This window comes from Podarcis liolepis (genome assembly GCF_965112155.1).
Source record: "Podarcis liolepis genome assembly, chromosome: Z".
Taxonomy (NCBI): Eukaryota; Metazoa; Chordata; class Lepidosauria; order Squamata; family Lacertidae; genus Podarcis; species Podarcis liolepis.
Window position 1 is genome coordinate 27,045,039 of NC_139570.1, and position 1,075,880 is coordinate 28,120,918.

At 44.3% G+C, this 1,075,880-nt stretch overlaps 9 protein-coding genes and 5 long non-coding RNA genes across 32 annotated transcripts; 9 read left to right on the plus strand and 5 right to left on the minus strand.

Moving 5' to 3' along the window:
• Positions 1 to 16,807: 16,807 nt before the first annotated feature.
• On the plus strand, positions 16,808 to 37,126 carry LOC310698402. Its single transcript, XR_014521503.1, has 3 exons — positions 16,808 to 17,196; positions 30,679 to 30,779; positions 36,699 to 37,126. It is a non-coding gene; the product is annotated as an uncharacterized lncRNA (long non-coding RNA).
• Positions 28,966 to 787,831, minus strand: LOC310698370. The gene is made up of 3 exons (XR_014521466.1): positions 786,923 to 787,831; positions 125,958 to 126,009; positions 28,966 to 29,268 (listed from the first exon to the last, which is right to left on the minus strand). It is a non-coding gene; the product is annotated as an uncharacterized lncRNA (long non-coding RNA).
• On the minus strand, positions 110,290 to 127,348 carry LOC310698296 (uncharacterized protein C8orf48). Of its 2 annotated transcripts, XR_014521394.1 has the most exons (7): positions 127,200 to 127,348; positions 122,208 to 122,447; positions 121,027 to 121,152; positions 115,524 to 115,756; positions 113,819 to 113,971; positions 110,792 to 111,020; positions 110,290 to 110,721 (listed from the first exon to the last, which is right to left on the minus strand). XR_014521394.1 is itself a non-coding variant. In XM_083485378.1 (6 exons), exons 2-6 carry the CDS (start codon positions 122,410 to 122,412, stop codon positions 110,916 to 110,918), a joined length of 822 nt encoding a protein of 273 aa, XP_083341504.1. In that variant the 5' UTR covers positions 122,413 to 122,447; positions 127,200 to 127,348; the 3' UTR covers positions 110,290 to 110,915. The 2 variants fall into 2 exon arrangements, 1 of the variants encoding a protein (XP_083341504.1); XM_083485378.1 differs by having other exon boundaries at positions 110,290 to 111,020.
• On the plus strand, positions 318,627 to 321,747 carry LOC310698307 (tigger transposable element-derived protein 1-like). The gene is made up of 2 exons (XM_083485402.1): positions 318,627 to 318,929; positions 319,729 to 321,747. Exon 2 carries the CDS (start codon positions 319,913 to 319,915, stop codon positions 320,615 to 320,617), a length of 705 nt encoding a protein of 234 aa, XP_083341528.1. The 5' UTR covers positions 318,627 to 318,929; positions 319,729 to 319,912; the 3' UTR covers positions 320,618 to 321,747.
• LOC310697900 (uncharacterized protein) lies at positions 325,500 to 326,972 on the plus strand (the record flags this gene model as incomplete). Its single annotated transcript, XM_083484502.1, has 2 exons — positions 325,500 to 325,873; positions 326,560 to 326,972. Exons 1-2 carry the CDS (start codon positions 325,537 to 325,539, stop codon positions 326,970 to 326,972), a joined length of 750 nt encoding a protein of 249 aa, XP_083340628.1. The 5' UTR covers positions 325,500 to 325,536.
• MTMR8 (myotubularin related protein 8) lies at positions 366,531 to 405,068 on the plus strand. 2 transcript variants are annotated; one of them, XM_083485152.1, is made up of 15 exons: positions 366,531 to 366,641; positions 366,792 to 367,577; positions 373,632 to 374,350; positions 374,687 to 375,309; positions 383,588 to 383,745; positions 386,335 to 386,463; positions 388,211 to 388,345; positions 389,204 to 389,336; positions 390,601 to 390,710; positions 391,427 to 391,552; positions 397,598 to 397,647; positions 399,220 to 399,420; positions 400,634 to 400,762; positions 401,674 to 401,800; positions 402,598 to 405,068. In XM_083485152.1, exons 5-15 carry the CDS (start codon positions 383,629 to 383,631, stop codon positions 402,901 to 402,903), a joined length of 1,563 nt encoding a protein of 520 aa, XP_083341278.1. In that variant the 5' UTR covers positions 366,531 to 366,641; positions 366,792 to 367,577; positions 373,632 to 374,350; positions 374,687 to 375,309; positions 383,588 to 383,628; the 3' UTR covers positions 402,904 to 405,068. The 2 variants fall into 2 exon arrangements, with proteins under 2 accessions (XP_083341278.1, XP_083341277.1); XM_083485151.1 differs by having other exon boundaries at positions 366,534 to 366,641; positions 373,632 to 373,754; positions 375,147 to 375,309.
• On the plus strand, positions 427,170 to 441,489 carry ASB12 (ankyrin repeat and SOCS box containing 12). Its single transcript, XM_083485334.1, has 3 exons — positions 427,170 to 427,626; positions 434,516 to 435,359; positions 436,398 to 441,489. Exons 2-3 carry the CDS (start codon positions 434,537 to 434,539, stop codon positions 436,529 to 436,531), a joined length of 957 nt encoding a protein of 318 aa, XP_083341460.1. The 5' UTR covers positions 427,170 to 427,626; positions 434,516 to 434,536; the 3' UTR covers positions 436,532 to 441,489.
• Positions 441,737 to 443,406, minus strand: LOC310698350. The gene is made up of 3 exons (XR_014521434.1): positions 443,152 to 443,406; positions 442,286 to 442,825; positions 441,737 to 442,020 (listed from the first exon to the last, which is right to left on the minus strand). It is a non-coding gene; the product is annotated as an uncharacterized lncRNA (long non-coding RNA).
• Positions 456,176 to 477,277, plus strand: AMER1 (APC membrane recruitment protein 1). Of its 2 annotated transcripts, XR_014521364.1 has the most exons (3): positions 456,176 to 456,334; positions 462,659 to 466,819; positions 468,002 to 477,277. XR_014521364.1 is itself a non-coding variant. In XM_083485022.1 (2 exons), exon 2 carries the CDS (start codon positions 462,743 to 462,745, stop codon positions 466,058 to 466,060), a length of 3,318 nt encoding a protein of 1,105 aa, XP_083341148.1. In that variant the 5' UTR covers positions 456,176 to 456,334; positions 462,659 to 462,742; the 3' UTR covers positions 466,061 to 477,277. The 2 variants fall into 2 exon arrangements, 1 of the variants encoding a protein (XP_083341148.1); XM_083485022.1 differs by having other exon boundaries at positions 462,659 to 477,277.
• ARHGEF9 (Cdc42 guanine nucleotide exchange factor 9) lies at positions 501,559 to 787,903 on the plus strand. Of its 10 annotated transcripts, none has more exons than XM_083484960.1 (14): positions 501,559 to 501,603; positions 562,812 to 565,102; positions 579,057 to 579,204; positions 585,810 to 585,919; positions 717,445 to 717,624; positions 735,899 to 736,093; positions 741,609 to 741,788; positions 750,098 to 750,330; positions 754,872 to 755,001; positions 766,228 to 766,359; positions 773,863 to 774,106; positions 775,340 to 775,408; positions 783,026 to 783,215; positions 787,828 to 787,903. In XM_083484960.1, exons 2-13 carry the CDS (start codon positions 562,883 to 562,885, stop codon positions 783,205 to 783,207), a joined length of 4,023 nt encoding a protein of 1,340 aa, XP_083341086.1. In that variant the 5' UTR covers positions 501,559 to 501,603; positions 562,812 to 562,882; the 3' UTR covers positions 783,208 to 783,215; positions 787,828 to 787,903. The 10 variants fall into 10 exon arrangements, with proteins under 10 accessions (XP_083341086.1, XP_083341084.1, XP_083341087.1 ...); XM_083484958.1 differs by lacking the exon at positions 501,559 to 501,603 and adding an exon at positions 531,125 to 531,851; XM_083484961.1 differs by lacking the exon at positions 501,559 to 501,603 and adding an exon at positions 531,125 to 531,851 and having other exon boundaries at positions 783,026 to 783,185.
• LOC310698336 (uncharacterized protein) lies at positions 661,816 to 661,995 on the plus strand (the record flags this gene model as incomplete). Its single annotated transcript, XM_083485444.1, has 1 exon — positions 661,816 to 661,995. One exon carries the CDS (start codon positions 661,816 to 661,818, stop codon positions 661,993 to 661,995), a length of 180 nt encoding a protein of 59 aa, XP_083341570.1.
• A 70,305-nt stretch (positions 787,904 to 858,208) lies between the features above and the next one.
• LOC310698165 (vascular endothelial growth factor receptor kdr-like) lies at positions 858,209 to 1,053,292 on the plus strand. Of its 5 annotated transcripts, none has more exons than XM_083484968.1 (30): positions 858,209 to 859,582; positions 912,826 to 912,922; positions 916,296 to 916,516; positions 938,034 to 938,158; positions 943,643 to 943,805; positions 944,644 to 944,780; positions 947,199 to 947,364; positions 949,946 to 950,063; positions 950,427 to 950,605; positions 962,586 to 962,736; positions 971,049 to 971,169; positions 982,431 to 982,539; positions 990,459 to 990,752; positions 995,208 to 995,354; positions 999,913 to 1,000,038; positions 1,001,068 to 1,001,174; positions 1,002,402 to 1,002,537; positions 1,004,691 to 1,004,795; positions 1,008,722 to 1,008,838; positions 1,010,905 to 1,010,993; positions 1,013,972 to 1,014,137; positions 1,015,314 to 1,015,411; positions 1,016,229 to 1,016,351; positions 1,017,162 to 1,017,273; positions 1,025,439 to 1,025,538; positions 1,028,458 to 1,028,563; positions 1,031,187 to 1,031,311; positions 1,032,728 to 1,032,806; positions 1,040,153 to 1,040,253; positions 1,049,019 to 1,053,292. In XM_083484968.1, the coding sequence occupies exons 1-30, from the start codon at positions 859,519 to 859,521 to the stop codon at positions 1,049,215 to 1,049,217; spliced, it is 3,981 nt and encodes a 1,326-aa protein (XP_083341094.1). In that variant the 5' UTR covers positions 858,209 to 859,518; the 3' UTR covers positions 1,049,218 to 1,053,292. The 5 variants fall into 5 exon arrangements, with proteins under 5 accessions (XP_083341094.1, XP_083341095.1, XP_083341098.1 ...); XM_083484969.1 differs by having other exon boundaries at positions 858,211 to 859,582; positions 1,008,725 to 1,008,838; XM_083484970.1 differs by lacking the exon at positions 858,209 to 859,582 and adding an exon at positions 912,014 to 912,178.
• On the minus strand, positions 865,149 to 868,722 carry LOC310698340. 3 transcript variants are annotated; one of them, XR_014521409.1, is made up of 4 exons: positions 868,259 to 868,722; positions 866,719 to 866,835; positions 866,186 to 866,308; positions 865,149 to 865,266 (listed from the first exon to the last, which is right to left on the minus strand). It is a non-coding gene; the product is annotated as an uncharacterized lncRNA (long non-coding RNA). The 3 variants fall into 3 exon arrangements; XR_014521410.1 differs by having other exon boundaries at positions 866,186 to 866,346; XR_014521411.1 differs by lacking the exons at positions 865,149 to 865,266; positions 866,186 to 866,308 and having other exon boundaries at positions 866,487 to 866,835; positions 868,259 to 868,717.
• Positions 1,008,804 to 1,023,691, minus strand: LOC310698401. Its single transcript, XR_014521502.1, has 3 exons — positions 1,022,147 to 1,023,691; positions 1,009,708 to 1,009,897; positions 1,008,804 to 1,008,878 (listed from the first exon to the last, which is right to left on the minus strand). It is a non-coding gene; the product is annotated as an uncharacterized lncRNA (long non-coding RNA).
• Positions 1,053,293 to 1,075,880: the final 22,588 nt, after the last annotated feature.

Sequence of the window (1,075,880 nt, forward strand, 5' to 3'; positions counted from 1 at the left end):
ACCAAATTCTGGTGGCCTTGGCTTTGAATCCCCTCTGGGTTCTGATCAAGTGTAACCTTAAATCCCCTAAGAAAATATGCCCTTGACAAAAGGCATCCATTGTTTTGTGTTACCCACATAGTTAATTCTCTTATCATTTACAGTTTTTTGAACTGTGAGGGTTCAGCTGGGGTGGCAGAGCAGGGCAAGCAGTGGACAGCGTGCAATCAGGGCAGCGCCTTCCCATTTTACCTCTAAATGGAATGGGCTGCTCTTGCTGCCTATGAAGATCCAGTGGTCAGCCTGGGTGGGCAAGGCCCATTCAGAAGGTTTCCTTGATGAAGTCTGCAACCTGCAGTTCAGGGACTCACCACATGGGGCAGCAGCCATCCCAAAGTGCCAGCAGCTCCTGAGATGTGCCCGCCTGTGTTCCAGAGTCAAGTTAAACGCCTTTGGGCAGAGAAAGTGGGGAGGTGACGGTACTAGTAAGGCCTCCTGCTCACCCCAGTATTGCTCATAAACATTTAAGCAGGGAGTGTCCCTGCTCAGGTGCGTGTGACATCCCAGCTTAAAAACCACCAAGATTGTACAATGGGGTTAGGGATGCTGGTGAACCAGAAAAGGCATAAAGGCATCCTAATTATTTATATTACACACCATTATTTATTTAGAGCATTTGAAGAAGAAGAAGAAGAGTTTTGATTTGATATCCTACTTTATCACTACCCTAAGGAGTCTCAAAGCAGCTAACATTCTCCTTTCCCTTCCTCCCCCACAACAAACACTCTGTGAGGTGAGTGGGGCTGAGAGACTTCAAAGAAGTGTGACTGGCCCAAGGTCAGCCAGCAGCTGCACGTGGAGGAGCAGAGACGCGAACCTGGTTCACCAGATTACGAGACTACTGCTCTTAACCACTACACCACACTGGGTCTTTGCACACCACTCTTCAGCCAAAAGGTCTCCCAGAGTGGCTTACATGCAGTCAATTAAGACAAGACTGGATAGCTCTGTTGGTCAGAGCACGGTGCTCTAAAGTTTCAAGTTTAATCCCCACATGGGACAGCTGCATATTCCTGCACTGGATTAGATGATCCTCAGGGTCCCTTCCAACTCTACAATTCTATGATTCTAAGACAGCCCTCCCCTGCAGGTTTACTATCTAAACAAAAACACAACACACAAGGGGCCAGGAGGGCAGAGGGGGGAAATCAAACCCAGGCTTAAACAATCTTTATAGTGACCATTTCAGGGGAGGAGTTGCCTGATGGAGCTGGGCCTCCAGCAAAACTGATGAGAAGAGCCCTGTTTCCCAGCTCTCCCACTGAGGGAGTCTTATACCCTCAGGTGACAGAGGAGGAGGGTGAAGAGGCCTGATGGGGTTTGTCCATTGCAAGAGAGCTGATGGAGAGAGATGCTTTCTGAAAAATATTCTGATAACAGAGCAAATTCTTGACTTTTTGAGGGTAGCTCAAAATAAAAGAAAGCATCCAAAGCTGTGTATGGAAATAGATTGTTTTCCTCCTATTTCCTTTTCAGTGTGCCTTGCTCCCCCCCCCCAAAAAAAAAGATTACAAAGCAGTTGTCTTGTTTCCATTATGAATATGAGTATAGAAACACAACCTGAAAAAGGGACCAGAACTAATGTTTGCTATCAATCTGAGGACAAGGCCGACTGTTTCAAGTCACAGACCATTTGACAGCAGGCTTTAAGTGGATTCGTCCAATCTTTAACTCAATTATACTTAATACATCAAAGCCAGCAACAGCACTGACGAAATTAGACCTGTTTAATTCAGTGAAACACAATTGTCTTCAGACCTGGAAATTTTGTCTTTGTAAATAGTCAGGAAGACAGACTGCTTCAATTATCTCTCCATTGCCACCTCCCTCGCTCAAGAAAGAAATCATTTTTCAGCAAGCTTTTCTATTCGTCCAGAGCAGAATTTAAGTGGCTTATACTCAAAAGCCACCAAATGGCTTCACTTAATAATAAGCTTACACATATATACAACCTAAGCATAGGGTGGAAGGGCTCACAGCATTAACACTCTAGCAGATCTTATTAGACCATTCCCCAAAGATCTTGTCTCCCCATTAGGTTCCCAGGGAGATCCCCAAGCCACAGCTTTGGGTCTGGCACGGAGCAAGATAAGCCTCTGTGTCTCCAGCTTCCAGTATTAGCCAAAACTGATACACACACAGCCCCCCTTGGCCTACTGTTCTCCATCATAGGATGATGTAGCATTCAGCCAGGTGAAGTGTGAAAAGGCTCAAGACATTTCTGTTATATTTGAGTTTATATCACACTAAGCAACTCTGAACTGGCCATCTACTGAAGTTAAAAATATTTAATGAAAATAGTGATAGTGATCTACCAATGATCAGGAATTTGTAATTAATTAGCATGAAGGGCTGCAATCTAAAAAATAAAATAAATATTTCCCAGTTATTCCAGTGGAAAAGTTCAGCAGGTGCTGAAATCCAGTTGAATTCAATGGGACTTAACTGAAGGGCAAAGCAACAATTTTGCCATTTGACATTTCTATAAAGTAAAAGCAGAACAAAAACCTTCTTATAAAATACAATTCTCTCTTTCTGGGATATTAAGCTGAACATGTTCCATTACTATGTTGATTTTTGGTGGTCTTTGTTTGAAAAAGCAATTTAGATTAAGCTGTATGAGAAATCTGACTTTTCTACGATGTTAATTAATTCTTGGTGTGGCTGAAAATCATAAGCCACAAAGTATATTAATATTCTACCTGTCCGGGGAAAGAAAGAAGTCTGCACATTGTCATATTATAATTAATCATTCATTTCCATATTTGTTAAAGGAGTCATTGGCAAAGAAGAACATTTGGCAGATGGCCTGACTCCTTGTTCCATCTGACTAATGCAAGCACTTTCGCTGACAGAGCAATTAGTACTACAGCAAGAAACTCTTTTTCGCTGTTTCCTCCATGCCAACTATCAGGTTTTCATTAATGGAGCATATAGCTTAAGCTGTTAGGTAAAATAAATGAGATCATGTTCTAGGAACAAGACAATGAAGAAGAAAGTCAACCATACATTAAACACTAGATAGAGGTTTTCAAGTGGAAATAGTGTATGTGAACTGATGGTATCTTTAATGACTAATAGTACAACCCTACACATGTTTCTTCAGAAGAAAGTCCCATTACTTCTTATCTCTTACTGGGATGAGCCTTTGGACAGACAAATCTGTCCATTTCAGTCCCCCATTTTAGTGACCTTTTAGTAAGGTCTGCTCCATTTCTGCTCCACTTTGCAGGTGGTGGGGTTGTTGTTTTATTAATAATACAAAAATGTGTATTTATTATCATGTGGATTTCTCCCAATACACACATATTTGTATACATTTTTGCATGCCATTTTCATCAATATGCACTTTCCCCCATACATTTTTAGGTGTGCATGTCAGAACTGCACTGCAAAAGTTTCTGTTTGTGTTTGCTGGTTCAGGATGTGAGAATTAGGTACATTTGCATTAAAATGTGAACTGAACTCCATCCCCAGAACAGCCCTAGTTCAGTGGGAGAGTATATGCTTTGCATGCAGAAGGCCTCTCAGGTTCAACCTGTGGCTCAGCCAGTTAAAAGGATCAGGACGCAGGAGGCGGGGAAGACCTTGGCCTGAGACAATCTGTCTGGCTATGAGCCAGCTCCCTACACTCCGTACTAAGTGCAAGTGTTATGTAGTGTAGTTTCACCCTGGGCCAACAGGGGGATACTGTATATAGTTTTCACTCAGGTCTGTAGATAGTTTTCACTCAGGTCCGCGGCAGTTATTTTAGGCGGGAACTCTGGGCTGTGGTGGTTACAATGTTGACAGCCGGCTGCCTATAAATACAGGCCGGCTGAGCTGTTCTCAGTCAGTTTTATTCCAGCTTACCACAATAAAGAGCTACTTGAAGAAATCGCTGTGCCGGCTGCTATGTCAACCCACGACTTAACACTGGCGACGAAGGTGGGATCGATGGACATCAGAGCACAGCCAGATGCGGCCAGCCTCTGAACTGAGCTGAATCACTGAGCTGAATCACAGAGCGAAATCACTGAGCGAAATCACTGGGCAGAACCAATTCAGAGCTGACTGTTCTGGCTAGAGCACTGTGTTCCATCCATCGCCCTTCACGCCGGCATCGGAATCATGGCTTCACTTGTGCCTCTACCGCCGTTTGCGCCAGCCTCTGAATCATGGGACTCCTACCTCGCTCGGTTCGACTGCTACCTCCAAGCCAACGAGCTGACAGCAGTATCAAAGGATCGGAAGCGGGGCCTATTCCTCAGCCTCTGTGGGCCTGAGGTGTTTGAGACGGCCCGAGCGTTGGTTGCGCCTGAAGCAGTCCAGGCAACACCATGGGACACGATCCAAGAGAAGCTCCGCAACCACTACGCACCAAAGCCGTCCAAGATTGCTGCCCGCCATGCGTTCTACCACCGGAACCAGGCAGAGGGGGAGTCAATCAACAACTACACCACCGCCCTGCGACAGGCTGCAATGCACTGTGAGTTCCGAGACTTAGACGATGCCCTGATGGATCGAATCGTCTGCGGGATCCGGGACATCCATCTGCAACGGCGCCTCCTAGCCAAGCCAGACCTCACGCTACAGAAAGCCATTGAGGAGGCTGTGGCCTCAGAAGCTGCTGAACGCTCCGCCCAGGAGATCCGCAAGTCCAGCAGCCCGCGTCTTGCTAGGGAGCCAGTTCCGGTGCATCATGAAGAGGCCAGCAGTGAGGAGGCATCCTCCAGTGAAGACGATGACGTGCACCAGACAAAGCGGGAGCGCAGGAAGTTCCAACAGAAGTCCAAGGGCCAACCGGAATGTGCTGGCTGCGGAGGCAACCATTCCCGTGCCAAGTGTCGATTCAGAGACGCCATCTGTAGGAAGTGTTCCAGAAGGGGCCACATCGCTAAGGTCTGCCGATCGGCTCCGTCTGACACACCCCCTTCATCGACTCACAAGTCCAAGTCTTCACTCCAGTCTGCCAAGGAAAGTTGTTTCGCTCTCACCAACTGCCGCTGCCCGTCTGGAACCACGATTGGCCAAACCGACTCGACTACGCGACGCAAGCTGAACGTCACGGTGCTCATTGAAGGAGCTCCATGTGACATGGAGATCGACACCGGGTCTGCCCTGTCCATCGTGTCATGGAGCACCATCAAAAGACTGGTACCCAGAGTGTCCAAAAGGCAACTCGACTCTCACCGCGTACACCTGAGAGACTACCAGGGAAACGACATTCCCGTGGTAGGCGTTGGCCGGTTCCGGATCGCCTTCAAGGATTTTTCGGGCCTGCTCCGGTTGGTGGTGGTCGAAGGTCAGCGGCCAAGCCTCCTAGGGCTAGACTGGTTTGATGCCCTCGGCCTGGAAGTCACCGGCATCAACTGCATCTCTAACGCAGAGACTGAGGGTCTGGTCAAAGACTTTGCCGAGGTTTTTGACGGCACCTTGGGCCAATATACAGGTACGCCCATCTCCTTTAGCCTTGATCCACAAGTCGCCCCCATCAAGCTAAAGCCACGCCGGGTTCCCTTTGCTCTCAAGGCTAAGGTGGACGAACAACTGGACAAACTGATTGCCCAAGGAGTTTTGGAGCCGGTTGACCACGCAAAGTGGGAAACCCCCATCGTCACGCCTGTCAAGCCAGATGGGTCGGTGAGAATCTGCGCTGACTACAAGTGCACGATCAACAAGGCACTTCAGCAGCATGCTTATCCGGTTCCTGTTGTCCAACACCTGCTGCATTCCCTGGGAGAGGGTAAGGTCTTCGCTAAGCTGGACCTTGCCCAAGCCTATCAACAACTGCCAGTTGATGATGCCACTGCTGAAGCCCAGACGATCGTCACCCACCGGGGGGCATTCCGTTGCCGCCGGTTGCAGTTCGGGGTGAGTGTGGCTCCTGGCATCTTCCAAAGCCTTATGGAGCGTCTCCTGCAAGGGCTTCCGGGCGTGGTACCATATTTTGATGACGTTTTGGTGTCTGCAGACTCACACCAGCAGCTGTTCGAGCGCCTCCGTGCCGTGCTGACCAGGTTCCAGGAGGCCGGGCTCAAGGTAAAGAGGGAGAAGTGCCAGATCGCCGTTCCACAGGTAGAGTTCCTGGGCTATCTTATCGATGCCTCCGGTCTTCATCCAACCACATCCAAGATCCGCGCTATCCAGCAGGCCCCCACCCCAAAGAACAAAACGGAGTTGCAGGCATTCCTGGGGCTGCTGAACTTTTATAACATGTTCCTGCCCCACAAAGCCACAGTGGCTGAGCCTCTTCACCGACTCCTTAGCACTAAGACGCCTTGGGCCTGGGGTCATCGGGAGACGGCGGCCTTCAACGCGGTCAAGGCTCTCCTTTCTTCAGACAGTGTGCTGGTACAGTACAGTGAATCCAGGCCGCTGGTCCTTGCCTGCGACGCCTCACCTTTTGGCATCGGTGCTGTCCTTAGTCACCGTTTTCCGGATGGAAGAGAAGCACCGCTCGCCTACTTTTCCAGGACACTATCTCCGACGGAACGGAATTACAGCCAGCTCGACAAGGAGGCATTGGCACTTGTGGCTGGAGTGAAGAGGTTCCATGAATACCTCTATGGCAGGACTTTTGACCTCATCACTGACCACAAGCCACTCCTGGGCCTCCTCGCCGGTGATCGTCCAACTCCACCGGTCCTCTCACCACGCATGCTGCGATGGACTGTTTTCCTGGCTGCCTACCACTACCGGCTCATCCATCGCCCGGGGAAATCGATGGGCCATGCCGACGCCCTCAGCCGTTGCCCTCTTCCAGCATTTGTGGAAGACCCGGCTCCAGCTTCATCGCTCCTTCTGATTGAGGATCTTCCGGCAGCGCCTGTATCGGCTGCCACTGTGGCCTCCGCATCTGCCCAGGATCGCATCATCAGCCGGGTGCTCAACTGGGTGTGGAGGGGGTGGCCACAAGGGCCTTTTGCATCGGAGTTCCAGCCCTTCGCAACCAGACAACATGAACTCTCAGCTCATCGCGGCTGCCTGCTGTGGGGAGACCGCGTCGTGATTCCCCAGGGACTCCGTCAGCGCGTCCTGGAGTCTCTGCACGTTGGCCACCCGGGAATTGTCAAAATGAAGGCGTTGGCTCGGTGTTACGTCTGGTGGCCTAATATGGACGATGCCATCACTGCCTGGGTGTCCGCCTGTCAAGCGTGCCAGGAGTCAAGGCCTGCACCACCGGCAGCTAAGGGACACACCTGGGAGACGCCAAAGACACCCTGGTCGAGGGTGCACATCGATCTGGCTGGCCCCTTTCACGGCCGGACCTTTATGGTAGTGGTGGACGCCTATTCCAAATGGCTGGAGGTCGCCCTGATGCCCTCCACCACTACCGAAGCTGTCATCCGGGTGCTGCGAGGCCTGTTTGCAACGCATGGGTGTCCTGATGTCCTTGTCTCTGACAACGGACCGCAGTTCACGTCAGGCACGTTTGAGCGGTATCTTTTGGGACTGGGCATCCGCCATGCCCTAACGGCACCCTTTCATCCATCCAGCAACGGGCAAGCGGAAAGAATGGTGCGCTCGACAAAAGAGGCACTGGCGCGCCTGGACCGGGGAGACTGGCATGAGCGGGTCGCCGAATACTTGTTCGTGCAACACATCACCCCTCATGCGGCCACAGGGAGGAGTCCTGCTGAACTGCTTATGGGCCGCCGCCTCAGGTCACCGCTCGACCGGCTACACCCAGACTTTGCCGTGGCTGAACCCCCAGGCTGTGCCAACGCACCACGGTCATTTGTCCCAGGAAACCAGGTCTTTGCCCGGAACTATGTGGGGGACATCCCTTGGGTGCCAGCCACAGTAGTGGGAGTCACTGGACCTCGCTCGTACCAGGTGGCACTCGAAGACGGACGCTTGTGGCGACGGCACATAGACCAGCTTAGGCGCAGGGTTGCGGACTTGGACACTACCGAGGTGCCCCCAACTGCGCTTGCGGCTCCAGAAGAGACACGTACAGATGGCGAGGCCCCACCTACACCTCCCTCGCAAACTGCCAGCGTGGAGCCGAACCAAGCCGTTTCAGAACAGACTCAGACCACTCCACTTGCGGAGGCTCCACCCACAGCAGCGGATCCAGGGGAGTTGGTTCCAACGCCACCTAGGGTCGCACCACAGCCTCAGCGAGAACTGTGTGGCCCTCCGGACTTGGCTACCAGTCCCCGGCGGTCTGGCAGAGTTTCCAAGCGCCCAACGTATTTAAAGGACTATGTTGTTGGACAGGTATCACTGTTAGTCTAAGTATGGGAAATGTAACCGATATGCTTTTGTGCTTATTTGAACCATTACGCGTAGTGCTGTATATAAGGAAACCATTACGATTGTAACTAACGCCTTATCTCGGTGGGGAGGGGTGTTATGTAGTGTAGTTTCACCCTGGGCCAACAGGGGGATACTGTATATAGTTTTCACTCAGGTCTGTAGATAGTTTTCACTCAGGTCCGCGGCAGTTATTTTAGGCGGGAACTCTGGGCTGTGGTGGTTACAATGTTGACAGCCGGCTGCCTATAAATACAGGCCGGCTGAGCTGTTCTCAGTCAGTTTTATTCCAGCTTACCACAATAAAGAGCTACTTGAAGAAATCGCTGTGCCGGCTGCTATGTCAACCCACGACTTAACAGCAATAGTGCTTACTCCCAAGTGAATGTGCTGTAGGAGCCCAGCACTGAATTCGTAAACATAGTTATAGTGCGCAAGCCCCATGTAGAAGTGTTATTTCTGACTGAAATATGTATGATTGTCAGGGCAGACCCACCTATGAGGCAAGGTGAGGCAACTGCCTCAGGAAGCAGGATCCGCAAGGGCAAGTGAATCCTGATATAAACCTTTATTCCCCCCCCCCACTTTGTTCCTGCTGTCAATCTTCACTCACCCTTCTTCCTTCGTGGGGAGTGAAGCACCCTTTTGTGGTTTGCCTCAGGTGGCAAAATGCTCTGGGCAGGCCCTGAGGATTGTATTGCATGGCTGCAATCCTAAAACATATATAACAGCAGTGGAGGCTGGTCCATTAGAGTGAATGGAGCACTGCCTGTCACCCCCAACTTGCCTGCTTCTTTTTAGTGACACAGCCTTTCCGGAGAGCTTCCTCTTCCTCAGTCTCCATGTTGCTCCTTAGAAAACTCAGCAGGGAGGATGAGGAAGGGGACAAAACTAGAATTAGTTGGCTCCACCTATTTTGGTTCTGGCTGTACCTACAGTTTGGACTCCCTGCCTTCTGCCCCACTAGCGACCAATGCATATAAAGTCTAATTAAACACAAGTGCTGCATATTGTGTACCAAGAACCCTCAACTGCCATGAACTCAGCTTGGTGACCACAACCCCCCCACACTCACAAAAAAAACCACCACCCCTCCACAATGTGGGGTTAAATTTGAAAGGGTGTCCAAAGCCTCTTCAGAGGCATCAGAGGGCTGAAGAAGGCATTCCTTTCCAGTGGCTCCACTCTGCTGGGAGAGCTGACTGCAATCCTTAAAGAGTCAGGAGCTGCTCTGTGACAGTGGAAGAGGAGGAGAGTCACCCCAAGTGTATGAAGATGATTGCATAATCACCCCCTCAGGTGGAGACGGTGTAGAAGGGGCTATTGAGAGCATGCTCCCTAAGTATTTGTAATCCTTCTTGGGGTGGCATGGGGACGTATGCTTGCAGGGAACATGGCAGAAATGAAGAGTCTTGTGGCATCTTAAAGACTAACCCACAAATGATGGCACGTAAGCCTTATTTAGATGTGTGAAGGGCAGCTTGACAACTGAAGAAAGCCTTCATGCATACGCTTATGCCATAATAAATTTGTCAGTCTTTAAAGCAAGGGTTGGGAACATGAGGCCTGGGGATAGAGGGCAAATGCAGCCATCCAAGGCTCTCCATTTGGCCCTCAGGAGTCACCCCAAACCCTCTCCCAAAGCCACACTCCTCACTTGCCCTGATTCGTACCTTCCTTTTATGCTCGGCTGAAATGTGTCCTGGAACTCTGATTGTGCATCTTCCTTGGCTGGATAAGAGAGGTGTGTGTATGTGTGTGTGTTAAAGGTAGTCTACTGTACAAAGGTGAGTTTTAAAATTTGTTGCTCCACCCACTTCTGCTTCTACCCCACCCACCACTAGCATGTGCCCCCAGAAAGTTTCCCAGAAGGAAATGTGTGGTCTTAGGCTGAGACAATCTCCCTAACCTTCCTTTAAAGTTCCACAAGGCTCTGTTGGAGTGGTTACTGCAATGGTGTCGTTAGGAAACTTAGCTAATTGTGTGTGTGTGTGTGTGTGTGTGTGTGTGTGTGTGTGTGTGTGAGAGAGAGAGAGAGAGAGAGAGAGAGAGAGAGAGAGAGAGAGAGATTTTTAGATGGCAATGTGCATTATTTCACTTGCTTCTGTGTCTGGAAATTCTTTTTTTCATCATTCTGCTAGTGCAGTTCCTTGTCTTCAGCTCCTGAGACCGGCCGTGACAGCACCACTGCATCGTCCTATTTCTTTCTGCATCAAGGAATAAGAAAGAAAAGCCTTTCCTTCTCATTTTGTTCACAGCAGTCCATTTATTTCTTTGATAGTATCTGCATTAAGACAGAAAATGAGGAATTGCGGTTTAAAAAAAAAAGGATGGGTGACTGAGAAATCTAGGACACATCTATTCAATCATTCACATTGATTAATTATTTAATAAAGCTCAGCATGAAAATGAGGCAGTGAAGAACACTGGAAGGTTACGCATACCATAGAGGAATAACTTTTCACTGTGGTGTCTAAATGAGATCTAAATCAAAAAAATAAAATAATAAAAAAAAAGAATCTTTTGGTCAGCTGAATCTCCCGTCCACATCTTCAGTCACTCCCTAGTTTCCCAATATGCAAGTGGGCAGCTGTAGAAAAAGTCATGCAAATTGTCAGGTCATCTCAATCAGAGGTTTTCTTTTGCATTTGCCCATAGTTTTGGTTACTTTGTGAGTAGGGCGGCGTATCCATGTTATGTAGGGGTAAAAGGAAAGCACATCATGAAGAAGCAGGAGCAGGCCTCTCACATATAACTGTCCTTTATTGCTACATAAGAAGAGTGGAATATAAAAACTAACTCTGGATTTCTACAGCATGCGAACTGCAGGAGCGCAAGAGGTTTAAAAAGTATTGCAGGGAAGCACAGCATCCCCTGGCATATGTAACGCCTACATTTATTTATTTGGTGTTTCTTGCATCACACCAGGGGCAGACTTTGGTTATATTGTGCCATGAGCGAGGACAAAATTTGGCACCTCTCCCTAAATATTTATCGTTTTCACAATACAGTGGTACCTCGGGTTACAGACGCTTCAGGTTACAGACTCCGCTAACCCAGAAATAGTACCTTGGGTTAAGAACTTTGCTTCAGGATGAGAACAGAAATTGCGTGGCGGCAGTGGGAGGCCCCATTAGCTAAAGTGGTGCTTCAGGTTAAGAACAGTTTCAGGTTAAGAACGGACCTCCGGAACAAATTAAGTTCTTAATCTGAGGTACCACTGTAATTGAGTAGGTACCCATATAAATATAGGTATAATCATAATCACCATCATTTTTGCACCCCTTCAACTTGGCAACCTGTGCAGTTGAACTGCCCACACTGCCCTAGATCTAGTGTTGATCACACCTTTCATCCAAGCACATTAAGAACAACCTTGTGAGGTTGGCCTGAGACAAAGTACTGCATTCTTCAAGCAACCCACTAAGTTCCTTGGCCAATGGGGATTTGAATACATGTTTGTCATGTTTAGGTCCAGCCATTCAGCAACTTCAATACACTGCAATCTGCAGATGGCTGAACCTGAAAACAGAAAGCTTTCAATTAATATTATACAGGACTGAAATATACTCAGAGTCGAGAGTGGATTTCATGCTCTTTATTCAGCTCATAGTGGTGAGGAGGAATGAAAGTTTCCCCAAAATATCTGCTTTATATACATCATTTACACAATGGGCTGCACGTGATTGGCTAATTCCAGGATTCTCCTGTAGGCCAATCAGGTTGTGGATTCACTTCCACCTGGAGCTGGATTGGGTGGCTCCTGTGGACCAATCATACTGCTGTTCTAGGACCAATCAGACTGCTGCATTCTGAATCCTATTGTTCTAGGACCAATCAGACTCCTACATTTTGGATCCTATTGTTCTAGGACCAATCAGACTGCTGCCTTTCCTGAATTTAACTTACATGTAAATAGGCATTACAGAAGGCTCCTGGTGAATAGCATTTCTGGATAATCTAGGCTACATTAAGTAGTTGATTTTGGAACCACTGTTTTATCTCCACTTCCACTAGCTGTGGAAAGGGTTATAGCTCAGTGGTTAAAGCATCTGCTTTGAATACAGAAAGTCCCAGGTTCAGTCCCTGGCATATTCGGATACAGCTGGAAGACATCCCATCTGAAATCCTTGAGAGCCACTATCTACCAATGTAGATAATGCCAAGCTAGATGGACAAATGGTCTGATTCCTGCTTCCTTTCTACAGTGATCACTTTAAAAGGGGATTGGACCAATTCATGGAGGACACGGCTATTAATGGCTACCAGCCACCATGGCTATGGTCTTGCTCCACAGTTGGAGGCAATACTAGTTGCAGGAGGGGAGAGTGCTCTTGTGCTCAAATCCTGCTTGCGTGCTTTCCATTTGGAGCATCTAGTTGGCCATTGTGAGAACAGGGTGCTAGGCCAGATGGGCCATTGGCTTGATCAAGCATGCTGCTCTTATGCTCTTAAGCTTATTCCTATGCATTTTTTGTTTTTTACAACACAAATGTGTCCCATTTTTTTCTCTTGAAATCAGGTTATCTTGAGGCCAAATGTGATTGGAGAGGGACAGGACTGCCCTTTTAAATCCTGTGTTCACCACAGGTGTGTATAAGGTAATGGCTGTATGTATGTATGTATGTATGTATGTATGTATGTAGTCCAGAGATAGCCAATGGGATGCCCTCCAGCCACTGCCATCATCCTTGCACAAAAGCTATGCTGGGCATGGCTGATGGGAGTCCAGCAACAGCTGGCGGCCATCATGTTGTCTACCTGTGGGTTAGCAAATGCTGATAAGCATGCTTAAGAGTGTGGGGGTGGGGGGAGAGAGGGGAGAAAAACCATTTCTAAAAGAAAAGAGTTAATATGATTATTAGTGAGAAGCACTTGAAAAGGGAACTTGGAAAGAGAGAAGCAAATCTTTTAAAAAGCACTTCTCTTTCAATTAAAGTGTCTGCAGAGCTTAGATACTTCAAGGAAGAAACTGCCGTTTGAATTGCCTTCTCCCTAGGTCCGTTCCCTCTCTGATTCTTCACCTTGAAGATGAAAGAAGCGAAGATGTTCTCCTTCCAAGTTCCAACAATTCATTCTTTTCATGAATTGTGCTTGATCCAAACCGTTTTACTAAGTCAAAGGGCGCGCACTATGAAACCATGCTTTCTGGCCATCAATCACCTCCCCCCCGCAAAGGAAGAATACTTTAAGTTGATGTCTCTAGCGTCTACCGTGTTAGTTTGAAAGGGAAATTACTACGAAAGCTCTATTGCGTGTCGAGGTCCCCAAGCCACCCCCAAATGAATTCACACTTCACACAGGAATTTTTGTTTAGGGTTTTTGGCATAATTTTGGCCACAAATTTATTTTTTTAAAAATGTGAGTGGTTGCTTAGGCATTGGTTGTGACAGAACTGACATGCACAAATCTGCAAAGTCAGTAAGGGAAAACATTTTTGGGGAGAAAATGGAGCTGGGTGCCAGACCCTCACCTCTCCCCAAATGCTCCCAGGGGCTCTTGCGTGGCCCTAGTCCCCTTGACAGGGGTGCGGACAAAAGCATGGTGAGCTCCTGGATTCCTTTAATGGAATACCCTTGCAGCAGCAGCAGCATTGGAGGGGCAGGCACAGCCAACCTCATCCTCTCCACCAATCAATTTTCTAAAACCAATTCCTAACTGCAACCTTACAAGTTGTGACGATTTGCTATGCAGTAGGCAAAAAACCAAATGGCACCAGCCAATCAGCCAAATGGACAAAATTCCTACCAGGCCCCTGCCCCAAAAGCAGATGACCCCATGACAGGCATAGCAAGGTCAAACGCAAAAGCCCTAAAGTTAGTCAGGGTGGGCGGGTGATTTGATGCACCCAGCGAAAAGAGGAAGCTCAACGCTGCGTGCAGAGAATATATAACCTAAGGCTGTCAGTCAATAATTGGCAACATCAAACTCTCCCCAACAACAAGAGGAGCCCAATCACAATGGTGGACATCTGAACAAACCCACCCAGCAACAGTGAGGTGTCTTGTTAACCCCACTGCAACCCATGCTCTCCATGAAGGGGGGAATAGAATCCCCAGAGCAAGGAATCTTAGTGAATAAAATAAAAGAAACCAGGAGCCTGATTTTTATAAATAAATAAATAAGTGTATTTGCCTTGGGACAAAAACAAAACAATGCATTGCATCATAAACATCTATATGAATGCTGAGTGGGATTATCTAGAGATTTGGAATACGCTGTCAGCAATATGCTGATGACACACAGCTCTACTTCTCCTTTGCATCTGCAGGTGTCACAGTGGATGTGCCGGACCTTTGTCTTGCCTTGGTAATTGACTGGATGAGAGTCAATAAACCGGGGCTCAATCCAGGTAAGACTGAGACATTGTCAGTGAGTGATTCCTTAGACCGGATGGATGGGAGGTTGCCTGCTCTTGATGGGATTACACTGCTCTTGATGGGTACATAGGTTGGTGGTGTTTCTGGGTCCTTTGCTGTTGCCTGAGACTCAGGATTCTTCAGTGGCATGGAGTGCCTTCCATCAACTTTGGCGGGTGGCTCAGCTTCACCCCTGTCTGGGCAGAGATAACCTGACTTCAGTTGTCTATGATCTGGCAACCTCTAGGCTAGATTACTGCAACACATTTTGTGTGGGGCTGCCTCTGAAGACAGTCTGGAAACTTTAGCTGATGTAGAATTCAGTGGCCAGGCTACTCACCAGGGACTCAGTTGCACAGGTCAATTTATAATGTTAAAAATGTGTTACATAAATGTGGCACCAGATGGCACTGTACAGCAGAATCCAAATTCAGTGGCAGATTGCCTAGGGAGCTCCCCGCCCCACGGTGTTTTTTAAATAGCATTTTTTATATCTGTGTAGATACAGCCCAGGTCAAGAGGTTTACACATCTTTAGCCACCAGGTGAAAAGGTTTCTCTATAACCCGGCTTTTGACTGTTTAACATTCTATTGCCTATTAAATATGTTTGCGGGAGAAGCAGTTACTGGGTTTTGTTTATTTTGTGTTCTCATTTTTGTTTTGAATCACCCTGTGATTTTTGGATGAAAGGTGGCATACAAGTTGATTAAATAAATACTATATAAATAATATATGGTTAACCACATTGGTTGAATCTCTGGTGTACTGTAAAACATTTGTTCTTCTTTACACCAGGGCAGTGTAATTCACATTTTTAACCGCTAAGTGGAGATCAAGTATCATTTATGCTACTTACACAGCTAAGAAATAGTTTCTTTCCTATTATAGCTCCCAACAGGCCTTGGCAGGCCTGCTGCCAGCAAGTGACATCCTTTGACAACTGCTCTCCCCTGTGCTGGTGTGGATGCAAAGACAGGGGAGTGTACTTCTACATGTGGCAGACTTCTGCACATATATATAGATTTTGGGACCAAGTTTTACAGGGAATCAAGGATATAGTGAGCGCACCAGTTTATTCAGATCCTCAGCCTTGTTTGCTGTCCATCTTCACCATTGCTGCCATTATGTGCAAAATCCCTTGTAATTTATTTTCTTATCACTGATTGACTAACCATTGCACAGACTGCCCCAAGACATTTTTGTATCTGAGGAGAACCACAAAACGGTGACCCTCACACTGCCAGGGAAGGAGTGCCGAACTACCTCAGGAACAAGGAAGGAATAAAGATCTACATCAGGATCTGCTGACCCTCTGGATCCTGCTGCCTGAGGCAGCCACCTCACCTTGCCTCATGGTTTGACTGACTCTGCCCAGGGATGGAAGGCTAACTTAGCCCTTTTCCCAGTTTAAGAAACTCTTCTTCATTGCACTTCATTCCCCATTCATTATGAGCTTCCAGGGGTAAAGCCAAACCTATGAACTATGCAGTTCCATGGTGGTCATTCACGACTCATGTCTGTAGCTGCCTAAAAAGTATGATTTTATCTGGATTTGATCTTATTCCAGAATTTATTATTGACCAGTCCACTGTGCTTCTCTACAATGATGCTCTCATTATTTGTAGCATGTTTTAAAATAAAAAAAACCTCTCTGCATTTCTCTGCCTGCAGTATTTTCTTTCTTAAGTTGTTGACCATACAATATCAAACAGGCAAGCTATTTTTCACTTCTGTACAGTCATACCTCGGGATAAATACACTTCAGGTTGAGCGCTTTCAGGTTGCGCTCTGCTGCGACCCGGAAGTAACGGAGCGAGTTTTTTTGGGGTTTCGCCACTCGCGCATGCGCAGACGGTCAAAATAACGGCATGCACATGTGCGGAAGCGGGGAAACGCGACCCGCGCATGCACAGACACGCTGTCGTGTCTGTTCAGGATGTGAACGGGGCTCCAGAATGGATCCCATTCGCATCCCGAGGTACCACTGTATCTTGCAAACATTTTTACAGGAATGATTTTTTTTTTTTAAAAAGAGAAAAAGCAGCAGCACTTTTGCCAGCACAGTGTAATTCACAGCTTTAACCAGTAGGTGCTGATAAACCATTATATATGTAATAATAAAATAGGAAAAGGACCTCTGGACGGTTAAATCCAGTCAAAAGCGACTATGGGGTGCGGTGCTCATCTCACTTCAGGCCACAGACAGCTTTCCAGGTCATGTGGCCAGCATGACTAAACTGTTTCTGGCACAATAGGACACCATGACAGAAGCCAGAGCAAACGGAAACACCGTGCACCGTGTATGTAATTTACACAGCTAAGAAGTGCACTTTGTTGCTCCCAGTGGAGATCCTTGTCAGGCCTGCCATCAGCATGTGACACCCTCTGACAACTCCTTGGCTCTCAGTCCCCTGGCCAGATCCATAGCAAGTGCCTGGATGTATAGTGAACTGGCAAAAAGCACTGTAGAGTAGTAAGCATGTTGGAATTGGGCCTATGGGATCCGGGTTCACATCCCTGGTCAGCTGTGTCGCATGACTTCCAATTTGTGAGCAGGTATGCTCCATTGATCTTAGAGGTGCTTACCTGTCCAGCTTGAAAAACACTGTGCTTTGGGAGGTGGGGGGAGAGAGAGCTTGATCCAGAGTAAATGCCCCTTTCAGCCCAAGGGCCCCATTCCTTTTTGGGCAACCTTCTGAGGGCCATAAGCTTGTGGTGGGCAGGGCCAGAACCAGAAATGAAAGGAGCAACACACGCAAATTTTAATCTTTGTGTTTAGTCTAGTTTCTATGCACAGGCTCAGACACTTCTCTGTACTCCATCCAGGCAAACAAAAGGCACATTCCCAGCCAGGCAGAAAACACCGAGGATGTGATGCAGAGCCTGTCATGGGTGTGGCCTGGAGAGAATTCTGAGGGCCACACAGAGATGCCTGGAGGGCCACTTTCGGGCCCTAGGCCTGAGATTACCCAGCCCTGTTTGAGCTCTTAACCAGAAATGAAAACGATCTTGCAAAGAAGGTGTGACATTTAAACTGCTAGTGTGAAGTAAATAAGCACCAGCCTCTGCCTGATATTTCCTCCCTCTTTCCCAAACTTCTGTTATGTTAACCTTTCACAAACAATATTTCACAAACACTTGGAAGCTGCATTATCCCCTCATTCCCTTACCAGGGCAAGGAGGGTCTCTCAATTAATGGGCTGTTCTGACAGACGACATAATAAGTCCCTGAGCCTCCTCCAATTCCTGCTCCATTATCTCAGAGTTTTGGTTTCAATATGAGCAGGAAAATGACAGTAGCCCTAAACAGTTTTTTTATTTTTTGAAAAAAGCATTGCTTTAAAACATGTGTTACTTTAAATGCAAACCAAAAGAGGGCACTGTTTGTTCAGAAAACTGGCCAGCACTTGTTTGCAAACCTCTTAAAATTAACTCCACCCCTAAATGCTGAACCAAGATACCTGCTATTTTCTCTCTTTCATCACTATTCATCCTGTAAATACTTCACAAGCTGCTTCATAAGAAGGCAATATATAAATTTTGGCTGTGCACAGAACCCCCATCTGTTCAGTGGTTTCAATCTGAGGGACCAGTTCCAAAGTAGTTTGGGAGATGGAGCTTATGTTTCGTGAACTGGGTTTGTTTTTTTTTTTTTAAAAAGTCATTAAACATACACCTGGAAGCTGGAGAAAGATGTTGTTCTCCTCATCTCCAGCTGAAAGCAGACGTGGGCGGATTGTCAGTTCTGCCAGCTGAGCCCTTGCAAGCATATTGTCTGATAATTTGTTTGCAAAGGAGCCCCCTGCGCCAGACAGGATTGGCCATTCTGCTGAGCAGTGGAGTTTCTGCTCCTGCTCCTTTGCACCATGCAGGAAGAAGTGTCAGGCAGTAGGGGGCTACCTTCCCCCGGTGATTATGGTAGCTCTCAGTCTCTTTGTGGGGTTTTCCCACCTGATGCCTGCCTCTACACCACGATAGCAGCAAATTGCTCTTGGCCATGGGTAGGCAACCTAAGGCCCGGGTGCCGGATCTGGCCCAATCGCCTTCTCAATCCGGCCTGCGGATGGTCCGGGAATCTGTGTGTTTTTACATGAGTCGAATGTGTGCTTTTATTTAAAATGCATCTCTGGGTTATTTGTGGGGCCTGCCTGGTGTTTTTACATGAGTAGAATGAGTAGAATGTGTCCTTTTTTTAAAAAAAAATGCATCTCTGGGTTATTTGCGGGGCATAGGAATTTGTTCATCCCCCCCCCCCAAAAAAAATATAGTCCAGCCGCCCACAAGGTCTGAGGGACAGTGGACCAGCCCCCTGCTGAAAAAGTTTGCTTACCCCTGCTCTTGGCCATCCAAGCTGATCTGTAGCCATCTGCATCTGTCTGTACCTGACTCATGCAACACCCAAGTCCTTCTGAATATGCCCAGTTTGGCGCAGAACTCAGCTGGATTTGGTCCACAGCCTAAAATAAAATAAAATAAAATATTCATCCTTATCCAACCTCCATTTTCTGTTTGGTGGGAGAAAGATGGGGGGGGAGGGGGAGGGAATTACATTTAAACCAGAGCCTAAAGATTTGTCATGTCCCTGTACTCATCCCTAATAAAATATCTGGTATAATGGTTAGAGTGTTGGACTAGGACTAGAGAGTATACCAAGGTTTGAATTCTACCTCAGCCATGAAGTCCACTGGTAGTCTTCACTGGCTCTCATGCACATAGCCCGGATTTATGTTGGTGGGGACAGGCTTTATGTTGGGGTGGGGGCAGAATCTCAGTTAATTAAGTATTTGTATTGATTTACTTGATATGGGGGGCAGCTGCCCCCCCCCTGCCTCCCTCTTGGCTATGCCCATGTAGCCTCTCTCAGCCTAATTTACTTCACAGGGTAGCTGTGCTAAATGAGGAGATGGAGAAGCATGTATGCCACCTTGAGCTCCTTGGAGGAAAAGTATATATATGTATATTGATCTTGGTGACGCCATCTTAAAATGTCATTCATACGCTCGCACCAAGTGTGTTTCCTCCTTCCCTAAATCTTTTGTGTGGCAATGAGAGGGACCAGGTACAATGAGTTCCGACGGAGCATTGGGGGGGCTTGTCGCTTGCGTGTGACGTCACACTTGCAACAAATGCATATGATGTCACATGCTTTGGCATAGCTGTCAACTGCCCCTTATTTGGCGGGAAACTCCCTTATCCCAGTGCCGTGTCCTGCTGCTGTCCCTTATTGATGATGTCCCTTAAATTTCCCGGGTTTCAAAGGAAGCAGCTCCTCTCCCTCCCTCCCTGCCGGCCAGGGAGGAAGGAGGCTCCAACTGTGTTGCTTGGCTGTCCACCCTGCCCCCCTCCGGCCTCTTCTCACCAGCCTTGGCCCCCCAGAGTCCCTCCCCGCTGGGACTGGCGGGAGCCTCGGGCCCTTCCACTGCCATCCTCCTCGTGGCCGCCGAACTGAGCGTCTCTGCCTGGGGCCTCCCCTCTGCCTGCTGCCGCTGCCTCTGCTAGGCCATACTGCGGCTGCACCACCAAAGGACCCGGACGAGATGGGCAGCCTGGTGCGGCCTATGAATTGCTGAGGAGCCTTGAGAGGAGAGTGAGGGCAACCATAGAGAAAGCAGTTCAAGGGGGAGGAGGCGGAGGCACGGGCAGGTGTTCCAAGGGCTAACCATAGAGGGGGAAAGCAGAGGAAGAACAGCAAGTGCTTCTCCCATAGATTTGTAGTGGTAGACTAGCATAGATGGTCTGATCTGCGGGTTTACTTCGGGCGCTATTTCCCCCTCTCCTTCCTCCCGCCCCGCCTGATGGAACTGAGAGCTGCAGATAGAGAATGAGAGAAAAAATACAGAACTGCAGCAGCATCTTCGTAGCTTGGACTTCGTTTTGCGTGAAAAGTGGTTGCTGCTTGTAGTTATTTAATTACAGTGTTTCATCAGCTGGTGTCTTGAGCAGCAACCTCTGGAAATGAAGGGCTAAAAACAGGCTGCTCTCCAAAATGATCTGGTCCCTTTTAACTTCGCATTTCAGCTGGTTGACTAAAATCCCTTATTTTGGCTGCTGATCCCTTATTTTCGAGGCTGCTGGCCCCTTATTTTCAAATCTGTAAGCTGACAGCTATGTGCTTTGGCAGGAGGCTGCAAGGCCTGACAAGGCCCTCTGTCACTGCAGGTAGGCCAGTTGGGGCCTTCTGGTGCCAATGAGGAGGCCCAGCAGGGCCCTCCACTACCGCCACAGGGAGGCCCAGTGGGACCCAGCTCCTCATGACTGCGGATGAGGGACTCAGACCAGGCCATCCCTGCATACTTGTGGGGTGGGGCTGAGCTGTCCTCAGCCCCATACAGTTGGCGCCTATGAGAGGGACAAACCGCTCACAGTATTGAACTCATTACAGTTCCTGGACACCCCAAGTTCGTACACCCCAGGGGTGAATAGCAAGAGAGGGCACTCAGCTTTTTACAGTCTGTGGCTGTATTTCTCTGTTGCCCTGAAGCCCTATTTAGCTGTTTACATTCCAGCATGCCGCTAGAACATTGTCATGGTTAAGCACCAGCTTATCTGTAAGACAGAGACAACAATTCAGAATTGCAGCAAAATGTTACTGTGCAGAGTAGTTTCAGCTAGCCATGTGTGCATGAGTGCAAGGTCTTCTTGTGTGTAAGTGCTGATGCATCACGTGCTTTTCAAGGCTCAGATTATTGACTGGATCCAATTTTTACCCAGATCTCATGGAAAAGTGAACTGAAGTCCATGACAGCATGCCCATCTCCATGGGTCTAAGGATCTAAATTGGCTGGTGACACCCTGCTCTATCCTAGTCCACCTTTCCTAGTTGTTCATCTTCTTCCCAACGGTCACCCGACATTCTGCGGTTACTGATCTTGCTCAGTTCCTACCAAACAATTTCCTTTCCCCTTTATGTTTTTTCTTTACTCCCTAAACATTCTTTGTACTTCTGCAAAGCTTAGGGCTTCTTCAAGGCTGCTGATATCTCCCTTCCTGCTCTTGGATTCCATTGTTAGGGCTGGGAAAGAGAACACTATCTGATGCCCCAGAGAGCCCGAGACAATGTGAAAGGCTTTGAATTTTATACTTTATAAAGTCTGAATGTAACGATTCTAGGCTAACTGAAGCATCTAAATGTTCTTTGGGGCAGCCCCAACCCACCCACAAACATGTTCCAGTAATCCTCTCAAGAGGTTACTAAAGCATGTGGCAAAATCTGATTGCTCCCAGAAAAAGAAACTTAAACCTGCAGCACACACATACAGGAGGTGTGTGTGTGTGTGTGTGTGTGTGTGTGTGTGTGTGTATGTAATCTTATCCGTCTGTACCCAGAATAAAGTCCCACAACTTTCCATATACAGGTTAAGAACTTTCCATATACGGTTTAAGAACTTAATTGGTTCTGAAACTGTTCTTAACCTGATGTACCACTTTAGCTAATGGGGCCTCCTGCTGCCGCTGCGTGATTTGTGTTCTCATCCTGAAGCAAAGTTCTTAACCCGAGGTACTATTTCTGGGTTAGTGGAGTCTGTAACCTGAAGCGTCTGTAACCTGAAGCATCTGTAATCCGAGGTACCACTATATATCTCTCCATCTCCCACTGCTTGTCCTGCCCCCCAATACATTTTTTATTAGTATTACGTATATATACGTAATTTGGATTTGGAAGCCATTTGGATCCCTTCCAGTCGGGATTCAGGCCTCATCATGGGACTGAAACTGCCTTGGTCGCACTGGTTGATGATCTCCGGCAGGCTAGGGACAAAGGAGAGATCTGTTTCCTAGTTCTGCTGCATCTCTCAGCGGCGTTTGATACCATCGACCATAGCATCCTTCTGGACCGTCTTGAGGGGCTGGGAGCTGGGGGCACTGTTATACAGTGGTTCCGCTCCTTCCTCCTGGGCCGTGTTCAGAAAGTGGTGGTGGGGGATGAGTGTTCAGACCCCTGGGCTCTCACTTGTGGGGTGCCTCAGGGTTCTGTCCTCTCCCCCATGCTTTTCAACATTTACATGCAGCCTCTGGGAGAGATCATCAGGAGGTTTGGGCTGGGTGTTCATCAGTATGCGGATGATACCCAGCTCTACCTCTCTTTTAAATCAGAACCAGTGAAGGCGGTGAAGGTCCTGTGTGAGTGTCTGGAGGCGGTTGGAGGATGGGTGGCGGCTAACAGATTGAGGTTGAATCCTGACAAGACAGAAGTACTGTTTTTGGGGGACAGGAGGCGGGCAGGTGTGGAGGATTCCCTGGTCCTGAATGGGGTAACTGTGCCCCTGAAGGACCAGGTGCGCAGCCTGGGAGTCATTTTGGACTCACAGCTGTCCATGGAGGCACAGGTCAAATCTGTGTCCAGGGCAGCTGTTTACCAGCTCCATCTGGTACGTAGGCTGAGACCCTATCTGCCTGCAGACTGTCTCGCCAGAGTGGTGCATGCTCTGGTTATCTCCTGCTTGGACTACTGCAATGCACTCTACGTGGGGCTACCTTTGAAGGTGACTCGGAAACTACAACTAATCCAGAATGCGGCAGCTAGACTGGTGACTGGGGGTGGCCGCCGAGACCATATAACACCGGTCTTGAAAGACCTACATTGGCTCCCAGTACGTTTCCGAGCACAATTCAAAGTGTTGGTGCTGACCTTTAAAGCCCTAAACGGCCTCGGTCCAGTATACCTGAAGGAGCGTCTCCACCCCCATCATTCTGCCCGGACGCTGAGGTCCAGCGCCGAGGGCCTTCTGGCAGTTCCCTCATTGCGAGAAGCAAAGCTACAGGGAACCAGACAGAGGGCCTTCTCGGTAGTGGCGCCCGCCCTGTGGAACGCCCTTCCAGCAGATGTCAAAGCGATAAACAACTACCTGACATTCAGAAGACATCTTAAGGCAGCCCTGTTCAGGGAAGTTTTTAACGTGTGATATTTTACTGTATTTTTGGTTTTTATGGAAGCCGCCCAGAGTGGCTGGGGAGGCCCAGCCAGATGGGCGGGGTATAAATAATAAATTATTATTATTATTATTATTATTATTATTATTATTATTATTATTATTATACATATAGACATATACAAAATCCATTACATAACTTGCACATATTATATCCACTCCACAAATCATAAGTATAGTACAAAGTTGTTTTAGGCTCTGCCGAGCCTTGAACTTCCCTCCACTCCTTTGGTAAGTATCAAATAAGATTTACGGTCATTTTATCTCTTTTACTTAGTAATCATTTGCTGTTAGAGTTATTTCAACCCTGCCAGTGTCGTCTGAAATTTAGTTCCAATATACATCAAATATTTATTCCAATTATCATGGAATTTCTGTTCGTCTTGATCTCCTAATCTTCCTGTTATTCTAGCAAGCTCGGCATAATTTATCATTTTAACCTGCCAATCACTTATATTTGGTATAACCTCCGTTTTCCAATTTTGTGCTAACATGATTCTTGCGGCTGTTGTGGCATATAGGAATAAAATCTTATCTTCTTTTTTAATTTCTTTACCCGTCATTCCTAGCAGAAAAGCTTCGGGTTTTTTGGGAAAGGTGTATTTAAAAATTTTTAAAGTTCGTTATAGATCGATTCCCAAAAGCCTTTCACTTTGCTACATGACCACCACATGTGGTAGAAGTCGCCTTCTACCTCTCCACATTTCCAGCATCTTTTATTCTTCAACCTATAAATCTTAGCCAGCTTCACTGGCGTGTAGTACCACCTATAGATCATTTTCCACAGGTTTTCCCTTAGTGCCGTAAACATGCCGTGAACTTCATGTTAGTATTCCACAATTCCAGCCATCTCTCGAAGTCGATGTTATAACCAATGTCTATCGCCCATTTAGTCATAACCTCCTTCACCTCCTCGTCTTTTGTATACCACTCCAGTAAAATATAATATATCCTAGACAATATTTTATTCTTAACTTCCACATTAAATTTAGATTTTTTGTCTTCGAATCCTAATTTCTTTTTATCTTCTTTTAACAAATCATTTACCTGGTGGTATTGCAGCCACCCTGTAAATGAGTTTTTTATCTCTTCGTACGGTCTGAGTTTAATGCCTTGATCAGTTTTCCGCGTAAGTTCTTCATAGGTGGCATTCTTCCCTTCCATATTGATTTTTTTAACAGTTAACACCTCTATTGGTGAAATCCACCAAGGTGTCTTCCTTTCCAATAGATTTTTATTTCTTTCCCATACTTGAAATATTGGTCCTCTAAAGATATGGTTTAGAAAGCCTCTGTGTACTTTCACCTTTTCGTACCACAGGTACGAGTGCCACCCGTACCTGTTATCGAAGCCTTCCAAATCCAAAATGTCCCTATTTTCTAGTCTTATCCAATCTTTCAGCCACATTAAACACGCCGCTTCATAATATAAACTTAAATCCGGTAGGGAGAAACCCCCTCTTTCTTTTTTATCTACCAATATTTTCATTTTTATTCGCGGTCTTTTTCCCTGCCAGATGTATCTCGCCAAGACTCTTTGCCACTCTTTACACTGCTTTAACCCTTTAAGTACAGGAATGGTTTGAAATAAAAATAGCATTCTGGGCAGGACATTCATTTTAATAACCGCTATCCTCCCCAAAAAGGATAATCTCATTCTCTCCCAGATTTCTAAATCTTTCTTAATATTCTTCCATGTGACCTCATAGTTGTCCTTGTATAAATTGATATTTTTAGCTGTAATCCACACTCCAAGGTACTTCACCTTCTTTACTATCATAATTCCCGTCTTTTGTTCTAAATCTACGATATCTTCTTTGGTTAAATTTTTAGTCAGCATTTTGGTCTTATTCTTATTAACTTTAAGGCCTGACACAGCACCGAACACTTCGAATTTTTGTAAAGCTTCTTTCACGCTATACTTTGGATCTTCTAGTGTTAATACAAAATCATCCGCAAAGGCTTTGATTTTGTGTTCCTTAGTCCCTACCTTGACTCCTTTAACCTCTGTTGTTTCCCTCAGTCTCTTAGTAAGTACTTCCAATACTGTTATAAACAATAAAGGAGACAAGGGACAACCTTGTCTAGTCCCTTTGGATATATCAAAAAATTCTGATGTAGTATTATTTATTACAAGTTTTGCTTTTTGCTCATGGTAGATACCTTCGATACCTTTTCTAAATCTTTCTCCCATCCCCATCATTTTCAAATTTTCTATCAGAAAACGCCAAGAAACATTATCAAATGCCTTTTCGGCATCAATAAATATCAAGGCCGCCTGTTTATCTATTCTACTTTCCAAGTATTCAATGATATCTATCACATTTCTTACGTTATCCTTCAATTGTCTCCCTGGTAGGAAGCCCGTTTGGTCTTTGTGAATTCTACTATTTAATACTTTTTAAAATCTTTCTGCCATTACATCCGCAAACAATTTATAGTCGTTATTTAGTAACGAAATCGGCCTATAGTTCTTGACCTCTAAGGCCCCCCCAATACATTTTTGGTGAAAGAGATATCTCAAACGGTCTTGTTTTTCATCACTCTTTGCTGTTCAGTAGTGCCCACGAGTGAGTAATCTCCACTGGTCACTTATGACTTCTTGGGCCATTTTCACTCTCATTGAGACACATCAAAGTATGGTCCTAGGGCAGGGGTCAGCAACCTTTTTCAGCTGTGGGCCGGTCCACCACCCCTCAGACCATGTGGTGGGCCGGACTATATTTTTTGGGGGGGAAATGAACAAATTCCTATGCCCCACAAATAACCCAGAGATGCATTTTAAATAAAAGCACACATTCTACTCATGTAAAAACACCAGGCAGGCCCCACAAATAACCCAGAGATCCATTTTAAATAAAAGGACACATTCTACTCATGTAAAAACACACAGATTCCCGGACCGTCTGCAGGCCAGATTGAGAAGGCGATTGGGCCGCATATGGCCCCCAGGCCTTAGGTTGCCTACCCCTGTCCTAGGGTGTAGTCTGAAGGTGAATGGGGCCGTTACATTGTTGTAGAGCAGCAGATCTAGGCCTGCTCAGAGCCTGGATGGCTGATTACCTGGGGTACCTTGCCTTGGTATCCATGAATAATGGTAGGATATAAATATAAGGAATAAAACAAATATAATTGGCCAAATGTCACAAGCTATCAATTGTAATCTGCCAAGCTTTCAGAGATCTTCCTTCAGGGTAAGCCACACTAATAGCTGTAGGAGACATGAAATGAGTGTTATCAAATTATGCAAGTTTTGTAGAAAGTTGTTTGGGAAATGTTTTGATTGCTCTCAGAATGTGGAGGCAGTGAAGCGAAATGCTGCAAGATTCTGGGCAGACCAAAGGAGGTATATAGTTGAACTCTGGAATTTTCCCCCACAAGTTGTAGTAAAGGTTATAAACTTGAAAGGCTTTACAAGAGGGTTGGAACAATCCATTTAGGATAAGGCAACCTGTGGCTGGTAGCCATGATGTTCTTTCTCCAGTTGCTAGGAATCTCAAGTGGGGAGAATAAGCTGTTGCACTCAGGTCCTGCTTATGAGATTCCCTTTGGAGCATCTGGTCCACCACTGTGAGAACAGAGTGCTGGGCTAGGTGAGCCCTTGGGCTCTTTTTATGTACTCACCAGAATAATAGTCAAGAATCACAGGGTTGGGAGGCACCCTTAAGGACCGTCGCAAACCCACTCCCAAACTTACAGCAATATCAAAACAGCAAAAACTTCAGTCTGCTCCAAGAAAAATAGTAAACACAGACTTCTAAAAAGACATTGGGGTTTTCTCTCGACACACATAGAGTTGAACGTTGATTTCAAGAAAGCAAAGAGGCAAAGGAAAAGAAGTAACTTTCGTGGTCTTACTCAGTTCCTTACTCAGTGCAGCTGGTACTGGAGAATTTATCACTGGATTATGCTCAATTCATTTTGAGAGTACCGAAGGCAGATGTCAGAGGGGATCCAACATAGCTTAGCTATTGTTGTTCTCCTTTTCCTTTATTGCAACACTGATTACCTGCTGGCCATGAACCTTGCTTTTTTAAAGAGAAGAACAAATAAAGCTTCAGTGTTCTGTCCCACCTAAGAGAAATTATCTGATTAAAAAAAACAACAGAGCAACTGGCTTGACCTTGATGGCAGTACAGACTAATGCTTTGGTATTATGGGATACTTGAGAGCTTAAATTAATCAGTGTGAATAGCTGGCTGCAACATGATTTTCTTCTGTGGGATAATAAAAGGGATGTAAGAAGGCATATTTATTGGAATATTTCTTCGCCAATACAAACTTGGTTGTAACAGACACAGTGGCGAAGTTCCTCTTCTCTGTTAAAGTTCTCACAAGAGGATAGTCCCATTTTAATTGTATTTTTTGGTAACACAGTTTTTATTCATTTTATCTTTAAACTGTTTAACACACTTGCATTGAAATACATCTTTGCTTACATTAGACCATATAAAGGTAAAGGGACCCCTCACCATTAGGTCCAGTCATGGACGACTCTGGGGTTGCGGCGCTCATCTCACTTTATCGGCCGAGGGAGCCAGCGTACAGCTTCCGGATCATGTAGCTAGCATGACTAAGCTGCTTCTGGTGAACCAGAGCAGTGAACGAAAATGCCGTTTACCTTCCCGTCAGAGCGGTACCTATTTATCTACTTGCACTTTGATGTGCTTTCAAACTGCTAGGTTGGCAGGAGCTGGAACCGAGCAACAGGAGCTCAGCCCGTCTTTAAACTGTTTAACACAGTTGCATTGAAATATATCTTTGCTTACATTAGACCATATAAAGGTAAAGGGACCCCTGACCATTAGGTCCAATCATGGACGACTCTGGGGTTGCGGCGCTCATCTCACTTTATCGGCCAAGGGAGCCAGCGTACAGCTTCCGGATCATGTAGCTAGCATGACTAAGCCACTTCTGGCGAACCAGAGCAGTGAACGAAAATGCTGTTTACCTTCCCGTCAGAGCGGTACCTATTTATCTACTTGCACTTTGATGTGCTTTCGAACTGCGAGGTTGGCAGGAGCTGGAACCGAGCAACAGGAGCTCAGCCCGTCGCGGGGATTCAAACCGCCAACCTTCTGATCAGCTAGCCCTAGGCTCTGTGGTTTAACCCACAGCGCCACCCGCATCCCATCAAACAGTGGTATTTTTTCACTTTATAGATCAAAACCAGCATATTGAATTGGACTCAGAAACTGCAGGCAAGGACCATTTTGTGCGGGGATTGCTTTCCTGCCCCCTGCACATGTTGGCAAAGTGCATGTAAGCCTGCTCTGCCCCCACGCATCCTGCCCGGCCTCCATTACACCCTCTTTCCCAGCCACATCTGGGGGCGGTGCGATGTGCACATGCATGTCTGCACATCAATTGGATGTGCCTAAAAAGGTCATTGGGATGCGGGTGGCGCTGTGGGTAAAACCTCAGCGCCTAGGACTTGCCGATCGTCAGGTCGGCGGTTCGAATCCCTGCGGCGGGGTGCGCTCCCGTCGTTCGGTCCCTGCGCCTGCCAACCTAGCAGTTCGAAAGCACCCACGGGTGCAAGTAGATAAATAGGGACCGCTTACCAGCGGGAAGGTAAACGGCGTTCCGTGTGCTGCGCTGGCTTGCCAGATGCAGCTTCTTCACGCTGGCCACGTGACCCGGAAGTGTCTGCGGACAGCGCTGGCTCCCGGCCTCTAGAGTGAGATGAGCGCACAGCCCTAGAGTCTGGCAAGACTGGACCGTACGGGCAGGGGTACCTTTACTTTTAAAAAGGTCATTGCCTGTAATTGGCAGCTAGTGCAGTCAGGCCAGAATTGGGATTATATGCTCAAACTTGGCAGCTGAATTCTGCATTAGCTGAAGTTTCCAAACCATCTCCAAAGGCAGCCCCACATATAACATATTGCAGTAATCTAACCTAGAGGTTACCACAGTGTAGACAACAGAGGTTATGTTATACCTGCCCAGATAGGGGCATTGCATGCCATCAGGATCACCTGAGCCTCAAGTGACAATGATGCTTCCAGAACTACCATCAAGCTATGTATCTGATACTTCAAAGAGAGTGTAACCCTTTTAAAAGCAAGCAGCCTCCCATCCATCCAGTCTAGGAAACCACTCACTCACAGTGCCTCAGTTGTAACTGGTCTGAGCTTCAGTTCGTTGGCTCTCATCTTGTCTATAATGTAAGACATCAGTCCAGCAAATTTACTGCATCACCTGCAAATGTAAAGAAATAGAGTCATAGCTATCAACTTTTCCCTTTTCTTGCGAGGAATCCTATTCGGAATAAGGGAATTTCCCTTAAAAAAAGGGAAATGTTGACAGCTATGAACAGAGTTGTGGGTCATCACCATATTGCTGACAACATCAAAACTCAAAATGACCTCACTCATTTGTTTCATGTACATGGTAAACAACACAGAAGTCTCCACGGGCCTGAAAGCACCACTCTCTGAAAACTAACATCCAAGTAAGACTGGGACCACTGCAAAGAGGTGCTGCCCACCCCCAACTCAGACAGCTCCAGAAGGATACCATGCTTGATGGTATAGAAAGTTGCTGAGAGATCAAGGAGAATAAACAAGGATACATTTCCCGTGTCTCTCTCCCTACAGAGGTAAACAACATTCTCCATGCCATGCATAATTTTAAAATTACAAAATAAAAGATATATTTTTTGAAATTCAGCAGAAGCTGCTGTAGAGGCACTTCTTTGGCACTCCTAGCAGTCCATCCCGATTGCTATGTTCCACATAAATGAAAAGCATCTCTTTCATAGCAGGTACATAACATTGTTATTAAGCCATTGCCCCAGTTTATGACCCAGGGAGCAATTTACTGTTGATATTATCATGGCAGGTGGGAGCACTTGTGCTTCCCAGCTCTAAATATTATGATGTTCCTCTTCAGGGACTTTTAAATATATATATATATATATAGAGAGAGAGAGAGAGAGAGAGAGAGAGAGAGAGAGAGAAAGTCAGCCGAATGCTGAATTTGTCCCTTTCTAAACGCTGTTCCTGGCATGAGCCAAAACACTTAGGCTTACTGGCAAGCGAAGCTCTTTGAGGAATTAATTTGCTCAAGCAAATTATTAGAATTTTTCTTCCTCTTAAAATGTTTAGGGCAAACTGGAGGCTAATGAAAGGGAAGGAACAATTACAATGCTTGAAGTGCCCATAACCTCTGCAGGCAGATGCACAAGCGAGTAAGTGCTGTTTCCAGGGTAAGTTTGGATTTGCATCAATTTTGAAATGAAAACAGGGGAGGTCTGTATTTCAGGAGGAGCACCTGTATGTCTGGATGGAAGCTGAAAGAGGAGATGATTCTGATGATCCTACAACAAAATGTTGCAGTGTAAAGTGCCTCTGTCCATGTTACTCCATTCCATTCTACCTCCCTCCTAGTTTTCTATCCCCAACCCCAACAGACACTCCATATTCTGCAGTCACTGATCTTGTAAAGTTTCACAGCTGTTTTGGCTACCCCTGCACCTTGAAGAATTTTGACACTTCTGAAAAAGTCACCACAGAGCTGGTGATGGGAGCAAGTGGGCACATATACTTGTCCATATATCTGCCCAATTCATCTCTAAATCAGCTGATGTATTCTTTCTCTGTAAAGTTTATCTTTGTAAGGTTTGTGCTTTAACCTAAGTTTTGTGTCCTAGGGCTCATCCACACTTCTGTTTCACCTGCTGCTTTCCCCCAGCAAAACACACAGTTTAGTGCTGAATCAGGGCAGATTGCAGTTGGGTGGCAGTAGGCAGTCTGTTCCTCACCTTCCTGTGCCCCTGGCATGGTCTAACTCTTGACTCTTCCTTTCCCCAGAGCCTCAGTCTCAAAGTGGGTGGGGTGGCTTGCCCTCTACTTAGGAGGCAGAAGAAACAGTTTAATGTCAAAATGTTTATAATCCAAGGTGTTTTGGATCTATCAGGTTCTTCATCAATACATTTCAAAATGTAGAAGCTGAGTCTTTTGTCCTGCTGCAGCTCAGGCATAGAGCATCTGCTTTGCATACAGAATGTCCCATGTTCAATCCCCTGTCCTCCAGTTAGAGCTGAGAATGTCTCCTGTCTGAAATCCTGGGAAGCTGCTGCCAGTCAGTGTAGGCAATACTGAGTTAGATGGAACTCTGGACTGACTCAGATAAGGCAACTTCCTGCATTATTATCATTATTATTATTCCACCCTTCATCAAAAGATCTCAGGATGGTTCACAAGATAAAAACGCAAGATAAAAGCACAAATAAATATTGAAATAGGAACAACAAAACAATAACCCTCCCTCCCACAAACACATTTAAAAGACTTTAGAATATTAATCAGTCAAAGGCCTGGTTGAAGAGGAATGTTTTTGCCTGGCACTACTATGGGGAGCCATTACAGAGAAGGCCTGTTCTCGTGTTGCCACCCTTTGGACCTCAAGTAGAGGAGGCACTTGAAGAAGGGCCTGAGATCATCATCACAGAGTCTGAGTCAGTTTGTATTTCTGTGTAAAGGCTCAGATCACTTTTGTTGTGTAAATGGGAACTTAGGAATCTGCCTTACCAGGCAGGCTATTTGCCCATCTAGCCTAGTATTGGTTAGTCTGACGGACAGTGGCTCTATTGGGGTCTTAGACCTTTCTCTCTACCACCTGATCTGTTTCAAAACTGGAAATGCCAGAGATGGGAGCTGGGGGTTTTTGTTTGTCAAGTGTGTGCTCTGTCACTAAGCAACAGCCAGGGGTAGCCTGAGAATAGCACCCATTCCCAAATCAAGGTGCATAGCACCCGAGGGCAGCCCTTTGCTGGCAAAGATCCACAAAGGCTTCCTGGATCCCAAAATGGGAAAGTCAGGGATGTCATTGGTGGGAGTTGCTGCAATTTTTATTGCAATGTCCATAGCAGTAAAATTTTATTGCAATGTCCATAGCAGTAAAATTACAAGCTTGCTGACAAATAATGATTTCATATTTGCTTACACTGTTGGCAGCGCTTGCAAAAAAAAATTTTTTTGTAAGAAAAACAAAAACAAACCAGCGACAACCAGGAAAATATTTGCATTGACATTTTCTAACATGAATGAAAGATATCACTGGTTCCGTAATGAGGTCTGGGAGACCTCTTATTCCACCCATTAAGTTCATACTGTCCATCTTTTCATTGAACATCTACTTCTAGAGATGGGGGGGGGGGAGACAGCATTGCTTGAAGAACAGCATACTTGCACCACGCACATGAATGAAAATTTAAACATGCCCTGAAGGTAGCATAGGGATAATGATTTAAATGGCAACGTGTTACAGGAAATTGCCCTTGTTAAACAGACACTTATAGTAGGAGTGGGGAACCTGTGGCCCTCCAGGTGTTGCTGGACTCCAGTTCCCAGCAGCAGCAGCCAGCATAGCCAATGGTCAGGGATGAGGGTAGTTGTAGTCCAGCAATTTTTGGAGGGTTACAAATCCCCCTATACCTGCTTTATAGTATATGCAAACCTACTACTTGAGTATTCTGCTGTTCAGAGATTTATTGCTTCCAACTTCCCACATGTAGTCCAAGTCATGGAGTCTCATAAGGTAAAATATAACAAGAGGTCAGCTAGGATATGACCAAAGCTGTTCTCCTAAGCATGTGAAGAGGCTAAGCTGATCTTTCCATGCCTGTCAGGAGAAAGACATGCCTGATTTCTGCTCACATCCAAGGCTGTGGCTTTGGGTGAAGCAAGACCCTCTTGGGGTGTTGATGCTGTGAACCCCTCCATCGTAGGCTCAGGTTGTATATATCAGTAAATAAACCAAATATCATAAAGACGCCACAGTCCCTACTGTCCCCCATTCCAAAGGAAACACAAACCCTGCATAAGCACCTGGAACCCCTGGAATCACACACTGCTCAGAGATTGGAGTGGCATGTAATAATATGCTTTTATTTTAATTGTACTGCTTTAAAATTTTGATGTTTGCTGGCCTGGACTCTTTTGGGAGGAAAGGCAGGGTAGAAATCTAATTAAGTAAGTAAGTAAGTAAGTAAGTAAGTAAGTAAGTAAGTAATTAGTCCCATGTGCTGGAGGATGCCCATCACTGTCTTAATAACTTCTTATTGCTGTAGACATGCATGTAATGAAAGCTGTGGAGCCCTTCTTTTCTTATATGGTTTTTCTGTGTCTTGTATACTCAGTGTTGGTTTTTGTTTGTTTGTTTGTGGAACAAATGATGCTGAGTTTGTTAGAGGAAAACGGAAGTGCAAGCACTGGGTCAAAAAGTGAAAGGAGCATGAAGGAACAGGATTGTCACCTGGGGATGATCAAGAGTGAGACACATTCAGCAATAGTGTTTTGCAGAGATGAAAGCAGGTGTAGCGGTGGGGGGGGGGAAATTAAGTGTGGGAGCTCAGGAGCGCTGACAGAAAGAGGCCACTGTGATTCCCCCCGCCCACTTCCTCATTTTTTAACACACACACACACACACACACACACACGAGCGAGAGAGAGAGAGAGAGCACCAAAGATGTTCTTTTGTCTCTTAGCTGTGCCGCTCTTCAAAAAGTATTCATTTTAAATTAGGGTCATGGTGGGGCTCATTAAATGTTTCACTAAAGGTTGTTTCATTTGGGGCTGATGTTCTGCCAATCAAATTGTCCAGAGTGAAGGTAGGAGCTGTAACTGTGCAAAGTGATAATAGCACCTGGGGAAATAAAGGTTGAGGCTTAAAATAAGTGTGTGTGTGTGTGTGTGTGTGTGTGTGTGTGTGTGTGTGTGTGTGGAATTATCCATCCTTGGGAGAACAAATCTAACCTGGAAAGATGCTTCCAAAATCTAAACAGGATGATGTGATAGGGGTGGCAGTGGGGAGGCAGGGAGAAGAATGAATAAACAATGCAAGCTCCAAAGTGGATTTTCAGTTCCAACATTTTAGTGCCTCGGGAGAAGGACAAGATGGCAAGTCTCCCCTCCACTTGCCATTGCACTACCACCATTTACAGCTTTTAAAGAAAGTCTGGCTTTAGCAATGAGAGATGACCAGAAGATAAGAGGAATAAAGGTGGGCAGAAGAAATCAGTATTGTAATACAGTATATGCAGATGACATAATGTTACTTTTTCCCTACCAATTAACCCTTTGGAATAAATTAAGGAGGTAATTCAATAAATGGGTGGGGCTACTGAATAGACACATCTAAAACAGAATTTATTGGATTCTGTTTGAAGGGAGAGGACAAACTCCTTGAATTTTTCTGTTGAAAAAGGAAAGGTAGGAGATATATGCTGGGAGCAAACAAGCAAGCTAGGTGCTATGTTAACGATTATTTCTTGAAGACAGGCTTGATGGTGAATGTGATAAAGGCGGCCCACTGCTTGATGGTTATATGTGCTTGACAAAATGGATTGCTATTAAGAAATGAAAAGAAGCTTGAGTAAATCTTTTTCTTCAGCAGCGTTCATATAAAAAAAATTAACTGGAAAAGATACCATGGCTGATTGATTTTGTTCTGTCCTCCAAAAGCTCCAGTTGTGTCAAAACCAACTTCCATTCTATCAGGAGTATGTTTGACATTTGACGGGCTGTCACTGGAAAGACAAATGTGTCCAATCAAAAGCAGCTGAGGAGAGAGATGACCTTTGCCGTCACTTCTTGATGTGCTGTGAGCTAATAAATTAAGGAAAGGAGATTAAAGATACAGGCAGATGGGGAGGCAGTTGGCTGGGCAGACAGGGTGAAGAGTTACGTTGTCTCTTGAGATGGCCTTATCAAATAGCTGTTGCTGGAGGCTTCTTTCCAGAATCTCAGTCAAAACCAGAAGCTACATAAAGTTCTGTGTAATTTTACCTGGTTGCTTTGTATACGTAACTGAAAAAAGCAGAGCCTGGAGAGTGCAATCAGGAATTGAGGAAGGGTGAGAGGTGGTTCGCCACTCTCTGCTGGCCATTTCCCTCCTTTTGTTGTTCAAAGATGAATTACAAAAATGAGGAAGAAAAAGGAGAGTGTTCATAACACGATGATGATGATGATAATTTATTATTTATACTCTGTCCATCTGGTTGGGTTTCCCCAGCCACTCTGGGCAGCTTCCAACAAAATATTAAAATACAATAGTCTGTCAAACATCAAAAGCTTTCCCAAACAGGGCTGCCTTCAGTTGTCTTCTAAAAGTCTGGTAGTTGTTTTTCTCTTTGGCATCTGGTGGGAGGGAGTTCCACAGGGCAGGTGCCACTACTGAGAAGGCCCTCTGCCTGGGTCCCTGTAACTTGGCTTCTTCGCAGCGAGGGAATAGCCAGAAGGCCCTCAGCACGGGACCTCAGTGTCCGGGCAGAACAATGGGGGTGGAGACATTCCTTCAGGTATACTGGACCTTTAGGGCTTTAAAGGTCAGGACCAACAGTTTGAATTGTGCTCGGAAATGTACTGGGAGCCAATGTAGGTCTTTCAGGACTGGTGTTATGTGGTCTTGGTGGCCGCTCCCAGTCACCAGTCTAGCTGCCACATTCTGGATTAGTTGTAGTTTCTGGGTCACCTTCAAAAAATATTTGTGCACAGGATAATACTTAGTTTCAGATAATGTATGGTCACATCCACAACAAACAGTTAATGAACACCTGTACCACTATCATGGTCATGCTCCCCCCCAATAATTTTGGAGACTGTAGTTTGTTCAGCGTCTCTTAATAACTCTCAGTACCCTTAACAAACTTTAGTTGCCAAGATTCTTTTGGGGGAAGACATGAGTGTTAAAATGCTAAAATAATTCTTATGTGTTAAGATATATAGATATGCAGATATTTTGTATTGTACTTCTACATTACTTAGAGTGAAGCAGTGAAATGCATTGTCTGCTAGAAGATAATGTGAGATGTAATAATATTTCAATATGTCTCCTACTAACAAATACAAATTTATTTGTTCTTGCTCTCTGTTATTCCAATGAAATATAAACAACTTCCATTTTTCACCCAATGCCTTCTGTCAAAATAGATTTTCCACCCATGAGAGAAAATATATATACCTCTGTATCTTTTTCCTTGTACTGGGGAATAAACAAACAAGCAGCTTGAGCAGCCTGTGGCTCTGCATGCGCACAAACATGTTTTTGGATAATATCCTACACAGAGTAAATTGGAATTATTTTCATTAGAGACTAATATGATTCAATCTCATTTCTTTTGTAGGTTTATCTAGCAACAACGATGCCTTCACAACCGCCCCTCCAAAACTCATCAGGCTAAGACATCTTAATGCTGCTGCTTAAACATTTCATTTGGGATGAACTGAACTAGCCTCTCTGCTTTTGTTGGTATTCTAGTAGTAATTTGGTTAAAGAATAAAATGAGAATTCCCAGGATGCCTAGAGCCCGTTCTGAGGCAAGTATGCTTTTGTGTGAGAGAGTTCAAATTAATAAACATGTAGCAAAGTAAAGCAGAAATATAGGCCTTTAGTCATTTAAAATACCCCCTTCTAAGTTGCTTCCAAAGTTCCCCTCTTCCCCTTAAGCATAGAAAGCACTTAAACTCTTCTAAGGTCAGATTCATGTGCTTTTCCATATAGCAAGAAAAGGCAGTACAATTTCATTTCAAAGTTGGTAAATGTTTCTAAATTATTTGTATTGAAATACAGAGGTGACTTGATGGTCAAGGCTTGGAGCAATCAGCCCAGACATTCTTACTGATTTGTTCACATGATGGAAAAAGAAATAAAAAAGAGATTGGTAACTTTCCCTCCCAAGATAAGGGCAGTGACCTAGCTAGGCCTGGCAGGACAGCTGACTCTATGGTCTCAACCCCTTCATACATTAATTAGAGTTCAGCATGCTGGTTTTGTGAAGCTGGATATATCCCACAGCTTTAAAGCTTGATGTGTTTTATCAAGCTCTCATTCTGCACTGAATAAACAGATTAAGGGAAAGTCCACTGGCCTGCTTGGATGAGTGTGGTCCACAGTTGGGGTTTTCGGTGATACTAAAGACTTGCTTATATAACATGCAAATGAGCTCATCACACACCTTCTGTTGCATTGATGGAACATCTTTGGCACTTATTGAGGTTTTCTTGGTGTTTAAGTTAAGTTGCTATCTGTGGGGCTGTGTAGGTGGAACACAGATTTAGTGCTCACACAACACAGAGGCTTTGAAATGTTGGACATTTGAAACAGATCTGCTGTGCATTGAGTTAAATCAGGAGTAGGGGGGCTTTTTCAGACTGAGGGGCACAGTGGTAAGTGGGGCCAGAGGCAGACGTAGGTGGGGCAACTTTTTTTAAAGAAAAACTTTGTTCAGTAGGCTAGTTTCTACATGCACTCAGACAACCTCTCTGCCCTCCATCCAGGAAAGCAAGTGACATTGTCAGAGTTCAAAGACACACTAAAGCAGCGGTTCTCAACCTGTGGGTCCCCAGATGTTGTTGGCCTACAACTCCCATCATCCTTGAGCTCTGGCCTTGCTAGCTAGGGGTGATGGGAGTTGTAGTTCAACACCATCTGGGTTGGGAAAGGCTGCACTAAAACATCCAAGGAGGATACAAAATAGGAGTGGTGAGAAGGGTGGAGGTGGAATGTGGTTGAGGAGAAGGTGTAGCCTGGGGAGAATCCTGAGTACCAGATAGACAGACCTAGGGGGTTGCATTTGGTCCCTTGACTTGAGGTTCCTCACCTCTGAGCTAAATAACAAAACTACCACTATGGTGTGTTTTTACTAGCATTCATAGTACTTCACATACATGATCTTGTAGTACTTTATAAGGGTCCTGCCTGATCCAGACCTCAGGAGACCTCTTACTGATTGATTGAATTTATATCTGCCCAAAGTAGGAGGAGGCTTCAGACACCACAAATAACCCCAGTCTGTAGCCAAGGACCTAGAGGACCTATTCCAGTCCCAAGGCAGCCCCAATAGATATCTTGCCTGGACACTTCCAGTAACCCTCTTTGATCTCATTGTAAGCACTGCCTTCGTCCCCAGACCTCTTGCTTCATCCCCTCTACCAGGACTTCACGAGCTAAATTGGCAGTGGGAAGGTCAGAGTTGCCATAGGAATACCCATGTTGACTGCCAGAAGGCTCACTTGCCAGGAGTTTCCATGGAAGGAAGGGTCAACTCAGACAGAGGGATATAATCTACCAGGAAGAGGAGGAACAGACATAAATCTCCCAGTCTCCCCTGAACCTTTGCTGAGTTAACAGCTCCCTCTGAGCATCTTAACATTCAGCTCTCTTCCTTGCTGTTTGGGATTCCTCCTGCAACCCAAGGTGTGTTTCAAAGGAACATTGATATGAGTACTCACTACATGAATTTCTTAAAAATGGCTCCCCAAAAGCCCATTTTTCTTTCTTCCTACCAACTGTAGATAGGACGAACCCAGTATTTAAAGAAGTGTCAGAATCAGATTACTCTGCTTATTTATTTGCATTGAGGCTGTTGGAATAACATATTACTATTTCAATGCAGCACATGGGAATATCTTTTAATCTGTTACCATGATGATGGACAACTTTGCAGAGTTCATGTTTTGAGGTTAGCTGTTAGTCTCTCGTTTATCATCACAGAAGGTAGGAAAGCAGGCAGTTGATGCTGGGCATTCTTCGTTAAATGAGCCTAATCTGTGAAAAAAGTTCCAAGTCTTCCAGGAAGCAATGCCCAGTACCTCAGGGGAGCCATTCAAGTTCAGTACAAGACATTTTGACCCCTCAGGTTGAGGTTCCCCAGCCTTGCCATCAGATTTCCACAGCATTCTCTCAGCTCCCTTTCTGAGGAGAAAGAACTGTGCAAACAGAGCCCTTCGAGACAAAGGTCTTCACCACAATATCTGAGATTGCAGCACTTGCCAGCAGGCTCTTGCAAAGCTTGTATGAGGCCCGGGATGAGAATTTTGTTAGAAAAAGGTTATAAATGCAAATGAAAAAGCATCTGGCCCCTAGAAGGGCCCCCTGACCAACTTAGCCTTCCAAAACCCGGGGCAGGTATACCCAGCTGCTTCCTGCCCCCTGCACAGGCCTGCTTGCAAGAGGTTACTATCAGCCCCTGCTTTAGTGTTGGTGTCCCTGGAATGTGATGCAAACCTAGCCGTCTCTCAAAAGACTTAGATCTTTTTAGTTTACGGGTTGCCAGGATGTCAATATTGGGGCACTGGAAGCCCCCAACCTCTTATCTCCGAGATTCCTGATTTTGCAAAGTATGTCATATTGCTCTTTCAAGAGCGGCTTACTCATCCTCTCCATATAATATGGGGTGCTTCTAAAGAGACCACTTTGATAAGGTTTGCTTTCAATTTATTTCTTACTTTCATAATAATACAAGGTTGTCCCATCTGCCAGGAACAAATTGTGGAGAGGTTATGCTAGATCTGACTCATACTCTGAGAAATGTTCTTTTTCTGTTCTTTGTCCACTCTTGATTGAGTTATGCTATTTGCCTCATGTATTATTTGTTTGCAGGCTGTACACTTGTTATATATAGCTGTTCATTTTTCTCTTTGTAGGAACTTTTTCAAACTATCATATATTTTTATTGTGTGTGCATTTCTCCGATGAAAATAGGGACCTTCCATTCCATAATTTTAGTATTTATACCCAGCACATCTTACTGGGTTGTCCCAACCACTCTGGGCAGTTTCAAACATATATAACAACATAATAAAACACTAAACACTGGAAAACTTTCCTATACTATATATGGCTACCTTCAAATGGCTCAGGGGTGGAATAACTCCATACCCTCCAACATTTCTCCAATGAAAACAAAGACATCCTAAGGAAAAGTGGGACATTCTGGGATCAAATCAGAAACCAGGGTGGCTTCTCTAAATCAGAGAAGTCCTGGGAAATAGGGACACTTGGAGGGTCTGCTGGACCACTACACCTGTTCCACATTGCCCAGAATAGTAATTCACCATTACCTCCAACATTGGTGATGGTATAGCGTCCTGTACTGCACTTGAAGCAGCAGTCTAGTCTACTGCCTGTCACACCTGAAGTTCAGTGGCAGCCCCCATGGTACACACAAATCTGCCCTCCTAACACCAGTGTTGTTGCAACATACCTGGATGGTGACTGCAAAACTGGGGTGTTGTAGGTGTAATAACAGGGTCACTCCGGCCCTGTCCTATCCCAGCACAGTCCAGGAAATTGGCATCAATGCCAGTGTCAGGCAGGTGGCTCCACAGTTCTTACCCACAATGCCTACTGCTTTCCAGGCTCTTTATATGGTCCACGAGACCCTACACAGGGGGACACCCCATTCCTCTAGGCCACTCCCCCTTACCGGCACTGTTCCTTTCAATTTGCTGGCTGGAATGTGTCCTTGAACTGTGATAATGTCTCTTGCTTGAGATGTGGGGTGGGAGGGATGCCACGATTAACTATCATCCTTGTAAGCATTAGACGTGGTGAATCTGCTCGGTGTCTCTGCAGAACTCTGCACTACTTACAGCCAATATATATATATAACAGAGGGAGAGAGGGAGGATTTGCCTTGTCAGCAAAGGGGAAAAATTGACTCTGTCTGGTCGGAGCTTTCCAGGGGAGCACTTCGGATTAATGGCTGTCGGCGGGGTGGTGCAGCTTAGCATAGGCAAGTGCTTCAGGAAGATGTAGAGCTGCAGCAGCCTCTAAGAGATAACTCACATCAGATACCTTTCCTTGGGGTTTTATCTTTTCTATCTTTGGTGCAATAATGACCTTGATTTATCAGCAACTGCAGCACACGGAGCAGCTGCACTGTCTCCACAGTGACAACATGCACAGGGTCTGGTTAGCACGCTAAGAGCTTTTGCTGGTGACTGGTAATAACTGGAGCAGCAAATCTCATTTTGGCCTAGGGCAGCATAAGGCTGCCTGCTACAAATTAGGAAAGGTGGAATAAGCAAATAAGCCAAAGGTCCATCTCGTCCAGCATCCTGTTCTTACTGTGGCCTATCAGATGCCTCTTGGTGTCCCACAAGCAGAACCTGAGCACACAACGCTCTCTCATGCATGCAGGGCTTTTTCCAGCCAAAACTTTCAGGTGGGCGCCATTGCCATTATAAGAGAACAATGGAAGTGTTCATGGTGAGTTCCTCTTTTTCTAGAAAAATAGCACTGCATGCATGTATCCCCAGCAACTGGTATTCAGAGTCATACTGGTCCCAACCATACCCAACCATCAGGCCTAGTAGTCACTGATAGACTTTTCCTCCATGAATTTGTCTGATTTGCCTTTACAGCGATCTAAGTCAGTGGCCACCTCTTTTGGGAGCAAATGCCATAGTTAAACTATGCACTTTATAGAACCACAGTGTTTTGAAGGGGGGGAAATGTAGGTTTGGGTTGGTTTGCAGGAGTTATACAAGAAACTGTAATATAAACTGATTGTTGCAAGATACTAGCCAGAGTAACTGCATGGGTTAATCCTTTGGTACCACCCTTTTCTCTACTTCTTCTCTTTTGCATAAGTGAAATAAATAAAATTAACACACACACACAACAGAAGTCTCAATTGCTGTGCAACAGTGGCAAGCACCTGCAGAGTTTTCTTCCTCCAACATCACTCAAGCATGAGGAATTAAAAACTGCAGATCTCAGCTCTTGGTGGTGATGGGGGATTCTGAGAAGGGCTGAAAGCCTCCAAGTTGACCTGAGGACATTTGGAAGTGGGAAATGTATTCTCCGCTATCCACAGCCTCCCCTGTTGCCAGATCTCCTCTTCCTACTTGCATGGCAAGTTTTGGAAAAGACAGGGATAACAAGGACAAAGAAGGCTGCTGGTGGTGCAGAGAGGGCTGGCAGATTTTAGAGAGCTCCCAGAAAAGGCCTGTTAGTTTCATCAGGATTCTCTCTGAGAGCCCTTGAAAAGGCTAACCCTGCTCCGCAAATCAAGAGGGATATTTTTAACCATCACTTATTGCTGGGCTATACTGACAACAATGACAGCTCCCACTGCTGCTCTTTTGCCTTGCTCTTCTTCCCCCCCCCCAACTGCCATCTAACCTTCTGGTCCTCTTGCATCTACTTAAGATAGCCACCTGTGCCTTTGGCATAGGATATTATCTTCATCCCAGATGTGCTGATCTATCCCTCATTATCTGCCTTTCTGCCTTGGATGGCTTCTCTGTGCTGTCCGATTAATATGCTCCACGATGGTTATCAAGATTATACCTCAATGCAGGCTTCAAGGAAGGAAACCAAGGTGCAAAATGAACACTCAAGCCCTTCAAGATCCTATTAAACAGGATTGCTTCCAAATGACTCTTAAGGACCATCTACTTTTGGAGTTCCCATCGAGGAACGCTGGACCAAGCTAAAAACATCCATTATTGCAGCCTGTGAACAAACTATTGGATACCAAACTAAGAAACACCAGGACTGGTTTGATGAGAATGACAGTGAGATTGAACATATTGTTGACAAGAAAAGGAAGGCCTTTCAGATCTGGCAAAGAGATAGAAACTGCCACTAAGGAAAAAACCTGTGCCAACACAAAAGCTGAGGTTCAAAGAAGAACCAGAGAACTAAAGAACACCTGGTGGATAAAAAAAAGCTCAAGAGATCCAGCACTTAGCTGACACTCATGATGCACAGAATTTCTTTAAAGCCACATAGACCATCTATGGGCCAATAAATCATGGCATATGCCCTCTATGCTCAGGAGACAGTACCATGCTTCTAAAAGATAAAGAAGCTATTGCACTGCACTGGAAAGAACATTACCAGCATCTCTTTAACCACAACTCCCCCATAGCTGCTGAGGTCCTATCACAAATTCCACAAAAGCAAATTAGAGATGAGCTTGTAGTATCTCCAAATCTGGGAGAGTTGTGTACAACTATTAACCAAATGAAAAACAACAAAGTCAAGAGACCTGATGGGATACCTGCTGAAGTCTTCAAAGTGGGCAGAATTGAACTTACACAATAATTTCACAAGCTCATCAAAAAAATCTGGGAGAGAGAGAAGATCCCAACAGACTTTAGGTAAAGGGTAAAAGGACCCCTGACCATTACGTCCAGTCGCGGACGACTCTGGGTTGCGGAGCTCATCTCACTTTATTGGCCAAGGTAGCCAGCGTACAGCTTCCGGGTCATGTGGCCAGCATGACTAAGCCACTTCTGGTGAACCAGAGCAGCTCACAGAAACACCGTTTACCTTCCCACCAGAGTGGTACCTATTTATCTACTTGCCCCTCGTGCTTTCGAAGTGCTAGGTTGGCAGGAGCAGGGACCGAGCAACGGGAGCTCACCCCGTTGCGGGGATTCGAACTGCCAACCTTCTGATCGGCAAGCCCTAGGCTTTGTGCCAAAATTGGCTGCCCAAATAAATTTGTGAACATCATTCAGCTCCTCCATCATAACAATGGCTCTCAAAGTGAACCATTCACAGTGGGATCAGGTGTTAAACAGGATTATGTTATCACACCAACTCTATTCATTATTTTCATTGCCATGTCCCTACACTTTGTCAAAGGGAAACTCCCCATCAGAGTAGAAATCATATATCGAATAGATGGAAAGCTCTTTAATCTGAGCAAGCTAAAAGCAAAGAGTAAGGTTACTTTAACTTCTGTCATAGAACTTCAGTATGCTGATGACAACGTACTGTGCACACACTCAGAGGATGACCTCCAAACCATCCTAAATATCTTTGCAGAAGCTTACAAAAAGTTTGGCCTGTCGCTCAACATCCAAAAAACCAAAGTGCTCCACCAACAAGCACAAAAGCAACCCCTCTGCAGCGCCACAAATCCAACTCAATGGTGTAACACTGGAAAGTGTCAAATCACTTCTCCTACCTGGGAAGTTATCTTTCCACAAGGGCCGACACTGATGCTGAAATCCAGCATTGCCTGATCTTTGTGAGTGCGGCTTTCTCCCGATTGAAGTGCAGAGTGTTTGAGGACCAGGACATTCTCAGGGAAACCAAAATGCTTGTTTACAAAGCTATTGTACTACCAACCATACTGTATGTTTGTGAAACATACAGAGCACTTATAAACGCCATCTCCAACTCCTCAAAAGATTCCATCAACGATGTCTCCAAAAATTTTTACACATCACTTGGGAAGACAGGTGAACTAATACCTGTGTACTGGAAGAAGCAAAGATCACAATGATTCTTCAACATCAACTTCGTTGGACTGGTCATGTTCTTCCGATGCCTGATAATCATCTTCCAAAACAACTCATCTATTCTGAACTTAAAAATGGAAAGCGTTATGCTGGTGGTCAACAAAAGAGGTTTAAAGCCTCTCTCAGGGCAAATCTTTAAAAATGTAGTATAAACACTACAACTGGGAAACACTAGACTGCAAACGCTCCAACTGGAGAACAGCCTTTACCAAAGGTGTCATAGGCTTTGAAGACGCTTGAACTCAGGACACAAGGGAGAAATGTGCTAAGAGGAAGGCACACTTGGCAAACCCTCACAGTGATCAACTCCTGCTCAGAAACCTAGGTCCCCACTGTGGAAGGATGTGTGGATCCAGAATTGGCCTCCACAGTCACTTACGGACTCACAGTTAAAACCGTGTTTATGGAAGACAAACTTACTCGGCTACGAGTGATCATCAAAGAAGAAGAAGCTGTCCTATAGTCAGCCCCTGCTGCTCACCATGAGAACAGGAAAGGAAAGGCCTGGGGTGGGTGGGAGGAAGAGACAGGAGAATTTTTGGGGGGAATGAGTTATGGTGGGGAGTCAGTAGGCACATCAATTTCAGTTAATTTCAGTGACATGTTCTTAGGGTACTTTTTTTTCTAACCGTGAGACATGCCCAAGGATGACTTTTTGTAGAACTTGTAGAAGGGCCTGCTAAACAGACAAACAATAAACACCAGGCAGGATGAAAAAATCTTTTAAAGTCTAAGAAAAGCCATACTGGAACAGACCTAAAACCTGCAGGAACTCTAGCGTTGTAGTTCCATCATAGTTTTCAACCAGATGCTTTTAAGAAGTCAACAAGAAGAGCATGGAGGCTGCTGCTTTCTGCCAATAGCAAACAAGTTCAAGGAGCAATTTATTCAGAAACCCTCTTACAATTCAGGGGACTAGCAATGGGTTGGGGAATCTTTTTTGAGGGAGGCATGTTTTGGAGGTGTAAAGCAGTTAATGCACATTTGTTCCTATTGTTTATCTACTAGTGCAATTAATGTTTCAGATACAGTAGTACCTCTGGTTACAGGTGCTTCAGGTTACAGACTCTGCTAACACAGAAATAGTACCTTGGGTTAAGAACTTTGCTTCAGGATGAGAACAAAAATTGCGTGGTAGTGGCAGCGGCAGCGGCAGCGGGAGGCCCCATTAGCTAAAGTGGTACCTCAGGTTAAGAACAGTTTCAGGTTAAGAACAGACCTCCAGAACAAATTAAGTTCTTAACCTGAGGTACCACTGTGTCTGATTTTATATGCTTAGCTTAAGTGTAGTGGCCAAACAGGTTCATGCAATAGATTGTTGCTCTCCCAAAGAACATGATGATATGGAGCATGTACAAAAAATCAGTTGTTGCTCAGGACCTGCTGATGGCTGAAGATTAGGGATGAGGGAGAAAGACATTTAAATTCATATTTTAATGTGGATCCACTTAATTTGTACTCCTTGAACCAATAAACAACTAGAAACATAGCAATCCATCAAAAATTGGACTTTATGATTTGGCTAATCTACAAAAAAGCATCTACAGAAATGTGCATATGAGGTGAGCTTGTGCATGACAAAATCAGTCAGTAGAGCATGAGACTGTTAATCTCAGGGTTATGGGTTCAAGTCCCAGGTTGGGCAAAGGATTTCTGCATTACAGGGGGCTGAACTAGATGGTCCCTTCCAATGCTACAATTCTAGGATTCTATTAGAGCAAGCAGCTTTTTTTCCAAATTGATGCAGAAATTTGGGCCAACTCAATTTAAGACTGCAAAAATGAGACACCAAAACTGAGAGATTCTTCTGTCCTTACTCGAGATGAGCAAATATGGCACAACTTTCCTTAGACCATGAGCAACATCCACTCTGAAAGGGCATGTGAAAGATGGGAACAGAATCTAAGACAAATACAGTGTGGGTCCGAAACATAGCTATCAATTTGAAAATAAGGGACCAGCAGCCTCGAAAATAAGGGATCAGCAGCCAAAATAAGGGATTTTAGTCAACCAGCTGAAATGCGAAATTAAAAGGTACCAGATAATTTGGGAGAGCAGCGCCGGTTTTTAGCCCTTCGTTTCCAGAGGTTGCTGCTCAAGGCACCAGCTGATGAAACACTGCATTTAAATAACTACAAGCAGCAACCACTTTTCTCGCAAAACAAAGTCCAAGCTACGAAGATGCTGCAGTTCTGTATTTTTTCTCTCGTGCTCTATCTGCAGCTCTCAGTTCCATCAGGCGGGGCGGGAGGAAGAAGGGGGGGGGGGAATAGCGTCCGAAGTAAACCCGCAGATCAGACCATCTATGCTAGTCTACCACTACAAATCTATTGGAGAAGCGCTGCGGTCCTTCCTCCGCTTTCCCCCCCTATGGTTAGCCCTTGGAACACCTGCTGGGCAGCCAAGCAACACAGTTGGAGCTTCCCTCCTCCCTGGCCAGCAGGGAGGGAGGGAGAGGAGCTGCTTCCTTTGAAACCTGGGAAATTTAAGGGACATCATCAATAAGGGACAGCAGCAGGACACGGCACTGGGATAAGGGAGTTTCCCGCCAAATAAGGGGCGGTTGACATCTATGGTCCGAAAGGAGGTGGTTGGCAAAGGGGAGAAGATAAAAGCAGTACCCAATGTTTTGATAAGGGGGTATCTTTCTTTCACATCATCTTCCGTGTATGACCCACAGAGCCCTATTGGCACATCCCTTGCTTCTCTGGTTGGCCACCAGCCATAGGCAAGCCACAAATTGCAACCCCATTAACCTGGAAAATTGCAGGAGTAAAAAATTGGGGCAGTTATGTTGGCATAGAATTCTTTCCTGCCATTTTCACTCTGAATCCTGGGGGAACAGGAGCACACATGTGTGGGAAAGGGGTGGAGCATTGTCCAATGTCATTCATTATTGTGTCACACTATTCCCACTTGTATGAATGAAATTCAGCCCAACATGCCAGTATATCGAGCAAAAGCCACAGTTCCATAGCACAATAGATTCTGCAGTGTGAAAGAAGCAAGTAATATGAAAGTTTGCAAGTAAAATGGAAATGAGCTCTAAACTTGCACTATTACCACTATACAGGCATACTTTGGATCCTGAATGCCTTGCAAGTCAAACGTTTTGGCTTCCGAACACCACAAACCCAGAAGTGACTGTTCCTGTTTGCGAACTATTTTTGGAAGCTGAACATCTGATGGAGCTTCTGTGGCTTCCTGCAGCCAATCAGAAGTCACACTTTGGTTTCTGAATGTTTTGGAAGTCGAACGGACTTCCGGAATGGATTCCGTTCGACTTCCAAGGTATGACTGTAGTTGCAGAAGCAGCTTTTACGTAATGTGAAAGCTCAAATGCAACATGGGAATTATATTACAGAAATATTGTGAAAATGTGATAAACTGCCATGTGAATGCCGCCTCACTATGGTTTCCCAACCTTTAAAATGTATTGCTTCAATGGGAAATAGCAACAGCAGCTTCTTTTCCTAGAGCCGCTGAGTGTTCTGCTCGTGCCGGCTGGTAACCTACTTCTGGATTCCTGGCACAGATTAGCTGGAGCACAGGAAGCTGACGTGAGCTGTTTTCATCTTGGCCCAAACAGTTTCTCAGTCTTTTATTAAGACTGACTGGCCTGGGGGTTATTATTTGACTAGATGTTTGATGGGAGAAGTGCCCTGTGGTCATATATTTGATGAGATGACCGGGTGGCCAGAGTACAGGCAGGAAAGCAAAGAACTTGTGAAGAAACCCTGCCTGCAATGCACAGAGCTGGAGCTGAAGAGAAACACAACACACAACTGTGCATGCATATCTGAGGGGTATGCATGGGAGGGGTAGCTAATGCTATAGAAGATAGAATCGGGATACAAGTTGGCCTTAAGAGATCGGAGAACTGGGCCTCAATTAACAAAACAAATTTCAATAGTATAGAGTCTATACTTAGGCAGGAAGAACCAGGTAGGGGACACCTGGCTTTCCAGTAGTACACATGGAAAGGATCTAGGGGTCTTAGCTGACCACAAGTTTAATCTGAGTCAACAGTGCGATGCAGCAGGAAAAGAAAAGCTAATGCTATTGTAGGTTGCATCGATAGAAGTTTAGTGTCACGTTCAAGGGATGTAATAAAGGAAAAGTAACCCCAACCGTTAGGTCCAGTCGCGGACAACTCTGAGGTTGCACCTCATCTCACTCTATAGGCCAAGGGAGCCAGCATTTGTCCGCAGACAGCTTCCAGGTCATGTGGCCAGCATGACTAAGCCACTTCTGGCGAACCAGAGCAGTGCACGGAAACGCTGTTCACCTTCCCGCCGTGGCGGTACCTATTTATCTACTTGCACTTTGACGTGCTTTCGAGCTGCTAGGTTGGCAGAAGCTGGGACCGAGCAAAGGGAGCTCACCCCGTCACGGGGATTCGAACCACCGACCTCAGTGGTTGAGACCACAGTGCCACCTGCATTGTAATAAAAAGCATTTTAAAAAGAAAGAAAAAGAAAATGCAGAAGCAGGTTGCTGCTAACTTAGTTGCACAATAAATCGTGCAAGCTGTTGTTAATCAACTTTCCACTGACACAAATGTTTAACCTGATTCTTCTATTGCAGAATAATAAAATTCACTAACAGAATGTTGGATACAGCCCCAAAAGTTTTAATATTTGCGGAAGACACAAGATCTACCCACTCTGGAAGAATGGCAGATGAAAGTGATGGACTATATGACATTGGCTGAGATGACAGGCAGAATCCGCGACCAACGAAAAGAGACGGTGGAAGAAGAATGGAGGAAATTTAAAAGTTATCTTAAGGACTACTATAAACTTAATGAATGTTAAAATGTTATGGTTTTTAGGAACAAAGGGGTACAGTGATATAAGGCCAGAATATAAAGAGGACTAAGATGATAGAGGTTGGAAAGTAACAATTGGGAGTTGCTGTGAGATTTTGGACTTTGGGATGCAGAAAGGAGGGGTATGGGGAAGTCCAAGAAAAGAGGTTTATGAAAATATGTTTGAAATTATACGTGTATGTCTGTCTTTTTAAGTGTTTGTTTGTTTCGTAAAAACTTTGTAAAACCAATAAAAATTTTATTAAAAAAAAAAAAAGTTTTAATATTTGCATATGTACTGGTATATAGGTGAGAATGTGTGTTAATCTGGCACTGATTTAGGGACATGCAAGGGATTTTTGCTACTTAGTGGAATTCACTTTCTTAAAACACAACAAACTGCTTTTGCCATGTGACATGGGGAGACTGCTATTCAAGTCTAATGTTGGTTTTAGTTGAAATTTTGCAGAAAAGCGAAGGATGCTCCCAAATCAAGGAATTGCAAATTTATTATGGCTAGCCACTAGAAACAACTCTTTTACAGTTTTTATTTGTTTATTGAAGTATATTAAACAAACAGCTTTATTTTATCTAAGGATATTTGTTGCTTGTTGTTTAGTTGTCTTAGTCATGTTCAACTCTTCATGACCCCATGAACCAGATCATGCCTTGGAAACTCTCACTTTCTTCTCAAAGCTTCTCCTTTTTTATGCCCATGGAGTTTTCTTGGCAAAATACTGGAGTGGATTGTCAGTTCCTTCTCCAGGTGGATCACATTTAGTCTAAACTCTCGGCTATGACCTGTCCGTCTTGGGTGGCCTTGCACGGCATAGCTCAGAGTTTCTTGGAGTTATTCAAGCCCCTTCGCCACAACAAGCCAGCGATTCATGAAGGGGATCTAAGGATATAGGGTTACCATTATTTTATGTCTCATAATCTGAAATACTTAGTTTTCTCCCATGACAATATTTCTTTGCATAGTACATGATCTGACACCAGTGAGTGAAGTCCCAATGGTATCAGTGGTGAACATGTGGAAAAGAGGCAACTCTGCTATTTCTTCTAGACTGACAATGTCAAATCCATATACGGACTATATGTCAAACTCTGCATAATAGGAGACAATTTGTAAAATGGCAATACCCATAACTTCTGTCCACATCTCCAATAAAATTCATTTTTGTCAAATCATATAATAATTTATCAGAGATATCTTAAATAAAACATAAAACACAGAAGTCCCCATCCCCCTTTATCTAGCTGCCTATGGTAATTTTTCCTTGCTAATCTTGGTCTCTTTCTTAGAAACACAAAGTTATTTGACTACCAGCAGGCCAGATAGTCAAGGCTCAAAGGAGCACTCAGTAACCACTGATTGGCAGTTACAGCAAGCCCCTTTGAAGCCTGGTTCTGGTGCACTTCAGATATTCCTCAGTAGACACTACCTGGATGTGATGGCTGGGGCTGATGAAAGTTGGAGTCCAAAAGCATCTGAAGATTGAGGAAAACAGGCAAAAACAAAGCAAATGGTGACAGTCCCTTTATTTTTAAAGAAAGCATAACCCAGATTGTTTAAGAAGATGAAGAAGAAACTCCTTAACAGACCAAACTCTAATGAGCCTTTCACGGGTGTAATGATGCTTTTAATTAAAACATCTAAACATCTCTTTGTAGTATTCATGAGAAATAAAATCCCATGTAAAGTGATTTGGTGGGATATTGCACTGGTTGCACTGGGATATTGCACATTTGCATCTTTATGCTTCATCGTTCTCTGAGCTTCTGTAATTTTTACTTGCAATGAAAGCATAATAGGGCACGTGTGTGGGCAAGCTTTAAAAATCTAACTATACATGCAAGCATTCCCATATTTCTCCTCCTTAGAGCCAAGCTACATGTTACATTTATCCTGCCCAAAGTAGCCACATTTAAACCATTCTTTGGCTATTGAAAAGGCACCCTCAGAGACAAGCAGAGAAAGCTGGGAGGGGGGTCTGCAGTCAAACAAAGAGAGAAGTATAAGAGGCTGGCTGCTGGATCAGGCCAAAGGCTCATCTAGTCCAGCATCCTGTTCTCATGGTGGCCAACCAGATGCCTATGAGAAGCCTGGAAGCATAACATGGGCTGAGCAGTGCTTTCACCACTAATGATTCCCAGAAACCGCTGTTCAGAGGCATAGTGTCTCCAACAGTTCTACCTTAACTACCATTGCTATCGGAGCTGATAGCCATTAATAGGCCTTTAAGAAGGACAATGCTTTCACCATTGGTTGTCCATCTCTACTCAGGGCTTGCCCTATTATTTGGGCAGATTGGAGCAATGTGGAAAGTGGACATGTGTCTTAATCTGTTTTGTTTTGTTTTTAAAGCTTATAATTCATTTTAATTATTTTTTGAAGGTTTTAAATTGTTGTTTTTGACTTTACTGATCAGTTCAATGTTATATATCATTTGTAAACTGCTTTGAATGGTTTTTGTTGTTTGTTTTTTGCTATAAAGTGGGATAGACATTTTAGGAAGTAAATATATTTATAAATGAACTAAAGCATACTTAGGAGGAGGTAGAAAACAATGAAAGCCTCTTCTACAAGGGAAGAAAAGTTTTGTGAAACTGGAGGACAGGTTTCAGCACAGAACTACTTTATGCCCCATTATGTACAAGTTTCTGGTGTGCATCCTCTATGGATATACACGTTTCTGGAAGTAAAAGCCAGACCCTTGTAATGTCAGATTTTAGATAAAGCTAACAAGAGAGACAGATCCTGCCTCTGCACTATAAAAGACCAGCTGGCAGAAATCCACACCACAGAATAATGAAATTCTAAATGTGTCTTGACGGAGTAGATGCAAGACTAAAGGCAGAGCCTGTTTATCAATGTGCAGGTACTCTCCAGCTGCAACAGGTCAAATAAGAGAAGGGTCTCGTTGCTTCAGTGTGATGGAGAGCACAGACTACAGCTGGACCAATAAGGAGGGAATATGTCAGTAGCACAATCCTGCCATTTATTTATTTTTGTCATTTTCATGGATGGCACCAGTGTTTGACTGCATTGGGCAGATGCCAAGGCACACACTTCCATGGAGGGTCTGCCAAGATCATGCTCCTGTCTCTTGCACTGGGCTGCTAGAAAGCAGAACTTCCTTGCATACCTTCTATTAGTGGGTAAATTGATTCATTTTCCCCTGAAAAAGAAGTGATATGTGCATGGTCTCCAGTTGCCATGAAAATGCTGGGACTGTCATGAAAACTCTTAAGTCATCACAGCTTCCTGCTTTGTCACACAGAGCTCCAAATTCCAAATGCAAGCTACTTTAAGCTTCTCTTACGGAGGCCATGGGCAAAACTGCAGCTAAGCCTGCAGCTTTAGCCTAGCTGCAATTTTGCACACAACCCTTTTAAGAGCCAGTAAAAGTGGGTGGGAGCGCTTTTGTGTGACATAGGAGCAGTATTCTGCTCTGCATGCTTTATGCGCCCGGAAGCAGCAAGAGTGGATGTGCCAAAGGAGTCAAGGAAAAGTCCATATTAGATGGAGCAAGAAAGGAAAAGGGTGGGGGCAGGTAAAGAAAGAAAAAAGGAGAAATGGCTTTGCTAGGGGGCACAGGAGCCCATAGGGGACCCAAAAAAAAGGAAAGGAAAGGAAAGGAAAGGAAAGGAAAGGAAAGGAAAGGAAAGGAAAGGAAAGGAAAGGAAAAGAAGCTCTAGCCAACTTTATTCTCAGAGGTGGCAAAATGCCAGGCATCGCTGCCTGTAAGAACCAGGAACAGAACCAAGACAGTGCCATGGAGCAAGTCATCAGCTGATGTGGCTCTCTGAAGGAGGCAGAGATGGGAGTGGGGTCATGAAGTGCTTTATTGAGAGGGAGTGGGCACTGAATGAGAGGGGAGCTGTGAGGGGGTGGATCTCAAAGGCCCAGTGCCTGGCCAGAAGCCTTTCTTTCCTCTCTCCTCCCTTTCCCCTCCGCATGCCACCACCTGATCCCTCATGCAAAACTCAAAATAACAACATACAAAAATGCATTTCATTAGGAGAAATATATGTCAAAACTTCACAGAAAAATGTGCTTATTTGGAGAAATTCTCACCCAAATGTTGTAGAATTTTGGATTATTATTTCCCCCTCAAATTGCTGCAGAAATGTGGAAAATTGCATTTAAGACTGGAAAAGCAAAAAACAGACACCGAAACTGCCGGACCATTCCAGCGTTAATCACTAGCTGCTTTTTCCTCCCACTTTGGGAGTTTCTGTTCCTCTTTGGAATGAGCCATTTCTTGTTTGGCGCCATCTCTGCATTTCTTTTCAAGAGAGCATTGAAGGTGCTACCTTGGCATTTTGGGTGACAGCCTGCCAAGATGAATTTGAACCACACACTCCTCTCTTTTCTCTCCATCAGCATAAATCTTCTTTCATTACTTCTGCTGCTGTTAATCCTCACATGTTTTGGGAACTATGCCATCGCAATGTCCCTTGTTTCTGAAGAGGAAATAGATTTTCTAGAGAAAAGGCATTCACAGCTTTTGAAATAACGGACTACTTGTGCATGCTTTCGCAGTATGAAGCAAGGGACTCACCAGATTTCTGAGCGGAAAAAGAAAGACGCATCATTACCGCCCTGCAAGATGCATCGCCAAATCATATGATTAGATTAAGAACCATACATTTCCCTCCGATGTCTGTTTTATGGCCAGAATGGAAAGAGCTACAGAATTCTGACATCAGTGAGTCAAACCCCTAAGACTTTGGGATCAGATCTGATTCAGCTGTGGTAGAAGTTTCAGTACAAACTAATAAATCAGGGCTGGGCAAAATAATAATAATAACAAAAACAAACAAACAAACAAACAAACAAACAATTTTATCATTTGTACCTGGTAGCGTCCCAGCCTGTGTATCAGATGGAGTTGGTAGACAACTGCCCTAGACACAAAATTAACCTGCGCCTCCATGGACAGCTGTGAGTCCAAAATGACTCCTAGGCTGCGCACCTGGTCCTTCAGGGGCACAGTTACCCCATTCAGGACAAGGGAGTCCCTCACACCTGCCCGACCGCTGTCCCTCAGAAATAGTACTTTTGTCTTGTCCAGATTCAACCTCAACCTCAAAAGCTGCCATCCATCCTCCAATGGCCTCCAGACACTCACACAAGACATTCACTGCCTTCACTAGTCTCAATTTAAATGAGAGGTAGAACTGGGTATCATCTGCACACTGGTTGCCATATGTCCTCTTTTTCCAGGACACACCCTCTTTTTCATGGATAGTGTCATCATAGTGATCTATAGTTAAAAGTACAAGTCGGCAAATGTGTCCTCTTTTTTGCTCTTCAAAATATGGCAACCCTACCCACCACCTCCCAGGGGCTTTATATAGATGTTAAAAAGCATGTGGGAGAGGACAGAACCCTGAATGGAAGATTTGCGCATCCTTTGGGAACTGACTGTTTCTTAAGGAAAGGGCTTTAATACTTCTGTGCTATCTTTATCATCTGTATTTTAATAGGTCTTTTTTATATTGTTTTAATTCTGTTAACAGTTTAATTCCTTTTTGACAAATATCTTTTTTTCCTTTTCCACTTTTTGGATTTTATCTGTGTTTTTTTAATCTGTGTGAGCTGCTGTGTAATAGTAGTAATGGTAGCAATCAGAATAAGAATGATGTATGGGCTGGCATTATTTCCTAGCTGACTTGCTGTGCCCAGCAAAGTGGAACACATGAGAACTGGGAGGAGCCACCATGGGTGGCTGCACCATCACTCCAACACCACAAGGGTTGAGGCTATGAGAAACACCAGGAGCAGCCACCCAGGATGGACGGCCTGGCCTGTGTCGGAATAACATCCAGTTGCTTCAACAGCAGGAGACTCAGGTGCAGAACACCATTTGTGAGAACATCAGAGAACAAGGGTGTGGCGGTACTTATATAGATCTTTGCCCTGCTGTAGTGATCACTGTATCACTGTTCACTTTGTTGTGTTTCACAAATACTGTCAGCCACCTCAAGAACGAGGGTTAGTAGGTGGGAAATAAAGTTTCCTAAATAAAATAGATAAATATTCAGAAACATTTATTATCTCCACTAGAGGCCTTTTGTTACCAAATGAAGTATGGTGGGTGGCTACTAGGCAGAGGACCTTCTTTGTGGTGGCACCCTAAGTAATGGAACAGCCTCCCCAGAGGGTCACCTGGCACCAATCTTATGGCCTTTTGAACAACTCAAGTTTTTTTTTTAAAAAAAATAATCTAGGCTTTTCACATAAACAATTCATAATTTATTGCCTATCTAAGAGAAACAACATTCTTTTTACATTGCTTTTACTTTATTTTAACACTGCTTTTTATTCTGTTTAGTTTTGGGAGCTGCCAAGAGAACATATGCTGTTAATCGGCCATAGGTAAAGGTAAATGGACCCATGACCATTAGGTCCAGTCATGACCGACTCTGGGTTGCAGTGCTCATCTTGCCGGCGTACAGCTTCCGGGTCATGTGGCCAGCATGACTAAGTCGCTTCTGGAGAACCAGAGCAGCGCACGGAAACGCCGTTTACCTTCCCGCCGGAGCGGTACCTATTTATCTACTTGCACTTTGACGTGCTTTCGAACTGCTAGGTTGGCAGGAACAGGGACCGAGCAACGGGAGCTCGCCCCGTCGCGGGGATTTGAACCGCCACCTTCTGATCGGCAAGTCCTAGGCTCTGTGGTTTAACCCACAGCGCCACCCGTGTCCCTCATCGGCCATACAAATGTAATAAATAAATCTAATTAATTAATATTTGTATTCCCAATCTAGCTGGTGGCAACACTGGAAATTTCTTTTCTACTTTTCTCCCCCATCCCCCATGAGCATCTGTCTTAGTTCTGCAAGGTGAAATGTCCCCTTCCCTTACCATTTGTTTATCACTTTACAGTGGTCTCCATGGTGACACAAGACTATAGGCCAATGCAGAGAAGTCATAAGGTCTGTAGAAACTGCTGGGTGCTAGGGGCAGAGTGGAGCCCTCTTTGCTGAAACCAGAGAGGGTATACAGCTCCCAGAAATAACAATGCAATGGTGGATCAGAGAGTCACAGAGCATGAAGCACAAGGGGCCGGAGCTTCAAGCCATGTCAGCTGTTGAATAAATCCTATTTATAGACTGTCTGCAAAACCATGATAAAGCCAAGAGCCTAATGGAACTCACTCTCTCTCCAGCCGCTTACAAACAAAATACCTGAATCACAGTTGGGTGTCCTCTGAGTGCCTTCGCTTACTTTGCTTGAACTGTTGCTCAATTCTTTAAAAAAAACTAAGGGATTTTTAAAAAGCTATGATGTGTCTTTGTGTGAGTTTGTCCATAAAAGAATGAAGAGATTAGCCAGTAAGGCAACTACATCACATGCAGGGGTACTTCTAGGCTGTTGCTATTTGGGGGTAAAAGAGAGCAGGTGGCACTGTAAACCACGGAGCCTCTTCAGCTTGCCAATGGTAAGGTCAGCAATTCGAATCCACACAACAAATCCTTTGCTCTGTCCCAGCTCCTGCCAACCTAGCAGTTTGAAAGCACACCAGTGCAAGTAGATAAATAGGTACCTCTGCAGCAGGAAAGTGAATGGCGTTTCCATGCATGCTGGCACTCAGCATGGTGTCCCATTGTGCCAGAAGTGGTTTAGTCATGCTGCCCACATGACCCAGAAAGCTGTCTGTAGACAAACATCAGCTCCCTGTAGCGAGATGAATGTCGCACCCCATAGTCAGGTTTGACTGGACTCAACTGTCCAGGGGTCCTTTACCTTTACTTTACCTTATTTGGGGGTAGGATTCAATCACATAATGGCAAATTCCAGTTGTGCAGTTAAAATGGATTTGGCCCTGTTGTGCAATAAAGCTTCTTACCCGAAAGTCAGAGTATATGTGATGGGGAAATTAATTGGGAAGTGTGGGGTAACAGTTGCTTGATGCAATATCCTATAGCCTCTCTGCAATCAAATCAGAAAAAGTACTCAATAAATAGCTGACCTTCAGCATTTTCAGGTACTTAGCAACTTTAAATATTCCTAGCAGCAGGTAAACATTTTTAATGGCAAGATCAACCAATGCATTTCCATCTGCAGTTAGGTCAGGTCAGTTTACAAAGCAACCTTGGTATTTGAGAGATTTTCCTTGTGATAGTGTCTCTGTGGAGACATCAGTTCTCCTACACTGTGATCTTCATCGTTCTACACAGTGCTATTTTTCCAGAAAAGGATTTGCCGGAACTCACTATGAACACCTCCCCTTTTCTCTTAGAATGGCAATGGTGCCCACCTGAGAGGGGCCAGAACTGACTGAGTTCTGGCGAGTTCTGGCTGAAAGAAAGTCCAGGTTGTACACTCAGGAAACACCGGTGAATTCTGTGTTTTCATTTTAATGGCAGAGTCCAGCCCTAAGATTACAGAAAACACAGGCAAGTTCCTTGCTGGAGACATCCAAACTAACCACAATTATTAAAGGAAATGAGTCCCCTGTGAAGATCATCTGTATTTTTTAACTATTTCTGCATTTTGTGATACCCTTATTTTTTAAAAAGGCACAATAATGTGTGGGTGTGTATATTGTGTTTTTCTGTGCTGTGGTTGTCTTGTCACACCCACAACATACATTTGAAGTACTCTTACATGGCACTTTAACAGGCATGGTTTCCCCCAAATAATCATAGGGACTGTAGTTTAGCCTCTGTTAGGAGTCTCCTCTCAGCGTCAGTACAAAATTTTAAGCACTGCAGATATACATGCTGTTGGTATTTTGTTCTCCCTGCCGCATTTTGCACCAGCTGAAGTCTCCAGACCAGACCCTAGAGTAGCTCCACATAAAACACATTGCAATTATCAAGTCTTGAGGTTTCCAGTGCATTAATCACAGTGGCCAGACTACTTCCATCCAAGAGCAGCGGTAAAACTGGTAAAAGGCATGCCTAGCCACTGAAGCTACCTGAGAGTCTAGAAACAGAGATTCATCTCTGTTTGGAAAGGAGGGATTTCATGCATGTGCACTTGAATCAGCAAAACTGGTGCACTCAGAGCATGCAACAATTGTTCCTGTAAATAAGTATGATGTGCTGTTATATCAGATTGCCTTCAGTGTGCTGCATATGAGTGTGGATATTTCTTAAGCTCAGCTTGAAAAGAACAATTTTGTCATCCAATGGAAATGATGTTTCCCATTTATATAAAAATCTGCACCACTCAGCTTTTCATTAAAAGCTTAATATCCACCTGGTTATGGAAGGAAGGAAGGAAGGAAGGAAGGAAGGAAGGAAGGAAGGAAGGAAGGAAGGAAAGGGGGGGGATGTAGCAGCTGATATTCTAACATTCCAAAATGCGATTCAACTGAGAAACTTTTACAGGGGGAAATGCATGACAATATAAAGAAAAAGAGCAGTAAAATATTGGTGGCAGAGAGAGAGAGAGAGAGAGAGAATGTATGAGAGAGTGAAAAACTAAGGGAGAGTTTGGTTCTGTGAGATTTGAGTTCACATATTTGCTTAACTGTAGCCCTGAGCCTACAGTTCTTGAGAGTCCCATGGACTGCAAGAAGATCAAACCTATCCATTCTTAAGGAAATCAGCCCTGAGTACTCACTGGAAGGACAGATCATGAAGCTGAGGCTCCAATACTTTGGCCACCTCATGAGAAGAGAAGACTCCCTGCAAAAGACCCTGATGTTGGGAAATGGAGGGCACAAGGAGAAGGGGACGACAGAGGCCGAGATGGTTGGACAGTGTTCTCGAAGCTACCAGCATGAGTTTGACCAAACTGCAGGAGGCAGTGGAAGACAGAAGTGCCTGGCATGCTTTGGTCCATGGGGTCACAAAGAGTCGGACACGACTAAATGACTAAACAACAACAAGCCCTGAGCCAGGCTTTCACTTCAATCAAATGCATATATTGTTATATAATACACTAATAAAGCACCTAAATTTTCCCAAGCATTTCATATATTAAAAGATAAGGCAACTGAACAGACAGAACACAAAAGGAAAATAGAATGAGGAGAAAGCAATTTTTGTAGCAGCAGCAGCTCCTTCTCTGAGATTAATTTGAGTTCCCCCTTGCTGTGAGTGTCTTCTTGGGTAACTACCAAGCAGCCCCAACCTGTTGCACACCACCCCAATCTCCAAGCAGTGTGAGATTCCAGGCATTCCAGGCACTTACCCAGGATTCATTTTTCCTTTTGGGAATAAGGAACAGCAGAAACTGGTGTCCTGAGCCTGCAACGGAGCCTGCAACCTGAGCCTGCAATGGAGGGTTTCACAACATTTTGTTTCTCCCATAGTCATAGCCTTGGATTGAAATGGAAATCAACCATTGCTCTTCCTCTCTGCCCTGCAGTTTTTGCATCTAGATCACACCCTAACCTCTCCACTCTAAACTTTGGTCATATTTGTTGAGGGAAGGAGGTACCCATTTGCTGTCTTGCATGAGCCTCTTGATCCTTTGTTCTCTTAATGGCCCAGGAGACTAGCCTGGCTTGACTAGCTTTTAACATTTGTTGGATCCAGGGATTAGAAATCTGGCACCCTGCTTAACAACCCAAGCCTTGATTAAATTCTAACACTTGCTGGATCCAGGAATTTTAGAGAGGCCTGGGATCCACAGACTCATAACACTACCCTACAAGAACCAGATGTCTGTCTGCAAATATGCAGACAAACTGCAAAATACAGCTTCCCTCTGGAAAAATAACAGACAAGCAAAGGAAGGCACCAGAGAATACATCACCATAAACTGATAATAAAACATAATCACACTTTTAACACAACTCAATACAGAAACAGCTCATTCCTATCAAGCAAGTTGCAGTCCATCAGGATCTCTTCAGGTCTTCTTTCTCCTTAGCGCACACCTCATCAGTTCTGCATCCAAACAGCTAACCCAGGCCCCACACTTGACAAGCCTGAGATGACGGCTTTCCAACATGTTTAAGCCTCAGTACTGGAGCTCAAGGTGGCTTACACAATTCTCCCCCTCCTGATTTAATGCCCCACAACAACCCGACACTCCCAAGGCCTAGCCTGACATTCTAACCACTATACCACACTGGCTTTTGAGGAGCACCTGCTTCTCAAACAGCTCCTTAAATTATGGCTGGAGATCTTCCCTGATGATGGTTTAATATGAAATGGTTGGAGAGGCCTTTTGTTTGAATCATCACAGTTCAAGCACACACACACACACACAGAGAGAGAGAGAGAGAGAGAGAGAGAGCGCGTTCGTTTGTATTATGTCCACAGTTATATTTAATGTCATTCACTATCTACAGGCTGCTGAGGAATGAAGAAAAATGGAACCAATTTGTGGCTTGGTCTTTATTAGCATTTAGATAATATGCCCATTCATCACAGGCACGAGTGTGTTTCAAAAGTCCCTTGGCTCGGTGCTCTGAGCTATTGGAACCTGAGTAAATCACCCTTTTCTGTACTCATGGGGAATTAAATATATATATATAAATAATCTGGAAGATACCAGTACAGAAAGATGCCTCCTCCTCCTCCTTCTTCTTCTTCTTCTTCTTCTTCTTCTTCTTCTTCTTCTTCTTCTTCTTCTTCTTCTTCCTCCTCCTCCTCCTCCTCCTCCTCCTCCTCCTGGAAATAAAGATGGATGGTTCTGAGGGGCCATAAAAATAAGAGTCTATCATGAAGACAAAAAGAATCCACTGTTTTACTCTTAACATACTGAAGTAAGTCGAAAGGAAATACAATGCAGTAGAGAGGGGAGAGAGGGTGGGAAAAGCAGGGAAATGTAAAGCCTAGAAATATTGGGCTTAGCACAGGTAGAAACCCAGTCCCACCTCCACCTCTCTTTGTTTTATTCACACATCTCTAGCATTGCTTTAAAAAGTAAACACAACGGTTCGCTGGGTTCTATACTTACAGCTTCTGCACGTTCACAAGCAAGGCTTTGGATTCTAAGCTCACATTGGATGGAGCTAGCAACCATGGCTGCCTAATGCAGGAAGAGGGAATAGATGGATCTTGAGGGGCCTAGTGGGAAACTGCAGTCTATTTTCCCTGACTGCCTGTTAGTCTCAACCTTCCCCTCTGCAGGCTGGAGGCATGCAAGGTTGCCAACATCCAGATATTGAGCGCAGATGGACAAGGCCTATGTAATGCTGCTGGATGTTTCTGGCCTTTATTTCGAAGTGGGGAATCTTCAGCAAAACAATCACCATGACGTGATTTCTGTTGTCATGTCAACCAGGCAACAAGTCCCAGCCTCCCTCTCCTCTCTTGCTTGCATCATTAATTGTTGCCCATTCATTATTAAACGCTCAAGGAGAAATTCCTAGTTCCTGACCAGTCAACCCAGAAAGGTGTCAAGTAGAAATGATTTTCCCTTGTGTTCTACTGACCAGTTCGGATCTAGGTGTGCTTAATGAAAACCAACCTTTGGGGAATCAGCATGAGAAATGGAAACTACATAAGGCACCTTGATTGTCCTTTGGTTTTTCTTTTTTTGCCAGTCTCTCAACACAGTAAGAGTGGTGCAGCATTAGGCCAAAGGCTAATATAACGCAACATCCTGCTCTCACAGTGGCCATCTAGGTGCCTCTATTGGAAAGTCACAAGCAGGAGCAGAGAGTGCTACAGTACTCTCCGTGCTTGCAATTCCCAGCAAATGCTTTTCAGAGGCATTCTGGCTACCACACCTGAGTGAGAACATAGCGATTGTGGCTAGTAGTCATTGACAGGCTTATCCTCCATAAATCTGACTCTTTTAAAGCTGGTGGCCATCACCACATCTTTGTGGGAGCGACTGATGAGATATTATTTCTCAAGAAGTGATGGAATCTTTCTCCTATCCCAAAAGCCAAATGAGTGGTCCCAGAAGAATCAGATTATAGTCAAACGTTCTTTCTGGGGTCTGCTGTTGTGAAGTGCTTATGTGTGGCATTTATATCCTGCTTCCCCTCCAAGGAAATTTGTTCTCCTCCCCCAATTATTCCATATTAACAATTAAGTATGCTGAGAGAGAATGACTGGCCAAAGGTCACCCAATAGCTGAGGGGAAGCTTCCTAGCACCCTTAACAAACTACAGTACCCAGGATTCTTTGTGGGAAGCCATGACTGTTTATAGTGGTATTATATGTACAGTGGTACCTTGGGTTAAGAACTTAATTCGTTCTGGAGGTCCGTACTTAACCTGAAACTGTTCTTAACCTGAAGCACCACTTTAGCTAATGGGGCCTCCTGCTGCCACTGCGCCGCTGCTGCACGATTTCTGTTCTCATCCTGAAGCAAAGTTCTTAACCCGAGGTAATATTTCTGGGTTGGTAGAGTCTGTAACCTGAAGTGTATGTAACCTGAAGCGTATGTAACCTGAGGTACCACTGTACTGCTTTAAATGTTATCAGCTCTGAAATTTACTTGAGGCTCCCTTTGGGATCTTAGAAAGGCATCTCTAGACATAAATTTTAGTGGAATGTAGATGCAATCCATTTACTGGATAAAAGACAAGCATTATTTGACTGTCTTACACACAAAAACAAGCCCCTTATAGTCTCAAGTTCAATGTTGTTTTAAAATATTTGCCACCCCCACTACTTGTAAACATGCAGCATGACCCTATGGGTCTACTTTATTTGCAGTGGCAAGAACATTGGGCTATAAAATCATAACAAAGCAATAAAGTGCAAATAGAGTGAATGTCATCCAGTGCCACAATGTGATAACACTTTTATAAAGCAACACAGTGATCACATGCATTGCATTGCACACTCATTTTCTATTCCTCTCCCCCCCCCCAACTTTTGAAATGCTAATGAGGTAAAACATAGCTTATGTGTGAAGCATTTCCGAAACAAAACTGGACAAATTTACAAAAAAATAATAATAGCAGTAAGGTTACAGTTATGCTTTTCTTTTTAAAGAATGCATTGTAATATTGAGTGTTAATGTATTTATATTATATTGTATTGTATTGTATTGTATTGTATTGTATTGTATTGTATGTTGCCCTGAGATATTTCAAAATGGTTTTTAAATAATTTTTTTTTTAAAAAATGATGGATTTACACGTCAACAGACAATATGTAAAAAGTAAACCACATCTGATACAACTTAGCGTCAGACGCAGGTAGAAGGAATAGCTGGGCAGTACACCAACAGAATCTTTGATATGTTCCATTTACCAAGTGCCAAGCAGAAACACTCTGAACCAGAGCTCTGTGGAAAAGGAAGCCTGCATTTGAGTTTCTGTAGATGATAGCAATGCCCCTCCCTTACCTTCAGGTCTGCTCTAAACTGTGCTACACCTTGTAATATAGAAGAATCTTCAGCTGAGTTTATAATGCCGGAGTCATAACCAGTACCCATCCTGGTATTTATTTAGTATTTCATCCCTTTATTTTAAGAGAAACAAGTTGCCACTGTATTCTGCCAGGATGTCACAATATTTGACGTGCAACAACATTTAGTAACTGGTAAAGAATGTGCAGCAATGTCATTAGGTATTCTAAACTATTTGGCCATTGACAGCTTTCACAATAAAACCCAGCAAATTCAAAACTAAGTCTGCAATACAGGGGCATCCTGCTCTGATCATGGCTAAGAGCCACTGATATACCTCTCAGTCTGTGACTTTGTCCAACTCTCTTTTTCAAAGCCATTTAGGCTTATGGTCATCACGGCATCATGTGGTGGAGAGTTCCACAGATTAACCGTGCCCTCAGTGGCGAAGTCCTTTATTTTTGCCTGTACTAAATATCCCAAATAAAGGCAGTGCCAAAGAATGCTCCAACTACCGGATAATAATAATAATAATAATTTTTTATTTATATCCCACCCTCCCCAGCCAAACCTGGGCTCTGAGCGGTTAACAACACTAAAAGTAACACAGCATTCTAAAATCAATTCATTCTAAAATCAGTTCAAAATCAAATTAATGGCAACCATTGGGCTAGAGTTCTGTGAGGATTACCAAAGGAGGGGGTCAGGCTATGCCCTGGCCAAAGGCCTGGTGGAACAGCTCTGTCTTGCAGGCCCTGCGGAAAGATGTCAAGTCCCGCAGGGCCCTAGTCTCTTGTGACAGAGCATTCCACCAGACCGGGGTCACAGTCGAAAAAGCCCTGGCTCTGGTTGAGGCCAGCCTAACCTCCCGGTGGCCCAGGACCTCCAAGGTGTTTTTGTTTGAAGACCATAAGGTCCTCCGTGGGACATACCAGGAGAGGCGGTCCCGTAGGCCAAATTGCGCTCATTTCACACGCTAGCAAGGTTATGCTCAAAATTCTACAAGGCAAGCTAAAGCAGTATGTGGACTGAGAACTCCCAGAAGTACAAGCTGGATTTCAAAGGGGCAGAGGGACCAGAGACCAAATTGCAAACATGCACTGGATTGTAGAGAAAGCCAGAGTTCCAGAAAATCATTTACTTCTGCTTCATTGACTATGCAAAAGCCTTTGACTGTGTGGACCACAGCAAACTATGGAGTGCCAGACCACCTTATCTGTCTCCTGAAACACCTCTATTTGAAACAAAAAGCAACAGTTAGAACTGGGTATGGAATAACTGATTGGTTCAGAATTGGGAAAGGAGTATGACAAGTTGTATATTACCTCCCTGCTTATTCAACTTATACGCAGAATACATCATGCAAAAGGCTGGACTGGATGAATCCAAAGCAAGTATTAAGATTGCCGGAAGAAATATCAACAACCTCAGATATGCAGATGACACAACTTTGATGGCAGAAAGTGAGGAGGAATTAAAGAACCTCTTAATGAGGGTGAAAGAGAAGAGTGCAAAATATGGTCTGAAGCTCAACATCAAAAAAACTAAAATCATGGCCACTGGTCCCACCACCTCCTGACAAACAGAAGGGGAAGAATTGGAAGCAATGACAGATTTTACCTTCTTGGGCTCTATGATCACGCCAGATGGTGACAGCAGTCACAAAATTAAAAGACGCCTGCTTCATGGGAGAAAAATGATGATAAACCTAGACAGCATCTCAAGATGCAGAGACATTACCTTGTGGACAAAGATCTGTATAGTTAAAGCTAGGGTTTTCCAAGTAGTGATGTATGGAAGTGAGAGCTGGACCACAAAGAAGGCTGATCACCGGAGAATTGATGCTTCTGAATTTTGGTGCTGGAGGAAACTCTTGAGAGTCCCATGGACTGCAAGAAGATCAAACCTACCAATTCTGAAGGAAATCAACCATGAGTGCTCACTGGAAGGACAGATAGTGAAGCTGAGGCTCAAATGCTTTGGCCACCTTATGAGAAGAGAAGACTCTCTGGAAAAAACTCTGATGTTGGGTAAGATTGAGGGCACAAGGAATAGAGGACGACAGAGGATGAGATGGTTGGACGGTGTTATAGAAGCGACCAACATGAATTTGACGAAACTCTGGGAGGCAGTGGAAGACAGGAGTGCCTGGTGTGCTTTGCTCCATGGGGTCACGAAGAATCAGACACGACTAAATGACTAAACAACAACAACAACTATCCTGCCAATGAGGGCTGTGCACAGCTCCTTCTACCCCACCTGAAACCAAGAGACACCTGACCTGTATATGGCCCTGCATCAATTTGGGGTGGAGTGGGGCAGGGCTAATATTGAATTAAGATTTTTGAAAACTCTAATTAAACAAGCAATCAGGTGGGGGAAGAAGGTAAACTTCATTGAGGGTTCAATCCTGCAGGGTGAGGCTTTGCAAATGCCTTCCCTGCAGAGCCCCAGAGCCCAGCAGGGAAGGCACTCCTTCTTCCCACCTGATGCACAACCACCCTGACAGCTCCCGACCACTTCATGCCAACTCACAGCTATCTGGGGCTGTCTCTGCCTGAATCATCTGATTTGGGCTTTGGCTGAATCCATTGCACAGTCCAACTGCCAATCTGTTTTATTGCATGACCATGAATTCTACTATTCTGAGACTGAGGATGGGTGGGGAGGGCAGGGAATGAGTATTTAACTTCTCTGAGACATACATAATTTTACAAATTTCTTTACTGCTCTCACCTTTCCTGCTCTCTATCCCAAACTAAAACACTACAGCTGCTGTAGCTGCTCATCATAAAGAAAGAAATCCAGTCTCCTTCTCATTTTGGTCACTCTTTCCTTGATCATGGCTCCCTCTTACACACTACATCTCTGATGAGCAGTAGCAAGATTTCAGGGGGTTCCAGCACTTACCCAGGGTTGTGGTTCCATTGGAAATGCAAGGCACAGCAGAGTCTGCAGGGTCTTAGGAATATGGTCTGTTCACACATATTTACACCTGGAAGCTTTCAGTGGAGGGGGTGCAGAACATTACATCTCGAGAGTGCCCCTCACTGCTTCTCTCATAGCTTCATGGGAGCTTGGGTCCAAAGCAGCAGCCTGTCATGGCCTCCAGCTTCCTCCAGCCAGTGCCGCATGGAGTTCTCCCTACTTCCTCCTCCTTGTTCCCAGAACACATTGCCAAAACAAACAAACAAACAAAAAACCCCTCCGTGTAAAAGGACATTTTTTATTTCAGTGTGACATCAAACCCATGTTGCCCTGGCAACCTCCCCCTTGGTTACCAGTAGGGTCTTTGTCTTGAAGATGGCTTTTGCAATGAATTAAAGGCAAGGTCATCATCTCCTTCTGCCCATTTGTCTGGCAGAAAAACAAGCTCAGCCTGTCAGCTCTGATTAAACCCAGCATCCAAGAATCTAGAGGGTAAATCTGGCACCTAGGGAAGTGGGGGATCTCTGTTCCCCCAATAACACATAACACTCCCATTTTTTAGATGCCAGTGGCACAATGGCAAGGAGGCTCACAGCTGGCCAAGCCAATGACTTTGGTTTTGTGATTGCTTATCCCCCCCCCTTCCCCAGATGCTACAAATCAGACCAGTGAAGGGGATTAAGCAGCTGAACCAAACCCATAAAAAGGTGGCAATTTGCAATATAAGGTTCATTGCCAACAACACTTGAGTGATGAAGGAATGTGAGTGTGACAGCTGAATGACAGATTTGCCCATCCCCACACAGAATGCCAGTGCATTGAAGGTCTTGGAGCACATTCTGTGATGTAAGCTGACCTGTGAGACACTGACCAGTTCAGTTGGGCCTCTCCTGCTGCCCCACATGCCCTGTGGCAGTGGGTCTGATGGGAAGTCTCAACTCCAAGACTTCTTGTGTGGGGCTTTAGGGCAAAACGAGGTCTCCTTGAGTCTGCTCTGCGGGTAATCTCCAGCCTCTTTACTACTCAGTGTTCACTGACCTTGCACTTGTTCAAAACCCTTAGGTCATGCCAATGCTGTAATTTGCTTTATAATTATTTTTACATGATTTTTATTTACATGTTGTTAGCCTCCTTGGTGGTTTTTTTTAATAAAGGAAAGACAGGATAATTTTTTATTGAAGAAAAATAAATAAAATCACAAGTCCATTGGCCTACATGTTTGATTCAATTACAGTTTCACCGGCTTACATGTTCAAAGGCCTTTAGTAATTAGGATTACATTGCCTGCTAAGAAGCTGATCTCTAATTAAGATGTCAACTCCTGGAACGTTAGTCATCAATAATTTCATTTCCAGAGTTTGCCACATGACAAAATGTTGCATTTTCCATATCCGGACAACTCTTCTATTCATCACATTCTGTTAATCTGATCTGATTTGTTTTCCTTTACTATTACCGCCGAGTTGATTTTGGGTACCCTAATTTGATAAACATCCAGCAGCATCTACTGCTTGCTATATCCCTTTTAAAACCTTTGACTCCAATGCTACGTCCTAAACTTAGACATTTAAAAGGAAAAGGGGTGGGTGGAAATAACCACTAATCGTATCCAGCCAGAAGCAAGCGGGTTGTATTTGAAAGGCTTTCAAGCTTCCCACAGTGGATTGTTCCTCTTCAGCTGTCAGTCATCCCTGTCAGGAACCTCACTGTGCAAGCTGTTTCAGAAGCAACGTGACCTCGGCAGCCAGGATGTTGGAGCAGCAAAAGGCAAATAGTCGCTTAGATCTCCAAATCCTTAACTAGGATAAAAACAGATGTCTACATGTTCCAGCCACATGCTCACTGCTTCCTCCCTGCTCCCCTGTTCCTCACCTTCATTTGAAAAGAGATGCACAGGTACTGAGAAAAGGCAGGAGACTTTGAGTGCAGCAGCACATAAAAGAGGCTCTTTTGCAGAGTGAAAGCGGGCCCTGATAAATGCTCACAGAAATCTCTGATCTATTTTTTCAAGGGGAGCCCATTTCCATAGTCTCCAGATGTAACTTATTATTGTGTGGTAACAGCAAATCCAAAGCTCAGAGGTGATGCCAGGTCATAGAAGGGCGGGGGAAAGCTCTATTTATGCATTTGTCTCATTTCTGCTAAGATGGGCTACCTTTCACTTCCATTTCTTGCCCTGCTTTGTTCCTGGGTGAATCTGGTGTCATGATAAATTTGCTTGCTGCCTTTTCCCAGGTATGTGTTCTCTGTGTTTCTATTTTTCCTGCAATGCTTTGGTGCCAATCCAACTTGCAGCTTTTCTTGATAAAACAAGTGTATTAACAAAAGATGAAAATCAGCCGGATTGAAATAATGATAATAGATAGTGATAGTGAAATAGTGATAGATGTGGGGAAGGAGGGGATAACTGTGGGGGAAATGTGGGGTGGAGGGGGGGAAAGATGCTATAGTTCAATGGCTCCCATTTTTTTTTCATGCCACAGCTTCCATAAAGGCATCCTCAGTGACCCCTACCCTGCTCTATAAAAAGCATTATTCAGAACAGCACTTTGCACAACCCACTAAGAAAAATAATAGCATAATAAAATTCATAGCAGTAACAATTAATTGCACATTTGTTTAAAAGCCAATTAAAACGACTTAGTTTAATTCAACTCAATTGACGAACTTGATCCAGTAATACCAGCTTTTCAATGTCTGATAGACATTTACACCTCCAGTGACCACCTGCTGCTTTCCTGCCTCTTAGCATTCCCTCAGGTAATCCTACCAACCCCCAGGGGGGGCTTCCACCCACTTTGGTAACCACTGATGTAGTTGAAGTCTGAAACCAGCACCCTCAGAGGTAGTAGTGATGGACAGCAGAAGCAAAAACCTACACAAAGTAATCAATATGTAGAGAGTAAAACTCAACAGAGGATAGAAAGCATGCAGGGCAAGGGTGGGGAACTTGGCCCATGGACTGAATGCTGCCCTCCAGCCTTCACTACCTAATCTTCAGGACTCTTCCCAGGCCACACCCCTCCTCTCAAACCACACCCTTCACTGGACCTGCCTTGCACCTTCCTTGAGTGTTTTTGCCTGGCTGGAATGTGTCCTGGAACTAAAACATATCTCCTCTCAGTCTCCACTTATCCAGGCTAAACAGATCCAACTTCTTCAAACGTTCCTCAAAAGGCTTGGTTTCCAGACTTTTGGTCATCTTGGTCAGCCACAATCCCCAAAATGCTCACACTGAACTCAGTAACCTAATCTGAATGTAACCCAGGATGAATGATCTGTGAAATGGAATCCATTCAGAGAATACAAAGCTGTGTGAAGGACGATAACAGGAAATGCTACCAGCCACATTCCAAGTTTCCCCAGGACTGATATGTCAAGGAACTAAACTTCCCATCCCTGCAATTGTATGATAAAGACTCAGATGAGTTAAGGACCATGTCCCTGATGTTGCAATGCACAGTACCTATTATTAGCACTGCCAGTCTGTCTCAAAGCCCAGAATTTCCAACAGAGGTTCCAGCAAAAGGGATAAAAGCATGGCAGGCATTTGGGAAGATTAAGAGGAGGCCAAAGGGTTTGGGGTTTTTTATGACAGCTTTGAAAGATGGAGTACCATTCAGAAACCCCATCAGTACATCCTCCCAGCTGCTAAAGGTTGGTGTTAGTATTCGCCTTAGGCACAATGAAGTGCTCTTAGCTGCTTTCCCTGCTGTCACATCCCATAAATTAGTCAGTGGCTTTATCTGGCAATTGTTTTGCGATCTGCTGGCGGATTTCCCAGCCAAAAAAAGGGTGTCTCAGCACTTAGGCTGCCCAATCCTTAGTGAGTCTGACATGCCAACAGTGTTGGATTACTCAAGAGGTAAGCTAAGCATGTGCTCAGAGTGCCTTATTTTCAAAGAAAACACAAACCTTGGGTAAGTACCTATAACTATGGAATCTCATACTGCTGTGGAGATTGGGGTGGCATGTAACAATCCATATACTATTTAACATTATTATTCTGTGCTTTTCAAATGTATTAACGTGTGTTTTTATTGAGGCTATTGTCCATTGTTATAAAATGATCTGCTGGCTGAAAATAAAGAGATCACAATGACTTGCTTTTGAATGGACACCTGTAGGATTATGCTGTGAATCTCAGCATTTATTGTCAAGTTGACCACAGACACAAAACATAGCAATAACTGTAAAGCTGTAATAAAAAGGGGAGAAGTGAATCAAATTTGCAGGGACACCACTGGATCTCAGAGTTATCATTCTGCCATGATGAGGGATTGATTTTCACAAAAGCAGCTCTAACTTTTACCACCAGCTATGCAAACGATGCCACATAGCAGGTTGTAGACAGGATTTACCCCCTGTAATGAGTTATTTGATTTTCTTTAGCAATGCCCAACATTTCAGTGTACAACAAGAATAAGAAGAAAATATCCAGTACCGAAAGAAAAACCAAATGATCATATACTGTAAGTATTAAAAAGAAGGCTTGTGCTCTCTTGAAAGCTGCAGGGGGATGCTTTAAGAACCATGGGCTAGCCTTTTGGGGGAATAAAACTATGCTATTCTACAGTATGCCTGGCTTCCCCAATCCAAGTCAGGGCCCACTTCAGAATGGCCCCAGTCTGACTCAGGGTGATCTGGGACCTTTAACCAAAACAGTTCTTATATAAGTTCTTATATATATATATATATTTTTTGGGGGGGGTTGTTGTTAAAGATTTTCTTGTTTTACAGAAGTATGTGTAATCTCTCTCGTATTTTTTCCATGTAACATTTTTACAAATCCGTTTCATTTGTTGAGACATTAGGGGGAGAAAAGAAAGGGGTGGAGGGGGGGAGAGATGGTTGGGGGTGGGATCGGGTGGCAATGTTTCTATTATGCTTAATGTATGTAGGGTTTGGTGTCAGCATTGCTCGTGCTGTTCACCTTTGGCAGTGAGAGAGGTTGGGGTTGGCCTAGGGTGTGGTTGTTTGTTTGTGATTGGCTGTGGTGATCTTTGTTTTCGTGTGTGAGTGGGGTGGGTGGGTGTTTTGGATCAGGTTAGCCATATTGATTTGTATGCTGTTGGTGGATTATTGTCATTGTCTTGTTGGGCTGTGTATGTGATAAAGGGGAGCCGTACCGGGGTAAAGTTGTCTTCTTCTGTTTGTCCCCATGTCAGTTTCAGTTTATTGGTTAATTTTTCTAGTAGGGCTGTTTCCCATACTATTTGGTACCATTGGTCCATGCTTACTCCTGACAGGTCTCTCCAGTGCTGAGAGTAGGTGGGTTATGAGTTCTTTGTGGTGTAAATGGGCACTGTTGTCTTGGCCAATTCTGGGGTGATGTCTAATACAGTACTTGCTTAGTTATTTTACATATTTCTCGTGTGGCTGAGACTATCTGGACCTTGAGGTCCTCAGCAGAGGACCTCCTCTGAGCACACACCACAAGAACAAAAAGGCGGACCCTTTTCAGGAGGCTCACCATCTGGTAACTGCTGTTCCCAGTGAAGTCTGCCTAGTGCTATACAAATATGTGCCTCTTTTCCATGCATTTAAAATTTTGGCTGCTGGTGGTATTTGCTGTTGGGACATTTTATGGTGGCCTTGTTGTTTTTATTTCAGAAAGCAGCACAGCTTCCTACCAGCTACACTTCCTGGAATTCCTTTATATTCAATCGACAGGACTTGCGTTGTGTAACATAATGTCCATTCTGCATTTGTAGTTCCTTATAGTGTGGCAGCACAGGTGATCAGAGAACTCTCTGCCTATTGATATTAAGGGTTTGTCCATCCTTCTGCACGTCCCATGCCTGTCCAAGTGGTTTTGCCTTTGCCCTACTACTTTCCCCCAGAAAACCCACTTCTTAGCACTAATCAGTGGCAATCTGCAGAAAACTTGACTGCCATTTGTTCTGATTCAGCACTAAACCAGAGGTTTTCCTGGGGGAAAGCTTCCAGGCAAACAGCAGTGTGGCAAACAGAGCCCTAAGCAGGCATCCTCCAATTATTGTTTTAGATGCCTGAAAGCATTTCAGTTTTGGCAAGCCCATCCAGACACATGGTTTAGGTACCTATATTTATTTTAAAATTGTTATTGTTTTTTGTTTTGTTTTTAAGGACAACCCTTTTAAATCTATTTGTTTAAATGGGTTTGCGGGTTTAAGACATATTTTATGTATAATTTTATTTGTACACCGCTTAGAGAACTTTATGATCAAGCAGTTTATACATCTTCCCCGATATTTATAGTACACGCCACCCCAATCTCCAGGAACGTACCCAGAGTTTCATTTCCTTGGAATGAAGGTCATCAGAGATTGTGGTGCTTTAGGGTATATATACAACCTGAGCATAAGATGCTCACAGCATCAACAATCCAACAGATAATTGCCTCTGTTTTTGGCAGGCACCAAAAAAGAGCACAGGAGCCTGCTTGATATCCATAGGCAGGGAGTTCCAAAGTGTAGGCACTGCCACACTATAAGAATGTGCTCTTACAAATGTGGAATGGGTATTATGTGGCACCTCTAACAGTGCCAGCCTCCACTTACAAGTTCATTATTTAAATTATTTGCATCTTGATGCTGCTGTGGTACTTGTGTTTCTCCCATCTAAACTGTTACCACAGCACATATAATATATTTTGCAGCAGGACAAAAACATCTCCCCCATTTAGAGACTGAGAAGGCTGCATTACACTGAGTCTCCATCTAGGAGAGACACTATAGCTCAGCTGATTTGAGCATGATGCTGATAATTCCAAGGTTGTAGGTTTGATCCCCTTAAGGGACAGCTGCATATTCCTGCATTGCAGAGGGTTGGAATCGATGATCCTCAGGATCCCACCCAACTCTAAATAGACATGAGCAGTCTCATTAGAAAGGTCAGAATCATCTATTTTCCCACCAGTGTTTATTCAGGGTCTCAAGCAGAGGCCTTTCCTAATAACTGCTACCTGATGCTTGGAGCTAGATATCTGGGAGTGAATCTATGGCCTTTCCTACCAGCCTGGAAGGTACTGATCCATCAAGAAAATATTTTCCTGATCCATAAGCACCCATAAGCAAAAGCTCATCTCATAAGACATTTTGGCACCTGAGGTGAATTGCAGAATGCCACCCCGCCCTCCTCCACCACAGAAGGGGTGAGTGAAGAACTACATCAGGAACAAGAGAGGGGGGGAGTCTACACTGAGAACACAGCTGTGAGGAAGCCAGCAGCACTTCCTATTAGCCAAGAAGCTGCTATAGATTGTGCCACAGCTGTCATCATCACCACAGTCATGGTGGCAGCAGCAGCAGGCAATGCATTTCTTGGAAGCCAGATCTGCTGCTGCTGTGGATCCTGACCCCTGAGGTGGTTGCATCATGGTTGGGCCAGCCCTGTTCATAATCCAGAACACGTAACTCACAATGTCCTGATGCTGGACTCACAAGACCATCCTTTGTGACCCGGGAGAAAGAGAGCGCCTGGAAGCTGAAATAAAGATGCAGTTAAGTATTCTTGGCAGGAAGAGTCGTATGAAGAGTTCTGTCCTATTTTCAGTACAAATGATCTTGAGTCAGCCATTGTGGAAGTATTGTGTCCCTGGGGCTGGTAATGAATATAATCCAACTAGTATAAAAGACGGCAAGAAGTGTCCTGTGGCCCCTCTTGAAAGCCAGCTGGGAGAGGAAAGAATGAGATACAGATGTATCATACACTTGATGCCTTTTCCAGGAGCTCAGGACAAGCAAAATTAAAGGATGCGAAGCAGATTGTTTGAAAAGCCATTAGAAAAGCTGAGCATCTCTAGGGAAATAAGAACTGATTGAAAAGGCCAGTCCTGGGGGCCCATTATTTGTTCCATTTTATTTCTACTCCCACTTAACCTAACTAGAATGCTCACAGTTACAATATTTAAGCTTTGCTTCCCAGCTTTCTCCAGTGTTTATCACCTTTCCACATCAAGATATCTGCCTGCTGTTAGAACTGAGCTGTACACAGTCCTCTTGTAGGAGCTATGTTCCAGTAGTGTGCAGCGGCAGAGGCAAAAATGGAGGTAAATTTCACTTGCATTTAGTAGGCTACACACTCACACACTCACACACTTTCACACAATCACTTCTGTCCTTTGTCCAGTCATGCCAGAGGCATTATCAGAGTTCAAGGACACATTCAAGTCAGGCAAAAATAGTTCTCCTGTGAATACCCCAAGGAGCTACCCCAATAATAAATAAATTCACACAAGACACGGAACTTAGTTTTAGGTTATTGGCATAATTTCAGCCGCAACTTTATTGATTACAGAAAGTGAGTGGTTTGTTTAGGCATTGGTTCGACTAGGCTGTGGCTGACATCAGCAGGACATAGTACTGACGACTGGGCCCCACCATATCGTCTGTGCAGGTAAACACCATGGGGGTACGGCTCCGTGACTCAACTTCACCCCAGACTCTGGCATGGTCCAACCCCCTCCAAAAGGGGCTGACAAGCACGGCGAGTCCCTGGATTCCTTTAACAGAATACCTCTTGCTGTTGGAGGGGTTACAGGTTCATAAACCACCCCTCCAAACCACCATTTAACTAATGCCTAACCGCCAAACCTTACAAGTTGTGACGATTTGCTACGCGGCAGGCAAAACCCAAGTGGCACCTGCCAATCAGCCAAATGGGAAAATTCCTACCGGACCCCTGCCCCAACAGCAGACGACCCATGACAGCATAGCAAAGTCAAAGCAAGGCCCTAAATATAGGGGTGGGTGGGTGGGTGAACCGGTGCACAAAGCGAAAAAGAGGAAGCTCAACGCAACGTGCAGTGGAAGATAAAGATCCCTTGGTTAATTCACAAAATTCCCATTGGCCAGATCTGCCCAGCAACCAAGGGATCTCCAATTGGGTTGTTGTGGCTGTCCAATCGCTCCCACCCACAGCAATGAGGTAAGTCCTGATGATCTCACCGCAACATGTGCCCTCTGGAAGGAGGACCCAATACAGTGGTACTACCATGGGTTACATATGCTTCAGGTTACATACGCTTCAGGTTACAGACTCCGCTAACCCAGAAATAGTACCTCGGGTTAAGAACTTTGCTTCAGGATGAGAACAGAAATCGTGCAGCGGTGGCGTGGCGGCAGCAGGAGGCCCCATTAGCTAAAGTGGTGCTTCAGGTTAAGAACAGTTTCAGGTTAAGAACAGACCTCCGGAATGAATTAAGTACATAACCAGAGGTACCACTGTATATCATACTCAAGGAGATTGTGAAGTTGGGCCACATTCGACCCCCATTCCTGAGGTTTCCCTTTCCTGATAGAGCCCCTCTTTACTAGGCTTTAGGGGGATCCTAATGAATCCTTTATCTGAGTATGCATTTGGTTAATTTTGGTGAAGTGTGCTTTTAACTGAGGTTTTTCCTGCTACTATTCCTATTTTATTTGTAATTTTAAATGATGCATTGTTGATTTTATGGACTGATGTATTAAGAGTATGCTGCACTCTGCTTTGTGAAGTGGTTTGTCTTGAAAAGCAGACTAGGGAGTAAATCCTATGCATAATAAACTGGCAAAAAGCAAGGCAGTGTAAGTTACACCAGCATAAGGTTACCCAGATCCAAACCTCTTTCGGCAGTGGGGCTGCTGCTTTGCCTCAGTCTGGCAGGGAAAAACAAGCCTTTAAAACCATGTTTAATGCTGAGCTGCCAGGTCACATGACTGAGCTGAATGGGCTTAGGATGCAGCCCATCTACTCCCTTCCTGGTCCTACCCCACCACACCCCCAGAAAACCAATCCCAGAATGCTGAGCTGGCAGGAGTACATTAACACCTGAGCTGAGGGTTGAAGATTTAGTGCCAGGTGAGGCAGGAATTATCCAGCTGAGCTAGAGATTCACTGCATTTTAAGCTGATTACCCTGGCAGATCTTGTCATAGGACCAACGCTCCCCTGGTAATATATTAAATTAAATACACAAACACATATTTCCAATCAGATTCAGCAGAGTCTCATTCTTGTCCAGTATTGAACAAGATAAATACACACATGTGAGAACTGCACATTTTCTATTTGCAGCAACTGATAATGAGGGAAGCTCTTAAGAATGAATTCTGTGTCTTACTGGGGAGATTCAGAATTTTGAATTCATTTTATGTTTTTATTCATTTAAGTTTAGCATAATTTTATTTCAGAACTGCATAATTCATTTTATTTTATTTTAACATTTGCTAAAAGAGGGATTTTTAAAAAAAAGAGTGCATACTGTATTGTGATCTGCCAGGGAATTTTGACATTTTAAGTTCCTTTATGCTGCAAATAGCTTTAATTGGGTGTGAGTTAACTTTTACTAATATTACCTTGCTCTACTTTTGTTTTCTGATGGTCTGATGACTACGCACAATTAAACAGATCTGATTTGTGAGGATTGTAATCCGATACAGACCTGCCAAGGCTGTAGTCAGTGATAATTCTTTGTGTGATGTTCCTCAGGCAGATTGGAATTCCCCTCACACCTTCCACCGTGAACAGTGTGGAAGAGAGAATTCTGACAGGTTAAATTCCATTATAGCTGCCGTGCCATGTTCAATTGCATTGGGTTCCATGCCACGCAATGTGATTGAAAGTGACAGCCTGTGTTAAGAGCAGGCCATAACAGCAAGTGACAGAAATGCAAATCTCTTAGGGAGAGAAGACATTGCATCTCTTTGCTGAAGAATGGGATATGGCCACAGTGGGACAGGCTGGGTACCTGATACATGGATGGATCTTCCTTCATTTGCTGTCTGCTGAGGACATTGCCTGAGGAAGTGATATACCCAGGCCTTTCTACTGGTTGCCTCCTTGCCACCACATAGAAGGTTCTGATGACAGCAATGTTAGAAAGAGGCCTCACCGCAACCACAAGATGCCCAAGTGAAATTGGAATGGACTTGCCACTAAATGTGTGGGGAAAACAAACCGTCTTTCCAGTCACTGCTTTCATCTAAGGCAGGGTGTAGCCAATATGGTACCATCTAGATGTTGTTGGACACCATCCCCCATCTGCCCCGGCCAGCATGGCCAGTGATCAGGGGTTATGGGAACTGGCACACAACGACAGCTGGAGGACATAATAATGGCTATCCCTGATCTAAAGCATTGCTTCCATCTCCTTTTGTCAATGGAGCTCTAACTGGCTGAGATGTAGGCCAGGCCCTTTTCAGGTTGTAGAACCCCTCTAACAGCTTTGAGGTAAGTCATGAAGACTTTTGTTATTTCATTGAGCTTTTCATTTGAGGTGGGAGGCACGTGACATTTTTGTTCCACCCAGCACCTCCTGCATCTGCCACCAGGGCCAGGGCTGTGAGAGACATCAGTAGCAGCCACCCAGTAAGGACATCCTGGTCTGTGTGGGACTAGGAGATTCAGATAAGAGATTCAGTTGCAGAATGAAATTAGATGTGTTTGTGTGTGGGGTGTGTGTGTTAAAGTGTGAAGACACTGAAAGGTGCATCACATTTCTATGTATACAGAGATGCATCACACATGCACAAATTCTGAGTTACCCTATGGAATTCTTTTGCACAAGAAGTAGTGATGGCCATCAACTGGGATGGCTTTATAAGAGGACTGGACAAATTCATAGAGGACAAGGCGATCATTGGCTACAAGCCATGCTGACTATGTACTATCTCCACAATCAAAGGCTGACACAATGCATTTTGCAAAGGACAAGAAGGTGCCTTCAGAGTTTTATGTACAGAAGCCTGATTTGGTTGGCAATTGAGTATTATTCCAATGCTGGAAATGGAATAATGAGTTGTATCCAATTACGTTCTACTCAGAGTAGAATAATTGCAATTAAGAAATCTGTCATGTTAATGAACTTCAGTGGGTCTACTCTGAGTAGGACTAGTATTGGACATAACCCAACAGCAGCAGGCTGCATGTGAAGGGTGCAGAACAAGCCACCAAGCAGACACACAGCAGATATTGCAACTATCCAAACACCTCTTTTAAATAGTTCTCTCTATCTAATAATACAATTGTTCTACCTTCATCTGCCTCCTTAATTACTCCAGACCAGGGGTCAGAAGGTTTACCTTGCCTGGGCTAAATCACTCCCATGGAGATCCTCCATGAGCCAGACCGGCGCAGTGCAGCACTGAAAATCGCGTCTGCGCATGCCCAGATGCTGAAAATTACGCCTGCACAGAAGCGATTTCTGGTGTCTGTGCATGCACAGAAGCAGTTTCTGGAGCCTCACAAGAGAGTCCTTGCACCATGTTGTGCCAGTTTAGCACAGCGCGCTGGGACTCACTGAGCGGGCATGTTGGTTCTGGGGGCAGCTCTTGGGCCAGTTAAATGGCCTCCATGGGCTGCTTCTGGCCCATGGGCTGCACGTTGCTGACCCCTGCTCCAGACTGATCCTTAGTCAAATTGTTCAAAGCAGACTGATCTTCCTTAGACAAATCTTTTAGAAGACACTTTCTCAAGCTGTTCAGTGTCTCAAAATACCTATTATTCACATACCTGGATAAAAGGATTAGGTATGACCAGTACAAATTGACAACTTGGATGGAATTGGGCCTCTTGATTGTTACTGCCAAAATGTTCCCTTAATTTTAATTGTCAAGTCAGGCAGGCACAGTTCACACAGTTTTTCTTTCATCAAGCACCACATTTTTTCTAATTTAGTATAAGCTAGTTATTATCTTGTTTGGTTTCCCTTCAGTAGCTTTTTTTTTCTTTCACATGCTCCCAGTTATGAAAACTGGAATCAGGACCTTGAAACGTTCTTGAGGAGGTGCATTTTTGGGCTGACATTTGGGTATCAATTCCTCTTGGGGAATTTGTTTTTTCCTGTTATCAACCGAGGAAGTCCTTCAAAACAGGACCTTATCTGGAAGCCTGTCTGCTGTCAGTTGCTTAGAACATTCTTCAGCGCAATAATAATTTTGTTTGTGCTGTATTGCAAGCCTTGCTGAAATGTACCCTTTGTGAATTTGGTAATATTTTGTCTACTTTACTGTAGACCTCTTCTCATTTATACATTGCTGTTACAATTCTGTGCCTTTTAGCACTTATTTTGTGGATGATGTGTCACAATAAAAGCTTTGCAAGGAGCTGTTCCATAAGAAGAGTCTGCTGAATTAGACCAATGATCCACCTTGTCTAGTACCTGGTTTTCACAGTGGCCAAGCAGATGTCTGTGGGGAAACCCTCAAGCATGATTTGAGCACCAGAGCACTCTTCCTTCCTGTGGTTTCTAGCAACGGATATTCAGAAGCATTACAGTGGTACCTCGGGTTAAGAACTTAATTCGTTCTGGAGGTCCATTCTTAACCTGAAACTGTTCTTAACCTGAGGTACCATTTTAGCTAATGCAGCCTCCCCCTGCTGCCATGCCGCTGCCACACAATTTCTGTTCTCATCCTGAAGCAAAGTTCTTAACCTGAGGTACTATTTCTGGGTAAGTGGAGTCTGTATCCTGAAGCATCTGTAACCTGAAGCGTCTGTAACCCAAGGTATCACTGTTTTTCCTTTGTCCCTGAAGGCAAAGCATAGCCATCATAGGGTTGTATAGGGTTACCAGACGTCCCCATTTCCCGGGGACAGTCCCCGGATTTGCAAATAAGTCCCCGGACAAATTCCATCCCTGGAATGTCCCTGGATTTCATCTAAAATCAGGAGCTGCTCAGAAGTCCCCATATGATGGTGGTGCAGGGACTCTAAGATCCAGCTTCTGAGCTGCCTCCACCTTCCCTGACCCCAGCAACTAAGCTGTGAAGGGAGGCTTCATGCTGCCTATCAGAGCAGCCTCCCAACTCCTACTTGATTGCAAGCAGAAGCAGGGCAGGGATCTCTCAGTTAGGCAACGGGAAGCCTCCCTTCCCAGCTGAGAGATCCCTGCCCCTCCTGCTTGCATGCAAGTAGGAATGGGATTGGAGCTGCTCCAATGGGAAGGGAGGCATTGCGCTGCCTGAGCCTTGTCGGTGCCACCACTCTTGGCCCTCCTCCTCCGCCTTCCATGCCTGACGCATTGCACACCACTCCCCACCACCACCACCAATGAAGAGCCAACAACTCAGGGGCTGCCCAGGCTCATGGGAAAAGGAGATAGAAGCCTCGGAGGAAGGGGAAATGTGGTGGTTGAGGTCAAGGCAGTGGCCGCCCCTCTGCCACCAACATTGCTGCAGCATCAACGCCCTGAATGTGTACTATTTAATTGATTGATTGATTGATTGATTGATTAAAGTATCTCTGGATTCATTGAAATAAATCTGGTAACCTCAGGGTACTGTAGTAGCCACTGATAGCTCTCTCCTCCATGATCATATTTTAAAGCCATCCAGGTTGGTGACCATCACTGCCTCCTGTAGAAACAATTTCAATAGTATAAACTACAGTGGTGCCTCAGGTTACATACGCTTCAGGTTACATACGCTTCAGGTTACAGACTCTGCTAACCCAGAAATAGTACCTCGGGTTAAGAACTTTGCTTCAGGATGAGAACAGAAATTGTGCTCCAGTGGCACGGTGGCAGCAGGAGGTCCCATTAGCTAAAGTGGTGCTTCAGGTTAAGAACAGTTTCAGGTTAAGAACGGACCTCTGGACCGAATTAAGTATGTATCCAGAGGTACCACTGTATGTGGATTTTTAAAAGACCCTTTGAAATACCCCCCCAAAAAAGTCAAAAGGAAATCAGTTCTGACATTCTCATGATTTTCAGAAGAAAAATGTATTTTACCTAAAGCATCATAGAAGGCAACAAATTTACTTCCTGTATTTTTGTCAGATCTCACTTGTATCCTGCAAGCATACATTTCCTAGGGGAGCATGCAGGGTGCTGCACTTTGAACACTGTCCCCTGAAGCTGCACCTTAAGCTAAAGCTGGCAGTTTTGAAATACTTCACGAAATGAGGTTCCAGTCTGTGCCTTGGGCTGCTATTTAACATCTTCACATAATGAATGACAGCTCCCTTTGGGACATTTTAATGGATTCCTCAAGAAGGGCATGAAAAAAGAAATTGGTTGTAGTTGCTCAGATGTCACTCAGTGTCTTACGGAGCAAATGTTTATTTGCTGTGGCAGATCTTTCAGCAAGGAATTCAGACATGTTCGTTAAAATAAAATAAAAAAAGTTGCATACCACCCCAAACTCCAAGCTGTGCAAGATTCCAAAGTTTCCAAGCACTTGCCCAGGATTTGGTTTTCTTGGAATGAGAGACAGTGGAGACTGTGGTGTCTTTAGGATAAATGGTTTATTTAAACTGAGCCTACGATGGAGGGGCTCACAGCATTAGCATGCTAAGGTTTTGCTTCTCCCATTGCCACAGCCTTGGATTAAGCATGGCTCTCATTCTCTGGTTTCTGCCTGCAGCCTGCTTCCAGCTCACACATATAGGTGCCCCCTGCCTTTTGTCTTTCTCATGGACAGTCAGGTATGGGAGGGGGTCCACCCATTTTCCCAGAGGGCACCATCATTTCCTTTGTCAGTCCTTAGGTGGTAATGATGGCCAGTCTCTCATAAAGAAACTTGCCTGGTTAGTTCAACAATGGAGTCTTCCATTAGATTTTAACCCCGTGGATCCAGGACCACAGAAATTAGGGACTAATCTGCCCCCGAAACTCACAACAATATGTTTTTGCACTTCTTGAAAAAGTACCCACATGCTTATCGTGTCGCCTGATTTGGGAGCAATGATTCCCAAACCATGTTATCGAACCACGGCACGCTAGTGTCATAAGAAGTTGTCTCTGAGAGGTGAATTCTTCCCAAACATTGTGAATGATCCCTTGGTTTGATTACACGCTGATACATTGGTACTGATTTCTGGAACCCTAAGTGAATTGCAAAGTTTGTTGTATACTTTATTCTTAGTATTTAGTTGTCCCTGAAGCCATTACAAAAAAATAAAATAGGCAAAACAGAATCAAAACAGGATGAAATGCATTTAAAATAATTATTAAAACCAGACATCCTGTCAGATAAGAGTTTGCTCCCTTGAAGAATTTAAATTATCACACCCACAAACTTTTCTCCTTAAAATTGCAGCTCTAAAAGCAAAATAAGCCACTTAAAAAGGTAAAGGGACCCCTGACGATTAGGCCCAGACTTGTCGCCTAATAAAAAAAGTTAATCAAATACCCAATCAATCTCCCATCTGGGAGATTTAAATCTCTGAACAGGGCTGCTCATAAATTCTCATAGATTGGGCAAACCAGTAAGCAGTGGGGTAAGTCGTCAGGCACATTACTTCTGCATGAACACATGCCCTTCTCATAGGGGATCTTGGGATAGTGTCCTTCAGCTATAGCAGAGTGCATAGACTGGAGCTGCAGAGATGGAAAGGCTTTTTCCATTTGATATTAGTAGTGCTGGTTACATAGTGAGGGCGAGGAGTTTGAATGGGTAGTTTGGCATACCAAGGGGCACATTTGGACAGACAGGCAGAAGTGTTGTCAATACAAAACCCTGTTCTAAAACAGAAGATTTCATGTGGCGAGATCCCATCTCAAAGTCTAAAGAATTCAGAATGTTCAAAGAAAGGTCATGCTTATCCAGTGTGAGGTTGCTCTATTGTAGCATGTCACTAAAACGGGCCCCGCTCCCCTTTTAAATGTTAGCCATTACCTAAGGATATGCACACTGGCCTTCAATGAACAAAAGCCAGCTTCCAAACAGAAAATGGAAGACTCAGTTGCCTGGGGAGCTACAAAATAACACTAATATATTTCTTTTGGGGTATTTCCAGATTCATTTTTGTACAAGATCCCCCATTTTGTACACCATAACAGATTTGTGAAATGACTGGTTTCATAAATTTTAGCAGTTGGGACCATCTGTCTACCTCCTTTATTCCAATAGAACCTTGATAGACAGATCACTGTATTAATAGCCAAAATTTATTTCTATTTACAAAGTGATTATTCCAATTCCCAGTTGAACAAAAGCATAAAGGTAAAGGGACCCCTGACCATTAGGTCCAGTCGTGACTGACTCTGGGGTTGCGGTGCTCATCTTGCTTTATTGGCCGAGGGAGCGGGCATATAGCTTCTGGGTCATGTGGCCAGCATGACTAAGCCGCTTCTGGCCAACCAGAGCAGTGCACGGAAATGCCGTTTACCTTCCCGCCAGAGCGGTACCTATTTATCTACTTGCACTTTGACATGCTTTCGAACTGCTAGGTTGGCAGGAGCAGGGATCGAGCAACGGGAGCTCACCCAGTCACGGGGATTCGAACCGCCAACCTTCTGATCAGCAAGTCCTAGGCTCTGTGGTTTAGCCCACAGCGCTACCCGTGTCCCATGAAGTAAAGCATAAAGCTAGATATTTAAAGGATTTCACCTGCTCAGTGGGGTGCCCAGCAATTTGCCACTTGTGTTTATTTTAAACCTGTTGGAGTTTAAATTCTGAAACCAATACAGTGGTACCTCAGGTTAAGAACTTAATTCATTCTGGAGGTCCATTATTAACTTGAAACTGTTCTTAACCTGAAGCAGTGGCGTAGCGTGGGGGGTGCAGGGGGGGCCGGCCGCACCGGGCGCAACATTGGGGGGTTAGGCAAATCCACGGGTTAGGGGGCACAAATCCACGGGTTAGGGGGCGCAAATTACTTGCCTTGCCCCAGGTGCTGACAACCCACGCTACGCCACTGACCTGAAGCACCACTTTAGCTAATGGGGCCTCCCGCCGCTGCCACACAATTTCTGTTCTCATCCTGAAGCAAAGTTCTTAACCCGAGGTACTATTTCTGGGTTAGCAGAGTCTGTAACCTGAAGCGTCTGTAACCTGAGGTGCTACTGTATAATATAAGGATATTAATAATGTGTTCTGGATTTTATTTTCATATTTGCCTATTTGCCTATCCAGCCTCAGTGTGTTTGTGCATAAATTGGAATCCCGAGTGGCCGTTTGCTCCGATTGAGTGCTAAAGAGTGGGTTATCACAAAGAAAGCTCTAAGATAAAACAAAAAAGAGCACTTAGACACAGAACTGATAATGCATAAATAAACATACTGCTTGTACTACATATGTACTACATATGAAACATAGGAAGAATATATCACTGGACAAGGTACTGTAGTTATATATGTTTTTCTTGGATTTAAATGAGAAACAATAAAAATTATTGGGGGGAGTAGCAATTATACTACATTTTTATGGAGTACTTGAATATTATGGCTGGTAGCTGAGGTGGAATGAAGACCTTTATTTAACATGACATAACTCTGATAGGCCAAACATACAGAGACAATATGTGACCTCAGTAGCATAGTTTTGAGAGTGGGTTTTCAGCAGACAAACACAACATACTTTGGAGAAAAGAAAATATTTAGGTTTTGCTCTCAGGTGGGATAAATGAGGGTAAGGTGGGTGGTATCTAGCTGGCTCGGTAAAGATAGATCTCATCACACCAACCACTCAGTACTTAACCTTGTCAGTTTTCCAGTGTCCCATTACTCCTTTTAGCATACCAGCTGCCTCCACTCGCAACACTCAGCAGCAGGCAGGATGAAACTAGGACATGTTGGAGTCGAGCCATATTTTATTATAAAACTATTTTGCATAGATTTCCATATCTATATCTATAGTTGTGAAAACAGGTGCAGTGGGGTCTGCAGGACAAAAGTTATCAGTACAAGCTTATTTTACAGGGTGGGGAGAGGACTGATCTGGCCAGTTCTGACTGAGGACAAACCATATGTGTTGAGGGCAGACCACGTTTACTTGTCACATTCCGGACGTAGTGCCAGCTGATGAAAACATGTCATATGAATAAAAAGGTAAAGGTACCCCTGCCCGTACGGGCCAGTCGTGTCCGACTCTAGGGTTGTGTGCCCATCTCACTTAAGAGGCCGGGGGCCAGCGCTGTCTGGAGACACTTCCGGATCACGTGGCCAGCGTGACGAAGCTGCTCTGGCGAACCAGCGCCAGCGCAGCACACGGAAACGCCGTTTACCTTCCCGCTATAAAGTGGTATCTATTTATCTACTTGCACTTAAGAGTGCTTTCGAACTGCTAGGTGGGCAGGAGCTGGGACCAAACGGCGGGAGCTCATCCCACCGCAGGGATTCGAACCACCTACCATACGATCGGCAAGTCCTAGGTGCTGAGGTTTTACCCACAGCGCCACCCGCGTCCCACGTCATATGAATAAACATACAATAAATTGAAATAATTCACTGAGAAAATCAAACAATAAATTTATAAGAACAAAAGCCAGAGAGCAGCAAAAACACACACACAAAAAGCACCTCCAGAACTAAATCTTGACATCTGTGAAAAGGCCTAAACCATGGGTTGGCAAACTAAGGCCTGCAGGCTGGATCAGGCCCAATTGCCTTCTGGATCCGGCCTGTGGATGGTCCGGGAATTGCCGCGTGGATCACCAGCACACGCGTTCTTTCCCTCTCCCTCCCTCTCCCTCACATGGCGGCGGCACCTCCTCCCTCCCTCCTCCTGGCTTCTCCCCGCCCTGCCTAGAGGAGGAAGGGGGCTGGGCTTTGTTGGTGGCAACAGCAGCAGTGCTCGAGCAGCTGCCATTTTAAGCAGCCCCTCTCCAGAGCTCTTTCGCATGCCGCTCATTGTCCCTCCGCCACTGCCACCAGCCCCTGCCACTCACAAGACACAGGTAAGCAGCCACCGGGGCTCGTGGTGCTCTTGCATCATTTCCCCCACTTCAAAATATAGTCTGGACCCCACAAGGTCTGAGGGACAGGGGACCAGCCCCCTGCTGAAAAAGTTTGCTGACCTCTGGACCCTAAACGGTCCCCCAGCGAATGCATTTTTAAAACACCTTAAGTGCTTCCACCTTAAACTTAAATGTTTTAGACATTCCTCATAATAAAAAGGCTCAAATCTCCTGATCATTTTGATCACCCTTCTCTGTTCCATCACCGACCCAACAACAACCTTTTTGAGATAGAGCAGCTGGAAGAATACTTATACACTGAATGATGCTGCATGATTCTGATGCCTTCCAATTTCTTTTCTGTCCCTTCCTCTAAAATCCCTACCATGAAATTTCCCTTTTTTTCACTGCCACCGAACACTTCACCGAAGTATTGTTGTGGAATTCGCTCTCATGCAAGGTAGTCAGGCTATCAGTGGCTGTGATCTACCTCCACTTTCAGAGACAGAATGCTTCTGAAGATCAACAACTGGAAACTGCATGAATGGAGAGTGCTGTCATGCTATGGTCCTGCTTGCAGGCTTGTGATAGGCTTCTTGGCTGGCCATTGTGAGAACAAGGGACTGGACTAGATGGGTTACTGCCAGTGCCGGATTTATGTGTAGCTATAGCTTAGGGCCCCACTCTCTTGGGCCCCCCAAAAAAATTTAAAGGGGGAGGGAAACTGGGTGTACATTTCCAAAATATAAGATAAAAATAAAATAGAACCTACATACAGTTAGAGCTTAATAATTATTTTACTATTCATACACTTCTACTTAATTGTATTTCACTATTAATATACTTCTGAATTGTATTTCAGTTCAACAATTACTTTGATAAAATACATATTTCGTTATGTGCAAATGGCTTTAGATATCTAAGGTCCATAAATTACCATATAGCATATATTCAACACAAAAAAAACAGCGACAATTTGTTGTTGACAAAGAAAACAGCTGGACATATAAAGTAGCTTAGGGACTCATGAAACCTAAATCTGGCCCTGGTCACTGGCCTGATCCAGTGGGCTCTTCTTATGTTCTAATCTTAGTCTGAGAAATCTCCACCATACTTTTTCTGAGATAATCACGTTCAGTAAAGCCATAATGGATAACTGTGTGTTACTTTATTCTATCTTCAAAGGCCATCCCAGATGCCATTTATTTAAATCTATATATGATTGCTCTTCATTGGCCAAAGCATTGTGATCTGTGTTAATTTAGCCTACAAATTAAAGCAGTCAATAGCATTTGCAGATTTTTACTGCATTCCCCTAAGCCTTCTACCCAAAGATAAATGTTCATTTAGAGACTTGACTGGTACTTAAATATGTGAGGGGCAAAAAAAAAAAAAAGGCACTGAAATATGAATCCCAAGAAAATAATGTATTGTTTATTCTGATTTGCTTTGCAATTACTTTGTGTTATTACGGATTTAAAAGGCCTGCCAGTTAATCACACAAGCCAGTAGTTTTGTAGAACAGATTCTGTGATCTGAATGGGCATGTGCTGGCTGGCTTTGGGTGACCAATCTCAATAGGCATTGGGGAAATCTCTCCAACACGGTCAATGTTGCAACCAGGATATGCACATCACTTGTCTATAAATATTTCATCTAAAAACTGCCCAAGTAAAATGGAAACAACACCCTGTGGCAAGGATTGGATCTTCCCACATAAAGTGAAGAGGCTCAAATATAAGGTAGAATGTGAAGTATTATAAATTAGTGGTTTTCATGAAAATGTTTGCTCTTATTTGTAGAGTGCATATATAAACTAGGCAGTGTAAAGTACAAGACACAAACAATATTTTTTGGTTTATGATCTAAATTGGGAAGCGGGTGGCGCTGTGAGTTAAACCACAGAGCCTAGCACTTGCCGATCAGAAGGTCGGTGGTTCGAATCCCCACAACGGGGTGAGCTCCCGTTGCTCGGTCCCTGCTCCTGCCAACCTAGCAGTTCGAAATCACGTCAAAGTGCAAGTAGATAAATAGGTACTGCTCCGGCAGGAAGGTAAATGGCGTTTCCGTGTGCTGCCCTGGTTTGCCAGAAGCGGCTTAGTCATGCTGGCCACATGACCCAGAAGCTGTACACCGGCTCCCTCGGCCAATAAAGCCAGATGAGCGCCACAGCCCCAGAGTCTGCCAATACTGGTCAGGGGTCCCTTTACCATTAACTTTATGATCTAAATAATGTTTGGGAAGGGGAATGGAAAATGCATGACCAGTTAGATAATGATAGAATGAATTGATTCCCCCCCCCCTTTTAAATCAGGGGGTTAAATATACCAAAGGAGGAAGCAAAACATTCCAATACTGGAGAGCAACAATTTAACACAGTGGCTAACCATTTGACAATCATTTTATTCTATGATTAAGCTCTGGTAAATGCCTGAGTAGATCTCATTAGGCATGACATGAGCAACACTCAGCACAGCAACTTGGACCCAGATTGCAGGTCCATCCCAGATGAGATGGGGCAAGTCAAATCCGTTGGATTAGCAACAGAGGAGGCAGATATGCTAGATACTGATCCAGGCCACAGCATCATAAACACTGCAAATATTTGCAAAGGTTGCTATTCTAGGCAATAAGGAGATGCATCTGCTGGATTTTTTTCTTTGCTGCTGAATGATGATTTGCCTTCTTTACAACAATCAGCGCTTCTACGTCCTGTTAAAAAGAAAGGAAGGGGGGAGCGCCCAGGAAAAAAATACATTAAATAAATCACCATCATAACTGGGGAATACTCTTAAGCCCTATATCCATTTGCAGTGAAACAGTTTTTCATTCAGAGGCTTGACTGGCATTTCAGACCAATGCAGTTATCTGAGCAGAACAAAAAATGTCAATAAAAGAAATCCTAAAAATGAGCTTCATTGCCAGGAAGCATGTACTGAAGCATTATCTGGGACCATTGCAAACAGTAAGCAGACCTGTAACCTGCTGAAATTCAGTACTAATATTCTCTTTCGGCATTCCAAAATTATGATGACGGTGAAGACAAAGCCGTTATTCAGGCAAAGATTTTCCTTAGTGGATTTTAGTCTTAAAAACACATATAATATACTGACTTCCCAGTCGGTGAGTCCCATGAGAGGAAGCCTGCTCACAGAAAACAACAGCACAAGTTGCTTTGCTCAGATTTAAACACTATTGAGACCGACCTAAATGTGTGCAATGAAGACTGTGTGGTTGCCAGAGTAAAAAGATCTAAAGACTGGTTGTATCTCCATTGAATACTCTTCACTTTCTGTGGAGGCATACTAAGCTAATAATTTTGACATAGAACTTTCTCTCAATAATTGAGGGTCATCACTGATGTTTTATTATGAGCAGAAATTTTGTATGGCTGTGCTATGCACAGAACCCCACCCTACCCCATCAGCCCTATAATTTGCCTGATGTTGCCCCAGCGGCCACTTAGCTTGCCTCAGATCAAAGTTTGCTTCTCACATAAAGTTAAGATAGGGTTTTTTAATTTGGTTAGAAGGAAGTACACTGATCTGCTGTGACCCAGGGCTGTCTCTACCTGACGTGACTGAGGCCTGGATCCACCCAAATGTGTTCTATATGACTTGGGATTCAGGCCTCAGCTGAATCCAGTGCACACCCCTAGAATGTAGTTGTCAGTGCATCATTGCCAGAGAGGCATATACCTGTAGACCTCTCAGCAACATATGATGCCATCAAAGAGATATCCTTCTGGACCATCTCCCAAAACTAGGTGCTGAGAGGCAGCTGTTCTTGGGAGTTGTCACTGGAATCTCCCAACCTCAAGGCTCAATTTTGACGCATATGCTTTTTGACATCTACATGAAGCCACTGACTAAAGTCTCGGAGGGTGATGTCATTAATATGCTGGCCACATTTAGTTCTATTTCCATCATATCCAGGTGAAATGGCATTGCTCTTGAACAAGTCCCTGGTCTCAGAAAGGGACTGGATGAGGATGAATAAACATAAGCTCAGTCCAGGCAAGAGAAAGAAAGGGTGAGGGATTCAGCAGAGCAGCTGGCTGCAAAACGCCTGGTTAAAATGGGTTTGAGCTCTTCCTGAGGTATCAGGTTCAGGTATTCTTGGACACATCTTTGATCCTGGAGCTCCAGGTCACCTTTTTCAGTTATGAACACTGATATTCCTGCTTTCATTACCTCTAGATTGGATTTTGTGCTTTGTTTGGAAAGGGCAATTAATACAAAATGCTGCTTCCTGCAACCTGGCCCAGATTGGCAAGATCATATTAGAGGGATCTTCTTTTTAAAGCAATAATAACAACAACAACCATACTGTGTACCAAAGTTCTAACTCAGCTTTAAGCTTTATCCAATCTGGTGGCCCACAGATGTTTTGGACAACTCCCATCAACTCGGACCATGCTGGTTGGGGTTGATGGGAATTAAGAGTACAAAAACATCTGTTAAAACTATATTTGAGATCCACTCTTGACATCTACCTTGGGGTATGTATGTATTTCGCAGAATTGCTACCTATTAGAGTCAAGTCCTTCTCAGTTGTTGCCACCTACCCTGAGAGAGAATTGTTGGCTTCTTTTCTCATAATATTAGAACCCTGGGTAATCCAATGAAGATGAATGTTGGAAGACTCAGGGCAGACAAAAGAAAGTTATTCACATAGCACATTGTTTGTTTGTTTGTTAGATTTCTCATAAGCCATTTGCTGAAAGGTCCCAGGGCTGGTTACAAAAGTAAACATCGTTTAAAACAGATTAAAAAGTTGCAACCAATTATAGAAACAATTAAAAGCCATTCCGTATATAAAACAATTAAAGCAGTTCCATATAAGAAAACAGTAGCAACAGTTAAAAACTACTCCCCCTATAGAAGCAGTTAAAAATAGTTCCAGTACAGATGTAGACTGGTTCAAAGATCACCAGCTATGGAATTCATTTCTACAAGAAGTAGTGATGACCACCAATATCGATAGCTTTTAGAAGGGCTGCACGCACACAATACTTTTAACACATCCCCCCTCCCCAGATTGCTGGAAAGTGTAATTTACTCCTCACAGGGTTACAATTTCCTGCACCCTTAGCAAACTACAGATCCCAGGATTCTGTGCCTGTGTGCTTTAATACAATTTAATGGAGGGTAAAGTTACCAGTGGCTACCAGGTATGATGGCTAAATATTACCTGAAGCATCAGATATGCCTTTGAATACCAGTTTCCAGGAATCACAAGTGGGGAGAGTGCTTCTGCATTCAGGTCCTGCGTGTGGGTTCCTGCTGATTTAGATGGCCTTTGCTCTGATCCAGCAGAGTTCTTCCTAGTTCTTATAGGATATTTCCCCTCAGGTGGTTATTTTGGTCCCAAAACATGCCTCCTAACAGTGTAAGCGGGCTATTTTTATTTTGGAGGGGAAAAACAGACTTGGAGCCCCAATCTGCAGCATGCTCATTGCTGCTTTTTGCTTTCCAAATGAAAGCAGTACATTTGGAGAGCAAAGAGCAAACAGCTACAGGGCTATTTTCAGCAGACAACAAGCGAAGGTCTGCAGTCCAGATCATATTCTAGCCAGCCCAGGATGTTTTTACTGATAGAGGCAAGGCAGAAAACGCCACATCCCCCCTCCTCCACTGCACGCCCACCACACTTCTCCTACCTGCTGCCCAGAAGTGGCAGCCAAAGGAGGTGCCAAAGGAAGATGAGCAGGAGGTGGCTGACAAATGCAGGAGGCCGTGAGTGGCATCTCCTCCCAGCTGCCTGGAGCCTGTCACCCTGAGGCCACTGCCTCGCCTTGTCTCATGGGTGGGCTGCCCTTGCATGCCCCTGCAGCTGCTGATTCTAAAACAAAAAACTGTCAGGTTACGTTTGCTTGTTTAATTGCATGACTTAACATTGCATATTGTTTGGCCCCTGGAGATAGGTAAGGGCTTGTTGTTCTGCCGGGTCTTTGAAATGAAGATTGATATTGCTTGCTGCTGTTGCTGATCCTTAAAGGGATTCAGATTTGTGTTGGCTTTATTGCTTTTAATACATTGAGCTCCATTTTTCAAGGCTGCAAAAATCACATATCATTACATTATCTGGAATAAGATGTGATTCTTGCTTCTAGAACCCATCTGAGGATTGAGAGAAAGGAGATGTGATGAAAGGAACAGCTGACTAAGACCAGTTTATATTAACTTGTTTAAGAGATTTCTAAGCTGTCTTTCAGGGTAAAGACCTTCCAAAGTGGCTTATAAATTTAGGGTTCATTCATATGTAGGGATTGCTGCATTTGTTTTCCTGGTTATAATGCTAGTGCTTCTGTTCTGGTTTCTTTTCTTTTTTCTTTTTACACTACAATACCTGTTGCATTATGGAAACGTGGCTTTTTGATCAATATGCCACCATTTCAAGCTAAATTTCATTCACACCTGTGGATGTGGTGTGACACAACAGCACACATCATTGAACATGTCATATCACCACTCTTTATTCACATGAGTCCTTCTGTTCCCCCATGATTCACCAACAATAATGGTGGGAGAGAACCATATGCAAGAATTAGCATGCCAGAACTGTATGCCCCAAATTTGCATGACATGATCCATGAAAACTATGGGAAAATTACAGCACAAATCTCCTGTGATTTTCTGGGTTAATGGGGTTACAAATGGGACTTTTTTTCCTGGAAGCAATTAACACAATGATGAGTACTAGACAGATGCTAGATTTCCACAAGTGGCTTTTATGTTATGTCAAAGATCTTACAAAACACTGAAATGATTAGGTAAGGAAACATTAGGGAAATGAAAAAAATAGCTCTGTGTCCTTGTTCCCAGCAGGGGAACATGCACACAGCACCAAATTGAACAGGATTGAATGCTGTGCTCACCAACTAGTGATTAGGAAGCATAATCCTGCAATCCTGCTCCCTGAAGGAGTCTCCCTTGCTAGCATGATCCCCGCAGGGGACTCACTGATGAAGTAGGGCCCAGCAGAACTGAACTTTGATGGTGAGCAGAAGGTTCAGTCCTGGACTCTGCTGTGTAGTTTGGAGAGGGGGGTGCACTGTATCCATCTGCATGTTTATTAGGGTTTGAAGCTCTAATTAAACATTAGGGCTAGCCCCCAAGTCAGTTCAGGGCCTGGATCCAAGACTGGTCAGAGTAGACAGGGTTGGATTGGGTGCTGAAACATATTGGGTGGAGGAGAGAATGCACCATTGAGAGAAAGTCATAGTGGTTTTTGCAGCAACAAGAAGAATGTATAGTGGAACTCCTGCTTTGCCAACAGTTTTCCCCTCTTCACAAATGGAGAGGGAGATTCACACTATCTTACAGCTCCTGTAAAGTGATTTTTTTAAAAAATATATACATATAGAACAAACCCAAGAACAAAACTCAAAGCAGCATCAGTTTAAAAGCCAGCATAACAGTTTTAGTAAAATTCAGATTGAAGCAGAATGGAGTTTCAAGACTTTGTGTGAAAAGTTACAAAGATGGGGCCATATATATCGAACCTCCATTACGAGAAAGTTCCACTATGGGGCCACAACTGAAAATGCCTTCTCTATCATGACAGCCTGGTGTCCATGGATAGCAAGCCTGCAAGCAGTGACCACTCATATGTCCAATAAAAATGTATTTCTCTGGCTGCTCAAGAGTTTGATTAAAAGCCTGCAGTTTCCCATATTTGAGGAATGATGCCCTGAACTCCGGTTAAGTATCTCCAAACAATTTGGAATATTATACATCTCTGCTATCTTCTTCCAGAACTAGAATTCACTCAGAATGTTGAGTACTTCTCTTGCTCCTGGCCATTCTTTATGGCTCTGCTTCAGATGTGTCAGAACAAGGCTTACTTCTTTTATTGTGAGATGGTGATAAGCAAGGTGGAAAGGCACAGTGTGTTCAAGGGCAGAGCAGACCAACGACTTTACAAGGAGGTCCAAGTGCTTCCTCTCAATGGAGACTTGAGTGGGAAAGGGACATAAGGAGTAACAAATGCAACACTTTATATTGTGAGCAGAGAGGAGGCATAACTGTTAGCTTAAAAATGCAAGCCCAACTTCTCCGGCTCATAATCTTTGCTCAAGCCATAAGAAGCACAGTTCTATTCATTAATGAAATTCTGGTTCTGCCGGTCTCTTGCAATAATCACTCATTGAAATCATGCTCTTTAAATAAATGAAACAGTGTAAAAATCATAAATGGTGTGTCCCAAGGAAGCTGAAATGTTCCTTCATTGGTGTGGGCTGTGTCCCTCCAGTTTTCAATGCTTATTTTTTAGTCTTTTCAATTTTTTTAGGTAGTAAATTTGCCTGGTGCACCCCAACTGCCTTGATGGGACAAAACTCCTTTGACCCCACTCACCTCTGAGGTGAATTTTTTTTTGCTCCCCACCCTCCACAAAACTGTATTCAACTGCAGCCCCCTTCCTCCTGCTCCATCAATGAATGGGGAATAGAAAAACAGGCCTGGTTGGGAAAAGCAGGGTTGCATGAGGAGGCAGCTCTTCTCCAGACTGGGTAAACCCAAGAGAGGAACAACCATATCCCTGCTCTGTGAGAGCTTCCTGCATGCTAAGCATTCTGTCCCCCCCCCCAGCAATTATGTTGGACTGGTCAATGTGCATAATTCATTCCAGATGAATGTGATATTGGTAATTTGATAAAAGGTGCAAACTGCTATATTTGTCAAAGGTAATGTAAGAGGAAGACTGTGAGCATCCTATATATTTCTTCTTTCCCACCCTTTCCATAACACACGCCCTGCTTTATATGCTTAGATTGTGATATCACCATTAATCTTTGTGTCTTATTCGGGAAGCTCTCAGTTATGGGAGGAGTGTTTCTGCATCCTAAAATGCTCCTCCCAGTTCCGTGAAGCCCCCCTCCCCATGTGATCTCTCCGTAAATAAAGTTGAGGAATTTGGCTGGGTTCACAGAGCTGCTGCTAAGGCGGATGCTCTGGTGCGTGTGTGTGTATAGGTATGTGCGTGTGTCCTGCGTGTGATGCTATTTCATCCTCCTGGAGCCTGCAGTGCTAGAAGCGGCGCGTCTATTCAGCATTCTGTGCCTCCGGCTTCTTAAAAGAGGGAAGCGACCAGGGCGCTTACACCATCTCAGACCTCCTGCAAAATCTGCCTTCAGTATATACACAGGGAAAAGGGAAGGAACAAAAACACACAGACGGACAGAATAGCCTTGGAAGTAAGCCGTTGCTAGCCCTTGGAGGGACCAAACAGTGTGTGCATATATCCATATCTATATGTCCAAGTAAGGTAAGTGTGACATTGCTATGATTGATCAGACCACGTTATTTTACCTGGACGATGAGGGGCGTGGAGGGGTGGCTGGATGTCTCTTTATTTAAATGCAATAGTGGCTATTCCCCGATCCCTCCTCTCCCTGTTGTAGAAATGGAACACAAAGCACGTGTGATCCTTTTCCAGAAAACCTATAATCGCGAGTTGATTTCCTGCAGAAGGAAAGCCTAGGCTGATCAAAGGATTGGAAAGGACATAGGAGCGGGGGTGGTGAATGGGAGTCCAACCCCATTCAAATGTGCCTTTTGTTCGGGTTGGTGGCGTTTCGGATCTTCCCCTCCAGGAGCGTCGTCGGTTGTAAGTTGCGACGTTGCATTTCTCTACAGTATTCAATTACCGCAAGCCATCGCCTCTTTGCATACAAGTCAGGCGGAGAAGGGAGAGAGCTTCAGCACCTGGACAGCGGCAGCGGCTTCTGCATAGGAATGCCCGCGGCCAGTTAAGACTTAATGGAAGATTTATCAAAGCTCTGCTGATGACTCTGAGGCGCTCTCACATACGTTGAAATTCAGCAGCAGCCTTTTGTCTCATCTGCAGCCCGAAACGAAAGCTTCGCCCTTACTCGAAAGTAAATCCTTGCTTTCAATAGGGGCTCATGCCCAAGTAAGCCAGCGAATTTAGGATAGCAGGCTTTCCTTCTTGCACTAACACACATAGGAAAAAGCATCCATGCACAGCCATATGCACTCAGCACACACTTTATGTTGTCCATTGTTGTTATTACACTGTATTAATGTAATTATTATTTCCCAAAGTGGTTTTAAAAGCTTGCAGACGAATGGGTAAATCACTGTACCATGATTATATTGAAGGCCATTTCCAAAATTATCCATTGTCTGCATTGGAATTAAGACTGTAATTGGTGCCGTGAAGTGACCTGCTTCAGGCAGCACCACAAATGAGGAGGTGGGGATAAATGAAGGCAGGAATTGGTGCAGAAATACTTTTCAGAGTGTTAGCCCTAGCGTGGCTGGTGGTGCGTTCAGGCTCTGCTTGAGGCAGCGAAAAGGTCTAGCACAAGTGGAAAGCAATTCCATGTTCATCATGTGTAAGGGACAGCATTTTCCAACAGGTGTACATTCAGCAAACAATATGTGTGCATGTCTGTGTGAAGATCCTCACTTGTAAGTCTGCCTGTGCTTTCAGACTTTTATGCACTGTTGCATTCACTCCTACAGTGCAATGGTAATTTATGTGATGGTGAGCAAAAGGCAAAAATGTGCCACCTTATGCATCTTATCATTTCCTCTCTGCCTCCCTTCTCAGGTACAGGTCAGATAGAATATAGCTTAAACATATATTTTCTAAAATCAGACACAGAGAGAGATCTCGCTTCAGGCTTCCTGGGGATGGGAAGCTTTGTGGAGGCTTTGTTCTTAGTTCTATCAGACTTCAGCTCCAACAGTCTCAAAAGTCGAGGACCAAGTCACAGACTTTCTGCATATCCTGGAAAGTCCAAGTATCATAGCCACTGCAAAGACACACATTATTGCTTTCCACCAGGTCTTGTAAATTCCCCTGTAATGTCTACATTAGTTTTATGCTTGTGTTGGTCATGAACAGTTCCTGGAAAGGAATTGTTTCTTTGAGAATGTCTCTCAAAGAAGTGAATCTGCAAGATGCAGTTTTTAAAGGGAAAGTATATGTACAGTGGTACCTCGGGTTACAGATGCTTCAGGTTACAGACGCTTCAGGTTACAGACTCCGCTAACCCAGAAATAGTACCTCGGGTTAAGAACTTTGCTTCAGGATGGGAACAGAAATCGTGTGGCGGCGGCAGCGGGAGGCCCCATTAGCTAAAGTGGTACCTCAGGTTAAGTACAGTTTCAGGTTAAGAACGGACCTCCAGAACGAATTAAGTTCTTAACCCGAGGTCCCACTGTATATGTATAATTGTATATTAAAGTGGTCCAAAGTGGCACAAGGAATGTCTATGTTATTTGCAACCATTTCAAGATGAATGGCAAACATTCCCCCCTAAAATGGAAATTAAAATGCTTAAGGAATTTACTGTGACTCCTTTCTATGATTTGTTATGGCACAGCAATGCTGTTTCTCTCTCTCCCTGCATGCATGTTAGGCAGCGCAATCAGGACTTAAATTGCAAAGGTTCACAGCAGCACTGAATGGAGCTCGCAAGCCTTTCTTGGCATTAAATAACCCTTATTTTGTTAATCTATGGGCTTATATAGGCATAGAGGTTGAACAGCAAAAAAATGTAAGATACAGTAAGTGTAATGCAGCTCTCTTGTCATTTGACCTTGGAAAATGGAAGGATTCCTGTAAAGATTTCTGCTATGTATGGGAAACACATGGCATATTGCAACATGGACATGTGAAAGACAGGTGTAATTCAGGGGGTTTGTGTCTACTTAGAAGTAAGCCCCATTTATTTCAGTGGGACTTAGTCCAACGTAAATGAATGTAGGGCTGCTGCATTGCTCTGTAGCTGAACAGTACAGTATGTTAGGTTTCCTGTGCTGGGATTAAGTGATTGAACCCAAGCAGATACGTACAATTGCAAGGAGAGCAGATGGGTTTTTTGCCTTAGGCAATTTTCAGAGTGAACACCAAAGATTATAAAGCTAAAGACATTACATAATTGTGAAACTGCTAAATCTGTAAAAGATTGATGAGGCTTTATTAACCTGCAAATTCCTGCAACACAGGAACTGCAGTTCAGCATTATTCTTTTTTATTCATTATTATTGTTTTGCAAAAACTATCTTCTACCTAGGGTTGTCCATTTGCAACCTGGACACTGGTTGCTGTGTCTTCTTCTTTTAAATCTCCTGATTCAGCAGGAAGCATATTATTTTTAAAAGGCAAAAATTTAAAGTATCAACCAAAAAAGGTAAAATGCAGCATAAAACTTTACTTTAAGAAGTATTTTTATTTGTTAAACCTGATTATTCTCAAATATTTTTAGAATACCCAAATATTTGCTCAGTATTTGCCCTTTGATTTCAGTTTCTCCTAATATACACATTTTGTATGGAATGTATACATTTTTGCAAGCAGTTTTTCCTAACGTAATGCATTGTTGTATGCTATTTGCACCCATATACACATTCTTTTGCACACTTTGCCGCGCAATTTTTTGCGCACATTGCTTGGAGAGCTGCATTGCAAAATTCAAGGAAGTGAATGATGGCTCTGTTTCAGTTTGCCTGTTGTTTCAGGAAATTCAAATGAGATAATTTTGCATATGCAAACTAGAAAAAAATTCTCATCCATTGTTACTGGTGATCAAGAATGATGGGAGCTGTAGTCCAACAATAACTGGAGGGCAACGGAAACAGGTTCCACACCTGCCCACTCTTGTCACACTACAACTCTACACTAAGACTTGTCTTATATGAAACAGCTGTAAGAACAAACCAACACTGGCCCATCCAGGTCAGAATTGCACTGCCTGTTCTGGCAGCAGAGCTCCAGGGGCTTAGGCAGCCTGACATTGGAGATCCATGGAGCAGGTGCAGGACCTGAGCCTTCTGCATGCAGGCATGTGTCTGTCACGGAGCCACAGACCCTCCCACTATTTTTTAAAAAAAAAGCTTCTCAAAAATGTAATCTGAAAAGCAATTTAATGTTCCGGAGTGCAACTTAATGAAGTTGTACACTGCCTCGCATTAAGAATAAGTTGAGGCTTATTTGTTAGGGAGGCTAAACTCAGGTAAAGGACCCCTGGACAGTAAAGTCCAGTCAGATTTGATTATGGAGTGCAGCACTCATATCTGCTTTCAGGCCGGGAGAGCCAGCGTTTGTCCACAGATAGCTTTCTTGGGACACATGGCCAGCATGACTAAACCACTTCTTGCACACGGAACACCATGATGAGTGCCAGAGCCCATGGAAATGCTGTTTACCCAAGTCAAAGATGCTGACCACCACACCACCATAGTATCTCAGTATTGTGAATCAACACAGTTGCCTGCCCTTGTGGGTGTGGCTATAATGATGAGCTGATTCTTTTCACCATCATTGTGAAGCTCTTTACTTCTACACTGTGTCTTGATGAAACTGGAGCTGTTTAACATCCTATTGGTTCCTCTTACAATCTTGTCCTGGGAGGTGATGAGTCAGTGCAATCAAAAATCAGTGTTTTTGGATGGAATAAGGAGGCTACAAGGGATCCCATTACCACAACTACATATCACCACAAACACTTTATCTGTAACAACAGTTCAGTGTATAGAATAATTAAATAAAAGAGGAAAATATATAAATTGAAGCCTCTTAGCATTTTGAAAACCAGTTCTCGTTGGATGGTACAAAAAGTGTCAGGAAGAAAAGAGGGAACTTATATTTAAATTATATTTTTGCTGGTATAGTTCTGGGCCTCGTTGGCGGGGAAAACAGCTTTCTGTTTTGAATCAGAGAGATAAGAAGCAAAATTCAAGGTCCTCATGGTGACAAGGAACATAGCTTTAAACAAATATATAGAGATGGGTTTCCTGTCGTACAGACCTGCCTGCGTGCTAAGATCTGCAAAGGAGGCTGTGCAGGCAGTTCTGCCACCCTGCAAGGGTCTGGGGGCAATGGTGCATTTGGGGGGCGGATTTTTCTGTGGTGGTTTTCAGACTGTGGAATGCACTCCTCTTGGAGGTGCATCTGGGCTCATCACTATATACATCTCAACATCACCTTTTCAAACAGGTCTTTGGGTCTGGAGGAGGAGTTGAGAATAGCCCTCCCACTGTAGGGCTGTTCCTGTTTCTGACTGCTGTTGATTCAGTTTAATCTGTGGTCTAGAAATGATTTGAGTATTATATAGTTGTTGTACTGAGTTTTATAGTTAAAAAAGGTAAAGAATCCCTGGATGGTTAAGTCCAGTCAAAGGCGACTATGGGGTTGTGGTGCTCATCTCGCTTTCAGGCCAAGGGCTGTCCACAAACAGCTTTCCGGGTCATGTGACCAGCATGACTAAACTGCTTCTGGTGCAACGGAACACCGTGATGGAAGCCAGAGCACACGGAAATGCCGTTTACCTTCCCGCCGGAGCGGTACCTATTTATCTACTCGCACTGGTGTGTTTTCGAACTGCTTGGTTGGCAGGAGCTGGGACAGAGTAATGGGAGCTCACTCCATTGCAGGGATTTGAACTGCCGACCTTCCGATCAGCAAGCCCAATAGGCTCGGTGGTTTAGACCACAGCACCACCCATGTCCCTACTGAGTTTTATGTAGTCGACCCATTGACCACATAGTGAATAGTGAGCAATAAATAAAATCCTAGAAGATATAAAGTAAGCAAAGGAAAGAGTTGTACATGTCGGCCAGGAGTCATATAGGACTTAGAATTTACCATATGGGGATAATATTGCTGTAGTCAAAGATCTCCAGAAAGGCATTGCATCTGCCTTGAATTCAGAAGCCAGGCAAAGCATCATTCACCTTATCAATTACTATCATTCTTAAGTTTATCCATATATGCTTTTTTCCTCGAGCATTTCCTAGAGTTGGAGGCACTTGGCCTCAAACCTCAATTACCCATGTTCTGCACCCATGAAAAGTACTAATAAGGTTCCCCACCTGCAAGCTTCCTAAATTCAAGGTGGCTTTGGTCATTATTAAAAGAAAACATTGCAAAATACAGTGGCAAAGCATCTAGGTTAACCTTCCTTCTGAAATGTCTTTATTTTTTTGCCATCTTTCTTACTGGCAATGAATTACTCATTTACATCTGTTAACATCAACAGAATGCTAATCCCTAGTAAACAGTCATTATTAGAGCCAAAAATCTCTTTGGATGTGCTGTTAATTAGCAAAACAGAAACCCACTCCGTTCCTTGGAAGTCTGAGTGCCAAAGATTTTTTCATACATATGGTTCATTCCAAATGCATCTAATAAATCCTTATGTTTAGAGGAAGGTGTGGCAGCCAGTCATCAAGATTTGAACAGAATGCTGGTCTTGAAACATTTCAAAGAGGCTACCTGTAAGATTAAGGGTCTGTAGCTTAATGCAAGATTATAGGTTTGAATGCAGTGTTTGTGGTCCACTCCCTGGCTTCTGCAGTTAAAAAGCCTCTCTGACACCTGAGAGAGCCAGAAAGATCGCTGCTGCTTGAGTTCATTGATCACCACTGCTGTTGGTCAGAATAGAGAGTCTAGGATGAGGTGGAAAAGGTGGTCTAAGAGTCACACAGTATTTAAAGCTGCACAAAATATCCACTAATTTCAATATTCACTTTGAAACATTCAGCACAGGACAAAATTACACCCTCTGCTCCCCCCCCCCCCAAAATCAGAATGTTGATGCTATTCTGCAACCTTTTGTTTCCCTGGCTGCTGCGGCTGCTGTTTCTGTGTTCTTCTTATTTGTCCACACTGCCCTGGCCTCACTTGCCCACACTGCCATTGGCTATGGTGTCTTACATTATTAGAATTGCCCCCACCTTATGATTAATAACACATGTGGCATGTTCCACACCACAAAGTGTATCAGCCATATTAACTGACTTGTGAAGAACCGTGACATCACCACGTCAGACTGCAGCTTTAAGAACTTTGACAGCAGTTGAAAGTGAATGTGTTGGCAAATGAGGACAACACCAGTGAGGTCAAAGGAAGGGCGAGAGAGACTAGCTATTTAAAGAAACAGCACAGATGCAGAGCTATTTAGCACAAGCACCCCAAATGTGACTTAAAAATTCGTAGGTTAAAAAAAAAAAGTAGTTCCAGTTCAAGCCTAGAAATGAGCTCAGAGGATGGCCATTTTTCTTCCCCAGAGAAATACGGTAGAGATGGGCATTTTGAGTGTGAGAAGCAACATAGTCCATCAATGACACTGCTGGTGCATGCACTGGGAGAGTTAAGCAAATTTAAAATTCAATACATGGCATGGTGTAATGAGCACATAGGATTAAACACTACAAATCCTCCTAATGAGTTGCTCAGAGTTGCAGGAAGCTGCAAGGCAATTCTGGAAGTTAAATGAGGTGAGTAGGGACTGCCTTGTGTCCCTCACATGGCTCCAGCACATGCACATGGACAGGGCTTGAAGTCTGCGTAGATTGGAGTTTATTGTAGCACTTAAGCTGTGCTACAAAGGAACAAGCCTTCATCTGAGGTCACCGAGGTAAAGGGACCCCTGACCACTGGGTCCAGTCGTGACCGACTCTGGGGTTGCAGTGCTCATCTTGCTTTATTGGCCGAGGGAGCCGGTGTACAGCTTCTGGGTCACGTGGCCAGCATCACTAAGCCGCTTCTGGTGAACCAGAGCAGCACACGGAAACACCGTTTACCTTCCCGCCGTAGCGGTACCTATTTATCTACTTGCACTTTGAGTGCTTTCAAACTGCTAGGTTGGCAGGAGCTGGGACCAAGCAATGGGAGCTCACCCCGTCGTGGGGATTCGAACTGCCGACCTTCCTAGGCTCTGTGGTTTAACCCACAGAGCGCCGTTGATTAACAGCTGGGTGGTGTTTCCTACCTGTCAGAGGTCCACTAGCAGTGGAGAAGCTCAGAATCCAGCCCACTAGTTAGATCCTGTTCCCCATTCCAAGTTTAATGGAAAGGAAAACACACACACCATCCTCAGCCAGTTTGCTGCAATAAAGAACTCAAAATCCTGCACCCACTGAAATTCTAAACTATTGTAACAAAACAATCCAGTTGTGTTTTTCACCTAATTTATGCCTTTTTCTATACTAATTTATGCCTTTTTCTATACATAGGCAACTGTTTACAGAAGTCGCAAGCTATGAGGTCAACTCTTTGCTTCCACATCAAGAGCTCTGGGGTGAAAGAAACACTGGAGCCTTAAAGAGCCATGGAAAGCGAGTGTGCCGAGTTCCAAAAGGAGTGAAGAGAGCAGAGGTACTTTAATATATGCATGGAAGCCACAGTGCTGGAACTGATCATAATATTAACCATCTTTGGAAGAACCAACTTCTGCGCCTCATTGAGGAATCTTTGATTGTGAGCTTCTCTTATGAGTGATGAAACAAAACCCAATTCAGAGTGGAAGAAAACTCAGACAACAACTGTCCACTATGGCTGATGTAAACTTGTTTTCTGTTTTAGCCTTCCACACCATCTTTTGCTGTGAATAAGTTACTACATTTTCCTGGTTAACCATCCAGGACATTAAAGAATAAGAAAGTGGTTCTCAGTTTTACAACAGAATCTTTAGGGAGGGGCTGTAGCTCAGTGACAGAGCATCTGCTTTGCATGCAGAAGGTCCCAGGTTCAATCCCCAGCATCTCCAGATAGGACTACAAATGTGTCCTGTGTGAAACTGGTTGCTGCCAGTCAGTGCAGGCAATACTGAGTTATATGGACAAATAGTCTGACTTGGTGTAACGTGGTCTCCTTTGTTCCAGAGACAATAATACACACCATTTGGACATAAATGAGGTTGGCTGCCAGGCTTGTGTGAGTGACTTCATGAACAGAACTGTGTCCTCCTAAGACGTTGCCTCATGATCATAGGAACTTGCAGCCCGTTTCTTCAAAAGCATCTCTGACTAAAGTGCTCCTACAGAATTCCAATGAGGTCCAAATTCAGTGACACTCCTATCCCTGCCTTTTTGGCATCCAAGGAATATGAGACTTATGCCATCCTGAATGCCACACGGGGTGCTGAAGCCCAACAGACAGAGGAGTCCCTTTCCTCTGCCATTGCACTGATTGTAGTGGTGGCTCTCATCTTCTCTTTGATAAGCATGTCTCTGGTAACCTACTGCTTTCACAAATGGAAGCTGAGGAGCAAAAGACTGCAGAAAGCCCATGAAGAGTATCAGAGAGACCACGAAGAAAGTGGGTTTCAAAGCACAACAAGACTTGTTTCTTAAAGGCAAAACAAAAAATGAACAGCAGCAACCTAAACGTATACGTAATATTTCTGCATTACTGAGAATGTTGTGGGGGGTGGGGGAAGGACTTTCAGAAGATAACATGTGGGTGCAGCAATTGAGTAGTAAATCTCATTCCTTTATCTAACAGGTCCTAGTTGCCAGTGGTGGCTGGTTTCCTTTGGGGCCCATGGGATGGAAGGCAGAGAGGCCCTGACTGGGTAGAGCCAGAGCTGATGATAGACAAAGCCACCTCTTTCTAGTTTTGCCCCATCCTCCTCCCTGTTGGGTTCTGCAAGGGCAACACTGAGGCTGTGTGTGTGCAGTACCTTTAAAGCACACTTTCTCTCAAATAATTATGGGTGCTGTAGTTTCTTAAGGGTTTCTGGGAATTATAAATCTGTGAGGGGTAAACTACAGCGACCAGAATGTGCTTTAATGGTGTGTAGTGCTTACACACCTGAGACTAAGGGAGAGGAAGCCTAGACTAAGGAGGGAGGGAGGCTGGTAGGGGCTGTTTGAGGTTGGTTCGACAGTGCCCTATTCACCCTAATGGTACAGCTTCCACTGCTAGTTGTTAATGCTTAGAATTTTTCCTACCGCCTCTCTCTTATGCTATATTTATGAAAACACACCACGACTGCATTGCTAAGTTTTGTTCTGTTTACTACCCTTTTCTATGGGCTGCAATGTTCAAACTGGACTAAAAAGGAAAGGTCCCATAATTTGCTATAGGGTTACTCTGGAGGAGCTGGTTTGAGGATGGCAATCTTTTATTCATCTCAAATTTGATACCAACATCAAAGAGCTCTAAACTCATTTGCTGCAAAAGGTCGGATCCAGCACTGAAGTCAGGTGTGGCACATCCTGTTTTACCGCCCGAGGTGGAATGGAAAGTGCCACATTACCAGCACCACCCACTTCTGCTGGCACCACTGCCACACCTCTGCCACTGGTGGAGAAGCAATGACTCCTTGTGCTCTGTGAAATCTTGTAAGATTTTGGTGAGCTCTCGTTAGAAAGCAGTGCTGATACTGGCACTGCTTCTCCAGCAGCAGCAGTGCAAGTGCCCTTAGGGGTGCTGCCTCAGGGCTTCCCCCACCTGAGACTGCTGCTTCACCCTGCCTCATGGGCGTACTAGCTCTAACTGAATCACACGTGAATCTTCTGACTTTTCCGCAGCTAAAGGTGCAATCCACCTTTCTGAAACTAGCAAAAGGTTTACCTGATCAAGGATAGCACAAAGGCCTCTGATAAAATAGTTTCGAATGCAGAATTCCACTGATCGTAATGGGAATTCCATTAAACGCAATGGAAGCAAACAGAAGATGGGTGAAAATCCCATTGTAAAAATAAATGAAATGTGTGTTAACACAGATTTTTTCAGAGGCGACACTCAATACAAGGCGAGACATAATTGTAACAAAGAGGATACTGCAACAAAATGTTGCAGTGTAGCTCACCTTCTGTTCAGGATTCCAGCTAGTCCACTCCACACACACACACACACACACACACACACACACACACACTGCTGCTAGCATTCTTTGACCACTAATCATTCTCAGTCCTCCTCCTCCTTCTTTATTGAGTTTATATACCGTCCAATACCCGCAGGTCTCCATTTTGTTTTTTTGTGGTGTGAGGTAGACACACTGGCACCCCAGCAACATTAAATACTGGATTTCTCCATCAATTTCTACAGGCAGCTTTCACATTTTACAATGGCTTCTGAGAGGGAATCAGGAAATGTCCATTCTAGCCAATGAGTTGGCCCTGTCTGCTTTTTTAAAAACTTCTATGTGCCTCTTCCTCCTTTTTCAGCCACTCCATTCTCCTCCTCATACAGTTTTCACCCTCCCTCCCCGCAAGTCAGACAGTATTCTATGGCCACTAGACACGGTTGGCATCCATCTGTCTCGGGAAACATGGATGAGTGTGCCTTTGGCGGTGAAGTCAAACTATTGGAAGGTTACACTGCCTGCTGTGACATGCTCAGTCCACACTGGGCTTTTAGTTGGGAGCAGGGAGAGGGTGCTACCCATCCCTCCCATAGGTGTTGATTTTACTAAGTTTTTTTTTTGGGGGGGGTGTATTTCTTGCAATTCCGCAACCTGCTAACATCTCCCTCTTAAATAAAGGTTTCTAGCTACGTAAGGAGACCTTCTTCCCTTGTTCTTTAAAAAAAATAGTATCTCCATATTGCAAGAGAACCACATAATTTTTAATGGAAAAGGAACATTTAAAAAAAACCAACACACCAAAAACACAAAAACAAATTGTTGTTAATTCTGCTTCCACATATTTTTGAAAACAAGCATTGGGACTTCTTTCACAAGGTGAGAACCTATTTACAAACAAATGAATGTAGATACTCACCTAGGATTAGTGAATTGCTAAAGCCCTAAAGCAGGGGTCGGCAAAGTTTACCTTGCCTGGGCTGGTTCACTCCAGCGGAGATCCCTTTGTGGGCTGGATCGTGCACGTGCCTGTGATTTCTGGTACCTGCGTTTGTGCAGACACAATTTTCGGTGTCTGCGCAGACGCGATTTCCAGCACCGCAAAAGTGAGTCCCTGCGCAGTGTCGGTATAGCGCAGTGTGTAGGGACTCGCCGAGGGGGTGGCTCGTGGGCTGGTTAAACAACCCCCGTGGGCCACAAGTGGCCCATGGGCCTTAGGTTGCTAACCCCTGCCCTAAAGCAAGCAAAGCACCCTCAGGATATAACTACATTTTCAGACCTGACATGCATTAATTTCATTGGAATAGTTTAAAGGCCAGTATTTTAAAACCTATGGCTGGGCCTGGGATCCAAAAGAACAGGCATCTATTCCACATGTTAAATAGAACTTTGGGCTTCCACTTCAAATAGCCAATATACACAACAGAAAATTCTCCTCCCCCTTCAGAATGATTTATTTTATTCATAATCAGACCTATTTAAAACTCATTATGATTAATCAACTAAGATTTACAGTGGTGCCTCGCAAGACGAAAAGAATCCATTCTGTGATTCTCTTTGTCTAGGGGTTTTTTCGTCTTGCGAAGCAAGCCCATTGACAGATTAGCGGATTAGAGGCTTTTAGCGGCTTATCTGCTGATCGGATCAGCTGATAAGCAGCTTAGCGGCTTAGAAAAAGGGGGGGAGGGGAAAAACCAGCAGGAACTCGCAAGACATTGTCGTCTTGCGAAGCAAGCCCATAGGAAATTTGTTTTGTGAAGCACCTCCAAAATGGAAAACTCTTTCGTCTAGCGAGTTTTTCGTCTTGCGAGGCATTCGTCTTGCGGGGCACCACTGTATTTAACTGGTTTGCAACCCTGTTTTCAAACCTAAACCCACTTTACTCTTCATTTTAGCCAAGCTTACAGTGGCATGCTTCTATTTCCATAGCTTACAACATTGACATAATGCATAAGACAGTGACTTGATGTGAGTAGCATACTCAAGAAATTATTTCTAGCTGGAGTGTTGGATATAACATCAGAACAAGTTTTTGACTTTGTTTTTGTTTTAGTAGGGTTTTAGTAGGTAGCATGTATATATAGACATTCAACCATCCTGCTAAAGTATATATAGCTTGCTTGCAATTATCATTAGCTAGTGTATTGCATATTTTTCAATGAGCTGTAAAACTGTGAGAATGATCTAAGTCTTTCTTTGAGGGCAAAAAAATGTGACCATTGTAAAAAAAAAAACCTGCAGAAGGAAACTAACAAAAAAAATATTCAAAACATAAAATGGTTATTAAGAATACTAAAATGTGGATTTAAAAGGCAATTCTTGTTTAATTGCTACAGAGATATTTTGAAAAATGTATTTATGGATCATACACATGATTATAAGTGGGAACAGAAGAACATTATTTTATTACTAAATAAAACAAATATATAAGCAGTGACCACTTATGTCTTTAAGAAGGATACACTTTGAATGTCCTTAGTAGGGCATATTGGTGGCTCAAAACACATTAGAGGAAGTCAGGCTGATGGCACTGGTACCAGTCAACAGGTGGCACACACTTGCCCACTGTGTTCATACAGGAACTCCCAGATCTAATTCAGAGGTGCATAAGCATTAGGGGAAAGCAGCTGAGTCCTGGCACTAGCCCATCACAGAGACGTTAGGAGGGAACAGGAAGTCCTGACAAGGACAAAGAACATACCTTGTGCTTAGGGAACTCATGTTTGGGCTAGGTCTCACTTGCTCTGTGATAACAACCAATCTGACATGAAGCAGGGCACATAGTAGCGGACTGTGCAAGGCTCAATTTAGGAATATAGGAACCTGCTTTAACCCAGTTTAGATGTAATATAGATGAGGATGTAATATAGATGAGGAAACTGAATCACAGAACCATAGAATTATAGCGTTGGAAGGGGCCCTGAGGGTCATCTAGTCCAACTAATGCAAGAATAAGCATGTTGTGCCTTATGGGGATCAAACCTGCTGTGGCCCTCCAAATGTTGCTGGACTACAACACCTATCATCCATGAGCGCTGGCCATGTTGGTGGGGAGACTACACTGGCTGAGTTGGAGTCCAACAACATCTGGAGAGCCACTGGTTCCCCAGCTTTCATTAAAAAAAAAATGAAAGAAAAAGTAACCACAACTTTTCCTCCTGTGGTTTTGCTCTTTTCTCCAATGCATCAGCTTCCTTTTCACATCTCTGTGACCAAGTCAACCCACAATGGTAGAAGAAACAGTTGCCACACAGACAAAAAAGTAAATGTTGGGTTGCTGCTTGTAACGAGAAATGGCATGAGCTTGAAGACGGCCACTTTCTGAACATATGAGCTGTACCCACAGTAACATATGTGTACTTCTGTGCAGTAACGTGTTGTAAAAAGTACATATTAAAAACAGACATTTGTTTGTAACGTTCAGTGGTAGATAAACATGTATTGGATGCAAAAAGCCAAGGTTCAGTTACTGGTATCTGGCAACCATGCCACAACATCAAGGGTATTTTCTTCCTTCTGTTACATGGATGAGGAATATCTTGCTATTACTGCAAGTGAAAAGGGACTATGTGAATATCGTACTAAGATGAGTTGTGCAGAATGTTGCTTGTTCTTGGCATTCATCTGTCTTGGGAGGCAATGGAAGAGTGCATCTTCAGGGGTGAAGTCAAACTGTTGGGAGAGTTACAGCACCTGTTGTGGTTGTACAGATCAATATGAGAGACATGTTTTGTTGCAGCTGGGACAGATGAAGGCATCTGGTTGTGTTGTTGCAGATGCACCATGGCATTTCTTCTCTCTTTGCTCCTCCCAGCAGTCATTCCTACTCTGGTCACTGCTGGATACACAACCAGACTGACTGTCTCCAGGCACTATCATCTGCAAGGGGCTAATGCTGCTAGCCTTCATGTGACACTTGCAGACATCTTTATAACACAGAGTTACTGGTGCTTGAAGCCATCTCCCTGCAGAGCACATCCTTGGGGATCCTTCCATCTTCCATTCTGTGGACATGACCAAGCCAGCATAGACACTGCTGAGACAGAACATGCTGGGAATGTGGGCTTGGGAGAGCACATCCTTGTTTGAAACTCTGTCTTGCCTTGTGATGCCCAAAATCTTCCTGACCTAGTGAATATGGAAGGCTTTTAGGCATCACTCCTGGTGGGTATAAGTTGCCCAAAACTCACTTCCATACACCAGCATGCTCAACATGCAAGCCTGGTAGACCTTCGTATTGATATTGGACATTAGCCTCACATTCTCCCAAACTCCCTGGTGGTACACTTAGTTCAGGTCCACCCATGATTGGTCTCATACATACAATATGTGGATAAGTGTATCCAGCAGCAGCAGACATTCTGATTTTGCTACACACTTCAGAGCTTTTATCCCTTGTAGAGACAGATAAACCTCTTTTCTTTGGACTTGGTTGGCATCCATCTGTCTCGAGAGACAATTATTATGTTTTTATTCTGCCCTTCAATCATATTCCCTGCACATTTCACAACAGGACAAAACAATTGACATTGAACAAAGCAAATGTAAGAATAGAATTTGAACATTTTATTCGAGTTTTGTCAACTGCTTTGTTCAACAAACTAACATTACTTTTTTAATATCTCTGCTTCTTGTCTTGGAATCCTCAGGGTAATGGATTAATTCCAGTTTATATTGTTAGTGTTTTTAGAAAGATAGAGAAAACCCACTCCATTTAACCTCTTCTGCTCTTCCTTTGGAACTTTCCTCTTGCTCCACTGTTTCTCCTTCTACCTGGGGCTCCAGCTTTCAATTTAAGCAGTGGCAGCAGACACAGACTGTGCAGAAACCTAATCTTCCTTATATCTCTCTGCCTTAAAAAAGCCATTTGTTTTCCTTACAGGTAGAAGCAACTGTGCACAGCTCCCAAATCATGAAAGGAAACTCACCAAAACCATACTTATGGCTTATCAGAATGATAATGAGAATAAACTACCTTTTATAATCTGAAAAAAATATTTAGTTAGAAGGCAGCATACTGCTCTGTTGACTCTGGGACAGGATGCAGAGTTGGACCCCAGAAACCAAATCAATCGCAAGGGGCATATCTGTCCAGAAAATAGTTTGTCCAATATATCCTGCATAGCTCAGTTTGTGCGGATTTGATCAATGTTCTAACCCATCTAGGTGTTATACTTTCAGACCTCTCTCATTCAGTTCCTGCCATATGTTCCTGGGATCCTCAGACAGCTTCGGAAGACATCTGTGTATTTCTCCAATGAGGGTGAGAGAATCCTAGAAGGAGAGAAAGATGTGATGAGAGGTTTTCCTTCGGACAAAAGCTTCTTGCCATTACTTTTTTTTAATGTAGTAATGCTTGCTATAGCTGCAATTTCCATGCATATGCCTTAATTCCAGAGTATGGAAGAACAAATGAAATTCTATTCATCTTTGCAGCATAATGACTAGGAAACTAAGCTATGAATCCAGAAGTCTCTGGTTTGAATCTTGTCTCTATCACAGGGATGGGGATCATGTGGCCCTCCAGATGTTGCTGGACTACAACTCCCATCATCTCTGACCACTGAGCCATGCTGGCTGGAGCTGATGGGAGTTGAAGTCAAATAACTCCTAGAGGGTAACTGGTTCACCATCCCTGCTCTTCCATGAGCTCACTAGGTGAGCTCTCAGCTTCAGTGCCCATCCCATCTGCAACATGGGACCAAGGCTCCCAAGAAGGGCCGCCACAAGCCCCATGAAGGGAACCCCTTCAAGTGCTGTCCTGAAACCCCTAGACCAAAAGAGACATGGACTGAATTAAAGACTGCTTGACCTTCTAGCTGAGAACTGGGAGGGAGGCACCCAGGGCCGGGCCTGGGAGAGACATCAGTAGCAGCAACACAGTGAGGACATCCTGGCCTGTATGTGACTGACATTTAGTCTCTTCAACAGCAAGAAGGTTCAGCTGCTGAATGGCATTTGCTGGAATGCTGGAGAAGAGCAGCAGTGGGGACTGACAAACTTTTCTCTGCTGTAGTGACTTCTGTATCACCATCTATTTTAATTATTTGAATATATACTGTAAGTTGCCTTGAGAACTTTGGTTAGTAGGCGGGGTATAAATACTCCTAAACAAATAAACAAACAAACCAATAAAACTGACTAAAGAGGGCTGCCTCAAATACAGCAACTAGATAATGTATACAAAATGCTTTGAGTACTGAAAGTATTTTATAATATTACTATCATGTAACATTCATGTACCGTGAATAATTCATGTACTGTTCATGTGTCATGAATAAGATACCAGACACAACATTCAGCACAGTGAGTTCTATTGAACACCCACTCTTCCATTAAATGTATGACTGCTATTCCCTACCCTGAGCACTCTGGATATATTGTGAAAGCAATATAAAACCGATTAAGCAAATACAGGTTATTATCCAGGACAGTGACATACATTTTGAGCATCAGCAAGAAAACACAGCGGGGAAATGCATGAGCAAACGAAGTTTCTATCAACAAAATCCCTGTACCAATGAGACAGAAAGGCTTAGTGGAAGAGAACATGCAGAGGGTCCTGGGTCCAAACCCTGGTGCCTTCCATTAAAGGTTATTCTCAGTAACAGGGCTAGAAAAGCCCCTCTGCCTAGAACCTGGAAGTACTGCTGCTAGTATGAGGACAGAAACAGACTCAAGTAGACAGACTTGGTGCATGCCAGGTTCATTTGTTCATAGACTGTGCCCATAGTAACCGTAATTGAGTTCTTCTTGTGTTCTCCATTTATATCTTGCAGACCGCTACTGCACTGATTGCAGTAGAATTTTCAGTGGGATGGTTGTGCTGGGGAAATGGTTAAACACTCCCTTCCCTGCACTTCTGATCATGATATCCCCCATCTGCAACTGGGGGTTAGGAAAAAAAGGAAATGGAAATAAAAGCAATCCTATTTGGAAACAGAACAGTTAAATTGGTTCCCAAATGGGGGCTTGGACCACAGAGAAGGAAAGGGCTGGAGCATCCCAGGAAATGTCTAGAGAAGTCTTCTCTAACCTGGTGCCCTTCAGCTATTTTGGGCTACAACTCCGATTAGTCTCCTGCTCAGCTGTCCTGGCTCGGCTGATGAGAGCTGCAGTCCTGGAGGGCACCACGTTCAAGGAAGGCTGCCCTAAAGCTATCAATACAGGCTGGAATTGGTAAGTAAAGGAAAGGTAAAGGAACCCCTGAGTCGTGACTGACTCTGGGGTTGCGGTGCTCATCTCACTTTATTGGCCGAGGGAGCCGGTGTACAACTTCCGGGTCATGTGGCCAGCATGACTAAGCCGCTTCTGGCAAACCACAGCAGCGCACGGAAACGCCGATTACCTTCCCGCCGGAGTGGTACCTATTTATCTACTTGCACTTTGATATGCTTTTGAACTGCTAGGTGGGCAGGAGCAGGGACCGAGCAGCGGGAGCTCACCCCGTCGCGGGGATTCGAACTGCTGACCTTCTGATTGGCAAGTCCTAGGCTCTGTGGTTTAACCCACAGCGCCACCTGCGTCCCTCGTAGAATTGGTAAGTACAGCAGTGCAATTGGGAATTTGCACATGGGGAATTTGCACAGCCATTTCACCAAGATAAAAAAACAAGAAAGCCAGTTTTTCTGAGTCCTGAACAAAACTTGCAAGCTGAACAGAGAGGAAACAAGGGGGATGTTTTGTTCATGAAGTTTGTGCAGTAAAGTAAAGTGTCAATCTTCCACATGCTGCAAAAGAGGAAAACAGAAAGAGAGAGCAACTGCATGCAACTGACAGGAACAAGGACCACCTAATAAGAATTAAACAGGAAAGCTTTGCAAACTGGAAGAGAGCTGCTTTCTTTTTATTCTGCTTTGTCTGCCATAAACCACTAACAAAAGGTTTGCATGGACACCTGGGGCTATCCAAAGTTTTGTAAATAAGTATACTCATAGAATCATAGAGTTGTAGAGTTGGGAGGCACCTGAGGATCATCTAGTTAAACCCCCTGCGATACAGGAATCTAATTCATCTATATTTATTTGTTAGGCTGTTAAAATGCCTCTCTCTCCACCTAAATCCTGACTTACTTTGGTATACATGTAGTCTTCCAACTTCTCTTTAAGTAAAACCTCTTCCATCAAGGCCTTCCATCGTCGGAGAAATGCATCATCAGCCAGCTCTGCCCTTTTCTTGGTGCAATGGGCACATTGTGAAGGTTGATGCATTTCAGTGTCTGCTACCTGAGAGCAAAGTAAGAAATAGCTATTAAAATAATTAAAATACTGTCTATGTCTAACTTTTATACATGCCATGCTCTCCAAGGCAATGCAAACTACTTAATGAAAAAACTTTCCCCACAGAATGAGATCAATAACCAAGTCCAAGTGCCTTTTTAAATTTACATTTGTTTTTCCCCCATGTAATACCCTGTGCAGTCAGACTACCTCTGTTTCACTTATTCTTTTGAAGCTATTGTATTTTAATGGCTGGTATGTACCCATCTTTTCCTGTAATAAGCAAACATGCCCAAAACTTTTGGCCACCGAAAGGTATCAAAAAGACTAACTTTTTTAAAAAGGGGATCCACTGGAAAGAAATCCTGAAACACTTATTAAGTTTCTGATCCTACACATGCTTGTTTGGGAATAACACAGTTTATACTTACCTATGAGCAGGCAATGTTAGGACTGCGCTGTAAAGTGCCCTGAGAATGAGGCAGAAGAATTAAAGCCTTTTTTTTTTTTTTGCAGGGCAAGAAACCTTTGGAAAACTGGAGGACAGATTCCTGCACAGTTCAAGTACATATTCCCACTTATGTGGCTTGTGAGGTTAAATGTTATAAGTCATGCATTAATGTGGGTTCACTACTGGACCAAGAATAAGCAAGTTAGGCTTATTTTACCAATGTCCTCCATATGAACACATAAGACCTACACATAAGATTCCTGCATAAGACAATCACATATCAAATTCTTGCATAAGACAACCACATATAAAATACCACAGAGCTGTTAATGCGTATTTACTGGGTAACACTGTGTTTTACACATCTCATCTATTCCGCCACATCCCTGTGAAAAGGAGGCCTCAGAGGACCTCCAGAGGATGTGGCCAGAAGACAGAACATCCTTCAAGGGCATCCCTGAAACTCATAACTGCATTTGGCTTCCCAATCAGACAGAGAATTGGGCTTGGGTTTTGCTGATCTGGGTACAAGTCCTCTTTTAAGGACACATTCTTATAGTGCTTTGGGGGCATTTAATCTTTCACACAAAATTGAATGAGCAAGACTTGGAATGAGCAATTTTTGCACTACCATCACCATCTTTTTGGAATCATGACATCACAGAGCACCCCTGCTCATACTCAAGAGTAGTCTGAAACAAAAAAGGCACTAAAGAAGAACTAGAGTTAATTACATTAATCACAACACAAATTTGCTTTGCCTCATTTTTAAAAAACAAACAAGCTCCCAATACCATGAATGTTAAAAAACTTTAAGAGAGCTGAGTTGCACTAATGTACACATTAATGTGTTTTGTGAGATCATGTGATGGTAAACAAAAATACTTTGGTTGAAATATGGATTGCATTAGTAATGCAAGGAAAAAACAAGCCCAACCTCATGTTTTAGTTTCAGTGCTAAGAAAAGAACTTTGTCATTTAATGACAATAATATACATAAAAGGATCAGTACCTGTCAAGTCTCAACATCTGTATTAGCAAAGATAATCAACATTTGCCAGGAACATTTCCTGGAACTAAAGACAGATCCATTCCTTCTTTTAGTACCTGTTTCAGTATCTCCTTGATATTTTTCAGACGGAGTCTGTTCAGTAGTTGATCAGGGACAGTGCAATTCAAATCAAATGTCAACGGCTTCTCTGAAGTGAATGCGTGCCTCTGTTCATTATGCTTGCTCCTCTTCAATGGCATTGGGCTTGGCGTATTATGGAGCTGATTTATTTTGATGGCACAAAAGGATTGTAGAGCACTCAGTTCTTCCTCAGATACCTCAATAATTTCTGTCAATATTGCACCAGCAAAAAAAAAATACATACATATAAATATGACTACTTGAAGAGGCAGGAAAAGATTCCTCCAACTCCCATCTGTGCAACCTGTCTTCAGGAATTAGTATTCCCACAACTCGGAGTGTACAATACGCTCTATGCAGACTACAAGCCTTACCATGAAAACAACTGAAAATAAATAGCCCTAGAACAAAGGGGGAAGCATGTGTTTCAAAAAAATAATTAGATGCTTGATATTACAGCAGAATTTGTGGTAATTAAAAGAAAATGGAAATGTGGTAAATAAAAGTGACACAAGAATTACCCTCAGTGCAGACATTAATGAAAACAGTTTCAGATAATTGCTTAATTTGACTCCTTTTAAATCAGAAATTACAATGTGCATGAGGAAAATACATGAAAAAATATTCAGAAAATAATTCTAGGCAGCTATTAGGCTCTAATCCAACAGATTATGTGTTAAACAGCTGGGGCTTTGGATGCATATAGATAATAACCAAAACAGCTCATCCATGGATGACAGATGAGAGAGGGCTTCTTTCTCCCATTCCTGAACAGACCACCAGTGGGATGTGGGCTTTTGCAAGAGGGCCACATGCTCACAGCCCTAGCTATGCTCAGCTGGGGACCTGTAGCTCCACAGGTGCACTGCTGACAAGTTTGGCAGTCCAAGCCCTGGGTGCAGGGTTTACCTGCCTCTATTTATGAGAATGGTATACCTTATTCGAACTGGGTATCTGTTCTGAAATACAAGAAACCTTTTTTTTTTTATAACAAACTTTAATACCTTATCCTCAATGTTTTTAGAGGGTAGCTGTAAGAAGCTCCTGTAGATAGCAGATGGTTTCTTTGTAATAAAGAAGAGGTGGTGTAGTGCCTCATGCTTTGTTTATATGTAGTCATTGTATTCTTTAATGGTGGGCAAGATAATCTCTAGGTTGATTTTAAGAGTCTCTGCTGATTGTTTAGCGGGGGTGGTGGTCCTCTAATTATTGTTGTTGCTGTTTTACAAAGCAAGTTGCAAAATTTCTAAACACTGCAATTTCTCTTAGAAGGTTGTAATTGCTTTCTGATTTCTTTTTATCTTATAAAGATCCTATGTATGTTAGATTCTTTAAAATTTTTATTTTCATTGGTCAACCTTAAATAAATTATATTCATATACAATGCTAGTGCTTTTCTGGTTTGTTTGTTTTTAAATGATATTCCTGCATTGAGGAGTTGGACAAGATGACTCTCAGGGTCCCTTCCAACTCTACAGTTCTATGAAAATGCTGAAGTTTCACCTGTCATTCATTGCGCAGACTTTTTACAAAATTTGTAAAAAAAGGAAACTAAAACTCTCCAACACTCTTTTTTATCTGCAACAACTGTGCAAAAGGCAAAAAAGAACTCCACAATCTCAGCAGAAGAATGTATATAATGTCTACTAACTACTGAACTGCAAACCTTGTCTAACAGATACTTAAAGCATCAAACTACAAAATTCAACTGCATCCCATATATTATATGGCTGCAATTGCAAGCTGCAGAGACTATTTTATGCATACAGGCAGCCCCCCCCCCCGTTTACGCACATTCAATATGGGGGCAGAGTGGGGTGTTTGCAGCCTTTTTCAATGGGTTTCAATTATACATTATTTCACCAGCACATGGTGCCTTCGAAAGTAACCTCTGTGTAAATGGCTACCTGTATTTGCAAGGAAGATAATTCTGCAGAAACGGTTTCCCCTCCCTTCCCAGTGAACAGCTGGTGCCAGGAGAGGGCCCAGAGGGTCATTTGAAAAATGGAATTAAAAAGAAAGCTATAGACCTTATCCAAGTAATGATCTGGTACAAGACCACTGAATTGAATGGGATTTACAAATAAGCCAGCCTATGTTGATTGTATTTCACATTCCTTGTACAGTGGTATCTCGGGTTAACTTTGCTTCAGGATGAGAACAGAAATCGTGCTCCGGTGGCACAGCAGCAGGAGGAGGCCCTATTAGCTAAAGTGGTGCTAATCTAATGTAAGGTGTTAACTTAAAGACATGCCCATATTGTACTCCTACTGCCAATGGACTACAGTGGTACCTTGGGTTACATACGCTTCAGGTTACAGACGCTTCAGGTTACGGACTCCGCTAACCCAGAAATAGTACCTCGGGTTAAGAACTTTGCTTCAGGATGAGAACAGAAATCGTGCTCTAGCGGCACGGCAGAGCAGGAGGCCCCATTAGCTAAAGTGGTGCTTCAGGTTAAGAACAGTATCAGGTTAAGAACGGACCTCCAGAATGAATTAAGTACTTAATCTGAGGTACCACTGTACAGACAGCGTGTGATCGAGATTGCAGGTCACTGTATGTATTATCCCATAATCTTTGCTATGTTTTCCTGGGCTTAGTGAGTAGGCCTTAATTATCCTGCAGCTAATCTTCAATTATGCATAAAAACGATTAAGAAGCTGTCCCTACCAATTCCAAGTGGATAGAACAAATTGTAAGAGGCTCTTGTGGCTGTAGATTCCAGCATTTATTAAAACCCAGGGATGCATTTTGGGGCTTTAGAATATAAAAGCATATGCAGTTATTTCACTGTTCTGTTACTGTTCTGTCTTCAAAGGAGCATTCACAAGATGCTACTGGTGTGATTAAGACTATATTGGTTGACCCAAACATAACACAATTTAATAGAGTTTTTGCTAGAAGATCAGAAAGCCAAGTCAAGGAACCTATGCTAACACTTTTGAAGGCAGAATTCTGTAGGCTGGTGCTTGTTGTCAAAGCTTTCTGTAGAGGCTTTAACAGTTAAAATCAAGATTTATGGGGTTGCCATATTTCAAAAAGTGAAAATCTGAACACAGCACAAAATTGTTTAGCTTTCTTTTTGGATGGGCAAAGTCATTTTTAGTTTTGCCCAAAGCTGTTGAACTTTTTCTGCAAAATCTCAAAAAAAAAGGGGGGGGGGTTGAGCTTTTTTTTTTTTTTAATGAAATTCGCCAAAATCTACACTTCCAACATGGACTCCCTTATGTCCAGATGTTATCGGACATTTTAGCAATTTCCACCCGGACGCTGTTTATGAGGGCTGAATACCAGCTATAACCAGGAAATTCCGGACATATGGCAACCCTAATAAATATACAATAAGCCACTGGAAATATGTCCACCACCAACAAGACACATTCCATGCAGCTAGTTCCAGTCAATCATCTAGCACAGGGGTGTGGAACTGGATTTCAATTTTTATCTCCTCAATCCTCTGTGAGGCTGCCAGACTGGTGACTGGGAACGGCTGCCGGGACCATATAATACCAGTCCATAAAGATCTACATTGGCTCCCAGTACATTTCCGAGCACAATTGAAAGTGTTGGTGCTGAACTTTAAAGCCTTGAATGGCTTAAGTTCTGCATGCCTGAAGGAGCATCTACACCCCCATAGATAGTTCAGCCTGGACACTGAGGTCCAGCTCCAAAGACCTTCTGATGGTTCTCTCTCTGTGAGAAGTCAAGTTACAGGAAACCAGGCAAAGGGCCTTCTCAGCAGTGGCTCCAGCCCTGTGGAATGTCCTCCTGTCAGATGTCAAAGAAATAAACAACTATCTGACTTTTAGAAGATATCTGAAGGCAGCCCTGTATAGGGAAGTTTCTAATGTTTGATGTTTTGCTGTGTTTGATGCCTTAATTTGATGGAAGCCACCTATAGTGGCTGGGGCAACAAAATTAGATGGGTAGCATAATAATAATAATAATAATAATAATAATAATAATAATAATAGTTATTGTTATTAAGTTTAGCAGTCGGATGGAGTACAATGATAACATGTGAGCAGAGGCATAGGTAGGGGTGTGTGGGAGCAGGGCACACTGGGCACCACAGTGTGGGGGGCGGCACTTACCACGGGGCCTGCCCGAGCCACTTGTCTCTTCTGGGAGTGATGCGGTGGCTTGGGCGCCTGCAGGCTGTGCGCTGCCCGAAACAGCAGCATGGGGCTTGTGTCTGCCCACACGCACCGCCCTAGGTAACCGAGCTACTAGCTACAACACTGCATGTGAGCTGTTTTTTGCCCATGCAAACCAACTTTGGCCCAGCCATGTCCTTACCTGCCCTACCTTAAGTAATATATGATGTCAAGTGAAAGGCCAGCAGGCATGGCTTGGCCAGAGGTTCCCCATCCTTGACCTACCAGCTGCATTTGCATCAACTTATTCGCTTGAATCATTGCTTCAAATGCACACACTTAAACTTGGGAAGCACCCAAATGCTATGACGAAATAAAAATGCAAAAACTTCCAAGAATGAAAACAGCTAAAATAGTCACACTGTATCACACAAAGGCCTCCTCACAAAGCAGCTGAGTTAAGGGCCAAAAGACCTAAAAGCCAATAAGGGCAAGACAGGCATGCACTGTGTGTGCATATGTTCCAACTTCATTCCCTGGCAATTCCAATTAATTTTTTTAAGCATCTCTGGTTGTTGGACATTTGCCTGAGACCTCTGAGTAAACAATTTCTATGACTGTAACTTGCTTTAATCTGTTTTTACATCTTTGTATGCCACCTTTGCACAGTTCAAACCATGCTCAAGACATGAAAAAATACGTAACTACAACATAACAAAAATAGTTAAACAATACCTAAAATATTTGAAAATACACAACCAAACTAAACAATTTCCAAATAAATCACAGTATCTAATATAAACATACAAAAAACTCACAGTGACACCTCCCCCCAACAAAAACCACTAAACAATATCCCAGCCCAAAAGCCTCAGCTTTTTTCAGTCAGGGCCCCTACCTCCCAGGCCAGATGGAGGAGGCTTGCAAGGCAGGGAGCAGGTCTTCCAGAACTCACTCTGACATGGTTTTTACTAGTGTGTTGTAATGTACCCTAGAACCTTAGGGTGAAGGACAGATTAGGAATAATGGTGGTGGAGGTGAGTCACAATCTACTGGGCAGATTCACTCCCTCCCCCTTGCCCAAAAGACACCAGGCCCACAAATTATTTCAAAGAACTGAAGCTGGGGAATTTGAAAAGCAGAAAGAGGATGCTTATCAGGGGAAAGAAGGAAGTCCCTGCAAGCTTCATTGAGTTGTAGTGGTGGCCTAACTTAGAAATTATGTTCAAATCCTTTGCAGGGAAGAAGAAGAAGACTGGAAGTGAGTACAGACTGTCCAACAGTCAAATGGACTACACGAATGAATGAATGAATGAATGATTGATTGAATGATTGATTGATTGATTGATTTACAAGTCACATCTAAAAATTGACTCACTGTTAATTGGTTCGATGGCAGGTTTAGCTAGCCGAGTGCTAGCCTTGTTTTCTTTCAGGAGACTGATCCATTTTCTAGTTAAATATTCTCTTACAACTGCAGATTCCAAAACTTCTGATTTTTGATCTGGGGGGGAAAAGGCAATGTATGTAGGAGGACAGTGTTGGAACAGAGTAAAACATGCACACACACACACAAAGGAGTAATAAACAGGCCTTCACATGGGGCAACTTTCCTGTAATGTACATGCCCTGGAAATCACAGGAATCAAAGAAGGAAAGCCACCTGACATAGAACCAGGTGCAGGTCCAGTTTAGCCCCCACACTTCTTATATTCATATTCATTCCATGCACAATAGATGTTACGCTCAATTAAATGTACACAGGATGAACAGTAGGGCTGGAATCCTATGCTCTCCTTAAATTGAGTGCTGGTGAACTCATTAGGGCTAATTTTCTGCGTAAATATACTTTAGATGGCATGTCATCCACTTTTCACATTAATGCTTATACAGAATAGCTACCACCTCTTGCCATGTCCACCCTTCCCTGCTGCTGCAACACATGGGCATGCAGCCACTGTTAGCCTGGGCTGAATGGTCTGGCTGTACAACATGAACTGAGAGCAGGCTTGTATGAGGAAAATGTGTGTAGATCCTTCTGCACTGTTTTGCTCAAGTAGTTATCACTGGTGTGAAAGGATGGCACAAGTACAGAACCTGAAATGGGTGCAGGATTCCTCAGCTTTTCCTGTATTAGTTGCCTCCTACATCTCTGCCTTTCTCTTACATTAGCAGAAAACTTTGTCTCTCTAGCACAATTGTCCACAATTGTCACCCTAGCAAAGGGAAGTTAGTGATCACCTGCACTTACTCAGGTGAACCCAAGACATATGGAAGATGGGAGGTCTTCCTACCATCACCACCACTAAACATCTACACTTCCTCCTTGGCGCATAATGCTTCCTGTACAGTATTGCTAAGTGTCTTCAGCAAAAATAACATTCTGACCTGGTAAACCAGTATTCTGAGTGTTCTGCTGTGAACACTGCAAATGACGTTTCCCTTTCTCTGTCTTCCCCCCTTCTGCTTTCCTTTGCATTTTTGCTGATCTAAGTCTCCTCCCACTAATCATAGGATTGAATGAAGAATTGATAAAAATGCATAGGGAACCTAACACACCTTCATCATTTTGACTTGATGATTGCCATATGCTTTCAGACAGATCCAACACAGCATGGCATTCTGACTCCTCTCCAGAGGAATAAGATTCAAATGGGTCATTTTCATATTGTCTGTAGGTTTCCTCCTCTCCTTCACTGAAAGATGTAAACGTATCCTCTGAATAGTCTGGGATGGAGCTGCTGCAATGCCTCCTCAGGTCCATCTGCTCTGATACATGTGTCCCAGAAGGATGTTCAACTAAAAATAATCAATGCAAAATTAATTATAGATGTAATACTAGGGAGCTAATAGAAAAATATCACTCTGTACACTGTCAGCACAACAGTCAACAATGAACTCTGAATATTAGTCTGAAATGCAGCAATACCACCAGTGATTAATTGCACAATCCCCACATTTATGAATAAAATCCAAGAGGATAACCATGTTAGTCTGTTGTAGCAAAAAGTAAAATAATAAGTGGCATCTTAGAGACTAATGGCTGCATCCAAATTCACACTCAAAGCAGACCCATGGAAATTAATGGATCTGTTAGTCACATTCATTAATTTTAATGGTTTTACTCTCAGTATGACTAACACTGGGTACAAACTTAAGGCTACAATGCTGTGTGTGCCTGGGAGTAAGGCTAACTGAACTACAATCTATTTATTGTGACCTAAAAGTTTTTGAGGATTACTAGTACACAAAAGCTTGTGCCACAATGCAGTCATTATTTGTTTTATGAAATGTTATACTCCAATTTCTCTTAAAGCAAGGCTTAATGTAGCTTATTAAAAAAGTACCTAACACATGTGAATAACCACCCTCCCCTCCAAAAAAAAAAAAAAAAAAGAGCACAAAAAAGGAACAGAAGGAGTAAAATTACAGTGGTACCTCGGGTTATAGACGCTTCAGGTTACAGACGCTTCAGGTTACAGACTCTGCTAACCCAGAAATAGTACCTTGGGTTAAGAACTTTGCTTCAGGATGAGAACAGAAATCACATGTTGGCGGCGCAGCCGCAGCGGGAGGCCCCATTAGCTAAAGTGGTACCTCAGGTTAATAACAGTTTCAGGTTAAGAACGGACCTCTGGAATGAATTAAGTTCTTAACCCGAGGTACCACTGCAATTAATCCAGAATGCGGCAGCTAGATTGGTGACTGGGAGTGGCCGCCGGGATCACATAACACCAGTTCTGAGAGATCTGCACTGGCTCCCAGTACGTTTCCGAGCACGATTCAAAGTGTTGGTGCTGACCTTTAAAGCTCTAAACGGCCTCGGTCCTGTATACCTGAAGGAGCATCTCCACCCCCATCGTTCAGCCCAGACACTGGGATCCAGCGCCGAGGGCCTTCTGGCGGTTCCCTCATTGCGAGAAGTGAGGCTACAGGGAACCAGACAGAGGGCCTTCTCGGTAGTGGCACCCGCCCTGTGGAACGCCCTCCCATCAGATGTCAAAGAGATAAATAATTACCTGACATTCAGAAGACATCTTAAGGCAGCCCTGTTCAGGGAAGTTTTTAATATGTAACGCTGTACTGTTTTTAACACTGATTGGGAGCAGCCCAGAGTGGCTGGGGAAACTCAGCCAGATGGGCAGGGTATAAATAATAAATTATTTATTATTATTATTATTATTATTATTATTATTATTATTATACCACTGTACTGGCACTGAAAGCACAGGTAAAAAGAAGTTTGCCTGATACTGAAAAGACAGTACGTAATCATAACACCAGACAAATTTGCTTGGCATTGAATTTCACAACTAGGGCACCAAGGCCATTTGGTTCTTACAGAATATGACAGTAACTCAGGTATCCCAGTCTCAAGCCATTTAGGTTCAGTAATTTTGAATCAAAAACAGTATGGCAGCCAATGTATATCCTAAGAAGTTGTGAAATACATTTTAGATGTATACTCTGCCCTACAAATACATTATCAAGGCAGCTTACAATAAAATATTTAAAGCATGATACAACAATTAATGCATTAAAATAAGCAAAACACAAAACAGTAACCCTATTAAAGCAGCACCCCATAAATAAACCATAAAAGTGAAGAGGTTGAAAAGCTTTAAAGCCTGTGAAAATTAAGAGCCTCTGCCTAGTATTAGGAAGATATCAGAGTGAGTGACAATAGTGTGAGTCTTTTGGGTGAGAAATTGCTGCATGCTCCTCGTCAGAAATTGAAATCACACATGCGAATACAAGTGATATTCACTATCATTGTTTTTTTACTCTGCAAACTTTACATAAATACTTAGATAAAACTTTTAATTAAAAGACACAGTAACCCTGGAACATCAATAGGGAATTGCCTGTCCACACTAAACAGGCTAATGCTGCAAGTATTATTATTTTTATAAAAAAAAAATAATGGTCACAGATAAGGTCTGGAAATACATGGATGAGTAACAGAGAAGCATATAATAAAAGGTTTCGTATCACTTGAACATATTTTCAAGTGACAGAGCACTCAGAGCAGTTTCCCATCTCTAGCTTTAAAAAAGATGTATTGCTTAATACAGTGGTACCTCAGTTTACGAACTTAATTGGTTCCAGAAGTCCATTCTTAAACCAAAACTGTTCTTAAACCAAGGCACACTTTTCCTAATGAGGCCTCCCGTCGCTGGTGCCCTTCCACCGTTCGGATTCCGTTGTTAGACCAAGGTAAAGTTCTCAAACCAAGACACTATTTCCGATATTGCGGAGTTTGTAAACCAAACCTTTCTTAAACCGGACTGTCCTTAAACCGAGGTACCACTGTACTTATAAATCCTACAAGCCCAGAAAAATTGGCAGGTACTTTAGATTCTATTTTGTTAAGCTTTTTTTCTTTACAGAGACAGACCAGTATCAAAATAAAAGAAAAAATCCACCACCACAAGCAAAACAATTAACTCCAGCAGGGAAATTCCTTTTTCTGTAACTAAGATCAAACTGCCTCTAGTACACATTGGCATGATAAAAATTACATATTCTATAAGAAATATTTGCACACTGATAGCCTAATTTTAAAAGCAAAAAACCTTCATACATAAAGAAGCAACCCTCTAAAAGAATTGAGATGATAAGGTCCCATATTTTTTAAACAAGCACAAATGCATTTTACTTCAATGATGCTATCAGGACTATCATGTATCCATAAGGTACACTGGATAAATGCTCTTTTATTTTATTTAAGCACCCAAGCATAGTTTAGCAGCGAGGCAGAAATTACCTTCTGTCCATGTTTAAAAAGGACCAACTTGGCATGTTCCTGACAACTTCAGGCAAGTTTATAGTCGGGAACAAATTAGAATACTTGGGTGACTTCAGCAGGCAATCTAAATTCAGGCTATGGCAACAAAGGGACAGGTGAGATCTGCACAGATGCAGTTACATATCCTGACAGCACATCCTGATGCTTCTTCATTCAGAAGCAAATTCTGTTGTGGTCAGTGAAGCTTATTCCCATGTGTATTCAGGATTACGTATTGTTTTGCCTAGGACTTGCCGATCGCATGGTCGGCGGTTCGAATCCCCGCGGCGGGGTGAGCTCCCGTCATTCGGTCCCAGCTCCTGCCCACCTAGCAGTTCGAAAGCACCCTTAAGTGCAAGTAGATAAATAGGTACCGCTTTATACTGGGAAGGTAAACGGCGTTTCCGTATGCTGCTCTGGTGCCGGTTCACCGGAGCAGCTTCGTCACGCTGGCCACGTGACCCAGAAGTGTCTGCGGACAGTGCTGGCTCCCGGCCTCTAGAGTGAGATGAGCGCACAACCCTAGAGTCTGTCAAGACTGGCCCATACGGGCAGGGGTACCTTTACCTTTACCTATTGTTTTGCCTGGGAATAAGGACTAAGAGTTAGGTCAACAGCTTCACAGACCACACATTTAAGAGAAATCGTATATATCAGGAACACCATAGAAAAAGCCTGCAAACACCACAACTGCTCCCTCCAAACCTCCTTGCTCAAACTCCAACTCTCCACAAGTCTCAAAGGTACTGGTGCAAGGGCTCTCAAGATTGCGCGTGCAAAGGATTGCTAGGCACTTTCTCTTGTGTTGTTTTGTTGTTGTTGTTTTGCTGTTTTCTCACTCTTTTGGAGTGCCACTTCTGGGTTCGTGGTGATGCGTGCATGCACAGTGCCTTTAACACACATAAATGGGTAGTTGCCTGTACAGAGCTGTTTTTAACTGAATACAGTGGTACCTCAGCTTAAGTACTTAATTCGTTCCGGAGGTCCGTTCTTAACCTGAAACTGTTCTTAACCTGAGGTACCACTTTAGCTAATGGTGCCTCCCGCTGCCGCTGCACCGCCGCTGCACGATTTCTGTTCTCATCCTGAAACAAAGTTCTTAACCCGAGGTAGTATTTCTGGGTTAGCAGCGTCTGTAACCTGAAGCGTCTGTAACCTGAAGCGTATGTAACTGGAGGTAGCACTGTACAAAGCATTCTGAACCTTTCAAATACGTGATCATGATAACTATTACTATTCACCACTCATTTCACATTGGACCTATGAGAAAAGGGCCACATAGTTCAGGGGCAGAGCTCTGCATTGCAAAAGGTCTCAGGTTCAAAACGCAGCATCTCCAGGAACAGACCCGTGCTTGAAACCCCAGGGGGTGGGGTGGACACTGCCAGATGGTGAACTGTAGAGGGTAGATAACTCTGAGGTAGATGGGCCAACGGCCTAACTCAGCACTCCTATGTTTACAACACCCCTGTAAGGTAGACCTGTATTAATAAAAGCAGCCACAGCCGATAAAAGCTGGGCAGCTGGTTGCCAAGCAGCTGCTACATCCTAGCACAGCGACGCAGAGCTAAATGATAACTCTGAAAAAAGGGGGAGCGTTCGTGACTAAATCCTCTCTTCTTAAATGCAGGAGGGGGGAGACACCATAAGAAGAGGGGGGGAGTAGGCGTTTTGGGCCTCCTTTTCCCAAGACGAGGAAACGCCAGAGATAGACTGGCTACATGCACTTGTTTTCAAACCCCACCCCCCCGCTAACCTCTCACCTAAATGCAGTTTGACTTTGAATCAAAGCCCAGCCCGCCTCGCTCCCTGTCGAAGGCCGCTCGCTGCAGTTGCCATGGCTCCCGCGAGGCAGCAGCGGGTGTCACGCTCTTAACTTCCCTCCCGCTCACGTTGCCGTTGCTCTCGGGTTCTGCTTAGAGTGGTTGGTTTGCATCTAGGTCTGATGTTTCCTCCCACCCGCATTCAGCGCGATCGTCCTTTGCAGGTTTTGGGGTTGCCAAGCAAGACACAATTTCACCTGCCCTAGCCAGAATCCCACCACAAATAATTTGGAGCGATGTCGTGTGTGTGTGTGTGTGGTGGCGGCGAGACATTTATGTAATGTAATAGGAATATTTAAATACTTAATTAGAGCAGGCGGTCTGCACATGTCCATAGGGACTTTTATTAGAAGGGGTTTCCACACACCCCCATCCCAGGGTGGATGGCGGAGCAATCAGCACGTGCTCAAGGGGGGTGGGTTGTGTTTTTAGGTTCATTTTACTAAGCCATAGCTGTCAACTTTTCCCTTTTCTTGCGAGGAATCCTATTCGGAATAAAGGAATTTCCCTTAAAAAAAGGGGAAAGTTGACGGCTATGATGGTAGCTTCATTCACTGAAGAAAGGTCCTCTGCTTATGGCGCAGAGGCAAGCAGATCACGGTGCTAGAGGTTTTTTTCAAACAAAATTGGACAACATCTGTAAGTGTCTTTCACTTTCCATCAGCAATCTTAAGGGAACCAACAGCTGTGGCCTTTTTTCAAAACGAGAAATGCTATTTATTTGAAATAGAGGCGGGAAAGCCTGGCTCTGAAAATGAAGTTAGGATATTATTCAGACATTGCCACCTCTCTCATTTCACAAATGGAATCAAAGGCGCTCTTGTACACTCGTGTATGAGGTTGCTACTAGTCCACAAAAGTTTATTCTTAACAATGGCGGCAAACGAGGGCAAGGTAAGCAGATCACAAGTAAACAGGGATAAGACATGAAATTGCCTAATGCTGCAAAAGCACATAAGCTAAAAAGGGCTTCACATATTCCACACACATGGGACAGAAGGCTTAAATTTTAATTTACAGAATCAATCCATCTCCATCAATGCTGTAATAAAAATGTGTTATGTCTTTCAATACCCCAAGGTTGGCTGTGGCTACAGATAGATGTGACCAACCCACACTCACACATGTGCTCAAGCAGGAATCAGGGTATTTCTGACAGGATGATTAGAGCAGGAGAATGTTGCATCCCCATCTGTAGTGGGTGTGGCCTAACAGATGCGCCTTCTTTCCAGTACAAATGACCATCCTCTTTCTTGGTGTGTGGGTCACTAGGAACTGGTTGGAACTTTAGTCTTGCCTGTGTATTATTTATTATGCAGTGGTACCTCAGGTTACAGACGCTTCAGGTTATAAACGCTTCAGGTTACAGACTCCGCTAACCTGGAAGTTGTACCTCGGGTTAAGAACTTTGCTTCAGGATGAGAACAGAAATCATGTTCTGGTACCTCAGGTTAAGAACAGTTTCAGGTTAAGAACAGTTTCAGGTCCAGAACAAATTAAGTTCTTAACCCAAGGTACCACTGTACCTATATCCCACCTCTCCTCCAAGCAACTCAAGGTGGTGTACACAGTTTTCCTCTCCCCCCACCCCATTTTATCATCACAACACCCCTGCGAGGTAGGTTAGGCTGAGAGCGAGTGACTGGCCCAAGGCCTAAGTGGGGATTTGAACCTTGATCTCCCAGATCTTAGTCTGACACTCTAGCCACTACACTGCAATGGCCGTCCTAGCTGCTCCCCTGAGTTGCTGATCAGTTGTTCATAAATAAACACAACTACAGTATTGAAGTTCTCCTGCTTCCTGACATTAGGGCAGATCTGTTGCAATGTTTCCTTAAAGAAGAGAGAACCAATAACCTTCCCAAAGCCATGGAATTCTACACCATAAAGACATTGGGCTGGGTAGATTATTTAAATCACTCTGCTAACCACAGAACTGAGTCTATTTAGTTTTTGCTTCCGCTGGCAAAATTATTGGACTCTTGGGAAGTGGCATAAAATTTTGTTTTGGGGACCAGATCAGGCCTTGAGAAGAGGAGTTAGCTACCCCTGCTTTGAGGTTCCCCAAAACCTTTTCTTACACACTTCTAACATTTCTGCTTTCATACCATGATTCACCACCAGCATTAGGATAGTCCAGTACTTTTCTGTAGCTGCTACATTGTCTTCATTTAATATTAATATTTAACATTAGGGCTTTAAGGAATATATACATTTTTATTGCCTTGCTTATTTCATGTAGATTTTGTTTACAGGAATGAACTGCAAGCAGCACCCCGTTGGAAATATTTAAAACAAAATACAGTGGTACGTTGGTTCTCAAACTTAATCCGTTCCAGAAGTCTGTTCCAAGACCAAAGTGTTTCTAAACCAAGGGGCACTTTCCCATAGAAAGCAATGCAAAATGGATTAATCTGTTCCAGACTTTTAAAAACAATCCCTAAAACAGCAATTTCACATGAATTTTACTATCTAACGAGACCATTGATTCATAAAATGAAAGCAATAAAAAATGCACTACAGTCACTCAATCAGCTGAACTGGGCTCCACACAGTCACAAAAAAAAGAGCAGCAGAAACAAAAAAGCAAAATAAATAGCAAAACCAGACAGACCTCAGCGTAACACTCAAAATGGAAGTGGCACTCAAAACAGAAGTGTGGCACTCAAAATGGAAGTGTAACACTCAAAACAGAGCACGTTTGGCTTCCAAAAAGAGTTCGCAAACCGGTATACTTACTTCCAGGTTTACAGTGTTTGGGTTCCAAGTTGTATGAGTACCGAGGCATTTGAGAACCAAGGTGCCACTGTAAGTAAATAAATATAGTTACTGTGCTGCAGCGAATCCTGCACTGGCTTTTGAGGCCAATGTATTACTTATTGAAAAGACCAGTCTTCTTCAGCTCAGTGAGCTTCCAAGGAGGTCTACAAGAATATAAAAGTTAAAACAATCACAGTAAAACAGCAGTAAAACAATAAAACTTTCCCATAAAACAGCAATGGTCTGAAGTAGAAGCTGAAGCCTAAGGGTCAAATGTGGGAGATCAGTTACCAGATCTTTCAAAGTCCTCAGTCCCCTCCCTCGGGGCTTGGGGGACACTTAAATTCTGCTGTCCATGAACCAGGTAAGGTAACTACAGTCCCATCAGCTGTACTCCACTGATTTCTACCCAGCAAAATGACAAAAATGTGGAAACTGAAAAACAGAGCACTTTAAAGCCAATTGAAGGAAGATCATTTTTATAGTTAGTACCCAAACAACCAATATCAAGATGAAGGTCTACTAGGCTTGTATGTTGAGCATGCTGCATTATGGTAGTGCATCGGGGGCAACTTACACCCCGCCCCCCGGGAGCAATGCCTCAATACCTTCCACATGCACTGTGTCAAGAAGATTTTGGGTATCACATGGCAGGATAGTCTCAAACAAAGATGTGTTCTCCCAAGCCCACATTCCCAGCATGTTCACACATGTCATAACTAGGATTCCCACTTAACCATGAAGTTTTCACTGAGTGACTTTGAGCTGGTCACTTATCCCTTATCCTAACCTGCCTGTTACGAGGTTAAAACAGGAGGGGAGGGTGAGAGGACCTTGTATACAACCATGATCTCCTTGGAGTGATATACATTTACAATATATATAGATTGGATTTACTTACTGTATATAGAGTACAGTGGTACCTCGGGTTGCAGACGCTTCAGGTTACAGACTCCGCTAACCCAGAAATAGTACCTTGGGTTAAGAACTTTGCTTCAGGATGAGAACAGAAATTGGGCTCCAGCGGCACGGCAGCAGCAGGAGTCTCCATTAGCTAAAGTGGTGCTTCAGGTTAAGAACAGTTTCAGGTTAAGAACAGACCTCCGGAACGAATTAAGTACTTAACCCGAGGTACCACTGTAAATAGATGCAGATCAAATGGCTGCTAGAGGCACAGAAAGAAGAGCCAGTTAAAAGTTGGCAATGCTTGTCACTTCAGTCCTGCAAGGCGTGACATGCATGGGAACTGTCTTATACAATTGGTCCATCTAGCTCAATATTGTCTACACTGACTGGCAGCAGCTCTCCAGGATTTCAAAAGGGGAATTTCTTCTTGCCCTACCTGGAGCTGATAGGAACTGAAGCCAAATCCTCTGTATGCAAGCCATTTGTTCTTCCACAGAACTATGGCTCTTTCTCATGCACAGGAATTTGCCTTTTTTAAAGTCAGACCACTGGTGCATCTAGCTCAGTTTTGTCTTGATTGACTGGCAGTGACTCTCTAGAGTTTCAGGTATGAGTCTTTCCCAGGCCTACCTAGAATTGGGAATTGAACTGGGCCCCTTACTGCATGCTTGCAAAGCTTGCTATGAGCCCAGATGTCTCCTTCCGTACTTTCAGTCTGTGGATTTCCAACCCAGGCCTTTTTGTTGTCTTTCTGCAGATCACATCGCTGCCAACAATGCCCCCTGTTCCTGTCATAATTTATATTTTGAAGAGCATCATTCTTGCAAGTAAACAGTTGTTTTTTTCCCTAGAACCTGAAGGTGCTAATAGATAGCCAAGCCTAGCTGTGTCATGGGATATTAACATTTGTCAGTGTTAGTATTCTCAAGCTGTTTCTATACAGAGTGTTAGTGCTGTGTAGCATAAGAGACTCTGACAAGCTCTTGTAGAAGTGCATTTAATTGTATGTTAAGTGGTTTTTTAAAAAAATCAGCTCTATGTCTAACTAGGGGCACACACTCTAATTTTCCCACTGTTGTTAACAATATGCCTATCATTATTACGTGTGTGTGTGTGTGGAGAGCGAGAGCGAGAGAACTTGTACTCTTTGTATCCTTTGGGGTGCAATACACTATGTGCAGGGTTGGTTATACCATTAGGTGGAGTCAGTGGCGTAGCGTGGGGAGTGCAGGGGGGGCCGGCCGCAACATCTGGGGTTAGGGTTAGGGGGTGCAAATCCACGGGTTAGGGGGCACAAATTACTTGCCTTGCCCCGGGTGCTGACAACTCACGCTACGCCACTGGGTGGAGTGAGGTTGCTGCCTCAGGTGGCAGATTCTGGTGTGGTGGCGGCGGTGGCGGCGGCAGCAGCAGCAGCAGCAGCAGCAGCCCTGCCCCTCTTCCCTCTTGAGTCCCATATGCTAGCCTCTTGCCCATAAGTTCAATGGGCAATGCTGACTTCAGCATTAAAGTCAGGTACCTCAAACTGAGATTTGCAACAGGGAGCAAAATGTCTTGAGGCTGGACCTGACTCTGTGCACAGAGAAGCATTTCATACAATGAGAACTAGATAATCAAAGTACAAAACTTTACCCCCTCCCCCAGAAATAGATAAAGGCCATTCACTTGTACAATAGAAGTGCTCACTCAGGGACACACATGCTCATGGAAAGCCCAGCAATGAAGAACTAAGTCTACTCCTATCTTTTATTTTACAGCATTTTATAATAACAAGGTTTGCGATGACACTAACATTTTTTCCCTGAGGCGAGACTGTTCTTTTCTAAATTAAACATTCTTCATTCTTACCACTCACAACTGGTTTATATTGTGGACAGTAAAGGCAGCAAAGGCTAGTACCTTCTGAGAAAATTAAAGATACAGTACCATTGTCATAGAAAGAACATCTGTCACAAAACATATATAACATATTAACATGTGAAGTGCTAATGGCAGATAAACATTCATAAATTAACCAAAGGAGATAGAAATCAACACAACAAAGCTAAGTCCTACTTAGAGAAGACCCACTGAAATTAATGGCCATGATGACCAACTTAGGTCCATTCATTTTAATAGGTCTACAGACTTACTAAAGGGTTAACACTGGATATAGCCCATTGCCTCTTACTGGTGTTGTGAGTGCTTGCATAGCGGGGTCTTGTGTCCTATTTTACAGTGTGCAGTCTTCTGTTTGAAGTTACAGTCCAAGGAAGAGAAGGGGTGGGGGAGGAGGACTTGAAGCTGTCCACCTCCAGTTAGCACCTGGGCAGCAGTCCGAGAGGGTACACAGATCACCTGGACCCAGTGCTCTCTATGGTGGTTTGATGCAATGTCTTTCCATTGCAGAAGGAACACTGGTTAAAGTGTTCAACTAGAACCTGGGAGACCAGGGTTCAAATTCCCACTCAGCCATGAAGCTCACTAGGTGACCTTGAGCCATTCACTCAATCTGAGCCTGACCTACCTCACAGGTTGTTGTGAGGATAAAATGCAGAGGAGAAGAACCATGTATACCACCTTCAGATCCTTGAAGGTAGGGTGCAGGGCCACCTTTACCCGAGAGTGCAAAGGGTGTGGGGCACCTGGGCGCTGAATTCTGGGGGGTGCCAGGTGCCCACTGCTGAAGCCGCCTAAGCTCTTAACTATCTACCTGTTATGAAATAATAAATAATTTTGATCAAGCTAGAAAAACAAAATGCATATATACCTAGGTATTACTGAAATGTATACCTACTGTTTCACTAAAGGACTTTCGACTTTGTGGCTCATTTACCAAAGGTGCGCCACACCAGCAGCAGCACTTGTCATTCACAACGGCGGTGCTTCAGACTCAACGATGGCACTTGTCTTTCTCAACGGCGCTGTGCACACAAAATTAACTCTTACATCAAAATATTATGTTGCATGTTGTATTGAGCTGAGCTGCTATGTGGCAGCGGGGTCAGCGGCACCTTTGACACGACTGACGTTTCTCCTAAGTAGGAGCCTAAAGAGCACCGTACTTATAGGTTTAAGTGTGGTGGTGTTGTATACTTAAGTATAAGTGTAATGTAAATAAATGAGCAAATAAAAAAAGTTTATTTCTTTTTCCTCCCTTCTTTCGTAAACAAGAGATAAGGCGTAAGCGTAGCGTCTGACATAAACATAATAAAAGTTAATTTGGGGGGCTAAACTAAATTTGGGGGCGCTGGGCGGATCTTTGCACCCCGGTGATGCATATGCTAAAGATGGCCCTGATAGGGTGGGATATAAATGTAATAAATAATTGCATCAGTACCAGATGCCTGTCACCCTGGGTGTAAAGAAACAAAGTGAAAGGATAAACCAGACTCTCTCTCGCACATGTCAATGCTGTATCCAGTTGGAAAAGGTTTATGATTGAATAGCCGCTACTCTTTCATATGAAGGGGGGCAGTTTAAGGGGGACACTCAAAGACATATGCACCTGCATCTTGTGGTCTCAGTGTTTAAAGTGAGAATCTCCCCCATCTGTCAATTATAGCCTAGTCTACGGACTTTGCACCATAAACCTTCCAAGTCTCCAATACTCTTTTAATAAGGCAGCTAATCCTATAAAGTTGGTGCAGAACTTCCAGCCTGAGCCCAAATGCAGCTCTCTCTGTTTTTATTTTCTTATCTTGGGATTCTCCCTTGGCTACATCTTTTTTCTACGTCATCAGCCCCACTAACCTTGCTCCCCTCCCTCCTTCAGTGCTTTTGCCTGCCTGGAACGTGCCCTTCAACTGTGATAATACTTCTTGCTTCTCTGGATGCAGATATGTGCATGGTACTGTACTAAAGAAACCTTCTAACTTTTGCATAGGTTAAATAGAGTTTCCTGCACTAAGTGGGGGTAACAGTAATTTCTCTGCCTCTTTTGCCTCCTTCACCCACCACAGACGTGACCCCCATGGTGGTGGTGGTCCTTGGGCTGATTCTCTCCCCCCCCCCCATTGTTTATGAAGTCTCTCTGTACCTTTCTACTGCTATGGAAGTGGGAACCCATATCAATATTTTAAAGAGCATCAATAGTGTGAGTTTAGGGTGGGGGTGAGTATAGGGTGCATGCCCGAGACCCTTCTAATTCCTAGATCTAACAAAGGTTAAAATCTAATGGAGGATTCAGTTGTTGAAGTAGCAAGGCTAGCTTCTTGGTGGTGGCCCTCTAGTATGAGTTGTTAAGGAAGTGGCTCTGGGTGCCTCCCCTCTCTCAACTGGCTGTTAGTTAGAAGGGCAAAAACCAGAGCTAAGGTGTTTATGAACTATAAGCAGAAGGCAGAAGGTGGAAGCCTGTCAGGGAAAGTCGTACTTGATTTCTGTTGGAATCTAAGGCTGTGGCTAAGGGAGAAGCAAGACTTTATTGGGGTGATAATGCTGCGAGCTCCTATATCCTATGCTCAGGTTGTAAAAAGGTAAAGGTAAAGGGGCCCCTGACCATTAGGTCCAGTCGTGCCCGACTCTGGGGTTGCGGCGCTCATCTCGCTCTATAGGCCGAGGGAGCCAGCGTTTGTCTGCAGACAGCTTCCGGGTCATGTGGCCAGCATGACTAAGCTGCTTCTGGCAAACCATAGCAGCGCACGAAAACGCCGTTTACCTTCCCGCTGAAGTGGTACCTATTTATCTACTTGCACTGAGGTGCTTTTGAACTGCTAGGTGAGGGGATTTGAACCGCCAACTTCTGATCGGCAAGTCCTAGGTTCTGTGGTTTAACCCACAGCGCCACCCACGTCCCTCAGGTTGTATATATGTATAAATAAATCATATATCCTAAACAAACCACAGGCTCTGCTATCCCTCATTCCAAGGAAAACAGAATGCTGTGTAAGCACGTGTAACCCCTGGAATATCAAATCACTTGAAGATTATGGTGGTGTGCAACAATACAGTTCAAAAGCTCCTTTAAAGGAATAGTACAGTCATACCTCAGGTTGAAGTAGCTTCGGGATAAGTACTTTTGGGTTGGGCGCTGTGGCGACCCGGAAGTAACGGAGCGCGTTACTTCTGAGTTTCGTTGCTCGTGCATGTGCAGATGGTCAAAATGACATCACGCGCATGCACGGAAGCGGCAAATCGTGACCCGCGCAGATGCACGAACGCAGGTTGCGTTTGCTTCTGTATGCGAACGGGGCTCCAAAACGGATCCCATTCGCATCCAGAGGTACAACTGCAATGGATATACTATTGAAACTGAAATTACACTTAGCCACCATTTATCATGTAATAGCAGAATATTGCATTTAAAATTACTGGCGATATGCATCCTTTGGAAGGACTGCTGCCATTTTTTTATTTCAATAAAATGGCTTCAATTTCCATTTATCCACATCTTCAGCTGGGAAACGGTCTTCAGTCCAGTTGTTCTGCGTTTGCCCCTGATGGATCAGAAATCGTGCATACAAATTAAATGTTACTAGTGTGAGTTGGTTAAGATTTTAATGAAACTGCGGAGTAAAGATTAATAGTCAAATGCAAGGATCTCAACCAATTAAGGATTTTTAGTTGATTCATTATCAGGCTTTTAACTGCCAGCAGCCCTAACCATGGCATAACTATGGTGTCAGTTGTAGGGCAGCTAAAGTTGTGGCTAAGCCAAAATGAGATTTGCAGGCATGACTGATCAGCTGCTTGGCCACACATGCAAATCTTCCCAAGCATGACAATCCATGGATTGTCAATGCAAGAAAAAGTACTTTACCTGATATCAAGTGATTGACAGGTGGGCAACCCCCAACACCTGTAAAACATGACCCACAGACTGTGGGGAAGGTAACGATGCTAGGACCTAGGATTCACAGACCATTCACCACTGGTTTCACATAAAGAGGAAACGCACCCTGTATCATCAGTGGTTCCCTATGGCTGCATGTTGCAAGCAAACATTGGTAAGCTACAACGCTGTGCACACTGACCTAGAAATAAGCCCCACTGACCTTGCTTGCTGTGCATAGGATTGCACCAGAAGGCTAGCAAGCTTCAGGGGAAGCTGGCTTGCTCTTATCTTATCCTATGGTCTAGGGTACTAGGAGTCCCCAGGACACAATTTCTAATACCATTTCCTGCTAATCAGTGGCAATGGCCCTGATTTAGGAGCCTCGGTACAACTGCAGTAAAGTACGTAATGAAGAAAATAGGGAGAAGTTCACCGATTCAGGGAAGCCTTTTTCTTAATTCTTAATTGCAAACTCACAGCACCATGTTGTCATGAAACTGAAGTTTATTCTTTGGCACCAGTTGCCCAATGAAATTTTGCAGAGGCAATTATAGCTGAGCTTCACAGAGGTTAAGGGACCTTCCCAAAATCCACACTGTAGAACAAGTGTAGTGCAGGGCCTGAGCTCCTCTGTTGTGACATGAAACAGAGAAACGCCACTTCTTCATCCCTGAATTCATTATCCGGTAATGAGAATACGTATATTACAGATGCAGCCTCCCCACTGCCAGTCTCCTTTAAATTGGTTATATTATCAGGCAAGTAGAACAACAGGTTCATAGAGTTCACAAATCCAGCAGCTGAATTAAAGGCTTCCACTTAAAGCCTATGGACTCCCTCTCGTGATGTAATACGTTTGCTTATTAACATTTCTGATGCGTAATTATGTGCCTTTCAATCATGTTGCTGGCCTGCATATCCAGCTAAAGAAATGTGGAGGCAGGGAGATAGAGAGACAAGCAGCAGGGAGCTAATACTGAATTTGGTACATGCGTTAAGCAACAAACTGCTCAAGGGATTCATCTGTTTATGTGTGACAGGGAGCTTTCTGAGAATATTTAAAGAACTATGGGTGATGCTCAATGGCCATTCACATGTAGGAAGTGTTACTACTCTCTCAGGGTACTTGAGGTGCGGTGGGGGGGGTGGGGACTGGACATCTCTGGAGTAGCACTGTGCCAAACCTTCAATTTCTCATAAGTTTTCTTCCCTTGCAAAGGAGTTTGGCATTTCCCTGCTCCTCGCCTCATTTACAGGGTGTTTTTGAATTTCTTTAGCATTTCTGTACTTTTGCAGAGTTGAGCTTCCCATATCATTGCAAAACTGCTGTGGATAGTGGGTTTTTTTTAATTTCCATTAAATGTTTCTGCAGATTCTTGATCTGAAAAAGCCTTATGGGAGAAGTTGCCTTTATGATGTCTTCTCCTGTTTTAATTAAAGGGGGCGGGGGGGGGGAATTGGCTATCAAGCATGTAAGATTGGTGTACCCACTGATTTTGTTTTTAAAGGAAGTTCTTCCTTTCACTTTTTATTCCTCTTAAATTTCAACGCTGATTTATTTAAAAGTAAAAATACTTCCCTTAAAACAAAATAAAACCGAACAGTTGCCAGGCACACAGTAAGCAGCCTCTCCACCTTCATGTGCTTTCAGGATACCTAGATGAAGATGGTTTGGAGCTCTGAAGTTAGTTCTGCCAGGGCACTGGAGGTGATGCTGGACACAGGAAGGAGGAACCAGACATCAGATCTCGCTGTCCAACACCAGAGCTCTGTCTCTGACAATGAAGAGCAACATCCACCCAGGAGCTACAGGGCTGCATCCTCATTTGCTATTTTAATTTGGGTATCCTGCTAATTCTGTTACTGGCTTATTTCTCTAAATTGGTGCACTGGCTTATTTTGTTATTGCTTTGTTTTCAGTTACTTTATTATGGGCTAAATAATAGTACAAAGAGCAGTGTATATTTTAAATAAATAATTAAGGGTAATAAACCTATTTCTAATATCGATGAGAAAAGGATCCCTGTTTTTGTATTATTCAAGCGCAGGCAAAAAAAAAAAAATTGTAATGAATCCCACTCAGGCCAAATACAAATATATTAAAATAATAATTCACAGAAAAAATTGACAGAAGGCGATGAGCCAGTAAAACAGAGGCTACATTAACTATATCTATCAGCTTCCATTACATGCTAAACATATTCGCAGGATGAATAAAATTGCTTGCATGTTACCACAGTGCCTTATTAACTTTTCGCTTTTGCAGCAGCATCCAGAAACTTTAAAGTTTATATTGCATTTGCTGTCTCCCCACCCCACACCCCAGGCACTAGTGATCACAAAAATGATCATCCTGATCCAGCAAAAAGAAAGATATGCACACATAAGCAAACATCCATGCATTACATAAGAATGTAAATATAGAGCCCTGCTGGATCCAACCAAAAGCCTATACCTATACTGTACAGTATAAGCAAATGTTTGAGCTATTTTTATATATGCAGTTGTTTTGTTTATGGTTTTTTTATTGTATTGTAAAATTGCTTTGGACTACCTCATGGAACTCCTGCCAACCTAGCAGTTCGAAAGCACGTCAAAGTGCAAGTAGATAAATAGGTACCACTCTGGCGGGGAAGGTAAACGGTGTTTCCGTGCACTGCTCTGGTTCGCCAGAAGTGGCTTAGTCATGCTGGCCACATGACCCGGAAGCTGTATGCCGGCTCCCTCGGCCAATAAAGCGAGATGAGCGCTGCAACCCCAGAGTCGGCCACGACTGGACCTAATGGTCAGGGGTCCCTTTACCTTTTGACCTCATGGAAAGTGAAATATACTCAGAGTCGCAAGTGATTTCATGCTCTTTATTCAGCTCATAGTGGTGAGGAGGAATGAATGAAAGTCCCCTCACAGTATCTGCTATATATACATTATTTACACAATGGGCTGCACATGATTGGCTAATCCCGGAATTCTACTGTAAGCCAATCAGGTTGTGGATTCACTTCTATCTGGAGCCGGATTGGGTGGTTCCTGCCAACCAATCATACTGCTGCATTGTTCTAGGACCAATCAGACTGCTGCATTCTGAATCCTATTGTTCTAGGACCAATCAGACTGCTGCCATTTGGATCCTATTGTTCTAGGACCAATCAGACTGCTGCAGTTTGGATCCTATTCAACTCAGTACATAACAGAAAGCATTTCATAAGTGAAAAGAAATCAATAGTTCTCAGCCCAGGAGGGGCTGGGGAAAACACACAGTGATCTCGCTCAGTATCCTTTGCATCTCCTGGGTTCTAAGTCCCATTATCCCTGACTACTGGCCATGCTGGATGGGGCTGATGGAAGGAGCAATCCAATAACCTCCGGAGCATACCACGTTGGCTACCCTTGGTCTACACTGACTGGCAGCAGTTATCCAGGGTTTCAGACAGGAGTCTTTTTCAACCTTACCTAGATATGCCAGGGGTTGTATTTGGGACCTTTTGCATGCTTAGTATGTTCTCTACCACAGAGCTACTTTCTGCTTCAGATCATTGGGGTTAGAAAGATCTGCTACCCAGCTGACTTATTGCAGCACATCCCATTAGAGCATCTTGAGCTGTGCTGGGACAAGTGTTTTCTGCATGGCAAGCAGCAGCAGAATTTCTTTTTAATGAAGGGCCCTTTTCCCAAAACGCTTCCCAGTTACAGCTTTTCAGGTCTGTGTGTCAGGTATACTCTCTGCATCAATTATCCAAAAAGGGCAGAATATATTTCCTTTAAAAAAAAAAAAGCTGTGCTTTTCTGTTCAGCCGGTTAGTGCACTCTTGTTATCTCTTTCCTCAGCAATGAGCTTCTGCAGCTACAAGCATTTCTTGTCTTCTGGTTAAAGAGATGTCGTCTAGGAGGTTCAGATCCAGCTTGTGCAACTCAGGGAAAATAAGGAAATAATACTTCAGCAGAGGATTAACTACTTTTGACAGAGATGTCTCTGTACAGTTTATGAATGGCTGATAGGGTGTCATGGAACATTCACAAACAATTCATTCTGGTCAGCAACAAAACGTTCACACTGGTGAAACGTTGTGGTACACCCTACCCCAATCCTCTGGAAAAGCTGGCCCCTCTGCCTTGTAATGACTATAAATTATCCAGATTATTCCAGTCTCACGGAGGACACAGTCCACTGTAATTTAACATGACAGCATTAAAGAACAGGCCTTTGGGCTTTCAGCGGTGCTGCATCTGAGGCATAAGCGTAGCCTAGGGGGGTCAGGGAGGGGCAGCTGCCCACCCCCTAAATAAATAAAAATACATAGATAACTCAGATTCTGCCCCCATAACAAAAGGCCTGCCCCTCCTAAGAAAAATCCTGGCTACAGCTCTGACTGAGGCAGTGGGTCCCTCTAGGTTCCTTTCTCCATTAGGCCTTTTCCCAGCTCTGTCTCCCATCCACTGAAGCAATCAGACCCTGCTAGCCTCAACATCATCCATTTGTCTTTGGACCAGGCCCTTGTTGCAGCACCCAACAGCCAAGAACTGAGACATGGCACAGATAGGAAAGCAGCATATACATATGAACAGGCAACTTGTAACTTCTGCACATTTAACTTGTGGCATTCAGATTTACAAGCTTGCCCATTTTTATTTTTACTAAAAAGGGAGCAGAAACTGGGCAGGCATCTGGGGGGGAAAGACTTTGGCAACCCCACCGCCATTGAACCCAATGTGTTTTGACTATATGGGATTTTAGCTTTAGGTGCTATCCCCAGGGTAAGCTGTGTGTCGCCTGTACACATGAGTGTGGCAACCATTTTATTTAAGGAGATAAGTGCACCTCAGCAAATATTTGAGTAATGATGTAATGTTTAGGTCAACACAGAGACTGAATTTAAATGCATACACTTGAACCACTGTAGTGTAGTGGTTGCAACAGCCTTTCCCAATCTGGTGCTTTCCAGATGTTTTGGACTACAATTCCCATCAGCTGCAGCCAGCATAGAGACCTTGTTTCAAATCCCTACTCACTTAGCCATGGAATGTATTGCTAAGTGAGTAGGGATTTGAAACAAGGGCCAACCCTCATCTCTCTGCCTAGCCCACCTCACAGGCTTGGTGTGAAGATAGAATGGGAAAGTAACTTAAGACTAGGGTATTTGATGTGTAAAAATGGCATTCTACAGTGAAGACAAATAATAGAATTGACTAGGGTTGCCATATTCCCAAAAGTTGTCAAACTTTTTAAAATTAATTTAACCCCTGTTGCTGGTTTTCCAGGACATTTGCCCAATTTCCGAAAAATAATCCAGGACGCCATTTTCGGCGGCAAATTCCCAGATATGTCCTGGAAAATCAGTATATATGACAGCTCTAGAATTGACTCTCTCCAGCAAAACAGAATTAGATGTATTCTTCTGGAATGTCAAAGAGAGGGAAGGCTCTTCTTCCCCCTTGTTTTGAAGAACACTGAACTGGATTCTCACTGCACAATCATGTATGTTTCCAACTAGGAATGTCGAAAATGATTTGCTTGGACACAGTGTCTGGTAGGAGAGAGTTGTTTGTGCTTGTTAACTCACAAAGAGGTGAAGTGGAGCAACAAGAGGAGGGAAATTGCTATATCCTTCATGAAAAACATCCGGCTTTATTTTGCAAAACAGATTTTTGGTCTGCATTACATACCTGGTATATACAAAAGTGTTTCCACCCACCTAATAATCAGCTGTGTTATTAGTGCTGATGGGACTTCACTTGTTCCCATGCTGTGCCATGGCTAGATAAAATTCAGTAATTACTTGTGCTTTTTTTCCACCAGAAAATAGAGACAAATTGTCATGATTAGCAGAGATCCCATCTGCAGCTATAAGTTAGTCTCCTGCCACTGACTGCTGAATTTCACTCTGACAGGAAGCCAAACTGCCACCATACATTTTTGCTTCCAGGCTAGACAATGTTGAGTGAGTTCCCTCTGCAGCTCAAGCGTCTATGGCATAATAACAGAGTGTCAGCCTTTAATTTGGAAAGGCCACTTCCTGCTCAGCTGTTAAGGGCTTTGCTGTTGAGAACATCCCTGAATCTGGGCCATGTGGCTGTTCACACATTTCCCAAAAAAGAGGAGATGCATTACTGTACATCAATAAATAAATAAAAATGAGAGGACACTACATAAAATTTGCTAGGCTAATGTATATGCCTAGATGCGGATTTAGAAATTACTATATGTTAAAAACAAATGCAATGTATTCTAGCCAGGAAGATGGTGACCAGGTGAGCTGTGTGTCTGCTCAGTCTGCTGTGTTCATTAGGTGTTCATTAGCAGGTGTGAAAGGACTGGACTATAACTTTTGCATGTAGGTTGGTTTGAGGACCAGTGGCGTAGCATGGGGGGTGCAGGGGGGGCGGCTGCACCGGGCGCAACATCTGGGGGGGCGCGCTCGCACTCGCAGCTCTCTGCCCCCTGCTAAAATCCACGGGTTAGGGGGCGCAAATTACTTCCCTTGCCTCGGGTGCTGACAACCCACGCTACGCCACTGTTGAGGACTATGGAGTTAGATTGTTAAACTTTGACCTGCCTGGAGATCGAATTGGAAGGTGGTGGGATCATTCACATGGCAGGATTGCATATAGGCAATGTCTATAGTTGGGAATCAAGACCCTCATACTTCCATGAGTCTTGTGCATTGAGAAGACTTGGGTATCTACTTCATAATGCTTTTAAATTACTGTATTTTTCCATCTATAAGACACCCCCATGTATAAGACCCCCCCCCAATCTTGGGGGACTCAATTTTAAGAAAATGAGGGCAGATGGCCCAAAGCTGTTGAGCTTCTCTCCCCGCCCCCGCCCCCCAGCTGCGGGGCAGGAAACACTCATTTCCCGCTCGCTGCATCAGGGGAAGTTGCGCTCCCGCCAACTGGCGGGCGGACCACTTCTCTCGCTCTCCCCATGCCACTATCCATGTATTGGACGACCCCAGGTTTTTTTTGTTTGTTTTTTAAAAATAGTTTTTATTGATTTTCTTTTCTCATAACAAATATCCAATATCATTACTTAACTTTCATTTTTCAATTTGCCCCCTCCCAGTGACTTCCATTTCTGCTTTGTTACATCAAATGTTACATTCTGCTGTTTGTACATAATACTATGTTATCACCTGTTATATTTCTTGTTCTCTGTAAATAAAATTGTAAATGTTTATTTAAATCCTGCCAACTAGTCCATTTTTTTTTGTTTCTGCAAATAAGTTGTAAAAGGTTCCCATTCTTTTCCAAAGTCACTATTGTCCTTTTCATGCAGTTTATCCATTAACTTTGCTAACTCTGCGTATTTCATCAGCTTTTCTTGCCATTTTTTTAATGGTATTTCTTCAGTCTTCCAATTCTGTGCTATTAAAATTCTTGCTGCTGTTGTAGCATACATAAATAATGTCCAATTTTCTATTGGCAATTCTTGTCCTAAAATACCCAACAGAAAAGCTTTTGGTTTTTTAACAAAGGTTATTTTAAACATTTTTTTCCAGTTTATTGTATATCATTTCCCCCAATTTTTTTATGATCTTGCAATCGCACCACATATGGTAAAATATAACTTCCCCTTCTTTACATCTCCAACAGTTCTTTCGTTCTGTTCTGTTTTATACATTTTTGCCATGTCTAGGAACAGCAGCAGAGCAATCACACCATACTCCAGATGATGGTGTGAGCAGTCTCCTTAGCTGACATAAGTGAAAGGATCCTATTTAGGACTTTAAAGCTAATAACCAGCACTTGAATTCAAGCCAGTGGTGTTTGTATAAAATAGGAATCATGTACTCTAAATAAAAGGGCCTCCCAACCAATACTTTAGCCATTGTGTTTTGCACCAGCTGAAGTTTTTGAATGCATTTCAAATGCAGTCCTACACTGATCACATTGCAGTCATCCTGCCTTGGGCAAGACATGTGTGGCTGTTGCCATGTCTGTCTTTTCCAGAGATGCTCAGGTGCAGTTGAAGTACCAGCTGCAGCTGAGCAGAAGCTTCACTTCCTTTGACATTGACTGGGCATCCAGGAATAAAACAGGATAGAGGAGTACCCAACAAACATCAAACTTATTCCCCCTCCCCCCAAAAGGAGCAGACATCTTTCTAAAACAGGCTTTATTACACCCTTCTCTCTGGATTAGGTGTCACACTGGCTGAGGCTTCAACCCTATACATGGATTGATTGATTGATTGATTGATTGATTGATTGATTTAATGTATATCCTGCTCTTCCTTCCAAATGAGATCTGGGTAGCAAACAAGTGGTGATAAAACAAGAAAATCATGCTAAAAGCCATTCCAATACAAGGTGCAAAGTAAGAAAGATTTCAAAAGGTTTGTTGACAAAGTAAGGTCCTCAGTAGGCACTAAAAAGAGAACAGAAATGGTGCCTGACTAATATTCACAGGGTGAGCCCAAGACATTTTGGCACCTGAGGTGAATCACAAAATGGCACTCCCTCCTTGCCAGGGCAAAAGGGTTGAATGAAGATCTACAACATGAATGGGGAGGGGAGAAAGAGAGATAAAGATCAATATTGGGATTTGCTGCCCCTGTGGACCCTGTCAGCTGAGGTGGTCACCTCACCTTGCCTTATGGGTGGGGCACCCTGTTCGCAAGTTTGCCAGTGATTTTGCAGCTCATCTTAGCTGCATGCCATACATGCTAACTGATTAACAGCCTCTACTCTCTGTAAAGCATTGACCCTATTTTGCTTTGGGGGTGGATAAGATTATGGTTCTCTAGAAGCTGGTTCTCCCAGTGGGGGAGCTAACCATGCACCCTGACTCTGGTTCTCATGTATGTACATGATACATACAGCCTATATAGCATAGGGTTAGAAATCCTTCCCTTCCCTCCCCCCCCCAACTTATCTTTTGTTTATTTGACAAATTTCTATACAGTCATACCTCGGTTGAAGACGCTTCAGGTTGAGCATTTTCAGGTTGCGCCAGTGGCAACCCAGAAGTACCGGAAAGGGTTACTTCCGGGTTTTACCGCTCACGCATGCGCAGATACTCAAAATGACATCACGCACAAGCGCAGAAGCGGCGAATCGCAACCCACGTACTCGCAGACGTGGGTTGCATTCTGCTCAGGTTGCGAACGGGGCTCCGGAACGGATCCCGTTCGCAACCAGAGGTACCACTGTACTTTAGCTATGTTTTCAGGATAGTTTAAAACGTAACATCATCATCATTATTATTAGCAACATTATATGAGGCCACTGAGTAACATTTTCAGTTATGATGACGGTTCCTTCTACTGCCAAAGTTCAGGGAATAATGTCCTTTTTATGTAGTCAAAAAGGTGCAATACAGGCAACTCCCTATTTGCACACAATTAGCATGTGCATGGCCATGGGCATACACACATCCTGCTGACACAAGCGGTGCCTCAGAATCCAACCCCCTCATAAATGGGAAGTTGCCTGTAATTCTTTAACAAAGAACACCCATAAGCAGCTGGTTTAGGACTGAGCGTTTGTGTCTACTGCGTTTGTTATCCACCATCAATCAGTCAAATCCCATTTTTATTTATGAGTATTTCTTTATTATAATTATTTACATCCTCCCCTGATCCTGGCAGGTTATGCATAACATCAGTGCATATTAAAACACACACATATACCAATTTTGAAAAAAGGAAGAAGAAAAAATGTAAATTTATCACCCCACCACTCTCTCCTCCCACCTGCTTAGATTCAGCAAGTTGGTGGCTTCATGCACCTTCAGACCATACCCTAGAACAGGCATAGGCAAACTTGGCCCTCCAGATGTTTTGGGACTACAACTTCCATCATCCCTAGCTAACAGGACCAGTGGTCAGGGATGCCTATGTCTGCTCTAGAACCATAGAAAGCTCATAAACAAAATATTGTCCTTTCCCACTCTTGTCCAATGCTGGCTGATATTCACAAACATACTGCCTTGGATCCTTTTCTTCCTGTAATTGTATCTTACTGGTTTTTAGGAACTGCACCCCCCCCCCAGCAAAAAAAGCTGATGTCTTAAATACATCTGCCTCTGATCCCTGTGATAGTATACAGCCATAACTGTATACAGCCATAACTAGCAGCCAGTAATATCCTCATCTTCTGTGAATTTATCTAATCCCCCTTTAAAGCCATTCAAGTTGGTGGTCATCACTACATCTTATAGAAGTGAATTCTATAGTTGTTTGTTGTTATGCATAAAAAAAATTATGTACTCTGTGAATCATAGAACCATAGAAGGGGCCCCAAATGTCCTCTAGTCCAAACCCCTGCAATGCAGGAATATCAACCAAAGTATCCCTGTCAGATGAGTCTACCACATGTCAAGGGAGTCTGTTCCACTGTCAAACAGCTCTTACTATCATGAAGTTCTTCCTGATGATTGGTATGAATCTCCTTTCTTGTAACTTGAAGTCATTGGTCTGAGTCCTATCCTTCAACAGGGTGGGGAGGGGGGTTGCAGTGAATTTTAGGAAGTCATTAGTTTGCACCAGGCGTCCTGCTGGGAAGACCCAGTTTTCTGAGTGCATGTTCTGGAAGTTGGGCAATAGGGGCAGTACAGGATTCATTTTGGTGTACCGACCTCCCCGCTGTGCCAAGGATTCCCTGCCCGAGCTGCCTCAGGTTGTGGCGGATATGCTCCTGGAGACACCTAGTTTGGTTGTCCTAGGGGATTTTAACATCCATGCCAACATGACCTTACAAGGGGCTGCTTGGGACTTTGTGGAAAGCATGGCCTCCATGGGGCTGTCCCTGAATAAGTCTGGCCCAACCCATAGCCGCGGACATGCCTTGGACCTGGTGTTCACCTCTATGGATGTTGGTGATCTGGCATTAAGTAAAAGTGAAACAAAAGAAGTGCCATGGTCAGATCCCTTCCTGGTGCAACTGGACTTCTCTGCGACCCATCCCCTCTGCAGGGAGGTGGAACCGATTCGGGTGGTCCGCCCCCACCACTTAATGGATCCAAATGGTTTCCAAAGGGTGGATGGGGATGCTTTATCCCATGTTGATGGCCTTTCAGCTGATTCCCTGGTGGTCCGCTGGAATGCGGAGTTAACCAGGGCTATTGACTGTCTGGCTCCAAAGCATCCTCTCCGAATGCATGGAGCCTGGACAGCTCCGTGGTTTTCCCTGGAGCTGAGGGTGATGAAACAATCGCTGAGATGGCTAGAGCACCGGTTGCAGAAAACTCACTCTGAATCAAACTGGACAAGGGTTAGAGCTCAACTTCGAGCTTACCAAGTGGCAATGGCAATGGTGAAGAGGACCTTCTTCACCGCCTCTATTCCATCTGCAGAAAACAGCAGCAGGAGACTCTTTCAGGTGGTTCACAATCTATCAGAACCACCTTCGTCATCGGGGCCTAGTAGGGACCCCAAGATCTCCTGAAATGCTTTTGTGAAGTTTTTTTGCAGATAAAGTCACTCAGATTTGGAAGGAGGTAGACTCCACTGTGGGAGCAGGGCCGGGGTGGGAGAGTACCAGATTCCTGTCTAGTAATGTTATATGGGATCAATTTCAATCTGTTACCTCCAAGGATGTGGACAGGCTGCTTGGGCGAGTGAAACCGGCCACCTGTCTCCTTGATCCTTGTCCATCCTGGCTGATAAAAGCAAACTGGGAAGGGCTGGGCGATGGGTTCTGCGGGGTGGTGAATGCTCCCCTCTTTGAGGGAGCCTTCCCAGGCCCACTGAAAGAGGCTGTCATTAAACTGCTTCTTTAAAAAAAATCTTATATCTGAGCAGCTGTTTCTTCCTGCCTAAATGTAGAACCTGACATTTGTCCCTACTGAAATTCATTTTATTAATTTTGGCCCAGTTCTCCAATCTGTTAAGGTCATATGGAATCCCAATTCTGTCTTCTATGGCATTAGCTACCCCTTCCAGTTTTGTGTCATCTGCAGTATCTGCTCAATTTCTCAATCCAAGTTGTTTTTAAAAATGCAGGCTAGGACAGAACCCTGTAGGACCCTGTGAGCACTCATTGGGTTTTGTCAGCCCTGGATCTCTCTCCATTATCCCTGACTGTTGGCCATGCTGACTGAGGCTGATGGGAATTGGAGTCCAGCAACATCTGCAGGGCCACAGGTTTCTAATCCTTAGATTATAGGCATATGCTTACAACCTTCAGGGAAGAGCTGTAGCTGAGAAGTAGAGCACCTGGTTTACATGCATAAAGTCCAAGGTTCAGTCCTCAGTGTCCCCAGGTAGAGATGGGAGAGAACTCTGCTTGAGACCCTGAAGAGCTGCTGGCTGTCAGCATAGAAAATACTGAGCTAGAATGGATCGTATGGGCTGGCTCAGTCTAAGTCAACAGGTGCCTTCTGTTCCAACTTTTTAATGCCTGAGAAAACTTTCCTGTTCTATTCCGCAGGCCTGTGCAGGCAATAAGAACACCTCCTTCTGCAGTGGTTATTGATATTTGCTTTTAACTGCTTTGTGGTTTTTATTGCAAAGTTTTATCTTTTTATGTTTTGTGTTTTTATTCTGAAAACTGCTTTGATATATTATGATATAGCAGCAAATAAATAAATAAATAAATAAATAAATAAATAAATAAGGCAGTTTCCTATGTTCCTAAATATTGGAGAGCCTCTGCCAGTCAATGTAGACACTACTGGGCTAGATGAACCCAAGGGTATCATTCAGTATAAGGTGGCTTCCTAGGTTTCCAAACATTGTGTTCACAGCACCACTGGTGCACTGTTTTGTACAGCAGCGCCCTTTTGAATACCTAACCAGAAGTTATGATTCAAGACTCACATAAGGTAGGCAGGGGGGGATGGGGAGGAGTTATTTCTTAGCAGCAGAAAATTTATTACAGAGAGTCAAATAAAGTATTGCTGGAAGAGCCAGCAACCTTGCTGCTGCACCGTTACTGATACAATTGCTTGCCTTTATCATCCATCTCACCCGTTCTCCAGGTTTCAGGAGCTTTTGTTAACATCAAGTCAACATTCCTCTTGAATGCCTTGACTTTCCAAGCTCCAGAAACAAACAAAACCAGCAGAGTAGCTGAAAGCAGCCCATTCTCCTCTGGTTGCAATAATCTGATCTTAAAGGTTTTCTGTAGGAAGAAAGGAAATGGGAAAAGCCAAAGAGCAGGTGAACTTTTGATTTTATTGGCGAAGGCGAAAGAATTAACACACTTTTTTTTTTTAAAAAAAAGCAAATTCTGCAGTTTCTAATGCTGCTACCACACTACATTTAAAGCACTATGATTCTACCAGGCATGGCTTCCTGAGAAATGTATTGTCTTCCTTTTTAATGTGTGTTTTCAGGGGGCTGGAGCAAGGAACCTAGGATAACTGGTGCTCAGACTTCCCCCATAAGAAAAGTCCTGTTGGAGCAGGCTAAAGAACCATCTAGTCTAGCAGTCTGTTCCCGTAGTGGCCAACTAGGCATTTGGGGGTGGGGGGTGGGGGTGGGATATCCACAATGAGAGGTGTGACGACCCCTAAAAACTGGTGCTAAATGAGAGCCACACTGCCTCTTCTCCTGGGGAAGGGCCGTCAGGGGCCTAAATCTTCCATACGTTTCTTTAACCCCCTTCTACAGCTGCCCAATATGGCAGCAACCCCCATATCTAGTGACAGGGAGTTCCATACTTAAGCAATGCAATGCTGCATGAGGAAGTCTTTCCTCTTGTCTATCCTGACTCTCCCACCCTTCAGCTTCACTGGATGACTCCTTCGGATACTGTGTCATTTTATATACCTCCATCCTTACAGTGCAGAATAAAGACACAACACATTAAAGAGAGGAAAAAACAGAAGTGCAAATGGAAAAGAAAAGGGAGGGGGTGCCTGGTCAAAGGGAGAGGGAGATGCAAGGGGGAGGTGGGATGCAAGAATGAATTGATCCCATCACCTGAAGCCAGTATCTGTTTGAACCAAAGTGAAGACCAGGTGCAAACCCCTCAATTTCTTGCCTCCCCTCCCCCCAAGCCCAGGAAAATGCCCATTCTAAGTGATTATCCCCTGGGGTCCAGGAGCACCCCATTTATATCCCATTACTTTCATCATTCTGCAGTCTATGAAAGTCTTTCTTGAATAAAAGCTTGGCTTCTCCCACTTTCAGGAATTTGCTGCAGATCCATTTTTCTCTCTCCACTCTTTCCAGGCAAAGGTCAGCACTTTAAAGATCTATGTCCAATTTTTTTTTACTTGTTTCTTTCTTTGTTGCCAAGGAGCTTTTGCCTTGAAAACCCACTCTTTAGGATTTCCCCCAAATAACTGGTGGGGCCATCCTCTTATTTGTTCTTTCTAAGGCACCTCTACATATTTCTCTTGCTCTTTCACCATCTTTCTCATTTCCCCAATTTTCCTGCTTTCCTTTGTTTTCGTTGCTATTTCCCCTTCCTTCCTCTTTATCGATTTATTCTAGGTTTATTCTTTCACGTTCTTTTGATTACAATAGTTTGAGGGTGGGCAATGTGCTGTCTGCTTGTTCAATGAGGAAAAAGCACTGAGAAGAAACCTTGGCACCAACCACCTTCAGTCACCAGGAGTGCGGTTAGGTGATGCTGACTCACCCTTGGGGCTAGGGCCAGATTTATGTATAGGCTAAGTAGGCTGAAGCCTAGGGCCTCTAGATCTAGGGGGCCTCGCCAGCCTGTCCACTCCCCAGTGTTGCAGACAGTCTTCCCTCTCCCAAAATTGCAAACCCAAGACTTCATGCAAGGGCAGGGCAACTCGGGCCTCTAAATCTAGGGGGCCTCACCAGCCTGCTCACTCCCCAGCACTGCAGTCTCCCCTCTCCCAAAATTGCAAACCCAAGACTTCATGCAAAGGCATTTCTCCCCCATTTCAATGACATTTTGCTTCAAATGGAAAGGTGGACTTGGGCATCATCTTCCTCCATAATCCTCTAAGGGAGAGGTCACGTACTCAACTTGGATACCACCCTCTCCCATAATCCTTGGGATATACAGTCAAGTACACAGCAGACCCTCCCTTGAGGGAACAATGAACATCCATTGATGGGTTTCCTGAGGCCAGGTGTTCCCACAGCCCATCCTCGAGAAGGCCAGAAGGTAAGGATATGCATTGATAGTTTTATTGTTCTTTAGGTGGTGGGTACATGCTGCTGTGGGTTAAACCACAGAGCCTAGGACTTGCCGATCAGAAGGTCAGCAGTTCAAATCCTCGTGACGGGGTGACCTCCCATTGCTTGGTCCCTGCTCCTGCCAACCTAGCAGTTTGAAAGCACGCCAAAGTGCAAGTATATAAATAGGTACCACTCCGGTGGGAAGGTAAATGGCATTTCCGTGCCTTGCTCTGGTTCACCAGAAGCGGCTTAGTCATGCTGGCCACATGACCTGGAAGCTGTGCGCCAGCTCCCTCGGCCAATAAAGCGAGTTGAGCGCCGCAACCCCAGAGTCAGTCACAACTAGACCTAATGGTCAGGGTACCTTTACTTAAGGTGTTTGGAACTTGATCTGATAACCAGGGCAAGTTGATGAACTTGGGTAACCTCACAACTCCCTTCCCTCCTTGTGACATGATGATGATATATAGTGATGTATCAATGTATGAATGATGGTTCTGGAAATGTATTCTGGGTAGGGAGGGAAGGTCTTCAAAGAGCTTGTAGCCCATGTTCAGGGTTCTTACTCTGTGTAGAAACCTGTTGTGCAACAATAAAGATTGTGGTCTACTGGCCACAGTTTTGCTCCTGTATTTGGCTGGAACTTCCTTCTGCTAACCGCCCTGACGAGTATCCTTGCACCCCAGAATTTTCCATCTCAGAATCCAGAGCCAGCAGGCCCAGAGAGTCAACAACCAGCTGCACAGCCTTCCTCAGCTCAAGGATCAGGTCAGTAGTGGTACATGCTACACTTTAATAGTGGGAGAGTACGAGTGGGAGGCTGCATGGGGCAGATAGACCAGGCAAGCAAGGTCTCCCAGGTCTCTTCCTTCCCTTCCCTCCTCCTTGGCTTGAACAGAGCAAGGCAGGCACATCTGACTGGCACTGGCCTCATGCCCTCCCAGGTAGAGAAGTCTATCTTTCACACTTCATAGAGCCTATTGGTGCCTGCAACATGCACTGCAGATTGCCCACAGGTGGAGAGAGGTCTTGAGGATCAGGGAAGGCAGCAGTGGGAAGGGATCCTCGGAGGGATCCAGAACTACCTATAGAAGGCAGGAGGCCAGGCTGCAGGTTGAAAACTGGACCTCATCCTGAGGAGGAAAGTAAGTATAGGGATCAGTTCAGGGTCAGAGGAACTGCATTTTGTCTTATTTTATTTGTGCCCGGTGGTGTTTTCCTTTTCTGTGTTTTATTTAAACTGCCTTTTGTGTTTAAAATCCGGTTACTTGCAGATAGTCAAGAAAATATTTGTTCTTTGTTTAAAGCCCAGTCTGGTGCTGTGACCAAAGTCTCTCCCAACCTGCCCACTACCAGTGCCTTAAGAAGGGTCCTGGGAGGGGAAAAGCCCAAAAATGTGCAGGTGCCAACCCTCCAGGAGAAACCCAAAATTAGGGGTTTTCATCTCCAAGCCCCAGGAGTCAGCCAGAGGGGTCTCACTGCCCCTCAAGAAAGGCTTAGGGAAGTCAGTGAGTGGTGGCAGCTACTGAAGAGTGACAGAAGCCCAGGTTTACCCAGTTGAGGATTAATTTTTATTCTTACTTTTAGATTCTAATCTAAGCATGAGTAAAAGACTTGAAAGTGGTGCTACCAAGCGCAAGAGGCAGAGACTCGAAAATGCTATGATAATGAAGTTAAGACCAATCACTGCTTTTGTGCATCAACCACTCATTGAAGCAACAAGAGTCAGCAGTGGAGCTATTCAGTCTGAACCAACTACAAGCATTCAACCAGACAAAAACCTCCCTGAAAGAGAAACAATGAAGCAGGATGTGGAACAGCAAGCTGATTATGAGGAGGCAGCCATGATGCTAGCTCAAATTGAAAATATAGAACTAATTCAAGAGTCACTTACTGGGCAGGGAGAGGCTAAAGAGCCACAAGAAAAGAATGTGAATAGTCAGATTTTGCAGTTCACGCCTGATACGATAGTAGTCCAAGGTGTTCCAGATGCAGATAAAGATGGTGCCAAATATAGACCTACTAACAGATATTGGTTTGTGGTCAGAATTATCACATGAGGAAGTATCCTATTGAGTAGAGAGGGGTCCCTCTCACGTTCTGCATCATTGTGGACCACTTTCACATTCTCAACGAGTGTTCAAAAGCAGTCCAGGTTTTGCACAAAAGCTCTTTTTTATTCAACAAAAGCAAATGGGAAAACATATAGCCGAGAGTGACTTGCATATTCTCCCTCAAAAGGGTGGATTTTTTGCTTTGTTTGTAAACTCTTTCCAGATCTTGCATCTTCTTCCACAGCTTTAACTACCGAAGGGTTTGATGACTGGCACAACCCCCATTTTATCCAAAGTCATGAAAACTCAGAAAAGCATAGGAATGCCATGTTGGCCTACATAACAAGGAAGCACGGGCAAATGTTTACTTCCAAGCTAGAGGAACAAATAAAAGCAGAACAGCAGTACTGGTGGCATGTCATGGAGAGAATTATTGCTGTAATATGCACTCTTGTAGAACAAGGCTTACCATTCAGGGGAGATGATGAACACTTTGGATTGCCAAATAATGGCAATTATCTTGGTCTTTTAGAACTACAGTGGTACCTCAGGTTACATACGCTTCAGGTTACATACACTTCAGGTTACAGACTCCACTAACCCAGAAATAGTGCTTCAGGTTTAGAACTTTGCTTCGGGATGAGAACAGAAATTGTGCTCCGGTGGCGCGGCAGCAGCAGGAGGCCCCATTAGCTAAAGTGGTGCTTCAGGTTAAGAACAGTTTCAGGTTAAGAACGGACCTCCGGAACAAATTAAGTACTTAACCCGAGAAACCACTGTAGTGGCAAAATTTGATCCATTTTTACATGCTCATATCTATCAGTATGGACATTCTGGATCAGGCAATCCCTCTTATTTGTCAAAAACTATATATGAGGAAATTGTTTAGCTCATGGCAAAAAAAGTTAAGGACGCAATTCTGGCTAATGTGAGAAAGGCTGGATATTTCAGCTTATCAGTAGATTCCACTCCTGACATTTCACATACTGATCAGTTGACTTTAATTATCAGATATGTATCATCTGAAGATGGTTTGCCAACTGAGAGATTTTTAACTTCCCTTGAGCTCCTGAGTGATCACTCAGGAGAAAGCATGCCTGATTTAGTGTTCAACTATTTTACTTCTGAGCTTGAAATTGACTTCAGAAAATGCTGTGGGCAGTCTTATGACAATGCTGCCGACATGGCTGGCAAGTACAATGGTATGCAGCAAAACAGTGAAAAAACCAATTTGCAAAATTTATTCCATGCGCACATCACTCTTTAAATCTGGTGGGCCGTTCAGCTGTGGATTGCTGCCTTGATGGAGTGAACTGTTTTGGCATTATCAATGAAATATGTAGCTTCTTTTCATCCTCCACAAAGAGATGTGCAGTTCTAAAATCATTTTTGCCACCTCAATCTAAAGTGCCCAAATATTTGTCAGACACTAGGTGGGACACACACGCAAAAGCCACAGAAGCTGTTTTGGAAAGTTTCAGTGCTATCACTGGTGCCCTCAGTCATTGTACTCTGATGTTAATGGGAAGGGGGAGACCAGGCTCCAAGCTAACAATCTTTTCCAGAAAATGGAAGAACTGGAATCTGTGTTTATGCTGCCTTTTTGGACTGGTGTGCTAGGTCATTTTCACAAGGTCAGCAAAGCTCTCCAGAAATCAGACCTGTTATTGAGTTATTGTGCAAGTTTGTACAGTTCACTTCTGGATTTTTTAAAGGAAAATTAGAGATGATTTTGATGAGCTTGAGAACAAGCAAAAGCCACCTTGCCAAATGTCAACTACAAAACAAGGAGACGAAGAATGAGGGAACAGCAGATAAATGACAGAAGTGCACCTGGTGCCTTAGATGCACTTTCTTCAAGAGATAGGTTTAGGATAAAATCCTTCATTCCTATATTAGATGCACTTGTTTGCCATTCTTGCTAATTTGACATCATCTAAGCAAGAAATTAAGCAAGGTGTTGAACTGTTGATTAAAGCATACCCAGAAGATATTGACTTGAAACATACTGCTGAACTTTTGCACTTTCACCTGTACATGAGACAAAGCCATAGGCTTACAGCAGAGCACTCTCTGTCTCATACAGACCTTTATCAAATTATATACAAGGAAAAATTCAGATAGCCTTTCCTAATGTGGAAGTAATCTTGCAGCTATTTCTTAGCCTTATGGTCACTAACTGCTCAGGGGAGAGGAGTTTGTCAAGACTCAAAAGAATTAAAAATGAATTAAGGGCCACAAAGTCTCAAGAGAGGTTGTCCGCACTGAGCATTCTGTACATTGAAAGTGACAAACTTAGACAGACAAATTTTGATGAAGTTTTGGATGATTTTGCTATGATGAAGAAATCCCAGGCAATATAATTTGTAAACTCAAGGTGTTTTTTTTAAGTCTAACATTACAACTTCATTTTCCTTAAAAAATATGCTTATTCCACAACAGCTTTACAAAGTTCAGTAAATGCAAAAGTTTTCCAGTGCTAATGCTAATTCTATGCATTTTTAAAAATCACCATGGTATTTAAGTTAACAATAACTTATGTCCTTTAGAGGAGAATTTGAGATTTGCAGAATTTTAAATCATCCTTCGCTTCACTCAGTTTTGTTTATAACACTCCATTTTCTTTTAGCCGTGAGGTGGGGGAGGGGGAGGGCCTCACAAGTGGAGCATCCTAGGGCCTCTCTTCATCTAAATCTGGCCCTGCTTGGGGCTGTTCATTTTCTCTTGGTGCTGCATCTCCTTGGTAAATAGACACACCTTTAGCCACCTTGCAATATAAATGGCCTCTTTCCAAAAGTTTAACCAAATCCTACAACCTCTCTTTCTGTACTCAACACACCGGGCTTATCCACACTTAATCTTTTATCTACTATTTCCAGGCATGATCCAAGCTTTAAAGCACCTTGTCTGAGCGTGATTTTGTGGATTTTCTGCCCCCCCCCAACCTTCTCCGCGAAAACCCACTCTATAGGATTCTTTAGGATCAAATGTCAATTAGGGTTTTCTGCAGATTGCCGTTTGCTCCGATTAAGCGCTGTGGTTTACCAAGCAGCCTGTGGAAAGCGGGAGAACTACCTGACTACCTGTGCTGTAAGACCGAGGTTCTGGCAAAGAGTCACTTCAAAGCCTGTGGAGAGCGACAGGTACTGAAAGCGGGTTTTGGAATGCAGGCTGCAGAACACTAAGCTGCAGACCACGTTGCCTTTGGAAAGGGTTAATTGCTGCCTAGGACAAGCACAATGTTTGTCATTTTCTATTGCTTTTCATCTCACCTGTTTCTTTTTAAGAAACTGCTTGGCTCCTTATTAAAGTCAACTGCAAAAAAGCAACTTATTTCAAACTGCAACCTTTTTTCTTTTCTTTTTTTTGACGCTGCAAAAAATATGCTCAGCTGCATGCTAGAATAAACGCCGAGCTGGTTTCTATTCAGTTCAGATTTCTTTTTAATGCCAGCTTTTAATGAAAGAGATGCTTAGTATTGTTTAGAAATAGAGGCTGCTTTAAGCCTTTTAAAAAATCAAACACCCACCTGATAAGAACACCTCATGAAGTGGCGGGGGGTCGTGGAGAGCAGGAACACTAAGAACACCCCAGCCCATCCCACCAGTTCATCCCTGCAAATCATTTCCCCTCCCTTCCCCCCGAAAAAAGCACCAGGATGACTTGTAAACACACCACTCGAGCCTGCTTTTAGCGTGTAGAACTGTATCCTTAGATACTCGTCGAGGCTGGAGAGGCAGCTAAACCCTTCAGCTACAATTACGAGCAGCAAGTCAGAATTTAGAACCGTTCGTACACAAGACCAAATTCAAAAACCCTGTGCATTTTTTATGGGTGATTTGGTACATAACATCTGACGAGTGTCTATGCCATGAAAACAGTTACATGCAGCCCAGAAACAGTTGATTCAGAAGCTCCCTTGCTTTGCCTCTTCAGGCTTCATACACAGAGGTGAAGATACACAAGTTTTTAAAAGCCTTGGGTCATACTATGTACTATATAACACACGCCACTTAGCAATGCTTTTGTTATGTTTCCGCTGGCGTTGTTTGCAGCGTTACTTTCAGGAGTGGCCTCCGGGCTTTGCCAAGTCAGCGGTCTTCATATTATCATTAATGTATTACCCACTTTTCACCCTAATATCCCAGGGCAGTTTACAGCTTTAAAGCAACTTACAGCTATAAAAATAACCGCCCTGGGACCTCCGGATATAGGAAGGTATATAAATTCAATTCATAAAAATAATAAAAATAAGGTGTGTACTAAAAATATTGACAGCGCAGAATTATCTCTGCCCTGAAATTGGACTTGGTCAGTAAGCCATGCCGTTAGCAGCATCTTTGAGTCTACTCTCCTTCAACCACCACACCTAAAATTGTGCACATCTCATATAAATCCATATGGCTTGCCTTTAGAGATGAAGCCATCAGAGAAGAGAAGAGTTAGAATTTGCAACTGAACGCAAAGCATTTCATGGCCTCCTATCCATTGTCCCATCCATTGTCAGTGTGGTGTAGTGGTTAAGAGTGGTAGTCACGTAATCTGGGGAACCGGGTTCGCGTCTCTGCTCCTCCACATGCAGCTGCTGGGTGACCTTGGGCTAGTCACACTTCTTTGAAGTCTCTCAGCCCCACTCACCTCACAGAGTGTTTGTTGTGGGGGAGGAAGGGAAAGGAAAATGTTAGCCGCTTTGAGCAGTGGCGTAGCGTGGGTTGTCAGCATCTGGGGCAAGGCAAGTAATTTGCGCCCCCTAACCCGTGGATTTGCGCCCCCTAACCTGTGGATTTGCGCCCCCTAACCCTAACCCCCAGATGTTGCGCCCGGTGCGACCGGCCCCCCTGCACCCCCCACGCTACGCCACTGGCTTTGAGACTTCTTCGGGTAGTGATAAAGCGGGATATCAAATCCAAACTCTTCTTCTCTTCTTCTTCTTGTCTGAGGGCAAGTAAAAAGCTGTACTGAGCAACTTAAATATAGTTTTCTGTTAAACTATAGTAGAGTGGAAATTGTTGGAGTTAAACAGCTCTTTTCTTTGCAATTCATCATCCCCTTAAAAAGTAATGATTCAATGGGAAAACTATTTCCCCACCCCATACCTCCAAGGTATCTTCCCTCTAGATAGGAGTAGAGAACCTGTGGCGCTCCAGGTGTTGCTGGACTACATTCCCACTCTCCTGAATCATTGGCCATATAGACTGGGGCTGATGGGAGTTGTAGTCCCACAACATCTGGGAAGGAGTCACAGGTTCCCTACCCCTGCTCTAATCTATTGCATTTATGGAAGCCGGGTGGCACTGGAACAGACAAGACTCAAAACTTCTGTGCAACATGCTATTATTTATTTATTTTTAAGAAGGCAGAGAACAGCAATTCAAAAGGGAGCACTACATTCAAAACAGGAATCAGTTTAGTTTAATATATAGTAAAATCATCAGCATAGGCTTGTTTCCTTGATCCTAGTAGCCATCCTTGGAGATGTATAGCCTCGGAACAGTTGTTTTATATGGGGGAGCTTCTTCAGTTGCTAAAGGCAAAATGGTAACCAAGTCATCTGCGCTCCCTCGATGGAAGCGTACAGCTGGGCCAGACCGATGTGGGGCAGGCTGGATACCCTGAGAGACTCCCGTGCTGGAAGGTGAAACTAATCTCTCAGGGACGGCATCATCACGGGCAGCATCCCCGTGGAAAGGAGCAATTTGGGCAACAACCTCGCGGACAGCATCATCATGGACATCATCATTAGTATCAGAACTGTCAAAGACTCTTCTTTGGCGGCATAGAGGGCGGTGACGGCGACGTTTCTGCAGCCCCCCTACAGCCCCACGGACAGCATCCTCGTGGACAGCATTCTTAGTATCAGGAGTGTCAGAGACTCTTCGTTGGCGGCATAGAGGGCGGTGACGGCGACGGCGACGTTTCTGCAGCCCCCCTACAGCCCCACGGACAGCATCCTCGTGGACATCATCACTAGTATCAGAACTGTCAGAGACTCTTCGTTGGCGGCACAGAGCGCGGTGACGGCGATGTTCCTGCAGCCCCCCTACAGCCCCGCGGACAGCATCCTCGTGGACAGCAACATTGGTATCAGGAGTGTCAAAGACTGCTCGTTGGCGGCATAGAGGGCGGTGACCGCGAAGTTCCTGCAGCCCCCCTTCAGCCCCGCGGGCAGCATCCTCGTGGACAGCAACATTGGTATCAGGAGTGTCAGAGACTGCTCGTTGGCGGCATAGAGGGCGGTGACCGCGAAGTTCCTGCAGCCCCCCTTCAGCCCCGCGGGCAGCATCCTCGTGGACAGCATCCGCGTGGACAGCATTATCACGGACAGCATCCTCGTGGACAGCATTCTTAGTATCAGGAGTGTCAGAGACTCTTCGTTGGCGGCATAGAGCGCGGTGTCCGGGACGTTCCTGCAGCCCCCCTTCAGCTCCGCGGACAGCATTATCACGGACAGCATCCTCGTGGACAGCATCATCACGGACAGCATCCTTAGTATCAGGAGTGTCAGCGATTTCTAGTTGGCGACATAGTTCGCGTTGACGGCGACGTTCCTCCTTTGCCTTGCGGGTTCTCCGCCGAATCAGAAATACTTTGAACCGAAAGTATATGAAGAAGGATACCACAAAACCAAGGATGATTCCACAGCTCACAAAAAGAAAGATCAGCCAATCTAGAAACAGAAGAAGAGCAGTTATTAACACCTGAGTTTTCTTAATACATTTTCTGCCCTGTTTTGCTGAACTTTGTTTTGTTTTGTTTTGTTTTAACCTACTTTCTAGGACTTGCGCTACTTAGGTGTGCTACTGCTGCTGTACGTATCAGAGACGGAACCCAAGACTAATGGGACACATTCAGCGTGCACTGGTCCTGATGAACCTTCATGACTGTTTAAAGTGGAATGATAACTGTTTTAAATGTGCAGCACAGATAAGGCCATTTTACGGGGCTTTAACGATTGACACATTTATTAAGGCATCCTAAAACATGGCAGCCTTTTTAGTCTTTATTTTTGCAGTTTCAAAAACATTACAAAAGTTCAAGTAAAGTACCACACAACTCTTCAAGTTCAAGAAGCTTAAACATAGGACTTGCGTTAAAATTCAAAAATTTTGCACAATTTCCAAAAAATAAATATCATCACAAACAGTCCAATGTATGCCACAACTGGCTTTATAGCTTATTCTCCACGAGAATCAGAAAGACCTACAAACGTAAAGAGCTAATCACATTTCTTTTAGTGGCAGCTGCAGAAAAGCTAGAACCATCTGCAACTTTCACTGTGCTGGCAAACGGTATGGACATTGGCACCAGTGGAGAATCTAATCAAACACATAAAAAGCTATGAATGGATGATTTTATAGAAATATAGTATCCCTTAATAACCTTTTTCAAATGGCAAGTTGTGACTCGGCACCTACCACGTACACATGAACAATTACGGCATAATGTATTACATTGATGATGCTGTCTTGCCCGTTTGGGGAGTGGGCGAATGAATTGTCACATCGCTATGATTATTATTTTGTAAAATTTAAATTCAGTAAAAAACAATAATATGGGGGACAGAGAGAGAGAGGAGGAGGAGAAAACGGTCACTAAAACACACCAGATTTGTGTCCGCTCTATTTGCACCCCAGCCAACCCCTTAAAAGCAGGTGTAGATAAAGACGTCTTACTTTCTATAACCTTCGTAAAAGGCGATATATACACCTTCTCAGGCTCTGCGGGGCACCAGTGGTGATCTAGAAGAGACCCCTCAGATGAGCAGCAGCAGGGTGGGGAGCAGGTCCCGCAGCAGATCTTTACTTCTGTGCCATCATGCCACTCTTGACACTGGAAATCCTTCGCATACGGCTTCTGACCGTACAGCCAGAAGTAGCACAAATCGTTCTCCGGAGACAAGTAAAAGGCGCCTTTCCGTGGAACACACAGCAGGACAAGGGTGCAAAGCAGCAGAAACCCCTTCATGGTGCAGATCTCTTGCGGATAGGACAACGCTTCGTTCTCTTCACAGCCTGGGTCTCCTTGCTAGCTCTTGCAATCTTGTCAGTCTAAGAAACCAGATAAAAGAGAAGTAGCCAAGGCTGCCCAACTGAAATTTATTTCACGTCAAAAAAAATTCCTTGATGAGGTCAAGAAACGTGATTCGTTCCAGCTGACTCTGGCCCTACCCCTGAGCCACGCAAGAACTCCTTCTGACCATTCTCTGCCAAAAAAAACAAAAAAAGGCTGATTCAGAGAACTGTTTAGCTTCTGGCCCAGTTTTTTGGGGGGTAATTTGAACAAGCTTCAGCTCCAGCTTGTTCAAATTTGCTCAGAAGCAATCACTGAATTGGTAACTTAATCTGAAGTGAGACTATACTGAGTCCACAAGCACTATGGCTAAAAGAACTAAAGTTTTATACCCATCATACAAGCAGAGCTTGTATACCTTCTCCTGTACCTTCCCTACAGCCTTCTGAGATGGGTTAGACTGTGAGCTGGCCACTAGCCAAAGACATCACATAACTAAAACTAATGATGAGTCAAACAACTTTAAAATGAGAAAGTGCGCATGCTCAGAATACTTTTTTTTAATCAAAGTTGGAGAAAATGTTGGCACTTTATTTCATGCCGTGGCTTCCTTTTGCAGGGAAGTGGTGGCCTTATTTTCAGAACCACACAATCGTTCCCAACCATCTTAACCTGACCCTACCTTTTGAGCTTACTCCAGAGTAAGCATTCGTGCGCATTGCAGGGGATTGGACAAGATTAGCCTTGGGGTCCCTTCCAACTCCACAATCCCATGATTCTTGTTATGAATTTTATTTCTTAGATTTGTATACCACTATTCATCTGAAGACCACAAGGCAGTACACAACATAAAAATACAAAATGAGAACACGAAATACTGAAAAACGCACAAGCCAATAACCCTTGTCCCAAACACACAGTTTAAAAGGCCATAGAATGTTTTATTAGCCAGAGGCCTGGCCCTAGAGAAATGTTTTTTCCTGGCACCTAAAGAGATGTACGGAAGGCCGCAGGTGAACCTTCCTGGGGAGAGCATCCCACAAATGGACAGCCATGCAGAAAAAGGCCACTCTCCAGACCTCTTGTGAAGGAGGCACACCAAGAAGGGCCTCAGGTGATAATCACAGGGGCCCGGCTGATTCATATGATTCCAGGGGCAAAGCTGCATGCTCTGCTACCAGGGGTGGAGAGCAGGCGGGGGTGTGGTGTGCCGCCTGTGGGGGCGTAGTGCCCAGCACATGTGGGGGTTTACAACACATGTCGGGGGGGCGCCGCAATGGCACCCTACCAGAATAGTGGTGCCGGGGGCGGTGCATTCCCTCCGCATCCCCGTTCCTCCGGCAGTGTATGATTCTATGTGCTTCTTTCACTTCCATAGAAATAAGCACCATTAAAATCTTTGAGCAGAAAACGGATACCACTGGGCTGTAACCATATACAACTAGGAGACCCATTTCAGAACTGCTTCTGAGTGAAGATATCATATTATTAAAGGACTATCTGCCTTTGCACAAGTGTGCAGTCTAAGTATATTTTGTAGTGGAAAGTCCCCTCTTTTCAGTGGAGTTCACACCCAGGCAGGTGAGTTCAGAGATCTTGCTGGAACCCGGAACCTGCTACGACTTCTCCCACCCCCTGAACCCAGAAGCCGATGCTGCAGCCATGCAGCCCCACCCTTAGTGGGACAGTGAAGAGCCAGTGGCCGGGTGAGATGGCACTATTCCATTTTGCCTCTGGCAAGGGAGCAGGAGGGCCTGTCCCTGGTAAAAATGGCCTCTGAAGTGGAGTGAGGAGGCTCAGTGGCGTAGCGTGGGTTGTCAGCACCCGGGGCAAGGCAAGTAATTTGCGCCCCCTAACCCTAACCCCCAGATGTTGCACCCGGTGTGGCCGGGCCCCCCTGCACCCCCACGCTACGCCACTGAGGAGGCTAAGAGGAGGTCTCACATTAGGCTTGCCAAAGGTGGTGTACTGGAATGCAGGGGGTCAGGAGTGCACTAGAGCAGTGTTTCCCAACCACTGTTCCGTGGCACACTAGTGTGCCGCGAGATGTTGCCTGGTGTGCCGCGGGAAAAATTAAAAAAATCTAAAGATTTTTTTTTTAAAGTCAAATTTTTGATTGGGGCGCCATCACTAGATGACCCCTGGGGTTCCCTCCCTCCCTCCCTCCCTCCCGCTCTGCGCCTCCCTCCTCCTCCTCCTCCTCCGGGGAGGCCATTCCTGGCTCTCGGCCAAGGCTTGGCGGCTGCCACTCACTCACTCGCTCGCCCACCCGTCCCTCCATCCCTGCACCCGGCCTCTCCCCCTCCGTCCCTGGCGCGGGGGCTGCCGGGATCCGTAGTCCCCTCGCCCTTGGGCTCCGCGCCCGCGTGGGGTGCGCGAACTACGTTTCCCAGCGTGGCCTGGCGGGCCGGGCATTTTGTTTGAAGCGCTCTTCTCCCGGCCATGGAATGAGCGCAGCGGCCGGGTGGGCAGGGGCTCTTCCGCGCAGACCCCGCGCAGCCTGCCTGCACCCCCGCGGAGATCGGGCGGCAGGATGGAGCCCGGGGATCCCCGCGGAGGCGGAGCGGCGGAGGCTGCCCCCCAGGTAGGGCTGCGTTGGGGGGGGTTTATTTTTGCAATGCTGCATCCGCGCCGGAGGGGACGCATCGGACCGCGGGGAGACCCCTTGGCGGGCGTGCAAGGCAATGCTTGCGTGCAGGCGTTGCATGGAGTGCAGTGCAATGCAATGGCAACGCGGCGCCCTGCATGCATGCATGCAACTTCCACCGGCGCTCCGGACTTGGCAGGTGAGGGGGGTCCCCAGTGGGCGGCAGAGAGAGCCGGGAGGGCGAAGGGGAGCTGGGGGGGAGCAGCGCTGCTCCCCGAGCCGAGCCCGGGGGGAAACTTCGGCGTCGTTGCGGCGGGTGTTGGAAGCGGAGGCTGGCGGGGGCCCCTCGCCTGCAAAACCTGGTCGCCTCTCATATATTTCGTGCATTGCATTCATCGCCCGCTTTCTCCTCCAAGGAGCTCCCGGGGGCGCGCGTGGTTCTCCCCGTGTTATCCTCGCAACAACAGCCCTGCGAGGTGGGTCAGGCGAGTGGCCCAAGGGAGCACCCAGGGATTGTCCTGGCCAGGTGGGGTGATTTGAACCCTGCTCTCTGCCCGGTCTTCGTCCTCATTTAGCCCCCACATGTGCATGACTGTGCATGACTGAGGTTTTCCCCCCTCGTCTATGCTATGGTGTGAGTCTGTGCTGTTAATTAATGGGGTTCTGCCTTCGGAGAAGATGAGCCAGCCCTCAAGGAGGTGATTATGTAATTTGTTAGCAATTCATGTCCCTCCCGGCGTGACGCTGCGCGCTGACGTCACGGGGCTGTAATGGTGGTGTGCCTCGAGATTTTTTTCATGAAACAAGTGTGCCTTTGCCCAAAAAAGGTTGGGAAACACTGCACTAGAGGATGTTCCCACTCAAGGGTTTAATGTTGCAATGGGTCCCTGGCATGTCAAAAAAGGTCATTGGCATTAGACTTTCTTAACTTATTGTTTTTCCTCTTGAAAAAAGTAGATCTGTACTAAAGTGTGGGAAGGCATATAGGCTGGCATTTTGATAACAGGAATTTATTTTTGTAGGCTTCCAAAAGCTTTCCTGAATGAGTGGTGCTGAACCCACAAGCAACATAATGTGATAATATCCACTTCTTACTCTGAGTTGAGATGCTTGGGGTGAATGCAAACCATGGGCTCTCTGTCCCATTGAGATCTTGATCAAGATTGGGCTAGAGACTTTGGATATAATATCCAACTTTCATCCTGGGAAAAGTTATGGAAAGTGGAAATAAAATTTACTGCCTGCTGTTCATTGAAAGAAAATTATATGAAAATGATGTACCATTGGTATCTAACCCCAGATAAAATTGCTAAAATGTACAAAACAAGTTCTAAACTGTGTTGGAAATGTAAAGAGAAAGAGGACACTTTTTACCATATGTGGTGGACATGGACATTGGTAAAGGTTTTCTGGGAAATGATATATAATATAAATAAATAAATAAATTTTTATTTATACCCTGCCCTTCCCGGTTCAGAAAACCAGGCTCAGGGCTGCTAACAACAAATTTAAAACACTTAATTGATGCAACAAAAAACCAGCATAAAATACAGTAAAAAAGTGAATAACAATAAATTCAGGATTCAAAAATCAATTTGGGGGGGGGGGGAATCCATCCAATAAACATTAGATGATCACCAGGGCTAGCTGGCTAAATCAGTGGCATAGCGTGGGTGGTGGGGGGTGCAGGGGGGCCTGGCCGCACCGGGCACAACATCTGGGGGTTAGGGTTAGGGGGCGCAAATCCATGGGTTAGGGGACGCAAATTACTTGCCTTGCCCCGGTGCTGACAACCCACGCTACGCCACTGGGCTAAATTAGTCCTATTTGGGCCAGCGAGGAGACCAGGGTAGAATTAGCTGTGGGATCCCAGAGCGGGTAATCTTCATAAAAAGGGGAGTGGGAGGAAGGAAGGAAGGAAGGAAGGAAGGAAGGAAGGAAGGGGAATAAAAGATCAGGCTAAGCCATATATATAATGAACTTTAAAAAATGTTTAAAAATACATTTGTTAAAAAACCAGAAGCCTTTCTACTAGGCATTATAGGTGAAGAGTTTCCAAGAGAAGATAAAAGACTGATTATGTATGCAACACAGCAGTGAGAATGCTACTAGCCCAGAGATGGGTGGAAGGAGAAATACCAACAAATGAAAAATGGCAGATGACACTGATGGAGTATGCGGAGATGGAGAAACTGACGGGGAAGATAAAAAAATCAGGAAGATCAAGTATTTTCTAAAGACTGGAATAAATTTGTAATTTACTTAAAAGACCACTGTAAACAGTTAAAATCTTTGGCAGGGATGTAAAGACACTGGTAATGTGGAATTGTTTTAATGGTAATTAATAGCTAGATAAGGGTAAAAGATGCAGTAAATTTAATCTTAAAGATGGAACCCTGGGAGGGAGGGAGGGAGGGAGGGAGGTCTAGCAGGGTCAGCAAACTTTTTCAGCAGGGGGCTGGTCCACTGTCCCTCAGACCTTGGGGGGGGGCAGACTATATTGGGGGTGGGGACACGAACAAATTTCTTCCCCCCCCCTTTCTTCTAAAATACAAATTTAATCTGCTGTGAATAAAATGCATCTAGATAACAGCAGGCTGCATTACACAGAAACTGGCTTTATGTTTATTTTGAAGTCCAGAATAACAATGTTCTTCATTAACCAGCTGCTAATTCATTTTTTTTTAATTTTCAAAGATCTTTATTGAAACTTAACATATATACATAATAATCAAAATTCCCAATGATTCCCTCACATAAAATATAATATCTAAATTACAACAGCTGCATAATTATACACTTAACTATAAAACCCACCACCCACCCTCTACTTCCATCCACAGCAATTCGACTTCTGTATATTTCTTTCTACCTTTTACCCCTTGTATTCTATAATAAATTATTTTTGTTAAATTCTGATTTTTCTTTCTTTGTTTGTTTTGTTATTGCTTACATTTTTTTATTCTAAGCCTATTAACATGTCATTTTTAGAACAATATTTTGACATGTAATCTTTGAAATACTTCCACTCCATTCTTAACTTTTGATTTGATTGATATCTTATAATTGAAGTTAATTTTGCCAATTCTATATACTCACTTAATTTACAAATCCACTCTTCCTTTGTTGGCATGACCTGAGATTTCCATTTAGTAACAATCACTACCCTGGCAGCTGTTCTTGCATATAAAAATATTGTTTTTTTTCATATGTGGTATGTCTTTGCCCACCAACCCTAACAGATAAGCTTCGGGATTTTTTATCAAGGTTTTTTTTTTAGCATTTTCTTAAGTTCCTCATGTATTATTCCTCTAAACTTCTTTATTTCCTTGCAACCCCGCCACATATGAATTATCAACGAACAAATTCCTATGCCCCACAAATAACCCAGAGATGCATTTTAAATAAAAGGACACATTCTACTCATGTAATAACATGCTGATTCCAGGATCCTCCACAGGCTGGATTTAGAAGGCGATTAGGCCACATCTGGCCCCCGGGCCTTAGTTTGCCTACATATGGTCTAAGGGTTCAAAAGAACTCTGTATTTTAATATTTGAATTTGCTATGTTTTATATGTATCGTTTCCCCAAATAAACTTAATAAAATGAATATTAAAAACAGACGGTGATCAAGAGCCCCGCTAGGTAGGAGAAAGGGCCACTTCCACCGCCATCTTGAATACAAAGATGGACCCAAATCCAGGGGAAAGGGTGGGGATTCCGTTTGCCAGTGTAGCCCCAGAAGACAGAGAGCTAGTTCAGAGAGGACTTGAACATCACACGATGACTGCACTGGTCGTTATTGTATGCCTTGGACCACCCAGTGGCGTAGCGTGGGTTGTCAGCACCTGGGGCAAGGCAAGTAATTTGCGCCCCCTAACCCGTGGATTTGCGCCCCCTAACCCTAACCCCCAGATGTTGTGCCCAGTGCGGCCAGCCCTCCCTGCACTCCCCACGCTATGCCACTGGGACCACCTAAGGCAGTAATAAAGCAAACGGGGTAGGGGCCTTTTTCATAAGCACATCAGAATAAAATAAAACACACTGAATAATTAAATACTAAATTTAATTAGTCCTAAGAATCCTAGCATGGATGATATCTGTTGTGGGGACGGCTAGTTAATATGTGTAACAAGCGGCCATTGTGCACATTCACCACACGTCATGGAGAATGTGCACCCAATGCATCCGTGAAGAGGGAATTGTGCCTATTTCCTAGTCAGCATGCATAATGTCCCAAGAGGTTTCAAGGAATGTGCATATCTGGCCTGTATTTGGTAGTTTTTCCACGCAATGCGCACACTCTCTGGTCACGGCCCCCAGGACATATGCCCTTTTTCTATTTGAACTCCCTTGGCTGCTTCTGGACCACTGCCTCTTCTTACGCAGCACACAACCTTCCCTTCCAGTAATCAGATGAGCAGTGGGGTCAGTCAGGATCAGAGGTGATGGGGGAGGGGAGCTGAAGAAGGGCTCCCCAGCAGGGCAAAGGGGGCTGCGAAGGAAAAGGAGTGATGTCCATCTGATCCATGCCATGGCCATTTTGGGCCCAGTCCACCACTGGCTAGTGGTCTGACCCCTGCCTTTCCCCCCAGCTGGCATGAAATGTTCTCAGTTCCACTAAAAAAAAAGGGCAGGCCACATTGCTGCTTCTTTTACAGTTCTTTAGAATTGTACGCAAGCTATACCTCTATAATGCTTTGCCCATCCTTACTTCCCTGGTTTGAAGTTGCTTGATGTTAGAAATGCCGTCATATTGGTGGAAGCATGCATTCACCTTCTCTGAATCACGACAGAGGCAATGCATGTGGCCTTTGTAACTTCTCCACTCTGCAATCCAAAGGGAGCTTCAGAGCTTGAGGAAATGGCAGGGCCACCACTGGATTTGCAGTCCTGCCGCTCATGCCAGCAGGAACAGCAGCAGAAGGGGAGGGGCCAGAGGGGGCAAATTGCTTCATGGGTGAAGCCATCATATGATGGTATCTGGCCTGACTTGGGCTCCAGACTGGCAGAGCAATTTGGATGTGCTTCTCTGTTAAGCTGTGATGCTCCCCTGGCTGAGGTTTGGAATGCCCCCATGCTGTGCTTGCACCCTGCCAACACACAGTGCTATAGACTTGAATAAAGTGTGGCAGGGAGAAGAGGAGTGGGCCAGCTTTCTCCCATCAACAGCTGGATTCTCTTGGAGTAATCTCTCAGCAGAGGGTAGAATCAGAGGTGCTTCATGCTTCTCTCTCCCCCCCCCCCATCTCTTTCCCCTTGCTGAGTGATGCTACCTCAGTTGGTTGAATCTTCCCTCCCCATGATTCCCATGATGACTGAAGCTTTGAGGGGGGGGGTACTTCCATCAGAATTGTGGAAGAGGGAGGGGAGATTTAAAACATTCTGCTCCCTGAAAAGTGGGGTGAGCTGCCTATCAGTATCCTAAGGCCCCACCTCATGGAGGGCAAGGAGGGAGCAGAGAGAGAGAAACAGGAACATTAAGGGTGAGAGCACCCAAAACCCTCCCACCAGTTCCACATCTTTGCCTGAGACAATCACCAGGGTGAGCTGTGACTGTTTAGGGTCCTTAATCAAGTATAGGGTAGTGCTCAGAGTGTTGGGCTAGGGATTGGGAGAGCGGGGTTCAAATCCCTCCTTCTCCATGGCACTCCTTGGGCAACATCAGTACATTCACAGTCTCGCCATCCAACCTACAAGGCTCCTTGGAGTAAAGGTAAAAGATAAGCATAATAGAAAGCAAATAGAATTGCATCTTTCGGAGTTAATCAAGGCTAGAGGTCTAATGGAGGCAGTTAAACCATTGGGCCACATCATATTAAATCCCAGCTGCAATAGAATTTAGTTGGAAGATGAAAACTAGAATTGAAGAGACCAGGTTGCAAAACACACACTTTTATTGAATATTTGCAGATACATTTGACAAGTGCCTCTGATACAAACACGTTTCCATGCATTCAAGGAGCAAATGATTCAGAATTTTCCTGATTTGCCTCTGCAGGAGCCATGCACAAAAATGGTTATACAGTGAAAGATTAAGGAAACCTCAGAATCTGCCATGTGGCAAAAAAGAAACCCTGCCATAAGACCTGGCTCAGCTTTGGCCTCCCTATTACTTAGAGGAGGGCCTCCCTATTACTTGGCCTAGCCGGGGAACTTGTGTCACCCTGTTCTGGCCTCGAAGCAGAAGTAGTACCATTTTTAGGTGGCACCGTTGGAAACCACATGACTGTCACATACTCAGAGTACCCAGCATGAGGCTCCAAAAGTGGCAAGTTGCTGGTGGCAAAAGCAGGACGGTCACTTGAACTTGGAAGAACTTCTGCACCAGTAGACGATGGTGGAGCCAATCTAGTGGGGGCATCAGAGGAGCTAGAGGGTTTCACAGAAGAGCCGCCTTCTAGCTCAATCTCTTCCTCTCTTTCAGGGGTGTTTGTCTTCCTCTGCCAAAATCTTCCGCAAATGAGGGGGAAAACGCAGTAGAATAGCACAGTTGCAAGAACTCCTCCAGAGAACCAGGTTATCCTCACCCAGTCTGAAACAGAAGAAAGACAATGATAAGTGCTGGTTCTGTTACCCATTTGCTGGATTGTTCTGCTCAAGGGTACAAACTGGACACCCCAGGAATGGAGTGAGGGATTTTAACCAAAAAGCCGGGGGGGGGGCGAGTATGGTTAGCATCTGAGGTAGAGTATCTCAGGCTGCAAACATTCCCCCCGCGTCTCACTTCAGGAGTCAATTAACACAGGACAGGGCGGGAAAGGGCGCCATAGTAACTGGAGCCTGACTGTCCTCAGCTGAGAAGACTCCCTGTGATAAATGTCCCTACACGGGAGCGGCCTAGAAACTAGGACTCCCCGGATTTCGTCGAGAGAAGTCGCCTGCCCCCACCCCGTGTACAAATCTTGCCCAAGTCTTTCAGAGCTACTTGCAGAGTCGTCAACAAGCTAGTCCGCCCGTGGCAACCCAGAGTCTTCTGACACGTAAAGACTTAGCGTAGCCTAAGACTGGGCCCACACGACCCCTTTGAAGCACCTTCGAAGGCCTTCTTGCCCTCCCCTCAGGTTTTCTGCCAGCTGGGCTTCACCCTAAGAGAGTTCCCGTTCCCAGCCTCCCTTCCCAAGCGAAAGCGCGCAGCCTTTTTGGAGAGGTGAAAGGGGCTTCGAAGGTGCCCTCCCCGTCGAGTGGAGCCTCTGAGCCGCATCCCCAGTTCAAGGGCGGGGAAGAGAGCGATAGACCGAAAGGGAAGCCGACAGGGAGCGGGGGACCCGTGTCTAAAAGAGACAGAACGGCAGGCGTGAGTGCAGACCTAGCCCCTGGTAGTATCCGCCTGTGGAGCTAATAAATGCCAAGGGAAATAGCCGCCTTACGTGACACTTTAGGCGAAGGAGGGCACGTCTCTGGTCCGCCGTCGGTGGGGCACGTTGGGCAGCCGTCGGTGGGGCACGTTGGGCAGCCGTCGGTGGGGCGCGGTGGGGAGTCCTCGGTGAGCTCTTCGAAGGAGCAGTTGCGCGTCTGCTCGCAAGTCCCGCAGCAGAACTTGACTTCGGCGCCGTCGGGTTGCCCCGCGCACTGGAAAGCTTCCACCTGCGGCGGCTCCATCCCGTACAGCCACTGGGCGCACATCGATCCGTTGGTCTCGTTCAGCATCAAGGGGTCTTCGGTGGGAGCAGGGGCCCCATTGGTCTTATTCAGCATCAAGGGGTCTTCGGTGGGAGCAGGGGCCGTGCTCTGGGTCTCGCCCCAAGGCAGAAGGCGCAGCAGCAGAAGAGCAGCGAAGAGCAGAGTCCACTTCATGGCGGCGCAACTCACAGCTGGGCTCACCTCGAGGAACCAACCCGCTCTCTCCAGCAAGTGAACGGCGTCTGGCCGGCTAGTCTAACCCGCCCCACACGCGGACAGGTCCTCTCCACGCAAGCGCAGCCAGTCAATTACGATGAACCCGTATCAAACTTCCTCTAATAAGGGCTGCATACTGCGCAGAAAACAACCCTACACAACTCAGAGTCCTCTCGGATATCCGGCAGCGCTTCTCCGTGCTTTTCAAAAGGGGGGTGGGCGGGGCATTCCGCTCCCAGCAGAGGGATTGAACCAGGGACCTTGCGCCTTTAAAGCATATGCTCTCGAGCGGAGAGGTGGGGCTTAGGGGCATCGAAATGTTCTCTCCCTCGATCGAAATGAGCGCCAATAGCTCCCGAAGTGGACTGAAACGGCTCTTGCGCCTCTCGAACGGTTGCCCAATCTCCTGCCGCGATTTCTGGGGAGCTATCCGCACGAGCCCACACGAGCTTACTCCATAGCTATCAACTTTTCCCTTTTCTTGCGAGGAATCCTATTCGGAATAAGGGAATTTCCCTTAAAAAAAAAGGAAAACGTTGACAGCTATGGCTTACTCATGAGTAACAGCCGTAACCCGCGTTTGAGTTACAAACAAACGGAGCTGGCAGATATTTACTCGCAAGCACTGCTCCGTCTTGACGCATCGCTTTATAGAAACAGCTGGCTCCGATGCAGGACCACTTATAAGTCACGGCTGTTCTGTGGGGCTTCTGAAGGAGCAGTGTGGTGTAATGGTCAGCTTGTTGTCCTAGGAAGAACAGGTTCAAATCCCTGCTCGGTCATGAAGCTCACTAGGGGACCTTGAGAAAGTCCGTTTCTCTCAATCTAACCTACCCTGCAGGGTTGTTGTGCGGGTAGAATTGAAGCAGAGAGAACTGCGTAGACTCACAGAACTGTAGTTGGAAAGGATCAAGAGGGTCATCTAGTCCAACACCCTGAAAAGCATGAACTCTGCCTTTAAATCTTTGAAGTAACGCAGTATATAAATGTAGCAAATACGTAAAGTAAAATAAATACTTGCTTTGAGCACATAGAAATCAGTACTGAACCAAATAGGACGGGCTCCTGATCTCGTTCTTGCACATCTTATGCTTACTGGGTAATAACCAGCATTCAAATCTTTGGCAATTACTTGGGCTGTCCTCAAATATCTGAAGGAATGTCATATGCAGGATGGTGCAAGCTTGTTTTCTGCTTCTCCAGAGGATAGGATCCTAATTACAAGTATGGATTCAAATTACACGTAAACGGTAGAAATAACTTTGTCACGGGAGGAGCTGTTAGAGTGGAGCAAATAATCTAAGAAGGTGGTGGACTCTCCTTCATGGGAAGTTTTAAAGAGTTTGGGTGGCCATCTTGTCACAGGTGTTTTTTTAGCTGTGATTCCTGCATTGCAGGGAGTTGGATGAGATGACCATTGGGCTTTTCTTCCAACTCTACAGTTCTCTCTATGAAACTTCTCATCCATGCTGCCATTTTCTGGATGGCCCCCTCCCTCATTAGCCCATGTTGCTTTCTGGTGGGGAGCAAATTACTGCCACTTTTACAGTCCTTCCCTCCCACCTGAAAGAAGCTCAACTGTGGGGCTCTGCATTTGATCACAATCAACCTTTGTTACCCTCACCTGTCTCACCTCTGCTGACATTTCTGTTAAAGGCACAGGTGCAACTCACCTTGCAGAAAGGGGTTTGCATAAGGTTGTAACAGATAAAGGACCTCCAGATCCCTAAGCATCATTGACTTCTATGCTCACCTCTCTGTCCTTTCAAGTTTAGACTAATTCAGTCTTAGCTTGGATCCGGATTACAAATTCCTCCCTCTCACACTTCAGGATCAGAGGTCATCTTGGATGTCTTCTCTGAGAACAAAGGAGAAAACATGGCCACCTTGATTTTCTCTAGACCAATCAGTTAACTTAGAACTCCCGAAGTGGACTGAACTCAACCAATTAACCATCAACCATGCTAAATCTAAGATTCTGATTTTCGCCAGAAGTCGGAGATTATACGAATGGAAGCTTGGTGGAGCAAAAATAGAGCAAGTCCTAAAATTTCAATACCTAGGAGTTATTTTTCAATACAATTTGGGGTGGAAAGCACAAATTCAACACCTCCTTAACAAGGCCAAAACTCTGTCATATGCGCTCCTCCGATTTTTCTTTTCGGATGGAGCTTTGCATGTTCCCTCGGCCCTAAAGGTGTTCAAGGCAAAAGTGGTACCCGTGCTTGCTTATGCTGCCCCGCTCTGGGCCGTGATGACAGACCTTGCTCCTCTTGAGACTCTGCAAAACCAATTCCTACGTCGGCTCCTAATGCTCCCCCTGTGCGTAAGCAACGCAGCCATGCGACTAGAATTGAAGATCGCATCCTTAGAAACTTGCCTGTGGAAGCAAGTCTTCAATTATTGGTTATCATTGTGGCATAGATTACCAGACCATTACCTTGTCCAATGCTTATGGCGAGATGAATTCTCCAGCCTTTGGACTAGTAGAATTCATGCCAAACTCCTGAGCTATGGAATCTCTCCCTTAGATTCCCTAAAACTAGATCAAATCACTGCTCAAAGACTGATCGGCCAAAGATTGGATGACATCGATTTACAGCGAAATTATATGCTGGGGGGAGGTGTTTGTTCGCCCCAGAACATTGGTATCACTTTAACTTACCGCGTTCCATCATACCTCTCCTCCCTTTCGACTGTTGCCCATAGGCTGGCCTTCACCAAAGCGAGGTTTAACGTTTTTCCCTCCAATGTCCTGAGACATAGATTCTCAAAGGGCCAAGCCTCCGCCATGTGCGAATGTGATAAGGAGACGCCAGAGTCGCTTCAGCACATTATGTTCACTTGCCCCTTATTCAAGGTGCCACGGGCAAATTTGTTGGGATCAATCATTCAGAAACTAGAGGGTACCCCACCAAAATTCCACCTTGCCCAAATCTTGCAGGATAAGGATACCCATACGACCCTGAAAGTGGCTAGGTTCCTGGTCACTGTCCTTACCCAAAAGCGTTGCCAAGGAGCACCACAAGCTAATTAAGGCGTAGTATGCCATTCCATCTTATAGTATTTTATTGTTATAGTAGTGTTTTAGTGGCTGTTTTTTCCCACGTGCACAAGCTGTTATTTATGTCTTGTTTTTATCTGTATGGGCCTATGGCCGTAATAAATTATTATTATTATTATTATTATTATTATTATTATTATTATTATTATTATGGTTTTAACCTTTAAAGCCCTATACGGCCTAGGACCCTCGTACCTACGGGACCGCCTCTCCTGGCATGCCCCACAGAGAAACCTACGGTCTGCAAATAATAACATCCTCAAGGTCCCAGGCCTCAGAGAGGTTAGGCTGGCCTCAACTAGAGCCAGGGCCTTCTCGGCTGCGGCTCCAAACTGGTGGAATGCTCTGTCACAAGAGACTAGGGCCCTGCGGGACCTGACATCTTTCCGCAGGGCCTGCAAGACAGAGTTGTTCCGCCAGGCTTTTGGTCAGAGCGCAGCCTGACTCCCTCCTCTGGCAACCTGCACAGAATTTTGTTTAATCGGTTGCCATTAATTTGATTTTAACTAATTTTTATAATGAAATATTTTTAGAATGTGTTATTATTTGATTGTTTATTTGATTGTTGTTAGCCGCCCTGAGCCCGGCTTTGGCTGGGGAGGGCGGGATATAAATAAAAATTATTATTATTATTATTATTATTATTATTATTATTATTATTATTATTATTATCTTAGAACCAGACACTTCTCTATTCAAGTTATGTACTTCCTATAATAAACAGGGGTGTGGTTTTTTTGTTGATCAATATGCATAGCTGTCAACTTTTCCCTTTTCTTGCTGGGAACCCTATTCGGAATAAAGGAATTTCCCTTTAAAAAAAAGGGAAACGTTGATAGCTATGCAATACATCTCTCTGTGTGATTGCAACTGGCTGAGTTCACTCTGCAGAGAAATGCAAAAGCCACACACTCTATATACCAAAGTTTAATAATATAAACTGCAAGATCCTTTGGGTGGGGGCTGTGCTGGTTTCCTACATTTTCCAATAGTCCAGAATCTGCTGTGTTGCAATGAAAGACATCACATGTCTATATGAACAAAGTCACAGTGCCTGATGTTTAGTTTTAGAACTAGTGTGTGATACCCAGAAAGAGCAGGCAAGTCCAACATTTCCTGTTTGCTAGAATGGGCACTCGCAGAATGTGGATCCAACAGGGAGGACTTACTGTCAAACTATGGAAGCCACTTCCCCCTGGGTGCAGCCAGGTCAAGATGGGCATAACAAGGGCTTTTTTCCATCCAGAACTCACACTCATTTCCGGCCCCTCTCAGCTAGTAGCCATTGCCATTTTTTTTTTACTTTTAATTTTTTTTAAGAAACAAGAAAAAAATACACAAATACCAAATTACACACAAGAATAACCATAGACAAATAATTTTCTTAGCAAACAATAAGACATATATTGGTCTTAACACTAAAGACCCAACCTCCTGTCTATTCCATATTTCAATTTCATATTACTTATTGCCAATACACACTTTTATCATAATTAAACTTATTCTTAATAAATCTAATTTCTTATATCTACCTTACAACTATTACTGAAGTTCCCCGAATGCTGCAACAGAATTTAAACTGCTATATTTGTTTTTCAGATATTCTTTCAGATATTCTTTGAAAACCTCCCATTTTGAAAAAAAGAATCCTGTTTTGATTTATTCTTTATTTTTTCTGATAGACCATCTAATTCGGCATATTCTGTCAGATTTGGATCCAATGTTGTATAGAGAGGATTTCATTACTCTTCCATTTTGCTGCGATCAAAACTCTTGCTGCCGCCGTTGCATATCCAAATCTGTTATTCCCAGGAGGTAGGCCTCTCATTTCTTATTGAAAGAGATCTTTAGCATTTTTTGCAGTTCTGCATGGATACTCTCCCAGAATACCTGTATTTTCCTACATATCCACCACATATGGTAGAAAGTTCCTGAGTCTCCGCATCTCCAGCAGTTACTTGACACATTTTTATACATTTTTGAAAGTTTTCCATGGTGTTAGATACCATTGATGTTGCATTTTTTGAAAGTTCTCTCTAATCGTGTAACTATTTGTGAATTTCCAATTGATCTTCCATAAGTTTTCCCATTGGGCCATGGTTATTGAATGGCCAAAATCCTGGGACCACCTCACCATTGCCACTGTTACCTCCTCCTCCTTGACTGGACAGTCAAGGAGGAGTCAATAAGTTTTGGAAAGAGTTTTTCTTTTAGAATTTACAAGATCAGATTCGAATCGGGAAATTTCTGTTGAGAACCCCTTTTGTTTGTCAAATTTAAATTTTTCAAATAACAGGTGTTATTTGAACCAGTCTGAGATGTGTTCTCTTATTTCCTCAATGTTTTTTAATTTTATTTGGTTATCTTCATTTTTTAGAAGTGTTTTATATGTTGACCAGCTTTCCTGAGTATTTTTCTGTTTTACTGCTATGGCTTCTATTGGAGATGTCCACCATGGGACTTTAGGCTCCATCAGGTCTTTATATTTTTCCCATACAGCAAAGAGTGACTTTGCCATTTTGAGAGAACGTGGGAGATATTCATGGTGAGTTCTGGCACCTCTTTTTCTAGAAAAATAGCACTGGGCATAACATATAAAAGGCTGGTCACATTCCTAGCTCTGTCTCTTACTCCATCTTGCTTGCTTGCCATCATCTACCACTGCATCTCTGCAGAGATGTAGTGACTTGTTGAATCTGAGGTTAAAAGACTCAGACTCCATCATCCATATACATACATACATACATACATACATACATACATACATACATATTTTACACACACACACACACACACACCTGTAACCGCAACCTAAGCCTGCCACCAGATTGCTACTGTATGTGAACTGTGAGTAAACTCTGCTTTATTATAACAATACTTTTTGTGTTATTATTGTTTTGAGGGGGATAAATACCAGGAAGATCCAGGCTGCACCAAGGTATCCTGGATTGCTTCATCAAAAAGGCTGTAACCAGCCGAATCAACAGTTTCCCTCCAAAGGGGTATACTCTACTAATTCACAAACAAGTACAGTGGTACCTCAGGTTACATATGCTTCAGGTTACATACGCTTCAGGTTACAGACTCCGCTAACCCAGAAATAGTACCTCAGGTTAAGAACTTTGCTTCAGGATGGAACAGAAATTGTGCAGCAGCGGCACGGCAGCAGCGGGAGGCCCTATTATCTAAAGTGGTGCTTCAGGTTAAGAACAGTTTCAGGTTAAGTATGGACCCCAGGAACGAATTAAGTACTTAACCCGAGGTACCACTGTAAAAGGAAGGAATAGTATCTAGCTAATATATCCTCTCCTAGTTTCTATACACATCCCTACAATTACAACTGCACCACAATCTGCAAGGGTGTCTTACATTTGTTGTGCCTTCCAAAGGGCTACTATTCTTGGCTCACCCCCAAATAAGTCCCAGAGCCTAAACCCCTCACTCCTCCAAAGCACTTCCCTTTACAATCCTGTGGGAATGTTCAGGGAGGCAGGAGAGGATATATTGTTTACTAATATCCTTCCTAACTTGCGCTAGCAAGTTCTATAACTTAGCAGAGTTTTAACATTCCCCTTTTAAACACACAGTGGGTAGCTGGTTGCAAGCTTGTTTAAGCTTCTCAGTATAGATTCCTGGTAAGTCCCCTTATTTCCTTCTTAAAAGAATAAACACCCCACAATCTTGTATAAAGTACAGTGGTACCTCGGGTTACAGACGCTTCAGGTTACAGATGCTTCAGGTTACAGACTCCGCTAACACAGAAATAGTACCTCGCATTAAGAACTTTGCTCCAGGATGAGAACAGAAATCGGGCTCTGGCGGCGTGGCGGCAGCAGGAGGCCCAATTAGCTAAAGTGGTACCTCAGGTTAAGAACAGTTTCAGGTTAAGAACAGACCTCCAGGACAAATTAAGTTCTCAATCCGAGGTACCACTGTATATAAAAGACGTTTACTAACACATTCAGTTCACAGATGGATCCCTGAAGGCAAACTTGGTTACAAAGTATATACCGTATTTTTCGCCCTATAGGACGCACTTTTCCCCCTCCAAAAATGAAGGGGAAATGTGTGTGCGTCCTATGGGGTGAATGCAGGCTTTCGCTGAAGCCTGGAGAGCGAGAGGCGTCCAGGCTTCAGGAAGCTGTCCGCAAGCCTTGCGCGCCCGGCGGGAGTTCCCGTGGGCTCGCAAGACTTGCCGGCAGCAGCTTGCAGCCCGAAGCACGGGGCGCGCTCTGGAGCTCGCCCCATGCTTCAGGCACATGTCCGCAAGCCTTGCGGGCCCAGCGGGAGTTCCCGTGGGCTTGCAAGGCTTGCCGGCAGCAGCCTGCAGCCTGAAGCATGGGGCGCGCTCCGGAGCTCGCCCCATGCTTCGGGCAGATGTCTACAAGCCTTGCGTGCCCGGCGGGAGTTCCCACGGGCTCGCAAGGCTTGCGGATAGCAGCCTGTTCTGATGGCTGGGGTCGGGGGAAGCTCGGGTTTCCCCCGCCCCAGCCCCGTGGCTGGGGGGGGGGGGAATATTTTTTATTTATTTATTTCCCCCCCCAAAAAAATGAAGTGCGCCCTATGGGCCAGTGCGCCCTATAGGGCGAAGAATACGGTACATCTGAGTCTATCCCATATGGAGATAGTCTCTTTATCTCTAGCTAAAAAAAGATATTGCTTCTACAACGGATGGAATCAGAGAGAGGGAGGGGGCTGCGGTCCTGGTCCTTTTGTCACCAGGACAGGTAAGGTCACGCCCACCTCATCACATGCAAGAGGAAGGATGCTCCAGCCCAAGAGGAAACAGGAAGTTTTTGACTGGCTGGAACAAACATCCCCTTACATGTCCACTCTAGGAAAACAAGGAATGTTGTACTTGACTGCTACTTATGTTTCACATCCCACAAATCCTACTAATAAGTTGGGCTAGTTGTAGCACCAAGTGAAGTACTCCAGCCTCAGGATGCTCTTCCTCGCATCTGTGGCACATATCTATCAGCACAGCAAGATTTATGGGTTCATGGGTTTCTGGGAAATGTAGCTTTTGCCATATTGCATTTCTATCAAGAGGAGAAGTTAAATTCCCAAGGGCATGTGAAAGCTTTATGTGGACACACTGCTACACAGTGCCACAAACAGAATGCCAATACCAAAATGGTGCAGGATGGGAAAGGTGATATGGAATCCTAAAAAGACATGGTCCTGGTACATCTGTAACAGAGCTGGCCCTACCCTAAGGCAGGTGGAGACAACAAGTCAGGCAGCAGATGTTGGGGTTGCTGGCAGCAGACTCCTGGCTGTTCTTCCTGAGCCCCATGACTGTATCACATGACCTCACTTGCACCTCCCACATAACTAGCCTGCCGCCATTAGAGGAGAGGTTTTTGCCTGGCACTTAAAATTATATAATAATGACAGTACAGCCTCCCTTGGGAGAGCATTTCCAGAAGTAGGGATCCACCCACTGGCGGAGGAAGAGGGATGCGGGGGGAGCGCACCACCCCCGGCAGCGTGATCTTGGTGGGGTGCCATCACAGCTGCTCCACCTGTGCTGGGTGCCACGCCCCCGCAGGCGGTGCGCCACACCCCTGGGACGTGCGCCATGCCCCTTGGATGCACGCCAGCCACCCACAACTGCTCTCCCACCCCCGGTGCTGGAGCATGAAGCTCCGCTACTGGATCCATCACAGAAAAGACCCGTTCTCACGTTGCCACCCTCCAGACCTCTCATGGAGTGGACACATAAAAAAGGGCCTCAGATAGTGGCCGCAGGTCTGCATCAGTTTATATGCAGAGTGGCGGTCCTTGCGGTATTGAGGTCCTGAGTCATCTAAGGCTTTATATGTCAAAATTAGGACTTTGAATCAGGGGTGCCATCTCGCCTTCAGGATTGTGGGTGCCTGCCATAGCTGTCAACCTTCCCTTTTTTTGTGGGAAATTCCCTTATTCCAGGTCCGTTTCCCACTGCTTCCCACTGCTATCCCAGATTATTAGACATCTCGTAGACTGTCCTCGGGACAGGTGAGGCTGCTGATCCCTTATTTTCAAATCTGAAAGTTGACAGCTATGGTGCCTGCTGCCACAATGCGGATGTGCGACATCACACACATATGCCTACACACAGTGCGCATGTGATGTCGCACATCCGCTTTGCAGTGGCCGGGAGCAGTGGCTCCTCTTCCTTCTCCTCTCTGCTGCCAGTGAGACACATTTCTATGGAGAGGGGCTTGGACACAGAGGCAGAGAGGTTGCCTCTGTGTCTGACTCTCCCTCCACCCCCTCAGAAAAGGTGCCTCGCTGCAGAGTGCGGAGGTGAACTGCTTCTCTCTGCTGCCACCTGCCAGCTTTTCACATTGACTTTGTGGATGCCCATCCCCCACAGTTATATTATTCTGGGTGCCCAGGCACCCATAGCCCCCTGGAGTTGCCTCCTATGCTTTGAATTGCACCTAGGGAACTAATTTGTGGGAATGTTAAGGAAGGTAGGAGAGAATATATTGTTTTGATATTATCCTTCCTCACTCACACACGTTCTCTTTGCAACTTATTGGAAGAAAGCTGATGATCCGTTTTGTTGTTTAGTAGCTTATGCGTGTCTGACTCTTCGTGACCCCATGGACCAGAGCACGCCAGGCCCTCCTGTCTTCCACTGCCTCCCACAGTTTGGTCAAACTCATGTTCATAGCTTTGAGAACACTGTCCAACCATCTCATCCTCTGTCGTCCCCTTCTCCTTGTGCCCTCTATCTTTCCCAACATCACAGTCTTTTCCAGGGAGTCTTCTCTTCTCATGAGGTGGCCAAAGTATTGGAGCCTCAGCTTCAGGATCAGTCCTTCCAGTGAGCAGGGCTGATTTCCTTAAGAATGGATAGGTATGATCTTCTTGCAGTCCATGGGACTCTCAAGAGTCTCCTCCAGCACCAGATGATTCATTAGAATCCTTTAATTATGCAGTCCAGTCTGTCTTGTCCAGTCTGGCTTTTCCCTGATAAGATTCCCATTTATTTCCCTCTTAAAATAATAATAACACAACACAGTCTTCTTTAAAAGTAAGAACAACGTTTTACTCAGGTTCAGTTCAGGATGGCAGTTTGCACAATCTAGTAAGGAAAATAACAACACAATAAAATTCATTTCATATTTATTCAAAAATCTAATCAAATCGATTTAAATTATTCAACAAAATTGATTAACTTGATCCAGTGATACCAGCATTAAAATTATAATACTGTAGGTTGATATGCAATACCCTGTGGAATGCCCTCCTATCAGATGTCAAGGAGATAAATATCTACACAAATTTTACAGGACATCTGAAGGCAGCCCTGTAGAGGGAAGTTTTTAATTTTTGATGTTTTACTGTGTGTGTTTTGTATCTGCTGGAAGCTTTCCAGAATGGCTGTGGCAACTCAAGTCAGAGGGGTGGGGTACAAATAATAAAGTTGTTGTTGTTGTAATCTGCTAATAATGTAAAAAAAAAATGCTAACGTCTTCTTCTTCTTTTTTACTTTTGTTATAAGTACAGTGGTACCTCAGGTTACAGATGCTTCAGGTTACATACGCTTCAGGTTAGAGACACCGCTAACCCAGAAATAGTACCTTGGGTTAAGAACTTTGCTTCATGATGAGAACAGAAATTGTGCTCCAGTGGCGCAGCAGCAGCGGGAGGCCCCATTAGCTAAAGTGGTGCTTCAGGTTAAGAACAGTTTCAGGTTAAGAATGGACCTCCGAAATGAATAAAGTACGTAACCAGAGGTACCACTGTAATGTTATGTGAGGTGGATGAGGTACTGTACCTGTAGACGGGTTTGTATCTGGTTGACAGATCCAACTCAGAGTGCTCACTAATGGTTCGTCTTCATCCTGGAAAAAAGTGACAAAATGGGTGTTGAGGGATTCTATCCTAGACCCATTGTTGTTGAAAGTCTTTGTAAATGGCTGTGATGAAGGAATTGTGGGGATACTCATCCAATTTGCAGATGACACCAAACTGGGAGAGGTAGCTAATGCCACAGAAGACGCACCCAGGATTTAAGGTGACCTTAGCAGATTGGAAAACTGAGTCCAGACTAAGAAAATGAATTTCATTAGGGACAAATGTCAGTTTCTACATTTTGGCAGGAAGAACCAACTGCACAAATATATGATGGGGACACCAGACTTACCAGTAGTATGTATGAAAAGGATTTGGGATCTTAGTAGATTGCATGGTGAGCATGAGTCAACAATGTGGTGCAGCAGCAAAAAAGGCAAATGCCATTCTGTTCTGCATCAACAGAAGAGCAAGGGAGGTAGTAGTACCTCTCTGTTCTGCATTGATCAGACCACATCTGGAATACCGTGTCCAGTTCTGGGTGCCACATGTGCAGAGGAGGACAACCAAAATGATCAACGGTCTGAAAACCAGCCTTATAATGAGTGAGGGAGTTGTGTGAGAATGTTAAGGAAGGTAGGAGAGGATATGTTGTTGTGATATTCTCCCTCCTCACTCATGCTAGTGAGTAAACAGCAGAGCATGTTTCCTTTGTAATTTATTGTAAGAAAGTTGATGATTCATTAGAATCCTTTAATTAAGCAATCCAGTCTTATAATAATAACACAACACAGTCTTCTTTAAAAGTAAGAACAAAGTTTTACTCACGTTCAGTTCACAGCAGTCATCTGAAGGCAAGCTTTATCTTGTGGTTACAGTTAAAAGAAGGCTGAGCTACATCACAGGCTTTCTGCTTGTGAAGATTGAGTCATGCACTGGCTAAGAGTCAGAAGAATGGGAGTCCAAGAGTAAGAAAGAGTAAGAGTCCAATAGTCCAAGAGTAAGAGATGGTTGTGCAGCCAACCCTTTTATTTGGTCATCTAGGATTATGCCCATCTACCTGGTAACACACGGGCGGCGGGGGGGAGGGGGGGAGGGAGGCTCCAGAGCAGGTATGACAGGAAGTCCTCCCTGTCTAGAGCCACATTCCTCTGTGTTTCCATTCTAGGCAACAGGAAAATGTTGTACTTGACTGCTCAAGTAATAATACATCCCACAAAGTGTTTGTTTGTACACCAAGTGCAAATTGGGACAATTTTCTTACGTTCTTGCCTCTGTTGAGGACTTTATTGTTGCCATGGTCGATGACAGAGATTGCACACAGGTTGTGAAACATTTAAGCAAGGATGTGGAGGTCAAGGAACTAGGATAGATCTAGTACTATCTAGGAATCATAGTTGAAAGAGAAGGCGGTCCTTTTCTTGTAAGTCAAAAGCAGAAGGTTGCTGAACTCATTGACAATCTCAAGATGCAAGAAGCACATCTAGTCGCCACACCCATGAACACTGACTTCTCAAAGAATCAAGAGGATTCAAATCTTTGCCTGACAACAGTAAATACAGGTCACCAATATACCTGGCCACAACCTGCAGACTGGACATAGCCAGTGCAGTGGGAATTGTGTGCAGAATTGTAAATGCTCCCACTGAACATTACTGGGTGGGTGTGAAAATGGTGGTTTCCTATCTTAAAGGTACCATGAATTGTAAATTAAGGTTGCCAGCTGACAGCAATCATGAAACAGTCAGTTTCACAGACACTGTTTTCACATAATTGGCATCATTAATGATTCAGGACAATCAAATCAGTTTCTGTGCCAAAACTGGGCCTAAACCCCAATTGAAATGGGTCAAGAAAACCAGTTTTCTCCAAAAGCACCTGGATCTGGCCCATGACCACCTACTAAAGAACCTTGCCCAAGACGAGGAGGTGGACATCTTGATTTTCATTGGTGTGTAACCATTTCTTTTTCTCATTATCTATTGTTTGTTTGCTTGCTTTTTTATGGTATGATGTAATACCCTGTTAATGCACTTTTGGGTTGTTAGTAATGCAATAAATAATTTTTTAGAAAATCAAGGTGATCCGTTTGGGTTCTTCTTATATCTTTACTTAACCTTATATGTCCCAGGGTAGTGATGGTGGGTTTTATCACTCACTTTGTTCATAAAAAAACTATACAAAGTGACTTGCAAACTTTTTAGAAATACTAAAACCAATTCTAATAAAAATTATGAATGAAACCTTTAAAACCCTCTGCATCTACACAAACCACATACAGGTCTAGCAGATTATGCCCAACCAAAGAGTCTACAAATATTTTAAAATCCTCTGAACTAAGGACCAAAAGCCACAGGGAGAAAGGCAAATCTTTCACGGGTGTCCAAAATTAGACAAAGATGGAACCTCTACACATCATTTGACTTTCTTACTCATTTTGCAACATTTCCCCATTGCTACTGTACTATTGATATTGTATGAACTATTCACATACTATTTAAAACCCCACCTATCAGTATGAGAGCATGCGCTTTGAAGGTGCAACGTCCCGGGATCAGTCCCCGCGCAGGGACGGGAGTACCGCACCCACACACCCCCCATTTGAAAGTTTAGAGAAGCGCTGCCTCATAGCGGAGAGGACCCTCAGTGTTATCTTGCTTTCTGCAGGGGGCGCTTGTGGAACTAGAATCGCGGCTGCCCCAGCGGAGACTACGGCCTTGCAGCCCCTGTCATATGAAAGGTGATACCGGTACATTGTCTTTGACTGGCTGCGCTTGAGTGGGGCGGATCTGTACGCGTGTGGGGTGGGGTAGATTAGCCACAAAGACGTCTCCCGCTTGCTGGAAAGAGTCGGTCGGATCCTCGAGGTGAGCCCAGCTGGGAGTTGCGCCGCCATGAAGTGGGCTCTGTTATTCATCCTGTTGCTGCTGCTGCGCCTTCTGCCTTGGGTTGAGACCCAGAGCACGGCCCCTGCTCCCACCGAAGACCCATTGCTCCTGAACGAGACCAACGGATCGATGTGCGCCCAGTGGCTGTACGGGACGGAGCCGCCGCAGGTGGAAGCTTTCCAGTGCGCGGGGCAACCCGACGGCGCCGAAGTCAAGTTCTGCTGCGGGACCTGCGACCAGACGCGCAACTGCTCCTTCGAAGAGCTCACCGAGAGCTCCACTGCCCGCCCCACCGACCGCGGCCCAAAGCCGTGCCCTCCTTTATCTACACTGACATGTAAGGCGGCCACCGCTCGGCATTTCTTAGCACCTGGAGTGGTCACTACCTGGGCATAGCTGTCAACGTTTTCCTTTTTTTAAGGGAAATTCCCTTATTCCGAATAGGATTCCTCGCAAGAAAAGGGAAATGTTGACAGCTATGTACCTGGGACTCGGTCTGCACGCACACCTGCCGTACCCCCTCTCTTAGACACGGGTCCCCCATTCCCTGTCGGCTTCCCTTTGGGTCTATCGCTCTCTTCCCCGCCCTTGAACTGGGGATGCGGCTCAGAGGCTCCACTCGACGGGGAGGGCACCTTCGAAGCCCCTTTCACCTCTCCAAAAAGGCTGCGCGCTTTCGGTTGGGAGGCTGGGAACGGGAACTCTCTTAGGGTGAAGCCCAGCGGGCAGAAAACCTGGGGGGAGGGCAAGAAGGCCTTCGAAGGTGCTTCAAAGGGGTCGTGTGGGCCCAGTCTTAGGCTACGCTAAGTCTTTACGTGTCAGAAGACGTAACCCAGAGGGTTGCCACGGGCGGACTAGCTTGCTGACGACTCTGCAAGTAGTTCTGAAAGACTTGGGCAAGATTTGTACACGGGGTGGGGGCAGGCGACTTCTCTCGACGAAGTCCGGGAAGTCCTAGTTTCTAGGCCGCTCCCGTGTGAGACGCGGGGGGGGGGGGGTTGCAGCCTGAGATACTCTACCTCAGATGCTAGCCATACTCGCCCCCCCCCGGCTTTTTGGTTAAAATCCCCCACTCCATTCCTGGGGTGTCCAGTTTGTACCCTTGAGCAGAACAATCCAGCAAATGGGTAACAGAACCAGCACTTATTATTGTCTTTCTTCTTTTTCAGTCTGGGTGAGGATGCTCTGGTTCTCTGCAGGCATTTTTGTTACTTTAGTAGTCCACTGGGGTTTCCCCCGCACTCGCGGAAGATTTTGGCAGAGGAAGACAAACACCCGTGAAAGTGAGGATGAGAGCGACCCAGAGGTCGGCTCTTCTCTGAGACCCCGTGAGCGTCGTGGCTCCTCCATTGTCTCCTCCAGATCGGCTCCACCGTCGCCTGCTGGTGCAGCGGGTCTTCCAGGTTCGCGTGGCCGTCCTGCTGCTGCATCCAGGAACGCACCGAGTGTCCAGCCCCAAGATGGGGGGTCTGGAAATGAGAGAATCCCACTCCGAATTGAGCCTTCTCCCTTTCTGCCGAACCGGGGCGGCAGAAGACCCCGGGCTCGGTCCACCCATTAGCATCTCCTCTTATTCAAGGTGTTAGGCTTTCACAGTATGCTTGTCATATGTATCTGCAAATTATCTGTAAAAATGTGTGTTTCTCAGCCTGGTTTCCTAAATTCACGTTTTTTATCTTCTGACTAAATTCCATTGCAGCCGGGGCTTCATATGATGTGGCCCAAGGCAGAGCTGTAACTACGGGGTGTTTGGGTGTGGTATGGTGGATGGCTAGCCTGGGGTATTTTTGCCCCGAGTGAAGCATCAAGAGGGCACCATTGAGACTCCCAGCCTATGCATGTTTTTGTGCACGCAAATGTGCGATGGTGGTGTCATTTGACCAGGGTAAAATAAAGCCTCGTTTTACCCCTGCCCAAGGGTTTAGCTGCCTCCATTAGATCAGTAGCCTTGATTAGCCCCTACAGATGCCATTCTATTTGCTCACTATTATGTTCATATTTTTAGGGCCGCGGGCGGCGCTGTGGGTTAAATCACAGAGCCTAGGACTTGCTGATCAGAAGGTCGGCAGTTCAAATCCCCGCAACAGGGTGAGCTCCCATTGTTCGGTCCCTGCTCCTGCCAACCTAGCAGTTCGAAAGCATGTCAAAGTGCAAGTAGATAAATAGGTACCACTCCGGCGGGAAGGTAAACGGCGTTTCCGTGCTCTGGTTAGCCAGAAGCGGCTTAGTCATGCTGGCCACATGACCCGGAAGCTGTACGCCAGCTCCCTCGGCCCATAAAGCGAGATGAGCGCCGCAACCCCAGAGTCAGCCACGACTGGACCTAATGGTTAGGGGTCCCTTTACCTTTACCTTTCATGTTCATATTTTACTTTCCCCCCAATTTGCATAGAGGCTGTGTCTTAAAAGAATTAAACATTGTCAGTGATGACACAGGAAAATACTGTTGAACTTTTGTGTGTAACACTTGATTAGTGAACACCTTGGCATGCTATATTTACACCTAAAAATGTTTTTAACCAGTGAATAATTCTGTTTAGTGACTGTTCTACATTACTTGCTTTAATCTCTATATATCTGCATAAGCATATATAACATGGGAGTATATGCCACATAATGGCCCCAAGATTTGTTGTTTGACTTTTAGGGTTATATGACTACTTCTTGATAGATCCTGAAGAGGCAAAGGAAGAAGGCAAGCAGGCAGCAAAGTATGCCTCCTGAGTCAATTGCTTCTGGGATGCTTGAAGAAGATATAGATGTCACACTGACCTTTGTCAAAGCTCTTGACATATGTATTAATTTAATAAAATTCATTAAAAATATCAACGTGTATTTTCATCCAGGTTTTCTGAAATGTTTTGTTGAAGCTTCTGGTGGGAAGGGGGGCAGTCATGCGATGCTCTCTCCAAAGGCTGTAGCCAGTAGCTGCTTTCGCTTGATTAACAGGAGATGATTCATCTCCAGGAGAAAGCAGGTTGCAGCTTAGCAATCAAGGACTTTGTATTGAAATTCTGGTTCATGTATCTCTAACAGAAAAGGTCAGGGTTTTTTGCACAGTGGAACAGGTGGGCAGAAGGGTTTAACTGTTAACTTGTTTCAAGGACCAGGATAAGATCTTTGCTGCCTGAAGCAAACAACAAAATGGTGTCCTTCCCCAAGGCACAGGAATAAACCAATTTGACTGGTAGCTGAAACTCCTCCAATAGTGGTGAAAGGACAGTGTCGTCAAAAGTGCTTGAGGGCAGCAAGCTAGCATAGCAGGTACACGGCAGCACCCATGTGACACTTAATAGCTCAGTTCCCTCCCTACACCTCCGTGGGAATGTTGAGGAAGGTAGGAGAGGATATATTGATTAAATATTATCCCTCCTCACTCAGCTAGTGAGCAAGCGGCAGAGCACATACCCTTGCAGATTGCTGGAAGCAAGTTGATGATTCGTTAGAATCCTTTAAATTGAGCACTCTAGTTTGGTTTGTCCGGTCTGGATTGTTCCTGGTAAATTTCCCCTTTATTTCCCTAATAATAATAATAATAATAATAATAATAATAATAATAATAATAATAATAATTTATTATTTATACCCCGCCCATCTGGCTGAGTTTCCCCAGCCACTCTGGGTAACTTCCAATCGAGTGTTAAAAACAATACAGCATTAAATATTAAAAACTTCCCAAAACAGGGCTGCCTTCAGATGTCTTTTAAAGATAAGATAGTTGCTTATTTCCTTCACATCTGAAGGGAGGGTGTTCCACAGGGCGGGCGCCACTACTGAGAAGGCCCTCTGTCTGGTTCCCTGTAACCTCACTTCTTGCAATGAGGAAACCGCCAGAAGGCCCTCGGCGCTGGATCTCAGTGTCCAGGCTGAACAATGGGGGTGGAGACGCTCCTTCAGGTATACAGGACCGAGGCCGTTTAGGGCTTTAAAGGTCAGCACCAACACTTTGAATTGTGTTGAGAAACGTACTGGGAGCTAATGCACATATCTCACGACTGGTGTTTTGTGGTCCCGGCGGCCACTCCCAGTCACCAGTCTAGCTGCCGAATTCTGGATTAATTGCAGTTTCCGGGTCACCTTCAAAGGTAGCTTCACATAGAGCACATTGCAGAAGTCCAAGTGGGAGATAACCAGAGCATGCACCACTCTGGCAAGACAGTCTGCAGGCAGGTAGGGTCTCAGCTTAGGTACCAGGTGGAGCTGGTAGACAGCCACCCTGGACACAGAATTAACCTGTGCCTCCATGGAAAGCTGTGAGTCCAAAATGACTCCCAGGCTGCTGGTCCTTCAGGGGCACAGTTACCCCATTCAGGACCAGGGAGTCCCCCACACCCGCCCGCAGCCTGTCCCCCCAAAACAGTACTTTTGTCTTGTCAGGATTCAACCTCAATCTGTTAGCCATCATCCATCCTCCAACCGCCTCCAGGCACTCACACAGGACCTTCACCGCCTTCACTGGTTCTGATTTAAAGGAGAGGTAGAGCTGGGTGTCATCTGCATACTGATGAACACCCAGCCCAAACCCTGTGATGATCTCTCCCAGCAGCTTCATATAGATATTAAAAAGCATGGGGGAGAGGACGGAACCCTGAGGCACCCCACAAGTGAGAGCCCAGGGGTCTGAACACTCATCCCCCAACACCACTTTCTGGACGCGGCCCAGGAGGAAGGAGCAGAACCACTGTATAACATGCCCCCAGCTCCCAGCCCCTCTAGACGGTCCAGAAGGATGTTATGGTCAATTGTATCAAAGGCCGCTGAGAGATCCAGCAGAACTAGGAAACAGCTCTCACCTTTGTCCCTAGCCTACCGGAGATCATCAACCAGCGCAACCAAGGCAGTTTCAGTCCCATGAGGCCTGAACCCTGATTGGAAGGGATCCAAATGGTCCGCATCCTCCAGGCGTGCCTGGAGTTGTTCCACAACCACCCGCTCAATCACCTTGCCCAAAATAATAATGACACGACAGTTTTCTTTAAAAGAAAGAGTAAATTTTTACTTACAATCAGTTCACAGCAATTCTCTGAAGGCAGGCTTTATTTTGTGGTTACAGTTATATTTGTAGAGAAAGGAAGTCTGACCTAGGCCTCAGACTTTCTACCTTGTGGCTTCCATCCTCTGTAAGGATGAGCTATGTGGTGGCTAAGAGCCAGAAGAGGAGGTCCAAGAGAGAAGTCCAAAAGGAGAAAATGGAAAAAAGAGAAGATGACTGCGTGGCTAGCCCTTTACATGGTCACCTAGGGTCACGCCCATCTACCTGTTCACACACAGGGAGAGGAGATTCCAGAGCAGGTATGACAGGAAGTCTTCCCTCTCTGGAGTCACATTCCCCTGTGTGTCCACTCTAGGCAACAGGAAAATGTTGTACTTGACTGCTTCAGTGATGATACATCCCACAATCTCAGCATCTGGTGCCTGTGGCAGCTGCCTCACTCTGCCCTATCTTAGGGAAAGCCCTGCTTGTTTCCCTCAGCTATGGTTGTAAACTGGAGTGAGTAGTATAAAAAGAAAGAAAAGAAAAGAAAATACCTTAAACTACCAGTTATGGTCAGCATCTCAATCTGGATTTGGATTTTTAGAACACACATCTGAATCTATTTTATTTTTTTTAAAGGGTACCAGCCCCAGAGATCTTGCTGGGCCACGGCCAGCCCAGTATATTTTGTGGCTGGAGGGAGAGGAAGAGATTGTATCCCACTCCTGTTTCATATGCAGGAGACAGTGTGGCATAAGGTAAAGGTAAAAGACCCCTGGATGGTTAAGTCCAATCAAAGGCGACTAATGGGGTTGCGGTGCTCATCTAGCTTTCAGGCCAAAGAAGCTGGCATTCAGGCCAAGGGAGCTGACAGCTTTCCGGGTCTTGTGGCCAGGATGACTAAACTGCTTCTGGTGCAAAGGGACACCTGATGGAAACCAGAACGCATGGAAGCGCCATTTACCTTCCCACTGCAGTGGTACCTATTTATCTACTTGCACTGCCATGCTTTCGAACTCTTAGGTTGGCAGGAGCTGGGACACACCAACAGGAGCTCACCTCGTCACGGGGATCCCAACCATCAACCTTCTGATTGGCAAGCCCAAGAGGCTCAGTGGTTTAGACCACAGCAGCAGTGTGGCATAGTGGTCAGAGGGCTCAGCTAGGACTTAGGAGACCAGGGTTCAGATTGTCCCTCAGCCATGAGTGCAATCTTATTCTCAGATGTGATTTAGTTGTAATAAAAGGTAAAGGGACCCCTGACCATTAGGTCCAGTCATGGCCGACTTTGGGGTTGTGGCGCTCATCTTGCTTTATGGGCCGAGGGAGCTGGCGTACAGCTTCCGGGTCATGTGGCCAGCATGACTAAGCTGCTTCTGGCGAACCAGAGCAGCGCACGGAAACGCCGTTTACCTTCCCGCCGGAGTGGTACCTATTTATCTACTTGCACTTTGACGTGCTTTCGAACTGCTAGGTGAGTAAGAGCAGGGACCGAGCAACGGGAACTCACCCCGTCCTGGGGATTTGAACCGCCGACCTTCTGATCGGCAAGTCCTAGGCTCTGTGGTTTAACCCACAGCGCCACCCGCGTCCCTTTAGTTGTAATACTTGTATGTAATAACTTTGGGGAATCTGTAACTATTAAAAACCAGGGTATTGAAAATGTATAAAGTTGTGAATAAACATTTAATAACATAAAGTCATGGGGGATAAATGCCTTGACAGCAGTACATGTGAAAAGGATCTAGGAGTCTTAATAGACCACAAGCTTAACATAAGCCAACAGTGTGATGCAGCAGCAAGAAAAGCTAATGCTATTCCAGGCTGCATCAACAGAAGTTTAGCGTCATGTTCAAGGAAAGGAATAGTCCTGATCTATTCTGCCATGGTCAAAACACACCTGTAGTCCTGTGTCCAGTTCTTGTTGCCGCAATTCAAGTTTATTGGCAAGTTGGAACATGTGAAAAGGAGGGTGACCAAAATGATCAACAGTCTGGAAACCACATCTTATGAGGAATGGTTAAGGGATTCATGATGGATATGGGTTGAGGATTAAATCTGTAAATTAAAATTTAAACCTTCTGTCAGAGTAAACAGGCTGTGAAGCCCTTTTAACAGAGTAAAAACACTTATGCACTTTTGCAGCTTACAGGTAGCTAGAAATTAGGCAAATTATCCCTATTTATTTGCGGTCTATTGACCTTTCTCCTCTTTGTTCACATTCACATTTTACTAAAAACATAAAGGTTTACTTACATTTCAATGAAAGCAGGAAATATATCAAAGTATTATTCAGGTAAAAAAGACTTCTAAGTTACAAAATATAAAACTAGTTTCAAAAATAGGGTCTGGGCTCTGAGAAGTGTGCTCGCATAACTGGCTTGAAAGAAGAGAGAGACTGAGGTAAGGAGGAAGGAGAAGATAAAGATCCTTTGTCCCATTTCCTGCAGCAAAAAGTACAGGATATGACATCACACAGACCTATCTTCTTTAGGAATACAAAAACTCTGTGAGCCTTAGCCCTGTCATATGCTTATTTAGCAAACATTATTATCATGTTAGGATCCCTTCCCACCCTACAATTCTATGATGATGATGATGATGATGATGATAAAAATAATAAATAACAATAATTTTATTATTTATTCCCCATCCATCTGGCTGGGTTTCCCCAGCCACTCTGGGTGGCTCACAGCATCAAACATCAAACATTAAAAACTTCCCCAAACATTGCTGCCTTCAGATGTCTCCTAAAAGTCATATAGTTGTTTATTTCCTTGACATCTGAAGGGAGGTCATTCCACAGGGCTGGAGCCATTACTGAGAAGGCCCTCTGCTTCCCTCTGCTTCCCTGTAACCTCACTTCTCTCAGTGAGATAGCCAGCAGAAGACCCTAGGAGGAGGACCTCAGTGTCCGGGCTGAATGATGAGATACTCCTTTCGGTATACGGGGCCGAGGCTATTTAGGACTTTAAAGGTCAGCATCAACACTTTGATGTTCACTCGGAGCCAGTGAAGATCCTTTAGGACTGGTGTTATATGGTCCTGGCAGCCAAGGGTGACCTTGGGACAGTCAATGCCTCTCAGCCTAACCAACCTCACAGGGTTGTTGTTGGGAGAATAAGATGGTGAGGGGAGAGAACCATGTAGGCTGCATTGAGATTCTTGAATGAAAGGTGGGTAATAATAAACTGGCGGTGGAACCTTCCTTCAGTGCTGACCAGAGAGTGTTGCCTTCCACCACACTTAGGGACATCAGGTTTTATTAAGAATGATAGGGAGGCCTTCTGGCGATTATAGGACTGCTCTCCATCACTTCTCACCCTATAGTATCTTGCACCTGAGGTTAGTGTTTCATAGTGGGGCTGGTCATGAGCAAACTAAATCCCCCTGCTGACATTTCTTTCAAGGAGCTCAAGGTGACATACATAGGTCTCTTCCCCGCACCATTTTATCCTCACGACAACCAAGTGAGGCAGGTTAGGCTGAGAGACAGTGACTGGCCCAAAGTCACCCAAAGAGTTTCATAGCCAAATGAGGTTTGAACCCTGGTGTCCCAGATCTTAGTTCAGCACTCTAACCATCATGCCACACTGATTCTTTCTCTTTTAAAGAGAAAACATGGGAAGGGGAAGCATATCTCGATTCTCATATTAAGCACCATGAATGACCAGAATAAGGCACTCATGGCACTACTGTGGGCTTCCTACAGAGCCAGAGAATAACAAATCAGAAGTGGAATGGTGCCTTTCTGATCCTTGCCTCTCATCAAACTCTTTGCCGAGACATTATGGGGTTTTAGACCTTCTAGAGCATGGGTAGGCAAACAATGGCCTGGGGGCTGGATCTGGCCGAATCACCTTCTAAATCCAGCCCACAGACGGTCCCCGGGAATCAGCATATTTTTACATGAGTAGAATGTGTGCTTTTATTTAAAATGCATCTCTGGGTTATTTGTGGGGCATAGGAATTCGTTCATTCCCCCCCCCCACCAAAAAAATATAGTCCCCCCCTCCACAAGGTCTGAGGGACAGTGGACCGACCCCCTGCTGAAACGTTTACTGCCCCCTGTTCTAGAGGGACAGTGGGCATGATTTTCACCTCTTGACAGCTTCAAGAAAAATGCAGAGAGCAAACCTAACCCCTGTATATGATGTTTGTTGACCTGACTAAAGCCTTCAGCATTGTAAATCGTAATGCCCTGTGGACTGTCCTTCTGAAAATTGGCTGCCGGGATAAATTTGTGAACATCATTCGGCTCCTCAATGATAATATAACAGCAGCAATCACAGATAACAATGGCTCTCAAAGTGAACCATTCACAGTAGGACCAGGTGTTAAACAGGGTTGTGTTATCACCCCAACTCTATCCATTATTTTCATTGCCATGATCCTACACCTTGTTGAAGGGAAACTTCCCACCAGAGTAGAAATCATACATCAAACAGATAGAAAGCTCTTTAATATCTTTGCAGAAGCTTACGAAAAACTTGGCCTGTTGTTCAACATCCAAAAAACCAAAGTGCTCCACCCAACAAGCATAAAACAACCCCTCTGCAGCGCCACAAATCCAACTCATTGGTGTAACATTGGAAAGTTTCAATCAATTCTCCTACCAGGGCAGTTATCTTTCTACAAGGGCCGACACTGATGCCAAAATCCAGCATTGCCTGAGCTCTGCACATGCAGCTTTCTCCCGATTGAAGTGCAGAGTGTTTGAGGACCAGGACATTCGCAGGGAAACCAAAATTCTTGTTTACAAAGCTATTGTACTACCAACCATACTGTATGTTTGGGAAACATAGACAACTTATAAATGCCATCTCCAACTCCTCGAAAGATTCCATAAATGGTGTCTCTGAAAATTTTTACACATCACTTGGGAAGACAGGTGAACTAATACCAGTGTATTGGAAGAAGCAAAGATCACCAGTGTCGAAGCAATGATTCTTCAACATCAACTTTGTTAGACTGGTCATGTTGTGTGGATGCCTGATTATCATCTTCCAAAGCAGCTACTCTATTCCAAACTTAAAAATGGAAAGTGTAATGCTGGTGGTCAACAAAAGAGATTTAAAGACTGTCTCAAGGCAAATCTTTTAAAATGTAGTATAAACACCAACAATTGGGAAACACTAGCCTGCAAGCGCTTCAACTGGAGAACAGCTTTGACCAAAGGTGTCATGGGCTTTGAAGACACTCGAACTCAGGACACAAGGGAGAAACACACTAAGAGGAAGGCACGCTTGGCAAACCTTCACCGTAATCAAGTCCCTCACAAAACCCCATGTCCCAACTGTGGAAGGATGTGTGGATCCAGAATCGACCTCCACAGTCACTTACGGACTCACTGTTAAGACCGTGTCCATGGAAGACAATCTTACTCGGCTACAAGAGAACGCCAAAGAAGAATACGACAGTGGTACCTCGGGTTAAGTACTTAATTTGTTCCGGAGATATGTACTTAACCTGAAACTGTTCTTTAACCTGAAGCACCCCTTTAGCTAATGGGGCCTCCCGCTGCTGCCACACCGCTGGAGCATGATTTCTGTTCTCATCCTGAAGCAAAGTTCTTAACCTGAAGCACTCTTTCTGGGTTGGCGGCGTCTGTAACCTGAAGCGTATGTAACCCGAGGTACCACTGTATTTATTTATCTTCATTAAATGGCCTAGGAAAAAATCCCAAAGCAATTCAACAAAAACCTACAGCAGGGACACATTGCATAGAAAGGCAGTTTCTCTCAGTTGTTCCTTCCCACCCCCTTTAAAAACATTAAAATGTTTTATTGGATTTATAAGTTTACAGAGCTAAAAATGAAGAAGAAGAAATTTTATTCTGCCTTATTTATTGTTTTCACTGTTTTCTCATTCTGACCATTGCTGACTCCTGCAAGTTCTGGGTATTTAGTTATAGCCTGAGCTTCACTCAGAACTGTTCAATGCAGTTCACTTATAAAGAGGATTTCCAGCCTTGACATTCAGTGTGGCAATATTGTTTTGTATCCATGCATGTGTACCGGAGTAGTCAAGCAGCAATCTGTGTTCTCAATCTATGTTGTCTCTAAGCAATCATAATCCTGCGCTGCAAAAGGAAGGTGGGTGGCATAAGTCAAGGTCTGGGTTTGCATTCCGTTTTTTAAAAGAATAAAATAATATTTTTTATTGGTTTTCATGTAATACAAGAACAACATATAACTACAGTAACTTGTTCAGTGGTGCATTCTTATTAAGTTACTGTACATATGCTGTATACAAGCAATATTTTTTTTATGGATTATCAATTCAAGCATCCTCTCCACAGAGAGTCTTGTGTTGTGGGTGGAATAAAAGTATCTTCTGTCTCGTTTATATAGGAAAAGTCTTGCCCAAAGTGTCTATCTTTGTTTGTTTGTTTTTTAATATTTATTGCATTTTTAAACAACAAAGATAACATCAAAGATACAGAAAAGCAAAAAAAGTTCAAAGTAAAATTATAAGAAAAAAGTAAGAATAGAGAAAATAGAAATAAAAAATAAGAAAAAAGATTACAAATGTTCATAAATCAAACTTTCATAATCTTTGGACTTCCTCACATCACCCTCCCCTGCGTTCTCCATCATATAATTAAATACAGCAATTTGTTACCTTACTTCCATTCTTATTTTATAATTCTCAGATATTCAATTCCAAATTTTAGATATTTTGTTCGTAAATTAACCTGCTGGATTTGAACATAGTATTTCTTCCAATTTCACAATTTCTTTACACATCACCTATTCTCATATATCTTACATTAAGTTTACTGCTGCCATGTTACTCTCATTTGTGCATACTCCTAACATTCATACAATTTATAACGTTTCTGTAAATAGTCTTTAAATTTTTTCCAGTCCTCTTCCACCGTCTCTTCTCCCAGGTCTCGAATTCTGCCAGTCATTTCAGCCAGTTCCATGTAGTCTATCAGTTGCGTCTGCCATTCTTCCAGAGTGGGCAAATCTTGTGTCTTCCAGTGTTTTGCAATAAGTATTCTTGATGCCGTTGTTGCGTACATAAAGAAAGTTCTATCCTTCTTTAACACCCCTTGGCCGACAATGCCCAGGAGAAAGGCCTCTGGTTTCTTAAGGAAGGTATACTTAAATACCTTTTTTAATTCGTTATAAATCATTTCCCAGAAAGCCTTAATCCTTGGGCACGTCCACCAGAGGTGAAAAAATGTTCCTTCAGCTTCCTTGCATTTCCAGCATTTATTATCGGGCAAATGATATATTTTTGCCAGCTTGACTGGGGTCATGTACCACCTGTATATCATTTTCATAATATTTTCTTTCAAGGCATTACATGCCGTAAATCTCACTCCAGTGGTCCATAACTTTTCCCAGTCAGCAAACATAATATTATGCCCAATGTCCTGTGCCCATTTTATCATAGCTGATTTGACAGTTTCATCCTGCGTGTTCCATTTCAACAGCAAGTTATACATTTTTGATAGCACCTTGGTCTTAGGTTCTAACAGTTCTGTTTCTAATTTCGATTTTTCCACCTGGAAGCCTGTTTTTTTATCCAAGTTAAAAACCTCCCTAATCTGAGCATAATGTAGCCAATCTCGCACTTTATCCTTTAGTTTCTCAAGGCTCTGCAATCTCCAAATATCACCTTCTTTTTCTATTATTTCCCAATATTTCGGCCAATTGGCCTCCATATTGAGTCTTTTCGGGGCCTTGGCTTCCATTGGTGACAACCACCTTGGGGTCTTGTTTTCTAATAAGTCTTTGTATTTAGCCCAGACATTATACACAGCTTTCCTGACAATATGGGTTTTAAAAGCCTTATGAATTTTTACCTTGTCATACCACAAGTATGCATGCCAACCAAAAGCATTATTGAACCCTTCCAGATCTAGGACATCAGTGTTCTCAAGGAGAATCCAATCCTTCAACCAGCAGAAAGCTGCAGATTCATAATACAGCCTCAAATCTGGCAGGGCAAACCCCCCTCTCTCTTTAGCATCAGTTAGTATTTTAAATTTTATTCGGGGCTTTTTGCCCTGCCAGATAAACTTAGAAATATCTCTCTGCCATTTTGTAAAACATTCCACTCTGTCCACAATCTGTAGGGTCTGAAACAGAAACAACATTTTTGGCAATACATTCATTTTTATCACTGCAATTCGGCCTAACAAGGAAAGTTTCAGTCTTGACCAAGTTTCTAGATCCTTCTTAATTTCTGTCCAACACTTTTCATAATTGTCCTTAAATAAGTTCAAATTTTTGGAAGTCATATTGACCCCTAGGTACAAAGTGTCTATCTTTGAAATGCCTTTAATTACCCTTCTGTGGCAAGTAAGGCATTCTGCTAGAGCCACATTCCAAATATTATTTACCCAGATTTCAGTGGGAATTTCTATAGGTTTTTTTCAGTATTGGGCTATTTTTAATAGAAAAAATGCTAAGCCTCTGCATTTATGGTTATTGTTTAAATTTGAGAATGATGATAACAAGGCAAGAGCTGGATTGGGTGGAAGGGATTGCTGTGCAATTTTGGAAATAATGGGAAGCACCTTTTTCCAAATCTTTCAACTCCACCATGCATGAAAATATGGGCCTACCTCTCCACAGCCTTTCCAGCATAAGGGAGAGATGCTAGTATTCATTTTGGCTAGACGTGATAGAGCCCTGTGCCAGAGAAATATAATTTTAAGAGAAGCCTCCTGCAAATGATCAGAGATTGTTCATAGTGACGGGTTGTGTCAAACAGATTTCCATTTATTATCTGCAATTGTGATCCCTAAGTCTCTTCCCCATATTGTCCGGAGGTGTCCTGTATCACCTGCATATTGTTCTAAAAGAATGCTATAAATTAAAGATGCAGCTCCTTTTATGTCATATTTTGATTTGTTACATAGAGACTTAAGTGGCATAAGAGAATGAAGGCCCTTCCCCTTGTGTTCCAAGTATCTTGCAAATCAGGTCCTCCCTTATAGAGGGCACATATTGCGGTGAGACCTGGACAACCAACACCCTGTGTTGTGGGTGGGTACAATGGGTCAGCCACAACACCCGATTGGTAGGTCCCTCGAAGCTGGGTACAATCTGGCCAATGGGAAGCAGTCTAAACTGTTTGAGGGACCTATTTATACCCATGTACGTGACCCAGAGCTTCCTCTTTTGGCGCATGCATTCGGAACACCACAGCACTGGGTAGTATGGCTGGCCCATTTGTGTGCCCTCCCTACCCAGGTCTGCACCTTTCTCCTTTGGTCGTGGTGCCTAAAAAGGACCCAGGTGAATTTCGATTAATTCACAATTTATCTTACCCGCCGGATTCATCAGTAAATGATGCTATCCCTCCTGAGTTGTGTTCCGTTAAGTATGCCACCTTTGACCAAGTGGTCAAGGTAATCAGGAGTTTCGGGAAGGGTGGACTTTTGGCAAAGTGTGATGTAGAAGCTGCCTTTGGTTGGCTTCCTGTTCATCCACACGGTTTTAAGCTGCTGGGGTTCCAGTTGGATGGAGCTTATTATGTGAATAAGGCTATGCCTATGGGCTGCTCTATATTCTGTGCAGCTTTCAAGCCCTTCAGTACGTTTTTGGACTGGGCTTTGTGTACCAAGACAGGTTTTAGGGGTGTGACCCATTACCTCAATGATTTATTTATTAAGTTCTGCAGCAGATTCGGAGGAATGCCTGCTGCTTTTGCAGGCTTTTAATGACCTAACTCAGGAGTTAGGGGTTCCTTTAGCGGTTGATGAACAGAAGGTCCAGTCACGAGGTTGTCTTACCTCAGGATTCAGTTGGATGCGGTGGCATTAACTTCCGCTCTGCCTGAAGTAAAGTTGATGGCTTTGCGTGACATCATTTTGGAATTCTTGCCACGGGAGAAAGTTACCTTGAGGCAGATTCAGTCCCTATTGGGCCACTTGAACTTCGCGTGCAGGGTGGTGGTGCCTGGTCGCCCCTTTTGCACACGCTTAGCGAGACTCTCAGCTGGCCTGTGGTCACCCCATCACCGCATCCGGTTGCCCAGAGTGGTCAGGGCGGATCTCGAGATGTGGCTTGAAATCGTGAGGGACTACAATGGCATATCCTTGTGGCAGGATACTTTGAATCTGCAATTTGATTTCCAGGTACATTCGGACGCTGCTGGATCCTTGGGTTTGGGGCTTTATTTCCGTGGTCATTGGTGCACTCAGCAGTGGACTGAGCATTGGCAGGGTACAGCCATTACCCGTGACTTAACCTTTCTTGAGTTTTTCCCCATTGTAGTGGCAGTGCACATCTGGAGCATGGAGTTCAAGGACCGGCGGGTCTGCTTCTGGTCCAATAACCAGGCCATGGTGAGCGTCTTGGCAAGGCGGTCAGCCCGATCCAGCAGAGTCTCTGCCTAGTACGTTTGTGCTGCGGTGCCTCAGGTTTAATATTGTATTTTCTGTCCGTTTTATTCCTGGCGCTAATAATGATATTGCTCACGCCCTATCCCATTTTCAGATGGAGCGCTTCAGATCCCTGGCTCAGGATGCTCAGCAGTTTGCAGAATATTTCCTGGTTCACCTTTGGAACCTTGGCAGCGCCTAGTCCGGCAGGTAGTAGTAGCATTTGTTTCTCCTTCCACATTGAGGTCTTATAAGAAGGCCTGGATAGACTTTTTAGCTTTAGAGAACAACATTTAACAAGCGACAGTACAAACTCGCCATTCATACATCAGGTGTTGCAGTAATTGGCTCACCTGCGGTTTATGGGTCGTGCTGTGATCTCCATCCGAACTCAGTCTTCTCCCATGTCATTTTTTCTGTAAGTCCCTTTATTCTAGAGACCCTTGTACAAAGTTTGTGGTGCACAAGGCTCTTGAAGGTTGGGCCAGGTTGCAGCCACCAAAGTCGCCAAGTAGGAGGCCGGTCACATCTTGACATTTTAAGTGCTGTGCGCTGCAAGTGGAGACTACTTTGCTGGTCTATTTATGAGGCAAGACTCTTTTCGGCAGCTTTTTCTATAGAACTTTTGCTGCACTGCGTGTGGGCAGAGTGGTGCTGGAGTCAGCACAAAGGAAGGGCTTCCAAGGGCTCGCTTTTGCAGGACGTTCAGCTGTCTGATGATGAGCTGGTGCCACTATTTGGAATTCCAAAATGGACCAGTGGGGCAGAGGTGCCTCGATGAGGCTGCCTGCCGCTAGTAGGTCCAGCCCTTGTGCAGTGAGGGATGCCAAGAGACATTTGTCACTTCGCCCGCCTGGGTATGGCCCCTTCCTGGTCCACGAGGATGGGTCCCTGTTAAAGAGGCATCAGTTTGCTGCAGTGATGCATAAGGCAATTGCAGCATGTGGCCTGCTGACTAGTAAGTTTGCACCTCATTCCTTCCGTATTGGGGCAGCTATTACCGCTGCGCATTGGGGCCTGCCCGTTGACAGGATTAAGGATCTGGGCCGCTGGAAATCTGACGCATACAGGAGTTATGTTCGGATGCAGTGCTGAGGTGCAGTTGCTAATGTGGTTTTGTTCATTCCTAGGTCTGCCTGCCCTGCACGTCTGGATAGTCAGGCACAGCATTGTCCACTGGGCCAGCAGGAGGGTGGCGGAGTCTGGATTCGGACACAGGCTTGGGCTCCCCGACCACGTGAGTGTCTCCTGGGTGTCCAAACGAGGAATGCATTGGGAGGAGCTTCTCCCAACGGTGCATAACAAGGCGTCTGCGGAAGGCACACCTGTGGCGATGGCGGTGCAGCTGGGCACAATTGCCAGAAGCCCCCAGCTGAGCTTGCGGTCCCGCATGCAGGAGGACTTTGAAGAGTTGAAGGCATCTCTTCCTGGACTCAAACAGTGACGTGTGTGGTGAGGTAGCCAATGCCCAGCTGCCACTGAGAGGGCCAGGATGCGCCCAGAGGGCTGTGGCCAAAAAGGTTCATACCTTCTGAGATGCATCCCTTTACAGGCTTGATGGGGTTCATCTGTCTGTGATTCGGAATGATTTATGGCTGACTGCCGTGTCAGCAGGGTTAAGGGATTGGTTACAGGTGTGACAGGTGTGTGCATGTGTGATTGGTTGGCGGCGAGTGCGGGTGCTCATGTGGTGGATAGGCTCTGGTTCAGGTGATAGGGATGGGAGAACGCTCTTGCCATCCCTATGTGAAGGGTATTAAGTTAAAGGAATCCAGGGACTTAATGGTTTGGTCAACCCCTGAGAGGGGGTTGTGCCCGTGCCTGAGTCCAGGGGGACAGTTGGGTGGTGGAGTTAGCCTGTATCCAGGTGTTCACCCTTGGCTGACCTATGCTGGAACCCTGGGTCAGCGCTACCTGCACGGCAGGGAACTAGTCGAACCAGAGCCTATGCAACCAGTCACTTTCTGTGATCAATAAGGTTGTGGCTTAAATTCTGCCCAAAACCAAAATTTGAGTCTTGTGTGAATTTATTAATGGGGGGAGGGTCTGGGTCTGAACACGCAATTAAGTTTGAAAGGAAAGCCCCAGTGCTGCTTTCCCAGCATTTTGTAAGAGACTGTTGCCATATCAGTGTCTGAGGCCTCAGAAACAGAGCCTTCAATTTGCTCCTTTAAATCATAATGGGCAAACATACTTTAGTGCTGTTAAATTAAATATATATGTAAATGATCATTTGCCAAGGAAATCCAACAGTCACATTTGATTTCAAAATAGGAAACTTCCCCAAAATGAGGGGATTGTTAAAAAGGAAGTTGAAATACAAAGTCAAAAGGGTCAGATGAATTTACCTGCACAGCAATGTTACCGAATACCAGTTGCTGGAAACTATGGGAGGGGAGAGTGCTGTGGTGCTTATGCTCTGCTCACTGGTTTCCCACAGGCATCTGGTTAACCAGTGTGAGAACAGGATGCTGGACTAAATGGGCCATTGACCTGATCCAGCAGATTATTATTCTGCTACAGTGGTACCTCGGGTTACATACGCTTCAGGTTACAGACTCCGCTAACCCAGAAATAGTACCTCGGGTTAAGAACTTTGCTTCAGGATGAGAACAGAAATCACGTGGCAGCGGGAGGCCCCATTAGTTAAAGCAGTACTTTGGGTTAAGAACAGTTTCAGGTTAAGAACGGACCTCCAGAACGAATTAAGTACTTAACTCGAGGTACCACTATATTATGTAGGTACACTGAGTATTGATGACTGGCCGAAGGTATAAAAAATAATGACGAGTTGAGTGAAATTTGCTTTGGGGCAGTTGGTTGGCCAGTGTGAGAACAGGATGGTGGAGTAGGTGGGCCAAAGTCTTGATGCAGCAGGGCAAATTTTTATTAGTTTTAAATGTAAAATTGTACATTTTCCTTTTGCATATCAAGTGTGTTTTTTCCATGTGTTTGTTTTGCTGAGAATTGTGAAGTTGTACATGCTCAGGGTGTGTTTGTGTGTGTGTGGTCCATGAAATCTTCTGCCTAATAAATTTGTAAGTTCTTTATTTAAAATACCACAGGATATATTTTGTGGTCCTTTTTTGGGGATAGTGGGGATATTTTGGAAACTGAACCACTGCCCTCAGCCATCTTGCTTTTGAGACTGTTACATATCAGTTGCAAGAAGACGTCAACAACTGTGATTTGAAACAGCAGCTAGAATTGGAGATATCATTCCCACCTCACCTTAATGTGATAGTGGAATATGGTATGGCAGAAAAAGTTAAAGAGAGCAACAGACAACTTAGAGGAACTAAACTAAAATATCATTCTCAGTTACTTGATCTTCATTTGCTGAATTTGTTTTGAGACCGCAGGGAGCAGCCCTTCCCTCAGAACTCCATCACCCATTATGGACAGATATTATAAATGAACTGTTTTGCTCCTTAGCTTAAAATCTATACATTATCTTTGTTGGCTTTCTGTACAGTGGTACCTCAGGTTAAGAACTTAATTTGTTCTGGAGGTCTGTTCTTAACCTGAAACTGTTCTTAACCTGAGGTACCACTTTAGCTAATGGGGCCTCCTGCTGCCACTGCACTGCCGCTGCGCGATTTCTGTTCTCATCCTGAAGCAAAGTTCTTAACCCAAGGTACTATTTCTGGGTTAGCGGAGTATGTAACCTGAAGCGTATGTAACTTGAGGTACCACTGTATTGCCATCTGTATGTTTTCTTCATGATTGCTTGAGTTCTGTCTTTTTCCTGTGCATTCACAAATAACACTGAGACTAAATTCACAGTTATATCTTGTGTGTTTCATTTGTTATTATGTCTCTTTTGTTTACTTTAATAAAACAAGGAAGCAAAATGAAAAGAGACGTGACTAGACATGAACCAAACACAGATAAGCCTCTGGAAGCGTAGCCTATATCCCCAGTTGTTTACCCTAATGGTTCAAGCTGTGACAGCTCAAGGATGAAGGGCTTACTTCTGAATAGACATGTGTACAATGGCAGCATAAGAGAATCAGATCTTTTTCACAAATGTTGCAGTTTTATGGGATCTGGTGGTCTCCAGTATTGCTGGCTTAGCTGACTTCATATGAAGGAGTGGGAAGCTTCAACCAAATTTGATAGCAGAGGGAAAGTCACAAAAAGCAACTTGCTTTCTACACTACTTTATTTTTGAAATCTACTTTCTATGTATTTTCATGCATTTTTATCCCATCATGAAACTCAAGCTGGTGTTTATGAGGGTTGTGGGAATATGTAGGGAAATATGTTGCCTTCCATGTCTTCAGACCATAACCTGGGCCCACTAAGGTTTCCTGATCTGGTGATGCCAATTCCATGCATGCCATAGGCCAAGAGTCAACAACCTTTTTCAGCCATGGGCCAGTCCACTGTCCCTCAGACCATGTGGTGGGCCGGACTTTTTTTGGGGGGGGGGAATGAACGAGTTCCTATGCCCCACAAATAACTCAGAGATGCATTTTAAATAAAATCACACATTCTACTCATATAAAAACACCAGGCAGGCCCCACAAATAACCCAGAGATGCATTTTCAATAAAAGGACACATTCTACTCGTGTAAAAACACACTGATTCCAGGACCGTCTGCGGGCCACATTTAGAAGGCAATTGGGCCACATCCGGCCCCAGGGCCTTAGGCTGCCTACCCCTGCAGCATAGGCAGTTCACTCAAGGTAGTTCTAAGGTCACTTACTCAGAAGGAAGCACCTTTGACCAAACTGTAATTTAGCCTGTCAAAAAGGAGTAAGACCCCTTCAACCCAGAAGGACTTTCAAAAGCTAGATATGTAAGGTTGCTATTTGGGCAGGGCTGCAGCTCAGTGAAAGAGCATTTGCTTTACATGCAGAACGTCCCACATTCAATCCTGGGCATCTCCAGGATTAAATCTCCAGGATTAAAACAAAAAACCCTGTTGGAGAGCTGCTGCCAGTCAATGCAGACAATCCTGAGCTAGATGGAAGCATGGTCTGACAGTTTCCTATATTCCTTTTTTAGGAACACTTACTTAGGAGGATCCTGTCAACCTAGCAGTTCGAAAGCACATCAAAGTGCAAATAGATAAATAGGTACCGCTCCGGCGGGAAGGTAAATGGCGTTTCCGTGTGCCACTCTGGTTCGCCACAAGCGGCTTAGTCATGCTGGCCACATGACCCTGAAGTTGTATGTCAGCTCCCTCGGCCTATAGAGTGAGATGAGTGCCACAACCCCAAAGTCAGTCACGACTGAACCTAACGGTCAGGGGTCCCTTTACCTTTACTTAGGAGGAAGAGCACTCTACTGAACTTGGCAGGGCTTACTACTCAGGACATAGCCTAGTAGCAGGGGTCAGCAAACTTTTTCAGCAGACTTTGTCCCTCAGACTTTGTGGGGGGCTGGACTACCTTTTTTGGGGGGGAGGGAATGAATTCCTGTGCCCCACAAATAACCCAGAGGTGCATTTTAAATAAAAAACACACATTCTACTCATGTAAAAACACCAGGCAGACCCCATGAGTAACCCAGAGATGCATTTTAAATAAAAGAACACATTCTACTCCTGTAAAAACATGCTGATTCCCGGACTGTCCGAGGGCCAGATTTAGAAGGTAATTGGGCTGAATACAGCCCCCAGGCCTTAGTTTGCCTATCCATGGCCTAGAGCCATGTATTACAAAGGAGTAGATCCCACTACTTGCAGGGCTGTGGAACCCTCAGATGGCATCCCCCTCCCTGTCCATTGCCCATCTGGAGCAGGAGGCATTTTGGCCTGTTCTTGAGCAGGGAGAAGAGAACGGTATAAGACTCCTTGTTGATGGATGAGCAAGAATCAGGGCCAAGCCAGCTGAGTCCGGTTGCCCTTTCCAGCCACAACAAGAAAATGTTTCTGGAATGATATTGTAATGAGTATGGGTTACTCGTGCGTAAGTTACCGCCACTCCTGGCTGTGTTGCCTTGTTAAACCTTTCTGTCTGGACAGCCCTTCACTTCGTGGCTGCCTCAGTCACTAGCAGAATCCGTCAGTGGGCGTTTCTTAAACCTTTTCCAACATAAAAGTTGTTTGACGCCAAGTCTCCTCCTACTCTCCCTGCACGGAAGTCTTCTGCGCAGGGAGGGCGTGGGTAGCGGAGGACCCGTGCTCTCCCCGCTGGTGTCCAGTGAAGAGTCCTGGAGCCCTCTCTCCGATTCCCCCATCTGCCCCCCTTTATCCCTGGTGTTGCGCTGATTTGCTTCCCCATCTGCTGAGCTGCTTCTCTCCCTGCTGGGCCCTTCTCCAGCATCATTTGAGAGCCTTCCCCCCGCCTCTAGCTTCGATGTCAGTTCCCTGACAGATATAAACTAGGCTTTCTCAACCTCGGCCCTGCAGATGTTTTGAGACTACAATTCCCAGCATCCCTGACCACTGGTTGTGCTAACTAGGGATCATGGGAGTTGTAGGCCAAAAACATCTGGAGGGCCGAGGTTGAGGAAGCCTGAACAGTGCCAGACTATTTTGCACCCTAGGCAAGGCTAACTACTTGAAACCTGCTCTCCTGGCCCAAACTGCTAACTTTAATTTTCAAAAACAGATGTCTTGTAGAAAGAATGAAAAGCACAAACTTAAAACTGCTGAATTTGTTTTAAATTGCAAGAATAAGTAATACAACAATATTCGCTTATCTTCTAAAATTATAAAGAAAATGTTTTAGCACACAAATCATTTTGAATAATCTTGTGAATTGTGATATTAAATTGCAAGTCTCTTTAAAGTTTCAATTTCAGGCACATCAAAATCTCACTTTACATGTCTTTTTTTTTTTTTTTTTTTGCAAATTTTGTCACCAATTCCTTTAACTCAAGTGCTGAGGTTTGCGCATGCTCAGTCGATGTAGTTTCAAAACCACCTAGTCTCTTTTGCAACATTGTTGAGCATATGTAAAGTTTTTGTAAGTTGGAGATTTGATAAACTGTATTCACCACATGCTGCTGTCACTGAGAAGGATCCTTAATGCAACAGCAACATTAGGTACATTATCCAGGAGTTTTTGTTGTAGCATAAAGAGAAATATTCCATGTGGGAGCATAGACTTTGGAAGCCTTTGTGTTATTGTTGTAAGTTGTAAGCACAAAATCTTGCAGGCTTTAGGTACTGTATTTTTCACTCCATAAGACACACTTTTTCCCTCATAAAAAGAAAGGGGAAATGCGTGTGCGTCTTATGGAGCAAATGCAGGGGGGAGGGAGGCAGGAAAAGCCCCCAAGAGCCGTACACAAGCTCCGTGCGGCTCTTGTGGTCTTTTCCCCAGGAGGGAGAAGGGAGCTTTTGCGGGAGGTGGGGGTATTGCCATAGCCGCGTGCAGCCCCTCCGGTGGCTAAAGAAGCCAAGACAGTGAGTGGGATCCATCCCTGGAGAGGTTGCGTGCGGCTAAAGAAGCCATAGGCTAAAGAGGAAGCTGCTAAAGATGGATCCCGCTCACTGTCTTGGCTTCTTTAGCTGAGCACAGCCCCTCTGGCCGGGAGAAGGCAAGCTCGCTGTCTTGGCTTCTTTGCTCTTTGCGGCGGGGGGGGGGGGACCCGGGCTTCCCCCGGCAGCCCCAGAAGCTCTTTGGGGCTGGGAGAGGGAATAAGTTTTTCTTTCTTTATTCCCCCCTCTAAAAACTAGGTGCACCTTATGGTCCGGTGCGCCTTATGGAGCGAAAAATACGGTACATCTTCAGTAGATTTTTTTGTTGATACAGTGGTACCTCGGGTTAAGAACTTAATTCGTTCCAGAGGTCCGTTCTTAACCTGAAACTGTTCTTAACCTGAGGTACCACTTTAGCTAATGGGCCTCCTGCTGCAGCCGCCACGCGATTTCTGTTCTCATCCTGAAGCAAAGTTCTTAACCCGAGGTACTATTTCTGGGTTAGCCGAGTCTGTAACCTGAAGCATCTATAACCTGCAGCATCTGTAACCTGAAGCATCTGTAACCCGAGGTACCACTGTACTGTATATATCATACAGGAGGTGAAACAGAGAATAATATTGTTGTAGCTCTTGGAATCTCTCTTCAGCAGATGGTATGGCATAGTAGAAACCTACTTAGAATTTCTGCTTTGGATCTTGGGCCTCATGCACCAACTGCCATTTCTTTCTCCTTTTTCTAATTTGTCCTGTCTTGAAGTTTGGTAGTGTTTTTAGCTCTTTTGCAATTTCAGTAATACAATGGAACCTTGGTTCTCAAATGGCTTAGTTGCCGAAAAAATCGGCTCCCTGCAAACCTGGAAGTAAGTGTTTCAGTTTGCGAATGTTTTTTGGAAACCGAATGTCTGACACGGCTTCCTCTCGAGTGCAGGAAGCTCCTGCAGACAATCGGAAGCCGCGCCTTGGTTTTTGAACGGTTTCGGGAGTCAATTTGAGAACCAAGGTACCACTGTACTATCAAAACTTGTTTAAAATCCTCCACACAGTAATTATTGTTCACCTGCAGTTGGCTTGCATCTGAATTTAAATCAGTTTCCTTATTCTGTAGTAGCTTTCTTGTAAGATCAACTTCAAAATGGGATGTTGTACCATGCAACAAGAGATGCGGCAAACTTGAACTTAACAAATTGCGTCAGCGAGCACCTTAGTTTGGGAAATATTTCCAAATAAACCTTTTAGGCTTGTGTCATCAAATATCTTTATTAAAGCACCGGCATCTGCTACTAAAATGGTTTCAAAGCATCAATATAAAATATAAACGGTAAAACACCAGAAATTTATAAGATACAACAAAAAACTAATCTGTATAAAACTGTGGCCCTCAAAGATGATTACTGCGCCTTTCTGAGGTTTGTAGGTTTCGTTTTTGCTTAACTGGCACAATGAGAGCAGTGGCCCTGAATCAAGGAGAGTTGGGAGGGCTTAACTGGATTACATCCGGCTGCTTCTTTGGAAGACTAGTTAGAAGCAGGGAGTGTGGGCCGAGACAAGGACGTGTCCTCAGACGGAGCTCACATTTGCCGGCTTTTGCGTCACGATGCGGGGTCTGATTTGCGCCCTCGTTCTGCAGGTGGCTTTAGGGGGAGTGGCCTTGGGGACCGAAAAGGTACCGAGGAGCGACACCTTTCAGAGCCTGGAGCAACTCCTGGCAGAGGAGGATTTATTCTCTCCAGACATCGTCTGGCTGGACGACGAACTTTCCCCCTCTGATAACCCGCTGATGGCGTACCTTGACAACGACGAAGTTGGAGGGATAGACTGGTCCGAACCCGTGAACCGAGGTAAAGCATCTACTCTTGGTTTTAGGGTGGCCGGGTGGGCTATTAATGGGAGTAAAGGAACACGGGAAGCGGCTTTTTTAAGTTCCTTGGTCCATCTAACTCAGTATCGTATGCTGGCAGGGTTTTAGACAAGTGGGGTGGTTCTCCTCCGGGTGCCATGTGGAGATGGCAGAGACTGATCCTGGGTTCTTCTTTATGCAAAGTCGTCTCCTATTTCCATTCACAGTGATTGTCTGTGGAGCGTTGTGGAGTCCGTCAGTTTACTGGGGGCTTTGGGGCATAGCTGTCAACTTTTCCCTTTTCTTGCGAGGAATCCTATTCGGAATAAGGGAATATCCCTTAAAAGGGGGGGAAACGTTGACAGCTATGCTTTGGGGGCATTCTGTGACTTTACGGAGTACCGCAGTAAGGGCGGCAGTTGCGTGAGCAGTCGGGAGTTAAGAACTAAGTAAACTGGTTGCGGGACTTGGAAATAGGTCGCATTTGTTGCGGGAGGGTAGTTCATGGAGGCGCATCCCCGCAAAGAACCCGCTTTGCGCTAACAGCGTTGCTTATCGGTCAAACTTTCTCCTGAGTTTCCTTGCTTGTGCATGAAGTTACGCATTATCTATCGAAATGATTTTATGTACCACCAGTGGCGTAGCGTGGGGGGTGCCAGGGGTGCCGGCCGCACCGGGCGCAACATTTTGGGGGGGCGCGTTTGGCCGGCCCTCCTCGAGGAAGCTTCAACTGCGTCCGACAGCCGGCTCGAGGCTCCTTCCGGCCGGGTCTCCCGACGGGGCGCTGCGGGCGGAGGCTCCGGCACCAAGCGCCACGCCGCCCAGGCTCTGGTCGCTGTCTGGACGCGCGCAGCCCGCCAAACGCGCCATCGGCGGCGCTCTAGTGCCTGCGCGCCAAGACTGCCCACCCGCCCCGACGGCCCCCCCCCACCCGCGCCGGAGGCCGGTCGACGCACTGGCCCCAGAGCCGCCCCCTCCCCGCGCCAGAAAGAAGCCCCCTCCCCGCGCCAGAAAGAAGCCGCGTGGGGACTAGCCGGCCCGGGGTTAGGGGGCGCAAATTACTTGCCTTGCCCCGGGTGAGGGGGCGCAAATTACTTGCCGTGCCCCGGGTGCTGATAACTCACGCTACGCCGCTGTGTACCACCATCCTTTAGCGCAATTCTTGGACTGTTGTGAACAAGACCGAGTAAGATGACACCAAAAAAAAAGACATAAAACGACACAATCATTAACACAAGTAGTAACTAAGCTAACTAGCTAAGTAGTAATTTCTAATCTCTGTCGCAGTAGCAACTAACGCATTTGTCTAATCGATTCCTCCTTTCTCCAGACGCCTGGGGGGGGGGGTGTATTAACCAACTGCCTAAAACTATAAAGAGATGTGTTGGCCGGACTTGCTTTCGTTACTAATGTGGGTAGTCATCCCTAAGACCGCATATACACGCCATGCGTTTGAAGTACAGTGGTACCTCAGGTTAAGAACTTGATTCGTTCCGGAGGTCCGTTCTTAACCTGAAACTGTTCTTAACCTGGAGCACCACTTTAGCTAATGGGGCCTCCCGCTGCCGCCGCCGCACCATTTCTGTTCTCATCCTGAAGCAAAGTTCTTAACCTGAGCTACTATTTCTGGGTTAGCGGAGTCTGTAACCTGAAGCGCCTGTAACTGTACACTACTTCTCACAAAGAATTTTGAGAAATTTAGTTTACAATTCCCTGCACCCTTAGCAAATTACAGCTTCCTGTCACCTATAAGTATAGGAAAACGGGTTTAGAGTGTCAGTGTGGTATAATGCTTCCTAGGGTATACGTGGCAAGTGGGTGATGTAAGCCTATTACAGTGGCAAAAAAAAAGGTGTCCCTGGAAAGGTTAGGAGAGAAGGGAATTGTGCAGCTTGCTAGTAGGTCAAGAAATGAGGATTTAAGCAGAGAAAAAATGTTTTTGGAGGGGAGGAAAAAGGCCTGGACTTTTAGCTGTGATTGTGATTGTGACAATGTGCCACTCCCTTTCTCTTCCTAGTTGACTGGGACCTGAATATTTTCTTCATCATGCTCGTTGCTGCTGAAATTTTTTGTTTGGGGCTCTGCTTGTACTACCCCAAATCGCGACGTTTCTTGAGGTCCTGCTGCGTGCGATGCCATCAGTGGTGGTGTCAGTACCTTTGCGTTCCTTCGGTGACCCGTGTCCTCGATATTCCTCTGCCTTGCTACGTCTGCAAACGCAGAGCTTCACCACCCTCTGCAGCTGCAGTTATTCCGATCATCGTGGTTACCCCCCCTTCCTCAGATGCTGCAAGTGATGGACCTCCACTGGAAGAAGCGGGTCGCTTGTCTCCAGTGACCATTGAAGACAGAGCTCGCCGTCCTTCTCGCTACATCATAGACAACTTAGGAGACAACATAGTCTAGACAATTGTGTACTTGGCCATCTTCTCATATAGATTTTTGGTGCACCTACCAAAGCAGAACACACCTCTTTCAAGATCAGGGAAGGGATTAAGCTTTATGAGATTCATACTTTTAGCTGTGTGTTTTGACTAGGCCCCTTCTAAATGTGGTGATTTTTCATCCCAATACTTTTGCTTAACATTCTTAAAGACAGGATACTGACATGTTGTGGGGACAGTTTTGTGCTAATTGTTTACTGTCAGTGGGTTGACACATGAAACCCCAATAGTTCTCTTGAACTTGTGAATTGTTTGACCACTTCTTGCATATTGAGGGAAAACAGGAATGTATGCTGCCTTTGTAAAGTTTTTGTACGGTGCAAGAAATTCTTTTTAGATTACACCTGTCATGGACACTTTCAAAATGAATGTTTGCAGGCATATGTTGTGAAGCATTAATAAAATTGGTAAATTTCTGATGCAGATATCTTGAGATTATTTGTTCACCTTCTGATTTCATTGTAGCTGGTACATACTCCCTGTTATGCAGCCTTTGAACTACCTGGGCTTGCAGTGTATCTGGTTAGGTTATAAATACTTCATTTCTCAACACAATGAACATAATCTACATTGCATGTTGTAAAGGAAAAATACACGGCATAACAATATCCATTTGATGCTTTTGTGAAGTTCTGAACATTGGTACAGCCCCATCCTGTGTTAGTCTGCTAATAGCTAAGAACTACTATTCAGTTTTAAGTGTGCATATTTATTATTTTATTACATTTATTAATTTCTATTACATTTATTTGATGCTTAATACAGACATGGCTCAGAGTGACAATTACAAAAGCATACATAGTGCAAAATACATAAAAATTGAGCATTTTTTGTCATAGCAGGGGTCACCAAACTTTTGGAGTTTATGGACACACCTTGCAGGCTAGAGAAATTGCTGTAGGTAATGCAAATGTGCTGAAACTCTCCGCTCCACACCTTTAACTTCCACCCAGTTGCTCCCCACAGCACAATTAGGCTTGAAAACAGCCTCCTATTGACTAAAAAAATCTTCTTTTTTCAGCAGTGGGAGAAGGGGATTGGGACCCTATAGGTGCCAGAGATGTCTCTTCCTCCTCAGTTGGTTAAGAACACACAATATCAAAATATCAATATATTTTACTTGGGGTCTTATGATATTCTCACAAATCTGAAAACTTACTAAGGATTCAAAACAGCAGCATATTTCACAGGAGGCACTGGATATTACATTACATACATACAGACAGACATAATTATTTTTTACCAGTTGAAAATGAGTCTTTCTGTTTGTCCTGATATTCCTTAAATTTTGAGTTCAGGGATTCCTGCTTCAAGAGGCTAGATGTTCAGACAGAGCATCACACACAAATATGTGTTTTTTAAACATCTATGTTTTGTATACATATGAATTGATTTCTTACAACTTAACATTTTTATTTCTTTAGCATCGTAGCACTGAAGGGTAAATCTTTTGAAGGAACCCTGCCTACCATCTAGTTCAGCAGCAGGGGGCAGCTTTTAGGTTAGTTCAGGTATGGGAAGCCATACTTGTCCAGAGAGATGCTACATGGGGCAAGGTATTTTTTTGAACATGGGGAAGTTCACATTTATTTTATTTTTAAAAATATTTTTTATTAAGGATTTTCTTTTATAGAAAACAGAAACTGCAAAGCTCTGGGCATGCAAAGCATTGCAGTCGAGCACCGCAGTGTTTTATGTTTATTTGTTACATTTCTATCCCACTTTTCCTCCAAATAGTTCAATGTGGTGACATACATGGTTCCCTGCTTCCCATTTTTTCCTCACAACAACCCTGCAATGTAGATTAGGCCTAGAGGCAGTGACTGGCCCAAGATCACCCAGTGAGCTTTGTGACAGAATGGGGATTTGTATCCTGGACTCCCAGATCCTAGTCCAGCACTCTAACCACTATGCAACATTGGGCCGTTAAAAACACTTATCTATTTCTGCATGGTTTTGAACCGGTGACCTTTAGTGTGCTGGGCAAACATAATAACCACCACATTATGGAAGGCCATGTACATGCAATATTGCCTCTCCCCACAACCTGGACTCTGAGGTCTTTATCAGAGGAACTGCAGAGGATGGCCACATAAGAATGGGCCTTTGCAGTGGTGGCTCCCATTCATGGAATGCTCTCCCTAGGGAGATGCACCTGGCACCATCCTTGTCAGCCTTTAGGTGCCAGGCTAAAACCTTGTATGTTTACCCAGGCACCTCCTAAAGGTAAAGGGACCCCTGACCATTAGGTCCAGTCGTGGCCGACTCTGGGGTTGTGGTGCTCATCTCGCTTTATTGGCCAAGGGAGCCGGCATACAGCTTCCGGGTCATGTGGCCAGCATGACTAAGCCACTTCTGGCGAACCAGAGCAGCGCACGGAAACGCCGTTTACCTTCCCGCTGGAGCGGTACCTATTTATCTACTTGCACTTTGACGTGCTTTCAAATTGCTAGGTTGGCAGGAGCAGGGACCGAGCAACGGGTGCTCACCCCATCGCGGGGATTTGAACCGCCGACCTTCTGATCAGCAAGTCCGAGGCTCTTTGGTTTAACCCACAGCACCACCCGTGTCCCCAGGCACCTCCTACAGTAGTGCTAACCTTTTAATATGGTGGGTAAGACTTGTCCATATTAAAATGCTGCTGGGTGAGCATTTTATGCATTTTGGATTGTTCATTGTTTTACATTTTTTCTAGTTTTAAAGTGCTTTTATTTTGTGTTGTCAAGTTGGTTTGAGTATTTTAATTGTATAAAGGGGCCAACAACAACATCATCACCAACAAGAACACTACAGAGACTGTGCACTGGGAAGAGCGGCTTTGGTTTGTTTTAATGATTGTGGTGGCAGAATATTTATTTTCATTTATTGCATTTATATCTCACCATTAATCTGAGGAGACCAAAGTGGCACACATGGTTCTCCCTGCCTTTTATCTTCACAACAACCCTGCCAGGTAAGTTGGGCTGAGAGACTGTGGCTGACTTAAATGCCACCCCGAGCCAATCCATCAGTGTTCTGCTTGGGGATGGAGCAAAGCTTGGAGGTTTTTTTTTGTTCTTTTGTTTAGAACAGGAATGATTACAACAGCTGCCAGGATGCTGGGGTAATTAGTGATGCTTCCATACACTGGCAAACAAATCAGGTGAAAACATGGGCATAGCCAAGGGGGGAGGGCAGGGGACAGCTGTCCCTCCTACATCAATAAAAACCAACACAAATACTTAACTAACTGGGGTTCTGGGGGTTCTGCTCCCCCCACAACAAAAATCCAGGCTACATCCATGGGTGATAACAAGGCTTACAGGTACATTGAAATTAATGGACCTCAATTAGTTATGCCCACTAACAGCAATGGCCCATTTATTTCAATGATTTATTTCTGAGTAGATCTAGTTAGGAAGGCACTGTAAATAAATATCTGAGTTGGGGGCTGATACCTCATTCTGTAGAGGAAGAGACCGTTTTTCTATCTCACATATTATTTGGGTTTCTCTACCCTTTTGCAGATGCAGAGAAACACTGCTCAAGTAAGCACAACTTCCAAGCACATGGATTTTATTTTATTATTTGAACTTACAGCTGGGGCTAACAAAGCCTGACATAGAGTGTGGACAATGGGTCTGTTAATAACCTCTTTTTTGGACTTTACTGGCCAGGATAGAGAAGATGGAAGCTAGGCCCATAATTTTTTTTATAAAAAAAAAATATCTAGTTTGTTTGTTTGTTCCTCAGCAGCAGAATGGGAGTTGGTAAATGACTTTCTGATCCAGTTCCACATTTGTATGGTGTTTCTGTGAACTCCCACCCACCAGCCCCTAGTTCTGAAGGCCCTCAAGGTACCAGTCACATGCCCCCTGCCTTAGAAAAGCCGCCTGCTCTGTAGGTCAGCACTCTAAGTTCTAGAACTTCCAAGGACTCGGAGCTCGTCTTCTTATCTTGTTTTCATGAGATGCTGAACAAGCTTGGAGCCAGCCTTGGAAGCTCAATCTAGCCAAGGATGTGTTAAGACCTCATCTTCTAATATACATATTGAGTATCCCTCTACAGTACAATGCTGCGATATACAGCTGTAGCTTGCTATTAGGATCAAGGAAATGGACAAGCCCTCTAACAATGCTTTGTATATCTATTAGATCAGGGGTCAGCAAACTTTTTAAGCAGGGGGCCAGGCCACTGTCCCTCAGAACTTGTGGGGGGGGGCGGACTATATTTTGAAAAAGAATAAATGATGCAAGAGCACCACGAGCCCCCATGGATGCTTACCTGTGTCTTTCAAGCGGAAGGGGCTGGCAATAGCAGTGGTGGAGGGATGATAAGCAGCACGCGAAAGGGCTCTGTAGAGGGGCTGCTTAAAATGGCGGTTGCTCGGGCACTGCTGCTGCTGGCACCAACAAAGCCCAGCCCCCTTCCTCCTCTAGGCAGGGAGGGGAGAAGCCAAGAGGAGGGAGGGAGGAGGCTGTGGTGCCACTGCCACGTGAGGGAGAGGGAGGGAGGGGGAAAGAATGTGCGTGCTGGCGATCCATGCGGTGATTCCTGGACCGTCTGTGGGCCGGATCCAGAAGGCAATTGGGCCTGATCTGGCCTGTGGGCCTTAGTTTGCCTACCCATGTATTTGATGAACCAGGGAAGAGTGTTCCCTGCTTTCTCAAGGTTTCCTTAATCTAGGTGTGAACAATACATTGTGTCATAATCTGGAGTGTTCACAACACCTGCTTGCCACCAACTGATGCAGTAGTTCAGGGGAGCATATAAGTGGGAAAGCACATCATTCTCCTTACTGTTCCATTTTCTTAAAGAGCAGCATTTGCTTTTAAAACAAATTGAAGGATAATATCGATATATTCCAAGCTGGGCTGGATCCTCATGTGCTGCTGATGTAGCGGGACTGCATGGCAGTATGTTAAATGTTTTGCTTTCCATAATAAATCCATCATTAAGACAACCCTCTGGAGACAGTGACAGCTTGAAGGGGCAGCTCCCTACCTTGGTGGGTTGACTGAGGTTGGGGATCTGCCATAGCTCAATGGTAGAGCATCTGCTTTGCATACAGAGGGTCCCAGGTTCAATCTCTGGCACCTCCAGGTAGGGCTGGGAGAGACTTCCTGTCTGAAACCCTGGAGACACACTGCCAGACACTGCCAGCACTGAACTAGATGGGCCAATGGCCTGACTATGTCCTTTTTGTTGATGCTGGAAGATTCAGGACAGGTGAAAAAAGTACTTTTAAAAAAACTTTTATTTATGTAATTTTAGCAACTTTTATACATACATCATACGGTATCCAACACTTTTCTCTTTTCCTAAGGCTTCCCAGTCCATCTCTCCATGGCATTCTTGGGAAATCTTGATCTCTTGCGTATCCTGAGATTCCACCCATTATTATCTTGTCTTCCTTTTTATTTGATGTTATAGGCTGCTCATATGTTAACTCCTACTTGTAGGTTAAATTGTATATTGCACCCTCTAAGTTACCCCCCCCCCCACACACACACACACCTCCACTCTTCTCTTCTCTTTTACTCATACTTATTCCTTAGTTTTGTGGTCATAGTTATTAGTTCTATGTATTCTATCACTTTGTTCTGCCAAATGTCCTTCATGGATACCTCTTCTCTCTCCCCACCCCCACCCCACTTTTTAGCATATACTACTCTAGCTGCAGCAGTCACATACAAAAAGATGTTGAGTGCCTTTTTTTGAATGTTATCACTTATTATCCCTAATAGAAAGGCCTCTGGTCTTTTGGGAAATGTGAGTTTAAGAATCTTTTTTAATTCTGTATGAATCATTTTCCAATTCTCTCTAGCGTACTTGCATGACCACCACATGTGAATTAGGGTTCCCTCTGCCTCATGGCACTTCCAGCAAAAGTTATACTTTTTTTTGGGTATATTTTCACTATTTTGTTGGGTGTCAAGTACCACAGGTACATCATCTTAATAAGATAGCAGGCAGAGAAATCCATGATTGTCACCCTCATACTTTCCCCCATGCAGACAGTTCTATGTTGTAACCAATATCTATAGCCCATTTTGTTATTGTCGCCTTTGCCACCTCATCTTTGGTCTCCCACTCCAGGACAGGTAAAAAAAAAAACTTATTCATGCAGCACATAGTAAAACTATAGAATGTGGTGGTGGTCACCAACTTGGATGGCTTTAAAAGAGGATTAGACAAATTCATGGAGGAAAGAGCTATCTACAATTGCTAGCCAGAATGGCTATGCTCTGCCTCCACAGCTGGAGGCAGCAATGCTTCTGAATACCACTTGCTGGAGACTACCGGAAGGGAGAGTCCTCTTATGCTTGAATCCTGCTTGCTGGTTTCCCACTGGCATTTGGTTGGGACATTGTCTGGATCCAGCAGGGCTGTTCTTATAACCTTATACCTGTGCATACAGAATGACATATGGGGTCCAAAATGTTGGTTGGACTGATTAATCATCATCATCATCATTTATACCCCACCCATCTGGCTGGGTTTCCCCAGCCAGTCTGGGTGGCTTCCAACAAAATATTAAAATACAATAGTCTGTCAAACATTAAAAGCTTCCCTAAAAGGGCTGCCTTCAGATGTCTTCTAAAAGTCTGGTACAGTGGTACCTACAATTACAGATGCTTCAGGTTACAGATGCTTCAGGTTACAGACTCCGCTAACCCAGAAATATTACCTTGGGTTAAGAACTTTGCTTCAGGATGAGAACAGAAATTGTGCTCCGGCGGCACAGGAGCAGTGGAAGACCGCATTAGCGAAAGTGGTGCTTCAGGTTAAGAACAGTTTCAGGTTAAGAATGGACCTCCAGAACGAATTAAGTTCTTAAGTACCGGTAGTTGTTTTTCTCTTTGACATCTGGTGGGACGGCCACTACAGCAACTGGTAGCAAGATCATGCAAAAGTACTGTAAAACCACTGGGACGTTCTGTGATAAGCAGAGCCCATGTGATGCTGTCAGCTATTTAGGGAGGCCACTGACTAGGCAAAGTATGGAGGCTGCACGTTGCATGGTATCCCAAGGCTTTTAAAACTTGAGTATTGTATGATCGCTTAGGTGTATTGACCGCTTAGGTGAAGAAGATAAGCAAGTATGTTCCTTTGGAGTGAAATGCTTCTGGGCTGCCAGTTGCATGCTTTTAAAATGTGTTTCTAATCAACAATTTTAAAAAATATGTGTAGTATTTTGATACTGATTTCTTGTTGTGGTTTGCTCAACTTCTGATGAGATCCTGCTTTAACTGCTACTAGATATGTTGTGGCTCATGGTTTTAGGTATGTGGCTTTAGTTCTCCCAACTAGCATCTTGGGTTAACATTTTAGATACCAGGATTCTTTGAAGTCATTGTTCCCAGTCCATCCTGTGCCTAGGGTGCATAGCTGATGTTCCTCCTGAGGTGGGGTGTCTGTGTTGCATTCACTGGCCTGCTCCCTCCCTCCCAGTTGGCTAACGTCTAGGGCAGGGATGAGAAAGCTACACCTCCTGCCCACTGGTCATTACTGCTCTATTCTGCTTTGGTCAGACCCCACCTGGAGTCATGTGTCCAGTTCTGAGCACCACAGTTTCAAAAGGATATTGACAAGCTGCAATGTGTGCAGAGGAGGGTGACCAATATGATAAGGGGTCTGGAAACCAAGCCTTATGAGGAACAGTTAAGGGAGCTGGGTATGTTTAGCTTGGATAGAAAGAGACAGAGGGAGATATGTTAGCCATCTTCAAATATCTAAAGGGTTGTCACATGGGGGATGGAAGATGCTTGTTTTCTCCTGCTCCAGAGGCCAGGACCCAAACCAATGGATTCAAATTACAGGAAAGGAGATTCAAACTAAACATTGGGAAACACTCACATTGTTCAACAGTGGAATGGACCACTGTGGAAGGTGTACTCTCCTTCACTGGAAGTTTTAAATAGGAAGAGTAGTAATTTGTCAGAGATACTTGAGCTGTAATTCCTGCAGTGCATGGGTTTGGACTAGATGACCATTGGATGTACCTTCCATCCCTAAAGTTTTACAGTTCTGTTATTATACCTGTGGTTAAAGTATTGCAGCTGCTGCCCAGTCTAACTAGTCTGTAATTAGGTAGGAGGGTTAGGGGACTGAGAGGGCTTGGAGTATTGCAGGTGGTGCTCATTTTTGCATCTGTGTGCCCTATGACTTAACTGTTGCATGTATGTAGAGCTGTGTTTATAATGAATATGAGAGAGGTAGACAACCTGTCTAGACCTCTGCTAAGAAACCTGTACTCAATATCACCAGGGATGGGAGAAGCAATAGCTAATAAGGTCCAGGTGGTATCAAATGCAGTGCCGCACATCTGGATTTGATTCAGATGGGTGATGAGAACCAAAGAAGATCATGGCAGATACCATCCAAAGGTGTTGTCAGTCTTTTGTGTGAATGGGCCATTAATGAGCACACAAAGGTTTTACAAATCATATCATAAGAAAGAATCTATATACAGTTTGGGATAAATATAAAAATTTGCTAGAAATAAAGATGCTGTGGTGGCTCTCCCCACTTGAAGCAATTTCAGTGGGGGATAAGAATATGAGAGGTGATTGGGCAACGTATAGAGATTTATTAACAGGGAAAGATTTTGACTATCAATTAAAGATGTTTGAAGAGTTAGACCAACATGGAACCGATTGGTTAAAATATCATCAACTTAATAAATTTTATAAAATTGATAAAAAGAATGGTTTTTCAAATCAAGCTTCACAATTTGAAAGTGACCTATTAGAAAATAATGTCAAAGTGATTTCCAAAATGTAAAAATTATATTGGAAAATGAAAACGAAAGACAAGCAGGTGAAATCTGTGATGATACACGGGGCAAGAGCTATAGGATACTATATAGAAATGGCTGTGTGGGAAAAACTGTGGAACGTAGATATGAAATTCACAACGTCCTATACATTGAAAGAAAACTTTCTGAAAATGATGTGCAGATCGCCTAGTGAGTTAGCAAAAAGTTAGCAAAAATGTATAAATCAAAATCAAATATATGCTGGAAATGTAAGGAGAAAGAAGGGCTTGTAAGAAGGGGGAAACTTTCTGGGAAATGATTTATAATGAATTGAAGATTATGTTTAAAATAGCTTTTACTAAAAAAAAACTAGAAGCTTATCTTTTAGGGATAATTGGTACAAAAAGACCGAAAAACAAAAAGCAAAACCTGTTTATGTACTCCATAACTGCAGCCAGGATGATTTATGCTCCCAAATGGAAAGAAGATTTTGTACCAACCAAGGAGGAGTGGCAGACTAAATTAATAGACTATGCCAAAATGGCAAAACTTACAGGAGCAACAAGGAACCAAGGTGAAGAAAAAACTTTACAAAAGACTGGGGAAATGTGTGGATGATTTGAAATGTCATTGTGCACATATAAGCTCACCAGCAGGATTAACTTAAACCAAACAGTTTAAATTATTGTTAAAAGATAATTAGGAATAAATTATTAGCTGGAGTAATGAAGGAGAATCAGTGTTACAAATTAAAAAAAATAAGAAACTGCAAAAGGAGTGGGGGAAGTCAATATATATATATTATATTTGTTGGGAAATATTGGGTTGTATTTATGTCAAAATATCTCTGAAAATTTTAAAAATTAAATTTATATTTTAGAAAATACAGTAATAATAATGATACAGCAGCCCAAATAAGCATAGCAACTGAGTTATACTTTCATGTTCTACTAATGAAGGCAACCTAAGATATGGCAACTGCCACATGTAAAAAGGCTGCATTGTGTCCCAGTTACTTTCAGCTCGTTTGACTTAATTCAGGATCCTGGTTTTAATCATTAAAGTTCTGAATGGTATGTACTCCAGACACACTGCTACTATCTAATCCAATAATTGGCTACACCTGATGAGATTTCTTCTCCTGTATCAGCTTCAGAGGAGTAGACATTCTGCCTCCTCCCCCCCTTTTTTTTGCACCTGCGCTTTAGTGGGGAAGGACTGTTCTTAATATATGAGCTGGCTTTCTCTAATTTAGCTTTGTCACACGATAAGGCATTTGTTGTGCACCCAACCAATACATTCTTATAAAAAAGCAAACCCAGGAACATTAAAAGGGGATTTACACCCACATAAGATAACAGTCTTGGCACACTTAACTGTGAGAAAGCCCCATTTGCTTTTGTCACCAGCTGTTTCCTCCGGTAGGTAAAATTGTGTGTATCCTCAAATAATCGGGGGGAGGGAGAAAGTATGGAGTCAGGATTCATAGAACCTGGAGTTTTAAAAATGGAACAAGTTACAGAATCAGAATCGCTTTTAGATTTAACCTCTGTTTCAGTTATAGATGGATCCATGTTTAATTCTCCTTGTCTGCACGGCACAATGTTGTTATGAAACTTCTCTACAACATTCCTTTAGAGTGGCTTGTCAAGTTCACAGCAGCTCCACTCCTTTTTAATTCAACCAGAAGTTCAGGCAGAAGAGTGGCTTCTTTCAGAACATAACATTTTGTACAATGATAAGAAGGAACACCAAACATTCCGTTCAGTGGAGCCAAGAGATCCGTTTGTGTTTGGTTTCTCCCAGAAACCATAGCATCAAGATCAGGCCTTAATAAAATAAGGTTTAAAAATGAATTTAGAAATTATAGTAATTGTTACATGGATTTGTCAGAAATTTAAGGTGTGTGCAAGGCTGACACTCTGCATTACATGGCTCTCGTTCCAGTCCAATTTTATGTATGCTTCCTCAGAAGTAAGCTATGCTATGGTTAATGGGGTTTATTTACATGCAAGCCTTCAGTCTTGGGATACTTTTCTAGCAGTAAGCCTCCCCAAAATAAGTTGTTCCCATGTAAACATGCTTAGGTCAGGCTGTGTATGACAGTGTGGTGTAGTGGTTAGGACCTGGGTGACCAGAGTACAAATTGCAACTCCAGCATGAAGCTCACTGGGTGACTTTGGGCCAGTCACTGCCTCTCAGCCTAACCTACCTCAGCGAGGATTAAATGAGGAGCGGGAGGACCATGTACATCACTTCGATTCATAAAAGGAGCCTGCTTTATTGGAGGTATGGCTGATCCGCTTCTGTAGGGCTTCTTCCTAAATGTTCTATGTGAGTAAGTCCCATTGAACTGAGACTTCTGAGGAGACATGCCTCAGAGGGCCAAGTACCAGTGTGGTGTAGCCATTAAGAGCAGCAGACTCCCGATTTGGGCAACCGGGTTCGCGCTTCCGCTCCTCCACATGCAGCTGCTGGATGACCTTGAACTATTCACACTTCCTTGAAGTCTCTCACCCCACTCAGCTCACAGAGTGTTTGTTGTGAGGGAGGAAGGGAAAGGAAAAAGTTGGCTGCTTTGAGACTCCTTCCGGTAGTGATAAAGAGGGGTATCAAATCCAATCTCCTCCTCTTCTTCTAACCAATTCTAAGTTAGTGGCAGACATTTTGCTAGCTCAGAGGAGTTTGGTCCCGAGCAAAGGTAAGCCCAGACATAGGATTGTAATCAGCCCTTGAGTAACAATCACCAAGTGGCCATTTGGAGCGAGTCATTCTGCTCTGTTGCCTGGTGAGGGAGGTGGGGGTGGTTGGAGAGGTCGTTCTTTATGGGCAGCTGGGATGGGGGCTTGCTCAGGTGAGGCGAGTTGCGCTTCCCAGCCTCATTAGTGAAGGCGCAGGTTTATTGAGAGGCCTTGATCTTTTATAGCATGTTTGGTTCCTAGCAAAACTTCCGACGGGGTAGCGGGTATGGGTCAGAGGCTCTGGGGGGTACGGGAAAGAAGGCATTTTGTACTAAGCTAACACCCGTTCAGGGTGGGTCTGCCAAATGAGGAGGGATCTGTTGCGCTGCCTGGTCCTGTTGTTGATCGTAGTCGGTGTCTCTGATAAAGGCGGGGAATTGGAATACAAAATCCTGATAGGCGAGATCCAGTACATACTGAAAAACGTCAAGTTTGTACTGGAGATCGACGACCAGGATAAGATCCAGACTTGTGGAGGGTTTCACCGCCTGCCCTCTCCTCGGTCGTCGGAAGAAGCTCGTATAAGCGGGCCCATGTGGGTCAGGACTGCTGATGACCGTTTAAAAGTAATACGTTCATAGGAGTGTTCTTCCGCCTAGGGCATCATCTGAGCATGGGTCGCCTTCTGCTGTGCCTCCTAATCCTGCTGTCGGTTGTTGGGACCGCGTCTGGGCCGACGAAAAGCGAGTGGTGCCGCCTCTGGGATGAGGGAGCGAAGTGGCCTGGCCATTTCTTCTTGTGCCCACAGAAGAACGGCAACCCAGCCGACGGGTTCTGCTGCGGCACTTGCACCGACTCTTACTGCTGCTCGTCTGAAGAGGACCGGCTGAACCAGACGCTGTGCCCAGAGAGAGACCTAACTGTCCGCGGAAAAAAACGCAGTAAGATTGTTAAATCTAGTGAGGTCTGGAGGGTTTCTGGAAGAAAGTCAAGCCTGTAATAGAATTAATGCTCGCGCGCACGCACACACACACCCCTCTAATGGGTCACCTAAATACGCTTTGTGTTTTTTCCACTCTTTTATACATCACGACATTTGTTTACAGGCAGGGCTCTTCCTGCAACTTTCTCTGGGCCATGATTCCCAAGGGGTATGACCCTGCACAGGATCCTGAGCACATCTCGGGAGTAGAAGGTGGTCCAGTAGGGGGAATGTGGTGCTGCCCCACCAATCTCAACCTGCAACTTACCTGGCCCTCTCTTGCCAGCTGCCCTCTTACTCATGGGTGTCGTTAGGAATGGATTTTTGTTAGGGGGAACTGGCCTTTTGTTGGGGGGGGGAAGAACCTCAGTTAGCTATCTATTTTTATTGGTTTTTATTGTTGAGGGGGCAGTTGCCTTTCTCTGCCCACCCTGGCTATGCCTGTGCTCTTACTAACAACCATTGGGGTTTTAGCAGCATCAGCTGTCTCTCATTGCCTGTACACTCACCTACTGCTGGTCTCCTCGGCTTCTGCCCTACCACTGCTAATAGGCACTGGCCACAATTGCCTCTTGGGATTAAATCCAGGGCTTGCTACTACAGAGCTGTCCATTAAGGCTCTCAAGGCAATGTATGTCTTCCCGCTCACCCAACAACCCCTTGAGGCAGGCTAGGTTGAGAGATGGTGGCTGGTCCAAACTCACCTGTGAGTTTCATCATTGGCTCAGGATTTGAACCTGGGACTCTTCACTCTGTCTTCTTAATTACTGCATTATGCTGATTCTTTTATGCCTGGTTCAGTTCTAGAGTTTCCTATTCATGCAAGCTCTCCATCCTAAAGAAACTCCCAAAGCTGGTCTTCATCTGGGTCAGATGGCCTCATTTTTTAATTACATGAGAATGAGATCCCACGGTGACTGTGTGGAAGAAATTAGTCACTTTTACCGTTCACAGTTTATTGTGGCCTCTCTACATTTTTAAGCAACTAAAACTAGGAATTACAGCTGCAACAGCTGCAAAGGTCATTGCCACCCATAGGGTCTGGTGGTCCAGGTTTTCTGGGCAAGTGCACATAACCAAGAAATTGCCCTTTAAGATTGCTGTCTGAAAGCAGTGTATATCTGGTTATCTATTGCACCCCCTCCTACTAATTTGGGATAGTCGTGTCCAGATCCTCTACCCACAGTTAGAGTTAATAGTTTGGGACTCCATCACAGAAATGTTCCATTTAGTAATTCAGACCCTATGAAGCTACAGTTTGTGGAGGCTGGGTGTTAGACAGTCTAGATCAGTTTCCTCTATCTTGACTGTACTATTTGCCTGTCTCAGTTCTACTATTTGGGTTAGAAAGTGTTTGGAACTAGTAACCTGAAACCTTCAGCCTACTGAGCATGTCCTAAATGACTTGGCAACACCCCTGTCTAAATTCTTGGTCCACCCCACTCCAGTTCTTGGATGGCCTCTGTGCTTGACCTGATGTGCCTCTAATGCTCCTCAACTATGAGGATGGGGAAAAGAAATAAATAGTGATGAAGGTAGGATTATTATTATTATTATTATTTGGTACGTATTAATACATGGGGGTGCAGTAAGTGGTTCTATGGTATGTCACTGATGTGTCTTCTAAACTGCCCAGAGAAACTGGTGATGGATAGAGAGAATCATAAATGCACCCCTTGTTGTTAGAGTTGGAGAGCAGTATACTGGATGAATATATGTGGGACTTTCATATGCAGACTTGCCCTCCTAATAGGAGGCATTTTGGGTTTTGACAGGGTAAGACAAAGCAATAAGAGGGAGGCATGGAGTATGTAAAGATACCTGTGGTGACTAACTTGTATCCCTCCTTTTTTTTTCCAGCCCGCAAGACGTTTCTTCATATTATCTTGATAGCGGCTACCGCTGGTTCCATCTTTATCTGTTTTGCCTGGGTCACTTATGTTCTCTGTGATGTGATGAAACGACGCAATTCAGGGAGCCATAGCTGTAATATGGAGCTGAACGAAGTTACCCTTCCTTCAGATTCTGAAGCCACTGATGAAACAGAGCTACAATCTGCAGTTGCTGAGGACCCTCAAGAGATCTGCGACTCGCCCTCTGCCTCGTGCGAACAACCTGCTCTGGATTTCAGTAATCCAGACGGCAGCACTGGGGAAGACAGGGAGCTGCCCTTGTCTCCAGCAAATCCATGTGCTGTTCCCCAAGATGCAGTGGATGAAAACATGGAAGCAGAATCTTCTGTTTAGCCAGTGATGTTTAGTTGTGCTTTTACTAGACCAACTGCTCTGCAGACTAGGGGTAGGCATTGTGTTTGTCATCTAGATGTTCTTGAACTACAACTTTCATTAGGCCAAGCCAGCATGGTTAATGGCCACATATTATGAAAGTCCAACAACAGAAGGGTACCACATTGCCTACCCTGCTTTAGACATGCAGTGAACATCTGCCCAAAGTTTGCCCTTTGTTCTGAACTGCAGACCCAAAAGAGGGCCTGAGCAAGTGGTTTGATGCAGAGGATATAAAAAATGCCAGCATGGCCAGTTCTAGAACACTGTGTGCAGAGCCTTGCTACCTCTACAAACATGTCCTGACAACCTGTCACCATTGCAGTGTCTGCACCTCTTCTGTAAAGGCAGTGAGACTCTGCAGCTGTATTGTAAGTTTACACCTTCCCTTAATAAAGCACTTGAACTGACCATTCCAACAATTTTGTTATCCTTCTTTGGTATCCCTGCATCATATCACTTGCACAGTCCCTCCTTGGCCCTTCCCCTGTTTGTGAAATACGCTGGTGTTTATCACAATAAGGCCCAACAATGAGGGGTGCAATACATCCCTTTGCCTCAAGCAAAGTGGGGAGAACCCATTAATCTTTCTGGCCACAGCCACTGAGTCTTTGCATGATGGATAGAGCTTGTTTGATGTCCTCAGTGCTGTAAAGATGTCACTAAATGGACAAAGCTTGGTGGTTGTCCCCGAAGCCAACTTTGCTCCTTTACTGCCAATGTTTGCAAAATATTCTTGAGCTGCCATTTGAAATACTTGGGTGGGTGACTCAGGGTAGTGAGAGGTACTTAGGGTTTTATCAACTATGAATAATTGGCTTTTTCTCTTTTTCCTCACTTGTGAGATAACTTCTTTTCCCATTCTTTCTGATTTATTGACCTCTACCTGCTGAGATGGGCAAAGAGTATGTCTGAAGTTTGTTGAGGTTATGTTGTATAAAACCCTCAAACTTGTATATTCTTTAAAAATGCTTTTCACAGTTACACTGCATGTTTGTTTTATTTTTGTAATGCTTTTAAAGCATTTGATAAATCCTTCTTGGACCATAAAACATTTTTTCTTAGGATATGAAATTTCCTTTTTTTGCTTTAATTATCTTGTGCAGTCAGTCTGCGAAAGACCATTTGAGGCTGGTGGTTGCCAGCTATTTTCCTTTTATGATGCATGCTTAATAAAGAGATACCATAGCATTCAAAACTGTTCCTTCATGTGTGTTTTTTAATTGTTCCTGTGTTTAACCTTTTTTGGCCATCTTTCCATCAATGCAATTGTCCAAATTTGCTTGACATCTTTCCGCAGGGCCTGCAAGACAGAGCTGTTCCAGCAGGCCTTTGGCCAGGGCACAGCCTGACCCCCTCCTTTGGTAATCCTCACAGAACTCTAGCCCAATGGTTGCCATTAATTTGATTTGAACTGATTTTATAATGAAATGATGTTAGAATGCTGTATTATCATATTTTTTGCTCTATAAGATGCACCAGACCATAAGACGCACCTAGTTTTTGGAGGAGGAACACAAGAAAAAAAATATTCTGAATCCCAGAAAATCATCATTGAACAGCTATTGTTAGGACACACAGGTTCAATGATGCTTTTCTGTATGTAAGGCAACCGGTGTGTAATGGGGAATAGCTTGTTCCTCTTGTGAAACAACATGAATGACACATAGCTTGTACACTGTAGCATTGTGAGACTCCCAACTGCTAGTGACTGGCTTGTTCCCAAGAAATGCCAACAGGTAGATCTTACATGAGGGTCCTAGTGAACTGTTTCTAGATTGGACAGAGACATCCCAATGTGCCTCGTAATAATCCTCATCCGTGAGGATGATGGAAAAGGAAATAGAATGTTGAACCTGGTATTGGTGTGGTGCATATTAATGCATTGAGGGTGTGATAAGAAATTATTTACTGATAAGCTTTGCAAATTGCCCAGTTGAATAGTGTGGCTCTCCTAAATAAATAACCCATCTTGCTCTAGTTGGATAATTTAGGGTGTGTGCAGGGACTTGCCACTCTTTGCTACCACATCCTTATTCCAGTCCAAATTTACAAAGGTTTACTCAAAAATAAGATCCACTACAGTCAGATGACTTTATTCACGTGGGTGCAGGCAATGCATATGTACCAGGCCTCAAGCCAGCAGGGACTGCAGACTCTCCACTTTTATTAGCAGCAGCAGCAACAACAACAACAACCACAGCAGCAGCAGCAACAACAACAACAACAGGAAGAAGAAGTGGTCCATGGACCCCAGGGCCCCAGGAGTATGTGCCACCACTCACATAACAAAAATTACCATAGAGGTATCAAAATTTTCAAAAGTAGGGCATCCATCTCAACACATTTACAATGGTGTCAGGCCTACAGGTAAATTGTGCAAAGTCAGAAGCTATGTGCTTCAACACCCCTCCCCACATGCAAAAAGAACTAGATAACATCACCAAGATAAAACTTTGCCACACTAAGTTCAGATACCTAGGGGTAAAAATGACCAGAAACCTCAAGAAATAGTACCTCCACAACTACAACCCCCTGTGGCAGCAAATTAACAAAGACCCAAAGAGATGGAACAACATGAACTTCACTCTCTCAGACAAAATAGCCATGATCAAAATGATCACCCTACCAAAACTAACCTACCTATTCCAAACCTTCCCAATCTGGATCCCCCCAACCCAACTCCGAAAATGGCAGAAAAACTACACTTATTCATCTTCTCACACAAAAAACCAGGAATAAGCCTCACATATCTGCACCTCCCCTCCTCAGAGGGAGGATGGGGAATCCCCAACATAGAAACATAATACATTGCCAACCAAATACGCCACATAATCCCATACATACTAGGAGATGAGACAAAACAATGGGTGCATCTGGAGAGAGACACAATTGAAAATACCTGCACCACAGCATACCCATTCCTTCCAAACAAAGTAAGGAAAATTCCTACAACACTTACCAGGTACACACTGACCATGCTTAAAGCATGGAAAACAGAAATAGATGAACTGTCCCCAACCCCATCCCCACTAATTCCCCTGGCACACCACCCACTATTCCACCATGCAGCACAAAACCTCCAGATATAAACATGGCAAACCAAAGGCCTATATCGCATAACAGACTTCTATAAAAATAACAAACCCTTGTCAACACAAGAAATACAAGACAAACTAGAGGACACCCAAGTGCCCTGGTTAACACATCACCAATTACATGCCCTCTTAAACAACCCAGTAGTAAAATCAGCAGCAACTAGGCCCCTGACAGCCTTCAAAAACCTCCTCCTAACAATAAAGGGACATGGCAAAGGGATGGTATCTGCAATATACAAAATACTACTCCAAAACCCCATGAACCCCCTAGACATAATCAAAAAACAATGGGAAGACGACATAGGCTATGCGATTAATCCCACTCAGTAGACCAGAATGTGGTCTAAACCTCCTTAAATCCATATCAACGAGAAGGAGAGAACTCACTCTGAAACTCATCTACAGGTGGTACCTAACACCAAGGAAATTAGCACTAATACGCCTAGGAACCTCACCAAAATGCTGGAGAGGGTGCACCTCCACAGGCACATACATGTGTTGGGAGTGTCCCACATGTGGTGGGAGTGTCCCAAAATCCAACTATTCTGGACAACAGCCATACAAGAAATATGTAAAATAACTAAGCAAGTATTAGAAATCACCCCAGAACTGGCCCTACTAAACATATTCCAAGACAATAATGCCCACTCACATCACAAAGAACTCATAACCCACCTACTCTCAGCAACCAGAAACATCATAACCAGACACTGGAGAGACCTGTCAGGAGTAAGCATGGACCAATGGTACCAAATAGCATGGGAAACAGCCCTACTAGAAAAATTAACCAATAAACTGAAACTGACACGGGGACAAATAGAAGAAGACACCTTCACCCCGGTATGGCTCTCCTTCATCACATATACAGGCCAACAAGACAATGACAAGAATCCACCAACAGCATATGAATCAATATGGCTAACCTGATTCAAAACACCCACCCACCCCACTCACACATGAATACGAAGTTCACCACAGCCAATAACAACAAGCAACCGCACCCTAGGCCAACCCCAATTTCTCTCACCACCAAAGGAACACAAGCGAATAGCAAAGAGAACCCGCACAAACAATGCTGACACAAAATCCCACACATACATTAAGCAAATTAGAAACATCACCTCCCGACCCCCCCCACTCCCCTTTTCCCCCTCCACCTCTCCCCCCCCCTTTTCTTCCTAATGTAACCCTAATGTCTCAACAAATGAAACTGACCCATGGAAAATGTAACTTGAAAAAAAGAGAGATTGTGCATACCTTTGTAAACCAAGGAAACTTTAATAAAAAAATAAAAATAAAGAAATAATAATAATAGGGCATCCATGACTTGGCTTTTGGAAAACAGGAGGTCTGCAGTTCTTAATTAATTGGGAAGCACAGTTCTAAGCAATTTCAGCTTGGCTGCTCCTGCCTTTTAGTGTTTTTGCCCAAACAGTGAAGTCAGAGCTGAGACTGAGAAGTTAGTTATTTGGACATCAGGAACCCAAAGGATCCTAAAGAACTGCTGTTCCACCCTCCCCTGATTAGTGGCTTCTGTCTCCTTATAATCTTTGTTTCCGATCAGGACCTCTGGTACTCCCTTAAGTCACTTGCTATCAATTCTACTACATGGTGAAAGCTTGGGTAGTGTTAAAGAACCTCCCTGTAAGAAATACACACAAAAAAAGAAAAAGAGCAAACTGTGGGCATTTTTGCAAATAGGCATGTCTTCTATAGAGCAGGGATTCATTAAGAATATAACTTGCAGTGCAGTGGTAGTCTACTCAGAAGTAAGTCTCTTTGTGTTAAATGGGGCCTACTTCCAGGTATCTGGGTACAGGATTGTAGCCTAGGCTTTCTTGTAACGAAGAGATTCATGGTGGGAGGGTTCCCTTGCACACATCAACCAGGGAATAATCACTTTAATGCAATTGGGATTTTTGCATCTAAACACACACTAATCAAGACAGATTAAGATTGCATCTTAGCCTTGAGGTATACTGTATTTTTTTGGGGGGGGGGAATATCTCCCTTTACAAAGATAGATCATTTTGGTTAAAGGAAGCAAAAATTAAAACCAGCAATAAACTAAAAACACATCAGCATTCTTGTCTGAACAAAAATGTTTGTATCAGGTGCCTAAAAGGTACAGTGAAAGCTCCTGCCTAATGTCAATAGGCAGGGAGTTCCAAACTGTAGGTGCTGTCACAGGAAAATATCAGATCTTTACAAATGCAGAACTGGCACCTGTAACTGTGCCAGTTCTGCAGATTAAAGTGGTCAAGAGGGCATATATGAAGTAAGGTAGACTGGTCCTGAGTTATTAAGGCCTTTGTATAGCAATAGTAACACGTTGAACCTGGCCTGGTAGCAAACCCAAAACCAGTGCAGATCTCTGAGCCCAGGTGTTATTTGCTGACAATATCTCACCCCATCAGAAAATGTATTTCAGAAGTCTCCATATCAAATACAAGGGAAGCCCCACATAAAGAGAATTACAGTACTTAATTCAGTATTGAAGTAACTAATGTATGAACTACTGTGGCAAAGCTTTTCTGATCCACGTATAATGGCAAGCTGTTGAACCAACTGCATTGGTAAAAGGTGCTTCTAGTCATTGACACTACCAGAGTCTCCACTGACAATGGTGTATCTAGAAGCATGCCAAACTGCAAGCCTGCTTATTCAGGGGCAGTGCGACCCTATCCAGGGTAGGCAGTTGACCAAGTTTCCATCCATGGGAGCAGCTCATCCACAGTGCCTCCATGTTGCCAGGGTTCAGGCTCAGCTTGTTTTTCCTCATATTTCCCACCCTGCACTCAGGCCAGGGACTGCATGGCCTCTCCTGATTCAGATGTTATAGAGAAATAGAGCTGAGTGTCACCAGCATACTGATGGCACCTTGAGACAAAACTCCTAATGACTGCTCCCAGTGGCTTCATATGAATATTCAGTAACATTGGAGATAATAATATGCCCTGCAGTACCACGTAACGTAAGTGCCAAGGGATCAAAAAACAGTCTCGCCATGCTACTCTCTGGACACAGCCCCAAAGGTAAGAGTGGAACCACTGCAGTACAGTGCCTTCAATTCCCATTCCACAGAGCTGGTCCAGGAGGATGCCATGGTCAATGGTAAGCAAAAAGCCCAAGAGAGATAAAAAAGCAGGAACAAGGTCACTCTTCCCCTTTATATCTCTTTCTATGTCTTCACAACAGCTACAGGTGAAACTCGGAAAATTAGAATATTGTGGAAAACTTCATTTATTTCAGTAATTCAACTTAAAAGGTGAAACTAATATATGAGATAGACTCATGACATGCGAAGTGAGGTATGTCAAGCCTTTATTTGTTATAATTGTGATATTATGGCGTACAGCTGATGAAAACCCCAAATTAACAATCTCGGAAAATTAGAACATTAAATGAAATCAGCAAAACAAGGATTGCAAATAGAGCAATACTGGACCTATGAGAAGTAGAAGCATGCATATGTACTCAGTATTTGGTTTGGGCCCCTTTTGCATCAATTACTGCCTCAATGCGGCATAGCATGTATGCGATCCGCCTGTGGCACTGCTGAGGTGTTATGGAAGACCAAGATGCTTCTATAGCAGCCTTTAGCTCTTCTGCATTGTTTGGTCTCATGTCTCTCATCTTTCTCTTGTAATGCCCCATAGATTCTCTATGGGGTTCAGGTCAGGCAAGTTTGCAGGCCAATCAAGCACAGTAATCCCATGGGCATTGAACCAGGTTTTGGTACTTTTGGCAGTGTGGGCAGGTGCCAAGTCCTGCTGGAAAATGAAGTCAGCATCCCCATAAAGCTCATCTGTGGAAGGAAGCATGAAGTGCTCCAAAATATACTGGTAGATGGCTGCGTTGACTCTGGACTTAATGAAGCACAGTGGGCCAACACCAGCTGATGGCATGGCTCCCCAAATCAGCACTTCACACTGGACTTCAAGCATCTGGCATTGTGTGCCTCCCCATTCTTCCTAATTAGATGCAAAAGCTGCTCTTATCAGAAAAGAGGTCTTTTCCTGACAATCCTCTCCAGGCTGTGGTCATTCCTGCTGTTTGTGCACCTTTTTCTTCCACACTTTCCCCTTCCACATAACTTTCCATTAATGTGCTTCAATATAGCACTTTGGGAACATCCAACTTCTTCTGCAATTACCGTTTGAGGCTTTCCCTCCTTATGGAGGGTCTCAGTGATGGCTTTCTGCACAACTGTCAGGTCAGCAGCCTTCCCCATGATTGTGCTTCCTACTGAACCCATTGCAGGTGTTATGGATTGAATAGCTACTGCACCTTTTCACAATATTCTAATTTTCTGAGATTGTTAATTTGGGGTTTTCATCAGCTGTACCCCATAATCATCACAATTATAACAAATAAAGACTTGACATATCTTGCTTTGTATGTCATGAGTCTATCTCATATATTAGTTTCACCTTTTAAGTTGAATTACTGAAATAAATGAACTTTTCCACAATATTCTAATTTTCTGAGTTTCACCTGTATATGAAGTAGGGTAGGCTGAGATTTGGTGGTGGGACCAAGGCAGGAAGTGAACAAAAACAATGATGAATTAAGCGAGTTTAAAGTGTGAAACTGTGCACTCTCAGAGTATTAAAAAATAAGATTCAAATTTGGCAAACTAATTTTTGTTTGTTTCCTGTAAAACACCAGGAGTGAAATGGAGCAATCAAAGCATAGAGGGTACTCAGACGACTTCTTTCCTGGCTTTTGCTACAATCCTAACTACACTTACCTGGGAGTAAGCCCCATTGAGTTCAATAGAACTAACTTCTGAGTAGACATGTTCAGAAATGTGCTCTCAGTGTGGTTTTTTTTTTATTTCTAGTGTTTCATCACCTCTCTTAAATGGGTTTTTTTGTGAATGGAAGAGCTCAAGATAGTGTACATGGCTTTCCTCACTTGCCATATTATTCTCAAAACAAGCCTGCGAGGTAGGCTAGGCTAAGAGACAGTGATCCAAGTGTTCCAAGTGAGTGTTGTAGCTGAGTAGGGTTTGAGTTCTTTGCACGGTTTGGGACTGGTACTGGAGGAGAGGAGGGCTCCTATGCCTTTAAAGCTATATAGCAGACAAACTAAGGGTTTTCTAGTCTGCAGCTACACTTATGAAGAAAGCTTCACCTACTGATATTTTGTCTGACATCTTATTACTTGCGTGTGCCCCCTAATTCATTTTGGGTGCTCCAGCCCACCTACAGAAACGGCTACAAATTTGCGTGGCATGTAAACTGTTTGCAAACTTTATGCAAATTTGTGACGTTTTTGGATGCCCTGTTGCACTTACCAATCAAGGCATAGTATACAGGGCACAGAGAAGCCTATTGGCCCCTGATACCTACATACAAGCCCCCAGTCTTAGAAAACCTTCCTAGCAATAAGCCCTGCTGAATGAGTTACCCCACTGTAAACATTCAGAGATACTACAGGATACTGGGGAGAAATGCGTTTTTTCCCTAGTGGCATGGAGAAGGCTTTTCTTTGCGTTGTGTTCCTGATGCTGATTTATGGAGGGGCGCCTGAAGAAAAGGAGAGCCAGTTGTCCACCGCCTCCATGGGTGCGACGGAGCCTCCGGCGACAGTTTCGGAGGGAACGGAGGGGCGTGGCACATCCGACCCCAACTTTTCTGGCAGCACCGCAGAAGTCGGACTAAATCAGACGGAGAGCCCCACCGATGGAGAGTTGCAGCCGAACACAACTTTCCTTCCGCTTAAAAAGGAACGTAAGTTTGTCTCCACCCCCTGGCCTAGTAGTTGCGAAGAGGACTTTCTGGAACCCCGAAAGCCACTTTACTTTCTCTTCGACCTTTCTGTGGAAACCCTGACTCCTCTTTTCCCCTATGCAATTGCCTTTCCTCCTCTCAACATCCAACACGTGTTTACAATAGTTTCACTTCAGGCAACTTTCCTTTTAACCCAGGGTCTCCAGGTGGTGGAATCCAGAAGATGCCTTGCACTACAATTCCCATCAGCCCCACCAGGCATGGCTATGGTCCCAGAAGCCCCACGTCACACAGCTCTTTTGTAGTCCTAAGCATCCGCTGGGGGACAGCAGGCTGCCAAAAGGAATATAGCTAACTAGTGGTTTTGATATACCACAGGATCCTGGGTAGTGCTCCGGACTGAGCCCAGGGTTGCCTCCCTTCCCTTCTGCTCTCTTGTCTGGTGCATGGCCTAAGCTTGCCATGGAGCTTCAGGACTACTTTCAGAATTTGATTTTGGTTCCCTTCAGTCTGCCCTCTTTGTTCTGCCACCATCTTTCAAGATCCTCTGCCTGCAGAGTTAATAGCTGGGAGCCACGATACTGAAAGTTTTCTCTCAGTAATTTAGATGCGTAAAACCAAAATTTGTGTAGGCTCAACATTTGGTCAGCTTTCCCCATTCCTGTCTATTTTGGACTGTGGGGGGGGGGGTGTGCCTTTCTCAGCCCTTCTACTTGAGTTAGAGGGAGTGGAACTTGTAAGGAGAGTCAAGCATCCTCTTAACCACTAGACTGCACCCCCATATTAAATTATTGGTTTCTCGGTACCAGAATGGGAGTTTGTATGACTTTCTGGTCCACCTCCCATTCTTGGATGACCTGTGTATTACCACTTCTGATGACGAGATTTTTCTTTATCATACTGATACATTTTGTAAACTGCCGAGAGAGCTTGAGTGATGAATAAAATGAGACTCCTAAATAAATTATCTCTCCTTGTTTTGCTTGGAGAGCAGTGAGATACTGCATGGCTGCCTTAGCCTGGCATCATAAGGTACAGTGGTACCCCGCAAGACGAACGCCTCGCAAGACGGAAAACCCGCTAGACGAAAGGGTTTTCCGTTTTGGAGGCACTTCGCAAAACGAATTTCCCTATGGGCTTGCTTCGCAAGACGACAGCCCATAGGGAAATCTCAGGGACAGCGGGGAAGCGCAGCGCGTCTTCCCCACTGTCCTCGGACCTCCTCCGAAGCCTGGCGGCGGGGCAGGGACACCTCCTCCCGCCGCCACCGAGCTTCGGAAGGCTCCTCCAAAGCCGGGCGGCAGGGCGGGAACACCTCCCGCCGCCGCCCGGCTTCGGAACGGTGCTCCGAAGCCGGGCGGCGGGGAGGGAACACCTCCCGCCACCGCCCAGCTTCGGAACGGTGCTCCGAAGCCGGGCGGTGGGGCCGCGAAGCCTGGGCATGCTGATCTCAGCGTGCGCAGACTTCGGCATGCTGGCAACTCTCCGCAAGCAGCGGGAGAGGTCCGCGAAGCCTGTCCAGGACAGCATTTGAAGGCAGGGGGGGGGAGCAAAGACTTTCGCCCCCCGACCGCCTTCAGAAGAGGTCCTGGACCTCTTCTGAAGGCTGGCAGGGGGCAAAAGTCTTTGTCCCCCCTGCCTGCCTTCCCAGGGGCTTTTAAATCGCCCCGGACAGCGGAGAAGTCCTCCGCTGTCCGGGGCGATTTTAAAATGCCGCCCGCCAGCATTTTAAGATCGCCCCGGACAGCGGAGAAGTCCTCCGTTGTCCCAGGGTTTTTTAAAATGCTGGGGGTGGGAAGAAAAGCCCTTGTCCCCCCCCCCCCCAGCCTTCAGAAGAGGTCGGGGACAGACTGTCCCCGGACCTGGTCTGAAGGCGGTTTCCATAGGAACGCATTAATTGATTTTCAATGCATTCCTATGGGAAACCGTGCATCGCAAGACGAAAAACTCGCAAGACGAAGAGACTTGCAGAACGAATTAATTTCGTCTTGCGAGGCACCGCTGTATTGGTTGGAACTTTGACACTGTAAGATGAACTATTGAAGGACAGGTGTGTGGGAAAACCTGCAATCAAAATTACGATTATGATTGCTAAATAAGCATATGAAGGGGGTTAAGGCTGACATAGTTTCTTTATTCCTAGAGAAGACAGACAGGAATAGGACAAAGGATCTTAATATTTTCTTCTTCCTACTTCTGTCTCTCTCTTCTTTCAAGCCAGTGATTGCTTGGGCTTTTCTTAGAGTCCAGACTCCATTTTTGAAACTAGTTTTGTATTTTGTAACTAAAAAGTATTTGTACATGAATACTGCTTTGATACATTTGCTGTCTCCATTGAAATATAAGTAAACCTTTTTTTTTACTAAAATATGTGACTCATCAATGGGGACAAAGAAGAGAAAGGTTAGCAGGATAAGAAGTGTGCTTTTACTCTGCTAAAAGTGCTCCGCAGCCTGTTTACTCTGTTTCTCCTGCACACATGGGACAGGAGGTTTAAATTTTAATTTACAGGTTTAAACCTCAATCCATCTCCATGAAGGGGTGGGTTTTGAGGATCCTGGATCTGTAGGGGTGCCTGCAAAAAAGTCATGACTGACAAGGTATCTTCTATTTTTCCTCCTCAGGTCGACAATACTACCCGTGGGTGCTCCTTCTTATGCTTTGCTTTTCACCATATGTTGTTGCATGTGTCTCTGTTACTGCCCGTTGCTTCTTTTCAAGGCAATGCAAAGCCCGTTGGCAATGTGGAGGAAGTGATGTGGAGATGATAGGTATGCGGCTATTAAGCAGTTCTGACTCTGAAATTCCATCTCCTGAGACTTCTGACGACTAGGCAATCACCTTTATCCCATCAGCTCTTGCAGCTCATGCTCCTGGTTCCAGCTTGGAGCCAACTTGGAAGCTGAACCTGCTTTGTAGCCAGTGATGTTCTAGGATCTTCTTCTCTAATGGACAGACTGGGCAGGCCTCTGAAGCGCAATGCTGTTTTCAATAATAATTAAGGGTGATATGTCTTGCACAATGCATTACTGATTATGCTTCTGGTTATGAATAAACTAGATTCACTACTGCACGGACAAGCAGTGCTCTCCTTGTCCAAAGTATTTCCTTCACCTTTAGTGAAAAATGTGCTGGTATGTCATAATATGCATGGAATGGGATATTCACTACACTCTCTTGCCCCAATTAATACATCAGGGGAAACAGTAGTGAGGAAAGCACAGTGATTGCTCTCTTAAGGGTAGAACTTGTGCATGAACAAAGTGGGAGCATAGCAGGAATACATTTATACATATGCTGGATCTTCACATGCTACGCACCTACCTGGACTTTATGGCAGTATGTTAAATGTTTTGCCCTCAATAATAAGTCCACCATTAGGACAACTCCCATGAGCAAATGATAGCCTAAAGGGGCTTTTCTGCCTCTGATTTGGAATATTGACTAGATGGCATATAAGAAAACAAATGTGGTGCCCAAAATGTTGGTTGAAGGGAGAGAAGGAACCATGACAAAGGCACTGCAAAGCCACTAAGCCTTTCTTTGATGCTGTCAACAAGTCTGATACTGACAGCTCCCTAAAGAAACCACTGGCTAGGCAAAGCATGGAGGCTGTCTCTGAAAGCAGCTCTGAGAACATTGCCAGTGAAGAAGGGACAAAGCATTGTTGAGCTCCCATGTGAAACCCTTGGGTGGCTGACTCCTGCAGGTATGTGGGAATGTTCAGGGAGGCAGGAGAGGATAGATTGTTTAATTATATCCTTTGCAACTTGTGTTAACAAGTTCTATAATTTAACAGAGTAACATTCCCCTTTTAAACTTACACAGCGGATAGGTTTGCCAGGATTGCTTAAGCCTCTAAAATAAATTTCGTGGTAATTCCCCTTTATTCCCTCCTAAAAGGAATAGACATGACACAGCCTTGTATAAAAGGTATAAAATAGTTTATTCACACATTCTGTTCACAGATGGATCCCAGAAGGCAGACTTAAGTTACCCATAAGAAGATAGTTCCTTTGTCCTCTCTTGGCTGCCAAGAGAGCATCTCAGGCTGGTGCTTCTTCAATGAAAGCAAAATGGAGAAGAGGAGGTGTGGTGGCCAGCCCTGTGCTTTTGTTACCTGCACAGGTAAGGTCACGCCCACCTCTAGTCACATGTAGAGGAAGTTTGTCCCAGCCCAGGAGGAAACAGGAAGTTTATCTACTGGCTGGACAAACATCCCTCTTCATGTCTAAACATGCCCACTCTAGGAATGTTGAATTTGACTGCTCTATGTTTCACACCCCACATTTAGGCTATCTCATCTATGAATAATTTGGTATCACACATTTTCTGATTTGTGATTTGACCTCTACCTGTTGACAGGGGTCTACACAATGGCATTAGCTTCTGTTGCATACTACCCTGGAGACTTTTCAAACTTCAATAGACCACTCTCTAATCTGACATGACAAGGTGTGAGCATCTTGCACCTCATGGATGCTCCTATTTGGCAGGTGGGGGGAATTTTTGGCCTTCCTGATGTTACTGAACAACTCCCATCATGCCTGACTGCTTGTTATGCTTGCTGGGACTGATCAAGTTTGTAGGCAGCAACACCTGGAGGGTCCAAGTATAGAAGTTTATGCAAGGTATAAAGAAAGTTGGTTGAGAACAATTTTTCTCCCTCTGTCATAACATTATAATTCATGGACATCCAATAAAGCTGAATGTTGGAAGATTCAGGACAGATTCTTAAAAAAAAAAAAAAAAAGCCTTCACAGAATGTATAGTTAAACTATGGAACTCTATCCCACAGAAGGCAGTGATGGTCACCAATTTGGATGGCTTTAAAAGAAGATTAGACAAATTGATGGAGCAGAGGGCTGCTGATGGCTGCTAACCATGATGGCTGGGCTCAGATGCCACAGTTAGAAGCAGCAATGCTTCTGAATACCGCTTGCTGGAAACCGCGGGAGCGGATAGCACTCTTGTGTTCGAATCCTGATTTCTGGTTTCCCACAGGCATCTGGTTGGCCACTGTGAGTACAGGATGCTAGACTAGATGAGCCATTGGCCTGATCCAGCAGGCTCTTCATATGTTCTTATATCCCCACACCTGGTCTGAGGCAGAGCGGGGAGAGAAGACCTTTGCTGCTTCCCTTCCAGGTGTTCTGAGATGGAGCAGATCAGGTGTAAGGCAGGGATGAGGAAACTATGATGCTTCTGCTCCAAACCTCTTTGAACCTCCAACTCACACCATAACTGAACATTACCTATTCTGCTTCAAACAGAATGGAGTTGTAGTCCAAGACATGGAAAGCCACAGTCTTTCACTGTTCTTTGGGGTTCCTGCACTTTCCTTTACTTTTTATTAAAACTGGATTTATTTTTAGCACATGCGTGTTTGGAGATGCTTTTCAGGGTCCCCATTTTTGTTTCTGCCTAGGATTGGATTGAAATGGGAACTTTCAGAATTCCTGACCTACCATTCTCCCTTCCAGCCTTTTTCAACCTTGGGTCCCCAGATGTTTTTGGCCTACAACTCCCATCATCCCTGACCACTGGTCCTGTGAGCTAGGGATCATGGGAATTGTAGGCCAAAAACATCTGGGGACAGAGCAGGCCAGTGTCATATCCTCCAGAGAGAAAGAGGCACTTTCTCATTGATTCTGGAGTGGCCCTCTTAGCACAAAAGAGTGGCTGCCGAGACCACATAACACTGGTCCTGCAAGACCTACATTGGCTCCCAGTATGTTTCCAAGCACAATTCAAAGTGTTGGTGCTGACCATTAAAGCCCTAAACAGCCTCGGCCCAGTATACCTGAAGGAGCATCTCTACCCCAATTGTTCTGCCTGGACACTGAGGTCCAGCTCTGAGGGCCTTCTGGCAGTTCCCTCATTGCGAGAAGTGAAGTTACAGGGAACCAGGCAGAAGGCCTTCTTGGTAGTGGTGCCTGCCCTGTGGAATGTCCTCCTATCAGATGTCAAAGAAATAAACAACTACAGTATCTGACTTTTCGAAGACATATGAAGGCAGCACTTTGAATTGTGCTCGGAAATGTACTGGGAGCCAGTGTAGGTCTCTCAAGACCAGTGTTATATGGTCTCGGCGGCAGCTCCCAGTCACCAGTCTAGCTGCCGCATTCTGGATTAGTTGTAGTTTCCGGGTCACCTTCAAAGGTAGCCCCACGTAGAGCGCATTGCAGTAGTCCAAGCGGGAGATAACTAGAGCATGTACCACTCTGGCGAGACAGTCCGTGGGCAGGTAGGGTCTCAGCCTGAGTACCAGATGGAGCTCATAAACAGCTGCCCTGGACACAGAACTGACCTGCTCCTCCATGGACAGCTGTGAGTCCAGAATGATTCCCAGGCTGCGCACCAGGTCCTTCAGGGGCACAGTTACCCCATTCAGGACCAGGGAGTCCTCCACACCAGCCCACCTCCTGTCCTCCAAAAACAGTACTTCTGTCTTGTCAGGATTCAACCTCAACCTGTTAGCCACCATCCATCCTCCAACTGCCTCCAGACACTCACACAGGACCTTCACCGCCTTCACTGGTTCTGATTTGAAAGAGAGGTAGAGCTGGGTATCACCTGCTTATTGATGGACACCCAGTCCAAACCCCCTGATGATTTCTCCCAGTGGCTGCATATAGGTGTTGAAAAGCATGGGGTAGAGGACAGAACCCAGAGGCACCCCGCTACGTACCCCTCCATTCCCACTGCAGCCGTGAGCAGAGGATCCCACCACTGTCCATGCGGCGCCAGCAGCAAACCGCTACGTACAACGCATGTGTGGTGCCGCACACATGTGATGTGCATAGTGACACCGTGCAGGCACTGTACATAGTGGTATACTTTCCAAGCACTGAACGGATGGTGGTGGGACGCCTCCATCGCCGCTACAACCGTGAGCAGAGGACCCCACCACCGTCCATGCGGCGTCAGCCGAAAACCACTACGTACAACACATGTGCAGTGTTGGACACATGTGCTGTGCATAGTGACACCGCGCAGGCACTGTACATAGCGATATACCATCCAAGCGCCGTACGGATGGTGGTGGGACATCTCCATCCCCACTACAGCCACGAGTAGAGGACCCCAACACTGTCCATGTGGCGCTGACAGCAATATGTTACGTACAACACATGCGCGTTGTCGCACACATGCACTGTGCGTAGTGACACCTTGCATTCACTGTACAGCCCGAAAGGCACAGCCCGAACACCGTACAGACGGTGGTGGGAGGCCTCCATTGCTGCTACAGCCGTGAGCAGAGGACCCCAAAACTGTCCATGTGGCGCCAGCAGGAAACTGCAAGTACAACGCCTTTGCGATGTCGCACACATGCGCTGTGCATATTGACACTGTGCAGGCGCCGTACATAGCGGTTTACCATTCAAGAGGCATACGGATGTTGGTGGGACGCCTCCATCACTGCTACAGCTGCACCACTGTCCATGCGGTGCGGACAGCAAACCATAAGTAAAAGGCATGTGCGGTGTCACACACATGCGCTGTGCATAGTGACACCAGGCATGCGCTGTACATAGCAGTTTACCTCCGGCACGGCCCAAGCACCATACGGATAGTGGTGGGATGCCTCCATTGGCGCTGCAGCCGCAAGCAGAGGACCCCACCACTGTCCATGCGGCGCCAGCAGCAAACCGCTACATACTACGCATGTGCGGTGTCGCACATGCGCTGTCCATACTGACACCGTACAGGCGCTGTACATAGTGGTTTACTATCCAAGCGCCGTATGGATGGTGGTGGGATGCCTCCCTCGCCGATACAACCGTGAGCAGAGGACTCCACCACCGTCCATGCGGCATCGGCAGCAAACCGCTACGTACAACGCATGTGCAGTGTTGGACACATGCGCTGTGCATAGTGACACCGCGCAGGCACAGTACATAGCGATATACCATCCAAGCGCCGTACGGATGGTGGTGGGACATCTCCATCCCCGCTACAGCCGCGAGTAGAGGACCCGACCACCGTCCATGTGGCGCTGACAGCAATATGTTACATACAACACATGTGCGTTGTCACACACATGCACTGTGCGTAGTGACACCGTGCATTCACTGTACATAGTGGTTTGCTAAAGGCACAGCCCGAACACCGTACAGACGGTGGTGGGACCCCTCCATTGCTGCTACAGCCGTGAGCAGAGGACCCCAAAACTGTCCATGTGGCGCCAGCAGCAAACTGCAAGTACAACGCCTTTGCGATGTCGCACACATGCACTGTGCATATTGACACTGTGCACGCGCTGTACATAGTGGTTTACCTTCCAAGCGCCGCACAGACAATGGTGGGATGCCTCCACTGCTGCTACAGCCGCGAGCAGATGACCCCACCACTGTCCATGTGGTGCTGACAGCAAACCACAATTAAACACATGTGCGGTGTCACACACATGTGCTGTGCATAGTGACACCGTGCATGTGCTGTACACAGCAGTTTGCCAAAGGTGCCGTCTGAGCACCATACGGACAGTGGGGGGATGCCTCCATCGCGGCTGCAGCCGCAAGCAGAGGATCCCAAAACTGTCCATGCGGCACCAGCAGCAGACCACTACGTAAAACACATGTGCGGTGTCGCACACATGTGCTGTGCATAGTGAAACCGTGCAGGCACTGTACATAGCGATATACCATCCAAGCGCCGTACGGATGGTGGTGGGACATCTCCATCCCCGCTACAGCCGCGAGTAGAGGACCCCAACACTGTCCATGTGGCGCTGTGAGCAATATGTTACGTACAACACATGTGCGTTGTCACACACATGCACTGTGCGTAGTGACACCGTGCAATCACTGTACATAGTGGTTTGCTAAAGGCACAGCCCGAACACCGTACAGACGGTGGTGGGACGCCTCCATTGCTGCTACAGCCGTGAGCAGAGGACCCCAAAACTGTCCATGTGGCGCCAGCAGCAAACTGCAAGTACAACGCCTTTGCGATGTCGCAAACATGCGCTGTGCATATTGACACTGTGCGTGCGCTGTACATAGTGGTTTTCCTTCCAAGCGCCGTACGGAAAATGGTGGGATGCCTCCATCGCTGCTACAGCGGCGAGCAGAGGACCCCACCACCGTCCATGTGCATAGTGACACGGTGCAGGCGCCGTACATAGCGGTTTGCCATTCAAGAGCCATACGGATGTTGGTGGGACGCCTCCATCACCGCTACAGCTGCACCACTGTCCATGCGGTGCTGACAGCAAACGGCAAGTAAAACGCATGTGCAGTGTCACACACATGCGCTGTGCATAGTGACACCGGGCATGCGCTGTACATAGCAGTTTACCTCCGGCACCGCCCAAGCACCATACGGATAGTGGTAGGATGCCTCCATTGCCGCTGCAACCACAAGCAGAGGACCCCACCACCGTCCATGCAGCGCTGACAGCAAAAAGTTACGTATAACGCAGGAGCGGTGTTGCACACGTGCAGTGTGCATACATAGAGGTTTGCCAAAGGCGCCGTCTGAGCACCGTACGGACAGTGGTGGGATGCCTCCATTGCCGCTGCAGCCGCGAGCAGAGGAACCCACCACGGTCCATGCGGCGCCAACAGCAGACCGCTACGTACAACACATGTGCGGTGTCGCACACAAGTGCTGTGCATAGTGACACCGTGCAGACACTGTACATAGTGGTTTACTATCCAAGCGCCATACGGATGGTGGTGGGACATCTCCATCCCCGCTACAGCCGCGAGTAGAGGACCCCACCACCGTCCATGTGGCGCTGACAGCAATATGTTACGTACAACACATGTGCATTGTCGCACACATGCACTGTGCGTAGTGACACCGTGCATTCACTGTTCATAGTGGTTTGCATAAGACACAGCCCGAACACCGTACAGATGGTGGTGGGAGGCCTCCATTGCTGCTATAGCCGTGAGCAGAGGACCCCAAATCTGTCCATGTGGCGCCAGCAGCAAATTGCAAGTAAAACGCCTTTGCGATGTCGCACACATGCGCTCTGCATATTGACACTGTGCATGCGCTGTACATAGTGGTTTATCTTCCAAGCGCCGTACAGACAATGGTGGGATGCCTCCATTGCTGCTACAGCCGCGAGCAAATGACCCCACCACCGTCCATGTGCATAGTGACACGGTGCAGGCGCTGTACATAGCGGCTTACCATTCAAGAGCCATACAGATGTTGGTGGGACGCCTCCATCACCACTACAGCCGAGGGCAGAGGACCCCACCACTGGCCATGTGGTGCTGACAGCAAACCACAATTAAACACATGTGCGGTGTCACACACATGTGCTGTGCATAGTGACAACGTGCATGTGCTGTACACAGCAGTTTGCCAAAGGTGCCGTCTGAGCACCGTACAGACAGTGGGGGGATGCCTCCATCGCTGCTGCAGCCACGAGCAGAGGACCCCAAAACTGTCCATGCGGCGCCAGCAGCAGACCGCTACGTACAACACATGTGCGGTATCGCACACATGTGCTGTGCATAGTGACACCGTGCAGGCGCTGTACATAGTGGTTTACCTTCCAAGCGCCGCACAGACAATGGTGGGATGCCTCCATTGCTGCTACAGCCGCGAGCAAATGACCCCACCACCGTCCATGTGCATAGTGACACGGTGCAGGCGCTGTACATAGCGGCTTACCATTCAAGAGCCATACGGATGTTGGTGAGACGCCTCCATCACCACTACAGCCGAGGGCAGAGGACCCCACCACTGGCCATGTGGTGCTGACAGCAAACCACAATTAAACACATGTGCGGTGTCACACACATGTGCTGTGCATAGTGACAATGTGCATGTGCTGTACATAGCAGTTTGCCAAAGGTGCCGTCTGAGCACCGTACAGACAGTGGGGGGATGCCTCCATCGCTGCTGCAGCCACGAGCAGAGGACCCCAAAACTGTCCATGCGGCGCCAGCAGCAGACCGCTACGTACAACACATGTGCGGTATCGCACACATGTGCTGTGCATAGTGACACCGTGCAGGCGCTGTACATAGTGGTTTACTATCCAAGCGCCGTACGGATGGTGGTGGGTCGCCTCCATCACCGCTACAGCTGTGAGCAGACGACACCACCACCATCCATGCGGCGTCAGCAGCAAACTGCTATGTACAACACATGTGCAGTGTTGCACACATGCACTGTGCATAGTGACACCGCGCAGGCACTGTACATAGCGATATACCATCCAAGCGCTGTACGGATGGTGGTGGGACATCTCCATCCCTGCTACAGCCGCGAGTAGAGGACCCCACCACCGTCCATGTGGAGCTGACAGCAATATGTTATGTACAACACATGTGCGTTGTCGCACACATGCACTGTGCGTAGTGACACCGTGCATTCACTGTTCATAGTGGTTTGCCAAAGGCACAGCCCAAACACCGTACAGACGGTGGTGGGACGCCTCCATTGCTGCTACAACCGTGAGCAGAGGACCCCAAAACTGTCCATGTGGCGCCAGCAGCAAACTGCAAGTACAACGCCTTTGCGATGTCGCACACATGCGCTGTGCATATTGTCACTGTGCAGGCGCCATACATAGCGGTTTACCATTCAAGAGCCATACGGATGTTGTTGGGACGCCTCCATCACCGCTACAGCTGCACCACTGTCCATGCGGTGCGGACAGCAAACTGCAAGTAAAACGCATGTGTGGTGACAGAGGACCCCACCACCATCCATGTGCATAGTGACACAGCTGCACCACTGTCCATGCGGTGCGGACAGCAAACTGCAAGTAAAACGCATGTGTGGTGACAGAGGACCCCACCACCATCCATGTGCATAGTGACACGGTGCAGGCGCTGTACATAGCGGCTTACCATTCAAGAGCCATACGGATGTTGGTGGGACGCCTCCATCACCACTACAGCCGACGGCAGAGGACCCCACCACTGGCCATGTGGTGCTGACAGCAAACCACAATTAAACACATGTGCGGTGTCACACACATGTGCTGTGCATAGTGACAACGTGCATGTGCTGTACATAGCAGTTTGCCAAAGGTGCCGTCTGAGCACCGTACAGACAGTGGGGGGATACCTCCATCGCTGCTGCAGCCACGAGCAGAGGACCCCAAAACTGTCCATGCGGCGCCAGCAGCAGACCGCTACGTACAACACATGTGCGGTATCGCACACATGTGCTGTGCATAGTGACACCGTGCAGGCGCTGTACATAGTGGTTTACTATCCAAGCGCCGTATGGATGGTGGTGGGTCGCCTCCATCACCGCTACAACTGTGAGCAGACGACACCACCACCATCCATGCGGCGTCAGCAGCAAACTGCTATGTACAACACATGTGCAGTGTTGCACACATGCACTGTGCATAGTGACACCGCGCAGGCACTGTACATAGCGATATACCATCCAAGCGCCGTACAGATAGTGGTGGGACATCTCCATCCCCGCTACAGCCGCGAGTAGAGGACCCCACCACCGTCCATGTGGAGCTGACAGCAATATGTTATGTACAACACATGTGCGTTGTCGCACACATGCACTGTGCGTAGTGACACCGTGCATTCACTGTACATAGTGGTTTGCCAAAGGCACAGCCCGAACACCGTACAGACGGTGGTGGGACGCCTCCATTGCTGCTACAGCCGTGAGCAGAGGACCCCAAAACTGTCCATGTGGCGCCAGCAGCAAACTGCAAGTACAATGCATGTGTGGTGCCGCACACATGCGCTGTGCATAGTGACACGGTGCAGGTGCTGTACATAGCGGTTTACCATTCAAGCGCACATGCGCCATCAGCATGGGATAAAGCACCCCCTACCAGTCTCTGGAAACCATTTGAATCCACTAAGTGGCGGGGGTGGACCATCCAAATCGGTCCCACCTCCCTGCAGAGCGGAGAAGTCCAGTTGCACCCGGAAGTGATCTGACTATGGAACTTCTTTCATTTCACTTTTACTTAGTGTCAGATCACAAACAGCCATAGAGGTGGCTGAACACCCAGTCTAAGACATGTCCGCGGCTATGGATTGGGCTAGACTTATTCATGGAGGCCATGGAGTCCTGAGCTGCCCCTTCTAAGGTCGTGTCGGCATGGATGTTAAAATCCGCTAGGACAACCAAACTACAACCTGAAGCAGCTCGGGCAGGGAATCCTTGGTGCAGGGAGGAGGTCAGTACACCAAAAGGAATTCTGTACTGCCCCTATTGCCCAACATCCAGAACATGCACTCAGAGAACTGGGTCTTCCCAGCAGGATGCCTGGTGCAAACTAATGACTTCCTAAAAATCACTGCAATACCCCCCCTCCCTCCCCGCCCACAAGGCCTGGGTTGCTGTGCGTAAGAGAAACCTGGTGGACAAGCAGCGGCAAGGACAGGCCCATCTGCTTCATCCAACCAAGATTCTGTTACACATGCCAGGTCAAGTCCTCCATCCATGATCAAGTCATGGATGGCAGTGGTCTTATGAATCATTGACCTGGCATTGCACAGCAGCATCTTCAGGTCGTGTGGGTATCCCTTGCTGATTCTAGTATCCATCCAGTCAGGACCAGGCCCAGAGGCAGGGACAGTCCTCAAACAACAACTAAACCTGCCTCCTTGGTAATGATATGGTCTGGTCTTAGCGTAACTCCTCTTCCTACCCGTGATCACTGAGATCGTCCCAGTGCATCCCCCGCCCCCGCCCCCCGTGGAACCTGCCCCAGCCATTTTGTTGGCTGGGACCCACTTCCCGGCAGCCCCTTAAAAACAAAATAAAACCTTTTAAAAAACAGCAATAAAATGATACAAACTAAAAACAGTAAAAATTACAAACACACCAAAATGAAACAAATTCCTGAACCTGATTAAACATCCATCCCATACACCCCCACAAAAAAATTTAAAAAGGAAAAAAGAAATTTTAAAATATTTTTAAAAGCACTTATTATTATTATTATTATTATTATTATTATTATTATTATTATTATTATTATTTGATGGCCCATGGGAAATGCTACATTCACAAAGACCTCATATAGTGCTTCTTGGGGGTTTTGCGTACATATATGCACACAAACAGAGGGAAGAGTAAAACTTTCTATGGTTAAAGTATTGCAGCAGCTGCCTTAATCTCAGCACACTTCCTTGAGAGTAAGCTCTGCTTAGCTTTGTCACCTGTGGTTTTTCCAAAAGGTGAAATTGAGGAATTGATGGAGATCTGTGGGTGGAGTAAATAATGGGACATGTTGCATAATTTTGACTATTGCCTAAATTTTATTTTAGTTTCAGCCATAGTTGGTTCAATTTCTGTCCTCCCTGTTTGCACAAAGTTATTAAGAAACCTCCACAATAGTGCATTTGTTTTGAGTTGATTCTCAGCTATGAAGGAGTTACAGTCCAATTGGTTTATTCAGAAGAATAGACTTCTGTGGAAACACAAAATTCTGTAATATGATAAAAATGAAGATGGGACGTAAGCAGTTTGGCTATACCAAGGGAGAAGGAACTTTATTTATTCCAGAAATGTAACAGCATGGTCAGGGCATAAAAAAGTATTTTCAAAACTCTATTTGCAAATGACAGTACTTGATAAATGGATTTGTTGGGGATGGGGTCGTTGTGTCCACACAGTCTAATATGGGCTTTGGACATTTTGGTTTCCCACTCATTACAAACGCCTTAATCCAAGTAAATGTTCAGTGGGGTTTAATTACATACAAGCGTTCGGTCTTAAGAGCTTTTGAAGCACTATGCCCACCAAATAACTTACTCCCATGTAAACCTGTGTAGGATCAAACAGAAAGTGTGTTTACTCAGAAGTAAGTCGCACGGAATTCTACGTATGATAGGACAGAAAGCTTTTCCCGGCAGGTAAGGCTTGCAACTTGGTTCCCTATTTGCTTCCTCGGAAGTAAGTATGACTCATTCAATGGAGCTTCCTAGCGTGTATTCTCTGCACACTTACTTGAGAGTAAGCCCCTTTAAACTGAGTGAGATTTACCATTGTAGAGCCATGCTTAGGGTCCAGTTGTGGCACAGCCTCAGAAAAGGCCTAATTCTGCAAAACTTGGATTAGGCAGAATTTGAGTTTGCCCAGTGGAACGAATTTCCAAGTAAACTCCAGCATTTGGCAGCGGTCGAGTTCTTATCATTAGCGGCCCACTAATCAGGGCCACCGGCGGTGCCGGAACAATCTGGGAGGAGTCCTCGTTAATTGATGGGTGGAGATCGAGGCTTACCCAGCCGGGGCAATTTGCGCTTCCCGGACCTCTTAAGGGATATAAAAGGCTGGTTTGCGTGTCTTCCACCAAACTTGCGGTTGACCACTAAGGTAAGATTACTTGTTGCTGTTGAACGGGGAGGGATCGGCGTACTCAGGTGCACTGGGGGGGGGGGGAGACGTATCTAAAACTTGTTCTCTGTCTAGGATAACTCGCCGGCATGATGAAGGCTTTTTTTTGCGTTGTGTTCCTGCTGCTGATTCATGGAGGGGCCCCTGAAGAAAAGGAGAGCCAGTTGTCCACCGCCTCCATGGGTACGACGGAGCCACCGGCGACAGTTTCGGAGGGGACGGAGGGGCGTGGGACAGCCGACCCCAACTTGTCTGGCACCACCGTAGAAGTCGGATTCAATCAGACGGAGAACACTACCGAGTTACAGTCGAACACAACGCTCATTCCGCGTCTCGAGAGAGGTAAGCTGCCTCCACCCCCTAGTCTAGTAGTTGCGAAGAGGACTTTCTAAAACCCCGAAACTTTCTCTTCGACCTTTTTGTGGCAACCCTGACTCCCCTCTTCAGAAGAGGCTTTTTTCCCGTCCAAGGAAAAGGAGTCCTTCCTCTTCCTCCTCCCAGCATCTGTTTGCAATAGTGGCTCTCGGGCAACTTTCCTTTTAACCCAGCGTCCTCAGGTGGTGGAATCCAGAAGACGCCATGCAGTACAATTCTCATCAGCCCCAACCACCATGGCTGTGGTCTCAGAAGCCCCGCCGTCACACAGCTGTTGTAGTTCAAAGTATCCGCTGGGGGCAGCAGGCTGCTAAAAGCTGCTTTAGATCCAGGCCTGGGATATAACTAACTAGTGGTTTTGCTATTCCATAAGATCCTGCCTAGTGCTCAGGTTTGAGGCCAAGGTTGCCTCCCTTTCCTTCTGCAGGACATTGCAATGCTCTTGCAAAAATCTTGTGTTGTAACTTGTTAAGAACTATTAAATACCTGAGTTGTTAAATACCTGCCCAGAGAGCTTGGCTAATGTATAAATTGAACCTCTTAAATAAATAATCCCACCTTGTTCTGCTTGGGCAGCAGTGTGCTACCATGTGGCTTCCTTAACAAGGTGTGAGCATTTTGCACATGCAACATTATTCTCCTAAAGCCAGGCAGCTGGGACTGTAAGATGAAGGACAGAGGGGAGTCTTGATTTATAGGGGTCCTGACTGAACAATTTTCTTTTTTTCTTTTTCTCTTCCCAGAACGAATCAACTACCGCTGGTACTACGTTGCACTGTGCTGTTTTTTTGTCTTTGCTTGTTCCTTTTCCCTCCCTTGTTGTCCATCGCTGCCTGACGAGGAGATATCCTGCAGTCTGTCCGATGATACGGAACAAAGTAGATCTGAATGTGGTTCAGAAGCTTCAATGGATGCTATCGTTGATATGCCACACACCGAGACGTCTGAGGATTTAAGCCAATCAGCTTGAGACCACCAGCTTTCGCAGTTCATGCTGCTGAGTTTACTTGAAGCAATGCTTAGAAGCTGAACCTCATTTTCAGCCAGTTTAAAGTGCATGTTTAGTGCAGCCATTGCATGTGTTTTCAATTGATGTTCGTTATGCTCAATAAAAAGTTAAAATGGCATTTCAAAATGGACGTCTTTGAGTGGTTTGTTCAACATCTGGTGATCCCCAGCTCTCATTGCCACTTGGTATCTGGTCTACATTTTCAGCCCCATGTTTTCAGGATGCAATTGTAGGCCTTAGCAGGCTTAGAAGTCCAAGTTACCAGTCAAATCTATGACTGGGAGGTCTCACTGATGCTCCTCTTAGGCAGATGCGGGATGTATTTTACTTTCCAAATGTTGCTGAACTACAGTTCCCATCAAGCATAAGAAGACACCAGGAATTATGGGAACTGTAGTTCAGCAACATCTGGAAAGTAAAACTTGAAGATTCCCCTCTGTTTGCTCCATTCTCAAAAGCTCTTAGTCTCTGTATTTTTAGTAGTGCCTTCTCTCCAAGAACTATGAATCTAGCATGCCAGGTGTTGCATATCTTTCTAGTTCTCCAACTTGTAAAGAAATCAGGCAAACTGCAGACAGCTGACGTAGCCATGGGGCCCAAGCAGGTGTCATGAGGGGGGGGGTGAAGCAGACTGCTGAATGCACTGCACTGGCAAAGCAGGGGTGCCAAAATAAAATCAGGTTTTGAGATTTTATATAGAATTTGACATTGGATATTTTAAATACTACATCTAAGTAGTCATAATGGGAAAAATCAGAAAACAGACTTCTTAACAATAGATTCCACACACCTTCCCCATACTTCTCTTACTATTACGTAGGAAGCCCCGGTGGTACCCGATGCAGAATTATTTTTTGTCACACACCCCACATCAACAGCTCAGGGTAGGCTTGGGAGTAACTGGGCACCGAATGTCACCCCCTCAGCAATGACACCTAGGGGTGGATCATCCCCCCATCCTACACCCCTGCGCCCCAACCCCCGTGAATCCCAAGTGCCGTTGGGGAAAGGGGGGCAGCTATGCCACTTTGCCGGGGCTAAGACAAAGCTGTGCAGTTCGGGATCCCACTGCTGTACATACGGTGCTCCGGCAGTACAAGTGGCAAAGCGCTATGGACAGCGCCTGCGTGGTGTCACTATGCACAGTGCAAGTGTGCGACACTGCACATGCGTTGTACGTAGAATTTTGCTGTCGGCACAGCATGGACAGTGGTGGGGTCCTCTGCTTGCGGCTGCAGCGGCGATGGAGGCATCCCACCACAGTCCATACAGCACTTGGGCAAAGCCGGCAGTAAATGGCTATGTACAGCGCCTGCGCTGTGTCACTATGCACAGTGCAAGTGTGCAACACTGCACATGCATTGTACGTAATGGGGTCGTCTGTTTGTGGCTGCGATGGAGGCATCCCACCACCCGTCCGTACGGCACTTGGGCCGGTGCTAGTGGCAAACTGCTATGTAAAGCACATGTGTGGTGTCACTATGCATAGCGCATGTGTGCGGCACTGCACATGTGTTGTACATAGTGGTTTGCTGCTGGCACCGCATGGACAGTGGTGGGGTCCTCTGCTTGTGGCTGCAGCGGCGATGGAGGCTTACCACCACACTCCATACACCACTTAGGAAAAGGCGGCGGTAAACGGTTGGTTTGCTGCTGGCGCTGCATAGACAGTGGTGGGGTCCTCTGCTCATCGCTGCGATGGAGGCATCCCACCACCCGTCTGTACAGCACTTGGGCCGTTGCTAGTGGCAAACCGCTATGTATAGCACATGTGCGGTGTCACTATGCATAGCGCATGTGTGCAACACTGCGTATGCGTTGTACGTAGGATTTTGCTGTTGGCCCCGAAAGGACAGTGGTGGGGTCCTCTGCTTGCGGCTGCAGCGGCGATGGAGGCATACCACCACAGTCCACACAGCACTTAGGCAAAGCCGGCGGTAAACGGCTATGTACAGCGCCTGCGCGGTGTCACTATGCACAGTGCAAGTGTGCAACACCGCACATGTTTTGTACTTCTGGTTTGCTGCTGGCGCTGCATAGACAGTGATGGGGTCCTCTGCTCGTGGCTGCGATGGAGGCATCCCACCACCCGTCTGTACGGCACTTGGGCCGGTGCCAGTGGCAAACTGCCATGTATAGCACATGCGTGGTGTCACTATGCGTAGCGCATGTGTGCGACACCGCACATGCATTGTACGTAGGATTTTGCTGTTGGCACAGCATGGGGGGTGGTGCGGTCCTCTGCTTGCGGCTGTAGTGGTGATGGAGGCATCCCACCACAGTCCCTACGGCGCTTGGGCAGTGCCGGTGGTAAAACACTATGTACCTGGGTGGTACCAAAATGCATAGCACATGTGTGTGACACAGCACATGCGTTGTACGTAGGATTTTGCTGTCGGCGCCGCATGGACGGTAGTGGGGTCCTATGCTTGCGGCTGAAGCGGCAATGGAGGCATCCCACCACAGTCCATACAGCGCTTGGGCAGTGCCGGCGGTAAACCGCTATGTACAGTGCCTGTTCGGTGTCACGATGCACAGTACAAGTGTGCAACACCACACATGTTTTGTACTTGTGCTTTGCTGCTGGCGCCGCATAGACAGTCGTGGGGTCCTCTGCTCACGGCTGTAGCAGCAATGGAGGCATTCCACCTCTGTCAATACGGCGGTTGGGCAGTGCCGGCGGTAAACCGCTATGTAAAGCGCATTCACAGTGTCACTGTGCACAGCGCATGTGTGCGACACCAAGCAAACGTTGTACGTAGCAGTTTGCTGCCATCACCCCATGGATAGTGGTGGGGTCCTCTGCTTGCGACTGTAGTGGCAATGGAGGCATCCGACCACCGTCTGTCCGGCGCTTGGGCAGTGCCAGCGGTAAACCGCTACGTACAGTGCCTGTGCGGTGTCACTATGCATAGTATAAGTGCAAAACTGCACATGTTTTGTACTTGTGGTTTGCTGCCGGCGCTGCATAGACAGTGTTAGGGTCCTCTGCAGGCGGCTGTAACTGTCTATGCGGCGCCGGCAGCAAACCACAAGTTCAAAACTTGTGTCACTATGCATAGCGCATGTGTGCGACACCGCACATGCGTTGTACGTAGCAGTTTGCTGCCATCACCCCATGGACGGTGGTGGGGTCCTCTGCTTCCAGCTGAAGCGGCGATGGAAGCATCCCACCACCGTCCGTACGGCGCTTGGACAGCGCCGGCGGTAAACCGCTATGTACAGTGCCTGTGCGGTGTCACTATGCACAGTATAAGTGTGCAAGACCGCACATGTTTTGTACTTGTGGTTTGCTGCCGGCGCCGCATAGACAGTGTTAGGGTCCTCTGCATGCGGCTATAACTGTCTATGCGGCGCCGGCAGGAAACCACAAGTTCAAAACTTGTGTCACTATGCATAGTGCATGTGTGCGACACCACACATGCGTTGTACGTAGCAGTTTGCTGCCATCACCCCATCGACGGGGGTGGGGTCCTCTGCTTCCAGCTGAAGCGGCGATGGAAGCATCCCAACACCGTCCGTACGGCGCTTGGACAGCGCCGGTGGTAAAACACTATGTACAGTGCCTGGGTGGTACCAAAATGCATAGCACATGTGTGTGACACCGCACATGCGTTGTACGTAGGATTTTGCTGTCGGCGCCGCATGGACGGTGGTGGGGTCTTCTGCTTGCAGCTGAAGCAGTGATGGAGGCATCCCACCACAGTCCATACAGCGCTTGGGCAGTGCCGGCGGTAAACCGCTATGTACAGTGCCTGTTCGGTGTCACGATGCACAGTACAAGTGTGCAACACCGCACATGTTTTGTACTTGTGGTTTGCTGCTGGCGCCGCATAGACAGTGGTGGGGTCCTCTGCTCACGGCTGTAGCAGCAATGGAGGCATTCCACCTCTGTCTATACGGCGGTTGGGCAGTGCCAGCGGCAAACCGCTATGTAAAGCGCATTCACAGTGTCACTGTGCACAGCGCATGTGTGCGACACCAAGCAAACGTTGTACGTAGCAGTTTGCTGCCATCACCCCATGGATGGTGGTGGGGTCCTCTGCTTGCGACTGTAGTGGCAATGGAGGCATCCCACCACCGTCTGTCCGGCGCTTGGGTAGTAAACCGCTATGTATAGCGCCTGCGTGGTGTTACTATGCACAGTGCAAGTGTGCAACACCGCACATGTTTTGTACTTTTGGTTTGCTGCTAGTGCGGCATAGACAGTGGTGGGGTCCTCTGCTCATCGCTGCGATGGAGGCATCCCACCACCCGTCCGTACAGCACTTGGGCCGTTGCTAGTGGCAAACCGCTATGTATAGCACATGCGCGGTGTCACTATGCACAGTGCAAGTGTGCAACACTGCACATGTTTTGTACATAGTGGTTTGCTGCTGGCAGCGCATGGACAGTGGTTGGGTCCTCTGCTTGCGGCTGCAGCGGCGATGGAGGCATACCACCACCGTCCACACAGCACTTAGGCAAAGCCGGCGGTAAACGGCTATGTACAGCGTCTGCGCGGTGTCACTATGCACAGTGCAAGTGTGCAACACCGCACATGTTTTGTACTTCTAGTTTCTTGCTGGCGCTGCATAGACAGTGATGGGGTCCTCTGCTCGTGGCTGCAGCGGCGATGGAGGCATCCCACCACACTCCATACACCACTTAGGCAAAGGCGGCGGTAAACGGCTATGTACAGCACCTGCACGGTGTCACAATGCACAGTGCAAGTGTGCAACACCGCACATGTTTTGTACTTTTGGTTTGCTGCTGGCGCTGCATAGACAGTGGTGGGGTCCTCTGCTCATCGCTGCGATGGACGCATCCCACCACCCGTCTGTACAGCACTTGGGCCGTTGCTAGTGGCAAACCGCTATGTATAGCACATGCGCGGTGTCACTATGCATAGCGCATGTGTGCAACACTGCGTATGCGTTGTACGTAGGATTTTGCTGTTGGCCCCGAATGGACAGTGGTGGGGTCCTCTGCTTGCGGCTGCAGCGGCGATGGAGGCATCCCACCACAGTCCATAAAGCGCTTGGGCAAAGCTGGCAGTAAACCGCTATGTACAGCGCCTGTGCGGTATCACTATGCATAGGGCATGTGTGTGACACCGCACATGTTTTGTACATAGTGGTTTGCTGCTGGCACCGCATGGACAGTGGTTGGGTCCTCTGCTTGCGGCTGCATCGGCGATGGAGGCATACCACCACAGTCCACACAGCACTTAGGCAAAGCCGGCGGTAAACGGCTATTTACAGCGCCTGCGCGGTGTCACTATGCACAGTGCAAGTGTGCAACACCGCACATGTTTTGTACTTCTGGTTTGCTGCTGGCGCTGCATAGACAGTGATGGGGTCCTCTGCTCGTGGCTGCAGCGGCGATGGAGGCATCCCACCACACTCCATACAACACTTAGGCAAAGCCGGCGGTAAACGGCTATGTACAGCGCCTGCGCGGTGTCACTATGCACAGTGCAAGTGTGCAACACTGCACATGTTTTGTACATAGTGGTTTGCTGCTGGCACCGCATGGACAGTGGTTGGGTCCTCTGCTCATCGCTGCGATGGAGGCATCCCACCACCCGTCTGTACAGCACTTGGGCCGGTGCCAGTGGCAAACTGCCATGTATAGCACATGCGTGGTGTCACTATGCGTAGCGCATGTGTGCGACACCGCACATGCATTGTACGTAGGATTTTGCTGTTGGCACAGCATGGGTGGTGGTGCGGTCCTCTGCTTGCGGCTGTAGTGGTGATGGAGGCATCCCACCACAGTCCCTACGGCGCTTGGGCAGTGCCGGTGGTAAAACACTATGTACCTGGGTGGTACCAAAATGCATAGCACATGTGTGTGACACCGCACATGCGTTGTACGTAGGATTTTGCTGTCGGCGCCGCATGGACGGTGGTGGGGTCCTATGCTTGCGGCTAAAGCGGCAATTGAGGCATCCCACCACAGTCCATACAGCGCTTGGGCAGTGCCGGCGGTAAACCGCTATGTACAGTGCCTGTTCGGTGTCACGATGCACAGTACAAGTGTGCAACACCACACATGTTTTGTACTTGTGCTTTGCTGCTGGCGCCGCATAGACAGTCGTGGGGTCCTCTGCTCACGGCTGTAGCAGCAATGGAGGCATTCCACCTTTGTCCATACGGCGGTTGGGCAGTGCCGGCGGTAAACCGCTATGTAAAGCGCATTCACAGTGTCACTGTGCACAGCGCATGTGTGCGACACCAAGCAAACGTTGTACGTAGCAGTTTGCTGCCATCACCCCATGGATAGTGGTGGGGTCCTCTGCTTGTGACTGTAGTGGCAATGGAGGCATCCCACCACCGTCTGTCCGGCGCCTGGGCAGTGCCAGCGGTAAACCGCTACGTACAGTGCCTGTGCGGTGTCACTATGCATAGTATAAGTGTGCAAAACCGCACATGTTTTGTACTTGTGGTTTGCTGCCGGCGCTGCATAGACAGTGTTAGGGTCCTCTGCAGGCGGCTGTAACTGTCTATGCGGCGCCGGCAGCAAACCACAAGTTCAAAACTTGTGTCACTATGCATAGTGCATGTGTGCGACACCGCACATGCGTTGTACGTAGCAGTTTGCTGCCATCACCCCATGGACGGTGGTGGGGTCCTCTGCTTCCAGCTGAAGCGGCGATGGAAGCATCCCACCACCGTTCGTACGGCGCTTGGACAGCGCCGGCGGTAAACTGCTATGTACAGTGCCTGTGCGGTGTCACTATGCACAGTATAAGTGTGCAAAACCGCACATGTATTGTACGTGGTTTGCTGCCGGCGCCGCATAGACAGTGTTAGGGTCCGCTGCATGCGGCTGTAACTGTCTATGCGGCGCCGGCAGCAAACCACAAGTTCAAAACTTGTGTCACTATGCATAGCGCATGTGTGCGACACCACACATGCGTTGTACGTAGCAGTTTGCTGCCATCACCCCATGGACGGGGGTGGGGTCCTCTGCTTCCAGCTGAAGCGGCGATGGAAGCATCCCACCACCGTCCGTACGGCGCTTCGACAGCGCCGGCGGTAAACCGCTATGTACAGTGCCTGCGCGGTGTCACTATGCACAGTGCAAGTGTGCAACACTGCACATGCGTTGTACGTAGGATTTTGCTGTCAGCGCCGCATGCCTGCGCGGTGTCACTATGCACAGTGCAAGTGTGCAACACCGCACATGTTTTGTACTTGTGGTTTGCTGCTGGCGCCGCATAGACAGTGTTAGGGTCCTCTGCATGCGGCTGTAACTGTCTATGCGGCGCCGGCAGCAAACCACAAGTTCAAAACTTGTGTCACTATGCATAGCGCATGTGTGCGACACCGCACATGCATTGTACGTAGCAGTTTGCTGCCATCACCCCATGGACGGTGGTGGGGTCCTCTGCTTCCAGCTGAAGCGGCGATGGAAGCATCCCACCACCGTCCATACGGCGCTTGGACAGCGCCGGCGGTAAAACGCTATGTACAGTGCCTGCACGGTGTCACTATGCACAGTGCAAGTGTGCAACACTGCACATGCGTTGTATGTAGGATTTTGCTGTCGGCGCCGCATGGACGGTGGTGGGGTCTTCTGTTTGCAGCTGAAGCAGTGATGGAGGCATCCCACCACAGTCCATACAGCACTTGGGCAGTGCCGGTGGTAAACCGCTATGTACAGTGCCTGTTCGGTGTCACGATGCACAGTACAAGTGTGCAACACCGCACATGTTTTGTACTTGTGCTTTGCTGCTGGCGGGCATAGACAGTGGTGGGGTCCTCTGCTCACGGCTGTAGCAGCAATGGAGGCATTCCACCTCTGTCCATACGGCGGTTCGGCAGTGCCGGCGGTAAACCGCTATGTAAAGCGCATTCACAGTGTCAGTGTGCACAGCTCATGTGTGCGACACCAAGCAAACGTTGTACGTAGCAGTTTGCTGCCATCACCCCATGGATGGTGGTGGGGTCCTCTGCTTGAGACTGTAGTGGCAATGGAGGCATCCCACCACCGTCTGTCCGGCGCTTGGGTAGTAAACCGCTATGTATAGCGCCTGCGCGGTGTTACTATGCACAGTGCAAGTGTGCAACACCGCACATGTTTTGTACTTGTGGTTTGCCGCCAGCCATGCATAGACAGTGGTGGGGTCCTCTGCTCATCGCTGCAATGGAGGCATCCCACCACCCGTCCGTACAGCACTTGGGCCGTTGCTAGTGGCAAACCGCTATGTATAGCACATGCGCGGTGTCACTATGCATAGCGCATGTGTGCAACACTGCGTATGCGTTGTATGTAGGATTTTGCTGTTGGCCCCGAATGGACAGTGGTGGGGTCCTCTGCTTGCGGCTGCAGCGGCGATGGAGGCATCCCACCACAGTCCATACAGCACTTAGGCAAAGCCGGCGGTAAACGGCTATGTACAGTGCCTGCGCGGTGTCACTATGCACAGTGCAAGTGTGGAACACTGCACATGTTTTGTACATAGTGGTTTGCTGCTGGCAGCGCATGGACAGTGGTTGGGTCCTCTGCTTGCGGCTGCAGCGGCGATGGAGGCATACCACCACCGTCCACACAGCACTTAGGCAAAGCCGGCGGTAAACGGCTATGTACAGCACCTGCGCGGTGTCACTATGCACAGTGCAAGTGTGCAACACCGCACATGTTTTGTACTTCTGGGTTTCTGCTGGCGCTGCATAGACAGTGATGGGGTCCTCTGCTCGTGGCTGCGATGGAGGCATCCCACCACCCGTCTGCACGGCACTTGGGCCGGTGCCAGTGGCAAACTGCTATGTATAGCACATGCGTGGTGTCACTATGCGTAGCACATGTGTGCGACACCGCACATGCATTGTACGTAGGATTTTGCTGTCGGCGCCACATGGACGGTGGTGGGGTCCTATTCTTGCGGCAGAAGCGACAATTGAGGCATCGAACCACAGTCCATACAGCGCTTGGGCAGTGCCGGCGGTAAACCGCTATGTACAGTGCCTGTTCGGTGTCACTATGTACAGTACAAGTGTGCAACACCGCACATGTTTTGTACTTGTGCTTTGCTGCTGGCGCCGCATAGACAGTGGTGGGGTCCTCTGCTCACGGCTGTAGCAGCAATGGAGGCATTCCACCTCTGTCTATACGGCGGTTCGGCAGTGCCGGCGGTAAACCGCTATGTAAAGCGCATTCACAGTGTCACTGTGCACAGCGCATGTGTGCGACACCAAGCAAACGTTGTACATAGCAGTTTGCTGCCATCACCCCATGGATGGTGGTGGGGTCTTCTGCTTGCGCCTGTAGTGGCAATGGAGGCATCCGACCACCGTCTGTCTGGCGCTTGGGTAGTAAACCGCTATGTACAATGCCTGTGCGGTGTCACTATGCACAGTACAAGTGTGCAACACCGCACATGTTTTGTACTTGTGGTTTGCTGCCGGCGCCGCATAGACAGTGTTAGGGTCCTCTGCATGCGGCTGTAACTGTCTATGCGGCGCCGGCAGCAAACCACAAGTTCAATACTTGTGTCTCTATGCATAGCTCATGTGTGCGACTCCGCACATGTGTTGTACGTAGCAGTTTGCTGCCATCACCCCATGGGCGGTGGTGGGGTCCTCTGCTTCCAGCTGAAGCGGCGATGGAAGCATCCCACTACCGTCCGTACGGCGCTTGGACAGCGCCGGCGGTAAACCGCTATGTACAGTGCCTGCACGGTGTCACTATGCACAGTGCAAGTGTGCAACACTGCACATGCGTTGTACGTAGGATTTTGCTGTCGGCGCCGCATGGACGGTGGTGGGGTCCTCTGCTTGCAGCTGAAGCAGTGATGGAGGCATCCCACCACAGTCCATACAGCGCTTGGGCAGTGCCGGCGGTAAACCGCTATGTACAGTGCCTGTTCGGTGTCACGATGCACAGTAAAAGTGTGCAACACCGCACATGTTTTGTACTTGTGGTTTGCTGCTGGCGCCGCATAGACAGTGGTGGGGTCCTCTGCTCACGGCTGTAGCAGCAATGGAGGCATTCCACGTCTGTCTATACGGCGGTTGGGCAGTGCCAGCGGCAAACCGCTATGTAAAGCTCATTCACAGTGTCACTGTGCACAGCGCATGTGTGCGACACCAAGCAAACGTTGTACGTAGCAGTTTGCTGCCATCACCCCATGGATGGTGGTGGGGTCCTCTGCTTGTGACTGTAGTGGCTATGGAGGCATCCCACCACCCTCTGTCCGGCGCTTGGGTAGTAAACCGCTATGTATAGCGCCTGCGCGGTGTTACTATGCACAGTGCAAGTGTGCAACACCGCACATGTTTTGTACTTTTGGGTTTCTGCTGGCGCCGCATAGACAGTGATGGGGTTCTCTGCTCATCGCTGCGATGGAGGCATCCCACCACCCGTCCGTACAGCACTTGGGCCGTTGCTAGTGGCAAACCGCTATGTATAGCACATGCGCGGTGTCACTATGTATAGCGCATGTGTGCAACACTGCGTATGCGTTGTATGTAGGATTTTGCTGTTGGCCCCGAATGGACAGTGGTGGGGTCCTCTGCTTGCGGCTGCAGCGGCGATGGAGGCATCCCACCACCATCCGTACGGCGCTTGGACAGTGCCAGCGGTAAACTGCTATGTATAGTGCCTGCGCGGTGTCACTATGCACAGTGCAAGTGTGCAACACTGCCCTTTTTTGTAATTGTGGTTTGCTGCCAGTGCCGCATAGACAGTGGTTGGGTCCTCTGCTCACGGCTGTAACTGCGATGGAGGCATCCCACCACCGTCCGTACGGTGCTCGGGCCGGTGCCAGTGTCAAACCGCTATGTACAGCACATGCACAGTGTAACTCTGCACAGCGCATGTGTGCGACACTGTACATGCGTTGTACGTAGCAGTTTGCTGCCAGCACTCCATGGACGGTGGTGGGGTCCTCTGCTTGCAGCTGTCGTGGCGATGGAGGCATCCCACCACCGTCTGTCCGGCGCTTGGGCAGTAAACGGCTATGTACAGCGCCTGTGCGGTGTCACTATGCACAGTGCAAGTGTGCAAAACCGCACATGTTTTGTACTTGTGGTTTGCTGCCGGCGCCGCATAGACGGTGGGGTCCTCTGCTGGTGGCTGCGATGGAGGCATCCCACCACCATCCGTACGGCACTTGGGCCGGTGCCAGTGGCAGACCGCTATGCATACCACATGCACGGTGTCACTATGCACAGCGCATGTGTGCGAGACCGCTCATGCGTTGTACTTGCGGTTTGCTGCTGGCGCCGCATAGACAGTGGTGGGGTCCTCTGCTCGCGGCTGTAGCGGCTATGGAGGCATTCCACCACCGTCATATGGCGTTTGTGCGGTGCCGGCGGTAAATCGCTATGTACAGCGCATTCACAGTGTCACTATGCATAACGCATGTGTGCGACACCGCACATGCATTGTACATAGGATTTTGCTGTTGGCACAGCATGGGCGGTGGTGCAGTCCTCTGCTTGCGGCTGTAATGGTGATGGAGGCATCCCACCAAAGTCCCTACGGCGCTTGTGCGGTGCCGGCGGTAAAACGCTATGTACAGCGCCTGAGTGGTACCACTCTGCATAGCATATGTGTGTGACACCGCACATGCGTTGTATGTAAGATTTTGCTATCGGCACCGCATGGACGATGGTGGGGTCCTCTTCTCACAGCTGTATCGGCTACGGAGGCATCCCACCTCCGTCCATACAGTGCTTGGGTGGCGCTAGCGGCAAACCGCTATGCACAGCACATGTGTCTGACACTATGCAAGCATTGTACATACTGGTTTGCAGCTGGCGCCCCTTGAATGCCATATGGACGGTGCTGGGGTCCTCTGCTTGTGGCTGCAGCTGCAAAAATAGGATACTCCACATGCAGCTGCGGCAGCACGATGGGTGCTCACGCCGCAGCTGCCTGGGCCAAATTGCAGGGCAAGCACCCCGCACTGTGCCTTCTTGTCACTCCCCCCGGACATGGAACCCACGGCGCACCGCCCTCCCTGCCCCCACCTTGCAACGCCACTGCGTATCTCCCTCCCAGCTTAGAGTGAGAAATGGAACTTTCCTTCATAAGTTGGCCTCTGTGAAAACAGGGCGCTGGACTAGATGGGCCATTGGCCTGATCCAGCAGGCATATGAATATGTCCCATAATTTTGACTATTTGTTTTAGATTTAACTTCACTTTCTGTCCCTGAATCCATAGCCATCTTCCGAGTTTGAACAATTTTGTTGAGAAACTTCATTAGGAGTAACCTCGCAAGTTTTGGGTAACTGCAGTTTTATTAGTTTATTCACATGGTCAAACAGAATACTTCTTTTGAAACATAAAATTCTGCACAATGATGAAAATGAAGATTGAAATTGATTGGATTTATTATATTTCTATGCTGCTTTTCATTCAAATGAATCCCAAAGCAGCTTACAAGCAATAAATAACAACAATATGACAATCTATACAACACTTTTAACAAAGTAACAACTAAAAATAAAATAAACATCACAATTAAAGCAAGTCAGATTATATGAGTAACAGATCAATACAGCATTAATAATCTATAGAACGATATTAACAACACAGCAACAAAAAATGAAACCTAGCACTGTTAAGTCCATACACTCTCTCCACACACCCTTGATTCACTATCTTTAACTTTATCTATCGCATCAGAATGCATATGCAGATACAGTGGATCCTCGGGTTACAGACTCTTCAGGTTACAGACGCTTCAGGTTACAGTCTCCGCTAACCCAGAAATAGTACCTCGGGTTAAGAACTTTGCTTCAGGATGAGAACAGAAATCTTGCAGCGGTGGCACAGCGGCATCAGGAGGCCCCATTAGCTAAAGTGGTCTTCAGGTTAAGAACAGTTTCAGGTTAAGAACGGACCTCCGGAACGAATTAAGTTCTTAACCCGGGGTACCACTGTAATGTCTATGGCTAGAGCAGAGGCAAAACAAAGCGAGTTTAGGCTGGACTTTTGTCCTAGAACCTAAATGAAGCCTTTAGCGGCTCTGAGCCCAACCATTTTACTGTCTGGGCTTCTCTCCTGCTTCCCGCTCTTTCCCCCAGGCGTAACCAGGATGGTGGGGGCGCCTTTTGTTGGGAGGAGCAGAACCTTAGTTAGCTATGCATTTTGATTCATTTTTATTGATGGGGGGGGCAGCTCACCCTTCCTGCCACCCTTCGCTATGTCCATGCACCCTCCCCTGCAGCCCTGAGATTCCCTTCACCGCCAAAGCCAAAACACGGAGCTCCAGCTCCAGGAGGAAACAGCAGCGCCCTTCCTCTCTCGGAATCTTGCATAGGAGGAAAGATTAGCAGCGCTGGGTGCTCCGTTGTCCTGCTCACCCCGCCCGCAATGAGATGTACAAGGTGGTGGCCCCGCAGAGGGTTTTCCAACCTCATTCTGCTCATTGCAATGCCAGAGCTTCAATCCCACAAGAGTCCTCTTCACCCTACTTACATTGGGGCTCGCCCCAGCATCCACCAGGTGTATGGGACGAAACCAGCGCGACGAGCTGTTTAAAAAGGACTGGAGTAAATTTATACAATATATGAGAGAACATTGCAAACGTTTGAAAACGTTTGCAGATTTGAGTTAAAATATTTTGTAATGTTACTTTTTGGAACCTCTTTGCAATTATTAAGGTAAATTTTATAAGCATGAAAGAAGGTAAATTGGTTGATATAGGAATGCTAAGTTGTAAGTGAATATTTATGAAAGCCAAGGAGTGGGGGCGGGGGGGAGTCGAGGCTCGGTTTGAGCAAAGCTATAGGTGATGTTATGATTCTAACGGATTGTGATTATGGTAAAAATAATGTAAACTCAATAAAAATTATTATTATTTTTTAAAAAAGGAGAATGGGATGTGTGCTTGTGTTCCCTGCTGCAAAAGAATCCATGGGTGGTGGACGTGGAATGCGGGCACCCAAGCTGCATGTGAGAGTTGCCTCACTTTCCCTCTTGCTGTTGACCTAACCCAAGGGTTCCCAATTTTTTTCTTTTTAAACAAAATATATATAACAAAATGAAAAGGAGGTTTAAAATAATGTTTGCACAATCTAGTAAGGAAAATAATAACACAATAAAATTCATTTCATATTTATTCAAAATCTAATGACATCGATTTAAATTATTCAACAAAATTGATTAACTTGATCCAGTGATACCAGCATTAAAATTATAATACTGTAGGTTGATATACATTACCCTGTGGAATGCCCTCCTATCAGATATCAAGGAGGTAAATAACTACACAAATTTTACAGGACATCTGAAGGCAGCCCTGTAGAGGGAAGTTTTTAATTTTTGATGTTTTATTGTGTGTGTTTTGTACCTGCTGGCTCTGGCAACTCAGCTAGAGGGGTGGGGTACAAATAATAAAGTTGTTGTTGTTGTTATCTGCTAATATTGTAAAATAAATAAATGCTAACACCTATTTTTACTTTTGTTATAAGCAATCTTATGTGAGGTGGATGAGGTACTGTACCTGTAGACGGGTTTGTATCTGGTTGACAGATCCAACTCAGAGTGCTCACTAATGGTTCATCTTCATCCTGGAAAAAAGTGACAAAAGGGGTGTTGAGGGGTTCTATCCTAGACCCATTGTTGTTGAAAGTCTTTGTAAATTGCTGTGATGAAGGAATTGTGGGGATACTCATCGAATTTGCAGATGACACCAAACTGGGAGGGGTAGCTTATGCCACAGAAGACGCACTCAGGATTTAAGGTGACCTTAGCAGATTGGAGAACTGAGTCCAGACTAACAAAATGAATTTCATTAGGGACAAATGTCTGTTTCTACGCTTTGGCAGAAAGAACCAGCTGCACAAATATAAGATGGGGACACCAGACTTACCAATAGTATGTATGAAAAGGATTTGGGATCTTAGGAGATTGCATTGTTAGCATGAGTCAACAATGTGGTGCAGCAGCAAAAAAGGCAAATGCCATTCTGTTCTGCATCAACCGAAGAGCAAGGGAAGTAGTAGTACCACTCTGTTCTGCATTGATCAGACCACACCTGGAATACTGTGTCCAGTTCTGGGTGCCACAATTTAAAAGAAGATTTAACAAGTAGAAAAATAGCATTTTGTAGAAAAATAGCATTTGTTGAACTCCGGAGGCGCACGGGCTAAAAGAATCCAAGTTTTATCCCCATGATACAAGCAGAGCTTGTATACCTTCTTCTGCACCTTCACAACAGTCTAACCCAACGAGATGGGTTAGACTGTGAGCTGGTCACTGGCCAAAGACATGACGTAACAATAATAATAATAATAAATAATTTATTATTTATACCCCGCCCATCTGGCTGGGCTTCCCCAGCCACTCTGGGCGGCTTCCAAAAAAATATTAAAATACTGTAATACATCAAACATTAAAAGCTTCCCTAAACATGACTGCCTTCAGATGTCTTCTGAAAGTCTGGTAGTTGTTGTTCTCTTTGACATCTGGTGGGAGGGTGTTCCACAGGGAGGGCACAACTAAAACTAATGATGAATCACACGAGTTTAAAATGGAAAACTGCACATGCTGCTTTAAAAATAAAAATAATCAAGGTTGGGGTGGAAAGTTGACCTTATTTGAGGTCTTTTTTTTTTCTTTTTTTTTGCATGGAAGTGGTGGCCTTATTTTGAGAACTACACCAGGACTCCCAGCCACCTTAACCTAACCATACCTCTTGAGCTTACTCCAGAGTAAACATGCATGTGCACTGCAGGGAACTGGACTTGATAAGCCTTGGGGTTCTTTCTAACTCTACAATCCTATGATTCTTGTTATTTACGGTATTTTATTTATTAGATTTGTATACCCCTATTCATCTGAAGACCACACAGCAGTTCACAACATAAAAAAAACAAAATTTAAACACAAAATACATAACAAGAAAACAAACCAATAGCCCCACCTGCATCCCTGCTACAGTTTAAAAGGCCATACGTGGTTCTAGAGAAAAGTTTTTAGAAGAAGAAGAAGAGTTTGGATTTGATATGCCGCTTTATCACTACCCGAAGGAGTCTCAAAGCGGCTAACATTCTCCTTTCCCCTCCCCCTCCCCGCAACAAACACTCTGTGAGGTGGGTGGGGCTGAGAGACTTCAAAGACTAACCCAAGGTCACCCAGCAGCTGCATGTGGAGGAGCAGAGACGAGAACCTGGTTCACTAGATCACGAGTCTACAGCTCTTAACCCCTGCATCACACTAAAATATATATTGGAGATTCTATGTTAGACTCCCTGGGGAGAGCATCCCACAAATGGGAAGACGTTTCTATCTCTTTTCCAGAAGTTTGCAATCTGAAACCCCTTGGCTGCTTCTGGACCACTGCCTCTTCTGATGCAACCCACAACATTTCCATCCAGTAATCAGATGAGCAGTTGAGCCAGTCATAAGCAGAGGTGCTAGGGGAAGGGGAGCTGAAGAAGGGCTGCCCAGCAGGGAAAAGGGAAGGAAGAATTGTGACGTCCATCTGATCTGATCCATTTGCTTTCCTCATTCTTACTTCCCTGGTCTGAAGTTTTTTGATGTTAGAAATGCCGTCATATTGGTGGAAGCAAGCGTTCACCTTCTCTGAATCACGACAGAGGCTATGCATGTGGCCTTTGTAACTTCTCCACTCTGCAATCCAAAGGGAGCTTCAGAGCTTGAGGAAATGGCAGGGCCACCACTGGATTTGCAGTCCTGCCGCTCATGCCAGCAGGAACAGCAGCAGAAGGGGAGGGGCCAGAGGGGGCAAATTGCTTCATGGGTGAAGCCATCATATGATGGTATCTGGCCTGACTTGGGCTCCAGACTGGCAGAGCAATTTGGATGTGCTTCTCTGTTAAGCTGTGATGCTCCCCTGGCTGAGGTTTGGAATGCCCCCATGCTGTGCGTGCGCCCTGCCAACACACAGTGCTACAGACTTGAATAAAGTGTGGCAGGGAGAAGAGGAGTGGGCCACCTTTCTCCCATCAACAGCTGGATTCTCTTGGAGTAATCTCTCAGCAGAGGGTAGAATCAGAGATGCTTCACGCTTCTCTTCCCCCACTTCCTCCCCCCCCCCCCACCTCTCCTCTCCTGCTGGCTGGTTGAATCTTCTCTTCCCATGTGGACTGAAGCTGGCAGGGGGGAGGGTACTTCCATCAGAATTGTGGAAGAGGGAGGGAAGGTTTAAAACCTTTTGCTCCCTGAAAAGTGGTGTGGACTGCCTATTGGTATCCTAAGGCCCCACCTCATGGAGGGCAAGGAGGGAGCAGAGAGAGAGAAACAGGAACATTAAGGGTGAGAGCACCCAAGACCCTCCCACCAGTTCCACAACATCTTTGGCTGAGACAATCACCAGGGTGACCTGTGACTGTTTAAGGTCCTTAATCAAGTATAGGGTAGTGGTGAGAGTGTTGGACTAAGGATGGGGGGAGCAGGGTTCAAATCCCTCCTTCTCCATGGCACTCCTTGGGCAACATCAAGACACTCACTCTCCCGCCATCCAACCTACAAGGCTCCTTGGAGGAAGGGTAAAATATAAACATAATAGAAAGCAATTTGAATTTAATCTGTGGGGTCTAATTAGGGCTACAGATCTAAAGGAGGCAGCTAAACCATTGGGCCACATCATATCAAGTCCCAGCTGTAATAGAATTTAGTCAGAAGATGGAAAACTAGAATTGAAGAGACCAGGTTGAAGAACAAATATTTTTTATTGATTATTTGGTAGATACATTTGACAAATTATACAAACATTCCATGCATTGAAGAAACAAATTATTCAGGACCCAGCCGGGCTTTCCTGGTTTGCTCTTCAGGAGTCATACATAGAAATGGTTATACAAAAGGAAACCTCAGAGTCTACCATGTGGCAAAAAACCAACCCTCCCATAAGTCATACCCCTGGCCTGTGCCAATATAGAGCAGGCAACAAGTCTCCAATAAGAAAAGTTAAACAAACAGAATGAAACAATGGTCTGACCCACCACCATGAATTTATAGCATATCTAAGTTGCATTATAGCATATCTAAGTTGCAACATGAATTTCTAGCATATCTAATTTGCATTACATAATAATAAAGCAGCTTATTGCAACAAACCAGTGTCTACAAAAAGGGGACTGATGGTATTGCATAATAGAAGTAATAATTTTACTTAAAAGGTGGTAAGACATCCTCCTCATAGGACTAGCCAACTTCACTGATTCTGCAAAGCATGCTGTGGGTGATTAGTACAAGGCTCAGCTTTGGTAGGGAAGCCTAAGCCTTAAATTTCAGGATCTCCTACTTCTCTGGTGCAGCCCACTGTGGAGGAAGCCACTTGGGCACCTCGGGAGGTGTGCCCAGGGGTAGGATGTGCCGCCTACCAGGGCGAGGTGAGGGTGGGGTGAGCCCATCGGGGCGGCGCACACGGCGGGGCCTACGGAGTCTGCCTGACTCGTCCCACTCAACCATCCTACAGCCGGGGGGGAGACAGCGGGAAGACTGTCGGGGCAGCATGGAGTTTCTGCGCTCCCAAGTCACCATATCTCTCCCAGGAGTGGTGACACCTGGGGCAGACCGCACCCCCCGCCCTCTGTCCCTGGGCCCAGCCAAGGGTATTTTGGCACCCCTGTTTGGCTGCGAGGGAGAAGGGTCAATTTGGAGTGAGGCAGGTTCTTTAGGATTCCAAATCCTTCTCCCATCCTTAGAGCCCTCAGCTTGGGGCTGGGCACTAGGTGCATCGCTGGGTGTAGCTACTGGATGTCCACGGGGACCTGGAAGACCCTCTGCACCAACAGAGGACGGTGAAGCTGTAGTGGAGGCATTGGAAGAGCCAGGATGCTCACGGGGTCTCACGGAAGAGCGGTCCTCCAGCTCCAGCTCCTGCTCTCTTGCAGAGGTATTCCTACGGAAGTATTTTTTGCCTTTGCCCCAGAGGGCCCAGTAAAATATCGCAGCAACAAGAAGTCCTGCACAGAACCACGTCAGCTTCACTCCGACTGAAACTGAAGAAAGATATTGGTCAGTGCTTGTTCTGTTATCAATTTGCTCGATTGTTTTGCTCAACGGCACAAACTGGACTCTCTATGAATGGAGTGAGAGGTTTTTACCCCAAAAAAATCTGGGGGCGGGTATGGCAAGCATCGTGAGGTAGACTATCTCATACTGCAACCATTCCCCCCACCCCCGGTGTCTCACTTCAGGAGTCAAGACTCCAAGACAGGAAAGGAAAGCGTTTCCTAATAACTGGGGCGGCCTACACCGAAGCAAACTAGAAAGCAGTACACCTGAGGCAGAGTATCTCACACTGCAACCATTTTTTCGAAGGGAAGTAAACGAATAGAAAGGAAAGCGTTTCGAAGTACGTAACTGGAGCCTGACTGTACTAAGTTGAGAAGACTCCCTGGGACAAATGTCCCTGCACGGGAGAGGCCTAGAAAGCAGGACCTGCAGACTACGCCGGGAAATGTCCCCCCGCCCCGCCCCCGGCGTACAAAACTTGCCCAAGTCTTTCGGAGCTGCTTGCAGAGCCGCCAGCAAGCTAGTCCGTCCGTGCCAACCCAGAGTCTTCTGGCACGTTAAAAACCAAAGAATTTTTCACAGCACCATAAGACGTCTTAGCGCAGCCTAAGACTGGGCCCACGCGACCCCCTTGAAGCACCTTCGAAGCCCTTCTTGCCCTCCCCGCAAGTCTTCTGCGCACTGGACTTCACCCTAATGGAGTTCCCGTTCCCAGCCACCCTTCCCAAGCGATAACGCGCAGCCTTCTTGGAGAGGGGAAAGGGGCACCGAAGGTGCTCTCCCCGTCGCATGCAGAATTAGGGGTAGCGCGGAGGTAGTGTCCGCCCGAGGTACTAAGAGATAGGAAAGGAAATGGCCGCCTTACTTAGCGCACCAGGCGGAGGGCACGGCTCTGGTCCGCCGTCGGTGGGACGCGCAGTGGAGCCCTGGGCGAGCTCTTCGAAGGAGCAATTGCGCGTCTCCCCGCAGGTCCCGCAGAAGAACTTGACTTCGGCGCCGTCGGGTTGCCCCGCGCACTGGAAAGCTTCCACCTGCGGCGGCACGGTCCCGTACAGCCAGGGAGCACATGTTGATCCATTGGTCTTATTCAGCATCAAGGGGTCTTCGGTGGGAGCAGGGGCCCCATTGGTCTTATTCAGCATCAAGGGGTCTTCGGTGGGAGCAGGGGCCCCATTGGTCTTATTCAGCATCAAGGGGTCTTCGGTGGGAGCAGGGGCCGTGCTCTGGGTCTCGCCACAAGACAGAAGGCGCAGCAGCAGCAAGAGAATGCAGAACAGAGCCAACTTCATGGCGGCGCAACTCCCAGCTGGGCTCACCTCGAGGAACCGACTCCTTCTCTCCAGCAAGCTAGCTAGTCTAACCCGCCCCACCCAGACAGGTCCGTCCCACTCAAGCGCAGCCAGTGAGCAGTGCTGCCCCTGGTATCAAACTTCCTCTAATAAGGCCGCCGTATCCGCTGGGGCGGCCCCGATTCCGGCCTCACAAGCGCCCCCTGCAGAAAGCCAGCTTACACTGGAAGCCAGAACCTTGGTCTATCTCCCTGGGTGTCCTATCCGGCAACTCTTCTCTGGTCTTTCAAAGGGGGGCGATGGGTGGAACCAGGGACCTTGCGCCTTCAACGCAGGTGCTCCAGTACGGAGAGCTGGTGGGGTTTAGGGGCATCGAAACGCTCCCTTCCCGTGGCAAGTGGGCGCCAATAGCTCCAGAAGCTAACTGAACCGTCTGACCTCTGACCATTCCCCCATCTCCTGCCCCGATTCCTGGGAAGCTGTCCTCTCGAGCCCACCCAAGCTTCCTCGGGAGTAACAACCACAACGTGCGTTTGTATTAGAAAGAAACGCAGCTGGCGGATATTTGCTCGCAAGAACTGCTGCTTCTAACTCATCACTCTTTAAAAACAGCTGGCTCCGAGGCAGGAGCACACAGAAGTCTCCATTATTCCGAGGCGCTTCTTAAGGGGTAGTGTGGTGCAATGGTCAGAGTGCTGGTCTAGGAAGACCAGGTTCAAATTCCTGCTGGCCTATGAAGCTCAGTACCTTGAGGCAGTCAGTATCTCTCAACGTAGTCTACCATGCAAGGTTGTTTTGAGGTTAGAACTGAGGCGGAGAGAACTACGTAGACTTATAGAACTGTAGAGTTGGAAATGATCAGGGGGGTCATCTAGTCTAACCCCCTGCAAAGCAGGAACTCTGCCTTTAACTCCTTGAAGTAGCAAAGCAAGTACATTAAATAAAATAAATGCATGCATTGGACACTTAGAAATCAGTACTGAACCAATTAGGACGGGCTCCTGACTCTCTTTCAAGCACGTCTTCTACTTACTGGGAAGTACAGTAAGCGCCATTCAAATCTTTGGCAATTATACTTGGGCTGTCCTCAAATATCTGAAGGGATGTCACATGCAGGATGCCGTAAGCTCATTTACTATTACGTACAAGTAAGCTGTAGGAATAACTTTTCCATGGGAGGAGTGGACACAGGAGCCAACTCCTAGGGACCAAGGCCCTTTCTGTCCACTCCAGCAATAAAATATTTGAGGGGGCTACCCCCCCCCCCAGTTGATGGACATTGCCATTCAAATGGTGCCTGTGTGCCACGTCTTCTGATTGGTTAAGCTGAATGGGTCTTACCTTGGCCCCCAAATATTTTATTCAAGTTGGCATCCCTGACAGTGGAGATTACGTTGAATGGTGGTAATCTTCCAACTCCACAGTTCTATCTATGACAGTTCTCATCTATACTGCCATTTCCCGGATGACCCCCTCCCTCATTAGCCCATGTTGCTTTCAGGTGCGAGCACATTAATGGCACTTTCTGAAGTCCTTGCTTCCCATTTGAACGAAGCTTAAATGCGGGGCTTTGCAATTGATCACAAACCACTTTGGTTAGCCTCACCTGTACCTTAATTTCAGGATTTTGGGTTCAAGTCCCATTACACACTTGAGGTGTGTTCCCAACACCCCACAACAGAACTCAGCTGCAGAGAGAACGTTTAAGCAGGGGGAAAACGAAGCTTTAGTCCTGGGTGAAGTCTTTGAGGGCACTATGGAGGCTCTGAGCCCATCAACCATTTTACTGTCTGGGCATCTCTCCTGCCCCCTCCTCTCCTTCCCAGGCACCCTCCCCTGCAACCCCGAGATTCCCCTTCACCCCCAAAGCTAAAAGAGGGAGCTCCAACCCCAGGAGGGAAACACCAGTGCCTTTTGGAGTTGCAGGTTGCTATGGAGGGCATGGGTGGGTGTGGGTGGGTGGGTGCCCCCTCAGCCCCACATCCCCCACCACCCAGATTCCCTTCCTCTCTCGTAATCTTGCATAGGAGGAAAGATTAGCAGTGTGGGACGCCCTGTTGTCCTGCTCACCCCACCCGCAATGAGATGTATGAGGCGGTAGACCCGCAGAGGGTTTTCCAGCCGCATTCTGCTCATTGCTACACCAGAGCTGCAATCCCACCAAAGTCCTCTCCACCCTAGTTATATTGAGGCTCGCTCCAGCATCCATCAGGAATATGGAATGCGTGTTTGTGTTCCCTGCTGTAAAAGAATCAACGGGTGGTGGATGTGGAATGCAGGCATCCAAGATGCCAGCGAGAGAGATGCCTCAGTTTCACTCTTGCTGTTGCCCTAACCCAGGGGTTCCCAATTTTTTTCAGGCCACTGCCCCCTTGGTTCCATAAACTCCACCCCTGTGCCCCATTCCCTAGCCTACAAGAAGCATGAATCAGAATGGCAGTTTGCACAATCTAGCAAGGAAAATAACACAATAAAATTCATTTCATATTTACTCGAAAATCTAATCAAATCGATTTAAATTATTCAACAAAATTGATTAACTTGATCCAGTGATGCCAGCATTAAAATTATAATACTGTAGGTTGATATACATTACCCTGTGGTATGCCCTCCAATAAAGGAGATAAATAACTACACAAATTTTACAGGACGTCTGAAGGCAGCCCTGTACAGGGAAGTTTTTAATTTTTGATGTTTTATTGTGTGTGTTTTGTACCTGTTGGAAGCTTTCCAGAATGGCTCTGGCAACTCAGTCAGAGGGGTGGGGTACAAATAATAAAGCTGTTGTTGTTGTTATCTGCTAATATTGTAAAAATAAATAAATGCTAACACCTTTTTTTACTTTTTTTATAAGGAATCTTATGTGAGGTGGATGAGGTACTGTACCTGCTAGACGGGTTTGTATCTGGTTGGCAGATCCAACTCAGAGTGCTCACTAATGGTTCATCTTCATCCTGGAAAAAAGTGACAAAAGGTGTTGCAGGGGTTCGATCCTAGACCCATTGTTGTTGAAAGTCTTTGTAAATTGCTGTGATGAAGGAATTGTGATGAAGGGGATACTCATCGAATTTGCAGATGACAACAAACTGGGAGGGGTAGCTAATGCCACAGAAGACGCACTCAGGATTTAAGGTGACCTTAGCAGATTGGAGAACTGAGTCCAGACTAACAAAATGAATTTCATTAGGGGCAAATGTCTGTTTCTACGCTTTGGCAGAAAGAACCAACTGCACAAACATTAGGATAGGAGACATCTGGCTTACTAGCTATCCCGTGCTGTATCAACAGTACTGTATAGTATAGTCAAGGGAAGTAATAGTACCACTTTGTTCCAGACCACACCTGGAATACTGTGTCCAGTTCTGGATTCCACAATTTAAAAGAAGATTTAACATGTGCAGAGGAGGGAAACAAAAGTGATCAAGAGTCTGGAAACCAGCCTGGCGCTAGGAGTTGTTTAGAATGGTCTCCCTCAGGAGGTGGTGGACTCTTCCTCTTTGGATATTTTTAAGCAGAGGTTGGATGGTCATGAGTCAGGGATGCTTTCACCGAGATTTGTGCATTGCAGGGGTTTGGACTAGATAACCCTGAGGTTCCCTTCTACAATTCTATGGTTCTATGATTGTACTTTTTATACCCTTTAAGAAAATATGTGTTGAGGTTTGGGGGGGGGAGGGAGGGAGAGGGAGAATGCACGTTTACCAAGTGAGGGCATGTATGAACTTACTTAACTGATTAATATATTTAATAAGTTTGTACACCACATTTTGAAACCAAGTGCCCTCAAAAGGGCACATAAAACAAAAATACAGTAACTTGATCCAAGTATGCAGTAACCGAGTGCAGCAAAGTTGTGGCATGTTTGTGCATATAGACCTTCATCCAGGGATGATTAACCTGTGCTGTTGAACTCAGGGCTTTTTTCAGCTGGAACTCACCAGAACTCAGTTCTAGCACCTCTCAGGTGAGCACCATTGCCATTCTAAGAAAAAAGGAGAATTCCAACACCTCTTTTTGTAGAAAAATAGCATTTGTTGAACTCCGGAGGCGCACGGGCTAAAAGAATCCAAGTTTTATGCCCATGATACAAGCAGAGCTTGTATACCTTCTTCTGCACCTTCACAACAGTCTAACCCAACGAGATGGGTTAGACTGTGAGCTGGTCACTGGCCAAAGACATGACATAACTAAAACTAATGATGAATCACACAAGTTTAAAATGGAAAACTGCACATGCTGCTTTAAAAATAAAAATAATCAAGGTTGGGGTGGAAATTTGACCTTATTTGAGGTCTTCTTTATTTTATTTTATTTTGCATGGAAGTGGTGGCCTTATTTTGAGAACTACACCAGGACTCCCAGCCACCTTAACCTAACCATACCTCTTGAGCTTACTCCAGAGTAAACATGCATGTGCACTGCAGGGAACTGGACTTGATAAGCCTTGGGGTTCCTTCTAATTCTACAATCCTATGATTCTTGTTATTTACGGTATTTTATTTATTAGATTTGTATACCCCTATTCATCTGAAGACCACACAGCAGTTCACAACATTAAAAAAACAAAATTTAAACACAAAATACATAACAAGAAAACAAACCAATAGCCCCACCTGCACCCCTGCCACAGTTTAAAAGGCCATACGTGGTTCTAGTGTAAAGTTTTTAGAAGAAGAAGAAGAGTTTGGATTTGATATGCCACTTTATCACTACACGAAGGAGTCTTAAAGCGGCTAACATTCTCCTTACTCTTCCTCCCCTGCAACAAACACTCTGTGAGGTGGGTGGGGCTGAGAGACTTCAAAGACTAACCCAAGGTCACCCAGCAGCTGCATATGGAGGAGCAGAGACGAGAACCAGGTTCACTAGATCACGAGTCTACAGCTCTTAACCCTTGCACCACACTAAAGATATATACTGGAGATTCTATGTTAGACTCCCTGGGGAGAGCATCCCACAAATGGGGAGACGTTTCTATCTCTTTTCCAGAAGTTTGCAATCTGAACCCCCTTGGCTGCTTCTGGACCACTGCCTCTTCTGATGCAACCCACAACATTTCCATGCAGTAATCAGATGAGCAGTTGAGCCAGTCATAAGCAGAGGTGCTAGGGGAAGGGGAGCTGAAGAAGGGCTGCCCTGCAGGGAAAAGGGAAGGAAGAATTGTGACGTCCATCTGATCTGATCCATTTGCTTTCCTCGTCCTTAAGTCCCTGTTTTGAAGTTTTTTGATGTTAGAAATGCCATCATATTGATGGAAACATGTATTCACCTTCTCTGAATCGCGACAGAGGCTATGCATGTGGCCTTTGTAACTTCTCCACTCTGCAATCCAAAGGGAGCTTCAGAGCTTGAGCAAATGGCAGGGCCACCACTGGATTTGCAGTCCTGCTGCTCATGCCAGCAGGAACAGCAGCAGAAGGGGAGGGGCAAGGGGGCAAACTGATTCATGGGTGATGGCTGTGGCAACTCAGTCAGAGGGGTGGGGTACAAATAATAAAGTTGTTGTGTTGTTATCTGCTAATATTGTAAAAAAAATAATTATGCTAATGTCTTCTTTTTTTACTTTTGTTATCTTATGTGAGGTGGATGTACTGTACCTGTAGCTGGTTGACAGATCCAACTCAGAGTGCTCACTAATGGTTCGTCTTCATCCTGGAAAAAAGTGACAAAATGGGTGTTGAGGGGTTCTATCCTAGACCCATTGTTGTTGAAAGTCTTTCTAAAAGGCTGTGATGAAGGAATTGTGGGGATACTCATCGAATTTGCAGATGACACCAAACTGGGAGGGGTAGCTAATGCCACAGAAGACGCACTCAGGATTTAAGGTGACCTTAGCAGATTGGAGAACTGAGTCCAGACTAACAAAATGAATTTCATTAGGGACAAATGTCTGTTTATACACTTTGGCAGAAAGAACCAACTGCACAAATATAAGATAGGGACACCAGACTTACCAGTAGTATGTATGAAAAGGATTTGGGGTCTTAGTAGATTACATGGTGAGCATGAGTCAACAATGTGGTGCAGCAGCAAAAAAGGCAAATGCCATTCTGTTCTGCATCAACAGAAGAGCAAGGGAGGTAGTAGTACCTCTCTGTTCTGCATTGATCAGACCACATCTGGAATACCGTGTCCAGTTCTGGGTGCCACATGTGCAGAGGAGGGCAACCAAAATGATCAACGGTCTGAAAACCAGCCTTATAATGAGTGAGGGAGTTGTGTGAGAATGTTAAGGAAGGTAGGAGAGGATATGTTGTTGTGATATTCTCCCTCCTCACTCATGCTAGTGAGTAAACAGCAGAGCATGTTTCCTTTGTAATTTATTGTAAGAAAGTTGATGATTCATTAGAATCCTTTAATTAAGCAATCCAGTCTTATAATAATAACACAACACAGTCTTCTTTAAAAGTAAGAACAAAGTTTTACTCACGTTCAGTTCACAGCAGTCATCTGAAGGCAAGCTTTATCTTGTGGTTACAGTGAAAAGAAGGCTGAGCTACCAATCACAGGCTTTCTGCTTGTGGGCTCCATCCTATGTGAAGGTTGAGCCATGTGCTGGCTAAGAACCAGGAGAGTCCAAGAGTAAGAGTAAGAGCCCAAGAGTCCAAAAGAGAGATGGTTGTGTGGCCGGCCCTTTTATCTGGTCAGCTAGGGTCATGCCCATCTACCTGGTCACACACAGGGGGAGGAAGCTCCAGAGCAGGTAGGACAGGAAGTCCTCCCTGTCTGGAGCCACATTCCCCCTGTGTGTCCATTCTAGGCAAAATGAAAATGTTGACTGCTCAATTAATAATGCAACCCACATTACTTGCTGGCCAACACAGAGTCTCCACCCCCCCCCCTCGCCAGTGTGGTGTAGGGGTTAATAGCGGTAGACTTGTAATCTGGTGAACCGGGTTTGCATCTCCGCTCCTCTACATGCAGCTGCTTGGGCTAGTCACACTTCTTTGAAGTCCTGGGCTAGTCACACTTCTTTGAAGTCTCTCAGCCTCACTCACCTCACAGAGTGTTTGTTGTGGGGGAGGAAGGGAAAGGAGAATGTTAGCCGCTTTGAGACTCCTTCAGGTAGTGATAAAGCGGGATATCAAATCCAAACTCCTCTTCTTCTTCTTCTTCTTCTTCTTCTTCTTCTTCTTCTTCTTCTTCTTCTCCTCCTCCTCCTCCTCCTCCTCCTCCTCCTCCTCCTCCTCCTCCTCCTCCTCCTCCCTTCAGTTTGGGCATACCCAGAGAGATGAGTTTGCAAGAGACTTTTGGAACTTTTTTGCTTATACAAGTATTTCACAAAACAAAAGGAAAATCCCTACACTGTAGTCCAATATATGTATTTGTTAAAATGATTGTTTTCTCTATCTATCTATCTATCTATCTATCTATCTATCTATCTATTTATTTATTTATTATTTAGTTTTAAAAATCACAGATTACAGGACTTGGGAAACGGATTTGCTGGGGATGGACATGAGTGCAAGGGCTTTCTTTTTTTCCACTCCTCCTTACAAGGCACTTCTAATGGAGGTTTACTCAGCTCCACTGTGGGCAATACTTTCATACAAGTCTTAGGACACTTCCCTAAGGAGTAAATCCCATCTTACTAATCAGGTAAACATGCTTAGCATCATGCTAAGAATGCACATGGGAGATGAGCACTGCTGCACAATATTGAATCTGTTTACACAGAAGTAAGTCCCACTGAACTTGATGTTCCTTCCAAGCTTTAAACATGTTAGGATGCAAGGTCTTTCACTTGTGGCCTCAATCTATGCCTTTCTGCTCAGACTTACTTCAAGATGGCTTGTGCCTGGCAGTTCCATGCACCTTACATGGAAGGAAGTCACAGTGAACTAAGTGCAACTTACTTCTGAGGAGACACATTTCAGGCTCAGCTCTTGCAAGGAGCAGCCTCGGACCACTGCTCAGGGTTTGCTTCTACTCAACCACCATTTGTGCCCAGTTTTTCTAGCTCAGAGGAGCATGTTTCCAATAAAAGACAGGCTGACAATGAGGGCTGTTAAGGCCAGTGAATCAGGACCATGTGCTTGGTCGATTCCTCATTTGAAGCAAAAATGGTCAAAGATGTTCTTGGGATTGGGCCAGCGCAGGTGACGAGTCTCATTTCCTGGCCTCATAAAAGACACTTCTGGGGATGGATAGACTTGGTTTGTATCCAAAGCTGGTTGAGTTTGCTGGGCTGGCCTTAGGAAGAAGCCTTTTTCATAAGTCGTTTGCTTTTAGGTATGAGGAAGGTTCTTCTGTGTGCCCTGATCACGTTGCTAACTTTAGGGTGTGAGACTCAAGGCGAGTTATGCGGCACCTGGAAACATGGGTCAGCGTTCCCCATGGGAGCTTCCTCATGCCCCGAGTGGGGAGATGGTGAGGACGTCAAGTTCTGTTGTGGGACTTGCAGCTGACCCTACTGTTGCTCATTGGAAGAAGCTCGCTTACATCTTTGGGCTAATAGTATCCTTGCTGCAGCTATCGCATATAAAAACTTTTTTTTACCATTCTTATGAATTTCTGTACCCACCATACCCAATAGAAGGGCTTCTGGTTTTTTAACAAATGTATATTTCAACATTTGTTTTTATCTCATTATAAATCATTTCCCAGGAGTCCTTCACTTTCTTACATTCCCACCACATATTGTAAAAGGTACTCTCTTTTTCTTTACATTTCCAACACTTATTATCTGTTTTATACATTTTAGCTAATTTCGCTGGTGTTATATACCACCTATACATCATTTTCATAGTATTTTCTTTCAGTGCACTGCAGGCAGTAAAATTTATTCTTGCCATAATTTTTCCCAGTCTTCTATTTGTATATTATGACCAATATCATTGGCCCAATGGATCATAACTGATTTAACTTCTTCATCTTTCAAATGCCATTCCAATAATAATTTATACATTTTAGATAATATTTTAACCCTATTACTTAATAACTCCAATTCAAATCTTGATTTTGTATATCCAAATCCATTTTTATTTTTATCCTCTTTAAACATTTCATTGACTTGACAATAATGCAACCAATCATTCACCGTACATTTTACATATTCATATGTCTTTAATTTCCATTGGTTCTCCCTCTCTATTACTAGTTGTTCATAGGTGGCCCAGTTTTTCCTCATATTTGTCTTTTTTACACTCATTGCCTCAAATGGCGAGAGCCACCATGGTGTCTTACGTTCTAGTACATTTTTGTATCTACCCCACACCTCATACAATGACTTTAGAAATATGTGGTTTCCACCATTTGGTATCCATATTTAGTTACCACCATGCGTTCCAAACACATCATTGCGACTGGAGGCAAGTCTCCCTTCAGTAGAAGTACGGACTTGGCAAAGAACTCTAAACTTCTGGCTCCACCGAAACTCACCCCCCCCCCCCGGTTTACTATCCCTAGTACTTCAAGACTCCCATAAAACCATCTATCAAAAACTCCACTCTTGTGGCCTATCCCCACAACACCTACTCACTATGGGCCCTACTAAAGCAAACAGTCTAATTGGTCAACGTCTAAAAGATATCGAGCATCAGAACAATCAGGCCACTAGAAGGAAATTCTGCCCTTGGTATGTTCATTTTCCACCTTTCCATTTTGATTCTCTGGCCCCATATCTGCACAGACTTATTAACCCAAAATACAGATGTGCTTTTACACTTGCAAGACTGGATATTTTGCCATCTGCAGTACTTATGGGTCAATTCCAAAAGATCCCGTCTGAGAAACGTTTGCCCCTGTGGAGACGGTAGCACCAAAAAAGTAGCACATGTCCTTCTTTCTTGCACTCTCTACAAAGACCTGAGGAATGAGATAATCACCCCACTCATACTAACCAATCCAGGGTGCTCAACCACTGCCACCATGTCCTTTCTCCTATCAGATCAAAATGAGCAGATAACAGCAAAGGTTGCTAGGTTCATAGCAGGGACAATCAGAATAAGGGCCACTAACTGACTGCTGATTCAGGACTTTAGATTGTGCTCTTATATCAAATTTCCCTTTCTGCATATACTGTAATATTTTATTGTTGCTATGGCCATTGGCTAATGAGAATAAAGTTTTTACCTATCTATCTTGTAATCAATTGACATCACTTGTATGGTTAAAAGAAGTTTTGTAAGGAGTAATTTATAAATTATTGTGAAAAGAATTAAGAATAGATGTATTGGAAATTTGAGTTTATAGCAATAATTATAGAAATAAAATGCATAATTAGAAAGACTTTAGAAAACCATCATTTGAGGTTGAAGGAAGTCTTAGGCTGTGATAGCCAAAATTTTTGAAAAGATGTTTAAAAGTATAATTCTGAAAATATGTGTAAAAACAAAACAAGAAAATACTATTTTTTTTAAAAAAAAAAAAAAAAGGAAGAAGCTTGCTTAAACCAAACTCTCTGCTGCACCGAAGGGCAGTGGGAAGGGATCCTTCTCCACGATGGATGGGAAGTGCTGAGAATGGTGTGGTGACTCCACCCTCCGTTGGTGGTAAGTTTGCGGGGGGAGGGGAGGGGGATCTTGGCAGCAAAGAGACACGACGAAACCTTGTGAGGATCAGGGAAATGAATCAGCTCTACATAGATACATTTTCATTTTGCATTAAATAGACCAAGTAATCTTCTAGGTATAGAGTCTGTTGCTCTGCTTACCCTAAGTTGTCTTTCATTTGTTTGTGAAAATTGCATGGGTGTGTTGTAAAGGTAAAGGGACCCCTGACCATTAGGTCCAGTCGTGGCCGACTCTGGGGTTGTGGCGCTCATCTCGCTTTATTGGCCAAGGGAGCCGGCGTACAGCTTCCAGGTCATGTGGGCAGCATGACTAAGCCACTTCTGGCGAGCCAGAGCAACGCACAGAAATGTCGTTTACCTTCTGTGATGGCCTGGGAATCCGATTCAGAGGGTGAACCGGAGGAATCCCAGCCTGCACAGGAGTCCCCGCCTCCAGGGCCGGCTGAACTGGGGCAGGGCCTTGATTCTGAGGCGCCTGCACCTGTGCTGGATCCTCAGAAGCAGGCACCAGGTGAATCCACTTTGGCTCCAGAGGTGGTTGAAGACTCAGTGCCTACAGGTGAGTCTCCCCCTGGGCCCAGTAACCCTTCAGCCTCTCCTGAACTGCAGAGGCTCAGGGCAGAGAGGCGAAGGGAACTGGTTTCTCCCAGGAGGAGTGCTCGCCTTAAGGCCAGGAGAAGCTGGTCTCCTGGGGGCCAGGACCGCCCCTGGCCTCAGAGAAGATAAAGGCCAGTCAGCCCGGTCCCAGGTTGCGGGAGCAACGTTGTTGTTGAGTACCTGTTCCTGCCCGGACCCAGACCTGACCCTCCAGTGTTCCTGTCCCCGCCCGGCTTCCTGCTTCGGACCTCGCCCCACTCTTTGTGAACTGTTTCCAGGCTAGTGACCCAGGACCGGACTTTGACTACGCCAACGGTAACCTTTCCCCCGGGACCAGCACACCTTCCCACCGGAGCGGTACCTTTTTATCTACTTGCACTAGCGTGCTTTCGAACTGCTAGGTTGGCAGGAGCAGGGACCGATCAACGGGAGCTCACCCCATCACAGGGATTTGAACCGCCGGCCTCTGATCGGCAAGTCCTAGGCTCTGTGGTTTAACCCACAGCGCCACCCACGTCTCCTTTCTTGTCACATAAGGTAAAGGTAAAGGGAGCCCTGGCCATTAGGTCCAGTCGTGGCCGACTCTGGGGTTGCGGCGCTCATCTTGCTTTATTGGCCAAGGAAGCCAGTGTACAGCTTCCGGGTCATGTGGCCAGCATGACTAAGCCGCTTTTGGCAAACCAGAGCAGCTCACAGAAACACCGTTTACCTTCCCCCCAGAGTGGTACCTATTTATCTACTTGCACTTTGATGTGCTTTCAAACTGCTAGGTTGGCAGGAGCAGGGACCGAGCAACGGGAGCTCATCCCGTCGCAGGGATTCGAACCGCCGACCTTCTGATCAGCAAGTCCTAGGCTCTGTGGTTTAACCCACAGTGCCACCCACATCCCCTTGGGTATGTTGTAAGCGCTGTCAATTCACCATACCTGCCGACTCCAGTTAATATATTAGTTCAGGAGAGGCTATAGTGGGAAAGTGCACCTCCTTGCTGTTGTCTTCTCTCATGCCCTCTCTTCTTTTAAGCACATTAGTGCATTCATAGCGGGGTTGGATCCTCACATGCTACTAATCTAACTAGATTGCAGGGCAGTATATTAAGTGCATTGCCTTCAGGAATATAGGTCACATCTGCACCATACATTTAAAGCACTACCACACCACTTAACAGTCATACTTTCCCCTGAAGAATTATGGGAACTGAAGGTGAAGAAGAGTTAGGATTTGATATCCCACTTTCTCACTACCCAAAGGAGTCTCAAAGCGGCTAACAATCTCCTTTCCCTTCCCCCCCCCCCCCACAACAAACACTCTGTGAGGTGAGTGAGGCTGAGAGACTTCAGAGAAGTGTGACTAGCCCAAGGTCACCCAGCAGCTGCATGTGGAGGAGCGGGGACACAAACCCGGTTCACCAGATTATGAGTCCACAGCTCTTAACCACTACACCACACTGCTGTTAGGAGACCTCTTACAGTGCTGGGAAATGGGGCACGTTTAAAAAATATTTTGTGGATCATTGTAAAAACATGATGTCTGTGGCAGCCTTTGAATAATTTATGTGATACATCAGATAAGCACAAGGAAATACTTTATTCATGAAACTTAACAAAGTAATTAGTGTGTTAGGTTAACCAAGGTTTACAGGTATGAGAGGTTGACAGGAAATTGTTAGAATCTGGAGAAGAGTGTGATACAGTGTAACAAAATTACAATTTCCTTTTTCTTTTTGTTATGGATAACCTTGTCTTATGTTACCTTTTCCTAATTTTCAATAAAGCATTTTAAAGGGAGGGGAGTGCCAGTCCAAATTGGTTCCATACTGATTTATTGTGTTTGATGCATGTATTTATTTTATTTTATGTATCTGCTACATTTAATTCCGTTGTTACTTCAAGGAAGTGAAGGCAGTTAAATGAGTTCCTGTTTTGCAGGGAGTGGTCCCTTCCAACTCTACAATTCTATGATTCTACTTCATTCTCTCCGCCTCAATTCTACCCTCGCAACAATCCTGCAGAGTAGGTCAGACTGAGAGATACTGATCGTCTCAAGGTGAGCTTCATGGCCCAGTAGGGATCTGGTCCTCCTAGGCCAGCACTCTGACCACTACACCACACTGCCCCTTAAAAAGCCTAACGGAACAATACAGGCCTCTAAGTGGTCCTGTATCGCATCTAGACGGAGCTTTCCTTGCCATCAAATATCTTAAAGCTCCGTTTGTTTGTAACGCAAACGTTTTGGCTGTTACTCCTGAGTAAGCTTGGGTGGACTCGTGAGGCTAGCCCCCTAGGAATTGGGAAGGAAAGCAAATTCAGTTCGCTTCTGGAGCTTCTGGCGCCCACTTCCAACGAAGAGGGAGCATTTCAATCCCCGGGCAGGGACTGGAATGCCCCACCCATCGGCCCCTGTTTGGAAAGTCCGGAGAAGCGCTGCCGGATAGATCGATTAGGTGGATCGACCAAGGGTCTTGCTTCCAGTGTAAGCTGGCTTTCTGCAGGCTTTCTGCAGAAATCGGGGCCGCTCCAGCAGAGACAGCGGCCTTGCAGCCCTTATCAGAGAAAGTTTGACACCAAGGACAGCGCCTGACTGACTGGCTGCGCTTGCGTGGGGCGGACTTGTCTGGGTGTGGGGCGGGTTAGACTAGCCAGCCAGACGTCGTTCGCTCGCTGGAGAGGTTCGGTTCCTCGAGGTGAGCCCAGCTGGGAGTTGCGCCGCCATGAAGCGGGCTCTGTTCTTCCTCCTGTTGCTGCCGCGCTTTCTGCCTTGTGGCGAGCCCCAGAACACGGTCCCTGCTACCATCGAAGCCCCCCAGCTGCTGAACAAGACCAATGGATCGACGTGCGACCAGTGGCTGTACGGGACGGAGCCGCCGCAGGTGAAGGCTTTCCAGTGCGTGGAGCAGCGCACCGGCATCGAAGTTAAGTTCTGCTGCGGGACCTGCGGCCAGCCAAGCAATTGTTACTTCGAAAAGCTCCTCGAGGGCCCCACAGCGCGCCCTACCGACAGTGGCCTAGAACTGCTCCCGCCTGCACCTCCAGCGCCACGTAAGGCGGCTAGCTCCCTTGGCTTTATTAGCACCTCAATACTATCTGGGCCTCGGTCTGCATGCAAACCCGCCGTTCTCTCTCTTTTAGACACGGGTCCCCCATTCCCTGTCGGCTGCCCTTTCGGTCTATCGCTCTCTTCCCCGCCCTTGAACGGCTCAGAGGGTCCACTCGACGGGGAGGGCACCTTCGAAGCCCCTTTCACCTCTCCAAAAAGGCTGCGCGCTTTCGCTTGGGAAGGGAGGCTGGGAACGGGCACTCCGGGAGGGAGGGAGGTGGCTAGGAACGGGAAGTCCAGTGCGCAGAAGACTTGGGGGGCAAGAACCGCTTCGAGGGTGCTTCAATGGGGTTGTGTGGGCCCAGTCTTAGGCTGCGCTAAGACGTCTCCTGGTGCTGTGAAAAATTCGTCGGTCTTTCACGTGCCTGAAGACTCTGGGTTGCCACGGGCGGACTAGCTTGCTGTCGGCTCTGCAAGTAGATCCGAAAGACTTGGGCAAGATTTGTACACGGGGTGGGGGACGGGAGTGTCCTGCTTTCTAGGTTGCTTCAGTGCAGGCTGCCCCAGTTACTACCAAACACTTTCCTTTCCTGTTTTGGCGTCTTGACTCCTGAAGTGAGACACTGGGGGGGGGGGGGTTGCGGTATGAGATACTCCACCTCACGATGCTAACTATACCCGCCCTAGGCTTTTTTTGGGGGGGGGGAGTAAAAATCCCTAGCTCCATTCCTAGAGAGTCCAGTTTGTGCAGTTGAGCAAAACAAGTGAGCAAACTGATAGCAGAACAAGCACTGATCAATATCTTTCTTCTGTTTCAGACATGGACAGGCTGACCTGGTTTTGGGGAGGAGTTATTGCCAATGCGATATTTTACTGGGCTTTTATCCGCAGTTGCAGAAGATTCTGGCGGAGGAAGTTTACCCGAAAAAGACCCGTGGAGGGCCTTGAGCTAGACATCAGTTCTTCTGGGAAATCAAGTGAGCATCGTGACCCCTCTGGTGCCTCCACCAGATTGGTTCCGCCATCGTCTGAAGGTGCAGAGGGTCCTGCTGCTGCATCTGGCAGCGCACCTAGTGTGCAGCCCCAAGCTGAGGGCTCTGAGAATGTGACCATCATGTGGACAGGATTTGTCCCACTCCAAGTTGGTGCTACTTCTCCCTCTCAGCCAAAGCGGGGTGGCAAAAAACGTCCGGCTACGGCAAAGAAGGCAAAGAAGGCAAAGAAGGCAAGGAAGTAAGAGATCCTCCCCTCATTCAAAGGGTTAGGCTTCCCTGTCAAAGTTGAGTCTAGTACTAATCATCCACAGCATGCTTTGTAGCATCATTGAAATTGGCTAATCCTATGAGGAGGGTGTTTAACCATCTATTAACTAGAATTACTACTACTATTGGTAAAAAGGTAAGAAGGTAAAGGACCCCTAAACGGTTAACTCCAATTAAAGGCAACTATGGGGTTGCAGCGCTCATCTCGCTTTCAGGCCAAGGGAGCTGGCCTTTGTCCACAGACAGCTTTCTGGGTCATGTGGCCAGCATGACTCAACTACTTCAGGTGCAATGGAACACTGTGACGGAAACCAGAGTGCACAGAAATGCTGTTTACCTTCCCGCCGCAGCGGTACCTATTTATCTACTTGCGCTGCGTGCTTTCGAACTGCTAGATCGGCAGGAGCTGGGACAGAACAACAGGAGCTCACCCCATTGCGGATATTTGAACAGCCGACTTTCTGATTGGCAAGCCCAAGAGGCTCAGTGGTTTAGACCACAGCACCACCTGCGACCTTACTACTGTTATGCAATACTGTCAGGCCCTTTTTTATTATGTATTGTCACTTAAATGTGCATTGATTGTGCTATCAGTGTGGATCAGCCCCCCCCCCTTTCTTTTTTTTTCCTTTTCCTATAGGTGGTTTGCTGCCTGCTATGTATTGTCAAATGTATCAATAAAAATGTTTGCTTCTCAACCTGGTCTCTTCAATTCTACTTTTTCCTTCTTTTTTTTAATTAAAGATTTTCTTGTTTTACAGAAGTATGTGTAATGTCTCTTGTATTTTTTCCATGTAACATTTTTACAAATCAGTTTCATTTGTTGAGACATTGCGGGGGGGGGGAGATGGGTGGGGCTGGGGTTGGGTGGCGATGTTTCTATTCTGCTTAATGTATGTAGGGTTTGGTGTCAGCATTGCTCATGCTGTTCACTTGTGTTCCTTTGGCAGTGAGAGAGGATGGGGTTGGCCTAGGGTGTGGTTGTTTGTTTGTGATTGGCTGTGGTGATCTTTGTTTTCGTGTGTGAGTGGGGTGGGTGGGTGTTTAGGATCAGGTTAGCCATATTGATTTGTATGCTGTTGGTGGATTCCAACTTCTGAGTAAATTTGCAGCTGGGACTTGATATGATGTGATTCAAGGGTTTAACTGCGTCCATTAGCTCTCTAGCCTTGATTAGTCCCTACAGATGAAATTCTGTTAGCTTACTAATATGTTTATATTTCACCCTTCCTCCAAGGAGCCTTGTGATGTAGGTTAGAAAGTGAGAGAGTGATGGCCTGATGTTGCCCAAGGAGTGCCATGGAGCAGGAGGGATTTGAATCCCGTGCTCCCAATCCCTAGTCCAACACTCTCATTGCTACCCTATACAATACTTGATTAAAAACCCTAAACAGTCGCAGGTCACCCTGGTGATTGACTCAGGCAAAGATGGTAGGCTGGCTTGTGGAACTGGGTCTTGGGTGCTCTCACCCTTAACGCTCCTATTTCTCTCTCTCTCTGCTCCTTCCTTGCCCTCCATGAGGTGGAGTATCTCATATCTTAGGATACTGAGAGGGAGCAAAAAGTTGTAAACCTCCCCTCCCTCTTCCACAATTCTGATGGAAGAACCCTCCCCACAAACATAAATCCACATGGAAGTCACAGGGAGGGAAGATTCAACCCGCTGAGGTAGCATCACTCAGCAAGGGGAAAAAGATGGGGGGGGGAGGAGGGGAAGAGAAGCGTGAAGCATCTCTGATTCTACCCTCTGCTGAGAGAATTCTCCAAGAGAATCCAGCTGTTGATGGGAGAAAGGTGGCCCACTCCTCTTCTCCCTGCCACACTTTATTCAAGTCTATAGCACTGTGTGTTGGCAGGGAGCAAGCACAGCATGGGGGCATTCCAAACCTCAGCCAGGGGAGCATCACGGCTTAACAGAGAAGCACATTCAAATTGCTCTGCCAGTCTGGAACCCAGGTCAGGCCAGATAGAATCATGACTTAATATCATCATCATGATTTTTTATTTTTATGCCACCTTTCCACAGTTAAAAAAACAATGCTCAAGGTGGCTTACAGCAGAACAAGATTTACATAATTACAAAAGCAATAAACAATAACTTAACCACATTAAAAAAAAATTAAACAAATGGGAAACAATTTCCAAACAAATCAAAATCTAGAACTAAGAATACAGCATGAATATCAAAGTTTAAAATGACATAGGTAAAAAATAACAGCAATTTAAACAAAAAACAAAGACAAAATAAAATGGAGCCCGCTGTGCCCAGCGGCAGCCGCAACAGAGGCAGCAGCAGCAGTTCTTATAAGGTCGTCAGGCCCCATCATGGGAAAGGTGGTGAGTGGCAGGACTGGGGCCCTCAGGTGCTGAGCAGGAGAGTCTTCCTGGGTGGCAGACGCAGCAGCAATGCTGATATGCCTGTCAGGCCCCGCCTTGGGCCAGGTGTTGAGTGACAGGACTGGGGCCCTCAGGCGCTGAGCAGGGAAGTCCTCCTGGGTGGCAGCCGCAGAAGCTGTTCTTATAGGTCTCTCAGGCCCCGCCCCGGGCCAGGTGTTGAGTGGCAGGACTGGGGCCCTCAGGCACTGAGCAGGAGAGTCTTCCTGGGTGGCAGCCGCAACAGCAGTGCTTAAACGCCTGTCAGGTGCCGCCTTGGGCCAGGTGTTGCGTGGCGGGAATGGGGCCCTCAGGCGCTGAGCAAGGAAATCTTCCTGGGTGGCAGCCGCAACAGCAGTGCTTAAACGCCTGTCAGGTGCCGCCTTGGGCCAGGTGTTGCGTGGCGGGAATGGGGCCCTCAGGCGCTGAGCAAGGAAGTCCTCCTGGGTGGCAGCCGCAACAGAAGTTCTTATAGGTCTGTCAGGCTCCACCCTGTGCCAGGTGTTAAGTGGCAGGACTGGGGCCCTCAGGCGCTGAGCAGGGAAGTCCTCATGGGTGGCAGCCGCAGCAGCAAATCTTATAGGTCTCTCAGGCCCTGCCCTGAGCCACATGTTGCATGGCAGGATTGGGGCCCTCAGGCACTAAGCAGGGAAGTCCTCTTGGGTGGCAGCCGCTGCAGCAATTCATATAGGTTTCTCAGGCGCCTCCCTTGGCCAGGTGTTGCGTGGTAGGACTGGGGCCGTCAAGCGCTGAGCAGCGGAGTCCTCCTGGGTGTCACCCACAGCAGCTGTTCTTCTAGGCCTGTCAGGCCCCTCCCTGGGCCAGGTGTTGAGTGGCAGGACTGGGGCCCTCAAGCACCGAGCAGGGAAGTCCTCCTGGGTGTCAGCCACAGCAGCAGTTCTTATAGGTCTCTCATGCCCCTCCCTGGGCCAGGTGTTGCATGGCAGGACTGGGGCCCTCAGGCACTGAGCAGGGAAGTCCTCCAGGGTGTCAGCCGCAGCACCAGTTCTTATAGGTCTCCCAGGCCCCTCCTTGGGCCACATGTTGCATGGCAGGACTGGGGCCCTCAGGCGCTGAGCAGGCGAGTCGTCCTGGGTGGCAGCAATAGCAGCAGTTGTTATAGGCCTGTTTGGCCCCACCCTGGGCCACATGTTGCGTGGCAACACTGGGGCCCTGAGGCGCTGAGCAGCAAAGTCCTCCTGGGTGTCAGCCGCAGCAGCAGGTCTTATAGGCCTGTCAGGCCCCATCCTGGGCCACATGTTGCGTGGCAGGACTGGGGCCCTCAGGCGCTGAGCAGCAAAGTCTTCTTGTGTGTCAGCCGCAGCAGCAGTTCTTATAGGCCTGTCAGGTCCCGCCCGGGGCCACATGTTGCGTGGCAGGACTGGGGCCCGCAGGCGATGAGCAGGGAAGTCCTCCTGGGTGTCAGCAGCAGCAGTTGTTATAGGCCTGTTAGGCCCCGCCCTGGGCCACATGTTGCGTGGCAACACCGGGGCCCTCAGGCGCTGAGCAGGGAAGTCCTCCTGGGTGTCAGCCACACCAGCAATTCTTACAGGTCTCTCAGGCCCCTCCCTAGGCAAGGTGTTGCGTGGCAGGACTGGGGCCCTCAGGCACTGAGCAGGGGAGTCGTCCTGGGTGGCAGCTGCAGCAGCAGTTCTTATAGGCCTGTCAGGCCCTGCGGTGGGCCACATGTTGCGTGGCAGGACTGGGGCCCTCAGGCGTGGAGCAGGGGAGTCATCCTGGGTGGCAGCTGCAGCAGCAGTTCTTATAAGCCTGTCAGGCCCCACCCTGGGCCACATGTTGCGTGGCAGGACTGGGGCCCTCAGGCGATGAGCAGGGAAGTCCTCCTGGGTGTCGGCAGCAGCAGTTGTTATAGGCCTGTTAGGCCCCACCCTGGGCCACATGTTGCGTGGCAGGACTGGGGCCCTCAGGCGCGGAGCAGGGAAGTCCTCCTGGGTGTCAGCCACACCAGCAATTCTTACAGGTCTCTCAGGCCCCTCCCTAGGCAAGGTGTTGCGTGGCAGGACTGGGGCCCTCAGGCATTGAGCAGGGAAGTCCTCCTGGGTGGCAGCTGCAGCAGCAGGTCTTATAAGCCTGTCAGGCCCCACCCTGGGCCACATGTTGCGTGGCAGCACTGGGGCCCTCAGGCGTGGAGCAGGGGAGTCATCCTGGGTGGCAGCTGCAGCAGCAGGTCTTATAAGCCTGTCAGGCCCCACCCTGGGCCACATGTTGCGTGGCAGCACTGGGGCCCTCAGGCGCGGAGCAGGGGAGTCATCCTGGGTGGCAGCTGCAGCAGCAGTTCTTATAAGCCTGTCAGGCCCCACCCTGGGCCACATGTTGCGTGGCAGGACTGGGGCCCTCAGGCGATGAGCAGGGAAGTCCTCCTGGGTGTCGGCAGCAGCAGTTGTTATAGGCCTGTTAGGCCCCACCCTGGGCCACATGTTGCGTGGCAACACCGGGGCCCTCAGGCGCGGAGCAGGGAAGTCCTCCTGGGTGTCAGCCACACCAGCAATTCTTACAGGTCTCTCAGGCCCCTCCCTAGGCAAGGTGTTGCGTGGCAGGACTGGGGCCCTCAGGCACTGAGCAGGGAAGTCCTCCTGCGTGTCAGCCGCTGCAGGAATTCTTAAAGGCCTGTCAGGCCCCGCCCTAGGCCACATGTTGCGTGGCAGCACTGGGGCCCTCAGGCGCTGAGCTGGGAAGTCCTCCTGGGTGTCAGCCACTGCAGCAGGTCTTATAGGCCTGTCAGGCCCCATCCTGGGCCACATGTTGCGTGGCAGGACTGGGGCCCTCAGGCGCTGGGCAGCGAAGTCCTCCTTGGTGTCAGCTGCTGCAGCAGTTCTTATAAGCCTGTCAGGCCCCACCCTGGGCCACATGTTGCGTGGCAGCACTGGGGCCCTCAGGCGCTGAGCTGGGAAGTCCACCTGGGTGTCAGCCACTGCAGCAGTTCTTAAAGGCCTGTCAGGCCCCATCCTGGGCCACATGTTGCGTGGCAGGACTGGGGCCCTCAGGCGCTGGGCAGCGAAGTCCTCCTTGGTGTCAGCTGCTGCAGCAGTTCTTATAAGCCTGTCAGGCCCCACCCTGGGCCACATGTTGCGTGGCAGCACTGGGGCCCTCAGGCGCTGAGCTGGGAAGTCCTCCTGGGTGTCAGCCACTGCAGCAATTCTTAAAGGCCTGTCAGGCCCCATCCTGGGCCACATGTTGCGTGGCAGGACTGGGGCCCTCAGGCGCTGAGCAGCGAAGTCCTCCTGGGTGTCAGCCGCTGCAGAAGTTCTTATAGGCCTGTCACGCTCCGCCCTGGGCCACATGTTGCATGGCAGGACTGGGGCCCTCAGGCGCTGAGCAGGGAAGTGCTCCTGGATGTCAGCCGCAGCAGCAAATCTTATAGGTCTCTCGGGCCCCTTCTTGGGCCAGGTGTTGCGTGGCAGGACTGGGGCCCTCAGGCGCTGAGCAGGGCCGTCCTCCTGGGTGTCACCCGCAGCAGCAATTCTTATAGGTATCTCAGGCCCCTCCCTGTGCCAGGTGTTGGGTGGCAGGACTGGGGCCCTCAGGCACTGGAAAGGGGAGTCATTCTGGGTGGCAGCAGTTCTTATAAGCTTGTCAGGCCCCGCCCTGGGCCAGGTGTTACATGGCAGGACTGGGGCCCTCAGGCGCTGAGCAGGGAAGTGCTCCTGGATGTCAGCCGCAGCAGCAAATCTTATAGGTCTCTCGGGCCCCTCCTTGGGCCAGGTGTTGCGTGGCAGGACTGGGGCCCTCAGGCGCTGAGCAGGGATGTCCTCCTGGGTGTCAGCTGCAGCAGCAGTTCTTATAGGTCTCTCATGCCCCTCCCTGGGCCAGGTGTTGTGTGGCAGGACTGGGGCCCTCCGGCGCTGAGCAGGGAAGTCCTCCTGGGTGTCAGCTGCAGCAGCAGTTCTTATAGGTCTCTCAGGCCCCTCCTTGGGCCACATGTTGCGTGGCAGGACTGGGGCCCTCCGGCGCTGAACAGGGGAGTCCTGCTCAGCACATCCAGATTGCTCTGCCAGTCTGGAGCCCGTCAGCCAGATACCATCAAAAGTTGGGAGCCTTCCCCCCTCTCTTGCGCGTGGTGGCAAAAGCTCATTGGATTCTTGGCACTCACTCAGGGTCTGTATTTCCTTGGGGAATAGAGACATAGCTTTTAGAAATATGGTTTATTCACCTATTTACAGCTTTAATCTTTATATAAAGAGTTCAAATCTTGCAACATGGTCATTTTAAGAGGGCTTGTATGCCATTGAAGTGTAGCCGTGGAATCTATGACACCTCTTCCAGCCAGCCTGCAGCAGTCCTATCCATCATGGATTCCAGCCCTTCCTGCTGCTTCTTCCTAGTAAGCCTTGCTCAAAACTCTCTTTTCCTGTCACCTCACACCCAGTTACCCTGACAACCTTCCAAACCAAGTCTCTATTCACACCTCAGGAAAAGGGGAAGGACAGTTCTCTTGATTGCCAATGTCCCTCAATGATCCTGTATTGTTCCTTAATGGTCCTAAGTTGGCCAGGTCATTTTGAATAGGCTACTGTCAACTTTTCCCTTTTCTTGCCAGGAATCCTGTTCAGAATAAGGGAATTTCCCTTTTAAAAAGGGAAACATTGACACCTATGCTCAGGAATTTTTCTGCAGCTTCAATTCTCACTTCATGTCTGAGATACTGTATTTTTCGCCCCATAGGGCACAGCGGCCCATAGGGCACATCTAGGGTTTTTTTGGGGGGGGAATAAAGAAAAAAAATTATTTTCCCCCCAGGCACGGGGCTGGGGCAGGGGAAGCCCAAGCTTCCCCCGACCCCAGCCCCCAGAACAGGCTGCTATCCGCAAGCCTAGGGAGCCGGTGGGAAGTCATGCTAGTCTCCCCAGGCTTGCGGATATCTGCCCGAAGCCCACGGCGTGCTGGTCAGCGCGCCCCAGGCTTCGGAATGCAGGCTGCTATCTGCAAGCCTAGGGAGCCTGGCAGGAACTCCCGCGGGCTCCCAAGGCTTGCAGATAGCTTCCTGAAGCCTGGAGAGCGAGAGGGGTCAGTGCGCACCAACCCCTCTCGCTCTCCAGGCTTCAGCAAAAGCCTGCATTCGCCCCATAGGATGCACACATATTTTCCCTTCATTTTTGGAGGGGGGGAGTGTGTCCTATAGGGCGAAAAATACGGTAATAAAAAACCCTGCCATTTATTATTCTAGGGTTTTAAAGGGTTTAGGGGTGTCCTCCAAAAAATCAAATATGATGGCAGTGGGATTGTCTCAGCCCTCACCCCTGAAGCAATTTCCCCTTTTACCCCTCCCCACCCCTCTTCCCTTCTGCTGCTGTTTCTGCTGGCATGAACAGCAGGACTTTGTGGCTTAGGGCCCTCATATTTACAGGACTGTCTCTCCTGGTATGCCCCGCAGAGGACCTTAAGGTCCATGAATAATCATAATTTAGAGATCCACCAGGGCTAGGGCCTTCACAGTGATGGCTCCGACCTGGTAGAATGCTCTGTTCCATAAGACCAGAGCCCTGCAGGATTTAACTTCCTTCTGCAGAGCCTGTAAGACAGAGCTATTCCACCTGGCTTTCAATTTAAACCTAGCCTGATTTTTTATTCCCCTTCCTTCCCTCCCTTTCCCCTTTTTATGAAGATTACCCACTCTGGGATCCCACAGCTAATTCTCCCCTGGTCTCCTCGCTGCCCCAAATAGGACTAATTTAGCCAGTTAGCCCTGGTGATCATCTAATGTTTATTGGATGGATTTTCACCCTAAATTGATTTTTGAATTCTGAATTTATTGTTCATGTTTTATACAGTATTTTATGCTGTTTTTTGTTGCATCAATTAAGTGTTTTAAATTTGTTGTTAGCTGCCCTGAGCCCAGTTTTCTGAACCAGGAGGAATGGGGTATAAATAAAAATTTATTTATATTATTTATAGGACTGCAAATCCAGTGGTGGCCCTGCCATTTCATCAAGCTCTGAAGCTCCCTTTGGATTGCAGTGTGGAGAAGTTACAAAGGCCACATGCATAGCCTCTGGAGTGATGTCAGAGAAGGTGAATGCATCCTTCCATCAATACGATGGCATTTCTAACATCAAACAACTTCAAAACAGGGAATTAAGGATGGGCAAAGCACTACAGAGGTATTATTTGCATAGAATTCTAAAGAGCTGGAAAAGTTACTACAGCTAACACAGACCATCTCAACAATGATATATATACGATATACGATATCTTTATTGTCATTGTCCCATGCAGAACAATGAAATTGAAAACTACATAAAACTACCACAAAACTACATAAAACATTCTAAAACCCCTAAAAACTCTAAAACCCCATTTTAAAACACACTATACTATAGAGAACCCTTATGCTGCGTTCAGAACCAGAATTGCATTTGCGTAGAAACAACAAAATGTGCAAGTTAAGTCACTGAAAACACTGTTAAACTTTCATTTTCTCCTTGCAAAGAACAAAGAAGCACCCAAGTGCTTGACATAGTCTACAGTGATTTATGTGGTGGAATGAATGTTCACTCATTGGGGAAGAATGAGTACATATTAATATTTCTCAGTGGCTTTTCAAAATACAGTATTGTGTAGCATATTTTCTCAAGGAACACTGGCTGTAAATGTTCCAGAAATACCTTGCCATGGTGCAGAACAAGTTCCAGAGAAAGCCAGCTATTCTGATGACTGACAGTGGGGGTCAGTAGGGTTCAAACAATATGGAAACTCTCCTAGGAAAGGAGGAGACTAAGCATGTTCCAAGCGTTCCTTCCACCCCACAACAGAACTCAGTAGCAGAAAGAAAGTTTAGATCCATCATGAAGATGAAAAGGTGCATGTTAAAATATGCATCTCTACCCCAGTGCATGTGGGGAGATGCAGCAGGGATTGCAGTGAATCTCCAGAACAGATTGCCAGAAAAAGGGAGCAAAACTCAAACCTTTTGAGCTTTGGCATGAGAGAACTCCCAATCTGTTACACATACATGTATTTGGAACTGGAGGAAAAGGCTACAAAATTATGGATCTGAAAACAGGATTTCAGCTCAAAACACATGGATAATTCTATGAACAGAGTAAGGATGACACAAGAGGAAGTGTTGTTGACTTCTCTAAGCAATCAGAAGAAGAAACACAAGACCTAATGTATGTGGGAATGTTAAAGAAGCTGGGGGGGGGTTATATTGTTTTGATATAATCCCTCCTCACTCACGCTAGTGAGCAAACAGCAGAGCACGTTCTCTTTGCAACTTATTGGAAGAAAGTTGATGATTCGTTACAATTCTTTAATTAAGCAATCCAGTCTGGTTTGTCCAGTCTGAATTGTTCCTGGTAAGATTCCCCATTTCCCCCTCTTAAAATAATAACACAACACAGTCTTCTTTAAACATAAGAACAAAGTTTTACTCACATTCAGTTCATAGCAGTCATCTGAAGGCCGGCTTTATCTTGTGGTTACAGTGAAAAGAAGTCTGAGCTACATCTCCGACTTTCTGCTTGTGAAGCTTGAGCCATGTGCTGCCTAAGAGTCCAAGTGTAAGAGAGTAAGAGTCCAATAGTCCAAGAGTAAGAGCTGGTTGTGTGGCTAGCCCTTTTATTTGGTCACACAGGGTGGGGGAAGTTCCAGAGCAGGTATGATGGGAAGTCCTCCCTGTCTGGAGCCACATTCCTCTGTGTTTCCATTCTAGGCAACAGGAAAATGTTGTACTTGACTGCTCAAGTAATAATACATCCCACAAAGTGTTTGTACACCAAGTGCAAAATTGGACAATTTTTACGTTCTTGCCTCTGTTGAGGACTTTATTGTTGCCGTGGTCGATGATAGAGATTGCATACAGGATGTGAAACATTTAAGCAAGGATGTGGAGGTCAAGGAACTAGGAAAGATCTTGTACAATCTAGGAATCAAAGTTCAGAGAGAAAAAGGTGGTTCTTTTCTTGTAAGTCAAAAGCAGAAGGTTGCTGAACTGATTGGCAATCTCGAGATGCAAAAAGCACATCTAGTCGCCACACCCATTAACACTGACTTCTCAAAGAATCTAGAGGATTCAAAGTCTTTGCCTGACAACAATAAATACAGGTCAGCAATAGATAGACTTATACCTGGCCACAAGCTGCAGACTGGACATAGCCAATGCAGTGGGAATTCTATGCAGAATGGTAAATGCTTCCACTGAACATTACTGGGTGGGTGTGAAAACAGCAGTTTCCTATCTTAAAGGTGTGGAAATGCTGAATCCACCAAAAATACTCAACTCTGAGCCCCATAACCCTTTGTGGGAATGTTGAGGATAGTAGGAGAGGATATATGGATTAAATATTATCCTTCCTCACTCAAGCTAGTGAGCTAGTAGCAGAGCACATTCCCTTATACATAGCAGGAAGCGACCGTATTTTTCGCTCTATAAGATGCACTTCCCCCTCCTAAAAAGTAAGGGGAAATGTGTGTGCGTCTTATGGAGCGAATGCAGGCTGCACAGCTATCCCAGAAGCCAGAAGAGCAAGAGGCATCAGTGCGCACCGATCCCTCTTGCTCTCCTGGCTTCAGCGATAGCCCCACAAAGCCTCCTTAGCACAGCTGGAGTGCTCCTGCCTCTTCGCCCAAGTGGCTTTGTGTTGCTTTCTTGTTTATTGTTTTCCTCCTCTAAAAACTAGTTGCGTCTTATGGTCAGGTGTGTCTTCTGGAGCGAAAAATACAGTAGTTGATAGATTCATTAGAAACATTTGAGTTAGGCAATCCAGTCTGGCTTGGGGTGCAGTATCACTATGTACATGAGGCCGTTCCAGATGGATTTGTGGAGTTGGCTTCAGGGGTGTCTTACCCATAGAGGCTAATGGCACAGGGCGCCAGGGTGCCAAGTTCTGGAGGGTGCCAAGAGGTGGAGTCTGGACACGGCGCCTCCCAGCATCAGCTCACCGCCCTTGCCCGCCTCCGCCATGCTGCACCAAAACAGTGCTGTACCCGGAGCCTCCGCCTGCAGTGGCCACCATGGCACAAAGCAGCCAGCTGAGCCAGGAGTCGCCATGTCCAGCCTCCACCTCTTCTCCACCAGAGGATCTGCCCTCCAGCCGCTGCCTGCCTCCTCCAGCCCCGCAAACCTGGGCACAGCGCCGACAGTGCCGTCCTCCCTAAAAAAGGTCAGCAACTCTGGGAAATGGGGGGGGGGGGGAATCTTTGCACCACGGCGTCAGATATGCTTAATACGGCCCTGATTGGCTTGTAACCACAAAAGAGAGATGGCTGCAGATATCCTGACCAAGCCTCTACCAAGAGACAGTTTGCAGAATGTTTGAGTGAAGATGAGTTTCTGGGTGGTTTCATAAAAGTGTATATGAATGTATGTTGTTTTGCTTGAGAAGGGGTGTGTAGGATATTTACAATGCAGTCAAAAAAACAATTCATATTTGCTAGATAGGCACATGATAGGAGCTGAAGAGAATTTGGAGCTCACAGATATTTCCTGTAAGTTTGCTAGAGAGAACTGTGAGAGCCACTTCCACTGTGCCCTGTCAGGGGGCAGGCGTAACCATGTATAAACTCATTGCCAAGGCAAAAATGTGAGAACATCTGCCTGTCTGGGCTCCATTGCTCAGACACCACCTTAATCTAGACTAAAGTAGGTCTAAAGCTGCTGTATCTCTTACTCATCAACAAATATTCTGAGTAAATAATTGTTATTTTTACCTTTTCCAATTTAATATGTATGATTATTGTTTTAAAGGAGAGGGGGAGGACCAAGATAATCCAATCGCTTTACAGCATCCTGGATTACTTAATCTAAGAGGCTAAAACTAACCAATCTAAGATTCCCTTTTAATCTGCAATGTGATGCACTCTTCTGAATTCACAAACGTGACAAAGGAAGGATAATATCTAATAAATACATATTCTCCTACCATCTATACACATGTCTATATTTCCGAGGTAATCTTCTCAACGGTCTAACGGCTTCTCTTGTTACAAAGTTAGAGCTACCATTTACCTCTAATTTGAATCCATAAGTTTGGATCCTACCCTCTGGAGAAACAAAAAATGAGCTTGCACCATCGTGCATCCCTTCAGACATCTGTTCAGATATTTGAAGACAGCCCAAGTAATTGCCAAAGATTTGGATGGTGCTACCTACCCAGTAAGTAGAAGATGTCAGTGGCGTAGCGTGGGTTGTCAGCACCCGGGGCAAGGCAAGTAATTTGCGCCCCCTAACCCATGGATTTGCGCCCCCTAACCCGTGGATTTGCGCCCCCTAACCCTAACCCCCAGATGTTGCACCCGGTGCGGCCGGCCCCCCTGCACCCCCCACGCTACGCCACTGGAAGATGTGCATGAAAGAGAGCCAGGATCCAGTCCAATTTGGTACAGTACTGATTTCTAAGTGTTCAGTGCATGTATTTATTTTATTTTTGTATTTCCTAGATTTGAATCCTGTGTTACTTCAAGGAGTTGAAAGCTTAGTTCCTGTTTTGCAGGAGATTGGACTAAATGACCCTCGAAGTCCCTTCCAACTCTACAATGCTATGATTCTACATAATTCGCTCCACCTCAGTTCTACTCTCACAACAACCCCTCAAAGTAGGTTAGATTGAGAGAAACTGCCTCAAGGTCACGGGCAAGCAGGGATTTGACCCTGGTATTCCTAGACCAGCACTCTGACCATTGCACCATACTACCCCTCAAGAAGCGCCTCTGAACAATAGAGACTTCTGTGTGCTCCTGCCTCGGAGCCAGCTGTTTCTAAAGAGTGATGCGTCTAGAAGGAGCAGTTATTGCGAGCAAATATTCACCGGCTCCGTTTTTGTTTGTCTGTTTACTTCTAATTCAAATGGGGGTTATGGCTGTTACTACTGAGGAAGCTTGGGTGGGCTCGAGCGGATAGCCCCCCAGGAATCGACAGGAGATGGGGAAATTGTCCGAGCGCATCAAGAGCTTCTTCATTCGACTTCTGAAGCTATTGGCACACACTTCCATCGGGGAGGGAGCGTTTCGATGCCTCTAAACCCAACCAGCTCTCCATACTAGAGCACCTGCGTCGAAGGCGCAAGGTCTCTGGTTCAATTCCCGGGAGGGCGGGAATGTTCCACCCAGGGCCCCCCTTTGAAAGCCCAGAGAAGAATTGCCGGATAGCGGAGAGAACACCCAGGTAGATCGACCAAGGATCTGGCCCTCCGTGTAAACTTGCTTTCTGCACGGGACACCTGTGCGGCCAGAATCGGGGCCGCCCCAGCGGATACGGCGCCCATGCAGCCTTTATGAGAGGAAGTTTGATACCGAGTCGTTGTCTCTGACTGGCTGCGCTTGAGTGGGACGGACCTGTCCGTGTGGGGCGGGTTAGACCAGCCAGGCAGACTTCGCTTGCTGGAGAGAGTCGGTCAGTCAGTTCTTCGAGGTGAGCCCAGCTGTGAGTTGCGCCGCCATGAAGTGTGTTCTGCTCTTCGCTCTTCTGCTGCTGCTGCGCCTTCTGCCTTGGGGCAAGACCCAGATCGCGGTCCCTACTCCCAACAAAGACGCCCGGCCGCTGAGCGAGACCAATGGATCGACGTGCGCCAAGTGGCTGTACGGGATGGAGCCGCCGCAGGTGGAAGCTTTCCAGTGCGCGGGGCAACCCGACGGCGCCGAAGTCAAGTTCTGCTGCGGGACCTGCGACCAGACGCGCGATTGCTCCTTCGAAGAGCTCGCCGAGGGCTCCCCAGCGCGCCCCACCGACGGGAAACCGGAGCCGTGCCCTCCAGTGCAATGTAAGGCAGCCACCTACTTTCGCATCTTTTGGCACCTCCGAGGGACACTACTTGAGCCTCATAGGCGTAGCCAGTATTTTTGTTAGGGGGCGCAGACCTCAGATTTGTTATTATTTGTATTAATTTCGATTAATTGGGGAGGCAGCTGCCCCTGGGGCCCCTTGGCTGCGCCCATTGTGCGCCTCATTCTGAAAGCGAAACTGCTGCTTTCTCTTTTTTGGACATGGGTCTCCCGCTCCCCTTTCGGTCTATTTATGTCTTCCCCGCTCATGATCTTGCGGTGAAGCGCAGAGGTGTACACTGGACGAGGAGAGCACCTTCGGTACCCCTTTCGCCTCTCCAAGAAGGCTGCGCGTTATCGCTTGGGAAGGGTGGCTGGGAACGGGAACTCCATTTGGGCGAAGTCCAGTGCGCAGAAGACTTGCGGGGAGGGCAAGAAGGGCTTCGAAGGTGCTTCAGGGGGGTCGCGTGGGCCCAGTCTTAGGCTGCGCTAAGACGCCTTATGGTGCTGTGAAAAATTCGTTGGTTTTTAACGCGGCTGAAGACTCTAGGTTGGCACGGACGGGCAAGATTTGTATGGGGGCGGGCGGGAATTCTCCCAACGAAGTCCAGGGTTCCTGTTTTCTAGGTTGCTTCGGTGCAGGGACATTTGTCCCAGGGAGTCTTCTCAGCCGAGAGCAGTCAGGCTCGATTAAGGATATTGACTCCTGAAGTTAGAGATGGGGGAAATTGTTGCAGTGTGAGATACTTTGTCTAAAGATGCTAGCCATACCACCCCTCTCCAGATTTTTGGTTAAAATCCCTCGCTCCATTCCTGGAGAGTCCAGTTTGTCCCGTTGAGCAGAACAATCGAGCAAATGGGTAGCAGAACAAGCATTGATCAATATCTTTCTTTTGTTTCAGACTGGCTGTTGGTGACCTTTTTTTGTGTTGGAGTTCTTGCTACTGTGATATTCTACTGGGGGTTTTACCGCCCTTGCAGAAGATTCTGGCTTACGGAGACAGTCACCTTTGAAGTACCAGAGGAGATCGAGGGAGAGAGCGGCTCTTCTGTGAAACCCCGTGAAACCTACACCAGATTGGATCAGCTATTGCCTGTTGGTGCACTGGGTCCTCCAAGTCTCCATGACGGTCCTGCTTCTACCAGCGATGCCCCCAGTGTGCAGCCTCCAGCTCCCCCCAGCAATGCCCCCAGTGAGCAGCCTCCAGCTCCCCCCAGCAATGCCCCCAGTGTGCCGCCTCCAGCTCCCCCCAGCGATGCCCCCAGTGTGAAGCCTCCAGCTCCCCCCAGCAATGCCCCCAGTGTGAAACCTCCAGCTCCCCCCAGCGATGCCCCCAGTGTGCCGCCTCCAGCTCCCCCCAGCAATGCCCCCATGGTGAAGCCTCCACCTCCCCCCAGCAAAGCACCCAGTGTGAAGCCTCCACCTCCCCCCAGCAAAGCACCCAGTGTGAAGCCTCCACCTCCCCCCAGCAATGCCCCCAGTGTGCAGCCTCCAGCTCCCCCCAGCAATGCCCCCAGTGTGCAGCCTCCAGCTCTCCCCAGCAATGCCCCCAGTGTGCACCCTCCAGCTCGGATGCCTGGGAATGTGGCCGTCGTGTGGTTTTCAACAGGACTTGTCCCAATTCGGATGGAATCTCCTCCCCCACAGCGGAACCGGGGCCGCCGAAGACCCCTGACTCGCCCCGAAAACTAGGAGATCCTTCTCTCAGTGAAGTGCTTAGGATTCCCTGCCAAAGCAGAGTAGCTTGATAAGCAGCATGCTTTGTAGAATCAGGGACTGCAGAAGAAATGAGGCAAATTATCAATAAAAATGTGTGTTTTTCAACCTGGTCTCTTCAATTCCTGCTTTCCATCTTCTGATTAAATTTGCAGCTTGTACTTGATATGTTGTGGCCCAAGGTTTAGCTGCCTCCATTAGATCTGTAGCCCTGATTAGAACCCACAGATTAAATTCAATTTGCTTTCTATTATGCTTATATTTTATCCTTCCTCCAAGGAGCCTTGTAGGTTAGATGGCGAGGTTGTGAGTGTCCTGATGGCCCAAGGAGTGCCATGGAACAGGAGGGATTTGAACCCTGCTCTCCCCATCCTTAGTCCAACACTCTTGCCACTACCCTATACTTTGTTGTAATAAGGTGTTTTTATCATTATGTCACGTGCTTTAAGTGTGCATTTAAAGTGCACTGAAAAGCTTGTTGTGGCTCAGCATGTTGCATCACTTTGTTTGTTTGACTTTTGCTATTGGAGGCTTGTTACCTGCTCTATATTGGCACAAGCCGGGGGGTATGTCTTATGGGAGGGTATTTTTTTCTTTTGCCATATGATAGTCTCTGAGGTTTCCTTAATCTTTCATTGTATAACCATTTCTGTGTATGACTCCTGCAGAGGCAAATCAGGAAAGCCCGGATGGGTCCTGAATCATTTGCTTCTTGAATGCATAGAATCATGTTTGTATCATTTGTCAATGTATCCATCAAATAATCAATAAAAATGTGTTTTTTGCAACCTGGTCTCTTCAATTCTAGTTTTCCATCTTCTGATAAATTCTATTGCATCTGGGATTTGATATGATGTGGCCCAGCAGTATAACTGCCTTCATTAGATCTCTAGCCCTGATTAGCTCCTAAAGATGCAATTCTATTTGCTTTCTATTATGCTTATATTTTACACTTCCTCCAAGGAGCCTTGTAGGTTGGATGGCGAGACAGTGAGTGTCCTGATCTTGCCCAAGGAGTGCCATGGAGAAGGAGGGATTTGAACCCTGCTCTCCCCATCCCTAGTCCAACACTATCACCACTAACCTATACTTGATTAAAGACCCTAAACCAGCGGTTCTCAACCTGTGGGTCCCCAGGTGTTGTTGGACTACAACTCCCATCATCCCTGAGCTCTGGCCTTGCTAGCTAGGGATGAAGGGAGTTGTAGTTCAACATCTTCTGGGGACCCACAGGTTGAGAAAGACTGCCCTAAATAGTCACAGGTCACCATGGTAATTGTCTCAGGCAAAGATTGTAGGCTGGCTTGTGGAACTGGTGGGAGGGTCTTGCGTGCTCTCTCTCTCTGCGCCCTTCTTACCCTTCACAAATAACCCAGAGGTGCATTTTAAATAAAAGCACACCTTCTACTCACATAAAAACACCAGGCAGGCCCCACAAATAACCCAGAGATGCATTTTAAATAAAAGGACACATTCTACTCATCTAAAAACACACTGATTCCCGGACAATCCATGGGCAAGATTGAGAAGGCAATTGGGCCGCATCTGGCCCACAGGCCTTAGGTTGCCTATCCCTGCCCTAAACAGTCACAGGTCACCCTGGTGATTGTCTCAGGCAAAGATTGTAGGTTGGCTTGTGGAACTGGTGGGAGGGTTTTGGGTGCTCTCGCCCTTAATGTTCCTGTTTCTCTCTCTCTGCTCCCTCCTTGCCCTCCATGAGGTGGGGCCTTAGGATACTGATAGGCAGCTCACCCCACTTTTCAGGGAGCAGAATGTTTTAAATCTCCCCTCCCTCTTCCACAATTCTGATGGAAGTACCCCCCCCCTCAAAGCTTCAGTCATCATGGGAATCATGGGGAGGGAAGATTCAACCAGCTGAGGTAGCATCACTCAGCAAGGGGAAAGAGATGGGGGGAGGAGGGGGGAAGAGAAGCGTGAAGCATCTCTGATTCTACCCTCTGCTGAGAGATTACTCCAAGAGAATCCAGCTGTTGATGGGAGAAAGGTGGCCCACTCCTCTTCTCCCTGCCACACTTTATTCAAGTCTATAGCACTGTGTGTTGGCAGGGCGCAAGCACAGCATGGGGGCATTCCAAACCTCAGCCAGGGGAGCATCACGGCTTAACAGAGCAGCACATCCAAATTGCTCTGCCAGTCTGGAGCCCATGTCAGGGCAGATACCATCATATGATGAAGCAATTTGCCCCCTCTGGCCCCTCCCCTTCTGCTGCTGTTCCTGCTGGCATGAGCAGCAGGACTGCAAATCCAGTGGTGGCCCTGCCATTTCCTCAAGCTCTGAATCTCCCTTTGGATTGCAGAGTGGAGAAGTTACAAAGGCCACATGCATAGCCTCTTCACCTATAATGCCTAGTAAAAAGCCTTCTGGTTTTTTTTAACAAATGTATTTTTAAACATTTTCTTATGTTCATTATATATCATTTCCAAGAAAGCCTTTACCAATGTACATGTCCACCACATATGGTAAAAAGTATTCTCTTTCTCTTTACATTTCCAACACAGTTTAGAACTTGTTTTGTACATTTTAGCAATTTTATTTGGGGTTAGATACCAATGGTACATCATTTTCATATAATTTTCTTTCAACTAACAGCAGGCAGTAAATTTTATTTCCACTTTCCATAACTTTTCCCAGGATGAAAGTTGGATATTATATCCAAAGTCTCTAGCCCAATCTTGATCAAGATCTCAATGGGACAGAGAGCCCATGGTTTGCATTCACCCCAAGCATCTCAACTCAGAGTAAGAAGTGGATATTATCACATTATGTTGCTTGTGGGTTCAGCACCACTCATTCAGGAAAGCTTTTGGAAGCCTACAAAAATAAATTCCTGTTATCAAAATGCCAGCCTATATCCCTTCCCACAATTTAGTACAGATCTACCTTTTTCAAGAGGAAAAACAATAAGTTAAGAAAGTCTAACGCCAATGACCTTTTTTGACATGCCAGGGACCCATTGCAACATTAAACCCTCGAGTGGGAACATCCTCTAGTGCACTCCTGACCCCCTGCCTTCCAGTACACCACCTTTGGCAAGCCTAATGTGAGACCTCCTCTTAGCCTCCTCACTCCACTTCATAGGCCATTCTTACCAGGGACAGGCCCTCCTGCTCCCTTGCCAGAGGCAAAATGGAATAGTGCCATCTCACTCGGCCACTGGCTCTTCACTGTCCCACTAAGGGTGAGGCTGCATGGCTGCAGCATCAGCTTCTGGGTTCAGGGGTGGGAGAAGTGGTAGCAGGTTCCGGGTTCCAGCAAGATCTCTGAACTCACCTGCCTGGGTGTGAACTCCACTGAAAAGAGGGGACTTCCCACTACAAAATATACTTAGAATGCACACTTGTGCAAAGGCAGATAGTCCTTTAATAATATGATATCTTCACTCAGAAGCAGTTCTGAAATGGGTCTCCTAGTTGTATATGGTTACAGCCCAGTGGTATCCGTTTCTGCTCAATGATTTTAATGGTGCTTATTTCTATGGAAGTGAAAGAAGCACATAGAATCATACACTGCCGGAGGAACGGGGATGTGGAGGGAATGCACCACCCCCGGCACCACTATTCTGGTAGGGTGCCATTGCGGCGTCCCGCCCCCCCCCCCCGACATGTGTTGTAAACCCCCACGTGTGCCGGGCGCTACGCCCCCACAGACGGCACGCCACACCCCCGCCTGCTCTCCACCCCTGGTAGCGGAGCATGCAGCTTTGCCCCTGGAATCCTATGAATCAGCCGGGACCCTGTGATTATCATCTGAGGCCCTTCTTGGTGTGCCTCCTTCACAAGAGGTCTGGAGGGTGGCCTTTTTCTGCATGGCTGTCCATTTGTGGGATGCTCTCCCCAGGAAGGTTCACCTGCGGCCTTCCATACGTATCTTTAGGTGCCAGGAAAAAACATTTCTCTAGGGCCAGGCCTCTGGCTAATAAAACATTCTATGGCCTTTTAAACTGTGTGTTTGGGACAAGGGTTATTGGCTTGTGCGTTTTTCAGTATTTCGTGTTCTCATTTTGTATTTTTATGTTGTGAACTGCCTTTTGATCATTGAATGAATAACTGAATACCAGTCTAATAAATAATATAAATAACTAGAATCATAGGATTATAGAGTTGGAAGGGACCCCAAGGTTCATCTAGCCCAATCCCCTACAATGCGCATGCATGTTTACTCTGGAATAAGCTCAAAAGGTATGGTTAGGTTAAGGTGGCTGGGGGCCCTGGTGAAGTTCTCATAATAAGGCTACCGCTTCCCACAAAGTCAGATACAAATGTGATTCTTTTAGCCAAGTGCTTAATGACTCAGTATATCTTATCTTCAGAGTAAGCGTATGTTGGCTGTTAGCAGTTATGTGCTTGCTTCTGAACTAGTTGAAACAATCTGGAGCTGGCATACCCCCACAAACCTGGGCCAGAGGTGAGATAATTCTCCAATTCAGCCTCTTTTTTTGTTTCTATTGGCAGAGAATGTTCGGAAGAGAAAGAGCCATCTGCAAAGGCTTCCCAGTTTTTGGAATCATTCAGTGGCCCATATTTAAAGATCTATGTTGGGACTTGCATCCTAACCTGCTGCTTCTCATTGGAAGAGTCTCATATAGGTCACCCTTGATGCCCTGCCAAAGGCAAGCCATCAGTGCCTGTGAGGTGCCTCAATTACCATGGCAACATGAGAAATGGCCTTTTTTGCAGTGACTCCCTGCTTCTGGAATGCTATCCCAAGGGAGGCTTGCCTGGCACCATGATTTATCTCTATCTCTATCATCTCTATCTCTATCTCTATCTCTATCTCTATCTCTATCTCTATCTCTATCTCTATCTCTATCTCTATCTCTATCTCTATCTCTATCTCTCTCTCTCTCTCTCTCTCTCTCTCTATCTCTATCTCTATCTCTATCTCTATCTCTATCTCTATCTCTATCTCTATCTCTCTCTCTCTCTCTCTCTCTCTATCTCTATCTCTATCTCTATCTCTCTATCTCTCTATCTCTCTATCTCTCTATCTCTCTATCTCTATCCCTATCCCTATCCCTATCCCTATCCCTATCCCTATCCCTATCCCTATCCCTATCCCTATCCCTATCTCTATCCCTATCTCTAGGCCCCCAGCAAAAAATCCCCTCATAACCAGGCCTTTGTACTTCAATAATCTGTAGCCTTTTAGAAATGGGCAGGATGTTTTATGTATGGACATAGGCCGGGGGGGGCCAGGGGTAAGCTGCCCCCTGCCTACCTTCCCAACATAAAGCCCACCCCCTCATGTTTTAACGTATTTCTTTTTCCTATTGGTTTTGATGTCTCTTTGGTAGGGATGTCTGTCTGGCTTTAAATTGCTTTGGAATACTCTGGATAAATACTAAGAAATTCATATTCAATAATAATAATAATAATAATAATAATAATAATAATAATAATAATAATAATAATATTTCCCAAGCTGGCATGGGTGGTCAGCGTTATTCTACTTACGGCACTGCAGCTCCTTTGGAACAGAAGGAAAAGTGGCAACCTTGTGGATCTCAGAGATCAGAAGTGGAGAACGAGCCTTCCTCTTGTCACTGGACTACAGCTCCCATAAGCCCTGACCACTGATAATGCTGTCTGGGGATAATAGGAGTTGGAGTTCAACAACACAAGCTAATCATCCTTGGATGAAGGTCTACTGAATAAATGGCACAACTTCTCCGCGCTCTGTTATTGCACACTTAGATCAAGTTATTTTTCTTCTTATGTAAACCCTTTAGAGGACACTTGGTGATAAAAATAGATATATAAACTCTTTAAATAAATTGATAGGTTAAATAATGATACCTGCACTCACTTGGCAAATGCAGTAGACTAGGGTTTCTGCTGATCAAGTGGGCTGTGCTTTTAAGAGGAGTGCAATATCTAGACATTGCTAGGTGATGATACGTATCTTCACCTGGTGTTGTTAGTTAGTTAGTTAGTTTAAAATGTGTGAATCACAGGGTTAACTAAAGGCAGAGGAGTATGACTGGCCATCTCATTTGGGTCTTGCCTGCCACATCAAGTAAAACCTTGCTCTCATGATCTAGCAAGCAAGCCACATCTTTCACATCTCTTCTGGCACAAGGCTTTCCAATGGATTCGGTTCACCCATCCATTTGACACTCAACTCTCTAGCATTCTAATGTAATAAAGGGATATCACCACTGTTCCCTGTTCAAAATTATGGTCTCTCTCTCAATGACCCTCTCCCTAGTTTTTCTATTCCCCACAAAACATGGAATAGGCTCAGTCCTCATTGGGTTGTTGTAAAGAATGGAGTGCCTCTCAAAAAAAAAATCCCCTTTCACTTTTATTTTAGGTGGACTTAGATTATCTTTTCCTATTTTAAGTTTCCCTCTTAATGGGGAAATCACTCTCAGGCTGTTTAGTAAACAAGGTTTACTCACTTATCAAAGTCTTGTCACGATTTAACAGATACGTACAGTGGTACCTCTAGATGCGAACGGGATCCGTTCCAGAGCCCCGTTCTCATTTAGAAGCAAACGTAACCCGCGTCTGCACGTGCGTGGGTCACGTTTCAGCGCTTCTGCACATCTGCATGATGTCATTTTGAGCACCTGCACATGCGCAAGCGGCGAAACCTGGAAGTAACGCACTCCATTACTTCCGGGTTGCCGCGGAGCGCAACTCGAACACGCTCATCCCGAAGCACATTCAACCTGAGGTATGACTGTACAGTGATGAAAACCAGGAAGGCAATAATCTTTAAATGTTACAGATACCCATAGGTAAAGGTAAAGGGACCCCTGACCATTAGGTCCAGTTGTGAGCGACTCTGGGGTTGTGGCGCTCATCTCGCTTTATTGGCCGAGGGAGCCGGCTTACAGCTTCCGAGTCATGTGGTCAGCATGACTAAGCCGCTTCTGGTGAACCAGAGCAACGCACGGAAACGCCATTTACCTTCCCGCCGGATTGGTACCTATTTATCTACTTGCACTGGCATGCTTTCAAACTGCTAGGTTGGCAGGAGCAGGGACTGAGCAACGGGATTTGAACTGCCGACCTTCTGATCGGCAAGTACTAGGCTCTGCGGTTTAACCCAGAGCCACCCAAGTCCTTTACACATACCCATAGTCCAGTTCAAAATGAAGATTGGTCTTTGGGGGAGAGCAAAGATATGTTTTCCCCATCACAGGTAGGAAAAAGAGTGTGGTGATAGGAAGAAGTAGAGATTAAATTTCTCTTTCCCGCCACAAAAGTTTATAGGATGTGACATCATAGAGTCCTCTGTTTGCAACTATCTAGCAATCATGTGTTTGTGATTTGGCCACAAATTCTCCCACAAAACCCTTCTCAGGAAAACATTACATTGCATACCCAATTTTATTAAACTACCCAGAGTCCCATCTTAACTCAAAGGTTCTAGAAACTGTCTCTTGGTAGAGGTTTCATGAGAATATAAGCAGTCATTTTCTTGGTATGCCAGTAGGTCAACTCAACAAGTCTATTCTGGATCGCCTCATGTACCAAGTGGTACTTTATTTTGATACATTTGGTTATCGAGTGGAACTTCTCACTGTGTGTTCACTTCAAAGAGCTCTGGATGTCTTCCGTCAGTTAAAATGGCTTCTGTCAAACGAACACAAAGTCCTCAGTCAGTTGATCAAGACAGGCAAGCTCTCTGCATGCCCCTATAGCAGCTACATATTCAGATTCTGTGGAAGAAAGAGCTACACAATTTTGTTGATAACTGCCCCAGGAAACTGCCCCATTTCCATACCTAAAAACATAACCACTGTTGACTTATAGTCTTCAGTGTCCCCAGCCCAGTCAGCATCATCAGTGCAGGATTGCTGTCTGCTGGCAACTTAAGCTTACACTTCATAGTTCTTTCAGAGAACTGGCAACTCGTTTGACACCTGTTCAGTCCTTTTCAGTGGGAGCATTCATTTTCCTTCTAAGGATTCCCACTGCATTTATGATATCTGGTCTTGTAGTCTTGAAGTACCCACCTCCCCGCCCATACAAGGCTAAGGACTTACCCAGTGCCTAAACCGCCTAAGTTGTTGTGATTGCTATGAGGTAGGCTAGACCCTCAGGCCATAGCCAATTCGCCTGCTAGGTAAATTCCTGCCTGACCCCAAATACGGCGACCACTACTACCATAGCAAGGCCAATCAATAAGTGAAATGCAAAGCTGATGGAGTCGGTGGGTGGATTGATGCAACAAGGAGAGCTGGGTGCAGGGGGCTGGTGTGGGCAAATTAAATCCCCAGGGAGCGAACCTGAGGGAAGCCTGGTTGCTCCATCAGCCCCTCCCCACACAGTGTGCTCAGCCCTCTGAGCCAATCTGCCATTGACTAATTGAGCAACTGGCATAGAACTGAAACTCACACCCCAGCTGGGATTAACTCCCCAATGCCCAGCTCTCCTGTGTTCTGCGGATGAGTGGACTTATCAAGTACAGAGGTTTCCCTCTTGCTGACCTGTACTGGTTGTTGACAGGCAATAAATAGTTCAGATTCAACTTGATTCTTAAGATTAGAAAATCAGTGGCCATAAGTCTGGCAACAGAATGGTTTAAGACTGTCAAGTGACCTTCTGCTTCTGGCTTAGAAGGAATGATCCATCTTTCTCCCTTTCAATTTGGTTCCCTAGATATTAGGAGACTTTTCCAAGTTCTTTTTAGAAAACAAGTTTTAATTGAAGCTTTTTCAAAATGCCATAAAATAAAACAACCTAATCTAAACAAAAACAAAGGGAGAAAGAGAAAAGACAATACCAAAGGAAGAACAAAAGAAAAGTGGAAGGAAAAGTAAATAAGAGAAGAGGAGGAAAATTAAAAGGACTGCTGATTCTCTGTATGTAAGTTACATACAAAAAAATATTCAAAATATTCGCCCTAGAATAACACTCAACTGATCTACTTTCTGTTAGGCAATATTTTCCCTATTTTCAAAACCAAACAGATTAATTCATTTTCCTTTCCACACAAAAAGGCCAAAAGGGGTTCTCTAATTATGATTATTAATGCACGTCAGCGATAGTTTTTCCTCTGATCGAACATAGCAACATTGTCTGCAATGACTTCAACAATCATTCCTCCCTATTAAACAATAACAAGCCTTCCCATCTTTGTCTACACAATTCTCTCTGCTGTGATCATTCCACGTCCTAAAAGCCTGTTTCAGTCCATATAGCCCCTTCTGAAGCTTACATACTAAACAGGCTTCACTGGGTTTAACAAAACCCTTGGGCTGTTCCATGTAGATCTCCTCCTCTTAGATCTCCTCATGCAAAAATGCAATCTTAATGTCAATGTTCATTTCACACGCTAGCAAGGTTATGCTTAAAATTCTACAAGGCAGGCTTAAGCAGTATGTGGACCGAGAACTCCCAGAAGTGCAGAGGAACCAGAGACCAAATTGCAAACATGCGCTGGATTATGGAGAAAGCTAGAGAGTTCCAGAAAGACATCTACTTCTGCTTCATTGACTATGCAAAAGTCTTTGACTGTGTCGACCACAGCAAACTATGGCAAGTTCTTAAAGAAATGGGAGTGCTTGATCACCTCATCTGTCTCCTGAGAAATCTCTATGTGGGATAAGAAGCAACAGTTAGAACTGGATATGGAACAACTGATTGGTTCAAAATTGGGAAAGGAGTACGGCAAGGCTGTATATTGTCTCCCTGCTTATTTAACTTATATGCAGAATTCATCATGCGAAAGGCTGGGCTGGATGAATCCCAAGCTGGAATTAAGATCGTGGGAAGAAATATCAACAACCTCAGATATGCAGATGACACAACCTTGATGGCAGAAAGTGAGGAGGAATTAAATAACCTTTTAATGAGGGTAAAAGAGGAGACCGCAAAATATGGTCTGAAGCTCAACAGCAAAAAAACGAAGATCATGGCCACTGGGCCCATCACCTCCTGGCAAATAGAAGGGGAAGAAATGGAGGCAGTGAGAGATTTTACTTTCTTGGGCTCCATGATCACTGCTGACGGTGACAGCAGTCACGAAATTAAAAGACGCCTGCTCCTTGGGAGAAAGGCGATGGCAAACCTAGACAGCGTCTTAAAAAGCAGAGACATCACCTTGCCAACAAAGGTCCGGATAGTTAAAGCCATGGTTTGCCCAGTAGTGATGTATGGAAGTGAGAGCTGAACCATAAAGAAGGCTGATAGCAGAAGAATTGATGCTTTTGAATTATGGTCCTGGAGGAGACTCTTGAGAGTCCCATGGACTGCAAGAAGATCAAACCTCTCCATTCTTAAGGAAATCAGCCCTGAGTGCTCACTGGAAGGACAGATCATGAAGCTGAGGCTCCAATACTTTGGCCACCTCATGAGAAGAGAAGACTCCCTGGAAAAGACCCTGATGTTTGGAAAGATTGAGGGCACAAGAAGAAGGGGACGACAGAGGACGAGATGGTTGGATAGTGTTCTCGAAGCTACAAACATGAATCTGATCAAACTGCGGGAGGCAGTGGAAGACAGGAGTGCCTGGCATGCTCTAGTCCATGGGGTCACGAAGAGTCGGACATGACTAAACGACTAAACAACAAATGTCAATGTGCCTCACTTCCATTTTCTTTGAAATTTCTGTGCTTAAAGTGTTCTGATAGTTGTGTATCTGACTACAGGAGCAAAGGTTTCCTCACAGTCTTCTCTGTGATTTGCAAATAGCCATTCGTGACAACACTTGCTTTGAAGCGTTGAACTTCCCTTCTACACCTTGTTTTACTTAAAAAAACCATTTTCTGCCTATCACCCTCTTTCCAGGAAGTCGGTCAGTAAGGATTCAGATTTTTCTCTGGTGGGCTGCATCTATTTCTTCCTGCTCAGCATCCTTTGATAGCTAAGCTTCAGTGGCTGGCATCTGCTCTCTCTCTTCCCAGGTAGAAAGCTCTAGGGATTGTACAGATCTTGTGGTCTAGGAGAATTTTGGTGGCTGCCCAAAGAGTAAGGTTACCTTAACTTCCACCATAGAGCTTAAGTATGCTGATGACAACGTAGGATGTGCACACTCAGAGGATGACCTCCAAACCATCCTAAATATCTTTGCAGAAGCTTACGAAAAGCTTGGCCTATCGCTCTACATCCAAAAAACCAAAGTGCTTCACCAAAAAGTACAAAATAACCCCTCTGCAGCACCACAAATCCTACTCAATGGTTTAACGTTGGAAAATGTTGATCACTTCTCCTACTCGGCCAGTTATCTTTCCACAAGGGCCAACACTGATGCCGAAATCCAGCATCGCCTGAGCTCTGCGCATACAGCTTTCTCCCAATTGAAGTGCAGAGTGTTTGAGGACCGGGACATTCTCAGGAGAACCAAAATGCTTGTTTACAAAGCTATTGTACTACCAAACTTACTGTATGCTTGTCAAACATGGACCACTTATAAACACCATCTCTAGCTCCTTGAAAGATTCCATCAACGGTGTCTCCGAAAAAATTTACTCATCACTTGGGAAGACAGGCGAACTAATACTAGTGTACTGGAAGAAGCAAAGTTCACCAGTGTCAAAGCAATGATTCTTCAACATCAACTTTGTTGGACTGGTCATGTTGTGCGGATGCCTGATTATCGTCTTCCAAAGCAGTTACTCTATTCCAAACTTAAAAATGGAAAGTGTAATGCTGGTGGTCAACAAAAGAGGTTTAAAGACTGTCTCAAGGCTAATCTTTAAAAATGTAGTATAAACACCAACAATTGGGAAACACTTGCCTGTGAGTGCTCCAATTGGAGAACAGCCTTTACCAGAGGTGCCATGAGTTCTGAAGACACTCAAACTCAGGACACAAGGGAGAATCATGCTAAGAGGAAGGCATGCTTGGCAAATCCACACCATGATCAACTCTCACCCAGAAACCAATGCCCCCACTGTGGAAGGACATGTGGATCCAGAATTGGCCTCCACAGTCACTTACAGACTCATTGTTAAAACCGTGTTTATGGAAGACAATCTTACTCGGCTACAAGTGATCACAGGAGAAGAGGAGGAGAAGGAAGCCACTAGAAGCTTGACCCTCTGCTTCCACTTCCTCTTCATGGTTCCATCTGGATGCTGTGACAATAGGAAACAGATCTGGACTGACATACAGTGGTACCTCGGTTTATGAACTTAATCCGTTCCGGAAGTCCGTTCTTAAACCAAAACCATTCTTAGACCGAGACGTGCTTTCCCTAATGAGGCCTCCCACCACCAGACCAGCGCCCTTCCACAGTTCGGATTCTGTTTTTAGACCAAGGTAAAGGTCTCAAACTGGGACACTATTTCTGGTTTTGCAGAGTTTGTAAACCAAATCGCTCTTAAACCAGACTGTTCTTAAACCGAGTTACCACTGTACAGTATACCTGTTTTGGGAAGCACCCAAGAGCTTGGGATTCTTCCTCTGGTTGCTCAGAAAGATCTATTGCAGTTCCTCTCTTATCAGCTTTGCACCATTCATCAAAATGAACTACATGTCTCTCCCATCTTTAAGTCTAAAATTCTGTATCCTTTGCCTCCAGAAGCATATCCTACCACGATTCCTAGTTCTGCTCTGGAGTCTGGTTTTTGCCTATTGGAGGGGGTCACATATGTTCTTGCATGCCAAAGTTCAAAAGGTGAGTGTTATGGGAATGTTGTGGGTAGCAAGAGAGGATATATTTATTGATATTATCCTTCCTAACTCACGCTAGCAAGTTTCTTCATATAGCAGAATGTGTTCCCCTATTACACAGCAGGAAGCTGGTTGTAGACTAGTTAGAATCTCTTAAGTTCTATTATTCCTGGTTAAGATCCCTTGAATCCCTCCTAAAAGAATAAAGACACAACAGTCTTACTCATAAGTAACAAAAATAAGTTTATTCACGATCAGCACAGTGTGATTCCTGAAGGCAGGCTTAAGGCTTGAGGTTACAAATAAGTACAAATATCTCCCATATGCGAGATAACCCAGTCCAGCAGTGTAGTCCAGGTGAAGCAAGAAGCAGGCAGGACAAAAAAGAAATGGGGAAGAAGGGAGGTGGCTATGTGACTTGGCCTTTTACCAGGTCTGGAAAGGTCACACCCACCTACTTAGTCACATGCAAAAGAAGGATGCTCCAGCCAGGTGTAACAGGAAGTTCAGCTGGCTGGACCAACATCCCCTGCATGTCCACTCTAGCAAAATAGGTAATGTTGTACTTAACTGCACCAGTGGGTTACATCCCACAAGTGTGTAGCTCCCTTAGTAGGCAGTATGTTTTGGAGGTACACTGCAGTGGAAACTGTGTCTCCCCACATGTGTTTGGGGAGATTTGTATCACTTACCATGCATCTGAGAGAAAAAAATTCTATCTGCAACTGAGTTCTGTTGCAGGGTGTAGAGTGCACTCCTCAGCTGTGTAATGCCTTCCTCTTCCAAGAGGTTTCTCATGTGGTGTGAAGTGTACTCCACCATCATTGCTCATGAAAATTTTGGGTTTCCTCTGGAACTTGTTGTTCACCATGGTGAGGTATTTTCTGAACACCTCCATGGTTTCACATCTCTCCTTAAGAATATATGCAACATTTTATCTTGAGAAAGCATCTAAGAAAATTAGGTAAAGGGTAAAGGGACCCCTGACCATTAGGTCCAGTCGTGGCCGACTCTGGGGTTGCGGCGCTCATCTTGCCTTATTGGCTGAGGGAGCCGGCGTACAGCTTCCGGGTCATGTGGCCAGCATGACAAGGCCGCTTCTGGCGAACCAGAGCAGCGCACGAAAGGAAACGTCATTTACCTTCCCGCCAGAGCAGTACCTATTTATCTACTTGCACTTTGACGTGCTTTCGAACTGCTAGGTGGGCAGGAGCAGGGACCGAGCAATGGGAGCTCACCCCGTCACGGGGATTTGAACCGCTGACCTTCTGATCGGCAAGTCCTAGGCCCTGTGGGTTAGATGGGTTAGATGGTGCTTACTTTTCTATTGTATTTTCTATTCTATTCAGTGAAAAACATATATTAGTGTGTGAACAACATCAAGTACTCTGGTACTTTGCTCTATGCATGGAGGAAAAGAAGGTTTTACCATTTCCCAGTACAGTGGTGCCCCGCAAGACGAACGCCTCGCAAGACGGAAAACTCGCAAGACGAAAGGTTTTTCCGTTTTCGAGTTGCTTCGCAAGACGAATTTCCCTATGGGCTTGCTTCACAAGACGAAAACATATTGCAAGTTTGTTTCCTTTTTCGTAAAACCGTTAATACCCAGGGTGCATTGCTTGAAGAGGTGCAGTTGTGACTTGACTTTGAGGAGCAACACATTGCACGCGGTGTGGTGGCCTTTTTGAGCTTTTTAAAGTTTGCTGAATTTTTGAAGCTTTTCCAAAACTTCTTTTGCAGCTGTTTGGTAAGTTAAACTTTTAAAACTTTTTTTGGGGGGGTTGGATTTTGGGTTGGGTGTTTAGAATTCAAGGACTTGGTGTTGGGGAGAGGTTTGCAAGAATCTGGGAGCTTGTGTGTTTTTTTTAAAAAAAATTCTATGGTTTTCTGTGACCATTGGGCCATGTTGTTGTTTTTTTGAAAAAAATTCTGGGTTTTGAATTTCTGTGTGCTGGGTGGCTGGGGGAACAGCTGGGGAGGGGTTTGCAAGAATCTGGGAGCTTGTGTGGTTTTTTTGGAATTTTTATGATTTTCTGTGACCATTGGGCCATGTTGTTGTTGTTTTTGAAAAAGAAATCTGGGTTTTGAATTTCTGTGTGCTGGGTGGCTGGGGGAACAGCTGAGGAGGGGTTTGCAAGAATCTGGGAGCTTTTGTTGTTGTTTTTTGGGAATTTTTATGATTTTCTGTGACCATTGGGCCATGTTGTTGTTTTTTTTGAAAAAAAATTCTGGGTTTTGAATTTCTGTGTGCTTGGTGGCTGGGGGAACAGCTGAGGAGGGGTTTGCAAGAATCTGGGAGCTTGTGTGGATTGGGGTTTTTTTTGAATTTTTATGGTTTTCTGTGACCATTGGGCCATGTTGTTGTTTTTTTTTGAAAAATTTTCTGGGTTTGAATTTCTGTGTGCTGGGTGGCTGGGGGAACAGTTGAGGAGGGGTTTACAACAGTTGGGGAGGGGTTTGCAACAGTTGGGGAGGGGCTGGGGGAACAGTTGAGGTTTTTGAAGACTTTGGTGATTTTTAAAGCTTTCCCAAAACTTTTTTTGCAGCCATTTGAGCATTTTGAAGACTTTGGTGATTTGCAGCCATTTCGTAAGTTAAACTTTTAAAACTTTTGGGGGGGGTTTTGGATTTTGGGTTGGGTGTTTGGAATTCAAGGACTTGGTTGTGGGTTTGAATTGCTGATTTTTTTTCTTCTTTTTCTGAGTTTACGAAGGTAAGAACTGTGCTGCCATGGGACCCAAGAAGACTGCTGCTGCTGCGGAGGCCGGCGAGAGGAAGAAGGAGAAAGTGACGCTGGAAATGAAGAAGGAGATCATCTGGGAGCACGACAGTGGAATGCGTGTGACGGACCTCGCCAGGGAGTACGGCAGGAACCCATCGACCATCGGGACCATCCTGAAGATGAGGGAGAAGATCCTTGCGACTGATGCAGCCAAGGGAGTCACCAGGATCGTGAAGAACCGCCCAGCTGTTCTGGAGGAGGTCGAGAAGTTGCTCCTCATCTGGATAGAAGAGAAGCAGCGTGCAGGGGACACAGTGACTGAGGCCGTCATTTGTGAGAAGGCCAAGGCCTTGCACGCAGACCTCATCCGGGAACAGCCAGGAACCTCAGGTGAGCCAGAAGTCTTCAAGGCAAGCAGAGGCTGGTTTGACCGGTTCAAGGCAAGATCTGGAATCCACAGCGTGGACAGGCATGGAGAGGCTGCCAGTTCTGATGTTCCTGCGGCTGAAGACTTTGCAGCGGAGTTCCTGGAGGTTGTGAAGACGGAGGGCTACGTTCCACAGCAGGTCTTCAACTGCGACGAGACCGGGCTGTTTTGGAAGAGGATGCCCAAAAGGACTTTCATCACACAGGAGGAGGCCAAGTTGCCTGGCCACAAGCCCATGAAGGACTGCCTGACCCTGCTCTTCTGTGCCAACGCAGCAGCGACCTGAAGATCAAGCCCCTGCTGGTGTACCACTCGGAGAACCCAAGGGCCTTCAAGAAACTCAAGGTCGACAAGGAGCGGCTGAGTGTCATGTGGCGATCCAACAGCAAGGCTTGGGTCACACGTGTGCTGTTTGTGGACTGGGTCAATCTTGCTTTTGGCCCTGCTGTCAAACAGTACCTGCTGGACAACGACCTGCCGCTGAAAGCTTTGCTTCTGATGGACAATGCTCCTTCTCATCCTAAAGGCCTTGAGGTGGAGTTGTTGGAGGAGTTCAGCTTCATCAGAATCATGTTCCTGCCGCCTAACACCACGCCACTGCTCCAGCCAATGGATCGCCAATTTCAAAAAACTCTACACCAAGGAGCTTTTCAGGCAATGCTTTGAGGTGACTAATTGCACCACCATCACCCTGCGGGAATTCTGGAAGGACCACTTCGACATCATCACCTGCTTGAAGATGATCACCACGGCCTGGAAAGGGATCGCCAGAGAAATTTGAATTGCGCTTGGCGTAGCCTGTGGCCGGACTGTGTGGCACCAAGTGACTCTGATGCACCAGAGTCAACAGTGGTACAGGACATTGTTGCCTTGGGGAGGACCATGGGCCTGGAGGTCACAGAGGAGGACATCAGCGAGCTGGTGGAGGAGCATGACCACGAGCTGACCACCCAGGAGCTGGTTGAACTGCAGGCAGAGGCTGCGCAGGAGCAGGCCTCACTGGAAGAGGAGGAAGCAACTGAGGAACGGCTGTCCTCCAAAGAACTGAGGGACATTTGCCAGAAGTGGAAGGAGGTGCAGGCTTTTGCAGAGCGGCACCACCCGAACAAGCACGTGGCACATGACCAAGCGAACACTTTTGATACGACGGTCATGTTGCCTCTCAGGGAGCTGGTGAAAAGGCGGATGAAGCAGCAGACCATGGACAGGTTCCTCAGCAAGAAGCAAAGAGTGGAAGAGTAACCTTCTTCGAGTGGTCCCCCAGAGTCTTAGAAAATGTAATGTACCCTTTTTTGATTTTTAAATGTTTTTCCTGTCATGTTTAGAAACTTAATTTATTGTTCCTTCAGTTTTTGAAATGCTCTTTAAAATATGTGTGACTTTAAAGAGCAGTTAATAAACTATTGTTGTACCAAATTTGGCTTTGATTGGACTTTTTTTGACCATAGGAATGCATTAATTGAATTTCAATGCATTCCTATGGGAAACTGTGCTTCGCAAGACAAAAAATTCGCTAGACAAAAAACTCGCGGAACGAATTAATTTCGTCTTGCGAGGCACCACTGTACAGTAATGTAGTTCACACACTTTTTGGTGATGGAAGCATCCTGAGTTAGCTTTACTCTTCTTTCAAGCTCCTTGTGCAGTACTGTATAGCCATAATAGCTTTGATGTCTCAGTGGCCAAGTTTCCTGTGCCAAAGTTCCACATTTGTGTCACCCTTCTGGAGGGATTGGGCCACACATTCACTCTGCGGTTCTGAAAAATCAGTCTTATATACACCATTAGTTACAGGTGCTTATTCTGCATACAATCCCCATCTCAAATTGGTCTAGAGAAAACCAAGCCAATCATGCTTGTTCTCAGACAACAGAACCAAGATGAACTCTCATCCTGAAGTGCAAATGGGAGAAAGTTGTAAGTGGGTTGCAAGTTAAGACTGTCTGGCTAAACTTCAAACGACAAAGAAATCAGCATACAGGTCAAAGGTGCAGAAATAGCCTAGGAACCTGGAGGTCTATTATAACCCAATGTAAACCCCTTACTGCAAGTTGAGTTTCACCTAAACTTTCAACAGAAATGGCATAGAATCATAGAAGGGAACCCAATGGTCATCTAGTCCAACCCCCTACAATGTAGGAATTTTTTTGCCCAACATGGGGCTTGAACCCATCAGTGGCAGAGCTAGCCTCTCTGGCACCCAGAGCGGCACACATGCCATGCAACTGGGGGGCAGGGCAAGTTGGCCAGGGGGGGGGAGAGATCAGCATGGTGATTGGCACCCAGGAAGGCATTAGGGGCAGTGATCAGCGCCCATTGGGGGTGATCGGCACAGCGATTGGTGCCCAGGGGGGCAGCACAGCAATCCGTCCGGAGGGGGTTGTCACACACACCCTCAAGGATGACATCCAGGCAGGCCGCCCCCATCGCCCCCTCTTCCTATGCCCCTGGAACCCATGATCCTGAGATTAAGAGACAGTGAGGCTAACCAAGGTTGATAGTGATCAAATGCAGAGGCCCACACTTTAGCTTCCTTTCAAGTGGGAGGCAAGGGCTGCAGAAAGTGGCAGTAATGTGCTCAACACTTGAAAGTAACATGTCCTAATGAGGGAGGGGGCCATCCAGGAAATGGCAGCATAGATGAGAACTGTCATAGATAGAACTGTAGAGTTGGAAGAAAAGTTGGTTATCTCATCCAACCCCCTGCAATACAGGAATCACAGCTGAATAATCTCTCACAATTGGGCACCCAACTTCTGCTTATAATTGCCATTTATTTGAATGGTGCTACGGGTGGCACTGTGGGTTAAACCACAGAGCCTAGGACTTGCCGATCAGAAGGTCGGCGGTTCAAATCCCCGCAACGGGGTGAGCTCCCGTTGCTCAGTCCCTGTTCCTGCCAACCTAGCAGTTTGAAAGCACGTCAAAGTGCAAGTAGATAAATAGGTACCAATCCAGCGAGAAGGTAAACGGCGTTTCCGTGCGCTGCTCTGGTTCGCCAGAAGCGGCCTTGTCATGCTGGTCACATGACCCGGAAGCTGTACACCGGCTCCCTCGGCCAAAAAGCAAGATAAGTGCTGCAACCCCAGAGTCAGTCACAACTGGACCTAATGATCAGGGGTCCCTTTACCTTTACATTTACCTACCCACATGTGGAGGTATGTGCCTGTGAAGATGACCTTCTCCAGCATTTTAGTGAGGTTCCTGGTTGTATTAGCGCTGGTTTGCTTGGTGTTAGGTACCAGCTGTAGGTGATTTTCAGAGTGAGTTCTTTTCTTTTTGCTGATATGGATTTAAAGGGGGGTTTAGACCACATTCTGGTCCATTGAGTGGGGTTAATCTCATAGCCTATGTCATCCTCCCATTGTTTATTGATTGTGTCTAGGGAGTTTGTGGGATTTTGGAGTAGTATTTTGTATACTGCGGATACCATCCCTTTACCGTGTCCCTTTATTGCTAGGAGGAGGTTTTCGAAGGTTGTCAGTGGCCGAGTTGCTGCTGATTTTACTACTGGATTGTTTAAGAGGGCATGTAATTGGTGATGTGTTAACCAGGACATTTGGGTGTCCTCTAGTCTGTCTTGTATTTCTTGTGTTGACAAAGGTTTGTTATTTTATAGAAGTCTATTAGACGATATAAGCCTTTGGTTTGCCAGGTTCTTATCTGGATGTTTTGTGCTGTGTGATGAAATAATGGGTGGTACGCCAGGTAGTGGGGATGGGGTTGGGGATAATTTGCCTATTTCTGTTTTCCATGCTTTGAGCATGGTCTGTGTGTACCTGTTAAGTGTTGTGGGAGTTTTCCTTTGTTTGTTTGGGAGGAGTGGGTATGCTGTGGTGCAGGTATTTTCAATTGTATCCCTCTCTAGGTGTATCCATTGTTTTGCCTCATCTTCTAGTATATATGGGATTATATGGCGTATTTGGCTGGCAATGTAATATGCTTCTATGTTCGGGATTCCCCATCCTCCTTCTGAGGTGGGAAGATGCAGATATTTGAGGCTTATTCCTGGTTTTTTGTGTGAGAAGATGGATAAGTGTAGTTTTTCTGCCATTTTCGGAATTGGGTTGGGGGAATCCAGATTAGGAGGGTCTGGAATAGGTAGGTTAGTTTTGGGAGGGTGATCATTTTGATCATGGCTATTTTGCCTGAGAAAGTGAAATTCATGTTATTCCATCTCTCTAGGTCTTTGTTTATTTGTTGCCACAGGGGCTTGTAGTTGTGGAGGTACAATTTCTTGAGGTTTCTGGTTATTTGTACGTACCCCTAGGTATCTGAACTTGATGTGGCAAAGTTTTATCTTGGTGACATTAATGAGTTCTTTTTGGGTGTGAGGAGAGGTGTTGAAGCACATAGCTTCTGACTTTGCGGAAGGTAGGTTAAATTGAGAGAAACTGACTGCCTCAAGGTTATGGGACAGCATTCTGACCACTGCACCACACTGCCCCTTAAGAAGCGCCTCTGAACCACGTAGAATCATGAGTGGTCCAGGCTTGGAGCGGCAGAGCCAGCTGTTTTTCTAAAGAGTGATGCGTCTAGACGGAGTTTTTCTTGCGAGTTTATATCTTCAAGCTCCGTTTGTTTGTAACTCAAACATGGATTTTGGCTAATAGTGCCTTAGAGACCAACTAAGTTTGTTCTGTTACTCCTGAGTAAGCTTGGGTAGACTCCTGGGGATAGCCCCCCCCCCCTAACCGGGAAGGAGACAAATTTCAAATTTCAGTCCGCTTCTGGAGCTTCTGGCGCCCACTTGCCACGGGAAGGGAGCGTTTCGATGCCTCTAAACCCCACCAGCTCTCCATACTAGAGCACCTGCATCGAAGGCGCAAGGTCCTTGGTTCAATTCCCGGGCAGGGTCGGGAATGTTCCACCCACCGCCCCCCTTTGAAAGCCCAGAGAAGAGTTGCCGTATAGCGGAGAGGACACCTAGGGAGATAGACCAAGGGTCTGGCTTCCAGTGTAAGCTGGCTTTTTGCTCGGAGCGCTCGTGCAGCCAGAATCGGGGCCGCCTCAGCGGATACAGCGCCTATGCAGCCTTTATGAGAGGAAGTTTGATAACGGGACATTGTCTCTGACTGGCTGCGCTTGAGTGGGACGGACCTGTCCGTGTGGGGGGCGGGTTAGATTAGCCAGGCAGACTTCGTTCGCTTGCTGGATAGAGTCGGTCAGTTCTTCGAGGTGAGCCCAGCTGACAGTTGCGCCGCCATGAAGTGTTCTCTGCTCTTCGCTCTTCTGCTGTTGCTGTTGCTGCGCCTTCTGCCTTGTGGCGAGACCCAGAGCACGGCCCCTGCTCCCACCGAATACCCCTTGATGCTGAACGAGACCAATGGATCGATGTGCGATCAGTGGCTGTATGGGTCCGAGCCGCCAGTGGTGGAAGCTTTCCAGTGCGCGGTGCAACCCGACGGCGCCGAAGTCAAGTTCTGCTGCGGGACCTGCGATCAGATGCGCAATTGCTCCTTCGACGAGCTCGCCAAGGGCTCCCCAGCGCGCCCCACCGACGGCGGACCACAGCAGTGCCCTACTTCGCCTCCAGTGACCCGTAAGGCGACCACCTCCCTTTCTATCTCTTAGTACCTCGGGTGAACACTACCTGCGCGCTGCCCCTAATTCTGCATGCGAACCTGCCGTCCTCTCTCATTTAGACGTAGGTTCCCACCTCCCCAGCTGGTTCCCATTTTCTTCTATTTCTGTCCGTCCCGCTCTTGAACTTGCGGTGATGCGCAGAAGACTCTGGGTTGCCGCGGTCGGACTAGCTTGCTGACGGGCATGCAAGTAGCTCCGAAAGAGTTTGGCAAGATTTGTACACGGGGTGGGGAGTGGGCAGCTTTCCCGAAAAAGTTCGAAGTGTCCTGATTTCTAGGCTGCTCCCATATAGGAACGTTTGTCCCAGGGAGTCTTCTCAGATGAGTGTAGTAAGACTTCGGTTACTATGAAACACTTTCCTTTCCTTGAGAATGTTAAGATATTTATCTTGGTACCTAAAGAAGGAGGGGAAGGTAGTTCCTGTACTCAGTATGCGGTGGGCTTTATTTCTTGGCGTATGAAGAATGGCTTCAGTTTGAGATACTTTACCTTAGGATGCTAGCCATACCCGCGCTCCTCCTAGTTTTGGAAGTCAAAATCCCCTGCTCCATTCCTTGGGAGTCCAGTTTGTCCCGTTGAGCCCAACTCTCGAGCAAATGGGTAGCAGAACAAGCACTAATCACAGTCTTTATTCTGTTTCAGAGTGGGAGAGGGTGACTTTGTTTACCGGAGGAGTTGCTGCTAGCGTGATATTCTACTTGGCCGTTTACCGTACCTACAAGATATTCTGGCGTAGAAAGAGATCCACCCGCGAAGCACAGGAAGGGATCGAGCTAGAGGTCACCCCTTCTGAGAGATCCCATGACTCCTCCGATCGCTCCAGCACATTGGCTGCACCGTCGTCTGCTGGTGGAGAGGGTCTTCAGAGTGTCCGTAGCGCTCCTGCTGCTGCATCTGGCAGCCCACCGAGCGTGCAGCCCCAAGCTAGGGGCCCTGAGAATGTCACCATCATGTGGTATCCAACAGGATTTATCCCACTCCGAATTGGCCCCCCTTCTGCCTCACAGCCAAACCAGGGCGGCAAAAAAACCCCGGCTAGGTCAGAGAAGAAGTAGGAGACCCTCCTCTAATTTAAGGGGTTAGGCTCCCCTGCTAAAGCTGATCACCCACAGCATGCTTTTTAGAATCAGGGAAATTAGCTGATCCTATGAGGAGAATGTCTTGCAATCTATTAACTAGAATGTCACCTATTATTATTCAATACTATCAGTCACTGCTTTGTTGTAATAAGGTGTTTTTATCATTATGTCACATGCTTTAAGTATGCATTGAATGTGCACTGAAACGCTTGTTGTGGCTCAACATGTTGCATCACTGTGTTTCACATTTCCTATTGGAGGCTTGTTACCTGCTCTATATTGGCACAAGCCGGGGGGTATGTCTTATGGGAGGGTATTTTTTTCTTTTGCCATATAATAGTCTCTGAGGTTTCCTTAATCTTTCATTGTACTGTATAACCATTTCTGTGTATGACTCCTGCAGACGCAAATCAGGAAAGCCCGGACGGGTCCTGAATCATTTGCTTCTTGAATGCATAGAATCATGTTTGTATCATTTGTCAATGTATCCACCAAATCATCAATAAAAATGTGTTTTTTTGCAACCTGGTCTCTTCAATTCTAATTTTCCATCTTCTGACTAAATTCTACTGCAGCTGGGATTTGATATAATGTGGCGCAGCAGTTTAACTGCTTCCATTAGATCTCTAGCCTTGATTAGCTCTTGAAGATGCAATTCTATTTGCTTTCTATTATGTTTGTATTTTATCCTTCCTCCAAGGAGCCAGTAGGCGAGACAGTAAATGTCCAGATGTGGCCCAAGGAGTGCCATGGAGAAGGAGGGATTTGAACCCTGCTCTCCCCATCCCTAGTCCAACACTCTCACCACTACCCTATACTTGATTAAAGACCCTAAACCAGCGGTTCTCAACCTGTGGGTCCCCAGGTGTTGTCAGACTACAACTCCCATCATCCCTAAGCTCTGGCCTTGCTAGCTAGGGATGATGAGAGTTGTAGTTCAACAACATCTGGGGACCCACAGGTTGAGAAAGACTGCCCTAAATAGTCACAGGTCACCCTGGTGATTGTCTCAGGCAAAGACTGTAGGCTGGCTTGTGGAACTGGTGGGAGGGTCTTGGGTGCTCTCTCTCTCTCTGCTCCCTTCTTGCCCTTCACAAATAACCCAGAGGTGCATTTTTAATAAAAGCACACCTTCTACTCAAATAAAAACATCAGGCAGGCCCCACAAATAACTCAGATGTGCATTTTAAATAAAAGGACACATTCTACTCATCTAAAAACATGCTGAGCCAGATTGTGGAACTAGTGGAACTGGTGGGAGGGTTTTGGGTGCTCTCGCCCTTAATGTTCCTGTTTCTCTCTCTCTGCTCCCTCCTTGCCCTCCATGAGGTGGGGCCTTAGGATACTGATAGGCAGTTCACCCCACTTTTCAGGGAGCAGAATGTTTTAAATCTCCCCTCCCTCTTCCACAATTCTGATGGAAGTACCCCCCCCCCAAAAAAAGCTTCAGTCATCATGGGGAGGGAAGATTCAACCAGCTGAGGTAGCAGCACTCAGCAAGGGGAAAGAGATGGGGGGAGGAGGGGGAAAGAGAAGCGTGAAGCATCTCTGATTCTACCCTCTGCTGAGAGATTTCTCCAAGAGAATCCAGCTGTTGATGGGAGAAAGGTGGCCCACTCCTCTTCTCCCTGCCACACTTTATTCAAGTCTATAGCACTGTGTGTTGGCAGGGTGCAAGCACAGCATGGGGGCATTCCAAACCTCAGCCAGGGGAGCATCACGGCTTAACAGAGCAGCACATCCAAATTGCTCTGCCAGTCTGGAGCCCATGTCAGGCCAGATACCATCATATGATGGCTTCACCCATGAAGCAATTTGCCCCCTTGCCCCTCCCCTTCTGCTGCTGTTCCTGCTGGCATGAGCATCAGGACTGCAAATCCAGTGGTGGCCCTGCCATTTCCTCAAGCTCTGAAGCTCCCTTTGGATTGCAGAGTGGAGAAGTTACAAAGGCCACATGCATAGCCTCTGTCGCGATTCAGAGAAGGTGAATGCCTGCTTCCATCAATATGACGGCATTTCTAACATCAAACAACTTCAAACCAGGGAAGTAAGGATGGGCAAAGCATTAAAGAGGTATAGCTTGTGTACAATTCTAAAGAACTGTAAAAGAAGCAGCAATGTGGCCTGCCCTTTTTTTTAGTGGAACTGAGAGCATTTCATGCCAGCTGGGGGGAAAGGCAGGGGTCAGACCACTAGCCCGTGGTGGACTGTGCCCAAAATGGCCATGGCATGGATCAGATGGACATCACACCTTTTCCTTCGCAGCCCCCTTTGCCCTGCTGGGGAGCCCTTCTTCAGCTCCCCTCCCCCATCACCTCTGATCCTGACTGACCCCACTGCTCATCTGATTACTGGAAGGGAAGGTTGTGGGCTGCGTAAGAAGAGGCAGTGGTCCAGAAGCAGCCAAGGGGGTTCTGATAGAAAAAGGGCATATGTCCTGGAGGCCGTGACCAGAGAGTGTGCGCATTGCGTGGAAAATCTACCAAATACAGGCCAGATATGCACATTCCCTGAAACCTCTTGGGACATTATGCATGCTGACTAGGAAATAGGCACAATTCCTTCACGGATGCATTGGGTGCACATTCTCCATGACGTGTGGTGAATGTGCACAATTGTTACACATATTATCTACCAGTCCCCATAGCAGATATCATCCATGCTAGGATTCTTAGGACTAATTAAATTTAGTATTTAATTATTCAGTGTGTTTTATTTTATTCTGAAGTGCTTATGAAAAAGATTTTTTTAAACAAAATTACAGCATTACATGCTCCGAGTAATGATAGTGCAGCCATCATGTGAAGTTCAAGTCCTCTTTGAACTAGTTTTTGGTCTCTGCAGCTGTCTCCTCTGCTGCTGCTCTTTCATTTGAGCTGGGGGGGGGGAGGCGCATGGGTTCAGGTGGTGGGAGAAGTGGTAGCAGGTTCTGGGTTCCAGCAAGATCTCTGAACTCACATTCTTGGGTGTGAACTCCACTGAAAAGAGGGGACTTTCCACTACAAAGTATACTTAGAATGCATACTTGTGGAAAGGCATATAGTTCTTTAATAGTATGATATATTTACTCAGAAGCAGTTCTGTAACTGATCTCCTGGCTGTATGTGGTTACAGCCCAATTTTATTCATTTTACTCAGATTTTAATGGTGCTCATTCCAAATAACCAAAGAAGCACATAGAATCGTATGAATCAACCTGGATCCCCCTGCAATCATCATCTGAAGCCTTTCTTCCTGTTGCTGCTTCACTGGAGGACAGGAGGTCGACAATACAACAACTGGCCCTTTCTGTAGTGGCTACCCATTTCTGTGATGCTCTACCCAGGGAGGCTCCTCTGGAGTGTTCAATATACATATTTAGGTGCCATTTCTGTATAACCAGGCCGTTGGCTAATAAAACAATCTATGTCCTTTTAAACCGTGTGGGTTATTGGTTTGTGAGGGTTTTCAGTATTTTGTGTTCTCATTTTGTATTTTTATGTTGTGAACTGCCTTGTGATCTTTGGCTGAATAGCTGTATATTAAAAAAAAAAACCTAGAACCATAGGGTGGAAGGAAGCCCAAGGATCATCTAGTCCAAGCCCCTGCAATGCACATGCGTGTTTACTCTGGAGTAAGCTCAAAAGGTATGGTTAGGTTAAGGTGCCTGGGGGCCCTGGTGAAGTTCTCAAAATAAGGCCACCACTTCCATGCAAAAGAAATACCAGAAATAAGGTGCCACCATTTTTTTCCAATATTGATAGAAAAGGAAGAAGATACTCTGAGCATGTGCAGTTTCCCATTTTAAATTTGCTTGACTCATCATTGGTTTTAGTTACTTCATGCCAAGGGCCCATCACCAGCTCACAGTCGAACTCCATTTGGCACTTTCCATTTCCTAAACTGTGTGTCGAAACCTCTTCTGTCCAAAACATACACACCAAGCATATTGAAATTCAATTGCGGCACATAGAGAACAGGAATCTCTGTTAGTTCAGTTTTACCTGTACTGTGTTACCCTGCTTTTAACTGTCTTTTTCACATTGTTTTACTGTGTAATTTAATGTTTTATTTTTGTGGACAGCACACACGCACACACACACACAAACAAACCAAGCATGTTATTTTCTTGTGCTTGCTGTTGCACCCTTAGATGCTAATCAAGACAATGAGAGCTGTGGAAGGCAGGTAAAGCTTTCAGTCAGAGGATGCCAATTACCAGCTATGGCTAAGTTAGACCAGAGATCGCAAAATTTCTTCGGCCCTTTCGCAAACCATTGATACCATGTACACACTGCAAACACACACACTCAAATTCCCTTCAAGTCAATTAGTATTTTAGAAGTTTGCTTTCCACTCTGCAGGTGTAACACGCACCATATGAAAGCTAGGCTCCAAAGAAATCTTTTCTATTGACAACCATTGATAGCTTCTTTAAAGCCTAGTTTTGTGAGGGTGTGGCAGGGAAAGCAGGGAACCCTGAGGACACAAGGAAGGGCCTCTGTAGGTACATGTGGGCACCACGTTGATGACCCAAGAATGAGACCAACCAATTTAAGACAGAGACCAATATCAAATCACATGTTTTTATTGAATTGGTACATGTGGTTTGTAAACATAAATCTGGACAAGTGTTTGTGCTATAAAAACAGCTTCCTGCATCGCACGAGCAATAGATTAGTGAGGCACCCATCAGGGTTTGCCTGCTTTGCTTCTTGAGGGGTCATATATAGAAGTGGTCATACAAATCTCAAGATCAAACAAAAGTGCTTTGGGACAACATAATGTAGGAATGTTAAGGAAGGTAGGAGGGGATGTATTGTTTTGATATCTTCCCTCCTCACTCACACTAGGGAGCAAACAACAGAGCACATTCCCTTTGCAACTTATTGGAAGAAAGTTGATTATTCATTAGAATCCTTTAATTAAGCAATCCAGTCTGGCTTGTCCAGTCTGCACTGTTCCTGGTAAGTTTCCCATTTATTTCCCTCTTAAAATAATAATACAAAAACACAGTCTTCTTTAAACGTAAGAACAAAGTTTTACTCACATTCAGTTCACAGCAGTCATCTGAAGGCAGGCTTTATCTTGGGATTTAAGTGAAAAGACGTTTGAGCTACATCTCAGACTTTCTGCTTGTGAAGCTTGAGCCATGTGCTGGCTAAGAGTCCGGAGAGCAAGAGTAAGAGTAAGAAAGTAAGGGAGTAAGAGAGAGATGGTTGCGTGGCCAGCCTTTTATCTGGTCAGCTAGGCTCATGCCCATCTACTTAGTCACACACAGGGGGAGAGAAGGCTCCACAGCAGGTATGACAATGTCCTCCCAGGCTGGAGCCACATTCCCCCCCTGTGTGTCTATTCTAGGCAATAGGAAAATATTGTACTTGACCGCTCAAGGAATAATACATGACATATTAACTCCCATGGTAACTGCACAAAGGTGCCCCCCCCCTCGCTTGTCTCTATGTAGGCAATAAATATGAAAAGTAGGAACAGACATGCAAACAAAATCATTTATGGGAAAGATCAAGCTGACTCAAAATACATCTCTCCCACCCCTGTCCCAAAGTAAACGTAACAAGCTGTTGTGTAGCAGTTCAACAATGATACATCATGTCTTCACTGGTCCCATTTGCAGAGATTATTTTCAGGGCATCATCTGTGCTTTGAGTGCAACACAACCATCATTTGCAGGGATGAATCATAGACTCATAGAACTGCAGAGTTGGGAGGGAGCATGAGGGTTTTCTAGTCTCTCCCCCCCCCCCACCCCGAGCTACCAATTGAGCTATCCAGCTATGAGATGGTGTCTTCCCTGCTACTGGCAGCTGGGGTAGTTCAGCCAAACCAACAACTTTCTGGGTTGTACTCACACCCTGTCTTGTACTTACCAGTTTAGTAATCTGTGCTGAGGCAGCACAGAACTAACTCTGCCCTGTAGGAAAAGAATATACAGTCATATCTCTGGTTGCAGATGCTTCGGGTTGCGCAGTTTTGGGTTCGCACTGTGCCGAACCTGGAAGTACCGAAACGGGTTACTTCTGGGTTTTGGCACTTGTGCATGCGCTGAAGTGCTAAATTGCTCTTTGCGCATGCACAGAAGTGCAGAAGCGCCACCCGCGCATGTGCAGACGCGGCACTGCGGGTTGCGAAAGCTGTGGGTTGCGAACGTGCTTCCTGCACAGATCACGTTTGCAACCCAAGCATCCACCTTACAATGCCATCTCATTCAGTCCGTTACTGAGGCCAGACACCGGTCCAGCACACCCACCTGTAGAGGTAAATGAGAAATTGTTCCAGGAACAAACACTCTAGATTCCCACTCAGCTGGACAGAAAGCTTGGAGAGAGAGAATTTCTATAGACCACAACCACCCCCTACTCCTTGGCCCTCAAATTTGTCCTGATGTTGGGCCTTAAAAGTATGTTTAATACTACCATGTTTTTCTCGAAGGCTCAAATATTTACATCAAAAACCATTTCCTAACCAGGGGTGCAGGAAGGGGGGGCAGGGCGCCCCGGGTGTCATCTCTGAGGAGGGTGACAAAATCCCCCCATGGCGGATCACTGCTCTGCTCCCCGGCTGCCCATCGCCGCACCCTTCATCCCCCTGGACGCCCATCGCTGTGTCCATTGCGCCCATTGGGCACCCATCACCGCACCAATCACCCCCTGGGCTCTGATTACTGCACTGATTGCCCCCAATGGGCACCGATCACCATGCCAATCGCCTCTCTGGGCGGCTTGCCCCGTCCCCCAGGTGCATGGCATGGATCTGGATGCCTGAGCGGCATGGGCGCTGTTCCTACCATCAGAGACAACCCAAAATGGCTTGATTTCTGCCTGGAGTTCAACCTCAGTTAGCAGTGGGATAAATTCTGGGTTTTGATCTACTTGTCTGCCAACAGAGAATTGTTATTTGAACTAAAAGAATGTAAAAAATAACTTTGCAGGGCATCAGATCTGAAGTACTTCACCTATATACAGTGGTACCTCGCAAGACGAATGCCTCGCAAGACAAAAAACTCGCTAGACGAAAGGTTTTTTCGTTTTCGATTTGCCTCGCAAGACGAATTCCCCTATGGGCTTGCTTCGCAAGACGAAAACGTCTCACGACTTTGTTTCCTTTGTCTAAAAACCATTAAAACCAAGGGTGCTTAGCTTGAGCAGCTGCAGTTGCGACTTGACTTTGAGGAGCAACTGTTAGCACGTGGTTTGGTAGCCTTTTCTCAGACTTTGCTCACTTTTGAAGCTTTTCCAAAACTTTTCCAGAACTTCTCTTTCATCCATTTGGTAAGTTAAACTTTTAAAACTTTTTTGGGGGGTTTTGGATTTTGGGTTGGGGTGTTTGGGATTCAAGGACTTGGTGTTGTGGGGGGGGTTTGCGATAATCTGTGGGCTTGTGGGCCTTTTTTGGGAATTTTTATGATTTTCTATGACCATTGGGCAAGGGTGGTTTTTTTGAAAATTTTTCTGAGTTTGAATTTCTGAGTGCTGGCTGGCTGGGGGAACAGTTGGAGAGGTTTCTGCAGGAATCTGTGGGCTTGTGGCCCTTTTTTGGGAATTTTTATGATTTTCTGTGACCACTGGGCAAGGTTGTTTATTTTTGAAAATTTTTCTGAGTTTGAATTTCTGAGTGCTGGCTGGCTGGGGGAACAGTTGGAGAGGTTTCTGCAGGAATTTGTGGGCTTGTGGCCCTTTTTTGGGAATTTTTATGATTTTCTGTGACCACTGGGCAAGGTTGTTTATTTTTGAAAATTTTTCTGAGTTTGAATTTCTGAGTGCTGGCTGGCTGGGGGAACAGTTGGAGAGGTTTCTGCAGGAATCTGGGACCATTTGGGGGGGTTTGGGGGGGAATTTTTATCATTTTCTGTGACCACTGGGCAAGGTTGTTTATTTTTGAAAATTTTTCTGAGTTTGAATTTCTGAGTGCTGGCTGGCTGGGGGAACAGTTGGAGAGGTTTCTGCAGGAATCTGGGACCATTTGGGGGGTTTTTTTGGAATTTTTATCATTTTCTGTGACCACTAGGCATGGTTGTTTATTTTCAAATTTTTTTTCTGAGTTTGAATTTCTGAGTGCTGGCTGGCTGGGGGAACAGTTGGGGAGGTTTCTGCAGGAATCTGGGACCATTTGGGGTTTTTTTGGAATTTTTATGATTTTCTGTGACCACTAGGCATGGTTGTTTATTTTCATTTTTTTTTTCTGAGTTTGAATTTCTGAGTGCTGGCTGGCTGGGGGAACAGTTGGGGAGGTTTCTGCAGGAATCTGGGACCATTTGGGGGGGTTTTTTGGAATTTTTATGATTTTCTGTGACCACTAGGCATGGTTGGTCTTTTTGGAAAATTTTTCTGAGTTTGAATTTCTGAGTGCTGGCCATGTTGTTATTTTTTGAATTTTTTTTTGTCTGGGTGGGGGAACAGTTGGGGAGGGGTTTGCAGCAGTTGGGGAGGGGCTGGGGGAGCAGTTGGGGAGGGGTTTGCAATTTCTGTGTTGTGGGTGGGTGGGTGTCTGTGGGAGCAGTTGAGGTTTTTGAAGACATTGGTGATTTTTGAAGCTTTTCCAAAACTTATTTTGCAGCCATTTAAGGTTTCTGAGGACTTCGGTGATTGGTTGTTGAAGCTTTTCCAGAACTTCTCTTTCATCCATTTGGTAAGCTGAACTTTTAAAACTTTTGGGGGGGGTTTTGGATTTTGGATTTTGGGTTGGGGTGCTTGGGATTCAAGGCCTTGGTTCTGGGTTTTAATTTCTGTGTGGTGGGTGGCTGGGTGCTTTTGTATTTTTTGGATTTGAAGCACATCACTGATTTTTTTTTCTGTTTCTGAGTTTACGAAGGTAAGAGCTGTGCTGCCATGGGACCGAAGAAGACTGCTGCTGCAGTGGCCGGCGAGAGGAAGAAGGAGAAGGTGACGCTGGAAATGAAGAAGGAGATCATCAGGAAGCACGACGGCGGAATGCGTGTGACGGACATCGCCAGGGAGTACGGGAGGAATCCATCAACCATCGGGACCATCCTGAAGATGAGGGAGAAGATCCTGGCGACTGATGCAGCCAAGGGAGTCACCAGGATCGTGAAGAACCGCCCAGCTGTTCTGGAGGAGGTCGAGAAGTTGCTGCTCATCTGGATAGAAGAGAAGCAGCATGCAGGGGACACAGTGTCTGAGGCCGTCATTTGTGAGAAGGCCAAGGCCTTGCACGCTGACCTCGTCCGGGAGCAGCCAGGAACCTCAGCCGAGCCAGAAGACTTCAAGGCAAGCAGAGGTTGGTTTGAACGGTTCAAGACAAGATCTGGCATCCACAGCATGGTCAGGCATGGAGAGGCTGCCAGTTCTGATGTTCCTGCGGCTGAAGACTTTGCAGCGGAGTTCCTGGAGTTTGTGAAGACGGAGGGCTACGTTCCACAGCAGGTCTTCAAATGCGACGAGACCGGGCTGTTTTGGAAGAGGATGCCCAAAAGGACTTTCATCACTCAGGAGGAGTCCAAGTTGCCTGGCCACAAGCCCATGAAGGACCGTCTGACCCTGCTCTTCTGTGCCAACGCAAGCGGCGACCTGAAGATCAAGCCCCTGCTGGTGTACCACTCGGAGAACCCACGGGCCTTCAAGAGACACAAGATCAACAAGGAGCGGCTGAGTGTCATGTGGCGATCCAACAGCAAGGCTTGGGTCACACGTGTGCTGTTTGTGGACTGGGTCAATCTTGCTTTTGGCCCTGCTGTCAAGCAGTACCTGCTGGACAACGACCTGCCGCTGAAGGCTTTGCTTCTGATGGACAATGCTCCTGCCCATCCTAAAGGCCTTGAGGTGGACTTGTTGGAGGAGTTCAGCTTCATCAACATCATGTTCCTGCCGCCTAACACCACGCCACTGCTCCAGCCGATGGATCAGCAGGTCATTGCCAATTTCAAAAAACTCTACACCAAGGAGCTTTTCAGGTGATGCTTCGAGGTGACTGACTGCACCACCATCACCCTGCAGGAATTCTGGAAGGACCACTTCGACATCGTCACCTGTTTGAAGATGATCACCACGGCCTGGAACGGGATCAGCCAGAGAAATTTGAATTGCGCTTGGTGCAGCCTGTGGCCGGACTGTGTGGCACCAAGTGACTCTGATGCACCAAAGTCAACAGTGGTGCAGGACATTGTTGCCTTGGGGAGGACCATGGGCCTGGAGGTCACGGAGAAGGACGTCTGCGAGCTGGTGGAGGAGCACGACGACGAGCTGACCACCGTGGAGCTGGTCGAACTGCAGGCAGAGGCTGCGCAGGAGCAGGCCTCACTGGAAGAGGAGGAAGCAACTGAGGAACGGCTGTCCTCCGAAAAACTGAGGGACATTTGCCTAAAGTGGAAGGAGGTGCAGACTTTTGCAGATCTACACCACCCTGAGAAGCACGTGGCACATGACGCTGGGAACTTTTATGATACGAGGGTCATGTCGCCTTTCAGGGAGCTGCTGAAAAGGCGGATGAAGCAGCAGACTATGGACAGGTTCTTGACCAAGAAGCAAAGAGTGGAAGAGGAGCCTTCTTCGAGTGGTCCCCCAGAGTCTTAGAAAATGTATGTACTGTACTGTGCACTTTGTTGATTTTTAAATCTTTTTCTGTCGTGTTTATAAAGTTAATTTATTTTCCCTTCTATTTTTGAACTGCTCTTTACAGTATGTGTGACTTTAAAGAGCAGTTAATAAACTGTTGTTGTACCAAATTTGGCTTTGTTTGGACTTTTTTTGACCATAGGAACGCATTAATTGATTTTCAATGCATTCCTATGGGATTTTGTGATTCGCAAGACGAAAAATTCGCTAGACGACAAAACTTGCGGAACGAATTAATTTCGTCTTGCGAGGCACCACTGTATATATTGGAGTAAGGGATGGGTAGAGTAAAAATAATTATTGGAGTGGAAGTACAAGAGAGATTCCATGGGGCAGAGCCCCCCCCCCATACTCCAACAATATCTAGATCTGTTCCCCTAGAAGAGATAGATAGGCTAACTGCACTGGATTCAGTGATGATATTAGAAGGAATATGTTCAGGCCAATGGATCAGAACCCTTGTTCCTCCAAAATTATACCCTCCAGTAAAGACAGGAGGGGTTACAAGGCCAAACTATCTAAGTCTGGGATTGGTTGTACTTTTATTTTTTATTTTTCTTTGCAGCTCTCTAGGGAGGTGGGAAAATGTGCCTGGGGAGGAAGAACTGGGGAGAGCTGTGGGGGCCCAATCACATTGGTTCTGGGCAAGGTGAGGTATGGTGTGGGAGGTAGGGCAAAAAGGATAAAGGACAGACATGAGAGACAATTGGTGATTGTGTGCCAACACTCTTTCCAACCTGAAGAATTGTGATGGTCCTATCAGCCAGCCCTTAGGTCTATGGCTGCTGCAGTTGAGTTCCAGATTAGCCATGAATAAAGTCTCTCATCCATGACTTGACTGTGGATGAGAAGGCTGACCTGGCCTGCATTACTGAGACCTGGGTGGGTGAGCAGGATGGAGTTAGTCTTCCCCAGCTGTCCCCACCTGGATACTTCACACAGCATTGGGGCAAACTTGAGGGCCAGGGATCAGGGAGTACTGTGGTCTACAGAAATCCTCTTCCTCTCTTCAGGCTTTCTGTCCAGCTGAATGGGGGTCTAGAGTGTTTGTTCCTGTCACAATTTCTCCTTTACATCTACAGGTGTGGCTGTGGATGTGCTGGACCGGTGTCTTGCCTCAGTAATGGACTGGATGAGAGACAATAGACAGAGGCACTGTTAGTGGGTGGTTCCCCAGACTGGTTGGATGGGAGACTGCCTGGTCTTGAGGTGGCTACATTTCCTCTTAGGAGCAGGTACGTAGCTTTGGGGTGCTCCTGGATCCATTGCTGTCACTTGAGGCCCAGGTGGTTTTGCGCCCTGAGGCCCCCAAGCCCTTCCCCTGAAATAACCTCACACTGACACGTAATTTTAGTTTAAGTTATTGGGCAAAATTTAGGCCACAACTTTATTGATTACAGCAAAGTGAGCTGTGTTGGCTTAGGCATTGGCAACAGACTATAACTGACTCCTGCCTCTCTGGCTAGAAGTCTGAAAGGGTAAACACCAAACTAGAGAGCAACATCAATGAAGACCAACGAAGCTCACCCAGGGGTTCCTGTGGTCCTGGCATGGCCCTAGCCCCTCAAGCGGACTTCGGACAAGATCCAGGACCCCCAGATTCCTTTACCGGAATACCCTTATTTATGGAGGGGCACGTGATGGCCGCACCTCCCCTCCCACACACTTCAATAAGCCAATGCCTAACCACCAAACTTTACAAAGTTGTGACGATTGCTAAGGGGGTAGGCAAAAACCAAGTGGCTACATCCAATCCGCCAAATGGAAAAATTCTTACCCAGCCCCTGCTCCAAAGCAGGCAACCCAATCCAAAGCAAGGCCAAAGCAAAATCACCTAAAATTTGGGAGGGAGGGCAGGTGTTTGGCAACACGCTGCAAGTACTCCTAGTTAAGCCACACCACTGCTTTTATAGGCCCCAGGAATCACGCCAACTGACCCAATTGGCCCAAACAACCTGGCGCAATCCTGGGGTCCAACGGTTAAGACTTGGGCCATGCCCGGCAACAACTCTCCCCGTGGGGGTGGCTTAGGGGCCCCTGCGCAACCAGGACCCTCATTAAGGAGGATCCCATTTGCTGGCGCAGAGTGTCTTCTGTCAGCTTCAGCTGATGGCTTGGCTACGGCCCTATTGGGACAGGGATAGCGTAACTTCTGTGGCCTCCTCTATGGTAACCTCTATGTTAGATTACTCTGATATGTTATACATGGGGCTGCCTCTGAATACGGTTCAGAAACTTCAGCTGGTACAAAATTTGACAACCAGGTTGCTCATGGGGGCAAGACAAGTCGAGCATATAATGCTGCTTTTGGGCCCCATTCAAAGTGCTGGTGCTGACCTATAAAGCTTTACATGTCTCAGGACCTCAATACCTTAAGGACCACCTCTCCTCATATCAATTTGGACCCAGTGCTTGTCACCTGAGGCCCTTCTTAGTATCCACTCTCCTCTAGAGGTCCATAGGCTGACATATCACAAACATGCCTTTTCTGTGGTGGCTCCCAGAGAGGCTAGTCTGGAAACATCATTACATGTCTTTAGGCACCAGGCAAAAACATTTCTCTCTATCCAGGCCTTCAGCTAGTAAACAATCTATGGCCTTTTAAATGTGGAGGGACTTTTGTTTTTATATTTTCTGTGGTTGTTTTATTGTTTTTTTATTATTATGCTATGTAAATTATATTTTTAAAGTTGTACACTGCCCTGGGATCTTCAGATAGTAATAAAAGCAAGTTATGGTTGTGCAGTGTGGAGTTTTGCTTTGGTGGGTGCACCAATCTCTTTCATTACGTAGAAGGTGCACCTCCAGTTATGCTGCTGGTTTACTGTTTGGTCCATAGGATGCACTGATGTCCATGAACAACTCCATGTAGTAAAAACTGAACCTCTGTGTTTCTAGTATTTGCATGATTAAACTGCACTGTTGCCTCATCCTGTGGAACTCCATAATTTGCAAGATGAAACTACTCAGTAGTGGAATTGGGCCATGGAGATGGCATGATGCCATGAGGAACCTCAACATTATATGGCAGTCGCAGCTCATTGTTAGGATATGGTGGCTGAGAATCTGTAGGATGTGGTACTGGGTTTTGGAGGAGGGGCAGAGCAGTCGAGGAGGTCCAAGATTTCCCAGATGGTTATGCTCTTGGTTCTCACTTTTGATTGTGTCCTGGTCCACACTGTAGGGATGAGTGGCAGTGTTGGAGGTCCTTAAACAGCCTTATTAAGAAAAAGGTGAAGGGACCCCTGACCATTAGGTCCAGTCATGACCGACTCTGGGGTTACGGCGCTCATCTCACTTTATTGGCCGAGGGAGCCAGTGTACAGCTCCCGGGTCATGTGGCCAGCATGACTAAGCCGCTTCTGGCGAACCAGAGCAGCGCATGGAAACACTGTTTACCTTCCTGCCAGAGCAGTACCTATTTATCTACTTGCACTTTGACGTGCTTTCGAACTGCTAGGTTGGCAGGAGCAGGGACCGAGCAATGGGAGCTGCGGGGATTCGAACCACCGACCTTCTGATCGGCAAGTCCTAGGCTCTGTGGTTTAACTCACAGCGCCACCCGTGTCCCTATTAGGAAAAACTAAACAATAAAAAGAAACTGACATGGGGACAAATAGAAGAAGACGCCTTCAACCTGGTTTGGTTCCCCTTTATCACATACACAGCCCAACAAGACAACAAGAAGAATCTGCCAACAACATACATATCAATCTAGCTAACCTGATTCAAAAATACACGCTTACACCCCACTCCCTCACAAAAACAATTCTCACTACAGCCAACCAAAGACAACCAACCACACCTTAAGCCACACTCTCTCACCACCAAGGAAATACAACAAGTGAATAATAAGAGAACCCATACAAGTAATGCTGACACAAGGGCCCCCCCTGCACTAAGTAGAATAATAGAAGCATAACTACCCCCCCTCACCATTCCTGCCCCTCTTCCCTTTTCTTCTTCTTCCTCCTCCTCCTCCTCGTCCTAATTGTTTAAACCAATTCATGAACTGAGAACTTATACATTGACCACTAATAATGAAACGTATGTTGTAGATATTTCCCCAAATTTATTATGCTATTTTTGTGATTATACAAACGACGTGAGAAATCTTGATATATTTATTTGTATAGCATTATTCATGGTAGCCTTCATTATAGAGTATGTGCCCCGTTTCAATGGATTTTTGCTTGTGGAAACAAGCAGCATCTCAGCTTGTAGAAAGAAACCCCAGAGACTGTGAAGATTACTAACGTGTATATGTACCTAAGTGAACTTGAGGCTGGAAACAGAAATCGGCTGGTCACTTACTGCCTCAAGGTCTTCCCACGTTTTTTCTGCCCCTGCAATTCTGTAGAAGATTTTGCAGTCAAAACAACTAGTAAACACAATGCGGTTCTCAAAACACTGTATCTAACATGATAAAGGCCACAGGCCTCAGAAGTAGCAGGCATAGCAGTGGGAACTTCCACTCCTGGATCCTGCAAGGATTCCTCTGCTTGAGGCAACCGCCTCTGCAGAATGGTAGTACCAGTGATGCTTGGCCTGATGGGAATTTTAGTCCAACAATGTCTGGCGTACACTAAGCTAGGGGAGAAGACTGGAATAGACATTACTAGGATAGATTAGGCATTAATAAACTTTTTAGGGCCAAGGACTATATTGAACCACCATCCAACCTACAGGGGAGAGCTGAGCTGCACATCAGAATGGGTGTGGCCACAGTTCAAAAGTGTGCAGGGCAAGAAGTGCAGTCCTTAAGAGTGCCTTGCTAGTCAGCTAACTACAGTGGTACCTCAGGTTACATACGCTTCAGGTTACATACGCTTCAGGTTACAGACTCTGCTAACCCAGAAATAGTGCTTCAGGTTAAGAACTTTGCTTCAGGATGAGAACAGAAATTGTGCTCCGGTGGTGCGGCGGCAACAACAGGAGGCCCCATTAGCTAAAGTGGCGCTTCAGGTTAAGAACAGTTTCAGGTTAAGAACGGACCTCCGGAACGAATTAAGTACTTAACCCGAGGTACCACTGTATTCAGTAATGTTTGTCTTTGTAATGGGGGGCAGGGTTCAAAAGGGAGGCAATTTTGCCCCACCACACAACCAATTGTGCTTATTTATTCATTTTATTAGATTTGTATACTGCCCTTCATCTGTAGATCTCAGGGTCATATACAACATAAAATTACAATATAAAAAACGCAGAATACATAATAAAAATAAGACAAAAGCAAACCAATAACATAGGGGGGGCCCTTCCACAATACATTTAAAAGGGCATTGGATATCAATCAGCCAAAGGCCTGGTTGAAGAGGAGTGTTTTCACCTGGCACCTAAAGCTGTATAATGAAGGTACCAGGTGAACCTCCCAGGGGAGAACATTCCACGAATGGGGAGCCACTGCTGAAAACATCCATCCTCATGTTGCCACCCTCTGGACTTCCCATGGAGGAGGCACAGGAAGAAGGACCTGAGATGATGATTGCAGAATCTGGGTCAGGTTATATGGGGAGAGGCAGTCCTTGAGGTATTGGGTCCTGAGCCGTTTAAGGCTTTATAGGTCAAAACCAGGTCTTTGAATTAGGCCCGGAAACTAATTGGAAACCAGTGTAGTTGGGCCAGCATCAGTGCATGCACTGCCCAACAATTAGCAACCAGCAGAAATTTCACCCCAAATTATTTAAGCAGTAATACTTGTCCTAATTGTTTTGTTGAAACTTGTATTGTACAAAAACTCTTCCTTTAAATTTGGCTTTTAGTGGATTTTATCCATTTGTATTTTATTTTCTTAAGTTTCTTTGATACATTTATTTTTCCTATAATGCAGGTATGTGAAACTTTGGACCTTTGGTTGCTGCTGAACTACAACTCTCATCAGCCCCAGCAAGCATACATTGCCACTTGCCTATTCTGCCCCTTTGGGATTGGTATACAGAAGCCATCAGTACAGTTCACAAGTTTTAAAAGGCCTTGAGGGTATCATGTGGTATACACCTCCCATAGTAATGTTGCAAACCTGTCCCTGGCTTGTGCAATAAAGATTGCACCTCAAAAAGGAGCTGCCACTTAGAATTAAGGTGGCCCAGAGTCCCTTCCCTTTGCACCCAAGAGTTTCACAGGGCACCTCAACAAAAACTCACTACTGTATTGTATTCCCCAGCAGCATCTAAGGAGTTTGCTTGGAGGACAACGTCTATGGCTCTTGTTTTCTGGTCTCTTTATAGATGGCTGCAATGACAGCAAGAGCTAGCTCTTCACATCAAAGGATCGTGCAAGGCCTTCGGCAGCAATTCCTTTGCCTCCTCACCTCAGGGTTGGGCAAAATCATCCCATACATGCTACTTCCTTTTAGACATCGGACCTTTTAGAGTTGAAGACGACCTTTCAAGTGTCATTTTGAAGGAGAAGGTTTCATTTTCAGGACAAAACACCAGACACACATGTTTTAAGCATGAATTTATAGGAGTGATTTATTTGATATTTATATTATATATTTCATATAGTGATTAATTTGATACTTATATATTAATTTCATATAGCAATTCATAATGATCCAGCATGACATGCAAATAAATATTCTTAAAGGCAGATCTGTTTCCCCCGCCCACCATACATCATTCTTTCAGTAATGACTCCAGTTCCAGGTTGGTTTCAGATGCAGCTTCAGGAACAATTCTGTGTCCCAAAAAGCAGGTCTCAGCCTCGGCATCTGCAGTATTATGGATCTGAGCAACCGAGATGGGCGGGGGGTAATCCACATCTTCTCGAGGGCGCCAATCACTGTTGTTGGACTGCTGATCATCATCATCATATGGTGGCATAACCGTAAAGAAAGATGGAGGGACATCAAGCGTATCAAGTGGATCAATACGTTCCTCTTCGACCCGATTGTAGTAGTCACTGATTGCTCTTGCAAGACTGCGATTTCTCCTCCGACGCCAAATCTCTCTGTAACCCTTGGTACAACAGCGGTACAAGCCAAATAATAATACGGCACCGCATATCATTGCGAAAAGGAAAACCATGATCCGACCTGGAAACAGAAGAAGGCTCCAGTCACCACTTGTTAAAGATGACCCATCTCTCTCTCTTCCTTTAAGCAATGATACATAAGCAAAAGAGCAGCCCGGCCAGATCAGACTAAAGGGCTGTCCAGCCCAGGTTCCTCTTCTCACATTGGCCAGCCAGTTGCCCATGCAGTGGCGTAGCGTGGGTTGTCAGCACCCGGGGCAAGGCAAGTAATTTGCGCCCCCTAACCCGTGGATTTGTGCCCCCTAACCCTAACCCCCAGATGTTGCGCCCGGTGCGGCCGGCCCCCCCCCTGCACCCCCCACGCTACGCCACTGTGCCCATGGGAAGACCCAAGTACAACAGCACTCTCCCCTTTGTGATTCCCAACAGTGTGCATTCAGAGGCATTCTGGCTCCAACAGTGGAGGGAGAAAACAGCCATTATGGCTCTTAAGCAATGGGTGGCCTTGTCCCCCATGAATTTGTCTAATCCTCTTTCAAACCACCCAAGCTGATGACCATCACTTCTTGCTGGCATGAATGCCATAGTTTAAGTACGCAGTGTGCAAAGCACTTTCTTTAATTAGCCCTGGATTTTCTAGCATTCTAGGATGGGCTCAGGTTGTAGCATCACGAGGGATAAAACTTTACTGCTATCTGCTTTCTCTACACCAGACATGGCCAGCAGGTAGATCGTGATCCACTGGTAGATCACTGGGACATCTGCGGTAGATCACAGTAAATCACTTTGGCTTCCCTAAATAAAAGCTCAACAACTTTGCCCTGCACCCCTAAAAAGCTTGACCTTCCTCCTCCATAAAATTCAAAAACTTTGACCTGAACCCCCCCAAAGGGGGTAGATCACTGCCAGTTTTTAACTCTGTGAGTAGATCACAGTCTCTTGGGAGTTGGCCACCCCTGCTCTTTACCATTGACAATTTTATACATGGAATCATAGAACTGTAAAGTTGGAAGGGAACCCCAGAGGTCATCTAGTCCAACCCCCTGCAATTCAAGAATTGCAGTCAAAGGGTCTCTAAAAGCTGGCCATCCAACCTCTGTCCAAAAATCTCCAAGGAAGGAGAATCCACCACCTTCCAAGGTATTCCATTGGTTTTGGGGGTTTTTTTCTAAACTGAAAAGCCCCAAATATAACTTTTCCCAAAAGGGAGATGTTCTTATCCCTTAACCACATGCATTGCCTCATTCCAGCACTACAATAACACTAAAGAGGTGAGGTGGACAAAACTGTACATGACATTCCAGGTATAGTCTGACCATCATGGGCACCATCGGGGGGGCAAGGGACCCCTAAATTACAAGGAGAGGGCTGGGCCCCTCAAAATTCTGTGGCAATGTATGCACACAATGCTATTGGGGGGACCAAGGGCACCCCCAAATTACCAAGAAGGAGACTGGGCCCCCTCAAAATTCTGTGGTGACATATGCACACAGTGCCATCTGGGGGGCAAGGGCACCCCAAAATTACCAAGGAGGGGGACGGGTCCTCTCAAAATTCTGTGGCGACGTATGCACACAGTGCCATCAGGGGGGGGCAAGGGCATCCCAAAATTGCCAAGGAGGGGGATGGGCCCCCTCAAAGTTCTGTGGCGACGTATGCAGACAGTACCATCGGGGGGGCAAGGGCACCCCAAAATTACCAAGGAGGGGGGTGGGCCCCCTCAAAGTTTGGTGGCGACGTATGCACACAGTGCCATCGGGGGGGCAAGGGCACCCCAAAATTACCAAGGAGGGGGGTGGGCCCCCTCAAAATTCTGTGGTGACGTATGCACACAGTGCCGTTGGGGGGGCAAGGGCACCCCAAAATTACCAAGGAGGGGGATGGGTCCTCTCAAAATTCTGTGGCAACGTATGCACACAGTGCCATCAGGGGGGGCAAGGGCACCCCAAAATTACCAAGGAGGGGGGTGGGCCCCCTCAAAGTTCTGTGGCGACGTATGCACACAGTGCCGTTTGGGGGGGCAAGGTCACCCCAAAATTACCAAGGAGGGGGGTGGGCCCCCTCAAAATTCTGTGGCGACGTATGCACACAGTGCCATCGGGGGGCAAGGGCACCCCAAAATTACCAAGGAGGGGGATGGGCCCCCTCAAAGTTCTGTGGCGACATATGCACACAGTGCCGTTTGGGGGGCAAGGGCACCCCAAAATTACCAAGGAGGGGGATGGGCCCCCTCAAAATTCTGTGGCGACGTATGCACACAGTGCCGTTTGGGGGGCAAGGGCACCCCAAAATTACCAAGGAGGGGGGTGGGCCCCCTCAAAATTCTGTGGCGATGTATGCACACAGTGCCGTTGGGGGGCAAGGGCACCCCAAAATTACCAAGGAGGGGGGTGGGCCCCCTCAAAATTCTGTGGCGACGTATGCACACAGTGCCGTTGGGGGGCAAGGGCACCCCAAAATTACTAAGGAGGGGGGTGGGACCCCTCAAAATTCTGTGGTGACGTATGCACACAGTGGCGGCCAAGGGCACCCCCAAATTACCAAGGAGGGGGGTGGGCCCCCTCAAAATTCTGTGGCGACGTATGCACACAGTGGCGGCCAAGGGCACCCCCAAATTACCAAGGAGGGTATTTTGATGGAGCCACGGAATTTTGATGAGGCCCAGCCCCCTCAATAATTTGGGTGTCCCTTGCCCCCCCCCAATGGTGCCCGTGATAGGGTAGACTTAGAATGTTTTGGCCACCTTACCTCCTAAATGTTATTGTATGAGTGCAGCACATCAGCATGTTGCACAGTGTGCATGCATGATATGAGCATGGCATGTGTGCAGAGTTTGCACATGCCACATGGCATGCACACATGAATTGAGCATTTGACATGGCATGTTGTCTGCCATGTTGTACTGTGTGCGCGCCCAACATGCACACATCACATGGCATGTGCACAAGGCACGAGCATGTTGTGAGGCATGTGACGTGTTGGGAGGAATATGTGACTTGGCATGCACGCAGAGTGTGCGTAAAGTACCCAGCATTTGTGCATGACGTGATTGGGTTGAGTGTGCTGCGCCCCCCCCCCCCAAAAACAACAACAACATGGCAGTCATGTTTTCAATTCCCTTCCTAGTGATTCCCAACAAAGTATTCACCTTTTTCCATAAATGCATTGCACTGGGTTAAATTCTAGAATGTATCATTTTACACTTGCTTACAGTAAATCACATTTCATTACCCATTTACCCTGTTTGGAGAGATCTTTTTAGAGCTCTTCCCCATTCTTTTTTGTTTTAAACACCTTGTCTCTTAACCAGTTACAGATCCATAACACATAGAAAGCTGCCTCATAGTCAGACCATTGGGTCCATCAAGCTCAGCAGTGACTACACTGACTGGCAGCAGCTCTCCAGGGCTTTAAGCAGTTTTCTCTCAAAGTCTTTCCTGGAAATGAAAGGGTTTGAATATGGGACCTTCTGTCTGCAAAGCAGATGCTTGCTCCTTTACTCTGCTAGCTCCCTTCCCATTGAGCTAGGGCCTATGGGCATAGCTGGGAGGGCAGGTGGGCAGCTTCCATCCCAAATAAAAAAAACCAATAAAAACATGAGGTCCTGCCCCCCCCCAAGCCTGCTCTCCTCCCCCCAACAAAAATCCTAGCTACGCCCATGCTAGGGCCTCTCCTCTCTTCACAGCAAGTGTATCCCAAATATGCTAGAATTTGCTTACTTGGTCAAGGTACCCAATTCAATAAAAACCAATAAAAACATGAGGTCCCCTCACCCCCCAACAAAAGCCTGCTTTCCCCACCCCGCAACAAAAATCCTGGCTACACCCATGCTAGGGTCTCTCCTCTCTTCACAGCAAGCGTATCCCAAATATTCTAGAATCTGCTTATTTGGTCAAGGGTACTCTCAAAAACATCATTAAAGTAGTGTTACTTACCCACTGTAGCTTCTTGATTAAGAGGCCGGATGGTGTATGAAATCATGGTGATCACTTCATAAGGCGCAGCTTGGCGGCACTGCTCCTGGTCTAGTTGGCCTTTTGCAGAGGAGCAACAGTAGGGTGTGGCACAAGTCCCACAGCAGAACTTCATATCCTCAGGACAGTAGAAAGATTTAACTGGCGAAGCTATCCCTTGTGTCCAGGCATGGCACATTGCATCATTGATCTTCGTAGAGACACCCCCTACAACCAACAGCAGAAGCAGGAGGTGTAACACAGCCATGGTCACGGTACACTCTTCTCCAGGCAAGAGAGTCCACTGCAGTAACGCCTCTTTTTCAAATGTTGTTCTTTTACAGCCAAGGTTGCCCCAGAAGCAGCCTTTATATCTCTAGAGCACTTCCCTTAATGAGGCACAACTCCTTGCAGCTGGCCTGGTTCTGATCCCAGCCCTCGACCACACCTCCTTCCTCTACTGAGAAGGAACCAAATTAGCTCTGCCTGCAAATAGTGTATCATCACACTCTATGGTGTTGGTGAATATTCTAGAATAAGCATAGTCACTCCATCTACTTTCTTTGGAAGTAAGGTCCTGAGTTCTCCAAGACTTACACATTTGCAGTACATCCTGTAATGTCTATCCAAGAGTAAGTCATTGAGTTCCATGGGGCTTACTCTCATGTAATCAGCTATAGGATTGCAGCCTTAGTAGTGAGTCTGCATGTGCAATGGAGACTCCTTTCTAGGTGCAATTGAGATTTCACCTAATGAAGTGTGCACAGGTATGGATGAAGTGAAAATGAACTTACAATTTTAGAGGGGGAGAGTTATGTCATAGAAGGAAGGGCCCTTGCTTAGTGGTAGTGCACCTGCATGGCATGAGGAAGGTATCATGCTCAGTCCCTGGAATCTCCAGGTAGGGAAACACTCCTGTCTAAAACCCTGGAGAGCCATTGCCAGTAAGTGTAGACATTACAAAATAAATTAGTTCACAGTTGTTGATGGTGGTTCTGGACAAAGGCAAAAGCCCTCTCCTGTTGCTAGCCACAGATTCAGCTTATTCTGGGCTGGATGGCCTCTAGATGGCCACATAGCAATCAACTGACATTTACATTTCCTTCTCCAAGTTGAGGTGCAGTTTATCAGTGAATATTCTGAAGGAGACAAACAACAGAAAAGCATTATTGACCCCAAACACCTTACCACTGGTTTGGAGTATCATTTGCCATTGGTTTGGAATCAGACAATGTTGGGATTTTAGGTGATACTCCTGACTTGAGTATCAATTACTTAGTTTGAGGAGGGCACTGTATACTGCAGGCTTTGTGTTGCAAAAAAAATTGCAAAACTTTGGCACTGGTTTGGAGAGGATCCCAAACTCTGGGGTTCATAGCTAATGAAGCGCCCCTGTGTTTCCATTCTCCCTTCCACTTCATCTGCTGTCATTATCTCTCTCACACACACACCCCACCCCCAAATTTGTCATCCCTACAACTGTCAGCCTCAGTAAACACCCTCCATCTACTCTGGCTCCAACATTCTTCTGCTCACTTTTCTCTTCTACCCTGATGCTCAGGATACCCCTAGAGGCATCTTCATCCTGATGTATCAAAGATTGCTTTCTCCATTGTTTGCAGTGTGGGAATAATAATTGGGGCTTTAATGGGGATCAGTAGAGACTTTTGCAGTCCCCCCTCCCCCATTCCAGCGATCCTGATGCACCTAAAATGCTAGCGGCAATGTCTGCAAACTGCAGTTCAAGAACTTGGGCATAGCTGGGAGGGGGTGCAGGGGGCATCTGCCCCCCCCCATCAAGTAAATAAATAAAATTACATAACTGACAGACTGTATCACAGATAACTCAGTTCTGCCCATGCATCATAAAGCCTTCCCCCCACACCCTTAAAATGGATCCTGACTCAGCCCCTGGGCTACATTTCTGATTTGGCTACTCTGCAATGGTTCCTTGCAATGGTCTCAGCAGAGAACATTACCCACACCTAACATTCTGGTCTAAGGTTCTCATTCTCATCTTTCCCCACATCTTTTTCTAGATTTAAATGCCTGCAAAACCTACTGTCTCACAGGACTGCAAAGGCAACCCCTTTAGGGGCCTCTTCCAAAAGAATGTGGAAGCTCCCTTGCTTCAGGTGGTGGAAGAACAAAGTCATCCCTGCCAGTGAAGCCAGACCAGGTGAGGCTGCTGATGGTTAAGGTGAGGGCCTGGAGTCTGAGATGATGGCAGCTGGTGCTCAGGTTTCCCCCCTAAGAAGAGTTCTGCTGGATAAGGCTAAAGGCTTGTCTATGATCCCCAACAGCTGGTACTATTGAGAGGCATACTGCCTCTTCTCTTAGGGGGTAAGATTGAGCCATTGATGGCCTTATCTTGCATGAATTTCTCCAATCCTCTCCTACAGTTGTCCAATATGGCAGCCTTCCTCTTAGCTAGTGGCAGGGAGTTCCATCCTTCGATGATGCAACAGTGTGTGCAGAAGTCCTTCCTCTTGTCAAGGGCATTGAAGGTGAAAATCTTGGTGAAAACTGGAGATGCCCATGGTTCTATGCAGAATAGATCCACTGAAGTTAATGAACAGGACTAACTTGTTTCAGTGAATCTACTCTGCATAGCGCTAGGTTTAATGCAACCTCTAGTGTTTGGGAGGTACCACTTTGGCAGCACAAGTTATATGAGGTGGCAGGAATAGATTGATAGCATTCAGAATGATCCCATGGCCTTTGCAAGGGTGTAAATTACTGGTGTGAATTGGGATTTGCATTGGCACAAGGACCATTGGATTGTCCTACTAGTTACTGTATAATAGAGAACTACTAACTGCTATGGAGAGATCAACACTAATACAAGGATGTAAGCAAGGACCAAGGACACTTTGTTTACAGTTGGGAGTCGTTGTTGTTTTTCGGTGTGGAGTGTCTGACAGGGAACCTGTGCAGTAGGAAATTTGCTTTAAAAACAAGAACTGTACATTGAAGTTACATTGTGGACATGAGCTTGGCTTTGATTAACTTCTGTTTTGTCCATTTTTGTGTTTAGGAAAAAATGTTATATTCTTGTCCCCAAATATTATGCTAAATAATAATAATAATAATAATAATAATAATAATAATAATAATAATAATAATTTATTATTTATACCCCGCCAATCTGGCTGGGTTTCCCCAGCCACTCTGGGCACCTTCCAACTGAATATTAAAAACAATACAGCATTAGACATTAAAAGCTAATGTGAGTTTCTAGTGCAGGGTGTTTTTTCTAACCTTTCAGTGGCCCCCCCGCCCCCCCCCGCCAGCCTCTCAACATTAAACTTTACAGTGGGGACTACAAGCATGTTGGTGTACACTTAAATGTATGTACACCAGCATGTTGTAGCTTGCATATTTGCTCAAAGTGCCTTAGAATGCAATCCTATTCAAAAGCAAGATCTATTTAACACAATGGGTCTTACTCCCAGGTAGGTGGCGATAGGATTGCAGCCGTAGTGTTTTGACCCTTCAAGCCACTCCATGAATAATTGGAGATAGAAATCACAGAGAAGCAAGTTTAGGAGAAATTCCCTAACAATAAGAGCAGTTTGTCAGTAGCACAGACTACCCCACACTAACCCCCCCCACACACACATACCTCATTGCAGGTACAGTATTTAAGAAGAGTCCACCATCAGGGATGCTGTAGAACCTGCAAACCTGCACTGTAGAACCTTAATTCAATAACGGGTGCAACTAGATGGCCACAAGCCGCTAAGGCGCCTTTCAAATGATGATGCCAAATATAGTCAGGCTAGGCTCCTTCACGGAGAATACGCAGGTGGAGCAGCTGGTTGCTGCTTTACTTTCCATTGCACACAATAGATATTGAATCCTGGTAGGGAAGGCAAGGGGGCAGCAGTAATCAAGCACACACACTTATCCTGTCCAGTACGTCACAGCACACCAGCCTGCAGTCTTTGCCTCGGAAGCAAAGACTGGGGAAACCTCCCAGATATAAGGATAGTTTAGCCTACTCCATGCATTTCCAGCCCACGTGCAATTGAGGAATAGCGTCACCAAATGGTCATCAAAGTAGGAGAGATACAGGAGACAGCTACAACTTTAGGCTGTAAACATACCACCTGCAGTAAAATCTCAACCATAAACCACGCCACAGAAGCCATTATACACATTTTTATTCATGAGCCTGTTACAAAACAGAAGCATCTGATACAAATATATTTGATACTAGAAACAAATGCAGTTGATACAATTAAACAAGTGATAGTTCTCATTACAGCTCAAAAGTTTAATGTTGTAATACACACCTCCCATAGTAACTATGCAGATTTCCATATCTAGACTGGCATTTGCCCACCCTGAATGCTGCATTGACTGGTATGCAACAGTGAGGTTGTGAACATCTCCACACTGTTCCTAATCACAACAAACCTAAATACTGTTTGAGAGAACTAACATGGTTGGTGAAGAACACACTCTTAAAGATCATTTTGGGGGTTTATCCATTTTCTGCATCGCAAAAGCAACTTGATGGTGACCTGCCACTGTACCCAGTAAACCATGTTGGAAACAGAGTTGTCCCTCTCCATACATCAGCGTTCAACATCAGAATCAGAATCGGATTCCAGGTATGATGCTGAAACATTCCCAGCAGCATCTCTTTGCAAGATAAGCCACATGACAGGCCCATTCTCTCCATTTACAGGACGTCGTACACGATACTGTACATAAGCTAGGCGGGGATTTTGTGAGGGTGGATTCCCAAAAAACACAGAGGCGCCAACATTAGATGGTGATTGACTTTCTTCATAAGAGGGAGGGGGGCCATCAACATAGGGAGGAGGGGGGCCTTCAAAATAGGGGGGAGGAGGGCCTGCAATATAAGGGGGAGGAATGTCAATGAGATGGTGTGGTGGAGGAGAGTCCAGCTGAATCTGCTCCAGGGGTTCATCGAATGTGTCCTCATCCTGGAGGTCTCTTCTGCGACGGTAGTATCTCATCCTGAAATGGCAGAAGGTGTTCCAAGCTAATATGACAGCAGCCAGCATAGTGAAAAACGGGAAGGAACCTGGAAAACAGAAAAGTCATAGAATCAGAGCTGAAAGGACCCCAAGTGTCATCTAGTCCAACCCCTCCAATGCAGAAATCTCAGCTAAAGCATCCATGACAGAAGAAAAGGCTAGTCAACCATTGTTGCAGAAATCCCATTTCCTCCAGCTAGTCATTTTAGCTTATTGTGGGTCTTAATTATTTTTTGATTCTTTTAAATAGCTGGTTTTACTGATGATTTTATTGTTTTACTCGTTTATGTAAGATGCGCTCCTAAATTTGCAAAGCGCAGGGAATCTCCGTCAGGCAGGAGGAAATATGGGACAGCAGGGGCTCCGAGTGTATAAGACTGAATTAAAGAAGGTGAGAGCGAGGGGTTCACAATCCACATTAAGACGAGGTATAGACGGGCCCTTAGTGGATTATCTTTAAGAGAAAAGCTAATTTGTTCGGCGTACAGAGTTTTCCCAATGAGCAGACCGGGAGCGAAGAGCATTGTCCCGGCGCCCCGTGCCCCCCCCTTCCCTATCCCACTACACCGCTAACCCAAGGGGAAGGAGGGCGAGAGAAGAGAAGGCTAGAGCCTTGATCTGAAGGGAAAAGCCAGGAGGCTGCAGAGGGTGTGGAATATACCTATTCAATAGGACAGACTTATTTCCTACCTCCCCCCCCCCCCAAAAAAAAAGTCGCCCTCAAGTTGGTGGGCGAAGGAGGCTTACCTCGCCGTGCGGGACTTTCAAACGGAAGTTTTGTTATCCGTAGACCTGCGGCAGGCTTCTGTTGCTGTTTCTTTAAGCCGGTCTTTCCCAACTCGTAACAGCGAGGCAAGATGTCATTCCCGCCGCGCTCCTTGGAGTCAACGGCTCCGAACCCGTATCTCCAGGCTGGGCACATTTCGACCTCGGGGCACAATTGGACTTCTATGGCCAAAAAAAGTAGGATCCAGGACACAGCCTTCGCCATGGTGCACACGGACGCGAGGGATCCCTTCAGCGCGCGACACCACCTTTCCAAAGTCGCTGCTCCTCTCCACGAACAAATTGCTTCCACTCTCTCCGTCTAACAATCCTGATTAACTAAACAGCCTCTTCGCCTCTTCCCTACATCAAACTGTCCTTGACGAGGCCTTAGTCGCTCTGCGTTTTAAAGAAACATGCACGAGCATCCCAGGGTCACATGAAAACCAAAGGAAACAAGGCAGAATTCCCTGGAAACTGCCTGTGAGAGTTCCACCAACTTATTGCGCTCTCATGAGTATGTATTTTGTTTTCTCATTGTGGGGGCAGGGGACGGCGTGGAAGAACTGGGGGGCATAGACAGCACAAGTTATAGTCTTCTCGCTTTGTTTTATAATGACAGTACTTCTAAAAAGAAATCCTGAGTAGGTGAGAAGTGTATGTGTTTCAAGCACAGACACAAATTTAAGTAGGTATAGACGTGTTTTCACCCTTAACATCGTTCTTTAGACTCCTTCGCAGCTAAGAAAGCTAGGAGAGCCTTGAGCCCAGGGGCTTGCTCACCCCCCCAGCCCACTTGATGGCTCTGGGCCAGACGGGGTGGGATGGGGGCCTGCAGGTGCAATTAATATCATCGGCAGGATAACAGTGAGTTAATTATTCTGTGATCCTATACCTGCGTTGCTACATTGTTGCTATCTGCAAGAGTGCTCTTGTACCGTAGCGCAATGAAAGTGGGGTGGGGGGGGGAGAGGGGGAAAAAAGACCCAGACCCAAAAAGCGAATCACAGATTTAAGTCGGCATAGGAGTAACCAGAACGTGTGGTAATGCAAAAGGTAACAGGATTTCAGCAATAATTTTCTGGACATGCGTCGGTTGAAAATGAGGCAGCATGTCCACCCCAAAGCTTCTGCAGGCGTAAACAGTACTGAAAGAGGGGCTGCTCCTACCTGCCCCACACACTTTCGTGAACGCACAATAAAAATTATGTCTAGAGCGGTCCTCCATATAAGCAAGCAAGCAAATAACGCTGTATCCCGTTCTCATATTTCGCAGCTAAGACAAGGAATAAAGATAAATGTGCGGGGTAGGGTGGGGATTAACCCTCTTTTCCTACCTAGACTCCAAACACTTCTCAATAATGAATGTGTGCAGCATTTTCTTCTTCTTCATAGAATCATAGAATTGTAAAGTTGGAAGGGGCCATAAGGGTCATCTAGTTCAACCCCTGCAATGTAGCAGTCTTTTGCCCAATGTGGGGCTCGAACCCACGACTCTGAGGTGAAGCATCTCATGCTCTCTATAACAAGGATAACTTAACAACAACAACAACAAAAAAGTGGCACTGAGCACTGAAGCACAAATTTGGCTCTCAATTTCCCGGCTGCCAATGCAAATAGAGAAATACGCAATGTGGCATGATTTTCCATATCGAACTGCAAAAAGCGCACAATCTCACTTGATTTAACAAAATTCCTCCCGAAGTTACATTCAAACGGACTTCTTAGAAGTGTTCTGATTTTTTTACTTTTTTACTTTTAGCGCTAAGAGAAGCCTCTTTGCTGCAACACACACGGTAAAACAGGGTTTCCCAAAGTTGGGGCTTCAGCTGTTTTTGGACTACAACTCCCACCATCCCTAGCTAGCAGAACCAGTGGCCGGGGGTGATGGGAGTTGTAGTCCAAAAAACAGCTGGCGACCCAAGTTTGGAAAACTTTACCTTAAAGGTTGGCATCAAAAATAGTAGGTTGATTTCTGTATTTCCCTTTTTAATATCTGGGTTTTGATGCATTGAGAAAACTCTGTGAAGGATTACTGTGGACTGAGATTAACTAATCTAAATTTGCCTCTAATTCTCCTTAACACATCTCAATCTGACACAAACTAACCTGTGAATCCAAGAAAGGAAATTGTACAAAATCTTACTTCTAATATGGTTTTTCTTTTTCTTTTTTACTTAGCATCTGGTATTTTGAGCGTTTTGAACAGGAATAAAACAGGGCAGCACTGAAAAAAACTTTAATTAAAGTTCAGCTGGACCCTGATTCTGAAAAGTGGCATTAAAAGTGTATTCCTGCATATGTCTACTCAGAAGTAAATCTCATTAAATAATCTCATGATGAAAGTGACTAATAAATTTAATTATTTATTAAATCAGCAAGAAAATACTATCTTAGAAGCAATGGGAGAGAAGGACAGGTTCTCACTGCCTAATGCAATCAGAGAGACTGGTTTCCTACTTCACACCTATGCAATGTGATGCATATGTGCAAGATAATGTGATGTGATCAGCTCCACACAGTGGCGTAGTGTGGGGGTGCAGGGGGGGCCGGCCGCACCGGCTGCAACATCTGGGGGTTAGGGTTAGGGGGCGCAAATCCACGGGTTAGGGGGGCGCAAATACACGGGTTAGGGGGCGCAAATTACTTGCCTTGCCCCGGGTGCTGACAACCCACGCTACGCCACTGGCTCCACACAGATCCTATCCTATGAAGAGCACTTTGTGCTACATGAACCTGCATAAATATTATGGTAAGGATGCCATATGTCCAGTTAAAAATTGCTGGAATATCCAGGAAAACCTGGACATGGCAGCCTATGTTGGTAGTGTAGATTTCGGGCTCAACAATTTGAAGGGGAGGGAGCTCAACAACTGGGGGGGGCGGGCAGGAGAAAGCTCAACAACCTTTGTGTCCAGATTTTCAGTTTTTGAAATATGGCAACCCAAATTATGGTCATTGATGAAGGCTTCTCTCCACATCCAAGGGCCAGTCCCACCATGCCAGCGGGTTGAAGCAACCAGGTCGTTATTACTGCCTGACTTCCCTTGAAATGTGAAATCACACTCCCATGTTGGGTAGCTCAGTTGGTTAGAACATGGTGCTGATAATGCCAAGGTTGCAGGTTCAATCCCCGTATGGGACAGCTGCATATTCCTGCATTGCAGGGGGTTGGACTAGATTATTCTCAGGGTCCCTTCTAACTCTACAAGTCTATGATTCTATGTGTTCTAGAACAACCTCCCACAACTTGGGGGGGGGCTCGTTGTTTTGAGGAACTGGGAATCTGCTGTATCGGTGATTCCACATGCAGGGTATTCTGACACATTCCCAGTGTTGGTTTGCCAAAACAAGTTATGCTCTCCTTTTTGCTTTCGCTATGTTTGGGCTCAGTGGTAGAGCATCTGCTTTGAATGCAGAAGGTCCCTGGTTCAGTCACCAACATCTCCAGATAGGGCAAGGAGAGACTCGCTGTCTGAAACCCAAGACAGACTCTGCCAGTCAGCGTAGGCAATACTGATCTAGATGACCCAGTAGTTGGACTAGGTAAAAGGCAGCTACCCATCTTCTTATAATGGCTGCTGCTGCTTTTCTGTTTCTCTAATCATGTCAATGTTTTCACAACCCTTATCAAAAACAGCAAAAATGCGTACAATCAAGTGCAGCTGGGGATCTGGGAAGAGAGAACAGGAGTTCAGAGAGGGGAGTAAGTTCTGTGACCTTGCTGCTCAACTCAATCTTTTTACATGATTTGTGGTATTTTGAGTATTGTAATTTTGCTGTTCTTTTTATTGATAATAATTTAGTGCAATTGTTTAGAGTGAATTTCTATACAATTATTATTTGCTGATATTCTGAGAGTTAATTTTATTGTGTACTTTTATAGTCTAATGAATTATTTAATATGGCTTTAAGTTGTTTGAGCCATATTTTTTATTTTGACTTATTTGCATTGGATCGTATTGTTAAAAAAATTGTCTTTGTTATATATTTTGTTGTTTCTTCAACTTATAAAGCACCTTCTGTATAGGAATATAAAAGGGCAATATATAAATCAAAAGTGACAATGATGATGATCTAGCTGTGAAAAGAGGGTTGGTCCTCTTGTGTATGAGTAATGATGAAGAACTAGGAAGCTGAAAGGAGGAGGAAATGGAGGGATGTGGAAAGCTATCAATGACTAGTAGCTGTTATGGCTGTGTTCGACTTCAGGTCTGAGGCATTGTGCCTCTGAATTCCAGTGGTGATAATGCTGTTGTGCTTGGGGCATGCTTGTGGGCTTTCCATGGCAACCAACTGACCACTGTGAAGACAAGATGCTGGCTGAGATGGGCCTTTGGCCTGGTCCAGCAGAGCTCCTTTTTTAAAAGCAAGGGTATATGTGTTGGTCAATAATGCAGTTGCTCAAAATTTTTATGAGAATAAAAAAGATGCTACAAAATCTTGGCTCTTCTCTATTGGCCTGCTGAACCCCTGGCTCTCTTGAAGTTGTCTGGATTTTCCTTCTAATCAATCTCTCTTCCCTTTCCCACAATTGTTGTTGTACAACTATTGTTGTACATAGTTCAGTCTGTATTCCTTTCCCCCAAGTAGCTTGAATTGATGTTGGCTTCGCTGCACAATCTTCTTGGGTACCCGGGATCTGCTTGTTTTCTAAGTGTGCCAGGAGGGCAATTGCAGTTTGTCATCACTGATCCAAACAGTGTAGTTACAATGACAGTGCCAGCCCTACTATTAGGCAAAGTGAGGTGACTGTCTTTGGCCGTGTCTGTTGAGGGAAGGTGGGATTGTGGCTGCCCAAACACTAGCCATTCCCATCCTCTTGAGCTGGCAGAGTAAGGACTGCAGTGCTGCTGGGTTGAGCTGGCTGGACCTCTCACCTAGTGGCTTTCTTCTAATATTCCATAGATAGTATTCCATTGGTAAAGGACCCTAACTGAGCCACCAGGTAGAAAAACAGCTGATCCCAACCACACATTCCAACAGGCATGATGACAAACCCATGTACCACGTAAGGAAAACAAAAACAACAAATCACTTGAGGCCAGTGAATTTAAATCTTTATTCAAGGAAACCAACCATAAAGCTCAGGCCTAGTGGTCTCAACAACCAGTGTGGTGAGCCAATGTGGTGTAGTGGTTAAGAGCGGTGGACTCGTAATCGGATGAACTGGGTTTACTCCTCCACATGCAGCTGTTGGGTAACCTTGGGCTAGTCACACTTCTTTGAAGTCTCTCAGCCCCACTCACCTCACAGAGTATGTGTTGTGGGGGAGGAAGGGAAAGGAGAATGTTAGCCGCTTTGAGACTCCTTAGGGTAGTGATAAAGCAGGATATCAAATCCAAATCCAAACTCTTCCCAGAAGGTCCTGCCCCAATGAAGCAGCTGTGAGGACTGAAGGTCCCCACCTTCCCACCTCTCTCTAAGGTTCTTCCTCGCCAAGGTTTTTAGCACACAGTACCAATCTGTGACTGCACACAACTAATCTCTGTTCTGCTCTTTTCATTTCTCTGTGCATTCTCAGAGACCAGCAGGGAGTGGGGTTGGTCGCAACAGGAGAAGGAGATTCCCTGAACTGCACTCTGCTCAGGCCTCTTCCTTCTTACCAGACCTTGTTACCTCTTCAGCTTTTGACAACTCCTCCTCCTAGTCTGCTCCTTCTTCTCCCTCTGACCACATAATCGATCACAAGACGTGTCACAGTCACACCATTTGAATGGCAATAATAATAATAATCATAATCATAATCATAATCATAATCATAATCATAATCATAATCATAATAATCATAATATTAAATTATTTATACCCCGCCCATCTAGCCACCCTGGGCGGCTTCCAACAGAATATTAAAAACAATACAGCATCAGACATTAAAAACTTCTCTAAACAGGGCTGCCTTCAGTTGTCTTTTAAAAGTAAAATAGTTGCTTATTGCCTTGACATCTGCTGGAAGGGCATTCCACAGGGCAGGCACCACTACCAAGAAGGCCCTCTGCCTGGTTCCCTGTAACTTGGCTTCTCACAGCGAGGGAACTGCCAGAAGGCCCTCGGCGCTGGACCTCAGTGGGGGTGGAGACACTCCTTCGGGTATACAGGACTGAGGCCATTTAGGGCTTTAAAGGTCAGCACCAACACTTTGAATTGTGCTTGGAAACGTACTGGGAGCCAATGAAGATCTTTCAGGATCGGTGTTATACGGTCTCGGCAGCCACTCCCAGTCACCAGTCTAGCTGCCGCATTCTGGATTAATTGCAGTCACCAATTAATTGAGTCACCTTCAAAGGTAGCCCCACGTAGAGTGCATTGCAGTAGTCCAAGCGGGAGATAACTAGGGCATGCACCACTCTGGCAAGACAGTCTGTGGGCAGGTGGGGTCTCAGCCTGCGTACCAGATGGAGCTGGTAAACAGCTGCCCTAGACACAGAATTAACCTGCGCCTCCATGGGCAGCTGTGAGTCCAAAAGGACTCCCAGGCTGCGCACCTGGTCCTTCAGGGGCACAGTTACCCCATTCAGGATCAGGGAGTCCTCCATACCAGTCCGCCCCCTGTCCCCCAAGAACAGTATTTCTGTCTTGTCAGGATTCAACCTCAATCCATTAGCTGCCATCCATCCTCCAACAGCCTCCAGGCACTCACACAGGACCTTCACTGCCTTCACTGGTTCCAATTTAAAAGAGAGGTAGAGCTGGGTATCATCCGCATACTGATGAACACCCAACCCAAACCCCCTGATGGCAATGCCAATTCATGAAGGATATGAATATCTATGAATGTCTATTAGCCATGATGGTCTCTGAATACCTAGCACAATACTTTGCTGATGACGTATTCCTTATGACATCCTATAAGGCGGTGGCATAGGCCAATGCATCTGTGATGCCAGTTTGTTGTCAGATTCTCTAGCTCCACCACCAAACTGGCAGTAAGAGATATATCAGTGACTTGAAAGGGTTTTCATTTCAGACTCTAGCAGATGAAGGGTTGTGGCCCAGTTGGAATTAAGCACTTCCCTAATTTTTTGAATGTGTTCATTTGAACCTCAGTCCCTGCTTTTGCTAGCTTTAAGGCTTCCCTGTGCTTTGTTGTCAACTAGCCTGCTGGTAGAGGCTGAAGCATAGGAAGCTGTTTTATACTGAATCCATCTAGCTGGCAGCAGCTTTCCAGGATTTCAGACCAGGGAGCCCAACCTGGAGATGCTAGGGATTGAACTTGGGACCTTTGTATACAGAAGTGGATGAATTCACATTAAGATATGGGTGTTTCCTAAATTAGTAGTTATGATGGCCCTTCCCATAATTTGCCCTTAGGTGATGGAGCTTCTGCGACCTCCAGTCAGGAGAATCAGTAGACATTACCTGCATGCAGATTGAAAGGTGGGTGGTCTCAATAGGATTTAAGGACTTCCAAGCAGGAAAAACCCTGTTGATCGGGAAGACTTGGGACTAAGCCGTCACTTTGCCAAAGGAACAAGCCATGTTCCCACTACTCCTGTTTTAGGGAAACTCCTAGACTCAGTCCCCATGAGAGGCAATATAGGGGTGTACCAAACAGGGCCTCCTCCTGGGTGGCATCACAAATGTGGAATAGCTTCCCCAGGAAGGCCAGCTTGAGAATCTAGCATGGTCACTTTCGGCACTGCATTAGAACTTTATGATGATTATAATTCTTCTGCAAACACCTCACTTTTCAGTTTTCTTATTAGCTGTTTTCTCCAGCTTTAGATTTCAGCACCTTGTTTACAGTATTGAGCTTTGTGCCTGTGACCTGTGGCTAGGATTTCTTCTTCTGCAGTTCTTCTTCAGATCAAAAGTTGGAAAATACAGTGGAATAAATTACCCATTAGTGATTATTCACTTTGCTCTAATTGCAAACAAACTAAAGAAAACTGCATGGGATAGGCAGCTCAAGATTCATCTATCAGCTTTCTCAGCTCTGCTGGAAGCAGATTGAACATCAGGGGATTTTTGTTGTTCATTCCTTTCAATTCACAATATCCAGATACAGCAAGAACAACACACTTGTTTAAGCATTGCCTTATCTCCTTTGTAGCTTTCAGGCTCTGCTAGCAAGGCCTTGATTAAAGGGGAAAGTTCTAAATTTGTGCAGCTTGGATCTCAGCAACCTAGGAGGCTAAATGTAATGGCAAAAAAATAAATATTTTGCTTTAACCGACTTACAGCATAATATTTCAGATTTCAGGGAATTGGGAAGAGCCCTGCTTCTCACTTTAAATGTCTAGTCTTAGTCTCATTTTAAATGTCTACTCTTAGATATGTTTAAGCTAAAGTTATAAATGAAACATACTTTTATTGCAGCAGAGCTGTGTTCTTCAGAATAACCCAAGGAATGCTGTCAGAAAAGGTCACCCCACCTTTGTGGGTGTAAAGGAGATTTGCTTTTTTGGCAAACATGCAGATAAATTATGGTTTAAAGCTGCTTGTCTGCTTCACTCTTCCACCTGTTTGGCACTGTAGTTTCTTTAGTTCAAGGTCCTCTAGAAATGGAACAAACACTATAACTATGGTTTGCCAGTTCAGGCATGGCTCTAAATCACAGGGGTACGCATACCCCTAAACATTTTGTGAAACTACGTTTGGCCTCATTGAGGGGCAGTATTTCAAGATGAGTAGGAAAATGAGAGTACCCCTAAACATTTTTTTTAAAGAAAAAAACACTTTATATAGATATGTGCCATATGCATAGAATTAGGACCCATTGCAGCTGAGAGCCCCCAAAGTTATTAGCATACATTGCTAACTAAGAGGATATCACTGAAATGTGACTACAATTAATTGTCATAGCTGAATTCCAGTTAGTTGCATCGTTTCCACTCTTCGTTTCTCACACTGCCTGATTATAGTCAGCAGAGGCTAGTCCATTAGGGCAGGGGCCACCAACCTGGCACCAGGTCTTATTTGGCACCCCTGAGCTTTTATTTTTTTTAAAAAAAAATGGTAGGGAAGCACCGCTCACCTACTTCTCCCGGACGCTGTCTCCGGCTGAACGGAATTACAGCCAGCTCGACAAGGAGGCACTGGCACTTGTGGCTGGAGTAAAGAGGTTCCACGAATACCTCTATGGAAGAACCTTTGACCTCATCACTGACCACAAGCCACTCCTGGGCCTCCTCGCCAGTGATTGACCAACTTCACCGGTCCTCTCGCTATGCATGCTGCGATGGACTGTCTTTCTGGCAGCTTACAGCTACCAGCTCGTCCATCGCCCTGGAAAATTGATGGGTCATGCCAACACTCTCAGTCGTTGCCCACTTCCAGCGCTTGTGGAAGACCCGGCTCCTGCTTCATTGCTCCTCCTAATTGAGGACCTTCCAGCAGCACCAGTATCGGCTGCCAGTGTAGCCTCTGCATCTGCCCAGGACTGCATCATCAAACGTGTACTCAACTGGGTGTAGGGGGGTGGCCGGAAGGGTCTTTTGCACCAGAGTTCCAGCCGTTTGCAACCAGACAGCATGAGCTCTCGGCTCATCGTGGCTGCCTACTGTGGGGAGACCAAGTCGTGGTTCCCCAAGACTCCGCCAACGCATCCTCAAGGCTCTGCACATCGGCCACCCAGGGATTGTCAAAATGAAGACGTTGGCTCGGTGTTATGTCTGGTGGCCTAACATGAACGATGCCATCACTTCGTGGGTTGACTCCTGTCAAGAATGCCAAGAGTCGAGACCTGCACCGCTGGCAGCTAAGGGCAACATCTGGGAGATGCCCACGGCACCCTGGACGAGGATGCACATCGATCTTGCCGGCCCCTTTCACGGCCGGATCTTTATGGTAGTGGTGGACGCCTATTCCAAATGGCTGGAGGTCGCCCTGATGCCCTCCACCACTACCGAAGCCGTCATCCGGGGCTGCGGAGCCTGTTTGCCACTCCTGGGTGTCCTGATGTCCTCGTCTCAGACAACGGACCTCAGTTCACGTTGGGCACCTTTGAAAGGTACCTCTTGGGGCTAGGCATCCGCCATGCTCTAACAGCACCATTTCACCCAGCCAGCAACGGGCAGGCAGAAAGAATGGTGCATTCAGCAAATGAGGCACTGGCATGCCTGGAACAGAGGGAATGGCACGAGCAGGTCACTGAATACTTGCTCATGCAGCACATCACCTCTCATGTAGCCACAGGGCGGAGCCTGGCCGAACTGCTAATGGGTCGCCACCTCCCGTCTCCACTCGACTGGCTGCACCCAGACTTTGATGTGGCCGAGCCCACGGGCTGTACTCACGTGCCACAGTCCTTTATTCTGGGGAATCAGGTTTTTGCCTGGAACTTTGTGGACGACATTCCTTGGGTGCCAGCCATGGTAGTGGGAGTCACAGGGCCCCGTTCATACCAGGTGGCACTCAAGAACGGACACTTGTGGTGCTGGCACATAGACCAGCTAATGCGCAGGGTTGGGGATTTGGACAGTACCGCTGTGCTCCCAACTGCGGCCCCAGCTCTGGAGCGGTCGCTAATGGAAGGCGAGGCTCCACCTACATCTTCCTCACAAACTGAGGGCATGGAGCCAAGCCAAGCCATTTCGGTGGGTCTGCCTGGCTCTCCAGAGACTCAGACCACCGCCGTGCCTGACCGTCCACCGAGTCCACTCATGGTTCCTTCGACAGCAGTGGAGCCAGGGAACTTGGGCTCAATGCCACATTTGGTCACACCACAGTCGCAGCCAGAATCGGGCAGCCACCCGGACTCTGGTACTGGCCCTTGGAGGTCTGGCAGGGTTTCCAAGCACCCAGCTTATTTAAAAGACTATGTTCACTGGACAAACTGCACATGTAAAGCTGTATGTTGCATAGGCTCAATTAATATGCTTATGTGCCTTACTGAAACCAATAAGGGTATTGCTGTATCTAATGGAACCACTATGACTGTAACTACAGTGGTACCTCAGGTTACATACGCTTCAGGTTACAGACTCTGCTAACCCAGAAATAGTGCTTCAGGTTAAGAACTTTGCTTCAGGATGAGAACAGAAATCGGGCTCCGGCGGCGCGGCAGCAGCAGGAGGCCCCATTAGCTAAAGTGCTGCTTCAGATTAAGAACAGTTTTGGGTTAAGTACGGACCTCCGGAACGAATTAAGTACTTAACCTGAGGTACCACTGTAATGCCTTATCTCGGTGGGGAGAGGTGTTATGTATTGAAGTTCTCACCCTGGCCACCAGGGGTACTGTGTATATACAGTCATACCTCACATTAAATATGCTTCACATTGAGCGTTTTCAGGTTATGCTCCGCGGCGACCTGGAAGTAATGGAATGCGTTACTTCTGGGTTTCGCTGCTCGCACATGTGTAGACACTCAAAATGACGTCAGATGCAGATGCGCAGTTGTGGGTTGCATTCTATACAGGATGCAATTGGGGCTCCTGAATGGATCCCGTTCGCACCCAGAGGTACTACTGTAGTTTTCACTCAGGTCCACGTCAGTTAATTTAGGTGGGAAACCCTGTGGTGTTGTTACAATGTTGACAGCCGGCTGCCTATAAAAGCAGGCTGGCTGAGCTGTTCAGTTCAGTTCAGTTCCAGCTTACTATAAAGAACTACTTGGAGAAATCTCTGTGTCGTCTGCTTTGTCAACCCACTACTTAATAAAATACATACTGAAATATACTCAGAGTCGCAAAGTGATTTCATGCTCTTTATTCAGCTCATAGTGGTGAGGAGGAATGAATGAAAGTCCCCTCAAAGTATCTGCTTTATATACATTATTTACACAATGGGCTGCACATGATTGGTTAATTCTGGAATTCTACTGTAAGCCAATCAGGTTGTGGATTCACTTATATCTGGAGCATGATTGGGTGGATCCTGCCAACCAATCATACTGCTGCATTGTTCTTGGACCACTCAGACTGCTGCATTCTGAATCCTATTGTTCTTGGACCAATCAGACTGCTGCATTCTGAATCCTATTGTTCTAGGACCAATCAGACTGCTGCAGTTTGGATCCTATTCAACTCAGTACATAACACATACAGTACATATTTGCTTCTTATCTCCCAGGAAAGGAGGGGACATGACATCACACAGAGCCTTCTCTAACAATCCTGTTTCTATGGACTGCCTATCAGCAATGCAGCTCTATGGTCTTAACCACATGTTAACTAGCAAGAATACACATCTTTAGCTTTGACTGCATGTCTTCCACAGTTCTCACAGTGGCCAACCAGATGCTTTTATGGAAAACCTGCAAGAAGAACCCAAGCACAAAGCAGAACTCTCCCTTCCTGCAGCTTCCAGCTACTGGTATTCAAAAGGATTGCTGCTGGCAACTATGGTAATAGAGCACAGTCATCGCTGCTAGCAGCCATGGATAGCCCTCTCATCCACGAACCTGTCCAATCCCCTTTAAAACAATCTAGGTTGAGGATACACTGTTTCAGTGTATCTGAAGAAGTGTGCATGCACACGAAAGCTTATACCAAGAACTAACTTAGTTGGTCTTTAAGGTGCTACAGGAAGGAATTTTTTTATTTTGACTATGGCAGACCAACACGGCTACCTATCTGTAGGTTGAGGGCTGTCTCTGTTCCTGTGGCAGAGAGTTCCATAGCTTAACCAAGCACTGCATGAAGAAGTATTGTCTTGTATCCATCCTGAATCCTCCAGCCTTGCTCTTTCCCTGCTTATCCAATGCAGGCACATATGCATATAGTTTTTGAATTTGAACTCGGTGCAGTCTGTATCTGAGTAAATATACTTAGGCTTGTACCATTATCCTGAAATCCTGTGCAATGTGACTTGCTCGCTCCATGGAAACGTGTATAGGGCCAGGGCTCTCTGATTGACGGATACCTGTTTCTTATTTTCAAGACTGCTCCGTATTTTGGGGAAATTTGGGAATATAAATAGGCAACGCAGCAAAGGCCACAATTTTCCCCACAGCCAGTTGTGTACTATTATCATTTGTTGTTGTTGATGATGATGATGATAGCACTAACGTGTTTCACTCCCTGGATCTCTTTCCCCGGCCTCTACTCCCAAGCAGCGTGTTTCGAACTCAAGCCTTGGCGGAGGTCCTCTCCTCCGCCTGTTGCGTGGTGAACGGTGCCCTTACGCAAGATGGCGCTTGCGGTTTCAGGCCACGGAGCAGTCCTCCGTCGGGCTCGGAATCTCGCGAGGTTCGGTGAAGAGACGGGGCTGAGGTTCTGAGGAAGAGGCCGGGTTTTTTTGTTTTCCTTTTTTGCGGCGCGGGCGGGGAAGGTTCGGTCGAGGGTTCCGCCGCGAGGTAACCGGGGAGAGGTGCCCAGCTTTGGGGTGGGCCTCCCTCAGCCATGGAGCACATCACGACGCCCAAGGTAAGGGGTGATGTGTGTGTGATAGAGAAATGTGGCAGGTGCTGGCCATTCCTCCTCATGAGGCTTTTTCAGCCACCCCCCCATCCCCCAAATTTTCAGCTAGTCCTTCCCATCCCCACATAGCGGAGGAGATGGTGAGGAAGGCCTGTTGTGGATATTTCCTTCTCCCCCCCCCAATCCCTCCCCCCTTTTTGGTAAACCATATGCAGTGTAAAGTAAGGGGTCCCTGAGCACGTGCAGAGTGCATTTCATGTTCGCCTTTCTGGTGTCTTATGCCCTAATTTCCTATTTGCTTGGCCAGGACGGGAGGGTGCGTGCTACAACCCTTTAAAAAATCTCACTATTGTAAAAATAAATAAACATACATACCAATGAGTAGAATATGCAAAATGAAACATTATTAAAATACATAACTTTAAAATAGAAATCATTCAGTAATGATAATATCCCGTACTGATGTAGTGCGGTTATTTTATTGTGCATCTTAATTACAATTGCTTACATTAAATGTTTGTGTGACTGGTTTTTGTGCTTTTTATATCGTTTAGAAGCCTGTTTCAGCATTAAGTGATATAGTAGTAGCAGTAGTAATGATGATGATACCCATTTAAAGCCTGCCAGGAATCCTTGTTTTCCTTTTTAAACCAGACCGCACTAGTATTACTGTATGCTAGCCTTGAGGCTGCTGCTGAATTGCTAAACTGTGGAGTTAGGTCTTGATAACACCACCTGGCCTTCCTGTACACAGGAATTGTTAGTCTTAAGGATGTTTTCCTCCTCCCACAACAAAACCTAATCAGACCCTCATTCTCATCCAGCCTTGCTCCAGACTCCCAGATCTTAGTCTCAGCAGCTGGTTGGGGTGTTGAAGGGGGGCAGTTGTTAGAAGCATAGTTATATGCAGTGTAATGTAATCTCAGAGTTTTTGAGCTTGTAATAGAGTGCATTCCCATAATCTTTCAGATGTTACATTATTGCTGGTGAACTGGAATTGATTAGCATTGACATAATGGAATATGCTTTCAACAAGTCTTGGAAATGGCTCAGCTCATCACTGAAAATAATAATATTTCTATAAACATTTGTGTTCTTATTGTTCTCCCTTAATGCATACTGAAACCCTGAGCCTGCTTCCCAAGGTGCTCCCCAACCTTTGCCACTTATCCACATAAGGTGGGCTTCTTGAGATCTTGGTCCTAGAATCTGGTCTTGAAAGCAGGGATAATTGGTGCCAGACTGTGCAGGCATCTCACAGGGATTCTGAGCATGTGCAGAATATGTTTCCCACTTTTAGCACCTTAAATGGTAGATTGAAATTCATTAGCAAAATTCAGATTGGTAAAATGTACTAATCTATTCGTTTAGCTTGTTGACATGATACTCTGCAAACATTTGAGCTTGTGTAAAAATGTCGTAGTCTTGCGTATCATTGCCTTTTTGGACTCGCTACACATTTTTTCCTGTGCTTTTTCCTGTAGTTTTTCTGTATTTAAATCAGCCATGTAAATAAGACTATGTAAATATATAAGCATGCTAAGTGGCCAGTAACCTCTGTTCCCATGCTTACTGTAGAGAATGGCTTCACTATGGAATGCTTACTGTAGGTCATAGCTTCATTATGGAATAGTGAGTTGTGGGTCTTTTGACAAATTCACTCCTGAGTACCCGTTTGGGTGCTATGGAGTCAGTTTTACTCCTTAGTATACTGAAGAACGGTGGTTGATGAAATGGAATGGTCAAGGGCTGGAGCACAAGTGGTGTAAATCTTGATTGGGAGCTGACTGAGCACATGCTCATAATTTGACCTTCCACACAGTGGTGAGGGCCGTGAAGGGATCCTACTCTGTTGCCTCCATTGCATCCTCAGGGAGCCATCCAGCAAACCTTTTCCGTGTCCAGAGATTGGTTATTCCTGACGAGGCAAGGGTTGATCTTTGGAGTACAGTGGTACCTCGGGTTAAGAACTTAATTCATTCTGGATGTCTGTTCTTAACTTGAAACTGTTCTTAACCTGAAGCACCACTTTAGCTAATGGGGCCTCCTGCTGCTGCTGCGCCGTCGGAGCACGATTTCTGTTCTCATCCAGAATCAAAGTTCTTAACCCGAGGTACTATTTCTGGGTTAGCTGAGTCTGTAACCTGAAGCATCTGTAACCCGAGGTACCACTGTACACAGTCGTCAGCTGTAACCAGATGGCTAAACAATTTGAGGATAAAGTTGCTTGGCTCCACAGCAATTTAGATGCTACTAAATCGAGAACTATAATAAATTAAAAGCAACATCCATAATTGTACTTACTGCTCCAAAACTTTTTCTTTCGAAGTCTTTGGTTGAATATTGAAGAATGTGAAGAAAATATTTTGTTTAGTGGGTTTTGCACTTGCTGGAGCATTCTCTGAATTCAGGAATGAACATTATCTAGCAAGCGCATGAAAGCATTCACAGTGGTACCTCTGGTTACATACGCTTCAGATTACAGACTCCGCTAACTCAGAAATAGTACCTCGGGTTAAGAACGTTGCTTCAGGATGAGAACAGAAATCACGCAGCAGCTGCGCGGTGGGCCCCATTAGCTAAAGTGGTGCTTTAGGTTAAGAACAGTTTCAGGTTAAGAACGGACCTCCGGAACGAATTAAGTACATAACCAGAGGTACCACTGTACTGTATAGTTTAGGCATTCTTCACTGAGAAATGATAAGCAGCATCACTGAGAAATGATAAGCAAACACCAGCTCCAACTAGCATGGACAATGATAAGAAATTATGGGACTTGTAGTCTAGAAGCATCTGGATGGCCACAAGTTGGCCACCCCCATTTTAAAATATTTATGACTTTAGAAAATTGGTGTCTCTTTAACTAAAGCATCGTACTCTTACCTAAGATGAAGAAATCTACGTGCAATATTTTTCTTTAACCTAATAGTGGTTTATCTGAATGGAATAGATAAGAAAAGCAAACGCCGCATGAAAGGGTCCCAATGAGTCATTCATATATCAGGATCAGGAAACTCTTGGCTTAGCCATCTTGCTGCTGCTGTGTCCTTTTAACTTGTTACATCCACACTCCAACTTCCTGTTTTGCTGGCTGTTGCCTTTCAGAAGGCATGGGGGGACATGACAAGCTCTTTCCTTAGCCTGCACCATGCTTACATGGCAGAGAAAAAGCTAGAGATTTAGTTCTCCATAGCATTTTTTATTCAACAGTTTCTATCCTGACTTTCTGTCCTAACATTGAGCTGTGCAAATGCATATTAAAATAGAAAACATGAAAGTTCTAATGTTTTTGACAACGCTAATGCTGGATAGCTCTGTTGGTTAGAGGGTGGTGTTGATAATGCCAAGGTTGCAGGAAAATTCTGAAGTGTACTTGTTTAATTCATTTATGTAGCTTTATAACCTGGCCCATCTCAAAAATGTGAGGCAAGTAACAAAAGCAGGCTTCCAGCTGTGATTTGCTTAACCTTGAGCCCCAAAAGCTCAACAGGTAGGCATTTCTCTCTTTAGGCTAGGTTCACTACTAATGAAATATTCACTTTGCAGATGAGAAAACAGGAGGGATCACTGGCTCGGTTGCTATCACTACTGTGGCATCTTAAAATATGATATATGTCACAAGTTGGTTGTTTTGAGTATGAATCCAGAGTCAGCTGTGCTGCAATCCTCTCCATTTCCTCTTCGATTATTTTCGTATTATCTGTATACCAAGGAGTCCTCTAGCAGCAGGAACTTGTGCTTGGAAGCTCTTTTGCCAGTGATCCAAAAATCCATTCTTTGTTGCACAGGCTAGCAAGGCCATTGGCGGAAGAGCTATCAAAGCTAGTAGGAGTGTTTCCTACAGAGCTCTGGCTCATGATTTTTTTGGATAGAGTTCTTACAAACACAATGAGGTGCTGAAAAGGAGTTGAGAGCTAACACTATTTGCACTTAGAAAATCTTCCTTGCTTGTTTGCCTAAAAGTCATTATTTTCCTAATCACGGGTGATCAGGTGAATGGTTGTTGCAACTGGTTCCCCACCTGGAATATGAGTATCTATGCTGAATGATAATAATAATGCTGTTTCCATATGCTCAATAATTAAAAACCTGGTGTTCAGACCAAAGCATTCTCATTTAATGTTGAATGCTTGAAAGTAAATAAGCTTGGTGATAAAGCTCCACATTCGGATATGAATCCTCCCCCCTTGATTTGCATTTTCTATAAAGATGTTATTGGAATTTAATAACTCCATAGAAATTTTCTAAGCAAAGAATTTATTTTCTGAACATATTTTCCAGATACTGTATATGAACTGGGATCCTGTCAGAATATAAATTAATCTGGGAATAATGTTCATTTTGAGAGCATTCACTTTTCCCCAAATGGTGAGGTTTAATGACTCTCATCTATCAATATCTGAATAAACCTCTCCCTATATTTTATTTATATTGCATGTTACTAATTGAGATATATTTTGGCATAGACATACCTAAAGATTTGATAAGATTTGGTACAAATACAAAATTGATTTGGGCAAGCAAATTTTCACCTATAGGCATCGATTCCGATTTGGACCAGTTAATAGAGTATCTTGATATTTTACTAAAGGCATCTATCATTTGCATCAACAGAGGAATAGTAGTATGAGGTTTAGAAATAAACAAAAGAATTAAATACTAGAAGCTAACAATTGATGTTAATTTTCTGAAGTGGGCAACTTTGGAATATACCATACATAGCATCTTTGGTTGGGTGGATAGTATTGGGATCAAAATACATTAGAACTCTGGCATCTCTTGAAACGATTATGTCTGAGAGCTGTAGAATGCAGTATCTTAAAAAATAGGATTTGACTCCTTTAAAAATTGGGGGAAAGATGGTGATGTGGAAAAAATTGATGGAAGTGGGCATATTGACTTTGGATCAACTGATAGATGAATTTTAACATACACTGTGTTACAAGATAAACAGTAGCTATTGCATGCAACCCAATGGCAGTATTTACAGCTACATTTGTGAACTATGCTACTTTGTTTGGACCAGTAGCATTTTCAGCTTCTGGGACACCTGAGATACTAGAAGAACTGGTTAAATATTTTAAAACTAAAAAAACCCACAATTACTTTTTATAGTTATTTGTTATCAATAAATCAATTTGATATGCAGATGTTAAGAAATAAATGGAATAAAGAACTGGAGGTACTTATATGGCCTAGACAATGGGAGAGCTTTTTAACTCTTATACCAAGGGTGTTAGTGGACCTTAAATTATGACATAAAACAAAAAATAATATTTAGAATTTGTTGTATTCCACCATGTTTATATAGAAAAGGATTTTTTTGGAGATTTAATAAGGATAATGTTTCTTTAAAATGCGTTTTTACAATGTCCAGTGCTTTCTAAGTTTTCAAGGGGGGCAAAAGGGATCTCAGCCCCTAGGAGTTGGCTCCTATGTACATTTATTAAATGGTTTGAAGACCTGCCTACACCTGCCACCTATGAGAAGATTGCTTATAGACATAGACTTTGCATAAACAATTACAGTGGTACCTCGGGTTAAGTACTTAATTCATTCCAGAGGTCTGTTCTTAACCTGAAACTGTTCTTAACCTGAAGCACCACTTTAGCTAATGGGGCCTCCTGCTGCCGCCGCTCCGCTGGAGCACGATTTCTGTTCTCATCCTGAAGCAAAGTTCTTAACCTGAAGCACTATTTCTGGGTTAGCGGAGTCTGTAACCTGAAGCGTATGTAACCTGAGGTACCACTGTATAATGAAATTTGGAACTCCATTATACAAAATACAGTAGGTTAAAAATTGTAATTGTTAACAGTTATAATGATATACTATATCTCTTTTTGCTCTCTTTTCCTCCACTTTTCTTTAAAACCACTTTTTATATGTTGTATTTAATTTAAAAATGAAATAAAACATTAAATCTCACAAGTGTGCACCCTATCTGGGCAGTGCAGATGACTTTTATGTTCTGCAACTTATCTGGTGTACTGCAGATATTTTAGAAATGTTCTAAACTAATGCCCATCCCCTGGCACTCTTCCTTTTATTATTACCCTACAGGTAGAAAATGTCAAGTTACTAGATCGTTACACCAACAGAAAGCCAGCAAATGGAACACTGTACCTGACTGCAACACATTTAATCTACGTAGATGCTTCGGCTGAAGTTCGAAAGGAAACATGGGTAATGTCAGAGTGCAGTGTAACTCTCTTGCTGAGCACTGGGAGACATGTTGGGGGTGTCTTGTGACCTAAAGGGCTGTATTGATGTCCATGTGTCTATTTAACAAGCCTAATTTGTTCAGAGCTTTTAATGTACTATGATGTGTTCAGGATTTGTCTGGTGATCATTTCATGAGCATATGGATAAAAGCAGCCCTAGTGGTCCAGCACTATCAGCAGTCTCTTCAATGTGAATTGGAAGCCAGAAGCGATCTGTGAAGGCAATAGCACAGCTTGTTGTTCAGCTACTAGTATTCAGGAGCATACTTCCTCTGATACTGTTTCTATAGTGTTGTTGGTGATGTTTTTAACATGATATTAAGCCCATAGCAATTGTTAGAGATAAACATCAATTGGCTGAGGACTACGGTAAGTTTGCAACTATAAAATTTAAGCAACATTTGCTCAACTTTGCATTACCAAAATGGTATCTCCATACTGCAACAAGTACACACCCACCTACCCCAATTAATAGTTTCCTTTTCATATTTTTTCTCGCACTATGTTAATCTTATTTCATGAAAAGGAAAATCTTAAAGCAGGCTAGCAAATAGGTCAGTGGTCTGCAACCTTTAAGACAAAAAGAGCCACTTGGACCCGTTTCCGAAGAAAAACAACAACTGGGAGCCGCAAAACCATTGCGACATTTAAAGCATGTGCGCCGCTGCCCTCCAATCTGACAGCGGGCGAGAAGGTGATGTTGGGACGGTGCGTGACTAACGCACGCACCGCCCCCATGCGACGTCACAGCCAGTACAGCGCCCGCCACAGTGGGGAGTGTCGGGGCGCACAATGCGCCTCCTCCCCTCGCTAGTATCCGCCCCGGAGCCGCGGCAAAGGTGTAAAAGAGCCACATGTGGCTCCGGAGCCGCGGGTTGCAGACCCCTGCAATAGGTCATACAACATTTTTTGTCTGCAATTCCCCCATCTGGCCCACAGTTTTCCTGCCCACACATCCCTATCTTAGTCATTTGTGCCTTCAAAGTAAAAGAGAATCTACTCCTATAAAGCACCCCTGCCTGGAGACACTCGCCCCAGGAAAGTAGCTGTTTATGAGCCTGATTCAAAGTATCTGTACCAGCTGAGATTTAATTCATGCTTATGAAATTAAGCATCTTAGTAAACAATAGTGTTCCTGTGGTGTATGATGGCATAACTGAGAGATTTAACTTTCTAGAAGTAAAATTACATCTTTCATGACAAGATGTAGTTCTCAGTCATAAATACTGAGTATTTGGTTTTTCTAAAATGTAAATAGTCTCTAGTTTCAGTTAGAATTCAGTCAGAATGGCTTTTTAAGCTGCAGTCAGTATTGACCCTGTAAGCTTTCTTCCTCTTTTTTTTTTTTTTACAGATTCTCCACCACCATATTGCTACTGTGGAGAAACTGCCTCTGACCGCATCTGGCTGTCCACTGCTTATTCACTGCAAGAATTTCCGTGTTGCTCACTTTATTATTGGTCATGAGCGGGACTGTCATGAAGTCTACACTTCCCTGCTGAAACTTTCTCAACCAGGTACTTGGAAAGTGCAGTTTGCTTCCATATGAAGGAAGGAACTTAGCTTAGTGATACAATACTTGCATTGCATGACAGAGATTTCAGGTTCAATCTCTGGCATCTCCAGGTATGCAAAAAATGACACCTGTCTATCTGGATTTCCACTGCCAGCCAAGGCAGACAGTACTGAGTGGATACACCAATGGTCTGATTCCTATATTTCACACCCTGGCAATGCAAGTGCTTGTTGATGATGAGCTTTGGTTATTGAACTTTGAGCTCTTGTTAAACCAGACAGGAAGAAAGGAAAGCATCAATAGCTCCAGCTGTTTCCATCACTGTTAAAAGAGTGGAAATACTTTGCATTTTCTCCTCTCAGGATGTTGGTAATAATTAAAACATTAATTTTGTTTTGGTGTTTGTATAGATTAAAATTGTCTTTAAAGCTAAAAAAAATATATCTTTTGGCCCTCTAAAGTAGGAACCTGAGGCCCTCCAGAAGTTTTTGGACTTTAACTCCCATCAGTCCCTGCCGGTCAAGAATGATGGGAACTGTAGCCATGCAACATCTGGAGGGCTGCAGGTTCCTGATTGCTAGTCAAGAGTATTTGTATTCTGCTTAAAAGATTTCTGCAGTGATTTGATGTTGGTGGGTAGTAATTAAATTTGTTAGTTGCTTGTCGCACAAAGAAGCTTTCCAAGTGACTTACAATGTATTTAAGAGCACAAGCACACATGAAAATAAAACACATGAAATCCATAATAAACCACAAAGCAACCCTCAAAAGTAGTTATTGTTGAGAGGGAAAAGTGCCTGGATTGTGTGGTGATCAATTACATTATCAGTTTCATTTTAGAATCATATTTTTAAGAGCAAAAAAGAGAACACATTTGCTGACTTCTACTTTTAACTATGGATTGCTATAATGACTCTCGTTTTACATACCCATGGAAAGGAGGATGTGTCCTGGAAAAAGAGGACATATGGCAACCCTACTCTAGTCACTAAAACTGGAAAAAATATACACTGTTTCAGCGTTTATAGGACCTATATGATAACAGAAAAAAATTATCTGCACTTAATACCTTATTGCATGTAATAATGGGCCATGGATGAGCTGGCTTCCTCACCTTCGAAGACAGAGCAATTTGTGTGGGATCTGGAAGAAATCCTACAGGCTGTATTGGGGACCATGCATAGGCCTGATGAAGCTCCTTGGGTCAGTATTTAACACTGTTGAGATTAGAATACCTTTCACGTGCAGCATTCCTCAACCTAGTGTCCTCCAGGTGACTTAGACTACATCTCCCATCAGTTCCATCTAGAACAGGGCTGATGGGAATTGATGGGAATCGAAATCATGTGGCGAGTACCAGATTGGGGGGCGGGCTGCATTAGAGAGTCCTGCCAGCAGCTTCCATTTTCTCTCTAATTTAGGGCATCGTGGTTTTTGTTTCTTTTGTGCTTGAATACCCATAGTTTTGTTGTGGTTCAGTACCTCCACAGAATCCCACACTGTCTTTCCTCAGCAGAGCACATATAATTACTCATTATTCACTAGTGGGTGACTGACGGTTGAAGATTACCTGTTTGGCAAACTGACTATTTTATCAGATGCTGGCAGACACCAATCTGTCTCTGGAGAATCTGCTTACTTGAGAGTCAACAGGATAAGTTATCGATTGGATTTGCATTTTGCAATGGAAAGGAAGGAGGCCTGGAAAGGCAGGGAGTGAAAAGGCAGGGAGTGAGTTATTGTTGATCTGTTTGAATTTCAAAGTTGTCACTGAGTTTGACAATGTTTCAGAGAGCTACCATGTTTTCCCAGCAAACCCAAGAGCATCATTTTGCTGTAACAGTTCTAGGCAGATGAGGTTATCAGGTTCAGATGATAAGCAAACATATTTATTTATTTCAGTTTCTTTATGAATTGCTTCCTGTGAAGCATCTCATTGTAATTTAACAGTAATAACTGAAAAAGGAAGGTCTTCAGTAGGGACCAGTAGAGACGGCATCTGTCTGATAAGTAATGGGTGGGAGTTCCAAAGGGTAGATGCTGCCACATTAAAGTCCCACTTCCTACATTATATGGAGCAGACCTGCTGAGATGGTATCTGCAGAATACCTTCTCCTGCAGAGGATATAAGGGATATAAGAGATGAGATCCTGTTTTAGGAATCAACTCCCAAGCTGTATAAAGTTTTGTGTAAAAGTACCAGCCCCTTGGAACTTGGCTCAGTAGTTAATGGGCAGCCAGTGAAATTTTATACATTTATTTATTGAATTTATATACAGCCTTTTCCTGGAAGTCTCAGGTTGGTTCGCAGAACAAAATCCAGATATAAACTACAAAATGTGCAATCAAAATAACAACAACCCAATAAGCCACCCCCCAAAAAAACACATTTTAAAAGGGCATAGGATGTTAGTCAAATCAACCAAAGGCCTGGTTAAAAAGGAATGTTTTTGCCTGGTGCCTAAAGGTGTATAATGAAGGCGCCAGGTGAACTTCCCTGAGGAGAGCATTACAGAGACAGGGAGCCACTGCAAGGAAGGCCCCTTCGTGTTGCCACCCTCCAGACCTCAAGGAGGAGGCACACAAAGGGCTTCAGAAGATTATCTGGGTAGGTTCATATGGAATTAGGCAGGCCTTGTGGTATTGCAGTTCTGAGCTGTTTAAGGCTTTATAGCTCAAAACCAGCACTTTGAATTGGACCCGTAAACTAATTGATAGCTGGTGCAGTCAGACCAGTATCGGTGTAATATGCTCAAACTGTCTTGCTCCAGTGAGTAACCTGGCCAATGAATTCTGCAGTAGTTGAAGTTTCCAAACCCTTTAGAGGCAGTCCTACATATAATGCCTTGCAGTGATCTAACCTTGAGGTTACCAGAGCATAGACAATAGTAGTTTGGCTATCCCTGTCCAGATAGGGGCATAGCTGGACCACTGATGGTACTCCGGTCCATTGAGACCACCTGAGCCTCGAGCAACAGCAAAGGATCCAGTAGTATCCCCAAGCTATGAACCTGCTCCTTCACAGGCAGTGTAACCCCATCAAGAGCAGGCGACCTCCCACCCATCTGGTCTAGGGAACCACCCTCTAACAGTGCCTCAATCTTATCTGGATTGAGTCTCAGTTTGTTGGATCTCATCCAGTCCATTACCAAGGCAAGACACTAGTCCAGCACTTCCACTGCATCACCTGCAGTTGTAAAGGAGAAATAGAGCTGAGTGTCATCTGCATACTGCTGACAGTTCTCCAAACCTCCAGATAACCCCATCCAGCGGTTTCATGTAGAAGTTTAACAACATGGGGGATGCGATTGAGCCCTGTGGAACCCTACATTGAAGATTCCACGGGGCTGAAAAGCATTCCCCAAGCAACACCCTCTGGGAATGACCATCCAAGTAGGACTGGACCACCACAAAGCAGTGCCACCCACTCCTAGTTCAGACAGTTGCTCCAGAAGGATACTATGGTTGATGGTATTGAGAGGTCGAGAAGAATTAACAGGGACATGTTTCCCTTGTCTCGCTCTCGACAGAGGTCATCATACAGGGTAACCAAAGCAGTTTCTGTGCCAAAACTGGGCCTAAACCCTGATTGAAATGGATTCAGAAAATCAATTTCTTCCAAAAGTGCTTGAATCTGGTCTGCAACCACTTATTCCAGAACCTTGCTCAGAAAAGGGAAATTAGCAACTGGCCGGAAGTTAGTTAGGTTTTCTGAATCCAGGAAAGGTTTCTTAAGGAGTGGTTTTACCACTGCCTCCTTCAAACAGGCAGGGACCACCCCTTTTTGTAAGGATGCATTCATCGCTTCTCTGGTCCAGCCAGCTGTTCCCTCCCTGCTGGTTTTTATCAGCCAAGAGGGGCAAAGGTCTAGAGCACAAGTGGTTGCCCTGACTGATCCTAGCACCTTGTCCACATCCTCAAGCCTTACCAACTGAAACTCATCCAACACAACAGGACTAGACTGTGCTCTAGACACCCCATGAGAGCCATCTGCTATAACAGCAGAGTCAAGGTCTTGGTGGATGCAAGCAATTTTATCCTCAAAATGCTTTGCAAGCAAGTCATAGTGAGCTACTGTTGGTTCTATCACCTCCTTTGGGCCAGCCTATAAAAGGCCCCCTTACAACCCGGAAAAGCTCTGCCAGATGACATAATAAGGATGCAATGGAGTCAGCAAAGTATGCCTTCTTTTCTGCCTTCACTGCCACTAGGTAGGCTCAATAATGAGCCCTTACCAGTGTTTGATTGCATTCATTTGGATCTTTCCTCCACTTGTGTTCAATTTTTTAAAGCAGTGGTGCAATAAGATGGTGATATGTTTGCACAGTGAACAGCCAAGCTGCTGCATTTTGTATTAACTCGATAGTTTCAGGCACCCACATGATCAACTTTGCACCTACACACAAGCAGCAAAACCCAGGTGTTCCAATTAGTGCTAGAAACACCACAGAATGACAGCTTGTTTTTCTGATTTCCAAGGGAGAGCAGCCATTGCTGCCTGTTTCATTAGTCTTTGGTGCAACATGAGCCTAATCTAATTAATTCTGCATATTGCTTCCCAAAAACATAAGAATAACATGTTGGATCAAGCCAATGGTTTTCTAGTCCAGCATCCTGTCTCATAGTGGCCAAGCAGATGCCTTTGGGAAGCCCACAAGCTGGATGTGTTCTCCCTGGTTCTTTTTTCCCTCTTTAACATCCAGCAAAAGTTTGCTTATTCCCATTTTCCTTCTTTTCTTTTTTGGAGACTTCTTTGGTTGGTCCTAATCAGCAAGGTTACATGTTTTCACATTCTACACTAAGATTGGAGTTAGGCTGAGAATATGATCCCTGTGGGCTGAAACCTTGGATTTGTTTTGGCTCTTTACTTGTTGAATGCAAACATAAAACCAAAACAAGCCTCTTCCCAGAGAAAAGAGCAAGGTATCCCGCCCCCTCCGACCTTGTACTATGTAAGAGGGAACAGAAATCTTGATAATGTCAAATCTCACCAGAAGGGTCTGCAAAGCTTTCTTAACCTCTGATGATAAAAGTACTATAAATGCTTTTATGTTTGACTTCATCTCCAAAGGACCAATGTGGCTACCTACAGGTTTTGGTCATATATGTACAAAGGCATCTTTTGGGGTTATTGCACATCCATAGAATCCTAGAATTGTAGATTTGGAAGGGAACCTGAGGGTCATCTAGTGCAACTCCCTCAATGCAGGAATCTCAGCTAAACCATGCATGACAGATCCAACCTCTGCTTAAAAATCGTCTATGAAGGAGAGTGCACAGCCTTCCAAGGGAGTCCATTCCACTGTTGACTAGCTCTTACCATCAGAAAGTTATTCCTCTTGTTTAGCTGAAATCTCTTTCTTATAACTTGAGTCCAGTATTCACATCCTAGCCTCTGGAGCAGGATAAAACAAGCTTGCTTCATTTTCCAAGTGACAGCCTTTTAGACAGTTGACAGTGGCTATCATATCTCCTCTCCATCACCTCTTCTACATGCTAAACATACCCAGCTTCCTCAACCGTTCTTTATAAGGTTTGGTTTCCAGGCCCTTGATCATCTTGGTTGCCTCCTCTGCTCACATTCAGCTTGTCATCCTTCTTAAATAGTTGCACCCTGAACTGGTCACAGTATTCCAGATGTGGTCTGACCAAGGCGGAATAGAGTGGTACTATTTTTTTGATACAGTGGTACCCCGCAAGACGAATGCCTCGCAAGACGGAAAACCCGCAAGACGAAAGGGTTTTCTGTTTTGGAGGCGCTTCGCAAGACGAATTTCCCTATGGGCTTGCTTCGCAAGACGAAAGCCCATAGGGAAATCTCCGGGGACCTGTTTTAAATTGCTGGCGGTCGGGAGCAAAGACTTTCGCCCACAGCCGGCCTTCAGAAGAGGTCCTGGACCTCTTCTGAAGGCCGGCGGGGGGCAAAAGTATTTGCTCCCCCCCGCCTGCCTTCCCAGGACAGCGGAGACTTCTCCGCTGCCCCGGGCGATCTTAAAATGCTGGCGGGCGGGAGCGAAGCGTTCGCTGCCGACCCCCAGCATTTTAAAATCTCCCCGGGACAGCAGAGAAGTCTCCGCTGCCCCGGGCGATCTTAAAATGCTGGCGGGCGGGAGCGAAGCGTTCGCTCCCGCCCGCCAGCATTTTAAAATCTCCCCGGGACAGCAGAGACTTCTCCCCCTGCGACCCTCTCCCGGCTGGAGAGGTGACGTGCGCCTATGGCAGGAGCCTCTATAGCCGCGTGTCACCTCTCCAGCCGGGAGAGCGCGCGCGGGGCTAAAGCAGCCCCCTGCGACCCTCTCCTGGCTGGAGAGGTGACGCGCGCCTATGGCAGGAGCCCACCAGCATTTTAAAATCTCCCCGGGACAGCAGAGACTTCGCTCCCACCCGCCAGCATTTTAAAATCGCCCCGGGACAGCAGGGGCTTTTAAAATGCTGGCGGTCGGCAGCAAAGCCCTCCTGTCCCCGGAGCTTGCGGGGCGGGAGGTGGGAAGAAGGGCTTTTCTTCCCACCACCAGCCTTCAGAACAGCCTTCTGAAGGCTGGGGGTGGGAAGAAAAGCCCTTGTCCCCCCCCCCCCCCCAGCCTTCAGAAGAGGTCGGGGGACAGACTGTCCCCGGACCTGGTCTGAAGGCAGTTTCCCTAGGAACGCATTAATTGATTTTCAATGCATTCCTATGGGAAACCGTGCTTCGCAAGACGAAAAACTCGCAAGAAGAAAAAACTTGCGGAACGAATTAATTTCGTCTTGCGAGGCACCACTGTACTTTATTGCGGTCATTGACCGTAATAAAAGGACTTGACTTGACGACTTGAGTGGTACTGTTACTGTTCTTGAGCTGAACAAGAGACTTCTGTTGATACAGCGTAGAATAGTGTTAATTATTTTGCTGCTGCATCACACTGTTGTATCATTTTAAATTTGTAGTCTACGAAGATCCCTAGTTTCTTTCTGTGTACAATCCAGATGTCCCCCATCTTCTTTTTGTGCAGCTGGTTATTCCTGCTTAAGTGTAGAATTTAGGGTTTAGCTTTTTCTATTTTATCTGTGTTTTTGTATTTTCATCTATAAGCCACCTCAATTCCCAGACTGGGGGGAAATTGGATGATGATGATGATGATGATGATGGTGATTAATAATAATAATAATAATAATGCTATTCTAAAATATATCCATGGGTCTTTCACAATAAAAACTTATAAACTTTAAAATACAATGAAATAGCAAAATAACCTCACAGAGCACCAAAATTCTTTTTAACAACAATAAACAATAAAAGTATCAGTGGTTTTGTTTTGTTTTGAGAAGGAGCCTAAAGGCCTGGGCAAATAGAAAATATTCTTTCTTGGCACCTAAAAACCATGTACCTCCCATTCAACCTGTTGCAGAAGCTTCATGAAAGTTTGTTCTTTCTTTTAACAGTGGAATGGACAATCATATGTATATGTAGATGAGTAGGAGGGAACATTGGTAAATGTCGTGTGAATTAGTAATTTAAGGGCTTTTTCCCCCAAGGCTGGGGGAGGCTGTTAAAACAAAATCTGAAATTGGAACAAAACTGAACACAAAGGAAACCTCTCAATGAGGATAGAGGAGAAATTTGTTCTGTTTTACTGCTACAGCTCAAACATCAGCTGGATAGCTCAGTTGCTTAGAGTGTGGTGCTGATTATACCAAGGTTGCAGGTTTGATTCCCATATGGGACAGCTGCATATTCCTGCATTGTAGGGGATTAGACTAGATGATCCTCAGGGTCCCTTCCAACCCGACAGTTCTGTGATTCTATTTTACCTAATTCACACCTTCTAAACCAAAACACAGTTATCCTTTTAAATTCACACTTCTCTGAATTGTGATGCAGTTTTTTGTAATGCAGTTTTCCCACCAAAAATGTGTATATAAAAAAAGCATATGTTAGAGGAACATGTGTGCAAAAATAGGTATAATAGTGAATGAACTGTCCCCACCCAGACCCCATAGAAAGGAATTATATTAGGGGAATTTCCAAAAAAATGAGTACAGATTTTGTGCTGACTTGAAAAGAAAAGCATATGCCGTTTTAAAATGGCACATTTATTTATCTATTTTAAAAAAGCATAAATAAAGCACGCTGAGCCTAAAACTGGAAAAACAAGTAACCAAGCAGAGCACATTTGCAGAGTAATCCATCCCTACTCCTGATTCCACTTGTGTGTGTGTATGTGTACCTGTGATTTATGAAGGATTCTGGCTTACACAATCACTTATCTTTTTCCTCTTTCAAAATTGTTTTTGTGCTCTAGTGAAACCGGAAGAGCTTTATGCATTCTCTTACAATCCCAAAATGCCCAAAGAGAACCGGGAGATGGGCTGGAAGCTGATAGATGTCAAAGTAGACTACCAGCGCATGGGGATTCCAAATGACTATTGGGAAATAACCGATTTTAACAAAGACTATGAGGTAATTCTTGTTCAGACGGCAGCTTAATGCAGTGTTTCATTCCAATGGCTTGTTACATTTTTCATTCTAATTATGTTCATGTATTATTTATTTTACTTGTGAGCTGCTTCAAAAGATGAATATCCTTAAAGGCAGGATATAAATAAGCAGAAGAATACCAACTATCTTCCAGTGGCAAATATGCCTTTTTCTGGGCAAAGTGCTTGAGAAGGTGTTGGCAGTCCAGCTTCAGGCATGCTCAAAGGAAGCTGATTGCTTGGATCCAATCCCTTCCAGCTTCAGACCTGGTCATGGCACTGAAACAGCTTTTGTCATCCTAGTTGATGACATTTATCAGGAGAGAGATGTGGAGACTGTGCCCCTGCTCCTACTCCTTGATCTTTTTGCAGTTTTTGATACTGTTGGCCATAGTATCCTTTTGAGGCAGCTCAGGGAGGTAAGGGTTGGGGACACTGTATTTCAGTAACTCTGCTCCTACCTCCAGGTCCATTTCCAGAAAGTAGGCTACTGTTCAGCACCATGGCAGTTGTCCTCTGGTATCCTGCAGGATTCCATCTTATCCCCCATGCTCTGGTGACTGGGAGTGGCTGCCGAGACCATATAACACCGGTCCTGAAAGACCTACATTGGCTCCCAGTACATTTCCGAACACAATTCAAAGTGTTGGTGCTGACCTTTTAAGTGCCTTGGCCCAGTATACCTGAAGGAGCATCTCCATCCCCGTTGTTCATCTCATACACTGAGGTCCAGCGCTGAGGGCCTTCTGGCGTTTCCCTCACTGCAAGAAGTGAGGTTACAGGGAACCAGGCAGAGGGCCTTCTCGGTAGTGGTGTGCGTCTTGTGGAACGCCCTCCCATCAGATGTCAAGGAAATAAACAACTATCTGACTTTTAGAATATATCTGAAGGTAGCCCTGTTTAGGGAAGTTTTTAGTGTCTGACACTGTATTGTTTTTAATATTCAGTTGGAAGCCGCCCAGAGTGCCTGGGGAAACCTAGCCAGATGGGCATGGTATAAATAATAAAATTGTTGTTGTTGTTGTTATTTAACATCTATTTGAATTTTCTGGGAGCTGTTGTCATGAGATTTGGAGTGACACGTCATCAATATGCAGATGACACCAAGCTTTATCTCTTTGTTCCCTTTGGATCAGGAGAGGCGGGTGAGGTGTTAGACCAGTGCTTGGAGGCAGTGATGGAATGGATGTGGGCCAATAGAATGAAGCTGAATGCTGAAAGTACAGAGGTGGAATCTTTGATTCCTGGGGCAGCAGACAAAGAATCTCAAAAAAGAAAACCAACCCTAAAACCCCTTCTATTTTCCCTTTACTCTTAACTTGGTTAAATATGTCTTAAGTGATTTGGACATCCCATGGATGGGGCTCTGGAAGGCTGGAAAGCCATTTGGAAAAGGCCCATAATTTTATAAAATAAGGATTGATATGTTAAGGAAGGATAAAACTGAACTACCGTATTTTTCGTCCTATAGGGCACACTGGCCCATAGGACGCACCTCGTTTTTTGGGGGGGAAATGAATAAAAAAAATTATTTCCCCCCCGCGCCCTGGCTGCCACCCCAAGCCTTGCGCTCACCTGCCCGAAGCACGGGGCACCCTCCGGAGGGCTCCCTGTGTTTTGGGCGACAGGCTGCCGCCACAAGCCTCGCGCGCCTGGCGGGACCTCCTGCCGGGCGCACGAGGCTTGCAGACACTCGCCCGAAGCACGGGGAGCCGTCCGGACGGCTCCCAGTGCTTCGGGTGACAGGCTGCCGCCCCAAGCCTTGCGCGCTCGACGGGACCTCCTGCCTGGCGCGCAAGGCTTGCGGACACTCGCGGGGGCTGCAGGCTGCTGCCCGCAAGCCTTGTGAGCCCACGGGAACTCCCACCGGGCTTGCAAGGCTTGCGGATAGCTTCCTGAAGCCTGGAGAGCGAGAGGGGTCGGTGCGCACCGATGCCTCTCGCTCTCCAGGCTTCAGCGAAAGCCTGCATTCGCCCCATAGGACGCACACACATTTCCCCTTCATTTTTGGAGGGGAAAAAGTGCGTCCTATGGGGCGAAAAATACGGTAATTATGCATCATTTGTTTTGGGATACAAGCTTTTGTATTGCTACATTGCAATAAGGTGTATTAAGGAGATAATAATCTATGAGAAACAGTACAAGGTCAGGGAGAAAACCTGCTCTTCTCTCTAGCCTTGCATTCTGTAAAAGACTGTTGAAACAAACCACACATAAAAGGGTCCTGTAACACATCTCCTGAAAACAGTTACTGTTGGGCTTTGGTGAGCTTTCCCTGGGGAATTGTACAACAGTGAAACCACAACTGAAAAGGTCTGAGTTGTTAATCAAACTGACCTTACATGCCCAGGGAACTTGCAGAAAGGTTCCTCTCTTCTAGATCATAATGAACAGTAATGCTGTGCGTTCTGTCAGTCAGAGCAATTTAGAATGAGTGTTTGGTGCATGCTTGCTTGCTTGTAGCAATAGTATCTTACTCCTGCTGATTCTGAACAAATACTGCTAAACACCATAACACATTTGCAGCTGACTTAGCTTTAATATCAATGTTGAGTTTCTTTTTGTATCTTAGGTTTGCAGCACATACTCTCCAGATCTAGTGGTGCCTAAAGCAGCTACTAGGGCAACGGTGCTGGGGAGCTCAAAGTTTCGAAGCCGGGGTCGGATACCAGCACTTTCCTACTTCTACAAAGAGAATAATGTTAGTAACACATGCTCTGCTTTTCATGAAGTTTTGGTCTTCCTCGGGACTCAACCTGATTGTGCTGTATGTGTAGACTAGGGGTGGGGAACCAATGGCTCTCCAGACATTACTGGACAACAGGTCCCATCTTCCTTGATCAGTATCAATATTTGGAGCTGAAGTCCAGCAACATGCAGAGGGCCACAGGTTCCCCACCGCTAGGATAGATCAGGCCTTAGACAATTCTTATTGATGCAGAGGGCAATCTTGTCTTCTTGTACTGAAATTGCTACCTTGAAACTATTTTAGCTTTGCATTTTAAACACATGTAAATATTGCTCATGTCTTCTCTCTTCCTCTACCATACCATATGACTTCTTGGCAACATTTTACAGAAGTGGCTGGGCAAAATAATTTTGGCCATGATTTGTCGCTTTACGACATAGCATGGCCAAAATTATTTTGCCCAGTTTTGGGGGGCCCATCCTAAATTGACTAGATGTTCTTTTTCAAAATTTCTTTTAGAGAAGAGATGAGGAAAAGCAGCTTCTTAAAATTAAATATTATTACAGTTTTAAACTGGACTCCTAAAATCAGGAGCCCAGAATTGTGATTTTCCAGTGTTGTTTCATCCGCAATTTGTGGAGGGGATGTGGAGGTGAAATGAATAAAGTTAGATGGTTCAGCAACTACTGGCTCCTGATGACTATTAGCTCTTGGCTGACTGAGGCATGTACAGCAATTTTTTGGTGTCTCCTTTTCCATACACACCCCACATTGTCCTAGGGAGACAATGCAGGACTGATGGGGAGAATCAGCTCCTGGCTATACACACCTCAGCCTGCAAGTGTTGGTGAAGTCTTCAGTGCACACAGATGCCTTGGCTCTGGCCTTGTGGTGACTCAGTGGGGGCCTTGCCAGAATCTCTTTATGGGAAACCCCATGGACAGCAGTAAGTTTCTCCTCTTGGTCTCACCTGAAACTCTTTTACCCAGTTCCATTTTGCACAGAACTTAGTGGCAACACTTCATTCAGATCAATTCAGAACAGCATTTTTCTTCTTGAAAACTACAGATCTGGTTATGTTGGGCAATGTTCAGCTAATTATATTTCAACTCTGCTAATCTCAGCTTTTTGAAACAGGAAATAGCTTGCAACAGAGAACCCTCTTTTATTCATTGTTGGCCTGATTTAAATGGCACTGGTTCTCATTGTGGAATAAAATGCTGAGCATTTAGCTTTTAACTTTGCTGTCCTTGCAGTGCCCTAGGTTCAAGTATGGACAGAATTATTTTGTTACTGCATTTTGGGGGAACTTCCCTTGGTTGGTGGTATATGCGTTTTCATGCCAGTATTCTGGTTACTCAGCATTGTCACTGGTTTGGGAGAAGAATGATGATCAAAAGTAAATGGATATGAGGGTGATGATCTCATTTCACAAAAGGCACTGTCTCATCCAAAAGGAGGTATTCTTGGAATTAAAGCTGTTTCTCCTAACCCTCCTAAACATTGGCAGGCCAGATAAACTTCAAACAGCTGTTAAAAGATAAGTTGGTTTCCCTCCCCACAATTGTGTCACTTCTGTATACTCTCATAAAAGTTTCTCTCATAATATTTATGCATGTTGGTAGACCAAGGCAATTGCTTAATACACTGCTGCTTCTATCTGCAAGTTGTGGGTGGAGAAAAGCAGGTGCCTTACTGCACAATTCTGTGCTGGAGAACTTCTTACCTGCTACACGTGACATACTCTTGTGTCTTTCAGGCTGCAATATGCCGTTGTAGTCAGCCCTTGTCTGGGTTAAGTGCTCGTTGCCCAGAGGATGAACAGCTGCTGCAAGCACTTAGGGAAGCCAATCCAGGAAGTCCCTTCATGTATGTTGTAGACACAAGGCCAAAGGTATCACTTCATGGGATCTGGGGGCACTTGTGTGGTCAACACTCTGACTTTGACATTGCTTAAACACAGTGTGGCCATAAAGGGATTCTGCTAGGGAGGGGAATCATGACATCCTTTTCCTAGTTTCATGGGTGGGCCTTACATAGTCCTTGGACTGCTTCATGTGGACCTTGGGCTAACTTCTTGCAGGTGGTAAGAAGGAGGGAAAGGAGAGGAAAGAGGTTGGCAAAAAGATAGAGAAGAGTGTGACCTGCTCACATTTTGTTCTTCCCAGCCCACCACTGCATTTACCTCCCACAACAGATTATCCGCAAGGGAATGTGGCCGTCAGCAGAAAAAGCGTTACCAGCTCTTGACACTACTGATGCTTCTCACACATGCACAAAAGGATCTGCCAGTCACTTCATATTTGCTACTCAGTTAGTATGCCTTTTAAATCAGCCTTCTGCAACTCGATGCTCTCCAGATGTTTTAGGCAGAAACTCCCATTAACCCTAGCCTGCACAATGGGAGTTATGGTCCAAAGCATATGGAAGGCACCAGGTCAGGGAAGGCAGATTTATCTCTTCTTAACTGGCTGCTACTTGCAGCAGGTGGCAAAAAATACTGACAATGATGCATCATTTAATACTTAGCATCCCTAGGGGAAAGAGGAGAACATTATGGTAGGATTGTAGCCTTGCAGTTCTGATAATGTTCTAGTTTCTGTCTTAGAAATTTTTGTGAGACACCACACTGTATATAGGAAGAATTCCACTTTTTAAGTTACTTTTTCAAATAATGCTAAAGAGGGCCGGTGGGTGTGTATGTATCAGAAACGGCTGTGCATAATCATTTTTTGCTACCCAATTTTTCCAGCTGAATGCCATGGCCAACCGAGCTGCTGGAAAGGGTTATGAGAATGTTGATAACTACGACAACATTCGTTTTAAATTCATTGGTATCGAAAACATCCATGTTATGAGGAGCAGCCTGCAGAAGCTACTGGAAGGTGTGTTTGGTTTTTTTATTTTGGCTGGCCACTTGCGATGATCACCTGTTGAGCTACGTTGCTGTAAGACAGGCAATTATTGTAGACACAGGAGCCTGTGTACTCTGCAGGTGTGGGACAGGCAAGAGATTAGGAGAGTAAATATCCTGGCAGCTCTCCCGGCTTGCTGAAGAGGCTTGCTGGTGTTACAGCTTGCTCTAAAAAGCAATATTTAGAGAGATGAAAGCTGGTGGGGGATAAACACCTGCATTTTAATTTTAAAGCACATTGAGAAAGGAGGGTTTGAACTATTTGAGCTGCAGAGTTCAGAGTCCTCCTTGTGAAATCAGAAGTGACCAACTTCTTTATATGGAGGAGGAGGGTCGAATCATTCCTGGCCAAGCTGTTTGGAGGCAGGATTCTCCCCAGTCATGATATCACCAAGGGAAATCTGATCCTGCAGGGTGAATAAGCTGGCTTTCTGTCACTTCTCACAAGCTGCCAGCTGAATCAGAATGGTACCTGATGGCACTTTGTTGCACACAAGTTTGTGTTTCCACTTTGGAGGATACCTTGTGAGGTGACTGGATGCCCCAAAGGCTTTTCACCTTTGGTACATAGCAGTGATGGAGTGCCTCTTTCCATTCCAGCCTGCCCAAGCATTAAGGTTTTCATATCCGTGAGTTCCATCTCTTGGAGAGATGCATTATGCATCTGCAAAGGGTAGGGCCTTCTTGATGGTTTTGCCCTGGATTTGGCATACCCTCCCACAGAAGGGACGAATGGTGTGTACTCCTTTTGCCACTTCGTTTTGGATTCATATTCCTCAGATTTTATTCCCATCTCATTTTTATTGTTTTAATATTGTATTGATATTTAGAATTTTTATGCACACTGCCCTGGAATCCATGCTTGAATGAAGTTTAGGAATCTGAAATTTATTTTTAAGCGAAGCACATAACCTGATAATATTAATAATAGTAATTATTATTTTATTTATATACCACCCAGCTGACTGGGTTGCCCCAGCCACTTGTGAGTGGCTCCCAAGAGATTATTAAAAACACAATTTTTGCTTCTCAGTTAACATGCCTTTTAAATCAGCCTTTTGCAAGGTGCATGGCTGAAAGGCTCCCTAGTTTCTGACTAAATGAAGGAGGAATTTATATTGGGTAGCAATTTCTGAGTGGCCTTCACACAAACAATTTCTCAATGCTTGGAAGAAACTTCCATAATGATAGAGACAGTTGTATGTTTATCATACCTTCCGCTTTTGTTCCTTTAGTGTGTGAAACGAAATCTCCTTCAATGAGTGATTTCCTTACTGGCTTAGAGAACTCTGGCTGGTTACGGCACATTAAAGCTGTAATGGATGCTGGTGTCTTTCTTGCTAAGGTAAGGCCCACCTCTGAATTTCCAAAGATATACGTCCTCAGAGAAATGGGAGAGCAGGAGTGAAAGCTTTATTGCTTGGGCTGTGCTTGGGCGAGGCAGATCTTGAATGAACACTAGGGAAAGTAGGTCTTCTGGGTTAAACCTGTCATAGCTCCATGACTTTTTACATGGAATTGGCACTTCAGTGTGCTCAAGAGGAGGCAGTTCCACTATTCAGCTTGATTAGGAAGTTGTTCAGTGTTGGGGCACTCTTAAGGGCAGCAGAAAAAACTAACAGATCGTTAAAGTCCTTGATGGCAAGAAGCATAGAGGGGAAATCATAGGTTTGTTTTTTTCATATCCAGGCTATTAAAAACAAATGGAGGGCCACCTACTTAAATGGGGGATGTTGGAGGGGGTCATGTGTTCTGTAGGCTAGGAATGGGAAACGTGGTGCCCTCCAGATGTTGCTGAACTCCCAACTCACATCAGCACCAGTCAGCATGGCCCACAGTCAGGGATGATGGTAGTTGTAGTCCAGTACGAAGGATCACAGGTTCCCCATCAGTCCTCTAGGCTCCACCTGCTTCATAGTTCATTGTTTGGCCTTCTCTCCATATTAGTATCATGTAATCCAGCATTTTATTTAAAGCAGCAGTCAAAATATTTTGCTGTGAAATGTTCAGGAGGTTTATATGGTATGTTTTTATTTGTGTGTGCCATCTCACCTGTCATAGGCAGTGAAAGATGAAGGTGCCACTGTCCTAGTGCACTGCTCTGATGGCTGGGATCGCACTGCCCAGGTCTGCTCAGTGGCCAGCCTCCTCTTGGACCCCTTTTATCGGACCTTTAAGGGATTTATGGTAAGAGCCGGAGAAGATCTGTCTTCGCTTTTTTGTTTTTAAACCATATGGTCGATTCATGTAAATGGTTAGAATTGGTCTATGTGTAAACAAATCCTAATTAAAGCATCTGATTGCTTCTGTTAAATGCTTGTGATTTGGAGAAGTCATGGTGCAGTTGCACATGACAAATCTAATTAATTTGAACAGTGGTGGGACTGGGGAATTCTAATATATCATATATGACATGCCCCTTGACTTCTTTATATACAGTGGTACCTTGGGTTACATACGCTTCAGGTTTCAGACTCCTCTAACCCAGAAGTAGTACCTCGGGTTAAGAACTTTGCTTCAAGATGAGAACAGAAATCATGCTCTGGCAGTGCAGCAGCAGCAGGAGACCCCATTAGCTAAAGTGGTACCTCAGGTTAAGAACAGTTTCAGGTTAAGAATGGACCTCCAGAACAAATTAAGTTTTTAACTCGAGGTACCACTGTATTTTCAAGCAGTGATGTGGGATGGAATTTTTTTGGGGTGCTTTATGTCTCTACAGAATTTTTTCTGTTTCATAAGTTGATTAAGTTAATGAATACCGATTGCAAATACAGTATTAGTCAAGCTTGACAACTTCAAAGGTTTTAGCTTTGTTTACTGAAAACATGTAAAATAAACAAGCTAAATTAGAACACTCTCTAGGGCATCAGAAAATGTTCTGATCCAAAATGAAATCCAGTACAAATCATCTTTTGCAAATTTACCCTAATTTGCATAAGACATTCTTGAACTGTCTTCAGGAGCACTGAGTGAAGGTGAGCAGGCAAGTTATGGCATGGGCAGCTGCAGTTCCTGGTACCAGCTAACAGAATGCTTATGGGCCATGCAGTGATGTGCAGTTGTGCCTACTCTCCTTCTTCCACAGCTAAGCAGATGGGAGGCAAAGCCATTCCACTGGGCAGGGCTGCACTTTTACTGCAGTAGTATGCATCAATGTCACTATTTCATACTTTGAACTTGCAGGGCATTTTTCTCTGTGCACATATGAACATAACATCAGTCTAATAAGACTTGAAGTAAAGACTAATGTGAGTTGTGGGGGAGGCTCTCCCTTATTTCATACAGCTCATACATATTTTTTAATTAAAGCCATCCATTCTTGCAGTTAAACTTCTGCATAAATGTTTGTCTTTATTCAGTCTGAGGGTATGTGTGATAGACCACCATAATGAATTGTTTCTCTCCCTTTCAGTTTTAACCAAGAATGATAGCTGATACTGAGATTGTTTCATTTATTAGCATTCTTTGAGAACTGAAGTGAAGGGTTGTACTAGGTTGCTTATTAGCACTCTTTGGGTTTACTCCCCAGTTTTTACAACAAGATACTTTTTGAATGCTACAGCTTTATAATCCACTGAGGAAAAAGGCTTAAACCCTTCTAGAGGAACTGTGCTGGGGGACTTGTGATTTCAAATTCCTGTAATATAAGCTGCCTTTTAGGATTATAAAGTAAACAAAGTTAGCAACTACCGTATTTTTCGCCCCATAGGACGCACCGCCCTATAGGACACACCTAGTTTTTTGGGGGGGGGGAATAAAGGGGGGGAATTATTATTTTTTCCCCCAGGCACGGGGCTGGCGCAGGGGAAGCCCGAGCTTCCCCCGACCCCAGCCCCCAGAACAGCCTGGTATCCGCAAGCCTAGGGAGCCGCACCGGTCTCCCCAGGCTTGCGGACAGCTGTGCGAAGCCCAGGCGCGCTCTTCAGAGTGCCCGAGGCTTCGGAATGCAGGCAGCTCTGCGCAACCCTCCAGAGCCCGGCGCGGCTTGGCGCTGGGCTCCCGAGGGTCGCGCAGAGCTGCGCGGAGCCCAGGAGGGCAGGCAGCTCTGCGTGACCTTCCGGAGGCCGACGCGGCTTGGTGCCGGGCTCCGGACAGTTGCGCAGAGCTTCCTGAAGCCTGGAGAGCGAGAGCCTCTCGCTCTCCAGGCTTCAGCGAAAGCCTGTATTCGCCCCATAGGACACACCCACATTTCCCCTTCATTTTTGGAGGGGAAAAAGTGCGTCCTATAGGGCGAAAAATATAGTATATGCATCAACTTATGTCTGCCTGATATCTGCTATTGCTACTCGACATAGTAAGGAAAGAATTACTGTGCAAAATGCCCTGTATGTTAAATCACAACCAGCATTATTTTTAAAGCTTCCTTACACTTATTAGGCAGTTAAAATGCTAATTTTGAAAACACACACACACCACAGTGAATGCAGGTTTGCAGTCTAAAAATAAACAGCACAATGGATGACAGAAATATGACTCATTCTGGCTTCAGAGATTTCATTACATATTGGCTATCAGATTCAAATTCATATTTGTGTGGCTTTATTAGAGGGTAGATTTATTTTGAACGAAAAGAAAGATATTACATATTGGAATGTGTTGCTGAATTTCCATATCATGGGCTACACACAGTCAGGATTCTAAGTTGACGTGGTCTGTCCTATATTAGAGATGCATATGCTCATTGTATAAGCACAGCGTTGCCAACAAGCATTTCATATATTTAAAGATACAAGCGTATGTGCGGCACTGCATAATCTGATCCCAAGGTGTACCTCAGAATGCTTCCAGGCACTTAAAAAATACTCACTGGAGGCATTTCATGATTCTAAATGGTTTTTCGCTTTTTATGTCGCTCTGAGGTTGACATAAATTGGTCTTCGAGGAGATGAGTCATGCATCTGTGTATGTTGTCTGTTTTCTTCCATGGGAGGGCTGCTGGAGCAATCCCATATCATGTAGAAATGCTTGTCTTAGAATTGGAAATCTAAATGTGTGGTGGTGTTGCTTTTGAAAGCAAAAATCACTTGTGGGAAGGGAAATGAGGATTTTTCAGTTCTACTGTGTCTCCACATGCATATCTTCCTTGGGCATCTTTCTAGAAGCCCTCCTGCAGAGGAAAATATTGTAAGAGATCTGATAAATGTTGCTTGGCTATATTAACAGTCCTTTAATAGGCTGCTCCTTCCCTTGTGCAGAATGAGGTAGTAGAATTCCGGGCTATACCACATCAGTCTGAAGGTGGAGTTGTTCATTCTTCCCCCTCCCCTATATATAAAAAAATCCTATAGCACACTAGTACATTAGGGAAAGGGCCGTGTTTAAATCTTTCATGCTGAAGTACTTGTTTATTACATGCTTTAAGCTTTCTGTGGAGTGGGAGTGCATTCAAGAATATGACACATACATGATGTGGTTATAGTTCAGAATTATACTGCCTCATTCCTCATGTATAGCCAGGCACTTAGAGCTATTTTGCACACAATGCTCACCCTATTAAAGCATCTCCATGACGCTGATGTTCAGAATTCTTGATGTTCTGATTTTGCCCTGAAACGACCTGCATTTGGCAAGAGCTTCATGATTTAACAAAGAACTGAAATTGCTATGATATTCCAAAGGTTATCAAGCAGCTACTTTTCGGGTAGTAGAGAGATACAATTAATGATGAAGATCTTTGAATTGACTGCGTCTTTATTTATTGATGCTAGGCTTCATGCTGATGTTTGCTGCCATTGCTGCACTGGACCCTTTTCCAAGTTAAATAGATACACACCAATGGTATAATAAAATCAGGACATTTATTCACAGTGCAAGAGGAACAATTAGCTACCTTTTTGGCTTCTGTTGTTTTACATCACACTGTTGCTTTCGTAGTAGCTACCATTTCCCGCTTCTCCCCATCCCAACTCCTATGGAAAATTAGCTACCATGGATGGAGAAGAGGGTCCCAGTGCTAACAATGAGACCCTCTTCTCCATTCTTCGTAGCTAGTTCTCATAGCCATTCCTCCACCAGCGGGTATGATTTCTAGCCCCCCCCCCCCCAAATCTTAAGCTTTCTCTGTATTTAGGAGGGAGGAGAACCTTTAGAAATCTTAAATGAAAGAACTTCAGATTGATTTGTGTTAGTGTAATTTGTTTAAATCTGAGCAATATTGGGGAGAGCATTGAGGTGGCTCCTGCCCTGAGGCTTGAGCTTATTGCTGCTGCTGTTCACTATCTTGGTTGTTGGCTTTATGTCCCACTGTTCTTCCAAAGGAGCCCAGGGGTGACAAACATATCCACAATTTAAAAGCAAAAGCTGTTGTCCCCCCAAAATGCTTAACTGCACTCTGCCCTAGAAACCTTACTCCCTTGTCCTCTGTCTAAATCAATGTTTCCCAAACTTGTGTCTCCAGCTGTTTTCGGACTACAGTTCCCATCATCCTTGATCACTGGTCCTGCTAACTAGGGATGATGGGAGTTGTAAGCAAAAAACAGCTGGACTCCCAAGTTTGGGAAAGACTGTTCTGGATAATTTGCATCCAGGAGGGCACCCTTGCCTTATTAAGAATGACTTGCAGCATTTGAAATGGACTGCAGAACACAGTGAGAGCACACTTAAGCCCTGTCCCAGTACTCTCAGGAAAAGGGAGTGGGGTCTTCAGTTACTGAAAAATGTGGGCTGAGGATTACTTTTCCCTCTTCCTGCTTCAGAGCCCCGTTGGGTTAAAAATTGCCCAATTCCTGCTCCAGATAGATCAGTCATTGCTTGCGATTTTTAAAATTTATTTATCTGCATAGTTCTTGATTATTATTTTTTAAAAAACACACCTCTAAGCAGTTTACATAAAATATACAATAATCTGATTTACATCCTATGCCCTTTTAAAAATGTGGTTTTTTTTGGGGGGGTGCTATTGAGTTGTTATTTTTATTATGTATTTTATAGTTTTATATCTTGATTTTATTCTGTGAACCACCCTGAAAGCCCAGGGTATAGGGTGGAATAATAATAATAATAATAATAATAATAATAATAATAATATTTAAATAAATAAATAAAATGCAAACAGAGTTAAAAACCTATTACTGTAAAACAGAAACCCAAAATATAAATAAAACCAGCAGTTAAATATACCGTATTTTTCGCCCTATAGGACGCACTTTTTCCCCTCCAAAAATGAAGGGGAAATCTGGGTGCGTCCTATGGGGCGAATGCAGGCTTTTGCTGAAGCTTGGAGAGCGAGAGGGGTCAGTGCACACCGACCCCTCTCGCCCTCCAGGCTTCAGGAAGACATCCGCAGCCTAGGCAGCCCTGTGGGAGGTCCCGCAGGGCTGTCTAGGCTGCGGATAGCAGCCTGCTTCCCGGAGCGTCGGGCGCCCTGAAAGCAGAGTGCCCGGTGCTTCGGGAACACATCCGCAGCCTAGGCAGCCCTGCGGGAGGTCCCGCAGGGATGTCTAGGCTGCGGATAGCAGCCTGCCACCTGGCGCGAGGGGCACCCTGAAGCAGAGCGCCCCCCGCGCCGGGCAGACATCCGCAGCGTGGGGAGCCTTGCAGGAGTTCCCCGCAGGGCTCCCCACGCTGCGGATAGCAGCCTGCCACCTGGCGCGAGGGGCACCCTGAAGCAGAGTGCCCCCCGTGCCGGGCAGACATCTGCAGCGTGTTGGAGCCCTGCAGGAGTTCCCCGCAGGGCTCCCCACACTGCGGATAGCGCCCCTCGCGCCGGGCAGACATCGGCCAGCCCCACAAGCTCGGGGGACAGCAGGGAGGCGCAGCGCCGCCATCCCGCTGTTCCTCGACCTGGTTCAGTTTCACCGACCTGCTTTGGGGGGGGAAATAAAGGGGGGGGAATTCCTTTATTTCCCCCCCAAAAAAACTAGGTGCGTCCTATGGGACGGAGCGTCCTATGGGACGAAAAATACGGTACATTATAAAATAATATTACATGTCAGCTTTACATACTGTAGTAGGCTTGCCTAAACAGAAAAGGTTTTAGCCGGTGCTATAAACAGTACAGCAAGGACACCTTCTTATGTTAATGGGCAGAGTTGCGGAGTGTAGGTGCTGCCACACTGAAAGATCAAATGGACGGTGTCTAGACACAGTTGGTTTTTCTGATGGACCTGGCAGCCTGGTCTTACACTTGTTTAGCCCAAAGTAAGTCCTGACGTGCTGCCCTGAATGGTGCCACTTATTTTTCTTTGTAAGCCACTTTGTAATTTAATTTCTGTCTCTAATTTATCATTAAAGGTCCTGATAGAAAAGGAATGGATTGCAATGGGCCACAAGTTCTCACACAGGTAAAATCCAAATTGTGTGCTAAGATTAGAATGTCTGGAAAGGGGATCCTTCTTGTATATGCTCTTCTTGGCCAAGTGCTTTCCGTTGATGTTACAATGTGGTTAAGGGGCTGTAGTATGACTAGGGACATCAACATTTATACCCCTACTCAGCACTGAAGCTCATTGGGTGACTTTGAACCACTAGCTTTCAGCCTAACCTACCTCACAGAATTGTTGTGAGGATACAATGCAGAGAGAGAAACTCTGCATAGCACCTGATGAACTCCTTAGAGTGGAACTGGTACAAGGAAAGATAAGGACTTGTGCTAAGAAATTCCACAGATAAGACAAACTTCTCTAAGCGCTCTCCCATCCAGCTTAGCAACTGGAGTTGCTTGGCTGCAAAGGACTACTTTTTTTTTACACTCAGTCCTGCCTTTGAGGTTGTGCAGCTTCTCTAAACCCCTCACCAGTTAGGGATGTAGGAGGCTGCTTTTTTCTAAGTCAGATGGTTGGTTCATCTAGCTCAGTATTATCTACACAGGACAGCACACAGGGCCTTTTTAAGGCCTACCTTGAGACAACAGAGATTGAAAATGAGACCTTTTGCATGCAAGGTAGATGCTCTAAAACTGGGTTGTGGCCCATCCCCAAGCATAACCTTATCAAGCAGGGGTGGTGTGTGTACACACACACACACACACACACACACACACACACACACACAGGAGTCCCCCACTTACTGAGAGGTTTTGTTCCTGGTCACTACACACATCATCAGAACATGCACAAACAAGTTCCAGCCTGTTCTGTCCCCGCCTTGCCCCCTTTTCTTACCAGAAACAATGCGCAAGTCAGTCACACGCATGCTGATCGTGTGCAAGTGGGGAGTTGCCTGTACGCATGCGCATACACACACCACCCCATCATAAAATATCAGGGTAGAGTACAACAATATAGATGAGATAAAATATAAGAACCAATAAAATGCTTTGAAAATGTTTCTATCCACAAAGTTTCCTCACACAATTTAGAACCCTGGAAGATCATTCACTTCTTACCCAGTTCCTCCCTGCCAGCTCTGCGTTAAGCCAAAACTTGTTGCATGAACGTCACCATAGAAAATCCTACTAACATCTTAGTTGTTACAGAATATTCAGTGATATTGCTATAATCATTCAAGGCACCATAATAGTACTTTGATATTGTGCCTTTCCTTCAGGGAGTTCAAACTGGCACACATAATTTTACAGGTTGAACTTCTGTCTAGTCATCAGATAAGCCCAGACCTCCTTACCAATAATCATAAGGTCAGCTGGTCTATCAGAATAATCTCTCCAGAGTGTTTATTCCTGCTACTTCTCCACCAGATAATCCCCTTTCTAGATTCTCTCCGTGAGGTCCTAAAAATGTGTCTTTTCCCTACCCCCAGCTAAAATTACAGTCGAAGTTTTGTGAAGGATAACTGAATTCTCCACACCTCTGACCAGATTCTTTGGTGAAGGATGAGGATCCACTGAAGGTTAAAGATCTATTGTCTTCCTTCAGCAATGCTTTTGATGATACCCTCAAACTTTCCTGTCTCTCCAGGTGTGGCCATCTAGAAGGGGACCCCAAGGAAGTGTCTCCTGTCTTCACCCAGTTCATTGAATGTACCTGGCAGCTCATGCAACAGTTTCCTTGTGCATTTGATTTTAATGAGCGGTGTCTTCTTGAAATTCACGATCACGTCTATTCCTGCCAGTTCGGCAATTTCCTGGGGACCTGTCACAAGGACCGGGAAGATATGAAGTGAGTTGGCATTTCCAGCCGGCAAAATTCAGTATTTTCTCCTTTGTTCCCTGACTATTAAAATGAAGGAATAATTTCCCTAAACCCACCTGAACTCTGGGGAGTACAGTGGTACCTCGGGTTACATACGCTTCAGGTTACAGACTCCGCTAACCCAGAAATAGTGCTTCATGTTAAGAACTTTGCTTCAGGATGAGAACAGAAATTGTGCTCCGGCAGCGCAGCAGCAGTGGGAGGCCACATTAGCTAAAGTGGTGCTTCAGGTTAAGAACAGTTTCAGGTTAAGAACGGACCTCTGGAACGAATTAAGTGCTTAACCCGAGGTACCACTGTAATGCTCTAAAAACATTAGTTGAGGCCCCTGCAAATGTGTATGTGTTTCTTAAATGCATTGTCCCGTTGAGTCAGAAAGTATTTTAGAGATGGCATTAAAGGGGGTTAAACAAATCTATAAGAGAGAAGTTGATGGCTGTATGGAACCTCCATGTTCAGAGGCAGTTGCTGGGCAGTTGGTAATAGCAGGAAAAGTGCTATTGCCCTTATGTCCTGCTTGTGAGCTTCACTGAGGAATCTGTTTGGCCACTGTGGTGAGCATTATGCTGGACTAGATGGACCTTTGGTTTCATCCAGCAGGGTATTTGCATAATGTTCTCCCGCACAGAAGCAGCCTGAGGTGTATTCTTGGAATTCCATGTGAACCTTCAGGATTTGCAGGAAGCTCAAGAAGATAAGAGGGCAGCTGACACTAGACCCCAATGGTGTGTCTTGCCTCCTATGAACTGCTATCCCAAACCTGTAAAGGGGGACTGTATATGGATAGAGTTACAGATGACAAAGAATTTGGGCGTGCCATTGAATGTGGTACCCCTGTAATATCCTTCTGTAATATGCCAAGAAACTAACCTGTGTCCTGATCTTACCACACCGCTCATTTCACCTCCCTCGTTCTACTGCAGATGGGAAAGTGTACAATGTAATGGTGACAGGAAGATTGAAAGGGATGTTTCATGGTAGGGACGCAGGAACTTGACACAGGGCTGCCATTTTTGGTGGCAGCAGCATGTTTTATGTCACTTTTAGTTCTTTCCTATGATTGGCTGAATTGCAGCAGTTCTCTCCCTCTATAGCACCCTTCTGCTTCACTAGATCCTTTTGTTTATATCTCCTATCATCAAAAACTGGCTACTGTAATCACTCACTTTTTATTTCCTAGAATCCTTGAGAAGACTCATTCCCTGTGGCCTTTCCTTCTCCAGAAGAAGCAGGAGTTCAGAAACCCTCTCTATAAGGGATTTGCAGCTTACAAGGAACTCCGGCCGAACACACTGCCATTTAGTTTCCAGTAAGTTGCTTATTGGCTGCTAACATGAGTTTGACTAAACTGCAGGAAGCAGTGGAAGACAGGAGTGCCTGGTGTGCTCTGGTCCATGGGGTCACAAAGAGTCGGACACGACTAAACAACAAAAGTTGCTTATTGGCGGAAAGTAATTAGGGAAACAAGGAACCTTGCTGCTGCCTTGACTCTTGAGTTGTCCCGTTGCTGATTCTGCTTTAATTTTGTAACTGCATAATGAAAATGAAGAGACTAAGGCTGCCTCCCCCAGTCCTGGTGCTCTTCAGAGGTTTTGGGCTACAACTCCTATCAACCCCAGGCATCACAGCCAATAGTCAGGAATGATGGGGGTTATAGTCCAACAACATCCGGAAGGAACCAGGATGGGGAAGGCTGCTGTAAGGAAAAATTAAAATTTTATTACTTTTTTCTTGACCTCAAAACAAGGAAAACGCATGTTTGAAATCCTTCACTAGAAGCAATTCCAGTAGAAATAACTGATTGTGTATACTGTTGTACACAGTGTTGTCTATCAAAAGGCATGGACACAATTCCCTTGTGGCCAGAACTGTGAAAAAAGTTGTTGCCTGGGATTGTGCTGCTTCACTGGGTGAAGAAGCCCCTTCCCAGAGAGAAATATTTGCCAATGTCTAATGCTTTGTTATTGTGAGATGCTTTGAGTTCAGTGTTATTGGAAGAGCTGCATACAAATATTAAATCAATCAAATGTTGAAAACTCTTTTGAATTCTGAAGTGTACCTCTTCCTATCAGGTTTATTTAACATGAGGAGGATGGGGGTTATTACATCTTATAAAAACTTCAGATCGCTTTCTGTAATAAGGAAACACACTTACATTGTCGTCATCATCATCCCCTTCGCAGATCTTAGTTTCTATTTTTCTCTCTCCCTTTCCTTGAGGTTCTGGTGTGGCATGTATAACCGCTTTGACAAAGGAATGCACCCAAAACAGTGTGTATTGGATCATCTCCTTGGCTGCATCAGCCAGAAAGTGGAGCTGGAGGGTGTTGCTACTGACTTGGAAAATGTAAGTAGTGCACAGCAATGAAATACGTGTTCAGAAAAAGAAAACCTAATCTTGCAATGCAGGCCTTCACAAGACAACCGAGATTGGGAAAAAGGAGGCACTTTTCACTGGAAGGTAGGTGTGGAATTATCCCAAACTGTGCCTTAGTATATCCATGCCTTTGCAGTCCTAGGCAGCCGGCAAAGCCACAGTACTTGTGAAGCTTACTGTGGGCTGTGTTTTGGTTTGGTGGTTTACCTGCTGTGTGGGAGTCTTCCAAGTGCTCTGTAATTCTATCTTTAATACAGTGGTGCCCCGCAAGACGAATGCCTCGCAAGACGGAAAACTCGCTAGACGAAAGAGTTTTCCGTTTTGGAGGTGCTTCACAAAATGAATCTCCTATGGGCTTGCTTCACAAGACGAAAATGTCTTGGGAGTTCCTGCGGGGTTTCCCCCCCCTTTTTCTAAGCCGCTAAGCCGCTTATCAGCTGATCCGATAAGCAGATAAGCTGCTAATAGCGCTAATCCGCTAATCCGTCAATGGGCTTGCTTCGCAAGACGAAGAGAATCACAGAAGGATTCTTTTCGTCTTGCGAGGCACCACAGTAATGCTGTCTGCCAATTTTACTGTGACCAGTTAGGGTTAGTCCAAGATGTTACCCAATAGATACATAATATCAGCTAGGTGTTGAAGTGCTTTCCTTCCTCCATTCCGACCTGCTTCAACAGAAGATCTGATATTTGTAAAGCAATGATGCTCCGTATGCTGGTCTCAAAAATGCTTTTATTTTCATAGTTCATTCTTTCTTCTGATATAGAAGTTGCCTCCCTTAGAGGGACCGCTGCCAGATGAGGTTTCCATCTTATCCAAAATGGTTACTGCATCTACTGTCTGTTCCAAGTCCCCAATGCTCAACACACCCCAGGACTATGAGGATGAGCCTCCTGCCCTGTTGGCTAATGGCATCCTGGCAAGGGAGGAGGGAGATGAACCTGATCAGCAGCTGAAGAGTCAAGAGGGTCTTGTTAATCCCCGCGACATTCCAGGTGGCGACAGCAGCAGCAGCAGCAGCAGCATCCGTGGGACCATCCAGCCTGAGGCTCGAGCAAGAAATCTACATTGAACTGATCTTTGCATCTGCCCTGAGCCTAGAAAATTGGCAATAAAGCATGCAAGACCTGTGGCCCGGTGCTGGGAGAGCCACCTCACTCACGTATGGCTAAGTGTTGTGTTATGTATTTTGGAAGCAAGGGAGGAGGCTGGTGTTCAAAGGCTTTCAAGAGCAACCCATGGGTTTGCATGGGGCTGGCTTTTGGGCTGCCACAAATAGTTTCTGGGCATATCTTCCAGAACAGCCACACACGTTCCTTTTTCTGGTGCAAGTACACATGGCTTCTGAGGCAGGTAGCCCTTTCCAAGATGAGGAAGTTTTTTAAAGCCACAAGGTTTCAGATACATGGATTCAAAAGCATTGTGAGCTACTAGCGAATGGAATAAAATGCCAGTCCATATTAGAGAGGCTTTCCTTGGCTGGCTTCTGACACCTTGCATGGGAATTCTATTCAGTGGCAACATTGGGTTAATATTTGCTGGCCCCTGCACATATTTTTGTAAGCAGTTGTGCCTTTTTTGTTCTTTGTTCTTTTTTTAACTAGAGATTACGGTCGTGTCCAACCATTAGCAATGTGATGTTTTATTACTGTGATATGTGGCTGTAATGTGCAAGTATGTGATCTTTTTTATTGATACCTTTTTTAAAACACAAAACAACCTGTTTTGAACCTGTCTTGCTGATAGTTTATATCTTTATCAATGTTAATGAGCTTGAATAATATTGTGGCATGTAGATGAAGTGGCGATAGACTATGGTCAAAGGTCTTAAAGCATCTAAAGTCTTGGCTGCTCAGTGACATGCCATTTAGCTTCCACTCATTCCTGGAGGTCTAGTCCAAGCACTGTCTGGGTTACTGTTCACCTTTGCTGGTATAGGAGTGGGTGCACAGACTCTCCACTCCACCCCACCTACAGTGTTACATGTGCACAGAAACCCAGTTACATAAGACAACACATTCTCAATCTTCCTGGCTTTCAGGATAATGAATCACATGAATTCATTGACCTTGTGGAACACCTGGTTCATGCATGGAAGGAGGGCAGCACACCTATTATTCTACCATGGGAAGCCTCTTGTCAGCTTCCTAAATATCTGAGCTGGACCAAAGTGTGATTACTGTGACATATTTGAGACAAAATGGGACCGAGGTTTCCCATTTCATCTCTTGGGAACTGCCTTGTGTGATTTGCTATTGACCTCCCAGAGTGAAGAATTTGGAAATAAAATGTATGAGTTTGTAGTGCTTCCAGCTCCACCATTATTGAAATAGATGCACAAGATTTGTGTTGTTTTATGCTTGTTAGTGGCACACTCCTTATCTGAGTGAGTGAACTGCCACCATGCTATAGATCAGGGGTGGGGTACCTTGGCTTTCCAGATGTTTGATCCCAATGCCCATCATCCCTGGCCATTCTCTGTGTTGGTTGGAACAGATGAGAGGCAGCTGTATTCCAGCAACAATTGGAGTGTCACAGGTTCCCTATCTTTCTTTTAATACATTCCTTATTGGGTAAAATAGTGATACGTAGGCTTGGAGATTCCTGCTGACTTAACAAGAGGAAGAACAGTTTGCACTTGCAAAATCCTAATTTTTCCACAAAGCACTAACATACAGTGTAGCATCCTACATTTGTTTTTTACTCCCCACCCCCCACCCCACTGTTGTGTATTTGCAGTCTTGGCAACAGGAGTGGATCAAAGTGAAGCACTGCTCCTTGGAATCTTCTGCACTTATCCAGGGAAATGAGATTCCAGGCACTAAAACACTGTATCCTATTATGATAGGAAAAAAGTCTCTTCATAAGTTAGTCACAGTTCCTGACTTGCCATTAGCAGCTGATTTCAGGACTGTGTTTTAGGGAATACATTTTGAAATATTGTACAGTTTATGACCAGCCTGGCATTTTCTCCGCATGTAATATTGCCAGAATGGTATATGCTTTGCCAGGACACTGAGCTCTGGTATTCTAATAAAGGTGCTTCTTAAGAATCTCTGCCTGGTTAGACGAGAACATTTCGCCTCACTTCCTCTTAGCCTTGCTGCTCAGAAATCCATTAACAATATGCTGCTAGAGAAGATGCAAGCTTATGCTAATGCATATTTATCTTGCTTGTTTGCTTTTTGACCTGCTGGTCTTTTTTAAAAAAAAACACACAAAAAACCTTCATTTTCAGAATATAGAAAAGGGAAGAAAAGTCAGGACTTGAAACCCTAATTAAGCACCGGGTCCTGATGAAGAGAGTTGAAACAGTACACATACATAACAATTATTAGCAAGCAAATGTGTGATCAAATATATTGATGCTAATCCATGGGCACTAAAAGTCACACAAGTTGTAGTTTCTTTCCTGTAAAGCAGGTGTGCAAAAACCTTCTCAGCCCAAAGGCAACATTCCTTCCCGGAGAACCTTCCAGAAGCCACATATTGGTGGTAAATGAAGCCAGAGCCTAAAGAGGGCAGATGTAAGGATGTGACTCTCAGCAGGCCACATTCCAGGAGCACAAAAGTTGGATGTTACTACAGCTACCCATGTAGGCAAGCAAGAGTCATAGTTGTCATTCAAGCACAGATTCCAGCCATGCAAAAACACTCAAGCATGTACCAGAGCGTTAGTGAATAGCATGGCTTGAGTGGGGGGTGGCCTCATGTTGTGGGGCAGCATAGTGAGAGTCCCAAGCAGAGGAAAAGGCCTGGAGGGCCACATCTGGCCTCTTGGGCCCGAGGTTCCCCACCCCTGCTGTATAGATAAATTAAGTCCTTTGTTACACTGTTTTTAAAAGGAAAGCAACTTTTTAAAATATGAATTATGTAGGAGTAAGACATTCCAGTCAAAGGTGAGAAAATGTTAAACTATGCATTCAAATGTACCTCTGTAATAAGCACCTATTATCTTCTAATACTACTATATAGCATTTGCTAAGTGATTCCGTTTAAATTTCAGTATTAATGTTGTTCATTGCGTTCCAAAATGAACTTGCCTTTTCCTGGGGTAAAAGCACCTGTTATCTGACCAGTGTGATTTGAATGGAAAACAGCATTAGACTCATAGAATTGTAGAGGTGGAAGGGACCATGGGGGTCATCTAGTCCAACCTCCTGCAATGCAGGAATCTTTTGCCCAACGTGGGGCTCGAATGCACAACTCTGAGATCTCATGCTCTACCGACTGAGCTATCTCCTAGTAACTAAATTCAGTCTTCTGAAAGAATGGTAGTTGCAAGCTTTGAAGCTGTGATTCATGTCTCTGGAGAAAGTTCTGAAAGCACTTGAATCTTTGCCTGATTGCTGAGATTTTGGATTCTTGCCATTAAGACTCAGTCATAAATTTCATTATCTCAGTCTTTTATCACTACTGAAACATCTTCATTCTGTGCTAGCCTGAAGTGATCACATTTTCTTCCATTTCTTCAAGAAGATCACCAGTTGCTATCTTTTTCTTTGGGCGACACCTCTTAAAATATATTTTTCCTTCCTTGTATATCTAGTTCCTTCATTTTGTTAAACACAATCCCATCCAATCTAATAAACTTTTCCAGCCTTGTAGTTTTGATCTCTAAGCCTTTCTAGCCTTTCATCTACGTAGTATTAAAGTTCCTTTCCTCATGTAGATTGATAGAAAACTCTAATGTTAGTTCTTGGTAAACAAGAGGATAAGTTTTCAAATAGGGATGCTTACAAAATTCTCCCCATCTGAATTTCTTATAAATTACTCCATATTACCTTAAACTTGCTGAAGTGGCACTAATGTATCATTAGTCCAAAAAATTTCAGTTCCTAGGTGTTTTGTTTGGTCTCATGTGAAACTCATCACAGTTTTCAGTCTGCTCCCCCCCCCCCCCCAAATTACAGATACATTCACCAGAGCCTAGTACATATACTGATTAAGCTGTGGGAATCCTGATACGTAGATCAGGGACGATCAATCTGTGGCTCTTGGACTAATTTCTTGCATGTGTTGAGGAAGAGGTAAACAGAGGAAGCTTCCTTATACCAAGTCAGATCCTTGACCCTTATACCAGGTTAGGCCCCATCTAGCTCAGCATTGCCCACACTGACTGGCAGCAGCTGCCCAGGATTTTAGACAGAGTCTCTTTTCAGCCCTTCCTGGAGATGAACTTGAGACCTTATTCATGCAAAGCAGATGCTCTACCACTGAGCTGCAGCCTCTTTTGGAGTGGGGTGGAATGACAGGGGGGACCTGTTCACTTTGAGTTCTGGCCCGACTCACCACCATCTGGAAGCAAATACAGTCCTCAAGAGAAAAAGCTTTCCCCATCGCTATGGTAGGTTGAGATCCATTTTTCCTGACTGTGATTTAATCAATCTGGATTCCATTGGTGTGTGCATTTGTCACATGGAAGTAGGAGAAATATGTGAATTAAGAACTGCAGTGCCTGCTACAAATTCACAGGTTTTATAGTCCTTGCCCAATCTAGAAAGTCATGCATGACCCAGTAAATCCATGGAATGAAATTGGGGTGCGGGGAGGGAACTAGCCATCCCTAACTTTTAAGATATTTAACTTGTGCCATGAAATGTAACATTTGGGGTGGAGGAAGGAAGTCAGGGAAGGAAAGATCCATAGCAAATTAGAACGGAAATAATTATTATAAGAGGTATTTCATGTTTGTACACAAGTAAGCTTATATTTTGTCAAACTCAGTTACAAAATGTTTTGTAAGAACTGAAATGTTCCCTTTATGCTGGAAACAGATTCTGTAGCATCTACCTCTCATTATATTCAGAGATCAATTTGCTCTCTCCCTTTTCCTTCATACTTCGTCAGAGGAGATAGCCAAACATTCCTTGCTAATGTGAAGTAGTCTGTTAATAAACTGATTTTATTTCATTGTTTTCTCTCTATAGATATTATTAAAACAAAATATGATACCTAATCGTTCAAAGCGGTTTAAGCAAAAAGGGATTGTGGTAAAATGGCAAATGCAGTCCAGTGTAAGCAAGGGTCAGGTTATGTACACTGAGGCAAAATAATAATAATTAATTTCACATATACAGTGGTACCTCGCAAGACGAATGCCTCGGAAGACAAAAAACTCGCAAGACGAAAGAGTTTTTCATTTTTTGAGTTGCTTCGCAAGACAAATTTCCCTATGGGCTTGCTTCGCAAGACGAAAACGTCTTGCAAGTTTGTTTCCTTTTTCTTAAAACCGCTTGAAGAGGTGCAGTTGCGACTTGACCGTGCTTCGCAAGATGAAAAATTCGCAAGATGAAAAAACTCACAGAACAAATTAATTTCGTCTTGCGAGGCACCACTGTATATGCTCTTGGGGGATGAACTGCTGGTGAGTGACCAGGAATGAGACCTTGGGGTTGTAGTGGGTATTTTAATGAAAATGTTGACCCAGTGTGTGGCAGCTGTGAAAAAAGTGGATGCCATGGTAAAATAAAACTGCCAATATCATATTTCAAATAATGCAAATCTATGATGCAGCCACTCTTGGAATACTTCCTTCAAAAAGGATATTTTTCATGGAAGAGGTTATGAAAAGGGCATCTAAAATGATCAAGGGGGTGGAGCAGCTCTCCTATGAGGAAAGGTTACAGCATTTAGTTTGGAGAAAAAGCAAGTAAGATTTTGTGGCATGGAGAAAGTAGAGAGAAGTTTTTTGTCCCCCATAATACTAGCACTCGGGGACATCCAATGCTGGAAGAATCAGGACAGAACGTATTTCTCCACCCAGCAAATAGTTGAAATGTGGAAATTGTCCCCACAAGAGGTAGTGATGAACAGTAACTTGGATGGCTATAAAAGAGGATTGGACAAATTCATGGAGGATAAAGTTATCAATGTCTGTTAGCCAAGATGGTTATGTTCTATCTTCACTTGATGCTGGGAGGCTTCTCTTGTGCTCGGATCCTACTTGTGGGTTTTCTTTAGGCATTGTTGGCCGCTTGAAAAACAGAATGCAGAACTGGATGTGCTTTGTGGTGATCCAGCAGGCTCTTCTTATATTGAACTTGTCGTACAGTGAAGTCAGAACGCAGAGTCAAAATTCACAGTAAAAAAGAAAAACTTGTACTGAGGTAAACAGACTTCTTTACAAACACTGTACAAACAATAATGGAAGAGAGCAAAGTAAAAAGAAGTAAAGTGCACACCGAGCCCATGTATTTATCCTTCCTGGCTCCATGTGACTTCCTGTAATTGAAACAACATAAGGAAATGAGTTAGAGTGAGTCAGCTAGAAGAATGAATCTGCACTTTTCAGCCTTTTCCAACACTTTACTGCTTCTGCTCTCAAAGACCGTTGTCACGTGACAGAACTTTCCATCTTATGCCTTGCTCATATTTCTGTCCAAGAGATGTGCATATCTGAAAGACTATCTTTGCATGTGGACAGATGTACATATTCTGGAGGTAGGCTGTATCTCTTCACGTATATGTCTGTACCAGAGGTGGACTGGTTCAGTTAAGAGATGCAAGTAATTCTTATGCAGGCAAGCTCTGAGATGAGTTGAGACGAAAGAAAAATAGGCTTCTTTTATTTTGAGCAGTACACTTTCTACTTAAAGTTTGTATGTAAGATCTGTATGCTAAAGGTCTACACACACCTGAATGTACCAGGTCACTTGCACTGACGTGTAGTGCATTAGCAGGCAATTTCACCAGACTGCATAATGTAGCTCTTCTCTCCAGCAGTTGGATCATTTTTGACTTCTCTAATTATGAACAACATTTTCCATGTCAAGAACAGAAATACAGAAGACTGTTGAAAACGCTGTAGCACGTCCTTGGGCCTCCTATATCAGATATAATTGGCTTCCCACTGTGGCACCAAGCAGAGTCTAGATTTCTTAAAGCTCTTACCTGCTGCTAAAAATAGTGTTTAGGGATGAATGGGAAATGGGAAGTCTGAAAATGTCTGCCCAAGTCTATCCATGAATAGGTTTCATGAGCCTCCTTTTCTCAATGGATATGTGGAGCGATTTACCTGATCACGCCCACTGGTCTTCCCTAAGGGTCTGTCTTTTCTGATCCCCCTTGCATCACTGTTACCTCTGGTCTTTATTTGACTCCCTTGTGTTTCCTTCTGCTCAGTATGCCATCGCAATTAGGAAAAAATGCCAAAGGGGGGAACCAGTGCCAGGTGTTTACATTACACCTGTCATGGACATTATAAAGAGAAGGCAAGGCCTCTCCTGGTTCCCACTCAAAACACAATGGCAGCTGCTCTTCCTTGAAAGGGTGGAATAGATCTTTAGTGAAACAGAAGTAACAGTACAGACCCAGTGACCAGCATAGAATTATAGTAGGATCAGAGCTGTGAGAAAGTGACAGTAATTGGCAGGATTCGTTGGGCTAGAAGCAGGCATTCCAAGTTCAAAGAGTCCAAGATCAGGGCAAGAGGTTCAGAAATGCACTGAAGCCAGAGTTCTCACAACCAACTGCCAAGCTTTTAAAGGTGGGGTTTGCTTATTCATGAGATCCCTATACCTTGTGTGAATGTTGAACTTGCAGACATGCACTGCATTGGTGATGGTGGGGTGTCTTCCCCCCTGCAGAGCTGCCATGAGGTCCTGAATGACAAGGCTGTGCCCTTCATTTCTGTATCCTTCACACACACACACACCCCGAGTAGTTGGCTGATGCCCTCCCCAGACTGCACTGATACTGACTTCTCTGTTGGAGGAATTCCCACCACCCCACCCGGGGCTGTCGGACCCTGGGGAAGGGGTGAACCTGCCTCCTCCAGTCTCTCTTCCATTGACACAGCTCCCACTATCCCTTTCTCCTCATCACCTTCCTTGTTCTCCACAACTTTCCAACCCTAAATCTGACAGAGTCTCAGGACTCACAATATAGCTGCTGCTGCCCCAGTCTTTTATGAAAACACAAGATGGGCACTGGCTAATACTGTCGAAGCAAAGTGAGTTCCTGTTGGCTGCTTGCTTGCTTCCTTGCTTATGATCAGTATGTGGAGTTGGGCAACATGATGCCACATAGACACCTATAACCTTGTAGAGTGCTACCAGCAACTGGGTGGGGAGCTGTTACTTGTAATGGTGAGTGATTATGCCATGAATAGGTAAAGATAAGAAGATCCTGGTAGAGCAAGCCAGTGACCCACCTAGCCCAGCATCTTCTCACAGTGGTCAGCCAGATGCTTATGGGAAGCCCCAAAGCAGCAACCAAACGCAATAGCACCCTAGCCACTTGTGATTCCCAGCAACTGCCATTCAGAGACGTACTGCCTCCCAACAAATGAGGTAAACATGTGGTCCTCCACATGTTTGTTTTTAGACTCCCAACTCCCATCAGCTTCAGCCAGCATAGCCAGCGGCCAGGGATGATGGGAGGTGGTAGACCAGCAACACCTGGAGGCTCACAAGTCCCCTATCCCTTGGTTCAGCCAAGTTTACCATGCCATCACTACCACATGGAAGAAAGGGTAGCATGGACAGAGTAAGTCTGGGTTCATCGCTGTCAAACACTGCCCCCCCTACACACCTGCAGGTAGTTGTGTGTAAAATAGCTGTGTGATGTGATGACTTCCAGTCCATACAGTGTCCCCTGTTACCAGGTTAAACCATAAACTATGACTATGAAAAGGAAAGTAGAATTTGCACAGCAAGGGTGAGAGGCCCCATTCTCCAGTTCTTGCTGAGCATTTGCATTAGTGATGCAATGAGACACAGCACACATTGCTTGGGCTCTTGTCTGGTTGTCATTGCGTGTTATATTAAATTTGATTTGAACATAGCTGTTGGACACGAGCAATCGTGGAACAGACTTCTGATTTTACATCCCTCCTCCTGCTTTATTCAGCCTTCATGGTTTCATGGCAAAAGTCATTCTTACATAATGGCACTTCTCTCTTTTCCTTCCAATAACACCTTGTACCTTGAATACTTCAAGAGCACATTTTACCTACACAGAGCCTTCAACTCCCACAGAACCCCAGTGCATTGCAGAGGATAATAGGACATGACACAGAACACACCTGCTTCTTCTCTGTGGATCAGCAGGAGGCTGAAATGCTTCTGAAAGACCCACAGGACTCCATACCATCCAACATTTCTCCAATGAAAATAGGGACATCCTAAGGAAAAGTACTTTCCAGGATAAAATCAGAAATGGACGGCTTTTCTAAATCAGGGACATTCCTGGAAAATAGGGACACTTGGAGAGTCTGCAACAGATGGGAGTTGTAGTCCAGCAACACCTGCAGGCAACACATGTTCTCACCCTGTTCTAGCTGAGGAACACGCCCCCCCCCAATGTATTTGGCCCATTGCCAGAAGAGGGTAGGAACATCTTTACTACTTACCACAAACATTAATCCGACTGTGCGTGCATATTTGTATGTATATATGTGTGTTTGTGGAGCAATGTAATTATTGGGTTGTGCAGTGTGTCTGTTTCTGTTTTTTAAAGTGAGCATACAGAGATTGCTTCCGAAACTGCCGAAACTTTTGTAGTAAATTTAAATTACATCCAATATTCAAGCTGAAATGGTTTTTTCCAGTTTCTGTAAGCATACTGGCCATATTTTGTCTTAAAATATTGCTGTCTTGAACTATGTGATTAATGCCTCACTGTATGTCAGTTTGAATACATTTCCGTGGTCCAGTTTCACTTGATATACTGCTTAAAAAACAAACAAGAAAAATATGTTACTGCCCCTTAGAGTGGTGCATTGCATTATTTAAAATGTGGTTACAAGTCTCATGGAGGGTTTAATTTGTACGTATTGCTTTTTTATTTCGTATGAAAATGAATAAATTCCTTGCATTTTTTTAAAAAGATAAAGCTTTTGTATATTTCTTGAATATTGATTAAGAGAGCTGTGGTAAGAATCACAAAATACCACTTCTTTCTGTCCAGAGAGGTTTCTGTTGAATGAAAGAATTGTGTTTCTTGGAAAACACCTTTGGCGCCAACCGTGGGGTTTGAAGATACTGGTGCCGTCTCAGAACCATTCCTGGAATTAAAACAAGCAGCCCATCCCCTGCAGGCTTACAATCCAAAACACACACACACCCCACACCAGTGAATAGGGGTACAAAGGAAAGTGGGAAGATCAAAATCGGACACCAATTTGCAAACGGGGGTTTGTTTTTTTTAATGACCAGCTTGCATAGTTCAGGGGCAGGAGGTGTCTGGCGAGGCTTGTCTTTTGGCAAAGCTAATGCAATGAGCTCTGCTTTCTAACTCTCCCACCAAAAGAATCCAACGGAACTGCTGTTCCCATGGGACAACTGAGGGGGAGGAGGTATCTAATGCAGCTGCCTTTCAAGTTACTCAAAATCTTATCGCATGGATGGTATTTGTTGCTAGCTGAATACTTATAACACAGGAAGGTAGTTTCAGCTGCACGATAGCATCTGTTGCTTAGACTCTGTGTGTCCTTCCCAGTAAACAGCAAGTCCGGTGCATAATTAAAAATTGAAGCCTGGTGGGAAAGGGACAGTACCATGCTAAGATTGATGTTCCTGTTTCAAGGTCAGCCTTCCTGATGAAGGGTAGCATCCTTTCCAATTTTTTCTCTCTCTCTCTGTCTCACACACATACACACACTACTGAAACCTCACCATTGGCTGCCTTCCTTCAAAGACTTCTTTGGTGGAGCATACTACTATTCCCTTCCATCATTTCAACCCAAAATTTGGTGCACAAAAGCACCATCTGTGCCTTTCCCACATTTTGGAAAAGGTATAAAAAGGTTGGGGAGCTTGGGACCCTTCAGAAGCTCTTGGACTCCAGCTCACATCAGTACATGGCTAATAGTCATGGGTGTTGGAAGCTGCACAAAGCACCTAAGGGAAACTGAAATCTTCAGTCTGCTTTTTTGGGGGGGGGTAGGCTTTATACTATATTGCTTATAGTATATTAAAGGTACAGGGACCCCTGACCATTAGGTCCAGTTGTGGCTGACTCTGGGGTTGCGGCGCTCCTCTCGCTTTATGGCCGAGGGAGCCGGCGTACAGCTTCCAGGTCATGGGGCCCGTCACAGGGATTCTAACCGCCGACCTTCTGATCAGCAAGTCCTAGGCTCTGTGGTTTAACCCACAGCGCCACCCGCGTCCCTAACAGTATATTGCTTTATACTAAAAGACTCATTGTGATTTGCAATATATACAATGCAATAAAACATGATGAAAACATACCAAAAAATACACAATAGCACTGTGGTAACGCGGGTGGCACTGTGGGGCTGTGGTCTAAACCACAGAGCCTAGGGCTTGCCAATCAAAAGGTTGGTGGTTTGAATCCCTGCAATGGGGTGAGCTCCTGTTGCTCGGTCCCAGCTCCTGTCAACCTAGCAGTTCGAAAGCATGTCAAAGTAGATAAATAAGTACCGCTCCAGCAGGAAGGTAAACGGTGTTTCCGTGCGCTGCTCTGGTTCGCCAGAAGCAGCTTAGTCACATGGCCCAGAAGCTGTACGCTGGCTCCCTCAGCCAGTAAAGCGAGATGAGCGCCGCAACCCCAGAGTCGTCAGCGACTGGACCTAATGGTCAGGGGTCCCTTTACCTTTACCTAACAATTGTTGAAACATACACACTAAAAGAGTGGATTGAGTAGCTAACAGCAATATCATTAAAGCTGCCCGTGTACTGTAACTGGTGTTACCTGGCACCAGAATGATAGTAAATTTGGTGCCAGGTGAGCTGCCTGGGGAAAGCAATCCAAAAACTGGCAGCAAGGTGGGTGGGAGGTGCTGTTATTTCTGAATCGGGAGTTTGCATTGCACCAGGGAACTGGATATATTTAGAACAAAGTAACTAAATGAAATTAAACCATGACTATGTGCGATGTACCACTTGATCTTTTGGTGGTTTTATTAAGACAACTAGATGGGGTAGTGCAAACATGGGGCCACAAAAATGTAGGTAGCATGATACAACTTTCAGAACTTACTGGCAAGATGTGCAGATGGGAGACAAGATATGCCTTCTATTTACTGACTCCTGCCAGTCTGCAGCAAGGATATTTAGGTACTTAAAATACACATGTCGCTTTTCCTTCTGCAATTCAGTGCAGCTAACAGACATTGTAAAATACAATAAAAATGCATGTTCGCCCTAGACAAACGGGCATTTCAGAACCTGGCACATCATGCTTATTTTTCTTAGAAATCAAGAAGAGAGAAATAATACTGGATTAATGAGAGAATGGGTTTTGTTTTTTGGTAACATTTTGGAACAACCAATCCCAAGATGCCATGCAACCCTGTAGTATTCTTTTAATTACTGTGAGTTGTAAGTTGGCGGGGGGGGGGGTGTTTGTTTGTTTGTTTGTCTTCTGCCTACTAACTGTAGTTCTTAAGGCAGCTTTTGCAATGTATTTAAAACACAATAAAAAAGGCAGTTATGCACTGTCACTACAGCAAGGCAAAGCTGTATACAAATTGTATACTGTATAGTGAATTTTGTTTGGTATTCCTATTTTGCAACAGAATTAGTTACGTAAATAAAATGCAATAAGAATGTATCCCTATCAGTGAGAGGGTTCAAAGGCAACATTTCTGCTATTCATCCCGTCATTGTACTCATTGCCTTCTGAACTCTGCAGAAGTTGGGTGCTCTTTAAATATTTACGTGGGCTTAGACTTTTTTAAAAAGAGGGGGGGGGGAACTTGCCATCATTTTTTTTGCCCTTTTACACAAATTAGTCTTTTTTCTATTAGCATAATTAAATTGCTAACATTAATACAGAAATGAAATGCTAAGCCTTTGATTTTCATTTTGGAACTCTTTGGCAGGGTAATGGCTTCCGTTGTGGAGTCATTCTCAGCCTCTTTCTATTAATGAGTATTTATCTACAATTTAGAGATGCCAAGCACCTGTGGATGTCAGGCATAGATTATGAAATGCAGAACTATATATACCCTCTGCTTAAAATATACCGGAATTTTGTGTAAAGAAAAGCAGATTTGTAAAAACTTCAATTTTAAAAGTAAGATCAGGTTTCTCCCCTATCACTATGGTTTCAAGGAAGCTTCAGAGTCTACACAATGAAATTCATTCCTAACCACCATTTTTAACACAGGAAATACGATAGTGCAAAAAGTATTGCATCCTCATGCACTTTCAGGCACCTGATAAAACACTTAATAAAGATACTTATTAGACAGAATGATCCCAACACCCGCTGAAATATAACTGTGTTTAGCTCCTTTTCATCCTTCCCTCTTTTTAATGCATAGTGGGTGGAATTGCACAGGTGTGATGAGCTTCTCTACTCCAGCCCTGCAAAGACCCTCATACCAGCCAATCTTGCTTCAGGTAAAGAAGGGGCTCGATCATTCAGCAAAATATGGCTTGCATAATCTCAAGTCTTGTAGAGGAGAGCAATTGCTTGAAGGATCTTTTGAAATAAGCAAAAGGCAGTTCTAGAACAAACTAATAACAACCGGCCAGGTTGTGACTCCAACTCCTATCAAGCCCAGCCAGTATGGCCAGTAGTCAAGGGCAATGGGAACTGCAGAAGCAGCTGGAGGGCCATAGCTTAGCTACCCTTCAACTAAATGCTCCTTAATCCTTCTCCATTATAAATCCAGCAAATTCTCCAGCAGTGGATTTCCTTTAAAAATAATAAGCAATCATTGAATCCCTGACCATCTCTTTTTACAAGAAGCTATTGACAGAGCCTCTCCCCTCTCTTTGAGACTGGTGGGTGCCTATGAAAAAATAGATTCCCTATGGCAGGGATGAGGCAGCTGTGGCCTTCATGATTAAGGAGGGAAGAATCTGCTCATTCCATGTTCTAATTTTCCAGTCCTAAATTGAGCTTTCCCTGTTTCTGTATCAGGCTGTGTGCACACTATATATTGAAAGCACACACTCCCTACGAATCTTGGGAACTAGTCTGCAAAGGGTGCTGGCAATTGTGAGATAACCATGTCACCCTGACATTGACAGTAAGGAGGACATGTGAATTGACACAGATATAACTGTTGTTAGGAGGGGTAAAAAGAAAGAGAAAGGTCAAAGGTTTGCAAAGGGTTTGAGTAATATTGCAGGTAAACATGCTAGGTATTGAAGGAGCAAAGAGAGGAGATTTAATAGGAAGATCTTCCCACGTGTATTGTGACTTTAAGTGGTGGGGGTGGACCATCCGAATTGGTCCCACCTCCCTGCAGAGGGGAAGGGTCACGGAGAAGTCCAGTTGCACCAGGAAGTGATCTGACCATGGCACTTCTTTTGTTTCACTTTTACTTAGTGTCAGATCACCCACGTCACTAGAGGTGAACACCAGGTCTAAGGCATGTCCGTGACCATGAGTTGGGCCAAACCTATTCAGGGACAGCCCCATGGAGGCCATTCTTTCCATGAAGTCCCGAGCAGCCCCTTGTAAGGTCGTGTTGGCATGTTAAAAGCCCCTAGGACAACCAAACTAGGTGTCTCCAGGAGAACATTTGCCACAACCTGAAGCAGCTCGGGCAGGGAATCTTTGGTACAGTGGGGAGGTCGGTATACCAAAAGGAATTCTGTACTGCCCCTATTGCCCAACTTCCAGAACATGCACTCAGAGAACTGGGTCTTCCCAGTAGGACACCTGATGCAAGCTAGTGACTTCCTAAAAATCACTGTAACCCCCCCCTCCCCGCCCACAAGGCCTGGGTTGCTGGGCGTAAGAGAAACCTGGTGGACAAGCAGTGCCAAGGACAGGCCCACCTGCTTCATCTAACCAAGTCTCTGTTACACATGCCAGGTCAAGTCCTCCATCCATGATCAAGTCATGGATGGCAGTGGTCTTATGAATCATTGACCTAGCATTGCACAGCAATACCTTCAGGTCATGTGAGTTTCCCTTGTTGATTCCAATATCCATCATGTCAAGACCAGAACCGGAGGTAGGGATAGTCTTCAAACAACAACTAAACCTGCCTCCTCGGTAATGACATGGTCTGGTCTTGGCGTAACTACTCCTGCTGCCTTTGACCATGTCCCAGTGCTTCCTGCCCTGTGGAACTTGCCCCAGCCATTGTGTTGGCTGGGGCCCACTCCCAGGCAGCCCTGATCCCACCCCTTAAAAACAAAATGCAAACTATACAACAACCAATAAAACAACAAAAAACAAAAACAGAACAGTCATACAGTGGTACCTCAGGTTAAGTACTTAATTCGTTCCAGAGGTCTGTACTTAACCTGAAACTGTTCTTAACCTGAAGCACCACTTTAGCTAATGGGGCCTCCTGTTGCTGCCGCGCCACTGGAGCATGATTTCTGTTCTCATCCTGAAGCAAAGTTTTTAACCTGAAGCACTATTTCTGGGTTAGCAGAGTTTGTAACCTGAAGCGTATGTAACCCGAGGTACCACTGTACTAAAATTAGTCCCCAGCCAGATATCCAAGCCACCCCCCTGCCCCCCCCAACAAAGCAAAAAGGGGAGGGCCTTAAAATGCCACTGACTGCTTAAGGACATTTTTAAACACATTAGCCACTTGGAACAGGGAAGCAATAGCGGAACAATCCTGCACTTCCCCAAGGGTTTGTTCCAAATGAGTCCAGCCCCACTCTCTAGGCACTGCCACAGGAGTCCTGCTGTAGCTGGGAGAGTGAGGGCCTGGGCCACACCCCCTGGGCCAGCTGGAAAAGGCCTTGGAAGGGCGCAGGCCCTGCAGTCCTCACCTCAGCTGAGTGGCACCTGAATTCAGATGCAGTATTTGTCTGGGAAAATATGTGTACGTTGGCACAATACATTCGCGTTTCATGAAGAAACCGGAGAAAGGAGGTGGGAAATTATGGAAGAGCATGTGAATATCTGATTTATATAGATATTTCACACAGGGCTAATAGCAATTTAGGTAATTACACAGGTTATTCGTATGCACATTTCAGTAAGTCAAATTGAATAAATGGCAGGGATCCAAAGCTCCCATGACCCTGATCAAGGCAACAGAACAATATGGTGATTTGGGCTACCCAAGAAAATATTTGGGGTTTGTGGCACCTGGGTGGGCAAAGTGTTGACACTCGCTTCAAATGCAACATGCACATTAGGGACCTTATTCCCTTCTGGATATTCATTCTATCCACACCAACCCTGTCAGACCAGACAACAAAGGGATGTGAAGAAATAGATAAAAGGAGACATTTTTTTAAAAAAAACATTGAATGTATTCAAATACCCCGTAGTGGGGGTGGGGTGTTTATGAATCAACTAAGGTCAGATAATGAAATCTATGGCAAATGCTACCCTGGAAGGATTAACCAGTCTCCAGACAGAAGTTAATTTCCTGGTTAAAACAGTTCTCCATGTGGCTCTTGATTGAATCCGGCTAAGCAGGGAGGTTTATGTGCTTTCTTGAACAACACCTGCTGTTATTATGTTGCTAGGAGTTCTGTAACAGAAGCCAGCTACAGGTGTTGGCATAGGTCTCTCAAGAGCTGTATGATGCCAGGTGTAAGCCTAGGCATTACCCGATGTTCCTGCTCAAACTATGGGCACAGTCCCTGCATACCCACCCTCTCCTTCAGTGTAGAAAATTGGAAGCGCCTGCTCCCTGTTTTAAACTAGCCAAAGTTTGTCATTATGTCTGAATTGTGGAGAGCTTGGTTTAGCTGTAGTTTCTTAATAAGCTGAGATCAACAACCATGACCTGATTGTGACTTCTTTCAACAAACCATAGTTTAATTTAAAGTTTAAGGTAACCAAAGGTACACCCAACCATCCCAAAGTTCAGACATAAGTAGTTCAGGTTAGTTTAAAACAGGAAGTAGATGCTTCCATAAGATCATACTCAGAATTGGAAAAGGTTTAAAAGATTATCCAGCCCAACCCTGTACCACTGGAGGAAATCTACTGCTAGGCAGCCCTCTGGAAATCTCAAATGAAGGTGAACTGAGCACTTCCAAAGACTCTTTGTTCCACTATCAAGCAGTTCATGTCATCGTGAACTCTTTCTTAAATATTTCTTATCTGTGTTCCCGTCCTACTCTTATCCAGCAATTGGCATCAATTCTTTAGCTTGGTAATGCTAGGATGTTGGTCTTCTTTCCAGAACATCTAGTACCATTGTGCCCTCTAGCGGCTTAGAGCAGGAAAGGCAGGGGAAACAAAACCTTTTTGTTCAAATTAGGCACATTAAAGAGGGAGAGGGAGAGAAACTCTGCTGCATATATACAGTGGTACCTCGGGTTACATACGCTTCAGGTTACAGACGCTTCAGGTTACAGACTCCGCTAACCCAGAAATAGTGCTTCGGGTTAAGAACTTTGCTTCAGGATGAGAACAGAAATCGTGCTCTGGCGGTGCGGCGGCAGCAGGAGGCCCCATTAGCTAAAGCGGTGCTTCAGGTTAAGAAGTTTCAGGTTAAGAACGTACCTCCAAAACGAATTAAGTACTTAACCCGAGGTACCACTGTATATTATATCGCCCATAAGAAGGGCACTAATATTTCATGCTTTACGATCCTGCTTCAGCCAGTGCTGTGTCTCTCCAAATGTTGCTGAATTAAAGCCTCCACCATCCCTGACCACAGGCTATACTGCCTGGAGCTGATGGGACCTGGAATTCTACTGCCCTGGAAAGCCACAGGTTCCCCAGCACTGCCCTATGCAATCTAAACTACAGACAGCAGAAAGCAAGCCTCTGAGTCAGGGATGGGGAGCCTGCCCATAGTATGTTGTTGGACTCTGTTATCCCTAGCCAACAATCAGGATGGTACAAGTTGTACTCCCAAAACATGCCAGAAACATATGTTCACCACTCCTCTGTTAGGCCCATGGTGGTCACAGAATCATAAAACCGTAGTCTGTCCCACTGTTGAATGGCTCTCACCATCAAAAAGTTTTTCCTAATATTTAGTTTTTGGAATCTCCTTTCTTGCAAATGGACTCCATTGGATCCGGTCCCACTCTCTGGGGCAGAAAAGAAACAAGCTTGCTATGTAATCCATGTGAGAACCCCTCAGATTTTTGAATATGGCTGTCGATCCCTGAGGGTCATCTAGTCCAACCCCCTGCAGAGCAGGAATCTCAACAAAAGCACAGGTGGTCATCCAACATGTGCTTTAAAACTTCCAAGGAAGGAAACTCCACCACGTACCGAGGGAGTCTATTCCACTGTCAAACACCTATTACCATCAGACAGTTCTTCTTGGTGTTTAGTTGGAATCTCTTTTCTTTTATCTTAAATCCATTCATTTGGGTTCTACCCTCTGGTGCAGGAGAAAACGAACTTGCACTGTCTTCCATGTGACCGGCCTTTAGATATTTAAAAGTGGCTATTCATATCTCAGTCTCCTTTTATCCAGGCTAAACATACCCAACTTCCAATGTTCCTCCTAAGGCTTGGTTTCCAGACCCTTCATCATCTTGGTTACCCTCCTCTGCACACCTTCCTGCTTGTCAATATCCTTAAACGGTGGTGCCCAGTGAGTGGGTCATGATTCCTACTTTCTTTTCCTCTATTGGAAAAAGTCTTCTGTTTCAGGACTGGGAAGCCTGTGGCCCTCTGCATATTTTTGGACTACTGTTCGCATCATCCCTGACCATTGGTCATGCTGTCTGGGCTGAAGGAAGTTTCTGTCCAACAACAACTGAAGAGCCACATGTTCCCCAGACCTGCTTTACTTTAAGGGGAGATGGATCTGGGAATCTTGGCCCTTCTCCATTCAGACCAGTAGCTGAGTTGGTACAGCATGAGAACTCTAGGGTCATGGGTTTGAGTTCCATGTTGGGCAAAAAAGCTCCTGCATTAGATGTGGTCCCTTTCAACTCTACAATTCTATGCTTAAGTTAAAGTGATATTTCCTCAAATGAGCATGTCTGTCTGAAATATACTCGGAGTCAAGTATGGATTTCATGCTCTTTATTCAGCTCATAGTAGTGAGGAATGAAAGTTCCCCCAAAATATCTGCTTGTCCCCCAAAATATCTGCTTTATATACATTATTTACACAATGGGCCACACGTGATTGGCTAATTCTGGGATTCTACTGTAGGCCAATAAGGTTGTGGATTCACTTCCACCTGGAGCTGGATTGGGTGACTCCTGCGGACCATACTGCTGCATTGTTCTAGGACCAATCAGATTGCTGCATTCTGAATCCTATTGTTCTAGGACCAATCAGACTGCTGCCTTTTGGATCCTATTCAACTCAGTACATAACACTGTCCATTCTTCCTCCCACATTTCCCCTAGTTTTAGCTGTTTCCATTTGCTCCATTCATTTTTATGGGACAGGGAAAGTGGGTGACAATCAGGACACATTCCCAGAATTCAACATAGTCACCATCCTTCCATTATACAAAAACTAACTTTTGCATAGATCAGTGAAATAGTTAGCCCTGAAAAATCTCAGCTCTTCATGCCTTCAGATCTAAAGTCCCTCTCCAGGTGTGTGATCCACCCCCCAAACATTTTTGTGTGAAGTGAAAACATCACATTATAATGCAATTCGCCTCTCGCAGAGGAGGCACAATAATCTACCTTATTTTTTATCAAACATATTGTGCTAAAAAATAAATAGTGCATTACAGTGGTACCTTGGGTTAAGTACTTAATTCATTCCGGAGGTCCGTTCTTAACCTGAAACTGTTCTTAACCTGAAGCACCACTTTAGCTAATGGAGTCTCCCGCTGCCGCTGCGCCGCAACCACACGATTTCTGTTCTCATCCTGAAGCAAAGTTCTTAACCTGATATACTATTTCTGGGTTAGCGGAGTCTGTAACCTGAAGCGCATATAACCTGAAGCGCATGTAACCCGAGGTACCAATGTATCGGTATATACTTGCGAGATGACAACTGCTTTTAATTTTGAACACTTTGCATAAGTTGTTTTCTTTCCCACACACACTCCTTTGCCCCTGCCCCAAATATCAGGCCAGGGTTGCCTCCAGAATCAAAAGCCAACCCCAAGGAATGCTCTCTTTCTTCCATCCTAGGACGTCTTTCTCATGTGACTAATTTAGTTTGTTTATTTACCACTTCAAAGTCCTGATAAAAACCCTTCAACCTGTCAGATAAATTCTCCTGGCAGTTTGCTTTTATTAAGGTGTGGAATCATCCAGTCTAAATCCAAGAATGCCTTTCCCTGGAAGGGCGGTGGGGAGGAGGCTGATAAGGCTGGCTAAACTGCCGCTGCATGAATAGCCGCACACTCTTTAATGTGATCAACCATTTCTGCAGTCTTTTAATGTCCAAGAGACCTGCTTAGACTAAATCCTCCTACATACTACACTCACTGAACTAGGCCCTCCAAATGTTACTCAATGGGAACTCCCATAGCCACACTACTGATTCTGATGGAAGTTAATTCAACCTTTGGAGGGCTACAGCCTCCCCATCCTTGCAAAAGCCCCACCTTCTAATCTAAGGATGGGAAAACTGTAGCCCTCCAGATGTTGTTGGAGTACAACTCCCATCATCTTTGACCACTGGCTGTACTGTCTGGAGCTGATGGAAGTTGGAGTCCAATAACATCTATGGAGTGCACAGGTTCCTGCTCTAATCCTAAGAGCATGGTGCAAACCACAGTTGTTCAGTTTTGAGAAGCAAGCGCTCTGCACATGCCCCAGGCCTCCCTTTGTGACAGTATTCCACAAGTCCGGTTCTGTCACTGAACACAAGCAGAAACCTGGTGTACCTGCTGCTTTCTATCATGCCTACAGAAGGTATTTCAGGAGCAGGTCTGATGCTCTCATTCAGTGCACTGGTGCCTTCAAGCACTGGCACATGGCTGGCGCTGTAATACTGATATTCTACATGGTAAAGTGGTGAAAACTGAGGGAAGAGAACTCGATCAAGAGAGGAGCCACTGAGCACAGGGAACGGAAGGGATGAAAAGGTGAAATCCTTATACACCCCACACCTTGCGACATGACAGCTTGCAGGATGTCTCTGTGTGGTGACAGTTCAATGACTGGCCCACTGAGCACTCAAGTGCCAGACCAGAAACCTCTGTCACCTTTGAGTCTGCACTGTTTCCAGCTATGTGCTAAAAACATTTTTAAAAAATATGTTGGAAGGGATCTTGAAGGTCCTCCAGTCCAACCTCCTAAACAGTGTGGGATCTGCAATGCAAGATGCAACTTAAAGCAAGGGTCACAATAGGAGCACATAGCTGTAAGCATAGCTGCTGTTTTCTACACCTTCTTGGGGGGGGGCACTTTTGGCTGTGTGCACACAATACAATTGAAACACATTATTCCTTGCACAGCTACAATTCCCAACACTCTTAACTACAGTTCCTTCCTTTGGGGAAGGCCTTGTGGAACGCCCCCACATAGCCAATACAATACAAATCTGAGGTTCTGCCCCCCTAACAAAAGCCTGCCCCCTTAAGAAAAATCCTGGCTATGCCCATGCCCCCAGCCATTGCCAAGTTCAGTGAAAGTGGGGCAGTCTAGCACCTTCACATTTCCACTCATCCTTCCCATCCCTGGAGCAGAGGAGAGGAGCATCAGGGCCTTGGCAGAATGCTACCTCTCTTGCCAAGTTTTGGCAGTGGCAGAAGTGGCAGGGTGGGCAAGGGGATGCAGCAGAAAGGCAGAGAGTGACATGCAGTGGTACCTCTGGATGTGAATGGGATCCGTTCTGGAGCCCCATTCACATCCTGAAGCGAATGCAACCCGCGTCCGTGTGTGTTGCAATTCGCCGCTTCCGCACATGACGTCATTTTGAGCGTCTGCGCATGCGTGAGCGGTGAAACCCGAAAGTAACACGCTCCGTTACTTCTAGGTCGCCATGGAATGCAACCCAAAAATGCTTAACCTGAAGCTACGTCAACCCGAGGTTTGACTGTACAGTGGTACCTCGGGTTACATACACTTCAGGTTACATATGCTTCAGGTTACAGACTCCGCTAACCCAGAAATAGTACCTCAGGTTAAGAACTTTGCTTCAGGATGAGAACAGAAATCGTGCCCCAGCGGCGCGGCGGCAGCAGGAGGCCCCATTAGCTAAAGTGGTGCTTCAGGTTAAGAACAGTTTCAGGTTAAGTACGGACCTCTGGAATGAATTAAGTACTTAACCCAAGGTACCACTGTATTCCCACTTCACCTCAGGTGGTGATACACATTTACTTCCAAAGCAGGAAACGGCAAACTTCAAGCTTGCAGGATCTAATTTGTGGTGTAAAAGTGTAACCAGTGGCGTAGCGTGGGTTGTCAGCACCCGGGGCAAGGCAAGTAATTTGCGCTCCCTAACCCGTGGATTTGCGCCCCCTAACCCGTGGATTTGCGCCCCCTAACCCTAACCCCCAGATGTTGCGGCCGGTGCGGCCGGCCCCCCCTGCACCCCCCATGCTACGCCACTGAGTGTAACCCTGAGATTCATCAGCTGAAGCCTGACGCAGAAGACATATAGTTAAAATTACATAATCTTGAGCTCAGGATTTTGTTTCCAGTCCCAGATCTGAACTGAGCTCAGTCCTTGCATGCAAAACCAGTGCGGCATAGTTGTTAGGGTGATGGACTGGACTGAGGAGACCAGGGTTCAAACTCCCATTCAGCCATGAAGCTCTCTGGGTGACCTTGGGCCAGTCACTGCCTCTCAGCCTACCTCACAAGGTGGTTGTGAGGATAAAATGGGGGAAGGGATAGAGCCCATGACGTCCTTGGAGGAAAGATGAGATATAAAAAGCACAAATAAATAAACAAATAAACAAATCCATTCAGGGGGTTTCCCTATAGTTTAAGCACTATAATTTAGTGGTTCATTTTGCTGTTGCCATCATTAAACAGCTAGGAGTAAGAAATCCTTGTTGATCTAACTTGCAGTGCACACAGAGATCTACCAGTAGATCCCCACCTACCCTTTGAAGCCCACACCTGGCCTAAAAGGGAGCCATCCAAAACGCATTAAGTCCAAGTTCTGAAATTGCCCAGCTTCCCCACCAGATCCCATCCTCATGTTAATCAAGTAAGCAAACACATCTCTAAACCTGCAGGCACTTTAATGGCATTGTGAGTCTGGAGCAGATGGCTTTAGCAACACGTTCTCTCCCGAGTCTAATAATAAACCAAACACACTGGGGAGACAGATGATAATGTTGTTGTTGTTGTCATCTCAGAGTTGCAGGAGCCTCTGCTGCCCATCTCATTTTACTTCTGTCCCACGAAATTGTTTGACCAATGATGCTCACGGGACAATGAGTGTACAGTATATGAGCCACGGGCAATGCAGAACATTCTTCTCCCTCTCCAGACCGGATGTGTGAGATTCATTAATCCTAAAGGCATCAACCAGGGCTGAGAAAGAGTTTGGTGTAGTGGTTAGAGAGTGGGAACAAGGGCCTGGGAGAGATCAGGGTTCAAAATCCCACTTAGCCATGAAGCTCACTGGGTGGACTTGGTCTAGTCATTGCCTCTTCCAGTCTAACCTACCTCATGGGGTGCTTGTGGTGATTACTGGTAATTGAGATGGGGGGAGAATCATGTATGCCACCATGAGCTCCTTGGAGGAAAAGGGTGGGGTATAACTGCAATGATTAAATAAATAATGCAAACATTTCCCCCGGACTTGATCCCTGAACACTTGGTAAGTGGTGGCTGAATGTTTGAACCAACTCAGCTGAAAAGTATTTTTGTCGAGAAATGGCTGAGGTGATAAGATACTTCCGTCTGTAGGTGTATTTGAGGAGGTTTGGCCTCCACCAAGTTGATGGGCATTGCCATTCAAATGGTGTGCGTGCGTGCCACATCTTGTGAATGATTATGTGGGGTGGGGCTTACCTGGAGCCTCCCCCCCCCCATATTTTATTCAAGTTGACACCCCTGACTGGAGGCCACCAAGCTCCTCCTCATCCTTGAACTAGGTTGTGGGGCCACTCAGGGCCAGGAACATAGCTGTCAACGTTTCCCTTTTTTAAAAAGGGAAATTCCCTTATTCCGAATAGGATTCCTCGCAAGAAAAGGAAAAAGTTGACAGCTACGGCCAGGAAGAGTATGCAGCCACGTGCATCATTCTCCTGGGCTGAATCCTGGCACTGCAAATCTCTTCCAGGCCTGAGAGCTTGTTGCCGACAGTGCCTTGTTACCGCCATAAACCTACTCATCCCCTTTGCTAAATCCCCATGCAAGGGAGCAGATCACCTGGGGAAGGCTTCTCCAGCCTAGTGCCCTCTGGTGGGGGAGGGTTGCAGCTCACTGGTGGAGGACCGGCCTGGCATATAGAAGGCCCCAGGTTCAGTCCCCCGTGGCATCTCCACCCCCGCCTGAAACGCTAGAGAGCTGCTGCCAATCCGTGTAGGCAATACGGAGCTGGATGGAGCAATCATCTGACCCAATATATTCCTATGCTTTGGACGGCAGTCCCTGGGGATGATGGGAGTTGTAGTCCAAAAGACCTGCAGGGCACCAAAAGGCTGATCTGCGCCATGCGTCCCGTGTGCTATTGCGAGGCCCGAGGTCCAGGTCCCAACCCAAGCCCTTCTAACTTGCCTCCTGCAGGCTGCACTTTCCAAGAATGGAAGTTGTCAGATAAGACGCCCAAGCAGGGGGCTAAAATTAGCCCGAGAGCCCTTATTTGATCGGCGGCCGGCAGCAGCGCAGCTGTCCACTTAGCCGGCTGGCGCTAGCCTTCGCTTTCCTTCCTAGTCGGTGCCCCGACGACCACCCCCCCGGTCCCCTTCCCTTCTCTCGCTATTCTGGCCCAGGGAGAAACCCGCGATGTGGGGCAGCCCCTTGCCCTAGCTGGTCCCCAGCGACCTCACAGAGGCCCGGCGGCGACGTAGCCGGGCTGGCCGGCGGCTCACCAGACACCGCTCCGTCGAGGCACAGCCAAGCGACTCGCAACCCGCCCGGCCAGCAACCAGCTCGTGAGTATCTTCAGCCAGGTGGCCTCCCCGTCTCTCCACCCCCCTGGCCATGACTCTCAGTCCTCCACCTGGAGAGGCAGATCGGTTTTTTCCCGGGGCGGCTGGGAGTTGGTGCCGGTTCACACGTGCGCGCATACAAGCAATTCCCAGGCTCTCTTTCTACGCGCTGGATCGCTGCCCACTTGGCCTGGCCTACTAAGCGGAGGAGGTGGCGGGGATGGATTGCGACACTTGGGGGGCGGGGAAGGGGGCTATTAATCCTGGTACCTGGACAAAACCAGAATATTTTTCCCCGATAGGAAGTGAAATTTGTTGGTTTCTAGAATGGGTTTTGCTGTTGTTTTCGGACAGGAAGCTCTGAGAAATGGTGGTGCAAGCCTTTCAAGATTCTAATTCCGAGTTCCACTGCGTGTCTCCACCTACAACAGACGTATTACATTCGTGTACAGTCATTGTGCAGATTTATTTTTTTGCATTTTTGTCCACCTTTTTCTTCCAAGGTGGCACACATGGTTCTCCTCCTCCCTCATTTCACACTCACAACCTCCCTGTGTGGTAGGTTAGGCTGAAAGCTAGCAACTGGTTCAAGGTCACCCAATGAACTTTAGGACTGAGCAAGGATTTGAACCCTGGTTTACCAGGTCCCAGTCCAACCTCATTTATCATACTGCCATAGGGATTGTGGAAGGAATAAGTGCACCTCAGGGCCATTCAGCTGATTAAAATTGTTGTCGTATGTATTAACACAAATTTCAAAACTGTACTTGATTGTCCTTTTAACTGTTATAAAAATTATTCTGACTGTTTTGAAGGATATGCCTGTAAATTACCTTGGGGCATATTATGTGGAAAGTGATTTGCAGACTAAATAATAATGCAAATAGTAATATTAAGCTTGGGTACACAGGAACATAATGGGATGCAGGTGGCGCTGTGGGTTAAACCACTGTGCTGCTTGGGCTTGCCTATCGAAAGGTCAGAGGTTTGAATCCCTGCAATGGGGTGAGCTCCCGTTGCTCGGTCCCTGCTCCTGCCAACCTAGCAGTTCAAAAGCACACAGTGCAAGTAGATAAATAGGTACCGCTCTGGCAGGAAGGTAAAGGGCATTTCCATGCACTGCTCTGGTTTCACCAGAAGCAGCTTAGTCATGCTGGCCACATGACCTGGAAAAACTGTCTACGGAAGTGGACAAACACCGGCTCCCTTGGCCTGTAAAGCGAAATGAGCGCCACAACCCCAGAGTCGTTCGCGACTGGACTTAATTATCAGGGGTCCCTTTACCTTTTTACACAGTAGCATAGGAATCTGCCTTATACTCAGACCTTTGATCTATCTAGCTTAGTTTTGTCTACACTGAATGGCAGCATCTCCAGAATTCCAGACTGGGTACATTCCCAACCCCAATTGGAGATGCTGGGGATTAAACATGGAACCTTTTGCATGCCAAACAGATGCTCAATGACAGCCTTGTTTAGACCCTGGCCTTAATGCTCTCACAGGGGCTTCCTTAGACAGACATTTATTACTTTGGTTGTGAAGCACACAATTAACATTCCCCACCTCCCATACACCATGCTCTTTACATTCCTTATATCAGAACTTTCCAAACTGTGTGTTGCGACATGTTAGTGTGTCAGCTGCAGTGTGTAGGTGTGCCGTGCAACTGCTCCCTGTGTTCCTCCCAGGGCTAGAAATAAGTTAGTATGGTTCCAGTTTGCTAGTAAAACTGAATTACTGTGTCACAAAATGGTGCATGTCTAAAAAGTGTGTCACCAACATGTAAAGTTTAGAAAGCTCTGCCTTATATGTTAAAACTAAAAGGCATTCTGGCCAACCCAGATTATTATTATTATTATTATTATTATTATTATTATTATTATTAGGAATAAGAAAATAAATACTCTACTCACGTGCAGTTTTACTTTCAGACTCACCTATAGCATGATCATGAGATTGGGAATAAAATAGGGTTTGTGTCTGCTACCCTGAAGCTAAATGCCTTGATTTAGAAATGAGCCCCATTTTGTTGAAGAAAAGGATAATGTGGTTAAAGTAAAGATAACAAAACGAGCATTTCTAATAATGTACTTGCCTTGCTGGCCATCTCAACTTCAAATAGAATAATAATAATAATGAGAAGAAAATAAAGGATGTTGTGGCAAGCTGGACCTGTTTGCTGCTGGTCCCATCACCTACTGCTTCCTGACCCCAGAGCTGAGGTCCTGCACGACTGTATAGAACACCCCTCTTGTATGTACCCCTCTTTACATTAAACTTATTATGGTAGGCCTCTCTCAGTATGCTGCCCCAGCCTGAAGTTTGGAGGGTAGCCATGAGGCCTCTTTGGTGGTGGTCCCCTCAGCTCTGAAATTGTTTCCCTAAAGAAGCTCGCCTGGTGCCCACATTTTTGTCCTGGAATAAAATGATAGGTCCTCTTGTGGATTAGGAGCTGGTTAAGTAGCAGGTAGCAGAGAGTAGGAATAAATGGACAATTCTTTGAATGGAGGGGTGTAGAAAATGCAGTCCTCCAAAGATCAGCATTGGGAACTGTGCTTTTAAACTTGTTAATAAATTATCTGAAGTCAGGGGTGAGCAGTGAAGTGGCCAAGTTGGTGGATGGTACTCAATTCAGAATCCTTAATACAAAAGAGTTGTGAAGAGCTCTCCAAACCGAGTGAATGAGAAGTAGAATGGCAAACGCAACCCAGTGTAAACAAGTGTAAAGTGATACATGTTGGGGCAAATAAATAAATAAATCTTAATTTCACATGTACACTCATGGGGTCTGAACGGGAGATGAGTGACCAGGAATGAGACCTTGGGGTCATAGTAGGTAGCTCAATGAAGATGCCAACCCAGTGTGCAGCAGCTGTGAAAAAGACAAATTCCATGTGAGGGGTCATTAGGAAAGGAATTGGAAATAAAACATCATAATGCCTTTCTATATAGGCTTGCAAGCTCTTTTGGAATATAGTTCACAGATCTGATCGCATCACCTCAGAAAAGATATTGCAGAGCTGGAAAAGGTTCAGAAAAGGGCATCCAAAAAGGCTTTTCCAATGCCCCTATGAGGAAAGGTTGCTGGGTTTGGGACATTTTAGTTAAGAGTAAAAGTGAGTAAGAGGCGACATGATAGAAATTAATAAAATTGTGCATGGCCTGGAGAAAACTCCTGTTCCGTCCCGTCCCCCTGCCCTGTATTCATAACTCTAGAACTCGTGGATATTCAAGGAATCTGAATGTTGAAAGATCATTAAGGACAATTTTAAAAAGTGCTTCTTCATGCACTTCATAGTTAAGCAATGGAACATGTGTCCACAAGAGGTAATGATGACCACCAACTTGCGTAGCTTAAAATTCATGGATAATAAGGCTGTCCTTGGCTACTTACTGGCCATGATGGAGCCTATGTTCTGAATACTTCCAAAAACCAGCTGCTGGTAACCCCAGGAGGGGAGAAGGCTCTTGTGCTTGGGCCCTGCTTGGGGGTTTTCCATAAGCGTTTGGTTAGCCACTGTGTGAACAGGATACTGGACTAGATGGGCCATTGGCCTGTTCTTATATTGCCCATTCAACACCAGCTTAAATATTTTCAATTTCCCAGTCCTTTTAATATATACTGGTAGTTCTTTTCAGTGGTGTGGCTGGTGGGTGATTTTTAGGTTCTGTATTTGGTATTTCATCTCCTGTATTCCTGGATTTCGGGTATTATGAGAGGGAGGGGGAAAATTCTCTCCATTTTCTCCAAATCACATGTCGCAACCTTTCCTCCTAGGGGTCTTGCCCCAAGATCTTGGTGCAGGCCTTCCTGGATAGGCTGTAACTAAGGCTTGTGGGTGGCTGTTTCCAAAACCAGGGTGGACTTGTCCAGGCTGAGGTCGCGAGGTGAGCAGCTGAAGATGGACGCTTTGCAGGAGGCTCTGGCCTCTCATTTCAGAGCAGGAATGGAGGAGTAGGGTGGTTGACTGAGAGGATATATTTGGATGCTTCGGAGATGGAATGCATCTGAAATTCTTTTTTTACCCTTCCTCCGAGCTTAAAGCATTTCGTAGCTGGGCAGGTGGAGTTTGGCATTCCTTCAAGTGAAAAATGTTAGGAATTGGCTTCCAAAGGGCCTCCCTGGCTGTCTGGAATATATTTCTGCCCCCCCCTTTTTTTTGGCTAACATCTGATGCAGCCCCCACCACTATCACCCTGATCTCAGGTTGCAGAAGCACTTGTGATTTTTACGGATTGAAATGTTAATAGCATCAGGACAAGAGTAAAAATTGGCCACTCACAGAAGATCCTGCCTGCAAGGGGCAGACTTTGGTAATCATTCATAATATTGTGTCCAGTGCAAGACCAACATTTGGCGGCCCCAAATGGATATTCTCAGTTGTGGATCTTCTCAATTTTGCACCCCCTTCAGCTTGGCACCCTGCGTGGGGGAAATGCACGCAATGCCCTATATCCAGTGATGCTCCAACCTATTCTGTTCCTTCATGAGGCATCTGACCTTTTTTTTTTTTGGTATGAAGTCAAATCCAAAGCAGTGACTCATGCAGAAACACATCATCATCATCGTCATCATCATCATTATTAATTTATTTATATTTTATTTATCGCTACCCTGCTGCTTTTTTTAAAAAAAAAAAGTGGCTTACAAAAATTAAAGCAAGGCTAAAACATTGAAAGCAAAATACATATAACATACCATTTTAAAAGTAATTTATAATGGATCTGAAATCATGTAAAAAAAGCAAATTTAATAAAACACAGTAAAAACATTAAAAACAGCACAGCACTGCTAAGGTGCTTCTGCAGTAATGTCTCTCTCTAATGCAGAGATGGGGAAACTATTTCAATCTGAGGGGCATAGCCAACCTTCTGGGGTGGGTGGGGGGAAATGTGCTAATAGTGGGTGGAGCCAGAGACAAAAGTGGGTGGAGCAAAGGATATGACTTTGTAGAGTAGGTTAGATTCCAACCATGCAAAAGTCAGATGTTTCAAGTTTCTATGCATGCAAACACATGCAGAGAGAGAGAGAGAGAGAGAGAGACAGACAGACAGACTACTCTCTATCAGACAAGCAAGAGGAAGTTCAAGCATACTTTCAAACCAGTCGAAAGCACAGGAGGAGAGTGCAGACCAGGTCCAGTGAGGGGTGCAGCCTGATAGAGAGGGATGTTGCTTGGGAAGAATCCCGGGGACCCAATAGAAAGGCATGGAGGGTCACAATTAGCCCTGTGTTTCCCCACCTCTGCATGAGCACCTGCAAAACACACCTACAGTAAGGAAGGCCTTTTATCAGCTACAACTGTTCTTGGATGGGGAAAGTCTGGCCACTGATTTATGCATTGGTATCCTCAAGATTCAGTAATTGCAGTTCACTCTACATGGAGCTATCCTTGGGCCTGGTCTGGAGATTCCTGCTGATGGAGAATGCTACAGCTAGACTGTTGAAGGGGACAAACTATTGCCAGCACATAACTCAAAAGCTTGCACTGGCCGCCTGTACACCACTGGACCAGGTTCAAGGTTCTTGTATTCATTTTCAAGGCCCTTAACATTTTGTCTCCAGGATACCTGATACTTTATATTCCTGTTTGATCACTGAGATCTCTGTGAGGAGCCACTATTAGTGGATCCCCCATGACTCAGATGCATGGCTTGAATCTGCTAGAAACCATGCATTCAGTATCGTGGGCTCTATTTTATCCCTTAGAGTTGAGGCCAGGCAGGCCCCCTCCCTGTTGAACTTTCAGTGCCCACTGAATTTTAATTTTAATTCCAGCTGGCATTTTGAGTCATATGTGATTTTATCGTTTTTAGCTGTTTTTTATCTTTATCAGACACTGCTTAGGGACTATTGTAACTAAGAAAAAAACAAATAAACTGTCAGAATAATAACTAAGAATAATAACTGAAGTTTTTACGGCTTAGACAGGATGGTTTGGAAGGTGATTCTTCATATATTTGGGTCTGTTTTAAAGGTAAGTACCTGCATGCTGATTTTGGCTCGACCATGAATAGTCACCCAGTGTAATTCCAAATTCAAGTAATAGAATTCTGGTAACCAAGTTCTATATATATATGACATCAGTGTTGGCCCTGATGCAATTGACAAATGAAATAATATATACATAGCCACTTTTTGTTGCAGTCTGTGATGTACCTGCATGTGTGACTCAACCCAGATAGCTTGATCTCCATGACTGCCTTCTAAATCGCAGAAACTGGCCATTAGCTCCACTGACCCCCATCCCTGCTTATTAGCTGATCCCCAGGACTCTATTACAAATGCAACCCATAAACAGATACCTGTTGGTGCCTGGCTGAATTTGAATGAATTTTATGTAGGAGATGGTGTTGATGTTGTTCAAATTGTTGTTCTACCTTATATATTATTTATGCATTTTGACAATTTATATAGTCCCCAAGCAGTGTGCAAAGACTACAGTACAATGTAAATAAAAACGGGTTAAACCCATAAACTTAAAATGCCTCCTGAAATAAAATTAAAAAGTCTTTAGTGAGGCCAGGAGTTCAATTGTAAAGGGACCTGTCTGACCTCAACAGTGGCGAGGCGGATTTCCACAAAATTGGTGAACATACAGCTCCTGGGGGATACAAGCATGCATCCCATAATTGGTCCCCCCCCAATTGTTTTAATATATAAAACGGTGACACCTGTTTTCAAATATGCAATTGTGCTCTATGTGTGCTTTAATTGTAAATAGCTTTGGCATGCCTCATGGGAAGCAATTGACAAATGAAATAATAATAATGAACAATAATAATAACTTTTGCTCACCGATCCCACCAGCTAGGAGCCCCTATCACACATGCATCCCATGTATAACCAGGACATTGTGACTGTGTTTTGTTTATTTGCTTTGCCTTATAGCTCTCTAGCATTGCACAGTTCATGATGAAAATCACCCTCAAGAGACAAGCAAAGATGAGCCTGGTGGACATAACCAAGATTTTCTCCATGCTCCAGCCCAGTGAAGATGAAGAAGGCGATGAAGAAAGACAGGAGCTGAATCTCGCCGTCTCCCAGGACAACTACAGACTTCTGGACGAACTGTTGCGCCAAGAGAGATACAGGCGGTTCATCAACAGCAGGAGCGGCTGGGGGGTGCCAGGGACCCCACTCCGCCTGGCGGCTTCAAAGGGCCACGTGAGGTGCGTCAAGGTCCTCCTGGCCCATGGAGCCGAAGTGGACAGCCTGGACGTGAAGGCCCAGACACCACTCTTCACAGCTGTCAACAACGGCCACCTCAACTGCGTGATTGCCCTCTTGGAGGCAGGGGCCAGTCCTTCTGGCAGCATCCACAACAATTGCACCCCACTGCTCACGGCAGCAAGAGAAGGGGACATCGACATCCTTCAAGAACTTTTAGAACATGGGGCAGAGGCCAACGTCAAAGCCAGAGTCCCAGAGTGGGCGGCCAACTCTGTTGCCTGCTCAGGCCCTTTGTACCTGTCCGCTGTCTATGGGCACTTGGAGTGTTTCAAGATGCTGCTGCTCCACGGTGCGGATCCCAACTACAACTGCACTGATGAGAAGATGATCACCCGCATTAAGCACCCAAAGAGTCTGCTGGAAATCTGCTTGAGGCACGGATGTGGAGCAGAATTCGTCAAACTCCTGATAGATTTTGGAGCCAATGTATACCTACCGGGTATTGTGCTCGATAAGATCTCAGTGAACTCTGAGATGCTGGATTTGTTGGCCAGAGAAAGAGGTAACTTTTTCCCATTTGATTATTATTATTATTATCATTTGGTAACATCCATTACTGACTGTGTATGCACCATACATTTTAAAGCACACACACACACCTTCAAAGAATCCTGGGAATTGCAGTTTGTTTAAGATGATGGGAACTGTAGCTCTGTGAGGGGTAACCTACAGTTCCCAGGATTTGTTGGGGAGAGAAATGCACTTTAAACGTACGGTGTGTACACAGCCACTGTCTTTTCATTGTCACAACCATACAAACACAACACGTAGGCTAATGATATCATTATTCTATTATATATTTTCTACGTGTTGTGTTTGTATTGTTGTGATTAGTTCTTATTGCAACACAGGGGTTTGTTTTGGTTCGCTGTTTTTTATTGTGACATTCATGTCTTGTCTTTGGAAAGGACCTACTTGTTAAAGCAAACACAGCCAACTAAATTCACTAAAGTGCAACTACTTTGTACATTAACAAATACTGTTTAAATTGAATAGATAGGGCCCCTTAATATGCTCAGTTGCAAATTTAGGACCCGTCCACCTGTATTGTGTAAATGCTTAATCAGATGTGTGGCCCTGCCTACCAACAGTATTTGGCTCCAGCCACTTTTCCTATAAGGAATGTGCATTGGCTTCACCCCTCTCACCATATATATCTTTCAGGGTAGCTCTCCAGAATTTGATCAAATACTTCAAATACTAGGGAATAGCTCAGTGGTAGAACATCAGCCTTGCAAGCAGAAAGTTCCAGGTTCAATCCCTGGCATCTCCAAGTAGGATTAGGAGACACTCATGTCTGACAGATCATCTCCCAGTCTGTCACGAGGAGGTGGATGTAGATTTCAGTAAATGTTAGAACTGCAAAATTATGAACACCTGAGGTGTTGCTCTAAAGTGCCTTCCCAGATTTCTGTTCAGCTCCCTGCTTTTGTTCTTGGCTGATGCCTCAGACATTGAGGAGTTCTGGGGGGCTTGGAAGCTGAGCGGTACAATCATCATAGTCTCTCCATTCTCTTTTTCCTCCCCACTCCCGTTCCAGCTGTCCCCAAATCCTTGATGTCGCAATGCAGACTAGCAATCAGGAAGTTCCTAAAACTGGCCAACCGTCCCTTTGCTGTGGATCAACTGGATATCCCACTGTCGCTGCTGAACTACCTCAAACACCGGTCGTAACTGAAGATCAAAGTTGGAACTGCCCAGGGTTACCAAATATTGTAACTGATTAAGGGTAAAGCAAAAAAAGAACATTCTAAGAATAGAAAGAAGCGTGATTTGGTGGCATTGTTTAGATTTAGTGTGTGTGTGTAAGTATTGCCTATGCTGCATTTATGCAAGAACACTGTTTATTTTTCTTTAGAGCCAGTGTGGTGTAGTGGTTAAGAGCGGTGGACTCATCCACGTCCCTGCTCCTCCACGTGCAGCTGCTGGGTGACCTTGGGGTAGTCACACTTCTCTGAAGTCTCTCAGCCTCACTTACCTCACAGAGTGTTTGTTGTGGGCGAAGAAGAGAAAGGAGATTGTTAGCCACTTTGAGACTCCTTCAGGTAGTGATAAAGCGGGATATCAAATCCAAACGCTGCTTCTTCTTCTTCTTTCTTTAAGCAGAAGTTGATCAAGTGGAATGAAAACTGAAAACCTCACCATATCCTGTAGATATATTCTAGATTAAACACCTTACTTTGTTATTCTTTTTAAAAGTACCTGGCCGAGGTGTTCTCGACCAGTCTTCCCCAATCTGGTGTCCTTCAGGCGTTCTGAATTCCAACCAGTATCAGCCCATGCATGAGGCGAGGTGAAGCCATTTGCCTCATGCAGCAGATCTGACCCCCGCTCTGCTTCTCTGTTGCCCCATTCCAAGCCCCACTCATGCCGCCAACAATGTACTCACTGCACCCTTGCCACAAAGTTGGGCCAGCAGTGCAGCTACAGGTGAGGGCACAGGTGCAGTGATGGGACTGGCAGCAACATGGGAGCAATGGCGAGGTCAGGCAGAGGGAGGGGACCCAGATCTATGGGGTTGGGGCAGGGGGATTAAGTGTTTTGTCTGCAGCAGCAAAATGTCTCTGACAGCAACTTGCTTCAGCCCCAGCCAGACCAGCTGTTTGAGATCTTGGTCCCCCTTACAGTGTAGGGCATTTCTACCAAGGTTGTTAACAGCCTGATCTTATGCATGCCTGCTCAGAAGTACCTATTGAGTCTAATGAGGCTTACCTTCCCACCCACCACTCACCCCAGATAACTGTGTGTAGGATGGGAGCAGGCTAAAACTGCATTTTACAGATCAGTCCCACTAGGGAAAAGGTGAGACCGTGAGATCCTCAGCAGAGCTACCACCATTTCTTAAATGCAGCCAGCTCAGGTGGAGGCAGAAAAGGGAAACATTTGTTTTTCTTTCTTTGGTTTGTTTCCGTTGCCTCCAGTGGGGCAGCCATGGATTGTGGATATTTGTGCCATCTCCCAAAGATGAGAGATGGCATATTCAGTATTCATATTGATGCTTTAATTTTCTTTCATTCTACAGAATTCAATTTGTCATAATATAAAATACGACATATTGCAAAATAAAAGGAAGGAATAAAAATGCAATTTAAAATCATACAGCGTCTAGCACACCACATTATGATGTCTACAATGGGAAGAAAAATCATTAGGTGTTCTGTCAATACTGACAGCAATTTTCAAATGCTTCGGAACCACTACTCTAATGAATGTTACCTTTTTCTTGATTGGCAGGAATAAGAAATGCAATAATAGGTTTGTAGTGTTACTTGTAAAAAACATTATTAATTCTATGGGGGGGACAGAGAGAACATTGTTTACATTTTAAAGCACACACACTCCAAATAGCAAACTACAGAAAAAGGGGAAACAGGTTGAAATAATATCATCATTACAAAATACAGAGAATATTTAAGAACTATTAATTAAAAATGCAAAGGACACAACTTTTATAGAGCAATTTTGAAAGCAACCTCAGAACACTCAGCACAATGTACCTTTCTTGTTTTGAATTTATTTAATTCATCTACTTTAGCCATTTATACTCCCACTCTTCAGGATACAAATCCTTCTAAGTTAGCTCACAACAAAACAAAATTGGTTTTAAAAACTAATTCTGCATGTTCATGGCATGGTTTGAATTGTGGAAAAGCTGGCTGTGGGAGGCACTGATTAGCTAGTACCCTTGTCATCACCAACACACCTCACAAACCCCCGGAACAACTTTGCAACTATTATTAAAATGCTTGTACATTTTTTTTTATAAGGTGATGAATTGATGAACAAAGAGGCAAACTCAAAGATGGACCAGTGTATAACTAGCTGACTTGTTTGTATGCTCTGTCTTAAAAAAAGGTAAAGTTACCCTGACCGTTAGGTCCAGTTGCAAACAACTCTGGGCTTGCGGCGCTCATCTCGCTCTATAGGCCGAGGAAGCCGGTGTTTGTCCACAGACAGCTTCCGGATCGTGTGGCCAGAATGACTAAGCCGCTTCTGGCGAACCAGAGCAGCGCACGGAAATGCCGTTTCACTTCCCACCGGAGCGGTACCTATTTATCTACTTGCACTTTGACGTGCTTTCGAACCTCTAGGTGGGCAGGAGCTGGGACCAAGCAACAGGAGCTCACCCCGTCACAGGGATTCGAACCGCCGACCTTCTGATCAGCAAGCCCTAGGCTCTGTGGCTTAGACTACAGTGCCACCCACGTCCCATGCTCTGTCTTAACCCTAAGCAATAATGCCTAGTTCACATGATATTGAGATGAGTGATGAGATATGTTGTTTTGTTAGTTTTAAAAAACAATAGCATATAAAATCACTACCACTAGATGCCACTATTGATCCAAATGCAAGGCCAAAATGTATAATGCATGAGTGGATCTCCTGGTGTTTTTTTTTTTTTTTACTTAACAGCAGTCCTGGCAGGCTCCAAATTTAGATGGAGTAACTGCAGGGAGAAGGGATGCTCAGGCCATTTTCCTGACCTATATTGCCCTAACTTTTTTTTTAAGCATTTAGCCCTGCAGCAGAGGTGGTTGGGGAAACAGGTACCTGTGTTTCCTCCTTGTCCCCAGGGCTGACAGCAGCTTTGATGGATGAGGAGTTAGCCTGGGAAAATGGCACAGGGATTAAGTACTGCTCTCCATCCCAGTGCTGCTGTTTCAGTTGATCTTGGAAGCTCCAACAATTGCTTTGGAGGAAGGGGGGGGCAGGAATCCAGGCACTCCAGTCATGGACCTCCTCAGGAAATACTTACCTTGGCCTGCAGCCACTCACTTGGCAGATGGATTGTCAGTTCCTAAGGCTCTTTCTTTTTCACTTGGGGGGCCCCCTAGATGTTTTGAACCAAAGCTCCCCCTAGCCCCAGCCAATTCTGACCATAGGCCATGTTGACCATTGGATGTGCTGGTTGGAGCTGATGTCCAACAACTGTGTGAAGAACTGTCCAGCAGAGCACAGGTGAAAAAGCGCTGTGTTTCTATTGCCACAGGGACCACGGAAGTGAATCTGAAGGGATCTATGATGTAGTTTCAGTCTTGAGATAGGCAGCAAAATGCAGAGTCCCAGCTCCTAAGAGTCAGGACACTCACTCTTTGTTCTGTTTCTCATAAGCAGCTAATGAAGTAGTAAGCAACCCTGCAGTTGAATTGGAACTGGAAGGATCAGATTTATTAATTCTGGTGGAATGGAGACTGATGTCACTAGAAAACTAGATTATGGTTTTGATAGATCTTGGAAGTGTGCAGGAACGGGCAACCAAAATGAACAAGGCATTGAAACATCTTGCTTATGAGGAGAATGTTGGGTTGGTTTGTTTTTAGTTTTAAAAAGTGGCAACTAACATGGGGCATGTAGAGGTCTGAAATGCATGTGTTTTTATGTTGTGATTTTATATTGTAAACCACCCTGAGACCTGTGGGTATAGAGCAGTATACTACTACTACTACTTACTACTACTACTACTACTACATACTACTACTACTAATAATAATAATGCCACCCCCCGACCCAAACTCCATATGCAAACATGGGGCCATCAGTCAATTGGTACCTGTACAGCTTTGTTCAGTGAACCTGGGAGATCAAGGTTCACTCAGCCATGAAACTCACAGGGTGACCTTGGGCCAAACACCATCTCTTAGCCTAGCCTACCTCACAGGGTTGTTGTGATGATGAAATGGGGGCGGGGAGAACTGGGTACACCACCTCAAGCTCCTTTGAAGATTAAGGTGATGTGTAAATATAATAAATAAAATAAACTTTGGGCCTAAATATTTTTAGGATTGACTCTTCCTATAGTCTGCCAGCCAGTGAGATCTACTGGGGAGGCTCAGCTGTGATCCCACCAGTAAGTATAGCCTGAGGGTAGGGAGCAATGACCTGATACAAGGCCTTTTCTGTTGTGGCACCCAGTTTGTGGATCTCCCTGCCTCTAGAAATGCAGTAAGTGCCTTTGTTTGTTTTTTAAGTTCCTTTGATATTGAGCTTTCGTTGTCAACATAAGATAAATAAGCTTTTATTATTTAGTTATTTATTATTTCATTTCTATCCCACCATTTCTCTAAGGATCTCAGTGTGGCACCCATGATTTATCTGTCCTCAACCCCAGTTTTATGTTCACAGAAATCCTGTGAGGTAGGTCAGGCTGAGAGGAAGTGACTGGCCCAAGGTCACCCAGTGAACGGCTGAGTGGGGATTTGAACCCACGTCTTAGTTCAAGATTCTAACTACTATACAACACTGACTCCTATCTCTTGTAACCTTTTAATGCCAGGAACTGCAAAATTGGTTTCGTATTTGTTGCTGTATTCTGATTGTGTATTATATTACAGTGGGACCTCTAGTTACGAACTTAATTCATTCCGGAGGTCCGTTCTTAGCCTGAAACTGTTCTTACCTAGAGGCGTGCTTTCGCTAATGGGGTCTCTTGTTGCTGCTGCGCCACTGGCACACGATTTCCGTTCTCATCCTGGGGCGAAGTTCTCAACTTGAGGGAACTCTTCCAGGTTAGCAGAGTTTGTAACCTGAAGCATTTGTAACCTGAGGCGTTTGTAACTTGTGGTACCCCTGTATTGGGTTTTAATGTGTTGCTATTTTAATACTGCATTAATATCATTGTATTTTATAGTTTTTATCTGCACTGTATAAACTGTTTTGTGTGGGGTTTTTTAAAATATATATATATAAACAGCAGGCTTGAAATGCAATGTGATGAAATAGATAGACAGGTTCAAAAGAGAAAGAAGTCACAGCTGCTCCTTCAACCACACACAATTCACTGATGGTGTTTGCTGCCACAATATATAATAATGGCTGCTCCCAGAGCTGGCCCAAGACATTTTGCCGCCTAAGACAAAGGACAAAATGTTCAAAAGGTAATTGGACTAAGAGCTGACTCAAACCTCAATGCTGGCAATAGGACAGCAGCATTCCTGAAGCACACCTGCGGGGGGCTACCCTGCACATCCACTTCTGGCAGCTGTGCGAGGGCCATTGCCACACCTACCTGATGTCCCCTCTAACCTGGTGGAAGTGAAACCAGGATGTGCAAGGCAGAGAGAGCATCCAGCTCACCTGCTCCTCACCAGAGTTCCAGGGGGTTTGTTGCTTTTCCTTTTCAATTCAACTTACAAATACATGCTGTTTGGGAAATACAGTGGTGCCTCGCAAGACGAAATTAATTTGTTCTGCGAGTTTTTTCGTCTTGCAAATTTTTCGTCTTGCGAAGCACGGTCAAGTCGCAACTGCACCTCTTCAAGCGGTGTTAAGAAAAAGGAAACAAACTTGCAAGACGTTTTCGTCTTGCGAAGCAAGCCCATAGGGAAATTCGTCTTGCGAAGCAACTCAAAAAACGAAAAACTCTTTCGTCTTGCGAGTTTTTCGTCTTCCGAGGCATTCGTCTTGCGAGGTACCACTGTAATGGCTCACCATGTGAGGGGTAAATAGCCTTTTAAGTCTGGCACAAATGCATGCACAGGCCCCAGCAGCCAGTTTTCAGAAATATAAGAAAAGTCAATAGGATGAAAAGGAAGGGGGAGTATGGGCCTCTAAGAAAATAAAGAGAACATTTTTGTTCAAGTCTCGCTGCTCTGTTGTAGCTGTTTTCCAAGCAGACTTTCAGTCTCCTCACATATAAGTTGGCAACATGAACAGCCAGGTGGAAGTTTAGGGGCAAGGACCTGTTTGTTACAGTCATCTTTTAAGCACTTCGGACCAAGGTGGGTTTTGTTTGGAAGATGCATTTTAGGCCACATTTGCACCATATTGTTAAAACAGTGACAGCTTCCTCCAAAGAATTCTGGGGGTTGTAGTGTGTCAAAGGTGCTGAGCATTGTTAGGAGGCCTCTTTCACCCTCACGGAACTACAATTCCCAGAGTTCCCTGTGAAGAGGAATTGATTGTTAAACCTCTCTGGGAACTGTAGCTCTGGGAAGGGAATAGGGATCTCCTAGTACATGGGTAGGCAAACTAAGGCCTGGGGCCAGATCCGGCCCAATCACCTTCGAAATCTGGCCCACGGACGGTCCGGGAATCAGTGAGTAGAATGTGTCCTTTTATTTAAAATGCATCTCTGGGTTATTTGTGGGGCCTGCCTGGTGTTTTTACATGAGTAGAATGTGTGCTTTTATTTAAAATGCATCTCTGGGTTATTTGTGGGGCATAGGAATTCGTTCATTTTTTCTCCTTCTAAATATAGTCTGGCCCCCCATAAAGTCTGAGGGACAGTGAACCGGCTCCCTGCTGGAAAAGTTTGCTGACCCCTGACCTAATATCTCTCAGCACTCTTCACAAACAATACTTCTCAGGCTCTTTTGAGAGAAAGCTATGAATGTTTAAAATGGTATCATAGTGCTTTAATTGTATAGCCTTATTTAGCCATTTGCAAGGCACCCACATCTCTCAGTGAGAGGGGATTGACACCTTCTTGAAGCTGGGAGATAAGCTATTGCCCATAATACTTTGCTCCTCCTTCCTCGCTAGATGGGTTCTGAAGAGGTGATGTGATTCTGTTGATGACAGAGGACTAGCTTACGGTAACTGGGCAGTCTTGTGAGGCAGGTAGATATGAGTCAAGATGATTCTATGAAGCTTCTATGTTCAGAGGCAGTGTACCACAATATTGACTGCTGGGGAGTAGCGTTAGGAGTGGAATTTTGCCCTCAGACTCCTGCTTGTGGGCTCCTTGAATGGCATCTGATCTGCCACCATGTGAAGCACAATGCTTGGTAAGATGAATCTTTACAGTGGTACCTCGGGTTAAGTACTTAATTTGTTCCGGAGGTCTGTTCTTAACCTGAAACTGTTCTTAACCTGAAGCACCACTTTAGCTAATGGGGCCTCCCGCTGCCGCTGTGCCGCCGGAGCACGATTTCTGTTCTCATCCTGAAGCAAAGTTCTTAACCTGAAGCACTATTTCTGGGTGGGTAATAAATTATTCATTTTTGATATTTTTATTATTGCTATTATTATTAGGTCTGACCCAGAAGGGCTCTTCTTTGATTCTTACTAGGATTCAAAACTAGACACTTTCCCAACATGCTAGTTTTGTGGGTACAGGGGGATTAAAATAAAATAAAATAAAATAGTGGTACTATCTAAAAACAGGCTTACAGACTCATCTGTTGTATTTGAGAATTGGGCCTCAGACTATGTTCAGTTTGGGCACCAAATGCCCCTTTGAGAGCATTCTGGATATTTGGAAACACCGAAGTCTAGAAACAGGTCTGCATTATTTATAAATCCAAAATCAAATTATAATGTCAAGGGCTGTGAACTCTATTAACCAGCCATCTATTAAGCAGTGTGCAGGTCTCTTAAGGGAGATGCTGGAAAGCTCTGTGGCCCTGTGCAGTTAAAATTAAGCTGGAGAAACAATTAGAAAGGATATTGTGGAGAGCAAGAGTTGGTTGTCTCAGTAATAGAGTGGATGCTAAATTAGCTGGTGGTTGTGCTGCCTGTGTGTGTGTGCACGCGCACACGCACACACACATTTTATCTCCCATTTTTTCCTCCAAGGAGCTTGTGGTACAGTTCAGAGTTCTCCCCCTCTATTAATCTGCACAACCACTCTGTGATGTTGTTTAGGCTGAGAGGCAGTGACTGACCCAAGGTCACTCAGTGAGCTTCATGGCCCAGGGGGGATTTGAACCTTGGTCTCCCAGATCCTAGTCCAAACTCTAACTACTATGCTACACCGTCCCTCTCCGAGGTGGTCTGCAACCAGCCTGGTTCACAAAGGTAATGGAGACAAGCAGCACATGGGAGAAGGATCAAATGAAGATATTAACTGTGCATCAGAAGGTGAGATGGTTGTATTGAATCCTCCAAATCTATGTGAATATGAGATGGCGGAGATGCCTTCTGACCCATAAGCATCTGCTTCGCACTTCACAGAGGTTGCCTTAAACCAGGAGTGGGGAACTCTTTTCAACACAAGATCCACATTTCCTCCTGGCTAGGTTTCCAGGGGTCACATGCCAGTGTGCCACAGGCAAAAGTGAGGAGAGCCACAAATGTGAGCATTTTTCTGTGTACAGTAGTATGCAAGTTTCTTCACATACCCATCCCATCATACACTCCATTCAACTTATTCCAACCAGGCCACAACATTGGTAAGTCAATAAGAAGTGTTGCCTGGGGAGAAGGGGTGTGGCTGTGGAGCGGTATATCTGGGGAGGGTCTCAAGGGTAAGATAAAGAGGTCTCAGGTGCCACATTGGGCCCCTGAGCCTGAGGTTACACACACACACACACACACACACACACACACACACACACACACACACACACACCTCATCTTAAAACAGTCAAATAAGTACAGTGTTACACTCACAAATGTCTCTATCTGTAACAGACTGAAAAACAGGAGTGTGTTCTGACCTGTGTGGATGTTTCACTCAACATAAACCCTGACTCTTACTTCGCTTGGAAAAATGACTTTTGCTTCTGTCTTGACTTGTGGAAAAAATTCTAGAGACTCCAAGCAAAAAACAAACAAACCCTGAAATGCTACAATATTTAACAAGCCTGTGTATGTCTGTGTGTGTGTGTGTGTGTGTGTGTGTGTGTGTGTGTGTGTGTGGAGGGGTGTTTATAACTCAGCTTGCTATGGAAAATTAGAAACAAACACTTATTTTTGATCCGCAAAGAAACTTCAGCTGCAACCTTAAATGCTCTAACGAGGAGATAAACCCCATTGAGCACAGTAAGGGCTTACTTCTAAGAAAACATGCTTTGGCCTATGCTATGACAATGTTTGCTGACGTTTGTGCATTTGAAGCAAAAGTGTGCCCCCCACCTTCCTCAGCCTATGGAGTCTTGAGTATTATTATTATTATTATTATTATTATTATTATTATTATCATCATCATTATAATTACTATCATTATTATTAAAATGTATATCCTACCCTTCCTCCCAAAGGAGCCCAGAGCAGCAAACACATGAATGATAAAACAATTGCCAATTCTACTGTAAAAGTAAGGGGCTCTGAGGGAGCCCTCCCCAACCTAGTGTCCTTCAAAGGTTCTGGGTTCCATCAGCCCCAGCCAGCCAGGCCAGAGGTCAGGAATTGTGGGAATTTAACTCCCGACTAAGGGCTCCTCCAGAATTGGGTGTGTGTTTTTCTGCTGGTGTAGTCTGCAACATGTCATTGATTCAACAGTGCATTTGCGGTGGATTCAAACTGGGCTGTTCACAAATCATTCTGCTTTACTAGTTGTTCTGCAAAGTTTCCGCAATGTTACTGCATTATTGCCACTGAGAGAGGCAGTCTTGGTACTGTACAAAAGCAAGAGTTCAGACAAACAAACAAGCCGGAACACTTGTGACATAAATTACAAGATTTCAGCAGGAAGCTTTGTGACATGCGCAGATTAGAAATGGAGCAGCATGCCTATCCCAGAACATTTGCAGGCACAAGCAGTATTGAAAGCAGGGTTGCATACTACACCATGAGAGCATCATAAGCACAAATCATCATGAATATAGTATGAAAAGGGTGTCTGGAGGGGCTGAACATCTGGAGGGCACCAGCCTGTGGAAAGCCGGTGTGACCATTGTTTACCGAAGTGTACAATGAGATTAAAGGAGGTAGTCATTGGCTCCTAGTCATCTCGCCTGAGTATACTGACTGAGACCCCAAAAGCTGTGTCTTCCATTATGCTTTTGACACCACCACCAACTAATCCCACCCTTTCACTGCACTGAGCTAAGCAACCATCCAGAATGTAATGCCTTTTGGATACCGCTTGACCTGGGATGGATTTGAACTGACAACCCAAGGGGAATGTAATTTGTTAATACTTGAATGGGCACCAAAAAGATAACAATTTTTAAAGCAATCAGAAAGCACCAGCTGGATGCAGTGCTAACAGCTGCCCATGCTTATTCGTTCCTGTAAGTTTCATGATCAAGGGCTTTTTCTCTTGATCACTTACTATTCTCCCTCTTGGGTTTGGAAAAAGTCAGATCTCTAGCAAAGGATTAAAAAAAGAAAGATGGTTTGCATGGAAAATAAGCATGAACAATTTTCCATGGATTTTCAGCTGATGAATAATTGGCTTTGATTTGGGAAGTTTAATAAGCCGCCTAGAGGCTGAAGCCATACCAGGCTCAATGAAAACTAGCTAGGAAGGTATTGCAAAAAGCGGCATTAAAACCAGAAAACTATCTGCCCCTTCTCCTACCTCTAGAACCAGCCTCGATCATTTTTTTCACCCTGATCTGTTTCTTAGAACTCTAGCTGCCAACTAAGAATGGATGAATTGCAGTTCTCTAAGTTTCTCGTTCTTCTGGTCTTAAATTCAGTTCTCCACATCTCTACAGCAATTGGCAATTATTCTAAACAAGAATCCTCATGAAAATTCATTAGCGTTTTAGTGCCATTTTCTCCCAGTAAATACATTTTTGTATGTAGTTTTCACTAATTACGCACTTTGCAAGTCATTATACTAACAATGGTTTTTTTGGTAGTTTCACTAACATGCATTTTTCTGTACCCTTTCCCCTAGTATATGTACTTTTTGTACAGATTGTTTGTGTGGGGAGCTCCATTGCAGAATGCAGAGAAGCACACATTTCAAAGGACTGTTGTGCTTTGGAATAGTAAGAGCCTGCTAGAGCAAGCCAATGGCCCATCTGCTCTCACAGTGGCTGACTGGATGCCTGTGGGAATCCTGCAAGCAGGACCTGAGCATGAGAGCACTCATCTTGCTTTTGGTTTCCAGCTATTGGTATTCAGAAGCATTAATGCTTCCAACTCAGGAAACAGAGCACAGCCATCCAGCCATCGTGGCTAGTGCCCATTGATAGTCTCCTCCTCCATGAAGTTACCTAGTTCTCTTTTAAAGCTATCCAAGTTGTTGGCCATCTCTGCCATCACTGGGACTGAGAACTTTCTTTTATTTGTCCTAAATTCTGCAACTTCATGAGTTCTAGTGTTATAAAGGAAGGAGAAAAACCTTTGTCAACTTTTTCTATCCCATGTATAGTTTTATAAACTAGCACAGGGGTAGGCAACCTAAGGCCTGGGGGCCAGATCCAGCCCAATCGCCTTCTCAATTCAGCCCGCAGATGGTCCGGGAATCAGCGTGTTTTTACATGAGTAGAATGTGTGCTTTTATTTAAAAGGCATCTCTAGGTTATTTGTGGGGCATAGGAATTTGTTCATTTCCCCCCAAAAGTATAGTCCAGCCCACCACATGGTCTGAAGGACGGTGGACCGGCCCACGGTCGAAAAAGGTTGCTGATCCCTGAACTAGCATGTCACCTGTTACTTACCCTTTTAGTATAGAGAAAAGTCCAAACGCTGCAACCTTTCCTCATAAGAGAGTTTATATGCCCTTGATCATTTTGTTTCTGAAAGTGCAGATCAGGCCATTTCTCATTAAATACAAGCAGAATCAAATTCCTCCTCCATACTTAACTGGCAACAGAGGAAAGTGTTGTGCTCTCTTTTTCACCTTGTCTTTTCAGATTCAAAAATCTCAGCCTTATAGAAGATCCTGTAATTTGACGGCATTTTGGTTCCAAGAGGCTCAAAAAACCTTTGGGAGAACTTTTTCCTTAAATGAATGTTGAGGTTCAGCCATCCCTTGTGATGACTGCATTGAGTCTGATAGTATGACAAGCCTAGAGCCTCAGGAAGGATCTGTGCTGTGGTGTAGCAGGCAGGAGAAAGGATGAAGTGCTTCCCCTTACTTCACCGCAGGGATGCTGAGATCATTTTGGGTGCCATTTGCCAATCCTCTGCATACCAAATTTTAAAAAATCATATCCCCCGCCCCCAGGAGGAAACTACCAAAGAAGCTAAGCAGAGGAAGAGGTAGGTTACATTAGTGTGCATGGCTAAAGCTTAAAACTGTTGACCAACAAAAATGTCACAGATTAGTGAGACTGGATGGAAAACAAAGTGGGGGAGATTGTGTGAAAGAAGATGCTCACTTTCATTGAAGCCTGCCACAGCACTCCAGTTTTCTTGGGTCCTGTGCTGTGATGAGGAGAGGGAGATGCAGCCTGGTTGGAGTAGATCCCTTTCTTTTACACCTTTTCTGCCACCAAGTGAAATAGTCGTTGTCTTTCACCAATTGGCCTAAAATTCCCTGTGTCTCCCCCAAGAACACTTCCAGGTATCTTAGCATGTGGCACTAGACATGGGGCAGCCTATTAAAGGAGACCATTCAAGTTATTTTCCCTAGTAGTGATGTATGGAAGTGAGAGCTGGACCATAAAGAAAGCTGATCGCCGAAGGATCGATGCTTTCAAATTATGGTGCTAGAGGAGTCCCATGGACTGCAATAAGATCAAACCTATCCATTCTTAAGGAAATCAGCCCTGAGTGCTCACTGGATGGACAGATCGTGAAGCTGAGGCTCCAATACTTTGGCCACCTCATGAGAAGAGAAGACTCCCTGGAAAAGACCCTGATGTTGGGAAAGATGGAGGGCACAAGGAGAAGGGGACGACAGAGGACGAGATGGTGGGACAGTGTTCTTGAAGCTACAAACACGAGTTTGACCAAACTGTGGGAGGCAGTGGAAGATAGGAGTGCCTGGCGTGCTCTGGTCCATGGGGTCATGAAGAGTCGGACATGACTAAACGACTAAACAACAACAACAACAACAACAACAACAACAACAACAACAACACAAGACTTCCGGGTTGGTGCCTCCGGTAATGGCGGAATTCCTCTGATCGGGAGGAATTTGCTCCGTGGGAATTTGGGTCTGGCTGCCACGGCGAAGGCGGAGACCTGCAAAAATCACAGGCGGGAGAAGCCTGTGAGTGTGGGATTTGGCGGGCACCCTTTGCGCCTCCCCTACTCACAGGGAAACCCGGTTTCGGGGGTCGGGAGCGACGTGGGGTGAGCAGCGCGGTGCTTCGAATCGTCTGCTTCTTCCATGGAGTGAAGCCGCATAGCTGTTGCCGGAGAGCACTGACTTTTTCCTGTGGACAATTTGACTTCAAAGTAATTACCCGTGAGTAGAGCTGAAGCGGGAGAATTTGATTTTTAAACGTTCGATTTGGTATCGAAACGGGGAGGTTCAATACAGGAAGTCCGCCTTCCCCCTTTTGTAAATAGGCTGAAGCAATGAGGCTGCAAGCTGAAGTCTTGGAAAGCCTTTTGTAAAAGACTAAATTTCCATCAGTAAAGAACATTAACCCCCCCCCCCTTGGAGGCAGGAGAAGGGGGGGGGAGTTGTGGACTGAGAATGCCTGTAGGAGAGAGTGAAGAGAGCTAAAATACCGCTGCTCTGACCCTGGAAACAGGCTGCTAGTAGGACTGACGTCTTTTGGAATGTTCATTGACAGCGTTTAGAACGTTCATTGACAGTTAGCTAAATAAGAGAAATACATTGTTTCTACTGAAAACTGAAACTAACTTTGGATTGTTTGAACTGTGTTTAAAAGAGGACATTACTGACTAATATAAATAGAAACTGTTTCCCCCAGTAGAAGCCTTTGAAACTTGTTGCTTTATAAGAGCTGGGCTAGGGGAATTTCCAGCTGCAAGATAAAAAACTGTGAGACTCTGGGACTGACCTTGAATCTTTTAAGTGCTATGGCAAATGAAAAGGAAAAAACAGACCAGTCAACTGCTGAAAAAACATTGAGGTCTGGGAGGACTTGGCAGCAACCCAGGAGAGGCTCAGCATTAGGCCCCCCTGCTTCTTCTGCTGCTGCCTCTGCACCAGTACACTCAAAACCAAGAGGAATGTCGACAGAAGAGGCCTTAGCGGTTGCATTAGATAAGATAAATGATTCACTGGAACAGCTTAACAAGAAAATAGACGCGATAAATGCGAAAGTAGATGTTGCAACTACTAAAATCGACTTAAATACAGAAAGTATAAATAATACCAATACAGAAACCACGCAGAAATTGATACAGGAATCTACTTTGATACGGCAAACTGCGGAGGAAGCCAGGGAGAAAGCTGTTGCTGCTGAATGTAAAGTAACACAACTGGAGAGAGGGAGAGTCCCAGCCCTACAGAGGCAATTTGATGAACATAAGTTGACGCTTGCTATGATTGAACTTAAAGAAAAACAGACGAATCTGAGGATTAGAGTTCACCTTTGGTGGACATGCCCAAGGATTAAGACACTCTGGGAGATGATTTATAATGAAATGAAAAAGGTATTTAAGTATACCTTCCTTAAGAAACCAGAGGCCTTCCTTTTGGGCATTGTCGGCCAAGGGGTGTTAAAGAAGGATAGAACTTTTTTTATGTATGCAACAACAGCAGCAAGAATACTCATCACGAAGCATTCGAAGACACAAGATTTACCCACCCAGGAAGAATGGCAGATGAAGTTGATGGACTATATGGAACAGGTGGAAATGACTGGCAGAATCCGAGACCAGGGAGAAGAGTCGGTGGAAGAAGACTGGGAAAAGTTTAAAGACTATTTATAGAAATACTGTAAAATTAATGAATGTTAGAAGAATGTTGGAATGAAGTTATATGGCTTTAGTAGAAATGTTATAAGGAATTAAGTATAAATAGATTAATAGAATATTAAAGGAAAAAATAAGGTTAGAATGTGTTAAGATAATTATAGGATAGAAAACAGAGGAAGATGGAAAGGAATTGCTGAAACAATTAACAGAAGTGGAATACAAAAAGGGAGGTGTGAGGAGGTCGTTGAAATAAGTGAATGAAAGATAAGATACTGAAATTGTTTGATGTGTTTTAAATTGTTTTTGTTTTGTTTTGTTAGTTTAATGTGTTAGTGTTATGTAGTGTTTGTGTATTGTATTGTTCTTTTTTGTGTGTGTAGTGTTTAAATTGTTGGAAAAGTAATAAATATTTTTTTAAAAAATAAACAACAACAATAACATGCAAGTTATATGAAAACAATAACAAAAGTTTAGTAAAAGATTTCGGTGGTTTAAAGGTAATTGTTGGGGAATAGGTTTAACATAGGAATAGCTGTAAATATGCATAGCTTTCCTTCCATTTGGAGCAAAAGAGCATATAAACAAAGAGTTAAAAGCAAATCTACTTTCCCTCCAGCCTAAAACATTCCCTATCAACATATGACAGCCAGGCAGTTCTTAAGATGTTAGAATGGTGCCCTTTGGCAGGGTTTCTTCCTTTGTCTCTTGAGATCATGCCTTGATCTCTTCATCCTTTGTTCTGGTTCTCCAATATACCTTCTGGCTACAAGCCTTCCAGTCCACCAGTTCAAGTACTAAAGTCTTTTGCCAACTATATACATCCTATTTTTCAATGCTATTTTTCAATGAATCTACTACCTTGCAATTTGATCCCAGGGTGGGTCAGGTTTAACAAGTCCATGCCATAATCGCCAAACAAATTTACATGCAAAATTTGAATGTTTATATAACAGCAGAATCTATAAAAGGATCGTATATTTCCTTTACAAAGCCAAAATGTCTGTTTCCCCCTCTTCTCTTGTTTCCTCAAATCCAAGATCCTGACTTAACTGGGTTCTGGTCAAGCTACTTGATTCTCCCATTCTGCAACCCATTTTGCAGAGTTCTGCAAAAATTCTGTACTACTAAGATACAAATTGTGTATCTTAGTAGTACAGTGAAGCACATTCCTTACATTTGCAGCACAAAAGTGTACTTTTAGAGTATTTTGGAATAAGAACTGCTTCCGTCTGCCTTTCACTTCAGAAAGAAAAAAAGGCGAGTTGAAGACAGAGATGATAGAGGCATATGAAATTAAGCATGATACAGAGAAAGTGGGTAGGAGAAGTTTTTCTTCCACTCATTATATTAGAACCCAGAGTCATCCATTGAAGCTGCAAATGTTCCAAGATTCAGGACAGACAAAATAAAGTACTTATTCATACAACACAAAGTTACACATTTGAATTTTCTACCACAATATGAAACAATGGCCTTAAAAATGGATTATACAAATTAATGGAGGATATAGGAATTAATTTATTTGCATGTTGACTTATTTAAACAATCTATATCCCATCCTTTGTCAAAACACCTCAAGGTGGATCACAATGTAAATGGCTATTAAAGCCACTTCCGGCCTGCCCAGGAGGTGGGGTTGCGGGCTTCACGCCCACCCCGTGAGCGGGGGCTGGTTTCAGCCCCCACGAGAGCAGGGGAATCCTGGCTGTGTCTGCCCCTCAGCCAGCCAATCGGCTGGCTGGGGGGGCATGGCCTGCCCTATTTAGGGCCGGCGCAGAGGGGGCTTGCCCTCTTTCGAGAGTGGCAGCCCTGGGTGGGAAGGTCATTGAACACCCGGGCATGCGTTTCAACTGTGAGGCCCTCTATCGGTTTGATGGCGTGCATCTGTCGGATGCTGGAAATGATGTTTGGCTGATGGATATAGCTAAGGGGATAAGGGATTGGTTTCAGGCATGAGAATATTGGCGGCAAGCAATTGCTCGTGTGGCAGTAGGCATTGGTAAGAAGGGGTTAAGAGGAAGTGGGGGGGAGGAACGCCATCACCTCCCCCCAGTGAGCGAAGGGTGGTCCGTTAAAGGACTCTGGGGGCGTGGCCCTGTCCGAAGCCTATGGAGGTGTGGGCCAAAGGCACGCCCCTGAGCGGTGACCCAGGGGAGCTCCTAGTCGACGTGCCTCAGCAGGAGACTCCCCCGATACGGAGTTAACCCTTCCCCGTGTCTCCAGCAAATGGGCTGGAGCCGGATAGTCGATAGGACCAATGCCTAAGCCAATGCCTCTCATTCCTGAATTCAATAAAGTTGTGGCCTAATTCGCCCATTTAACCTTAAACTATGGTGTCTCGTGTCTTTATTTTATCCTGGTGGGGGGCGGGAACTCGCCGCGCAATGTCTAGCCTATTGCCTCCAATATTGATAGTATTATGCTCCTCTGTGTTTTGGAGTGTGCCTCCTCCTTAGAATCCAGCAAGAGACTCTGCCGGGGGTGCGGGGGGATGCCACTCCTCTGAGCCTAGTAGGTAATTGATTCATGCTGCTTCTCTTCATTGGTAGTGATTGAATGTTCCACTCAAATGCTATATGGAGATGCTGCAGGATTGCTCGTCCTCAGCAGAGGTTGATTGGAAGGAGATAAGTCCAGAGCAATGACTCATAAGAAGGAAACATGTAACCCCCTCTGAGGATAGGTCATTACGCTTCATCCCTATAGCAAAAGCAATTGAATGGCTCTGGTGCATCACAGGCCAAGGCAAGGACAGAGCAATGAACCAGGCAGAGAGGCAGCAAACAAGCTCCTTTGTTGGTGGATGTTTGGGCTCAGATAAGCCTTTCTTAAATGTTCTCACTACACATGCTCAGCTGCCATATTTCCAAGTTAAAGGAGGTGGTCCAGGACACAACCCATGAAACTGTCCTGCTTTTGGCTTGAGCTGAACGGTTTCAGTGCTTTCCACAGGTCTGTCATGCACAGGTCGTTGGCTTGTGCTATTACTTTTGATTCTCCGCCTGGTTTATAAGCTGCAGCAACAGCCCACAGGCACCATCTGTCCACTCAGCAAGTCATCTGTCTACTCAAAGCCTGTAAAGATCTTTCCCACACTCCTCTTCTCCCGCTCTGCACTTTTGATTACTCCAGTGGAAATTGGATGGGCTTTACGAGGGATGAGAGTTGATGCAAATGAAAACCGACTTGAGGCTGGTTGCCATGGCAAGCCTAAAGATTTACTATCTGGAGGGGGAACTTCTGCTCAAAGAGCCAGTGGCAACTGACCTTTTCCTATGGAATCGTCCAGCTGCAGTTTGCCTGTGAGTTTGCAACATAAAGCAAGCGGCAGCAAAGTGCCCACAGCAGACCTTTGTTTGGCTAAGAGGGCCAGACCAAATAGAAGGGTGTTTCCTTCTTTACAGTATGACGGCAAAGAAGCCTTTGGCTGGTAAGACTGCGATAGACATTTTATGATGAGTTATTTGCACCCTGAACCCAACTTTGCAACTGGTCAAACCAGCAAGCTGGATGTTTGGCTGGTGAATGGTTTAGTCCAGGGATGGGGAACCTTTTATGGCTAACCAAGCCAGGTCCTTATTTGTCCCCACCTTCCATGGGCCAACTTTGACAAGTGAGTGGGGCACCCTCTGTCATTTACTTGATGTCATGATGTCAGATGGTTGACTGGTGGTTTGTCCCACCGATCAGTCAAAGCTCATTGCACAGTACAGTACTTCCCAAGTGTCCTGGCAGTCATCTGATTTAATTATTTATGTTTATTTCATAAGGTTTATACACCACTTGATTGTAAACAACAACAACAACCCACCTTCAAAAAAGTTTACAAAGCGAATAGAACAATAAAATTATCAGTATAAACAGTGGAAGCAATTCTTTAAAACTTGAAAAGATAAAATCAACAAGAAATTACAAAAGCAGATAACATGTATATCAACATTCCACATGCCTGGACAGATTCATCTTTAAAAAAAAAAAGTTTTCAGCAGGTGCCAAAAAGAGTACAGCGGATGTGCCTGCTTGATGTCCATTGGCAGGGAGTTTGAGAGCATAGGTGCTGGCATGCTAAAATGTTCATTTCTTACAAATGTGGAATGAACACTGGGTAACTGTAGCAAAAGGGGCTTTGCCAACCCCATGCTTGGCTCTTGAGTTAGTCCCAAACTTTGTCCCTCTCCTTGTGCAGGGTAAAATCTGTCTTTTGATATATTTATTAAAAATAAGTGCTTGCTTCATTTTACAAATACTTAAGACTTGGAAGATCAGGGTTCAAATCCCCACTCAGTTGTTCACTGGGCTGGTCACTTTTCCCCCCGTTCACCTTGGGCTGGTCACTTTTCTCAGCCTAACCTGAGGATGAAAAGTGGGGAGAACCATGTGTGCCACTTTGAGCTTCTTGGAGGAAAGAAAGGTAGGTAAATACATACATACATACATACATACATACATACATACATACACCAATGCTGCCCGCCCCCGGCGCGCATTGGGCATCTTCAAAACCCAATTCCACTCTGTTGAACGTCACATGCTTCCAGAGGTATAGGATCGCAGTGCAATCTATGCCCCTCCTTGAGTTCGATGGGATTTGCTCCCATGCAACCCAGCCGTGAATAGGATTGAAGCCTAATGCATAGGATTGGAGCGCAGGTGGGGAGCGTGGAGTAGGAACGCCCACTGATCTCAACTGGGGGCTTGCTTCTCAGTAAAGATGCATACTCTGGCATTGCAGATGTACTCGTGATAACAACTTTTAATCTACGAACTGCAGCACTTTGCATTTCAAAGAATGTTGGAGGAAGGCTGGAAAACCACAGGCGGGAGACAGAAAACCCCGCCCGACTCCGCCTCGATCGCTCCTCATTGGTTCTGCGTGGCCGTCTATCACCTTTCCTGCCGGCCCTGCCTCTCGGTAGTAGTAGCAGCCGGGAGCCTCCGGCCCCCACCTTCCCGTCTCTGCCCCTGCTCCGTGCTGGGTTTGGCGAGGCGAGAGCCATGAATGTATTGCCAACTTTCCTCCAGACGCGCGCTGTGCGGCGGGTCCTTGCGCTCCGGGAGCGCACGCAGAGGCGGGTGAGTGGGGACTGCAAGGCGAGCGAGAAGGGAGGGTGCCTGCCTGCCCTTCTCCTGCAAGCTATACTGGCCTGCTTGGAAGTGCCAGGAGGAGAGGCGCCCGGCCGGCCGCAGCACAATCGCCCGGGGCTTGCTCGCGCAAACAGCCTGCGATATTTACGCGTTTGCAGTTTACCGACACATTCTCTCCCTTCTGTCTTTCGCGCGCGTGTACGTGTGTGTGTGTTGGGACTGGTTGTGTGCACGCGTCTTTTTCTTTTGTGTCGACTCCTGCAGGAAGTCGGGAGGCCTTTTTCGCTTGCTTCTCCCCCCACCCCCCGCCGCCCTTTCTTTCTGCTGTTGCCATCTCTTTTGGAGGAGAAAGAAAGAAAGGACAGGCGCGGGTGGGATTTGTGGAGCGGAGCCGATCACCTATCACTCCATCGCAGAATGTATGTGAGGCGTCCTCCGGTTCTCTAGCCTCTTCCTTTACCTCCGTCGGCAGTCTCCCTCCCTTTCCCCCCACCCTTGGGTAGGCCGGGCGCTGGGTAGCTTTGTTGCTGAGTTGCCGGAGCTTGCGGTGGCTGGTGGTGGCTGGCCTCCCCTGCTGAGATCACCCCTTCCCCACCGCAGACGCGCCGCGCTTCTTAAGCATCCTATTATTTTTAAGAGGCCAGGATAGCTTAGAGGCAAACCTGGTGATAGTTTGCCTGCAGGAAGCCCTAGGATTAGACCCTGGTACCTCCCTCTTCTATTTTATTTTTAAAGGACCAGGTAGCAGTGCTAAGAAGCACACTTCTGCAGCTTTTCAGAACCAGAAAGCATTTCGAGTTGGAAAGCATCAGGATCGGTGAAATCAGAATCTATCAGCTTCCTGTGCTCTTTTTCAGAAAATGGGGTGGTAGCTTTGTGGTGGTGCACAGGCTTTAAGTGCAGAAGAACCAGGTTTGATTCTTAGAAAATGTGGGTGATGGGAAATTCTTCTGCTAGAGAGCTGTTGTCCATCAGAGCAGACTATATTGGGCTAGATCATGGAGTCCCTGTACCATCATCTTCCTTTGGCCCTCCAGATGTTCTTGAAGTACAACTCCCATCAGCACCAGCAAACATGGGCAGTGGCAGGGGGAGATGGGAGATGGGAGATGTAGTTCAACCACACCTAGAGAGCCAAAGGTTTTGGTGAAAAACTAGTTTGGCTGGGTGTATGACACTTTCCTATGTGATTATGCTCCATCCACTTATTGCCCTCTCTGTCTGGGGAAAAGGGCATATGAATAGTGTGGCCTCTTCACCATGAAACTCTCTGGCTTGGTGGACTCTTGCCTTTAATATCTTAATCCTCAAGAGGTGTTAGGCTGCTGGGTAATAGGGACAGGGTTTTTTCAGTGGTGGCCCCACAACTTCGGAACTCCCTCCTTGCATAGATACACATGACCTCATGACTGCTGGTGTTTAAAATTCCAAACCCTGAAAACAGTTGTCTGTGTTTCGCTGAATTGTGTTGTGCATAAAAAAAAAATAGCTGCTACTATCCTTGGGTGTATATTTTATTTTCATGTGTTTTAGAATCTTGTAAACAGCCTTGTGAAAGTGGTGTGCCTGGAAAGGTGGGCTTTTTTGTTTTTTTAAGTAAATAAAGAGACTTTCTTCCCCCCAACGCAGTTCCCTGATTGTACACCTAAAATGCTGCGTGTGGATGTGTCAAACTTCACTTTGGAAATGCACAAGTGTTGTAAAATTGCACGCCTTAACATTGGCTGCAGCTTCTTATTGAATGTAAATTCCATCACTTAGTCGCAAATATATGAAATTTCTGGGGGGAACATTTTTCTCTCTCTCTCTAGGCCTACATAAATCCAGGTTTGATAAGACAATGAACTCAGTGGTGGAGCATCTGTTTTGCATGCAAAAAGTCCCAGGTTCAATCCCCAGCATCTCTAGGTAGGGCTGGGAGAGAATCCAGCCTCAAACCCTGGAGAGCCACTGCCAGTCAGTGTTGACAATACTGAAATAGACAGATTGGTGGTATGGCTCAATATAAAGCAGGTACCTGTGTTTCTGTGGCTGGTCCTTCAAGTCCTGCCGATTTACAGCGGGACTTGGCTTCCTTGCGTTGTGTTTAAGTATCATAGAGACTGACATTGTTTATTTATTTATTGTATTTTCCCCCCACCCTTTTCTCCAAGGAGCTAATGGTGATGTACGCAGTTTTGCCCCTTCCTTACTTAAACCCCACAACAACCCTGTGAGGTAGGTTAGGGTGACAGGCAGTGAATGACCCACGCTCACCCACTGAGCTTTATAGCTGAGTTAGGATTAGAACCCTGGTCTCAAAAGTAATAATATTCCCACTCTCTTAACCCCACACTGGCTCTCCCCTGTTACCTGTGGCTTGTGTCCATCACAAGAGAAAAGTGACAGTCTTGTGGCACGCCTTTAAAAAAACTGACAGATTTATTATTGATCAATCCAGCTTCTCCAAGATGTTGTTGGACTACAACTCCCATCAGCCCCAGCCAGCATGACTGGCGGTCATCGATGACGTGAGCTGGAGTCCAGCAGCAGGGTCAGGATAGGCCCTAGGGGCATTATAAAACAACAAGAGTCAGAAAACCTAGCTGAATCTTCTTCAAGGCACACAGAGATCTATCTACAGTTAGGTATATCAATAGCTAGGGTTTGTTTTTTCCTTTAAAGAAAAGGGGAAAAAATGAAGCCTGGGTTTCAAGTAAAAGTCAAGAGACACTTATTTTGGACATCTCTTGCACACGTTTTTATATTTGTGCTAGGATAATTTATTTCCAGATTTTAGAATTCCCAGCCAGATCCTATGCATAATTAAGTGCACAGGACTGTAGGCAAGGTCAGGCAAATCTGGTGTCAAAAGGAATCATCTGGACAGTTTTGTAAAAGTAGTTAATGACATCTATGTTAATTGCTGTCAGCTTTTCTTTGTGATAGTTGCATTAAATGAATACATACAGAAGAACTAATGTTGACCATCATTTGACCCCATTTTTAAAAAATCATAATTGGGGTTGGAGGCTTGCATCTGCTTGCCTCCCTACTCGTTTTACAACATTGTATGTCCTGCGAATGCATGAACACAGTTTATAGCAGGACTGAGCAACCTCTAGCCCATCAGACTAATAATGCCTGCTCATTTGGCTCACCGGACTGTTTTGGCCATGCTACACACACCTGCCAGTCACCTGATGTCTTATATGATGCTAGGGGTGGACAGGTTAAAAAGGTGGCTGCACTGGGCCAGAAACACCAGCTGATAGTTGGCACTTTAGGAGACTCATGCTCGGTTCTTCTTAAGTCCTGACCATCCTCTGGGACCTCCCAAGAACTGCGTGCTGAGCTTTGAAGTTCCTAGCAACCAGATGATTTCTGGCACTTCAAAGTGCTGCACAGAGCTGTTTGCAGGAGGCTTGCAGAGAATCCTGCACAGTGCTTTTAAGGTTCTAACAATCATTGCCACCTCATTTGACATCAGGTAATTGACAGGTGCGGCAGCCTCCCACCTTTCAAATTTGGTGGTGTAGTGGGTAAAGAAGAATCTTACAAGGTTAGAGTGTTAAAGGTGGCCTGATAGACCATCAAGCATAACTCCTCGCTTGGCATAAGTGTGGGGAACCTTTGGCCCTCCAGGTGTTGCTAAACTAGAACTCCCATCAGCCCTGGCAAGCACAGCTAATTACCAGGGGTGATGTGAGATGTAGGTGAGAAGCATCCGAAGGGCCACAGGTTCCCCACACCTGGGGTAGAGGCTCCCCAGTAGATGGCTGTCCAGCCCCTGCCGAATCCAGGAGATTCATTAAGCTCTTGTGAAATTGTTTTCTGTGAAGACGAGTTGTGTAAAGCAAAGCACCAACAGTTGACCAACATGAGCTCATCAATTTAGAATTTGTGCGGCTGTTAGCGATGGCTGCGACAATTCAAATGAAAGGCTATTCCATTGTAGCTGGAGAGCTATGCAAGAGAGTGAAAGTGATTTGACATGATATTAAAAGTTGGCTTGTGATGCAATACCAAAGGTGAGATGGTGTTTTGAAGTCGGGTGGCCTTTGGTGAAATAAAGCTGGTATTTGGTGGGGAGGGGCTTGCTTATGCAGCATGAGTGCCTTGGTGGGAAGTTATTTATTTACCCATATTTATTAATTTATATCCTGCCTGCCCTCCAAGGAGCTCAACACAGCATGCAATGTGTTCTCCCTCAACTCTTCTCTATCTTCACAACAGCCCTGCGGAGTAGGCCAGGCTGGGTGATAGTGACTGGTGCAAGGTCCTGCAGCTGTAGGCCTTCAGTCTGGGTTGTGTAAACTGCCTAGCACTGCCAGGGTATGGACTGAAGGCACGTGAACCCCCTTCCTGAAATGAAGCTCATCTGGGTCTGGCCAGTGCCTGCATAGGTGGCCACCTGGGAATCACATGAATGTTAAAAGGTAAAGGGTAAAAGGACCCCTGACCATTAGGTCCAGTCGTGGCCGACTCTTGGGTTGCGACGCTCATCTTGCTTTATTGGCCAAGGGAGCCACTGTACAGCTTCCAGGTCATGTGGTCAGCATGACTAAGCTGCTTCTGGCGAACCAGAGCAGCGCACGGAAACGCCGTTTTATCTTCCCGCCAGAGAGGTACCTATTTATCTACTTGCACTTTGACGTGCTTTCAAACTGCTAGGTTGGCAGGAGCAGGGACTGAGCAACGGGAACTCACCCCATCGCGGGGATTTGAACCGCCGACCTTCAGATCGGCAAGCCCTAGGCTTTGTGGTTTAACCCACAGCGCCACCCGCGTCCCTCACATGAATGTTAGCACAGCTATTATACCTGGAGAACAACCTTTTTTACATCCCCTTCTGAATGCTTTAAAGTAGAGGCACAGGGAAGATTGTCTGGCATCTATTGACAGATCTCTGGGTGTAGTTATCTAACAAGGCTTTGGAATTTAATCCCAGAAACTGTCTCAAGATAATCTTAAACAGAACAGTGCTGATGTAGAAAGTTTTCAAGCCATAGGGGTTATAAATGAAAATTTTGAAGCAGCTGTCTCTGATCTGATGTGACTACTATGATGGAAATGCTGCATTTGAGCACAGGCATTTTCACTTGGTCGGAAGCTGTTGAAGCCAGGTGCAAATGCGCCTGATGCCTAGTTAATTTCTAACACTGCATGAAACTCACTGCTCAGTATCAGTCTAACTTCTCAATGCTGTTGTGAGGATAAAGTTTGGAAGGGGAGAATGATGTACGTCACCTTGGAGGTAAGGTGGGATATAAATTCAATGTAATTAATTAATTAAAAGACTAAATTGTGTGTTTCTGTGCTCAGTGCAGCTTCCCTTTCCCTTTTAAGAGAGTTGGTGGGTGCTCACTATTAATGAGAGATAGAAGTCTGGCATTAATAACATTGCAGAGTCCCCTGCAGTTGCTTTGGCCTGTACTAGTCTTGGAATAAAAATTGCTACCAATGTTGACTGTCCGAAAAAGAATGGGGAAAAGCTCTGACTTGATCGATGACCTGATGTTAGAGCTCTATTTCATTCTTAAATGTGCCACCCTGAGGCCTGTAGCTCTCTCTTCAGTCCGTTGTGGGGCCACAGGAGAGGAGAGAGAGAATATGACCAATAAATTGGTGGAACAGCCAATTCCAGGATTTCTTAGGCCTCTTGTCTGAAAATTTATTTAATTTATTTCATACAATTGGATACACTGGGAAACCTCAAAGCAGATTATAAAAAGATAAGACAATAAAAATGAAGAAAAAACTACAGCCCTACTTTAATACACACACACACACACACACACACACACACAAATACTACATGTTAAAATTACCTCACCTTTCTAATCATCTAGTTAGAATGTTTTTAGCAGCTGCCGATAGGCAAGGAGTTCCAGAGAGCAGGTGCTGCCACACTAAATGACCAAGTTCTTACAAATATAGAACAGGTATTATGTGGCACCTGTTGCAGTGCCAATTCCACCCGTGGAAGTGGTTGAGTGGACACATGTGCAATAAGGCTTACATTGGGTTACATTAAATGTAATGTCCATTTGTGTATTTGTCAATTTCTCCTACATAAGTCTGCCAGCTATTTACCTAATGTAGGCTCTTCTGCTTTTTTTGAACAGCTGGGAGAAATGTAACAGAGGCAGCTTTCCTCCCATTTGTTACATCCCTCCCACATTTAGAGGTATGGGAGCCCCAAACAGGGCAGCTGTTGTGGTCCTGGCTTTGCTTGGTTATGATGCACTTGGATGAAATAATGCTCAGCACCAGTATAATCTCCTGATGCATTTCCTGTCCCCCCCTCCCCTTCTTTCCTTTTTCTTTCAGATCAGCCAGGATGCTTCACCCAGAGCATGTTGAGGAAGATGCGGCCGCAAGAGACTGCCCGTCCAGCTAAACCCGCATGCCAGAATGGCCGCCACGGAAGCTGCCTGCACTGGAAACAAACCTGGAGCCAAATCTCCACTGGTAGAGGAAGGCCATCACCATCAGCGTCTGCAGGAAGAGAATGGGGCAGCTGACCAGCTCTCTGAGCACAGCGATGCCTCCTTTGCCACGGTGGAGCCCAGCCGCCAGCCGCCACCTGCTGGGAAGCTCAGGAAGACTGCCTTCAAGCTCTTTGGTGGGAAGCGAAGCATCTGCACCCTGCCCAGTTTCTTTGGTGGGAAAAACAAAGGCCAGGGAAAGGGAGCTGCAAAGAAGGGCCTGAGCAAGAGTAAGACACACGATGGCATCAGCGACGTGGGGTACGAAGAAGCCAACTCGGGTGGCGGAACAGACTTCCCTCCTGCACAGCTGCCAAGTTCTCAGAGCGCTCTCCTGGGAGCAGACGCCAGCCTCAGGGTTGGTTTTGTCCGGCCATCAGCATCCCTCTCTGGAAGCTCTGAGGGCTTTGAGAAGAAGCCCTGTGGGGAGAAGTCCTTGTTCCTTCCACGCTCTAAGAAGGGGCTCAGGGGCCTCTTCAACAGCATCCGGCGCCACAGGAAGAGCAAAAGCACTGAGCCCGAGAGGACTGAGTTGCAGGAGTGGACTTCAAGGGATGCTGTGGCTGAAGGACTGCCCAGTGCGAGTAAGCAGAAGAGGGGTGACGAAACCCAGCAAGTCTTGAAGCAGGGGAGCCTAAAAAGCACTGCACTTCCGCCAGAACATGGGGAGCATTTCCATGATGACGCTTCTTCTTCACCTGGAGTAGCGGCTGGTCTCAATGAGTCAAGAGAGGAGGTCCAACCGGTGGCCAACGAAAGCAGCTCTGTAGGGGATGCAGCCAGAGGAGGGACGGGCAGCGAAAGCTCTCGAGATGCAGAGCTGGAAGCAGATGACACCCTCTGTGCTAACTCTGTGTGCGGAGAGTTCCCTGATGCTCTCCAGTCTGAGGACCTAGACAGCAGCCCTCCCTGTGTCCCATCTGGGGACCAGCTCAGCTTGATGTTTGGAGATGTCACTTCCCTCAAAAGCTTCGACTCCTTTACCGGCTGCGGAGACATCATAGCTGAACCAGATATCGACAGCATCGCTGAGAGTGCCACCACTGCAGAGCGAGGCAGGGATGTGGCCAAGAGGAGCTCCTGCCTAGTTACTTACCAGGGTGGAGGGGAGGAGATGGCCATGCCAGATGACATAGAGGAGTATCTGCAGCAGATGTGGGAAGGTGCCGTCAAAGCAGATGCTGGATACGAAACACGCCTTCCAGAACTCATGGCGAAATGTGAGCATCAGGGAGTGAACAGTGGCAAGCCAGAGGTCCACCTCTATCCTGAAGGCACAAGGGGTGACGTGGACATCTTAACACCACACAGTGACCAGCAAGAATCTGCTCCCAACAGCGATGAGGGGTACTATGACTCTACCACTCCAGGTCCTGATGATGAAACTGGCGATGGGCTTGAAGAAATCAAGAAGGACCGCCTCCCGAGGGACAGCTACAGTGGCGATGCACTGTATGAATTCTATGAACCAGATGATGCCCTCATGAGCCCCACTCGTGCTGATGAATCTTGGTTTGGGAGCAAAGTGTCCCCACCAGAGATCTTTTCCATGAGCCAGTTCTTGGACTTTGCTCTCCCTGACGAGAAGGATTTGGTGCAGATAATGGGCCAGAAGAGGGAAGTGATGGAAACTGAGGAGGAGAGGCTGGCTGCCATTCAGAAGCAGCTGCTCTTTTGGGAGATGCAGAGGGAGCCAACTTTGAAAGACCTGGATATCCTCAGCAAAGACCAGCACCACCCCAGAGAAAAACTACATACGGAATGTAACACGAAAGTGACCAGCTTAACCGACAAGAGTCCGAGTGGCCTTGGCTGCGATCAGATGTCCCCCCCTGCTTTGAACAGTGGCCTGGATGCTGGAATTCTAACTGAGAAGCAAGAGTGGAAAGATTTCAAGGAGATGCTGTGCCCAGAGAAGCACTACAATGGCAGTGGGGGCCCTAAAGTGCACAGTGGGGGCCTTTTTCAGCATGTGGAAAATGGCTCAGTGTTGGATTCAGATAGAGAGCATCCAGGGCTTGAACCGGGTGCTTTAAGTGGCCTGGAGAATTCTGTAGCATTCCCTTTCTTCAAAACGCACAGCTGTCCACTCAATGAGCAGCCGAGCAGAACCGAAGCTGACTTTGGGGAGCCCCCCAACATGGAAAATGAACCAGAACAGGCCGTTAACTTCTCCCAGGCATTGGTGGAGTTCACCAGCAGCGGGACTCTCTTCTCCAGCCTCTCTGAAAGCCTTGGGAGCTCTGATTCAGGCTCTGCGTTCACCCAGAACCTCCCTGCCCTCCCAACGATGGTCACGTTCGACATTGTCGATGTGGAGCAAGAAGGCGAAGGGGAGTGCGAGCAGCACCTGGGGATGAACACTGATGAGGACATCGCTGCATCCTTTGAGGCCTTTGACGATAGCTACGCTGCAAAAGAATCCTTCGCCGAATGTGACGAGAGAATGTTTCCTGGGTGCTTCCAGAGCTCTTTCCAAAGCTGCAACTGGGGTGTCACCAGCCTTCCCCGGCGCATGAGGCTTCAGGAGATGAGTCCTCCCATGCCAGAGCCTCTCTCCAGCTGCAGGAGGAGCAGGTCCCTTGACACTGAGAGCTTGGAGTTTGAGCTGGCTAGCTTGCAACTCTCCAAGGGTGGTTTCAAGCCTTTTGACCTCTGGTCTCGATGGAGTGGCTGCAGGAAGGATCCTGTGTCTCCTGGTCTAGATGCAGACCGTGAAAATGCTCTGGGCTCTCCAGAAGGAAAGGAAGGAAGTGATGCTGCTGTCTTTCCTTGGGCAGAGCTGCAGCAGAATGTATCATGCAGGGAGGATTTTCCCTCGCAAGGCGTGAAACCGTGGGACTGTGACCTGAGCACCCCAGCCTTCCAGAGCACATGGGGTGCATCGGAACAGCCAGGTATGGAAGCACCTTGCATGCCCCTGGTGCAGGAATCCGCCAAGGAGTCTGGTGGGAAACCTCGCGCAGATGGGGCCAGCGATCCGGCACCGATGGCAACCAGACCAATGGCCAGGCCATCCAATTTGCCTCTGCAGACTCCTGCTGTGCCCCAGGAGGTGTGTGCCTCCCACAGGCCTGGTGGGGACAGCGCAGGTAAAAAACTTGCTTGGGTCCTTCCTTTGGGAGAGAAGGGGGCTGACCTGCTCCCGGACCCCAGCTTCACCCATTCCCCCGACAAGCCAGCAATGTGCAAACCTGCAGGTGTGACACAAGGAATGTCCCAGCTTCACAGCAAGCAGTGCTGAGACCTTCTGATGGCAAGGCTGAGCGTCGTGGGAGCGCCGACTCTCTGATCTGCAGAAAGGGAAAGCCCCCACGTTGGAGGTGGCTGCTTGTGCTGCCAGCTGTTGGAACACCGCGATGAATGTAACAGTAGCCAAATAGCTTGCAGGAGAGGGTTAAAGGAGGATTAGGGTGGGTTTGGTTCCCTAGGGCCTGCAGGGAGACTTGGAACATTACAGATGGTTAACTTTGATTTGAAATTGGGTGGTGGTGGTAGTAACCAATTCTTTCATTAGTGGTGGGTAAGGCAGAGTGTGCCTGATAGGACTTCTGTTATAACTCATCACTGCTTGATGGTGCTTCTTGTTGGGTTGATGCTGAATTGCACTTCCATAGTGTGAACCACTGTTAATCCTGAACACAATAGAGGGGAAAGGTGCCAACACCTTGGCTTGGAGATATTCAGATATGATGTAAGAGAGCTCTGGAATGTCCAGCTTGCCCTTTAGTTAAAATCAGAAAAAAACAATTTCTTAAAACCGACTAACTGGGTGCTTTTTAACAAAAAACGAGTGGTTGTAACAACTTTAAGAAATGGGATGGTTTGCTGGTGGTAAAAAGAAAAAACTATTTAATAAACGTTCTGTGTTTTTGACAGCACAACCCTATTGTGCATTCCTTCTCTGGAAGCATGCCCCACTGAGTTCAGTGGGGCTTGCTCTCAGCTAGGGGTGCATTGGTTTGCAGCCTTGTAGTGCAGTCATGTGCAGATCTACTTAGAAGTAAGTGCCACCCTTTTCCAAAGGGGGGGCGCTACTTGCAAGCAGTTGTGCATGCAGAGCCATCTGTATCAGGTGCAAAGTGTGTTGCCTGCCAGGGGTGGGTGGGTGAGAGTGGCAAAGCATTGGGCATGTGGTTCTAATGAGGCAAAGTTTGGCCAGGGGAAAAGAAGTACTAGGAAGACATTTAAAAATTTGGCGTATTTTATGGATGCTGTCAGTATGGAGTGGCACCCAAGTGACTGCAGAGCTGCAGACTTCGAATAGATATGGTGTGTGTGTGTGTGCTTTAAGCTAAAAGCAGCAAACTCTGTTTCAAACTGTATCCCTTTTTAAAGATTTGAATCCCATTATTTCCTTATGACTAAATCTCACTCAGTGGGATGTCCAATGAAATGAATTCTCCTGTGTGCCCCCAGAACAGAGCCTCCCCCCCCCCAAAAAATAATTTACTCTTGAATACTTGGGTTCTAATGCAAATCTGGGCAAGCGTATTCACCATACTGTGGTTTAACTGGCTTGTGTAATGCAAGGCTGGCGTTCTGTTGTTTGTAAATAAACGATATCAAGGATGGGGAAACTGTGGCTCCCCAGGTGTGGCTGGGCTACAGCTCCCAGCACCCCTGACCATTGGCCATGCTAGGGCTAATGGGAGCTGGCTGTCTGGAGCATAGCTGTCAACTTTTCCCTTTTCTTGCAAGGAATCCTATTTGAAATAAGGGAATTTCCCTTTAAAAAAAAGGAAACGTGGACAGCTATGGTCTGGAGGGAGCTATATGATGGGCTTCTGCTTATAGATGCTATGTTGCAAGGCCAAATGTAGCCTTCATTGGAAAATCTGTTTCCTCTCTTCCATGCAGGGCTGGCCCAAGAAGTTGATTGGAAAATCCAAATCTTTCCACACATGCAAACAGATGCTACTGTTTAATCAGCCAGAAAGGTCTCCATCAAAACTCCACTTGAAGGGACCTTGTGAAAGCATGTTGGAGCTGTTGCTGGGGATGTACAGGAGGGCTTCTTGGTGGATTGAGCCCCAGGAATCAATTCTGTTCACCTCTTTCTCAGCTGCCCCTTATGGGATTGCAACATCTATTGCTTGAGGTGGACATAAGAAGAGCCCCTGTTGGATCAGGCATATCTAGTTCAGCTTAGTTTTTCTAACTGTGGCCCATTAAATGCTTCCAGGAAGGCGGCAAGCAGGGCTTGAAGGAAACAGACCGCCCCCCCCCCTTGATCAACTTGCCTTGTGAGAAACCTGCCATGGCCTTCTACCCAGAAGTGATATTTCTGAAAGGTAAGGCTGGCAGTAGAGGAGGGTCCTCAGAAATGCATGAAACTAGCACTAATCTGTCTAGTCGAATCTGGTCAACTCTTGACTAGCAGAAGCTGTCCAGGGATTCAAATTTGGGGGGGGGGTCTTCAAAGCCCACTATGCAAGGGGCCTTTTTTGGTTGCAGGGGGAGGAGATGCAAGTACCAAAGACTGGGGTGTCCTATATTGGAGGTGGGGAATCTGGCTCTCTGGATGTTGCTGGATTCCCATCAGCCCCAACCAGCATGGGAGCTGTGATTTGTCTTCTGGTCCAGGAACACCTGGAGAGCCACAGGTTCCCCTCCCCTGCTGCACATGCAGAGCAAATGTTCTGCTGCTAAGGCGGGCCTTGACCTCTTGTTAATTTGCTCTGGAAGAGTCATATCTGGCATGGTAGCTTTTATAGGGGAAATCATTTTGAAAGATGTGGTGCACAACTTGCTGCTTTGCTCAAGGAGTGCCCATACCTGCCAGTGTTTGTTAGCTAATAAATCAGAGAAGAAGACCAGCAAGAGGAAAATCCTACATTAAAGCCAAGTCCCTTGAAGCTGCTGTCAGTACAAGGGCAACTTCAGAGGAAGGGCCCTACCTCACTGCTTTGCATTCAAAAGATCCCAGGTTCATTCCTCAGTGGCACCTGCAGGTAGGGCTGGAAAGGGTTTCTGCCTGAAACCTTGGACAAATGCTGCCAGTCAGTGTAGACAGCACTGAGCTAGATTGGCAAAATGTTCTGATTTGGTATGAAGCAGTTTCTTATATTCTATCTTCCCTTCCCTATCTTCCTTTCTTTTTTTAGCAGTGAGTATGTAAATACTATGTAGTAAGACTCTATTATTATTATTTTTAAAAAAACACCTCTGACCAGCCTCTTATGAAAGATTAATCTTATTTCCTGCTGTAGCTCAGAGCCAGCCAAAGAGAGTGAGGAACCTGAGGTGGAAAATCCAAATGGTTTATGCATACCTTAAACTAATTAAGATAGCATCAAGAAGTTTTCTTGCACTGGGCTCTTTCTGTTCCTTTGTGGGGCTCTTCATGTTCATTCCAGCAGGGCTCAGCTGGGAGAGTGTTGATGTACTTACCCAAAGGCCAGATCTGTCTCTGCCTATAGTACTTCATGGCACAACAAATCTCCTTTCTGTTCATCATCCTCCTCCAAAGGAGGATTAGCCATGTGAGATGGGTTGCCAGGTTTTTGCCTTTCTGTTATCTCATGTGGCTAAACATCCCCTGAAGTTCAGAGGGGGCTAAGCACATGGCAAAAGGGTGTGTGTGGAGTTCTGAGCTAGCCAAGATTTCCCCCCTCAATTGAGAACTACATGCCGACCTTTTCCACGTACATCACCCACTATGAAGGATGCTTCCTCGCGTGAGAGAACCTAGGCAACTGATAGCCCACCCTGTCCCAAATGCTAGTGCAGAGGTGCTCTGACAAGACAGAGAGTGCATGCTCTCCTGCTGGGAGTGCATGCATGCCAGCACGTTGAGCTGCATGCTAGCAAATCAGTTCTGTCCTGCTTTCTTTGCCTGGAGTGGCACCTGGCCGGAACTTCTTGTCTTGTGATTCTATGTAATGTGTAGACTAGCTTGCAGCCTGCTCATCACTCCTGCCTTCACTAAGCAACTGAATTAACATCAAACCCAAATCCTCCTTTGCTTTCAGTAGAAAGCGCAGTCAGCTGAATGTTCTGTGAACTGGTGTCAGACCTTTGTTCTCAGTACACATGGGGCAGGTTGAGGGTGGGGCTTGCACCCACACCCCTGCACCTCTGAAGCTTTAGCTTTCAAGTGTTCAGGGGACTTAGGAAACAAGCTGCAGAGCAGTTGTGGATGAGGTCCTTCTCCTCAAGCTCTTGATTTGACAAAGAATCCCTCCTGTGGGATGGAATGTAAACATTTGCTTAAAAGATAAGTATCTGGGCAAGACAGGGACACTGGGAACCAAATGTCCAGATTCGCAAATCCACCCATGTTAGATTGCATAGATCTTTTAGGCTTGGATGTCTGCCTGATTAATGGCCCCATTGACCCAAACACAACCAATTGGCCATGCAAAGTAACTCACCGGGGGTCTAACAAGCCTCCATGTTTTGGTATCTGTGTGGGACTGCCAGTGAAGGAGCCTTGTCAAGCAGATGCCAAGCTGCTGGGCCTGTCTCATTTTGCCTCTGTTCTGAATTGCTACCGCTCACAAACTAGAACTATTAATGACCACACTGTATCGCACACAGGTTTTCACTGTGGCCTGCCATGGCCAAGTTTTCAATGTGTTTTGGGTTAGGTTGGAGGCATGGCAGGTCCCCCCGCCCCCATTTTCCTTTTAAACACATCACCAAAGACATCTTGTGAAGTTTGTTGTCAAATGGTGTAACTCTTGTTGATAATGTATTTGTGTAAAAAAAACAAAAAACCAACAACTCTGTGCTAATAAGAATGTTCTTCTACAAATGTGTGTGTAAGCATTTTGGTTTTTACATATTTAATGGGGGAATTTTAAAAAAGAAAAGAAAAACATTTTTATACAAGTGTGTACAACAGTTTGACTCTGCCTTGGTAATTTGACCTGTTTGTAAAGGATTTTTCAATCTTCGTACTATATAACCTTTCCTCTGTCTCTTTTTAAAATTACCATCTTATCTGATTTGGTCTGTGGCTAAAAACAATGATTTGGCACACAGAAATGACAGCAGGACAATGGGGTTGCAGAAGCATGAAAGGTTGGCTGCTTGTTCGTCTTTCTCTCTTCCTATGGTCTTGTTTTTTGGATTCTTGGCCAATGGTAGAAGTACCTGCTTTGCATTCAGAAGGTCTTGGGTTCCCTTCCCATATCTTCACTTAGGGCTGGGAAAGATGCTTGCCTGAAACTGCAGAGCCACTGCTTGTCAGTGTAGAGAATGCTAAGCTAGATGGACCATCGTCTGACTCAGGGTAAGGCATCTTCCTGACTTGAAAGACGTAGAACAGGGTGGCCAACCTGTGGCCCTCCAGATATTGTTGGACTACTGTCTCCATCATCCCTAACCAAACTGGCTGGGGCTGATGGGAGTCCGGCAACATCTCTGGAGAGCCATCGACTCCCCACTCCTGACCTAGAATAAGGTTATCGGACATCCCCGTTTCCTGGGGACAGTCTCCAAATTTACAAATCAGTCCCCATTGAAGTTGAAAAGTGTCCCCAGACTCATTGGAAAAAATCTGGTAACCTTAACCTATAAGGTAGGGAAGGTTGACTTCAGTAGTGAAGCTAACTGTATTTTAGAATTATTTATGCAGAATGTGGTAGGATCTTGGATATGGGTCATGTTTTAGACTTTTTCCCCACACTAAAGGGGGGGGAACCCTCACTGCACATCAAAAATTAGTTTTGAGGGGAAATGTTTAGCATGGCCTTTTTTCATGGCTAGTTCACCATGAAGATTTTAAGTTGGGGAACATTCAGAAATTGGACCTCCCCAAGACAGTCTAAAGCAGTCCAATTTAGAATTATGCCAGCTCATCTTGCACCCCTCAGTAATGTATCAGATGGCTCTAAGGAAAGAAATAAAAGGCCATGATGATTTGTGTCTATGGCTATAACCCAGAACATTGCCCACTGTAGCCCCTTCACTAATACTGTTGTCTTCCTAAGACTAAGAATAGCTTTGCCAAGGAAGACATTCAGTAGTCCAATGAGTAGATGAAAGTCTGTACAATCAAAGCTTGAATATTTGGCTGCAATCCAAAGAGGTGAAATGCATCCAAAAGAGAGCACTGTGTACAAATACATAGCTTTGACTTTTAATTTTTAATAGAACTGTTTCCCCAATTGTTGAAGAGGCAAGCTACTATCCATGGTAAAAAGCTCTTTTTCTCTCCAGTCATTGGAACTGTTGCTTGATGAGTAAAGACTGATTGTTTGCAGAGTTCTGCACTGTGATTGCCTACAATATCTGTTGATGCTCATTTGAGGCTGGTTCTTTTTCTCCCCATGAAGCATAATGTTTTTATAACAAGAGGTCCAGAATCTTCATGAGTGATTCTAGTAGGAATTGTTGGGTGGTGTGGGACTGCTTTGGAGAGGCTTCTTTTCAGGTTTTGCAATCTTGTGCAGTTCCATTAAGAATGGAAGTATCTTTGGTTTCCTTTGGATGGCATTGGGTTCAAGCCAAGGAATACTGGGATTCAAGCTGGGATTCCTGTTGCAATGGGGCAACAATTGGTTGGTTAGTGTTAAGTGGTTGGGCGTGGAGATAGCATTGGTACTATTACTAGAGGAATAGGCAACATGAATTCACATGCTCTAAACCACTGATATTCAACTGGTGGGTCGGGACCCACTAGTGCATTGTGTCCTGCTCCAACGTGGGTTGCAACAGGAGAACTACCACCATGCAAACATATGATGAAAAATTAAGAAACTGGTCCCGGAATGCATATGCAGGTTAAAAGTGGATCTAAAAAAGGTTGAAGATACCTGCTCCAACCCATGCTGACTTCTAGTCTAGTGTGATCTAGGGTTGGTTAGGGGTGGATTTGCTTTACAGTCCATTAGCATGTGTTTAAAACTACAGGACTTCAGGATGTCTTGCCAGATAAAGCATAACTAAGCTGTGCTAAGTGATCCTGTGGATGCTTAAGAATTTAAGAAGTCATTTGCTGGGATCATATTGAGCTCCAGCTAAGTCCAGCATATTTGTGAAAGTCCCAACAATCAGCAGGCGGCAGATGGTCCAGTTCTTACCTCCCTCCAGATTAAGAATAAGTGGACAGTTGTTACAGTGGAGGGAAGGAAGATGTGGAATCTCCCCACAACCTGTACCGAGACCAGTTCCTTTTTTTAACTTGGTCAGAAGCGATTTATAGTTAGGGCGGTGAGCAGTGAGTTTGCAGATCATACCTTGTTATTTTAATGTTGTGAACGTCCAAATGGGTAGGAAAGAGCCCTGAAAGGGTTGCTTTGCAAATGGGGTGAAAGAGCAACAAAACAGCAAGTTAAGATTCAGTGTGGGTGTAAAGTGATGTATACTGGAGCAAATAAATCCTAATGTTCTACACATGCTGAGGGGATTAAGAACAGGTAATCAGGAAAGATATTTAGGGTGAATGATGAATATATAGATCAATGAAAACATCAAACCAGTATGAGGTAGCTGGGGGGAAAGGGAAACTCCTTGCTAGGGATTATTAGGAAAAGGATTGAAAAATAAAAGCTACAGTAGTATAATGCCCTTATACAAATCTATGCTGTGGCCATGCATACAATGCAGTGTATGGTTATAGTCAGTGAATCTCAAAAAGAAGACAGGGCAACCAAAAGCAACTGGAAAGTGGAGGACCTTCCAGTTAAGTTAAAATGTGGCCTTTTTTTAAAGGAAGAAAGAAGTGACTAAATACTATAATCGAAGAAGAAGAAAAACCTTGCCTGAGAGTAAGCCCTACTGAATTCAGTAGGGGTTACTTCTAATGGAACATGATTAGGATTGTACTGTAAGGCACAGAATGATGGGATGCTTAAATTGTACAGGTGTTTCTCCCTCCTTTGTAACACCAGAAGGGATCATCAAAAAAAAAACCCAACATTGATTAGTGGTAGATTCAGAAGACAAGAGTTTCTTCATTGCGTGCATAATGCAACTTACAGAATTGGCTGCCTTAGGATTCATTTATTTTATTCTATTCCATGTATGTCCCTTCTTTCCTCCATAGAGCTTACTGTGGCATACATGTTTCTCCCTCCCCCCTAATGCTACATATATAATGCAGGTCAGATTACCAGGTGCTGTGCCTACACTGCACATCCGAGATTTATCTATTTTTCTATAGGTTTCATTGTTGTTGTATACATTCATGGAAAATTTTTATGGGCTGTTCTTTTTACTGTCTATTTTTAAAGAAAGGTGCAATTCTCAGTTTTGAAAGGGGGGGAAGCATTGGCTACTGCTTATACATGTGCAAAACAGTGGCGGGGGCGCAGCATGCTGTTCAGAGGTCATTGCTGGACTATAAACTGACAGCCATCTTGGAAGATTTTAAGTCCCCCTACCTTTTTCATTCACATATACCCCTTGCTTTTCTGGGCTCTAATATGCATTTAATAACTTTTTGTAACCCTTGTCGAATACTGTTTTGTGGTGTTCTCTCTGTGTGTGTGTCTTTATTTCTGCTTTAATCTGTAAAGGGTGTCCCATTTTTTTCTTGCAGGTCATCTTGGTTGCTACTTAAAGCTAATAAACTTGCGTATTCCCCCCCTCCCCTTCCTTTTGGTGAAAACTTGATCCACAGTTAGGATGGTTCTCCCCTAGATTTACATTAACAGAAAAACCGGAAATGCTAAATGCCGTGAAATGTTTTCTCTGTTGAATAAGGTAGCCAAGTTCCTTTTCCATTTTTTTCTGGCTGGTCCTTTTTAGTAAACTATGCCTCCTTGAGTTAGCTACAGCCTTTCATTCCACATTCATTGGCAAGAATGTGGATTGACACCATGCTTTGTTATGGGGGGGATTTGGATGAAACTTAAAACACCTGAGTCTTCTTCTTTCCCTCAAAGATAAGAGGACTGGTTCTAATAAGTAAAAATCAAATGCATTCCAATAGTACTACTTTTCTTTGGAAGGAGATAACTGCAAATTCCTCATATGGCCTTGTATCAGTTGAAGAACACTGTTCACATCTCAGTGTCAGTTCCTGCCATTATCTGGTCTTTATTGCACCACCTTCAGCCTTGTGGGATATACTTTTGCTTTTCACTGAGGACCAGCAGCTGAAGTCAGGTACCACTGAACCCAGGAATTTTGCTTTGAAGTGCAAAACCAAGTGGAGCTCACAGTCCTTCCATACAGAAATGCACTCCTAGCTACCCCCAAGCTTTCTAACATTTCTGCAGTACCATTTAAGGCAGGGAGTAGAGTTGTTCTGTTGCTGCTATTCTTAACCAGTTGGGAGTCAGAAATCCTTGAGATCTCCCAGCAGATGCAGATCCACCTTCTGTCTACCCCAGCCATGAAAGTATGCAATGCAGGGCAAATAGTGATGCAGCGTTCGAAGGATGACAGTGTATATTTCCTGCCAGTAGGTTTTGATAAACCTGTCCTGCAGCTTCTCAGGCATAACTGGGGACAGACTAACACTGATTGTTTTACAGCTGAGGTGGTTTTATCTCCAGGGCCAATATGGTTTTTGTAATGCTTGTGCAACCAGTAATGCATCTCTGCTTTTTTGCAAGTGAGGAATATAGTTCTCTATATATTCCCCCCTTAAAAAAACAAGCCCAACCCTATCTGTTGCACAAACGGAAGAAGGAGATTGAGGACTGTCAGACTGGCTGATGAAACTACCTCTTAGCCGCAAAGCTGGGTTATACTATGAAGAACCCAGCTGTAACATCAGTCTTCACCTTTCACAATGCTTGGATACTCCTGCACTGACTGAAGATGGGTGCAGTAACATATGGGGTTCCAACCACTTGGCCTTGCCTCTCCGTATCCTTGTGCACCTATTAATACTTCCAGGGTCATGCCTGGAGACTGATGCATCACTGTTTTGCAGAGCATTTGCTAAGTGTATGTCTTGTCATTGCGCGTTTTCCTACAGGACCCTCAGTGTGGGGCATTGCTTCTCCCAGTGTTTTTGAGGTGTCTCTTACCAGTTTCAGTTTTCCTGCTTCAGGTTACCTAAAGTGAGAGAGAAGGCGCACATTCATAACTGAGAATGGCAGGAATTGGAAATATTTGTAAGAGGGCCCCCCCTTTCCTACCCCAAAAAGGGAGTTGGTATCTGCTTTGTAAAGCTGTGAAGATAATCTCCCTATTTTGGGGGTGGGGAATAATTTGATAGTTCACTTGGTGCTCATTTTCCAAAATAAGTTATAAGAACTGGTCTGCCATGCTGGTTTGCTAAAAATGGCTCAAAGCTCACCCCTGCTGCCACCTCTGTAGGTGACTACCTTCAGTTATTCACTCTTGACTGGCTCTTAATCTGTGATGAGTGGATAAGAACACTGATCTACTTTACAGAGTTGCACACCCTCACTGTGAAGAACAGAGAGTGGTTTTCATCCTTGCTGCAACACTGGGCTAGGAGGAGAAACCTCCCACCCCAGAGCTGTCATGGGGATGAAAAACATTGACTTAACTTTGTAAGATCTGCTCTTTTGCCTGTTTTCTAAAGTGCTAAGACCTAAAAATATTGCTGTGCCAGAAGAGGATAAGCCCCCTTTCCTAGGTAAATGGAGGTCCAAAGGGAGAGGCTAGGCCCCTGGTTTTTGCAAAGGGCTGGTGAGCCACTGGAAGTAGCTTCATGGGCTGGATACAGGCCGTGTGTGCTTTGCACCCATGTTATGGGAATTAGTGACATAATGTCTGTAAGATGCTTTAAATTACTGAAGCACTAGAATTGTATACTAAGTGTTCCTCCTAAGCCTTGGTAGGCTTAAACATTCCATTGTAGTACTGTATTATTGGGGCTGGTCTTGGTCAATGGCTAATGTTGCTGTTTTGGTACAGGGTTTACATGTAAAGGCTTGAGAGGGAAGTGATTTTATGTACCCTAATCCAGAGAAGAAGATGCACACATGGATCTCCAAATTAGGGAATGTGGCCATAAGGCAAATCCAGATGTCCACTCTGCTGCTTTCAGTAGGATCCCCACATAGCTGGATCGGGGGGGGGGGACTATATAGAGCAGTGGTGGAATCCTGTGTCCCTCCAGGTGTTGTTGGACTCCCAATCCACATCAGCCCGACCAGCATGGACAATGGACAGGGATGGTGAGAACTAAAGTCTAATGGAGATTCAAGATTACCCACGTCCTGAGTTAATTGGTGACTTAGGATGCATAGGCCCAGTTTTACTTCTTACCATAGAACTTTGAAACCGTTCCTCGTGAAGGCAGTAGGATTTATCACAAGTAAGTGGTTTCAGGTTTTCAGCCTCTTATTTAAACACTGCCAGATACTCATTTATGCGGTTTGATTTAAACAAACTGTCACTCCATTATCCTCCATTGCTGTGTCAGCTGGTTTATGTTTTTGCTGAAGTTTCATTAATATTGGTTTATTTTATTTTCATTTTATCTTCAAGTTTTTAATGTGTTTTTCTTTGTTTTGCAATGTATGCCCTCCTTGCTGAAGTCTAATAAATAAATCTGAGGGTTTTTAAAGAGACCATCCTATTTCATTAGTGTCCTTTGATTTATTTCTTTTTACGGGAGCTTCTTCCTTGCTGATGCCATGGTCATAATCTTAACCAAAGAGGAAGAAATAGGAGAACAAAACAGTTTGCAATACGTCTTCCTATCAGCATTCACTAACCTGGTGCCCTCCAGATGTTTTGGGACTGCTCCAATAGGCAGAGTCTCAGTGCTAGTGCATGCCACAAAGAATCGTAAAAATATTGGCAATGCAATAAAAACATACACTGAACAATTGCACATACAAGATCAGCTCAAACATTTGCATATATAAAAGCAAACATATATGGAAATAACACATCAAATCACACTACAAATAAGATAGTATCTGGGATTTTAAAAAATCACTTAGAAGAATGTCTTCAACAGGTGTTGAAGGGACAAGGTGCCTGTCTGATGTATAAAGTGAGGGAGTTTCAAAGGGTAGTTGCCACCATAGAGCCTGATTCCTGTATGGAACACTCCTTTTGAGAAGATGGTACCTGCAGGATGCTCCTCCTAGAATCATAGAGATGGAGGGGACAACGAGAGTCATCTAGTCCGACACCCTGCAGTGCAGGAATCTTTTTGCCCAACTTGGGGCTTGAACCCACGACTGAGATTACCAATCTCGTGCTCTGCTGACTGAGCTAGCCCTCTCCTGCAGAACACAGCAATCAGTTGGGTTATGTAGAGAATAGGACCACCTTTCAGATATTCTTTTCCTGAGCTGTACAGGGCTTTGCACACCTCAACTAGCACCTTGAACTTAACCCAGTAGCTGAATGTCAGTCAGTGCAGTAGTAGCGTAGGATGGTGGTTATCCCACCATCAGTGAACAGTTGAACTGCCATATCTTACAGTAGTTTCATCTTCTGGCTCTGCCCCTCATAATCCACATTTCGGTTATCCCACCTGGCAGCTACCAGAGCATGGACAACAGTGGTCATGTTATCTCAGTCCAGAAATGGTTGTAGCTATTTTACTTTAAAAAAACTGGTAAAAAGCACTCCTAGCCACTGAAGTCACTGGACCTCTAGGAATCCAGACTATGAACCTTCTCGTTTAGGGAGAGTATGATCAGCACCTCTGCCTTCCCGGGATTCATTGTTAGTTTATTGGTCTTCCAGCTCACTATAGATTTCAGGCACCAGTTCAGGGCTACAGCTGCAGTGCTACAGAGAAACAGATCTGGGTCTAGTGAGCTAATGTACACACAAACCGCTTGGAATGCATGAAAGCAGTAACTGGCTTATAAAATGTATATAGGCTCTTGGTCTTGAACAAGTCACCAGGCTTTTGCACTCAGACTTCACTGAACCATGGAAGGCCAGCAACAACCCTATGCATTACTTGAACAGTCTCCCTCCCCACTTGAAATGAATGGTGTCACTGGGATGTCACAGGTGCACACAGCAAATGTGATGCTCCCAACCAGGCTAGAAATTTTATTTCTTAAAAAAATCTGGGTAAACAGTTGCACATGTGTATGTACCTTTGTAATGCTGTGTGCAGCATTTTCCATTTTGAGTAGCATCAGACCCTAGAAGTGTGTGTGTGCTTTGCAGGGAGGGAGGAGCTGACTGTTATTGATTTGAACATGAAAGCTAGAACTAAGCCAAGTGTGTGTTTGGCCATATGCACCAAAAAAAATCAGACTGGGGTGGGGGCTATGACATCCACACCAAGCTCCCATTGCAACAGTATAAACAGTATACACTCCTGTATTATAAGAACATTAGGAAAGCCTGCAGGATAAGGCCAGTGGTCCATACAGTGGCTGAACAGTTGTCTGTGGAAAACTCTCAAGCAGAACCAAAGCACAGAAGCACTCTCCCCTCCTGTGGTTCCCCGCAACTGGTATGTGGAAGCATTGCAGGCAGAGTATAGCCATCAATAGCTCTCCATGAATTTTATCTAATTCTCTTTTAAAGCCATTTAGGTTGTTGGCCATCACTGCCTCCTGTGGGAGTGGGTGCCATAGTTTAACTGTGATGCATAAAGGACTGACTTCCCTCTGTGCTGAATCTTCCAATGTCCAGCCTCTTTTCATGGCCACAAGTTCTAATGTTGCAAGAGAGGAAGGAAAACTTTTCTCTGTCCACTTTCTCCATGCCATGCATAATTTTTTAAACCTATATCATGTCACCTCTTACTCGCCTAAAGTCCCCAATACTGCAGCCTTTCTTCATAGGTGACTCACTCCACCCCCCTTGATCATATTGATTTCCCTTTTCTGAACCTTGCGATCACACTGCTGAGTTTAAGCAACTCTCTTTTTACAGGGTTTAGAATATGAGCCTCTGTTTTTGGCCGCAAGTGGATTTATTGAGGCAGTTGATGCTGCTGAGAGGACACCAGATGTGTGTGCAGTGGCTGGTTCCAGGTAAAAAACACAGATTAGCAGATGCTCTTGGCTTCCCAGCTGTTTTATTCTTACTGAACATCATCTGGGAGTGGGTGTTGTAATCAACTAAAAGAAAAAAGCTTAATTCCATTCCAACCCCTTAAAAAAAAAAAGCCTTCTAAGCTTAGCTTGGCTATTCCTGCTATTTCGGATGCTCAGGCATGGCTGCTGGTACTTACAGAGTCAAAGCTGCATCAGCCACACACAGAAGAAATACCAGGCTTGGAGGAGTTTTGCAGAAGTACAAAACATATTGAGAAGAAAAAACGTCTGGAGGGGGAACCCCCAAAGTAGCCGAATGAGCAAGGGAGGCTGGTCCATTAGGGCGAATGGGGCATCCATCCATTCATTCATTTCCTAACAATTGTACACTGCTTGTAAAAACAAGCAAACCTGAAAACTGTTTACAAAAAAGATAAAACAATCAGTAAGAATAATTAACAACAACAATTTAAGACTTCCAAAATGTTATTTTTTAAAAAAAATACCCTAAAATAGATTAAAGCTCACACCAACTTTCTAATCATCTGGGTAGCCTTATCTAAACAAAAATGCTTTTATCAGGCACCAAAAGGTATACAGTGAAGCTGCCTGCCAGATATCAATAGGCAGGGAGTTCCAAAGTGTAGGTGCTGCCACATTAAAAGATTGAGTTCTTACAAATGTAGAAAGAGTATTATGTGGCACCTGTAACAGTGCCAGTTCCACTGATCAAAACAGCAGAGTGGGCATATTATGGGGGTAATGCAATCTCTTAGGTAAAATGCTCCTACTGCAGAATTCACAAAAAATACATTTCCTAACACCTCAAATTTGGCCATGTAGCAAACTGGCAAGTAGTGCAGATCTTTGAGCATGTGTTACATGTTGACAAGGCCTCACTTCTGTCAGCGACTGTGCTGCAGCATTCTGTACTAACTGCAAATTCCAGATCAAGCTCAAGGGAAGCCCCTCAGATAGCATATTGCAGTAATTCAATCTTGAAGCAACCATGTCATGAAGTGGGCATTGACCTATCAACTTTAGCCTGGCCTCAGCTAGCTCCCACCAGCCTGCCTTTTGCCTTACAACCAGTCAGGGTCCAGCTTCAGAATGGTGGGCGTGGAGACACTTCTTCAGGTATACTGGGCCGAGGCCGTTTAGGGCTTTAAAGGTCAGCACCAATATTGAATAGTTCTCAGAAATGTGCTGGGAGCCAATGTAAGTCTTTCAGGATCGGTGTTATATGGTCTTGGCGTAAACACATCAGTGCAGGATTATCTTTTTTATATATAACAATTCTAAAAAGCTTTGCTGTTTATGTACTTTCACAGTGATTCAGAGTCTTAATTGGGATGCAGTCTTAAACACCCAGTTATTGAAGAAGAGCAAGTCGCTCTGTACTTTGGAGGAACTTATGTCTGAATAAATATGCTGAGTTTCTTCAGAGTATGGATCTGACATTAAAGAATGTTTGCACTGCATAGTACAAAATCAACCTAATGACTGATTGTCCATCTGCAGAATTTTTTATATTCTGAGCCAGAGAAGAACTTCTCAGAGGAATTTGTAATACACCTGAGCCTTACAAGATCAGCAAAAACATATTTGGAACCAAGGTGATTCTGAACTTCAGCGGCATGGGTATATACACAAATAGCTGCCCAGCATGAAGGGGAAGGGCTGTCTCCCAGTGAAAATGCATTTGCTTTTTATGTACCGGTAGATAGTCCTCATTTCAGTTCCTGGCATTCCAGATACTGCTGGGAAGGGCTCCTGCCTGAAACCCTGAAGGGCTGCTGCCAGTCAGTGCAGACAATGCTGGGCTAGTTGGACCAATGGACTGACTTAATATAAGGAATCTCTGTATGTTCATAAAAGCCATCACTTTGAGGGTTTGTTATTATTGTTATTATTATTTCTAATTCATGTGGGGTGAGTAGTCATTTTAATTTAATATTTTAGGGTCCTCGTTCCAATCTCTCAGTTTCAGGGTTTCTCCAACAGTCATTTGCATAAAATGGCTTTCAGCCTTATCTGTTATGCAGATCTTAAAGAAAGCACAAAGAAATGACGATCAGGGTGTTTTTTCTGTCAGGTACCCAATTTATGAGCATAGAGGAAAAGCGTGGTGTCAGTATGATAAACAGTCCTTAAAATCACTATGGCCAAGCAAGTGTAACCCATTTTGACCCGACATCCCCTCAATTGGATCTGTGTAAAGCCATTAGCAAAGGCAGCACCTGTCACCAGGTCTTGAGAGAAAAGCTGAGATCCTCTCCTGTGGGGACCTGGGGGTCAGGTGGCAATGGAAGAGGTTGCTTGTGTGCCTTTAGGGAGCCATGACAGTGATATGCTATCCATCTTGCTGCATGATCTAATTAGGCCTAATTCAATTTAAGGAAGTGGCAGGAGGGCAGGGGCAAAACTAGAAAAAAGGCAGGAGGGAGGTATAAACAGACAAAGAGTGATTGGCGGGCAATTATGGCTTGGACAGAATGAAGGCTGAGATTAGGAGGGTAAGTGGCTGTAAAAATTAAGTGCAAAATTGAATTGGGTAGAGGCCCAACAGGGACAGCTTCTCTGCCCTCCCTTAAATTACAAGCGTGAAATGTCTTACACATACATGAAATGGTAGAAACCATTTCTTCTCACAAGTGAAGCAGAGCAAACTTTCTATGAGGCCTTGTTTAAAAAATGGTAGATTACCATGCACCACATCAAATTTCTTCAGAGCCTGGGTTTTGATCTGTTTGGTTTGGTTTGTTTGTTTATTCATGAGGAGTGTCTAGCGCTTCCCGGAAATTTGTAGAAACCTAAAAGCATTGTGTTTTTTAAATGGATAGTTAACTTGTAGGAGTTTGGACCTGTAATACCAAAAAACAGGTGAAGTTATGTCAAGGTCATATTTAGGTCTCCCATCTTGATTCAAAATGGCAGCCGACATCCAACCCCCACCCCCACCTTGGGAACTACCATGCTGAGTTTGGCAATGATATATCGAGATGTGTCTGAATCTGCAGAGGACAAACGGACAAACTACCTTTGAAAATGTAGTAGATTTCCAATTCTTAATTGCTTCCCTGCCTGTCTTTTTACGTGCATCCAACCCATGGGTAGGCCCTGGTTGTCTACTTGTTCATGCAGTGCATAGTTGAACTATAGATCTCACTCCCACAGGAAGCAGTGATGGCCATCATCTTGTGTGGCTTTAAGAAGAGGATTAGACAAATTCATGAAGGATAAGGCTATCAATGGCTACTAGCCATGATGGCTATGCTTTAGCTTCACTGTTATGTTCTGTATTCGGAAGCATTCAGAACCACAGAAGAGGAGAGTAGTCTTGCACTCAGGTCCTGCTTATGAATCTCCTGTTTGCAGCATTTGGTTGCCCACACTGAGAACAGCAAGCTGGACTAGATGGGCCATTGGCCTGAACCAGCAGGACTCTTCTTATATTAGGTTCCTTAATGCTGGGTACAACATTCAGGTAAGTAGCCGTGTTGGTCTGACACAGTCAAAATAAATAAATAAATTGTCCAGTAGCACCTTAGAGACCAACTAAGTTTGTTATGGGTATAAGCTTTCATGTGCATGCACACTTCTTCAGATACACTGAGACAGAAGTTGCCAGATCCTTCTATATAGTGGGATGGTTGGGTGGGGTTCTTCTGCTTGCTTTCTTCTGACACCGTTGACTCTTAGTCTCCTTTTCCTCTGCCCTGCCAGTCACAATAAACACCAGGCAGCACCACCCTCCACATCCCCCTACCTCTCTCCTCTTCCATCCAGGCAAGGAAGAGGTGTTGTCACGGTTCAAGGACACATTCCAAGCAGCCAAAGGGCTCAAGGAGGGTGGAGAGCAAAGCTGATGAATGGAGTGGGCTGGGAAGAGTGGTCTGGAGGGCTGGGCAAGAGGTCCCCCCAATGAAATGGTAGATATACACACATCTTTTACTATACTTAAAAAAAATAAAAATATTGAGAGCTTCTGCTACTGACAGTGCAATCCTATGCATGTCTATGCAGAAGGAAGTCCTATTGACTTCAGTAAGTCTTACTCCCAAGGATGCATAGGATTGCCAACTGAATTTATTATTTGGGCAGTCATTTATACAATTTATTTTGCAGTAGAATGTATTGACTTATGAGTCTGTGGCCACTGCAGTGGAACCAGCCACGCTGCCCTAAATCTACCTCTGCTTGCAGCTGCCCACCTCCCCCATTTGTAACTATTCAATAGCCAATCCAGCTCAAGGGGTCCAGGGTTGGTTTGTTTAGGAAAGGCTGCCCCACTGCATATTTCAAGGCAGTAGGCACCAACGCCTCACATAAATCAAGCATTAGCCACTCTCTGGACCCAACCAACCCCCCCCCCCCCACTTTACTGGACAGCCATAAGAGAGAGCAATCCAGGCTGCTTTGAACCACCTGGTTTCATAACTTTAATATAATTGTCTGTCTCACAATGAAACTGTGATCATTGCCCAAGAGCAAATCAACTTACAAAAATGACCTTTCATTCTCTGCCAGAGATTGATGTAATGGGAAATTATAACAGCCACGTAGATGCTGCTGTTATCTAATTAACTTGTGATGGATGCTCATTGTGGGAGTTATTTAAACTTGCTTCATGGAGGGACAGGTTCTGAGGTTCACAGCAGATGAAAAGCAAGAATTCTGGAGAACCATTTCAGTGGTGCAGAGAAGAAAAGGGTATGGTGGCTCACTGATAACATCAGGTTGCAGTGACCCAGGCTTTAGCTGTTTTCACAATACTTACGATATTAATTCACCAGAGCTTTAGGGTGGGGTGTAAGAGTTAAAAACGACAACAAAAGCCTTTCCAAAAAAAGGTCAACTGATGCAGTAAAAAGGTGTGGGGAACCCTTTCTCCTGTTTGGGGTGGGAGGTTGCATTTCTTCAGAGGCAATCTGCGAGGTGTTATGAAATGTATCACAAAGAGGTGATCAAACAAAGGATGCATAGACAAGAAAACTTTAATGCAAACTGTGCAGTGGGGAGTTTCTTGTAGCACAGAACAGAAATGAAAAGCACAATGCTGGAGAACAGACTTGAGCAGTTCCTGGTATGATCAGGCAAGAGGGTCTACATAGTGCAGGTTTCATGCAAATGATGGGCAGGGTTAAAGCCAACAACAGGCAGGAAAACTGCCCCCCCTTCTCTCTGCCCCCCTTCCTTCTCTCTTGCTCTTTCTTTTTTCATATTTATTCATCTATTAATAACAAAAGAAACAGAGCAGGGCATAAATATTTTTATGCCGGTTTTAATGCATGTACGAGTTTGGTTTTCTGCTTTAAAATGCTTTAAGTAACTTTAAGTTGCCATGGCAAAAAAAATTGTGACTAATAAATTTAATTAACTAATTAATTTAATTATGTTAGGTAAGAAACAATTTCTACAAAAGAAAACAAAAATATTATGAATGCCAAATTTCCTTGTATGGTATAGGCAGGGAATTTTGCACCTTTGAGTTTGAAGCATAATAAATAAAGTCCCCATGCAGAAGTGTTATGCATGTGAAACGACTAATTAGTTAACTTTTATCAGAAAGAAGTGGACCAAAATAAATCAAGAAGAAACAAGGCAGGTGGCATTCATAGAATCATGGAATTGTAGAGTTCGAAGGGACCCATTCTCATGCTTTGCTAAAGACTAAACTCCCTGTTTTATTTTGAAAACCCCAAAGGATGCTGAAGCAAAATGTCACAGAATAGCAAGCAAACATCTGAGTCCACCAGAACTCTTCATCACACTGGATGTTAAGCAAAGTGTAAGAGGAGGTGAGAGGGGAAAAGCCTGGCGTGGTGTTGTAGCCATAATTCTAAGCACTGGTGAAAAATTCACTTTTGCTGCATAGTCTTTTAAGAGGAGTAGCCAATGGTGGTTGGTGCCCATTGGGACTGGATGGGTGGAGGGCAGGGAGACCAATGGTAGGTGGAGCAACAGGCAGAGCCATCCTCCTGGATTAGTTGTAAGAAAGAAGACAGACAGGTGGGAGCTGGTTAAGGGCCGTCTGAGGTTGGTGGTGCAGGGCCCCATTTGCCCAAATGGGCCAACATCTACTGGGCACAGCTATAGGGGTGTGGCTGTAGAGGTTGCCAGGAAGAGCTCCTGCAGTTCAGGATTTGTCACTGCACTACTGCTGGTGCATTGCTCTGTTCACAAACACAGCAGGATTGTAGATCAGACCCACCACCTACTCACACCCCCTGATCCTAAGACCTCTAAATATCACCCAAATTCCTTGTGGTATTATTGTCCCACCTCTCCTTTGCTCAGCTTGCCCACTTAAGCTAGTAAGTCCAGTGACACGTAAAACATCACCTTTTGCTGGGATTTCTGCATTGCAAGGGGTTGGACCTGATTCCCCATTGGATCCCTTCTAACTCTAGAATTCTTTGTTTCTAAATGACAACAGTCCCCCAATAGATTAGTGTAAGCTGCACCATTCCCCACCTCCCACAAAGGTCCAAGTTATAGATATTCAATTACAGAGGCACAGAGATGGGGCAGGGAGGACGACAACCAAATCACATGTTGTGTTAGTCACATTTAAAAAGCCACGCTTAACCTGGCCGCTTTTATTTTGGAGACAAAGCAACCCAGGGCCATGATCTGGAATGTGTTCCTGGTTGGAATCAGCCCACATCCATTTTCTGCTTAAAAATTACCCCTTAGTTGTTTGCTATTGCCACAGATCATGGGGTGGGGGGTGGGGTGGGAGAGCTGTCCAATAGGAAGTTAATTTTCAGTAAAACGTGGCATGGTTGTACCAATTGGGAGGAAGTACCAGAATGAGGCCTTGCAGCTGTTTCTTCTCAAAAATGAAAGTGGCCAATTGAGCATGGTTATTTTAACATGTGTTTAACATCACATGCAGTTTGGTCCACAGAGGCAATAACAGAACAGAACGCACACCCTGCAACATATGCATGTTTGTAGCAGCCATAATTATGTCAGCTCTCTTGATTTCAAGTTCTCTAGCATACACTCCAACAGCAATACAAGATATAGTTCCTTGCAATTTCTCTAAGGAGCTCTTTTAGTGAATTCAGTAGGATTTCTAAGTATACATTGAGATTGCATTGCAAAGTCATTTGAGGAAAGTCTCCTTATACGTGATGGGCAGAATTAATGCACTGAAGTTTTTTAACCTGTCTGTGGTGATACCTGCAGTACTAGCCATAATGGTGATAACTCTTCCAGGAGATGCCCTTCATAAACCTTTACATCAAACCACAGAGGTGCAAAATTGAAATTGCCATAGCAACACTATCTGCCAGCATCTGATACTCCTTTCTCTTGAAAGCTGTTTGTTCCTTGCTGCCTCTAGAGGATGACAGTAAAAAAACCCAAAACCCTCAATGGCTTTCATGAGGAATTAAAATGCACAGCATTCTCTGGGTTTATTTTTAATCTCTTTATTTTTAGTGCACATCTAGGGCAACAGTCTCTTTTGTGCTTCAGATTTAAATAATAATAATGGAGGCATGCGCACGCACGCACACACACACACATGCACACACATTTGCAGGGTGGGCATAGGATGTGCAAACTATTCTGGATGACATTTTTGGTATGAGAATGGAAATGTTTGGGGGCAAGCTTAAATTCTTTGGTGGTAATGAAGATCCTATCTAGACATGGTCAGAGGCACCCCTGAGGCTGTTGGAGAACATCCACCAAAGGGTCAGAATGAAAATGTGACCTAAGGTTGGATGGGTCTTTGCACAATATGCAGAATTCATTCATCTCCTAAACCTTGGAGAATGTATTCCCAATTACCCAAGACTTACATTCCAACTTGGTTGACTTTTTTGACAGGAAATGTGTTGGTTGTGGCTAATACTAAAATCCCCCCTCCCCGCTCTCCCAGGCCTATTACATCTAGCAGTCAATGACCAATGCAATATGTGTTGGTTGCTAGGCATTCAAATAGCCCTGTGAGTGGGACAAGTAGAATGATGATTGACATCTTTAGGAGGGTAAGGGGGCAATTGCTCCCCTTTCCCATAATCCACAGATTCCCAGATGTCATTTAGAGGCTGCGGCAGGAGCAAAGGTGACATTCAGCCAAGTTTTACTCAGAGTAGACCCATTGAAGTAAATGGACATGACTGTCTATTAATTTCAATAGGCATACTCTGAATTGAATCCTACTGTGAATTTGTAGCCCTTGTAGAACCCAAGAAAAGAGGCAAAATATACATGTACTATACCAGTGTTTCCCAACCGGTGTGCCGCGGCACACTACTGTGCCGTGAGACACCGGCTGGTGTGCCGTGGGAGGGAGGCGGGCGAGTCGGGCGACGAGAGGCGGCGGCGGCGAGGATCCGCGTCGAGCCGGGGGCGGCTCCGCGGTGGTGGTGCCGAGCGGCGGGGCAGCTCGCGCAAAAGGGAGGAGCGCGAGACAGCGGAGGAGGAGGAGGCCGGCATGTCCGGGCAGCAGCAGCAACAGCAGCAGCAGCAACTCCCGGCGACGGCTCCTCCTCCGCCCGCTATCGCCGCCGCCGCCTCAGCTGCCCTCGCTCTGCTGCCTCCTCCCACCCCGGCAAGGGGAAGGAAAAAAACGTTCACTTTTGTGCGTGTCCCCCCCCCCACGTGACGCTGCGCGCTGACGTCACGGGGCGGGGCTTTAATGGTGGTGTGCCGCGAGATTTTTTTCCGGTAAGCAGGTGTGCCGTTGCCCAAAAACGTTTGGGAAACACTGTACTATACTATTCTGCTCATTTTTTAAAACATGAGAAATCTATTATTATTCTGAGTGCAGCTTCGACAAGGTAGTAGTGTACCTACTCTCCAAACTAGTTTGCAACAGAGGCAATGATGTTTCCAACTCTGATCTTATTTCATACAAGAAAGTGTAGACCTTGTAAGCATTAAAAAAAATTACCGTAGCAATGTAAACACAGAGAAAGTCCATTGATATTTTACTAATATTGTAGGAAGTGGGGTGGGGGCTGAAAGAATGGGGATTACACCAGCCCAGCAAAACAGTCCAGTCTTGTCATAACCCACTTTACTGCAGACAGGGGAAAGTACAGTGGTACCTCGGGTTACATACGCTTCAGGTTACATATGCTTCAGGTTACGGACTCCGCTAACCCAGAAATATTACCTCAGGTTAAAAACTTTGCTTCAGGATGAGAACAGAAATCTTGCTCTGGCGGCGCGGCAGCAGGAGAAGGCCCCATTAGCTAAAGTGGTGCCTCAGGTTAAGAACAGTTTCAAGTTAAGAACGGACCTCCAGAATGAATTAAGTATGTAACCAGAGGTACCACTGTAGTGTATTATGACCCTGCAGCACACTCCAGTATTGTTATCCAGTCTCCTGGCATATTGTTAGGGCTTTCTTTGTTTTTTAGGGAAATGCGAGTGGTGACTTTATAAAGTTGGTTGTAGCTGCAGAGCCAGTAATTAAGGGCTGAAAGCAGGTGAGCAAGTTGGGGAAATGCACTGAAAAATTATGGGATGGGTGATTAACAGGAAGACACGCGCACACACACCTTACAAGCAAATCAGGATGGCTGCTCATTGTCGTATAACTACTCTGCAGAAAATCCAATAAAATGCTCCGGATAAAGGCAGGATATGGTCTGACATTCTGTGTACGCAAATCAGGATGAATGCTTAATAAGCAGGTTGTCTGAAGGAGCCTTAAAACTCAGGAATCATCCAATGAAGCAAAACAGTGGGAGATTCAGAACAGACAAAAGGAAGTACCCCCCCCACACACAGCACATGGTTAATTTGTGGTATCTTCTGTGAAATCAGGCATATGCTTTGTATTCAAAAGATCCCAAGTTAAATATCTGGCAGTGCCAATACTTTATTTTTAAAAACTGAAATTAGTCCGTATTATGAACCCCAAAAAGAAATACGTTAAGGGGAAGCTTTCATTTCACAAAATTCCAACTTCTGCTTGGTGTTACGGTGACCCCTAGTGGCAACGTTACATTCCTGTCCCTGTCTCTGCTTCTTAGCTATTGTTAAATAATGAGCAAATAAAATCGAAAAACAAAAACATATTGGTCCATAATCGGGGAGCGAGCGAGACACTTCAGAATAAACAACTGAACAATAAATTTATTCGGATCAACCAAAAGATCAGAAAAGAGTGCACAATTTTTAGTTCTCAGGTACTCTGTAACAGACTATATGTTACACAAAACAGGGCTGGATGAAGGAGGAAGTATTTATTGATTTATTAAGGTATCTTTATACCACCCTTCACTGCAGCAGTCATAGAATCAGAGTATTGTAGATTTGTAGAGGGGACTTCAAGGGTCATCTAGTTCAACCCCCTACAATGCATGAGTCTCAATTGATTTGTTTTTTGTTTTTCCCCTCAACTAATTTGTTGATAGTGTTTTATAGACTGCAATCTGCTGTACTTGCATCTTGTCAGGTACGGTGACAACTTTCCCATTTATCAATGGTATCTGGGCAGTTTGCTCCACAGATATCTCATACACATGTATGCACATAGCTGTCAACTTTTCCCTTTTCTTGTGAGGAATCCTATTCAGAATAAGGGAATTTCCCCTTAAAAAAGGGAAACGTTGACAGCTATGTGTACGCAAACCATTGTAAACAGAAGGGAGGCCCACCTCACAACCAGGACCAATGCCCAGGATCATGCTCTTGGCTGTTCCGTTGTGGGGTGTGAACCTCCTTGCTCTAGGCAGGCTTCTGTGCTCTCTGGTGGTGTCTTCAGGATACTTGTTGTTGTTGTTTTTACAGATATATGCAACATGAGCATAGGATAGAGTGGCTCACAGCATTAACACTGCAAAAGTTCTTGCTTCCCCATTAGGTTTCCCTGGAAGCCCCAAGCTCACTTTCTTTTGTCCAGCACAGAGCAATCATGTGTCTCCACCTCCCAGCGTCAGCCAAAACTCTTTCTCATACACTTACACTTCTAGGCCTTTCGGTCCCCAAAAGGCATTCAGTTTGAGGCAGCAAATGTCCGCCCCCACCCTTTTGTCTCTATAGCAACAAAGCTCACTTTTTAAGTACCTGTGGATGACAGGTACTTAACTGAGTGGTGAAGACACCTTGACAAAGAAACTGATCTAACAGGTTCCTGCTTACAGATTCTACTGCCACTGATAAAGGATTGCAGGTTTGGAAGGGGCAATAGGTATCATCAAGACACATCTGCCCAGACTCACAACAGGCAGTTGAACCCTTAGCTGTGTATGCTTAGGGTTGTCCAGAATTTCCCAGACATAGCCAGAATACTGCAGTCAGAGGGAGTGTCTGGGCAGAAATTGCTAAAAATGTCCAGGAAAATCTGGACATATGTCAACCCTTGTGGGCAGTGTCGCTTTTGGCAATTTCCCTTTAAAATAGCTCAAAAACTTCAATTTCTGCGGTTTTGCCAAAAAAAAGCGCAACAACTTTTGTCCTGATTTTCACTTCTTGAAATATAGCAACCCTATGTATGCTTGTGTATCCCAGTGTTTCACAACAGGGGGCCATATGGCCCCCTGGCCCCCACCTCCCGGATATTCCAAGGGGGACACAGGTAAAAATCGTGAGGCTAGGGACCACAAAGGGAAGTGAGAAGTTAAATGCAGTGGTGCCCCGCAAGACGAATGCCTTGCAAGACGGAAAACTCGCTAGAAGAAAGAGTTTTCCGTTTTGGAGGTGCTTCGCAAAACGAATCTCCTATGGGCTTGCTTCGCAAGATGACAATGTCTTGCGAGTTCCTGCTGGTTTTTTCCCCTTCCCCCCTTTTTCTAAGCCGCTAAGCCGCTTATCAGCTGATCCGATCAGCAGATAAGCCGCTAAAAGCCGCTAATAGCGCTAAGCCGCTTATCAGCTGATCCAATCAGCAGATAAGCCGCTAAAAGCCTCTAAAAGCCGCTAATAGCGCTAATCCGCTAATCCTTCAATGGGCTTGCTTCGCAAGACGAAAAAAACCGCTAGACGAAGAGAATCACAGAATGGATTCTTTTCGTCTTGCAAGGCACCACTGTAATCCTGATTGGCTGCCTATCTGCTAGGCCAATCACGAGCTGATAAGGGGGCAGCCCACCAGGGCCTAATCTCCTTTTTGCCATGTGTGTTTTCTTGGAGCAGTCCTGGTTTGTTTCCGGTGGGAGAGGGTGATCTCTGAGGCCTCTGTTTTGCCCAGTAGAGCCCACAATCCAGAACCCCCAGGTCAAGTAAGTGCGGTGGTGGGGTGGCAATGGGTAGGGCTGGGCAAGTCAGAGCTGCTTGTTGCTGCCGCCAGTGCTGGGCCCAGTGGCAGCCTGGGACTGACTCTGCAAGGTGCAGAGTGCAATTCACCCCAGCGTCTAGTGGATCAGGGCCTTTGGATGTTGCCAAGGGGCAGAACCTGTTGGCAGCATTGATCTGCCCCTGCAAGGCTCAGGGTGAAATCCTCTCCAGACCTAGCCAAGCAGGGTCGTCTGGTGCTACTGACCTGCATCTAGTAAATAACTAAGTGTCTACTCAGAAGAAAGCCGCACTGAGTTCAGTGGGCCTTACTCCCAGGTAAGGGTGTGTGGGGCTATAGTGTTTTATCTAGGCAGCCAGGGCTCCTGAGGATGACAAGATCTTTTTGCACCTGGTCAGTGAGGACCACTTGCTTTTTAAAATTAACCCATACATACAGAACTCGCTTTGCACCTTTTGGACTGTATCTGTAAGTTTACCCCTCTACGTCAAACAACTGGGATCAAATAAGTGTTTACTTTTTATAAAACATGGAAGATGAATCTCCCTTGGTTGGTTCTGGACTAAGAGGTTTTTAAGCAGAGGTTGGATGGCCATCTGTCATGGATGTTTTAGCTGAGTTTCTTACGTTGCAGGGGTTGGACTAGATGACCCTTGGGTCCCTTCCAGCTCTGTGATTCTATGTTCTTCTGCTTCAACAATATTTCAATATGTTCCTATCATTTTATGTAATTGAATTTTGTATAAATTGTATAAACTATAAATAAAACATGTTCCATTTACAAACAAAACATTTAAATAGCTACCTTTCTACCAGTAGGAGGGGGGCTATGGGTGTAGCCAGGATTTTTGTTAGGGGGGAAAGCTTTTGTTAGAGGGGGTCAGAACCTCAGATTTGTATTGATTTTTACTTATTTTGGAGGGCAGCTGCCCCCCTGTCCCCCCTTGGCTATGCGGGGGGGGGGGCACAGGAAGGAAACAAGGTTGGAAGGTTGGGAAACACTGGTGTATCATACCTCTTCCTCTGCAGATCATATTTAGTGGGTTTTTCTCTAAGAAAAGCTTATTTATTTGGCACACAGAGAATTGCCAAAAAGTGCCTCAGGAGATTAGATCATTCTAACAGCACTTTGTCCCTGTTCTATGACACCTCTGAGCAGCAACACCAGCCGCTCCCTCTGGCCCCTCCTGGTACCAGAATATTTCAAACCCAGAGTTCTCATCCAGGCAATACATTGTGCCCTCATTGTGCCAGAGTTCAGCTGTGGTCAAGAAAACAGAACCCAATGACGAGACTGTGAACTTTCTCCTGTCCATTGTTGTCTGAGTGGATGAGTCAGAAAGCAACGAGCCTCCCCCCCCCCCCACTAGCTGAGCACAGCCAATTAGTTTGCATCCTGTAACAGAGATATTTTTAGGGGAGGGGGAATCATAGGGAAAGGTCAATTGTTCAGCCTCTTTGTGAAATTGTTGGGCCTGGTCCAAATGCCTCAGCTACACTCTTCAACTCTGTCTTCTGTTTGTGCTTTGGCACATAGGAGGTTACTGGATCGGACCATTTGTCCATCAAGCTCAGTACAAGCAGTGGTTCTCAGATGGAGGACGTTCTCAGCACTGCTTAGAGATGCCCTTATGGATCAAATTTGGTTCCTTCTGCATGCACAGCATATGCTTCACTGATGAGCTTCAGCTTCTCCATGATCAAACCTTATATTTCCTGCAGCTCATTGCCAGCCTCCACCTCAGCGCTCCACATCTCTAACACTGGCACACTTGGGACCCAGGCTTTTCAGGAGTGGATTTCAAAGCAGCATTTTCCTTGTGAAATACAACCACCAGCTGTTATTGGTAGGAGAGCTTCCTGCTCTGAAAGAACAGGCATGTTTTGTAGAGATTCCACCTTCTTTGCCACACCAGAGATGAAAACAGGAACTCTTGGGTGCTTTTAATGACAGCCAACCTCTGCCCTTGCCCCATCACTGCTTCAGTTCTACTCCTGCCACACAGTACCTGTTACCTGCGTTTGCCAGGGACTCTTCTAGTGTGGCCACAAAGACAGATGTGTATGACATGACTGTAGGATGCAGTCAACAGGGTGCCATCAACAGGGTGCCCTCCTAGTCCCATCAGCCCCGGCGAGCATGGCCAGTGGTCAGGGATGATAGGAGATATAGTCCTGCAACATGTCACATTGCACCACAGTGGGGAAGACTGCCCAGGTAACAGGTGTGCCACTCAGTCTGCTATCCAAACACCAATGGTCAACTGGAAACTTCACAGCCTATTACCCCCCCTTCTTATGCAATAATGGAATACTAAATGGTATAGTTTTTGTAAAATATGCAGGTATTTATGATATATAAAATGAACCGTGAAAAGAGAAGAGGGGAAGTCACTTAAAATAAGTATTTTAAATTGTAAAACAGAAAATTTAATTAAAATTATATATATTATTATATATAAAAATTATATGTGTGTGTACAAAATATGTCTCCCATGTTGCTTCTGTTAGACAGCCTTGCCACCAGGGGGGTGTAATCTAGGGGTTGGCCATGATGGCCCCCAGCCAAGGGACCAACAGGCCCAGAGGCATACAAAATTGTGCCTTTTCAGTCTGGCTTGGAGTGGCTATGAGCCCACCCACCCACCCACCCACGTGCTCCCTAGGCTGCGCCTCCGCTGCTCTGGGCAGCTGCCAAGGCACACAGGCTCCTCTGGGTGCCTTGATGGAGAAATCTGACGGCTGGCATTGGCCAGCGGCACTATCAGAAGTGTGAGCAGAGCACCCAGCAGGGCTTAGAAAGAAAAGAAAGATAGGAGAGCCGGCAGTGATCAAGGGACGTGGGGTGCCAATGCAACTCTTTGCCAAGGGTGCAAGGGTGCCTAGGTATGCCTCTGCTTGCTACTGCCCTGCACTTGATTTACCTCCTATAAAGATTATTGTAATGCCTTCTGTGTAGGGTTGCCCTTGAAAATTGCCCAGAAACTGCAGCTAGTGTAGAATGCAGCCACAATAAAACCAACTGATAATGCAATGATACATCATGGAACAACTATCTTGCGAGATCAGCTCTGATGTCCAGTATGTTATCAAACCACATAAAACCCTTGCATCTTCGTAGCTAGGTATCTGACAGAGTTCCTCTCCTCATGATAACCACCCCATGCTGTTAGAGTGGCATGCTGTCCTCCCAACATGCATTGTTCGCTGTGCAGGATGTCAGAGGGGTTGGTGGAACTTGTCATTCAAAACATCTAGATGGCACCAGGTTGGTAGAGGCTGCTATGTGGCTGATAAACAATATAAACTAAAATTAAAAATCTAACAAATTATCCTGAGTGCTGTTGAAAGTGCATTTATGCGCTCATGTAAACATATCCCCATGGGCACTGAAACACCAAGTAGTGTCTGACCCTTGCCATTCTACCCAGGGTGCTACTTGATTAGCCTGCTTATTGAGCATTCGTTCTGATCTGTTTATTGGGAGATTAGAGGACACTGGATATTTAATGATGATTCATTCTGGTTTGCGGAAAGGTTAGATGATGCTATCAAAACAAGTATTATCCCACATTTTGCAGTGTTTCCTCATCATTTTCCTTATCACAAAAGTCTGATCTTTTGAAGGAAGCAGGGTAATTATTGCCAGGACCTCCCCATCAACTATAATTGTGCAACCTGAAGTTGTTGCTATATGACTGAATCCCACCTCAAGAGAACGACCGTCTGGAAGTGTCCATACTGCAGCTGGTGCAGTTTACTTTAAATGGTTATGTGCAATGAAGATGTTAGGTTACTGGACAATCAGATGTTTCTATCATAATAATTGTATCGGGCTTAGTTATGTTATTTTGCTTTTGTGTTTGAACAGCAAAAACTCACTGCCAACATTAGCAGGTGAGCCTAATTCTTAGGACCCTGCATCAAACTTCACCTGCTGATTCCTGCAAATGAAGCTGCTGTTAAAGGCATAGGAGCAGCCCAGGGTGCATTTTCTGGTCAATTGACAACCATTACACATAACTTCTATCGTAATCTAATTTAGGTTGGAGATTAATTAGGCTGTTGCCCACATGAATTCTGCCCGCACACAAACAAAAACCAATGAACACACCTGAAATTAACCATCTTCTATACCTGATCCCCGGAGGATAGAAATAATATAGCCACATATCTGATAAGGTGACTATTGCTGCAAGAGGACTCTAGTGCCTCGAGAGGCTGACAAAACAAGTAACAGAAACACAAGATGCTTTTTTCTTTCTTTTACAAGAAAAACAATGCCTTGACATATGCCCCTTGCAGATGAGCGCAGGTAGATGTTACAGAGTGCTGCAAAACACCATAGTAAGTCACCACTGAATTCCTTGGGACTTAGGACCACTCCAGGGTGATGGTTATTTTGTGGGTGTCTCCTGACAATAAAAATGCATTAGTGGTGGATTTATACTAGGCCATCAGCACCTCATTCCGCTTTATTAATTTTTCTATGATGCTTCCCTACTGTTACCACATTACTGCTACCTAGAGGGCACTCTTGCACTGCAGCTCAACAAAAACAGGACCCCTCAACACCCCCTCCCGAACATTTGTGATATAAAAAGTTACAGGATGCCAGGGGAAAGCTACGGGATATGTCTACACTGAAACTTTTGCAGCTGCAAACAGTATTGAAAAGCAGGATCGTGTATAACCTCCTGGTGTCATAGCTGTCAACTTTTACCTTTTCTTGTGAGGAATCCTATTCGGAATAAGGGAATTTCCCTTAAAAAAAAGGGCAACGTTGACAGCGATGCCTTGTGTCCATTATGAATGCACAATAAAAATGACATCTGCAGAGACCCTTTACTTCTTAGGAAGAATTCTGTAGACTACCCTGTTAGCTTCTGTGTGTGGAATTTAGGCACATACAGTATACAGTGGTAACTCGGTTTACATACGCTTCAGGTTACATACACTTCAGGTTACAGACTCCGCTAACCCAGAAATAGTACCTCAGGTTAAGAATTTTGCTTCAGGGTGAGAACAAAAATTGTGTTCTGGCGGCGCAGCGGCAGCAAGAGGCCCCATTAGCTAAAGTGATGCTTCAGGTTAAGAACAGTTTCAGGTTAAGAACGGACCTCCGGAACGAATTAAGTACTTAACCCGAGGTACCACTGTACTGAGTTAGTCCATCTTAGCTCAGTATTGCTGACTGACACTGGCAGTAGCTCTCTAGGGCAGGGGTCAGCAAACATTTTCAGCAGAGGGCTGGTCCACTGTCTCTCAGACCTTGTGGGGGGCCGGACTATTTTTTTTTGGGGGGGTGAATGAATTCCTATGCCCCACAAATAACCCAGAGATGCATTTTAAATAAAAGGACACATTCTACTCATGTAAGAACACACTGATTCCCAGACTGTCCGTGGGCTGGATTTAGTAGGCGACTGGGCTGGATCCGGACCCCGGGCCTTAGTTTGCCTACCCATGCTCTAGGGTCTCAGAAGGAGGACATTCTATACCTGAAAATGCTGGAGATGGAGCCTGGAACCTATTGCATGCAGAGCAGGTGCCATACCACTACTGAGCTTATTGCCCTTCACCTCAGCGGTACATTGTACTTGCACATTTTTGCCCCATCTTTACATATTTTCTCTATTTGGCCCCAAAAGGCAAAGTATATTTTTTTAAAAAACAAGCAGACAAAACTTTTGCCAGAGCAGTGGTGATAAAATGAAAGGTGTATGTGGTTCTGGTTCTGCACCTACTTAATTTCTAAGTGTCCAGACGCTGTTACAGGCAATGGAGTAATTCTTTAGGGGAAAGGATCAGGTGGGCTGCTTTTAACTGGCTGTCCATGGGTTTGCTATCTCTTAAGTGTACATTTCTTCTGTTCTGATATTCATGCTTTTGCAAGAAATTTCTCCATATATAATGCATGTTTACTTCACTAATGTTTTGCAATACTGTCCTCTGATATACACATTTACAGTTTTTTGCTGTGAGAATTGCACTGCAAAATTAAGTCGTGAGAAATTTAAACGGCAGCTATATTCCATTTGTATATCATTTGAGGGCATGTTTGTATTAAAATGTGAACTAAACTGAAATTCTCCCCCATCTCTATCTTTCACAGGCAATCGAAAATTGCTGCATCCTTCTGCAGTGGCCCCATGGGATGAAACAATGAACTTCAAAAGGTGCCTTCTCAGTGAAGGTCCTTCAGGCCCTAAACAAGAGGTGGGAGGAGCCTCAAAGCTGGGGCCCAAATGCGGCCCACAATGCCTTTCTGTCTGGCCCTTGGAACTTTCCCTAGTCCTCACACACACCCCTGTTCCCAGCCTACGCTGCTCGCTAGCCCTGCTGCACATTCCAAGTGCCTTGAATGTGTCCCTGACCTCCAATAATGCCTCTTAGTTGTGTGTATGGAAAACAAGAGGGATCTGTAAATGTGTGTAGAACTTATCCTACTGTAAAAAAGGTAAAAATTGCATTTGTTGCACTGCCCACTTTTATTTGTGGGTCCACCCACCCACCACTGGCATGCCATGGTGGGCATGGAAGGTTGCCCCAGAAGGAATGTAGTCCTTGGATTGAAAAGGGTTCCCTTCTTCTGCCCTAGACTGATTTTGCCCATCCATGCTGACTATTGAATCCTTGGCAGGAAGGAGTTAAAAGGGCCAGCTGTTCTGATTAGGATTTGCTTGAGGAACAAGTTTTTTATGAACTCTGATGCAGCCCTTTGTTCTTCATCCTTTGGTTCTTACTTCTGGCTTGCTCTTTGACATGCCACTTTGTAAACCACTTTGAGGGCGTGTGGGTTTTTTGTGGTGTTTTGTTTTGTTTTGTTTTGTTTTGTTTTACAATCAAGCAGTGTATAAATTTTATGAAATAAATAAAGGCCTCCTGAGCTGTCCTTTGGACTCAAGCAATAGTGATCAGATCCATGCATCAAAATGTATCATACAGTGGGGTGATTAATGTATGCAAAAGCTGTATTTTGAATTGGGCTATAAATGCAAGGGGGTAGGAAGCATTCAAATATTGAAAAAACAGGCAGGGGAGCCTGAATATGCTTCTTGTCTGGGGCGCCATTTAGTCTGAGGCTCGTCTTTGCCTAGTGACATCAAAGGTGACAGGCCAGCTCACTGGAAGAGAATGGAGCAAAGGGGAGCTGGGTTCTATTTATTTCTGAGAGAAATCTCACATCAAATACCAGAGAAAGTGGCTGTTGAAGGAGGCAGTACTGTCTATTTCTCTTGACTGAAGTGCTTCCTTTGATAATACCTTAGGGAACGGGAGACGCCAAGTCCACACAGAACGGAAAGGGAACAGAGGTTGTTGTCTCCTAGGCACCAGCTTTTTATATATTTCCTCCTGCTTGGACTTCTCCTTGCTCTTCTACTCCTCCCACCCCATATAAAATAAATTAGAAACAGGAGATGGACCCTTTCCCCTCCAGGCCATGATTTCAAAGCCTGTTGTGTAAATCAAATCCTGATATTAAACTGCTAAGGTGAACTGGATGGACCTTGACCGAGTACTGGGGGCATTTGTTTCTGTGTGTAGTGTCAAAATGCTCCCTGGAGGAGCAGGGTTGCTATTGAAATAACCTACCCAGTCAAAGATGGAGGAGAAACCCAGTTGTTTGCATTTAAAGGTGAACCCACCTTATTCACATTTTCTGAAACACAGCAAACCCACAATAATTGAACTTCTCCAACTATTGGACCCCAGCATAGCATTACTGAGGCATGCAGTGCCAAGCGTTGGGCCCAGAGGTATTCTGTGGATAATGTAAGATGGCAGCTGCATTGCCTTGCACTTTTTCTCTCAAAGCCAGGCACTCCTGAGAGATACGGTTGCCAGTCTCACCACCAGTCCCCACTGTGGCTGATCTGACCACTGAAATACCTGGCAACCCCATTGCCTCGTTTGACAGGAAGGGGATGCAAGGCTTTCCCTGAAAGTTCCTGCTGGAGAAAACTTTGCCCAGGACACTCTCTCTCTCTCTCTCTTTGGCCTTCATGACCATTATTTTAGGTATATACTTACTGAAATCACTGACTTAACGCTTTGCAAGTGTACTATCTCCCAAAGTGGTCACAAAGTTTTCAGACAACTCAGGATCAATAAAAATCTATGGAATATAGCAGAATGCTTCCTGCTGTGGCCTTACCCCCAATGCATTGGGTTGCCCACTATGGGAACAGACTACATATACCTTTAGCCTGATCTAGCAAGACTTTTCTTATGGAGGAAGCCTGAGCACCAGCTGCCATCATCCTAAACTCCTTGTTCTTACCCTATCCTTCTTCCAGGGCTGGCTCAAGACATTTTGGCACCTGAGGCGAACCACACAATGGCACTCCCAGCCTGCCACAAACCAGCACAATCACATGGAGGTGATGGTGTGGAATAAATTTTGCTTTATCTGGATAAAGTACAAAACCAGACTTCTAAGCACAACTCCAATACATACCACTCTGTAGTCCCCACACACTGAAGCACACAAGCATCAAGTTGCAGTGTTTTGGGCCTCTGGATTTTTCAAGGTTACATACTTTTAGCATTCCAATTTTGATACCAAGGATAATTGTTTGAGCTCTGTGTTGCCCCCACCTTGTCTGCCCAATGCACATGGTAACACACTCAGATATCAGGTTCAAATCCCAGCTTCCCCATAAAGCTCACATGGTCACCTTGAGTCAATTACAGCCTCACAGCCTAACCTACCTTACAGGATTGTTGTGAGCAAAAAATGGGGGAGGGTTATCAGTCAGCAGCATCTGCTGAGGTCAACTGGTGGAGGAAGTGTGTGTGTGTGTGTGTGTGTGTGTGTGTGTGTGAAGATAGTAGAATTATAAACTGTAGAGCTGTAGGACATAAAGGAATCTTCAGCAGCAAGATGGCCTGGTCATTTCCTGAAGTCTTGCAGACCTCATGGGCAGACTACTGAAATCCAGACCTCTATTACACATGGAGTTCACATGGTAGACTAAGTGTTTCCAGTTTATTTGTATAGAAACACAAAGATGGCTTGTTTAAGCCACACAAGCATCTGGACTTGGAGTGATCAGCAAAGATGTCCTTCCTGGTCAGTGCAAAAAAAGAGACAAACAAACAAACAAACAAACAAACAAACGGACTTGATTTCCTTCCTTCCAAGGTGAGGGGGCATGACCTAGTTAAGTCTGGGAAAACAGCTTACTCTATGGCCTTAACCCCTTCATGCACTTACTAGAGCTAAGCTTGCTGGTTACAGTACATGTGGCTGATTTGTCCCACAGGTCTGTTGTACCTGTTGCATACAAAGCAGATGCTTTTCCAATGAGCCACAACCTTTCCCATAGACACTGGAGGTATGAGTTTTATGCTGTGCATAGAAGGAGGCTGGGATGGTTTCCCTTTAGAAATGTTGTTTAATGAAGTCAGAGCAGCAGGTGCCTCAAAGTTTCAAAGAAACACCAAGACTCTGGAGGATCAGCGATAATGGTCCAGGTAGGTGAGTTGCCGTAAGGAAAACACTGGGGTCTAATTTGATCAGTAGAATGTTGGGTATGTGGTGGGCGGGGCTTGTGTGTTTTGCTCCGGAATCAGCCCCCCCCCTTCAGCCTGTGTTCCGTTAAGAATGTCAGTTAAGAGGGACCAACTGCCTCTTCTTGCTTCTTGCCTCAGACTTGCTTCATGTTGTTGTATTTAGTTTCTCTCATTCAGGGCCGGATTTAGGTTTGATGAGGCCCTAAGCTACTGAAGGTAATGGGGCCCTTTATATGTCCAGCTGTCCTTTGTCAACAGCAAATTGTCGCTGTTTATTGTGTTGAATATATGCTATATGGTAATTTATGGACCTAATAGGTATCTAAAGCCATTTGCAGATAACAGACAGGAACCTACAAAACACAGTTGCTGTATGTAGGTTTTATTTTATTTGTTTTTTATCTTGTATTTTGGAAATGTACATCCAGGTTTTTTCCCCTTAAATTTTTTTGGGGGACCCCAAGAGAGTGGAGCCCTAAGCTATAGCTTGTTTAGCTTATACGTAAATCCACCACTGAGAGTTTCATTATGTTATTTTGTTACAGTTTTCTTTATTATTAAAGCTTAGTTTAGCCACTAAACTTATTAAAGCTTAGCTAACACTTATTTTTCTCAAAGGAAGAGAAGCTCTGCTGAAGAATGGTGGAATATCCTAAACTTGGGTGGGTGAGGGGATATTCCCAGTTTGCCAAGAGGATTGATTTTGCTAATCACCCCCACCCAGCTCCAGTTGCCAAGGTAACAGTGCCATCCTTGTGACATCTCTTGCTGCTGGCTTAAAAATCATCAAGCAATGTGGGCATGAGACATGTTAGAGAAAGGGGAGGAACTAAAGAGTGAGGCTAGGAGAATTAGAAGAGGAGTGTTATTTGTTTTAGTTACTTAGATTTTTAGGGGTGGGGCAGAGTACTCTGGGAAACCAACCTAGGTTTACAAATCTCAAACAAAAATTGGAAAGCGCTATGGACCAAGAGACCATTGAAATCATTCTCCTCCAAGATCTGGAAATCCACTCTGAAGCTACGACATAGGTAGTCCAACACACCAGCACAGCTTTCTAGAATTTCCAAGTTAATCAAGCCTGCTGGAGGGGATGTAACACTCTAGGTACCTATGTCCACATGTGGTGGCATTGGGGAGGTTGTAAAAATATTTTTGGTTGTGGGGGGCGGTTAATGTAAATAATGTGTGGAATGATAATAGATATGACACCTGAACTAGCATTGTTGGGCATAAGAGCTACCCACCCTCAGGGATCACTGAACAATGATTTGCTCTCCTTTGTGTTAATGGCAGCGAGCATGGAAGTTGCCAAGTGTCGGAAACATGAGGAAGGTTTAAATATTCAAATAATATGGTGAGTAGCATTGGCTGAGAAACTGATAAGCAGACTCAAAGCTGCCAGAGGAAATTCTAGTCCCTTTTCATTTTATAATACTTGGCAATCATCAATGGTTTTTGTAACGACACCAGAACATGACAGAAATAAATCCTTCAGTGCACACAAGAATATGGCCAGACCTTTTGAAATAATTTTTGAAATGTTTATTATAAGATATTGTACACACTGATCAGTATGAGTTTCGTAATTTGTTGTTATATGTATTCCATGTAATTGGCAGTTATAGTGATAGTTTTGTTGCATTATGATGGGCAGATGTTGTATGTACAGTGTACATCATCCTGAAATCCTTTCATGACTGGCAGTATAAAAAATGTTTCAAATAAATAATGCAAGACTGTTATCCTTCTGGACTTTAGGAATGTCTGTCTTTTGTTATGTCTTTGACAGACGTTCTGGTTTCTAGAGGACTTGTCAATCTGCTAAGCCTATAGATAGTCCTTGTTCCCTGCCCTTGAATGTATGTTTTACTTACATTGTTCTCTCCGTGAATTATGCTATACCTGATTTCTTACGGTTTGAGAGTGATGAGAAGCCATTTCCTCGGTCTTCTACTCTTGTGTTCTTTTTATGAGTGATTTGGCCAAATTGTTGATGATGCCTGCCAATGTGAGCTAGTGTGAAAGAAGCTTTGGAATGCCCCTGAGGATTTGGCAATACAATGGTGTTATCCACCACAGCTGGGAAACCACTGCATATATTTGCCAGCCTGGTGTTGAGATCTGCTCTAGGAAGCTGTCCTCTGAAGCTCTATATTTTATGTTATGTTATGTTATGTTATGTTATGTTATGTTATGTTATGTTATGTTATGTTATGTTATGTTATGTTATGTTATGTTATGTTATGTTCTCTGTGTTGTTCAAGACCGAAAAGCTTGGGTGGTGTCTGAAGAAAATCAACACCCAGGATTTGGGGTTGCTGTTTGCTTTCCAAAGAAGCCAAGAATAGTCTCATGCTTTCTCTTAGATGGGATGTTCCTGGGACTGGGGCATAGACCCATGGCTCAAACTTGCATATGCTAATTTATATGTATTAGATGTCTTTAGCAAATTAAGATGGCAGGTGGATGGGGCCTTTGTAGTGTACCCAGCTCCCCTCGCCATCATCATAAGTAATAGTAAGTAATAATGATATTCTTGCATGCCACCCCAATCTCAGAGTGATGTGAGATTCTAAGGGTTTCAGGCACTTACCCAGGGTTCATGTTTCCTTTTGGAAAGAGGCACAGCAGAGACTGTAGTGCCTTTATTATATATGGTATATATTTACACATATATACAACCTGAGTCAATGATAGAGGGGTACACAGCATTAGCACCCCTAAAGAGTCAATTTTCTGCATAACTGCAGCTTTGGATTCAAACAGAGATCAGACATTGCTCTCAAACATTGCTCATATCCTCTCTCCAGTTTGCTGCTTTATTTCTAGGTCACATCAATGGAAAACTCCAAACTCATAACAATATAATAATAAGTCTAATAAAAAATTTAAAGGGAGGGAGGCTCAGTGCAAAAGACTAAGGTCACAGAACTCTGAGCCACCCCCTAATGATGTCCATGCTCTTAGATGGGGATGGGAGACCTCAGACCAAGAGACCAAATGTGGCCCACCAGACCTTTCTGTCCAGGCCTTGGGACTCCCCCCAGAGCACACCCCCTTCTCAGCCATACCTGCTTTCCACAGGTCATGCCCCACACCAGCCTTACTCAGAAGTGTCTTTGAATGCTGGTATTGCCTTTTGCTTGTGCAGCTGAAAAATAGAGAATGGTGTGTGAAGACACTAGCATACTGTGCAGAAGTAAAATTTACATTCATTGCTCTGACCACTTTCATTCCACCTACCACTGGCATGCGGCTTTTAGAAGGCTGTCCAGAAAGGGAATGCAACCTTTGATTGGAAGGAAAGGTTCCCCACTTCTGTCTTGGATGCTCTATACAGAAAGAAAAAGGAAGCACTACTTAGGGGCAAATGCCTGACTACACCACCCTCTGAAGTGTGGCAAGACTAGTGCATGTTTCTAGCAGTCTCTCACAAGCCTTTAAGAGTGTGCATAGAGCCTCCACATCTCCAGATCTAACTCCAGCATAGCACCTTTTCTCCTGGGGCAGATGAGAGGTGAGGTATGGATGTGAAGTTGATCTGAATCAGGACCATGTTGGGGGCAAATAGTGAAATCTATTTTCTCCGTGCCATGGCCCTAGTCAGGCTCCCTCACTCTTGCTGTTAGGCAAGAAAAAACAAGTGCAGAAATGCTAATTACTGGCTTAACACAAACTGTTGTTTGGCCCAAAATCTGCATTTCTTAAACTTATGGTAATGGAGGCTCACTTTCCCCACTCTGAACTAAAACCAGGTGCATTGCTTGGGGCTATTCATGCCTGGATCTGAAAAGTAGGCCTATAACCCAGTGTTGTTTGTTGTTGTTGTTGTTGTTTTAAAAAAACAAAATGATAAATCGTATTAGATTCATTGTGCAGTTCTATACATGCCTACTCAAAAGTTAGACTCGCTGAGTTTATTCAGGTTTATTCCCAGGTAAATGGCCTGTCAGGCCAGGGGGAGGTACATAAGCTGGTGGAGGAGGCACAGTCCCCTGTTGCAGCAACTGCTCCATACAGCGCACACCTGGGAATAGCTGTCTAGATGCTAGACTGCTGTGTGGGGGTATTCAGAGCTATAGGAACAACTCTAAGTGTTAGCTTTGACAATAAAGAGTTAACTATTTGCTGTGTGCATTCCTTTGGCTAGGGAGCACCCTTGACATAATTGACCGAAGCTAATTGGAAGGAGGGGACTTGGGTGGCACTGTGGGTTAAACCACAGAGCCTAGGACTTGCTGATCAGAAAGTCAGCGGTTCGAATCCCCGCGATGGGGTGAGCTCCCGTTGCTCGCTCCCTGCTCCTGCCAACCTAGCAGTTCGAAAGCACGCCAAAGTGCAAGTAGATAAATAGGGACCGCTCTGGCGGGAAGGTAAACAGTGTTTCCGTGCGCTGCTCTGGTTCGCCAGAAGCGGCTTAGTCATGCTGGCCACATGACCCGGAAGCTGTACGCTGGCTCCCATCTCCAGTAAAGCGAGATGAGCGCCGCAACTCCAGTGTCGGACACAACTGGACCTAATGGTCAGGGGTCCCTTTACCTTACTAATTGAAAGGAGGCATGGACAAATCAGTAACTCATGACTAGCTGGATGTGCATGTGTTTTGTACACTGAAATAAATATATTTAGGATTTGGGGGTGCCCCCCTGCCCCACAGACACTCATGACAAAAAAGACCTTAAAGACCCTGTAGAGTCACTGTAACATAGGACAGCATCCTACATTCAAAATATTATTTTTTAATCAAGTTACAACATTGAGGTGCTCTGAAATGCACTTGCACATTGCATGCAATTAGGCTACTCACTTATAGAGCAGGTGCAGCCTTCCAGATCTTGTCACATGCTTCTCAGGAAGATTTACAACTGGGGTTCATCCTAGCATCCTCCCTAAAAGCTATGGGTGCTTTTGTCTGTTGTTCAGGTCGATCACAGGTGCCAGTATTAGCCAGGATCCATATGCCTAGAGGAACAGAGACCAGGTGCTCCTGTGATGTACAGCAAGCAATTATGTTCATTACTTCTGAACATCTTCCATGAACCTTTTGATTTCTTAGAGGAGACCCCTTTAATGAAAAGTAGGACAGTCATGCCCAGAAACAATATTGTGCCCCAAAAGCTACATTTCCCCCTTAATCCAGAGGTGCGGGGCAGGAAAGTATTGGAAAGGAATCAGTTACATAACTCTTTGCTAATGAATCATCTGCCTTTTAAGCAGCTACTCAAGTCAGTAATAAAATTTAAATAAACATATATGTATATTGCCTCACAAGAGGTGCATTATTGGAGGAAGAATAAGATAATGAACAATTTAATGAACAAAACTTACCATTGTTGTTGTTACAAGGCAAGGTCCTTGTTAAAGCTCTTCCTAGTTTTCTTTTAAAGAACAGATGGGGAACTTGTGGCCCTCCAGATTTTATTGGACTCCAACTCCCATAATTCCGTCAGCATGGTCAGTGGTCCAGCATCATGTGGAGGGTCACAGGTTTCCCAACCCTATTTTACATTTGTACACCAAAATCAAGTAACTTTAGTTAATAGATAACTTTAGATAATAATAATTAGGAATTATTCCTTACTTGCAGTCCAACCAATTAAAATTTGGTCCTGCCAATTAAAACTACCACCACACACTAATTACTAGATTGTCACCCATTCATCTACCAATCAAAGCAATTAAAGCTCTAATTTGAACAGAGCCATGCAAAATTGCCATAGAAATGGTCCAGTTATGTTGTCAGAAGCTACAGAGAAAAGACTTGTAGAAATGTAGAGTTGGAAGGGACCCTGAGGGTCATCTAGTCCAATTCCTTGCAATGCAGGAATCTGTTGAGTGGTTTTATTTCTGTTGCATTGCCAGATTGAGGTTCCCTCCCTTGATGTTGTCACACCCTCAATAGCTCCTGCCCAGAAGCCATTAACCTAATTTAATGCAATAGCTTGTGCTAGTACAGACATGCTACTTGTCTTCAGCTGCCTTTGCAACATCCAAGCAGATTCCGGAAAGCTGGAACAATCCCAGTGCTGGAGAAGTAGCTCTCTAGAACATGGAATTGTTTCACAATGCCAAGAGTTTCCCAGTAATGAAAAGTTGCAGGAGCGGATGAAAGAAACCCATATGCTACCAAATGATAGCTGTATACAGTGGTACCTCGGGTTACAGACGCTTCAGGTTACAGACTCCGCTAACCCAGAAATAGTACCTCGGGTTAAGAACTTTGTTTCAGGATGAGAACAGAAATCGTGCAGCGGCGACGTGGCAGCAGCGGGAGGCCCCATTAGCTAAAGTGGTGCTTCAGGTTAAGAACAGTTTCAGGTTAAGAATGGACCTCTGGAACGAATTAAGTTCCTAACCCGAGGTACCACTGTATATAGTGATAGAACTAGGGTAAACATGTGCCCTGCTTTGCACAGGAAAGAAACTCTTCCATTTGAAGGCTGTTTTGTCCAGATCCACATTAAAGATTAAAAAAAAAAAAAGGATGAGAGAGAGAGAGGGTCTGTTGGGGGACGGAATTTAGTTTTGTTTCAATTAGCTTTTTAATTGTTAAATATAATTAATGCGCAAATGAGTCTCTGGAGTGGGGGGGGGGCATTCAGACATGGGGAATATGCCATAGTCTAAGAGGTGCTAGTGCTTCTTTTCCATTTCCTAGCATCCGTGTCACACTGACCAGCTGTCATCTTTTGGGATAGTCAGTGTATTTCCCTCCAGATGCTGTGGACTACAGTTCCTATCATCCCCTGTCACTGGCCATGCTGACTGTGACTAGTGGAAGTTGGAGTCTGCAACATATTGTCTACCTCTTAGAGAGAAGCATCAACACTGTGAAGAGTTGTTTAATACAAAATAAGTTAATTTGTCTTGCGTAATTGCAGCTTTCCCCAACCTGGTGTCCTCCAGATGTTTTAGTCTTCAGTTCCCATCTGGCCAATAGTCAGGGATGATGTAAATTGGTATCCAAAACTTCTTGAGGGCACCAGGTTGAGCAAGACCATGTTAATAAAGAAAGCCAGCATGGAGAGCCAAACAAGGGTCTCCAGATGTTGGACATCAACTCTCAAAATTCCAAGCCAGCATGGCCCATGGTGAGAAATGCTGGTATGTATAGTCCAAGAACACCTAGAAACCCAAGGTTGGGAAGGCTGAGTTATAGTGGTTATAGTGTACACTACCCTGGTCTCTTTAGAGGAAGGACTGGATATAAATGTAATAAATAAATAAGTTTATAGTTAATGCCACATAATACTTCCTGTCTTCATGCAGGTGTGGGGAGAAAATACTTAATATCCTAACATTTCAACTGTACACATAGGAATCTGATGGGTTTCCCCTTTTGGGGGCAGTGATGCAATTCAGAAGTGATTGTCTTGCATTGATTCTGCATATTCAAATAAGCCCTTGATCTGTCTGATGCATATCTGCATAAACATTAACAATGAGCCTGAAGTAGCACTGCCCAGTTTTACTTTCATAGGAAGCTACCTTATACTGAGTCAGATCATTGTCCATCTACCTCAGTACTGTTGACACTAACTGGCAGCAACTCTCCAGGGTTACAACTGGGAATCTCTCCCACCTGTACCTGGAAATACCAGGGATTGAACCTGGTGCCTTCTGCATGCAACGAAAATGTTCTACCACTTACTTATATGCCCTTTCCTTTTCATACCTCCTGGGCAGCAGGAACAGTTCAGTTTTCTTTTTTCTTCTGTGGCTGATAAATGGAGCATATTCTTGGTTTCTAGTGTCGGATGAAGGAACTGCACACAGCAGCCTCATACTTGCTGTTGCCAAATGTCCACATTTCTCTGGTGCCACCCATTCTGCCTCCCTTGGCTCAACAGAGCCAGTGGGGGGGGGGTGTTTGCATAGTTGAGTAGGAAGAATGCACCATCCCACACAACAGCCTATGAAATTGTGCACTAGGCCTTTACTCTATAACATTAGTTCATGTGGTTTGTTTGTTTTTTACAGAGTTCAAGCACGTGTCCCTGACAAAAAGATATGTACTGTAGAACTGTGGTCAGAAAATTCCAACTTTATTAAAACAAACACATAAAGTTGCTTCTTTTTTCTCTGAATTTAGTTATTTTTAAAAAATGCCTAGCACTGTCCCCTCCTCTTCCACTTGCCCTCCACTGGTTAGTTGGCAGCCAGACAATATTTCCTTTTCGAATTAACTAGGAGGCAAAGCTTTAAAAAAAATAAAAATGAGGGAAATAGGGTTGGAAGAGCAGTCTCTGTGAGTGCATTGTGTCATGACTATTTTTATTCTGCTCCCTTATGATAACTTTTCACGGAAGGAAAGGGAACTTAAAGAGCAGAGGGCGTGCCAGAGAGGAACTTTGCAGGAATATGTGTGTGCGTGTGTGCGCGTACACACACACACACACACACACACACACACACACACACTGCTTCTGACTCACAATTCCTTCACACTCCCTAAGGGAAGAAGGAGCCGATGTTTTCCTTGCCAGGAACAGCTCTTACTGTGGCTTCCTGCTTGAAGGTTCATAAACAGATGACGTCTAATCTGACAAAAGCCTAGTTCTCTCACTGTAGCGGAAAGCCTGTGTGGAAAGCTGGACCACTTCAGACTTAGAGTGAGGCTCATGGAGTTTAATGATGCCCCATGAAGAATACAGATATTCCCTGCATTGCACATAATGCTCTAATTCAGCCTTATCTCTGCTCTACTTGCACAGGTGTTTGGGGTGGTGGTGGTATAGACAAGGATGCAGTCATGTGAGTCCTGCCCCCAACCCTGCAGTCTCACCCTGCAGTCTCAAGTGGTGCAGCCCAGGACAGAGTGGGCTAGATCATTCAGGACAGTGAGAACTAGAGCATGGTGACTCAATTCTCTGATAAGAAAGAGAGTCACTCCTGTCCTGACTCATTTTGCCCACAGGTTACACCAGCCTTCCCTAGCCATGAGCAGACTACAGTTGAGTTGACTGGGGCTGATGGGGGTTGTATCCTAAATTGTCTGGAGGGCACTGGCTTGGGTTGCACCCTCAACTAATTCCATTTGCTTGGTTTTAAAAAATAAAGAAAATAAATACCAGGATCTTGCCTTTTAAAACTAACAGGGGCTTCAATTCCAGCTGCCCTCCTACAACACAAACATATTGCTGGGTGCCCATAAAATAGCTACCAAAACACACAGGCTTGAGCCAATTTGAGACAATAGGTCATGTGATACACCATTAGTTCTTCAGCAGGTTAAAAGTGTGAACAGGAGGGAGAGGTGAAGGGGCTGTCTCCTGATGGAGTGGCACTTCAGTTTCTACTTCAACCTGGCTGCTGGTTTTTCTTTCTTACAACAGATCACACATTATGGGGGCAATCCTATGGCAGGATCTGATGGGTGGCGTGGGTTGTAGATTCAACAGAGCTTGTCTGACTCCCATAGCGGGAGTCTTTTCCATGAGACATGCCCACCACGCTGCTGCAGTTTAATCTAATCTGATGCTACATGCTAGTAAGCAGTAATGTAGTTCCAGATTCTACTATTGAAGCCTTGCAGTGCATACAGACAGGCATGAGCGTTTCACCCCTGGCCATTTGACCCATTAAGTCCTGGTTGGCTGGGAGGCCACTTAAGTTAGGTCTACTAGACCAAAATTTTAGAGCAATGTGAACTAAAATAGCTTCTGGGACACCTTTGGAATAGTTTCACAGTGAATCTGACCCTGGCCTTGTGTGAAAGGATTTCCCATCACCCTGAGAGTCTTCTAACCTGGGAATGCCAGGCATTCAACCTGGAACCTTCTGTGTATAAGGGATATGCTGTACCACTAGGCTATAATATGACAAACAATTTTGCTGAAGATGGGAGCAGGGCATCATGACTAAGTCTGGAGTGATTTAACCTTATTACCTGTCTAAACAACTTAGAATTCAGGGATTCTCTATATGTGGCTGTGCATAATGTAAAACTGCAGCAAGGATTCTTGATATTGGGGTTCCCATGATACCTTATTCCCTCAACCAAGTATAAATTAAAGCTGAGGCATGATGGAAACACGAAGCACATTTTTATTAACCAACAGTCCATGAGGGATAAATCTTGACAATTTCACTATTAAAGTAACAGAACTTCTGTCAGAAATGCTGTTTCAGGTTTGAGCAATAATTTTACTTCTAAGAACTTTATTTGTTATTCTCCACAACAGAACTGTTTTTTGTTAAAAATATGTCTTCCTAGAATGGCTGCTCATTTTAACTCTGCCTGTAAAACACCACTAACCCATTTCCATGTCCTTTTCCGTATCCTAAGGCTGTAGGCAATTACACTAAACAGGTTTATCCTGCTTGACAAACCTCTAAGCACACCCAGCTACTACTTCTTCTTTGGCGATCAGTCATAGCCGAGTAAGATTGTCTTTCATGAACATGGTTTTAACAGTGAGTCCGTGACTGTGGAGACCAATTATGGATCTACATGTCCTTCCGCAGTGGGGATATAGGTTTCCGAGTGGGAGTTGATCATGGTGAGGGTTTGCCAAACGTGCCTTCCTCTTAGCGCGTTTCTCCCTTTCGTCCTGAGTTCGAGTGTCTTCAGATTCCCATGACACCTTTGGTAAAGGCTGTTCTCCAACTGGAGCACTTGCAAGCCAGTTGATGGTGTTTGTACTACTTTTTTTTTTAGATTTACCTTGAGAGAGTCTTTAAAATTTGTGGACCACCAGCATTACACTTTCCATTTTTAAGTTCAGAATAGAGTAGTTGCTTTGGAAGATGATAATCAGGCATCGGAACAACATGACCAGTCCAATGAAGTTGATGTTGAAGAATCATTGCTTTGACACTTGTGAACTTTGCTTCTTCCATTCCACTGGCATTAGCTTGCCTATCTTCCTAAGTGATATGTATTTTTTTTTGGAGACATTGTTGATGGAATCTTACAAGGAGTTGGAGATGGCATTTATAAGTGTCCATGTTTCACAAGCATACAGTAAGGTTGGTAGTACAGTAGCTTTCTAAAAAAGCATTTTGCGAATGTCCTGGTCCTCAAACACTGCACTTCATCTGGGAGAAAGCTGCATGCGCAGAGCTCAGGCGATGCTGGATTTCGGCATCAATGTCAGCCCTTGTGGAAAGATAACTGCCAGATAGGAGAAGTGATCAACACTGTGCAACATTACACCATTTAGTTGGATTTGTGGCACTGCAGAGCAATTGTTTTATGCTTGTTGGTGCAGCACTTTGGTTTTTTGGATGTTGAATGATAAACCAAGTTTTTGCAAGCTTCTGCGAAGATATTTAGGATGGCTTGGAGGTCATCTTCTGATGAGCTTATGAAGTTGTTGTTAAGTTCAATTCCACCCACTTTGAAGACTTCGGCAGATATCCCATCAGGTCAGCTGGCTTTATTATTCTTCATTTGGTTAAGAGCTGTACACAACTCTCCCAGATTTGGAGATACTGCAAGCTGTATTTAATTTGCTTATGTGGAATTTGTGAGAGGACATCAGCAGCTACAGGGGAGTTGCCATTAAGGAGATGCTGGTAATGTTCTTTCCAGTGCAGTGCAATAGCTTCATTATCTTTTAGAAGTGTGGTACTGTCTGTTGGGGACGTGGGTGGCGCTGAGGGTAAAACCTCAGTGCCTAGGAGTTGCCGATCGTATGGTCAGCGGTTCGAATCCCCGCGGTGGGGTGAGCTCCCGTCTTCCAGTCCCAGCTCCTGCCCAGCTAGCAGTTCGAAAGCACCCCTAAGTGCAAGTAGATAAATAGGTACCGCTTTATAGTGGGAAGGTAAACAGCGTTTCCGTGTGCTGCGCTGGTGCTGGCTCACCAGAGCAGCTTCGTCACGCTGGCCACGTGACCCAGAAGTGTCTTCGGACAGCGCTGGCTCCCGGCCTCTTAAGTGAGATGAGCGCACAACCCTAGAGTCGGACACGACTGGCCCGTACGGGCAGGGGTACCTTTACGTTTACTGTCTGTTGAGCGTAGGGGGCACATGCCATTATTTATTGGCCCATAGATTGTCTTTGAATGCTCCAACTACCGCACAATTGCACTCATTTCACACGCTAGCAAGGTTATGCTTAAAATTCTACAAGGAAGGCTCAAGCAGTATGTGGACCAAGAACTCCCAGAAGTGCAAGCAGGATTTAGAAGAGGCAGAGGAACCAGAGACCAAATTGCAAACATGCTCTAGAGAGTTCCAGAAAGACATCTACTTCTGCTTCATTGACTATGCAAAAGTCTTTGACTGTGTCGACCACAGCAAATTATGGCAAGTTCTTAAAGAAATGGGAGTGCCTGATCACCTCATCTGTCTCCTGAGAAATCTCTATGTGGGATAAGAAGCTACAGTTAGAACTGGATATGGCACAACTGATTGGTTCAAAATTGGGAAAGGAGTACGACAAGGCTGTATATTGTCTCCCTGCTTATTTAACTTATATGCAGAATTCATCATGCAAAAGGCTGGGCTGGATGAATCCCTAGCCAGAATTAAGATTGCCGGAAGAAATATTAACAACCTCAGATATGCAGATGACACAACCTTGATGGCAGAAAGTGAGGAGGAATTAAAAACCTTTTATTGAGGGTGAAAGAGGAGAGTGCAAAATATGGTCTGAAGCTCAACATCAAAAAAACGAAGATCATGGCCACTGGTCCCATCACCTCATGGCAAATAGAAGGGGAAGAAATGGAGGCAGTGAGAGATTTTACTTTCTTGGGCTCTATGGTCACTGCAGATGGTGACAGCAGCCACAAAATTAAAAGATGCCTGCTTCTTGGGAGAAAAGCAATGACAAATCTAGACAGCATCTTAAAAAGTAGAGACATCACCTTGCCAACAAAGGTCCGTATAGTAAAAGCTATGGTTTTTCCAGTAGCGATGTATGGAAGTGAGAGCTGGAACATAAAGAAGGCTGATCGCCGAAGAAGTGATGCTTTCGAATTATGGTGTTGGAGGAGACTCTTGAGAGTCCCATGGACTGCAAGGAGATCAAACCTATCCATTCTTAAGGAAATCAGCCCTGAGTGCTCACTGGAAGGACAGATCCTGAAGCTGAGGCTCTTAATACTTTGGCCACCTCATGAGAAGACTCCCTGGAAAAGACCCTGATGTTGGGAAAGATGGAGGGCACAAGGAGAAGGGGAGGACAGAGGACAAGATGGTTGGATAGTGTTCACGAAGCTACCAGCATGAGTCTGACCAAACTGCGGGAGGTAGTGGAAGACAGAAATGCCTGGCGTGCTCTGGTCCATGGGGTCACGAAGAGTCGGACACAACTAAACAACAAACAACAACAAGATTGTCTTTGTGGCTTTAAGTAACTCTGTGCATCATGAGTGTCCAGCTAGTGTCCACCAGGTTTTTTTTAGTTCTCTGGTTCTTCTTTGAACCTTAGCCTTAGCATTGGTATAGTTTTCCCCCCCTTAGTAGCACATTTTCTTTCTCTTTGCCAGATCTGAAAGGTCTTCTGTTTCCTGTCAATAATGTGTTCAATCTCACTGTCATTCTCATCAAACCAGTCCTGGTGTTTCTTGGTTTGATATCCAATAGTTTGTTCACAGGCTGCAATAATGGATGTTTTTAGCTTGGTCCAGTGTTCCTTGATGTTATCAGGGAACTCTGAAAGCAGATGGTCCTTAAGAGTCGTTTGGAAGCAATCCCGCTTAATGGGATCTTGAAGGGCTTGGGTGTTCATTTTGTGCCTTGATTTCCTTCCTTGACGCCTGTGTTGAGGTATAATCTTGATAGCCATTGTGAAGCGTATTAATCAGTGATCTGTCCAGCAGTCATCGGCACTCATCATAGTTCTGGTAAGGAGCACATCATGGCAGTCTTCAGCTTGGAAAATTACTACTACTACTACTACTACTACTACTACTAATTTATTTATACCCCGCCCATCTGGCTGAGTTGCCCCAGCCACTCTGGGCAGCTCCCAATCAGTGTTAAAAACAGTACAGCGTTACATATTAAAAACTTCCCTGAACAGGGCTGCCTTAAGATGTCTTCTGAATGTCAGGTAATTATTTATCTCTTTGACATCTGATGGGAGGGCGTTCCACAGGGCGGGCACCATTACTGAGAAGGCCCTCTGTCTGGTTCCCTGTGGCCTCACTTCTCGTAATGAGGGAACCGCCAGAAGGCCCTCGGCGCTGGATCTCAGTGTCCGGGCTGAACGATGGGGGTGGAGATGCTCCTTCAGGTATACAGGACCGAGGCCATTTAGGGCTTTAAAGGTCAGCACCAACACTTTGAATCGTGCTCAGAAACGTACTGGGAGCCAAAGTAGATCTCTCAGAACCGGTGTTATGTGGTCCCGGCAGTCACTCCCAGTCACCAGTCTAGCTGCCGCATTCTGGATTAATTGCAGTTTCCGGGTCACCTTCAAAGGTAGCCCCACGTAGAGTGCGTTGCAGTAGTTCAAGTGGGAGATAACTAGAGCATGCACCACTCTGGCGAGACAGTTCGCGGGCAGGTAGGGTCTTAGCCTGCGTACCAGGTGGAGCTGGTAGACAGCTGCCCTGGACACAGAGTAAACCTGTGCATTCATGGACAGCTGTGAGTCCAAAATGACTCCCAGGCTGCGCACCTGGTCCTTCAGGGGCACAGTTACCCCATTCAAGACCAGGGAATCCCCCACACCAACCCGCTCCCTGTCCCCCAAAAACAGTACTTCTGTCTTGTCAGGATTCAACCTCAATCTGTTAGCCGCCATCCATCCTCCAACCGCCTCCAGGCACTCACACAGGACCTTCACTGCCTTCACTGGTTCTGATTTAAAGGAGAGGTAGAGCTGGGTGTCATCTGCATACTGATGAACACCCAGTCCAAACCCCCTGATGATCTCTCCCAGCGGCTTCATATGGATGTTAAAAAGCATGGGGGAGAGGACAGAACCCTGAGGTACCCCACATGTGAGAGCCCAGGGGTCTGAACACTCATCCCCCACCACCACTTTCTGGACATGGCCCAGGAGGAAGGAGCGGAACCACTGTATGACTGTGCCCCCAGCTCCCAGCCCCTCTAGACGGTCCAGAAGGATGTTATGGTTGATGGTGTCAAAGGCCGCTGAGAGATCCAGCAGAACTAGGAAACAGCTCTCACCTTTGTCCCTAGCCCGCCGGAGATCATCAACCAGCGCGACCAAGGCAGTTTCAGTCCCATGGCGAGGCCTGAATCCCGATTGGAAGGGATCCAAATGGTCCGTTTCCTCCAGGCGTGCTTGGAGTTGTTCAGCAACCACCCGCTCAATCACCTTGCCCAAGAATGGCAGATTTGAGACTGGGCGATAGTTGAACAAATTGACCGGGTCTAAAGATGTTTTTTTAAGAAGCAGTTTAATGACCGCCTCTTTCAGTGGGTCTGGGAAGGCTCCCTCACAGAGGGAAGCATTCACTACCCCGCAGAGCCCATCGCCCAGCCCTTCCCGGCTCGCTTTTATCAGCCAGGATGGGCAAGGATCAAGGAGATGGGTCGGTTTCACTTGTCCAAGCAGCCTGTCCACATCCTCGGAGGTAACAGATTGAAATTGATCCCATGTAACAGGACCAGACAGAACTCTAGCACTCTCCCGCCCTGGCCCTGCTCCCACGGTGGAGTCTACCTCCTTCTGAATCTGAGCGATTTTATCTGCAAAAAAACTTTACAAAAGCATTGCAGGAGATCTTGGGGTCCCTACCAGGCCCCGGTGGTACAGGTGGTTCCGATAGATTGCGAACCACCTGAAAAAGTCTCCTGCTGCTGTTTTCTGCAGATGCAATGGAGGTGGCGAAGAAGGCCCTCTTTGCCGTCGCCAATGCCACTTGGTAGGCTCGACGTTGAGCTCTAGCCCATGTCCGGTCTGATTCAAAATGAGTTTTCCGCCACCGGCGCTCTAGCCGTCTCAACTATTGTTTCATCACCCTCAGCTCCGGGGAAAACCACGGGGCTGTCCGGGCTCCATGCAATCGGAGAGGGCGCTTCGGAGCCAGACAGTCAATAGCCCTGGTTAACTCCGCATTCCAGCGTGCCACCAGGGAATCAGCTGAATGGCCATCAACATGGGATAAAGCATCCCCTACCACTCTCTGGAAGCCAATTGGATCCATTAAATGGCGGTGGCGGACCATCCGAATCGGTCCCACCTCCCTGTAGAGGGGAAGGGTTGCGGAGAAGTCCAATTGCACCAGGAAGTGATCTGACCATGGCACTTCTTTTGTTTCGCTTTTAGTTAGTGTCAGATCACCAACATCCATAGAGGTGAACACCAAGTCTAAGGCATGTCCGTGACCATGAGTTGTGCCAAACTTATTCAGGGACAGCCCCATGGAGGCCATGCTTTCCACGAAGTCCCGAGCGGCCCCTTGTAAGGTCGTGTCGGCATGGATGTTAAAATCCCCCAGGACAACCAAGCTAGGTGCCTCCAGGGGCATATCTGCCACGACCTGAAGCAGCTCGGGCAGGGAATCCTTGGTGCAGCGGGGAGGTCGGTACACCAGTAGGAATCCTGTACTGCCCCTATTGCCCAACTTCCAGAACATGCACTCGGAAAACTGGGTCTTCCCAATAGGACGTCTGGTGCAGACTTATGACTTCCTAAAAATCACTGCAACACCCCCTCCCTGCCCACATGACCTGGGTTGCTGTGCGTAAGAGAAACCTGGTGGGCAAGCAGCGGCAATAGTCTAAGAGGTGCCAGTGGTTGGACTAAGGGTGCCTCCATGATGTTTTAAATTTATTTTTGTTGTTGAAAGAATGTGTTGGTAACAACAAGATTATGTGCTGCACATATAGTCAAAAGTAAGAATCCATTCTGGTTGCTGTTGCCAATTCCTTCTTTCCCAATAGTCCCAGGCCACAGATCAAAATCTTGTCCAACTCTTGCATTAAAATCACTCAGGAGGATAATTTTATCATACACCAAGCTCTTAGAATAGTAGCCTGTTGGTTTTTGGTGAGTTTTATTTGAAGGGTTGAAAGTTGCTCATTAATGCCAGTAGGGACTCCTGACAAGAGCTTAACAAGATCGTTTTTGATAGCAATCTGTGTTATCCAACAAAGTCTGTATAATCCATGTTCTAAAGTTCACTTGTCTTTTACGACTGCTGGATGGTGACCCAGTCAGGAAAAAAGAAGGCAGACTATATTTAGGGAATCTTTTCTAGCCCCTCTCCCTTTTTGGGGTGAGCAGAGTGGATCCTAAATAGGGCTGCTCAGTCATGGATACAGCTGCCGAGCTGCTCAACTGCCTCATTCCTTCAGTCAGAGCGCATGAATCTGTATCCACTGCCCATGTGGTGGTTCATGACTAGGAGCTTCCAGATTTCATGGATCTGCCCCCGTTACCATTTGCTGATCACCATGGGACTTTTTTGGGTTTGGAATGGGTTTTTGGAAGACACCTGTGAGTGAATTTGTTTTGTGTGTGTAGAGCAGTGCACGCTGACCAACACACAGTCTTCGCAGTAAGGCTCTATTCCGATGGCATGAGTATCACAATGACTGGTAGATTCTAATCTGATGCAACCTTCATCTGCCTTCACAGCTGTTGTAACATACTACTTGTTATCTTCTGCCTGTTTTGCCGTTGAGGACGTCTTAGATCGTTCTTTGTCTAGCTCCTCCCCTTTGACCTTACCGCCTTGGGTGACCCTGCTGGGAGTATGAGACTCCCGACGGCTTTGCTCACAAGGGACATAGGAATGTGAAAGTCCACTCACCACGACAAGGTGGTGATCCAGTGAGTGGGATCATAAGCCAGGTCCTATTTGGTTGTTAAACTGCCAAACTCTCTCTTTACCATCCTCACTCTCTCCTGATTGGCTAAAGGTCTCTAGGAGGATGACTCAGTGTTCTTTCTGTCATGTATGGTCCTTCCCAAAAGCTGTGTGAAGGTGGGTTGAGATGCACGTGAAGACTAATCCATTCATGTGGGCGGGTGCTTGTTGGTAGAATAATGTACGTGCCCCCATGACAGACATAGCAGGGAAAAGGTGGCAAAATAGTGGCTGTATGTGGAGGCCTCTAATGATTTAAAAAGCAAAAAGGTGACAGGAGAAGGCAACTTGTCAAGAGGAAATGCAATGAAATAAGCATCTTGCAGGAGCTGTGAAATATTTCTCATCGTATGCACATTTTTGCATACAATTTCCCTGTTACAGACATTTTTGCAAACACTTTCCGATAATGCAATGCATTTACATACAATATTAGTTTATTTAATATATAAAGTAACATTATTTGGGTGGAGAAGTGTGAATTTTGATTCACATTTTGTTTCAGAAAATGCAAAATAGGTAGATTCATACTGATATTCTAACCAAACCTAACATCTCCCCCATCTCTAACCAAACCTAACATCTCCCCCATCTCTAACTGAGATACAGCAAAATTCTCTGGTGTAGAATGAAGAAGGCTCAAATCACACATGCTGGTGAGGGTGGCTTAAACCCAGGTTTCCTCCAATGGACTGATTTAAATAATAATAGAAATAATAATTAAGGGTTGTATTAACTAATATGTTCTATAAATACAAGGATTTGTACTTGTGCAACAGAACTCCCCCCTCTCTGTGCACCCTCCCTAAATCTGCTTGATGGGGGTAAAGAAGATGTAATGTCTCCTCACTCTCCCCTCCTTAGTTTTAAAACCCTAATTAAAGATTAGCCCCACCCACAAACTAATTGAGACTGAATTTGATGAGGAGCAGGTGGTCCTGGTGTTACCTAGGGCAGGGCAGCTGGGAGGGGAGAAGCTGTGCACAGCCATGTAAATATATCAGGAATGAGGCAAACCTAGTAACATTGTTATATATACCTGCTAAAACACAGCTGGTATCAAACTGTAAGAGGAGGCACCATTAAATCAATGGTGGTAAATCTGTAACAATTCAGTTGTTGCTGAGCTACAGTTCCCTTACTTGCCATGCTGGCTGTGGCTGATGGGAATTGGAATCCAATGATATCTGGAGGGCCACTGGTTTCCCACTGCTGCATCAAATAATGATTTGACATGTCTTGGAAGTGGTAGTTGTGGGTAAGATTTTGACTCTGATTGTAGAGACAATCAATCCCTCATATACCAATGATTTCCTTGAATGATGGTCAGCATTGTATTACTGTACCTATACAAACCCAACCAAAATTCACACAGTTCAATATTTAATTCATCATGACAAGAAAATATACATTTCTTAGTTGCAAGCATTGGCAATGGTAAGGAGAAGAAGCAGTATCTTCCACATGTGTTGTGCTCTCGAAGGGAGCGGTGCTGTGGTACAGAGAGTCAGTGGATCTTGCCCAAACCTCTCCCACCTTCACACAAAATCTGGAACTGAAACTGAACAATAGAAAAGGACACTCAGTGATGGATGGTGTAGTTAATGTAATGTTCAGGAAACTGCCTTACTTACTTAGTCAGATCACTGGTACATTTTGCTTGGTGTTGTCTAAGCTAGTAGTTCCCAAGCTTTTTGGGGGCATTGTGTTCTTGGTTCCATAAACTCATCCTCAGTGTCACCTACTTGATAAAAAGTATTGCTCTAAATAGCTGTTTGCACAACTCACTAAGACAATAACATTCAAAATAGTAACAATTAATCATAGTTTTATTCAAAATCCAGTTAAAAATATTTAGTTTAATTCAACAAAATTGATGAACTTGATCCAGTGATACCAGTTTTTCAAAATCTGGTAGTCATTTACACCTTCAGTCACCCCTGCCATCCCTTAACTCTTAGTGCCCCCCCTTAGGTAATCCCACTTCCCCCAGGAAGTGGTACCACCCACTTTGGGAACCGCTGGTCTTAAATGACTGGTAATGGCTCTCCGGGATTTCAGACAAGGAACTTTCCTTGCTCTGTATGTAGATGCTGAGGACTGAAACTGAAACTTTCTGCATGCAAAACAGGTCCTCTGCCACTGAGTCATGGCTCTTCCCTTTGAGTCTTTGTATAGGTGATGCATCATATGGGAACACCCTCCTCATATCATTTTCCACGGACTGTAAAAACAACAGGAGTTGTATTCCTAACCCATTATTAATACAGGGTTTGATCTTGGCGGAGTTAGTTGAACTTAGTTCCTGCTTTAGTTACAGGTAGGTAGCCGTGTTGGTCTGCAATAATCGAAACAAAATAAAAAATTTCCTTCCAGTAGCACCTTAGAGACCAACTAAGTTTGTTATTGGTATGAGCTTTTGTGTGCAGATACACTGAAACTCAGAAGGGTGGTGGGAATGGGTGATTGGCGTGGTAAACCTGTTGATGTGGTAAACCTGCTGATGTCTATTCAAACTAGGTCTCTCCGTGGTTTTAAGTTTGGTAATAAGTTTGGTAATAAGTGCTGAATTGCAACTTATTACCAAACTTAAAACTATGGAGAGACCTAGTCTGAATAGAGACATTTTATTCTTATCTCATTATACATGATAAAGATATTTTTAGCCATCTCACCCCTTGCTTTTTCCTGTAAGACCAATTGCAGTCATTAACAGTCGTCAACAGGTTTACCACACCTATCAGCCAATCACCCATTCCCACCACCCTTCTGAGTAATACCCCTCCCCACCCTCTCACTATATATAAGGGTCTGGTGACTTCTGTTTCAGTGTATCTGAAGAAGTGTGCATGCACATGGAAGTGCATACCAATAACAAACTTAGTTGGTCTCTAAGGTGCTACTCGAAGGAATTTTTTTAGTTCCTGCTGAAATCAGTAGTATGTAAGTAGGTAAAGTCATGATTAACTTGTCCTCATTGATTTTGATGGGACCTTTGTTTGTCTGTATCCAACCCCCAGTATTTATGGCTAGGTGTAATATGGTGCATAATAGCATAGGCAAGTCTTGGGACCAAGTTGGCGGGTGAGCTGAGTGGATTTATGGAGAATCTGACATGTGCATAAACCAGCCAAATTGCAATGCTTTTCTGTCAAAAGCTACAAAATATGCAGGTGAAGTGCAAGTTGTTCACAAAGGAAGGCACTGTAGATAATGAGCCTGAGACTCTGGTAGCTGTGCCAAGTGATCATTCTTCCCTGTGCTAGGTGTAGAGAACACAGTTGTACTGCAACTACTACCCAGTAACAATCAGGTGACATGAGCATCCAATAGGCTCCCATCTTGACCTATAAAGCGCCTTCCTTAGCCTTCATTATTCAGTGTGGACAGGGCCACTGAAAAATAAAACACTGTGACCTTCCCCAATATGTGGCTATCCAGATATTGTTGGACTTCAAGTCCCATCAACTCCAGCCACCAAGGCCAATATCAGGGGTTATGGGGGCTGAAGTCCAGCAGCATTTGGAGGTCAACAGGTTGGGGAAGCTAATATAGTGGATTATAGCAGTTGAGCCTAGAGACTGGTAGGCCACTGTTGTGTCCTTCAGACATTGCTGGATTCCAGATATTGCTGTAGTCCAGCAATATCTGGAAGGCATAAAGAAATTAAGTCATAGGAGCCAACTCCTTAGGGGCCAAGGTCCATTCACAACCACCCCTAAGATATTTAAGGGGTCCCCCCAGTTAATGGGCTTTGCCATTCAAATCGTGTGCATGTGCTGTGTAATGTTATCGATTATGCAGGGCAGGGCTTACCTGGGTTCCCCAGTATTTTATTCAAGTTGGCACGCCTGGTTGGAATGGAGAAGGAGCTAATATGCTGTATGTGGAGCTGCCATTGAATATGAATTGGACGCTTCAGTTGGTTCAAAATGCAGTGACCATTTCTTCTGAGAAACGAAAGCAAGTGAAATAGTCATGGCTTGCGAGGGAAGGAAACTTTGCATTCTGCTTTAGCTTTTATAAATGTGAATTACTGTCACAATGGTTTGGGGAGGGGACAGAAGTATGCTTTTGAAATAGATCTATGCTTTTCCCCTATGCAAGTTAATGGCAAGATCTCTCTCAGGGAGAAGAGGCTGTCCCTCCAAAAATCTGTGGGAGAAGGGCAGAGGCCCACCCCCAAAGAAGGAGTGGCAGGTGGGGTTCCCACCTAGTGGCAGGAGCTTATTTCACCCCATTCTCAGGCTTGCTGGTTGTTGTTTTTTTTGTTTGTTTGTTTAAAAAAAAAGTTGGAGAGGATAGGAATCAGTACTGATGATAGCTCAGGCTGCTGTTGCCATTTAGTTCCTTTGCCTCGTGCTGGGGCTTGTTTATTTCATATCTTTCAGCCCTTCCAGATGTTCTTTTAATTGTTCATCCATTATTATTGGCGCCCACGGTGGTATTGGGGCAGTCCTGCTTTAAGAACTTATAAAAGAACATAAAAAGAGCCCTGCAGTTGGATCGGCCCAGTGGCCTATTTAGTCCTGCGTCCTGTACTCAGTGGCCAGCCAGATGCTAATTGTGGGAAATCTGGAAGCAAGACCCAAGCACAAGATCACCCTCCTCTCCTGTGGTTTTCAGCAACTGGTATTCAGAAACATTGCTGCCTCTGACAGTGGAGCCAGAGCATAGCTATCTATCATGGCCAGTAGTTTACAGGTTTGCACCTGTAAACATTTTGAAGTGCACAGTGGTACCTCGGGTTACAGACGCTTCTGGTTACAGATGCTTCTGGTTACAGACTCTGCTAACCCAGAAATAGTACCTTGGGTTAAGAACTTTGCTTCAGGATGAGAACAGAAATCATGCAGCAGCAGCGCGGTGGCAGCAGGAGGCCCCATTAGCTAAAGTGGCGCTTCATGTTAAGAGCCGTTTCAGGTTACGAACAGACCCCCGGAATGAATTAGGTTCTTACCCTGAGGTACCACTATACTTCCTTTGTTTCTAATAGATGCATGCCTCAGGATCTGCTGAAATCCTGTAACTTTCATGCCACAAATGATCTGGAGTTTCTTCTCACTCACCCCACCTCACTTTTGAGAATAATGCTATAACAGAACAATAATTAAAGTGGAATGATGTGTGGATGGCCCAGTATAAATCTACTACTATTGCATTGTAGAATACACACACACAAAAACACCTTTCTGGAAGGGGGTATTCTGGATTCCCTTCTGCAGAGCAGATTTTCTGTAACAAAACTACAAGGGGTAACCCCCTTCTAACACTACAATTTAATTCAGCACACACACACCCTGCCTAATTTGAAAACAAATTTAAAGGGAATGAAAATCCAATGATCAGCCTGGGTCTAATAAAAGCTGTGGATTGAAAAAAGAAGCATAAAACATTCAAAGGAACCTTTTCTGCCCCCTTTTGTGTTTAAAATTGTAAGTGATATTTTACTTCTCAGAAAGGCACTTATGTTGAGGTTTCATAAAATCTGCATGTTCATTTAAATTTAACTGACCATGAGGCAGATAACTACCAGACAACTGCCCAAGAGAACTGCACTTCTTGCAGATGCTGTCCTGATTTGCAAAACTCATCAGGTGAAACTCACAGCATTGTAACACATAAATGTGTGCAGATAAAACTGCTCTTAAAGGTTGAGATGGTGGAGCCCCTAAAACAGAAGCTGAGATTGTCAACAGCACCCCCGGGGGTGGGCAGGGGACCTATTCTGTCTCTTTACCAGATGTTTAATCTACCAGCATATGCTTCTAATGCTTTTTAATGGCATGGAGATCAGCAGAATATTACAGGCTAATTAATGCCAATCAAAATACTCTTTAAGAGGGATATAATAATAATATATAATAATTTATTATTTATACCCCACCCATCTGGCTGGGCTTCCCCAGCCACTCTGGGTGGCTTCCAACAAAAAATTAAAATACAGCAATCCATCAAATATTAAAAGCTTCCCTAAACAGGGCTGCCTTCAGATGTCTTCTAAAAGTCTGGTAGTTGTTTTTCTCTTTGACATCTGGTGGGAGGGCGTTCCACAGGGTGGATGCCACTACTGAGAAGTAGTGGTCCAGTATATCTGAAGGAGCGTCTCCACCCCGATTGTTCTACCCGGACACTGAGGTCCAGTGCCGAGGGCCTTCTGGCGGTTCCCTCACTGCAAGAAGCAAAGTTACAGGGAACCAGGCAGAGGGCCTTCTCGGTAGTGGCACCTGCCCTGTGGAACGCCCTCCCATCAGATATCAAAGAAATAAAGAACTATCAGACTTTTAGAAGACATCTGAAGGCAGCCTTGTTTAGGGAAGTTTTTAATGTGTGAAATTTTAATGTATTTTTAATCTTTGTTGGAAGCCATCCAGAGCTGCGGGGGAGACCCAGCCAGATGGGCGGGGTATAAATAATTTATTATTGTTGTTATTATTGTTATTACTACTACTATACATATTACTTGGCTAGAGAACTGCATTGCAAAATTTCAAAGGGCGGTTGTGTGTCAGTTCATGTGTTATTTCAGAAACTATGGATTGGGCACATTCGCCATTAAATGTGAGCTGAGTCAAACTGATCTGCTTACCCTCCACCATTCCTCAGAAAATAGGGACATTATTATCTATATCAGTAGAGTGTTCCTATTTCCTCCCATTCCTAGTGCCAGAAGGAGGGAATGGTAATTAGGGGCGTAGCCTGGGGGGCTAGGGAGGCCATGGCCCTGGGCACATTTTTGAGAGAGGGGGTACGGCCAAGTGGCCCCCCACATGCTTACTCATTGGAACCTGCCTTTGGCATGCAAGGGAGCTGTCAAAGCATGCCCAGCCACAGCTCCACTGTCAGGTCAAGTCTGGCCTGTGGGCAGAGTGGAGGAGAGGCAGTGGCAGCGGTGTTGCCACCCTTCTCCTGCACTGGGCTGTTGATCCCTCCCACATCCATGCTCCTGAAATTATGTCAGCAGACTTTGGCAACATACCAAAACTGAACTGACAAATGAGCCCCCCAAATGAGACATGTGTATGTCTGTGTGTGAGAAAGGGATGTTGGTATGGCTTTGGATTAGATAACAGATTCTTCAGGGATGTAGAATCTAAACATGGTAGGACATAGGAGTGAGCTGAAAGCTGCAATCCTATGCACATTATCCTATAAAACAACAGGCCTCACCACTTGCAGCATTTAACTATTACGTTTTATGTTAAACAATAGGCAAGCATGGGAAACTGCAGCACAGGAAAAGAGAGATTTAAGCTTCTTTTCTCAGCTTTGGTCTCCCTGCACCCATGCAGCCAGGCAATTAGCATTAGGAGAAAACTCCCATTGGTGTAAATGAAAGGTGTTTTTCCTAGTGCTAATTGTGTGTGAACTTCGTGGAAATTGTGGCTGGGAATGGAAACCTTCAACTTATAATCTTGCTTGTGGTATCTATTTTTAAAAAGCAAACCTACATGATTCCTAATGACACTATTAATGTCACAGTGGGACTTACCGGTACTTCAGAGTAAGGACTAGACCTCATACATCCCTTTCTGTGCACACAGGGCTGGATTAACCTTTGAGCAAAATAAGCACAAGCTTAGGGCATCAAAGGAATAGGTGAGTGGGGCACCACAGAAATTTCCCATTGCTGGATTTTTAACATTAATGGTCATAAATTGCTCAGCTGAGCATTCATTTTCTCAGTTGAAGTATATTAAAAATCCCAACAGAACAACTATGCAACAAGGCAGGCTGAATGCCTTATCTCTACTGAGTATAGAAGCAGATCTGTTACAGAAGATTGGTTTTTTGAGGATCTGATCAAAGACTTTGCAATTAAAAAATGTAGGAGAAAATTTTTCAAATATAAGTAAAGTGTAAATATACAAAAATAAACATTATTGTCCATCTTACTATAGGTTTTGTTTCATTTCAAAAATTGAAATTTTATTTTATGGTTTATGATTGTTTATATTTTGAATTAGATATATTTGGGGCACCCAAATCTTTTGAGCGTTTTGGGCCTCTAAAGATCTTAATCTGGCCCTGTGCATGCATGTGCAATTGTGCATGGCTAGTGGAGTGGATAGTAGATAGTAGATAGTTCAGGCGGAACAGGGCATTGGCTCAGTATGGTTCAGATAGCCTCAGGTCAGATCAGGTCATTCCACAGGAGATGCATTGGCAAAGCAATCTGCAGTAGAATTGCATACACCGCTCATTAGGTTGTGAGCCAGTGGCTCAATCCTGCTGCCTACAGAGATTTGCAGTCACCAGCTCGTGAACAGAGGGTCCAGTCCTGCTGGCTACAGTGTGGCAGTGAGAAGGGGAAGGAGATCTTGATTATACATGAGTCTGGGAGGAGGCAGGGAAAATCCCCCGCCCCAAATCAATTTCGGCTCTAGAAATTGGATTGAGGAGCAGGCATAGCCCTAATGGATGGAGAGAGAGAGAGAGAGAGAGAGAGAGAGAGAGAGAGAGAGATGATAGATAGATAGTGTTCTACATCAGCCTTCCCGAACTGGTGACCAGATATTTTGGACTTCAATTAGCCCTAGCTAGCACTGCCCTGCCAGCTGTGGCTATTGTAGTTCAAAACCTCTGGAAGGCACAAGGTTGGGGGAGCCTCTCCTGTTTGGTGGTGTATGTGCCTCCCTCAAGCTTCCTATTCATTAAGCTAGAGGACCAAGTTCATTACAGCTAAAATGAACAGATTATATATAATAAGCACCACCCCAGCATTTCTGGCTAAGGGCTTCAGTGCAGCACCAGACTGGAAGAGTAGGTATCTCCTGTGTGGACATGCCCAAACTAAGTGCACCTTCCTTACCATATGTGACATCTCCATTTCTTCTGTAAGAAGAGCCTCGCTGGATCAGGCCAACAGCATCTTGTACCCACAGTGGGCAAACAGACACCCATGGGAAGCCCATAAGCAGGATCTGAGCACAACAGCACTCTCCCTTTCTGTGGTTTTCCAGCAACTGGTATGCAGAAGCATACTACCTCTGACAGTGGAAGCAGACAGTAATCACTATATCCTCAATGAATTTGTCAAATCCACTTTTAATGTCATCCAATTTGGTGGCCATCAGTGCTTCCCACAGAAGTGAATTCCATAGTTTAACTAGGCACTGTGTGAAGAAGTACTTTTTTTTGTCTGTCCATCTTTCCTAAGGGCACACTGAGGTAGGTAGGTGTTTATGAGACTGGTATGGGGTACTACCACTTCGGTTATAGACAAAAGCACAGTGTTTTAAATCATGGCAGCAGTGACGGGATGGGGGGGGAGCTTCGGTTGTGGATTTTTGCCATGCAAAAGCACGAGCCCCTGCCCTCTAAGAGAAAAAAAGAAACATAGCAACCTTGGCAGCTCTTGAGTAAGACTTTTATTCACTTGCACAATCCATTGAAACTTGAGCACATCCGATTCCTGCTAAATTCAGAGAGCAGTGAGCATATACTTAATTATTCCATTGACACCCATGAGGTGTGTTTTAGATTGCACCCATGTAATATGCAAAATACGGGGAAGAAGGATGATGCTACTCTGCACAGCAGGGACTTGGAACTTGTACCCTCTTGGTGCTGTTGGGCTTCAGATCCCATTATCTCTGATCATTAGTCAAGCTGGGGTTGATGGAAGCTGGAGTCAATAATGCCTAGAGGATGGTAGGCTTTATCAGATGTCCCTGTGTATCACAAGCATACTCATGCTCCAAGTGTGAATCCTCATGTAGCAAAAACAGTACCACTCACACAGAATGAGGAGATATTAGCAGGCTCAAGAGAATCCCAATGTTTGCAGAAAGTTTTTTTTAAAAAACCAATCAGCATATGCAAGTTTGTGCCCTGTAGGCCTGGGATTCCTCTCTTTTCAGCCACCAGCTAGCAATGCCTCTGAAAGGCAGCGTACAGAAAGTGTAGTGTAATGGTCAGAGTTTTAAAATAGGACCTGGGGGACCATGGTTTTAATTCCCACTCAGTCACGAAGCTCACTGGGTGACCTTGGGCCAGTCATATTCTCTCAACCTAACCTACCTAAGTGGGTTGTGGTGATGATAAAATGGAGAGGAGGAAAACAATATGAAGGAAAACCTTCAGCTCCTTGGAGGGAAAGGTGGTATATAAATGGGAGAATACGAAAGAAATAACTTTTCCAGGATGGAAGCAAGCACTTTCTAACTTTCTCTGATACCCATAGAATCATAGAATCATAGAGTTGGAAGAGACCACAAGGGCCATCGAGTCCAACCCCCTGCCATCAGCTTTCATATGCTGTGAAATCAGCATATGAGTCCAGTGCCCCATAGCTCATTTTTAAAAGTTTTGTTTTGATTATCTGGACTTATTAGAAGGAATGATAGAGTTTGGGGGACAGGGAGACATACTTAAATGATATATTTGTTTTATTAAAACTTATATACCATTTGATTGTAAAAATATCCCTCAAAGAAGTTTACCAAAAGAGTTAAAAACAATTACCAAAAGAGTTTAAAACAAATATAAACCGTGCACAAAGTGCAATCAAAATAATTAAAAATTTTAATTTTAGCAGCTTAAATGTTAACATTCTACATATATTTTTAGCAAGTGCTAAAAAGAGTACACTGATATATAAATAGGCAGGGAGTTCCAAAAGATGCCTGCATGCCACATATTTGTCATCTACAAAAGCTTGTGTCATAATACATATTTTTTTAAATTCTGCTACAATACTCTTTCTTGCATTTTCACTCTATCAAGAGTGGTCCAAATCATGGGGAGAGGTTCATAGCTCAGTGGCAGTGCATCTGCCTTGCAGGCAGATGGTCCCTTGTTCATTCCCCAGCATCTTCAGGTAGGGCAGGGAATGAAACCCCTGAAGAACTGCTTTCAGTCTGTGTTGACAGTTCTGGAGTCAGACAGGCCAAGGACTCTGATTCAGTACAAGTCAGCTTCCTATACATCAGGGGAAGATAACCTTTGGTGCTCTTTATTTTGCTGGACTCCAACTCCCACCAGTCCCCAGCCCCCATGTTCAATGGTCAGGGATGATGGGTGTTGTAGTCCAACAACTTTCCCCCTTACCCTGTTAAGCATTAAGAGGGGTGGAAGGAAGATACCAACAATAGTAGAATGGCAATTGAAAATGATGGACTATGCAGAAATGGCAAAACTTACAGAAAAGCTCAGAGACAATGACATTGAGAAATTTAAAAAAGAATGGGAGGCATTTATTGTATATGTACAAAAATATTGTAAACAAGTAGAAACATTGGCAGGCTTTGACTAAACACTTGCAAGCAATTAAAATAATATAAAGTTTATGGAAGGAAATTTGAACTGAAACAATAAAAACTGATGGTATGTAATATATTCAATGAACCAGGAAACGAAATGGAAGTCAGGAGGTTACAGAGAACCTCCGAAAATATGTTTTTAAATTTTTATTTTAGTTCTTATATTCCATGTTGGATATTTTGTATTTCTCTTTTTTTATGGAAAATAATTGTTGAATTTGAAATTGTAAAACCAGTAAAATTTTATTTCAAAAAAAAAAACCGTTTCAGAGGACATACGGTACTTTAAAGTTAATGCACGCCAGGGATTGGACAGGAATGGTTTCTGAGCAGACATGGCAGATGTTTATAGGATTGCCCTCAAGGTGTCTGATGCCAGAAAGGTCCCCACCCACCTACTTACCTCACTCTACAAAGAAGACTAGTCAGAGACAGGAAGCCAGACCTCCTCTCTTCTCTCCCTGCTTATTCCCAGAAAGTTGAATAAGGTGGAAGGAAATTATATGGACCAGGGCCTGGGAGACTGGGGTTCAAATCTCCATTCAGCCATGAAGCTTACTGGTAACACTGGGCCACGCATTGTCCCTCAGGCAAAACAGCCTAACAGGTTGTTATGAAGATAAAATGGAGAGCGCCACCTTGAGCTCCTAGAAGTCATAAGTGTAGTACTATTTTTTTTATTTAAAAAAACAACCTTAAAAGAAGCCTGTCAAGCGATCCCAGTGGCAGGAAGAAGGGGTGGGAAGTTTCTCAACAGCCAGCGAGTAGCAGCTGCGAGGCCAGACTGTGTTGCTTTCCGACGGGAGCCCCGGGACAACCGGCTGCCTCTGAGGAACCAGCCTTACAGATTAAGGCTTCCCGCGTTCTCAAATTCACACGCATGTGCCTCCCCTCCCTCCCGACTCGTGTGAATCTTTGCGGATAGCGGCGGCAGCGGCAATTGCTCCACGCTTCTTGCTCGACGTGTCTCCGCAAGCCCAGAGCAGCCTCTTTCGCTCTCCGGTTTCTCCCGCAACTTCAATGCGTATTGCGCGTCAGTTTGGCCTGGGGAAAAACGCGTGACAAGGAAAAGGAGGTGGAGAAAAATAATAGTACTTAAAAAAAAAAAAGTTAAAGCACGTTTTGCAAAGCAGTGAAAAGTAGATTCGGCTAGGAGAAGGAGGAAGGGTGTGTAGCTGTCTGTGTTGGTGTTCGGGTTGCGGAAACTGCCCTCTGTATTCGGATTCCTTTCTGGAGCGGCGGGGAGAGAACAGCCGCTCTTGGGGAACGGAGGAAATTCCCTCCGCTACGAGGCGGCGGCGGCAACAGCGGCGGCGGCGAAACCAGACGGCCGCTGCGGGGACGCCGCTAGAGCCTGCTTCTCTGGAATGAGGAACCAGCTGGCGCCTTCCTTGACACCAGCCTCGGCAGGCCGCGCCAGAACCGCGTGCGGAGGAGCCGCGCAAAACTTGACAAGGTAAAACCACACGGGGAACTTCGAGTCGTTGCGAGCTCCACACTTCGTGGACGTATGGTGCGAGGGGCAACGCGCATTGCTTCCCATCATGCGAAATGCTGCGAGGCAGACCAGTTCTTTTTGGCCCCTGCAGAGTCGGGGGCCGTGAACGTCTGCCCTGAAGTCCTGCCCTTGTGCCGCCACTGGAGCCGCGGAGGGAGCGGGAGGGCTTCGCTTTCTCTTAGTCTTCTGAAGGGGTGGGTTACCTCTAGACTTTGAAAAGAACAGTTAATTTTTTTTCTCTCTATCTTTCTCCCCCCCCCCCCGTGCCCCTAAGCTTCAATAGATCAAATGCCGTTTATATATCTATATAACCCAACGGGTTTATTTCATAAGGGCTGGGAAAAAGAGTTCTCTGGCTGAAGATCCCTGGGGTGACAGCCCCACAGAACTCAAGCAGGCTTAAGACCCGGGTCCACTGAGTGATTTATGGGAAAGACCCATCCGTGCAGTGGAACTGAATCCTGAGCATGTATAGGACCGGGAGGTTGTGTAGGCTGCAGAGGTCAGACCTATTAAACTTCATTAGGCTTTCAGTAATCTCAATTTTTTTCAGGCACAGCATGACCCACCTTAAAAACAACAACAACAACAATATGCATTTAAGGACCTATTTCTTCTTTATATGGTAATGGTACTGCTGTTGTTGTGACCACCTTAGATCAAGTCCTGGTAGAGGACCAAACCCCCCCCCCCCCAGCCTGGCCCACCCATCTTCTATGCTATTGTCAGCCGTATTGGATCCAAGTAAACATGCATAGGATCAAGTTGCAAACCTGAGCTCACACATACACCCTGGGATAGCACAAGCATTTAAGTCAGTGGGATTGACTTCTGAGCCAACCTTCATATGATTAGGAGGTAGACCTAATGAGAACAATTAATCTCTAACTTTGGGCGTAGTGTGCCATAAATTTTGAGTAAGTCCTATTGACCATAAGTGGGATGTGCTTCTGAGTAAACTTGCTATGAAGACTGAACTCCTATAAACACACTGGCTGGTGAGTCCTGTTTACTTTTTAGCAAACATGCTTAAAGTTCTGGTGTTATCTAGCTGGGAACCTCTCAACCCCCCCCCCCCAATTTAAGGGCAGATGGACAGAAGGGCAGCTGCTGCAGATGGAATGTGTGCATGCAGTTTTGGCTCTCTCTTTTTAAAAAGCACCTGGAAGCACCTTATTTGAATATCTGCTAGCTCCTCCCTCCCATCATCTGAAAACTTATCAGATGCAGACCTAGATGGCTTGATTTAACATCAACATCCTTTTCTCTTTCTCTCACCCATCCCAGCTTTTTAAACATCCACTCCTGATGAAGGGTTCTGTGGAAGTCAAAGGTTTGGTGACATTTTGCTTGGCCTAATAAAAGTATTGACATAATAAGGGCTTGGGAATTTTTTTAACATGCCAAAACAGCTAGCACTGATCTTTAAAAGTGAGTGTCTGTTTTGCAGCATAATCAGTGCATTGCCTTGTGGCACCTCCAAAGTGGACAAGTTCATTTTTTCAGTTTGTGTTAATTTTTATTAATTAGCCCCCAACTTTGAAAATCAACTGACAGCTAGTACAGGGCATGCACCACTACTCCCAGTACTTCTTCCTGCATTCCATTACAATGGTGCCCCGCAAGACGAATGCCTCGCAAGACGAAAAACTCGCTAGACGAAAGGGTTTTTCGGTTTTGCGTTGCTTCACTAGACGAATTTCCCTATGGGCTTGCTTCGCAAGACAAAAACGTCTTGCGCTTTTTTCTTAAAGCCGCTTGAAGAGGCGCAGTTGCGACGGACCGTGCTTCGCAAGACGAAAAACATCGCAAGATGAAAAGACTCGCGGAACGAATTATTTTCGTCTTGCGAGGCACCACTGTATTGACTTGTGAAATTTTCTGCTGCAATTGGTGGCAATGACTACAGTCTGGGGATGCCTTTCAGATGTTGTTTGGACTCCCATCAGCTCCATCCAGCATGTTCAGTGGTAAACAATGATGAGAACTATAGTCCAGAAAAAAACTAGAGGATGCCATGTTGACTATCCCCTGCTTTAGGCTGAGAGGTCTTTCTTTAAGGGTTTTAACAAATTTGTGCAGCAGGTGATTTTTATCACTGGCTGTTAACTATAATGTCTAAATGGAGCCATTCTGTGAGAGGCAGTCTACCTCTCAATAACAGTTGTTGCTGGGCTAATGGTAGAAGAGGACTGTCTGTTTTCTTCATCCTTTAAGCTTGTGGGCTTATGAGAACTATAGTCCAGAAAAAAACTAGAGGATGCCATGTTGACTATCCCCTGCTTTAGGCTGAGACGTCTGGCTTGCCACTGTGAGAAACAGACTGCAGGTCTAGGAACACAACTGGTCTGACAAAGTCAGCGGGTAGTTCATTTACTTTTCCGCCTTTTGTTTCTCTCTCACTTACATCTATGTGCATATAAAGCCTTCTGCACAGGGATGCCATATGAAATGTATCCAGAAACTTGATTCTGAATAAATGTGCAATTAATCCCTTTTTGAATGTTATTGTGTTGTTATCTTCCTTAGTGGGATGTGCAAATCGCTATTATAAATAATGTTTTTTGTAGGGTGGGGGTCACTGAGGATTAATTTATGGAATCAAGGGGCAATGGTTTTTGGGAACAATCCTATGCATGTTTACTCAGGAATGCATCCCACTTTGTTCAATGGGACTTCCTCTCAGTGTGGATAAGATTTGAGCTTAAATATTGAAGAGGCAGAAACTTGAGTCACGCTCCAATGGAATGTCAGTTTTGAAAATGGCTGGACTCTTGGGGTGACTGAAGGCTATGTTTGCAATACCCATGTCAGTAATTATCAGTTAAAAACAGGCCTCTTCCTCTCTCTATGCTGCACTGATGACATTCATGCATTTTCAGATTACTGTATAAGGGAGAGGCTCCACCTTTTCCATGTCAGATTTTCTGTGTGAAAATGGTCCAGATCTAAATGCTGAATATTCTTGCTCTCACTGAGTATATATTACAGTACTACAAGTATTCTTAGCCCTTATAGATCAGATGATGACACACAGTGAATATATATTTAATGTATTTTGATTTGCAGGTGTGTGACTAATGGTCTTTGAGGTTTTGTGGTTACCTGACTGTACTCCAAGCATAACAAACCAGGCCTTTGCACTTTTATACAGTGGGAATATGATGCTTTGGAGCACTTAAAATATAGAGAGATTTATATACATGTGGCTCAAGAAACCAACAAGTGAAAGCAATCCTGCCTCTTACTTTCACCTAATAATACGGTGTACCTTTTACAGTCACGTAATAATACATCACATAATAGGCTGTTCTGGTGAGCAAAGTCTGTAAAATTAGGTTGTCTCAGTACACCTTATTCTAGAATATACCACATACTGGAGAATCTGTCTGCCTGCTTTCTCTTGCTGAACCATGTTGCTGGTGCAGAGTTCTCTTCCAGAGCTGTGAGGGATGTGAAAGTTACATAAGAGCAGCCTTCCCCAGCCTGGTGGCTCCAGACATTTTGGACTACAACTCCCATCAGTCCCAGTGGTGTCTGGGAGGTGTCCTGGTGTCTGGAGGGCACCAGGTTGGGGAAGGCTGTTGTAAAGTGTGTTCCCTGATGAAGCCTACCAAATGCCACCTTTCCCCAAGCACTTGTGAGGCGAATCTGATGCTGTATTCCCCTTCTTTAGAACCTTTGGGCATCTTCTACACCATCCTGTTTTGGGGAACTGCATTTGCCTCTCGTTTTTCAGAGCATCTTGAAATATTACTATAGAGACATGCAGGTTCCTTGCGATCCTATGTCCACTGTAATTGTCTCTGTAATTCTTTTAGACTTTCTGGGCATCTGTGCCGCAGGCGGCAATTCCCCCAGTGAATGCAGCCACCATGTTGCTTGTGTGCAGTGACACTCGGTTGTTGCTCTGCTGTGCTTAGGTAATATAGCTGCTCATTTGCAATTGCTGTGGCTTGACCCCTTCTGAACTGTGTATCTGTTGCCCTGGGACTTGATTATGAGCCCTCTGGAAGCCAAGCGCTTAACTGACAGGAGCCCTCCTTCCAAGGTGGGAACGTATAGTATACCCTGCACTGGTATGGTTAGCATTCCTCCATTTAGCTTATTGTAGTTCACAAAACCTTGTCCAATTCCTTCTGCAGTGATGATGCTTCCATCTGCTAGATTGGGTTTTTTCTTTACTGTTAAGGTCTAACTCTGTAAGGAAGCTTCTGTTAATGGCCATGTGACTTGTTGCTCTAGTCCAGAGTCCGCACACGAGCTGTGGGATAAGTTTCCTTGTGTGGCTTTGAAGGACGCACTTCATTGCTGTTATGACTTTCTTACCTTATCTCTCTGCCTTGTTTTTTGTGCAGTACTATTTTTGTTAATACTATTGTTAGCACAATTCACCCTCTTCTTTTTTCTTTTTAAAGTTTACTTCATTCCCCCTCTCTCTTTCTTTCCTCTTTCCTTGCTAGATTTACAAATGAAAAAAATAATTTAACAAGTTAAACTGCAAAAACCCGAAATTGTTTTTATTTAATTATGTTTTGATAGGCACATTGGTGGAAGACACGGGTATAACTGGCTACTAGCTGTGATGGCTATGTAATGCCTCCACTGTCAGAGGCATTATGCTTCACAATACCAGTTGCTGGGAACCACAGGAGTGAATAGTGCTCTGGTGCTCAAACAATCCTTGCAGATTTCCCACATGCATTTAGTTTGCTAATGTGCAAACAGGATTCTGGACTAGATGGACCATTGGGCTGATCCAACAGGCTCTTCTGATGTTTTCAGACTTTTGCTGTTTTGCTTTCCGTATGAAGCAGCCCCTTGTGGGTTCATCCACACTTCTGTTTGCCCTACGATTTCTAGACACTGGTCAGAGAGGTTTTTTCTTTTGTCCTGCTGCTTTTCCTGGGAAAACCCAATGTTTAGTACTGAATCGCAACAAATGTCAGTTGAGTTTTCTATAGATTGACACGTGGTCTGATTCAGCAGTAATCAGCAGGGTATTCCCGGGAAAAGCAGCAGGACGAAAGAAAAACCTCTCAGACCCGTGCCTAGAAATCAAGGGGCAAATGGAATAAACTGGGACAAAGGGAAGTGTGGTTGAGCCCTAAGTGTCCTTTAAGTGTTCCTTAAGTGTTGTTTCCTTCCCTATCCTGGTGCTGACTTCCCTGTATAATCTCCTTCATGCCCTGGAATCCATCCATTAGTCGACCCACCACAAACTCAGGGTGAGTTGCTTTTCAGGCCTTGTTTCTAAGGCATTCATGAGGGCAGCCTATGCATGAGTAAAGCTGCCACATGGTTGTCCTTCATGTTCCCCCACCCCATGCCAAATAGTTTACCCACCGCTTCCAACTTTGTGCTTTTGTGGTCTTGCATCTCAACTCCATCCCAAGTCTTCTGCTGTATGGGAAAGACCCTTTTTAAAAAGAAGAAGAAGAAAAGGTATTTTCATGATTTATTTGCCAGCCCCCTTTTAATGTTTCTTCCTAATGGTCTTTGGATGCTGACCTCCTCTGCTGTGGTTTTAATGAGAATGATGTGAGTTCTGAAGTCTGTTCTGTTTTTCATGGTGGATGTGGTTTTATTCTGCTGTTTATGTCTTTTTCTTCTCTGCATTTTTTATTTATGTTGTTTTTTAATTGAATTTATTGAATTGCTTGCGATAAGGCAGGGTAAACACCTTTTAAATAAAAGCAAGCAAGCAAGTAAGAGGTCTCGCTAAGGTGAAGAAACAGTAACAACAACAAAAACCATTCCAGTAATCCTTCATCTTTATCTCGTATCTTTTTGTCTGGCTAACAGCCAAATAATCAAAGGAAGAATTTCTCAAACTGTTGCCCATGGACTGCTTGGGGTCCAATTGTTACACAGTTAGGAGTATCTGTTCTTGATGCCACAAATGATTGCTGAATATCAATTTCAGGAGATCAAGGCTGCTTTAACTGGGGCTGGATTATTAGAAAGGCCTCTTACCTGAGGCCTGTGATTGTCGTAATATTTTAATTTTTATTCTAATATAACCCACAAGTGCATTTATATACCTCTGAACATCAAAAGCATCTCTGAGTGGTTTGCAACAACAAAAGTGCGCGTGTGCACGCGCACACACACACACAAACGAACTAAAAACCACAGTACCAAATAAATCAATAAAATTCCCCAAAAGCAAGAACAGCAGCCTATTTCGAAAACATTTTGAGTCAGAGCTGTTTTATCTCTTCACTCTCCCTTTGAAAAGGCAAATCCTGACTCACATTATGCATCATTCACCCCACCAACAGATACATATCACACCCAGATTCTCCCTTACATGTCCTCCCAACCACTTTTCTCACTACGTAAACAGAAATCTTGCAGTACCACTACTCATCGAGCATCACTCATTCCATTCTGCTCCCACACCTCTTGCTAACATCCCTCGCCCATCACTCTAAAATCTCCCTGTGAATCAGGAAACCACTCTCACCAATGACATCCACCACATTGGAAAGGCAAGACTGTGCTTATAAAAATATCAGTTTTGCTTGCACTCTGACTGCACCAGCAAAGAATATATTTTTTTATAACAATTTATTAATTTTCCAAAAAGATAACATCAAAAATAAACATAACAGCAACAATATATAAAGAAAAAGGAAAAAGAAAAAGAAAAATGCAAAAAACAAAACAACCCCCTATCATAATCAAAAAATTTAAACCATAATTTTTGATTGACTTCCCTCCCCTCCTCCTCTTGGTTTCATTGCTTGTTCATGCACGTCCTTATAACCTTAATAATCCATTTTTTAGACCTTGTTCATCTTAATACAAGTGAGTTTTTAAAATGTATACTAACGTAAAAATCTATACACAAAGCTTAAAAGATGAGCATTAAACCTTTACCCTGAACACCAGCAAAGAAAAAGGTTTGATGAGACCTCCGTCAATTTTCAAGTGGTCGATGGGAGAAAAACACAATTTTCAAGTGGTCGATGGGAGAAAAACAAACAAACAATTGTGCTAAACCAAGGAGGAAACTGTTCCCCCCCTTCCTTCTTTCTTTCCTTTCCTTCTTGCATTTACTAGTCATTTTTTCATGAAAAAATGTGATCAAAGCAACTTATAAAAATGCAATTAAAACCAAATTTAAGAAATCAAAAAGGGGGGGTATAGAAACACATCCATGCCTTTAAAATACCAGATGTAATATTTTAAATTTAGTGTGCAGCGGCTTATGGCATAGTAGAACTGGGCCCTTAATCACCTGTGTAGGGATAGAATTAAGTTGTGGCCCTTAGTTTGCGAATTGACAGTGTTACACATGGGGAATCAAAGGCCACAGGTTCTTCATTTCTGGCTTAATAGAAGGATGAGGCACGGTATAGGGCCAATACCAAGCAATTATATAATAGCCCTTTCAATACATCACTGTATATGAAACAGGAAGGTGTGGATTGCACATAGGAAACCTACACACGTTGCATTCAGCTGTATGCACATAGGACCTAGAATACACAGCAATTCCATCCCTCCACCTGTTCACTTTTATTCTGCAGGACCACCAGTAGAAATATTTAGTTGGATAAGAAAGATGGGTATTTGTCATGAAAAGCGTTACCTGAATTTGTGGGTTTCAAGGAAGTGGGGTTACAGAAGTAGCACAGCAAGATTCTCTTACAAGCTCCTTCTCAGTTTGGGGGCACATAAAAGCTACTACAATTCCAATCTTGTTGTTACTTACCTGGCATTAGGCCCCCACTGAGCATACTTGGATTTGGGCTGTTCAAAACGGCTTTAGGCTTGCCTGCAGGATCATGTTATTTATATACGTATAAATACTGATATATATACCTAAAGCAATGCATTGCATAAAACACAACCAAGACAATAAAGCAGTATAAAACCAAACAATTTAGTGTTTATCTATAACAACTATCCAGTCTGATGTTTGCATGTGTAGGCAACATGTGTGTTTGAAGACATATGTTTTAAGCATGCAGAAAAAAGATAATATGGTTGCACATGCCTGCTCTCCAAGGGGAAGTTGTTCTACATGGCCAGTGCCATTCCTGTAGAACAGTTATCTTCAAGCTTTTCAGACCCAGGACCCAGTTTTAACTCAAACATACATCTGGGGATAGCTTTCAGAATCTTTTAACATCTATTTGCCTGGTGGTAGTGCTCCTGTTGCGACCCACCTCGGATCATGTTGTGAGCCACTAGTGGGTCCTGATCCACCAGTGAAAGATGAGTGCTATCCTTCTGGATGGATAGAAGATGAAACACCACAGGCTGCAGACAGGTCCATTGGGGATAAGGCACTCTTTCAAATAAATTGTTGCCAAGCTGTTTAGGGCTTTATGAACTACAACAGTAAAGCCTTAAACCTAGCTAAGTAGCCAGCCAGCCAGTGTATCTTCCTCAGCAGATGTAATATATGCTCACACCACGGTGTGCCTCTCAGATGAAGAGCTATGCTGCTGCATTCTGCACTAGCTGCAGCTTCCAAACCAGGCTTAAGGGCTTCCCCACATAGAAAGCATTGCAGTAATCCAGTGTTAGTGTTTCATTGCATTGGGTTTTGAATAGTTTTGAATAGTTCATGCTGCAGCAATGTGAAAGGCAGGAGATAAATATTTTAAATAAGTAAAGTAAACTTCATTTATTTTATTGCATTTAGGAGGCAGGGTGCCTCCAAATGTCAGTTGCTGAGGTTCAAAGACAGCAAGAGTGCTCTTGATTCTGGTTGGCCACTGTGAGAGCAGGATGCTGGACTAGAAGGCGCCCCCCCCCCGATCCATTAGGATTTTTCTTCTGTCCTAATGAATCCTCTTTTTTTGTATTTCACATGGTACAAATGAAATTATTTTCTGTTTAATACCTTTTCTGTCATTTTTAACTCAAAAGGTCCTGGAAGAGTAATGTTTTCTAAAGAATATAAATACCCCTCTCAGGAGAAATATATCAGCCTTTTTCCTCCCAGGGGTTTGTCTATTGCTGTTTTTGAACACCAGTGCCCATTTTATTTTTAAAAGGGCTGGCCTGCAATGCAAATATTAGCACTAGACAGGGCTATGCTGATTCATAGCTGCTTTAAAAACCTGAATGCTCCGTACAGTGGATTTGAACTTGCTCAGACGGTGTGTTTTTTGGAATGTTGGTTACTCCCATACCAGTACCTTGAATGACTAGCTTTGGGGGAAGGAGAGGAGAGAAGAAAATGTCAAGTTTATCTCAGTAAAACTCTTATAACTTCTACAGCAGGAAAAACCTGGCGGCGCTTTTTGTTGGATGCAGTAAGCACAGTGGGTTTTGTTTTTGTTTTTTTGGGAGTTGGTTTTACTGAAGGATGGTGATGAAAGTGGAGCCAGTCTGACCCAGTACCCCGTACAGGCAGCTCTCTATGGTGGTGAAATTATGGTGAATAAACCTTCTAGGCAGGGCACAATTCCTATTCTCTGCTCAACTCCAGAAAACCTTGGAACAACATGGTCTTAGTCACGGGTATAGAGTGTTTTTCAACCTAAGGACCACCTTCCCTTCTGGAACAGGGATGAGAGGGTGCAGGCTGGACAACCCTTTTCAGGGAGAAATTTAATTGATCCTCCCCAATGCATACAGATTCTCAGCCGTAGGAGCCGATGGTGGCCCACTAAGCCCCTCTGTCGGGCCCTTGCCATGTTCTCTAGGCCGCAGCCCTACCAGTACAGCTCTGTGCCCTCCTTGGGTGCTTTTGCCTGGCCTTTTCCTTGAACTACAAAAATGCCTCTTGCTTGCCTATATAGAGGTTGGAGAGAGGTGTAGGTGTAGGAATCTCTGCATTTTGCCTGGCTGGAGTACTGCCCACAGTACAAAGATAAGAGTCACTCGTCCGTTGTGCCTCCCATTTTCACTCTGGCCCCTCCCACCACTGGCATGCAGCCACACTCCCTGAAGGTTGCCCAAGAGGGAATGCTGCCCATAGGCTAAGCAAGGTTCCTCACCTCTGGCAAAGGATAAGATTGGGCGGGTTTTGGCAGGTACAAAGAGCTGGCGTAAAATTTAGGGTTGACTACCGTGTCCTTTGGGTGGCACTGTGGGTTAAACCACAGAGCCTAGGACTTGCCAATCAGAAGGTCGGCAGTACAAATCCCTGCGACGGGGTGAGCTCCCATTGCTCGGTCCCTGCTCCTGCCAACCTAGCAATTTGAAAGCACGTCAAAGTGCAAGTAGATAAATAGGTACCACTCCAGCGGGAAGGTAAACGGCGTTTCCATGTGCTGCTCTCGTTCGCCAGAAGCGGCTTAGTCATGCTGGCCACATGACCCAGAAGCTGTACGCCGGCTCCCTGGGCCAATAAAGTGAGATGAGCGCCGCAACCCCAGAGTCGGTCACGACTGGACCTAATGGTCAGGGGTCCCTTTACCTTTACCTTACAACTAATATCTGCTCAGAGTAGACATTAATGTTCCTAGGTTCATGTTCATGAATTTCAGTGGGCCTTTTCTGAGTAGAACTAACTTTGGAGACAACCCTTTGTAGTGGGACTCCTACATTTTAATAGTGTCACAGTCATTCACTTGGTCACTTTTGCAACAACCCTACATAGGGTGGGGGTGGTGACTGTATTATTCCCATTTTGCAGTTGCGGGAACTGAGACTGACTGACTGTGGATTGCCTGAGAGGCAGAGGCAAGTTTTGAGATGTGGATGTCTGGTTCACAGCTCAGACTCCTAGCTGCTCTGCTAGCTGTCAGTGGCACAGGTAGGCCCCCCACGGCTGCATGCATCCCCTGACCTTATTATATGCAACTCCTGATACCACCTACAGTTGTCTCATTCTTCCATCCAAAAAATAATTCCTTCATTCCTGCTCCTTATTTTTTTCTGGCTGTTAAAAAATGTAAAAGACACTTCTGGAACTATAATGGAATATAGTGCAAGCTTAGTGCTCATGTTGGTATTACAGGCCACAACCATTTCAGGCACATCTGATAAGTGCACAACCGCGCTGAACCCAGAAATGACCTGAAAACGTCACAAAAATGGGCAGGGGAGGAACAGGGTGTTTGCAGCCTTTATCCATGGATGTTCCTATTATATGTGATTTCATGTAAGCCTGCAATGCCATGGAACATAACCCCCACACAAATTGGTCACTGCCTTTATTTGCTTCTGGGAAAAAGCCTGTTTGCAAATGATATGGCAATATGGGCTAAACTTGCACTATATTCCACTATAGTTCTGGATGTGGCTTCTACATTGTCTGAAAGTTCAAACATAATGTGGAAACTAACAGGGAAACATGAAAACAGAATAAACTGCCTAATAGGCTCTTTAATTTCAATCAGTCTACAACTGAGTAGATCTGCCTTTCCACACTTTCTGGGCCAAACTAGACAATGGTGGGACACCTGTGTTTTAGGCCCCAATCTGCCCCATTCCCACAGAAAGCAGGGAGATGCGCAGGTCCAGTGTTTGTGCTAAACTCTCCCCCTGGAACATAGGAAGATGTCCTAAACAGTGTAGATAGTTCTAGATTAAATACATTAATCTGCTGCCATGATGTCTAATTTGACCATTTCTGTAACAACATTTACCTTCAAGTATGCCTCTTTGCAGAACTCAGTGGCCTGACTTCTGCACAGACATGTGTAGGATCATGCTGTTAGTCACTTTGACACTTGGAGCGAGCCTCTGGTTTTTGTGCAGAGCTTTAATAGGTGGGTAAACAGGTTTTCAAAGCTGAATTGTGGAGGCTTCAGCCCCACTGCCTCTCTCTTTTCCTCTTGCACCATCCCTGCTGTGTTTTAGAAAGTCCCACTACAACAGCGCCCTTCAAAAGAAAATCCTGTTAGCTTTCACATTCATTGTTTGCGTGAAAGCCCTGGATGGCTAAACTGTGCTCTCTTATTCAGCGGGACCCTATTCTCTCCCTCAGAGCTGACAATGTGGCATACTTTGGCCTCAGCATGCAAGCACAAGGTTGAAATCGCCAGGCTGCCTACATAAGCCAGAGGGGAAGGGAATATCGCAATGGGATGGAGAGTATATGAACCTCTGGAATAAAAGCAGAAAGAAGAGGAATCTCATTGGCCAGAAATGGTTGTGAATGAAATGTTTGAACTACAGATGTTGCCCAGCCCTACCTTTTGTGGCTGGGGCAACCCAGTCAGATAGGCGGCATATAAATAAACAAGTTGTTGTTGTTGTTTGTTTGTTTGTTTGTTTGTTTAACTGCTGTTTTTAGAAGGTTGGATAGGGGGGATAATGGGCTTAAAACTGGCAGTGTGTGTGTGTGTGTGTGTGTGTGTGTGTGTGTGTGTGTGTTAGAGTATGGAAATGGGGCTTTTGGCTTAATTTGTTGCATTTAGACTCTTCCCTTTAGCCAAAGGAAAAAAAGAAAGCATTAAGAGCAGTTTGTAATCTAAAGAAAGACAGATGACACACAAAGAAAAAGGAACAGGAGGGAGGAGGGAAAAGCAAGCTTAAGCACATGTTCTCAAAGTTACAGTTCTTATAACTGAGTTAAGACCAGCAACCCCTTGCCATTGTGAGTGGTGGTTCTGGGTATTTCACCGTAATGAGTGCCTCCCCAAAACACCCTTTCCTCCTAGATCAGATGCAGGAACCAGCTGATCCACTGGGCAGTAATAGAAAGACAACCTGCTCATCCTCTCCCACTCTTCTTCCTCCCTACTGATTCCTTCTTTTTAGTAACTACAGTGGTATCTCGGGTTACAGACGCTTCAGGTTACATACGCTTCAGGTTACAGACTCCGCTAACCCAGAAATAGTACCTCGGGTTAAGAACTTTGCTTCAGGATGAGAACAGAAATCGCACGACGGTGGCGCGGTGGCAGTGGGAGGCCCCATTAGCTAAAGTGGTACCTCAGGTTAAGAACAGTTTCAGGTTAAGAATGGACCCCCAGAACGAATTAAGTTCTTAACCCGAGGTACCACTGTACTGGTTCATAAAGTACATCACATCCTTTCAGCCATTACTTTCTTCTTGCTGGGAGACAACCCTGCCAGAAATCCTGGAGAGTAGCTGCCAGGCAGTATGGACAGTACTGAACAAAATGGACAAATGGCCTGACTTGGTATAAGGCAGCTTCCTATGTTCCCTCTTACATGCACATGCAGTTGCCAAGTTGGCAAACCCTGCTGTGTGACACTGACTATTAAATCCAGATGTTCACTTCAAAAGCAGGAAGGATGGAGGTGCTGGTGGTACCTTTCTCCCAGGCTTCAAGATGCTTGATGTTGTTAGTGGCTAGTTTGTTATCTGCTTCCTTTGGCAAACCAATCGATGGGTCAAGAAACCCTGTTCATGGGAATGGACGGAAGAGAAGAGAAATTATTATCTCCCTTTTCTAAATAGGATGTTATTGCTGTCCGCTGAAGTCACTTTTCAGTCAGAGACTTGTCTCTTTCTTTCCCATGTGTTGCCTTTCAGCTAGATCTTCTATTTTCTGTACATGTGGCTGGGCAAACAATTTGGAGTGCTCTAATACCTTTCTTTTCGGAGTGCCTTAAGTTGTGTTTAAGTTGCATTGTACATATCAGAACTTGTGCAACATTACAGTGGTACCTCGGGTTACAGATGCTTCAGGTTACAGACTCCACTAACCCAGGTTTTGATACTTTTGGCAGTGTAGGCAGGTGACAAAGTCCTGTTGGAAAATGAAATCAGCCAAACCCCTTTTCTGATGAGAGCAGCTTTTGCATCTCATTTGGAAACGAAGGACCCAGAGTCTGGAGGAAGAATGCGGAGGCACACAATGCCAGATGCTTGAAGTCCAATGTGAAGTTTCCACAGTCTGTGTTGATTTGGGGAGCCATGTCATCAGCTGGTGTTGGTCCACTGTGCTTCATTAAGTTCAGGGTCAACGCAGCCATCTACCAAGAGATTTTGGAGCACTTCATGCTTCCTTCCGCAGACGAGCTTTATGGGGATGCTGATTTCATTTTCCAACAGGACTTTGTCACCTGCCTACACTGCCAAAAGTATCAAAACCTGGTTCAATGCCCATGGGAGTACTGTGCTTGATTGGCCAGCAAACCCACCTGACCTGAACCCCATAGAGAATCTATGGGGCATTGCCAAGAGAAAGATGAGAGACATGAGACCGAGCAATGTAGAAGAGCTGAAGGCTGCTATTGAAGCTTCCTGGTCTTCCATAATACCTCAGCAGTGCCACAAGCTGATAGCATGCATGCCACGCCGCATTGAGGCAGTAATTGATGCAAAGGGGGCCCAAACCAAGTACTGAATACATGTGCATGCTTCTACTTCTCAGAGGTCCAATATTGCTCTATTTGCAGTCCTTGTTTTGCTGATTTCATTTAATATTTTAATTTTCTGAGATTGTTAATTTGGGGTTTTCATCAGCTGTACACCATAAATATCACAATTGTAACAAATAAAGGCTTGACATATCTCGCTTTGCATGTCATGAGTCTATCTCGTATATTAGTTTCACATTTTAAGTTGAATTACTGAAATAAATGAACTTTTCCACAATATTCTAATTTTTTGAGTTTCACCTGTAGTACCTTGGGCTAAGAATTTTGCTTCAGGATGAGAATAGAAATCGCACAGTGGCGGCGCGGCGGCAGTGGGAGGCCCCATTAGCTAAAGTGGTACCTCCGGTTAAGAACAGTTTCAGGTTAAGAACGGACCTCCAGAACGAATTAAGTTCTTAACCTGAGGTACCACTGTATCTTGAAGCTGAAGCTTTGGAGCATACAGAACCGCTCTTTGCTATTCTTCCCACATACCTTCCCCAGAGTGACCATAGGAGCCAATTCTCAGTGGCTGACTCACTACCTTTCACTCTGACTCCAATAAGCACAAACGGCGAAAAGATTTCATGGTGGCTAAAAACCTCATCTTTCATGCTGACTGGAAGGCTCTGGGATGCTGGAGACAAGCACCCCTCTGGGATCGCGCTGCGGAAGTAGTAATGGGTCCTTGATCTCCTGCAACCCAGGCCACTACAGCTTTTATTTTAATAGTTGTAATGGTTTACCAAATCACTTTACTTCCCTCTCCAACACAATCACTCTCTAATGCTGTGACTCCCAAACTAACTCTTTAACTTACTCAATAACTCTTTAACTCTCCTGAAAGAAATGCCCTAAGCAAAAACCTTTGGCAAGAGGACATGTAGGACATGTCACCGTTTCTTAGCAACATTGCTCAGCAATGACATTATTCCTCTTAATGTTAGTTTTTGTAGCCTTTAATAGGTTAAGCAGTTTTATTTATATCTATTAACTTAAAAAGTAATAATTCTAGACCATCCACCATTCACCCAGCAGATCCCAGTGCAGTGTTCCAATCACAGAAATACAATATATGAAAAAAATAAGATTCTTAAAAGAGAAATAAGATTGAAAGGCAAAAATATTATAAAACTGTTGCAGCAGAACAGAAGCTGCACAAACCCAGTGCCAGAAATATTACACTACTTTTCTAGCCAGCAGAACTGTTGAGATTTCATATGTATGTTACTGCATTAGAATTTTCAACTTCCAGTTCCTGAAACACTGGCGCCAATGACAGTTAGGAGGAGTGCAGAGAGAAGAAATGCCATGATTCATCTGCAGCACCATGACTGGATGCGTTCATGTGCCCCGGCTGCAACAAAACATGTCTCTTCTGCATCAGTCTCTATAGCCACAACAGGCACTGTAACTCTCCATTGGTTTGACGTTTCCCCCAAAGGAGTACTCCTCCTTTGTCTCTCAAGACAGACAGATGCCAACAGAGCCAAAAATCTCATATTGCCCAAAGCTTGCAGAGTAACATTATCTGGTTTTGGCACCTGCACATATACAGCAGATACAAAAACAATGAAAGTGTGTTTGTCATGTCAAAATTCCAGGTTGAACCCTTTGGCACTGAGACTACATATACCTGTAGATAAGTTAGGAGGGCCATTCCACGGAGCATTCTTGGGGTGGTAGAATCTTGCAACAGTTTGTTGGAGACTGAAAAAGGAAATTCTTAGGCTATTTCTCAGAACATTCTTTTCTGAGAAATTTTGGCCCAGGCTCATTGACATGGACCTTGTTTGATTTCATCACTTAAGGGGAGCCCTGCTTATTCATGACCAACTGTTCCAAGGAATGGACGAACCAGCCTCTTTAGTGATGCAGGCATTCAGTCATAAACTAATCCTGTTTTCTGCAGGCTTCCCCTGCCCCCCTTTAGGTGGGGAAAAAAATGAAAAATATTGGATCTAAACTGTACCCATTTCCAGTAAAGGTACCCCTGACTGTTAGGTCCAGTTGCGGACGACTCTGGGGTTGCGCGCTCATCTCACTCTATAGGCCAATTGAGCTGGCGTTTGTCCCCAGACAGCTTCTAGGTCATGTGGCCAGCATGACTAAGCCGCTTCTGGTGAACCAGAGCAGCTCATGGAAACGCCGTTTACCTTCCCGTCGGAGCAGTACCTACTTATCTACTTGCACTTGATGTGCTTTTGAACTGCTAGGTGGGCAGGAGCTGGGACCGAACAACAGGAGCTCACCCCGTTGCAGGGATTGGAACTGCTGACCTTCCGATCGGCAAGCCCTAGGCTCTGTGGTTTAGACCACAGCGCCACCCACGTCCCTACCCATTTCAGGTACTTTCCCCTATAATACTCCTCTTGCATCCAATTCTGCTCTAAAGTGAGGACACTCAGCCTTGTGCACTCAGCACCCGCTCCTATATAAATGCAGATGTTTGAGTTTTTTAAAGTCTCGGAACTGTGAATTATGTGAGATTGCTTTAAAATTCATGCCAAACAAAATTCTTCTCCCTTCTTACCTGTTCCAGTTCCTAGTTTCTGATGGTGACCAGCCAGATGCCCCAAGATGTCCAGAAGCAGGTCATGCAAGGCACTGAGTGTTTCTCATTCCCTGTACTCAGAGGTACACTGACCCTGAACATGGAAGAGCCATGTCGCTATCCTAGCTTGCAGCTGTTGGTAGACCTGTACTCCTATGAATCTATGTAAACTCCTTTTAACAACAATAGGTGACTGATTGCTGTTGGTCTGCCTGTCTGTGTCTAAGTATGTTTCCCTAGAGATGAAATAGTGGTTCTGAAATGCCCTCTGGGCCTTATTAGTAAACCTTGCTCCAACCAGTAAGCAGATGCTAGAATCCCAGCTGTAACAACATGGGGAGCTCCAACAGAATTTTGGTGGGTTCATACAAGAACTCTGGCTCCCAGTCTCCTTGTGTAAATAGCCTTCATCAGCAGCAAAAAGTCACTTTACTTTCAGGATTCAAAGTGGAGCTTTGGTGCTCATTGAGATACAACTGCACTCCCCATGGGTTACTTCAGATATTCCAAATAAAAAAATTCCTTCCAGTAGCACCCTAAAGACCAACTAAGTTAGTTCTTGGTATGAGCTTTCGTGTGCATGCACACTTCTTCAGATACACACTGTATCTGAAGAAGTGTACATGCACACGAAAGCTCATACCAAGAACTAACTTAGTTGGTCTTTAAGGTGCTACTGGAAGGAATTTTTTTATTTTGACTATGGCAGACCAACACGGCTACCTATCTACTTCAGATATTCCATTTTTCTACTTGCTTTGGGGGGGGGGGCATATTTGCTGCCAACTTTAAAATATGCCCATTACAAAAAGAAGCAGCAGCTGAATGTATAAATGGAGAAACACAGAGAATGCCAAAGGGCAAGCAGGCATAGACAAACTCGGCCCTTCAGATATTTTGGGACTACAACTCCCATGATCCCTAGCTAACAAGACCAGTGGTCAGGGATGATGGGAATTGTAGTCCCAAAACATCTGGAGGGCTGAGTTTAGGGATGGGCTAATCTGTCAATTTTGGTTTCTCTTAGTTCCTCACTTTCTTAGTCTTAAGTTCACTTCTCCACATCCACAGAAATGTAGATTGAAAACAAATCCATTTTAAATAGAACATTGAATTACAATTTCAGCTAAGAGAGGGTGTAATTTTGAGAACATCCATAGGAATGCGAATTCTGCTGAAGCCAATGGGGCTGACTAAGTGGTGTTAAAGAGAGTAGGGGTGTTAATGTCAAATCTAAATAGGTTTGTGTTTTGGATTGGTTTTAATATTCAAGATGGAGCTTGCCACCTTCAAAATCTATCCCCCACCCTCTGTGGTCCCAGTGTGTCTGTGTGTAATAGGGTTGTCTGGAATGATGTGGAATGCAAAAGAAAGGGCTGCATACAGGATGTCCTTAGGAGGTCTATGCGAAGCTGTGGACTGTGCGTGAGAGAGAGATTGCTGGGCCCAGATGTTCCCGAGTGCCCTGCTCAGTAATGAATTAGCCACACGTGTTTTCTCGATTGTACGGTTTTTGTCATTCTTTTCTGCCAGAGGAGCTTTACTGGCCCAGTCTTCAACCTTAAGCCTCCCTCCTCAACAATCTGGCTGTAGGGAATATGTCTGCTGTCCTTTCGGGATTTATGCCCGCCCCACCCCTGTCCCACAGCCCTGCTGTCTTAATGATTTTCCATGCTGACAAGTGAGCTGAAAGAAATGCCATTCCGTACAAAACCTTGGCTGTATTCTGTTGCTTGAGATCAGCCCCTGCGAAAAGAGTACAGCATCCTCCTCTTTTTTTTCATACCAGAAGTGAAATGTTGAAGGAGGTAGGAATGTCAAATAATCTACAAAATTTGGTTTGAGCGGTAAACCTTAGAGGAAGCGGTGTTCTTTTTTGTTTTCCTGAGCAGCCCTAAAAGTTCTGTGGTATTTGGCCTCTGACTTCATTTGGCAGAGATGTAAGTGGTACATGCAGAACTCCCACCAGAAGGGTGCTTTGCTGCATTTGCCGCAGATGTTTGTCATAGGGACCAAAACAAGGATGGGGAACCTCAGGTGTGGGTGGCCAAGTGTGGCCCTCCAGGTCTGGCTCATGGGACTTTTCTTCGGTCACATTCTTCAGTGGCTCATCTCTGTTCCCTCCCTCAGCACATTTGCCTGACTGGAATGTATCCTTGAACTATCACCATGGTCAAACAGTACATGAAAACAATATGTGAACTGAAAAGTCTCCTTCCTTCAAATTTTTAACTTCTGTGGATTTTGGAATGCAGTTCTCCAGCCAAGTAATCTGTACAAAAAGGCATATACTCATGTGCCAAAAAAGGCATATGCCCATAAAAATAACACACACAAATGCATAGTAATGGGGCAAATGGCTTAGAAAAAATTGTGCATTTGGCAAAATTACATACAAAACGGTATATATTAACAGAAATTCAAAATTAATCAAAATGTTCATTAATTTTCATGACACATTTTTTCATCAAAAAATGAAAACTTATGTGGAAATGTGGAGAACAGAAATTAGGATTGCAAAAAAGAGAAACAGAAAAACTGAAATTGAGATACATCCATGCCTATATGTAACATGCATTTATATACTTTTCCAAAAATATGTGCCACTCCTTCTCAAAGTGGCCATCATCTGCCACTTCTGCTGCTTTCATAGGCTTGCCTTCCCCAACCTGGTGCCTTCTGCCACTCTCATCAGAATCTTTTGACTATCCTGGCTTAGGACTGATGGAGGTTGGAGTCTAATACATCTGGAGGGCACCAAGTGGGTGAAAGCTGATCTAATCAATCTGGGGGTCAAAATATCTTGTGAATTCCTGAAAGCCCTTCTGTGGTTGGGGCTGTAGGTTCTCAACTCACTCTGAATCTCATGATCCTTTTGTTAGATATTATATATATATATATATATATATATATATATGTGTGTGTGTGTGTGTGTGTGTGTGTGTGAGAGAGAGAGAAAACAATGGGAGGAAGCCACCTGGGCACAATTTAAAGTAAAGGTTTCAAAAAAGATCAACTCTCTCTCTCTCTCTCTCTCTCTCACACACACACACACACACACACTGATTGGTTTTTGTAGGAACAAATTATGTATTCTAAATTAAGAAGGGGAAAATGGAGCATTAACAGGAAAATGAGGTAGCTGTTCCTTCCGGGGAAGTTTCAAATGCAAAGGGAAAAAGTATAGTACTGTATCGAGTAACTTGTCAAAACCATCACTCAGACCATCACTCAGGTTAACTGCTTATTTAGCGTTCATCTTGATTTGTTTGCTGGGAGATTAGCTGGGAAGGTCTATTTAGCAGATAAGCTTTTTGATATATTTGTGGGAAGGTTAGATAGCATTGCATCAAACCAAAAGTAGTATCGAAATTTCCAGTGCATTTCCCCCGTCACTTTCCAGATTGCAAAAAAGTCTTGACGTTTTGGGGAGACAGGTTTGTTGCTCCCGATCAACTGCAGGTGCCCAACCTGAATTTGCCAGTCTGCTATATTCATCAGGGAGAGGACAGTGCATCGAGACAGGAGTTTCACCAATGGAGTGGAATAATGTAAGCGCTGGCTTTATTTGCATATAACTACAGTTCACAGGAGTTTGGGCAAATCTCACTCTATATATGAGGCAGGAGCCAAGAAACAGAAGAGCTATGGGCTAATGATAAGAAGGGCTAATGATAAGAGCTGCTGGATCAGGCTAATGGCTCAATGGCCCATCTAGTCTAGCATCCTTCTCACACTGGACAACCAGATGCCTCTTTTGGGAAGCCCACAAGCAGTAGTGCAACAACACACTCCCCACTTGCAATTCCTTTCAGCTGGTGTACAAAGGCATACTGCCTCTGGCCAAGGAGTGTACAGAATGTAGATGGAGCCCAGCCTTTGTGTCTAGTGGTCATTGATAAGCCTTATGCTCCATGAATTTTTCAGTCTTTTTAAAAAGCCATTCAAGTTGTTGGGCTGGTGGCCATCATTGCCCCCTGTGGGAGCCAGTTCCATAGTTTAACTTTGTGCTGATCTGGGGACCGTATGTGGATTGGGAGCACATTATGAATTAGGTCCTTATGTTTTCTTCAGGGTATCTCCTGCTGCCAAAAAAATTCCTCCCCAAATCTCTTCCTTTTTCACCAAGCCTTTTCAGGGGAGATTCTTACTCCAGTCTGCTATCTGTACTGAATTTGTAATTGATTTTATTGCTATAGTTTTTATTTAAGTTTTTATTGTTAATCACTTTTGGATATCTTATGGGAAGCAATTCATAAATTAATTTATTTATATAAAATAAATGTGGCAAGGTTATGTGCACTTGGGTTTTGTTTTTTTTTTTTTTAAAAGAAGTGTCTTTCTATTAATGTGTACTTTGGCCTGAATTTATTTATCAGGAAAGCAGTAGCAATGTATGATAATCTGGAAGTAGAATCTTCTTGGTTTTCCAGATTAGAAAACTAGACTCTCATCCCATTGTGTTGACTTTGTGTCAGATGGGTCTGTGTTGAGTTGAGTCACCCTGGATTCCAGAAGCAGCCAGAAAGGCCTTTTGTCCTTCATTTCCATGTTGGGTTTGGTTTGGTGTTATTTTTTCTATTCTTTTGTGTCTTCACTTCCCCCAGTAGTAATTCCACAGCAAGGAGGAAGTACAAAGCAAATAAACTCCAAAAACACACACACAAAAGGAGTAAGGGAAAAATAACCCTTTCAAATGGCTGCACAGGAACAATGGGGTCGGATATGTGCCTTCTGGGGAAAGGTTTGGACTGAAAGAGAGGAGCACGCAATCAGCCCAGTCTTGGAAATGATAGTCTGTGAGCTATTTTGTGAGTAAGGAAATGGGTGATCTCCTGGGTCACCCCCAATGAAAAAAGAGTTTTGTCTCATGTTTTGGATGAGGCGGTGAGTTGGGCATCGGGGCAACACTTTGTATAAACAAAGTTTGGTTTGTCTGCATTCATTTGTAGAGTTTATTTACAGTACTGGCACAGCATGGACTGATGTCATTTTATAGGCACTTGCTGGGGAGTAAATCACATTAACTTGCTTCCGAATAAATGCACTGCCAAACTGTTTTGTTCTCTAATGAGGCATGGGTGGCACAATCCATATTGTGCAAAGATGGGTCATTTCTTAGGATGGTGGAGTGGGTCCTACTGCAAGCATTGATCCTGCATAGTGTTGGGGCACAGCTCTGGATGAATGCTACAGGAAACCAGTGTTCTGGTATTGCTTCAGCTCTCTCTATAGGAGGACCTTTTTTTTTTTTTTTTTGCATTTGCAAGCTCCACTTTCACTGAAAGGTAAAGTAAAGGTAAAGGGACCCCTGACAGTTAAGTGCAGTTGCAAACCACTCTGGGGTTGCGGTGCTCATCTCGCTTTACAAGCTGAGGGAGCCGGTGTTTATCCGCTCTGCAGACAGTTTTTCCGGGTCATGTGGCCAGCATGACTAAGCCGCTTCTGCCGCAACGGAACACTGAACTGACACCAGAGCAGCGCACGGAAACACCATTTACCTTCCTGCCGGAGCGGTACCTATTAATCTACTTGCACTTTTTTTGGGGGGCGTGCTTTCGAACTGCTAGGTTGGCAAGAGCTGGGACCAAGCAACGGGAGCTCACCCCGTTGTGGGGATTCGAACTGCCAACCTTTTGATCGGCAAGCCCAAGGCTCAGGGGTTTAGACCACAGCGCCACTTGCATCCCAGGAGCACCTGGGTTTTTGTTTGTTTTTTGCATTTGCAAGCTCCTCTTTCACTGAAGGGTACTCTTCTGTTAAAGAGGCCCAGCCCATTCCAGCAGTCTTTTATGTCCAATAGAGCAATAGAGATTCTGGCTGGATTGGGGCTTTTGTGACTGAGTCCTCTGAGTCAAAGGATGGCAATGCAACATCCTTGGGCTGGAGGGGGCACTGACACCACAGGATATTTTTGCAGGGCAGGCCCTGCATGAATTTTTGACTCTGAGACCTCAGTTTCATTCCCTGAAGAAGGGGAGTCTGATCTGCAAGGCCATGCCAAGGAATGGGTAGAGGTTCCACCTTGTTCACATCTGATTTTTATAACATGAGGGAGAGGAAGTTTCCTGGTTAGACATGTTTTCAGTAAGCTGTTTGGAAACACTTCATTGCAAAACTGCACATTGCAATAAACATGTTTTTGTTTTTGTTTTTTAAAAAGCATGCATTAATTGACCATTTTTGTTTTTAAAGAAAAGCAGCCAGCCCAACTGTTCCAGAACATGAGGATCAATGCCTCATGCCACTTTGCTTCCAGAACTAAATTCTGCTGCTACTTGACATCCCGACTGGGATGCTTATTGTAAACAGCACCCATGGAAGCAAATAGCAATTGGAAGGGGAATGATTTTCAGCAAGAAAATGTCACGAGGGTCTGACCCAAATCAGGAGTTTGTTCCAGAATGAGGCCTGGAGGCAGTTTTTCATAAAAATGCAAGTGGCTAAGTAACGCTGCAGCTTGCAGGATTTCTTTACCCCACATTTGCCCACTTGACTGCCTTGACCTGCAGAACTGACACTGTTAGATGTGCCACATAACACTCATTCCACACTTGTAATAAATTGGTCTTTTAGTGTGATAACCTGGCCAACAGGGTGGGCTGAACCTGTGGTAAAGCTGATGTTGTTTGAGGATACACACACCAGCTCTATGGTGCTTCTGTAGGGATGGATGGATCTATTAGTTTTGGTTTCCAATCTTAAACTCAGTTATCCACATTTCTGCAGCTATTTGCATTTCTTTTTAAACCTCATGAAAATGAATCCTCATTTTATTGCCCTCCCAGATATACACATTTTGTGTGCAATTCTGCCTAACATATACATCTTTGCAGAACAGTTTTCTCATCTACGGTGAATTTCTGTATGTTATTTTCATTAATGTATGCATTTGTGTGCACAGTGGTACCTCAGGTTAAGAACTTAATTTGTTCTGGAGGTCTGTTCTTAACCTGAAACTGTTCTTAACCTGAGGTACCACTTTCGCTGGGACGCAGGTGGCGCTGTGGGTAAAACCATAGTGCCTAGGACTTGCCGATTGTATGGTTGGCAGTTCGAATCCCCATGGATTCCCGTCTTCGGTCCCAGCTCCTGCCCACCTAGCAGTTCGAAAGCACCCCTAAGTGCAAGTAGATAAATAGGTACCGCTTTATAGCGGGAAGGTAAACGGCATTTCCATGTGCGGCACTGGTGCTGGCTCGCCAGTTGCAGCTTCGTCACGCTGGCCACGTGACCCGGAAGTGTCTTCGGACGGTGCTGGCTTCCGGCCTCTAGAGTGAGATAAGCGCACAACCCTAGAGTCTGTCAAGACTGGCCAGTACGGGCAGGGGTACCTTTACCTTTACCACTTTCGCTAATGGGACCTCCCGCTGCTACTACACTGCCACTGCATGATTTCTGTTCTCATCCTGAAGCAAAGTTCTTAACCTGAGCTACTATTTCTGGGTTAGCGGAGTCTGTAACTTGAAGTGTATGTAACCTGAAGCGTATGTAACCCGAGGTACCACTGTACATCACTTGGCTGGAGAAGTGCATTGCAAAATTTGGAAAAGTGAATTTTGAAGGATGTCTGAGGCTCAGTTTGCATATTGTTTTGGAATGTGCAGATTAAGTAGGTTTACCCTTAAAAGTGAATTTCATGAAATTTCTGCATTGCAATGCCTGCACAAACTGTTTTAGATGTTTTGGATCTTTTAAAAGCACTTCTGGCTTTAGCAAAGCCAAACTAGCCACAATACATGGTAACCAACATTACTGCAATAGAGAGTGTAAATTTTGTTATGATGCTGAGGGCACTTACTGAATAACACCTGTGATGAGCTGTGCACACATTCCCTCTTCCATCCCTGTGCCCAAAGCAATTTGAAACTTGAACAAATAATGGTGGTTTTTTTAAAAAAAAAAGCAAGAAAGGGCAAGTGCATATTTGCATTGTCTCATCTACACTGATGTGTTGTGTCTAGCTTGATCAGTTTCAGCACTTATTTGATTTGTATTGGATAGGGTGAAGCTGCTGCACTGAGCATTAGAACAATGAAGAAATGTGCAGTGTTCTCTCTCTCCTAAATGAAGGCTCCCTGCTTGTTCTTTAACTCTGCATGTGCATGATAGCCGTAAGACATACTGCTCTCTTTGTTTCATAAAAAAAAGGTATACAACTGAAGCCCAGTCAAAACATAAGATGTGTCTGTGGCTGGAAATAAACAATAGCTTTCAAGAGAATTGATGATGGTTTGACAAAGATGCCCTTTTCAATGCAGCATCTATTTACATATTTCTTGTCTCCCACTTCAGGCACTCCACCCACTCACCTACCCCCCAATTAAATTTAATCAGTCTTGGCTTCCCACAAAAACCTCTCAATTGTGCCTCTTAAGCAGAAACTCTACGTTTGCTATACAAGTTGCTTTGATTCAAATTTCAATAACACTTGTAATTTCCAATATATTTCACTTTAGGGGGGACTTTTCATCCCATTTCATCTTAAATTGTGTGCCAGCCGCTCTATGGTGATAACCTCCAGGGGTGGGGGAGTGGTGCTAGTCTGTTGCAGAATGCGCCCCCCCGTACTGTTACATCATAAAAACAAAGAGATTTATTAGCCTTTCATATATTTATCAGATGAAGTGGAGTCTAGCTAGTCCAACAAAGCTTCTGCCTTCATACTTTTTAGTCTGTAAGCTACTACAAAGCCCTTTGATATTCTTGCTCCTCTACTGGCTTTCGTCATAGCGGATTTTCAGGAGTTTGAAACTTTTTTTTTCTTACCCGCCCTCCCCACCCTCCAAACCTTGTACTCTGAGGCTGTGCACATGGAGGCGACAATGGTGCTTTCCACTCCTATTAACAGCAGCCAGCATGACCAGTGACCAGGGATGAAAGGAATTGTAGTGCACAACATCTGGAAAGAACCCTCTTGGCTGTTTAGTCGTTTAGTCGTGTCCGACTCTTCGTGACCCCATGGACCAGAGCTCGCCAGGCACTCCTGTCTTCCACTGCCTCCCGCAGTTGGTAGTTGGTGTTTATTTAACCATTTTAAGCTGATCCAGTCCTGTTGGAATCAAGGGAATTAAGTAGGTATTCACATATCAAACTTACCACTCACCTCCAATACATAACATAGGAATAGCTCATTCATTGGCTAGAGATGTTTTAGCAAGGAATGCCATAGGTGTGTTGCTATCTTGTATGCTTTGATCATTGTCTTATTACCTGGAGCAGGGATGGGGAACCTGGGCCCCTGCAGCCATCAGGGGTGATAGGAAGTAGAGTCCACACTATGATCCATGATCTGGGCAATGATGCTACCTCTGTTATAGCACATTGTCCAAGGTGATCTGGTGCTTTGTTTGAATTGAAATAACTTTGATATCAAGGATCATCATCAGATGAATTTTTGCAGCCCAGGGTAGGGTTTGAACTGTTGACCTTCCTTGAGTGAAAAAGCTTTTGCATTCTGCTGTTTGATCTCCTCCTTCACTTTGTCTCCTTCTTGCTAATAAAAGAGCTTAATGCTTCACATACAACATGTTTTTCAGCTGATGTATTAAAAAAAACCGTGGCTTTAATTCCATGGCTTCTTCCTGCAGCAGACCTTCATTTCCTTTAGGGACTTGGTACTGGGATATCTTTTCATTTGGCCTTCTAGAATACCAGGGTTTTCTTCAGCAGACATAACAATTGCTGTTTGACTCCTAGCACACTGCCCTGCAAAGAAACTGATATAAAAGAGGTAGCTATGATGAGCCTGTTGCATGAAGAAGAATCCCATGGCACTTTAACCAATTGTATTATGGCATCAGCTGATGTTGTGAGATCCCAAACTCTGAGTTGATCAGTGACCTGAGTTGTTACATAGGCTGCTGTATCTGATGTATGCAAGGAATTGGGGAAGGGTGATAGCTTAGTAGAGCATCTGCTTTGCACACAGAAATGCCCAGGTTCAATCTCTGCAGCTCCAGGTAGAACTGGGAATGCCCTCATCTAAAACACTGGACAACCATGGCACCAGTCAATTAAGGCTCCTTCTGGTGATCCTATGAGCTCCCCAGATCAAATGAGCCTCTGATTCTGCTGTGCTAGGTAACGTGGCTCATTTGCTAGAGAGAGCAAATACATTTCTAGCCTACTTAACATCCTGCTAGCACCTCCTAATGGAATACAGTGGTATCCTGGGTTACATATGCTTTAGGTTACATACGCTTCAGGTTATAGACTCAGCTAACCCAGAAATAGTACCTCAGGTTAAGAACTTTGCTTCAGGATGAGAACAGAAATCGTGCTCCGGCGGCGCGGCAGCAGCAGGAGGTCCCATTAGCTAAAGTGGTGCTTCAGGTTAAGAACAGTTTCAGGTTAAGAACGGACCTCCGGAACAAATTAAGTACTTAACCCGAGGTACCACTGTAATGCCTCCTTCACCTCTGCAGTTGTTTACAGCAGTGTCACAGGGACCAGCAAGGCTGCATTGGCCCAAGCGTACCCCTCATGCCTGCTCTGGGTTAACCAGAAGCACAGGTGGGCCAAGACAGTGTGGTGCAGCTATAAAGGTGAGATGAGTGACTGATAGGGATGGATGAATCTGTCCACTTTGGGTCCTCTCAATTTCTCATTTTCCCAGTTCTCCACATTTCTACAGCAATTTGTGATTTTTTAAAATTTAAAAATATCATTCGCATACCACTGTGAATTTAACTAATTATACACATTTTTGTAAGCAGTTTCAACTAATGCATGTGTTTTTGCAAGCCACTCCCCCCAATACAATGCATTTATTTCCTCTCTTCCTGCCTATCACTCTTGCCTTCTGCTATGCAAAGTGAGGTGATTGTCCAGGGCTGTCGTAAGAGATCTATTTTGGCATACTTCTCCCTGTGCAATCAACACTGCACAAAGGAGAGCATTGTGGACTGTGTTTGCAGGTGCCTCCCCTGCCCAGGACTCTCAGGACTCTCAGAACTTAGCCTCCACTATCTCCACACTGCCACGCACAGAAAACACACAGCAAGGCTCTCACTGGTTACTTGCCCCAGTTGCATTGAAGAAGCTGTACCATGAAAGAGATATTCCTGTCGCTATATGACAAACATCTGTTTCCTCCTATTTTTTGAATGCAGCATATACTGGCGGAAATGCTGGGGGGCTTTTTTCCCTTTTCTGGGCAGGGGGAAGTTGTATGCCCTGGATCTAAAGAATGTTTGGAGCAGAGAGGTTTCTCTTGAGGGTTGTATGATTGTTACTCAGTTTCTCCCCCCCCCCCCTTCTCTTTTTATCTTCCTGGAGAGGAACGGATATGAGTACTGTACGTTGAAGCCAGGCGGAACTTCCTTAGCTTGCTTTGGCACCTTTGGGAAAGTGCAACTCTCTGTGCTTAATGTTATGTGCTCTCCATGTCCAACAAAGCAATGGCCAAAATGCTCCATTCTCTTGTCTTTTTCTGTTCTGTAGCAGTATCAGTGACCATTTGCCCCAGGATCCAATGTGGTTTATTTTATAATCTATAACTAGTTCTCAAAGACAATTGATCTTAAAAAATGCAATCACTGCCCTTGTTGAGCAAACAGTACATTTCCAAGCACAATTCAAAGTGTTGTTGCTGACCTTTAAAGCCCAAACGGCCTCGGCCCAGTATACCTGAAGGAGTGTCTCCACCCCCATCATTCTGCCCAGGCACTGAGGTCTAGCTCCGAGGGCCTGCTGGCAGTTTCCTCATTGCGAGAAGTGAGTTTACAGGGAACCAGGCAGAGGGCCTTCTCGTTAGTGGTGCCCGCCCTGTGGAATGCCCACTTGTCAGAATTCAAGGAAATAGGCAACTATTCGACTTTTAGAAGACATCTGAAGGCAGTCCTGTTTAGAGAAGTTTTTAACATTTGGAGTTTTATTCTGTTTTTAATGTTCTGTTGAAAGCCGCCCAGAGTGGCTGGGGAAACCCAGCCAGATGGGTGAGGTAGAATTAAATAATAATAATGATAATAATAATAATAATAATTAGCACTATGCTGTTGCTGGTACAAAGAGACACCTTATAGAGAGAGATGCCTGGTATTTATTTCTTATTTTTTAAAGTTGAAAGGGTCTGCCTGCTGTGTACAGTAATCTTAGGTATTGGCACAAATGTCACTGTCTATCTCTTTCTCTTCCTCCTTCTCCTAAAAATCATTCTAAACTATTCTTACAAACTAGTGATTGGCTGGAAGTTCAGGGTTCTTGTGAATCAACTCCTGAACTGACAAGCAAAAGGGAAATCTAGCACTGTCCCTTTATTTATGGAAGACTTGAGTATGCAGAGAGCCTCAAGGTGGTGGTGGGTGGAGACTTGGCACCACGAAGGCTACCGTAGCTTGCTGTTGGCTTGAAGGCACTTGGCACTCCCACACTCCTGTGGGTACCACCCAGCCAGGATCTGGCCCTGTTGCAACTTGTTCTCTTTAGATGGAAAGAACAAGCCTGATGTACTTTCTTATTGTTATGAAACATAAACATCCTGTTTGAATGGATGCTTCCTTTTCAGTTCATCCCTCCTTTTCTCTCCATTTGAGCTCTATGAAAAGCCCAGCCATTCATAAATTGGCAAGGATCAAAAATGGAGGAAAATCAAAGCATTGGCCTCTTGTGCACTTTCGTAGGATATGTACACACAAATACACATTGCAAGAGGCCTCAGGAGAAGGAGTGCCTAGCCATTGCCAAAGCTTTGCAAGGAGTGCATTTATCTTCGTAAAAGGGCCATTTTTCATGTTCATATTTTCTGTCTTCATCAAACCAAGGCATACATGGTCTACAAATTTAGTGTCTCCCTAAAAACTACTGAGCACAATTTTAGATCTTAAGTCTGTAGGCTTAAGTCTCTTATTTTTTGCTAAGTGGTTAGATGCGGTGCTTCATGTAAGATGCTGCATAGATAGGAGGCTGCGTCAAAATGGAGCTCCCAGAAATCTGGCTCTAGCACCTTCTCTTGAATCCAGCTAAGTCATATGCAGGGTGGACTCATTGAAATTAATGCACCTAAATTAGTCACATTCATTAATGTCAATGGGTCTTCTCTGAATGTGTCTAGTCAACCTCTTCTCTCCTGCAGTACCAGGCCTCTATCTCCAGTGCACACATGTGCTTCCAGTGCACCACCAAGACTGCACTACACATCTGTTTGAGCAGTTTGTCAACTGACTGCACTACACATCTGTTTGTGGGGTCTGAACTGAACCTTGTGACCAGTGGTTCTTATTTTATTTCTTTTTCAGATATATAACCTGTGGGACTAGGTTTGCTCTTGCCCCATAAATGTGCTGGTTCCTCTTTGTTCCCTGTCCCCAGTATCCTCCACCATGCGCCCACCCCTGGTGCTGACACTGGGGGCCAAACTAGATGTGACATTTGTTATGTGGCTGGCCATGAATGATTTTTTTTTCTTTTACAAATGGCTGGAATGAAGGGGAAGCTAAGTCAACTCAGGACCATGGGAGGGGAAACAACTTATTCCCGTTGTTTCTACTGCAGTCCCAATTGGAATTGTTCCCCATACACCAGCTAATTGGAAGAAAGCCCCCATTGGTGCTGTTGGAAACTTTCTCCTCATTGCAAATAGGTGCCAGGCAGGGGTGGGGATAAGGGTTCAAGTTCCCCTCCCCAATGTCACAGTCCTGATCCAGATCAGGAGGGCTTTATACCGTCTACTCATTAAAAAAAAAATCAGCCATGCAAGGCCAAACCACAGGACCAAGCCACCTGGAATGCACTTCCAGTTTCACAATGGAGATAATGTGTGTTTTATAGCATTAGGTGTAGTAGCTGAGGTCAATATTGTTCCTTATTCACTCCTTGACAGCATGTATATTCAGCAGTACTGGAAACAAACAGAAATGTTTGTTTTAGATAGAATATTCCTGTGATTTATTAAGAAATGTATTCAAAGGCATTACTTATTCAACTTATAGAAAGTTTTTAAATTTTTGTGTCTGTGTTTTTTTGGGAATTTCTGTGAGTGGTCTGCAAATTAGTCCTTGTAATGATCCGGCTGTTAGATGCCATTTCAGAAATTCAACTTTCCTTTCTCTGGCTTAGTTTTTTTTAAAAAGGCACAGAAACTAATTGAATTGTTTTCTGTTTACCCCCTTAAGCTCTGCAGAACGTAAGCATCTGGTGGTGATGGAGCTGTGACATTCGGACATTGGATTTGTCAGCTGGAAGTATGGAATTCGTTGACAGCTGCCAACATGGTTGCTCTAGGCCAGTTCCAAATGGATATGGAAACAAGATTTTTCAAACTAATCAAAAGGAAAGATCCAGTGATTTTAAGCATTCTAATTCTTGTGATTTCAATGATGATGAAAAGGAGGATGGAGCCAAGCATAAGAAGAAGAGCAAGGGCAGTCGGCTTTGGAATTTTGTCAACCTCAAGAAAGCATCCTCCATGAATTCCAAGAGACCTCAGTCCATGATCCTCTTTGGAGATAATACGGAGATCTTGGAGCAAAATCGTAAGATGTCCTTAATGGAAAGGGTGAGGTCTTTCAAGAAGCTAAGATCGTCTGGTATGGCCAAGAGTATGTCCAAAACCAAGGCTGTTATTATATCTGTGGAAACTCAGGAAGATCTTGAGCAAAAAGCACTTCACCGAATTAAGAAGCTAAGTAACAATCAGCGTCCATACCGTCATTCCTATGCAGGTCATATTGAGGATTTGGATTCTTCTTTTGAAGATGTTGAGGTGAATAGCTGCGTGCTAGATATCGCTGCCAGTGAAATTAAATGGCAGAAGAATTTTGGCACTGAAATAAACAGCGACAGTACTGATAATGACTGTCACAAAATGCCATCGGCTCAGAGGTGCATGGCTCTAGAATGTGAGAATTCTCAGGAATCTGGTGTTGCACAAGGGGACTCTCAAAGGAGATGTTCTGCAGCTGCTTCTGAAACTAAAAAAGGAAGAAGTTCTGGGGTCTGGAGTTACATCAAAGGGATTTCATTGACAAGCAAGGACAGTGAAAAGCTGCCCGACATAAGCAGGGAACCTAATTTTCAGGACATGGGAAATGCAACAGATGATCCCACTTCTTATTTTGACTTTGATGTGGGATGTGAGGAGAGCGTTGGCCAGTCTCAAAGGGTTAAGGGCAGCCACTTTGGTGGGGTTCTCCGATTCTTCAACAGCTTTGCTAGGAAATGGCGGGGCTCTTCGAAAGAACAAAGGCCAAACTCCAGTTCCAGACGCCAAAGGCAGGAATCAACTCCTCCCCAGGAGCCTCTGGTCATCATAAATGATAAAGCCAGCAGTTTCTTTTCTCCAGGATTGTCTCCGGATTCCGGAATCTGGGATAACCGTAGTTCAAAAAGTTCCGCTGGTAAAGGGCCACCCCAGGAAAGCACAGATGCCGAGAATTCCCATGAAGTCTTCAGTGAGAATAGCAGTTTCAATGAAGTTTCACCCCCTGCCATAGGTTTGCCAGCTTTTTGCCAAACAGGCTTTCTCAGTGACTGTTCATTTCTTGATGTGCATGGTCTGTCTATGGATGTGCCACAGGTTCAAGAGCCACTTCTCGATAAAGTAGACAACTGGGGCTTAAGTGCTGCTCCAGTAGGCACCTGGGCATTAGAGCCTTGGGTAGAAGGCAATACTGAACACTCTGCTGATACCCCAGTGGACCCCAAGAGCTTGGATATTAGTGATTTAAAGACTCGGGATTTGACTAAGATGGATGTTAGGGATATCAAAAATGCCTCTCTGAATTATGAAGGGTTTTGCAACACTGAGCTGGATTTGGAGGTTTTTTGTAAAACTGATGAGGGTACACTGGGCCTAAGCATTGTATCAGAGGATGTTGACGCTGTACCAAGTAGTGTTGTTGATGCTCCAGATATGGCTTGTCCTGTAGTAGATGCTAGATCTCTCCATAGGACTGCAGCAGATGCAGAGCACCTGGTCAGAATTTCACGAATTAACCCAGACCTAGAGCTGATGACACCAGCAGATATCACAGATGCTGGGACTATATTAGCACATAGCCAGATCCTGGAGAGTGTTCCAAGGGATGGACCGCCCTTGGCTACTGTACAAGCAGACAGCCAGGATTTAGCAAGGACTCGAGTAGATGCCCATAATTCAGAAAGTTATCCTGTGGATACTGAGAACATTAGCACTACTCTGTCTGCTACTCAAGGTTTGTGCAGCATCTTGGAGGATGTTCACAACCCTTCTGCATCTGCTTCTTTATGCTGCCAAAGCTACAGCCAGCAAGTGCCAGATCGGGAGAATTTTCCCATCAAAATGAACGGAGACACCTTCCAATTACATCCAGATCCGGTGAGGAAAGCTCGCAAAGCACAACGCCCTGAATGCAGGGGAGTTCGTCATCCAGTTCAGATGAGTGTGTGTACAATTGCCCCCTTCGCTGAATTCAACAGTGCAAAGGTAGTATCTTGCTCCAATTAGACAGTATGTCAAATAAATCTCGTTTATTGCCTCTTCCCCTATTCCTTCTACAGTGGTGCCCCGCAAGACGAATGCCTCGCAAGACGGAAAACCTGCTAGACGAAAGGGTTTTCCGTTTTTGAGCTGCTTCGCAAGACGAATTTCCCTATGGGCTTGCTTTGCAAGACGAAAACGTCTTGCGAATGTTCCGATTTTTTTCCGCTCCCTTTTTCTAATCCGCTAAACCGCTAATAGCCTTTTAGCCACTAAGCCGCTAAGCCTTTAATAGCCCCTAATCCGCTAAACCGCTAATAGCGCTAATCCGCTAATAGGGTTGCTTCGCAAGACGAAAAAACCGCTAGACGAAGAGACTCGCAGAACGGATTATTTTCGTCTTGCGAGGCACCACTGTATTCTTAAAGCAAAGCTATGTGTGCACAATGTGCTAATTGCAGATCTTTCGAATTCTGTGATCAGAAAAGCTGCATTCTGCAACCTATAATAATTTTTTGTTCGTCCTTTTTGTTATAATATTCTTTTCCTGCTAGTCAGGAGATTTCTATGGGTTGCAGACACCAAACACTTTGCCAAACTGCCCTATTTGCATAGTGATTGATTACAAGAGACACTCAGACCCAACAGTGTAATACATTAGAACAATCTTTCTCCAACCTGATACCCTCCAGATGTTTTGGACTACAACTCCCACCAGTCTATCTAGCATGTTAGTACTGGCTGGGACTGATGAGAGATGTAGCCCAAAACATCTGGAGGGCGCCAGGTTGGTGAAGGCAGTACTGAAAGAACTGTGACTTTAAAAAAGCAAGCACTAAGCACAGTTGCAAAGGAGCTATTGGTCACCAGTGGCAAGTGTGCTGCAGGAATTTTGCACCTTGATGTGTATTTGTTTTATTATTATTATTATTATTATTATTATTATTATTATTATTATTATTATTGCATTATCTTTCTGTCTATTTATTCTCAATCTAGTTACAGGTACCAGTTACAGATAGGTAGCCGTGTTGGTCTGCCATAGTCAAAATAAAAAAATTCCTTCCTGTAGCACCTTAAAGACCAACTAAGTTAGTTCTTGGTATAAGCTTTCGTGTGCATGCACACTTCTTCAGATACACTGAAACAGAAGTTGCCAGATCCTTCTATATAGTGAGAAGGTGGGGAGGGGTATAACTCAGAAGGGTGGTGGGAATGGGAGATTGGCAGATAGCTGAGATGAGCCTGTTGACGACTCTTAACGACTGTAATAGGTCTTACAGGAAAAGGCAAGGGGTGAGAAGGTGAGAAATGGCTTAGTCATGTATAATGAAATAAGAATCCAATGTCTCTGTTCAGACCAGGTCTCTCCATGGTTTTAAGTTTGGTAATGAGTTGCAAGTCAGCAGCTTCTCTTTCCAGTCTATTTCTGAAATTCCTTTGTAGTAAAACAGCTACTTTGAGATCTTGTATAGAATGTCCTGGGAGATTGAAGTGTTCTCCTACTGGTTTCTCTGTTTTGTGATTCTTGATGTCAGATTTATGTCCATTTATTCTTTGGTGTAAGGTTTGGCCTGTTTGTCCAATATAGAGAGCTGAAGGACACTGTTGGCATTGTTTAAGATTGGGTGGCTGTCTGTAGGCAATGAAAGGTCTTCCTCCCAGAGCTTGAGAAAGAGAACTGTCATTGTCCATTGTATGGACTGTTTGGTATGTCCCAAACATACCAAACAGTCCATTGTATATAGCCAGGCACTACGTTACAGCCACATCTGTTCCAATTCTACAGACAGAGACTCTCACCTAAGAGATCTACAGCAAACCTTTTCAGAACTAAAATACCCAGCAGATGAAGTTAGACAACAGATCAACAGAGCCAGACTGATATCCAGAGAGAACTTGCTGCAAGACAGACCCAAAAAAGAAAATAACAGAACACCTCTAGTCAGCACATACAGCTCCCAAGTTAAAACAGTACAACGCATCACCAGAGATCTACAACCTCTCCTGGACAATGGCAGTTCTCTTTCTCAAGCTCTGGGAGGAAGACCTTTCATTGCCTACAGACAGCCACCCAATCTTAAACAACTCCTAACCCACAATAATACTACAACCAGACTTAACACGGACACTGGCACCAGAGCCTGCAATAAACCCAGATGCCAACTTTGCTGCCACATACACCCGGACAACACCATTACTGGCCCCAACAACATCACACATACCATCTCGGGACTATTTAATTGCTCATCGTCTAACATTGTGTATGCCATCAAATGCAACAGTGTCCTTCAGCTCTCTATATTGGACAAACAGGCCAAACCTTATGCCAAAGAATAAATGGACATAAATCTGACATCAAGAATCACAAAACAGAGAAACCAGTAGGAGAACACTTCAATCTCCCAGGACATTCTATACAAGATCTCAAAGTAGCTGTTTTACTACAAAGGAATTTCAGAAATAGACTGGAAAGAGAAGCTGCTGAATTGCAACTCATTACCAAACTTAAAACAATGGAGAGACCTGGTCTGAACAGAGACATTGGATTCTTATCTCATTATACATGACTAAGCCATTTCTCACCTTCTCACCCCTTGCCTTTTCCTGTAAGACCTATTACAGTCGTTAAGAGTCGTCAACAGGCTCATCTCAGCTATCTGCCAATCTCCCATTCCCACCAACCTTCTGAGTTATACCCCTCCCCACCTTCTCACTATATAAAAGGATCTGGCAACTTCTGTTTCAGTGTATCTGAAGAAGTGTGCATACACACGAAAGCTTATACCAAGAACTAACTTAGTTGGTCTTTAAGGTGCTACAGGAAGGAATTTTTTTATTTTGACTAGTTACAGGTAGGTAGCCGTGTTGGTCTGCTGTAGTCGAAACAAAATTTTAAAAATCCTTCCAGTAGCACCTTAGAGACCAACTAAGTTTGCTATTGGTATGACAGAGCTTATTTATCTGTAGTTCTTTCTGTGGATTTTCTCTCTCAATAGAGGACATATCTTTTCAGTTCTGCCCGTCTGTTCCTGACAACGTGCTAGGCCTCTATTCTGTGCAAACACCCTTTCATTTGTTCAAATTGAAATGTACAGAACACTTCAAGTAGAGAGAACTGAGGTTTTCTTGGCAATTTGGGGTCATCTGTGGAGGATACCTGCCATCAGGGTCTAAAGAGAGTGAGGAGCATACACCCCCTTTTAAATCCACCCCCTTTCCCTCTGCTTTCCTTGCCACTTAAATGAAATTAGGCACAGCACAGGACAGATGCACAGGAATAAATGCCATGTTGCACTGAGCTGACCTCCTTGCTACCTCACCCTTCTGGTAAAGAACCCACCCGCAGGGAAGCTAGCGCATTGACCTGGCTTGCCATTTTTGTCAGGGTGATGTGAAAGCACTCAAAGGTTTCCCGACCAAAGTTGTCACATGTAATTGGCAGTTGCTCTCTGTTGCGGGTTAATCCCCTAAATTTGACAACTAGCAAGGAGTTAGGGTGGCTGAATCCCTGTAATCTTACTGGTCAACTCTATCACTGCATTTCCATGATTTCCACAGGGCAGGCCTGTGAATGTGTGCAAAATACGTGCATGGTTTGTGCTTTTCTCTCTCCTGTGGTTGGCTTGCTGCAGTTTACAGGGGGAGGGGGAGCGCTCCCAGTCCAGCGAATGGGCTGACACAATACAACAGGAACCTCCCCCCCCCCCGAAAAAGCCCAACAAGCGCAGGGATCAAGCTGATAAGAGCAACCTGTTGACTCCTGGGCCTTCCGGCCTCAAGCATTCAGGAGCCTCTTGCTATTTTTGGCCAGAGGAACATCAAGAGCAAAAGGGATACAAAAATATCCCTCCCTGGCCTTTAACAATCCGTTTTTGCATGCTCAGATAAAGTGATGTCTAGAGAATTAGAAAAACAGATGTAGTTCAGTGGCATTCTAGTTAGGGAAGAGTGCAGAATAGCTGTCAACCAGCTTCCATGTTTGGGAGAAGGGGTGGCATCAGGCACCAGACTTAAAAATGCTGCAGAGAAAAAGCCTCTTGGAATGTTTATACTAATCGGCCTTTTGGCTGCTGTTCTTCCCGCAAGGATTTGATGGCTAGGGAAACTTCTTCAGGAAACTGGCTTGAAGCATAGGACTGTACATAGTGATGGGCAAACCTTGTTAATTTTTCTCTCTTTCTCAGTTTCTTGTTTAAATCAAACCTTAAATTCAGCCTGCCACATTTCCACATTGATTTGCAATAAAAAAAAATTAAGTCTTTAAAGGAATTTCTGTGTACTTTCATGTACCTTTTTACTTAATACACATATTTTTGCAAGCAATGACCCCTAATAGAAAGCATTTTTGGACATTATTTATATCAATGTGAGCATTTTTGTGTGTGTGTATTTCCCCTAATACATTGGTGGGGGTGGGTGGGTTGTACAATATTTTTGCTTGGATAACTATATTGCAAAGTTCAAAGAAGTCTGGATTTTTAAGGATAGCTGCATTTCAGATGACACTTTGCAGAGGCAGCCAAGTTGGTTCCCTCCAGCTGTTGTGGATTACAACTCCCATAATCCCTGACCAGTGGCCCTGCCGGCTGGGGCTGATGGGAACTGGAGTCTAAAAATATTCAGACGGTTCCATGTTGGCTACCCCTGTTGTTTTGTTTTAGGAAGTGCAAATTAAGTAGCTTTATATTAAAATGTCCAATGAATGGGTATCTCACCCATTCTTACCTGTATTTACATTAGCCTGGAATTGTGACTTACTAGGTGCTCAGCACAGTAGCTTATTAAAGTGGCCTTCCTTTTGTTGCTGGGTGTGGAGTAGGAAACTGCATGTTCAATGACTTGGATTAGAAAGGTGCAATTGTTAGTGGAGGGAGGAGGAGGAGGAGAAGGGGCTACTAAATCCTTAATTTAATAATAATAATAATAATAATAATAATAATAATAATAATAATTATTTTTATTTATACCCTGCCTTCCCCAGCCAAGGCCGGGCTCAGGGCAGCTAACAAGCAATAATAAAAACAAGTTGAATGAATACAACTTAAAAACAAGATTAAAATACAACATTAAAATATTGAAACATTAAAATATTAAAATGCAGCCTCATCACAGGAGGAGAAAGGGAAAAAGAAAAAAGAAAGAGGGGGGGGGGAATCAAATTGGCTCCAAGCCAAAGGCCAGGCAAAACAACTCTGTCCTACAGGCCCTGCGGAAAGAGATCAGATCCTGCAGGGCCCTGGTCTCATGAGGCAGAGCGTTGCACCAGGCCGGAGCCAGTGTTGAAAAGGCCCTGGCTCTGGTTGAAGCCAATGTAACTTCCTTAGGGCCCGGGACCACTAGGGTGTTGCTATTTATGGACCTTGAGGCTCTCTGTGGGGCATACTGGGAGAGGCGGTCCCATAGATACGAGGGTCCTAGGCCGTGAAAGGCTTTAAAGGTCAAAACCAACACCTTAAATCTGACCCTGTACTCCACCGGGAGGCAGTGTAGCTGGAAAAGCACTGGGTGAATATGCTCCCAGGACAGAGACCTCGTAAGGAGCCTCGCTGCAGCATTCTGCACCCGCTGGAGTTTCTGGGACAGCTTCAAGGGCAGCCCCGCATAGAGCGAATTTACGTGCTAATTGTTTCCTAAAAATCCCCCTCTGCTGATTTTCACCTGGTGAAAGAAAATATACCGTATTTTTTGCACCATAACACTCACTTTTTTCCTCCTAAAAAGTAAGGGGAAATGTCTGTGCGTGTTATGGAGGGAATGCCTACGGGTGGCATGCCTATGGATTTTCCTCCTCTAAAAACTATGTGCGTGTTATGGTCGGGTGCGTGTTATAGAGCGAAAAATACGGTATATGGCTCAGGACCCCAATATGTTAAGGACTTCATCTTCTCACATGAACTTACTTGGATCTTGCAGTTGCCATCTGAGGCCTATTCTCATGCACAGTTCCCTTGAAGGGGTGGAGTGCAGTGTGGCAACAGAAGAAAGAGTCTTTTCAGTGGTGGTTCCCCAATTGTGGAACGCTGTCCTCAGGGAGGTGAGGCTGGAACCATTATTTTCAACTTTTAGGTGCTAGGTGAGGATGTTCCACTTTACCCAGGCATTTGATTTTTATTTGTAACCATATGGTATAATGATGCCTAGCTTGAAGTTGTGTTCAACTGTTTTGTATGGTGAAGTAGGACTTCTCCTTTTTGTAATAATATTGCAGGATGAGCTCCTTTAGTAAATAATGTTTAAACTTTTGTATTTGCATTTCTTTTTCTTTTTTTACAATTGAAAGTCACTTATGTAGTAGTAGTAGTAGTAGTAGTAGTAGTAGTAGTAATAATAATAATAATAATAATAATAATAATAATAATAATAATACCCCACCCATCTGGCTGGGTTTCCCCAGGCAGCTTACAACACATTAAAAATGGTAGAAAAAAATATAGTAAGTAATATGCTGTTAAACTTTTAAAAAGATATATTGACACTTTGCTTTTTCCACATTTAAATTAGGGCTTGTTACCCAATTATTGAAACCATTGGCTCTTTGTCTGTAGGCTAACTCAGTAATGAACATCCAGCTACTGCATAATGCTAGCAGAGTTAGAGAAAATCTGAACTAGTTGCTGCTTATGTGGGTTTTTGCTTTGCATTTTTTGTTTTGCATTTTTACTGTCTAGCCCTGTTCATATGTAGTAATCCCAGTCTGATAAACTATGGTTTATCAGACTAAAAATGAATCCTCCCTTCTTTTGTGCACATTGATGCAATATTTTTTCGTGTTTGTTAAACCATAGTTTCCTATTAGTATCTGAATCAGGAAACTCTGGTTTCAGCTCTGACTACAGGTAAGGATTGCAAGTTGCTGTTTCATGATTGTAGACAGAACTTAAACCACATTTCCCCCATTTAGACATAATGGAAAACTGCTTTGACAAATCGTAGAAGTATTGTTTTATAAAGGCTTGCTTAAAAAAGAGGAAGTGCATCCCTTAAAAAAGACAAGAAATGACTCAGATTTGTGTAGATTTGACCCAGATTTGAGGACCCAATGTGGTGTACTGTAGTGGTTAGAGCGCTGGACTACAACCTGGGAGACAAGTGTTCTAGCCCCCACTCAGCTGTGAAGCTCACTGGGTGAGCTTGGGTCAATCACTGTCTCTTAGCCTAGCCTACCTCACAGGGATGCTGTGAGGATAAAATGAGGAGAGGAAAAGCTGTGTCCACACTGAGCTCCGTGGAAGAGAAAAAAAAAGGTGGAATAGAAATGTAATAAATAAGCAAACAAACAAATAATAAAAATTGCACAGTAAATTTATAATTACTGCAATTGCACATTTAAAAATAATTACCAATAATCAGCATCAGACAGCATAATGGGTTGCTTCCATGCACCAGACTTCTAGTTGGTCGCATTGCTGTTGCTTCTTAACCCAGAGGTAGATGGGGAGGGGTAAGGCAGCGAGGAGGTTGCTATGGAGCAAACACACCAGACTGGCTCTGCCGGTGCATCTGCACTGCCTTGATTTTAGGGATGGGTGAGAAATCTGGTTCAGTTTACACTGAAAGGTAAACCTACCTAATTTGCACTTTCTGAAAAAATACACAAACTGAAGCATAGCTGTCATTTGAAATTCACATTTTCTCCAATTCTGGCAGTTCTCCGGACGAATAATTATCAGTGCAAAAATACGCATGCTTAGGGTAAAGTGTGCTTTAAAAGTTGTACATTTAGTGGAAACAACATACATATGTGAATTATGTTAAGGCAAATGTAAATATTAGGGGAAATATGCTTTGCAAAAATGTGTGTATTAGGCAGCATTGCATACAAAAATATGTACATCATGAGAATTCCACACTAAAACGCTGCTTAAATTCCACAAGGACTTTTTTTTAAAATTGCAAACTGATGTGGCAAACTGAAATTAATATTGGAAAAATGAGAAAACGGGAGAAAGGGAAATTGGCAGATTCTCCCACTCTTTCTTTTCAGTTCCTAGCAATGACCCTGGTCTAGTCTGCATTCCTACAGCATCTTCTCTGATGTGAGAGGGAGGGTACCAGTACAAAGAAGGAATGTGGTGTCACAGAATGACCTGGTGCTGGCTATCTCCTCCCAACCCTGTGCTCATTTGGCAAGGCAATTGCAGTGCAGTGTGCTCTAAGAGCCAAAGAACATCTTACTTTATTGGTGTGAGTGCAATCAATGGGCTTCACTTTGATGTTTAATCTGCAGCTTTCAGGGAGGGAGAAACATCAGGATCAGGCTTGTGGTATGTGGGAGAGTTTTGAAAAAGACTTTGCCTTCCTACTCCAGTCCAGATGAAAATTATCTGCCCATAAGCTTCATTCTAGCCTTGAGGGAGAATCTCCCATTCATGCTTTCTGGTGTGGATGTGGGTATGTCATCAAGACCACAGGCAAGTGGGAGAAAGGGTTAATCATCCATGCGGCACAGTCCTGATTTCTTCCATACATGCACAGCTGCAATTAAAACTTTAAAAATAAAGCAGGTTAATTACATTCAGAAAATTAAAATGACACCTAGTTTGGAACTAAATTGTGCAGTTTGGTGTCTTGTCCAACACATGCAGACAGACAACTTTTATTTGTACATAAGGAAGATATACTTATTCAGGCAAGGAGTTGTAGAGGTTCGGCAGCAGATGCAATGCTCAGGAGTCACAATGCAGGAGTTCAAGAGCAGGGCAAGAAGTTCAGAGCTGTATGGAAGTGATGAAGTTATCCCAACAAGTTTTCCTGCACCTCTTGGCAGCATTTAAAGGCAGGATCTGGGATGCTCACTCATGAGACTCTCTCACCTTATGGGAATGTTGAAGCTGTTGAATGCACTCCTTCAGAGTGGGTCTGGGTCCCATCTGCAAAGGTAGCACCTAGTTCTAGGTGGCAAGGCTGAGCCCTCCTGTTCAGGTTCCCCCCTCTGCTTATCAAACCCCTCCTCTGCTTCCCATGAGGGGAGAGTCCTCTACACTAAGGTTACCAGATTTTTTTCCAAAGAATCTGGGGACACATACAGTATTTTCTTTTTTTGAAAAGAGAAAAAAAGTTATTTTTTTAAAAAAAATGAAGAAGTAATATCTTCTCTTCTGTGGTCTCCTCTGTCACATGGCCTTCCTCTGGGCCCCGGCCTGCTCTCTTGGAGTGCTAGCCACCATGGAGTAGGCTCGGGTTGGCCTGGGCTTGGCCATGTGCCCTTCCTGGTGCTCTCCTACCTCTCCTCAGCGGCAGTGGTGCGGCAAGGTCGGGGCTCCTCTCTTTTTTCCTCCTTACTTTTTATCTCTTCCTTCTCCTCCTCCTCTCCTCCTCCCTGCATCGGCTCCGGGGGTTTCCTGGCCCCGGAGCGCCGCTGGGCAGTCGGCCGGGTGCTCTCACTCCCAGCTTGATTTGATTCGCGGGGTGTGTGTGTGTCAGCGATTTCCCCAGTTGACACGCGGGGCGTCCCTAATTCCCCCTCAGCAGTGGCGGTGGCAGCAGCAGCCTCAGCAACCTGGAGCCAGCCTGGTAGTGCAGTTGGCTCTGGCTGGCTTCAGGAGCTACTTGCTGCCATGGCGCCCGCCATTTTGCCTTGCCAGAAGTCCCCACATGATGTGCCTTGTGCTGTTGAACCAATCACGCAACATTCATTCCCTACTAATAAATCTACAACACTTAAAATATAAATCTGGGGACATTAAATGAAACCCGGGGACATTCTGGGGATGGATTTTGTCCAGGGACGGATTTGAAAATCTGGGGACTGTCCCCGGGAAACAGGGAAGTCTGGTAACCATACTCTACACCCCCTTCCAAAGTGAGTGATGTTGGGGTGGAAAGAGGAGCTCTCCCTTCTCCAGGCCAGGTTCCCACCATTCACCCCCCTCCTCTGTTTCTCTCTCCTCCTGTGTCAGAGCTTGCAAGTTCAAGCCCAACAACACTGTGAGGCTCATGACACTCAGTTGTTTTTTGACACTGACCCTCTCTATCCTATTTTATTGAGCCTCAAGCCATGCTTAAATATTCAACATTTTAAAGGTTTTAAAGATTCTGCTATTGCTTTGTAAAGAAGATGTAAAGAACTCCTTCCCTGGAGTTTTCTAAAGAGAAGTCAGATGGCCATCTGTCAGAGATTCTTTAACTGTGATTGTAGCGGGTTGGACTAGATGATCCTTGGGACCCCTTCCAACTCTAGATTCTTTGATTGTATGGCAACATTAAGCTTTCCAGTGGCAGGTTTGCCCAGGGCTGAGGAAATGGATTCCAACAGCTTGATGCAAAGAATGCTGGTGAAAGGCTCTCACATAAAATCAGGTACATGTAGAGAATTATTTTTACTCTCACTGAGCCTTCAATCTAATGCACCTATATCTTTCATAGTTAAATAAAGTTAAAAATACAGACAACTTTTTTCATTGTAATCTTTTACTGCCCTCTACAGGCTGCTGGTCAAATGAGTATTTTTGTTTTTAGGGATCTTGGAAGTATGATTTTCCTAATTACTGTAGTTGCTTGAGATTTTTTTTTATATATTTAAATAAAATATGAGATAGAGTCTGGTTCAGATCTGATCTGTGCTGGAGAAGAATTTCAGGGCATGTAAAGCTCACTGCTCATTTGAGGTACTAGGGCAGAGCTTCCCAAAATGTATGCTGCAACACATTACTGTTGCTCCCCCAAACTCCTCCCGGGGCAGGAAAGGGGTTAGTTTAACCTCCAGTTTTCTAGCAAAACTGAATTACTGTGTTGCAAAATGATGCATGTCTAAAAAGTGTGTCACCATCATGAAAAGTTTGGAAAGCTTTGTGAAGTGTGCAGAAAAATGGAAATATTATACAGAACTATAGCATATTAGGCAAAATTGCTCTGCAGATATGTTTGTGTTCAGCAAAATCATAAATGTATATATTAGGAGAAAGTCACACTAATCCTGCTGTATTTTCACAAGGACATTAAAAATAAAAGAATCACAGACTGATGTGGGACTGCGAAGAACTAGACTTAAAATTGGAAAAATGAGAAACCAAGGGAAACCTGAAATCAACGTATTTGCTGATCTCTAGTTTCATGTTTAAGGTTCAGCTCCACCTTGAAGAAACATTTCTCATTTTATTTTTACAGACTCCACTGAGCATTCAATCTTATACATCATTTCTTGCTCACAGAGCCTGTTTGATGATAAGGATTGCTGTGTAATCTGATTGCAATCACTGTGATAAGAAATTAAAGGATCATGCTAAACATTCAGCATCGACAGATTCCAGCTGGTTTTGCTTCTTAGCAAAGCATTTTCTCCAAGTTTGAAATCCCAGGAACAGTAGCATGTTTGGTGCAATGACCTTGAATGTGGATCCTGTTGTGGCTGTTGCTTTGGCTTCCAATCACATCTCCTCTGCCCAACTCCCAGTGCATACAAATAAGGCACTTTCCCATTTGCTTCTGTTCACTGAAATTTCCGCAAAGTTCCTGACTCCCACATTATTTACCGCGCCTGAACAGTGGCATTGATTGACAGCGGAGCAGGCTCAGATACAGGCTTTAGGATTGATTAGTTAGCACTGCATCAATCTACTCCGCTGTATTTGTGTCTTCTTTAATGTAATAGTATATTGGCAGCAACAGTTGGCCATAACAGAATTTTCAGTCATTAAACCTCACGTCAGCCTACTGTATTGGAAAACTGACAAGAACTGGTGAATAAAAATAGGTAGGGAAGCTATTCTAAGGGTATGAATGATTTGTGGTTAATAAACCACTTCTGAATTTCAACAAAGGCTGGCTTTCCTTTTGTTCTGTTTGATTTTGGAGGTTTGGTCTTTTTAAAACAATTATTATAGGTCTTCAAAACTTGTTACAGAGAATTGCATAATGGCATCCGTAATTCTGTAGCCCACCAACATGGTGGCAGTCTCCTGTGGTTTTTCAGACATTGGGTGACCCTTCTCCCCTGCTGTTCATGTAGTCCAAGGCAAGAGGAGGGAAGGAAGATTACTGAGTTCATGGTGGGCTGGTGACCTGTTCTTGGTTGGGTGGGTCACACGATGTTCAGATGTAGTGATACCGTGTTGGACTTGGCTTAAAGTCCCACCCAGCTGCATCTCTCGTTGAGTAACCTTCAGGCCACCCTAGGCTACCTTCAGAATTGTTTTGTGGGTAAAAGAGGGGCAATTCCCATTGTATGCTGTATTGAGCTTCTAGGAGGGCACGTGGTTTACAAGTGTAATACGTATTCACTTTCCCCAGATTGACCAAAGGGAGGGATCATTCATTCAGTGGAGTCTCTTGTTTCTCAATCAATAAGAATTTTGTTTTAAATAACTTGTCCCTCACCAGAGTAGGTAATGCACTTAGGCCATCAATCATCTTTTGCAGCTATTGCCCCTATGAGGCCTGCTGCTTTCTGTGGTAGGGATGATGGGCAAGGTTGAGAAAGAAGAGTCGGTTGAAAAGGGAGGAAGACTGTGCAGAACCCTGAATGCTGGTTCAGTGCTGCTTTTATAATGGAAATGAAGTCTTGCTTTCTGCATTCTTACTTTGAGAGGTTTGGAAGGCTGCTGGATCTAAGAGGTTTTTAAAAGGCTTCAAGTGTTTCTAAGGAACTTGGGGAGGAGGGAGCCAGGAAGGTAAGAGCTTATGCCTGCTGCAATGAGGAGTGGAGCTTTAAAGGGGCATAAAGCTTAGAGATGACAGGGTCTGACCATGCCTCATGGGTCTGGATGCAGCCGGATAGACACAGAGAGGTGGTGATGAAATAAATAGAAGCACTAAGCAGAAATCAGACCGCCCATGCTTATTGAGCATTTTTATTTCTTTGCAGGAAGATTGGATGATGTTGGCTATTTTATAAGTGCTTATCCTGAGTTCTTTTTGAAGATTTTATATGATGTTGTGCCAAAGAAACTGTTATCTCACATTTCCCAATGCATTTTCCTGTCACTTTCCTTATTGTAGAAAGTTTGATCATTGGAGGAAGTAGGTTTGTTGGAAGAATAAGGAACTGAGACAGACCAAAATCTACATATCCACCCATCCCTATTTGTATCAAGGTTGTTTTTGTGTATGCATCTTCTGTGTGATCTCCTCTTTTTGATACTGTTTATCTGGCCTTATTATTAGACAAATGGGTAGTTATTTAGTTTATTATTTTGTATTTTTTACTGTCAGGGAAAAGTATATTTTTACTGTTGGTGTGCTTGTGCAATTTTCCTGTCTCAGGTACCAGAGTAACTTCTCTTGACTTGGGGACTGTGGATCTTGACTTGCAGAGGTTGGGTACTAGTGACTGCTTTGCCTCAGGCAATAAAATGTCTTGAGCTGGCCCTGCGAATATAACACAATGTAACATAAATGTATATGTGAGAGGAGAGCACCTTATTTTTGAATGTGGCTAGGTTCTGACAGAGCAGAGGAACATACTGCATTTTAAAGTGTACACAGAGGATGTCATGTGGGGATGCGGCAAAGATGTACATCCCAATGCACATCAGGTTGGCTTCAGTTCTCCTGTGAGTGTTCTCTGGACAGTTCCCTAGAAAGCCTTGTGTAATGTGGTAAAAAGCTCACAGTGCGTAGAAATCACTCCCATGAGAGATCCTGATGGCCAGCAACTTGAATGGCTTTAAAAATGGATTGGACAAATTAATGGAGGGTAAGGATTTCAATGGCTGCTAGACACAATGGCTGTGCTACATCTGCCATGTTCTGTATGCTGTACTATCAGAGGCTGTATGCCTTCATGTACCAGTTGCTGGGAATTGCAACTGGGGAGTGCACTGTTGCACTCAGATCCTGCTTGTGGGCTTCCCAAAAGAGTCATCTGGTTGTCCACTATGACAACAGGATGCTGGACCAGATGGGCCTTTGGCCTGATCCAGCAGGGCTCCCCTTATGTTCTTGATGCCTTCTCAATACTCCTGCAATTTTGGGGGAAATAATTTAACTCCCATTTGTTTTGCTTTCCTCCCCTTCCCAGCCACTGTCCCACCCAACTCATCCATCACCAGAATCTCCACCTTTCAAACTCCTCTTGGACAGATGCCAGTCTGTGCCACTCTCCCAAAGTACCCCAATGGGGCTGGATCAGCTTGGCCGGCAGCGGAAGTTACTGTTGAGTGCTGGTGGTAAGTAATGTTTCGCGTGGACTGTTTTGAAGCAAAGTTCTTTGCTCTGAAAGGCAAGGTTGCAATGGGGGGGGGGTGCATGAGGGATGGCAGCGAGGGAACATGATAGAATGCTGTGAAATTGTGCACAGAGGAGAGAAAGTGCATTAGGGCACATTTTCCCTTCTTCTTTGGGTCATCTAAATAAGTTGATAGACAGTTCTTTACACAACATTCAGTTATTCACTGCCAACAGACATGGCGTGGCTGCTAGCTTTAGAGGGTGATTTGACAAATTCACAGTGAAGTTACAAGCTGTTATAGTGATATATACCATCTCTGGTTTCAGAGGCAGCAAGGCACTGAATACCAGCTGCTGGGACCAACAGCAGCTGAGGGCTATCGTCTTTACATTGCATTTCTAGGCTTCTCAGGGGCACCTGAGTTCATCACCATGAGGATGTTGAATGGGATGGGCCTTCTATCTCATCCAGGCTTCACCAACACAGTGAACTCCAGATGTTTTGGACTATAACTCCCTTCAGCCCCAGCTGTGTGAGCCATAGTCTGAAGCATTGGAGGGCAAGTTGGTGAAGTCTGGTCTTAATCCAGTCAGACTCCTCTTATGCTCCTTTGATCATCTTTGGAGCTAAGTCCTGTTTGAGGTACAAAGGCTAAATCTCTTTCAGTCATGCCCCTGATGTTGAAGTTCTGACACTTGATTTCCATGAAAGTTAGGTTTCAAAATGGAACATAATGCTTGAAAACATGGGTCTTACTCTCCATCTCCCTCCCCACTCCCCCCCCTCAGAACAGCTGTATAAGGTAGGCTAGTTGGAAAGTATGTGAATGGATTTCATAGCTGAAAGGGGATTTGAACTTAGGTCTTCCCTGGTCCAAGTTTAATGCCCCATCCCATTGATTCCCAAACTCAGAAATGGATTCATTAAAGACTGTTGTGAGCCCAGAGCTCCCATCCATAGAGGAAGTCCCACTGTTTCTCTGCATGAATCACTACTCTTGTTTTCCTCTTCAATTAATTTCTGCTGGAAGCAAGTAATTTTGTGTCTATCCATTGGTTGTGACTGGGTCATTCATTAACTCCTGATACAGAGATGCAGCAAAATTAACCACTCTTAGGGCTTATCTACAGTTCCTCTTGTTGTGCTGTTTTCCCACGGGGAAAACCTACTCTTTAGTGTTCATTTGGAGGAAACGGTAATTTGGGTTTTCCCTGGATTGTCATTTGTTCTGATCTAACACTAAAGAGCAGATTTTCCCTTGGAAAGGAGCAGGGCAATGAGAAAACTACTCAGACCTATGGCTAGAAAGTGTGGGTCAAATGGAAAACCACTCAAACTCATGTTATCTAGACACGGCACAAGCGAAAGTGAGGACGAGCCCTTAGACTCTAGAGAATGTTGTTTGCTGCATCTCTGTATGAGTCACTGCTCTGGGCCTGCCTCCTTTGATCAGCTTCCACTGAAGTCTGTGCATCAGACATGCTTAGATTATCATCATTCCTACTGCAGATACAGCATAATTACCACACTTCATCTCTTCATGATTATCTGCTTTGGCTCCATTCCTTTCTAATTAGCTAACCCCAAGTTAGGCTCAATTCCTCCATATCTCTGCAATGGGTGTGTTTGCATCATTCAGTCCCTCCCAGTACAGAGCAGCAGTATTTCCCACTTTTTAGAGGAAAGCTGGAGATTGTGTCTCTGTTTGAGTTGCTTCCCTCCTCCCAATCAGGCGTGCTATCAGAAACATTGGGGAGCTGTTTCTCTGAAGGTGGGTGGTTCTGGACCCTTTTGCATAATAAAAAGTGATGACTGTGAGGATGTTGAATGATGGGTGCCTCCCCTTGGAATTCAGAAAAAAAAAATTGTGTTGTGCAATGGTTTGTCAAGGCTGTGCTATCCACTGTCCATCTTTCTTTTATTTGTTTCTTCAACATACAGTGGTACCTCGCAAGACGAATGCCTCGCAAGACAAAAAACTCGCTAGACGAAAGGTTTTTCCGTTTTCGATTTGCCTCGCAAGACGAATTTCCCTATGGGCTTGCTTCGCAAGACGAAAACGTCTCGCGACTTTTTTTTCTTTGTCTAAAAACAAAGACATGTTTTGTTTATAAAGTTAATTTATTTTCCCTTAAATTTTTGAACTGCTCTTTACAGTATGTGTGACTTTAAAGAGCAGTTAATAAACTGTTGTTGTACCAAATTTGGCTTTGTTTGGACTTTTTTTGACCATAGGAACGCATTAATTGATTTTCAATGCATTCCTATGGGATTTCGTGATTCGCAAGACGAAAAATTCGCTAGACGACAAAAATTGTGGAACGAATTAATTTCGTCTTGCGGGGCACCACTGTATGCTGCTTTCAGATGTTGTGGGTCTCCAATTCCCACCAGCCCCAGCCACTGCTGGGAGTTTTAGTTCAGTGAGTTCAACAGGGCCACAGGTTCCCCACCCCAGGTTTACAGCCTGCATCTCAATTTTCCCTTGTTGTGCCATTGCACTGTATTGATTTTAAGTTTCAGGATAGGACTATGGAGACTTGCATTGTAATTCCTTCTCAGCATGACTGGGTGAGCCAGTTGTGCTTTCTCTCCCTCTCTCTTTTTCAGCCTAACCTACATTGCTGAGTTGTTGTGAGGATAGTGTGTGTGTGTGTGTGTGTGTGTGTGTGTGTGTGTGTGGTGTGTGTGTGTGTAATGAACCATGAACACTGCCTCGAGGTGAAACAAATAATCCTTAATGAATTAATCTCATTGAATGACTTCATTTCAGTGTATTAGTGAATTTTACTAGTCAACTGAGTTCCTGAACAAAGATTTGAACTAGGTTTTACCTATTCAAACCCACTGCTCTTTCCTTTCCCACCCACCCATTGCCGGATCCTCTAGTTTTGGGTCATAGATCTATTGCAGCCTTCCCCAAGTTTGGGACTACAACTCCCATCAGCCCTAGTGCTCAGGGGCCATGGGAGTTGTAGTCCAAAACATCTGGATGGCACCAGGTTAGGAGAGGCTGCATTACAGTGCTGCATACTCCCAGATAAATATGGGGTGCACCTGTATTGTCTGGTGTAGTGGAGGAAATTTTGCAAAATACAGACTGAACTTTATTGAGGAATTCATCCCAAATCCAGCTGCTTTTGGTAGGCGCTCTTCTCCCTTAAAGCGACGACAAGCCCAAAGGAGGGAGGGAGTGAACACACAAACCCCCACATGTGCAGTTTGTGATGTGCTGAAGCCACGTGCAGCCTGCTGACTCAGGAGCCTGCCTAAGCAGCAGCTGTGGACTTGCACGTGGTCTCTGCGCTTCTCTGCAGCCTCTGCTTCCCATTGTGTGTCACTTCCAAGCGAGAACAGTGTGAAAAAGGAGGATGTGGCTTTGCACCCTATCAAAAGGCAGCCGTGCCTCTCTGGAAATCTCAAAGGCTGCTCTTCTTACAGCACTAGCTAGGGGGAGCTTAATTCTTGGCTTAATTCAAATCATACCTTTTAATTTTAGAAACTTTGATTCCTCAGTAGGAATGCTTCCAGAATTCTCATCTGTGTTCTCCCCCAGATTTTGGAGTTTTGAAACACAGAGCCGGAAGCTTGCCGATCAGAAGGTCGGCGGTTCAAATCCCCGCGACGGGGTGAGCTCCCGTTGCTTGGTCCCTGCTTCTGCCAACCTAGCACTTCGAAAGCACGAAGGGCTAGTAGATAAATAGGTACAGCTCTGGCGGGAAGTAAACGGCATTTCCGTGCACTGCTCTGGTTCGCCAGAAGCGGTTTAGTCATGCTGGCCACATGACCCGGAAGCTGTATGCCGGCTCCCTCGGCCGATAAAGCGAGATGAGCACTGCAACCCCAGAGTCGTCTGCGACTGGACCTAATGGTCTGGGGTCCCTTTACCTTTATTCCTGTTTCTGGAGTGGAACACTGTTGCATAAGAGCACAGGGAGTGGGGAAGTTTGTTGCTCTCCAGGTGTTGCTGGATTTACACCTGTCATCATCTTGGCTGGCTGTGCTGGCTGTGACTGATGGGAGTTGGAGTCCAGCAACATCAGGAGGGCCACACATTCTCCATCTCTGCATTAGAGAACCCTCCATTGTTTACCCCTAATATTGTTGAAAACACCCTCCATGCACCACTTGTGCTAGCATTCTTTGTTACTACACAGGTATTTTCCCTCCCACCCCTTGCAAGTACACAGTTTTAAAAGTACTGCTTTTAAGAAAGCCATCTTGAATAGCATGCCTATATACCTGGTTGTATCCAAGGTTCTTTGATGTGGTGCACCAATGCAAAGGAGCGCAAGTGCACACAGGTCATGCAGTGAACTGACGGAACAGAAATCATCAAGAGACTATGCACGCCCCATTTCTGTAATTTATTTTAGAAAGTTCCTGCAGGTCAGGGGTGGCTAGCCCATTGCACTCTAGATGATGTTGGACTTGGAACTCCCAGTAGCCTAGGCCAGCATGGCCAATAGTAAGGAGATTGGATAATTTCTGTGTAAACTGGAGCATAAATTCCTAGTGTTCACTTTTTTATCTCATGTCCAGAATGGAAACTAATCTGGCGAATATGATAGGCATTTTTGTTTGCACGCTCACTGGTTGTGTTTGTTATTAGTCAGAGTGATCTGACTTCCGGTCAAGATGGCAATAGAGATGGTTGGATGAAAAGAAAGCTCTTATTTGTTCTTTTTAAGCATTGCTTGATGCTTAATTCACTTTCTACATTAAATGGATGAATTAATCCCAGGGATTCTTAATATTGATGATGTAATAGGCATAGAGAACCTCTTTTTATGACTGCCGTCATGCACTCTGTGGTGATATTTCAGAAATGGCAGGTGGCAAAAAGAGTATATGGTAAAAAGACATAAATTATAGAATCAGGGAACGATCAGATTCTTTGGAAACCCCGTTTGTACACCCGTGTTCCATGAGGATTAGGAGACCTAAGCAAAATGATAATGAAATTGTTGATCTTATTGGTTTGGAGGAACCCTGAATCTGTGATTATCACAAAAATGTAAATCACCATTGTAGAAAGCAGCACCTATCCTATGTAGAAAATGATTCTAGAGACTCTTTCTGTGGAGCATATAAGATTTCTAAACTCTTTCTTAGCTTTACCTAATCAGTCACAAGATAAAATAATTGACAGAATATCATCCTTGAGATACACTCTACGAGGCCTTGATAAAGGCATAATTATTCAAGAAGAAGATATAGAGATAATGAGCAACCAAGAGAGATCTGAGCAGGGGAACAGAGGAGGTTAACCTTCTTTAAAATAAGGACAAAATACCAGGGGAGATTTACTCCCTCACTAAAGAATGGTAACTTAATGTGCCTCCTAGGGGCCCGTCGACTAGAGCAAAATGGCAACAAAGAATATATTGCAGCTCAGAAAAATGGGGACAATATGAATCTTTAAGGCACCACAATACAATAGTACAAAAATAACTCTTGAAGACCCAGAAAGGAAATTGGTTTGTTTTTGTGGACAAAAGAGGGAACTTTGTATAAATGGAATGACAGGTTACTTATCAAAATGGTAATGGGGGAGGGGAATAAGGGGGATGGGATTTTTATGTCATGGAATGTGTGGGGACTAGGTAATCCCATAAAGAGATTTGGAGTTTCTGAAAACCTTTGGAAGTTCTGCCCAAACATAATCTGCCGGCAGGAAACACGCCTTCATTCTAGGTGGACATGCTTGCTGACTCACAGATACTTTGGGGGGCATTTCTCAGCTCCTGGGATGCCCAATGTGATGCCTCCTTCCTAATAAGGGTCACTCAGATCCTGAGAGACATTGCATATTCTTAAAGGGGAAATTGGGATCAAAATCCTTAAGCTTCTATCTATGGTCCAAACTCCCATCAGTGAATGTTTTTAGTACACACCTTTTCTCTTTTCGAGAAATTTAAGGAGGATGACTTCTTGATTGGTGGCTATCTTAATATGTCACATTGTGAGGGCTTGGACAGGAAGGATCAGGGAGCCCCTATTTCTCTGTCCAGGGAGTGCACAATTACAAATATTTTAGTCTGTCATGGCTTGGTGGACCCAGTTGTCACTTTCTGTTTCTCTTGTTATGGGTCCCTCTCCAGAATAGATTATGTCTTAATAGATTCTTCCCTCTATGAGGGGTCCTCAACCTAGTTTCAAGCAGAAAGTTATCAGCAGAGTTTTAATATGTAGTTCTGTAGAGTTCTGAGCTTTTCTTTCCCTCTGCATAATTACGTATTAAACATTTGCTAAATTTACATCCTGCCTCTCCTTGTATGTTGTTTTATCTCTATGCCCATTTTATCCTCACAATCACCCCTCAAGGTAGGTTAGACTGAAAGCGATAACTGACCCAAGGCCATGCAGTGAGCTCCAGAGCTGAGGGGGATTTGAACCTAGGTCTGCTCAAACTTTCTCTGATATTCTTTCTTGCCCAATGAGTAGATGTTGGCATGCCCAAATTCCCTCTAGGGGATTCAAAAGATTTAGAACTCGAGAACTGGGGAGAAACAAGTTTGCAAAAAAAGAAAGAAAAATAAATCTGCTTTCCCAAATATGTTTTTATTTCATCCCACTTTTTGTTGAAACTTGTCCCGGCAGCTGAGAGTGATCTGGGGTCGAAAACCTTGGAGGTGCATCGTGCTGGGAAGAATGGCAGGCGTAGATGGAGACCTCTCAAGCCTGGAGGGGAGCAGTTGCTACTCAATAAAGTAAGTCACCATCTGAAAATGTGTGCCTTACTGCGTCGACAGCATCATTTATCTGCTGCATAGCTAGCTGTGAAAGAAGATGAAGAAGATGACTCTGTATAACTTGCGTAAATATAATTTGCTTCGGCAGCAGCACATTCTTGTTGTTTTAAAGCGTTATTATTCTTAGCAATTAGTCACTGAATTATTTTGTGACTCAGTAAAAACTAGCACATTAACCTCCCCATTTCTGTTGGATATTACGAAGTAATTTTGAATTTTTTTGTGGCTTCGATCTGCTTTTTCCTTATCCTTTGTGGCAATAGAATGGAAATGATCTCAGCAGCATGTCTATGCAACTGGTTTCTTTACAAAGTGCTTTTCTCATATACAGTTAATTTGCAGGGCTGTTTCGCACCTTGATTGAATTTCGAACTTCTGTGCACATGTTGTAGTCTAGGGCTTGCAGACTAGGTTGTGGAAATGTGTATTTTGATAAGAATTGCCTGGTTTTTCCTGACAGCGTAAGACCAACCGTCAGACAAAGTGAGATGGTAGATTCTGGGTAATGGTACAGGTGTCCACCAACTTATGTGCAATCAACTTGTGCGTATACATGCATCACGGGAAATAATTAAATAATTCAATTCAAACCTGGAAATGGTGGGCGAGAGCTGGAGAGTACTCGTGACTCCTGAAGAGACCCTCCTCCGAGCCTGAAGAGGATGTCAATGAGAGTGGTGAAAGCCCTGAAGAGACAGGAGGGACAGTGGGACTTTGTTTATATTGCTCAGCCTTCCCGTCAAATAGCTTATGCGTGCAGTAGTGCAGCTGCAGCCACCAATTTTCCACGCGTCCTCCAGCCTCCAGCTGGCTCCCAAGCCTCCATCCTGGTTGCAGATATTTTTGGATACAGTATTTTTGGTCTGGATTGGAGAGAGTGGCAGAGAAGGCGCTTAAATGGTATTTGGAGGGTGCTCCCCACGTAACACGATTTTCGCTTATGCAAACAGGGACTCCGAACGTAACCTGCTGTACTTTTTAAATACATTTGGCTTCTGTATGTGGAATGTGGGGTAGGAGGCATGAAAAATAGCCTAGAGCTTGTCTCCTGAATCTCAGACCTTGAGACTTTCTGGTGGCATGCAGATTCAGAGTCCCGGAGTTCAGCCGCGGTGCATCATTTAACAGGAAATGGTTATTGTAAGTGCTTACAACTGGTTATTGTAAGTGCTGCCAGTTAGGATAGGAGGTAAATTGTGGATGCAGCAAATCTTTTTTAAAAAGATAAAGAAATCACATGCCTCTCCTCTCTATTTCAGAATTACCACCCTCTTTCCAGTGTGTTTACAAAAAGGTTTTATTATCACATATATTTGTGTTTAACACTCAGTGTTTTGACCTTGAAATCCCTATTCAGAGAGAAAGAGATATGATGCCTACTGGAGGAACATGCTGAAGAAAGGAAGTAATGTAAACTTAAGAATGGGGGAGAAGGGCAGGTGATGGGTCCCTGTGTCAGGAGAAATATTTGCATACTTCCATGAAACGCCTGGTGTCCCTTAGGGCAGTGGTGAGATAATGACATATTCACCCATCAAGTATATTGTAGAGGAACCTTATAGGCGCTGTTCTAAACTTCAAAAGTGTGTGCAGAGGCTATACATGTTTATTCTGTACTCGTTTGCTATATGGAAAGGATTACTTGGCTTGACTGTGCGTGATGGTTTTTATTTTTTATTTTTACACGGCTTGAGAGAAAATGCTTTTCAAGGGATTGCAGCTGTCGATGAGACAGTTTGCTGTACTTTGGACAGTAACATCCGGGAAGGAAAGGCTTGCAGAAAAAGGTTTTCAATTTTGGGAGCCTCTTTATCTCCCTGCCAAGGCTGCCACCTTTAATTGCTCCTTGTTTCTTCATTTATTGTGTCAGCTGAAATATAATCCATAGAGAAGAATCCCATTAATTGGGGGACAGAGGTGGAGGGAGATGGTGAATCTTGTCATTCCATTTACATTTGGCTTTGATTAAAATGGCTGCCTGCATATTGCAATAGGACCCCCACAAACAGACAGAATAAAGGTAAAGGGACCCCTGACCATTAGGTCCAGTCGTGACCGACTCTGGGGTTGCGGCGCACATCTCGCTTTATCGGCCGAGGGAGCCGGCGTACAGCTTCCGGGTCATGTGGCCAGCATGACTAAGCCGCTTCTGGCGAACCAGAGCAGCGCACGGAAATGCTGTTTACCTTCCCACTGGAGTGATACCTATTTATCTACTTGCACTTTGTGCTTTTGAACTGCTAGGTTGGCAGAAGCAGAGACCAAGCAACAGGAGCTCACTCGGTCACGGGGATTCGAACCGCCGACCTTCTGATCAGCAAGTCCTAGGCTCTGTGGTTTAACCCGCAGCTCCACCCGTGTCCCTAACAGACAGAATATATCCCTGTAAAAATGGGGATTGGCAAGGGGGGGTGTCCAGTGGGCAGGTAGGGTTGACAAGTGGAGTAAGCATGGGCAGCAACTCCTAGTTTCCTGCGGTGTTGGCAAAGGCCTAAACAAAGAAAACGACACTGTTGTTCATCGAGAGCGGATGTGACAGTGTACAACTCATCTTGTTGTACAGTATACAAGCCCTATCCAGGCATGCTGTCAAGTGCATCATATTGTACTATAACATTACCATTTCCAGGAGCTGGCTCTATCTGATGCATAGTTCTGGTCAGCCAACTTTAATAAATCACATTCTCTATTCATTCAAGAGACGAAAATGCACCAACCATAAATTACCATATCCACTGTTTTGTTGCCCTTGTGTGATAATGAAACCAGTTCCTAGAGTTGATGTGCATTCTCATGGCTAACATGTTAATTTACCATCTCCATCATCTTGTCAGCATTGCAAGCCATAGGAGAAAATTTTTAATGCAGAGATTTCACATGCTTTTAAAATGAATCTTGGGAAATCTCCTATGACAATATTCCATGCACTTGAATGAATCTGAAAGCGTTTTTAAAAGCTTAAAAATAAGAGCTCTGTTCAGGTGTTTGAAGCAAATGAGTGGGGACTTGAAAAGAGGAAGTGTGCTGTGCACCAGGGCTGGTTCTACCATTAGGCAGAGGGAGGCAACTGCCTCATCTTTATAACCACTCTGCAAGGTAGGCTAGGTTGAGAGACAGTGACTGGCCCAAGGTCACCCAGGGAGCTTCATGGCTGAGAGGGGATTTGAACCCTGGTCCAACTTGCTTAACCATTACACCACACCGACTCTCTGGTGGATAACACAGATTTCAGTCATTGGTCCATCTAGCTTAATATTGTAGCTCAGTGGCAGAGCTTCTGCCTCACATGCAGGAGGCCCCAGGGTCAATCCCCAGCATCTCCAGGTAGGGCCAGACACCTGTCTAAAACCATTGAGAGCAGCTGCTAGTCTCTGTAGACAATACTGAGGTAGGTGGACCAATCAGGTAACTTCCTATGGGACTGGCAGAAGCTGCCCAGGACTTCAGGCAGGGTTCTTTTCCAGGCCTACCTGGAGATGCTGGGGATTGAACCTGGGACCTTCTGCATTCAAAACTGATGCTCTAGTACTGATCCAGGCCCTTCCATAAAGCTGCAGCTCAAAGAAAAGGAGGCTGCAAAGGGAAACCCAGCTGACACCATGGAAAAGAAGCTGGACTTGGCACTCTACCCTACAGCCCATTCATATGGCCACATTTCCATATAAACACCCCTACCATGTGGTGGCCATTTTAGTCATAATGTTGGGACTCATCAAGCTACTGATTCTTCTAACCTCACTTTTTAGGCTGTGCAATGGGTCTTTCTGGTGCAGTTCTAGCTGCTGTTAATAGTGTCTGTCCCAGCATGATTACATCTTTGGTTGGTACTTGCTAGCTTTCAGACTGCCACCCCTGATAACTATGTGCCTCTGCCATATGAAGTTCAAATGAGAGTGTCCTGTCTAAAATGCATACTCAAATACCTCTTGAGCCTTGTTCTCCATCCAACTGCTGATGCATGTTGTTCAGAGCCTGAATTACAGCACTTCTTAGAGCATCTCCTAAAATCTTCCATTGGGTTTATAAATCAGGTCTGCCAAGTTAAAAGAGGCAAGTGGGGTTTGTAAGCCTGGGCGTGGTGATGGGAGCACTTACGGTTCCATCCATCTCCAGTAGCCCAAAATAATATCTGTAAATCAGGACCAGCTAATTATGGAGCTCCTTGTAAGGTTTGTAATGCTGCAGTAAGATTTGCAGCCCTTCGCCTTGGTAAAAGATATCTATTGAATCTTCGTGGAAGGTAGCAAAAATGTGGCTGCTCAAGCACACAAATATTGGTCTATTTAAAAATCAATAGCACCTACCTGCAAGTAAATGCCATCATGACAGAGCTGCCAGAAGCTTAAGGCTGGATAAGCCCTGTATAATGAAGGGATTTCTTTTCGGCAAACATAAGCCCAGCTCAGAGAGAGATGGAAGCATCCAACTAGGGGTAGACAAATCAGACTGTTTCTGGTCCCTGTCAATTCTGGTCCCTGACAACTCCCTTCAAGTGGAAAACTCCCTGCAAATAGAAGACTAGATGACACATAAAAATGGGCTGGAGCTTTGCTGTTTCTCTGCTGTTTTCTTTTTATATGGGAGGGGCATTGCAATTTGACTTCACCCATAGGCAGTCTGAAGTAGAACAGTCCTCTCTGTTTTCTCGGGACTCTGCCGTCCCACATGGTCACATATGCAGACCCAAAGTTTGGCACTTAGCTAATGACCAGGAGTTGCAGCCAGAGGTGGGCGAGATTGCCCCTGCTCACCTTGGACTGACTGGAATAAAACTGACTCAGAAAAAAGCAGAATAGGGCCATCAAAATGTCCAAGCGAATGGAACCATTCCCCGTCCCCCATGAGGAAAGGTTGCCACATTGGGGACTTTTTAGTTTAGAGATGACGCAGGTGAGATGTAATATGACAAACGTTTATGAAATTATGCATGGGGTGCAAGAAGTGGATAGAGGAAAGTTTCCCCTTGTTTCTCATAACCCTAGAACTCATGGATATTCAAGGAATTTGAATGTTGAAAGATTAATGACAGAAAAAAAATGAAAGTTATTCTTCACGCAGGGAGTGGTTAAACTATGGAACTTTCCTCTCTGACAAGGAGGTAGTGATGGCCACCAACCTGGATGACTTTAAAATGAATTCATAGAAGACAAGGCTATCAGCGGCTATTAGCCACAATGGTTAAGTTTTGCCTCCGTGGCAGAAAGCAGCTATGCTTCTGAATGCCAGTTGCTGTGAACCACAGGAGAGGAGAATGCATTTGTACTCTGGTCCTGCTCGCAGGTTTCTCATGGGCCACTGCGAGAGCAGAACGCTGGATTATACGGGCTGTTGACCTGATCCATCAGGCTCTTCTCATGTTCTCACGTTTCTTAATCTGAGGTTTGAAAAATATTCCCCTCGCCTCCTCCAAATACCCTCCAAACCTTAAGGCTTTAACTGGCCAGAGAATGGGACTAGAGGCAGTGTGTGAGGGGGAGAGCAAATGAATGAAGCTTCTTTCCCCTGGTCTCTAGAGATGGGGAAGAAATTCAATTCAGTTTGCATTATGGGCTTACCTAATTTTCACTTTCCGAAAAAAATGTGTGCAGCAAAACACAGCCATACTTTGAAATTTGCCCTCCTTCAAATGTTGCAATACAATTCTCTAGCCGCGTAATGTGTACAAAAGATGGATATAACAGGACAAAATGTTCCTTAAAGTGCTTATAATAGTGAAAACAACATGCAAACATATTACCGTACTTTTCCGTGTATAAGGCTACGTTGGTTTTTTTACTTTAAAAATGTTTAAAAGTGGGGGGTAGTCTTATACAATGGGGCAATCTCCCCCCCCCATTTTCTTAATTTTGAGTACCCCAAAATAGGGGGCGTCTTATACACGGGGGCGTGTTATACATGGAAAAATATGGTATGTTAGAGAAAATTACTATGCAAAAATGTGTGTATTATGAGAAATTGCAACCATTTTCTTTCTGTCCCCTAACCACATGGGTTACACAAGCAAATAGCATTAAAGGTACTTTCCTATGCAAAGCAAAAGCAAAAACCCTTTTGGGCTGCTTATCACTTTCTTTTCTCTCCCCTTTTTTTAAAAAAGATGGAAATTCTGCATCTGCAGTATGCTGGTTTCGTAAACATCCCTCTATGCTAATAGCAAGTGCAAACCTGCTGTGGGGAGAAAGCATTTAATATTCACAAGGGATGCACTTCTCTCTGTAACAACTACTGCTTATTTCTAGAGGCAGGAGGAGGAGTAGAAGTCGGCAGTCACAGTGTCTGTGGACAGGGTCCCTTCTGGGTGATGCCCCCTCCAAATTCCTTTCACTTTGCTTTTTTTAATGCATATGCAAGGAAGCGGTGTAAATGCTGCATTTCCAGAGAGCGAAAGATGAGGGTGGGCCGCTGGCGGTATTGTCTCTTAGTTTGCATGGTGCATGGCGATAAACAGGTTGGGGTGCTCTTTCTTGCTCCAGCTTTGGAACTGCTGTATTTTCAGCTCCTTGCAGGGTGCTGAATGAGCGATTTGTTTTAGAGGAGATGCTTTTTCGTTTGCTGTTTTTCGAAACATGGCTGACACTGTAATTCTCTCCTCGGGGTGGTGGTGGTGGGGAAGATTGTCAACTGCTGCATGGGGAGACGTGAGCTGTATTTAATCATGACAGTAAGCAACAGCCTTCCTTATCTAAGGTGAGGAGATGACAGACAGGAGAACAGGAAATGGTGTGAATTTATCTGGGTTAATTAGTTTTAATGCCAGTGCACCAGTCAACTCTGAGGTTTTATTTGCATGTGTGTAGAAGAGCCAGAAATCTTCACCTGCTCTTCCCCTTATGTCTCTTTCTTCAGTCTCAAGCTCTGCACATTTCAGGAGCATCAATATATATTTTCCCCATGCATTAACCAATCACTACCCAAGGACTGTAGCTCAGTGGTAGAGCACCTGCTTTGCATGCAGAAGGCCCCAGGTTCAAGGCAGGGAGAGACTCCTCTCTGAAATTCTGGAGAGCCACTGCAAGTCAGTGCAGGCAGTACTAAGGCAGATGAATAAAGGTCTGATTCAGTAAAAGGCCACCTGTGTTACTATTCTGGGGTCTTGTTTGAGCTAGAGCTGGGCCAAAACCCTCTCTCCAGGTTCATCGAAATTCTGCAAAACAAAATGGATCCCTGCAAAACAAAACAGGATGCAATTTTGTGCTTCTTTTTGCAGAGGATTTCCCCAACTTTTTGGGTTCTGTTCCTTCCCCCCATACATACTTAACTTACATTAATCTGTTGAGGTGACTGAAGGTGTTTTTGTTTCCAATGTTAAAAGAAAGGTTTCTGCCTAGCCTAGTGGCACTTGGCTCTGTCTGCAGCTACTTGCTAGCTATGCTTCCTGGAATGCTTTGGGAATGGAAGCAAAGGTGCCCTCATAATGTACCTCCTAGGAACCCCTGCCAGCAAAATGTGCTCTGGAACATCTGGATGGCACCAGATTGGCGAAGGTGCTCAAAAGGTTAAGAAATGGTGAGCAGCAGTCCCTGCTTAAACAATATGGGGAGATTTCTTCTCCACCCTCTTCTTGAGGGGCTCCAGCACATCAATGTATCTGTTCCCATATTCAGTGGTGTCAGGGGTTTAGGAGCAGAGGCACGGGCAAGGGAGGAAACAGAGAGCGAAGGGGAGGAGGCAGAAGAAAAGATGAGTGATGACGACGACCCGAGATCTCCTAGTCTTTCCAGTGAATCAGAGGATTCACAGAAAGGAGCACCAGTGGCCAGGGCAAGGGGGGAGTCTAGGGGGGCACCCCAGGAAGATAGAGCCAGAGGGGACTCAGGGGGGAGCAGCTGGAAATCGGGACCAGCGTCACCGCCAGGAAGCAGGGAAGAGGAAAGGAGCCAGGGGGGAAGCGCTGGCAGCTCACCACAGGAGGGAGGGCATGAGTCAGGAGTGGCCACACCTCCATCGGGGAGCGAAGAAACGGTTAAGAGGAAAGTGGAAGGTTGGGCGCGCGCGCCAAGTTCAAATGCAGAGGAAGGCGGCGCAGTAAGCAGCCCCGAAAGGGAACCAGGTCCTAAAGCCCGGCGCAAGGAGGCAGGAGGGTCCGGGTCAGCGTCAGAAGAATCCCGGAAGGAAGAAGCCCCGGGGGGTAGAGGGACCCAGAGGAGGACAGTCAGGCGGAAAAGGTGGAGCAAGGCTAGGATATTAAGTTGGTGCACACGGGGCGGAGACTCAGACGGAGCTTCGCCGATCTAGCTACTAGACGTAGAGTTGCGCGCAGCAGCGTGAGAATGGAAACTGTAATTCAATAAAGACTTTTACTTAATGATCGCTGGCTAGCGTGATCCTCTGTGAGCTAGGATCTTCAAGCAGCTCTGACAAGTGGTATCTCTAGTTCAGGGCCAGGGAACCCTTTTCAGCCTAGGGCCTGCTTTCTTTCATGATCAACTTTCCAGAGGCCACATGCCACTGGAGGGAGGGCGGAGAGGCAAAAGTGGGCAGAGCAATAGATGTGATTCCTGACCTTTGTGTGGTAGGCTATATGCCACCCACCCACAGAAAAACCAGATGTTTCTACACAAAACTCTTCATTTTCTTCCACCCAGTCAAAGCACAAGGCTTTGTTCAAGGACACTCCAGGAGGGGGCAGGACCAGGGCTAGTGAAGGGTGTGCCCTGGGGAGGCCAGGTGGAGAACTATGGAGGGCTGCATTTGGCGTCTGAGACTCAGGTTACTCACCCCTTCCATGGCTTGGGAACGAATGAAGCCCTTGTAGAGGGAGCATTGTGCAGCATTGGCCATCAGCCTCCCACAGCTGAGTGCTCCAAGCTTTTTGGTATGGAAAAACGGAATTACGATCATGACAAACCTCAAAAGGGAGGGTGAGGGGCAAAAAACCCTCATCCCCCTAGGGTGGAGATAGATTCCTGGGATGTTCACGTCACATATTTAAGCCTATGACTTGATATGAAGGTGATGTGAAGCTCACACATGTACACAGCTGGATCAGAGCCGGGCCCCTTCTGTCTGGGCCCCTTCCTGCCTTCTGCTGATGTTCCTCTCAGTCACGCTATTTACATGGAAGGGGAATGACTTTTATTCCAGGAAGAGAAAGTGTAGTTTAGGGACTCCCAGCTTTAGGCTCATGGGCACATTTGGAGTGTGTGTGTGTGTGTGTGTGTGTGTGTGTGTGTGTATGCATATCAAACTTTATTAGGAAATAATTGATTTTAGTAGAATAGGAGAAAACATCTATTTTTCAAGTTGATAACATAAAGACCAATTTGGCAAAATTCAAAATCTATCTTAAAAGTTAGGATGGTACTTAACTTGGCTTTTTGTGCCTGCCACCTTGCTGCAGTCTTTAGGAGAGAGGTTTGTGTGCAAACCTTTTGCTATTTTCCTTTTTCCTGATCTTGACATGTGTCCAGTCAAAGACCCATCCAGTCTAGCATTATGTTCTTGCAGTAGCCAAGCAAATATACACAGACACAGAGTGTTTCATAGGAGGGGCTGGGAGATTTTTAAATTTTTTTTTAAAGGAAGGCAAAGAGGGAGCTGTTTCAAGCTGTCATGCCACATTAGTGTCTATCATCAGCTCAAACAGCTCAGGGTGGATGAGTTCAAGAAAGATCCACGGAGGGGCGGGGAAAAACAATTGATGTGTCTGCATGACCATAGTGTGTGTGTGTTTTTAAAAGAGGCAAGTGATTGGAGGAGCTGCTGACTGCATCACTTTGACTGGATAGAGTCAGGAAGTGGAGTGACAGGACAAGTGGGGACAGGGTGCACGTTTCCATTTGTTTACCCTGCACCGCAGGGTCAAGATCCGGACTAGCCATTGTTGGAGGGCTATCTGTGCTGGAGGCCCACAGTTGGCCCTGGGGACTCCTTGGTGCCTCTGCCTTTCCACCTGCCCTCTCTGAGCATGCAAGCAGTGACCAGAGGGAGGAAGTGTAGCAGCATCTTGTATGGAAGAACTATAGGTCATTGGTAGAACCTTGTGTGCGAAGGTCCCTGGTTCAATCCCTGGCATTTCCAGGTGGGGCTGGGAACTGTGCAGTATGGCTGAAAATAAATAAAGCAACACAAACCTACTTCTGTCGATTTTTGTTGCTTCCCGTTTAAAAGTGATGTGTGTATGGCTCAAATATATATAGATGACTCTCAACTTTTGCTGGAGCTACATTCCAGGTGTAGTGCATAAAGCTAAAACACACTCTCCCTGCACCTTCAGATGTTCTTCCAAGACCACACACACACACTCCAAGGCTACTAAACACTCTTGCTGTACCTCCAAACACTCTCCCAAGGTGCACGCAATGGTGAGTGGAATTAAGAATGGGATTTCCCCCTCCCAGATGCCCAACCCTTTTTATTTATTTTTATTTTTATCAGCCAAGCATGCAAAGCTGAATTTGCACAGGTTAAATGCACGTAAGCTGCAAGTCGACTGTATGTGTGTGTTTCTCATTTTTTCTTCATGAAGGAGGACCTTGTGTGTTGGATTAGGAAACCTGGGTTCATATCCCTGGTCAGGCTTGAGCTGACTGTGTGATATTAGGATGGAAGCCTGTCTCAGCCTAACCAGGAAGGCTGGTCCATAAGGGCAAATGGGCCACTTCCCCACTCACTTTGTTCTCAGTCAGCCCCATCCCCGACCTGCCTGTCTTCTCACTCACCAGCTGCCATGTCATATGGCCCTGCCATATCAGCTTCCTTCTCCTCTTTGCAGTGTTGCCTTTGTAGAACTTTATTTTTCAACTCTATGTGCCTTCCAAGACTCAGATAAATTCTACTACATCTGACTGTTACTCATGGCCCCTTGGAAAAGCAAAGTAAATGCATGCATGCTTTGTTTGTGTGTCAGTGTCTCTAGGTGGGGGCTGATCTGGGAGAGTAGGGAGAAGGTACTCCAGCACTTGCTCGAGAATTCATACGTGCCCAAGGGCCTAAAATGGTTGTTAGCTCCTGCTTTGTCAGTAGGAAGAGCAGAATCAAATCTTCATATAGTACCATTCAAAGCTGTGCAGAATGAGAAAGCTTTCTTTTTTTAAACTGCTTACCTGAAACTAAGCAGATATGGCAAACAGCCTAAATTTTCTTAGTGTGTGTGTGTGTGTGTGTGTGTGTGTGTGTCTTCACTCCTTATTCAGAGTGCATTAAAACACCAGGGATGTGTGACCTGCAAGGGTGTCAGGCTGGCATGTGAATGCAGAGTGGTGGAGGGTCTAGTTTGATTCAGTGGATTTTTCAAAGCATGCCCAGCATCTTGGGAGCACCACCCTCCAGACCCAGGCTTAGCACACGGGTAGCCAACATATTGTGGGCTCTGACTCCCATCATCCTGGACTATTGGACATGCTGACTAGGGCTGGTGGAAGTTGCAGTCCACATCTGGAGGGCATCAAGCTGGCTTTCCTGGTTTAGCAGCAGAGAAAGAGGATTTTTTATTTTATGTTTTGGCCTGCTGCTGATGTACTTGATCCCTCTGACATTAATGTGTGAGGAAGTGGGTTGCTGAAGGGACTGCTGGCGTGAAGATGGAAAAACGGTAGTGAACTGAATATCAAGCAGGATGCGGCAGGTACCGCCCAAACTGCAGCTGCGGTGCTGTAGTTGTTCTGCAATTAGGTAGAATATTGCCAAAGGTGAATGCTAAAAGGGGGTGGGCTTGAGGGAAAGGGTTTGCAGTGTGCAGTTTCACAAGTCGATTGATCCCACAAGCTCTGAGAGTCCTTGATAATGACTGGATCAGACCCAAAGGCCTATCTCAGTGGTTCCCAAACTTTTTCAGGCCCGTAGCCCTTTGTTTTCATGAACTCAAGTACTTGCAGTTATATTGTATATTAGTGTATATTAGTATCTATTATTGTTACTATTATTATTTAGTATTACCTGACATTTTCAGAAGGTAAAATTAAAACTCTTTGGTTTACCACGAACAGTTTAAGTGCTTTTTCATCAAGAACAGATTTACCAAGCTAAATGTTTTCCAATCACAAAAAAATAAAAGCAGGTTTGAATTCTTCATACCCCAAAACGTATTTTTAAGACCCCTCACTGAAGAAATTTGCAAAAAATAAGTTTCAGCCCCTTAAATGACACACCATAATACCACGGTGATATTCAAATAAGTAACAATGAATTTCACATTTATTCAATAGCTGATAGAATGGGTTGCAGCATCTGGGTGGGTAAGACCCACAACAATTAATAAATGTGAATCCACAGACTCCAAAAGGTTGGTGACCCCTGCTGCATGACCTCACATGTTCCTTGAAAAACTGGACAGATTTTACAACTGTCTGAGAATCTATTTAAGGCTGAGGATTTGCAGATGAGGTATAAATTATCCTGAATTGGGTAGATCTGGGTGGTGCCCATAGCAATCAGGAGAACCCAAGCTATAGCAACCGTGATCCGTTCCTAGGCAATGTGCTGCTTTGATGGGTATCAACAGTCCCTAAATTACACAGGATATTATTAAAGTGCCTGTGCTGTCTTTGGAGAGCTGTTACAATATGCTGTCTCCATCAGAGGCACTCAGCAATAGATCACCGTGGATTTGCCCAGTAATTACATAATACGCTGCTTGCTGCATGGTTCTCTAGCCTCTGTTTTAGTGTGTGAAAGAACAAGAGCCCATCTATGTCACCAAAATGTTGAACAGTGCACTTTTGAAACAGATTTTCAATACCTTCCTTTCACTCATCTGATAGCGTAGTACAGAGCAGAGAAACCTTTCTCAGCCGGAGGGTCACAGTCCCTTCTGGGCTACCCTGCTAGGGGCCACATGTGGGCAGGGCCAGAAGTAAGTAAGTACAGTGGTACCTCGGGTTAAGTACTTAATTCGTTCCGGAGGTCCGTTCTTAACCTGAAACTGTTCTTAACCTGAAGCACCACTTTAGCTAATGGGGCCTCCTGCTGCTGCCACGCCGTGAGATTTCTGTTCTCATCCTGAAGCAAAGTTCTTAACCTGAGGTACTATTTATGGGTTAGCAGAGTCTGTAACCTGAAGCGTCTGTAACCTCAAGCGTCTGTAACCCGAGGTACCACTGTAGAGCAATTAATATACATTTTATCTGTGAGCAGTAGGCTGGCTAGTTTCTGCACACCCTCGCATACACCCTTCTTTATTCTCCATTCAAGCAAGCAATAGCCATTATCAGAATTAAAGATTGCATTCCCTCCAACATTTGTCCAGTGAAAATAGGGACGTCCTGTTCAAGTTGTTGTTTTAATGTTGATACCCCACCCGACTGGGTTGCCCAAGTCACTCTGGACAGCTCCCAACATAAATAAAAGCATAATAAAACATTTAAAAAGCTTCCCTATATAGGATTGCCTTCAGACAGCTCAGGGTTCATCCTAAGGAAAAGTGGGACGTTCTGGGATCAAATCAGAAACCAGGATGACTTCTGTAAATCTAGGACTGTTCCTGGAAAATAGGGACACTTGGAGGGTCTGAGATTGAATTCCAGCCAAGCAAAACCACTCAAGGAGGGTGTGAAGTTGGGCCCCTGAGGGGTGTGGCCTGGAGGACTGTATTTGACCCCCTAGGCCTCTGGATCCCTGCCCAGAGGAGGCATTCAGAGACCCTGTTGGCAACTGTCTTCCCCTGCAGTGGCATTATTCCCATATTTAAACACATACAAACATAAGAAGCCTTCTGCTGGATCAGGGCAACAGGCCATCTAGTCCAAGGGTAATCAACCTTTTCATACCGCCCGCCCAGTAATGCATCTTTCTTGATGGTAATATTTCCTTAGCACCCACCAGTGCTCGATGGAAGGAGGATTCAGCTTGTTCCGTAGAACCCCCTACCTCCCACCTAGAATCCTGAAATGCCCACTAGTGGGCGGTAGGGATCAGGTTGACAACCCCTGGTCTAGTCTATCATCCTGTTCTCACAGTGGCCAATCAGATGCTCCAATGGGAACCTCGCAAGAAGGACAGGAGCACTCAACCCTTTCCCTTGGCTTCCATCAACTGGCATTCAGAGGCAAACTGTCTCTGACAGTGGAGGTAAACCATAGCTATTGTGGCTTTCAGCTTTCGATAGCTTTAAAGGTAAAGGTAAAGGGACCCCTGACCATTAGGTCCAGTCGTGGCCAACTCTGGGGTTGCGGCGCTCATCTCGCTTTATTGGCCAAGGGAGCCGGCGTACAGCTTCCGGGTCATGTGGCCAGCATGACTAAGCTGTTTCTGGAGAACCAGAGCTGTTTCTGGAGAACCAGAAGTGCCGTTTACCTTCCCGCCGGAGCGGTACCTATTTATCTACTTGCACTTTGATGTGCTTTCGAACTGCTAGGTTGGCATGAATTTCTCCATTCCTCTTCTAAAGCCATCCAAGTTGGCGGCCATCGCTGCCTCCAGTGGGAGTGAGTTCCAGTGGGAGTGAGTTGCATAATTTAACCACGCAGTGCATGAACAAGTACTTTATTTTATCTGCCCTGAACTTTCCAACTTTCAGCTTCACTGGGAGTCCACATGTTCTAGTTATCAGAGGGAGAGAAAACTTTTCTCCATCCATCCACTTTCAACATTCCTTACACAATTTATATAATAAATTTATAAATTAGAAGTTTATATAACTTCTATTTTGTCATCTCTTACTTTGCTTTTCTCTAAATTGAAATGTCTCAAGTGCTACAACTTTTTCTCACTGAGGTGTTGCTCCGTCCCCTCGGTCATTTTGGATGCCCTGTATGTTCTGCTATAGGCTATGTCCATTTTGCATGTGTGCGACCACTAACACATGCACCATTTTTGGCCTTGGAAGGGGGTGGAACGGGGGCAAGGGTGGGCTTATGCGTAATCCAGCGACATGCACAATGACCTGGAATACAACCCCTGCACAAATAGGGAGTTGCCTGTATTGGGTACTTCTTATTTTCATAGTTTTTGTTTCATAGTTTATTATTCACTGCTTTGGGAATTTCCAGATAGAAAGCTGGTTTGTAGATCTGTATCCATGAATAGACCAGCTGATCTTTCATTTCAGGCACATGTATGTAGATTATGATCAAGCATGATAGCCAGTCTGGCAAACTGGATTTGAGGGTGGAATGGAGTTAATACGGAACACGGTTCACATAGTTCTGCAGGCAGTTCTGCCTTGAAAAGGAACAGCATCAGCCTCTTGTCACCTGGCCGGTCTGATAACCCCACATCCTGCCCACTCTTCTCTCATCAGCCAGCATGGCTAATGGCCAATGGCCAGGGATGGTGGGAGTTGAAGTCCTGCAACATCTGGAGCAGCCTAGTGCCCTTCAGATGCTGTTGCACTCAACTTCTGATCAGCCCCAGCAACCATGGCCAGTGATCTGGGATAATGGGATCTGGGATAATCTGGAGTGTAGGAACATAATAACCCCCCCCCCTTTAAAAACATTTATAACATAGCATACAGTGAGCCTGCTGGGCAGCACATGAATGATGGGAACTGATCTCACAAGTCTGCAGCAATCAAGAGGCAAATGAAGAAAAAATAAAACAAACTTTTTTGAGGGCTGGAGACTAGGAATCCTAACTGAGATATATCTTACTCTTCAGAAATGCCCCCCCCCCCGCCCCAAGAGCCTCTGTCAGAAGCAAATGTAAACACAAAATCAGCACATTTCAAATAGGCCATGCAATCAATGGGAACATATTGATCAAAGGGGATAATGCAAAGACTATTATTCAGTGAGCACCACCTTTGCGTCCACAAGCCTGCACATGGCTTCAATCAATAATTCAAGCAAATGGTCCGTGGAGGCTTTAAGGAAAGGGAGAAAAATAAGCTACAAAGTATTTCCCAACAAGAATCTTTAAGCATGACAGGCTTCTTACTCAAATTATGATCAGGCTTCAACATTAAATAATTAGAGGATTTTTTAAGATTACAGACTGCGTGAAACAGGGTGCAACTGAGCCAAAATGCAAGCATCTTACTTATTTATTTATTAAATGTTGTTAGTTGGATTTTTGCTACAGCAACCTAAAGTGACTTACAATATTCTAAGCAATAAACAAACACAAATATACATTAAAACCAGCAAAAATATCCCAAACCTACATTAAAACATCCCCCTTCCCACACACAAATGTCCATAGATAGTCAAAAGCCAAAAGGCCTGGCTGAAAAAGGAATATTTTTGCCAGGCACCTGCAGATGTGTAATAGTGGTGCCAGGCATGTCTTCCCGGGGAGAGCATTCCACAAGCAAGGAGCCACCACTGAAAAGGCCTTTCTCAGGTTCCCAAAGGAGCCTCATTAGAGCAGGGCCTGTGTCAAATCAGAACACACAGCTCCCCTTCGTCTCTCTTCTGAACCCCCCTTTCACCTTTCTAAAGCAGATGGGGAATCTTACCTTACAGAAGAGAGAAGAAGTAGCAGGTGGTAGAGATCCTGCAGAGTCTACTCTTGTTTATATACAAATGACGCATAGGGCATTGTTTCATTCTGGGGATCATGGACTTATTGAGTCATGACAAGCCCCAGCAAAGAATCATGCCCTCCACATCACATGCAGCCAATGAAAGGTTTTGTGGGGTCAAGTGAGGAAGAGCTTTGCATATCCTCAAGTCTTATAACTATTTAAATATTTTAATTCAACAGTTTGAGAAGTAACTTTTGGTGGTCTTTTATTTTATTGCTTATTGCATGCTATTTTTGACAATGCTGGTAGCCATCCTGAAAACAGTAGGTGCTGGAGGATAGGATAAACAAATATATTAAATAAAACAGTTTGGCCAGAATACTAATAATAATAATAATAATAATAATAATAATAATAATAATAATTTATTATTTATATCCCGCCCATCTGGCTGGGCTTCCCCAGTCACTCTGGGCTGCTTCCAACCAAATATTAAAATACAGTAATACATTAAAAGCTTCCCTGAACAGGGCTGCATTCAGATGTCTTCTAAAAGTTTGATAGTTATTGTTCTCTTTGACATCTGGTGGGAGGGTGTTCCACAGGGCGGGCGCCACTACCAAAAAGGCCCTCTGCCTGGTTCCCTGGAACTTGGCTTCTCACAGTGAGGGAACCTCCAGAAGGCCCTCAGCGCTGGACCTCAGTGTCTGGGTAGAACAATGGGTGTGGAGATGCTCCTTCAGATATACTGGACCAAGGCCACTTTGAATTGTGCTCAGAAACGTAAAATGAGACAAAATACTAAAACAGCCTTCCTCAACCTGGTGCCCTTCAGATGTTTTGGACCACACCTCCCATCAGCTCTCACTATTTGGTCATACTGGAACTGATGAATGTTGCAGTTCAGAATATCTGGAGAGCACATGTGCGCGCATACACACACACACACACACACACACACAGTTGCTTTAGCAAAGCCATTCTTTAACACATGCCCTTAAAGCAGTGGTTTTTTACCAGTGTGCTGTGGCACCCTGGGGTGTCTTGAATGATGGTCAGGGATGCTGCAGGCAACAATGGTCTCTGCCCCCCCTTTCCTTCCCTCCCTCCTCTGTTGCCCTCTCACACCTTTGCCACCCAAAGACTTGCACAGCTTTTTATTGCAGCAGCCCTGGCTATAAGCTCCCTGGGTGAACGGTGCCTCTGGGAGGCACCTCTCTTTGGGGGGTGGGGCAGCTCAGAGACCAGGGATGGCAGCAGCAGCTGCCCAGAAGACCTCCAAGCAGAGGGGAGAGGAGGCTAAGGGAATACTCTGCAAAGGAGGGTGTTTGAAAAAGGGGCTGCCAGCTCTTGAGGCAAGGGGTGACATCACTGGGCTCCTGAGCCCCACAGGGATGCCACAGAAAGAATGTAGTTGGTCAAGGGAGCCGTGGACTTAAAAAGGTTGAAAACCTCTGCCTTAAAGGAACCATTAAAAGGCATGGCGAGCAGAAAAAGGGAAATGGACCACTGATTTCCATTCAACTTCCAAGGTCAGTCAGTGTTTGTCCACCATCAAAGCCTTCTCTTATTTCATGCTCTCCATTTCTCTTGCTCCCATCTCTGATTATGCCCTTGATCCTCAATTAAACCTGCAGACAATTTCTCCAATTATCATCATCCTGATAACAGACAAGGAAAGCAGAACAAGCTATGCAAACATATCACCCGGGCATGCGTTCAAAACAAATCTCAAAAGCGATATAGAGAATGGATAGGACTCATGATAAGCCCATAATTATTTTAATTTAAAACCTCTATGTAAGAGGGGGGAAAGGCTCTGTGATACACTGATCTTTGCTGCCATTGCATTGTTTATTTCACAGCCACCCAGAGAGGATCCTCATGATTTTATTTAATCGACAGGCTAATCAACCAATGCTAATCTCCCTTTCTTTTGAATAGTTATGCATGCTGATTTTCAGCCCAGGTCAGCTGGTAAACCTTGCAGTGTTTTCCCCGGAACCCTCCAAAGCACCACAGGGGATGGAAGTTTCCTTCTCTTCTTCCACCTCCTTCCTCTTCCTCTTCCTCTGTCAGCAGTTTAAGTGTTCTGTTTGCACTATCCAACGATATCTGCACACCTGGGGGCTGAGATTGTACTTCAGAAACCCCAGTTGGATTACTATCTGTCTATTGCATTCATATCCCATCTTTCCTCCAAGGAGCTCAAAGTGGCACACGTAGTTCTCCTACTTCCCGTTTTTTCCTCACAACAACAGCTCTGTGAGGTAGGCTAGGCTGAAAGTGGTTGACTGGCCCAAGATCACTCAATGAGCGCCATGGCTGATTTGATTGCTGGTCACCCAGGTCCTACTCCAACAGTCAAACCACTACACTACACCACCCTATTGCTAGAAGCACAGATGAGCTATAACAGGGCACCTAAACTAGACAAACGGGGGCAAGGGATGCTCCTTTCCACAAAACATTTAATTGTCCTGCAGAAAGACAGGAGATCCATCTTCAGATCTCCTGCCATTAGGTCTATTTCACAGGGCTTAGACAGCCAGTGTGGTATAGTGGTTAAAGGAGATTTGAACTCAGATTGCCACTCAGACATGAAGGCCACAGGTTGACTTTGGGTCAGTCACTATCTCTCATCCTAGCAGAGACATCACAGGATAAAATGGGTCATTGGTCTGATCCAGCAGACTCTCATTACATTCTGATGTTCTTAGGCCATCTTTCCAGGTGTGCGCTTTTCCAGGTGGTGTCTGAGCATTTTCTTTTTTTGCTCCACCGCTTTCCCCAGGAAAATCCGATCTTTGCCACTCAATCAGAGCAAATAGCAATTTGAGTTTTCAGTGGATTGCTGTTTGCTCCAGTTCAATGGTAAAGAGTGGGTTTTCACAGGGAAAGCTTTTATTGGCATCCCTCTTTCTAGGGAGACAATGGAGGTATGTGCCTAAAAACAAATAGGTACCTGGAAAGCCCAGACCTGTGCTTAGAAATGCAGAGCAAAGGTGAGTGTAGATGAGCCCACAGGTCCAAATCCCAGATTGGCCATGAAGTTCACTGGGGAACTTTAGCTTTACCGCCAATGTTTTCCTTGCATGCTGTTCGGTTTTCCTTTGGCACACTTGAGGCTCAGGTATGTGTTTCCATTGAATTTCTTCAGGTTTTCCCAGATGTGCTGCCATCTCTGTCCTTTGCCTTGCCACTCCCCCAGGTTCTTTGTATTGGATTTCTCTGCAGCAAAGCTACTTCTGGGACAATCTGGCAGAACATCTATGGTTGTGGTGGTTGTGTGTGTGTGTGTGTGTGTGAGAGAGAGAGAGAGAGAGAGAGAGAGAGAGAGAGAGAGAGAGAAGAAACCCACTTCAGCATCTCAATAAAATGTCTGCCATGTGCTGAAACAGGTGGACCTCTCAGAGGAGAGAGTAAAAAGGTTTATTTTCCCAGCAGCCCATAATTTAAAAAAACAACACAAAACAAAACATGCATTCAGGAGAGAAGCAAAAAATAACAGAGAGAGAGAGAGAGAGAGAGAGAGAGAGAGAGAGAGAGAGAGAGAATGAACACACAACTAAATCTAAGTTAAGAAGCTTGCTAAATTTTTTTTATATATAAATATTTATTAAGGTTTTACAAATTATGACAAACATAACAATACACACAAACACAAACAAAAATAACAAAAAAACAAATATAATTTCAAGACCTTATTTTCTTAAGACTTATTTCATCGACCTCCTCGTACCTCCCCTTTCTGCATTCCCATTTCAAAAATTTAGTTCAGCAAATCCTCGAAGCTTGCTCAATTTTTAAACACTTACATAAAACCATCAGAGACTGACAACTTGAAGATGCACATTTCTGCAAGAAAAGGATGATGAACAAGAAGGGAAAAAATGGGCTGAAATGGAAGTATTGATGTCAGTTCCTTGAGGCTTAAACCTAAATGGAGCTTCAAATCATGGGAGAGCAGGTAGGGGTGGGAAAACAAAGCAAAATCCTTCACAGCTTTCCGTTTTGCTTTGTTTTCGTCCATTTTACTCTTTCGGACAAAAGTTTTTACAGCATGAAAGCAAGCAACTTCCCAAGGCCTATTAGAGCATTCCCTCTTCCTCTCCAGTCTGCAGCCAGATTCACATACGGGCTCCTGACCAGTTTGAGAGGAAGACTTTTTGGGTCACATCCGTGCAACACATTTGGAGCACTCTTTTACCACTTCACCTGCCATGGCTTCTTCTCCAAAAGAGTGCTGACCTCACAGACCTCCAATTCCCAGCACCCTTTACAAACATTCATTCCCAGGTTTCTCCATGACAGTTAGCAATGTATAAGGGCACTTTAAATGTATGGCGAGGAGGTGACTTTAGTTCTCAACCTGTGTCTGGGTGACCATTGTGACACAGGACCCTGGCCCCACCATTTCTCTTAGCCAGGATGACTCACTAGCTCTCATCAGAGGCATACCTAGGGGTTTGCAAAACCAGCCCTCACTGGGGGCCCAGGCCCAGGGGTGCACAAAAATTACCCATCAAACTATGGAGTGTGACATATGCAGTGCTGTTTACCACGAAAAAGGTGCTGGAACTCACCATGAATGCCTCCCTTGTTCTCTTAGAATGGCAATGGCACCCACCTGAGAGGTGCTAGAACTGAGTTTCTGTGAATTCCAGCTGAAAAAAATCCCTGCATATATGTGTATGTGGCAATGTGTCTCCGCTGTCACACTAAGATCAAACATGGGAGAAGCTTCCCGTCTTTGCACCATGGCACAAAGGCATGCAATTTTTTTCACCCTTCCTCCTTGCCCTCCAGATGCTTTGAGTACTTGGGTCACATAATATGCTATCATTTCTAATGCAACTATTGCAGTAAAATGATTTGGGGGGAGGGACAGATACAGCTCCTTGACAAGGATGCAAGGGTCCCTAGGTACGCCACTTGCTCTCATTGCTCCAGTGACAGGGGAGAGAGCCTTTGAAAACTGACCTCAGTTTTGTTCCCTATGCCACCAACATGAATTTTCTAAACCACCAGGAAGCTGATTCTGCTACACTGCCTACTCAGCCTAGTCTAACACTCTAACCACGACATCACTACTGGCTCTGCATTGCAATGCCTCTCTTCCGGAGTGGAGTTTTCATTAGTTACTGGGAAAGAAGGCATATACTTCAACAGTCATATCTTGTTTGTTTTGCATGCTATGACTTTTACACACTTTTAAGAACAAGCAATGTGTTTGTTTTTAAATAATTTATGGGGTCGCAGGAAGGGAGGGAGATTTGAGCTCCAGGGATTGAAACTTCAGGGTTCAGTTTCAGGAAAGAATACCACTACCTACAGTAGTCTCAAGATGGCCTGGGTGGAACTATTTCAATTTAAATCTTGGGCAAAAGAATAATTTGTACATGATTCTTAAAAAAAAAAAAACAACCACAGAAAAATCCTGTTGGAACTGTCTGTACATACACTATTTCAAACTGCAGCATTATACGAGCTGTCTCCATGGATACATATCCACGTATAGCAAAGGACCTCATTAGATGCTGGTGGGAAATGGCATCCTTTTGATTTGTCCATGTAGAGACCTCAAAATGTAACTATATAAATCTTCCTCATCTCTGGTTGATGGATACTTGTGGGTTCACAAGAGGAGTTGTACTACAGAGAGAACAAGGAAGCTATCTGTTCAGTGACGCAATTCACACGGAACTGCGTGTGTGTGCTATAATTAGGAAAGCTGGGAAACCCTTGCCTTGAGAGAAAAGGATTTCCTTCAAACACACCTCTGGCCACATTTTCCTCCAATGCTTGCTTCTTTAATACAGCTATAGGAAAAGGAAGTTGTAACTGATGCTTCCTTGGCTACTGGTTTTGCTTCAAGTTCATTCATCCAGGACCAAGATACACATTACGTGAGACATGCAGACATTCCTCCAAGGCAGGAATGAGGTTGGACCTCATCTCCTATCAGCACCAGCCAGCATGGCAAATGGTTGGGGATGATGGGAGTTGTAGTCTAACAACATTCAGAAGGCATTAGGTCATTGCTTTAAGTTTAGAGTGTGGTTTCAGCCCCCACCCACCCAAATTCTCATACATAGTGTTAAAAACCAATTAAAACCAAGTGTTAAAAGCTAATTAAACCAGACTAGGCTTCCAGCATGAAGTGATAGCTTGGGGGATAAGCCATTAAGAAAGAAAGGATCAAAGGAGTTTGCTGTGAGAGGGCAAATGGGCGGGCCTTTCCCTCAACTCAGTTAGAAGATAAAGCCAGAAATTAGAGAGATTAGACTCAGAGTTGCTGTGATGAGAACTAGAGAAAAAGAGGCAGAGCATGATACTGGATCTCTACTTGAATCTTACCCTAGACTGCGGCTATGGAGGCAGCAAGGCCCTCTTGGAGTGCTAATGCTGTGAACCCCTCCATAGCAGGCTCAGGTTGTATATATGTGTAAATAAGCCATATATCAAAAAGACACCACCATCTCTGTGAGGCCTCATTCCCAAAAAGAAGCAGAAACCCTGCGTTCCTGGAATCCCTGGAATCTCGCATCACTTGGAGACTGAGGTGGCATGTAACAAATTCGTAGCTAATGTAATAAATGGTTTGGTCCTTAGACTGTATCCAAAACCAAGGTCTGTGAACCCATAAGTATAAATTCCAACTGTGATTTCCAAACTTCCAACCCCGCACTGTGTGTCAGGAAACCTCTGCACACCTGCCAGGAACAGGTGCAACTCTGTCAAGTTCTATCTACTTGGGCCTGCCCCATTCCACCCAAAGACCCCTTTGCTCACCAGGTCTCACCAGGTGGCAGTGTCATGTTGCTAATGGCCATAATTGTAAGCCCCCCACCACATGCCCCCAGTGTAGAACTCTTCCAGGGAATTGCAGGGCATTGAAACAGAGGCTTGCAGTGCCTTGAGGAGCCCAGGTCACGTATCAGTGGGGTGCCTAAGAATCCAAGGTCAGGTGATGCTGGGCGTGGCGTTTGCTGAGGAATTTCTGTGCAACACACACACACAAATCTGGGGCATGCTGAAGGGCACCTGCTCAATGTAAGTGACATGTTCGCCAGCCTCACAGGATCTGCTGTGCCATGCATGCATCATGTGGAAAGAGTGGGCCACCTGGAGTGTGCCTGTTGCACACTCTTGTGGGCTGTCAAGGGCCCTTTTCTGAATACCGGTGGCGCGCAGCAGGAATCACAAACTCCCCTTTGTCTCCGGGCCTGCTAGGATCAAGACTGCACACTTAGTAGCTTGCCACCTCATATTTTGAATGGTTGTGGGAGAGTGGAGAACTCAGGCTCCTGCTGGGTGGGAAAGCAATGAATCAGACTTTTCAGGAGTCTTGAAAGCTGTTAACTCCTCTCTCCTGACAGCATGTGTGGGAGGCATCGACGTCTGAGGGCTGCGATGTCTGAATATTCACTGTGAAAGATTGCAGGCCTGGAAGGAGATCTTTTATTTTCATTTCCTTGTCAGCTGACACTTCTGTTTTAGGATGGAGGTGGAACACCACCTTGCCTTGGCAAGTGTTTGCTTCTAAACTTGCATTTGCCAAGGTGACCTGACTATGGAAGGGTGGGTGGGTGGGGGACAGTATGTTAAGTGTAGGAGGAAAGGCTATGGGGAAGGTTGCTGATCACTACCTGCCCCCACTGATCTCTCCCTTGCAAAGGCCTCACTCCGCACCCAGGCTACCTTCGCTTCCAGAGCCCAGCTAGGAAGAAAAATGGATTTCAAATGAATTCATGTTTGGGGTGGGTGGATAGCACTTTTCAGGGGGCAACTGACATGCAAAGAAAAATTGGAAACCCTCTCTCACTTATCAGTACTCCTCTGCTTCGTATCTGTTTAATGAGAAATCTGGGAGAAATTGCATCTGTCTTAGAAAGCTGAGTGGGAGAGCACATGTTTTTCATGCGCCGGGACCCAGGTTCAGCTTTGGCATCTCTGGCTGAAAGGATCTGGGTTAGTAAGTTCCTGAAGGGCCTTTCCCTGAGAATTTGGAGAGCTGCTGCTAATCAGTGCAGGCTTTACTTCACTAGGTTTGCATTCTTTGTTCTGAATACTTATACCTCTGGTTTCACCCAGCATTTGCATGTGGTCGTCAGAAAATTGTCCAGAAGGGAATGCAGCTCATGCACAGCCTGATCAAGAGTCCCTGGTATAAACCCTCAGATGGAATATTTTCAGTATATGTGTACCTTTAAAAAAACAAAACAAAACAAAGATCAAATTTAATTGCGCTCTCCTCCCGTCTCTGGACTAGGGCTCTTCCAATTTACTGTTGTGCTTGTTAGAGTGGAGTCCAGATCCTTTTCACACATAAGAAACAAAACAAAACAAAACAAAACAATTTCTTACTTCTAATTAGAGCTTCCTTATTTCTTTTTGCCTTTTTTTGGTTGTCCAGCCTGAGATGTTGCTCTTGCATGCTTGAGCTGAGAACAGGCACTGAGGAGAGTCATCTGCCGCTTGGAGCTGCAGCTCTTTAAGTATGTTGTCAGCCTGTTGGTTATCACTCCCAACCCAGGTTCTGCCCTTGTGCTGGACCATCAACTTAAAAGGGAAGCCCCAGCAATATGCTATGCCCGCTTCTTTTAGTGCCGATGTGTAAGGGGGGAAACCCTCCACTGCCGCAGTGTGGCTGGGCTGATATCCTGGGATATTTCAGCGGTGGCTTTGCCGTATTTTAGGTTTCTAACATTTCACAGAGCTCTGAAAACTGAGTCTATAGTGTTCAGGGAACACATCTCTTATAGCTTCCCTGATTCTGATTCATAGAATCATAGAATCATAGAGTTGGAAGAGACCACAAGGGCCATCGAGTCCAACCCCCTGCCAAGCAGGAAACACCATCAGAGCACTCCTGACATATGGTTGTCAAGCCTCTGCTTAAAGACCTCCAAAGAAGGAGACTCCACCACACTCCGTGGCAGCAAATTCCACTGTCGAACAGCTCTTACTGTCAGGAAGTTCTTCCTAATGTTTAGGTGGAATCTTCTTTCTTGTAGTTTGGATCCATTGCTCCGTGTCCGCTTCTCTGGAGCAGCAGAAAACAACCTTTCTCCCTCCTCTATGTGGCATCCTTTTATATATTTGAACATGGCTATCATATCACCCCTTAACCTCCTCTTCTCCAGGCTAAACATGCCCAGCTCCCTTAGCCGTTCCTCATAAGGCATCGTTTCCAGGCCTTTGACCATTTTGGTTGCCCTCCTCTGGACACTTTCCAGTTTGTCAGTGTCCTTCTTGAACTCTGGTGCCCAGAACTGGACACAGTACTCCAGGTGAGGTCTGACCAGAGCAGAATACAGTGGCACTATTACTTCCCTTGATCTAGATGCTATACTCCTATTGATGCAGCCCAGAATTGCATTGGCTTTTTTAGCTGCCGTGTCACACTGTTGGCTCATGTCAAGTTTGTGGTCAACCAAGACTCCTAGATCCTTTTCACATGTACTGCTCTCAAGCCAGGTGTCACCCATCTTGTATTTGTGCCTCTCATTTTTTTTTGCCCAAGTGCAATACTTTACATTTCTCCCTGTTAAAATTCATCTTGTTTGTTTTTGCCCAGTTCTCTAATCTGTCAAGGTCGTTTTGAAGTGTGATCCTGTCCTCTGGGGTGTCAGCCATCCCTCCCAGTTTGGTGTCATCTGTAAATTTGATCAGGATGCCCTTGAGTCCATCATCCAAGTCGTTGATAAAGATGTTGAATAAGACTGGGCCCAAGACAGAACCCTGTGGCACCCCACTAGTCACTCTTCTCCGGGATGAAGAGGAACCATTGATGAGCACCCTTTGGGTTCGGTCAGTCAGCCAGTTACAAATCCACTGAGTGGTAGCATAGTCAAGACCGCATTTTACCAGCTTCTTTACAAGAATATCATGGGGCACCTTGTCAAATGCGTTGCTGAAATCAAGGTAGGCTACATTCTGCCTTCTGGAACGCAATGGGCTCTTTATATGTCATTGGGGGGACAGTGGTATGTTTAAATTTAGGGAGAGTATCTAGTCAGTAATGAATTGCACCATGTACTGTCCCCCCTCCCCGTTCCTGGTTCTCTGGTAGGCCTTGTATATTACATTTTTTCCTCCTATCCCTGTCCAATTGTCCCTCCAGCTTCATTGCTAAATTTTCAGTCATTTGTAAGAGCTGGATCTCAGACTGGTTGATTAGAGCAAGATTGTGCATATCATTTACTGTTTTAGGAATATCTGACAGTTAGTTAGATGGCATATCAAATTTCTGCTCGAATGGAGCTAAGGCTGCTCCTTAGTATTCATCTGAGTCTCTGTCCTCCTCCATTATGGCAGATATTTCCCCGCTTTTGGGGACCCTCATCTTGCTTTTGGTCATGTCAGTATCTGAGGCCTTCTCTAAGTCTCAGAAAGGGCTCCATCTATTTCTTCCTGAAGATCTAACTTCACAGATTTGCTTTTTGGTCCTTGCTGGGGTGTATAAAACTTTTTGTTTAGATGTCAGTAGGATCCACTCTTAGGGTTGCCGTATTTTGAAGAGCAAAAAAAGAAGACATGTTTGCCAACTTCCGGGTCAGTATTGTCTACACTGACTGGCAGCAACTCTCCAGGGTTTCAGACAGAAACTCTTCCCAGCCCTACCTGGAGATGCCAGGGATTGAATCTGGGGCCTTCTGCATGCAGATCAAATGCTCTGTCACTGAGCTATGGCCCTAAAACAAACAGAAGATCACATGAGCAAAGAGAGGTTTAAAGCGATGGACAGACCCTGGATGAGGCTCTCACTAACAGGAAGTCATTAGGCAGAGGCTAGGCAGCCACCATAGTGTAGGGGGTAGAATGCTGGACTTTGCGGGAGGGGGGGAGAGAAAAAGGACGCAGCAGGTGTGGAGGAGGAAGCCCTTGGAAGGACGAGGAAGTGGAGAAAGGGGAGAGAATGGAAGAGAGATCCCAGTAGAAGGAGAGAGATGGAAGGAAAGGAAGAGGGTCTGGAGGAGGAGGAGGAGAGGGGTGTGCTGGAGGGGGTTGTCCAGGCAGGAGGCAAGAGGCAAAGGACTGAAAAAGCCACACAATGGCGAGAGGCTGGGGTGGGAGCAAGGGAATGCAGCAGCAGAGAAAGGGAGAGTGAGCGAGGGGACAGCGATTAGAAATTGCAGCAAGAGGAAAACAAACCCGTTTTGGGGAAAAAGTTGGGGAGCACAGCTGAGATGCAGGTAAAGGAAGGAGGGGGAAAAATTAAATCATTAGGTTCCAGTTGGGGGAAAGGAGGCTCTCCCTGAGCCAAAGATAGCCTCATTTTCTGGAGGACGCCCCCCCAAAGGGGGTGAAGGGATGGAAAAAGTGAGCAGGAGAGGGGGGATATGGAGGAGGCACGCCAGGGGAGGGAGGGTAACAAGCAAGCGAGCACTTGTGTGCCAAGAGACAGGGTTTGGCGGATGCTGACGGGCAGGTGAGCGTTCGCACGCCACCAAGCAAAAAACCCCAGACATTTTGCCACATTTTAAAATTCTGGCCAGATATAAATTTTAAGCCTGAAAAAGAGGACGTGTCCAGCAAAATCCAAACGTATGGCAACCCTATTCCCTCTGGTTATATTGCATCCCAGGGCAATTGGAGACACAGAATAATGCCACTATTTAGCTTTCCAGCTAGCCACACCCCCTTGAATTTTTCACAAATGTAATAAACTCTGTCACACAAGATGAATTACAAACATGATTGCAGTGAATACTTCATTCATATATGTATTACACTACACACATTAATAAATAAATCTCAAGCTACATTTTTGTCCATATCTGCTCTTCTATCTCATAGCAAAGAAACCAAACAAAATCACAATGTTATTGGACTGCTAGCTGCTTTCTCTTTTTAAAGGCATCTTTAAAATAAAAAAGATACTAAAAAAATACTTTTGAAGAAAAAGTTTAATTTTATTTTGTGGATTTTTAACCTGCTAATTTGCTGCCTTGCCTTGCATTCATTTTAACATTTGCTATTAATTACTGCTTTTAGTGCTGCTTTATTTTTGATGTAATTTTGTTCTTCACTTTCATTAGCTGCTTTGAGTGATTAAAAAAAAACAACAGCAACAGAACATCAGTAGGAAAACCAATGAATAAATCAACTCCTTTTTATTTCAGTTAGGTATGCATAAGATAGTAGCCTGATGGGTTGCTCCACCAAGTCAGGGATGGGAAACCTTTGGCTGTCTAGATGTTGCTGGACTACAACTCCCATCATCCCTGACCATTGGCCATGGTTGCTGGGGCTGATGGGAGCTGTAGTTCAGCCGCTTCTGGAGGGCCACACATTTCCCATCCCTGTTCCACACTGTTTTGTGCGTGTCTGTCTTTGTGCCCCGAATGCCCAAGGCCAACCCGCTCACTCTGCACAGTTGGTGTTAACAGATGCTTCCTTAGAAATGTCACTGCACACCAAGTGAGTTACTTTATTCAGGTTTTTCTGTTAAATGAGAACAAAGGCCGCCGTTTAAGGGATAATAATTGCCTGACATAAAGAAGCAGAAAAGCCAACACCGTCTTCTTGAAGCACTTCCTCATCCCATGCTTGCTTTCATCTCCTTAGATCCATTTATAGTTTGGTAGGTATTCCTGGAATGTCCAATATTAGCTTTCTTGCATGTCTTTTTGCAAGCTGGGAAAGGAAGGCAGTGGAAACAGAGACCCACTTGAACAAACTTGTTCCAGGCTAGTGACTCAGCTCAGTAGGGGCTGTGCCTGAATCTCAGAAAAGAGCAAAAGATGGTCTTGTTTGTTCTAGCAGTGTTTGCAATAGTGGGGTGTGAAGGGGAGGTGTTTAAAGAGGCTGAGAACAGATTTCCACTAAACTTTCACTAGCAATGCAAATGGGACCTGCAACAAAATGTTGCAGGCCTGACCGTAGGTGCCTGGGACCGCTCATGCAGCAGGCAGCATGTGTCTGATGTCACACCCGCATGTCAGTGGGCGGGCTGATATTGGGCACACACCCCAGTGTGCATGCAGATATCGGGCATGCACGCCCCTGTGGTGTGTACGGCCCTGGCGCAAAACTTGTGGGTGTCTGGCCCCTTCCTGGGGATTGTTGTGGGGGCTGGAGCACCCAGAGCCCCTGGCACCTGGTGCCTGGCACCTATGTAGCATAGAGAGCTTCTCTTCAGAGCTCTAGCCAGCCAGCTACCCCTTTTTCCAGGATGCTCCATTCCATATACCTTCCCCAGTTTGCCTCCCTATCTCATCTTCCCAATAAATCATTTGCTAATGCATCAAATAGTGTGAAAATGTGCAGGCACTGCTTGCTAATGTTGCGGAAATAAATTTCATTTTCATTTCTATACCACTTTTCAAAACTGCTGTACTCAAGTCCGTTTACAATCCATAGAAATGACAAAATAACACAAGAAAATTTGCTTTGCCAACCTATAACAATTCAAAATACCACTAAGAAGACCACATTTCAAGAATGCATTTCATATACAAAATTACAAGGTACAGTGGTACCTCGGGTTAAGTACTTAATTCGTTCCGGAGGTCCATTCTTAACCTGAAACTGTTCTTAACCTGAAGTACCACTTTATCTAAGGGGGTCTCCCACTGCTGCCGTGCCACCGGAGCACAATTTCTGTTCTCATCCTGAAGCAAAGTTCTTAACCTGAAGCACTATTTCTGGGTTAGCGGAGTCTGTAACCTGAAGCGTATGTAACCCGAGCTACCACTGTAATAGCAACAGAATGTCAGGAAACAGTTAAGCAAATTCACCTGCACCCGCTGCAGCAAATTAATCATTACAAACAACTGTGATGTCTGCAGAGGTGCAATAGACAGTGTGCCAGAAACTATGCAAAAAGAACAAGTGATCTACAAAGTCACGTATTTACTTTCTTGTTCTGTAGCAGTTCTCTCTCATGCCACACAAGGAGCCACAGCACAAGAGCCCTTTGACTCATGCCAAAGGCTCACAACATTGGTGCAAGCATCTGTCAGATAAATGAATACTGGAGAGAAATTAGATTCACTTCACATTTAAAAGCAGGCCTAACTAATTCACACTCTCCAAAACAAGTACACAAACTGAAACACAGCCATCCTTTGAAATTTCTACTTCTCCGAATTATGTGGTACAGTTCTTCAGCCAAGTCATGTGTAATGTACAGTAATGGATATGCTAGAGTGAAGTGTACATTAACATGCACATATGATTGGAAAACAATGTGCAAAAATGCATTTATATTAGGGGACATTGCTTAGCAAAAATGTGCATGTTAAGGAAACTTGCATACAAGCAGGAAACTATCAGGAGAAATTTGCGCTAAAACACTGATGAGTTTCCATGAGGGCTTTTCAAATACAAATTAAATAATTGCACTCTGTTGTGGAAAGGTGGAAAACTGGTCTTAAGAGTGGGAAAAATGAAAAGTCCAAATTGGCAGATTTGCCAGTCCCTGACTGCGGGGTGTAGTGGAGGCCACTGGACTGAATGGGTAACTGTCCCACCAACCTCATTCTGCCCTCTTGCAACCAAGCCAAGGGTGACACTGCCTGTCGGCTTCTTCTCCCTTAGTTGGTATCAGTATTGCAGGGAAGCAGATGGGGACAAACCTTGAATTAGTTTGCTCTGCCTGTCATTGGCTCTGGCCCCACTTACAGTTTGCCACCATCCTTTCTGCCCCACCAGCCCCATTGGTGCCAGCCACTGTTGGCAGGGTGAGAGGATCAAGGTAGACAAACCTAGCTTCCAGTCCTCCAGGTGCTTCTACTTGTGACATGCCAGCCCTTCTGGGTCATATACAGATTCTGCTTGTGTTAAATCCATAAATCCTGTGTTTCTGCGGTATGAGAAATGAGTCAGGGCAGATTCAGTGCAAGAAGATAATGCTCCTAAAGTAGGGTTGCCAAATGTTTTTTAACCAATCAGTGCTCTCATGCCTCTAACAGCAGCATGATCTGTAGATATTAGCAATTGCTCATGCTTATCTCCATGTTGCAAAACAAAACAAAACAAAATACAACACAACAACAAAAGCCTCCGCTGGTTGATTTATCTGGTTGCACTTCTGTTAAAGGCACATAAGCATGATGTGTCATTTTCCACCAATCATTTGGCAGCTTTATTTACAAAGTGCTGGCTGACAGTGTCCATCTTAGCTAGGAGGGGGCAGAATCTATTAATCAACTTGAGCACCTTATCAAGACAAGCAGTTTAATTCCAAATTATGAGGCTGAGGGAGATTCAGTGGTCCTTTAAAGCTGTCTGAATAATTAAAAATAAAAAAATGCTTTCATGTTTAAAAGTATGATTAAATATTAAACACAGCTTATTTTCTTCCCATTGTGAAGCTAACTCTCCAGTGCCTACAGATACTTCTCTGCATATTTTATTTATTTATAGGTTCAGTTTATAATTATTGCTGAAATGTAGCCTGCTGGCCAAAGTCCAGCAAATCAGGAATTATTCTTAAATAGATATTTTGGGTTTGATCCAACCATACATATGCAGGGCTGCTGGGGCTCTTTATTTGAGGTCCTGCTGCTGTTTCGAGGGGTTGCCACAAGCTCAGATTTGGCACTTGGACAGGCAGTGGCTCCCGATCGACAGCACCTGCAGGTGGCAACATTGGCTTTGGTGCTTTAGTGCAACAAGGAACACAGAAAACAACATTAAAGGTAGCATTTCTAATGTTCGCCTTGTTCTCACATAACACTAAGCTGTGGTTTGTTTGACTGCCTGCATCCAGCCCAGCAGGCTCACCATGGTTTGTTTTCATGGAATCAAAGAATTGTAGAGTTGGAAGAGACTCCATGGGTCATCAAGTCCACCTCCCTGCAATGCAAACGTCTCAGCTAAATCATCCAGGACATAGGGCCATCCAACCTCTGCTTAAAATCCTCCAATGAAGGAGAGTACACCACCTTCAAAGGGAGTCCACTGCACTGTCAAACTACTCTTACCACCAGAATGTTCTTCCTTATGTTTCATTGGAATCTGCTTTCTTGTAACTTGAAGCCATTTGTTGGGGTTCTACCCTCCAGAGCAGGAGAAAATGTACTTGCACCATCCTCCATGTGAAAGGCTCTTAATTAATTAAATTTCTATACTGCCCTTCATCCAAGGATCATAGGGCAGTTTACAATATAAGAACACAAAAATATGCAACATCTTAACTAACAAAACAGTAACCCACCTACAGTTTAAAAGGGCACAGATTGTTTAATTAGCCAGAGGGCTTAGAGAAGAGGAATGTTTTTGCCTGGTGCCTAAAAATATGTAATGAAGGCACCAAGCAGGCCTCCTTTTGGAGAGCATCGCTTAAGCGGGGAGCCACCAAGGAAAAGGCCTGCTTTTGTCTTGCCACCCTCTGAATCTCTCACAGAAGAGGCATGTGAAGTTCTCAGCATCCTTGACCATTCATTGATCATGTTGCCTGAAGCTGATTAGAGTTGGAGTCTAACAACTTCTGGAGGGTTGCATCTTCTTCAGTCCTTCTCTAAACCACTTGAGTGAAGCAGCGCCCTGTTCTGAAAAAGGATGACTTGTGCTTACATAAGAATGCAATGAAAAAGGTTTTAGACTTAAAGATCACCATCTGAGCTTGATCCAGGTAGCAATATTTTAAGTGCTTGGGTGACCAAAGACCTGGAACTTTCAATCATTGCTAGCAATGCTGTGAATGTTAAATCTGTTTTTCTAAGATGTTTTTTCCCTGAGAATGTCTTCTACATTTCTTTCTCTATAGTATCCCTATTAAGACTTTCAGTTTTGCACCATCAATTTGTAATAGTGCTGTCATGTTGCTTTCTTAACGCTGTTCAGGGATTGTTTTGCTTAGTGGGCAGTTTTGCAAAGCCATGGGGAAAGTTTCCTTGCTCGACTGTTTCTTTCCAGAGTTCTAATTTTAGATCCAGTGCAGGGTAGGGTGAGACTCCCTCATTAATGTTTAATGCTTCTGAATTTTCATTGGAACCTGAGAAAATGTTTGCATCCTGGGTGTTCCCTCGGCACTCTGCAGAAGGGCTGTTTGTCATCTCTGAGGGATTCGGACATCTCTCTAGCTCTTCTTTGTCTGCCAGATCACTTTATGAATCTTGGAGACAATTCGATGCTTGGTTGACTTTTTTAAAATGGGGTTTCCAAAAGAAGGAGCAAACACATTCTGGGGATAACAGCAACAGAGCCTTGAACTCGGACTCCTTGTTTTGATGGGATATGTCATCTTAAAGAGTTTGTATCCCTGCTGCTACAGCTACACCATCTGCACCGTAACATGGGAATGGTTGAAACTGGCAGAGTATGGAATTGTGTAGTGCCAAGAGATGAGGCTTCTTACAGATAACATCTGGATTTACAAGGAATAAAACTATGTAAACAGCCCCCTTGATCTCATGCCTCCTCCCGTAGCTGCAAGACTTTTGTTGTTGTTGTTGTTTAGTCGTTAGCACGCCAGGCCCTCCTGTCTTCCACTGCCTCCCGCAGTTTGGTCAGATTCATGTTTGTAGCTTTGAGAACACTATCCAACCATCTCGTCCTTTGTCGTCCCCTTCTCCTTGTGCCCTCCATCTTTCCCAACATCAGGGTCTTTTCCAGGGAGTCTTCTCTTCTCATGAGGTGGCCAAAGTATTGGAGCCTCAGCTTCGTGATCTGTCCTTCCAGTCAGTGGCGTAGCGTGGGTTGTCAGCACCCGGGGCAAGGCAAGTAATTTGCGCCCCCTAACCCGTGGATTTTGCGCCCCCTAACCCGTGGAGGGCCCCCCCCAGATGTTGCGCCCGGTGCGGCCGGACCCCCCTGCACCCCCCACGCTACGCCACTGCTTCCAGTGAGCACTCAGGGCTGATTTCCTTAAGAATGGATAGGTTTGATCTTATTGCAGTCCATGGGACTTTCAAGAGTCTCCTCCAGCACCAAAATTCAAAAGCATCCATTCTTCGGCGATCAGCCTTCTTTATGGTCCAGCTCTCACTTCCATACATCACTACTGGGAAAACCATAGCTTTAACTATACGGACCTTTGTTGGCAAGGTGATGTCTCTGCTTTTTAGGATGCTGTCTAGGTTTGTCATTGCTTTTCTCCCAAGACGCAGACGTCTTTTAATTTCGTGACTCCTGTCACCATCTGCAGTGATCATGGAGCCCAAGAAAGTAAAATTTCTCACTGCCTCCATAGGAAGCTGCAAACTAATGCCAGTCAGGTATCCCTTTTGATGGTGATTGAGTATTTTTGTAAAACAAAACACAGAATAAGACACAGAATAAGACAAGCCTCTGTGTCTCCAGCTTCCAGTATCAGTTAAAACCTTCTGTCTCACACAGCTCCGCAACCCTCCCCACAGCCTATTGTTCTCCATCCTAGGATTATGTGGCATCCAGGCAGGTGAACTGGGGGGGGGGGAGAAACCCACCCATTTATCTCTATGGTAGCTTTTAAGACATGTAAATGGAAGTACTGAACTGGCCAACCAAGGTCATTACCTTAAAAAAGGGAATGGCTTGGCAGCTTTTCCTCTTAAATATTCCAACCCTACATATATGAGATCACAGGTTTGGAAGAGTATCACCCAGACTGACTCCTCCTGACCTGTGACTATATTTATAACCTACGCTTCAATCCAAAGGTTGCTAAAAAGCAGTATGCAAACAATTCATTGCAATACATCATAGTAATATCACATGGAAACCATGAAGTCAACAGATACCATAACACAAAAGTCCATCAGCAGAAGAAACAAATTCATCTTCATGGGCCTAAAGAAACAAATGGGGTGCCATTACATCAAAGGTCCTGCTTTAAGATGTCACAGCTGTCGCTGTTGATAGAACTGCAAGCAGGGGCTCTCTCACAGATCTTAAGGTACAGGTCAGCTGGTAATGGGAGACTTGGAAGGTGGGTGGAAGGAAAAATTAGCCAAGCTCATGCCTTTATTCAGATGATAGGTATCATCACAAAGGTACATCCTAAGTTCAGTTCACAAATGCCCACATCAGTAGTCATGGAAATCTACCAGCATTTTATTGAAGGTATCTCCTATTATGCACATTTTAATGCAAATTTACCTGATCCACACATTTTTGCAAGCAATTTCTCCTAATGTATTTATTTTTGAGTCCATTTATACTCATATATTCATCTATCTATCTATCTATCTATCTATCTATCTATCTATCTGTTTCCAAGCCTTTTTAATTACTGTGAGAATGGTAGAACAAAAACATTTCAGATCAGTAAGAAAGACAAACTCAGGAATAAATTGTTTTGATCTTTGCCCATACTTTAGAGGGCACAGATCGCCTTTGGAAAAGAGCAAAGCATCCCTGTTGACACTGATTGACATTGTTTTGGTGAGCAAATTCTGTTTTTATATGCAAACACTGAAATGGCTCATGAGAGGGATTGGACTGTTCTCCAGACTCTTCTGCAATTAGTAGGACAGGTTGCTGTTGAGGGTCAAAGGGGCTTAACCATACCTGTCAACTTTCCCCTTTTCTTGCGAGGAATCCTGTTTGGAATAAGGGAATTTCCCTTAAAAAAAAAAGGAAAATGTTGACAGCTATGGGCTTAACAGGTATCATGACCACAGAGTCCAGTAGTGGTCATGGCACAGAGTTGGGGGCTGCAGAGTCACCAGCTAAGGAACTAAGCCAGGTTTAAGGCTCCAAGCCTCCCATTGGAGATTGGGAGGCAGCTGAGCCTCAGGCTGACAGCCAAGAGCCCACAAAAAAGCCTCCCATAGCAGCAGAGCCTGTATAGGCAAAGCTAGCACCTTTGTGTTAGCTGAACCTGAGGAACCATATGCTTCTGACCATACATCCCAGGTCCAACGGCACAAGGAGTGAGAGAGGCCTTGGTATGTAGGAGGAGCCGCCTTCTCCAGGCCAGACACTTGGCCCTTTTAGGCTCTTTGGAACTCCCCACCTATTGATACCAGGCAGGTACTTCACTGTAATCGAAGTTTAGAAAACTTATGCAAATTTTTAGTCTCTTGTTATTTTAACATTTTGACAACAACTTTTTGTTGTTAATTTTTCTTATTGATAATTTTTCTGTTGATAATTGTTTCATTTATTTTTTGTAAAGTCCTTTGAGGGTGGGCTTTTTTAAAAAAAGTGCTGCATAAATGTTATAAAGTAAACAAACAAACAAACAAAAACAGGAAATTTAGTTCTACACAAGGGAATGGCACATGGGAGGTGTAGTCTGGGGGCAGAGGCTTAAAGAGCCTAAATTGGCTTTCACCTTTGCTGTCCACTTATGTTTCTCCAACTCCTGACCAGCTGCCTTACCTTGTGGCTCCTTGTCCAAACCAGAAGAGGACACCAGATTGTGGATTGTGTCTAATTAAATCCTGCTTAGAGCAGACCCACTGAAATAAGTGTGCTTAAGTTGTCCATTAATTTCAGTGGGTCTACAGTGAGCAGGACTATCATTGGATAACACCTTTAATCTCCAGAAGCTTAGAGTTTGTTTTTGGTGACTTTGTTTTGTAAAAACAAAAGCTTTATTATAGGGAGAAAAGGGTTTCATAGGGAAGTTGTCTAATGGACTGAAAGATCTGGTCAGTGGTCTGGACAGCAGAAGGAATGCTTTTCTAGCTAGCTTCAAGTAACAGTTGGTTGTTTAGGGTTCAGCAGCTTCCCTAAAAAAGAGAAAAGCACTAAATAGCAAATGGAACTAGTCGCACAACATTAACAGGATGTGTGTAACTATAGAGAAAGTACAGGAATATGGAACTGAGTGCTGAATTCAGTTATGTTCCCTGAGAATCTCAGCTTTGTCTCTAAAGTAAATATCAAGTTCCTAGTCCATGTGGCTATAGTGATACAATTGAAAGCAGGTGGACAATACCCATGGAAGTTCCAAAAGGAAGAAGGGTAACTTGAAGCAGGGCCTCAGTGCCTTGTCCTTTTCTGTGGCTACAAAGAGCAGAACAAATTGTGCAAAGTGTTCTGGAAGAATTTATGCAAAAAAGAGAAGAGGTGCATTTGCAGAACTCATCGGTTCACCAGACCTTGTACTCCTCCCAATGTTAGAACATAGCTTTTACACCTCTTTAAATACATGTTTTAGAGAGAAAACGGACATTTTAATATAAAGTAAAATATGAACCAAATAGGCATTTAAATGGGTGTTTTGAGTTTAAAAATTAAAAACAATAACCACAGAGTAATGTATAAGTGGATTATGGATCAAAACATGTGAACATCATATGGTGATAGATTTACCCCTCCTTAAGTGGGCAGTGGAGGCTACGAAAGAAGCATGGAGTGTTTCAGAGAGATGAAGAGAATAGTGAGGGGCAAAGAGTAAGAGTCAGACAAGAGAAACTATGCAAGTGACTGGACAGAGAAGAGATCTCCAGGTAGCCAAAAGCTGCTATATTGGTATGAAATAACCAGCCAAATCTTTGGCTTGCAGTTTTCAAGTTATATTAAGGCAGTCCAGATATATTGACATTTGTTGAAGTCTCTTTACTGAGTGTTTCTGTAATAGTTTGTTATGTGCAAACTTATTCTTCATCTTGAATTGAGTGATAACTGAATTGAGTGATAACTGTAAAGTGGATTCTGTGTTTGGCTAAAACCAGCTGGTGGCATTAGTAAAACAGTGTGTTCCCTTGAACTTAGTCAATGCCTCTTGCTTGCTTGCCTGGATGGAGGATGGAGATGTGGACAGTTTTCGCATGGCTGGAATGTAGCCTTCTGTACAAAGACAAGAGTCACACATATTGCCCCCCCCCCACACTTTTACCTCTGGCTTCTCCCACCCTGGTATGTGGCCCCCAGAATGACTATGGTCAAGGGAAGGCAGCCCCTAGGCTGAAGAGGGAAGAAGGAATAGAAATAGATGAAGGGTGGTGGGAAAGAGTGTATATGGCCTGGAGCTATATTACTGTAATCTTGTGAGCCCCACTAAATAATGAGATGGCTTCTGTTCCTGTATGACGCTTTTCACCCTCTGCACTTTTCCATTGCATATCCATTGCCTGATCATTCATGGTGAGACTTCTTGACAATGAATATGCCAGGCTAGCAGAGTTTTAGCTTCATTGTGCTGGCTCTTTTAGGTCCTCTTGTCATAGAGGGATTAAGGCTCTTCCCACTGCATAACAATGTCTGGCCAATTGTCAGATGGATGACTAGACAAAGGCTAGTCAGCAGCTGCTGTGAACCAAGGGATTTGGGGCTAGAGCTCTCTCCGGCTGGGTCACGGCACATAAGGACTCAGCTAGCCTTTGACAAGGGCTATGGGAAGGTGGGATACAGGAGCTCCCCATCTTTTTTGAGGAGTAGTGCTGGTAGCTCAGGGATGTTTATGCTCAACTTGGCACTACTAGGGATGAGTGGATCAGTCTATTTTTCTGGTCCTTATCTCTTGCTTATTTGCCTAACCATAAGTCCATTCCATCCCAGTTACCCTTGAATACATCATTTTTTAAAACCCACATTTAAATATATACCTATCTTAATATATTTTCTCTCAAAATAGCATTTCTGAACATAGCCTTTTATTCATTATATAGATTGCAAAACATATTCTTCATCTTGATCTGACTGAAACTGATTTGTTACTTTTACCCCAGTTTGCTGCCCATGGGTCACATACACACTACAGATTTAAAGCACATGGCTTCCCCCGTAGAAGTTGGTGGGAGCCCTAATTTATCCCCCTATATCTTTGGGTTGCTTTTTGAGCCAGTGGACATTTCTGAGCACTTTTCAAAGGCAGCCTCATGTAGAGTATGTTACAACAATCCAAATAGGATGTAACTAAGGCGTGTACTACTGTTGCCAAGTCCGACATCTCAATGAATGTGGGTGCAGCTGATACACTAACTTGAACTGTGCAGATGCACTTCTGGTACTTACCTGCTGGCTATACCAGTAAAAATAAAGTGCAATTTTGATGATAGGTGCAGGCAGTCCCCTGTTCTTTTTGGCAGGGGAACAGGACCTCATCCTCTCACCACCCCAAAGTGTAAAGCCTCTTTGGTGTCACCAGCAAAGCTTGATGACCTAGTCAGGTGTTGTTGGGGACTCATTCGGGGCTTCAATTCTGCAAGGAGGCAAGACAGATCAGGAGTCACGCTAGGAAGCAGCCAACCACAGATAGCTGGCTCCTGATGTTCTTGGGTTCTCCCTCTCTCTCACTGGGGTGCTGTGCATCCATTTATACCTATTGTGCCTGTGTATCTTTTTGTGTGTGTGATGATGGGGAAGAACCATTATTTTATTCTAATTATGTGTTGGGTACTTTCAGGGTGTTCAACAGAAGAATAAATGTTTATTATTCAGATTTGCATGGCTTAAATGCCCTTTTCGAATAAGAGTCATTTGCATGAATTACATAGCTTTGTTTGAAGGCCGAGGCAACCCAAAGTGGACCATTTCAAAAAATTCATGCAAATAATCTCATCTGGGCACCCCCACTTCCACTCTGATTCATTATTTTAGAACCATGTGTGCAATTTGGCCATAGAAAATATTGCTGAGCCTATGCTAATAAATCACAAAATGGCTTTTTCCAGTTAGAAGTTAATCTGGAATGATTGGCAGTGTCTTTTGTTAGCGCTAGTAGAAATGCAAATAACTCTGTAGATGGGGATGCTGAACAGTGGAAATGCAGAAATCCATAAATGAGCAGGAGCATATAGGCAATTCTCTGAATCACACTCTTCACTTTAGTCACTGTTAATCCCCAATCCCCTTGAAATGAGATGGAGTCACCAACCAGAGCCTAACTCATTTATTATGACACGATGCGTTAACTGGCCTAAAAAGATGGCAGATCCTTCTCTCCCCTTTTAATCTGAGGCCACATTCACACCATGCCTTTAAAGCACCATGCTACCACTTCAGACAGCCAAAGCAATCTGGGAACTGTTGTTTGTTAAGGGTGCTGAAAGTTGTTAGGAGACCCCTGCTAACTGGAAGCTGGCGTGGTGTAGTGGTTAATAGCGGTGGACTCATAATCTGGTGAACCGGGTTCGCGTACCTGCTCCTCCACATGCAGCTGCTGGGTGACCTTGGGCTAGTCACACTTCTCTGAAGTCTCATCCTCACTTACTTCACAGAGTGTTTGTTGTGGGGGAGGAAGGGAAAGGAGAATGTTAGCTGCTTTGAGACTCCTTCGGGTAGTGATAAAGCAGGATAGCAAATCCGAACTCCTCCTCCTCCTCCTCCTCCTCCTCCTCCTCTTCTTCCCTCACAGAGCTACTGTTCCCAGAGTTCCCTGTGAAGGGGGATTGATTGTTAAATCACTCCGGGAGCTGTCACTCTAGAAGGGCAATAGGAGGCCCTCATACCCCATTCATATTGTACGATGGGGAAACTCAGGCTGGGGACCAAACACAGCGCTTGAGGTCTCACTGTTTGTCATGGTTCCCTTTGATTCAGAGTAGGGGATGGAGGCACCTGAAGACAAGGACTTGAAGTGGGAGGAGGGGTAATGTGACTATGCAGCAGAGTCCACTTGATGGAGAATCCCCTAGATCTGATGAGGCAGGAGACCCAGGGACATTCGCTTCCTAGCCTATGAGGGATGATGGGAGCTTGGGGGCTCAGCCTGATGGGACACAACAAGAGAGTTCAGAGGAGGAGGTGTGCTCAGTGATGTCTCCTAGGGAAAGGCAGCACATCTACCCACTTTACCTCTTGCCGCACATCTGTGTCCCCCAGGAAGTTGCTCCAAGAAACTTTTATCTATTTGTCAAATCTAATACCCAAGTGGGGTCCTGAACTCACGTCACCCACTTCCAAGCACCACACTGGTTCTTGTGGTATAAGCAACCTCATATAACCAACATGCTTAAGTCTAATTAATACATGAAGGGGTGAATGCTATAAAGTAAGCTGTGCTTTGTCCACTTCCCCTCACCTTGGGAGAAACTAGGCAATCAAGCCTTTGTTCTCCCCCAGTCTAACTGAAAAGCTCTGTGCATGAAGAGGTTTGAGCTGGTTGCTCCCGCCCAACCTCATGGCTCTCACAAGCCACTCTTGCGTTCCTATACTGATAATGTAGGAACTTTCACCACTTTGTAACTAAGCTAAATTTTACTGCCTGTGCAACTTTTTCTGAATGCTATATGGAGAATCACATGAATCTGATCTTTGGAGAATTTATAAGTACAGTGGTACCTCGGGTTAAGTACTTAATTCTTTTCAGAGGTCCGTTCTTAACCTGAAACTGTATTTAACCTGAAGCACCACTTTAGCTAATGGGACCTCCTGCTGCTGCTGCGCCGCCGGAGCACGATTTCTGTTCTCATCCTGAAGCAAAGTTCTTAACCTGAGGTACTAATTCTGGGTTAGCAGAGTCTGTAACCTGAAGCATATGTAACCTGAAGCGTATGTAACCCGAGGTACCACTGTAAACCATTTCTAGCTTAGCAGTGTGTGGTCCTTTCCTATGCTGGGGGAGAGGGAAACTTTGGAAATAATCTATTTGGAACTCACTTGAAATGGCATCTTTCTATGCATATTTTGTGTCTATATATCTTACCTACAGTTCTCCATTCAGCCCATGCAGGAGCAGAGCTACTTACATAACCAGAGTCAGACACTGCCTGAATGGGATGGAAATGACAAAGCACTGAAAAGAGTGCAGTTTTTAATGAGCCCAAATGGAATATTGATGGATTTTGAAGAAGGGATAACAAAAGGAGCCCAGCTTTGCTAAGAGGTGGGAACTCCCAGTGCGATGGATACTCTTTTTGAGGAAAGCTTCTTTCCCTCCTAGGAATAGGAGAATATGATACCCAGCTGTGGTTTGTTTGTTTGTTTGTTTGTTGTTGTTGTTTGCTGCTCTTTTAATCTGTGTAATGGGCACACTTTATTTATTTAAATCACACTGAGGGCCAGACAGAAGGTTAAACAGCAATATGTGGATGGACAAGAGACTATACAAAAGCCCTGCTAGTTTCTGAAAAGTCAGCAAGATAAGCAGCCATTTAAAAATCGAAGCATTGTCAGGCTAGACAATGCTTCTGTTTTTTAAAAAAAACACCACGAGGCCATGATGTTGACACTGAATATTATCCTGGTCCTGCTAGTTCAGAAGGACTGGATGGGTTTAAAAGACAGATTCATGGTGATAGGCATAGTGGCTTTGCTTGACCCTCACCGTCAGAGGCAGTATGCTGCCTCAGAATCCCAGTTGCTAGGAATCCCAAGTAGGGAGAGTCCACTCTGGCCCTGTTTCCCATGGGCATCTCATTGAGAACAGGATGCTGAATGAATGGATTTCCTATTATTGTCACAGGCACAGGTTGCTGGGCCAGAGGAGCCTTTGACCTGATCCTGCAGAGCTCTTTTGTCTTCTTATGCATTATGCTGTTAAGTACTAACCCACTGGGGACTAGGCAAGTTAAAAATAGGATGAGTAAGAGGCATGGTATCCACACTTGAGGCTTGGATGGGGTGGGGCATCAATCCATGCTCAGCACTGAAGCTTACTGGACCAAAGACTCTCACTTGGGCCAGACTCTTACAGAGTCACTGTGAGGACAAAGATAAATTACCCACATGTGCATCAACCTGAGCCCTGCAGAGGAAGGCAGTGCAGAAGACAATTGTGCAATAAATAAAAATAAAACCATTTCATGTGTTTTGAGGGCTAACTGGAAAATTAATGCAAGCAAAACTACGGTATGTCCCTTGTTGGTTTCATTTAAAGTTACATTGACCAATAAATTCTCTGCCCACCACCTGTGGTGAATTACATCTTCTGCCTGGCATTACGTGCCCTTCAAAAGTCTAGATGAATTAGATTGCAATTATATTTCTGTGGACAGTATATTGCTCCAGGTCACCATGACCACATTTGCATCTTTAGATCTGTGCCAGTGCCAGTAGCTGGCAGAAATTGAGTCAGTTTTTCCTCCACTTACAGTACGCCCACTGTTACTGTCTCATTTCACAGATGAATGTGAGGTCATTCTTGTGTGCTTTAAGCACACACACATTCTCAATCACAAGGTCATTTGGTTACCCCACCTTCTGCTATTAAAAATTGCTGAGGAAAAGTATCTGCTTCCTCTGTAGAATGGTCAGATCTTTAACCAGTCCCTGCTTCTCTTTCTTGAACTGTGGCTTGAGGGGCAGCAGTTAGCAGGTGAAACTCTTCAGGTCAAGGAGATACTTATATTAGTACCTTCTTCTTGCTCCAGGTAAAACTGTGGTTAAAAGACATAGAAAGTATGCACACTCCTTTCTGTAACCGACCCCATTTTGCATTTTCAAAACTCCATGGATCCTAATGTGAAAATCACTGTCACAATGGATATTTACCTGCCTTTTCAATTGTAGGATAAGTTGGTAGTTCGAAGACCTAGTTACGTTCTCTTCCACATGCTCATAATCTGGCTGTTCCCAAGATTCTCAAGTGCATTTATTTAAGGAGAAGTGAAACTGCTTGACAATTTTGTTCCAACCCAGACTGCCTCCAACCTTTCATTGGGGTCCCCAGGTAGCATTTTACAGCAGCCCTTATAAACCTGGTATCCTCCAGATGTTTTTGACCACAACTTCCATTGGCCACAGACAGCACAGCATTCAGAACCTCTCAAAACATATTGAGGGCACCAGGCTGGTGAAGACTGTTCCTCACTCACTTTATGTAACTTCAAAATGAAATCAGTTCATTAATTTGCAGCAGAGGAGAGTCAAATTCTTTCACTTAGCTTTCTGCAGCAATATTATTGTTACTTATTACTAGGGATTGATTGATCTGTCAATTACGGTTCCCTCACTTTCTTATTTTTCTAACATTAAATTCAGTTAGTCACATTTCTGCAACAATTTGCATTAAAAAATCCGCATGAAAATTCATCAACATTTTACTGTGAATTTCTGCTAATAACACATTTATATATAATTTTTACTTAAGTAAAAAAAATTGCTAGGAAATTTCTGAAATATAGCGCATCTTGTACGTTGTTTTCATTGGTGCAGGACGTGGGGGGAGGGGGAGAATTCCTTGATGCCAAGATCCAACTTTGGGGGAAGAACCCTTTGCTGAGAGAACCTCAGTAGAAATATGCAGGAAAGTAAAGCATGGAAATGTAGGCTGTTAGACATTTAAAATATGGCCTTGTGAGAATTCCCCCCTTACCCCAGCACAGGAAAATACCACGCATTTTGCAAGTTAAAAAATATTTTACTTACAAACTGTTCAGAAGTCTGGTTCATGCGCTTTTCCATACAGTATGTAGAAAAAGCTGCCTAGGTAGTAAAACATGGTTTAGTTACAGTGGTCAAAGTTTGTAAATTATTGTTATAGGAACTTGAAAGTGGCTTGTGAAAGCCATGTGGTCTGAGCTTGGAGCAACCAGAATACAATTCTCAGAGGGGTTCAACAATCATTCCCTCTTCACAGGGAGATCTGTGAGTTGTAGTTCTGTGAGCGTAACAGGGATTATTTGGGGGAAGCCATGACTGTTTAAAGTGGTATCATAGTGTTTTAAAGGTATGGTGTGGATATGGTCCTGCTACTGAATACAGTGGTACCTCGGGTTCTGGAGGCCCGTTCTTAACCTGAAACTGTTCTTAACCTGAGGTACCACTTTAGCTAATGGGGCCTCCCGCTGCTGCCGCACTGCCGGAGCACGATTTCTGTTCTCATCCTGAAGCAAAATTCTTAACCCGAGGTACTATTTCTGGGTTAGCGGAGTCTGTAACCTGAAGTGTATGTAACCTGAAGCGTATGTAACCCGAGGTACCACTGTAGGTGATTTTTATGTCAGTAGAAAGAACCAGCTTGTTACATCCTCATATGCTTCAAGGAAAGGCCCACATATTTTGCTTGCCTTTGATGGCAGACCTCAAAACCATCATTGCCAGGGCTCTGAACATGACAGTCCTGTCTGAAGTGCTGCCCATTTTGAAAACAAAGAACCGTAAGAAAGGAGAGCAAGCAGGGGCCTTGAAGTTACCCACCCACAGTTAGTAACACCTGGACAGCAAACTGAACAGGTGTGCAGGTTACTTGGCCCAAGTTGTTCCAGTATGGTGATGCATATAATATGCATATTTTATGAAAATCCATGTTATTATTTGTTATGATGCATATAAGTGGCCATCCTGTTTCAAAGGATTCTGAGTTCTGGGGCCCCTCCAGACAGGTGGTCTATTGTGTGTGTCTTCTGCAATGTGTTATTAGCACAATAATAGTGCATTAGTGGTGGATTTATTCATTCTGCAATGCTTCCCCAATGCTACCACATCATTGTTATCTGAAGAGGGCATAGTGAAACAAAAGCAGCACTACACACCCACCCTGAACATTTGTGAAATTAGAAGTTATAGAATTTCAGCATCAAGTTACAGGTTATGCACTGATTGGAAGTGAAATGGTATTTCCTCCCCCAAGCAATTTGCAGCAGCAAATATTATTGAAAGTGTATCAGGTATAACCAGTGCTTTTTTTTCTAATTAAAATGTTTAGGGGTACTCTCATTTTGACTCAAGAAAATCACCATTTTATAGTTCAAATTGGGAAAAATAAATATAGTAAATGGACAAAAGTACAAAGATTCACAAATGTTTAGGGGTATGTGTACCCCTGCGTACCCCCAGAAAAAAGCACTGGGTATAACTGTGCCTTTACCACCATGAGGGGAACTGATAATAATAATAATTTATTATTTATACCCCGCTCATCTGGCTGGGTTTCCCCAGCCACTCTGGGCGGCTTCCAAAAGAATATTAAAATACTGTGATACATCAAACATTAAAAGCTTCCCTAAATAGGGCTGCCTTCAGATGTCTTTCAAAAGTCTGGTAGTTGTTCTCTTTGACATCTGGTGGGAGGGTGTTCCACAGGGAGGGTGCCACTACCGAGAAGGCCCTCTGCCTGGTTCCCTGTAACTTGGCTTCTCACAGTGAGGGAACTGCCAGAAGGCCCTCGGTGCTGGACCTCAGTGTCCAGGTAGAATGATGGGGGTGGAGACGCTCCTTCAGATATACTGGACCAAGGCCGTTTAGGGCTTTAAAGGTCAGCACCAACACTTTGAATTGTGCTCGGAAACGTACTGGGAGCCAATGTAGGTCTTTCAAGACTGGTGTTATATGGTCTCGGCGGCCGCTCCCAGTCACCAGTCTGGCTGCCGCTTTCTGGATTAGTTGTAGTTTCTGGGTCACCTTCAAAGGTAGCCCCACGTAGAGTGCATTGCAGTAGTCCAAGCGGGAGATAACCAGAGCATGCACCACTCTGGCGAGGCAGTCCGCAGGCAGATAGGGTCTCAGCCTGCGTACCAGATGGAGCTGGTACACAGCTGTCCTGGACACGGATTTGACCTGTGCCTCCATGGACAGCTGTGAGTCCAAAATGACTCCCAGGCTGCGCAACTGGTCCTTCAGGGGCACAGTTACCCCATTCAGGACCAGGGAATCCTCCACACCTGCCCGCCTCCTGTCCCCCAAAAACAGTACTTCTGTCTTGTCAGGATTCAATCTCAATCTGCTAGCCGTCATCCATCCTCCAACTGCTTGATAACTGTTAAAGATGCCACATAACACTAGTTCTCTGTTTTGCAAGTAATCAATCTTTTAGTGTGGCAGAACCCACATTTTGGAACTCCCTGGCAATTGATACTAAGTATGCATCTTCACTGTACTCTTTTTGGCACCTGCTAAAAGCACCTTCATTTAGACAATCTTATCTGGACACGCAAAGCATTGACTTGTGTTTTAATCTGGTTTTTGGCTTATTGTTGATTTTAATTATTTTTTAATGTTTGAGGTAGGTTTTTTAATTTTTTTTTTAAAAATCAATTGTTTTATTCTTTTTGTAAACTGCTTCAAGGTTTTTTCCTTACAATCAAGCAGTATGTATTTTATAATAATAATAATAATAATAATAATAATAATAATAATAACAACAACAACAACAACAACAACAACAACAATAGTTTGGGGTTGGGAGAATAGGCTGTATGCCCAAACCCCTTCTAATTCCTGGATCCAGAAGGATTAAAATCAAACAAATTCAAATGATTGAAAGAGCCAGACAAAATTCTTGGTAATGGCCCTCTATGTATGGACCATTAAGGTAACAAAGGAAGTTTCTCTGTACCAGAAAGCATATGGGTGGGGCTCCCTGCCTCAACTCACCTGTATTTAGAAAGACAAAGGTTGAGAGTTATGTGATGTAGAAGCTAGAAGCTGGCAGGCTGCAGGCTGGGCAGCTGGGAGGCAGAACTATGCCTGATTTCTGCTGGATTCCAGGGCTGAGAGAAGCAAGACCCTCTTGGAGTGTTAATGCTGTGAGCCTCTCCAATGTAGACTCAGGTTGTATATATGTGTAAATAAGCCATATATCATAAAGGCACCACAGTCTCCACTGCCTCTTATTCCAAGGAAACACAAACCTTGGGTAAATGCCTGGAACCCCTGGAGTCTTGCATTGCTCAGAGACTAGGTTTGTGTGCAACAATATAAATAGATAAAATCAGAAATGTGTAACAAAAATGAGGATTTATGGAGGGGCCCTCACTTGTAAAGGAAGAGGTGCTAGCCTCCATGAATCAGGAGGCAAAAAAATAAATAGTTGTTTTTTTCTTGAGAACTGAAGGTGGTATGTTAGTTGCTGGCATCATTTCCCCAGAATAGAAAGTGGTCCTGCCAGTAAATGCAGCTTTGCCCAATTTCGCATCTTCTTGTCAAAAACACTTTCCCAGACCGGCATGTTGCTGCTGTGAACTGGGGCATGTTCTTCTTTATGCTGTGAGTCTAATTTGACCGCTGGTTATTAACTCTCACTTGCAAAATAAGAGGGCCTTGGCAACCAACTGTGTTCCCTGGCAACAGGACCCCAAAGTTTAATTAAAGTAGGCTTGGGAGTTGAAAATGCTGGTGTCGGAGTGTGTGTGTGTGTGTTTTGGGGGAGGGGGAAGGGGGAGAGTGAAGAATATTAGCAAATAAAATGGGCCTTAGGAGAGCTGGTGAGGCAGAGGGCAAAGTATAATGCCTGAATAAATAAAGCTCCTTGAAGGTAGAATGGACAGTGCTCGGGCTGCAGTCACAACGTGACTCAAGGGTGTTGTGGTCCGCCAAAGCTTATTTACTCAGATGTTAAGCCACACTGAGGTCAATGGGACGCACTCCCAAGGAAGCATGCACAGAACTGTGCGAAGCTTGGGAACACCAAGGGCTGAGCTTAGTATTGCTTTTAGTGACTTCTCTGGAAGGAACAAAGGGAAAGGAAGATTAACACTTCCTCCCCACCCAAAATTGAAGCTGAATGTAGGAATATATTGATTTAAATATTTGGCACTGCTACATAGTGATGTTTTCTTTTGTCTTATACTTTTGGTAAACTGACAAAGGTCTCATCTCCATCCACTTCATAGGGCACAGACTTTTTAATATGCAGATTGTTGCTGTTGGTAGGAGTTTGGGTGGTCAGTCTGGATGATATCCTGGGACCCCTTCCAAATCTGCAATCCTGCATCTGTGAGAGCAGAATGTATAATAGGAAATAGTAGTAGTAGTAGTAGTAGTAATAATAATAATAATAATAATAATAATAATAATAATAATAATAATAAAAAAATTATACCCCGCTCATCTGGCTGGGAAGTCTGCCAAACCAGACAAACCAGTTCCTTTGTAATGCCTTTGGTTGGCAAGTTAAGTACCATCATTTAGCATTTCCAAATAAAGCCATAGAGACCTTTCCCAGGTGGAGAATGATAGGCCAAGGGGAGCTGGGTATGTGAGAGTTGTATGAGAGAGCTTTTGGGCTGAGGCTGGAAGCTGGAAGCAGAAGCATATTTTCCCCTGAGCAAGAGCCAAGCTGACTTTGGGGTTCCACTGGAAACCTAATGAGGAAGCAAGATCTGTTCACCATCCCGTGATCCCTTCTTGTATTCTGGGTCAAAAATCCAGACTCCTGGACAGCAGACTATTTCTCCCATAGCAACTCCTCATAGTGTCATTGAGAGTCAGCTTCCCCTGCAGCATCTCCCAGCTTCTGCCAATGTGCCCCTGATTTACACATCAGGATGGATGTCTTTCTGTTTCCCTGAAGGACCTGCTTAGCGCCTGTTAGCATTCAAGCAGCCCATACCATCTGCCACCACACTCCAGCACATTACAAAGGATTCTTGGTTGTGTTTGAAGGTGCCAACTCAGTTCATCTATTATGGTGGCAGGGCATGATTTATGCATGAGCTGAGGATATGTTATAAGACACACCCAGCATTGCTTTCTGGCTTTACATAAGATGGGTAGGTTAATAATGATGGGCAACCTGTCTCTCAATAATGTTTGTCCGCCACAACCAATCTTCTCATTCAGGGTATCCAACAAAGCACAGCTTGAAATCTATTGGTACAGGCATGTGTGATCCTCAAAGTGTTTCCACTCCTTTCAAAGTCAGTTTTGCATTGGCAAAGGGATTTGATGGTCAGTCTGCAACTCTGGTTCCAGCCTTTACATCTCTATCCAAGCTTCCACACTCCTGGCATTCTTGTTCCTTTTCTGAAATGGGGCTTTAAAAAATAATAAATCTGGTAAACAATAAATGAGCATCAATATTTAAATTAGAAATAATTATCATAAATGCCAGCAGGTATAGTCTATGGATACAAAAGTAATCCATGCTGAGGAACCGGCAGTGAGACAGGACTCCTGGGTCTTTTTCTTGTTTACTGTGGTTTTCTCTGTCCCATTTGTGCAGAAAATGAAGGCAACAGTGACATGGTTAGTACATGATGCTAAGTCTAACCATGGCTTAATGTTAACAAGCAACCATGCATGTTCATGGAGCAGAAATTGTGGCTGCTGTGCTTCCCTCCCATTCACACTGCTTCTGCAAGACCCAGAGGTAAGCCATGGTTTGACTGAGCATAATGTCTGAATCTTGGCACATGGTTTGTCTTGTCCCTGACATGCCATGAGCTGTTCGTAAGGTTTGCTCTTGGTTTACTGCTCATGGTTTGTGTGGGGGAGACAAACCATAAACCTAGGGTCAGACACAATACTAAGGCAACTAAGCCAAACCATGACTTTGCCCCAGGTCGCACAGGAACAGCAGGATCAAGGGAGCAGCAGAGCCCCCATCAGGGCTGGCCAAAGATATTTTGGCACCTGAGGCTGACTCCAAAATGGTGTCCCCTTCCCCACAAGCGATGAAGGAGCTAGGGGCGATCTAGAACAGGAACAAGTGGGGAAGAAAGATCAACAACAGGATTTGCTGTTCCAGTGGATTCTGCTGCCTGAGCTGGTCATCTCACCTTCCCTCATGCGTGGGCCGATCGTGGCCCCCTATGAACTCCTTTCCATTTGCTCATTTGTGCTAAGCTTTAGTTTGTTAGCATTATGGGACATCGACTATTGCTGCTGTTCTTTTTCATTTTTTAAAACATTGTGCAAGGTCAGAGGAGACAATCAAAGCATGCAATTCAATTCTAGTGTGTTGTTGTTGTTGTTACTTTCACCATCAACATCTATTTATCATGCATTATAAGCCTGAAATTTATCAAGTGCTGTAAACAATTTAAAAACAGTTCCTGTTACAATCTAAAAGACACTACGTGAAAGATATAACCTGCTTGTGCACTAAGATCTTAGGAGGTGGCCCTGCTTGTGATCCTACCCCAGGTGAAGTTCACTCTTCTTCTGGTAATGATTATGTACAAGTCCTGGAAGTCTGTGAATGAGGGGAAACCCTTGGCCACCTTATTTGCTTAAAAAGATAAATGTACCTCCACAGCAATGTCTGCTGCACGATCAAAGCAGGGAAGGAAATGGCTCAGCAGAGAGGTAGACATATTCTTTGCAGTTATGTAAAAAGTGTACTTGCATTTTGCAGTTGTGTGCATGAAATTAATGGGTTGCAATTGCATTTTGAAGTTGGAGGTTTTAAATCCCTCTGAGATAAGACTTGCATCTCACCTGTACATTGATGATATTTGCATTCTTCTGGGATTACCAAGTTATTTTGCCTTTTGCACAATGAGGACAGATAAAAGATGCCAGAGAGTATTCTTTACCAATTTATTACAAAGTTATTGAATAAAATGGAAAGTGACTCTTGAACAGAATGTCTGAGAATTTAATATATGCCTCCGTCTCCATGGGAAACAGCTCTGTGTGTGCGCGCATGCCAAGAGTGTGTCAAGCGATTTTGTGCAGGACTGGCCACTTTTGGAGCAGGTCCTGCCCACTACAACTTTCCATCAGGGCAATGTGATCCTCAGCTCAGAAATGTTCCCTACATTTGCATTAGTACTCTCGAATTCTATGATATCAGTACATCTTTGTATGAACATTTAGCTAACATTTACAAAGCTTTTTACAAACCTATCAGATATTTGCTTCTTTTCATTTTTTTATATTTGCAGATTTTTTATTGCAATAAACTGCCCATTTGTGTGAGTTAGCCCACTGACAAGTCTCTTTGTACAATAATTTTTGTTTTTACTTAATGCCATACTTTTAATCGGAAGGGAAGCAGGTGGAGGGTTAAAACCGCTGCTTTTAAAAAATGTGTTTTTGAATCCTGCAGCAGTATAATTTCATTAAAAGCTATATAAATATAATATCTAGCCATTTAGACCTGCTGGCAATCAGCGTTAGATCAGGCTTCCTCAACCCAACTCTGATCATTGCTGATTCTTGTCCATGATGGCAGGGGCTGCTGGGATTTGTAGTCCAACAACTTCTGAAGGGCTAGGGCAGGTTGGGGAATCTTGCCATACATACATACATAATTTTAATTTTATACTGCCTTTCCACAGTTTAAACCATGCTCAACATAATTACATGTAGTCATAAACAATAAATAAAACATCAAAAATACACAACCAAATTGAACAATTTCCCCATAAATCATAAGATTAAAAATAAACATGCAAAGAAATAATAATCAATGTCAATAAGAGCAACAGCACACATTTTCAACAAAACCCCTTAAGCAATACCCCAGCTCAAGAGTCCACTCAGCAGCCTCAGCTTTTGTAATTGGAGTCAGTCTGGGCCCTGCCTTCCCAAGCCTGGGGGGGAAAGGCCTGCAAGGCAGGAGGTAGGTCTTCCAAGATGGTCTCTCCCATAGACAATGAAAGCTGGATGGACCAATAGTCTTGATTTAGTATTTGGTTTATTCCTATGTCCCTACTTCATGTGGTAGACTTCATTCATTCAGCTAGATTTAAGCAACGGGTGGATGGTGTGGGTGGCAGAATGGTGTTGTTGTGGAATACAAAGAACATCAGAAGAGCCCTGCTGGATCAGGCCAATGGCCTATCTTGTCCAGCATCTTGTTGTCATAGTGACCAACAAGGCACCTGTGGGGAACCTGCAAACAGCAGAGGTGGATTTAGGGGAGTGCAACTGGTTCAGTCACACTGGGCATAAAGTCTCAGTGTGCCTGCAGGGGGCAATGCAACAATGAGGTACAATGGAAGGCAAGAGGTGGGACGGCCTGTCAAATTTTGGTATTGCACAGGGTGCTGCTGAAAATTGAGACTCCAAGGTCTGTCACTGCAAGAAGGACCTGCAGACAAGAGCAGGACTTTCCCCTTCTGTGGTTTCCAGCAGCTAATATTCAGAAGCACTAGTGTCTCTGACCATGCAGGCAGAGCATAGCTGTAATTGCTTGTAGCCTTATCCTCCATAAACATGTCTAATCCTCTTTTAAAATCATTCAAGTCGGTGGCTATCAAGGCCTCCTGTGGGAGTGAGTTCCATAGTTCAACTATGTGCTGCATGGAGACGTCCTTCCTTTTATCTGTCCTGAATCTTCCAACATTCATTAGACGTCCATAAGTTCTAGAGCTATGAGAGAGATTTATTATCTTGCTCTTGCTCACCTCTCTTTCTGTCCATATAGTGATCTTGCATAAATGTTATGGGGAGGAGGGAATTCCTGCCTTAAAATCCAGGCACATTTTTAAAAGGGGGGGGGGAGATTTATAGAAAGGGACAGGTTGGAGGGTATTAGTGGATGGCGAGGCACTTCCTCCACTGTAGGTAGAGAATCCCTGGTAAATGGGAAGGGTGGGAGGCAGAAAGAAGGGTGGGGGGTGCCACAAGGCATTAAGAGCCAGTTCTTGCCATTGCACAAATGTCAGCAGAAAGCTTAACAGTGAACTGTGTGCACACAAGCAGATCTGCTGACTCTGCACACCAGGGAGATCCCCTAGCAGAAAGGCTGTGGTGTGCGGGGTGGATGGGCAGAGAGCCCTGGAGCAGCAAAGCCAAGGGGAGGGGGCATAGACAAAGAGAGAGCATTACAAACCTCACTTGGGTCTCTGCTGTCCCCCACACCCTCACCCCTCTTTTCTGCGCCCACGGTGAGGGGGGACGGGACGTCAACACTGTTCCCTCTTCCTCCCTCCCTCCTTCCCTTGAGCATACCCAGTTTCCCAAGCACAGGTAGTGGTTGGGGGAAAGAACCCAAAGAAAGAGTTGGAAAAGGAGGGGAGGAGAGAGAGAGGAGAGAGGGGAATCCTGCTCCTTCCTCAAATGAAGCCATAACTTCCCAGGTAGCAAAGAGGCGGCTGATCTCTGCTCCTTCCTGAGTTGCTGGGCTGGAAAAGACTGGGCAAGAGGCGAGGAGGAGGGAGTCTTTCTTTCTTTCTTTCTTTCTTTCTTTCTTTCTTTCTTTCTTTCTTTCTTTCTTTCTTTCTTTCTTTCCAGACATCGTCAGGCAGGCTTCTCCCCTCCTCCCCCTTTAATAACCAAGAGGACGACATCCAAAGAGAAGATGCAGTGGCTCAGGAATGGACCTGCCATGGTGAGTTCAGGTAGCTCTCTGCCTCCCACCCCTACCGCCCCCACCCTGCTCTTTCTGCCTGCAGTAGTTGGGTGTCCTCGTTTTCATCCCCCTCGCTTAGGAGTCTCTCTTTGCTTTGGGGATAGCTTCGATAGGTCCGTGGCCATTTTATGGATCCTCTCCTCCAAGACAACGAAGCGGAGGTGGAGGAGGAAGGGGGGGGGCACTAACGGAATTTGGTTTTTTGCAAGGAGGTGGAGGGGAGGAAGGTTGGGTTTCAGGAAGGATGCTTGTGTGTGGAGAGGGGATCCCCTTTCCCGGGTGCAGAGAGTTGCCGTGAGGTCTCTGCCCAAGGGAAAGAAGGCGGGGGGATGGACTTTTTGTGAGCGGCGGCGGCGGGGGGCATTATTGTTAAAAGGATTGTGCGCAAGTGAAAGCTTTGCGATCTGTAGCAGGTTAATGGAGATGTTCTTTTGGAATAGGAGCGTTTCTTAAGGTTTGTCTTCCAGCTTTGTGCTGGCAGAGGAATGTATTGAGGGGTTATAGAACGACAAGGCAGCTTAAAAATAGAAGCTGCCGCCGCTTCTTCTTTGTTTCCATTCCGGTGCAATTTGGTGGCGAATGACTTGGGCAAAGGGAGGAGGGGATCTTTCACTCACCCAGCTGTGAGGTCCTTCAGATTCTTAGAATGCACAGCTCCACAACGCGAGGATTTGCAAAGCAATCCTGTGCTCCCTTCTTTGAAAGGAGCAACCCTGAGCCCTATAATTAAGCATTTGCTGAGGGATGTACGTACCACATAATGCCAGGCATCCTTATTCGGAAGTAAGTCCCCTTATGCTTTACTCCTGGGTTAAGTGACTGCATAGGATTTCGGCATTTTGGTGCCATCCTATGCACATCTACTCAGAAGTAAGTCCCATTGAGTTCACCCCCAGATAAGTATTATAGGGCTCCACAAGCTTTTGTCCTTTCTTTTTATCCCCACAAAATGACCTGAGACTGAGGTGGGCATCATTTAGTGTTCAAATGAACTGTGCTTTGCCTCCCTTGAAATCAGAATGCATATGTGAACCCAAGGAAGCATTTGCTTCAACAACAACAATATCCCTCCTGCTTCTGTGTGCATGTTTGCAGCCTTCCAGTTCTCAAAAGTGGCCCGACACAAGCGACATGCAAAGACTGGGCTGGATCCTTTTGTCTGCCATGTGCCTCAGTCAGCTCTTGTGGATTGTGGTCCCACCACACCTCTCTTTTCCCACAACCTTGATATATTGATATTGTTCTGTTGGGGTGACAGTGAGGCAGGAAGGTTTCCACTACCTGGTTCAGATACCCTGAAGTTTTATGGCAATAGATATCCTTCTTCGGAGCATCCAAAACTATGCTATATAGATCATTCTATGTGATCATCTGGCACATGATTTCCCAATCTTGGGTCTCCAGCTGTTTGGTGACTACAGTTTGCATCATCCCTGACCACTGGTCCTATTAGGCAGGGGTGATGGGAGTTGCAGTCCAAGTCCGATTAAAAGACCCAAGTTTGGGAAACCCTGATCTAGCACAATTACTGTCTACTCTGACCAACCTGCAGTGGTTCTCCAGGGCTTTGGGCAGGGTCTTCCCCATTACCTACTACCTGATATGAAGGTTAGAATCATAGGATTATAGAATTGTACAGTTGGAAGGGGGCGTAAAGGTCATAAAGTCTAACCCTCTGCCACGCAGGAATGTTTTGCCCAATATGAGGCTCGAACCCATGACCCTGAGACCTTGATGCTCTACTGACTGAGCCGCAAACTAGATGCTGGGGTCTGAAACTGTGACCTTCTGCCTGTGAGCATGTTTATTTATTTTATTGCATTTATACCCCACCCTTTTCTCCAAGGAGCTCAAGGTGGCACAAGTTCTCCACCTCCTCATCTGACCCCACAACAACCCTGTGAGGTAGGTTAGGCTGAGAGGCCATGAGTGGTTCCCAAGGTCACCCAGTGAGCTTCATGGCTGAGTAGGGATTTGAAGCCTGGTCTCTCCCAGGTCTTAGTCCAACACTCTAACCTCAATTCCACCACTGCCTCCCTTGTGCACAAACACTAGGCTATACTTTGCTTCAGCTGTGCCCCCTTCCTTTGAGGCCACCCATCTCCTTGAATAGCTTGATGCAAATAGCGCTAGATAAATCTGCAATCTGAATCATGATCCTTCAGATGCATCTGGTGGCGGTGAGTGAGGGTTGCTTAACTTCCACAGTGTTCATCTCCTGCGCCCACTCTTATCCTCCCACACAATCTACCTCCTGCTTCCCCTGCCCCCCTCCCCAACGCACAGAATGTAATATTCAAGCAAAGTCCCTTGCTTGTTCCCACGCTGTGCCAGAGCTACTCAAGCTGTGCCATGCTGATTTGCCTAGTAACATTTTCGGAAGAAAAATAGTTATGGGGGAATAAAGCTATTTTGTCTTCCCTGTGGTGTGGGGAGAGGTGAGGGCAGTTGTAATTGGAAATAATGAGAGACATTCCCTACTGTTTGATGTTTTCAAAAGAGGCCTTGAAGGTATAACTGATAATTCTCTTTTCCTATATCTAAAAATAGGCTGACAGCTTAAACACCCTGATTTGTGTAAGTGTATATCTGATTCTCAAACATGTTCTGTTTGGCCAGTGCATCCTACTAATCTTTAGAAAATAGAGGAAATTTCCCTTCCTTCCTTCTTTCCTTTCGTCTAGTGGTTTTGCCTTAGTGGAAGCAGTTCCCCTTGCACAAAACAGGGAACAAGATTTTTGCCTTCCCCCCTTGCCTGCAGCACCCAGCACCCCAGAAATCCTGCTCTTGAAACACTTTTTGGAATAGCATGGGACACTGAGGTCCAGCTCTGAGGGCCTTCTGGCGGTTCCCTCACTGCGAGAAGCAAAGCTAGAGGGAACCAGGCAGAGGGCCTTCGCGGCAGTGGCCCCCACCCTGTGGAACGCCCTCCCATCAGATGTCAAAGAGATAAACAACTACCTGACATTTAGAAGACATCTGAAGGCAGCCCTGTTCAGGGAAGTTTTTAATGTGTGACATTTTAATGTAATTTTAATCTTTATTGGAAGCTGCCCAGAGTGGCTGGGGAAACCCAGCCAGATGGTCGGGATACAATTATTATTATTATTATTATTATTATTATTATTATTATTATTATGTGAAAGGGTGCAGTTGCTGAGCGGTTTTGGTGCCAGAGTGGAAGCACAAACACTAGGCTATGCTTTCCACTTGTATAAAGCCACTGTTGGATACAACTCCTTTCTTATATGTGCCCATTGCAAAGGCAGCAAGCAAATCAGTTTTGTAAATTGGTTAAGTTGGGGGCGAAGAATCTGTGATATGTTGTTCGACTCCAACTCTCAACGGCCTCAGCCAGTATGCCCAATGGTCAGGGAGAGGGCTGGCCCAAAACATTTTGGTACCTGAGGCAAACCACAGAACGGCACCTCCTCTCCCACCAGTGAAGAAGAAGGTGTGAATGAAGATTTACACTGGGAACAAGGGGGGGGAGATCTAAATTAGGAACAAGGAGGGAATAAAGATCTATGTTGGGAACAAGGGGGGGGGAGTAAAATAAACCTTACCCAATGGTTGAAGTGGGAATTAAACGCCATTGCAAGGGGGAGGGGCACTCTGAATCACCCTGGGCAGGTGCAGACCCCAGGAGACCCCAGAGGGCAGCCCCTGGGATGGGAGGAGACCAGTAGCACCTCCTATTCGCCAAGAGGCCACTGTAGAGGCAGCTTTGGGAGGGCTGCTGAGCATAGGAGTCAATTCCTAGGGGCTGAGGGAGCTTTGGCCTCCCCAATAAAATATTTGAAGGGGCTGCCCCCCCAAAAGTTGATGGGCATTGCTATTCAAATGGTGTGCATGTGCCCTATCATATGATTGATTAATAGGGGCAGGGCTCACCTGCCCCTACCAATTCAAGTTGGCACCCCTGTTGCTGAGGCAGCAGCAGATCTGGCCTCTGAGGAATGTGTTGCTGTCACCACAACAGCGGCACCGGGAGTGGGCGGTGCATTTCTTGGAAGCCTGGATCTGTTGTCCCGGTGGATCCTGATGCCTGAGGCAGCTTCTCCACATAATAATAATAATAATAATAATAATAATAATAATAATAATAATAATAAATTATACCCTGCCCATCTGGGCCAACCTTAGTCAGGGATGATGGTAGTTCAGGTCCAGCAGTGTCTGGAGGGTCACGGGCTCCCCATCCCTGAGCTAAGCAGATGGGGCAGCAATGCTACATACTCATACCTGGGATTCAGCCCTATTAAACTGATTGGGATTTTTTAAAATTTTTTTATATATAAGCATGTTTTATATTTTTTTTATATAAGCATGTTTAGGGTTCCATGGAAAAACACCTATTTCAGTTTTTAAAAAATACATGATCTATTATATTAAATTAAAATTGCCCCATTCCTGCTTAATCTAGAAATGAACCTAGAAACGAAGATGCTCCTCTTTGCTCTCCACTCCATTAATGTGCCCATCATAGAGAATGTTATTATTAAAAACCAAGAGAAGAATGCATCTATAAAATCTTATAAGCCAAAGCATTGCACAGCAAGGCCAACTTCACTTACTGGAGCAATGGCGGATGTGCCTGTTCAATATGTTATGCCTTTATTGTGGCATCAAGTTAGCACATTATTGTTTTGTTGCAGAGAAGGTGCTGTTTTGATGTAAACACTGTGATGTAGCTGATGTGCAAATTGGAGTAGCACCTGGGAGGCCAGGGTTCAACCCTCCTCTTAGCTATCAAGCTCCCTGCATGACCACAGGCTAGTCACTGTCTCTCAGCCTAATCAGCTACACAGTGTTATGAGAATAAAAGTTCCTTGAGCGTGAGCTTGGTGGAGGAAGGGTGGGATATCATCATCATCAACAACAACAACTTCTGCACACATAGAGAGTGTTGTTAGAAATTCCATGTGTTACACACAATGGCAGTATGCCTTGGGTGGAAGATATTGAAGAGTTGAATTTCTTGTTACATTTTCACCACAGTCTTGCATGTCTGATGGGGGAATACACTTTTGAATGCATCAGGGCAGACATCGTCTCAGAAGAGGAGGAAGAATTACCCATCTCAGGGGGTGCCTCTAAGTTTGTATGAAAAATTTAATGGAGGGAGCATTTTGAATAAAAACATTTTTAATTACTTAATAACCATGCTCAGTCAGCCAGTTGCAGCTTGTGACTTTTGCAACTGGCAGAGTGGAAGGCAGAGAAGCTGACAGGAAGTGGAGCCAGAGCCAATGGAAGGTGCATGCAACCAATTCTGGTTTGTTCTTCATCCTAGCCCCTGCTGAGTTCTGCAAGAGCAGTACTGAGACTAAGAAGAGAAAGTTAACAAAAGAATGTAAGAAGAGCCCTGCTGGATCAGGCCAATGGCCCACCAAGTCCAACATCCTGTTCTCACAGTGGCCACCCAGATGCCCGTGGGAAAATTGCAAGCAGGTCCTGAGCAAAAGAGCCCTCTTCCTGCTGTGGTTTCCAGCAACTGGTATTCAGTAGCATTACTGCTTCTTACAATGGATCCAGTAGTAGATAGGTAGCCGTGTTGGTCTGCCATAGTCAAAATAAAAAATTCCTTCCAGTAGCACCTTAAAGACCAACTAAGTTAGTTCTTGGTATGAGCTTTCGTGTGCATGCACACTTCTTCAGATACACTGAAATAGAAGTTGCCAGACCCTTCTATATAGTGAGAAGGTGGGGAGGGGTGTTACTCAGAAGGATGGTGGGAATGGGAGATAGGCAGATAGCTGGGAGAGCCTGTTGACGACTCTTAACGACTGTAATAGGTCTTACAGGAAAAGGCAAGGGGTGGGAAGGTGAGAAATGGTTTAGTTATGTATAGTGAGATAAGAATCCAATGTCTTTGTTAAGCCCAGGTCTTTTCATGGTTTTAAGTTTGGTAATGAGTTGTAATTCAGCAGCTTCTCTTTCCAGTCTATTTCTGAAATTCCTTTGTAGTAAAACAGCTACTTTGAGATCTTGTATAGAATGTCCTGGGAGATTGAAGTGTTCTCCTACTGGTTTCTCTGTTCTGTGATTCTTGATGTCAGATTTATGTCCGTTTATTCTTTGGCGTAAGGTTTGGCCTGTTTGTCCAATATAGAGAGCTGAAGGACACTGTTGGCATTTGATGGCATACACAATGTTAGACGATGAGCAATTAAATAGTCCCGAGATGGTATGTGTGATGTTGTTGGGGCCAGTAATGGTGTTGTCCGGGTGTATGTGGCAGCAAGGTTGGCATCTGGGTTTATTGCAGGCTCTGGTGCCAGTGTCTGTGTTAAGTCTGGTTGTAGTATTATTGTGGGTTAGGAGTTGTTTAAGATTGGGTGGCTGTCTGTAGGCAATGAAAGGTCTTCCTCCCAGAGCTTGAGAAAGAGAACTGTCATTGTCCAGGAGAGGTTGTAGATCTCTGATGATGCGTTGTACTGTTTTAACTTGGGAGCTGTATGTGATGACTAGAGGTGTTCTGTTATTTTCTTTTTTGGGTCTGTCTTGCAGCAAGTTCTCTCTGGGTATCAGTCTGGCTCTGTTGATCTGTTGTCTAACTTCATCTGCTGGGTATTTTAGTTCTGAGAAGGTTTGCTGTAGATCCCTTAGGTGAGAGTCTCTGCCTGTAGAATTGGAACAGATGCGGCTGTAACGTAGTGCCTGGCTATATACAATGGACTGTTTGGTATGTTTGGGATGGTAGCTAGAGGCATGTAGATATGTTTGTCGGTCAGTTGGTTTGCGGTATAAGGTGGTGTCTATGCGCCCATCCTGTATTTTTATAGTAGTGTCCAAAAAATGTATTTCTTGCATAGATTGATTCATTGTAAGGTTGATTGTGGGGTGAAAATCATTAAATTTCTGGTTACAGTCGTTAAGAGTCGTCAACAGGCTCTCCCAGCTATCTGCCTATCTCCCATTCCCACCATCCTTCTGAGTAACACCCCTCCCCACCTTCTCACTATATAGAAGGGTCTGGCAACTTCTATTTCAGTGTATCTGAAGAAGTGTGCATGCACACGAAAGCTCATACCAAGAACTAACTTAGTTGGTCTTTAAGGTGCTACTGGAAGGAATTTTTTATTCTTACAATGGAGACACAGCATAGCCGTAATGGCTAGTAACCATTGAGAGCTTTGATGGTGATCAAGTGATGTGGCTGAGGTGCAAAACGAGTGTGGTATAATAGTTACCGTATTTTTCGCTCTATAACACGCACCCGACCATAACACGCACGTAGTTTTTAGAGGAGGAAAATCCGTAGGCATGCCACCCGTAGGCATTCCCTCCATAACACGCACAGACATTTCCCCTTACTTTTTAGGAGGAAAAAAGTGAGTGTTATGGTGCAAAAAATACGGTACTTCCATAGGCAGATGCACCACACCCTTGGTATAAGTAAGAAGGCAGGAAGGTGGGGCTGTCTGAGAGTAGACTGGGATTGGTGGGGCAGTGCCTCATTCACCCTAATGGATCAGCCTCCACTGCAAACCAACTAAATATCATGGTTGGTTGTAATTCAGCTCAGGAGCAGAATGCTCAGAGAAAATCTTAAGTATCTCCAGCTGAGAGGATCTCATGTAGGAGGTGATGGAATGAGTCTCCCTGAAAAAATAGTCCTACAGATATTGTTGCTTCTCCAGCTCTGGTCAATCCCAGCTAGCATGGGTCAGGAATGATGAGCTCCAACAACATCTGGAAGGTACCTGTGAAGGAGACAATGCTGAGGTAGATGAACCCATTGTGTGGATCAGTTCAAGATTGCTTCTTCAGTGCAATAAAGAATGAATAAATTCAGTGATTTATTGATGGTATTTGAAGAGAAGGTGCATTACCAAAAAGTGGTAGCAGAGGAAGGAGATCTAGATGACTTAAATAAGTTGCGCTGAAGGAATTAGGGAAGTATAGACACAGATAAGATTAGCAGACAACCTGATCTTGGTAATCATTCATTCCCAACCTATATCTTCCCTGTCTATAAATTGATTTCAGATGGTGGCATACCATTGTTAATTTCTAAGCTATATTCCTTAAACAAGGGAGACTTCTAAAAATAATCCTCATCCAAATTTCTACCTGGATTCTGGAGTTCTGAATTACCTGGTCTCTTTACCCCTCAAAGTGAAACTGATATCTGATACATTAGGAATTCTCCATTGTTTTTATCCATCCACAATAGCTTTTTCCAATCTGATGCTCTGCAAAGGTTGTGGATTACAACTCCCATCAGTTGGCTGTGGTGGCTAGGGTTGATGGGATTTGTAGTCCTAAACATCTGGAGGGCATCAGATTGGGAAAGACTGGTGGAGAGAAACAGTGAGAGGTATAAATAGATAGATATGGGTAATCTATGATTAACAAAACAGAGGGTTTTTTGTTTGCTTTTTAAAAAATGTATGTGGCAAAATGTTTTGGCTTCTGCTTTCATCAACTGTTCTGATGAAAATGATGCTGTTTTCAAAGTGGTACTTACAGAGCTTTGAAGATTGAATGCTCAGAAGGGCATCATTCACTGAAGCCAAGTGATGCTGCTACTACGCTCCAAGCTGAAGCCGTGCAATGTTATTGTGTCCAGTGTGTACACCTTTCCTAGCACTGTTGGATCTGTTGGCATCTCTGGAGGAATTATTTATAAGTCTGACAGGTTGTGGTTTTCAGAACCGAAATGTTTATGAACCGGTTGCTTCACTTTGGGGGTCAAAATTGCAGATTTGTGGTTTCTAAAAAGTGTGCATAGCTTGGTTGTAGTTTTACCTCCTTATTAGATATGACAACCCATTTTTTTGCAGGATCTATCCATACTGGTGCTTTTGAAGGTAGCTTCACACAGTTGATACAACATTTGGAACTACAAGGATGAGATTCAGGATTGTAGATTTGGAGGCTAGTAGAATGCTATAAGAAGAGGTCATTCAGAGTTTGCTAGCAAGGGGTAGATTTCCCTGACAAATGAAAAAACAGTGCTTAGAACAATTTATAAGTTACATCAACTCCATTTATCCAATTATCAAGTGTTCATTAAATAGCACCACTGATACACATCCATTTCCTTGATGTCCTCCTTGCCACTGAGAACAACAAAATAGCAGCAAACCCACTAACACCTATGCCGACCTATCCTGGAAATCCTGCCATCCAAAACATATAAAGAAAAACATTGCCTATAGCTTGGCTCTCAAAATGAAACACGTTTGCAACAGGAAAGATAAGTGTCACAGAAGAATCTTCCAGTATATTTCATTGCAACATCCTCAGGGTTTCCACCCTGTCTAGGGAAAACCTATTCCACCAAAATGAGGTGACAGCAAAGAAAGAACAGTGTATCCGTTTTGTAGTAGATTTTCACCCAGCAGTTCCTAACTATCACCTGACAACCAGAGAAAGCCATACATTGTAGCTTTATTCACGCACATGTGTGTTGGTGATATATAAAGCCGAAGCAGGGGGTGGGCGGTGGACACTGTGGCTAACTTTGTGTGCTCCGTTTCCAAAGTTAATTTTAGAAATGTTCCTGGTTCAATTGGGATTCAGGAGGTGGGAAATGCAGGCAGAGCAAAGCCACAAAACAATATGGGATCAGAATGTTAGAAATCCTTTCATCCCTTTTTTCAGGCTTGCTCAGCTTCTCTCCACTGTACTCAGTTGTTTAATGGTTGAGCACACTGATTTCCATCCATCTTTTTTTAAAAAAGCAGTTTAATCTACGGCTATTCATGCCAGCTTCCCATGAGGGTATTTTTGCATGCGTCATTGGTACTGGGTTGCTAAAATCTTTTGAGTATCTTCTTCAACCTCATAAAATAATTCAGTTGCCAGTAAGAAAATGAAAGATAAGCATCTGATCAGCAATGCAACAAAGTAATTGTCTAGTATTGATTTCTGGAACACCCGCCCAGAACAGCTACATGATGCTGCTCCTCTCTCCTCCCCCCACCCCCCCTTCCATCTCCTCCTCCTTTCCATCCATAACCTTTCTGTTATGTGAACACAAAAACATAAGAAGAGGCTGCTGGATCACACCATCCTTTTTTCATAGTTTGTTTGTTTGTTTCATAAAATTTATACAGTACAGTGGTACCTCGGGTTAGATACGCTTCAGGTTACATACGCTTCAGGTTACAGACTCCGCTAACCCAGAAATAGTGCTTCAGGTTAAGAACTTTGCTTCAGGATAAGAACAGAAATTGGGCTCTGGCGGCGTGGCGGCAGCAGGAGGCCCCATTAGCTAAAGTGGTGCTTCAGGTTAAGAACAGTTTCAGGTTAACGGACCTCCGGAACGAATTAAGTACTTAACCTGAGGTACCACTGTATTACCATTTGATTTTAGAGAAAAACCTCGAAGCAGTTTACAAAAAAACCCCAAAACAAACAAACCACAACCACCCCTGATAAAATTACCACTAAATTTTTTACAGCCATGATTTAAAACACACACAAAGTTAAAACCATAAAATAACAGACTAAAATGAATTTAAACTCATACAAACTTTCTAAATACCTGAGTAGGCTTGTCTAAATAAGAATGTCTTCAGCGGGCACCAAAAAGAATACAGTGATGGACACAAGTAGAACCTGAGTGCAACAACACTCTTCCTTTTTGTTACTTCCATCGTCTGGTCTTGAGAAACATTATTGCCTGTGACAGCAAAGGGAAAACATAGCAACCAGGGCTAGCCTTATACTCTATGAATTTGCCCAGTCCTCTTTTAAAGCCAACCAAGGAGATAACAGTGAATAAGCGGGCCAATGGCCCATCTAGTCTCTTATCCTGTTCTCACAGTGGCGACACAAATGTTTGTAGGAAATATGCAAACAGGACCTGAGCACAAGAGCACTCTCCCCATCTGTGACTCCCAGCAACTAGTATTTAGAAGCATCACTGCCTCTGACCGTGGAGGCAGAGCATCATCACTGGCTTCATCCCTTAGACTTCATCTGCAACTGATGACCCTCAGGGTCCCTTCCAACTATACCATTTTATGATTCCTAAGTTCCTTTCATAAGATGAGCAGCCTTTAATGTAACCTTAAGAACTGCCACCTGATGGAGGCATCACTGCCAGCCTATCCATTACCGTTTCATATATTTAAATTGGACACACTTACCACATTCCTATTCTTACATCAAGGCTCACTACCCAAGTTCCTCCCCCTCCTACCAACTGTTAGCAAACCTCTACTCCACCTGTTTGCGTTTTGATAGATAGCAGTGGAGCTGTATGGAGACAGGAGATTCTTCTGCTGAGTCTCCAAGTAGGTGGGGGAACACAGCACCCTTCACAAACACATTCTGAGCAAGGCATTCCCATAATGATTCAGGCCCCAGATACCTGAAAGACCCCTTCCTTGCCTGCAGACCCTCCTGGGTGCTAAGATCTGCTGAGGGCCCTCTTTATGGTTCCACTGCCCTCAGAAGCTTAGACTGAAGATGATCCATAAGACAGCATTCTCTGTGGCAGCCCCAAAATTGTGGAACTCCCTAAGAGAGGTGCATCTGGCATCTTCATTATGTGAATGCTGGAGACACACCTCTTCTTCCTGGCTTTTGGTCATATATTAGGGCAAACTTAACAACTTAAGGGCAAACTTAACAACAAGAACAACAAAAGAACAGGCAACAATTTGTCCAGGTTCCAGAAAACAGGGGCATTTGGTGACAATAAGTCCTTGGACTACGAGTATTGTTTGCAGAAGGCCAGATCTGCCCAGTTGATACCAGTCTTAGCTGGAGACCAGTGTGGGAGGAGTCCCAATGCATAAGTAGTTGGTAAGCCTGAGCACATTTTGGAGGCTTAGTAGAAGCTTCTTTGTGTTGCTATTTGGCAGCTGGGAGCACTGTCTGCAGCCAAGTGTGTTCCTTTAGCTCAGGGGTAGAGAACTGCATCCAGCTGGTGGGCCAGATCCTTAATTCCTCTCTCCCTCTCCCACTGACCAACTTTTAAAAAGATGCATAAATTAGTTTTACTGAGATGTTATTAACAGAACAAACTGCATTATGGTAATGCATACTTCTGGCAGAGTACTTTGAAAAACCAAAGTATAAATCAGTGGAAGAAATAAGGAGAAGTCAAGAAGAAGCCAAAGTGGCCTAAAAATATGAAAATAAATTATCTGCCAGAATTCAGTCTGCTAATGTAAGACCTCAGTAATGTAATTTGCCTTGATGAGGTTGTAGTAAATGCTCACATTGTTAACATAGGCTATAAAGGGCCACCATATTGTATCAAGCTTACCTTTTTTAGCTGTCCCTCATACTACACTATTTTGGTAAGCTGGTCTTTCAGACAAAACCATATACCATATTTTATCCAAACTCCCACAGGCCAACTTTCGGCTTTGATTGGAGAAAGCCCCTGTGATGTCCATTTGCACATGTGGTTTGGCTTCAACCCACGTCTGCAAATGGCCAAAGTGAGGTTTGCTGACAGCACCAGTCAGCTGAGCCCCTTCAGTTGTACCCCCGGGCAAAGGACTGTAGCTTGGAGGTAGAGTATCTGCATGCAGACTGTCCCTGATTCAGTCCTCAATGGCATCTCCTACCTGAAACCCTGAAGAGCCACTGCCAGTCAACGTGGACTGTGCTAAGTTAGGTAGAGCAATGTGGTCTGATTTCGTATATACAAATTTCCAGTGTTCCAGTAGGCTACTCCTTAGTACAGCCAATCCAAGAGGTACTCATTGTCAGTGCTAATCTGCTATTTGGGACTGACAGGGCACCCCACTTGCCAATAAACCATCAATAGCTCCCTTTAAGCTCCCTATTACTCCTTTTTAGCCACACACATATGACATTGACGCTGGTCTGTGACCGTATTAATAAATTCATTCATTCATTCATTCATTCATTCATATGACATCAGGTGTGCCACAGATTTCTTGTGGCCTGGGGGAAATGTTCTTATGGGGCAAATAGCAGCCCATGCTTGGCCTAAGCCCTCAGGTATACATAAATTTGGAATTAAGGATCAGAGGGTTGTCTCCAACTAAGTCAACCTATTAAAATAATGGACCTCAGTAAGTCATGTCCATTATTCTCAATAGGACCAGCATTGGCACAACCCAGGATGCCAAAGATTTTTACTCCCCTAGTACATAAATTAAATTCATGGGGGACCCCAAAATCCCATTCCTGATTCCCTCTACCTTACTTGATTATGGCAGGTTCTTTTCTTTTTTAAATTTAGGAAATAAAATGTTGGCTGTTGCTAAACAAATGTGAATCAGAGACCTTACTGGAAATCTGCTAGAGATCTGCAAGTAACTCCATCTAACTTCTGCCCACCGCTGATATAGTATATATCAGATTAAAAAATAGCATACATTAGGAAGCTGTATTGTTCCAGACAAGACCGTTCACCTTTATGGCAACTGCTCTCCAGGATCTTTCGCATCTCTTGCTATCTGAACTTTTTTTGTCAAAGATGCCAGAAATGGATTATGGAATCTTCTGCATGCAGAGCTTATAGCTTATCACTGAACTCTGGGCCCTTATCTCTAGACAGACTGAAACCTATTCTAAACATTTAGAGACAGGAATGGGATAGTGCAAGAAATCACTTGAATATTATTGATTATTGAATCAACTTGAACCATTTTGCGCTGGAATATACTTGAAATTGCATAGATTCGTGGTGGGGGCCCTGAAGTGAAGTATTGAGATAATTATTAAGTAACAAGTTTACCATTTAAAGGAGATTCAGACCATTAATTTTCAACAGGGAATGTTTAACATTAACATATAACAGCCACAGAGGAGCTTTACGTGTCTTTAATGCCCCTTCTTACCCTCTTAAGTTGGTAAGGAAGCCTATTTTGCCATTAAGCAGCATACAGATTAATTAATTAATATAAATAAAATTTAAAAATGCAAGAATATCATACCAAATGATCTGCCTATGATAGTAGTACCAATTAAGAGGGAACAATAACCACTGTATTAACATGGAGTCAGCAAGATCTAACAAACCGTGTGAGCCTTGTACTTCCATGTCATGGGTTCAAATTTCAACACAGCCTTGAAGTTTTGAGCCAATCAGTGTCCCTTAGTTAAGTTCTTTGTTTGTGAGACAGCCGGCAACTTGTAGCACAGACACAGAACGTGAATCTTTAAGACTTGGTCTATACATGCAGTAGAATGAGGAACCTAGGTAGAATCCTAAGGTGGTTAAGAGTGGCTGTTCCACTTCTGGGTTCAGGCAGGAGACGATGCTTTTGAATGCTCCTTGGTGCAACAACCTCCCTGTAAGTGGAAGGTTGTCACACCAAGGACAAATGTCTAAGCCTACGTTGTTCTTGGTGTGCTATTCATTTTTAATACAAGGGAGAATTCAAGAATGGAAGTGGTATTGTCTCATTCCTTCACCATAAGACTACCACCTCCTTCTGCTGCATGTATAAACCAGGCTATAATCTTTCCCCACACCTTTTGGATGGAAGATATGGCCATAATGTTTGGTTTCTTCAGTTTGTTGCCCTAGGACAAATTGGCTCTTCATATGTTGCTAATCTACAACTCCCATCAGCCATAGCTAAGCAAGGCCAATAGCCAGGATTAATGGGAGTTATAGCTCAACATCTGGAGGACCAAAGGTACCCCACACCTGCCCTAGGACAACATACCTCTACATTATGGTGCAGTGGTTGAGGTATCACACTAGAAGATAAGAGTTCAAATCCTCACTCAGCCATGAAAGTTACTGGGGGACCTTTGGCCAGATTCTGCCTCTCAGCCTAAGCTACCTCACAGGAAGGGTTGTTGTAGGGATTAAATAGGGGAAGGACTTTGAGCTCCTTGGAGAAAATGGTGGGATATAAATACCGGTACAATAAATAAACAAACCTGGTGCCCTCTGGGTGCATTGGACTACAATTCCTAGTATGATGGGAAGGCTGCCCAAGGGATGCAAGTTATTATTTTTTCACGCCTCCAGAAAGTGTTTGACATTCCATTGCGTCTTCCAATTGACCTCTAAAAGTAACTGGAGGGGTGGGTTTAATTCAGCTGACCAAAATGAGAAACAAATAGACGATGTGCTAAGGGGTGTTTGTCTGAAAAGTTTGTATGAGACATACAGGGACTTTGTGGTTCACAAGTTTTTAATGAAGGCCGCAGCATTATTTTCCTATCCTTGATCATGAAGAGTCAACTGAAGTAGGTGCCTCTTGAACAAGGATGTTCTTGACCCCTCATTGTGACAAGAGGGTGGATTTGTGCAGTGAACAGCTTCGTTAAACCATTTCCTCCTACAAGGCCAGCTGATTGAAAATTTCCCTCTTTCTTGCCACTCCTTCTGCGAGGTTTTTAGTTCTGTTTTTTATTTTAAAATCTAACTAACTATATAGTTTCCAGTGCGCCATTTTTCTTTTGGCTCTTGATTACCATCTTGAGGCAGAAAATCATCATAATCATTTAGATATGAGGAGAGGAGGGTTGCAGCAGCTAGATCATTCCTAGAGTTATAATTGTTGAGATAAAATATAAATTAAAAAAGCAATTAATATACATTTCACGGAGTGCTAATTTTTGGATGCATACATTTTAAATAAAATGCTAATTGGGGTGCAGAACAGGATAAGGTAGAGACATTCAACTACAAATCTTTAGGAGGACTACCAGTTCAAACGTTTCATTGCCCACTTGTGGAAGGAGAGGTAGCCTCAAGTCAGGGTGGTCAACCAGGTGATGAGGAGTCAATGGGCAGACTGGATGGGTGCAGCCCAAGATCACATAACAGCCCAAGAATATCCAGGACTTGCAGACTTGTTGGCTCACTGTATAGGACAATAGGGCACAGATTCTGATGGTGTCCAGTTGCCTCCAAATAACAGAGCAGGAGATGCAATTTTTGAATGATTAATTGCTGTTGTCATTGTTATTTAATTTCTATCCTGTAATTCATTGCTGAGTGATCCTATTGCAGGTTACATATTGAAAACAAACACACAAACATCACCATTCAATAAACTTATCAATGTAAGACCTTCCTTGGGGAAGAGTCCGTAGCTCAGTGGCACAGCATCTATTCTCCATGCAGTTTCAAAGCTCCCAGGGCTGGGAAAGACCCTGTCTGAAATCCCCAAGAAGCCACTGTCAGCCAGTAAGCGATACTGAGCTAGGTGGACCAATGGTCTGATTCTTTATAAGACAGTTTCCTATGATTCAACTGGCCACTAGCAGCTAATGGTACTAGAAAACATATCCAAGTTTAACTTTCTTGAAATAGCAGGTGTAAGGATGCCCAGTTTTATTTGGAGCCACATTACAAAAGGAGTTTTAAGCCATGGTCCTTTGCAAAAATCCCCACCCCTTAAACAGGTGGTATTAACCCTGGAAGAACAGCCCCCCTTGGTGCCTCTTGAAGATAATGGCAACTGTGGGGGCAACTTTCGTTGTAACCATGGATTTTTATCTTAAAGACAAACCAGTAGACTGAATTCCCACTTACCCTTTTGCTTGTCTTTCTTTTTCCTTCCTTCCTTCCTTCCTTCCTTCCTTCCTTCCTTCCTTCCTTCCTTTTTCCAAGGGGGAGGGTAGTTCTAGTGTTTGGTCTTAGGCTGCACCACTGTGTTGCACAATGTTTCCCACCATAGCCTTTACCAATGCACACTGCTGATCTGTGCTCCATGGAGGAAGTGTGGGAACAATTATTGTTAAATAAATATTGCACACCATTCATCACAAAAGTTAATAATGGACTATCCATGTTCAGAGGCAGTATACTTTACAGGACACAGGGTTGAGGCAAAAACCAGCCAAGGCTGTTGTCTATAAGCCCTGCTTGAAGTCTTCCCAGAAGCATTTGACCGCCCTTGGGCCATTGAATTCCAGGAATATTATTGTTGAATCATTTCAGAAGTTTCATAATTCATAAATGGAAATAAATAAATAAATAAATAAATAAATAAATAAATAAATAAATAAATGCCTTTTCAAAAGCTAGTGCGTGAGAAGTTGGGGGGCAGAGGCTGGAGTCATTTGATAGAGCAGGAGTCTCAATATGCTCTTTCAGAGTTGCTTCATCTCTTTTTTTCAAGAGCTTCCTGAAGGTACTTCTTCCTTCGACAGCCTTCTTGGATCCTTCTAATCCTCCCCTCCCCACCACACACACCTTCACCCCTTTTCATTCCATTTTCTCCTGCTATTCTGGATCAGGATGAATGAAATGGCATCAATACTGCCCACACACTGCCTCCATCTTCTAGCAAGGCTTTTAATGCCATTGTGCTGTGAATACAAAATATGTTCCATGAGGCTTAAGCTGATTAGCAGCTATTGTGAATCAAGGACCTCTTCAGTCACCTCTATACTTTTGCATTTCACTCTGATGATGGGCATGGAGGGCACTGAAAGAGGCTGTTTGGGGCAGCATCAGAGACTCACCAGGAGAAAGGTTTAGTACAGGGGCTGTTGGGGGAGAACAAACGGACCTGGATCATGGCAGTGACAATCTCAGACCCTCCAAGTCTCCCTATTTTCAAGGGACAGTCCCGGATTTACAGAAGTCATCCCAGTTTCTTATTTGATCCCAAAATGTCCCACTTTTCCTTAGGATCTCCCTATTTTCATTGGAGAAATGTTAGAGGAGATGCAGTCATGGCTTATAGGAGGCCAAAATATCAGGGGTGCCTGGAGTGTGAAAGATAGAGAAAAGAAATGGGCTGCAAGATACATGCTTCCTAAACTGCAGTCAAATTTTCTCAAGTATCATGCACAAAGCAAAGGTAAACCATGTTGTCCCATTAACAGCCATTCTTTTGTATGGTTTGAAGGCACATGAGCCTATTACCCTTGCTGAAAAGAAGCCGGTCCGGGTCATTGATGGGATGGGAGACCTTCTCAGAACCATACACATGCCTCCTTGGGTTGTGCGATTGAAGAGAAGTGGGATGCAAATGTTAGAAAATGAATCAAACAAAATTTATAGTGGGGCAATACATTTATTATGCCCTGCTTATTAAAATTTCTCAATAAATTTATTTTACTTCTTTCTTTCATTTGAAAATCAAGCAATAAATGTTGTTTCTGGCATTATTTGAGGGGAGAAAGATAAAAAGAAAAGAAAAGAGCTTTAAAAAATATAAATTCCTGATTCCTAAAACTGCAATAGTCCAGCCATTTAGCAGCAGAATCCTAAGCATAACCACTTGTTGGTAAGTCCCATTGACTTAAACGGGCCTTACTCCCAGGTAAGTGTGTATAGGACTGCAGCCATGCACACCATGGCTGTGGAGCCAACCCTTCCTTCTTAAGCATGGCATGAGAGAATCAAGGGCTGATGCCACTTCTAATGCAAAATAGTCTCACCCATTCTGTGATGACGTCAGCAGTCACACCTGTCTGGATGCAAACAGATTCAATGTCCATTGCTTATTGCCTACATAACACCATGGTGCTGTGCAGAATGCATGGGTTGAGCATGAGCCCAGTATATCAGTGAGAAGCATGTTTGCATTAGTTCAGCAAAGACTTTAGGACTGGGTCTTTCAAAAGCAGTCAACTGGCATCTGGGCTGCACCATTTGAAACTGAAACAATGAAGCTCTTCTATGCCAGAAACTCCTTCTACAGTGATGGCTGATGCCCATTGGGACTTGCAGAGTGGAAGGTGGGGAAATCAACTGTAGGTGGAGCCAGAGCCAATGACAGGTGGAGCCAAATCATTCCAGTTTCCCCCCAATTCTTACCCCTGCTGAGTTCTACAAAGGACAAAACTGAGGCCAAGGAGAAAGGAGCTGTCATCCAGTTCTATTCCAACCTAGTAAGAAGGCAAGCAGGTGGCAGGTGGCTGGCTGGGGTTGGTGCAGCAGCGGCATTTGGTTTGCAAGTAAAACTATATGCATTAGGTGGATCAGCAGGTACTACTGAACTAGAAACCCCTCACCCTACCCACCCCCTGTTACTGTTCTCACTGCCCTCCATGAGTTGGAAGGAGACTGTCTTAAGTAGGGAGGTCTTGCATTTTTTGATTGATCACTTTAAAAGCTTTATAGGTTGCCTTTTTAGAACAATCATCTCACAATCACTAAAATGCATCAATAGCAATAATTAAAATGTAGGAATAAAACTGCTCAACTTGATTACAAGCGGGTAAATAAACACAATGAAATACACTAAAACTGGTGTTGGACACATGGCCCAACTGTTCTAAATCAACTGCCAGCCTTACATTTAATTCCCAAGGGCCAGTCTTTAGAACTCATTCAAAAGAGGTCTGTGAGGGGCCATTGCAGAAAAGGCACTGCTCCTTGTGCTTACCAGCCAAATGATTTTTACTGTTGAGCCTCCAACATAGATTTTAAGGGATGAGTAGGTTAGTATGGGTGCAGATGCCCCCTAAGTTAACTTGGTCCTAAATCAGGGCTTTAAACGGCAGCAAACGACATGGTGAGGCTGTGCCTCTCACTTGACATCAGTCCAATTGAGTTGCTGCAGTATATTGGGATAGAGAGAGGGAGGGACACTGTGGCAAGAAGGTTGGTATGGTGCAAACGTGCCATCAGTGCCAATCCAGCACTCCTGCTGGTGCATTTGCACTCTGCTGTGCTTGTTAACACAACCGCTTTGAACAGGCAAGATTTTGGAGGCTCCCCAGGCAATTTAGAATTGGGGTTCCATTTGTGACAACATAGTTTTCATAGTTTTCCTTTTGGCTGTTTTGATTTTCCAAAAGTGCCTCTTCCCACCCCCACCCCACCCCCAGACTCCTCTTCAACACTCTTTCATTCCCGAAATGCATCTTTTCGGTTACTTATTTCAACACATCTACTCCATCTTTCTTTCACTGAGTGGGTTCCGAGGCGGTTAACAATATATCAGTACAATGTCATGAAACATTTGCCTTTAAAAGCATCAAAAACAAAACAAATTACCATTATATTTAATTGTTCCAATTAATTGCCAAATAGATGAACCTAATAACGACCACAAATGTTTTAATGCAGGCAGAAATTGATAGAAATATTCAGCAATTAAGATTGCTGTGAAGTTGTGATTGAGCCATAATAGCAATTCACCGTGCAGAATTACCTACCCCTGACTAAGGCTGTAAGAAAGGAGGGGAACCCTCAGCAATGTCTCATGCAAAGATGCAGTGGAGGGTCTCAGTGGGCAAATGCTTCCCAGGAGCCTCTGAATAGTGAATGCCTGTATTTCTTGTGGTTTCTTTTGTGGTTGTGTTAAGACCAGAGTTTTGGATAAATGCACTTTACATGGGGCTACTTCGAGAAGTGGCTTGGAAACTTGGAAACTGGTGCAAAATGCAGCTGCCATTATGCTGGGGTGAGTGTTGGGAGGAAGCGGAAGGCCTGGACATGTGACACCACTTTTGCACCATAATTGAATGGAGTAGGCTGGGAAAGGGCCTGGCTGGCTAAGCTGAAAGTTGAAAGTGGAGCACCCAAAACTGGATGATGATGATGATGATGATGCAAGTTTTTTAAAAAGAATAAACTGTTTCATAGAGGGACGTCCTGTCAGTGACTACTGGTAGCCAGGATAGCTAAGTGGTACTTCTGTATTCAGAGGATGCGTATCTCCGAACACAAGCCGCTGGGATGCGGGAATAGTAATGGGAGCACACTGTTGCATGTGAGGTTTCCGGAATCCGGAGGCACCTGGTTCTCTTCCCCACCTCCGGCCCCGCTGGAATTGAGATGTTGGACCAGATGGACCTACCCCGCCAGATATAGCATCCAATACCTTTTTCTTCTTTTGCTCCTAAGTCACTGCCGCCTCCTTCCCTTGCGGAACAAAGGGAGGTCAGGAGGAAAAGAAAGAGCGGAAGGAAGGAGGAAATGTGGGGCGGGGAAAGGGAGAAGGAAGGAAGGAAGAGGAAGGAATGGAAGGAAGGGGGAAGGGAAGACTGAAGAAAGAAAGAAGGGGGGAAAGGGGGGATGAAAGGAGAAATAGGAAGGAGGAAGAAGAAAGGGAAGAAGAATGAACTTCTGCAGGAACAAGGAAGGAGAAGGAAATTGGATTTTGCTTTTCTGTGCTTGGAGCTTTTGCTCCTCTCCAGTTTTTCCTCCTCCTCCTCCTCCTTTTACCCTTTCCTTCTCTTCCTTGCCACTGAGTGACAGCGCCGCCTCTCCTCCGCCCGCCCGCCTGGCTCCTGGCAATTGATTCGTATGCGAAGGGGGTCCGCCTCGCGACGAGAGATGCGGCAGCAGCAGCAGGAGTGGCGGCGGCGGCGGCTTGAAGAGCCCTCCAGCGCGGCCAGGCTTCTGCTGCTCGGCGCTGCCTTGGCGAACTGAGCGGGCAAAGGCAGCTCCCCCACCCTACCCAAGAGCTGAAGCCACACACACACGCAAGCTCCTGGGGGAGAAGGACCTTTGCGGGAGTCGGCAGCAGCAGCAACAGCATCCTGCAATCTCAAGCGAAGAAAGAAAAAAAGAAAGAAAGCATTGAGGAGACTCCCCTCCCTCTTCTGTGGCACCTTCCCTTCCTGCTCCCTTCCTTGTGCATCTTCTCCAGCGCTCAACTAGTTGGCGATACTGCTGCTGTTTTGCATCGCAGGTTCCAGCAGGGGCTGAGAGAGAGAGAGGAATATACAAAGCAACAGGCGCGTGCACGCTCTCCCCCTCCCCTCCACACAAACACACACACAAGCAGGCAGACCCAACAGAGCCTCTACCACCACCACCACATCATCCTCCAAACCAGCCACCCTAAAAAAAAACCGCAAGCGGAGAGAGCCAGCGGATAAAAGAGGGAGCCAGAGAGCTAGAGAAGCGTTGCCTTTCCCTTGCCTCCTCCTCTCCTATAGCATGGTGGATGTATGGACAGTCTCACAGAGCAGAGGTTGACAGCTCCAAGCCTCCAAGCTCCACATCTGGAGCACTACAGTGTTCTGCACTGCACCATGACCTTGGATGTTCAGACGGTGGTGGTGTTCGCTGTCATCGTGGTGCTCCTGCTGGTCAATGTCGTCCTCATGTTCTTCTTGGGCACCCGTTGAATGGACTCTGGAGTGTGTTTTTTTCCTTCCTTTTTTGATCTCTCTCTCTCTCCCCCCCTTCTCCTCCCCCCCTTTTTCCTTTTATTTTTTGCTCCTGAGTTGGTGATGGTGGCAGCGAAGGAGGCGGCGGCAGCATACCACTAGCAAAACTCAAAACAAAACAAAACAAAAATCCCAAGTTTCCAAATTAACAAACAAAATCCATCCAGAGAGAAAGGGAGAGATTACACACACATAAAAGAGAGAGAGAAAGGAATTTCCTTACTGAGGGGGGAGAGCAGCTTTGAGAATCAACATGGCCTCGCTGTGATCTGTATGACGTTGGTATATTATCTCTCCCTAAATCTTTTGTCATGTCTTGTCTATTAAGTATGCCTGTAAGTGTATCTGCTTAATGCCCAGTTAATTCTATATTGATGGCTATAGATATACAGATATATATACACACACACTAAGCCAATGTCTCTGTGCCTACCTATCTAGGTAGACACAGAGTGCTGCTATAGCTCCATATCTCTGTCTATACTGAATTAATTCCTGCTTATATTTCTTGTTGTTTGCAAACGATCAGTGGGAGATAAATATTTCAAAGTGAAATGTGGGTTTGCATCATAATAATGAGCAATGGATTCACTGCTAGTTTTAACATAGTGTTTGCATGTACATTTATTATTAATTCTTAAAGCGGAAAAAGGGCACTGGAATGCTTTGGCTTAATATCAAAATAAGGCTTGCTTTGTGCCAAGTAAGTGGGAATCAAATGCCTTTGCAAAGGAGATTGCAGGGGTGGAGAGAGTGCCCATTCAGCTTTGCATTTTCCTGATATATATTTAAGAGGTTTGAGAGGAAAGGAATGTCATTGAAAGCTTTAGTCAGCTATTGGGAAATAAGAGTGTGTGTGTGGGGGGGAGAGGTTTATTTTATTTGGTTGCCTTGGAAGTGTGATTTGAATCCTCAGACCTTCTGGCCCCCGTTTCAACCCTTTCAGATCTGCTTTTACACTGCTTATTCACAGCTGCTCCATTCAGCCCACTAGAAGCACAACCAGCTGGGCTTCGGCTATTAGTGTGCTTCCCATCTTTGCAGACTGGCAAAGCAAATAGAAGAGGTGTTTTGTTTCCTTTTAAAGCATGCTTCCCCCCTTTTTTTCTTTTTGAAGCCGTATTTTCACAGTGACTTGGTCTGTCAAGGTGGATGGGGGAGTGGGGGTAGGGAGGGGAGAGGGAAAAAAAAAGCTTTATGCACCACTTAGATAACAAGATTCAAATATGGGTCGCTTAGGGTGACTTAATTCACATTGATTTCCTTGAGAATGAAGTGCTAAATTATGTTTTATGAGACTCTGGCAAAGAGGTGTCTTCCTAAAAAGAAAATGAAATTGTTCCATGAGAGATAGCTTTGCATGGCGGGGTGGGGAGAGGTATGAGGGATGCAGGTATGATGAAACAAAGTCAAAGTGGTACAAAATGTACCTTTGTGTCATATGTCTCCTGAAGCTGTGATATATATAGAAAGGGTATGGTTGATTGCAGTCTTCCCTGCCCTTTATTTATTTATTTGCAGGAAGAAACGGCACAGGCAATTTTATCTCGTTCTATTTGCTTACATCATGTCCATCCATTGCCGTGTGTGTGTGTGTGTGTGTGTGTGTGTGTGTTACCATTTAGCACACTATGGTTAAATAGTTAAAAGTGCTGGTGTCTGAAATGAATTAAAACACCGGCACATAATTTTACAAAGGTAGAAGTGCCGGTGTTTGAAAATAACTAAAACATGACCAAGTTGATAAAATCACAGAGAAAAAGAGAATAAAATTGGGTGGGAACACTGAGTGATTCTCATTACCTATGATTGATTTGGAAAATTTAGGAATAAAAAATTCACTGACATTCACAACAAGTGTTAATATAGAAATATATTGTGATATCGCTTTTTATTCATAACCTATTGCTTGGATTTCCAGCTTTCCTGATTTCTTCCCTTCTCTCTTACTTGTAGCTTTAAGAGAAGGAACAGGTGTTATTGCATTCAAGTTTGGGTGGGTGGTCTTTAAAAATAAAATAAATATTCAGTGAGACAATTTGGCTTGGAATATTTCCCTCCCTGAGTATTTAGACACGCAAGTTGGTATCTCCTTAACACAGCAGCATTTAGTAGGGTTCTCTTTTCTTATCCAATGCCTCTTTCCAGGAAACAGGAGATTGTTATAATAAAGTTAATATCTTTCATTCATTCATCTGGCATGAAGACTGAATGGTGGAACTAGGAGGGGGGCGGAATGAGTTCTAAGAGGAAGAAATAAGATACATGGATTTTATTAGCATCTCAGAATGCTGCTTATTTCTCTGATGTTCAGTTTAGCCAAAACAAATAACTACAGGCAGCACTTGGCAACTGTCAAATTCCACCACCTGGGTGAATCAGATTTCTCCATGTCCAGATGTTGGCAGTTTGCTCTATGCATGTGTGTGCATATGGATGTGTGAACACTTAGTATGCAAAGGATCTGTTTTCTTTTGGCATGGCTCTCATGACTCATTTTGATTACATCACTGGTGCTTTTTATTTATTCATTATTTTGGAGGTGCATTTAATCAAGCTTGAAGGACCTTTAGATGCTTTAATTTGGTGGTGTCTGTTAGTTTATAGCAACAGGCATATTATTTTGCTAATGCTGATACTCCTTGCCAGAGCAACAGATGCCTGAATTCTAAATTTTGTCTGGAATTCTGCAATTCAGAATCAGATCTCTCCCCCACCCCACCCCACCCCACACATAAAGAACCCTGGATGCCAGATTCAGACATTATGTCATGTCACCTGGAGTTTAAGGGTGGGGGGTAGAGATAGGAAACTTGAAGTGGGTTAAAATTGGGGGTGGCTTTAAGACGTTAAAAGCCTTAATTCAATATTGTTTACTGTAAAAGACTTAATGAGTCTAATGGAACTGATTCACAGGTAAAGCTGCCTGGGATTGCAGAAGAATTATTAGTAAATTCTTGCTGAATATGTTTTAAAATACATTTTGAAAACAGCCCCATTGTTAATACTCTGCCTACTGGTAGTGTGTTTGCCTGGAGTTGGCAGAGAACTCTGAGAGTAGCTGAACTTTGTGATTAGCTGTGCAGATATAGTACTAAAAACAAAACAAGAACCAGCAACCCATGATACTTACTTGTACCCCAGTTTGCAGGGTGTTGGTTTGGTCCCTTCCTGCTGTAGTGTTATATGATTATATACATATATAGTATATAACTTAAAAGAAAGACCCACTGAGATCACTGAGACTTACGCACACATTAGTGTGTGCCGGACAAAACTGCAACTACAATTTTGCATTTTGGGTTTGGTAACTTGGCTTGTTTGATGGGCAGAATAAGCCTTAAAGAGGGAATGAGTATTTTCTCAGCTTTGAATAGGGGTGGAGAACCTGGTGCCCTCCAAATGTTGCTGGACTCCAGCTCCCATAATTCCTGATTATTGGGCATGTTGGCTAGGGCTGATGGGAACTGAAGTCCCAACAACCGGAGAGCCACAAGTTCCCTATGTTGAGTTGTCATTATTTTTATAAAAGAGAATAGAGGTCAGTTTTGTAGGCAACGGCGTTCGGTTATGCTTTGTAGTCCTAGAAAAGGGTGCTGCATACACCTGCTGCACAATATGTCACCCACCTGTCATGCAAATTTGAGCTATCCTGCTTTATGGCATCAGAAGCCCTCAAATTTTGCAAAGTTGCTCCCTCTCCATCTGGTATTCAAACCACAAGACGGGGCAGAAGGGGATCTCGCCTCTCTGATCTTTTGTGATGATAGGTTCCCTTAGCTACAGCTTTAGGTGATACCAGGGGTGTCAAAATTTGGATACAGTTGACAATAGTCAAGGAATGAGGCTTGTGTATTTCATCAATCCCCTCCACCTTATGTTTTCCCCCACCCCATAATTTGAGCACTGTTCCCCTCCTAGATGTATAGGAACCCTCCAACTATGGCATTTCCCCTCCCCATAGACAAATCTGAGAGAGAAATCCTAGCAGCTGTGACCACATGTACTTTATAGATAAAAGTCTCAGATGCATTATTTTCTACAATATCCAAGAATAAAGCTATTGACTGTATCATAGCAACTCCTGCACCACTGTACTTTTTAAAAATAAAAATAAAAAAAGCATATTTCCTCCTGATCTGTAATCCACCACCTTAAAGCTCCAGGATCCTTTCAAGATAAGAGGAGCATTGACACATCTCTCCTCCCTCCCTCCCTCCCTCCTGATTCTCTGGATTGGGGGGGGGGGGGAGGCAGTCTCTCATGCCACCGCTGCTGATGCCAGACCCATTGGGCTTTCCTGGTGGCTAGTACATTGAATCCTTCCAGGCTGACAGGATAAATTATTTTTATTTATTCTTCTCTTCAAACTCTCCTTTATTTCATTTCCAGCTCCTCCCTCCCTCCTTCCCTCCCTCCCTCCTTCTCCATCCCTTCTCCCCCTTCATTCTGAATTTCACATGTCAAGTAAGAGGGAGGGGGAATAGGCGAGCTCTGGATATTTCTGACGCTGTTTTGGCCTTTTTTGCATGAGCATTTGAGGCTGAATAGCTATTTATTTATTCTCTTCCCTGCCCATCTCCCCACTTCAGTGGAGGGCAAGGGTAGCTAGGGAGCTTTCCCCTTCTTTCCCAGTTCAGACAGTGGCAGGAAAGCTTTACTGGATCCCAGTCTTTCTGACTGGAGGGGGCAGTGGGGAACCCGGCAGAGAGGTGCTTTCTTCTAACGTTTGTTAACAGCTGCATGCCTAACCTAATTCCTCCTCTTCCTCTGTCCCTGTCTCTTTTCATAATGTGGTTATATTTCTCTTTGGATCAGGTATTCTGTACACAGCCCAACTGCTGTGTATAATGACCGAAGGAAAATTGCCAAAAATCAATGTAAGTTTTCTTTTTTTAAACACCCCCCCCAATTTATTTTAAATTATTAGAACCCATAGTTTATGGTTCATTGTCTCGTCTTGTGCTGTCCCGTCCATTAAAAAAAATGTAATGAATGCTAGTTGAGTGAAAATGTCTTTCCTTCATTTCTCTGGGTGAATGCTGCCTGCCTGCCTGCCTGCCTGCATGTATGGGTGTATTTGTGCATCTTTTTGCTTGCACTTCGCTTGTGTGTGCAATGGATTGTGAACAATGCCTCTATATGGAGCAAAAAAAAAAAAAAAAAAAAAAGCACCGGAAAGGCTTTGATTCGATATGTTGCATTTACAGTGTGTCTCTTTTTGTGAGCTGAATTGGGTACCGTATTAATGTGCATCTCCATTAACTGGATATGAATGTAGCTGATGTATTAAAAGCATACTTAAAAACACTGACAGTTGCTGGAACATAGCTGGTAATTCTGCTGAATGACTGATCTAATGGCCTGTTGTATTCAGTAGATTATGGGTTTTATGGTGGTTATTTTTAGCTGTTAAAACTGGAAGGTTATGCTACCTCTTCAATGCCTCATTTTGTTAGATGACCCAAAGCAATGCTTCCATGAGGTGAGGAGGTTGCCCTCACATTCTTACGGTAGGGTGAGTGGGGGGCTGGCTGTGAGAGATGCCTGATGAAATACCCTTCAGTTAGATGACACATGGCATTTAAAAACCAATGCAGATGCCTAAAATATGCTGGTGGCCAGGATCAGTTGAAGTAGATAATGCTGTTTTTTTAGCATTCCTTTCTAAGGAAATGGTGTGCCGTAGTGTGAACTGCAGTGATTTATATGCTCCAGCCTAAAAATAGATGCTCTTAGAAGGAAGACTACTGAGGAAACCAGAAGAGGGCTTGCGCGTCTCATTCGATGCACTGTAGACGGATTTCATGTGACACCTGACTTTCCTTATAGAGGGGGGGGGGGTCGGGAGGGAATAGCATTTTAGAGAACCCGCAGACAACTGGGTTTCTCTTAGCCCTCCTCCTTTTCCATGTTGAGTCCATTGCTTTTAAATCCTCCCATGCTAGCTGTACTGCAACATATATCTCCCCCAACCGATTTCTAAAAATAATACTGCCTTCTGCTTTATTGAGCACCATTATCTCATTCACAGGGCAAGCAAATAGGCCAACAGAGAATCCCTCGTTTCATTGATGACTTGTGTTACGTTGGTGAGCAGGAAAGCTTTATCATTAGAGCAGTGCAACTGCATGTTGGCTCAGGAGTAGGACCAGCTATGCTCAATATGGCTTACTCCTAGGTAGGCATACACAGAATTGCAGCCCAAGAGGCAAGAAAGCTCAATCTATATTAAATACAAGTACTGAGATTTAGGTCGTATTCATGGTTAAGGCACTTGACAAAAATCTGGATTAGTGTTTGTCATTTCTAAGGCTGGGTTTTTGGCTAAGCTGAGCCCCAAGGAGATCTAGCTTCTATATATAAGTTTTTTAAGGCAGCTAACAGTAGATCTGGCCCTTGTGATTTGTATGTGTTTTACTTCTTGGATAACACTTAACTTTTTAAGCTTCCAAAATTCCTTGCAAACTAGAATCAAAGAGCAGTTTCATCTTTATTTGCAAAATTGCAATTAGATTTCAAAAGTTTTCTGACTTGTTTTGGACTGAATGGCTCTCTTTCAAGGGTCGCCTTCAATTTTTTTTAAAAAAAATGAATGGTTCAGCTGTCTGCTGTGAGATGGAAACAAAAGCAAAAAAAGAAGAGTTGTGTATTAATTTAAAGTTTGCATTAATGGAGTTGCTAAAATGAATCTAAGAGCTTTTTCTGTAACTACCTGCACTTTGCTTGGTTTTGTGCAATGGGTGCCATGAATACACTTCTAGATAAATATGGGGTCATATTCACCCGCTCTTACCTTCATGTAAGATCTCTATCCTGTAGTGTGCAGTTGGGCCTAGGCCTAGTATATCATGGTAAAAACAATAATTATCATCACTTTACTACATTCAAGCTAGCCAGCTTCCAGTTGTTCAGAAGGATGTAATGTCTGTTTCCACTGCACTGGTATATAGATATAGCACAGTATCCGATTAAGAACTCAGAATAGACCCTTGGAAATCAATGGCATTAAGTTGGTCATGACTGACAAGTCCATTGATTTCCAAGGGTCTACCCTGAATACAAGGTATCTGGATACAGGCCATGACCATTAATAATAGCATACTGCTGTTATGTCACCATACAGTGTGGAGATTGACAATGTGACATAATGAAAAAGTTAGAGTCTCTGCCTCAAGGAGATTCCAATCTGTATGATGCCAGAAGTAGAATGCGTAAAAAGGGGAAGGGAAGAGTAAGAGGGAACAGATCCAGACAAACTGCAGTTACGTGTAACTTAGGCTTCAGCTGGGTTGTACGCACTGTTTGCATCACAGTTGTTTTCATAAGATGGGTTGTTACTAATGCAGCTCAGCTGACCTTCTTTTTCCACTGCAAATTTGTGCACCATTATTTGGGAATGAATCCTGTTTGAAATCAACGGGATTTACTTCTGAGAAAGCATGAATGGGATTGTTCTGTATGTGTCTGAGCATGTTTGGTTTGGAAGTCTCATGGAAACCAGGCTGATAATTAGGTATCCGGGCTCATCCATTTCTAGTCTTATCTAGGATGCCTCGAATTTAGCCTTCCCTCCTGCTTTTTTAAAGTGGTGTTTCCAGGATATATATATATATATAAACCAAGATCCAGGAAATTTAGGTGCATGAAGTATGTGCAGGGAGCACCTTCCACCACTGAGCAGATATTTTTGGAACATTATTAGTGTGTTTGAATTCAGGGTGTGTTTTTTGCGAAATGTTGTTGACTAGTCAAGAGACTTAGATATTCATTAACATAAAAGGTGGAGCGTCTCAAGAAAAAGCATTAAGCTTTACTGATTCCTGTCTGTAATAGTTTAGGTTCAGTACTCAACCAAAAATATGAGAATGTGTCCTCCAGCTGGGCTCTTTTTTCCTTACTTAAAAGGGGTCAGCCACAGCCCTGTTTTCACTTTAGCTGTAAGGCTACCAAAGCTCTCAGATTAAGCTGCATTTGATCCTGGTCAGTATTTGGGCAGACAAGGACCGAAGAGACTGCTCTGCACAGTGTTGAAAATTTGGGAGGTAGCCTTCCTCTGTCTGAGCTGGTATGAAGAGACTATTCGGGATTAAGGTGAGCAGGACTTCTTAATTCTCATAGCAATGCTTATAACTAAGATTCTCCTTGTTTCAGCATTCCTCTGGATCACAATAAACCCGCTAGAGATTCCTCTGGCATCTGACTTAGGCCAGCAAATGTATTTTCCTACATGTCCTAACAGCGCTGACTTACTGGGGGAAATGCTGTTACTTTGCAAAAATAATAGATAAAAACAAATCACCATAAATTCCGTATGTAACGGAAAGTGTGGGCACTGTCGTTCTGTGCTCATAATTTGATGAACGAGTTTGCTGTTTAATCTTGAACAAACTGTGCTGGTCTCCCCAGAGGTGGATGCTTCTCTGTAGTAGTGAAGAAAGAATTCTGCTTTATATATCTGAGTGTGAAAGGCAGCACCTCATCGGAATATAAGTGTTGTTCTGCTTTTCTCTAGTGTTGTTTAGTCCTTGTTTGGTGCTGTTTTTAAAGGAATTTTTTAAAGAATCCAATGCTCTTTACAATGTTCTTACCCTTCACCTTTATTGTATTGAGGTATTTATTGTAAACGCTTCTGCGGTTCCGTTTGAGGCCCAAAAGATAGTTTATAATTTATTTATAAATATAAATACGTAAATAAAAGACTAGGCTGTATTTGCTGTTATATTTCAGGAAGAGACTAAGAGCAGGCTCTCAATGCTTATCTTTTTAAAATGACATGTTATTCATAGTACATTATTATGCCATTTGTCGCTGACCTGGAAGGCATTTCTCACTGAGCTATGCTTCTGGTAATCTTTCGGATGCTCACTGCTGAACAACGGCAAATCTAGAAATCTCTATTTTTCTGGGTTTTCTGTTGTGATAACTCTGATATATTTACATGGGCATCTTTTTGGTTCCCTGTGGAAGGCAGGTGCCTGCTATTCAATGACTCCTTTCCTTTGGCTCCAAGTCCTTGAATGCACAATGTCCTTTGTTTTGTGGGCCACCTAACAGGCAGCTGTGAAAATGATTCTGATGGTGTCACCAAGACTTCAGGAGAGAATTTGCCTGCTGGAAAGGAATGAGATTAAAACATACACACAACTTCTTTATGAGCAACAATAATAGGGTTATTACAATTGCATGTACTATGCAATGAGCTATCTTAGGCCCAGTATGGGGATCGGAGAGGAATTAGTTTTGGTTTGCATTTTAATACAAACTGACCTAGTTTGCACTTTGCAAACCAAGACATGAAAAACAACACAGCTGTCCTTTGAAATTTGTGCATATCAGAATTTTATGATGCAATTTGTCAATTAAAACAATGTATACAAAATTGCATATATTAGGGAGATCTGTGAGCAGACATGTATATTAGTGGAAGTGGCATTGAAAAATGCATTAGAGGAGAAGGCTTGCAAAAATGTACATAGGCAGAATTGTGTACAAAAGTGTTTATATCAGGAGGAGTGTGCATGAAAATGCACATGAATTTTTGTTTATGATTCCCTCTTCTCCAATCATAAACAGAAGCAGAAAATGGGTAAAGTGAATTTAAGACTGGAAAAATGAGAATCTGAAATTGATAGAGTCTTCCATTCCTAGCCCAGACTCCCTGCTGACTCCCGGCAAACTATGTTTTGTAAATTGGGAGCCAGCCTTGAGACCTTGCACTCTGCACTTCCTTCTTCTCTCTCTCTCTCATAAAACCCCCTTCCCTTTGCTTCTTAGTTTTAATCTCTGGTGTAACACTGCACACTCAAGGTATCCATAGTTAAATTTAACCATGGTTTCTTCTTAATCAGATTTGGCAAACACATGCTTATATATGACTTCAGTCCGTGGTTTCTGAGTAAACCATGGTTTACTTTACCACAATATGCATTAAGTATGGTTTGACTCAGTGCTAATGTATCGCTAAACCACAGTTGACTATGGAAGGGGAAGGAGAATTCATGGTATGGAAGGCGAGAGAAGGATACATTCTTGTTAGTGAGTCTGGAGGGAGCCACATACATGCCCCTAGTTTTATTTGTACATGTTAATTTGTTTTCAGTGGGACATTGGCTTTAGGACTGAACAAGAATGCTAGATACAAAGTGGAGCTGGCTCAGGGCTCTGTTGCCACTAATGTGACATACAAATTCAAGAAATAAATCGCTTGTCACCCCAGATTTTTAAATTTCTTTTTAAGGTATGCTGCTAAGCAGCTACACTTGTATTCTGAGCTACGCACACAGAAATGGTTTTGACATATCAAGTGCCCCTGCTATGTGAACAAGATTGAAGATTTGCTCCTAAGAGGATTATTTCAATAATTCTTATAGACTAGATTTTTCCATGTTAATTTTTCTGGGCTTTGTCTGATTTGGTCCCACCAATCAGTATTTATTTGCCAAGCAATATTTAGATGCCTGTGTTTTTTACAATTGTTACTGTTCTAATATGGGGGTGGTAATGATGATGAAGATGATGACGATGATGAATTATTTGATGCCTGCAATTATGCAGCTCGGACAGTCTGTGGTTCATGCCGCACAAGCAAAGCATTTCAAGGCAGCACTCAGGGCTAAGCCCCAGAGCGTAGCCACAAATTTGCTGGGGCTACAGTGTTGCTCCGATCACAGCTGTTGCTCTGTGCTTCCTCTTCACATATCAGAAGTTTGGGGCAGTCTGAAGCATTCTTGGTTGCACACCCTTTCTCTTTCTAGGGAGCCCCTTTACCAAAGTCCGCACACAGCCTTCGCAAAAGAGCGAGATAAATAATCATTGAGCCATTAATAGCTACAGTATTGACCCTTCCCTTTGCAGTTAGCAGTGATAACTTATGAGTAAATGCAAGTTATTATTCTGTCTTCATTGCGTTTTCTGGTCCTCAAAATGCATGAGGAAAGTGGAGATTCATGCTGAATCTAGTGTAGTTTGATTCACATTGCAAGGGTTGCGGCCAGTGCTTTTTTTCCAGGGGGGACGCATGGGGACGCATACCCCTAAACATTTTGTGAATCTAAGTTTGGCCTCATTGAGGGACAGTATTTCAATATGAGTAGGAAAATGAGAGTACCTATATATATATCTATATATGTATGCAGGTTTTGGTGTCCTCGGGTGTCTTCCCGTGTAAAAGTTGGGGTGTCTAGGCGACGTTTCGACGAGGTCTCACTCGTCATCTTCAGGCTGGTGCTTTCGGCTTCTTGTTACTGGAACAGAGCGGGATCTCAGTGTTTGAGTTCCTATAAATACTGTAGAGGGGTGTGGTGATTAGCCTCAAAAGTTCTGGGCAGAGGGGAAGTTCCCAGGCTAGTGTTCTTTTCTTCTTTTGTTCCTTAATTACTTGAGGGATATCTTGAGTGATTTCTTGAGGGATATTCTGAGTACCACTTAGGTGGGTCATTAGGTGTGGATTAGTTGCTAAAGCCTTCGTGTCTTGACCTCTTGAATTTGTGAAGAGTTTTTCTGGGAAGATGGCTGTACTGCACTTAGTTGTGCTCTGGCTTGGCTTCGTGTATAGGGGCGAGCTGTGGTTTTGTGCCCTGTGCCAGCCAGATCTGTGTAGGGATTGCAGGGGGGTGCAGCATCCGGAGGTGCCACTATGGTTTGGTTACTGGATGGTGTCTGTAATTTATCTGTGGAGAGGGTCTGGGTTTGGGTCTGGTGTGGTTGATTGGTGGTGGCGTTCTGTGTGCCTCTGGATCTGGTGTCGGTTTTTGTGGGGAGGGCTAATTTCCAGATGTCTGGCAGGCGGGACGTGTCGTCACGCTTGTTCATGTTGTGAGGGTGTTTCTCTATCTCAATGGCTTCCATGATTATTCTCTTGTGGTGATGTTCCATGTTAAAGAGCAATTTGGAATCTGCAAAATTAATTTCGTGTCCTGTTTCTTTCATGTGTTGGAAAAGAGAGGAAGATTTTTCTTCTTTTTTGACGGCATTCTTGTGTTCTGCGATACGTGCATTTATTCGTCTGTTTGTTTGTCCAATGTACGTGGCTGGGCAGACTTTGCAGGGTATTTCATAGACCCCTTGGTTTTCCAACTGGATTTTATCTTTGGGGTTTCTGAGGATATTGGCTATTTTTTGGTTGGTGCAAAAGGCTGTTTTGATATTGTGTTTATGGAGGATTTTGCTAATTTTATCTGTAGTGCCCTTGATATAAGGAAGGAGGGCCATGCCATTGTTTTCTTCTGTGTCTTGGTTTTTGGGGGGTGTTTCTTTTTGGATTAGCTTCGTAACCCTGTTTTGCTGGTATCCATTGGCGATTAACACATTTGAGAGATTCTGTAACTCAGTTGTCAAGTGGTCTTTGTCAGCCAGGCGTTTGGTTCTGGAGATGAGGGTCTTGGCTACGGAGTTTATTTGTGCAGGGTGGTGGTGTGATAGAGCATGTAAGTAGCGGTTGGTGTGTGTTTTTTTCCGGTAGATAGTGTGTCCTAGGGAGCCATCAGGTTTTTTGTAGATTAGGACGTCAAGGAAGGGAAGCTGGTTGTTGGCTTCTATTTCCATAGTGAATTGTATTTTGGGGTGTAGGCTGTTGAGATGTGTGAGGAAGCTCAGATATGTTGACGACACCTTTGTAATTTGGCCACACGGGAAAGAAAAACTAGATAGCTTCCTCACACATCTCAACAGCCTACACCCCAAAATACAATTCACTATGGAAATAGAAGCCAACAACCAGCTTCCCTTCCTTGACGTCCTAATCTACAAAAAACCTGATGGCTCCCTAGGACACACTATCTACCGGAAAAAAACACACACCAACCGCTACTTACATGCTCTATCACACCACCACCCTGCACAAATAAACTCCGTAGCCAAGACCCTCATCTCCAGAACCAAACGCCTGGCTGACAAAGACCACTTGACAACTGAGTTACAGAATCTCTCAAATGTGTTAATCGCCAATGGATACCAGCAAAACAGGGTTACGAAGCTAATCCAAAAAGAAACACCCCCCAAAAACCAAGACACAGAAGAAAACAATGGCATGGCCCTCCTTCCTTATATCAAGGGCACTACAGATAAAATTAGCAAAATCCTCCATAAACACAATATCAAAACAGCCTTTTGCACCAACCAAAAAATAGCCAATATCCTCAGAAACCCCAAAGATAAAATCCAGTTGGAAAACCAAGGGGTCTATGAAATACCCTGCAAAGTCTGCCCAGCCACGTACATTGGACAAACAAACAGACGAATAAATGCACGTATCGCAGAACACAAGAATGCCGTCAAAAAAGAAGAAAAATCTTCCTCTCTTTTCCAACACATGAAAGAAACAGGACACGAAATTAATTTTGCAGATTCCAAATTGCTCTTTAACATGGAACATCACCACAAGAGAATAATCATGGAAGCCATTGAGATAGAGAAACACCCTCACAACATGAACAAGCGTGACGACACGTCCCGCCTGCCAGACATCTGGAAATTAGCCCTCCCCACAAAAACCGACACCAGATCCAGAGGCACACAGAACGCCACCACCAATCAACCACACCAGACCCAAACCCAGACCCTCTCCACAGATAAATTACAGACACCATCCAGTAACCAAACCATAGTGGCACCTCCGGATGCTGCACCCCCCTGCAATCCCTACACAGATCTGGCTGGCACAGGGCACAAAACCACAGCTCGCCCCTATACACGAAGCCAAGCCAGAGCACAACTAAGTGCAGTACAGCCATCTTCCCAGAAAAACTCTTCACAAATTCAAGAGGTCAAGACACGAAGGCTTTAGCAACTAATCCACACCTAATGACCCACCTAAGTGGTACTCAGAATATCCCTCAAGAAATCACTCAAGATATCCCTCAAGTAATTAAGGAACAAAAGAAGAAAAGAACACTAGCCTGGGAACTTCCCCTCTGCCCAGAACTTTTGAGGCTAATCACCACACCCCTCTACAGTATTTATAGGAACTCAAACACTGAGATCCCGCTCTGTTCCAGTAACAAGAAGCCGAAAGCACCAGCCTGAAGATGACGAGTGAGACCTCGTCGAAACGTCGCCTAGACACCCCAACTTTTACACGGGAAGACACCCGAGGACACCAAAACCTGCATTCCTGTACCCGTGAAAATCTACGAAAACTATATATGTATGTATATATATGAAAAAAGCACCAGTTGTGGCTATCAGATGCTCTGATAGATTGGTTAAGAGTGTGGGCTGTGAGCCAGGAATTCCTTGGTTCAAGTCCTCTCCTGAGCCATGAAATTGACAAGAGGCCTGAGGCAGGCAGATGCTTTTCCATCCCCACTTTTGCAACAAGGGGATAGTATCACCTACCTTAATGTGTTGTTGTTAGTGTTTCTGTCAGTGTCTGACAAGTTCTTTCCGGGCACTTCAGAACAGCTCTAAATCAGGAATGGGGAGTACTTTTTAAGCTGAGGGATTCATTAACCAGTAACAAGTTATTGAGTGGAGCCAGATCCAAACATGGATAGGGCTAGATAAACATCTCTACACATGCACACGCCACACACACACTCTCCATTCAAACTGAAGCATATATTGAACTCTTACTAACTCCACTAAAATTGTGCCTTCAATTTTCTCCATAGACAATTTAAAAAACCAATGTTTGTAAAAAAAGAGAGAAAGAAACAAGCTCTCCAACATTCTTTATGTGTTCTGAATGTGCAGAAGGCAAAAATAACTCACAAATTCCAGAAGAAGTATGCAAAATAAGGTGCGCAGCTCAACTGCCTTACAGCTATTAAAGCCTCAACCTTCAAATGCAATTGCACCCTAAAAATTCCATTCATGCAGTTGCAAAATTCATGGACAACATTTGCATTTTTGCAAGGAACATAATTCTACCTGTCTCTGCTAAGACATTTCCCCTCTGCTTTGATTTTCTAGCAGATGAAGGAGCAGCAGTTGCTCTTTTTGCACAACATTAAAGTCCTTGCTGAACAGCTGTTGAGTGGGAGGAGACCAAGAGGGCCTGATGAAATCTGGCCATGCAGTGGGAGTTCCCTATCCCTGGTTTAAATATAAATATTAGGTGTGAGCATTTTTGCAAGCATATTTACTTATTTACATAGCACCATCAGTGTGCATAGCACTTTACTGAGTACAATAGGATAGGTCTCTGCCCTGATGAACTTGCAAGGAAAGGAATTGAATGCACACGGCAGTTATATTGATTGATTGATTGATATTTATTACGGCCATTGGCCCGTCACACGACAATTTCCCATACCAACATATATATACTTAAACCTCCAAAACTAAAACAGCCAAACCTTACAAAAAAACAAGACAAGAACCAAAGCAAAACAAAAACAAAAGATCAACATCACACACGGCAGTTATATGTGCTTAGGGTTAGCTGCAGTAGGACTTGGAACAAGGAAGTTATACCAAAGTTGGGTTTGGGGAATGTTCTGAAGGAACACAATCAGGCAGGTGATCTGAAAGACAGTTCCAAAAGAAGCAGCTTGTCATGCAAGTCAGAGCCACACTCCTCCCAACAACTGGGTCACTTCTGCTTACGAGGAGAGGGGGGGAGGTGGTGAGGATTTGTGGTGCAAATCATAGAATCATAGAACTATAGATTTGGAAGGGACCCTAAGGGTCATCTGGTCCAACCCCCTGCAATGCAGGGATCACAGCTAAAGAATCTGGCACTCTTGCCAATACATTGCACCAGCTAGCATGCAATGCTCCTCCTCCCAGTAAACAACAGCAACCCACCTGCCAAGTAGCTTAACGTAGCAACTCTGCCCTACCCAGCGAGTTGTTTCTGAGTTCCAAATGAATAGGGGCAGCAAGGAAGAAAAGTCTTTGGAGGAAGCAAACTTTGAAATGAGAAAATATATTGGAGGAAAATCTGCATTTGAATTAGAAAGATATTGCCCCCAATCCAACAAAGGAGAGATTTTCAAGCAGCAGGTTTTGCCACATGGTGCTGGGGTGGGATGAGATCTGCTTCTGCCTTGCAGTGCTCCTTGAAGTCCCATTGAACTGGCTGTATATCTGGGTGCACATTCTAGTCCAAATGCAGGTCACTGATTGTTGCATGTATGACTAATAGAAGCCTTGATCCATGCCATTAACTTCTGGAAACTTCTTGGCCTGTTATTAGTGATAGTGTTGTTGTTGTTAATGGCAACCATGATTTCATACCCGCTAGGTGCTTTGAAAATGCCGGGACCGTCCCTGAAAACCCTCTAGCCACCACAGCTTCTCACAGTGTCACTGGTCTCAAATTCCCAAGGGACCTTCCCTTCAGTAAAGCATTTCAGTCTGTTACCAGAAGTTCATATCTGTGTGTACCTCAAACACATTTCTTAGATCTATGCCTCCCTCTTCCCCCCACCCACTCAATAAATCTCACTTCCGGTTGGAGGAGAGGGACGTGTAAACAGCATATAACTTTGCATTGGGGCTTGCAAGCCTCAATTATCTTGAGTCCTTTCCCTTTCCATGTGCTATTAAAAAATATTTGTGCTCCAGCTGCAAACCTTTTCAAATATGCGTAAGTTTTGGTTTTTTAAAAAGAGACTGGTTACTTGTCCTTCTGCTTCTGTTTTGTGAGATGGGCACGCAGCTGGTATGCACATTGTTTTTTTCTATGGGCAGGTCCCCCTCCCCCTGCGTGTGGTGCAAGATAAAATGTACAAATAAAAACAGGAAGGGAATTTGGTGCACCTTTTAACTTTTCATAACTCTATGCCCATGTTTCCCAAACTTGGGTCTCCAGCTATTGCTGGATTACAACTTGCATCATCTGTAGCCAGCAGCACCAGTGATCAGGGATGATAGTAACTGTAGTCCAAAAACAGCTGTAGACCCAAGTTTGGGAAACCCTGCTCAATGCTGTGAGTTCCTACCAACATCTTTGCGCGAGGTGCCCCATTTGGTCAAGTTGGGGAGCAGTAGCAGCAGCAGCAAGGGGAGGAAGCAAAACACATGCCACAGCTGCATACTGATGTAGAATAGGATGTCCCTATTTTCATCTGAGGAATGTTGGAGGGTATGTGGGAAATAGTGATGGGGCACTTTAAAAAGCCTTGGTGGCTCAGACCGAAAATCAGTTCTAGCCCAATGTTCTGTTTCCACATGTGGCCAGATGCCTTTGAGAAACCCACAACCAGGAAAGGAAAGATGGCCTTACCTCTTTTATATCCACTAGGTCACTGTGTACTATAGGAGAGCTACACCTGCAAATTACAAAGATTATCTGAAGCCTGCTTTACAGTAACTTGGACCAGGACTATTAGTGTAGGTGCCACATTCTGTGGAATAGCATTCCTGTTGAGATATGACAAGTGCCCCTAACTGCAGTTTCTGGAAACAGCTGGAGATATTTCCGTTCCAAAAAGGTTTTCCTGGTATATGAATAGGTCTCTACCGTGGGTGTCTTCTGTATACAGTGGTACCTTGGGTTAAGAACTTAATTCGTTCTGGAGGTCTGTTCTTAACCTGAAACTGTTCTTAACCTGAGGTACCACTTTAGCTAATGGGGCCTGCCGCACCGCCACCACATGATTTCTGTTCTTATCCTGAAGCAAAGTTCTTAATCTGAGGTACTATTTCTGGGTTAGCGGAGTCTGTAACCTGAAGCACCAATGTATTGTTCTTAAAATTAACGGACATTATCTTTAAAAAAAAGAAAAGTTGCTCATCCCCTTACTCCTGACCTTTTCAGGTTTGGCATGAATGTTTGAAGCAGAATTGTGTGCTTGACTGGCTTGAAAGCCTCTTTGAAACCAGGAACTCTGCTTTGATTCACCCAGGAAGGTAGAACTGGTTGGCCCCCTCTAACACATGCATATTTTGCCATTTTTGTATATAGATGGTTTCTTGGTACAGTGGTACCTCGGTACAGAGGTACGATTTCTGGGTTAGCAGAGTCTGTAACCTGGAGTGTCTGTAACCTGAAGCGTCTGTAACCCGAGGTACCACTGTAGTTGTTAGGGGGGTTTTGTTTCATGTTTGTTGCCACTTGCTCTGGAATTTATTTTCGAATGAAAAGCAGAACACAAATTATAAATAAGGAAATAAAGCTTTTAAGAAAGTGTTTTGGGAAAGGGCAGAGCCTGTGTTGTGTGTTTGGGAGACCCTTGATGTCTCCCTTCAGAATGTGATCTCAGATAGCAGAAGCAAAAAATGTCCCCCAAGCAGACAGTACTGGGCTAGGTGGTTTGACTCGGCATAAGGTAACTTCCTATGAATCAGTGGTTATGATTCAAGGGCTGGACACATGCTTTGCATGCAGAATGTCACATTGTCGGTGGTGTAGTGCTGGGGGGGGGCACAGAGGCGATTGCTCCAGGCGCAATGCTGCTTCTCCATGTGAACCAGGAAGCCTCCTCTCCAGAAAAATCCAGTTCTTATCTCTGTGGCTGTGATCTCCTGGGTGACTCAGACGCTGTGAGGCAGTTGAATGTACATGCATGCTCCATTTCCTACCTTCTGCATAGCCCCCGGCACTGGCAACCCATGCTATGTCACTGCACATGGTTAAAGTTGTTGTTTCTCCAGCCAAGAGGATCTTGGGTAGCAGACAGGACTTGGATGAGCCAGAGTAGATGGTTCAGGAGTAGATCAGGGCTGGGGAACCCATGGCCCTCCAGGCATTGTTGGGTTCACAACTCCCATGAACCCCAACCAGCAAAGGCAGTAGTCAGAGAGGAGTTTTAAAAGACCATCAGCATCTGGTTCCCTATCTCTGGGGTAGGGCAAGCAGCAAGCAGTGGTGGGGCAAGTAGAGTAGCAGCAAGTTATACCCATAGTGTAATTTGTTAGTTCTTCAAACTATTTTTATGCTTCCCCTTAACGAAAATGATCTGATAATTAATGTCAAATGACGCAGGTGGCGCTGTGGGTTAAACCACAGAGCCTAGGACTTGCCGATCAGAAGGTCGGCAGTTCAAATCCCCGCAATGGGGAGAATTCCCATTGCTCGGTCCCTGCTCCTGCCAACCTAGCAGTTTGAAAGCACGTCAAAGTGCAAGTAGATAAATAGGTACCGCTCTGGCGGGAAGGTAAACGGTGTTTCCGTGCGCTGCTCTGGTTCGCCAGAAGCAGCTTAGTCATGCTGGCCACATGACCTGGAAGCTGTACGCCGGCTCCCTCGGCCAATAAAGTGAGATGAGTGTCGCAACCCCAGAGTCGGTCACGACTGGACCTAATGGTCAGGGGTCCCCTTACTTTTACAATATATACATTTACTATGTGAGAAACATCTCAGTAACTAGTCAGTAGTGATCAAAGGCACATTTGCTCTCCTGACTTTCCAACGCAGAGGGTCACTGGGACTTAACAAGAGGGAGAGGTGACAGCCACGGCGTAGCGGAGTTTAGCCCAGTGTGGTGCATGGCAACCGCTACTGGAATTGGTTCATTCCAGGCATTGTACAAACCAACTTAAGTGTATCCAAGATACTGATGGTAAAACAGATTTCATTTGCAGGGTGAGGGGGGATATGTCTTGTGCTTTATACAAAGTAATTGCTTTAGGTTGCTGCGGTCATAAAGACAGGAAAGTTGACATACGTTGATGCCCTTTGTATAGTGTCTCTTGTTGATACTGTATGCTTCTCCCACCATTGGGGGGAAATGCCAAGCTCCATAGGGCAAAATTCAGAAAGAAATGCTTCTGATCAAACCTCATTGAAATGAATAGGTGCTGCGCAAGAGTTCTTGGATTGTTCTTGCACAGTTCCCATTCAGTTCAACAGGCCTTTTGCTAGGGAACTTTTCCTCCAGATGGTCCCCTTAGGCTCCTGCATATAGTTTGTTTGCTTTTTCAGATGATAACTATTCCAAAATCTTGCATGTATGTCAATTATGAGAAGAATGCATTCATCCTTCACTTGTTTACGGGTGTCTTTTGATTGGCAGCAGACTCTCAAGAGTCCTTGTGAAATCTCCCTTTTGGTCACAACTCCTTTACAGTGATCAAATAATCATACTTGACAAATAATCATACTTGTAGAATAGAAACACAGTAGTTTACTCAAATGTGGGGAACACAATACTTTATATATATTTTCTGTTTCTCTTAAAAGAATAAATGGTCATGTGAAACTGACAGATAAATGCCTTACGGATCAATCAGCAGCCGTAGTCCAAAAAATGCAATTACAAAGCTTATTTTATGTGCTATAATCATAGCTGTCAACGTTTCCCATTTTTAAAGGGAAATTCCCTTATTCCAAATAGGATCCCTTGCAAGAAAAGGGAAAAGTTGACAGCTATGGTTATAATGCACATTTGTAATCCTGGTGAATGGTGTTTTTTTTGAAACTTGATACGTTATATTATGAGAAAAAGATAAATAAATCTGAATAACATGTTACTATTTTGTGGAAACTGCTTATTTTAGGATGTTGTGTATTATTAGAGTTTTTATACTTACTTTGTTTTTAGACATAATTGGCCTAGTACAAACCTCATTTTCTAAAAGTTGCTTTGGTGCATTGTGTGTGTGTGTGTGTGTGTGTGTGTGTGAGAGAGAGAGAGAGAGAAGTGGGGATATTAACCCCCCCAAAGTTATTATTTTACCCTGAACATGTTTGCAGGTGATCATTGAGTATAGGCCTCCTAAAAATAACAAAGAGCATATGTTGTGTCACAGTTATTTCTATATTCTAGGGCAGGCATCTTCAACTTTTTTTCAGACCCAAGACCCACTTTTAACTGGAATATGCATTTTGTGACCCATTTGTTTATCTTAATTTCATAAACAGTGAAACAGAGAAAAAGTGAAACTGACAAATTCCTCTCTTCCTATTCTGGAAAGGGTATGGTCTCTTCAGTTATCCAAATGATAATATCCTGTGCTTGAGGAAAGGCTGGGCTGCTTCCTTCCAATCATATTTCAATCTGCTTCAACATATCCAGGGCCTCCATCATCATTTCCTATCCTGCTGAGAATTCAACGCAGTTTATGAGCTCCTGTTGGGACAATGTTGACCAAGAGGCAATAAAAAGGAAAAAGGTTTAGAATGATTTATGGGTTGGGAACAGCAACCTTCCCCTTGGTTGAGGCAAAGGCTCTTTTTTGGCCCTTTGCCCCTGATTTTCTGGAAGGCTGTCTCCCCAGCTCCATCAGCCTCTGTGAAGCACAGGTATATCATTTCCATAGTTTTGAGCAGAGGGTTGCATTTTCTTAATGGGGAAGAGACAACTGGTAGTTAGATTATGTCCACCCCTCTTCCCTTTTGGATAAAAAAGGAAGAAGAAAGAGAAGATGCTGCAACCTTGCTGGGAGGAAAAATAGTTTTTTGGTCTTGATTTCTCTCTAGACTATATTTGCACTAGCCTGCCATTGTGCTGGTTTCATTGACTGTTTCCCAATGGAAACAGGTAGGAGAAGAAGTAGAAGTTGGAAAGGGTGCTTTGTGGTTGCATGGAGTGGGAAAGGAAAGCTGCAGAAAGCGAATTTGTGGGGAGTGATGGCGGGGAGCTGGCAAGCAGGATGGCTGATCCCCCCTTTAGTACACCTAAATGCATGCTGTATATCTAGAAATAATTGTTTGTTTATTAGCTGTTGCATTTATATCCCACATTTCCTCCAAGGAGCTCAAGGTGGGGTACATAGTTCTGCCCCATAACATTTTATGCTTGCATCAACTGTGAGGTAGTTCTGGGTGAGAGACAATGACTGGCCCAGGGAGCTTCATTACTATTATGTTTTACCATAATAACCACTGCACCACACTGTCAAGTGCAAGAGTAATGACCAACCTGAGAGATGATTTGAGCCAAGGAATGGGTTTCTCAAGGGTTAATCAGAACCTGTTGGTACTGAACCATTCCAGCACATTGGAACCTTGAGATTCTCTAGCCCTCCTTGAACCAGAGGTTACAGGAAGTAGCTATGTTATGCCTAAAAGTGAAGACCCATGGCTAACAACACACCCCTCAGTGAATTTGTCTAATCCCCCTCCAAAGCTACCTGTGCCAGTGATCATTAGCTCACCTTTCGTTAGCAGGATCTTTCAAGCAGATTCCAAAACCTCTTTGACTGGTGGGACAAAAGAAAAACCTGTGTGTGCCATAGAAAGTGAAGCCTCTTTTTGGTCCCTTCTGACTCTCTAAAATATAATTGCCTGTCTCCAACCTAATGAGGAGTGCCTGAGATAGTGTTTAATACCACGTTTTAATAGAACAGTTTCATTATCGTCACCATCCTTAACCTGGAGGATTTTCTTTGTCTTCCCAGGCATGAAGAGAAACTTTTCTCGGTGCAACCCAACTGCCCCATGCTATAGAGAAGGGAAGGGCAGACTTTTGGCTTGAAAGATCCGTTATTTCTTTTTTTTTTACTAGAACCCAGAGATTCACCAGCATTAAAGATTTCTGAGCCCAGGAATTTGTTTTGAGTATCAGAACTGGACTGAATAGATAAAACCCACTCCATGTTTTCCCCAAGCAATATAATTTAGGAGTTCTTTCATTGCTGTCATCTCAAATAAACAGGGGACAGAAATACTTGCTAATCTACTTCAGATCACTCAGGTATCCACTAGTAGATCCCAGTCTACATTTTGCTTATCCCTGTTTAGGGATGAGCTTTCAATTTTGCTTTCTCTAAATTTCTCATTTTCCCAACATTAAGCCACACTTAAAAAAAAAAGATTTGCCACACTTTCGTAGCAATTTGAAACTTAAAAAAACTCCTTGTAAAAATTCATCACAATTTCTCCCAGTAAACACATTTTTTTTAATATGCAGTTCTGACTAGAAATCCAAATTTGGGCAAGCAATCTTTCCTAATAAAATGCAATTTTTGTATGCTATTTTCACTAATGTATGCTCTTCCCCCTAATATATGCATTTTTGTATACATCGGGTGGTTGGAGAACTGCATTGCAAAATACAAAGTGTGTATTTCAGGCGATAGCTGTGTTTTGACTTTCATATTGGTTCAGAAAGTGTGAAGTGGGGAGTTTCTCATGAAAATGCAAAAAACACTGAATCCCCCCACCCACGCCCTGCATTCCAGCGCCTGCTATGGACCATGTGTTTGTGGCACGTGTGTGATTTTCTGACTGCATTGTCCATAGCACACAGTCTGATAAATGAAGGAAGAGTATCTTATGTAATGCCTTGAAAGGAATAACCCAATGCTGCTGAGACCAGCCTTCCTCTGCAGGCAGCCTCTGTTAGCATCAGCGAACCATTGGGGTGTGCAGTTCTGCCAACTGGCCTTGTTTTCTTCTCTTCCGTCAGACATCACCTTTGTTGCATTCTGCCTTACCCCAAGCAAAAAAATGGGGGGGGGGGAGTGCGGGGAAGCAAGAGCGTGAAAACTTAAAGAGGGTGGCTTTTTCTGTCCTTCCCATGTTACGTGCAAGAACATGCTTCGTGTGGGTGGGTGGAGCTCAGGGGAGGGGAGTGAGAACTTCCTCCCCACTCTCTTAAAAAAAATAATCACACAGTTTCTTCTAGAAATAAATGCAATGCCCTTTCTTCTGCCTTCCCACACACTATCGCCCACTCATCCGCCTACGTACAAAATAAATTGTAATCAAGAGCTACTTTTAGGGCTGATCTGTAGCGCCTCTGTGCTCTTTCAGTGCACCGATTTTAGACTCCTTTGTCTCTCCCACCAGCTCCTGCTGGGTACACGCCTGTGATTGCTGTATATATTAATGGTAAATTAGGAACTCCATCTGAGTTTTGTTATTAATTAGCACTGAAGCTTTACAAGCCAGGTCAACAGGGTTTCACGCTGCTGTCGTTTACATACTGTGTCCGATCATTTGCAGCAGATAGGCAGTTCCCTTCTTGTTTGGGTAAGCTCTGTGGTTTGGGGGGCTCACTCCACTGACAGCGCCTGCTGAGCAATCTGTTAGTCTTTGCATAGCACCGATGCTTGGTGGATTGTGCCCTTGGGTGAGCTGTGTATATAACAAGGGACAGTGCTTGCCAAGGAAGAAACTATGAATGGTCTAGATTTGGATGGAGTTGAGGAGGGCCGCCAATTCCTAAACGCTTGCAGACAACTGTGTTTGGCTGCTGTAGTAGTATCTTAGTGGTTTCCTAAAGCTAAAGGCGACAGAATCAGGAGGAGATCAGACATCATGTTGAAAATGAGCATTTAAGCAAGGCTGTTGAAAGACAAAAAAAAAATGCCATTCTAAGCAATTCTTCAAAATTGGTTCCCGAGGGTCAAGCTGAAACTACCTGCCTTTGCTTTCGTCTTCTGAAATCTGCCTTCTGTGTTCCGTGACTTTTGGCACCTATGGCAAATAGATTTGTATCTCCCCCCACCCCCATCATTTTTAGTGGCACCTCTCTCCTTGGTAAATCCTACTGGCCTCAGCTTCATTGGCTGTCGCTGCATTCAAGTCTGGTCAGCTACGATGGCCCACATGGTTTTTGTCAGTGACATTACGGCGTCACATCTAACTGAGTGGCATCACAGGGACCCAGATACAAAATCATGCAGGTAGCCACAGCCTGGGAAAAAGTTCTGAAAAGGGCATCTAAAATGATCAGGGGGCTGGAGCAATGTCCCTATAAGGAAAAGTTGCATTGTTGGGGGCTTTTTAATGATGCCCTCAAAAAGAGGCTCTCCAATAAAAGGCAGTACTTCTTCATGCAGCACATAGTTAAACTGTGGGATTTTCTTCCCCAGGAGGCTGGGATGACCATGAGTGGTCTGCTAGTACAGGGCAGCTTCCTTGTTTCCCAGAAGAGCAAGGAGTAGAATTGTTTGCCTTCTCCCTGCACCTTATTATTTTGGCAGTGACTTGTGCAGCCCTCAATCCACTTTACTCTAAAGTAAATCAATAGAAGACAGGGTGAGAACACTGAAGGTAAATAAAGAAGTGCTTTAGAGGTTTTCAGCTCTTCATCCATTTAGTTCCATGTCTTGGTCTCCTCTTCTGACTTCTCTGATGTTATGGCAGGAACAAATCTATCCAGGATGGCTTAATATGTGCATTTCCTCTGTACAAATATCAGATTATAGAAAATAGTACCATGGACACACGTGGGGCATTAAACATCACTAATCTTTATTTATTTTCGTTTAAAGTACAGCTCAGCCTTTATTTCTCTGTATATTTGTTATTTTAAAATTTCATGATTATATTTAAAAGAAAACATGTGGAACATCTTCTGTGGAATCTCTAAAAATTATATCTAGCATTCAGCTAGTCTGTAGATAAACGAGTGCAGTAAATGTTGCAGAAGTTTGATCTTGCTTTAATCATCATGAAAAGCATTATTGAATTGGGCTTCAGGTACTTTAAGGTGAAGCTCTTTGATCATTGGCAGGCAGTGGAAACATAAGGCTACAACACACACAATTGTCCGGCCCTAAGGTCCATAGAATTACGTGGTATTTACTTAGGAGTAAACTTCCTCAGGCTGCTCTGTGTCGCTCCATCCCTTATGTGGGACGAAGCCCCCATTGAACTCATCAGTGGAGAAGTTCAGTGGTAAAACATCTGTCTCAGGTCCAATCCCTGATGTCTCCAGATAGGGCAGCTTCCTATTACCATAATGGCAATCACATCTGAATGAACATGTGCAGATTGCACATTAATTAATTAATTTACAAGTCACCCTAGGCAGCATGTAGAATATTCATTTTATCCTCACAACTGTGTGAGGTAGGTTAGGCTAAGTGATAATAGCTTCGTGTGTTCAGACCCAGAAACCTCCCCCCTAAATAAATTCAGACAAGACTCAAATTTTGGTTGGGTTTTTGGCAGAATTTAGGCCACAACTTTATTGATTACAGAAAATGATTGGTTGCATAGGCTCTGGTTCGACTAGCTCCCTGCCATGCAGGTAGCGCTGACCCAGGATTCCAGAATAGGTCAGCCAAGGGTGAACACCTGGATGAGCGGAAAGCCGGAAACATGCTAACTCCGCCACCCAAATGTCCTTTATTATATTCCCAACAAATAAGGTGCCTTCCTGGCTTCTTAACCTCTTGCTTGGATTTTGCTTGCTCAGTGGACTTGCTCTCAAAATTCGGAGAGACATTAGTAGTCCACACATCAAGGTATTTTCGAACCCATTAAGCAGAAGGGATCCTGGCGGCACAATGTCTAAAACTCTCATCGTAGCCTATAGCTGCCACCTGACCAGCCAATGCAAAAGCCTTATGCACCAATGATTGGTAAATCCACAGGTGCAGACTTTTTTGGGGATATACTCCTGCAAATACCTGAAAGGCATCAAGCCATTTCTCAAAAGACCTCTCTACCTTAAGGGAGCTGGCCTTTCCCTTCCCTGACACCACCTGCTTGTCCTTATCTGGACATTCCTCAGGTGGACATTCCTTCATGGCTAAGCAGAGACTTGAACCCAAGTTGGCCACAGCTTGGTTTTGCAAGCTTTTTCAGGAAAATTTCTGGCCCTTGGATGAGCAGGGCTTTTTGGCCTTTATTTTCCATCATGCCATGCAGAACCAGTATTGCATAATGGCTAGAGCATGGGTAGGCAAACTAAGGCCCGGGGTCCGGATCCAGCCCAATTGCCTTCTAAATCTGGCCTGCGGGCAGTCCAGGAATCAGCATGTTTTTACATGAGTAGAATGTGTTCTTTTATTTAAAATGCATCTCTGGGTTATTTGTGGAACCTGCCTGGTGTTTTTACATGAGTAGAATGTGTGCTTTTATTTAAAATGCATCTCTGGGTTATTTGTGGGGCATAGGAATTAGTTCTTCTTTTTCTCAAAATATAGTCAAGCCCCCCACAAGGTCTGAGGGACAGTGGGCTGGCCCCCTGCTGAAAAAGATTGCTGACCCCTGGGCTAGAGTGTCAGACTAGGACCTGGGAGACCAGGGTTCAAATCCCCACTCAGTCTGGAAGCTCATTGGATGACCTTGGTCCAGTTGCTATCCCTCAGCCTCACTTACCTCACAGGGTTATTATGAGGAGAACCATGCATGCTGCTTTGAGATTCTTTGGAGAAAAGACAGGACACAAAGTGTAGTAAATAAGTAAATTCAACAGGTGATTTCCTCAGTAGTGAGTTCACATTCAGAGTGGCCAGAGCTGTTCAATTCATACAGCTCTTTACGGCATAGGGCTTCACTGTAAAGACAAGGAGACAGGAAGAAACTCAGAATGGGCACCTCAGACTAATTCCAGTGTGTATCACTTTCTCATGTGTTCACCCATTTCCATTTGTTCCATCTCAGTTCTGCACCACACTTCTGTGGCTTTAAAAAATGTGCATGAAAACCCAAGGTTATGTTCTGTTCTGGCTTAATTTTGATCCCATGGCCGTCTTAACCATACACGTTACTGGCGTGGGGAGCCAGGGCACCTGGCCGAGAGTCCGATGCCGAGATTTGGAGTACGGGGAAGAGCCCGTCGGAGCGCCACAGGCTGTTCTGCTACGGGTGGGCGGCTCTGCTCGAGTTTGGGGCGGGGGTGAGCGAGGCACCGAGGTGGCCAGCCAGCTCTGTCCTGTGCGCCTGGGAGGGGGAGGGCGGGGGGGGGGAGAGGCAGTGGTAGGACTCTAGCCTTTTAAATACGTAAAGCAGCAAAGGGCAGGACTTAGCCTGGTGCTGATTTAACAGGAGGGGGGTGGAGATGCCCAGTGGAGCATCCAGTTGGTCAGGGCGAGGGAAGGACCAGGAGAATCCCACTCTGATCAACAGGCGGTGGGGTGGGGCTTGAGCAGAATGGTGGCAGCCGTGGCTGCAGCGGCGGCTCTGGACTGAGGCTTACACCCGTCTCCCTCCGCCTGGCAGCTCCAAAGTCCGCTCACAGGCTGTGGCAGGCTGCTCTGCCCAGCCGCCTGCGGCCGCTGCCTCTCACCAGTCGTGGGGTGGGGAAGGCGAGTGCTACTGCATGGAGCTGCTGCAGCCTGCAAAGAGCTTCCCCCCACCCAGATTCCTCCTACTCGGGGCTTGGATTTTTTGTGAGCTCCCTAACCCTAACCCTAACCCTGTCAGTAGATTCCCCTCCATTAGATGCAAGGATTTCACATTTTGAGGAAAGTGAGGAGAAGGAACAGGGAGAATGCAGGAGAAGCAGCATGCGAGGCTGCAATCTTACATCTGCTTACTTGGGAGTAAGTTCAGTTGAGCACAGTGGGGCTTACTTCTGAGTAGACATGCTTGGCATTGCACTGTCAGTTTATTAACATTACACTAGAAAAAGAAGCTGTCAATTAACAGAGTACTTTCCATCTTTTTAAGTACAGCATCTTAAACCATTAAAGATCAATGGGGCATAGATATATCTATAATAGTAGTGCCTAGACCCACCGTGGGAGAGAGAGTTATAGCTCCTTTCCCCTAGAATTATAGTATTGTAGAGTTGGAAGGGACCCTCTTGAGGATCATCTAGTCCAGCCTTCTGTAATGCCTAGAACCTGGTGTTGGGCTGCAAGAATGTACTGTAACTATCACATTTTCAAAATGTCTGATAGCCAAGACTACTTTTCACAGGCTGGGAATAGTGGCTCCCTCAGATTGTACCCGCTATGGAATTAGATTTGAAAAGAAAGTTTGTGTTGTGGATATGCTACTTCCATAATTTACTTGACATGGTTCAGACTGACCAATGCATTATTTTCAGTGATGGTCTGTAGCAATGTGAAGCTGTGAATGTGCTAGGGGCAAGCATTTTTGTTGTTGAGAATTCTATTGCTGATAACATTATCTGACCAATAGTACGCAAAATCTCTTAACTGGTCTTTGAAGCATACAGTACAGTCATACCTTATGTTACGTCTGCTTCTTGTTACGTTATTTCAGGTTATGTCCCGCGGTGACCCGGAAGTACCGGGAAGGGTTACTTCCGTGTTTCGCCACTTGCGTATGCGCAGAATCACAAAATGACGTCATGCACAGAAGTGCCAAATCGCAACCTGCGTGTGCGCAGAAGCGCCGCTGCGGGTTGAGCTCTTTTCATGTTGCGAACGGGCCTCCAGAACGGATCCTGTTCACAACCAGAGGTACCACTGTATGTGCTAATGAGATGAAAGAAAACTAACCATGGCTCCAATTGAGAAAATGTTTGATATACGTTGACTTTTAGTGACTTTTTTGTGAGTTGATTTATTTTCCACATTGATCAAAAGGTTGACTCTGGGAAACGGGGGGGGGGGGGCAGAGGGATCTTTGCACCACGGGGCTGGATATGCTTAAGACGGCCCTGTTTGTACCGCCCTGAAATCTTCAGATGAAGGGGCGTTATGCACATTTAATAAACAAACAAACAAACAAATTATGCAATGCCCTGAGCTATAAATCTTTGAAAATGTAAGTTTTATAGACTTGTAGTCCTATCCAGACTATTTGCAGGCTTGGGCACTGGAATCTTGATAAATTTTATGGTAGGCAAAGACTGCAAATGGGAGATGTGATTCAAAAGTTAAACTACCACCTGTCTGGCTCTAAAACAACCTGCAGGGGCTCAGTGGGGAAGTCAGGGAATGGAAGAGCAGCTGGGTCAAGTGAGTAAGGAGCCTTTCTGAGCCCCTGGAGCCCCTAGCTATTTTCCCAACTTGGCTGGTCACTGGCACAGGGTCTGCGGTCCCTTGAGCTATTCCTGCACCAGACCAGACATGTTAACAGCGTGTTAAAGGTAAAGGTACCCCTGACCGTTAGGTCCAGTTGCAGACAGCTCTGGGGTTGTGGCGCTCATCTCGCTCTATAGGCCGAGGGAGCCTGTGTTTGTCCTCAGACAGCTTCCGGGTCATGTGGCCAGCATGACTAAGCCACTTCTGGCGAGCCAGAGCAGCGCACGGAAATGCCGTTTTACCTTTCCGCCAGAGCGGTACCTATTTATCTACTTGCACTTGATGTGCTTTTGAACTGCTAGGTGGGCAGAAGCTGTTAGTACTGTGTAATTTTTGACCTCCTTTATTAGTGGTGGTTGGGGTTTTTTTTGGGGGGGGGGAGTGACACTTTACTAGATATTCTAGCAGGTTTATACATCCAAATAATAACCATTTTTAACTTTTCCCAATTGTTAAGAATCAATGAGCTTACTAAGAATAGGACGTTGATAAACATAAATAATTGCATTTGGTAATAAATTCGTTGTAATACAGTGGTTGCTGTTCTCCCTAATCCAGACACCCAGTTTATTTTTAGCTCAGTGGTAGAGCATCTGTACTGCATGCAGAATGTCCCAGGTTCATTTCTTGGCATCTCTAGGTAGGGCTGGGAGAGAGACTGTCATAAACTCTGAAACCCTGGAGAGCTGCTGCTAAGTCAACATGAACAATATAGACAGACTGATGTTGTCATGCTGCAATAGGCTGTTTCCTATGTTCTTTTGTTAATTTTTAAAGTGGTTTTATTGTACAAGTGTTTCCAATTCAGGATTAGATTAGTTTGATTAGATTAGTTTCCTGTGGAATGTTACTCCTTAAGGTTAACAGGCTTCTTAATTCTCTTGGCATATTACATATCATTCATTCTGATTTACTGTGGTTGATTTTATAACCAGATAAATTACAGGGTTATTATAATATATTTATGAGTTGTGGAAAATATTATTCAGGGCTTGTTGGAGTTAAGGCAATGTTGCCTGTGCACTGTAAATGATTTCTGCCCATGCCTAGTCTGTAGCCCAGGTGTCTTCTTATAACAGGTGGGAACAGTATTTAAAAACTGAGATATGAAAGCTAGGAGCTAAATGGCACCTCAAACATAGGTTATGGACACAACAACGGAATGTCTAGGTATGCTTTTTTAATAACTAGAATACAAAGCTGGAAATGAACCAACTGCAGCTAAAATATGTTCATTTTTTGCATGGTCTAGTCCTTCCCCTGCCTACCCCCCCAATATTTTTAAGAAGGTCTTCTCCAGTCTTCAGAGAGTAGCTGGAAGTGGGGAGGCAGAAAAAGGCCCTCCTTTCCTTCCACTCTGCAGTTTTAATCTGAAATCTTAGGGACAGTACTGCGCCAAGAGCTCAGAAACAGATTTCAGTGCACTAATGAAATCCCCTGTCTCAAAATGCACCTAGAACAATGGGAGCTTCAAATGCTGAGTGGGAAACCTGTGGCCTCATGAAGTTATTGTACTACAGCTCCCATCTTCCATGACCATTGGCTTGGAATTGAGGTCAACAACATGAGGACCACATGTTCCCCACCCCCATCATATACATTTAACTAAGTCATTGAGTAGACATATTGAAATCAATGGACTCGTTACTTGAGTCTGGATTTCAGTAAGCCATTTGTTGTCTGGGCAGCCCAGGACCTCAATGCACACTGTCTAGGCTTTCTTCCAGGAAGGTCACTTTGATGCTGCCTCCCACACAGTGGTTTGAGATCCCCCCTCGAAATGCACTCTGTTAGCAGTCTCTTATGACAGATGGGTGCCAACAACAACAACTCTGTGTATGCCTAATGTTGGCTACCACCAACTTGATCTGTGAACAGCAAGGAAGGAAGTGGATATCCCTGTCAAACACCTTTTTGATACTGGGGTTCATGATTGTGGGGAGGCTTGCAAGTACGTTCAGGCAAACACACAACCCTCTTCAGATCTTTCTGCTTAGTATACCAAAGGTGAAAGGGGGCAGGGCCTGCACACATAGCCCTGAGGGCTTCATTCACAGTTAGAATTTTATAACAATCGAACAAGAATCCATCTCCGTTGTGTACTTCTGGTTTTGAGCCATCGTCACCAATTTCTCTGTGGCAAAGAATACAGAATGGAATAGAATCTAGTGGAGGCTGGTTTATAAGGGCAAATGGGGCATTGCCCCACCAACATCAGCCTATCCCACCAGCTACAACCTGCCTGCCTTCTTACATACAAACTCTCACTGGCTCCAGTTCCACCTAGTGTTGGTCTCCTGGTTGAGACCCACTAGTCCCAATTGGCAGTCACCACTGTACCTAGCAGGGAATGGAATCTATAAGAGCAATGTATGGAAAAGAATCTTGAGGGGCTTCATGTGGAATAGAATCCACAGGGGGATTGCATCTAGAAGGGCTATATTTGCCTTCTTTCCAAGTGCTTGCTGAGAGGAACTTGCAAAAGAGTGTGTGCATTTGTGCATGTTTCTACTTCGCTCAGCATATGATATGAGCATCATGCAACTGATGCAGTGGTTCCCAGAACAGATGTTATGTTGCTTAAATGCGCAAGCATCATTGTAAGTCCTCTCTCAGCAGCCCTTTTTTAGTTCCTGAAACAGGAATATTAGCCACGGGCAAACTATAAATAGGGAGATGTAGCAAAGAGTATGAGCTGCCCATAATGTAATCCCTGACTTAATAAAATATAAAGGCGGATGGATGTAGAACAGCTTGACTTGAAAATGAAAAAGGTGGGGGGGGGGGGAGTAGGGGCAGGGGAAGACAGAACTACAAACCATAGGCATAATAATGTCTAGACCAGTCTTTTTCAACCTGGTGCCCTCCAGATGTTTTGGACTACAGCACCACTGGGGAGTTGCAGCCCAAAACGTCTTTAGGGCATCTAGTTAGAGTATCCATTTTGGGGGTACTTTGGATTCTACCCCCCTCAGAAAAAATACTCCACATAATTTTTTTTTAACAAATTTATCTTGAAGACAAAAAGCACAAATTTCTGCACATTTTAGAATTTGCACATAGCACTAATAAGATTTAGAATGGTAATGAATGGTCAATTACTTAATTATGAGATTATTTTTTTTCAGGCTCACAAGACAAAAACAACAACAACCCCAAACAATGTAGTCTGATACATGTCTACTCAGGAGTAAGACCTATTGAGTTCACTGGGCCTTACTCCCAGGTAGATGTGTGCATTGGCCTTCCCCAGCCTGATGCTGTTTACATGTTTTGGACTGCAACTCCCATTAGCATAGTCATTGGTCATGGATGATGAGAGTTGTAGTCCAAAATATTTGGAGAGCACCAGGTTGCAGAAAACTAGTTTAGAAGCATGAAAGGTTCTGAGAACATTGCACAGAGAAGCGCTACAATGAAAGCACTAGTGAAACAAAGGTACTATTAATGACATAGTGCCATTCTTTTGTGCCTCATGCCTGTATGTGGCAGGAAACAATGACAAACACAGGTGATTTAGACTATGGGTAGGCCAACTAAAGCCCGGGGACCAGATCTGGCCCAATCGCCTTCTAAATCTGGCCCATGGACAGTCCGGGAATCAGCGTGTTTTTACATGAGTAGAATGTGTCCTTTTATTTAAAATGCACCTCTGGGTTATTTGTAGGGCCTGCCTGGTGTTTTTGCATGAATAGAATGTGTGCTTTTATTTAAAACGCATCTCTGGGTTATTTGTGGGGCATAGGAATTCATTCATTTTCCCCCTTCAAAATATAGTCTGGCCCCTGACAAGGTCTGAGGGACAGTGAACCGGCACCGTGCTGAAAAAGTTTGCTGACCACTGATTTAGATGATCCATATCACAAACTAAAACTGCTTGAACTGTCATTTCCTCTACTGGGGGGACCCTTGACAAGGGTTGCTTTGTCACAGCAGCCACACCCTATCAAAATTCCTTGGATCCTTTGGGGCAAGCCTAAGTGACAGGGCAAGGCAGGACAACAAAAACATGAACAATGGCTTGCATCACCCCAATCACCTTTCTACTCCCCCCCCCCATATATGTGGATGTGTTGGTTTAAAAAAATAAAATAAATAAATCAGCAGCTCTTTAATATAATGTTGCATTGTGAGCACAATTTCTTCTCTATCCAAAGTACTGCCTTCACAGTGCAGGGGGCAGTAGTCATCTTCAGGCACAGTGAACCCCTGAGAGATGTCTTAGTTGGTAGAGCATGAGCATCTTAATCTCAGGGCCGTGGGATCAAGCCACACATTGGGCAAAAGATTCCTGCATTGCAGGGGGTTGGACTGGATGACCCTCATGGTCCCTTCCAACTCCACAGTTCTATGAGTCTATGAAAGCTGTTGCACACTGAGTCAAACCATTTATCCGTCTACCCTAGTATTGTGACAGCCAGCTCTCTAAACTCTTAGGCAAAATAGTCTTTCTTATCTCCTTCTAATGTGATTCTTTAAGGTAGAAGTGACATGGATTTGAACCTGAGAGCATCTACACACACAGCAGATGCTCTTCAAATGAGCTGTGGTCATTCCATATCTGATACCCCATGGTTTAGGTGGGGTTAAGGAATAAAAAGGGAACAGAAAAAATGGAGGAAGGTAGTGTAGTGGACTGTAATGAAGTCTAACAAAATTGATCTTCCCCCAAATGACCACTTCAGTGGGGTTTTTTCTGATTTTTTAATTAATGACAAAATCTTTTATATATAAAAAAATGTGTTTGTGTGTGTCCCTGCTTTACTGTTGGGCAATCCAGGTGTGGTAAAGGGAATATGAGAATACTTTGACTTTCTCTGTGTGGCTGGTGACTTTACCTCAGTTACCTGTTTCCTCTTTGTTAAGGAAGGGCATCCCAGCTGTCCTTTATAGCTTTTGAAAATGGGGCAATGCAACTCCTGTGATCACTGCTGGCCATCAGAAAGGCAGAACAAATGGCAGTAGACTTTCCCTGGAAGCTTGGCAGCCACTAGTGTCAGGGTCATAAGCAAAGGGAGTCATCTATGAGTGTTAATATATTGACTCTGTCCAAGATGTATAAAGGAGCTGGGATCCTTAACTCTGAATATGCTGAAAAAGATTTTGAGGTTGATTGGTTAGCTAGCAATACAACTAATCTATCATGATGAGCACTTTGCGACTTACATGCTTTTGCATTTTCAGCCAGAAGCCTCTAAGATTCTTGGCAGATCTCAGTGCAATGTGCCATTTCCTTTTCTTTTCAGATTGGGAAAACTTTGGCTTGGTCTCAACTGCTGACTCTCAATCTCAGATGGGCAACCTGTAGCCCATTTTAAGTAGATAGATCCCTGCTGCTGCATTATACCTAGTCTATTATTTTTCCTAAAAATGGCAGATACCTGTGGGAAGCCATATACCATAACTGTAACCATTCTTCATTTGATTTTTGTTTGTTTGTGTTTTGCCAGGATCTGTTATTTAGATGAAGACTGCCTTCAAACATGGAGATTCCTTTTGGCCATCAAGGTTAATAACTACTGATAGGCTCAATTACCATAAGTCTTCTGTTCCTTTAAAAAACACACTGAACCATTGTCACACCTTCCTGCAGCGAGTTCTCTGAAGATTGAACAATCTCCCCTGTAGTTGCTCCTGAGTCAGGAAATAATTACTGTACAGCGGACGTGGGGAACTGGGTCCAGCCAGTGGGCTGGATCCTTAATGCCCTCCCCTGCATGAGGACCAACTTTTATAGGTGGGGACACACACTTTTGAAGTCTATTTGCAGATGCAATTTGGATTTAAGCAATACTTGCAAATGGACAAAGTGAGCCCCTTTAGCTGCACTTAGGAGTTCCTAATGGGGAACTCATTAGTGCAGCCAATCTCAGTGGGATTTGTTGTCAGCTGATCGGTGTTGTTAGCTAGCCCTGCTTGCAAAGGAGCAATTTTGAGCTTACATTAAGCTCTTGATTGTTCCTATGCAGCCATACCTGCCAAACACTTGGCATCATTAAAACACACACACACAAACACAAATTTTAATTCTTAAACCTAAATGATCAAAGCTGAAATTAACACGTTTGACACAAACTCCTACTGAACGTCAGGCATTTGAGCGCAAGTTGTTTTCTGTTCTGCTGAGTTTCCTTTGGGCAGAACAGGATGGGAGTAGCAAAACTGAGGAGAGCAGGTCCCACCTTTAAAGTCTAGGTTTAACTTTTGGTCTATTAAAACAAACAAACAAAAAACATGACCCCAAATCTGTTCTGACAGTTTGTCACAATGGCTCAGACAGTGAATTCAGTCGTGAGGAAAACTAAACTATTTTGATAAAGGATCCAGTCAACTCACTTAAGTAGTTTCTGAATATCTGCTGTACTGACTTTGGTCTAGAATCACGGCTGGCAACTATTAAGTCTTACAGGCTCTAATCTGATTTCAGCAAAGGAGTGACTTGCCACCGACCAGTAAGAAACTGCTTTATATCAAGTCAGGCTGCTGGTCAATGTAGCTCAGTATTATCTACACCAGGCACCCACAAAGTCGGCCCTCCAGATGTTTTGGGACTACGATTCCCATCATCCCTGACCACTGGTCCTGTTAGCTAGGGATGATGGGAGTTGTAGTCCCAAAACATCTGGAGGGCCAACTTTGGGGGTGCCTGGTCTACACTGACTGGCAGTGGCACTCCAGCATTTCAGACAGAGCCTAACTGGAGTTGCCAGGTATTGAACTAGGGACTTATGCCTGCAAGGCAGATGCTGTAACCACTGAGCTATGATGCTTCCCCCACTTGCTGATTCCCCCATGAGCTAAGTACAGGTAAAGCTCACTCTGGCCTCCTCTTTCTTGAAGGCTTTAGGAGAGCATAGCCTCCAACGTTCTTCAGAGGAAAATAGGGGCATTTCTCACTCCCCCCTCCAGCTGATCCCATTTTTGTCGTCCCCCTCACCGTAGACCATTTCTCATCCTGAGAAAACCCCTTAATCCCAATTTTATTTGATTTGATTCTTTGGCAGATTTGCAAAAAGAAAAAAAACACACCAATAAATAAATTTTAGAAAGGGGCAAGATTAGACATGGATGCACAAAACATTTAAAAAAACCAAAAAACCCCGTCAAGTTGACTTGTGCTCCATTCTCCCTTTGTTCCTGCCCCAGGCAACCAGATGACTCCTCATAGCTGCTGCTGTCGCTGCCACCAGTGATATCACTTGGGACATGTGCCGGCTTCTCCTCCTCAAGCTTAGCGTTGGTGGGGGAAATAGGGACATTCTGGGATCAAATCAGGAGCTGGGATGGCTGTCGTAATTTCGGGACTGTCTGTGGAAAATCGGGACACTTGGAGGGTATGGAAGAGCTCTCTCCTCACAAGTCTTAAGAGACTCGCTCCAATTTACCTTTAAAGCCCTATGCACTTTTGGATAGCAGACCCAGCTACCTGACGAAGCACTACCTTCCACAGAAGCTTTCACACACACAAAGGTCATATTTCGAGGCCTTCCTCCAGATGTCCCCATTTTATTTTTTTCTTGAGACAATGTACTGTATATAACATTTACTTTATTTTTTTAAGGAAAGCTTATGAATCAGGCCTCTAGGAAGACTTGCTTGCGTATATGGTTTTGGTTTCAGGTGGATAGTTATTTCCTCAAACCTTCACTGTTTTGTTGTTCTTTATTTTTGTTGTTTTTCTGTTCTCTGATTTTTCTGCATTTATTTACTTATTCATATAATGGCCTCCCTGGAAATAGTAATATTGATCAGATATTAGTACAGTGGTACCTCAGGTTAAGTACTTAATTTGTTCTGGAGGTCCGTACTTAACCTGAAACTGTTCTTAACCTGAAGCACCACATTAGCTAATGGGGCCTCCCACTGTTGCCGCTGGGCTGCCGCCGCACGATTTCTGTTCTCATCCTGAAGCAAAGTGCTTAACCTGAGGTACTATTTCTGGGTTAGCAGAGTGTGTAACCTGAAGTGTATGTAACCTGAAGCTTATGTAACATGAGGTACCACTGTATAATAGATGATGATTAGATATATAGATGGAGAGAGAGATAGCTATTCATATCTATCTGTACTAATATTCACATGTCATATAGAAACAAGGTTCTGTGCACAAGCTTTGAAAGAGATTTGCTGAGTCCTTCCTGTGTTACAACTGGAGGAAAAAATAATATAATAGTCATAAAAAATATCTAATTTCTTTTATTTAATTCTTGCAAGGGGGAGAAAAGGGAAGCACAATAATAAAATGCCTTTTCTATGGCTGCAGGCAGAGAGGAAGGAGAATCTCGGGTTTGTTGAGCTGTGCAATGCATGCTGGGACTGAGGCTCACATTTCCTCTCTCTGTACATCCTGCCTTCAGAAGAAGCCCCTGTGGCGCTGCCTTTAATTTCCTTTTCATATAAATACTTAATACTCCTGTGTTCATGCTGCTGGGTGATCAGCTGTGAGGGTGAGATGCAAAAATGCATTTCTATTTTTATATCACATGCTAATGAGGCTTTGGCTCAGAATTGCCTGCTGCATGATTGGGTGCCAGCGAAGCAGAGAGGAGGCAGGCAGGGCAAATGGGCAAGGAGGAATACTAGGAAGATGGAGCACAGAAAGCTGCCTTTTTCTAAGTCAGGCCATCAGTTCATTTAGATCAGCGTTGCCTTCACTGACTGGCAGCAGCTCTCCAGGGTTTCAGGGAAAGGGCAGGGACTGAACCAGGAGCTTCGCTACCGAGACAGTCAGATGACATTCTAGTCCTTACTACTGTTGTTAAGAAACATTTGCATATACCTTGACAATAGTCTGGGTACGGGTTCTTGAAAAGATGTATATTTGCAAATTCTGGTGCGATCTAATCTGACCCGCACCTCCTAGGCTCAGTGACAGCTACTGTCATGGGAACCCTCAAATCATGAGGCTACCTTCAGACTGCCCTCACTGTCAGATGCTGATGCTGTTCTTGTGTCTCAGTCATTGCAGCCAAGCTGAAGTAGTGTACAAATATACAGTTGCAGATACTTCTAATCACAATGGTTGTTTGCTTCCCTATTCCACACTTGCCCCTGCTTGCCCTCCCACCTTGCTGGGGCAGAATGTGAGGCAGGTTGTTATTTGCCTATTTATTACCTGCCCTTCACCTTAAGGTCCCAGGGCGGCTTATAACATTAAAATTCAACATTGCTAACCTGTTGTAATATTTTCCCTCCCTGCTGCAAGAAAAGGTGGAGGGGGGGAAAGCCTCCAATTTAATAGCAAAATGCCTGTGTATGTGAGTCTGGTTTGAGAGTTTGCATAACATGGCTGGAGAGAAATGCAGTCCTCTCTGTGTGCTTTGTGCATGAAGGGGCCTGGCACTTTGGGGGATCTTCCATAGAAGCCTGCAGGGCAGGTACCATGTGCATGCTCTTAAATCTTTATGAAGAGTAAATAAAAATGGCAGGTAGTAGTGCTGGTTCATTAGATAGAAGAGGAAAATAGAGAAAGTTGGTCCCAATGAAGGCATTACCCAACCATCTTTCAAATGGTGTGGGGAAAGCTATTATCACATCACCATCACAGGAATTAGGACAGTTGTGTATCTGCTACCAGTGTGAGAGTAGCAGTTTACACAAGCTGCATGTATGAACTGACAGCAGGCGTGCCAACTCCTAGGGGTGGAGGTGTTTACGGACCCCTTCAGTATTGGCTGGCAGGGGGCGGGGGGGAGGGCTGAGCATGGAGCTAAGCGTGGCGTGGTTCAGTGGCTGGCTCCTGCTGAGTGCGAGCAAGGAAGCAACACCACGCTGGGCTCCATGCTCAGCCTCCTCCCGGCAATCTGACATATCGCACATGTGTTGTGCATTGCACACTCGATGTCCCACAAACATGACATGTCCCCCTCGATCTTAGGTGCAAGATTGCACCTCTGACTGACAGGTATTTGCTTGTCTATCTTGCTTTCTTCTAGTGAAAGGCTGGTTTTAGTGATAAGTGGTACCAATAATTGGTGAATATGAACTATGTGCTGTGTTGCTTCTTCTATGAGACTCTTGAGGTTCCTACTACCATCTGGTATTTTTCAAAGCTGCTGAAATTCTCATATCTTTGGCAGATAATCACTATAACCTCCCACTCATCTATTATTGGCTTCTCCCAACTCCTGTTCTCCCTCCCTCCATCATCCATCTCCAGCATGCTACAGCCCTGGTATTATTATGATTATGATTATTATTATTATTGGTAGTCTGCAACTATCTTCCTTCCGACATGCTTGTTGCTAATATCTGCCTTTCTTGCAGCAGGGAGATTTTCTTCTTTTCACTCTGTTAAATATCAGCACAAAAGCAGGTAACCTGACAGGTATCTTACTCCCCTTTTAAAAAGTCTGCCTTTCCCCTTCTCTATCTGCCTGCCCCGCCTTACAGACACACACACACACACACACACACACACACACACCCTTTACCTGCCAAGATCCATCTACTTGTAGCTTAGATTATTGGCAGTCCCTTCAGGTATGACAAATGAAAATGCTCCTTTGCCCTCCACTTATTGAAAAAATGTTGGAAAGCAGGTAAGCACAAAATCCCTCCCCCACCTCATAGCACTGCCACGTTCCTCTGGTGTCAGTTCCTTCAAACAACAACATCCTCCTCAGAAGGAGTGGGGAAGAATCCTGGCCAAATCCAGAGTTCATCTTTACATGGAAGAGCTCTGTGCACATACAGCAGTACGTAAGCAGAACTTCTTACGTAGTTGGAGTGTGTGGACTTGGCAGGGGGCAGGGGAGCCAACTTGGCCCCCAGGTTATGGGTGTCCAGTGCGCTGATGTCATGACATCACGGACATGCCCCCGGCCTTGGAACCTGACTTCTGGTGGCATCTCACACACATCAGCGAGTTCCATCTGACTGTGGGGATGGCCTGTGTTCAGTGGAAGAGCATTTGCTTTGCAAGAGGGATCTTATATTTATACAACAATGATAATTAGGGATGCATTGCAACAATCAGTGCAGCTCTCCATGTGTTGCCCTTCAGACATACCTTCTATTTTCTGTTCACATGGCTGGGTAAATGGTTTGGAGTACTCCAATATACTCTTTTGGAGTGACTTCAGTTGTGTTTCCCTTGGAGTCCCATTGTACGTAACAGAACTTGCACTCTATTCTCTTGAAACCGTGGCACTTTGTGTTTTCAGTGCTCCTAAATGCTTAGCTTTGGAGCATACAGAACAACTCCTCAGAGGCCTTCCCATGTACCTAGAGTGACTGTCAGAGCCAACATTCAGTGGCTGACTCACCTTATTTCACTCTGATTGGCTCCAATCAGCACAAAGGGTGAGAATACTTCTTTTCAGTGGCTAAAAAGCTCCCATTTCGTTGTGATTAGATGGCTTTAGAATGCTGGAGACAGTGACCCTCTTGGGACCCTGCTGCAGAAATAGTAAATGTACATTGACCCCTCATGACCCTGATTTTAGAAAGAAAAAAAGGGGTGACAGAAAGAGAGATGGGAGAGAAGTGAGTGTGAAGAGAGAGGGGGGAGGTGTCAGAAAGACATAGAAAAACAGGTTGGGGGGGGAGTGTTGCGCCTGCTTTTAGTTCTGGTCCCACCCACCACTGCCTTAAGCCCCACCCATGTTTCCAAAAGACCTTGGAGGTTGAAGGCCAGCAGAGAACCTGTCCACTGCTTTGCTCCCAGCAAAATGTCAGAATTAGTTGCCAATTTTGTACAGCTTTTGTTCTGTTAAAACCAATGAGGAAGGTTAACACCCAATCAAATGCATCAGAAGTAAATTGCTTCTTGATGATTCTGAGATTCGAAAAGAATTGCTTGCTGGCACCACATTGACAGTCTGGGGTTTCTTCTGGCATCCATTACGCTGTTCCTTGTTCCAAGACTCTGGAACAGTTGTATCTGTAAGGTCTTTGTTTCCCAGAGCTAAATAGCTTTGGCTGCATTGGAAGGCTGGATAATTAATATCCTGTCTAAGGATTCGTTTTCAGGACTGCTGGGTAAAGGCAACAAGGCCTTCAGTAAGGCCCCTTTTACTGAAGAAGATATATTTCCCGCAAATGATGGGGCTTTGTTGATTTATGCAAAACTAACATAGTACAGAAATGAGAATGGCGAGGCAGTAAGACAACTGGCTTTGCTTAATTCTAATTTTGGTGCGGGGGGGGGGGGGAGCCTTTACTGATGTGGGCTTCTTTCCCAGGACTATTGCGTGAGGTCTTTAACCCAGCAAAATCAACATTCTAACTCTTTCTCAGGTTCTCAGCTACTGTGCTCTTTTTCAGTATTCCATGATTGGAACTTTAAAATCAATAGTTTACAAGTGGGGGCCCCTCTTGACATGGAAACATTCTTTTTTCATCAGGCTTTAAATTATCTATGGCCTGTTTGGGTGGGTAGGATGTCTTAATTTCATTTTTTTAAAAAAGCTAAAATGTCTTTTAGATTGCTTTTTTAAAAAAACTGGTTTTAATGTATGTCTGTGGTTTTTAATTAAAATATTGTAGGTTGCTTTAAGTTGCCATGGCAAAAAGGCAACTAATGCATTTTATTAATAATAATTTTGTGGTTTGTGTATTTTAGTCTTACATTCTTTACAGGGGACGGATGGCTATGCCCATAGGGCATAGAGTCAAAAACTAGATGTGTAAGAAAGAGTCTTGAAGATAATCTGTCTCAGAGGGAAATATTTGGAAAACTCCTAGTTGTAATAACAGTGATAGAACTAAAGTCTTCCGAAAGAAACTTAAAGCCACAATTCCTCCCCCACCCAAGAAACAGCTACATGTTCTCAGATGAAAATGTTAATTTTCCCATTTTCAATTAAAGTTTGATCCTCTGTATTATATTTTAATCATTAGTTGTGGAAGTGGTAATAAGTCATCATGAATTGTACAGGCAGTGCATCTAAACGTGGAGATGAAATATCTTCATTTCCCAGTAGGTAGCCACTGTGGTGCTCTCCAGATGTTCTTGCACTCCAGGTTCCTAACAACTCCAGCCAGCATGGCAAGTGGAGTGGTGGGCGTTGTCACCCAAAATATCTGGAAGGGTTGACACTGGCTACTCCTTTCTTAGTTGAATGGGTGTGGGCTTTTTAAAGGTATGAGTGCATGAAGTGTAACTGAATATGCCTGTTAATATATGTATCCATGCATATAGTACTTGCTGATGGATATTAAGGCATGCATATTTTTCTTGTTTTGATCACTGTCATCTGCAAAATGTTACACACAGAGAGAGAGACACATATGAGAAAGAGAAATATGTATCTATATCTAATACACACAGAGAGAGAGAGAGAGAGAGAGAACCCTTGCTAACATAATGAGATAATAACTTTAAAATAAATGGATATTAATTTACTGGAAGGTTTGAAAAAACAGTTCTCATCACCAATACCACTGGGTTTTCCATTCCCCTTTTCGTTCTGCTATAAACTTGTAAATTGTCACCCCTGAAATTTGCAAAAAGGTCAGCAAGCGTCTTGCTTTGCTCTGCTCCATTCCCAAAGGTTCTGAACATGAAAAGTAGCAAGCCCTAGTTCAGCTTTTCTTCAGACTTGCTATTTTGATGGGCTCTCTCCACAGACCTTTCAATTATTTATAGCAGTAAAGGGAAATAACGTGAAATGTAGGGCCAGCGCTGGTGAATTTCTCACGCTTTTAACATTAGCCACAGCATTTCCCCTTGAGTTGAGGGCAGTAATTGCAGGGATACATTCTTCTATAGTTACGGCAAATGGTTCCATCTTTTCTTAAAACTTAACCATCAAGTAGTCACAGTAGATGAGAAATTGTTTTCAAAATAATGTCAGTTCAATAAACTGTAGCCGTCTTTAAGGGTTTTTTTGAGGGGTTTGTACGTGAACTCAGCCTCTTCCTCCACTTTGTCCAACCTCTGAATATTTATAGCTGTCTTTCAAACCTGGTGCCCTCCAGATATTGTTGGACTCCAACTCCCATCAGCCCCAGACAGCATGGCCAATAGTTTGGTATGACGTTTGAAGAGCTGCAGGTTAGGGAAGGTCAGGCTGATTTACAGCATTACAGATGTTGGGGGTGGGATTCCCTCAGGCCTGAAAAGAGTGGCTTGAATCAAGTTTCTTTTAGGGAAGGTCTGCAACTCAGTGGTAGAACACATGCTTTGCCTGTAGATCTCTTGGGTTCAGTCCTCACTAGGAAAGACCCAGTCTTAAGACTTGGAGAGCCGCCGCCAGTCAGCGTGTAGAGCAGCGGTGGGGGACCTGTGAGCCTCTAGATGTTTGCTAGACTACAGCTCCTATCACCCTGACCACTGGCCATGCTGGCTAGGGCTGACAGGAATCACCAAATAACATCTGGTGGCCCACCTGGTGTAGATAACACTGAGTTAGATGGCACAGTGGTGTAACTTAGTTCAAGACAGGTAAAGCTAGGAAAGACCCAGACTGAAACCCTGGGACCAACTGGCCTTGGTGTCTGGGGCTGATGGGAGTTGCTTTATCTTCTCTATGGTTAAATTGAACGGAGTTACCTAGGACTGGAAATTTTGAGATATCACCTGAAAGGGAAGTAGAGGAAGTCACTTGTCAAAAAAATAATAAGATAAATCCAACCAGCATTATCTTTATTATTACTACTACTTTGTAATCACAATTTCAGAGCATTGATATAGATATATTTTCAATAATCTCCAATCTAACTAATTTCAAACAACTTTATATAAGGGCATAAAATATGCAACTCTTTAGTGGTATTATTAATAGCTACGACTGAAAAGCCCACTTAATCATTAAATCTTTTCTTTTGCCTGACTGTAAATCTTAATTTTTATGTGAGTTCACTCTTTCCATTACATTAAACAAAATATAATGAGCAGGAGGTTAAGCTTAAATAGATGTGCTCCTCCTCTTCTTCCTTTTTGATGGGTTTTGTTACATCTCCCCACCCTTCTGAAGTTTAGGTACAAGTTAGGCAAAATGAAGGCTTATGTTGAGTTAACTTTGCTGATAGAATCTATGTTAAAAAATACTGTTTATGTCAACTTGACATTTAATAGATTGAAAAAGAAAACAGTGTCTGGAGGGCCACAGGCATCCCATGCCTAGTGTGGACAACACTGAGCCCAATGATCCAATGGCGTGATTGTACAAAGCAACTTCCTGTGCTTCCTAAACTGTGCCAGGGCACTGCAAATTCATCGTGGAACAGTGTCCATAGGAGCATAGAGCTAAAAGGGACAAAAATGCAATTGAATCCCATCCATGCTCCATGGCAGAGCCCGCTAGTGTTAGTACAGTAGAATAGTAGTAACCTGGACAACTTGTGTGGGAAAGTCCACAGGAAGACGGCACCTTGCCTGCCTTTTTCACACCATCATATATAGAGAGAAATAATCCACTGCAATTTTTAAAGTGGCATTTGTTTGTTTGTTTGTTTGTTTTTATTGATTCTCTGAGAATGTGAAGCTCCTAAACTGGGATAGTGGGGTAAGGAGATATTGACTTGGGTGCTTTACCCCCACTTTCCCAGTTTAGGAGCTTCATATTTTCAGAGAATCAATAAAAACAAACAAACAAACACCAATTTAAAAATTGCAGTGGATGATTTCTCGTAAGCAGTTATACCAGGAGGCCTTTTGTAATCCAGTTTTTGTAATCAGTTTTTGAAAGAGTTGGGGAGGACAACGCAAGCAAGGATAAAAAGACAAAGAGAAAGCAAAGTAAATATCTGATATATGTCTTGATGTTACTCTCCCACTGCCACCACTTCCATATGTGCAGAGAGAAATGTTCCTTGTGGAACTCTCAGTTTGTTTATGCTGTAGTAGCAGTAGGAATAACTGTAGCATTTGTTATCTTTATACCATACCGCATAGAAAATAATTCCTGTGTGGTTTTTGCTGTGCCTACTAGTTTCTTGAACTGGATTTTGTTTCTGCTTTAAGTGATGTTCTGAATTTTGTTCATATTTTTAAGTCACATTCTTTGTATATTTCTGTGGGGGGGGACAATTAAAAGGGGGGGGACAGGAAAGCATTGTTAAAAATTATTGAAGAAGGCAGCGCTAATCTGCAATAATTTTAAATGGGGGCGAGGAAAGTTCACACCAGCCAAAAAAAGCAATGGAACTGATTCTGCAAGTTCCCAGAATAGCATCCAGAGATGCAGGATGAGATGAAGATATTTGGGAAATGTGTGGATTATGAAAATGGCAAATGCAGCAAAATGAAGAATCAGGCAGTCACATGTGTGCTCCTGCTATCCGAAACTGCTCTGTCTGTGCATCTGTTCTGTCTTCTAAATAAAGGAAGGGCCACTGTTCACTGGTAGAGCAGCTGCTTTGCATGCAGAAGGCCTTAGGTTCAATCTCCATTCAGAAGGATCACGCAGGTCCACCGGTTGTGGAGATCCACTGCAGACAGAGTAGGCCAGCACCCTCCAAGTGTTTTGGTCCCTAACTGGTGTAACTACTAGTTAGAGATTAATGGAATGGCAGCACCAAGTTGGGGAAGGCCGAAGCAGACAAATAGTCTAACTTGATGTAAGGTAGATTCCTGCATAAATGATGGGTGGGAGAGTATTGCAGAGGGAAAACTGACTTAGGGAAAGGGATGGAACAGCCTGTCCTGCCTCCAGGCTATCAGAGTCGACGAGTCTTTAATTAATACATGCAAATAGGGGGTGGGGGAGGCCAAGCAATTTTTATTTATTTAATTCATTGCATTTATATGCCACCTTTCTTCCAAGGCATTTTACAATTTTAAAGGGCTTAAACTAATTATACATGTAAAGTTTAAAGTTGACTGGGGGCGAGCAGGGAAAGACAGTCCCTCCCTTGACCTTCTTCCTTCTCCCCAGCGGGCAAAGAAAATAAGGCTAAGAGCCTTCCCATTATGATTTATTCCTTTATTTAAAAGCATTTATAAATGGCTCATTAAAAAATAAAGTGGTGCACAAAGTAAAACAATAAATGATATCATTAAAGCAAAAATCCAACATGAAGCCAGTGAAGCAATAACATAAAATCATATAATAACAGGAATTCGGGGAATTTTTGAAAAAAGAAAAGCAGGGTCTCATCTGATGGGTCAGAGAAGCTGAGGCAGAAAGATAAATCTTTGCACAAGAAATCTGAAGCAGGTGGTGGTTGCTGCTTCATATACATGTAGAAAGAAGGGAATTGCATAATACAGGGGCAATAGTGGGAATTGCCTGTTTGCAGGTCACTGCCCCATGATACTCTGTAGGGTTTGCCAGAAGCAGAATTTCCCCAGATAATCTTAGTGATATTATAGGTCTATATAGGGGCAAGCAGTCCTTCAGATAAGCTGTAATTATCAATACTGTATTGTGATGCTGGGCATTTTGATAGCGTGCAAGAACTTTACAAACTGTCACACAAATGCATGTCTCTGAAAGAGGTGTGAGAGAGAGAGAGAGAGAGAGAGAACACGTTAGGCTTCTCACTGAGCTATTCACTTTACTCCTGCGTCCTGCTAGCCATCATCCATTCCTCACCAGTTGCATGACACACTTGCAGTCCTGTTGGCCAGTGTAACAATAGGATTAGGCAACAAATGAGAGGGACCAGCTTCTTCTGTGTTCTGATGTGTTGGAATATTTAAGTTAATTGTACAGAGTCCAGGTTGCAAGGTTGCAACACATCATAGCTGTCAACTTTCAGATTTGAAAATAAGGGATCAGCAGCCTTACCTGTTCCGGGGACAGTCTACAGGATATCTAATAATCTGGGATAGCAGTGGGAAACGGCGCTGGAATAAGGGAATTTCCTGCAAAAAAAAGGGGAGGTTGACAGCTATGCAACACATGTGCAGACACATGACCACACTTGAGTTTGGCTTGAGCACAGCTTGAAGGCACCTGCCTAAGCAATTCTTGATCTGCTCAGTGCCTGGATGGGAAGCACCAATTGGCTGCCTAGGGACTTCATCTTTGACACCTTGAGCTGTGTCATAAGAAGGTGGCATATTGATGTAATAAATAGATGCTGTGTAGTTCTTGTTACAGTCTGATAAGCCCCCCCCCCCATGTAATGGACACTTGTGGAATTCCATTTGAGAGGCCTGTAATAGAACAAGGCAAAAAGAGCTTGTAAATAAGTAATGGAAACTTCAGTTACGTTTTGTCTTTTGCGGCTGGAGACTTTCTACACAGTTCAAAAGCAGTAAGTGCAAAGCAAGAAGAGAGGGAAAGAATCGTAGCAGGGAGATGGGCTTCAGCAAAGTGACTTGGAAGGAGACCAGAGACTTATTTCAGAACAAAGATTTCTTCACAGCCAGCCAGTTCCAGCAAAGGATTCAAATGAAAGGTCTTTATTACTGAGGGAATGATTACAAGTTACAAGGAGGGGCACTTGTAACCATAGAGCTCAGCTGGCATGGCATTCCCTTCCTAGTATGTGTCGTAAAATAAGGATACATTAATTAGATTTCTGTGTGCATAAAATTGTGTTTCATTTTCGTGGGCCCTTCCACCTCCAGTGAGCTAGCCTCAGTAAGACTTATGCTTGCCTAGTCTACTTCATATTTAGTCAGCGGTAGGGATGGATGGATCCACCTATTTTGATGTTGGAGCTCAGAATATCACTCAACAAGCAGATTGAACTCCTGAAATCAGTGAAGAGGTCAGTAAGATTTTTATAGGAATATAAGACCGTGGTCTCGAGAATAACTGTTAGGGAGGAAATAGCACACCACCACTGAAAACCTTCTTGTGCCAAGGGTCTTTCTTTTGCTCAACTCCCCCCACCCCAAAAAACATGCCACAAATAACACCCAACACACTTGACAGGGCAAGCTGGGAATTCTTCTCTGACTCAGATTGTAATGTCTCTGTGCGGTGAGCAATACTGAGACCGCCAAAGCCCATTTCTAGGTTTCAGCCCAGTGAGTTTTGCCAACATCTCTAACCTTTAATCACCCTTCCAGTTCACATGACAGTAGAGGGAAGGTGCAGCTGAGGTTATTTAACTCATATCACTTCCTTGGAAATGTGTGTGACCTTTTTTGCACTCTTTGCAGCATAAAAGATTTCTCCACAAGGCAGCAGCACCTTTCAGGTGACCTTCTCTGTGCAGTGCTTATCTAAGGAGAGTTGGTGGAAATTACCTTGAGACAAGCTCCCCTCTTGCTTGTGTGTCAGAACAACCCTATACTTTGGAGGTGCCAGTTTGATTGATTGTGCAGAGCTGTTAATTCAGTCTCATGAAATCACAATGTTTTGGGTTGTTTTTGATACTTCCAGTTCAGCTTACTGATGTGTGGTGATCATGGTGGAATGGCCTTATTAGAGACATTTGTATGAGCAGTCCCTAACCAGAGCTGAGTATTATACTGTAATTCTGCAGTAGTTCCAAAAAGTGTAGAACATTAGACGAGACCCAGAATTCAGCTTCCTGAGAATCTTAGCTATTTCTTTCTTAAAGACCCAGATTTCTAGCCACCCAGGTTGAGTAGATAGCCTTAAAGGTTTGTGACCAATGGTGGCCAAAATATCAGGCAATGGGAGGTTGAATAAGATTTTCAGGTGTGTGTGTGTATGTATGTTGGGGTCAGGGCCAGTACCCTTTCTCTCCTCATAAACAGCAAAATTAGAATCAGTTATGCAAAATAACAAGCATTGTAGAATAAGGTTTATGTGAGGGGAACGTGTGCCCCCAAAGCAGATACATTAGTGAAAATAATGTACAAACAGGTTTTATGTTTAGCAAAACTTTGCAGAAAAGGGCATGCATTAGGCAAAATTGCTTACAACATGGGCATATTAGAAGAAATGTGAGTGGGAAATGCGTGCAAATTTTCATGCTCATTTAAAAAAATCTCAAACTGATGTGAAGATGGGATGAACTGAATGTGGTGAAAACTTGAAACTCAAGGAAACTGAAATGGATGCAACTCATCCCTCCCTAGTCACAGTCACACCACTGATCCATCTAGCCAACAACTTGGCTACTCTTTCCTTGACAACCATTCTCTCTGCTGTATGATATATTTTTAAATGGAGATTCTAGGCTTGGAACCTTCTGAATGCAAATAGGTCCTCGACTGCTATGCTTTGACCTCTCCCCAGCACATATGCAACTGCCTACTACTATATCAAAACATTGGCTCAGATTAGCCAAGGTGTGACTGCCAATGACTCTCTAGGTCAGTTGTGCTATCTTAGATCACTTGAACCGTAGCTGCTGGGAGCTGAACCTCTGACCTTGTGCCTGAGGGCAGAGACTGTTTTATTACTGACATATGCAAGCCACCCTGGGAGTCTTTCTTTCTTTTACTGGAGAGTAGAAAAAAATTGCTTAAAAAATAAACTCCCAAGGGATTGTGCCCTGTGTTAATTGTCTGAAGGTGGGGAGTGGGCCAGAGTTCTTTTTTTAGATTTTCCACTTCAGGCACCTGAAAGGCTTGCACTCAGATTCTTCAAGGTTATTAGAAACCCAGGCTCTTTTGAAGACAAATCTTTCCTTTCTGAAGTCTGCTGAGGATGGACCTACTGTCTAAGAAGGGGTCACAGGTTGAAGCCATCCTTTTAACAGTTCTGTCCTTCTCAGACCCAGGCTTCTAATGAGCCAAAATCACAATCCATTAAAGAGGAACAGCCAAGCAGCTTATTCTACAGTCTGGAGAGATGGGATCAACTGATAAGGGGCAGGAGCTGAAGCAGTTATCAGAATCATTAGGACATCAGATTTTATTTTATTTTTTATCACAGACTCTGGCTGTGGTTTTTCCAAATCAGAGGCAGCAGGTTATAAAGATTCAGTTTTCTCCTTCCACTAGGTATCTTCTTTTTTATGGCAAACCACCAATTGATTCTCACAGCTGCAACAAAAAAATGAGCAGGAATGGAAGCAAGGTATAATATCCCACTGAAGATGTTTTGGTGAAATTCCAAATTGCAAAATTAACAATGGGGGCAGGGGAGCTATTTTGAGAACGACGGTCAGCTTCATAAGGAAATGAATTATATAACATTAATGGGTATCCACAGCTACGGAAGGGATGGAGTCCTCCAAGTAGTTCCTAATCCAGATGTTGAGCAGGTTCTCACACTGACTCTCTGGACACTAGATGGAGGGGTGTGAACCCTAGGGTAGCCAAGTTCCCTACATTACAGAAGATAACCCTCTATTTGAAATAATACTCTGTTTGAATGGCTGTACTGTTCAAGTCTAGCTTAAAGATACACATGAAATAAGTATATAAGGGGCATTGAAACTGCCCATCCATAGTTATCACTTGGGCAGCAAACAGACCAGACACACCAATTATCTGACTATGGTCCTTCCCACCATGAGGAAATATGTAATATAGTAATTCCCCACTGTGCTGAGAAACAATATAGTAATTATTGTGGGAAATTTCAGTCAAACTTTACTATGCATAAGTTTGTGCATGAAGGAGTTAAGACCAGAAAGGTCTGTTTCTAAACTCAGGTGGTCATGCTCCCTCAGTAAGGGAGGAATTGAAGCTGCTTCTCTTCCTTTTACTTTCTCCACACCATATAACTTACCAGGGAAGATGTATCTGAGCAAACTTCTAAGCTTAGAGCACATGTTTGGAACCATCTGTATTTTCTACCCAAGAAGTATTATGCCTGTGTTTTCCTTGCTGCTGCTTAGATAAATGCATGAATCTGACTTTTGGAACTTTTGTAAGTAAGTCATTTAAAACTTACTGAACAGTGTGTGGTCTGTTAATTACAAGAGGGGTAGAAAATGGGGAGTTTAAACTCTGCTACTGGGGACTCTTTCCTGCTGGTGAGGGAGTTTGTCCCATGTTTTGAATCCAGGTACCCAGCTGATTCTTTTGTTATTTACCCCACACATGTGGGTCACAGGTAGTGCTTCTTTTTTCTAAAAAAATTGTTTAGGGGTACTCTCATTTTCCTACTCATATTGAAATACTGCCCCTCAATGAGGCCAAACTTAGATTCACAAAATGTTTAGGGGTATGTGCACCTTTGGGTCCCCCCAGAAAAAAGCACTGGTCACAGGGATTCATATTTCCCTCCCACAGTTGCAAGAAAGTCTCTTACGTTCCACTCACACAGACTGAATATGCGGAAGAAGGGGATTGAAAAGTAAACTTTAGCCAACATATTAAGTTAGGTTCCTTCCTTTCATCCTCAGCTCTTGCTTGCTTCTGATTGAGGTCATGATTCTGTCTTCTTCATTGCTGGCATAGCTTGAAAAGCAGATCCAATTTCTGGATGTTGCCCTTAAGCCATTTAAAGTGTAACAGAAAATGATAGTTATTCTGGAAACCTTTTAAGGCATTCTGCGGCATTTAACAGGGTCAGAGTGTTGCAGTCAAGAATGACAGCTGTGGTACAGAATGGAAAACTTCTAGAGCTGAACTGAGTTTTCTGTGATAAATTTTCCCTGAAAGTCTCATATGCCAAGTTTGAAAATGAATATTCTCTAAATATGTGATTTGCAGAATGTGTTTTTGACACACTGTGTTATTTGCCATTGTGTCCTAGATGTTATTTATTTAGCCGTGTTTGATGAAGTCTACAATTGTTGTGCCTTAATATTACTATCCAGCACACTTGATAACTGAGCCACAGCAGTATCTAGTGTTTGACAGTACAAAATTTTTGCAGTGTAACCTTACCCTCTGCAGAGTGGGATGGGGGAATGAACTTGTATAGAGTGCCAGCCAGCTAGCAATGCCATCCTCCAGGATACCCTATTCCATCCCCCATTCTATGGTCACTTAGGATTGGCTCAGCCCTCATTGGACTGTTTGGGCTTTATTTGCTTACATTTAGGTTATTTCTTCCATTGCAGAGTCCAAGGCAGGGTACATGTGGTATTCAGGCAGTCTCCCATCCAGACGCTGACCAGAGCAAGTTCTGCTTGAACTCAGCAATGTGATGGTCTCACGTGTCTTCAGACCATACCGTGGGAGTGGCCAGCAGAGCAGCACAGGTGGTGCTGCATTGCTCTCCTAGCTTTTCAACACCACATAGTGGTTCTACTTCCCAGGATGGGGGGGGGGGGAGGTGGGGAGGTAGGCACCCCACACATCCCACTAGCCACTACTGCCTAGGACCCTCTTTTGTCTCATTAGATTTTTAAAAAGGAATTATACTTCTGATATTCTTGGGGTTCCTTCAAGCATACTGATACTCCCTTCTTGTTTACATGTCACCCTATTTTGGGTACATAGGCATTGTCAATACATTAGTTTGCTATTACAGTAGAGGTAGTGATTTGACTGTGATGACTAAGACCCAACATGGGTTTCTCAAAAGCAAGTCATATCAGACAAATCTCATATATTTCCTTTCTTTCTTTTTCTTTTTTCTTTTTTGGTTACAAGTTTTGAATTTTGGGAGGGAAATGCATTTTTAATGGAGTTACAAGTTTAGAATTTTGCATTTAAACTGTGAACTAGTAAAAACTAGAAAATGTCAAATGTTGAATATTTGCAAACATTTCCCTCCCAGCTTCAGTTGACATTTAATGTGTATTGGTATTTAGTGTGGTAGATGACATGCAGTGATAACATTTAGTAGATGACCTGCAAGAGTATTAGAATCTTGACAGTATTTGATAGCCCTAAAAGCAGTATTGCCAAGACTTGGAGTCAAACATTGATGTCTATCAATTGCTAGCAAGGATAAGGCTTTGTGTTTTGAGCTGCTGTATTTCATTGACATGTTTTGCAAATAGGGGCTCTGAACAGAGCTGTTGTGTCTGTCTACTGGCCCTCCTCTCTACCTGTTATGGTGCATGGCCAGAGAATTATCACATAACTGTGAATGGACACTTCCTTCTCTTGTAATTAGAGCATTATTTTGTGGGCTCTCTGATTCAGATATGCTGTGTGTGTGCGCGCATGCGTGTTTACTGCTTTTAAATGCATGCAGCCCCATTCTTAAGTCATGTGCCTTGTGAAAGACTTATATTCTGTCCACATAGAGTTTTCACATGGTGTGCCTCAAACAAGCACCACCACACCTCAGATTCTGAGACAGTGTTAGACTGGGCCATATTGGCAGCTGAATATTTGAAGGGATTCTCATTAATAGCTTCTTCAGAGTTTAGGGACTAAGCCAATCCAGGCTTTGAATCAGTGGTATACCTAGAGTTGGACAGCTGGAGCTGGAGCTTAGACCAAAATCTGGAATGTGGCCTTCTTTGGAGAACCCTTGGATGTTATTATCCTGGGCTTTGGGGTCTGCAGGGCAAATTGTAGTGATTACTGGAGTATTTTCCAGTCCTAAGCCCTCAGCAGCTCCCAGTGGACTCTGGCAGCTAAATTATGAAAAACATTCTCTCAACCAGAGACCAGAGCTCTCCGAAAACCTAGAAAGGTTGGCAGGGCTTTCCCTCTCCAGTGGCTTCACCCTCCCCTCCCAATACAGGCTTTGTGGGAAATAAGGCTATCAAAGTGTACTTGCCATGGTGGTCATATCTTATGTCTAGGGCCAGATGTTGTTGCTGAAGGCTAGTTGTGGGAAATCCTAAGCAAGAAGAGTTCTGCTTTTGTGCTCAGGTCCTGTTTGTAGGCTTCCCCTAGGCATGCAGTTGGTCGCTGTGAGAAGATAGGGGTGGGCTAGATAGGCCTTTGCCTGATCCAACTACTGGGCTTTTCTTGTGTTCCAAAATGGCCCATAGAAATTCTGCAGCTGTATGCATCTGCATGGGTTTGGGGCAGGTGAAGTTGAGGTTTCCGAGGATGATAGGAGAGACACATACTTAGGCTAGGATGGTGTAGAAGGGAGTGTTGAGGGGGGCAACTCATGAGTCATCTGAATCTGCGTTCTCCTCAGGCCAACCCTGGGACTCTTGAGGCAGGGGATACTTATTAAGATTGCCTCAATGAGAAGATTAGTAATGCTGGACAAACTTTCATTACCTACCATTGTCCATCTGTTCCTGCATGTCTGGGAGGACTGGGTGTTTTCTGGAGTGCACACTAAAGTCTAGTTCTTTCTCACTGAGACAGAAAACCTGCATCTCAGTTATATTGCCTCAGGTGGAAAACGCTTAGCAAAGTGTTTTCTCCTGAAACAACTCCAACAGACAATTTGCATAGGAAATCTGCCCAGGCAATACAAAGCTTGGTTATAACCATGGTGCTTTATTTATTTATTTATTGCATTTATACTCCGCCTTTCCCTCCAAGGAGCTCAAGGTGGTGTACATGGTTCTGTTCCTCCTCATATAAATCCCACAACAACCTTGTGAGATAGGTTACGCTGAGAGGCAGTGACTGGCTCAAGATCACCCAGTGAAATTCATGGCCAAGTGGGGATTTGAACCCTAGTCTCCCAGGTCCTGGTCCAACACTATAACCACCACACCACACTAGTTCTGCAGAGATTTTATTTGTGCATGGAGCTGTGTGTGCCCTCATCTGCAGCCTCTGGAGTGCTGTAGCTCAGACACAGAGTGGTCTTGGTGAGATTTAGTCCCCCAAGGTGCCAGGAAGGGCCCAACAAACTGGCATGGTGTGTTGTGTCAACTGGATGTGTGCAGGGGGTTTTGTAGTGTGCGAGTCACATGTGAAAGAGTTTCATAAAAATATAAAGTTCTTAAATATAAATTATGTGTTTGAAATGTTATACTATTTACTTCTCTCTCTCTCTCTCTCTCTCTCTCTCTCTCTGTGTGTGTGTGTGTGTGTGTGTGTAATGTGGGTTTTCCATTAACTAGAAAATGCTGTAAAAGTTTATTGGAAAAAAGTAAAAGCATTGCTCTGGGGTACAGCTGAAATTCATCACAGCAAGGTTGTTGTTTTTAAAAGGAAGAAGTATTGGACAAACCAACCTGCTGTAATGATATGGTTAGGAAATGCCTGCTGATGTTTTGTGTGTTAAGAGGGTGGAGGAAAGGGTACAAGCCTTTTCCCAGGGAAGACGTATTTGCTGATTGTCTCTTATCTTGTTTTTCAAGCTGATCAGTGGCGGTTCTATTGTAAGCGCTGAGGCAGTATGGGATCACGTCACCATGGCCAACCGGGAGTTGGCGTTTAAAGCAGGAGACGTTATCAAGGTCCTGGATGCCTCCAACAAGGACTGGTGGTGGGGACAGATCGATGATGAAGAAGGATGGTTTCCTGCCAGCTTTGTAAGGGTGAGTCAGACCCTCTTTTTTCCTCCCTCTCTCCCTTCTTCCTCTATTCCTGAACATTTGTATCTTGCTCATGGATATTGTGATGACCATTGCTTTAGGAAATCACACAGCAGGGGAAGACTTTTGCCACCATTGCCTTTCCCTGCAGACTTTCAAGAAGCATCCGGTTGGCTATTCAGGGGGTGGGTGGCAAGGAGGTCTTCACTTTGCACCAAAATGAGTACACCATGGGCACCAGGCAAGCATTTCTGAGGAGGGCAAGCCACAGTCAGCGTGTCACCACTGAAAAGATCCACTCTCTGATAGCCACTCTTGCACCTGATTTGGCATGGGCACTGCAGAGAAGGGCCTTGGTAGATGCCATTAGGGTCAGTTTATATGGGAGCAGATGATCTTTCAGGTATTCTAGGCCCAAGCCACTTGGGGCTTTAAAGCTTTGAATTACCCATCAAAAGTTAACACATATAAGTTAGCACATGCAACTTGATATGCAGATCTCTGTCCCTTTTTGCCCACCCTAATGAACAACCATGTATCTCCACCATCCTGTTCCCCCCTTCCATGCTTCGTGCCAGTGGTATGTTTAGGGTAATGGCCAACTCCTCACTTCCATGTCCACATGCTCCCCCAGCAGCTGCACATACAGTGTGCATTTCTGCATATATACTTCTGCAAATATTTGCACACATACAGATTTTATGCAGATATGCGCCCGCTTTTACCCTCTTTGTTACAATGAATTTCATGGCCACCCTAGTTGTAGAGCGAAGGCCTTTCCAAAAAAGAACATCTGTCAAAACACCATAAGGAAGGGGAACTAAAGAAACTTTCCCCCAGGAGGGAATTCGAGACCCCAGTCATGAATCCTGAGTAGGACCCCTTCTCTAGATCAGGGTTGAAACCTCTTTACAGCACAAGAGATACATTTCCATCCAGGATACCTTCAAGGGACCACATGCCAGTGATGGGTGGGGCCAGAAGCAAAAGTGGGCAGAGCAACTGGTTCTAATTTTACCTTTCTAAAGTAGGCTACTTCCTGCACAGCCATATCTCCATCATAGCAAGCATTATCAGAGTTCAGTGATATGTTCCAGTCAGGCAGAAACACTCAGGGAAGATTCATAGTAGGATTGGTGAGGTGTGTGGTCTGAGGAGGAGAGATGTGGCTGAGGATGGAATTTGGCCTTGAGAGAGTCCCTAGGTCTGCCGTAGACACAATCCAAGTGACATCAGGGATTGTTGGAACACATGAGAAGACCTTTCTGCCAGGACTGCAAAGGGCCTTGCTAAGAATTCTGAAAGTTTTTAACATATGTCTTTCTTGGCTGTTTTATTCTGCTGCGTTTGTGTTTGGTTTTGTAGGCTGGACGTCTCTTTTATGTGTATTGCATATTTCTTGTTATGTTTCATTCTTTTTTTCTGTACAATGCTAGGGAACTATATTTCACGAAAGGGTCTCATAAATATAGCAAATGAATAACCAGCCTATTGAAATTTTCCATCCTATTTGAGAACAGAAAAATGTCAGGTGGGGTAGATTTAATGGCATTTCTCCGAGACGGAGAAATTCTCCCATCTGTTTCTCATGGGTGGGGCTGACCATTAACAGAGACAGTAACACAGAATCATTCTTTTACCCCAAATCATTTCATTGTCCGCACCACCACTGCATCTATCTGTTTCAAGTGGCAGCAACATCAACATCTGATTTAACAGCCTGGCCACTGTTTTGCTTCCACCACAATCTTTTGTGATGTAGCATCATAACAAGGTATTGTTCGGTGGGGGAATGGTGGCAATCATATAAAGTGGTGGAGAAAATTCTGCAAGATTTTTTTTTTCTTTTATGGAGAGGTGGACAGACAGAGAAAAGAAAAAAATAGCAGATATTTTCTTTCCAAAAAATGTCAGCTCAGCTGTGTTTCTGTCATTCTTCCGTTCCTTGTTGATAGGATTTGTGGTGTATTCTCATGGCTCCCAAAGCAACCCTGCAATTTGTCTCGAATGCAGCAAACCTTTCATAGTTGGGAACGATAGGAGAACTTTGATGATGGTGTTATTGTTATTAGTCCCAAGAGAAGAAAAAGTGCAGCACTTCCTTGCTGTCATAATTCCTTACCATTTTTCTAGGGACTTCTCAGACAGTGGGGGGGGGCTGAGACCCAGATATTAACCCCTGTCCTTTTTAGTTCCATCCATCCTTCTCCTCAGCACAGCGTCTCTGTGATACGTAGGCAATAGCTTTAATCTCTTTTGAAGCCTAAGAGATATGGAGATTCCTTTTTCCTTACAAAATCATCTGAGTTGGGTGTTATCTGCTTAACTTTCCAGGTAATTTGACTAGCTCTGTGCTGGTGGGTGGAAAGAGGAGGCAATTTTATAAGCAGCACATGCAATACTTTTCTGATGGTGCATTGCTTTTTCTGTCTCTTCCACCTGAGCTTATACCAACCACCCTAGCTTGCCTTAATCCCTAATTTATGTTCACTGTTCATAATGTCAACCAGTTATGATAACAGTAATAATTACCATTTGCAAGAAAAATGCCTTTATGATAACTGGTGTGTGTATAGCGAAGGCTTGTATATTACAAAGACGTCTGGGGGTGTAGTGCATCTCTGCAGAGGCAAACCAATCACCCACCCCTATACAATTGTAGTTGGGGTGGGAGGCAAGCTTTTTCTACTAGATATTTCCTTGTAGAATTAAATAGCAGCCATTGACATATATGGAAGAAAGTTAAAAGGCACTCCACTGGGGTCAAGTGCAAATGATCTTCTCATGAGTCAAGGCATTCAGAATCAAGCTGTCTTCTGTCTGCAGAGTCCCGCCTCTTCATCTGCAGAGCTTCCTCCTTGATTCTGTTTCTTGGGCCACATGCACACTATATAGTTAACACACAGTGATACCACTTTAAACAGTTATGGCTTCCCCCAAAGAATTCTGGGATCTGTAGTTCATTAAAGGTACTGTGAGTTGTTAGAAAACCCAGGTAACTACTGACTGGTGAGCTTGACATCAATACCAGGAAAGTTCCTGAAACAGATCATTCAACAGTCAGTCTGTGAGCACTTAGAAAAGGATGCTGTGATTTCTAAAAAACAAGTCAGGTTCTACACTTAGACAGGAAGAATCAGCTGCTCCAGGATAAGATGGGGGGATAAGATGGGGGGACATGTGAAAAGGATCTTGGGGTCTTAGTAGACCACAAGCTTCACATGAGTCAACAGTGTGATGCAAAAGCAAAAAGAAGAAGAAGAAGAAGAAGAAGAAGAAGAAGAAGAAGAAGAAGAAGAAGAAGAAGCAGCAGCAGCTACTTCTATTCTAGCCTGCATAAACAGAAGTATAGCACCCAATCAAGGGAAGTAATAGTACCGCTCTATTCTGCCTTGCTTAGACCATGCCTGGAATATTGTGTCCAATTCTGGGTACCACAATTTAAGATGGATATTGACAAGCTGGAATGTGTGCAGAGGTCTGCAAACAAAGCCTTATGAGGAATGACTGAGAGAACTGGATATGTTTAGCCTAGTGAAGAAGAGACTGAGAGGAGATATGATCGCCATCTTCAGATATCTAAAGGGCTGTCACATGAAAGACAGAGTAAACTTGTTTTCTTCTGCTCTGGAGGGTAGGACCTCAAACCAATGTCTTCAAGTTACAAGAAAGGAAATTCCGACTAAATGTCAGTAAGAGCTGTTTGACAGTGGAACATTCTTTCTCGGGAGGTAGTGGACTCTCCTTCACTGAGTTTCCTGCAGTGGGTTGGACTAGATGACCCTTGGGATTCCTTCCAACTCAGTTCTATGATTCCCCTCACAGAGCTACAATTCCCAGTGTTGCCCGTGAAGAGGGATTGATTGTTAAATCACTCTGACAATTGCAGCTCTTTCAGCAGAACAGAAGTCTCTTGGCAACTGGATGCTGTTTCAAATGGATGGTGTTAATGTGGGAACCAGACTCAAAACAAAACCTAAGGCTAAATGTGAGGACTAAGCATCCTCTTTACAGCAGAACAGTTTGTTCTGGACAAATGTCCTTCAAAGTATAACAGCAAGGAGAACAAATCAAGCACCTCACCTTGTTTCAGAAATACTTCTCCCCCAACCCTGCAGGGACTGTTTTTCAGATGCTTTAGGTTTGCATCTTTAAAAATTGGCAGTTTCTTCCCAGATTTGTCACGGTGAAGACTTTCCAAGAACTACTGTAGTAATCTGTCTACAGCATGGGACCTCAGTGGGGAAGCGCCTGCTTATTTATATGGACATCAGCATCCAAATAAGCATTTCCACTAGTGCAAGGACTTTTAAAATAATTTTATTATTGAATTAAATCAAATTAAATTTCTTATCCCTCCTGCACCAGCAGGGCAGGTAGCAACAATTTAATATTCAGAATTTTTAAAAGGTAAAACAGGTTACACATAATATCAGTTCCTCTTGTTGAAATGGGAAGACAGTGGGCATTTCAGAATAGCAACTTTTTATTTATTCTAACTTATTTTAAAGCATCACATATATGTTTATACATACATTACCAAGAAGCTCAAGTCAGCTGGAACTTTGCACATGTCCTGTAAATGATGTGTCTGTTTTGTGTTTGCTCAGAGCAGTGAATATGGTACCATTGCAAAGGTCTCACAGAAAGCTGCATTGGTCTAAGCCAAATCTTCTCTCACAGTGGTTGCAGCCTGATTAGTCCTTGGAACCTTTGCCATTTTGAATGCAACCATGTGCTCTTATTTGGCCCTAAGGCATTTTCCACTGGTAATTGGGTTAAGTCTAAATATTTGTTTCCTGGAAGATGCCACCACCTTTCCTCACGAGAGACACCTCAGTAACCTGGCTGTGAGTTCTGGTTGGCCAGAAACCCCTCATGACCTCCTGACCATTCTGAGGTTAGAGTATTGTCTGGTCAGCTAATTGGCTTCTAATTCCCCTTTGCATCCAGAGCTGTCATTAAAGTAATCATTTCAGATGGCATTAGAGCTAGCACCCACCAGGAAGCAACTGGGCACCAAGCACTTCCCCAAACTTCTCTTGCCTAGGAGAGAGGTTAGCCTCTGACACTGAGATGGAATGGGTCCCAAGTCTGAGATCAAGTGTCGCCTTCAGTGCCAGAGGGAAACCTGGCCATCTGGAGAAGGACCTGACTACAGGCAAGGACTACAGGCAAGAGCAAACTTTTCAGGAATAAGGCCCTCCTCTTAAGAAGACCTCTGGGAAGGAGGAAGTTAACAGGAGTCAGCTGGTGTAAGCATTTGGTTCCAGCAGCTCCCACTGAAAACCCCCAGTGTTGGGTTGGAAGAGTTCCTTAGACAACATCAATATACCAGCTCTGTGTCCTACCTATCACAAACCTGACCATGGACTCCTCTCACTTTTGCCTCTTGCCTGCCTCTTTGTTGTGGACTCTGCTTGATTGGACTCTGTTCTTGGAGTAGCCCCGGATATCACTTTGGTTGCTACCCCATTGTTGCTGCTGGCAGGTCCCCTGCTTACTCAGGATTGAGAACAGGTTGGGCTGTGAGTCCTGGAAAACTTGCTCCCTGCCTTGCTGGCCTTTTCCCACCTGGCCTAGAAAAGTGGGACACGGACTGACCCCAGCTACAAAAGTTGCTGAACACATTCTTGGGTTGTGGTATTGTTTAGGGTTTTTTGTTTGGTTTTGTTGTTGTTAATGATATTAATTAGGGTATGTTTAGCCGGGATAAGAGGAGACTGAGAGGGGATAGGATAGCCACCTTCAAATATCTAATAGACCGTCCCATGTAAGACAGAGCAAGCTGGTTTTCTCCTGCTCCAGAAGGTAGAATCCAAACCTATGGCTTCAAGTTACAAGAAAGGAGTTTCTGACTAAACATCAGCAACAACTTTCTGATGGTAAGACCTGTTGACAAAGGAGTGGACTCTCTTGGAAGTTGGTAGACTTCACTGGAGGTTTTTAAGCAGAGGTTGAATTAAGTTTGCACTTTTAGAAGACACCTGAAGGCAGCCCTGTTTAGGGAAGCTTTTAATGTTTAATAGGTTATTGTATTTTAGTGTTTTATTGGAAGCTACCCAGAGTGGGAAACCCAGCCAGATGGGCGGGGTAGAAATAATAATAATAATAATAATAATAATAATAATAATAAATTATTATTATTATTATTATTATTATTATTATTATTATTATTATTATGCAGTCTCACATAAAGCCTGTTGCAATAATCCAGCCTGGAGACTAGCAGTTGATGGATGCAGTGATCAGGCTATTGTGGTCCAGAAATGAATGTAAATTACCGTATTTTTTGCTCTATTAGACACACCGGACGATTGGGCGCACTTAGTTTTTAGGGGAGGCTCCCCACTCCCCAGTGGAGACTTCATCCCATGGCTAAGCCAGAAGCCAAGACATCCAGCGGGATGCATCCTGCTCGCTGTCCTGGCGTCTTCTTTAGCCACGCGCAGCCTCTCCGGCCTGGAGAGGCTGTGTGCGGCTAAGGCTCCCCCAAGAGCCGCGTTCCCTTTAAAGAGCGCTCGGGAAAAGGCCCCAAGAGCCGCACACACGCTCCATGCGGCTCTTTAAAGGGAGCGCTGACAGAGCCTTCCGCCTGCATTCGCTGCATAAGACGCACACACATTTCCTCTTACTTTTTAGGAGGGGAAAAATGTGTCTTATAGAGCAAAAAATACGGTATGTACCAGCCAAAGCTGGTGGAAGCCACTCTTAGCTACTGATGTCATATGGGCCTCTAGCAACAGGAGCATCCCCAGATTGCAAGTTTCCTCTTTCAGAGGGATGTCAATTCCATCCAAAGGAGGCAATTGACCAATTATCCAGACTTGGGAACCACCCACCAACAGTGCCACTGTCTTGCCAGGATTTAGAGTCAGTTTCTTGGCATTCATTCAGCCCACCACCGAGTCCAGGCACCGGTCCAAGGCTACACAACCTCTCCTGATTCAGATGTTACAGTGAAGGAGAGCTAGGTATTATCAGCATACTGATGACACCACGTTCCAAATCTTGCAACGGTGACTTCAACAGCTTCACATATGTTAATCAGCATTAGGGAACAAGATGGGGTACCCTGTGGCGCCCAAAGCACAGTTGCCAGGGAGCTGCTGACAGATCAAGTAAGAATAATAGAGTTGCATTCACCACGTCCTTCTTCATCCATCAGGGTGGCCAAGGTGAATGCAGTCCCATAACCAGGCCTGAACATAGACTGAAATTGGTCCGTTGGATGACCATGCAATTGTTGCACTACAACCCTCTCAATCACCTACCCGAAAAAGAGAGTATTTGCAACTGGGCAGTAGTTGTCACATTGTGTCACAAACCAGTGGGTCTGCGGTGGGCTTTTTCAGGAGTGGTTTGATAACTGCATCTTTCAGGACAGCCAGGACCACTCCCTTCCACATGGATGTTTTGCCCACATCCTATATCCACACATTCATAATCCCATGGCAAGCTTTAAGAAGCCAAGAGGGGCAAGGGTTGAACAGAGATGTTGCTGGCCACTGGCTGCATTGTCCCAAGAACCTTGTTCCCTTTGTCAGGCGACATCAACTGAAGCTGATCCCAATAAGTTGAAGCAGATGTTGCACTGGATGCCTCACTGGGGAATGTAGTCTGTGGCAGAGGAAGGGGGGGTGCAGGGGGTGCTGTCCACCCCAGGTGTCATCACTGAGGAGGGGGGTTTGACAAGATGAGTTGGGTTTTTTTTCTTTCTTCAAAAAATGGGCTCACGAAACTTTTTAGGTGTGACGTGGTGGCTTAGATGCCTGCAGGTTCCACACTGCCTGAAACGGCAGCATAGGACTTGCGTCTGCCTACTGCCTCTCCCTCAGCCTCCCTACAGCTAAGGGGGAGGCAGCGGAGAGACTCCAAGCGTCAGAGAGGCTCGGCTTGCCCCACTCCCAGCTGCAGGACACCCCCCCCCCGCCCCAGGCACCGGAGCAGTTAGCTACGCCGCTGAATGTAGTGAGTATGGATATGGCATTGATATTTCTACAAAAGCTAGTGACTTTACCCTCAAAGTGCCTTGCATACAATTTACACTGGGCCTAAAACTCGCTTCCCTGAAGTAGATGTTAACAGACCCTGGGCAATATGGCTACTTTAAGATGTGAATGGAGGCAGAGAAGTGAGCCTTCTTCACTGCTCTGACTGCTCCGCAGTTATGTTTCACTCATACTCTGTCAGCTTCTTTCATCACTTGCACTCTAGCCATTGTCTGGCCTGTTTCATTGCCCCTAGTTCACTGGTGAGCCAAAGTACACAACAGGCCCCACAATGCAGCAGAGGGCGCTCGGGGCAGTCATGTCAATAGCCCAACACATCTAACTGTTCCACAGCATGACAAGGGCTTCAAGAGGGTCACTTGCTCTGTCTACTAGAAACTCCCCCAATGCACTCAGGAATCCAGTGAATTCTGTGAGTCTTCAGGAATGAACCATCATAACCCACCATTCTTGCTTTTTTGTATGTTATTTTCAATGATAAATATGTTTCTAGGTAAACATCCCATTGATATGCACATGGTTTTTTGGTTGGAGAACTGAGGCAGTATTGTTTTTGTTTGCTACTCTGCAATTTATTTTTGTGCTTTTATATTGTAAACCACCCTGCGATCATCGGATGAAGGGCAGCAGATAAATTTAATAAATAAGAATAAATAAAAACCATATTACAAAATTCAGAGCAGTGTTAATTTTGAAGGATTATATGTGTTTAGAAAGTGCAAGTTAGAGAGGGTTCACATTAAAATTCAAGCTGAACCTAATTACCCCCCTGTCCCTATCACAAAGGTTATTATTATTATTATTGCATTTCTATCCCACCTTTTCTCCAAGGAGCTCAAGGTGGCATATATGGTTCTTCCTCATCTCTATTTTATCCCCACAGCAACCCTGTGAGGTGGGTTAGGCAGAGAGATGGTGACTGACCCCCATGGTTATGTAAGGATTTGAACTCTGCTCTCAAAGGTTCTACACCAGCACTCTAACCACTCTACCACTTCTCAGTATAAATCACTTTATGTAAAACATTAACGGTTTTTATGAATAAGCTATATATAAAACCTGCTAAATATTGTATTTAAAAAAATAATAATTGCAAATCTCTTAAATGCAATTCTCCTTTTCATCAAGATGGCCTTCCTGTTATGCATGACTATTGCTCGGTAGGAGGAATCTTAAGACCAGAGTGTTGGGCTCTGCAGTCTTGTCATTGTTCCTTGAAGGGACTCCTGTGGTTTTTACAGTCTCAGTTCTCCCACCCGCAACAATATGAAAAGCACGATTGTCAAAAATGTTTCTCACTCCTACTCTGCTCACACAAAAACACAGAGCAGCTCAGTGAGAAGCAACACGAGTGAGGTTAGCTGCAGAAAATGTTCTGTCTAACCAGCTAAATGGAGAGTTGTGTCAAATGCTCAAAGGAGACTTGCAGGCAGGAATCTTCCTGCTGCACTGTCTTTGCCTCCAAGTAAATGCAGGTGTTATTTTTTAAAATAGCTGTAGGCTTGAATATCTAAACGTGATTTATTATTTATTATTTTTATCTTTTTAAGGAAAGGGGTGCTTGGGACATCTGAGTGTAGGGGTGGGCATGTGGTGGCTCAGCACCCTTGGGCTAGTTGCCAGGGACCCTCTTTATGTCACTCCCTTTTCTCCTGTGTAGGTGAGATACACAAGGGAGATGGAGGTAAAGGGTGCCTTGAAACCTTAATTTGCTGTGGGAACAGCAACAAAGTTTTTTACAAAGCCCTCATTTTTCACATCTCCCTTTTAGACATAGACAAAGGGATCTTTAAACCCCTTATTCCTCTAGAGTGGACAGCAGCAAAACCTGGCTCATTTCTCTCCCTCAGCTGCTGACCTTGCATGTAGCAGATACCAGGAATTGAGAGTACTTATGTGGGATGAGTGTGTTTCCATGGGGCTTTCTTGTTATATCTATCTATCATCTATCTATCTATCTATCTATCATCTATCTATCTATCTATCATCTGTCATCTATCATCTGTCTATCTATCTATCATCTATCTATCTATCTATCTATCTATCTATCTATCTATCTATCTATATCTATCTATCTATCATCTATCATTAATTAGTTAATAAGTTAATATCTATATCTATCAGTAATAAGTTATTGCAGCATATTGAACCATCAAACAAACATAACCTTTAATATCTCACCCTGAACCAGAAAATGAAGTTTGAACAATCCGTCCAAAATGACAACCAAATAGAAAACAAAGTTCCTAGCCAAGACCACCATGTGTAGAAAAGACCTTGTTTAGTTTATGCTAACCAAAATGTTTTATAATATGAAAGGAGTTCTCTGTTTTCATGTTTAGTCATGTACGTGTACCAGTCTTTATGCTTCAGACCTTGTGCCAGTTGTATTTTATTAGTTTCTTACAAGTGCTATTTGACATATTTTATTTTACCAGTTTGTCAAATAAGCACCCTCCAAATTTTTCCAATACTTATCTTATTATTACAAGCCTGGCTGCCCTCTGAAGCCTTTTTTTAGGAGGTCAGAAAGAAAATGTGAGTCCCAAACTGGGGAGGGAGCAGCTGTGCAGGTTGTGCCGTGCTCCACAATGGGTCCTCCCAGATCATGCAGGAAGGCTGGAAGAGGGTTTCTAAGTGTGCTTGATTGGATAACAGAGTTCCCAGTTGCAGGGAGCCTTCTACATGTGTACATGCTTAGATGCTCTCTTCAGACCTTCCTGCTCAGTGTGGGGATTGGGAAGAGGAGCTGTGTGCATGCCATCCTCCTCCAATTTCACCCCTTACACATTCTTTCTAAACGCCTGAAGAGGACTCAAGCTGCACTCATTTCCTGTCCTACTCCCCATCTCTCAGCTGATGCATAGGAACCTCATTTGCATGCTGGCAATTTCCCCCAAGAGTGGGGTGGTCACTTTTTCTGGATGAGGGTGTGTCTTTCACCTCCTGCTCTTATCCTACTGAGTCAGCTGCCAGAAAGACACTGCTGCCTCCATGTAGTCACTGTTCTCACCTATTTGATTCACCTGTGTAATGCCCTGTCTCATCCTAGCTTGGCTCAGGGCTCTCAGGAGAGACTGGAGCAGAGGCACTTACCTGGAAGGGCAAGGTTATACCAAGAAGATCACAGTCAAGTCCAATAGGGCAGGAGGATCACAACAGTCCAGTCTTATTCAGCACCCTGGACAGATCACTGTGCCAGGTGTTGGCTGGAAGTCATCCAGGAAGAATGGTTCTCTTAGCAGCATATTGACGCCTTTTGAAGGGCGGCTGATCTGGACCTGCTATTATCCCTGCTCCTCTCAGGGGAACTATCTCTGTTTCTTAAATGGGCATTGCCTAGTTCTACAAGTGTTGTCTCCCGTGGCATGGGGCAGTGAGGTGCACTCTGAGCCTTCAGAATGCAGTAAATGTATATCTTCTGACCTGCAAGATCTTGGTGTAGGGAACAATGACTCCCCAGACAATGCATCTCCCCACTCTAAGTTTTCCTCTCAGCCAGAGGAAGGCTGAGGTAACAGAGTCTGGCACTTCTCAGATCCAAGTCTCCCCTGACATGGATCCCACTCATGTGATCTCTGGCTTTTTGCAAGGAAGATGCCTCCTCCACTCAATCTCTCACAGTAAACAACCTAGGTCATAATGGGAGAGATTAGAGTAGGGTCTCCACAGGGAGTGCCCTATGGAGGGGTCTGGGCTTCAGCAAAACACTGAAAAGAGTGTTGGAACTGGAACAGTGTCTCATCCAAGTGAAGATTACATCTAATAAGGTACCAAACTAAGAGCATGTCACCCCCAATTTGTCTCTTCAAGTGCACTGTTGTCTAAAGCAAACCATCAAGCAGGGTTGAGTAGGCAGGCAAGTGAAGCATAGAAGATTTGCTTGGCAGTGTTGTGACTAGGCCAACAGGCCCAATTAAAACTGTACAGGGTGTAACCCTTTGAAGCTCAAAAACCTGTCTACCTCTTAGACACCACTGGATGAAACCTCTGCAGCAATCCTTCAAATCCCCAAGCTCCTAACAAATATCTGAAATTTATTTATATTTGTAAGTCATAATAATTGGAGAGAGATGATTTGGGTGGGGGTTTCAGAGACTGGAACTGGTGTGGGGGAGGGACCATAGCTCAGTGGTAGAGCATCTGTTTTGCATGCAGAAGCCCCAGGTTCAATCCCCGGTATCTTCAAATAGGGCTAGGAGGCACCCAGTCTGAATCCTGGGAGATCTGCTACCAGTTTGCATAGACAATACTGAACTATATAGACCAATGCTCTGACTGGGTATAAGGCAGCTTCCAGTGTTCCTTGTCTAAATGCTTTTGCTTCTGGTTAAAGAGATTTTGCATTGTTTCTATACCTGTTTGGCCAGAGTCGACAGTGGGACCCCCTGGAAGTGATACCCCTTATTGAATGCTTCAGGGAAATACTCACTGCAAGTGATGATTAGCTGTGCCATGTCATTATATGATCAAGACTAAGGCTTATTCCCCACCCCCACCTCCCACCTTGCCTCTGGCCCAGCAGTGAGGAGGATAATCAGAAGCTTCCACTTTTAAATATCAAAAATATAAATGGGGGGAATTGGGATGGCCTTAGAAAGGGTCACAAAAAACCACTTTTGCCATCAGGGCACCCCTGCAATAATAGTGTGTGTGTGTGTGTGTGTGTGTAAATGACAAATCTGTGGGATCTCTTAGGAGGCAGCAAACTGTCTTTGGCCAGCCAGCCTTGCTTACTTTACATGCTGAAGTGATAAACTGGCTGTGATTGGCCTTGTCCTACAGCACCCTTCACTAGCTACTGCCTTCCAGATGTTTTGGACTACAAGCCCTTTCAGCCTCAGTCAGTATGTTGTAGTCCAAAACATCTGAAGAGTACCAGATTGACAAAGGCCAGCCTTCCTCAGGTGCTCCCCCCCCCCCGTGTCACATGCTGTTCAACATGTACATGAAACCACTGGGGAAAGTTATCTGGTGGTTTGGATTGAAGTGTTGCCTACTCTGCTTTTCCAACTAAGTGTCCCAGGGAGACTGTTAAACTTCTGACTCAATACCTTGAGGCAGTTTTGGGCTCGGTGAGGGGGGACATTCTGGCACTTAATCCAGATAAGATGACTGATGCTGTGAATGGGGGAAACCCGTCTCTTCAGATGGAGGGTTGCAATCCTTCTTGCATGAGGCAGCACTGCCTTCAAAGGGCTAGGGGTATGTTCACATTACTGTCTTAGAGAACAATGAAAGTCTTATTTTTCCGATAAGTTTTAGAACTCTTCCTCCCCTAGCTGTTCACATCAGCACAGCTTCAATTAGTTTCTTACTGTATACACACCTGTCCATTTGTTTGTTCCCTCTGCATTTGGACACTTATTGAGTTATTATCGCCAAACTTTGCCAGAGGGTTTTTGCAGTGGGGGCAGCAATTTTCATAGACTTTTGAACATCAAGCACCATTTTGATTCAAGATGGCAAACCAAAATGTGACTTTGGAGGGAATTTGCCCATTTCTTGGCATAGGTTCAGCCACCTATTGAGATATTGTTGCCATGAGAGATCCTGGGATAGGGGCGACAATCTTAATCAATGTTTGGATGCTAGGCACCATCTTGAATCAAAATGGCAGACCAAAACGTGACTTTGGCATGAAGTGGCTTTGCAAGCCGTGGGCTTGTGCTTCATCGTGGTTAGGTGAGATGTCTGAATTTACAAGCCATAGAAGAACAGAGGAAGCTGCCTTGTACTGAGTCAGACCCTTATATTGCCTTATACTGAGTCAGACCCAGATCCATCTAGTTCAGTATTTTCTGCATTGACTGGCGGTTGCTCTTCAGATTTTCTAGCAAGGGACTCTCCCAGCCCCATTTGGAGAAGCTGGAGACTGAACCTGGGACCTCCTTTAAGACAGTCAGTGTGCTAAGCCCTAACCATGTACCACAGAGGCAAGAATGTAGTAATGAAGCTGAGTGTCAAAAGATTGGAGAATGGGAGTAGAAATCATTATTTGCCTGTCAGCATGTTGGAAGTTCATGCCATGGTTTTGGGTTCTAAGCAACAGTTCACACCAATAGTAGTTTGACATGATGTTTTAAGTGCACCAACCTCCTTTATTTTCACTCTCCGTAAGCTGGCACTGAAAACATGTCTCTAGGCTATAACTCACAGCAAGCTTTGAGAACAAGCCCAAAGGTACAGCTTTCCACGGCGTGGAACAGTGTGATTCTTCCCTTTTCTAAGAACAACCCTCTAGTTTTTACTCCACTCACTCAGAGCCTGCCAAGTAAAAGCTTTGCTTTGCCTTTACAACAGTGGTTCTGTTTGACCCTAGCATCACTACTAGTAGGTTCAGTATAGTGGAGGAAGTGTTTTGTTTTTTGCCGCCTGACTCCCCTGTTCCACCTTAGGTGCATCAGGACATGAAAAACAAGAGCTGACAGCTGTATTCTCTGCATTTCATTTCTGCTCCCTCATGTAAGACATTAAAATGGGCTCTCAGTTTTACTATTGCTGGAAAAGGTACAAAGTGTTAGGAGTCAGAAGGTGAGCCTCTTATATAACGCTGGGTAGGTGTGGTTGGAGAGAAGGGTGTAAGGTCTTTTTCTGGGAGATTTTTCACGCGCACACACTCTTTTGTAACTCAGATTAAAGAAATAACAACAAAAATCACATTTCTGCAAGTTACATTTTCATATCCTGATTTTCAGAAGAAGTTGAATATACTAACACCTTTTCAAGTTCAAAACAATTATAAAACACACTGGACAGTCGAATAGTTGAATAACAAGTCTGGGGTCACCACTGTTCACACCTGGAAAGGATCCTTGCTCCACCTTAAACTGGGAATTAGATCACTCGGGGTTCTAGTATTATCAGAGGGAGAAAAATGTCTCTCTGTCCAGTTTCTCCACGTGATGCATAATTTTAAGCATTTCCGTCACATCTTCCCTTACTTACCATTTCCCCCTCTTCCTTAAACTAACATTGTCACCATGTCTCTTAGAGGAGTTGCTCCAGTCCCCTGATAATTTTGTTTGCAAACCAGCATGTCCCGCATTCAACAGGGAGCTGCATTGGATAGAACTCCCTGATATTTGCAGCGGACTGTGGTTTACATCTGTAGAATGTGTGGAATGACCCTGAATTGGGTGCACGAAAGAGCTCAGTGATCAGACAAAAAGGGATCTCAACAAAGACATTTGTAATTTGTCCCCTATCTCATAGTTTGTTTGTTTTTTGTACACAGTAGTTCTTTTCCTTGCTTAGCCCAGTTTCTGGAATTGGTTTTCTATTCTTAAAAGGCCCATTATGTATTTTTTCACTTCATTTTGAAAATAACCTATTTTATGCTCACTGTGTCTTTAAATCCTAAGTTAGGGAAATCGGTAGGCCGTCTCTGAGATCTCCCATTTCTTGACCTTTAAAGTTCTCTGTAGGAAGAGAAAACACTGGCACAGTAATAAAAAGAATGTTGTTTAGCGAAGTACAATCATCAGACAGAAGAGTGGTGAACATACATTGTAGGGGAAAAGAATTGATGGAGCCTTTTGCAAATTAAAAGGACACAGCCATTTCAAAGGTACATGTTGTAAATGCAACAGCAGCTTTGTACTTGCTAAATTATATTTTGGCGCAGAGTATACGGTAACTTGCATGCTTTTCTTAATATGCATGCTTTTTGCTGCTGGACTGTGATGGCTAATGAACAGAGTTCTTCTGTTTGCTGCAATTATTTTCAATTATGAATGGGATGGGAGCATTGGAATTTAAAGAATACCATGCCATGTACTTAGGACTTATTTCAACCTCTCACTGTTTCTACTTTAAAATTGTTGGATGTTTTCAGACCGGACTGAGATGGTTGAGCCTTCTAGTCATATTTTTAAGGGATCTTGGTGGGAAAAAGTGGGGAGGAGGAGATCAACAAAACTAAAGGAATAAAGCTCTTAACTTTATAAATTGAAGCTGCAAGCTCAGGAGAAAGTCCTGTTGAATTAATGTTATTTACTAAAGGCCAGACACCCACAGGATTGCACTATTAGGCTCCAATCCAGAGAAATTTGCAGTACAATCCTAAGCATCTTTAATCAGAAGATAATCCTACTGCTCCTACTGCTTGTTTTTAAAATTGAAGCCTTAGTTGCACTTATGTCCCATCTGAAATAAAAAAAGACCAATTTATTTTTAATGGTTATAGTCCAGTCTGATGTGACTGTGCCTTTTAGGTGGTCTTAGGGAAGGAGAGAGAAGGAGCTATGCAGTCGAGACGTATGTCCATACTAAAAAAAATCAAAATCAAAGATCAAGCTTCTAGTTTCATAAAACTAACTGTTTGGTTTCATAAACTCTGTTAAATGAAGTGGGAGTTACTACTGAGAAAACATGTTTAGAAATCCAGTTAGGTTCCTGTCCAGAGAAAATGAGTTACACTTTTCTCCTGTTTGAAATCACTTGAGACTTACAGCTTAAGCTACGCATTACATGATGTTTTGTGATTCTTATCTTAGCAGGCTGTATTTGAGCAGTTGGAAATGGGCAGAGAAATACTGCATAACTGTATTATGTGTTTTCTTTTATCTGTCCTGAATTATCCAGCATTCAGCTTCATTGAATATGCATGAGTTCTGGTGTTATGAGAGTGTTATCATTGCAAGGTGGCCCAGGGTGTTGTTGTTGTTGTTTACTTCCAGTAAACATTTTCCAGTAGTCTGCATCCTCCCTAGCTGGCTGTGCTTCCTGATCTGAAAAATCCTCCTGAGAGGAGTTACCTCACGATGTCTTGCCTAGGCTTTAATTGAAGCTGGCCACCAGGGAAAGTTACAGAGTTCAAGGCACTGATGAGATGATTTGTAGAACAACAACAACAACAGGACACTCACAAACACCCCTTTGGCAACATCAGAAACCCTAAACTTCACCCATGAAGAGTCCACTGAATTTTTCCTCTCTTCTAATCATTTGGAGATGCAATTTCTTTTCTCATTAATTGATGAATAGTGGGGTTTTTTTAAAAAAAAATATTAAGGAATATTTATTGGCACAGCACTAGCTTGTTTAGCTTGGAGAAGAGAGGATGGCTAAGTAGTACCTTTTGAAGATATATAGGACGCCAAGAGCTGACCATGGACTCAGACTCCTCCTCAAAAGGCTTAGATGAGAGCTCTGTGGAAATGGCCTCTCAAAACTCTTCACCCTATTTGTGTGCAAACTGCAGAAATCATGTCACCAAATTTCTTAAGGGGAGGAGAAATTCTTCCTACAGTTTCCAGCTGTGACTATATTATTTAAAAAAATTGTTGTGACCTGGCCTGGGACCTGTTGGTGGTACATGGGTAGTAAATATGATGATGATGATCATCATTATAGGGGTCCTTATTAGCAGTGGCAGTAGCACAAACTGTTGTTTTCTTTTAAAGTTTTGTTGTTGCCATTTCAGGTGGCAACAGCAACAACTTCGGTGGGCAGCCTAGTCCCCATTTTGCATTCCCACAATGCATTGCATCCTCTGCCTAGCATTGTCCCAGGGCATTGCCCCCCTGCGGAGACCATTTGGAGAAGGTTCTGCAAAGTGGCCTTCTTTCCTTCTTTTTTCTGGGGGTGGGCAGGGAAATAAAATAATAAATTGTCAACTTAAAAATATCAGATGATGACCTTTGCAAAGCACAATCAATTATTCATTTCTAAAGCTTCAACAAAGCATATAATATGGGTATGTGCAAGGAGATTTGCACACATGTCAGGTTGGAGACATATTGCAAATAAATACATAGTAAATTCACACATTGCTTTTCCTTATGCTTTAAACATTATGAACCAATAATTTGCTTCTGGCAACAACTGTTTGCTTTTACCACCCCAGCTGCAACAAAACATGTTTCTTCCACATCAGTCTCTACTGCCACAGCAGGCGCTTTAATCTTCAAGCAGTTTGACTTCACCCTCCAAAGGTGCACTCCTCCATTGTCTCCTGAAACAGATGGAAGCCAACCAACTCATTAAATGTATTTTATCTTAGTGAAAAACTATCATGCCTTTGCTTTTGCTCTCTAAAGGTTTCAATTTAGTCATAGCTGCAAATTTCTATAATTTCATGACCTGTTCTTAAAAATCTTTTTAAAAAATTGTTGGAGATGGGAAGTACAGATTTCTGAGACTTTTCAGAGGTTTACGTCAGACATTAGGGAGAATTGAAAGAACGGTGAAGTAGAGATGAGCTTTGGAGAAGCTTATCTCCAAATCTAAACTTCATAGTGTTGCATTTCCTTTCCCTACAGCTATGGGTCAACCAGGAAGATGGTGTTGAGGAAGGGACGAGTGAAGTACAGAATGGGCACCTGGACCCAAATGCTGCTGACTGCCTTTGTCTCGGGAGGACCCTCCAGAACCGAGACCAGATGAGAGCCAATGTCATTAATGAAATCATGAGCACGGAGCGCCACTATATCAAACACCTGAAGGACATTTGTGAGGTATGTATGCATGTATTCTTACTTATCCCTGTTTGGCACAAGGTAGTGGCTGTGCTGGTGGAATCGTAATGGGGAAGGCCAACAAATGATTTTCACAATCATTTCATTGCCATTGGAGAAGTCTTCCTGGCTGTCAGCAACACCAGCCCATAGCAAGCTGGCTGTGCCCGATTCAGTTCCAGTTAAACTTTTCTTCCACTACCTTTCCCTGCCCCACCCTCTGGGGGAAAAAACAAACCCAAACCCTACCTCAGGTGAGAGGGAGCGACAGAGGTGGTGAATGCTCACAGCCCCCTGGAGCATCATTTCCCACTGGTGTCGGGGACTCAGATTCTCAGAAACCAGCAATCCGTTCTGCATTGGGGAGAGACTTGCTGTTCCTGGTTGATAGTGTAAGGTTCAAAGGCGAGGTTCACTGCAATGGGGGTTGAAACCATTATCCAATTCTGCATGAGCAGTGTTCTGCTCATGAAACAGGAGTTCCCCTACCTCTCCTCTCCCCATGCACCCCCAAAATCTGCTCCAGAGTGTCTCTCCCATCCCTAGGAGGAGAATTTGAGAGGGTTTCAGGCGGAAATTCCAATGTGCAAGAAGAAGTCTGCTTTGTGAGCTGAACGGCAGCATTGGATACAAATTGTAGTGGCAAACTCGACAGCATCAACTCCTTTTGCTTAAACAACACTGCGTGCTTCTGAGGGAAAGCAGTCAATTATTGCCTGTTTTTTGCCAAGCTGTATAGTATCCCCTCACACTCATTCTTCCTCCTTTGTACATAGCTTCAATGCTCTCTGCTTTAACAAAAAAATGGGGGAAAGATCTGAAATCAAAGCACTCAGCTTTGAGCTGCGTGCCTCAGAAAGTTTAAAATTTAACAACTCTCGCTTACAGCCTCTGCAGAATCTATGCTGTTGTCCAGCTTCTGATGCCTTTAACTCTTAAGGGGGCTCCCTTCCTTTACCTCAGAGAGGGTTCTGTTTCAGTTGAGAGGCAAATTTCACTCCATAGGAAGGGGAGCCTCCAAATGAGGGTTTTAGCATAGTATTAGAGCATCTATTTTGCATACAAATGGCCCCAGATTCAATCCCTGGTATCTCCAGGGCTGGGAAAGACATCCCCATCTTCAGTTCTGGGGAGTTGCTGCCAGTCAGTGTGGACAATATTGAGGTAGATGGACAACTGGTATGACTTAGAATCATACAATTGTAGAGTTGGAAGGGACCCCAACAGTCAAAGGCACCTTCCTATATTCCTATTCAAATCATCCCTTTATTCTGAACCATGTAAGCTGGATTCTCACTCTTTTTTATGAGAAGGGCAAGAACACATGACTTGCATGCAGAAGGTCCCAGGTTGAATCCCCAGCCCTTGGGAGAGAACCCCACCCAAAACCCTGGATACAGTGGTGCCTCGCAAGACGAAATTAATCCGTTCCGCGAGTCTCTTCGTCTTGCGGTTTTTTCGTCTTGCAAAGCACGGCTATTAGCGGCTTAGCGGCTATTAGCGGCTTAGCGGCTATTAGCGGCTTTAAGAAAAAGGAAGCAAACTCTCAAGAACTCGCAAGACATTTTGTCTTGTGAAGCAAGCCCATAGGGAAATTCGTCTTGCGGAACGACTCAAAAAACGGAAAACTCTTTTGTCTTGCGAGGCATTCGTCTTGCGAGGCATTCGTCTTGCGAGGTACCACTGTAGCTGCTTCTGTCAGACAGTGTAGACAATACTGAGCGAGATGGACCAATGGTATGACTCAGTATAAGGCAGCTTGTTACGTCCCTATCCCACTCTTCAACTGAAGAGGCTCTCAATGTGGCTTACAAACATGTAAAAGAGCAACAAAACCATCAGTGAAATAGCAGAGCAGCATAAAAACAGAGTCATTAACATGCAGGTTAAATAAACCATGCGTCTAAAAAAAGATCAAGAACACCTAAGCAAATAAAAATACATTTTCTCCACACTTGTGTCCCCTGATTTGCATGCAGAAGGACCCAGGCTCAATCAGTGTTAGGCAGTTTCCTGAGTAGCAGTCTTATTGCATCCTGGGGAGCTTTGTGGTTTTAGTGTAGAAGCAGGTACATTTAATTTTGTTTACACCCCCTTTTAATCAGAGGAATCTTTCTGCACCGCAGAAGAAATAGCATCTTCAGTGCGTGTTCTCCTCTCCTCCCATCCCCCAATCTTCTCCTATTTTCCTGCCAGCAAAAGCTAGCAGCTTTTGAATCTGACTGTGCCTGATACTCTTAAACTGGATCTCCTGGGTCGAATTTGTAGCAGGCCGATGGCTCTGTTGGAATTGCTCCCATTTACTCCAGCCTGCAATTAAAATCACTGTGTCAAGGCAAACTATATTGCTAGGCCTTGTACTCTGCTCTTTATTATCCCAAATGGAATCGAATGAGAAAACCTGCCAGAAGGTGAGAGTTGCGACAAATCTTCCAGACGTCTTTTTAAACTAGAGACGACTGCAGCAAACATTCCCATTTGCAACGTGATGGCCTATATGCCACTTTCGGGGGGCGGGGGGCAGACTTCACTTTGCCCAGATTAAGTGCTCGAAACCAGAGTGACATCATGACTACCAGAGAGAGAGAGAGAGAGAGAGCTTAATCACTCTATAGGCTCCATCTAAATTGGTCGGCTCTGTTCTGTGCTTAAATGGAATCCAAGGGCGCTGGCACGAGCTTTCACAAAGGAGGCAAAGAAATGGGTTTCTTGCCTTTTAGCAAGGATGGGGGACCTCGTACCCCTTAGGACTCTTTGCAGGCCACATCATGAGGCATGATCAAAGGGATATTTTAAGAGTTGGAGATAACATAATGATGGCTGACTGGGAACAGTTATGGACCACAGGTATGAAGTTTACGGCATGTAATGCCTTAAGAGAGAATATTATGAAAATGATATACAGGTGGTACATGACACCAGTCAAGCTTGCAAAGATCTATCATTTGCCCGATAATAAATGTTGGAAATGTAAAGAAACTGAAGGTACATTCTTTCACCTCTGGTGGACATGCCCAAGGATTAAGGCTTTCTGGGAGATGATATATAATGAAATGAAAAAGGTATTTAAATATACCTTCCTGAAGAAACCAGAGGCCTTTCTCCTGGGCATAGTCGGCCAATTGGTGTCAAAGAAGGATAGAAGTTTCTTTATGTACGCCACAACAGCAGCAAGGATACTTATTGCAAAGTACTGGAAGACACAAGATTTACCCACCCTGGAAGAATGGCAGATGAAGGTGATGGACTATATGGAATTGGCGGAAATGACTGGCAGAATCCAAGACCAGGGAGAAGAGTCGGTGGAAGAAGATTGGAAAAAGTTTAAAGACTATTTACAGAAATATTGTAAAATCAATAAATGTTAGAATGATGTTGGATAGAAATTAAGTGGTTTTTAGCTGTAATACTATAAGGGAATATGAAAAATGGATTACTAATAGGTAAAAATTTAATGTTACAATATTTTAAGATTAAAGATTAGGATAAATAATGAGGGGAAGGATTTGCTGAACTAACAAATTGAATTGGAATACAAAAAAGGGAGGCATGAGGAGGTCCGGGAAACAAGCTAATGAAAAATAAGTAATGGAAAGATTGAGTTGTTTTTAACTGTTTTTTATTTTGTATTTTTCTTTTTTCATTTTGTAATATCTTGAAAATTTTAATAAATATCTTCAAAGGGATATTTTAAGAGTGTTCCACAACATGGGATCAGCAACATTAAATGCCTGATTTATAGTGGAGGCTAATCAGGCCTCTGTAACATGGGGCACAAGTAATAGTTCTTCAGCGGAAGATGCCACTATCATGGCTGTCCGCTGATATCATCAGCAGGACAACCAGCAGTATGGTAGTGCTCACTTGAGCACAGATTGAGCCTATGTTGCAGTGGACACTCCAACATGCACACTACCACCATCAACAACAGAGCCCCATTATGAGAACCATAGCTCAGTGGAAGAGCAACAGCTTTGCATTCAGAAGGTCCAATGTTTAATCTCTGGCATCTCCTTGTAGGGCGCTCGGAAAGACCCATACCTGAAACCCTGTAGAGCCACTGCCAGTCAGTGTAGACAATATTGAGCTAGATGGACCAGTTGTCTGCCTGGGTATAAGGCAGCTTTACCTTGCTTGGTGGATGAGTTGCTTGCTGGCTGGTTGACAACCCATCCCAGTTAATAATGAGGCAAACAGCAGGCACTGGAACACTAGTTTACTTCCAGAGACAATTGTCTCCTTGCTGCTCATTACTGGGCCAGTGCTAGGAGAGGGAGAATATCAGAGGGAAGCAGGACCTCCCTGGCTGGCAATAGCAATAGCAATAGCTGGCAATAGCATTTTTTGCTAGAGCCCTGTAAATATAGGCATAGTTTCTGCATTGGAAAAGCATGATAAATGAACTTGTGTTCACTTTCTAAAAAGAATTTTTGGGTTATCTGAGAGACCTCAAATTCAGTACCGTTCCAGGCTACCCACTAGATAAATTCCATCCACTCCTGGTTCCTTGAAAAGGAGGGAAGATAGATGAACAATGATGGAATGCATCTATCTCCCAACCCACGACTCTGAAAACTTAGCACTTAACCTCCTGCAAATACTCCCCAACTTTGTGCAATACCACAGGGACTACATGGAAACGTACTTTAAAAGGAGATGGTCTGGAGGCTATTTATAGCCCATCACCAAGCACAGACTTCTCCAGCCTTTGATCATCTGTCCTTTGAATCTGAGGATATGAGCAGTGACTGTATGACATTCATCTTGCATAACAGGCATAAATTTACTGGGAAATCCATGGAGTAGCCCTTTCAGGTGATAACCTGCTGTGCATTAGTCATGCTCAGCCTTTGGGAACTTCACCAAGCCACCATGGCATATCCTATGGAGCATTTCAGCGAGGAACATGTTCCCTCTGCAGCTTGGTGGTCAAGCTTTTCTGTAAATGTGCCAGAAGGAAGTCCAAAAATGTGAGAGGTGTCACTCCTGAGGGGCTCACAACAGTACACATAGAATCATAGAAATGTAGAGTTGGAAGGGACCTCAAGGGTCATCTGTTCCAACTCCCTGCATTGCAGGAATCACAACTAAAGCATCTATGACAGATGGCCATCCAGCCTCTGCTTAAAAGGAAGGAAAGTCCACTACCTTCCAAGGGAGTCTGTTACATTGTCAAACAGCTCTTACTGATGTTTAGTCGGAATCTCCTTTCTTGTCATTTGAATTTGTTCAGCAAAACAGCAAAAAACAAGCTTGCTCCATTCTTCCATGTGACATCTCTTCAGAGATTTGAAGATAGTTATCATGTCATCTCTCAGTCTTCTCTTTTCCAATCTAACTAAGCCTAGCCAGCTCCCTCAATCATTCCTCATAAGGCTTGGTTTCCAGATCCTTGAAAAGCAAGAGAATGCAGAAAATAATAGTTTCATTGCTTCAGGAAAAAGTGTAATTGAACACTGGACATTTGTTTGTAATATTTGTAGCATCATTACCCTCTTTTCTCTGTTTCTCACAGGGTTACCTGAAGCAATGTCGGAAGAGAAGAGACATGTTCAGTGATGAACAGTTGAAGATAATATTTGGCAACATCGAAGACATCTATCGGTTTCAGATGGGCTTTGTCAGGGACTTGGAGAAGCAGTACAACAATGAGGACCCCCACCTCAGTGAAATTGGGCCATGTTTTCTGGAGCATGTAAGTGCTTTTGAGGGGAAATAGCTTGAGAGGGAGAAGTAACTCACCTTATTTATTTATTTATTTATTTATTTAACAAAGTACACTTGTTTAAGGCCCCTGTAGGATTCTGCATAAGACCACACCCCCTAAAAGTGTTCTCTTATATCAGAGGACAGGAGTCTCTGTTCTTGAACATAAAGCCCCAACTCGAAGCATTGATAGATAATACCTCTTCACATATGAACTGACACGGACCCCACAAACGTAATATGAGGCTGTTCTCTAGGTGACCCCTCCAGGTAGGTTTTTGGGGAGTAGCAACAGTACAATGGCTCTTTTCCCAGGTGACTCCCACTTGTGGAATGCTCTCCCCAGGAAGGCTCACCTGGGGTCATCACTACTTATCTTTAGGCACCAGGCAGAAACATTTCTTTTCTGACAGGTCCTTGGCTTTTAATTATCTGTGGCCTCCTTCAGAGAGTAGGATCTTTTAGTTCTTCCTTTTGAAAATATGAATGGGTTTTAGATTTTTCCATGTTGTTTTATGATGGTTTTAATGTATGTGCTATTTATTATTGTAAGTAACTTTGAACTACCTTTGTTAAAAAGAAAAAGAAAAAAAGCCACTAAGAAATTTAATCATAATAATCCATGGGAGAGACCATTGTCTGTGGACATACCCAGATTCTTGAAGTCCCTGTTTAGGGAGGCTTGCATGACCCATCTCTGCTGGCCTTGTGCCATCTGCTTAAAAATGTTTCTTTCCAGCAAGTGCTTGTTTTGCTCAAATGATGAATTGCTTTGAGCTGACCCTTTCTTCTAAGGTTGTGTTTATTGACCATGGCTGTAACTGCCTCTCTTCTTTTACAATAGAAAGGTGGGGTGCAACTATTTTTAAATAAATGTTCTACAGATAATTAACACAGAAGGTGAACTAGCAATGACTAAAACATTCAAATTAATAAAATGATTCATAAGTCATATGTTTCCCACCACAACAAACACACCTATGCCCACCCTTTGGGGCTTCGAAACCAATGATGGAATTCAGATCAATATCAACATGTGTGCTTTGAAGGATTGTGTGGGATGTCAGCAATAAGAAGATGCCGCAAATAGTTTGCTTAATTTGATGCTCGTAAAACTGTACTGGAAACAGCAGCGGCCAGAGCTTGCTATATGGGAGCCACACATAGCACAGGTAGTCAAGATAGGAGCAGGAGCGGTGAGGAGTTGAACTTTTTGCACTGCTATCTGATATCTGACTCTGCAAAATGCAGGCGAAAGCTACATAAGGGTGTGTTGTGAGGTAGCGGCACTGCCAGGTGCCTTCTGTGGCCCTCCCAACCACTCTTCACCATCTTCCTTTACATAAAACTAGGGTTGCCATATTTCAAAATGTAAAAACCAGGACACCTAGAAAGTTGTTGAGCAAGACCCCAAAGTTGTTGAGCTTTTTTTTTTTTAAAAAAAAAACACCACAATTTTTATTAGCAGACCAAATAAAACAAAAGGTGGCTGAGGGTTGCTCTCCTTATCTTCTACCCTCCTGCCCCTTGCTTATCTGAAATTGGTTTTTAAAGGAAAGCTACTGCTTTCTCAACTCTCAGGAAGGGGGGGTCCTTTCTCAGAGTGAGGCATTCTAGGAAACGTGACCTAGGAGAGAGCACCACCCCTGCCTTTGCACATTAGCAACTACAAAAGCAATTTTAACATAGACAAGGGTGAAAGGAGAGGGGATCGTTATCTGGTGCCTGTTGCTGATCAATTTAGTCTTCGACTTGCCTTTGGAGGGTTTTTTGGCATGAGGTTGCCTTGATAACATTTTTATGTGAATGCCTGTCCATGTTTTAGCATTGCTGTTCTTTGAATTTTTACGCCTTTCCCTTTAACTATCAGCAGGTAAATATCGGAGAGAGAGAACAGGTGCCTCTTGACTCTCAAAGACATGCATGCACTAAATACCTCCCCATAAACAGTAAGGCACCATGTAGCGAGCCTCCTCCTGTTCCACAAACTGCAGCTGGCGAAGTTCATTTTGAACTGTTATGCCTGATAACATAATTTAGGATAATTAGGCTCCCCCTCCCTCATCCCACATGCACATCCTTACTCCAAACAGCCTCTTTTCTTTTAAATCATGTGATCAGGCTCAAGCTGTGTCTAAGTTGATCCATTCTTGGTTTTCTAAATATAAATCGTCAGTACACAACTAGCCTTCACACTCCCTGCTTTATTCTGATTTTAAGTGCTTCTGGATGCAGCTCAGAAAGGTTTTCAAGTTGCAGCAATCCCATATAAGTGGAGCCTGTTCCGTAGTGATATTCTATCAGACGTTCTTCATTTGTTTATATCAGTTATTATTGTTAAATGTTTTCTGCTTAACTAAATCCTACTCAGAGTAACTCACTGAAATGACTAGATCTAAGTTAGCCCTGTCTTTTAATTTCAGAGGAGTTTACTCTATGCATGACTAACACTAGATACAACCTGTTATTACATTTATATACTGCTTGGTGCCAAAATAGATTTCTAAGTGGCTTACAATGTATGAAAGCCAGTTACGCAAACAATTAAAGTCCACCATTCAAATCCACAATGAAACAATCCCACTAAAAACTGTGCAGCAATTAAACAGGAGATAATATCACAGAACTTCTGTGGCTTATGGTAATCACGGTGGCTGGCTAAGACCATTATCTTACAATTGCCTAAAGAAATGGGCTGGTTTGATAAGCTTGCTATCAGACCTTCTCCTTTTTGTCCCATAATCCTGCATTTCCACCCACTGGAACCTCTGACTACCCTCAGGATGCTGGAAACCCCCTTTCCCTTGGGCTCCTTGCCAATGCATCACTGAATGCCCACTATGGCTGGGAAATGCCCGCTCACCCTGGGTTTGGATTTAATCACCTGCTGATGATTCACTTTCCATTCCCGACCTGGCTCATCTCAACAAACTAAGAATGGTTAAAAAGAGTTCTCTCGCACACTCACTTCTATCCCTGACGTATTACCCAGATTTTACTAATTACTCTCCAAATGGAATAATTGCATAGAAATTGCAATTGCGTAAAACTGGGAGCCTGCTTCAGGTGAAGAAATCCACCCCCACCCCCCAATCACAATTACTGTTTTTCAATGCATGGAAAAATGAGTTTTAAGGAGGTAATGATAAGACTGCTTCTTCAGAAACCATCCCTGGATTCTGGGAACTTCATTAATTACCAGCCAGTTGCCAACCTCCTTTTCTGGGCAAGGTTCTTGAGCTGGTGGTTGCTGACGAGATCCAGGGACTCATGGAGGAGACTGATTTCCTAGATCCATTCCAATCCGGGTTTCAGCCAATAAGCTGAAGCTCAATCCAGATAAGACAGAGGCACTGTTGGGGGGGGGTTGTAGACCAGATGGGTGGTCTTGAAGGGGCTACCCTCCCTCTTAAGGAGCAGGTCTTTAACTTGGGGGTGCTCCTGGATCCATTACTGTTGCTTGAGGCCAGGTGGCCTTGGTGACACAGAGTGCCTTCTGTTAGCTTCTGCTGGTGGCCCAGCTACGCCCCTATCTGGACAGGGATAGCCTAACTCCTGTGGCCTACACTCTGGAAACCTCTAGCCTGGATTATTGCAATGGCGTTATACATGGGGCTGCCTCTGAAAACGGTTTGGAAACTTCAGCTGGTGCAAAAACCAAAAACCAAATTGCTCATCAGAACAAGATGGTTTTGGCCTATAAAGCCAATCCTGGCCCAACTGCACTGGCTGCCAATTAGTTTCTAGGGCCAATTCAAAGTGCTGGTGTTGACCTCTAAAGCATTCCACAGCTCAGGACCTCAATATCTTAAGAACTGCCTTTCTGCATATGAAGTGACCCAGACACTGTGGTTGTCATCTGAGGCCCTTTTCTATGTCCCCATTCCCTGAGAGGTACAGAAGGTGGCAACACAGGAATAGCCTTTTTGGTGGTGGAATGCTATCCCCAAAGAGGCTTGCCTGGCGTCATTATTGCATGTCTTTAGGTGCTAGGCAAAAACATTCTTCTTTACCCAGGTCTTTGGCCATTAAATAATCTATGGCATGTTAAAGCTCTGGGGGTGTGGGAGGCTGTTACTATGATTATTTTATTATTATGCTGTCCATTATTCTGCTTTTTATTATGTTTTTATTATTGTGCTCTGAAAAATGTTGTACACCACACTGGGATGTACCACACAGGGCAGTATATAAATTGTAATAATAATAATAATAATAATGATAATAATATACAGTGTGTATGTCTCAGACCAGTCTCTACATGATGAGTTGATAACTACTGGCGAGGAGCTGCGATTCCATCATATCCCCCCCCCCAGCTGCTAGCCCCATCTTTTTCTTTTTGCTACTGCCAAAATCAGGGGGGTGGGTGGCTTTTGTGAGTGGGGGAAAAATTACTTATGAGGGAGGTTTAAATCTCTTCACCCAGCCTAGTATGGAGATACAAATCTTCCCCTTCCCACGCATCAGGCTAATCATTTGATGAGCAGAGAAGGAACAATTTGCATCCCCATTAGGTGAATCTCTGCAACAAATTAACTGGATGTAAATCTGACATCAGAAATAACAGAGTTCAAAAACCAGTAGAGGAACTTTTCAGTATTGCAGAACCTTCTGTAATTAAAGGACAACCTTTTCCCATATGAATCAATCCAGACCCTTCAATCATAAACGGAGACCCTGCTATGTGTGCCCCTTCCCCAAGAGGTCTGGAGGACAGCAACACTAGAATAGGCCTTTTCTGCAGTGACTCCCTATTTGCGGAATGCTCTCCCCAGGGAGGCTCGGCCCGTGCCTTCATTACATATTTTAGGCTCCACTAATTAAACAATCTATGGCCTTTAAAAATGTGGGGAGGGGTATTGTTTTGGTTTGTTACTATGTTATGAATTTTTATGTTTTAAAATTGTAAACTGCTCTGCGATTCTCAGATGAAGGGTGGCATATAAATTTAATTAATAACAACAACAACTTGCAATGACCATTTTTGAACAAAGGGGAGTGTAATTTGAAATGGCTGAGTTATAATTAATCAAGTAATTAAATTATTCCATATGTGGCTTGAGTTGGGACAAAGGTTTTCATTTCATTTTTTAAATCACGCTACATGCGTTGGTTAGCTTATCAATGCCAGTAAGTGTGTGTTATATCACTAAATTTTGTGAATGACCACTGTTAATAATGCAGGTATTACTTTCTGGACTTTCTCCACTTAATTCCCCTCTGGCCCCACTGTTCATAAGTCTCCCTTTCTCCCAGCTATGTACATATAATATATATCTGTAATTCAGGATAATGTTCCAAGCATTTGATGAACTAAATTGTAGTCCACAAAAGCAGATGCTACTGTACATTTGTCTAAAGTTCCACAATACTCTTGGTTGTTTTCCTGTTCCCATATTTCATCCTCACAGCAACCCTGTGAGATAGGTGATCCTGAGAGATAATGAATGTCCCAAAGTGACCCAGGGAACCTCACAGCTGAGAAGAGATTAAAATCTCCCCCCCCCTTTTTTTTTGTTTTGTTTGATGATCTTAGTTCAACACTCACTGTACCACACTGACTTTTCCCAGTTGCTACATAAACATATACAATGAGTAGGGTGCTTAAACTGACAGCGTTCACTCTCAGAGATCCCACCAAGCCCGTCCTCCCTTGTTACATAAGCTCCACTGTTATGGGAGCTGACGAAATGGCCAGTGTTGTAAATACGTCAGGAAATGTCAAGAAAATCATGCAGCCTTGCTTTTTGAGCTTTTCCTTGAGGGGGAAATAAAGCACTATCTTGGCACTTATGTAAGTGGATGCAGCTATCTAGGATGCTGGATCCTTTTATGCATAAATATATTACTTTCAGTTATGGCTTGGCTGGGCTATATTTCACACCGGCAACACTTCAGATACTATTAGAGAACCACACTGTAAATGCTAATGAAATTACAACAGGGCACAATTAAAACCATTCACAGCAGCTTCTCTCTGAGCGCCATAGATTTCCCATTCCTGTAGTTTCATTGTTGTTGTTGTTTAAAAAGGGATGAGGTTGTAATAGCAGCACTTTTCTCTGCTTTTCAAGCTCAGGCTCTTATTGGCAAGCAGGCTTCTGAACAGGGGTGAGCAGAAGGTAGATTAGGATATACTAGTAGGTCTCTGATTGCCAGTTTTCTAACAAAAGCAACAGCCCAAAACATTTCTCTCTCTCAGCTGTCATCATATTAGGTGACTGGAAAAGATAATCGAGGGGAAACCAGGAGTGAGTTTTTGTATGAAAGGGTTTGTGAACTTGGTTCTGATACTGATCACATGTTTGGAGCATGTGCTCAGAGGTACCCTGTTCCTTAATTTTTACGGTGTGTTCATCCACCTGAACTACCATTTGCACTTGGCTGCAGTTGATAGACATCAGAATTCTAGTAAAAAAGCACACACGCGAAACAAAATAGATCCCAGAGGTCCGTGCTATAAAACATGCAGTGGAAATAAGCAGAACTGGAAACTGTCAAAATCCATCTGTGGATGTGATGGCTTTGCTCCAAGCAGAGCTCTTGCCACAAAGGTCAGAAAGTTTAACTTCAGCTGTCGGTTTCCAATAGAAGAGGGTAAGGAAACCTTGTTGGCAGAACCACGTAAAAAAGGAAGCTGGGGGGGGGTGGAGGAGAAATTTGGTTTGGTTTAGCATTTTACTGCATACCTAATTCACTTGCAAACAGCAACATGACTATTCTTCCAAAATTCATTGAATATTGTAATTCAGTTCTCCAGCCAAAAAGTGTGTACAAAAATGCCAAGGCTAAGTTTGCACAAAGATTAGGGCTAACTGTGCATAAGGATACATTTCTTAGGATGCAATATCATTTGAAAATGCATCAGGGAAAATTACTTGCAAAAATTTGAGAACTGCTGATGAATTTTCAAGAGGGCTTTTGAAAAGGAAATCACAAACTGGTGCAGAAATATGGAGAACTCACATTTAGGTTGTAAAAACAACTAGAAGAAGCCAAAACTGACAGCTCTCCACAGACGAGGGAGAAATCTGTGAAGTATAGTATACGTTCTCCTAGGTCAAGAAGGTTTTACAAAAATTAGCCCTGGCATTGAATATTGGAGACCAAAGTTCAAATCCCCACTCAGCTACGAAGCCCACTTAATGGCCTTGGGCTTGTCACTGTCCCTTAGGCTAACCTACCTTACGTGAATTTTGTGAGGATAAAACAGGCAGGGGAAGAAACATGCACCCCACCTTGACCTTGTTGAAGGAAAATAGAATACAAATACAAATAAGCCAAAATTTAGAGCTCGTGTAGTAAAGATGATGGAATTTCAGGAATGGCATACTCAGGAATTTCAGCACTTGTGCCCAGATAAGGATATCATGTAAGCTGCTCTGAATGTTCCATCAGCTCCTACCAGGGTGGCCGATGGTAAGAGATTATGAGAGTTGTAGTCTAGTAACATCTGGAGGACCACAGGTTTCCCATTCCTCTCCTTTGCATCAAATCAGATTCAGAGAACCCCCAAAGCAGACCAGAGGAGCAGTGATAGGCTTGAAAGTGTTAAAACACCTTTTCCCCAGGGCATTTTTCACACATCCCTGCCCACCCCCCTCTATATTGTTTTGGCTTCATGCTGTGCCATTTTTACCCTGCATGTTTTCAAAAGTCACATATCTTGCATTAAATGACTAATATGTAAAATACCTCTTACAATGTATAGATCAGGGGTCAGCAAACTTTTTCAGCAGGGGGCCGGTCCACTGTCTCTCATACCTTATGGGGGAGGGACGGACTATATTTAGAAGGGGGGAAAATGAACGAATCCCTACGCCCCACAAATAACCCAGAGATGCATTTTAAATAAAAGCACACATTCTACTCATGTAAAAACACACTGATTCCTGGACCATCCGCAGGCTGGATTTAGAAGGTGATTGGGCCAGATCCGGCCCCTGGGCCTTAGTTTGCCTACCCATGGTATAGATACAATTGTTATAAATCACATTGGTGTTTTTATGAAATTGAAGATATGAATATCTATATGGATAATATGTCCAATAAATTAATAATAGCTCCCTGCAAATAGAAATGTATTTTTTTAAATAAAAATGCAATGTTTTTGTGGATTGATGCAACAGCAAGACAGAATGGACTTGCAAATGAATGCATGCAAAACTGAGATAGACTGAAAAAATGGACTGATTGGTCCATCTCTAGGTGAGTAGCTGATGGTTTGTGATGTTTCTCACACACTTCTTTATTTCCTCCCCCCCCCCCCCACTTTCCTGCTCCCACCCCTTGCAGCAAGATGGCTTCTGGATCTACTCAGAGTACTGCAACAATCACTTGGATGCGTGCATGGAGCTATCCAAACTAATGAAAGATGGCAGATACCAGCACTTCTTTGAAGCATGCCGCCTCTTGCAGCAGATGATTGACATTGCCATTGATGGTTTCCTTCTGACACCTGTGCAGAAGATCTGCAAATACCCACTGCAGCTGGCAGAGCTGCTGAAGTACACTGCACAGGACCACAGGTACACTGATGCTTGGGTTTGGATTCTTTAAAATAGGGATCTGGCAGAAGGAGGGCAACAGGAGTTGCTCTCAGCCCCTGCCTGCCCATCACCCATGGAACTTCAGAGATTTGACAAGTTCCTTAGGCTGAGTACCTTTTGGAAGTCCTCCCAAAGGAGTTTAAATGATTTTAGAAATAGTTAATTTGATTTGCCCTAAGCTTTTGAGGAAGATAGTACAACTGCTATAACACCCATTAGCCCCAAGATGGCCACTGATCAGCAAAAGACAGGAGTTGTTGTTGTCATTATACTACTATTACTATTATTCCTGCAAACCTTGGGATCCTCCCAAGCTTCCTTATACTGCATGATCGTGAATGGATGCTGCTATTTTGACTAGAATAAGCAACTGCACTCATAGTCTGCATATGAGAAACAGAGGGGGTGGGGACAGACAATGATCCAGCCCACCTGGCCAGACAGGTTCCCCGTCCCTGATCTGAACCAACAGCATCAGGTAGCTGTTTAAATAAGCTCAGGGACATCTCTGTGTCTCCCATAATGAAGGGTTTGTAGAGCAAGGACCATACCAGACGGTCCTTTCTGGTGTCTATCTAGGCAAGCAAGACTTTTAATGCCATTTATTTCAATTAGCTACCTTTAGCTAATTGAAATAAATAGCAACAATGCTTTGTTCTTCAAGCCATGCACATTTACTGTACAAGATGCCGTCTAAGGCATTGAATTGGAAGCCAGATTTCTGGTTATTGAAACCCCAATTAGCATAGGATGGGCTGGCAGAGAGCCTCATCCATGTTCCCTGCTTAAGCATTGCGAACAACTCAATGCCTGTCCACCTAAAGCCAAGGAGCAATTTCATGGCATTAATGTATAAGGCCTGGGCAAATGCCTTCCCTCCCTCTCCTCTGATGGTTTTCATCTGTGTGTTTTTGCTGGTTCAGCTGAAGCTGCAGGCTCTCTTTCTAAATGTTCATTTTATTAATGAATGGAGGGGAGGTGGGGAGGGGACCTTGGTCATGATGACACCTCTAATAAAATGAGTGAATTAGGCTGGAATTAGACGTTGAGCATCCGTCGCTGCCATTGAGATCAGCAGCCCAGGATCGCCTCCCCTTTGGCTCTCTCTCCTGCTGACAGCTAAAAATACCAAAAGTGATGTCATCATGCTCCGTTTCCTTCCCCAACCCTCCACCAATGTCAGCCAGTGAGGCAGAACAAGGGCAGCAGCACACAAGGCAGGGGTTGGGAATCTGAACCCAAGGGCCGCATTCCCTTTTGGGAAGACTTCCAGGGGCCACGTGCCAGTGGTGGTCAGGGCTAGAGGCAGCAGTGGGTGGAGCAATGGATGTAAATTATACGTTTGTTCACAGGGCTGTTTTCTATGCACCACCCTCTATCCCCCATCTGGGAAATCAAGAAGCACCATCAGGTTCAAGGACACATTCCAGCTAGGAGTGTGTAAGGGAGGCTGGGGAGGGGTGCAGCTTGGGTACAATACAGTGATACCTTGGAAGTCAAACAGAATCCGTTCCAGAAGTCCATTCGACTTCCAAAACATTCGGAAGCCACAGAAGCTGCACTGGACATTCGGGTTCCAAAGAACATTTACAAACCAGAATACTCACTTCTGTGTTTGTGGCGTTCAGGAGCCAAAACATTCAAATACCAAAGCGTTCGGGATCCAAGGTACGACTGTACTGAGGGCCGGATATTTGGCCCTTGACTCTGAGGTTCCCTGCTGCATACTGTAGGTATGCACAATTTGGTCCCAACTGATTTGGCTGATCAGCGGATCTGTGAGCATGTGGCACAGAAGCATTTGCCCACATAGTGATGCACAAAGACTAAGGGCTTTTGTCTTAACACTAGCTGTGTAGGGATAATGGGAGCTGATGTTCCACAACACTCAGAGAGTGTTAGCCACCCCTGCTGTATAGCTACAAAGCCTACCACACTCTCAAGCTGGATTCATGCCATTTAAAGCACATGAGTTCCCCCAAAGAATCATGGGAAGTAGAGTTTGCTGCTCACAGAGCTACAACAACAGTGGGCAGTTCCCAGGATTCTTTGGGGGAATCCTGTGTGCTTTAAATGTATGGTGTGCATGTGGCCTCAGCTTGGGCTGTCTATCACTATGTGAAGCCACTAGGATGCTTTTCTGCCCAGCCAGATGCCACCTGCAACTTCCTCCTGTTGGTTTTTGCCTTCTGCCTGCCAGTCTCTTTTCTGCTTAGTTGTACTTCACATCCATCAAACCTTTGGCCCTGGCTTCTGCCATTGGCCTCAGTCTCCAGTTTTGCTTTTCTCCTCTGCAACCTGCAGCCTCTCCAGCCACAGGGATCTGAGCCTGCCTGTGCTCAGAACTTTGTGTCTGTCCAGTTGCCATCTTACACATCTCCTCGCCTCCACTGAACAAACACATTCTTCCACATGCAAAAGCAGCATGGGTGGCTGCAACAAAACCATAAATAAATAGCAGGAACTGGCGTACTTTTTATCTGACATAATGACGAGTGGGAACATACCAGGTGCTTGTAGGAGGCCAGAGTAAACTCTGTGCTAAAATGAGCAACTCATTTTAAAGCTGAATACATGGGAACATTCTGCACAGGGCAGGTGTCAAGATGCACTGAGGATGCTGCTAGTGAGGATAGAAGAGAAAATGGGTTCCGTTTGCATTTAAAGACGAGCTCTCTAATATTCACCCGTTCCAAAACAAATGAAAACAGATACATGGTTGCCTTTCAAAAGCTGCACTTTTCCGAATTTTGCAGTGCTGTTCTCCAGTCAAGAAATGTGTGCAAATATGCATGTATCACACATATCAGGGGGATATGCCTATATTTTGTTTACAAAACTATGCATATAAGGAGAAATTCGCACTAAAATACTAATGAATTTTCATGATGATTTTTTTTAAAAACCCTCTTCTGGATATGAACTGAACTTGGAAAAATAAGAGAGAAAACCAAAATTGAGAGATTAATTCTGCCAGTACCCTCATTTTAGATTCTGATGGAAATGCTGCCATGTGGTGTCAAGTGATGAGGGGCTCAGAGATAAAGGTGCTTGAAGAATTCAGGCTGACTTTGATACAAACCAACCTGATCTATGCCTCTTGCATCAATGTGCAGATCCAGCTATTCATTGGGTTTTGCATATCTCTGAAAATTCTCCCCATTCCTCCTCAAGATCTGGCCATCTGCTCCATGACATCCCCATGGAACTCATGGCACATATAAAATACGTAATTTTGTAAAACACACACGCACACTAAACAATGTGAAGCTTTGTGTGGTGTAAAAGCCAATTTGCAAATTGAAGCAGAAATGGGACAGGGTGGATTTATGAACGAAGACATCCAAAATGAACTGGGAATATACTTATATGCTCATCCCTAGTGGGGAAAGGGCTATACTTCAGAACAACAGCTGTACACCTCCAGTCCTCTTGCTCAACAAGGAAACTGACTCTGCAGAGCACCTTCACCAACCTGGTGCCCTCCAGATATTTTGCACTACGCCTCCTGTTGTCTCCAGCCAGCGCAGCTGTGCGGCCTCAACCAGGACGCAAATATGCTCAGCAGGCTTCTTCATTTTTCTCATTAGTCAGCAGTCAATAGTAAGTCCCGAGTTAATCATAAATTTATGATGACACTGAGATGGCAGCTGGCCCTGTCTGGCTCTCCAATTGTGATGAACATTAAGGTTTCTTGGAATGGAAAGTAAAGCATAAGGCAGAAATCAATAGCATTGATTCCAACATCACTTTTTCAAAAGACTGCTCATTGTCCTTGCTGGCCCTGGCAGGAGGCTATTTTCTTTCTGTGTCATGACGCACATGTGCATGCACACACACACACACACACACACACACACACACCCAGAAAGCAGAAAAATCCCCTCTGATTTGCATAGAGAGCTCACAAGCCATCAACAGTGAGAGCCAACACTGCCTGGGCTAAAAGGGCAGAGAAGGGTGCCATATGGCACTCCTTGAATCACTCTGTGGCCACAAAAAACCTCTTACAGCACAGTTGAACTGACTGGCCTCCGTTCTTCTGTCTTCAGGGCCTGCAAGGCCACTTACGCACTGTGTATTCTCTGCTGGCTCCAGCCATGGAGCTCTGGATTTGATATTCTAATGAATAATGAGACCACAGCTGGGTAGAAAATTCTGCTTGGAGCCAGGGAGTAACTGCCTGTGTGGAATGAGCAAGCGAAGGCAGCCTAAAGTGGATGGGGGAAGAGTCCATGGCTCTTTGTAATAGCACGTATTTTGCATACAGGAGGTCCCAGTTTCAATGCAGTTAAAAGAACTGGGTAGGAGATGATGGGGATGACCCCTTCCTAAGACCCTAGAGGGTCACTGCCTGGCAGAGTAGACTTATGGGGTCCCTTCCAACTCTCGGATTCTATGATGAACCAATGCCCCGGCCTGGTCTAAGGCAGCTTACCAGTGAGTATCTTACTAAAATTCCCATTTGCATTTCTCAGGCTGGTTTCTCTCTCCCTCCCCCCCCCCCTTCTTCTGCATAGTGATTACAGGTATGTGGCTGCAGCTCTTGCCGTTATGCGGAATGTGACTCAGCAGATAAACGAGAGGAAAAGGAGACTGGAAAACATTGACAAGATTGCTCAGTGGCAGGCCTCAGTTCTGGACTGGGAGGTATGTTGCACACGGAACAGTAATTTTCTTCCATCGTTCAGTGTGATGCTCCAGATCAGACCCAGTGTCTTATGTTCTGGGCAAACAGTTATTGCACTTTTACCTGGGAGGTTGCATTTGTAGGAGGTTCTCTGTGACAAACGCAGCCTGTGATGTTCTCACCGAAAGACTCTTAGAGCTTATCTTGAGAGGTCCAAGCTACCTCTGTAGTATAAAGCACTATTTTGCCTGTTGATTTCCAGCTGCAACTCTTGATGGAGTTTAGATAGCTTGTCCACATGCTCTGGCAGCCTCAAAGTTAGACTACTGCAATGCATGAGGGCTGCCTTGGGATACTCATTTGAAACGCTAGTTTGTTATATCTGTTAGTATATTCCAGTTCCTTGGGCTCCGGGCTGGCCTTACCATTAGGCAGAGTGAGACAGCCCTTTCAGGTGACACATGTTGAGGGGCATGAAGCAGGCCACCCAATCTGCTCTGTGTCCCTTAAACTAGCTTGCTGCCTTTGGATGCAATGGAGGATGCTGTTCCCATTGCCGGTGCTAAAGAAAGAGTAAAGTCCCCATAGAGCTGACTTCTTTATGCAAAATGGGGAGGGCATCTTATCCTTTGCCCCCGGCAGCCAAATGTCTTGGACTGACCCTGTTTTGACTGCTAATGTTACTTCTGTGTAGGAATGGCTAGGAAACTGACACACTGATTGATTGATTGATTGATTGATTGATTGATGGGTTTATTAACTTACTGCACTCACATACTAATGTTCTGCCAATGTACTGAGCAAATTAAAGCTTCTGGCCCCAGGTACCTATCCTTGTTTCAACATGCCCACATGCTACAATTTGTTACTGAGGTCCTTCTCCAGGTACCCTTGCCATCAGATATAAGGTGGATGGTGGAAGCAGGATCAGGCTTTTTCACCTGTGGTGCCTAGCTATGGAGGCCCCTCTTCAAAGAAATGCACATCTGGTATCTTCTCTTTTATCTTTAAGGCACCAGGCAAATACTTTGCTATTCTCTACACAGTCACTTACCAAGTCATTTAAAAATATTATAATGCTTTTTCCATTTACACTTGCTTTTGTCTTACTGTATTTACCATTTTTAATTTGTATTGTAAACTGCCCAGGGATATATATTACAAAGGGTGGTATAAACATCTTAAAATAAGTACATAAATGAATTTAAAATAGCATGCAATTTAATAGAGACAATGCAGAAGGAAAGAAGAAAATAAGCAAACCAGGTCTCAGTTCTTGCATATTGTTATACAGTTGTTATAATAACCAGGTAGAAAATATTATTATAATGTCCGTGCTATCACCATGGTTACTGTGGCATAGTAGATCTGGCAGTCCATTTTAACTCTTTAATCTCTCCCAACACAAAAAGCATCAGGGGATTTCTCAGCAGACACATTTAAGCTGCCATGAGCTGTGAAGTAAAGAAATTATGTGGGTTGTCACAGCCAATTATATTTAATAACTGTGTGGGCAAATGAAAGGAATGATCAGATTCCTTAAAATTTTCTGCTGGGATTAAGGGAGTTGCTGGGAGGCAGGTTCCGTCCCAGGATAAAATGAGACACACCCAACCTCTCAAATGCTATTTTGCCACAGTGTGGAGATGGACCACCAGAGAGATTTAACTGGTCATGAGGAGTTTGGTTAGTAAAATGATTTATATATTTATTTTATATGCCATCTGATGCCAATATAGGCTTGTTAGCAGGCTTCAACTATAGAAAACAGACCACACAAGCATGTGACTATAAACACCCAATAAAACAAACCCATTAAAATATAAGCTTTGATACTTAAAATATGCAACAGAGCAATCTGATTAAATAAGAGCTAGTGTGTGTTAGCTGAATCTTGCACCTTTCTCTCTCTCTCTCTCACACACACATATACACATAGGGTGACCACTTAATGCATCACACACACAAACCCCAAAAGGAGAAGAGAACAGAACACACTTTTCATGAAATTGCATAGATTGCTTTGCATATATAGATGCAGCTATCATTATCACTTAAATAGAAATACAAGCCATCTCACCAGAGTGGAAGAGGTTGTGTACAAGTGGCCCCTGTGCCTGCTCAGTTCTCTCCAGGTACCTGTGGCAGCACCTTCAAGGCCTCTTGCTCTCTCTCTTCTTAGGGCTCTTTGTGGAAGTCAGGCTCACAGATTTCATGTAGGAAAAATGGGGTAGTAGATGTAGGGCCAATGGCCTTCCCTTTTTTTTTTTTAAGCAGTGCAGTCCCAACAAAAGCCTTTTTGATTCTCACTGGGAGTCACTTTGATGAGTGGAAGTATAACTTGGAAAGAAAACTCGCAAGTGCTAAACCAGTTTGCAACAGATTGATTGTGGGTTATTGGAGGGGTAGTCAACATGGTGCTGAACTACAGTTCCTATCATCCCCAGCTGAGTTGTAGTCCAGCAACATCTGGAGGGCACAACATTGGCTACCCCTGGAATTATTGCTTGTGTTCAAAAGCAGTTGCTTGGGAGGCAATATAGCCTCAGATGTGACTTCCCTGTATTTTGATGCCTGCCTGTGATCTCATGTGACTCATTTGTAAGGATCCTCATGCTGTATATATATATAAAAAAAGAGCTCAGTGTAGGAACATTTCAGCCTCAAGATGCTTAATATTCATGTATGGGTGGAAGGATAATATGACCTCTGTCTTGGATCGATTGCTATTTTTATTCCACCACCATTACTACTTTGAGGTATTCACTTTTAGCAAACCGTGGCTATCTGCCAATTTTTTCTCCTTGGGATTATCTTTTTTACATTAATTTTCCAAATCATTCGGGAGGCTGCCCAAATAGAAGTCACTTTAAAAAAGAAAACTGTAACCTGTTTGAAAATGAAAGCACTCCAAGCATACCAACCATTTAGAGGAGAGTACTGTAGTGCTTTTGTGGCTATTAAACTTCTTGTATTAATTGGCTGAGCAGGTGCTTGTTTGCAAGGAATGTTCAATTGCCTGAGGAACTGATCAATTTGCCACAAGGGTGGCCAAGCTGAAGTGTAATGCCTTGAAAATGAATTGAGGGCTGTTGTGCAGTTAGGAATGTGGGAGAATTCTGACAAAAATGGAAAGGGGATTGGAAATTGCCAAGGTTGACTTATTTGTCTCCTGTTCAGAACAGAGATCAATGCAATGAAAACGATTGGCATTCACTGTTGTTCTTGCATTTATTTTGCTAATTTTCCATAATTAATTACATCCCCTCACATTTTGCATTGTGTTTCCTTTGCATTGAAATTAATTTGTAGGGATAATAATGCAATGGCATTAACAGCAACTGTTTGCCTACCCTTGCAGGTCTGTATTGCACCTGTCAACCCCTTTGCTTCCTGAACAGGCAACCCATCCATTCATTTGAACATAGGAAATTAAGAGGAATTGAGTGCAGAGGCAAAAGAAGGGTATGTCTAGAGTGATTAAAAAACTGAGAACAAGGAACATAAAGGGACTTAACAACTTGATCCATACCCTAATTTAATGAACTGCCTCACAGCTCCCTCGAAGCATAGAGAGAGTTTAGAGGTGGGCAAATAGAAGTATTTTGAACCTCTATAAACACCTGGAGCACAGGCTCACTGCATCGGTTTGTATGCAATTTGCATAGGCAAATATATATGCATATGTGTCCAGGGCAGATGTCTCCATCTGGGACGCAGACTGAGACCCTACCTGCCTGTGGACTGTCTTGCCAGAGTGGTGCATGCCCTAGTTATCTCCTGCTTGGACTACTGCAATCCGTTCTACATGGGACTACCTTTGAAGGTGACCCAGAAACTGCAACTAATCCAGAATGCAGCAGCTAGACTGGTGACAGGGAGCAGCCACTGAGACCATATAACACTGGTCCTGAAAGACCAACATTGGCTCCCAGTATGTTTCCAAGCAGAATTTGAAGTGTTGGTGCTGACCTTTAAAGCCCTAAACGGCCTTGGCCTAGTATACCTAGTATACCTGAAGGAGCACCTCCACCCCCATTGTTCAGCCCTGACACTGAGGTCCAGCTCCAAAGGCCTTCTGGTGGTTCCCTCCCTGCAAGAAGTGAGGTTACAGGGAACCAAGCAGAGGACCTTCTTGGTAGTAGTGCCCTCCCTGTGGAACGCCCTCCCATCCGATGTCAAGGAAATAAACAACTATCTGACTTTTAGAAGACATCTGAAGGCATCCCGTTTAAGGAAGTTTTTGATGTTTGATGTTTTATTGTGCTTTTAATATTCGGTTGGGAGCCGCCCAGAGTGGCTGGGGAAACCTAGCCAGATGTGCAGGGTAACAACTTGTTGTTGTTGTTGTTGTTGTTGTTGTTGTTGTTGTTGTTGTTGTTACATTTTTATGCTTCAAAGGGGAAGATCCCGGTCTGGGACACACACACAACTCTACCAATGCCCCTGGTGGTCTTTGCAATTGTCAGCCATGCAATGTTGAGTAGGAGCTACTTGGTTGTGACCCACTGTGTCTACTTTAGCTGGGTTTCCCACACTTTTTTCCTGCTGCCACTATCATCAGAGGAGCTGGAGAGGGCAGACATTTTTTTATGGGATTGGGGTAATCAGGCTCCTGTACCAGGGGGTTAGCCACCCTTGCTCTAAAACAACCATGGCACATCTGAGGAAGGATTTGGAAACATGAAGTAGAAGCAAGCTTGTTGGCCTATTTGTGTCAGCATTAGTATTCATAGTTCTGCTTGGCCCTCAAGGTTGTTCTGTTAATCCTGTAGTTTGAAGGTTAAATTTGGGGGTCGGCCTTTGCAAAACACAAATGCCCGTGGGTTAGCTAGATAGTGGTGTTCTCCCCCGCCCCGCCATCAGACATTTAATTCTAGCTCAGCTCAGGTTTTGTTCTCTGAGTTTATCTTCCTTTAGCCTTATCAAGATTGAGAGTAAGCTACTAATGGCTATGAAGTCAACCAAGGGGAAAGGGAACTGGGAGGGGGGAGCAGCTAAAACTCAGTAGTCATCAGCTGTGCAGAACAATCTTAAGCATGTTTACTTGGGGGGGGGACCACTTGGATCCAGGGGACCTATTCAGGATGGTCCATTTGTTGGACCAGGCAGGGGAGGGGAAGTCAGTATCTCAGGTGACTTGCTCCACCTTATGTGCCGTGCCTGCCTTGTGTAAATTGTTAACATGGGGAAGCAGCTCTAAAAAGCCACTAAAGAGAAGTTTTGCAGGTGAAGTGGTGCAGTGGGTGTCATTTGCAGCATTTTGAGTGTCATCTGCAGCACCGTCGCTTGGAGGTAGTAGTGCTTCTGAATACCAGTTGCTAGAAGCCACCGGAGGGGAGAATGCTCTTGTGCTTGGGTCCTGCTTTCGGGTTTCCTGCAGGCATCTGGTTGGCCACTGTGAGAACAAAATAATGGATTAGATGAGCCATTAGCCTGGTCCAACAGGTTCTTCTTATGCTCTTAGTTTATTATGCTCCAATTGCCTCATAGAAAAGATTTTGGTAGTTGAAATGCAAATATGAAATTCCCCACTGCTTTCAATGCACACAAATGCACAAATTCAGGGATATACACAGTTGTCCCCTGTCGTCCCACTAGGTTTTTCCTTAGTTGTCACAGTGTAGTGATAACATCATTCAATTCCTAAAGCTACAGCCTGGTCTGGGCCAGTCTTCTGCAATATTGGGTCTTCAAGTGTTGTTGGATACCCCCTACCCTTCAGGTTTCTCTTTGTCCTTTCACGGCCTTCTCTCATGCTTTGCACCCAGTGCTATTTTTCTGGGGGGACGCAGAGGTACGCATACCCCTAAACATTTTGTTAATCTAAGTTTGGCCTCATTGAGAGCCAGTATTTCAAGATGAGTAGGAAAATGATAGAACCCCTAAACATTTTTTAGCGGGGGGAGCACTGTTTGCACCTATCACTCCATCCCATCTTTAGGCTACCCTCTGTCCCGGGACTTCCTGCCAGCCCTGGCCTTTCTCTGTGTGAGGTTTTAATCTCAGCCAAACAGACTATTGGTCCTTCCCTCCCAGAATCTGAACCGCAAACTGTTTCATTCCCTGAGCATATGAACATTCCGTGCCTTAGGAAGCAGCTCAGCCAATCAGTGCCCGAGGTTTCACTACCACAAGCGTAATACAATACATATGTTCTCTCATTGGATTCAACTGTTTACAGTAGCACCTCGGCTTATGTTACCCTTGGGTAACGTAAACTTTGAGTTGCGAAAGTGGCAAATCTGGAAGTGTTTCACCCCATGCGCATGTGCAGAAGCACTCTGCTGCGCTGTGCGCATGCACAGAAGTGGTCCCTCCGGTTGCAGAAACCTCAGGATCCGATCGGAGCTCTGAGATGGATCCCGTCCGCAACTGGGATCCATTCTGTATTGGCTTTCTGTATTCAATAAATTACTGTGTTTCAAGACTTGTTATTGAAACTTCTGCTGTCAGTGATTACAGTTTTCCTTGTGCTCACCATGTTAGCCCCTAGAGTTAACTGTAAATACAGCTGTTCTGTCTGAGAAACGGTGTTCTGAAGCTCAGATGGTTCCACCATCTAATATGTCAAATTTTCTATCCCCCTGCCCAGCCAGATTTATCCTTACCTAATGTGCTACTCTCATTCTCTGAGGTGTGATTTTTTGCGCTTTCCAGTAATATTAAATTCACTGAAAGATGAATAACTGTAGAAAAATGTAATTGGCACTGTCCTTTTAAATTTCTTCTAGCTCAGAAACCTTCCAGTTATTTATGGAACCTCTAATGGAAGCCTCCGTGCCCTTAATTATGTAATGTGTGAGAGCTGGCTGCGGACTAATGCCGCATTATTAAATCCAAAGACCGTTGTGAATAAAAAAATATGATGCATGCAGCAAACTTCCTGTTTTCAAAGCTAGAGCAGTCTGACAAGAGATAACCTTTTGAGGGAGGGGGAAACTCATATGGAAGTTCTGCAAGAAAAGAAGGTTATTTTATCCCCCACTCCTGTCTCCGGCAACAGAGGGTCTGAAAAATGAGGCTGATGAAAAAGATGGTATTTCTCCTGCTTTTTTTCATTCTTTCTGATCTTTCTATCACCCAAAACTTTGATCAATCAATCATTAAAGCACTGGAGGCTCAGTCATGGAAAGGGCATGTTTTGCTGAATAATGCAACTGGTGCAGTGCCAAAAAAAACCCTCCTTCTGCAATTTCCTTCAACCATTCTCCACCAGTTAATGAGAAAAGAACTTTGTTTGATAAAAGGGGAGTGAACTTTTGATGAAATTTTCATGGGTGGGGTACCAGGAATTTGTCACTCTTACCTTACTGTTGAGGTGGCCAAGGGGTGTCTGAGTGTCTGAATCATTTCACCAGTGGTCTGAATCATTTCACCAGTGGTCTGCACTCCCCAACTTATCACTCTTCGGTGAAAGTCATGGGTGCTTCCAGACTGCTGCTCTTTTCACTTGGGATTCAATTGCATACAGGCAAATTCAGGTTGCATGATTAAAGTTGATTAACAAACCCATTTCCTCCCAAAACTGGACCTTTTGTAATAAGGAAAGTGACTGGGAAATGCACTGGAAAGTGTGGGATAACATTTGCTTGATGCAATGTCATTGCACTTTCCTGCAGACAAATCAAAACGAGTTCTAAAAGAATAGCTGATGTTTGCAAACTTTGTGCAAACAAACCAGGGTAAATGCTGAATGAACAGGTCATCTGGAAGTGACCCACAGAATCCCTCCTTTCGGGGGAGGGTGTTGAGATGAGGAAATGGGGGTGGCTGCAGTCGGTTGGATAAATATTTGCTGAAAATAACTCTCACACACCATGCTCAGCCACCTCACATGATCAGGTAAGCTCAAAATTTTACTCCCATTGGAAGTCTTAAATGTCCTGAAAATAGTGTTGGAAACTGGTGGACCTCAACCCTATTCAGTGTTTGAACCCTAGTCTCCTCATTCTCCTCAAGGGGTCACTAGGGAATCCGAAAACCCTTATGCCCACCATGGGAGAGGCCAGAAAGTCAATCCTCTTCAAGCAGGTCTCATGCTCCATGCTCTCTGGGGGTCGAGGCTATCACGGAAGTGATACCTGGAGGTCCTGAGTGTCTGTATCCTTGTTGCTGATGAAAGCTGTGAATCAGGGCCCAGGATGCCACAGTGCATTGTTGTTCTCTATTTTTCTGCATAACCAGGCATAGAATGTGGGGGATAAGAGGGTATAAAGAGGCCTTACATAATGGCCCAAAGTGGAGCATAGGAAAGAGAAGCAACACACTGGCAGAAGCTAATAAGCTGTCAGTCATGCATGACCAACCTGCTAATGAAAAGGGCTGCAGAAACCATCCTTTTGCCAGGCATGGGCACTTAATTGCCAACCAAATATGGAGACTCTTTGTATTGGATTATTGGTTTACCATTTCATTGCAAGCCCACATCAGAGATCATGAAATAATTTGGTCAAGTGCAACCCATTGTTCTTCCATGCTTCTATAAGTGCACTGGTGTATGGACTAATTTCTAAAGAACATCCCCACTGATGTCAATGGGATTTTCGAAATTCATGAACACTAACAACCTTTGCCAAACTGCCCCCCAAATGTCATCATCACACTTTCTAAAAGATATATAATATGTGGAGAGAATCCAGTACCTTCTGAGCAAAGCACCAGTCTCCCTAGGGAGGTGGAGGAGAAAACCGGTATGTTTATACATAGCACACATCTGGGTCAAGGAGACAGAGTCTTGCGTATGCTTCAGAACTTATAGCAACTATGGATGACCTGCCTTACAGCTGTCCTTAGATGAACTCTGGTCACCTATTGTGTTTTTAAGGCATTGTGTGAGAGCCCCTATCTGAAAGATGCTGAATGGTCACTGTGTGAGAGGCAGCTTGGGCTTTGTGTTGACTATGCTCATTACAAACACTTTCAATGTTCATATGTAAATTTTGTTTGAAATTGTGTCTTTGTAATCTATTTTACGTGTGTGGGGATTGTGTCAGGGGAAACCTTGTCTAAATATTCGTCTTTTTTAAAAAAAATAAAAAATAAAAGAAGGCATCCTGGAGCCCCTCCCTATATGTTAGGCTCCACATCCCCAAAGCATCTTTCCTCCAACCTAACCATTGCAGGGCACATCACCGTGTCTTGGAGGAAAAATGCTGACTGTACTTTTGCATATGGAATTCATACTGACCTCTGAGGCTGCCAGCTTTTTCACCTAAGCCGGTCTGTGCATGTTTGCAAACAGAGATTTGAAATGCATCTATTTATACCCTTGATACAGTGCATTTAAGTGGGGCTCCCAAAGTATTCAGTGTAATAAAAACCTGATCTTTTTCAATCTCAGTCTCATTTCTCCATCCCTTGCAGGGACTCAACACTTTTGATTCAGTTAATTATCTTGGAGCACTTGCAGAGGCATTCAAGTCCTCAGGCCTTAGCTACTTCTAAAACTGGCTCCAGGAGCAAATGTTCTATTTTTGTTAGGCAGAGGGTTCTTCTCCTTTTTCCTGACCAAAACATAAGATGGCCAATAAGTGTTTTCTTGAATAATTTCTCTTTTAAAAAAGGAAACAGAAGCCTTTGAAAAAATTGATTAATTTGTAACATAAAGTTAGTATAAAGTAGTGAAGAGAAGATTCTTGCCTCCACTGTGTAGACTACAGATGGTGTTGTACTCCAGCTTCCACCATCCTGGCCTGATGGGAGGTAGAGTTCAAAAGCATCTGGTTCCCCATCCTTGATGTACAAGGATGGGAGTGGGGCCTTTTTCAGATGAAGGGCCACATTGCCTTGTGGGCAGTTTTCTGGGGGCCACAGGCTCGTAGTGGCAGAGCCAAAGGTAAAAGAGGGCAAAGCAACAGACACAACCCCTAGTTTTGTACAGTAGGCTGCATTCCCACCATGCAGATGACAGAGCTTTCTACAGATGTACGCATCTTTCCTCCGTCTATCTAGGCAAGCAAGATATGCTGGATCCTTTTATTGGTTCCAGTGTAAAAAAGAAGAAGAAGCCAGTGCCTGATAATCCAGGTTCCTTCCTGACATTTGATGGCTTTACAGCAGGTATCAGCAGGCTTGCAGCAGAGTAATCTGCTAGATTCCAATGATTCAGTAGCCTAATGCAAAAAGCCACACACAGAGAAAACAACTCTTGTAATTGCAATCATACCTCGGGTTAAAGTAGCTTCAGGATGAATATTTTTGGGTTGCACTCCGCGTCGACGCGGAAGTAACGAAGCATGTTACTTCCAGGTTTTGCCGCATGCGCAGACGCTCAAAATGACGTCACGCGCATGCGTGGAAGCAGCAGAACGTGACACGCACAGATGTGCAGTCACGTTTTACATTTACTTCAGGATGCGAACGGGGCTCCAGAACGGATACGTTCGTATCCAGAGGTACCACTGTAAAGAGTTCTGAACCCAACAATTTGTCCTTGCACAGTCCGTATAATTCGGAGGTGGAGGCTAAGTTTGTTGCAGCTGTTATTGAGGGTAAAAGAATCCTTGCTCATCTACTGAAAATCACCCAGAGATCAATCTTCTGTCCACCTGTGATTTACACATTCTTCCTCCCTACATCTAGAATAGTTAATTTGTTACCTGAAATTGTCTCCTGCAAATTTTGATGTCTGATATTTTCAGGAGGCTGAAATGTTTGCTAAATTTATTATCTCACATAAATATTTCATTTCGACAGTTAATATCTGACAGTATTTGATAGCTGACATGCAATGGTAGATGTGTCTGATACTATTTGATGTTAGCATGCAATGGTGTTTCATTTTCACTGCATATCTGTTCTATAGATGGAGTTGGCATATAATGATACTATTTGACAGCTGTTTATGAGATTTCATTTTTAAGGCTTGTCAAACCATGAAGTACGGATATGTCTTAAAGCTCTCAAAAGTCAAAATTTGAAGTAAGAAAATTCACATTCAATTTGGAAAAAAAGGAATACCTTATCACTTTCAAGTATGTACTATTATCCATTGGTACATGTGAATCCCTGTGGGAAGTTTGAAACAACTAAATTTCTGCATATAGCATACTAAATTTCTGTCCATGTTGCTTGTAGTCCCTGAAAATAAAAAGGATTTTTCCCATTCTGCAAGCAAGATTTTCTACCTCTGTTTTATGTTCCATATTCCATTGCATTTCATAGGAGGACCCTGTTGTCAAATGATGCTCCATTAATTAGATAGGTAGGATAATTTATTCTCCCATCTGTCTCATACTCTCTAGGGGGAGGACATCTTGGATCGCAGCTCTGAGCTGATCTATACAGGAGAGATGTCCTGGATTTATCAGCCGTATGGACGAAGCCAGCAGCGTGTCTTCTTCCTCTTCGATCATCAGATGGTTCTCTGCAAAAAGGTAGTGAAATTTGGGGTGAATGAAGAATTTAATCTTTGTGAATTCCTGTGAGGACTTACCTGATCTGTGCCACACAGACTACTGTGCCCATTGGAACAGAGATATTCACCCACTTTTGCACTTTTGAATTTTGTGATATAGTAGTTCTCAGCTCAAAAACACTTATCAAAGTGTGTTTTAAAATGTGTATTTTTAAGATAAAATACATTTAGAAAAGTGTACCTTGAGCAAAATATATTTGGAAATCAGTATTTTGTGGAAAATACATTGAAAAATTGGCATTAAAAAGAATTTTTAATGAAAAATGTGCAGTTTAATGTGGAAAAAAGGGAATACAGACTTTTGCATGAACATATATAAAAGGATCAGATGTTGTTTGACCAATCCAAGTGAAATCTATAGCTGCCCTCTGGAGGCAGCTAGGGTTTAGTCTACTGCCCCCTCAGAAAAAGAGGAGAGTCTTTGAATGTTATGACACCCCTGGTGAACCATAACTCACTGCTTATTGCAGTTGGCTTCCTTTAATTTCTTATTCATCCTTTTCAGTCTGAAAATGGTTCAGATATGTTGTTAGTCCAAACTCTGGGTAGAGGCCCTCAACCCAAAAGAATAAAATATGGTCTGATTTGATCTAACACTAGGTGTTTTGGGTGGGGGGATTCAGGGTGTACAGCAGAGCTTTCCAGACTTTTCAAGTTGGCGACACACTTTTTGGACATGCATCATTTTGTGACACAGTAATTCAGCTTTGCATTATTTTGTGACACAGTAATTCCGTTTTACTAGCAAACCAGAGGTTAAACTAACCCTCCAGGAGGAGCTCGGGGAGCGTTCCTGTTACACTGCAGTCGACACATTAATGTGTCACGACACACAGTTTGGAAAGCTCTGGAAACTCCATGTTTATCTCTAGTGCCCTGCAAACAACCGAATAAAGGATTCTGTGGGAAGGGAGGAAGCTAGCATCAAATACCCAGGTTGTTGTGTAGGGTCTCTGTATAACCTCTTCCTGTTAGTTTCTCCCTATATCTGTGTTCTTTTGTAAAGGTCCTAATGCCTTCTTTTGTAAATGCATTAGAAATCTATTGATAAAAAGAGTAGAAGGCTGCATTTTCAACTTCCGTGTTCCAGCATAATTTGATTAAAGGGGGGGGGGGGCAGCACGGAAAGCAGAAGTGTAATGTCACTGTCAGCAGAGCACATCAGGATACAATGAATGCATCCTCCCTGCCACCAGGGAATTGGCACAATGAGGGAAAGCTGTGACTTCTTCTGACGGATTGACTTTGAATCTCAGGGCTGCATGGCTCTGTCTTTCATGTTGATGCTTATTAATTTTAATAAGGTCTCTTCTGTCAAGGTGTCGGAAGTTCAATATCGAAGCCCTGTGGGTTGAGATGGGTAATTCTCTTTGCAAGACAAAAGGGGGTCCTTCCACATTATTCAATTAACTTTGATGTGATAGAATTGGGTTTCACTCTTCCTCTAATTCATCTCCTGAGCGCAAGAGAGCATACATTCAGATGACTCACTCACCCTATTGTGTTTGCTGTCGCTGTGGGATAAACACAGCTCCTGAGTAATATTATCATGCTATTGTAATACTGGTTTGCATAGTTTTATAACCATGACATTTCTGAGCACGGTGAAAAGTACTGGTATTAATCTTCAAAGCCTTAAATGCTTTTTAGTTGGGATACCTGAAGGATGACCTCCTCCTCCATATACCTGCTCAGACCTTGAGATCTTTATCAGAAGCTGTTCTACAGGTTTTCCCACCTAGTTTTTAGTGAAAGAACCTTCTCAGTGGTGGTGCCACAGTGTTGGAATATCCTCCTCAACAATAATTGGTGTCGTTGTCACAGTCTTCTAGGAGAAATTATCTCTAAATTATTTTATTTTCTTAAGTGTTTTACTGGTTTTGCACTGACAGGCTGACAAAGGTTTTTTTTGGGTTTTTTGTAACAGCTGTTTTTAGCTTTGATTGCATTTGCGTTAGCATTTTGTTGATTTTTAAATTTGTGAGTCATTCAAAGGATGTGGTTAATTGGACCATGTAAAAATAACTAAATTCCCTTCTCCAGAATTACTCCTTGAATTTTAGAACTCTGAATTTGCCTCTGCCAACTAAGACTTGAGGAATAATTTCAAACACACAGCTGTTTGTATTCCACAGTCCTGCAATTGCAGCTCCCTCAAAAGCTCAGCTTGATTTTAAAAGCAAAGTTTCTGCTCTCAGTTAGAATTATTTATGCAGTTTGCTGAATTGGGGGGGTCAAAGTTTGGGTTACCTTAATGCAGAGGTTCCATTGCAGCTGTTAATACAATCAACTCAACAGTTATCACCAGTCTGCTACTGTAAAAAATTAAAGGTGTTCTTATTTAATGTAGATTTAAGCTCCAATTATCACTGACTTAATTTTTGCATCTCATTCACATTTTATCTATTCATTATAAATAAATATCCCACATTTCCTCCAAGGAGCTCAAAATGGAATTTCCCTTTGAAAATTAATAAAGAGGGTTTGTATTATTTTTACTGCAAAATATCATTGACTCTTAAAAAACTGCATCATTCATAATCATAGCCATGTGTATTTCTAAAGAAATGTATGGGTTATGTGTCTTTGATCTCTAGATCAAAGTTGATCTACAATTCAGTTAGCTTTTTGCTCCTAGAGCGTGAAATGTGCATATAAGTCAGACTTATCCAGTTATTACAGTATGTGTCTGAACTCACATGCATGTCCAGCAGTCATGTGCATCCATACACACACTAAATAAAGGTTTGGGATCATTTGCTAGAGTTACAATATGTGTCCGTTTATGAATGTTCTTGACATCCAATACTTTTTGTTATGGGCTGGTGATCCTAACAATCTCTTTAACTGCCAGATGGACAACCAGTAATTTTTAAAGGTGAACAAATAGCTTTACATTAAGATCCTTGAGAGACAAATTAACAAAGAGAGCTTGGTTTATTATATAAAATGAAAATGAGAGACTACATAAATGCTGTAAAAATACAGTTTAAGCAGGCAGCAAATCCTACCTTGATCTAAAGAGTGAAAGAATCCCTACGTCTTCTCAAAACCTACAGAAGTGAGCATGACAATTTTACCAGCAGGACTCATATAATAGTATGTTAAGCAATGGAGGGGGGAGTATTCCTGTCCTTAAGTGAAGCAGACATGTGCTGATTCCCTGAGAACAGTGAGTGAGTTATTTTTGTTGGAGCAAGGAGAGCCAAACTAACTACTGAAATCTGGAGGTTTTAGGTTGAAAGAATATCATCCTAGTGTCATCCTTTGTTTTCTCTCTGCCTTCAAATTATCTCACCATTATCTTGATAGCTCCTATTCAGGTGGTGAATAGACTGTATTGGCAGCTAAATTTACACATGCTGACCTTTATGCAAGATGTGAGAAACTCTGGACATTTCCTGAATGACTTCAGGTCATGTTTTGTGATCAGACTTATACCAAGGTCACCAGAATTCATCATGGAGGATCTCCTGTCATATTAGAGTTATGTCCCTTTTCTTTCTTTTTTATTGAGTTTTGTTGGACAAATAGCCCTCTCATAACCGCCTTGCTGGCGTCCTATACTATCTGTAATGAAACCTCCTTATTCAAATTTTGACACTATTTTTTAGGGGGAAAACCTAGTCTTATACACGGAAAAATATGCTAGTTGGTCAAGAGAGCTGTGGACTCAAAAAGGTTGGAAACCTCTGCCACAGTGAAACAGACCAGCACCCTGGAGAGCTCCTTCAAACAGCATAAACATTCTAATCTAGGCAAAAAAAAAAAAAAAGAAAAAAAGAAAAAAAGAAAAAAAAGAAAAAAAGGAGAAGGAAAAAAAGGAAGATGTAAAACTGGTCTGTCAAAAGCCAATTGCAGAAGTGTAGACTTACTAACTAACTAACTAACTAACTAACAAAGACTTGATTCAAGAAGCTGTGAATGAATGCAGAATTGGTGAATTATTTGGACTTACCTTATTCTGCAAGATAAGACCAGATACTGTACCTTTAATGCAATTTCAATTCAAGCCTTCTGCACTTACTTACTTTGTTTTTTTAAATAATGTTTCATTGATTTATTAACAAAAAAGTGCAAACATAACCAAACAAAACAAAAACAAAATGTAAACCACAAGGCAATCTGTACCTACACACACTTTTCTGATATTTGCATTTGGGTGTCTTATTAGCATCTCAAACTAAGTACAGTGGTACCTTGGGTTACAGACACTTCAGATTACAGACGCTTCAGGTTACAGACTCCGCTAACCCAAAAATAGTACCTTGGGTTAAGAACTTTGCTTCAGGATGAGAACAGAAATTGTGCAGCGGCAGCGGGAGGCCCCATTAGCTAAAGTGGTGCTTCAGATTAAGAACAGTTTCAGGTTAAGAACTGACCTCCAGAATGAATTAAGTTCTTAACCTGAGGTACCACTGTATATTCATACTTGGATTGCTCACCTTTCCCCTCAAGTGCTTCTGTCCCATTCATTTGTATCCCTACCAAACAATCACCTTACTAGGAAAGCAGGAGAAATGTGTTCATGCACATTTGCACCTAATGGATTCTTTCTGAACCAATACATGAATTAAAAAAACAGCTTTCCTTTGAAATTTGCACTCCTCCAAATTTTGTGTTGCAGTTTCCCAACTGAAAAATGCAGCCCCCCCAAAAAAGTGTATATTAAGGAAAAGTGCACACAAGTATGTATTTTAGTGGAATTAATATACACAATTGAACTGAGAAATGTGTGTATTAAAAGAAATGAGGATGGAAATGCATCCACAGAGAAATCATAAACTGATGTAGAAATGAGGGTAAACTGAACTTCAGACTGGATTTCCACCAGCCCCATCTAGCATAGTCATTGCTTAGGGATGTTGCAAGTTATATCCCAAAACATCAGGAGGGCACTAGGCTGGGGAAGTTGATTGCTACAATCCCATTACCCTTTTCTCTTAAGCTCTGGCTGGTACTCAGTCCTCCTTGCATCACCAGCTTCAGGTGCCTAGTCCTTGCTGTTGCCTTTAAAAACCATGCAGCTAGGAACCAAACTTTCACCCCAGGAATTCTGCTTTTTAAGCAACCATTTTCCTGCGCTCACCCAAACCTACAAATAAGATAATTCTGTAGGTGAGCTGACCAGGTTGTACTGGCTATCTGCTGAGTCACCTAATACTCATGTAGGTCAGCTGACTCAGCTGATTCCCCTACTGCTCCTATGAAAAAGCTATTCAGGTAGCTAGAGCATGGGATTTGTTTGTTTTTTAACCACGCAGTCCTAAATGTGTGTCTGTGTCTAAATAAATTATCATTTGCCGATTACCCTTGGCCCAAAACCTCTCCTGGACTTTTCACCATTAAATTTTGTTGATGTTTGGTCTGCTACTTGTTCCTGCTGCTAAGATTAGTATTTCAGTGTGACATTTATCTTTTCAAAAGGTGCTTTTCAAAAGCCTTGAAACAAAATTTCCAAGAAATTTCAACTCCTTGCTGCTTGAATGGTCATGAGATCAACATTGCACAGCCTGAGATATGTTTATGGTTCTCTTGTAAAAGACAGCATTGCTTCAGTTCTGTTGAAATTAGCTATTTAAATTTTAAATGGTTATTGTATGCTTCTCCTTATAAAGTTGTGCCTTTTTACGTAATCGGTTTCTGTGGGTTTGTGTTTTTTCCTGATGAGTTAGCTTTTCTAGAACCAGGTCATGTAAATGATTGATACAGCAGGGCCTGCCTTTCATTTGGGCTGCACTGAGGTTCATCAGAAGTTAAGACCTTAGAAACAGTTATGTCTTGAATCTTGGATGATTTATATTATATCTTGCTATGTGGATAGGAATAGGAGATGTTCTGTGATAAGATGGGTGTTTGCTAACATCTGCAAGTTTTGTGGTACCCTTCTGTTGAATTTCCTGTAAGATCTTTCCAAATATTTGCAGTGTGGCATATTCACTGAGCTAGAATAAGCAACCAGCCAGGCTGGCTGATGGTTCAAGCAATGCAAGCAAGTCAGAAGCAGGAAGGGATATTAGGCTATGCCAGACATATCTAGCTGCTCAGTAAGCAGAGAGAAATTTGTTTAAGAAACCTAAACTGTTAGAAATAAATAGCAAACAGTTCTGGGAAATGTACATCCCATATGCACACTTGAAACCCTGCAATCCCAAGCTCTTTTGATAGAGCTAAAAACAACAACCATGGCTTGAGGAGTTCCCCCTGAAATCTCCCTGCCAGTTTCCATCTCCCACTGCTCCCCCAGCAAACTAGTTATAGGAGTAAGATCAGCAATAGGAAGAGCTTGCTGACAATGGCCAGAACCTTGTAAGTATCAACCTTATGGTCTGGACAGTCATGGAGTATGATTAGGGTGCTATTTCCTGCTGGGCTTTTTGAAATGTGTAGTTTCTCCTGCCTCCCAGAACAGAACATTTAAGGCATAGGAAATTACAGGTCCTGTGCATCCTGGCTGGAAATGATGCTGTGGCTTTCCCATCAGCAGTAGGGAACCTGTGGCTTTCCCATCAGCAGTAGAGAACCATTAGTCAGTAATGATAAGACTTGTAGTCCATCAACATCTAGAGGGCCACAGTTTCCCCAAATCTGCTCCAGGTCATGTTTTAGACTACCTGGCTTTGTTGTTGACAGTGTTCACTGCCATTCACCCTCATTTCAAAAAAGAACATTGCTTGGGAAAAGGGAAATGGCAGATTCTAGAAGCAAACTCAGTTTGAACTAGGTCTGAACTTCAGGGAAAGACTGGTTTTGGCTCCTGTTGGATTTCTCTCAATTCTGAATGTCCTCTATTGTCAAATGGTTGTACTTTTAGAGAGAATGGAACAGTGGAAGAATGAGTATAAAAGAAAGATGTTGATAGCATAAGATGGAAAAAAGCCAAAGTAAAGCTCATTCTAGTATATGATTGGGGTCCTCTCTCCTGCACTGTCTAGCATAAACAGAGGACTTAGGAGAATCTTCTCTCCATTGTGTGGGGTATGGAGAACAGTGAAAGTCTCTTCTGCTTCTTACAAGGGACTCCTGCTTATTCCCTGCTTGAAGATTACAGTGAATATGTGTCCTATGGTAGGGATTTCTGTGGGTGCTGAATGTGTTGCTCACCAAAAGACTAGGAGAGGGAAGGAAGGTATCCTTGGCAAACTTGCAAGTGGAGTTGTGGATTCCTGGCTGAAGTTCATAGATGAATAGAAAACTACTATCCAATCCTTGCCTGCATACCTCCAGCATTGAGAGAATGCTGCAGTCACACCCAGACATCCCATTTCCTAGTGCTCTAGGATTACGATTAAGGATAAGGTTTAAGAACGCTCATCAGCTAAGGCTCTGACCACCTTAATTAGCAGCCTTTCATATTCTGCTCTTTGATTACATTGTTAAATCTCCCAATGACATTAAGTTGGTATTTAAGTCCACCTAGATTCTAAAATGGCTTCTTTTTCTTTTTCAACTTTCCACATAGGACCTGATAAGGAGAGACATCCTGTACTACAAAGGACGCATTGACATGGATCGGTATGAGGTTTTGGATATCGAAGATGGAAGGGATGACGACTTCAATGTCAGCATGAAGAATGCCTTCAAGCTTCGCAACAAGGAGACGGATGAAATGCACTTGTTTTTTGCCAAGAAGCTGGAGGAAAAGCTGCGGTGGCTGAGAGCTTTCCGGGAGGAGAGAAAGATGGTGCAAGAAGATGAAAAGATAGGTGAGCCCCATGGGTCAAGTCAGCTGGTGGGCTGGGTTACTGATACCCCAGACTAGTTGCTGGCCAGTAGGACCGTGTCAAGATATTTTGCTACCTGAGCTTGAAGGGTATGTTGTAAACAAAATCTGCTCTTTTCCCCTTATGGGGTACCCAAGAACCCATATAGAGTCCTTAAGTGGGTTCCCTATTGGTAGGAGAAAATAACAGAGGCTAACCAGAGAATACTGAGAAGCAAAGCAGCCAGTAAGCCTGATCTTTATTAAACTGTTCAACAAGTTGCTCACTCACCACATGCAGGAGGGAGGAAGAACCCAGAACATTGGTGTGCAAGCTCTTATATAGACTTTTGAAATTGCCTACCCTGTAGCCCAAGCCACCACCCCAATCCATCATACATACATCACTGAAGGACGTGGTCAACAGCAGAGGAGGCGGTCTACAGCAGAAATTCTGTCTGCCAGGACCTGATAATGGTCACTGATTGCATTACTTGGGCAGTCTCACCATTCTTTTGTGAGAATGTCATGTGCATGTGTGCATAGTGGAAACCACAGGAGGGGAGAGTGCTATTGCACTTGGGTCCTGCTTGAGGTACATGCTTGGCCACTTTGATAACAGGACACTAGACTAGATGGACCATTGGCCTGATCCAGCAGGCTCTTCTCATGTTATTGTGTTCCTTAAAAGTAAAGGGGGTGGGGGAGATGTACCTGGGCGGAGAAAGAGGGAGATCTAGTTGTATATGTGTGAAGTGTCTGTGCATGTAGAAGTGACAAAGATAGCACCAGGGGGATGCATGTGTCGGTGGTCTGGATGTGCATGATGAGTGCATGTCTCTTGTGTGCGCACACAAGGGAGTGTGGTATGGTCACATTACATATCTTTATTGGTTTTTTGAAGTTCATCACAAATTCCATAGTGCGGAGGGGCACAGGAAGTTGGGAAGGGTAGAAGAGGCATTTGATGGTTTATCAAGGTATGAGTACAGGCTCCTCATTTCCTCCTTCAGAAGAATAGTAGCACTGGGAACACCCGTGTCAGACAATCTAATTTCGCACACTAGCTTAAACTATATGAGGTGAAGTTGACCTTCCATTTAGAGTATGTGTACACAACAATCAAACTAACATGATTTCACCTATAAAATATGGGGATTGTATTTTTTACCATGATGAAGAGAATGCTTGTTCTGACCTTTATGTCACATTCACTTTCCTCCAACACCCTCTTTAGGTTTTGAAATTTCTGAAAATCAGAAACGGCAGGCAGCAATGACAGTAAGGAAAGTCAGTAAACAGAAAGGTAAATTACCTGTGCATGGTCTCTTTGGTGGGGGGGGGAGGGAGGGGGGAAGAATCCAACTTGGTTAATGTAATCCCACCAAATTATCATGCTTTGAGCCAATACATGAACCAAAATGCAGATATTCTTCAAAATTTACACTTCTCTGGATTTTGCAATACAGTTTCCCAACCAAACGCACACACAAAAAATCATATATTTGAGGAAAGTGTGTGCATAAATGTGTATGTTGTGCAAATATTAGGATAACTGCATTATAATAGGAGAAATGGCCTGCAAAAATGTGTATATTTACAAAAATGTGCATGAAAATGAGTAAGTTTTTTATGAGAACCTTGGAAAAAAACTGCAAACTGATAGAGAAATGCGGTGAACTGAAGAATGAAAAACGGAAAACAGCAGATTCTTCCATCCTTTAAGTGGGGCAGTCGTCATCATTATTTTTATGCCATCTTCCCATAATTAAACCATACTCCAGGTGGCCTGGAGAACTTTTGAACAAAGCACACATGCTCCTTCTTGAACAAAGTACAGTCATACCTCGGCTCCCAAACGCCTTGGGAGTTGAACGTTCCGGCTCCGGAACAATTGAAAACTGAAGTGAGTGTTCCGGTTTTCAAATGTTCTTTTGGAAGCCAAGCATCCGATGGGGCTTCCATGGCTTCCAATTGGCTGCAGGAGCTTCCTGCAGCCAATCAAAAGCCGTGCTTTGGAAGTTGAACGTTTCAGAAGTCGAATAGACTTCCAGAACGGATTCTGTTTGACTTCCGAGGTACGTCTGTACACTGAAATGAAAGAAGTAGATTTCCTCTTCTCAGTTATATCAGGAAAAGTTCCTAGCAGGTTATGAACATAGCCTTGATTATGCTTAATGAAACTCAAGTCAACCCAAGACTCTGTATGAACATTTCCAATTAAATTTCCAGTTAAATTGCTTTAGACCTTCATCCGAACAAAAACAGCATACTTAATTGTGTTTAGTTTTTTTTAACATAACAATTGCTTTCTCATTTTCTTTGTCTCTCTATGGATCCTCTGAAAAATTGAGGTATAATGTTAGTCCAGGCTGCTTTCAACATAAAATTAATTAGTTTCTGTTTCTCTAGTTGATCAGGCTGTGCCTTCCTTGTGCAGTGTGAATGTCTTCTGCAATACTGGGAATTCCTTATATAATTAGACATCTTTGGTCTTCCTGCTTTGGAGAAACAAATGGAGTGAAAACCCAATTGTGCTCTCTCTCTGTATGTGTCTTTTAAACCAAAGACATTAACCTGGAGATAACAATTAGAAGGATTTCTGTACAAACAAACAACAGTTACGTAGCATGCATGTGCCTAGTCTGTGAAAGCTTGTGCTGCCATGAAAGTTATTAGTCTTTAAGCTGCCACACAAACATTTTAACTGTGTCAATAAGCTGCTTTGAAGGCTGCATGCAGAAAGGCAGTGTATACATTTCTCAAATAAAGCTCATTATAAAACAAACTCCCAAAGTGTAAGCTGGCGCTCAAAGTGAGGAGGTATGCTTTGCCTCTGATGTACTAGCTCATCACCTGCAAGGAGGTTTAAGATAATGGTGGGGGTAGGGGGAGTTAAAACAACACACGCCTGCAGTCTGATACTACCCAGAAATCTACCACCTCATTCTGTATAATTTGTTGATAGTGGCTCCTGGAGACTGGTTAAAATTTCTGCAGCACTTGATTATAACATCCCATCCAGCAAGGCATTTTTTTCTTGTGGAGTCTTCCAGTAATTGTGTCTTATATGGAGAAGGGACCTCTGACCTTCTAGATGTTGTTGGACTATGATTCCCAATAATCACCCCTGATTCAATATGCTGTCTCGTATGCTGTCTGGGGCTGGTGGGACAACATCTGGAGAGCCACAGGTTCCCAGTTTCTGGTCTGTTGCATCCTTTATAACATATAAAATACAACAATATATTTCTCTGTTTCAGTTCTTTCCTTTGTTCCCTGTGTTTGGGGAATAGACCCTCTTTTTTTGTCAGTGATAGAATTCCTAAGGCAGTGAGGAAGGAGCAAAAAGAAGTGTTTAAGGGAGTGAAACATAAAACATGAGCCAATCTAACAGAGGTGAACTTGACAATAAACTGCCACTTACTTCATGAATGGGCATGCCACATATCCCAAGAGTATTCAACAGGAGATGAAGAGTAGACTCATTAAATGGAAGTGTGTAGGTAACCACTTTCTGCAAAATGACAGGGAGGAGACGTGAATAGAACAATAGCAAGGAGAAAAACCTACAGAATGAATTTGATCCAAATGTGCACAACAAAAGCCCAGCGACTTCTCTTGTATTTGATGGGGAAATCAAGACTTACAGTGCAGAAGCTGCAGGAGTATGTGTGCTTAGCTCTTCAAACACAATGCAGTTGTGTATACAGGGGCTATTCTAAATCATCTCTAAAACCCCTACGCTATTGGGACCATACTCCTGGCATGTGCGGACAAGTACATCAGTAAAACATTACAGAAAGCATCTTGGTGCAGTCATGCATAGTCATGCATGCACCCCAATTTCCTGAGTGGCGTGGTTTCAGGGCTCCCAATGCTTACTCAGGCTTTTGGTTTCATTTAAAGGACATCACTTGACACTTAACTGGTGTTTTGTGATATGTGGTACACACACACACACACACACACACACACACACACACACGTTGAGCATATTTGGAGAGTCCACAGCTTTACATATGTTGAAATTTTCTCATTAAGAACCCCTTTTGTGCAGCCCAACTCAGCTATGAGTTGCTTTTCTTTCTCGTTCTTTCAGCCTGAGTCAAAAATTCAAGAGCCACAGCAGTGTAGTAGACCACCTAGAGTGCTAGATTTAGACCTGGGAGACCAGGGTTCCAGTCCCCACTCAGCCATGAAGCTCACTGGGTGTCCTTAGGCCAGTCACTCACTTTAAACTTAATGTAGCTCTGTGAGTTGTGAGGGTAAAGGGAGAGGAGGGAGGACTCCTGTATACCAGCTTTAGCTTCTTCAAGGAAAAGTGGGATATAAAGAAAATAAAAAGCCCACTTCGATAATCATGGAATTGAATCATGGAATTGAATCATAGAATCACAAGGGTCAACTAGTGCTACCCTTTGCAAAGCAGATGTCATCTGGTTATTTCCTTAGCCAGAACTTGCTGCAAAAATGGGATCTGACAGGCTAAACTTGTTGAACCAGTATAGACCTTTTTAGCACACTATTAATTTTACTTTACTTTACAACAACAACAAACTCACATGATCTTGGAAGAGGGGATCCCAGAGAGATCATTCAGACCTCACCTGTCTCCTTATAAAATGCTCATGTCAGGCTTGCTTCTGGGCACATGCTAGTTTCTGCAGAAGCATGGGGAAGGAAAAACAACAGAAGAGAGAGCCAACCTCCATGGCCCTTTGCTGACCACACTGTTTGTCCTTGAGTGCATGGTTTTGTTTCCTCTGCAAGGGAGGATAAAATGTGGATTGGGATCGCAGTGGGGAGCCAGAGGACTAAAGGACCCCTACCTGCTACACCAGGTTTCTGATACACTTAGAGGGGAAATGCTGGCTGTTTCTGAAACAAAAATTCATGCACTCCAGGGTGAATGAAGTGATTAATGTTGTGTAGTTTGGCCCAGAAAGCTGTGGGAAGCTGGCCATGCATATCGCTCTGTCAAAATTCAGTAATAAAGAGCAGCAAAAAAGCCTGCATAATGCTCTTCAGGCATTCTCTTTGCCATGCAGTTGCCTTCACATGAAGGAGAGTGGGGTGCACTGCCAAGCCCCACCTCCATTGGTGTGGCCTCCCCCAATGATTTTTCAAGGAGCCTATAGGAGGCTTCCTGCTTCATAATGTTGCCCTCCCTCTCACAGTGGGCTGTAAAGCAGAAAGCAATGTGCCAGAAAGGTTTGGATTTGGTAGCACACAAATGCATGCACACACCATGTGATAACAATTGCAGAAGCAAACAGAGGAGGGCTCACCTAGGATTCCTAATTCATCAGTTCCACTGCAGAATCGATTTCTGAATCCCTAGATTCAGAACTCCGTAATCCAGGGGGAAATTTGCATGGTGAGAACTCCAGGTGCCTCTTTAGTTAAAAGATTTCAGGGCTTTGTGGTGGATTAAGACCCCTCCAGAAATGATATCATGACAATGAGTTTGGATTTCCTGGGATTTGCAGTTTCAGATTGAGAAAACCCAGCCATATTAAACTACTTAAGGCAACACTAAACTAATTCTATACTTTCCCTAAGTCTGCTAAGCTTAGAGTAAAGTGCACAAGGGGAAGATTGGAGGCATTTCTTACCCAAACAGAATATTACATTCAGTGATCAGGAACAAGATTCCAGATTTAGAGTCAAGGACACAACAGGAGACCTGCGATTGTGACTTCCCTTGGTTTGGTTCATTTTAAAGCATCCACTCAAGGAGGTGTCCATTTTTTTTATATCAGAGCATCAATGCTGGAAGTGGGAGGGGGATGTTCCTCTGTTCTTCCCCCATTTCAACCCTCTCCTCCCATACAACCTTTAATTGGTGGGGGTGGAGAGACCTTTCTACAGACATGATACAATTTCGTATTTTTGCATTAGATTACAGTCAGGGTCAAATCATAATGTGTTTAGTAGGAGTTAAATGCTGACATGTGGTACAATCCTAAACAGAAGTAAATCTAAGTGTGTCCAATGGTGTTTAGGATTGCTGCCTTAACTGAGCTTTATCTGACCACATTGTCAGACTGGTAAAGTATTATTATTGTTTTCTGCACATGTAGGATGATTATTGCTTTTTTCTGCCTGGGAGGAAATTGAGTTTTATGCAAGGGCCAGTCTGTACAGGTTCTGGGTATTTGCATCCTTGTTCTCAACTGCTTTGTCATCTACCATGACTCTGCTGCTACTCCAAAGGAATTTACAATATTTGCAGGCAGGTCATTGTCTATCTTGTGGCTGCCACTCATAGTTCTAAGCACCTGACACTCAGTTTAGGATGATGGGCTTGGATGTATACAAACCACCCTGTTCCAGTGGTTTGCAATGCCTTACACTGTACTAATTTAAAATGCCTTGCATTGCTTCAGGAAAATGCTCGGGCTTTGATGGAAAAAGCATCCCAGGAGTGTAGTGGTGGTTCTGACTAAGCACATAGTTAGACTAACGAAAGCACTTCTGGCTGTGTAGACATGTAAGGTGGAAACAGCTTCCTAAATATGTGAGCTTAAGACTGCTTAGGGTTATTTGTAAGTCAACATCAGCACCTTGAATTGAGCATGGAGGGCAACAGGGATCCAGTGCAGATGGACCCTAGAGCAGGAGTAGCCAACCTGCTGCACTCTAGATGATGTGGTTTCCACCTCCCATTCACCCCAGACAGCATGGTCAATGGCTAGGGATGGTGGGAGTTGCATAGAGCATTGGTGTATGGCTACCCATGCTGTAGTACATTGATGCATGTGGGCAACACAATGCCTTTCTGCAGGGGCAATCTGGGAAAGCTTTTTTTACGCTAGGGGAATGACCTAGAGTCAAAAACAAACATTCCCAGATTGCCAAACTTCAATAAAGCCTAGGCACTTTTATGAATCTATTTCTTCTCTCCAGAGTTTCAGGTAAGAATCTTTCCCAGATCACTCAAAAATGAAGCGTAATGCCCTCTGGCATATGTTTCTGGATGTAAACTCTAAATAATATTCTCACCAGCTTCCCACCTGAATGTATTCATCCATATCTCCTGGCAGTTCATTGCCCAGCTGCTCCCATGCTAGGACTGCCCCCTTCTGGCTTTTTTCTAATCTGCTCTGATCCAGTGTAGTACAGCACAGGCTTCAAAAGGTTTGCTGTTCAATTTTTGAGACATTTTGGAGTTTGAGCATGCTCATAAGTATCCAGAGCTCTGAGAATCAATTAGATGTTGGTCTTTGTTGGTTTTATTGGAGTAATTAAAATAAAAGGGGAAATCTGTAATGTTAAAGTATTCAGAGAGCATAGGACAATATTCTTACCCTATGCTATATTAAGTCTAGAAAGTCTAGAAATATAATAATAATAATAATTAATAATAATAATACAACCAAACAGTGCAATTCTTTGCAAACCCCAGTGAAGCAGAATATTGCAATGACATATTTATGCTGTCCTCAGTCAGATCAAATTTCCCCATGCCCAGTATTCCACCTGTATCAGTCGCCAGTAATAAGCAGGATGAAGATAACTGTCATTTGCAGATTGCTTCACATCTATCAGTTAGATGTGTTAAGGTTTCCTCTTTTAGCTATCATGACTAATAGCTAATGACCAAGTATTCGGCGAGAAAGGATATCCTACTTTTTTTGAACAGAGCTGATTCAGAAAATGATTCATTCTTCCTACCCCTTAAAATATGGTTTAGTTTGGCATTTATCAGAGAGCTATATCTTACCCACAAATGCATTTATTAGTAAGTGAGTAAGTTAATGCATTTATTATGCATCTTTTCAATGTTGATTTGCCTGGGTATTTTTCTTCGTCTTTGTTTATTAATTAGCTGAGCTACTTCTCCGCCTCTTTTCTGTATTCTCTCAACCACCATTAATATTGGGAGTGGGGTAGCTCAGTGTTTGAGCACATACTGAATGGAAACTATTCAGGTTCAGTCCTTGACATCTCCAGGTAGAGGGTTGAGGGGGACCCTGCCTGAAACCCTAGAGAGGCACTGTACATTGGGCTAGCCAAAAGGGTGCTCTTCAGATGCTGTTCTACTTCTATCCATGAGCCCCATCCAGCATGGCTCATGGTCAAGGGTGTTGGGAGTTTTAGTCCAGCAACATGGAAGGCACTAGGTTGGCTAATCCTGGTAGCCAAGCTACCCTCACATCAGTGTGCAGCTTCCTATTTTCCTAGCTCAACAGGAACCATTAAGAAGTAAGAGACAATGTTGCTTTTTCCTGTGTGGCCTTGCCCTGGATTCTGCTTCTTGAGGGGTATTCATACATTACGTTCAGCTAGAGTACAATCTGTGTACCTGTGTGCACAGTTGAGCTCTACATTCATATAGTCATTCACATGTAACATTCCACAAGTGAACCTGCGTATCCAAGAGTTGAGCTGCACAAATAACAAGTGCACAGTCTTTCATACAAACACTTGTAGATGTGTAGAATCACAGAGGGGGAAGGAAACCTGAGGGTCATCTAGCCCAACCCCCTGCAATGCAGGAATCTCAACTAAAGCATCCAGGACAGATGGCCATCCAACCATCGCTTAAAAACCTCCAGTGAAGGAGAGTCCATCACTGGACATCACCCCTCCAAGGGTGTCCATTCCACTGTTAAACAGCTCATTATTAGAAAGTTCTTCCTGATGTTTAGTTGGAATCTCCTTTCTTGTAACTTGAATCCATTGGTTCTGGCCCAACCCTTCAGATCAAGCTTGCTCCATCTTCCATGTGACAGCCCTTTGAAGAGACAGCTTGAAGCTTTGTAATGTGTAAATAAGCCTTTGTGCTAGAATTTGATGTAATATTGGGAACTGGGATGAATGGATGTTCGTATCTTTAGCCAGTACATTCTGATGGGCGTTTCTTTCTTCCTACTCCATCCCACCCCATATTCTTTTTCCTCCACCATTCATACAGGTGTTGGCTACTCTCGATCAGTTCCTCCAGCCTACCCACCACCCCAGGATCCACTAAATCAGGGACAATACATGGTGACCGATGGCATAGCCCAACCCCAGGTCTACGAATTCAACGAACCCAAACGCAGCCAGTCACCATTCTGGCAAAACTTCAGCAGGTTAACGCCATTCAAAAAATAATATATAGAGTGAGATGGAGAATTTTAAAATAAATTTTAAAAAATGCTTAAAAATATTTAAAAAATATATATTTATAGATGGACCTTTTTTTGGAGAAGCACTGTTGCAACTTAAAAAAACCATATAGATATATATAGATATATATAGATATATATATAGATATATGTATATATACAGACATGCATATATACATATACATACATATATATGTATATATATTTGAAGGACCAAAAACCTTTTTGTTGTTGTTGTTGTTTTGGGGAGGCAGTCTCTGCTACTATATTCTAAGTAGCACCAATTACTTATGATCATGTAACCTGCTTTATTTTGGCACCATTGGAACCATTGTTGTTACTGTTGTTCTTTTCTTATATATATAATTTGTTTTGTGGTCTCAGAATCGTCTCCCGGGATGATTTCTTGTTCATTGTGCATTTCCTCCATTGTCATGTTCCATCCAGCGCCACACTGGTGTATATTTCCTTTGGGGTTTTATTTATAGATTACCTTCTCTTAGAAGGGGGTTGGGCGCATGGTGAGAAAAGAAAAGAAAAGAAGTGTCTGTTCCCACATCTCATTCCCACAGCCCACCGTGGATGCAACCTGTTCCTGTCTGAGCACCATTGAGAAAGGAATGAGAGGCCTCATTTGCTTCAATGGGATGTGCTCAGATGGTGTGCCGGGGCGATTGTACCACACACATTGAATGCTGATTTAAAACAAGACAACAAGCTGCATTTTATCTCCCCCACATTCTTCTGTTCTGAGTCCATGCTCCATTGTGCACTGTATAATAATGCTGCTCAGTACTTCTGTTGCTTTTTAATGTTGGGTAGAGGGATGCTGGACATGAGACCCTTCTGCTCCGCAAACTCCCAGGTAAATGGAGGTTGGAAAGCAGAAGCGCCTGTTGGACTGTGTCCCAGGTGTGCAGGATGGTAAGAGGGCATCCAACACTTTATTATGCAAATAATTATGTCAGTTTAGCTGATGTTGTTGCATTTTTTAAATTGCACTCCCCCCCTCCCTTCCCTTCTTCTTACTCTGTGGTTTGAGCATAACTTCATCTTTTTTTAACCCCCCTAGTAATATCCTTAGGGTTGTACCCATTTTGGTTATATATTTTATTGCAAACAAGTTTCCCCTTTGATTTTACCATTTTCTGTTTTATTTTTTATCTGAAAGATCTGCCAGTTACAGTGCCCTGTGCTCTATTTATACAACCTACAGACTCAAAACAATTTGCAGAAAAGAGTTTGTGGGTCCATATCCCATATCCAAGATTAGAACCAAATGGCTCTTAGGACCTCCCCACCCTCCCACTCCCAGAACTGGCCACTTTCCCTATCAAGGAGACGTATTGATTCTGCCATATGTAGTGTGGCTTTTATGCACCATTGGTTAATGTTTAGAGATGCATTGTTCCCAGTGAAGACAAACTATTATTCAGACCTTTGTGTCTGACCTGTTTCATTTGTCCCTAGTTGTAGCCATAGGTCTCTAACTACCATGCACAGCATTAGCCAGTAATAATGAGCTATTAGCTGTAGGATCATTGCCTTAGTAATCAGAAGCATTTCCCCCATTTTTAAGGTATCAAATCCATGGAAGGAGCTTAGTGCTGCATATATGAACAGACCTGCACTGCTTATTTGGACCGAGGAATGTGCTGAGCCTGACAAAGCTAATAGCTTGGTGATGATTCCTTATATAGGTTATAGCAGTTGTTCAGCAAACAGGCATCACTGTCAGTATCCAACCTCTTTCTGCCTTTCTGTCTTCCCACTCTCTTCTTTTTTCCTCTCTCTCTCTCTCTTCTCCCCTTTCTCTATTGAAAAATGCATTTTTTCAAAGCCATCTTGTAAATTTCACTTTGGAGTTCCTAGATAGGCGCTGGTCTCATCTCACTAGAAGAACAATCCTCAGTGGCGACCAGAGCTATATGGCAGAGGTACCACCACATCCAAACCCTGGGTGGCTCATGTCAACCAGGGTGCAAAGGGTTTGGGTGTGTGGCGGGGGTGGTGGTTTTGCCAAGCTTTTCGGCCTGGCACCCAACATTTTAACTTCCCCACCCCCATTGAAAGCAATTAGTCACACCAACTCCAGGCTGGTGTAGCTGAGGGCTCCCAATCAGAGAAGCTTTGGATCCAGCTGATCCACAGCCTGCTCTGCTCCACCCCAGTTTCAGGGCCCTATGCTTGCTACCAGCAGGAGGAACACTGCTTTTTTTAAGTTCCCACCCACTGAGCAGGTGCATTGGATGCCTCCACCTTGGTAGGGCCACCTGCCTCCCAAGTGAAGTTGGTAGGGAGGCACGTCCATAATGTGATTGTTCTCAAAGGCTTCAGGCCTAAACTCACTTACTAAGGAATAAGCCCCAGTGGAACAAAGCTGAAATTTCTCAGCAGGCATGATACCAGAGATTCCTCTTGTTTTCCTCAGTGCTTCCTGAAAGAAAGAAAAAAGGATGCTACTTTGTGAAATTTCCTCCAGATATTCTCCATTTTATTCTTTTATTTAGCTACTTATTTTGTGTTGCAGTAGCCAGTTCATTCTTACAGTGCCCCAAATAACATGAGGCCTGGGGCATTGTGGAGGATATAGGATGGAGGCTGAGCTGCCAACACAGTTGGTTCTTGCTGCCATTTGCAGCAAAAGAAACCCCTTAGGGCAGAAATAGAAAGAAGCTGAGCTGCTGCCACCACTGATAATGGTGAACCCTACCTCTGAGAAACTGTTGAAGAATTTCTAACCCTTGAGAAGCTTGATGAAATTGTCTCTCACAAATAGGGTCGAGATTTCAGTGGACAGCTCTGCATTGAACAAATACGTATAGGAGTAAAGTGTGCACCCCACATTTAGTTGCAAAGACATAGAAGTAGCTCACCTAAGATACCAAGGCTAAACAATAACAGAGTGTTGCATTATCTAAAGTAGCCTTCCTCCATCACCTGGTCCTCCCAGGTGTTTTGAACTACCCATCATCCCTGACCATTGGCTGTGCAGGCTAAAGCTGATGGGAATTGGGAGTCCAGCAACATCTGGAAGGCACCAGGTTGTGGAAGGCTGCACTGAAAGAAGCATCCCTGTGCCTAGGAATAACCAGCAAGCTAAAATGGTTGGCCTGACATCTTCCACTGCATTGTGAGTTTCTCCCCTTCGCTGATTGCCATTTGCACATGAATGGAAGCCCACAAAGTGGTGACACCACACAGTTTAGCTTCCTATATGTCACTAGGGCAGGTGGGACGATGAAAAGGAGAAGCTAGGTGGTAGGTGCTCTGGATGACAAGCCTATTACCTTCATAATGCTTAGCTTGCAAAGAAAGGATGAGCTTGGCTAAAAAGGCTAAATTTGGAGTAGGTGTACTTTTCTTTTTTAAAAAGACTCCTTTGAAAACAGACGGTAAAATGGCCCAACCTCCTTTGCTTTCTTGCCTGTTCACTGTTGGGTTTTTTTGGTCACAGTATTCTCTTTCCTTCCTAGGCAAATCTGGCCAGCCTTTAAATAGGGAAGATTCATTAGCTTTGCTCATAAAGCTGATACTAGTGGGAGTTGTAGCTCAAAACATCTGGAGTTTCATATTTTACCCAGTGAACAAACAAACAGATTTTTAGAATAAAAATTTTAGAATAACAGCCTTTGAGTGCATTATTAGGTTGAAAGAAGCCTCTTTCAGGTGCATTCATAGGATGTTTTGTTAACACTAACACGTGTCACTGTAACATGTGTCTCAACTCTTGCTGGTCCTCGTCCCACAAACCCACAACAGATGACACCAGCCAGTTCAATGTGCACAACACTGTTTGTGCCATGATGTTTGATATGGGCTTCTTCAGCTGCACCCCATAATTTTTAATCTTCTCTTGGGCTACTAAACCAGGAGTAGAGGATGCTCCTGGTCTGAGTAGTGATCCTGGTCTGAAGGGCTACAGCAAGCTCCAAGAAAAGAAATGAACTGGCAAGATAAGTGGTTGAACACAAAGGCAGCCTAAGTATTTTCTCCCAGCTTCATCCTATGCAGTTAAATTTAACCACCTAATTCCAGGCAAACTGTTGCAGAGGAGCACTGCAGTGTGTGTGTGAAACAGTCCCATCTGCATTCATTTCCAGGGAGAGGCGGCTCTTCATGCACAGAACTGCTTATGCAGCAACTCCCTGGGTGCTGACTTTGGATCAGTCTTCCCAACTGACCTTAGTGTGTCCAGATTTTCAGTGCAGAGTGACCAATAAAGGGAATAGTCAGTGACAAAGTTTTGTATCAACAAAGAGCATATTTTTATTGCGGGTTTGGGGGTGGGGTACTCTTTTTTTAACTTTGCATGTTAATGGGTAACAGAACAGGTTTTAAAATAGACTCTCATTTGTTTAATACCTTGGTTTTCCTAGCTAGGCAGATGCTTAGGAATTGAACCAGGGTTATGAAACTGGAGGTAGAATTTCTTGCAGTTTGTGAATGGCTAGCGAGAAAGAGAGAGAGAGAGAGAGAGAGAAATTAGGGGCAAGTTGTCAACATGATGAAAGTTTTACTTATTCCTTTGCCTTTTTAATTGCATAAGAGGTGGGAGTAACAAGCACATTAGTTAAGCCTGTTCATTTACTGTTTTGTGCCCCAGAGAGCGAAAATGAAACATCCATTATTTTTATGAGAAGATGCTTCCTAACTATTCAGCGCTAGGAAAAAAAAAGAAACCAACATCGTCACACCATTATTTGCATCATAAATCAAGATTCGCTTGGTCTGACAAGAGCCACTTGTTGGACTCCCAGCATCTTTCTTAAAGTGGAAAAAATAATACCCAAAGGGGAAGAGCTTTGCCGACTCAGTGCCAAAGCAGAGCAGATGCTGGCATTTGTTCCCAACAGAGGGAGTGCGTTTGCCCCGGCTAGTGGCATTCAAGAACTCTCCTCCTTTCAATGTGTTGCCAAGGTGCTACGAGGAACGAAGCATTGCTGCCATGAAGAACCAGCCGTGGGTGCCAGTGTTACTACCTACTACATGTTCTTGATGGGGAGGGCTGGTGTCAGGTTGGGCTGTCTTGTTATTCTCGAATGCTTACATCTGCTCAAATTTGGGGAGGGAGAATGTCGGAGGAGTATCAGAGATTGAGCATGTTACATAGACTTCAACTTTCCATTGCCAGAAGAAGAGGAAGCTGTGGTATCACAAGGTATACATCAAGGACGGTTGTAATACGCTTACTGTACACAGGATCTCTCTGGCATATATAGATATATTTGGGGAGGGGGGCATTTCCCCACGCCTCTTTCCTTAAACCACTGATCACATTACCCCTTTGACTTTGCAAATACAAAGGATTTATCTTCAAGATTATTGGCTCCCTAACCTTCTTTTAAAATTTAAGGGAGGGGAGGCAAGGCAAAGGTGCATCTAACAGTTGTAAATAGACAATAAATAGAGGGGGAAAACAACAACATATATTTGAAATTTGTTTCAGTTTTGGATGGACGCTAGCCATCCTTTGCAATGTTATTGATAGTACACCGTGGTGCTTTTGGGTTTCTGGTTCCGTTCTCTTTATGCTCAGTCATCTTTTTTAATTGCAGCTACATTTCAGGGAACATGTATATTTAGTAGCTATTGTAAGTTCTGCATGGCATCACCAAGCTTATTTTTCCTTGAGAAGATTAAGAATGAGCCTGTCGGAGCTTAATGGCATGATGGCTGGAGAGAGGCTCTTGCCAGAGAATGCAAGTGAGGTTGGAAGAAGATTGAAAATCCAAGTTTGGGGCTGAATGCTGAGGTTTTTGTGTGTGTGTTGTGGGGGAGGCTTTAATGGTCTGAAGGAGCAGATAAACGGAGGATTTGGGTAACCCAGCTAATTCTCACTTGCCAGTTCTATTATTTTGTTTCTATTGGATTGTTTGACTTTGTCAAACAAATGTCAGAATTGTGTGTATTAAAAAAAAAAAAGCAAGCAAACAGTGTTTTAAAAAAAAGTGTTGTAAAAGACACTGAGCCTTATGAAAAATATTTATGGAGTTAAATAAAAAGAAGTAAAAAAAGACATCTCTGGGCATTTCTTTTCTATTAAAAAAAGAAACACGGTTTCTCTCTACATATATCAGATTTATGCTTTGTTTTCAAAGTGGTGTCTCTGGGACCCACATGAGTCATAGAAGAAGAAGAAGAAGAAGAAGAAGAAGAAGAAGAAGAAGAAGAAGAGAGCAGTACTTTGTGCCGAGGTACATTTCCTGCAGTTTGCAGCAGGTATTAATCCAACACAACACCCAGTTCTTCACTCCTTTTCTGGACATACACTGAAGTCATAACTTAATAGCTGGAAGGTGTACCAAGTTTTGGACATAGCATCCATTCAGGACTAAGGCAAAGCCACAAGCCAGGTTTCTTAAGTTTTCTTAAGGGTCAAAATTCTCCTCCCACTCCGAGGTTAGGTGTCAGCAGATGTATTTGCACTGCCTTGATGCTCTCTGGTGCTCTTTTTTGCCTGGGCAGCTGTTTCTCTCCAGCTCCTCCTCCTTTGACTTCACTGTCCCTGCTGTCACCGATCTGGTGACCCAAATGTTTGTTTGTTTGCTTGCTTGCTTGCTTTTCTTGATAGCATCATTACAAAACATGTGGCCTGGGGTGTAAAAAGCACAAGTAAATAAATAAATGCAATGACAAAGCAGGCAACATTAGTTAATTATTAAAAAGCTCTGACTAGCCTGCAGCATTCTGTATCTTGGTGTGAGTAAAAGCTTAATGATGTCTCCTTCCAACTGGATGTTGGTAGTAGATAATTCCACTGCTCTGCACCACTGGTGTGACCAGAGACCAGTTTACACATTTGGTTTCCAGCAGTCACAGAAACCACTGCAAAAAAGGGGGGAGCACAGACCTTCAATGAGGTTTGATACCTCCAGACTTGGAGGTTGTATGCTTCTGAATGTCAGACATTTTGGTCCCTAGGTTGGTAAAGTGTAGCAGAGCACTCCTCCATCTCTCTGTCATCGTTCCCCCCTACACACACTGCGGGCTCATCCACACTTACCTCCCCCACCCCCCTGCTTTCTAGGCACAGGTCCTCACTTTAAAGCTCCATGGCTTTCCCCAGAAAAGCCCACTCTTCAACACTAAATCATAACAAATGCATATTGACATTTGCTCTGATTCAGCGGTAAAAAAAAAGCAGGTTTTCGTGAGGAAAGGGCTGGAGGAAAAGAAAACCCACTCACACATGGAACTTTAAAGTGCAGGCTTGTGCCTAGAAATGCAGTACAAAAGGAAGTCTGGATGAGCCCTGAAACTTGCTTAGTTTCAGCAGAGTTAATGCATTGTGTGCCCTCAAGTCCATGCTACCTGGCACTCTTGCTTCATAGAACATGCTTTCCACCTATGTTCCCGATGCCACCCAGAGACTATCACATGGAAGCACAATTGACCCATCATCCAGTCTGTAAGGCTGCCAAATTTAATTTGGAGTAGAGTGACTAATTATCAAAGCACATATATGCCTTTCTGGTTACGGTAGTCAATCTACAAAGTTATGGAACACTTCTCCTACGAATTATTGTCTGCTGTCTTTCTGGACCAAGCGAAGATCCATCACTCCACTTTGTGCTTTCACACAATAGCTACCCTGGTGCCTTGGGAATTTCACAAGCAAGATACAATGCTCTCTCTCCAGTATCTGGTAACCTGAGAAAACCTGCTTCTAAACATGGAGGTTCTGCTGTGTCTTGACAGCTCATGTAGGGATCATATTGTTATTAGGTACATTTATATTTTGTTATAATGTACTTTTAGTTCATCAGATTACCTCATTTGTTCTTACAAAAGCTATGTGGGTCACTCCCTCTCTACTAATGTGGAACCAAGCAGAGAATAAAGCTTGCCAGTGGTTAAGAACTGAGGCCATGTGCAGTGGGATTGGAACCCAGTTGTGATGGATTATGAGCAGCTGTCAGGAGGCAGCAAATCACATACACCACCATGTCCCCACCCCAGAACAAGATCCAGTGTTGCCAGCATTTACCTGGTCCATTCTGTAAAATGGAGAAAATCAGTGGACAGCCCACCCCCGATGCTACTCAACTACAGCTCCCATCATTCCCAACTGGTGGCCATATTGGCTGAAGCTGTAGGGCCACAGGTTGACCACCCCTGTATGACGTATTAGCAGTAATGCCCTTGCCTCCTTACAAAGAATTGTGGCCATGTCTTTCTTTACCTGATCTCATCTCAATGAACTCTGCAAAACTATACAGAAGAGGTAGGGGTTGCTTTAACTGTGGCTTTGATGGACAATTCACATAAGGGCCTTTTAATCTTTTCATTTTGGAGAAGGTAAACAAATTAGCAAGGAGACTGTTTCTCCTAGTCCATTCCTTGATTTAAAGCTTTTCCTCCACTCTGCACTTCCCTAACAATTGCTGGTGCCCACTGAGACTGGCAGGGCAGATGACATGGCAGCAAACACCAGGCAGAGCCAACACATTTTGGGTTTGTCCCAATCCTCTTCCCTGATGGAATCTACAGTGACAACACCAAGACTAAGGACATGTAAGCACTTCCCCTGGACTGGTTGTTAAGTCAGGAGGCAGACAGGAGGCTGGCTGATGATAGAATGAGGTTGATGGGACACTCTAATGTGCTGGGCTTGTAGCCAATATTAGTCCTACTCAGAGCAGACCCATTGAAATTAGTGGACCTGGCTTAGGTCTATTAATTGCAATGGGTCTTCTCTGAGTAAGAGTAGCATTGCATAGAACCACTGTATTTTACTTCTCCTGAATTCCTGCTTTAACTTGGAGAATTTATAAAACAAATCCAGATCTGGAGCATATTTACTTGCAGTTTTCAGTATTCCCCAGTTTGCTTTGCACCTTGCCCTTCATTACTAGCACATACATTTGCATGAGTGAAACATTGCAAAAGAAGTAGTCCTGGTAACCATTAATAAAATACTGCTGAAACAAAACAAAACAAAAACAAAAACCACAGTGTTGATGCCAAATTATTTTTGTGCAGTGTTTTATTCATGCACACGAACGAGCATGCTCATTGGTAAGATGCCACACAAAGAGATATGATGTGATTGTATATATGATTTCATTAAAAGCACTTTTTTGGCAATGTTTTATCAATGCTTGCATGTGGAAGGGGGAGTGTAGACTTGAAGGATCAGAAGACTATTGCAAACTGCACATGAAACATGTTCTGGATAATAATTTGAAATAATAATGAAAAACATATCAATGGAAAATTCATAATTCATCAGTTCTGCTTCAGAAACGGAAAGGTTTAATATGGAACTGCAAAATACGATGGTACATTCACATGAGAATTTATGCATTTGACTTTCATTTGCTATTTTCAGGGATCACTCTGCTACATACCCACACCAATAAAACTGCAAAGGTCCCCCCCCCCAAAAAAAGCATCCTCAGAAGTGTAGTGCAATGGTACTAAAACAGATTTTAGAGACCTCTAGGCTACCTCACTGACCTACTGTTCTCAGAGTTGGGAACAAAGGAAGCTGCCTTATGCCACCGGTCCATCTAGAATGGAAATGTCAGCATTTGCACAAGATGTTGGACATAACATTATGATGGCTGACTGGGAACAGTTATGGACCACAGGTATGCAGTTCACGGCATGTAATGCCTTAAGAGAGAATATTATGAAAATGATATACAGGTGGTACATGACACCAGTCAAGCTTGCAAAAATCTATCATTTGCCCAATAATAAATGTTGGAAATGTAAAGAAACTGAAGGTACATTCTTTCACCTTTGGTGGACGTGCCCAAGGATTAAGGCTTTCTGGGAGATGATCTATAATGAAATGAAAAAGGTATTCAAATATACCTTCCTGAAGAAACCAGAGGCCTTTCTCCTGGGCATAGTCGGCCAATTGGTGCCAAAGAAGGATAGAACTTTCTTTATGTATGCTACAACAGCAGCAAGAATACTTATTGCAAAGTACTGGAAGACACAAGATCTACCCACCCTGGAAGAATGGCAGATGAAGGTGATGGACTATATGGAACTGGCGGAAATGACTGGCAGAATCCGAGACCAGGGAGAAGACTAGGTGGAAGAAGATTGGAAGAAATTTAAAGACTATTTACAGAAATACTGTAAAATTAATGAGTGTTAGAATGATGTTGGAATGAAACTAAGGGGTTTTTAGTAGCAATGTTATAAGGAGTATGTAAAAATGGACTGCTAACAGATGAGAATATACAGTTATTACATATTAAGACAAAGGACTAAGATAAAAACAAAGAGGGAAAGGATTTGCTGAATTAACTTACTGAACTGGAATACAAAAAGGGGAGGTGTGAGGAGGTCAGGGAAACAAGTGAATGAAAGACAAGATATGGAAAGATTGATTTGTTTTTCATTGTTTTAACTTTTTGTATTTTGTATTCTCTTTTTTCTTTTTTTTCTTTTTTATTGTAACTTTTTTAAAAAAAACTTTAATAAATATCTTATAAAAAAAAAGGAAATGTCAGCATTTGAAACTGAGACCTTTTGTATGAAACGCAGATGCTCTGCCACTGGAGAAAAGAGAGATTATTGCACCAATGTAAGTTGGTGCTATAAAAATGCCTGCCTGCTGTGAGTTGCAAAGGCACATTCATTTGCTATCTCAAAGAACAGAAACTGAATTCTGGGTTGCTTCCTGGTTTATTCTGTTGAGAAAGCTCAGATTGGTATTTGTTCCTGTGCACAATCATATTTGCTCTTGAGCAGAGCACCCCTGTTTCCTAAACCACAGGTGTAACAAAGCAGCTTATTTTGCCAGTTCTAACTTTGATAAGTCAAAGCACTGAAGCTCATCTTTCAGTGCTTTCTAGAAAAGCACTTAAGAATAGCTAGTAATCAGTTATTTAATGACACTCATTGGGGTTAAGAATGTTTAAGGATTTAAATGCCCCCCCCCCAGCTAAACATGCCGTGTTTAGCAAATTAATTTGTATGCCAAAAAATCTACTTTTGATAACATTTTACTATTGTAATAAATGAGAATCTGCCCTTATTCCCTTATGGGGGACACAAGAGCCCTTATAGAGTCCTTTGTAGGTTCTCCATCGGTCAGAGAAAAGAATAGACGCCAACCAGAGAATATTGAGAAGCAAAGCAGCTTTATTGAACTGTTGCAACAGCGTGCCCCCTTCACACGCAGGAGGAGGAGGACCCAGAACCCAGGTGTGCCTGCCCTTATATAGACAGTTTAAATTGCCTGCCCTGGAGTCCAAGACCACCCCCAGAAACATCATACATACATCACAGAAGGGGTGTAGCTCAAGACCACCCCCAAACACATCATGCCTACATCACAGAAAGGGGTGGTCTACAACAGAAATCTGAGTGCATTGTTTACCTCCTGTCTAGCAGGTTACCTGTTAATGCTTACTTGGTTGGATACCCTGGGGAGCCTGGCCAGTCTTTTGTAATGATAAATACTTAGTAAGAATAATAATAGTCCTCACTGACAATTGCCCAGAGTGACATTGGAAACCCAAATCTGACTGGCTACAAAGCACTGGGATGTCATCCAATATGTGATCCCTGACTGGGTGGGATCCTACTATGTGACTAATCCAGGAAAATGAAACAGCAACCAGGCACCTAGAATAAAATATGGCAATTGACAGAATTGGAAGAGCTGACTTAAAAAACCCCAAAACATCCTGCTGAAATCACAAGTAGCTATCTATAACATAATACAAAGAGCTTCTTTAGACAATGGCAATAGGAACAATAAAATAATCTATCTATGGTTTGCTAAACAACCACGAAAGGCTTGCAATAAGAAATTGCACATCTCACTGGGGATCACTGCTTTTCTTTTCCCTTGCTGGAACCTAGCTAAGGAAGCTAACTACCATTTCTGCAACCAACCAGATTTGTAGCTGTGAGCATTTGTGAAGCTAATCAATGGATTTTCCAGCTGGCTGCCAATTCTATTCTTGCCACAATCCAAATGCTACTGTAAAATACTTCTAATTCAGTTACATGTCTCAAGTGTTCAATCAAATGTTTCTAGTATCTGAGTAACAAGCTTACTGGACTCACTGAAAGCCTTTAACCGACCATACGCTTTATTAATCTCTGCAGTTTTCTTCAAAAGCTCTTGATTTTACATTATTGCTTCCAGGAAAAGAAAATCAGAATTTGCTCAACTTATAATTGAAGAATATGTAATGCTAAATAAGTTTCTTTTCATGGACACACACAGGCAGATTTAGGGCAGCATGACCAGTTCAGCTGCACTGGGGGCTGAATCTCGGGGGCACCACAACTATGATATAGAATGGAAGGGAAGAGGCACGGGGTTCTGTATTTTGGCATCACACAGGATGCCACTGAAATTTGAAACCCCAGTGTCTGCCACTGACAAACACCCAGCCTTTTATTTGTTTTATGGCTGACCACTCCACACATCTGCTACATTTTATTTTATTATACTTTACATACAGTAACTGTTGTAATAAGAGGATTGATTATGTGTTCATACATGTGCAGAAGCATGCTAATCAATCCTAAAAGCTGTGCTGGCAAGAGCCCACCATGCCCAAATACTCTTATTACCCACTCTTGGCCATTGTGGTTCATGGTTAACTAAAGCATAAACATTTGTCTAATCACACCAAAATAACTGAATCATGCAATGGTGATGACAGTATGAAAGTACCAAGCCACCTGCAATTTCTCTTTTCTTCTGTTTTGGATGACCTCCCTCAAAGAGGTATAGAGGTTTGGATGACCACCCTTTAAAACAGGTATGGGAGAACCTGTAGCTTTCCAAATGTTATCGGACTGCAGCCCCCATAATCCTTGACCATTGGTCATGTTGGCTGTGGTTGATAGGACGTTTTGGCTGGCAAAGAATCCTGCTGGAGTGTTAGGAGGGTCAAGCAGATAAAGGTAACTTGTGTTCACTGCCCTATCCATCACCATTCTCCAGATATTTTTTTAAGCAGGGAATTGTTATGATTGTGATTTTGATCACCTGCTATTCACTATCTGAAAGGCCACAGGTTCTCCATATCTGCTGTTAAACATTTGGATGATGGCACTGGGTCAGGTGGTACACACCTTCTGTCTGCTTGCCCCCTGATGGCACCCCAGCTTGGCTCTTTGCCAGCAAGAACTTCATGCACAAGACATCCTTCCCATGGTCCAGCAGGAAGTTTTCTGGATTCAAAGTGTAGTGGGATCTTTTCCTTTCTGAGGCTGTGGGGCCTGGAAGGTAATGAGAGGGGAGGGAGGAGATAAGAGGAGGAACTCTGCCACCTACACCTTGAGATACAGTTGGCTAGAAGACTATCAGGATAACAAAGGAGATTTGATTCCTCCACTTGGGGGTTTCCACTACCCACCTACCACTATAACCCTCCAGCCACAGATGGGCAATCAGATACCAACCTTCCCCACAGGGGAAAAGTGGAGGGGGAAAGTGGAGAGGAGAACCATTCAATCTGCCTTGAGTTCTTCAGAGGAAAGATGGGATATAAATCTCTATTAAGATGATGGTGAATAATAATACTTATAATAAAACACCCAGCACGTCATAATAATCATGCATCTTGTGTTTGTCAAGGCTGTGATAACACAGAACTAAAGACACGGTTTCCATATGTATATTTTTTCCTTGTTAAAAATAGTTTCAAATACACAAAGGATAGGCTGCTTCTCCCTTTGGTCCACAGAGCAGAATGATTCTGTCATAGCAACCAGTTTCTAAGGAAGAAGAATACCTTGCCTCCCCAAAAGGCTGACTTCTTTTCTTTCTCTCTTATGTAACATAGTTCACTAGGAACATCTTCCATAAAATAAGGACAAATGATGTGAGCTGTATATATTCAGTGAGCCACTTCATTCAGTGTATCATACAAGTTGTGGTGCAAGCTGACCTGAACATTTGATGACTCTTCTTGTTTAGTCCTTCAGCTTGATCAAACAGCTTTGATCTTGATGGTGATGAGCTATTTGTGTTCCGTTTGGAAGGGTGTACAGATCATCAGTGGATGCATACAGGCACTGAATGCAGAAGGTCCCAGCAGCTCCAATCAAAAGGTGCTCGTGCCTCATTATTATCATCAATATATATATATATATATATATATATATATATATATATATATATGCAGGTTTTGGTGTCTTCGGGTGTCTACGAAATCTACGAAAGCATATATATATATATATATATATATATATATATATATATATATAATATTATATACCAGCTTTCATATCAAGAAGGAAGAAGGAACCAAGGTGGTTCACAAAAAATAGAAGCCAACAGAAAAATAAGAATGGCAATCATAAAAATACAACTATCTGCAATCAAAATACATAGTAAGACACCTACATTTAGATACCTGTAATCAAAATGTGCAATATTCAAGCCTGTTTTCAGCCTCAAAGAATTTCCCCCTCAAAAGGTCCAGAATAAGTACCAAACACCTGCCCTTCCCCACACTTGAAGGAAGCTGGGGAGTCCCAAAACAGGTATATTTCATTGCTAGCCAAGTAAGACATACATTCCCTTTTATTTTAGATGATACTTCAAAACAATGATTCCAATTGGAAGCAAAACAAATTGACGGAATTTCAGCCTCAGCATACCCCTTCTTAAAGCAAAAATTTAGAACTGGCCTAAAAGTTCAAAACCTATATAGATACATACATAAGTTTATTCATATGCTGCCTTTCCACAATCCAAACTATGCTCATGTTGGCTTACAATATGAAAAAATGCATAACAATAACATAACAAAAGTAGTTATAAGCAATAACTAAAACATTACAAAATACACAAAAATCATGCTTAATTGCATGGAAAGAGAAGGCAGGAATCCTAACTCCAGCACTGTCCCCACTGAGACACTTCATCTTCTACCCACTATTTCAAAAGATCTATTCTGGTAATGTGGCTTTTATAGCAAAAATACACCACTATCAGACCAAGAAATGTGGACTAAAATTTACAAACCCTTTGACCGCTACTCCACGCAATCCACACTTTTCTGCTAGCCCAATTACCAGTAAAGCAGCCACAAGACCTCTAGTCCCTTTTGAAAGACTTGTAATATCCACAGAAAGACAAGGCCCAGCTATAACCTCCACAATCTACAAAATTCTACTTAGTGCATTGGTGGGTTCACTTGACGCTATTTTGGCAAGCAATAGAGAATTAACCCTAAAACACATTGTCAGAGCTGCTTGAAGATCCTAGCTCACAGAGGATCACGCTAGCCAGCGATCATTAAGTAAAAGTCTTTATTGAATTACAGTTTCCCTTCTCACGCTGCTGCGCGCAACTCTACGTCTAGTAGCTAGATCGGCGAAGCTCCGTCTGAGTCTCCGCCCTGTGTGCACCAACTTAATATCCTAGCCTTGCTCCACCTTTTCCGCCTGACTGTCCTCCTCTGGGTCCCTCTACCCCCCGGGGTTTCTTCCTTCCGGGATTCTTCTGACGCTGACCCGGACCCTCCTGCCTCCTTGCGCCGGGCTTTAGGACCTGGCTCCCTTTCGGGGCTGCTTACTGCGCCGCCTTCCTCTGCATTTGAACTTGGCGCGCGCGCCCAACCTTCCACTTTCCTCTTAACCGTTTCTTCGCTCCCCGATGGAGGTGTGGCCACTCCTGACTCATGCCCTCCCTCCTGTGGTGAGCTGCCAGCGCTTCCCCCCTGGCTCCCTTCCTCTTCCCTGCTCCCTGGCGGTGACGCTGGTCCCAATTTCCAGCTGCTCCCCCCTGAGTCCCCTCTGGCTCTATCTTCCTGGGGTGCCCCCCTAGACTCCCCCCTTGCCCTGGCCACTGGTGCTCCTTTCTGTGAATCCTCTGATTCACTGGAAAGACTAGGAGATCTCGGGTCGTCGTCATCACTCATCTTTTCTTCTGCCTCCTCCCCTTCGCTCTCTGTTTCCTCCCTTGCCCGTGCCTCTGCTCCTAAACCCCTGACACACATATATAGGTGGTACCTGACCCCTAGGAAGCTGGCAATGATCCATCCTCATGCCTTACTCTGTTGCTGGAGGGGCTGCCCCACTCTTGGTACATATCTGCATGTGTGGCGGGAATGTGCAAAAATCCAGAATTTCTGGAATTTGATATTCCAAGAAATTAATAAAATAGCAAAACAACAATTGGAAATCAAACTAGAATTAGCTTTATTAAATATATTTCAAGACAACAATCTTGAATTACATAATAAATAATTAATAAGGCATTTATTACAAGCGGTGAGACTCAGCATAACCAGACACTGGAAATATTTTTCTGGCACAATGATAGACAATTGGTACAAAACAGTTTAGGAAACAGCTTTCCTCGAGAGATAAACAAATAAACTACAGTTGACACGTGGCTAGCTCAAGAAAGATGTTTCTACCCCAGTGTGGTTTAATACACCACATATGTCAGTATCCCAGAAAATAAACAATCTATCCCCCCACATCCTCAGCATTTGTCTCAATGAGGTTGGATCTAAATTTAAATTTAAACATAAATTATTATCTTCATTTTTAATCTGCTTCTCACATCCATCAATAGACCAACACTTTATATTGTTCCATTGGTAACATAAGAGAGAAAATTACCATTACTCATAGTGATTCAAAGCACAACCAGTGAAAGATTCAAGAGCCTGCGGAAAGCCAATACTGATGGGGCCTATCATATTCCAGTAGGAAGGGAGAGAGAATGGAAAGCGGCCACCTAAGCCCTTGGGAAGCTACTGCCAGTCAAAAGTAAGCTGGATGGGCCAATCAGCATGTGACAGGCTTATAGCTGCAAACAAACACAAGAAGCACAGCAAATAAAATTACTCACAGACATCCCCAGTGCTTAGCATTTTTGCTACAATGAAGCTATTCCCCAAAAATCATATATTTAGTCAGTATTGAAGAGAAATGCCCCAATAAGCAAAGTGTTCTTGGGTTAGTATGAGGGGGCAGAGAAAGCATAGTGACATGATGTGCACTTTAAGCCAGTCAATAAATGCTCAGGTTTCTGCTTTCCCATTGGTAAATGATGCACAATTATGCCAGGCCCATGCTACGATGGGTAATAAGCAACACCTGTGCTTTCCAATGAGGTAGCATGCACAATGATGCCACTTGCATTTTGCAATGGATAATAACCATGCATAATATCTGAGGCTACCCTTGGTGTTGGTCTGGAGGCTGAAAATGGTGCAGAATGTACCAGCTAGGTTGTCTGTGGAGGCCAATTACCACCAACATATAACACCCTGTCTGTAGGATTTTCACTGGCTGCCAATCCGCTACCAGGCCAGCCCAGGTTGTTGGGTACTTAAAATATAAGACCATATACAGTTCAGGGCCAGGTTATGTGAGAGACCACCTTATACTAGATTGCTGCATGAAAGTTTCTCCTGCAAGTTCCTAAGATTTCAGAAGCCTTGTTCCACAGTAGCTGAGACATCATTGGTTGGTGGCCATTGAGACTGATAGGGCAGAAGGCAAGGAAGCCCAGCAATAGTTGGAGCCAGAGTCAATGGCTGGCAGAGCCAACTAATTCCAGTTTTCTACTCTTCCTCATCCTCCCTGCTGTGTTCCTCAAAGGACAAAAACAAGACTAAGGAGAATAAAGCTGACAGGCTGTGCCCCCCCTGGACTGGTTTTAAATAATAAGGCAGGTAAGTGGAAGCTGGCCGAGAACAGACTGAGGTTGGTGGGGTACTGTCCTATTTTGCCTAATGGACCAGCCTCCACTGAACTGGTCCATCAGTGAAGATCCATTTATCCAAGTGGGAAAGCCTGCTGGAAGAAAAATGTGTTCAGTTGTTCTAGGAAAGTGCAGATAGTGGGAACCTGCAGTATCTCAATAGGAATTCTGTTCCACAGAACAGGGGCAGCCCAGCCATTCTGAAAATTCTGCTCTGAGTTCAGTGGAGGCTTTCTTCCAACAGGCTTTCACAATTGGATAAATGGGTCTTCACTGATAATGTCTGTTTTGCATTATTTTATTTTTGCTTTAAATGTATTGGATCACCATCTCAAAGTCTGGAACAATCTCTTCCCCCTCAGAGCAGGAGATCCAATGCTCCCTATAGCACCTGAGTGTCCTCCCAGTAAACATAGGATTGCAGATTTAGTGAGTAAGTAAAACAGTGGAATGGTTTCTATGAGATTTGAAATTACACTGGGAGCAGAAAAATGGCATGGTCCTTGGTGGGTTTGGCTCCTACCACAAATGGATGAATGTCCCTTAATTAAACAGTGTAATTATAGTAGGTGTCACCAGATGGCACTGGAACATGCAAGTTTATTTTGTTTGTCCACAAGTGCAAAAGTTCTCTCTTGCATAAGACAACATAAAAGTATTTTATTTTTTTAAAGAGAGAAAAAAATGTTGTAGGAGTCAGAGGTAAGTTTTAAACTGAAATGTAATATGGTGTACAGAGGCACCTAAGATCACAGTCAAGTGTGCCCATATATGTATAATCGCCTAAGACAAATTCTCAAGATGATGCACTTCTGTGATTTTACCCAAGGGACTCTACCCAGCTGGAACCACTCAAATTCATTAATAATTCCTTTTGTTGCAAAATTCTCTTCAGGAAAGGCAGTAGAATAGTAGAACTGAAAGAGCAAAACAAATGCTAACTTGAAGAGGGTTCCACAACTGTGGGGCCACCGCCACAAAGGCTCTGTCTTGTGTGCTTGCCAACCTAATTTCATTAATGGGCACACAAATATCTTAAGATAATGGGCAGAGTCCAAAAGTCACATAAGAGGGGGGCCACTAGGGGACACATCAGAAGATGGCTGACAATAACATCTCTCCGACCCACACGAGGTAATTTGGAGGCTATGATGGGAGTAATTAGCCTCCCTACCCCCCCAGGATGGGGGGGGCTGCCCTTGCCTGCTGTGCCCTATACCACCCCCGAATTTGTGGGGATGGGGCACTAGGCACAAAGCCCTCCTGTGGGATTCCGGCACTCCTGGATGCCGTCCCTGATCCGTGCGTCTAGCTGCAAGAACTTCAAAAGAAACAATTTGGATGAAGGAATGCACATATTTCAAGGAAGGAGGGGGAGGAAAGACTGCTAATAGAAGAGATCTCTGATAAAACAAGACGAGTCGGAGGAACAAGCATAGATTATGAGAAGATACGCCAAGACTCGGTATGGCAAATGACTGATGGGGGAGGGGAAAAAAACTTTACTTTCTTTCCTTATGTGATTAAAAAAAGAACCCCCCACAAGTCAGAAATGTCATTTTAAGGACTTAAGCTGTGGATTTAAGGCTGTGTGGAGATAAACTTTCGAACCAAAGCATGTTTTAAGAAGAGCGTGGAATGTATAAGGGCTTTGGAATGATGCAGTTAAAAATGCCGTCGCCATATTGGGAAGTTCTGTCGGAGGACATAAGTCTGGGAGGAGAAATAGAGAAATAGAGCTGTTTTTATATTGTGGGTGAAACTCCTCAGAGGGACTTAAGAGCGACAGTTCTGTAATTAATGATGGAAAGAGCGATGTTATCTATGAAGGCGATGATATATGGAAACCATCTCGATTTGAGGATTGGAAGAACGGAAAAAAATTCACACAGGATTGTTATTATTGGTGTTTATCGGCTTAAGGAGACTATCAGAAGAGATCATAAAGAAAAAAGAGAAAATATATGAACAAAATGTGATGTGGAAACAGCAAGATAAGACTGGATAGAATTATGAACTCTGTTTGGACTGATTTGGACTGATTTGGACATTAACGCAGTAGCAAGAAGATGATCAGAATCCCCCTTCAGATCTTGAAATATGGGTCCCCCCAACAAAATTTAAAATTCGGCTTTGTAATTCGGAATTTATGTGATGTGATTTAATTTGATTTGATTGGCCAGTTAATAAAAATTATTTTTTTAAAAAACAACAAAAGTCACATAAGAGCCCTGATTTTGCATTAGATCTGCAAAATCCCCCCCCTTTCTTAATGATTTCTTAATTATATAATTTATAACTGAGAGAGATGTCTCCATGGAGATTTACATTTGGTGCATGAGCTGCATTCTAGTTTCCAGAAGAAGGGGAGGGAAGTCCACTGTTAAAGGGTTGAAGGCAGAACAAAAAGCCTATCTTAAGGCTTGAGACAAGAAAGTTTTAAACAAACAAGAATTGTGCTGAGAAATTTTTTTATTTGTTGTTTTCTCAATGAAAGTCCTGCTTAAAAATTGAAAGTAACTCTGCCATTTGATACTCTGTGGGAAAGGAATTTGTTCATTCTACATGGACTATGCCTGTTGGGTCTCATGTTACATTAAGAGATAAGGCTGTGAAGATCTTAAGGTAGAGATGTGAGATGTAATGAGACTCAGTTGTTCATAATACATTCAGTATGGCAAAAGCATTCAGTATGGCAAGTATATATTTGGACATTACACTTACTGTTTGTATTCTTCAGCAAATGTTTGCTGAGCAAATGAAATTGATTAGATCAAAGATTGATTAAATGGGAAATGAAAGTAAGCCTCGGATGTGTGAAATGAAAAGCAGAATCAAAGATGATGCAAAGACTTTGGAGAAGAATACGGATAAAGGACTGGCAGAGGTTGAAATGGTAGAGTTAGAGGGAACAAATGGTGAAGTAGAAAAGTCCTTCACAGAGGTGTTTGGAGGATTGAAACAGCCAAATGGAAGAGTTGTGATTTTGGAGGAGTGGAATGAAGTCATGGATGGAAAGATGGAGAAACATCTGGATCTGGCATTGATAGAGCTGAGAGAGAAAAGGTTTTGTGTACAACTTGGAGTGAACTCAGAGGAAAGAGCTATCAAATTTCTGGCACTCCTCTTGGAAAAAGAATGGAAGAAATGCAAATGAAATGGATAGTTTTAGATAAGGATGGAAAACCATGGCAAACACAACAGGAAATGGGAACTGAGGATACAGAACTGGGTGCAAATTAATGGATAGACTAAAGGATTCCACCCAAGGCCTGAAAAGAACTATGGAATAATATCTCAATATATGAACACAATGGGGAGACTTATATGGACAAAGACAGAAATATTTATTATTGTTTATTATGAAGACATGGTTGTTGAAATTATTGGAGGCAAGGTTGATATGGTTGATTAGAGAAAAACCATTGTTGACCTTTAAAAATAATAATTAGATAACCCCTTTTGGACTTTTTGTGTGAAAAGAAAAATGAATGTATTTGAAACCTTTGGATCTGAAAATTGGACAAAATATTTCTTGTCAGAAAGTAGAATAGTTGGATGTCATCCTTGAGTGAATATTTTGAATAATTTATTTAATGTAACTGACAAATGGAAAATGTGAAGACCTTTCCCCTTTTTTTCTTTTTTTCTTCTTTCTTTTCTTCTTCCCTTCCCTTTCTTCTATTCCTTTTTTCTTCTTTGGTGTCCTCTGCTCTTGGCCACTATTGGAGTTCAAGGATGACACATACAGTGGTACATTGGTTTGCGTGGACAGGTGGAGTCCCCCAACCCCAAGCGACCCCCGAGTGGAATAATGACTCAAGACAACGTGCTGTGGGATTAAAATTGGCCACAATTTTATTAAGTTTCAGATGTAGGGAGCCCTTGGCTCAGGCATTGGGCATTTATCGTTCCTAGTCCCCAGCCGGGGATCTGGGAGACTTCAGGGTTATCCAGAATGTGTGGGGTTTGGGCTGGCTCTGGAGAACGTATGTTCATGCAGGAAGCCCACTCCCTGTTTTCCAGCCATTGGAGGGGAGAGCAAGGACAACCTCTTGGTGTATAGCCAATGCCTCCCCCCAAGACCCCTTTAACGGGGAACCCTGGTATCACCACCATAAAGGAAGATAGACTAAAGGATTCCACCCAAGGCCTGAAACCGCCAACCCGAGGCCGCAATTTTTTTGTGCACGACCACAAAAGGCACAAAAGGCGCTCCCATTTAATGTGGGCAGTTGTCATTTTGAATGTAATCCATTCCAGAAGACCATTCGACTTCCGAAACATTCAAAAACAAAAGTATTTACTTATGGAATCATTTGTTTACGGAAAACTCAATATGGTAGCTGCGTGGCACATTTGACTTCCCAAAAGCATTTGAAAATCAAAGCAGTTACTTCTGGGTTTTCAGCGTTTGAAAACTGAAACGTTCAATTTCTGAGATGTTCAAAAACGGAGGTACCACTGTATATGAAGGTGGTAGAACATTGGTGGAAAGACCCTGTGTGAGAGACAGGGAAGTGAAGATCTTCCAATGTGAGAGTTTTGGAGAAGAAAGGGAAGCTCACAGGTGAGAGCTAGGAGAGTCCACCACTTTCTATGGGTGACAATAATCAAGAGCTACCTTTGAGAGAGTTTTCTTTTCTCTTTATCTCTGTTTTTTTAATTAATTTATTTTCTTTTATTGTATTATGAAAAAGCTTTAATAAAATCTTACAGAGTAAAAAATACAGATTATGGGCAGAGTCATACAAGTGCAGGTTGTCCTTCAGGTGATCTAATCCTAAATTATTAGGGCCTTAATGGTGGCTCCTCACCCAACCCCATACCAAGCAGTTTTTTCTGGCCAAGCAAGACCCAATTAATTTTGGCAGTGGGTGCAGAAAGAAAATTAAAGTAGGCTAGGCCCAGAGCTGGGATGCATGGAGCTCAACACTGATGGAAATTAAACCATCCCTGATTATCAGAGTAACTGTTTGATGAGCAGAGAAGGAACAATAACCACCCATTCTCATCTGAGCTGCATGGATCAGAAGATGGAAGCTGTGTGCCTGTGTGTGTGTGCATGCGTGCATGCGTGCGTGCATCTAGGAATGGGAGAAAAATTCAATTCAGTTCCTATTTTGCAGGTGAAGCAACCTAAATTTGCACTTTCCAAAATAATATGCCATCTGAAACACAGTTATCCTCCTAAATTCACACTTCTCTGAATTTTGCAATGCATTTCTCCAGTCAAGGTATTAAAAATGCATATACAAGAAGTATGTAGTGTATAAAATGGACATATTAGCGGAGACAGGGTAGAAAGATGCATTATATTTTGCTTTGTAAAAGTGTGTATATTAGGTGAAATTCACACACACACACACAAAAAGAAAATTTATGAAATGCTGTGAAAATGTGGGGAAATGAACTTATGAGTGGAAAAATGAGAAACTGAGAGAAACCAGAATTGACAGGTTCACCCATCCTCAGTGCGTACACAAAATAGGGAGGGAGGGTAGTGGTGAGCCAACACTGGCATGCAGCCCTCAGGGAGCTGGCCAAGTGTGAATGCATACCTCAAGTCAAAAAAGATTAGCCAGACTAACTAAACCTTGGAGTACAGCTTCTCCACAACAATTGTGTATCACCCAAAAAGGACCACCTATCTGCTTTTTGACACTTTTAGGATTTTGTTCCAGTTTTAGTTATGCCTCTTTTCTTTTCTTTCATTTCCATTACTGTTAAATATAATGAAAAATCTTAGTACATTATTGATTAATAACACACTGAGCTTATTTGACTATTGCCTCTGAAGCTCTGATAACACCTTGCAAAATGATAATGCTCACAGTTAAAACACTTCCCGCCCCACCCCACCCAATGCTTGGCATTATTTAGGACTATGCTCCATGGCACAATAATGAAATGCTTTTCTCTTCAGCCTTTCTCGCCTAGTATGTAGAAGGAGACCTTTCCAGTTTTCCAGCTGACTTCCTTATACAGAGTTCTGCCATAATCCATTTACAAACAATACCTTCAGACAAATTCAAATCTTTGGCTTGTAGCTTCAAGATTCTTCAAATCCTAATATCTTTGAGTGATCTTATTCTTGTAGAAACCTCTCTGATGACTTTCTCCTCTGCCACCAGAGACAATTCTATTGCTTGTTAGAAATCCTGCTGATTCACTCAAGCAGCAATTGTTACTGACCCTTCTTAACTGTGTGACATAATGATAAACAGTTTGATCTGCTTTTTGCATGCATGTACAGAAGAATTCTTTCCAAATTTTCACCACCACCATCATTTTAGGTATGCAGTATTCTTCAACTCTGGCCAAAATTTAACTTGGTTTCATATTTTCCACCTTTTGCAAACCTAGAGCTATTACAAAAGTCCAAGGCATTCTCTCCCACAACATGTAGAAACATTTACAGTTTTGTTTTTTCACTTCTCTTTTCTGCTCCAGTTGTTGCCAGGTAAACTTCTAACCATTGTTTGTCACTCCCCACAATATCCTCTGACAACTGAAGGCTTGCAGGTGGTTGTAGCAAATCCATGTTTTTATGGATCTCTTTCACTTCAACAGTACTTACAGAAGCCTTCTGCTCTTAATGGGTCCCTTGTCCGCTGTTAACACGTCGTATATCCCAGAAATGGTGTCTGCCAGGTTATTCCAAGGTCCTCTTCACTCGGGTATTCTGACAGTGTGAAATGATTTTAGATCCATAAATATAGATCCCAACCTGAATCTGCAGAGTGACTCAGCGAAGGGCATGTCAGCCTGAACCCCTTCTCTGCTCCAATCTATTGTGGCCTGAGGGTGTGCCCACAAATGATAATTTCCTTAATATTTATTAACCAGTGCCCCATATGTGGGAATGCCTCTCAATGCTAAACTATATCACTATAGTAAGGAAGCAGGACTTAGTTCTATTCTGTCTATGTGCATGTATTTTTCTGCAAATGAACATCACTCAGGCTCAAATCCTATATATTGATATCTGGGATAACATCTCATTGAACTCAACAGGACTTAATTACAAGTTGGCATTCACAGGATTGCAGAACTGAAGATTTAATGTCATATGGGTACAGGCAGCCCAGAGGGAGAGGAGGCCTCAAGTATGGGAAATGGGGGAGGAAAGCCAAAATGGATGGAGCTATTTGAGAGTAAGATAGGTAAGAGAAGGCTCTCTTAAAGCAATCTGTTCCTCCAATAAGAGAGATCTACCCTCTCCCAACAGCCCCACCAGGTGAGGAAGAAGAGAGAGAGAGACAGACAGAGACAGAGAAATATTAAAGGAGAGAAAGTGGGTGGCCCTGCTCATTTTGGGATCCAGCCCCACCCAGCCCCAGAACACCTGTAACCTGAAGAATAATAGTGGAACAGCGGGGGGGGGGAGCATCACCAACCACCACCCCCCAAGTGGAAAAAGGGGTACTATAGAAACATGGAATCACAAAGTACTCTGAGGGTCATCTAGTCCAACCCCCTGCAATGCAGGAATCTCAACTAAAGCATCCATGACAGATAGCCATCCAACCTCTGCTTAAAAACCTCCAGTGAAGGAGAGTCCACCACCTCAAAGGGAGTCCATTCCACTGTCAAAGAACTGTTACTGTCAGAAAGTTCTTCCTGATGTTTAGTATGAATCTCCTTTCTTGTACAGTCATACCTCAGGTTGAAGTAGCTTCGGGATGAATATTTTTGGGTTGTGCTCCGTGGCGACCCGGAAGCAACGGGACACGTTACTTCCAGGTTTTGAGTGCAGACACTCAAAATGACGTCACGCGCATACACGGGAGCAGCGAAATGCAACCCGTGCACGCGCTTTCGAGTGTTACGTTCACTTCAGGATGCGAACGGGGCTCCGGAACGGATCCCGTTCGCCATCTAGAGGTACCACTGTAACTTGAATCCAGTGGTTTGGGTCCTAGCCTCTGGAGCAGGAGAAAACAGGCTTGCTCCATCTTCCATGTGACAAGTCTCCTCTTTTCCAGGCTAAACATACCCAATTCCCTCATCCATTCCTCATAAGACTTGTTTTTCAGACCATTGATCATCTTGGTTGTCCTCCTCTGCACACATTCCAGCTTGTCAACATCTTCACTTGTGGTGTCCAGAATTAGACACAGTATTCCAGGTGTGGTCTGACCAAGACAAAATAAAGTAGTACTATGGCTTACCTTGATCTGGATACTATACTTCTGTTGATGCAGCCCAGAATAGAATTAGCTCTTTTTTGCTGCTGCTCCACACTTTTGACTTGTGTTAAGCTTGTGGTCTACTAAGACTCCAAGCTCCTTTTCACATGTACTATTGACAATCCAGGTGTCCCCCATCTTATATTTGTGCAGCTGGTTATTCCTTGGTTATACCAATAAATTTGCATTGCCTGTTATAAACAGAGCATTATTTGTAGGATTCCTCTACTGCAGAGTGGAACATGTGGTTGATTCAATCCACCACACACCTTTGCAAAACAATTAACCACCAAACATTTCTGCTTTAACACAACAAAGAATGCTAGCCTTTGTTAGCCTTTCTTGGACAGTGTTTTGATGCAGGTAATTCCCCTACCAATGGTGTAAATATATCCTCATTCCAATGCACCGTGAAGGGAAGGAGGTAATGGGGAGAGCTTTTAGTGTTTTATTTTCTTGTGGCAGTTGTCACGCCCACCTTCCTCCCAGTTAATTTTTAAAACAGATGCAGTCGGACAGGGAAGACTCATTGTACTTTTAATTGAAAGCTCAATTAAGCAATAGTAGGATGGGTGTTGGCCTGATTTACAAAGCAATAATCCAGACCTGGAATGAATAAACAAGAATGAAGGTTAAATACAGTTATTGGCTTTAGCCAGAAGGCTAAATTAATCCTGGATGAGTCAAAGATAGTGTTTCCCAAACATCCCCAAAGGCACACTTCTTTTGGCAAGGAGATGATAGAATTGGAGGTGCATCTTACGCCTCAAAAGTTTTAGTTTAGAGTGGGTAAGCATCAGAACACAATCTGCCCTCCATCTGCCCTCCAAGCAACCTCACCTCTTCACACACATGCCTCATGTTTCTCCATGCTTCTTTATTAGAATGTGGTGGGTCCAGATCAGGGAATCATGTAGGGATGCAACATTCTCTATAGACAGGTAATTCCAATGTACCTCTTCATCAGGAGTGATTAAGTAGGCCCTTGCAGAGATAGGGCAAAATTAGCTGACACCCAGTAAAATATGATTAGAGTCATATTGACTCAACAGTTAGCTGCTTCTGGAAGTGAGGAGTCCTGCCGTGTCCCTGCATTGGGAGGCAGAAAACAATCTAATCTCATTCTACCCAGAAATGTAGCAACATTACTTGCCCTTAGCAGACTCAGTTTGGAAGGAGGCAAAGCCAGAATGATCTAATGGGTAGTCTTCTGGAGGGTAGATGGCAGGAGCCATTAGCAAAACCATTGATTTCTCACAAACCACTAACCAATTCTTTCACAGGACCCACAGGGCAGTAGTTTGCCGGTTTAGAAAATCAGCATGGATCTGTAGACATCCCCTTCCATGCTTCCATCTCATACTTTACTGCTTTCCAGCAAGTAGGAAATGTTTTAATGGTGACTAAGGGAGAAGGGGGTTGGCTGGGAGGAGGAGGCTCTCAGAGAATACTCCTGGGGAACTTTGCAAGGCTGTCAGTGATATTTTGAGTTAAGGGCCAAGAACTCCAACAACTCAGTAAGGTTTCACAGGTAGCTGGTGGTTGGCAGGATCTTGAGTGGAAAACCCCCATTCCTTCAAGATGAAAAGTGTCTGACATTGTGCCCTGATTATTTTAAATTGAAAGAGGAGAAGGAAAACACCAGTCCTTGCTCCTAAGTAGGAATGGGTTGGTAATTTAGGCACTTGAGGAAAGAAGTCCAAACTGCCACGTGGTTGCACCACTTAACATAGGTGCTGGGTCTAGGGGGGCCTGTGTGTCAGGACAGCCACACATTTTGTGGGGGGGGGGAGTGCTTAGCACCTACAACATGGGGCTCCAAAGCAAGTTCCAGTTTCTACCAGAAGTCACACAAGAGCCCCAATGCAAACTCCCAGAGGATGTCAGAGACCCTGCCAGGCTTACAACCACAACTTCTGGTACAGTGGTGCCCCGCAAGACGAATGCCTCGCAAGACGGAAAACCCGCTAGACGAAAGGGTTTTCCATTTTTGAGCTGCTTCGCAAGACGATTTTCCCTATGGGCTTGCTTCGCAAGATGAAAACGTCTTGCGAGTGTTCTGATTTTGCCCTGCTTCCCCCCCCCCTTTTCTAAGCCGCTAAGAGCCTTTTAGCCGCTAATCCGCTAAGCCTTTAATAGCCGCTAAGCCTTTAATAGCCGCTAAACCGCTAATAGCGCTAATCCGCTACTAGGGTTGCTTCGCAAGACGAAAAAACCGCTAGACGAAGAGACTCCCGGAACGGATTAATTTCGTCTTGCGAGGCACCACTGTAGTGTCCTGCACTTCTGATAGAAACTGGAAGTCACAACGTCACGATGCCATGTTATATCACGGGCGCCATTGGGCACCCATAACCTGGGGCCCAAGTCAGCACCCCTGCCATATAAAAAGAAATCTCTAAGCAGCTCACACAAACAAACTAAAAACCTAATAAGCTGTAGTTGTTTTTAGAACATTTTAACTGTTTTAAGAACACAGGTATATCTTTCAAAAAGCCACAGTTTCATAAGACAACTGGTACAGCAGTGTGAAAGGAGCAGTAGAAAATGGAACAGAAGCGCTAATGATTGAATCAGGAAAAGTAGCACAATAGTCACTGTCTCTGAATGCACCAAATATCCAGAGTCACATGTTCCCTGTCCCCAATTTAGATGCTCTTGGTGCAACAACAACAACAAAAAGGGAAAAAGAGAAGGAAGCTTGAACAAAGTCTTGGGTATCCCTTGTGGAGAAAGCATGAATGCCTCTCATATCAGCTATCTCCAGGTTACCGATTTAGGATGCTGAACAGATAAGCTGATACCAGCTGCAGCAGCAGAAGGGCTCCTTTCAGTCAAGCAGACATATTCATAATTAGGAGAAATGCATCGTTTGTCACGTAACAGCTTGAAACTGCAAATGGGGCTGCTGCCGTTTCACAGTTGCCTACTAAGAGAGTGGAACGGCTTCAGTGCCTCAAATTGGCATCTCTTGAAGGAGCATCACACTTTTAAAGGGTGCATGAAAATACCATAAGGAACTACTCCATCCCAAAATACACACAGTAGCCACACCCTGGGTGGTGATGCGCATGCCATATCTGAGCACCTCCTGCCCCTGCCCCCACTTGCTTGCTAATTTATCTATCTATCTATCTATCTATCTATCTATCTATCTATCTATCTATCATCTATCTATCTATCTATCTATCTATCTATCTATCATCTATCTATCTATCATCTATCTATCTATATATCTATCTATCATCTATCTATCATCTATCTATCTATCATCTATCTATCATCATCTCTCTCTCTCTCTCTCTCTCTCTCTCTCTCTCTCTCTCTCTCTCTCTATCATATAGCTAGCTAGCTAGCTAGCTAGCTAGCTATAACTCTTCTTTTCTCTCTGAGTACTCAAGGTGGCTTACAGATAAAAATAGGAAAAATCCCAATCACTAAAAAACAATTAAACATTGATAGAATTAAAACTATATAGTTGTTGGCATTGATTCAACAAAAGTGATTAATTTGATCAGTGATACCACTTTAAAATTATAATGCTATAAATTGATATACACTGTTATCTCCTAATGCTGTAAAAATGCATGCTTTCTTCTTCTTTTACTTGGTATAAGTTACATTGGATATTTTGTTGTGTAAGTTATGTTGGAGATCAATTAAAATATTATATTAAAATATATATTTTGTATTCAAATAATATATTGCCTACTTCTTATGCCCTTCGAAAGCAAATGTGTCGAGGTGTGTGTGCGTGTGTGCAAATGCACATGGTGGTGGTGGGTTCCGAACTGAGTCTTTGACCATGGTAAAAGAAAGCCTAGTGCTTTGAATCAGGGATGGGCAAAATTTGGCCCTCCAGATGTTACTGAACTACAGCTCTCATCATTCTTGCCCATGGGCCATGCTTGCAGGGGCTGATGGGAGTTGTAGTTCAGTAACCTCTGGAGGGCCAAAGTCTGCAAAGTTCTTACAGTGGTGATTCACTGTTAGGTATTTCTCAGTTTATGAAAAGCATCACAGGACAGGCCCCTGCTCTTTCTTCATGGAAGCAGCAACACAAGCTCAGAGACTGACAGCTTTAAGGCCTAACAGACTGGAATAGTTAAGGTGAGCTGCAGAGACTGGTGGAGCTGCCTGGCTGGTTAGGAACAGTCCAAACTCCAAAAATGCTTAAGTGCCCAGGAAGACACTCCTTGCTGCAGTCCTGGAAGCTCATGGCATAGCTCAGCTATGCACAGAGCTGATTCTAGTCCAGATGACTCTCAACGATCTCTACAGTGCATAGACTCCTATTATTAAGAATTATGTTATACCTTTGTTGCAGACATAAGATTGCACAAACAATGGTCTGCTACACTACACTAGCTTTTGTATAACCCAACATGTTTCGTTAAGCAAGGGATTACAGGAAGGAGCCCTTGGAATTATGGCCATAAAAAACACACCACCCAGGCTGTTGTATTCTGTTTCTCCTTTCCTTCCTCCTAGTTCATTGGAGCAGAGAGGGCGGCAGGTTGCCCATCTTCTGCATCCATCAGAAGAGATCAGAGCCCTTTGCCAAAACCTCACCCATGTCATGAAACAGATTTCAAGGAAGTTGGCAGCACATTCAGGACAGGTAACAAACACCCCTTGCAGGCAGGGATTCAAATTCTATTTCCCTGGGCTGACCCTATTGAATAGGCTTGGATTGCTCAACACTCATGTCACAAGGCAGAAGAACGATGTGTACTGTATACATTGGGGTAGCCAATGTGGTACCCTGCAGAAGATGTGACAAAGGCTCAACCTCTGAGCTACAGCCCTTCTCAAGATCAACTCACCTGAGATCATCTGGACTCTTGTCCTGCTTACCAGACTTTTAAAAGGAAGATACTTTCTCCTCTTCCTTCATACATAATTCTGATATGACACTTGTCAGTGTATGAGTGGTGGGGGAGAGATCTGATCCACTTCACATTTAAAGATGAACCTTGCTAATTCACTTTCTGAAGCAACAGGAGAACTGAAAAACAGCAATCTTTCAACATCCACATTTCCCTGAATCTTGCAATGTATTTCTCCGGCCATGTAATGTGTGCAGATGTGCATGAGCAGGTTAAAGTGTGCATAAAAATTACTCCATGCGCAACACATTAGGGTGCATAATATATTAGTGAAAATAATATACAGAAATGTATTATATTATGGGAAATATAAATTTTAGGGAAAATCCATGTATTCAGCAAAAATGTGTCGATTAGGAGAAATTCCTACTAAAATGCTGGTGAATTCCCATGAAAACTTTGAGAGAGAAAAGCTGTGGAAGTGTGGAAAACTGAAGACTGGAAAAATGAGAAACTGGGAGAAACAAAAATTTACAGATTTTTTTACATCACTTGTCAGTTTACCGGATAACCTATTTTAAAGTAGGAGGATCAAATTCTTCTAACTCCATTATAATATTTTCAATAAATTATAAAATGATGAAGAGTTTTGTAATGGTCTTCTTCATAAGGGCATATTCTTTCTTCCAATTGAGTATGGCTAAATTGACTCTCCATTAGTACTTGTAGCAGAAGTCTGCTCCATGCCATCATAAAAGCTATTTGAAGAGTTAGAAAGGGCACTTATAAACTGTTGCTATTTTGGGATGGAATTCAATCATATCCCTGCAAAGTCAGGTTGCACAACCTTGGTTAGGAGGTCTTGCACAACAAACCCACTTCCCCAAAATATCAGACATTTTTCAACAAGGAAAATGATGGCAAAATGCCCTTGCAAACAGGTCATCTTTTCTCCTCACAAACAAATCAGAAAGGGCACTCATTAAATAGCCAACTGTCAGGGGTTCAGGGACAGAGGTACAGGGGAGGCAGGAGATGGAGAGCGATGGGGATGAATTGCAGGACAGCGAGGAAGAGGATGACAATGACTCAAGGCATTCCATGAGTCTTTCCAGCGAATCAGAGGATTCCCAGAAGGGGGTGCCGGTGATCAGGGCAAGGGGAGCCCCAGGGGGGATGTGTCAGGAGCAGGGGGCCAGTGGGGGATCCCAGGGTGGCAGCTGGGCGTCTGGACCAGCATCCCCGCCGGAGTGCAGCGGAGGGGGAGGAGGTTCCACTGTATCGGGAGAAGCAGCTCCGGCAGCAGAGAGGGAAGGGGGGTTGGAGCAAGCCACCCTCCCGGAAGGGGAGGGGAGTAGTGAAGGGAGTGGTGTGACTGTCAAAAGGAAGGTTAGAGGTTGGGCGCACACGCCAAGTTCAAATGTGGAGGCGCGCGGAAGAACAGGGAGCCCGGAGGAGGAGCCAAGTCCCAAAGCCCGCAGGAGGGGGGAAGAGCAGTCTGGGGATTCCACGGCAGGGGAATACAGGAGGGGCGAAACCCCAGCGGGCAGGAAGACCCTGCGGAAAAGGAAAGAAAGAAAGAGGTGGGGCAGCGTAAGCCTATTAAACTGGTGCAGGGGAGGGACTGATTCAGAGGGGACTTCTAACGTCTAAGGCTAAGAGACGCGGGGCTCCATGCCTCGGTTGTGGAACCAATAATGAACTGCAATAAACATCCTTGTATATAAGAAGAAGTTGGCGTTGGTCTTTTGTGAGCTGAGACCTGAGACGGCCCTGACACCAACATTGCCTTATCTACCAGCAAACAAATCATGGATGATTCCTTAATAAGCAGGTCATCTGTAAGCACCCAAGGTTTAATAACTTGTTCATCTATAATTTTCCAGTTATCCAAATCCAAATGTATTGGCGGAATGCTATCAAGTACTGAGACTCCATTGTTGCGTCATTAGATCATGCTAATAGAGCAGCACCCAGTGTCTCTGCTAATAGCACCATCACTCAAGAAACATCATTGCAGCCTTTCTTCATAGTTTTTGCTGTTTGTTTTTGTTTCAAGGGCTGAAAGTCACCTGATGTTGCTAATTTCCAACAAAACCATTCAGCTGACATAAAAAGAAAATAAATGTACAGTGGTACCTCGGGTTAAGTACTTAATTCGTTCCGGAGGTCTGTACTTAACCTGAAACTGTTCTTAACCTGAAGCACCACTTTTGCTAATGGGGCCTACCGTTGGTTGCCGCCGGGCCACTGGGGCACGATTTCTGTTCTCATCCTGAAGCAAAGTTCTTAACCTGAGGTACTATTTCTGGGTTAGCGGAGTCTGTAACCTGAAGAGTATGTAACCTGAAGCTTATGTAACCCGAGGTACCACTGTATATGTATATACCAACCCTTCCTGACCACCAAAATGAAAATATCTGCTCTCCCCTTCCTTAACATGACATGCATTTGTAAACAAGCCCATGCCAGGGTTGGGGGAGCGACGTACACTTGCCACAGGCCTCAGAGGACTAGGCTAGCTGAGGGGCCCCCACCAGGGGCCTGCCATACTTATGCTGTCGTGCCAAAAACAAGACTCCCACCATGAGCCTCAGACAAGCTCTGCACAGGCCTTAACCTCAAGCTTCTCCAAAGGCATGCAGCACTCCCTGCTGGATTTTTAACTTGAAATGAAAATGCTTATACCTCGTCCTCTAATTAAAATCCTCAACAGCATTTCAAATCCAGCAGATATTAGCTTAGTTTGCATGTAACTATAAACTTAACCATGGTTTAGTATATCCATGGTTGTGACTGTATGGGCTCCCATAGATGAGATTGTAGTCTGTCTGCTTCTCTTCCAGTACTGCTGCTGTTGGGCTAAGCCACAGTTTAACTATGCATGTTATCCAAACCTGGGCTCACAGTTTGTCTCTCCAAAGAAACCACAGGCTGCAAACCAGTAACAAACCATGATCCTGAATTCAGATGATATGCTAAACCAAACCATGGGTTAGCTAACACTAGTGCAATAGCAGTAGCAAGACTAGAGGAGAACTAAAGTGACCAAACCATGATAAGTCAACATTATGCATGAACAAAGTACAGGGCTGCCATATGTCTGGCCATTACCAGAATTTCAAAGATGGCTTTTCTGGGGGGAATTTCTGAAAGACGGAGCTTTGCCCTGGCCTTTAAAAAGCTCTACATTTTTGGGGGGTTCCTAAAAAAACGCTCAACAATAAACCAGTTCATTGTCTCTACTAATCTCCTACTCTGTAGCTCCATGATTTATATCATTCATTTATTATCTAGCTAGAGGTTTCTTCCTGCAAGGAAACATCAGAGTCAAAGGCAAAAATAGCTGTGGGTATTTCCCCTTTTCCTTTTCTGTTTAATTTGCAATTACATTGCTTCAAGGAATGTCTCATAGACAGATTTTCTGATGCATCTTTGGGCAAGAGTTTTAGGCTGATGTGAATGGGAGCCTTCCTTCCACTGAGAACAGCATTTGTGCTACTCCAACCCTTGGTGGGGGATAAAAGTGGTCCTGTGGTCCCAATTGAGCTCTGCCACTTTCCCTGCACTGAAGGCCCCTCCAGAAGTCCTTTTTCAGTGCTCATTCATGATGACTTGTGCTCATGATGGTATTGGGGAGTTTATATGTGGTTCCGCTTTCAATACTGTTTGCACCTGCAACAGTTTCAGGATGGGCATACTGCTTCGATTCCAATCCAGGGCATGTCCCATTGCTTTGGGCTCAAATCCTGTACCCTTTCATACCACAAATGTTCCGGGATTGGTTTCTCTCTCCCCCTTTTGTTGTGCTATAGTGCAAGAGTGTCCCTCCTGATGGCAATAGTGCAGGAACATTGGGGAAGCATTGCAGAAAAACTAATAGCGTGGAACGATTTATGGGTGGTCCACCACTAATGCAATGCACCAATGCGCTGGGTGATCCTGGACTCATGGAAGTGAATGGTTTTTGGACTAGGGAGGCGGTTGAGGTTTTGTTTATCTGCTAATTAGTGAGTCTGAGTATTGCCTTGTTTATTGTTTGAGTATTTCTAATGTTTTTGTTACTGTTTATGGGGCTAATGTGTTGCTTTTGTTTCCCCCCATCAGCTGTATTTTATATGAAATATGAAAGTATTATATGACACACACCCCTCTATTTCCTCCTATGGTATATGTGCATATATTCTTCTTCAAAGTCAGTTGTTTGGACACCTTTAAGTGACAAGGGACTTTTAAGCTCAATAAATAATAGCAATAATAAAAGACTATTGTGTCAACAATATGTCAAAGAATATACCCACAAAAGACACAAGTCTGGGGTAGGGGTGGGGAAACTGCTCAGTGGTGTGAATAATGTTTCATCTATCTTACAAAATAATTAAGGAGGGAAGAATTATTGAATTTTTGAGTGACTGCTGTGGGTGACACCCCTTCTGGTCAGTTCCACCCCCGGACTCCACCTGTCCTCAGGATCACCCCCTCTTCTAGGACAGTGTTTCCCAACCTTTTTTGGGCAAAGGCACACTTGTTTCATGAAAAAAATCTCGAGGCACACCACCATTACAGCCCCGTGACGTCAGCGTGCAGCGTCACGCCGGGAGGGACGCACGGAAGTGTAAGTTTCAATTTTTCCCTCCCCCTTGCCTTCCTTCTGTGCCAACCGCCAAAAAGCCAAGAATCGCGGGACCGCCGGCGGAGGGGGGGAGGGCGAGCGGAGGCAGCGGCGAGCCCCGTTCCTCCCCATCCGCCCCATTCCGTGCAAGGAGCGCGAACAGGTGTGAGAAGGGGGTCAAACCTGCGGGTCGGCGCCAGGGAACCTCCAAGCTTTGGGGGTGGGGGGGAGGAGGCAGCAAAGCGAGGCAGGAAGGAGAGCGCGGCTTGGCTGGGTGAGCTTTGGCAGGGGCAGGGAATGAGAGCCGCGAGGTGGGCGCTGCGGACGGAGGCGCTGCCCGCCGAGCTCGCAGGCAGCCAGGCAGGCAGACGGCGAGAGCCCCGCGCTGGGCGGCCTCTCCTCGCCTCCGCCGCCCCGCCTCTCGCCGCCCGACTCGCCCGCCTCCCTCCAGGCAACATCTCGCGGCACACCAGGCAACGTCTCGCGGCACACTAGTGTGCCGCGGAACAGTGGTTGAAAAACACTGTTCTAGGAGACTAGTTGTGTGTGCACACACTTCACTTTTCCAAGGGATCTGATAAAAGCTGGGTGCAGTAGAATTAAGTTGATCCCTAACAATCCTCTTTCAGCTCTATGTATTTTTCAAGAGGGGAGGGTTAACCACCCTCACCACCTCTTGACGAAGGAAAGAGTGAGTGGGGAATATATTTTTTATTAAAGATTTCTTAGTTTACAAAATTATGTGCATTGTCTCTTGTTTTAAAGTTGTGTTTTCTATTCACTTGTATTTCTTTGGTGGTGAGAGAGGTTGGCCTGGGGTGTGGTTGGTCATATTGTATTGCTATGCCTTCTTTTCTGGCTGTCAACCTACAATAGCTAAAAAGCTTTTTTTTAAAAAAACAAAGAAATGAAAACACAAAGGCGTATTGAAACAGTTTCTAGGCCATACTCAAGCATTGCACCTGATATGCAAGAAATTTTAGTTATAGTCCATGAAATGGTACTTGCACTTTGACAACTGTATTACGTCGTTTAAAGGAGGGATTCAGACATTTAATAGCAACGCTTTGAACAGCAACTAGAATGTGCATTGGTCTTTGTTGAAAATAATCACAAACCTCAAATCTCTGAATAGTTAAGCATAATTTTGTGGGAAATAGCACTATAAAAAAACTAACATATTTTTTGCAAGGTATCAAGGTAGAGTACAGGCAATCATGTTTACAGAAAAACTGGGGATTTTTAAAATAATAAATCCTTGGGATGATAATGTTCCTGATACTTTTTGTCCAGTGGTAATGGGAATTAAAATGGACACTTAGTCTTGTATCATTATATTTGTTCTTAATTTTAATTATCTTTGTAATGTTTATACCTGTGTCTTAAAATAAATTAAACACCCATTTGTATAACTTCACAAACCTGTAGTCACCTGTTTACCGAAAGACTGTGTAAGAAACAGAAATAAGCAACTAATCAAAAGAAACAAAAAAGCAGCAGGTGGCCTGAAGGGGCAGAACCACTTACCTGATCTCCATCCAGCAGAGTCCCTGCCGTGCACCATGATAGAGAGTGAGAGGGGTTAAGCCGCCACCAGTGTGGTGCAGTGCAAACATTCCAGCAGAACAAATCCAGTACTCCTGCTGGTGCGTTTGTACCAAGCCGAACTTGATGCCGCGGTGCTCCTCCTGCTCTCCAACCCAGTACAATCATACCTCATGTTACGTTTTCTTCATGATACATTTTTTCAGATTGCGTCCTGCGGCGACCCGGAAGTACTGGAAAGGGTTACTTCCAGGTTTTGCCGCTCGCGCATGCACAGACACGCAAAATGACGTCGTGCGCATGCTCAGAAACGGCAAATTGCGACCTGCGCATGCACATGCGCAGAAACGCCACTGCGGGTTGCGTTCTATTCAAGTTGCAAACGGGCCTCCGGAACGGATCCCGTTCGCAGCCAGAGGTACCACTGTATGCTGAATTGACTCAGCTGGAGCGAGGTCAGGTGAGTGGCACAGTCACACCACTCTGTCTGCTGCTGAGCCTTTACTAACTCCCTTTTTAACACACTCCCTGTTTAACATCCTAAACCCCGAGGGTGGGGGAAGTATTGAAACAGGCTGCTTCCAAAAGTAAAATACTCGTGATTAAATTTCACAGTGGGCACTATTTAAGAGATCTTACAAAGTTTTCCATCCTAGTTTATTGTTAAAGACATATTCCATTCAAAGAAGAGACAATGTTAGGGGATGAAACCCTGGAAGCCCCTATCTGCACTTTCTCCCCCCCCTTTTTTTTAACAAGTGCTAACAATATGTTTTACAAGCATAAGACAATCAATAATAAGAAGCATCAAGTCTTAGCATCAAATACACACAACTTGCAGTTTTCTGGCATAAAGGGCTGATGCAGTAGCAACTTTCCTAGATGAGGCACTGGAAATACTCTCCTCTGTATATAATGGGATGTCAGATTCTATTGTACTTTTGAGAATGCACATTTTCCAGTTAAAATATCACTCCTAAATTGGTGGCTCCCGTACAAAATAGAAAATGCGCTGAATGTGCCATTTAGCTTTGATGGCTGGGGGGGGGGGGCTCCATTTAGTGGTTTACTTGGTTCTGATCTGAAAACAGAGATGATTAATACATAATGAGACAATCTAACAGGCACATATGTTCTAATCAGCAATTCCAGACGAGTCCTGAAAAGCTGAGAAGAAAAACAATTGCAACCTCCCTTATTAACTTGATTATACTAGACTTATAAACACAACCCAGAAGCGTGATTCATTTTCTTAAAAGCTTAGCAGGTAGTGCTGTAGGGAGACGATCTCTAGTCTCTGCCTACAGGGCCGGCCCAGGGTGACCCTGCCCCCCCCACAAAGAAAACTTCCGTCAGGACCAAAGGTAAGTAGTTAACACAGTTTCCACCTGAGGTCTTTCACATAACACCAAACAAACTGAGATTCCTGACCACAAGTCAACATTGTACTTCAGAATGCCATTTTCAGATTGATGTGGTAATCAGATTTTGAGGGAACTAGACTGATCATGTCTATTAGCACGTATTGCACAAAACAACCAGCTGGGGAGCTTATTTTCTCCAAACAGAGCCCTCCAATCATGCCTTTCAGATGTAGTCATAGTGAATTCAGCAGATATTCTGCAGTCACTTTTTTATTTTTATTTTTTGGCACCGTAAAGGCTAACAAATTTATTATGGCATAAGCTTAGGGACAGAGCTGTCAGTATGAAAGTTTTTTTTTGGGGGGGGGAGGGTTGCATTCATTTACTTTTTTAAAAATATATTTTTTTATTAAAGATTTCTTGGTTTACAAAAGTATGTGCAATGTCTCTTTTTTCAAGTTATGTTTTCTACAGATCAGTTTCATTTGCTGTGAGACATTAGTGTTACATTAGGAAGAAAAGGGGGAAAGGGGGAGGGGGCATGGTGAGTGGGGTGGGGTGGCAATGCCTCTATTCTACTTTGTGTATGTGTGGCGTTTTGTGTCACCCTATCTGCACTTTCCAGAAAAAAAGTAATTTTTGTTTCAGTGGGCTTTGGTAGTTGCATGAAGGGTCTCTGACATGAATATCTATATTGTTTATTAAACATATTTCTGTTTCCTGTGTTGCCTTGACTGCTTTTAGCTGTTTTATTGTGTCTTGTATATCACATTGAGAAATGTGTGTCACATGATATTATTCTGAGTGCGTTTCAAAGCTCATCTTAATTTGTTCATAGGCATCTATACACTATTTATGTTATGGCTTCTAGGTTCTAAGTTGTTTACAAGTGTAAAGCCAACTACGGAATAAAAACACACATAATTAAAATACACAATGAAAGAATTCATTCCAACCATAAAAATCCACAACTGATATGTGCAATAAAATGAGCACAACAATTAAAACAGGAGGTTTGGGTTTTGATAACTTTTTTCCTGCTTCTCCAATTATAGGTCTTGTTGTGACTCGTGGTTTTGTAAGCGGTTTTATTTTGTACTGATTTTGTTCTGGTTTATGGTCAAGTAAGCAAAGCTCACTTATGAAGGGCACTTTTGGAATATATGTGCCCTTATTAGGGCAAAGCCAAGCTTTCTCCCACTGGGAACAATAGAAGGGGAAATAATTTTGTCGTGGTTCTTTCTTTTAATTTTAAGGTCACAGAAAAGGAGGGGAAAGGAAAAACACCCACCACTGCCACCATCTTCTGCCCTGGAAGCAGCAGAGCTCCAGATTCAGTCGTCTCTCATCTTCAAGTTCCCCTTCCTCTGAGTCCTCATCCTATGCTTCTTTTCACCATGTTCTTCTAACAAATTTCAGTCATAAGAAGGTGTATTTATTTATTTATTGCATTTCATAATCTGGCTATCTTCCATCATGGAGTCCAAAGATTTGATTTACTTTTTCATTTAATTTGGAGCATCTGCACCCCTCTCTTCAGCCAAAAAGGCTTCCTGAGTGACTTACACGCAACCAACCAATCAATTAGTCAAGACAAGGCAGTCCCTTCCTGCAGGCTTACAACCTAAAACCCCACAACACACAAGGAAAAGGGGACAGGGAGGGAAGAGGAAAATCAAAACCAAAGCTCAGGCACTAGTCTTTAAACAGATGCTCCTCTAATGCCCAGTTGGCTCAGTTCAGGGGCAGGAGGTGCCTGATGGAGCTGGGCTCTTCACAAATGTGATGGAGTGAGTCTTCTGCTTCCTGTCTCTTCCACTGAGGCAGTCTGGGGGAATGAATGCCTCCAGATGACACCTGAGGGGAGAGCAGGCCTAGTGTGGCTGGCCTGTCACAGCAGAGCCAGTGGAGCTTCCCCCACTGCTGGAATGGCTGCCCCTTGTTATTCTTGCAGTTGACTCTTTGTGGAGCTCCACTTGCTCTTGGTCCAGAAACTTGTTAGTACAGAATGATCACTGATAGGAGTGAGTGAGATCCTATCAGTATATTGTTCAGAGATCTGCCACTGCTGCCAACTTGTTACCGGGTCAAATTCAATATGTTACTTAGTATATATGAAGACCTCAACAGTTTGGGACAGTTTCCTTGCTCCACATTCAGCTGCTTCAATATGTGGAACTACCACGTTTACATGTCCCAGGTAATAATCATTCTGCATTTGCAAAAAAAATCAATCCTTTAATGTAGAAACACCTACTCTCTGCAACCCCCAGACTAACCCTATGCTATATTGTTTTCAGATAAAGTTTTGATAACTTTATTATGTCTACTAGTTTTGAGGTCTGTTTTTATTATAATTTATATAAAATAATTTTATTGTATGTTATGTAAACCACCTAGAAGCCTTTTTTAAAAATTAAGTGGCATATAAATCTTGCTAAGTCAATACATAGCATTTATTACATTTCTAATACACTTGTGCACTGGTTCTAGCTGAGGCTTGAATCATGAACCAAATAAGGCCATTTCAGCTGGGTTTGGGCTTCTGGCTGATTGGGTTCTGGCAGCCTTGGATCTCCCCAGGTTGAGATGGCCCACCTGGATTGATATGGGGCTGCCATAAGACCAGGAGGGTGGTGGTGGTGGTGGTAGATGCAGGAAGCCACAACAGAGTCTGCTTCGCCAGTTTATCCCTTGTGGGAATGCACTGGTGAAACAGCACCCAACAGGATTGAATTCTCTATCCATCAGCTGGTGGGTAGACAGTTCAAATCCATGCTGAAGGGCTTTGCTTCATGAGCTTGCATCCACAGCAAATGCACTGGGGAAACAACACCCAACCCAAATCAATTCAGGGACAGGATTCATGTTGGGTCAGCCCTGCATCAGCCTACTTTGGATCTAATCCCAGGTACCAAATTGGACCCCAGATTACAGTAACAGTCTTTGGGCTCTCAAATTTCAGTGGCATTCTGTGCAAAGCCCGTCGCCTGCAGCATGGCACCCAGTGCCGCCGCACTGGTCATGCTATCTTAAAACCTCCTTTGCAAATTGGATCAGTGTATGTGGGCATGCATGTAATTCCTAGCTGGTCATCCATCCAAGCACAGACCAGACGCAGACCTGCTTAGCTTCAGCAAGGTGTTTTCTCTTGGAGAACCATTGCCACCACTGCCACCATTGTCTTTATATTTGGAATAAATGGACATTGATTCAATAGATCCTCCTTGCAGAAATGAGGTTTCTTTATTACACAGCTGCTCATCCCTTCTGGTGGGTATGCTGGGGGCATCACAGCCAGTTTCCCAACTGTAAAATAAGGTGGAGGATGAGAAAGAACTCCTTGCAGCGGAGGTTGTCATGAGCACAACAAAGATTGTAGTGGACTTTGAATCGGAAATTGTAATAGAAACAAAACTGAATCAGACCAAGTGTTTATACCACAAAGTCAGAAAGTCTCTCTCTCTCTTTATTTAAGGGGAAGGAAAGCACAACCATCTTACATCTCTGGCAGATCATACTTCCTGTGCGTCTTTTTATTTATTTAGCTCTGCAACAGGATGCCGCATTTTCCAGGATATGCTGTCTGTCTCCCTTGGCACTTACCGGCAGTTACAAGGACTGGGTGGATTGGGAAGGTAAAGGCAAGTTCAGGATGTCTTGAAACCTGAAGACTTGTCTAACCTCTGCACGACAGGTTTATAAACTGTCCTCTCCTTAAACTGTGCACTTATTTATAACTTTGCACTGGAACAACTGCCTCCACCCTATTCCCATCATGGAAACCTGGATTTATCAGTAAGTCTGTTGCATTTCCCAGAAAACCGTCACAGCAACTGAGACACTTTCATTTGTGGCTGGAATTACTGGTTACTCCTAAGGACAAATGCTAACATTGCAATGACTCCCTTGATTCTGAAGTTCTGAATTACCTGGTCATATTTTCAAAGTGGAAATGAGGCATTTAGGAAATTTGTTTTCAGTCAAATTGTTTCTTTCCCACATTACCAATATGAGGAACAAGTGGGATTCAGGGGGAGGAAACAATAACCATTGAACAAATGTTTTACTCTGACCTGTATTATAAGGAAATATACTAAGAACATTAAGAATAATATTTATGTAGCCTTTATTGATCTTTCCGCCGCATTAGACTCTGTTAATCCAAATAGACTATGGGGGAAATTTTAAATTGCCAACATCAACTGCAGGCTTCTGCTATTGATCCAAGAACTATACTGCAACACAGAAATGAAGTTCAGAGTAAGGACTGATGCTATTAAAACATAGTGAGGAGTGAAGCAAGGTTTAATTCTGGCTCCCACTTTAAAAAAAATGTTTATATTAATGATTTGGTACCATATTTAGCCAATGCAAACTCCCCTTCTCCAGTAATTAGGAACAGAAAGATCTCAATCTTGATGTATACAGATGATTTAGTGCTCCTCTCTTTCCATATTGGGCCTCAAAAATCTCTTGGAGGTGTTCAGCACCTACTGCAAACAGGAAAGCCTATATATAAATTACTCTAAAACCAAGATTATGATTTTTGGTAAACATCGTCCTAGACATAAATGGTGCTTATATCAGTAAGCTATAGAACAAACTCACCTATTTAGAACACTGCAGAAACATAATCTTGAAATGGTCACACACATATAGTGACATAGGAAGCTGCCTTATACTGAAATAGACCATTGGGCTTTCTCAGTAGCCATGCCCACCCTGTGGACTGCCTTCCCATCAGATGTTAAAGAGATAAATAATTATGTGAGCTTCCTTAGACACCTGAAGGCAGCCTTGTACTGGAATGCTTTTAATGTGTGATATGCAGTTGTGTTGTTGTGTTTTTATATACTCTGCTGGAAGCCTCCCAGAGTGGCTGGGGAAACCCAGTAAGATGGGTGGGGTACCTCCTCCTCCTCCTTCTAAACTACTCCTGTCCCCAGGAGGGATGGGAAGGCAATTGTTTAATATGTTTTTTTTTACAGTGGAACAATTGTCATCAGGTGTTCTTGAGCTTGCATGTGGATCAGAACACAACTCCCCATCAGCTAACACACTCCAGATTTTGTGATGCAGGAAATGTGCACACAAAAATAAGAAATGCAAATGAAATGCATATTTGATAGGCAAAAGCACCAAAAAGTACAGAAAGGTGTGTGTTTTGCATAAAATTTCTGCACCAACTATTTACAGTTTAAGTTTGTGCATGTTTTTATTATTACACATGGAGCTGAGAGGACTGACTTGAGTACCAGTGGCATGCAATGGGACAGAACTGGGGGCTGAGCCCATCCCTATTCCCCAGTTAGCTTTTTCAGTATTGTTAAACCTCGTTTCAACCAGTTCCCATCCTTTCCAGGAAATCTTGCTATCAAAAGTGTTTTATCTGTCACTTAGACTCAACCTGAAACAACACATCCCTTAATGGATACACTCTGACACTAGGAAGACACAACACTGGATGAGGTAAACAGGCTGCTTTGTATTAATAGTGCTAACCAGATTGTCCAATGTGAAGCCAAAGATAAGCTCAGCATCTCAAAAAAAAACCCACACATCCAGCAATATTTTGGATTTGCACAGGGCTGCAGGACTACACAACAGCTTGCCCTGTAGCAGAAATGGTTTCCACTGCCTCAGAGTAGAAGGAGACACAGCTCAGTGGTAGAGCATCTCCTCTGTAAGCTATCAGCTTCAGTCCCTGGCATCCCCAGGCAGGGCTGCGAGAGACCCTTGGCTGAAACCATGGAGGGTTGTGGTCAGCCAGCGTAGGCAGCAATGAGCTGGATGCATCAGTGGTCTGACTCAGAAAAAGGTAGCTTCCTGTATTCTTAGAGTCATGCATTCAAGGAGGGAAAAGAAAGTCATATCAAAAGTAGGTTGGGGATCAAGGACTGAACTGATATATTCACACAATAGAGCACAATTGAATATGTGGCCTTGATTGCATATTGAACAGGTATTGTGTCTGAGTCATGGCTGTGGTCACGGGGGTGAGAGTAGGCGGCAGTGTTGGAGTGTTGGCCTTCCTAGCCTTTCCTCAAAGTTCATCTTTCATCTGCAAAGTAAATCTTTAGCTCTTTCACATAAAGAGATAGAAGGGGAATGTGTGTAGGCAATGCTTAGTCATTTTTCTAAGAAGTAAAATTGCTTCTGCCTTTCAATATTCTGCCTAAGATGTACAAAAGCCACTGGTGCAATGGGCTACATTTTACTTATTTTTTTGCCAGTAACAGAATGTTGCACTGAATGCTGCCCTGTGGAGTCCTTCAGTTGAGAGATCCAACCAGTTGCCCAAATTCAGGAGTGTGTCTACTATGAAACTAATGAATCTTTAGCTTCAGGGCCCGTAATCCTGGAGGTGACCCAGAAGCAGTTTAGACCACATTGCTTTAAAATGTTAGGTCTAGTAGACCCAACTTGAGTCACACAACACAATTTGCTTAATTTTTTGTTTTAGATATTTCAACTATCTCAAGATTTAAGAGTCATTAGCACAGATGAGGTTGTAAGAGTAGAGTGTGGCAGTAAGTTGGCTGTTCCGCTGAAGAACGCTTGAATCTTTATGCATATTGTCTCCAGAAAATGGCATTGGAAGGAAACTCTCCTATGATGAACACGTTGCTAGAAAAACCAGGAAAACAATATTTTGTAAAATGTGCTTCATGTAAAATGAGATAATCCAGTACAACAATTTTAATCAAAATCTGAGATATAGCAGTTAAATTTTTTAATAAAAAAATCTGTGGTGATCTGTCGTGGAACAATCCCACTGAACAGTGGTCACCCCAACCTCGTTGCTGGTTGTAATGAACTTCAGAGCCCCCCCCCAAATGTAGGTCTGCCACTGCCCAAATGCCATCTTTTAGGATACTCTGTCACCCATACCAGTTTTCCACACACACACCATCTCAATAGGACCTTTTTCTCTGCAGATTGTTTTGCAGTGGTTCCCATGAGGCAGCTGAGACCTCCCTCTTGTGCTGGTGTTGCATTGGCCACCTAAGGATTCTCAAGCAGAGAATTAGTTCTCTATCTGCACATAACACATCTTATGCACATTTAACATACACGATTTCAACCATATGTGGTTGAAGGCAGGCTGGTTGGAATTCCTCAAGTTGAAGCCAAGCAAGGTGAGGAGCGTAAATGTTATTTTGTGCTGAGTCTGCTCTGATTTACCTGGTGCAGGAAGAGTTTTTAAGCTCCTCACTTTGCTAGGGGGAGGGGGCAAGGGCTGCTTGGTACACTGGCTCTGAGGTGCTTTTGAGAGATCTCATGCCATCTGAGTACCTGTCATATCTTGCATGAGCATCTCTAGGCTTCCATAGCTGGTGTGTTGAGATGGCCTTTCCTTCCAAGCAAAGCAGAGACCTTAAAAGCTCTTTGCCTGCTGGGTCTGCTTGGGCTACCTAGCATGAAAAGAGCTTTTAAGCACTTTGTCTTGCTTGCTGGGCAAGACCCACTTGGTGCAGAAGTTCTGGGAACATGTGGGATTCTCTCTCCCTCTTCCCCATTCGCCTGCTAACAGTGGAGCAGTTCCAGGGGTTTGGGTATAGTGATTTTTAGGTATATTCAAAACCCTTGGGACTGAAGCTATGCTTAAGATGGTATCATAGAATCATGGAATTTGTAAAGTCAAAAGGGAATATGAAGGTCATCCAGTCCAACCCCCTGCAATGCAGGAATATTTTGCCCAACATGGGGCTTGAACCTATAACCCTGAGATTAATATTCTCATGCTCTACCAACTGAGCTATCCCAGCTGTTGTATATAAGAGACAACTTTCTTTTAAAACACACATTAAGCTACCTGTATATGTGATCTGGCTGTTTTGCAGTGACTCCTTGCAGCCTTAGCCCTTTCCACAAACAGTCACAAAATCTCTTTAAATGCCTGGTTTGTGTTGATATGAACCTCTGCTTTCAAGTCTGTGACCTGCAAGCCTATGCATCTAGCTGTTTAATGCCCAGAGCCCAAAATTATCTCTCCCCCTCCCACCCCAAAATCAGGTGCAAGTTTGGATTTCTAAATTTGGGTGTTGATGGCAAAATTTGATCTCAAATATTGCTGTTTGGATTGTGGGATCAAACCTGGATGCCAGCATTCAGCATTGTGTTTCTTTAACTAACAGCACAATCCTATTCACAAGCTACTCAGAAATAAATGCTATTCAGTTCAATGGGGCTTACTCCCAGGTAAGTGGATACAGGATTGCAGCCTAGGTAAATTAAATGAGTTCCAAAGCCCCTAAATTCCACTGCAACACAGCAGTCAGATGCTATCAAATAATGGCTGCTGCCTGCATTGCTGCTGTCAAATACTTTCGAAGGTTGATAGCTGTATGTCTGGCTACTGCCAGATCCTGGCATCCTCTGCAGGGCAGCTGCCAGAGGCTATTGAATGCTATTGTTGGGGGGGGGGGAATCAGCTGTAAAATGCCGCTGCTGAATACTGAGCATCAGGCAAGACAAAGAGCCCAATGAGTATCCACACAGCCAGAGAACCTGGTGAAGTTGAATTTCAAGCAGAATTGCATATGGAAGAGCCAAGGGACCTGTGAGCCTCCATACATTGTTGGACTACTGTTCCCATTATCCCTGACTGTTGGCAGTGCTGGCTGAGGCAGATGGCAGCTCAACAATATCTGAAGGGCCAATAGTTCACCATGCCTAGTGTAGGGGCAAAGACATTCACTCTCTACAGATAAATGTACAGACATATATGAATTTATTCTAAGATGGAGAAAGTGGATGCACCATTAACTTGCTAAACTATATGCAACCCACCAGGTTCGTATTGGTTCAGTGTTTGCTTTCTGCCTGTAGCTATAAAGATGGTGGGAAGTAGGAATGTCATCCATTTGTTTGTTTATTAAACTTATTAGTCGCTTATATAATACATTAGGGGGGCTCATATGATACATATAATTTTGCATAACACTTATGGAAAAACAAAGACAACACACCAGCCCTGTAAATAGTAGCAAACGACATTGACAATACTCAAATAATAAGCAAAGAAATACTCCCACCCACTAATTAGCAGATAAACAAAACCTCAAACCCACTCCCTAGTAAAAAACACACACACCCATTCACATCGAATCAACAATCCCCCCCCTTTCAACTCCCCACCCCACCTAGAAGTAGGTGGGTTAGGCCCTCCAGTGATGCCTCAGCATTTCTCATGTGGGGCACAATAGCAAAACAAAGCATGGAGATGGTGGCAGCAATTTTACTTGCTTTGAAGTTGTCCCGGCTGCTGTACCTCTCTTGTTGATGGTGAAGGTGCAGAAAGCATCTGCCATGCATCTGCTAGGGCACTACATATGCCTTGTGGGCTTTAGTTGCACTTGATGACTCACTAGTTGTCACTAAAATGATTCATTCTAATTGTTTTCTCTCTATTGACCCTTTATTACAATGGGACTTCCTCAGTGTATATCCAAATATATTGGTCCTTTTATAAAGCCAACATGGTACTCTCCATGGCCAAGGGTTGATACGATGGGAGTTATTATTATTATTTATTGAATTTATATACTGACATACTCAGAGGTTTCAGAGTGGTTCACAGAACAATATCGGTCACTATGTTGGCTACTCTTGCCTTGAATAATAGTCTTTCATCTTCAACTGTAGTCCAGTTGTATTATATCCCCTCCCACACATGATGAACAGGGCTTTCTTCTCATTCCCTCCATTCCCACCCACCCACAGAAGACCTGGAATGACACACGGCATGGGAGGAGAGTGGTCAAAAGGGGCACCATAATATATATTATTAGTAATTACATGGTTGAAGTACATCATCATTCAACTTAGAATATTTTAGTGGGGATTCTAATAGTAACTTGTCTTGAATGCACATTTAGTTCCAAATATGGTTAATCTAAACTTGCCAATGCAGTAATAGCTTTGGATATAGTAGGGTTATATAGTAGGATTATGACTGTAATTCATACACACCTGGAAGTCTCATTGAACTCAACAGGACTCCTAAGCAAACATGAGTAGGTTTGCCTTTGAAGTTAGAGAAGGTAGGCAGGTAGATAAAAGATATACAGAGAAGTGGAGCATATTTGTAACATACTGAAATTCTCTCTCTCTCTCTCAGTTTTAATATAAACAAACAATAGAAAAAGCATGATTTTTGTCAAAGTGCAATGGGTACTGCAGTCATAAAATCATTATAATAGAAAAGCATAAAAGAAAACAATATCTGCAAACACAGTACTAGGGTAGAGGTAGCAGTTGAATTAAAGTATAATAAACATCAAACACCAGCAGCATCTAAAGTTATTTCTTAACTTCCCAGGTATGGGAGCATTGTTTAAGAATTTACCCAATAGCATTCTTTATCTGTTGAATCAATGCACTAAAATACAGGATGTTTTCCAGCCATCTATCTTATTAGGCATTGCACAATATTTAATATCTAAAATATTTAATATTAGTAGTATAAAATATATGTATTAATCTCTCTTTCCTCTGAGAAAGCTCAGGGTGATGTACAACCAAGGATCAGCAATGGAATTACACCAGTGGATTAAAACAAATAAAGCACTAAAATATTCATAAAATAAGTCATCTAAAACACAAATCAACACATCAGTGCTTGAGGCAATTTGTGTGTGTGTGTGTGTGTGTGTGTGTGTGTGTGTGTGTGTATCACATACATGTTAGATTGATTACTTCTTATGTATTTCACTACCAGTGCAATAATATTTTTTTTAAAGGTGTGTTACTTTGTGACATGATGAAAATCCAACCTCATTAATACTAATTGAAATCCAGGTAATATGTCAGTGGCAGAAATCACAATCGATATATACAGTGGAACCTCGGTTGTCAAATGTAATCTGCTCCGGAAGACTGTTCGACTTCTGAAACGTTTGACAGCCAAAGCGTAATTGCTGATCAGCAAAATCCATTGAAAAAATGGAGAAACGCACCTCGGAAGCCATTCAACTTCTGAGGCATGTTTGAAAACAGAAGCATCCACTTCTGGGTTGCCAGCGTTCGAAAGCTGAAACGTTCGACTTCCACTGTACTGTATTTCAAAATGCTAGTTTTTCTACCTTCCCTCTATGTGTTGATTAAAACAGCTGTAGATATAAGCTTAAGTGTCCTGAGACCGAAAGTTTTGTGTGGGTGAACTTTCTAATCATATGGGGAATTCTCAGGAAAATGAATCACAACTTTCCCTCAATTCTGCCCCTACATCAATGACATAGCTGTCAAGTGTCCCTTATTTGAAGGGACAGTCCCTTATTCCAGCGCCATGTCCCGCTGCTGTCCCTTATTGGTGGATGTCCCTTAAATGTCCCTTAAATGATGTCCCTTAAATTTCAAAGGAAGCAGCTCCTCTCCCTCCCTCCCTGCCGGCCAGGGAGGAGGGAGGCTCCAACTGTGTTGCTTGGCTGTGTTGCTCACCCAATAAGAAGTCTAAGAACGACTGGGGGGTGGAGCTTGCATGCCTTGTGCTGATCAAATCGGCTGCGTTCCCTGGGGACTTGCCTTTGCTCAGCGCTTCCCAGCGGAGAGGTGACGGTGGTTTTCCTTGAGGCTTCGTTTGGCTGCTGTCTGGCCTTTCTGCCTTTGGCTCAGAGGGGCTCAGAAGTTGAACATACCTGTGCTAAGTGCTTGGATCGGAATCGGATGGATACGTCATCGATGGCCCACTCACCCTTGCCGGCAAAAAGGTCTGTCTGGAGTGGGGGCACATGGTGGGGGAAAAGGAAAGGCGATCTCGTGGGAGGGGGGGAGGCTGTGTGTGTGTTAATGCAAGCTGAGGGTTTTTTTTATGCTGGACGCCATTTTGTTGCACGTGCTGCTGCAAACTTTGCAGTGCAAAGCCAGGCCGGGGAGCCATCCTAAGTTGAGGCTGCATAGGCCTTGTGGTGCATGTGATTCAGATTCTATTCAGTTGAACCTCTGGTTACGAAGTTGGTTGGACAGTGTTCTCGAAGATACCAGCATGAGTTTAACCAGACTGCAGGAGGACAGGAAGACTGGAGTGCCTGGAACAGGTGAGGCTGCAGGTCCCTTATTTTGGCTGCTGGTCCCTTATTTTCAAGGCTGCTGGTCCCTTATTTTCAAATCTGTAAGTTGACAGCTATGATCAATGAACATTGTTCTTTGGTCCACCTGTTTCATAGGATCTTAGCAAAGCCTAACAAGCCCTTCCAAAATTGAGGACCACTTGCACAAGACAACAGCTTATTGAGCAACTGTTGGGTCCACCACATGGAGGGTTACCCTGGACATGATGGGTCACCTGTTCTGCACACCTAATACAGATGTCATTTTCTAGCGCTAAGCCAAGAAATTTCCTGGTGGAGATTCTGGGGTAAAAATTATTGGATCTGAGGATCCAAAATGGCACCCTGAACCCCCAACTTATTTACTAGAAGAAGGTGTCTATAGCTGTTTGCAGCCCTTTTACACTATTCCTTCACTATCATATTCATTTCTCCCTCACTGTGTTTTCCAGTAGTGTATTGCCCGTGCTTGCAGCAAAGCACCAGATGGATGGGGACAGGATGTGCCCTTTTGCCTTGCTTCTGCAGTCCCAAACCATTGGAGCTGAATGCTCTTTCAGGCAGGGAGAAGGAAGTGAGCTCACTGAAGCTGCTGCTCCTTCAGCTGATAGACAGGTCTCCTTTTCCCTCTGCCATGGAGTTATTCCTGCGGCACTGAAACCCAGTCTGCTCCCTAGCTGTGGAGTAGAGGATTCAGTTCTGCCAGGGTATGCTGTTACTGCAGTACGTTTGATGAGGGGAGCATTTTGGGGCCACTGGCCTCTCCTTCTTCCCAACCACTGACAGCCTCATATTGCTTTGGATAGCCCAACCCAGCCTAGGATTATCTGGTGTTGCCTCCAAGAGGCTCACCTGAAGCTTGGCTCCAGCTGTATTTTATGTGAAGCCCTAATTATGAGTAGTTTGGATCAATTTTGTAATTTAGCACAGTGCTATATGAATAGGGAAAGGTAGAAATGCAGTTGCTGAAGATACTTTCCAGATTTGCAAATCCATGCTCACTTATCTCTGCTGGAGGTTCTGTGATTACAAGGTGTGCAAAAAGCTTTATGCTGCCATCTGCTCATGCAACAAATACTTCTTGCTGATTGAAGACTGAACCCTCCCACCCTGTGGTTTATTGATCCTCTCAGAGTGGCCATTGCTAATTACTAAGAGAACACCATTCTAGGCCACCAAGAAGCAGATGCAGGGAGCACTACTTTGCCAGACTCAGAGTCAGCAAGGGTGCTACACACTTTAGGCTGCTGCTGCTGCTGCTTTAGCCCTAAGAGAACAAGAGGCATAAAGCAATTATGTGAAAGGTACAAACATCATTCAAAGCATCACTTTGAGTCCTGTTCTGATCTGGTGAAGGAGCTCACAGAGCAAGGCAAGTCAGGAAGTGTAGAACCAAAAAATAGCTAAAATAATGAAATCACATGCTCAGGCTTCCCCCCAACTGTCATGACTGAATATGTGGACTGACAAAATGAAAGCTTTTTGCTCCAAAGGGATTTTGACACGGTTGTTACCTGCACCTTGCATTTTAATAGCACAGTAATGGAAAACCTTGAAAATTCTACCTTTGTCTTTGTAGTATAAGAACTTGTGGGCTTTGGCTGCTACAGAAAAAAGTGAGGAACAGTGTGGAGGGTCACTGGGATGGTATTTCCTTATTATATACACACACACATTTTGAACACAAAATCCAGCCCAACAATCGTCCTGATGGAATTAACCTGAGGGATGTTGGAATCTCAGAAGAATGACAGAATGTGACAAAGAGGACCTGCTCAGCTGTACAAAGCCAGGAGGGCCGTGACTCAATATAACAGTTTTGTTTACACTTCTCCAAGTGGGAATTCTTTTTTATACAAAACCACAAAAGGACCTGTTTTATTCTGAGGGAAATCACTGGGGTTTAAGGATTGCGGAGAAATTCCATTCAGTTAAAATTTATAGGTGAAGTTAGCTGGTTGGTTCACACTTTCCAAACCAAGATGCAAATCAAAATTCAGTCTTCCTTTGAAATTCATACTTCTCTGAAATTTGCAATGCAGTTTTCTAGCAAAGCAATGAGTACAAACAAGGAACTACAAGGGGGAAGTATGCATTACAAATGTCCCTGTTAATTCTCCTCAACATCTCCGCAGCTTTTGACACCATCGACCATGGAGTGACTGTCCAAGTTATGGGTGGGTGGCACCACGTTGCAGTGGTTCCAGTCCTACTTGGTTGGTCATTTCCAGAGGGTGGTACTTGGGGAATGCTTTTCAGCCCCATGAAATCTTCAATATGTGGGGTTCCTCAGTGTTCAGTTTTATCCCCTATGCTATTAAAATCCAGAGGTTTGGAGTACGCTGTCAGCAGTATGCTGATGACACTCAGCTCTATGTCTCCTTTACAACTGCAGGTGACACAGTGGAAGTGCTGGACCAGTGTCTTGCCTCAGTAATGGACTGGATGAGAGCCAACAAATTGAAACTCAATCCAGATAACACTGAGGCACTGTTAGACCAGATGCGTGGGAGATCGCCTGCTCCTGATAGAGTTACACCTCCTCTGAAGGGGTGTATATACATATGGCTACTTCTGAAGATTGATTGGGAACTTCAGCTGGTGCAGAATTCAGCAGCCAGGTTGCTTACAGGGGCAAGATGGTTTGAGCACGTAAAACCAATCCTGGCCTGACTGCACAGACTGCCAATTAGTTTCCAGACGCAATTCAAAGTGCTGTTTTTGATCTATAAAGCCTTAAACAGCTCCAGACCGCAATCCCTCAAGGACAATTCCTCTCCATATGAACCTACTCAAACCTTGAAATCATCCTCTGAGGCCCTTCTTTATGTGCCTCTTCCACGAGATGTCCGGAGGGTGGCAACATGAGAACAGGCCTTTTCTGCAGTGGCTCCCCATTTGTGAAATGTTCTCCCCAGGGAGGTTTGGGTGGTGTCTTCATTATACACTTTGAGGCACCAGGCAAGAACATTTCTCTTCAACCTGACCTTTGGCTGATTAACATCTGATACCCTCTTAAATGTGTTGAGGGATGGATGATTCTTGGTTTGTTTTTGTTCTTATTTTTATTATGTATTTTGTGTTTTTATATTGTATTTTTTCTGGTATGGGCCGATCTGAGATCTGTGAATGAAGGGGAGTACACAAATTTATTATTATTATTATTATTATTATTATTATTATTATTATTATTGGTATAAGCATGACTATATAAGGAAAAGTTGCTTTGTAAAAAATGTGTGTACAGGTCAAAATTATATACAAAGCTGTGTATATTTAGAAGAAAGTCTTTTTAAATTTTGCTGAATTTTCATGAGAACTGTTTTAAAAATCATAAACTGATGTGGAAATATGGAGAACTGAACCAAGGAGTTGAAAAACAAGAAACTGACAGAAACTGAAACTGAGAGACTTCCCCATCCATACTTGGAACTTAAGGTATTTTTATAGTATCTGTTTATTTGTAAAATGTACCGGGTATCTCCCCCCCCCCCTTTTTGTTTTTTTCATTAAAGATTTTCTTGTTTTACAGAAGTACGTGTAATGTCTCTCGTATTTTTTCCATGTAACATTTTTACAAATCCGTTTCATTTGTTGAGACATTGGGGGGGGAAGGGGGGGAGGGAAGATGGGGGGGTCAGGTGGCGATGTTTCTATTATGCTTAATGTATTTAGGGTTTGGTGTCAGCGTTGCTTGTGCTGTTCACTTGTGTTCCTTTGGTGGTGAGAGAGGTTGGAGCATGGAGGAGCAGATAGCAAAAGCACTAGAGTAGCATCTGCCCGTCCCAAAACGGTGTGAAAGCACTTTATTCAGGAGCCTAGATTACAGTTAGTAGTAGGTCTTGGTCTGGTCAGTGCCTGGATGGGTAACCATGGCATCATAACCTTCCCAAAGGAAAGTCAGGCCACAAATGCAAAACAATTAGTTGCCCCTGAATCGGAACATCACATGCCTTCTTCACACACAAATGTATTTCTCCTTTAACTGTTACAGGCTCTGAAATAAAGTAGAATTTCTGCAAATGCTCTTTTTGCAAACCTTTCAAGATTAACTTCATTACAAAATTTCCATGCATTGACTGATTGAATGAATTTATATACTGCCCTATACCTGGAGGTCTCAGGGCAATTCACAGAATAAAAGCAAAATATAAAGCCACAAAATATATAATCAAAATAAAAACAACAACCTAATAACCCTCTCCCCCTCATAAAATAACACATTTTAAAAGGGCCTAAGATGTCAATCAAATCAATCAAAGGCCTGGTTTAAAAGGATCATTTTTGCCTGGTGCCTAAAGGTGTATAATGAAGGCGCCAGGTGAACTTTCCTGGGGAGAGTATTCCACAGATGGGGAGCCACTGCAGAGAAGGCCCGTTCTCTGACCTCTCATGGAGGAGGCACAGGAAGGTGATCTCAGGGTCCGGGTAAATTCATATGGAAAGAGGCAGTCCTTGAAGTATTGCGCTCCTGAGTTCACTGCTAGAGCATTCACTTTGTATGCAGAAGGTCTGAGGTTCAATCCCTTGCATCTCCAGGTTGCCTGAAACCCCAGAGAGCCACTGCCAACCAGTGTAGACCAGCCTTCATCAACTGACAGATATTATGGAATACAATAGCCCCATCAAACATAGCCTTAGGGGAAGACTGATGTTGACAATACTAAGCTTGCCAACAGTCTGATTGGCAGGCAGCAGTTTCCTATGTTACTTTGCTATTTATAACCTTGCCGAGAGACTTCCAGTATCTTTTTGCTGAGAGGCACATCCAACACAGGTCCACATATCGGGGTGAGGGCTGGGACATCCTTCCATATTCCTGTTGACAAATGCAAGGTCCTGACCTATAAACAATAAGAACTTCTTACGTGCATGATAGGCTTGTAAATTAGATAAATACTGGTGGTTCAATAACATCCTGACTCTGGATGTGGAAGAACACTATTATGTGTATGCAAGGTTGTCAAAACTATACAGATTATGTAAGGGTTCAAAAGGGAGAACAACCTTCTTGATTCTTTTTCTTTGTTTAAATGACTATTTCTCATTATTTACTAGAGAACTAGATTGAGCCTAGCGAGCAAGTAGAATACAACAAAGGCTTGCAATCCTAAACACAATCACTATGGAGTAAATATGTATATGCAGTGTGATTTAATTTTGAGTAAACATGCAAAGGATAGGGTTGCACTGCACTTATTTGTGATTAGCTTCTATTGGTCAGTGAGTTAGTCATTTTCACATTGAATTCAATGGGAAAGTAAGCACAATAAAATTATCCCTATATGTAGCCCAAAGCAATATACAAACATATGACATGCATTTAATGGATTTTGGAAATCAACATAGGAAGAGAGGGGTACAGTTCCATATATAGATTATTTATTTATTCCCATGCTTGGTAGTCTTCCCTAAGTTGAATAGCTGGTCATGTGAGAAGGTGGTCATGTCAGGTTAAGCAGTGGACCAGAAGAAGCCCTGGCAGCCCAGATTGCAAACTTCTGAATAAGAAATAGTGGGGAAAGGAAGTTTGTTGGACACGAGGCATACTAACTGGAGAATGTGGACACTGCCCAGAGAATATGCAGAATTTAGTAATAATAATAATAATAAATTTTTTTATTTATATCCTGCCCTCCCCAGCCGAAGCCGGGCTCAGGGCAGCTAACAACAATAAAACGTGTATGCACGTCCCCCAAAGCTTGATGGGGATATGCGCACAATTCTTCATGGAATGATTATTTGCACATTATCCAAGAGGCTTGGTGAATGTGCACAATGGCTCATTTTTACACACATTAACCACTCAGTTTACACTCCCCTTTACAGAAAGAGAGATGAAAGAAGAGAGAGGAGAATATGAGCGATTAACGTGCATAACATCTGGCAATTATGTGCATTTCGTAGGCCTCAAGGAGAACATGCAGATAATCCGTCTATAAAGGGACAGGTGTGCATATTTCCTAGTCCATTTATACAATATACTGACTGTCCGTCTGTCTATCTATCAATCTATCCGTCCACCCATAATGAAAAATGTCAATAACATACTTAAAATATAAAAATGCTGTGCCGTAATTATTGCTTGTCCCTTCAATATGTGTAGACACAATACAACATTTATCTTGGCTCTTAAGTTGTATTGAAAAAATTGTCCTTCCCCCCCACATTTTAATTAAGGCTTACACTGTCTGTTTAATACCAGATTTTTCTTTCTGTTTTTAATCAGCTCTCTATAATCTTGGCTGTTATTTCTTTCCTGTAGCTTCAGCAACACTGATGCCCTGTTTCTTCTGTTGACTTTTAGAAAGTTGTAAACATGATGATAAATTCAGGGCTTGTCCTGCAGAGACCTGAAACATTTGCATGTGAAATCTAACAGAAAGATGGAACATTTCTGAGTGTACTATGTATCTGTGTACTGTATGCTGTTTTAGTCTCTTGGATGCTTAATGAAAATGAAATGTAATTTAAGATTATCACTAACAAGCAGGAATGTGCAAATATAATTTCCATTTTTCTCACTTTCTCATTTCCAGTCTTAAATTCAGTTGTCTACATTTCCATATTTGCAAAAATAAAAATAAGTGTTCATGAAAATTTCTCAGCATTTTATTGCAAGGTTCACATAATGTACACATATTTGTTTGCAATTTTGATCAATATACACTTGTTTGCAAAGAATTTCCCCTGATATAATGGAGTTTGTATGCACTTTGGCCTAGTTCTAACCTTCAATCCTGTGTGTGACTACTCAGACGTACACGTTTCACTGTATTTTATTGGGCTTACTCCCACAGAAATAGAGGAAACTGTCTTTTAGCAAGTCAGACCCTTGGTCCATCTAGCTCAGTAGTGACTACACTGACTGACAGCCGCTCTCTGGGATCTCAGGTGACATTCTCATTCTCCTACTTAGAGATGCCAAGGATCGAACCTTCTGTATGGAACGACCGCTCCCCGCTTAAAACGGGGGGGTGCCCTTTGCATGGACGCGCACAGCCCCTAGATCTGGAGCGGCTCCAACAGCATAGGCTTGGCTTTGCCTTCCCTCAGGTGGGATACCTGGAGGTCTCCGCCTACCTCAGTCAGTTGTCCAATCCCACCTGGGGGAAGCGTTGCCAAGGAGACCAGGCCAGGTAGGGGAGGGATTACCTGCCCACACAATAGAGGGAGGATCTTACCTGGGAATCCTCACTTGGCTCCAGAGCTTCTCCCACCCCACCCACCCTCAAGTTAATGGTTTATTTTGCAGGTTAACTTTTCTTCACAGGTTTTGCAGGTTAACTTTTCTTCACAGGTATGTGGGCGCTGCTATGTTAAGGTCACTGTTAAAGGGCCGGAAAGGAATTTCCCTGCATTGGCAGGCTTCGCCTTTCCCGTAGCAAAACGTCACAACTTTGGCAGTATCAGGCCTTGGGCGGAATCCTTTAGTCCATCTTCCTCTTTGCGACGGCGATACCAGGGTTCCCCATTAAAGGGGTTTCTGAAGGGAGGCTTTGACCGTACGCTGAAAGGTCGTCATTGCTCTCCCCTGCGGCGGCGGCGTAACGGGGGTGGCTATCTCTGCTTGAACATATGTTCTCCAGAGCCGGCCCATCCCCCCCCCGGATAACCCTGATGCTCCCTAGATCCCCAGCTGGGGACTGGGGAGGGAGAACGCCCAATGCCTGAGCCAAGGTCTACCCACATCTGAAATTTAATAAAGTTGTGGCCAATTTAATCCCATAGCACGTTGTCTAGAGTCGTTATTCCACATGACCGGGGGGGGGGACCGCTCGGGATCTGGGGACTCCGCCTGTCCACGCAAAGGAGATACTCTATCACAGACTGACACCTTTCCCACCAAAGTGTGCATAGGGCTGGCTTCACATTTTAATTACCAAGCAATAATAATAGCTAAAGTGCTTTTCGATCTAGTTTGGGGACAGGGTCTGGCAAGCGTGGCTCATTTGGTGGATTTTTGTTTGACTGTTTTTCAGCATCATATACTTTTCTCTTTTCCACATTTCCATATTTTCTTTTACAGGTAATACAAGATATAAATCAGCAACAAAGAACTTCCCCTCACTGCCATCCCCTTGGCATGTTTTTACCGTACCCTTATATCCCAGAAGCTCAGGCCATAATAACCCTGTGAGGTAAGTTAGACTAAAAGGCTGAAGGTCACCCAGTGAGTTTCATGGCTGAGTGAGGATCTGAACCTAGATCTTCTCCGCCTTAATCCAACACACTAACCCCTACATCACACTTTCAGAGTCTCTCTCTCTCTGTGTGTATATGTATATATATATATATATATATATATATATATATATATATGTGTGTGTGTGTGTGTGTATATATAGATATATATATGCACACATACATACAGTCATACCTTGGGTTACAGACTCTTCAGATTATGTTTTTTCGGGTTGCGGACCACTGAAACCCGGAAGTAACAGAACGCATTACTTCTGGATTTCAGCAGTTGCGCATGCGCAGAAGCACTAAATCGCACTTTGTGCATGTGCAGAAGTGCCAAATTGCAACCCGCTGCAGGTTGCGGATGCTGCGGGTTGAGGACGTGCATCCCACATGGATCACGTTCGCAACACAAGCGTCCACTGTAATCTGTATTCTGAAGCAAACTGTGTGAAAACTTTGGACATCTCTTATCAGCCATCAACTCTTACTTGGCTATTTTCTAAGCTAAAAAGTAAAAAAAAGTACCCCTGCCCATATGGGCCAGTCATGTCCGACTCTAGGGTTGCGTGCTCATTTCGCTCAAGAGGCCGGGAGCCGGCGCCGTCCGAAGACACTTCCAGGTCATGTGGCCAGCGTGATGAAGCTGCTCTGGCGAGCCAGCACCAGCGCAGCACACGGAAACACTGTTTACCTTCCCGCTATAAAGCGGTACCTAGTTATCCACTTGCACTTAAGAGTGCTTTCGAACTGCTAGGTGGGCAGGAGCTGGGACCGAGCAACGGGAGCTCACCCCGCCGCGGGGATTCGAACCGCCGACCTTACGATCAGCAAGTCCTAGGCACTGAGGTTTTACCCACAGCACCACCCACGTCCCTAAGCTAAAAAGTAGTAAATGCTTAAACCTTTTCTCACAGGGGAGTTGCCCCATCCCTCAGATTACAGTGATAGCTCTGTCTGATCAAAAATGACATTGAGGAACATGGGCAGGGATGGCTCTGGCAGCTCGTCAGGAGTGGGGAGCTTAATGCAAACCAGGAGTAAAGTCAGGCACTCAAGTGGTAAAGCCCAAGAGCATTCATGTAAAGTCCCACATTCACATTTAGTTTGGTATTTGAAATGTTCCTGTGCTGTCTTTTTTCCTTTTGCACCTCACCAAATCTGCTTGTTTTCCCAGTTATGTTGCGCCAGTGCCTTTTGATATCACAGCTATTAATAATGCCTTTACTTCCTGGCATATCATTATTTTAAGGATTAATTTCCTGTGCCCCCGGTTTTAACAAAATAAGGATGATGAAGAAGAAAGCATCCGCAATTATACAATATGGCCATTATGTAATAACAAGTAAATGGAAAAACTACAAAAGAAGCAGCTACATAAAGACTTAAAATTAATGCCAGAGATGAATGAGGAGGGTGAGCAAGCTGAACCCAGAGAATACAGAGGAGGTGTGTCATTTAATTTTTCTCCCCTTCAAAACTGTAAGAGATGTGACTGGTTCCCAGAAGCTTGGGTGGGGTTTTGTAATTTCCCCAGGGACCAATTTTATGGGAATTCCAGCCTTACTCATGGCAACAGGAAGCCATAGAAGGGCAGCTCAATCTCAGAAGCAGTGCTTTGAGAACTGGAGTTGAATGAAGAAGGCAAGAAGTGGGGCATTCCAACACAAATGAAGAAGCAATATGACTTAGGGCTTAGTGCTAACTGAGAGGTTTGCTTGGTGTCAGCCCTTTAGTCTGACATTTACATTGTTGCAACCTTGTGACCTTGCAAATTAGCATAATTTTCTCCCCCTTCACATCATGTATAAGGACTCTTGCTTGCTGAGCCAATTGCAGATGTGTTCACTCCTGCAGTCAAAAGTGGTGGAGTCCAGGCACAGGCTGTATAAATAAACAAGGCCCTCAACAACAATAACAGAAAGCTCACATTGGAATCGATATAGTGAAATTCAGCTTTAAAAACAAATTTGGCTCACCTCCAGTAAATTCCTCTTAGAATTATTTTTGGGTGGCATTGGACCCCCACACGCCTTGCAAAGATAAATTCTTTAAGCTCACTATTATGTTGGAAAGGCTGTGGAGAATGTGGTTCCTATATTCATGTTTAGTGGGAGTGTACCATGGTCCACGCTTTTGGGGAAAAGTTTTTAATCTGACCTCAAAAATCACAAAATAATCTATCCCTCCTAGTTTGGCACTTGCCTTGTTATCATTAGATTTAACCCTAAATTCTACCCTTAAATCTAAATAATTAATTGTCATCCTGTTCACAGCAGCTAGACTAGTTATTGCCCAATGATGGAAGGAAACTTCTAATCTTGGGTTACATACGCTTCAGGTTACAGACGCTTCAGGTTACAGACTCGGCTAACCCAGAAATAGTACCTCAGGTTAAGACCTTTGCTTCATGATGAGAACAGAAATTGTGCTCCGGCGGCGCAGCGGCAGCAGGAGGCCCCATTAGCTAAAGTGGTGCTTCAGATTAAGAACAGTTTCAGGTTAAGAACGGACCTCCGGAACGAATTAAGTACTTAACCCAAGGTACCATTGTATAGCAATAGAGACTTGAGTTAATAACATCTGGAGTATTGCTCTATCAGAACGCCTCACATACCATCGATGACTAATCAAAGGCATCTCCAAAAAAGATACCTTTGACACAATCTGGTTTCCCTTTTTCTCTTTTATTGAAGAAGAACAGGGTATTTTAATGCCACCATCATCACAGAGGTGTCAGTAGAGAGGATATATTGATTGAAAATGTATTGTATTGTAACTGTAGAATAAATGTTTTAAAAAAGGAAAGAAAAAACGGGGGAGTGGAAGCCCACAATACTGACAACCAAAATAAAACAGCATAAAAACAGTTCAGGCTTCTAAGTGACTGCAGTGCAATACAATCCATTATCTATCTGCGTGTTGATGTGTGCTCAAATCAATTTGCAGCTTTGGTTTGAGGAAAATAAGTAGTAAAATAATGGATTTTAAAGGCCTCTCAGAATCCTCTACCCTGTTTGTAGGCAGAGAAACTGGTTGAGGGGGAGCAGGTGGTCAGAGGCGGGGATGGGGAGCAAAAGCCACAATTTTTTGAGTGGGAGGAAAATTCTAAAATAATTTCTCTGGAATGGGGATTTGCTGTTAGCAATGGTAGCAGCATAGCTTCTTTCTCCCCACCCCCAAGGCCAACTATCTTTATAGCCTTTCTTCATCCTCTACAATGCACTGGGCCTTGCATTATTCTGAGGCATTTGAGTGGGTGCAGATCCTCCAAGTGTCCCTATTTTCCAGGGATGTCCCTGATTTAGAGAAGCCATCCCAGCTTCTGATTTGATCATGGAATGTCCAACTTTTCCTTAGGACGTCCCTATTTTCCTTGGAGAAATGTTGGAAGGTATGGAGTTATCCAGCCCCCAAGCCACCTGAAGGCAATCCTGTATAGGGAAGGGTTTTTTTTTTGTTTTTGTTTTTATATATGTTGGAAGCTGCCCAGATTGGCTGGGGCAACCCAGTAAGATGGGAGGGGTATAAAAAGTAAAATTATCATTGTGGAATGGGACGACCCTATTTTCGTCTGAGAAATGTTGGAGGGTATGAGGGTGGGGCGGGGGGGGGAGATTCCACAATGTGGTATTTACCCCTAAGGCATGAGGAAAAGAACATTTAAAAATCTCCTCAGAAATTTTCCTCAGAAAAATACTTTTGCACCTTCCCCATTCCCTGCCAAATATCAAAATGACAGGGTGACAGGGAGAAGTACCTGAAAGTGAAGTTGTGGAGAAGATTCCTAGGGAAGGAGGTGGTTCCTGAGAGATTATTTATTTATATATCACCTTTATAACCCCACCTTTCCTCCAAGGGGGTCAAGGTGGCAAAGAGAGTTCTCTCCCTCCCATGTTAATCCGTACAACTGCCCTGTGAGGCAGATTAGGTCACCAATAGAGCTTCATGGTTCTGTGGGAATTTGAACCCTGGTCTCCCATGCTCTGGGGTCCAACACTCTAACCACAACACCCCACTAGCTTAATATGGTATCTGCCTATTTAGTGCTGGATAAAACTAGCACTTTGACCTGAGCCCAGAATGAAATCAGCAACTATAATAGTGGGTTTTATTTTTATTGATACTTTTAATATAGAGAATACCAACTGAAAAACAGAAAACCATAACAAGGCTATGAAAATGAAGAGGAGGGGAGAGGTTTACAGAACAATGTAATCCTATTTAAGAAGAAAGAGTTACAGGGGAAAATACTGTCCGTAACTTTTTCATTCCAGTACAGTGCTGAATAATGAAGGCCCACCTCTCAATAAATCTGCCTTGCTGGTTATTGCTTGAAGCTTTCCTTTTGTATGTTGCCATTAATGCTATCTCCCATATTTCTCTCAGTCAGTCTGTTATGACTGGAGAGGTTTTATTTTTCAGTGGACTTTTCCATACAAAGTTCAGCAATGGTCCACAAGCTTGCTACCAGTAGGAGGTCAACATTGCTAACTACTGACTATAACAAGGAGAGAAGTATTGTTCTAGGGTTCCCAGATAGGAAGTATGGGGTACTGTGGCCCAATTACTGCTACTTTTTCTGAAGTTCCAGCAGATTTTTATTTATTGCATTTATCTCTCAACTTTTTCTCCAAGGAGATTGGGGTGGCATGCATGGTTCTCCCTGCAACAACCCTGTGAGGTAGGTTAGGCTGAGAGGAGGCGAGTGACCCAAAGTCACCCAGTGAGCCTCATGGCTGAGTGGGAATCTCCCAGGCCGTAGTCTAACCACTACACCATAGTAGCTTATTGTGTAATCATCAGGTTGAGCATTGCTTTCCTTTTGGGTGAAGACAGATACAAGTGACATGCCAGAGGGTATCCTCAACACTGGCACCCTGACTTTGGAATAACATTTCCCCAAGGCTTGGTGGGCACTAATTATCTTTGAAGGAGGCGGTGGTAAAACCACTGCTTAAGAAACCTTCCCTATATTCAGAAAACCCAACTAACTACTGGTGAGTTGCTAATCTCCCTTTCCTGAGCAAGGTTCTGGAGTGAGTGGTCGCAGACTAGGCACTTTTGGATCTATTTCAGTCGGGATTTAGGCCTGGTTTTGGCACAGAAACTGCTTTGGTCGCCCTGTATGATGACCTCTGTTGAGAGCGAGACAAGGGAAACATGTCCCTGTTTATTCTTCTTAACCCCTCAGCAGTTTTTGATACCACCAACCATGGTTTCCTTCTGGAGCGATGCTCCAAACTAGGGTTGGGTGGCACCACTTTGCGGTGGTTCTAGTCCTACTTGAATGGTCATTCCCAGAGGGTGTCACTTGGGGAATGCTTTTCAGCCCCATGGAATCTTCAACGTGGAGTTCCTTAGGGCTCAGTCCTATCCCCCATGTTGTTTAACATCTATATGAAACCCCTGAGTGGGCTTATCCGGAGGTTTGGAGTACGTTGTCAGCAGTATGCTGATGACACTCAACTGTATTTCTCCTTCACATCTGCAGATGAGGCAGTAGAAGTGCTGGACCAGTGTCTTGCCTCGGTAATGGACTGGACAAACTGAAACTCAATCCAGATAAGACTGAGGCACTGTTAGAGGGTGGTTCCCTAGACCAGATGGGTGGGAGGTCACCTGCTCTTGATGGGGTTACATTACCTCTGAAGGAGCAGGCTCATAGCTTAGGGGCCCTCCTGGATCCTTTGCTGTCGCTCGAGGCTCAGGTGGCCTCAGTAGCCCAGAGTGCCTTCCATCAGTTTCGGCTGGTGGCCCAGCTATGCCCCAATCTGGGCAGGGATAGCCTAACTAGTGTTGTCTATGCTCTGGTAACCTCAAGGTTAGATTACTGCAACACGTTATGCGTAGGGCTGCCTCTGAAGATGTTTCAGAAACTTCAGCTAGCGCAGAATTCAGCTGCCAAGTTGCTCACCAGAGCAAGATGGTTTGAACATATTACCCCAATCCTGGTCCAATTGCACTGGCTACCAATTAGTTTCCGGGCCCAATTCAAAGTGCTGGTTTTGACCTATAAAGCCTTAAATAGCTCAGGGCCACAATACAGTGGTACCTCAGGTTACATATGCTTCAGGTTACATACGCTTCAGGTTACAGACTCCGCTAACCCAGAAATAGTGCTTCAGGTTAAGAACTTTGCTTCAGGATGAGAACAGAAATCGTGCTCCGGCGGCAGCAGGAGGCCCCATTAGCTAAAGTGGTGCTTCAGGTTAAGAAGAGTTTCAGGTTAAGAACGGACCTCTGGAACAAATTAAGTACTTAACCTGAGGTACCACTGTACCTCAAGGCCCTCCTCCATGTGCCTCCTCTTTGTGCGTCTGGAGGGTGGCAAAACAAGAACAGGCCTTCTCTGTAGTGGCTTCCCATCTGTGGAATGATCTCCCTAGGGAAATTCACCTGGCACCTTCATTAGGGGCAAGGCAAAAGCATTCCTTTTTAAACAGGCCTTTGGTTGATATGATTGACATCCTATGTCCTTTTAAAATGTGGCTCTTTTGGGGGGGGTCTTATTGGGTTCATAGAATCATAGAGTTGGAATAGACCACAAGGGCCATCGAGTCCAATATTTTTATTTTGATTATATATGTTGATCTTTTCTGTGAGCCGCCCTGAGACCTCCGGGTATAGGGCAGTATATAAATTCAATAAATAATAATAATAATAATAATGTTATTATTATCAGTTTTCCGGAGTTTCTAGTCTGCCCCTACTGGCACTGCGCTGGGACAGATGGACGATGTACTGCATCATAATTTCCTTGTTTTGATTTACTGTGATGTGTTTTGTTGGATTATGTTTTATTTAAAACAATGTTATTCCCCACCCTGAGATCACCTGCAATGGTAGGGTAGGGCAGGAACTGCATAAATAAAAAACAAAAGCCACACACTTAACAACACAACCTTCAGGATATTTTTCCTCCCTGGATCTGTTATGACACACGAGGCTTAGAGCCAGAGGTCATGGATTAGATATTGGATCTGTACCAGGGGACTAGCTATGTTAGTGCATTTTGTAATTTTATAAGCTATATAACTTTGTTGCTTGGTGTAATCTTTTTACATGGTATTTTATGTACGGTGCCTTTGCTGTTATTTTTATTGATTATAGTCTAGTAATTATTTATGTTGAGAGTGAATTTCTATTTAATTGTTATTTGGTGGCATTCTGAGTTAATTTTATTGGATTGTTGAATATCAATTTATTTGACATAGATTTATTTTAAAGTCATATTTTCTATTATGACTTATTTGCATTGGGTCTGATAGTTATAGAATTTGTGAGCTTTGTTGTACCTGTTGTTTCTGTGGCTCGTAAACTGGCCTGTGTATAGCAATATAGAAAGGCAACATGCAAATTAAAAATGAAATGAAATGAAGAAGCACTTTGGTTAGGTGCCGAGGGCATCTGTAACATTTTGTTTTAGGTCCCACTTGCATCTACGCACCCTTTTTAAGACTCCAAGAAGCATCATGTGCCAATGACATTTCCCCACCCCACACCTGGGGGGGAAATATGTAGATAATCCTTTGAAAATAAATGATACTGCCAGACACAGCCTTTGACGTATAACGAGGGACTATAAGACTTTGGTCAGGAAGCTGAAGGGCTTTGGGGCACAGGTGTTTTTTTCATTACTCCTTCCTGTTGAAGGTTGTGGCCCAGGAAGGGAGAGGAGAACATTGGAAGTAAACCACTGGCTGCACAGATGGTGTTATTAGGAACGGTTTGACTTCTTGGACCATGGTCTCCACTTCCTTGAGGAAGGACTTTTGGCAAGAGATGGGTTGCACCTCACAGTGACTGGAAGAATGTGTTTGCCAAGAGTCTTGCAAACCTGACCAGGAGAACTTTAAATTAAATCTTGAGGAAGCAGGAGACAATATTACAGATCACAAAGGAACAACTGGTACTAGGGATAATAACTTCACTGATGCACAGGAGACTGAGGTAGTGCTACAGAAACCTGCTAAAGCGCCTTAAACTGTAAGAAAGAAGCAGCTGGATGGAATGATTCGTGGTTTAAGTTTTCTCAATACTAATGCACAGAGTATGGGAAACAAGCAAGACAAATTCTAGCTCTTAATAAAGGTAAAGGGTAAAGGGACCCCTGACAATTAAGTCCAGTCGCAAACGACTCTGGGGTTGCAGCGCTCATCTTGCTTTACAGGCCGAGGGAGCCAGCGTTTGTCCTCTTCTGCAGACAGTTTTTCCAGGTCATGTGGCTAGCATGACTAAGCCGCTTCTGGTGAAACAAGAGCAGCACACGGAAATGTCGTTTACCTTCCTGCCTAGCTCTTAATACAAGATGGCAAATATTACTTAATAGGCATTAGTGAAACCTGCTGGGATGAGACCTATGACTAGCATATAGAAACTGAGGGGTATAAAATATTTGAAAGAATAGACTAAACAGGAGAGGAGTAGTAGCAGTATAAGTAAAGGAGGTGTACACTTGTGAAGAGCTCCAGTATCTGGAAAAAGGAAGGTAGATTGAGAGTACATGGGTAGAAATTGTAGGAGAGGAAAACAACTGTGAACTTACTGTGGGTGTCTGCTATAGACCTCCAGAGGCTAGGATTCATAGAATCATAGAATCATAGAGTTGGAAGAGACCACAAGGGCCATCGAGTCCAACCCCCTGCCAAGCAGGAAACACCATCAGAGCACTCCTGACATATGGTTGTCAAGCCTCTGCTTAAAGACCTCCAAAGTAGGAGACTCCACCACACTCCTTGGCAGCAAATTCCACCGTCGAACAGCTCTTACTGTCAGGAAGTTCTTCCTAATGTTTAGGTGGAATCTTCTTTCTTGTAGTTTGAATCCATTGCTCCGTGTCCGCTTCTCTGGAGCAGCAGAAAACAACCTTTCTCCCTCCTCTATGTGACATCCTTTTATATATTTGAACATGGCTATCATATCACCCCTTAACCTCCTCTTCTCCAGGCTAAACATGCCCAGCTCCCTTAGCCGTTCCTCATAAGGCATCGCTTCCAGGCCTTTGACCATTTTGGTTGCCCTCCTCTGGACACGTTCCAGTTTGTCAGTGTCCTTCTTGAATTGTGGTGCCCAGAACTGGACACAGTACTCCAGGTGAGGTCTGGAGTTTCAAGTTACAAGTTACAAGAAGTTTCAAGGTGAGGTCTGGAGTTTCAAGTTACAAGAAAAAAGATTGTGACTAACACCAGGAAGAACTTTCTGACAGTAAGAGCTGTTCGACAGTGGAACAGATTCCCTCAGAAGGTGGTAGACTCTCCTTGATTGGAGGTTTTTAAGCAGAGGTTGGATGGCTGTCTGTCAGGGACACTTTAGTTGAGATTCCTGCATTGTAGGGGGTTAGACTAGATGACCACCAGAGTTTGTTCCAGCTCTACAATTCTGTGATTCCATGACTCTATGAAAAACTATGTATATTGAATATCAGAAGCAACATATTATGATTTGAAAGAAATAAAAAGATTTAAAACAGGTGGGGTGAATTGAAAAACAAAAACAAAATAGTATATTAAATAAGAGGTTCAATTCACTACTACAATCTTTCTGCATATATGAATCCTCTGTTTCATATTTCATCACATAATGACAAACTATATTCAGATTATTGTAAAAGTTTTCTAGTTTTCCTGGCATTAAATTAATATATGAGTTTCTCAAAAGTAATTTATCTCAAAAGGTCCCATTCTGTAGAGAGAGCAGATAATGGTGCCAGTCTTGACTGCAGCATTGTTTATCATAATTTATTTTTTTAATAAAGGGCAATTAGGAGAGTGCTCTTTCTTCTTAACAGTTTGAAATGGAGAGAGTTACATCTATATGGAAAGCTATATTTGGAACTGCTCCAGCCCATTCTTTATTAAAAATTATATTCAAAAGTCTTTGTGCAGTAGTGTCAGATTTATCACATCCTTCTGCAGAAACTAGAAAGTGAGTCATCCTAGCAAAGGCAGAAGATGGGGAGGAAGAGGGCCAATCACTATATTTTGTAGGTGAGTTGTGTGAGTACCTAATTCCACTTTTAAAACATTAAAGCTACAGTCCTATTCCCACTGACCCAGGAGTAATTCTCATTGAATTCAGTGGAAATTACTTCTGAGTAGACAATGAAAATCTAACTGGCAACACACTTATATTCCTAAAATGTGCTTGATTTTGTTAAATTAAAAAAAGCAAAACACATGCTAAAAATGCTAGCAGTGCACAATAAATAAATAAAGAAGCAAACTAGTCTGGCAAAGCCTGGGTGGGGAAAAAGTGGTTTTTAGTATGTGATGAAATCCCAATCAGGCAGGTTAATGGGATTCCAGGCAGGGAGTGGGCCATTCCCATAGAACCATAAAAGTGACCATTCCCATAGAACCATAAAAGTGTAGAGGTGGAAGGGACCATAAGTGTCATCTTGTCCAACCCCCAGAAATTCAGGGATTTATGGACCAATGTAGGGCTCAAATATTCTTATACAGTGGTACCTTGGTTTACAACCATAATCTATTCTGGAGGTCCGGTTATAAACCAAAACAGGTTGTAACACAAGGCATGCTTTCGCCAGTCTATTGTCCCACCCTGCCTGAAGTCGTCAACTATTGTCCCTCTGCCTAAAAAATCCACAATCAGTAGTTTGAATGACTATAGACCAGTTGCACTGACTCCAATCATCATGAAGTGTTTTGAGAAACTGGTGCGCCGTCACATTATTTCCTGTCTTCCATCAACTTTTGACAACTACCAGTTTGCATACAGAGCAAATAGATCCACAGAAGACGCCATCAATACCACTCTCCATGCTGCTCTGTCCCATCTGGAGCAGCCGGGGAGTTATGTGAGGCTGCTGTTTGTGGATTTTAGCTCTGCTTTTAACACTATCCTCCCCCATAGACTGGTGTCCAAGCTAGAGGCGATTGGACTCTCCAACTCCACCTGTCTCTGGGTTTTGGATTTTTTGTCAGAACGTTCCCAGAGGGTTAGAGTAGGGTCACACATGTCCACAGCCCTTAGCCTTAACACCGGCTCACCACAGGGTTGTGTGTTGAGTCCCCTGCTCTACACTCTCTATACGTATGACTGTACAGCCATCTATTCCAGCAACAAAATCATCAAGTTTGCTGATGACACTATGGTGGTAGGGCTCATTTCAGGAGGGGATGAGTCCGCCTATCGGGACGAGGTGGAGCGGCTCTGTGTTTGGTGTGGAGAGAACAATCTGGCTCTTAATACGGCTAAGACCAAGGAATTGGTGGTGGATTACAGGAAAAAAAAGGCGGACATTCAGCCCTTGTATATCAACGGGGAACGGGTGGAGAGGGTGGCGGAATTCAGGTTTTTGGGAGTAGCTATCGATCAGGGCATGACTTGGAGCGCACATACCACTGCTCTGGTGAAGAAGGCCCAGCAGAGAATTTATTTCCTCAGACTTTTAAAGAAGAACAATCTGAGTGAGAGACTGCTGGTGTCCTTCTACCGAGGCTCCATAGAGAGCATTCTTACATACTGTATTTGTGCTTGGTTCTCCAGTTGTACAGCTAGGGAGAGGAAGGTGCTCCAGAAGGTCATAACCACAGCCCAAAGGATTATTGGTCATCCTCTCCCATCTTTGGAAGAACTGTACGGTTCCCGTTGTCTTAGGAAAGCAAATAACATCCTGCAGGATTCATCTCACCCGGGACACGGTCTGTTTGCACTACTGCCTTCTGGCAGGAGATATAGAAACATCAAGTCAAAGACAAATAGACTGAAAAACAGTTTCTATCCAAGAGCTGTGGCCTTTTTGAATGCTGTAACTCGATAGTGTGACCTGGGAGTTTGATGGGTGTGGTGTGGGTGTGGCTGGAATGTGGTTTGTTTGGTTGTTGTTGTTGTTTCGCTTTTGTTGTTTTAAGGGATGGCATCCAATTTCGTTGCACTTTGTGCAATGTTGCACTTGTGTAATGACAATAAAGAATCTATTCTATTCTATTCTATTATAAACCAAAACAGGTTGTAACACAAGGCATGCTTTCGCCAATGGGGCCTCCCCCCCCTCCCCCAAAATGGTTGTAATTCCCCAAAAATGGGTTGGAATTAAAAAAAGGGACATGCACTTCTAGGTAAGACGTAGTTCTAATCCAAAACAGTTGTAATCCAAAGCAGTTGCAAACCAAGGTACCATTGTATATCTGAATTATCAGATGACTGAATCATCTTTGTTGCCACACTCTTATGGCCCTTCCCATCTAAATGGTTTATTATCAGTGTTGATGTGGCCCCCTCTGTGAATGAGGTAAGAAGAAGAAGAAGTGGTGAAGGGAATGCCTGCGTAAACAGGTGCGTCTTCAAAAGCTGGCAGAATGTCCCCCTTTACTCTAAATAAGTGTGTGTATATACAAAAAACAACAACCGCACTGTAGGACTAAATACATTCGTGACATCCCCCCCCCCTCCAAATTTGCATGCCTGAAAGCATCAGTGAACTTTGCCCCATTAAGAGACTCCTTACATTCCAGCATCCATATTCAAACCTGAGATGTTTGATCTACAGTGGTACCTCGGGTTACATACACTTCAGGTTACAGATGCTTCAGGTTACAGACTCCGCTAACCCAGAAATATTACCTTGCCTTCAGAACTTTGCTTCAGGATGAGATCAGAAATTGCGCAGCAGTGGCGCGGCGGCGGCAGCGGGAGGCCCCATTAGCTAAAGTGGTGCTTCAGGTTAAGAACAGTTTCAGGTTAAGAACGGACCTCAGCAATGAATTAAGTTCTTAACCCGAGGTACCACTGTATTGGTATCATGAACATACTTGAGCAGTTTTGAGTTGGTGCATACATGTATACAAGAAACCAGATTGTGCAGTTTCTCTCCAAGGTGATTTATGGGATTCCCTTGCAGGAAAACTGTCTGCCTGCTTGTCTCTGAGCCTCATGGAATGGGAACATAGCAGCTTCTTCCCTCTGAACTATCACCTTGTCCAAGACTAGTTGGAACAGCCTGGATTTTTGTAAACAACCTCTGGCAGTCCTTTCCCCCACTTCTTCCCAAAAGCTTGGAAGAGGCTTCAGAGCTCAGTAGGCAAAACAAGCTGGAAAAGCCAATACATGCTTATAAATAGAAGGACCACAAGCACATAAGCTTTGTCTCAGTTTCTGTTTTTCTTCTGCAAGTTTCAACACCAATGTAATCCAAGCATCATGGCCTGACTGGCACCTCATTCCTCAGTTTAGCTCACTTTCAAAACCCAGGTGTTTTTGGAGATTCAGGCAAATGACCAATAAAACTGCCCTTGCTGAGTTTTCTTCTTACTCCATTTCTTCCTCCTTATGTATATCTGCTGTGATGGGCCCATGTCCTATAACAGCTTTCTTTCCACCATGGGACCCCAGATGTTCGTTTATTTACAAGGTAGCTTACAATTTGTTTGCGATACAGCCGCTTTGAATCCATTGAGTTCCATCACTCATTTCCTTTAAGTCACAGATTCATTTGCAACTATCTCCACTGCTCAGAGATTTACTTGCTATATTTCAAGATTCCAAATTCCTGCAAACTAGTAAGAATTGAGGAGGAGCCATAGGAAAGTTAATAATTGGAGGCAAGGAGGAGTTGCATTTAGTTTCCATCCTAGCCTCCAGCCTCATGGCTTGAATGCATGTCAAAATAGCCTGTTGAAAGAGTCCCACGGATATTCTGCATTGCCTCTGCCTTCCTCTGTCCCACTTCTACAGTGGCTGCACTGTGGCATCATTTACTTATTTTGCTGGAATACAACTCTCAGCATCCATGTTGGTGGAGCTGTCTGGGGATGATGGGAGTTGTCATCCAACATCTGGAGTGCTGAAGAAGACCCAGCACACCTGTCCTATTCAATAATACCAGCTATTCATAGAAGGGTGGTCATAATGCTCATTCATCACTTAATGCTTGCACAGTGCAGCAGTTGCAGGCTCAGGTTGCATGGGTGATTCCTGGATTTTATCTGGGAAGTGGGTTACCTGATGTGGTATCTACATAAGACTGAATGAGAGGGCAGGACATGCCAGCCAGGTGGATGAGCAGGTAAAGGGTAGTCTTGTTCACTGCTGCACATAGGGGAGTGATTGGACAAAATAATCAACCAGCTAGGCTGAGAGATGCAAACTAGGAAGTCCTCAGTTGAACCCCTCCCCAGCCTTTGAGCGTGCCAAACAGGTCATGTACTATTTATTCGTAAAGGTGAATGAATTGCCTCTCAGTCTGGACAATAATAGTAGCAACAGTAATAACAATGGTTATTATTACATAGTAGGCAGCACCACCTCTATTTCTGCTTGTCATCTGAGTCAAGTAAGGTCATTGTGCAGGTGGTGATGGACTGGCTCTTACAGGTCGTGGGTGAGCTGAGGGCCAGTGAATTGCAACTGAATTCCAACAAGATGGAGGTACAATGTGTGAGTGTCTCTTGTGTCCAGGTGTTGGGTGGACAGGCTGTTCTAGATGGGGTTGCACTCCCCTTGAAAGCACAGGTGTGTAGCCTGGGAGCACTCCTTGATCCAGCCTTGTTACTAGAAGCCCAGGTAGCTCTGGTGGCATGGAATGCTTTTTCCTAGCCTAAGCTGGTATGCCAGCTGTCACTGTTCCTAGTCAGAGATAGCCTGGCCATGGTGACACATGTTCTGGCAGCCTCTTATTACTACTGCATTGTGCTTTAGAATGGGCTGCTCTCGAAAGCAGTCCAAAATGAAACTGTGGGGGTATTCACAGAGACAGTTGCAAAGAATCATATAACTCTAATCCTCATAAAGTGCCACTCATTGCCAGGTGACTTCTGGTTTGAATTCCTCCCGTTGACTTACAAAGTCCTAAGTGGCTAGGGGCCCAGGTATCTGAAGAAGCCAAAGATAGAAAGTCCTCCCCTTTCCATAGTATCCTCGCAACAACCCTGTGAGGTAGGTTAGGCCGAGGTCACCTCCAGGCTGTCAACAGTTTGTGGGAGGGATTCCACAGCATGCCCAAAATTTAGGTTTGTACAGTTAAAGTGGAACTATAAAGTACTCCATTGCTCTGGCACGATAAATCTGCTTTTTTAAAAAAGACTTTGTGGTGATGGGGAAATGCACTACAAAGTGTGGAATAAATGACCGCATAAATGCAAAGGCATAACCACTGCATAAGCAAATCAGGATGGATTCGGGATGAATCGTTCTTATTATATTATTATTGCTACAATTAATTTAATACATTTATAACAAGACTAAAACCCTAACAAGTGGGCACATGCGGTAAAGACCCATTTATCCCACTGGGAAAGACTGTTGGAACAATAATATCTTTAGCTGTTTCCAGAAAGAACAGATAGTGAGTGCTTGCCTGTATTGTGACAGGAACACTATTCCACTGCACAGGGGCAACCGCTAGCAAAAGCTCTGCCCTGCATTACTGTGAAGTGAACTTCTGAGGACTTTGGAACTTGCAGAAGAAACTCTCCTGCAGGCTACAGGGATCTACTGGGTGAATAAGGAATAAGGAGGTCTCTCAGGAAACCTGGTCCTGGGCTGTATTGAGACTTGCATGTTGACACCAACACCTTGAACTTAGCCAGGTAGCCAGTTGGCAGCCAGCACAAATCCTCCAAGCAAATTGTTGTATGCTGAATGAGAAGGAGCTGTGGGGAAAATATAAATGCTAGATAGAAAGCCAGCTTGCATTTAAAGGCGTGCCTCTCAAATCCACACTTTCCAAAACAATATGTGAACAGAAACACACTCATCCTTTTGAAATTCGCACTTCTCTGATTTTTGCAGCATGGCTCCCCAGCCAAGAAATGTCGGCAAAAATTATTATATATTATTATCTATTGAATTTGTACAGGTCTCAGGGCAGTTACAACATAAAATCACAATACAAAAACACAAAATGCATAATAAAAACAAAAACAACCCAATAGCACCCCCTCAAAAAATGCATTTACAGGGGTAAAGTGTTTGCAAAGATTATATATTAGTGAAAATGACATTCAAAAATGCATAATATCAGGAAAATAGAGCCAGTGTGGTGTAGTGGTTAGAGTGTCAAACCAATACCTTGGAGACCAGGGTTCAAAGCCCTACTCAGGTGTGATCCTGCGGTAAGTCACCACCTCTCAGCCTCACCAACCTCACAGGGTTGTTGTGGAGATTAAATGAGGAGAGGGAGAAGCATAACTCCTCAGAGAAAAAGATGGGATATAAATGCAGTAAGCAAATAATAAATAAATGCAAGTATATGTTATTGATTATGAGATACATCAAATAAATTATGGAAAGAGTGCTTTATAACAGGTAACAAAAAGGGTACATCTTTTGGATAAGCTTTTGTCTAGCAAGATTATTGTTATTGCTCTTTTGTTGTTTTCTCTTATGAGTAATGATCTTATAAATGTTGTGGTATAATTATGAATGCTGTTATTATAAGAATAATAAATAAATGAAAACAGAATAAAGTGCCAGGAAGGAGGCAGTCAGGAGAAACCAGGCTGAATGTTTACTGCCATATAACCTTCCCGCAAACAAGTTGGAACGTATATCCTCAGTAAAGACTGCACACCATCTGACCTCCATGTCAGCTTTGTGTAGGCAAATCGGGATGAATGCTTATTAAACACATCAATTGGAGGAGCCCTGAGAAAAGGTCACTTGTGAGCTTTATGGCAAAGCAAGGATTTAAACTTGTCTCGCCAACAATACTCTAGCCACTATGCAAAACTGCCACCGTCCTCCTGCTTCGTCTTTTTTTCTGTTTCGCCACTTGCTGCTGCTACTTGTTCAAACTTTGGAAGCAAAACTCAGGGCAAAGTAGTCTGGCATATAGAAATGTGTGGGTAGGTGGGTGCGTCGAGAAATCTTGCCCAGACCTAAGCAACAGGAAGCAGCAGTACTCCCCGGCAGCCGAGGAAAAGTGACAGAGGTGGTTGGGGGGTCTCTCCCCCCCCCCACTCCTCTCTCTTTCTGACGTCTCTCTTTCCTCCTTTTCTTTCGCTATAAAGAATTCCAGGCTTGCATTAAGCATCCCAGCAAAAGCAATTCGTCTGGGAGGAGCTGGAGAGAGAGAGAGAGAGAGAGAGAGAGAGAGAGAGAGAGAGAGAGAATAATACCTACACTCTGATCTGTCCAGGACAAGCCCCAGACCTCTGAGAGGCAGCAGCAGAGCTGGTCGCTTCTTCCCAGCTTTGTGCCCCTCCGCCCCATCACAACATTAGATCCTCGTGAGTTCTTGGGAACTTAAAGCGGTTCTTTTTTCCCTTTTCTCTCAAGCATCCTCACCATCCCTTGGAAAGCCTGATCAAGTTTGGAAGCTTCAAACTTCGGTCCCCGCACAGCGGGAGCTGCAGCAGCAGCACCTGTGCCTCCCGGGCTCACCAGGGAGAGCTCGGGTGAAGCTGCGAAGAAGCCCCCTCAAGCCGAGAGAGAGCTGCTTACTTTCTACCAGAAATAACTGCAGCCCAGTGGAAGACTGCAAGAGAGAGACTTCTGTTGGGGTGTCTGCAAACTTTTGTTGGAGTGACTTGCTGATTATTTCCCCCATCGTTAACCACTTTTAGGGGACTGCTCTTCCTTTATGAAACTGAGCCACCCCAGAAAAAAAGACCTTCTAGATCAAAAAAGGATTTTTCTTTCTTTTTTTAAACGACAGATTAAGATTTGCATCACCAGGAAAAAGCAAAGAGAGATAAACTTTTTTCACCCCAGCAGTGAGCGGAGCAACAAGTGAGAACAGCGCTGGACGTCTCCTCCAGCCCAGACAGCTAGCTTGCTAGCAACTCAGCTTGTTTGCTGCTCAAGCGGGCATCCTTTGGCAGTACTCGTCGTCGTCCTCCTCCTCCTCTTGGCACCTTTCAGAAGAATCCGCTTCAACTGCAACTGAAAATGTTGCCAGACCTCAGGATTTCCCTACTGCTGTCCCTTCTGCATGGACTGCTGTTGCTTCAAGGTAAGAGCGGCTTCTCTGTGCAGACTGATGCATTTTCCAAGTGACTCAATCTGGTTTCATTTCAGTTCTTCTTTTTTAAAACAGGCAAGATCAACTTTCTGGGTTACCTGGCTTTCCCTCTCACTCTCTCCACCTTCCAGGGGCACCTTTGCAAAAAGGCTCCTTGCTTTTATTTCTTCTTCCATCCACCTGATTGGCTGAGAGTTACTTTTTGCAAGGCACGGCACACTTTGACAGCCACCCTTGACAAACGAGGGGTTTCCAAAGCCAGCCAGGCCACCTTGTTCTGGTGTGAACTGAGGACGAGGTGGATTTGGGTTGAAAGAGCCCTTAGGTGGGATTGGCACTTTGCAAAATCCCATCAGCCACTTTCATGTTGATCTTGGTCAGCGCTCCTTTAAAAATGTGGCCTTTGTTTTCAGCTCCTGGGTTCTTGGGCCTGGCTTCAAGGCATTCCCACTGGGCCAAAACATACACTGTCAGGGAGATTACTGGATAAAAGGAGTGAACAAATATCCCGTGTATTTGTCCTCACCCCGTCCCCGTCCCCTCTCCCCTAGCCTCTGCTTCTTTTGCTTTCTTTCTCTGCCATGAATGCAAACATTTTGAGGTTGCTTCACATATGCATGAATATGACTCGGTGGCAGGGCACATGTGGTACATAGCTGTCAACTTTCCCCTTTTCTCGCAAGGAATCCTATTCGGAATAAGGGAATTTCTCTTAAAAAAAGGGAAACATTGACAGCTATGATGTGGTACATGCAGAACATCCTGAGTTTAATTCCTTGCATCTCCAGTAATGGGAGACACCTACCTGTGCAAGGAAAGCTGCTGCCAATCAGAATATGCAATGCTCTGATTTAAATGGACCAGTGTGCTGATTCAGCAAAAGGCCGGTGTCATATGCTGAAATATGCCCTGTGGGAGAATTTATCCTCAGTGGGGTAGTGCAGGCTTTGCATACAGAAAGCCCCAAGTTCAATTCCCAGCACTGCGCTGGACGGACCAATAAGCTGACTTGGTATAAGGCAGCTTTCTCTCTTCCTAAAGAGACAGGACCGAAACGTAGGATATGTTGGTATCTTGTCAGTGGATAACTGAGCCCTTGTCTGTTGCATGCAACCTGCTGCTCAATGTTTTGCAAAGGACAATAAGAAACTGCTTTGTACCAAGTCAGATCATTGGTTCATCTAGCACAGTATTGCCTTCACTGACCGGCAGCTGTTATTTAGTATATTGGAGCATAGGAAGTAACCTTATACCAATTGACCATAGGTCTATTTAGCTCAGCATGGCCTTCCCAGGGTTTAGATGGGGGACTACTAGGACACCCTTAGGCACATGTAGCACCCCTCTTCTCTCCTTATCAAGGATCCCTGTTTGATCTCTCTCCCCAAATCATGCATTGACGAAATTTCTCCTGTGCCATCTCTATGTTGCACTTATTTTCTCTGCCCTGCATTGGCTTTTGAAGCAGGTCATATTAGCAGGCTGACCATAACAGGCTTGTTTGCTTGCTGTTGTTGTTGTTGGGTTTTTTTTTTATTTATAAAAACTAAATAGGATGTTTAGTTGAACTGTTTGTATTTATTAAACAGCAGCTGCAACTCTTTACATATCCAAGTGAACAAATGAGAAGGCCTTATACCAAGTCAGGCAATTTGTCCATCTAGCCCAGTTATTTGCAACTCTTGATTGGCAGCACCTGTAGTTAATACCCCCTTTTAACTAGAGGTGCTGGCCTGGGACTTCTGCATGGAAAGAAAGTGCTCTGCAATGAGGCTAGTGTCCCTGCATATGGAGGTGGGTAGGTTATATGCCAGGGAGAGGGGAGGAAAAGGAAGCACAGTGCTTAGATGCACGTGTGTCAGAAGCAAGATGTATACAAAGATATGGGGACAGAGTTAACTTCCGGAGTCTCCGATGACAGGGTTGAAACTTGAAGAATTTTGATACACACCTGTGCTTTGAAAGGGACCCCCACAGTCTCCCCAGAATGTGAATGTGGGACAGTAACCCACGGGGGCCAGAACGTCAGTGTTCATTGGGGACAGTTTGAGCATTAACCATTTGCAGTAAAAGGTGCAGTGCCTGAAGTGGATCCAGGTGACATTATAATGCTTTCTGAGGTGGCTTAGTCGTGATGCAGTCATGTGGTGGAGAAGATGTACACATGAACATATGCAGATTGCCCTTTGATTTTGCAGCCAGCCATCATACATTGTGTTTATGTGTATATAAACCCCTCTCATGCTGGTCCATGCTTTGCGGCTCTTATTCAGCATCCCAAGTGCACATGTTATGGCAATCATCTCTGCATTTGGTTTGTAATGAGAGTAATTCCATCTTTGGATGCTATACTGGTGGCACAGAAACAGCTCTGAAAATCACTCATATATCCACTTTCCAATAGAACATCTAAAGCCGTGGTTCCCAAAGTGGGAGGTGGGATTACCTAGGGGGTCACTAAGAGGCAAGGGGTGGCAGGGGGACACTGGGAGTGGGTCCTTCTAAAGTGTGATGATCTCTTATTTATGACTGACCAGGCTAGAGCTTGGAGCAAAACACCTTCCTCGCTTCAAATTTAAAGTTTTACTGCTCTTACTGCTTTCAAAGCTTTTTCCTTTGGTCATGTTTTCTTGCATTTGTCTCAAGTCACAAGACAGCCTCTTATTGGGCATTGCTATTGATTTTATTATAAATTAGTTCGGTAAGTAGTTATCTATAAATGCTTTAAGCTATAAATTTGCTTCGCATTTCTGTTTTCATTTGTAATAACGCACAAAAATATATTTCTTGAAATATCTGGCATCACTGGATCAAGTTAACCAGTTTTCTGGAATTAATTAAACTAAATAGTTTTAACTGGATTTGCAGTAAAGGTGTAATTAAATGTTACTGTTTTGAATATTGTGTTATTATCTTCTTTAGTGGGTCATGCAAACTGCAATTCTGAATAATACTTTTCGTAGGGTAAAGTAGCGGGCACTGGAGATGAGTTTATGAAACCAAGGGGGTGGTGAAATGAAGTACAAAGTTAGTCAATGGCCCATAGGCAGGATTTCACTTGTGCTGGGGGGCTTGGGGGGCAGTTTATGTCAGCCCAGGCATCCATATTTAATGCCAGAATGGAATCTGGAATATATGAAGTAAAAATGCATTCTCTAAGCTGGTGCAGAATGCATCAAATTAGGCATGGTGTGTGCCTAAAGGCTTCTAAATAGTCAAGTGTTTGTTCCCAAACAGACTTGCACCCCAAATGACTTTTCTCAAAATTAAGTACTCTTTCCAAAGCCAGATCTTGCCAGCCTCAAAATTTCAGTTTGACTTCTGAGGTGTCTGACACGGCACCTGTCTGGATGCATCCTTTATCTAGAATAATTTTCCTGCAAGTTATTCCAGCATTTGGTATTTTCAATTAAGGGGATAGATCCCCAATGCTATTTTTACTTTGGGTTAAAAAAACCTGTCCCCTGCTTCAGTACTCCCAACTTTGAACGCTGATTATATTCTTCACGCTATCTACAAAGCAAGGACCCCTTAGCTATTTCTGGAGGGGTAGTTCTGTTAGTCGAATAAGAAGAATACTTTGCAAGAGGTCAATATGAAATGAACTTACGGGAAGCTGGGGTGCTAAAAAGATATTGGCACATGGGCACACACTTGTACATGTTTTTACCAGCAATGCTTAGGCATGGAATAGGGAATGTAAGGGGTTCTATCACATATTGGGTTTAGAGCATCTTTTGGTTAATGTAGTTTCTGACAAGCAGGTATCCATGCTGATAGCAGGAGAAAGACTGAAAGGCAACTTGAGCTTCATGTTCACTCTAGGATGTGTTTATAGTGAGGCTGAGAGAAGGAGAGAATAGTTCTTTCAGAATTAGTGGCTCCAAAGTAGAAGGAGGGTGGATTGACAGAGGGCTGCTCTTGTGTAGAAGCCTTCATTGGGTATGCACTGCTGTCTAGTCGTACAGATGTGTTCATTACCTATCATAGCACAGAGCTAGGGAGTGACTGTTCCTGCTTAGGTTCTGACAGTTTCATCAAATGGTAATGATAATGGTTGCTGCACTTGTCTGAAGAGAGGGCACTGGTTGGGGGAAATCATTCAGCCTAAAGTTGAACGGTTACAGAGTTCAGTTTGGTTTCCTTTATAGACACAAGTATTTCAAAAATGCTGTTGACTTAATTGGCCAGGATTTTCCTAGATATGTTTCCAATTACAATGCTTTTTCTCTTCGCTTTGAAGCAAAGCAGAACTGGAGATGTGCACATTAATACCGGGGGCTGGCACTAGATGGCGGTTCCTGCTAGAAACATTTTCGTAGTTGCTACAGATGCTAGGTGGAAATTCAGGAAGATGCCTCCTATTGCTGCACTACTGCATTTGCACATAATGCCAAACCATCATTTAGTGCTTGTGTGCATGAGCCTCAGGCTTATGTCCTCCATCACTTCCTTCTCGGCATGGCTGCATGGAAGGTCTTGTAAGCTTTTGCTTCCAGGTTCATCTAGCTGCATTTTGAGGTTAAGTCCAAGACTGGACAACCTGTGGTTAATTTTAACAATGGTTTGTCTGAGCAAGCCACCTTTGAACTGTGATGTATTCCAGTAAACCATAAATATTAACCTCATTTCCCTGTTTGGACATCATGCAAAAGTGTTGTTAGTAGAAAACTGAGGGAAATGCTCCTCTTCATAGCTGCACCAGAGAATCAGAGCTTGAGACTTGTGCATATAACACTAACCCACAACTTGATATTATCTGCAAGTCAGGCCAGCTGTCCATCTAGCCCAGTACTGTCTATTCTGATTGACAGCAGTCTTCCATGGTAGGTCACCACCTACATGACTTTTTTATTAAAAGGGGGGGCAGAAGAAAGCTGGCAATGTCAGTTATCAGATCTGAGACCTTCTGCAAGCAAACACCCACTACCTGCATTCAGTTAGTATTCAGTAGGATGGAGTAAAGTAGTAGATGGGCATTACCTTTTGCAATTACTGTCCTCCCTCCAGTAAATTTGCATTGATGATCAGCCCTTCCCCTGTCCACTAAAGAGTCCCAACTTTTCATTAACTCCCCACTTGCCTGTGAACACCTATTAACACAACCATTATTTTCATCTTGCCCTGGAGAACCCCTTGGAACCTTAGTGTGTGAACAGGATTTTAAAAAAGAAATCTGGATGCAGTTGCTCAGTCACCAGGTACCCATTATAGGGTGACCCATTATAGGGATACAGGAGAGGACAGGTGTGCCTTTTAACACTAGAATATCACCAGGTGCTGCTTGTGAAAGGAAAGTGAGAATTTGTCAACCATTCCTTCTGCAGGATAGCAATTAAAGACCCTCCTTTGCATCCAATCTTCCTTGCACACAAAAACCTACATTTTGAGCATTGTGAGGTATCTCAATACATAATTGGATTCTGCAGTTAGGAAGAATCAGAAGTCAGGTATGCACCCTCTGCTCTGTTTCTTGGTCATACCTATAGCCCCATGAACACTGTGTAGTAGGGAGGCATATCCAGGGTTGCCAATTGTTCTAAAACTCAAGCCTGGCCTGTTTCCATGCCTTTATTAGCAACCTGATCTTCCAAAATCAGTGTGTCATGCAGTTGTCAGCCAGCTGAGTTGTTGTTAAATGTACAGGAGCTAGGGCTGGTAAAGAAGCTTGCAACCTGGGAAAAAATGGGAACAGAGTTAAGAACATAAAGTGAGCACTGTTGTATTAGGTGCCTGTTCATTTAATCAGGAATTCTCTTCCTACCATCAGTCACCTGTGTGCTTCTGAGACATTTAAAAGCAACGTGTGAGAGCAACAGACCCTGCAGTTGCTTCACAGATATGCTGCCTCTGAACTACAGGCACAATCTGTATGATCGCTAACACCCATTGTTCACTTTAACTGACATGAAGTTGCCTAACTCTATTTTTAAAATAGCAGGAAGAGCCAGGGGCAATTGGTAAATACCAGAAAATACTATGTAGCAATAACTTGAAAAGACTAGCATGAGGGAGATGCAGATCTCCCCAGTGAGTTTGCACAGCCAGAGTCCAGATGGATCTCTACTACTAAAAGAACTCACTGCAAAGTTGGTTTTTGACTGTAGTACCATTATTATTGCAGACACTGGGATTATTCCCCCATGTAAGGACCCCTCCTGCACACAGTGGCATAGCGTGGGTTGTCAGCACCCGGGGCAAGGCAAGTAATTTGCGCCCCCTAGCCCGTGGATTTGCGCCCCCTAACCCTAACCCCCAGGTGTTGCGCCCGGTGCCGCCGGCCCCCCCTGCACCCCCCACGCTACGCCACTGCCTGCACACCCACATATAGACAGGTCAGTGTCACCAGAAACTTGCAATCTACATTTTGACAGCTGGACAAAGAACAGAAAAGAAAGGTCAAGCAAAGCAACAGACGAGAAACCTGTACTAAGTCATGCTTTGAAATGAAATTTGCATCATTTACTGTCCGTGGAGACTAGCAACAAGGGATCCTTTAGACAGGGCCAGCCTATCCATGAGGCAAGGTGAGGTAACCACCTCAGGTGGCAGAATCCACAAGGGAGTGGATCCCAGTGTAAATCTATATTTCACCTTTATTTCTGGTGTCAATCTTCACTTCCCACTTCTTTCCTGCCAGGGAGGGGAGCACCATTCTGTGGTTCACGTCAGGTGCCAAAATGTCTTGAGCTGGCCCTGCCTTTAGGAATTCAATTTCTGTGGATTCCAAAACAAACTGACCTAATTTGCAACTCCTGGACAATAAACAGTTTGGAATGTAATTATTCTTCAGAGTTTTCACCTCTCCAGATTTTGCAATACGGTTGTCAGCTCAAAATACGTGCCCAAAATGCATTACAAATATGTATTTTCAAAAAGAGAACATTGAGATAAATACTATTGATGTATTTTATTTAAATACTTGTTAGATACATATGTAAACATGACTGTTCGTGTGGAGTTTAAGTAAATAGGTAAAAAAGCAGTAAAGGGATGAAATGGATTTATGACTGAACATATGTGAAGTTGACACTGTCCAAAAATAGATTGATCTGCCCATCCTTACTTGCTAACTCTGGCAAGATACCATCTTTATAGGCTTCTCTTTACCACTTGTGCATCCTCACCCTTGATTTCCTCCTTCCAGTAAACAAGCACTTAGATTTCCAGAAGTCAACTCCAATTATCCAGCAGCCTACAGGTGGTCAGATGAAGCAATAGGAGACCTTTGGAGGTGTGAGTCCCTGCCAAAGAGATCAAGCCCACTTCAAAACGCATCAGCCCCTTGTTAGAAGAGTGTGAAAATCAAGAAAGCTCTCTGTGTTTGTGTGTGTACTGTATGTGGAATCTCATTGTAGTTTTGTATACAGTGGTACCTCGGGTTACATATGCTTCAGGTTACAGACACTTCAGGTTACAGACTCCGCTAACCCAGAAATAGTACCTTGGATTAAGAACTTTGCTTCAGGATGAGAACAGAAATTGTGCTCCGGCGGCACAGCGGCAGCAGGAGGCCCCATTAGCTAAAGTGGTGCTTCAGGTTAAGAACGGACCCCCCGAACGAATTAAGTTCTTAACCCGAGGCACCACTGTACTTGAAAGGCATTCTCTCTCTCTCTCTCTCTCTCTCTCTCACACACACACACACACACACACAGAGAGAGAGAGAGAGAGAGAGAGAGAGAGAGAGAGACTACCCCAGGCAAGGATTTGGCAGCGGAGTCGTATACAGTCTTTCTTTAAATTCCCAGAACACTTCTATCTAATTATGTCACACTTTCCTGTCCCTTTAAGATTACAGTCACAATATAGGAACATTGAGATCCTGCCTTTCCTCTAAATCGGTGGTTCCCAAGTGGTGGTCTGCAGACCCTAGGGGGTCTGTGTGAGACACCCGCGGCACCATTAACATAACAAAAACTATCACAGAGATATCAAAATTTCCACAAGTAGGGGGTCCATGGCTTTGTTTTTGAAAAAACAGGGCATCTGCAGTACTTGGCTAATTGGGAACCACTGCTCTAAGGAGCTAGAGGTGGATTTGCATAGTTTCGTTTCCCTCTCCAGTTTATCCCTACAACAACCCTGTTTGGTAGGGTACGCTGAGAGACTGCTGACTAGCCCAAGGTCAACCCAGTGAGTTTCATGGCTGAGTGGGGATTTCAACCCTGGTCTCTAACGACTTAATCCAACACTCTAGCCACTATACTCCACTAGCTGTCTTCCCACTGGGAGCCACCACCACCCTGCAAACTTTCTGCCATGTTACTAGTGCTCATAAAATTGTTCCTGAATTTTAGGGTATAAAAATGTGTCAGGCTCTGCGCAACTATGTGGCAGGAGCCAATACATGTTTACTTGGAAGTAAGTTCCACTGAGCTCAACGTATATTTCCAAGTCAGTGTCTGTAGGTTTGAAATTCTGTCTGCTCAAATCTGAATGGAAGTAGGTAGAGGAAATAGCCTGTTTGAGCACTGTTGAGGTGAATAAGAGCATAGGAAGGTGACATACTGTACTGAACCGGGCCACTGGTTGGTCTAGCTTAATACTGTCTACACCAACTGGCAGCTGCTCTCCAGGGTTTCAGGTGCGAGTCTCTCCTAGCCCTACCTGGAGATGCTAGGGATTGAATCCGAGAGGCACAAGCTCTACGACTGAGCTGCCTACCTCGTGGAGAACATGCTGCCATATCCCCCTGGACATCTCAGGTTTGCCTTGGAATCATTCTTATGCTGCATGCTTGCTATTTAAAACAACACAAGTCTATCTCTTCTCATTCATCAGATGTTGAAGCACATGCCAAGATTTGCAGAGAAACCTGGCTTCAGACAGGGTGTAATTTCCCTTCAAAATGCTCGAAACCTGATCTTGTTCCTTATTCTCCATGGCCGGGTGGGGCTGTGAAAACAGCCCGTCACTGCCCTCACCCCCAGCCAGTGATTTCAATATTGTGTTCCAATTGGGAAAAAAAGCAGTAATGAATGGCTGTAGAAGCCAATGAGACTTGTAATGCAACTAGGAAAGGGGGACCAGGAGTCACAGAAAGAAAATAGATATTGCCAGTTCTGTCTTATACACCTCAGAGATGGGGAACCTTTTGTGGGATGTTAGCATCAAGGCATATGTAAAAGGTCAGTTGCAAGAGTGTAGAACTCTATGATGTCATTGACTCTGTGGCAGTTATTTTCAGTTGGTACAGTTATGGCAATTAGTAGAACAGTCTTAACAGTTAGAGCAGCAGGCATATTGTGTTGTGCTGCTGTCTGCTTCAGAGTAAAAAAAAAATTTCAATGATCTTTGAGACAAAATCGGTCTGAAAATGTTTAAAAATAATAATTGTACATAGCACTTTGTCCGAGAAGGGGAATTAAAACTCTAGTTCCCATTTGCAGAGTATGCAGAAGACAGCCCTGTGTCATTATACCCTTTAATTAGTTCCCTTTTCACTCTCTTTTAATGTTTAAATAACAAATAACTTTTACTTAGTGTACTTGCAGTTATAGATTAAAATATACAATGCAGATAGGTGATACAGTCGTACCTCGGGTTGAAGTTGCTTCAGGCTGAGTGCTTTTGGGTTGCGCTACTCAAAATTGCTAAAGCATCTTACATAGATTTGTATCTAAGACTGACTAACATTTACAGACTTACGGATACTCTGAAGCAGACGGCAGCACACCCACCTTTTCTCAGGGGCCACATTGCCTTGTGGACAGCCTTCCAGGGCCACATGTCAGCAGTGGGTTAAGCCAGTGGTGTAGCGTGGGTTGTCAGCACCCGGGGCAAGGCAAGTAATTTGCGCCCCCTAACCCGTGGATTTGCGCCCCTAACCCTAACCCCCAGATGTTGCGCCCGGTGCGGCCGGCCCCCCCTGCACCCCCCACGCTACGCCACTGGGTTAAGCCACAGGAAAAAGTGGGTTGGGCAAAAAGATGCAACTGACCTGTGTACAGTAGGTTACATTCCAGCCATGCAAAGGTAAGTGGGTTTTTTTCTACACACACATCTGTTCATCTACAGAGGCAAGCAAAATGCATCACTACAGTCCAAGGACACAATTCCAGACTGGCAAAAACGCTTGAGGAGGGCACAGAGCACTGCAGGTAGGGAGTGCTTTCTAGGGAGGGTGGGGTTCCTGGGAAGATTCTGAAGGGTTGGATAGAGACCCTTGAGCTTGAGAGTCTTTATCCCTCGCTATACCTGTTTACTCAGGTGTAAGTCCCACTGAGCTCAGTGGAGATTGTTTCCAAGTAAAGGTGCCAACAAATTCATAGTTGAAATTAGAAAGCATCACTACACACACACACACACACACACACACACACTTCCATTTTTCCTTCTGGAGAATGAATTGCAATTTGAAGGGGGGGGGGCGTGGCAACATGGACACAACAAAACCATGCTTTCAGTCTCTTAACAGTTCCTGAAATAAGAGATCAGGGTTGTTGTAGTTTTACCCCAATTTTGCAGCCTGCATGAAATGACTGGCATGAAGTTAAGCTGCCCTTTTGCCAACATCCCTTCACCCCTTGAGAAGTAACTGGGCAAGAAGCCCAGCTCCATACCCAAAGCACTCTGGCCAAGTTGGCACCCTGGCATAAGAATGATGGTAGGCTAAACGCTCCTCAGTTCACTAGCTGATGAGATATTTTATCCACTACTTGTTTATTTATCTGCCAGGAAAGACAGAGAAAGCAGCAATACCTGCCAAAACCAACCAGCCCAGATTGTTATCTGGCAATGCCACTTCACATAAGCACATTTTTACCAAGGGAGTGTTTGCTGTGGCAGGAGAAAGCCCCAGCCAGCAAGGAGCAAGGCAATATAAGAGTTGACCATATGTAACTGTTATCATGCAGCAGATGGGATGCTAATGACTCATCCCAGGCCCATTTCTGTTACAAAGAAGAGGGGAAGAGGGGAAAGTGGGAGAGTCAAGTGAGGCAAAACATTAATACATGATACAATGAGAATATAAGGATCAGGCCAAGGAATTATCTAGTTAAGTGACAGAGCCCCCCGATTACTATTATGCACTTTAGTCCCTCACTTTAGAACATTGACTAAGGCAATGTTCACAACATGCATTTAAAGCTCTATGATACCACTTTAAACAGTCATGGCTTCTCCCAGAGAATTCTGGGAGCTTTGGTTCATTGAATGGTGATGATGGTTGTCTCATAGTGGTTTAACAGTCAATCCCTCTTCCCAGAGAACTCTGGGAAACTCTGGGTTCTTGGGGGGAATAGTGGTCTTCTCCAAATTTTGTAGTGCAGTTCCCCTGCCAAATAATGTGTACAAAAAGAAAAGGTTTTAGAGGAAATGTTGTTGCAGACATGTGTACATTAGACTGAATTGCATACAAAAATGTGTGTATTAGGGGAAATAGTTGCACTGAAATGCTGATAAATTTTCATGGAGATTTTTCTTTAAAAACAACAACATCTCCCTCAAACTGATTTGGAAATGTGGAGAACTGAACTTAAGACTGGAAAAATTAAAAACTGAGAGGTGCTTAAGTTAGCAGGCCTGCCCATCCTTATACCATGAGCAAAGTGGCCAAAAAGAGATTGAGGTAAATAAATTATTGTCCACTCTGTGAATAGGAGAGTTGTTTGAGCTGCTCTTTGCTCACTTGAAATGAGGTACCTAAGGTGCATAATGAAGGGGCAGTCAAGGGCTTTGTATGGGGCCAGACTGGACCAGTAGGCACCACAATGCTGCTTCTTTCTTCTCCATTTATTTATTTATTCATTCATTCAAATAGAGGGATGCCCCAGTCCTGTTGCCCATTGAGAGCAGCAGAATTTATTGTGCTGGGGTCCAATCGGTTAAGTTGGCATGTTCCGTTTCTGCAGATGGGAAGGCAGCCGTTCTTCATTTGCCACTGAAGTGAGCTAGAACTGGGTGGGGTTTTTGTTGTTGTTGTTGTTGATAGTTCCTCTCATGCCCCCATAAAAGAAAGGGAATTTGCACAGTGCAGATGCAAAGAGATTTTGTTTTGGTTCTGACATGGGAAAGCTTTTAGCACCGCAAAGGAGTTTTTGAAAGGACTGGTCAAGAGGGAAAGAAAACAGGATTGTTTAAGCACTTAGTTGATGATGGCATGGCCCTTGCTATGCTTCCTTTTATGGTGTATGGGGAATCATGAAAGCCTATGGGCCTGAAGGATTTTTTGCAAAATCCTGGTCTTGGCTGCGATATGTAAAGGAAATGTATGGTCTCTCGTTCTATTTTCAGGACTCGTGGCTTTTGTCTTCTGTGTTTCCACATAGGCTTCCTTAGATCTTCCTGTGTTTTTTCTCAAGTGTGGGAAAGAGATTGCCAAGGAAGTGGACAGAGGAGCTTGCAGAATCACTGGGATTGTTCTGAGGTTTGAGGGTCAAGGAAAGCTGACCCACCATTACCTGTTCAGTTTGTTTGTTTAGTTTCAAAAGCCTGATCTACAGATAGCACATCCAACCACAACGAACAATTAAAATTATGATTGTTCCTTGGTGAAAAACTTGGAACCTAAGGTTTTCCCCCTCAGCCAGAATGTGTGGCTTGCTTTTGCTGCCATAAATTCTCATTGTTAGGTATCATGCTTTGCCTTCTATTGTCTTCAGACACAAGGGCCAATCTTCACATTATTATCCAAACCGATAAAAATCTCCACATCTTTATAGCACTTTGGAATGATTGAAGCACTTTCAGATTAGTGGCTCAGTCAGATCCATCTGAAGCCCAGATATTGAACCGCATTAACCTGATATGGGGTTGATTTGGGCTTTGAACAGATTGTGTTGTGATAACCTTGCATCATTTGGACCCACCTGGAGTGATCCAGGGCTGTCTAAAGGCAGGGTGGCCAGGGAAGAAGAGACATGCAGGCATTATTACTAGAGTGTATGGTCCCTTTTATACTGCTGGGGCTTCCTTTCAAGCAAGCGTGCATAGGGGCTGGCTTGACAGCAGCAAACACATGCAACCCCCCCCCCTTTCCACAAAACCAAGTTCCATTGAGTCCAGTGGGGTTTACTCTCCAGTACATTGTTTCTCAAGTGGTAATGGCAGAAAAACATGCACAATGTGTGATTTCCACTGAGCTGTGGCCACAGGGATTAAATGCAATTGTCCTTGAAATCCCTTCTCTGCCTGAGAGCTTGGAGAGTTGCTGCCAGTCAATGTAGACAGTCCTGAGCTAAAAGTTAGAGCTGCCATATGTCCAGGATTTCAAATCCAGAAATGATGTCAAAGGGGGATTTCAGAAATGTGGCGCTTTGTCCTGGATCTTAGGTAAGTCAATCGAAAAATTACAATTTTTTAATGTGTTTTTGCAAAGGAAAAGCTCAACAACTTTTGGAATCTTCCCCAAAAAAGCTCATAAACTTTTGGGGTATCCTGCTTTTTTACTTTTTGAAATATGGTAACCCTAAGCTAAGTTGACTCTGTGCAAGGCAACTTCCTTTGAGGACACTTTGCCAAGTCCCTTTGTCCAGCATCAGCCATCCTGACTCACCTACCATTCCCTCTCAAGAAGTCATGTTTGAAACACATTGTAATGTGAGAGGAACCGACCATCACATGTGGTGGGACTGTGTCCAAGTAAATAAGTTCTGGGGTCAGATAGTGCTGGAAATTGGATTATTTACTGGGCAAAAAGTTTTCTTGGATCCTAAGTTATGTTTGATTTCTCTGTTTGTAGAAGGTAGCTCTGAAATTCACAGTAAGACTCTGATTACCCACCTGACAGCTACAGCCTATTTGGTTATAACTCAAGGATAGAAGAATGCACTGCATTCTGTGTTAAAATGGTTTAAACCATTCATGGCCATATCTGAGAAATGTGAGTCACCAACTAAGGGTTGTCTGGGGAGACACTGCTCCACTGGACTATAGTGCTGTCAGAGAAATTATTGAAATTATTGGAGTTCTAGAATGAAAATTGAAATGTGCATGAGAAGGGTTGAACAAGTGAAGGTTGTGTCTGCAAGAGAGGCATGAAAGAAAGACAAAGTGACACATAAACAAGAGAAACTGTTGAAGGACAAAGGAGATAAGGGTGAAGGCCATTGTTATGCCATATGACTTAGCCAGACAGAATAGCTGTTGTTTAGGAATGCTTAAGGTAGAGAGATTTCTGTGTCTTTTACCTGGTGCAGTATTTTCTTCTCTGCCTTAAAGGTAAAGGTAAAGGGACCCCTGACCATGAGGTCCAGTCGTGGCCGACTCTGGGGTTGCAGCGCTCATCTTGCTTTATTGGCTGAGGGAGCCGGCGTACAGCTTCCTGGTCATGCGGCCAGCATGACTAAGCCGCTTCTGGTGAACCAGAGCAGCGCACGGAAACGCTGTTTACCTTCCTGCCGGAGCGGTACCTAATTATCTACTTGCACTTTGACGTGCTTTCGAACTGCTAGGTTGGCAGGAGCAGGGACCGAGCGACAGGAGCTCACCCCATCGCGGGGATTCGAACCGCCGACCTGATCGGCAAGTCCTAGGCTCTGTGGTTTAACCCACAGCGCCACCCGCATCCCTTCTCTGCCTTAGTGGGGGTTAAATGTCATCTATTGCAATGTTTTTAATAAAGACATCCTGTTTGGCCAACAAATTCGTGTCTGGATTATTTTGACCATCCAGGCTGAACCCACAGGTATTGTGGGTTGGGAAGGGAGCCCCCTTCCAATATTTCCACAACATAGCCACCTGGTGGTTTTTTGTGACTTATTTATCAAATTAGACTCAACACTGGCAAGTCCAGTCCAAATACAATTTTGTTTGGAAATGGTTGAAACCTTAATCTGATGCTCCATTTGGTTTTTTCTGTTTTGTATCCTGCTGCGTACCTTTGTATCTCTTTTTATTCTCAATTTAAAAAACCTGAAAAAAGTAAATAAATGACAAAGGAAAACTCCCATTCTGTCTCACAGAACCTTTCCTCCTATTTTCTCCACCATGAGAAGTATTATTATTATTATTATTATTATTATTATTATTATTATTATTTATACCCTGCCCATCTGGCTGGGTTTTTCCAGCCACTCTGGATAGCTTACAGCACATAAAAAATTGTAAAACACCAGGCATTAAACATTTCCCGGTACAGAGCAGATGGCAAATACAGAAGCTGTTGAGGAAAAACTACAGGTTTCTCAAGATGCATTTCTGTATGCCCTTCAACACTTATAGAGATAAACATGGCGGGTGTGTGCCTTAGGGCTCATGCATATATGAATGAGGACTAAAGACAAGATGCAGCCACCCTCCTGCCCAGAAAACTAACTTGAAGTGACCCTGAAGAGAAAATTGAATTCTGAAGACTGATGACTGTGGCAGCTAAGGCTGAGCATCCAGTCTGGAGTGGGTCAATGCAGCCCCAGATCATCTCGGATTTTGTCGGGTTCACTCAGAGCAACCTGGAGCTGTGAAAATTTGGGGGAGGATATTAAACATGCAGCCAGGTGGCAAGGAGAAGGGAGAATTAGACTGTGCAGCTGAGAAATCTCTCCCCTCCCCCTTGGCACTTGACCCTAAGGCTGTGCAAAACCCGTGGCTCCATTCAGAGCCTGGATCCTCTTGGATTGGGTTGGGCCTGAAGCGATCCAGCCTGAATCAGGACCTGAATCTTCACAGCCCAAGTAGCTAGTCATACCTAAGAAAATGGGCAGCAGAGAACAAGTCTTTGTCCTCGATTATGTCAAAGTTCTTCAAGAGTTTGAAGAGTACTTCTTTCAGCTAACTAACCCGCATTCCTTCTTTGCAGACCTTGTTTTGAATATACCTAACCATCTTAACTGCATTCCTCTAAACCTGCTCCAGTTTATATCTTTCTTAAAGTGTGGTGCCCAGAACTGGACATAGCCTGTCTGCTGGGGCAGAGGCACCCTCTTGACATCACTGGCATTACTGCAGCATAACTAGATGGGACAGTGGTGTAGCTGAGAGGCAATGGGGTTGGGTGGCTGCACCAGCAGAGCCTATCTCATTCATTCATTTTATTTGTATGTTGTCTTTTCACACATAAAAGCCATGCTCAAAGCATCTTACAACAAAGAAACAGGGATGCATTTCAAACAAACATTGCAAAAACTATTTCATAATAACATAGTAAAACAAAATATAATAGCATAACAAAAAAGACATTTCAATACTATAGATATAAAAAGATCTCCTAAGCAATTTGCAGCATCCAATAGCAAAAATAGCAAGGGATCATTACGGTTTCACCACCACTCCTTGATGTTTCTCACAGTCCGTCATCTGCAGCAGATGCTTATAAGGTTTCAAAGGGCAAGGAGTGGGGTAGCTGGAACCATCACTCCCATGTCGTATGATGTTGCTCATCTGGAACAGCCCCAACCTCACCATCATCCTTCCCTGCCTCATCCCTATCCCGTTAAGTTGTACTGGTGCCAGTGCTGGTAGGATGTCTCCAGCCCACCACATGGGTTGCTGTTGGACCCAATACTCTCATCTGGAGTGCCTTCATCAGTTTAGGAATGACCTAGCCAAAGATAAGCAGTGTGAATTGGATCAGGACAAGTTTCCCAGATGCAAGCACGTGGTTATTATCTAAAGAGAGCAACACATTGTTCTAGGGCTGCACATGGCTTCTGTGTTTGCTGGGGAGGAGCATGGAGAGAAGAAGAGAAGCCTTGGATAACTTTCCCTGAATCACACCCTCTTATCTCTCACTCTCAGATATTTGAAAAGCTGGGAACTTTTAAATGGCTTTTTCTGGACATGACACTGGTAGGGAGAATGGGAGGGGAGATTTGGCTAGTTGAGAAAATGTTTCTGCTATTGCAATTAGAAGGCATCCAGGCAAACATAAACAATGATGTCACCCCAATATGCATTTCAAACATAATTCTGAGCTGGTTCAAGAAAAGAATCCAAGAGAATCATCTAACCTTTTAGCCCTTGGAATAGTTTTCATTTCTGAGAAGATGTGGCTATTTTGGGTATGGTACTTTTGTAAACAGAGACACATTTTTGTCTGTTGCATTCGGACCCCTCCCTTTTTCAAGTTGCTCCAAGTGTGGGGAGACTCACAGCAGAACCCACATCTGCTTAGCTTCTGAGATGTAGCTACATCGGACACACACACACACACACACACACACACACACAGCCCATAGTGTAATAACAGAGCCTATCTGCATGTTAAACAGAATAAAGTCGTAGCATCCTGGGTGGTAGAATTCTGGACTGTACCATGGCAGACTGGGGTTTATTCAAAATGGATAGACCTCTGTCCACTTTGAGCCAGGGATACCTCTTTCTGTTGCAGTTTACTTGGATGTGGCTGGGGCACGAAGGCAGCATGGATGTGGCTTGGATGTGGCTGGGGCAGGAAGGCAGCAAGGTCAGGGCTGCAAAGATGTGCTGGCAGGAGTGCCAGATTAGGCCTGCTGGTGTTCACACAATACAGCCTTGAATTTGCTGCTGCTCTATTCCATCTCCAACCAAGTGATGGGTGGACATCTCTACAGCCCTGCTGCTGCCTCATCTCTGCATCTAATTGAGAAAAGGCTAAGTTAAAACTGAATAATTTTAAGGACATGTGCTGGGTACTCCAAAATTATCAAATCCAGTTTCAGATTAGCTGTTTTTGGGACTAGCTAGACCTCGAGGCAGTGTTGCCATTGGGGTAGGACTTTGGGGGGCATAGAAACAGGGTTCCACTCTGCAGAATGAGAAGGAGGGCCTCTCTGAGGAAAAAAGAGACCTAGATATGGGTCTATAAAAAGCTTGGTATATTTATTGTATCCAGCTTGGTGTTATTTTATACTGGATTGTGCTCATTAGCACACTGGCTAAAAAGAGTGACAGCAAATTTGGCAGCAAATGTGGGCTGGGGAAAGCAGCTCACCATTGGAGGACTGTAGCTCAGTGGCAGAGCATGCAGAAAGTCCCAGGTGCAATTCCCGGCATCTCCAGGTGGGACTAAGATAAATCCTGGAGAGCTGCTGCCAGTCAGTATAGGAAATATTGAACTGGATGCAGTGGCGTAGCGTGGGGGGTGCAAGGGGGGCCGGCCGCACCGGGCGCAACATCTGGGGGTTAGGGTTAGGGGGCGCAAATCCACAGGTTAGGGGGCGCAAATCCACGGGTTAGGGGGCGCAAATTACTTGCCTTGCCCCGGGTGCTGACAACCCACGCTACGCCACTGACTGGATGGAACAACATCCTGACTTGGGACTCAGCTATACAGCTGCAAATAAAACATTTTAAGTGTGTTTTAAGTGCAATACACAATGTTACATTAGATGGCGGTGAGTTTTATAGAAAATTCAATATATTTTTAAAAACACTTTTTAAAAAAGCATTTTCAGAACGGTTTTTATATGTGTGTACATTCCACCTTGGTATAAGTAAACTCCCTATGCTCCTGCAAACAACCTGTATATAATTTCCCTTGGGTGGAAATGATTCCATAGAGAATTTATTGATTTTAGTAAACCTACCATAGCTCAGTTGTAAAGCACGGGCTACACATATATAAAGTTCGAGGTTTATTTATTTGGGCAATATATATAAAAAAACTGCAAGCAGTGCACATAAAACCTAACAACAAATACGCCCAAAAAACTATTAATACAAATTACTAAATGAATATTAAATCCTTTTTCTGTTACAGATAGGTAGCCGTGTTGGTCTGCCATAGTCAAAATAAAAAAGTTCCTTCCAGTAGCACCTTAAAGACCAACTAAGTTAGTTCTTGGTATGAGCTTTCGTGTGCATGCACGCTTCTTCAGATACACAGATACTCTTGAAGATATCTGAAGAAGTGTGCATTCACACGAAAGCTCATACCAAGAACTAACTTAGTTGGTCTTTAAGGTGCTACTGGAAGGAACTTTTTTATTAAATCCTTTTTCTGACACACTTCCCCACTCAATGCCTCTCAGTCTCCTGGCCCTCAGAGTAGGACACCCAGCTACCCTGATTCTCACCCAGGGCTCAAACAAACTCACAGATCACCCCAAGAGGGTTCCTGGAATCTGATAGTGTCACCCTAGTTTCTCTCACCTGGGTCTGTGAGCAGGCACCCAGGCATAATGGAGCTTTCTCAAGCTGCCCACAGTTATGTCCCATTCAGCACTCCAATCAGCTGCTCTGCACACACCCAGTTCCAGGTGACAGAAGGCTTGGTCTGGGGAGTTCCCAAGGATGGTAAAAGGACACTCACTGTTCTTTCTCAAGCCTCTGGACACATCTCCTCTTTCCGCTACTTCCTTGACATCTCTACTTAAAGCACGGATGAGGGACCTTTGGGCTGACAGAACTTTCTGGACTACAACTCTCATCATTTATATTGGCCACAGTTACAGGGGCTGATGGGAGTTGTAGTTCAGTAGTATCTGGAGGGCAGGGCAGCCACCCTGAGCTAGAAAATATTCCGCCTGTCAAAGAAGAAAAAGAAATTAAACAACTAAGGGCTCCATCCCTGCTTGCTCTCCTCACAAACCCCACCTTCTCCTTCACATGACCAGTTCCCATTACAGCCATTACAGTTAACCCAACCCCTCACCTCTCCCCTTAAAGCTCTCACCTAGCCCATCCTCCCCCTCCTCTCACAGCTCACTCCAATCCCCAACCCCTTGCTGCAGCTGCATTTAATGGGTGGAGTTGTCATTCACAAAGTGGCTTGCTAAAGCGGTCTGTGAAGCAGCTCCACCACCCTCAGTTAAATGCTCACCCCCAATGATGCTTTCTCACTCTGATGCCTGGTATTTATTGTGCTGGAGTTGGCATCCTCACCTATTGGTGGCCATGTGTACTGCACAGCATGATGACAGACTTAGATTTTTATGTATATGGGAAGATATAGACCAGTGGTCTGACTCAGTAGAAGGCAGGTTCATACATTCAAAAGCAGCCTTTTTGTTTTCCGTTTTCCAGCATTTATCTTTTTAAAAAAATAGTGGGAAAAGAATGAGCCATGAAGCTACAATATTGGTTAATTCATCTGTACCATACCTCCCAAAATTAGGAGGAATCCTTGTCTGGCTAATTATGTTATGCACAGACTGATAAAAAGGTGGCTATGATGATCCTGTCCTTCCTCCTTTGGTAGTTGGGAGTCGATGAGTAGTAGGGTGTATAGGTGGTTACACTTCAGCTCCTTTGTCTCCCGGACTCCAACACTTGCTTTACTACAAAATTGTGACATGAGTTTCTGAAATGCCAGGCATGTGCGCAATCTTCATTATGCCCCATACATCTTCCTCTGTAGGAATGCCCATAGAATCCCCCCACCTTTTCCTGCCATAAATTTTAATTATGCCATCTGTGCAAAACACTGATTAGCTGTGGGTCTGTTAGGTCTCCTTGCATCTATTTTTGAATACAATCCTCCCCCCTGTGTTATTTGCCCACAAACACAATGCAGTGTCCTAATTTCCTAGCAGGGACAATGCATATTGTGCATTGAACAGGGAATGCATGAAGAGGAAAAATAATGGCTTCAGCTGTGGAATTCATCCCCAAAGGCCACTTTGGTTATATTTCGGCAGCCTTCCCAATCAGAATGAAATACTCAGAGCCTGTTCCTGTCTGTCTTAAGTGGAATTCTCACTCAACATCTGCCAGGGTTAAGGAGTTGCGCTTTGATCCCCATGCACTGTCTGTGTCCAGGAACCTTTCTAAGGGGCCACGGCTGGAATTGGAACTATATCTTTCTTGCTGTCACTGAGAAAACTAACAAATCTCTGCAGAGATGTGGTTTCATCTCTTGCAAGCTACATTGGCTCCATCATTATTTTTCCTCACAGGAAAAGGGAGTTTGGTGCTCTTTACTTGTCAGAATTCATGCAACTACATTCATGTTGTGTTTACCACAGCTGAGGGAGGAAAAGGGTGGGGATCTTCTGAGGCTCTTTTAAAGAGATGATAGGATAGGATGCCTCAGGGAAGATCTTGATTAAGGCCTTTGGATGCATGGCAGCCGTGAGAAAAGTGCTTGAAGAGCGTATGTGTCTTTGGCTCCAGAGCTGCAACAGGTATTTGAAACTATGATTAAATACAACAACTGGGAGTTTTATCTTTGTTTTTCGGCACTCAGATTTGGCATGCAGAACTGCACCTTGAAAATAGGTAAAAGTTGGTGCTTTAGGCTTGTCCTAACATGACATAATTGCACTGAGATTCCCCACCCCTGTGAAAAGCAGCCAGTCAGGTGGTGTTGGGCACATGGGTGAGGGATTTGCCCAACACATATTTTTGTCAACTATATGTTTCACTGCATGTCACAGGATCGGGGATTAAGATTATGCTTTTGGTGAATGTGGGAAGACCTCAAGGGCTTTCCCTGTCAAGGATATTCCTTTCAAACTCTTTCCTGCATTTTTAGGTTTTGTTTTTAATATAGGGAAGCCACTCTTTTATTTATGGCATTTACTTCATACCTCCCAGGAGTACGTTGTTTCATCCCAGTGTACATTGTTCTCTCCCCCTCCTTCTCCCCATTTTATCTCCACAAGAACCCCACAAGATCAGTTAGGTTGATAGACTGTGGCTAGTCCATGATCAACTCAGTGGATCTGCCTTCCACATGACGACCTTCCTTGTTTTTTTAGATCACCAGTGTGTCCTCCTGCTCCTTGATGTTGTTTCTTCACCTCAGTCTGCAGCACTTCCTTACCATGTGACACAGGGATGAGAAACCTGTGCCTCTCTACCAGATGTCGCTAGATGGCAACTTGCATCAGTCCCTTCCAACATGACTAATGGTCAGGGGCGGTGAGCATTGCTGCCTCATCATACCTGGATGGCACAGGTTCCCCACCCCTGATGTATTGCATATCCCCCTGCAAGGCTGCAATATTCTGAGTTGGAGAAGATGTTTCTAACAGAAAAGCCGGCTCTTACAAATTAGAGGTAGAGAGCATGATTTGGCATGATCGTCTTCACTGAGACCGAGGCTTGATACAAAACACCCTTTAAAAGTGACTCATGAGCCGAGAATAATCTTCATAACTACCAATCCCGCATGCCAGGAATTTTCATATTTCTCTGCTAATCCCTCCCTCCAATGGACCACATTGATTGGCTGCTTGTTTATACCCAGGTACTGGGTTTTAGAAGATGTTATGGTTAAAATAGAATCTTGAGAAAAGATGGAGTCTCAAAATACATCTCCCATTTTTCCATGTGGAAAACAGAACGGTTCTTTTAACTTTTCTGGGTAAATAAAGATGGGAAGCTGCTTGCAATCTTGTAAGACTGCACCTCAGGGTGAAATGGAAATGAAAGATCCAGGCACAGGAGAGTTGTGAACTCAAAAACAAGAGAGAAAGGATTATTTTATCATGCTGTGAGTTCTCTCCAGAGTTGGACAATTTTGCTTTCTCTTAGTTTGCATTTAAATCTTTTTCCAAATAACTTTACATTTTAATTTTTTAAAGCAAAAATGAAGCTTCTATCTCAGCACGTTTTTGTGCATTTCTCCTACTATATGCACTTTGTACACAATTTTACCTCATGCATTCACCTTTGCAATCAATTGTGCCTATTGTACTACATTTATGTACTTTTTTTGGCTAATGTAAGCATTTTTGTGTTAGCTTACCCTAATATACTTTGAGCTTTGGATATTGCACTGCAAAATTTGGAGAAGTGTGAATTTCAAGAGTAGCTATTTTTCAGTTTGCTTATAAATTAAGCAAGTCCAGATTAACATGGTTCCCCTAAAACACAAATGCAAATAAATTCTGCCATCCCCTCTGTTCTAACGTCTTCTGGGGGAGCAGCTGTATTCCTGGTCAGGCCATTTGTTAATTAGCTAGCTCTACTGCCTACTCTGACTGGCACCCACTCTTCAGGATCTCAGGTATCATTCCTTTCACCTTCCCCCATATCTTTTTTTAAAAAAACCTGGAGATGTTATTTGGTATCTACATGCAAAGCAGCTGCTCTACCCTTGACCTATGGCCCTGTCCCTTATGTGCCCTCTTCTGCCTTGTATTTCTATTCATTCAGTCTATCCATACTATGAATTATCCTGTCACTGTAGTATCAGTAATTTCTTTTCTGTGTCAGTTATTAGAGACTGTAAGGAATATCTATTATGCACAGTAATGTCAGGTTGTTGTTATTGCTTTTAATTACATTATAGGGAAATCTGATTTCTGCATCTAGGCTTGGAAACAGAATATCAATTGGATCAAATGCTCCTGAATAATTTAGATTGCATGAATTTTGGTTTGATTTGTTTTCAGTCAGCATTTCATTAAATAACATCTTTGAAAGTTGTTGGTCATTGTGGGTCTTTACATCCATGGCACATGTACTTCTGAGGCTGTGGCCTGAGCTGATTTTTTCATGTATTTATTTGTTGCTTTTATATCCCTTTATTTCCTCCAAGGAGCTCAAGGTGGCATACATTATTCTTCTCCTCATTTTATCCTCACAGCAACTTTGAGATAGGTTAAGCCAAGAGTGAGTGATGGGCCGAAAATCATCAAGGGAGCTTCCTGGCTGAGTGAGGATTTGAATCCTGGTCTCCCAGGTCCTGGTCTAATACTCTAACCACTACACCACACTGCCTTAAAAGTCCAGTGTCCTTGCAAATGGGAACAGCCCTGTTCCTATGTCATATGAAGCTGCATCAGTCTTTGAGGTGGGGGATAAATTTGTTTGATTTGCGTTTTAAGGCAAACCTGCCTAATTCACACTTCTGGAACCAATATGCAGACTGAAACACAGCTATCTTTCAAATCCACACCTCTTCAACCTACAGCGGCACCCAAAAATGTGCATTTGCAGGAAATAAAGTAAAAATGTTTATATGAATGAAAACAGAGCTACAGTTCTCAGAGTGGTTTAACAGTAAATCCCTCTTGCCAGGGAACTCTAGGAATTGTAGCTCTGTGAGGGGAATGGGGGTTGTCTCCTAACAACGAGTGTTCATAGTGGCATGGTACTGCTTTAAATGTACAGAGCAGATGGCTGCCCTGGGTGAGATGCACCAACTAGCTTTCTCTTTCTGTTTTTAATTATAATCACTTGGCCTCTGGATTTAGTGAGAATCTGATGCAAACGAGAGTCTCTCAGTCTATAGAACTCAGGGACTGGACATCTGGTTCTGCCTTCAAGCAGCAAGGCCATAAATAAGTGGGCCAGTGAACTAACTTCAGCTGCCAAGATGTCCCCATGGCCGCCAAGTTCTCAGGCTTTCATAATTTGTGGCAGGGGAATACATGCACCACTGGATCAGTTAGAAACCAGCACCCAAAACTCACACAAGCGACGCCTCCGCTATTTTTGCATACAATGCGAGTTAACACCTGCTTCTGGACAGGGCTGCGAGTCAACCACAGGGCGCTGCTGTTATCACTCCACATATCTCAGGCTCTTTGGAGTGCATAGTCACTGTATCTTCAAAAGGAACTGTTACTTGATCCCTTTTTAATTGTGGGTTTGCTCCGCCTCCAAGTTTATTCTCAGGGTTCAGTGCCAGAGCTTGCTCCTTAGCAAACTCCCCAGCACTAAGATCTCCAATAGAAAGTAGTGCTGTGCTGTGCCATGGGATGGGTAAATTGGTTGATTTTTGTATCTCTCAATTGTTCCTTTTTTCCAATCTTAAGTCCAGTCCTCCATATTTCTATATCAGTTTGTAATGATAGTGATAGTCCTCATTAAAATTCACCAGCATTTTACATATTTTGCAAGCAATTTCCCAAGGATGAAGCAGTTTTACATGTTATTTTTCCCCCTAATATATGCATTTTTAGGCTAACTCTGCTTAAAAACCTTCAAGGATGGAGAGTCCACAACCTCCCGACGCAGACTGTTTCACTGTTGAAGAGCTCTTACTGTCAGAAAGTTCTTCCTGATGTTTACTCGGAATCAGCTTTCTTGTAATTTAAAGCCATTGTTCCCTCTTCCATGTAACAGCCCTTGAGATATTCGAATATGGCTAACATATCTCCTCTCAGTCTCCTCTTTTCTAGGCTAAACATACCCAGCTCCTTCAACCATTCCTCATAAGGCTTTGTTTCCAGATCCATGACATTCTGGGATCAAATCAGAAGCCAGGACAGCTTTCATAATTCTGGGACTGTCCCTGGAAGATCGGGACACTCAGAGGGTATGCCAATACCCTAATCAGTGGTTTCAATCAGAGTGTCGTGACCAGGGGTGCCACGGGCAACAGTGGCCTCCACCCCTCCCTCCTCTGATGCCCTCTTGTGGCTCTGTCTCCCAAAGGCTTACATAGCTCTTCGTAGCAGCAGAGACTGCTCAGAGGACTCCCAAGGAGAGGGGAGAGGAGAGAAGGCTGAGGTAACACTCCACAAAGAAGGATGCTCTAAAAAGGGTGAGGGACTGCCAGCTCTGCAGGCAAGGGTTGACATAACTGGGCTCCTGAGCCCCACAGGGGTGCCACGGAAATAATGTAGTTGGTCAGGGAAACCAAGGACCCAAAAAGGTTGAATCGTCTGACTGGCCAAAAAGGCAGGGAGGGGAGGACCACTGTTGCAGGGGGCAGGGCAGAAGACAGGCACAATATCAAATGAGTGTCTGCTGATGATACTTTGGCAGTTGCAAGCTCCAAGGAGGGAAGGCACCCTACCCACCCCAGTGCCAGGCTGCAAGTAGACCAGGGATATGTAGTTTTGCCAAGGGCCACCACATCTTGCCTTGCATCCTGCCACAGAGACAGCAAGGTTGCACTGAACATGCAGCCACCCTTGGCCAGTTTTGTGTGCAAAGAAAAAAGGCTGGGGGTGCCTAAATACTTTGGCTGCTGGAGGAGTTTTATGGGAGTTGCCAATGATGTTTCATTTAAAGGGAATAATCGGATGAACTCCTCTGGTGAAATGTCTAAGAAGCATTAGTTTCTTACATTTTGCAGAACAATTCAGTGGCTGCAGATTGCAGAAGGGTGGTAACCATGTTAGCCTCCTGTGGCAAAAATAGCAAATACTATTTTGGCACCATAAAGACTGATGGTGGCCTAATGATAAATGGGATCTTATGCCATAATGCATAGTGTTTAAGGTCCCACAAGACACTTCGTTGTTACTGATTAAAATGTTAGCCTTTGCATAACTTGGTTCACATTTTTTTCCCTTTCTTTATACCCTCACATCCCCCCTTAGATTAGGAGAACAAGAGGGGGACAGTAGCTAAATAGCTGCAATTAGATTTATCACAGAGGAATAATCAGCTCACTGATGCACTTCCCTTATTAGATTAGAAACCCAAGTGTGTGTGTTTTTGAAAACAGTCAAAGTCAAATTTACTACAAAGAGGTTGTTATTCCCTTTCCTTATTCTTTATTGTTAACTTTTCACCTTGAACACCTTTCAGAAAAGAAAGTGTTTTTTTTAATATTAAAAAACAAAATTCTGCCCTAGGAAGATTTTAAAGAATAAAGCATATTTAATAGCTGGGGCTGCAGCAGAAGTAAAAAGTGGGGAGTGGGACTTTGTGTATACTTAAGATACGGGAAGGGGCCTGAGCGCCAGGAGTCGTCACAGATAGAGGAATTCCGGCCATTGTTTCTTGTGATATGGAACTTCCTTTGCCCAGCAGTAAATAGACTCTAGGCTGTTTTGCAAAAGATGGTGCTCAGGGTAAGAGAGTAAGTGAAATATTGTTCCTGGTGAAATAAAAGTCAGTCCCACCACCCAAATGTCCGATGTTCTCATTGGAGCAGCTCCTCCAAAATTCTCCTCTGCATATTTTGAATTCATATATTCTCCAGGAAGGCAAATATCCAGCAAATAATTGATATGCAGGATTGCCATTTGAAATCTGATATTTATGCAGCAGCCGTCATCCTTTGATGGCATCTGACAGCTTCCAAGTCTAGTAGTACTCCATATCTGATAAGAACATAGGTCTGGGAAGGATTCTGGGCTGAAACATTGGAGAGCCACTGCAAATCAGTGTCAAAAGTATTGAGACAGTCCAGTGATGGTTGAGTAGCCATGAGTAGCCTTGACCTCCATGAATTTGTCTAGACCCACTTTTAAAGCCATCCAGATTTGTGGCCATCAGGATATAGAATTATATAATTATAGAACTGTAGAGTTGGAAGGGACCATGAGGACCATCTACTCCAACTCCCTGTAATGCATGAATCTTTCACCCAAGGTGGGGCTCAAATCCATGACCCTGAGATAAAGAGTTTCATGTTCTGCCAACTGAGCTCTACCTTGTGGTAGTGATTTCCATAATCCAGCTGTGCTGTTTATGAGGAAGTACTTCCTTTTGTCATTCCTGAATCTCCCACCCTGTTTATTGGATGCATAAATCCATAAGATGGGGGAACGTTGCCTATATTAGAAGAAATGTGTACTTTTTAAATTACAAATTTCCATTGTATTGCACACTATTATGTACTGGTAAATGGGCCAAAATGAATTTACAACTGGAAAAATGAAAAGTTTAGAGAATCTAAAAGTGGCATATTAGTTGTGTGTGTGTACGTCAGTTTGGCACTCAAGCATTACACAAATGAGGTAAAAGTAGAAATATTGTACTTCTGAATTACAAGCAGCTTGAGAAAACTGTGAGGGGGCGCTTTAAATGAGTCAGAGAATGAGCTTTGTAAAGGACTTTGACATTGTAGGTGGGTTGAGTTTGAAACTTGGTGTTTTGAAGGTCTGCTACAAATCAATGTCCAGCCAGATTCTCACGATGGTTTCAGGGGGAAATCTGCCAACAGTCAATTGAAATACAGAACCTTGAAAAGAGGTATCTAAAATCATGATCTGGCTAATAATAATGTAGAAAACTGTCAATGTGCACTTCTTAGAAAGGGGATTTGTGTTTGTTTGTGCCATTTATAAAACCTTGTCTCACACATTTCTGAGTCAAACTCTGTTTTCTTTATCTGAGTTGAGAGGCTTTTTCTTCCTCAGGAATTCCATTTTCTGATATTCTTGTTAAAGAACAATGGTAGAAACCTTAAAGTTATCTTCTTTGGAAAAAGTAATAATAATAAAAAAATAGATCTAGCAATCAGAATCAGATTTTTATTTTTATTTTTAGAAAAAGAAAAATAGCATACCAGTGCTCTTAAATATGAGATTTTAGACCCTTCAGAGTGTGGAATGAATTCTAGGGTGGCCTGCAGAATCCCTACCACTTTCTACACAAAATATTGGACTCCTGGTATCCTGATCTGGACACAGCACTCAGGTCCTGTAATTCTGTGGTCACTGCAGTAGTTACTGGTGCCCATTAGGACTGGCAGGGTGGAGGGCAAGGAGACTAACAATAGGTGGAACCAGCGCTTATGACAGGCAGAGTCTTCCCTTGGCTGCAAGCAGAAAAGCAAGCAAGTAGAAAAGCAAGCAGGTGAGACTGGCTTAGGTTGGTGGGACAATGCGCCATTCTCCCTTATTGGTATTTGACAGTGTGTAACAGCTAACATAGGGACGTGGGTGGCGCTGTGGGTTAAACCACAGAGACTAGGGCTTGCTGATCAGAAGGTCGGCGGTTCGAATCCCCGAGCTCCTGTTGCTCGATCCCTGCTCCTGCCAACCTAGCAGTTTGAAAGCACGTCAATGTGCAAGTAGATAAATAGGTACCTCTCCAGCGGGAAGGTAAACGGCGTTTCCGTGCGCTGCTCTGTTTCGCCAGAAGCAGCTTAGTTATGCTGGCCACATGACCCGGAAGCTGTACGCCGGCTACCTCGGCCAATAAAGCAAGATGAGCGCCACAACCCCAGAGTCAGCCACGACTGGACCTAATGGTCAGGGGTCCCTTTACCTTTAACAGCTAATATGCAATGGTGATAGTGTTTGATAACCAGCTAATACTAAATGATACAGCATCAAACAGCAAAGGAAACATCCCCTTTTGGCACCTGCAAAACTGTCAAGATGTGCCAACAACCCTAAAAGCACTCAAATGTAAATATAATTTCTGAATGCAACATTTTGCTCAAACCTTGAGTGGCAATATTGGGAAAAATTACAAGCATACACAAAATTCTAAACTTGCTTGGAAGAAGTCAAACGCTGGACAGAAAGAAGAAGAAGAAGAAAAGAAATTGCATTGCTTGGACCAAGTGTGGCAAACCTCAGGTCTGTGGGCCAAATGAGGCCCTCAGAACTCTCTCTGTTTGACCCATGGGACTCTCTCCAGGCCTCATTCCTCCCGAAGCCACAGCCCTGCTTCACGCCCCAAGCGTTTTGGCCTGGCTTTAATGTGTCCTTGGACTTTGATAATGATTCTTGGTTGTCTAGATGGAGGATAGAGGGAGGTTTGTGAATATACGTAGAAACAGTATAAACCTCTTGGTAATCACAGAGGTCCCATAATTCATCTTCCTTTCAAATAAGCAGGAATATATATTTGTTCTACACAGCTACACAGATACTTTGTTCACCTGTGAAATCTCCCTCTGACCTTTTGTTTTCAAGTCTGCTGCTTCACCCCTGATCTTGTATTACCTCTATCCTGGGCCTGATCTTGACAACCTTTGTTCACACCCACCTAACCTTTTCCTACTTTATTTGTCTCTATGATGCAAAAGGTAACCAGAAACATATTTGCTTTCCACTTGGCTCAAGCAGATATTCTCAAATAACAAAAGTGGTTTGTGCCAGGCTAAAACTCTTTTCCTAACCGAGATGGGGAGAAAACAGATCTTCAGTGGGATAAACTCAGTAACTGTGGCTAATGCTCCTAGCAGCTTGCTGCACAGGACCTGGCTTTTGTTAACAGGATCAGCTCTTCAATTTATTAGCCTAACTAGTCACATCTACCTTGGGAGTGGGATGAGAGCCTTCATTTTTATAATTCACAGTTGTACAACTCAGATATCTCCAAAACTGAAAACTGATGCAATGTTTAGCCCAGGGTTTCCCAAAGCCAGGGGTTCTGCCCCCCCCCCAACCCCCATATCCCAGGGAAGTTCACAACATAAAAATGCAAAATGAGAACACAAAATACATTAGATACATTACACACAATTAAAAAATGGCAAGGCAAAAGATGGCCTGATACAGGCAATGCTTAAACTGAGCTGGTGCTGCTAAATTCAGTGTATAAATGTATTTAAAATTACTGCATTACACATTCAGTCTTTTTAGGAAACCCTAGCCCACACTTTCAGGTTCTAGTGATGTGTGTTTGGTCAAGAGGATTGCCCACCTGGACTGAACAGTGTAATGAACAGGGATCTACATAGACACATATACACCCACCAGGGGAGTCTTGCTGAAGCGAGGAATGTGTTTTTGCCAGGAGGTTTGCTGTTGCTAAATTGATCCGTGTGTCTGCTATGCATGTAACCAATTTCATCAAAGGCAACTAAATACCTGCAGAAGCCCAGAGGCATCACTTGTAGCAGAAATAACCAGAGGTGGTGGTTCATTCCTGAAAACTATTGGAGGCCAGCTAGACATTGTCACTGAGTGTGTGCCTGTGTGGTAAGGTTCAGTTCAGCAAAGCATTTTTTTGGTATTATTATTATTATTATTATTATTATTATTATTATTATTATTATTATTATTATTTTCCTGTAACTATCTACTGCCATTTCATTTCAAAAAGCATTTCAAAAAGAATTCAGTAATAAGAACTCAATAATAGCACTGTATTTCAATAAGACAAATAAGTAATAACATAAGAACACAAGAATACCCTGGTGGACCAGGCCAATAGCCTGTTTAGTCCAGCACCCTGTTCTCACAGTGGCCAACTAGTTGCCTCTTTGGGGAAGCCCCCCAAGCAGATCAGTTTATTATAATTTTAATTGTTTAATTGATTATGTTGATAATATGGAAATTGCAGTCAAACATAATTACGCATGTGTGTCAGTTAGTGCTTGAAGGGATTAAGACTGTAGAATTCTGTTCCTAGACTTTTCTAGGTCACACCCCCTCATCACCGTGGGGGAGTAACTGAAGCTGCTTCTCTTCCTTACTCTCTCAGCTGTAACTGACTGAAAACATGTGTTTCAACCTGTCTTCCTGTATTTTCTGCTCAAGAGTATTCTGCATTCTTGCTGCTGCATGGATAAATAAATGAATCTGGACTTTGGGACATTTTGTAAGTACAGCATTTGAAACATACTTACCAGTGTCTGGTTGGTTCACTGTAATAGGGGTAGAAAGAGAGGAGTGCTGTATGCAACTAAACAGGAAATGAAAAGGGGGCTCTCTTCTGTTGGGAAGTGAGTTTAGCCCTGTGTTTTGAATACAGGCACCCATCCAATTCTTTTCTTATTTACCCCACACACATGGGTCACAGGGATTCATATTTTCCTCCCACAGGTATCATATGGAACTCATGGCACAACATCAGCCCAGACTGAATTAGGGAAGTTTGGTGCTTTTGTATACAGTATGCCATCCAATATGCTTATCTTACCCACTGCTATTCCAGCTAGAAGTAGGAAAAGCAATGTTTAATCCAGAGTAGGGAAACGTTTTTCTGTTGAAGGCAACAGTTCCTCAGGGGTAATCTGTCAGGGCAGTTGTGAGCGGGGCTAAAGCTAGTGGTAGGTGAGACAGGAAAATTGGCTTCCAGGTGGAGAAATCAAAACTAGAAACAGAATTGTTAGAACCCAATGCTAAGAATTTGTCTAGAATGTATAACTTGTTGCTGAAATGGAATACACAAGATGAAACAGTTAAATCAGCTATGATTAAGTGGGCACAGGACATTGGTCATAATATTATGTTTGCTGACTGGGAACAGTTGTGGACCACCGGTTTGAAATTTACGGCATGTAATGCCTTAAAGGAAAATATTATGAAAATGATTTATAGGTGGTACATGACCCCAGTCAAGCTAGCAAAAATCTATCATTTGCCTGATAATAAGTGTTGGAAATGTAAGGAAACTGAAGGTACTTTTTATCACCTATGGTGGACGTGCCCGAAGATTAAGGCCTTCTGGGAAATGATATATAATGAAATGAAAAAGGTACTTAAATGTACTTTCCCTAAGAAACCAGAGGCCTTTCTCTTGGGCATTGTCGGCCAATTGGTGTCAAAGAAAGACAGAACTTTTTTTATGTATGCTACAACAGCAGCAAGAATACTTATCGCAAAGTATTGGAAGACACAAGATCTACCCACTCTGGAAGAATAGCAGATGAAGGTGATAGACTATATGGGACTGGCTGAAATGACTGGCAGAATCCATGATCAGGGGAAAGAGACGGCGGAAGAAGATTGGAAGAAATTTAAAGTTTATCTTAAGAAACATTGCAAAATTAATGAATGCTAAAATGTCGTGGTTTTAGGGGGGGGAAAGGAGACTACAGCTGTAAAAGATTAAGTAAAAGAAAAGAATAAGGGAAAATTTGATAAAACCAAGTGTTAGGATTTGCTGAAATAATTTTGGAAATTGGGATGTAGAAAGGGGAGGTATGGGGAAGTCGGCGAAGTAAGGTTTAAGAAAAAGGGATATGAAATTATACATGTTTGTTTGTTTGTGTGTTTGTTTGTTTGTTTTGTGCATTGTTTGTGTTTATAAAAACTGTGAAAACCAATAAAATTTTTATATATATATAAAAAATAAAGCTAGTGGTAGGTGGGGCCAGACCCCAAAGTAGGTGGAGCACTATTCCTTCCTTCCTTCCTCTCTCTCTCCCTGCCCCCTGTCCTCTTTTGTTCCCCTGTTTTACAACCTCATTCCCACCCACATTAAATTGGTCCAAGGGCCCCATGCAGCCCCATTCTGCCCACCCTCCTTTAATCAGATTGATAGTTTTAAAAAGAAAGACTGAACTAAAAAGATGCTTCGAACTAACAGGCAACAGAGGGACGCAGGTGGCGCTGTGGGTAAAACCTCAGTGCCTAGGGCTTGCCGATCGCATGGTCGGTGGTTCGAATCCCCGCGGTGGGGTGAGCTCCCGTCTTTCAGTCCCAGCTCCTGCCCACCTAGCAGTTCGAAAGCACCCCTAAGTGCTAGTAGATAAATAGGTACCGCTTTAAAGCGGGAAGGTAAACAGCATTTCCATGTGCTGCGCTAGTGCTGCCTCGCCAGAGCAGCTTCGTCACGCTGGCCATGTGACCCAGAAGTGTCTCCGGACAGCGCTGGCCCCCGGCCTCTTAAGTGAGATGGGCGCACAACCCTAGAGTCGGACACGACTGGCCCGTATGGGCAGGGGTACCTTTACCTTTTAACAGGCAACAGATTTATTTCAATATTGCTTTTGATACAATGCTTTTCAAAACTGCTGAGGGTGGCCACCAGTTTTTAGAGAGAGATTCTTCTTTCTCTCACAGACAGGGCAAATACCTGGGTTGAAACCCTAGATAAAAGAGCATATGGAGGAGAGGTACTGAAGTCTTTGTTGTACTCAGGTCCACCTAGTGCAGAATGCTGTTTTCAAAGTGGCCAACCAGACAACTCTTCCAAGTGTGGCTATCTTGTGGGAGTGAATTCTATACAATGCACTGTACTGAGAAGTATTTCCTTTTGTCTGCCCTTAATCTTCCCACACTGGGCTTCATTTGAGTTACAGTAGAATGAGAGTGTATATTCCTGGCAAAGACTTGTGGTATAGATTGTCTGCCCCACTTATGAGAATAAAAAACCCCCAATGGTCAGCTAAACCAAATAAAACAAGTTCTTACTCAGAGTAGACCCACTGAAATTAATGCACATTATTAAGTTAGGTCCATTACTTTCAGTAGACCTACTCTGAGTAAAACCTAATTGAATACAACCCATTATCTCATAGAACATTTCAGCCAACTGACCTATTAAAAATAATGTTGTATACTATAGTTGTATACTATAGCTGATGATCAGCATTTTTGTGTGTTCACACACACTCTCTGCATGAAGAAAACAAATCAGGGAGAGAAAGGCTACGTGCATCTTTCTCTCCCCTCCACCCCGATGTGCACATTCAGGGAAGCATGAAAAATATGATAGACATACACAAGCACCTGAAGTGGTTCAGTTCAAAATGAGCAGTTAAGGAAGTTGCCTTACACTGAGCCACACCATTGATCCAAAATTGCTTACTGCTGTCTACAATGGCAGGCAGCATCTCACCAGCGATTTGCCCAGTCCTGCCTGGGGAGGCCAGAGACCTTTTGTATACCAAGCATGTTAAGGACCCGCATTGTGCAAAACATGCAGATCAATCCTATGGTGTGCTGATTTCTGCAGAGCTCCCTACCAAGTAAGTGTGCTTAGAAGCACAGCTTGGTAGACAGCAGCAGTGGGGAGGCAAAGGAAAGGAAATGTGTTGTTTGCTGCACAGGGACTTGATAAATAGGTGGAGTGCTAATGCAAAGCAGATTCTCCTCCACAGCCTTGCCACAAGCAGAATTCTTCCAGAGCCTGTCGTTATGTCACAGCTGTGGAGAAGCTGAACAAGAACAAACAGGGGTCGTGTAAGGAAACAGCAAAGGGATAGCTTGTTGGGAGGATGGAATTTGCCACTGAATCTGATTTCTGAAATATTTGCTTTGTTTTTATGTCCAACTGGTGTGCCTGGGTGTAGTTCTGCTGAACTTCCCCAGGAGAGATTCTAAGAACAGGAAATTCAGGGAACCTGCGGCTTGGGAAAGAGAACAGAAACATCAACATCATTATTTGTTTCTTTTTAAAAGGCATATCTCTACACCAGGAATGGGGGACCTCAAGCCCAGGGTGCTGATGTGGCCCTCTAGGGTTTCTGTCTTGCCCTCTGGGCATTTCTCACTGGCTCTGCTTAGTGCCCTCCTCAGGTGCTGCAATGTTCTTGAACTGTGATACTCATGTTTCAGATGTATTAATTATAACCAAATACAAGTCGTAGCTATCTTGAACTGTGATAGCATGTCTTGCTTGCCTGGATGAAGAGTTGTGCGGGTGATGGGGAGTATATTGTGTGACTGGTATATAGCATCTTGTACAAGGGCAAGAGTCACATCCATCACTGAGGGCCTTCTTAGTGGCTGCTCTCAGACTTTGGAATTCCTCCCTAGAAAAGTTGAATGGGCTCCCTCCTTGTTCTTCTGCTGGCAGGTGGCAAGACCTTTTTGTCCCAACAGGCTTTGGGGAACTGGCTGCTTTTAATGAGGGGTTGGTGCCCTGCTGTTTTTGTTATGATTGTCTCTATGTTTTTAATACGTTGTAGAGGGACGCAGGTGGCGCTGTGGACTAAACCACAGAGCCTAGGGCTTGCCGATTGGAAGGTTAGCAGTTCGAATCCCCGCAACAGGGTGAGCTCCCCTTGTTCGGTCCCAGCACCTGCCCACCTAGCAGTTCAAAAGCACATCAAGTGCAAGTAGATAAGAAGGTACCACTCCAGCGGGAAGGTAAAGGGCGTTTCCGTGCACTGCTCTGGTTCGCCAGAAGCGGATTAGTCATGCTGGCCACATGACCCAGAAGCTGTCTGCGGACAAACGCCAGCTCCCTCAGCCTATAGAGCAAGATGAGTGTGCAACCCCAGAGGCATCCACAACTGGACCTAATGGTCAGGGGTACCTTTACCTTTACATGGATTGACAGAATGATAGATTGTGTTATTTCTATTGATGTTTAATTGCTTTTTAATGTTATTGCCCCCTGTGTTTTTAGCTGTTCTTGTTTCACCTGTAAGCTGCCTTGAGTCTGCCAGAGAAATATATAATAATAATAAAAGTGTTGCACAGCACTTCTGAGCAGTAGCAAAATTCCAGGGGGTTCTAAGCACTCACTCTAAGTTGTGTTTCCATTGCAAAATCAAAGCACAATGGAGACTGGTGTCTTTAAGAAATATGGTTTGTTTTATAAATACTTACACCTAAAGCCTCCAATAGCGGGGGTACAGAACATTACACCCCAAGAGTGTGCCTCTTCACTCCTCTCATAGCTTCAGCAAGCTTGAGTCCAAAGCAGCTGTCAGTCACGGCCACTTGTCTCTCAGTGCAGCCTCTTCCTTCAGCACTGCATGGAGTTCCGCCTAGTTCCCCCTCCTTCTTCCCAGCAGTCTTTCCAGAACACAACTCCTCCCCTTCCGCTTTCAGCATCCCCTTTCCCTCTGCCACTCTGGCAACCTCCATTTCAAAAGCCTTCTGCAAAAGGCACATTTTTTCCTGTAATTCTGGCAGCCTTCCCCTTTAATGCCTGGTGATGAACCTCTCTCCTTTTGCAATCACTTGTCTTTCTTCTTGGATGGCACTCCTCTAAGCCCAGCTCCTGAGGAATTTACTACATTTACTAATATCAGAAATTATAGGGAGAACCAGACACCCAGGAATTTTAGGGGATCCTTGCTACCTCCAAATCCATAGCAACAATAATAATCACTCTGCACGCTTTTTATCTCTGGCTTCATCCACCTCTGACATGTAGCCTCCCCTCCTGAAGGTTCCTCATCAGATAATGTGGCCCTTGGAATGAAAACAAAATGTTATTCACTGTTGCACTACACTATAAACTTAGGGCTTCTCCCAACAACCTGTTTATTGAGCATTCATCCTGATTTGTTTGTACAAGCTTAGACTATATCCGGTCATTACTGAACATTCCTCCTGATTTGTTTGTAAGGAGGTTATATGGCAATGAGCATCCAGCCTGATTTGCTTACGCAATATTTACGTGTCTTCCTGTTGACCACTTGTGCATTCTACACTTTTCAAAGGGTTCACCCATTATTTTCCAAAACACAAACAGTCCCATTTTCTCTAAAAGATGGATTGTTTGTATTAAGGGAAACAGAGCACTTTAATCCAGTTTAAAGTCCTGTATGTGCTTGAACTCTCTCCTGCAAAATACCGAAAGTCTTGAAGCACCCTTAAACTGGCTTAATTTTTATTCCTTTTCTCAAAGGAGTCTGCCAGCTGTGGCTCTGTTGGGGAGTGTGTGCGTATGACACCCCAGCTTCCTTGGGTCCTGAAGGAAGAACCTTCCTAGTTAAAGTGTACCTGTCTGCTTGCCCATCATTCCTTTTAGATCTTCGCTTCCACCAAGTACAAGTGTTATTTAATTTAGGATTGCCATATGTCCTCTTTTTCCAGGACGCATCCTCTTTTTCTGGGGTAAATTCAAGACAAATTGCATTTGTTTGCTTTGAATGGCTGTCATAGCGTCCTCTTTTTTTTCTCTCTCTTCAAAATATGGTAACCCTTTGGCTGTCTTTCACCTGACAGCCTAAAATTCCCCTGTATCCCTGAGAATACTCCCAGGTATTATGACACTGACTTGACACTAGATGTGGGGTAGTACATGAAAGGAGACGATGAAGGGTCGATGAAACAATATTAAAAGTATGCTAAATGATAAAAGGGTAGTTTTTTAAAGAAGAGATTTTAACATAAGAATGGTTACATGCAATAGGGCAAATAGAATACAGCAAATAAATATAACATTAAACACCATGTATTTTACCTCTAGATCAAATATTCCCTAACAACTTACAACTGGCGGTTCTTTGTATGATGTTAGAATGGCATCCTCATTCCTTTCTCTCTTGAGATCATGCCTTGAACTGCTAAACCAATCAACTCACTGTGCAGAAAAGCCTTGGGCTATGTGTCTCCTGGTCCATATTTTCAAGAAAGTTGGAGGGTCCCAACAACAGACAGTGCCTACTTGCCACCTACTTATCACCTGCAATTAATCTCCCACCTTCAAGTTTAGCAAGTTAACCTTTAAATGTAACAGAACAGTCTGTAACAGTACAGTCCATTTGCTTCACATATTATATGAGAAAACTATTGCTAATGGAGATTTTTCAGCTCCTTGTCAAACTTCAACCACCAGAATTTGTTGGAGAAATCCCCCGTTCTGTAGGTATGTCAGAAGTAGTAGTAGTAGTAGTAGTAGTAGAAGAAGAAGAAGAAGAAGAAGAAGAAGAAGAAGAAGAAGAATTTGCTTTGGACACTTTTTGCTGTGGACATTTCAATGCATTTCATTTTGTTCTGCACAGAACAGCTTTCTAGCCCAAAGCCCAGAGCTATCCTAGCCATGTCTACTCAAATGTAAGCCATATTGCATTGAATAGTGCTTACTCTCAGGTAAGGGGGGTTGGGATTGCAGCCTTAGTCTCTAAATCTATATTCAGTGTCTGAGAAGTATTTGAAGTAATAATAATAATAATAATAATAATAATAATAACAACAACAACAAACATATAAGAATGGTAGCAATACACTAGAATTAGATGCCAGGGCAGGGGGGTTAGAGCAGGGGCCATCATATTTTTTAGTAAAACAAATTTCAGCACACAGTCTCATACCTAGCTTAAAAACTACTCCCATATAACAAGCAAAAACAAATGCAGCTTCCAAAATAATGTTAAACAGCATACAAGACTCAGAGCTTTAAAAACTGCCCCCAGATGAAAAGTATTTTTAAAGCCTCCAGTCAAGTAAAAACAAATGCAGCTTCCAAAGCAACTTGAAACATAGAACACAAGCTCATACACCGTTCCCATGGCATTTAAAAAGGGGGGGGGGGATGATTTTTTTTTCCTATCTAGAAGCAGAAAGTAAAAAACTATATTTCTAAATACTGATTTCTCCAATCAGAGAATGGTGTGAGGAATGAAGAAGCAGATTGCCCAGAGATACCTTAGTAAAAACCACCTTACTTAAGGACTCTCTGGTGGGAATTTTAAGTCTGTCTTTAGGCAAAGTCTCTTTTAGAGCGGTTAGGCTCAACTGTTATCCAGCTAAAGCTCAATGAGGATGTTCTAGCAAGGTGTGGTATGGTGGCAATATCTTATTTGATTGACAGGTGCTGGCATTTACCGGTATCAGCACCGCAGATAGCAATGTCAATGTCACCTCCTCAAATTTGCCACCATGAGCAACTGTCCCATTTGCCTTCCCAAAAACATGTGGCACCCCAGTTTTGGAATAGCCTCCCCAGAAAAGCTCACTTGGCACCTTCATTACAGTTTTCTCAGCACCAGATCAATAACATTATTACTAGTATTATTAGTATTCACACATCTAATCTGCAATTTACTCAAAATCTATGCTTCTAAACTGCTGCTGTTTTTTACTGTACAGATGGAGAGGGGAGGAAATGTTCTCTCTGTACTGTACATTAATATTTTATTTTATTTTGTCTGTTATAAAAAATACAGTCAATAAATAAATAAATAGTGGCTCCTAGTGAGAACAGAGATTGCACCCAGGGAGCTGTGCTTAATTCTTTAGGGTAGATGTTGGTGGGCATGGCGGGGGGGTGGGTGAAGGTGGTACAAATTAAACAGCAAAAAAACTCTCAAGACAAAGAAAGAATACCCCAGTCCTTAATTCTTCTCCTCACTATGATTTTAACTGTGTCAGGGAAACCCTGAGAAGACTAAAAGTCTGAAGTTTCAGATTAAACTCTTAAACCCAAAAATTTATCAAGCAATCTAGTTTAGATATTTAGGACTCCAGCTCCCATCAGCCCCTGCAGCCAGATACCCAGTAACTGTGACAGTGGTGGTTATAGTTCAAAAAATCTGGAGGGCACCTGGTTGGGGAAGGCTGTCCTGGGATGATGGTAGTCGTAGGGGAAGACTTACTGGTTTCTAGCATGATCACATTTGTGGAGCTAGGACATTCAGAAATGAAAGAGCAGGCTTTGAAGATTACCCACTGTACATTCCCTCTATAATAATTAGTCACTTTGTGAAGTTCCTGTCAGCAAGGATGTCCTCATTTTCAGTATGCTGAATCTGTACAGGTCAAAGAAAGGAGTCAACATTCAAAAAAGGAGGTTAATTGTGTTGATCTCTCTGAACTGTTTGACTCATTTGCTTCCGTTTCTTTCTCCTTCCTTCTTTTTGGAAGTTGCGAAAGAATCATAACAGCTGAGTTCTAAAGCTAACTGTGAGTGCGAGGATGTCATTTGATTTCCAGATTCCTTCAGCCTTTGCCACCACAGTGTTGATTTTCCAAGCAAAAACATCTGATTGTAAAGCAAGCCCAGAGATTCAGCTCAATAAGACGGTATTTATTGCAGTCAGATTGTTAGATCAAAGTGCCATAGTCCACCTTTTAGATAGACTGGCCCCTCTCTAAATGCTATTAAATTAAAAAAATAAATGCCAATGCACTCAAAACACTGGTCATCATTTCAATCCTGGTTCGGTAGAGAATGTCAATAAGACAACAGTGATAATCCATTTAAGATCAACTACTTAGAGCTTTTTTTCTACAATCAAGCAGTATATAAATTTTATGAAATAAGAAATACATAAATAAATCTACTGATTATTTTCCAAGTGTCCTAGGGTATGATCTGAAGACATATGAAGCCACCACCTTGCTGAAGTTTAAGCAGGCCTGGGTCTGACTAGTGCATTCCCCTGAGAGCACAACATTGGTTCCCTCTTCTGCAGGTGTTTCTCCTCATTTGTTTGAATAGAAATGGCAATTCCTTGATATATCCATTGGTCCAAAGCTAGGTCTTTATTGAAGGTGAAAAGTCCAATAGATAAGTTTGTAAAAAATGACATAGGAAATGGATAACAGATCACTCTGCTGGCAGATAGACATGTATTTCTGCTATTGCTACACATGAGGCCTTGGCTTGCATCATAATAGATTCTGGTAATGTCATTCCTTTGATATGTGCTAAAAGGTTGGAGAATGCTCCTTGGACCAGGCTGCGTGCAACAATTGCTTTCATTCCTTTGTGGCTGCGGAAAGCAAATGGGTTTGAAACAAACAGAGGGAGGAGATGCCAAATTTGATACACACAGGGCTGCAGGAACGACAGCACAAAGCCTGCAGGTTGCCACCAATGACTTTCCAGCTTTGCAAGTGCTCTTTTGATAAATGAGTTAGGTGTAATAATATGGCAGCTTAGTCCTAGCTATGTGTGCATTTTTCAAAACATTCCCCTTTTTTAGAATCCAGAACTGCTGGAAGTTGCTACACATGAGGTCTCTTACAAAGATGTTATTCTTATTAGATTAACCTGGATGAACCAGGATGGGGGTTTTGGCAAATGGAAAGCCACAACATATGGTTTATGTTTGACTGGTGTCTGCACCATTGTCATAGCATCATGTGGGTAAAACCCTCAAATTGATTGCTTTGTCAAAGGATGTGCAGCTCATGAGAACTCTGGAGATCATGGTGGTGCCAAGTTTTGGCGCTCTCTCTTGGCCTCTAAAGGAGAGGCAGTCATTGGAGTATTGTGGTTCTTCTGATGGGCAACAATGCAGTGATGAAGTGGTATGTCACACTGCCCAGGGAAAACCAAGGAGAAGGGAAAGCGAAGAAATGACAGCAAAGGACCTGGAAATTAGATCAACATCTGACCAATGGGAAATTAAAGAAGAAGAAAGAAGAACTGTTAAGACTGTCTCTGAGTCCAGAATGAGCTATGGAAAGACAGCACATCTCTGAAGGGTCTAGGATAGAAATGGGAAACCAAACTAATTTCATGCACATCTTCAGCACTCCATGTGCAGTTTTTCCCTCTCTTAAGGTCACCACCATTCCTCTCTCAATCCTTCTGGGTTGTAAAAGGCCCATTGAAAATTGATGGGCATGACTAACATAGGCTAATGAATGTCAATGGGTCTACTCTTAGTGAAACCTAGTTGCATACAGCCCATTCTCTCTCAGTTCCTAAGATAAAGAGAGAGAGAAAAGTGAGAGGTGGTTATCATATTTTTAAAAAGCTTTTATTTGTATTTGTCTGCCTATTGATATCCAGCAGGAGCCTTCACTGCACTCTTTTTGGCACCTGCTGAAAACAAACCTACCCAGTGTTTACAAAGCTGATGTGAGTTTTAATCTGTTTTTAGTCTATTGTCATTTTATCTTTTCAAAAGTCTTAAATTGTTGTTAATTTCTCTCATGGATAATTTCATTTCAATTTTTTTTTTGTCCCTTATTTTGCCCAACCTGTCCTTTATTTTGCCAGACCAAAGGTGACAACCCTAATTTTTCACCCATTGGCAGTGCACTCCTTTATCACTACTGGCTGCACATCATAAAGGGTGCAAAAAAAGGGGGGGGAGATAGAAACTAACAAGAAGTGCCAGGAAATTCTTGAAATTCTTGACCTTCTAAAGCTTCCCATACTGTGCAGACACAGTGAGCCAGAACCAGAGATGCAGGGCAGGGGTAGAGAACCATTCACAGCCTGAGGGCCCCATTCCTTCATAGACAGGCTTCTGAGAGGTACATGTCAGTGGTGAATGGAACCAGAGGCAAAAGCGGGTGGCACAGCCGATGAGAGTACCATTGCGCAATTGGCTACATTCCACCCATGCAAAAGTCAGAGATTTCTGACATCCACCTATATGTTTTCCTCCTCCATCCAGGCAAGCAAGAGGCATTATCCTAGTTCTAGGGCACATTCCAGCCAGGCAGAAGCAGTTGAGGATGGCATGGAGCAAGGCAACTGAGAGGCATGGCCTGGAGAGGGGTGAGTCCTGGGAGAGTCCTGAGGACCAGATAAAAGGTCTCATTTGGCCCCCCCGAGCCTCAGGTCCACAACCCTGGTATGAGGAGAAATGAGACTTCTGGGTTCAAAAAAGTGCAGTGCTGAAGAATCCTCAGAAATTATTAGGGAGTTGCCAGTAGCAAGGAAGAGCAGTTGAGTGACCCTTATGGAAAGGTTTCTACTGATTACAGGAGGAAACTAGCGTGACCCCATGGCAGTCCAACAGGAAAAGCTTATTCATATATGACTGGCCTGGTTAACACTGTGCAACAGGAGCTCAAGATACCACCACTTCCTTTGGGATTTATTTCTCTTATCTCGAAGCTGTGGCCTTCCTTGCTTATTTTGAGTGTGATGTGGTAAAATGTGCTACTCGCTTGAGACAAGGGGAAGGCGCATTGGAGATGGTGCATTCGCACCCACATAAAGTGCCTGTGTGAAGTGCTTATTTGTACAGAAAGCATAGGAAACTGATAACATAAGAAGAGCCTGCCTGCTGGGTCAGAGCAAAGGCCCATTTAGTTCAGCATCCTGTTTCCCACACTAGCCAAACCAGATGCTTACTGGAAGGCTACAAGCAGGACACAAGCACAACAGCACTCTCTCCACTTCAGAATTATTCCTCTGATTACCTGTAGTAATACTTAGAACAAGTCCAATGGAAACTACCAGAGCCCTGTCTAATCCATCTTCACAGGACTGCTTTCAATTATTTTGCCCCAAGGAGATAGACAAGCTGCTTGCAGAAATGTAGCCAACCACTTGCCCATCTTGGCTTCTTAGAAGTAGCTGTAGGGCATTGACTGGGCGGGTCACTCCAGGGAATGATCAATGCTTCTCTGGAGGGAGGGGAAATACCATCCACCTTGAAGGAGGCAGCGGTGTGTCCTCCTTAAGAAGCTCTGTTGGGTTAATGCATCCTTGATTAAGAACAGTTTTTCAAAGAAGATGAGAATGCAATGTGCAATATAGGAGCATGGATTGCTTTCCTGCACAACCCAACCAGGCTAGCCTGCTGCGGCAGACACCCACACAGCAGATTTGCCAAGGAGTTGCACGTAAAGTCTAATGTGCATAGGCAATAATATCCTGTTGTGTCCCAGATTCCCTTTTCTCTGATTTATAGATTTGTTTGTTTGTTTGTTGTATTATTCCAAACCTAGCCTCAGCTGCCCTTTTCAGAATTAGGGCAGATAGACTGGATATCTTATCCTATGTTCACAGTCCCCTGCAAAGGAGCTCAAGGTGGCATTCATGCTTTTCCATTTCCCCATGATATCTTCATAACAACCCTGTGATGTAGGCTAGGCTGAAATACAGTGCCTAGTCCAAGGTCTCACAATGAGCTTCATGGGCAAATGTTGGTTTTCACCATGTTCTCACCATTGGCCTGATCCAGCGGACTCTTCTTATGTTATGATGGATCTAATCATAATCATGACTACTAATAAGGTGTGATAGCCAGGGACAGATGAGAAGGCCCCATAGCATGGAAGTGTATTCTTCTACCAGAAAAGGTGATGAAAAAAGAAACACGAATCTTTCATATTTGCTCATATATTGGTACACAGGTAAGGATGCAGCTAAAAACGTAACACTCTGACTAAAACATATATCCTGAAATAAGTTTTTTTTCCATATTAAATACCTTTAAAATAAAAAAAAACTTAGGATTTTTTACTTAGCATATATTTCTTCACAGATTTGTGAACACAACATGACAAATAATTGTGCAGCCATTAAATGGGCCTTTTCATAGCAGAACAATAATGTCTGTTTTAGAGTCTGTTTCCCCTGTTTTCTTTGTTTTTTTAACCAATTATGTAAAATTCTAAATTTAGTATTTTTATTTATTTAGAGGCCCTAAGCCATAGCTTACTTAACTTGTACTTAAATCCAGCATTGTGTGGTAGCTTTATCTTAGACAGGTCTGTCTCATTTTAATGCCATCTCAGTTGGTGGTCCTAGCCACATCATGTAGTAGCGAATTCTATTAAGGGTGAAGATTTGGCTGTACTCATGATTGCAGTTCAGATAATGCCACATTACAGACAAATTGGGCACAATCCTCTTGGATGTTCTGTTCTGCAAACTCTATTGAAATGCATGGGAATTGTGACATGTATTGCTGATGTCGTGACAGCCAGGTTCGCAGTACCAGGTTAAGAGATGCTTTTTTGAAATCTGCCACCACCCCTGAGACTGAAAAACAATATGTTGCATCAAAATTCTGAGTGTATGCATAATTCTTGTGGTGAGAAAAACAGACATGTTTTTAAAAGATTGGATAACTTGTTCAGGTTTGAATATTTCAAATCTTTCTGTTCATGCTTCAGACAGTCTAGTGTCCCCACTCCCCAACCAGCAGAAGAGGTCAAACCACAGGCAATATTATGAAAGACACACCATTCATTTTCCTTAATTTATTTTGATTGCTCTCATCTTCTCCTTTTCTCTTCATTAAGCGTCTTGACCACTGTAGATCGCAAACTCAGGTGAGAAAATCAAAAAGGAGGCAAGAGAATAACCTGCAACTCTTGGAACACAAAAGAAGAGGACCAAGAGTTCCTTGTTCCATTCCAGTAGGAAGATCAGTGTTTCTGTTCCACAAATGAGGAATCAAGATTTAGTTCAGACATCCCAGCTAGATATGGTTTGCAGCAACTATAGTAACCTTGGTTTGCAGTGATTTGATTACCTAAGATTAAGGTTACCAGACATCCCCGTTTCCTGGAGACAGTCCCCAGATTTACAAATCAGTCCCCATACAAAATCCATTGAGGATGAAAAGTGGCCCCGGATTCATTGAAAAAAATTGGGTAACTTTAGCTTAGATGTATGGTGGTGTTGTTGTTGTTGTTGTTAAAGTGACTTTATTCTTTTAATTTGAACATTATAAATCACTTCGGGATCTTTTAGGGCATAAGGCACTATAAAGTAAATTGATAAAGATACAGTGGTACCTCGGGTTAAGTACTTAATTCGTTCTGGAGGTCCGTTCTTAACCTGAAACTGTTCTTAACCTGGGGCCTCCCGCTGCCACTGCGCCACAACCACACAATTTCTGTTCTCATTCTGAAGCAAAGTTCTTAACCCGAGGTACTATTTCTGGGTTAGCGGAGTCTATAACCTGAATCTTATGTAACCTAAAGCGTATGTAACCCGGAGTACCACTGTATATACAACTGTGCAGATGGGACAATACCATAGGATGAATTGCAAACTGATTTCCGATTCTGTCAGAATCTTGTAAGAAAAGAAGTAAAACTTGGGTGAAACTGGCAGGACAAATGAACTCTGCATAGATGAGCCCATAGTCTTGTAAGACTGCTGGTTGAAAGGATGAAGAAAACCTAAGGTTTATTAGTGATGGAAAACAAAGCCTTTCTGAGTATAGGTTTTATCATACCCCACAAGTATCCTGGAAAAAGATGGGACTTCCCATTTTCTCATGTGAGAGCACTCACTGGACACTTGGTGATGTGGTTCCAGGCTGGAGCCCCTGAATCCCTGTTCCTCCTTTCTCCTTTCATGGTTTTTCCACAGCATACATTTATCAGCCCGCTTTCTTGCAAGCTGCTCACTATAGCCAAGCCTTTTTTGGGGAGAAGTCAATAAATATCTGCCTTGCCTTGTGTTGTGCTTGGCGCCAGGCTGCTGTTTAAGCTTGTGGTTAAACCAAGTGTCTAAGAAACACATGTGCTGGAAATATCTCCCTTTCAGACTGATGGCTTGGCAGGTTGTGCTGACACGCTCTCAAAAGAGATGTCTTCACTTAGATTGTTACGTCTTCTGTTTTTCAGGGTTGTGCTTGGATGAAGCAAGGGGGTTATGAAGCAGAGCTCTGTTTGCTAGGGGGAATTGGCTTGATGCAGAGTGCAGCGCTCGTGCAATTGTCAGGCTTAAAAGGAAAATTGGGAATGTAGTGGTGTTCTTCTGCACAGATTCTGACCCAGAGCCTCTGGGGTGCCACAGGGCATCAAACAAGGAAGATCTGTTTACATAAGACTTGTTGCTGCAGTACATTAGCATGATTGATCTCAAAACCTCTGGCTGGCCTGGAAGGTGACACAGATATGTACTGCTGTTTTGATTGATGCAAAGACATTGGGAAGCATCATAGTTAAGATATGAAGAACCAAAGTGGCCACATGTCATCTACAGAAGACAATCCTATCTTTGAAGGTGCCTTGTATTTGAAGGGCTTCATCTCCAAGTTTCATTTAAAGCTGTGGGGAACCTAAGCGTCAGGTGCCAGATGTGGCCCTCCTTGCCTCATCACTCTCTATACTCCCTCCCCAGACCAGGTCTCTCACTGGCTCAACTCTACAGCCTTTTCCCTGGCTGGTATATATACTTTAACATTCAAAAATCTTCTTGCATAGCTGGACACAGAGATGTGCATGTTAATATTTTGTCCTGTTCTTTGAACATGCATTTCATATTTTGGGGTCAGCATGTAAATTGGCAGCCTATTGAGCTTTGCATGCAGAAACTAATGGGTCTGATCGCTCAGTCAGCTTCAGCTGCAACCTCTATGGACACTGATGTGTATGTTTTTTAACGGATCAGTAATTTGGTGGTGGCAAAGTCCTCTCTGATTGTTTGAACAGCTGCTGGCAGGTTCAGAGTAGAGAAAGCTGAGCTAGATGCTAGCTATAACCCCGATTGAGAGAACATTGATTGAGAAGATTAAAAAGAAGGTTCTGGATTCAACCCATTTGGAATGTGAATGCAGGAGTTCCCATTTGCATTACAAATTGCTCCAGCCTGCTTTTATCTTCTGCATAAGCAAAAATCAGACATATGCTTAACATAGCAAGAAAGAGTCTCAGAGGTGATTTTTCACGTGTAAAGTTTGAATGGGCTTTGGGTCTGCCTTGTGCTTGTCATGAAGACTAGAAAGCCCATTTCACAAGTCTTCTTGGCTTTGTAGTTATTCTTCTTGGGCAAAGAGCATAATCCTGTAGGATCCAGACTTTTGTTGTTGTGAGAACAAGATGCTGAACAAGATGGGCCTTTGGCCTAATCCAGGAGCAGGGCTTTTCTTAGGTTCTTAACATTTGTTCGGCTTCTTGTTTTTCTCTTGTACAAGTGCTGCCTCTCTTGAGTTTCTCTTGAAACAAAACTTCGAGGCTTTTCTGCTGTTGGAAGAGTCCCTGACATTTGCTCAAAGCCTGCTCTATCTATGTGTGTTCTTGGACAAAGTGCTCAATCAATTTTGAGGAGCAGGGGGGAAAGTTTTGAGAAGACAAGCAGCATTTCTTCATGAGGAGGGGGCCCAGAGCATCCCTATTTATATCACAAGTCCTTGTGCTTCCTCCTGTGTGTATTGTGCTTTGGCTTCCTTCCTGCCTATTCTGCCACTTCAAAAGGGCATGTGGACCTTTTACTCAGATGTCAGGATGACATTCACTGTCATTCTGCCGAGTAGATGCGCACCTTCAATAGGCAAGCTAGCAGCAGCAGTGAGCGTGCTTGCGTGTTCCTTTCAACCTTGCCCCTCTCCCCAGTTTCTGCTGCTGTCGTGCGTTCTGCTGCATAATAGGAAATTGTCAAGACTTAAAATAATAAAATGAAACCCGAGATTCAAAGGTGATCTTCCTATGTGCATCACAAATGATGTTCTCGCTGAAAGGGGATTGAAGTCATCCTCCCACCTCATGTCTCTTTCATTCATTGTCGTCCTTCTTCAATTAATTTGCTTTTCATGCCATGAGCCAGCTGAGTTTTCAGCATGGCAAAGACCTGTTAAGAAAGCATACACCTTTTTTCAAGTGCTTGACAGCTAGCTGGTTGTCAATGGATCCGGTGCCTTGAACACTTCTTCATGTCAAGCTGTCGTGTGTTCATTGGTAGCTAATTTAAATCGGGCAGATAACTGGATGGGCAGGGGCTGGAGTACTTGTAGACCAGCGGTTCCAAACATGGTGCCCACAAAAGACTTCTTGAGTACCCACAAGGCTCCCTTGACCCTCTGTGCAGATCAGGCATGAAAGAAGCATTCTTTGGTAGGCGATAAAATAGGTTGCAATGTGTGCTTGGTTGTGGTGTGCCTGTGGTACCCAAAACAGATTCCCTAGTTTGCACATGTCACCCCAAGCTCAAGAAGGTTCGTGACCCCTGATTATATGACCCATTAAGACAAATGCAGGTCACCAGCTATTTATTGGGGTCTTTCAAGGTGTTTGAACTTTCTTCCCTGCTATCCACAAGTTCATAACCATAAACTTTTGAGAAGTTATGAAATTATGCTTGAAATCCAGCTCCCATCATTTCTTGATAATCCTAGGTAGGAAGCAAAACAGAATGCTGGCTTTCTACCGAAGGCCTTGATCATATATGATGAAGGAGTAGCCATAGCATCTCAGAGCAGGGCCTTCTCAGTGGCTATTCCCAGACTTTGGTACTTCATAGAGAAGCTAGATTGGCTGCTTCCTTGTCCGTCCTTGAGCAGGTGATAGATAGTAAAAACAGCACCCCCCCACAATTACTTTTTAATGATTTTTAAAATATGTTTGTAGCTTTTTGTATTTTATCTGTATTGTTTTGCGTTGTGAAAGCTGTTTTGAGTCCAAGTCCGGAGAAAAAGTGGGATATTACTTTTAACTCCATGGAGCTCATGGTGGCATACATAGTTCTTCCCCTCCTCATTCAACCCCAACAACAGCCCTATGAGGTAGGTTAGGCTGACTGGCCCAAGGCCACCCAGTGAGCTTCAGGGCCAGGCGGGGGCAGTGTTGGATTTGAACACTGGTCTCTCAGGTCCTAGTCCAACACTCTAGCCAGTACACCACACAGGCTCTCATATAGATGGATAAGGGAAGGCACCAATCACAAGTAGAGTCCTCTCACTCACTCTGCTGCCTCATGGAGGGGAGGAGATGTCATGAGTCCTGAGGAGATGCCATGCAGGGGCTGGTCAGACCAGAATGAGTGATGGGAGGTGACACTGCAATGATCTGCCCCATTTTCTCTCATGTTAACCAGATGCTCGGTGCCCACTTTTCCCTCAGTTCCCATGACAACCTTGCCTCCAGTCCTGGAACCACCACCAGCACTGCCAGAACCCATCCACAGCCTATCCTCTGCCAAGTCTGGTTTGGAGCCACCATTGCCAACTCCTCTATCATCTTGGTCATAGGGATGCTAGCTGCGGTGTGAACAAGCAGTTCAGGTCCATCACACCAAAGGAAGTTCCTCTTTCCATGTCCAGTGCAAAGGAATGCCCTGCTTGCCCTGCTGAAGTTGTGCCCATTCCATTCCCTTAATAATGAGACCCAAGGAGGCATGTTGATCATTGGCTCAACCTCTTCGCTTTCTTGGCCATGTCCACCACCTGTTGTGCCTTTGAACCTTATTTTGCTTGTGTTCCCTGTACTGATTTGAGCATTAAAAGATTTTGGCAGAAAATATAAAAGCCAGGACAGGAGAGAGGAAACATCCACAGCCCACTTCGTTGACCCTTCCCCCCCTGTCCCCGCTTTGTGAAGCCAAAGGAAACTCACTTAAAGAAGTAGCTGTTTAATGCAAACACTTGTAATTGCGGAGGAAGAAAGCACTTTTCTCTCTCTTGCCTCTTGTGAAAACATTTTGAAGGATTAGGAAAAGCTCCACACTGCATACTCCTCTCTCTCCAGTGAAAACATCAGGTTGGAGTGAATCAGAATGCCAGCCAAGTGCATGCTTTATGTTATTTCGGTACTGTGCAAACACTGTATCACAGCTGGAGAGCACCAGGTTGGCCAATGCTGTTCCAGCTGTTTGTTGCATGTCAAAAGCAGTAGTCTTCTGCCTTGTTTCTTCTCTCTCTCTCTCTCTCTCTCTCTGTCTATCTGTCTGTCTTTTACCCTTTATTGTTATTTAAAGACAAAATGGTGGTTATGATCCAGCTGCAACTTCTCTTGGTTTTGCCTGCAATCCAACTCCAACCCATCAGTTTAAGACCAACAACTAACGACAATATTTAACAATGTTTAGCTTAATATGAGATAGTCTGCTTTACTTTTTATTTTGGCATTTGATATTTGGCAGTCAGTTGAGTCAACATTTCTGATGAGTGATATGTTAATGCCATAGAATATTTGACAGCATTTTATAGCCAACATGGAATAGCATTGGTGTGTTTGGTGTGCGACTGCTTGCAACACATTTGTACTTTTTAAAATTTAGAAGCCGAGAAGTGTCATCTAAAATCTGTTGCTCAGATTTCAAATGTCAAAGCAGAATTTCATTGTCAAGTATCGTTCCACTTTTTAGTGATAAGTTTGGAAATTCCAGAAAACTTTTGAGTTCTTGCAAAGACTCATTTCAGCTCCACTGATGTGTCATGTGATATTTGTATTGGAAAGTCCCATGGTGAAACAGAACGGAATTGTTGAACCATGATGCCTCCACTGTTGGAGGCAATAATGCTTCTGAATACCAGTAGCTGCAAGTCGCCGGGGGTGTGGGGGTGTGGAGAGTCCTGCTTTTATGCTTAGGTCCTGCTTGCCAGTTTCCCAGAAGAGGCAACTGGTTGGCCACCCTGAGAACAGGAAACTGGACTAGATGTGCCACTGACTTGATCCATAAGGCCTCTCCTTATGTTCTTATGATCTTATGACTGGCTTCAGTTGCACATGACGAAATTTCTTATTTCTGGTCGGTTACTGCAGAAAACCACTAAGCCAAGTGAATTGTGTTGCTGACAGGACCATTGTTACATAACTTAAAAGAAGATACAAATGCCATACAGTAGACCTGGACAGCTCAGTTGGTTAGAGCGCGGTGCTGATAATGCCGAAGTTGCAGGTTTGATCCCCATGTGGGATAGCTGCATATTCCTGCATTGCAGGGGGTTGGACTAGATCAGGGGTCTGCAACCCGTGGCTCTGGAGCCGCATGTGGCTCTTTTACACCTTTGCCGCGGCTCCGGGGCGGATACTAGCGAGGGGAGGAGGCGCATTGTGCACCCCGACACTCACCACTGTGGCAGGCGCTGTACTGGCTGTGACGTCGCATGGGGGCGGTGCGTGCGTTAGTCACGCACCGTCCCGGCATCACCTTCCCGCCCGCCCGCTACATTGTAAGGGGCATGTACGCTGGTCACTGCATTGAAAGGGGGCATGTACGCTGGTCACTGTTTTGAAGGGGAGTGAAGAACACACACACACAAAAACAGGTAACTTGTTAATTTAACATTTATTTCTATGAGGAGGAGTAATTCTGAGGGGTCAAACAAAGAAATAATAAAAAAGTGACAAAAAAGTTATTTTTATAATGACGAGTTTTGCGGCTCCCCGTCCCCCCCCCCCCGGGAACGGGTCCAAGTGGCTCTTTTTGTCTTAAAGATTGCAGACCCCTGGACTAGATGTTCCCCAGGGTCCCTTTGAACTCTACAATTCTATGATTTTGAGTTACGTGCATTTCACTTGTGCACATTCAGCTTTATGTGCTTGGCAAAAAAGTTTCAATTTTTTTTAAAATGGGGTGGAAACAGGGTGTCTGGGAGTAAAAAAACCTTTGGCAATCCCACGTAACATTGCACCCAATGTGTTTTCACAACACTTGATTTTTGGCTTTATGCACTATCCCCAGAATGTAACCCTGCATAAACTGCGGCTTTACTGTATATGTATAGATACAAATCTCTGTCTCTGAGCAAATTCAGATGGTGAGTGTCTGGGTTCTTGCTGATACTCTGTTTTGTTTACCCCCCACTTTCCCGCCATTAGCTGGGGTGGCTAATCTTTATTTATTTTATTAGTATTTTGTCCCGAGGGACATGTGCATGCACACAGACACAGGCACACAGTCCCTCTTCTCAGCTGATTCATGAAGATGAAAGGCGGGGGTGATTCACATTCCCATCAGGGCACTGTGCTCTGGTCACCTCCACACTGCCGCTCAAATTGGTACATATAGTACATTGTGCCAGAGGTTTTCCAACCCACCTGTCAGGGATGAGTATGGTTGCTCACGAGGAAACAGCCAGGACTGCGACCTGCCTTTTTACAGGTTTTATTTGGTGCAAACTATGTGCAGACATCCAAAGTTCATGAGTCCCTCAGTCGCTAGCGGATTCCGAGAGTGGGCTTTTCCCGCCCCCCCCATCATAAGAACCTCGCCACGCCCAGTCTCCGCCTTTTTTCCTTACGCTTGACACCCCTGCCAAAACTAGGCGACGGAAGTTGCATCTCTGCGTCCCGCAGATAAGTCTGTGAGCTTTTTTCCCTTCCCTCTCTCCACCTTTCTTCTTCCGTTTCCCCTGAGGCTTCGCTGACACCAGTCTCTGAGGAAGTGTTACTGCTGATCAAAGTGGGAGGCTCTCTGTACGTTCCTACCTCCCTCCCCCCTCTTGATGGCAGTCCCCTAACGCCACCAAATTACAACGATTCTAGTAAATTGGTAGGGTCTTCATGTGCCAGAAAAAAATTGTTGGTGGCGGACGGGGGCGGGGCAGCGCATGCCTTTGAACTGGGGATTAGTCATCTCTGCTATAAGCAAAGAAGTTTTACAAGTTTTTAACATCTAAAAAAAGCAGGAGGAGGGAGGAGGAAAGGGAAGCCCAGCACAGAATATCCCCTAAAGTCAACCTTTGTCAGCCTGGCGCCCTCCAGCTGTAGTCCAGTTGTTTTGAACTACAACTCCCATCAGTCTCTGGCAGCACTTCCAAGTTCCCATCAGCCCCAGCATCATGCTGGGGCTGATGGGAATTACAGTCCAAAACATCTGCAGGTCTTCCAGGTCAGTGGTGGCTGCCCTAAGCCACCCGATATTCGACTCTCAATTTGTCATCATAAGAGTTGAATGGTGAAAGAGTTTTGCATGAGATGTGTTAATCTTCGAAATCTGCAACCTCCTGTCCATCAGTTTGGGTTCAAGAAGTGAAAAAGGGATGGAACTATATAGACACAAGTATTTAAATTGTTTTGCTTTTTGTTCTTTGTGCATGTTTGATGCAGGTCATGCAAAGGAACTGCGGCTGATGAAACCAGAGTTGAACTTGAACAGTGACCATATTACAGTTGCCGCCGGAAAGCCTTTCGCAATCACTTGCCGGTAAGTGGTGCACTGAGGATCCAGGGTTCCAGCCTAAAAAGGAAGGTGTGGTGGTGAATCCAAAGTTGACGCATGGATTCCCAACAAGCATCTTTCCCCAGACAGGAAAGATTAGGGGAGGAATTCTAAACGGGAGGGTGTTAATTAAGCCATGATCCAAAAATTGCAGGAGGCAGAAATTTCAAATTTTTGTACCCTACTTCACCAAACCTCAAGGTACTTTTACAAGAAAATAAAAAAATCAGACCTACAACCTACAATAAAATAAAAATGCAACCCTCTCACCACTCTTGAGAAAACAGAAAGACAAAAGCCAGATTCCTTGAAGGAACGGTGGGGTATAAATGCAATAAATTAAAAAAAAATATTTTAAAAAATCTTTGGCAAAAATGTGTATTTTAGGCAAAATTGCATACAAACGTGTGTATTAGGAGAACATGCACTGTGAGATAGTGATGACTTTTCATCAGGACACTGACGTGGATGTGTAGAGAACTGGATTTAAGAAAAATGGAAACTGAAAGAAACCAAAATGGATGGTTTCACTCATCCCTAGTGGTGACAGGAAGGAAGCTTAGCTAAGTAGCAGAGTAAATCCTTTGGATGCAGACAGTCCCAGTTTGAAACATCGGTCTGGAGGGTCACTGGTGCCCCACTCCAGCTTTTGCATTTTGTCCAAACCAATCAAATAACTTCCTACCAGATAGTAAAACTTACTGAACATGTTTTGAATTACACTCCCTGCATCCCCAAACACTATAACCATGTATATATTGACATATTAGCAGAGTGATCCTATGCATGTCCACTCAGAAGCAAGCTTCATTGAGTTAAATGGGGCTTTCTTTTGTTTAAGTCTATGGTTGGACCATAAATCATTTTTAAAACCTTCTTTGGCAATCACCTCCTAATCATGCTCTAATAAGGAATTCAGTACAAGGCAGAATATTGCAGTGAAAACGCTGTGTTTAAACCTCACAACATGTGAAAATATCCTAACCTCTTTGCAAGCTCCTGAGCCGATCACTCTTTCCCCTTTCCCTCTCCCTTCCTCCCTGCCCCTACAACACCCACTCACTCACACTGATGGAAACAAATAGATTTGAATTTAACTTGGAAGAAATCTATAGTGTGTTTTTCCACTAATGTCTTAGAGCATTTCTATAGCAACTTCAAACAGCCACTATTTGTTGCACCAAAATGGAATATAATCATACCTTTCCTCCAGAATCAATACTGTTCTGCTTATAACCTTGCTCTTGTAACATCACGTATGTCATGCAAGAAACGCAGGAACACTCATCCCTTAACCTTTCAGAAGTTTTCTTTTGGGGAAAAGCAACTTAGCATAACTCCTCAGACAGCTTTAGCAGTCAACCTCAGGAACATAGGGAGCTGTCTTATTGGTCCATCTATCTCAGTATTGTTGGCAGTGACTGGCAACAGCTCTTCAGGGTTTCAGATGGGGTCTGTCCCAGGACTGCCTAGAGATGCCATGGATTGAACCTGGGACCTTCTGCATGCAAAGCAGATGATCTGTCTCCAAGCCGCAGCTGTTCTCCTGAACTAGCCAATCATAGTTTTTACTTAAAGAAGATGGGATCACAGAATACAGATCGTGATGGGGTTGTCTCTTCCAAGAAAAAGAGAGAGTGCTTAGAAGCTACTCTTCTGCTTTAAAGGAATTCGTAGCAACATACAACATTGATATCTTTAAGCAAAATGAACACCATCAGTGTAGTATATGAGCAGTCTACAAACAAGCTATAAGCAAACTCCAGGGAATAAAGAGCAGTGGCAGGTTTGGTTCATCCCATTTGTGGCCTTCTGACACACACATGAATTATGTCGAAGCTAGCTAGAAAGGTAGCCAGGCAGAGTCCCATTTGGGAGTGAATTCTGCAAAGATGGGAGCCAACACTGAGGAGGCCCTGCTCCTTGCAGATGACCTGGGTAAAAGATAGAATGGAAAGCAAACTCTCTTCCAATGAATCTTGAGGAACAGGGATTAGGATGCTTGTGAAAGTCCCCAGTTTGAGTTGCTTGAGTTAGCAGAATCTGAGAATGTAGAGGTTGTGCTTACTGGGCCAAGGATAGTACCTGGTCAGGGCAGAAGATGGTGTCTGGCTGGTTGGCAGAAGAGCCTGACTGTGTCTGGAGTAGGGAAGGCCCATAGCTCAGTGACTGAGCATTTGCTTTGCATGCATAAGGCCTCAGGTTCAATCCCTGGTGTCTCCAGGTAGGACTGATAATGTTCTCTGTCTGATATCCCACGAGAGCTTCTACCAGTCAATGTAGGCAGCACTGAGCTGGATGTACCAGTAATCTATGTGTCCTACTTTAGAGGACAGCCCTATACTTGAAGGAGTTCTCTATTTGAAGAGCTGCCTGGAATAAGTCTGGCTTAAATATAATCCTATAAAGGGAGAGCAGCCTCAGGAGTGGGCAGGGAGACAAAGCTTGAGGCTGGCACTAGGACAGCAGGCTAAGCCAGCACACACAGGCCACCTCACCACTCTTCTCCACTATAACATTAATTTTATTTCTATTTAAATTATTTCTAAATGTGCAAATATACATATAAATTAGCATCTGTAAAAAATATACAAATCTGTGCCCTCTTTGGTGCACTTTTTCTTTTTCTTTTACTGCCCCCAACTTCAGAGCATAGCCATCATGGCTAGTAGCCACTAATTATTAGTGACTAATAGCTTTCTCCTGCAGGAATTTGTGTCATCTTTTGAAACCAGCCAGGTTGGTGGCTGTGACTGCCTCCTATGCACTGAGTGATGAAGTGTTTTGTTTCATCTGTCCTTAAGCTTCCAACATTCAGCTTCATTGGATGTCAATGAGTTCTGGTGATATAAGGGAGGCAGCAAAACATTTATATAACCACTTTCTCCAAGTCGTGTATAATTTTATTCATACATCCATGCAACATACAATTCATCCCCATTCCATATAGTTGAAGCACAGGTTGTACACACATATATGCCTGCCTAATATGTTACATCAGGGGTGAGGTGCCTTTTTCAGCCTGAGGGCCATGTTCCCTCATGGACAGCCTTCAGGGGGGCCACATGCCAGAGTGGGTGAGTCCTGACCCAGAATGAATGAGGGGGAAAATATTTGGAGCAATGGAGGAGACTCTTACATTTCTACGGTAGGCTACATTCCTGCTGTTCCAAATGATTTTTGCACACGCTTCTCTATCCTCCATCCAGTTCCAAGGGCCAGACTGAGAGGCCCAGAGGGCTGCATTTGTTCCCCAAGGCTTAGGTGACACATCTCTATGTTACACTCACATATGTACTTGCCTAATTATGTCTGAAGACCAAAACAGGTTTCATATCTCAATGTCTTCTTTTGACAGAGGCTCGCCTGGTTTGACTTGGATCTGGAGAAATGACCAGTACAAGGATGGCAATCGGTGGCAGGTATTCGAAAAGAAATGCCCAGGCAGGTCACATCACACCTGCAGCACCCTTGTGGTCAACCGAGCTGTTGCCAATGACACAAGCTACTTCACCTGCCTTTACAGCGACCTTCCATCAAACAAAGAACTCAAGGCCGAGTTATACATTTTCGTCAGAGGTAAATGGTTCAAGATATATATGAAGTACTCATTAACCTGTCTTTCAGGCTCTCAGTCTTTACAAGGCTGCTTCTTCTCGTGGCATGAAAGATGGCAAGCCAAACCCCTTTTATTAAATCTGCCAGGCTGGATGCTGATGTCTGCTTTTGGCTCCCCGCCCTCAAAAAACATTCCACCCTGATGCTACTTAATTTTCCACAAACCCCACAATGCCATGTGACTCTGGAGGGGTTGTCAGTGGCCCACAACATCTTTGTTAAATCTGCCAAGACAGCCAGATGCATTTTAGGTCCTTTTACTCTTTACCAAAGTGCATCGAATACTCTTGGTGTGGCAAAGTTTTATGCTGCAGCAAGCAAAACCTTCCAGGAACTGACCCTTCTGACATTTTGTAATTTTCCTCTTTTGGAGTTCATGACATGACTACAACATTTAAAATTCTGGTGCCAATTTTATTTCACTCTGTGCCACTTCTGTGTTGTTGTTTTCTATTCTCTTTTTCTTTTACTCTACTATACACACCTGGATAATGCAAAGCTTGTACTACTTATCTTGTTTGCTTATCATTGACTGTAACAGCAGAGATCTGAAAGGTGTCAAGGGCAAAGACAAAGACATGAGCTAGTACAGGACGAGGAAGAGAAAGATATGCGTGGGAGCCTGAGGGGCAGGATCTTGGACTCACTCATATCATGTATTTTCATTCTGCTGTGTGGAGGGAGTGTGGAGGGAAGCCCTCAGTGGTGAAGAAATGAACCTTCAAACCAACTAAACAGGATGTAGAGGGGAATCCTCTGTAGTCATCATTGCTTGGCCCTTAGCCTCTCAATTTGAGGAAGTGGAAATCCTAGGAAGACAGAGAGCAACCAAGGCTAAAAATCTGGGGGAAGGGCAGCTCAGTGGTTGTGCACCTGCCTCAGCTTAATTTCAATCATCAGCATTTCCAGGCAGGGCTGGTAAAGACCCCTGCCTGAAAAAATGGGGCAGTTGCTGGATGGATCAATGATATGACTCAGTAGATCAGTCACAGTAGAAACCAACTTGAGCAGAGGAACCTGGATACCACGGGAGATGTACTATGCCAGACACCAGCTCCACAAATTGTGGGAGGAGGGGCAGGGGCAGGCAATGCATATTACCAGTCAGGTGATATTTTTTTTAGGGTCCTCCTTCCTCTTCCTCTAAATTATACAAAGCCTACTGAAATACCTTGCAGGGTTTGGGAAAAGTGCAAGGCTTGGGGGAGCCTTTGTTAGTAGAAGAAGAGTTTGGACTTGATATCCCGCCTTCCACTCCCCTTAAGGAGTCTCAAAGCAGCTAACAATCTCCTTTCCCTTCCTCCACCACAATAAACACTCTGTGAGGTAGGTGAGGCTGAGAGACTTCAGAGAAGTGTGACTAGCCCAAGGTCACCCAGCAGCTGCATGTGGAGGTGCTGGGACACGAACCCAGTTCACCAGATTATGAGCCCACCGCTCTTAACCACTACACCACGCTGGCTCTCAAGAGTGATCAAAGAAGGTGGCTGTCAGTGCATTTTCTTGGTGGCTTTATAACACACACACACACACACACACACACACTTGTAAGAGGACTGGTCAGGCTTCTGGAAACGAATCACACTGTTTAGCAAAGAATAGTAACAGCAGCACTTAGCATTATTTATTTAACAGGATTTATATACTGCATAATATAAGAAAATCATCTAAACTGTTTATATAAAAGAATATAAAATATTTATAAGAAAATACCAATAAATTCAAGAGACTTGGAAAAACAAGGAGGCACAATTTTTTAAAAAAGTCAAAATGTAGATAAAACCAGCTCTTTTAAAAAATGGTATACATAATAAAATTACATGCCTTAGTAGGCTTACATAAATAGGAAAGCTCTTAGCTGGCGTCAAAACAGTACAATGAAGGCATATATATTTGCAGAGCTGCTCAGTGACACTTGCAACAACCTTGCATGGAAAGCCAGGTTTATCATCTGGTGAGCCTCCGAGATACTGCCTTGCAGGGAGCTCCTGAAGCACATGGTTACCCTCTGCACCGACTCTAATGTGCTGGTGTCACCGTCCTCCAAGCATCTCCCAGGCCCATCACTTTCCACCTTCCGGGGGGTGGGGGGTGGGCACTATAGGCTTTGTGTCTTAATACCATTAAAAACAAAACACTACACTGCATCTTCCAAGAAAGGCAGAGTACAACCATACCTCGGGTTGAATGTGCTTCAGGTTAAGCACTTTCAGGTTGTGCTCCGTGGCAACCCGGAAGTAACAGAGCGCATTACTCCTGGGTTTTGCCACTCACGCATGCACAGACGCTCAAAATGATGTCACGTGCGGAAACGGCAAAATGCGACCCGCACACACGCAGACACGCATCTTATGTTCCATTCAGGATGCGATTAGGGTTCTGGAACGGGTCCTGTTCGCATCTCGAGGTACCACTGTATATGTTCAAGTCATCTGAATAATGATTTAGTCTGTCCTTAGTCTCTTAAAGCACTGCCCATGCAGTGGTGCAGACCAGTAATCTTAGAACCTGGACTTAATTGTCTTATAGCCTTTAGTCAACCATGTGTAGTAACGGTTAACCTTTCTCTCCTCTGCACCTTCCCCATCTCCATTATTCCATACTTTATACTGTAATTCTTTCTATGTTCCTGATCTGTTAGAGCAAAAGAAAAAACAAAAAGCCAAATTAAAGTGTTTGCAGACCCAGATTTTTCTTAATTTAGTGAATACTCAGAGCATGTGCAGTTTTGCATTTTAAAACTCACGTAAAGCAGAGAGCCATCATGAATACAGGAATAAACCGGGGTTTGCTTCTGATACCATGATGCAGAATTTGGAAATTATTCTCTACTCACTTTTAAAAGTGAATGCCATGAAATGTTATCAAAAAATAGAAAGGAATAAATCATGATTCCACAACCATGTCAGTCCAGATGCTGTTGCCCCTGGCACCTGCCACTCTCTGCGTGGTCCTTTGGGTGGCCTTTGGGTTGTGGGCCCTGTGCTTCTGCCCAGCTGCACTGCTGCACCCACAGGACTTCGTTCCTAAACCCCTTATAATAGGCAGTGAGTTCCCTTGATCTTAGTTGGGTTTATTTCTACATCGATGTGTGCGGTGAATTACTCTTTTTCTTCTTCCTCCATTTTGTACATTCCTGGAATTCCCTCTCCTTGCAACACAATAACCTTGATTTGTCTTTATCTCCCTTAATTCTAGTCTTGAGCTGTTTCCTCTTCCTGTTTCAACATTCTGCTGTGATTGCCTGCCTTTTAACTCTCTTGACTCACCCCGAGCATCTCAAGCCACAGGAAGCAGGACACACAAAAATTCAATTCCCCTCTCACATTCGGTGCCCTTGGCAAATTAAAAACCACCTTGACTTGAATTGCTTTTCTCTGCGATTGCCTCAACGTGGGTTTTGAGACCCTTCCAGGAGTGCCCAAGGTCTTTCCTTTTTTACAAAAAGCGCAGTCCGGTATTAAGAAAATCTTCCCTGTTGTGAGCAAGAAATGAGGACTGATTAACTCTAGAAATACTTCAGCATGATCCCTAACTCTCCAGCTCTTAATTGTGACTTGTGAAATCAGTATTGCATTTCAGCAATTCATAAATTATCATATTATTAATTTTATATTTTTAATGAAACTGATAATTGGGGAACTTGAATATCATATTTTCAACCCCTGGGGACAGAAGAAGGCAGTGGAAATTAAAACCATTTGTGTAAGTAACTACAAAATATGGCAATCATAATATGCATATGAATAGGAAAACTTAGGTAAATTAGATTTAAATAAGAATTGGTTCCAAATCTCTTCATATGGCACATTATGTAGAGCTCAGTGGTTCGTTCTCCTGCTGATCGCTGGATACTTGTTTTACCACAGCGGTTCCCAAGGTGGGCAGTACTGTCCCCTGTGGGGTGGTGGGATTACCTACCGGGGGGGCATTAATTGGTACGGGGGCAGCAGGGGAGTGCTAGAGTGTAAATAACCACCAGACTTTGAAAAGCTGATATCACTGGATCAAGCTCATCAGTTTTGTTGCATTAATTAAACTAAATAGTTTTAATTGGATTTCGAATAAATGTGCAACCAGTTGTTATTGTTTTATTATCTTCCTTACTGGGTTGTGCAAACCACAGTTTTGAACTATGCTGGGTGGAGGCACTGGGAATGAGTTTATGGAACCAAGAGGGCAGGGGCCTGAAAAGGTTTGGGATCCAGTGATTTAGCACATGGGCAGGGAAACCTGACTATGGAAATAAGAGACAGGACACGTATACTTATTTCTTTCTCCTTCCTTCCATTTTCCAGCTTAAGATCACACATCTCTGCTTCTTTTTCACACCTATGAGTGGACCAATACAGGATGTGGCCTGTACCTGCAGTTATATTGGACTCATTGTAAGCCAGCTAGTACAAAATGTAACTTACTGGTTTACTGTGCTTCCTCTTCCTCTTTAGATACAATCTCCTTGCCACAAGCACATTAACAGCCAACCAAAACAAAATGGTCCATGGTGCTAGGCAGAGTTTGCCTGCACATCTCTGATTTTCTTTTATCTGTCCTGCTGTGCTGTGCTGGAGGGGGTTAGGATGTGGCAGAGGTCACTTTCTCCACCAGACTCCATCAGGCTGCACAGGGGCAGAGTTGGGGGTGGACTTCACCATCAACTGTACCCACTAAAAGACATGGACAGAAGCCCCCAAAATGGGTTGTTTGGGAAGGGGCAATGAGGACAGAGACAAGGATCCACTGCATGCTAAGACAGTCCAGCTAGCAAAGGGCCCCATCAAGGCCCATTCAGATCTGCTGCAGCAAGAATTGTCAGAATTTCAGCCCCCTCTGAAATTCCATCATGGCCTTTGTAAGCAACAGGAATCTAGATTCAGCCACGCTACACTTGGCCGGAAGTTTGCGTTTCACCCTAGTTCCTGCTATGGTGCTAAAACACCTTCCCATCTCCATTATATGTAATATGCAGGTCCTCCTGATGGGTGCTGGTTAGAGGATCAAAGACCCCTCAGCAGGATGCCATATGATTGGCCCCTAAATGCAATCCCAAAATGCAGTGCCATGGAAGTTCCAATCAATGGCATTGTGAGTAAAAAGAAAAAGTGGGGAGAGGACAGTTGCCAAGTATTATGGTTGCTGCCATGCTTTTTTAAAACTACTACTTCATATTTAAGCTCTTCCATAGCTTTTGTTTCATGTTTGCATCAAAGCAAGTGTGGATTTTGAAAGGTCTATACAATTGCTCTGGGCTGTAGCAGGTGGAGTGAGAGGAACTGCTGAGTAAATTGTTCTTCCTCTGGGAGCACCAGGCCATTCTTAATAAAGGGGAAGAAAAATAGTATCCATCCCTCTTTGCCCTCCACCCCAGCTGTGCTTAATGCTGAAGTCCCTGATTGTTGTTGCAACAGAAGTTTTGCTGCCCTTGCTACTGTTTCCTGCCCCTGTTTTGACAGCCATCCCTGGGGAGTTTTGCAGGGCTGTCAGACTAGGCTCCTTGACAGCTGAATATATTGGCCTGCACAGACTGCCTGAGACAGGAGTGGCCAATGTGGTGCCCTCCATATGTGGTACTCTAACTCCCATCAACCTCAGCCAGCAAGACCCGCAGTCAGAAATGATGGGAGCTGTAGTCTGACAACATCTGGACTCTAGAAGGGAACAGGTTAGACATCCCTGGTGTGTGGAGTGGAAATTGCCACTGTTCACTTATTCATCCTATGTCTGGAATGAATATAATCAGTAAACCCTGCTGTTGCTTTCAATCGGCAAATTAGTTATTGCCCCCCTCACTTGCATTGTCCTTCCCTTGCATTGAAATGAATGGGGTAGAATAATATAATGACAGTGTAAATTATGTAATTGTGCCACAGAGGACAGTGACTAATAATATAAGTTTTGGCAGAAAGTGAAATGCAGCAGAACAGAAGTGATGCTGCATACATTGATTACAGGGCAGAATGGGGAACGATGCTGTCTTGCATCTCTGACTGCACAAAATAGGCTGGATTGAGCCAATTACATTATCATTATCATAATCATTATCAAATTTTTTATATCTCGTATTTTCCCCGGCCAGGATTCAAATTACACAAATTTTAGAAACACAGATAAAATACAAAAAGTTAAAAACATGTAAAAGATAACTGTTAAAAACTAATTAAACTCTAATAGAATTAAAACAATATAAACAAACAAATCTTTTGAAATACAGATAATAAAGGAGCACAGCACTATCAAAGCCCTTTCCTTAAAAAACCCCAGTCCATTTCAGAACAAAGTCTTCAGCTGCCAGTGGAAGGACAGCAGTGAGGGAGCCAGCCTAGACTATCTAGGAAGGGAATTCCAAAGTCTGGGAGCAGCCACCAAGAAGGCTCTCCCCCATGTCCCCATAAAGCTGGCCTGTGAGAGTGGTGGAGCCAAGAGATGGGCCTCCCCTGAAGATCTCAGAGCCTGGGCAGGTTTGTGTGAGAAGATAGTATTTCAGAGAGCTTAGACCTAAGCTGTATAGGGCTTTATAGGTCACAACCAGCACTTAGAACTGTGCTCAAAAGCAGACCAGTAGTCAGTTACTCAGACAAAAAGAGAGAAAACATTGCTTTGTTGAACAGTCATATTGTTCCAAAGCTTATTGGTGCCCTCTGTGTTTACCTAGCCTTCACTGTCCTCTGCCTCATGTGGCCAATTGACTTTTGCAATCCATGTGAGCTTCTCCACCCCAGTAACATTTGTAATGTTTTCATCGCAAACACAGCATCATGACACCAATGCTGCTTTAAGTCTGGGTTTGCTGGCTTTCCCCTTCCCTCACTGGCAATTTTTCATTTTCTGTTGTGCCTTCTACAATTTGATCCCTGGAACAGGGACTGTCTTGTTTTGTAATCTCTAAATGGTGCTAAACCAGATGAGTGCCAGGACTCTGCGTCTTGCACAGAGCACACACACACCTCCTGATATCAAATACTGAGGAGGTGTTACAACAAAATATGCAAGTGCAGCAAAACATAAAATACCGTCAGTACAATACAGAATCACTGTAAGAATGACTGGCTCAACACAAAGCACAACTTGCAGTTTGAAGCAAAGGACAAGATGGCACCCTTCCACTCCAATTCCATGTACTAAAGCCAGCCAGGCTGGCAGGGTGAATCTTACTTCAACACTAGCTATAGAAGAACATATTCCACTACACCTGAGAACAGCAAGCTGGTGGTGCATGCCCACTTGTGTGTGGTACACACAACTCTGCTCTCTAACACTTGACCATCAGTTGCCCCCCACTCCAGTCTGCTGCCTGAGGTAGTTGCCTCATTCTGCCTAATAGCAGGGTCAACTCTGTTCCAGGTGTAAAGTGTGAATTGGCCTTAGTGTTCTGATTTTGTGTGGCATGCACATTTGTCAGTGATAGCTGTGCAAGCTACTGCGATGAATTTCAATGAATCACAAAGCTACCCATTCTACTTTTTGGCCACTTCTGAATCATACATTTAAAACACTTTGATACTGCTTTAAAAGCAATGGCTTCCCTGCTCGCAAAGAATCCTGAGAACTGTAGTTGGTTAAGGATGCTAAGAGCTGTTAGGAGATCTCTGTCCACATCACAGAGCTACAATTCCCAGCGTTCTCTGTGAAGAGGGATTGATTCTTAAACCACTCTGAGAGGGGTGGTTTAGTGTAGCTCTGTGAGGGGAATAGGGGTGTCTATTTTTCTAGAAAAAGAGGTGACGGAACTCACCCTGAACACCTCCCTCGTTCTCTTAGAATGGCAATGGCGCCTACCTGAAAGGTGCTCGAATTGAGTTTCAGCAGGTTCTGGCTCAAAAAAAAAGCCCTGGTCCTGACAACTCTCAGCACCCTTTAAAAAAGCTACACTTCCCATGATTCTTTGAGGGAAGCCACAACTGTTTATAAAGTGGTATCCTATTGGGTTAGATGTATGTTTCAGATGTGACCTTTGTTTTGTTTTTCCACTACAGATTGGTGTGGCTTCATTTTGCCTGCTAATCTCTGCTGATTTAAGCTCACATCTGCCCCTCTCTCCTCTTCACTCCCCCCCCCCAAAGCTTCTGACCCATCATGAATGCTTCTTCAGCTCTTCCATGTAAGTGTACCTCCTTGACCTACACTGGACATAAATTGTGTGAGCCCCGCCCTGCCTGCCTTCCTGCAAAATTCCACCGACCTGCCGAGCCAGACAGCCTGTCTGCGGGACCCACAAAAAAACCCTTTTCCGTCTCCTCAGACTTCCCTGACAGCTGATAAGCTGTGAACATTCTGCAGTGCCTGCTTGTCTCTGGGTGCGATGTGTGTTGCAGCTCATAGCAATTTTCTTCCCTTGAAGAAGCTGTGGGTGGCTTGAAGGGTGTTTGAATGGGAGGCAGTGACCTGCCCTTGCAGCACAGACATTTTGTACCGCAGGGGAAATCACTTCTCTAGGAGCTCAGGATGCCAGATATGCTTCCATCTAGGGTGGTCCCATGTGAGTGCTTAGTCAACATTTGACATTATCCGAAAGCTTGTGGACGTCCTGCAAGATAATTGTATGGACCTTTGTTCATTCATCCACTTAAGACAGCCTTCACCAACTTGGAATCCTTCAGGTGTTTTGGATGGGAACATCTGGAGGGCACCAGGTTGGTGAAAGCTGGATTGAAGAAACATTGCTTTGGGAAGCTAAAAAATGCACTGCCAACTCTGGATGGAGCAAGCTTGTTTTCTGCTGCTCCAAAGGAAAAGACCCGAACCAATGGATTCAAATTACGAGGAAGGAAATTCCAACTAAATGCTAGGAAGAACTTTCTGACGGCAAGAGCCTTTTGAATGAACTGCCTCAGAAAGTGGTAGACTCTCATTTGTTGGAGGTTTTTAAGCAGAGGTTGGATGGCCACCTATCAGAGATTCTTTAACTGTGATTCCTCCATTGCAGGAGGTTGGAATAGATGATCCTCAGGGTCCCTTCCAACTCTACAGGTTTTTTGATTCTTGTATTCATCTGCCTGATGATGATACCCATGGATTCATCTCTTTCTTTTCTGCTGTGTAAGTGAATGGCTGCTGATAGTTGATGGCCTGCTTCTGTATTTGATTCAAGTTAGTGGCTATTGCTTTTAAGCCCCTATCAGTGGCTTCGAGAACAGGATTCGGGCGACACCACCGTAACCTGCATAATTCTGCCCATTCACTAAGGTCAGCAGGGAAGACTCTAACCCTTTGTGAGATGGGTGGATGTGATCACAGGGGCTTCCACCATTGCAGCACTTGCTCTTTGGAACTCCCTGATCCCTGCTCTGGTAGTATTCTGCTGTCATCTGGAAACAGCTTTGCTCAGCAGGCATTTGACCTAGGTGTTGGGTTGACCTTACTGCCCGCCTCTCTCCCTTTTGGTATCTGTTCCCTCTAGTTCTGACTGTTAACCAACCTGCTGTTTTTGTTTGCTTGTGGTTGATGTATCGATGCCTTTGTCCTGGGATAGCTCAGTTGGTAAAGCCTGAGGCTGTTAATCTCAGGATCGTGGGTTAGAGCCCCACACTGATTTCTGCATTGCAGGGGATTGGACTTGATGACTCTCATGGTCCTTCCAATCCTATGTTTCTATTATTCTCTTTCCGTGTTGGCCATCTTGCTGCAGACCCACACCATACATTTAACACAAATTGAGTGCACATTTAAAAGACATGGCTTCCCCAGAGAATCCTGGGAATTGTAGTTCCCCCTCACAGAAATACCATTTCCAGCACCCTTAATAAACTACCATTCCCAGGATTCTGGGTGGGAAGCCACATGTTTTCAACCAATTCCAATCTGTTACCTCCGAGGATGTGGACAGGCTGCTTGGACAAGTGAAACCGGCCACCTGTCTCCTTGATCCTTGCCCATCCTGGCTGATAAAAGCGAGCCGGGAAGGGCTGGGTGATGGGCTCTGTGGGGTGGTGAATGCTTTTCTCTGTGAGGGAGCCTTCGCAGACCCGCTGAAAGAGGCGGTTACCTGAGCTGCCTGTGGCAAAGGCGGATCTAGGAGCAACTTGAAACTCTCATGTTCAGTTGCCAATATCATAATGCTGTTCTACAAATCTGTGGTGCAACCACATTTGGAATGTTGTGTACAGTTTTGGTTGCCTCGCTGCAAAAAGGATATTGTACAGTTGGAGAAGGTTTGGAAAAGAGCAACCAAAATTATTAAAAGGATAGAGCAACTCCCCTGTAAAGAAGGGATGCAGGATTTTTTTTTGGGGGGGGGGTTAGCTGAGAGAAAAGGAGAGTAGGAGGTGACATGATGGAAGTTTAGAAAATCATGCTTAGCACAGAGAAAGTGACTAGGAAAACATCCAGTCAAGTGGAATGTTGGAAGATTCAATACAGATTAAAAAGTACATCTTCATGCAGCACATAGTTAAAACTATGCAACTCACTTCCACAGGAGGCCATGATGGCCACTAACATGGATAGCTTTAAGAGATGATGATGATGATAAATATTATTATTATTAATAATTGTTTATTTATATCCCACCCTCCCCTGCCAAAGCTGGGCTCAGAGCGGCTAACAAGTAAAAATAGCACAGTGTACATAAAATCACACAGTCAGTTAATTAAAAAACGTTCTAAAATCAATTCAGAATCAAATTAATGGCAACCATTGGGCTAGAGTTCTATGAGGATTACAGAAGGAGAGAGGGGTCAGACTGTGTCTTAGCCAAAGGCCTGGTGGAACAGCTCCGTCTTGAGGGCCTGCAGAAAGATGTCAAGTCCTGCAGGTCCCTAGTCTCTTGTGACAGAGTGTTCCACTAGATCGGGGTCACTGCTGTAAAAAGCCCTGGCTCTGGTAGAGGCCAGCTTAACCTCCCTGTTGCCCGGGATCTCCAAGATATTTTTATTTGAAGACCGTAAGGTCCTCCGTGGGACATACCAGGAGAGGCGATCCTGTAGGTATGAGGGTCCTAGGATGTATAAGACTTTAAAGGTTAAAACCAGCACCTTAAACCTGATCCTGTACTCCACCGGGAGCTAGTGCAGCTGGTATAGCACTGGGTGAATGTGATCCCGCAGCGAGGACCCCATAAGGAGTCTCGCCACGGCATTCTGCACCCGCTGGAGTTTCTGGGTCAGTCTCAAGGGCAGCCCCACATAGAGCAAGTTACAATAATCCAGTCTGGAGGTGACCGTTGCGTGGATCACCTCAGGGCGAGGTCAGGGCGAGAGAGGTAAGGAGCCAACTGCTTAGCTTGGCAGAGATGAAAAAATGCCACCTTTGTTATAGCTGCAATCTGCGCCTCCATGGAAAGGGAGGTGTCGAAGATTACACCCAAACTCTTAACGGACAAATTAGGCAAATTCCTAATTAGGCAAATTCCTCCTGCTGGGAGGGCGTTCCACAGGGCAGGCGCCACTACCGAGAAGGCCTGGTTTTCTGTAACCTCACTTCTCGCAGCAAGGGAACTGCCAGAAGGCCCTCAGCGCTGGACCGACGTGTCCGGGCTGGATGGGGGGGGGGGAGATGCTCCTTCAGGTTTACAGAACGTGATCTTAGTGGCCACTCCCAGTCACCAGTCTAGGTGCCACACACCGAATGCCAGTGGCTGGAAACCATAGTGAGGTTGTGTGAGTTTTGTACATGGATCAGTTTTGTACTTGGATCCTGCTTGTGGGCTTTCCACAAACATCTGGTCAACCACTGTGAGTAAAGGTTGCTGGACTGGATGAGTCATTGGCCTGATCCAGCAGGCTATTCTTATGTTCTGATGTTCTTAAATCTAAGCAGCACTTTTCTGCCAAAGCTGCTCATTATTAAGACTCAGGTGGATAGCCGTGTTGATCTGTCATAGTCATACTAAATAACAAGATGAAAGATGAAAAAATATTTTTTAATAATTCCAGTGGCACCTTAAAGATCAACTAAATATAACCTTTCAAGGTATGAGCTTTCGAGTGTAATACACACTTTGTCAGATACTCTTTGTCGTTATTAAGATTGTTGTCTTTGTTCTCTGAAAGTTCCAAAAACAGTCAAAAGTTCATTGAATAGGGTAGTCTTAAGAACATCCAACTCAAGCTTTTTTGCTTCTAGCTTCAAGAGAAGATTTCATCCTGGTCTCTGACTAGACAGTTGCAGGAAAATGGTCTTTCAGATGGAGCCCAGCTATTATAAAAATGAACAATTCAAGTTTAATAATGGGTACCAATGTAGAGTGAGTCAGCGGTTTGGGTTCTTTGTCTTGTTTCTAATGTCACTATCAGATCCAAGGACAATGTGTTTGTGAGGAAAGAACTTGCACAATGAGGTCTGAATGGCTTTGTCCTTTTGCCAGCAAAGGATCTGCAAAAAAGCAGTGAGGCATTTAAGAAGTCTGGAATATGGGTTTGTGTGTCCTATGACCAAGGGTGGGGGAGGACTTCGTTTGCATTTTAATGTGAACCCACCTAATTCACACTTCCTGAATTAGTATGTGAACAAAAAGTGCACCCATTATCCTTTAAAATCCAACCACTTCTGAATTTTGGGATGTAGTTTGCCAGCCTCAAAAAAACACAAACAAAGATTAGCAGAAAGTGTGTGCAAGAATGTGTATGTTGAGAGCAATGTTCAAAAAGCAAGTTACCTTAATAATAATAATAATAATAATAATTTTTATTTATATCCCGCCCTCCCCAGCCAAAGCCGGGCTCAGGGCGGCTAACAACAATCAAATAAACAATCAAATAATAACACATTCTAAAAATATTTCATTATAAAAATTAGTTAAAATCAAATTGATGGCAACCGATTAAACAAAATTCTGTGCAGGTTGCCAGAGGAGGGAGTCAGGCTGCGCCCTGACCAAAAGCCTGGCGGAACAACTCTGTCTTGCAGGCCCTGCGGAAAGATGTCAGGTCCCGCAGGGCCCTAGTCTCTTGTGACAGAGCATTCCACCAGTTTGGAGCCGCAGCCGAGAAGGCCCTGGCTCTAGTTGAGGCCAGCCTAACCTCTCTGAGGCCTGGGACCTTGAGGATGTTATTATATGCAGACCGTAGGTTTCTCTGTGGGGCATACCAGGAGAGGCGGTCCCGTAGGTACGAGGGTCCTAGGCCGTATAGGGCTTTAAAGGTTAAAACCAGCACCTTAAACCTGATCCTGTACTCCACCGGGAGCCAGTGCAGCTGGTATAATACCGGATGAATGTGCTCTCGCAGCGAAGACCCCATAAGGAGTCTCGCCGCGGCATTCTGCACCCGCTGGAGTTTCTGGGTCAGTCTCAAGGGCAGCCCCACGTAGAGCGAGTTACAATAATCCAGTCTGGAGGTGACCGTCGCATGGATCACAGTGGCTAGGTCAGGACGAGAGAGATAAGGGGCCAACTGCTTAGCTTGGCGGAGATGAAAAAATGCCGCCTTTGTTATAGCTGTAATCTGCGACTCCATAGAGAGGGAGGTATCGAAGATTACACCCAAACTCTTAACGGACGGTGCTGGCACTAATTGCACCCCCGCAAGAGATGGGAGTTGCCCCCTCGATCCCATATCGTCCCGCCCCAGCCAGAGGACCTCTGTCTTCGAAGGATTTAACTTCAACCGGCTCCCACGTAACCATCCAGCCACCGCTTCCAGACATCTGGTCAGCGTGTCTGGGGCCGAGTCAGGATGGCCATCCATCAACAGATAGAGTTGGGTGTCATCAGCATACTGATGGCAACCCAGCCCAAAACTCCGGACAAGCTGGGCGAGGGGGCGCATAAAGATGTTAAAAAGCATCGGGGAGAGAATTGCACCCTGAGGCACTCCACACACCAAGGAGTGGCGTGATGACAATTCCCCCCCAAGCGCCACCCTCTGTCCCCGACCAGAGAGAAACGAGCGCAGCCATTGAAGGACTGTGCCCTGGATCCCCACGTCGGCAAGGCGGTGGTCCAGGAGTTCGTGATCGACCATGTCAAAGGCTGCTGACAGATCTAGAAGAATCAGCAGCCCTGACCCGCCTCGATCCAGCTGCCTGCGGAGATCATCTGTTAGGGCGACCAGAGCCGTCTCGGTCCCATGACCAGCGCGGAAGCCGGACTGGAATGGGTCTAGAGCAGATGTTTCATCCAGAAACCTACCAAGCTGTTCAGCAACTGCTCTCTCAATCACCTTACCCAGGAATGGAAGATTCGAGACCGGGCGGTAATTGGATAGATCTGAGGGATCTAATGATGTTTTCTTTAAGAGCGGACGCACCACCGCCTCCTTCAGTTCCCCTGGGAATATCCCGGTGCCAAGGGACAAGTTGATGATATCCCCCAGGGGGCCCCGCACCTCGTCTGGACACGCTCTAATCAGCCATGACGGGCACGGGTCAAGAGGACAGGTGGTGGGCTTTCCAGCTTGGAGGAATCTGTCCACATCGGCTGGAGATATCCGGTCAAAGTGGTCCAATACTGGACCCGAGGACAGTCGAGGGGCCTCCAGTTCCTTTATTGTATCCAAATTGGCAGGGAGGTCATGGCGGAGCATCAGGACCTTCTCCGCAAAAAAGCTCGCAAATGCCTCACAGCTGTGTGTCAGATTGTTATTTAAATTTGGCTGTCCTTCAAGGGACGTTAAAGACCGAATTATACTAAATAATTGTGCCGGGCGAGAGCTAGCGGATGCAATGGAGGCCGAGAAGTAAGACTTCTTAGCAGCCTTCACTGCCATCTCATAGGTTTTCATAAAAACCCTATAAGATGTTCTTGAGGAAATTGCTTGCAAAAACATGAATTTTGGGGAAACTTTCCAGACAAAAATGTGTCTGTTAGGTTAAGCCTACACAAAAATGCCTATGAATTTTGGCTAGGGCTTAAAACAGTTTTTTAAAACAAACTTAATTCTTTATTAAGTAAAATCAATACACTTATTGATTCCAGAAAAAGCCTCAAAGTAGTCTAGAAAGAGAATAAAACAATAACATTATTAGTAAAATACAGTTAAAAACAACTGTTTAAAAAGCATTCCCCCCAAATAAGCTAAGCAATAAACTAAAAACACATATCAATATTCTAGATACCTGGGCAGACTTGTCCAAACAAAAATGGTTTTTAGCAAGAGCCAAACTTGGGTGGCACTGTGGGTTAAACCACAGAACCTAGGACTTGCTGATCAACATTCAGAAATTTTACAATATTTCTGCAAATAGATTTTAAATTTCCCCCAATCTTCTTCCACTTGCTCTTCTCCCTGGTCTCGGATTCTGCCAGTCATCTCCGCCATCTCCATGTAGTCAATTAGTTGCATCTGCCAGTCTTCCACGGTGGGTAGATCTTCTGTCTTCCAATGTTTTGCTATAAGAATTCTTGCTGCTGCTGTAGCGTACATAAAAAAAGTTCTATCCTTCTTTAACACTGATTGGTCAACTATGCCCAGGAGGAAGGCCTCTGGTTTCTTCAGGAAGGTATATTTAAATACCCTTTTCAGTTCATTATATATCATTTCCCAGAAAGCCTTAATCCTTGGGCATGTCCACCAAAGGTGAAAGAAAGTACCTTCAATTTCTTTACACTTCCAACATTTATTATCGGGCAAATGATATATCTTTGCAAGCTTGACTGGGGTCATGTACCACCTATACATCATTTTCATAATATTCTCTCTTAAGGCATTACATGCCGTGAATTTAATCCCAGTGGTCCACAACTTCTCCCAGTCAGCGAACATAATGTTATGGCCTATGTCTTGTGCCCATTTTATCATTGCCGATTTTACTGTTTCTTCCTCAGTATTCCATTTCAACAGCAGATTATACATTCTCGAAAGTGTCTTTACATTGGGTTCCAACAATTCTGTTTCTAACTTTGATTTTTCCACCTGGAAACCAATTTTTTTGTCCAAGTTATATACCTCTCTTATTTGGAAATAATGTAACCAGTCTCGCACCTTCTCCTTAAGCTTGTCATAACTCTGCAATTTCAGTTTGTCACCTTCCTGTTCTAGAATTTCCCAGTATTTTGGCCATTTAGCCTCCATGTTCAGTTTTTTTCAAAGCTTTCGCTTCCATAGGTGATAGCCACCTTGGTGTTTTACTCTCTAAAAAATCTTTATACCTTATCCAGACATTAAACAGTGATTTCCTGACAATATGGTTTCTAAATGCCTTAAGTGCTTTAACCTTGCCATACCAAAGATATGCATGCCACCCAAATATATTGTCATACCCTTCAAGGTCCAACACATCCGTGTTCTCAAGAAGCAGCCATTCCTTCAGCCAGCAAAAAGCTGCTGACTCATAGTAAAGTTTTAAGTCTGGCAGGGCAAACCCCCCTCTGTCTTTAGCATCTGTTAAATTTTTAAATTTTATTCTGGGCTTTTTGCCCTGCCAGACAAATCTAGATATGTCTCTTTGCCACTTCTTGAAACAATCCATCTTATCAATGATTTGCAGTGATTGGAATAAAAATAACATCCTCGGCAATACATTCATCTTAATAACAGCGATTCGACCCAGCAAGAAAAGCTTCAAATTTGTCCAAATTTCTAAATCCTTTTTCACCTCTGACCAACATTTCTCATAATTGTCTTTAAATAAATTCCCGTTCTTGGATGTCATGTTCACCCCCAAATTTTTAACCTTCTTTACCAATGTTAATTCTGTCTCCTTCTGAAACCTCTCTCTCTCTATCGGTGTCAAATTTTTCTCCAAAACCTTAGTTTTCATTTTGTTCAACTTAAAACCTGCCACTTGACCAAAATCCTGGATTACTTCTAATGCCCTCTTGGTGCTAGGTATCGGCTCCTGTAATGTCATCACTAAATCATCTGCAAAGGCTTTAAGCTTATATTGTTTAACTCCAACCTGAATACCTTTAATCATTTGGTCCCTTCTAATCATATTCAGCAAAACCTCCAGGACCGAAATGAAAAGCAATGGGGAAATTGGGCAACCTTGTCGTGTCCCTTTCTCAATTTTAAACTCTTCTGTAACCATATTATTTACTATCAGTTTAGCCTTTTGTTCAGAGTATATCGCACCTATACCATTTTCAAAGTTCTGACCAACCCCCATCCCATGAAGATTTTTCTTCATAAAAGTCCAGGAAATATTGTCGAAGGCTTTCTCCGCGTCTACGAAAATCAAAACTGCTTTTGTATTAATGTTCACCTGCAGCTTTTCTAGAATGTCAATTACATTCCTCATATTGTCCGATAAGTGTCTTCTAGGAAGAAAGCTGGCCTGGTCTTTATGTATCACTTTTTCTTCTTTTTTCAATTCATGTAATTCTTTTCTTTGAAACCTTAATAAATATCATTAAAAACAACAACAACGGACCTCCAGAACGAATTAAGTACTTAACCCGAGGTACCATTGTATAACTTTGTCATCCAATGTTTTGACATAGTTTTTTGAGAGCATGGAAGGTTTCCTTTGCTGGACTTGTTTTCTCACGACAAACCAAATCTTGAAAGAACCTTTTCATCATTTTTACAATTGCACATTGTTGCAAATAACAACAAAATTATCGGATGGACAATAGAACCCTTCTTTCAATTTTTATCAAATCTAAAATCAAATCTGAAAACACTCTTCTGGAGCGCATCTGGATTTGTTCTACAGGCTTCTGATGCAGAAAACATTCTGAGAGTGTGAAATTGCAAACATGAGTTGATGTAGATACTCTCATCTTCCTTAGGCACTTTGCTCTTGGGGAAATTTTAATTTACTGGCCAATGGATGGACTTTAGGCTGACAAGGAGCTGCTTCTGGGTATTTTCCAAAACTAATTTGAATAGTAGCTATAATAGTAGCTATAATGCCATCCAACCTGTCAAAATGTGAAGAGCTATATTGACTGTGATTAGCTAACCCTGTGGGCAGGGGAAGCACAGCTAATGAAATATGAGGGGAGCCAAGAAAATAGCTTCCTTGCCCCCTCTCGTCCTCTGCCCCTTCCAGTGTGATCCTAGCAGGCTTTCAATTTCATTGTTCCTCTGTCTTGGATCCTCTGCCCCCCTTTGGATTTTTCTTCCCCAGCAAAAGCATGACATGGGCAAGTTTGTGAGTGAAAAAAACACAGGGTGTGCCATAAGGTACACTGAGAAACTTATGGAATTGTTTTTATGACTGTGAGGGAGAGAGTTTGGAAAGGCATGGGCAGTGTTTGCTGAAATCTTGGCAGCCAAAATTTCAGCTATGTAAAATGTGTGGCAGTTAGGATTGGGGCCACATGTATCTCCTTCCCCTTCCCAATGACTTAGTGAGTCCAGACTAAATTAGGCAAAGCAGTGAACAATCCAAGAGGAATTGTGAAAATTTTGCAATAATTTAAGCAGATTGCAGAATGCAGCCGTTTGTGGTGCAGAACTTAGTGAAGGTGTTTTGGGTGTTTTAAGGACAGGGTACATATAGCCCTGAATAAAACGAAAAGAGAAGGGATGCAAAATGCATGAGGGAGGATGTTTCTCTTCTTACTAGCTGCTTTTCTGCTTCACATGCTCAGTTTCCTCCACCCAAGCATAAATTTAGAAGTATGGTAAAATTTAAAATTCTGTACAAAGTACTGGTACCAAGAGAAACGTTTGGATGTGATTAGAAGTCACCCTAACTGCACCCTCGTGTGGTAAGAACTGGTATTTCATGGTACTGGATCAGCCTGTAAGACTTGCATCCTTTGCTACAAGGCTTAAATAGCGAAATTGTAATGATATACTGTATTGCAAAGTCAAACAACAGCATCCCACTTGCATGGAGCTGCCAGGAGAGTCTCTTACTTGGGTTGTAAAACCAATGTCTCGGATATGAGACATTAGAAGAACAAGTCCTGTCCTGCAAGCCTGTCCTGCAAATCCTGAGGTTATTCTGTTATCACGAATGCCTAGGCCCAACAGATATGCTACACAGCATCCTTCATCAATTTAGTGCCTTCTAGAGGTTTTGGACTACACCTCCCATAAGCCACAGCAGCTTTGCCTGATGGAAGTAGTTCTCCAAGGGCATCAGGCTGGCAATGGCTCCTCAATAACATATTTTTAAAATCTAATGCAATCCATCTTTGTAATAGGCAGGGCTTGTGTTGCAGAACTCTTCTGCCAAAGGTCTCCTGAAAGCATTAGGGAAGCATCATGCTTGAATGGTGCACAGTGTATAACACAGTAAAAAGCAGATGAACCATGCTGACGACTGTCTCTTTCCCTCATGGATGGAAGGGAGGGGCAGCTCTTGAAGCCTGTAAACCAGTGAGCCAAAGGAAGTCAAGACTTATCACTAAGCTTATTGAGTTCACCATGTGTGTAGTGGAAGCAGGGACCATGGAACTTTCTTGTAAACAGTATTATCTGTGAACCTGCTGGGCATGTGATCTGCTTCCTTCAGTGCTTATAAACCTGGGAACCCAAGACAAAAAAGAAGAAAGTCAGCTCTATTATCTCTGAGTAGCTGTCTTCTTCTTCAATATATCTTTTGGTAATGTTTCTCCTCTGTCTTATTGATCCCCTCTCTTTGTGCAGGGTGCCTGGGGATCCCAGGTGCACCACTGTGACTTCTCTGATGGAAGAAGGCAAGTTAGAAATGTGAGAAATAAATAGAAAATGTTGGAATGTAAGGAATTTATTTTTCAGCAGTATCTAAACAACGGACAGCCTCTTAGAGATGCAGTATTTGGATATAAGTGTTTTGGATGGATCACACCAACTGTTATTTCGGCCAAACAGCACAGGTTTCTGGTGTTGCATTCTGTCAGCTTTGCATTGGCTGAAATTGCATACCCTCCAAGAGTCTCGATTTTCCAGAGGATGCCCCAGAATTACGAAAGCCATCCCAGCTTCTGATTTGATCCTGCAATGTCCTTTCCCCCCTCCAGTGCTGCCACCAATGAGCTCAAGGAAGAGGAGGAGCTGATGCTTGTCTCAAGTGGCAGTAGCATCCCATTGCCTCTCCATGGCCGCTGCTGCCAGCCTCCTTCCTTGGGTAGCTTGCAGGGTTTGATGTAGAGAAGGCGAGGAGGAGAGGCTATCACCGCTGAGGCCCAGCTCTGAGGCTGGCTCTGAGGGGCAAGTGGAGGGCAGGGCCACCCCAGAAAAGGGGGGGGGGCAGAGTGGAGCGCAAAGAGTCTTGATTTCACCCTTTGTAAAATTTATTTATTGGTGTGTGTTTTTCTTTTTGTAAATCTTTCAAAGAACAAAATAAAATCCAGACTAAGGGTTTTCTCAGGATGGCAGAGGGGTGGGTGCTGTGTCCCGTTGCTGTAGTTGTGGGGGCACTTGCCCTTCCTCTGCTAGGAAATGGGGGGGAATGAGGGGGGGTGCAAGGAGGGTCAGTTGGGGTGGGGGAGTGAGACATTTTTCCTGTTTTCATCTGAGGAATGTTGGAAGGTATGAAACTGATCCCACAATACACAGCATTTGACACTTCACGTCTGTAACTGCATAAACTGTGGTGTCATGGTCATTACGAAGCTGAGAGATTCCACCCTCCACAGATTTGTCTCAAAAGCTCATTGCAAACAAACAAACAAACAAACAAACGAAAACTCATCGCAGTTGTGTCTCTGTTATTTTGAGCAAAAGCAGAGAGTGATGTGAGGTAAAAGTGAGTCTACAGCCTGTAAAAGCAGGCATTAGCATTGTCCAGACCAGTGAGCAGGATCCATAAACTCTTACGTGGGTTAAGGACCCATTCTGACCTATCGGTGCAAAGAAGCTTCCTTGACCGGTGGGGCTTTTTCCTCTACATTTCCTTCTGGACTGAAGCTGGTTGGTGGTGCACCAGATTAAGCCCCTGCCTGCAACCGCACAGGTTGACAGTTCATGCCTTCCTACAGACTTCAGTCCTGACACTGTGGACGTCTTGCTCACATGTAAAGCCAGCAAAGTGTAGAGTGACAGGCTAAGACTGGGCAGATCCAGGCTCAATCGAGCATTCTCTCATTCTAGCCCAGGGGTTGCCAGTGTGGCACCCATGGGCAGAAAAGCACCCTTGAGGCCTCCCCAGCTTACAACAAAGCCTCTGAGGCCCCCACTCACTGCCCACTTCATCATGGTACAGGTAAGGGTGGTTATCATTTCTCCCAGGAAAAGTACATAGAGTGGAAAGAGAAAGTTGGAAAGAGTGGTGCTCTTTCCCACTTCCTCATTCAACCTTATATGCTTTTCAGGGCTCAGATTAATTCAATTGGTGACTGTGATCTTTATCCAGATCCCCTGAAAAACTGAAGTGTGTGTATGTGTGTGTACACTCACTTTTTTCCTTCCTGTTTCTTGCATAGGAGGTGAGTGGGAGCTGATTCAGGGGACAGGAACAAAAGTGACCAGAAGGAGTGGCACCCACATCACTCACTCACAAATAAAAATGTACCCATGGTCCTAAAATGGCTGCTGATCATTGGTCTAACCTATCTCACAAGGTTGCTGTTGAGAAAAACGAGGGGCTGTTTTGTTTTTGGAGAAAATAACAGGTTACAAAGGAGAGAAATGCCATCAAAGTTGCCTGTATGAGCATCTGACTAATGACCAAACGAGCTTGCTGGCTGGCACATAACTAACATTATCTTCTCTGTGTTCCGCAGATAACACACAGCCTTTTGTAGACTTCCGCCCAAGTGTTCCTGATGTTATCTTCGTACACAATGCTACAGAAGTGATCGTGCCTTGCCGGGTCACCTCGCCGGATATCACACCAACGCTCCTGCTGGTGAGCACACTTCTTCTAAGTCTCATCTAAGAGGAAATAATCAATTCCGCAAGTGGCATAACCAGATTATGGGTGTAATCCGATTCTTGGTAGCGGCTTGGAATAGGATTTGACGGACTTGTCACCCGTCATAGCGTTTTGCTTCAGTCCTCACTTCAGCTATTTTTAGCTGTTCCTGATCCAGCCCTTTAGCTTTTTGAAAACAACACTATCGACCTAGATTGAAAGCAGCGTGCTGAGGATGAGCATGAATGATTCCAGATTGAGAAAAACACAAACTTTAGGGTTCAAACAGGTTAGTGTGAAAGCATCCTAAATTGATAGTGCCTCTGGAAGCAGATCCCATAGTTTAATTATGTGCTGTGTGATTAAGTACTTTATTTTGTCTGCATCTCCCACCATCCAACTTTATTACACTTCTCTGGCTTCTAGTTTTTTGAGAGAGGGAGAAAAGAGTCTCTGTAGCCTCTTTCTCCATACCATACATAACTGTACTCACTTGTATCCTATCTCCCTTAACTCGCCCTTTTTTTACTCAGGGCTCATCCACATTTTTGCTTGACCCGTATTTTGATTGCATTGTGTGCTGATGAATTCTCCTGGGTCAGAGAACTTTTCTCATTATTCCGCAGCTGTGCCCTGTGAAAATCTAAGGTAACTCGGTTAAGCAAAATCCCTCCTCAGATTTTCTGTGAATCTGATAAGATCTGATTTAGCAGGTCGGATTGGATTTTCCCAAGGCACAGCCACAGAACAATGGAAAAAGCCCTCAGACCTGGGAGAATTAATTGGGACAGGATATGATCAAAATACATGTCAAACGAAAGCGCAGATAGATGAGCAGGGCCATCTTAAGCATATCCGGTGCTGGGGTGCAAAGATCGCTCTGGCCCCCCCCCCTCCAATTTCCCAGAGTTGTTGACCCAGTGGCATAGCAAGGTCAGGAGGTACCCAGTGCGGAATTTTTTTTGTCAAACACCCCCCCACCATTTGAAATTATTAAAGAAGGAAAGATAAGATACTTACAGTTGCAAGTGTTATTTTCTGGTTTATTTACTTGACATTGTGAGCATAAGCACTTTAAACCCTTTTTTCGTAACTTTGTTCTCTGCAAATTTTGAAATCATATCAGCTCCCAGAGTTGGTGAAGCTGGAATAAAACCCAGCCACCCCTCCAGCTGGACTCCGTCCATGGAACCAGTGAATGTGTGTGCTGCCTTCTTCCATTTCGGGGGGGTGTGTGTGGGCCAGATGACCCTTGGGGTCCCTTCAGTCCTACAATTCAAGGATTCTCTGTTGCCACAGGCAGAAAAATGTCTCAGGCCAAACAAAGTGTGTGGGAACCAATCCTCATGGCTTCATAAGATGACGAGCCACATTCATGGAGGGGATGGTTACCAATGGCTACCAGTCAGGATAGTTCTGCTCTGTCTCCTCAGTTGGAGGCAGGGATGCTTCTGAATGCCAGTTGCTGGGAACCGCAGGAAAGGAAAAGGCTGCTCCTGTGCTTGGATCCTGCTTGCAGGTTTCCCAAAAGGGGCATCTGGTTGGTCACTGTGAGAACAGGATGCTGGACTAGATGGGCCACTGGCCTGATCCAGCAGCAGGCTCTTCTGGTGTATGTATGGTATTTGGGTTGCTATTTTCCCCCAAAAAGGTCTTAGCAGGGAAGGTGATGATGGCCACAGAGTACAAAACCCTGAACTGACCAGGCGTATTCTGGCATGGAGGGGTAGCCAGACAAGAGAACTGTTTGCCCATTCTGTGCGCAGCAGTGATTGACAAGTTGACAGTGGCAGAGCAGCTGCTTTGCATACAGATGGTCCCGGGTTCAATCCCCACAGTTCCAAACTTTAAAGTTTCAGTTTATCTCTACAAGCATTTTTATAAGCACACGCGGCTTCCAGCTTTAAGAAGGTGGTGTGGGGGCTCCCAGATTATGGCACCACCTTCCCAGCGATCTTTGTAGAAATAATTTCTCCTTTCAAAAAGACACAGGCATATCCAGTCCTTATCAATATTTCAGCTTCTCTAGCCCATTCCAAACTTTAAAATTCCAATTTATCTATAAGAATACGTACTTTGAAAACAAACTCAATCTTCTTTAAACCACTCCAGCCAAGGTGTATTCATAATCCACAATTAAGAATCCAGTTGAAGGCAATAAAGAATGAGTTTCAGTTAATTTTTAGTCTCAACGTCACATCAACAGGCAAATATACCATTTATTTGTAACACATACAAAGCTCTGCTTTTTGACTGATTGTAGCTGAGTCCAAAGAAGATGGTAACCATGTAAGACTATACTCAAGTCAAGTTACAAAACTAGGAAGAGATGAAAACTAAGGGTTTAAGTTGATAAAACTTTCATGGGTTAGAAGTGGGGGTTAATATAAATGTTCTGGGAGGTAGTTATGAGCATTAGGGGACAGATATTCCTGCTGAGATAGAGAGAAACTGTAAGCAGCATGGTCAGAAAGAAATGAAACATCTGCTTCTGGGCGCCTGAGCCCAGCACCCCTGATGGACAGGCGCTATGGCACAGGGTGCCACTAAGCCAAATGGAAAAGACGCCCCTGTAGATGAGGCCAAAACTAGAAAGCCCCAGATGTTCTAATCATTTCTTCATAGAGGAGTTGTTATGAACTTGGTCATGTTGGTTGCCTGTTTCTGCACCTTTCCAGCTTTACAAAATTCTTTCTGAAGTACAGGATGGCTCCAGTTAAGCTGAAGGCAGGGTGAGATAACATGAAAAAAGTGAGAGGAGGAGCAACTCTACACTTCATCATCAGCAGACAGTTTCCAATTAGGGCTTCATTTCTGGGTTTCTTCATAGGAATGCAAAAGGCAAGAAGACCCCAGTAGTCCCTACAAAAGAATGCAAATAATGCCAATACACAGCTGAACTGCAAGCACTGCCTTACATCTATTTAAATTATCAAACTTCAAAAGGCAGCTGCATCCCCAAAATTTCATATATGCAATTTGCAAAACTCATGGACTATGTTTTGCATATTTGCAAAGAGTACCAGTTTCTTCAGACAGTATCCCATCTGCTTTGGTCTTCTTGTAAGAGGAAGGAGCAGCAGATGCACAGTTGCACGATATCACCCTCACAGTTGTATCCCAATGAAAAACTGTTGGCTTGAAGGGACCCAGAGGGTGGAATGAGATGTGGGGTGCATCTGATTCATGGCCAGAATCATTCTCCCCCACCCCCAGAACTGTATAAAGATTAATATTGACCAGTGGCATAAGAAGGTTCCTTGTGACTATCTTTGAGCAACTGAGCATTACATACCTTATTTTTAGAGTCTTAACCTTCCTTTTACCTGGCTTTGTCTCAGATTTCTAGCTGGTCATTTCTTGTTATTGGAACTGAAGGGACCTTCTTCCTAACTACCCTTTTGAGTGGATAAACGAAATGTTTCCACTTCGAGCTGCTACAAAATCTAGGCCAAATATTCCACTCTTCCTCTTTGAAAGGGGACAAATGGGCAGGGCTGGAAATCATACCGCAAAAGGAAGGTGCCTCCGGACATCCTCAGTAAAGATGATGAACCTATTCATGGAGGTGTGTGAGTGAGCGAGTGTTTACCTTGGGCGCCTTCGTTCTGTTCCCATTTAAGGAAATACCATAGTGGCTGTTTTGGCCTGGCCTGGAAGCGTGTAGAGCCATGCTGGCTGCTTCCTGTACTCAGAGGAAGTTTGAGGGGACGCGGAAGGAAGGAGTCCATTGATCGGCCGAATTTAGAATATCCTCACCCAAAATTAATAACTGGCCACTGATAAAGCTGAAGGAGAGAGAGGGGGGAAATACCAGAAGGTCTTTTTAAGTGGTTGGGTAGATGCTACCCTTTTGTTGTTGTTGTTGTTGCTAAAATATTTTATTATAATGAATAAGTTTCATATGTGGGGCCATCTTAAAAAGGCAGATATTCCTTCCTATTCTTTTTCTTGACCACTGGGGGATACTCAAGCACAAAGCCGTAATATTCAACTCTATTCCATTGTATTATTCCTGTAGGAATGTACTTTCCCTCTCATAAATTACCTTTCTTATGTTTCCATTATACTTTAAAATGACTGCACTCCATATCCTTTAAATATTTATGGGGAAGTGTGCAGACTTCTAATGCTCAAGGAAAGAGGCTAACTTCACATGATTTGTTCTTTGGTTTGAGCTTAAAATCCAACCTTTTCAACATCCCCATCATCCCCAATATAAAACTTAACACACTGGAGAAACGAGGGCAGGGGCATGACTCTTTGTGAAGGCTGATTCATTCACTAAATAGGGACCAACCAAAGCATGTGGTGCTGTGCTCTGTCACATGGTGCCGTTCTGGCTATTCACCACCATGGGGGGGGGGGAACCCTGCTAATAATACAGAACAAGGATGAGGAGTGTTGAATGAAGTTGGCCCTCCAGTTCTCTCCATTTGGCCCTTAGAACTCTCCTCAGGCCACACCCTCTTGCCTTGCTGCTTTGCATGTATGCTCTTGAATGAATTTGTACCCTTGAGGTCTTGCCTGGGTAGAGGACAGAGAAGGGTGTGTGCGCATGTGCAGATACTGGCCAACTCTACAAAGGGACAGAAAAACAGCTTCCCATCCCTGATCACAAGGATAATCAGTCCCTCCTCACAGGGAACTCTTGAGAATTTTAGCTTTGTGAGGGGAATAAGGGGCCTCCTAACAACTTTCAACACACTTAACAAACTACAGCTCCCAGAATAATCTCTGCCCTTTGTAGGAGCACCTCTTGCAGATACCATCCCATCAGGAGGTCTGTTCTGTATGATGTGGGAATCAGATCTTTTTTAGCATGGCAGCAGGTGGCGCTGTGGGTAAAACCTCAGCGCCTAGGGCTTGCCGATCACATGGTCGGTGGTTCGAATCCCTGTGGCGGGGTGAGCTCCCGTCTTTCAGTCCCAGCTCCTGCCCACCTAGCAGTTCGAAAGCACCCTCAAGTGCAAGTAGATAAATAGGTACCGCTTTATAGCGGGAAGGTAAACAGCATTTCCGTGTGCTGCGCTGGTGCCGGCTCGCCAGAGCAGCTTCGTCACGCTGGCCACGTGACCCGGAAGTGTCTCCGGACAGCGCTGGCCCCCGGCCTCTTGAGTGAGATGGGCGCACAACCCTAGAGTCGGACACGACTGGCCCGTACGGGCAGGGGTACCTTTACCTTTACCTGCCCCTTGGAACTCCCTCCCATTCCTGTGATCTTTTCATCATCTTTTCCTTTTTCAACAAGCCTCCTAGGTAGAGATTCTTATCCACAGTGTGTATGTGCATTGGATTTGAAATTGTGTTTCTATGTTTTCGTACTTGATGATATATAGGTGATCGCTTTGGGATGTTTCATGAAAAGTGTTTCATAAATAAAACGTATAAGTGAATGAATGAATGAATAAATAAATAACTGTTGGGGTGGTTTTGAATGTCAGGTGTAGCATCACATCTGCCTCTCATCTTCCTCAGCATCCTTCCAGCAGTGCCGTGAGGTCTGTGAAGATGGAATGGGACCCCAAGAGAGGATTTGTGGTCACTTTGCCTACCTATGAGTTCTTCAGTAGCATGCTCAAGTGTGTTGCTATGGTTAGGGGAGACGAATACACATCCTACTATGTGACACAGAAAGTAGGTGAGTAGCTTGTATGGATGTGAGGAGGAAGCAGAACCCATCCTGTACAGTATTCATTGTAAGCAGCACTGCCTTAGGGCAGACACTGAAAACCAGCGCTCCCATTGCTGACATCACTGGAGCATAGTATTTGTGAACCCTAATTTCAATTACAGATCAAATTAAGATGCTTCCACAAATGCTGCCCAGAGTTTTACCTTGCAGAGCCTGGTGTCAGAAGTTCTCCAGATATCCTTTAAGTCAGCCTCTCCCTATCTGGTGCACTCCAACTGGGACTGATAGGAATTGTAGTCCAAAAACATCTGGAGGACACCCAGTTTGGGAAAGCTGCTTAAATACTTGGATATTTTGCTGATGATCTTTTAGTGTGGCAGCACCTACACTTTGGAACTCCCTGCCTATTGACAGTGGCAGATCTTGGACAGATTTCAGTGGGATCCTGTGTGATGTCAACATGTGGTGCCCCCTACCTCTCACACTCCATTCTAAATCATATTTGTGGCGTCACTTGTGGCACCCCCATGCGACTGAACCAGCTATGCTACCCTAAATCTGCCTCTGCTATTGATTATCAGTTAGGTGTCTTCACTGTACTTTTTTGGGCACCTGCTGAAAACATTTTCATTTAGACAAGCCTACCCAGAGGTTTAGAAAGCTGAAGCAAGTTTTAATCTGTTTTTAGAATTTTGCTATTTTAACCTTTCAGAAATCTTAAATTGTGGCTATTTTTCTTATCACTAATTGTATTATAATATTTGCCAGATACTTGATAATCTGCATTTGACATCTGCCACTGTTTGGATTTTGATATTGGCTATTGGCTTGCTATGTCTTCCAGAGAAAAGGATACAGAACCTGGTTCTCAAAGCAAATCCCCAAAAGCTGGTGGTTGGAGACAACCTTAACCTGGAATGCAGTGCGGAGACATTTTTCAATGGACGCATTGAATTTGTATGGACAATTCCTGGAAGGACTGTGAGTAAATCACATCTGTCCCTGGATCAAGGACAGTTATTGGTTCTGCTGAATGCAAAAGATTCCAGTCAGAAGTTTTGTTGTGTGCTAGCAATCTCTGTCCTCACTTCCTCAAATAGTTTTTGAGCGAGCATTCAAATGCTCAGTATCCAATCAAAGAAATTATGATGTCAGATATGTTGTTGGACTGCGGGCTGGCACTGACTGGGGGAGCCCAATAGCATCTGCCTGCTTTCTAGCATCAGTTCAGAATTGCTAGGAATGCACAGAAATATTTGGGTTGGTGGTAGTACATTTTGATGGGAAGAGAAATGATTATGGCTGCTCCACTGAAAATCCTGAGTAAATTTAAAGGCATAACATATTCTACATGTTTGCAGAGAGAGCTAATGTACATAGGAATATAGGAAGCTGTCTTATATCATGTGAGACTATGAAGCCATCTCGCTCAGTATTGTCTACACTGACTGGCAGCCTCCGTGAGGGTTTCAGACAGGTGTCTCTGTCAGGACTACCTGGAGCTGCTCTACCACTGAGCAAAGCTCTATGGAAGAATCCAGCATCATGTCTAGGGATGGATAAATCTGCCTCAGTTTGTTCTCTTCTGGTTCCACACATGGCTGTCTTAAAGTATGTCCTGTCTGTTCCCATGTGCATTTGGGGGGGGGGGGATAACTGTACAAATCCTTAAAAAGTAAAAGAAAAAGCCATAACCCCTCCCCCCATGCACAGATGTGGAGGACTTATGAGGTGAATTTCTGTTTCCTTGTTTTAACACTGTAAATCTTATTGGAGTAGCTTCAAAGCCCAGCACATCAGCTGCACAGCAAAGAAAGCATTTTTCAAAATGGTACAGGAAACAACTTATTGTGTAATTCTATGCACAACGGTTCATTCTACATACAACAAAATGGCTGCCCCATTTTATACTGATGGAGGTACATTGTATGTACAATGGCTCTTTGTGCATAGAATTATACAGGAAGTGGCATAAGGTCACTTCCTGTACCATTTTAACAAGCATGTTTACCTTGTGTGCTACAGGTACTGTATTTTGAAGCTGCTTCAAGCATCTTTCCAATGTCAAAACAATAAAAAGGAGAGCAGCCTCATATGTATGAGTAGTGAGCCCTCAGAAGGGTTCATAGACCAGCAGATTAAACCATATATCTGCAGTCCATTCTGATGAGTTGTTTGCTAAGATTGTGTTTTTAGTCAGGATAGTGGGGAGGGTATGCAGAAAAATAAAGCCTGGGTTAAAATCCCCTGATATACTAATTTTGTTGCAGTCATTTCCTTTCAGGGCTGTCTTAAGCATGTGTGGCGCCGGGGTGCAAAGATCCACCCGGTGCCGCCCCCCCCCGGTTGTCCAGTCCCAGGCTCGCAGGAGGGCAGAGCCTGCTGGCTGCGTCAGCATCTCACTGGCTCAGTCGCCCTCAAACTCGTGGCACAGAGCTGCCCGCAGAAGAGCCTGCCGTGGTGCTCTAACCAACGGGTGGGCTCTTCCCCAGACTCAATTCTCGGGCCCCGGACTCTCAGCCTGGTGTCCCTGTGAGCCCGGCGCCCAGGTGCCCCACACCCCTAATGCCTATGGGTAAGACGGCCTTGTTCCCTTTCCATCTTAGAGGATTTGGGTCACAGACAGAAAGACCTGGAGATACCACTGCCCTAAGGCTGCTGATGAGCAAATGGAGTAATGGTTCCACCACCCTTTGCCTCACTAGAGGTTTTTGAGCATCTGAGAGAAGATCTAGCATGGCTCATAGATGTGCTTTGGATGTGTTGCTCAGCCTTGCCAAATTTGCTCTGAGGCCTTCAGCACAGCAAAGGAGAGTTATGTTGTCTTTGCACCACCTGCCTCCCACCTTCAAGGCATCTTGCACACAAAGGCACATACTACGCCCACCTCTCATGCTGTTTCAGACACAGGCCCCAAACCCATCAGAAAGTGGCAAGCCCTGTGTCCACTCAGGAGGAAATTCCCTCCCAAACTGTGGTTCTGGCCTGAATTTTGATTCTAGCCCATCCTACATTGTAATGCACCACCATCACTGGTAGTTAACTCTGTCATTGTTATAGGAATGAGCTGCACTAATATTGAGGGTCCAAATATCATTGTGACTGAATACCATTTTGCAATTGAATACCATTTTTCATTTTAATAATTCATGTTCACTAAAATTCCATGAGGGTGGAGCTTGTAAAAGTCACATTTCAGAACCAAGAGTCTGAGGACTCACCTGATTTAGCCTTTTACATTGTTGGATTCATGGCTTTTTAAGGAGGAAACGTTTAGAAAATCTAAGATTTGCCTTTGTAGTTCACTGTTCTTGACTGGATATGTGTTACTTTCAGCTTGAGCTGTTCTGAACTGGTCTTATAGCAGGTTTTTTTCTGTCTCCACTCTGCTCCCTTTAGGAAACCAAGGCTGAAAATACATTCGACCTAAGTGAGCCAGTGTATAAAGCTTCTTCTAATGTGGTCATCAAGAATGTTACAATGGAAAACAGAGGGTTGTATGTATGCAGAGGCATAATTGCCAATACAACACAATTAAAATCAGAGGCCAACATCACTGTATACAGTACGTATGATATCTATCTATCTATCTATCTACACTGGTTAGAAAGTAGCAACTTCTTTTTGTGGAGGCAGAGTCCACCTGTCCACTCCAGCAATCAGTTTACAGCAATTCACAGACCCCCCAACTGTATCATAATCAACATCACAAACATTCACTGACACATATATGCAGCCTAAAGTCAAGGAAATGATTTACCACTCGATATTTCTGATTGCATCAGCCGGCATTCAAGAAACTCCAGGGGTTTCTGTGACATGTTGTTACATTGACAGGCGCCACACTTTTTAAAAAAGAATAGTACAGAAAGGGATATTTGCCCTTTGGAGATCTTTGTTTGACTGTGTGTGTGCCTTTGATCTAAAGCAGTTGTTCCCAAACAGTATGTGTCATAAAAGAACTAATTATGTACTGTGAGAAATTCATTGATTCAACAGTTTAAAAGAGTACCCATCTGCAAAGAGAGCAGCTGAATGATGCATTCCAACAGCTGGCCTCCTTTGCTCAGGGTGGGCATTTTGAAAATGTCTCTGCTGCCTAAATGTTGTTATTTCAAGTATACACCACCTTTCATCAGAAAAAAGTTTTCACAAAGCAGGTATAAAGAACAAAATTAACAAACAGTATATAAAGCAATTAAAGCATCAAAATCCATAAAATAGGATTCCATTCACCCAATACCCCCACAAAATTGCACACCCAAAACCACACCTATTGTTGTTGTTGTTGTTTAGTTGTTTAGTCGTGTCCGACTCTTCGTGACCCCATGGACCAGAGCACGCCAGGCACTCCTGTCTTCCACTGCCTCCCGCAGTTTGGTCAAACTCATGCTGGTAGCTTCGAGAACACTGTCCAACCATCTCATCCTCTGTTGTCCCCTTCTCCTTGTGCCCTCCATCTTTCCCAACATCAGGGTCTTTTCCAGGGAGTCTTCTCTTCTCATGAGGTGGCCAAAGTATTGGAGCCTCAGCTTCAGGATCTGTCCTTCCAGTGAGCACTCAGGGCTGATTTCCTTAAGAATGGATTGGTTTGATCTTCTTGCAGTCCATGGGACTCTCAAGAGTCTCCTCCAGCACCATAATTCAAAAGCATCAATTCTTCGGCGATCAGCCTTCTTTATGATCCAAACACACCTATACTTCAGTCAAACTACACCTGTACATATTTGCCAGCTGTTGGGCTCACGCACAACTGCAAACCCGCTGTGCTTCATTATAATCAGCTACTGGTCCCAACACCCCCTGGAAGCATATACAAATAGACCACCCCACCACATTGGCAACCTAGCTACAAGACTAAAACCAAATCCAATCTAGGGCCCCACCAACATCAATAAAAGCCTAACATCCTACACCTAATCACTTGTTCACATTCATAGAGTTATCCTCTACAGCTGAGGATCTGTCTTTTCACCCTAGTAATCAACCACCAGTTTCCAGCTCCCACCTGTGAAGTGATCAGACTCAAACTACTTCCCCAACCATTTTATGTACTTACCTTGGAACAGCACCACACTAACGATGGGGGAGAAATTTGCTCTAGTTCACATTTATAGGCAAACCTAATTAATTCACACTTTCTGAAACAATATGGCAGTGTTGGCCAAACTTGGGTCTCCAGCTGTTTTTGGACTACAACTCCCACCATCCCTAGCTAACAGGCCAGTGGTCAGGGATGATGGGAATTGTAGTCCAAAAACAGCTGGAGACCCAAGTTTGGCCAACACTGCAATATGAGAACTGAAACACAGCCAACCTTTGAAATCCACACTTTTTTGAATCTTGCAATGCAATTCTCTAGCCAGGTAATGTTTTGGTTTTTTGGTTTTGGTTTTAAAAAATGCATGTACTAGAGTAAACTATGCATTAAAAAATGCATAATTAGTGAAAATAGTATACAAAATGCATTTTATAATCAGAAAATGCTTTGCAAAAAAATGTTTGTTAGGCAAAATTGCTTGCAAATTCTGCAAATGCTGGTGAATTTCCACAAGGACTTGCTTTTTCAAAAAACAATTCCAAACGGATGTGGAAATGTGGAGAACTGTGTGTTAGATGGGAAGAAATAATAACTTGAAATTGCCAGAGGCACCCATTCCCTGCACCACAATCCCTGCACTCAACTAAAACACAACCATGAGGGGAGGGGCCCCTCCTCCTTATAGTGCCCTGAAGCCACCATGGCTCTTTCTACAGCTCTGTGTGTATCAGTGGAAAATCCAGCACCCAGGAAGTCGTAACACCATATCTTATGGCTACTGCCACCAAGTGATATTGAATGTTGGAGCTGGTAAAAGCACAAAAGTAGGTGAGGAAGGCAGATGTTGTAAATTCCTTTCTCCAAATAGTTTGATCATGTGTCCTTTAGGGATCAAAATCAACTGCAGGTTTAAATTAATTAAAAAATGAAGCACATGTTTCAAATGGCAGCATCATTTCCTATTCTTACTTTATACTAACTTCTGGCTGGCCAGTCCATCTGCTTGCTTTCTGCTCCACAGCTTTTATTATCCGTTGTGTTACTATTGTTTTGCAAAAAAGCAAATTTGAGATTCATGCCTGCAATTTTTCTTGTTTATTTTAAGGAGAAGCTTTCATCAAAGTTTCCTTTAAGAAAATCAATCCCTATGAAGTTATCGAAGGGCAAAAGATGCTGAAATTGTCTTGGAAGGTTCAAGCTGTCCCCCGCCCCATAGTGACCTGGTAAGAACCAAGGAGGTACTTTGAATTGACAGAAGGAAAATGCTGATGCAAGGGGGGGGGGGCGAGGAAAGCATAACAATCTAACAGCAGTTCTTTGCAGGTCTACTCAAGCTTGCCTGTGCTTAATTGCAGTGCTTAAATCTGTGCTGTGGTGTGTTTTGTTTGGCATTTGGTATTCCCAATCCCTTGTTTGTTTTGAACCATTTTTGTGTACATTGCCCAGAAAACTTTAATTAAGGGGTTAGATAGAAGTCATGTTAATAAAGAATAAGAAGAATAAGTCTCAGTAACCCTATAATGGGATTGCCCTTGTTCCCCTTTACTCTATCTTTCAATTGGTATCTTTCTTGCTGGACATTATAGGTACAAGGATGGCAAGAAGCTGACCAATGCGAACAGTGACTGCTATGAACTAGATCCAGTGAAATACAGGCTCATCATAAGGGACGTGAAACCAAAGCATGCTGGGAATTACACCATAACCCTGAGCAACACTAAGCATAATGTCCATGAACAACACACTGTCGAGCTGGATGTATTAGGTAAGCACCTATTAGATCTAAATAACCAGCTTATTCCTCTGTTTCTGGTTTCCAGGGCAAAGGAGAATGGCAAGCAGTTTCTGGCCAAATGCTTTGTATAATTGATGTACAAACATGTGGCATCTATCCAAGGAGCTGCCTGCTCCTGCTGCTATAGCTGTTATTACTATCATTATTTCAGTACAGTGGTACCTTGGGTTACATACGCTTCAGGTTACAGACTCCACTAACCCAGAAATAGTACCTCGGGTTAAGAACTTTGCTTTAGGATGAGAACAGAGATCGTGCTCCGGCGGTGCGGCAGCAGCAGGAGGCCCCATTAGCTAAAGTGGTGCTTCAGGTTAAGAACGGACCTCCAGAACGAATTAAGTTCTTAACCTGAGGTACTACTGTATAATAAATGACACAGAGCTTGTGTGTTGTAGTGGCTAGAGTGCTGGACTTAGGGCTCCATCCACAGTTCCCTTTGACCCAACACTGCCCCCTGGGGAAACCCTCAGTTTAGCGCTAAAATTGAGCGATCGGCAATTGGGTTTTCCGATTTAGTGCTACAGAGCAGGTTTTCCAGGGCAAAGCAGTGGGGCATAGCCAAAACTTCTCAGACCCATGCCTACAAAGTATGGGGCAAGTGGGAAACTGCTTGGACCCATGCTTTCTAGGCATGGGATAAGCGGAAGTGTGGACTGAAAAGGTCCGGGTTCAAATTCCAATAAAGCTCACTAGGTGGCCTTGGGCCGATTCCCACACTCTCAGTCTCACCTACCTCACAGGGTTGTTGTGAAGATAAGATGGGGATGGGGTGAGCCATATATGCTGCCTTGAGCTCCTTGAAGGACAGGCAGGATATATGTAAGAGGGGATGAAGCATTGTCCAAGGGACAATGTGGCCCTATAGGTCTCTCTGTCCTGCCCTCAAGATTTCCCAAGCCCACTGCTTTCTTCTCCTGCTCCTGAGTGCTTTTGCCAGGCTGAAAAGTGTCTTTGAACTTTGGTGGTGCCTCTTGCTTGCCTGGACAGAGAGGTGTGCGGATGTATAAAGCTCTGACTTTTGCATGGCTGGAATAAAAATAAATAAGAGTCGCATCTGTTGTCCCACCCACTTTTGCTTCTCCTCCCCACCCCACTGGCTCACAGTCAAACTGAAAAAGGTTCCCACCGCTTCTGCCATAGCATGCCAAATACAGACACCAGTGTATAGCCAAGTACCCAGGAAATTTCTGATAGATTTTGGGAAAAGAAGGTTTTGGGAATTTGGGTGAGCTAATTCATTTTGACACCATAGCTTGGCTTTTAATGTTGGGGTAGCGTTTTTGAAATTGTTTTACACCACTTCAGTAATTCAGTAACTAGAAAGGCAAGTAACACATTGACAAATAAATTCAGTATACAAGAAAGGCAAGGTCTGCTATGTCCATTCTTTTGAGCTTCTGCTTTAATTCAGCATCTCATAGGACTGGGGGCCTTATTTGCAGGTCTGTTGCAGTGCTTGTATTTCTGCTGCCAAAGTTTTTTCCATCAAAGTTTTTCAGGGCAAGAAATCCCGTTTGATTTTGATATATCAACATTTGTCTCATGGCTTTGTTTAGTATTGGTTGGATGGCGTGTGGATTATGGCTAACGGATTTTTTTGCATGTTGTGTGCAAGACAGAATTATTTTCTAGTTAAAGAATTGACTGTCCGTAACTAGGGATGCAAACACAAATCAGTTGGCATGAAATTCACAGGCAGTTAACAAAAGGGTTTCTTGTGTGCTGGCTACAATCCATTCAATTCATCTCCGTTAATGCTTCTGCAAGCTTTTCGTATTTGTATTTGTTTACGATTTCATGCCCAAGTGCTCTCTGTTGTTCTTTTGTCATGCATCAGCATGGTGGCATGAATTAAACTGGGATCATTATTGCAATTACTGTAAATATGTTGCTTATCGCAACCGTTCCAGCTCAAAGAATGCTGATCATTCATATACTGAAAAAATATTTCTGCACGTAGAGGGCAGGAGAGAAATTAACAACAGGTGCTTCATAAGTTTTAGCAACAGATTGCTCTTCCAAAAAAGATGATCTGAAAAGGAATCTCTGGTGTTGATTTATTTTCCCTGTGATGTGACTTACAGTAATCATAATCATAATAGCAATAACAAGAATAGTAATATGACTATTCTTGTTATGAATGTGGATGCATTCCCCACCCCCGCAAACAGGTTTGTTAGGGATAAACTAACCGTGATGTAAACACATATGTGGCTATTGCAACACGAGGCTCACAGAATCTTCCTGCCTTGCTGCTATATAATGTTTGCTAGAACTGACTAATTTCCTGATATCATGGTGTTCCAAATTCTTGAAACTCCTCTCTACTGCTACAAGATATAGTGACATCCTCTGGTTGTAGAAGTGGGTCAAAGAAGGAACTGAAAGAGGAGTAACAATATTCCTTGCCCACCTTTCACCACAAGGTCCCAGGGCATGTTACAGCAATATAAAAATGCAAGATTAAAAGCAGTTCTAAAAATTTACAGTCAGAAGAATAGGGTGGCTCCTTATGCGTGTGTTTGTGCATTAGGCAAAATTGCTCACAAACAGTATAGTAGGAGAAATTTAAACTAAAATGCTGGTGGTTTTTCATGAGGACTTTTTAAAAGATAAATTAATTTCAAAGTGATGTGGAAATGTAGAGAACGGAACTTAAGGTTGGAAAAACAAGATGCTGAGGGAGACTGAAATTGACATATTTCCTGCCGCCTGTGTGCACCTAGCATGCAGTGCTCCCATATTTATGTAGTATGGAAGGTGGGGTAACCTGCGGCTTTCCAGATGTTGCTCAATGGCAGTTCTAAACACTCCTTGCCATTGGTCATCCTGTCTGGGACTTATGGGAGTTGTAGTCCAAAATATCTGGAAGTGTGGTCTACATCATTACTGGTGGATCCGTTAAGTACTTGTAAGTCCTCTCAGATGTGGCTTTTACTGTCACTACAACATTTTGACATGGCAAACCTTGGAGAAAATTTAAGTAAAGGTAAAGGGACCTCTGACCATTAGTTCCAGTCGTGGCCGACTCTGGGGTTACGGTGCTCATCTTGCTTTACTGGCCGAGGGAGCCGGCGTACAGCTTCCGGGTCATGTGGCCAGCATGACTAAGCCGCTTCTGGCGAACCAGAGCAGTGCACGGAAACGCCGTTTACCTTCCCGCTGGAGCGGTACCTATTTATCTACTTGCACTCTGACGTGCTTTCAAACTGCTAGGTTGGCAGGAGCAGGGACTGAGCAATGGGAGCCCACCCCTTCGCGGGGATTCAAACCGCCAGCCTTCTAATCGGCAAGTCCTAGGCTCTGTGGTTTAACCCACAGCGCCACCCGCGTCCCTTGGAGAAAATTTATACACCACTTAATTGTAGAAAAAATGCTCAAAGCAGTTTACCAAAAAAAAAACACCCATTAAAATTAAAAAGTACATAAAAAGTACAAGTATGCCTGCATACTTAATTTCATGCCACCTTTCCATAGTTCAAACCATGCACAAGGCAGTCAACAACATGGAAAAATACATAATTACAAACAAAACAGAAGTGGTCATAAGCAATAAATTAAACATCAAATTAAATAAATTAAAGTATTTCCACATAAATCATAAGAAGATCTGAAATAAAGGTACAGAATTAATACTGATAAAGGCAACAACAACCCCACCCCAATAATTTTGCAAGCATACGGTAATTTAAAACATACAGAAAGTTTATACCACAGGAACAGACTAAAAACAAAATAAAACTCATACAAACTTGGAAACTTATGGGCAGGCTTGTCTAAATAAGAATGTCTTCAGGTGCTGAAAAGAACGTATTGCACAATTTACCATCTAATGAAGGGGTTTCTTGAATGATCCTAGACAACATGAGGTACTTAATCACATAGCCTATAGTTAAACTATTCAGCTCTGTCCCACAGCATATAGAGCTGGCCACCAACCTGGGTGATTTTAGAAGAAGAGTAGACAAATTCATGGAAGAGAGGGCTATTGAGGACTACTTTTACTATAATGGATATGTTCTATTCAGTGCTATTTTTCTAGAAAAAGAGGTGCCGGAACTCACTTATTCTCTTATAATGGCAAATATCTAGATGTTGCCACATCTCTCAGACTTACGATTGTTAGTTCCTAGCTTGTCAGTAGTAATAAATAATCATTGGCCCTACAGAGACTCTGATTTTGCATTTTATATTTTGTATATTGTTTGATCCACTGTAATAAGCACTTGATGGATTGCTGTATTAATGGGGGGGGGGTGTTGTTTGCATACATGAGGAGAAACAGCCAAAGTTTTGTGTGGACTTCTACAAAAATATAAAAGGAATTGCAAGTTAATATGGAAATAAGGCATACTGGACTTGCGGTTGGAATGTGAGAACCTGAGTAAACCAGAATTGATGGATTCACTGATCCGTAAATGTAAGGATTGTTGCAAAGTCCGTTCCTCCTTAAACTTCCTGTATAAAGATACATGTAGTAGCCCTATGCTTGGGCCACCCATGTTTCCAACCCACTCTACAGACAGATGGAATTTAATCTGGCATGAGGAATATAACCCTCTTGCTTGCTTTGCATGTAGGTCTCTTTGAGTCTCCTGGAGGCCACTGGACCCCTTTTTTATATATAAACCCATTCTTCCTTTATATGTTTGCACATTAAGAGCTGTCCAAGAAGCTGGTGGGTTGCTGTGTTTTTGTTTTGTTGGATTAAATTCTTGTTGAGAGCCAAAGTTTCAGGCAGCAAATGTCATGAAATATTAGAGAGGAGGGGAGAGAGTGAACAAAAGGGAATCTTAACAAACAGCTGGCAACTATACATCCTGGTGAGCCAAGAATGGAAAGAAGGAGAAAAAACATGGGAGAAAATGGTTACTCTAGACTTGAGTACAAAGCAAAGGTGGGTGGGGGGAGGATTAAAAACTACTAATGGTCTGGTAAGGGTATTTTTAATTCTCACCCTAGAACAAATAAACAGAATATTCTGGGTCTTCTCCAAGGCTTTGTAGAACGGCAGCGTTTCAGTTGAAGCTAGCTGCATATTATTCTCAGTTTGTAAAACAATTGGAAACTTTGTTGAACCATTTTACAAAATGGAACAAACAGACTGCAGCCATCTTACTGCCTTCTCTGCTCTGCAGAAGAGGTCTTGTAATAAAAATTGGCAGATATTTGTGATACCTTCACTCATCAATCAGAAAACATCCTTTTGAGGAGTTGCAAAAAGCAACCTGATCAAAGTTTTGGATTTGACTTCAAAATTTAAGATATGGTTTCGTGTGGGTGGGTGTGTGGGTGTTGAGATTTCAACCACTAAATCCAAATTATAAAATCTGAATATTCAGCAGAATTTGATGTTTCTTAAAAAGTTGTTAATATGTTTATTTAGGAAACTTCTATAATGTTTTTCACCTTTACAACGAAATTATCAAATTGGTTTACATCTATTGCATTATATTTATATGTAAACCTATTTGATAAAATGAAACCAGTGATTGAAACCATACAGTGCAATGCAACGGACCTGCTATTTAAAACTGGAAGAAAGCTCCAATTAATTAGTGTTACTGCATCTGATGAAGCAGACCATGTAAGTTTTTGCAATAGCAGATGTAGGTTTTTTAAAAAAGATGCTTCTGTGTGCAATGACTGGCAGCAGCTCTCTAAGGGTTTAGGACAAGGAATAAGAGCATAAGAAGAGCCTGCTGGATCAGGCCAATGGCCCATCTCGTCCAGCGTCCTCTTCTCACAGGGGCCAACCAGAAGCCCATTCTGGGAAATCAGCAAGAGAGACCCAATAGCAAGAGTCCTCTCCACTCCTTCGGTTTCCAGCAACTGGCATTCAGAAGCATTTCTGCCTCTGACTGGAGGCAGAGCATAGCCTCCATCATGGCTAGTAGCTATTGATAGCCTTATCTTCCATGAATTTATCCAATCCTCTTTTAAGGCCCTAGAGTTTTGTGGCGTAAAACCAACAAATTTGAAAGGTATAGAACAAAGGAGGAAAAAACACCCTTCCTTGATTCTTCTCTCAAGTGGAGCACTGGGGAAATTCTTTTGTTATTCAGGTCAGCTTTTACACCTTTCATCAAAGCAGACCTGAAGCCCTTTAACACTTTAACCCAAAGACAAGGGTAACACTTGACATTGCATGTTTAGTATGTTTGAAGAGTGTGAATTTGCAATTGGCAAACTCCAAAGGTTTAATCTATCCTTAGTTGTGGCAGGAGGGTGGCTTGGGAGGGAGTGTGCCAGGAGAGGCAGCTGTTGTATTTTGGAAGGGTGGTAACACCCACATATATTCCTCTGCCTTTAACAGAAACTTAACATGCAGACATTAGCTAGTAATGCTTTTCACAGCTTGGAGAAAAATATGTTCACCAGCTGCTTCCTGCTGCTCGCACTGCTGTTAGAGTGAGGGTGGAGATCGTCCAGATGTTGCTGGACTACAGCTCCCATCATCCATGACCATTGGCCATGCTGAGTCCAACAACAGCTGGAGAGCCACAGGTTTCCACTATTGCATTAGAAGCACAGCAAATGTGGATTTTCCTCTTATTTTGTTTTTTAAAATTGGGCACTTCCATTCAGTTGAGCTTCTAGAATAGTTTACAAAACCAGGACAAAATACAAAAAAAGGTCATTGAAATGCTGGAACAGGGAGGGCTGTATCTTAGCAGCAGGTCCCCTGGTTCAGTCTCTGGAAAGACTCCAGTCTGGTACTTTGAAGAGCGGTTGCCAGTCAGATTGGACAGCCTACCTAGCACTGAGCTAAGTGGACCAACAGTGTAAAAGCAGCATCCTTTGTTCCTGCTGAAATAACAGGCAAAGCTAAAATACCCTTGCCTAGTGCCAGTAATATAACAGTGTTGCTGCCAGGTGTCGATCGCCCCTTGACATGTTGTCCCCTTCTGAAAAAAGAGGAACTGCATCATTGTGTTCAGAAACACACTTCTGGTTAATCACTTGGCAAGTCTATTACCCCGCTGCGTCACTGGAGTTCTTTGTCTGGCTAGAGTTGTAACGCTAGCAGGGTACCATGCAAGAGACACCTGCAGACTCAGTAAGCCTGAGCTGACGCTATTCTGTGATTTGGCAGATGGAGCTAAGGAAATGTGGGAGTGGAGGAAGAAGTTGTTGGATGTCTTTGATGATGGAAGAATTTTCCATATCCCCCGATACTCGTCCTCCTTTCCTTCAACTCCCTTCATGCTCTGCCCACTGCTCAGCAGCCTTGTTATTCTTTCACACAGCATGAAAATATGCACAGAGGGCCTGTCTACACATGCATGACTGTCAGCTCAACTTTTCATCACTTCTTTATTAAGCATTTGGTGATTTGCACACAAACATGCAAACTGACTCCATTTTATGTGAGTTGAGGCCCATCTGCAGTTTTTGACCATCATATTTTGGATAGCATGGCACACATCTTAACTGGAAATTAATTATAGCAATATACCCTTTGCTACAAAAGTGCCTAACAGTCACACCCAGTTGCTGAAAAAGAGATGGAACAGTTTTCTAGTTTCGTCAAAGTTACCAACAGACTACTGTCAAAACAGTTCTGGCATTTGCTATCCTAGCTTGGATTTGGGGGTCATGGGCTGAAATGAACATTGCCAGAGAACTTGTTGCACCTCTGTATGCTTGCTGCTTCATTCCTCCAACATGCTAAATCCATACATTTGCTATTTGTGGCAATGTGTTACTTCTGTGCCTGAAGATGCCTGAAGATGTTGGTTACACCCGTTCACCTTGCATTAGCTTTTTGCAAGTGTATCACTTAGTAAGCTCTGAATTCACACCAGATGGATGTGGTAGGTTGTATCTCTCCCCCCCCCCCCCCCATTCACTCTTTTAAAGAAATATTCTTTTTGTAAAAGCAGCTTCATTTCACAGTCCTTGTCTTATTAAATTTGCGATGGAGATGCATGATTTTTAAAGTGCAACTCAAGTTATTTTTAGATCTTGGAATTCGTTAAAAATGGGCTGTTGCTACACATCAGCCACAGCAAGGAGATACTGAAGAATCCAGTTTGATTATGTACACAGAGGAAGCTGCCTTATATTGATTCAGACCATTGGTCTATCTAGCTGAACACCAGCTGGCAGCAACCCTCACGTATTTCTTTTTATATATATGTATATAATTTTTATTGGGTTTTTGATAATTTTATACATATGAAACATGACCATTTCAAACATTAAAAATAAAAAGGTTCTTTCTAAGCTTCGGACCTCCTTCCCTCCCTCCATGGGTTCCATGTTTAAGTTTAAATTTGCTGCATCTTTTACCATTATCCAGGGATGCGGGTGGCGCTGTGGGTTAAACAACAGCCTACGACTTGCCAATCAGAAGGTTGACAGTTCAAATCCCCGCAACGGGGTGAGCTCCCGTTGTTCGGTCCCAGCTCCTGCCAACCTAGCAGTTCGAAAGCACATCAAAGTGCAAGTAGATAAATAGGTACCACTCCAGCAGGAAGGTAAACAGCATTTCTGTGCGCTGCTCTGGTTCACCAGAAGCAGCTTAGTCATGCTGGCCACATGACCCGGAAGCTGTACGCCGGCTCCCACGGCCAGTATAGTGAGATGAGCACAGCAACCCCAGAGTTGTCCGCGACTGGACCTAACGGTCAGGGGTCCCTTTACCTTTACCATTACCATTATCCATCTATTATATTACCATCATTACCATAAATAATTCCACATTGCAAGTGTAATTACATCTCTGCCAAAGATTTTAACTGTTTACAACGGTCTTTTAAATAAATTACAAATTTACTCCAGTCTTTAGAAAATACTTGATCTTCCTGGTTTCGGTTCTTCCCCGTCAGTTTCTCCATCTCCGCATACTCCATCAGTGTCATCTGCCATTCTTCTTTTGTTGGTGTTTCTCCTTCCACCCATCTCTGGGCTAGTAGCATTCTAGCCCTCGTGTATTTCAGGCAGGGGTCTTCCCAACCTTACCTGGAGACACCAGGGACAACTCAGCCTCAACAACACTGAGCTAGATGGACCCAATGTCTGACTAGGTATAAGGCAGCTTTCTGTGTTCCTGTGTTCCACCCATCAAAATTCCAAAGAAATTCTAAAACTGAACTGAGAGGGAGGCAGAAAAATGGAAATATATTTCTCAGAAATGGGGTGTGTGTGTCATATTTCAGCAAAGCACTAATTTCATTCAGTAGCTTAAGAAATGTTGCTGCCATGGTAACCTCTTTATCAGTTTATGATTGACTCCTTATACAGCAATCACATCCCTCTAGCATACAACAAAACAGAATTATATATGCCTCCCACAAAGCACTTCCTTAAGTCACTCATTCTCATACTATTTATCTCTGCCTCATAATTAATGTGCCCCTCATAATTGTTATATGCATGTGCACAACCCACCATTGTTTCTGTTTCATAAAGAATTAAAATGTTTTCAATAGTCCCATTTTTCATTTTAAAGTCAATAATTACTCATTTGTTTCCCCAGAAATTATTATTTTATTCAATGAATCATTTTGCTTCACTATCAGGGTTGGAGTAATATTTAATAACAAAATGCATATAAAAATTATTCTGGAGTTATAAAGGGGTTTCTGAATCATGCTATTCATTATATTAATTAACCCTAAAGTGGGGGGGGGGGTAATACTTACTAAAAACAGATATTTGAATTGTTGTTCTATTGATTCCTTCAGAGAGAGAGAAAACAGGAATATCGTGTTCATTTGCTTTGATTTTGCCAAATCCCTAATCACAAGTTTAAAATATAAATGAATTATTTTAATATATTTCTTTTTAATTCTGAAATACAAACAAATGCTTTCTTTTCTTTCTAGAAAGTCCTAAGCAATCAAGACCCAGACAATCTCAGGATATTGAGGCAAGGATAGGGAACTGCCGTCCCAGAGCCTTCTGCCCTGAGGCAACAGCCTCACCTTGTTTCATGGGCAGATAGGCACTGCATTCACCCCACAGGCTGGAGGTTCTGCACCCCAGTTCTAACTGGAGATGCACACTATGTTGTTCACAGCTTTGGGGGGCTTGGGCTAAAAAGTGGCATATAAATGAGCCATACCATACCGTATAGAAAGGCCTTAGAGGTTTGCAAGTGGCTACCAAGGCAAAGAGGTTCCCCATTCTAGGCCTTAGAAACGAGGGCACCTAGGCAGGGCTGAACGGTGGAGGAAATTGCCAGGCAGGGGCCTGCTTGACAAGATGAGAGAGAAAAAATTGTTGAGCAAAGACAAGAAAACGAAAAAGTTTAATTTGTGGACCGTTCCGCACATTGTCGAAAGGGCTGAAAGTACAGCAGCTGCCCCCAATTGGACAGAGGTGCTCTAACTGTGGGTATAAAAGGGATACATCTGTTCGATTTCCTGTTATGAATCAGCCTTGGGATGGGGGAAAACATCCATGCACAATGAGAGGTGACTTTTTTTTCACCTCAAACTCAGAACCATTTCTTTTTTCTGGGGTCAGAGAGCCTTCAGTTCAGCCTCTTTTGTTTTTATTTCTTTGTTTTTTAAGTGGAAGGAGGAAGAAAAAAGAAGTAATATTCTTTATTTTGTGTTCATTCTAAGGAAACTAAAATTAGAGGAGACTAAGTCTCCTGGTGTTTCTTGTGATGAGCGCTCATAGGAACATGCTGTGCTTTGTTCATAGGTAGTTTATGATGTCTGAGACTGATCCTGCGGTATGTATATTTTGGTGGGAATTCAGTGGAGACAATGGAGAGGAGTGACATTGCATACAATTCTGCATTTGTGTGGAATGATACAGGTCGCCTTTTAAAAGTACACACAGAAACACAGGAAGCTGTCTACGACTGTACAGTGGTGCCCCGCAAGATGAATGCCTCGCAAGACGGAAAACTTGCTAGACGAAAGAGTTTTCCGTTTTGGAGGTGCTTTGCAAAACGAATTTCCTATGGGCTTGCTTCACAAGACGAAAATGTCTTGCGAGTTCCTGCGGGTTTTTCCCCCTCCCCTGCTTTTTCTAAGCTGCTAAGCTGCTTATCAGCTAACCCGATCAGCAGATAAGTCGCTAATAGCGCTAATCCGCTAATCCGTCAATGGGCTTGCTTCGCAAGACGAAAAAACCGCTAGACGAAGAGAATCACAGAACGGATTCTTTTCGTCTTGCGAGGCACCACTGTACTACCCTGAACACACCCAATCTCATCTGATCTCTGAAGCTAAGAAGAGTCAGGCCTGGTTAGTACCTAGATAGGAGAAAGACAGGAAACTGCCTCATACCATTGCTTTACCTAATTCAGTATAGCTAACACTGAGGGGGAGCAGCTTTCTAGGTCTCCAGAGTTTCAGATGGGGAACAATCTCAGCCCTACCTGGAGATGCCAGGGATTGAACCTGGGTCCTTCTGCATGCAAAGCAGATGCTCCACCACTGAGCAATGGCCTTTTCCCCAACACCCTGACAGCTTCCTTATTTTCACCATCTACCTGATTCCATGTTTATACCAAGATAACAGAGCTTGGGAAAATGTGATCAATCACTGCATTTCCTCAACTAAACTACTTGAGGGGGGCATAAAACATTTATTTCCTGAGACTCAACTTTTAAATAAATTTGTGGGTGCCAGCACAGTATTGTGATCTGCTCCTGCTAACTAGATATTGGGCAGAGGAGTGGGATATAATTTTAGTTAATCAAGTGTCCTAGAATCTCTGGTGTACAACATCCTGATTTTGGGGGGGGGGGGCATAGGTGGACTGTCATAAATCAAAGACAAATTTCAGCAAGACAAAAACATTCAGAGTGCCTGGGGCCTGGCCAGTGAGGTGTGTCATGGGCTTCTCAGACCAGTTTGTAGTTCCTGGATGCTATGGCAGAATGCATGATTCATAAAGTTCTTTCCACCGATCTTTTTCTTCTGCTTAACTGCAGTTTTCTGGAGAAAATGGTTCTTTGACAAATTTCCTTTTTCTTTGCAGAGAGACCCAGGATTTATGAAAAGGAGACAGATTTTTCTAAAATGGAGCTGGTCACAAAAGGAGGAGAGCAGAGCCTCCAGTGCACATCAAGTGGGAATCCTCTGCCCACCATACATTGGGAATGGGAGCCATGCAGTCATGAAGACAACCTGTAAGTTATCACTGTAATGTGCTGATCTGAATCAATAACCATTTGCCCACAAGTCATTTCCCTGACTGTTAACATGGGGCTCTGTACTGAAGATGCCAGAAAACTGTGATATATGAAACATTATTCACCCAAGTCCTGGAAAGAGAGCTAAGGCTTCCTCTAATGCAACTAAAGGTTGCAGGACGTTAATTTATGAAGGTGTTTCTTCAACTCTTAAGCTTTGGAAGAAAATTGGTAAAGACTGTGTGGGTCAAAAACAAGAAATGCCCTGCTCAGGCATCCATCTAGTCTGGCATCTGGCTTCCCCCACCAATCAGCCAGATATGACTGGCAAGCCAACAGGACCCTACACCACTGCACAAGCACCCTTACAGGTGGACGGATCTTTCTGTTTTCTTTCCTAGTCAGTTTCACATGTGGTGGTCCATAGGTTTGTTTTAATCTGTTTTCTGGAAAACAGATTAAAATACACATTTCCACCTAGCATAAGAACATCAGAAGTGCCCTGCTGAATCAGGCCAAAGGCCATCTGGCCCAACGCTCTATTCTCACAGCCAACTAGATGCCTGTTGGAAGCCTGCTAGCAACATCAACTCTGGTATTCAGAGACGTGCTGCCTCCTAAAATAGGCAGTTTTGCATGCATTTCCTTCTGAGATATGCATCTTTTTGGCATATATTTTTTGAGCCCAGGACTGTGCTGCAACATTCTAAATAGTTTGCAATACAGTGGAGAGCTGCGTTGTGATCTGTGCATTAGTCCCTGGAATACAAGTCAAGTCAGTTCACATAACAAAAATCCCTAGCAATATTTCCCTATAGTTTGCATGCAGCATCTGAAATGTGGTATATTGCTTCTGGGCATGGAAGTTCCATTTATTATCATGGCTAGTAGACACTCTCTTTCATGGATTTGTCTGAAATACTATCATAATTACTTGCGTCATCATCATCATCATCTTGAGATAGTTAACTTTTACCAACTAGAAGTTAAGGATAGGATAGAAAAGGAAGCGGCACCTCCAGCTCTGCCTGCATTTGATAATCACAGCCAGTAGTGTTTCCACCTACACACATTTTTTTTGCAGCTTGGTGACATTAGAAAACCCCAGCTCTGAGCATCATCTGAGAAACCAAAATTGACAGATTTGCCTATTCATATTGGGAAGCTATAAGCCAAGGTGTTTTTTGCACAGGATCTATTTCCATATATCCCCACATCCATCCCAAAATTTAAATGACCCCTTTTCCCAGCATGCTCTTCCAGCTCCAGGATCCTCTGCTTCCTTCCACTTGGAGGGAGGGATTGAGCGGCTGACTGCACCGGAGATAAAGAACCCTGCGCTGAAGATAAGTCGCCTAGTAAGGACAGGCTTCACCTCCTTCCCCAGGAATCTTCATTGAGCTCTTAAGCTCCACTCCTTGAACCTCAGGGGTTTTTTAAACGCTTCCCCTCTGACAGAACTGAATATCAGTGAACATAAAACTATGAAGTTGATCTCAGTTTTCTAACTTTGAAATAAGCTCCCCAATTGCCAAATTACCGGTAACTCCAAAGGGATAAGAACCCCCCCCCAAATAAACAGCTACAAAAAACACACACCCCACTGTGAAGTTTTCAAGTTTTCAGAGATTCCAACTGCAACAGCTGTTCAGAAGCAAATAAATAGGCACCTACAGAATGTCTGTTGTAGGGTCTTCAGGCCAGAACAGAAACCAAGATGGTTTTGTAGATTCTGGCAGTCCAAGATGAGATGTTAAGGGGAAAAGAACAAATGGGCAAAACAACAGAAGCCCAATAATATTTTGATGGGTTTTATTAGGCAGGTGAGGAGATATAATTAACTATATTTTATCCTCCTACAGAGCCACATGTGTGGGTTAACAGACAGATAAAAGAATCAACTTATTGCTTGAGTTTTAAAATGTGGGGCTGAGCAGAGTTTAAATTCCATCTTAAGCAGGTTAAGTGAAAGCAAAGAAATTAGGTTTATCAAGGAAACAGGCTACAGACTGAAAAGTAAGTTTAAAACATATATTTTACTCACAGTCAAGCATTTGTCCTTAGCAGCAACAGCATTAAAAGTAAATGCAGGTTAAATACTTGTGTTTACAGCAAAAACAGCTTCTGCTTCTGGCAGGTGCCTGATGCTGGAGTGTTTAGAGGCACGTCCTTCTTCATGGCTGGTTGAAGAGAAAGAGAGAGAGAGAGAGAGAGAGAGAGAGAGAAGGCACCGAAAATACCGCATTTGCTTGAGTCTAATGCACCATCAAATCTAATACGCACCTCAATTTCCAGAACCTTGAAACCAAAAAAAGCATTTGCTGGTGAATGTAAATGTGCCAGCGAATCTAATTTACACCTTAATTTTTGCAACATAATTTGGCCAAAAATGCTGAGCATTAGATTCAAGTAAATATGGTATTTCTTTTGCTTCTTCCCTCCCAGGAGTGAAGGGGAGTTGACATCACATTGAGTCTTCTCTACCAATTGCATTTCTATTCTCTGAGTCTGCCTATTGGCAGTACAGCTCTATGGTCTTAATCCTTTCACATGCCAACTAGCAAGAAAATGCATTGTTAGATTTGACTGCATATCTCCCACAATTTTGAACACCGATATGATCACAGTGTTCTACATGTCTGTTAGTGACAGAACTGAGACAATACAATTGTCTTAAAAAGAAACAATGATTCTTCCTATGAGTCTTAATCAGAGGTGGTTTTTGGGTGGTGCAACTGGTGCAGTCACATTGACGCCACACTGTAGGGGGCACCAAAACAATGCAGTAAAATGAAGCAGGAGAGATGGGGGCGCTGAATTTTTGTGTTTTACAGGGCTGCGCTGAAATGTGAGAGCCCAAAGTCTGCCACTGGTCTTAATTCTGCTTCAGCTAGCTATAGAGAACACTGTTCAGCACTTAACCCCTTGGTTAGTCCCCATTCTTCCTCACTCTCAATGCCCACTGTCAGGGAACTGCCATCGGAGCTAGAGGCGGAGGGAAGGCTCCAGAGGGATGCCGGAGAGGGTCCCAGTAGGGAGAGAGGCAGCCCATCTGCTGGGGAAGGAAATCAGCGTAACACCAGTGGAGAAGGGGGGCAGATGGGGGAATCGGAGAGGAGGCTCCAAGACTCCTTGCCGGAGACCAGCGGAGAGAGTACGGGTACTCCGTTGCCCACACCCTCCCTGCGCATAAGACTTCCGCGCAGGGAGAGTAGGAGGAGACTTGGCGTCAAACAACTTTTATGCTGGAAAAGGTTCAAGAAACGCCCACTGACGGATTCTGCCAGCGACTGAGACAGTCAAGATGCTGGAGGCTGTTCAGTCAGAAAGGGTTTAACCAGGTAATCTCGCCAGCAGTGGCGGCAACTTACGCACGAGCAACCCCTAAATCCATTACACCCACCAACTCAGATGGCTTTAAAAGTGCATAAATTCATGAGTTGCTACTGGCCACAATGACAAGGTTCTGCTTCTGCTGATACAGGCTGAAATCTAGGAGGGGGAATCCTTTCAGCCTGAGAGCCACATTCCCCCATGAACAAAGAAAAACCATAATTGATGCAGGGAGAGGTCAAGGAAATGGAATAAACTGCCATGTGAATTCAGCCCAGTTCCCTGGAGCATACCATACACAGCTCAGAATTGTGAGCTGGGCTGGTCTTGGTGGGTTGCAGCTGTGCAGGCCTGGCGCACCAGATCCCCATGCCTCTTCTGCATGCATGTGAAGGGCAGATTCTTATCCTTGACTTCACTCACTGTTCAAAACATATTGCCCGGCAGGCATAAGATACAGGAACCCCCTAATTGCCTTATTTCTCTGTGTGGGGTTAGAGGAGGGACAAAGAATCCCAGATCTACCAAACAGGAATTAAGTGAGTTAGGCATGAGGTGCTGTTCGGCGCAGTTTCTCTAAACAAACAGACAAGTTTCCTTTGTTCCTGTTGAAATGTTAGCAGAGCAACCCATGGAGAGATGCCTTGGTTCAGGCCTGAATGGGGAGCACTCCCCTTGGTGAGCACCAGGAGGGATGTCTGGGAGCCAAACCCAACATCTCCTCCTGCACTTTCACCCTTCTGTGCAGCAAGGAGGCTGGAGTCAGGTTTTCCACCCTTAAAAATAAAGGACAGATGGGGGAATATAAAGAGCCAAATGGGCCCCCTCTTGTCTCTTTTCTGATGTTTTTGTTGGGATGGGGAGGCTTACTGTCATTTGAAGAACACCCATGGAAAAAATATTTGAAGTTGAGATTGCAGCTTAATTTGTCCAAGGTCATGGCTGGTGATAGTTCGTTGGAGGAGCAGCCAGGAGAACCTCCTGGTGTGTGTGTGTGTGCGTGCGCATCAGTAATAAAACAGATTTATTGCAACCCATGACAGGATCTGATTTCCTCGCATTATTTCAATCTATGTTAGTTAGATGCCCCCCTGGTTTGGGTAGGGATAAATAATAAAAAGAAAACAGAAATATGGAGAGTGGGGTGGAGTGTAAGGAAGTGTGACAAAATTCCAGTTTTCCCATGATAGACTGATGCTATCAGTCTTATTTCTGATCAGTTTTGCATGTGTTCATACACAAGTACATCCCATCGAATTTGGGAATCAGTCTGCATTTAAAAACAACTTGTGTATGTTTTCCTAAAATATGAATCTTTGTGTGCTTTTTGCCTTAAAGTAGGCATTTTTAATGTGAATTTTGGTATGCATTGAAAATGTCAAAAATTACAGGTGAAGAATTTTGCTAATATAGAACTCTACCTCTTGTTTCAACTGACCCTGCATACCAGAGGCATTGCCTGTTTTTGCCATAACTGGCAACTCAGCCTAAGGTCACATTCACACCATACCTTTAAAGCTCTATAATACCACTTTGTCTGGCTTCCTCCAGATAATTCTGGGAGCTGCAGTTTGTTAAGGGTGCTGAGAGTAGCTAGGAGATCCCCTATTTCCCTTGCAGAGCTATAATTCACAGAGTTTCCTGTGAAGGGGGGATTGTTAAACCACTCTGGGACAGGAATCAGGGTCTCCTAACAACTCACAGCACCAACTCAGTTCCCAGAATTCTTTGTGAGAAGGCATGAGAATTATAGTGGAATCTTAGTGCTTTAAACTTGTGTGAATGCTGGTTTTGCTTGGCATAAGCACTCCTTGCCACATGCCACTTGAGACCCCAGTGACAGGTTGGAATTCAATACAAATACACCTATTGAAATTAATGGTTGCAGTTTATTCATGCTCATTAATTTCATTAGGTCTCCTCTAAGTTAAGCTTCATTGACTACCACTGCAGGAGTACCCACAGACTACAAACCCATTCCCTCAGTGCAACCCCTCCCAGAACAGATCATCCACATAATTACCCAATATTGGAAGCTCCCACCCAAAGCACCTCCAGTCGTTACCAGCATTTAACCTTAGATTATTGACTCCCTTTCAGCCTTACTGCTTCAAGACACTAGTGCAACATCTGCACAGCATCTCATCTGTTGTTATCAGGCTGACCAAGGCTGTTTCTGTGCTAAAACTGGACCTGAAACCAGATTGAAGTCTGTCTAGATAATCCAGAACAAGTCAGGCATTCTTCCCATGGCAATGCATTAGCTAAAATGCCACATCGACACATTTTGCATGCAAATTGCCTTACAAGTAGGGATTTAAGCATCTTTACAGTCCAGTCCTCTTTAGGCTTACTCACATGTAAGGCCCACCCTGTTCAATGGACAAACAGGATTGCAGAGTAATATAATCTTGAGTGTTTCTGCTGACCTCAGGCGTGTAAACTCAGCCAAATAATGAAAATGCCCAGCTTCTGGTTCTATCACTTTAAACACAATGGCAAAGTGTGTTTGTATCTCCACTTGACCTCCAAAGTAGCCTTATCTTTCCTTACAGAAGCTGGAGGGGAAGCCTCTTGTGAGAAAAACACCCCTTCCCTCATTTCCTGTTGCTATTTCATTTCCCCCAACCCCCACTCCCCACTGCTCCCATTTTTATTTTCTAATGTCCTGATTTTCTGACATTGTTCAATCTTCGTACAGAGAGTTCTGTCCCCTTTGCACTCATTGAGTGATATTGTGTCTGAAGGAAACTGCAAAAGCCACCAGGAAATTACAGGGGCCGAGGAAGCTGCTTTATACTAAGGCAGCCCCTTGGCCCATCTAGTTCAGTATTGTCTGCACTGATTGGTAGCGGCTGTCAGCGGACATCCCACCCTTCAGGGAGATACCAGGAATTGAACCTGGCACCTTCTGTTTGCAAAACAGATGCTCCATTATTAAGTTGTGGCATAATTTCCTTAAATGGAAAGGTGTTTGTATTGTAGCAAAATAATAATAATAATAAAATCACCTTATTTACCTGATATTGTTAAAATAATTAGCTGCCCCATTGTTTTTGTTCAAGGGCAGTTTTTAGTGCTGGTGAATAGGTATTCTATATTTATCTTTCTAATAATAACTGAATTTGTGTTTCATTTGTTTATTGTCAATGGCCTAGTCCCAAGGACTGTGTGGGCCTACCTCATCTTTGCCACTGTCATCAATACTGATTTTCTTGCCACCTCTCAAGAGCCACAGCTCAGTAGTTAAAGCATTTGCTTTGCATACAAAATGTCCCAATGTTCAATCCCCGACATCTCCAGGTAGAATAAAGATAGACCCTTGCCTAAGACCCTGGAGAGCTAGTGTCAGTCTGTGTAGGAAGTACTGATCTAGGTGGACCTATGACCTGAATTAGTATAAGACATCTGCTTGTTTGATCCTCCCTCTTGGCCCAGTCCATAGAACCACCCAAAGTAGTGTAAGACAAACTGGAAGCTCCTTGTTCTTTCCCTTTCTCTTATCACTGCTCACATCCTCAGAGAGGGCAGGTGATCATGCAGAGATAGCAAGAGGGGTGAGCCAGTCCAAGAGGACTCTGGAAAGGCCCCTCCCTGGGATGTGGTCCTTGGCAGATGCCCAATGATGCCAAACCTATTTGGTACCCTGTTCTGGCAAAGGTGCAAGCAGTATGTAAAAAATACATAAGCTACTAACTAGGGTGCCTATGTTCTTCCTCCACCATTGGAAGCATTCGTGCCTCTGTATAGCAGCTGCTGGAAACTGCAAGTGGGAAGAGTATTGTTGCACTCAATTCCTGCTTGTGGGCTTCTCATAAGCATATGGTTGTCACTGTAATAACAGGGTGGTGGTCTAGATTTCCTCCAGCAATGCTTAATTTGACCATCAAATTTAGCAATAATTCCATTTGTTTCATAGAACAATCTCCTTCCCTTCATCAAGCAGAAAACAATTTTTTGTAACTCTGAATCTGATCTTTAATTCCTGATTTCCCATATAGATTTTTTAAGGCTAGAAACACTCCATTTTCAATACTTTCATTTCCCATGTGTATTTGCTGGAAATTAGCCAAACATTGGATTAAAAGAGTCTTTGCCCTATGTTTTTCCCATCTAGTGATAGTACCAGCACCTTACACAGATTTTTCAGTCTTCACCATTTCCAGAAGTCCTTCATCATCCAAATGCAACTAGATTATGTACAGCCAAGCATGGAAATCTCCTGATTGCAATGTTGGGATCAAGGCATGCCTGTTAACGTTGGCCTGAGCCTTTGTTCTTTCATTCAGAAACCTCCTGTAGCTTTAGTAAGCTGGCATTGGGCCCAGAACTTTCTGGAGTTTGGTAAATATATTGCAGCAGTGTACAGGAAAGAAATGGTCTGGTGAAACTGCTTGAAAGTATAAAGAAAACGTAATGTTTATTACTCATGGCAAAGAAAGCCGTTCTGAGGATGGGTTTTACATGTGGCCAAAATGGAATCACACGTGGACTAACTGGCTTGAGCTAATTCACTAGGAGAATAAGTCTATAAGTCTCCTTTACCAACAGGTGGTTACTAAAAGAGAAGGAACCAGTGCCTTTCTGTCTATCATTCCCCCCCCCCACTGGTTCAGGTAGTTTATTGCAAGTATTATTGTTTTATTTCCAACACTGAGCTTTTGGCCTGATCCAACAGGGTTCTTCTTATGTACTTTATTCCAGGCTTTCCTAAATTGTGGCCCTCCAAATGTTAGGAGGTTCCACTTCCCACCACCCCTGAGAATTGCCTCTGCTGACTGGGACTGATGGGAGTTGGAGTCCAACAGCAACTGGAGGACCACAGGTTCCTCACTCCTACTTCAAACCCTAAGTCCATTTTCTTGGATGCCATGCTAGAAAAATGGCCATGTCTCAAGTCAGGTGCACAGATTTATGTGATTTGCCATTTCAGCTTATTCTTATTCTTTTTCCTTTTCCTTTTTTTAAATTTTCAGATGCAAGCAACGAGGGGAAAGGATCAAGGTGGAAGAAACCATTGGCCGTGAAATCACCTACCCAGCAAATAAAATCAAGTCCATTGAACCTAAGTACATAAGACATGGCAATAAATTAAAGGTACGGAGTATTGATTTCCTGCAGTTTCAGTGGCTTCACTCAAAAGCCCCCTTTCTCTCTTTGTGTGTTTTTTTTAATTAATTTTTGAATATAAAAACCAACATACGATCAGTTACAATTTCCCCCTGTTCACTCCCCATAACAACCACAACTACATCCAGTTGTGTTAGTAATGATAAAATAAAACATAGCCTCCTTTCTCAAACATCTCAAGCACTGATTTCCTTTTAGCGCTGAATTTTTGACGTGCTTGGAATTCTTCCACCCTGGGATCATGTTCAAATCTTCTCTGTTTATCGACTGTGGTGATGATGTCAATTGTCCCCCTTCCCTGGTTTTCATTTTATTTTTAAAGCTCTCAGAAATTGCACGACTCACTCAGAAAGCTTTTTGGTCTTGAGCCTGAGAAAGTGCAAGAAGCGCTTCCAGCCATGAGAACTCTTGCAAAGGGCACCCAGCTAATGAGATCCCTTATCTCATCCAAATGCTCAGCTGTCTTTCTTTTTTGCTCTCCACCATTCCAGCCACACTTGCTATTCACTCCATGGTTCCGACCCCAAACAAAGCAGAAATGCATGAAATTCCTACCTCACTTTCTCCCATTTTGGAGAAATGCCCTTTTTCAGGGGACAATGTAGGCTGGTTTTCTGTAGTCTTCATCCATCTATCTATGTGCATTTATATCTATAATCAGTGCTTTTTTCTAGGGAAAAAATGATGGTGGAGCTCACCATGAATACCTCCCTCATTCTTTTAGAATGGCAGTGGTGCCCATCTGAGAGGTGCTGGAACTGAATTCCAGCTGGGGGAAAAGCCCTTTCCATAGCTATGTTGCTGCCTGCCTGCCTGCCTGCCTGCCTTATACCTACCTGTCAGACCATTAATCCAGCTTGCTCAGTATTAGGGGGTGTTTTTCTTTTCTTTATATTTGTATCCTTATCTTGAAAATCAATAAAAATAAGATTTAAAAAATCCAGCTCAGTATTGTCTACACCAGCCTTCCTCAACCTAGTGTACTCCAGATGGTTTTTGAATTCCCACCAGTCTCTGCAGCCAGCATGGCCAGTGGTCAGGAATGATGAGAGCTGCAGTCCAACAACATCTGGCAGACAAGAGGTTGTGGAAGGCAGATCTGTGGTGAATGGCAGTGGGTCTCTAGAGGGTTTAAGAAGGAGTTCCTCCCCACACCCCAGTCCTACCAGTCTCATAAAAGACTGTGGGTCTGGCACTAAACTTTCAGTTCCTTGCATCCACTGATGGGGGATGGAAAGGTGTCTCTGTGTGTGTGCAGGTAGGTAGAAACATCTGGCTCATATGGCTAGGATGTTGCCTACTGTACAAAGATAAGAGTGACATCAATTGTTGCAAACATTGCCTTTGGCCTTACCTATACGGCCTCTGAAAGAAATGTGGCCCTTGGGATGATAAATGTATGTGTGCGCACATGTGCGAATTGTACAGTATTGGTTTTCCTTTCGGTTCCTAACCTTTGTAGTAATTGTGCCTAAGACTCATAAAGCTAAACTATCTGAGGCTTGGATTTCAAGCATTTTCCCTGTGAAGGCCCATTAGAGAAAAAACTCCTGCGCAAACACTTTAATGAAGTCCAAGGGTGTCTGCATTAAGCAAAACTTTCAGATAATGAATATAATTTTATAAACAACACACTGATGAGAACCCTATTGCCTCCAGCCTTCCCCCACCCTCTTATTATCAGTGCCAATTACCTCCAGAAATAGAACATTAAGGAAACAGACCAATTCATTTCCCACCATATACTAGCAAGTAATTTTATTGGTGCTTTGCAAGCCAGATAAAACAAAAATGCCAGAGACTCTGGTGGCCTGCCTTTAATTGACTGTGCTGTGATGCTGGCATGAGCTCAGATCTGATAATCTTTCCTATGTGCCTTGACTCTCTTGTACTGTATCAAGAGCCTCGCATCACAGACCTCACTGGAGAGACAAATTTCCTCAGCCTCCAGTGAATCACTTGCTGCCTACTTCCATTTTGGAGATTGAGAGGCCTGTAAGGATGCAGAAATTTCAGAAACAAACAAAAATGGTTATTAAAAAACCAAACCAAAACACACGGCTTGGAGATGCTTACCCTGCTCTGGTGGTGGTGGTGGTGGTGGTGATAAAATAGGCAAGGCACAGCATTCCCCGCCAGGTTCATAACTCCTATTTGTTTATTAAAATTGTGTGTTTTAATAACACTTCACAGTGTGACTAACTGTCACATAAAACAGCTGGCAAGCTACATTAAGTTTAGACCTTATTAAAAGACTTCACAATTTCAGGGCCTCGAAAGAGTCCGGCACTGTTGTTGTTTTTTGTCATTGCTCCCTTCCTGGGTCAGGAGTGAGTTACCGTATTTTTCGCTCTCTAAGATGCACCAGACCACAAGACGCACCTAGTTTTTGGAGGAGGAAAACAAGAAAAAAAAATTCTGAATCTCAGAAGCCAGAACAGCAAGAGGGATCACTGCGCAGTGAAAGAAGCGATCCCTCTTGCTGTTCTGGCTTCTGGGATACCTGTGCAGCCTTCATTCGCTCCATAAGACGCACACACATTTCCCCTTACTTTTTGGGAGGGGAAAAGTGAGTCTTATAGAGCAAAAAATACGGTATATGCATGCCTGACACCTTGCTTGGAAGCAGCAGACATCTCTTAAGTTCTGTCTCCAGTACAACTCAACCCTCATTCTCCATTATGTGTGGTCACCATGAAAGGCAAAGGAAATCTTCTCTGACTGATGAGCAGACATTTGAAGAGCCAGAAGGGTTGGATGAGAATGCAATTATTCTGAAGTTTAGATAACTAAGCAGTCAGATGTTGGCTTTGGTCTGATAAATAAATGCACCCACAAAGGGTCAAGACAGTATAATAAAGAATGAGACACTCACCCTCCATGGGGTTGCCTGTGGATGCAGGGACCTAAATAGCAACACCCAAAATTTATATGCATAATGTAGCTTGCTATACGTTGAGGCATTCACGTGGACTGCCCACATCACAAATTATTATTATTATTACATATTTATTTAATATCCTGCCATTTTTTCCCCAAAGGAGCCCAGGGAGGCAAACACATCAAATACATTTTTTAAAAATACAGCGTTATAAAACAGTTAAAACATTCTAAAAACAGTTACAGTTTAAAACATTGTTTCATCTTCTCTCTCTCTCTCTCTCTCTCTCTCTCTCTCTCTCGGTGTGTGGACAAGATGGTACTGGGGCAGTTAGATAGCTTGTACTGAAACCAGCTAGGGGCTTTGAAAACAGCATTATAAACTTGACCCAGAAATGTATTGCAGCTGGCATATATAATACAAGTGTAAATGAAGCAGACCGTCATATTCCAATGATGGTGGTGGTGGCAGTAAAACTTCTTTCATTCCTGAAAGTTTCTAGTATGCTTCAGGCCTCTTTGTAATCTTTAGAGGACATGCCATCATCCTTAAGACTTGAGGTGAATTGTCTTCCGTGGCTTAATAGTGATTTCTTTTCTTGCAGTAACGTTAGCTTGTTGCCATGCACTTGGCAGATTTAGGGAGTCGCTGAACAACGCTAGTGTAAACCTGCCAATTCTGTCTTCCCATAACCATCTCTATCACAGCACTGTGACAGTATCCAACAGCTTGAACTGTTTCCCACCCACTTTCCCCACACCTACTCACCCGCATTGCCTCGCTGCAAGGGAGAAAATAGAGGTGGGGGTGGGGACGAGACTATGGAACTGAAAAGTGTGGAGTCACACAAGCCCTGTCTATTTTTGCTGACTGCAGTTTCCTGTCTCTTAAAGCTTAATTGGAAGATCAATTTAAGAGCGTGCCCCTTCATCACTTTAGCCTTTGCAGAATAATCTTGCAAATAGTCCTGGAGACAAAGCTATTTCTTATTCACACATGATGGATGGCGTAGCCTTCCTTTGGGGCAAATAACCATGTCATGTATTGTGTTTTTCTTAGAGGCTCAAGGGTGTGCATTCTAGAATTTTAGAAGCAGAATACTTGATTCTGCAAAGAGGAGGTTACTACATGGTACTTGAATCTATCCAGTCTCAAAGCAGAGGGTTGTTCTTATGTGAATGTATATCCCACAGATACTTCCACAATTAGATTACTGAGGACTTTTCCATGCTTGCCTTTCCTCCACTCTTTCTAAGCATGGTCTGCGATTTTAAGCTCAGTATCCAAGCTCCCCATTTCCCTTTTTTTTTGTTCTAGAGCTTTCCCCATGAAAACCTGCTCTTGAAAGCTCAGTTGGCGTCAACGTCAATCTGCAGAAAACCCGAATTGATGTTTGCTGGGTTTTCACGGGGAAAGCTCAGGGCAAAAAACCAGCAACACCATGCTTATGCATGGGGCATTAAACCACAGGCCTCTGCCTGGAAAGCATATGGCAAAAGGAAAGTGTGGATAAACCCTGAGGCAGCTGGCTCCACTGAAACACATTGGGGACTAATCTACACTGGTCAGTGAAAACATAAAAGATGCGTTATAAACATGAGACACTTGAGGGCACTGTAGAGCAGTGATCTATTACCGATGTAAATTTGCATTGAGAGCTATATTACTTTCTAAAAATAATGTTATCCCGATCAGTGTAGATCCAACCTGGCTTTGATACAATCAGAAATTTCTCTTCGTCATGTTATGGTCCATTCACACACATAATCATAGAACCAAAGAGTATGTATAGGCTCTGAGTAGGAATATGAAGCACCTGTTTATGTACTACAAGTGCTTGTGAGAAGAACAGCTATTTTACCTGAAATCCTCCAGGCAGTGCAGAAGAGAATTCTGGAATCCAGAGTGGATTCTGGGATCCAGCTTGATAGACTGGCTGCTGAAAGTTTGCCACGCAGTATTTGTGTGTAGCCATAACCATGGATGACTAGCAGGTCAGGGTCACCCAATGTGGAGGAGAAAATGTTGAAGCTCAGTGGCAGAACATCTGCTTTGCATGCATAAGGTCCCTGATTTGATTCCCAGCATTTCCAGGTAACACTGGGAATGTCCCATGTCTGAATCCCTGTAGAGCTACTACCAGTCAGCATAGGTAATACTAAGCTAGATGGATCAGTGTTCTGAATATAAGGTAGTTTCTCATGTTCCACACTAATCTTTATCAGACTCCATTTTTGCAGGCCATGCACTCCTCATTACAGTATAGTGTGTCATAAGCTGGAAACAGGAAGCTTTTGTTGCTAGTGTAATAGCATTGGCACTGCCCAAGGGCTACACTTTTCTGTGTGAGAAGAGGACACATTACAATAGTCACAGAGTGTGTGTGTGTGTGTGTGTGTGTGTGTGTGTGTGTGTGATTGCTTAATTGGCTCCAAATTACTGCCTCTTCCTCAGTCCTGGGATGGGGAACCTGTGACCCTACGGAAATGGTTGGACTACAACTCCCTTCGCCCCTGTTCTTTGGTCATGTTGACTGCAGCTGGGATGGTTGGAATTCCAACAACATCAAGGGGGCAGGGGCAGGCTCTTCATCCATGCCTTAATCTATAATTCAGGACCCCCAGTAATTATGATCAGCATAGCTCTGTCAGTGTCTGCCTGCCACAATGGCTATAGAGAGTCTTCATGCTTGGAGGCAGTCTTTCTCTGGGTGCAGTGTGCTGGGGTTACACAGCAGGGGAGAGGGAATGTCTTCCAAGCGCTGCTTGTGGGCTTTCCGGAAGCAATGGCCTGTCCACTTCTGAAAACAAGAAGTGGGAAAGAAGAGGCTTTGGTTTGATCTTGCAGCGCTGGATTTATCCTTTTCAGCATTTATGTTTTGTTTGCTTGCCTTTATCCCACTCTTCTCGTTATTTGATCATCTTTCTCTGCACGTTTAAAAAACGTGTGCCTTAAAGTTGTTCCAAAGAGACGAGATTTGAAAGAAGAATCCCTTAATCCCCAACGGCAGTTCATGGCCAGACACAGACGGATTTCATGGAAGTGGGGCTTCTCCAACCCGAGGTGGTTTTTCTAAGCACCTAAAATAACAGCTGGGGTACATCTGTGCAAACATCTGCATTATGTAGTCATAGGCAGTTTATCGTTTGTATTAGTGCAGGCCATATCTGGACTGAGGGGGCGTAGCCGCACATTTTGACATTGCATTCAACCCTCTGAGCATATAAATGAGGCATAATCAAGTTTTTTTGTTGTTGTTTTAAAAAAATGTTATCAAATCAATGAAACATCAGGATCTTTTTAATTGCAAATTTGCAATTTAGCTACAACATTTTAAGTGATGCGTCTGAGTCATTCTTCGAGCTGCTTCCTCACTGAGAAATGGCTATAACTCACTAGCAAAGGAGATGTTTTGCATGCAGAAGTATCCAGGCTCAGTCTTTGGTGTTTTCAGGTAAGGCTGGGGAAGATATTTGTCTGAAAACTCTGGAGCTCCACAGCTGATCAATGTATAAAGTCCTGAGTTAGGTGGATCAATGAACTGACTTGGTATACAGTGACTTCCTAAGCTCTTTTTTGAATTGAACCTTTATTCAGAGCAAGGAAGGCTGAAATATTAATTTATTTTAGGGAAAGAGCTGCAGCTCAGTAGCTAAAGGATATCTGCATGCAAAAAGATCCAGGTTCAGTCTCTGACATCTCCAGTTAGGGCTGCGAAGGACTGCTGTCTGAAATGCTGGAAAGCCACTGTCAAGTCAGCAAAGACAAAAGTCACATCTAGTCTGACCCTAAGCCATTTGCACCGTGAAAAGGTAACAGAACAAAATGTAAAAGGAGTTCCTTGAGAACCAGGATGATCTTAGGGGGCAGATCAGCTGTAAAAAGCCACTGTGAGCTAGACTCCGCTCTCAAATACCCCAATGTCTATCCCTTTTCTAAACTAAAATCAAGAGCGATATTCCAGATAACCTTAGAGCATTAAGGACATTCTGTATCTTTTGATTGCAAGCAGGAAGTGCCTGGCTTCTAAAGAAGCTACCAGTGCTGACGTCCTGACCATTTCCATATGAATTCAGTTTTCTGATTTACTATTTAATATGCTGGAAAGGGAAATCCACAGATAGGTTTGCTCATGCAGACATATAGCACCATGTGCACAATGTGATATTCTGGAGACGTGTGGCATTATTGTATTGGCAACTGAAAGAGGACCTGAGCATGCAGACAACTAAAACTTTTGCATTAGATCCTTGCCAAGATAACTGAACTCTTGATCTCAGGGATTTACGCAGAAGAAGAAAGCTTGAGTGAAAGGCTGGCACATAATCATTTCAAGGGATTCTTCTTATTAAAAGATAATCACTCTCAATCTTTCATTTCCCCACTGAAATCCTGCAAATTTCTGGGCTCAAGAGTTGTTTGCAAGTAAAGGCAGTTATGCAGCAAATGGATTTGGTGAATGTCTGCCTGTGTTACACCTTTATTTCCCACACAAGAATGGAGGGCATGTAAGACATATGTCTGTTTCAATGCCTGTGTAGCTCTAAACATCTGTTTGCATGTGTCTGGGGACCCTGGTTAACCCAGACAGGCTAATATGGGTAAAGGTGGTCCTTCAAGTAACTTGGTACCCAAACTGTTAAGTGCAGGGATAACCAACAAGGTTCCTTCCAGATGTTTTTAGACTACAACTTCCCCCAGTCCCAGTTTGTCAGGAATGTTGGAAGTTGTAGTTCAACAACATCAGGAAGGCACCTTGTTGGCCATTGCAAGCTATAATAGTTAGCCTGACCACTGTAGTCCATAGGTCTTCAACCAGTGGATCAGGACTCACAGGTCGGTTGTGATGCCATTCTAGGTGGGCCGTGGCAAAGTAGTTTCTGCCCTGATGGCTGACCAAACAGAGGAGCACTATTTGCATTGTCTGAGCAGCGTCTCCTTTCCATGGGTGCTGCAAAACGGCAAAAGAAAAGCAAAGGCCTTTTTCAATGCAAAAGATATTTCTGGCCAACCGTAGCCCCAGAGGCAGGCTATTTTGTACCCTAGGCAAGGCTAACTACTTGAACACACCACTCCCCAAAATTGCTAACTTCAATTTTCAAAAACAGATGTCTTGTAGAAAAAATTAGAAGCACAAAATTGAAACTGCTAAATTTGCTTTAAATTGCGAGAATAAGTAACACAACAGTCTTTGATTAACTTTCTCAAATACAGAAGAAAATGTTTTAGCACACAAATCATTTTGAATAACCTTGTGAATTGTGATGTTGAAATTCAAGTCTCTTAAAGGTTTTCAATTTCAGGCACATAAAAATCTCATTTTGTGTGCCATTTCCTTTGCAAATTTTGTCACCAATTCCTTCAGGTCAAGTGCTGAGGCTTGGGTATGTTCAATTGATGTAGATTCCAAACCAACTAGTCTCCTTTGCAACATTGTTGAGCATGTGCATTTTCTTAAAGCTTTGAGCAACCACATGCCACTGACATTGGAAGTGTGAGAAAGATCCTTTGTGCAACAGAAACATTGGGCACATTATCCAGGAGTTTTTGTTGTAATATGAAAGGAAGCACACCTTTTGGCAATTGAACTATTGTTATAAGTTCACAGCACAGAAAATCTGCATCAGTAGTTTTTCCAAATTCTTGCAGGCCTTAGGTACATCTTCAGCAGATGTTTTGTTGATACTGTATATATCATACGTGAAGCCAAATAGGCAATTATGGTTTTGTAGCTGTTGGAATCTCTTCAATAGATTGTTTAGCCATAACAGAGGCAGCATAGTAGAAACCTGCTTTGACTTTCTGCTTTAGATCTTGTGGTGCCTCTTCCTGGGCCTCATTCTCAGTAGCATATATCTAAACATGTTGAAAACCATCATCACCCCTGCAGCCCACAAGGAAATTTCTGGGGCAAAAAGTAAAATGCTCAGACATAGAGCTTTGAAGGGCAGACCTGTGCCTCAAAAGATTGGAGCAAAAGGTATGTGTGGATAAGTCCCCAGTCCTTTGAACCTGTTCCTTGTAGGGGTGGTTACCAAATTTTTCACTTACAACTTACAGCAAAAAGAAAACCCACATATTTTGAGGTTGAACGTGTCAACCATTGACAGCATACTTCTTCACTATTTGCTAGTCTCCGCCTGTAGTGTATAGGAGAAAATCTTCTTCATTTTTAGTCTTTGGAGAAATCGTGTGATACAACCTGCTGTGGTCCATGTTCTGTTATAAGATGTCACAAATTATCACTGCAATAGTTGGGCCAGTTAACAAGGTGACTGTAATTCAAGTCAGGCACAATACCTTCTTCTTTTGCAGACTTTGCATTACTCTCGCTTTCTTGACATCCTCTTTTTCCTATGTGTGTTTTCAAGAAACGTATCTAATTTGTAGTAGAAGCACCACATTCAGCTCCCTCTGTGCTAGCTTCAAGAAGAGTACAGTCATATTCTTGTTCTTCAGTTGCTTTCTGTGGACAAAGGTATTTCAGGAAGAACTCTTCTTGCTTTGCCTGCTCCTTAGCTTTTTCTGCCTTTTGTTTGTGGTACTGAGCTACAGGTGGCCAGTTTTTATCAGCTGTAGCTTACTAGAAATATGTAACATAACCTCCGATCAACTCTGTGGTCTTTATCTATTTCACATATACATAAAGAACAATTCTAATTCATGAATTATTTCAGAAACGATAAAATTCTTCAAAATATAAAAGACCTCCTCCGAGGTCTGCACCTTGGGTGACTGCCCAGTTGGTCCCATATTGCAGTTTGGGAGTCAGAGTTGGGTGTCATGTCTGGACCAGTCGTGTGTGGTAACTTTGAGGCTAGATTACTGCAATGTACTGTATTTGGGGCTGCCCTTGAGCCTGGTTTGGAAGCTCTAGCTGAAAAGTGAAGCTTAGTTTTTGATACAAATTCATTCAAGGTGAATGTTTTACAAAGAGGGAGAGGGAACCTACTGTGCATATTTGGTGTAGGGTCTTAAAGAAAATAGCCAGAGATACTTTTTTTTGCAAAGCATTCTACAAATATAAGGCTTAGGGGAATTCTCACATTCAAACCCTGTCAGCAAAAGGGATCTTGGTATCAAGGACAAAACGACTTGAGACCCTCAGGCAAAATCCTCATCCCATCCCTATTCAGAAGAGGATCCACAAGGGTGGTCCCTGGCAGGAAGTGACTCACCAGGTATAATTTCCAGGTAAAGAGGGACCTTGTGGGTCCTCTCCTGTGTGGAAGTGAACCCTTTACCACTTTGCCACCACCCCCACTCCCCCAAAGTAAGGCTTGTTTTGCTTGTGGAAAGGAGGAGACTGGCAGGCTTCTTTTATTTGGGCATGTCCAATGTGTTTGTTAAAGACTAACAAAATGAAACAAAAGCACCTTGAGGACTTTTTTATGTTCTACAAAACTACTTGGAAGGTGCAAACAGTTTTGGGGGGTGAACTGTGGTCAGAAGACTGACACATCACTGGTGTAAGCTTGGATTTAGATTAGTAGGAAGATTCTCTCTTATTTCATCTGCCTGGTATAGTCTGAACTCCTTTCTTAACCCCCGCCCCTTAGTTCATCTTCACAAGCCTAACATAACTTGATTGTGAGATAGAACCGAGAATCAGGGCAGGCGGGAGGATAGACCATATCATATAAATTTTAAAACAAATTTAAAATGACACAGAAGAGGGAAATATATCCTGGATCCCAGCTCCTTCTCTGGCAGTGGAATGTCTGCTCAGTAGTAAGCTCCATTGTGTTTGATGGGACTTACTTTTAGGTAAGGGTGTATAATAGCCTTCCACAACCTGGGGCCCTTCCAGATGTTTTGGAATATGATTATGATGCTCTGGAGAACATCAGGATGATGAAGGCTGGCCTAAAACTGCAAAGTTTCCCTAGCTAATGTGGATCTTTTAGCTCTAAGCTGCATTGATGAAAGTGTGAAATCAATGTGTGACAGACTGGTAGATGTGTGTAAGAAGCAAGCAAGATGGGAATGACCTCAGCTAGAATCCCCTTTCAAGTAGAAAACTCTTGGAATTTTTCATCCTTGCTGTTACCCTAAGCTAGGCCCTGTCTGCACCACCAGTTTCCTGAGTATCAATATTTAAGTAAAGTAGATTAACCTGTACCTGACCTGTAGCTGAAAATATCTGAGGATCTGTAACGGTATCACTGCAAGATGAAATTTGCCTTGCTTGGGCTAAACTTTATCCCTGTCCTCCCTTGACAATGCCTCTGCTGTTCATCCCCCAAAGGTGAGTCTTGGGTCCTTTGCATGAAAGATTCTGCAGATTTGCTTATTCCATGACCTCTAAAAGTAACCAGGCTGTCTTTTCTATTTCCCCACGTGGCAGATCATAAGCACCCTGGAAACCACAGCAAGTAATGTCTCTGGGGTCTATTTCTGTGTGGCTTCCAACAAGGTTGGCACAGAAGAAAGAAGCATTCGATTCTACGTCTCAGGTAAGGTACCAGTGCGCCTTCACACCTTATATTCTGGAAGCACATCTGCAGCAGTGCACATATATCCATGCATACATGTATTGCAGGTTCACTGGACACCATGGCTGCTTCAGAATCTGGCATACTTGCTAGGGAAATATTGGGGTTCAGTAGCCTGTGGGTTCAGCCAGGGTGGTCAATAAGGGCCAGACTCCAACTGTAAGTCAAACATACAGTGGTGCCTCGCAAGACGAAAAGAATCCGTTCTGTGATTCTCTTCGTCTAGCGGTTTTTTCATCTTGCGAAGCAAGCCCATTGACGGATTAGCGCTATTAGCGGCTTTTAGCGGCTTATCTGCTGATCGGATCAGCTGATAAGCGGCTTAGCGGCTTAGAAAAAGGGGAGGGAAGGAAAAAAAAACCAGCAGGAACTCGCAAGACATTGTCGTCTTGCGAAGCAAGCCCATAGGAAATTCGTTTTGCGAAGCACCTCCAAAACGGAAAACTCTTTCGTCTAGCGAGTTTTCCGTCTTGCGAGGCATTCGTCTTGCGGGGCACCACTGTAATGTTTATTTACTAAAGCATTGCATTGCATTCTGACATACTCTCACCATGCAGATGAAGCAAGTTGGACGCCAACAGCTGAAACACACTTCTGTTTCCATTAAACATACATTGTGACATAGCACAAAGAGATACACATGGCAAGAGTAGGAATGTCCCACTTTACAATAGCAAGGTTGCAAAACAGGGTCTTCTGTGGCAGAGGCTATGTACGGTAATCTTGTCAAAGATGCCTGTGGTTATCGGTTTAAACAGATCTTACATTCCACTCAGCCCAGAGCTGCAAGGGACACACATGCATGGCCAGCTTGCTTACGAACACATTTCTGATTCTTAAATTCATTAATACCGTCATAGCTTCCATTCCTCCCCCCTGCTACACAATCAGTAGCTTTCTTCCCATGGAAAGAGGGTCCATATGTAGAAGATGAAGTATGGCTGTGCTGCTCACCCTACCTGCACAGTTATGTCTGTCCCAGGCATCTATGTTGAATGTTGAGTCTCCAATGAATCGGGAGCCCTTTTGGCTCCTGCAGACGTTATTGCTGAGCCAGCTCCCAGCTGGTGCAACAGAGGTGCTTGGATCAGACCCTTCACCCCACCTGGCAAAGAACTGGCAAATCCTAGGCTGGCCCAACTCAACCTCCAAAATGTCCTGTTTTAGAGTCCTACTCCATCTTAGAGCCTCCACCAATCAGCAGTGCTCTCCTCCACTAGTGGAGAGGAGCCTGCCCTGAATCCTAAACACATACACACAGCCACCAACATCAGTATGCTAGGATTTCTCCCTTAAGTTAGGAATGTTGCAAAGAAGAATCCTCTTGCAGAAGTCCCATGCAATATGAATGAAGAGGGTGGAGAAGAAAATCAAACTCATTTGCATCTTAATGAGAAATTCACACTTCTTAAATCTAGGGAAAATAGCACTGTGTCCAACCAAACGACATATACAAACATTTACATTTTTGGTGCAATGTGCATAAAGATGCATGTTTTGGTGAAAGTAACTTATAAAAATGCACTGTATTAGGGGACATTAGGTTTTTTAAAAAGTACATTAGTCAAAAGTGCATTAAAATATGCTTGTTAGGAGAAAGTGGCACAAAAATGCTGATGAATTTGCAAGCTGATGCATCATCAGCATCATCATCATCATCATCATTTTTTATTTTTATGCCACCTTTCCACAGTTAAAAAAAATGCTCAAGGCAGCTTACAGCATAACAAGATTTACATAATTACAAAAGTAATAAACAATAACTAAACCACATCAAAAAAATACACAACCAAATGGGAAACAATTTCCAAACAAATCAAAATCTAGAACTAAGAATACAGCATGAATATCACTGTTTAAAATGATATAGGTAAAAAAATAACAGCAATTTAAACAAAAACAAAACAAAATGGAGCCCTCTTTGCCCAGCGGCAGCAGTGGCAGCAGTCCTTTAAAGAGCCCATTAGGCCCCGCCCTGGGCCAGGTGTTGCGTGGCAGGACTGGGGCCCTCAGGCGCTGAGCAGGGGAGTCCTCCTGGGTGGTAGCTGCAGCAGCAGTTCCTATTGGCCCTTCAGGCCCCACCCTGATGCAGAAGTGTGGTGCATTGAATTTAATATTGGGGAAATGAGAACCTTCGAGAACCGAACTTGCCAGAACCGTGCATCCCTAAAGCCTGTTCAGGTCCGACTAATTTTACTGGAGCTTGCACAGAGGACTTTGCTGTACGATTGTGTCCCTTAAGGTTCACTAGATTTCCTCACACAAAAGTTTAAATGTCCTACCTAACAGACATAAGATAAGATTTGCTGCCAGATTCCCAAATGGGGACAGTTACAAACGGTTGCCCCAGGCAGTTTATCCTCTCCTGACACATTTATGAGACACATGAAAAGGGCCTGTGCTTTTTCAGGCTGGCAAGGGGGCTGTTCTGTCCATTCTCACTGTAAGCAATGCAGCTGCTCTGCGGAAGCTCAAAAACAGAACTTGCAAAAGCACAGAGGGTTTAAATTATGCAGTTTATTGTGCAAAGGACAGGAAATTAAAGCCAATTAATTCCTTGTAAAAACAAATGGAACCAGACTTCCTTTTTGATATATACTGACAGTTTACCTTTTCTCATTGGAATAATTTATATGTTTTTGTAAGGAATCCTGGACACTTGAGCTCCCAAATTGCAGTAATAGCAATTAATAAATACAGTAACTACAGCTGAAAGCAAATGCTCCGCTACTTTTAGAAGATGTTACATAGCTCATGCTTTACAGCAGTGAGTTGTGTGTGTGGATTTTTTAAAGGCTATTTGCATCTGTCAGTGCAAGTATGTGAATTATATTTTATGTGCCTGGACAATGTAAGCACAGACATTCAACAAACAATCAAAGTGAAGATGCACTCTCACTCAGGTGAATCATCCTCCTTAGGTATGGTATGCAGAGTGACACAAGAGGTTTTCACATTTTTCAACCTTTTACATAATAGGGACACCATGTTTAATCTAGCCTCCCCAACTTGGAACAATCAATATGTTTCCGACCACAACTTTCATCAGTGCCAGACATGCACAAGATGGGACTGATGGGAATTATAGTCTGAAATACCTGTAGGACACCAGGGTGGAGAAAGCTATTTAATTAATTTAAATTTTTTTGGTTGATTGTCCAGATGTTCCTTTTTGTTATGCATTCATGACAGTTTGTGCTCATGATGCCATCAGGGTGATTAACCACAATCTTGCTTTCAATGCTGTTGGTGCCTCCAAAGGTTTGGGGGGCAATCACACTGCTTTGTTTCTGATCAGTGCAGGTCCCATAACTTTCTGCTGAACTCCAGTAACTTTTCATACCACAATTTCCCAGGGGTGAGGTGGGGGTTGTTCCACTTTTCTGGTGCTATAGTGCAAAACTGTCCCTCTAGATGGTGACAAGGAGGTAACATTAGGGAAGTATCTCAGAACACATGTGCCCACAGAGGCCTTCCTTAGTACCCGCAATGTTACTTCCCCACTTCCCTGCTGAAGTTCACCTCAAGAGACGCATTGTTACAGCCAGTAGAATAGGCTGTGTTGGGTGGGTAATGCCCAAAGAATTTTACTTGGTTTGCAGATGTGCTCACGGGTCCAAAACATGTAGTAGATGTGTGAGTTTGGCAAGCTCTACACACCCACCCTTATCTCTTACACATGAGGGAAAGCGTTTTCTAGATGGCGTTACAGGTGTGTGCATCATCTCAAACTAAGTAAATTCTGCTTTTTGGCTTTCTTTCACAATATTATCTTATTCACCTGCAAACATGCAGACATTTTGATGAATTAATTTGATTAATCAACTAAAACCCATACATTAACTCAGATTTCTTTAATTGGGTGTCAGCCCTAGAAATAATTGAGAATCAAACTGAATTAAATTACATCTGACAAGCACTTAAAAAATAAAATAAGTTGAATGTAGCCCTTGAGCTTAAAAATGTTCCCCCCTGACTGGCAACAGCTCTCTGAGGTTTCTCTCGAGATGCTTGTTATTGATCTTTAAGCTGCTCTGGAAGCCTTTTTGGTTGTAGAGCGGAGTTAAACATGTTTTGATTCATTCATTCATTCATTCATTCATTTCAGAGTTCCAAACTATACCTTTCCCAGCAAAATGACCCATCATGACAATTGCTGAATATCACCTGGGGAATTGCCATATTTTTCTGTGTATAAGACACCCCCATGTATAAGAAACCCCCTGTTTTTGGAGACTCCAATTTAAGAAAATGGAGGGGATTGCCCAGGGTTGTTGAGCTTTTTTTTACAGAAAATCACTCACCAGACTGACAAACGCTGCCAGTCACATGCTTCACAATCGCCACAAAGCGTCTGCCCAATCGACACCAGCAGCCAGCAAGCAAACACACCATTGCAGTAGTGGAAGCCAATCCACAGCAGCCCTTGCCACAGCCACTAACTACCCATCCAATCACCACTGACAACCTCCTCGTGGCTACAACCCATCGCCCATTCCCCCCTCTGCAATATGAGCAAGATGAGCCCCAATTTTGAACATTATTTTAGAGTAAAAAACCCTCATCTTATACACGGAAAAGTATGGTATGTCCTGTTTTCTGTGGTGTTGTTTCCAGGGCAAATTCACACCCACCTTCAAGCTGACAACTTGCAAGTGTTGATGTGAAATAAATCCATATTACAGAAGTTTGTTTACACTCCATTGAACAAACAACATGTTAGCTGAGAGAAGCAGGGAAGAGGAACTCAGCTGAACAAACCATTGCATGCCCTCATCTGGAATCCCTGAACAGCTCTTGATTCCAGACTGAAATGAGTGTTACTAATTCTGGTCTGGAAAACCTGAATGTGTTGGAGAGAAATCCTTCCATGGATTCCATGCATTCAACTGAAGGCCTTGACAGTGTATCTTTACGTACACGTGACAAACGTGGTCATGGACCTGCGCTGTATGTTACCATTCATACAAACAGAGCCCAGTTACAATAGGCAGTGTAAGAAGGCAGGAATTGCCACTTGTCACAATTAGCATTGTTTCTATTCTGCTGCAGTTCAGTTTCTGCCAAATACTACATTATTTATCCCAAATGCAATGCCCAAGCCTATAGACCTATGATACCTTCTGTTTGGGGTAGATGAAGATGCCTCAGCAAAATAGCCATTTAGAGGCCTAATGGGGTGTTTAGTGAATGGCAACATGGCTAGATCAGGCCTAGGGGTAGAGTAGAAATTCTATTCAGTACACATTTAAAGGTAAGCTTATGCAGATTGCACTTTCTGATGCAATACATGAATTGAGAGTCCCCCTTCAAAATGTGCACTTCTGCAGATGTTGCACTGCGGTTCTCCAACCAAGTAATGTGTACAAAAATGCATATACTGGTGTAAAGTGTGCATGAAAATGCATATATTAGTGAATATAATGTGTTAAAAATGGGTTGTATTTGGGGAATTTGCTTGTAAAAATATGAATACAGTCATACCTTGGATGTTCAACTTCCAAAAATAGTTCACTTCTGGGTTTGCAATGTTCAGGAGCCAAAACGTTCAGGAGCCAAGCTGTTCAACTTCCAAGGTACGGCTGTATTAGGACAACTTCACACAAAAATGTTGATGAATTTTCATGAGAATATTTTTTTTTAAATCACAAACTGATGTGGGAATATGGGGAAACTGAAGACTGTAAAAAGAAAGAAAGAAAGAAACCGAGAGAAACTAAAATTGACAGATTCACCAATCTCAGGCCAGAGAGAAGCCATCAGGAGCCAGGCCTGGGCATTTGCGTCCGACTAACTTAGCATTGCCTAAATATTATTTTATTTCAGTTTATTTTTTGGATGATGGTTTTTTTCTAAAAGTTTCACACAAGTTTTGACTGCTGCTTTTACATCAGATTTCCATGTTATTTTAGACAAACATTGCAGGTAGCTATATTGATCCATTAGAGCAGAAAACAAACAACAACCCAAAAGCATCCATAGCGTAATATCTATTATTAGGACTGACTGAAATGTTGTAAGTGAGCTTTCAAGTCCCCTTGAGCTGGATTTTAAGCCACAGAGAAAAAGGGGCAGGGAGAAAGATGTTGCTACTGGACGTGATCCCATTCTGCAGTTTGTAATCATCACAGGATGGAGTGGAGCGAGTGTTTGTGCAGCTTTACGTACTGCTGCTGGGATAAAGAAGCAATGGCCACTCTTCCTTTGAAAATCTAAAAGCCAGCAGTTATTGAGAGCTGGTAATCAAACACATGGGGCTGTTGAAAAGTCATAAAAATAAAGTATTACTTTACAGTGCAGTCCTATATATAACTACTAAGAAGTAAGCTCCATTGAGTTCAGTGAGACTTACTCCCAGGTAAGTGAATAAAGGATTGAATTCTTTGTACCTTTTTTCATTGAGCTTTTATCATATAGTGATTGCTTGACTTTAATAGTGAATTTATTAACTTCAGTGTTTTATTTTAGAGGAGCAAGCCATAAACTTGCTTGTTAATCGCAAGAAAATAACTCAAAATCCAAATTTAGACCAGGAAACAATACCTTTTTATTAGCAGGGAAATTCTACAAAGTAGTGAGCAAGGTTTTTAGTTGTGCCATGGTCTTTTCTGGGATAGATGACTAAAATGACTCAACACAGAAGGGTTTTATGTCTTAGGTGGGAACCTTTACCAGCCTGAGGCCCACATTCCCCCATGGGCAATCTTCCAGGGGTCTGCATGATAGTGGTGGGTGGGACCAGAGGCAAAAATGAGCAGAGCAATGGAGGTGTCTTGGGGCAAACATGTTCTGGAGAAAGAGCCAATGGTTGGATAGAGAAGCCTAGAGGGTTGCATTTGACCCCCAGGCATGAGGTTCCATACTCCTGTTTTAGGTAGAAGAAATGGTGAATGCCCAGTCTGTTGTTAGTTTCAATCCTAAAAAGGGAACAGAGAAATCTATGTGTATGGAAAATGTATTAGTCTCAGTTCAGTAGCTGTGAGGATAATTGCCAGGTAATTTCGAACTATTAAAAATGGTTAAGGCCTGGCTGCATGCCCAGGTGCCATGAACCTGCCCCCATCAGGACATCTCAGCAAAACCAAAGACCACCAGCAACATTGTATGGGTTAATATTAGGCCACAGGTTTATTGCTGACAGATGTGAGTGAGTTAGGCTTGGCACTGGGCTAGCTACCATCACCTCCAGCCCACCTGCTGGAGGGATACCAGGGGTCAAGGCCCGTTTTGGGATTGACCCATGACATACATCAAGTGGGTACAACCCCCACAGAGTTGCTGCATCAGGGGAGGCCACACCAGCTTTTAAATCCTGGGAGTGGATCTGAGTGAAGACTCCTTAGAATCAGTCTCAGGCCTGGCCCGTTGAATTGCCCCCCCAGCAGCTGGTGTGAGGGGAATTTGTCTCCTAACAATTGCCAGAAGCGATACCCAGTGGTGCAACAGATGGCAGCAGGCCGCAAATACCACATCATCCACATAGAGGGTGAGCAAATATTGTCAGAGGCTGGGGAGAGTGTTTGGCAACTGACACACACACAGTTTCCCTGTCTCCTCCCATTTGTAGCGTTCTTCAGGTCAAACTACATTAGTCTATATGTGCTTCATTTGGTAAAGACCATAGCTTAGTGGCAGAGCATCAGCTATGCATGCAGAAGGTCCCAGGTTCAGTCCTTGGAGTCTCCATACAGGGCTGGAAAAAGACTCCTGCCTGCTGAGACCCAGGAGAACGTGTTGCCAATACTGAGTTAGATGGACCCGTGGTCTGAGTCAGCTTCCTGTGTGCCATTGCTTTTTTGCCATTTGAAAACAAGAAGTTATCCATTGTCTCAATTGCATTTCAAGCATGGTTACAAGTGTCCTCCTTCCCCCCCTTCCAGATGTGCCATCCCAACTACAGACTGAGCCACAAATCACAGCCATTGTAGCAAGCAATGTCCAGTTGACCTGCAAGTCCTCCAAGTACATATACAACCACCTCTCTTGGTACAACCCCACCTTGCAGGCCGTTCCTGATGCTTTGATGCAGAAGAAGGTGGACAACTATTCCATCTACTTGACGTTGGGCCTTAAGAATGTCTCGCAGGCCCACGCTGGCCTATACAGGTGCAGAGCTCGAAGCCACCCAAATAGCACTGAGGGGCTGGAGAAAAACACCATGCTCAACGTCAAAGGTGAGTCTGGTAGGGTGGCCAGATTTCCCAAGGGAATGTTGTTGAACAGGGACATACCTGGGCAGGTCAAGGGATGATTGAAAATAAAACTACAAATATCATTATGCATATCTGTGGAATAGTTGGACTACTGTGTATCATTCTAGTACACAGTGGCCTCGCCTTAAAAAGGATATCATAGAGTTAGAAAAGTTTCAGAAAAGTGCAGCTCCCCTATGAAGAAAAGGTACATTAGGGATTTCTTTAGTAGAAAGAACTCGGGTTGAGAGGGATTTGACAGAGGTGCATAAAATTATATGTGGTGTAGGGAAGAGGTGGACAGAGACAAGTTTTTCTCATTATCTCACAATATTAGAACTCAGGACCATTCATTGAAACTCAATGTGGAAAGATTGAAACAGGAGGTGGTGCTTTGCACAGTGCATGTCTCACTTTTCTGAAATCTCAGACAAGCAGTAGAAATACAAAAACAAACAAAAAGAAAACAGCAAGAGATTTTGTCAAGGTCAACCTCAATAAATGTCAGATATATTGTATTTGGCTTGGTGGGTCACAAGTTGTGTGGCTCTAGACTTTAGCGTGGAAACAAATAGATATGAACATATGAGCACCCCTTGATAGATGAGACCAGAGGCTCATTTAGTATAGTAACCTGTTCCCCAGAATGGCCATCTAGATATTTATGAGCAGTGCCCACCCACCCATGAGGTGGGCTGAGGCAGCTGCCTTGAGCGGTGGAACACCAAGGAGCAGCTTCATGCCACCACTGGCAAGATCACATGTTATCCCACTGAAATCTCACAAGAGCTCTGAACCTCAAGGCCTTCATAAAGCACATCTGTGCATTTCATGGTGTATGCTAAAAGTCTGAAAACCATAGCTCTTATTTTCAAAAGAGCCTGTGGTATTAGCCTCATAATTGAAGGAATAAATATATGGCAGTGGATTATGATAAAGACTAAGGGTGGCACCCAACAAAGTGCATTCACTAGCACAATGATTTCCACTTGTGGAATGGAAGCTTCTTTCTTCCTCGTTTTCCTCTACCCATGAGCCCCCATGCCCCTCTCTAATCTGATCTGGAAGGTTGAGGGAACCCTCAGAATAGATTTAGGGGTGCATGGGGAGAGGAGAGGGAGGGGAAGTTCATTGTGCAACCAAAAGTACTTTGTTGGATACCATCCAAAGAAACCTTTAGGAGACAGATAAAGGGAGATCCAGATTATTTCTTTCACGTCTTGCAGTTTCTAAAACTTGATTTGTGATTTTAAGGAATGTTCATGATTATCTAAGCCTATAGAAGACTCCTGCTGGTCAACGGGTCCATTTCAGATTTCTTAACATACCAAGAACATACCAAGAAAAAAAGAAATTCCACACATCTCAGTTGTGCCATCTTTCTAGGCATGTTATTAGTGAGTGAAGATTTTCTCCAATTGACCTCAAAGAAAGCAGGAATGGATATCCTTCACCGCCACCAGTTGCACCCTGGTGTCCATTCAGTTTATGCTAGTTAGGGGGGGACTGTGAAAATCGGATGATTCTCCCAAGTTCATAAGTCAACAGAGAGTCTTGGCTCCTAAACAAATTCCTCCATGCCAGCTACAATACAGGACTGTAGCAAATGTCCCCAGTGTCCAGCCTGAAGGTCCATGAGGCCACCTCCTTGCTGAAGCAAAGTAAGTCTGGGTCTGGTGAGTGCCTGGATGGGAGACCTCTGGGAACAACATGTACACTGCCTTGGATTCCATGATGGAAGAAGATGGGATATAGATGTAAGAGAACAAATAATAAAATATATAAAAGTGAAGTGCAGCCCCACACTTATCTGAATGATTAAAATGTGACAAGCAAGGTTAAAAGAGAGCTTCTTCTCTCTACCTGGCCACTTGATTTGCTGTGACGTTCTTTGAGTCAGAGAGAATTTCTCCAACAGAGCAAATGGAAAATCCAATTCCAGCTTTTTCGGAAAATCCAATTCCAGCAACAGCATTCTCCCTGTCAGGATGTTATTATCTGCAGCCAGGTGCCTCAGAACACTTTACTTCAAAGACCTCTGTCCGTCATTCGCTTGAACCAAAATATTGTAGCTGTACAGGTGGATTCATTTATTTTTTAAGCAGTTGCTGATTTTCTCTGTCAGGGTGTTGAAAAAGTTTAGGCTGCTCAATCATTCTGTTGTTAGGGAGCAATCGTGTGGCTGTGCCACCATGGCTAAAGCAGGGGTAGGGGACCTGTAGCCATCCAGATGTTGTCTCATCAGCCACAGCCAACATGGCTGATGGATAACAATATTTTCTGGGATCTGTGGTGCCAACAACATTTCGAAGGCCACAGGTCTCATAATCCTATAAAACCAACATGGTGTGCTCCATTAAGACCTGGGTGTGAGAACTGAATGGACTTGATCTGACTCAGCTCTGCCTATTCAGTATGATATCAACCCTGCCTGGAGGGTGGGGTGGGGTGGGACAGGGTGGGAGAGGCATAGCTGCAGTCCATAGGACACAAGTATCTGGTTGGACACTTTGAGAACAGGATGCTGGGCTAGATGGGTGTCTAACCTGATCTAGCATGGCTCTCATTGTGTTCTTACACCCTTGTGCTGACATTAGAACTGGGGATGGAGGGCGATCCTGATATTTCAAACAGAAAATTTTATACTGGATAATCTGGTATAAAACTAACAGTTCACACCCACATTTCACATCCACAAAGTTCACATCTTCACCATACCTTGAAAGCACATTGCTTCCTCTAAAGAATCCTGGGATTTGTAGTTTGTTAAAGAGGGCTGGGAATTGTCGCTCCGTGAGCAGTAAACTACAGTATCCAAGATCCTCTGGGGGTAAGCCATGTAGTTTAGATGTGCTATGACCCAAATGAATGCATAAGGGTGATACTATTTGGAGAAGGAAAAAGAAAAGAAAACTTCCAAATCTCGGCTAGTCTTCTTGAGGAGTGCCAGTTTCAGCTCTTGGGAGGGAATCCTTGGGGAAGACACCCTCTGCTGTTGTTTGTTTGCACCTCCCCTCTGGGGCAGAGGAAGAGGCAGGTGAACAAGTAGGTTGCAGTGGTAAACATGAAACGCAGGTGCACAGGGCTCTTATCAGTGGGGCTCCTGCTGGGCTTTGGGCCCTTGGCAGGTGTCCTACCATACCAACCCCTGGCACCAGCCATGTTTCTGAGGTTAAAATACAATAGTTGAGGCAGAAAGAATGAAAAGTATAGACAACTGTACTAGATTGTCTGGCAATTACTGGTAGGAGAAGTACCGTATTTTTCGTCCCATGGGACGCTCCGTCCCATAGGACGCACCTAGTTTTTTTGGGGGGAAATCAAGGGAAATGTTTTTCCCTTTATTTCCCCCCCAAAAGCAGGTCGGGGAAACCGAACCAGGTCGAGGAACAGCGGGATGGCGGCACTGCGCCTCCCTGCTGTCCCCCGAGCTTGTGGGGCTGGCCGATGTCTGCTCGGCGCGAGGGGTGCAGGCTGCTATCTGCAGCATGGGGAGTCCTGTGGGGAACTCCTGCAGGACTCCCCATGCTGCGGATGTCTGTCTGGCACGTGGGGTGCTCTGCTTCAGGGTGCCCCACCCACCGGGCGGCAGGCTGCTATCCGCAGCATGGGAAGCCCTGTGGGGACCTCCTGCAGGGCTTCCTAGGCTGCGGATGTGTTCCCGAAGCGCCGGGCGCTCTGCTTTCAGGGCGCCCGGCGCTCCGGGAAGCAGGCTGCTATCCGCAACCTAGACATCCCTGCAGGACCTCCCGCAGGGCTGCCTAGGCTGCGGATGTGTTCCCGAAGCCTGGAGAGCTAGAGGTGTCGGTGCGCACCGACCCCTCTCGCTCTCCAAGCTTCAGCGAAAGCCTGCATTCGCCCCATAGGACACACCCAGATTTCCCCTTCATTTTTGGAGGGGGAAAAGTGCGTCCTATAGGGCGAAAAATACGGTAAATAATGCTTCCTGGCACCTGTCCTTGGTACTTTGAGCATATCATACATTAATTTAGGGTGGTGGTCATCTCCACTCTTGTTTTTACAGGACAAAACTGACTCTGCATTCTTGTCGCCCCAATATTTAGCTCAGGACCACCTCCTGTGAGCATGTGATAAAACTGACACCCGGGCTGAATTTGTGGCCTGAGGACGTCCTCTGAGTAAAAGCACTTACTATAAGCTATCTGCAACCATGAGAGCTACTTTCTATTATACCATATTCCTCTGAATTTTGGAGGATAGCCTCAGCCATCTGTTCGTTCCTAGTTTGGTTGGATTTAAATCTGTGCTGTGTTTTTATTGATGTGATCTTTCTGTATCCTTTCCACTTTTCTTTCTTTTTTTTTCTTTTTTCTTTTGCTTTCCATGCATTAGAGACTGTGTGTTGGTATAAGGATGGAAATGCAGGTCTTTGGTGAATATGTGGTCCTTAAAAGCGTTGCTTCCTTATATTTGCAGTTAAGACTGTGCCTTACATTATGGAGAACTTCACAGACTTCGAAGTAAATGTTAGTGGGAAAATTGTTCTGGAGTGCAAAGTGAATGGGACACCCAAACCCACAATTGCTTGGCTGAAAAATGGCTATCCAATTACTCCTGCTTCAGGTGAGCCTCTGTTTCTTCAACCTTTGATTACTGTAGTAGTATTTTCCTTTGATTAACACCAGAGAAACACTCACATCTGAAACCTGGAGAACTGCTGTCAGTCAGTGTAGGCAATATGCTGCTCTGCATAGCTCATAACTGAGTTAGAAACATGGCTTACTTAACTTTTCAAAATAAAAGGATAGAGTAGAAAAATGAGATTTGATCCATTTTTTAAAAAAAAAACATTATACAGGGATATATCATAAGCATAAATGTCTCTAGCAAACATTACTAGGTTGTCAAATATACAAGTCATCCTTAGTGCTTTTGCGTATTAGGGTTGGCAACTTACTAAAACCATGTGTAAAAAATACAAAATGCATTTTAAGCATGACAATATGACCCAAGAAAGGAAGGAAGGAAGGAAGGAAGGAAGGAAGGAAGGAAGGAAGGAAGGAAGGAAGGAAGAAAGAAAGAAAGAAAGAAAGAAAGAAAGAAAGAAAGAAAGAAAGTTATCCTGCCCCACCACTATATAAGAAAGAAATCAGAACAGCAAGTTTCCTTTTTTTAACTGCTGGACAACACAGTTAATATTACTCCTGATGTTCTGCTTTTTTTGTCCTCTTGGTCTGAGATGAGGAAAAGTTTTCTGTGCAATTGTGATAGTTCTGGGATGCTCAGCGTGCTAGCTATAGTGCAGGCCACATCCAGGAACCCACACCTGTTCACTTCAATTCAGATAGTGTCATTGTCCTGATACTGGCGGATTGATGAGAAATCCTGGCTTCATGAGTCTTTCCAATTTAATGAGTGTGGAATGTCTGAAACATCTGATGGCATGGACTTAACTTACGGCTTGTCCATACTTCCAGTTGTTTCATGCATAGAAAGCACAGGTTTGAGTGGCTTTGCCCCTGCCCTGCCACTTTCATCCAGAAAAACTCTGTCTTTAGTGCTAATTTGGAGCAAATGGAAATGAATGGAAAACCTGGTTGCCAGTTCTGTTTCAGCACTAAACTCTGGGTTTTCCCCGGGCGGGAAGCAATGGAGCAAATGGAAGTATGGATAAGCCCCATATCATATGCAGTGCAAAATATACTAACAAGTAACTTGAATGCTGCATTGGCGAGCGAGTCCTAACTGCCCCTTTCATTTCAGCTAGTCTGCCTGACCTTTAGAAAGGGGTGGATGCAAGAGAGAAGGAGACATATGGTCATTTGCCCTTCACAATCTTCTTTTTATACATTAACACTGCTCTGGGGAGTGTGTATGTGTGTGTGTTGTAACAGTTGCTAGCTGAGAGGTATCCATCACAACCATAACCCAGAGAAGGGGTCAGCTTTTCTCCAGTTGAGGCTGAAAACTTGCAGGGCTGATACTAGTATTACTATTATTTTATTTATTTATATCCCACATTTTCCCCAGACCAGGACTCAAGGTAGCTTGCAGATAAGATAGAAACAACTAAAAAACAGAAAAACCATTATTAAAAAGCAATTAAAAGGTAATAGAATTAAATCTGTCTATCTATATTTATCATCTATCTACCTATCATCTTTTAAGGATACAGGTTATTGCAAAGAAAACATCACAGCACCAGCCCTTTCCTTAAAAAGTCAGTTCCCAAAAGTTCCCAGATTTGCTCAGTACTTGTCCCAGGGCTGGAATAAGGTATGTGTTTTTTAGGGGTCATGAAGGTGCCAAGACCAGCCTCTGTTGGTCTTAGAACATTCATCCTTTAGAGACATTTGCCACCCATGTCTCAAACTAAGGCTTGATTAATTTGTGTTTTGCAAAGATGCATATTTTTCTCTGCTCCTCATCAGTGGCTGCCCCTGTGTCTTTAATTTTCCTTCTTGGGTTAGGCAGAAAGGGATATATAATTCAGATCGGGCTGTTCTGGGCAGAAACCCTTTACAGCTCCTGAAATTTCATAAATAATTCCAGAGGGACAAGCATGTAACTCATCCAGCCAATGGAAACATGAATAAAATATCTGGAGTGGGGGGGACACCTCAGGGTAAATATTTCAGCATTCTGCATGGAAATTTGCACGCAGAGCTTATGTTAACAACAGCCGTATTCATAGGCAGGACACGTTACAGATCTAAACCCTATCCTCCTTCAGTCCCAGTGGGTTTTACCTGCTTGGTGATGATACCTCCTTAGCAAAACAGATTCACTTAGAAATCCCCTGCATTAGCGGGGAAATTAAAGATAGAAGGCTTTGCTTGGTGTCTGCACAGGCCGATGGGCTTTTCCATAGTGCTTGTAAGAAGCTTCCATCGCTACAGAGGGTGAAGTATGTGAACACAGAGAGGCCTTCCTTGATGTAAGGAAATTTGGAAGAGGGGGGCCCACCCACAGCATGATCCCTGTAAGTGGGGGCCGGGGCAACGCAACGTCCGGATGGAGGGGAGGGCTTGTGCTCACTGCAGCAGCGTCTCCAGGAGCTGCCCTGCCAATTTCATTTCATACATTTTAATACCTACCGCTTAATATAACAAAATATCTGAAGGGTTCACACTATGTTACAGCCATAAATTCACTCTTCTCCTAACAACGGACACTTACTCCAGCCATTGAGAATCATGCCCACAACCCCCTCTGTAGTCTGTATCTTCTGTACCTTCTGTTTCTTGGTCATGATAAAATATGGTCAAATGTTGAGGTATGACAGACTAAACATATTGTCCCATCTTATTTAGAATGGTCCTTCATTGAAACTACATCTTCTAGAACAGCCATTCCTTCACTGAGTTCTATTAAGGCATGTGTGGCTTATGGGTGGCCCCCCAGATGTTACTTAACTACATAACTGGATCAGGCCAGTGACCCATCTAGTCCAGCATCCTGTTCTCACAGTGGCCAACCAGTTACCTGTGGGAAACCTACAAGCAGGACCTGAGCACAACAGCCCTCTCCCCTCCTGCATTTTCCAGCATCTGGTATTCAAAAGTATTGCTGCCTGCAGCTGTGGAGGCAGAGCATACCCACCATGGCTAGAGGACCATGAATTCGTCTAATCATCTTTTTAAAGTCAGCTAGGTTGGTGGGCATCATTGCCTCCTGTGGGAGCCAGTTCCATAGTTTAACTATGCACTGCGTAACTATGTACTTCCTTCTATTTGTCCTGAATCTTCCAGCATTCAGCCTCACTGGGTGTTCACGAGTTGTAGCAATATGAGGGAGGAAGAAAAACTCTCGATCCACTTTTTCCATTCCATGCATAATTTTTAAACTTCTGTCACGTCACCTCTTACTTGTCTTTTTTTTCTCAGCTAAAAGGGCCCAAACTATAACTTTCATAGTACAGTGGTGCCTCGCAAGACGAAAAGAATCCGTTCTGTGATTCTCTTCGTCTAGCGGTTTTTTCGTCTTGTGAAGCAAGCCCATTGACGGATTAGCGCTATTAGCGGCTTTTAGCGGCTTATCGGCTTATCGGATCAGCTGATAAGTGGCTTAGCGGCTTAGAAAAAGGGGGGGAAGGAAAAAAAACTGCAGGAAATCGCAAGACATTTTCGTCTTGCGAAGCAAGCCCATAGGAGATTCGTTTTGCGAAGCACCTCCAAAACGGAAAACTCTTTCGTCTAGCGAGTTTTCCGTCTTGCGAGGCATTCGTCTTGCGGGGCACCACTGTACCTGATCGGTGGCCATGCTGGCTGCAGCTGGTGGGAGTTGTAGTTCATCAAACATTTGGAGAGCTAGCCTGGCTCTGAGAACCTCATGCACCTTAAAGTTTTTGGTTGCTTTTCAGAGTGCATCAGAATGCACTGAGAAAGTGACAAACAAAAGTAACCTTTTGCTCCGGGGGGGGGGGGGGCTATTTTGTATTTATTTAATCCTATTTGCAAATCACTTCTTATAAAAAGCTCAGAGTGATTTTAACAAGAAAAACAAAGAAACTACAATAACAATTAAAGAACAATTCCATATATAACAACAATTTAAAAACAATTTTGTACATAAAAGCAATTTCACATCCAATACAGATTGTAATAGATTGGCAAAGAATTCCTGAATCCCAATTTTCTAACCATAGCTTCAGCAAAATGACTCCCCTGCTGCTCTAAATTATGCTGCCAAAACGAAGAAAACTTGGAATGGATTTTTGTGTGGAAGGACTAGGAGCTCAGTTTCATTTTGAGATTCAAAACAAATTCCTGAGCTCTCTTCTTCAATTTGGAGCTTTTTTTTTCAGCAGGCTCCTGCAAGCCTGAGGCCTATTTTATGCCTTAGATGTAGTACACATTGTGGGTTGGGGTGAGGGGAGAGCAGGCCTCATATGATCCTATACCCAATACATCTAGTTAACAGGGCTTCAGAAAGCTGAGAGAGCAAAACTCTCCCTGAGATGCTGGAGAGCTGCTGCCGGTCAGAGCAGACGACCCTGAGCAAGATGATCCATTGGTGTGACCCAGAATAAGGCAGCTCCCTTTGATTTCATGTTCCTTCACGCTGCCAGGCACTTTTGTGTGATGTTGCCAGCAAACTATAGATGCCAATTATATGTTGAAAATGCTGCCATGAAAACACTCTAGTACGTGCTAAAACTACCTTTCAATCCATCCCTCAGGAATTTCCATGGAAAACAACACCCTGGTGATTGAGCGAGTGAAAAAGGACGATGAGGGTCACTATAAGTGCAAGGCCATCAATGAAATGGGCCAAGACAGCACCCAGGCGTTTATTAAAATAGAAGGTGAGATTGCAAGAGGGGAAAACCTTTGACAGGCTCAATCAAGCATTGTAAAGATACCCTAGATAAGATGCAGTGTGGATGAGCTGGGCCTGCAACAAAATGTTGCGGAATATCCTTGCCTCCTAGCAGGAGTGCTTCTGGTCATTCGTACCAGCCAGATATGCTCTCTTCCAGGTATTCTAGTCCACCCCACCACTCACACTGGTGTTCTGGATCACTCTACTCCCTCATGCCCTCCATACTGTAGCTATTGAGCATGCCCAGTCTTCATTGGGCTGTTTTTCATTGCTTTTGTTTCTTGCTCCATATGTTTATTTAGGTTGCAATCCTGTGGTCCCTGGAAGGGTGACCCAGAGGCCACAGGATACAACAGAGCATCTGCTGTCCCTTAGTGATGCAGAAACCTCCAACATACTGGCCCAGCCAGTATCAGAGGTCAAAAGTGGTGTCTCCAGTTAGTTTCCATTTCCAAGAACGTAAGAAGAGCCTCTGCTGGATCAGGCCTGTGTCCCATCTAGTCCAGCATCCTGTTCTCACAGTGGCCAAACAGATGCCTGTGGGGAACCAGCAAGCAGGATTCGAGCACAAGAGCATTCCCACTTCCTGTGGTTTCCAGCAATTGCTATTCAGAAGACTTGCTGCCTCCAACTGTGGAGGCAGAGTACAGCCACCACATGCCTAGTAGTCATCAATAATCCCAGTACCCCAACACACACACCTTCCCTGCAAACTGAGAAGTAATTTAAATTGCCACCTGCCAATATTTTTCCTTCCTACATGCTCCCAATCCATATAAGGTTGGTGTTCCACCACTGTATGAAAGTGACTCCAAGCAACATCCAATCTAGCCATCTGAAATCAATCCCTTGGTTTGCTACACCAATGACCATTTTAATTTTACAAGGTGTTCTTTTTAGTTACCTGCAGCGGTGATCATTGTGTCTGAACACATGTGTGGTTTCTGGAATGTTGTGCATAGTGCCGTGGGAAACACTTTGCTGTAAGTGAATCATGTATTTCTTTTTCCAGGCTCCGAGGAAAAGTCCAACATTGAAGTAATCATTTTGGTTTGCACTGGTTTAGCAGCCACCCTCTTCTGGCTCCTCCTCACCCTCTTCATACGGAAACTGAGAAAAGTAAGAGGATCTCTGAAATGTCCCAGGCTTTTCTTTTAGATACCAAAATTGTTCAGAACAGGAATAGGCAGCTATTCTGCAGATAATGATCTGTGGCAGGGGTGGGGAATCTCAGGCCTTGGGGTGGAATACGGCCCTCCAACCCTCTCCACCTGGCCCTTGAGATTCTCCCTAGGCCACCCTCCTTACTGGCACTGTTCTGTGACCTCCTTGAGTGCTTTTGCCTAGCTAGAACATGTCCTTCAACTCTGGTGATGGAGAGATGCCTGTGGGCATAGAAACTTCCTATTTTGTGAGAGCCTGTTGTACATAGATACGAGCCACAGCTGTTGCTGCACCCCCTGCTGGCACCCCCCCTCCAGGGTGCCTATTACAGAATGCAGTCATCAGGATGAGAAGTGCTCCCTGTCCCTGGTCTGGGTTTTTGTTTGGGGTCAGAGTATCTGAAGAGCTGTCTATTCCCCTGTGAACTTGCCCCTTTTCTGAAACGGCCACCTGACGCACAGCTCCCAATATTCACAACTCCAAAGAGCAGACAGATGGTGATTGGGACAGGACCTTTTCTGTGGTGGCACACTTATGAAATAAATTCCTCAGCAAATTCCTCAGCTTGGCAGCAAATTTACTGACTTTTAGGTGCCATTTTTATTCTCACAATCATTGGGTTGGCAATCAGCATGGCTTCTTTATGTGTGCTCCAAATCAATTGCAGGGTGTTGGACTTGATGACGCTATGGGCCCTTTCCAACTCCACAGTTCTATGATTCTAATATTGGTTTTTCAGCTAAGTATATTTATTGGGGGGTTTTTAATAAAAAAACATTGCATTTTTTATTTAATATTTATTAATAGTATATAATATATTAAATGATATATTTATAATCATCACCATTGTTATTGTCATTATCTTAAATATTTCATCATCATCTCAAATATTTAACCATCTCTGTTATTTAATCTAATATTTATTGAGCATATTAAAAAAGTAATCTCTGGTTACTTGCCTGGAGATGTATTTATTTAAACTTTGCCAGGTGCGACCAAGTGAACGCCTATCTATATTTATAAGCCTGTGCTCATGTGAACAGAACGCAAACTTAAGCGAAGCCAAGATTTTGGGCCAGTCGTGTGCTCCTTTTGTTAGACTCCCTCTCCTTTAGTTTCGGATCCAGCAGCCATTTGCCACATTAACTGGGGATTCCCACCCCCCACCTCCGTTCTTTGCAGCCTGATGCCACAGATATTAAAACAGGATACTTGTCAATCATAATGGATCCTGAGGAGATGCCGCTTGATGAGCAGTGCGAGCGTCTCCCATATGACAGCAGCAAGTGGGAATTCCCAAGGGACCGTCTGCGGCTGGGTAAGTGATGTGTATCATGCCAAGCTTCAGAAGCAGGAGCTTGAGCATTCTGAGAACCACAGCCTAGGTCAGAGGAGTGGATAGATTTCATGCTTGTAGGACACACTTTTGCCAGGACCCCAAGGTCCACCAGTCAGAGCTGTGTGCAAAATTGTGGCCAGGGGTCGGGGAAATAATTCTGAGCACATGCTCAGCCCAGGGGTTTTATTTCACTACCAGAAGTGACCTCACAGTCCTGTAAAACATAAATGTACTCCTGATTTCCTTGCTCCTCATTTCCTTTCTCCTCGCCCTTACATTGCAGGGGGTTGGACTAGATTGGAAAAAGATATGTCCCTTCCAACTCCACAATTTTATGCTTCTATGATTATCCATCTCAGCAGTGTCGTTTAGAAAAGGGGGGCGCTTTTCATGTTGCCACTGTTAGGTAACGGGGAGTCAGAAACGCTTGGTAGTCTACTGCAAATCACTCAGATATCTACTGCTAGATCCCAATCTACCTTCTGCTGATATCTCGGTTAGATATGATATTCTTGTATGGTGGTTTTCAAATTTTCACGCTTCAAGTAACTGCTTTCCATATTGATTTTTCAGCTACAGGACCCCAAGATGGTATAAAAGGATTTGACCGGGCCATCATATAAGCAGGAATAGCCAATGCAGTGTCTTCCAGATATTGCTAGACTACAATTCACATAATCCCTGACACGCTGGCTGGGCTGATGGGAATTGCAGTCCAACAACATATTGAGGGCACCATGTTGACTAAACTTGGTCTACAGTGTGCTCTGAGTGCCATGAAAAAGCCTAGTCCAAATCTGTCAAGCCTTTTCATTGCTCTGAAGTAATTGAATATACACCCAAGTATGCACCCCTCCGCAGCTAATGAATCTTGGAAGAGGGTTGGTAGAGGCAGGCAAGCTGTCTTTCAAGGAAACTTGTCCACATTACTAGTATTTGCATTGAGGAATCTTGAATTACAGATTCTGTTTTAGAAGCCACTGTTCCTGGTAGGCATGTTGACCAACTTGATGGCTCCCAATTTAGTCCATCATCTTTGCAGGAACTGATGGGTTCATTAAAGCAGGGGATGTGCAGGCCACCATAGAAATATGCTTCAAAACATCTTCAAACTCAGCTCTGCAGAAGAAATGTCATTGCCTCTATCAAGCAAGCGCCCTCAGCTGAGGCATAGCAGAGAATTCTTTTTCTTGCAAGTTTTTCATGAGAGCAATAATTTGTGGTGCAGTGAATGTAGAGGAAAACAGACCTTGGAATTTATCCCAGTTTAACAGTCTGCACCGTAGGAAAATTCACGATTAACAAAGCACATTTTTTGCAAGGTTGTCTGAATGCAACCTGAATTCTGGAATAACTGCACTCTTGAGAGCTAACTCCTACCCTGTCTATTATCTCTGCAATGTATGTTCCCTCTGATGATTTTTTTTATAGAAAAAAATCATACAGCACATATGTCCAGTGCTTCTTTTCTGGAGGGACGCAGGGGGACGCATACCCCTAAACATTTTTTAAAAGAAAAAAAGCACTGCATATGTCCATAAACTTTGCTTAGTTTATGCACATGTTCTGGAGTGATATGGGCCTTTGATGGATTTCTGGTGGCTGCTGCATGTGACCAAGACTCCAATGTTTTGCTCTTCTTGCACAGCAAGCAGTGCATGTTTCTCTTGTATCCAGGGCTGTGTGTATGCATGTCAATTCTGTGCAGTTGCAAAAAACGGCACAGATTGTGATCTTGAGAGAATTCAGCTTCCTTAAACTCTTAGTTTTTGTTTAAAGATAATAAAGCAAGTTTCCCCCTTATAGTTACAAAGATTCTATCTGAAATGGTAATCCTGGGGATGAGGGTTTGTTCCCTGCATAGATCCGAGTTCTACCCCAAGATTAGGGAAGAAGGAAAAACGAAATGAACTGTGCTGAATAAGTGGGATTATGCAAAGCCGTTCAGTTTTGCATAATTTATTCAGGTTGATGAATGCAGTATTTCTTGACGCAGAATTCAGGTTACCGTGATATAGTTTTGTTCTAGGGTTTTTTTTTCCCCTTTGCACATACTACACACAGCCTTGCTTCTGTCGGATGCAAACTGTTGACGGTTCTGCCTGGCTCACTCTTTCCTCTTGCTTCTCTAGGTAAAACTCTGGGTCATGGTGCTTTTGGGAAAGTGGTGGAGGCATCTGCTTTTGGCATAGATAAATCTTCAACCTGCAAAACTGTTGCTGTTAAAATGCTTAAAGGTACACTTCTCTTAGAATCTCAGAAGGCTTCTCCCAAAGCATATGGCCAACCAGTTCTCCGTTACTGGCTGATTTTCCACATGATGGGACCGCTGCTGAAAATGGTAGCCCTGTGTTGCTCTTCACTCCTTCTCCACATAACCAGAAACGTGAAGCCACTGCTGGAAACAACAGATTAGCACTGACTTCCTCCTTCCCTCTCCCTTACTCTTGTGCTGACATCACTGCATTGTGTGTCTTCACATCCCTGTCTGTGAATTATGTGGAATAGGGGATGGGAAAATGCAGTGTGGTGATGTCCACACCAGGGACCAGGTCTGGGGTCAGCAGTCCTGGACAACTCCTGGAACCCCAGCACCACAGCTGGGGTCACTGGGGCTGAAGGGCTAGGTCTACATGCTGTATCTTAAATTTCCCATAAATCCCCTGATATAGAAATTAAATGGCAACTTCCAGCGGGGCGGAGTGGCACTATGTTGAGACAAGGTGGAAACTGCCCTTGCCACCAGAGAAGCCCAAGACTGGGGTCCCACCAACATGAGAGAGCCCAACAGAGGTTGCTTTGCTGAGAGTCGCCTCAAATATGGAGCAGGCCCCTCTTAGTGATCCCAGGACCTTTCCTTGAACATTCAGCGGGATTTTAGAGGAAACATCCGTCTGCAGTCCTCCAACTTGTATAGTGTCAACTAATTGTGCGGGCAATTGTACCCATCTGGCAACCTACCCATTTGGTCAGTGAAATGCAAACTTGTGCTTGCCTTCTAGTGTTTTGGACAGCAAGTGCAAAGGGCCCTAGAAAACTGACCAGCACTATCGATCCTTATTTGGTAATATGTAAATAAATATTTAACATAGCGAAATGACTTTAAATATATTAAATTTGATATATCTTGGTTCTGGTTGTCCTTAATGGATTGTACAGTTAGGCCAACCCTCACCTCAATATCTCTGGGCTGTATCCAAATCTTGCTTGTTTTTATGTTGCGCAAAAGAGGGATCCAATGCAAGAGCAGCACTAGAAGAAGCTCGTTTTTCACAGATGTGCAACAAAGTTATCAGCAACCTGCTTGTGCATTCACTTGTGTGACATATGCACCAGCAGAATTATTACTGCTGAGTGACTTTAGTTCTACATTGCAGGCCCATGCAGAGCTTGTCTGAGGCCTGGGGTGGGGGTCTTGTTAAAATAAAATCAAACAGAAAAGCAGCTGGTCCCTGGTGGGCCCCCCAGCCAGCTTAGCTCTCTGAAGCCCAGGGCAAATATACCCAGCTGTCCCCTGCCTGCACAGATTGGATACAACCCTCTGGCTCCAGAGCTGTTTCATGAAGAAAAGTGGGAAGATGTCAGATGTAAGAAGGGAGGGAGGAGACTCAAGGTGCACAAGAGAGAGACAGAAAGTAATTCATTCAAAATGTTCGGCTAGAACAAAACAAAACAAATAAATAAATGTGCACCTGAGGTACTCTTCCATTCCTTTTGACTACAGATCTGATCCCAGAGCTACTTGAGGAAGAGCTGTAGTTCATTGGCAGAACATCGGATTTGCGTGTAAAAGGTCCTAGGCAGCAACATAGCATGGGAGGAGCCATGGGGGCCGTGGCCCTTGGCGCACAATCTGCGAGGGGCACGAACCAAGTGCCCTCCCAAAATCCCCCTTGCACCCTGCCAATGGCAGGGACTGGAGAACACATAGGGTGAAGAGCACCCTCTGCATGTTCTGCTCCCACCTGACGGGCCCAGCTGCAGCTCCCCCTTCCCAGAGTCAATCCTGAGCCAGAAGCAGAGAGCGGCTGTGGTGCCCAGCACACCCAGCCACAACTCCTCCTTCCCCAGGTCAGGAAGGAGAGCAGCTACAAAGCACCCAGCCGAGGCTCCGCCTTCCCTGGGTCAAGACTGACCTGGGGGCAGAGAGCAGTTCCCTCCAAGCCCCACTCTTTTTGGGGGTGTGCCCTGTATGCACGACCCAGGCATTATTTATCTACACTCCCAGGTCCCAGGTTCAATCCCTGGCATCTCCAGGTAGGGCTGGGAAGAGATTCCTGGTCTGAAACCTGAAATAGTCACTGCTAGTCAGTGTTGAGCAAGTTGGACAGCACAGCCCCACCACCTTTGTTGTAAGCTTTCCTGCCAGTGGCTACAGACAATGTGGACTTACTGCATGGGAACAATTTGTCAGCTGCACAGTAGCTATCTACACAGAGGGAATAACATGTGGACTCTACACTCAGCCATCGATGCAGCCTTGAATTCCTAGCATAAATGGAGTGACAGCCTCCATTAGAAAGTAGGTTGTGCGGGAAGGAGAACGTAATGGAATTTGATTGTCTGAAATGGGATATAAACTTTTGATCCCAGCCCTTGGGGATGGAGAGAAGTTCAGGGGCCTGAAAAGTGAGTGGTGCCAAGAGAGCAAATTAAGGGCAATAGGCTTACCATGTTTAAAACAATGGAATGTGTTTCTTATCCAAAGCTTGGGCCATATGGTACCTCCTAATGACATTTACATATCAGAAACTTGATGAACAAACAAATCATCTGTCAGGTTATACATTATAAAAATATTTTAGTTGCACTTTTAAATATTTTTGGAACTGTGCATTTGCCTAATTATGCAAATGATTCTTTCATTCCCTATCCACTAGTTCTGGTGTTAGTTCAGTGCCTCTTTTGCTTTAGAATCTCCCCCTATACCTTGGTATAGCTTTCCCCAATCTGTGGATGTCCAGGTGTTCCTGGACTACAACTCCCATCATCCCTGACCATTGTCCATGCTGGCTAGAACGAATGGTAGTTGTAGTCCAAAATGACTGGGGGGGAGGGGCACCAAGTTGTGGAATGCTTCTCTAGCTCAACCATCAAAATCTTCTGCCTCCTCTCCTGGGCACCCAACCCCTTTAAATGTTGAACTTCCTCCCAAAGCTATCTGGATAGGCACCTTTGCACTGTGCTGCACATCATTTTCAGGTCTCCTTCAAGGGTTAGTTCTGACAACAAACAGCTTTTGAGGCAGTTCCCACAGCGGAGCATAGGTGGGAAAATTTCATATTACAATTCACCATCCATGTGGATTGTGCAGGAAATATCTCTGGGAAAGGTGCTGGATTCTTGACAGCCAGGGTCCTAAAAGCCCACTTGGGTCTTTTGCAAGATGCTAAGTGGTTTTGTGATGATACTTTGTGCTGCCAGGTTATTAGCATACACTGTATTAGAAAAACCTTCGCTAACTGGTGTCCTCCAGATTTCCAACCTGGTGCCTGCTAGGCCCTAGTCTTGTGACTGTAATTTGTTTTACACTGTTACTTAATATTGTGATTTAAATGACTGAAAACTGCTCTGGGACCTTATAGTGAATGGCGAGTAATAAACTGAAATAATAACAAGAAGAAGTAGAAGAATAGCTCCATGTTTTGGGCTGCCCCTCCCAGGAGCATTTGTGCTGACTGGGGATGATGGGAGTTACAGCCCAAAACATCTGAAGGGCACCCAACTGGGGAAGATGTTCTTAGAACTTCAAAGGCCTCCCTTCTCCGTGTAACTGGCAGCACAGAGAGACATTTCATCAGCTGTAGCTCTTTCAACCTCTAGCAGGAAATGTGGAGAGGAAGTATTCCTGCAGGGCAGTTAACTCCCCCCACCAACACCCCAACTCCACAGATAAAAGAGAAGTTACTCTGAGGACCTGGTGTTGTAAGGGCCAAGGCAGGACGTTTGGGTGGAAGGCATTCCTAATCTAATGAGAATAAATAATAACACACACACACACACACACACACACACACACAGCAACCTGGGAGGGCTTTATTCATTTCCTTTCCACTATGGTGGTTGGTGGTGTTTTGCTTCCGTTTTGAGTATAAACAGGATTTTCCACCCACGTTGACAATATCCTGTTGTGTCAAGATGGCTCTGTCCTGTTTATCTCAAGCAGAGTGCTCAACGACCAACGAGCGCAAGGCTTTGATGTCTGAACTGAAGATCCTTATTCATATTGGACACCACCTGAATGTCGTCAACCTGTTGGGTGCCTGCACCAAGCCAGGAGGTGAGCCACTACAATCTCTTTCTTTTACTCAGATCTGTTTCTGTAAGGGAAAAACAACTCACATCACAAGTGATCTGATCCATGGCATGGCCAAAAAGCAAACTTCTCCATAGATGCAAATTCTAAATATTACCCAGAATGATGTGGCAGAATTCTGAAGTGTATTGCTTTAGAGTGCAGAGCAGGTCATGCTTTTGAGCTATCTTCTCACACATATGGCACCCTGCATATAATAAGTGAGCAAATCAGGGAGGCAGTTATGTCAAAAATATCTATCTGAGGTGCTTGTTTTCCATCAATAGGAAAAGTAGGGGGGTTGGGGGGAAAGGGAGTTCAAAAGTGCAATCCACAGTCTGAAGTGGTACAGCTAATAGTTCTACCACTTCATTCTGCACAATGTGTGTAGCACCTCTTGGGACTATTATTCCTCCCCCATTAACCCTACACCCTGATCCACCAGACCTGACCAACAGATCCCTATTCTACTAAAAATCACCATGCCCCACCTCTGACACACCATGACTTACCCCTAGTCCACCCACTGACCAATTTCTGCCAACACTCACTGAGGAAGTTGGAAACTTTACAAAAAAATTGTAGGCAGGGCAAGCGTGTGTGTGTGTGAGAGAGAGAGAGAGAGAGAGAGAGAGAGAGAGAGAGATTACACATGAATGGAAGGGAACCTATTGTGAGGGGTCCGAGTTCACAAACTTTCTTGAAGCTTTGAGAGTACCACTGGATTTGCTCACCCCCTGCAGAATAGTTTACTGGGTCATGAGAATCGTCTTGGTGCCCCTTTTATAAGCTAGCTGTAGTGAACGCAAGCATTCAGCTTTCTGAGTATTCAAATATGTAATTGTAGCTCTTACGTGTTGGAGAAGGTTTCTAGACATTGAAAGACTGATTGCTTGAGATGGCTATTAATGGCTCGTTCCATGTGGTCTAACCCCATTTGTTCATATTTTCTGGCATTTCTGAGGTATTTTTCTTTCTGTTATTTTTATACATCAGACACAGAGTACAAGATTATGGCTTCAAAATGATGCTGTCTGATTCTCACTATAATACAAAGGGAATTGCTTAAAACATTGTCCTGTGTCTTGGAACACCAACAGCAATTATAGCAAACTAAACAATACTTAGTTGGCTCCCCAAATACAGAAGAAACAAGCTGACAGATGGGTGTGATTCAAGAGCAATTGTTTTTTGACACGCTTCCATTCCTGGAGTTTCACATCCAGATGTACAACAACAAAATATATGGAGGTCAAGCTAGATGACAGAATGCAAACAAAATTCAATCGTGACTGCATAAAGAGAGTCACAGAGATGGAAAGGCACATAATCACAGGGACAATCTGTGTTTTTATTGAGGGTTTATAGGGATGGGTGACTCTGTCCATTTTGTGTTCACTCAGTTTCTCATGTTTCCAGCCATGAGTTCAGTTCATCCCATTTCCACACCAATTTGCTAACACAAAAATGGCTTCCACCTCCAAAAGATCAGAAAAAGAAAAGTATCATAAATATAAGCTTGTACAAATAATGATAATAATCATTAGCAATAGTAATTAGTATGCTAATAATGATGATTATGCCTCTGCACTATGCTCCCCGCACCATGCTCAAGATCTTAGGAACAATCCCTGAACCTTCTGTGGGGCAGGCAGCAGGAAAAATATAATGAAACTGGGCTCTGCCCCCCTCCCAAAAAAAACCCAGCAAGAAGTTGGGAACAATTCCTGGTGTGAGGCAGGCAGCATGAACAAGAAAGGCTTGCTATATCCCCCGGCATCTTACCTCTTCTCCCCATCTTCTTTCTACATGGCCTGAAGAGGTTTGGGGATTTCTTGATCTGGGCCTTGGTCTGAAAAAGATTCCCTACCCCGACTTAGAGCCTGGTAACTTCCTTACACCAGATCACCATTTGCCCCTGAATCTGTAGTTCTTTTATCTGCATCTCATTTTCCGTCAGGAATCCAACAGGGATGTTCTCTTAAATATGATGATTACTACATCCTTTATATGTGGTCATGTTAGAAACTTTTCTTTGATCATTTTTGCAGGTCCTTTGATGGTCATTGTAGAATACTGCAAGTACGGAAATCTGTCTAATTACCTACGAGGAAAACGAGGAGACTTCATTGCATGCAAGGTAAGATGAGTATCTGACCTCTGAGGCATATGAAATTGGCTGTCCTTTAAAAGGCCATTTGTTTGTTTCCTACCAAAAGCCCGGATAAATTCTGTTTTGCCCTCTTCCTGACACCAAGTGAAAGAAGGAAAACTGAGGAGAAACAGGCCCTGGGAATGGTTGGGTGGAGACAGGCATGGCATTCCGAAGCTGCAGTCCTCTGCATGTTTTCCTGAAGTAAGAACCATTGAATTCAATGGTACTTTCTCCCAGGTATCTGTGCATAGGATTACACTGTCCAAGCAGCAGATGCAGCCTGATTGCAGCTCTGCTTAAGTTTTTCTCTCCTGAGAAAGTCTGAGAAAATGAGGGGAAGGCTGGTTGTGTCTTTTCAGAAAGTAAAGGCAATTCACTGGTAGAGTGTGATCTGAATGCAGGATGACGCAGGTTAAATCCCTGGCTTCTCCAGATAGACCTTGAAAGGATCCCTCTCTGAAACCCTAGAGAGCTGCATAGATAGATAGACAGACCAATGGTCTAATTCACTATAAGGTAGTTCTTAAAAGCTGACTCTGCAGGTTTGTGGACACCTAAAGACTAGTATCCATTTCTTCTGCACAGCAAATGTGCCTTAAATGTTTTGAATGTTTTTTGGGAAGGAGGTGTAAGGTGAACTTTCAATGTGTACATAATACAATGTACAGGTACCACTTAATGAAACAAAACAGGTAGGCAGCCCACCTCAGACACGATTAAACTGAAGGGATGTATGTTTGTCCCATGAGTAGCAAAGCTCATCATGAGTGAAGAACCACTGTGAGTGCTTATAAAATTCTGAGCCTGTCTTTAAGAGCTGTTCGACAGTGGAATTTGCTGCCAAGGAGTGTGGTGGAGTCTCCTTCTTTGGAGGTCTTTAAGCAGAGGCTTGACAACCATATGTCAGGAGTGCTCTGATGGTGTTTCCTGCTTGGCAGGGGGTTGGACTCGATGGCCCTTGTGGTCTCTTCCAACTCTATGATTCTATGATTCTATAATATTTGTTTCCCTGCCAGCATCGAAGACAGCATCAGCTATGTATATTCTTTTGGGTGTATTGTTCAAATTCCATCACAGCCTTATCTACTAGGGGGTGCATGAGATTTGCGCTGCACTTTCTAAACTCAGGTCCAAGTTTTTCAGGTCTACTTCTGAGCAGGGTTTTATTTCTTGATACCGGCATTTTCACCAGGAAAACCTGTGTTTTACTGCTGAATCAGAGTACAGTGGTACCTCGGGTTACAAGAACGGACCTCCAGAACGAATTAAGTTCATAACCAGAGGTACCACTGTAAATAGCAATCCTCAGAAAACCAAATTGCTGTTGGCTCCTGTTCAGCAGTAAAGCATGGGTTTTCACAGGAAAAGCACCAGGACAAAAAGAAACACACTTAAACACAGACATGGAAAACCCAGACCTGTGACTAGAACATGCAGAACAAAGAGAAGTGTTGAGCCGCATGTCTCCATGGTTTTCTTTTTCCCTCCATGGGATGGCATTTATGCTCTAAATCAAACCATATTTATGAAAAAGAACCGCACACTAAATAACCATTCACTTTCAAAAAATGGTCCTAAGCACACAGAAACTCCCATTTCTGAAGAGCAGAAAGAAGGGATGGGGCACCTCTGGTCTTCCAGGTGTTGTTGGACTCCAGTTCCCATCAGACTCAGCCAGCATGGTCAGGGATTGTTGGCTGCTAGTGTCCAGCAGCCTTTGTATAACTACAGGTTCCCCATCACTGCTCTAAGAAATCGAGTCCAGTGTGCTGGGAAGATAACAGTGGGTTACAGGGTTCTTTATTATTTTTCGTTTAGGGGAGGGGGGGCGACATGTTTATGATTAGCTCGAAGTGATCTCACATTTGTGCATAGAAAGCATTGATGATCTTTCCATAAGCATTACCACACATTGACAGAAATCTCTGGCTGTCTATTAGACACCAGACCAATTCTGAAGTCTTGTTACTTACATATAAAACCATAAACAACACTGGACTAGGCTACCTGAAAGACCGTCTTTCGCTCTCTTGCCCAGTAATGGCATAAAGACCAATAAATGGAACCCTGTTTGTCGTTTTGTGGTCAGATGATTATTGGTAAGGTGGAAGCAGGCTTTTTCACTGGTGATTTGGAGAGCAGTTTTCTTTTCTTTTTAGGGTCTCACTGTACTATTAGAGAGCACCAACTCGCTGAAGAATTTGAGTGTCATGAAAGGGGATGAGATCGCTAGCTGATTTAATTTATTATTGTGGTTTAGCTATGATTATTTTCCAGGGGGAAAGAACATAACCAGCCTTGAATCACTTTGACTGTGGGATGGGTTGCTATTTACTGTTCCACCTCAACAGGGCTGGTGTCAAAGCCCAACTTGAGGTCCTACACCCAGCAGAGGGCCACTGGCAAGGGCCCCCTGGACTGGCTTCAGTGAGGAGGTAGACTCATGGAGGGAATGGGCCCATGAATGGTGTCTTGCTCAAGCCCGCCCCCCGTGAAACCACCTCAGGCATAAGAACCAATGAAAAGCTTGCTGGATCAGATCAGTGACTCATCTAGTCCAGCAACCTGTTCTCACAGTGGCCAATCAGATAGTTATTGGAAACCTGCAAACAGGACCCAAGCCCAATGTCCCAATGGGAAGCTGGCAAGCAAGATTCGAGCATGAGAGTGCTCTCCTCTTGTAGTATCCAGTAGCTGGTGTTCAGAAGCATTGCTGCCTCCCAGCTGTAGAGGAAGAGCATAGCCATAGCGGCTGGTAGTCATCAGGAGTGTTTGTCCAATCCTCTTTTAAAGCCACCTATTGTTATCACTGCCTCCTGTGGAAGCCAGCTGCATAGTTTAACTATGAGCTGCAAAATGGCAGGAACATGTATTGATCCAGCTATACATTAGGGTGTGGTGACTGCTGGGAATGGAGAGAGAGAGAGAAGAAAAGAGCTTATTTGGGTCTTTCTTTCCTCCAGCCTCAGGAAAATCCAGACCCTGCAGAGAAAGAGCTGGAAGCATACATCAGTGATTTAACAGAACTGATCAAGAGGCGCCTGGAGAGCGTGGCAAGCACAGGAAGCTCTGCAAGCTCAGGATTCGTTGAAGACAAGAGTTACACAGACTCAGAAGAAGAGGAGGAAGGTAAATATATTGCTTATTTATTTATTTATTGGATTGTTTCTTGCATTTATAACCCACCTTTTTCTCCAAGGAGCTCAGGTTCGTTAACCACCCTCTGCCCCCAATATTCTAGTATTATAGAGAACAGTTCTCCCTATCTACTCTCTCTGTCATATTCGTTAATTTGTATACCTGTACTATAACCCTTTTAGTTGTATTTTTAAAATAAATAGAAGAGTGCTGAACGTTCCCCCTTGAAGAGCTGCTTTCCCATTTAAATTGGCAGTCCCGGGAAGCTACTTTGACATTTTTCATAAAAAAGGAGCTGCTGTGCCAATCATGGATCCTCTACCACCAAATGTCAAGATTGAAGCTTTCTGTTGCGGTTGCTTCTAGGGCTCCTTCATGTGTCTTAGGAATTCATAGCTGTCAACTTTTCCCTTTTTTTAAAGGGAAATCTTATTCGGAATAAGGGAATTTCCCTTTGAAAAAGGGAAACGTTGACAACTATGCTTAGGATGTGTTTGGAGCCATAGCCTTTGTAAAAAGGTAAAGATACCCCTGACCGTTAGGTCCAGTCGTGGACGACTCTGGGGTTGCGCGCTCATCTCGCTCTATAGGCCAAGGGAGCTGGCGTTTGTCCGCAGACAGCTTCCAGGTCATGTGGCCAGCATGACTAAGCCTCTTCAGGCGAAACCAGAGCAGCACAGGGAAACGTTGTTTACCTTCCTACCGGGGTGGTACCCATTTATCTAATTGCGCTTTGACGTGCTTTCGAACTGCTAGGTGGGCCTCTGTAGTAGAGACTTAAGTCTTCAATGGTACACTGGACAGCTCCTTAACCGCAAAGCTCAGCTGTTGCTTCAGCACTTGTTATCCTCAGACTGAACTTTAATGCAGTTTTGCCACTATTGCAGTTGTGATATTCACACCTGATGATGGGAGCCTCTTCCTGTAGAGGGACTCAGCCTGTTTTAGCAATCATTGATTCTAGCAGAGCAGGGGAGACCCTGATTGCACTAGTACTTCCAAGCAGGAGTCCTTGGGCTGAAGGGGTATTGCCACAGTGGGCTCCTCTTGTGGGAGTGCTTCTGGCTAGGACTAATCCTGAGAGCAATTCCCTCTACTGCTCTGAATACATGGCTTGACCCTGTGATGTGATGTGCATTGCTCAGATTTCTCCTTGGTCTCTCTTAGATGTTGAAGATCTCTACAAGCGCGCCCTGACCTTGGAGGACTTGATTTGCTACAGCTTCCAGGTCGCCAAAGGCATGGAGTTCTTGGCCTCCAGGAAAGTAAGTCCTGTTTAAAACCCCTTTGCTGTTAAAGACACTGAGTGAGAAGGTCCCATATGATCTTTATTAAGAACCGTGGATCAGTTGATAAGCACACTCCAGTCTTATAAGTCCTCACTAATGCGAGAATCACTTTCGCATGCATATGGAGATGTAATCAAAGTTGTAGGATCTTCCTTGCTGAATCAGAACAAGATCCAACTAATCCAACTAAGATCCATCTAGCCCAACATTCTCCATTTAACAGAGGCAAAGCAGCTGAATGCGTAATTATTAATAGAAGGCAGTATTATTGCACAAGGTATGAAATCAGGTATAAATAATCAGATTGACAGTGTCCTTTCTATGTATGGTAGAAAGATTTGAACCGTTTAGTTATGGCAGATCAGTTTATCTGAAAAACATGGGTTTGAATAAAAGATTATATGTTATTTTGATATATGCATATGTTAGGATTCAAAGTAGAAGTTGATCATATAGTAATGTATAAGATGTAAAGAAAGTGTAAATATCTGAGGAATGTGTGTCTTAGGAGTAATGTTGTATATTGGTATATTTTAGCAATAGTGTTTCTGAAGAAAAATATAAAAGGAAAGCACATCTGATCTTGAGGGATTCAATAATATTTTTGGTTCTGATTCCATTCTCTAGTGACTTGCTTTATTATTTGCAAACTTTTTAATTTTAAAAAATGCCCTTTAATATTTCAATAAGTTGTTGAAGCTCAGCTCTTGCAATGAGGGTATAAAATAATAAATAAAACAAAACAAAATAATTTTTTAAAATATTTTTTTATTTCATTTGTCCTTTCCTTCAGTGCATTCACAGGGATCTGGCAGCCAGGAACATTCTGCTGTCTGAAAACAATGTGGTGAAGATCTGTGACTTTGGATTGGCCAGAGATATTTACAAAGATCCTGACTATGTGCGGAAAGGCGACGTAAGTCTTGTAGGCATGCAGAATCATGTGTGGTCCACCCTTTTAAGCAGACTGAAACAAATAAGTCAGTGGGATAGGGATATGGGTAAATACAGGTTGATAAATCCTAGAATGGTAGTGTTGGAAGGGAATCCAAGGGTCACCTAGTTCAGCTAGGTAGATGGCCACCCAACCTCTGCTTAAAAACCTCCATCAAAGGAGAGTCCACCACCTTCCAAAGAAGTCCATTCCACTGTCAAGCAGCTCTGTCAGAAAGTTCTTCCTAATGTTTAGTCAGAATCTCCCTCTTTGTAATTTGAACCCAAAGGTTCAGGTCCTACCCTCTGGAGCAGCAGAAAACAAGCCTGTTCTATCTTCCATGTTACAGCCCTTCAGATATTTGAAGACAGCTGTCCTATCACCTCTCAATCTTCTCTTCTCCAGCCTAAGCATACCCAAGTCCCTCAACTGTTCCTCATAAGGTTTCCATACCCTTCTAATTTTGGTCGCCCTCCTCTGCACTTTCTAGCTCTTCAACATTATTCTTAAACTAGAACTAGACACAGCACTCCCGGTGGAGTCTGACCAATGCAGAATGGAGTGGCACTACTACTTCCCTGCATCTGGACCAGTGGTGGCTCTTGGGGTATCAAATCTCACCACAATGCCAAAATCCCCCCATCTCTTGCCTTCCATTCTATATCATAGTTGCAGCTAAGAGGCTCCACGCCCAGTACGGCCAAACTGTTCTTGCTCCCCTAAGTCCGCCTCTGTCTGGACAAATGTAAATATTGTTAATACTAGTCTCCTTTTGCTTTCTTCATTTTGTAGGCGAGACTTCCTCTGAAATGGATGGCTCCAGAAGCTATTTTTGACAAAACTTACACCACTCAGAGCGATGTTTGGTCTTTTGGTGTGTTGCTGTGGGAAATATTTTCTCTAGGTAAGGTTGTGCTTACTTTTATTGTGGTTTATTTTAAATGGACTGAATGCTGTGCAAAATACATTTCAGATGAAGAATGAGAGTAGGATATTTGTTAATAGAGAGTAACAAATCAGGCATGATTTAATATTACTGAGTTACTATTGGAGCTCTGTGTGCTAATCTGCATGAAGGGTTCCTAATTCTTTTTCGGGGCTAACGATGGTTGTCTATATTACCAGTAGATACTGAGGTGCTCTCTTACAAAGCTTGTACTTGTCAGGACTACTGAAGGACAGCATGCCTGTGGTGGCTATATTCAAAAGGAGTCAGTTACAGCAGCCCTTAGATGGAGCTGTGCTGAGAGTACCACATGTCCTAGAGATGTGCTTGGTTTCTCCTAGAAACCAGACTTTTAGAGTTGCCGTTCCAGCCATCTGAAAATTAGACAGCAGCTGAAAATAGATGTTTAGGCACCTGCTGAAGACAGCTTTATTTAAGAAGGTTTTCACTGAGGTGTGACCAACTCATTTATGAAATATTAACTATAGATGTGTAGGGAGGGGTGCTTTTAATTTTTTAAAAAATATTTTTGATTTTATTTAATTCCCTTTTAATCTTGTACACTACTTTGATGGCCTCAGACCCTGAAGCAGTTTATAAATTTGTTAAATAACAACAACCACAGCAGAACAAGGAAATTTGCATCTATCCACAGTGCTTACACCTCCATATGCCATAAGAACAATCTCACCTCCTGTTCATGAAAATGGCTGGCATGCAGCGCTGTTCACATCCTCTGGTGTGCACAAGCCCTTGCTTGGCAGAGTCACACATACATAGCAAATATTTAGGAGTCACGGTGCTCAGGAATATATAGGTATAAAGTGAAAGCAAAGCTACTTTATTTGATACTTACCGAAGAAATGGAGGGAAGTCAGAGGCATGATAGAGCCTAAGTTAAATATGTAACCTATATATGTGTAATTTATGAATGTATGTATGTATACTGAAAATCAATAAAAATTTAATTTGAAAAAAAAAGTGAAAGCAAAGCTGAGCACCTCAGTAACAAGTCAAAGTTGCTGCAGCCAAACATTTCTATGGGTAGGGTCTCAGAAGGGATCATCATCATCATAAATATATTTATATGCCGTCCATCTGACTGGGTCCCCAGCTACTCTGGGCAGCTTCCAAAAAATATAAAAGCATAACAAAACATCAAAAATTAAAAACATCCCTATACAGGGCTGCCTTCAGATGTCTTCTAAAAGTCAGATAGCTGTTTATTTCCTTGACATTGATGGGACAGTGTTCCACAGGGCGGGAGCCACTACCCAGAAGACCCTCTGCCTGGTTTTCTGTCATCTCACTTTTCTCAATGAGGGAACCCTCCGAGAAAGTCCTCAGAGCTGGACCTCAGTGTCCAGGCTGAAAGATGGTGGAGATGCACCTTCAGGTATACAGGGCTGAAGCCATTTAGGGCTTTAAAGGTCAGCATCAATGCTTTGCCCCATATAGTTCAGGTTAGGGCTTATCCACACTTCCTCTCATCCCGCTGCTTTCTCCTGGGGAAAACAGCTCTTTAGCTCTCAGCTGGAGCAAACAGCCATTTGGGTTTTTCCTGGATCTATTCTGATCTGTTGCTAAAGAGCAAGTTTTCCTTTGGGAAGGAGCGGGCCAAGGGGAAAACAGCACAGACACGTGCTTTCTAGGCAGGGCATAAGCAGAAGTGTGAGCAGCTGATGGGCAAGAGCCCTTCCTGACCCTGGAGAATTTCTGCCAGTCAGAATATGTCATACAGAGCTTGATGGATAAGTGGTCTGAGGTGATATGATACAGCTTTCCTACTTTCCACGAGGCAGGCTGTGAGGGCTCAGTGAATAGCTTTGCCAATCTCTGAATTGGTTTGAAGCCAAAACCTTTTTTTAAAAAAGTGATTGTTGATTATACACTCTTCTTAAGCCAGAGGTTGATTTCAGATGGATCTTGATGTGACTGATAGACATTTTGGCCCACAACAAATGCTTTCAAAGCTGGAATTGACATTTGCAGCAGTTCAAACCAGGAGACTTTGTGGAAAACTCTTAATCGTGGCTTCTGTGGATTAAAGCTATTTTGATGGAGCAGAAAACCTTCCTGTCAAATGGTATTTTCCCACAGGCCGAGCAGGTTCAACTTAGGGACCACACAGCTCAAAGAGTTGCTTGCTGCGGCTCCTGCCCCAGATGGCTCATCTGCCCACCACTAGCAATATAAGAACTCCCACAACAAGGAGGGGGGAGAGAATGAATGCTGCAGATATTTGATCCTAGAAGAATTCTTTCCAAAATGCTGACCGTTATGAAACACAAAACACCCACAGGGCCCACAGGTTGGCTGAAGCCGCTGTCACAGAAATGCAGGCAGTTATGCCGGACTTTGCATGTTCTTTTGCCAGAAGGAGAAAGAGATGGTTCCCCCCCCCCCCCCGACTGTGCCACTCATGCAAGCCACAGAATGTTTGGAATGATTATTCATTCTCCATTCATGCCCATGTGCATTTTTAAGGGGTAAGGCTTTCTAGAAAGGCAAAAGTAAGGATGGGGTGGGGAGAGAATTTGATTGTTTTCATTTAATGGCAAACCAACCTAATTCACGCTTGCCAGTGCAATACGCAAACCAAAACACAACCCCGCTTGGAATTTGCACTTCTCTCAATTTTGCAATGCAGTTCACCTGCCAAGTAATGTGTGCAAACATGCATATACTAAGATCAAGTGTGCATAAAAATGCAGATATCACTAAATGTTGCTTTGCAAAAATTAATGTATTGGGCAAAATTGAATAACAAAAACGGTGTGTATTAGGAAAAAAATCACACTAAAACGCTGCTTCAATTTCATGGCAACTTGTTGATTTAAAAATTCACAAACTGGTGTGGAAATGTGGAGAACTGAACTGAAGAGTGGACAAATGAGAAAGTGAGAGAAATTGAAATTGACAGATTTTGCTAATCCCTAGATCAAATCGCTTACATTTTGGGAAAGGAATGTGGATTGTTTCTTCTTTATCACAGTATGCAGTGGAACAAACCTTAGGCATTTTGAGTAGAGAGCAGGAAAACTAAATTAGTCTGCAGAGAGTTTCATGAATAACAATCTACAAGTGCAAGTATTCAGGCTGATCTATTAGAAAGAATCTGAATAACAACAAAGTGGTTATTTTTGTCCAAATGCTTCATTAGGCTGTGGATCTTGGAAAAGAATGCCAGTTTCTATTTCTCAGCTTAGACTTAGTTACAATATTCTGCTTTCCCTCAACTTGGTGCCCTCCAAATGTTTTGGGCTCTAATTTCCAGACTGCCTGATAGGAGTTGTAGTCCAAAACATCTGGGACAACATCTGAGACATTAGGGCGGTGGGGGTGTGTCCTAGGCTGCTTTTCAGCATCACTGTTTCTAAACAAATAGAGGTGGAACATTAAAACCACATTTTTGCATGGACAGATCTCAGAAGAGATTTATATGGAACAGCCTAAAGGTTTTATCAAACCAAAGGAAGCAAATCTAGTATGCAAATTTCAGAAGGGGCTTGGTGGCTCAGAACAAGCTGCTACAGCATGGAATGAGAAACTATACAGCTGGGGTTACACACAGCATCACACAGACAGGTGCTTATACACCAAGTGCAAAAATGAATAATTTTATTAAGTTTTGGCATTGTAGATGGTTTAATTATTGCAACTGAAAATGACCAAGACCACACAGAGGTTGTGGAATACCTAAGCAAAGTAGTCGAGGTAAATGAACCACATGTCTTGTGCTGACTTTCCCTTTCTCACACCCATTATGTTGTATACTTTGCTCCCAGGAGCATAGTCAATCATAATAGTCTCTTCTGCTCTGGAATCCAACTTGTACCTACTCTCTTTGGGTACAGAGTATATTGGGTATATTGCAAAAGTATGCGCATGAGGGAAAGTTGCATACAGAAATGTGCATATTAGGAGAAAATCACTGAATTTTCATGGGGCTTCTTTTATATATATAAAAAGATTACAAACAGATGTGGAAATGTGGACAACAGAATCTAAGTCTGGAAAAATGAGTAATGGGGGAAAAACTAAAAATGACAGATTCGTGCATCCCTACTGCCAACCCAAACTGCTCCATTGAGACAACGGCTTGCTCTATCTGCACTTGGTTGCATCCCATTCTGGTCACAGCACAATTTCTGATTACCTTGTTGTGTGACTCAGGATTAGAGTCCCATTTCCTTTTCTGTGGCTGCAGTTGAAAAGCAAGTTTTTCTTCCAAAGCAATGTGTTGATAAAAATCAGCCAGGCATTTCTGTGTTTTGGCACTCTCCTATCTACAGTTCATGCAATAAATATTTAATTGAGGAGCTGTGTCAGTGATGGAACTCACTTACATAAATTTTTTTTTACAGATCATTAAGAACCAGAACATGAAGGCTTGTTTGCCTTTGTTATGGGGCATGTTTGGGCTTCCAAAATCGCCTCTTTTACAGGGCTCCTCCACTCCACTGCCTATATTAAAATAAAAAATTCAGATAGTAAAAGACATCACTTCTACATACACATACCACTTTTTTTCTGAGACGACTATGCTTTGTGCCTGCTGCCCCGCAAGCAGTCAAAATAAAGACCATTTGAAGGTTTGGCATAGACCTATGATTAAAACTGATACAAGGAATGTGGAGTTGGAGGTAGTCAAAGAGGAAAGGAGGAAGTGCAAAGGAGACCAAACACTAAGGATATATTATTTATATCCTCTATGTTTGATTACATTCATATTTTAAATATCCTTATACACCCAAAAGGGATTTTCCAACTTCTGTCAACATTGTTTTCATAAAAGCCTCCTTAGCAATTGGAACACATCTTTGCATACCGTGGCTGAAGCGACAACCCCCAGGTTATCCAAACAGTTTTAAGGAACAGTTGTTCTCTGGCCTGGGTTCTCATTCATTCCTCCTTGTTCCTGCATTACTTACTTTGCTCCCAAGCATCCAGTGAAAGCTGTCAGGCCAGAGATAGACAAAAACAGGAAATTGAGCATGGAATGTAAAGTGTACAGAGATTCTTCAAAACTTGGACTCCCATTCAGATTCCTTTAAATCTCCTATGTTAAAACCGGATTACATGTTCTTCCAAATGATTCTTCAGGCTTCAGGGAGGCCAGATTATGAAAAGAACGTTACATCCCACAACCCTCTGGGAAATAAAGGAATTGGGAAGCTTACAGAGTTAGAGCGGAATTAATTCTTCTATTAACTTTTATAATAACTCAAGCTTTCAGGAGGCATGATTCCAGGGAAAGCTGCTGAACAGGGAACTCACACACAGAACATTATCTGTTGTTTTCTGAAACACTAAGTTATTTTAACGCCCGTCCAGCATTGAAGAAGCAGTTATAATATACATTTAAGCGATCAATAAATTGTTTGAAAAGTTGGCAAGTAGTTGGTTAACATTTTACAATGCAATGTAATCAAAGGGTTGGGGCAATCCTGGTTGCTGTTTGATTTGAGGTGGACTTAAGATTTACCAGGTGTGCAGTGACACCTCAAGGAGTTGCTTCAGGTTCACTTCCTGACATGTCAGAAGGATTGTATGAATTAGCAATAACTACATACAGCACAGATATTTTGTCTAGTTCTAAATCCCCAAAGCATGTTTTTTCACATACAGTAGATAGGTAAGCTTCAGGATCAGGGGTGACTTTGGGAGCACTGGGTTAGACCACTGTGGGAAACAGTATGGTGAGCTAGATGATATCCTCCTCGTCCTGATCCAGTGGGGGGTTCTTCTGCTCTTTTGTCCTGTAGATGCTTATAGTCAAATAGTAACTTAAGGCACCTGAGGCTAAGCAGGTCAAGGTCTGGTCAACACCTGGATGGAGGACACAAACTAAGAACCACATTTAGGCTTCCTTGAGTTCCAAAGCTGAAGAAAGGCAGGATGTAAATGTAATAAAATGTACATATGCAAGAAAGAATGAATGATGAGGAAGAAGGCCTGGTTTCCCTTCGTTTTCTGCCTTCAGGCTGTCTCAAGCCAGCAGTTTTATGGGCATCCTGTAAAAAACAAAACAAAAACAAAAAGGGAGATAAAACCTGAAGCATAGTTGAAGAGAGTCATGTTTTTCCCAACACTTGCAATTCTGAAGTGGAATATACTTCCTCGCCCCCACCCCGCTCTGAGGAAATCAAGGTCTATTAGAGAGCTGCTCAGCTCCATTGCACACTTACTTTCTTTGCCCTGACAGTTGTATTAGTCAGGGTGATTTATTTGTGTTCTTTTCGGTTTCCTTGTCATATTAGTTCAGCTGTCATTACTGGAGGCAAGGCTCCTGCAGGGTCTTCAAAAGAGAACAAGGTGCAAGCAGCGGGCTGAGGTGGCTTGTCTCTCTAGACATTTTCTATCCAGTACATTTCACATTTCTTTTTATCCCATCAGCCGTTCATGAAACAAGAGCTTGAGCCTATCTTGCCTTAAACTTTTGCTCTTGACTGAGTCTTTTCAGGAGCTAAAGTCGCACAATAGTTTTGCTTGATCGCTGCAAGGGGATGTCTGCATTGACTTCGCATCTATGCATAACTAAGAGGAACTGAATCACCTGCAGGCAACCATCTCATGACATTTCTTCACCTAGTCCCAGGCCATAGATTTTCAGGGAAAATCCATCTGGACAATGGGATACTGGCCAGTCCCACTTATGAGCCCATCCTTTCTATACATAATAGTATGTAGGTCACAAATCTCCTTGCCTTATCTCCTTTTTCTGCAATTCATTTTTTTAATAATAATATTTATTAGTTTTCCAACAAATTAAACACAACAATACAAAAAACCAAAAAAGAAAAAACATACAATACAATACAATACAAAAAAACCCCAAAACACTAACATACAACTAACAAAACAAAACAAAAACCATTTAAAACACAGTCCAATTTCAATATCTTATCTTTCTTTCACTAATTTCCACGACCTCCTCACACCTCCCTTTTTGTATTCCACTTCTATTAATTGTTTCAGCAATTCCTTTCCATCTTCCTCTGTTTTCTATCCTATAATTGTCTTAACACATTCTAACCTTATTTTCCCCTTTAATGTTCTAATAATCTATTTATACTTAATTCCTTATAACATTTCTACTAAAGCCATATAACTTCATTCCAACATCTTTCTAACATTCATTAATTTTACAGTATTTCTGTAAATAGTCTTTAAACTTTTTCCAGTCTTCTTCCACCGACTCTTCTCCCTGGTCTCGGATTCTGCCAGTCATTTCCGCCAATTCCATGTAGTCCATTCAACTTCATCTGCCATTCTTCCCTGGTGGGTAAATCTTGTGTCTTCCAATATTTCGCGATGAGTATTCTTGCTGCTGTTGTTGCATACATAAAAAAAGTTCTATCCTTCTTTAACACCAATTGGCCGACCATGCCTAGGAGAAAGGCCTCTGGTTTCTTCAGGAAGGTTTATTTGAATACCTTTTTCATTTCGTTATAAATCATCTCCCAGAATGCTTTAATCCTTGGGCACGTCCACCAAAGGTGAAAGAATGTACCTTCAGTCTCACTACATTTCCAACATTTATTATCAGGCAAATGGTAGATTTTTTGAAGCTTAACTGGTGTCATGTACCACCTATAAATCATTTTCATTAAATTTTCTCTTAAGGCATTACATGCCGTAAATTTCATACCTGTGGTCCATAACTGTTCCCGGTCAGCCATCATTATGTTATGTCCAACATCTTGTGCCCATTTAATCATAGCTGATTTCACCGTTTCTTCCTGAGTGTTCCATTTCAACAGCAAGTTATGCATTCTCCTTTTTCTGCAATTCAGTGCCACCACATTTGGTGATGGCAACCAGCTTAGACAGCTTAAAAATAATTTGTCTATCAATAATTCTGAGCCATAATGATAAGTGGAGATTTCCGTTTCAGGGTGCTTCCAGATGACCAGTTTATTGAGCTTTCTTCATTATCTGTTCCTAAGGAGATTGGTCCATGTTGGCTATTTAGTTAGCATCCATTCTGATTTCTTTGTAGGGATGCTAGATGGTGTTGCATGAAGGAAGTGTTATCCTTCTTGCAGGAGATGCAGGCCCTGCTTAAAGCATCTGGCAGAACATTAACTGTCTGTCTGTGTCTGTGTTTGTGTCTACAGGAGCGACACCATATCCAGGTGTGCAGATTGATGAGGACTTCTGTCGACGCCTCAAGGAAGGGACAAGGATGAGATCACCAGAATATTCAACTCCAGAAATGTAATTTCATCTTGCATGTCTGTCTTTCTTTTCTTTTTAAATGCTTTATTGGTTTTTTTTTATTTAAAAAAGTACAAAACAATACTGTATTGTTTTTAACACTCGATTGTGAGCCGCCCAGAGTGGCTGGGGAAACTCAGCCAGATGGGCGGGGTATAAATAATAAATTATTATTATTATTATTATTATTATTATTATACACAACAATCAACAAAATGATCAACACTCAATACAAAAAAAAAGATTGAGTTCACACATCACAAATTCCAACATGACTTCCAATCCCCCCATTGTGATTCACATGTCTTCCTTGGTCACTCTTGTGTACTGATATATTGACCCTGTAGGAGATGAAATGCATGAGTCATATCTATCAATTAATTTTGCTAATGGACAGCATTATGTATTAATGTGCTTCAGCATATGTGCCTCATTGTTCCTCTTCCTTTTGGAATGTTTAGTGTGCCTGCCTTACCCTTACCCTCTCCCTTCTTCTTCAAGTACTGTGTGGGTTTTTGCCTTGCAGAGCTGCTGGCTGGGTAATGTACTCTGAACAGCTGTTTCACCCAACACGTAGTCCAAAAGCAGCGGTTAGGAAATTATATCTATTCTTTACCATTCGGGGGGGGGTCCTCCCTTAGAAGTTCTAAAAACAAGTGGGATGCAAGCTGCTTTTAAATAGACAAGTGGGATTTTTTTTCATTAAAAACATTTATATGGACACAGTTATACTGTGTAAAAGTACTGTAATTTACTATGAAATTGGGAATATGTGTTCATTCATTCATACAAATGACCTTAGGACCAATTCATACAAGCATTTGGCTTTTAAGAGTGATAAAAAGGGGAAAATGTAGTAACCAGTCTTCTCTCATAAATACCAAGATGTCAGCTTACCTTTCAGTGGTTCAGCTTTCTAGAATGTGGGCAGTCATGACTAGGGTTGGGTGATAACAGCTTTTCAACATTCTGATGTGTAACCAGCTAAACATAGCGATGTTGAAAAGGAGCATCATTCAGCCCCAGCCCTGCAAGACAATGGGGTGAAACTGCCTCAGTTCCTTCCAGCGACAGCGCCCAGCACAGGGACGAAGGAGGCAGCCAATGAAAGAAGGTGGCAGGCAAGCCCCACCAGTGATATACCACCAGGTGAAGGCCTTCAGACCGGTCCAGGACAATGTTTTGATACATCACCCAGTCCTAATCATGATCTTAACCCGCAATGCATCATTTTAAAGAGGTTAACATGGGAAGCTACCTTACACTATGGGAGCCTATTGGTTCATCAAACTCAGTATTATCTACAATGACTGGCAGAAGCTATCCAGGATTTCAGGCAGGAGTCTTTCCCAGCCCTACTTGGGATGACAGAGGTTGAACCTAGTATCTTCTACATGCAAAGTGTATGCCTTATTACCAAACCTCCTTTTTGAAGATGTGGGTGACATTTGCTCACAGGGACCTTTTCTGTTTTCCAGCTATTCCAGATTATAGACAGAGGCTCTGAGATTATATCTGCATGCTCCATTAGTACCTTGAGTGAAGCTCATCAGGCCCTGGAGATCTGAATTCATTTAAAGTAGTTAGGTGTTCCTTTACCACTTCTTTTCCTGTCTTCGGCTGCAGCTCCCTCCTTGCATCATTAATTTTGTTATCATCAGGTTGGGAACTGCTTTTCTGGAAGTGACAAAAGAGGCAGAGGACGTGCTGAGCTGCTCTGGCTTCTCTCTGTCCCCCAATAGCATTTCTCCCTCTTCTCCATCCAAAGGACCTACTACTTGCTTATTCTTCCTCTCTCCTCAAATAAAGCCAAAGAAACCTTTTATATATTTTTTAACCTCTCTTGCAAGCCTGAGTTCATTCTGCACTTTAGCCTGCCTGAACCTCTGCCTTCAAGTGTTGGCTACTCATGTATATGCTTCCTTTCGTGCTTTTCCATTTATCCATTCCCTAGACATGCCCTTCTTCTTAAATCTCCACTCATCTGTGAGCGCCTTATGCAATTGTACTGGTTTCTTTAGATGCCTCCCACTTTTTCTTTCTTGGAATTGTCTGCTTTTATGTCTTCAGTATTTCACCTTTAAGAAATTAGCATCCATCTTGGACTCCTTTCTCCTTGAGTATTTCTGATCATGGTATCTCACCCAGTAGTATCTTCAGCTTTTTGAAATTGACCTTCTTATAGTCCATAGTATGTGTCTGACTACACTCAGCTTTCCCTTGTCTCTGTTTCATGAAACCCAAGAGGACATGATCACTTCCTCCCAAGATTCCCTGTACTTCCACTTTGTTGATCTGTTCCTCCCTGTTAGTGAGGACCAGATCCAAGATAGATTTCCCCTTTGTTGCTTCTTCCACCTTCTAGAAAATGAAATTGTCATTGAAGCAGTTGAGGAATTTGTTGGACTTTGCATTTTTGGCAGAGTTTGAGATCCCACAGATAACTAAATCTTTATTGCAGTCCAAAGACCCATAGAACAATTTCAGAACAAAATACAGTCAAGACAGTCAATCACAAAAGAGAGAGAAACCGAGGCCGTCATTTTGTTACGTCTCAAGCATGATGATCTTTGTTTCTTTTAACTTCTGGAAGAAACTTTGCCACGGCCAATGTAATATCATTGGACCTGTCATCCAAAATATATTTGGGTAGTTGAAGTCTCCCATTACTACTGTACCACTCCTTTCTGAATCTTTGGAAATCTGCTCTAGAAAAGCATCACCCAGGTCTGCAATCTGGGGAAAGCAGTGGAACAAAACAAAAAACCATTCTCAGACACAGACGTTGAAAGCGTGGCACAAAAGGAAGTCTGGATAAGCCCTTATACGAGCTTTCAGATGGTGACAGGAAGAGAAAAGATAACATCACAAGTGAATAAGAACTGTTGATGTTTAAAGCTCAATTCTCTTTTCTTGTAGCTACAAGACCATGCTGGATTGCTGGCATGGAGTGCCGACAGAGAGGCCCACCTTCTCCGAACTTGTGGAACGTTTAGGAGACTTGCTCCAGGCAAATGTTCAACAGGTAAAGTTCAGGGAAATCTATCTTGTTTCAAGTTTAATCAATGTGTGCAGAGCTTGTGTGCTTTTGCTGAAATATGGGACCTTACATTAAACAAGTTTGTTAAAGGTTGCATCATAGCGGAAAATACAGAGCAAATGTTGAATGGGCACAATATATCTCATGCTCACAGATCCAGTTGTAGCCATGCATGACCAGGAAAAAAAAAAAACATGTCCAATCATTGAAAGCCTAATTTGTCTCCCTAGATAAACAATATGCATATTTTTAATTAGTTTTCAGCATCCAGAAAGTGACTACCTTGTTTCTCCTTAGATATGTAGCTTGGACACAGACATATATCCGGTGTCCTAAACTCATCATTGCTTTCAAGGGCTTTAACATAAAAGGCTTTGTGTCCCACAAAGGCAATTACATAATTGCCTGCTTCACAATAGCTTGATCAACCTTTTATTTCTGCTTTTAGAGCAGAGCTGTTATGTAACCTTCAGTATCTTGGTTTTCAGTTCTCCCTTTTCACTTGGCGAAACAAATCAGTGAAGCTCAGTTGATGGAGACCTAGTTTGCCATGTGGGGGTGGGGGTGGGGGTGGGGAGTATAATTTGTGTATTCCAAACATAGCCAAGGAGAACAAGAAAGAAATGATGATGTTAAGGAACAAGAAGAATAAAAGTAGGTGAAGAGGGTGCTGGCAGAATTGAAAAGGGTCTAGGACCAAACTAGGACTTGGGGGGACCAGGGTTCAAATCCCCGCTGAGCCATTGTTATTGCTATTATTTATTAAATTTGCTTACCATCATTCGTCCAAAGAACAAAGAAAGGCTCACAACATAAAAATACAAAATGAAAACACAAAAAACATAATCGAACAGAAACTGAAGCTGAATAGAGATCTTGGGCCTGTTGCTGCCTCTCAGCCTAGCATACCTCACGGGGTTGTTGTGGGGATTAATTGAGGGGGAGAACTATGTGCCCCACCTTGAGCTCCTTAGAAGAAAATGTAGCCACAATGATGTGCAGATATCCTGAGACACATCTTCTGGGAAGCTCATCTAACACAGCCTGCACCATCCTGGTGCTCTCCAGATGTTTTTGACCGTAACTCCCATCAGCCTTGTGCCCTGGCTTGGGCTGATGAGAGCTGTTGTCAAAAACCGTTCAGGGACACCTATTTGGCAAAGCCTGGTCTAGCTCTTTATTTTGACCCCTTGGAGGATATGGGTATGGCTATGTAAAGAATACTCAACGAAACTAGCACATTGAAAAGGGGAGTAAGAGATGATGATATAGTGGACTAGGTATCTTTGCTGTGTTTCTGTATTTTGATCTTTTAGTAGTTACTATGTTAGTTCTTTTAGATTTATATAATGATGTTTGGGAAGATGTTATCTAATTCTTCTGTGCTGCTTTACAACGTGAACTTTTCAAAATATGTTTTGTATTTTTGATGATTTTTTTAAGAATGCTGTAAACCCCCTTAGAGCCAATTTCAAAGTATGTGACAATGTATAAATTACCTAAATAAATAGATATATAAGTGATCGTTACTCATTTTATTGATCCAGATTTCACAATAAAACATACCATAATAGAACTTCAGAATTATCAAATATTCCAGGGCAGGGTTTGTGTGTGGTTTTTGGGGAAAGATTTCATTTATTTGGAAAATATTTTTACTTGTATCATCATTGCACTTAGCAGAAATTTAACTACCGTTTCTGTAATTAACTTCTTTGTATCAGAAAGAAGAAGATAAACATTTCCATCAGTCTTCCAAGATTCAAAGTGATCAGTGGATTGATCAACTATTTGGTGTTGTTAAAATTGCAAAACAATAAAACATAGATTACTTTATCATTTAGGTCTGAACCACAGGGACATAACCTGTTAATATAAGGTAACTCCTTAAATCTTCCATCAAGGAGAACTGAGGGCATAACATTAAAATGTGCAAGAGGGTGCTCCAGTTCTGCTAATATTTGCCTTGAAAATTGTTATAGGAAATGCCAAATGACAGAGATGCAGAGTCAAAATAAAAAAATTCCTTCCAGTAGCACCTTAAAGACCAACTAAGTTAGTTCTTGGTATGAGCTTTCGTGTGCATGCACACTTCTTCAGATACACTTCTTCAGATGTGTATCTGAAGAAGTGTGCATGCACACGAAAGCTCATACCAAGAACTAACTTAGTTGGTCTTTAAGGTGCTACTGGAAGGAATTTTTTTATTTTGACTATGGCAGACCAACACGGCTACCTATCTGTAACTGGAGAGATGCAGAGATCTTTTCAGCTACTGAAAGTGAGTGTCAAATTTGTTATTTTTGTCTTCCTGATCAAGGCTTTGAGCTGGGAGACCCAAGACTAAATCTCAGCTCACTAGGTATCCTTAGATCACCTCAGAGACGAGAGGCCAGTCAAAAGCCCTAAACCCTAATCGTGCTGCTGCATTGCCAATACATTCACAGTAGTTTCATAGAAAAATGAAAGAAAGAAGCAAAACTCCAGGGGGTTTCTGGGATAGGCAACCTGCTAGAGACCAACTCAGCAGAATGTGACAGTCACTAATGTCTGAAGCCAAGTAAGAAAAATGAATCCCTTGTTTTCTTCTTGATTATGAAATATGTAGGATGGGAAAGACTACATCCCACTGAACATTACGTTGTGCCCAGATGGAGATTCCAAACCCAAAATCAGCATCCTTGAAGAGAATGTGAAGAAGGGTTTTCATCGCTGGAGTACACTGGAAGCCTAGTAAGGATTTTGTAAAATAATCATAATGATTTGTCCTTCTCTTTGGGGTTTGGGAGAAGGCTGCTGCTGTTTCTAAGCTTTTGCTAACAGGAGGGTAAAGCCAGAGGTTTTGTTTGCTGTTCCGGGACGTAAACAAGAGATTCATGTAAGAGGTCCGGGGTAGCCTGTGGAATCTCAGCAAATAGATAATACAGCATCTATATATCTTTACCAGCAAAAAGGCATCATTATCACAGGGAGGCAGAGGCAGTGGCTTCATTGCCGGAGGACATGGCTGTGAGTTATGGGGACAGCAATGCATCTCTTGGCAACAATTGTACTTCTTCCTAAAGAAGATGGCAAGGTGCAGATGGAGAACCTTTTTCAGGCCAGAGCAAGACTAGTAAGAGGTACAGCCAGGGGAGAATCCTAAGGGAATAGAGAATAGAGAGAGTTGGAAGACCACATTTGGCTATTAGGCCTGAGGTTCCTGACTCTGATGTAGGAGACAATAAAGGGATATTTTCAGGAATACAGTGGGTGATAGAACCTCCTCTCTCCCCTGCTGACTTGGTTTTCTGGAGGGGCCATTTTTGCCCCTTCCATAACAGTCATGCCATTTGCTGGCTACTTCCTTCATCCTCCATAATGTATCATTCTCCTGTATTCATAGTTATGTTGCCTGCATAGCCCTATTCTGGGTTCTGTTTTTTGACCCCTTTGTTTGCTTGTTTGTTAATATATTTATATTCTTTATTGAAATATAAAAGGTAATGTGTATGTGATTGTTAAGTGCACAGGATGAAATAAAAAGTAAAAAAAGGAGGGAAAGCGAAAACGGGGGGAAAGATAACAACCATATACAATACAAAACAAAAACAGAACTTATAAACATCACAAGATTGTTATTGTAGTTAACCTACATTTAACCTAATACAGCATTTATAGAAAATTCCAAATATCATTGAATTTGTCCATGGGAAGTCTACGTTTATAGGCAATTTTTTCATGTGTTGTGAGTTTGTACATATCTTCTATCCATTCATTGATATGGATATATGCATTTTAATTTTAATTTAGAAGAGCATGACAGAAACCTGAAAGAGAGAGGGTAGGCTGTGGAGATTTTTTCTTTCTTTCTAATTTTACCTCCTAACTATTTTGGGGGCTTGTGGCTGTTATTTCCATATTCCATGCAACTGAGGCTAGGCGCTAGAACAACTTTGTTGAGGCCACACAGCAACTGCACAGGTGAGTCCTAAGTTTTTGGGGACCAGCTCCAGCATTCTCCTTGTATTGTGATTGTGCCGTGGCTCAACAAAAACGATTCAGTACACATGTGCTTGAAAGCTAAATGCAGCTGTTGTTTTCATCTTTCCACCACACAATAAAGAACTAAAAGTCCATGACTGAATCTCTCATTCTGCTTGTTTTCAGTATTAACCCCAAGAATCGGCCACTCAGTGTGAAAACATTTGATGAGGTGTCAGTGAAGAAAGAAAAAAGATTGCATGAGGTAAGCTTGGGCCAAATGCTTTCTTCCCCACAATGCATCTCTGTGCTTCCTTGCTCCTCCCAGTCTCTCTCTTGGAAAGCAGCAGTGAACCATCCACCAGAAGGTCAGGTAATAAACACCTCTCTATCCTGCTGCCCACTTTTTTTGTCAGCATCCATCTGTTTCAAGAGACAATGGAGTGTACCTCTGGAGGTAAAGGCAAACCACTGCGCTAGCAGCACTGAAGTGACCTCCCCAGGACGCAAGCCTGGGCAGTGTGCAAGACTATCCATTGACTATTAGCCATGATGACTGCAATCCACCTCCACTGTTGGTAGCAGTGTACCTCTGGATACCAGTTGCTAGGATTCACAAATGGCAAGAGACCATTACGCTCATGTCCCATTGCAGGCTTCTCATAGGCATCTGGTTGGCTATTGTGATGGCAAAAGCTGGACTAGATGGTGTGATCCAGCAGGGCTCCTTCTTAGATTCTTAAACTAGTCTTTGCTGAAAGTACATTATTGTGGGCACAGGTGAGCCCCTCAGTTGGTGTCATTGCCAAAAAGGCAACGTTAAAATAGAAGCCTGTTGAAATAGTTTGTGGTGCAGGGGGAGAGACCCAACAAGCTGGTCATCCCTGAACTGGATGGCTCTTGGGTTTCTTTCACTATTTGGCACCTATAGTTATGAATACCTATCAGTTTCCAAACAAGAGCTTGCATCTTTTCTCATTGATGACATCTATCTTTTCTCATTTTGTTCTGCAAGCTGCTTCATAAAGGGAGATAGTTTTTTACTGAAGCACTTTAATGGTAACATCTGTCTTTGCTTTTATATCAAGGTGACATTTTAAAATAATGGTGCTGCTAATGAGCTCTGAATTGCTTTGGGACTCTTGCCCAGCCAAGCCCTCGCGCCAGTCCATGTGATGACTTACATGAGGATTAGTATCAGTGCAACGTGTCAAAATAATTCAGTATGCTTGATTCAAAGAGTTGCTTGGGAAGGTTCAAAGTGTAGGTTTAGGCTCTTTTCTCCCTTTGCTTGTGTTATTTTTAGTGTTCATCGAACTGGATTGTCCTTAAGAGAAAACAGTCTTGCTATCAGACTGGCTGAAATCAATAAGAAGACTCCCAAAATCATTACCGAACTCTGGATAGAAAGCAGAGTAGTTGTAGGCAAGAGTCAGATGTTATGGAGTTTGTACAGCTACCACCAGATACTGCAGCCTTACCTCTTCTCCTTCTCTTTTCCCCAAAAGCATCTAGCAATACAGAAGTGTGACATGTGACATCATTGTGTTCTGAGTTTCCTTGCACCTCTTCCCTGGAACTGGAGTGGGAACACTCAGGAGTGCAGTGATATTGCATCATACATTTGGGATTGCCATATGTTACCAGTAGTGGCTGGTGTGGTGGAGCGGAGCCATAGTGTTGCCCTTGTGGTAAAGGTAAAGGACCCCTGACAGTTAAGCCCAGTTGCGAACGACTCTGGGGTTGCGGAGCTCATCTTGCTTTACTCGCCGAGGGAGCCGACGTTTGTCTGCAGACAGCTTTCGGGTCATGTGGCCAGCATGACTAAGCTGCTTCTAGCGACACCAGAGGAGCGCACAGAAAAGCTGTTTCCCTTCCCACCGGAGCGGTACCTATTTATCTACTTGCACTTTGATGTGCTTTCGAACTGCTAGGTTGGCAGGAGCTGGGACCGAGCAATGGGAGCTCACCCCGTCATGGGGTTTCAAACCGCCGACCTTCTGATCAGCAAGCTCTAGGCTCTGTGGTTTAGACCACAGCACCACCCACACCCCTGCATAATTCCTAGATGAGCACAGGTTGCCTATATGATTGAAGGCTTAACCACATTTACCTATTGCCCCGCTCTTTCCAGCTGTAAAAGCTCTGTGTCTGAGTGGTGTTGGGGTTTTTGCCCTGGAGCCATGCCTGTGGAAACCTGCTCTTTAAAGCTGAATCAGAGCAAATGTCAGTTCGGGTTTTGTGTAGATTGACATTTGCTCCGATTCAGCTTTAAAGAGCAGGTTTTCACAGGGAAAGCTCCATGGGGGGGGCACACTCAAATACAAAGCTTTTCAGTGCAGACCTGCCTAGAAATAGTGGAGCAAAAGACAAGTGTGAATAAGACCTGAGGCTCTGGATGATGCAGCGGCAGGAGCACTGCATTGCTTCTGCTTGCCACTGTCCTGCCCCAGCCCATCTAAGCAAACTGCAGTGACACTGGTGTGGGGAGAGCAGCTCTACTCCACCCTATTGGCTGCTATGTGGTTAAATTTATAGACTGCTTCACACCATAAAGCACATAACACAAACTCTAGTGAAATTGATTCGACAAACTCTAAAGTGATAAAACCAGCCATACAAACTCTAGAAACAACCAAACTATTTCATCAAATATAAAAGTGATTTTACATAAATGATTGAGTTACACCTCTGGGATAGCCTTACTAAACAAACATGTCTTTAGTAGGCACCTAAACATTATCACGGTTGCTAATAACAACATTTCTTGGGAAGGTGATTGAAAGGGCTGTGGCAGGGCAGCTCCAGGCATTCTTGGATGAAACTTATTGTCCAAACCCATTTCAGTCTGGTTTCAGACCTGGTTTTGACACCGAGTCAGCCTTGGTCACCCTGGTGGATGATCTCTCTCAGGAGAGGGACAAGGGGACTACAACCTTGCTTCTTTTGCCTGATATTTTCTCAGCTTTTGATACCTTCAACCGCGACATCCTCCTGTGAGATGAGTGTTTAACAGCAGTTACAGTCCCACCTGCAGGACTGTTCATTGGCCAGTTGGTATTTATGTTATGGGGTACCATTTTGTCCCCAGTGCTATTTATCATCTATATGAAGCTTTTGAGAACGGTCATTAGGGATGTGGAGGAAAGTGTCATCAGTATGCTGATGGCATGCAGCTCTGTCTCTCCAGAACATCCGAATCAGGAGTAGCCATGCAGCCTCTAGACTAGTGTCTGGCCACAGCTGGATGAGAGCCAATAAACTGAGTTTTAACATGTGAAGTGCTAAACAACTTGGGACCAGGATATCTATGGGACCACCTTGCCCACTATATTCCTGCCTAGCAACTGCACCCCTCAGATCGGGCACTTTGGAGAGTACCATATGCCCCAGAAGTGTGCTTAGCCTGTACTAGAAATTGAGCTTTTAGTGTTGCAGCTCCAGCTCTCTGGAATCAGTTACCAGTCAAAATTAGACAGGCGCCTGTTGCAGGGAAGGCAGGAGGAGTCATCTAGGTCAGTACTGTCTGTGGGGCCTGTACACAGATTGGCAGAAGCTCTCTAGCGAAGTGTCTTCCCCAGCCCCTATCTTGACTTGGTGGGTTTAAGCCTGGAACCTTCTGCATGCAAAGCAGATGCTCTACTGCTGATGTTGCATTAGCTACATCTGTGTGTCATTAGCTGAAGGCTTGGGACTTTCTGAACACAAAATTGTCAGCGTGTAGAAGAAGGGGGAGCAATTCAGACCATCGTATGGAGGATAGGAGGCTTGATAACTCTTCCCTTGCAGACAGTACTGGCCTAGTTGGAAGTGGCTTCCTGCATTCCTAATGTATCATAATTTAGTAACGCACCTGTTACAAATATATTTGCCTGTGCGTTGTGTGCATATAAATAGTCATTGCTCTTCATCATGTTTTTTCATAATGAATTATTTTATAATTCACAGTGTCCTTAGAAGAGAGTAATAGAGGAGATGCATTTATCAGTTCATAAGCTGTCATAAGAGCCTGCTGAGTCAGGCCAGGGGGGCTTTCACAGGATGCCCACAAGCAGGAACAGAGAGTAACAGCACTCTCTGCTTCTGCAGTTTCTAGCAGCTAGTATTCAGAAACATGCTGCCTCTGACAGTGGAACATAACCAGCACAGTTAGTAGTCATTGATAGCTCTATCCCCCATCAATTTGTCTATTCCCATTTCAAAGCCATCCAAGTTGGCGTCTTATTTTCTTTCTTGGTTAGGATTGCAGTGTGTGAGTGATTTTTAATAATAAACAATAAAATTAAAACGTGACCATCCTGATCGCAGCAACCTCACGTTTTCCAGGGCCAGAATACATAGAAATGTGTTTTGCCGGGGTCAGTTTCTGACACTTTGTTGGATGCTGCCCTCCAGTGCTCTGCAATGCATAGAAAACCTGAACAGGGAGACCAGAGACAGATGCCTTCCTGGGCATATTTTACAACACAGATTGCAGGCACAGGGAGCAAAGGGGGGTTAATGTCCCCACTATCCTTTGTGTGGTCAAGTGTGCGCCCAAGGCAGAACTGTCAGTATAAAAGTCATTTGTCGTTTGGCCCTCTGTACAGCCAGCGAAAAAAATGAGATCATTCTGATTGCCATTGCAGCCTGAACACATGTTTTTATTTCTCTCATCGCAACTGTAAAGAATATATTGAACTTGTCAAAACCATACAAGCAATGGAAAAGCATAATTATAGCCGCTGCAGTAAATAAGATACAAATTTTGATAAGGTACCCGCTAACCAATTGCCCTTCCTTGGCAAATGCCCAGCTTCTGAAAGTAAGAAGAAAAACTGTGCTGGATAAGGACAAGGACCCATCCTTTTTTCACAGTGGCCAAACACAAAAGAAGGATCCAGGTGCAACAGCACTCTTCCCACCTGTGACTCCCAGAAACTGGTATTCATAGGAATTCCACCTCTGACAGTGGATGCAGAGCATCAGCCTTGTGGCTGGTAGCTGCTGATAGCCTTGTCCTCCATGAATCTGTCTAATCCTCTTTTAAAGCCATCCAAGTTGGTGCCCATCACTATCTGTTAAAGAAACAGAAGCAGTTATAGCTTGTGGGGACCTCACCTAAATGGAAGTGACACTAATCAGCCTCTATCCACAGCTACCCAACTCTTTCATAACAGGCTTTAAAACAGAGATGGGAAACCTCTGGGCTAGGCCTCCCTATTTGGCCCTCAGGATGCTCCCCAGTTCACCCCCTCTTGGCATCCCTGCTCCTGCTTTTGCTTGGTTGTAATGTGTGATAATGCTTTTTGATTGCTTGGATAGAGATAAGTGGGAGGGGGGTATAGAAAGCTTTGGCTTTTGCATGGCTGGAATGTAGCTTACTGTGCAAAGGTAAGACTTACATCTATTGATCGGACCCAGTTTTGCCTCTGCCTGCCCACAACCACTAGCATGTGGCCCCTCCAAAGGTTGTTCACAGTGGAATGTGGGCCTTGGACTGGAAAAGTTTTCCCACCCCTGCTTTAAACACTAACCCCCCTCCCCAGGAGAAATCCCTCTTGCTAAATATACCCAGGATTTAATACATGGGAAAGCCAAGTGAATCAAATAAAAGCATCTTTGCTTTTTATATAATTAGCCACCCTCACTATACCATCTGTGTGCGTTAATTTTATATGGTTTTTAAAACTTGCCTCTTCCCCTCACCCCAGCATTATCTTCATAAAACTAAGAGAGGAAATAATTTACAGGCTAACTGCAGAGTGCCAGCATTATAAATGAAACTGCAGCCAGCTGTAAGCCAGGTGGCTGAGAATGGGGAGGTTAAGCCATTTCTCTGCCAAGAATATCCTTGAATTTAAAGTAGAGAGTGGGCTCTCTAATCACAGATCTGTCTTAAAACCAGTGGGGCACTACCATTCTGAAGAAATGCTTTCTCCGTGGAAGTATTTAAACCTAGCTTTCCTCTCATTCATAAGACCCCCCTCCCATCTCAGATCAATTCATTGAATGAATGCATGGATACATAAGGGGTCACTGGTGGGTTCCCAGCTGAGCTGCAGTCTCACAGATGTGCCGTTTATGTTGACAGGTGTCTCCATATGTCATCCTGTACACATGTGCAAGGAAATACGCATGGTTTCAGCAGCTCAGAAATGTTGTTGTGTCACAAAACTCATTACAGTCACTTCTATGAACTACAAGACTATGTGGGGAAAGGGCTGTGCTTTGTACGCAGAATGTCCCAAGTTCAATCTCTGGCATCTCTAAGTAGTGCTGGTAATGCCCCCCCCCCCCAAAAAAAAACAAATCCTGAAAAGTCGCAATTGGTCTATGTAGACTAGGGATAGCCAACATGGTGCCCTCTAGATGTTATGAACCGCAACTCTCATAAGCCCCACTCATCCTCTCCAGTGGTCAAGGATGATGGGAGTTGGATTCCACATCTGGAGAGTCTTGTGTCTGATGTAGACAAGGCAGAATGATATAGGCCAATAGTATTGAGTCAGTATAAAACAGCTTGCTTTGTGGTTAAGTATGCCGATCAAAAGATCGGCGGTTCAAATCCCCATAATGGGGTGAGCTCCCATTGCTCAGTCCCTGCTCCTGCCAACCTAGCAGTTCGAAAGCACGTCAAAGTTCAAGTAGATAAATAGGTACCGCTCCAGCGGGAAGGTAAACCGTGCGCTGCTCTGGTTCGCCAGAAGCGGCTTAGTCATGCTGGCCACATGACCTGGAAGCTGTACGCCAGCTCCCTCGGCCAATAAAGCGAGATGAGCGCCGCAACCCCAGAGTCTGTCACGACTGGACCTAATGGTCAGGGGTCCCTTTACCTTTACCTATGCTCCTTGGACAAGGGACTGACTTTTGACAAAAGCATTTAGGGCCAAACTAGAAATGTGACACAGGACACCTGTGATCAGGATCTCTCTCTCTCTCGCTTTTTCTCTTTTACCAGTTAACATCCCCACACGGCTCCTTTGAATATGATGGGCTTGGCACCTTACCCACTAGTATTTTTCCCTTCGTGGTGCCAACTAGTGCTTGGGATATATTGATTTACTTTGGGGAAATGACCTGAAAGAGTCGATCCAAAACCCAAAAAAACCTTACCTACTACTTCAATCTTCAATCTTCAGAGGAGTTATGCAGATCTCCCAATTAGTTTTAAAATAAAATAAAGCAAGCAAGCTGGAAAACCTAATCATGGGAATTCTGCATTGCCCGGCTTTGCTGGCTGGGACTGATGGGAACTGTAGTCCAAACATCTGAAGGGCACCAGGTTACAGAAGCCTGGCCTCAATATTTGGTGGTTCCCTAACCATGTGCTTAATGGACCCTCCATAAACAAGGCTTGTGAAGCCTCCTGTGGTTCTGATGGTGTCATCACTAAGGGAAGAAAAGCTGTTTGCACTACAAAAATTCTAGACGGGTGGAACTCTGCTTGGAAGGGTTAGCAAAAATTGAACAGCTGGTGTTGGATTCACTTCCTTCTGCTTTTTCTGCCACTGCCAGGCTGCATTTGCTATGAATCCAACCCTCCCTCGAGATTGTATTTTGAGCTGGAAAGGAGCTGTACAGCCCTCAGTTAGAAGAAGCTAAAGCTTTTGTGTTTTTTCCCTTCTTTAGGAATGCGAGTCAGATAGCGGGATGGTGCTGACTTTGGATGAAATGAAAAGCCGGAAGAGATTGGAGATTCGTTCTTGGCCTTATGGAATCATGGCTCTGGCGTAAGTACCCCTGGATGAATACATAGTAGTTGATACTGGCCTGGTGTGCTTATCCATGGTTTATTTGGCATAACTGTGGTTTGTTTGGATGTGCAAACTCAACCCAGCAGAGTAGCCATGGTTTTGTTGTTGGCTTATGAACCATGGCTTGTTTTAACTACATTTTGGTATTATGTCCAAATCCTTACTTAACCATGGTTTGTTTGGCCACCCCACCACAGACACTCTCATGAGGCAAGAGCAGCTGGAAAACAAACCAAGCTTTGAAGAAACAAACTATGGCTTGTTACGTCATCTGTGAGCTGACTTGTGGTTTATTAAACAAACCACACTTAGCTTTACATGCAAATGTAGCCATTGGCATCCTTTCATAAACTAATATATCCAAGAATTGGCTTGTGATGAAATACAAGTTGTATTCATTCATTATTCATGTCTGGGGTCTTGTATAGAAAGAGGGGAAAGGGCCATAACACTGGCCCTGATCCCCATTTGTGACTTTTTAAACTTAGTATAAATGTTTTACATTGCAGTCCTATACCCACTTAGCCTGGAAGTAAGCCCCATTGAACTCAGCGAGACTGGCTTTTGAGTAGATTTGAATTGGATTGGCTGGTCTCTGCTATGTAATTCGGAAAGTTTTTTTGTTTTTGTTTTTTGCTATGCGCTTGGACACCTCTTACGATATAACCAAATTTGCATGGTTCTAAATTTGGTTACATCAAGGAGCAGCTTTCATCTATGTTTGGATACAATTAGACAACAGTGTGAATCAAGATGAACCTTTCAAAACTTCCCTGATTTTAACCAAATTCTGAATGATGGTTCATGAGATCAAGGAGCACATTTTTGCTTATGTTTGGACATAATTTTGAATCAAGAAGGCTGACTAAACCTGTCAAAACTGCACTGATTTTTTTGTTTCTTGAAATTTCCAAACAATGCCATATATGAAGCTGCTAGTAATAAAACAAATAAATAATTAGCAGTGCAAATCTGTACATAAATACCCAGAACACTACTGTATTTCAATGGTACTTACTGTTGTGCCACCTTATATTTACTTCAGCTCCTCTGTACCACTTTCTCTATCTTAAGAAGATATACAGTCCTGACCTGGGTTTCTAAGAGCTATCTTTATAACTCATTGTTAATGCTGCCACCAGAAATACCAAATATCTGACTATTTCCCACCTCTAACATAGCCAGTCAAGAGGCATGTGTGTATAATACAACAATTTATTAAAACAGAAATGGCAAAAAATGGGTTTTGATAACTCAGTGTACAAAAGCATATGGTGACTGTGATTCATATAAAACAAAATCTAGTAACAATGCTGACCCTACCTTATCAAACTAATCCTGCCACCACCCAAACATTCTCGACTGCCCTCCCATCAGTATTCAAACTCCCTTTCAAATCTTCTGTCCAATCATTGCTCACTTCCAACACTCAAAGCACTCTCTCTCAACCTTCCAACCTCACACCTACCTCAGTTCATCTTGTATATTCACCTACACATTTATCACATTTTAGTTTTCCTTAATTGGTGATAGTAAAGCACCATTGACCACACCTCAGAGCTTCATAGCACATAAAACCTCTGTTCTCCAGCATATCAGCACTGCCATCCACACCCTATACACATCACTGCCTGTGGTAGGGCTGGTCCTGGTGTGTATAGCGGGAATGAGTAATCTCAGGTTTGGGGGCCAAATTTGGCCCTCCATACCTCTTTATCTGACCCTCAGGACTCTCCCCAGGCCACACACCTAGTGGCAGCCCTTCTGCCAAGGTAACACTCCTCTTTCTGACTGGCTGGAATGTGTCTTTGAACTCTAATAATGCCTCTTTCTACCCTGGACAATAGAGCTGGGTATGGCAGTGTGTGTAGACAATAGCCTACAGTAAAGTAAAATTCACATTTGTGTCTCTGCCCACTCCTATCTCTGGCCTTGCCCATTAGCATGTGGCTCCTGGAAGGTTGCTTGGAAGGAAATATGGCCCTTGGGCTGGAGTAAGTTTCCCATCCTTGGTGCATAAGGTTTCAGCCTCAGTTGACTAAATAACTGCACTCCTAAAGTTTATTTCATATATTTATGAGGATCATTCCATGTCATCGAAAGCCAACACCTAGTTAAGCCCTGAGAAAAATACAGCTTTGCATCTACCCACAAACTTGGAAAAAGCAGCTCTGAATGTCTTCTCTTCTCTTCTCCATGGCTTGCTGAGGCTGGCTGGGAATCAGTATGTCGCCCTTGTTAGCGATATCTCTCTTCTTATCAAAAACATTTATTCTGGACCTATTACAAACAGTCCTGCTTTACTTCTACAAGCCCTACGGAAGGCTTAGTGTGTTTTCCAAACCAGGGTGGCTCTTGAGGCTCCCGTCCTCTTTCCACCCCCCGCCAAATCTAGCTGTTTATTTGACTTGCATTTGCTGAGTTGAAAGGGTGGAGGAGGCGGTGGAATTGGCAATGCTTAAGTGAAGAATTTGGAGAGTTTAGGGAAGACAAATACAAAACTCTGGGACTGGGAATCCTGTTGGACAAACAATGGCTGTATGCTGTGTCAGGTGTTAAGAAAAGAGAAACAACATCCAAAGAGACAGGCTGAATATGAGTTGGGTGTGAGTCCTGTATCCTCCCTCCAGAGATATATCAAATGAATGGAAGGAAGATCTGAATCCTTTTCCCCTGAAAAGTGAGCTGTTTTCAGCAAGGGGCGTAGCATGGGGAAGGCCAGGGGACCCATGGCCCTGGGTGCAGATTTTTGAAAGGGCGTAAGGGGGCACAAGGGACACGGGTGGCGCTGTGGGTTAAACCACAGAGCCTAGGACATGCCGATCAGAAGGTCGGCGGTTCGAAACCCCGCAACAGGGTGAGGTCCCGTTGCTCGGTCCCTGCTCCTGCCAACCTAGCAGTTCGAAAGCATGTCAAAGTGCAAATAGATAAATAGGTACCGCTCCGGTGGGAAGGTAGATGGTGTTTCCATGCACTGCTCTGGTTCGCCAGAAGCGGCTTAGTCATGCTGGCCACATGACCCGGAAGCTGTACGCCGGCTCCCTCGGCCAATAAAGCGAGATGAGCGCCGCAACCCCAGAGTCGGTCACGACTGGACCTAACGCCCAGGGGTCCCTTTACCTTTAAGGGGGTGCAACCAGGCCCCCTCACTTGCTAAGCTGCACCCAGGCTGAGCCTTCAGGGCTGGGCAGCAGCAGTGCCTCCTTTCCCTTGTGGCCGGTGAAGGGGCGCTGCTGGCGCCGCCCACAGAGGCAAGAGGCACGAGCAGCCACTTCTGCGAATGGGGCACCACGGCCCTCAGTTCTGTCCTCATCACAGGGCAGCTTCGAGCCTTTTTCTCCTTCCCTCGCCTCACTCACCTGTGGCTCAGACCATTTAGTCAGCAGTGAGGGCTTCAGCTGGCACAACCACCTCTGCACCCTGGTGTACTCGTACTCCCCAGGCACTGAGAACCCACACTATGTGGCTGTTTTCAGTCTTTCCAGTGAATGGGTGGCAGGCAGTGGAAGGGAGTGGGTTCAGTCCTGGCCCCTCCCACCAAACATTCACTATATGTATCACCAAAAATGATTGACTGCAGCCCTGAGAAACTGTTGGAGAATTTCTTCTATATCCCTAGATAAATTTTCCAAGGCTGAAGCAGGCTGACACGTAACACACAGAGAGAGGAAAGGGCTATTGATGGCTGCTTCCAGAGTGCTCTTGCGCTCTGATCCTGCACGCAGGTTTCCCACAGGCACCTGGTTGGCCACTGTGATAACAGGATGCTGGACTAGATGGGCCTGATCCAGCAAGCTCTTCTTATGTTCTTAGAGAAAATTTATATGCTGCCCTTCCTCCCCTTCCCATGGATACATTCTCTTTTCCCCTCCTGGGGGAATTTTGTGAAATAGCCCCCAACATTTCTGTGTCCTCAAGCGGTATGGAGGATTTTCATTTGGCAATTTGTGCACCACTCTCATCTGAACAGGCCTGTAGCAGTGAGGTAAACCTCAAGTTTACATCTGCAGCAGGGCAGAACCACCTTGGTCGTCATACTCCTCTGAATTCATTCAGCAAACCATTATTTGATATACATTGAAGTCTTGGCTCTGCCTTGTTTTTGTCATACCCAATTAAGCTCAGAAATAATTAGACCTAACGATTTAGCTGAGAACCAAGATATTCCCCAAGTAGGGCATAGCTGAGGTGCTTCAGGCATCAGAATGCCAAAGCATTCCAGGAAGGATACTGCTTTTGCCTTAGACGCATTTCTCCTGGCAAAATCAAATCGAACAACCCTCCTCAACTGTGGCAGGCCTTCCTGTTCCAATCTAAAGTGTTAGGGGGCAAATCATAATCATTAACAGCTTCTGATGGGGCTCCAACTGGTTGTCCGAATCCTACATTGAAGCCAAGAAACTTGCCTCAGGGACCGTAGCTCACTGCTACAGCACACACACTCTGTGCCAAGTAGATTCCAGGTTCACTCCCCAGCATCTGCAGGTAGGGTTGGGAAAGACCGCTAACTGAAACCTTGCATAGCCATGGCCCATCAGTGTAACCCAGAAGTGGAAAGAGCTCAGGCTTGTGGAATGTACTTTGCTTTTTACTAGAACCCCTCCATTCACCAACTGCAATTAACTGAAATTCTGAGCTCATGCTCAGATCAAGGATTTGTTTTCAGTTTCAGAACTGAACTCTCAGCAACTTTATGCAAAAATCTGCTCCTGGTTTTCCTCCCAGGCTTTTTTGCATTTGGGAGGAAATATGGCTTATTTAGTTGTCATCCATAAACAACTGGGAGTTAGAAACCCTTACTGCTGTACTGTAGATCACCCAGAGACCTATCAGTAGTTCTTGATCTACATTTTGCCTATCATTAACACTTGATTGGAAGCCGCCCAGAGTGGCAGAGTGGCTGGGGAAACTCGGCCAGATGGGCGGGGTATAAATAAATTATTATTATTATTATTATTATTATTATTATTATTATTATTATTATTATTATTATTATTATTATTATTATACATAAACTAAACTAGATGGACCAATAGTCTGACCTGTTACAAGGTCCTTTGCTGATGTTTATTAAAATAGCAAAGTTTCTCTGGTAATCTAGGTGCTCACTGAATGCCGAATTAGTATCCCCCAAAATTAATCTGACTAAAATCAGGGGAGACAACCTGAGCATCCAACTGGCATCACTAGAATTTTCAGTGTTTGTACCACCTGTTTCTAGCATGTTAATACAGACTGAGAGCATGTTCCAGGCCTTAAACCTTTACATCCCATTAATTGTCCCATGAAGCAGATTGTGGGGGAAATTTCCATTGTTTCAACAACCACATTCACTACTGCAAATTCTAATTCAACTTACAACCATTATTAAATCCATTAAGGGCCTTAAACATGCTTGCCCTGCAAAAAAATAAAAATAAAGCCTCATTAAACACCTATAAAAAGCCATAAAGCCCATTATAAGCCCCTGCAGCTCAATTACCGCAATTGTTACAGGACTCAGATGCAAGGTATAACTTGCTGCAAACAGCAAATTGATTGGGATGTCTTTCTTTGAGGGCTGCTGCTCCTTGTGTACAGAATTTTTAATGAATGGGAAAATCTATTAAGCCTGCAATCCTAGGCAATCTTATTTGGGAGTAAGCTCAATTGAGCATAGTGGACCTTGCTCCTAAGAAAGTATGCATGAGCTCAATCATTCTCATTCATAGGGTTTTGGAGCCACTATTCCAGACCTATGAGGCCACCATAAGGTCTCTGCCTTATTTACATATAAATCAGGGTTTTGCTTTAAAAATAAAAGAAGTGCTAAGTGCTTCCCCCTCCCACACCTTAACCTCCTCACAATCTTGCACTAGCCACTTTTCTCCATTTCCAGCTACAAAAACAACATTAGCCAAGAATAGGGAAAAATGGCTGGAACAATTGACTGTGGAGAAAAAATAACCTCACCTTTGCTTTATAGATGAGGAACACTTGAAAAGAATAGACCATTGGTCCATCTAGCTCAGTATTGTCCACACTGAATGACTGTAGCTTCCCTGGGTTTCAGACAGGGGGTGTTCCCATCCCTTCATGCAGAGCAGGTGTTCTACCACATGGCTTTGGTCTTCATAGTAGGAAAGGAGATGAAAAGGGGATTCCAGAACTTCAATGGGAAAACAAAATGTGCATCTAAATTCATGTAAACAACACTGGCAGCATCTCAAGATTGGGTCAGTTGCTGAGCAGGGGAAGAACAAAGTGAAATCTCAGTAAAGTTGAGAGAAAGTTGTTAAGGGTTAGGAAACAAAGGCTGAAGAGTTGTCTTAATTTCAGGGTATGCAGCTTGGGTGAAATGAGTATTTTCTAGGATGGTAATTGCATTTCAAATCTGCCAGAGATAGTTAACCACACTCCTTGCCTCTGACCAAACTTGTCATCCCTCTGACTTGGGAGCAAATATTAAATGTCATTGTTTGAGAGGCTCGCTTTAAACATTAGCTGACAGACAGTGTCATTCCCAGATTTGACATGGTGGCTGGGATGAACCAGAAATGCAAGCTCCCTTCTTCCTACATACTGGGAGCTGACAGAGCTCAGAGAGTCTCATTGTGTGGCCAGGCTAAGCCTTAATAACACTTCTTTTATTGGGCACAGCAAGACTCGCCCAGGCCAAGGGCCAAGTTACACCGATATTTTTGTGTTTTTCTCCATCCCCATTGACCAGTTTAATACCTGGTAAATTATAAAAGCTGCTGGAGCTATGGAGTCAGCTAAGAAGAAACATCAGGGGTTACCAATGGCAGGGCGTGTCGGTGAGAAATAGATGATTAGTAACGTTTTCACATGAAGAGTTTAACAGAGAGGGGAGCAGCCAACTGCATTCAAGGATACAAACATGCCTATGATTATCATAAGAACATAAGAGATCAAACCAAAGGCTTACCTAGTCTGACATCCTTTTCTTACAATGGCCAACCAGATGCTTCAATGGGCAGCCTGTAAGCAGAACCTGAGTGCAAAAGCAGCTAGAGGAGGAGGAGAGAACAGAGGGTGAAGAACAGAGGGTCCTCTTCCCATCCTCTAAGCCCCCTGGGAAACTCAGGAAACCTGCTGCACCTGGTACTGGGTGTGGAGAGTGCAGCTGAATAGGACTCAGCTATGGGCAACCTAAGGAAGTGCCATTCACCTTGGGCCTGCCCATAAAAAACAAGTCTAGAGTGGGAGACTAGGGTAATGTCTGCTCTTTACAGAAACTCTTCTCGTCGTGAGACTTTTGTGGGTGAGCTGAGAGTTTGTTCGGACCTTGGGTGAGAACCTGGAAGCTGAGAGGGAGGGTGCATGCCAGAAGGAAAATGAATTTATATTGATTAACATATATTAGAAACTTCATGTTAATGAAACATTTTTATGTTTAACTGTGTATTTTTGTAATATTTTAAGTTGCCTGTTGTTGCTTAGGTTTTTTGTACACTGCTTAGAGATGTTTTTAATATATTAAACAATATAGAAAATAAATAAATAAATAAATAAATAAATAATCAATAAATCAATCACCCTACCTGCAATTTCCAGCAATTGGTATTCAGAGGAACCCTGCCTCTACCGATAGAGGTGCCATCATGCTAGCAGCCATTGATGGCCTTTTCCTTCATGAATTTGTCCAATACTCTTTTAAAGCCTTTCACAGTTAACAGTCTTTGCCTCAAATGTCTCCGTTCCCAGGAGCAAGGATCTTACAGACCTTATTTAGCTAAATGGTAGAGCATAGCACTGCAGGTTCAATCCCAGGCATCTCCAGGTGCAGCTAGGACACACTCCTGCCTAAAACCCTGGATAGCCACTACCAGTCAGTATAGGCAGTTCTGAGCCCATGTAGAACTCTGACTGAATATGAGGCAGCTTCTTATGTTCCTAATGTTCCACTCAGAGTGGTTTTCCACCTGTGTTCTAGGCAGACACCACAAAATAATAGTACTATACAGATAATTCCTTTGCCTTCGGACAGGGCTTCCCAGGATGTTAGAGCAGTCAAAACAACAGGTGCTCACAGGAGAAATCTAGGATGCTACAGTACTGTACCTGTGATTTGGTAGCAGCGTATCCCAACCACCAACTGCCACCACCTCTTCTGTGCTGCAAACTATGGTTTGAATTCACATGAGACAACACTCAAACCCACAGGCTGAGCCAGTGTCCTTGGTAAACCAAGTGTGGCACATCCCAGAATCCTCTGCAGCACACAATGGTTTGAGCTGATGTGGGGCCAGGAAGCAGAAAGATATGAGATGAATTTATTCATTCATTACATTATATATCATTATATATCAGTAGCTCATGGCAATGTGTAAGGGTCTCACCATCCACATTTTATCCTCAAAGCCTCAACCCTGGGAAGTAGGTTATGCTGAAAACCCAGGCAACTTCATAGCCAAGTACGTTTGAACCTGGGACTCCTTGGTCTTAGTGTGACACTTGAACCCACTATACCATTATTCAGAACACAAATATTTTATGTCTTAAGGGTAGCGATGGAGGAGAGACTTGGTTTGGTTTGCATTTTAATGTGAACCTTCCTAATTCCCACTTCCATAAATAATCCACAAACCAAAGCACAGCTATCCTTCTTAATCCACGCCTCACTGGATTTTGCAATGTAGTAGTCCAACAAAAAATGTTATGAAAAATGTGTATGAAAGTGCTGGTTCGTTTTTGTGAGGACATTTTTGCTGAATTTTCAAACATTTTTCCTCCCACAGGAGAAAAGCCATCAACAAGAGCAAAGAGTCTGTATTCTCGGAGAACGAGCGTGAGGCTGTGAAGTACCTGTCGGCAACACAGGTGAACGATGCCGTCCAGGAACAGTATGTTCTCCTGCCAGTCGATCCCACCCTGGAGTGCCACAGCCCACCTCCTGACTACAACTCAGTCATTCAGTACTCTGCTCCTCCAGTGTAATTGGCTCAGGGCTGATCTTCATTTTACACATCTTTGACTATACAGTATATTCATCAGGCTTCCTATTTGTGCTGCCTGCTTAATGGAACCAGTGGGGTGGTTTTTTCGCACAAAAAAGGGGATAAGAGATCACAATCTTATCCAGGTCCATCTGTCCAAGGTATTAAACCCCCAAAGCAGATAGAAGTCCTTTGAAGAGCAGCTGTCTTAAAGGGTATATTTCTGCTGATCTAGCTCTTATTTTCTAACCTTCTGCACCGCAAATTTGTTTAAAGGGGAAAAAATGCAGTTGTACCCATTGCATTGTCATTCTGTGGGGGCTTCTTTCTCAAAGCTTTGGGATATACACTGAAAATTCTGGTTCTGTTAACAGGGGCATATTCTTCAGGGATCACTTCTCTCACAGTTTCAGGTAGAAATAAGAATTTCTCTTTTCCTCATTTTTGGTTCCTTATTATCATTACCATATATTTTCATCTGCCAGAATCCCACCCTTTCCCCAGTCCACATCAGATTACAATCAGCTTGCACTGCAAAACAGGGCTGGGGTGGAATTCATATTTATATTGACAGCCAATGTCCTTTGTTCCTAATAAATAAAAGCTAATAAGGGAATAATTAGATGAGCTCATTCTTTTCCAGAGCAAACTTCCCTTCCCTCTTTCTCCCAATGAAAAGTCTGACAATTATAACTGTGTATAACTGTCATGACTTCCCCCAAAGAACCCTGGAAATTATAGTTTAGGAAGGGTGTGTGATAATTCTCCATTGCAGATCCCAGGCCCCATCCCAGGCCCTTCCTCATAGAAATCTCCCTTGGAGGAGAAAATGACAATTACATAACATCCTTTTCCCTGGCCTGTAGATTTGCCATTAGCTCCACTTTCCTCAAAATCTATTACAGAAAGAAATGGGTGTGAAAACTTTCATGGCAATGAATGTTAGTCATTCAGCAGGGACCAAAAAGACCTTTAGCCATCTAGGGTAGTGGGGTTCAATAGATCCAACAATATTGGAAAAACATAAAGAGAAAATATGCCTCAGGTGTTTTTGAGCCAGGCTAGGTCAAGCTGGAAGGCAAGCCTGCGACCCTGTGAAACTGTGACTTTAAAAGCATCCTCTTAAAAGGTGTTTGGAAAGAATATCTATTCGATTCTGGTAGGGATTTTTCAGACAGTGGCTCCAAAAAAGAAAATTGTATGCCTTGATGAGCAGCAAAAACATTTCGTTGAGAGGAAGAGAGGAGAGATGGCTATTTAAGGTGATGGGGGGGGTTGTATTCCAGTCACTATCTTGCATATTCTGATCAATAACATGTTTTCTTTGGCTGTGTAATATGAATGCTGTGGAGATTGTGGCTACTTCCACTTTGTTCCTGCTCCCCACAAAGAGGTGTGTTGGCTGCACAACCACCCCAGGGCATCTACACCATACTGTGATCCTGAAAATCATTGTATGGCTCCCAGAAAGGTGTAGTTGCCGTTTCTCTGTGATATCCTTCCCCTACTACACACACACACACACACACACACACACACATCATTCCAGTTAATGTTAACATGCAGCTCTCTTTTGGGAGATACCCATGCTGGTGTTGTACCTCCTTGGAAGTCAAATTATCTGCTCATTCCACACTAGTATTGAAGGAATATGGGAAGCTGCAGCCAGCCACTCTTATAAACCCAGAGAATGACACAGAATGGCACTGTACTGTGGATTCTTGCTTTGCTTGACCCAAGGAACCTTGTGGCCCTTTCCTCAGAGGCAGAGCAGTGGAAGAAGTGCCCTAACCCTTTTGCCCAAGCCCCCAATCCTGAAACTCTGACAACCTTCATAACCTTCTAAGAGGGTCTCTGAAAACTGGTTTCAGGACCAGCAGAAGAACATTCAGCTTTCTCAAGGCCTGCTGCATTCAGCATCTCAGGTGTACAAAAAGGCAGCACTGAGCAGAGACGTAGCAAGAGAGGTGCATGTTTGTGTTCTCCCTAAATTCAGCTAATTGGAAACTGAGAAAGGGAGATGCAAAAAGTGCCTTATGGCATGAGAGTAGGTGTGACCCTTATCTTCTTGCAGGCAGGTTGCCTAATTCACCTCTTGTTCTGGATCTGAAACCCAAAGAGGCCTTCATTGAACTAATATGGAATTGAAGAATTTGTGTAGTATGGCTCTTCCCAAAGCAAGAAGCACCCCATCTGGACTCAGTGCCTAGCTTCTTGGCAGGAATGGTTCTGACTTTGGGTTCATAGACTTCCTCACTGTTTTTGTTTTAACCAGCCTGTGTAACTACCTAAAAATGAACCTATATTACTTGTATTTTATTTACTAATATTTTTCCTGCCCTTATCTTCCCATTCCCTTAATTTAATTACTATGTGTGTGTGTTTCCAATTAAGCTGCTATATGAGATAGATATAATCCTGCAGAAGCAAAGCACCTGATCTCACTGGTAGAGGTGAGCCTTTCCTTTGCATAACCTCTTTTCTCCCCAAAGGTGTTACTAATATGTTTGACTTCTGCAGGATCTTGCTCATTGTGTTTAATCTGTAAACGCAGTTCTATATAGACTTTCATTTATGTAGCAACGTGTATAATTCTTATGTAGTACCAAAGAGCAGGAAATCCCCTGGAATAAGAGCTTTCCATGGGTTTACTGAAAATGTCACTAACGCTTGCAGGACAGGCCCCAGTTTATGAGAATCTCCCCAGTTCCACAATTACTGCCAATTTGGCCGAACACCACCCACTTCCCCACCTTCCTTATCATTTTGGGGACATCTTTGTTTTATTTTTAATGCTACCTGGCTTCTTTCAGAAAACAGGGAGCTATGTGAATCTTGTGGTGTTTGGATCAAAGAGCAAGAAAGACATAACTGACCTTGTTCCCACGTGAGGCTGATCTCAATTGCAGGACAAAAAGAGGAGCCAGTTGCCCAATAGAAGTGTATATTTTGGTATCTTAAGACTACTCAGGGAATATTTTGTGACTTCAGAAGATACTCAGCCACCTGCCTTTGTGACCTGACAAACCTCAGATATGTTCAGTGTTGATGAGTACAAACCTGTCTCTCTTTGTTTCAAGCCAGACCTTATGTTTTTTCACTCCTGTAGCAATCCTACATTACCAGAGAAGATAGTATTATTAACCTGTTTTGTATCCAGGGCCGGCTCCACCATTAGGTAGAATGACACTGAGGGGCACACAAAACTGTGTACCATGTGGCTGACCTGCACCACCTGCCTACTGCCTATGGAGTTTGTCCCGGCACTAGTGTTGAAGTTAAGAATTCAGCTGGCAGGCTAGACAGCTTTTGTTCCTGGAAATGGGCGAGACACTGACACATGCTTCCCTTCAGGCAGCAAAATGTCTTCAGTCAGCCCTGGTTTTCTCCCCCTTTATACCATAATCAGCAGCTTCAGAAAAGACATTTGTTCATAGCCACAACCTATTCTTACAGTGAGATGATTCTTTCAGAAATATATTACTCGTCCTGCTCTAATTATATGTCGTTATCTGCTGCACTGACAAAAGCAATAATCACCATATTTCCTGCCCTATATTTCTTTGGCCTTCTGCCTCTCGGTTGAGAAAGACACAGAGACAGAGAGAGAAATTTGCTGGGAATCACAAGCAGGGAGAGTGCTGTTGGAACCATCTCCTGCTTGCGAGCTTCCCATTGGCCACTGTGAGAACAGAATGCTGATCCAAAAGGGCTCTTCATACGTCCTTAAATCTCCGGGCCTAGGTTGTGGGAAGACTTTTTATCAGGAACCGCACTGAGCAGAAACTCCCATAGTCTTGGGTTTCTTTTTTCTACTGTCCCATTTTCCCATTGTTCCTGAGTTGTCAGTACCATTAACAAATGCCTGTGACCCAAATAATGAGCTGGCAGAGCAAGCAAATAAGCAAATGTCCCATTCTGCTCCAAACACTACAGAATGTACAGTGAGACCAGACCCTGTCTGTCTGAAGAATGCACTGGGGGGAAACCAAAATACCTGCTCTCATTATATATTCAAAAATGTATTGTAATTATTAACCAAAAATAAATAAATAAAAATAATTTGATTTTATACAGCCTTAAGCCTCCTTTGTGTCATATGTTCTGAATTCATGCTCTATCCCAAGCATCGGATAGGAATTCCCATGTTAACTGAGGCATCAAAACAAACCCAATCATGATGCCTTCTTTTTTTTCTTCAAAGCCCCAGTTAAAAGCACTTTACACTATAGTGCAGGCCTGGTGCCTCTGGTTTGTTGGTAGATCTTTGGGTTCCACTAAAATACACAGATAGACAGAATTGCAACAGTAGCTCAGCTGCTTTGCATGCAGAAAACCTACATTCAATCCAATCATGCCCTGTTAAAAAGCTCAGCTGACAGGTAATGGGGACGGTCCCTAGCCAAGAACCTGAGGAGCTGCTGCTAATCAGAGTTAGAAACAGGCTTTGTGGGTAAATAATCTCACCTAGAATAAGGCATCTTTCCTAGGAAGGAAGGTACCGTACATACTCAATGCATGGGGCCACAATGCAGCATTGGACTGCTATAGTTTTCAATTTAGTGCTATAGTTTTCATCCAAAGGATGTTAGAAGTGGGAGGGAGAAGCACACAAGGACATTGGAAACAGAATCAAAAGAGCCTGTTATGGGACCAGCAGAACAGGAAGAATCCACTTGACGGCAGAAGCCTGAAAGCACTCAATGATTGGGAAGCCACAGTGACAAGAAGCATAGCAGGGTCCTCAAGCAAGAAATCAGGTCTTTTCACAGTTGTGGGTGTCCCACCACTTGGTGGGCAGCATATGACCCTTGTCAAGATCACATGGCTAAATCCAGACCAATGCCTTTACAAAATGAAGGCTGTTAAAACAAGGAGGGTACATTCATGGGTACAAAAATGGTGGCAGCACATCAGTATGCTGTAAGCAGGGCTATTAAAGATTTAATATTGCATTTCCCCGTTGTAGCTCACATGAAAACCATCTTTTTATAAAAGAGTAAAGACTGATTTTCAATATGGTATGCCAATGTAACCAAGAATTACAAAAAACATCCCAGCTTCTGATTGGATGTCCTGTTTTTGGTGCCACGCTCTTGCACGAGTCTGCAGGCTCCTGCAAGACCTCAACTCCAAAAGATGTACATCTTTCATGTGAAAGAAGGACTCGTGAGTTGGAGCCCATGGAGGGGGAGGAGGGCTGGTGGTGGTGCAGGCCAGGCTTCCCCCACTGGGCCCAAAGGTTGTGCTACCTCCACCCAATGACATCCCCACCAGAGGAGAAGAAACCAAGGAAGTCAAGGATGACAACAGAAGAGAAGGAGGAGCTGGAGGTGCCGGTATGGTGCTTGCTCTAAGAGTAGCAGCTGGTAACTGAGACAGGGGATGGGGCCCAGCTGGCTTGACACCGAAAGATGCACTTCCTGATTTTAATTGGTGGAATGCTGGAGAGTAGGATATGGCAATGGCATGACAGAATCAGGCAAACACCTCTTGCAGAAATCCTAACACAATGATGCAAGTTGGCCAGGGGTGAAATTAAACAAGGCCCTTTTAAGGTATGTAGTTTGGACGACTTTCATTTGTCAGCTCTGAGCCGGGTGAGTCACATCCACTGACCTCACAGGAATCCTTTTGAAGAACTCAGTATCTAGATTTATCCTGTACTGTATATTATTTCCATGTCAGTGAATGTCTGGCAAAATGCTGTGACCAAAGATTCACAGACTCTGTCACTTATATTTTGAGTTCAGCTTTTTATCTCAATTGTTATTTCTAACCTCTCTTCTTCTTACAATAAAACTATAAATTGGGGGTGGGGACAGTAACAACATGGAAATGTTTCAGTGCCAGCTGAATAGTTTTAAATACAACACAGCCACCAATGTTCACATACACACATAACACAGAAAAAGCCACGCACACGCACACACCCCACCTGTGTATAGTATGCTAGTTCCTACACACCTCTCTCTAGCCTCCATCCAGGCAAGCAAGAGGCAGCACCAGAGCTCAAGGACACATTTCAGCCAGGTAGAAACACTTAAGGAGCGTGTGAAGCAGAGCTGGTGAGAGGTGCAGCCTGGGGGAAAGTCTAAGACTTGGAGGCTTGGGGGTCCACATTTGGTCCCATGCTTGTTCTTCCCCACCACTGCACCTAGCCAAACTCTGGCTTTTCAGGAACATGTGAACATGCAGGCTACCACCAAGGAACTCACAGCAGTTTTGCTTCCCCACTTTGCTGCATTGCAGATTGGACTAGAATACCCTTTGGGTCCCTTCCAGTTCTGCAGTCCCATGAGTCAGTGCTTCTGTGCTGTGTTTACTAAGCCAATGTGTAGCTTAGTGTGTTGTCTGAATGAACCTGGGCTCATGGTTATGCTCTGCTCTCTCTCCTCACTAACCATAAGCTGTAGCTAAGGTTTATACCATGTCATCCAAACCAGAAGCTACATCTTGCCTTAAAATGGAAAGCAATACGGGCTATCAAGAACTGCAGGTGGGGAGAGTGCTGTAGCACTCAGGTCCTGCTTACGTGCGTCCCATTAGGGCATCTGGTTGGCCACTGTGAAAATAAGATGCTGGACTAAATGGGCATTTGGTCTGATCCAACAGCCGCGCTCCTCTTATTTTCTTAAGACATTTGAACCTAGCAGCCCTCACTCATAACTCTCTGACATCTGGTCCTCTAATCTCACCCAATAAACAGTCACTTGAGTAAGCCAGAACTATAGACTCTGATTTGCAAGGGATATTGATTTGTTGATGTGCTTACGGTTTTGTTTTGTTTTTATATTGGAGATATAAAAAGAGATGGCCAGGAGAAGCTTCTTTGGATTTGCTGGTGGTGAAGTAGCTGCCTCTTAATTTTGAAGTTGAACCTTTGTCAGAACAAATTCTTCAAGTTCTAAAAGGTTAATTTGCTTTTCATAAACTACACATTTTTTTAAAAAAATGATAACTTTATTCCTTCCTGGAAGAGTTTTGACCTTTTATTCATGTATATTTTTCAACTCCACTATTTGCTGTTTACGCCACGAGCAAGGATGTCACAAACTGTCTTAGCAAATCGAGCAGCAAACAATGAAACATGGGGGTAAGATGAGGAGAGCAGGTTGTGAGGGGTGGAAAACAAGCTGTCTGAAGGTAACAACTCCCTTTTCCCCCTTATAAACAGGTCTCTGATTCATTACTGGGTGCCAATAATGGGGAAGGGCTATAGGTCCATGGCAGAGCATGTAGCTTTGTGTGCAGAAGGTCCCAGATTCAATCCCCAGTGGCATCTCCAGGTAGGGCCAGGATTCTCCCCATTCTGCAACCATTCTGCAACCATTCTGCAACCAGTCTGTATAAGCAATACTGAGCTACATGGACCAGTAGCCAGACTCGGGGCTTATCCAGACTTAACTTTTTCCTCACTCTTTCCAGACAGAGGTTTGCGCTTTAACGCTCTGTGTCATAGTTGTTGTTGTTTTCCCCTCCACTCTCCCCACCAAAACACACTCTTTAAAACTGAATCAGAGCAAACATTGATTTGAGTTTTCTGCAGATTGACATTTGCTCCAACTGAGCTTTAAAGAGTGGGTTTTCACAAGGAAAGCTCGGGACATGACACATGGAGGTTTAAATCACAGACTTGGCCTAGAAAGAGCAGAATAAAGGTAAGTGTGGATAAGCCCTCGATATAAGGCACTGATGTTCCAGTTTTGCTCGATGGAGAGACAAAACATGCCAACAGCACGCTAGAACTGAATTGCCCTGTAGAACCTTTTCAAGATCCCCTTTTCTTGCATTCTGAAGGCTGTTTCATTAGAACAGTTAATAAATTCTTTCCTCCAATTTGCAAACTGAAGGAGAACATTTTACCAATTCTGGGGAGCAGGAAATCCACGCACCGTATTTTTCTCTCTATAAGACGCACCAGACCACAAGACGCACCTAGTTTTTGGAGGAGGAAAACAAGAAAAAAAAATATTCTGAATCTCAGAAGCCAGAACAGCAAGAGGGATCGCTGCGCAGTGAAAGCAGCAATCCCTCTTGCTGTTCTGGCTTCTGTGATAGCTGCACAGCCTACATTTGCTCCATAAGACGCACACATATTTCCCTTTACTTTTTAGGAGGGAAAAAGTGAGTCTTATAGAGCAAAAAATACAGTATTTGCCTTAGCATCAATGTGTTTTGGTGTAGTTATGTTTGGCAGCTTATGTGACTCTCTCTATAGATCTGCCATATTAACTTGGTGCCCTCTGGACTACTACTCCCAGCAGCCCCAGATTGTTCTCTCCCATAATGGCCATATGCAGAAAAGAGCAACTGAAATGAAAGGACATGACTAATTTAGGGCTATTCGTTTCAATGGGCCTACTCTGAGTACACAACCCTCCAGGGTGCATGGAGTGTTAGGGGAGGGGGTAGTACCTCTGGTGGGGGGCATGTCATGCTCCTTCTGGGGCAGTTTGTCCACATTTGGCCCCCACTCTGCAATCAGCTCTCACCAGTGACTCCTAAATGGGCTACCTTCCCAAGTTGATGAGCCCAACGTGCCCCATACAGCACAGGCCAAAACTGCCTTCTTGACTGTTAGAAACCCTGTTGGTCTTGTCTACTCAATCTGCCGGAGCCTGTCTTTGCATAAAGCGGAAGTCCCTAACTCACCAAGTGTTTGCGATCCATTGGCTACCCTCACCTGGTTTAGCCAGCCAGTTGAAGCCTTTATATGATCCACAGAATGGAGCAACTCTATGCTGAAAGGTTGCAGCATTTGGGTCTTATTAGTTCCAAGAAAAGCCAAGTAGGTTCCTAAAAGTATGCATGGTGTGGCATATCATGGAGACAGTGGATAGAGAGGTGTTTTCTTCATGGAATCATAGAATTATAGAGTTGGACAGGACCCCAAGGATCATCTAGTTCAACCCCCTGAAGGAGTGCCATTGGCAGGATCCCTAGAAGGGTAACCTGCAGAAGGCCACAAAATGGAGCATTCCAGGGTGGATGGAACCTGAATCAGTCTCACTGCCATCTTGCAGTGGCATCAAACCCAGTCCAGGCCCACTCACTGTTCCACTTACAGACTTAGTGTGGCAATTGCCCTGTCCCATCCCCATCTTCCATCTATTGTGAGTATCAAGGTTGCAAGTGCAGCAGTTGCCCTGCTCCATAAAGCCCTAGCAGATTTGGATTGTGCTCTGAGTGTGCCGCTCAAGCCCATGATAAAACATTCCAAAGTCCATATTGGGGCAATGCCTTTATTAGGGCAACCAAAATTTCATGAAACAGTGTGCAAGTTTTCAGGTTCATCAGAACTCTTCATCAGGCCTCCATCAGGTTCTAGAGAACTTGAACACTTGCACACTATTTGGCATTTTGGTTGCCCTGAGAAAGCAAAAATAATAATAACAAATGTCATTCCATTACCCACTTAGAAAACGAAACAAAAACAATACATTGGTCCTTAGCAGGTTGGTTGCCCCAATTTAAACTGGGTTACACCAGAGACAGTGATATTATTTCCTTTTCTATCTCTGTTTTTAAAGGAAAGCGGGGGGGGGGGGTCCCTCATCTAAAAAGCTGGAAGTTGATTCTGCTACTTTTTCAACAGGCTCTGCTATCCTGGTTCTCATGCTGACATGAAGGTAGCAGGAAGCCTTAGAGTAAGCCATTGTAGCAAGTGTCATTTCAATATCAGCTTCTAAACTTGAAACTGATTAACTTCAGCCCTGCTTTTGAATGAGAAATGAAATTTATTCTGCCACAAACAGCTCCAGCTGAGGCAGCTAAGCTGAATGTGAAGAAATAAAAGTCCTCTTTAAACATATTGAATCAAACATCTCAACAGAGGTAGAATTTCATGAAATTTCATTAGCTGGTGAGTTCCTAAATCACAGAAAATGTAGGGAAGAAAAGTCAAATTTAGGCTAAGCAAATCCAGGGTGGTAAAAAAGTATCTATAATATGTTGTGTCAGTAAATGATCTATTTTAACAGTAGCAATGAATGAAGCCTATAGAAGTGGAAGTTATTTGCTATTAAAACACCAAAGAAAATAAGTTTGCTATACCAGATAAACTTCAATTTAAAGACAAAAAAGCATTTGGTCCTATCAAAACTCATAATGCATCCGTGCAATAGCTAAGAATATCAGCTGTGAGCTGGGAAATACTGCATCTCACTACAGCAGTGGTGACAAAACTTAGCCCTCCAGCTGTTTTGGGACTACAATCCCCATCATCCCTGACCACTGGTCCTGTTAGCTAGGGATGATGGGAGTTGTAGTCCAGCAACAGCTGGAGGGCCAAGTTTGGCCACCACTGCACTACAGAATATGTATAAAAATATGTATACAAGTAGGGAACTGCAAGGAAATTTTGCAGTTGAGGCTTAAGAGTAGTGCTCCCATTCAAGACTTCATTTCTACCAACAAGGGAACATGCTTCCCCATGAAGCAATGATGACCACAATCATAGAACTGTAGAGATGGAAGAAGACTCTGAGGGTCATCTAGTCCAACCCCCTCCACTCCAAAGACAATTAGACAAATTCATGGAGGAGAGGGCTACTAGCCCTGACAGCTATGCTGTACCTCCACAGTTGGAAGCAGCAATGCTTCTGAACACTAGTTGCTGGAAACTGTGCTCAACTCAACTTGTGCTCAACTCTTGCGTGTTTCTCAGTTGTGGCGCCCGCCCTGTGGAACGCCCTCCCATCAGACGTCAAGGAAATAAAAAACTATCTGACTTTTAGAAGGCAGCCCTGTTGGTTTTTAATGTCTGGTATTTTATTGTATTTTCAATATTTTGTTGGAAGCTGCCCAGAGTGGCTGGGGAAACCCAGGCAGATGAGTGGGGTATAAATAATGTTGTTGTTGGCATCTGGTTGGCCACTGTGAGAACAGAATGCTGGACTAAATGATCAATTGGCTTGATACAGCAGGTTTTTCTTAGGTTCCTAAAGATGATTCCACTGAGGCATGATGTCAGTGAAATGAATAATTCATCAACACAGGAAATAAGACCTCTTGCAACTGGCATCCCATGATGGAAACTTCCCCAACATACCGGATGTTAATCTAGGACTATAGCAGAACATTGACACTCATTTATCCTATACCTTATCTGAGCATGCAGGCCTAAACATTGTATAATATGCTAAATATATTAATATCAGAGATCTTGGGTGGCTGTCTGTCATGGGTGTTTTAGTTGTGATTCTTGCATTGCAGGCTGGGTTGGAAACAAGTCTCCATCCATGGGCAGAAATGAATATGTAAGGGGTTCTAAATGACTTGAAAAGAAAATGACTTGATTTCCTTACAAAAAAGATTATGCAATCTTGGGTTAGCAAAGATTCAGGCTGTAAAATCACATTTTAGAGATATTCAGTTCACTTGCAGGGAGCCATGGCCGCATGGCTTCTTGCTTGTTCCAGGTAGGGAAAAAAGGGGTGGGGCAGAGCCTGCTAAGATAAACACATTGGCAACTTGAGCTCAGGGCTCAGGCTAACCCTGTTATGCATGCAAATGTGAGCCAATAACTGCATACAACAACAACAACAAACTGGGCCTTGGGCATGGACTTTTAATTCTCTTGCCCTCATTTCACTACTTACATGGGTGGACCTACTTAAGACATAATCTATCCAAGAGGGGAGTAGTGTAGCTGGGACTCTTGCTTCATCAGCAATTCCCCACACAGGGTTGGCCAAAGTTCACTATGTTTTTGGTTTTGTACTGGGTCTACAACTGTTTCCTGCCTTCTAATCTTGTCATCCCTCAGGATATAGAGATCTCACACAGAAGGAAGTGAAGTCTAGCATAAAGTTCCAAGCAACTTGCACAGAAACAACATGAAGTTGTACATTTCATCCATTCTGATCCATCATTTACCTATGCTCTACTGTGTACTTCAAGTTTCCTCTAGTTTACTGATTCTGCAGACCTAGCGAACCTAGCAAGGCTCAGCAAGCTTTGGGCTGAACTGGGCTTTGGGTGAATTACATAACTCCTGGGTGGAGGGACCAAATAGAGGTTGAGGATAAATTGATCCAGTTCGCATTTAAAGGCAAGCATTCCTAGTTACCATTTCCAAAACAACATGCAAACCTAAACACAACGATTCTTCAAAATTTGCCCTTCTCTGAATTTTGCAATACAGTTCTACAGCCAAATAATGTGTACTAAAATGTATATACTAAGATAAAATGTCCATTAAAATACATATATTAGTGAAAATATCATAAAAATGCATTGTATTAGGGGAAATGGTTAGCAAACAAAAATTTGCATATTTGGAGAAATTTGCAGTAAATGCTGATGGATTCTCATGAGAATCAGAAACTGAAATTAACAGATTCACCCATCCCAACTCCCATGGATCATGAAATAGACTGTATCTAGCTCTACAAAGTTGGAGATAGTGCTCTGAGGTCAAAGATGGAGATCCAATGTTAAAGTCTCCCTCCCAGCAGTCTACAATTGTTTTAATATCTATATGGCACCAGAGCTCTGACTTTTAATTTTATATACATATATTATTGAAAAATTTCAGTAGAGAAATAATGTGGAAAAGGTGGAGAGAACTCATAAGAAAAGAAAAAGGAAAGTGCTTGAAACTGTGGTGCAATACAATATTGACTTAAGATGGGCCAAAGTGTTCTGGGAAGGGCCCTAAGCTATCTTGGTCACCTGACACATCCCCAAACCAGGAAGATATTTAGTTACACTCTGTGGAGTTATTCATCCAGACAAGGTGACATTTGCTTCACTGGTGAGTTGCTTCTTACTCTGCAAACAGGTCACCTTCAGAGGCACTCAATACTCTGATGTAGTGATATGGCTCAGGGAGGCCAACAGAAGCTTTGCTCCACACACCAGAGCCAAATGTCACAGCTTGCCTCTTCTGAGATCAAGATGCTGGAAAGGGAAAGGAGTTTTTGCCACAGGTACTTCTTCCTGCTGTGTGCCTAACACAAGAAAGGGACAGTCCCAACCACCACCTACCCCCAGGCAAGGCTTTTTGAAAGGAAGGGAGGTGAATATTTTCAACTGCCAGGGATTTATGATATAAATTAATTTCCTTTACTTGCTTTGCAGAATCCTGTTGTTCAGCAAGCCATGAAACAACAGGCAAGACTTATCTATGTTGTCTATGTCACATTAGAAGCCATGGAAGCTTCTCTCCCAATCAGAGGCAACACCTTCTGCCAATGACTGAGTGGGCCCGACGTTGCACACGCATGACATTGCATGGTTGGGAGGAAGCTGCCTGCACCAAGCACCCCGTGCCAGTGTCGCTGTGCCAAGCGGCGCTGAGCATGCTAAGCTGAGCACTCAGCCACCTCAATGGACAATGGCTCCTCTCTTGCACTTGGCCTCCTCTGCACTTTGCTTCCTCTGCACTTGGCCTCATCCAATATTGAGGGGGCTCCAAACAGTTCGGCCCCCATGAGCTGGTGCCGCTGCTCCCAACACAAACAACAACCTCAGAGGTGGGAATTGCCACCAACTTGGTGATATGGGATATCGCCAAGTTGGTCAGCTTCAAAAGACCATTTTTATGGAGTATCAATGGTTCTTCAGCCATGATGGCTAGGTTGTACATCCACTGTTGGAGGCATACTGCCTCCGAATCCTAGTTACTTGGAATCGCAAGTGGGGAGAGTTGCTGCTGCACCTGAGTCCTGCTTGAGGGCTTCCCACAAGCATCTGGATGGCCACTATGAAAACAGGATGCTGTAGTAGGTGGGCTTTTGGTCGGCTCAAGCAGGCTCTTCTCATCTTTTTAGTATTTTTTGCCAGGATTGTGGCAGGGAAAGGAAGTCCCTGCAGCCCTGTTGCTGCTTCTCCACTGCCCTGCAGTAAAGGTAAAGGTAAAGGGACCCCTGACCATTAGGTCCAGTCGTGACCGACTCTGGGGTTGTGGCGCTCATCTTGCTGTATTGGCCGAGGGAGCTGGCGTACAGCTTCTGGGTCATGTGGCCAGCAGGACTAAGCTGCTTCTGGTGAACCAGAGCAGCGCACGGAAACGCCATTTACCTTCCTGCCGGAGTGGTACCTATTTATCTACTTGCACTTTGACGTGCTTTCGTACCTGCTGATTATTATTTTTACTTTTCCAAAATGTGCATTAGGCAGGCACCTTCATTATACTGTTTTATTTACATATGAATTTTCAACCATTTATATGCTGCTTTCCACCATAGTCACTAAGGGGTGTAAGGTTACAAAATAAAAGGTGAAGATAAAACCAGCTAAGACTAGCCATAAAATAAGAAAACATACTTAAAAAGTCAGCTGAAATATAAGAATCTTTACCAGGAATAATAATAATAATAATAATAATAATAATAATAATAATAAAATAAATAAATAAATAAATAAATAAATAAATAAATAAATAAATTTTATTTATATCCCGCCCTTCCCAGCCGAAGCCGGGCTCAGGGCGGCTAACAACAATCAAATAATCCAACATTCTAAAAACATTTCATTATAAAAATTAATTAAAATCAAATTGATGGCAACCGTTAAGCAGAATTCTGTGCAGATTGCCAGAGGAGGGAGTCAGGCTGCGCCCTGACCAAAGGCCAGATGGAACAGCTCTGTCTTGCAGGCCCTGTGGAAAGTTGTCAGGTCCCGCAGGGCCCTAGTCTCTTGTGACAGAGCGTTCCATCAGATTGGAGCTGCATCCGAGAAAGCCCTGGCTCTAGTTGAGGCCAGCCTAACCTCTCTGTGGCCTGGGACCTTCAGGGTGTTTTTATTTGCAGACCGTAAGTTCCTCTGTGGGACATACCAGGAGAGGCGGTCCTGTAGGTACAAGGGTCCTTGGCCGTATAGGGCTTTAAAGGTTAAAACCAGCACCTTAAACCTGATCCTGTACTCCACCGGGAGCCAGTGCAGCTGGTATAGTACCGGGTGAATGTGATCTCGCAGCAAAGACCCCATAAAGAGTCTCACCGCGGCATTCTGCACCCGCTGGAGTTTCTGGGTCAGTCTCAAGGGCAGCCCCACGTAGAGCGAGTTACAATAATCCAGTCTGGAGGTGACCGTCGCGTGGATCACAGTGGCTAGGTCAGGGCGAGAGAGATAAGGAGCCAACTGCTTAGCTTGGCGGAGATGAAAAAATGCCGCCTTTGTTATAGCTGTAATCTACGCCTCCATAGAGAGGGAGGTATTGAAGATTACACCCAAACTCTTAACGGACGGTGCTGGCACTAATTGCACCCCCGCAAGAGATGGGAGTTGCCCCCTCAATCCCATATCGTCCCGTCCCAGCCAGAGGACCTCTGTCTTCGAAGGATTTAACTTCAACTGGCTCCCACGTAACCATCCAGCCACAGCTTCCAGACATCTGGTCAGTGTGTCTGGGGCCGAGTCAGGATGGCCATCCATCAACAGTTAGAGTTGGGTGTCATCGGCATACTGATGGCAACCCAGCCCAAAATTTCGGACAAGCTGGGCGAGGGGGTGCATAAAGATGTTAAAAAGCATCGGGGAGAGTATAGCACCCTGAAGCACTCCACACACCAAGGAGTGGCACGATGACAATTCCCCCCCAAGCGCCACCCTCTGTCCCCGACCAGAGAGAAACGAGCGCAGCCATTGAAGGACTGTGCCCTGGATCCCCACGTCAGCAAGGCGGTGGTCCAGGAGTTCGTGATCGACCATGTCGAAGGCTGCTGACAGGTCTAGAAGAATCAGCAGCCCCGACCCGCCTCGATCCAGCTGCCTGCAGGGTGACCAGAGCCGTCACGGTCCCATGACCAGCGCGGAAGCCGGACTGGAATGGATCCAAAGCCAGGAAAGGGGGTTTGTCTGATTTGAGCCAGGATGAACTCAAACCAGGACAAACGGTTATGTGCTAGTGGTAATCTGGTCCCAACAGTTGAGACCAGGGTTTCCTAAACTTGGGTCTCCAGCTGGTTTGGACTACAATTCCCATCATCCCTGACCACTGGTCCTTCTAGCTAGGGATGATGGGAGTCATAGTCTAAAAACAGCTGGAGATTCAAGTTTGGGAAACCCTAGTCTAGGCACAGCATTATGCCACAGCTGGAGTTTCTGGACCAGCCCAACGGCGACAAAACACAACCTCACTGCAATGATTGAGTCTTGAGGTTAGTAATAAGGCAGCTAGTATGTTCCTAATTCTGGTATACTAAGCTCTTGCCACATAGTTGAGTCTTCAAAATAGAGAGTGGAAGTGCTACCTATGTATGCCCAGCAAGGCCTAATGTGGCTTAAGGATGTCTTTAGGTCAGACCATGCTGCAAATGTGGAGAGGTCAAGTGGTCATTGATGCCTGACACCTTGACAGGCTATAAGCCTCTGTGTTTATTTCACGCACACACCCCTGCATTATTACATTCATATCCCATATTTTCTCCAAGTGATTTCCAGGAAGCATGCAAGGGTTCTCCCCCTCTCCATTATACCTTCACAACAACCCTGTGAGGTAAGTTAGGTTGAGAGTGAGTGACAGAGCTCAAAGTCTCCCAGTAAGTTTCATGTATGAGTGGGGTATTGAACCCTGGTCTCCTAGGTACTCATCCAGCACTCTAACTGTCACAAAACACTGTCTCTTGCATGGTGGTGTGTAGCAGCTTAACAGAATGCTGTGGAATATCTTCAGTCTCTGGCAATTAAAAGTTCCATTTCTAATGGTCCTTTACAAGATCCACAATCTGTTTCACATGCTGTGAAATTCATCAGGATTCGTGGCTGGTGTGTTTGCACAACTTGTACCCTTAGGTCTCAAACCTGTATTTTAATCAGGTATCTTAATCCAAGGGGGAAAGCCAAAGCTCAGTGGTAGGACCTCTTCTCTGTATGCAGAAGGTCCCAGGTTCAGTCCCCAAAATTTTCAGGTAGAGCTGGAAAAAGTTCCTACCTGAAAGCCTGGATGGTCACACACCTCTGACCTTTGGCTTTTTCACTACCAGCCAGGTCAGGGAGAGACCTACCATTTGCTCTTTTTTCACAAAGCCACTTCCTTTGCTACTCTAACAACTCATACTTAGGGACCCTATCTCTACTCCCCACCTACCCCCACCCCCCAAAACCCCCTCACGATACATTTTCTGAATCTTTTGCTATTTTTACCCGGTTGTGAATGACATATTGTGGCAATGTCTTTCTTGAGATAACCTCCTAATAATGCCTTTGAGAAGCTATCATACTGCAAATTGTGCTTTATTGAAATCAGAGACGTGTGTCGAAATCTTCAGCTGACAGATAGAACTCATTTAAGGTTTCAGAAATGTTTGCTGCCTTCTTGGGAAGAGTTTTCTTCACTGCCCACACATTTCTATTTTTAAACCCGTCTTACTCTATTCTGCAGAGCAATTTGCTTTAAACTGCAGCTGTACATTGACAAACCACCTACAAAGAATACTTCAAAGCTTCTCCCTTGCTGACACTGGAAGGTCCTTTGACACCACTGTTACACTTCTCACTCATGCATTTATTTCTAGACTGAATGGAATGGCAGGAGGCTGTTTCACATGCTACACAGCAACAAGCACCAAACTGCTGCCCCTGCTGCAATGCAGCAGCCAGTCCTGCCACACATAACTATTATCCCTGCTCTTCCATCCCCGCCACCCACCTGCTTCCTCACCCAGCCCCCTGCTTCCTGCCATACACACTTGGAACTAGGGAGGAGGAATAAATTTAATTCTGTTTGCATTTTAATGAGAAATTACCCAATTTGCACTTCTCCAAGCAATACATGAACCAAAACACAGCTATCCTTCAAAATTTGCAGTTACCTGAACTATGCAATGCAATCCTTCAAACAATGTGCACAAAAATGCATACATTCAAGAAAACAGTATACCCAAATGCATTATATCAAGGTGTGTGTACAAAAAAATGTCTATACATTCATCTTTAGTAAAGATAACTGTCTGGAGCATGATGTTCTGCACTTACGTTCTGCAAACATTTTACAACAATGATTTTCCAAGCTTCTAAAATGCATAAGGAACCACCACAAGATCACGGGGAGCCTTCTCCCTGAAGAGGGCTATGCTACAGATACTGTTCCCACCCCCCACAGCTTTGTTGTTTTATCAATAGCTATTTGTAAGAGCATAAAAACACAGAGAGCTTCTGGATCAGGCCAAAGGTCCATCTCTTCCAACACCCAGCTCCAACAGTGGTCATCCAGATGCTTCTTCTGTGAAGCCTGCAAGCAGGACTTGTGTGCAACAGCAACTCTCCCCACTGTTGCATCAACAGAAGAATCAAGGGAAGTAATAGCACTGCTCTATTTTGCCTTGGTCAGACCACACCTAGAGTAGTGTTTCCAGTTCTGGGCACCACAATTTAATAAGGATATTGACAAGCAGAAATGTGTGCACCAAGATGATCAAGGGTCTGGAAACCAAGCTTTATGAGGAACAGTTGAGGGACTTGGGTGTGTTTAAAAGGAGACTGAGAGGGAGATATGAATAGCCATCTTCAAATATCTAAATGCCTGTGACATAGGGGGTGCAGCATGCTTATTTTCTCCTGCTCCAGAGGCCAGGACCCAAACCAATGGATTCATGTTACAGAAAAGGAGATTCCAACGAAACATCAGGAAGAACTTTCTGACAGTGAGAGTGGTTTGACAGTGGACCACACTCCCTAGGAGGGTGGCAGACTCTCCTTCCTTGGAGGTTTTTAAGCAGAGGTTGGATGGCCATTTGTCATGGATGCTTTAGTTGAGATTCCTGCACTGCAGGGGGTTGGACTAGATGATCCTCAGGGTCCCTTCCAACTCTACAATTCTGGTACACAGAGACATGCTGCCTCTGACACTGGAGAGGGAACATAACTGTCATGGCTAGTAGCCAATTAATAGCCCTATCCATATTTTTGAGTTTTTAAACATAGGGTATGAGAAGCAACTGTAACATTAGTCTTTCAGAATGAAGCTTTCTTTCTGAAAGAGGAAGGAGGATCACTCTCTTTAAATGCACTTTCTTTCTTTTTTGTCTATTTGCATTTCTGTAAAGCAACAAACACCAGTTAATCAGTAAGCCATGTTAAAGTTGAGAGGAATTGAGAAAGCCAGTGGAGGTCAATAAACTGAATTATGTTGTGATCACTTACCGAATATCATCAACTCAATTCTAAAATGGGTAATTTGTGGCTGTAATAGTAGGAAACAGAAACATTTCCTATGATGTATTAAAAGTGCCATCTAGTGGAGAAAAGTCATTTTCAAGCATCCATTTGTCAGTCTGAATTGTACTGCTGCTAAATTTTCTATATCTTCCAAGTCCAATACTGTTTGGCATGCAAGTGTACAGAATCCCAACCCTCAACTGCATGTTCAGCCTCCCACTGCAGTTTGCATAAAGATCTGAGGACTTGGCAGTTAATAATGAATGCTGCAGGAGCATTAGAAGATATTGAAGGTAGTTGTTGAACCGAGTACCTCAGAATCCCCCCTAAAACCCAGCCAGTCATGGAATGAGGCCCAAAGTGGGGAGTTGTTGTGGCATAATTCTTCCCCCCCCCCCTTATTTGCAACCTTCATGCTTAGCAGAGCAGTTTTGAAAGCTGCAATGTGACCCCTCCCCTTTGCTGAGAGAAAAGTGTTGTAGGACTGGATATCATCTCTTTCTGAGATTTTCACAAACAGCTGACACATAGGCAAGGGGGCCCAGGACCATCTCTGGGAAGCCAGGTTCTCAGAATCATGATCCAGGTACAGTGACCAGCTGTCCATATGTGGCCAGGCCATGAGCCCATTGAGGCTGTGAGGAAGACCTCATGGAATGTGGTCTGAAGGCACATGAAGCTACCACCTTGGTGAAACTAAGTAGATCTGGGTCTGGTCAGTTTCTAAATGGTGACTGCTTGGGAACCACCCACCCAACACCACCGCTTTAGGTTCCATGGCAGAAGGAAGGCAGGTAAATAAAAGTAAGAAAATAATAAATCTCTTTCAGCTCCTTGGAACTCTTGATATGGATGCTGCCAGCTGTCAGAACCTCAGCTGCCCCCAAAATGGAAAACCTTGCAGGATTTTCTACTTTTGCTTTGGTATCAAAATGTGTAGAGTTTGGCATTAGCTGAGAAAATAACCCATAAATGCTGTATGGTAGCATATTATCTTATATGCAAAAAACACAGTGCTCCCTCAGTACAATGTGAAATTTTATTTTCCTAATGGTTTTAAGTACCTTAACAACCTAATGTTAAGTCTCTCTAAGATATACTGGGCTGCTGTTTTGTACTTCTGTTACTTTTATCACATTATTTTCTTTGATTTACTTCAATGACATCTTTTAATAAGTAAGTAAGTCTCGACGGTAACAAAAGGCAGTTTTAGGGAGTGGTGTGGGGGCAGGATCACATATTGCAGGGCCAATGAAAAGCTGACCTTGTATTGTCAGGACAGTCTCAGAAGCAAAAGCCCAGGGCCCCGTGAGGCAGAGTGAGCAGGGCAGACCTCAAACACAGTAGGGCCAGCTTGGCAGTAAGTAAGAAAGAAGAGCCCTTCTGGATCAGACCAGAGGCCTGTGGAGTCCAGCATCCTGATCTCACAAGATAAAAGCACAAATAAATAGTTGAAACCACTAGGTGTCTCCCTTGCTGTGTTTGGTTTGTGGTTTTTTTTTGGTTTTTTTAAGCATTTAAGCAAACCTGTATGTTTTATGCAAGAACCTTCTGCCTTTGGTCACAGGACAGTGCTTGGGTTGTGTGTATGGTGAAATGGACAATAATAATAAAAAGTTGGAGGTGATGCAAAATACCTTTCTCTGCTGGTGAGCTGATGTCAGTCAGAGTAGATCAGGGGTCGGCAAACTAAGGCCTGTCAGCCGGATCAGGCCCAATTGCCTTCAGGATCTGGCCCACGGAGTGTCCATGGATCGGCGTGGGGATTATGTTCATTTGGGCTATGCCTCTTTTTCCTATGCCATTCCATTTTCCCTCTCTCTCACACACACAACGTGCGGCGCCTCCTCCCTCCCTCCTCCTGGCTTTTCCCTGCCCTGCCTAGAGGAGGAAGGGGGCTGGACTGAGTGCCATTTTAAGTAGCCCCTCTCTGGAGCCAGCCCTTTCACGCCGCTCATCTTCCCTCTGCAGCAGCCACCACCCTGGTGCTCCTGTAGGCCAGTGAGTGGAGTGGATGAGCTCGCTCTGTCTACCCACGAGAAGCAGCAGCGGCAGTGGTGGTGGTAGCCCCAGGGAAGGTAAGTGCAGCGGCTGGGTCTGGGGGTGGGGAGGAGGACTACTTGCCCCCCCTCGCCTCTTCTTACAGCTCCCCGCCCACCCACCCCGGTGCCGTTTCTCTGGCCCGCAACAAAGTCTGAGGGACAGTGGACCAGCCCGCAGCTAAAAAAAATTGCCAACCACTAGAGTAGATGATACCGGGCTATATTTTGATGGCATATGTAAGTCGGCCTTAAGTGGTGCTGCCAACGTTTCTGCCCATTAAGTTTGTCCTGATTATTAGGGAAGAAACTAGTGTGCAAAAGGGGAGGCAGGGGCAGGTGTCATGCAGACTAGTGTGCATATTTAGAGCACCCTTTCCCAACACAGTGCTCTCCAGATGTTTTGGAATGCAGTTCCCATCAGCCCCAGCAGATGTTTTGGACTAAAACATAAATACAGTATACTTAAAGCATGGAATTCACCTCCACAACTTAGATGGCTTTAAAAGAAGGTTTGACAAATCCATGAAGGATATAAATTACTACTACAGTGGTACCTCAGGTTACATACGCTTCAGGTTACATAAGCTCCAGGTTACAGACTCCGCTAACCCAGAAATAGTGCTTCAAGTTAAGAACTTTGCTTCAGGATGAGAACAGAAATCGTGCTCTGGCAGTTAAGAACAGTTTCAGTTCTTCAGGTTAAGAACAGTTTCAGGTTAAATACAGACCTCCGGAACGAATTAAGTACTTAACCCAAGGTACCACTGTAGTCACAATGGCTATGCTGGATGCCATGTGGCCCTGCATACCAGTTACTGGGAATCACAAACGGCAAGAGTGCTGTAACATTCAGGTCCTGCTTGGATGCTTCCCATAAGTATCTGGTTGGCCACTGTGAGAGCAAGATGTTGAAGTAGGTGGGGTTTCAGCCTGATCCAATAGGCTCTTCTTATGCTCTTATATTAATTCCCATGTGGTTGATGGGAGTTGTGGTCCAAATGTTGTAGTGGCACTAGACTGAAGGCTGATTTAAGCCATCTAAAAGGACCACAGCTAGGTGTTACAAGAGGAATGGAAACAGCAGAATATCAGAAAGGGAGAGAAGATTAAAGGTGGCTCCAAATTCTGAAAAAGCCAGAGACTTCTTTTCTAATGCAGATGCTCCAACATAAAACAGATTTGAAATTGCAGGTGCTACAGCAGTATCTGTGCGGACCTACTGGGGACAAAGGACAAACAAAAGAAAAAAGGAGAATGAAACTAATTGATATGACCAGTGCTGGATTTACGTATAAGCTAAACAAGCTATAGCTTAGGGCCCCACTCTCTTGGAGGCCCCTAAAAAATTAAAGGGGGGAGACCGGATGTACATTTCCAAAATATAAGATAAAAATGAATAAAATAAAACCTACACACAGTTAGAGCTTAATAATTATTTCACTATTAATATACTTCTTAATTGTATTTCGGTTCAACAATTACTTTGATTGAAATAAATATTTTGTTATGTTCAAATGGCTTTAGGTACCTATTAGGTCCATAAATTACCATATAGCATATATTCAACACAAAAAGCAGTGACAATTTGTTGTTGACAAAGGACAGCTGCACATATAAAGCGCCCCATTACCTTCAGTAGCTTAGGGCCTCATCAAACCTAAATCCGGCCCTGGATATGACCACTTGAACTGGGGTGTTACCAGATGGGCTCAGAACAATGTAATGGTCTTGTCTGCTAGTCTCTCTCCAGCAGTGGCTTCCACCAGCTAGTACAAGGGGAGAGTAAAACCTGTATAGGCTCAGTAAACATCTCCAGGGGTTGATCCTTCTTCTCATCCGCAGGCAATTAAAACTATTTAGAGCCGCTCAGTGGGGAAATGCACTGTGAGAGGGCAATTGCTTTAACCAGAGAGGAAATTGGGGGTGGGGGGTGAGAAAAGTCTAGATGTCTTAATTGATTTTACACACCACAAAATTTAAAGCTGTTCCAATCCGGTATCTCTTTGAAGAGATGATTTCTGCTTTTCTGAACCGAATTACGATCACTGTATTCAGTCTTTTCCTATCGGGGCACTCCAGCTGTTTTTGGACTACAGCTCCCATCAGCCCCAGCCAGCATTGTGGTCCAAAAGCAGCTGGAAGACACCAAATTGGAGACGGCTTCTCTATTTGATGTATAGTAATTGCTTAAAGATTCTGCCTCTATGGAGCCATCTGTAGGGCTGCTCTGCTCTAAGCTTCCGAAAGGAAAGAGCAGGATATAAATGTAATAAAATTAATCCTGTGCCCCATGCTAAGCATTTAATTATTTAAAATAGTTCTCATCTCTCACCATATAAAGGCAGCTAGATTCTGGAAAATGTTTGAGTTAGTTAGTTTGGACTCTTGGTACTCAAGGGTCTGGCAGACAGCTTTCTTAGGAAAAAATTCTCATAAACTGGAAGTCTCTAAGAGGTCTAGTAAAAAACAAAAACAAAACAGCCCCCTCCCTTTTGCATTATGGTTTAATTTATGTCATTTACAAATAAGGAGGCATATGGACGGATTATCCCTCCAGCTAATGCTGTAGTATGGGTTACATGAAAATACTATCAATAAGATTCAACACACCCATGCTATTTTCTTTTGTTTTATGATATTTTATTTTTAATCATATCTCTGTTCTTATGGTGTATACATATGAAAGCAAGGGAAATAAGAATAACACATTATTATTTTTACCTTGAGGATCATCTAGTCCATCCCCCTGTAATTCAGGAATCTCAACCAGATCATACATGACAGAAGGCCACCCAACCTCTGCTTAAAAACCTCCAAGGTAAAAGAGTCCACCAACTCTTGTGGGATCTGTTCCACTGTCAAACAACTCTTACAGTCAGAATATTCTTCCTGAAGTTTAGTCAGAATCTTCTTTCTTGTAACTTGAAGCTGTTGGTTCTAATCCTACTCTCCAGAGCAGAAGAAAACAAATTGCTCCATCCTCCATGTGACAGCCCTATAGATATTTGAAAGCATCTGTTGATGCTTGCTTTGCTGCTGCATCACACTGTTCACTCATGTCAAGCTTGTGATCAACTAAGACCCTTAGATCTGCCATCTCTCCCAGAGTGTTGCTTGAGGTGACTATTTCAGAAAGGCTCGTGGTAGTGCTGGCCCTGGAAACTCCTATGGGTTTCAGGATCATCTGAATGAAGACTTAGCTATTTGTCCAGGTAAACAAAATGTAAGAAGAGCTCAACTAGGCCAAGTCAAAGGAGCATCTAGTCCAACATCCTGTTCTCAAAGTAGCCAGTCAGATACCTTTTCTGGAAATCCTACAAGCAGGACTTGAGCACAATAGTACAGTGGTACCTCAGGTTAAGTACTTAATTCATTCCAGAGGTCTGTTCTTAACCTGAAACTGTTCTTAACCTGAAGCACCACTTTAGCTAATGGGGCCTCCTGCTGCTGCCACGCTGCCGGAGCACGATTTCTGTACTCATCCTGAAGCAAAGTTCTTAACTTGAAGCACTATTTCTGGGTTAGCGGAGTCTGTAACCTGAAGCGTATGTAACCTAAAGTAAATGTAACCTGATGTACCACTGTACACTCCCCACTTGTGACTCCCAGCAACAGATTGCCTCGGACAGTAGAAGTAGAATATAACCATAATGGCTAGTAGTCATTAACAGCCTCTCTCCATGAACTTGCCAGATTGTCTTTTTGACTTGTTCAAATTAGTGGTCATCATTACATCTTGTGGTAGCAAATTCCATAGTTTAACTATGCACTGTGTGAAGAATATATACATAACAATTTCCTCACACCATGCCAATGTCTTCCACTGGTAGGGACAGGAAAGCGTTCAGCATAATATTATAAGGACACCAGTCTGAAAGAGCACAGGATGTTTTTACAACCTTTGCAGATGTATCATGAAGATTCTCCCGACCAGTGGCGTAGCGTGGGGGGTGCAGGGGGGCCGGCCGCACCGGGCGCAACATCTGGGGGGGGGGCGCTCGCACTCGCAGCTCTCTGCCCCTACCTGGCTCACTCACTCTCTCTCACTGCAGTGCTGGCTGTGCGAATCCGATCTGAGCCGCTGGGTCGCCGCCCCCTGTGGAGGGGGTGGGTGCCAGGCGTGCGGTGCGGAGAGAGAGCGAGGGAATATCTGGGGGAGGGACAGTGCAGTGGCTGCCCAGCGCAGCGCTGAGCGCGGGAGAGAACCACACCAGACCAGACCAGGCAGCAGCAAGAAGAAGCTGGCAGCGGCAGCAGGTTTGGGGTTAGGGGGCGCAAATTACTTGCCTTGCCCCGGGTTAGGGGGCGCAAATTACTTGCCTTGCCCCGGGTGCTGACAACCCACGCTACGCCGCTGCTCCCGACAAGACTCCAGAATCAATGAATTAAACACTACAGAAGCAAATTTGGCAGCTGTGTAAATCTGTTCGAAAGTCATTCTAGAATGCACCTTGAGGAAACAATCACAAGTCATTCATCCTGTGCTGGAATCCTGTTTGGAAAAGAACATCCTTCTCTAAACATAGTTACATTCCCAAAAGATCCTGCTTACTTCACATTTTCTAATTGTGGGAATAGGTGTTAAATTGGAAGTGTCTAAGGGCACACACACATTGAGTCAATGGAACAATTCACTACACGTTGAATGTGTTCAACAGAGATTTGCTCTAATGTGTCAGCTCATTCATAAAGGTGCAATTAAATATCACATCATTAAGGGACTGTATTTCCCCTCTAATTATCCTGATTATATTTTGCTGGCTCATAAAAAAACAGCACCAATACAATTCACACTTAAAAATCAACATATTTCTTTCTTGGTTGGTAGAAATCATCCTCCTGATTATTTTCAGCTATAACTTTTAACACGTTTAAACATGGAACTTTCTTGCATTTTTTTAAAAAATGGCATTTTTATGAGATATTCTCATAATATCTAAGAAAAGCACTTTATAGAAAGCAACTCATTCTAAGTTGCTTCAATCTGTTAAAAGAGAGTTTGAAAGAGATGCCTCAAGAGTATTTCAGCTAGAATGTTTCTAAGCTAAGTTCAGCCTTCCAGATGCTTTGGACTACAACTCCCATCAGCCCCAGTCTCCACGCCAAAACATCTGGAGGGAACCAGCCAATTATAAATACACTGAAGCCCAGTTAACTACGTCATGTGATGCAAAAGTGTTTAACTTTAATTGGAACAGGGAAAAGTAAATTGCCACTGACAATTTGGCATTTCCACCATGTTTCAACTCATTTGCACCAAGCTGACCTCACCACTACCTCACCCCTCTGCCTCACAGTAGGTCACACTGATGCCATTGATAGGGGGTTAAGTAAGTGCCACCACCCCACAAACCGCCACCATTCCAGTGGTAAATTTGGGTGGAGTACCGGGTGATAATAATCATTTTGAGTCATTGATTAGGTAATGTATCACCTAGTGGTTAGAGGGAATGACACACCAGTGGCGTAGCGTGGGTTGTCAGCACCCGGGGCAAGGCAAGTAATTTGCGCCCCC

What these genes read in the sequence shown, in the direction of transcription:
- LOC310698296 (XM_083485378.1), bottom strand. Translation starts at nt 122,412, where the DNA reads ATGGACCTGAGGAGGCATTGCAGCAGCTCCATCCCAGACTATTCAGAG. An exon ending in TCAAGGAGATACTGAAACAG is followed by an intron (nt 113,972 to 115,523) that starts GTACTAAAAGAA and finishes CTTTGCTCTCAG; the next exon opens with GTAGCAGACACTGAAATGCA. An exon ending in AAGACTACATGTATACCAAA is followed by an intron (nt 111,021 to 113,818) that starts GTAAGTCAGGAT and finishes CTCTCCTTCTAG; the next exon opens with GATTCTCTCACCCTCATTGG.
- LOC310698307 (XM_083485402.1), top strand. Translation starts at nt 319,913, where the DNA reads ATGGGACCCAAGAAGACTGCTGCTGCTGCGGAGGCCGGCGAGAGGAAG.
- MTMR8 (XM_083485151.1), top strand. Translation starts at nt 367,554, where the DNA reads ATGGAGCACATCACGACGCCCAAG. An exon ending in AGCACATCACGACGCCCAAG is followed by an intron (nt 367,578 to 373,631) that starts GTAAGGGGTGAT and finishes ATTACCCTACAG; the next exon opens with GTAGAAAATGTCAAGTTACT. An exon ending in ATTTTAACAAAGACTATGAG is followed by an intron (nt 383,746 to 386,334) that starts GTAATTCTTGTT and finishes TTTGTATCTTAG; the next exon opens with GTTTGCAGCACATACTCTCC.
- ASB12 (XM_083485334.1), top strand. Translation starts at nt 434,537, where the DNA reads ATGATGAAAATCACCCTCAAGAGACAAGCAAAGATGAGCCTGGTGGAC. An exon ending in TTTGTTGGCCAGAGAAAGAG is followed by an intron (nt 435,360 to 436,397) that starts GTAACTTTTTCC and finishes CTCCCGTTCCAG; the next exon opens with CTGTCCCCAAATCCTTGATG.
- AMER1 (XM_083485022.1), top strand. Translation starts at nt 462,743, where the DNA reads ATGGCCGCCACGGAAGCTGCCTGCACTGGAAACAAACCTGGAGCCAAA.
- ARHGEF9 (XM_083484960.1), top strand. Translation starts at nt 562,883, where the DNA reads ATGGAATTCGTTGACAGCTGCCAACATGGTTGCTCTAGGCCAGTTCCA. An exon ending in AGATGGTTCTCTGCAAAAAG is followed by an intron (nt 766,360 to 773,862) that starts GTAGTGAAATTT and finishes CTTTCCACATAG; the next exon opens with GACCTGATAAGGAGAGACAT. An exon ending in GCAAGAAGATGAAAAGATAG is followed by an intron (nt 774,107 to 775,339) that starts GTGAGCCCCATG and finishes CACCCTCTTTAG; the next exon opens with GTTTTGAAATTTCTGAAAAT.
- LOC310698165 (XM_083484968.1), top strand. Translation starts at nt 859,519, where the DNA reads ATGTTGCCAGACCTCAGGATTTCCCTACTGCTGTCCCTTCTGCATGGA. An exon ending in TGTCGAGCTGGATGTATTAG is followed by an intron (nt 950,606 to 962,585) that starts GTAAGCACCTAT and finishes TTTTCTTTGCAG; the next exon opens with AGAGACCCAGGATTTATGAA. An exon ending in AAGGGACCGTCTGCGGCTGG is followed by an intron (nt 1,002,538 to 1,004,690) that starts GTAAGTGATGTG and finishes TTGCTTCTCTAG; the next exon opens with GTAAAACTCTGGGTCATGGT.